The following is a 1,153,433-nucleotide window of genomic DNA, read 5'->3' as shown; positions in this document are numbered from 1 at the left end:
CTGTATTGCTGGCGTGAAGATGCGTTCACCTCTGCAGTCCTTGGAGTTAAGAAGCTGATTTTTGAAGGCAAACCCTTTCACTTTATTCCCTGTCCCTTATTTTTCCTTTGGTCGCTCCTCCTTGTTTTCACAGCTTCATTTGGTTTTGAAAGCTTATGGAGCAGGAGGATTAAAAAAATCAGAAATAATTACTGTAGAGGATGGGTCTGGCTTTTCCCATCAGCTTCCATGGCTCAAGCAGGTTCCAGCAGCTTTGGAAGAAAAGCTGTTAGCTATTAAATTATTACCTGTAAGGAGAGCCAGCTGGAAGCTTTCAGTTTTCAACATTTTGATGAAAAGCACCGTAAAAATCTTGACAAGACTTGTAGCATTTCAATGACTTTTTTTTTGCATTTGTCCCTGCTTTTCAATGGCCTGCAAAAGTGATCAAAAGCTTCAAAATGCTGCCGAGACCCACATCTTGGGAATTTTGACCCCCCCCAAATGAAGGTAGTGGGGGGAAAGGGGGCAAACCCCAAAGTGTTTGTGTGTTGAGCGAGTTCATTTGGACAGCTTTTGGGAAGTACTTTCCATCTGGAGGAGAATGTCCGCAAGGAGAGTTATTCCGGCATAAACTGTTATGGTATAATTACACAGCTATAGCTATGCCAGTCTATTTTCTGATGTAGGCAAGCCAAGTCTAGTTGTTAAAACGTAGGCGTGGGAAACAAGAAGTCTGCTTTCTAGGCTCAGCTCTGAGTGCTCTTTGTGGCCTTGGGCCAGTCCCCTAACCTTTCTGCCGCCTTCCTATGCAAAATGAGGAGGGTTAAATTAACCTGCTTCACAGATGTGGTCTAATGACTAATTGGCTAAAATTTGTAGTGCTGGGGAGGGAGCTGTCTATTCACTTCAGTGTTTTTGGCTGGCTGAATAATTTAATGTATTCTTTAAAGTGGAGTTTGTCTCCCTCTCTCAGGGTAGGGTGAACCTGTCACTGAAAAGCAGAATGTCGTTTGGTGTGAAGCGACTGAGCTAATAAAACCAGGGTTTTACTTCACTGCCTCTAACAACAGTACCGCACTCACGTGCAGCTGGAGCAAGAGTTAAGGTTGTGGTTAAGATTTTGCTTGAACGCAAAGTTGACAGGTACCTAGAGCCTTTGCGGGCCCTCAAGAGACAAAGACCATGGGTATGATGAAGGCACTCTTGTCAGTGAATGTCTGAAACTCGCTGGCAAAACGTGTGTTACTCCCTGTCGGTACCAGTGAAGGTGAAGGATAACTCCCCGTCATTCCCAATGGGAGGAATGGCTCAAGGGTGGATTCCAATGCCTCCTAATGTTTGCGTGCTTAACTTTGTAAATGTAAATGTAAAAATATCTGTGTATATAATGCATGATGTACACAACCACAGCTTCTTAATGGACTGTTGATTCTGGCCCCTAATAACGGCATGACCACCAGCACCCAGCCCATTCAGCTTCGAAGAGAGGCTTGAAGAAATACGCTTCTGCACTCGATCTGAGACCAGTCGAAGGCGAGGGCAAGCTCTCCTGAGAGCGCACGCCCTGGGCCTTGGCGCGGACGTGCCGACGGGCGGCGGCGGGAAGGGCCCAGGCCCCGAGGCGGGACTGAGGCGGCTGGAGGTGTCACCAGAGGTGTCACCGCAGGTGTCACTAGAGCCTCGGCCGTGAGGCGGGCAGGGTTGTCCTCAGGGGAGTAACGGTAGGGTTCCCCCCCCTCTTTCTCCGTCGCACCCATTTCTCGGGAGAGGGGAAAAACTCTGTGGCAAGGCTTTTACTTTCGCCGGGCTTTCTCTAAGCGTAACGCTCACAAAAAGGGAAAGAAATTACCTCACAGGTACTTTGAATGTTCCACTAGGTAACAGGCACGGCAGCTCTGGCCCCCCCCGGCCTCCCCCCGCGGCGGTAATTAGAGCGGAGCCAGCACACCAGGCGGGAGGGCGGCGGGCACCCGCGGCCGCCCGGCGGTCAGAGGCAGAAGTGCTGAATCATGACTCCGCCGGCAACTTCTCCCGCCCGCCGGCGGCGGCGGCGGCCCCGGCGGCTGCCGCGCCTGAGGGGAAGGGGGGGGCGCGGGGTAGCCCAGGGATTTTGGGGGGGGGGGGGGAGGACGGGGGACGCGGCGGTGCCCTACGGGGGCGGCGCGCGCGTCTGTGTCCGTCCGCGTGAGGCGCGGGGCGCACGCGGCGGCACTTGTCCTCTAATCGATTGCCGAGCGTGCTGAGCGGCCCTGCCCGCGCGGGCACCCGCCCCCCGCGCGCCCCCCCTTCACCACACGCACGCCTTCCCCCCCCCCCCCCTTCCCTGTGCCGCGCGCTTGCCGCGCCGGCCCCGCGGGTGGGGGGTGGGGGGTGTGTGAGGCGCGCGGGGCGGCTGAGGCGGCGCGCGCGGGGTTGCGCGCGGGGTTGCGCGCGCGCCGGGGGCGGCCGCGCGAGCGCGCGCGTGTGTGCGAGCGTGTCCGTGTGCGCGCGCGAGTGTGTGGTGTGTGAGTGCGTGTGTGTGTGTGCGTGTGTGTGTGTGTGAGAGAGTGCGGGCGTGCGGCTGCCGCCGGATCGGTTTCTCGGGGTTTGACCAGCTGTCCCAGGCTAACCCTGCTCTCTGAAGATGGAGGAAGTAAAAACAGGATTACCCTTAGCTACAGCTCCACTGCCTTAGTTTCCATAGCCAACTGCCGTGCACAAACACACCTCCACTAGGCAGAGAGAGCCGACACTAATAAAAACACAAACAAAAGGGTGATGGAAGTGATTCACTGCCTGCGCGGCTGAGGTAAATCTGCGCCTGGCTTCTTTTTATTTCTTTCTTTTTTTCTTCTCTCCCTCTTCCCCCCCCCCCCCCCCCCGGTCTTTCTTTTCCCTGGCGGGGAGGACAGCTCCGTCCGGTGTGCGAGGCGGCGGCGGGGACGGCGGGGCTGTGTCCGTGTGGTGTGTGCGGAGGGGTCCCCGCGTAAAGTGCGGTTGAGCAGCATCTCCCGCACGGCGGTGGGCTCCGGTGACTTGTTGCTGCTAGCTTTCCGTCTCCCCCCCCCCCCCGGAAAAAAGAAAAGAGGAAAGAAAAGCCCCCCCGATCCATCCCAAGCGGGCGGAGAGGGGCGGCGGGGCTCGCCCGGTCCGTTAGCCGGCGCCGGCCCCAACTGCCATTTCCCTCAGCGCCCGCCGCCACCTGCGGGCCCCCGGGGGGCTGCGGCCTGGCGCGGCGGCGGCGGGGGCAAGGGGGGAGTGGAAGGGAAAGGGAGAAAATCAAATACAACGAAAAATGAGGCAGGACTTCCATGACTTTGACAGGTTGTGGTAGGGGCGGGGAGAGGCAGGGATGAGGCGCGGAGCCCGGTGTCGCCCAGGGCCGGAGCAGCACTCCGGGGAAGTTGGCCTAGGTCTCCTGCGCGGGGTGTGAGTGCGTCTGCCGGCTCCCCCGCTCGCCCCATCCCTCCCCACATCCCCTCCTCTCCCCCCGTTTTCTTGCCGATTCGTAAGGAACCGGTGGATCAAGTTTTTCTTTCCCTCTCCCCGCTGGTTAATCGCATTGCTGTAGCAGCGGCTGACCTCCCTCCCGCTCCCTCTCCCTTTCCTTTTTTTTTTACTTTTTTTTTCCCCCCCTTTTTTTGTTCTTCATCTTTCTTCAAAGTATGTGCCATTCCTGAGCGAGTTTCCCCGCCGGCTCATCCCCGGGGCTGCCTGGCTCCACATGCCCCACCTGTAAGTGCCGGGGGCGGGTTTCTCTCCCCTCTCCCCCCTTCTCTGTCTCTCTCTTTTTTTTTTTTTTTTTTTTTTTAATTTTTTTTTTTTTTAAACTTTCCCCATCTTACTATGTCTTCAGCCCGAGCAAAACTCTCTCTCTCCATTCGTTGTGGAGAGGGAGGCTCAGCAGCTGGGATTTGCCATCACGAGCCTAAAAATGGTTACCAGACTTTTTCTTTCTCCTCTCTTCTTCCCCCCCACCTTGAAGAAATAAAAAATAAAAATCAAACCGTGTTTTATTTTCGGTTATGGATGTTTCTGTGTTTCTTTTTGTCTTCCTTTCTCTTCCTCCTCCCTTCCTCCCCTTTCTTTCCTTCCACTTCATTGGCTGGAATGATCTTTCCCTGTTGCTTCTGATGTTTCTTTCTTTTTCTCAGTGTGTGCCTGCCTACCTGGACTAGGGGGAAGATAAGGTAATTTTTGAAGGGCTTGAGGAAGCGGCTTGCCTGTTCTGAAAACTTTTCTCTTTTTTTGATATTTCTTTTTTTTAAGAGTCATGTGAAAAATCAGTAATTGAAGAGAGTTTGGTGGCAGCTGGGCAGGTTGAAATTTAAGTGTTATGTGCTGAATGCCTTGGGAATTTGATCTGCTTTATACCAAAGAGCACAGAGAAAAGTATTTATTTATTGGGGGAAAGGCGGGAGGTGGGGGGGGGAAGGAAAGCGGGTTAAGGGAGGGGGAGGGAAGTGGTTTTGGAGACAAGAAGTGAAGCTGCCTGTTTTCCAGTAAGTAATGGAGAAATTCCAGGAGCCAGGGCTAAATATACTTGGCGATCAATACAGAAATGGCTCATTGTGAATAATTTAGCTGCCTGGTGCAGTGAGAGTTTTGAAACTAAAGGCAAAAAAGAGGCCGTAGAGGGAGAGAGGAGATAAAATTCTCCTCTGGTCATGTCAGATTCTTAACTTTTCCACTTAAAAGAACATGGTTATGATTATTGATTCCCCCCCCTCCTCAATATATATCAAATGATAGCTAGGGGGTGTCATTCTATACAGTTACTTGGGTTTCTGGAAAGTAATAGCTTGTTCTGTGTCAGCAAAGTGCTTCCAGAAACTTTAAGATTGCTTCACGCCACAAAATGCATGATCTGGGAGTATTAAGTGTGAGGTTCAGCCCCATGCCGTGGCAGATAAATAGGGTTAGAGTGAACAGGTGCGTGTACAGGTGTGTGTGCGTGTACAGTGGTGTGAGACAAAGAGTTGTAGTAACTCTCTCGAAGGGGAACGGTCACGGGAGGGCTTTATTTTGGTTAGATCAGGATGGAGTCTCTTGGAATGTGTGTGAAAAGAGCAATTGTTAATAGTATCCATCTCCTCAAAGTCTGTTCTGGCTGCGAGAGCTGATAATTGATAAAGCCTTACCATCCCGGCTTGAACAAAACAAGTGGAAAGTTGGGGGGGAATGAGGAACAACTCTCAGATCATGTAAAAATGCGAGTGGGGGACAGAGAGGGGTATGGTCAGACCAAGATGATCCCAGTGCTGCCTGCCCAGGAGGCAGCTGAATTTCTCTACTCGGATAATTTGCAGGAAGAGTTCAGTGATTTGCAAACGAGCACACGCAGTACACTTGTGTGTTTCTCTAGGCAATGGTTGCAACAGCAGTAAAATGGGCAACTACTTAGGGCTTTAAGTAAGTTTAATCATTTAATGGTTGATACTGACAGGCATCTTTGAGGGTATACTTTTCTGCCTTACAGCACTGCACTTTGACTATGGAAGCAGAGGCTGCTGATGGATATATAACATGTAAGTAGTCATTTCATTTGATTATTCTGAGTTACTTTCCTTCTCCTGCTACCCTTTCTATGATGCAGACACCTGAAACTTTAGCTGCCTTGTGTATGATCTTTGCATTGAGATGACATTGAATTAATAGCATTTAAGCATAAACTTTGTGTATGACTGAGAAATGCATGGGGAGGGGTGCATGGGTGACTAGCTCTAGGTTTAAATGTTTAGTGAGTATGAACGAACTTTGCAAATGAGAGAGAGTTCATCTTCAGAAATTGAAATTGCAGCCAAAAACTTTTTATGCCTTTCACTGTGCACCTCTCCTGTTTTCTGTGTCAGAGCAAAATGTCTTAGTTTAAGAGCTTTGTTTAACTGTCAGTTAACTGAGAGCTTAGGGGAGGAAGGTCTATATGTTAAAGTGCTTCAGTTTTCTCCTGCCCAGCCCTGATTCTCAGTGTCTGCAAATGGAAAAGTGATCCCAACTTCTCTTGAGAAAAAGCAGCTGGGATAAGGTTTGTCACAGGCGTGTGCAGAGAAGACTGGTGTTCTTAAAATCAGTCAGTCAAATGTTCACTTGTGGTCACTGAGAGTCCAGTTTTTACAGGCTGTGGAAGACGCCGCAGGTAAAGGAGGGAAGGATGAAAGGAGGGAGCGAGTCGTACTTTTTAATCGTTGTGTTGCTCTGCTGAAGAAGGGGGTGGAAACTCATGGGGGATTTGTTTTGTGAAAGCAGGTGACAATGAGCTTTCGCCCGAAAGGGAGCACTCCGGCATGGCCATTGACCTCACCTCCAGCACACCCAACGGGCAGCATACCTCCCCCAGTCACATGGCAAGGAGTAAGTCTCTTCTTAAACCTCTTTCTCTCTAGCAGCACGTTTGGGTTAGGCTGGTCCTCTGGGTCCTTGGCTTGCTAACAGGGTCTTAACCGCTGCTGTGGGCGTTGCTAATAAAAGAAGAGGACAGGGTAGATTTTATTTTTTTTTCCCCTTTTTTCTTGTTCATGCTGGTGTCTCCTCTAAACATGAATGGGATTACTAGTCTGAACTATCCTAAGGTGGCATTTGAGAGCTGGTCCTTACCTGTTCCAGGTAGGAAAACACTAGGCTTGACATGTGCTGGCTTTGTTTCATCAGGTTTTGAAATTCAAGTGGAAACTGTTGTTGTTATTAATATTACTTACTGTGCTTCCCAAAACAGCTTGAAGTAGCTTTATTTGAAAACAAACACATTTTATTTACAAAAAGGCTTTACTCTGGCAAAAGTATAAAGTTAAAATATCTGGGTTTGATGACAGGTTGTATTTTACTATTCCGTATAGAAACTTTAGCATCCTGTTCATTACCTCAGTTTTGCCTTGCCAAGTCCAAAAGTGGCTGGGATAAGTGGAGGTTTATGGCACTCGGTAGCTGCCTCTCTAACAAATTGAAAGGGTTTTGTTTTAGAATGTTGGGGAGAAATTGAGAAAATGTAGAGATTGGGAGTCTACTGGGAGTGTCAAGTGCTGATAATACTTTAATAATTATTTTCATGCTAAATTTTGGAGGTGGATAAATGTAGTTTAGACACACTTCATAAAAGCAACGTCCTTTCTTTTTTGTGTATGAGTACCATAGCTTCTTTTACTGTTGGTTACAGTGTTACATCAAGATATTTGCCTTGAAGTACCTCTGTACTTGTATTAAAAAATAATGTGCTTTGTTTCCAATATACTTTCAGGGGGTTCCTCTCTATGTGATGCTAATTTTCTTTCTAGAGTGTGTACTATAGATATGTATTTATCTTTTTAAACGGAGTGTTTGTATGAAGAAAAAGAGAGCTTTTGGGGTCGCTGCTTTAAAACACAGTGTATTGCCTTCAAAGTCTTTCTTACTGAGAAAAAGATGTTACTTTCCTTTAAGAATTCTTCTTTCCTCCTGCAAATTATGAGTAAAATGCAGTTTTTATGAACCTTTAAAACTGAGGGTTATTATGAAGATCTCACAGTTATATACATGTTGCTAGAGAATATGATTGCTAATACTCTGGACTGAACTTTATATGACAACCGATCATAATTCAGCATCTTTAGACAATTCCAATCCTGCTGCACTGGGATTCTGGTATATTTTTATTATGTTGTAAAAGTTTTACTACTCGCTTTCTTCATTTTCTTTGTTTCCTTTTTATTAATGGGAAGGCTTCATTGGAAGGGGAGAAAAACCTCCCACTTTTAAATCTTCTTTATAATCTAGACTAAAAACCAGAGTCAAATTAGGGAATAAAAAGATCTAGGATGAAGTCATGCAAAAATACTTTAGCACATTCAATATTTTCGTGTTCATTGTGTTAACATTTTCAATGGTTTTTAAGCTTCATTAGTCCTTGCAACACACATGTATCTGCAGCCTTGGTGAATACCTTACTTTTTTAAATGTGTTTTTTTGGTCTTTCAGAGGTGTCTCAGCCACTTTCATCACTGCTGCTCTGTGTTAAGCATGTGCCGCTGCTGAAAAATTAGGGGCTCTGCCTGAGGTTCTTTAGCCAAGCAAAGCTCGAGCTTCTTAAATTTGTTGTCATTTATTACTCTTTGCAGGCATAAGAATGTTTGCAGAGAGGCGGTTTGTTCTGTCTTAAACATGGAAGGTATTGATTAGAGGTTGTCGGTTTTTGTGGCAGCTGTTAATGTTGGTTCACTTAAGGTTTTTGGCCAAGTCTTGAATCTGGTGTGTGTAGACTAAGGCTGTGCTTTAGAGCTTTCCATCTGTTTTTTGGGTACAGGAAATGCTTTTAAAGATTCAATAACCCAGGGACCTGGAACCTACCCCCCCCCTCCCCCCCGAAGTGATGGAGGTAGGAGAGTAAGGAGGAACGGCCATTCGAAATACTTTATATGAATTCGGTAGCTCCTGTTGGATCAATCCATCACCCTTCGTTGTAAGTGGAGGAAGTGGCTGTGTTGTATTTCAGTATGGTTTAATTTCTAGCGGAGTCACTGGAGACTGATCTACTGTTGGCGTGCTGCTGTAGTGAAGCTCAGGGCATGTCATGCTGGCTGGGTAGGGTTTGCTAATGGAGGAGGTGGTACGTGAGGTGGTACGTGGATCAGACCCCAAACATTTAATTCCTGTTTTTGTTGCCAGTCAGCCCCAGAGTGGATGGCCCTATTTAGCTGTATGCTCAGGATGTGCACCTGCAGGGCAGAGATCTAAGTTTTGACCTTTGTTCTTGCGTTCCATTGAATCGTTTTGAACCACAGCTCTTAATTTAGCCTTAATTTGTGTCTGGCTCAAACAGAGACGAAACCATAAGAAGCAAATTTCTTGGATCTGTACCGAAACGACTGAGCAGTGCTCCCCCAGCAACGGTAAAATTATGTGCTAGGTAAAGAGTTTTCTATGTTCATTAGCCCCTGGCAATCTGTGTTAGTACGAGTTCTGGCTGGGCTACTGATGTTTTCAAGTTCTGTTCCAAAAGGTTTTGGGTTAAATATTTTGGCTCGTGTTGGAGAGTTGTCTGCTGGATCCTTTAACCTCTTATCATTTTCAAGTATCTAGACGGTATGTATAGGTTATGGATAGGGCTGACACTCAGTTTTCCTTGTGAATGAGATGATCCTGAAAGATAAATCACAATAAATCGCCTGTCATAGCTAACTAATGATCTTACATATACCTTACGGTATGTATCTGCCTTTAGCACAATACTGCATGTATGTTGGCAGATGCTCTGTTCTAAAATACTTTATTGTAGTTTTATGTAAGGAAAGATTCAAAATTTGTGTAAACAGTCAAACTGAATAGGTTGATAGATCATCTCACTTTCCTCTACAGCAAAAGACAAATTAGTGCTATACCTGCTGAGTACAGATGATACCTTTACATAGCCCCAAGTCTGGAAGTCCAGATTTACTTCTGATTTTCCGTAGGAAAACTAGTCCAAGGGCTGACACCCAGAGCGGGGCATCAAAGGCCTGCTCAATTAACTTCGTGTTGGTACTAAAGAGTTCCCTGCATGGCCCCAAGCCCTTCTCTAGACCCTACAGAGTTCAAGGGGGTCTGTCTTGTTGCCTTTGGTGAATGTTGAACTGGGCTGTAAGTGGTCAGGAACCTCAGAATATGAAAGGGCATGCTAATTAAAGGATGAGGGAGAATCCTTATAAAAGAGGCTTTAAAAAGAAATCATTCCCAGTTGCCTCCCCATAATACTATGCTGAGTTCTTACTATAGTTATTAGAGATTTTTTTTTTTTTTTTCCCTGTAGCTTAAAATGGACTTAGAAGAATGTCCCGGTTAGAAACTGCAGGGGCACAGTTGTTCGGTCAGTTGATGCCCTCTTTGTATAGGATGAAGGCTACTTCTCTGAGACCACTTGCCTGGTATCATATGGAAGACAGTAACAGCAGATATTAGCATCTGACAGTCAGTGACAGAGGAAATTTCGTTTTAAATTAGAGACATTACAATGAGTGTCCTAGATAACTTTCTTATCTCGCTTTCATAGACAAAAGGAGCCCTTAAATGAAACGGAGTCAGAACAATCATAAATATCAAACCCAACATCTGATGTTTGAAACTGATTAAAATTGTGGTATGCTTTCAAGATGTGTTTATAGTAGCTTAAAGTGTTACTAAGTTATGAGAAATAATTTATTAAGAAAATAAGCATTGTCAGCTGACTCTGTAGCTGAGAATAACGAGGCAGTTGCATTTTTTCCGTGGTGGGGAGCGATCGCGCTGTCTGACAAGATAGCTATTGGGACAACAGTATTATGTGTGAGTGATTTTTGGCAGCAGTATTTAAGGAGAACCAGTGCAAGGGCTTATCATAATGTAGCCAATACTGTATTCCCTGTGGTCGGGGTAGACTATCAGTTGCGCCCCTTTTTTTTTTTTTTTTTTTTTGTAACTGCAAAGCCCCAAATCTTTCTTCATTACTTCTGTTTTTCAACTCTAAATTTTCATACAAGCCCAGTTTTGTCACACTTGTGTTGCCCCAAGCACAGAGTTTCATGAACCACAGCTGTATGAGCACCACATCTGTATGGATAAAGAAATGGAACTGTGGAGTCTTGCTTTTTGGAATGCAAACGCACAAAATTAGAGGTTGCTTCATGCCTCAGCTACGTAGGAAACAAGCCTGGCCATTGCCAGAGTCTACAGCTCGGGCACATGAGTCTGGACCTTGCGCTGGCATTCTTTTTGGCTCAGTATGTGTGTTTTCAGTAGAGTGAGGTGACGGATGCTGAGCCTCTGCAGGAGGCTTTTCTTTAGGGAGGGTGGTTGAAGCTGTCCGGGCTGGGCTGCAGGGGTCACGACTGAGTGAGTGCTTTGAGGCAGTCGCTCCCCTGCCACGTGCAGTGGGGCACGAAGAATCCTGGCAGCCAAACTGCTGTGCTCTGAAGTGGGGATTCGGGTCTCCACTTCTTCCAAATATCTTGGAAAGTGTGAAACACTGCATATGGTGCTGAAAACTTGGACTGGATAACCTCGAGATGCTGAGGAATCTCCTTCCTCGGCGGCCTTTAAGGAGTAGGCTAGGCAACATCTATTGGTCTGGGTATCTTTGATCCTGCCTCAGTGCAAGCAGGTGGACTTCTGACCATCACTTGAGATGTCCTCCTGACCTTTGTGTCTGACTTTCCAAGCTTGACAGTTTGATGTTTAGAGAGCTCAGCTGTGGAATTTCATGATGATGCCTGATACAGATGTACCTGTGGTTTTACAGGTTGAAGGGTGGTGAAGATGCACTATGCCAACGTGAGCTTAGACATACGGGATGAGCTCAATAAAGTGTGGCAGGGAGCTGGTAGAACTGAGCTACTTTGACACTCACAGAAACAATGACTTTGCTTCGGTCTTTTAACCTCAGACTCCCTGAGAATTGCCAGGGGAATAATATTCTAAAAGTTCTAGCCAATAGGTTTAGCTTTCTTGAAGTATAAGGAGGAAAAATAAAATAATAAAAAAAGAGGTGGCGATCAGGTTTTAAACAGAAATCTAGGGTTTTGTCCTCATTTATGAAACCGAAGCTCTGCAAACTAGTGTTACACTGCTTTTTTTTTTTTCCTTTAAAAAAAAAAAAGTTACTTGGAAACTAAATACCTGCTGGGATGCACTTTGGATTGTTGTACCTTCATACATATCAGCTGAGATTTTTCACACTGGTATTGTTAAAATAATGAAATAGTTCCTCTGAAACAAACTCTGTATGTAGAGAAAAACTGAGTGGCCACTGAAACTGCAAGGTGTTTCAGTAACTACTGTCTTACATGGCTCACAGTCCAACAGCGGAGGGTTCCCCTGTGTATTTTTCATATCTTCCATCACCATCTCTCTGGCATTCCCTGTGGAATCCAATATTCGGCTGCAAAAACATTCCTTTGGGTGAGTGTTAGAATGAGGGTGGAGTGAAATGATCAGTTAATCTCATTAAATAGGTTTTTATTCGTTCTGATGGAAGTCTTTTGAGAGGTCATCTGCCAGAGCTTTGTTGCAGCACACACCTTTCTTAGGGAGCTTCTGTCATTCTCTTGGACTGTCAGGTTCGGTTAACTTTCCTTGGTACACACCCTGTTACAACACTCAGTGCTCTTGCTAGCTTTCTAGTCAGCAAGTTTTCAATGTTTGCTTCTGGAATTTCAGTTCCTTTTCAGACATGCCAACGAGAAGTGAAATCCTCATCTTCCTTGAAATGCGGCACTTCTATCGCAGCTGGACGACGAGATACCTGTTAGAGAGCGCTCTGTCTTTCCCATCCCTGAATCTGAGGGAAGGTGCCGCTCCTGTTAAAATCAATGAGTATTTTCTCCTGGGAAATTGGATTGAGGGCTTGTTTCCCATTCCTGTGGGCCACTGGCTCTGCCTAGTCCTCCAGCTAAGCGACAGTTTGCAGGACTAGGTGAAAATGCAGCTACCTGTGTGATCTTTGTGCGTTACTGAGGTGAGCGGTGCTCGTTCTCTTTCCGGTGCCGAGAGGGGCACCTTGGAGGAGCGATGCTATTGTAGCCAGGCGGAAAAGGCATAGCCAACTTTTGCTTCTTCCTCAGTGATCCCAGGGACTGAAACTCCTTGGGGGATCTACCTTGAAGCAGCCTTGTAGAAAATTTAAGAGAAGGCTATGCCACTGCTCTCTGTAGTAACAAGACCTGTTGCCAGCCCGGGTGCAGAGCCGGTGCCACGGCATGTTGTCCCTTGCCTAGAGCGGTGAAGGCTTGTTTGGAGTCCAGGTGGCTGACTGCTGCATCCCAATGGAAGGAAGCAGAGCTGCGATTATTGCCAAGAAACGATGAGGCTTGACAGGTATGGCTCTGGGCTAGGTGACCAGAGGCCCAGTTTTTCCTCCCAACTCCTATCATTGTAGGGGAGTCCCTTCATGTTTCTGTGCTGCTTTTTTACCCGTCTTGCCTTTTTTTCCCTGAATCACAGAGGCCATAGATTGCTCAGGATGGAGGTTTGGATGGCACATGTTAGGCTTTTGTCAAAAGTGGGAATTTTATTACAATATCCACTTTGCTTCGGTGTTGGTTTACATTTAATTTTTGCAGCCTCGTAATGAGACGTATTCAGAAATACCTTAATACCAGCATAGCTTATTTCCTGTCCTACGCAGGAATGATTGTGGTAATTATTGGAGCAACCACAGCATTTTAACTCTTCCCATACAGCTGAGCATTACCAGGTCTGTGTGGACAAACCCCCATTTACACTGCCCAGCAAAATATGCCCTTGATCCAGAGCCAGGTCTACATTACCGGCTTCTGTTGGCACTGCTGGGTCAGCCTGTGGCTTTGAAGAGCTGTAATCCCTCACAGGCAAGGATGCTGGCAGGAGCTCCTGCTGTGAGAGTCACCTGCAAGTGGTGTTACAGGTGGTAGGTTGGAGCATACCGTAAAACAGGAGACGCTCTTCCTGGAAGAGCACAGGGTTGATTCATCTCGCTCATTTCTGTGCTGATAGATCATTTAAACTTCTGTGAATTAGAACTTTTTTTTTTTTTAAACTGACTTTTGCTTTCTCCACACCTCTTCTTTTTGACCCTGCTTTCCAATTTTGGGGTTTATTCCTTCAATGCTGTGTGGCCGAGGCATAGCACCACGGAGGTGGTTGGCTCTGTGTGCATCGTACCTGCTCTTTTAGCTCACGGTCGCTCTGTGTTCAGCCTGTCCAGAGATGTCAGGTCCTTGTTCCTGGGGGGTGGAATACCAAAGCAGTTTTCAAAGAAGGTAGGATATACTGAAGTACAGCAAATTTATTCACCTTGTCTGCCTGTCCTGACTATCATCTTTCTTTCTCATGACATTTCCTCTTATGTGAGGAGGTAAGATGGCCTGTGTTTCATCTCTAGCTAATGGAAGATCTGGGCAGGCCTTACAACAGAGGTGCTCCATTTGTAGTTAAACCACATACGTGACAAAGCTTGCGTTTCCGACGAGGGATATTTTTTTGTTTACCCGCTTTGTTTCTCCACTTGAACAAAACAAGTGTTACCCTATAGAAGTCTATGCTGTGACTTTCAACAATAGGCTGAAGTCTTCTCAGCTCCTTATTAGTCATTTTCCCCTTTCATTCCCCTCAGCCTCCAAAAAAACCTAATTCCATCAGAAGAAAGAGAAGTTTTTTCTCAAGGGCTGTCTGTTCCCTCAGTCCATGACAGTTATGTTGGTAAGTGGCATAGAAAGCTGGCTGGAGAAGCCTGTGATATGCCCAAGTCCATGTTAATTTTTCTCATAATTACTGTTGATTTAGGAGTGTGTGTGTGTGCAGTTGTGTACAAATTCACACCTAGTCCGCAGCTCAGCCTTCAGACATTTTATGATTCCCTCTGCAAGCAAATGTGCTCTCTTAGGTAGAGGTCTATCAATAAAACACAAACTGAGAGAATTTTTGGTAACTCTATCTGTGCATCCTTTAAACTCCAGCAGTGTGAATTAAACACCCGCTTCTGTCCAAAGAGCAGGAAACAGGATGGTGTGAATTCCCTTCTTTTGAAAATCGTTGCCTCTTTCTATGTGAAAACAGCAAGTCTTTTTACACAGAAGAGATACGAGGTCTATTCATTTGGGGAAGAGTAGCTATTCTCTTTAAGTCATAGATGATTTAAAAGTTTCCAGGAAAGAGTTGCAGTAGATTGAAGACCTTATTCTGATTAGCAGCCAGGTCTGTGATAGGGGGAGAAAGCTCAGGCAGAAGAAGAAAACGGGGTTGGGTTTTGGTGATTTTTTTTAATCTTATTTCTTGAGAAATTGATATCCTGCAGTGTGTGTTTTGCCTTGTCCAGATAATGGCCCCTGAAGGGGAACAAATCTTATTAATTATTTGCATACTACTTTCAATTGTCCGTTCCTAGGTATGGCCTTTGTATTGTATGTGTAGAATCATGGTGAGGGGCCTCTCTCCTGCATATCTGGAGAGTCTGCACTGATCTGGCACCTGTGCAGAGTTTGCCCGAGTACAGAAATATTTTAGAATACACTGTTGGGCCTTACATTCACACCGTGCCTTAATCTTCATCACCTTTCAAATATAGGCATTTCCTAGACATAGATGTGTGTAGTAGTTTTATGGTTTAATCTTCCAAAATTGGGTCAACTTTAGCAGTTGTTTTGACCTTGTTACCAGCACAGGTGGTTCCTGGGTGAGTTTAATACATCTCCATGCAGCTGTGTGGAACAATCAGGGGTATCAGCTTTAGCTGAAACCCCCTGTTTGAAAATTTCCTCTAGCTTAAATATACAGGCCTCTCTCTCCATCACTGTTAGGTATTATCTTCTGGAGAATCTATTCTTCTAGAGTGTAATGTAACAATATCTCCTCGTTATATCATGCTTTTTCAACAAGAAATCTTTAAGAGCTTCACACGGGATGCCAGCTGAAGAGATACAAATGGATGAATAAAATTATAGGCTGAGGAGGTGGAGAAAAATTAGAGATATTAATGTTAGTATGAATTCAGCTCCTATAGGTGGGAGGCAGTCAGCTTCATCATTAGTGTATGTGAATTAAAAATCTCAGATTATAGGTAGCTCTCAAGAGTTTAGAATGATGTGTTAGTTGTGTATTTAAGGGTCAAGTAGTATATGACGTTGTCAGACTATGAGAGCTCTGGGAGTTTATTCTTGAGTTCTTTTAAATTTGTATTCTATCAGTTGCACAATTTCTTTAATTCTTAAAAATCCCATTCACTTATATGTGATTCCCAAACCAGAGTGTTCTTGGAGTATAAATGACATCCCCAGCCAGCTGCCCCCAAATTAGCTAATACCAAGTAGAGAAGGTTGGCAGCGGGAGGAAAAAAAATACAAAAATGTGTCCAGCCCTGGTTTATGACAAGCCTGTACATGTGTGATGTGTGTAAATACAAATTGAAGGCACTTACAGAGAGTTTCGGTTACATATGATAGAGAGGCTTGAAAAATTTTAGAATCATGCAAGTCTCATCAAATTAGGAAGCCAGAAAGAGGAGAGGTGTGTGAATTGTGCCTCTGCTGAAGGAAAAGCTATTAAGCGTCACCCTTTTCAAATGTCAAATGCATGGGACGAAGTTGTTGGAAGCCAGTCTCTGCTAGATCTGCTGCTTGCAGAACTGACTTTTTGTTAGATGTTTGTGCAAAATCACCTCGCTGGTCGGACTGTGAGATAAGACATGACTCAGGCTATCAGCATGTAACATGGTTTCAGGTTGCTGTCTTACTGCCCTTGTGTTAAAATGCTGTAAGGAGGTATTTGCTGGTTTCTCACACTTTTAAAGTGCTTCATTTATTTAATGTAATTAGTGCTATTGTTACTTAAATTTAGCTTCTGACTGGAAACCATTAAATATTTATAGAAAAATTGATAGTAGTGAGATTTTTACTATAGTAAATATATATCATACATGTATTCAAAACCAAAGGAAACTGCAGTGCATTCCAGGAAATAATCTATAATGATACTCTGTAAAGTACTTGTTCATCTTCATGTCAGGATGCTGGATCTGTATCCCAACTGCGGCCATTCCTGCAGTGGAACCCTGGTGGTTTTCTTAACAGCCTAGAATGACACAGTACAGTGCCTTAGGAAAAGAGTAAAAAAAGTAGTTTTGCTGTAGAAACGTGAATGATGATTGCTGTATAATTATCCAAGGTTCCTTAGTGACTGTATATGGAGAGAGCCTTAAGTTTTATGTTGCATCTGGTAGATAGCACCCCAGCAACAGACTACTGTGCTGGAAGAGGAGAATTGCACTAGGGTTTGCTTGTGCTGATCGCTATCATCCGTTGGGTTTTCTCAAACACGTGAATATCACTCAGTGCCCCAGCTTGTCATGTTTTCCTTGCCTTTGCTGTGGCATCCAAACGCCCTTATGAAACTAGTGGTATGTGAGAGTCTCTTTGAGGAATTTCTGATGTGTCTCCTGTTGTGAGGTCAGTACTCGGGTCTGGGTGGAGCCAAAACCAGCCCTGTGTTTGGGAAGGGGAAAGTGTTCTTGAGAGAAGGTGGCAACTGGAGATGATAGTTTAAAACCATTTAAAACCAATGCCTTGTTAAAAAACTACGGCTCTGACCTTAAACTGGCCTCAGAGGCAGACTAGGGTTCATCGGAGGGGTATGGACAGAGGTATGAGAGATACAAGTTGTCTGATAGGTGGAGAAGACAATTTCTTCTCTGGTTTGGATCTCTGCATCGTTCTCTTGTGCAAATGTAAACGGAATAGGTCTTGGTAGACCATCAAGGAGATAACCTGAATTAATTGTTCTGGCCAGGTGTTTTGAAAGGGGGAAAGCTTCCTTACAAGCTGGCAATCAAATGTCAATTTATAATTATGACTGTAGTTTATAATAATAATACTAATTATATATATAAACAGTTTAATCTAATGTAATACGGTAACATTTGCTGAGCTTTGGCTGCTTTCAGATAGTGAAAATGTGCTGGTGGTTGTTGGCTAGGATTCGGAAACATTTGTCGGAATTTTGTGCACTATGTGAACAACAAAATTTTGTGTGGATTAAGCAATTATTAATTCTCACCCATTATCCATCAGATAAAACTACAACTAACTCATTACCAAAATTAATCGTAAATAAAGCCAATCTGTTGTTGACGAGGCTAATTAGAACAGTAATTGTGTAATGATGATGCATTTAATTTCAAAATGCAGATTTAAAAGCTACTCCTTTTGGCAGTGATGGAGCAAGGTGTTCTGAAATGAAGCGGGATGCTTATTGCTCTCATTGTCCTCTTAATATCACCAGGATTTGCCTGTGTTTTCAGTCTTATTACTGTCCCTTGTAGAGCACTCAGAAATGTCCTAATTCTGCTCACATTGAAGCGGGTGGTTAAAAGCTTTTTTACTTCAACTGGAAGAAGGTGTTATGTGGAAGTGCTAGTGTAAGACATTGCACGCTCCTGGGTTTACTACTGTAGCAGCGTATCCGCACGTCTGAGCTCTGGGAATACTGGCTGTGCTTTGGGATTTGCTACTGACTTGCCATGGAGATAGATCTGGAGTTTCAGGCCAACAAAACTGAATTGTGACTCAACGTTTTAAAAATGATTGAGTGAGTAATTTTCCATGCAGTTTCATTACAGTATCTTTTGCTCCCAGGATTATTTACTGTAGATTAACTTTCAGCAGTTCTCCACTGCTATATGTAATTTGGAATTTTAATGAGAAAGGAATTGTTTAAATAGGATAGTGTTTTTAACCCACATTGCCTGGTTCTAATGGTAAAAATAGCATCACTAGTAAAAGCAGCAGTTGTACCTGCTAGCCTGCATGCACAACTTCTTGATTATTATTTTTTTTTATCTGTTGTCAAAATATATTAAATGCTATTATGAGCTGTTGGGTTTTTTTAGCATGCCATGTTTCACTTTAAGAAACTACCATTTAAATCATTAAACAAAGAAATGGGCATTGGATGCAGAATATATGATTCACCTTGCCTCATCATTTGTAATCACTCTACTGATTTTTTTTCCTTTTGACTTGGTTTAGAAGGAATTACAGAACTGAAGCATTGAATTAATCCTGAATTTTCCTACTAATCAGACTTGAAGGGAATATGGAACATAGCTACATTTTACCTATTTTATTTTTAACTTTTCCTCTACGAGGTTTTTTTTTCCTTGTACTTCCTAGTTCATGGGGAGAAAAACCCTATAAGCATGTTTTAGTTACATCACTAATATTAGAACTGAGTAATCGGGTGGCTTTGGCAGCAGTCTCATTTATAAATTGTTGGTGAGCAGATGGCTCACCAAGTTGGCATGCCAACTCCAAACTTTCACAATCATGAGTCAAGTTTTAAATCGCAATATTGCCTTACATGCCATGAGATTTTTTTGTGTGTGTTTGTTTAATAAATGTGATTCTTGATGTACCTTCTCATTTCTGAGCTGTGTTTTGCACTGAAGCACGGCTTTTCAGCAGTCTCTGGGGTTGGGAATGCCTTTTTTTTTTTTTTTAAATGTAATGAAAGTGGAGACTCTTGTAGTCACTTATCTGAAAATCTTGCTGCTAAGAAAAAACAGTAAATATCGGACTAAGGGACATAAGTGAGGTGCAATCCTGGCTAATGGCAAACAGTTCAAATTGTCAACGTTGTTCACAGTTACACTTTAAGCAACCCCCGATTTGTATGCACAATAATTTTCTAGAAATAATTTGCTGATACCTGTAATCCTGGATATGCAAATCTGTGCCAATTTGTTTCCTGAGTGCAGGGCTTAAGTCGTTAGACAGCATAGAGTGCAAATGTTACATTTTGAAATGCAAGAGTGAGTATTTTCTGTAAGCAAAATGTAGCAATAAGAAAAGAGCTGAGCTCGAGTGCTCAGATGTTCTCACTGCGAACACAGTGAAGCTCCAAAAGGGTCAGATCTTGATCCGCTTGAGAATTTGGACAAATATTACTGGAAGGATTTTTTCTTTTTTTTTTTTCTTTAAGCTAGTCCTTCAACTAAAATTACCATGGTATATGTGGGTTATAATGCATTGTGGGACCTGTTAGAGAATGATAATTAGACCTTATTTCTAAATTATTCCACACAAAGTGTGCTGTTGTAAATGCTAAACAACCGCATTTCATCCATAATCATGTAATTGGTGTGTGCAGCTAATTAGTGTGTGTTCAATTTAGGCCCAGATTTTTTGGAAATGTCTCCTGTTCTGGTCCTGATTTAGCAAAGCTCTTAAACAGATGATTAACTTCCATTGGCTTTAATAGGACTTAAGCACATTCTTAATCAGGGCCATTGTGTCAAATCATGTCTCTTGGTGACAATCAGAACAACCCGCCAGAGCCGTAGCAAAAAAATATCTGTAGGTCCTCCTTAAATTTAGATTAATTATTTCTTTAAATTGTGAAACATTTTGTTTCAGAATCTGAAACTCTGTGTAGAGATACCTTTTTTTTTTTTTTAAAACAAATGGTTATTGTCACAATCTAATTGTATGTATAAAGTTTAAAGATTTTAACTAGCTTGGCAGGAGGCTGTTTACATCAAATCTGTTCAATACACCTTTGAGATGGAGAAGAAAAAAATATGCATCTAAGAGTGCCTCGCTGGAATATAAATGTCAGCGCTGATAGATATCTATGATAGAAAATTTGTGTGGGAGTAATAATTTAGTAATAAAATAGGTCAAATTAATTCTTATGCTGAAGGGGATACCTTACAATAACCATTTTGTAATTTTATGTTTGACAGTTTGCTCTGCATTATGTGGATAGGTGGAGCTGAGATAATGTAATCCATTTCCAATTGTAAACAAGATTGCTTTAAGAGCTGCTGTAGTAAGATGCATGTTGGCTGACTTTAAGCTGAAAGGTAATTGCCTCTGAATATTAATGTGCATGTGGGGATTTTGTTTTTAATTCTGGGATTTCATCTTTGCCCTATAGCAGCTCTGAAGAGACCCTTGTTTTCCCAAACCCCACTTTGCTGCTAATTGAAGCTGATGGCAAGCGTTGCGCTTTGGGCCCTTTTGCTTTTATTTTGTGTGGCCTGTGTGCTTTGGAGAACACTGCTTTCTTTGGCTGTTTTCTTTTTTTGAGTTGTTGTTAACCACCTTTTGAGTAGATGAGGTTTTCTGGAGATGCTGTTGCTGCCGTACAACAGCTATGTCTAGTTCCTGGGCTAGGGGACGATTGATAGGTTATGAGATAGAGGAGAAGTTGCTGCGATAATTGAATTGTAACATCTTAGATAAATGAGAGTTAAGGTGCTGATCCTGTGCTGTGTAGCTGGAGAGCTTCCTCAGGAGTAATTTAGGCCCCTGCTCTTCGTGGGAGATTGTCCTCCTAGTTCCACACACTTTTGGAGCAGACCCCTGTCCTGGGGGCAAGCTGTAGGTAGTGACAAGCTTAGTCTGGGGGAATATCAACTGGCTGCATTTGTATATGAAGTTGTTTTAGGCATGGAAGGGAACAGCCAGATTACAATCAAGTTGTACCTCGTTTTTCCATTTAAATTCTAGCACTTGGCTTCTATGAGCTACTCTTTTAACCCTCTGCTTACAGCAAGACTCAGCTCTGGGTACGGTGGGACTGGTGTAATGGCAACTCTGCTCCAGAGCAAACTGCAGTCAAACAGTGCTGTAGGAGCCTCAAAATCTGTTGTGTGCCAGGTTTTAACCTGCACGTGTTATAAGGCACTGCACGTGTGGGCTGTCATTAGTTAGGGCAGTTTAAGGATGTTATGACTGGCAAGTGCCCCACACGCCCTTCTAGCAGAGATGACTTTTCATAAGGCATGCATTCAAAGCAGAGTTCGATGTGCCTTGTTCTCTGTGGCAATGCCAGCAGTTTTTCTAAATAAGTAAAACCAAACAACAAAATGGGGTATTTTTAGCTTGGATCGATTCACTGATCCAGTTTACTGCATGGTCTCACGCAGGGAGAGGGTGGTATCTGAGTAGGGGTGGGAGCTCCTGGTGCTTTCTGTAGAGGCAAAGGTACGCTGAACTGTGCTAATGCCTGGAGCTAACAGATCTGTAAATTGGGTTGGTCAAGGAGGCAGTGAATTGGCTTTTCTGCTGCCTCTGGCCTGGTGCAAAGGGTGGTCACCTCTTGCACAGAGGTGGGGCCAGCATCTGAGAGGCACTGGCTTCACAACCAGCCCTTTTGCAGGTCGCCTTTAGCTCATGGCTCGCAGTTGGGCTATAACCTCATATAACGGCTCTGGTTTAACAGTGGGCAGTAGTTAGGTGGTGTTATGGGTGGGAACCCCTAAACAGAGCCAGACTTGAATCTTCCACATTCCTTGCACAAACTTCGGGGTATTGAGGTTTTTGGTTTAGAATTTTTTTTTTTTTTTTTAATTTCCATAGTACTCCATCTCCAGAGACTTGGTCTGACACCTCTTGGAGTCAAGGGGAGTCCTTGTGGTAATGTAGTCATTTTTGCAAAGTGATGCTTCTTGTAGCAAAGCTGTTCTATGGGTGCCTTCACTAAAAAATTACTTAGCTACAGAAACATTTGACTGTAGGTTGGTAAGCAGAAAAAGTGAGGGTGTGTGGGTTTGTGAATGTATGTAGCCCACTAAGGAGTCTCACTCTACGCTTGTGCTGCCTCATTACTATTACAAAAATAACACAGAAGGATTCTAATAACTAATCAACTTGTTCATTAATGGATCAAGCATTGCCTTAAGGGCAGCAGTTTAAAAGAATCTGTTTAATGAAAGTTGACTGGAGGTATGTCCTGTGGCTATTACAAACTTTGTTTTATAATAGCATGTGTTTTTCAGTAGCTCTCAGCCATGCTGTACTGTGGTTGGAGTGGGAGAAATAGAAAACTGGCCATTTCCCGGCAGGTAGCGGTGGGTTTCTACTCAGTCAGAATGCTCTATATGCTTTGATAGGTTTATAATTATTATCTCAAGATTGATGGTTTTTGGCGGGAGTGTAAATTTGTGCAGCAGTAATCCATTAAGAAATCAATAATCATTCCATCCTGAAATACAGTTTCTCTACAACATTATAAATACACACCAAAGATTTGAAACTCTGATTGTCTCCTCTTTCTCCACCTGCCGCCTCCTGCTTCCCTGAACTCCAAGTTGTATCCTTTGCCATGTTGGAGAAGCAATTATGTGGTAGGACTCTCCTGTTGGAAAAACAAGGGTGGTAGTATTAGCATAATCTTGAAAGCCAGTAAAACTTTTTAGTGTGATCTTTGCTTTCCTCCCAGTACTATTTCGATCTCGGGGAAATTCCCTCTCTACTCTGCTTCAGTTTCATCCCCGGTAGATGGGGATGATGAAGATTCATGCCTTGTGTCTCTGTAGAGGACTGGGGAGAGGAAGTGTTGTATAAGTATGAAGTCGTGGTATGTGTACATTTCCTCTTCCTCACTCCTTCTCCTCATTCAGTCTTGGTTCTTCACGTAACATTACAGGGGTTTGACTATCAGAGGCCAGCAGGTCCTGCAGGATTTGTCTTTTTGCTCTGAATTCTCCTCAGTTGGGCAAACACGTTTTTGAAATGCTGCTATAAGTTATCTCCTGATCTAGAGAGCTGGAAAGCTACTTTATCTCAGAGTAAAGGTGTTTGTAGCTGATAAATAGTAGACTATATGAGGGAGACTGAGAGTATTATTTATGTTTCTCGGAGGAAGGCTAAATTACATGGAGTGAGGTGCTGGTCTGGTCTGGTTTTGATCTTGCAAAGAAAATTGGATGGAGCAGGAAGATACTATTGCTGTAGTAAGAGCCACAAAACATGGAGTACTTTTAATATTACTTTTCCATGTCTTTTATTTTTATTCTTTCTCTACTTCCTTTTTGTTAGAGCTGGTTGAAAAATCAGTTTTAATGAGAACTACCTTCATTTTCTGTTTGAGTTTAAATTACTGTTATTTTTAGACAGCTCTGCTGTTGACTGTATTCTTTAATGATCAAGTCATATCTCACATCCATGATATTTGTTGTCCAGGCCTAACTTCACTCTCTCATCTGCCCTAACAAAAGGCATGCTCGGCTTGGGATGGGTGTGATAACTCAGTACCTGCCTTTTACTCTTCTGAGAACATTGTCATCTGGTGCATGGATGCTCACCAGCCTTTTCAGCTTTGAGAGGGAGAGAAAGACCAGAGTGTTCATCACATCTTTCCTTTTAAGATTTGAGAATCTCAGGTTATGTCCAGAGGTCTAGCAAGTGTAAAGTGTGATTTTTTTATTTTTTTTTTTTTTTTTTTTTTTTTTTTTTTTTGCTTGTGATTTGACACATGTGTACCTTGTCTTACCAGAGCAGGCCATGGGAATACCCATATGGGTAGAATTATTCAGGTATTTCAGTGTTCACAGGCGTGTGTCTTAGGCAAGGGGTGTGGAAGAGCTGGTGATGAGCTCAGCTGGACACTTAAAAGCCAAACACTGTGCATAGTTGCTCTAAAACAATTTAAGGCTATTGTTGCAGTAAATCCCCTCACTGTAATCCTGTATGGGGAGAGATTGTGGGGCAGTTTGACTTTCACTGGTTTGCACTGGAAAGTGTGAAGTTGTGATGCTAATAAGGGAAGGGCCCAGATGCTAGCAAAAAAAGTTGGTTTTGTTCCGTAGGTTTCCAGTCAGCATTGACTTTTTGTTTGGTGAATTGCTTTTTTCCTTCTTCAGGGCTATGAACCCCATACTGGGCTGCTTTCCCATCAGTAAAGAATACTTCTTCATTTACCTAAAACTGTCCCTCTTGCTCAGATGCTGGTAGCATGTAAGTTTAGTGAGAGTTGGCACTTTGTGGGTTTTGACTCTTAATTCAATGCCTTGCATCACTTCTCTGTTGGCCCACGTACCGATCAGTGGCTTTTATGCATCAACACAATTCTTGATTTTGAAAATCCCTCTTTTTTTTTTTCTTTCCCCCTTTGGTCAACTTGTGATATAGATGCAGCAGCTGACTGACAGCTGATTTTTCTGCAATGATTTGCTGAAGTGTTCATGCAAATGACATGCGGCTTTTCAGCGAAATAGGAAGACTTTATCACATCTTTTTGGGTTTTACCCATTACCTGTTTTTTTCCAGTGGTTTGCAGAATGGTGAGTGCTAAAAGCCCAATATCAGCTCACAGGATGCTGAATTTAACAGATAGGGCTTTATTAGCTCTCAGTTGCATTTGTCTTTACTTCACAAGTCTCAATTTAGAATTACCTGTGAGTGGTTATTTTCCAGTGTGGTTTTCTAAGACGAACCTTTTTTTGCTTTTTGTTGTTGCTGCTGGTTTTTATGAACTACTAAAAGCTCGTCACCATGTATATAACTCTTAGGAATGTGTATGTGTCCACTGATAGCTTGAATGGCGAGTTACGGAAATTGGTGTAAGTGGTTCTTTGTGAAGAATTTTCTTTCCAAATATTTAACAAATTGTACGATTAAGAGATGCCATCTCAATCAATAAGTTAGAGTTAACTGGCTGTGTACAAAGCATTTTTAAACAACTTCCCTGAAGATTCTGCGTATTAGGCTTAGAGTGCCTTTCTAGACTGTGAGGGTTACTTTCAAAGGCCTGTTTCTTCTAAAGAGGGCTTATTTTCAATTTTTTTTCCCTAATTTACGGATCAAAAACCATTTTGCATAGTAGCTATGGGTCTCGCTGAGTGACTTTAAGGCTGTTTAATAACAGCCTTGCATTTCTTCTTTTTTGTGTGCATGTGCTCCCGGCCCCCCCCAGAGTATCCCATGCTCTAGTGACTGCGAACTGCTGCTCTAGAAAACAGTCGCCAGCCACTCTCGGCCTGCTGAGTGTTGCTGCAAACATATTGTATTCAGGTCTCTGTGTCACCTCATTTTTCTATTTCTGTTGCTGTGAGCATTATCAAAGTCTCCCAAGTGCAACACGTTGACCACAAGCCATGTGTTAGGGCCAACAGCCTTAAACTGCTAGTTCAACTTTATGCTTGTAGACATGACTTAAACCCTATTAGAATTAAAAGTGAAAAAGAATCCCAAGGCCTCTGATGAGTGCTAGCAGGGTATAGATAAAGGGTGTTTCATCCAAAGGTCTCAAAGCCCTCTTTAATGATGAACAAGCAGCGTCCTCTGTGCTTTCAGAGAATGAAGGTGGGGGAAGAGCTTACCATTTCTTTTAGCAAGGGATGTCTTTGGGATGCCTCACTTGAGATATTGTAGGCCTGGCTTTTAGAGATGGTGTGGATTGCTAGGCCATTTGAAAATGAGTCAAGAGTACATGAAGTTGGACTCTTGAAGAGTTGGTCCTGACTTCGTCAGTGACATGCAGTGAGTCAGCGACTAAGCCACAGACAAGCCGAAATGCTTCTCTTCCAGCTATGAGTTCACTTTGCCAGACCAACGTTTCTCACTCTGTGGGTTGTGTAGAAGTATTAAATGTGTTTAATGAAGCTCCCTCCCTAGTTTTTCTCTCCCTCCACCTCCCCCCATGTTAACTCTAAAAGTTGAGGTAAACTGTAAGAAAGAGAAATACCTAGCATAAAATCAGTAGAATTAAGTAGTTCAAAGCAAAATGCTTACTATTCCTTAAATGCTTGTCCTGGGAATTGTTCTTCCCTTTTGGCCCAGCAAAGGTCCTTACCGAGACTCGTAAGCTGAAGGAAGGTAATAGTTCTCAAATCCTTTGAGCAATGCTGTATTCGAATAGAGAAATGGTAACAAACCTTATTCAGGCTAATTCTCCCTAGCTTAGTTGGGAAAAGGAGGAGGGAGTAAATCATTGAGTAGGTATATCTTCCATTCAGCAGAAGCTGCACATGATGGGATTATTAGTATTTCTAAACTAAAGCCCCTGACAGATCTTTGGATGCTTAGAGCTGTTGTGATGCTTTACCAGATGGTTCAGAAACTCAGACTGGAATATCTCATTGGCTGCTGCTGAACAATGACATTTCAAACCCACACGTTCATTCGGATTTTAATTTTCAGGAGGTTTAAAGCTTTTTGGGATATGGGCTGTCTCTTTCCATATATATGCTCAGCACCTTATGTAGTTTAGATGCTTTTGCAGTGTCTTTATAATTCATTGATGACCACATTTCTTATAAAAGAGCAGTTCGAACTCTTGCACATTTTAAGCATGTACCTGGTCCAGCAAAGTACAGATAGGATAAGTGTGCAAGTTGTTGCCTCGCTTACTGCGGTGAGTGTGATGACTGCAACCACTTTGTCTTGTATCTGGTAATCGTGTGAACAGGTGATTATGCTGAAACATGCCATTTTTGATGCTGTATCCCTCTGTTCTTTTCACTTTTCAAATCTTGTCTTTGAAGCCCAAATCCTGCAAATACTAAGATGTTTGCATAACTTGATACAAGTGGAGTGTTGATGTTTATTCCTGCTAGGTGTTGAGCTGTTCAGTCCTGACTCTACAAAGTACTTTGAATGAGACCCCACAGCTCTGGGAGAGCAGATCAAAGGAAATTGGTTGGTTTTTACTCTCTTTCACTCCTGTGGCATTTTGAAAACAGGATGAAGTGCCCCTCTGGCAAAATTTGAAAAATTTCTAGGCCCTGCCAAGTTAGGCAGTCCTCCCTGGCTGCCTGCATGGCTGTCCTGGTTAGAACTAGGACCTTTCTGCTACTTCTGAACTGCCTTGAAGCAGGGATGGGAGTATTACTATTAAATTCCCTTCTAAATTCCTTAGGGCAAAGATTGCTATTTTGTTGTGTGTAGCTATATCAGGTGGCAGTAGGTTACTGTGCAAAAATGTGAGTGCAGACATGGTTTGGGGATCAGGGGAGAGATCTGAGCTTAGTATTTGAGGAATGGAAAATATACTTACACCACTTGTTTAAATAACAGTGTTAATGCAGTCTACAGAGCAATGAACCAGGATGCTTTGCTGACAAGTCTGAAAGGTTTTGCTTTCTTTCTGCCCTCTCTTATACCTGACATCTCTATTAATATACAGAGAGAAGCGTTGGTGGGGAAAGAGTTTGTCCTTTTTCTTCTCAACATAACCATTTTATATAATTATTGTTATGTGTTAGACTGGTACATTCAATCCGACTGTTCTCTATATGATTCAGTCTATTTGTACATGACTGTTGCACGGTATAAAATAATGTGCCTTTTTTTTCCTGTTAACTATTCCCTTGGCTTGTCACAAAAGGCTGACACATGTTCGTTCTTCACTTAGGGAGTTTTGCATCTGTCGACACTTCAGACATAATCAGTTTAGATTTCAGCAGCTGATTAGTGCTCACCTCGAACCAAACTGAGAAGCTGCTCCTCCAAATGGTAACAAATAATATCCTAATTAGTCCTCTGCATAACGATAGCGGGAGTCTTAGCTGAAAGCTACTCATCTCGGATGCCTTTCTGTTCTAGTCCACTGGCTTTACAGACTGTTGGATCAGCGTTTATGCTGAGCTTTTATTCCCCCTGCCTCTGAATGCCTCACAGAGCAATTAATTATGCACCTGAAGATAGGCATTAGGCACGCAACAATATTCCACACACAGTTATGAACGTTTCATTAGTGCCAGTTAATTTATGTTATGATTATGAAAGCAAGAGCAGGAATGCTGGGCAGGACTCCAGGATTATCCTATAGCACTGGTAGGTGTTAAGTGTCCCTGTGAAGCTGTTTGACCTGGCCAGCCAGTGCAGATGAGCACAGCTCGCGCTGCCTTAAATACTGTTTTTCTCAAAGCGGGAACCCACAGAGTGAACAGAGCAGAAAATGAAGGGAGGAGGACAATATGGAGAGCGACTCCTCTGTACTCCAGTGACTGGCTGGTTGTGACGGCACCAGGTTTTACCAGGAAGTTTTTTAGATGGGTTTACGCTTTCCTGAGTCTGATTAGCTAGTTAGCAAAACATGCCCATCCCTGTCTATTAAACTCTGGGTACTTCCTCTTAGCCAACACTATTTTGCACAAGCCTGGGGTTTTTAAATAAATAAATGTCCACAAAGGCATAATTTAATAATACCACTCACAGGGATGGCATAGTAGCCACTGGCATATCTCAGGACAAAAGTCATGTGAGCAACTCTAGCTGGATTAGTGTGACCTCAATAGTACGAAGAGTTGAGGAAAGAAAAGAGAGTGAGAGGACGAAGGCGAAAACGCCTTAAGATGCCTTCAGTAACATGTGCAACCAGCGTTGCCCAAAGGCAGGCTGAGCAAGCTGAACACCAGAGTACATAAATCTCCTATAGCTTAAAAAGGGAGTTTTAAAATGCCAATTGTATTTTCAGGTTTGATTCAATAACTTTTTAAAACCCTGCTCAAGTTTGGAATTGAGAGAACCTATTTTAAAACATAAATCGACTATAACAGAAAAACTTAAACAGCAAAAGTGCTGTTTAAATATTTGCTGCTGAAATGTTAAAGAATGTCTAGCTACTAAAATTGGGGATGTCACAAAATCAGCACCTAAAAGCAGTTGCTGAAAGTGCTTTATTACTATAGTTGTTGCTTTTTCTGTTGGTACAGGGATACTTTCTTCAGTTTATTCAGAGTTCAGTCAAAGCGGGTGAGACGGCTAGGAGATGAAAAAGCAGAACAATTTGTTCTCCTCTGCAAGCTGGTGAATAAAAACTGGTTTGAGAGGTTGAAGCCAATTCCACTTTGCATTCAGGATAAGGTTGACATAAATAATGAATTTAAAAATCATCTAGGAAATGAAGCTGTTAATTATCTTTAATATATTAACATGTAAAACAAATGCGTGAATAAATGAATGTTAAGCTTTTTAAATAAGTGCATGGTATATCCCCTGAGGTAGTAAAAAGAAGTGCCTGATCTACTGTAAAGCTTACATTTATTTGCAAAATCACTGGTCTCTGTGGCTAATAGTATTTGTTTAGAAAACAACTGCAAAGTCCAAATGCGAGGTGAGGTTAAGCTACAGTATTTAAACTGAAGTTTCCTGGTTGCTTTTTTAAACCCCAACTTTAAAAGGTGATTAAATAACTTGATTATTAATTGATTCACCATGTCTTTCCCTTTAATAAAATATATTTATGCTAGAAACAAAAAACACAGTATACCTAATCTATCTGCATTTTGGTAGAGCAACTGATATGCTATTACTAAAAGTTATTAGTTAAACTAAGAAGATAGTTATTGATACAGCTGTTATGAAGCACATGAGAAAATGCCTAAATGGAAGATCATGGCAGGCTGTAATAGATGGCAATTACCAGGCTACAAGAAGGTTGCAAGCTGCTCCTGATTCAGTCTCAAAACGGTTCTGTTTCAAATATTCGTTAATTAATCACCATTAAAAATGAGGAGGTACTGATATATCTTCCAAGTCAAATCAGAAGGCAAAAGTGGAAAGAGAGTCAGAAAATTGTGCAGAACAAGTTGACACACTTGGGCTGGAACAATGAAAATGAGATGGAATATAATAGTCCACGATGCAAGGTCAGACACATGGGGACTAATAAGAATTTCTGTTGTAACCTACATGTCTGAAAAAGAGGAGGAAAAAGACCTGAATGTTTTTAGGTGACACAAGAAGTTGTTTTTCAGGCACCAACATGATGAAGTTATGAAAAAGGCACATGCCATGATGTAATATCGCAGGTAAAGCGTTTCCAGTGGAGAAGGGAAATGTTGATGCTGTTTTACAAGCCTGAGAATCAGGGTAGCTTAGCCCACGCAGAGGTCTGCGCTTCAGTGACTAGACGTCTTCCGTTCCATGAACTCCTTTTTAAAACTAGTTTGGGAATCTGTCCTCTCTGTCAAGAAACGGAGGTGTATTCTGCCTTGTCTAGTCAGCCTGGTAAATCAAACCTTTTGAAAGGGCATGGGATTGGGCCCATGGAAAAGTACAGGAAGGGGTAAATCTCAGATAGGGTGGTAAGCTATTTAAACTTAAAATTGTCACGAGAAGCAGCAGACAACGAATAAAGCGAAGTTACCCTTTTGCTTTTTCCAGAACGTGGGCAGGAGTCTGACACATTTCTGAATGGGATCATATGGCATGATGGCCTGACAGCAGAGGGCTGAAAGTCACGTAGGGCAACAAGGCACCTTTTCACTTTATAGAGGCCACCAATTGTGTGTGGCCTGCCTGGAGCCATAAGCAACGCCTTCCTCATCTTCTCAAATTCTTACTCAATGGCTGATATCAGTCCCTTTCTAACATCTAAGCCAAGGCCTGCAATATCTGTACACTTACACAAGGTTTGCTTTTCATGGGCCAAAGTTCAGTTGTGCAGCAGCAGAAACATCTTTTCTGGTGTATTTTTCATGACTTTCTGCAACTCTAGCGTGAGTTTGCCCTGTTGATTGGGGTGAGCTTCAGTAGGAAAGCCAATGTTTTCTTTGGCAAGGTACAGGTCTACAGCAAAAAAGCAGTTGTCTACAAGAAGCCCCAAGATGCCCGGAAGCATGGTTATGAACTCCCTTTAGTTGGATAAGATGTTCCATATTTTACTATAGAGCTGGGGGAGCTTGGAGTTAGTGAGGACATAAGTGTCTGGGGGTTGGTTTGTTTGTTTGTTTGTTTTTTCCCCTGTGCCACAAGGCAATGCAGAAATGAAAGTCTTCACACATTTGCGTTTCCTCCTCTCCTTACAAGAGAAAGGTGAAAGAAGAAAAGTCATCTCGCTGAGCATCTGTGGAAGGAGTCTAAACAACACAACTGTTCAGTGTTGCTCTTTCATTAGGTGTTGGGAGCAAGATGACTTCACTTCTCTGTAACAACCCTTGCGATCTAAACTTGAGGCCAGCTACACAGCAAGCTAAGTATTTTGAGGAAGGGAAGAACAAGTAGAGAAAAAGAACATTTTACGCAATATGTCCCTATTCCTAACAGATATCATCAAAATACATAGTTTTTAGTCTAAAAATTGTTTCATACCCCTCATGCGCATTTTAACCGACTTTCATATTATTTTCTATACCCCATACTCAGAATCTAATCTTGAGTACAAGGGAAAAGTTAGATGGAAAGAGGTAAGTCTGAGGATTCAGTGCTCCTCACCAGTGACATGTGGCAGTCAGTGTGGAGGCTGAAAATCTAACGTGTTCCTTCTCTCACGTGCTTTGCTATGGGCAAGGTTAGGCCCATCTTCAATTTTAAATGAATGAGTAGGGTCAGAAATCAGTTTAATTTAAAAAAAAAAATGTATATTTTGTTTTTAAAAATGTGCCATTGTTTTTATTTATCATAAAGCTCCATAATAAACCATTGTTTGGTTTCCTTTCTCATATGTTTATCATATGCAGAAGAGGAATGCCATTCTTCTGTAGTAAGTTTGAAATAATGAATTCACTCCAATGATCAAAATTCAATTTTACAATCTACCTCTCTTCTGCTATGAAATAGGATGGTGTAGTGTCTTTTCTGTCAGACAAACAAGGTATGCTGCCCAGATAGTAAATGAGACAAAGGATTAATTGGGGCTGGCTAACTGGAATTTTTGGACAATAGTTAGTAAGATGGTGTTTTCTTACCAAGAATAAATTATAATGTCTTTGAGATTTGTAAACATGCATGTTAACACCAAAACAGTCTGGGATACATTTTCAAAGCAGTGTTCACTAATCCTGTTAACAAATAATGAGATTTGTGCATGTACCTCCCATGAGCTGTTTTCAAAACATATCCTTAAGTGTCAGAAGTTTTCTGGACACATGTTTAAGACTTACTGTATTCATTAAAGACTAAGAATACGAATTTCCCAATGCTTTCAGTTTTTATCGTATCTAAAGTACATACTGGAAGAAACTACTTCAAGTGATTCTTTAAAAAACAAAACACCACAAAACCTACTTAAAAATTATCTTTTAATGCAAAATTTTCGTGGTTCTGAGCTGCCTGATGTGACAATGAAAGAGACTGGGCTTTTCTAGGAGGTAAATACATTCATTATACTTATGTTGGAGAATATATCTATAGTGCTATGCAGGAGAAAGGCTATTCTAACCACCCTTACCTCAAGGTATCTCGTCTGTCAAACTTGAACAATAAGAAATTGGGCATGTATTTGCGTTTAATATAATTTTGGTGGTTTTTTGGCGGGGTAAGATTCACCACAGATTAGTACCTGCTCACCCTGAGGTTGGTTCTTGGAATATGGTAATTCTCTCATGGACAATGTGATAAATAGGAATGGGTTCTTGCAAATTTGTTTCTGTGTCTACACCCATTTCCACTGCTGGGTTACTGTTTCTACAAGGGCTGCTTGAGAAGAGGAAGGAAAATCATGAAGTTGAAAACTATCACTGAGTGGGTTTTTGCCCATTTCCTTTAAATGTGAACATAATGTATTTCCATTTTATCAAGGAACTTGTTTGCTGGAAGCATGCAGAAAAATGGCACCTGGATTCTATGGGCACAAATAGACCTCAGTTTAATACAGGATCCTTTGCATTAGCAGTATTAGGAAGACCAGACAGGTCCAGGATTTTGCTATGCGCATGGACTGCAGTAAAGCTGGGGAAAACCAAAGCAGTTGACTTGAGAATCTTTGCCAAAAAGTCAGGGAGTTAGCATCTTCCTCTGTTCTCATGGTAGTTCTGCTGAATAATCACTTGGCAAATAGCCGTGACATGTTAGAGAAGCTCACAGTTGCAGTTTAGGTACAGGATATTTTGAGAGGTCAAAGGCTTTGCTAACATTTAGCTGGATATAAGAAATGCTGTGTGATAAGAACGTTGTTTCCTCTTTTTCTTAAACCACGTCAGTGATCTGCAGCATTTGAGGTACTTCGTGCAAATGACCAAAGCTGATGTTTTTGTCTGCTTGATGGGGGTGGAAGTGGCACAATTGAGGACACTTTAGGGAATGAGACAGTCTTTGTAATAACTTTATTTTTTCACTTTTCTTCTTTCCTGAAAAAAGTATCAGGTGGCCTATGCTCACTGTCTTGTATTTCTTCTGAGCTCCTGGAGCTGGATTTTTGCTGTTGGCTGGCTTTTCAGCAGAGACTGGTCCAACACAAACTGGTTGATCCGAGAGCTTAGGTGGATTCATCTAGAACTGCTATTTAGTAAGTCTCCTCTAAGCTCAGTTAAAAACTTCAGTTTTCTTCTCCAAGCTACATTTGCCTGAGTTAACCAAGCATTGAAGCAAATCTGTTTACTTCTGTTCTTCTTTTTACACTGCTCCTTCATTTCTGGACCTTTTACCACTGTGAAACAGTTGGCGTGTGAACGATGTCTGTCCCTCCTGTACTGATAGAAAATTTCAAAAAGGTCTCCTAGAAATTGTCTCGTCTGCTGGGAATCAACCCGCCTCCTTCCGTTGTTATTCATAATGTATAGCTTTTGGTATTTGGCATCTTCCTGATTGCTTTTCATTGAACTGTTTCTGGGATGGTAGTATTATGTCCTTGAGAAACTGAATTGGGATTTATACAAGTTAATCAATATGGGTATTTAGCAAATGTCTTCGACTGCAATTCAGTAGCACAATATTTAGTTAAACAGTTAGGCACTTGTTTAACTTTGTGTAATCCTCTCCCCATTCAGCAGGTCTGACGACACTAGCAGGCCCCTTTGGCTTGCACAGGATTTGAGTGTGCGCCTAAAGAGCCATGTTGAATTGAAGACATCTAGAAGAATAACCACATACTTTGCTTTTTTACTGGTTCTTGTGTATGGTACTAGAATTTCTCAGCCACATTACCATGATCCCTACTTAAGAATGGAGGAGCCTTTCTGTCTTCTGTGTTCTTTTAGCCATGAAATACTGTCTTTAACTTGCTCGAGGCAGCTGTGTCTTGATTCCCTTAAGCTCCATCTTGAATTTGGTTAAGCTTTTTGCCCCCTCTCCTCCACAGCTTTTCTAGACCTTTTCTAGTTTCTTGAGCAAACAATGCAGCCTAGTCTTTTTTTCTTTTTTTCTTTGACCAGTGTACTGGGTTGTGGTTTTGAGTACTCGTGTATACTAACCCCCAAATATGAACTCTTTAGGCACACATGGCTGTGTACTGATGAAGCTGCTTCAGGCTCACATCTGTCAAACATCACTTGATGTATGATGGCTCTGTTCCTTCATTGATCTAGTCCTGTTTCAATTTAGTTTCATTATTTTGCTCTTTAGCAACTGTAACATGATGTGCAAATGTGATACACTGAAACATGGAAAGGAAGAGCGGACCAAAACCACATTATGGACTTACTATACTTCAGTCAAACACTTATGTAGGCAAGCCTGTATAAATAAATGAGTATCTATGTATTTTTTTTAAAAGAGGTTTAAACTGACCTCTGGAGCGATCTTTTGATTTCATTCCAACCTGAAATATTTTCACTTTTCGTACCCTTTGGCTTCTGTTCTTCACTCTATTTACTGTACAGGCTCCTACTTTAGATCTTCTTCCAAAACTCTTTACCTTAGCTGTTGCTGTCTGGTGCACAATCTTGTGAAATGCTTTTTAGCGCTCTGAGTATACAACATCCCCCGAAATTCCTTCACGTCACTGCAGTGCCGTCCCCGGGGAATTCCTGAGGCTTTGCTAAGCATGACCTCTTCTGCCTCAGTCCACCCGACACAGTCTTAAGCACATTGCTTTCCATATTCTCCTAGCATTTTGCTCGTGCAGCATGCAGTTTCCAAAACTTTCTCCCTGCAGTTGATTTTCAGCATGCTGGCTAATAATGTTACTGCTTATCTCTTGACCTGATATAAAGTGATACTAAACTGAAAGCTTCTCTAACATAATTCACTGAAGATTAAGCCTGTGTTGTAGTAATCTTGGTACAGGGTCATTTGTGTGACAGCATCATTCTTGTGATGGCCTAGAGTTAAGCTACTTTTTATATAAAATGTTTATATTTCTTTTAAGAGTTTGACATGAATAAAAAAGTTTTTGGCTTTGTGCTTCTGGGGATGCAAGTTTGTGGCCTTCCTTCATTTTTTTTTTGGATGGTATTATCTGAAAACAACATAATACGCGTATTTCTGGTTTGCAGAGAAGGCATTTTTAGTGCAAGCTGCTAGTGTGCCAAAGTCTCTGAAGCCTTAAAGTTGTGGTTAGCAGACAGCCAGTCTAGGAAATTAGGTCACCATTACCTCACCTTTTTTTTTTTATTTTATTTTATTTTATTTTTTTAAATCTTGTAGTTGACACTGTTGCTGTCTTACCACTGACACCCAAGATGGATTGGATCCTAAGCTGGCAGCAGGAAGGAGACTGAAGGCAGGGTCTGAGGCTTCAGAGGGGTGAATTCAGAGTGTGGGAGCAGTGCCAGGAGCAGAGCAGGAGTGGAGGATGGCTGACTTATTTGGGAAGGAAGGTCTGAGCATAAGCTGATCTTTGACACCGTAGGAGTAGGTTGTGTTTGGGGATCTGGGTGGTTTGCAGAGTTTGTGGTAGGAGTTGCTTCCCCAAAGACTCTGGCTAGGCAGAGAGGAGGCCAGGAGTGATCGTGGTCCTCAGGGGGAGGCAGTTGCAGGTGCTCTGCCTGCCTGAGTGGGTATTTGCCTCTGCGCTCTCAGCTGTCACAGCCTTCACTGCAGCAGAAATCATCCCCATGTGGGTTGGTGGGATGAGGTGGGAGCAAAAGTAACATGAAAACCCATACCTATTTATAGAGATATAAAAAAATTTTGATTTTTTTCTTCTCTTAGAAATGCTATTAGCAGAGTCTGGGAGTAGCTGAAAGCTTTATTCCCATCTGTTACTCTGTGCATGGCTCTTCTAAGGTGTGACCTTATCAAAGCTGGAATCAAAACACAAAGACTCAAGGCAGGCTCAATCTAGTTGAGATTCCCTTCAGTAGACCATGGCAATGGGGAACAATGGATGTGCTGCTGAAGTTCATTCTTTCCTTATGTGTGGTTTTATCGGCAATTAGTGTGTAAATATGGCGCTTACTGGCTTCAGAATCCTTCCTCCTGCTTTCAGACTTGTATTGGTTCACCTTGCCTAGAAATAAGGGATGTTTCTACTCCAGCTGTAGTGTTGACTGAGGCAGTAGAATCATAACTGCCACGTTAGAAGAACAGGTATTTGTGCCTTGTCAGTGGGAGTGTTTGTTAAGTTCCAGCTGCAGAACCTTTACTATTGGGTTTTCTTCACAGGCCAGGAGAACAATTTAAATCTTGGATTAGTCTTCCAGGTCCAGGAAAATATATCCTTTCAGAGAAAGCTAACACAGCATTGTATGGAGCTGGATTTTGGTTGCTTTTCAGGTGTGCTTTCAGTGGGAATATTGTGACTAACCCCATCATGATACGTTGTAGGGAAAAAGGAGACTGAAAAGGGAAAGGAAGGAACTAGCAAGCAGATTTTGTTAGTTGTACTTGTCTGTAATCCCTTGACTCCGCCAGAGTAGCAGACTACTCAAGCAGATAAAGGTAAAATTGGCATATCCCCCATTAACCCAAGTCTCTCAGCTTGCACCTAGTTTCTAGGGAAAATGTTTGACCCCAGACGTTTGGTCTTCTAGAGGAGTGATTGTTTCGAGGGAGGCAGTTCTCAGTGCAAGTTGGAAGATGGGAACTGTATTTTGTACATGTTTGGATTAGCTTTCAGGACCTTAACAAATACCAAAGCATCAGCCTTTACTTTTTTTTTTTTTACTATTTCACCTGTGACAGCTTCAGTTTACAGACTTCATTCTTCTTGTGGAAATTTTATTGTGTGACCGTTTCCTTGTTTAGTAATACAGTGGCTTGGGAGGAAGCAACTTTATACTTTTGATCTAATTTTAAAGCCTCAGAATAGGTCATTCACTCCTCCAAACAATTTCTAAAGATTTTCAAATAAGGCATAACTTGATTTAGAAGATGAGGAGTAAAGTGTCAGGGCCAAAACTTTCAAGGAGCTTTTATGTGTAACCTTATTGGGATTTTTAATGGGCTAAATACAGCATTGTAGGCAGAAGCTGTAAGCTGAGAAGCCCTTCATCTCAGCAGATCCTTGGGGATATGCCCTTGGGAGGGTTTCAGACTGCAAGAAAATGTGGAAAAACAAGAAGATTGCTCTGCAGGGATGGACATAATGTAGGGAGAGGTTGGGAAAGATAAATCCTTCTGGCCCCCTTCATTATGAGAGTAAAATGACACTTTTGGCTAGGGGCCAGTGAAACCTGGGAGATCTAGGATGGTGCAGACAGGACTAGCAACAAGTTTTGTCAGGGAATGGATTGGATGAGTGCAGATCTGCCTTAGCGTTGTGGTTTTTGTTCTGAATACAGAGCATTAACCCCTCCGTTCCTGCTTGCTTTCCAGAAGCAGAAATGAGGCAGAGGCGCTGAACCTCTTAGAGCAGATGGGAAAAAATTGTGGTGGATTTTAATTAAACTTGGAAAAACAAGCGGAGGTAGAAGAATGCTCTGACAGGAGGTGTAGGATTGTCGGAGGAGCATGTTGTTATGGTGCTGACCTGACGATACAGAGGTTAACAGCCGCCCCATCTTCCCCTCGCAATCAAAATTCAGCAGCACCGTGGAGAGGGGGCTGCCAGGCAGATTTGCTTACTCACAAAGAGCATTAAAAAAAAAAAAAAAAGTATTTTTTATTAAAAGAAACTGAAAATTATTTTCAGCAGGAAATGCTGTGATCCGCCATCCTGAAAGGTGGTGATTTGGGTTTAAAATTTTGGTGCACCCTTTGGTTTCACTTATGTTGGCCCGCCAAGGTATGGCTGAGGTGGTGCTTTCAAGGAGATGGGGAAAATGCTTATGATATTGAAAGTCTTAACTCTCAAGTAAGCTAAAATGCAGCACCTTTCCTATGGCTGTGGATGCTTACTTATTTTTCTGTAACTGTAAATTTGTCAGGTCTGCGATAGGTGAAAAAGTCAGTCTTTGACGTTAGACCATTAAAGACTAGTTTTTAAAAGGATTCGGGGTCTCTCTGCTCCCCTCAGAGTACATCTGTGGTGTGGTCATAGGTGTGAACGCAGCTTTTGCAGACTTGCCTGAGCTGGCTTTACGTGAGCTTGTGTGTTGGGTGTAGGGAGGGCCAGCGCTGCGCCCCAGCAGCACAGGCGTCGTGTGCCCTGGCTATTGACCCAGGGAGCCCGCCGGCACGGCGGCTGTGGCACTGGTACCGCGACAGCAAGGGAGCGACAGATGTTGCCTTAGAGGAACCTCTGTAAAGTTGGCTCTGGCCAGGTTGAGCGTGCTTGGGAGCCCGTGTGTACTTGCACGATCTCATGATATTCAGGGGACGGTATTTAATTTTTTTATGGGAGCTGCATGTAAACATGGGAGGGTAGAATTTGGCCTGTAAATAGGATCTATTTGGGAATAAGCCTTTTCCAGAGCTATATAATGATAGTTTTCATTTCTTCAGTTAGAAACAAATGAGGGCCACGATCCTAAAAAGGCTTACATGGAGGCTTTATTTTAAGATTCACCAAGTACTGAAATTAGCCTGTAACTTCAGGGCTTTTAAGTTAAGCGTGCTCTTTTTCAGAGCCTCTGGCCATAGAGCATTTCACGTTGGAATATTTGTACTGTTCCAACTGCTGTTAAGTCTAGCCATGAGATTTGTCTTTTTCTAGAACCTAAAATTTATTTTGAAGTCCAACTTTTTACAACCGGGAGATAGCAAGGGGCATTACTTTCTAATAATATGAGGTAGAGCTGGCTGCTTTAATAAAATTTCCTACTTCTAACTAGGAGGAATTAGCAGTTGTGTTTTAGAATAGGAGGTCAGAATGACAAAAACACCCACGAAGGATAACTCTGAACTGCCTGGTGTCATTTGAACATTTCAGCAACCAAACCCCCTAGGAAATACGCTTTAAAAGATTTAAGGACACAAGGCATTTGATTTTGCATCTCTTGGCTTTTTGTACTGGCAATGGCCTAATGAATGATACCATTGATCCTGACACTTGTAACTAATCTTTTGCTGCATGAAGAGGAAGAATGTGGGGAGACGGTGCTTAGTTGTTAGATGGGCATAGTACCATGGATTCATGGAAGAAATCTGGGTTGCCTTGTGTCTGAAGGCTTCTGAGGGCACTGGAGAGGTGTGGAAGGAGTTGCTGTTTGCGGTCAGGTTATCATGTTTGGCACAGTACCTTAGCTCCAGTCCTAATTTTTAGCTTTTACCTACTCGCTTTCAATATCATCAACCTCCACTGTTCCCGGGTTGCTTAGTTACAAATCACACCAAACTTTTGAATCCTTGAGTCCTTTTTCGCTCTAAGTTTTCTTCCTCTGTGGTATGAAGTACATGTGTGTTACCTGCTCACCTGGAGCAGATCTGAGAGGTGGTGGTATGGTCTGCAGGAATGAAGCTTGGGAGGCAGGAGGTGGTGAAATCTAGTTCTGGCTCATGGGGCAGACTGAAGCAAGCTGCTTCACATTTCTGTTTCATTTTTCTGCCTTCTGCAAGGAAAGGGGTAAAGACGTTTCCCGGCCTGCTTCCCAGGATGAGTGTTGAGCAGAATAGTTAGTTAAACCCCACCTGAATCTTTGGAAATGTCATCATATAGGACATTAATATCCTTTAGTGGCTATTAACAGTGGTCTGATATACAGCAGTGGTCTGTCCTTATTTGCTCTGCAGTTGGTCTGTATGGTGCATGCGTGATCCGTACTTTCTGCGTTCCTCGTCGTGTTTCCTTGTGGCCCTGAAGGAGATGTAGCAAAGGTCGGCGTCTCCGTGCATTTTAATACAGACCAATATAAACCCCGGTTTTCTGGTGTGCGTTGCCTTTGTGCGCTGACGTACACTTTGGTTGTTCAGTGTGGCCAAAATATGCATGTCCACTGAACACCAAAAAGTCACATAGGGGAGTCCTGGCTCTCACTTTTTGCTTTTCTTCTGCAGTTTTACTTTATGAGCACCTTTCCTCCAGTTGGGGGAAAGGCTGGCAAACAAACACCCTCACACCTGCCAGCGAGGACCACACCTTGGGCTTCCTGAGAGTCATAGCAGTCAATAATTTATTGCAGGGAGTACAAATCTGTTTTCCAGCTCTGCTCAGGCAGCAACCAAAGAACTCAAACCAACTGGTGATAATGTCTATTAGAATAATCTCTAACCTGAGAGCAGCCATTCTTAATATAAGCCAAATAGTCACTTTTTCCCCCCTTAAGTAGCACGGAAAACTTGTTAACCCTTTGCAGTTTCACTGTAGGAAGAAGTGATTGTTTATTCCATCCCTCAGATCAGGACACAGTGTTGCCGTGCTGTTGTTCCAGTGGCAGTGATGCTGGCAACAGGGAGAGGATAGGACCCTCATCCTTCACCTGCTTGTTCTTACATCCTTGCTACCGCAGGCTGTGCACTGCCTGTTCTTCTGGCCAAGTTATGTGTGACCAGGCTGTGCTTCAAAAATCAGGAGAAAAATCTGGAGCTGGAAAAGCAAGAGCTTAGAAACCAAAACACAGTGTTTTCTGGGAGAGGACTTTTTAATTTTTATGTTGCAGATCTGGTTTAGAACATAGCTGGTACAACTCTCTTGAGCACTAACTAGCTTTTATAAAAATTACTTTAAAAAATAATTTTTTTTTAATTTAAAGTAGTTATTTTTCTCCATTACTTTTTTTTTTTTAAAGTCCTACAAAATATCCAAGCATAGCTAAATTACCTGTGTGTTTCTTTAGGACCTTTTTTTCTGTCTCTCCCCCGCCGCCCCCGAGAAAACCCATATGGTTTCTTTTCTGTTTAAGTTTATAGGTCTCTTTGACAAGATTGCTTCTTTCAGGGAGGGTGGGGAGTTGTGTGAGTCAGCTTGCAGGACGTCTGCCCTAGCAATACTCATGGAGTTAGGAGGAACTCCAGCTTCTACTAATCTGTTTTTTTCCAGCAGTATGCTCTGATATGTGCTCATAACCTGGGATTAAACCTGGCCTGTGTCAGGCTGGAAGGCTCAGTGTCCTGCTGGAAGCTTGACGGGAAGGAAGACTTAGCATGGTGGACAGCCAAGTGCAGCCACGTGTCCTGGTATTTTCAGGGCGGATCACAGCACGCCTGTAATGAATCCTGAGTTAATTACATTGGTCACATCATTAGAGTTCAGGACTGTCCTCAGAAGGGCTGTGTACATAATGTGCGTGTCGTTCACAACGGAATGAAACAAGTTGATAGAAACCTTTGAACTACCTGCTTCTGGCAGCCGCAGAGAAAGGGTGTCAGTGGTTTAGGGGAAGATAACAGCCAACAAGCTGTGGCTTCTGTGCAGGCATTGATAGGAGAAGCTCTGTGGGTAGAGAGGTCAGACTAGAAGATCATAACAACCTCTTCTGATCTTAATGTGTCCGAATCCTGAGTCTGGACTTTCCAAACTATCCTACCCTCTTTGGTGGTGGTGGTTTTCTTTTCACTGTTTCACAGTGACTAAACAGTAGGTTCTGTCTCACCATACAATGCTGTGTGTGAATGCTTGTAATGCTGTTGCAAAGTCGTAGTGTACGAAAGCTTTCATAGCTGAGCATGTCTCTCCACTCCTACTGTTTCTCTGTAGTTGTTTCTCTCATGGGAATAAGGGCAAGAAAAGGGTCTGGTTCTTACCACTGCAGAGCAGAAGAGTAGATCTTGGGCATTATTAAAACCAACATCACTGGGGGGACTTTGACTGTATGTGGTAGACGAGTGCACGTTCTTTCACTCCTCCAGGTTTGAGTTTGTGTTTCCTTTTCCAAGAACCAATAAAGTAATTAAATTAAGTACAAGATTTTATTCTGGCATAAATTAATCTGCGATCTGTAAAAGGGAATTTGGTAACATAAAATACTTCACTAAAACTTCCTCAAATCCAGAAAGGGCTTATAATATTGCAAGAACTTGACTTCAAGATCACCTGGAAAACATGGAAATGAAGGCATGGGTAAGCCATGTCCTTTTAGGATTTTCGAAGGGCCAAAATAGGCAAAATAGACCAAATAGAAAGTAGAACCGAGGTGGTGGTGGTGGGCAATCTAAGCATTCCCTCCTGAAGTTGGGAAGGCGTAGCAATATGGTCCAGCTTTGCTTGATATCTAGTGAGTATGACTTGCTCTGAAGATGATTTAGGACTGCTGTCTTAGTAATAGATGGTTTCAGCTGAAATGGCTGGTAAAAGATCTTCCAACTTTTGTGGTAGGATCTCTGAAGTTCTGCACTGAACAGTCCTGTCCACATGGAGTTCATTTTGAGGAACTTCATCCATGCAGAAGCTACATATTTAGTCCAAACTAGTCACTTCATCATATTCTGTAGGCTCCTCCAGAAATCATCATCTTGCAGAACAAGTGGGATGAAATTATTTGCCCTCTGGAGATGCTTATTTATTTGGATTGACTTCACAGGGAACCTAGACAGTGCTAGCTGGGACTTGGCTGACTAGCTGTTAGATGTGTAATACTAGGTGGCATAAATTTGCCCTTGCAGCAGTAAATGATGAGGTGATAGTTAAGCTTACCATGGGGAAGGACAAAGACAGAAGGGAATGCATGCACAAAACCATTCTGGAATTTGAGTATGGCGAGGACATGTCTCATGTTGGTTACTTTAAATACAGTGGTTGTTTTGATATACTATATGCTCATAACAGTAATCTTTGTAGCATCATCCAGCGTGCCGTCTGCTAGTGGAACTCACATGCGCTGTAATGAGGAGTTTGGTTAAATACACATACCACCAGATGATTACGTCTGAGATGAAACTGGGATAAAAATGACAGACTTCTCCATTTGCTCAAATAACAGAGACATAGCAACTGCTGTACAAGCTTGATGATACTTTTTTATTTCTTCTGGTATTAGTGTAGTACCTGGAATCCTCACCAAGGGACAAAGTCCTTAGAAGTATTTATTTAACTTTATAAATATGAAACACTTTCACTTTTCTTTGCTTACTTGGCTGATATGACAGGCTAAGCTAACCAACCCCACTAAAACCCTATGCACTTCAGTCAGGCTTATTCCTCCACCATCTCCCATTGCCCAATAACCCTTCTGGTTATTTAGTCTGTGGACTTTATGGAGTTTTCTGTGATTTTTAAGAAGGAATGGGGGAAAGGGTCCCACTCTGGAAAGGGCTTACACTTACATCATGGCCAGAAATATGTCAAGGCTCTTCCTTGTTCTTACCTGGCCCCTGCGTAGGAGGTGTGCCTGTTTTCGTCTCCTCGAGGAAGTGCCCGGACCAGCACCCAGCTACCTTTGGTACCCTGTGTCAGTTAAAGCCGATGCCCATTTGCAGCTGAATTGATTCAGAATGGCTTTAGGTTCATCTAGAGCAAGGCTTCAGCATCGGCCTCTGGATCTGTAGCTAGACAGCACAACAGCTTTGCGAAGGGCTGGTTTCACTGAAGGAGCCTTTGTGGATTAAGATCCAATTTAGCATTTGTAAGGTGGTCACAAGTAATAGTACAGCCCGACAAACAGCATAGCCAATAAAATAATGCAGTCCCTCTATGTACTGCAGTTCTCTGCTCTAGATGAGGTACCGATTACAATTTTGGAGTTATTAGGTCTGAAGCTTCTCTCGTTTGCTAACCTGTAAATTCAGAAAAATAGTTTTGTTGAAGGCAGTATGTAGGCAGCGTATAAGACTTGCCGCTGCCAAGTCTGGGCTTGTGAGTGTTGGTCCTGAGTATGAATGGTAGAGAGAGAGGTGTGTGGTTTGGGTTTTTTTTTTTAGTTCATAATAGTGTCCTGCTTTCTGCTGTCTGTAACTACTGGACTTTTTTTTTTTTTAAGTGGAATTTCTGCTGAAAAAATGAAAAGTTTGCATAAATAATGAAATATGAGGTCAGTCTGTTATCTTCAGTGTATTCTCCACTATCTCTGGATATGTAGTTTTGCAGACTGACTAGATCTTTCCCTCCTCCCCACCCCCTCATCCATCAAACTGTGTCCAGATTGCTGCAATTCTGAGGTTTTCTGTTGTTGCTTGATTTGATTTGTTTTGTTTTTTAAATTGGGACAAGTCCATATTCTCAATAACAAATACCCTGACACCCAGCCAACACAAGTATAGAACCGGCTACTAGTTGTTTATTGTTTGTTGTAGACTATTTTTCACGAAGCTCCCTCACTAGTTCTGCAGTTCCTTAAGAGAGCAACTGGGTGTTAATCCAGCAAGCAATCCAATTCTTCGCACAAAAGGGTGCGGAGAAGCTGCTGCAGCCTTTGACCAGCAATGAGCAGTCTTGATAGGAACTGTTGTGCGAGGATAAGGATTGGAAATCGCAAGGCCAGTTTTGGAACAACTGTATCCTTGTTTCTCTACCTTTGAGGACGAGGGGGACAAGTGCCTACCTGTGTTGGATTTTGTTAGCTGGATCCAGTTGCTGTGTTGAGTTAATGAAGGTCATGTTAGTCTCTGGAATGCTGGGAAAGCAGGAGAAGCCGAAACCGAGCTGGCCCATCCCCAGGCAAACTGGTTTTAACCAGGAAAAAGTCAGAGAATGCGAAGAAACTTCTTGTACATCACCTCAGGCGGTTATGTATTCTGTTTCCTAGTTACATTTTTTTTTCCTGGTATCAATTCCAAAACAAACAAATGGGGGGGGGGGGGGAGAGAGAGAGAGAGAGAAGGAGGGGAAAAAAAAAAGACATTCCTTAAAATAACCCTTTAACATCTTGGGCCAAGTTCTCTTCTCCTCAGGCCTGAAGATACAGTCTGCCTGTGCAGATATTGGTAGAGAGCACCCGAGATACATGCTGCAATGATTGTAAAATGGAGCTTTGATCCCTTTTTATTCATTTAGAAGTAGAATCTTGGGACCGTGGCATGCATTAGGCACTACACTAAATAACAGGATAGGTAAGTGGGTACTGCAGGGACAGACCTCCTGACTTCCTGCTGTTGCACCTTTTTCTTACCCTGGGTAAAACAGAGCACTGGTCAGGAAGGGATCTTGGCATCATTTAGGATCTATAGGCACAGCTCTGATGGAAGGGGTAGTAGTAAGTCTGTTCAAACAGTAACTGGGGTATTTAGAAGCAGTAGTTCAGCACAAGTGTTGCCTGTTGGGCTTACTGGGAGAAATGACATAGCCAAATGCAGCTCCCGAGTGCTTCAGTTAGCTGACCTACCTTGTGAATGAATGCTGAAACCTCAGGCCTCCGGTACTGACTGCAAATTTTCACTTCACTGGGGCATTTGCAATGCATGATTGTCATACTGCAATGCTTGAATAAACCTTCTTTTTTTGTCTGTGGGTGATCACATCCACTTTCCTCTCCTGCTCTGTGTTATTCTAGTCTTTCAACTAACTTTTGACTCCAAAAACTTAGGGAGTTTATCATGCCCCAGTTTGGAACTGACCATTTGATCTGCTTGAGAGCAAAAGTAGAAGACGTTTCTCAACTTCCCTGCACTGCTGCCCTTTATGTCATCCTGTTCCAAGCTTCTCTATACAGCTCTTGAAGTGCTATATAAGGTTCTGAAAAGTATCACGTTGCTTGGCTCGGTGCTTAAGGCAGTAGGGCACACAGTCTCTTTGGCGTGCTCCAGCAGCCAGTGGAAACAAGGGTAAGCCAGCTCGTGTACATCTTAGCTTTGGCAAGGATGATCAGAGCCATAGCTCAGCAAGAAATCAGCATTCCTTCTGCAAGTGAAAGGTCAGGAATGCAGAAAGCTCACTGCCTTTTTAAGAAGGTTGAAAGTTTGCTCTCCCTTTTTTCCAAAAAGAGGGCAAATAGGAGGATAACCATCCCGTTCTATGCTTTGTGTTTGACTGAGAATGTGTCATCTAATCTAAGGAGTGGTCACATGTAATATTTTGAAAGGTTGCTAACCTCTGGGTCAAATCCATTCCATTCAGTCCAGCCTTATGCTTGACTCTTCAGTGGCCAATGATGTTTGGTATCCAGCTGACATCCTTGTTCTTTCCTCCACCCAAGTTCACCAGCCAGCAGATAAAGATATGGTAGAAACAAAACCAATCAGCACAGGCATTTCCTCATTAAAACCTGTGGTGCTGGGCTCTAGGGTGGATGGTGTTCTGATGAGTTCAGGTTGCTGTGATATTTTACAAGCAAGGCCATCCAAACCCAAGCAAAGAAGAGAGCATAGCTTCACCAGCAGAAGCACATGTGTGCATGTATATATACGTCTACCTTTTCTATCCAACAGCACAGGCACAAATGTACTGTTATCAGTTTTGCTGCAAGAGTGGGTGGGGAAAACTATTCAGAGAAGCTTTTTTCCCTCTGGAAGCCTTTGGTGTCTAGAAATCAAAGCTCTCTGCAGATGTGTGCAAGTCTTGATGAGATCTAAATTGAGAAGATTCCTAAAATCCAGATGGAATTTATGATGAAAACAGATGCATGATCAACAACCTTGCCAGCTTGGAAGGTAGAGGCTGTAGCAGTGCGGCAGAGAGCTTGGCCTCAGTCAACCTGAGCAAGTGCTGTTGCCGTAGACCCCGAAGGGGTAGAGGTTCTTCCTTCTGCTGAGTCAGGGTCTGCTTTGTCTTCATGATTTTCTCAATGACAGCCTAGACATTTTCTGTATAAGAAACACCTCTTTAAAGGCAGCACTAGTCATGCACTGTGTTTATAAAAGGAGAGAATAAAATGTATTAAATATTAGATAGGATTTCCATCTATATCTCTTCAAGTAGATACTATTTTAGCAGATGTAGTTACTTTTTCTTTCCAAATTACTATTAATGACTTATTTTGTCTTAAATTAACATCCAGATTCTGGGTTTTTTTTTTAACCAGTGTCTTCTGTTTGCAGTATAAGAAAAACTTAATATCGTGACACAAATCAATTTTCCTTCTTAGCATAGTATCCAGCCATACTTTTCTTTTAACATTGGAAATAATGAGTCATGGAATCAACAGCACGTGATGTGGTCTTTGTGAAAGCCATCTCAACTGGCATGGGGTCACGTTAAAAGACATTAGCATTAGAAATTTCTTCCCACTCGCTTGAACAATTTCTCTTTTGTGCAAACATATGCAAAGTCCTGCCTGTCTTTCTTTTTCTTGCAGCCTGTGTTAAACTTCAGTTGTCGCTTGAATTTACGTTCCAAGTTTTTCTGCATCAATTTCATTGAACCCAACAGTAGAGAACTTAAAGCATGTACAGAGATATTTTTTTCTGAAGGGCTCATAAAAGAGGCAGGCTGCTACTACTAGCTTGAGCCAAAATATACAGAGTGAAAATTGTGCAAGTTTCTTTGCAGCAGATGTATCTTGTCCCTGATAGAGAAGGCACTGGCTTTACAAACGCTGGGATTCCTGTAAGCAGTGTATGTCACTTATGCTGAATTAGGATTTGTTTCTGCTTCCATTGACTTCAGCACATGAACATTAATCTCCAACATTAATCAATTTATTGTCGCTGAACCCCCATAAGTTAAAGAATTACATCCTCTACTTTGTAGATGCACTGAGTTGCAAGGAGATTTAGATTCCTGTTTAAAAGTGTGTTTCAGCACCTAAGGATGCAACCAGATGCCAAGTAAGATTTATGAAAGTGCCTTAACTGATTTTGAGTGGAAGTTTAGGGCCCAGGGAAGTGAGGGGCTTTACAAATTCAGTTAAGCGCTGGAGTATCTATAACAGCCTTGTGCTGACTTCCCTGGTCTCACCTATGTTTGGGAGCAGAACTAGAGCCAAACCCAGTAGCCAAACTCATGGTAGATAGAAGGTGCATGCAGGAGATGAAAGCTGGGTCCCTGAGGAGCTGGCAGCTTGCGTTTGGGAACAGCACTACTCATGCAGGCATGCACAGCCACTACTCCCCCTTTCCATTTGTTCCCAGCCTCATACTTCTATGAAGCAACCCCCTTCCCACCTCAGGTTATTTTGCAGCGGGATCAGTTCCAGGCACAGCAGAGGGTGTGGTGCCAGGACCCACAACTGGGAGGTGTGAGGGCTGCAGAGTTCCTACATCCAGCCGGGCAGCCAGGCTCCCAGTGAAGGCTTCTGAATTCAGCATCTGTGCTGAAGAAAGGGATAGGAGGTACAGCTGTTTCAGTCTCCAAACTATGTAACTATGCCATCATATAGTGAAGGATATATAGAGGTTTCAAATGTTTGCATTTTTAATTTTTTTAATTTTTAAATTTTATTTATTTAGTTTTAAACAATGCCTGTTTCAGAAATTCCTTGATTTAAACAAGCTCAATGCTTCCTTAGTTCCTGATGCAGAAGACTTTCTCAAAACTGGTTTGCATCCTTACTGCCTGCTGGGAATGAGCTTGCTGTGGAAACCGCTAGGTGGAAATGACAAGTAATAAATTTGTTGAAAAAGGCAGCTTGTGAGCAGGACCAGAATGAAATTTGAGTCAAGTTAGATGAATATGTTGGGGGAGAAAACACTTCAGCAACATTGAAATGGCTTTTGATGTTTGAAAGTAGAAAACATTTCCATGTTTGTTTCAAAATGATGTATTTCAGCTCAAAAGGGCCAGCACTTGAAAGGGGGAGGTTATACAACTTCAGAAATGTTTTATTTTCTTTTTCCTCAAGTAAATGTCTTGAATCAACTAAAATTATTTTCATAGCAAATGAAACGCTTCCCTTGGTTTGACCCATATGATTATTTCTTTCTTTTTGTCTTCGGTAGTCACTGGAAAAACTCCTTTTTCCTTATGTCTCCCACCAGAACTGAAAGTTGGAGCCTGGAATATTCCACCTCCATGTGTGCGGGGTGTAGCTGCCTAAAATAAATCTCCAAGCATCTCAGGCTCTGCCTCATGGTAGATGTTTTATTCTTACCCTAGAGTGAGAATCCCCTGTTGGTGGTATCTTTAAGGAAGCTGATGATCCCAAAGCCCCAGGCCAGAAACTTGACAACAGAGTAGTAACGAGGCATTGCTTATATGAACAAGTCACTTTCTGCAAAGACTGTTGAGCATATATGCATGAATAATGGTGGTTATGAATGTTCGGGAGCATTAAAGGAAATCAATGGATCCACTATGCACATGAAAGCAGATAAATGAAGCATCGCATGGATATATAAAATTATATGTCCTACCTGGGAGTATGCATACTGCCTTCCTGAAGCCCCCAGATCAAATTTGGCACCAGGGTAGTTGAAGCTGACACAGTTCTGATACGTAACCTTTGCAACTAGAATTGTGCAGGTACATACACTTGATGAGAATGTGACAAGAGAAAATTGAATGTAAAGTCCGCTAGACAGCCAATAAATTTGTTTTATATCTTTATCTCTTCCTTGCTTGGCAATTATTTCAGCAGGTGCTGAACTACTTTCTGCTTGCTGTGAGCAAGGGTACTCAAGTGACCTACTGTAAATCCTTGATATTTCCTGTACTTAGGAGAAGACATAATCATCTGAGGAACTTGTATATTTAGTGTGGATTAAGACAATTTTTACAATAATTCTTTTTTAAATTTTATTTTTGTAGAAGACCAAGACTGGTCATAACTAGTGGTAGGTTACTTAGTACTATATAACTGCAATGTGTTCATATTATCACCAAACCCCTGTTATCTATTTTTAAAATAGTGGGGTGGAGTTGTAACTCAGGTCCTTCTACATTATTTGTTGTAATCCAGTAGGCTGTTAATGACAGCGTATCGCTATTAGGTCATAGCCCTCCTAGGTTATGTTTTTTAGAACCATAAAGCAAGAGTTGCAGAGGTTGATTACAGAGAGTTTATTGTTATTTCTTGCACTTAAATCTGCTAGGTAAGTTAAAACAGCCAAGCAGGAGATCTGGAATAGAAATGATACGCAGTTAAACACTGAAAAATCTCTACCTCTCCTTTACAGGAGAGCTATTAAAACTACTGCTTATTGTACATTAGTATTCTGCATTTGTTATCTGAAATGGTACTACAGGCAGGGCTGTTACCATTTCTAACTTCACGCCACAGCGTTCTCGCTTGTCTGCACAGTTGACCCGATCCTGTATGTCATCAGGGAGGAGATGTTTAACTTGTGACACTACTAATCCTTTCCTGAAGGCTTTTAGTTCTTCCTGCACGTTGTCCTTTCATTGCTTTTGTGAGCTGGAACATGCTTGCTCAGCCCAATGATGAATTCATGTAATTACCTATGTATGTACTGAAGTCCTGTTGACTTTAACGTTAAAGATCAGCGATTGCTTAAGTATTGCACTGAATCAGGACCCCTAGGCGTTTTCACATGCACAAGCTAACTTGGCCGTTGGTGCACCTTATTGTGGGTCTCCACCGATGGGAATGAACAGCAGGCTCAGGATGCTCCCGCAGCCTGGCCGTCACTGCAAGTGCAGGGAGCACAGCAGCCCAACCGGGTGCTCGTCTCCCCCCAGGGAAATCTGCAGACCGCAGTTGGCCTGTATGCCTTTGACATGAGTGGGATGTGTGGAAACAAATCATGATGTTAGACAAAGTTCAGAGTGTATATTTGGTTAATCCAATTCTAGAAAGCCTCCTTAGTCTGTGTGCAGGTATGAGTTATGCAAAAGCACATATCTGCACCAGGAATCTGCATCCCGGTATAGCTCTGTGTGTGTATACCTCTGCAGAAACCCTGTTTGCAGGAACTCGTGGTGCAGAGTGCTTTCTTTCTCAGACAAGTTCTTACACAAGGGTATGGATGATTTTCCATGTGCCTCTTGAAAACGTGCTTGTCTCCACCTTTTTATTTTGCTGATCTAAATACACCTAATGCATTGTGATAGTGCTGTGTTTTATAGAGAAGGTTGCATTGCTGTCAAGCCCAAAGAGTTTAGGTTGGTCTTAGTGTAAGTCAGCATCAAGCCTTCACAGAATATGATTGTCCTCAGCTGGAATGAGTGACAGTCCTCGGAATCACATCTGAATTACAAAAAACCTTGGGTCTCCGGTTCATATGTTGTCAGAACCCAGTAGACACAGTATATATTCCCTGTAGATGCTCATTTGTGATCCTTTCTAATACATTTTGCACTCAGAATAGCGTTAGCCTGTTGAGAAGAGGGGAGTTGTTGCTGTTAGAGCAGTTCCAGTCTGCTGGTGCTCTGTGGCATTGCTTTCCCAGGTTGATGACGAAGTGGACTTTTGCTTTCTCCGTCCCTTCAGAAGCCCTCTGTGCTGCTTCCTCAGTGCTTTGATATTTTGCCAGCCAAGGGAGGGAAGAGCCATTTATAAATATTTCTGGTAATACAGTAAGTACTCTTACATGTTTTGCTCACTCATTTTCCGTATCCAGAAATCTATCCGACCAGAATCGGTTCACTCTCTTTTATTAGCAGAAATAGATCCACAACAATTAAAATTGATTTAAGGGGGGGGGGGGGGAAGAAAAAAGAGAAGCAGCAAGCACAACATCATATTGACTAACTGTGTGTATATTCACACTGGCTTCCAATCCATGGATAATTACCCCTTAGAGATTGTGTGCTATGTACAGTACGGTGATGGAATTACGCACTTTAAAGAGCTTTAGTAAGGCTCTTAAGATGCCAAATTCTTTCCTTCCCCTCCCCTTCCTTTTCATTGCAGTGAGTAATGATTTTTAAATGCACATGATCCATCCTCAAAAACAAAGTAAGGCATGTTGGTGATGTTTTGTGTCTTTGGGTCTCACTTTTCTTGAACTGACACTACAAAAGAAGTACACCTATAAGATGAAATCTGGGGCATGGTCAGAGGATCTCTTGGGATTGCTGGCTTTCGTTAGTGAGGGGAAAGGCAAGTGGAACTCAGATGTTATTTATTCTGTTTGGCAGCAGGTCCCCCAGTTGGGATTACTGCAAGGAAAGAGGGCTTGAAAGAGACCATGGGTACAAATCCATAGAAGAGCAGGCTTCGTTAGTTTGGCCGATCATGGATCACCTTACTTGAATGCTAAGAACCAGTAGTAGTGTTTTCTCCGATCTCTTTGTCGGAGCCAATTGAGCTGTTCTGATTTGCAGTTTCACACACACAAAAAAATAAAGTATTGCCTACAAATTTCATCCTAAATTGTTTTTGGCAAAGTGATAAGCAAGTAAAAAACAGGGCCTCATCGTAGGAAGTGTCAAGCAATCTTAATTTTAGGCGGAGATACCAGCTCCTCCTAGAGGAAAAGAGCCAGTACGTAAATAGCTCCCAACAGATCCTTTACCCAAGGAGACAAAAGGTTGATGTGCAGAAGTTGCTGTTAATGTCAAATTTAAGCTTTCCAATGGGAATGTGTCGCATACGCGAGGTTTGGGTTTGTCTGTAAGATGGGACTTGATGTTCACTCAGGAGTGTTTCTTGATACTCTGTGGTCCTTTAGAGGTATTAACAGCTCTCCAGATCCATTGGAGATCTTTTGGAGAACATCTCCAAAGGTATTATCATGGGAGTTTGAAAAAGGAGGTGCTTTTTAAAACACAGCAATAGGGAATGAAGTTGCAGGGCTGCTGTACTCCTCCGTGGCAGATGCTTGTTCTTTGGCCATTCCTGCAGCTGTGTTTACGGATTTTTATCTTTTGTTGATGTCTTTAATAAATGTTTAGTAACAGTGAGTGGTGCTGCATCCCATTCCACCAGCCTGGACCAGCGGGCTGTTGTGTTAAAGGGAGGGCTCCCAAAGACAACTTCTTGCCTGAAAAGAGACTCTTTAACTGGGACAGACTGTAGCAGCTCCAAGGTCCCTGCAGCTGCCCTGCTCCTGCTCAAGGATGAATGACGGCGGGCCTGGGAGTGCACCCAGGAGTGGGTTTGTATGTGCAAGTGTACAAGCCAGCCCTCTCCTCCCATCCTGCCTTCCTTGGGGCCCTGTGCCCCAGGAGGAGCAGTGTCCCCACCCTCCCTGTGTAACCCCTGCTGCAGAAGCTAGAACAAGGCAAACAAGGACCTTCCTTGATGCTGCTCAGCCTCAGCCCCTTAATAAAACAAAGGGCACACACTGCTCCACAGCTAACTGAAGACAAACAAATGAAATAGTTCTGCCGTCCGTCAGAGAGGCTGTGTGCACGGCTGTACGTGGTGGCCGAACGTGCGGTTTCCACAGAGTAGCTGAATTTATGGGACGTGTTTGGGAGAGGGCTGCATGTATCTCCTGAGGAGGTACCAGATCCTTCAGTCTATGAATCGGTTATGTCTCCATCTCCTTGACTCTTCTGGAACGATACCAAGTGGTGCTCAAAGCCGCTTGTGGCATCTTTCAGCTTGTTCGGTGATGGTGCATCATATGACCTCCTCAGCGGTCTGAAATGTTTCAGGTTGGGGTTCAGTCCTGCAATCCCTAGTCCTTTCTTGGTTCAGCAGTCAATGGGGATATCTGCTCAGTGCTTTTGGGTGCTGTGGTGAAAATGTGGTGGGTGCTTTTGGTGTTTAAGTGGTTGATATGAGAAAATGTGTGTGGCCATCCCCGTTCTTACTGGTTTAGTCTAACTTGAGGAAACATTCCTTACTTGTTAGCTATGTAAATTTTAGGTACCTTATCTGTTTTACTTGCCAACTCCCTCCAGCCCCTTTTTGCCGTGATCCCACCACCCTCTTTCCTTCTCATTCCCTTAAATATGTGTAGATGATGAATAGCAAATCTCCTAGAATTCTTCAGGAATATTTACTGTAGGGTTTTGCTTTTGTTTGCTTTTCTGGTGACTTGGAGATGGCATCGTGAGAAAAGAAATATGTGAGCTAAACCTGTTGGTTTGAACATTGTGTCAGAAAATATCCATAAATTGCAAGTTACTACACAGATGTATAGATTTAATGAGACTGTGTAATGCCATTTATTTATGCTAAAGAATCTGACACATACGGTACTGAAAAAAAGTTAATACTCTAAGAGTTATTTTATATTTTTCCCTTGCCATCTGTCACTGCCTACATAATAATGATACAGGTGAAAGCCTAGCATTGCTTTAAAAAAAAAATCAGAATGAATAGTCATTTAAATATCTTGCTGCTTTAATAGCTGGTGTGTTTTAAGTTGTGGGAAGGAGACAACAGAGATACCCTCCCCCCATTTTTAGTATATTACATTTTGGGTTTAAACAGATTTAGTTTCTTGAAGTGACTTCTGAAAGTAGAAAATTATTATAAACCGTTCTGTCCTTTAAATTTGGAAAAGTTAAGGTACTAAACCGGATTCTGCCATCCTTAATAACATACCGTCAGTGTCTCGTTCTCAGAGTAGCCCTTTCATGTGCATCTCTAGATGTAGGTGAATTTTAAGTCCTGCCTTAATGTGCTGAATTCAATACTGCTGGGGTCTCTGAAGTGTGTGTGTGTCTTTCTCTAGATCCCAGATCCCCAAATCCTGGTCCCCACTGGCCATCCGAAATCAGTAAAGGGAAAAAAAAAAAAAAAGTAAGGGAAATACACTTTTTCAGCTGTCTCAGGTAAAAATACGTGTCTCAAAGCAGCCCAGCTGACAGAACTCGGCATTTACAAAGACACTGGCTTTTAAGAGTTTTCCTTCAACTTTATGCAGTCATACTGTGGTTAGGCAAAACTGCTTTCCCTTTTTTCTTTTAATCACGGTGGAGTCCAACACAGCAATGACTGTGAAGCGCATGGTGAGAAGTCTCTACACTCAGATGTTTGCAGTGATCCAGGGCTGCAGATGGTCCTGTACCTGGAGATCTGCTCATTGCTTTGCATCAGCTGCCTGCCTCCAAGGGTGCAGACAAGGCTTTGACTCAAACAAATAAACAAAACGGGTTTTGTTGTTAATCTCCTTTTTACAATGTAGTGACAAAGACAGAAAATATTTTTGTGGCAGGTGCTTATCCTATAAATTTTCCATGGGTTGATGAGTCAGGGGAGGTGCCTCTTCTGGAGGAGGAGGAGGACATGGCTAGGTCATGTTGCATTAAGATGATTTAGAGTTTATATAATTAAAAATAAATACATCTTTTCCTGAATGCTGTGAATGATCCAAAGGTGTAACTTTGTAATGAAAGCCTTTCACTTATTTAAACTAAAGTCTCTAATAGTAAAAATGCCATAAAATGAAGCAAAGTACCTGGTCCAGACCCAGGGAAGTCATTCCATTGGCTTCCAACAACTTTGTTGAGTGTGTTTTCAAATATAGTGCAGATCCCTAATAAATGAAATAATCATTACTGTTATAATTACTACTCTTTGCGTAGGTTGGAAAGCATTTTAGGAAGTCATGCACTTTTTAAGAAGCAGAGATGACAATGAGTGAGCAATGGGGTTTTAGTCGCTTTAAATGGATGTTATAAATCACTTTATTTTTGTTTACAAAAGATGATCCATATATAGCTGTAGTTTGTCAGCATTTTCCATTGCAAACTTCTAGTTTTGGGTACCATATAGAGCTTTCAGCAACCTCTTAGAAAATCCACTTAGAGGTGAATGTTGTACCGTTGCTCAATGAGCGTATGTTTCTTCTGCCCCCTTATTAGAATTTGAACCAGTCTTAAACATAAAAAGGTGTTCATGGTTTAATGTTTTGAGAGGCAGAGTGTCTCACTACAGGACTGAGCCTGATTTTGGTTTTCCTCCTCTCTCTGCTTTCCAGCGTGCATGAGAAATAACTCTGCTGAAGTGAAAAAAAGCTGTGGTAGGAGAGGCGACTGACTGTATTTAATGTACATGTTGCAGACAGTAAGAGACTTGCTTTAGATCAGCAAAGGAAAGGCTGTGAAGGACCACCCACATCACTGAATCCCGCCTCCTGCAGTTCACGGTAACTGAAATAAAAGTTTACAATGAAAAGGGGCCCTGGAGAAGGCCTGCTGTGCACCACAGCCCCCCCAACATCACCTGCCCGTCTGTAACAAGCATAAAGCAATTAAGACAAAGGCAGAAAGTCTTAGTGGTTATGGTATGCGGCAGGGGAGCATAAGGGCTGACCAGGTGTTGCATAAAGGCAGAAAGTTTGCTAGATGACGTTTGTCCATGTTTCATGCAACAGAAAAAGGAGATTAAAAAGAAGAACACTACTCCCTCTCACCCCATCAAAACAGCCCAAAAAGGAACAGAACGAATAAACAGGTATCCAACAGGGATACCTAACTTGACCTTAGGGAAAAATCCATGAGTCCAAGCCTAAAATAACTGGCTTAGCATGAGCATCAGTAGAGGGGACAGCAGCTGAGAGCTGAGTACTGCTGCACTCCAGTCGTCTTTTGCAGGGGCCAGGTTCTGACACTGCAGATGGATGGGGGGGTGTGGAGGTGAGGAAGCTCTTCCTTGCACCTGTAGGGAATCCGCAGAAACCTTGCATAATGTTAAGCACAACACTTGTTGCACCATTATTACTTTGTAAGCATAGGCAACAAAGGAGGGAGGAGGATGGGTCGTCAGGAGTGGTTTTCCTACCCTAGGATATGAATACATGACTCTCGCTTGTGTAAGTACAAGTTGCATAGATGCATTTGTGGGTGAAATTTGGCCTGAGGTCCTTCTGGAGAGGAATCTTGCGACACTGAGCAGTCATATATGTTCAATTAGGAGTTCTTACTCTGGCCAGATGGAGATATGTAGCATGGGTGACTTGTGGTGAGCAAAGAGTCATGCCTGAAGGCTGGGCACCTGGGGCAAACTCCAGTCTGGATACCACTGTCCCTACTTATACCAAGATACTCCTTACTCAGCATCTCAGCCTTTGGACTTCAGCAGGGTTTTCACTGAATGCGACTCAAAAATTGTTGAAACCATCAGAATTTGGTCCTGTGATAGAAAAGAAATTTCAGATCTTAATGCTGCACTTGCTGAGATGCTGCATGCTTAAATCGTAGCCCTTGCAACCGTAACTGCGGTCTTTTCAGTTTAAGATTTGTATAAGCTTGTATAGCCATTTAAGCATGAAAGTTGTTCCACAGGTTTCACTGCTGCAGTCCTCATTCCTTGTGTCTGGCTGCGGACAGCTGGGCTGGGAGAAGCCACCTGGTATTTTAAAACTATTGCTACTGAAAGCATGCAGTCACATCCGGCGTGCTGCTCCATGTCAGCCAAAGCTGGTTCTTGTGATGGCACTGGATGCCTGGGCAGGGGCCTGATCCAGCTGAAGATGGTTGATTTTTCTCAGGAAGGTTAGTTTCCAACCAGATTGGTTTACCACCCAGTTCCATGAACACTGGTGCCAATATAAAGTATGGAAGAGGTAGGGAACGAGAGCATGGCAACCATGGTTTATGTCAGCTAAAACCTGACTGAAACTTGGCTTAGCTATGTAACCACGTCCTAATTTAAACTACACTTGGGTGTAACAGACCTGTTAGTCTACACTTGCTGCACTCACCACCTCCAGAAGTTATGACATAAGTATTCTGTTGCGTTTAGTGAGAGTTTAAATTGATTTCAGAGGTAGCAGGCTTAAACTGAGATTCTTCAATGTGAAAACTAAAAATTTCTATGGATGCCTAAATAAGCTGATCATTTCTCACTGAATTTCTGGCGTATTAACCACCTCCATGTGGGCTTGAAGAATCCCGTTTGTAGCATGCAGAAAAGGACTCAGCACAAAGCTTCTAAATCTTTCATTTCCATAGTCGTCTTTTTATTGGTTATGAAATATTTGATTTGATTTAACTGTCAGGAATGGACATAACCCTGCTGAGGTCACCGTGACAATGTGGTGTCACCATCTAAGATTCACACTGGCTCAGTGGCCAAATCTTTGGCAGCTTGTGATAAACAAATTTGACACCCAGCATCGGGGATGTCCATGTGTAACGTAAGAGGCGCTGCTTGGGCTTTTGTCGCTTGACTCGAGAAAGGAGTTGGGTGATTTCCCACTCTTTGCAGGTGACGTTCACCCTCATTTGTTCCATCTATGTGCAGCTTCACTTCTCTTTAAGCCTTCAGAAAGCCTCAATCTACTGTGAAAGCAGAACTGGCTCCCTTGAAGTACACCTTTCTAACCCCAAACTGAAACATTTTCCATTACAGTGTTGTCAGGGCAGCGTTGCCCGCAGGTGTCATTTAAGAGACATCTTCCTTTCTCCTGGAGATCATGGTTATCACCCCAAAGCAGCAGATGCGCTGCCAGTGCCTTGAGCAGACCTGACTCTCCTTATTCCTCGGCATCGCACCTATGCAGCTTTGGAGCGATACCCGCTTCGCAGCAGCGCAGCACGAGGAGAAGGGGAGACCTGCTCATTTCTCAGGAACTAAATATAATTTCCAGTTAATTTTGCTTTTTAATGGCCACCTGCTAGCCAAGCGCTTTGTGGCTATGAGGAGACAACAGACCAGAGTCCTCACATGGTTCTGCCACTGCTCGGCTGTCATTCACACCCTTTGTATGCCTGCATTTTTAAGAAGGGAAGATTTGTCGGTACTCCCTTGTTTACACATTTAATAGCTCGCAATTAAACCAAAATGGACTTGAAAAGCCTCATTAATTAAGAGCCAAATTCTACCAGCAACAAGAAACTCAACGATGAAGTTTTCTTTTCATTAAGACCCCTTTATAGTGTTCCAGGAGGAAAGTATGTTTAAACATGCATTAAAGTCTCACTACACTTCTGGAGTGGTGTAAACACCCTCTTTGAGGACCCTTTTTGCCACCAGAGTGCTCTTAGACTGAACAAGAGTCAGGGCTCATTGTTTCCAGCTTTTGGCATTCCTTACCTTGAGTTTTCAAAATCTGTCAAGACAGAAGAGTTCTCCTTCCTGCCTCCCCCCTGCCCTTAATTTTGATTTTGCAAAACGCTTGTTGGTTTGCCACCCCAAGCTCTTAAAACTAAATGTATTCCACTCACCATTACCGAGTGCTTTTAATAGTATGGAAATACTCCACGTCTGAGTCTAGTGATGTGTAAGAACTAGGTACCCAGGTTCAAAACATGCGAGAAGCTGGGTCATTTTCAATTTGTCTTTAGCTGCCAATTAGCAATGTCATTAATCCACTGCCTAGGAGAAGTTCATTATTAAAATACAGTGTCAGTAACCATTGACAAGACGATATGCAGCAGGTTGTGCTGTAGCTGCCTGTCACTGTGCTGCGGTAGTTAGAGCTCGGCCTCATTTTCCAGAGGGGAGTAACAGTTTCTTAATTTCTTTGCGTTCTGGGGTAAAGGCAGACACGTTATCCAGGCTTTGAATATTGCACTATATTGTGTTCTGGACAGGGAATCTGCAGTAGATCCTGGGAGAGCTGATGCACCACCAGCCCCCCTCTATCAGACGAGTTTGGCTAGAGAACACATTGTGTCCGCATTAGCTGCAAATGTCCTTCCCTGCGCTCGCCCACAGAGCCACCCCAAGGCTCTTCGGGGGTGGCAGATTTGAATTTTACCTCTTCAAGGATGAGTATCTGAAGCTGGGCCAGAGCTTTGTTTCCTGCTGGCGAGAGAAGAGGTGTGGGAGACGAGGCGCGGGAGGACTGAGGGGTCAGGCTTGGTTTTTCTGCCGCTCCGGGGGCAGCAGGAAGAGGCTGGTGGTGCGTGGCCACTGCCAGGAAAGGCTAACCTCTAGCTGGAGACCACAAACCCTTGGTGACAGTGGCCAGCCTGGTTTTCCAAGGCTGCAGATAAAATAAGCAATGACCTAGGACAGCAGACAGTGGAGGAGACAGAGGGGCACAGTCCTCCTGCTTGCTCCCTGGTGTGTTGGACGGAAGGAATTTTGTTCTGTAGTGGGAATCATACTCTAGCTTGCTTGCTTAAGGAAAGGATGACTAGTGCTTTAATTTACACCCCACCTGGGAATCAAATGTCTCAGCAAGACAGGAGGGTTTTTTTTCCCCTAGATCTCACTTTTGAGGGAAACAAATTTCCATGACAGAGGATGAAATAATAGGAATATTTTTCTTAGGTGGATCTTCCAACTTCTGGTTTGTAGCTACACTAATTTGTGGGTGAAAGAAATATTTTTGGTACTGAAAACTTGCCAAAATGCTGTTTAACAGGGAATTGCAGTTTAATTAGCACTTACGAGACATTAACAATAATTGTATTCAATGTGGCCACTCAGGATAAAGTATGATTCAGGATTAGCTGGTTGGTGCCCTTAAAAAAAAAAAGGGGGGGGGGGGAACATTGCTGTGTGGTCTGGTGAATATGTGCCATTAGCTTCGTGTTCATAGGTAGAAGTTTTTGTGGCTGCTTCTCTCTTTCTCTCTCTCTCTCTCTCTCTCTCTCTCTCTCTCTCTCTCTCTCTTCCCCCCCCCCCCCCCCCCCCCGAGGTGCTGTGCTGGACTGGGAAAAAGTGGAAGGAACTTGTATTAACTGGAGGGAAATGGTTTGACTTCACGTTCATGCTTTTACAGCGAGCTGGATGACAGTTTATCCCTGCTATCTCTTTTGCTATGATTTTTAGGAAAAGTGCCAAAAACTTAATTTTTTTTTCCATTTACTTATTTGTATTTTGCTTTACCAAGGAATGAGAAAGCCTGCCACTTTTAGCAAGTGTGTGAACAAGAAAGGCATGGGAACCCAGGGTGAAATTGATGTGGAGACTTGTATATGATGCAAGATAGCCATAAACATCCCTTGAATATTTCTTTTTTCTTTGCAGCAGAGTTCATTACGCTCTCTGAGTTTGCGGCTGTACGTGAAAACAAAGACACTGCCACAAAATGGTTGTAGTTTCAAAGGCTGGCTGAGAATACAGAAAACAAGCTATATGCAATTTAAGTGCCTGTTTGTACACAGGTTACCACACAAGCCTAATATATACACCAGTATGATGTAAAGGCAGCAGAGATGACCTGAGTAGCAAACAAGCTGAGGAGATCCCTGCTGCACCAGTGCTGCCCTCCTTGGAGACCCGTGACTAGTCCCAGCTGAAGGAAACCTTCCTGCAGCAACAAGAGCGAGCGGAGGGTTTCTGAAAACGGCAACGACGGTGCTCTGTGTGTGTGTGAGGGAAGTAAGAAGAGTAAACAGCGTGCACAACTCTGCAGGATAGCTGGGATATTGTGAAAGGTGCAATATGAGTTACTTGGGCTTTGTGAGCTCCGTTAGTGAGAGTTTTGGAGCGCTGTGTGTTTTGGAAGGTTGCATTTCAGCAAACAGCTCACTCTGTTTTGTTGTGCTGTTTATCCTGTTGGATGAAAGGCATCATTCAGCAGAAAGAAATGTTAGGGCAAGATAAAGTAAGTGATCTTCCAGTTTGTAAGCTCTTGCTTTCATACGTGTTGAGCAGGCAGAGGTTCCACAGACTTGAATGGGAACTCGTGGTACTCGGCACTTATTGCAGTCAAGTGTTTATTATTCCATGCCAGAGAAATAGAAACAAAAATGTATATACGTAAGATACAAGGCTTTCTATCTCTAGTAACTACGTATAAACATAGACAATTGATATGAGGGTTTTTTGGTTATTTTGTGCATTACTGTGTGTGGAGAGCGTGCAGGTTTGTGGCAGAAATGCGGGGTTCTGGGTGAGGAGCACAGGGCACTATTTCTGGCTTTACCCTAGCGACTTGTGTGGCCAAGTGTATTAAATCCTGCTCCTGCAGAGAGCAAACTGTTTATTTGGGCTTCCTTCTCAGCCTTGCTGAATACCCCAAAAGGCTGCTATTATTGGAGGGAACTGCCATTCCTTAGCTCTGAAAAGTGGGCTGTCCGTAAATCACCAATGCGTGCTTTCCACAAGAAGGTGGGACTAGGACCTCGGCTTTCTCCCTGCCAGCCCGCAGAGCTGGCAGAGCTCCCGCTCTTCCTCCCTTCTGCTCGGCCCCTCCACCGAGGGTACGTCCTCCCGGTCGCGAGGCTGGTGATGGCTGTGCCACCCACCGTACCTTGAGCTCTGCGCAAGCGTAGAACAGTTTCCCATCGCTTCTCTTGCTGCTGTGGTAGGGCAGGCCCTCTCATGCTCCCCATGCAAACAGCTTCCTGTTGACCTGTTTCTGCCTTTCTTCCTCCCCTTGTTGAGGTAGCAGTGGCCTCGCAGAAGAAGCTATTAAGAAAAATGTATCTTGTTCTTGGGGGGGGGGAGGTGATTTGCAATTACGTAAGGTTTAGGGTGTCTCTCTCGTGGCCAGGTTTGGGTACCAGAAGTTGCTTTCATCCCTGTGTTTGCCTGTGCGTGCTGTCGGTGCCATGGTGAGCACTGTGGGGCAGAGAGCCGTCTGGTGGGGACAACTAGCCTGCGCCCAGGCCAGCACAGCCGTGCGCTGCGCCCGGGCACCGGCTGGGTTGTGGTTGAGCTCTCTGTCTGTGCCATTATTTCTTTATTTAAACAATAAATGCATCTCTGTGGCAACAAAAATATCAATTCCCTTTTATAAATGAAGCGCTTAAATATTTCTTAGCTACAGACCATTTCGATGACGGTGCCTGTGCTGATATTAGTCTGCTGTGATCTGGCTGTGTCCTTGCTCTGGATGGACTTTGCCGTAATAGTACTTTCATTCCTTAGCTCCCATTAGTGCCTTGTTGACTAGTGGAAGATGTGTTTCAAGAATTTTATGATTAAAAAGCAACATCTTCCCGTTGTTTGGTCTCTGGTGCCTTTGCCCTGTTCATTATGCTTTGCCTAGGAGTAACAGCAGTGATTTAGAGTTGCAACATCAACATCAGTCTCTGAACCTTGTGTTTTCTTTAACCGTAAATCCAAGGAAGGAGGATAAAGGAGGAAATCGAAGTAGTAGGGTTTGTTCTTCCGACATTTCCAGGCCGGTTGTTTGAAAATGTGATGCCTTACAGCGATCAGACACATTTACTTTTATCTCTCTCGTTGGGTTCCCAGACAGAGTCCCCTTGGGCAGCTGCTCTGGAGCACACCTAGTCGGGGTTCGGAGACACTGGCCAGGCCCGGGGCACGCGGTTGCACTCTGGGTCCACTGCTGTCACCAGTACTTGTGCTAATGGCCTTAGTACAGAGGTCAAAGACTGCTTAGATATGAAGGCTGAATCACCTCCTTTTTAAACCCCTCAGCAGGATCAAGGCTTAGGGAAGCAGGCACGTGGGCTTGCCTTCTGGCTGAGAGTGTGGATGGAGAGTGTGACCCTGGGACAGGCCTTTTGGCAGTTTTGAGCGACTGTTGAGGCACTGAAATAGTGGTGTCTGGTGATTAAAACACCCCTGCACCAACACCTCTACATGAAAAAGCCTGATGCATTAATTTTCTTTAAAGGTTTGCTGATCTCACAAGCTCTTACTAGTTAGAGGAGGTTTGTCCTGTGACCCGAGGATCACAGAAATCGGCGGTGAGCCCGTTGGTCTAACCAAGCAGATATGAAAGATCTTCAACTGCACTTATTTCACATATATAAATCAGCCGCAGCGTAGGTCTTGCTTCAGACCTGTTTGCCTTGGCACTGTCCCATTTACATGAATCAGAAGATGGTAGCAAAAAGGCACGGGAGGCTCATCCAGACATTGGCCTCCCCTCCGTCAGGAAACCTGTCCGTGCAGGCAGGGTGATTTGGAGATTACCGCCACAGCCCACAAGCCCGGCTTTACTAGGTCCCTGCATTTTGAACAATCCTGCCTGAGAAGGGTGCTTGTTTCTGTGAGCTGTGACGGTGCAGTGTTCTGTCGTTGGAAACCCTTTGTCTTGGTGCTCTAGGCAGGAGAGACCTGGGGAAGCAGCTCTGGCTGTGGCCTTCGCTCTTGTGACTTGGGCTCCTTGAAAGGAAGGGGACTCCCGTGTTTCAAGCTGGCTGAAGTAGGAGGTCAGTTCTTAAGCCCGCTGCACATCTGTGACTTTTGGTAGGTCTCTGGATCACACCGTGCCTTAGCTTCTAAGCTGTAAAACAGGGACAGAAATCAGGAATTTAAAAAACTCAAGCAAACAAGGCCTTGAAGAAAGACGCAGTTGTAACTTGTGGTGCCATCACCACCATGAGGCTCTCATGTTGGTTTGAGCTTCAAGGCTGTGCTTTAATATTGATAATAGTAGAAATTTATCATGATATTAGCTGTTGGAAACTTAGAAAATACACTTTTTTTAATATTTTTTAATTTATTTTTTTATTTCAGCAAATTCAGTAAAGCTAGAAATGCAAAGTGATGAGGAATGTGACAGGAAGCCCCTGAGTCAGGAAGATGAGATCAGGGCTCATGATGAAGGAAGCAGCCTGGAAGAGCCCCTCACTGAGAGTAACGAGATGGCGGATAACAGAAAGATCCAGGAGCTCTCGAGCGAGGGAGGAATCCGGCTTCCGAATGGTAAACTGAAATGTGACGTCTGTGGCATGGTTTGCATTGGGCCCAATGTGCTAATGGTACATAAAAGGAGCCACACTGGTAAGCAGCTGAAAGAAAATCTGATGACTGCCTGTGGCGTCTGATGTTGATATTACCTGACAACTCTTCTCTCTTCCCTTTTCATTCATGGGGTAACAGGAGGCTGGGGAGGGGAAAGATGGGCTTTGTTGGTTTGGTTCTCCCCCTGCTCCCCAAATGCTGGTGATGCTGTGTTTCTGGCGAGCATGGTGCTTCCTTAACGTTGATTTCCAGCCTTTCGTTCTTAAAAACAGCACAGAAGTCTGGAAATCGCCTTTGTTACGGTTCTTGACCAGGGGCAAGATGGTGAGAGCCATTCTCTGGCATGGGGGGGTGTGTGGGTGTGTGTGTTCGTGTGTGTGCATGTGCAAGGCTTTTGAGCCTTTACGATGAGTCTCAGATAGTCTTCCCTTGGAGGTGCTCACAGGTGGACAACGCCAGCAGCTTCGTGGGGATTTCACACCCCCTTCGCAAGATGGGCATGGTGCCGGTGGCCCGGCAAACCTGGGATTAGCAAACCCCAGAGGGGACACTCCTTCCTAGCGATCCCGTTGCTGGGGTGGGCTTGCTGCTCATTGCGTGACAGCTCCATCAGACAAACCTCACCTGAACTGCTCTCATGGGCTAACACTTGACTCCCCCTAACCATGCAGATACCATTTTTGTGGCAACTTTCAATGCTTGCACTCTCCTATCATTTATTTTTATTACTCTTAATACTGCTACTGTTTGGAGACCAAAACTACGCTTATGGATTTAAGAATTCAAGAGGCAGACAAAACCTTTGCCACATGCTGATTGAGCAGGTCTTTGGGGCCTAAAAGATGGGGCCTCAAGTTCAAAACAGGGACTTTCAGGGGAGTTTTGGCTAATACAGCAAACTGGGGTGTCCAAGAGGCTGGTACACACTCACCTCTGCTGCTCCTCAGGTGGGAGTGACAGTTACCTCCGACAGGATAAAAGTATAGATAGTGCCAGAAGACAACGCTTTTCAGCCTTGCAGAGGTCTACCTCGCAGAGCCTTTGATTCATAAAAGCACTTAAGCTTGTGCTTAACTTTTATGAGATTTAAGCACACGTAAGGTACCTGAAGTGCTACAATATATGCTTATCTTGAGATACGCTCTTAAATCTTACTAAGTTTAAGCACAGGTTTCTGTGTTGGAGCCTCAGTGGGTGTTTGTTTTCTATATTTTTTAAACAAAATGAAAGATTTTGTTTTTTATCTTTCTCTGCTATTATTTAATGGGGTGAGAGATTCACACTGAGCGTGCGATATCTGCTAAGATATGAAAAGAAAAGCGGGATTTTAAGGTAGAGTGGGAAAGACTTTGTGTAATCCCTTTGTAAACCTGGTAGTTTGCAGTCAAGCATTGTGCTCTTGATGGGAAAGAAATCGATATAATTTTTGTACAGAGGAATAATAAATATATATTACATAGTTAATGCTCTGTATATAAGTTGTATTGGTAACAACTTAACATAAATGCATAATGCAAAGCATTGCAGTATTGTTTATGATTTTAGACAGCAATTATGACAGGGGAAAAACATTAGCAGGAGAACAAAAATCTTGATTAACAATTTGACGTGCTATTACTAGGGAAGAGAAAGAGAATGGAGAACGTAACAGACTGAGTCCCTAGCTTTCAACCTCACTAAAAGTTTTCATTGGCACTCGCACGTATCTGAGCATATGTATTGTAGGTGCATTGGAGTCCACATATTTGAACTTGAACAGCTAAATTAGACCTGCTAAATTTAGATTTAGGTACTTAATTAAATGGTTAGCATTTTTTGAGATACTGAATAGCTAGCACATCTTTTAAATACAGACAAGCTGCCTTTTTCATGTTAAAGAAGACATGCAAACTCAAAGGGAGCAGAACAAATTCTCATCTGTGTGCAGGGAAGACGGCAGTGTGCACGTGTGTGGGTAGGAATTGCATAACTGCTAGCTTTTTCCTTCAGGCTACTGCCGATTCCTCATAGAGCTCTGACTCTTTTCCCATCTGGGCAGAGTAGCTGTGATGTATTGCTCTATACAGATGATTTCAAGCATATAGAAATGGCATTCCTTTTAACGTGCAGCTCAGTGCTCTACTCTCAATTGTAAACCAGTTGACAAATTTTACGGGGCATTTTTTCCCCCCACCGCTTTGTTTGTTTGTTTTTTTAATACATGCTACTATTTCACTATCCACAACAGAAGGAGAAGTTTGCTTGGATTTCCACATCCTTGATTTTAAGGAGTATTTTTAACACACTGGTATCTGTCTTTTAAAGTGCAGTATTTTAAAATATATTGCCACTTCCTCGGCAGCCGAGTGCTATGGGCTGGCCCCAGCTCTGGAATGAGCCCTGACCTGTGGGTAGTCTGGTTTTGCAGCCCAAGGGAGAATGGTGGAGGGAATGGAGCTTGTCCCGAGTGAGTGGAAACGGATGATATCCTTTATCAGCTAATGCAACTGGCATGCAAGTCCTTACCTCTCAACGCCAACTTAAGTATGTTTTGGAGCTGAATCCCACCTTACTGTCTTCTTTATCTGTACACAACCGAAGCATGGTCTGGCCAGTTGTTTGCATTGGCAAAAACAAAAGTCCCTTCCCAAAAAACCTGACAGCATTCTCTGTAAATCACACAAAATGCTGCGGTCCATAGTAGAGGCTGTAATTTGCCCATATGCTGGGATGCGAGTGTGGCTTTCCTTAGACTCCGGGACCCAGGCTTTGCGAGAAGCTGTGCCATATGGCTTTGGCTGTGTTGTGCATGTAAAGGGGCACGGTTTTCTCCAGCCATTACTCATCTGTTTTTGAGGAGCAGTTGTCTTCCTTGCCACATTATGGTAGTTTAGTCAAACAGATACAGGGACAGGGAATGTAATCTGTGCTGTAGGTGAGGCCAGAGTAGATGAGCCCAGTGTCTCATCTCTCATCCTTATGTGCTGGAGCATCTGTTTCCTCCGATGCCTGCAGTCACCCCTTCCCATGACAGACCAAGCCAGGGAGTTCCCCTTCATCTTTTGGATCCGCACAAGCGCTGCCTCGTGCATGTGGTACCAGCGATGCTTTGGTCCATGGCAGCTCCGTCATGGAGCCTATGGCCCTGCTCATCTGATACTGCTGAACACAGCATTCCTCTGAAACACTGATAATTCAGGTGAAGCTTTTTTGTAGTCTGCATGGGTGTCAGGAGAAGGCCTTTCTATTTATTTGTCACTGCTGACAGAAAATAAATAAAACGCTCAATGTGGGAATTAAGCGTGATGGACTTCCCGCTTTAGTGAGCGGCATAACCCCCCTCCGCCATGTCCTCATGTCAGAAAAATAGCATGTGTCACGTTTGATTTATTTTCCTCTTCTCCCATACTATCTTCTTTTTGTCCAAATTTCATATTCCGCAGCACATGCCCTGAGTTGCAGCATCTTTATCAGAGTTTTTTGTTACTGCAGGGGATGACTGGTCACATAATATTGCCACTGGATACTCCAGGGGCTTGTGCTTGGGGATGTTGAGGGAAGGGGAGAGGAAGAAGATAAGGTCAATAATCCAATTTGTCTGAGGTATTGAAAAGGAACTCCAGTGATTTCTCACCTCTTTAGGCTTTCTGCTAGTGGGCCTGAATTAAAATTTCCTTGCCTCTCATTTTTGGTAAAGCAGAAACCGTTTGCTGGTACAGCCGTGCTGCTGGCTCTGTGATCTGCGAGGTCCACGCGTTGTTCTCCCATGTGCTGTGAATTGTCATTTTCCTCCACCGTAGCGTCCAGCCCTTTATCTAGTCCACTGCTGGATTTTGAAACACTTACATTTCTTGGGGAGGGTTGGGATCACCCTCATTGTTTTAAGAACACCCAGAGGTTAAACGCTTTCTCTATGTGGACGCAGCGGGATGGGTGGCAGAGCAAAGCTGGGTCCCCGGGTACAGGGCATGACGCAGCAGGCAGTGGGAATAGCAGTCTTGTCCCACTCTCGCTTTGGGCTGCTGATAGGTTATTTTTAGGGGTTTTTTGGGGTACTAACCGCAGGAGGGTCTCGGATCTTTTCTTGCACTCCACGTGCATTTTAGTACCATAAAGTCAGTGAAATGAGATACATTACATGCCCATGTGGGAAATCTTCAAGTTCCGCTTTAGCATCCATAGCGTTATAGCTGAACATAAGCAACACTGGAACTCTGAATGCTATTTAATTTTTTTTTAATGGAGAGTTCAAGTTTTTGGGACACAATTAATAAATGAGGAAACACCCAATTTTGCTGTTCAGTATAACAGACTTTTATGCCTAAAGCAGCTAACCAGGAACAAATTTAAACAAATGGTCATATTAACACATTATGATTAACTCCATTGGACTGCCTGTCTTATTTTTTGAGTAGAAAAGTTTTATTTAGTTTAATTTGTAATTTTTAACCTAGTGTAGGCGGCATGCCTCTTGCAATATGAATCAGTTTGGCACTGAATCAAAAATTGTAGGGCCAAATTTCCAAAAGTGATATTTTCTACTTTGGACAAGTTAGATTTAAGAACCTAAAGTCTCATTTTCTACTCAAGCATAAGGAAGGGGAGCTTAGATTTTCAAAATCGCTCTCTGCCTAAGGATGTGTTTTACTCACAGTACTCAGTAGCTAAACCCTTCTGATATTTTTACCAGTTCACTTAAAGGATTTTTCTCTCTTAAGAATATAGGCATAAATTTGTGTACAGAGGACGCTTGGAAATCACCCAGGATTTTCCAGGAATTTTTCATTAGAAATTTGTCACTACTGTTTTATAATAAATTGCCCTATCTGGAAGTAGGTTTTTCCCAACAAAAAAAACCTAGGGAAAACACTGATTTGAAGTGATGTGCAGCCCGTTAAGTGAATCTGATAGAACGGGAAGTAGGTATGTAGACTACTATATAGTCCCCAGAATAATGACTGTAGAAGTGGAGCAAAGTCTGCTGCTCTGTATCTCGCTTGGGTAAAAGCAGGTTGCAGCTCACTGCCTGTCAGCACAGCTGATATTTCAGTAGTGCTCCCGGGACAGAGCAGAATCAGAGCAGTTGCAGCATCTGATGAATCGGGACAAATGTTTCATTTTAGCTGAATATTAACAAAAAGCCTCTTATGGAAGGGTTAAATATTATTACTATGAGCAAATACTTTCTGATGGCAGCATGGGCACAGTATTTTGCACTAAGAGGTTAGAAAAAAAATCCCGTTTGAGACGTACCTAAGCTATATTTTGCATAACAAAAGTATGTGCCAAATATAAAAGGCTGAGAATCTTAGATACACATTTAGCCAGGACAGATATTAAATGTAGTTCCACTAGACCTGGTTCTTTGGTGTAGAAGGACGCTATCCTTAGCTTTCCTTGTTACTGTGAAGAGACTTTAAAACCAGCGTTTTTTAAAAAAAGGTAATTAAAACATTCACGGGAAGGGACTTGAGCACTGCTGTAGAAATAATCAGGCCTCGCTGTTAATGAGAACTAGTGCGTTACTTTGCGAGTCCTTCCATTTGATTTCAAAGGGACAAAAGTTACCAGCCAAGGGTTACGAAAACCTAAGTCTCCTTGGTTGCGAGGTCTGCAGGCTCGTTGTCCTCAGTCAAATTTCTGTTTTGATACAGAAATTATCACTGATGTATTTTGCACCGCTATGAGATTCAAAGAAGGATAACTCATACTGAAACTTCTGCGCAGCACTTCCGTGCTGAGGCGGTAAAGAGGAATTATTGCACAGGGAAGCTTCCAATTAAGCAGAAAAGGGAGTTGGTTTGCTTTTTGAAATAACATTTGACATATATGTGGTAAAATATGAAAGCTATTAGTAGGAAGTTAATCAGTTCATTCGCCTGGTTTCGGGTTGTATCAGCCAGACAGTGTTTGTAGCTTGTGCTATGAAGTCTCCAGCCAGCTGCCATATATTAAAGATACTTATGAAAGGACTGCGTCTTGCTAATAACCCTGACTCTGTTGGGCCACTTCACCTTTCATCTCAGTATTTGTTTACACAACAGCAAGTTAACTTGTGTACTTTAGATACTAGTGTAGCTAGAGTGGTAATATTTCATTATTATTTTTCCTGGAGGAGACATAGCTGTAATAGATGCATGTTAAACAATGAACTGTGAAGTGTCAACAGTATTTTACTGTAATTTAGAGGCAAATATTTGAAATCGTACCTTTTAATTAATCACACCTTTGATTTAACAATAAAATGGTAAACCCCTGTGCATCCATTTATTTATTTAATTATCAGAGCTGTTTCCTGGGACAAGCCCCTCTTAATAAGCCTTTAGGAAAGGTAATACTTTGCAGCTCCGGCTTACCTTGCCTTGTCCATTCCTGAAGAAACTTCCGTTAATTAAATTCCCTGTGCTGCAGAGCAAGGCTTTTTAGGCATTCTTGGTTTTGTCTGGCTTTAGATCTTAAGTCTGGAGTTGAAAAGAAACATCTTTTTTGTTTGGTTAGCTGTTCCTCCCCCTCTCCCCACTCAGAAAGTCTCTTTTTTTGTTTTTTTAAATCACTAAGTTTTGAGGTTTTTCTGCCCTGCTTTAGCTCTAAAATAGTTTAATACTTAAAGTAGGCTAAAAAAAAAACTTGCAGTTACATTGTAGTCATGTACTTTCCAGTGCTGAAAAGCAAAAAGCTTGCTTAGTCACCTTTCAGTACATGTTCTTGTAAGGACCTCTTATTTTAATAAATTGGCATAAGTATATAGAGTCAAACAGTAAATACATGGCTATAAATGGTGAAAAACACACCATGCTTATAATTATCATTAACCTCTTGTAGTCGTGTATGCCACCTGTGTAATGGGTTGAGAGTTTCTGGTATGTCTGTGGTGCCATCACCCCATATGACAGGAAAATACTTTAAACAGTTAGGGACTGCCATGTAGAGAAGAAATGTATTTAAAGACTTCTTGTGAGTGGATGTTTAGTTTGAAGTGTGATTAATTCCAGCCTATGAATAAAAACTTACTTTCAGAGAAGGGTAAGGGAAGTGGATAAGGATGTCAAGGTTGTTATTTTGTTATTAGGAAGTAATAATACTGGAGAGCTGTTTACAAACCTACTAGGAAACACCAGCAGGAGAAATAATTGGAAAACTGTCTTCTCGAGGTACTGAAGTGATAGAGAAGGCTGGTTTGCTAGTATCCAGAGTGGGCATCAGACAGCAGAGTTCTAGGAGAACCAGCAAAATCTTCTTATTATTGAGTCTTGACTCTCTTTGTGCACCCTTCTATTGGATAATTGTCTCTCAGATTAGCTGCGCTAAATGTAAAAGCTGCTGATCAATATCATGAAGGTGTGACTAAAATTAACGGTCATCCCACAAGCCTGCAGCTTAAGGAGCGGGAATCAAATGATTGGACAAAAGTATAACAAACAGATCAAAGCAGTTATTTACCCGGAATTAAGCCAGTAGGAGAAATTAATTCATGCTGGCTTTAAATAGATACAAAGGTTATTTAAGGTAAAATGTACTATTGTAGCAGATTCTGTCTGTTGCAAGAGAGGAGCAGACTATTGGTGACTTTGTGGTCCGTGTTTTTATGTCATCTTTGCCACTGAACTGTAGTGCTGTGACTATTTTGAATTCCTGAACAAAGGCTTTCAGCATCTCTTCAGCTGCCACTTTATCGAGGAATAATACCTGCTTGTATGTGGCCTCCAAAATATCAAAGATAAGTGGGTAAAACACACTAACTGCATAGTTCTAAATAGACCAGGAGTGAAGGAAAAGACTTAGACTTGATAAGAAACTCGCTACCACCTTTAATGTTGTCATCCTGAAACTGAAGCTTATTCCGGAATACTGAGAAACGTGTCAAAGGAAGGGGTTTTGCCTATTTTCTCAGACAGCGAAAGCAAAATAAAAAAGAAAAAAAAAATTATTTTTCTACTGCTGTCTCTTTACATATCTCTGTTATGGACTTTTTGAAATGATGTAAAAGAAGATAATGGCTAATCAGATCCTCTAAGTATAGTGTGGGAGTTTAAAAGGGAAACCACAAACTCTTTATCAATTCCAATGAGCTCGTGTTAGAAGATGCCTGATTTTTTTTTTTTTTTAATCATTATTCCATAATGTTCTTGGCAAGATTGTAGGAACCTTAGGATCTTCTTCAGTGCTTCTGCAGTGGTTTCAGATGTAATTTCCAGCTCGTGCACATGAAATGAAGTTGCAGAGATATGGCATGTATATGGCACACCTGCCTTCTGCTGCCCTCCTGGCAGGACCGTAATGCTGCAGTGATTTCAACCACTGATGCAAGAATTGCTTGTGGACATCTGTGGGAGATCTCTTCCTCCCTCTCCATTTGAATCAACAGACGTATGTTGGACTTTACACTAGACACATGAACTACTTTGAGAAAAACATAGCATTAATTCTGTGCAGAAAGGGAGTAATGATTTTAAAGCAATTGAAAAAGGCTTTGGAGACATGTGACAGATGACAGAACATGTTTGTTTTTCACGAGAACTGTGCTTCAGGCCAGTGAGTTCAACCTCAGAAAGTCCTACCAGGATTTGACCAAGTCTTCGTCATAGGTGATATGCTGAAAAAAATGAATGAGGCTGCTTACATCTGAAGTCTGATGTTCAAGACTGTGTTGAACTGGGGCCCTAGTTGGTGAAAACACTTCAGCATCTAGTGCCCAGCTGCAGTAAAGCGCTTAGGCAAGTGGCCAGCATGAGTATATGCTTGTGCCCTATTGATTTGCACTGTACCCCGTGGGAGATAAGTAGATGATTAGAGCTGACTGCCTGCCCAAGAATGCTGGAACAGGCTGAGTGTCCTCAACAAATGTTGACATAGAGTATGGTTTTGATAATATTTCACAAAACCTATGTGAGTTTGTCAGGGGTTTTCCTCTAAATAATACATTTTTTTTAAAAAGTATGTTTGTTATGGACCTAATCCCCACTGTTTAGGGCAAATATGAAGGATTAACATCAAAATAAGTTTTGCATGTGTGTGTGAATGGCTGGGGTGAAGGGAGAGGGTAAGATGTAGAGTTTCTGTTAATTTTTTTATTCTCATCAAGCCAGTCTTTTCAATTAGTTTTAGTTAGAGCACAAATTTGCTTATTTCACAGTTTAATGCCGTAAGATTTTTCTCAGTGTTTGCTACTGTCCAAAGCCTGTGGGCCTGGTCGTCACTTGCATTGATTCTCTCCATACCGCTCTAGCAATGCAAAGCGGCCTTTAAAAAGGGATTTCAATTAAAGTATAATATAAGCAAAAGATTTGGTTTGAAGCAAAGACCTTAACGTCCATCCAAGTCCAATTGTTATGATCAGTTCTAAATACTCGTATGGATTGGACCTATACTAAAAATAAGTGCAAAACCATAGACATAAATACCACAAAACCATGGTTACGGATCTAAATTTTGAGCAGAGCTCACCTTCTATGAAAGGTAAAACTTCCAAGATGGACAACTTTGTGGAACTCAGGCTGCGTTAATCGCCTCAAGCTGAGGCTGCGGAAGAGCCCCAAACCACTATTGGAGGCTTTGCCTCTTGTGCAAAAGAAACGGCCCCTGGCTTTAGCAAGTGCCCTGTGATGGTGGTGGGGACCATACCTATGTAAGATGGCACCTCTACAAAGAGCGCGGTAATGGGCTCCATGCATCTTCCAATGTTTCTTGACAGCTCTCTCCCATTTCCATCCCAGGTGAACGCCCCTTCCACTGTAACCAATGTGGAGCTTCTTTTACGCAGAAGGGGAACCTGCTGAGGCACATCAAGTTGCACTCTGGGGAGAAACCGTTCAAATGTCCCTTCTGCAGCTATGCTTGCCGACGGAGGGATGCCCTCACAGGACACCTCAGGACGCACTCCGGTGAGCCTGCCCTGTCTTCTCTTCCCTCGTCTTTTTTCCTTTGTCATTGCTGTCCAAGTGAAGCAGGCTGTGAAAATAACTGTGTATTCCTGGTGGCTCTGGGTCTGTACCAATCTCCGACAGCGCAGTTCTGAGCTTCGGGAAAGCCTTGATGTGAATCAGAAAAGTTGTGGTTCAGCCACACCTCTCCTTTTGTGTAACTGAGCTCCTCTGCTGATGCTATCGCATTTCCCTTTGAAAGTCTCCTTGGGTGTATCCAGGCTGGCAGGTTTTGTTTTGATGCTCTCAGCCCCGAAGTGGCTGTGAAATTCCAAAGATCCCAAAGAATAACTGTGTGCTCTTGGAAGCCTGCTTTGCAGCTCATACCCATTTCTTCATCTAATAAATGCCATATGCTGGTGGAGTTCATGCTTGTTAGTCTTTCAAAAACCTCCTAATTGCATTTTTGATTCAGTTACATCTCGCTGTAAAGTCCTAATTCACGGCAGCCACAGTACTCGGAGAGAGCGGGTTTGTCCTGCCATGCTACTTGATAGTATCGTGTCAATATCAAGTCTACTTGATACAGTTTCTTGATATGTTCAAAAGAAATTCCCGTCACATAACTGCATGTTACTAGTCACGTTGGTAGCCCTGATGATCAGGATCAGATGTGTTTCTACTCCCTGTATGCTACACCAAGGGGCTGCGTTCTGCCTGCTTACTCATTTGTGTAGGACTCTTGAGTAAAACCTTAACTTCGCTGCGTTTTTTATCTCCCAGGATGTTCAACTTTTGTGTCCAGGCCGTTTATAGGAGACTCTGTTTTTCATTGTTGAATGAGCAAAGATAATTGGACTGGTTACAAGTGACAGCATTACAGATGAACTTTTTTGAGGTGTTAGCAAATGTGTGGCTACTGAAACACAGTGGTTGAAGTGCAGCTGCAGACAGAAGCTCTGTGTGTTGAAAATGTTGAAAATGGAGCTTCCTGGCTCTTTGTATGCATTTCTTCTACAGGGTCAGCCTCACTTCAGCAGAGTTCTCTGTTTTATGAGCATTAGGTTGGTCTTAGGATGCGGAGTTGCCTTGACATTTCTGAGAATCAGAAAGCATAAGCTAGTAAGCTTCTCCAGATAGACTTTGAAGTACACAGGAGGCTGTATTGATGCAAATGTACTACTGACAGAAAGCGTGAGCTTCCAAGAGAGTGCAAGTGTGGGACTGAAAGAGAATTGCTTGAGAGTTATCAGCTGAGAGGATCTGATCTGAAAGTCAGAAGGGAAAATATCTGTGGAACTGTGAGGTGCAATTTTCACACATCTGACCATAACCATAGTTTCAACTTGAAAATTAGTAAAAAAGAAAACACGATAAAAATATTCACAATTAAAATAAGAAAGGGACTTGTGACATAAAATAGCCCACATGACAAAACATGAACATTGCGGTTGAAGATTGTTTTCATAATATGAATATAGATTTTGTTACCTAGATACAGCCATTGATAGAGATTGCTCGCTCTTCCTGTGTGAGGAGTACATGGCTGATGCCTCTGCTTTTTGCACGAGGATGAAATGTGAAGGTGTGGGATTTTCAGAAGGCACCTAAGCTGCTTAGGCACGTGAGTTCCCCAGGAGCTCCTTCCCTAAGTGACTTAGGTGGGCTCAACTGTGCTTCAATTTGTAATTTTACGTTTTGTTTTCAGTGGAGAAGGTGACACCCCTCTAAGCAGTCAGCTACGACAGTTTTCAGCAGAGGGCCAGCAGGAACAGACAAGCGCTCCCACAATACTCTCCAAGACAATTCTTAGTGTAGCACTCACAGATGAAGAGTTAAAAACCTGGGATATTGCCCTAAAACCTGGCACCCACCTACATGAAGGTGGAATGTCAGTCTGACATGTCAGCACGGAAGTTAAGCTGTCTTTCTGTCCCTGCCATACAGGCAAGTTTGGTTGGTTTATGCATACATGTGCGAACCTGGTTCATGGAGGAGATGGGTAGATGTTTCCTGGAGATTTTAAACAGTTTTGTATCAGTGTACTAGGCAAGCACTTCCTGCTTTAATAAAACACGCATCAAAGTGTAAGTAGACCTTGAAGGTACAACAAACTTCATCAAATGCTTAAATCTTCTGCTATTCCTGACCATAAAGGAGAGGATATCAGATCAAATATAGAAAGAAGAGGTTGAAAACTATTTTGAAACATGAGACTTCAATCCAGTTTCAATCTGGTACACCTAATGTCTAAATTGAGGTCAGTCTGAATATGTTTTTATATTTATAAGAGGAAAGCAAAAGCTCTTTAGATCTGATCCTCGGCTGATACAGATTGGAATTACATCCCCTAAGCAAGGAAAGTACTGCTATTTTGCACCAGCTGAGAATTTGGCACATGATTTCATACATGCAAGACCAATTTCCTTTTTTATGTTGTAGGTCCTTTTCTTCCTCAAATAAGAGAATGCTATTAATCAAAAAAACCCCACTCTTTTTTCCTTTCCAAGAAGGTTTTAAGCTACTCATTTTTTATGGAAGGCAGAGTATGCAAGAAAGGAATTGAAGGAGGTTTTTTTTTTCTCCCAGCTAGTTTGATCTGTGAATTTGAAAGCACTTTGTGTCACCACTTTGTTACACCCTCTTGCTACTGCCAGTTAGTCAATTTTTCCTGTGCTTAGAGCAGGGTTTTCATACAGTAAGACAGGAAAGGTGAAAAAATAAGGAAATGTAATTGCAAACAGAAATTAACAGAAGCATCTCAGAGATATTTGAAATAGCTGAAACTACTATTAACTTAAAAAATTTGACAGCTTTTTTTTTTCCCCTTTTGGGTGGATTTTTTTTGTTGTTCATGCATTTTAATATTACTTCCTATTTATTTGAAAATGTTTCTAAGCATCACAGTCCACATGTTGCCTCTCTTTCTTGCACAGAATAACATCATACTATGTAAGTATTCCCAGGATGAGTGGTTAACAAAATATTGCTTCGCATCTGGGAAGCTGCTGCTGTTTAACCCTAAATAATTAAGGACTTATCTTGCAGTGATTTACTCCTGCGATTATTTACCTTTTACTGACATACGGAGGTCTGATGAACTTTGTGTCTGTATTTTCCTCCCACATGCAGCTTCTTTGATTTCAGGAATATAATGATGCCTTCAGGACATCAGTAGGATAATGCCTGGGGAGAGATTCATGCACAGAATTACACTGAGAGTGGGCATGAGCCTCAAGGTGCTTACAGGGCTTTCAGATGTTGTTTTCAGAATTAACTCCATAGTTCCACAACACAGATAATACAGGAGAGGTGCTTGAGAGGGCTTCCGGGATGTGAGTGCAAGGACAGGCTGTGGAGGACTGGGGCAGAAGTCGGTAGCCCCCTCCTGCAGGACGCACTTGATAAACCAGCAGGGACTGGCTTCACCTTGCCTAGCTTTTGCTGTTTTTAAAGAGGAGGACGTCCACACAAAGCCAATCTCCTGATGGCAGTCACAAGAGTACCTGCTATCTCACCCTGAGATGTGCCCATCTCCTCCATCATCTCTAGAATTGCACAACTATACAAAGGCAGATAGAAAACAGGTGACACGAAATCTACTGTAGGCAATTAGTGGAAAAAAAAGTAAAAGCTTTAAGGAAGACAGTTGATCTGACAGATCAATCTAATGGTTAAAGCACCTAGACGTTGACCTCTGTACTTGGAAAGATATGACATACAACCTGATGCTATTTTACCCTGAAAAGTCAGGCAAATGGGCACGTAAAATTAGCAATTAATGTTTTGACATGAATTTCTCTTGTGTCTAAAATGGCACCAAGTCAGCCCTCTCCTCATAATGCTATTGTAAACATAAATGCTTTGATAGTTCTTAAAGTCAAGGTTGCAATGATGAACAATCTGGAAGAGTCCATAGAACACATTAGTGCATTAGTTTTCAGAGCAGGGCTTGGGCAGTAAGCCGTAAATGAGGGGTAGGATCACTTGCTAAGGTGAAAACGAAACACGTAATAGGTTTTTCATTAAGTGAGAACCATCCATGCTTTGCACTAAGCCAGGATGGTCCTGTGAGCAAATTATTTTGTGACTTCTGTGATTAAAAGACTGTCTCACCATGCATACACACAAACTGGCCACACGAAGCCTTCTCAGGCAACCTTAATTCTGGAATTTCCTGGGTATTCTCTTTATCTTAGTAACTTCAATCATGTTCCCTTACTGTGGGAGTATGTAAGTGTTATTCATATATGAAAGCAGTTTTACTGTTTATTTCTTCATAAAAAATGGGTAGTCAGATCATTATTTTTTCCTGTCACAGAAGCTTTTCCTTACAATACATTTTAAAATTTGCTTCCAAGCTGCTTCTTTCCTGTTTAGAAAATGCTTTTTTCCCTTTTCTGCTTTTAACAAATATTTGCTTTTTCCTCCCCCTCTTCCTGCGTTGCTGCTGCACATTGTTTGTTACTGCCCAGCTCTTCAATAGCACTGAGCTAATGGTATCACTTTATTTGCAAAAGAAAAGCAGTGAAGCATTTGTTTTGAAAAGAAAGGCTTAGGCAAAAACTCCCAAAAGCACAATCTTAGCAAACTATGTACAGTGTGCAAGATAAAAGGCATGTATAATTAAAAAGGTAAATGCTCTGTTCTTGGTAAGGTAGTTTAGTAACTCTTTTTATGTTTCTTGGTTTGCACGTCTATCTTTCTCATCTCTTCTTCTCCATAAGGACTTTCTTGTCATCTCCTCCTGTGTGTGAGCCATTTGAGATGTCCTACACGCCTGCAATTGCACGGCTGTTGTTGGCAGAACTGACAAGTGATATCTGTGTGTGCAACTGTGCTCAGAGGCAGTAGGAACCTGATTCCTAATTCTGACAACATGGCTGACTCATTACATGTTTGGGAGAGTCATTCCACCTGTGAGTGTCCCATTCCAGCTGAAAAATTGGATGAACAAGCATGGTGCTGAAAAACACAACGCTGTACATGAAGTCCTGCCTGTCAAAAGCCAGTGTGAATTACTGAAACAGTGGCAAGGGTGGTTATTAAGAATAATGAAGAGTCAATGTTTTAAACTGCTTTTTTCCTCTTGAAGAGACTTTTACCACTATTAACATCTCTACTCTCAAAAGGCCCAGTATCTACTCTGTAACCATGTTTTTGAGGATGGGAACATCATAATTAGAAGAATCTTGGGACCTGAAATTCTCATTACACTCTAAGCTGGACTGACTCAAACACATTGTGAATGGGGAAAAAAATGAAATGTGAATAAGTAGGATACTATTTGTGAAAAATGATGCAAGTACATGAAGGGACGGAGGAGGTATTTTGCATACAAATACCAGTTCTGCAAACAGGTTAGCAAACAGCATCTTCCCTTAGTTGTCATGAGCCGGTGGGCATTCTGTTGATCTGATACTTAGAGCTCTGTTTAATCAGGCAGAGCTGCTCTTCCTCTCGGGTTTTCTTATGCTGTTTCAGTTAAACTCAGTGGAATTAACCTCGTCACAAAATCGTTTTCTGTTTTTTCTTATCGGACTCCAGGTTCCAAACTATTATTAGCATGTACACAATACTGCAGCAGCTCTGCTTTCTCATTAATGCTTCCAGTACCTAGTGGCCTTTGCTCTGTGTTGTAGTGTCTAAAATCTCTGGTATTCTGTTTTCCATATTGTTTGTATGTGCATTTTTGGAAAGTAAGATCAAAATGTGTACAAGGGTAGGAGTTTGGTATGCCAGGTCTTTCATCCCCTAGGCATCCTTATTTAAAGTTTAATCCTCTGTAGAGCCAACTTGTATCCCGTGCTTCGCTAAAACCCCATCTGAACCTAATCCTTGAAGTGGTGGGGTCCTCTTCACCTCCAGAGCACTACTGTGACAAGTATTAGTATCAGCTATATGAAAAGATCATCTTTTATGTGCTCAAAATTATGTCAGTATACAAGCTTGGTCATGCTAAGCCTTTTCTATGGAGCATAATTATCACCGAGAAATCATCTTTGATTTAAAGATGCTGTAGGATCACAATCTTTCCAAAAAAAGTATGTTTGGTCTTTGTTTTCAGGGGGAACTTGTGAAAAGATATGGTTCCACCCGAAGCAAGAATTGTTCACTTTTTTGCTTGTTGGACTTTTAGAAGGCTTGAAATTCCACAGAGATTCCTTCTTATCTGGGGTAGTTATGGATCAATCTGTGACTGTTCAACCAGGAGCTCTGTTTCCAGCAGATAAGACAGAGAAAGAGAAGTGGTTCTGGTGAGCAAAGGTAGATGTGCTGTATACCAGCCTCATGAATTTCTTTCTCTCTTAGGACTGTGTATCAGCTTTTTTCCTTTTTTTTTTTTTTCTTCCCTCCCCCCCGCCCCCCCTTCTCTCCAGGGAGTGTGATTGAGATGACAGGGGAACAGACGCTGTGCGGCACCCAGCTTCTCGTGGTGCCCCAGCGTGAGCCGGAGATGCCCTGTTCCTTTAGTGCTTGGGCGCTGCCTGTAAATTGCCTGAATAGAGAAAGACTCACCCACTCTGTCAGTGATGAGAGACACCAATACCATGGGAGTATCCTCCTTCTAAATATCAGTTCACAGCAAGATTAGTAGGTGCTAAGATTTATCCTGGTATCTGAGAGACAAGTCTTGTGCCTCCTGCTGTATCTCTCAGTGGAACGTGGCCTTGCTATGTCTCTGCCACCTGCAGGTCTGTTCTTCAACAAAGAGAAGGGGGAGAGCAGGTCTGAAGGGAGGTTGCATCGTCTCCTCCTTTCCCTGATCATCCAAGTTTCCTCTCCTTAATGAGACAGAGTGGCAGAATTGTGTGTTTGGTATCAGGTGAAGTCCCTGGACGCTTGGCAAGGAAGAATTTTGTGTTAAGGCAAGAGGTCCTGCACCCCAAAATGGGGAAGAGTACTAATGCCCCAATGCTGCAGCTTCACCATAAGGGAGTTTCCCCAAGGCAGGTTTCGGTTCTGCAGTGCTATGAGGTGCTCACAAGGAAGGGACAGGGTGTCCTTTGCCTTTTTCAGATCTCCTGAACCTGCTGTCACCTCATCCAGAAGGTCAGATAGCAATACTTAGAGGTAACAAGGTCCTTGTTTAGACCACATCAGCATGCTGTAAGATTCACATGGGATCGTCCCTCATTAATTTTGATGGGTTCTTTCTTCCTCATGGGATGCCTGTGCCAAGATGGAAGGGTGTGTTTGGGACAGGACTGCTGATGTCCAGTTTTCTCTCCTGTCCACGTTAGCAGTTCACATCCTGGCATCATCAGACAGGTTCTGTCCCTCTTTGTGTAGCCTCAGGCCATATTACACAACCAGAACGAAGCACCTGGTCCTGCCCTGCTGGGCTGCTACATGGAGAGAAAACAGACACTTCTGCGCTGCTGGGTGATGCCAGGTCTTATGCCAGCCATCCTGCTTTGGAAGAGCAAACGAGACAGTGACTTTCTTTTTCCTCTGGGCTTTTATTCTGCCACAGTGCTATATGTGGGATTTCACTGGCATCAAAAAAGCAGATGGATGTGATAAGACTTCTGCATATAGAGCAGCAGTCCTTCTGAACAGCATGCCTAACCTGTTTTTTAAACATCCAGAGAGACTGTTTTTCAGTCATCTCCCTAGGGAGACAATTCCACTTCCCATCTGCTTTTTATAGCTGTGACTCTCATCCTGATATTTAACCTAAACTGTCCTTTCTTTTGCTGCAGATTATTGCTCTTCCTAACACTGTCTTCTGTGAGTAATTCCTGTGCTCAGTTTACGCTGTGATAGGCTGTAGTCATGTGTCTGGCATTGATTCTGTTCTAGTCTGTCTTTATCTTCCAATTCTCTGATCTCTTTTTTTTTTTTTTTTTAACTAATTTTGATTTTTTTGCTACTCTCATTCACTCATTTATGAGGGACGTAAATTGCAAAGTCCTTTTATGCTTTGGAAACATGGGCCAGTACAGATGCAGACCCCTTAACCTCATCTCTGCCTCAGTTGCCTGTCAGTGAAATCGAAATAAGAGCACTTCTCAACCTTGTCACTGTGGTGAGAGGGCAGGATACACAAACGATTGCAAGGCACATGCATATTGCTGCAATGAAGGTCATGGAAGTACGTAGCAGAGTATTCCAGCGCTGCTGGCACCCCTGCTGCATAGCATTGCATGTTATCTCTTTAGTTTTACTTAGCCTTTGTGCAATAGTGAAATGAGATAATTACAAAGTGGAAGGAATAATAACTTTGTGTATTGTTACAGTAACCACTGAGGTATTATACCCTGATACTGGCATGATTATCTTAGACACAATAGTAAGGTGATTATTAATAATGCTAAAAGACTTACTACTTAGAATGCAATTTTAGCGACTTGTTTCTTTTATGAACCCTATCTTATTTCATGAGCCCAAAGCCTGTGTGAAGTGGGTATGTGTTGTTGCCTTCTTGTTACCCGTTTTCAGTTATGGGAAAATGAAACTGGAAGAACGCCTTTGAGATCCAGTTTGTAAATTCAGGTACCTAAGCACCAAGGTAGCTTCATGTGAATCACTTGTGTTTCTGCACCAGAACTACTATGGACGGGCTGGCAGGTGAGGGTCTAGTAGCTTAGATATTTAAAGACATGTAGTCCTTTGCTCCTTTAAGTTCAAGCTATAGAGGCCTCTTTTGGCCTCGTTGTCCTTGTCATCAGGGATTGTTTCACAAATCCAATATTTTTATGCTTGAGTTGGCATATGTACATAGAAAAACCAGAATTCAAGGTGCAGCTGTAAACACAGGCGTTGCACAGCCAGGCTCCAGACCGTCTGTGGGAGCTGGGTGTCTCATTGCATTAGAATAAGCTTGAGGGACATGGTGCAGTGCATCAGGAGTCCTCCTGCTCCAGAGGCAGCCTTCTGAGGTAGCTGCAGTGGTTTTTGCAGAACAGAGATCCAAGAAGTGACTGAAAGCTTTCTTGTGCACTTCAGATGAGAACATGGTTTTGACTTGACAAAGCCACAGCTCAGCAAAACCAAGACCACTTCTTGCACGTACTCCATTTGAGCAGCGAAATACCACAGCAGCTCTAAGGAGGAAAAAAGTTGGTGGGTTTTTGTTTTTTTTTTCCCCCTTGAGAAAATTATTTTCTTTCAAGGGCCAAAAGCTTTTGCATATTGCCTCTGAGGAAAGGAGATCCAGCATTTGGAGCTGGCCTTTGTCAGTTCTTGAAGGAGTTTGTGAAACCTTTCAGCTTGAGAAAGTTTGAGCTTGGAATCAAACGGTGTTTTGAGGCCATCTTTCACTGCTATCTCAGAGCTGGTTTATGGGGCAGTGTGAAATGGAGAACCGTCAGTGACATTTTTTATAATATATGAGTGCTTTAAGGTGTAAGAGAGGTATTTTTGCCATCTGGAAAGGAAGCCAAGAGAAACTAAAGGGGAAAAAAATAACCCAGTTAACACCATGCCGTAGCAGAGCTGCAGAAAGCTGCTACTGATATATTCTCCCAAGCTCTCAGCAACCTGTAATTATGAATTGGCTTACAGCTAAGATATTGATGGATATCACTCAAGAAGGAAAATGAGAATGTCTAGATTTTTTTTACAGTGAACCTGTGCTGAACTCTGTGTGACGCTCCTCCTATTTATAACCCTGTGTGAAGTTCAAGGAAACTTGTCCTGGAGGTTTCCCATGAGAGGGAACTGTGTTTTTACCTGACTAAAGCTCTCTGGATATTTTCCCATTTTTTATTTGATCTAAGTGTGAACTTTCTCCACCCTCTGCCCCTCCTTCCTCTCCGGAGTGGTTAGAGAGGCTGATTACAGCCAGGATTACACAAGAGGTGCCAGTTGCACACATGTTTTGCATAACTGTGCTGTGTTGATTTCAGACAGGGTGCCCCAAGTTCCCTCCGTGCCTTGCAACAGAGAGACAAGATCTCTATCTTCATTCCTGAAGCTGGAGAAATGCTGTTGAGGCCCTGACTATTGAAACTTTGACAAAGAGCACCTGGCTGGGACGCTCCCCAACCACACGGTTATCTGTACGCTGCAAAGCACTCGCTTTTGAAAAAGCCTCTACTTAAAGGTTGTTTGTTCCTTTTGTATTAAATATGCAAAATATTTAATACAATAAATATCCACATATTCCAAAAATCCGCAAATTAATAAATATCCACATATACCTCTGTGGAAAGCGCTGCGAGGGATCAGCGGGGCAGTGTAATTCAGTAGGATTTTCAGCGTAAGGCAACAGAGTTCCCTGGGATGCTGCCGCTGCCCTGAGACTTCTCTTGCCCAGAGAGCCAGCTACGCTGTATTAAGGATGGGGGAATGTGCTCCCCAAGCATGTGTCCTTTCCCTCCCTTCCAGTGAGACAAGCGTGAATGCTCTCACGTGTTCCGAGGCGGTCGAGGGCCCATGGTGAAGATCTTGACTGGAAAATTAAGACAAGCTCACCTTAGTGCTGATTTTGGGGGCAGTTCACCATGGCCCTTATCTTCAAAAGCACTGAGGTCTGCTTGATTTCATCGAGAATTAGAGGCTTTGACAGCCTGTGTTTTGGTTTCTTTTGCTGGGAAATAGGTCCTGTCTTACTGTCTTCCTCCTGCCTGCCTCTTTTCAGTTTGGAGTGAATGTCTAGGACAGCAGAGAGTATCCCCCCAGCCGAACAGGGCTGTTCTGAGCTGCTTACGGCATGGTACTGTATCGTGGGATAGAGCTGGTCTCGAAGGTAGGCCAAGCCCAGACTGTTCAAGGGCTTTGGGCTCTTCCTAGAAAATGAATCACATGCAAAGGATACACTGCTGAGAATCTGATGATGAAATTTTTATATAGAAAAGCGACATGGGCCATAGACTCTCTCTCACTTGGATACCCTTCAATGGGCATGCATTTTGCTTGTCTCCTTGGAGACAGTGGCTTGTCTGAGAGCAGCTAGCCTTGGCTAGGAAAGGCCTGACATTTCTGGTTTGTGGGGTGAAGCTGTGCTGCTGAATTTTCCAACAACCGCAGAGGCATGATTTGATATGAGCATAAGCAGTTCTGTACAAGGTTATCGTGTGAGCATCTTTCTCTAATACCTCTCTGGGGACACTGCTCGAGTCCCTGGTGTGAAAGACGGATTCAAAGATCCTCGAGGAGAGCCTAGCGATCCCCGTCCCTCGGATATCAGCAACGTTTGTGAAATTTCTCCCTTCCCTTTCCTTGTGCTGAAGAGCTGAGTCAGCCGGACTGGCATGTCTGGAACTCTGTGGCACTGCGAGCAGGCAGTTTGCCAGCTGCATTACACACCGCATCCAAAGGAACACGTCACTCCTCTTTTTTTTTTTTTTCTTTTCCCTTTGCAATCTCCACCCTCTCCCTTTTATTTTTCCTTCTTGATCCGTGTGGGTGAGTCAGAAAAACCTGCACATCCACAACCTGTTCCTTCTTGCCAAATTATGGAGCAGCACTCCCAGTTCTTGTTAGGTGTCAGGAATAGGTTATGAAAACAAAAACTGATACAGGCAGCGTACTGAGTATAGAGCACATACTGTAAATGAAAATTAAATGCATAGTGAATGTGCCACTTAGAATGTGTTCCTAATAGAGCGATGTCTTTTGCAGGAGGTACTTTATTCTGTGATTCATATATAATATTAGTTTTCTTCCTATAAAACACCAGGATGGAACAGGGAAATTATTTAAGGCATAAGTAAGAGCACGTTTAGGAAGAAAAGCCATCTTAACTCCACAGGATTTTAAAAAAAACAGGAGAGTGGGAAAACTTCTGGTAGGAAAATATGTAGTTCACGGAAGTGTTTTTGAACAAAGTGACTGAGGTTTTGATATCTACTGTAGTTGTACTAATCTGAAGACACCCCATTGATGCTGGCACAATTTGTCAGATTTTACACTATGGATGTGTTTCTAACCCCAGGAGTTAAAAAATCATGAATCCGGATCCCCCACATCATAGACCCTTAGAAATGAGTGTGAAAGGTGATAAATTGGCCTTTTTATCTACGATATTTATTTCATGAGTGGGGAGGGAGTGAGAAAACAAGCAAACCTAACTTCCAGGAGCTGGAAGCTGAAGGAAAGCATAGTATCGTATCTCACTTAGGGTGAAGCTGCAGGTGTTGGTAACACTGTAGGATCAGGTGTTTCTCAATATACATAGCTACATTTCCATCATGCAGCATCAAAGGATTGACTTTTTGGCATGTTTTGTTGGAATGAAGCTGCTTAGCTTCAAAGAATAGATCATCCACCAGGAAAAGTGCTTTGTTTGACTCTTACGTGCCACAGTAAAATGTCCACGTTAGCTATATTGTGAAAAATGTATCCATTATGTTCATATCATTAGTCTTCTACAAGTAATGAGTTTGTCCCAAGGGCTAATGATGAGCCAACTTCAGGAGAGCGCAAGTACAGTTTTGGTTGAGATGCGTGAGATTTCTGCCTTGATCAGCATCAAATCCGGGATGAATTTGACCTGGCTGGTGTACGGTCCCCTGGGATAGGATTGCACCATTGGTGAAGAGAAGGGAAAGGGCCATTTTGTGTCACGTAGCATATAACTCATAGTGACAGTCGTTTCTCAGAGAGTTCAGGTCCAAGACAAGAAGGCAGCAAGGTTTACTGCCCGACCACCTTCTGCAGAGGATGAACCTAGAATACAGACAAAAAGGGAGTTGTCAGAGGCATTCAGGACATCAGTGTTGCAGGCGGGAATGAGCCCAGAGATTCTAAGTCCCTATCCACCAATTTAGTTACACGACCTTCCAGACACCAAGGGAAAAAAAAATAGAAAAGTTAAAAAATAAGAAAGTGAGAGGAAGAGATTTTTCTTCTCCAGGTATTGAGAAATGAGAAGTTTTACACCCTTTTGCTCTGGATTCAGACTTCACAAAGAAGTCACCTCTTTTAAATAGCCTAGTGGAGCCTTCAGTATAAATTTTTGTTTGGGGTTTTTTCCATCAAGGAATGCAGCTAAGTATATTCGGAGTTTCCTAAATTCCCTGTTTTTACAGGAAACTTTTTTAACATACTTCTGGATGTTTAGAGAGCTCTGTCTTGTGTTTTCCAGCTTTTCTGTTTTTACTTTCAGCCCAAGCAGTTGCTTTTTCTTTCCTTCTTCTCTTTTTCTTCCTTTTGGTTTAATTTCACACCCATATTTAATTTCCTTTCAATTTGTCTGCCTCCCTTTCAGCCACGATAACAGTGTCTGAATCTGTCCAGGGCTCGTAGTGCAAAACTAATCGCACCAAAAAAGAAACACCCTAAAACCCCAAATCTTTCTTCCCTCCCTCTCTTCTCATTCTCTCCGCTGAGCAAACCTAAAGAATACTGGGTTTTAGGAAGTGCTCAGGAACTGTTACTTATTTTTCGTGTTACAAAACAAAACAAGAAAAACCCAAAAAACCCACAGCTAGGAAAGATATTGAGGCTAACAGGAATTACAGAATTTTAGTAGCCAGAAAAACTTAATGTAGCTTCGGTGTCAGACATAGACTTGATGTAGAGGTTTGTGCTAGAACAGAAGCTATCCACTATCCCAGATTCATCTCTCGGAGAGTTGAAGGATCCCATCATCCTTTAAAACATATCTTTACCGTTAATTTTTTCTGTTTTAAGAATTGTTTTCATAAAAAATCATCCTGGCTTCCCCCTGCCAAATACTGTGGCTAACTTTGAACATGGAGCATGAACACCACAAGTGTTGGTGGAGAGCGTGTCCAGCCCTGGTGGTAGCAGATTCATTTGGCTTGGTGAAGTTGGAGGTGATGCGATGGGAGCTAGGATGAGCTTTTTGGATCAGTGAGCTGCCCCAAAAAGTGTCTTTGCTGGAGCAGCTTTTAGCATGAGGTTTTCAGAAGTATGCAGAACAGCTTGGCTCGGCACTGTCTGCTTGAGAAAAGTCCCACCCTTATTTCGAGCTCCTCTGTAATGTTGGTGGTAAATATATACGTTGTCAGGCAGAGAGCAACAGGAGCAGACAGGAGAACTGCATAGGTAAAAGGAGTCAGGCAGTTCTTTTTCTGCTTGACCTCATTTGACATCTGTGCAACAGATGACAAGACCACTTGCTTGAACGGCAGATCTTTACGAGGGTAACACAAAAGCATATGCCACGCTGGTTCTTGGGCAGTAAGGAAAGTTATGAATAAAAATTTTCACGTCCCAAAGGAGCCCATTAGTTTCATAGCCTGAGCTGGTTTTGGAAGCAAGGTTCCCTTCACTGCTGGCCTTGATCAAAATAAGTGAAAATTCCCAACTTCAGTGTTTGGGAAAAGAAGAGGAGCTGTCAATATTACTCCTCCTGTGTGCTATTATCTTCATGACAGCTTGCTCTGAATAGTCCATTTCCAAAACTTTGTTTCTGACAGTGACAAGAAAAGAGAAAACTTACTTAAGTAAAGGGAAACTGGAGCGTGTCCTTCCTATCTCCTAATATGAGACATAAAATTAAAAGATGTCAGCTGCTAAAAGATAGACTTTTTCTTGTGCGGGAGCATGTAGGTGGGGCGGTGGAACTCATTGCCACGGGATGAGAGGAAAGGAGCTGTAGTTAAAGGCTTGTTCAGTGCCTTTATGCAGAGGGAAACTATCTAGTGCTGTAGTGAAAGTTAAATGTCGTGTATTCTCTCTGTCTCCCTGTGTTTATATGGTATAAGATAACTGGTAACACTATGTTTGGCACTGCTTGCTTCAAATAACTCGTAGATTCTGTTGGCTTTATAATGCTAAAGAGCTTCTGCAAGATATGCAAAGGAGCAACACTGGGAATAAATATAAACTGTAAGCAGCTGACGTAAAGTGACTTCAGGGTATTATTTCCATTGATACTACCTACGAATCTGGCCCAACATCTACACTTGTTTTACCTAAAAGGGGAAAAAAAAATCCCCAAAACAAACAAAAAAGCACTTCTCAAGGGAGTGTTTGTCCAGCAGCATTCCTGATCTGTACGGAGGTACCCACACCCTGCGCTGCCTGTGTGAGCTGTTCCTCTCTGCCTGCAGTCGGTCGCTGCGGAGCTTTGCCTGCGGTGACGTGTGGATCTCCAGTCACCTCCTTAAATTCCTGCTGAGCTGTGGCACTGATGGGGAGCGGACAGGACAGCCCAGAGAAGAACAACAGACCAACCTAAACTTGTTTTTGTTTTTCCTGCTCGCTGTGTCTATGGAGAAGTGTTAAAATTAAGAGAAGCCAACAAGTGCATTTTGGAAGGTTTGTCGCGTGAACCAATTAACGCTCCACTTATCAAGTCAACTTTAATATAATGTTAAAGGTCTGAAGTGGGGTGGAAAGTAGAGAGCTGGTACATACAGTTAAGGTTTAACCTCCATCTTAAGCTGGTTCCCACCCACATGCGGACGCATTGCAGAGAGGAGGCTCCTTTCCGAAGTCACCTTTCTCGTATTCATCACAGGGCCTATCCCCCTTTAAAAGTAAGTTGCCATAAACCTGGCTGCCTTGAAGTGATTTTGAAGCTAGCCAGGTGATAAAACAACCAGTTATTTTGTGAACTTCCTGGTTTTTGTTAGTTTTTCTCACCATCAGAGTGCTGTTTAAACAGAGTCCCTTTTTAATAGTATTTAACCATTTTGGAGTTGGTGTAAAATTCCTGGGAACCCCACCAGTGCCAGGAGTGCCTGGAGGACTGGGACATGTTGGTGTGGGACAAGGACAGTGTGCCTGGCTCAGTGTCCGCACAGTGCAAGCGCAGAACATTTGCCCTTGAAATTTTCAGATACATATGGGGAGATCTGAGAGCTCCATTGCCATTAATATAAACTAGAAAATGCGTGTCGAGTGCCATTTGCCAGCTTTGAAGCTCTTATATTGAAGGAAATAAGGGTAAGCCAAGAGAAATATATGAGGAGAGCTTCTATCTGTTGTTACTGTTGTTCTATATGTTACTTGAGACACAGAATTGGAGCAAATATCTGTGGATTTCATCTATTTCATAACTAAATACAACATTAATATCCTTATCTGTGTTTTCCTTGATTTACTACATAATTTATCTGCATGGTTCCACATAGACATGTGCATTTTTCTTAATTTTTCACACATACATAGATACCACATACAAACCTATAAAGTGAACTGTTTGCCTGATATGCTGCAAAGGAAGAAAATGGGGTGTAAGATTCTTGCTTTTCTGTTTTTAATTATTTAATGGGTGCTGAGAGACTGCGGCAGGAGCCCTGCAAGTATCTGTACTGTTAGGGAGATTTCAGTAATTCTGTGACTGTGCCAATGAAACGGGAGTGAGTTTGTTTGTTTGTTTGTTAAACTTCTGGCACAAAAATACCACCTACTTATTTATAACCCTTGTGGCAGATTGGAACATTGTTTTATCTGTAAAATCCTGCAGATCAGTTAATAAATAAATACTGATGAATCAGATTAAATAACAAAGCTACCAGTCAGCTGCAAGATAAATCGTAATAAACTACTAAAGTAATAAAAGACTGCAGACAGAACTGCCTTGAAGGTACAAATAAGGACCCCAACCCCATAGCTGTTGTACATGAGCACTAATGTTTACTGATTTCCACCAGATACTGGCCAGTGTTTTTCTATGTGAAGAAGGTATAGATGCTTGAAAGTTTGTCCTGACTAGTGTATTTACTTGTTCACCACGTGTGCGTGCGCATGTTCTAGCCAAACCATGTAGCACGGTTCTAGCCAAACATGCATCCGTTCTAGCCAAAATGTAGCACAGATGAAGTCTTTGGAGTTTATATATAATCTGATGTTTAATACTGCTTGCCGCAGAAGATCAAGGGAGGACTGAACGCTAGTGCAGTATTTCACCGCTAGCTGCTTATTTTACAATACCGTAAACAACTGGCAGGTAGATGTAGATGTCAAGCTGCTGCTTTGTGCCCTGCAGATATTTATAGGGAAGGCAGGTGTGTCTAGAAAATAAAGGGTGTGTAGGTGCAGTGTTTTGCCATTGTTTTGCTGCGTGCTGATGTACCACGAGTATCTAGTGGCCTTCCACTGCTAGCTGTGTATGGGTACTGTACTAGTATGTGGTAGTTGTCGACAGAAATAACTTACCATTGACTGCTGCTGCACAAAAAGGCGGGACAAGCCATTTTTCATTTGCTGGGCGGCTCACAAAATGTTCAACAGCCACATATATATCCATGGGCAGTTGATAATAATCTTTACTAAGAGGCATTGGCCACGAGGTCATAAAGTGAGTCAAGTGCTCCGTTTCAAGCCCCAAGTCAAGAAAGTACTAGTTGCCTAAGGGCATGTATGTAGGCTTCTCCTGCTGTAATGTTGCATTTTGTTTTTTGACCCTTTTGAGGTGTCGAGAAACCTTTTTAAGCACGGCTGTAACTGTATGGTCTCTACCACATGATCTAGTGAAGCAGATCATGCGTTTACGTTTACCATATGACTGCACAAACCCTAATACTTGGCCCAATATGATAGTCTAAAGAGTGCTTGTAGAATGGAGACATCGGAACTCCATGAGGTCCAGAATTGTATCTGCATCCCATGAAACGTACCCCAGGTATTGCTGCCTCCACTTGGACTGACGAGCATTAGAAGATTAAGGCAAAATTTTCATAATGTGCTTAGAGATTTGGTTCTTTCTGCACATCGGACTGCTTTAAGGTGTCACGGATTGGGCGCTCAGAAGTGGAGGCACTTGACACTGTCACAAGTCTCTGTGTGTGCGCTTTAGCAGCCTGGAGCTGTATTTTAGGTGTTTACATGTTGTGACTTCTGCATGCAGGTTGTCTCCGGCAATCTCAGGTTAGCTGTGGCACTTGCTGTTATTTCTGAACTCTGGTATATACTGATTATTGTCTGTGTGTGATCTCCCAGAGAAAAAAAAAAAGCAACAAATAAAAGAGCCCCCATGAATTTCAATGAATGCATTTACAGTCATTAAGCACAGCAGCGAGATACAGCATCGGAGTGGGAGGCAGTTTCCTTTGCAAAGCTACGTGCTGCTCAGAGCCAGCATGGGCTTAGGTCTTACTTTAAATTTTTGTGATTAATTTGTTCAGGGGTCTATTATTCATGTAAATATTTTTGTGTGTGAAGCTTTGAGCTAGGCAGCTCTAGAGAAGCCGAAGTGCGCTGTTTAATTACAGTAATGAACTGGAGGGACCGTGTGTCGCCTCTCTGCAGCCTCAGCCCTCCTGCCGAAACCTCAGCACTGCCTCAGCCCTCACCGGCTCTGACAACTGCTTCCTCAGCTCAGGGAAGCTAGAGGTGGGGAGGACCGCAGCAGCTATTATATCCACCTTTTTGTGACTGTCGCACACTTTCTTTTTTGTCCTGCGTGTTGTTAAATGTCACTAAGCGCAGGGGCATTTTACATTTCCCTGGGCTGACCGTTTCACGACCTGAAAGGACGCCATACCTGCAGATTGCCTCATATACCACCTATTTCTTCTTCTTTTTTTTTTTTTTTCCCCTGATTCGGTTTTCTTATTCCTGCTTGATCCTCTACTCTGCAGCATCCTAAGTATCTCCTCCCGCTCTTTAATGTTCACTCCCATATCTAATAAAATCACAGTGTATTATTAAGTCCTTAATTTCTCAGTAGAGATATGGGCCATATTTTTCTGTGTCTACCTACTTGTGTGAGCTTCACCAAATTAGCCTCTGTGCATCTTGCAAAGTGCGTGAATTCATTTACATGCCGCGAAGAAGGGAATTATTACCTTAATCATACATATGAAGAAATGAAGCACAGGCAATCAGAATAACTTGCCTACAGTCACAGAATTTGTAGCCTAAATAAGAGTTGACCCCAACGCTCCCTTGTCCCAACCCAATGCATTAACCAAATTTCCTACCTCTGTTAAAACTGATCTTACTGTGATAAGTCCTGTTCAAGGTGAAGGGTTGCTTTGTGCTGTGCACCGTGTACCTGCAGAATAGCTCCCCTCTCCCAGGCGACTTCCAGTAGGGAAGAAAGAAGAAATAATGAATTAATACTGGTTGTGATCGTGAATTCTGTAGCCTCACTGATAGGTGTAAGTATCAGCCCCCCAAAAAAAAACATTTTAACTTCCTTGATGCTGCTTCAGAAAGCTTCAGTTGAAGAGTACTGGGGTTTCCTCCAGCTCTGGGGTGCTAGGGGCCGAGTGGGAGTTCAGATTTTACAGAAATAAGTTGCACTTGCTGCACTGATATCAGAGGGACTTCCTCAGACCGAAAGTAGCTACGTCAGATGGCCATTTAGTTCAGCAGCCTTCGCTGGCTTCCCTTCCAAGGCCCGGATGGGGCAATAATGCAGAAATAATAAAAGCCTGGTACGAAGCTCAGTGCAAAGTCTCTAGTCCTTGGATTGGGCTGACGTACGTCACACGGCCGTAGTAATGCCCTTTCCTGTATGAGCGGGTAGTGTTAGCAGTTAGGCTGTCGCAGGGACTTGGGACATGGGCAGGGGCACGGGAAGGAGTTCGCTCTGCACTGCTGCAGAGAAGAACGTGGTCTGAAATGGGGAAATGTGGGAGTAGCTAATTCTGACTGCTGAAACCAGTGCATGTTTTGTCATTGGTCTTAATGGAGGCAGGATTTTAGCTCAGCGAAGTGTATCGCTGCTCTTAACCTGTTCTGTAAGCCTTTCTCATGTTATATGCTTATGGCAAGGTATTACCTGGGATGCCTCGTTACTTCCCTTTGACTTACTTTATATTCTGCGATGTGCTCCCATCTCTTTTGAGAACAAAATGCTGCGTGAATGCCTTACGGGCTCTTTCTCTTTCACTGACCTTTTTTTATGACTTTAAAGAAGTTTCCCTAGGCCCAAGTCTGCTTTCTGTCTTGAATATTGACCTTAGAGTTACACCATCTCGTTGTTGCTGCACGCAGTCTTCTCAGCTATCAAAGTTCACCCACAGGACTCAAAGTATTCCTAACTCAGAAACACCTTCTGTTTTATGTTCCCCTTCTCTTCTCCCTTCTTCCCCCACATGAGCATTTTAATTTCACAAGCAAACTCCCTTTCTTCGTGAATTTTGACGAGTGGTTTACCTGTTTCATGGTAAAAATTGTACTTCAAATTTAAATGTCTTTTTCACTGTGACTGTCATAATATTTTCCATTTGAAGCTGAGACTCCGCTGTGGGTTTTCTGTCCCACATTGTCATCTGTATGAATCTGAGCTGAAATGTCTGGAAATTCTGACATTTCAATTAGAAATATAAAGTGTTTTTTTACATTCTTCAAGTTAGCTGTTTCATAGGTATGGCCACTGGGTTTTGCCCAGTGCCCTGGTCTTTCCCGGTTCAACAACAGATTGAAGATTTCTCAAGATTTTGAGCTTGTTTGCATTCACTATATTGTGTCATTTCTATGAGAATGAGTGATGGTAATTTTTTATCTGATTGCTTACCCTGAAAAGGTGAAAAAGGAATAATTACGCAAAGCCAGGGCTTTCCAAATTGGCTTTGTTTGGGTGCCACTACCATTGGTAGTGGTGGTTATGTACAGCGCTGAATGTGGTGTCCCTGTACCACGGTCCTCAGGGAGGAGCTCAGAGAAGGCAGCTTCAGACCAAGCAAACTGAGCCAAACTTTGAGTGGCTTCATGGTGGAAATGGCTCCATGGTGGAAAGAGCTGCCTTTGATGTAGGCTTGCAGGGGGTTTTGGTAGGCTATTGCACTGTTGCACTCTTTGCCTTCAAGTCAATGGCCTATAGACCAAGACGCCTTGTGCCCAGTAGCCCAAGTCGTATGTTTTGGGGGCAAATTTTGACTATTAACATTTACCTGCTGTACACTATTAGACAAAGGCTGAAATCTCTTTTGGCAGTCGAGTGGCTTCATACGGTTGGTTTGTTATCTGGAACAAAGTATACTGCTGAGGAGATCACCAGAATTGAATTCTCTAAAACACTTCCACATCTTTATATTGGTTAATATGAAATATGGAAGAATGTACACCCACTGGCAACTTTCATGTCCGCAAATACGTATTTTTTGTCATGAGTTACTTTGAGAATATGAGGAGAAATTTGCAGCTATTCCAATGACTTGACATGTGTCACAACAACAAGGTTTCTAAAATCCAGACCGTAATTGCTACCTTGGCTGGTTGCATCTTTTACCAAATGGGTCATGAGAATTGCTGGTGACATGAACTGCTACTATCAGAACCGATTCCGTTCTGGTCTGACCTGATCAATTGTGCTGCGACCCAAGTCACAATCACTTTATGTAATTTTATAGTATAAATCAGATTTTACAGGTGTGGGTCTATGATGTGATTGCATCTGTAGAGCAAGTGGGACAGAATTTGGAAATGAACCCAACGGAGTTGTATTCGTTTCTATGCAACTGGAGCTCACAAACCTCATTCTTCACAGATGTGTCTGAGCAGCTTCCAGTTGTGTATTAGGCAGCATGACTAACATTTGTCACATGTTGTTTATTCTCTTATCTTCTCCCAAGAGGAAGGAGTGTGTGTGCTGGAGAATTTCTTTCCTTGGGGAGTTACGTTCCTCAAATCCCATATTGTGTGTAGAAATCGTACCTTTATCATTAGATTTTATCATCTCTGTGAACCTTGAAATTTGATGGAATGTGGATAGCTGACCATCACTGGAAAAGCTCAGCCTTGTTGCGTGTGAATAGTTCGTGAAATTGTTGCAATGCAGGGAGCAACCATTTGAAGAGATGTAACGACAACTTTTGTTTGTTTGTTGAATCAATTTTTTGTACTGCGAGCTTGTAAGGGAAAATGTTTCTCTGTGCTTAACAGTAATATATTTAATTAATTGTAGCTACCTCTGGAATAGCTGCAAGCAATCATCCCTTTCCCTTCCATCTTACAGTTCATCTAAGTTGCCTGATAACCTGGTGTAGCCAAACCAGGTGGGCTAATTCATCCCTGCTTCAGCTCCGTTAACTTAATACCTTCAATTGCTTTAGATTTTTTTGATTAGACACCAAGCTGGCCTCTAATAAAGGCATCAGACTGACAGACATTGATGCCATTTAGATGCATGGTGAAGCATTGTGATGGTGATGATAAAAGCCTTATGCATCCTAGGGAGCTGCCAGTATGTTTTCCTAAAGGTGCTTCCAGAGTGAGATGGCTGGTTTACGTTTAAGAGCTGAGGCTTGATCCAGATCATTCACATCAAGGGCAATTAATCTGGGAATGGTAATGAGCCTTGCACTCAGCCTCCACTGAGATTCCCAGTACCAGTGCCAGTTATACAGTTAACATGTAAGCTAGTGCGCAAAATAAGATAAAGACCACAACTGTTGGTTGAAGACAGAATACTTTCCTGAGGATAAGCCTTATCTCTAAATACAGAAAAATAAATCCACAGTTTGGATGCTTGCGCTTATTTTTGAAACACTTGGTTGTGTCATTGAACTGCACATGCAAACAAACTTTTTGAGAAAACAGAAACTTTCTGCAAGCATGTTCATTTCATCAAATCCCTTTTTTCTGAGACAAAAACATTTGAAACTTTTTGATCAGCTTCGATACCAGAGGCTCAGGCTTTTTCAGCTTCCATCATATAGGTGATGTGGGGCACACACTGAGGTATCTGCTCGTCCTGCAGAGGCCCCAGAGAATTTCCCTCCCTCTGGGTCTTCGATGTTCGGGACATCAGCCCCAGCACAAGTTGCTCTCTACCCAGCTTTTTGTTGGCCTCCCTGCAATGTCCCCTGCGTTTTCCCATCCCAGTGGTGACGGTGCATTTTGGCTCCAATTAGTACAGCTTGGATTTCATTAATTAAATGACTGCGAAAAGCTTTCAACGTTGGGACAAACCCAATAGAAACACGTATATTATCCAACAGAGGATGTTTTCAATTTCTTTGGCTGGAAACTAAAATTCTTACCTAAGATTTTCAAAACTTTGGAAGATGTTTGACCTTCCCCATCGCTCTGCCAGCTCTGAAAATTGCAGCCAGTGGTGTTTTACTAGACTTGCAGTTCTGACTTAATAGCTCTTTAGTTATTAGAGAATAAATGTTCATGTTCTACAAGTTTAAATTATAATAAAAACCTTTATTAGCATGGCTTGGCGAAATACACTTCTGGCTAGCTTTCTGGCCTTGTGTTAGGCCATTCTTGTGGTTTCTTAATGACATGCTATGAAAGGGATATACTTAATGAGAATCTGGTGCCAGGTTTTGCATGTGTTATGAGGCATTTGCCATTTGTTCATAATGCTGCTGAGTGAAACAAAAAAAAAAAAATATTGGAGTTAGGTCTTGTGTTCATCTGGCTTGATTTTCATTGTACATGGCCTTTTATACTTTCATATATATAAATATATATTTTTTTAATAATTCTGGTCTCTACAAATTACTGGTGGCAGCTCAATTCTGGCATGTAACAGTGCTGTTACAAAAGTTACTTTCCGTTGTCTTTTATTTTTCCAACCTTCCTTTAGTAACTTTGGCAAAGTTGTCTCAGTGAAAGAAGAACTTCTCTGGGCCACGTAATGGGTTTCCCCACAGTTGGGAGCAAAATTAGGCCACTGGAGCAGCCCGTTTTTGTGAAGGCAACTGTTTGTACCACAGGCAAAATGTCTGAGAAGTTTCTTTCCCACGAGACTTGGTGACACACAGGCAGTGCTGGGGTGTGATTCAGCGCTTTGTTTTCCCCTCTTGTCGTCTGTTTATTTGCTTTGCGACCAACAAGTCCACCTCTTTTTCCTTCTGCTGATACTGCGCGTTAGTGTGAAAAACGGATGGGGCAGAGAACCCGGAGGGTGGGAGGAGGTGTGTGCGGTGGGAAAATGGGGCTGGGAAAAAGCTCTTGAGTAACCTTTCTTAGGTGTCTTTCCATGGCAAGGGTTGTCTGTTGCGAAGGTGTGATTTTTTTGATAACAAAAAGTGGGTTGCAGTGGATTTGACCCGATGCTCTCGTTCTTTCCGCAGTGGGGAAGCCTCACAAGTGCAACTACTGCGGCCGGAGCTACAAGCAGCGCAGTTCGCTGGAGGAGCACAAGGAACGCTGCCACAACTATCTGCAGAATGTCAGTATGGAGGCTGCTGGGCAGGTCATGAGTCACCACGGTGGGTGGAAACCGCCTTTTGATGTCTCTTGGACATGGAGCATCTCTTGCGGGTTTTTTTCCATCTGCTTTTCTTCCTTCCTTTCAGCTTTGCATCACTTTCGTCTTATAGCTTGCTTATACTCAGATAGGCAGGAGGAGAAAAGATGGGCTAAAATCCTCACTCTGTCCAGTTTAACAGCACTTGTTTTGCTGATTTTTTTTTAAGTCAGTATTTCACTTTTCAGTATACATAAATATGCAGACATGAAAATAAAGCAAAGTCACCTGTGCAACGTTACCGTAAAAATGAAATAGGCCATGTGTAACATGTATGATTACCTTTCCTTTCCTTTCTGATAGTGACTGATAATTACAAGAGATAAGGATGGTAGAGGTAGTTGGAAGTCATTATTTCTAATCCTTGTAGTATTATATTATATCACAAAAAAAAGGGCGGGGGTAGATGTAAAAATCTCCAGAGCAGAACGGAATTCAACAGTGTTGATGAAAGTAATTATAACAAAAAAATGTTTATATGCATTTATATGTGCTAGTATTAATATGTTAACTTAACACTGTATGTGTTAATATACATAAAGACTGAAGATTGCCAGAAAGATTGTTGAAAGCAAGAAATTTCAAACTTCCTGAATGAGTTTTCAAAAAATTCTGTAGCTATTAGTATGGATAATGAGCATAATGTCTCAGACTGCAAGGTTGTAGGCTTATCTGTAGCACTAAATACTAAATGGTAGCTGTCCAAAAATTGTTACAATTTCATTCAAAATTAGTATTTCGGAAACCCTTCTAGAACTGAACATCTTTTAATTTTTATAAGCATAACCATTTCTAATATGCGATATTTTTTGGTGAAAAAAATCACCAAAAAATTTTAAAGAGTACTTTTCCATGAACAATTTAATCCTATCAAGGCATTCTAAATGTATTTAATATGTAGTGCTAAAATGTTCATACAGCTCTATTAAGTAATTATTATCTTGTAGACGCCCTGGAGATTAAAGCCAACATTTAAAAGTAATGGATGACTTTAAAGACACGGAAGTTAGTGATTAGCTGCTTTAGGCGTGACTTTACACTTGTAAAAGTCAGTGGAGAGACTGATTTCAGGGTTTTGCTATTTGCAGGTATCTGTTGTGTGCTTGGTCTGTTAGACTGAGCGCTTAGTTGATAGTAGGAGTTTAACCACCGACTCCATTCCCAACAAAATACACACCCTTCACTCTACAAGGGTGTGCCTGTCTTATTAACCAGTGAGGTGATCATTTCAGTCTGCCTTTCCTTAGGGGAGTAACAGTAGGCTGATACAATTATGACGGCCAGGATGTTTCAGACATCACATTGTGGAGGATCTTACCAAATGCCACTCAACTTCCGGGTCTATTATTAAGTTACTTATTAAAATTGGGTTTACTCTTGTTGATAGTGTACTTCTGAGGAAATCGGAAGATTTTTCTAAGCTACTTAATGCTATGACAAAGAAGGGTAAGTCCTTAACCTTGTCTACCCAAAGAAGCTGGCATGGTCGACCTTGCATTGATTTTTCTACCAACCAAAGTTAAACCAGTGCAAACCCCATGTGGATAGTTCTTTTATTTACAGCCTGACTGACTTTGCTTGGACTTAAAATAGAAACATTCACACAACCACTTTACTTTTCTCAACAAGATTAGCTTAAAACAGCACTTTGAATTCAACTAGTGCCTCTTTCTCCTCTGGGCAAATACGCCTGAATCTCCCGTGGTGAACGTTTAAGGAATGTTTGATCCGCTGTCTCTGTCTTGCTGTTTAGCGAGGGCAAAATGAGGACAGGCAGTGACAGGGAGCTCCAAGTTCAGCTGGGACCAATAGTAAATCTCACCCTGCATCCCAGCATCACTCCCACCCGTGAAGCTCACCATGGGAGTGAGGGTCATAAGCACCAACCTGTAGAGGTCTACAGCAAAGTCCTTTCTCCTGGGACTATAAAGGCACCTAGGAAAAGTATGCAAATGGTTACTCAGCTTGAAGTTAGGTCTTAGTGTAACCCTGAAAAATGTACTAATTTCCTTCTGTCCCGTGTCACACATGGAAAGAATATTCCTGAGGATGAATGAGTGCATGTTTTGGAGATTTTGATTATTGGTTTATTTTGCATCACATTGGGGTTAAATTTTCTTGACTGTCTTTCCAAATACTTTTTAAATATTTTGTTCTTGCTGACAGTTTTGAAGCCTCTGAATGAATTTTGGTGTGACTCCTGCTCACAACTTCATCGTTATGCACAGCATAGGTAGAGGTGGGGATTTTCTTATCCCTACCAGCATCCTGCTTGAAGGACGCAGGTGGCTGTGCTGGGTCTCAACCAATATGGCCAACATTTAACAGTTGGTCTAAATTATTTCTGCAGAGATGAATTGTTCCAGAAAACTGGAGGCAGCCCCTAGAGAGTTTGGATTGTTTTCAAGCATTGTGCTGAAGTTGATCAGTTTATAGGGATGCTACAGACATCTACTTGGGTGCTTTTGCCTTGGCCTGATGAGGCCTTTAGTTTCAATTATCATTGTCTTGCAGATGGCTAGATCACCTGACAAAAGCCACAAGGGGAAGCGAGAGGAGGGGAAGGAGGGCTACTTTCGGTGTGTGGGTAGGAATGTACAAGTCTCCGGGTCTCCCTCCATCCTCTTGCAGGGTGCTGGTTGCTTGTTGAGCTGCCCCTCCTTGTGGCTGGGTCCTGTCCCCTGCTCAGCAGGACGGCTGCTGCAAGAGACCTCCCATGACTCTTGTTGGCAATTCTCAGCTAAGCAGTGCTGGCCCCAGAGGTAGAAATTAGTCTGCGGTCTCCCAGCTAGCGGCGTGTTGGGGGTGACAAAAGTGACAGTCTCTGAATGCCAAGAACATGACCTTTGCAGGAACAAACAGGGAGAATTGTTGAAGGCTAGCTATGGTTTCACCTCATTATATGGTCTTCTCCATCTCCACAAAGCAAAACGTCTAAGGAAATTCTTAGAGTGGAGAAGGGTACTGTTTTTAGGAGAAGGAGAAAGAAGCGTAGCCCTAGGCCGTGCAAGGCTCAAAGGCCAGCTCAACATAAAACACACAATGGCCTTGTGTCCTTCCCTCTTACATAGTTGCTTCAAACGTGGTTAAAATGCTGGTCCCACAGGAGACTTCACACCGGGGTCCCTGGGAATATTTCCTGTCATTTCTCTGCACACACACTTTTTTAAAATAGCAATATTGTGAGCTTAGGAAAGGAAATTGAGGTTGATGGAGTAATACTAATTTATACCAGCTGAGACTTAGCCCAGTGTCTGTTGTCTGCACACAGAAGTATTTATCAGCAAAATGCATGCTGTGTAATTTTTTTACTACTTTTTCCCCCTATTCTTTCCTCACTGGAACAGCATAAACTTTTTTGATAGTATGTGTGATTTCTTACAAATTAAGAAGCAAAAACTAAAAGATAGCTACTTTGAGCACCATGATTGAAAGACCGGTGCCTTCAGGAAAATAAAGACTTTGTTCTGAAGAGCATCCAGGTTTGCGTGTTGAGAGTTTGGGCTTAGAAACAACATTTGGTGTTAACTGCAATTGAGGACATTAACGGTGTCAGAGGTGGTGAATGTTTGCATGGGCAATCCAGGAGCGCACCTGGTAGCTGATTAAGCACATCCCTGAACAGAAATGTACTAAAACATGAGCTTTTAGCATTAAAAAGCCTTCCTGAGCTCAGACCATAGGTTCACAGCCTAAAATGAGTTGCTGTATCAAAGCTAGTTATGTCAACTGTTCTTCGGTAGCTCCCACTACCAAGGGAATGAAGTACAATGAAATACAACAAAAAAGGAATTGCATTTACTGCAGAGTAAATGTGTACACATGAGTTTCTACCACAGAGCATCTGATTTGTGATAACTCTTGTTGTGTGTGATCAGATTGCTTTTCCCTTTTGTTTTTCCTCAAAAAAACCCAAACATGCAGGCTGGACTGTTTGTCCTTTATTTATATGTTTTAAAATTGAGATGAAAATTAATGTGTCTAGAATTGACAATGTGATCCTTAGCTTAACTCACTGGGTTTCTAAAGTGTGACATCTCTCCTGTTTGGTCCAGTTTTGCATACAGTTTAAATGGTTTCCGAAACTAGATTATTTCCATCTCTCCCTTCTCCCAGGAAATCTACACAGCAAAACACATTCCAGTAACTTATTCCCGTTGTAAAACAAATACTGGCGTGATTCTGTTGCAAAAGAGCCACACTCTGGGTTATAGAGTTGCGTTCTGAGGTGGGAAAAAGAGCTTGCAGCATGAAAGATAGAAAAGAGAATGCTTTTATTGATGATGATTTTACTTTTAAAAGGAGCCCAAGCAGAATTTTTGCCTGACTTTGAGAAGAGCAGATGTCTTTTTTAGCACTATTCATTTTTCATGGAAGAAAGGTTTCAAATTCCATCTAGGAAATTTTACATGCATATGCCTAACAGTAGAATTATTTAATTATTACTTAATTATTATAAGGCATACAGATGTCACTACATTTGGGGCCTAATCAGATGGCTATGAAAGTAATCGGGAGGTTTTCAACTGATTTTGTGGGCAAGTACAGTCCTGCAAAGCTGGCACACCTTTACGAAACCTTCCTAGGAGGGATTTAGAGCCCTCTGCACCTCCCTGGCACCCACCGCCAGCCTCGTGTGTCCTGTGCACCAACGACTAGAAACTCTTGAAGTGGCACTTGCGTGCGAACCCGGTCCGTCGCAGTGAGGATGGGTATTGCCACTGAGCAGGGATCCAGGGTTCCAGGCAGAGTGTGTGTGCACGTGCGTGCCTACGCTGATTTTTGGTAAGCGAAAAGGACAGTCAGATGCTAGTTCCCAGTGGAAATCAATAGACGTAATCTTTCCTTTTTTCCAAAATCTCCTCGGTAAATACTTGAGTAGAACTAGTGCAGACCAAGCACAGTATTTAAATAACCCTAAGAATTTAGCCTTAGCTATTAAAGTATTCCAGACCTCCCAGTCTGCGTTGGGCATTAATTAGGTCACTCGAACACTGCATCACATTTTGTTGCAACATTAGATTCATTTCATATTTATGCTTTTTCTTCCTCTCTTTCACTGATGCCAGCAGGACTGCCTTGTAAATGAGAAACCATTGTGTTTCTCAGGGGGAGCATCCTGTACAAATAGAAAAGCAGCAGAGTAAATCATTTTATAGCATATGGTAGATTCTAAGCCTCAAAGTAGTCGGCTTTCCATAGCAGCAGAGGCACAAATGGAATCAAATGAATAAATTGCCATGTTTTCTTATTATGAATGTCTGAATTGAGAAGTTCACCTGAGCAGATACTCTGTTTTGTAATTGCCCGGTATTTGCTCTTCCTTACTAGAAAGAAGGCAAAGACAAGGCTTTTATCACCCCATTTTTCATGTATTATGTGCTAGCAAACAGCTGCTTGTGTAAGAACAGGGGAGTGATTATTCCACATTAGGATCCTGAAGGTAGTAAAGTTACATGAGAGGGAAGTAGGCTGGTGGAGTCAATTTATGGCACGGTCTCAGGGAGGAGATATCTGTGACACGAAAGGCTGCTACGGTGAGAGACCAGAGGAGGACTAGCAGAAGATGTGGGTTTCAATCCTTCTCTACTACTTCTGCAATACCACCCGTAAAGTCTCTGGAAGATTTGTCTAATTCAGAGAAGGCAATGGGTTGCTCAGAGTTTACAAACTGTAGGAACTCTTTGCAAGATCATCCCAGTTTCTATTTCTCTGCCATCCATTCTTCACAAATAATTTTTTATACCTAGACCATCCCACTAGCACACAAGACTAGTGACTGGTCCTTCTCAGGTTTCTCTTGCTACCTTTTGAAGATGAATGTGGGACAATTAGGCCATGTATTAAATTCATGGCAGCAGAGCAGTGGAAAGAGCTACATGTGACATTACACTTTTGACATATATTGCAAATGACTTGGACTTTCTGAGCCTGATCCGCAGCATGGTACCACTGACCCTTCTTGGTGTTTATAAGAGGGTGCTCAACAAAAACAGAGTACTCTGTAGGTATTTAGTGACATAACTATGTCAGCAAGTGACATAAACGCCTGTGCAAGTCAGTCACTACTACCCTGGTTGGTAGCCCATGCAATTCCTATACTGCTTTTCCTCTAGCACCTTATTCCCTAACCCCCAACAAGCGACAGAGTGAAATAAGTAAAGACAGAAGGGGTCATTAATTACTTGTTATTGTCTCAAAGACAGTGTAGGAGCGTTCCCCTAACATAGTTAACACAGGGATGCTCCCTGCTGATCCCAAAAAGTAGTAAGGCAGACACAGAAGACTTGCATTCACTGGTTGTTAGGTCTGTGTTTGAAGGGATAAAATATTAATCAAAAATTTATAGCTTCTGCGACTGATTCTGAAGGGAATTTCCACATGATGTAATTCCAGTACAGTGTTTGCTGCTTTTACGATCTTGCTATAGAAAGAAGAAACACACTTTAACAAACAGATCCTTCATTCCGGAAGCCTTTGTCTTGGGGAATGCACAGCCAGGCCCAGGAAACACAAGTCATCAATGCCTTGTACCTTTTTTAGTCACTGAGATTAGCGCAAAAAGAAAATAAGAATGGCAAGCGTGCCATAAGTTAAGGGAATACACAACGAACAACAACTAAAAAGTTACACAGGCAACAGGTGACCATGTTGATGGGAGAATAACAGAAAATGTCATCTGCAGAGTGATTTTTCAAAAGTGTCCCCTCCTCACTGGGGATCTGGAGTATTCAGAACAAAACAAGGCCTTTAATAATGCTTAAAGTTGGGCTTCTGCTAAATAAGATGGTCCCAAAGAGAGCCATTTTATAAATGTGGCTCTGCTTAAAGGTGAATGCTATTGTGATGCCCAGTGTGTTCTTGCACCTTGCTTTATTTTGTGTTGCACTTGTTGCGCGATCAGCAGGGCTCAAATGATTTATGTTGTCTGTGAAGTGTAGACGAGACTTGTCTGATAAGATTTTTTGGTTTTATGTAGTACCTCCTATGGAAGATTGTAAGGAACAAGAGCCTGTGATGGACAACAATATTTCTCTGGTGCCTTTTGAGAGACCTGCTGTTATAGAGAAGCTGACAAGCAACATGGGAAAGCGTAAAAGCTCCACCCCACAGAAGTTTGTGGGTAAGCTTGAAATACGCCTTTTATTATTTTTAGTGTCTAGGTACAGGTTACTGTAATTTGTAACAGCCAAAAGAACAAGGGGAAAAGTAGCATGCTCAGAACTTGATTGTGATGGGGAGGGACAACAATGGAGATGGTTAAATCACAGCAAGAAATCTTGAAAATTATTGAATTAATTTTACTAACCCAGAGAATTCAAAAGTGAGGTCCCCAGAATCATGAAAATGGCCTAGCAAATCTTGAGCTTTTTACTGTGCCTTAAGGCTGTTTTGGTTTTTTTAAACTTTTCTCTGGCCCTTTTGAGATTTAGACTTGTCATCTTTCCCTCTCCTTGCCCCAGCAAATAAAAACTAGGACTCTCAGTGTGTGTGTGTTTAAAAAAAAACAAAACAAAAACCACAACAAATATCTGAAGACCTGTAACTTGTATTAAATTCCTGAGAATTGGCAGCAGTGGGTCTGATAATACCAGCATGAGGAAGTAAAAGCACATCAGTTCTGTTGGAAGAAGTGCTTTCTGAGTGCAGCGTTCTGCACGCAATAAACTTATTAATGCATGAATATAACACAGCATTGGATGACTTTTGGCTACCAAATTTAGAATCCTAGGCCCAGAATTCATATTTTGCTTTGTATCTTGACATCTTAAAATTGTTCGGTTTGTAACAGGGGACAGTATGGGGAATTTTACTTGGTTTGAGCTGTAGCTTAAAGCTTCTTTTTACTGCTGCTGTGGCAGTGCTGAACTTAGGAGGGGAGCTGGGACGGGGAACTATTTGGGGTAAGTGTGTGCTGCTAGACTCCCAAGTCATGTAATACGTGTTTTCCACACTTACTCCCTGGAAGGACAGTCGTACAGATTTTAAGGGTGTCATATACTCATTCTGCCTACACTGAGAACACTTACGGAGAGAGGATCAGAGGACTGTAAGCAATTAACACAGCCATTTAGAAAAGTCATTGCCCCTCAGCTGAATGCAGATTCAGATGGATTTGTTAAATCACCACTGAAGGTGGATTTAAGCTAACCCATGTGGTTTTGGATAGCAGGGGGCTAGCAGCGTGCAGCAGCTCGCCTGGGGGGCACTGACACACTGACCCGGCTGCTCTCAGTCATCTGACCATTCCCAAATACCAGTGCTAAGCCAAGGTTAGGTCAGGAACAATCCAACCCACAGGAGGAATGCTGGGAGGCATCAGTACTTCCTATATTGTCATTGGTCCTTCTGAGATAAAAGCTTAATTCTTAGACTGTTGTTTTATAGAGTGGTCTGAAATGAATTACCATATAGCTGATAAGAACCGGAGTATTTATATTCTGATTTAATTTACTGCTGTGACAACAGTTGGGGTTGAAGAGGGTGGAAATGGGCAATGTAGTCTCTACTGACAAGCCAAACACAGCTTTATGAGATTGTAAACATGGCCCCATCATAGCAGGTTTCCCTAGTGTTGTCTCAGCAAGTGCTGTATGTTCTTGCAGGTTGTGATCAACAGTGAAATAGTAACCATGCTGACACTTAAACTGGGGTGTCTAAACCTCAGAAACATTACAGCCTCAAAAGGAGGAAGGGCAGTTCACATCTCACACCCTTCTTTTCCCCCCAGGCCGTCCACAGACTTGAACAGAATTGTGTTTGCAATACCTCTCAGAGGTTATCTCTGCAGGGGCTAGAGACTTGATCTGAGAAGGCTGAAGACCTTACTCGCTTCCCTTAAACTCTGGTGTACCCATGCCTGCTCTCAAAGAAATATAGTTTATTGATTATAAGTATACCTCACAACTGAGGCAACCCACTTTTTGGATGGTATAAATTGAATCCATTTTGGAAACTGTAGATAATAGTCTCTCTTTTTTTAGACCAGGAAGGTTATTTTACTTGTCCACTCATGTGCAAGTGGCCATATGTTGTTACTGTCTTCAAAGGCAAATTTACTGTTTGGAAATCCTTGCCTGAGACGCGGTGTAGCAGATTGTTATTCTCTTCAGTAGGGTACGCTATTTTTTTGTTAGATAAACCTGTTTCTTCCATAGGTGCAGCAGATCATTTTGGTATTCCATTTTTCTGGGACTGGGAATTCAGGGTTTCATGTGACATGCAGCTTTTTATCCAGATCCAGCTGTAGGGAAAAAGTGTCCTCTTTCATATTTACTGTATCTTATTTTTATGCCTTTTCTGGTCTCTTACGGCATCAGAGTGTTTGAATTGAAAAACAGCAGTCTTCGCTTTGCTACTTTCCTTTTTTTCACCATGACCTTACTTTTCTTCCCGTTTTTTCCCCAATGAAATACTGTTCATCTTTATCAGGAATAATTTGTAATGGTTCTCTTGCTTGCAGGAAATTTTCCTGTGCATACTGCAAGTGTGGCACCTGTCCAAAATGACTTAATGGTGTTTATGAGAAGGTCATGTAAGCATAAGCTAAAGTCTTTGCATGCTACATCTGTCAATGCTTTACTGCTCTTTCTGATCAGCAGTCTCCAAGGGACCTTGGTTATGGACCACAGTCTCTACTCTGGCTGAAATTTTGGGAGGAAAGGAAGCAGCGTACAGCAAATAGAGTTTTGATTTCTGAGTGGGAGACTTGGTTATATGTCTGCTGTTGAGGTACTAAACTTACCAAACCTGTTGAAATAGTGGAGGCAGAAAGTATAACCTAGGATGTGCAGGAGTCCGAATACTTCTTTTTGCCTCCCCTTCAATGAAGGGAGAAGCAGACGCTAGTGAAATTGAAAGCAACCATCCTCAAGCTTTCACATGAAGCGGACTCACATATTTTCAGTCTGAATGTGGCGCTTACTCTCACAGAGAGTCACTGAGGTTAAGAACTGGTAGGATACAAAAGGAGACATTTATGTGGCTTACAATAAGACCACGGTTGTTATAGTAAGAATTAAAAATACACAGGCATCTCAGAACAGATGAAGATCAACTGGCTTGAAAATCAGAGTCACCTTCTAGATAATGGGCATCAGGGAGAAATTTACCCAGCGGTAAATACTGTAACTGCTTTCTCTGAGATTTCTTGCAACTTTCTCCAAAGTGTCCAGCATTGCAGGTGCTTTAGATACTTGACGAGATGGACTACAGGTATCACAGGACAGCTGTGTCTGTGTGCTTTGATGTAGCTTCAAATACCTGTTTTGAGGGGTTTTTTTGAACGTCATTTGATAAGATGACCACAGTGGAGAATGTTTCTTCTTCTACTTCACTAATGTAGGGCAAGAATAAATAAAATTTGAGCATAATTTTGCATGAAAATTCAAAGTGATGAATCTGATTAGTTAGTTTTAAGTACAGATTTGGCTAAAGAGGAATTCAAATTGAAAACCATGTTGGACTGGTTTGTTAATGTTTCATCTGACCTCGTGCGGTTTACGCCGTCTCCTCCCCATGTTGTCATTTATTTTACTTTTTTATGTCATGCTCCATTTCTAAGGCTCTGATATCTCTGGAACCGGTTCATAATTAAAGGAATGAATAATTCAGGTCACTGGCAATTTACAGTTTTCTCTACTCTGCTGTCTGTGGTGGAGTAACTAAATGTGGAAGGTAAAAGGAATCAAAATAAGGTTTGCGTCATGCATCCAAGTAGTCCATAAAGGGTAGGTATTATTTCTTGATCTTATAGCCTACAGAGGACTGACAGCGTGTTTGGAGGCTGGATCAGACTCTCACCAGATCCAGTTCTTTATTCAAACACAGGAACAATACAGGTGGCCAGAGCAGGTGACAGGGACCAATGGACTTTTCCATTTTCATTTCTTTCCTCCCACCATGCCAAGGACACCACGTGCCTCCTGGAGCTGTCCTCTGGTCTCACTTTGGCCCCACTTGGGAAGGAGCCGCTCAATTTCAAGCGAGGCTGGAGTCGCTGCCCGTTAGAGTTGCCCATCGTGTCAGCGGCAGGACAGCCATCACAGACAGCAAGACTGCCAGCCCACGGCAGAAACGCTGAAAAAAGGATGTCTGATGGAAGGAATCATCCTTAGGTCATGTTAGATTGCAAAGGCCATCACTGTAGCCCCGTTTGCTGCTTCTTTCCCTATTTTTCTCCAAATGTCTAATGTGTAACAGAGGAACAGTTTTCTGCGTTGCTTTCATTCGGTAAGCTGTAACACGGGGCTGTAGAGAAACGTAGCGAGGTGCATGTACGTGGTATCTAATCAGAAGCATGTGAGCAGTACTGCTGAAGAGAGAAGGAATATTCATGTGCTTCACTTTAGACTTGCATTTAATTACCTTGCTAATCAGGGCTAAGTTCCCAACTAAAAGTGATGCGTCATCTCCAACGATAACCTGATTGTTCCATGGGTAAGGTAAAATTATTTCTCTCTTTACGCATCACTTTAAGATAAGCCGTGCTAAGTGGAATGAATTATTATAGTAAAAAATAAAATGCTGAGTGATAGCTATGTTGAAATGTACTAATGCGATTTGGAAGAGATTTGGGATTACAGTTCTGTTTCTTTCTTATGGTGGTTTATACACATTTTGTTCCAAGCAATTTTGGCAAAAGGTGATAGAAGATTCTTCAGTTCTTTAATTCTTGTATAGCCAAAAATTCTTGGATAGCCAAACCGGTTGTATGTAGCGACTCCTTGAATTTATTAGCTTACACTATTGAGGAAAAGTCTGGTTTTATGTACTGAGGCAGTGAAAAGTAACAAAGACAATGAAAACCAACGAAAATTACTTAGCAGACTTTGTAAAATCAGCTTAAAAAGTTAACTGTTAACAACCAAATAATATTTGTGTGTGTGAACACATATGAGCATGTATATCTTGTATCTTAATGCATATAGTTACACATATAACCTTTTCTATTTAAAAATAAGAGTTATTTTATGAACTTTCCTTATACTGACACTCCAAAAGCCATCACTGGAAAAGCAGTGCTGCTGAGCTGAGCCCAGATGAAAGTAGTGGTAAATTTGTTAACTTCAAAGGAGAGCTGTGATATGTAACATGCCCTGTGACTAGCATAATTTACCAGCATGTGGTTCTGGTTTTGCATATCTCTAATGCCATTGATTTAAAAAGCTTACAAGGATGTGAATTTGGATTCACGTAGTGATGAATCAGCCAGCTTCATCATCATTATGTATTTATCTATCCTGTGTCGATGAAAGTTGCTTTTGCCTTTTACCAAATTAAACTAAGCTATACATGCGGTTTCTCCTTTTTGTTTTCTTGCCTAAATAGACACTGGTGTGTGTGTGTCTTTTTTTTTTCTCAGCCAAAAACGTAGGGATACGATTTTTTTTTTTTTGAGGGTGAGAACTACAAAGATACTGTAGCCTGAACGTGGGATGGCAGGTAAGCCCCCAGTGCTCCTGTTACTTGCTCCGTTCTGTGGCCGCCTGCAGTCATTTTATATTTTTTTTCTGCTGGTTGAAGGATTTACTCTAAAGCTGCCACCGCACCAGCCCCCTGTACCTGTGGCTTAGGTGTCTCCTATGCATCCCTGTTGTAAGGTATGTATGAGGCACCTCGGAGTGCAGGGGACACGTGGTACTGCCCTCTCTAGTTTTGGGAGAGCATGCCTAATGGCATAAACCAGCGGAGCTTCATTGACCTCGGTGGTTCAATATCATTTTCGACTAGTTAACGTGTATTTCCTAACTTGAAGCACGGGCACAGTCAGGAAGGTTTGGAATCGATCTGGAGGTCGCTGCAGCCACATGCTTCACCTGGAATAAAAAAAAAAAGCTGTTGGTGAGGTTGCTGTTTTACCCATCTCAGGACAGAAACTTTGTAGGAGGTCAGTAAACAAGGAAAAGGAGGTTAACTTTGGACTCTGGAATTAATTTCACCCCGTCAGGGGTTTTCTGTTCCCTCCCCACCCCTTTTAACAGTGAAACCTTGGAGTGATTACATTGATTTTTCTCATTCATTTGCTTTTGTCCCTTAGGTGAAAAGCTCATGAGATTTGGCTATCCAGATATTCCCTTTGATATGAACCTAACCTATGAGAAGGAGGCTGAGCTGATGCAGTCTCACATGATGGACCAAGCCATCAACAATGCAATCACCTACCTTGGAGCTGAGGCACTTCACCCCCTGATGCAGCACACACCAAGCACAATTGCGGAGGTGGCCCCGGTCATCAGCTCAGCTTACGCTCAGGTCTATCATCCTAACAGGATAGAAAGACCCATTAGCAGGGAAACAGCTGACAGTCACGAGAACAACATGGATGGCCCGATCTCCCTCATCAGACCAAAGAGTCGAACCCAGGATAGAGAGGGCTCCCCCAGCAATAGCTGCCTGGATTCTACTGACTCAGAGAGCAGCCACGAAGACCGCCAGTCCTACCAAGGAAACTCTGCCTTAAATCCCAAGAGAAAGCCAAGCCCAGCTTATATGAAGGAGGACGCCAAGGCTTTGGATGCCACAAAAGCTTCTAAGGGCTCTTTAAAGGATATCTATAAGGTCATCAATGGAGAAGGGGAGCAGATTAGAGCTTTCAAGTGTGAGCACTGTCGCGTCCTCTTCCTGGACCATGTCATGTACACCATCCACATGGGCTGCCATGGCTACCGGGACCCGCTAGAGTGCAACATCTGTGGCTACCGAAGCCAGGACCGCTATGAGTTCTCATCGCACATAGTCCGAGGGGAGCACACATTCCACTAGGCCTTCTCATCCAAAGGGGACACGTATGAAGTAGAAGAACTGCACATGAAGAAATACTGCACTTACAATCCCACTTTTCCTCAGACGTTGAGACGCCTATTTTGTTGTTGTTGCTGTTGTTGTTGTTGCTGTTGTTTAATTATTATTATTGACCTTATTTTTTGTGGACCCAACCTCATTTGCTCTGCCCAGCTTAAGAATGGAAAGAAGGAAGGGAAGGGATAAAAGAGGGGTTTGTTGTCACCATCACTTTTTGGTGAGTGACCCGACTCACTTTTTGTGGGAGTTGAAAGGCAGTCTGTTTCTGTCTGTCAGCTGTACATCATGTCCTGTTTTGGGATATTGCTCAACCCTGCTAGGTGCTTTAAAGTCACGATGAGATGCCACTCATTTACAATTTCAGACAAATAGGTAGAAACATTTCAGAGGAGAGCCGTTTTCAAACCTGTAGATATGATGTGGGATTTTGGTGGCTGGAGGAGAAGAGGAGGAACTTTATTCTGCAGAATGAACAATTATTTTTGAAGCAAAACTGTTAGGGATTTAGGAGCACGAATCAAAGTTGATATTTATTTCAAAATGACTTTTGAGGGTGAGCTGTTTTCCTGGGTTCAGTGTGTGTTGCCCCTCTAGAAGGTAAAAAACACACACACACACACAAAAAAAACCCAAACAAAAATAAAACCAACAGAAAAAGAAATGTATGTCTTAACACTGTACCGCATTACAGCAGTTTTAGTTTCATAAGTCTGAAGGCCTTCTGTGGTATGTCTGAGGCTTTATATTTTTATTTTCCTTAACTTATGAAGCACCTTTTTTAGAATTGTTGATTTGCTGTTACTCCATGCGTATGTGTTGACTCACTGGCTTCTTAGAGACCCTTGGGAGCCTTACTTATTTAGTTGCACCCTATGTTTTAAGAAATGGCATTTAGAAATAACATTTAAACTTGCTTCTAGGACAGTAAACGGCCTAGGAGTGGGTGAGAGTCTGTAGTTTACTCAAGAGGTTCTGCTGCTCTTCTGAAATAATTTTGTTTTAAAATTACAGATTTTAAAATGACAAAAGTCCTTGTAGCGAAGTGTTCTTTAAATGTAATTATATATCTATATATACCTGCATAAATACTTTCTCATTCTATTACCACAGTGTTAACCTCTTGGCAACAGCCTAAACTAAGACTTGCAGCTGAGAAAATGGTTAGGAGCCAGGTCCTCGGCCAGCATTAATACTCCCAGCTCCATTGAATGTAATGGAATTACCCCAACTACTTCAGCGACATCAGGATCCGAGCCTTGACCATTTTTTCTCTTGTTTGCTAATTATTTGCTAATATGCTGAACCAGTGACTTCCTTTTGTCTTTAAGTCATCAGTTCTGCTTTAATTTAGGAGTGGAAGTGTTCGCAGGTTTTGCTGGATAGCCTTTGCTCTTGGAGAGTACAGAAGCCCTGCCAATAAACGGATCGCATATGACCTTCCCTGCTTCTTTAGAAAGTGATACATGGAGTGATGCAGGTGCTGTGCTTTGATTTGAATTCGTGGATTTCATTTTTATTCCTAATTTATTAATTTCACTTTAGTGGGCATGGTGGTGTTGGGTTGATGGTTGGACTTGATGATCTTAAAGGTCTTTTCCAACCTTAATGATTCTGTGATTCTGTGAAAACAAATGGAGAAATAAACTCCAGAGCAAGTCCTTAAACTACAGACTGGACAAGAAAAAAAAAACCGAACACCAATCTGTTTGGTTTCCTTTCTTTCTCTCCCAATAAATAACAAAGCCAGCAACCACCCAGCAAGTTGCAGGTTGCATCAGTAAAAACTGGGCTTAAACCTACATGACAGATTGCCATTGAAACCCAACTGTTTGTACCAATCACAATTGAAATGTTGTTGTTTGGCAACAAGAGCACAGCATGAGAATGGAAAGATCTGCATGGGTTTAACCCCCTCTGTGCCTGCAGTCTCCATGCGCTTGGTGAGACCTTTTCCAAAGTATGAAGTTACTAAAGTATAAAAGAGAGAGCAAGATCAGGCCATAATGAATTCCCATCTGCTCACTTCAATCTGCGTACTCAATGCATATGCCAGTTTGCTGTTCGTTTTGAGGGTACCGGGTTTTTTTCTTCTTCTCTTCCTAGACCTGGAGCATTTGAAAGTAGGAGCTGAGTGGTATTGATTGAAATCTTTTTATGGTGACATTCTTGGCAGCTAGAACCTGTGTTTAGAAAGGATACAGTAGATCATGGCCAGATTACCTGATGACTGCTTCCCAGCACTGAAATGCTATTAAGTAGGAGCTGGTAAAGTCTTGCAGTAGCCTATTAATTATAATACAATATGGAGAGAAATGTCATCTTGTGTAATGCGAGAGCTATCAAGGCTGGGAATATACGGGCTTTGAAGAGACAGATTTAAAGACCTGTTCCCAACATTGTTCTTAACGTCATTGGGTTCCACCCCCTCCTTCTTTCTTCTTCCTAATGTAGAGGAAACTCAGGCAAATGATCCGCTGCCGTCCTCCAGACCTTGTTTTCTTGCGCTTGGTGCAATCAAAGGAATTCATGCAGGAGAAAAACGGGGCATCGCTTTTATCCCGTATGGCTGATTCTCTGCAGCAATGGAGGTTGTCTTAGGAGGCGGCTGGCTGTGTTCTGCATCAGGATGTGCTTGGAAATTCAGAAAAGGGGGGTTGCTTTTACAGCATGCCACCAAAAAAGAAAAAAACCACCTTGTTGTGATCTCTACTGAGGCAGGAAAAGTGTTTTAAAGAACAATGTGTGAAGGGAAAGGTGCTGGGCCTGAAGGTCGCTAGGCTTGCATGGGCAAGAAGAAAGGGTTGCTGGCAATCCTTTTTAGTCTCTGGGGGACAACACTCCATTCTCCCCTCTGTGGTCAGTGGAAAGAACATGGGCTATGGTTTCTTGGAGTAGTTAGCACTAGGGGAAAAAGTGTTAAGAAGTTCTGCCTGTGTTTGGGAAACTACCAGAATACGGGAAAGGCAGAGAATCTCTTTTGTATCCACAAATAAGTTGGCTGCAATTATATCTGCAGTTCATTAGCATGCACTTTCATTCATTGATGATTCATTGATACCTCCTGTAGTGTATATTCTGTAGATGTTTGAAAGATCAGACAGGGAGGCTTAGTGGTTTTGTAGCTGGATTCAGCTAAGCCCAACTTCTTGTTCCAAATGGTAGCACGCGAGATCTGTATGTGAGCACTGCCATGTCTGCTATCAGAGGCACAGAGAACTGGGGAGGCAGTGGGGAGATGCACTGGCTTAGTTACCTTCCAAAGACTGCAGGTTTTTGGAGCAAGAAGCTGAGGGACTGCATTAGTTTTTATTATCAATGTCCTTTCCTGAACACTCACTGAAGTTTTTCATCCTAGAGCTATGGAAAAGAGAAAGATTAAATTTTTGTTCAAATTTTGAACAAAGTTTTGGACTAGCATTTTTTGGAACATTCCCTTCCTACATTGAAGGGTTCTATATAAAGTAGTTTGTTCCTACACAGAAATGTACACAATGGGGCCTCAGAGATTTTGGGGTTTTTTTCTTGCTTGCTCTCTGCAAATTTCTGAGAAAAGCTCTTGAGTTTTGTTGAGTTCATTAGTCATTCACAGTGTACTAGGAATTTCAGTAGATAATCCTTGGCCTGCAGATCCATTTGTTCTAAGTATTTGGTGTTGAAAATCGAACCTGGCTGATTTTTATTGGACTCTCTTGAAATTCTTGTAATTGGGTTTCCAGTTAAAAACATGCATTTGTAAGTTTAGAATTGGCTTCCTGTGATCATTCCCTATTTTCATTAAAAAAAAAAAAAAGCCATTTCTGCACACATCCCTGCCAGTAAATCCTTTCACTTCTTTTTACATAAAAATGGCAAGATTTTGACTCAATTTAGAGTATTACAACCCTATTAATTGAAAGAGAAGTGTGACTGCTTATTGTGCTCTTGGTGTGATCCATGTTCCTGGAGCAAAGGGCATTATCTATATATCTGCTGTTATGGCCAATGAATTTTACAGCCACCTCTCTTTGCAATCAGTTAGGAGTGCACATCAAAATATATAGCATTTTTCAGTAAAGCCAGCTCTTTACTCAGTAACTTATGGGATTAAAACAATTTTATTCTCCTTAAAAAGTGCTTCCATCTATGATGTGATGTGAAAGGTGTCTAGGCATTAACCTCTATTGGTCTGTATTAGAGAGAAAAAAATCTAAATTTGTTAGTTGGTCTGATTTTTTGATGGTAATAGTTTCTTACAGTGTGAGGACAGAGCTCACAAAATAGCCATGTGGAACTAAACTATATTTAGTAAAAGGTGAAGGAATTCTCAATTTTAAGCGTTTCGAAATTTCTTTCTATTTAGAAGGGCATTCCTAAATTGGGGCAGTAAGGCAGAAGAGGAGGCCAGGAGTTAAACCAAACCCTTCGGAACTGGCCTTCAATAGGACATTATTACTGTTGTCTAGGTCCAGAGCTAGCTTCTTCATATTTGAAAGAAGCCAGGCAGCAGACACTCCTTCCTCCAGAAAGAAAACTTCGGAGATAATTTAGGGGAAGGTGCTTATTTCAGCAAAGGACAAGAGCCGCGGTAATACAGTTCCTTTGCTAGATAATAGTCCTTTCCTTAACTCTTTGCTGTGCATTATAATGTAACGAGGAGGGAGAAGGGAGGCTGCGCCGACACCCGAATCACCTCGACTCAGTGTGGGATTTTGGGAAAAGTGTGATGAAATTGGCTTTGACGCTAGAAATTTGCATCTTAGCTTGGCTTAGTATCATTTAAAAACGAACATGGATGGTAGTAATGACCTGCGGTCTAGGGCAGCTGGAGATTTTGAGAAAGTATATTTATATATATATATTTATATATATATATGGTATCGTATAATTAGATATATGCTTGATTGTATATGTGCCTTTTTCAAATGCATTTTGGAAGTTCATGATGTCATTCGTGATATCCTACCATACCCTTTCAGAATGCACAACAAAAACCAACCCAAAGTAAACATCCCCTCTCCTACGGCGTAGCGAGGCAGATCCCTCTCCCCTTCTGCACCCTCCTGGGCAGCTGGACTGGGAGAGAGGACCGTCCCAGTACTTTGCTGTGGGATTTCCTGGAGTCAGCTGGCTTTTGGGAGTGGGAAGGGCTGAAAATTACCCTACCAAAGTGCATTCCAGCTGTCTAGCCAGAGCTGGTCTCGGAGCTGGTCCCAACCGACACAGCGAGCCCCGGCTGCACGGCGCCCTGTAGATTGCCAGCGTAGCCGTCGCCTGTTTTCTCCCCCTCCAGAGCTTTAAGGCAAGCACGCTTGAAAATGGACTTTGCTCTGCTTTTAAGTTCCCATTGAGGAATAGGAGCAGACTTTAAAGCATCTGCCACTTGCTTCAACCTGGAAAAAGAAATCTGGCAAGAGCAAAAGTCCTTTGGAAACGGTTTGCAGGTTTGACTGTCATGCTGCCGCCGCCCTACTAATTGACACAGAGATGAGAGAAGCCCATCTGCAGAAGATGTTACGGGGGTTTATTAGCTGGAACACTTTGGTGAAAAGCGCAGTGTTGTTTTGGTACTTTCCTGGCAGGTTGGTGACCTAGTTTCAGATCTAGTTATTTCCCCGGCACGGGTACAGCGCCTAAGCCTGCCGGCACAGGCATGGCATGAAGCCGGCGGGCAGGGGAGGGGGCTAGGCCAGCACGCCGCCAGTCAGACCCTGAGCCCAGCTCCTCGGCACCTCTCCGCTGGGCTCGGGGCCGCGGCGGTCGCAGAGAGTATGTGGGAGGAGGAATTAGGTATTGGGTAGAAAAGAGGCAGAATTTGCTTCGTAGTAAATGTGTTCCCATTTATCCCATTAGGAGTTGTCCTGAAGTATAGGCCAAGGAGAACACCCCTGCTTTCTAACTCAGCCTCCTGCAGCCATGCCTGGAAGCGTGGGATTTCTGTCCTTCTCCACTGGGGCTCTGAAGCAAACATGGAACAGTCAGGAGGAGGTGGTGTGCTGACATCTTGCCATGCTGCACATTTAGTAGGCCAAGATAACAATAAAACTGGTATCTAAATTGCCTAGCTTTTCGGCTGATCATGCAGATACGCATTCCCCGTTCCTGTTCGCTTCCAGCCTTCGGAAAGGTGGTTATCGGTATGCTTGCGTGGATCCTCGTCTGGGAGGATAACTGCCCGTGCTCTCTCCTTCTGCAAAAAAATTTTCCTTTACATACAAATCATGGGACCTAATTAATCTGTGGACAGAAATGACCATTTCAACAAAGGCTTGCATAGCTGTAGTAAAACCTAATATTATTTACAGTTACAGAAAAAAATTACTGTGATGTATTTACTAGTGGTACGTGAAGTATCTTAGCAGAGTGAATGATGAGGAAGTTAATCAGATCATGTCTTGAGAGCGGCTCCTACGATGCATACTTTGTTGGGAGGAAACGGAGCAGCTTGACCCAAAGCTTGGGCTGATGCTTCCTTCCTGCAGCAGGTATTGATTTTGGGCCACAGCAGCCCAATAAAACGTTTGAGCACATGATTAGCCTCCTGCCATTCCTTCGATTTGATCTGGAAGTGCACAGGAGCTTGCAGTTAACCATGTGCTTAATAATTACCATTATTTGTGAGATCAGGGACGTATTTGCTCATTGGTGCAGCACATCAGCTCTGGTTAGGTCTCGGTCATCTGCACTCGGTGGTGGGGCTCTGCGGCGAAGACGCGTTCGCTTGCGTTTGTGTAGTAGCCTTAATCCCTCGCACTCGGCGGTACGTGAACACTGGTAGCCTCTAGTCTGCATTATCAATCACGGATAAAATACGAACGCCTCCCATAAGGCGTAGTGGAGAGCATGACTCTGTTATTGGCACAACGAGGCCATTTTGCAGTAAATCGGGCCATTTCGTTTTACCTCAAGTGACATCGAATAAGAAAAGCTTCTTGAAGGGGTAGAGGTCACTGAATCCCCTACTATGCACTTACTGGGATTTGACATTGCTTACTGGAAATGGATGTTCGTTTCTGAACACGCTGTAAGAAGGGAAGGACTTTTTGGTTATTTTTGTAGTCGTTCAGATTCTGAAACTGTGATCAATTATTTGACGAATTGTCAAGTGTCCTCAGAGCTTGAACATGTTCAGTTCCTCTGCCATGTAGCAGTCTCCTCTGGCTTTCAGTGGTTTTCTCTTTCTCTCTCCCCGTTTTCCTTCTCTGAGCTTTAAGTCTGGGCCTGCTCTTATCTCCTGTAGCTTTGGGCTGTCTAGGGGTTTTGGGGGTTGTTTTGGGGGGGGGGGTTTGTTCATTGGCTGTACAGTCTGTTTACATATTTTTGTACTCAAGTGTAGTTTTATATTAAAAACAGGAAAAAGAAAAAAAGATTATTTGAGAAAAAAAAATTAAGGTACGTGCTCTTTGTAACATTTCAAAGATCTAGGGTACCTTCTGAGATGACTCCACAGTGATGTAATTATAATACTGTATATTTGCCTTCCTTTTTAGTTGGTTTTATTTTCTGGCTGTATTTTTTTTGTCCTAAAATGTATATCTTTTTATGAGAAACTGGAAACTTTTAATGCAAATGTTTAGAAAGATTTAAAATTGTAAAGTAAAAAAAGTCATATAAATTTTTTTTTTCCTGTTGGAAGAAAATGCTTTAAAAAAAGTTTTACTACTGTTGTATTCCAGGGTGGGGGTTACCAACCCCAAATTTGCTTCTTATGCTTCATTCTTGGATCCTACTTTCTAAACATGCTCATTGCAGACATGGATGATTTGCTTATATTAGTTTTAAAAAAAAAATCACCAACAAAACCACTGTTTTGGGTTATTTCTCTGTTCAAGTGCAATAGTTTCCCCGATGTCTTATTAATGTACGAGGATTTCTTTTTTGTTTCCTCAGTCCACACAAATCAGTGAAACAAAATGCTCTGTCTTAAATACATTCGAAGATAAGGTTCAAGTAACTATGTAAATTAAGATTGTGACTGACAAAAGGTGAGCAACTGTAAGTTAAGGCTAAAGCCCATACCTTAACTCCTGCTTTTCTTTGACATTGAAACACATCCAGTGTATGAATTAAGGACATACCTGTTCTTGCCTCTTCCTTCCTTTCCTTTTGTAATTGCAGCTGTCTTTTTAAGAAAAGCACTTAATATCGATGTTTATTAAAAATAACAAAAAATAATAATAAAAAGATCTTTTGGTCTGATCCAAAACCCACTCAGTGGAGACTCTTGTTGACTTGATGATGGATTTTGGATAAGGCCTAATCTCCTAGCGAGGGCAAAACTGCCATTTACTCTAATGGGAGAGATTTGCCTGCATAAGAATTACAGGACTCATGTCCTTTATCTACCTGAGAGACCAGAAGAGCTTCTTTAGAGTTGTCCTTGTCTTATATAAGTTTAGATGGGACTTGTTTTACATATCATACATATTTATATATAGTGTATTTTTAACGCCTTTTTTTTTTGCCCCCAGTAGACTGAAGCCGCTGTTCTGTAAATATGTATTTAGGTACGTAATAAAAATAAAAAACTCCCCTTGAGATTTCTTTGAAAGGCAGTTACTGCGCATGCACAGTAGCCACTTTTGTCTTTTAAATTTGTATTTAAGATATTTCTTTTTAATAATAACAAAGGTGAGAAGACTATATCCCATTCTGATTGATTGCCAAAATTATTTCCCAGACTCTTTGTGTTTGAGTTCAAGGAGAAAAACACATTCAGTGGGTGACTGTCACGGTTGCCCACAGGTTCACGCGCTCGGGCCAAATTCTGGTAACCTCACGTAGGTTGTTCGGGTCCTCCCATGAATGGGGACTGCACTGAAGCAGTGGGATCGTAGCAAAGCACGCACCATTTTGTGAGCGTAAATTCAGGCTATGGCGTCTGACCCATTTGTCACGGCTTTTTCTCTGAATACAGAGTTGCGCTCTGCCCACTTCAGTGCTCTTTTCCTGAAGCAAGCTGGGTGAGTAATCTGGCAAATGACCACTTTTCTCCCAGGTTATGATTTTTTTTTAGTTCTGTGACAGACGTTCTGAGCTCAAATTGAGGAATCTTTTAAATTAAAAAAATCGAATTAAAAAAAAAAAAAATCAGAGAAATCAGAGTTTCTTCCAAAAGCTGGTGAGGACACTGGGAATTGTCCCATTGCTTTATGTGGTCATTGGAACATGTTCTTATGAAAGGAGTTCAGAAATTATCACTATGACAGTGGTGCATGTGAGCAACCCTAATGTAAACCTGTATCCCCCTGCTAAAGAAGTTTTGCCGCTATAGACTGAACTATGGGACTTGTTTGTTTTGGTTTTTTTTTCTTAATATACATGCATACATATGGTTCCACATCTGTATGTGTGTACTCTGTACATGTGTGAGTGTTGTACAGCTATGTGAGAGTGTGAGTCTGTATGTGTGTATAAATAAAAGAAGCTGCAGAAACTTTGTAATACTTTGTGAAAAGGATTATATTATAAAGGTTTGTACTGTCTTGAGTGCACAGCTACTGGAATAAATGTAGGGAATCTCAGGAACAAGCATATAATTTGTCCAAGAATTATTTCTTCTCAGAAGTGTAAGTGCAGTTTTTAATTCTGTATATTATTTAATATTTTACCAATAAAAATAAACTTCTGACATGAAAGGATTTTCCATTCAAGCTTTCTGGAAACATTGGTGTATGCATACGCTTTTCTTTGTTGCAGCAGGAAACACGCATGGCAATTTGGCACCTGCAGGGAATCGCATTTCTACCTGATAACCAATCCTATTAATTAGCTGCAAAGACTGAATGCGTTATGAGTTGGGGATATGAGTATGGGTTATGAGACTGGCGTATGGGGCGCAGATCCACTTTTAATATTCATTGAAGCTGATGACATTTCATCAGCTTCAGCATGAGCTAGAGAAGTATTCACCCTAAAGTCCTACTATGTAAAATGGTGGCATCGGTCACCTGCCACTTGGTCTACCATGTTTTCGAAATGAGTTAGTGGCCCATGGTCCAACCTTTTCTGGAAAACACTCAGACTGCATAAACAATTCCTTTGAACCCTTCCCTCAGCATCGGTTTTTGGCCAAGTTCCCCTCCATCGTATTCAGAGAGGATCTTCCCAGTAGGGATTTATTGGGTAGTTCACATCACCTAACTTGTTCTTTCTTTCGTAATGCAGCTATCAATCTGGTAGCGTTCACAGTACAAACTCTTCAGAATAAAAGGAAGATCTCATGAAGCTTTGTAAGTTGTTTGTTGTTTGTTTTAAGAATCTCTTGTAAATTCTTGGTTAAAGATTAACCAGCCTCTCCCCATAATAAAAGTGTTCATAATTGACATGAGAATGGAAACTCCTTAAGATATCATCTGAATAAAACTTAATCTTCCTTTAAGTCATGTTTGATGTATGTTGTCTCTGAGGAATGCTGCTGTCCGATGAGCAGAATTTCCCGTTTTCTTTCACTCAGGATTGCCAGATTACTCATTTTGCTTCAAAAAGACCCAGAATTCAGCTAATGGGACAGTCGGAATATTTAATGCATGGAGGAGAAATCACATTGTGCCATTGTATGACTGGCTTGACCAACTCAAGGTCCTGTCCCAAAACTTACTGGAGATGGTGATGCTCTTTTCATTGACTTCAGATAAGGGTCTGAGAAGACAAGAGGAGAGCTCATAGGCAGAAACTAAACGACTGATAACCATTAAGGCTGCAGAGTCATTTGCAGGAGTGAGATTCTGTGCGTGGCCTGATGTTATTAAGGAAGAGAGTCTTAGAACTCCTGGCTGTGATTTGGGGCCAGTGTGTTGTTTGTGCTTCTTCAGGTGTCTGGGTGAGAGTCACACCATGGTGTACCATCGCCTTTTTCTCTAGATCGCCCTGTCGGCACCTACAAGCAAAGGGCAGGTTGACCTCATCCGTTCAACTCTCTCTAGGCAACAGGGAATCATGTCTACTCCTTCCCCTGCATCACATTTGCTGGGAAACTCTTACTCTATTGAAAATAGCCTTTATAGCAACAGAGACTTAAAAATTACTCCAGTGACCACTGTCTGCTATATGCTGTCATTGTTGAGTCTTCATTCAGTCTACGGGAGGCAACTGGTTTCAAAATATTTAATCATTTTCTCTGTTAATGATGTAATTGCGGCAGGTCTTTTAAACTGCAGCATCACCCTTCATGTTGATCGACTAGATCAGTCTAGTAGCCAGGTAAGCGACCTATTTCTGACCTGCCTGCCCAGCGCCTTGGCATTAAGCTGAAATTCCCCTTGTCACCAACAGGCAGTGACAGCGCAAGTGAATTTTGAGCAGTGCATTCTGACAGTGCCTTTTGCAGCTTTACCAAAACCAGTATCATTTTCTCAGTTAATAAAGATTAAGTGTTGGTTCCTGGCTTTTGCTTCTATAGCGCTAATACTTCTATTTTTATGCAGTACTTTCAAGAAATTACTAAAGCTTCATTTGTGTTTTTAAAACATGGTGAATCAAAGTATGCTCTTCTCCATCTCTCTGCTCGAATGTCAAACCCCAGCCCTCCAATGAATCATTTCCCACCAAGACACCGCAGAATATGTAACAGCACTGTGTTAATGGGAGGCAATGGTAGGCCCTCAAAATCGCATTATGAAACTTGCAATAAGCGAGGGACTAAAAATAAATTTTGCTTGGATTGCAGTTTGAACATGCTTGGGGTTTTTTTCTTTTTAGTCAGTCCTTCGGGGCTTACTTTTGTCTCTTCTTGGTGCATCGTATAAGCATGTCATAATTTCCAGCATGCGATTATCAGTGTTTATTTTTTTTTCCACAGCAGAGTACCTTAGGAGCCACAGTGACTTCTGGATTCAATGAAATACGAGTTGAAAGGATTACTGTGTAAGTACTAGGGTCGCTTAAAATTTAAGGCTAAGAATGAAAGCTCTTTTCAAAGGAATATACTTGTGAAATAGCTTCTGTGTCTTCTGTTAATTCCTGGTACAGAGATTAGGGATGGAGTCCCAGAATATGACATTTCCCAGGGATTTCTGTCGGTGGAGAAACCGAGCCCTTCTAATGAGACTATATAAACGCTCAATATTATCTCATTATTTTTCATTAATCCACGCACACTAACCCGCCTCCACACGCTGTAATTCCATGTTACCACCCATGTTCACATTAAAATAGGAACAAATTATTCAAGACTCCCACACAAATCGTGAACCTCTATCCCTTCTGATCTGTCACCGCCGTCGCTGGGACAGAGGAACCTCTCCTTTAGGCAAGAAGAAGTCTTTAACCCTGGCAACCCGGCCCTTCGGAGTTGAATGCCTGTTTTTATTCCTGGCAAACGCTTCTCTGGCATCCAACATCTGAGCCCGGATGAAACTACCCTGTCAAAACTGATTTTTAACAGAAAATTACTTTTCAATGAACCCATTCTCTATGGAAAGTGTCTGCTTTTCATAGATTTGGGAGGATTTGGGGATTTTTTTCCTCAATAAGAAAGCCTGAAACTCTAAACCGTCCAAAGGTTTCTGGGTTATTTTGTTTGGTTTCAAGAGGAAATACTTCCCTGCCCTCAACTCCTGTTTTCATATCAGTTCAAATAATGTCAAGACACTATTTGCTGCTCTTTCCCATTATTTTTGTTACTTTTCCTGTTTCAGGCTGCCTGTGTGTAGTTTATAGGGTGTGGTAAGGAATGTAAATTATTATTTTCATGTAGGTGTGGTAGCTATTCAGTTGTAAATCCTGCTTTCAATCCTTCTGACTATTTTATTTGTGATCTGTAATATCGATCTGTCTTCAGGGCAGAGAATGCTGCAATCTATCAGGAGCAGGGACTATTCCTTGCTAAAATAAAGCATTCAAAGCACTTCCAGAAATCTCCGAGATGGAAAAAAAAGAGGTCTTGCTTGAAGCCTTTCTCTTTTTCTTTTGCTCTTTGAAATGAGTAGAGGAATTTGTTTCTGCGGTTGATTTGTTTTTATCAGTTAGTTGCAAAATCTGACCGGCTCCCTTTTCAAATTCATCTCCTATAGTAGCCTGCCACTGGCTGTCTCTTGATAACTGGCTTTAAAAAAAACAAGTTTAAAGGTTTGCCTCTGAATAAGATTCATGACGGTGAAGAAACGGGACTAATCTACAAAAAAGAGCTCTGCGGTTGCTGTTGGACTCGAGTGAAGTCGTCAAGCTGTTTTCAGTTCCACACGAGCCGTAGCAGACATGCCTGAAACACAGCTGTATTTTCACACAAGCTGTGAAGAGGCATTTTGGCAGCCCGCTGTCGGCGGTACCGCAGATGCTCCGGCTCTCCAAAACTCTTTTCTGAATCAGTCCTGTCTTAGGAAGGATGGACTGCTGTCTAAGGCACGAGGGGGCACGTCACCTCTCGGACCAGCTCCTCAGCTGCTACAAATCTGCGTGGCCGGAGCAGCCGTACTGGAGCTAGGCTGATTTACCCTGTTTGCGAGATGCGAGGGCTCCTCTGAGCTCTCTGGGCTGTTGCATGTGCTCTTACAGATACGCTCCCACCTGCGCATGTCCTCTCGTGTGTACCTGCTCTGGTGATAGCCGTTACAACCCCCAAAACGGGTGATCTTGAGACAGCATCTGCCTGTGGCAGTGCAACTTGACTTCTAGTTGTCAGTTCAGCCTAAATCTTGTTCATAGATAAATCCAGACATCTGGGAGTACAGTCACTGCAGATTTTTTTTTTGTTTTTACTTACTTTGTTTGGATCCTTTGCTTGAGGCGTGTTGAGTCCTTGTGCCTGAGCTTGTGGCTAGTACCAGTCACTGGTGTCCATGAAAACTAAAGTTTAGGTGTTGCATGCTCCATACTCAAAACTGTCTTGCTGCTGCTTCTGAGGACTATGACTTCAGGTACTTACATATGGGTATATACGAGATATAAAGATACGGAGATATATATCCGCTTGACCCTTTTGGCTAGTGTGCTGTGAAAAGTGCAGAATATAGTTGTCCTTGGATACGTCTGTATATTGTTACCTATCAAAGACATGTTTCGATGGCTGACCTGAAGGCAAACCGAGCCCTACCAGCTTGAAAAGCTTCTCCTTTTCCTGACGTAGCAGAAATGCGTAGTGTTTGGGCGACGGTTGCGTTTCCCAAGCAGTGAATGCAGGGTTTGGATGCCTGCAGTACATACTGAGTGTTATGCTGCTGCTGTGTGGCCATGATAAGGCATTTAAAGTGCTTTTTCTTGGGAGTTCTTTTTAAAAATTAATTTCTTCAGTCAAATGTTCTCTTTATTAGCATCCAACTTTTCCCCTTCTTTCTTCCAGTAAGAAAACAGAAGTCGTCAGTGGACACTAGAACACAGCAAGGTTTAAATCAGTCCGTGTTTGTATTGATTATTTGCATTATGTTAGTTCTTAGAAGTCCTTCAGAGCCGGGTGGTGTTCTAGCACAGAGCAAAAATAGGTCCTAGCTAGCACTAACGGTTTTTATCATCTAATTATAAAAAGAAACCAAGGTTTTTCTCGTTTTCAGAAGTCCAAAGATATTTTTGTAATGCTGTTCTGACTCCATTATTTGTCAAAGCATGGATACCAGACTTGGAGACAGTATTCCAGTACCTGTCTTGCTGCTGCTTCTGAGGACTATGACTTCAGGTACTTACATATGGGTATATACGAGATATAAAGATACGGAGATATATATCCTTGTGTTCCCATAAATGGCTTTTCAGTATTTGTGGAGCAGTGAGCCGTGCTTACAACTGTGCATTGCCCTTTTGCCCTGTGGTTAGCTGACCTCCTCTCAGCTTTGGCTTAATCACTGCTTTTCAGAATACAGCTCTCGGAAATGTGACCATCTTCGCTGGGCCTTGGATGTCTGATGCGAAGCTGAGACGTGCTAAAACACGTGTTGGTCAAATGAGTGCAGCTACCCAAAAGATCCAGGTGGCTTTGAATAACTGACATTCTAATTTTTATCATGTGTCACAGATCTGCCTCATCTGTGAACGTTACCGGCTCTATTTCTCTCTTTTTTTGGTTAGATCTTTCGATAAGATATTAAATGATCTGGGTCAAATCCAGATCTACATGAGACCTTGCTGGATGACGCCCTGTTCACAGTTCTTGTTGAAAACTCTCCAGTACATAGATGAGCTGTGATCCATTTAATATGTGAGCATTGATTTTTTTGTTTTGTTTTGTTTTCTCCAGAGAGGAGGAAAGCCGTAACAGTATCAATAGAGTACCATTTTTATGCTGGTCATATCTGCTGGAAAGGAAGTTTTTAAGATTAAGGTGGTGTGATGCACGCTGTACAAGACACTTCAGCCGCTCTTAGGAGACAACTTTATGTAACAGATTAAAGGTGACGGGCTTTCTGTGTTTGGTGTAGGCTTGGTAATAACAGAAAACTTAAGCTCTTAAGGAAGGAATGGTTTTGAAGATAACATCACTATCCAGTTCATTCGGCTTTATGTGAAATTGCCAGTATTTTGGTGACCTCTGACTCTTCTGTCCTGCCAAATTCAGATGACCGCAACACTGCCTACATACTTCATTTCATCACAGGTATTGCCATGTTGCTGAGACTTCTTTGAGACCCAGGCTGTTAATAGGGAAACCTTTGCTGTTATTTCAGGCTGCTCTGTGCAAGCCTAAGCTAGGCTGAATAAACCGTAGGTGACCTCTGATGCAACCTTATCTTTAGTCGGTTGCCCCATTCCGCTACCAAGCTTACACAGGCCAGAGTCCCTAACCTGAAGTTTCTTTTTAGGGGAAAGTGATGGTGGAATAGGGCAAATAAAGCACAATAGTTCTCCCACTGCTGCTCTCTCTCGGGGTAACTTCTGATTCGTCATGCTCAGAGCCTTCGCACCGCTTGGCTTATCCCGTTCTGCACTGGACCAAAAAGAGGGTTTAGTGCAAAGCACCGTGTATCTACCTCAGGAGTTATTTAGGCAGGGGTATTCCACAACAGCTATTTTGGGCTCTTTCCCCACATAGAGAAGCTCTAGTGCTTATCTCGATGGAACGAAAGTCAGGCCTGTTCTTCTAGATAAAATGCTTTCCCCTCCAACTGCCTGATGGCTTATCTCTGGTCTTGCAGCATCACTCGTAACCCTTCTCCTGACCCACTTAACTTGCTGCTTTTAGCAGAGCTGGGGTGGGGGTAGAGACACTTGATTCATGAATAATAGTCACTTTCTTTTTATGTGAAAAACTCTTCAAGTGCTCCACGGTCATATAATTAGGAGAGAAGTCTCTATTCTTAATCAGCTGATAAATTATCTATAGGCAAAGCTTTAAGAATGTATTTCTAGTACGTTTGGCTCATATAAATTATTGGGGTTTAAGCATTTTTAAGAATCTCTAACAAGGAAAATAACTTTGATAGTATCACCTGACATTTGTCATCTTGTTTTCTTTACCTGTTTTAAAAAACAAAACCTGTGTTATCTCTTTTCCATATCCAAAGTGATTTCTATGAAATCAGTACTTCAGCAGGCATAGCAATCTACAAGCCTTTTGAGCCTCAAAAAATAGATAAGGACTGAATACAGGTAGTCAAGGTAGTGAATACATTGTCTCTTAAATTTCAGTTTCAGCCCACCAGCAGGTACAGCCAATGCAAGCTTGTTTGTTAATCTATTTGGAATTAAGCTGGTACTTCTAAGCCATTTCCTAGTGAATGGTTATCTAGTAAAATGTTTTTATCAGCTGGAGCTGACTGGTGTTAATTCAGATAGTTTCTTGGAGGGACATCACATGCATAGTTAAGCAGAATTCAGCACGGTTTCCTATTTGAGTATTAATTTTTGTGAATGCCTCCGTTCTACACAGTGTGGCAGGGACTGCTCAGAAAATTCTCTTTGCCCTGAATCTGTGCAAACAAATCCAGGGCTGTGATAGAGGTGATCCTGTTCACGCATTGCCTTCTGGCGAAACACGGAAGGATAAAAATTCTAGCAGTTGTGTGTAAGATTTTTAAATGTCAGGACTCTGGACCCTCTGGGATAGACTGCTGGAGAGGAAGCCATGGACACTGCAGTTGAAGACATGGCTATGGGGTGGGACTAACAGAAGGGCTTTCCCGTTCTTCCCAAAACTAGTTTAAGGGACTGGTTGGAGGGCTGCCAAGGTGCAGGTGACAAGACACTTGGTTGGCTTTATAGTTTCAGCTCCAGGGAGAGGAAAGGGGGGATGTAATCGCGTGCACATCCAACTTGATTGGGAAAAGGCAAAACAAGCAAGCAAATCGGTTAGTGAATATCTTCACGTGGCACACAGCCTTTTGCATTCTGGCATTTACAGTCATTACTTCTGTTAATCATACGAAGTGTCACCATTACGCCCACTGTTTCCCAAGGACAATTTCACCACATCACCTTTGATTTTTTATTTTATTTTTTTTCCCATGCATTCGTTCATAGGTGGAGAGGAGGAATGAAACCTGCTTTACTCAGCCAGTGTGGAGCTAGGATTTCACTATGCTGGCATATTGAGTTGCAGCCATTTGTCACCTCCCATGTTCTTACTATTGCCTGTCGCTTTAAAATTAATTCACTGCTATTCACTTCCTCCACCCAGATGATACCCATATTATTCTACTTACAAGGCACCACCTGATCTTCATTTGGGGAGTATGGAGAGAGGGGAAAACCAAAACCCAACAACTGCACTGTGAACCGGTATAATTAATATATCCCATACGTGACATTTAATTTAAACAGTATTAATAATGAAGCTAGCATTGCTTCCCCAGATATTGCAATGTAATATTGTCTACACAAGGGAGTGGAAAGAGGAAAGGAGTCAAATCTTCCTTTCTGAATTTGTACAGGTTCTAGCACTCCCAGGTCTTGATGGATGGCTGGGGCAAGTTGGCATTAACACTGTGCGAATCGTAGTTATATTGAAGAGTAACTATCTTCTCTGTGCCATTGCCAAAGTCACTTTTGGTAGCTGTGCTCTGAGTCAGGCTGGAGTTTTCTGAACCACAGAACAGTTGAGGTTGGCAGGGACCTCGAAAGATCGCCTTGTCCAATCCCCTCCTCAAGAAGGGTCACCTAGAGTAGGTTGCCCAGGGCTGTCCCCACCTGGGTTTTGAATATTTCCAAGCATGGAGTGGTCGCAACCTCTCCGAGCAACCCGTGCCTGTGTTTGACTGCCCTCACAGTTATAAATGTGTTTTTCTTGTGCAAAGATCACGGCAGCATTGGGAAACAGGACGCCCACGTGGAGCAAGGCGGGGTGTTGCACGCGCCGGACGGATAAGATCAGGGCAGAGCTCCTTTTTCGGTTGGCGCCAGTTGCTGGGCTCCGCTCCCTGCTTGCAGCACGTGTAGTGACGGGGAGCCACCTTATCTACCAGCCCTGAGCAAGGAAGCCTCAAACCACGGCTGGGAACATTTTGAAACAGATTTTTGTCACCCTAGAGGAAACATCATAGGGGAATAACAGGCCCTTGTAGCTGTAAACCAGTGATGACAAGATAAAGGCACCCAGCTCGTCCTTTGTACATATGTAATAGTGCAACAGCAACTAATTTTAATCCCTTTATTTCAGGGTGGGGAGGAACTGGGACATTTCTCTTTCTCAGCTCGTCTCACTATTTTGTTTTCCAATGTAACGTATATGTACACCTATTTTTTTAATATATATATAAGTATGTAGGAGGCCTGGGGGTCTGTATGCACATACAGAGAAGTAGGATGTGTTAAAATGGTGATTATTTGTATGGCGTTTGAGGAAACACAACCATGGAAGTCAAAAGAAGGATTCCTACTGTGTTGTGTGGAGCATCTCGGGTGCCACTCAGAGCCCAGAGACATGGCGCCGAAGGCTTTGCTGGACTCTGTTCACGTGTCACCTCAAGCCAAATTCACAGAAGTAAGTTTTGACCAAAGGCAGGACCTTTCTCTGCTCAAAGAATGCCTTATGCTTGTGGAGCAGTTTTAGAAAATAGGTAAACAGTGGAAAATGCCCAAAGAAGGCAAAATGTGGTTCAGAAAGGGTTCTTCAGAAGACAAGTTGGTTTGATCTGATGATTGTCATCAGGTAATTGATAGTTGTCACTGCTGTCCTCATTAAAATAATGGACCAAGTATTAAATTTCTGTGGAGAAGTGAGGGAAGAGGAGCCAGATGGATGGGATCATATAAAAACCTGCAGTATTCCAAATAGAATTGATTCACTTTACTCACAAATAAGTACCTGAATCACTCTGAATCAATACTAATGGAATCAATAAAAGTATCTCATTTTAGTCTAGTCTAAAATCTATTTCAAAAAACAACCAAAGGTAGGGTCTCGGAAAGCATTTTAATACATTGATGCATTAAATACTGCTGTCAGGTAAATTCAGATTATCCTGGATAAGGGTATTATAACACAGAATGAAAACAGGCAGCAGAGATAAAAAAGCAAAGAAACTGTTAGAGCCAATTTCTTGGGAAACCTCAAAAAGGGTGATGTGAGGAGTGGTGGTGGTGGAGTCCCAGCACCAGCTAACATTTTTTACTGCCAGCAGTGTTGCTGCTGTTGGCTCCACGCTTCTGCAGCAGTAAGAGAGGATAGCTCAGTCTCCAGCAATGCCAAATAATACTATTTTATTTAACTTTTTAAATTTTACCAATAGATGAGAAGTATGTCTTGTTTTTCTTCAAAACTTAGTCATCTCTGACACACCTGGCACCACTTCTGTTTTGAAAAAGGTGGTATCATTTCCCAAATTGTAATGACTCCTGAATTCTTTGAAACCTAATTGCGGAGTACGTTAATCTGTTTTTTACAGTGTTTTTTAATGTGAATTGGTGTCGGTGCATGTTTCTGCCCAGTTTGCAATGTGTGCTACCCAAAAAAGATTAAGTTAACGTGAAAGCCAAACCAAAAGCTGGACTAATGAAAAGGTCAAATATATTATTAAGCATTAAAATTCTGAGAAGTCCCTGTTGTGCAGGAGATCGTAACAAGAAGAGGAAACAGCACAGCATGAGTGATCTCTCGTGATAAAGATCTGGTGAGCAGAGAAGAGCAGAGGAAGTGGAGCATGTGTGATGATTCCTGTTACAGGACGCGGCCCTCCTCCCCGCCAGGTGGTCTGCTCAGGGCTTTGGCTGAAATACACTGGAATTTGGTTAAACTGAGAAATAATTTTACCTTTTTGCTTATTTCATCAAGCGAATGGGAATCTTTGTTTTTATAGTTGCAGAAAGGCATCTGAGGCTGAAGTTGTCCGATCCCAATAAAGCATCCTCTTCTCCTCTGGCCACCAGTGCCCCTCGGAGCTGACCTGGAAGGAGTTGGTGCCACGTCTCACCAGGATCACTGTCTCTGTACCATGCCTCATGTGTAATTCAGACCCCTATTTTCTGACACCTGGGGTGGGACTACCTAGTGCTGTCCCATTTTGGCACCAAACAGGTTGGTACCCAATTGCCAGGGCTGGTGACAAGTAGGGCTACAAACAAAGACTCCGTTTAAGCTCTTCTTGTGAAAAACTCCAAAGGTTTTAAAGCCCCTGTTGTTATTGTAACGCTTGAATGGGTTTGCAATATTTAGACACATCATCTAAGGGATGAGCAAAAGTTGGTTAAATGACCTCAAATATAAAGAAATAAATTATTATTACTGTTGCTCAGTACAATCTGCTGTGTACCTCCACCATGGAGGTTTGTTTTTGGGGTCACTTAATGATTGGCCTCTGCTTTTACCTGCAGGCAAACTTGATGAACAAGGCGAAGGTGACAGAGGTCTACCTATGTCCTTCTGGACCGTAGCTGTACTTCATCCAGTAACATAGCGATGCCAGCTCTCAGAGGGTGGAGTGAGATAGTATGACCTCTGAGGGTTCCATCCACTTCAGATACCATGCCTCAGACCAGACCTGGGCTCGGCTCTGCGGGTGAGTGGGTAGCTGAATTTCCTCCTCCGATGAGGGTGCTGACCAGATTACGAGCAGGATGCTCTTCCCATTGCGAGCAGATATGGGGTGCGCTCTTGGGGTTTTGCAGCCCTGCTGAATGGCAGAGTGGTAGCGGAGGCATTGGTGTTTCTTTCCCTGCCCTCCCCATGTAGGCACAAGGACACAAGAGAGTGAATTGAGGAGGAAAACAGTCAAATTTCACAAAGTTCACCAGCCAGCCATGGGTGATGAATAGCTGAGGGTTGCTCACAGCAGACTGGGTGGGGTTTGCTAATTCACCCACGCGTGCGGTTCACTAGGGGGTGAGAAGAGGCAGTGGCGTGGCAATATGTCATGAGAGGCACTGAGGCAAACACGGAGCGAGGGGAAGAACCTACTCTGTGCCCAGAGAGGAGAGGAATCTCCTCATCTATTGTCTTGAAAAATTTAAGGTGCTGGTGCGTGCACAGAGACGCAGGCACCGGCCAGGAACCCATGTTGGTTTAGGGGTTTTAGACATGAATAAGGCCATTCTAAAACTTGATTAACAAAAAAAGGTGAAAAAAATGTCTGCATCCACCATGAAACAAAAACCAAAGATCTGAACAAAAGCCTAATTGATGCCGATTGATTTTCATCCTTCCATGCTTTTATTTCTCCTTGTTGCTTGCTGTCTAGTGTTTTCCCTGCCTTTGGAGATGCTAGCAAAGCAGCGAAACGGGAATTGAAACCCTGGCGATGCAATATTTTCCAGATACATCTACGTTTTGCTATGCAGAGCTGAAAAGGAAAAATTCAAATCCAGCCCTGAGATGTTTCCGTTTCAGGCCTCCAAATAATATTCCAATCCTCTTGCGAGCACTTTAGGACAGAAACTCTCTTGCTATGTGTGTAGATAGCAAAGAAACGAGCCTTTTCTGATCGTACCGTGGGAACCCCTTACATTAGGCTGTCCTATCAGCCATGCAGCTCATTTGAAGATCCATGTGACTCGCCTTCTTAAAAATAAATAAATAAACCAATCTTTCCAAAACCAAAGAGCTTCCTTTCCCCTCCTTCAGATGAGGAAGGAGCCCTCCTGGTGAGGGCTCTTTAGGTCAAGAACCTGCCTCTGGTGTCAGGCGGCAGCTTGTCAGGGCGGGATTTTATTTTAAAATTTTTTTCTTGGATGAATGATTGACCTAATTCGGGAATTCTGAAATTATTATTATTCTCTCTGGGCCTGAGAAACACCCCTGTAATTTCTCACGGAATATGCTTTGTGGCAGAAAAATTGCATTCCCTCCCGCGCCGATGCGTGAAATGTATCCTTATGTAAAGAGCAGCTTGGCTCATCTGTTCATTGCTCCATCAGACTCTGCGGCCGTATGTAAACGCTTGGCATGTTTGTTTGTGTGCTGGTGGTTAATGCTCATTAAGCGAGGAGACTAATAGCACTGCCTGGAGCCAAGCAAAGTGGAAGGCAGTTGCCTTACGAATTTCCCCAGCTTGATTTGGCAAGCGCAGGCAGCGCTTAACCTGCGGCACCCCTGCTGCTCCTCTTGACAGCGTCAGCTCTGCGAGCTCGTGCCAGAGCCCGAGCTGACTTTATGGACGATGTCTCCCTGCACAAAAGGCGCTGATGACCAGGGTGGCGGAGCGGTGGGCTGCCGCTGTACGAGGGATAGTGATGGAGCTGTCCTGGTGGCCTTGCTCCACCTGGGTTTCCTCTGTTTTTCCAAGCTGTGGTCTCCTCCACCGTCTGCTGCTCCTCCCAGGCGTCTTCCGCTCCGTTTCCTTCGGGCTTTGCTGGCTAATTTCTCCTACAGCTGCCTCTTTTGCACTCAGGGGATTATGTGTGACAACGGAGGGGAAACTGAGGCACCTGGCTGTAGAGTGTGTTGTGTGAGATATGTCAGCACTGGTGTAGTGCTAAACTATGAGAAAATACCACCAGGCTGACAGGTCAGAGGAAGATCAGGGTGCTGATAACTCTCTGCTCTCTCCAGACAGGAGAGATGGGCCAAGGCTGAAAACCTGGCATAGCACCAAGGGCCATATGGGTTTCCCCAACCTATTTGCATCTGATGCACTTAGAGAAAAGGTTCAGTTAGGGACAAAGATGAGAAGCACTTTGGTTTTGCTCTGAAGTTTGATTCTCGGGGATAAACAAGCGTTAGGTACCCAGAACAGGTTTTTCCTCAAAAAAATTGTACCTGTGAAGCTGGGGTGTCCCTGAGCTGGCCCATATCTGTCAGTAAGCGTGGGAATGGCAGCGATGAGAGGTGTCCGCAGAGACAATGCCCAGGGGATGTGCCTTATCGAAGGCATCAGATCCCAGCTCTGACAGCTATGAAATCGCCTTGTCAGCTGCGCGGGGTGGATGAAATGCAGAACAGACCCTGCAAGGGAGCTAACGTGTCAGGTGGTTATCAAGGAGCCGGGCTCCAAATGGAGTCACTCGTTTCTAATGTTAGCGTTTTATTAGAGTTGTCTTGTTTGGACTTGGCAAGATTTGAAGAAGTCTCATCTTGTGACAGGATTGATTGCAGGTGCATGTGGCAAAGGCTGGGGTCTGACTTCAGGCAGGCATTGAAGGCAAAATGTCGCGTGATGCTCCCTGCCGTGGCTGGAGGCTTCCCGAGGGACGCTGGGGGACACGGCGGCAGAGGACCCTGGGCATGGGCTGGCAGCAGAGCACTGTGCTTGAGGAGAGAAGGTTGAGGCGTTGTGCATCACTTTGAACCAAGGGAGAACTCTTCTCCAAGGTAGCTTGGGAGGAGAAGAGCGGCGGGGGTCTTCACCGAGGTTTCGGCTGCTCGGGATTGGGCTGGGCACACAGCAGGTGGATGTGGCAGGAAAGGTGGCAGTGCCCGCTTCTGCCTGCCCTGGAGTTCTGGCTGTGGCCGTGCCGAAGAGGCCGAGCTTTGGTCCAGGCATGTGCAGAAAACCAGGCCTGGGTAAATGTCATGCTGGTTTAAAAAAAAGGCAATGAAAGAAAAGCTAATCAGTCTTGGTGGGTGTGATTGGGGATTCTGCCATATGTGGAGCATCTGGCTTTAAGTCTCTTGGGGTAAAACCCATCGTGATTTTCTCTTGTAGAAAGGGGAAAATCTCAAGTCTGTTGAGAGAGACTCCGCTGGGCGGTCAGAGAACACACAAATGAGGTCTGAAGGGGATTGTCCTCAATGCTTATGGTTAAGCAGGTGGTTACAGTGCAGAGTGTTAATGCTAGAAAAACTAGGCACTGCTTACAGCATCAATAGGTTGTTTCTATGATAAGCTGTGGCTGGGATGTAGAAAAGTGTCTAAGGGATTTGGGTACCAGTCTCTCTCGTTTTGTCTGACAGGTTTGGGCTTCTCAGCTTTCTGCAATGTTAACATAACTTATCTGGATGATGAGCGCTTATGTTCAGGTTGTTATGTCTAGATAATTTTGAGTCTCACTGAGTGATGGTGGCTGCATAGTAAAAGTTACGTTTTCTCCTGGATGAGTTAGTCTTGAGTGACAGTTTCACTCTTTCAATGTGCAGAAGCGATGCCTCTGATCTTCAGACAGAGGTTGAAAATTAGGTCTCATGTTTGGTGAAAATAATTTAATCAATGAGATATTGGACAAAAGCTTTTTTCTTTTTCTTCACAAAAGAGAACTATCCTGCTCAAATTCTTAATCTGAAGAATTGAAGTGCCACATTGAGGAGTGAATCTCAAGCATGACAAAATCCCAGGAGTGAAGAGTTATGGAAAGGTGAGTTGAAAGATACCTCCATCTTCATCATTGCTCTGCTGAAGGTTTTGTGGTCCTTTTGTTGAACTGGGACAACCGCCCCTTGGTGTGTGCTTAAAAGGATCTTGTCTTGAGACATGCGTCTTTTCCTACCCATTCACAGCCCAGGGGACATCTCCATCCACTCCAGGCTCAGGTTTCTGCTATGGGGACCAGCCTGTTGAGAGCCCTGGTAAGGCTCAAGGCTGCAGCCCTTCAGCCCCTTTCTCAAGAGCCTGACCTGGTAACGTCAATGAAAGCATAACCATGGCCTCTGAGAGCCCTCTGACTCATATATATATATCTCTAGAAGCACATCCCGAAGTACTGATGTACTGAATGCAAAATAGAATAGCACTCTTTCTGGAGTAAGAGTTGATTTATTTTAACTTGACTTAATACGTGTTCTTATTCTAGCTTAAGAGCATCCAGAAAAGCTCTTCTAGTCAATTTTCAAGTGTCAAAAACCTGTTTTTCTTGGTCTCACAAATTCTTCTTTGAAATGGGAATAACTTGGTCTCCCATGTGGTGTTGAAAGCTACTTCATAGCGGAAATCTCCTGTATATTCATACAAAATTTTAGAGGAGCAGGTGGAAATTATCTGGCAATTAAAGTTAGTGCTATGGAGCTAGGACTTGGAATGACACAGTCAATCTATTCAAAGTTCACATCTTCCACTGCCAGCAGCTGGTTACGTGACTGTTCATTGTGCTGCTCCTCAAGGGGGAAAAAAAGCCCTTGAAGAGATGAAAAAAGATTTCAGCTGATTTTTGATAACTGCATTTGAGCAGATGATTACATTTATCTGAAAGGAAATGGTTAAAAGCAGTTCTTTAGCAGTGCAGGCTCTGGCATCGTTCTGCAGACTTATTGGGGTATTAACAAAGAGAAGTAGCTTTCTGTGAATGCAGGAAGTGGCCTCCAACAAAGTTTACAAAATTTCACAGAAAAACAGACTTAAAAAGGTCAATACTCTCCTCAGCCATTCATGTCTAATTTTATTTTGAGCGGCAGATTTCTCTACTCACTTAAAATACTCGGGTCTGAGCAATAGTATAGGACTGTTGCCATCATCCTGAAGGGGAAGTGTTCATCATCCTCTTGCAGCAGCAGCTAAAGGTGTATCAGTCACCATTTTCCAGAATTGCATGGTATTTTCGTGACTATTTGTAGCTGATGTTAGATCACCAATGAAACATTTTTCTCCATTGCAGAAATGGAATACTTCAGGATTTTTTTTGTTTGTTTCTCTGGCTTTTTTCGATTTACACAGAACGAATTAGTCTCCCTGAAAGGGTTTGCTCAAACTTTGCAAACTAATGAACTATTTCAGAATGCATGACTTGTAGGGAGGAATAACCATGTATCAACAGCTGGTTTGGCTGGAAATTGGTTTACAATATTGTTTCAAATATATAAAAAATGAAGGCCAGCACTCCAGTGAGGCCTCATCAATGGACAGGAAGGTTTGCTACTGTGTCTTGTAGACACTGCTCCTGTTTAAATTTCTCTCTGACGTTACGGTGAGGAGCATCGTGGTGTTGACGTGCTATGAGAGTCCCAGAGAGCCTCCTCGGCAGTGTGGATGCTCATCCACTCCTGACTACGGGATGGATGGACCACATGGAGCCCATCACTGCGGCTCCCACTTTTCACTTAGCAGCGTCTCATCTGCAGCTGAAAAACAGGAGCAAAGCTGCATGGCTGGTGGGAAAGGAGGAGGTCCCATGAGGGTTGGAAACTGTACTGATGGAGGGAAGTGCTTCGGGGTCAGCCAGGAGGGTTTTGACAATCAGCTGGGGGATGTCATTCTAAATCCATAAAACTGCATATTCACTTCACCATGTGAGTAGTAAAAATGGGTATGAGCAACCGAGGTGAGACCAGTTCCCTGGCCATCAGATGCTCAGGTGGGATCCTAGAGCTATTCAGGGCCTGATGCTCAGAGAGCCGAGGGCTTGCTCCATCCCACCGGGGGCAGAAGATGATCAGGGAGTTCAGCACTTGGCATGAGCGGTCTTGGAAGAAGAGAGAGTTTAGCTGGCTTAAAGTTAAGCAATGAAAATAAAAAATCACGACCGATCTCAGCTGGAAGTTGGTGCATTTTAAATATGGCACGGTTCTTTATTGCAACCTGTGTAAGAGTTTGCTAATACCCCTTATTTATTATAGAAGCTGAAAGAAATAGCTTTGCACAGCGGGATAAGCATGCATTTGACTTGGTTCCAGGTACGACGATAGCTAAGAGCCATCAAAGCTAGGAAGAAAATAGCTGCCAACAGTCCTGTCTAACTCAGATGATCCTGATTTTCTACTTGCTCTGTCAAACCCTGCTCCCTCATTCCTTTCTGATGGAGCCAAGGACAGAATTTCCCTTCGAGAGCAACTTTTGTTCCTATCAGCATTAACCGTGTTTTCTCCATAGGATACGAAGAGCTCATAAGAAAGAAAACTCTCTCTGCCTTCCTCTGCTTCGCTGGCGAGAAATGCTGGGTACCGAGCACGGAGGACACGTGGGATGGAAAGAGGTTTGACCTCTAAGGTTCAGAGTATGCCAGCAGACAGCAGCAACACATCTAAGATGACATTCAGGAAGGCATTTTCGAAGAAAAAAAGGTTTGCCATTGGAAGTTACTGAAGGACTATTGCCATCAGAACTACTCTTTTTTGCCCCTCCTCCCTGAAAAGGACAGTGAGAGGACAGGTAAGCCTTCACCACCCCTTGGCAAGAAAATGTTTGTGCTGGGGAAATGGGTACGTGTGGACTGGGAGGATGCTAGAAGATGGGCACTGTTAGGCTACAGGCTTCTGTTCTGAAATAAACCCAAAGCCTGAGTGTTTGATGTTTCCTGACACAGAAGATTAATATATTTTTGCCGCTGTTTACGACGGGGATTATATGTGTGCTGTGCAGTTGCGATGTTTTGTCTTGCACGCTCACGTAGCATTGCAGCTGGAGGTTTATGGTGCGTTTTCTCTTGTTGTGGGAGGAACACCTTCCCAGACAGATAATGGATGCTATGTATTTGGATGACCAGCTAGGTAAGGAGATATATAAAACAAGAATGAAAAATATGACATTCTAAGTGCAAAAATATAAACTTCAGGCATTTGGGCACTTTCATAGTCCTTTAACATAACTTGGACACAGATGGTTAAAAGTTGGCTAAGAATGTTTACCCCTAGCCACAGATCGAGCAAAATGCCTATTTTATGCCTTTTTTCCTCATCAGGCTGTTTAAACCTGCTAAGAAATTAGTTTTGACTATGAGTTTTCATGCATAATGTGAGCTGTACACTTTCTTTTTCTTCTAACATGTAAAATAATTGGATTTTGAACAATGTTGTAGCTTTGAAGCTAGTCAGATGTGTAACTCATGGTTATGAAATACGGAGGGAGTTTCAGGTCATTCTTTGAGGGTGAAGATGCTAAAGCAAGCCATGAATTGGAGCACTTTAGTTCAAATGCTTTCTTGGCTGCAGTTTTTGCTTTGTCCTGTGACTTTCCATCCTTTGACAGGATATTTGGGATAAAGGCTGTCCTGAAAAAAACCCAACTTTTAAGTAGTAAATAATATGCAGTAAAAGCGTAGGGTGTGTGGCATGTATAAGCTAGACACCACCTGTATGGGAAGGCTTATATTGAAACTTTGAACATGCAGTCTGTAGTTTTGAAGGAGAAGATACTGGGGTTTTGCCTTGTTTGAGGAATTTGGTCTTGAACGGAATAATATTGCCTTTAAAAGTCAATAGTGGTGATGTCTGTCTTTCAGAAATCTGTGCAGGTGTGTAACTCGGTACTTGTGTACCCACAGGTATTTCTCCATGTCTGTCTTCATGGACTAAGACTCAAAAACGCCACACTGAAGTGCAATAATGTTGCTTAGGGAAACTGAAGATAGCCTTTTCTTGAAATCCTATCTCCTCATTGCTAGATGCACCTGAAAGTGCATGTTATTAACTGCCCTTATAGTCATAAGCTCTATAGTTAGAAGCTATACATGTAGGTATACGCTATAGTTATAAGTAGCTATAAACTACTTGGATACCCAAAAAACTGTGGAGGTGGAAAGGATGAACTGTTTCAGGAGGGCTTGGGCAGAAATAAGAGCCCATGCTTAGGGACACGACTCCCCTGTTACACACAGATGTGCAGGAGGGGAAAGTGCATTGAAGGGGATCCTTGGTGTACGGCAGGGATCCTGGGGATGCTCCTGCCATGGCTCCGGCGGTAGCGTCCAGCTTTAACGGTTGTGCGCCTTTTTGCTATTATTTATTGGTTTGGGCTTGCTTTGGAGTGAATTTTTAACATCAGTGCAGAGTGTAAGGGCTGCTGCTTTGCATCTGTAAGGAGAAGAGCAGCATGTTTGTTCCTCAGCTGCTGTCAACGGGATCTCAGGGCAAAGAAGGAGGAGGACAAAACGTGTAAGTTTGGATGATGAACCCCTTTCAGGGGGAAACTGCTCAGCCAGCAGTTTCTATAGCTTTACAGCCAGTGTTTAGTGTGGGGATGGCAGGGGATTTCTTCTCTTCTCACCCAGAGAAGAAATCTGTCAAATCCGCAGCAAAATCCATCAGTCCCAAGTTCTTCCCCCTCCAAAAATCCTTGTGCTCCACTCACCTGCCCCTGCCCAGCACATGGCTCTGGTGCTTCCCAGCCCCTCGCTCCTCCATCCTCCACACTTTTCCGAGGGGCTTCAGATTGGGGATGCAGGTCTCTCTTCCCCTCCCCTCCCTTCCTGTGGTGGATTTAACCCAATCCAACCCTGGAGCCCGGGATGGCACCCCTGTGGCAAGACGAGACCTGATGGCGTGAATCTGCCAAATCTGAAGTCAGGTGGGTGGAGGGGAGGGAGAGATGATAAATGAGTCCAAAAATGCTGTTGTCAGTGCACAGTAAGTGCCACAGGGCTCTGGAGTAGATCTGAAACCTTAACTCCCTGGTATGTGCAAGCCGTCTCTCCCAGCAAGTAGCTCCCTTGCTCTTTGGCAGCCCGAAAGCAGCCGGGGAAGGCAGCGTAGTCGCAGTCATTATTTTATGACATGTCAGAAAAAGGCCTGTGGGAAGAGACACATGGACTTCCCATTTCTCTGTTCCAGCTTTTTGCACATCTATGTCCTTAAAAACACAGTCCAGACAGGCACAGCATCTTCTTCTGAGCCCGCAGCAATAGGTTCACAAGCTCAGGTCCTTTGTGGACTCTCTCAGGCACTTGTCATTGGTCTTGAAGACACAAATTGGTGGTAACTGAGAAGATTTTGGTTTTCCTGAGGTTAAAAGTCACGTTTTGTCAGCAGTGGCTTCAACTCTAAATTATGACAAGTGTCGTCTGGGCACGATCTGACACACAGCTTGCCACTTGCTAAATCTGGAATTAAGATGCCACTTTGGATCAAAACAAAATCCCCTGATATTAAGATATTGTAGCTATAGTCTGTACGATACTGAAGCTGCTATTTAAAGGTGTTTTAGTGGGAAGCATCCACTGATGCTGATGGCAGCTCTCTCTGCTATCTGTCTATAGGATTCAAGACGTTCTTGTTCAGTTTCTAGATGCCGTGTCCACATGCCAAACTTAAAGATTGAGTTTTTCTCAGGAGCTTTTTAGGTCTGTGACTCGCACTGGTCAGGGATCATGGTGCAAATCCTATTTCTTCTTTCAAGGTCAGCACAATCGAGCCATATGATCTGGCTGTGCTCTGGCCATGGTGTTCACCCCTGAAGTACCACTGTCTGGTGGCAGAAATGAAATAGGCTCATTTGGGTTTTGTAGGTGACAGCCCCTGTTACCCAAAGACAGGTATCTGCAGGAGTGTGTCTTTAATACGGATCTAACCACGCTTCAGGAGAATTCCCCTGGGGGTTGCAGTTCACACTTGACATTACTTACTAATATTTATTTTCGAATGCAATGTGTCCTCTCAAAGAGGAGACTCAATATGGAAAAAGTCAAATTCCCATGAATGCGACACTGGATCTGACCCAGATTTCTGGCCAGAAACTCTGATCAGTGTGAAGTAGCTACCCTGAAGTTCTTGCTCTCTAATTAGGGAGATGTCAGCAAGCACACGGCTAAGCAGCAGTCTGGTAAACATAGGGATGTTTTTATTAAACAGCTTTGGGATACAAAATTATTTATACTGACCTTGTTTTCCAACTCTTCAGAGGCCCAAGGAGAAAGCTTGAGACAGTAAGAAGTAAGGCTCCTTCATTATACTGCTTCCCATCTGTCGGGTTAGTTTTTAGGATCTATACGTATTCATCTCTCGGGGAGTAATGGGGATTTCACAGGCGAGAAAGACATGAATGAAACTTTGTTTATCAATGAAGGGTCTAAGAGCGCTTTCATGCATCATACGGACACGAACTGTGAGCAAGCTCGGGTTAGTTCCGTGCTGTATTGAAGAGCAGGTAACCTGTAACTGCTGGATCCAGAAACACGGACGGATGGAGGCTTTGAAGTAGGACTTCAGGTTCCCGTGCAAAGAAATCAAAGCCTTTGGGTTGCAAGAGGAAAGAGAGAAGATGAGGTAACCCCGCCCCTTGGTGTTGTGATGATGATTTCCTAAAGACATCATGTAAGGCTGCAATTCTCTTGAACGGTTGAGGGGATGACGGGCTGCAAGTACTCTGGCGGTATAACCAGTGAGGGCAAGCCCTAAGCCCGGGTAAAGGGTATGATTTTCCCAAGTGATTAAGAGACTCATTTCCACTTCAACCCCTGCGATAACTTCAGGGGATATGTTTCCCTTTTTCCTTTTCGGTGCTCGGTGGGTTAAAGGAGGAGCAGCCACCACCTCTGAAAGGCAGAGCGGCACGTGCACCCAGACACCGCGGGGCTGTGAGCCAGGTCCCGGCAAGCATCGGCTGGGCAGGAGGCTGTGAGAAGCCAGCTGGGCCCCCCGGATCTGGTGCGGCTTCTTGCGAGAAGTGACGTGATACCAGGCCCGATGAACTGCTTGCAGTTCGTGTTCGCTTTGATGGAACTATTTATTACCTTTCGGAAAATGTAATTAAAAGTGAAATCACCCATTTGACATATGGTTTATTGGCCCCATCTCATTAAAGTCTACTGGGGAGAGAAGTGCTGCAGCGAGCACAGGTGGGATCTCAGTGAAATCCTGTGCCTGAAATACCTTGCTAGAGCATGTGTGGACCAGGGGAAAGAAAGAGGGAATAAAAATAAGTAATGCTGGCTGCAAGAAACAGGTGAAATTGTTGCCTATTACACCTAGCGTGCTTCTCCTCATTGCCATCCCCGGTGAACAGAGGCAGGAGAGGGGCAATGCTGCACACGGGAGGTAGTCCCCACGCTGTGCTCAGAGCTGCCAAACTCCAAATGAGTTTTTACCGTCCTTCTGCACCGCAGGGGCCACAGAGTAGCTGTTTGCCTCTTGCCCTGCTCTTGCTAGTCTCTCAGGTATATTCCTGTGATTTCAGAAAGCTCGGTCAGCCCTGTGTAAACTGGAGGCGATCTCTCCGGCACTTTTGCTCGGCGTTGGTGTTCAGCAGGTTAAAACATGCCCAGAAGTCAGATGTGTTGACGCTGATTTTTCCCCGTGCAGGGACGGGGAGGTATGTTCCTCTGCGCATGGCCGGGGCGTGTGTGGGAATTGCGAAACCAGGAGGGGAAGGCAGCCCTGGCAGCGGTTTAGCACCGGCTCTTAACCTTGCAGCAGTTACGGCATGCTACAGGAGGAAGGTCCTGAGCAACATCAGGTCATGTCCACTGAAATCTGGTTGCTGGAGGCTATGATGCCATCATTGCCTGCACTAGCAGGCTTAGAGTAAGGTAGCCTGTCTGCTCAAGATGCGAGGACCTGTATATGCTGCAGTATTGATGTTCTTGACCTCTTTCATTGAAGGACCTTGAAATGAAGGTAACTCCTGAGTGCTTTAGAAATGTAAGTTAGGAAGTGGCATCTTTTAAAAAATCAGTATGCATCCCGTGCTGTAGCTTTTCCTACCCAACCTGGAACACATTACGTGAGTTTAAACGAGCAGTGAAGCGCATGGTGTAGAGCCACGTTCAGTGACATGGAGTCCTTCTCCGTCAGCCTTTTCCTCAACGCTCTGTACCTCTCTGAGCCCAAATGCTTTGGTGTTGCTCTGGCAATAGAGAAGCTGGTTGTAATATACATCACCAGAACAAACTGATTTTTATTTCAGTATTGCCCTCACGTTTTTTTTACTGCTCTGCCAGTGTTTGGTGTTTCACCTAGCACCTGTCTTCAGAGAACTGATGGAGCATGGAGGACTTGTTAGATGTTAGAAAGCATGGGCTTTGCTCAGTTGGCTGCAGCTCCCAGCCCAGTGCTCTGCATCACCCCTGGCTCCGCTTCTCCCCAGCCACTCTCACAGGCCCTCCCAGTGCCTCCTGAGATGCACCTGGGTCTCTTCTGGGCACCTGGGTACCATCAGGGGCATGTCCCTAAATCACTGTGCACGGGTGAAAACCTTGGCAAAGCAGGAGGCAAGTAACCCTTCCTCCCCAGTTCTCGAGTTTCGAGGCAGTGTTGGGGTTCCCTGAGGAGCAAGCAGTTTGTTCGCTCTTAAAAACTAGGGGAGTTACTCCATTTGGCACGACGATGGTGTGTGCCCGCCGCCTTAGAGGCAAAGCAGTCGTGGCGTCTCGCCCTCCAGCAGCGAGCTGTGTTCAGCCTTTCCCGCAGCTCCTTCCAGTTCTCTGCAGCCGGGTTGCCTTGGGAGGAGGCGCTTTCCCTGAGCCGGTGAGCGAGGGAGAGCTCTGCAGAGCTGCTGTCGGGAAGCGGGGAGAGCTTTCCTTCTGCTCGCTGCAGAGCTGGGCTCTTCGGCACCCCCCGTTTATTAACCCTTGCTCTCACACCTGTTCTCGCTCTCGCACCTCCGGAGCTCCGGAGCCACTTCTTGCACCTCCCACAAGTGCACATGCTCTTCCTCCAAGAGCCTCCCTGGATTTCGGACCTGTGTGTGATCAGAATGAATTAGACTTGGCTGAAGCATGGGATTATTGCAGACCTGTCATTTCACAGTATGTTCCTGTTACAGCCCACACTCGTGTCTGCTAGTATTTTAAAGTAAACTTTAATTAGCATCTTCCACAGAGTGTGAATAAATTGTTTTGTTGTTGTTTTAGGTTTGGTTTTGTTTTAAGGAAAAGAGTGTTTACTCACCGAGGACATGTTTCCAAACTCTTCGTCCACTCTAGTCCTGGTTTTCTAGTACCTCACTGTGCGTATTACGGTGAAGCTCTGCATGGTGCTGTCGGTGGAGCAAGGTGGCTCAGCGGTGGGGTAGGACATGCCATGGAGGCACATGCAAGTGCTGGAGTATTTTTGGGCCGTGTTGGAGCAATGCTGTCAGACTCCTGATGGTCAAGTGTCACCCACCTACTAGCAAACTACCCCAGGAGAGTCACTTCAGGTTGAGTAGATCTGTGTCTGCCTCGGTTCGATGTAGCAGTCCCTTCAGTCAGATGGGCACGGCTTGGGCTCAGTGCCCTCAAAGGTCTTAAACATCTTAGAATCCTCTGTCTAACAGTGCTGCAATCCAGCGACACTGGAGAGATCTGCCCCTTACTGTAAATAACAGGTCTGAGATGCTCTTTGCAAGGGGTCTTGAGTGTGTTTTCCAGCCTTCACTCCAGAAAGGGGGAATCTGGTGTCTGATGTGGTCCTGAGATCTGCTCATAGCAAAGGGATGCAAAGGAGGTTTTGTACATGACTGAATTCCTGCAGAATTATTTTACTGCTGAAATTGAGTGTATTAATACTGTGCAAAAGTTTCTACCCACCCAACCCATTTACCAGATTGAATTTATGAAAGTGGTGGAATAATGGATTGGAAGGGGATGAGCGACAGACCTGTTCTCCTTCTTTATGGGGAGAACGTTAAGGAAGGGCTGAGAAACCAGGCTGGGGCTGGGGCGTTACCTGCTAGTACTGGCACAGCGTAGTGATCCCCACCCCATACCATCTATTTTAAAAGGTGGTGTGTGACATGAGGAAGGTAAACCCACTGCCTGGAATACTGAAGGCAGGAAGAAGTAAACTAGCAATGGGGAAAAAAAGGCTAAATTTAAAAGCTTGGGTGGTAAGCAGAATTTTTCAGAGGAAATAAGGTGTTGACTTGGGTGAGCTGTGAGGACTCCGTTGGCTTCTGCTTTGCAGGGAAATGTACTTGAGCAAATGTGCTGGTATGAAGTAGTCAGGCACATACGTTGATTCCTTTTAGTTTCACCCATGCATGGCTTCGGTTCCACCCATCTTGTTTAAACAAACATACTTAATGGGGATAAGGCAAGGAAAATCCTGTTCTCTGCTTGTCTTTGTTCTTCCCTCTGCTCCCCCAACAGGGACACTCGAAACACAGATGGAGCTCAAGGCGTTAGGTTTTAACAGATCCAAATCAATTTGATGTGCCCTTAAAAAATCCCACAGTCATTTCCAGCGGCATCCGCAGAGCTGCTAACAGCCGAGCGTGTGCCCAGTCGCTAGCTGCTGCATGTATTGGTTTTCTTACACTGAAAACCATTCTTTTCCCGGCATGTGAAGGCTTCAAGTGTGGCTTTTTGGTGGCGTCAACCCAAGAGCATCTTTAGAAGTTACAAAGTGTCATTATCTGGAGGACCAACACGGGAGTAGCAGCGTGGTGAAGACCAGAAGCCATTTTATGCTTCTAACCCAGTTGTTCCCAGTTTCCTGGGAAAGTCTGTTGGTGAGTGCCATGTAAAAAGGCTTCCTGTAGGTGATCAAAAAAAGATAGCGCGTGGGCATTAAAACACCCGATTCTCTGTCCCGTCAATAGTGAAAACGGGCCATGTGTACAGCTCAGCCCTCAGTCTCTTCCAGATACAGCCCACTGCTCAAAGGAGGACCCTCTGCCTACTGGGAAGGACCGGAGAAGAGTTAGCCCCCATTGCTTCCTAATATGAGATGGAGGAGATGCAAGAGAACTGTCAGCCCATGCTGTGCTTATCCACTGGTGTATGGCATTGTCCTCATTTGTGTGAAAATACATATTTGTTGACTTGCAAAAATAACAAGAGGCTTCAAAATAGGAAAGATTATTCTATTCTATTATGCTATTATTCCTTCCCCTGAGGTCTTGTAGGAATGATGGTGGGAACGGACCTCAGGAGGTCTGTAATCCCACCTCCCGCCTGGAGCAGGACTGTCTCCAACACCAGATCAGGTCAGCCATGGCTTTGACTACCCAAAGCTTGATCACTGCTGTGGAGGATGTCGCCACCTCTCTGGGTGACCTGTTCCAGATCTGTGCTACTCCCCTAGTGCAATTTTTTTTTTCCCTGATGTCCAGTCTGAACTTCATAAGCCACAATATGCGGCCATTGCCCCTACCTACCATTACCAAGAAGAGTGGCCCAGTCGTCCTTGCAGCTAGCCTTCAAATCCTGTGGGCAGGAGCTTGACTGTAGAAGGTGACACCAATTTCCCTTTTTTATTGATTTTGTGTTCGGGAATGACTCTTTATGCTCCTTGGCATTGCTACTGGAGCAGAAAGTGGTTTTCTGTGGCCATGACCTTTCTGACTGGGGAAGAGTTGTGCCTACAGGAAGGATGGGAAAGTCCAACCCATGCAAGTCCATAGGGCAAACTGTTTCTTTGAAGAAGAGTTTGCTTATTTTCTTCCATGGCTTATTCTAGTGAAACCAAAGAGAGACAGAGAGCTCAGTAGCTGTTAACATTGATTATCAATATAAAGGATTATAAGGGACTGAGCTCTTATCGGGAAGCTCTGATGCAACTTCCAAGCCTTCCCTATTATTTTCCCCTTCTTCTGACTCACCTGGTCTGGTTGCTGCACGTTGCTCCATCCTGGGGGAAGTGGAGCACTCAACATATTGCTCACCTCTCCTGTGACCTCTCCGGTGCCGCACCTTTGTTGGATGACAGCAACAAAAACAGCGCAGAGAATTCCCAAAAGGGTGAGGACTCCTTAATCCCTTCAGAAAACCAACCCGATACTTCATGGGTGGGTCCCTGCTAGTCTCAGAGTAAATTAACGTCTCCTTCCTCATCCACAGCTCACTGCCTTTCTGATCATGCTAAATGCAAGTGCTGATCCCATGCACCTCTGGCCAGTCTGCCTCCCTGTTTGCAAAGGCAGTGCCTCATGGGGACAAGTGTCTTGCCCTCTTAAAATCCAGCAGTGTTCCCTTTTCCTAGTTCCACGTATGGCTATCTAATCATGGGTCAAGTTGTCTGCCTAGCAGCCAGTGAGACAGTCCCCTCATCATCACTGGCTTAGATCAGTTGACAGTTTTGCTGCTTCTTCAGTGACCTCCCTCAATGTTTTCCATAACTGTGTTTCTCTTTGGACTGAATCCTCTTCCTATTTATTTAGCATCTTTCTTCCATCCTGTATTTTGTGCAGTCACATCACCATGATATCAAGACTCCCTGTGGTCAGTATTAGATGTTAACCATTGAGATGCTGGAGAATTTGCCTCCATTTGCAGAGAAAAAGGCTAAAAGAAGTCAGTTGCCCAGGTTATACGATAGATTGCAGGTGAGACAGGACTCATGGACCCCATTCCTGTCTAGTCAGACCAACCTTTCCATCTGGTGCTCCAAGACAGACGTGTTCCCTAGGGCAGACCCCAGCTTACCTCATGTTAAGAAATCTTGATGTTTTCCTGTCTTTCCCTGGATTTGTAAGGTTGTGATATATCAGGCAAGAACATAGTAAACCAACATCTTGTTCTACAGCTTCACTGCAAGGATGATTCATATAGACTGCTGATGGCATCTGGCACTGGGTTTTGGCTGCTCTTGTGGAAATAGTGAGCCCTTTGTGGATATCTGGTCATTAAATGATGAATTTTTGTTTGCTCTCACCCGAGCTTAATTCAGACTCAGGTGCCACACATCTTCATTAATCCTCTTAGTGGTGATTTGGTTGCACCCACTTACCTGAAAGAAAGGAATTTGATAATGCATCGATGAAATAAGCTGCAGCGATCTGGCATTCAAACCCAGACAAACAAAAGTCTCTCGACTCACTTGGAGAAAAACCACATCAATTACACTGTCAGTTGTATTTACCTTGCACAGTCCTAAACCATCCCAAGGCTGAAACATGTGCCATCAACATCTGGAGCGATGCCTCTGCGGTTAAGGATGTGCCCCGGTTGCTGGGATGGTCTTGGGGCAGAGCACGCAGAGGTACGTCCATGGGCTGAAAGAGGCTGCAGAAACGGCGAGGAGCACCGTCTCCAACACGCAAATGCCACACTGAGTTCAGCAATGCACATTTTGTAAGCTTGGGCTTGTTTAAAAAAAAAAAAGGAAAAAAGAAGAACCTGCTGGAAGGGGGGGGTTCCCGAGTTCCTGCAACATTAGATACCACCTGCATTCCTGTGCCATGAGGAGAGTGTAGTCCAGAAGTGCTCACTTTGTTTGTTTTTCCCCCAGCCTGTGCTTTTTGCTTATGGCCAGCAATTTGCACTGTACAGCAGTGCTCTCCTCTCCGGTTCCCGGGCTTGGAATGGAAACTTTGCTCCTTACTGGTAAGCTGGGAGTAGCTGGCCCTGTGCCCATGCAGGGGAGCAGAGGGCAAGCGCCCTGCTCAAGCCCTGGGCCTGCAGCACCCATCGCTCTTGTCTCGTTTCCCAGCGCTGCTGGTGCATCACTTCCCGGAGCTCGGAAAGCTGCCATCGCAGCTCTCGAGAGCCGCTCTCCTCCCGGGGCCGACGAGCAGCAAATAAGGAGGGTATTGTTTTGCTGTCGTCTACCTCTGCACGTTCGATGGGGAAAATTAAAACAGACACATGAGCGGATTAGGTGTCAGAAAACGTCTAATTATGGCTTATAAAATTACCAGCTCAGTGGCTTATGAATGGAAATGTGCAGGGGATCCCTGTACCAGTGCAGTCTCCAGCTTAGCCCTGAAAGCCTCATCTCCAGAGAAAAGAGAAGGGAAGAAACCCAGCAGAGCCCTCCTCTACCACCATGGAAGATGCAGCCAGTCCAGATCCCATGGTGTCTGGTAACCTTGGGAGCAGTGTGCGCCCTTTGTTTCAAAACAGCCTGTCTCCTGGAGGACCGCAAAAGATACGTTGCTATTCAATTCGTGGATCCTCTCTGCCCGCTCTCAGCTTCTTGGAGCGCTAACACGGCTTCTGTCGTGTTTTTTGCTGAACACTGGGGATCGATGTTGTTCTTCGCACCACCAAAGTGCTTGGAGTCTGTGCCTACATGTGCAGTGCTTCAGGAAATTCCAACGGAGGCCTTCACCCCTCCAAATTTATGATTTGATGGCTTAATGGTTATGGTTTGGTTATGGTTTAATGATACATAATGATTTAATACTTCTCACCTTTAACTATTTTCCATAAATGCAGGGATGACAGCAAATACATTTTGCTTTCAGTTTTGAGCATGGTCTCTTTGACGACATAAGAGCTGTATGTTTGATACAAAGACTGTCCCCAGAGCTGTCTGCCAAGGCCTGGCAAGGCAAAGGTGTGACTCTCCAGTAGGTAATTACTTGTTTATCAAAAGTGATTGGGAGTTTCTGACGGACTTTGTGTGCGTGTGAAACACGTATGCACTGAGGTTTTTTCCAGCACTCTCCTTAAACCTTTCGGAATAAATGTTTCAGTGAAACTTCAGTGCAACAGCAGGAAAAGTATGACAACTTTTTTTAAAACTTTCTGCAAGGTAGCCAAAATCTGTTCTTCCGTAACGTCCTTAGCTGTTGGAGAGCCTGTATCCCTCCCTCTCAGTAACTAATGTCCCATCCCTGGTACGTCGTATCCATCTTCCTGTCTGCTCAGAAGCCAAGAGCTGCTGCAGAGTCCAAGGGCCAAAACTTGGATCAGCTCACCTTGGTACGTATAGGCCATATGTGCAAAGGCTTTTCCTCCTAGTGACTCATGAAAATAGGTGTGCCCTCAACTTCTTTTGGAGCATTTAAGTGGAATAACTCAAATGGAAAGGGAACGCCTTATACCTTGCCTTGTGTGCTTGTACTGGTCTTGTTGCAGCACCAGTGAAGACCCAGAGTTTTAGTCCTGCCTTAGGGAGATACTGGGCACAAGGCTGCACGGGAAGTTGTTCAAACTGGCTTATATTTTGCGGGAAATAGCGTTTGGTCATTTTGTGTTTCAAAATGGGTTGTAAGGCATGTCTATCCCTAGGCTTCAAATCTCTATCCTTTGAATAGGATAGAGGTGCACCTGTGCAAACCTGATGAGTGTTTTATTCAGCTTTTGGATGCAATTTCCTCTAATGTCTTAATTTTGTAACCAAGATGCAGTTCTCCTTCAGAAAATCCTTGAGCTACTATAGTAGGTGCGCAACTGGGACTGCTACCGACCTTGGCAGTAACATTGCTGCCACGGGTCAGAAAATCATAGTAACTTTGAGAGTACAGTTTTGTAGGAGTCGATGAATAAGGATACAAAGCCCTCTATCAGAGCCAGTTGCCCTGAGCAGGTCACCACGATACCTGAGATGGCTGGGCATGCATGTACACAAACTCATAGACTTGGACTTGTCTGTGTTCTACTTTGTCTCCTTATTCATGAAACTTGTAGGTTTTCAGAAAGTTACCATGAGAGCTTTAACTGAATCTGCTAGAATCAAGACCTTTCCCTCAAGGGAAGGAAAGGTGCTCCCCCAAGGCGGGTGCCAGCAAAATGAAAAGCTGTACTGTACCTGCACGGGCTTTTGGAGGCAGAGCTGCACCGGCCTGGCCACTCAGCCTTCCAGCTGTGGCTGCATCGGAGCAAGTTTGAAACCAGGAGCTGAGGGGTGGCTTTGGCAGGTGATGCTCTCAGCACTGCTTGAGCACAGCATCTTCAGATTGCGCGTGTCCCGCTTAGGCACAAGCCTGCAGTTAACACACCCACAGGCAGAAAGGTGGTCTGAATATTGGGGGGCTGGTTTGGGGCCGCTGGGGCCATTTTTGGTCCGGTGACCTTAGCCTGAGCAAATGTGCTGGTCCTAATTGTAGCTATTGTCATGAGACGGTTTTGATGCTATGTTGCTCCACATGCACAGCGTGACCTGGGGAGCCGGCTTGCACGTGTGAAGATCAGTGGCACTTTCAGTCAACACCATGCGGTGTTTAACATCCTAAAGGAGGAGTCCTGACCCCAAAATGGTACCTAGCAAAGTTCCCGTGGGGCTGAGATTTCACAGGACTCTCCCAGAAATACAGCTTGTCAGATTTATGGTGCAGCTTCCTCTTTTCCTCTGGTGCAAAGTTGGGGTTTTTTTGACTAAAAATGACCTCTTTAATGTGCACATCTGCTTTCCACCCCAAACCTTGGTATTTCTATATCATACTACTGACAACCAAACTGTTCTGGCTGAAAACCAAAGTATTTTTGTGCAAAATGGCATTAGCATGTCTCATGGGAATTGCAGTTTTCAGTACCTTCTGCTTCCATTCTCCTTTCCAGGCCAAGTTTTGTTGCAACCTGCAGCTTCCAGGATGTACGTGGACAGAGAGAACACGTGTGCTAAGCTAGAAAAGTGTTTTGCTTTCAAGGTCTTACAAATTTTGGTGAAAAAACTTAGGCTACAAAACAAAATGTGGGGGGTAAAAAAGCCTTAAGGGACTTTTAAGTCCCTTAAGGTTGTGCACTGAAGCACACTGATGCATTTTTGAGTCATGATATTTCACTGAAAAATATTTTTCTCCTGCGTGAAATTCTGATAAAACCAAAATTACGTATCAGTATTTCCTAGATGAAAATGCCTTTTTCTCCAATTTTCAGTGTAGTCTACTCCTAAAACAAGAAAAAACTTTTGACTGCAGTTGCTTATACGGGATTTTAACAACCCAACTGAATGCATCAAAAGCCTTCAAGATATTTCACAGAAAAATTCTCTTGAGTTTCATAATGTTTGTCCAGCGCCCTGAAAGTCAGGAAAGTATTCTGATACCTGAAAAGTTTATTTGCAGAATTACCGAGTTGGATGTGTAGCTGTCTGAAATCAATCTAACACCATTGACTTTAGTGCTACAGTGATTTACAGTGCCGGTGAGTGTCGCTTGGTGATTTGAGCTTGGAGTTTGCCGTGCGTAGAGCCGTCAAAATCGGGGGCTGCTTGATTCACCCAGCTTGTGCTGCTTTCATTTATCGGTACGGGAAAAGTGATATAATGTGGCTGTGACTGTTGATATAAATGTGCTTGTCCTCATGAAAGGATAGGCTTTTAAAATTGTTTTATTTTAATTTAACTGTGTTCACAGTAGTGGTTTTCTGCTATTAACTGTGTTTTGTAAATTACAGCACCTCTGCTGAAATACTGAGAACTGGGTGTATCTTAGTCCCATCTGAGAAAAAATGAGCTTTTTTCAGTTAAAAAGTTCGTCTTGGCGTTGGAAAACAACACATTCAGCTATACCAATCCATGGAAATCACTGGTTGTGTTTATACAGCAATTAAAGGGGGATTACCACTGCCGCAGAGCTCGGCACCCCGTCCCCTCCCCTGCACGCACCGGGGGCCTCAAAGCCACATTGTTCCTCGTAGCCGTCAACACCAACCCTGGGGACAAGGCGGGTCATGAAAATGGGAGAGGGTAGTTTCTGCCAGGGATTGAGATTTTAAAAAAACAAACAAACAAAAAAAACCCCAAAAACACAACCAACAAAGAAAAAAGGGTGGAGGAAGGAATGATGGTTGTGTTTTCTTCTTCCAAAGGTGTTTGCCATGGCCGTCTGTGGTGCAGGGCAGCGGGGCAGGGGAACATCCTTTCCATGTGCGCCCTGGAAATCATCCTTCGGGGAACGTGTTGTGCAAGGTGCTGTACGAGCACGTTGGGCAGAGGTTGTCCTTGCCCTGAAAGCGCTGACTCAGCATTAAGGACTCCATTTGGAGGTGGCATCCCGAGGGCCGGTGCTCCTGCTCTGCTCAGAGAGGTCTTGCCAAACCCTCGCGCCGGTGATGGGGTGCATCACGGAGGCGAATGCGTGTCTCCGTTCAGCAGGATCCCTCCGGCTCGGTGTGGCGGGACGGCCACCAGCAGAGCCGGATTCCTGCTCCCCATGGAAACAGCCTCCCGTAGCGCCCATCCCTGCCCAGACAGCCCTAATCCTCCCTCCGCAGTCTCCCTGAAGAGCCTGCCGGCTCTCTTATCGGCAAGGATCTCCCTTCGGCAAATATTTAGGAGAGGCTGCTTTGCAGGGGGGGCTGTGAGCCAAGGCGGGTGGCAGGGGCCCACGCCGTGAAGGAGGTGCTGGCGAGGACAGGATGGGGGGTACGGCACAGCCATGGGGTCCCTGCGGTGTGTGGGGCTACCACAGCCCCCCATTGCCCTCCCGTGTTGGGGAGACCTGGCAGCGCTCCCTCGAGTTGCAGCATCCCGAACTCTGCTGCCAGTGGGAAACCTTGAAAACAAGTGTCGGGGTGACTCCCCCAGGAGGAGATGATCCCCCCGTGACAGGGAGCATGAGTGGAGGTGGGGAGATGTGGGTTTTGCTCAGAAAAGAGCAAATGGCTTTTCTTGCCATGAAGGGAAGTTTATGGGGGATGGGGAGCCACACCAGGTACAAGTCCAAGTGCTGAGGAGCTGTGGCTGAGAGACAATGGATTTGCAGTTAAATGGTCAGATAGCTCCACTCTCAGCTCTCAGATATTTTTTTTTTTTTTTAAGACCCATCAGAAAACAAAATCCAGCATTTATTCTGTTTGCCTCACCGGCGATGGATGGAGAACTGTCCAGAAAACACATCCTCCGGACACAGCAAGCGGCAGGGGAGATGTCGGTCCCTGCCCGATGTAGGGTATAGATTCAAGCCCATGCACAGGTTACCCTGATGCTCACACGGGTGTTTACGTCCAGAAGGAGACGTATTTTCACTTGGCTGTGGGGCAGGAGTTGTTCTGGGTGATGCTGTGGAGGTTGTGAGCTGAAGCCCCCCTGAGCACAGCCGGCGTGCGGGCTGGGCGAGCAGCGCCTGGTGAGGTTTTACAGCCCAGGTGGGAGAAGAACCCAGGTTGGTGCAAGAGAGGGGAAGGGAGGCTGTCGCAGAAGCAGGGGAGGAGGTCTGGGCGCTAGGGACACGGAGACAACGCCACCGAGTTTGGACACGACGACTCAAAGCGTGGGACTGTGAGAAAAGCTCGAGCAACTGATGAGAGCTGGTCCCGGCAGCGGTGTCGTGGACAGACCGGCGAGAGCAAAAATGAGTCACGAGGCGCTTCCTGCCCAGCCTCTCCATCCGCGGGAGGTGCGTGTTGGGACAGATCAGGCTGCAGGGCCAACCCCCAGATCTCCATTGCTCTGGGTGCTCAGAACTGTGTAGCCAGATTTGTAGCTGAAATGCATAGCGAAACCGGTGCTTGCCCCACCCACAGGGGCACACGAGGCTTGGGCAATCTCTGCAAAGAACATGGAGAGCCTCAAAGTAATTGAAAAAGAAAATAACCACCACCAACAGAAAAAAATAATGCCAAAAAACAGGCTTTGGGAAAGTAATAGGTCCTGTCCCAGCTGTTGGTCTGAGCTTGGTCGTGGCACTTAGACCACAGATCCACCAAATCTGAGTGCCTCGCTCCTAAAGATGAAAGCACCTTGGTCTATAAAAACCTGTACATATAGGTATAAGCTCACTTTTTCTTTATTTTCCCTCTGCAGCATGCAGTCAATCATGCCTTATGAAGGAAAGGTGAATATGAAAGCTGGAGGGGCTTTGTTACCCTGCTAATGGTATGTAAAATAAACGAGGGCCTGGGAACCATCGAGGTGAAAGCACCCATCAGCCCGCGTGATAAAATCCTTCTGTCTGGACAGGCAGCGTCGCGAGGATCTGTGCAAATGAGTTGACACTACATAGTGCAGCACAGTAAGTAACTGCTATCTGGAGGCTTTTGCAGCATTTGTTGGCTTTTTACATCTCCCTGTACTGCTCTTTTGCACCGTGCAAACTGGCTGGTGGAAAGGAGATGTACCTTCACTTCTCCAACAGCGCAGGGGACGGTCAGGGGCCGTTAGGGTTTGGGTTGGTTCTGAAGCCCCTTTGCACACACATCCCACGTCCCTTGTTGTAGCGGGGCGATGCTGGCTGGAGAGGTAATGCTCGCTGTCAAAAACCCTGGCGAAGAAAAAAATACATCTTCTACCTGGGTTGTGCCTCAGCTTTGTCTCTCCTGCCTGCCGAAACCCAGGCGGTGCCCAGCGGACTGCGTGGCTTGCAGGGGCATCTAGTGGCTGAATCCTGTACAAGTGATCGGGTATTGCAAGGAATTTCATACCCTTCTCTAATATCAGCTTCAGTCGGCCCTCTCATCCTAATCAGGTTAGTGTCCCTCACTACACAAACACAATCAACACCTCGAGGTCAGAAATGTTGCCAAGAATCTGATGGAAAAGTTATCCCTCTCACCGCTTGCCCCACCTCCTTCCCAAAATACCCGTTTCGGATGAGGAGCAAAACTTTGCAGGTGGCTTCAATCCTCCTTTTGTTGAACGTGTGGAAATAACAGTGGCAGTGGCATCCCTTTGTGCATCGCTGTGGCTTCCTCAAGCACACCGAGGAGCTGCTCCGAGGAGGCCTGGGCGCAAACGTTAGTTTGGAGAAAGCCTGCTACTACTCCAAAATTTTTGGTTGCGTGATTTATTTAGCTCAGGCTTGCCTCAGCTTCAGAAGAGCAAAGAAATCACAGATTTGGGTGGGAGGAACAGAAGTCAAATCTTTACGTGTCGTTTTGCAAAGCCAAGATTTCTGATCACGTTACAGGTGTGCAGGACCAAATCTGTCGCTGCCGGCAGCGAGTTGCCCAGGGAGAGCGTGGCACGGCGGTGCCTCTGGCCACTCTGGCTCCGGGGCCGGGAAGGGGCCGGGGAGGAGCCGGGGACCCCGCGGTGACACCGGCACTGCGTTTGCTTTCTTTAAATATTTAGAGGACGACACTTGTGGCAAACACTCCCTGAAAGTAAAAGTGCAACATAGCGTATTGGAAGCCGGCAAACAAGGCTCTTTTGTAAGGACCCGTGACTCACGTCTCCTGGACTTTATAGGAAAATGCACATAAAAGCAATTACTGGCGTGTAAATTATTTCATTTCTTAATGGCCTGACAGTTTTGACAGCTCCTAGCTTGTTATCTATCACAAACTCTCTTGATCTCCCAACTTTAACATGACTTTTAATTATACTTTCATATGAGTAAAGGACAGGCTATCTATAGTCTGGTTTCCATTCAGTCTAACACATTTAAACAATAAGGGAAACTTTTCCTCCTGGCAGGGTAAAAGGGGCGATTTGGTTGTCTAATGAGGTAGATATATTCTTGAAAACACCCACATGAATGGTTCAGAGTTTGTTCTTTGCAGGAATTGGGGGTGGGTCAGTGCTTTCCTCCCCTTTGGAGCTGCTGGGAAAGCCTTCTCCTCCTCGGAGGTCCCCGAGGGGCTCAGCTCCACGCCGGGCGTGGCAGAGGTACGGGGGTTCCCATGTGTCCCAGGCTATAGGGAGGCTTCAGAGCTCTCTCTGGAGACTCTGGTTTAGGGTGAATTTATTTTCATGGCGGGAGGAAAATTTCTTTTGGTGGACCTGGTAGAGCTTTGGGTTTCTCGCCTAATGCCAAACGTGCGCAAGGTTCCTCAGTGGAACAGTAGTTCCTTCCCCAAATTATCACAAATCTAGCTAATGGCTCTCCATAGTTGAAAAATAAAAAATCTTTTAATTCAGAATTTAAAAACTAAGAAATCACTTGATCACCACAGGCCTGAGTTATCAATTCCTTTGCGACGTACCTTGCTGTGAGGTCAATACGCTGCGCTACCTCACCTAGAAGACCCTTTTCCTTTCCAAAACACGGGCTTGCCTTCCCCATCCTGCCGATGCTCGGCAGCGTCGTGCGCCTTGGCCCCCGTGGCCCGTGTTCCTCCTGCTCAGCCCCTGGTCCTGGAGCAATACCGGTGTGGGCCAGCACTAAAAGGCTAGATATATTAAGGATTGCAAAGAGCTCGGAAGCTATAGTGATGGACGTCACATACACTGAAAGGGGTAAGATGTGAGCTGGAAATGAAGTAATAAAGAAATAAAGTAAATCCAAGTTAGGAAGGTTACGCTAAAATTACAATAAAAGCTACAATGAACAAAGTTACAAAATAAGTTTACGGTGTTCTTCCATATCAGTCATTTAAAATTTAGGAGAGACCAGGGTTAGGGATCTTTGTACAGCACTTTTTTTTTTTCCCCTCCTTGTGTATGTGCATTAAAACACATTCTTTAATGCCATCATCATATATTAATTTTTCCATATGACCTGTTATGAGCATCTCTTACAATATTGGAAAAGAACAGCATATATGACTAGAAGGCCTCTGGAGTTGCAGAGATACTAAATAGATCCCATACATCAGTTGGTTGTTGGTCTGCCTAGTGACAGGCCACTGTTTATCTTATGATAAAATAGTGTGTTAGGGAAATGCCTCTCAACTGCATTTCTGTAGAAAATGTTTTTGTAGAGAGAAAACATAAAGAAAAGGTAAGATGAGAAAAGTAAAAAAAAAAAAAAAAAAAGTAACTTGAGAAATTCAGGGGCAATAAATCACCACACCAGATGGTATTCATCTGTGAATGCTGTGCAGAGCTATCAATTTAAAAAATTGCACAGGAGTGTGCCATTAAAATGCAGACATAATATCTGCCCATTTTCACTGCCCATCTTCGCGGTGCCTGGGCAGGTAAGAGGTGACTTGGTTCCGCCTGCCAACATCTCTAGATGCCTTCAGAGCCCACCTGGCATCCCCACCGCAGCCTTGGAAGATTTGATTCGGTGGATTATGTGTGTATTTACTTACTAATTCGCTTAATTATAGCGGGGAAGTGCAACTAAATATGTGTATTTATGAATATTATTTTAAAAATCCATGAGATATTGATTTACAATGATCTTTCTGCCAACTTACACTCCTGCAGAGAAAAATGCTTTTTGTTGAGCTCACATGCCTTTCGTCCTAGGTTTTAGAGGGCTTTTGGACGTGTTGGCCCCGTGTATGGATGAGGGGACAGCCTGCGATACACCTACACGTGGTTCTGAGGATCAGGAGTGAAGTCTCATGTTGCCATCGACGTGTAATCCAGTGGAGGCTGCTCTTACTGTCAAGACCGCTCTACAGACCCATCCTGGTCACCCTGAGTGAGGCTTTTCAGGTAATTCCCGAGGTTGGGGTACGATGGATGGGAAATAATATGTCTTAATCCAGTCCTGGGTCTGCAAGATAGAGCAGCATCGACGGGAAAGCATCCACAGCTGATGAGTGGGAGCTACCTGCTCTCCTAGAGAACAATGTTATGCAGGGACCAAGCTACAAAATACTGGGGGGGTGCAATCAGCATGTCAGCTATAAGGAAAAAAACCCAGCTTTGTCTAATTTGGGATTTTTGGCAATTCTTTGAAAGTGGCAGTAAAATAACGGATGAAAGGGAATCCAGGAAAAGATGCAGAAGAAGGTAGCGCACGGATTACGAAGCTGGCATTGAGAGCTTGGGAAATTGCAATCTGCACCAGCTGGGACTTCAGTGACGTTAAGTAAACCCCTTCATCTCTTGAATCCTGTTTTCCCGACCTTGTGGTTTGTAGCGTGAGGGTAAATTCCGTAAAAGACTGAAGTTATGGCAGGTACACCGCTGCATGCGATAAGGGAGTCTTTGCGCGCGGTAAGCTGCGATGCGGTTCTGCTGTCCTGTAGGGCTTGGTAAAGAAAGGGAAAATAAAGGCGGGTTCGGGAGCCGTGGTTGTGGCAGCACGCGAACGTTTCTGCTCGTTGCAATCAGAGCTCCCCGCCGTGCTGGCGACACGGCTTAATAAGTGGACCAAGAAACGGGGCCTTGGGGATCAGCTTTTGCCTGGCGGGGAGGAAGGAAGGAGCGGTGTGCGCGTGAGGGGATGCAAGCCAAATTGGGTAAACTCTCCGTGTTGGCTTGTAATTGGGAAAGTGTTTCCCCTGTTTTAGATTAAAGTGGGAGATGCTGGCTTCATGCTCTGTGAGTCCCACTTAGAATATATTCAGAGCGTGGGTACGTTTTTTCTACTTTATAAAGAAAAAAACTGTTGTTTCATTCACCAGTCCTAAAATGATGATTTGTAAAGAAAATAAAATCGATTTAAAGGCCACAGGAACAAATTGAAGGGTCAATTTTGACTTTAATTCCAACAATTAATTAAGGAACTCATCTGGAGAGGTTTGTAAAATGAATATTGATCTCAGATCTCGGGCATTCTGCAGTCATGTCTCCATCCTGGTTTATATCCTCACATTTTGATTTATGGATTGGGTTTAGCAATAGTGGAGCGACATGACAGGGCTGCTCAGCAGCACTGTGCGAGCGCCCAAACTGAGAGCACAAAGCTCGTTGCAGTCATCTGTACGGCAGAGCTGGAATATTTTAACGGCGTGAGTGATGGATGTGTCACGTTCGGTGTGTGCTTTGATGACCAGGAGTCATCTACGGCTGTCCTGCCCCAGCTCACCCTCCTGGCTTCCGCTAAATGTTCATCTGAGCAATATTTTTGTCCCTATAGCAGCGTAAAATGAACAAAATTCTGCATTGCTGGGAGGGCAAAAATGCATTTGATACTGGAAGAAGCAGAAATAGTTAACAGCCTTTATTTTAAAGGAAATTTGTCCGTAGAAGGGTTGTGTTAGGGTTTTTTGAGTTGTTTTGGTCAGTTGGGTTAGGATTTCTTCACAGCAGGGCTATGGACTGTTGCTTCCTGGTGTGTCTGCTGAAGAAATGATGCTCGGGGTAGGCGTGGGCATGGGCAGGCAGAAAGGCTCCTCCTGGTACCTGCTGGAGGTGGGTTTGCTCCGTTGGGGCGTCCTGCTCCATAGCATGGGCACTGCGAGGCTGGGCGGAAGTACGGCATTCACTCCCTGAAGAGTGTTCCTTTTCCCTTCCTGCAAGTATCTCATCCCATCCTGTGGTAACAGAAAGAAAAAACCTGAAATACTTACGGGGGGGGGGGAAAAAAAATCTCATAGGTGACATTTTCTTGTTTTATTATCATTTCTTTATTCTCTCTCTTCTTCCCACTCCCTGTGAACACTTCTTTTAAGCTAACAGATTTTAGAGGCATGGATTTGGGGTGAAGGACATAGCTCCGTTTTCTGTCAACCTCTGCTGTGCCATAAACAGAAAATTTTAGAAAGGGTTAAACTGAAGAGCTGTCCTTAATGCTTTACCAGGTTCCCTTCTTCTTGCAGGTGCATTTTACAGTGACTACAAAGCACAGCTTTCTCCAGCTGAGTGAGATGAGTTTGCCAGGAAAATCGCCTCTGCCCAGGAAAAGTTTGGTGATACGAAAACTGCCCCAACATTTGTTACAGTAAGTGACAACATCAAAGGAATTTCTAGTGTCACCTGGACCTAAACCAAGTAACATCAGATTTAACGCTATTGCTGCATGTAGAAGCCTGGGAAGCAAATTCCCAGCTTCAGAAAACGTTCCTACCCGCTCAGTATAAATCATGTTCACTCTTCACGGGAGGATAATCAGATTAACAGGTGAGAGACATTTAGCATAACGTAAAAAGGTTAGGTGTAAATTTTAGTCACAGTGTAGCATAAAAAGTAAAAATCAAGGCTTTAAACACTGGGACTTACTGCATGGCTGAAAAAGTGCCCCTGACTCTGAAATACAGCTGATATTTTAGAGTCTTATTGTTTTATTTACTACTGCATTTACAGCACACCCAGCTAGTTAGCCAACTACTTATAAAACATATTTAATGTTTGGAGGCACTCAATACAGCTATAAAATGATTTTTAAGGGCATGCAAACATAGTGTGTTAACAGCATTACACGCACTCGAGTTCCCTCTGGAAAAAAAAACAAATGAAGCCCCATTTTCTGAGTAGACTCAATCGTCTCACCCTGAGTTTTGTAGATGGGCTACACAGCTCAAACTGGTTGACTTCTTGGCACTTGATGGGAGCCACTTAAAAGGATAAACTTGAAGAGATCAATACCCCTTTACGTACTATAAGTGATACTATAAGTGATGGAGCACCAAGTACTCCGGGACTATTAAAAAGGCTGCAGTAAAGGACTGCTCAGAACTTAAACAAGAGGGGAGAAAAAAAATCCACATGGTGGTTGTAAGGACTTATCCCCATTTCATTGCACGGGGGATTTATCTGCAGAGCTGGGGGCTGATAATAATCTTTCAGGCAGGTTTTCCTCCGGTTTTATTCCTGATTTATACCGATAGCAATGAAAACAGTATCAGACGGAAAGTCTGTGAGCAGGCAGAGATGAGAAGAGGCGCTGGAGAGAGAGGCACCCGCTTGTGTGTTTATCCGTTTATGAAAATGGGGAATCCAGAGGCAAACATGCTCAGCAGTCCCTTGGTGCAGATAATTGAAAGTGAGCGCTGAAAGCATGCGCTCCTGTTTCATGCTCCAAGGGTTAATAGTCTTCTGGGGCACTTAAGACAACGCTCCTTTGAGAGTCCACACGATATCTCCTGCCTATTCCTCAACCATTACTTTGTTTCTCATTTCAGTAAATTCTTATTCTTTAGGAAAAAGTGGTGGTTTTTCTCCCTGGCCAAACTCATGCTGGCTCACCTTTCGCATATTATATTCACCGAGAGGCTCTACAGCTTTCCCTAAAGATCTTTGCTGCTGCTTTTCCTGGTAGTGTTTGGAGGGACTGGAAGTCCTGGGAGAGCCATTAGTTCTTTTTGAAAGGACTGATACGGACCTGGCCTTCTTCCAGTCCATCCACTGTAGAAATTGTAATTTGTCATTAAAAAGCATACATTATTTTTGTTAGCAGTTCAGCTACTTCGTTCTTGGTTCCTTTAACTTTTCTGGATGGGTGCCATGGGAACCCAAAGGATATATTATAATTTAGTGGTTGGGATTGAACAGGCACCTCTTTATTGCTATCTGTACATCTCCATCAGCTCTGGGCATGGCGCAGAGCAACCCAGCCCTGATATCCTGTGCAGGAGGGATGGTGGGATCCAGCAAGGAGATAGAAAGCTTGTTCGGCATCAGCTGCTGAAGTTGCTTGGCCACTTTGAACTGGAGGCAGAGCCCAGCTTGCTGTCTGCTTCACGCCTTCCTGAAGTGCTTTGGTTTCTGAACTGGAAGGATTAAAGGCAAGAGATGCCTCTCCTTCTGCGTGCAGCAACAGGAACATATTCATATATCTGGGCGTACATCAGGGTTGCTGAAAAACATTACCCTGCATTAGTAATTTTGCTGTCACACCGAGGTGCGTGCAGCACCCCATGTCTAGCTGGCTCCCAGCCTTTCCTGTAAAGCTGACATATAAGACCAGGTCTTAAACTTGTTTCCATTATCTAAACAACCTTTGCTTGCTTGCTTTGGGGCACTACTTGCTGTCCTATTGGCATGGGAGTAGAAGTAAGAACAAAGAGACTGCAGACTCATCAGCACCTTCTCCGTGAATCCTTCCTCTTCACTGACGTTTACAGATTTTTTTCTAGTTGCCCCAGACATTTTCCTCAAGTCAGTAGAAGAACCTCGGCAGAAATACTGCAATAAAAGAAGTAATGACTCTGTTGTGCCCTGTTGTGTGTAGGAATGCTACATGTGCTATGCTAACAAATTCATAAGCCTGAGTAATGCAACAAGCCTGCTGCTACCTCGCATCTGCATGCACCTATAGACAGGTAATATATAGCACATATAATGCTGCCTTACGTTAACAGCAGGATGGCCAAATAATACAGGACAGCAAACTTTCTCTCCTGAGATTATGTTGCTGGTGCAGACACCAAGACTGAGACATTTAAACGAGAAGATGCAGATCCCTGAGGCTGAACATAAAATATTTATATGAAGAGACCATGGACCAATAAATTTCAGTTATAAATGTTTACAGCTGAAGGTAGTAATAAATAACCTTCCAAAAGCAATATTTCAATTTGCACTTACTGTACTTGTACTACATGTTATATTTTCAGGAAACAATAATAATTATAGCAGGACATGGAATTAGCTCATGTTTAATGAATGGTTACCCAGTTTCGTTGTGATTGTTATAACATCGGGACACAATTAAAACTGAAAAATGTTGTTTATTCTGCAGGGACATGGGACTGTTTCTCCATGCCTACCATTTATATGTCCAACCAATGCATAATCTGTTCATTAACTTGTGACAGAGGTGGGTACCCTTTAAGAAATTTGTCAGACAACTCCTAGTTCTTGAATTTCCAGTCATCTAACTTCAGCTGTGCAGGCTTCACACGGTCTTTGGCAACAGAGAGTTAAAGCCAGGAGAAAATCTACTCTTCAGTGAGTTTAATGGCCATCTCCTGCTGATCTGCAAGAGCCCAAGTTCAGATCATCACAGGTCGTTCTCCTTCTTCCCCTCCTGCACGTTTGCTGTACCCAGCGTGGCTGCTTTCTCCTCATTACTTAGGGCAATGCTGTCGTCGTCATCTTTAACCCGTGTATCTCTTGTAGGGCAAGGCATTGCTTTGTTTCAAGTTGTCATCTCACAGTTAAACGCTTGGGATGGGTTTTAAAGAGAAATACCTGGTGACACAGGTGTAAATGGTGTGATGACATCTATGTCAGGTTGATCTAGCCGTGTCTGGCGCAAGTGGAGCGGTTTATGCTACATAAAAATGAGTCACTCTTGGTGCGAGGCAAGCACCTGCTAATGAATTTGGTTGTCTACCTCCCCTTCTGGTGACTGCAGCTGTCCTGGGGCTGGGACCAGTAAGCCCTTTCCAGAAGGGGAGAGCACTTGGGTTGTCTGGCACATCAACCTCAGATAGGGAGGGAGATAGTAGAGTTACAAATAACTCGATGCTGACTTTGCATGCAAGTGGGAGAACTCTTATCTAACCTGAACCTCTAACAAATGGGCTTCATCTTTCATTAGGAAGGGCAGCTGTACAAAAGGGTTAAGCACAGTCCTTAGGCTCCTGTGGGCGAGGCAAAGAGAGGAAGAGGCATCTCCTAAGGACAATTTACCCCACCTTTGTCACAGGATGCCATGAGTCTTCTCCTAGGGAGGCTTATTGCTTGTGTTTGACTGCAGACAGCGCTCTACAACGGTCTCTTACAGATCAGCTTTCACTAGACAGGCAGCTGTTGCGTGGCTAAATATGATGAGATGACATCTGTCCTCTCTGATGTTTTTGATATCCTCTGAATGAGTCTCCTGCCTAGATGCACACCGTGATAATTTTTCCCTTCTTTTTTTCTTTTCCTGTTTGTCTTTGTATTTCCCCAGAGCTCTGTGTCTTGCTGCCTTTATCTAGTCCACATGTCTCTCTGGAGAAAAGACTGACTTTGGCAGGAAATGTTCTTTAGCCTTTCCCGGAGAGGACATGACTTACTGCAAGGGTAGATGGGAGCTGTAGACAGGCTGAACCATGGTGCAGGGTGCCTCCAAAGTCCTGTAGAGGTAGGTCTCAGAAGTGTCTTGGCCAGCCTGGTGTTTAGGATACCCCTGGGCACATGAAGAGGGGTGATGCTTTAGAAGTGAGGCACCTCTATAACTTCAAGGCATGAGTCTTCACAATAGTGCTGTGACTATGTTAATTTAAAGATACGGGTGAAAAAAGGTCTGCAAGGACCAAGTAATGTATTGAACAAACTACCATAGCTAGCAGGAGAAAACAGAGAAGCCTTAGGTCATGCAAGCATAGAGTAGAAACAGCTTGTTGATAAACCCAGCAAATTTCAATGCTAAATACAAGCTGAGCATGTTTCTCCATGTCTAGTAAGATTAGCTGTGAGAAAACATGACGGGCACAAGTAGAGGAGAGGTTTTATTGGTAATATGGGAGGGTTGATTAGATGGCTGTCTCCTAAGTGAAAGGTACCAGCAATTTATAATCTGGATAAGTATTCACTGGTTTTGCAGTTAATAAATGCCATGAGTATTTCTCAGGCAATGTCTAGATCCGCTTGGTGGGTGTTGGACTGCTACCCTTGCTCCTCGTGAAGTTTAACATCAATGGGAAAGCTGTTTGGAGGCTGAGAAGAGGCAGCACTGGAAAAATGGTGAGACAGAGTTTACTTTCCTTACGTTCTCCCTGGTCTAATGAGCTTGGCGAGCTTCCTTGTCTCTTTTCTTTTCTAAGAGAGTACAAAGAAGGCTGCCAAATTTCCCCCTCATAATCCGCATCTCTGCTAATAACTACCTGAGATAAATTCAGCCGGGAAACCAAACCAGTTGGGTTGCCTTTTGGGGGAAAGCAACCAATTTACAGGCTTTGATCTTCGCTACGATGTTTGGAATGTTCAAGAAGACACAAAAAGGAGGAATGGGCAAATATTTGAACGCAGCCCTGTGTGACAGCTCCCCTTAGCAAGCACTCCTCCCAAGAGCCCCTCGGAGAGCTTTCAGCTGCGTTATCTCAGGATTGGCCCTTAAATAGGTAGATGAAGGCAGCAAAGGCAAGACTAAAAGTAACGACACGTCTGCTGCACAGCATTTCCACGCTCCCCTCCGCACTTGTGAACAAACTCTTGTACAAGGTTGTGACCCTTGGCCCCAAAAGGAGTATTTCAGGCAAATTGTTCCCGTTAATGAAAGCAGAAAGTTTATTTCCAAAAGCACAAAGGTAGCTCTGCTGCCATCGGTGAACTGCCCTTGCTCTTAAAGCCAAGAGTGCAGTTGAATGCTTTGGTGTGGTGGGACCTTGGAATAGATACGAGGTCTTGCGCTCTGCACCTGCCCTCACAAAATGCATCACTTAGGCTCTCGTTCCGCTGCTTTACGGTAGCTTTGCGCAGAACAGCTAGAGAGATGGAAGAATGAGCAAATTTAGACAAAATTATTAAAATATTAATACATATTAAGATTCCTGTTAATAATTGAGTTATCAATTCAATTATTGATGAATAATTATTAATATTAAATAGCATCCAGATTGGTGACAATAGATTAACTGCGATGGCATAATTTAACAAACATTTTAAAAATAAAATGTTTAACAAATAACGTTTTCACCATTTTTCCATCTAAAGAAAAGGTGTGAAGAGTTCATGAATATATGCAATCTTTACTGATTTTAAAACATAGATTTGTATATTTTATTTTTATTATGGATTGATTTACTGTGCATTTTATCCTCAGGTTGTTTCCCAACAAGCTACTTCTACACTCTCTAAGACAGAAAGAAACCTACGACAAAATAAGCTTATAGTAACAGTACTATAAATCTATGGTGTAAGTATAGTAGCAAGTGCATAATATGGCTCCATTTCTTTCTACTGATTTCTCTTTCTGAAGTCTCTATAAAACAGTGATTGATGTATATGAAAACCGTTTAGCACATATTAAACTGGGGAGTCAAAATATTATTTTAAAGTTTTCCAAAATACATTGATCCAAATTTATGTCAGAATCTCCTGAAAGGTTACGTTGGCCCATGTTTTGCAATATGCATTTTTCATTGCAAAAGATCCTACATGACATCTTCCACGGCAGTGGTATTGCAGTAAAATTTAACATATATATGCATACCAAAATGCAAAATTCCACAAAGAAAATTTCTGAAACAAAATAACAAGTGAAATTTACGGTTTCTGCAAAATGTCAGATTTGTAAAGGCTTGTTTGGGCTTCTTTGTCAAAAATGATTTGCTAGTATTTTTATCCCCAGAAGGTTTATTCTGTTGGAAAAAAAGGTTTGGGGGGAGATCACTCCACCTGATCTTACAATAAGCCTATGCCTGCCAAATTTCTAAGGCTTGGTTGTAGGAACTCTTTCAACAGATGTTTGTTGTGTGTGATATTATAATGTTTTCTCTAAAGTATTTAACTGCGCTTCATAGGGAAAAACGATTCTTCGACTTCCCTCACAATAACATCATGTCAAAAATAGACTTGAGATCTCGTTATTTATATTACTGAAGTACTGAATGGCCTTGCCTGAGAACAGACTGTTCTAGTGTCAGATAGTACCAAATTACTGTGGGAGATGGTCTTTGCTCTGAAGAACTATCACTTGAGGTAAACAAGACAGACAAGAAGACAACAAATGGAGCAACCTAAAACTGCTGGGCAGAAGTGGTGGAATACAAGTGGCAAGACTAAGCCGTTTTCCAAAGTATCCCACTGTTTTCCTCCCCATCTTTCCTCTCTGGCAGCAAGATGGGGCTGGGACATGCTTCTGGTGACAAGAGGCAGAAAATTTCTACTTTGCTTCAATGTTTATACTGAGAAACGAGCTTATTAGGGAAGCAGATCTAGAAATGCCCCAGGTTGTACCTTGTAACTCAGCTGAAGATGAGCCCATAGGGAATGAGGATGACTAAATTTATTCATTCAGTGGGTGGATATTCTTATCTTGCAAAACCACGATGACTGATCCATCATAAAAAGTTGGGCTATTAAATTCCTATTTAGCAAATACAAACTGAAATACCTCCTGTACATCTGAAATGATGCGTCTTTGCAAGGTGTGGGGGTCAAGCTGGCCCACCTGTTGGCGCGATTGCTTTAGTTACCTCTTCATAAGCATGGCTAGTGAGGCTGGTCCTTTAGGAGGTCATCTACCCTGAAGCTCAGAAAGGAAGCTGACTTACAGGTTCGTTTTATTTAAATAGTGTCTATTATAACTTATTTATTTGGGGAAAAAAATTAACTGAAAATGTGCAGTTTTTCCAAAGCAGCGGAGTAAGTTTCTAATGTCTTCATTAGTGCCCTTTTCAGGATGCGTGTGCCGCTCCGTGTGAATGCTCTGGACTTCAATTTCTTCTGCCCTGGGTGATATCACAGCTGTAATCTCTCTGCCATGAATTTACTGCAGAATATGTAGAGTTTGCAAATAATATTTCCTTGCCTAAAAGGCAAAGTGATGCTTCTTTAGCAGCTGCTGTTCTTTGAACTTATCTGAGGGCTTTGTCGGCAAGCGAGCTCTCTTCAGGATTCTGCTTCCTCTGATGTATCGGAGGCTATTTCTTGGCATGAAGTAATTAGAGGCAAAGCAATTTTACAGCGGAAGGCACGGGGATGCTCGCTAATCATGGTCTTCTCCCTGCTCAAGTGCCGCGCTTGCTGAACTCCTCCTTGCTGGAGGCAATTGTGTTTTCTGGGGCAAATCAGGTCACTGAGATCTGCACACTTCCTTGCGGCTAATGCAATAAGCTGGAGCTACAGGAGACACCTCTTCAGGACAGCACTTGCCGTGGGTGAATGTGGGCACCCTGCGAGGTGGCGGCGGTCATTAGCTGTCCACCGCTTGGGGACGGGAGCGGATCTGGTGAGGTGTTCATTTCCAAATAGGTGCTTGTGCTCATCCAAGCACGAAGAGGGAACGGGCAATCTCTTTTCCAGAACGCAGAGTTTGTGTTCCACTGGAAGGGAGGTGATCTTCCTCGGCACCCCCAGAGGGAAAGCAGAACTGCGCGAGGCTCTTGCACGTCCCGCAGACAGCGCCGATGGTCCTCAAACCACTGTTCGTTTTAGAAGCACCTCTAAATGAGCAGGGTGCTGGCCTGAAGTCTTTTTACTGGTGACTGCAAATGTAAATGGGGAGTTTCACTGTACACCCAGATGTGACGCTCTGAGTGTCTGAAAAGCCTGACCTATTTAGCTCCTTCCGCAATTCAGGTCATGATGATCTTCCAAAACCAAAGCTCTTCTCGCTTTGACACGCTTTGAAACTGCTGCTTGTCTACAGCCACAGGACCAGGATGGGTCTGTGCCGTGCAAAGAGCTTGTTTTCTGTTAAGGAGGAAGAGGTAGGGAGGTGTAGTTTCTCCAAAGAGACAGGAGTTCCCTTCCTCGCTTTTGTCATCACTGCTGGGAGGCAAAATGGATTATTTCTTTTTTTTCAAGTATTAGGTTACTGCAAAGGAGATTCAAGTGGAGCTTCGCTTGGTGGGAATCTTCCACATGGTCTCATTTCAGGTTTTTCATGGAGAAGCTGCTGGTTTTATCCTGCTTCCCTGCTCGCACAGAGGTCATCGGTTCAGCACTGAGGCATGGCAGATCGGTGGAGCTGTCTTTCAAGATGTGCAGCTCCTGAAGGACTGCTGCCCAAGGGCAGATGCATGGCAAAAGGGCAGTTTTCTTTGCCAGGAGGTATGGGGACACAGGAAGATGGTGGCAGTGACATAGCAGGTTTTCCTGCTTGTACCCTATTCTTATTCTCAGCGTTAAAATTTAGCATCCTCACAGGAGGAGCAACGCAGCACGGGAGTGGTGCCTTATCCTTTACTTGGTGAGGAGAGGAACCAGAGAGAAAATGGCTTTTCTGGAGAAAAGATGTCTTCCCAGCAGATGGCTCAGCCAGCCAGCAAGGATTACAAACCTCTTTGGGAATCCTTTCTTTATGGCTAGTGAGAAGGTGATATTGCTAGTGACAGCACAGAAAGATTGGCTGAAATAAAATAAAGAGGTTTCCATGGTGATCCCTTCATATTGCAGTAAATTTCATCTTGCAGTCAGCTGGCTTGTGTTTCTTCCCCCGGAGGAAGAGTCCTTGGCTCCCCCGCTTTATTAGTTACTACTGTTGCTAACGAAATGCCGGCAGACCCCCGGCAAACCCAGCGACATGGACGTCTCTGCGATGGCCTCGTTAATTATCCCAAAGAGGTTGGATTGCCCAGGCAGCCTGTAGGTGCTTTAGAAATAATCCTGCTTTCTGTTTTAAACTGTAAATAGATAAATAATAGATATGAGGATATAGCTGTGGCTAAAGATAAGAGAGGAAACAAGTAGGTTTCTTCCCATTTTACAGCTGGGGAAAGAACTGTAGTCAAATAGTGTAACTGTCCCAAAACCAGAGCCCAGCTGCTGCTAGAGGAGGGAGTCAAATGTGCATTTCCCAAACTCTAGCACAGAAGATGCCTTTTCTGCCGAGGTTAATGCCGGGGAAGGCATTGACCTGCAGAGAGACCGCTGGTGGGGAAGGGAAGCACTTAGCCCTTGGCTGACCAATGCAACATCACCTATGGGAGCGTAGCAAAGAGAAGAGGCGAGGGGTCGTCCCAGGTTGTGTGCTGACAGGGGTGAAAAGTGTCCGACGAAAGAATGACCTTTCATTTTGGGAGACAAGGAAACCCCTCCAGCTGTCGAAGCCCGTTACTCACGGGTTCCACATAAGCATCATCTCTCCTACGGCGCTGAAGAAATGAGCAGCTGTAAGACGTGTCTTGCTGTGGGTAGGCTCACAGACGAGCTTCCCGGCTCGTTCCTGGGACGTCAGCATCTTTCCGTCCGCATCTGAATTCAAGAGTCATGAGCGCGGTGCTAGTCAAGCTTTGCCACCTAGAGCATGCTTAATTAGAGAAGCATTTGCCTAAGAAGGTGTATCATTGAATGCAAATGATGCTGCCTTAGGATCATGGTAATTTATGCCACAGTGCAAATCTCTTCCATCTGCTTAATGCACTATATGACCAAAAAAAGTTGCCCTACCCAAGGCCACGCTCAAACCTCTGTCTTTGGGACCATTTATTTTACATTATATACAATTCAAATAATATGCTGGAGAGTTGAGAGGCCAAGAGGGATGTGCAGGAGGGATACCCTGATCACTGCAAGCTGTAACAGCTCAGGGTGTGCGGGGACTCTTGGGAGAGCAGGAAGAAGGTTCATGGGGGTGAGCGTCTCCTAAACATCAAAATCGCTGGGGTTGGCTACCAGCTTCAGCTGGGAACTCAACATGGAGAAGGATAAAATGATGCCTCTGAAGGTCTTTTTCTTTTCCTTTTTTCCCCTGAAGTTTATCTTTCTTCCAGAGCTTGGGAAAGCTGAGATTTCTTTCTCTTGAAGCCATTGTGCTCAACTTTGGCAAAATGCTGGATCCCACCTTCTGCTTTCCCGTTTGTAAATCTGCTACTACTGCACTGTCAGGAAGCTGATTGCTCTGATTGCAGCCCTGGGCTTGGAAGCACCAGGCTGGCAAATGGGCTGGTCCTCATACTGTGTGCTACCTGGGCTCTGCATGGCAGCCGCGGTGGCCAAGGGCATGGTGGTGAGGGGCCACTGGCCACCAAACCAGCTGGTTGGACAGGCTGATGCACTCGGACGTAATTGCATGGTCTGTGCTGGGACAGGTTATACCCAGAGCCTTGGGATCAATGTGCTCAGGTTTGTTTTGCCCCAGCTACTTTTCAGGATCACCTTTTATCAGGTGGGGCATGCTTCGAGGCAACCTTTCATCACATGAAGCTGAGAGAGAGGGAGGTGTCTGCCTGAATGATGGGAGTTTTTGTTGGATATTTTCTTACTTTGCAGTATTTGGAAGAAAACTGTTGCATTCACCTACTGGAGGACTAGATCAGTGCTCCACTGATCTTCTGGACGGACCCAGGACAAATGGGAGCTTTGGTAGGGAAAGGAACTGGCATGAAGTTGCCACTCTGAGCAAGAAAGTCGTCCTAAGTGCTAATTTCATGCTGTTGTCCATGTGAATTGGGGCTCAAGCCCCTAGTTTGCAGTAGGGCAGCTGCAAAAACATGTTTGGCAGCCAACTTTTGATGTGCAACCAGTGACACTCGTATTATTATGTTTAGGGAAAGCTGTGATTCTTTCTGCAAATAAAAGGTCTATTTAAAAAAAAAAACAAACCCAGAAACAATGAGAGATCAAGACACATGACTGACTCTGCAAGGAGAGATTGAGAAAGTCTTATGAGGCAAAATAAAAAGATATAGGCCAGAGGCCGTGACTGTAATCCCAGTCTAGTGCTGTTGGGCTGCAGTGCCTCGGTGTCAGCCAGGCAGTCTGCTCGGGGTGATTGCTCCCGTCTCCCTCGCTTCTCCCCGGGGGTGGCATGAGTGTATTACCGGGGTGAATTTGCTTTGCGAATCTATCTTTGAGTCTCCAAATTAGCTTTATTTGGTCAAGGATTTTGGAGATAATGTGGGGGAATATTCATGCTTCTATTAGTTAAAATTTCTGCTTGTTAACGTCATACCAGCGTGTCATTCAAGGCAAGCCCCTAAAGTGGGTATTTTTGGCATTAGAGATGCATTTTTTTCTTTGCTTTTAAATAGTTTCTCTTGAAGTTGCTGACTGCATCGTGGATAAGTCTCTGCTGTGAGTGCAGCTTAGGTTGACCGTTGGCTCCTGCTTTTGCAAGGTGGGAGCGGTGCTTAGCAGCACAGCTGAAAAACCGCTCGCTGAGCCTGGTACTGTATGTGAAGTCATCTAAGGACACGTGTGAACATTAATGCTCAGCACCACCTGTGTAGGTGTGCTTTTGCTGCCCGGTGCACTCTGTGCTGCTGGTAGAGCACCCTTGGTCTTCCTGCAAGCACCTCTCAGAAGGGCATCCTTCTGCTCAGAACCCGACAGTGAGTTAGGAGCACAGTACGTGGTCTTTTGGCTGTGAAGGCTAAACAGTCATGTCTTGCTGCTTGCTCTTCAGAGTAACACAGCATTAATTTGGGGGATGATGTGAGAAACAGAACCTGATCAGCTGTGCTCTCAAAGCTGGAGAGGGGGAAGTAAAAGGTCCCGGGTCATGTTAGTCGTCTGCTTGTGCCAGAGGAGCCTTGTGATGGTCTCTCACCGGCCAGTTTTATTCCCAGCAGAATGGTTTATCATAGACATCTTTATTTAAGGCAGAGAAAAACTCCTCTGAGTGGGAATTTTTGCCTCAGACCTTGCCCCGTGCCTTGCCCCACGGGGTTGGGAAGTCAGATGCACATCCAAATGACCCAGGACAGCCTAATGACCTCAGCACTTTGCATCTTGAAAACGAGGGAGTTCTAGCCAGAGATCATAGGTAGATGCAGAGAAGGTTTCTTCAAAGCATGGGAAGATGGGAGGAGAACCATTATGGGGTTTTATAGCATAGTAAAATATATTGAAATTGGACAAAATTATGAGTTCTAATATCAACTATTTTTGGCTACTTTGCAAAAAAGCTTCAGCTTTTTCACCAGCAACGTCTTCCTGGAGGTAGGCTAGAGATGATAGAGCAGGCAAACAGGAGGTGAAAAGGCATATGGGCTGTTGCCATAGAGGCAATACTGGACACCATGCAAATCTTCTTGGTACAGTTAGGTGAGGCCAAGAGGGTGTCTCGTTGCCCTCCCTCAAGCTGCAAAGAAGCAGAGCTTCTGCTTGGTTTGACCACCAGGCTGGATATCCGGGATCCTGGTGGACATGGTCCAGGGAAGTAGGAGAGCTGCAAGAGAAGAACATTAGCCTGAATGTGCTGCCTGGATGGCCCAGACCTCAGGGGTTACCCAGAGTTTGGGAGCAACAGAGAACTAAACAAGGTAAGCAAAGTAGCCTTGCCTGAATCTCTGCTGAGGTTCAGAGAAGCCCAGAAGTATTTTCTGATGTCTCAGTCTTCATCTTTGCAGGCTCTGAATCTGGAGGAGGGCTGTATTACCTGCTCTGCTTTGCTGCAGAACTCTCTGCAGGTCATAGACACACAACTGCACGTGATCGGTGTAGGCATCCATCTGCCAGAATGCCTTAGCAGCATGCTCAGAAATTGCGCTGAGGTAAGCAGCAAACTCCAACAGTGTGGCCTCTGCAGGAATTTGTTACTCTTTCTTAAAAAAAAAAAAAAAAGAAAGAAAAAAAAAGAAAAAAAAGTGAAATTTTTTTACAATTCCCATTTGTTAAAAACGTGCGAGCACCTCATTAACTCTGATGGTACGGTATTTTTGGCTAGCTGCATTGCTAAGCATGTGTTAAGCTCTGATGAAGTGCAAGAAATTACCTGCGTAGCAGCAGTGGTGTCTTCTGAATGCAGTTATCGCCTCCCCAGCGCTGATAAGGTGTGAAAAATGATCTTGCCATCTACAGTTGTGTCAACTGAATGCAATTAGCACCTCTACATGTGTTTTAAAATCATGACCGCGGGTTATATGTTTCAGCAGCTTGCGATACACTAGCACTTAATCCCATCTTTGTGAATTGAGGACAAAAATCAACGCAAAACCAGTGTGATGAATACAGTTACTGCCATTAGCATTCCATTAACTATTTTTAATGAAGTAAATACAGTCCCAGATTGGTGAGCAATGGACTAGGGACTTTTTGTAGCTCATGGACAGTAGTTGCTTCTGTACAGACATGTCAGAGGAAGATCTCTTTACTCCTTGTTTCAATAGTTCTGTCAAGCTGGGGTGGCAAAGCCAAGCTTTTCCCTTCATTCTTAGGGCACGGGCACCCCGGCATGCTGCAGAAAGTGCAGGATGCTCCTAAAAATGCTGCCTTCTCTGAAGAGAAATGAGAGAGAAAAAGGGAGGAAAAAAAGGACGGTGAATATTTTTTCCTTTGGTGCAAGTAGCCAGATTCCAGTGTATTGATAATTTGTTATATCCCTCTCAGGCTATTAATCTCTTTTCTAACTGCACTAAGAGAGATCCTGTCTATGTCTCTGTATGGAAGTCTCCCCATGTCCAAATAATTATTGTCAGCAGTCTCCAAAATCCTCCTTTTCCTGCTGTTTTCCTTCCAAGCTTGACTAAAACTTACTAGACAGAGGATTAACATGACTCACACAAGAGCTTCAGTAATTTTTTTCATGCAAACACGGTGTGCATATGGAATGGGCATCTTCAGACATCAAAGACTTCCACTTTTCATATGAATATTTGCAAGCTGTAAGTAAGAAAGGCAGACACGCACCTCAGTGGGACTGAAAAATACTTTCGTCCCAAACACACCTTTAGAATATGTGTTGAACAAATGATGAGTCCGAGCCATTTTCTGTGCTGGGACTCGTATGGCGCTCGTTGCACAAAGCTGTGCTTTTCAAGAAGTTTTGCTGAAATCACTAGCAACACCCCAGAATAGCGAGCATCCCCACGCTGGGGCTTGGGGCGGAGGCTGGACACGACAGTGGCAGCTTCTCTGTCTTACCTCTATTCATTTTTTAAAAGCCAGTTACTGATTTTTCACTTTCAAGAGGGATCTGCAACAGCTGTGACTTTTTTTTTTTTTTCTTCACTAAATTTGTAATGGAAAGGGACAGATCTCTATCTGGGACAACTGGCAGCAGAGGTACAGGCATTTTCCTGCTGCTGGCAGCAGCCCTGTGCCAGGACAAGGTTGTATGGAGACTACATCTTGTTAGGGCAGAAGGAAACACCATACCCAACTCGTTTCACTCCTTACATAACACAGGGTATAAAGCTCTGCTAGGTGACTCCTGCACAGAGCCAAAAAACTTGTGGCTTTGAGAAAGACACACTCAATCTCGCCGTAATTTATTCTTGACCATCCTTTATTTTCTCTGTATTTCCACAGTGCACATCACTCTGCACAGGAGTAACTGCTCTGAGAAAGATTAACATCTGCAAAGACCTCCATGGGAGTGATACTGTCCTGGTTCCAAACCCCGTAATAGAAGTGTCTACTTTGAATTTAGTTGTTCATGATTTTCTTCTTCTCAGTGAAGCAAAGGTTGCTGCTGCACGTTGGGGTGGGGAGCACCCTCCTTTCCCCTCTCTCCCTGGAACACATGAGATGAAGTCACCGTACAAGATGAATGTCCAGCGAAAAAGTCCTTCTCGCTCCTGAGAAGCCTCCAAGGCAGCCGGGATGCTAATGCCTGATGGTAAGTGCCTGGGAAGCTGCTGTTGCCTTTCACCCCGGCACAGCAGTGCGAAGTCACCTCCTCCCCTCTGTGTGCTTCTGAAAACTGCCCCACAAAATTCCTTGTGCCAGCTGTAAATACTGTATTTGCACGTAGTGGAGGGCATGCACGTTCTGCGTATCGCTGCAAACACGACCTGTGTTCCTCAAGGGAGCCAGGGCTGAACTTCATGTACCACAATCCATTGACGTGCCGGTGCCCTTGGGGAAGGGTCACCATCTTTTTCAAGGTACAGAATACTGAGGTATCGTGATGTACAAGGCTTGAAATGCTCCATTTTGTAGCCTGGGGTGGGGGGAAAAACAGTTTTAAAGCTTACCTTTCTACACCCACATCTTAAAGCACCATGAGAGCTTGGGTGCCTGATCTGAACCCTGCTGAAGGCAGCAGCGTTGGTGGTCAGGTCTGATACTGGCTTTGCTGGCTATTTCTCTGACTTTTTGCTGGAGCTTATACGAGATCTACAGGTCCCAACGTGGAAATTAGACATTGGAGAATCACATCCGTACTTTTTCTTTTATTAAATCATGTCTTTTAGCAGTTCCCTTACTGCATTGGGATAAATGCCTCTCTGCTACATATATCCCTGTGTAGTGATAGCCCACAGTGTTTCAACCCTATTTTTCGCTGACTTGACGTTGCTGGGAGCCGCAACATGGCTCTGACCACGCTCCCTTTCTTGGGGCAACTCCTGCTGGCTCCAGGCTCAAGGAGTCATGCTGGCTGCTGCAGCGAGAGCTGCCTGGGGGAAACAGCATCCAAGCAAGATGAGCTTGCACCTCGTGGGCAACGTGGTGCAAGGGTCACTGCTGGCTAGGAGTGAATTTGGGGGACAAAGCGGCTGTGCTGAATTGTTACCTCCTTGCCACTCTGACAGGCGATGCAACGTTGCGGTCGACAAAGCGGGTCAGGAAGAAATTAATCTGTTTTAAGGAAAAGTCCTGAAGTCCTAGAGGTGAGAAGAGACAATTCAGCATCATTAAGTGTAAGTGGATTTGGGGCCGCGTGCCCGGCCGGGGTTAGCCAGCGCCGCGGCAGCCTCTCGCCTGCAGCCGGGGCGTTCCGCAGTCCTGCTCGGATGCAGCTGGGAGGATGCGGCGCTGACAGCCATCCATTCTGTAAATTAAATTTCACTCCCCTCGGTCATCCTCAGCTCATGGCCCCGCTCACTTGCTGAAGGATTGCTGATCGCGCAGATTATTATGGGCTGAGTCCAAAACCTGTGAGATCAGTGAGAAAGGCTTCGGCAGCCCAGCGGCAGGCGAGCTAGGTGCTCCAGGAGCTGCCTCCAGCTGTGGGCATGAGGGGTGAGGTGGGACTGGGGACCTCCTTTGCTGCTGGTGAGCTGTGGGTCAGCACAGAAAACCTTTGATGTTGTGGGATGCGGGAGCTGAACGTGGCCGTGAGTGGGACGGGACAGGCAGTATTCCCCTGGAACCTGCCTGGTTTCCCTTTTTCTCCACCCCGGCCTGAAACCTCTCAACAAGGACTGAACTAATGCACTGAAGAGCCCAGACTGTCTGGTTCGAAGCTGCGAGCGGGGACTGCGATCAGCCGCGGGGTTAAGCGTCTCTGCTTGAGCCGGGGTGCAAGCCCCTGTTTCAATATCCTACCTCTGTGGGCTGAAGTCCCTGCATCTGGGGAGAGGAAAATGTGAGCAGTTAACTGGAGCTGGGAGAGCACTGCAGTGTAGGTCTGAGGGGACCTTCTGGCCTCAGAAGGAAATCCAAATGAACCCAAAAGCATGATCCTTGCTTGTGACTCCAGCTGGGTTTTCCAGTGATATGCTGGGGAAAACCAGTCTGTTTAGGCCACTGCACGATGCAGATAGTTATAAAATTGTATCTGTTTAAACAGAGGAATGTGCTTTTTCGTGATGAGGTCACTCTGAAAAAACAGCAGTATGTTGCTTGACCTAGGCCTTTAACTGGAACTGTCTTGGCAATTTAATGAAATTAAATGGCTGGACTATGGGGAGTTCATTAGTAAGTAATCCAAAGGCTAAAGCTTTCTGAGCTAGTTCAGCTCTCAAGCGCTTATTTGTGTTTGCCAGATTCAGTAAAGCGAAACCCCTTAATAGGAGCTGGCAGTATTTATTACGTGCTCTCCTCTGATCTGGAGACGGCAACACATGTACTGGGGTGACTTCATATTTCTGCATGACATTTCAAAAACACAAAAGCATCTCCAGGACATCCACAGGGTCCCCTGCGTTTCACTGGGCAGGCTCGGGTGGGTTTGCAGCGGCACTTCTGCTGCTCGACGTCTCAAACTTCTTGCTTCTGGCAAAGCAAGAGAGGGAATCTCATTTCTTTCCAAAAAAGCTTTCGGAGATGGCTGCCGCTGCCAGCAATGCAACTCTGAACCTGCGAGGGACTCTGGCTTTCTTGTCACGCTGGGCCATGGATGGGATTATGACCTGTTTTATTTCGTGCCATTTGCCCAAGGGCGGACCAAGGATGTAAAGTGCATCTAGGATTTTGGCGCGTCGTAAAAAAGGATGCTGAATTGCTGCTTATTTCCTTTGAGTGGGGATTCAGAGGAGTGAGAGGTAAGGTAAGGACCTTCCTCCTGCTGCATAAAGGGAACTGGAAACACAGAAACCAAGTGAACGTGCTTAAGTTCCACGCTCTTTAATTCACCAGGTATAAACAAGATTTACAAATAAGTGAGCTGCCATGAAAGGCTGGGCAGGGAGTTCACTAAAGGATGCTTGAGATAGTCAAAGGAATATCCTGACTCCATTATACCTGAAGTTATTTTTTAAGGTAGCATGTAAAGACCAACCAAACCCTGTGATGGCCCTTAGGGGTTGTCCACCATGAAAGCCCCCAGGGAAGGCTCTGTATGCCACATCCTAGAAGTAACATTTAAAGAACTGATTGAAACCTCTTGATGTGAATTTGGTAGAAGTCCAATGCAATCGTGTGGTCAGCCTTTGGGCTGGAGTTGAAGGGCTGTGGATCCACACAGGAGAACTTCCCTGACCTGAGCTAAAGCTGTTGACATCCGAGGAGGAAATGGGGTTTTCTGTAATTGAAACCCATTTTGTGGAAGAATTCTTGCTGGGCTTTAGTGTAGTAGCTGCGCGAGTTCTTACAAAAGTAAAAAAACTCATCTGCCAGGTGCTTCTTGTGAAGAAATTCTGGTGTGAACATTACAGAGGGAAAAACGTCTATCTGAGTAATAGATATCCCAAATATTGTCAGATCTGCAGTGGTTTCAGCAGTGCAGTTTTTGTTCTGGAGCGTGCAAAATGCCCCGAGAATCAAGTGGATTTTGAAGGGACAGTCACTGCCAAACGTGCAAGGGGCTTGCATCTTTTTACTGGGGGTGCCTGAATGTGTTTCGGTTTACACCAGGGCACAGCATCCCCAAAAGAGCTTGCGCTGAATTGGGCATTGTGAAACACAACTTGATGTCTTAAATTTACAGTATGGAGAAAGACTGGAGGGTTTCTGCAGAGGTAGGATGTGAAAGGTCTCATGGCAGCTACAGGAGATTTTAAGTTCTGCTGAAGCCCATGTAGCAATCATGTCTTCTCTTCTTTGAGCTCAGGCCAGCTTCTAAGCTTTGCAGCACCTCTTCTTCTCCTTCCAGCCTTTTGCTAGCCTGGCTTGATGAAGCCCAGAGGCTGACAAAGAGCCAGAATGAGCTACAGCTCTAAAAATCCCCATTCCCAGTTGGGAAGAGCGGTCAGGTGCCCCTCCCCACGGATGCTGTACAAGCATGGGCTTCCACGCTACAGCGATGAGGGGTGTATTTTTCATTCCTAAACCCTTCTTTCCGTACAAGACAGAATCCCAGCAGTCCCATCTGAGCAGTCTTTCTGCACCTGCTATGCCTATGCAAGGCAGCCCTGCACTCGAGGTCCAGGCAGGACACAGTCCATGCACGACGCAGCCGGTGTCTCAAGGTGCTGCTGCAAGCCCTGCACGTCCACGCTGTGGCTGTGGCACGGGAGGAGACCTGTGGATGCTTGCTCACCGACCTGTGGATGCTTGCTCAGGGCCTGGGGTGAGTGGCTAGACCAAAACACGAGTAACTTCTCTCCAAGGCTGGTATTTTAGCAAGAGACGAGCACGGGTCAGGTCTGTAGCTTCGGCAAGGTCGAGCGCGTTGTTTTGCTGGGCGCTGGGGGAAGCCTGTCCATAATGTCACTGGAGGCGTGGGGTGCTCCCGAGGAGACGGCCCGGAGCACGCCAGTTTGGGGTTGGCTGGGAAAGGTGGTGCGTTTCCCCGCGAGGGGAGCGGGGACAGGCAAGAGGGACAAAAGCGGCACAGCAACGACATCTTGTGATGCGCGGCGACGGCTGCATGTGCTCGCTGGGAGAGCCCCGCGCTGCCGGCTGGGGAGCCCCTTGAGCCCCTGCCCAGCTGGAGCAGCCGGCGGTGTCCTCACTGGGAGGGCAGGGGCCGTGGGGCAGGGCGGGACGTGTGCCCCAGCGTCTTGTGACGAGCGGGAGCCAAAGCAGGGTTTTGGCAACGGCAGAGCGGGGATAGGGTTGAAAAGGCTACGAAGGGAAGTCCCGCGTATTGCAGCCTCTTTTTTTCTTTTTTTCTTTTAGTATGTCATTGCTGCAAAGCACTGAAATCTCTCCCGGGTGCTGTGTGGAAACCTGCGCTCCACCCATCTGCAGATATCTGCTGAAATAGGTACAGAAGTAACGTTTGATTTTCTTTTTGCAAGTGTGCAAGTGCAAATATTCTGTCTTATCTCTGAGGATCGCTGTGGCTGAAGACCCACATCTCAAGATGCAGACTGGTGTTACATCCCAAACAGGGGCTGTAGTATCCATCCCTTCCCACTTTGATTGCACTAAAGGGGAGCAGTGGCAAAAGTTACTCCAGACTTGCACCCTGGGACTTAAAAGTCAAGGTTTCTAGTGGAAAGGCAGCAGCAAAGGTTGAGGGCAGATTGAGTTGGTCCCTCACCATTGCCCAGCTGCTGAAGAGTGGCCTCTTTAAAATGACAGCCCAACCCAGCAAGTGGACTATTCTTAAGTCCCTTTAGCTGTAACCTGGGTTGAATTATGATCACTTTTATACTGAACTCGTGCAAAATCAGCAAGTTTTGGAACCATGGTGTCTGAGTTTCTTTTTGAGACTTCTTCTTTGTTCACACCAATGCTCCGCTGCAGAGCTTGCAAGACAGAGGTCACGCTTTGAGGTGCACCAGAAATAAAGGAAAGCCTTTGTGTGAAACCCTGCAACATCAAGCTGCTGCACTTAAGGTAATCACGAGCAGAAACCAGGAGGCTGAGCTGCACGCTCCTGTCCGACCTGTGAGGCTTTACGTCTCTGGGTAGGATTTTCTGAGACACCTAAGGCAAACACTACTGAATGTCAATGAGACTTTGTTCAGAACAGCCTCAGGTGCTTTTGAAAGACTTGTCCTCTTGTGTGTGGCTTTAAAGACTTGTAAATTACAGTTAATTCCTACGGCTTAGGTGTATTAGTCAGTAGAGCCCAGGATTACATTCCTGTCCTCCTTAGGATCCCATTGCTGGGGCCTCCTCCTAGACAGCTTGGGTTGAAAGGTTGGTGGGGCTCAGGAGTAGCAACTCCTGCCTTCAACTGCTCGAGAGAGTCATGGGTATTGCTCACGTCCTAGTGTCCCATTCCCCAGCCTGAAGGGCCAGGTCTGCATACCACAGCTGGGGCAGTGCTCTTCCACCGCAGGAACTCAGACTCATTCACTGCAAGCCGATGGGGACAAAACAGAGCAGGTTGAGCTGTGGTCATCCTCCAGGTCACCTCTAGCTGAGAAACGGTGCTGTTTGCAGGGCACCTCTGCAGGGAGAACAAGAGCAGCTGCTGTTTTGCGTGGTTTGTGATGCTGACTTCTCTCTCTCACGTGGAAACAGAGGTCTCGGACTGAAATTAAGGACAGCAAGGATTGTAACTAGGCCACCTGCCTACAGAGCCATCGTGCCATTACGTGCCTGTAAGGGTTTTCTCGTTGACTTCGGTTTGGGGTTTTTTTTAGGGAATATCAATCCTTCCCATGTCCTTCACAGATAATCAGGAAGAAGTACCCGCATAAATGAGATAAAAACCTGACAAGTTCCTGCCTGACCCATTATTCACTTTGGAGAAACCTCTGAATTTCGCTATAGGTGGTGAGCCAGCTGCAAGGTTTTGTCTGCTTCATCACTGAGTTTTCCAACCTATTCTGATCGGGAACAGCTTGTTGTCTCCAGTGAGCCTGGCCGAGGCTGTTGGCTTCAGGAAGATTAGATAATCTTGTCCTATAGGTCAGACAGGTAAACCATGGTCTGCAGGAACCAGTAGAGGACTATGGGTAGGAAGTGGGGGATGATAACAGTCTGCTGCAGAAAAGTCACCGTTTTTGTCCAGAAACCAGTGTCACAGCTCAAAACATCGTTGAGGCAAGGGTTGGTGTTTTCATCTGGATGCTTGTGCAGTACGTCACCTGTGAGGCCACCAGACTCCTCGATTTTCATTGTGCGGTTGGGCTTTGGTGCTGGACTGCATCAGAAAGGAGGCACAGCTGCTCCTGTCCTCTGGATCTGATGGGAGAGTTCAGCTCTCAGAGGTAATTTGCAGTCTTGTGACAGCATGTTTCAAATCTGCCTGAAATGTCATAGAAACACTTCAGGAAAACCTTAGCTGCCTAGCTAGCTCCACAGGCAGATTCAAAATGAAGACCAAGGTTGTCCTCTCTGTGCATACTACAGTAAAATATAAATTCCAAAATATATCCAGGTGGTTTGCTGCTCCAAGTCTTCCTCCGCTGGTCTGGAAAAGGTCTATATAATTTAATTCATAATATCCTGAGGGGAGCTCAGAGTAAATGGCGCTGAGCAGAAGATAAGGCCACGGCTGCAGAGAGGGGCTTCTGTCTGTTCCTTGTGCTGTAAATCAACCCTTTGAGAGGACTGTTGAGTTTTGTGGGACTTTCCCAGCGTGATTGTCATGGCCCTGAAGGTGACATTGTGTAATGGAGCTGTAAGTCGCCATTGGCATCAGACCCTGGTTTGGAAACTTTTTGGGACCGTGCCTGACCCACTGCCTTGGCCGAAGCAGAGGGAGAGCAGTGGCCATGGCTGCTCCCCTCCTGTCATGGGTTTTGAAGAGGATGCTGACTCCAAAAGCTGGGCTGGGTAAAATCATACCAGAGACATGCAGTAAACTAAAGGTTAGCCGTGTCACCTTCTTTTTCTTAATCCCTGCAGACAGAAAGTCCAGCTGCTGATGAATCAGGAAACGGTGATTCATAGTGGAAATGGCTCTTGCACTGAGAAGAATCCGATACGGTGTCTTCACAGTGCCCACACTGAAGACCAAAACTTTTTCATTGAAATTGGAAAGGACAGTTGGATTGTTCTTAGTCATCCCCAATGCATGTGTGGATGAGGGTGGAGGTGGGTGGCGGGTGTGATATTTTTTCTTTATTTATTTTTCTTTTTCCCTTGCGCCTGCAGATCAAAGTGTCTGCTGTGTCGTTGCTTGCAGCAGCTCAAGGGCCACCAGCTCCTCTGAACAGTGCTCAGAGGTCCACGAGTGCTCACGCTTGCCCTCGGGACGACAGGGGCAGCAGAAAAAAAAGAATGAAGACAGAAAAGCAACAAGTAAAGCTGTGAATCAGCCTCAGTGCACAGGGCGTTGTGCAACAAGACAGGGCTCAGCTGACCCTGGCACACTTGTCGAGGAGATGCCTATCTGGGTGCAGTGGAAAAAACTTGCAGAGTGAAGTGCTCATGAACTATTTTAAGGTTGCGGCTTTGTTCATCTTACAAAAAGAACTTAAGCGTCAAACCCCTTGCGGATTTTTAATCTCTTAAAATAGATTCTCAGGTGCTACGTTTTCTGCTAATTGATGCACAAAGTGGTGTTGTATTATCATACAATACGTCAGTAAGACAAAAGAGAGATTGTCCATTGAGCTACGGTGTTTGTGCAACGTCTGGCGCTATGATTTTTGTAAACAAAGTGAAGTCTTGTGTCCTTATGAAACCACTCCAGCATTCCCTGGGAAGACTTGAACTTGTTGGCTGATTTCTGTCACATCTCATGGTTTCTCCAGGCCTTATGAGAAGAGGTTGGCTGAAGCAGCGCTCCCCACAGAGGGTCCCCAGGGATGGACAGGCTCATGGCACGAGTTCACCTTTTACCAGTTTTCAACAAGTTCAGCAGCACACAAAACCAGAGAAGAGGAGAATTCAGTCATTTTGCTTCTCGTGGAACTAGCGAACTCGACTAGCAAACTATTGGTATAACTGTACGGGAGGAAAAACCTGCTCAAACCCTCTCTGTGCTGATTGCTATGTATAAAAGGATCTTGACAACCTCTCCTGTGAAAAGCTCTCACACCTCCACTCTGCAATGCGCCTTTGATGCTTTAGCAAGTGGGTAGTCCTCGGGCTACCCAAGTGCCTTTCCTTTTGTCTTCTGTGCTGCTCGGCTCCCGTCTGCCCGCACAGGGTGGAGGTGGACCCCCCAGATATGTCCGGATGCAGGGGCAAGGAGGTCCTTGGTGGGGTCCTTGTTTTGCTCAGACACCACAGGTTTGGCAGCTGCAGTGACTGTAGCCTGTAGATCATCAGATTTCTGGGGGAGGGAAGAAGATACTTAGCAGTAAAATTAAGCTTGGGCCAGATCCTCCATCCTTCTTTAGGCAGGGGTCCAAGAGCAATCCCTTCTCTGCTCCTTGTCTCCTATTTCATATTTGGCTGATATGGAGGAAGCATCATCCCTTGGTGTAATGGGATCACAGAAAAACAATGAGGCGTGAAATTATTTTCCTTCTTTCCCAGATAAATCCCTTGTTGTAAATTAAGTAGTGTACCCATTTAACTACAGGTGAATCACCAATGGCTGCACAAGTCTACTGTTAATAAGGAGAGAGATTATCCAGGACAAACTTTCAGACCTTTTGGGTCTCTCTTGCTGTGATGAAGTAATGTTCTTCACAAGTTATGTTAACACCGAGATAATGGGGAAGCTGGGGAAGGAGCACCATGTCAGCTGCTCTCAGCGTGTGGGATCTGGATGGATCCTGGAGGCTTGGGCAATATCCCCGCCCTTTAAGTATTATCCAGTTCTCCATGCACAAAAGGAAGTTTCCATTGAAAAGAAACTTGGGATTAGCATTGGATCAGGTTGTCCATGCCTTCAGGTGGATGGACAGCTTTCCCGAGGCCGGCAGGAACATCCCCTGGCTGGGCTCGGCCAGCAGCGGAGCTGGAGCCCGGGGCAGGGTGTCCTTCGATGGGCTGTGCTAAGCGACCCTGCGTGCTGAGCTTTGCATTCGTTAAGCTGCCTGGTAAAATCTGAAGCTGCATGCACACCATAGCAAATGCAATCAAGTGTAACTAAGCCAACAGAAAGATAAGACATCCTATTTTTCACTGAATTGTCTTTCAAAATGAGTTAGGAATACTGTTTGTTTTACACAGTGGATATCAATTCTTTTTCAAAGGGCTTGAAGCACAGTGAGAGTTTTATCCCCATGGTTTGGGGATCAAGCCCTGAGAAGGCTTGACTGTGTGATAGGAAGGGTTAGCGATGGGAAACTTATTAGCGAGAAGAACAAGAGTGGAGCCCCTCAGGCTGCCGAGTGCAGGGTTGTCTAGTGCCAGCTGCAGGAGCCACTGGTGTTTCTGACCAGTCAAGTATTAATGGGGTCCTAACAAAGACAACAGAAAATGACTGCGAGCAGCAGGCTTTCATGGAAGTAGCAGGTTCATGTTTTACTCCTGCAGCCAGAGCTCTGCTGCACCCCCGGGGCTCGATTTGGCTGTCCCAGTCCCGCGCGGTGGTGCAGAAACACTGCTGAGGGTAATGCTTCCCGCCACGATGAAAGAGGGGTTTATTCTCTGCAAACTAGATTCAGAGCTGATGTTACATATTCTCTTAAAGCTATGTGTTTTGGAGGCTTCATTCCGGTAATTGAAGACACTTGTAAGTCCTCATATGAACTTCACAGCGTCATCACTCGGTGCCAAAACCTGCCTCCTCCCCAGCCAAACTCAGAAGCTGTTGTCAGTAATACGGCAAAGAAACCTTTCCAACACAACACCTATGTGTGTCCACAGAGCTGGGGAAAGCAATTTCTTGATGCCCACATAACGTGCCATCCCGAGGCTCCCACGCCCTTGGTGGGAAGCCTGTGGTTGAGTGGGTTCCCACAAAGTGGGGGAAAAAGCCAGAGTTCAGTATTTCCACGGCTTATATCTGCTGCCGGCAAACCCACATTTCTCTGGGAAGAAGAGATTGTCTGATACCTGCTGAGCTCTAGTTGATACTTCCCAAATCTGTGCAGCCTGGCGTCTCTCACAGCTTCATCAGAACTGGTTTTGGGGAGCGGTTTTCCTCCCCTTCCCCATCCTTGTGCTGTCTGCAGCATCGCTGGTCCTAAAGCAGAGCCCACAGCCACTGCATGTGCTTGGACCTCTAATCCCAGCAGCATTGCTTCTCGTTAGCAATTCACTTGCGTTAAGATTGGATTGGCTCAGGTTCTGGGGGAGTTTTGGTCAAAATTGGTGTTTTCCTTTAGATCTGGCTTTTAAACTGTTTCTCTCCTGGTTTGGCTGGGGTGTAAAGGTGTCTCCAGGCAGATAGATACTTGGACTAAAATGTTTCCAAAATCTCTTTAGTGGCTCTTAGGCTGTTGAGACTACAAACCAGGTTGGAGACGGAAGAGGTGTCACTTTTTGGGGGTTAAAGGCAGCTTATCCTCCCTGTGGGAAGGGAAGTTCACTCGGGCACTGACCTGGTGCTTGGCAATGACCTCTGCAGGATTTGCAAAGGTGAGGAAAGCCCTGACGTCCCATAAGATCTCATCTCTTTTGTACGTGTCCCAGACCACAGTCTTAGGAGATCTTTAGTTGTGTAATTCAGAAGAGCTGCTGAAAGTTCAGCTCTGGCTTTCAGTGGGTTTCTTATCTTTCAGTTGATTTAACAAAGGGGTTTTGTTTGCTGTTGGCTGTGGGTGGGGTGTGTTTCACAGCAGCGTGAACCCCCATCCTGCATTCTGCTGAATCCTGCTGCCCTGCACATCACATCCAGCCTTAGGTTAGTACAACTAAACCAGACCCCTGGCCTTTCCCACACATCGAGCAAAGCCGTTCTGCGCTCCAAGCACTAAGCCAGGCAGAAAACCTCCTTTCTGTCCATATGTACAAGTTACGTACATTTTTCCTCCTGCAGATGTTTCAAGATTAGGGAGATATAAATGCTGCCCCACTTTATGGGAGAACAAAAGAGACAAGGGGCACAAAAGGACTGGAAGATTTAGGAACTGAGTCTAAACCCCCTGACTGCTCTGCAGTCTCTTAACAGCACGTTCTGCTTCTGAGAGATTATATCAATGGACATAGAGCTTAGAAAATTATTTACAACTGTAAATCAACAGTTGTTGTCAAGATGCGTGTTCAGGCAAATAAGTGGTGAACCTATTGCTTAATCCTGTTTTCACAAGAAATAATATCAGAAAGCATCAGCTTCATGAAAGCATCAGCTGAGAAACGTGAAGTTAGTTTTCCTATGCCTTTCCATTACCTTTCCTCTTCGGAAGCAGTAAGTTAGGACTCGTATGCTAGTTTAGAGGAATAAACCAAACCTTTGTCAGAGCTCAAGTTTCATGCTGAGATTAACATTTCTCCCCTTTGATGGCATGGATGCTGCTCTAACAGCTTCATCCGCAGCTGAAATGTCCTCCAAGAATGCTAACAAAAAATAGGATGCTGAAATCACAGCTTTCTCAAGGGTTAACCACTCCCTCTCTGCTGAGGCAAAATCAGTCTGGTCAAACATCTACCAGAAAAGGATCCGATGAAGTCTCCTCATCTTGAAGGCTCCTCAAGGCCCCAGCCACCTGGTGCTTCTTCCTTCTCATCATTAGAAATCTGCTTCCCAATGTAAGCTTAAACTTCTTGATACGTTCACCATTCGTGAGCACCTTGAAGACATCGTTTCCCTGCTGTCAGTAGCACTCATGGAAGGATTTTTATATTGTCTCCTCTTCTTTGGACCTGATCTTCCACCCTCTTCTCATAGATCATGTTTTCTGGATGTCTGCTCCCGCCTGCGCCCTTCTGCAGTCCATGTTTTTGCCTTAAAGTCAAGGTAGCACTTATCTGAGGACTGCTTTGTTTCTTACTGATGATATTTAAGCTGCAGTAATCCTGCAAGGGCTTTTTATACCTGATATCAAAGACAAATTGTTCAAATTTTGATCCTGTTGTGAGGACCAGCCTACCTCTTTCACAAAAGCTGGAGTCAGCAAGAGAGATTTAAGTTAAGCGGCATTTTTCCTGTTACCTAAGACATTTTTGCTTTGGATTGGGAAATTTTTTTTATTTGTTGGAATTAGTTCCACAGTTATCACTAAAATAATGTAGTGTTTCTGCCTAAGTTAGCAAAAAATGCCTGGTTGGTCCCCTAAAAACTTCCAAGTGCCTGTAACTCGTCATCGTAGCTCACAGAGGATTTGGATCCAGCTCCATAACAAACGGCGATGGAAATCCTACCTCACTGCCTCTGACTGCTTTCAGATCATTCCCCACATCTCAGATTTAATTTGATCTAACTATAGCTCGCTGGCTAATGACAATTCATAGTTAGGCGATTTTCAAAGTCTAATTGCTCCAGAGTTTTCTCAGTACTTCAGAATTTCTTAATTGTATTAGCCAAGGTGAGGATAATTGCTGCTTTCATATCCTTGAAACTTCTCATACAAAAGAGGCTTATGCAAGAATCTGCTCATTCTCTCCAATAAATGATCTCTCTGTTATTAAGGAGTATGCACTGGGGGACTGCTGGGAAGCATTCCACTGCACCATTATGTGCTTGAACAAAACCTGAAACTTGCAGATACAAGACTAAATTATAGTCTGGGGCAATCATCAGAACACGCTACTTTTTTTTTTTTTTCCTGGAGGTTGCTCTTTCAGAAGAATAAGCCCCAAATCTACAAATAACCCAGTATTTTGCATTTTGGGGATATTCTGGGTGGGGGAAATCTCCTATTTATAGGTCACTGGGGCTCAGACATTGCTCCTGGTCACAGATACAGAAGTTGTCCTATTTAAAACTACCAGTCTGTGCCAGTCAGTGGCCTTATTTTTTGCTTTGTTCACGAAATCCTTGAGCAGGGACCATTTCTTCCCCTGGTTTGTATAGCTTCAGGATCTTGAGCAATAGGCAGGGCTTCTAGACGTCTGGGTGTTGTAGCTGTGTGCTTGTGCGTAAAGTGCAATAAAGTCACTCCAGCAGAGAATTAGACATAATGTTCTTCCTAAAGCTCCAGCAATTAAACGTAAACATATGCATGCACAATAAAATGCCATGTATCACTTCTGAGGCTAGAACTACCGTTTAAAAAAAAAAAAAAGAGGATGAACCATGTATCTTCTAACACGCCGATTCGATAGACTGAATGTGGGAAGGAGGCGTTCAGTGAGTCAAACACTTAATCCACGAAGCAAGTTCTACATAAATTGCTGATAAGGTAGCCAAATTTCACAGCCCGTTCTGGGGAAAATATTACATTTCACGGTGCTTTACAAATGACAAGAAATCCTATTAAAGTCCTGAAAAAATATGTATACAAGTTAATGTGGATAATTTAAAATGATCTGTGGTTTTGGATGCAGGAGGAGAAGTGAAACGAAGATCTCTTAGGGATAGCAGCAAGTGTCATAGAGGTTTTACACAGGGTCCTTGGTAAGAAGGAATCTTATTATGGTTACAGGACCAGTTTCGCTTGCACCACATGATATAAGGCTCAGAAATAGTATTTCTTTCAATTGCTGGACAAACTCAGAGGGTAAATAAGATGGAGACTCCAACAGCGAGTGTTTGAAGGACTGCAAGAATATCAAACCTTTCAGGTAAGCCGTTTCCCCACTCCAGGGCTTTAAATCAAGGTGGGCTATGCCGTCATTTTGAGGCCGCTGAGCTATAATTTAGGAGCTTTTTCCAGTCACAGTGACTGGCTGAAGTACAATGGTGTGAGCTTTGCAGAGGTTTTAAACGAGTGCTTTTTAAAATCAGATGTCAATGCTCTGCGGAGCTACGCAGCTGCAGCAGAACGTGCTACCTACGGTATTCCCCACCGGTGTGGGCGTGAAGCGGATCCACACCCATCGGTACCCACCTTGGCAGCCATACCTTTTGTGTCACGCATTTTGGTTACACATACTTTTAAACCCTCCATCTGGATTCTGTCTCTCCAGGACTAGATCGGTCTCTAAGTAGCTCTGAAACTTTTGGTAGCAACGTAAAATTTCTCCGCATCAGGAACCGGCTCCCCCAGAGTGAACCTTGCTCTACGAATACGTCAGTGTGTTTTCCTCCACTGTTGCCTGATCGTGTTTGCTTTTAAAAGCACCTTCAGCATTCAGGGTTGCAATAGGACCTGGTTTCTGTGGAAGAGATGGGTAGGCTACCAGAGTCCTCCTGGGGACACCTTGACCGCCGGTGACCAGGTGCTTTACTAACATTGTGCTCAGGGGGACTTTGCGCTTTACTTCTCACGCATTAACCCATATAGCTGCAAATCTCCTGACCTCATGGAATACAGAATCTCCCCTGAGAGGAGCTCCTCGTGGTCAACACGAGACTTGGCGTTTGGAGTTGTGCCTGGGAGTTAGTGCCATGTAATGACCCAACGGAGGAGCTTTGCTCCGGAGGGATGGATGTTTGCAGAGGCCAGGGCAAACATTTTCGCTACCCTTCCTAGTGCTTTTTGGCCACCAAGTGATGTCAAGCAAAAAACTCTCCTTTAAGAGTGTGGCACACTTTGGATAAACATGGACCCAACGCATCCATGCCCCATTTCCTTGCTATAAACCAGATACTGCTGAATTCCTGCATTAGTCTACTTCCATCAGCTGCGGTACTTAAAGAAATGAGAAAATATTTTGAGGCGTGAATCCTAGCGGTGTGACAAAGACCCTAGCAGGTGAACTAGGTGGCTCTACCTGCCACGGATCCAGGAGAACCTTGTCCTGCGCCTTGGCACCTCAGCATGCTCCAAAGTCCAGCCAGGAGCTGTTGTCTTCCCCTGACCCAATATGAAACCAATAGTCTGGAGTAATTGGTCTTTGAAGCTTAATGCCCACTGATTTGCTGAACTTCAATAAGAACCGTCACTTTTTTGTGACAGTTAAGTACTGGGAGGTGCTAAAATGGTCATAAGTGACCTTCTGTAGTGAAGGATGACAAATAAATGATTAGCTTGTGGGGGCTGTGTCAGTTATCAAACACCCAGAAATATTCGAGGGGAAAGATTGCCTCCAAACACGGATTAGTTTACTAAAAATAGCACCAGGAATGACTCTTATGTCAGACAATGTGAAATGATATAAAAAACAAAGCCTTTTTGAGAGCCTCTATTACAAGGGATGCATGAGACGCTGCTATAATAGTCATTTATATGGTTGCCTGCCAGCAGGTCCATATATTTGTTACTGGCAATGAATGTCCATGCTCTTGGAGGGAAAAATGTTTGTCCTCAGACTCTGACAAGATAGGTTATCCTCTTTAGATGGAGGGAGACGCTCTGAAAGGAGAATTGTATTCCCCATTGTGCTCTCTGCCTCTGGAAGCCCTTCCCAGAGCATTTCATGGCTGTGCTACAAGCCAGCTCAGCTCCCATGACATTTGGGCACGTTGACTTTGGGAGTGGGAAGAGGACGTCAGGTTTTCAATTTGACTGTCAGGGTTTGGGTGTGAAATTCTGGTTGAACACAAAGAGATGAGATACGCAACCTGACATGTGCATCTTCTCAGAGGGAGGGAAATACAACGTGGAAGGACAAAGAAAAGCTTTCTGACAAGAAGAACTAGAACTTCCCAGGCATCATGATAGGGTGTGGAGGGGAGATGAAGGTGGTTCATCTGCAACATCTTGTAGTACTGGAGGAGCAGGAGAAGGGGAAGGAGATGCCAACAGGGTGCGGTGGCCGGAGGGAGCCCAGGATAGCAGTAGGTGCTTCCTTACCGCTCTGCTGGCATGACGGCTCATCTGACCCATCTCTCACACCAGGAACATCTTTTCATTAAAAAACTTTCAAGAAGGGAAATCTTCCTAATTTTCTTTTTATAATTCCAAGAAACTATAAAATCACCTTTGAAAATAAAACAACTTTCATGCATGAAACTACTTGCTATTCAGATATGAAACTATACAACTACAGTGAGGGAGCATTTTTTGATTAATATTTTCAACTAAAAACTAGCTCAATGACGAGTGACAGGACAAAACTCCATGATGAGGTTCCCAAGTCTGTAAGTACACACTTAATAACATGCTTGTCGACACGAGGCAAGAACAAAAAAGACAAAGGTTGGTGTGAAGTAGCAAAAAACTGGCATGTGCTTTTTGGTATGGGAGCTGTTGCGATCATTATTTAATTAGGAAACCTTAGGAACTGGTTTTGCTCTCAGGGCATGTGATATCTGTTCTTATAAACGTGCTCAGAAACATGTTTTAAGCTGTTTGTTACGAAGTGAAAGGGGCGACTGTGGGAGAAACCGTAACCCTCGCTTTAGAAGTCTTACTTCCATTTTCCAGGGGAGCGGAGCGCAGAGCGGGACTGGAGATTTGTGGCTGAGGTTGGGTCCCAACACGCACTCGGGAGCAAAGGCTGGTGACGTCTGCTGACATCGGCCGACTCGGTAGCAATGCACAAGATTCATGGGAAGCCCCCGTCGCCGTGCGTGGTTCTGGCAAACGAAACGGATGGGTTAATTTTCCTGGGACCAAGACTCTACGTTTTCTGTGGTGCTTCCCTGTGAGTCTCGAGAAATTTCTCAGGTGCAGGTGCCTGCCCGAGAGGCACGCCGGGCTCCCTGGTTTAAAGAGGTTGCAGCTGCCTCCCCTTTCAGGTGTTCGGAAGAACCACGTGCTGTCCTGCCAAGAGTGCTCCTGAGCCCCTTGAAGAACTGCTGGAGAGTTTCCTGAAGTCCAAAGCAGGGCTGGCACCCTGCCCACTGAAACTTTTTAGGCTGAAGAAGCCGGGTTTGCAGCTAATCAGCTCTGCTCTTTCAGGGAGTGATGTTCTCAAGGGTTTTTTCTTTTTGCCTTCTCTTTTGAACAGCGTTTTCCTCACTCACCCAGAGGTACATCCTGTGCCCCATTACATCTCCTGGAGTGCCATTCTCCCAAGGGTGAGGCAAGGAGACCTCGAAACCCCCAGTGGTGTGTTTCCCTGGTTTCAGGAGGCTTGACATGGGCCTTGCTGGCCTGCCATGCAACAAGGTGTGTAGACGTGGTGCTTAGGGACACGTTCTAGTGGTGGACTTGGTCATGTTAGGTTAATGGTTGGACTCGATGATCTCAAGGCTCTTTTCCAACCTAAATGATTCTGAGATTCTAAGATGATGGGAGACATTCTCTGGTAGGAGAAGGAGAGGAAAGGCCAGGACTCCTGGCTGGGAGCTGGTTGTAGGTGAAAGCAGTTTGGAAATTACCTAATGGGAAAGCTCATGTGTGGATAAAAGGAGAAGCTGAGGTTGTTCATTCATTCTTGGTTGTCTGTGCGAGTTTTAGGCTTGGGGGGGGCTGTCTGTGTATGTTTTTTTGGCTGTAATCTAAGGCTTTCTATCTCTTTGTGTATGAGCCTCAAAGCTAAGAAGGAGGTACCTTCTGAAAGGTGGGTCCCTCATCTCTTAAAACATTTCTGCCCTCCCATAGGAGCATCTCCAGCAAAGGACAATGAGCTGATACAGACCTGGCATTTCCCAGCAGGCTGCTCAGAAGGAGTGGAAGAGGCAAAGGAAAGAGGAAACATCTCCTTACCTGGTACAGGGTCTTTCTTACAGGTTTCTCTTCTGTTTTTTTGTCAGGCTCAAAGGCTGATAGAAATAGCATGCTCTGGCTTGATGCTGTTGGGGGAAGTAAGCCTATATCATACCTTATAGAAATACCCTGGTGGGGCTTCCAACAGAGCTGGGAGCTCGGGGATAAGAGGACCTTGAGTGCCTGTTCATAATGCTGCGATTTGCGGTGCGTTGCAATGCTTTCTGAAAGTGTTTCGATAACTTAATGGCCCCCTATGGCATCTGAGGAGACAAGATTTGACATTCCTTAGTCAGTGCTTTGATGAGGAGAACGTTTGTATTTAATTCCTACTACTCTGCAGTAATGGGCACAAGGCTGTGGAAAGCTGAGCAACGATGAGAACAACATCCCCAAGTCCAGCAATGCAGATGGAAATTATTAGTTTAACAAGGCATGAAATTATCCACTCTGTTTTCTTCAAAGTTAATCGTAGCTCACGATGTAGTCTGCCATAGCTGACGAAACCCTGTCAGGGTTGCCCGTGCGAGAAACCCAAAAACATTTGCCTTCAGTGTAAGACCCTGATGTGTAGCTCTGTGCGGACCATTAGCAGCTTATCCACCCCTGGACACCAAAAGGGACCAAAGAGTGTTCCCTGGCAAAGTCCACCTGCTTATTCTTTTGTAACTTCTTTTTCCTGTTTATCACCCCTTGCGGCAAAGCATTTGGAAGAGTACCAAGAATAAAGCATTTTTATCAAACTTAAGAGTTCTCTGCAAGGGGCAATGGCCACAGGATGGGTTTGCTGCATGTGCCTTGCGGTGGTTGTGTGGCGACTGGGAGGAAACGCTCCCTGCTCAGCCCAGGAGTTACAGATCCAGAGAATCCAGAAGACGCTGAGTTTAGTCCCTGAAATCACTAATGCCTAAGACATAGGAAGTTAGAGACTTCGTGGCTTTCCTAGAGTTGGATGATAGTTGGTAGTAAATTGATGGATGACAATACTATGCTGTAAGGAGCTGGTTTTAAATCTTCCCAGGGAGGAGAGCTAGGTGGCTGGGTTCCCGGGTGCCTTGGGCATACGGATGTGGGAATGGGACAACAATATTGCTGCAGATACTGAACAGGCTTTCGTGTCTGCATCCTCGCTTTGTCCCATTCAAATGGCTGAAAAAATTCTCTAAATCCAGAACTGCTTCAGAGTAAAATTGTCTATGTCCCAGAAGCCTTAAAATGTAGCTGATTACATGAATATTTATAGGTCCAGTAGTGGATGGGTTATAAAAGAGGGAACAGGAATTCCCCCAGCTCACCCAGTCCAATCAATAGCAAAATCTCAGACCCTTGCAGACAAGTTGTGACTGAATATGAAGTCAAAGCAACTTTCATAATGCTGTTTTTTAGCTCAGCCTTGAAAGCTGTCCCATTCCCACTCCCTTTTAAGCCCACACCAGCCATTCCTGACTCTGCATCCTTCACCTCTGTGGTGCCGGTGGGGGGTTCTTCATCAGAAGTGTGTAATGACACGAGAATTTATTTCTCTTGCTGTTGTGCAGACGGAAAATTGGCTGCTCAGCCGGCGTCAATTAGGTGTGGCTGCGTGGCAAGCGGCCCTTTCCTGAAGTACCGCCATAAAGAGAGATGCTGCTGCCTGTGGTAGAAAAGGGGAGAACCTTTAAAGTTAAAATAGAAGCATAAAACACTTGCAAATATGTAGCAGTTGGCTGAAATTACAGCTGTTACTGGCCTTACACGAAACGACTGAGAACCCATCGCTTAACCAGTCCGTCGAGTCTCGCAGTAATAGTTCGGGCGTTGAAATCGATGACAAAACTGTTGCCGATTTCCCAGGAACTGGGCAAGAACGAAAATACTTTCTGTTGTTGCTGGAGACTTGAACTGAATGATGAGCAACACTTTAAAAAGAGGGAGTAAAACCCTGAGGCTGATCTGCGTATGTTTTTACACGGGCATAACTTGGGTTGCACAGAGCAACGCTGATTTCTACGATACGGAGGGCGTACCAGCTTGTATTCTTTCTGTGCTTCGGTGGTCTCCAAACTACCAGACCTTTTTAGGAACAACGTCTTTAGACAGTAGTGGGGTGGCTGAGGGCTCTTGGTCAATTTTGTTCGGTCCACGCTAGCGTGACTATAAGGAGAAGCTCGTGACAAGCGAGTAGCCTGCAGTCCGTGGATTAGTTCTGCTCTGCCTGGTAGCAGTCGCTGCAAAGCCAAAGGTGCACGGCCGATTCGTAACATCCCACAGGTTCGGGGGCTTTGTTTTAAAAAGTGGAAGGCTGGCGCAGTCACAGTTTTCCTTCAGCAGCACTTTGCTCTGATCTTGCTTTTTTTTTTTTTGTGGTGGTGGTGGTGGTGGTGGGAGCTGTGGCCGTAGCAAACCACGCGCTGGGTGTTGACGAGTGGTTCCTGATACGGTTTAAAAATAAGCTCGTTGTGGATTGTTAAACTCTCGCAGTAGCTGTCTGCTGGCTTTCTTCTCTCTCCCAGTAAGCTGACTTGGCTTTTCAATGGAGACTGGATTTCAGCAAAACAAATTGGTATTTCGTCCTACAATGTAAAGTTGATTTATGGTTGATTGTATGATTTATTGCTTCCAGCCAATACAGCAGTTGAAATGTCAATTTATATTATCTTCCCTTCAAACCGATATTAATAGGGACCCTTTGAGCCATTGTTAGAGCAGCGGAACAAAAGGCGGCCGGGAGAGATCTCCGGTCACCTGCTGTGAGAGTGGGGACGCCGGGCTCCGAAAGCCATGATACAGCACGCTTTCCATATATTTCTTTGGGGAAACCACTTCATTGTGTCAAAAGCTTTTTAAATCACAAGCCGTGCTCCGTGTTAAAAAGGGAAGCAATTACTCTTTCCTTGCTTACACCCTGTCCTGCTGGTCCTGGGTCTGCCAGGCAGACACTGTCCTCCCTGAAAATTCCCTCCACTAAGCGTGAGTAACGGATGCTGATCTTCCTCAGCACGTGTCGGGATGCAGCGTAGCCCAGAGCCATTAGATTTGCTTTGACTTGCTCACACCGCACTGAGTCAAGGCCCGGGCTCATCAGGCTGGAGGAGCACTAATGGCTTCTCAACATTTAGGATGGGATGCATCATTAGATGGTCACTGATATTTTTGGTTTGTGTTTGGTTTTTTTCTAATTTTTTTTATTCAGGAAGTGGACCAGAAAATTTGATTTTTTTTTTTTTCCCTTTTGGCCAAGTTTGTCTAAAAATAAGCCATACATGTGGCATTGTAAGTGGCTGTATCATTACCAGCTACCTCTGAAGTGCAAAGGTCCTTGCTATATTCTTCTAGCTGCCAGCTTAGCCTTATATTTAATCTCAAATATGAGTATATCCCTATCCTTTCAGTAAAGTTTTACAATTTTCTGAACTTGCTTGGAATCTGTATGACCTTTGCAACAACTTCATTTATGAGTAGTGACATAACAAGATTAACATTGATCTTTCTGCAGCAAAGGTGCTCTCCTACCTTTCCCCCAAGGCCGCTGTTGAGTACAATTAGCACCACATACTTGAAATTCCATATTGAGCTTAATGCATAGGTAGCCTGGGAAAAAAAAAAGGGGAGGGGACAGGATTTACTTATTTTGTTACATCTACTTGATGGTGAACAATTTCTCATTCAATGAACACGTGCAAAGTGAGATAGAGCATACATATACTGATGGACGGAAGATAACACAAAACTACCTTTAAAATTTGCAGATGGTGTTCATCTTTCAGTATTTTTTTTGTTTGCTAGTCATTATAGCTGCTTCATTTTTTTTCCTAATATGAGCACTCCGAACAGCAAATGACGATCTGTTGTGGTTGTCCAGCATGGAGCACCTTTGATGGTCAAAGAGGGAGTTGAGAGGTCACTCTCCTTCAGCAGAGGAAAAAGATTTAGGGAGAGGAGCAGAAACACGATGCATCAGAGATAGGACCACCTGGAAGGCAAGGAGATCTGCTAATTCCTGCAGTTATTGGTATCTCAGGAGGCTGCATGGGTTAATTTAAACTGTATTTGTGCTGAAGTCCAGCCTCATCAAGCCAATAGTCTGCATGGCAATTTGCTACAACCTTTGTTTCAGAAATGCTCATCTTCAAGGACTGAAAAATTTTATTTCAGGAGGACGTAATTTTAACTGGTGTAAGGCAACTATGCATGGGATGATCTGCAAGGAAATTGTAATTAATTAGTAATCTCACAGCGAGTGTGCACTGGTGGCCAACAGCTTCATTGTAATAAGATTTTTCAACTTTGGACTTAGAAAACATAATCCAACTATATGCAGCCATCGTGCTTTTGGGACCCCAGGTACCCCCTCTGCTGCTGGCTAACAGCAACGTGCTCAGTGGAAAATGCACAGCCGCGCCAGTGCCCCTGGGGTCCTCGCTCTATGGGAAAAGGTCTCAGTAGATCCCATCCCAGCTCTGCGTGGCTCACAGTGGCGCAGGCTACTGCTTTATCTGTGAACAGAAGCTTGCATCAGCTTCAAAATCCCACCCAAATTTCCAGAAAGCTAGGGAAGACCTTGCCCTTCCCCAGGTCTATGTGCAGGCTGAGGCCATAGCTCTAGGCAGGCAGCAGGTTCGTGCCGTCCCTTTCCTGTCTGTCACCGCTATAAATCTCAGCTGACGCCTTTAGCCACGCGAAGGTGGGACGTGCCACCAAGTACCTGAGAGGCAGGATGGCAGGTACACTGATTGTATTAATGGAAGTATGAGGAGTCGTTAGTTTTTGAGTTAGCAGTGCAAGTATGGTAATGGTGGAGCGTTTTCCTTTGCGTTGAGACAGAAGCAAAAGGCTTGTTTATGAGCTATTTTCTTTCCCTACTTTCCCCCAAATTTTTAAAATCCAAGTTCTTTTAAAAGTGCAGTGCACAGACAGACCCGTGTGTGTACAAGGAGAAAGGGTAGCACTCTTATTTTAAACCATGTAACGTATTGCTAACCCAATATTGAGATGATAATGGGATACAGTATACCTGGGTGAAATTTTTCTTAATCGCTTGATTTGAGATTTTTTTTTTTTTCTAATTCAAATCTAAATGAAAGTTGGCTTTCCTAGTTGCACAAACCAAATGTTGCAGATAGGAGCTTCAATTAATGTTGTCAATGTGTTTGAACCTATTTTGTTATCTGAACTTAAAAAGTTTAAGATCTTAGTAAAATTGCTTCCAAACTTTTTCATATAGCTAAAAAAACGTCCCATTTCTTTTTCCAGGTCAAAAGCTTCATGAATGTTATACAATGTAAAAAAAGGTTTCAAAGAAATGGGTATGTTTCCTTCCTTATATTAAAAATTCTTGGCTTGGTCTGTTAAGCAGCTCTTAGCAAACATAGGCATGTATTTTTTTTTACTCCAGATAATGTTGGCAGGCACGCTCTGAAGTGGAATTAAGACACCTTTGGTGCCGTGCATCTGTGTGACTCGGCTCCCCTTCTTTGAACTACTATTTCTACGCCAAAACAAACTGGGGAGGGGGGAAAGTACGGGTTTCTTTCGGAAACCTTTTGCCCACCGGAGAGAAGGAGAGTTTGCTGCCGTTTCGATGAGGCCTCGGTACTGAAGACGCTTTATGCTTTTATTTATTTATTGGTAACTCTTCATTCACCGTGCCTGGGAATTTCTGTAAGCGTAGGGAAAACACTGACATCTAGTGCCCAAAAACCATCCGAACACCCCCAGACCCCAGCCTTGGGGGTTTACTGGGCTGAGTGTTGACTGCCCAGTAATCCTATGGACTGGAATATATCATGGATACTATATTCATATTACGGTTTGGCTCTGGATCAGTGAAAGGAAGCCGTTTGTGCGCTTGATAGCACGATATGCGGCTGGTGGGACGGGGTGGGAGATGAAGGTCTCTGCCTGCTGGGAGCTGGTTGTAGTGGGATGCTGGAGTGGGGATGGTCAAACAACCTGAAAAACAAACCTACACGCTCTCTCTTACTGTTTTGAAGATCAATTGCTCTCGAAATGCCTCATGCTAAAATACAGTAATATAGCACATTTCAATACAGGATATAAAGGGAAAAAAATGGGTTTTTAAATGCATCTGCTGTCCTTACTGATTCAGATGGAAGGGAGTTGCAGCATCAGGTTGTTCATCAGATCTGCTGAGGCAAAGCCGTTAACCAGAAAATGGCCATAGTCAGAAAATGGCCGTTGAGGGCCGGGTCTGAGAGCTGGAAACCCTCCCGTTGCCCAGGGAGTGACACCGAGGGGTCAGCAATACCCTTCACCCACCACCTTAGGCAAGTCCATTCCATTGCTGCTCTAGTGTCTGTCATTGCCCATTGCGATGGCAAACAAAATACTGGGGAAAGTTGACGTTTTTTTGAGCAGTGGCAACTGATGAAGTTCCAATTCGCACTTGTGGCAAACTTCTTTTTTTCTTAAAGCTACCTAAATGTCTCACTGCTGTTTCAGCCCCGTGTTTGCTGACCCCCATGGGAGGATGCCTCATAGCGTGGTGGTTTGGGTTTTGGTGGCCCCATGTGTCAGAGGCTTTTTCTGAAACGCCACAAAACTCAAAGTAAAATCCCGATGGAGGCCAGCACGTGGGAGGGATGTGAACCTGAAGTGCAGCATCATAAGGCAGCATGTCTGTAGGGACATGCAGTCTTGGGCCTCGATACATACATCTGGGTTCATGTGTTATCAGCTCAAAAACTGGAACTGGTTGGAGTCAGCTCTAACTGGAAATAGCTGATGTCCAACAGAAAGACAAACTTTCTCCAGTTTTGGAGCCTTGTTCCTATATGCCAGTAGGTCAACATAAGTCTTAAAGCTGGTCTGGTCTCACCAACCAGCTCTCCTGGCCGTCTCACCCGCGGCTGAATACTCCAGCCAAGAGGAAAGGCCTAGCTCTTTTCCCATGTCAATGCAAAACCAACCAGCCAACCAACCAAAACCCAACGACCTGCTTTGTTGTGCCTCTGGTATGTTACTAACTTGTCTCGAGCAGCTGGGAAAATAAGATTCCTTTTGGAAACCCGGAGTATGACAGGGCTAGCAGGTGCCTCTCCCACAAGAGCGCGCGATGTGTTTGCCGGCACTCAATCCTCAGGAAGATGGCAATATAACATTGGTGTTTGGGGGTGCAAATAAGCAGGGCCTGATCCTGGGGCAGTTTGCTGTAGGTGTTGTTCCCCTGGAGCATTGAGTATGTGGGAAAAAGCTTGGAAGGTTTGTAAAATCTGGGGATATCTTGAGCAGGTCTCGTATCCAAGTGGCGGGTGAAGATGTACAGAACGTGGTCACAAAACGCTTAACCCTTATCTTAAGTTTGGAGTGTGTAAATTGATGTTTATTATTCCCAGGTGTAAAGTTTAGCACATCCCTGGGTGTCTTGCTAGATTCAAAATAAGCAAACAACATGTGCCATTGAGCAGCCTGGGAGGACACGACTTCTCCTCTGGTCTGAGGACCTTGTAGTCCGTCAAGTAACTCCTTGCGTAGCTGTGTCAAAACCCATATAAGAAGCAGCTGTCTTTTTTCTGGCCTGTATTATTCCTCCTAGAGGGTTGTTCCATAAATACATGTTTCTAATGGTTCTCTAATTTGTTTCTAAGTTCAAACTTCACATATTTGTGGCCATCTAGACTGACTAGCTCTTGTGCCATTGCTAATCTTCCTTTTCTACAGGAGGCAGAAGCTAAACACCCCCTGATAGAAGCAACTCCTTAAAGCAATCTGTCTCACCACGACTTTCATTACCTTCCCAGCTCCTCTGGAAAAGGGTTTCCTGGTCCCTTTTGGAGTTGCTTTTGCCTTTCCGTAGCAGTCTCATGCTGATGGTCCAGAGGCAGCCTACAGATCTCTGATGAGCCGTCAGAGGTTTCCCTTTCTTGGTTGTCGCCAGCTGATCGACTCCTGCTAGCAGCAGAGCTGCAAAATGTATTACTGAACATTTTATGCCTTTATTATTATACAGGTCCTTAGAATTATTTATTTGCTTCTGTTTATGATGATCTGTATTAATGATGACTTCCAGCAAATGCTTCCAAAGAATCTCAAAGACCCACAGTGTCAGGGCCAAAACTTTCAGGAATCAACAATCCTGGCAGCAAGACTCCTCTCCCCAACTTTGCTCCTTAGGCTGCCCTTCAAAAAAAACCACAAAACACCTGAGGGGGGGAAAAAAAAAGAAACACAACCAAAAACCCCCTTGAATTACAGCTATGTCCCTAGATTTGATTCTTTCTTCTCCCCACAGTCTCTCCCCTGCAGTAACCAGCAGCACCTTCAAGTCATCCATGGCTCAGACACCACAAGCTCTTCTTGATTTCATTTGAGGAAATGGACTTGCTTGGAGACTGAGCACAGCTGCCTTCCTAAACCAGGGCTGCCTGCTGTGTTTTAACTGGCATTTTAAAATTAACTGGGGTTTTTTTGGTATAGCATTTTCAAGACCGTCATGAAAATGGCAGAAGAAAGCTCTGGTTTGCTTTAGTACCACTCTGCCCCTTCATGCCCTTATCCCTTCCCCTTTTTTGTGCTTAATGGGATTTTTTTTTCAGTCATTCTGCAAGATGAATAGTGCAGACATGCACAGTTAAGTCCACCAAGGCAGAGTAAAAATGCGGTGGGCTTTGCAATGCTATGTTTTTTGTAGGTCCAGTTTTAGTGGCTGGACCACATAAAAACACAAATTCTTCTGTTCCTGCAAGACCTCAGATCACAAAAGAGCATCTCAAATTCACATTCAGGCTGATATCAACTTAAATGTCTTTAAAAACCCCCAAACAAACAAAAAATATTTGTCAGGTGCAGAAACCAGCAAGGCAAATATTAACTCATTACTCGACAGGCGACTCTGGTGTTTCCAGGTATGATAATGAGCAAAGCCAAATTGCTGTTTATGTAGATGCTTTCCTAAAGTTTCCTAAAAATAGGTTCATCCGAATTCCCAGACGTGACGTTACAGAAGTCCCTTTATGCTATACCTGGCTCATGCTATACCCTGCTGATGCGCTGCCAGAAGCAGAAAGGCCAGCCTATAGCCCAGGCTAGGAGCCACACTGAGTGGGCTATTAAGAAAAGTGTATATACCGATAGTTGGCTACACTTATTTCTCCAGAGGAGGTAGCTTAGTCTTTAAAATCAGCTAAGAAACCAGCTCAACAGCCTGGAATAATTACAAGGCATTTCTCGCTCATTTTTATATAATCCATTAAGTATATCCTAGGTTTATCTTCCTAATTCTGCCCTTATATGTAATTTGCAGTTTCTAGTCTAACTAACTATATTTATGGGATTAGCCAGCAGACAGGCTGCCCTTCAGATGAGGTTTGGTATCTGGGATCTAAGCTCAGGAGTGAGGCTTTCTTTCGGTCTGCCATGAATAACCCATTTTGTATTTATTTTGCATCTCTTGTTGTCTAATGAAATAGTGAATATGGTCTAGATACTTCTGTTCTGGCCACTAAAATACAGGAATTACAGAAACTTTCTATGCCAGTCTGTCTTTTAGGGAACCTGGAATTATATCTCAGTTATTAAAGTTCAATAGCTAGTTGGGGGAGTGAAGTAATTACTTCCCATAACATCTTTCTTTATCAAGAATTTTGTTGTAACCCTTGATGCAGAATTATTCCACTGGCATTATAAACTGCTGTGTGATGACTTATAATGTCACCTCTTACTACCACGGAGAAACCTTTATGTTCTGGCTTAGATTATACATTCATAACCTACACCAAAAATGAAGATTAATATAATGAAAGTAGATAGTTAATGTGTCAAGGTGGCATTTGAGCTGAGAATTATTTTTTTAAAAAACATGTATGTCAGAACATGAAATAAATTAGCCAGATTTTTGTCGTGCCAAAAAAGGAGACAAACTCAATTGTCTTCAATGGTGGTTTTTTACCCGTTTTCCATCAATAAAAACGATCAGTAGATCTCAGATTTGCTTTTGTCTTCACTGTTGGTTCTTTAGTGGGGTTTTTTTTGGCGTGGTTGCTGGTGATTTTCTTTGTACCATTTCTTTAGACAGGAGACAAAAAGCCTGAAATTGGTTTTGTCCTTCAATTGCCAGACTGATTGTCCCAAGTTTAAAGTCTCCCTTCAGTCTTTTCTTTTCCACCCTTCCTCATCCTCTTCTCCCCCCCCCCCCCCAAAAAAAAAAACCCAAAGACTGGAGAGGATGCAGAGGAGAAGAGCACCATGTGCTGCAACATCTCCCTCTCTGGAGACTCCTCAGTGTCTGACATATCTTGGATCTATGTCAAATAACGGCTGTTGTCCCACTGTAGTGTATGTTTTACGGTAGCTAGAACACTGACCTGTGTCAATAAGACCTTTACAGGCCCACACACAAACTTGCATAACACCAACACCTCCCCATTTCAGCCCGGTCCTGGCAGGATGGGTTGACAGCCTTCCTCTGTGCTAGGCTTTGCTTACCAGATGTGGTGGGACTTGCTAGAAGGTGCATGTGTAGTCTCCTGGTGCATTTTCAGTGAGCTGCGGTGATCCTGCTCTCCAGCTGACCTTCAGCTGGACAGAACCAGGCCAATAATGAATTTATTTTGGATGCATGAGAAGTGCAACTCCTTATCTGACTTCCACAACTTCAGTGACTTAGGGAGAATGGAGCTGAAGTCGGAGCAAGCCTGGACATCTTGTTTAATCCTGAAGCTGATTCAGGGAAAGGCTTATCCTGGCAAATCCTTGTCTTTTTTTAACAGATGACAGCACTTGCTGTGGCAACTTGGTAGGAAAAGTACTGGAGATAGAACATCCATTTTTTGTTCCCCTTTTTTGCTGCTAATAACTTCACTGATCTGAAATTTGTATCGGCACCACAGTATTTCCGTGTCATTCCTCTGAAACAAAGTCTGGCCAGGCATGGGTAGGATGGCAGTGAAGAGAGTTTCCCGAAATATTTTGCTGTTGGAAAAGCAAAAAGGTAAAAAGGTTTGTTCAAATAAAACACAATGCAGGAATGTGTCCGATGCAATCAGCGGTGGACAGAAGAATGTCAAATGTGAAATCTGTATTTGTTACCTGTTCATTTTGATGTTGAAATGCTTCACTTGAACTTTCTTTAATTAATTTAGTTTTGACTTTATGCTGCTTTTTGTTTTAACTGTAAGCAGAGGATGTTGCACTGAAGAATTCATAAGGTAGGGAAATAAGATTATCAGTATAAATTTCAGCTTTATTAGAAAGAAATTACGTGGTATGTTTGAATTAGACTACTTTGTGGACTTTTTTTTTTCCCATGGGTCTTTGATTTATCCTTCAATGTGCTATATTCCTGGGATGGAGAGTTAATTTCTGATGACTTCTGGACAACTACACCCATATGGGAGCTGAATTGTTTTAAGGGCATCAAACCACATCACCTTCAAGTTCTTCAGACTCAAAGCAGCTTCCAGCTCTGTCAGCTACAGCCTGAATTGCTTTTTCGGGGTTTTTTTCTTTTTTTTTTTTTTTTAATAGCAGCAGTCATATTATTATAGCAAGGTGGTTTGCCTCGCTAAAAAGTTTCCTAATGCCCATCAGCAGAGACAGGTTTCTGACACACACGGTGATTCTGCTGATCGTATTTCAAGTGACCCTTGTAATTGGTGAGCATCAACTGGCAGTGAAGTTTCAGCATTAAACTTTAACTTCTCTCATTTGGGGTCTTAATTGTGCTTTGAAATGTTTGATGGCTTGGCTGACCTTTTTCTGGGTTAGCTGCAGACTCAGATTTGTCTGCCAGGAGAGAAGCTGCCGAAGAAACCTTGGAGCACAGCACTTTATTGGTTTCAATTAGGCAGTGTGGTCTGGTATCTCTTGGTTTAAAAGTATCTCTGAGCTTTTTATGGGTTTTCAGTGGAGCTATAGGAAAAAGAAGACACTGGGAGTGGCGCGGATTTTACGAAGAGTGGGCAATGAATGTAAATTGAAGAGCTACTTACATTAAATGCAGGGATTGGATGCTGTAATCCCTTTTTGTGCTTCTAAAGCATTTCTAAACCTTCCTTTCCCCACAAGAAATCTCCCCGGGATGCAGTGGATTTCCCCTGCTATCGGGAAAGTCCGGCGTTGCCATCTACCCCAGACCGCTTCCCTGCTGCCACGGGGACGGGCAGCCCGGCTCCCAGCGACGGGTGAGGGCACCCCAGGGGCTGGGTTGAGACCTTTGCCAAAAAGCCTTACAGTTTGCTAAAACCTCCTTTTCTAACCTGAAGATGTTTCAGAAACCTGCAGTTTTCTCTAAAACTAACAAAAATGGGTTTTTTTCCTTAGGTCCACTTCAACGCTGCATACAGGGACGTACGATGCATACGATGAACGTGGATATTGCACGTGTAGATTTTTTTTCCAACCCTACAAAGGCTCATGATTTCCACGCCGGCCTTATTGCTCTATGCTGACATTTGTTCTGCTGGTCCCCGTGGAGCTCAGCGCCGGCGCTGCGTCCCAAACCACCCGGCGGGGATGCGGCCCCTCGTCGCTGGGTAATCAGTCTGAAAGCTGCGAGACGGCGGAAACCTCGCCTGGCCCTGTTCGAGCAGGAGGCGAAAGGCAGCGTCAAACACTGAAGGTAAGCAGCGGGGCAGGGAGCTAAATTCAGCCCGAGGGATGATTTGGGGCAGCGTGATTAACGAGGGGGGCTCGTCTGAGGTGGCTGCAGCGCCTGCGTCTCACCGGGGGCCAGGAGAAAAAACATCCCTTGGGATGCTGCTCGTCAAACCTCCGCTCTTGATGGCAAAGGGGAATTTGGTGCCTGCAAACAAATCCCCTGAAGTCCTGTGGTAAGGATGCAGGGGCTCGTCGCCTATTAGCTGCGTCCCAGCCTGCAGGTAGTGCCCATATTCCCACCGGACTTGTGAGCCCTTTTGTTAGCAGGACCCGGTGGGCTCTGGACCAGACCCCAAGGGAGAAGGACAGAGGGAAGAGGAGGAGAAGAGGAGCTGGTTTCTTTCCAGCCCCCAGGAGAAGGGAAAACCCTGCAGTGCTGGGAATGACATTGGCAGCCAGGGGTGTGGCACATTTTGGTAGAGACCAAAATTATCTTGTATTTATAATCCTGGAGCACTGCAAAAGAAATACTAAGATGAATACAGTCGATTACCTTACCTTCATCCTTCAGAGCATTGGGCTAACCTCAGCTTCTGAACAACTCTGCCTACAAAATAAGTTTTATTGGACGAAACAAGAGCAGAAGGCTCTGCAGCCAACAGTGACCAAGATCAGTTGCCTCTGTAAAACAGTTTCAAGCCTCTTGGCTTGAGACTATGTCGTTAGCTTGTGTCGGTGACTGATTTGTGGACTATTTATTGTACACACACAGTTTACTCCATAATCTGTTTTCTTCCCGTTGCCAGCGTATTGCACAGTAATGCGTTGCAGCTAATACTGAACAAAGCTTCGACTTGTGCAGAAACGCCTTTTGACTTCTTTGCTTGACATTTATTTTCTTATCAGGAATGAGTCCGGGAGAGCCCAGTCTCTCGACAAAACCCTACCAGTTGTTCTTCCTACTGGAAGGCCTTGGTCCTCAGCTCACTGGCGATGCCCTGCCAAGATTGTGGTTTAAGCACCATCCAGTTGGAGACATTGTGGAGGGGCAGCAACGGCATCCGACGAGCGGAGGGTTGCTGAAGGAGAAAACGAAACGTGCACAGAGCCGGAAGTCACAAGTCTGCAACCAGCAGGTAAAACTTGAAGCTCAGAGTTTTTCAATAAGTCCTGCAGATCAGGAAAAAACTGAGGTGGAGAGATGGAAACATCATTGTGGATAACTTACTGTTAGGCTGGGAGCATCCGAGTGCAGCTCGCACTTGTACCTGCCTGTTTTATTTCCAGCTCATGAATCCGAGCTGTGCAACAGAGATGGCTGTATGGTCAATTTTCAGTAGCATCTTGCATCTGCCTTTTTTTTTTTTTTTTAAAAAAAAAAGTGCCTGAGGTGCCCAGGGAGTTATTTACTTGAAAGGTGAATCCAGGAATTGCTTGTACAGAGGAGAACTGCAGGTCTGGAGCTCAGGGGGCACAGCTAAATGCTGGGAATGAGCGTGTTTTGTTTCCAGCACGTGGAAACTGAAAACCCACCCACCTTTTGGTATGGACGCGATAGGTATGCTGGGGCCAGGTAATGTGCGTGAGCTGGTGGGAATGAACCTGGGCAGAAGAGCAACCTCCCAGCCCTCCATGGCACGGCCAAAGTCGGGTTTGGACCCCGTGGCCAGAAAGGCAGGGAGAAGGATGGGCAATGCCACGGGGGCCTTTTACCCCTTCTTGGTGCCAGGGTGAAGGAGCAGGGAGACCACACTGCATTTTTTTCCCCCAGCCACATCTGCTGCCCACACACCCTGAGCCATCCTTCAGGCACCTGGGCAGCACCCAGCTCGGCTTTCCCAGGCACCCGCAGGTCCTGCTGCCTTGTCACCCACTGAGGACACCTGCCCCGGGCAAACGTCTCCTATACCTGGGCTTAGTGCTGACTCGATGTTACCAAGGGAAGTTCTTCCCTGTTAAGAAGGAAAACCATTTCTTTTCAGTTTGCGTGGCAAGGTCGAAGCAAGGAGAACGCGCGTCGGGAGCAGTCGACGCGATGACGTGCTCTTCTGCATGTATGGTTTTTGCGTGGGTGTAACCCTGGGGAGAAGGCGGCATCGCTCGGTCCGGCGCGGAAGCGGGGTGTTGCACTGTGCCAGGCGTGGGTGCCTCGGCTCTCCCCTTGGTTTCGTGCCCCCCTGTACGGGCGACGAGCGGCTGGGGAGCAGCAACCGGACCCGCCCGCGGCCTGGGGAGCGGGCGAGGGCTGCGGGCGGCTGGATCCCCGCTAGAGAACGGGGCGCCCCCCCCCCCCAGCCGTGCTAGAGCCGTAGCGGGGGTAAAGCCCGGATTTTAGGCCGGGGCTGCCCGCGCGCCCCCGCAGACGTTCCGCCCGGCAGCGGCGGAGCCGGCAGGGGGCAGTGTTGTATCGCAGGAGGCGGCGGGAGCGGGCGGGCCGCGCCGGCGGCATCGCGGGCCGTCTCCGGCAGCGCGGTGCGTGTTTGTGGTGCCGAGCAGGGAACTTCGCAGCACGGAGCAGTTGCAAAAGCCTCCCCCCGCGCCCCACTTTTTTTTCCTTTTTTTTTTTTTTTGGTGGGACCACCCAGGCCTTCCAGCGGCGCTTACGGAGCACCCGAGGGCTGGAGGGTGACCGTTTATCAGCTGAACATCCCCAGAATCGGTGGCTCACGGGTGGGCGGGTGCCCCAGTCAAGATGCCCACGATGTCCCACCACATCCTATGCGCTCCGCTGCGCGGCGGCCACCTCTGCTGCGTGCCCGCTGGGGTGACCTGCTGGCCGTCAAGTGGCTACACCACAGGTTTTCCCTGGTTTAAATAGAAAAAAGCTTCATTGGTGACAGCAATTTAAACAGGTGGAAACGTGCCGTGTCATTTGCCTTGCGCAGTGCAAAGCTGCCCGTTCCCCTACACCGCTTTGTTTTGTCTCATTTTTCAAATGCTAAGTGATTGCAAATTGTCTTCTCTTATTTGCTTTTCTTTCATTTCCTGAAACCAAAAACTTTCGATAGGTGCAAACTATTGCACCTGAGCGCGTGTGGTAGTGGGCTGCCTTCACCTTGATCTGATGCTGTAGGACAGATGAATGCGCGCTGCAGCAGAGCACTCGCAGATAATTACCTTTCTTTTGTGAAAATTTACTTATCAGTACAAAATGGCATCTCAAGATGGGAAAGCAGGAGCTCAGGTACTTCACCTTTCTTTCACAAGGTCAATGAGGAGATGATGATTTTTCTTCTGCTACAGTAGCAAAGCCACCGGCTCATTTTCAATTCCTCCTCCGTATGACAAGAATATTAAGAGTGGGAGGGAGAGACAAAGTTTTGAGGGACAAGCTCTGCACCTTGCAGCTGATGAAGGGATGTCTACCAAGTGGGGTGGAAGGACAGATCTTGCCAAGGACAGGTCTTGCCAAGATCATAATCTTTTTTAAGAAGAAAGTGAAGTATTTAAGAAGCAAGTGGTCCACCTGTTCTGCCTAGTAAAAAAAAAAAAAATCCATCTCAAAACACGATGGAGGGAATATCTATCTGTCTGTCTCTATCAGTGATGCTAAACTAGCATTTCAGTGGGAGGTGGGCTCAACCCTGGGCAAGTTTTCCAGGGTAGTTAAAAGAAACACGGTGGTATCAGAAAAGCTACTTGCTCCATGTGCCCGTGGCTTTGTTAAGCATGGAGATCAGCAGAAGTGAATATATAACATTTGTCTTTACACCTGAGCCTGTGAAGAGAGGATGGGTTTAATGACTTGTTTGTTTGGTTGTTTGTTTGTTTTTTAATTGAAATCCATCTTTGTTAGGTATCTCGGGGTTTACAGTGACTAATACCTTTCCATAACACATCTGTCTATCAATAGAGACAACTATGTTTACAGGGCAACATTTTTCACCTGCTTGTCAGTGTGTCAAGCACCAACAAAACACAGTCTCCTTCTGAATCCCACAGATAATCACTCATTTATTTAAACATCGTGTGGTAGCAGTAACAGTATCGGAGATGGGTTGGCACAGCCATCCTTCTGCGTATCTGTGGAGAGCTGGAGATGTTCAGAGCATCTACCAGAGAGGTGCCACCAGTTAAGAGGGAAACCCTTCTTGGCACTGGGGTCTTTTTTTTTCCTTCTTCTTTTCTTTTTTTTCTTCTTTTTCTACAGATACACTTAAAAAAGAAAAAAAAAAAAGCTAGCTGTCTATTAAGGAGCTGGTATAATGTTGACAGTGGTGCTTTTTGACATAATCTACTTAATGTCACACAGCAGAACAGCCTTTCGATTCACATCTCTCTTATACGCAGTGGCGGCAAAGGTTCCCCTCGATATTGCAACCCTCTTGTTTCATTTCTGAGGGAGGTTTATTCATAACGAAGGAGGAAAAATTGATCAGCCGATCCACAGAAGGCAAAAAGCACGTTAGGGGATAAGTCACGAGAATTAAGATGGGCAGACAGATTTCTACAACTCATATACGTAAAAATCTGTGTGTGGTAGACTTTCGCTGTGTTAAAGGTCCCATCAGTTTAGCTGTATTTCTCCGACCCACATAAATATTTCTGTCCATTGGAAAAGAAGGAATTTTCATTTTTCATAAAAGCTCTACAGTGATCCTATTATTAAAAACAGAGGGGAAAGATATATCGGCAAGTCAAAGCAGTTGCAGCCACATAGTTGTTTTCAATAATCCAGTGAGTCACTACATCCGAACAGCCTTTCATTTCTCCCTGTGGTTCAGACTAAATTGTTTATTAGAATTTTTGTGCATTATTTAAAATAAAAAGAAAAAAGGAAATTGTGGCTCTTTATTTTAAAAACTGCTGCAATAAAAATTCAGATTATTCAAATTTATCAAGTGCATTGTATAAGGCAGTAACCACAGCTATTTTTTCTTAATGCCACAAGATATTCGCTGGCTTTTCCATCTCATTCACGGTCATAAATAAGCAAGCTGTTTTCAAGACATTGCTACAGGGAGGAAAAATATTATAAAAATGAAAACTTGATCCAGCCAATGGCTGGAATTGTAATGAAAGACCTAAGTAGAAGGTAAACACCAGCTTAACGTAATTATTTAAACCTAATTCTTGAAAAGTGATGCATAATAGCTGCAAAGGGGATCTGTACTTCATTGTCGAGGTGTGGAATAGCAACATAGCTATATGCATGCGTAGCTATAGCACAGACGAGAGCGCCAGATCAGACAAGCACAAATAAATATTTGAGATATTTCACTATTTCCTCTCATTGCAGGGTAAAACATCATATCAGGACCAATAGCTCAGGTGCCTTTTGGGACTCTGCAGCAGCCCCATCACCTTGATCCATGCCTGTGGCTTTTCCCCTGCCACCTGAGGGGTCTCTTTCCCATTTACGTGCTGACTCAACTCAATATTTGGATCAGCAAAGCCTCCCAGTCATGCAGGGTGAGGGAGGAAAACAAAGAACAAATGGCTCTTTAAATCACAAAGATAGTGAACTTGGATTTTTTTCTGGAAATCGGACAATTTTAAAATAAAAGAAGGCTGGCTGAAAGCATCCCAGAACTCTACAGGGATTTCTTGTGCCATTTCAAGGGAAGATTCCCTGTGTTCTCAAACGTGTAAATATTGTTTGGGGTTTGTTTTCATTTTGTTTTTTTGCTTGCAAAGCAAATTGAACCTTAGAAGCTTAATTAGCCAGGGGGGGAACATTTAATCTTAAATTCGGTGTCTTCATTAAGTCTTAATTCAAACCTTAGGAGGGAAGCGCGTGACGATTCCCCCCTTGCAGGGTTGGGTGTATTTTGTGGCAGGTTTTTACAGCAGAAGAGGGAAACTACTGAAATGAGGAAAGCTCAGAAAAACTGCCCTGAAGCCAGTAAGTGGTCAAGCGGTTGTATCATGGATAGTGGGATGAGATCCGGACTCGAGTCACCTCTTGCGTGATCGAAGCAGGCTGATTAGGAAATTAAGAGGCCGGTATGGGAGAGTGGGAGGGCTTGGTGGGTTGAAAGGCAAAGATTTTCCTTTCCTACGAGGGTTGGTCCAAATCAAGATGGGGTGTTTTGAGGTTGTTTGTTTTTCTCTTGGGTGATCTTCCAACAATGGTGTTGCTAATTTTACCTAAAAAAGGAAAAAAGTGTACATTTCTGAATTTGGATAATTTTTAGTCTATCTATTAAGATAAATTAAACTGCTATTATTGAACTTGAGATAAATTTCTAAATTAGAGATGGTGGGGGGAAAAAAAATTGAAGGAGAAAACTTAATTAAAACAGGACCTTATATTTCCTTCTGTAAGTGCTTCCATAAGCTAGGAAGTCATGGAGAAATGTGATTTTTCCTATGCTTCCCTTTCAGCTTTTTCATTTGTAAGATGCATCAAGCAATGTCTGTCTGAGGAACGTGCCAGACCCTCTGCACACAGAATAAGGCCCAAAGAGCAGCAGAATTAATTCCTGTGACTGTTCATGTCAAATCTGTTCTCCTGTTCAGTGTTGTCAGGCTGGTGCGACCTTTGTCATAACTTGAAGTAGGTTGGTTTTTTTTTCCTGACTGCCAAATACCCAGAGAATCCGTAACAGAGGTTAAAAACAAATATGAAAATAATAATAATAAAAAACTTCGTAGTACCTAGTACTTGCTAAAAGTTTGTTTTTCTAGTGCACACTCTTAAAAAAAAAAAAAAGGAGAAAGAAAGAAAAAGCAGTGCAAGAAGAGAGCATTCACCTCGCAAATGGCTGGATTCCAGGAAAAAAGAAAAAAAAAAGGAAAAAGGGAAAATTCGGGCGGAGATTTGCATGGCTGCCTGCAGACAAGGCGACGCACTGGCCTGCTGCCTGCTCCTGGCCTGCCAGCGGAAGTTTTGCCCTTGCCTTGGCAGCAGCGCCCTGAAATCCCGCTCGGCTTTGTGCTGCGGCTCCCGGTGGGCTCCGGCCCCGGGAGGAGGCGGGCAGGGGTGCCCGGCGTGTGAAAGCACCCGCGCGTGAGCCGCCTGCCAAGCAGCGCCCGGAGCCCCAGGTACCACCTCGGCATCCGTCGGCACAGCCCTGTCGCCTCTGCTTTCACCACTTAGACGAGGACGTGCGCTTCCGATCGCCAAATTTATAACAGGACGGGTTTTAAATCCTCTTCGGTGCAGCTTGCTAAGTTATTGAGTGCTTCCACTTGCATCGGCAGCTTCGTGACTCCTACAACTACATGGAAAATTAAGAATTAATAGGGTTATTTAACACAGGAACAACAACCTGAAGGGATCTGACTGGGGTAGTCATTCCTACAAATAAACTCAGTATGAGCCTGGGCTCAGCCGCTTATAAGCAAATGGGCTGGTCCCGTGGAAGCGACCCAACGTCTTGTCCTGGGCACATTAACAACCGAGCTTGAAATAATGGTGACTTTTGGAAGCCGATTTTGATAACAAGGCTCGATTTGTAAGGTATTTGGAACTAATAAAGCTATCGCAGCCCTGGGAGTGCCCTTCTTGAGCACAATGGAAACTCTTCTCCAAGGGATTGCTATAGAAACAATGAATTATCAGGCAAACGGGACCATCCGGTAAATTGTGCCAGAACGGGGCTGTGTGCTGATAACGTGGCGGCGTTAATTTTCTCTATTTTGCTATAAGTAGAGCTTGCATTGCCTATAGAAATGTAAAGAGGCAGGTGAGCTGGCACCTTATTATAGACACATTCTGTGCTGTATAAATGAATTTTTCATAGGAAAAGTTTGTACAAAAAAAGGCGTCAGAAACTGCTTCATAAATAATGGTGACTGGGAGCTTCAAACATGCTTCGGGGAATGGGTGGATATCCTTTAGTGCCCCTTAAAATTTTCCAGAAGCAACCCTGAACGTGTTGAAAACAGTGGGGTACTTTGACCCCAGAGGAGAAATCTCAGCCCCGTTATTGTCAGTCTATAGCACACAAAGTGCTGAACCCCAGCTTGTATCACCTTCAAGTTGCGAAATTGAGTCCCCTGTGAGCAAACGCAAACGTAAACGTTATTAGCATGTTGATGTGCTTGCATTGTATGGCTTGAGAAGCGATGTATCGGGACCAGACTGAAGTATGATCCACCAACTACAAGAAGAAACTCTTCTGGTATCAAGCAGGTGACCTCTAGATTGTCTTTACTCTACTCTGCTCAGTGCCAGTTGGGAAGAGGCTCTCTTATTTTTTTAAAAAAGGGAAGACTCGAAATACGGCAGGAAATCATTGAGCTGTGAGGAGTTGGCTGCAGATGTGAGACCCACCACCAGGATCATGAAGAAGGTAGGGGAGAGGTGGGAAAGAAGGTTGAGTGAGAGAGGTCTAGGCAAGAAGATGCTGTATTTGGATGTCATATATGACTGATATGAGAAAAACACAAACACACCCACGTTTTTATATGTGGACAAGGAAAAACAGGGCTTACGCCTTCTACTGAGCTGAGAACCAGAGTGCTTTAAGAGAAGGAGCTGCGAAATGTAGGTGAGGTCCTTGGAAAGCCAGGTTACCAAGGAGGTTGATACATACAGGAGGACCACAAAAAATTTTTAATTGAAGAAACACTATGATGCCCTAATTCAGAGGACCTCGTAGACCTGTCTTAGGTCTCCTTAACTTGAGAGTGTACTTAAATCCTTTTGCTATGAATGAGGCATAAACACGACTAAAACCAAGCATGGTCTAAAATGCTTTCTTGAGCTCAGTCCTTAGTTCCAGAAAATACAGTTATGAAGTCTGTGTTGGGTTGATTACCTATTACTTTTGAAATTTCATGTTTCATAGTTTTTGTATGATCTAATTGGCTCTCTTCTTTCAGGTTCCCAGAATACACTTCTTTGTGCTCCAGGGGGATTTTTGTTACTCCCCAAACAATAATTTGGGGGGGGGGGGAAGACAAACTGGTGCATTGCACCACCCTACAATGGGCCCACTGTTGATGCCGGATTAACTGGCCCCGGTGAATAGCTGAGCTCACATCTCACAGCCCGCCTGGAGCTCCACTCTGCTCTGCCTCTGGGGTTATGATATCATCTCTGAAGTCCTGCAAACACAGCTGAGCTCCACACTGCTCCCATTGTTGGTCCCACTTCTCTGAACGTGGAGCTGGGGATCTCAGCCAAGCGGCAGAGCATCTTCCTTGCAGGGGATGGAGGAGGCAGGGATGCCTCCGTGCCGTGCGCTTTCTCCCCACAGTTCACCATTACGCACAAAGGTGACGTACTTCCAAAGCGCTGCTCACGTGGGGGTGTGCACGTAGATTCTGTATTTATTGTCCTGCTTGTCTATGTGTGAAGGGAAAAGCCTGTACCTATAGAAACCCCTCCATAATTAACGGTCTCTATGTCACTTTGAGGTGGGCTAGTTGGCATTTCCAAGGGTTCCAGCTGTCTGGAGGCGAGATGCCATTTTCTTCTTGCGCAAGATCTCTTGCACGAGGTTTTGCCTGCTCACTGCGCATAAGTAGGGCTGTGCTGGTAGACGAGGGGGTACCTGAGTGAATATTTCCCTCATGTGATGTGTTTGTATTTGTTTCAGGGCTGCTTGCAACTCTTTGCTGGCCCGCTCTGTGCAGAGATGCTCACTTCCAGCTTCATGCACTCTGGCACGTGTTGCCTAATGACCAGGGCTTCTCGTTCGGCGCAGCTGACACGGAGCGTCTCTGTCACCACAGCTGACACATCCTTGCTTTGTTAAACGACATAGGATGCTGCTGTGCAAGGCACAAGTTCTCCCATGCTTTCAGCTGAACAATTTACTCCTGTGATGTATATGTGCTTCTCCAGCCCAGCGAGCAGGAGGAACCTGGAGTTTGTTATACGTGTGCCAGCTTGCCCAGCTCTGTCCCACTTGCCGTTGCAAGAAGCGGTGAAAATAGAGTGATGCATTGACCTAATGGCTTACAAGTATGATTCAAGCCTTCTCTGTGTGACGTCTCGGGAGGTGCTTTGCACTCTTAGATTGCCTGCTGAGGTTCAGCCCAGTGCGGCATATTTTGCTCTGCTACATTGCAACCGTCCCGCCTCTGTGCCATCCCGGGTGTAAGAAAACCCAGGGGTTTGGAAAGCATGTTTGCGGCTGCAAAATGCAGTATTTTCTGCAAATCAAATGCTCATCAGCGACTGGGAACGTAACCAAAGAGTTGGAGGAGGAGAGGAGGAAATGATGCTTGATCCCACAGAAACCACAAACCCAATTTCACATAAAAGGCAATTAGCCAGGCACTCATTTGGTTAGGGTGGCTGTGCTACTTTGTAAAACGTGACCTTTTAATGAGCTTGGGTTTAGATCTGGGGATTGGATCTGAGTTTCTGCTAGTCTGCACTGGCAAAGCAAAAGCACCGGCGATAAATTATCATCAGGAGAGGGGAACAGGGGTGAAGCAATCGTCGAAACTGGCTCTGTGCATGCCCAAGTCCCACTCTGCACAATGGGACCATACGCTCGACCCCATGCCATCACGCTCAGCCTCCCTCCCAACGCCACCAGGATGCTGTGGCATCTGTGGACTGGCAGCGCTGACTCAGGTGAACAGTCCCGTGCTCGCTCCCTGCCGCTGCGCTCTCCCAGATATTTCACAACTAGGTATAAAAATCCCCGAGTTAGACGTTTGTGGCTGCAGTCCCTGCAAGGGGAAGCAGTAAAAAGACACAAGTCTTTATGTCCTGAACCACAAAAAGACTTTTATTGCTTTTATTTTTTTTACTTTTTTTTGATGTAACTGTCTCACCCTTAAATATCTAGTCCCTTTCTAACAGTCCCGTGGAAGTGGCAGGGCTCAGGTATCTAGCGGCAGTGCGCTCTGCGCTCCACGGGTTAAATGTGCTGCTTTGCAAGAGGACCAAGATGTTCACCAGCTCCCCAAATCCCCACTTGCCCTGGCACAGGTGATCCTCATCTCAGAGAGGGAAGGAGGGCAGCAGCAAGCTGCTGCCGGCGCGGTCCAGCACGCTCTCCCATCCTTCAGCTTTCTGGGGTTTTTGGGGGGTTATTCCATCACTCGGAGTATTCCCTGTCCTTCTGTTTGTGTCTTACCCTGCTGAGACAGTCACGGGAACTGCTGCTCCTTCGGGGGAGAAAAAAAACCCCCAGGGGCTGCTCTAACTGAAATAGGGATTTAGGAGTTTGACTCTAGGCATATATATGTAAGGATATTGCCCAATTATTTCTTCATTTTTATTAATTACCATTAGTCATTTATGGCCCCTTTTTAATTCAACCTCTCAAGGAAAATATTACTTTAGAAAAAAAAAGTAATTTCATGAACAATTAGCAAAAGCTATGGCTGCACCATAAAAGAGAAATACCTGGGGAAAAGAAATGTTTCACATCGACCAGGGCACGCAAGTTGTCAGGTGGATGGAAAGCCAGCCACGATCCTAATGAAAGGGTGATGCTGGAGAGGGTGATTCGGGCAGGGGGAAGGACGCAGTGTGGCATTGCTGGGCTCGTATCAGGCCTGCTGTTCATTACCAGCTTTATTAATGATTTGGAAGCAATGGGAAATGTTGTGTTAATTACATCAGAAAGCGACACTACATTGGGAAGAGCTGAAGCCAGCAGTGAGAGCAGAAGAAAGAGTGGCGAGAGATGCAGGGAGGTTGAAGATGGGAGCAGAGGGCGGGGGATACCACAGCAGGATTTCATTTGATTAGGGCTCTGGGGCCTTTCCTATGGTTTTCCCCCGATAAAAGAGCACCGATAGCATTTGTAGATGTGGAGGGGGCCCACGAGATGTCAGACAGGAGGGTCTGGTTTGAGGCAGGCACCCACGAGAAGCCTTCCTGCTGCCCTTGAGTGGAGGGATGGAGCCTTGCCTGTGGTATCGGACAGGCAGGGTCAAGGCAGAACAAAATCCATCAGCTCAGGGCAGGTGGCTGATTTAAGAAGTCCTGCCTGCCTCTAGATTATATAGCAGAGCTCTATAATGTTTTTAAAAGAAAACTGTAATGCTGCAAAAGTTAAGCATGACTCTGCCTGCTGTGCAGCTGAACAGAAGAAAACAGGAAAAAAGAAGCCTAAATCCAGATAAATTTAGAAATTGCATTTAATGATAATCTAGAGTAACCATAAGACAAAACCGAGAGAGTGACCTGCCGTGAGCTGTCAGGGAGGAAACCCTCTGCCCACCGGATGCCACTATTGCTCAACATTAAATCACATGGAGAAAACTCCTGTGGCAAGAGAATATTTGGTACTTAAAGACAACCAGTGCTTCAGCCACCCCAACACCGCCCCTTTCAGCAACGCTCTTCCAACCTATTTGGTCGTGGAGTTAAATCTTTTTGCGACATGTCGTCCCAGCAGTAGGCAAAGGTGGCAAAGCCAAGGACAAAGGACTGCATAAAATTTTACTTTTACTAAGCGAGCCCTAAAAAAGCCCAACCAGAGTTTTATTGCGCAGCTCCTCGAGCTGACAGTCTCCATTAACCATCGGCTAATACTGCAGAGTCAGAGCAAACCTGGTGTCACGGCCCTGCGTTATTAGAAAGCGTCCTTCGTCCCAGCAAAAGACCTCAGGGTGAGAATATTTTGCATGAAGAGACACTGGCATAAGAGCTGAACCTCTTGGCTGTGCATTGCAGTCGATGTGGCGTGCGCCGTCCCTCCACGCTGCAAATAAATCTACAATTTCTCAGCTGGGTGCCTTTGGAAGCCACATGCTAATACGCTTATACAGGAAGAGAGAACAGACAAGGTTCAAATAAAGAGCTCATGTAATAAATAAACATGAGGTCAGTACGGGAACAGCAATAATTGCTTTGTATGACAAGATTTGCATAGCAAACATTTGTGATTAATGTACAGCCAACGTTAGGTAAGGAGCCTTCGCTATCGTTGCTCCATCTGCACCTTCCAATCGTGAAGGTACAGCAGCTCCAGCCAGAGCAATTAGTCACTGTTTACTGAAAGGCAGATAGAGCAAAATTTTTCTAGTTCACTATTTGAGCAAGTTTCATCCCGCAGCCTCCCATCGGATACATTTCTGCGACAGGAAGGAATTACACTTTTTTTCCTGGGGCTGGCGAGGAGGGATGATCAGCACTTGCTGCTGATCCTGTCGGCAAGGGCACAGGCTGGCTCCCGGCTGGGCTCACGCAAGTTTCTCACAGAAAACTCTAAGCAAGACGTTAAAGACCCTGCAGGTCAGGACTCTGCTTGCCCACTGCCGTTTCTTTCTCCTGCCTCTGTGCTGGCCAGCGGAATTGCCACTTTGCCACCCCGATGCACGCTGAGCTGTCGCGGGGCGGCAAGATGCAGTGCCGAGGGCAATAAACCTTGTTCTTTACAGCCTCTTTTCTGCAGAGCCCAGCTAATTCTTTTCAGCTAAAACTCATGACTCTTTGGAGAAAGAACTGTAACCCGACATGAAATACTGTTTTGATTTGGGGATTTTATTTTTTTTTAAAGAAGAGTGAGCCTCCACCTTTGCTGGAGAAGAGGCAGTTTGGCAGGCTGGGCTGGGGTTGATCTTCTTGAGGTTAATTCCTATGGGAAAACTCTGCAGAGTTGGAGACAGCTGGAGGGAAGATGCTTGTTGCCGTGCTCTTCCACTAAATCTGCTCAGGGGTGCTGGGGAAAGCTGTTGGGGTCACTGGGAGAGGAGTGCTCCAAGAAGCATTGCATAGACCAGAAAGAAAGGGGAGAGGACTGCTCCTTCATGTTCAGGAGCTCCATAAGGGCTGGATTGGGGTGGCAATCTGGAGGAGGCAGCAAAAACTTACCTCAGAGCACACATTTCAGGCAAACAAAATGAAGAACTGAAGATGCTTCTATGTTCTTCTCTCGTGCACTTGCAGAGTTCAGTTCAGCTCTGCTGAGGCTCTGGGGATGCCAATCAACTCGTCAAGAGTGATAAATGGCAGCTGCTGTCTCAAACCTGTGATGAGATGTTGAGATTTTCGGTCACAGTCTTGCTGAGGCAAGCCTTGCCGAGACACCAGTCCCCTCGGTCTGTTAGGGAGGATGTCTGTGTTGGCATGTTGCTGCTGTGCCGGGGTGGACGCAGCGGTGGGCGACAGGGAGGTGGATGCTGTGGCAGCTTGGCTGGTGCTTGCAGCTGTCCCCACCTGGGTGCATCTAGGAGGTGCCATCAGGCTGGCAGGAGCCATTAAAATGGCGGATACTTCACGCACAGGTGGGAGATGCCACCCCACAGCTTGGTGGGTGGGCTGGAAAACATGGCTGCTCATCAGCCGCTTCAGCGCGAAGTCCACCTGCCATGTTGGAGCATGAGCTCCGGGGTGCCACCACCCTGCCCCATGGCCCTTAAGGAGACCTCGTCCTCCTTTCCACTTCTTCCCCGCCAAAGCCTTCCTTGTCGCCCCACCTGAGTGCCCACAGCCCCCAAATTTACCAGGGGCCGGCTGTCCCGCATGGCACCCTGGCGCTGGGAGCAGGGTATGGGGTCTCAGGGGGGTCGTGGTGAGCAGGGAGCAGGGCGATGTGCCCTGTCAGGACCAGGCGTTGGGGGAAGCCCAAAGCGGAGAGGGGCCTGAGGCGCTTCACCTGCCCGCGCCCGGTGCCGCTGCCGGGGCGGGCTCTGCCCAGCGCGAGCTCTCCGCCGCTTGCTCGAGCGCCTGCCTCCGCCATTCGCCGGGGGCTCCCCACCCCGTGGCTGTTTCGGGAGGCGTCCCTGTGCCCCGCCGGCTGCGCGCTTCCCTCGGCGGCCTGCCGCTCCCCGCGGGCCACGCACCTCGGCAGGCACGCGCCCGGCGGGGATCGCTGCAAGCTGCCACGCACACGCACAGCTACCCGCAATTTTTTCTGTTTGTTGGGTGTTGTTTTTTTTTTTCTTGCACGGGAGAGCAGGCGGCGCGCGGCGGCGCCCAGTTTTCGCGCCGCGAAGGGACGGCGCGCGCACCTGCCCCCCGGCTTTGCAAAGGGGCGGCGGGAGCGCCGGCAGCCGCGCGCGCGCCCGCCCCCGCCGCCCCGCGCGGCTCCGCAGGTGCGGAGGGTGGGGTGTGAGGCGGCGCGGGGCGGGGCGGTCCCGCGCGGCGCCGGCCCCCGCCCGCCCCCTCGCTCCGTCCCGCCGCCGCTCCTCCTCCCTCCTCCTCCCGCTCCCTCCGCTCCGCTCCGCGCGTGCTGGCGGCGCAGCGCCCCGCGGCCGGTAGCGGCGGCCGCCCCGTCAGTGCCGCGGCGCACCCGCGGAGGGGCGGCGCCGGGGGCGGCGGCTCGGCGGCGGCAACTTTTGGGAGCCGGCGGCGGCAGCGCGGAGGCTGCGCGGGGGATGGCGGCGCTGAGGCAGCGGCGGCGGCGCTGAGGCAAGCGGCGGCGGCGCGATGCCGGCGGCGGCCGGGGGGCTGCTGTGGTGGAGCTGCTGCGTGCTGGCGGCGGCGGCCGGGGCCCCGCGGGCCGCCGCGGCGGCGCAGGCAGGTGGGTGAGCGGCCCGGTCCGCGGTGAGGGGCAGAGAGGAGGAGGGAGGGTGGAGCGGCGCCCTCCCGCCAACTTCTCGGCGGGGCTGCGAGCGGAGGGTCCCCGTCCCCTGCGCGGGATGCGGGAGTTTGTTGGGGTCCCGCGGAGAGGCGGCGGCCGCAGAGCGGCCGGCCCTTTGCCGCGGATCCTCCGTGCAGCCCGTCGCTTGCAGCCAGCGGCGTGGCGACACCCCTTTACTTCTATTAATTATTATTAATTATTGTCATGGCTATCAACGGCAGCCGGGCTGGGGGCCTCCCTCCGAGCCCTCTCCCGGGGGCGGCAGCGGCTCCCGCCGTCCCCGCGCAGGTGCCGCTGCCGCCCTGACGGGGCCGCGCGCTCCGAAACTTCGCGCGGCGCCGGGCGGAGGAGGGCGAGCCCTCCCCTACACCTATACGTGCTGCCTATAAGGTGTGTCCGGCCGCCGCACGTAAACACGGGTCCGAGTCTGTTTGCGCACGGCGGGGAGGTGGGGGGGCGGGTAGGAGAAAGCGAGCAGGCGGCTTGGAAGTTAAACCCAGAAAAAGGAGAGTTTTTTTTCTTTCGGGTCTGCCCTGATTTTTTTAACTTTCTGGAGGGAAACTTGCAGCGCTGGTTTGATGTTTGTTTTTTTTTTCCCCCTCCCCTTTGGCATGGGAGCAGCGCGCTCCGCCGCCGTAGGACGCGGCTGTGCCGGTGTAGTCGCGCGGGGAAGGCACCGGGATCGCATCGCGCTTCTCGGGAGCCTTGGCTGTGAATAAAACATGAAAAGGAAATCTCTTCCATCTTCGTAACTTTTTTCCCCCTCCTTCCCTTACTACACCCCCCCCGGTGATGCGAAAGTTCTGATGTTTGGGCGGTATTGGTGCAACAACTCCTCATTCGCACGATTCGGTTTATATTTTGGGGCTTTATGTAACTGAGAGGATGGTACGTTTGATGAGAAGCAAAAGCAGCGTGTCCCGGCTTTGCTTGCCTGGTTAGGCTTTGCAAGGCGGTTTTTGGTCGTGGTGCACAGTTTACTTTTTCTGCATGTGATTCTTTCCTAATCCTTGAAATCTGGAGGGGTGAGGCGCTGGGCTGCTGCTTTCTCTTAGGTTTTCTTTTCCTGCGGTTTGACTCGGTAGATCCCAGCTGCAGGAGTGGTTCTATTCCTCGTTTCGCAGGCTCTGGCTTGCTGGACCTTCTTGCCTGCCTCCCTGTTTACACGCAGCCTGTCTCTTCCCCGACTCGGTACTTTTCTGTCCCAGACTTTCCCCGTAGCCAGCCCCGATTTTGGGCAGCAGCTCTCCAGCCCTCCTTCCCACCGCCCGGACCTGGGCAATCACAAAGACTCTTCCTTGCTGGATTTATACCCTGGTGAAAATAAAAAGCATCGGTCCACAGGGTTGCTCGCCTACCTTCCTGCCGCCTCCGGGGAAGCCTCCCGGATCTGTGCTGCAGAAAAGCCTCTGTGCTCTGCACTGTGCAAAAAAAGAAAGTACGTTTATTAAAATAACGGGGTTGGAGTGACATTTTCTATTTGGAGGGATTTGGGCGCTACTGTGGGCGGTTGGCAACTATTAATGATTGACTCTTGCTGCTTGCTGAAATAGCAAGGCAGGCTGGACAGGTGAGCCTTGATTTGCAGATATGTAGGACCCCCTCAGAATTTGTGCTCTCCTGGCTTTTGGGGGCATTAGGATGGGGCTCTGTCTGCTGCCTTCGTTTCAGTGCATCAGGGGAGATGACGATGCCTTTGCTCGTGCAAGTGAGCTGTTGGCCAAACTTTTGATTTCATTATCCCAGGTCTTGGTTCGTTGGTTAAGATGCAAATGTGTGAATACATTGGGGTTTTTCGATTTCTTCTAGCTCCATGCTCGGGCATATGATGTTTGCATTGCACAGCTCAGCCAGGGTCACGTGAGCCAAACAGCTTGGGCTGTTACCTGGAAGCTGGCAAGTCTTTGTTCTGCTTGGAAATAGCTGATAAATTAACTCCTTTTTCTGATATATGGGGCTGTCGACTTGTTAAATAATTACAACCAAATTAACTTAGTGCTGTTTGAAGTATTCAAATGCTCTGAGAAATTAACTGTACTTCAAATATTCTTGTAGTGTATTTCTTATTTTTTCCAGTGAGGAGCATGTTCGGGCTGATGTTTGTGTAAGTCTTTAATTTCATGCTGCTGCTCCTCTCCAGGCCATGTTGGATAGGACATGCCACATGCCTTCAACGAGATGCAGCTCCTCTCCTTTGCAGCAGCCCTCCTTGGCACCTCTCCCGTTTATTCCGCCACGATGTCTATTTGATGGTTAAAATTAGGCATAGCTCCGAGTGCCTTTGCAAAGGCACGATAAATATTGACTGGGAGTTTCAGCCTGTAGCTGCCATCGGATGACTCAGTCCCTGCAAAGGGGACGTCCTGTCTCGGCCCTTATACTGAAGGGGAGTGGGTGCTGTTAAGGACCCTGTGTCCCTCCCGGGAGTCCTGCTCCCTCCTGTGCATGCCTGGCTTCAGGGCTGTGGTGTGGGGGTCTGTTGGTGGGTGTCTCTGCATGGTAGCCATGGCTGGCTGCGACTATCCCTGTGTGTCCCGCGAGGGCATTGCGAGCCAGGGCTGCTGCAGGGCAGAGGAGGCTGGGTCTGATCCTCCTCGTCAGGGCATCCCCATGGAGTCTGGGACAGGTTTGGCACTGGGTTGCACTGTGCAGCCTGCATGCATGCACCTGCCCTGCCGATACCAGCACTGCAAAGTGCCTGAGTGAGTTAGTTGTGACTTTTTTCTTTTTTTTTTTTTTTAAAGAGATGGTAATTGATGTATATGTTTTTGGATTCTGGCACTATGAGCTGCACTTGTAATTAACATGAAAACAGTAATAATAAGGACCTGAAGCACATGCCTATGAGTAAACCAAATGAGACTTGGCATTTTAGCAGCTCATGAAGGGAGAAGCCCTTGTGAACCCCCACGGTAGCGAAGCGGGACGGGTAGCAGGGAGAGCCACGTTGGGTCCCCTGCGAGCGCAGCAGCGGAGGGCCCAGCACCCTGCGGGTGTGCCAAGCTGAGCTGCGAGTGCTACCTTGCACTCCTGACCTTAACTTGTAATGCTGAGTTGTTCTGAAACATGCCCTTAGTTTTCTAGCAGCATATTAGCCACAGCCCTTAATTTAGCTAAATGTTTTCTTCTAGTTTTCAGGGGATGTTAGAATTATTTTTTTTAATTAAGTAAATTTAAGCAAACCACAGCAAGTTCACTTGCACTGTATGTGAAAGTGCAGCCTGTCATCAAGAGCATGCACACGTTCAAAGGCTTTTTGGAAAAACAGCTTTCTGCAAGTCGCTGTCAGAGCTGGCAAGCTGCTGGGGTGGGTTGGGAGCCTTTGCTGTGGGGCGCGATGGGGCGTGGGGCAGTGTGCCCGCAGCCTTGCTGTGTGAGCATCTCTAGGTGGCAGCAGCCCCCAGGAGCTCCCAGGAAGCAGGATGCGCAGCCCAGAGTTGGAGATGTGATTCCTCAGGCTCTGGTCCTGCTGCTCGGAACCCCTTTCCTGGGCCGGGGAGCAGTTTTGGGTGCCTAGAGGGGAAGGGGGGGTGCAGGGCATCGGCTGGCCCTGGAGTTCTGTCCCCACCTTCAGAGACCTCGCTTGCAGGATCGGGGAGGTGTAATAATGCCCTGGGAGGGTAACTGAAACACTACGAAGTGCTTCAAATGAGCAACCAAAGAAGCTCAGGTGACTTCAAGGAGGAGTTAAGTATTTGATCATACTCGCAGGAGCTTAAAACCAGGAGTGAATTTCTAGGTTTATATTCTAGAGGACTCGTTAAGCTAACCAGTCAGTCAGGACCAAACTGATGACTGGGCACTGAAGGTGAGCAAGTTCAAACTAGAAATTAAGTGCATGCTCCTAATAGAGTAGTAACTTGTGGCAAGTTAGGAAAGGAGAAAGAAGATACTCTATCACTCAGCACCATTAACTCAGATCAGATAGTCTGTGTAAAACACATGTGCTTGCTCAGAAGGAAGGTGTAGTGCATAGGTTTCTTTTTTTTTCTTTTTTTAAATGTCCATTATAGTCCTTTTCTCAAAATGCAGGTGCTTTGGCATCACAGCGAAGCCTCTCCTGGTTGCTTTAGGACAGTAAAGGTGAGCTGGCGTGCAGTGGTTAGGATGGGGAAATATGATGGTTCCCTGGAAGCTTCTAAACTTGCTTTATGTCCAGCCTGGGCAGATAGGGGTTTAATGCCATGCAACCAGATCTTTATGCTCTTAAGGCTACTGGTAAGCAATGGCAGCTGTGCAGGAACAGCTAAGCCAGGTCTGCCCGCGTGGACTCCGCTGCTCTCAGCGCACGGAGGCAGTTTTGCTGGGAAGGGAGTCGGGGCTTGTTCCTGGGATTTACTTCTTGCTGTGGCGTGAGCAAAGGCAGGAGGAGGTGACCTCGGCTGGGCTGCTTCCTGTGCGTCACACTTGTGCCGAGAAGTCCTTGCGGTGTGCTGCTGTTTTCACCGATTTAAAGGTTTTCCTTTTGCAAACAAGCGCAGGCTGCTGGTGGATTTTATGTGTGCCCACGTAGCTGAAGCTGAATTATCCCGTGGGAGCACTGGAGCCTGTCAAAGATCCATCATTTCAGAAACTGTAGTTAATGTTTGTTTAGTGACTTCTTGCTTTGGACGAACAGTTTAAGCTCTGCTCAGTGGCACCTTCCCTGCGATGAGCTGTATGTCCACGTGATAAATGGGCAGTCTCATTTCTGCACTGTCCGCTACTTCTGCTGGGCATACGGGCATGTGCCAAGCCTGTTGAAGTCTTTGAACAGCTGCTGATATATATATCTCTCTAGCATCATTTTTTTCTTAGCCTGCCAAGGAAATTTGTCCGTCTTCCCACTTTGAGTAAACGGGCTGCGAAGTCCAGGACAGATGAATATTTGCTTGTACATCAGTGATACCTGAGGGTCTGACACTGGCAGGTGTTTGGACAGCAACATCTGTAATTCAAACTACAGGAGCATGTACTAGTCGCACTGTAAACTTGTACAGTAAGATTACCAAGAATATAAATACGTAGGAGAAATAGGAATTCATACTGTAAGAGTACCAAGGAGTATTTCTTTTTTCCAGTGGTAACTGCTTTTTGTTTCCATGCCTGAAGCCTATAAAATCTAGCTCCTGCCAAAGGAGGACATGGGAGAATAAAGTAAACAAATGGGAAAGTAAGCCCAAAACTTTTAGTGGATGCTGTTTTCAGAGCTGTAAAAAATGTTCAGTCGTTGTATACAGCTTCTCTAAGGTCCTTTTTAGAGATTTCTAAAACATAATAATTTTGCGTTTGGTTTGTCTTTCTCCTGATGTCGGTGCAGCTGGTGTACAGTAACCAAACAGGCATTTATAACCTCATCTTTCTCAGTCTTTTCCTAATAAATCAGAGTTGCAACATGGGCCCTTGTCCCATGGTGACATGCGTCCTGCACCTTATCACTAGCTGGTGTTGAGCTTACAGGAATCTTCAAAAACCTGTCTGGTTGGGCATTGGTCTTGGGGACCAGCCTGTAGCTGATGCTGGGGAGGGACGAACCCTTCCAGCCCAGGAGTCATGGCTCGTTTCCAGCCATGCTATGGTGATGCTGATGCACCCTCACCTCCATCACCATTGACCCACTCTGCCAAATGTGGGAGCCCGTTGTCTCCCTGCCGTTACGTGGAGTGGCACCTACCCACCATAAACCTCAGTGCCTCTGTTTTTTGGGGTGTTCACCAAACCATCAGTGCACCCAGGAGTAAGAAAGGCAGGGAAATGGGGCCTGGCAGGACTTGTGGAGGGCATGGGCTCTGAGGCAGAGCTCAGCTCTCTGCTGGCTGTGGAGCTGGGGGCTGAGCTGCCCCGTGGCAGGCAGGTCTCCATTCCAGGCCGTGTCCCCAGTGTGGCTGCGGAGGATGCTGAGCCGCAGGACATGCCACTGGCAGGTTTTAAATTCATGTGGGGAGGCTACTGTGTCATTGCGGGATGTTACCTGACCCTTCGCCTGCGGCTGCTTGGCTAAACTGCCTAATAAATGTCTGTGAAGAGCTGTGATATCTGACCTCTCTCTGTTTTTTCACCCCTTCCCTGAGTTTTGTGGTGGCGTGATTCATGAAGGGAATGGGTCGAGTCAGAAGGAGATTGAAGAAAAAAGCTTGCGCGCTGCAAAAAAAATAAACCACTTCTGAACAAAGTTGTGTTATGAGTAAGTTGGGAAAGCCCAAAGCTCTCTGAAATGGTGGTGCAGCCTTGGCTATAGCATCGCTGCAGGACAGCGTGCTACTTTTGTGTCTGGGGTCAGCGATGATACACTGGGTAGAGCTCTGAAACCTGTCCTACTGACTTTTGGCATTGCGTGGCTCCCACTGCTCATCCGAGCCTTTCCAAACAGTGCTTCCACACCTTTGTCTCCTGTTTTCCCAAGAAGGCATCTCCTACAGGGCAAGCCTCCCTTGCTTGTGCTGTGCTTGCAGCTTGGCGGGGTGCCGGGGCCGATGTCGCAGATCTGTTTGCACGCTTTACGTGTAAACATGCACTTAAATACCTCAGTGTGCAGAGCTAGATGTGCCGGGAGGAGATTTGCCGTGGCATTTTGCTTGCTTGAACCCCAGCGAGCTGCTGAGGACCTTCTCCCGTGGATGTAGCTCCTGTGGCAGGAGCCGGCACCGGCAGGATGGAGCCGTTTTGGTGCATGGACAGGAAGAAATATCATCGTGCTTAACTTGATACACATCCTAATGTTCAATTTCCATTAATTGAAATTATGTTGAAATATCGAACGTTTTAAGCATAAAAGTTTATGTACCGTGGTTGGCATGCTAATGGAATATTTTAGTAATCTTTTAAGGTTAGCGTCTCAGCCAGATGGAGCGATAAGCATTTGTTCGTAAGAGTTATTTTGCTTTAACCCCTGTTCCAAGAGCGTCCATGTACTGGTGACTGTTGTTGGCTGTGCTGTGGCTGCCGTCCAGCTAATTTTAAGATTTTTGATCCGATCCACTATGCGAAGTTGAATTGTGGATATTTTTGCTTATTATCTTTGGCAGTAAAAATGTATATATCTAAATTTAAATTGCTGTTTGCTGAGGGTATGTGACAGTATTTAGAACTCAGTATTATTTTATTATCTCTTTGAAAGGATAAAAAAAGGCCCATTTATTTAAAGAGATATTTCTGTAGCGTGTAAAAATACCAGTGAAGTAGCTAACGTTTTCCAGTTGTTGTTGACTTCAAATTTAGCAACCATTGTCCCTGTTGATATATTTGATGCTCTAAAAATGTACTTGCCATTAAGTAGGAAGCTGAAGTGATTGGTAGGCAGATGATATTCTTTAGTAGCTATTAATAATGCTCAGAGGACATACGCATTGGAGTGTATGGAAAAAGCCATAGAATTGTGTAGGAAGGAGGCAAAAATAATGTATATGGCTGCTTGATTTGAAAGCCACCTTTATTACTCTATCTGTACGTATTGCAGCGATTGCTGCCCAAATTAGCACATTGTGAGCGGGAGAAACAGATATGCAAACAGAATGGTGTGCAGCTAATTTTGTTTAGCAAATTGAGATCCGATCCCAGCTATTTCACGCCCTCCGCGAGCCGACTCAGTTGCTCGTTGCGGCGTCCCGGTGAGATGCTTGGGGTCCCGATTCTGCTGGGGGCTTTGGTGGTGTAAGGCAGGAGTCACTCCCCCCGGAGCCAGCAGAGCTCATGGGAACAGGGGAATTAATATCCCATTAAGAGAAAATGGAAATTTTCAAAATAAATGTAAAGCCATCACGGCTTTTCTCTCTCCTTTTGTCTCCTCCTTAAGCCAGAGGAGGGCTTTTGTGCCGGCGCTGATCTCCCCCCAGTTGCTGCGAGTTTCTCCCTGGATTTCTCTTTGTCTTCTGGAGTTCTGAGCTGCTCTTAAAATCACGCACGTTTGGGTCCTCTCGTGCAGCACGCTTAAAACTGCTGCCGGCTTGCACAGCCATGCAGCCCTGGTGTCACACAGGGGCTGTGCTTCATGTTGGGAAGATCATATTAGAAAAACGTCAAATTATTAGAGGCTATAAATAGCGGCGATAACTTTTACAGCATTTACATCGCCCTGGTGCTGCATAACATGCTGAAGTCGTGGGCTACATTTGCTTCTAGTGTTGCTTCATGTGTCACTGTGAAACCTCGTTATATCACGATACAACAAGCAGCTGCTGTGTTGATAATGTGGTGCCTGCAGCACAGGTGGAGGGGGTTCTTTCTGGAGTTGCTAACAACTGTAGCAGTACTTTCCATTTTCTCTGGTTTGTTCCAGATTCTCAGAAAGAAAATAAAATCAGGTCTGTGCTGAATGTTTCTGGCTGTCCAAGGTTTTCAGTGTGTGGCTCAAACCTTTAATAAAATAGCTTTTAAATAGCCTTTCATTAGCGTTTACTTTCTTGTAGTAACTAAAGATCGGGGACAGGAGGAGAATGCTTTTTTAAATTTTCTTCTTTTTTTTTTTGAAGATGTACAAGTAGATTCATAGTGTTATTGGCTGCACATTTCTTTTGTGTTAATTTTATCCCAAGATTGGAGTTGTGAGAATCTTGGTCTTCACATAAAGAAGGAAAAACATCTTTAGCCGCTCTGTGTGCAGAGAACAGTTAAAATTTCTGTAACTTAAGAAACAGGGGGGAAAGTCCAAGAACTGTTTTTATAATCCATGTTTTTTAACTCGTCTGTAAGATTTTATGTAGGGGCTGGTTGACTTACTGTTTTCCAATGTCTGGGAAATACTGCTGGTGACTTTGGAAATGGCAACATGGGTTTGTTAAGACTCTAATAGCTTTAGTCTGATTGCTGCTGTGACATGTGGTTAAGGCATTAAAATATATGGATTATGCCTCGTGCTACAGTAGAGCAATTACCGGGTAGGTGTCCTTTGATACTGGAAAATGATCTTGCCAAACTTCTGCTGTCAACTTGAATAATCTCAGTCTTGCTGAAGGCCCATAGAAATGAGGAAAAAGCATTGTGAATAGTAGCTTTCTCCAAGTGAAGGCCATATGAGGGTGTGTGGTTTCTGTAGGTCCTGTCTATCCCACATGGATCCTGTCCATCTGGCCAGAAAGCTGCCGCTCCAAACAGCGCCTATCCTAGGCTTTTCCTGTGTTAAAAGTGCCTAAACTGTCCTAGGTTATGCAAGAATTGCTGTGATACCGGTTTCCATTTGGGTTTTTGAGTCTAGCCTGACTGTTTTTTTTTTGCAGTGATGTGATGAAATGACGTCAACTACTGGTATGTTCGTGACATCAGTGTTTGCAAGAGCGTCCTTTTTGGCTCTCCTATGTCTGGTTCCTTCCTCCAACGGGAGAGCTTCGGCCTTGGGTAGCCCCCGTTAGCTTTAGGTTTGTTTGTGTTGCCTTCTGGAGCCAATTTAAGGTTTTCATTGTTTGTCCTGAGCTTTAATGATGCCAGTGTCTTCCCCAGGGCACGGGTGGTGGTTAAGCACTTTACCGAGGCAGCTGGCTTTTGGAGAGGAGGTTGAGCGCTGGAGCAATGCCAGGCGAGGAGGAGGGATGCTCTGCTACCTGGGTTGTTGCTCTTTGATTTGCATAGTGCTGATGCAAGCCAAAGTGCCAGGGTTTTTTGGGATCACAGATGACTCTTGCAGAATGTGCCTAACGTCGCCAAAGCTCATCTTATCTGTGTTTCTTAAATCAGTTGTTGATGAAATTCTCTGAGAACTCATATGAACTCGAACATCCTTTTAGGAATAACTGGAATAAAAGCCGTGTTTATTTGGTGGCACAGGCTCAGAGGCTTATTTTTCCAGATAAAATAAGGCTTTCCTTGAGAGGAAAGTACCAAGGTACCAGGGAAGGGTGGAGAGAGGAGCAGGTGCTACTTCACATCCTCTCTGTAGTCTTAAGTAAGGGTGTGATGGATGAAACACAGGCTTGAGGGCATTGAAGTTGCTTTTTCTTGGGTCTCTGCAAGTGTATACACAGCTCGAGGACTGTGATACCGGGTCTTTCTGCCGACATGCATCCCGAGGGAGCTGGCCGTTACTACGTTGGTGATAGTCTTTGTTTTTAACACTCTACTTCATTTCTTTCCCACGGAGTTTGGGTTTCCAACAATATGATTACTTATGGATTTGTAAGTCAGAAATAGCTTGGTAATTGCTATATTGCTTTGCCCGCAGTGGCAACGAGCGTCTTAAATTTAATGCATCATTCACACACAAAAAATTGATATTTGGCCAGAACTTGAGGCCTCTGACAGCTAATCTTAAAGAGCTTTTGGCTGACATGTAAAATAGAGACTTGTGGATGACATTCACAGGAAAATTGACGGTCTTTAAGATTATTCCATAAAAGAAAAATACTCCTTATGATTGGCTGAAAATACTTGAGCATGATTAAGTTTACTTGGAAACCTCTCCTTAGAGGTCAGCAATGCAAGGGCCTCGGACATTAACTGCTTGGATCACATGCAAAAAATGTGTGCCACCTCGTAATTCAAAGCCTGAGTTTTGCCTGATCTTCAGGGTTTGTCTGATGAAACCACACGCACGAGCTGCTGACCAGCTTGCTAATAGCAGGTTTCTTTTTACTTAGGTTTTCTCCACTAGAATATAACCTAAGCAGCAAGAATGCCCCAGAAGAAGCCTTCCTCTGGAAAAAATACAGTAAGGAACTTGCCAGTATTTCGAATGAAGGTATCTGGCATGTTTGTGCAGGTACATGTGCCTGCATTGATTATGCATTTTGCTGGCAATCGCAGTTTAAAGGACTAGAAGCTTCAGCAGAGAAACTCGTGGCTCAGTTTGGTGAGCACGTGCTGCTTTACATCAGTGTTACATGATGCTTTTATTTGGGTAAATGCACATTTTGGCATGTTTTATCAATATTTGGTTTTGAGTCAGTAGGTCTGGATGACTTTGCTTCAAAACTACTCAATATCTATTTATTAAATACAGCACTTGTGTTCAACAGAAAATGTAAGACCCAATTTCAAAATTAGGCCCACACAATTATGCAATCAGGTAATCGTGCGTGTAATTGCTTGCACAAATGGTCAGTTAGATGTGTAACTGTCCATTTGCATGCAAAATTAACCAATTTTGCAAATTGGGATCTGAATATTCATGGTAGAAGACACAGCTTTCTTGAGATGGCTGTGTTGTGTCGCACCTTCCCCTTCCATTGGTGTCCTCCCTTCATGAGCCTTGTGCATTTTGCGTTTGCTTAAAACCTTAGTAAGAAGCAGCTGGAAGTGGAGAAGTCTTTTGCTTCTGAAACTTAATATGTATCAGTATACTTTCAATGGGTAAAAAAACTGTGAGTGTCTGATGAGAAATGCTCCCCAAGTACAGGTTGTACCCCTGATTGGTACGGATAAGCACCAGGTAAAGAAAATGCAGAAATCCCAAAGCCACTCGTGGCTACGTGGAGGTGTTGAGTGAGCACCAGGCAGGTTGAATGGTGAGGCTGTGGATGCAAGTGCTCCTTGAGCTGCAGGTGAGCCAGGCAGAAGGTGCTTCTCCATGTTCAGCCACCAGCAGTTTGTTGCTGCTTCCTGCTAGGGATAGTACTGTCCTCCGTGGTTGCAGAGTGCGATTCTTATATTACCGTCTTAAAATCCATTGCATGAGTAATATAACAGCATCGCAGCCAAGGTTGGTATGGCTATCAATGTAATGCATGTGAGCAAAGCAGCGGGGAGTGCTGTGGGTAGCCCGTGTGCCAAAGGCTTACTAATTTAAGGCCAAAGATGGAAAGAAAAGGTTGCAATGTTGAGAAGTGACGTGACATATCCACCCTTGTACAAGTCGGGGGCAAAGCCAAAAGCAACACTGGGCTCTCCTGACTTAAGTCTAGCGCGTTTGGTTGTTGCTTTCGCTGTGGCATTGTGCTCTGGCTCTGACAGTTGTTGAAAGGGCCACGAAGGGTTTGTGTGTGTTACACGTGTGTGTGTATTAAATTTAAGACCTGCTAATGTACAGGCTACCTCATGGCTCTGGAATCTACTGTTTTGAAAACATGTAATATGATGCTTCTGCCATTGCAAAAGCAATTGTTTGATTTAGATACATATCCATGCATATATACACACCCACCCCTGAACTATTGGTTTTTTGTTTTTGTCTGGTGTGCTGCCAAAATACTTCTTTTTGATGAAAGAATTCAAAGCCATGGCTGAAGAATCTGTAAAAATACTCACAGCCACCACTTTGCAGTTAGTGCAAGCTCTTGTGTGTCCGTCGGGGTCCCCTGGGTTGCTGGTGTGAGTAAGGGTTTTGGTCACTGTGGCCATGGCCACTCCGTGTGTTAGGAGAGGGAGAATTAATGTCATCTCAAGAAAAACAGAATAGTGGTGTAACTGGCTCACACGTGTAGGCTGTAACACCCAGAGATATGCGGTGACGATTTGCTATCAAAATTTGGTGCTGCTTCCGAGGAGGGAGTACTTGTGCATGCCTTTAGAGAAAGGTGTGCGCTTATGCCTCTCTCCAGACTGGGGTGAAAGAAATGTTGTTGTTGAAATTCTTGCTATAGAGCGGGGAGCCACGTTGCCATCCAAGGCATCACCCAACTGCACCATGCTTCCCGTGCATCTCGTCAGTGCATGTGCCCATTTTAGGGCTCTCTGTGGCAGATTCTTGTGCATGAGAAGGTGTATTTGGCCAAAGCCTTTTAGGATTTGTTGTCTGGGACCCCGGAGTTTTGAAACTCTGAAGAGAAGCCACAGGCTAGTAAAGCCTTCAGGTCTGACCTGGGGCAGTGGGTTAAGTGCAGGTGGGCATTATAAAGTAAATATATCTATTTTATTAAAAAAAAAAACAAAAACAAAACCAACTTTGGACAGAGTTTTCCCTTACAGCTTCAGCAGCAGCTGTGCCCTCATGCTTGCCTGGGGTGGCATGGGTGGTCCCGTGCAAAGTGCCCATCGCTCCTGTGTACGTGGGTTGAGCAGCAAAAACAGTTTCTCACGTGAACCTTCTTGTTAAAATCCAGCCTTTTGAGCCCAAACTCCCTGACTTTCTATGAGAACCCTCTGTCTTGAGTGGTTATCAGCAAATCAGATCTGTGCTCTGTACTTCCCAGCATGGTGTTGTCCGGGTATGGATGCAGCTGCCCTATTTTTGGTGTGTTTCTGCCACTGTGCAGGAGAGGTGTTATTTGACAGCCCTGCATGGTACCTCTGCTCCTGCTGCTGCGGTCCTCCCTCCCAACAAGGGCTTTTCCACAAGGAGACACCAAGATGTGCACCTGGGGTAGATGCTTTCACCGGAGGGCAAAGCAGCACATTGGTTTCACGCTGGGTCATCTTCCCCAAGCTATGGTACTCTCAGCCTGGGAAGGATTAAGCAGGAGTGTATTGAAGTCACTTTTTATTCCTGAGTGAGAGGTTTATGTCCTCTGTGCATATTAATTTCACAGCTTGGGACACGGTAGAAAGGAGAGCAAATAGTGCAAGCGTGTTGGGTAACCTTGGCATTTGGACTGGAAGAGGGAGCTCAGACTAACCAGCTGCCTTTCCCTCCCATGCTGCATTAGCATGGCTGCTGTAAAAATGGTGGAAAGATCCAAGCCCGAAACTCCAAAATGACCATTTTGTTTATGTGTGCGTGGCATTTAATTAATTTTGGCTGGTGTTCCTGGGAGGTTATAGGGAGAAAGAACAGGGAGTTGCAGGTTGCTGTGTGCAAAATTTGCATCTTTTGTGTGATATAAACCAGAGCTTGCAAAACTTGTCCTGACACCTTTCCAGTAGCTTTTATGAGGATTGTGCATCCACAGAGGGTGAAGAAGATGGCATCAGAAAAACACAGTTTGTGTTCGGCTGCAGCCCACCTACAGAGGTAAAGGGTTGCCCCTGAATTGATGTTTGAACGAGGCAGCCAGGAGCGGTGTGGGGCTTGTTGAGCTCTGTCTGGGCACACTGAGTACTTGTCACCTGTCTCGGCAAAGCATGGGCTTGGGTTTTACCTGCAAAGGAATTGCTGCGGTGGGGTAAACGTAGGTACACGCTGTGCATCAGCTGCTCTACAGGAACTGCTGAGGTATGTAAATATATATATATATATAAAAAAAAACACCCCATGTTTTTTACTTTGTTTATAAGGGTAGGGGAACCTGCCCTGCTTATTTAGGCTTCAGCTACCCCATGTGTGTGTCTCAAAAACTCTAAAGCACTTTTGATAAACTAAAAATCCCATGACTTGTTGCAGGATGTGCAGGCAGTCCTTCCAAATTCCGGTACAGGTGATTATTGCATTTTCTTTATCTCTCCGTATAGAGACCCATCAGCCTCTTGGAGAGGATAGGACCTTGGTAGGTGATTCATGGGCAGGAGCTGGTGATTCCTTGATGGTGGCTGTGGGGTTGGTGTTGCTGGACCTCTCAGAGCATTTAGACATTGCTGGAAAGGCTTTGGTGGCCCTTGGTGACCACCAGCGTGCCTTTCTGCTCTTGGCACTCTAAGGATTGGGAAATACAGTCTTGAAGAATTAAAAGCATTATATTCATCCAAAGGCATGAATTTCTGGTTCCTGGTCTCAGTTCAGGCTGATGTGATGGACAACCTTTTGAGTAAATGTATAAATCCTTAAATCACTTTGGGATGGGAAAGGATAAATGGCCTCTGTAAATTATAATAGTAGTTATATTAACCGCAGAAAAGCTAATAGCTATCCTTGCTCCATAGCAACTGCTATGCTCTGTTAAAGATACTGCTGCGAGAAAACACAGATGAAAGGGTTAAAGTGTGTTATCCAGTGATATCTGATGTGCAGGAGGATGCAGGACCACACTCTTCAGAGTCGTGTATTGGTCCTGTGGGTGAGGGCTGGGTCCGTGGGTTGTCAGACTCAACTACACAGGTGGGTGAAAGCCAGCCCCATGGGAAACTTCCAAAAGCCTTTTTGCATTCATGTTTTGGTCGCTCTGCCTCCTCCTGAATCACCGCTTGCAACTTCCACAGCCTTGGGTACAGACTCGCTTATCTTTTAATCTGGCCATGAAATAAAATATTAGATGTGAATTGAAGGATCTTTTTATTAAGGCAGTTCTGGCTTACTGTTAGTGACCTAAAAGTAGGCTGTGGATTTTCTTGATTTTTTTTTTTTTTGAGAGACATTAGCCTACCTTTAAAAACAAGTAAGGAATGTGGTATTTTATACACAGCTCTCAGCACTGTATGAAAAAAAGCAGACTACAAAGCACAACGCAGGAAAATTGATTTATCATCAATTTATTGCTTGGAGCTCTAGGCAAACTCATCTCAAGACAGAACAGAGATCTATAAAATCTTTTCATCTGAAACTATGAATTAAATTGGGAGGAACTGCTGATGAGAGACCAGAACCAACCCTTAAACCAGTCAGGCTTTCGGCAATGGGTCTCCTGCAGCAAGGGGAATTGGAGGGATGATGCTGATTTACACCAGCTGAGGATGTGGAGCTTAATTTCTTATTACTCTCTCTCTTTTCTTACTGTGAATCCGGCTTACACAGGAGCAAGCCTACAATACTTCCCCCACTCCCCCCCCTTGATTTCAGTATAGATTTTCCTTTCTTCGTTGACGCATCTTCTTCATCTTGCAGTTTCTTTTCCTGATGTGTACTCTTTTCTTCTATTGTGCATGTGTATTCTTAAAGCTACTAATAACAGGGTAACTCGCCTTTTTCAGCAGGAAGCCTCTGAAAACAAGCTGATACATCTCTGTTGTCAGACCACTATGTAAATAAAACCTGTTCATATATTCCCTTCAAAGAAGCGAGTGAGACAATGCTAAAGAACTCTCCCCTGTTTTTTTTTTTCATTGGGGGGAAAAAAAAAGCTGTATTATGTCAGTGACCTGTAATAAATAGCACTGCAATGGGAAGCGACAGCCTCATTCACCTTGCATCCATGCAGAAATAACTAAGCTCTCTTCCCATGCCTTGGGAAAAAAAAAGGAGAAAGAAGGGAATTAAAGAAAAGAATTGACCTTGGCTTGCAGTTGCTCCCGTACTACCAGGGAACAGTCTACCAGCAAGAGATTGAAGTTTTGCTGGCTATTCTTGCAGGCGGCATATTGCCTGTGTTACCGCAAGCTATTCAGCCTGGAGTGCATGAAGTACGGTCTGTGTCTTTCTCTTGCTGCCTGAAAGTGTAGTTAGCTGAACTCTTAATTGGCAAAAGACAGAGGTTGGGAAGATTTAAATGTTTTAATGGGGAAAAAAAGAGAAAGGTTTATACAATAACGAGGCACAGTGTAGTCGGACCGCTTCTCTGCAATCTGTTATTTTTTAATGTCCTTGATTTGTCACAGGTTTTGTGAAGTTAAAGTAATTTGGAAGCTTACTTGCAAGTTAAAGGAGATACCAAATTAGGGAGGAAAAATGTAAAAGGCCCTTTAAGAGAGCTTGTAGAAGACAGACTGATGAAAATGTGCTTTTGTACATCTGCCTGTAAAACTTTCTGTTAAATCTATGGATGGTTTTCTTTATTACTTTCTCATTGGGTTATTTGATTTTTGAAGTTTGCAAGAGGCATTGGAAAAAAATGTTGCTTTGTTGGGGTGGTTATGTGTTAGGTGTATATCAGCAGGTGCCTCTCCAGCTATTCCTGTTTCTGCTGGAATAGCAAGAAAGTTTCTAGGAGTTGGGAACGGGGAGACTTAGGAGAAGAAACACCGGCACCATTGCTTTCACGTTTTCCTTTGCCCCCGCTGGACCAGGCCCCGTGGCTGCACAAGCTCTGCTGGCTTTGGGAGCCTGCAACCTCCCTGCCTTGCATGGACGTCATGGGCACCCCACGTCCCCCCTTTTGGTAGCCTTTAGTGGGAGCTGCTAATCCCCCAGTAATAGCACAGCACTTGCTGCGGTATCCAGCAGGTCGGGATGACTAAACTCCTCCTTTGGTTTGCCTGGGAAAGGCGAATGGCAGCTGTCATATTGTTTTAGCATCAGGTTACTTCTGAGCGCAGTGCTGGCGTTATTTTTAGTGCGTGTGTGCATTTCCCCGCCTGTGTGTTGTCTGTGTATGACCGCACAGGTGTGTGTTGGAGACAAGGGAGAAGAGCTCTTGCTTGCAAAAACGTGGTTTCCCCTGGCAAGGTGAGGAGGGCGGAAGGAGGCAGCAGGAAGAGAGCAACTGGGCAGAGAAAACAAACACCTCCTTTTCTTTTCTTTTTTTTTTTTTTTTTTTCCTGTGAGCCCTTTCAGGCAAACTTTGCTTACTGAACATCGTCATTGGCTCGGGCCATCCTGAAGTAAATACAGTTATTGCCCCTGCCCCTTGCTGAGCGGAGGAGGTGTGCCTGCCTGGTGTCTGTGAAATCGCACGTGGTTATCTGCCTGGGCATGGCTCCTCGTGGTAAGAAAACGTAGGTTTTGCAGCAGGAACAACTTGCTTCCCACTGCTGACAAGGGCTCTGGTCCTCCTTCTTTCTAAAAGAAGAAAAATCACAAAAATAGATACACGCATCCCATCAGTGGTCACATCTCTCTATGAAGCACATCCTTTTTGCTTAGCAGTGCCACTTCCCCAAAAACTACACAAAAACCTCTGTCAGGGTTTCGCGTATGCTGCCCAGGCTCATCCTTTCCCACCAGCGGGGAGCCAGAGATGCTCTGTGGAAAGGAGGTTGGACCTTCCTGGACTTCCGCAGGGCAGCACAGGGTGGTCAGGCGGGGGAGCGGGATACGAGGCGTGAGCCCAAGGGAGGCTTCGGGAGGGAAACGCAGGGAGGAAAAGAGCAGGTTTTCTAAGTCTCGGTACGAGAAGAATAGAACACTTAACCCTTTCTTCTTGCACTTTCCCAAGGTGGGAAATCACTTTTTACCAAAAGTGATTTTTGCCCTGCTTCTATTTCTTGGTGGGGCAAAAGTTTCTTCCAGCAGTTTCTTTATTATAAATTCATTTGATATTTGGTCTATAAGCAGTAAAATAACGAAGCCATTTAGTATTCCTGGGGATGCCACATGTACTTCTGAAAGTATTTTATTGGGGTTCAGGATTAGTTAATGGACGCTTACAATAAACTGTTATCACTCAGGTTGCCTCTTGTTTCTTTGTACCGAGTATTTTTCTTTAACGCAGAGTACTGTGCAGGTTTAATTCATGTGATGTGGTGTTAACTTACAGAGAAGGAAGGATAAACACACTTACGTGTTACTGGAGCGATGCTACCTGCTAGCTCTCCTGTCTCCGTGACTGGGTTTGGGTTGGGGCGAGGAGGTGGTTGTCATTCTCCATCCTGCCTTGGGGCCTGGGAGGATGTTGTCCATGGTGCGCTGAACTCATCTGGACATGAAGATGAGCGTTCCTCTGTCCTTGGCTTCGTAGCAGGGTCTGGTGGGCAGCCTGTCTGGGTAGCGGGCTCTTCTCTTCTGCCTTGTTAGACCTGCGGTAACTTTAGCATCGCTGGGGTCGGAGCAGGCTGTTCTTGTTGAACTTAGCCACAAAGTGCAAGGATTTGGAGATGGACAGATGCGACGCACTCTGCAACCATCTAGAATTTTACTTTCTAAAGGAACCTGGATAAAAATAAATAGAAGAGGTTCTTTGCCTACTTTTTTCTTCTAAACAATGTTTTTGGCAGGTCAGAGCACTTCGGTTATCTAATCACTCTTTCCAGTGTTTCATAGTTAAGTGTTTGTTAATTAACACTTAACGGCTGAGTTATGATGGAACTACGGTAGTCTTATCTGAAGGCAAAACAATTGGCAAATGGATTCATTATGATCAGAGCCAGTCTAATGTATGTTAAACTAATTCATAATAATGTGATACTTAAATGTTAAGCATATTGTTAATAATTAGATGCACTTTTACCTTATCTGCTTTTAGTATTATTGCTTTTTGCTGTGTATACTAGAGGGGCCAGCTTTCCAGTACCTATCGTTTTACACTGGTAATTCCAGACTTCTATAGCTGCAAATAGCTTAATTACCTATTTGTCTCTTTTGCAGTAATTAGATACATGACTGTGAAAGCTAGGAAGTTGATGTAAATATATGTAATTTATTATGGAGATTCTGTAACTGCGGGTTGTTACATAAAGGTGACAGTGTAATTAATGAGGATGGTCTGTTGCTTGCCATCTTTTGTGGGAGAAGGGGGCGGGGGGAAAATGTCAAACATTCCCACACTTATGATCAATACAATAGCTGTGGTTAGTTATTATGGTCATTTGAGAACACAAAGTGATTTATTTAAAATAAAATTATATATTTGATACTTGGATTTAATAAAAAAATGCCTAAAATTAGTTTTGCACGCTAAACACAGCTCTGAGTCATCTTGCTCCTATTGGTGGGTTTGCAACCATCTTTTTTGAATTGGTTTTCTTGCTTACCTGGCACTTTAAAAAGTAGGAACTCTTTAAAAAAATTTTAAAAATAAATCATTGTTGTAATGTCTGTGAGATAGTAGTGGCAGGTGGCAGGCACACCCTGCTAAGGTGAGACAGGGCAGCGTGCCCCATCAAATGTCTTCACTGTTTAAAAACACCCGTTGCACCATGCTTTCAGGATTCAAAGGTGTTTATTAATATTTGCTCTCCCATCCAAAGCACTTCAGTGTTCTCCTTCTCCTGTTTCCAGAGTACTCGCAGTGAGGCTATCTGCTGTGTAAAAGATTTGATTAAGGTGTCGTGTCTGTGTTTCCCAGCGTTGCTTGTCCTGGCTGCCTGGAGGATGTTGCTGGAAACAGCAAAAAAGGAGGGGGGGGGGGGGGGGGGGAAATAAAAAATAAGTGGAATTCAAAGATGGCTAGAAGGAGCCGAAAGTTACCAAGGGCTTTAATGGGGGTTTGGTACAGTGTTTAGGTTTCAGTGCATCATCACAGATCTTGCGATTCTCTTCACTCACAAGTCTGTGTTGATGTGCGCATTACGATGCAGTCGGCCGTGGTGTTGGGACACGCCGTGGTCCGGCGGAGCCTGTTGAAGGGGAGGCGTCCCGGCATGATTTCGTCTGGCCGGATAGAGTGATTTAGGGCGCAGAAGGCATTGCCCTTGGGTTGTGTTGCTGTGCTGCAGCTTTGCTCTGCTGAGAGCAGCAGGGCTGGCTTCTGCTCAGCCCGCCTTGAGCTTTCAGATCCCACCAAGAGCAAAAAGGTGCATTTTTTTTAAGAAAGAAGAAAACTAAGTGAATGCTCATTCCGTTGGTGGAAAATAATAATCAACAATAATTAACTTGCATAATCTTATTTCTTTTCCCCTCTGCAAGGAGTTGTTTTTGCAGAGCTGCAGGAGGTGCAGCAGCACTACCGCCTGCTCCCATGGCTCTTCCTTTTTCAGGCTTCGGGAACAAAACCTCTGCCAGGAAGGTGGCTGTGAAATCCCTTGAGTTACAGCTGCTGTGAGGCAGTGCCTTGGAGGGGTGTTTCTATTTTATCTTCTTTTTTTCCCCTCCCGCAAACAGCATCGTGGAGGTGAGAAGGAAAGCTTCTGTGGGCGGTGCCTCCAAAGGTCATATAACACTTTATGTTTTCCTTGACGTGACACAGTGTGACAGAACAAAGTATTTATCTTCTGTACTTGTCAGCTTCGTTCTGCTGGCTCCGAAATGATGAAACACTACCGAATATGCTGCTGCTTGTTTCCTTCAGGGACTTGCGCTGATTTGTTTAAAGTGTCGTCTGCACCCGGTAAATGTTTCATTTATTACAGCTGACACCTGAACATGTCTGAGGGAAATGTATCAAGGCATCACACAAATATTATTTTCTTTATTTTCTTTGTTGTTTACTTATGTCCTAATATAAATGCAGTCTGATGCAGTAATGATAAATTGTGTTTCTTGAGGGTGCCACCTGTGCACGTGTGTGGTTTGAACTGCTGCGGTGAGGTTTCTGGAGACGTGCTCCACTTCCATCAGAAAAATGCGTTTTGACTCCTGATGGGGTCAGCTTAACTGTTAATTATCGCGGTGAGTCACTAATGAGCTCTTGCCTTGGGAACTTCATACTGCCTCTCCTCAAACTTTTCCCCGTTACTTGTTCTGATGCTTAAGCGAAAATAAAAATAGATCCCTTGCAAAAGGGGTGCGGGAAGAAGTGAATGTTCGAGATGGTGATGTGACCCTGGTGATTACAACATTTGATGCAAAGGCTTCATGTTAGGCTTCATGGGTGACAAAATTTTTTTTTCTAAATTTGTTTTATTTTGACATTAAGCATTCATCTGTTGTCTCTGAAGGATAACAGAGAATCCAAGTTCCTCTATCAGCAAAACAATCAGTGCAAAAATAATGAACATCAAAGAGATGGAGGGAAGCAGTTTGCCCACAGTACTAATTGCTAGTGTTATCGTGTGTCAAAGCAAAGAATTAAAATGTGACTCCAGTTCCTAAAAATGCACTTGCTGTGAGTTTTGAAGGTGGTGTGTGGTTCAGGGAAGCGCTTTGGTGCCTTTGGTCCTCTATCCCCCAACAACTGTGTGGGCTAGCAGAGGTACAGGCAGTATTGGGGCTAAGGGCAAAAACGGCCCTTCAGGCACATCGAGGAGCCCCTCTGACTCCTGGTCCAGTGGCACAGCTTTACTCGGGCTAAGAAAATACATAACACAACGTGTCTGCATTTTCCTGTGTCCTGCTATATGTGCATCTATATAGTATACAACACATGTGTGTGTCTATACACCATACTGATGCTGTGTATAGTATGGCAAGTGATGGGGTCTGTACTTTGGATGCCTTCAGCCACCTGCACAGGTCATACTGCAGAGGTTGTGCATTCACTGGAAAAATAAAAATCTAGGAGAGAAATAAGTGCATTTGTACCTCCCTTAGGTAAATAACCAATGCCGGGGAAACAAGGCTTTCTCTATATGATGGGAACTTCTAAATGGCAAATAACAGTGCGTGCTTTAATGTTGTTTTACAGCTGTTGTTACAATATTAATTAGCAAAATTAGATTCCTTGCCTGAATAGCATCCTTGGTTTAATTTACTGTGGTGCACCTTCCACTTGGTGTGTGCAGGTTGGAGAGGAAGAAGGGCCTCACTCCTCCTTGGATGCAGTTTCTCGCTGCGGTTGAACAAGGCTCTGCAACGATGCTCAGGAGCGGGCCCTGGGGTGTGGGGTCCCAGGGCTGCGGGTTTCCTGGCATCCCCCTGTGCTGGCCACTTCTCTCCTGCCCTGGTTCCGGCTCCTTTCTCTGTTTTCTTCTCCTGGTAATGTTGTTGGATGCAAGGACTGTTTTCTCCCATATGGCTGTGAACCTGGGTTTTAGCTTGTGGTGGGAGCATTAGGGAGACAGTTGCCACAATGGGGATATAAGGATAAATCTCATGAAGATGGAATTGAGGAGCTTGACTATTATATCATCTGTATACTGTGGTGAGCAATTTTTGCTGCTGTTTTCTGCTGGGCGATGCTATGTGCATGCCCAAGGTAGCCCTCACTTCAGATGGTCCTCGTCTGCATTTGTTTCCAGAAGCAGTGTGTGAAAATGTGGCATTTGGCTGCTTGCTGCTGAAGTGGCCAAGTTTCTACCCCAGATGGGGAGGGTTTGGCTTGAGTGGGAATTGTAAAGAGAAGCAGGTGATCACCCCTGAGCCAGCCTTGTGATCTGAGACCAAGCAGAGGTGGTATTTCTGTCCGCTGTTTTACATGAGCCAGGCAGCCAGAGCTTGCGGGTGCTCCTTAATCTCCCAAAGTTTGGTTAATCGCAGTGAATTAAGAAGTGACTCTGGGTGTCAAGCTGCCATCTCTGTGAATGGGGCTGTACATCTCCTCCCTGGAGAGGAGGTGGACGCTTGCTCAAGGCATTGAAAGCCAAGGAAGCTGGTCCCATTAAATTGTTGGTACTGGAAAGATCTGTCACCAGTAAGCTGTTGGTTTTATGCCCAAGAAAGTTTGGCTACCTCTATATCTTAGTCCTTTGGAAGAGAAATTGCCTCCTGTCATGAGGAGAGCTTTGGTGAGGTGGTGAAATGTTCTCTGTGGTAAGGCAAGCTCCTTCAATATAATCGGTGTCAATCATTTCTACGTTAATATTTCACCGTGGCTAATTTAGCAGACAGATGGTGGTCCATATTATGGCATACAAGTGGGACTTTTCCCTGGGCCAAATCATTACCTTCCCAGTTTTCAATTAGCAAAGTCTGCCAATTACCTGGAGTGGTTTTCCTTTTAATTATGCAGCTATTAGGCCAGGCAGGTATCCAGCCTGGGGGGAGGAGGAGAGAGCTCAGTGGCATGGATGAATCCTGATTAGGAAAACGCACAAAAACAAACCAAAAAGGAAAAGCTGTGTGATGGGAAAGAGAAGGAGGTGCAGAACAGGGCAGCACGATGCACGAGCCCTCTTTCTGCTGGTGTAAGCATTGTTACACAACTTTAAAATGCCCAACTGGCAAGTTGTGGCATGTAGGAAAGGTGAGATCTGGAAGATACTCTGGTTTGGCGGTCTGCTGGCTGTACGCTTATTTTTAGCATGGTAGAGTTCACTATTTGAAGAAGATAAGCCAAGAAGGAAAGCCAGCCTCCCAGCAAACAGCAGGATCCTGCTGACTCCCTGTGCAGGTGTGGGCAGATGTTTGCTTAATGCCAAGGAGTGGCAAACATGTGGCATTGGCTGACTTATGAAGTCTTTGACTGTCATCTTGTTTCCTATCCCAGCTAATAACAGTCCAGGCAATGAAAAGATACTTCTTTCATAATTACAGACATCTCATTTTCCCTTTGAATCCCATGTTTAAATCATCAGGTGTCCTCTTCATCCAAATTGTTTCCTCGAGCTTATCTTCCTCTGTGGATCAGTCTTTTATTGTGTTTTATTTTGATGAGACCATTCATCTTCCCTCTGCTCTGCCGCTACCAAAACCCATTCCCTCATTGTCCTCAAGGAGCAGGGAAGGAGATGGAAGAGGCTTTGGGCTTGAATTAGCCAGTGATGAGGTTGGGTTTCCTTTGGGATGGAGATATTAATGCAGCATCATGAAATATGAGGTCTGTCTTCACTTTGGGTGACTCTGATAATAAAAGAATGTAATTAATCATATTTGGCTCTGCAGAGGATATGTAATCTGGGAACAACACCTGCCCTAAAGGTGGCAGGAGTATGTGAGAGGAGCAATGAAACAGAAAGAGGAGCTCCAGCAGCCCAGGCTCCTCTTGTAAGAGAAGTATTCAGCAGTGCTTGGGGGAGCCCTTAATGGCAGGATTTTGTTGCAAATGTGTCCCAAATTCTGTTGTGCTCAGCCCCTCTGTGCGCATCCTCCTCAAATTCTCCCCTAGCAGAGCAAAAACCTGTTACTTGGTGCAGTTCACGGCATGTTAAAAACCAGCACTTTGCTGAAGCGCAATCTTAGGTTTGTGCTTTTGCTCGCCACTGCAGCATGTACCATAGTGTTGCAAAACAAGGGATCCCCTTTTACTCTCCACTGAGTCAAAAGCAGTTGCTTTGCTTAAGTAGCTGATTCAGACCCAAAATAATTATCCTTTATTTATTAGCATGTTAAAATGCCTTTAATTAGATTTTGGTGCAGTATCTTGAATCTTTTGACTTGAAAGTTTTCTCGCTCATAACTTACAAGTCAGCCCTTTGGTGTGGTGTTACAGCTCCACAGATTATGTGCAGAGCTAATTAAGTAATAACGATTGAGATGCAGGGTATTTCCTTGGGATTAATGACTGTCTGGGAGGAGTTGATGGCCCAAGGTGTAGCCAAGCGCCATTAGCACCAGCCAACCATTAATTCTAAGGAAATGCCATGTGCCAAGGTCGTTTCTGCTATTAGAAGTTGAGGGCAATGAGGAGGTAGGTGTGGGGGGAGATGAAGTAACATGGGAAGTATATGGATTTTGAGAAAGTGTAATATGGTTTTAATGGGTATCTGCACGATGTACCTGTTGATCAGCCAGTCTGCTTCTTCTCTCCAAAGCTTAATGGCAGGGATCGTGGTGAGCAAAGATGATGCTTTTCTTGCCTGGTGCCCTTTTTCTTAATGGCGCCTCGTATTTTTGTACACCTTAGAGGACGCTTTGTGCGTATTACTAATGCCTTGGGTTTTTTTTCCTCCTTTTAGAAGTCTTAAAAACCCAACCTAACAGCAACCAGAAACATTCAGAATATCATGGCTGGGTGGGATGAGATGTTGTCTCTGTATGAATAGGAGGGAGAAGACTGGTGCTGTTGAAAAACCTATAGGTTAGCTAAGTGCTAATTCAGGGTTAACCACAAATAGTGTGTCAAAGCACCTGTTTCTTTAGCAAAAGGACAGTGTTTCAAAGCTGAACGGTAGTTGTACTGTGGCATATTGCATTCTGGGATTTTGGTGGAAGGCTAAACCTAACTGCTCTCCAGAGGCTGTAGGATAAAGATAAGTTTTCAGCTAATTACTGTTTATATATTAAGTTAAAAGCTTAGGAGACTTGGATTCATGCAACTTGAATTGTCACAATTCTTGCTTATGATCTTAGGATCTCTGTCAGAGAAAGAGACCTATATTGCATGGGTTTTTTCTTTCATTTAATATTCCCAGCATCAAAAGAGTAGGGCTTGTGGTTACATGAGGCTGTTGTCCACCGGTGGGTCTTCTGTGTGCTTTTCTCTTCCAGGGTAGGCTCCAATATGAGTACTTGCCTTTTTGTCCCAGTATATCACTGATCTCCAGCTGCTGACACCTGGATTTATACTTTTGAGGGTTCAGAGTTATAGGACTTGAATTTCCAAAATTGGAGGCAGTTTGGAGGAGCCTTTTCCCTAGTGGCAGATCTCATGGGTGGAAGCATTCGATCATCTTTATCTCAACATAATGGTTTGTATGAGTGAGTGATTAAAAAAAAAATTGAAGATGAGGGCTGTAGGAAAACCTGTCAGAGGGGCCCCCTCAGCTGCTGAAGGAGGGAGATAGATATGTTGGTATCCATGGTGTAAACAACTGATTACTTCCTCGGGCAAGCCCTGGCCTTTGCTGGAGCAATGTACTTGCCGCTGCTTTAAAATTAGGTCCGGGATGCTGCTCCCAATTGATTTTTCAGTTATTAGTCCTTGTGAAACCTGCCTTTTCTGTGTTTTCTCATTTGGCTGGAGCTGAGGAAGAATGCATCTTTTAGAGGCAGGACTTCAAGGTGTCCTTTTCAGAGAGGACTTGGTTGAGTTTATGATGGGGTTCAGGCAATCTTGGAGGAGTCACAGGCATTGAGCACCCTCCTGTCCCTGCAAGAGGCTCCTGGCAGCTCAGGTGAGCGGCAGTGCAAAACCTGCCTTGGGGAACTCCCCATTGGTGGCATCCTTCTGCAGTCTCTGGTCATGTCCCAAAATCAGTGCGTTTGGCTAGTGAAATGGGTTTCTTATCTTTCGTTTTTTTAAATTTTTTAATTCCTTTGTTCAGGCATTTAGGAAAAGTTTTGAATGGAGCGGGGACAGACGCAATAGAAAAATCATGTTTTTCGTAACTTTGTAATTTTCTTGCACATCATGGTAATCCTAATAATGATAAATAATCTGTTAAAAGCAATTATGGCCTGAATAATAATCCTAACTAATAAACAGAATGTACTGTGTAATTTTGGTCGTTTTCAGCCATCTGGCTCCAGTCTCCCTAATTGACTTAAAGCATAGTGACAAAGTCAGCAACATGCAGTGTTCAGCTCGGCTGAAATTCCTGAGCAGGCATTCCTTGCAGAAATCAAGATTTATTTTTTTTTAAAAAAAGGAAAAAAAAATCCATACATCAAAATTATTACTAGCTCTATTACAACAGCACAGATCATGAATCCATCAGTGTTGTCTTCCACTGAGCTCAAAAAACTTTATTTATAATGATTTGATTGTGTATGGTTTCATTATTTTCTAGTGAAACTGCAACTGAAAGACTTTGAATGTATCCAAGTATCTAAATTCATGCTGGCACTTACTTCTGAAGCTGCCAGAATTTAAATGCTTTCAGTGTTGGCTGGACTGAAGGCATCTCTTAAAACTCCAGCACTCCCTTTGGTCAGTTGCTATTTGTGGTTTGTTTTTTTGATTAATGCACATCATTGCTAAAATTCCCAAGGCTTGCTAAAATTTCCAAGTCTGTTGGACCCCTTGGATTAATTTGCCAAAATGAAGTGGCGTGTCTGTCTCTCTTTTCAGATGCAATGGTTTGCTGGCTTGGAACTGTGTATTTCTTTATATACTTAATGCAGAGGTGGTTTTCTTTCTAATTTTCTAGCCAAAACCAGCATGGTGACTTTGTGGCTAGCTCTGCTCAGTTTAGGTGCTCGCAGTCTGTTATTACTGTGACGGAGCTGAAATGCCAGCCCACAGTTTAACCTCCCTTCAAGACTTATTGCTGGGAAATAGGGTGTCTGTTCCTTTGCAGCAGGTGGGCTTATTTTTTTTGTGCTTAATGAGGAAGGGGTGAGCGATGGGGTGGGATCAGCCAGAGTGTAAAGCATAAACCTAACAGCATCATAGAACCTTTGGGTAGAACTGGTCCATATGGGAGCATACAACTTGGCCGAGTCAAACGACGGTCCTCCTTGTCCAGTGACCTGGCTCTGAGAGTGGACCCCGCGCGTGCTGTGGGAAGATAGAAGAGCAAGACCTGCATGTAAAATTCTCCCCAGAAGTCTTCAGCGGGCTCCCACTCATTTGTGGCTCAGATCTCTGAGCAGGAGCTGGAGGCATGCGTTGAATTGCATTTGGTGGAGGTTTTTCAGCTAAGGATTTGCCTGCTTTTATGAACCCACGCAAACTTTGGCACCTGCAGTGCCTGCAAGCCGGTGTTTTGCATGCATTGCGCTTCATGTGCAGTTTCCCACTACTCCCCCTCGCTCTGATATTTCAAGACCCTTTTAGAGGGGTTTTGCAGAGCCCTCTGAGACCTGTTGCAGCTTAGCCTGTTGCTCTTAAAGCTTCAGTGCTTACAGTGGCCATAAGCTTGCCAACATACAGTTGTCAGTGTAGCTTCCATACTACAGGAAACGTACATTTTCTGCAACTTGTACTGTGTTTTTTGCAGACTGATGGTTGCAGAGCTTTGGTGGGGCACTTGAGCAGAGCACAGGTCCCTGTTGCTCGCAAGCCAGACCTTCGCATCGCTCCATGCTCCTCTTCGTCTGACTCATGACCGTTCCATCAAGTGTTTGTTCTTGGGGAGGACATGGTTTATTGCCTGGATTTGCTTAATGAAGCAAATAGCTGGTTTGCCATTCCAGCCACTGACGTTTTCTGCATAGTTTGCTAAATTTGATTATGCCATTTGGACAAGTTTTAATGTTTACACACTGTTAGAAGTAACAATTTAAATGGCTTTAAGAAGTGGAAAGATATGAATCATAGCTTCTTCCCTTAATTTTGTGGGATACTGGTACAATAAAGCTGTGGCTAAATCAGTTTGGGTACTCCTGCTGAAGCATGGCATGCTGACTTAATTATTTATTTTCACCTGTGCTACTGTGTATAATCATAGCTGCTCTCAAATACTGGCCCCTATCCCTTGATGTATATTATCAGATGTGTATCATCAGATAACATTCACCTGTTTGAGGAGCTGAATGTGGTGTAGGTTTTCAGCAGATAACGATGTGAAGAGTTGGTAAGGAGGAAGCATAATTTCTGTGAGATCTGGTGAGGACACAAGGGTCTTGAAGTTCAGAGTGAGCTCTGCAGTCTGCATGTTTTTGGATGTTTGTTTATGGATCTAGATGAATTAGTGACTTATCCCAAACTTTACAGCCTTCAGAATGGGAGCAAAGAGCTGCTTTGGTTTAAGCAAAGCAGTTGGGTCAAGGCCAGTGTAGGATGTGTGTGAAAATCTTGGATGAAACTCATCTCATTTTGGGCTGAGGCATTAAGATACTCCCTGGAGGACTTCTAAATGGCTTGTGAGCAAACCAGTCTTCCTGGGTGTGCAAAGAAGGATGGGCTCCATGAAAAGTCTCTTTTGCTTTTTGTTGTTTTTTGGTGTGTGGGCTTTTGGATTTTTTTTTTTTAAACAAGCCCTGCAAAACTATTCCCTGCTTGAGGAGCAGACTTTATTGGTATGTTTCTGATCAAGGTAAAACCAGAGATCTGCTGTGAATACTCTATTAAAATATATCAAGCACTCAGTCTGTGTCGTGTGGTGGCTGACAGGGAGATGTGAAAGCCCTTGGTTAGGTTGATTGCCTTCATGATATGCTCAATATGAGTTAACTTGTTTTCTGTATCTTATACCATTTCATTTTGTACTACCAAATAAAGCTTAGATGTAGTAAATGTAATGTCTACTGCTGCTTGATTTTACAGGCCAGTGAATAAATGAACTTCCTCTGATATTCCATATCTTCTTCTAATAAACAGAAATGCCGCAGTGGGATTGCGTGAGAGTGACTGGGAATTACTTATGTCTAGCTCGTCTCCTTAAAGTTGTTTTTCTTATGCACTTGCATGTTTGCAGTTTACCAAGAAAATAATTTTTGACATCAGATTTAGGATCGGTGATTTAAAGCTGAATCAGGGCACTTACCCACATGATTGTTGAGTTGCGGTCTGTGATTCTGCAATGCTGCAAAGTCAGAGGCATTTGAGAATGAATTAGGCACATGATTTCAGTCTATGGAAACTAAAAATGATGAAAAAATAGTTAGGAATTTTCAGTGTTGGATAGTGAAGGGAGTAGCACCAACAGCTTTTTAGATGGGTCTTAATCATGCGCTGCTTCTTACAAGTTTCAATTGTTTTCAAAACAATATTGGCATTAGGGAGGCAGAGATTGTGAAGATTTCGATCGGTTGCAAAACCAGTCATCCTCCAGATGGGTGCTTTCCCCTTTGCTGTGTGGGGAGGTCTTGGAGCAGGGAGAGCTCTGTGTTTGCTTGCACTGATTCTGCTGTAAAGCGGAGAGCTGCCTAGGTTAAAATCAACAGCAGAGGGAATTGGAATGACTTCGCTGGCATTGTGCATTTAATTGGTAATAATTTCCACGTGCCAGTGCTGCAGCTTGCCCATGCCTTCCACGCCGTGAGCGGAGGCCACCTCTTGCCCACCTGGGTGAGCAAGAGGTGCCGCGTGCCCGACCTCGTTGCCGGCGAACTGCTTGAATAGAAGCCTTGGCACGTGTCGCCTCGGTTCCTCACAATAGCGAAAAGCAGCAGTGTACATCATGGGCGCATACATGATGACAAGACTTGGGGAGGAACCTTTTGGGATTGATGCTAAAAATATTCAGGTAACCATCTGAGTGCTTGAAGTCCTTTTTATTTTTATTTTTATTTTTTCCTGAGGCACAGCAAGGAAGGCGATGAAGACTCCTCATCTGTTTGCTGTCCTCATAGCACAACCTGCCTGCTGAAGAGCTGAGTGACAGGCAGTCTGGCCTATCCATATGACCATATTGTTTTCCTCCCCTAATTAGCCTGGTCCTTACTGTGCTGATGAGGAAACAGATGCACTGAGCAGCAAATTACCTTCATCTCGCCTCTGAACAAAAAAGACACAGCACTTAATTGACTCATTTGATCTCCGGCAATTCAAAGCAAGTAAAGTGGAAATATTTAAAAGTGGCACTTCATTTCTGAAAAGGGGGGAAGGTGTGTTGGGAATGTATATAGGGGCATTTGTGTATGCTTACGGATTTAAAGCGTCAAATGTGAGGGTGATGGTGAGGCTTGTGGTTTTGCTATTTGATACCTCTAAAGAGAGGCACAAAGCCTCTTTTTACCACAAGGAAAAAGGATTAAAAAATACCTTATTACTTCCTTTGTCAACAACTAAATATTTGCATACTTAACTGCACCAATATCTCTTTACAGTTCCTTGGCAGTAAATGTTCCTTTTATGTGCAGCATGGCATGCTGCGCATTCTGGCAGCTGAAATGGCTCGCTCCCACGTCCCCGAGCTCGTGTCTCTGCTCCTGCCTGGGCACTGGCCATGCCACAGGGCTTCTCTGCTGTCCCTGGTTTCTCCAGTTATTTTTTTTCCCTGCATTTATATAAATACATATGTGTGTTTTCCCCTGATAGGTTTTTTGTTTGTTTTCTTTTGTTTCTAATATAAATAGACTATATATGGGTAGGTTTTGGAAGGTACTGCTCAAGGGATTGAGGAGAGGTGTTAACAGCTGTGCATAGCCAATGCCTGATGTGCACCCCAGCGTTGGTGTGGGTGCTGTGTCCTGCCACCTCCTTGCAGCCCCTGGGGTCACTGGGAAGCTCTCGGCAAAGATGCAAGTTGCAACTTCCCAAAATTCCCATGTGGACAAAGAGGATGCACCTAGCACCATGTTTTGGGGTGGAACTGTGTGATCTCTAAGGTCCCTTCCAACCCAAACCATTCTATGATTCTATTTTATAGCCTGTGTGTGTTTATGCCTGCAGCCACTTTTTGGGTCCCCAAGGTGAAACTCATCTGGTTGAGGTGAATGGTCGCTCCTTGAATTTACCGGCTTGTCAGAGCCAGAATTCTTTCACAGTACCTTAATCCTTCAAGAGATGGTTTCTCCTGCAACTCTCTGCAGTGAATGCTCTGCAGAAAGAAAACTGTTTCCATACAGCCATCGTGGTGGGCATCCCCGTCATCGGTACACTGTATCTTAGCAGGTCCTAAGGGATGTTTAAGGTGCGGGTTCTTCTTACCCTCTTCCCCTGACCTAACTTGGCCTTCTCCAGATGTACGTCCCATTGATTTGTCCCTCTGCTGTGCTTCAGTAAAAGCTGTCACCAAGTCTGCTTCTGTTTCCATTTAACTTCTTCGAGGTGTTTTAAGGTTAGTGTAAGTACCCTGTTGCATACTGTCAGGATGCAAGAATATTCATGAATAATATTCACTTATATGAATGCCAGCTTGCATTTGGCAGAGGAGGGATTTCATTGGTTCTGACCTAGCAATTTAGAAATGTTAAAACTTTAAATGACTAAAATTCCCTATTTGTACCTCTAAGATGATCACTGAAATGTGTTCAGGCAGTACCAACTTCACTCAGGGGACTTTGCCCTACCCTGCATCTCTTCTGCTTCTTGTACGTTGCCTAGCCTTTCTGCCTTCTGCATTAGTTACCAATAACTACTCAGTAGATTACTGTTGTTTTTTGTGGTTTTTTTTACAGACTTTTTTGTAGTTGCTTCCCAGTTTCACTTTATTATTTTCCTCTGGTTTATAAAGTGCAAGCATGGAAGAAAGCTTTTGGACTGAAGTGGGCCAGTTCAATCAGGAAAGCTCTCAAGTGTGCGCCAGCTCCAATGTGCTGTGCTAATTCACTAATCAAAGTAAACCATACTGTAAAGAAAGATGAGGGTTGACATAATTAGAAGGACTATTTTGGATGCAGTGTGAATTACACATGCTAGATTTGCCATGATGAGAATCCTAACATGTCTGTTATCTTGGTGATTATTTTTTTTAATCATGAGGTAATGAATACTTTTTCTAATAAAAAATTAGATACGCTTATTCCATATTACTTGAGTGTAAACCTTCCAGGGGGAAAAGTGGGCTCAAGGAGTAGAGTCAGCCTGTCTGTAAGCATCATTCTTACAGGTATATTTTTCCAGCCTATTTTTACCCTCTGATTATATGACGCTGGATTTCTTATACCCGAACAGCATGTAATTGCCTAAATAGAGTCCAGATATGCCAGTGGCTCTTAGCAAATAAAGTAGAAGCAAACAGTTATTAAGCTACAAAAGGCAGAAACTACTTATTTTGCAAGGGCAAAGACGATACCTGTAAAACAAGAATAATGGAAAGATCACTTTAATTACTGATACAGTAAGTGGCACCTTTTTAGCTAGCATCATATTACTCTCATCTAATTATCTATTTCTTTGAATATCACATGTGCTTTAACAGAAATGAATAAATGAAAAACACATCTTCCATTGAGTCAGACTGTTATGTTTGTTACGAGCTGTTTGGATTTTAAATATTTTCTTAGTGCAGTAATCCTGCAGTTTATAGTAGGAGTTATATATTCTGAATCAGAGGCCACTTGAAATACCACTGGTGCATTATGTATGTGTGTGCTCATTATGCATTCTTGTGAGAAAATCAAGATAACAGTGAACGAAAGTAAAATTCACCTCTGCTAGTATATGTTGTTTAGGTGGTTTTTAAAAAAAAAATTTTAAATTTTTTTTAAAAGTGGCTGTGTTGTGTAAATGGTTGAGGCTCAAGATCCCTGTTCTGGGGTGATGTATGTAGCAGAGGAGGGGATATGCATGCCCACACCTGAGGGGTGATGTGTAGCGCAGCCTGTGGTGTGATGTCATGCCTGTATGATGAAACACCTTCAAGAGGAGGATTGCCCAACAGGTTCCTTGGTCCGCATGGTGCCAGTGCCATCCTACAGCCATGAGTGTTTATGGATAAGCCTATGGCAAATCGCAAAAAAAAGATGTTCCCTTCTAAAGTGGATGGGCTGGGTTGTTTAGGTTTTTGGTGGATAGTTTGTGCTGTTGGTCTCCAGGTGTGATTGCAATGCCAGCTTGAAAACCACAGGCACTGTGTGGCCCATGGGGCATGGGCAGGTCAGGAATACACAAAAGTCACTGGAAAAAGGAGCTTCCTTGCCAACCGTACACTGGGACGTGTATAAGGCTCCTACCAAGCTTCAGCCCAGGAGGTGTGTTCTTCTCGGCTGGCGTTGAGACTCCAGCTGCCTGCTGTAAATCAGAGCAGGGCTTTGAGTATTACTCTGGGACCGGTGGTATTGGCAGTCAGGGCTCTTGTGCCGGAGAGGTATTTTACAGCGTGTCCGAATGTGGCCGTGGGTTTGGGTTTTGTTGGTCAAAGAAAGTCTGGAAGGTGCTGGGGTGATACAGAGGGAAACCTGTGGCTACCTGGGAGGGTCTGCAGAGCCTGGGAGATTTGAAGACATACTTTTCCTGTCTTTTTCAAGATTATTGTCAGGATTGGTTTTTTGTTTCGTTTGGGTTTTTTTATTCTTTTGCTGCCGTGGCTGCCATTGCTGGTGCTGACAGCTAAATCCATCTCGCTGCTTCTGGGGAAAGGTGATTCTTTGGAAATCTGCAAAAACAGGGGTAGGATTTCCAACCAAAGGAGCCCTTGAACCTGTCTGGTTCCTCAGTCCTTGGAAGCCTGTGCTAATGCAAGCAAAGCGTTGGAGACCCTGGGGCGATGCTGGAAGCAGGTGCTGGTGCACGTCGTCCAGCTGGGTCTGGAGCTGTGTGGGCAGACAGAGCAAGACTCCTGCAAGGGGTCAGCGAAAAGATCAGGATCATCGTTCTTTCAGCTCATTTTATATTTCTCTTTGTAGTCCTCCTGGTCCTCAGCTCAGGATGGAGTGCTCTGAGCATTCAGAGTGACTTATTTGTTGAACAGCACCCAGATATGTATGTTCCCCCTACAGGATGGATAAACGAAGGCAGAAGATTTAGAAGTTGCTTAATAACATCCCAAAATAATGGAAAAAAAGCATTAAGGGCAGGAAAAAAGCCGTTAGCCTGAAAAAAAAAAAAAAAATAGTAATTTTAAAACATGGCTCCAAGGATCAGCTTTTGCATCCAGTGGTGACCATCCCGGGACTTCCGGGTGTTACTGGCAGCACGTCATCGAGGAGCTGTTTTGGTGCTCTCCTGCCTTAGGTTTTGAGTGCTGATAGACAAGTATTTATGTGTGCTCTACACCACCGGGTCAGTCATCTCATCGCAGAGTGGGAAATTAATTGTTCCACCGCGGACAAGATCTGAATGCCGAGTGCCTTCCGCCTTCCTCTGCCTCTCCTCTATCTTCTTTAAATATTTAGCCAAGGCAGCTGAGCTTAAATCTAAGATTTCCCCATGTCTTTGCATATATCATTGAGGGACTGTAATTCCATAAACCAGAGTAAGCCTCAATTAATCACCTTTTGAACTCAGTGGTGCAGCTAATTGAATGAAACTTGGTGGGAAAGATGCAAAATAATTAGTTTGTGTCTGTTAGGATGTTGATGTGTGGCTATTGTAACAGGGTTTCTTTCCCTGCCTTTTTCTTCCATGACCACAGTTTACGTATTTTTAAAGTGTAATTAACATGTAAAGCCAGAAAATATGTTTTCTTTTTTCGTGCTGAAAGTGGCTAGTTGTCACTTGTCAAGATGTCAGGAATGGGCAGATAAATATTGCATGTTTCATAGAGGACTTCCCAAATGCATTTCCAAAGTGATCCAAAGGTGTGCGGTTTCTCAAGGACTTAGGGAGGTGGTGAGGCTTGAGGGAAGGTGTGTGGCAAGATGGGGGGGAACCTGGGTTATGCTTTTGTCCCACTTCTTGGCTGTTGGTGCAGTGAGGGAAACCCCTCACCTCCAGTTTTCTGCCAAATGCGGAAAGTGATAAAAGCACGAGGTTTCCTTGTCTTTGCAATGCATTTTGAGATTTGGTGGTGAAAATCATCCTGAACGGAGTAGTATTCATTATGAACCTAAGGTACAAGCCTTGTGGTCTTTGAGTAAAATGCCCTTCATTTGCTGGGAGCTGGACCCAAGCAAAGACTGCATGATGCTGTTTTGTGGCTTGTGCTTCTTCGTGTTTTATCCAATAGAAAAGTGTTGGAAACCTCTAAAATGGCTTTTTTTTCTAAACTGGATGGGAGCACCCGGTACATACAGATCGTGTCCTGGTGCTCGCTACTTGCAGGGGAAGACTTCAGCGAGCAAAAGCACCCCAGCATGTGCTAACTTCAGCACATGAAACGTTTTCATTGATATCGGTGGGGCTGTAAACCCAAGCTCAGAGGACTTCTGTTTGGAAGAGGACTGAAGAGAGAGAGGGTTTTTAATTGTAATTTATCCAATGCAAGTGAGAGATCCTGTAGTCATTATTAATTCCTGCTGTAAATTGCAGTGTTTGGAGTCTGCAATTTTGCAGGACTATGGCAAGAGACGGGTTTCTACCTGTGAGCCAGCGAGGAGGTAAATCCTCTCGTTGCAAGCCCGTGGAGCACTCAGCTGGGGCTGGCTGTAGCCAGGACTGCCCTGATGACTTGGGGCTCTCCTGGCATTTCTGCCCACCCGACTGAAGTGTGTTTGCTCAGAATTCAATTTCTCTCCTCTTTTTACGGAAAAGTAGATCTAATTTAGGTGACTGTCCTGAACGTTACGTGTGACACAGTGAAGGTGAATACATGATCATCTTGCGGTGGCATGCAAGTAAGTGTTTGCGCTGTTCAAGATGCACATAGGTGCTGTGCACCTGCAGGTTGTTAGCAGCATAATAGTGCAAATCTTTCAAGAAAGTAGTTATTTCATTCATTTGAAAATAGGTGCCTATCATGTCAGCTGGCTTCCTAAATGTGTTTGCAGGCGACGCTGGTGATGCTGAAGGGTCCCAGGCCCCTCGCAGCGGGCGCTGCGGCGTGTTTGCTCGTTTGCCTCCCAGTGTTTTGGTCCCCTCCAACCTTCTCTCAATAGCACTTTTCTTTGCAGCATGAAAGCTTTGAATAGTAAGGACTTCACAACACAAGAGTGAGTGTTACTTCCTTTTCTTTCTTCCCTTTCCCCCGCCCTCCCCGTTCTGCACTCTGCATCCAGTTTTTGCTCTCCGCTGCCAAGCCAGAAGCTCCTTTATTCTCTCAATAGGGCTGGCCAAGCTGGGGGGCTGTAGCCCTCTTTTACCCATGACGGCTCACTAGGAATATGTGTATGTTTGTGTGTATCTTTCTTTTTTCCTCCCATTAGCCTTTCAGAGTAATTAGTGTGGCTTTATGGCTGAAGTCAGTGAAGAGTGTAGCGGTGAAATCTGTCGGCACTGAAGTGCAGCAGAGGCTTTTATTAAGCTTATAATCGAGGAAAAAATTTAAAAGAAAAAAAGTAATGAGTTGCAAGCAATGTCACAATTTGCTACCGGTTTCATTTATGCAGGACGCCAGGCTGCTGAGAGGTCGAACCCTGTCTCTTGCCATGCATCTTTAATCCTCAGCAATTTGGGGCTGCAAGGGAGGGGGCTGCAGCTTGTGCTCCTTTCTGACTCCCCCACTGCAAACATCTATTTCTTCTCCCAAACGTTATTCGCAAAAGTTTCAGTTAAAAATGTTGCATAGAGAACTGTTTTCAGATATTCAATATTCAATATTGTATTGAATATCCTGTGTTGTATTCTTAAGGAAAAAAATAGAGGTACCATGCTGAGACTGGACTTCTGGAAGATTTTTGGCTCACTCTTACTTCTTCTACGTCTGAGAACTTGTTCCTGTATGAATGCCAGCTTTGGTGCCCCTGGATTTGAAAACCAGTGTGATATATAGTTGACTTTATGCTTAGGTAACTTTCTTGTAAAACAATTAATTTTCATTAGTTTTCTTATTAGACTCCTTTTTTTTTTTTCCATGTAGAGTGTCATGTAATAATGATTGGACATTAGTTGAGTAAATGTAAGTCAGCAGTTTTTAGCCTATAGAGCACTTTTTCTTTTTTTTTTTGGACAGATAAGGTGCTTTTTGGTAGTGGGACTTGGGTAATTTCTTCTGATCTGCTTTCTGTTGTCATACCCAGAAAGAAGAGCTCTCAGCAGGTACCTGCCGTTCCCAATAAATGCCCAAATGGCTCTGTGAGTCTCTGCACTGTGGGGCTGAGCCTTGTGTGGTGGGATGGGAAAACTGATGCTGTAGATGAAGAGCTGTGAGAAAGGAGGCACGGGATTCTCTGGTGTACCCAAGGACTGTTTGGTGTTGAGTGAATGTGGGAACTGGGGTGACAAGTGGTGGGTTGGATGTTAGAGGTGACAAGCATTCAGCTCATGTATTTTCATGGCCTTGAATAAATTAATGTCCACAAATCTGAATTTAAAGAACACTAGTTGCCTTGTTCATACACTTCAGTGGCCTGTTACGATCTCTCAGTTATTTCTAGAGGTAGTAAAACTTTTTCACCTGAATAACTTTGTGGCTAAGAAGATTTCATTTGGCTTAAGTCAAAGCTTTCTAGAAGAAAACTACTCTTCTTGGGTTTGTTTATTTTTATTGTTTTTCCCTAGCAGTTGAGTTTTCAGACTGTCTTAGTTTAATAACTGGAAAGAAACTGTTCATTTCGCCCCTTCCCAGTCAACTTCTTTGTATCTTTCTTCTTAAACAAAACTGAAATAAAACATCTTGACATCCTGAAATGGACATCCAAATGTTTTGCAAAATTGGAAGGCAAGTGGTGTTTGACAGTAAGCTGAAACTGGGAAGACACCTTTTCAAAAGGGAGAAAAAAAATCTGTGCTCTAAAAGGAAACCCCTTGTGGAAAATAAAACTTTAGAAAAGGATCCCCTCTTCTTTCTCTGCTTTTTGTGTATGGCAATACTGTGCAAAAAGTCCCAAATACATCTGGCTGGTTTGGGTTTGGCAGTAAGGGAATAAATGAGCAGGGTTTTACCCATGGCACTGCAGAAAGGTGCAGAGGAGACTATGCTGCTGTATAAAGCAGAAAAGGTGGTAACAGTGCTTCCTCTTTTAAGGCAAACTGAGGCAATTTAATTTTGGGGAGCACAGTTTTCTTTTAAGAAGTGTCTCTCCAGGCGACGCTGCTGTGGGAATACTGCTGGTGGCTCTCCTGGCCACATCCCATCTGTGATCTGCCTGGACCTGGTGCTGGTCCCATGAAAATCTGGGGTAAAAGGATGGTTACAGCTACATCAGACACCCGTGATGAGTGAGGATAGCCAATGTGGTTTGTGGTCCAGATTATACATTTGATATATTCTTTGGAGCTTAAATGTAATTGCTTCATGAGTTTGAGCAAACTACAATTCTAACCCAGAATGGCTTGTTTTGAGGTGTGTATTTAATAAGATAATTGAAATGTCACGAGAGTAAAATCCAGATTTTTGTCAACAGTGCGGACTTGAGGTATTTGACTGCTTACCGTTTGCTTTAAAATCTTGTTTGTGCATTATCCAGGGACACGTCTCCATCCAGACTGTGCAGGGTTGTATATGATTTTCAGCACTCTCATTTTAAATGAGAATTTTTATAAAAGGACAGAAGTTATTGCAGTGCTAACTCCATGTGTAGTTAGGGGGAAAAAAAGTAAATAAAAAGTTTAACAGCTCTCATCAGTCTGTAGGAGTTGGGATGAAAAGAGCTAACGATTGCTATCTAAGTGATAAATGGGTGAGCGTCTGAAAGGGCTTTGTCAACAAGAGAAGACAGATGAAGGCAAAATGGCTGCTGTCTGCCTGCCTTCATTCTTTGAAGGATATTACGAATAAAGCATACTTGGCAATCTAGCTCGTAACTTAGATCTAAATGATGTTTTGAATGAGACGGCGCAACGGTAATAAATTAGAGCAATTAGTGACTACATACCGCTTTGTCATATAGAAGCAGTGTGCCACAACCTCACATCACATGGAGAGGGAGAACCTGATTTCAGAGTGAGATGGGCACATACCTGTGGGAAACCTGCATTGGGGTGTCTTCAGTTGATTGCTCTGTAGTCTTCCCCTCTCCTGTGGACAGACTTTATAGCATTGTCCATGGGATTGGGATCCATGAGGTTAGGAATAGTCTGTGTGGAGCACTCTTACTGTCATGCTAGACGGTGGCTGAAAGGATTGGCGTGGGACTTAGGGAGTTCATTTGGGAAAAAATTTTGACCAGACCTGACTGTGTGCATTGGGTTTGTTGCGTTTGGGCTGTTTTTGATGGTAATGGTCTCATTCAGTGTGTGGACCAGCGTGGGGGTGAGCATGGTCCTTTCTAGTGTCAAACCAACCCAAGTTCAGTGAGCTGTCAAGGACCAGGTTCCCTAGAGGCAGCTTGTGAAGCTTCTGTGGTATGTAAGATGGTGCTTAAAGTTCATCATAAGTGCTTTAATGTGGAGGGATGAGCTTAAGTGTATGTAAAAGCTTTGTGGGATTGAGCCACAAGCAGGAGAGGGACATGCTATTTTTTCTCTGTGCTTCTCCTGGAAAGGTCACTGGCTTGGTGGGATCCTGCCCTTGTAGAAACTACATCTTTCCTTTTTCTGATTTACCTGGAGCAATGTTTCTGGAACAAGGAGGTCAGATAAGACGTCTTGGCGGTGTGTGGCATTTGGGTTGCACGCTGCCTGGTCCCATCAATACCAGCAAGCGGCATGGGACTGTGCTCGTCCTCGGGGAGAGTTGAGCACTGTCTCACCCCCTTTGTCACCACTTTGAAAATTGCCTTTTACAGGGCCTGTTGCTGTTGCCTCCAGTTTGAGGTGTCGTTAGCTCCCAGCCTTTATGGAGCTTGTTTCCCAGCCTCTCCACCATTGAGGACGTCAAGCCGCATGCCTGCAGTCTCGCCGTCATCCTTCAGCTTGTAAACTATGCCTGCGCTTTTATTTTCCCTTGTTGCCAGAGCCTCTAAAATTGAACTCCTGGTAAAGAGACACAGCTGTGAAGTTTTTAAACTGGTGAGAGTGAAACTCATCCACTTAAATATTTGCAGAAGGGTACGCAGAGGAGACCCATGTGAATGTGTGCATCTGCAGCAGTGAGGACTTGGAGCAGCTTTTGTCTGGCTGTTTTTACCCAGACATTGCAATTTCTGAACATACTACTTCTAAGCTTATTTAGTGCGTTGCTGCGCTGAGCTGTGAGACTTGGAGCTGTAGAGGAGAAACTGCTGTGCTCCTCTCCTTGTAATGTTGGGGTTGAAAAGAGCGAAGCAAATTTGTCATACGGGAGCAGCCAGGTCTCCACTTCTTGACATATGGGGAGAGCATATACTAAACAGTTACATGCCTTTTTTAATGCTACTGCTCAGCAGATGCAGCAGGGAGAGTGATTTGGACCACACTGGTGTCAAAAAGGATGCAAAGAAAAAGTAAGGGTGATGTCATTCTAACGGTAAATGTTACTGAAAGGGCACCTCCTGCTTTTCAGGAAGGTACAGGGCTTGTATAAATAAAGTTTAACTAAGAAATCAAATACTAAATTCAAAATGCAAGTGCCAACTCACTAGATGCAGTGTCAGCCTTCTGATAATATGCTGGTCCTTTGAACTTTTAATTGATTAATCAGTCCGCTATTCTTTTCTTAAACAGGCAGTTATATATGGGGCAAAGGAAGTATAGTGGGCTTTGATTCTGTATGTATACGTATATAACCTAGTGATATCTAGGTTATAATTCTAGAAAACCCCTGATAGTAGCGATCGTAAGTGTTAATCAGTTGATACCAATTTCTTCTATTAAATTCTATAGTTGCTTCTCTAATTCACGTGACTCATTTCCTTAGATAAGCTTTGATGCTGTGCTACTCCCCTGTCAGAGTTCCCAATTTAGAAGTAGCTCAGTCTCACCAGATTGGCAATGATCTGCCGTCATGCTCAAAGTAGATATTTTGATGGCTTCCAGTGAAAACAAAATAAAACAGGAAAAAAAAATCAGGGCTGTATAGGAAATTGATAGTGTTACTTGTCACTACTGTATAATTTGGACTACAGTACAGTTCTCAAAAGTGCTCAAGCTGCCCTGGGGAAAGGTTTTGAATATCCACCATAACCTTGGACGATCCTGCTCTTGTTTCCTTAAATTTTGTTTTGTATGTATGTAAAGCAGACTTCTGAAAGCTGTTCATGAGCTTCTTGCCAACTTGTGTGACCTTGAGAGTGGAAGGGATGTGCCATCCACCCGCTGGGGTTTGGATGCCTCTGTGTTCACAAAGATTCAAAGGGGAGAATGAGGTTGGCTGTGTTGCTGGGCATAGTAACTGTGGAGCAAAAGGGCTTGGTTTTGCCTCCTTCCAGATTTCACAGGTACTTGAGGTTTTATCTAGCACCCAGCTTGAGCCTTGTGCTAGTCTTGGTGGCCCTCAGGTCTAGTTCTTAAGAAATAATGGAGAGGCAGCGAGTGTCTGTGCTCTTCACTAACTTCAGTGGTAACAGTGGTTGGCAGATGGGATCTCTGAACTGTTCACAAATTTGTGTCATGCTTCTGGGGACTCAGCCTGCTCTGTCTGCTGTCACATCCCTGACTTAACACATGGCATGCACTGTCCCATCTTAGTGATTTTGGGAGGATTCATTCTTAACCAAAATACATTAAATTAATGAATCGAAATGATCTCATGCAAATACACAGTTGATTATCACATTAGCTGAGGCTGTGCATTTACTAGCCAATTATGGTTTGAGAGTTACGTGGTAAATTCGCTTTCCTGCTGCTTTGGGGAAGGCCCTAAGTCTATCGAGACCTACACCCTTTGCATTAATATTCTGTAATGAGTTGACTCCTCTGTTTTCTTCAGATTTCTCACTACACTATTTGAAATCACTGCGGACTATGGAGACATTATGTAGAAAAGACATAAACCCAACTGTTGGCATTTAGTACATTACAGTGCCCTAGAGCATGGATGAGTTCTTCACCCTTCAACCAAGAGGAGGACTTCCCTGCCTGAAACTTTTTATTTTTTTAAACAAATTCATGTCTCAGAGGGGTCACAAGGAGGTACCAGGAAGAGGTAGTCAATCTGATAGATAATGTGGGTAAAGATCCAGGGAGGCCCTAAGGCTGAAGCCTGGGAGACCTTGGCTACCATCTTGAGGAGCAGATGAACAAGGACCAGCTGGAGAAGCAAGTTGGGTGCCGTTGGGCAGAGCTGAATAGTGATTAGGGGAAGAAGACTGTGTGTGAGGAAAGGCTTTGATAACTTGATTAGGTCTGGACAGTAAGAGGGGTAAGACGATGCTAGAAGGAAGGAATTACAAGCACTGTTCAAAACCTCTGAACTTTGAACCTATATTGTTCAAATTAAGTTCTTGAATAATCAGGTGCATATTTCTGGGTCAGAACTTACTTAACCTTTCTTGTCCAGTAGGACGTATATATTGATGAGTTGCAATCCCATACTGGTTCTTTGTGGCCTGTGGCGTCCTTCTCCACACTCCAGCCAGAGGTGGTCTCCTCCGACCTTCCCACCAGTGGTGGGGAGCCGTTGGTGAGCGGTGGTGAACGTTGTTCTCTGTAGCCTTCTCGGGATCGAGGCCTTGGATGTGAGCAATTATCTCCTTAAGGGGGATGTTGTGAGACTCTTAAATTAGAGGCATCTTATTAGCCATACTTCATATGCCAAGTGTTAGTTATAAAAAGATGCACCTTGCTGCTAAGACAGAGTGATTAATTTGCAAGCCAGCAAGTTGTTAGGTTTTGCTAACAATTACCATATTTGATAGATTAAAGCCCGCACTAGGATATCTGTTGCCTTGGGAGTTTATTTACAGTTCCTGATATGTGGCAGGCAAAGAATTCGTGGTGTGACAATTACTATATAATGTCTTCATGAGCCTGTCACATTTAAAAATAACATCCAACCAGAAAATGTTGCCCATCTGTTTGTTACGCAGGGACCCAGCCCTGCCAACCCTTCCTGTTGAGAAGCTTAGCTTCTTCCTACAAGAAGTCATCAGCCAGATGTAAGTCTCTGCAGAAGACTTCCCTAATGTGAAAATAAAATTAAGAAACCAGGAAACTCGTGGTTTGCCCTGAAATGAAATGAAAATGTGACCTTTTGGATTATTACACTATATATATACACACTATGCCTATATTTGCACTAACTGGAGATTAATGTGTATTAGCTATATATAACTTGTAGTGTGCATAAGAAACTTCAGTTTCTCTTGTTGGAGTTATTCCACTTTGGCACCAAAAAGGGTTACTTATTTATGCAGATAAAGAGCACAACTGACTTTATGGTCCAGTAGTCTGAGAGTTTCATATTCTTCAAAACAGAGGGTAAAACAACTGGTGGTGACGGTGGCAAAAAATGAGGAGAATGAAGTCATTGCCCTGGCTCTCTTTCTGATCAGAAATGCTGTCTTATAAAGTAACAATGAAATTCCTGTTGGTGGGGGTTTTTTTGTGTTTTTTTCTGGTTTTGCAAACTGATATTCATTCGGTCAAGAGCTGTTGCCCTCTCCGGGTCTTGGTGTGAGCACCGTAACTGATGTTAACATCCATTGCAGCAGTGTTGGCCACGAAGACAAAAATAGATGTGCCCCCAAACTCCCATCCCTTTAGGAGATTTTTTGACCTGCATCCTTGCTTATGTAAAGTTTTCAGACCTTTTATCTCCCTCTTTTCCAAACATCTTTATTCATTCTGACTCGTGATCAGGCCCTGTTTTAATAACTCATGAGCCTCTGCTGTCCCCGCAAAGCGGAGAGGAGGACTTTGCATGTCAGAACCCTTTAGCAGTGGGCAGCGCATGAAAGGTCATCATCCAGCTGGTATGATTTATGGGCCCTGGGCAGCTGGAGTGCTTCCCTCCTCCTCATTCCCTGCATACCTTTGTGCCCATGTCATTGTTGGGCACTCTCCCTCGCTCCCCCCGTGGTATTATTACTATTTTTTTTTATGTCAAAATGAATGATGGTAACTGCCTCCTATAAACAAGTTTTGGGGAAAAAAAGCAATGTGAACTACAGCAACCCAGGCGATGAGTGGGGAACAATGTCACCCTTGTCCCACTCTCCCTCTTGGGAATCTGCAGCTCGCTCGGCCCCGGAAACCCGGCTCCATCCTGGGGACATGGGACAGCCACGAAGGCACGACATGCTGTGCTGGCTAGGCGCTTGCGAAGGCTGGCATGTCGCTCTGCATCCTGGTGATGTGGCACTCGGGACACCACTACATCCTCTGCACCGGTTTAATAGCCACGGGGCTCAGATGAGTCACTTTGGGGTCTTTTTTTGTTGTTTGTTCACTGTTTTGGGGCATTCCTGCAGACCAGCGAGACTTAACAAAATGATTCATAGCCATTTAGTCTCCGATGTCATTGTATTGATTCTGCAATCATCACTAAGAGATCTCTATTACTGTCTTTTTCCTTTGGCTTTTGGTAAATTTTCTGCCTTCTGCCCCTCATAAAGCAAGTAGCAGATGACAAGAATGCTTTGAAATTACATTACAAGGACCACAGCTAGTATAAATAGATTTTACTTTGATGGAGCTGCTGTGATTTACATTACCTGAAGATGAAGCCTTAACTGTTTAATTCGGGTACTTCTGTTAAAAAATAGCACTCAGTAATAAATTCCCTTTCATTATAAGCAAGAAGAAAGGAAATGAAAAGGACAGCGTCTTTCCACCTTTGACATTTTGTAGACAGAAAGGTGATTTCCTCCCCCCCTCCCCGGTTTGAAGCTGCATCATTCCTTACTACTTTAACAGGGGTTAAAACTTTTGTCTTGTATGGGAAAGGAAACAGAAAAGATGTTCTCCACTCGGGTACCTGTGCTCATCCTTACAGCTAATGCCCTGAGAGTGCTTTTAATCTCTTAATTCCCTGTAAGGACTGGGTTTTGGTATTTATATTCAATATATCCCTTTGGGAGAGTTGACAGACCCATTAAGATGAATGAGTGATATGAACCAGCTTCTCAGCAGGCATATCAAAATCACTTCCTTAGTTTATAGTGGATAAGATGATAAATAGTGTGAATTTTCAGTAAGGTAATTGTAATTGAACAAGCGATGTGTTTTATCGAATGCAAACGATGTAAGAGAAAGGAATTAATGCATGAACACAGGTGAAAAGTGTTGAGTTGTTATTGCAGAAATTTAAATAACAGTGGTGTATCCTGTTGTGTGATGAGCCGCACAAACAAAACAGTCTCCGAAGAGTGCTCCTCTGGCTTTGATGTTAGCATTAAACGCATCACCCAGCCATTGCCATCTTGTGGTCTGGGGTAGGCAGCTGGCGCTATGCCACAAAGGTCTGCTCAGATCACGGTGGTTTGGGGCTAACCATGAAAACAGCATGAAGACCTTTGCAGTAATAGCAGAGCACTTGGTAGCATCTAAAGCAAAACTGAAAGAGTTCTTGACAAAACTCAACATTTCAGCTTGAAAGGTTGATGTGTTAGGAAATGTTCCTAGTCAAAATGTTTTGAACATATTGACCTGCGGTGGTCCAGATTTCCATGGAGATGTTGGTTTTGTCCAAGGAGGACAAAACCAACTCTGTTCTGTGAGAAAACCAGGTGCCCAACATACCAGTAAGGGCTGTCATGAATGATTTGTGGAGAAACCAAGAGGAAAATTGCCTGGAACAGGAAAGGAAAATGGAAAATTGAGTGTGTGTGTGGGGTTTTTTTTTTTTTTTTTTTGTGATGAGATATAGAGTGGAAGTAAAAAGATGACTGCTGTTATTACTAAGGTTTAGCAGTATGTAATTATTAGCAGCTAACAAATAGGGCTAATGTTATGGGTAGTAAGTTGCTCTTAAGTCACAAATAAAAATCTGAGCACAAGCTTAACTTCTCCTCCTCGCATTGACCCCTCTAGTGGTGTGGCAGGCTTTGCACTGGTACGTGGTGGACATCCAGAGTAGTTAAGGGGGAAAAAAGGTGGAGATAAAATGGGAGTTTGGACAGCAGAGACACCTGCAGAGAGCAGTGTTAGATAGATTTTAGTATTAAAAAAAACCTAAGGTAATAAAGCTAGACACAGAAGTGAAAGAGAGGCTATAACCTCAATGGCCATATGCTACAAAAAAGTAGTAGGAGGATCAGTGTAGCACAATATAGACTGCAAACCCTCTCTACTGGGCTTAGCAGGACTTAAAATAAATGGGAAGATAATAACCAGTGCAGCAAATGCAACAGAAAAGAAAAATACTCCAGCACTGCTGAAGAGGTCAGCCAGTGTCTGCTTTAAAAGCTGTGACGAACAGCCCCCCCGTTTTCTGAATCTGTGATTTGGGGTCCTTGGTTTGTTCCAGGATGCAGCACAGAGAATGAACGCATTGCAGAACTGCGGAGGAGGCTTGATACCTGGGGTTTCACTGTTGCAGAGCAGGTGTGCCTCAGTTTCCCCATCTGTAAAATTATACAGGCTTCTTCATGATACGTGCTTTGAGATCCTTTCTATAAAAAGCTGCAGTGAGGATTGGGGAGATACCTGACTGCACCCAGAAAACATTTGGGAGTTGAGTGAAAGTCCTCTTGAAAATGTAGCCCAGATTTCTGTGCTGCTGACGTGCCTACAAAAAGGAGGTTGTGCGTTTCCTGAGAAAGTTGGTATTTTAATTAATTCTCTCCACAAGGGACATGACAATGTTTGCAGCATTAATGGGACTGTCTATCTGAGTAGGAAAAGTAGGCCCCTTAATAGGGCCCTTTTTTCTCTCCTGCTTTTGCTTTGGTCCTTGATTGCTACATCGATATTTAACATTTGTCATAAGTTCATTTTAGCACTGTCTCATTTCATGTACTTGTTACTTGCTTTGCACTCCCAAAATCGTGGAGATTTTTCTGGCTTTGTACGTTCTTTGAATTATGTGTTCTAGGAGATTTTCATGAATCACAGAGTATGTGTTGCGGGTTTTTGTCTGTAAGTCAGAAAAATGTTCCTGGGGATGATGAGAGTTCACTTTTTCACCAATTTGCTTGTCTCCCAAATGCAGCAAGAAGCATTTTTGTCGAGTGGTTGATTCTACCCTCCCACACTCTTCTGTCTTAAAAAAATGGCAATTACCCAAAATCCACACTTAACCTTGTCACCTATAGACAAGGCATCTCTGGCACTTGGTGTGAGCTGCTCCATGTTGTGTGCAGACTGGTCTCCACCGAAGCTGGGGTGGGGAATTGCCTGGACTGGAAAGGACCCCATGTGTGGACCAGGCTGCAAGTTACTGAAATCCCACGCTTGCGTGTGTGCATACAAGTAGTGGTTGTGTACATACAAGATAGGTGTCTGTATGCTTGTGCAGGTTTGTGGGATCCTGTGAAAAAGCCTGTCTGGAGACCTTGTGGTACCTCCTAGACTGGTTAGCAGTGAAGCTTCCTACCACCCATCGCCCTGAGAGCCAGAGTACTGCTTTGGGCTTAGGGAAACCTGGTATATTAAACAACAAATAGCACATGAGGCGTTTTCAAGTTGTGCCCAGATAGCTCAGAAGTTGTGATCTGTGGCCCATCTTGGTAAGGGGCAGTGCTGGCTGTTTGGGGAAGCCTTCCTCCTGAAGGTGCTTCTGGTTTCACTTGCTGGTTTTGATTCAGTTCTTCCCAGCTGCTCTTAACTGGATGACAGCACATGCCCTGAGGCACAAGCGTTTGTACTTCTTCCAAAGCTTTTAATCATTGCGGTGGTAACCCTAGTTGGTCTCCTTTTAATTTGTGGATTATTCGCATGTAGTGGAAAAGGCAAAATGTGTGGAATGAATTTTTCATGATTAATGGTTTTGTCCAGAGTTATTGCTGGTGAAGATGCGGGCGTAATGGCAGTATTTTGGGTTTTGGCTGACATATAAAAGCAAGGGAAAGCCAAAACTTTTTTTTTATTTAATAGAGAGTTCAGAATGTCTGTCTCTCTTTATTGGAGTTATTTTTAGGGATATAGAAGGAACAGGTTGTAAATTGTGAGTAATTTAATTTTAATTAGTTCTACTAAAAGCTTTATTACTCTTTCCTATTCTCTGTCCATGAAAGTGACAGCAAGGCAAAGGCAAATGTTTGTGACCCTGAGTGTAGTAAGAAGGTGCTGTTTCTCAGATCTCTGGGCACACCATGTCAACATCCCTGAAATTCTTTGTGATCCCAAAGGCCTGCGCTTATGAAGTGCTCAGCTCTGCCCAGAAAAGCGGTGGCAAATGGTATCCGTGCCAGGCAGTGGAGGGAGTTGAGGTTATTAAAGAATTTGTTGGTATGTTTATTTTAGTGGGTGTTTTTTTGGGTGGTTCCTTTTGCTTATTTTTCCTATCAAGAACCTTGTTACATAGAGGTCAGCAGTATCTGTTACCTGTAAGGTTTTGAAGTTGTTCTTACCCAAAAATGAAGGAATTGGGGGGGGGAAAACCCCAAAACAACCAACCAACCAAAAAACCCACCACCAAACCCAGCCAGAGTAAGAGTAACCGCTGCCTGTCCTGTAGCACACAGAGACAGCTTTTTGATGCTTTCCCAGCTGCCATAAGCTCTGCTGATGGAGGTGGGTGGGAGTTTGGGCAGCACTGGGGAGCACAGCTGCTTGCTCCTCTCCTTCATCTGCTTCCATCAGGTCACAACTGAAAGTCGTCCTTCATGGGACATGCTGCTTAAACCTCCTGTTTTATGGAGAGATTGATTTGCATATACTAGAAAAACGGGGTGCAAATTCAGAAAGCAAATTATTTTTTAGGTTGCAGGACATGGCAATCCATGCTGGTCTGTGGACTTGCTCTGGGAGAGCCCAGCCAGGCTGAGGTGGCCTTTAGAAACCCCCTCTGTTAAGACCCTTCCTGGTGCTTGTCCCTTTTTTCAGAGCTTCGCAGTTTTAAATGACTTTTCTGAGTGTGCCGTGGCTCTCGGCTCTCTGTGCCTGCTAGTTGAGTTTTCCAGCTTGCCTTGAGGTTTTGTACTATTTTTGGGTTAGCCAGCAGCTACTGTCTGATGTCCTTGTGTAGCCCCTGGAAAGCTGTCGGGCTTGGTGGGAGAGCTGCTGGAAGGTTGGGATTTACCTCGTCTGTCATCTCCATCCTCCACTGGGATGAAGTGTGCTCATTAACCTGGGTGCCCTCAGTCCAGTTGCCCAGCCCTGGTGGTGGGAAGGATCCATCCAAGGCCCTGAGATGCTGTCCTGGTGGGCTGCAGATAACTCTGCTGGGCAGGTAGCCTCAGATGATCATCCCAAACCAGGCTGCAGCATATGTCCTTGCTCATGTTCGCGATGTAACTGGCACTCCTGCGCTCATCTCATCTGACTTTTAGTCTGACTCTCTGTCTTTCCTGCTGAAGAGTTTTGCCAGAGAGGTTTTGGTGCCAAAATAACCTGTTCATCCCATTATTTGGATCCCTGTGGTTGCTGGGGGCTGGCATTGGAAGGATGGATGCTTTGTTTTTATTGCTGCTGTTGTCATTTACTTGTAGTGGCGATACAGCGGGTCTCCCTCTTTCTGTTGTTGTTTATCCCAGGAACTCATTTTTCATATGGTTCTTTTGGGGAAGACCTTTGAAGCTTTCTTGCTTGGCCAAATCTGCAGTGCTGCTGCCACCAGCTCCCCAGGGCTCAGCCTTTACAAACAGCACCAAAAACCACCCCACCACCAAACACTTGTGTTTAATGAACCTGCTTGTGCAGCATGAAAATGCAGCTCAGCTGAGTGCGGTGATGGCTTTACAAAAAAAAAAAAATGGGGGTGGGCGAGGAATCCCTAATTGGATTCTACCAGGTAATCTCTCAATGAAGCAACACAAGTGCTAGTTACTGCTCTTGGTGACAGGTAGAGTTGTTGAAGCATAATGCTGCTTTCAGGTTCAAAAAGAAAAATAATAAGGGCTATATTTACAAAAAATAAGTTATTTAACGCTCAACAGGGTGCAGCTCAGATAGCATTGCAATGCACCTATTAAATTTTTAGTGCCAGATTATGATTCACAGCCAGGGTACAGAAGTTGCCGAGCAGCATAACCCAAGCAACAATTATTAATTAATCGAGTGCTAAAAGTGCCTAAAGAGAGAGCAGTAGGCAAATGATAAGAGCCTCCCTAGGATACAATACACTTTTTTCTTTTTTTTTTTTTATTGCAAATTAGTTAAAGCATGTATCATAATGTCATGTCCCCTCAGCAGATATTGTAGCCATTATTCTTTCTACTCATATTAATAAACCCATTGATGAATACCCTCATTCTTTAGACTGTTCCCAGAAATGATTTGCAATTGTAAAACCATTTAACTCGGCAACTGTACGTACTGAAAGGAAAATTTGGGAAATACTGTAAATTATTTTGACAGATTTGAAAATGCTGTTTATATCCATTAGTCGCTACAGATGCCAGGATGTTGTGATTTGACTGCCTCATTCTTCCTTACTGAAAGAGGATGTGTTAGATAATTTTTGAAGTCAGTAAAGAATGAGGAAAAACTTATTGTAGGGGGGAAAAAAAAACCCCGAACATGTAGGTAGTTTTAGTTTTCTCCCAGGGTTATCAATTAAGTTTCCCTCTGGGGAGGGACTAGTGGGTCTCTAGAGCATCCCCCTGAGCATAGTGCTGTGCATGTATCCCCTGGGAAAGGAGGGATGTCAATGGAGGCATCGTGGAGCCAAGCCTGGACTGCCAGAGCTTCACATATGTATTGCATTATTTTTCCAAAAATAATTGGATTATTTCCAATAATTTCCAAAAAATATTGGATTATTTTCACAAAAGGAAATCTGATTTTTAAAGCTTCCTAGTCTTACTTTGAGTGAGAAATAATGTATGTATTGGAGCTTATTAGCACATCTTGAATAGTCATTTTTGTTGTCACACTGGTTCTGTTTAGCTCATCATTTTCAGTGTAATTAGTTCACTTTCTGGGAGCTCTAATGCATATGCATTTAAGAGTGGCTTGACCTTCTCTCGACTTAGTGTTGTTTTTTTTAACCAGAGTCAAGAGTATATGTAGGAGGACGGGGGGGAAAAGCCAGGACACTGAACGAGAAAGTCCTGTTCCTAAAGAACAAAGCAGCATCTTTGCATGGATATATTAAAAGATTGCTAATAGCAGCAGCGCTGCTGAGGCAGAACACAGTGCTATTCTCGCTCTCGCTGGAGATCCGTCAGGGAGTTTATGACTGTCCCGTCATCCCCCTTGCCTGCACTGCTATTTCTTCTTGCTGGAGGGAACGTGCCTTGAGCACACAGCCTTGCCGCTCCACTAGCTGCTGCGGTCGGAGCTGGGGACTGGCCTCCTGGTCCTACCTGGCGTTCGCGTTGCAGAAACAAAGATGCTGTTGTAAGCTGCCAGAAGATGCTGCTGCTTTAGGCTGTGTTTTAGGGTTGGTGTTTTGGTTTTGTGGTGTTTGGGTCTTCAGTTACCACTTGCATGTCCTTGCGTCCGTGCAGCTTTTTATGGTGCTGCACTGGGAACTTGGTGGGTGAACTAATTGGGCTTAAAAACGATCCTTCTTTTCCTTCTTTTCTTGGCTACAGTTGTTGTGAGCAAGTAGCCCAGGATAGGGAGGGATGTCAAAGCTGAATTAAGGAGTTATTAAATGCTTCCTGTCACAGAGCTGGAGGCTTTTCTGCTCGCCTTACTTCTTACAGCTGAAGTTGGTGTTCAGTTCCTGCGTAAACTAGGGCTCCATGGTGTTTTTCCTGGTACAAAGTCGGCGTATGTAGTTGCTGCCCCCAGTTCTTCTTTCAGACCATCAGCTGTGCCCAGCTGGTCTTCTGAAGGCATCGTGTAGCTCATGGGTAGGGATTGGGACTGAGAACTGGAGATGGAGCGGTGTTGGGCATATCTGTTGTGTAACTGATGGTTCGTACAGCCCCTGCTGATGCACAGCACTTGTTTTGCTGCTTCTCCGTAGCGTTGCTGGGAAACTTTGGTCCATGGGTATGTATCACAACCGGGGCGGACAACTGTGTAGCTTTTGTAGCATAGTTTCTCAAATACTTTTTTCTTCTTTTTTTTCTCTTTTTTAGTTGGGAAATCTGTGCTGAGCTTGAGGTGGGCTGGGTGGCACATTCGGTGTATCATCAGTAATTCTTGTAGCCTTTTCATGAAGCGAACAGAATTTGGAGCTGAGAAACTTTTGTGGTTGTTTGATACCCAGGTTTTCTGCATTGGGGGTTCTGGGAGTGGCAATATGATCAATGGTCATATCTTTACTATCCAGCTGTCATTCTTGCTTTTTATTTGCAAATGAAGATGCAAGTAACCTGCTTTTTAACATAAGGCCTATTAGCTACCTCCTCCTATTCAGATGGTAATGGCATGGACTATTGGTGATTTAGTGCTCTGACTTGTGTGGAAAATAACAGATTGTTTGCGCTGGTAATTATGCTCATTTCCATATCAATTGGTCCGGCTAGACCAATGCCTTAAAATAAAAACTTAGGGCAGAACCGTACTTACCCAAACTGGTTAATGGCAAAGCATTGTGTTTATCTTGAGTACTACTTCGGAATTGTTGGGGAACCAGACAAAGGGAGACAAGGCGGTTACTGACCAATCATGTATATAAGGAGTGAAGACTTAGGGTGAGTTACAAAGTCCCAGCAGGCACAATGGATGTGAGGAATTTGATGAGGCTGAAAAAAAGAATGACTTTGAAGGATTAGTAAGAAAATACTGTTCTAGATCACTAGCAGATAAAAGTCAGCAGGGGACTCTGGAGATCTATATATTTTTAATATGAACAGGGCTTCTGGTCTCTTGACTTCCCTGGAGTGGTAGCGATTCATACAGTTGAGTATCTGAACAACTTCCATGAATTATTTGTATTGTAGCTGTACGAGGAGCAGCTGAGATCCTCCTGTTGTGCTTGGTAGTCAGCAAGAGTTTGTCATCAAAACAGAAATAGCTTTTTTTTTTTGGAAAGGGTTGAATGATAGATGTTTCATGCTTGTTGCAGGAGTTCGGGACCTGAAGTTGGCAGCTATTAGGTAGTTTGTGAAGATCACACTTGATGCTGCTATCTGAGCCGAGGTTGTCAGAGTAGGTGCTTCAGAGAGGTCAGTATCAGCTGACAGTTGACATTAGTCCCTCCAGCCCTTTCCCTGCTTGCATGCCTTGACCTATGGAATTAGTAAAGGTGTTAAGCCCATGAATTAGTCAGATGTGTATCAGAATGGCAGTGAGATATGGGATTGCAGGGCATAGTCTATCCACAAAGGTGCACCAGGACTGCCATTGAATATAAACAGTCAGACTGCACATTGTCATTTCACTTTGTGAGACTGGGTTTTCTTGTGTTTGCGTTATGTTTTTTTTTCTTGTAACCTGAACAACATGTGGCAGGTCTCAGCCCAAGCACTGCTCTCAGATGGACGTTGAGTGTCCCAGTGGGAATGGGCAGCTGGGAAGAGGGTGAATGGGAGCAGCAAGAATGGTTAGGGTCCTGTGGGACAAGATACTTGGTGAAGGCTGGCTGTTTAGCAACCAGAGGAGAAGGTAGACCTGGTGGTAGCTTTGAGGTTGCTGCAGAGAGGAGGAGATACCCACACCCAGAGTAGTCAGGATAAGGGGAGACAGACTGAAGCAGGAGCAAGGGACCATCAAGTTGCATATTGGGAAATATATTCTACTGGAAGGAGTAGTGACATGTGGAGGACTCTGTTACTTAAGTCCTTCAAATATTTTGCATGTATTTGTCAAAATTTTTAGGCACTGCTGGACCTCCTTTGTAGCATGGGACAGTTGAAGTAGACATAGTTTTGGTGTCCCTTCCAGGTCTATCTTAAATTTTTCTATGCGTTGGTGGCTGTTATTTTAGGCTTAGAAGGGAGTAACACAAGGAAATGTGAATATTATACAGAAATCTAAATGCTTCTAACAGAAGAGAAAAGATGAGACAGGAGACTGTAACAGGCTGAGAAGGGGTCCCACTATGACCCGTAACGAAACGGGAACAGAGCAAGGGAGCGCCACATGTCTCAGGTTTTCCCTGAGCGAACAGCCGTGTGCAGCTTTGCAGTACTTCATGCATGGGACACCATGTGCTCGTTTGTGCAAGAGCTGCTGGACAGAAAACTACTCATGTCCTCAGTCAGGGAAGCTGGTAGTGGTGCAGGGGGTTTCACCATTATTTAATAGCAATCGGTTCCAAATGAAATAGAGGCACAGCGACAACATGGTTCCCCAAACCACAAACCAAAGATGCAACTCGGGGTGTTCAACCAGAGATGGTGGGCAGACCGACCATTTGGCAGAAGATAGAGATTGGTAAGGTGCAAAAGAGACAGGTGGTTGCTCTGACTCTCCGGTACATTTAGTTTCATAAAGATCCCAGAGCTGCCTTTCCTACAGGTTAATATTTATTGCATACTTTTTATGCAAAACATAGAAATTACATATGTATATTCCAAATGTGATGGGTGCATTATATTTTGAAATGAAAATGATCTAGAAGAGAAATAATACAGAACAAATAGGTATTACAGGGCAACTATTTCAATTATTGTAACATGCTGTGTGGAGCTTTTTCCTATTCTTTCCCATTTGGGTTCACAGCCGTTTTCAGGAATGGAAGACGATGACTCAGACTGAATATTATTGTGAATGGAATAAAGACACTTTGTTATTAAAACATGCAATAGAGTACAGTTGAAATATCAGTAAACATTCGTCCTGTGGTATAATGACACAGGGGTGTACTTTTGAAGACGTGCAGAAATGCTGTTCGTCATTGCAAATGCAGGAGCAGGTTTTATTTTGTTAAGCACTCAAAGGTGTGCAGCACCCATCAGCAAATTTCCCATAGTAGAATGTCTGGTCATTTATGGAGCTCACAGAAGACTTAGAGAAGGTACAGAATTGCATAACAGAATTTTTGGACTCCCATTTTGGTTTTGGACGATACCTGTTGACGAGCTGTCATCTCTCATCTGGTGAGACCCCACCCGGAGTCCTGCATCCATCTCTGAAGCCCTCAGCACAGGAAAGACACGGACCTGTTGAGTAGGGTCCAGAGGAGGCCATAGCAATGCTCAGAGGGATGGAACACTTCTCCTATGAGGAAAGGCTGAGAGGGTTGGGGTTGTTCAGCCTGGAGAAGGCTCTGAGGAGACCTTACTGCAGCCTGCCAGTACTTACAGGGGGCTTAGAAGAAAGATGAGGACAGACATTTTAGCAGGGCCTTTACCAATAGGACAAGGGGTAATGCTCTTAAACTAGAAGAGGGCAGATTTCGACTAGCTATAAGGAAGACATTTTTCCCAGGGTGGTGAAGGTAGTGAGGATGGTGAAACCCTGGCACAGGTTGCCCAGAGAGGTGGGAGATGCCCCATCCCTGGAAACATTCCAGGTCAGGTTGGACGGGGCTTTGAGCAATGTGATCTAGTTGAAGATGTCCCTGCTCATTGCAGGGGGGACTAGATGACCTTAAAAGGTCCCTTCCAACACAAAGATTCTACGATTCTATGCTCTGAAAGGTGTCACACTGAAAGAGGTTGGGTAAAACTGATCTTCGTAGCGTCGTTTGTGGTGAAGGTTGAGGTTTGGTGGTTAGGGCACTGGGTTTGCTTTAGCGAGGTGATGTGATGCTGGGTGGAGTCTTGCGTCCTGTTTTATCATCTCTTAAACAAGTGAATCTGAAGGACATTGTTGGGGAAGTACCAGAATTGGGAAAGGGCTTTATATAAAAGGTTCCATTAACTACAGCTAATTTGGTAAGCATCCAACCTGCAAAGGCTGCGGCTGGCTTGCACCGTAAATCTGATGTCTAAACAGAGGGGGGGAAGTAAATGCATTCCTTGGAACAAGTGGCTGAATAAATTCAAGATTTGCTAATCAGGAGGAGCTGGGATAGTTGATTAATTTTTCTAAGGCTGCCATACAGAGCTGGTGCTAACTTTACAGCATGAAGATGCACTAAGGTGTCTCACCCAGGGTTTACTCTGACACCTCTGACTTTACCTTCTTCCCTGTCTCAACTCTGCTACTAAATGCTGAGCTTGTTTCTCCTAGAAAGGTGAGACCCTTAGCTGCAGCTCCTTGTAAAAAGTGGCTGATTATAAATATTTTAAAGATACAAAGTTTCAAACAACCTGTTACCCTGAATGTCCCTGTTCTTGAGACTTGCAGGTCATATGGTGGAAAATGTGCAATAAGAGAGGAGAAGGTTTGCATCACAATGGAAAAATGAAGTCCATATATATATAAACCTGATGTATTCCTTTACCTTCTCTTGGCTCCCTCAGGAGCAGCCTGGTGGTAAGGACTCACTCATTTCACGTGCATTTTCCCCACTGTCATCTGCAGTAGCCAAATGCTCTGCAAAAGCACCTCAATTTCAGTATTGGTGATGAGACGCTCGTAAGGGAGGAATCCCGTGGAGCTTGTTATGGGCTGACTTGCGTGTTTAACGGGGTTTTGTAGGAACACCTTCAAAAAGTATATTTAGTAGAAATTATTAGTCTTTATTTTTGTAACCCTTCTGCAGGCATCGGGAATAAGGATACGGTGCGTTCAGTCCTGTCAGGTAGTCAAGAAGAGATTACATCAGGTTTAATAATCTTTAAATTAATGTAGTGTTAGGCATTCCTTTGCCTTGCTTCCCGTGACGTTTGCAGCAGTTAGCCCCGGAGGAGGGGGAAGCGTGGTGAGGCTGGACGCTGTACCATGTGGGGTGTGCGTGGGGCAGGCTCATGGATTCAGAGGCGCGCCAGCGAACATGGCCATTTACAGCTTGTGCATCTGCCTTTTCAGAGCTATGAAAGCAAAAAGACAAGGAGGTGCACTTGGAGTTCCTTTGGGTCTAGATAACCTTTAAGCCACAACTGCGGAGCTCCCAGTGCGATCAGCAGCTCTTTGTGATCTCCGAGTATGTCCCTTTGACATTATCTTGTGAGAATTACAAGTTTTTTTTAATTTTCCTGTTGGCACAAACAATGTGGTATTTTTCTCCTGCAGCCTTGCTTTCCCTGCAGGAAAAATAATCTGCAATAAAATCTTATCGGGACTATTCCAAGCACTGTGTGGACCAAAGGAACCTGAAACAAATCCAGCTTATCATTTCTGGTTCAGAGTCAGCGAAGCACAGAGTGCAATATGCCGATTTTTATCTCGTGCATTAAAGAAACGGGGAAATGCTTCTAGAAAGCGGTTTTCTCCAGCCACCATTTAGTCGCATTTATCCAAACTTTGCAGTTTCAGTTCAGGTGCTAATTACCAGGGTCGGTTGTTGGGCCCTTTGCCTTCAGACACAAGTTTGTGCTTGGCCAGCACTGGAGAACAGCGTGGTAATGGGTTTAGCGGGATATTTTTAAGCCTGTTGCGTATTGCATTCTGCAGGTGTTTTCCTAGCATTACATGGGTTTGTATTTGTCAATGTAACAGCTAATACTAAGATTGCTGACCACATCTGAGAGGCAGCAAATTGGAAAACCAAACATTCGACAGGAGGTATTCCCTTAAAAAGATTGAAAATCTGTTAAAAGCCCTCCCCAACGCATGTTTTGCTATTTTTTTGGTTTTTCCATGTCAGACCTTTCAGTGCCTTTGGTTTAGGTCTTGTTACACTCCTTTTCTAGGAACTAAGCATTTTCAACAAAAATGGAACTATTTCTTTCATCTGTTTTGTTAGGAGAGTTCTTTTCCAGGATGGAAGGCTCAATGGAAGTTTTCTTCTCAAGCAAGTACTTATATTTTATGGTAAATTAATACCTGCTGTACATTCGTTGTAGGTATTTATATAATCTCTATCAACAAAGGATTTTGGGCTATTTTTCCTGCTTCGAGCTTCGTGCATGTAGATATTTCTGCTCAGGGCTTAAAATAGGTACGTGAAGCTTGCTGTGAGATTGAGGCTGAAGAGGAGTGTTATCTTGGCAGAGGGTCCATGAGGAGCCTGACCCATACCAGATGGTTTTGTTCAGAAAGTTGACTGTGTTCAGGCAGAGCCAAGGGTTACCTCTAGCTTATGGGGCCTCCTTCATGCCATAGCTACTTGCCTGTTTTTTTTTTAGTTCATTTTTCTCAAATGGAACAAGCCAGACATGTGACAGAATTGGCTGAGCATTGGGAAGGTTTACCTGCAGCAGGATGGCCACACAGACATAAAAACCTGCATTGTGGCTGTTCGCTGTGGCTTCACAGCATCCCTGGGCATCAGTGTAAATCCATTTGATGTGCTTTTCACTTCCCAGCCATATAAAGTCAATGGAAAATGAAGTAAAAAATGCTGCCCTGATTTCTAGTAGCTTTACTCTGCAGGAACCAATTTGGAAGCATTTGAGTGCAGATTTGCAGGAGGATCTGCGTATGAGTGCTGCAAGGTCCCCAGCAGTACATTTCCTTTAAATACTGTCATTGGAGCCCTGAAATTTCTTTAAGCACTTTATTTTAGAAATAGCTGAGGTTTTGGAACGAAGTCATATAAAGTTATGGCAGCATTTCACAATTTTAGGAGACTTTTAGCCCGCCAAATTGGAGCCACGGTATTGGTATGCATGGAGCCTCTTCCTCGATGCGCCAGCAATCATGCCGCCAAACTGCGGGCTCTAAATCACAGCTATGGGCTAGAGCAGCGGAAAATGAGAATACAGGTTTTTATGACCTTTTGCGAACGGGACTATGAACCTGTCACTTGTGAAGTTTTACAAAACATCCCCTAAATAAAGGGAGTCGCATTGGTGACATTTTCTGTGGACAGATATCGTTAGCAAATGCGGCTGTTGGTGACTCGGGGAGAACTCTCACCATGTTCTAGGTAGAACTGATTTCACAGATATTGTTGGCATTTTTCCCCATTACATCTTACTCTCTTACTACTTAGGTATGAGTGCAGGAAAGCAGGGCATGAAGAGCTGGATGTTCGTTTCTTACCTTATCCTACCCTGGAAGTTACCACTTTGATTCTTCAATGGGTATTGCCTTTAACCACTGGTTGCTTGGGTTTTTTTCCAGATGGAAAACTATTACTTACTAATAATCTCTTCTGGCTCGGGCACCCCACCCAGCGCCGCAGGCTGAAACTTGTGCTCGGGACTAGAATTGACATCAGCTCCCTGGGAGGTACCAGGGCACATCTCTGCACCAAAGAATGTCTTCATGTCTTTGGGTAAACACAAAGCAAAACCTTCGTATTCAGCTGTCACATTTCTTGAAATAGTTTAAGGTCTTCATAAATTGACAAATGCCCCGTGAAACCAAGGTTGTGTTGACAGAAAACAAATTAATGAAACACATCAGTCGCATCCTTTGTTTGGGCTTCTTGGGGAGCAGAACAGCAAATAAATGTGGTGAAGACCCAGGCTCACGTGTGAGCTCTCTCCTGCAGGTGTATTTGTATCCAGAGGGAATTTTTTTCTCTATAGAACAGGAAAGCCAAAAATCAAATCTGAGAGAAAGAATCAGCAGATGAAATATGTTTTTAATAAAGCAAAAAAGCAAAGATACCCTCTCAACCCAAAGGACCATTCTGACTCTATCTTTCTGGTTTGTAAATGCATTTAGGTCTCTAATGACTTTGCAAGCCCATGTGCACCTATAAATCTGTCTCCTCAATGTACTCCGTTAGCAGGCTTGGTTTTTCTGCTATGCCATAACTTTTGGCAAACGTTATGCTGTTGTGCCCTCCCTGTAGTTCACGTTCCAGTAGTGCATAGGGGAGCATTTTGGTTCAGAGCGATAGCACAGTTTTAGGGCAGATCCTTCCAGCACCCTCACTTATGGCACGCCGGTTTAGATCGCAGTGTGTCCTTGGAGCAGGTATCCTAAATTTCCTTTGCAGGAAACAAAGCCTGGTGCTCCGCTTCAGGCATGCACCAAATGCACTCCCTGAGAGACCAAAGAGCCTGAACCAGTCCTGCAGGCACCTTCAGTCCACACATGTTGTCAGGCTGATGGGCTCAAGGACCACTCTGAACCCGCCCCTGAAAATTTTACACAGTTGTGGTGTTTGATGGATTTGACCTACTGATCTGTTCCTCCTGTTGCACCAAATTACTTGCATGTGTGTGTATAAGCTGTGTTGTCCAGGTTGGTCTTCCTAATTTCTGGTTGCTGTGCATCCCTGCCACACTGTGTGTATAGCACAGTAAAAAGGAGGAGGGGAAGGAAAAAAAAAAGCCCAGCACGTGTCATGCCTCACCTCTGTTTTATAAGGCAAAAAGTGTCTCCCTGTATGTGCTGTTCAAATTTTTGGGTATTACTATGAAGGTAAATATAGCACAGCGTTTAGAACCAGGCAAGGTTTTATGTGGAAGAGCCTTCCCTCCCTCCTAGGTGGCCTTGGGCCAAGGAGCTGTCAAAAGGAAATGAAATATATCAACGTTTCATAACCAGAACTCTTCAGAACTTTTGTTCCAAGAAAATAATTAGGGTAATTTGACATTGCTGTCTTGATCCAGGATACACACCCTGTGTCTGGCTGGCTGCAGCATTGGAATTTGAGCACACTAAATTTATGATCCAGTTTACATATCCTCTTAGTGTTTATATATGGGAAGTTTTAAGCCATGTGGTTTAAATTTTTTTATTGATGAACATTTCTGGTGGCTGGCTTACCTATTGTGGAGGAAGTAGAGTCTGAATTACACTTGACATCTTTAAGAGTAGCCAGGAAGGTGCCTCACCACATCGTAATATTTCTGAAGTATTTCATTTCATGTCAGCACTGTGGTTGATACTATGTGAGTGTCTCCTTTGTACATAGTATTTGCTTTGGTGGTCAAAGAAAAATGATAGGAATATATTCTATAGTGCAGGTGACTTCAGGAATTTGTAAAGCCTTTTTTTTTTTCCTTTAAAGAAGAAAAACATACTTGACTCTAACCGTCCCTCTCTTCAAGAAAAATACAAATTTTTTTTCTGTATATGCCAGATTTTGAATGCTAAGATACCTGTCCCTTGAGGGTCAGAAGCCTGTGTCTCCTTGTAATGAGAATGATGATTTTCTGGCTTTGTAGAGGTTAAAAAGTCCCTCTTTCTAGGTTTTGGTGGGTTCCAGCATGCATCTGTTGTGTTTTCCAAACTGAGGGCAGATTCCTGGGAAAATATTGTTTAAAATGAACAAACCAGGTGGTGAAGCTGCCCAGTGGTGTGGAGGTTCCCGGCAAGGTGTCGGTGGGAACGGCAGAAGTATGTGCACATAAGACGTACAGTCTACGTTCATTGCTTTTATGATAAAACTGTGAGCTGCCATGGTACAGTCTGGTTGGATTAGCTTAGATCGTTCGTCTCATTTGAGATTTATCTTATTTCATAGTCTAAAACCCTGTCTCTGATCTTAAACCTATCAGGAAGGCCCCATCTGTGGGGAAGAACAACTCCCTCCTGAGACCAGATCATCCTACATGCTTTAGGATATCTGTGTTGGTATGGGATCAGGCACCTTTGTAAGGTGCTGACTATAGAGGAGCCCACCTGACTTGTTTAAAATAGAGGCACAAATTTTTGATGATGAGTACTCCTTCTCCCACCTGGTGATGTTTGGCAGTGACCCACAGCTTCTCTAGGTCTTGCACTTTTCACAGACTTTTCTGAGTCTCCCTCCCCTGATTTATCTGTTGATTTTTGTCCAGGAGGTCCCAGTATTGGCCCAAACCCCTTCCTACACCTCTGTTCATTTAGCCCATATCAAGCTCAATCTCTCTCGTCATTCGTGTATTAACTCAGCTCCTCCTTCATCATAAATCTCATTGTCGTGGTTTAGCCCCAGCCAGCAACTAAGCCCCAGGCAGCCACTCGCTCAGTCCCCCATGGTGGGATGGGGGAGAGAATCAGAAGAGTAAAAGTGAGGAAACTCATGTTTTGAGGTAAAGACAGTTTAATAAGTAAAGCAAAAGCCGCGCACGCAAGCAAAGCAAAACAAGGAATTCATTCCCCACTCCCCATGAGCAGGCAGGAGTTCAGCCATCTCCAGGGAAGCAGGGCCCCATCACGCGTAATGGTTTCTTGGGAAGACAGACGCCATCACTCCGAACGTCCCTCCACCCCTTCCTTCTTTGTCCCAGCTTTATATACTGAGCATGACGTTATATGGTAGGGAATATCTCTTTGGCCAGCCTGGGTCAGCTGTCCTGGCTGTGTCCCCTCCCAGCTCCCTGTGCACCCTCAATCATCTTGTTAGCAGGCCAGCATGAGAAGCTGGACTGTCCTTGACTACTTAGCAACAACTCAAAACATCAGCACATTATCAACATTTTCTTATCCCAAATCCAAAACATAGCCTCACACCAGCTTCTGTGAAGAAAATTAACTCTACCCTGGCTGAAACCAGGACACTCACGTTCAGCTTTTGAGGTAGGGAGGGGAAGGAGCACAGTGCACTCATTTAAAATGAGAAAATGCCCTTGGGCTGGGGCTTTTGATCCTGGCCTGGTGCTGGGAAGCATTACAGGAATACGTAGGAATACATTTGCAGTCCTTTTGGGTGAGGCTGCAGTTGCACTGCTGGTTTGGGGAACCCGTTGGGATGTGCCTTCAGAGGCAGAGTCTGGCTGCCCATCGGCCAAAGTATTTCTGATGCAGGACACTACCTGGAGGGCATTGCACTGTTTGACACTACTCAGACCCTTAAAACTTTTCTAGACCCTTTGTTGTTTTTCCTTACTGGTTTCTTCCTCCTAGTAGCCTGTAACTTCAGTGCTTGTCAAATACACAACAGGGCTAGTTTTTCCTGACTCAAAGCCCCAGTTGGTTATATTTATTCCAAACAGTGTACCGTATAAAGTGTAGGAGCTAAGCCTGGCGGAGGGATGTTGTTTCTACTCTGCGAGATGTCTTTAGACATTAAACAAGGCTTCAAAGTTGGAAAGGAAATGCGGTATTTTAAAATGTACAGAATAGCTAGGTTTGAAAAAATAATTTGGAAATAATCATTGGGTATGTATTAACAGAATAGTACTGAGTAAAACAAATAGAAATATAATTCAGTTATGTCTAAATAAAATGACATGGTTGAAGCAAAGCTATTCTGGTCTTACTGAACAGACATGTTTTGACAATATTGAAATGAAAAAGCAGAAACAGTTACCTTGGAATTTTACCCATTACGTTCTTTGAAAATCACATAATCTATTGGAATTCTCCTATTTTGGTGAAGGTGGATTTTGCAGTGGATATAATACTCGTTGAAAAAAAAAAAATTAAAAGTGCTAGTGGGATTTTAAGCATTTTTGGCATATTAAAGTTCTGCCACAGTTAGAATAAACTTGTGCCAGATTAGAGACCGTGAGTCTCTGCTATTGTAAAACCTGAAGTACAGTTATCATTGTACCATCAGTATCTTTGCAGGTAGCAACAAGTGTTGGACCTAAGTTAAGACTTGACCAAATATTTGTGTTTTGGAGACATCTGGATGAAGGATCCAGATTCTCACCTGTCTCTTTAATAATGCCCTTAATTGCGGAAGAAGTTTAGGTGTGTTGTGAAGTCTAGTCCTTTCTCAGTAAGGAATGTAATGAGACATTTCAAGTCTGCCTTAGCTACCTAAAGATGTGGTTAGGTACTTAGTGGGATTTTCAGAAGCACAGCGGTGATCTTGCTCTAGGTATATGTGTACCCTTGGGCATCTGAATGGTTTTAAAAAATCTAGTCCCTGTAAATGGATGAAGGGACACTTTCCTGGCTCCCATTGATACTGGGGATATTTTGCATTAGATCTGAACTTTGTGTGATCTGGAGTTAATACCTGATACTTAAAACAATTTTTTGAGCTGAATAAAGCAGGTCACACTTTCAGTTTCCAAGTCCACCCAGTGCTGGCTCATCCTCGCCTGGGAGAGCTGTTGCTGGGTGAGCTCTGGGAAAGGACAGCAGATAGCAACACGCTTCAGTTCACCTTCCCCATCAGTTCTGGGCACAGAAGGATTTCTGAGCTCCCAGGGTTAAGCCTCGAAATAATCTGACTGACGGTTCCTTAGTGAGCTGCCAGTGGGAAACCTTGCTATGCTAATATGGTGGATCTTTCTTTTAAGCGTGACTTTCATGGGATCAATTAATGATAGCGAGTTAGAAAACTGGTTGTTTTACTAAGTCAATAAATGGTGCCAGCATTGAATGATTTTGTTACAAACCTCTCATTACTGGGCTGAGCAAACAACGCAACTTCCCGTCCTGACATTTATTGGCAGCCAGGACCCATGGATTGCGCGGTATCTTTTTCTCCTAACGTGAAAGAGGTATAAATAAAGCATTGGGAATGTACAAAACGATGCAGGCGGAGTGAGCTTGATTAACCCAACTTGAGGCAGCTTTTGAACAGGACTGTCGTGGTTTAGCCCCAACCAGCAACTACGCGCCACGCAGCCGCTCGCTCACTCCCTCACGGTGGCACGGGGGAGAGAATTGGAAGAGTAAAAGCGAGGAAACTCATGGTTTGAGATAAAGACAGTTTAATAAGTAAAGCAAAAGCTGCGCACGCAAGCAAAGCAAAACAAGGAATTTGTTCACCACTCCCCATGGGCAGGCAGGTGTTCAGCCATCTCCAGGGAAGCAGGGCTCCGTCACGCGTAACGGTTTCTTGGGAAGACAGACGCCATAACTCCGAACGTCCCTCCACCCCTTCCTTCTTCTTCGTCCCAGCTTTATATACCGAGCATGACATTATATGGTAGGGAATATCTCTTTGGCCAGCCTGGGTCAGCTGTCCCGGCTGTGTCCCCTCCCAGCTTCCCGTGCACCCCCAGCCTGCTTGCTGCAGGCCAGCATGAGAAGCTGGACCGTCCTTGAGTACTTAGCAACAACTCAAAACATCAGCACCTTATCAACATTTTTTTCATCCCAAATCCAAAACATAACCTCACGCTAGCTTCTGTGAAGAAAATTAACTCTACCCTGGCTGAAACCAGGACATAATATATTAAAGCTCTGATTGCATTCAGTGCCATTTGCCTTTCATGGCCACTCATTTTGAGAGGGAACAGCTGGAGGACTCCAACATGCCAAGGTGTTTGTGTACATGCACCTTTCACGTGGCTGATTTCCATAGGATCGCCACCTACGCAAGTTAAGTGTGTGTGCCAGTTTGTACAGGTTCTGTTTTACTCATTAGAAACAAATATTACTAGTAAATGCATTTTGGTGGTGCAGTCCAGGAGATGACACATCCATTGCCTCGTGCATCTTGCATGTCATTGCAAAATGTCAGCATATGACATTGGGTGATTCTTTCTAGGGAAGGGTGTGACCTGCCAAGGAGAAAAGCTCTTTATCGTCTCAGAAATTTATCGCCTGTGAGTGCTTCCTCTGCTGTGTGGCCTGAGGTCTGAAGGGAGAGTGGTCAGATGTGCTCGGTCATGGCACTCCACTGATGTTGCAAGGGCTTTCATCCTGTAAAAACAGCGAGGCCATAGTAAGTAGAAGACTGAATAACTTTCCTCTCAGAGAGGAAGGGTCTGCTCTGGTGTACGGTGTCCTTAAGGAGATCTTACCTGTGTATTTTCACACTGCAGCCTTTAAACTGTGCTGCTACAATTGCATTGAATATACCCATCTCTAAAGCCCTTTAGTAGCTTTCCTTGAGCTCGCTGCTGTGGAGGCTGTGATACAGACCTGCTTTCGGCCAGCACAAAGGCACCTGCAACTGCAAGGTGAGTGTGCCATAAATACCTGCAACACATTTTCAGAGCAGTGCTTTCTCCCCTAGTTCAGGAGATCTGGTGATGTTGGAGTTCAGATTTATCCTGATCAGTATTAGAAAAGGTCTTGCTGGCTCTGTTACATGAAAAGCAATTGTTTCAAGGCTACTTTTGAAGTCCTAAGGTCTTGATGCTCTTAGTCCTTCCTAGATAGTACTGATAGTGCTACATACTTGAAACCATAGCATAAAAACTAGAGGTGTGATATCAACTTGATCAGTAGAGAAAATCGACCCTGCATGCAGTCAGGGGACTGAAGGTTTTTGCAGTCCGAGTCGTTACGCCTTCTTGTTGTTATCCCTCCGCAGCCCTCTGGGGATTGCATTCCTGTTTTGTTTAGTTTATAATAGACATACAACCCTGTGCACTGTGTCACTTTTTGCGTGTTGGCTGGTGATGTGCTTTGTGATATGTATGAAAATGCTTAAATAAAAAGGAAAAAGTCTCTGTACGTAGGCATTAATTGCTGGCAGATCCTCATGGGTTTGAACCAAGTCGTTCCTGAACAGGCACGCATTTGTTTGCTCTTTAGGCACTGGTGAGATGCTTTGGTATCTGTCATTAATAGCAAAGGAAAATAGTTGGTTTAATTGTTTGAGGAAGAAGGAACAGTGGAGGATGTAAGTCCCAAGAGCGCTTGCCAAATTTCTTTCAACCAAATCAGCTGCTAGTGTGCAGTGTGAATGAAGAAAATTGAGAACGGCAGCTAAGGCTTAACTAATGCAATCCTATTTGGGGTTGCAAACAAAGGCTTTGGCCTCTGTTCACAGTGTCTGACCTTCCTGTTGTGGATTGAAAGCTAAAATGATTGAGGGATTCTGTTTGACCGAGAAGGTACCAGGAGAGGGAGGCAGAAGCAGAAACCCTGGCCAGGTGTCGCTGAAAGGGCATTTTGTTTGATACTGGAGAAACAAAAAGCTCTGTCTTGATCCGCAGGCGTAATTTATAAGCAGGCTGTACAAAATCCTTCAGGATTTCAGTTAGGTGATGGTGTCCATCCAATGTCACGGGCATACTGGGTTGTTAAATAAACCCCTGCCCTGATGGCCTCAGGAGTCATTAGCCATTGTCACATCTTGCTTCTAACTCTGTCTCTCAGGGGCATCTTTTTCCCATTAGCAGTTATTCATATGAAGAGCTCTTGGGTCTCATCCAGTATTAGCTCTTCATTTTCTTTTTTTAGATGCCCAAGGAAAGGCTCTCCAAGAGGGGTCTTTCTTTGCTGTATTCACAGGCCACTCTTGGCTGATTTGCTTGGAAGTACTCACACAAAATAAGCAAGCCCATCTGTTCCCTTAAAGCAAGTGATAGTAAAATCAGCCGCCACAGCAAAGATAAAATAAAACTAACTGGCGGTCTGCAGCATGCAGGTATGAGCACACACCTGCAAATGCGTCTGTGCAGCCTCCTGGTGATGGTCATACTGTCCCAAAATCTGCTGAGACCATAGGGCAGTCTTAAACCCTTGGGGAAAGAAGTAGAAGTAATTTTCTGGGCATGCCCCGAAGCCAGACGGGCTGTGCGGTGTGTGGCCAAGCAGGGCTACTCACATATTCATTAACATTAGAGGTGCTCTGGCAATGAGACTGGACTTAGTTTTGGTGTTGGGTCTGAAATAGCACTGTAGCTCACCTGAAACAATGTAGGAGTTGGTTTTAGCAAAACATCTATGGTTTTTGAGTGTTTTCCTACCCTCTTTTTTTTTAAAAAAAAAAAAAAGGTTGAGAAAGTAAAAAAAAATCTGCAGGTGTTTTATAAGTATTGCTCATAAAAATTGTTTTAAGATGCTTATGACTAAATGCAAAAGCAATTAATAGCAAGAATGTGTGTTGGGTCCTCTTTCTAGCCAAAGCCTAAAATTGTCAAATGTGCTGGCACTTACAGTATTGAAGCCAGCTTTCTCTTTTTTTCTTTAACCTTTCAACAAGTTTTTACATAGTCCGCTACTGTCGTATTCGCTGGGTGTCTTTTAATGCTGTGTATGTCAGGTGTTGGGGAAGTACAGGCAGTCTATACTTTGTAATTCCATTAATAACATTGAGAAAGTGGTTTGCTTACCTAATGACAGCAAACTGCTAGTTTAGCAGCATTTAAGTGACAAGGTCATCCCCGCTCGGTTAGGGAGTGAGCAGTCAGCCCATCTGCAGTTGTCTCTTTACTTGAGGAGGTCCTTCCACAGATCTACCTGCTTTGGGGTTGATGTTCCTGGGTGGTGCCATGAGCTCCGTGGCATGGCTAGGTATGCTGGGATGGCGTCTCCTTCAACAAAAAGAGTTAGGAAGGAATAATTTCCCTTCACGTGGTGAGGAAGTAACTATGAGTAAGCAAAAGTTAAAAATAGAAGACAACCTGGCTGCAACTGACTAGTGAAAATACATCTGTGTATTTAACAATACAGCATTATGTTCAGAAACGACAAAACATCTTCTCTTTCTGGCTTTTTGCCCTAGAAAACACCGTTTACATGAGCTTTCCACCATGCTGTGCTCCAGCTTCACAACCGTTGCAGGTGCCTCCAGCAGCTTGGAGACCCCCATTGTATTTCTGCAAAACCATCAAGGACAACAATTTCAGTTTTGTGGGAGAACTGACCAGAACTCCAGTGGTCAGACAAAAGACTTGAAAACTGAGCACTTTTTGGCTCAGAAGTACCAGTGTGAATATCCTGTGCTCACCCGGGCAGTTCCCTCTGGTGGCTCTGCCTGTGTTGGGGGACTGTCCTCGAGAAGAAATAAATGAAGCACTGCAGCCCTGTGTCAAGATCTCAACAGTTGGGTTTTGGGGTGTTTTCATTCTTTTTTCCAAAGAAAACTGACATTTTCCAGTGGAGAAGCATACTTTTTTTTTCCCCCTCCAGACTGTTTTCCTTTTAAAATCAAAACAGAAGCAGAACGAAATCTGTTTTGACAGGAGGGAGGAAAAAAAAGTATTGGCTGACTGCATGCATGCTATTTTTGGTTTAACTCATGGAAGATGAGTTTCTGTTGAGTCTCTTTAGAAGCCCTGTGCATCAGAGGAGGCTCCCTGGTAGAAGAGATAAGTGGATTGCAGACCCTGAGCACCCATTCAAGGTGAGGCAATGGATAGAGAGATGAAACCAAGAGGGAGAGCTCTTGGGTCCTTTCTCAAGAAGGAGGGAAGTGAAATGGTGAAGGCTTCTTCAAGACATACCCAAATGCTTTCTGAGAAAGAGGCAAGGCTTTACTTCAAATTAGGTACTTACCAATTGGCAAAAAATGCAACTTCTGTTTCTTTTGAAATTTCTTGGAATTGTTAAGAACTGAAAATGTAAAAAGATAAGAATGCAAAAAACTACTCAGCATTTCTTAGCCCCTCCCCAATGATCATACTTTCTACAGTATCACTGTATTTAGGAATAGTACAGGATCTTCTCATTGCAATAAATGTTTCCTGATGTGTCTTGGAAATGAGATGTTTGTTTAACCATACTACACTTCCTTCATTTGCTAATTGCTTGGTTATTTTCCTGTATGACTGAAGATCTAGGTTTTAAATAGTTGGTAAATACACGCACGCACGTGCGCGCGCACACAGACACTAGCATGCCAATCTGCTTTCTACACTCTTGCCTTGAATGCTTTTTTTGTTGTTTGAAAAATCACGTAAGCATAATAGGGATAATTAGCTTTGACTATGAGCAAATCTGACAATAAAACACATTAGCTACAGCTTTAAATCAACATCTCAGCCTGCAGCCTTGACTTAACTCATAGTCCTGGTAAAATCTAATTACAACTGAAATGATTGTCTAGGCATTTGTTTTTAATTGCATGTGTGTATGTGTATGTTTGGCTATTTGGCCTGTACAGCTGATTTTGTTGAAGTAGCTGAATTTGCTGAGAGCTGCTTTGAACCTTATGCTATAATCACAAGAAAAAGACACAAGGACTTGAGAGACACAGCTGTTAGTTCAAAGCCTGCTAATGGTGTTTTGAAAAAATACTCCTATAGGTAGCAAGTCTGAGTTGCATTATTAGATGCCTAAGAATTAGTTATGCATTGACTTAGGCGTGCAGAAACAGGAGGTTATTTTTAAGTCCACATTCATAAAGTAAGAAAAATATGCCAGAACCTAGAGCTGAAACGTATTATAACAGAGCCTCGAATGTCTAATAACCAGAGCTCAAAAAAGGAGCTCTGCGTTGACTTCAGCCCTGAAAAGACATTTGTAATGCAGATTAAATCTGTTCACATGGGGAATTTGCGGGGAATTATGAACGCACGTTAAATTTACACTCTGACTTTCTTGGCACTAATTTCACCTTGTAGTCCAGCCCTCCAGACCCACTCATGCCATTTGGAAAATCTTGCTGGGCGTTGGCTGGAACCCTCCTGTACCTGGTGCCTTTTGAAATGTGACCTCAGGTACTTGCCTCCTGTAAATGTGTGTGCTGCTGCTGATTTATTCTGACTGGGAATGTGACCTCAGGTCTCTTAATAGTAAACACCAAGAGAAAAATAAAAACAATGCAAGTTGTCTCCTGTACTTTCAGAAGAACAAAGTCTAACACTTCTCATGCAAGCTTTCTGTGATCAGGGGACATCTTTGTGAGTCTTACCCATCCTTGGGAACCTTGGAAATCTCCTGGGTTGTTTCTGGACACCCCAAAACCAGTGTAAGCTTACACAGCCCCCTTGGTTGGGACTTAATGCAAAATGCAGCTTAAAACCGAAAGCAAGGACATAGCTATTTTGGGGGGACGTAATTGGATTAAGTGAAGCTAATGCTGATGTGTGTTATTCCCATTTTATCTCCCAGTGCCACCCAAAATAAAGCAGAAGGAGCTAGGAGGTTTCTATGTGTTTGGCAAAACTAATGGTGCAGTATTTTAGTATGTGGTATCTACAACTGGCTGGGTGCACCATGCGTTGTACAAGGTGATGGAGCAGAGGCAGTTCTGCAAAATGAAAAAGAAAAAAAACCCCACTGATTTAAACGGCCATAGTGATTGAATATTGGGTTTGAGCTCAGACCAATGGAAGGGTACACCTCTGTTATTGCAGGTTCTGGATGACAGTAGTTAATGGGGTTTATAGGAGTGTAGCAACTGTTCTTATGAAAGCAGTGGCTTCAGGTGCAGCGTGGCAGAGTGCGCAGAGCAATTGATAAAGGCAAAAGCTCCAGGCTGTGCTCCCTGCTGCACGGAAGTTCTGCTGTGACAGCAGACCTAATGGTGAATGCAAGGTGGTTTTTGTTTGGTGTGGTGTGTTGTGGTTTTTTTTTTTTTAATATATGTTTTATTCATATGGGGTGCTTGGTACCAGCCCGAGTTTATTTTGCATTTGGAGCTGCTGCGCTGTCTGCCTCATGCCCACTCGGCAGCGCTGATCCCTGTCCCTGTCTCCTTGCTGCCAGGTTAAGTGGCCTTCTTGAGCTCGTAATGTCATTTTACAAATTTATCAGACATCAGTAGCGTGTTGCCCATCCTAACTGAGGTTGTCTGGGCTTTTGTATCTCGCTGATTAAGGGTGGCCTTCAACCAAGATGATCCAGCTTTAGGTCTACTGGTGGATGCGAGACTATGCCATTGGCCTATTTGCCCAAGCCAAGTGGGTTTGGCCTGTTGATCCAAAACACAGTGCTGAGCTTGGACTGTAAGCTTCCCTTCCCTTCCCTTGACCAGGGGTACGTAGGTAAGTTCAGCCTAAATTAAGGGACGAGATAAGGATGGGTAGGGGGTTTGTCAGTCTCGGCCATGCAGTTGGTCCATAGTGCTGCTGAACAGGGGTTTGAAGAAAAGGAGCGTTGATGGGCATGAGAAGAGTTTGTTTTCAGAGTTAATTTACCAGAGCAAACTGTTTGGAGCACTTCAGCTGATGGTGCACAGAGTTCCTCAAAGAAATGGTAACTTGTTGCCTAAAGCCACCTTCATCATGACTGCTCATGATTAATGCCTGGAGATCCCAGTGGTCTTGGAAGCAATACAGTTAAGTAAAAGGCAGTGGGTTGATTAAAAGGTCTTAAATCAGACTAATGTTGGCAAATGTCACTTGAAAGAGACGGATTTTTGAGGGCGGGGGGAAAGAAGAAAGGGAGAGTAATTTAGGAATAAATTCAAAGGAGAGAAAGCAGACATTCCCACAAACCAATAAAATCTCTGCAGATGAAAAAATGAGCCCACTCAGATTGAAATTTAATCACAGAAAGGATTTTGTTGTAACAAGGAGAATTATAATTGCCACTTGAAAAAGGAGAGGTTTTTCTGCCTCTCAGCCAGCATGCGACTGCTGGAGCCTGGTGCTGAGCAAGAGGGATGGCACTGGGGAGGGAAGGAAGGGCCACAGTTGTCCTACCGGTAATTAGTATAGTCTTTTCCAAAAACTAAACCGGATTCATTTAGAGAGGCAATTGTGAACGTTTCATGTGCAAGTACCGTGAAAGCATTGCTCTAGCAGCGAGCCTCTAGCTTCCCCAGCAGTGCAGTGCTGCCCGGAGACGCTCCCTGTGGGGTCTTCGTGGTGCTCCTCTCCCGAGATCGTACTGAGGCATGGCTTGAGGGGACTTTGGGCATTGGCAACACTTGTGGGGTTGTGCCACAACTGTATATACTTACGTAGATACTATATGTAACTGAAGTTGTACTTCAGACTCATTTACGGCTACCCAAAAAGTTAATAAAAGCAGAAATGAAGTGCGGTATAAATACAGAAGTATTCCAGTGGCCAATGAAAGACTACCAGTGCCCACACCTTGTATTTCTTTTTGAAAATTAGCGGGTACTGGTATTTTTGTTCCAAGAAAAAAATCACAGGAGAAATGATGGTAAAAATCTCCCCTGTTGTTTGTAGTTCAGCAGTAGGAATCCTTCCAGGAGCAGGCTGACCATGCAGTTGGACTTTTAGTTTTATTTAGAAACAATTAAAGCTGCCTCAGAGCTCAAAATATGTCCATAGCTTCTCTTTAACAAGTCAATATTTTCTTGGCTATTCCCCTGCTGAATGTGTTGTTGTTTCTTTCCTTATTTTTGCTATAGATGCAATTCAAGCTGGGTTGGTTTGATTGATACGTTCTGTTTCTTTTCTCTATTTATGGTATCAAGCTGCTGGAGTCTCCACTGACTTCATTAGAGTATTTTGGAAAATAAGTATCCTCAGCATTATTTTCTCTCCCTGTCCTAGTAAAAAAAAACAAACCAAAACAAAAAACCCCAACAAACTAACTACAATAGAAAAGCACATTGAAGCATACTTAAAAAGAAAAAAAAACAACAGGTAGTTTGTGCATACAGTGGAGTGGGAAATGATACTGACAACATTTAACAAGTTCTCTTTTTAGTATTCTATCAACTGCAAGGTTTTTAAAAGAAATTAAGATTAACATAATATTTGATAGCTACTACATTTAAAATCGCTGCCGAAGTGCTTGGTGGGCAAAACTCGCATTCTGCTTCCTTAATTTTGTTTCTTAATAATTATTTTACATCCACTTCTCTCCTGATGGATTTTATAAACGTTGTTCTCTCCATCTCGAATGCTCTCGTGGCTGATAGGTCAGGAGGAGGAGATGCATTTCAAATGGAAGAAGTGAGCATTAGCATGTGGCCGCGCCAGCCACCTGACATGGTGCGAAATAAGAAATTAATTACAATCATCAGTGTCAAAACACCCGTCGTCCCACGTCGATGGGCGCTCCGAGTCCTTTTCTGAATGCAGTGGGTTACCAGTGGGCCATCGGTGGCTTGTTTGAAGAAGGCTCCATTAACCTTTAAAAAGGAAAGTTTAATGGGAATAGATGTCCTCAGCACTGGAAGGGTTAATAAGATTAGGTTAAAAAAAAAAATTAAAACTCTTTATTTGGCTAGAATATGCAGTGTAGACACAGCCTGTGCTACGTCTCCAGCTTTCCGTGCCAGCAGAGGCGTTTGGCTAGTGGGAATTAAGCAAAGAATTGTGCAAACATTGGAGAGCGTTGCTGAAATTATTCAGCAGTCTTTTTTTTTGCTACTTTAGGATTAATTTGTAAATTTGCTCTTGACAATCACTTGCAAAATAACCATAACCCTGAAATACTTAAGGTCGCGGCAAGATAGTGGTTTAAATACGTTGAGCCTGGTAAAATGAGAAGTCAATCAGAATAGAAATACGACTTCTGTAGTGTTTTATATAGTCTTGAAAAGGATGGTTTCAGAGAATTAAAAGAAAAGTGAGTCCCTGGCCACCTACATTTATGTCTAGTGCTGTCGCAGTCATTGAGCGATACTTCGAGGAACTCTCTGAGAACATAAATGCTTGATTTGTTGGGTTTCTTTTTAATTTTTGGAAATGCTGCCTTTTTTAAATTATCTCAACTATTAAACAAAGAGCAGTGAAACATGCTTTTATACTGTGTATTTTTACAGCAAAGTATTTAAACCGTCCTATTGAATAATTTCATGCTGCATTAAGTTCAGTAAGATCTTTTCGTATGCGTCATTTTTAGTGCTTCCTATATCTTCGGCCATAAGCTTTTTAATTACCATATGAAGAAATGTAAAATGAAATTTAATAAGAAATACTCTTTTCTGTTGTTTTGCTTCATCTGATGCGGTGTTTTTCAGATGATGGAGTTGACGTTGGTTGCACATTTTGTTTGGAAATCACTGGATCGCCTTCAGAGTAACTGCCCGTTGCTCACCAAAGGCTTCAAAAGGGGCTGATGCATGCAGAGAAGAGGGTTTTTTTAGGGCAGAAAGGTCAAACTCTGGAACCAGAAGAGTGCTTATAATTCCAGCACTCGTAGCGATTCGTTAAATCTCTAGGATTTGGGAATGAGCACCCCAATGGCACGGCAGTGCGTGGGTTTGGGGTTGCCTCACCTGCCCCATCCTCAGTCTGAGGCTCGCATCCGTAGCCCGGGCTGGGTTTCCTCTGCAGCAGGCAATGCCTTCCTTTGCCCACGATAACTTTTGGCTTTCAAAGGTCTTTTCACCTTCGTACTGGTTTTGACCAGGCACTGTGGTATTGAAATTATGGGATTTCTCTAACAAAGTTTTCTTTAAACCTAGTGTGGCTGGGTTTTGAGGAATTAGCATATTCAGCAAAGAAAAAAGAAAAAAAGGCTTTGTCAAAAAGGATTCCTGGCTTGGTCTAATTTAAAGCTGCAGGTTTAAGCTGGGCAGTCCTGGGACGCTTTTATTGGAGGTGTTTTTTAGGTTAGACACTTACATAAATACTTAGGCTTATGTTTCTATTGCTGACATTCCTGCAGCCTTTGTCAATTTAAATAATATGCTCATAAATTCAACAAAAGGGAAACAAAAAAATGAAAGCCGATGAGCCTGTCATAGGTCGTAGAGAGAAAAAGGAAAATAAAAGGTGAACTGAAGACCCGGTTTTCCGCCAGCTCCGAGCTGCACGTTGTCTTACACCTGTTTCCACAGCTCTCCCAGCACCCATGAGTGAAAAGCCCCTTCCCTGGGTGCTGCTGCCTAATGGGCAAAGGAGAGATGCCCTGAGGTTCACCTACATGTGTTTTAACGGAGGATTAGGGCTCTGCCTTGGTGTTTTGCCATCAAATAGCTTCATCCCCATTTTAATGATTTCTAACTTGATACTTATCCACTTTAAATTTATTTTTTAATGTATCCATTTTTAAATTGTAATAACTTGATTGATTATCCATTTTTGTTAATTTATCTAATATTTAAAATCAGTCCAACAATACAGAGATTTACATGTGTATCGCTTGAACGCTACCTGTTTATTGATCCAAGCTGGTGTTATACCTGGATAGCCTTTTGTGAATTTTGGTGTTGCAGATCAAGTCTACCTTTGAGATCCAAATTTAACTTGGATCTTGAATTCGCAGAGCCTTATTGTGGCCCGCGATCCTGCAAATGGTCTGACATGTTCTAGGAATATAATCTGTGAGGATGGGTCCTTTCTGAAGTCAAAGGAACTGTGTAGGTGAGCAAGCCTCACTTAGGTCTCTCGGTGTTCCTTGGGAATGCACCTAAGGTTTTGCTGAGAGCAAAGGGCTCTCATTTTAGCAATGCATTTACGAACTGCTGAGCGTTGTGGCTGAGCGGATGGAGAAACCAAATCTGAAAATGCCAGATCCTTGATGCTGCTTTGGTGTTAAATCTGGATGTGAGTTGCTGAGCCTGGAATAATGACATGAAAACTAGGATTTTCTCATTGCTTTACATTTTCTTTGGGATCTATGAAGGCATTTTGTCAGACAACCAAAAAGACTTGCAGGCTGTGGGGGTACATGTATTTATTTTAGCCCTCTCTGTGCTCTGGGACTTAACCCAATCCTAGAGGACTACAGCCGCTGCTCTGATACTGTCCCCTTCTTATCTTCAAATGCATATTAGAGAGGAACTTGTGGCACCAGATATGGTTTGTCTTTTATGCTGAATATTAAAAATGCAGGGGGAAAAAAGCCCAGCTGGGTGAAACTTGGAGGCTTGGAGGTCATCACCTGCAATGTAGGAAAGGAAGACCAAACTGTGAATGTGGGTGTGGGACTGGAGATGGGTTATCCAGTGTGTTCACTTCAGGTTTCGAAATTTCCCTTTGCATGACTCAAAGGTCCATGGACCCTGGAATGTAAATCTCTGCTGCTGACTTTGTCTTTAGGTAGTTAATGCAGTCATTGGTTATAGACTTGTTGGGGATGGACAGACATTGGTTTATTCCCTTTTCAAGTTTCTTTTTTGTTGTTTTTTTTGTTGGTGGTGTGTTTTTTTTTTTTAAATTCCAGTTCAAGTAAGTGGAATATTCCTCATTTTCTTTTATTATAAGGTAAACATAATTACCATGATATATTTTCTCCAGTTTCTGTTAGGAGTGCACTTTGAAAGTACAACCTATTTTTAGCTGGAATTCCTTAGAGAAAGACTAAGAAGCCAGAAAATGCTTTAGTGGGAAAGTGATATGTTCAAATAAACCTTACAGAGATAGTGCTCACCCAGCAGATGAACGTATTAAGTCTAGGGATTGTTAGGTGGAAGACTATCTCTGAATCTCTCTTTTCTTTGTATCTAAGGTAACTTGATTATCACCGTAATCTCTTCTGCTCTGTCAGTTTGAAAAGACAGTATCATCTGTCATTCTGTAGGAAAAAACAGAACTCCCAAATAATCATAGGCAAAAGCAAATATTCCTTATTTGAGCTTGAGTTTAAAAATGAGAGTAATATTAATACAGCCAGAAGCATATTTTTTATATATATATATGTGTGTGTGTGTATATACAGATATTTAAAAAGAAGGCATTGCTTTTTCTTGAGCAAATACATGGACATAAGCTTTATGCTCTGTATGGTTTTTGCAGGAGTTATCTGGGCTGTTGGGCCATTACCTATTAAATGCTTTATCTTCTTAGCAGATAACTTCTGCAAAGGGGCACTGGCACCACCTGAGTGTGTCTAAGCATGTGTGTGCCAGCACATACATTTATCTTCCAGAAGTGGACTTTGACCATGTGAGGGCAAAACCGCTGAAGAGCACTTGGGAAAGATGAGATATTTTGCTCCACCGGCAAAGATGCTTATAAAAATAAAAAGTATTTGGGATAGATAATAAATGAGAGGAATCCAGTTATTCTGGGTTTGTCAGTCTATCCTGAGGAAAGTTGCAATAAGTCAACATGATGTGATGACTGACTTAGCAGAGAACCCATTGAATGGGTTGGCTAAACTAAGTATTTCTCGTCTCGGAACGACCAAAACCGTCACTGAGTGCCTCTCCCAGGACCAAGGGGTGCATTAGCTAGATGGCAGCTGCATAAACGCAGATTATTGTCCTCTGCGAGCATCCAGCCAGTACCAGGTCTCTCCTGACCCTCCTGTCCTGAGCATCCCCGAGTGGCAGATGCAGTTTTGGGATCTGGTGAGGTGTGGGGTTTTGGCTGTGCCGAGCAGCCCCCGTGGGGATGAGGATGCTTAATTCGGGACCGTGGGTGTTTGGCCAATGTCGGTACAGCTGCCGCCCGTGCTGGTGGGGAGGGAGGACACCTGCATGCCCCTCTGAATGAAGGCAGCCGTCACTTTGGGAGAGATGCTGCCGAGGTTACCACAACAGCGCTGTCCCGCGTGGAAGCGCAAAGAAAAGGCCGATGCTTTCTGCCACGCGCGCTCGGTCGCATACTAAGGAAGCAGCGATGGGGCAATAATAAAAGGCACTGGCTCATCAGCTGGCTTCGCCGCTCTTCAGAGCTTGCTTGAATTAGCAAGGCTGGTGTAATCCATTCTACATACCACAGTAGTAAGGTAACGTTTCAAATACAGGGAGGGAAATCCTGGTCTCCTTAAATTCATGGGAGCTTTTTCCAGTGAGATCAACAGAAGTTTCATCTCTTACATGTAGTGTTTGATAGAAGAGTATTTCCTCAGCATCTGAAACTGATTTTTCTTGAAGTAAGAGAATAAGGCTTGTTTAGCTATGCATTGTAAAATAAATTTTGATTTTCTCGTCGGGAGCAAAATTGGGATGGCTTCTTCTTGGTCTTTCACAGTGGTTACAGCTGGTGTAAACTCCTCTGGGCCATGTCTGTCATCATCTGGGAAAGGCTCTGAAAATCAGCAAGGGCTCTCCTTTGTTCTCTCCTGCCGCCGTTTCCCTCTGGCTGGAGGAGCCTCCTCCCGTCAGCAAAGTTTCAGTGGCAAAACCCCACCGAAGTCCAGAAGCGATTCAGACGGCAGCTCCTATGGGCACCTTCAGCCCGGATGGTTTCAGCTGTCTGCGCTGGCCATGAATTCACCCTTTGCAGTCTCAGGGCGTGCAGGTGAGATCTTCCAGCTGCGGCCATCACTTGCTAACGCTGCCTGAGTCTGCTTTATCCTGCCGATGGAGGGACATTTCCTATTAGACACAGGTTAGAGTTTAGCACAAGTGAGTGATGTCTAGCGAGTTCCTAGTAATTTCTTCAAATGTTTAATAATAGGCATGTACCTAAATATCTTCTCTGTCTCAGCCTGAAGACTTTTGAGCTGTTACAACTGTTTCAGGGTAAGGATGTGGTGTGTATACAAGTTTTAACTTCTTTTTATAGTAAAAAAATTATGTGTTTGCCTTGTGCGTTGTTCCATGTATTTTCCCAACTAGTATAATTGGACCTGCAAGTAAACCACTAGACCTTTAAGACAGACCTTTTTAGATGTTATCTGTTCTTCAGGTCATGCCTGTTCTTTCTTTGCATCACCTCAACAGAGCCAAAGCATACAGAGAGCAATAATAATCATAGTTAAACAACATCTAACTTACAGGAGCCTAAAAACCAAAGGATACCATTCTCTAAAGGACAAGGGATTATAACTACTTTTGTTTCAGCTCGGTAGCCAGTGTCGCTGGAGGTCTCTGTAGGCTGCAGATGGTAATGTCACAAATTTTGCTGGCAGGTGTTGATCTCTCAAGGCAGAAAGCAAGCTCTCTCAACCCACCTTTGAGCTTTTGTAGTCCGGAAAAGGGCTTTCAGCAATACTCCAGACAAGCTTTCCCTCTTCATTCAAGCCTGAGCTTGCTGGTAAACCACCTGCCTAAATGTCTGGATGACTTACTTGAGGGAATTAAATAGTGGTGAAAAAAATAATTTAAAAAATGAAATAAAAAGATATATTTTTTGACCTGACTATTTTTTACCTTGCTGAGCTATATAGCAATTTGGTAGGATATTCCAGTGAATTAAATCATGCATGAACCTGTGAAGGCGTTTGCCAGTTTGTAATGATAGGCACCAATTACATGTATTTCCTGAAAGAATCCTCCCTACTTGGGAGAGTTTTTTTGCCCTCTAGTTCTTGCCCCAAGTCCACAGGATTTGAGAGTTCGTTGTGCTTCGTGTCCGCCCCAAGACGAACTCATTCCTGGACTAAGCGTGATGTGTTATTTCCAGTCTCAGTTTGTTTAAAGAAAAAAAAAAAGTGTGTGTGTGTGTGTTTCCCAAAATCATGGCACTCTAGCCAAATTCTTGCAATGCAATTTTTTGAGTTATAAATGAACCAACAATGTGGCATAAATTTAATATTCAAAAATATCCTATTGTATCACACTACCTTCATTTTCTCCTTTATTTCCAAGGCTTAGGAGGACTGTTAAGATTAGCGGATGCAGAGTGTGAGTGAGGTAGTTTTTGATTCAACGGATACAGCTTGAATTCCTTCATGAAGAATGGTCTCCCTCTTTTTAAGCTGTCAGAACAGCACTTGATTGAGGCTGCAGTTAGCACAAGCACTGTGTGATGCAGAGACTAGCCCGAGTATTCAAGTCATAGCCATTTGGGCTGTGTGTTCTCCTTGGGCTTTGTGTGGGTCTTCAATGAGGGATCACCTCCATCTGTCCTCCCCTCTAGTCTCACACTGACATGTTGGCCAATTTAGGTTGGATGGGACTGTGGGAGGTCATCTGGTCCAACCCCCGCCCAAAGCAGAGCCAACATGGACATCAAATCAAGTTGCACAGGGTCCTGTTGGTCACTGGATAACTGTGATGAAGACAGGCCTGGGGATTATGTCCAGGTCAAAACGAATCCTCAGAAACCATAACAGGAACATTAGCACTACTTTGTTGTGCTGGGTAGTTTCCTGATTAAAAACTAGTTGGTTTTTTATGCCCTGTCATAACTGAATGATGGCTTTAGGGTTATTGGCCAAGCTGTGTGGTGGCGACCGGTGGGTTTGTCCCAGACCATGCATCGGTGGTATTAATAAGCAAAGGCACATCACTGCCTCTAGTGTAGCTTACGAAGAGCATGCTCAGGTAGTGAAACACTTACAGTGTCTATTTGTACAATTAAAAACTAGCTGGAGACAGAAATCCTGTACTGCAAACTCCAGTCTCTGCTCTAATATCCCAGTGATCAGCTTTCCTAACAGTCTGAGATGATGAACTGCTGCTTGTGTCCTTTCTAAACTCTCTGTAGTTAGGTCTTGTGTTTACCTAAACAATTTACCTTCTTTTTAGTGTATTGTAAGCACAATCATTAGCTCCTGTGCTTTGCTAAGGAAAATGGAGTAAGGCAGTGTGTTTTCTTTTCTGCTTTGTTTATTTTTTAGTACAATTAAATCCAGCTTGGGTGAAAGGCTAAGTCTGAGATTCAGACTTTTCCCAAGGAAACAGGAAGGCCAGAAACTCTGAATATTGATACTTTTTGGTGATGTTCATAACCTTGTTCATAACTGTCATGATTTGCAAGATGTGGAAGTTGTTGGGAGTTTTGCCGTGTACGTCCGGAGCAGGAAAAGGAAGCTCTTTCTAAGGGATGCTGGGCTAACATTGACATTGCCTCCAAGACTGCATTGTAAGAGCCTGTTGTGGAGTGGAGCCGTCGTGGTAATGCTCCAGCTTGGAGTATACCTCAATGTTTCCATGTCCATTTTATCCCTGTGAACAACACTGGATTGATTGACTCATTACCATAATTAATCAAAACCATGTTTTGTTGGCATAGTTGCTGAGCTGAATTCCAGTGTGATGTTTCCACAGATCCTACTAAGTTATCTTGGAAGAATAAAGCTCATTTAATTGCCCATTTTGTTACTGCTGCAAGTGGCTGAATCTTACCATCTTGTGTCATCCACAATATTTGCTTTCTGCTCTCAGATAGCAAGGGATCCTGAACGTTCACATTTTTTAGGTTGTTTTTTAGGTGCAGTCATTCTGGACCTTAAATTTCCATGCCTGTATGAACTCCACGCCTCAATAGTTTTTAACCTGGGGAAGGTAACTCAGAAGAAGCCTACTGTCAGGGGGTTTTGAGGTAATGCTCCAGAAAAAGATAAGTAATAGGTAGGTGTAATACTGATGATTTAAAGAAATCTGCCAACAAAGACCTTTATGCTGCTGTTAATGCTAGAGGAGCTCTGTATGGGACTTTGCAGGACTCCTGGTGACTTTCAGGCAATTTCTGTTACAGAGTAAATAGATTTTGCTTCCTGAAATGAGTGAGAGATGCTCAATGTTCTGTTTTATAAGGAAGCAAACCGTTAGATACGTGGAGAGAGTGCTATAGGGATCTTCAGGATGGTGAAGAAAATGGAGAAATAAGGAGAGGGGAAAGACAAGATAAACTTGTGCAGACTTAAAACTTTTATATTTTCTCCATACAATTTTTAGAGTTCTTGACAGATGTGTGTGCAGCCATGGAATCAGCAGACAGGCAGCTTTGAACTGTGCAGTGGACGTGCAAAGAATATTGATTCATCCAAGCTTTCACTAACCTTGGTAATAAAATACATGAGAGTCCAGAATTTCAAACGAGCAGAGTGTTCTTCAACCTTTTCTGCAATGTACTAATCGCAAACGGGCTTTTCTTCAACAAAAGGCATCAGGACTTCTCTTTCCGGCAACCTTTTTTATTAGCAGAAATCTTCCTTCATTGTGGCCATGCTTGAGGTCCTTTCTATGCCCCCGTTCTGACTAGTGCTGTTTATTTAGTTATATGGGGTCCTTGGAGGGTGATTCTTAGAAGAAAATAATGTGGAACACTAATATGTCTTCTCCATAATAGCAGCTATTATGTGACTTTGCTATCATTTAGATAATTTTTTTTTATGTTTAGAAGAAAGAGTTGTTTTCATTAATTTTCCCCAAGAAGAAACAAGCATCACCACAGGACACTATCGTGAGGTTTGTTTATGCTTTGACACTGCACCTCACAGATGCAGCGACAGTGTGAGAAAGCATTTTTTTCCTGAAGCGGTGTAGGAATTCCCCTCTTCCAGGTTTCGGGCTGGTACCCCACGCTTTCTCACGCAAGGTGCACTCACGGCTTTAGATCCAGCAGTGTAAAAAAGAGGTAACTGAGTAGACTTGTTTAGGTTAAAAATGTTCTACAGTTCCACACAGCTTTTCATCATCGATTGAAGGAATTGTGTTGTTTTCACAGCAGAAACACACATAAACTGTGTTTTGTTCTGTTTCTCTGCTTCAAATGGGTAACTGGTAAGTGCTTCAAGTAAACTTTTAGTTGGTTGCCTGCTCTGTAGTAGGAGGTTTTATGCAGGGCACCATGTTGTATTTCAGTGTCAGAAAGGGATTGGGAAGAGGGAGTGAATGCCGTGGTGGTTAACGTGATTCATGGCAAAACATCTTGTGGGAAGGTTGTTTCTCCTGCCGCTGCCACCTGTGGCACTTACCAAATCATGCGGCTCTCCTGGACTGTGACACATCAGAGGCACGCTGAGTTTCTCTCCTCCTTGGATTGAATCTGGACAGGGAAAACAAGCCTTGCTTTCTGGACAGCCTGTGCACAGGAATGTGGCTCGGTGGTGGCCGTGGGTGCTTTTGCCTCTGCAGCAGAACTGGCCGAGTCTCTCCTCAGTCATTGCATTTTCTTAGCGCTGAGCATCTCTTCTTGGATTTGCCTGCCAGATGTTTCCCATTCATTCATATTGGTTTCCATTACCACCTTGAAAATTCACTTGAGGTGGAAGTGAATGTTGCAATTACTTCATTTACTTTTGCATAGATTAGTGTCATCTTCTCTTAAATACCCTGCCATTTTGGACAAGTGTAGTTTATTAAAAAATAATAGTAGCAGTTCAAAGTGTTGTTTCTGAGTTCAGGGAAGGGCTTTTTTTCATGGATTTTACACGCATGCCTCTCGAAGCGACGTGCCGCCGTCGAGGCAGGAGTCTGAACGTCCTCGAGGGTCAGGCAGCGGCTGGCAGGAGCCAGCAGGGTGAGTCCCCCAGCCCTCTGCCCGTCCGCCGTGGGCACCCCTAGACTCCCTCCGCCTCCGTGCTGCCGTGGCCGCCTGCGCAGGGAAGGAGTAGTGGAGGTGGAGCGGAGGGCGCAGAACGCAGGCAGAGGGCACAGGTTTGTGGGGAATTGTCGTTCATGGGAGCCCAACACAAATGCGCAAGGGTTAAATTGAACTGTGTAAAATCCCTAATACAGTACTAGATGTTTTCTTTAGGAATCATGAAGCATGTAACATCCTTATGTTCTCCAAAGGGTTTATTTGGCAGCCTGTTAGCATCTCACTGTGACAGGACTGAAGGGAAAATAACCAAAATAACAAGGAGGGGGAAAGAAGGCAGCAGTCACCAAATTGGAATAACAACTTGTAGCATAGTACCTTTGAACCTGTGATTTTTTTTTTTTAAATTTTTTTTTTTCCTTTCCCTGGATGGGTAGCAGAGCTTAATGCCCTTGAAGACGACATTATGCCGGTCAAATTGTGATTGGGACTCAAGTAATTTTGCCTAAGGCTCCCAGTTGCTGCTGGATTTCAGTATGTTTGAGGATGAGCCGGTCTATGTAATCCAGGGCAGTGTTTGCTCATTCACTTTGGTCTTTTGCAATTACCCAGATTTTAGGTTGAGAAGCATCTTTGCAGCTAACTAGGAACAGCCTGAAGTTGCAAGGTAAATATTTCTGACAATGGGAAAGGAGATCTGTGCTATTGGTAAAGACTGCTGCTTACGAAGAAACAGTAAGTAGTCAGGGTAAGAAAATGAAAGAAAGGGGGTGAACAAAGTAAAGGATTAGGGTATTCAAACAGCTGATGGATTAACAGGGCACAGTGCATACCTTTGGGTCTTCGCTCTCTTGATTTAAAAAACAAAACAGCTTCCAGCTCATCTGTGGTATTAGTTTTTATACAGATACCTTTAATCCTATAGTTTCCATTTCCAGAGCAAACAAAGATATGTTTATTTTTCTTATAAGCCCTTTTCTTATCCTCCATGCAGTATTTTTGAAGCTAATGACCTAGATAGACAGAAGCCACAGGGAAGCTGGAGTAGGGTGCTAATGACAACACGGCGAAGGCAGCTCCACGCCATAGGCTGGGTAACCCCCCAGCAGAGGAGCATCCCTGCCCGGCCCCCGTGGAGGGGTGCTGAGCGCCGGCGTGGTCCCTGCACCTCCGATGGGGGAGTTGCTGGCACGTGGGCTACCCTGGACTGTGGGTAGCTGGGGACGTACATATATATATATTTACATATTTTTTTTCATATTTTACTAAAGAAGTGACCCTTTTGCTATCGCTGTTGCAATTTTCCATGAGTTTAATAGAAACTGCAAACCCATAGCCGTCCCTAGCAGGTGAGCATCTCGCCCCTTCGGAGTAGTCCCTGCTGGCGTGATGGCCTCTCTCTTTAGCTTCTAGGTTGTGAACGTCTGGGAGTGCCTTTGGGATCCCCTCTGTTTGGGAAGGGTATAGGATTACGGAAAACCAAGATAGGATGCAATGGCATGGAAGCGATGCTGATACTATGAAAAGGTGGTACGTGTTTCATAGAGGAATTCCAGAAAGAATCAGCGGCTGTAGGAAGCCGTGGGAACCATGGGAAACCTTTCAGTGCTTCCGCAATCCTCCTGCTATTCTCTTCTATATTAAACGTTTTTTCTTGCTCTGTTTGCTGTGTTTTGTACTGGGAGAGCTTTCTCCTCTTCCCCACTTCCTAGCTTTTCCTCTCCCCTTGCCAGAAGCAGCAGCATTAGATAAGGAGTTGCAGAACTGGCAGTTCCATGCAAAACATGGGGAAGCATGCCACTCCTCTTATAAATGACACGGAAGAGGCTTACGACTTTCAAAGTCTGCATCCTTTTATGTTTTCTTTTTCTTTTAACATCCCTAAAATGAATGCAACAATTCAGTGCCTGTGTGCCTAAATATATATATGTGTGTGTATGCGTTTGTCTGGGTGTAAATATAAGTACACGTATAATCTGCCCCGTCAAAACAGTTTCCCGACACATCTGTTGCTGAACGGATGCTCTCTGTATCAGTCGGTTTGGCTGTTGCTGGCGCTCTGTGGTTAATGTTAACATGAATATTTAAAGAGCAGTGAAGAGCTGATGGCTCTGGTGTAATCTAATGTAACGCAGGACAATCCCAAAGCTTTGACTTGCCTGAGGAGTGCCACCTACCCCTAAAACCATGCGCAGTTGAGTTCACTCCTTGAAATGAAGGAGTCAGCTATGTGACTTTGCTGGCACGTGGCAGCGGATTTTGGGCTGTTTCAAGGAGGATGTGTACGCAGACTAACCTCTGTCGTTTGAAATGCTGCCTAGCAATGGCGTGTAGGCAGTATTTATAATAAAAAATTAAAACAGTGTAGTAAAATATTCAAAAAAGTGAAAGGTAATACAAGAGATGGGTTGTAAGAGTCCAAATTTTGCAATATATAAGAACTTTATACATATTAAGCATTTACTTGCCGAACTTCTACTTTTAAAACCTTTAGAAAGTAATATTTTTATACAAATAATGCAATTATCCCTTGTACTCGCATTTATAATGTAGAAATACTCCAACTGTTGTTAATTAAAAATGGTTATGTGGGTGGAGGAAAGAATATCAGTAGTCCTGCAGGTGCGAGTGGCTCAGGCATGGTTCCATATTCATGGATCTCCAGGAGCTTCAGCAGGAAGGAGAAATACCAGTGTCCTCACCCGACAGCTCCTCTTTGCAGGGGGAAGGTGTCGGAGAAGGGAACCTGTGCCACCCTGCTCCCCAGCGTGGGCCCTGCTCTGTGTCCCGGGATATTGTGTGTGTGCAGCAAGAGTCTGTTTTCCGTAAGCGTTGCAACCATCTTCATGGCAGTATCTGCTGGGAGGCATTAGCCTTGGGCTTGCGTGTTTGCCTACTTTTTTAATTATTGTATGTGATAGATGGTGTGTGTGTAATGTGTACACTATATTATATACATCTGTCGTTCCAAACGGAAATCTCGCAGATTCATCACTGAAAAAACACATACCCAACTCTAACTTCTGCAAGTACTTAGGTTTGCAGTAATAATGTTTATAGCATAATTATTAACTAGCCCCTTCCCCGCTGACATAATTATTTTATACAGTACCTCAGCTGATTCAATCAGTGCCCTTTCTAGCAAGTCTGTCCTTTTAAAAACAAATGGATTTCCAGCAGGATCAGATTTTCTTTCCAGCTCTTTTACTGCTGGTTTCTTTAGAGATGATTTAATCACTGTAAAACTGGTCTCTGTACTTGCCATTCTTGATTATATTGCTACTTAACAAGCTGTATTAAATGCATGAAAAAATCAAATCGGAAAATTGAGCGCTAGGCAGCAACAAGGAAAACCTTTTTTTTTTTTCCTTCAGTACTGTTGCCACTGATGGGAAGTGTGTGTAATCAAGTTATTTTTGAATTACCTTCAAGCTGGGAGGAAAAGAAAACTTAGAATAATGGATAATTTGAAAGTAACTACACAGAAATGCCACTAAAAATGATGGCCCATAACTTTATCTTGTATAGCTCAGCCCCTGCCTTCTCAGCTGAACCACTTGCTTTATCTTGGGCACACAACAGGACCTTACTTGTCTGGAGCCTGCCACAGCGTGGAGGTTTAAGGGTAGTTTGAACGAAGTTAACGCTGTGGAAGGGGACTCTTCTTGCTCTGGTCTTGGCAAATCTTCCCCAGAAACGGCAATTCTGGGTACTGCACAGCAGATCTGACCCATGGTGGGCATGGTGGGAAGCTGCTGGTGCAAATTTTAGGTGGTTTCATGGCCCTAAAAAGTGGCGATAACAAAGAGCCGTTGCACGAGGTTTATGGTAGTGCTCTCCAGGGATGGGAGAGGGATGGCACCTGACAGCCCTCCCAAATCACAGCACATCCCTGAGGATGGAAATTCGGTGCCTCTGAGGGCCAGAAACAAACACAGAGCTTCATCCTGACATGGCTGACATGGCTGAAGGCATCAGCGAAGCTCTTGGGGCTTCCTTGGTATGTGGTGAGGGCTGGAGAACCACAGCCTTTTTGGGCAGCAGGGTCTGAGCTGCTGAATATAAATACTCCTGTTCTCTGACGTGGTCCCTGCTGTGACCCCCACTTGCTTTTCTGCAAGGGGGAAAGTGTGCAGAGGGATCGGGGGCTCGGGCACATCTCGCCCCATGGGAAGGGGCGATGCGGAAAGACCAAGTCCCATGTGCCAGGTAGGATGCAGCTGCATGGGAGAAGATGGACAGTACCGTGCAAAGGTGTCATTCTGCGAGCAGAAATGCAAGTGGCACCATCAGGTCGTAATAACTTGCTCACAAGGAAAGTTTCTTTGTTATGTCCATCATTTAATGGTTGGTTTATGCCCTTGAAGCGAGATGTCTTATATCCATAATAGAGCCACGGTAATTTCGTTCTAAAAGTACCCTATTTGATTAAGAACCAGCCATGAAGGCAAATATCAAGTCTCCAGGTAGAAACTTGGCCTGGCAGGAGAGGATGAGAAGTTGCCATTAAGGGAGGCCAGGCCGGGGTGTCCCCTCCGACCAGGGGCACAGCGCGACATGGCCCATTTGTCACAGCAGGAATATAAATTTGTTTTCTATTACTGACATGTATTTGTCCTTTCCTTTATTGCAGCAATAATTTCTTCAAAATACCTTTTTAAAAAAAAAAAAGAAGTATCAAGAACATGAAAGTTTAATCTTAATTTTGTCCTAACCTTTACAAAATTGATTAAATTACTCCTGCAAGTAAGGCCAGGAGCCTTGCTCACCTGGAGTGGCGATGGCCTGTCAAGGCATGTGTGAAAGGGGCGAGCTCTCCACCTTGTGATAGTCCTTAGAGTGTGAAGTGTCAGGTGTGCTAAGTAACCAAAAAAGGTGACGTAGTACTGTAGAGAAGCACAGAAATGTGTTAAAAACCCGGTCTTGTTAAACTGAAGGTGTTTCTCTGCCACCAAGGTAGGTTTTTTCCCAGTTGTAAATTTTTACGCTGCTGTATAAAATACTGAGACTCTTTTGTGTGATGATGCGGCATCAAATTTTCAGAGGAAGTGGAGGAAGGACGGTGTTTTACGTCAGCAATGAATAATTGCTTTTCTCAAAGGTTTATGGCAGAGCTGTGTGCCTGGCAGCGTGCTGGCACGCGGGACAGAGCTGGAGGCAGGAGGCTGGGATTTAGCTCTCGTGATGGTGGTTTTATGGAGCAACCTGTGCCCGTGAAACTGTCCCCCCAGAGCAGTCGGGCACGTTTTAAGGAAAGTGAGAACCGTTGCAGCAGGTACAGAAATCACCTGGCTGCTCACAGGGTCTCGGGCTGAAGGAAAAAGGAAAATGTCTTTTTGTTTCTCATCCCTTCAGCGGAAGTTGAAAGTGTTTTTCATGGACCGCATTACCACTGAGGTGATTTTATCCCAGCACATAGAACCATAGAGTAGTTTGGGCTGGAAGGGACCTTTCAAGGCCATCTAGTCCAGCCCCCCTGCAGTGAGGGACCTCTTCAACTAGAGCAGGTTGCTCAGAGCCCCGTCCAACCTGATCTGGGATGTTTCCAGGGAGATGGGGCACCTACCACCTCTCTGGGCAACCTGGGCCAGGGTTTCACCACCGTCCCTGGGAAAAATTTCTTCCTTAGAGCTAGTCTAAATCTCCCCTCTTTTAGTTTAAAACTGTTGCCCCTTGTCCTGTTGCAACAGGCCCTGCTAACAAGTCTGTCCTCATCTTTCTTCTAAGCCCCCTTTAAGCACTGGCAGGCTGCAGTAAGGTCTCCCCAGAGCCTTGTCTCCTCCAGGCTGAACAACCCCAACTCTCCCAGCCTTTCCTCATAGGTGAGGTGTTCCATCCCTCCCAGCATTTTTGTGGCCTCCTCTAGACCCGCTTCAACCTCTGGAGGATGTTTTTGCTTTCGGTAACTAATCGGAGTATTGAGTTAGGGGTGGTGGTGGAAGGGCATAAGAATAAGGCTATTAGTTTTTGGAGTCAACTCCCTTCAGTAAACCTGTGCCCTTTAAAATAAGATAAAGTATTTACATCCTCTATTGCACCCAATTGTAGGTCCTATACATCTGCCATAGTGACTCACGGGTCCTGGGGAGCCTCTTGCAGTGTGTCTGTTCGGTGTCGCATCTGATACATGTGGTGGGGAAGGTAAAGAGGGAGGTGGGATGCTGTGTTGGGAGTTGTCATATTTATGTTTTCTGAAGCTGTATAGCTGTTAAACCAGGCTGATAGTTGCTGAACTGCCCCAGGAGGACTGGCCTCTCCCTGCCTTCCTAGACTGATGCGTCCCAGTTGTACTGTCTGTTCCCAGCCTTGCATTTGTGGTCTTGGCCCTGTTTCTACCCTGGGAAAAGCCACACAACTCTTTGGGCTACTGGTGCTGGAGGAGCTGATTCAGCTGGCTTTGCAGAAAAAAAAAATATGGTTTTCTTGGTTCTTTTACTTTCTTCTTTATTTAAGGGAAAAACAAAATAGAAATCTCAAGGGAGAGTGTGTATTTATTCATCAGCCTTTTTAATTCCTCTCTGTTTCTTTCCCCCTCCCTCCACAAAAGCTGGCTGCCCCAGCCTGTGAGGATGCTGACCAAGGATACGGTAGTAGCAGGATTTGAGTGGCTTGAGACAGAAATGCATGTTGTTGTACTTAATAAATAAAAGTAGGAGCTCTAGTTGGAAGCACCTGGGAAGGAGCATTTTGTGCATGTGTAAAAAATCTTGGGCAAAACACCCTGCGAGTCAATACGTGGGAAGAGGGCAGAGGCAGGGGTGCCGGGGATGGGCTGAGGGGACATCTGGGGATGTGGCAACTCCGGCACCGGTTTCACAGCCCTCCTTCAAGATGCCCCGTGATATTTCTTTGACTCCTTTTGTTTCAGAGTCTGGGTCCACAGTTTTAACTGTGTTAAGTGTTTTCTCTAGAAAAGTCAAGCTCTGTGCGTGATGCTGTAGTCATTAAAAACGGGTCGCCGGGAAGTTTGGCAGCAGCATGAAGTGGTGGCTCCCGCTTTTCTGTTTATCATCATTCATCTTCACCTGCTTGCCTTCAAAACAAAGGGCTTAAAACATAGAGTTACCCTATGAGCTATTATTGCTGTTCTACTGAAATGTGCCGTGCGTGGGCCTGCAGACATGTCCCACCATGCCACAGGAGGGGTAAAAATACATGTGTGCTCACATGGCTTCAGTGCAGGGTTCACCAGCATAAAAATCGCCGCGGTATTGTTGGTAGAGGGGCAGTATTTTGAAGCTCTTAATCATTGTGGTGTTCACCTGGTAAAAAGCTGCTTCATGGCTGGCACATAGAAACGGGCAGGCTGTAGACTGTGATTAGAAATACATTTATATTTCCGTAAACTGTCCCTGGTGTCGATGCTTGACTGTTTCTCTTGCTTAACTTTTTAACCAGGGAAGTTAATAAATAAATTACTCAAACAAAGGTGCCAAGTGAGGAGAGTGGGCAAAGAAGTAGAGATGGGTTTCTTCAGCCTGTTGGCTTGCTCTTGACTTTTGCTCTGTGGTCCTCGTTGTTGTTCCGAAACTGATAAAGGTGGGACACAGTGCTACATACAAAATGATGTTCAAACATTTTTCCCCATCTTGTAATTGAACGGCTGCTTGCATCAGCCACATATAGAGGTGTGTGGATGTACCCATCCAGGTCTCTCCAAGAAAATGGCTTTTCAGCGGGGCACCTGCAGCGAGCGCAGGGGACGGGCTCCTTCCCTATATCCTAATCTCACCCAGGAAAGCCAAAGGAGGAGCATGGGAAGGTTGAGCTCTGCCGCAGTGCTTTTGCCAAAAGCAGGAATTGGCCTCAAACATGAGAAGACACAAAGTCCAGCCGCCTTTCCCAGGAAAGCTGGTTTGTCTACCTGCAGGGAATGGCGGGGGCTGAATTAATCCCTAACAGGAGTAGGCGCAACTCATCGCTGGTATCAATCACTTATTTATGGTGGTGGCAGCTTTAAGCCCAAGTTCCCAAGTTCATTTAAACACCACTCAGATCAATTACATGTTTTGAAATACAGCGAGGAACACATTCATAGGAAAAAAATAATCCATAGAGGGTTATTAAATACAGAGAAACAATCTATGTCTGGGGAGGTGCCTTGGCACGAGCTTCTGGGGATCGGGGGAAGATTCCAAGAAATACAGAGAGGTGAATGATGGTACCTGCTCCAAATAGATCCCTGGTGGACTTTCATCCACTTCAGAGTCATCACAACAGGGTGAAGCTGGCCAAGGTTTTTCACATGCCGCCTTTCGTGCCAGTTTTGGAGCCGCATATTCCCCCGACTCGCCCCTATACCCCTGAGGTTTCCCCAGCAAAACCCTCTTTCAGCAGATTCCTTATCTGCTATCAAGGGAGTGTTTACAGCAGCAAAAGCTCTTAAGTGCCTTGTCTCGGAGACTGATGGCGATAATTAAAGCCGTGCTTTCCAGCCCTCTGCTTGCTCTGCTTCGCTGAATTGCTGGGAAGTGGGGTTGTGCCAGCCAACAGGAACCCTGGAAATCCATGTTCAGCGATTTGGTGTGCGTTATTTCTTTGGCTTGTTAGCATGTCTTCGCTGCTGGGTGCAGGTACGTAGCTTGTGAAACCTCCAGGTAGGGGGGAGAATTGCCTGACAATAGTAGGTCGTATTTTTTTTTTCTTTCTGTGCTGAAAAAAAAAAATGCATCATTATGTGGTGTAATTTAATCAATGTAAACCCCCTGTGTGTTGATTTATGAAATGATGGGGAAGGGTAGTGGGATATTATCTTATTTATAAATAAATAAATAATGAACCAACTGATTTCTCAGGCGCTACAGTTATGGATGAAATAGCACAAAACAGCATCCAGCTAAAAGGACAGACACAGCGATTGTAGCTGGTAATCACAGTGACGCCAGGATGAATTTTTCTAGAAGTGCTGTGAAATTGTGCAGTAAATTATGTTACACAAGATGTATTATTCTCTTGTTTAGTAAGCAGACCTCCTGACAGGAGGCCCCAGCAAGCAGTTGCAGATACCTTCACCGTGGTGCCGGAGCCGGGGCTCGGCGCAATGCGGTGCGGCTCCGGCAGTTTGGGAGCGAAGTGCTCCGGGAGATGCTGCTGAGGGCTCGTGCACTTGCATGGCTGCTGTTGTCCTCCTTGCTGTCTTTTACTTTTGTCATCTCTTCAGTCAGGCTCCTTTCTTGTCTCTTCCCAGCTTATTCAAAGTCTGGTTCTGTGTTGGAGTCCTGCATCCCTCGTTCCTGCGGGTGAGCGAGGTCTGGTCCCTTCTGCCCGTGGCATGGGCTGATCCCCGCTCCAAACCCGCTGTACTTGCAGTGCTTGGTGCGGGCAGCGTGCTTTTGCCCAGGCTGTTCTGGGCAGGAGAACCAGAGCTGCTGCTCCTGGCCATGTCTGAGGCTGGATCCTGGGACTGGGCTTTTTTCAACCTGGGAAGTGTGGAGTAACTATTAAAACTGAACTAAGGCCATCAGGGTCTGACCTCTGGATAAAAATAAGACAACTTGTTCTGAAAGCAATAGTGCAATGAGAGCATCCAAAAAGTCAGCTCATGTGTGAAGCCTCGGAGTGCATCAGGAGGAGGCTGCTTCCTTAGCTTCCTCAGCCTCCAACACCTGTATCCATTACCCAAATTAGCACTCAGCGGCAGAGGGGCTTTTCTGCCCCTGTGCTCAGCAGCTCCTTGCTCCTACCGGGAGCGCATAAGCGAGCAATCATCTGTCTGAACCCGTTATGTGCTGTTGTGTGGGTAATTGCTGCCGCACATCGCCTCTCTGGCAGTAGGTCCTCTCCAGGAGCTGAGGGATGGTATTACAATATCTTCGAGGGGTTTAATAACAGCATTAAAAATGTGATCAATGTTCAGTTGACTTAAAATTTCAGTATTCAGTTGTAGTGTTTGATTACATGTAGCAGCTCTTCTTCCCCACAGTAGCTGTTAGCATCATTGGCCATGGCATCTTCTTGGTACAGCACTGAAATCTTAGGCTGTAGTTTGCTGTCCAAATCCTATTTTCACTGAGACGCCCCCATAAGCAATGAAAATAAATGTATTGATATGTTTATTCAGAGTTTCTTTGGAAAGGAGGTGTTTAATAAGCATCTACCAATGTAAACAAATAGAGTTCCTTGAGTCACAGCTGAAGTTGCAACTTTTTTTCCCTTGATTATCAAGGAATATATTCTGTATGGAAGAATTCACAGCTTACAAAGACATCTGCTTGCTAAATAATATAATTAAAGTAAATACGTCATAACAGGGATGTACTCCCATGTTCCTAATGAGCAGAAAGTAGGTTTTGGATGAGGGACTGACAGAGGAAATGAAGAAGGAAAGAGCAAATAGATGTTACGGGGGGAAACCAGTGAGAAAGGGGAAAATGAATGGAGGAGAGGAAGGTACAAGAGAGAGATGATGAGAGGTGCCTCTGTGCCAGAGCCTGGAGTGACACGATGCCCAGAGGCTGTTTGCTGCCAGAGGCAGATGGTGGTGGTGGAGGTAGTTGGTGGTGGGGCCGTGAAAATAGCAGCAGGCCCAGGTGGTCCCTCAAAACTGGTAGGGCACTACTTGTGGGCCATCTAGCTGTGTTACTCAAAGTTTAGAGGTTCTTTTTCTCCCTAAGTGATTGCATAAAGGGTATTTTTCATCCTTAATGGTTGGCTTTTCCCTTTTACTGTTTTAATAATTTTGGAGAGTGGAAAGCCAACTGTCGACAAATCTGTGCAAAGTTACTATATTTAGTTGTTGAAGACAAACTGCTCACAGGAGCAGCCGGGTGGAAACCAGTTAGCTGGGGTCGGCTGACCTGTTCTTTGCAAGCGTCAATGTTTCAGTAGTCCACTTGGGGAGCTCTGGAAGGGCTTTTCCAGTCCTTCCAGCAAAAGGACCAGGGTGGAGGCGCTGGTAATCTTGAGCCATCGTCTCCCAAAGGTGCTTTTTCCCATGGGCAAAGCCCAGGCACTGCCATTGTCTAATGCTGGAGCAAGAAGGTGCCCCCCACGTCTCCATGCCCCTTTGCTCAGTAAGGAAGCTGGCGTGGCATTTGGGAGGGTGTTTCCGTAGGGTCTCATCCCCAGGGCTTGGCTGTACCACGGGTATGCGAATATCCTGGCCCTGCTGCGTGACGCACTATCTGAGCTTTGCTTTCGCTCGGCAGCTGCAGTGCTGTGGTGGGGTCCTTTTCCTTCTGCAACTCATCTCATCTGAGCAGCCATTTTGGTGGTTACTTCTTGGCATTACTGAAGGTGTACATAGTTCAGCCATAAGGGTTAATCCATATTTTTCCAGAAAGTTTTGGGGGACTCGCCAGACCAAGGATATTCTTCTCGCTCCATTATAGATCTGGGTTATTTTGGCAGAAAAAACATCTTTGGGAGATCCTGGCAGGGTAGACAATTTTTCAGGTGCTGTTTGGAGGATCTCTGCTGAGATAATAAACCCCACATCTGTTTGCTTGCAAGCTTTGTGCTGCTCGTTTGATCCTCATTGTCTCTAATATTGTACCCAGTAGGAATTAAAGATAGTGGTAACTTACCTTGTTCTGGCATCAGCACGTCTCTAGTGTTCCCAGAACAGACGGGGCTTGCTGTTTGTGCAAGCACGCTGCTGAAGGACGATGCATCACGTTGGTTTGGAGAGGTGAAGCACGGAGCTGCTGTCAGTCAGGGCTGCCAGGGGAGGCACAGCACGGGGGGAGTCACTCATCCATTTTCTTTACCGACCACAAACAAATTACAATATATTTAAGTGTGAATGTGGGTTGGTCCTGTTGCCTTACCCGCTGCACCTCCCGCAAAGCGTTCTGCGGCTACATTATTGCAGACCTCTTTGTGACAAACCATCATGGGGCTAAGTGATCAGCCAGCTGGGAGGAAAAGTTGGGTGAGGTGATAGTGCCAGAACAAGGACTCTGGTTTTATGGAAACCAGGCAAATAACTTTCCTTACCTTTCATACATTACAACACTAACCTTTCATCTACTCTGCTCTAAGGAAGATTTTCCCATCTGATACACTGAAAATGTAATTGGTAGCAGGGTAAGCTAAGAGAATGTATTTTCTTACTTACTGTATTTTATGTTATTGTCATTTTTGTATGCCTGGTTGCGTATAGTGATCTGCCGGTGCACAGGCATTGCACTGATGTATGGGTTCCCCGCAACAGCAGTGTGCAGGAATGCAGTATCACATACAGAAACCTTCATAGTAGAACTCTCCCATGAGCTTCCAGTATGAAAGTCAACATGACCCAAACAAAAAAACCCAAGCACACAACTAACTATCACCTGAAACGTTTTGTAGATGATGTTTTGAGTTTTGTCTGCTGTTCTTGAATTGGTATGAGGTGGAAAAATTCATGAGGTCGCTCATTTTCCTCCTATACATATGTGATTTTGTACATGAGAGAGAGCTTCTCAAACTGATGCAGGAAGGACAGGCAGAGCTGGGCAGGAGCGCGCAGAGGTATCAGTGTTTGCTGTACTAACACGATAACCAAGCTGCCAAATAGTGTCCTTGTGTTCCTGGGCACCACGTGCCTCCCTGCTGGGTAGTGCCACTTCCGAAGAGGAGCAAACCTGAGAAATCGAAGCTTTTCTTTCTCATCTTCGACTGCGCAGACCACACACTGAGTAAATTCTCTATTAATGTGTTCCTGCACTGAAACCTTGCTGTGAGGAACCCATTTATTTGCTGCTTAAGCACACAGGGCAGTAGCATATGTGAAAACACATGCAAGAAATGTAAGGTGTAGGTTTTGTGGTGGTGTGGGTTTTTTTAATGGGGTTGGTTGCCCTCATAATGGAGAGCATTTGTTTACGTGGTGTTCTGATAGCTCTGTGAGCTGCATGGGGAAAACAGTTTTGGGGACAAATGTCTAAAGATACATTAACTTTTCGTGGTGGTCATACCTGAGTCACAGGAGGGTGGAACTTCAGTGCACTGCCCCCCAAAAACTGCCTGTGTGAAGTCAGCTATCTGCTGCAGGAGAGGATTCCGACGGTGCCTCCGGGCTCCCCACGGCTTTTCAACAAAACTCGGAGCAAAGGGCAATACAACAGAGAAGAAATTGCAAGCGCTGGTGCATTTTGAGCGTGTGGACGGCAAGTGGGGGGAATTTCCAGCCCCAGTGGGGCTGGGAGGGGGGAAGTGGCACTCTGCAGATCCCCGGGCGAGGAGGTCTCTGAGCCCTGGCACTGCACAAACCCAGCTTTATTAAGTGAGCAGCCTTGCAAGCCATCTAGACTTACTGTAGGTATTGGCGTTGTAGCATTAGGTGGCTTTTTGGGGGTTTAGTTACTTTTTCTTTGTGTGTATGTGTGTTACAGAGAAACGGTGGAGATGGTTCAGTGTGGTGTACGCAAGGTGGGTGCCTAACAGAGAAGCCAGCAGCGAAGTCTGTGCATGGTCAGACAGTGTTAGCAACACTTTCTTTCATCTCCATAGGATTTTCTAGTGCTCTTCAAAAGGCTGAATTTGGGAAAAAGTGACACAGCATCAATTTAAGGACTGCCAGAGGTTTTCAGTGGCGTAGAGCTTTGCTGTGAAGTGACGTATAGAGACAAACACTGGTCTGGGAGCCAGTCTAAATTTATCACTGTGTCACAATAGATAGTTAAATTTAAATGTGTGTCCAGTACTTGCCATTTCAGTAGGCTGCAATCAGCTTGAATGGGTATTACCTGAATAAATCAAAGAGCTGAATAGCACATCCATTTCTTATACAACACAGCAGCGCACATTACCTGAGGGTGAGAAGAGTTGGTGTGGAGCCTCTGGCTGGTGGTATTATAACCACAGCTCAATGCTGGGGTGGAAAAGAACAAATTTTGGTATATTGTGGCCTCCCCTGAAATGGAAAACGCTTGCTACTGTAGCGTCCAAGCTGGTAAATTACTGTGATTGCTTCTACAGAGGTCTCATAATCTGTTGAGTGGCTACTGAGCAGCCATACATACCGTCATCTGCCCAGGCTGGCCCTGTTGACATGACTGGAAGGGGCATTCTTCACAGTAATTAAAAATGACAATCAATTTGATGCCGCTCTATTCAGTCTTGGGACAAGTCAGCCTCGGGCAGCACCCAGCAGTTATGCCTCCCTGTGATACATCTGTGTTTTTTCCTAGGGAAAAGTTTTTTCTTGTTACTATTCCGGGTCATATCTGGAACATGTTTTTGAAGTGGGTTTCCTGGCTGTCCCCACTTGCTGTACTTGGGTTCATGCTGTGGAGCTGCCTCGGGGTGTCTGTGCTGAATTTCTTTGCACTGAGACTCCACTGGATGATTTGCTCCAAATCGCTGTTAAGGCTCTCTGGTTGCTCACAAGCATTTAGTCCACAGGATTGGGTTGGACCTAGCCTGAATTAAAATTCTCAGAACACATGTGCTGTGAGTGTTGTGTCCTGGGTGCTGCTTTGTTTTGTTTTTCAGGTCCCTTGGCATCGCTGAGCTCTGTTAGCTAACATTAGGTGCAGGGGAAGGTGCGTGGAGCTGGGTGGTGTATGCGCACCCCAGGACATGTCTGGCGGGGGCAAAGGGGTGACTTTGGTTGTCTTTGTTTTTCTTGCACTGGGATATTTCCATCCAACGTGGTACAAGAGTGTCAGATGAGGGAGGAGGTCTCCTTGCATACCGTGTCATTCACTCTGGACAGCCTTTTACTGCTTGCCGTCCTCTCTGCTCATTGCTGCTTTTCTACAGGATACTGAGAAAACCTCAGTACTAAATCCACCTGATTTTATTTTGTTTGGGGAAAACAAACTGCTTCCTATCTTACAGCTCCATCAGTTTCGGGAAGTCTTTCTTCTTGCTCAAGTTTGCAGTTCTTCTTACAGACATGTAGGGAGATAATCACATCTCTGCTTTCCTCTTCTCTTTTCAACACACTATGAATCTTCTGCTGCTGTCCTGCCTCATTTGTTTCTTCCTCTGATTCTCCTCATTAAATAAATTACAGCCAGAATGTACTGTCAGATGAATAATAAATTAATATATTGTAGCCCAAACTTCAAAAAGGAAAAAAGAATTTAATTACAATGACCCACGTCCTCATCCCACCACAGTCAGTGATAAAATGGCTATCGACTTAATTGGGAACAACGCGCTGCTCCCCTTCATTTCACATTGCTTCTTTATTATCCTTAATAACTTGGATTTCCCAATTTGTATGGTGGGCAGTCATACCAGTTGGCCAAGATCTTCTCTCTTTGTTGATATAATGGTTAGGGAGGCTTTGCGGTGAGAGGCTGGCAACCTCCTTGATTGAGCTGGTGCAGAGAAGTACCACCTCCATCGGGGGAAATCAAAAGAAACTCTGCAATATGAGATAGGAAATAACATACTGAGTGGGTATAAAATGCATTCATTTGGCTCTGACATTTTTTTGTTTAAGTTCTGAAGAGAAAAAGCCATATGGAGATTATCTTTCTGTTTTATATATTGAAATACAGTAGCTTGGGGGCTGAATGGTAAATGATGCGGTTATGAGTTTACTCTGCACTCATAGGTGTGTTCCCTTATCTTGTTATATGGCTGCTCCTAGGAATCAAATATTTAAGTTTACATTGCACTACTTCTGATGGCTGGAAGCCTTCGTTTTTTTAGATGATGCTATACATCAGATTTACAGTTCTCCCGGTAGTTTAAAGGAAAGGGAGAACATGCTCTCATGACTCTCAGCAAGACCTTAAAACTCTCTGGCACTCTCTTTTCCTGGAGGACAAGATATATTCTGGTCATCTACAAGCGTACGTTTTTCAGTGACTGCAATTTTTGGTGCTGTCTGGAAAGCAAGGCTACTTATTTTGATAGAGGGAGGGTTTCTGTCCTTCTTGACTTTAGGAGGAAAAAAAAGAAAAGTGCGTTTCAGTTCTGTTTTCCTCTTCAGCATGTACACCGTGTCATTATACAGTAAACACGTTATTCCCTTTTGCTCCCTTTTCCTTTCAGTCGCTCGCTGTTGTGGAACTTTTTCTGGCACTACGCACTGCAGCATCTTTGTTCTGCAAACAAACAGGGGCAACGCTGGAGCTGGATTTCAAACCCTTCACTGAAAAGAGAAAAGGGCAAACTTCACACTTGTACGTTCGTGCATGAGTCACGATCTAAAGCACATCACAGACTGGATTTTTTGTTTGTTTGTTTTTCTATCGTGACTTTGTCATGTTTCCATGGTCTGATGGAGTAGAAGTGAAGAATAAGTTGTGTATCTGGAGGGCTTTTGCTGTCGCAACCAGGAGCGTCACAGCACCTTTTTTTGTGCTACTTCTGGCTTTCCAAGCATGTTGACCAGGTTTCTGGATTTCAGGGCGTCATGCGTCAGTCCGGGCTTTCCTTTGCTGCCTTGGGGAGTTAAAATGAGCCATGCAGGGTGGTACCCCATGGCAGGGCAGCCACTGGGCAGACAGCACGCCCGAGCTTGGGAGTGCCTACTTATCTCTCTTAGTGTGCTCTAGATTCAGACTATGTTCTGGAGAAGCCATTTTGATTATTCAAAGGTATTGCTCTTGCTGCCAAAAGACATGTGTTTCTGTTCGTGCTTTGGTTTTGCTTGGGTTTATTCTGAGTGTAAAGGAAATGGTGCGCGCAACTGTGGCAACAGGTTGGATTTCTTGCCGGGGGAAATGCTGTGTCCCCACAGAAACCGATGCCTGCTGGAGTGCTGCAGAGGAGGGGGTTTGACAGCTGAGAGGGGGTTATTTTGTGGAGGAAGCGCAGTGAGCTGCAGCTATGGGTGTATGCATTGACTCACTGCTGTGAGTGCTCAGGCAGCGCTGCCCGAGTCCGGTCCCAGCCCCACCATTTACTGCAGCTCCCGAGGCTTGCAGAAATCGGGGCTGTGTTGCAAACGCAGAGGAGATTGCTAATCTGAACCTGCCATGGTTTCCCCAGAGCTGCGTCCTACCCTGAGTGAAGACGTATGGCATCCTGCTGTCAGGGGACGCAGGAAGTCACCTCCATCCCCGCTGAACCTTGCTCCAAAACGCACGTGTCGGTGACGCCGGCAGAAGATGGGTGCTTGCCTGCACCTTCTGGGCTTCCTCTGTGGCCGTGGTGTCAGGAGCTGGCTGATGTCTTCATGGCCTATTTGTCACTCTGAGACTAAACCAAAGGAGTGAGAGGATAATATTTTCTACTCGGTAGCTGAAGCCAAGCTTAAGCTAAGTCAGCCTTCAAATCCTGACTCATGCACCTTATTTTGTGGGTAGCTCCAGCACTGCAGCACCCAGCCTTCTACTTTATTTGGAACAAGCAGAAGTGATTTTCATCTTACTCCTGTTTTCATGTGGGTAATATATTTTTCCTCCAGACCTTGCAAAGGCTTCACCTTCTGGTTTGAGGCGCAGGAAGAGCCAGGCTTGTTCTGCATGCCACTGAGGGAGTCCGGCCATTCCTGCCGCTCTTCTCACCATCTCCAACACAGAGGAGTCTTCGGGCAATGCTTATCACCTGGGGGAATGTGTTCTCTGAAAGCAAAACTGAGAGTTATGTTTAAAAATATTTGAGCAAAGTCCTTCTGCTTTCCCAGGGAAATGGGCTGAACCATTCTTGCATCCTGAAGCTCAAGTGGCATCTGCCTTAGAAACATTTTAAAAATTATTTTTAGGTGAAATCGAGGTCATTTCCGTAAATTAACTACACTTGAGAGGTAAAGTGCAATGCAATTTAAAAGTTGTAAACCAGAGCAGCTTTTCAAGATCAGTGGAGAAGTCCAAAGGCTGCGGACCTGTTTTTAAATGTAGTCATGGTTACTTGGCTTCTGACTTAGAGAAAAGTTTGTGCCTGATCCACCAGGCAGGTAGGAAAGATAAGACTTATTAACTACAATGAATAGCTGGAAAACCTTGAACAAGCATGCTTTGGGAAGAGATGCATATTAATAAATAAATATGACTTCAGTAGGTGAGTTCACGAATGGCAATATGCATGCCGAGCATCACCGCCTCTTTCTCTGCATGCAAACCCGAAATAGGGTTGTTTCTTTACAGATGTGGTGCTCAAGGTATGGGAATTAGGATGTCCTTGAGTTAAAAGTGAAACCCCTGCTTGAAAGCAGGATATGAGGGTCCTTGTGTTCTGGTTAATTAATTCTCATGACTTCCTATGGAAATGACCCTTTCATTATTTCATCGGTAGCAAAATTAAAATGTGGACCCTACTCAGTAGCAAGAACAATAAGCTCACTGTGATATGCCATATAGCATATCTTAACTAATCTTTCTTAAATATAACCACGTATTCAGATCTGTAATATTAGGCGTAGCATGCTGATTATGCTGTCCGAGACCTTTGCAAACCAGTTTTCTGTAATTGAGATAAAACCTGGAAAAACAGACCATCCTGTAGCTCTGATCTCTCAGGGAGAGGAGAGTAGCATCCCTTGTCGCAGCGCCAGGATGCTTGGGGCAATGCATATATTTGTGTAGCGCCTTCCACCTTCCTGCCCGCCTTAACCAGGATTTATTTTAACCTACTTGAGGATCAGTAGCGAGCAAAAACCTTTTTCGTGTGAAGCGCAGCGTTGAGCCGCTGGCTCTAGGTTTGGGCTGACACGGGCTCTGTCTGCGCACAGACCACTATTGATTTGGCCGGCACAGATGCCGATTCACGGGGAAGGGGCTGGCTAACGGCACCCGCGGCTGTGGATTGTGCAGGAGCGCCCAGAGTTGGTATCCTTCCCCTTGGGAAAAATGGGCCACTTCAAAGGCGTTTGTGTATCAAACCCCAGCTGAGGGGCAGGGAAACAGAAACCCAAGTATGGGGGCTTTTTTGTTTTAAAAGTGTGCAAGAAGGGCCTTTTTGTGACTCTGGGCAGATTAATTTCACTTTTTTTGTTTTCCTTTTTATTTCCCCTTCCACCCCCCTCCTGATTAGTGCATTCAGCAAAGTTAAATACAAATGCAAGAAGCTGCTGGATGTGGTCATGCTGTGTCGGATATTTCAGGCAGCCCTGGTTGTGACCAAGAGTAGCTGCAAAAATCTAAACTGAGCAAAGCTCCCTCTCTATGCAGAGACTAGTGGCATCTCCTGAGGTCAGTCATTTCCAAGCAAATAATCCCATGTGGTTGTTTATTTTTATCACAAATAACACCAGGAAACTGTAGAAGATATATCAACCTAATTTCCTAGGTGCTTTGATGTGCAGGATACAAAAGAACTAGGAGGTGGAGAAGCAATTGGATGTGCATGTTGCTTTTCAGAAATCATAGTTTTTCTTTCTTTGGTTGCATATTTGTTATGTAAATATTCTTTACACATAAGGCTCTTATGGTCAAAACAGAATCTTTACAAAATAAGACAATAGAACTATTTTAGATGGTCTTCTCATGTTTGTAGATAACCTAAAGCTGCAGTCCTCAGCTATTACTTCTGATGTGAGAAGAGGTAAATCGGAGGCTGGGGATAGTTTCTCTAAATGCATGGGGAAGGTCTCATTTCAGTGCCTGAGGGTGATGGGGAATGGAGAGTAGCTGCCACCTCAGGAAGATTTTGACCATGTTTCCACCAGTAGAAAAAGATTCACAGGACCAACGCTGGAAGACGAGGAAGGTGGGATTTATGCCGCTTGCTGCACACAACATTCAAGGCGGAGGATAAGAGAGTAAACACTGGTGTAAATTAAGCAAACAGGGCAGTGTGGACCCTTGAACAAACCAATGATTGAAATTTTGAGGTTGGGAAGGGTCATTTCTGTCTAGGGCAGCCCAGAGAGCCTGTGTGGTCTCCTTGGCATGGGTAGTGGTTAAAGGGAACATTTGGGAGGGAGGCAGCACTCTCGGGAGGGCTTTCAGGAAGGCAGAGCAATGTGCAATATTGGGGGGTGGTGGTAAAAAGAGAAGTGAGCGTCAGGACTATAAAGCTTGACTCCTACTAACAGCCGCCTGCCATAAGTGCTCTGCTGAGAGCCATGATGGTTATTTTCCCACTCTGCTTTCTGTCGTTCCAGAAGCAGGAAGGCAATGCCCAAAGTCTAATGCAAAATAAAACAGAGCAGTTTTTGATTGCGCCACACAGTCAAGTGGAAAAATGCGATAACTGGGACTCCAGTTTAAGGCACATCTGAGCCAAACCGAAGAGGGGCCTGGCTCCAGGTCGTGTGGCAGAGCCGTCGGGGCTGCCTTTGGGAGGGGAGCTGAGTGAGGTCTGCTCAGCAGCCTCCAAGAAGGAAAGCTGATCAGAAAAAGTGAAAGTTTTGTAGACATTTGAGTGGCTGTGATGTTTTGACTGGGCCTTAAGTGTCTGAAGTTCAGCTACTTGTTAAGGTGATGGGCAGAGTCCTATATCCTTTCCTTACCAGAACTGCTGTGGCTCATATAAAATTAATTGTGCTGGTGTCGGAAATACTACCTAGGTGAAGAAAAATTGGGAGACCAAATACTAGATTCTTTTGGAAATGTTGGTAGGAAAAACTTTCTGTATTTTTTTCCTTTCTCCAGCGCTGAATTAGTCGGGATGCCTGGGAAATAAAACTGACTCACGGTGTTTATTCCCCGTGAAAAGTAATGCTCTCTTTTCCCCTCCCTGAGGTTATGTTTTTGCAAAGGCCAGTACGTGAGCATTACTCGCTCCTTCAGCAGCTCCTGGCCCTGAGCGTGGGAATGTGCCCGCAGCAATGGCTGGGGGAGATGGGGGCTGCTCTTCCCTCTGCAGCCACCCATCGCCCCGCTGCTGTGCCTGCCGGCAGCACTGTGGGGAAATAATGATGGAGAGAGAAACAACCGGCCATGAAGGCTCTGGTTAGACTTTGTAACATGCTTTATTTACTCATTTTTCATATAGGAATAGTCAGAAACAGCAGGAAATGCAATACTGTCCTCCAAAAAGATAGACACGCCTGTACTTGGGGCCAGGAAACCTGCTGTGCTCCAGGAGAGGCTTCCCGGCAGGCAAACCCAGCCCAGCACAGCCACCCGCTCCGTGCTCTGCCCCGGCTTCTCTGAAGAACGGCGGCACACCCCCATTCCCAATGCAGTACTGCTTTTGATCTGAAAAATATTTTGTAAGTCTATAGGCAGCAGCAGCATCTGGCGAGTTGTGCTAAATTGATGCTTAAAATGAGAGGACATCAGAACTGGGCCAAAAATAGGGGTGTTTTTGCAATATTTTGAAAGAGAAGTGATGCAGTTATCAAAAAAAACAGTCAGAACAAGGGCATGGTGCCCTGGCAAAGGCTGGAGGGCTCGCGGAGGTGTCGTGTCCCAGGAAGTCCTGGGCTCACCAGTTCCTGGAGAGAGACAGGGTGCTGTGCATGGGGGCTTCCCACCACCACGGGTGTTTGTACTTAAGGCATATGCGCTCCTCTCAGCACTCTTCCTTCGTTCCCCGTATTTAATTTGTACCACCCTGTCTGCAGTGTGTCTTGCCCTCTCATGTTACTTTAGTCTACGGAGAAATTAAAGGGAACAAAGTGCTGTATTTTTCATGAACTCTCCCTGAAAAAATACTATCCCTTCTTTTTCAAGCTACCTTGCAGGGATACCGAATCCCAAGCAGTGTTTGTGGGTGAGGCAGATATTCCCCAGAGGTTGATGTTTTTAGTATCGCTCGTATTCTGGCCATCCAAATGCACAGAAAACCAATGAAGCCCAAACACATTATGCAACTGCTGACCTTGATCAGGTTCAAAATTATCTTAAACATTAACAGTAGCAAGCGTGACTTTTATTGTGGGAAGTATTTTACGCTGCATTCAAGCATGATTGGTGTAGTCTGGGGTCTGGGTTTGACTTTATTATGCTCCAAGTCTTTCAAGTTAATTTATCAAAATGACATACAGCTCTGGGGGCAGCTCCGTGGTATATGATTGACTAAATAATACTCTGAATTTCTGAAAGGCTTTTAAAGTTCACTGCTTTCACACCAGGTGTATTTGTTGTTCTAATGCAGGTCACTTCCTCTTGTAGTTGCGCCATCCTCCAAGCAGAGCCTAGTACAAACAATTTCTAATGACATAAATTGGATTGCAGGGTCGAACAGCCATGTCTGAAAGGGGTTTTTTCTTATCTAAATGCTATCGAGCCAGTTGTTTTGTTTCCTTTTGACACACACATCCATTTTCAGATGCGATTAACAGATTAAATGGTGAATTTTGGTAAGAGGTTTGGAGGCAGCCATCGTTTTGCGGAGTGGCTGCAGGCATCGTAATATCCTTCTCGCTTGATTTCAAATTCACCCGTCGCTTTCAGTGGAAAATGGAATAACTTTTTAGACCTTTTAAGTATTCCTCATGGCACGGTAATTTTAATTGTTTTCAGTTCCTGGCTACTAATGAAAGAGCGTGAAATTTGAGCGTGCCATTATAAACATATTTGTATTTCAGAAAAATGCAGATGAGGAAAGGTTTGACAAGGAGATGTAGCCTGGGCAGCACTGATCAGGGCAGCAAAGCGAGGCAGCCCGTTTTTATTATTCAGGTGCCCTATCCTCTGCACTATGTGGGCTTTTTTTTGATTAAACACTGTTGGGTTGGGGATCTTTTTTAGAGAAACACCTGTTTTTTTGAAGTCAGACATTTTGTGTCAGTGCATCGGCTCTGATGGATTTCCAGCAGAACAGAGGTCCTTCCCCAGGGCAGCTGCAAGGGACGGCTGTCCCGGGGCCAAACCTCATGCCCTGCTAGCCCGGTGGGCTATGGGCACCCGGCAGTGTCGCATCTGGAGCCCGTGCAAATGCTTGGATGTCAGGACTTGTCAGTGTTTAAACAACACAAAGCTATCATTTCAGGATGGGACTCATTTCTGTTTCTTCCCTGGGAACATCAGCATTTCTAGTTCATTAAGTTCCAAAATAGGACTTTAGGTAGAAATTTCAGTTTTTAACAAGTTATTTGTCTTTACACCTAAGAAAAGACAAGTTTCCTATTGTATTAAGGAATCTGGCAGGAGTTTATTCTCCTTCCCCAGTGGTCCCTAGTTGGTACTGTACTTCGCTAAGCGATGATACAGTCATATGCAGGGATTTCTTCCTTCCAAAACCTATTTTCTAATCTTTTTCTAGCAGCCCGCCTCGAAGGAGAATAGTTATCTCACGAATGTGCCAAGGGCTAGGTAAGGACCGAAGGGAGTAGAAAGTCAGAGAAGGGTCGTCTCAGGAGCAAAGTAGGTTAGACTGGTGGGAAGAAGTGGAGAACAGGCTCAGAGGTGTGGAAGAGAAGTGGAGCTGCCTGAGCCACGATTTCCTTCTTGCTCTGAAGTAAAATTCGCAGCCTGGCGTAGATCACGTTGTGTTATGTGCTCTATTAGCAGACAACGCCCTGCAAGCATCAGCTGCGTACCGTCGAAGGTCGACACAGCTTGATGACTGTGTTACAGCAATACAGCTGTTCACCATTTCTATTTCAGAACAGATACCGAAGTGTTTGTGAAGGCTTGAGAACAAGGTTGAGAAGAGAAGCTGTTCACGCCACGTGATATGCTGAGCAATAAAGGAGCTTGGGGTGCGGTGACACGCTGCTTTCAAACGTACCCAGAGCCAAAATGAGGTGCTGAGAGAGGTTGGCATTAGGACATGGTCATTTCAGTTTGGTCTGTGATCATATACAAGGTAACTTGGAAGTGAGACAAGGTGAGACTCTATCATCCCTGCCTGAGTGAATCTGTTCCGTGTTGTATAACCTCGGCACGCGTACAAAGCCAAAATTGCTATCACTTGCAAACAAATACGCGTGCTATAAGTAACAGAAAAATATAAGCTCAGTAAGAACTGCAGGAGTAGCTCTTGAAGACTGTGCATGGAGATTAAGCTGGCTCCAGCTGACATTAATAGGAGGGGTGTAGTAATTCTTTTCATCCCTTCTCCTAATTGCAGATGCTTTTTGATGAAGATTTTTGCAAACCTCCCAAGCGTGACATCTGCTCCAGGTACGAGGCTCCAACATTGTAGGTTTCCTTTACTGCAACTGTGCACTCTGGAGAGTCTGCTAAATCTTGCTTGCTTAGTTGAAAATGGGAAGTTTTAGTTTGGTGACTACAGAGAGTGTGGGATTGGTGATGTCATCGAAGGAGCCATACAATGCATCAATCACACAAACGTCTCTGCTTTTCAAGCAAACTTTTTAATGTCCATGCCTGCCACAAGCTTAAAAATCAGTGCCCCGTGACACGCTCCACTTAGGCTCCTTTGCCATTTGCACTGCCTGCAACTGCCATAGTAGATCAGAGCATGTGCTCCTCAATTGGGGAGCGGGGCTAATCTGACGATAAATGTGTATTTTAAGTGTAGCTGTTGCATTGCGTTAACGTTGTTTATCTTGCGATGGTAGCCCTGCATTGGTGTGTGACTTGAGCAATATTAATGGTGTGTGAAAGGCAGGGCTTTTTAAGGGACCACGCTGGTGCAAAGTCGAGTGTGGTATAATTAGATCAGTACCTGGTCTGCTGATAAAATAAAGGCAGCTAATTGCCAACATTTTCATTTTTTTACTCTCTCTTACTCATCAAAGACTTCACTCAGCTTGGTGAATGTATCCCTTTCAGGATAAGGCAACTCACATGAAAGCATTTGCAAGATTAATTTCCAGTTATTCTCAAGAGAATTAAGGAAGTTAAAACAACCATGTACATTGACATTATTTTTTCAGGCATATTTGCTCACTGGGGCTGTTTCTAAGATGCAGAAGCAGTAGGTAACATAATTCTATAAATAGAAAATCTTCAAACTGTCAAAATATAGATGCAGAAGTTGCATCGCCGAGGGAGGAAGGTGAGCTGAGTCGAGCCGTGGCTGCGGGGTCTCCAGGGGATCGGTGTCGTGCATTTCTCACACGAAGACGAGCCCGTGGGCAGTTCAGCATTGCGGGACGCCGAAGTCCAGCGCTGAAAGGTGCGGGCACGTGGAGCGGGACAGGCAGGCTGCTGCTGCTCGATGGGGGCCGGGACATGCGGTGCCAGATCAGGGGAGTGATGCTGAGATGCAGCGATGGCCACCTCCTGTTGACATCCTATAGGCAGGCTTGACCTCTGGTTTTCGAGAGAAAATAGCGTACGGCACACCACCGTGGAAAAGCTGCCAAGCTGCAGCGACGACAGGTGCAGATAAGGAGGCTGAGTGAATGAAGCCTCTGTTTTTTATGAAAAAGCCATGCAGCGTGTTGAACAAAGCCAGCCTCTTCCCACGTACAAGGCCCATTAGGAACTTTTCAACTATCATTTATTTAGACAGGAAATATATTCTCCTTTTACAGTAACTTATTGGCCAATTTATAAAGGTTGCTAGTCAAATTTGTTGGAGTGGGAGGACTGAAAAATGGAGATGAACAAGCAGCTAACTGAAAAGCCAGCCCTTCTCGCATGAACTGTGCTCCGTACTGTTTTCCAAACAGGAACGTTAATAACAGAGTCAGTTATTTCTGGTTGTTTTTCTTTCAGCTTATTGGAAGCCACATGGCTCCTGTGCCACTTCACATACTCTTATGAGATTCCTGAATCCTCTGCTAGTTAATCAAAATTTTGAAGTCAGTTAATGTTGTAATTGGAAGGATTCATAAACTTGGGTTTGAAATCTGTTTAGAGGCTCAAATTTAGTAGGCTAAAGAAATAATGATTATATACAGAAGAGTACTGTTGTGTGGATCTGCATGGGTTTGTAAGGTCAGTCTATTTCTATGGATGGGAAAAACCTGGCATTGTTAGCATCTTCCTCGAAGACGGATGCCGACGATCTGTTACTTATTAGATCATTTTCTTAAAAAAAATTAGAATATAGGATTTTTGCTAGCCTGTGTCACTTTTAAGTCCATTAAGTCCCCTGTATCTCTGAGGCAGAATACCAGAGGCTTGGAGGAAAGTGTTAAACCCCTGAAGCTGACATATAAGATAATATGGCTATAGGCATCACCCTGATCTCTAATAGCGAGAGACTGCCTTTGCCACCAAGGTTTACAATTTAATATCGCTTCCAAGATGTACTGTCATTAACCATGACTTTGGAACTAAATCCCGTGTCATCTTTTATCTTTGGGACACTTGGAGGGCTTACAGTGTTTATAGGCTGGAAACCAGAAGTTTCATGGCATCACAGAGATTGCAGTTGCTTCAGTGCAGTGATTCTCATGCTCTGTCAGCTGTAGTGAGACAAGGCAGACCTCCTTCACTTCTACCGCACTGATACTGTGTGCTAGAAACACCAGAAAAACTGAATAGAGCCTGCTCAGGATTAGTAAACGTGGGGGAAATTATACTACTTCTAGTAGATGCTACTGAAGTGTTTCCCTCAGCTATACATATTGTGTAATGGTGCCGTGAAAATTGATTTTGTTGACTCTTTGGGTTGTCTTTCAGACCTTGTTCTGTGATCTCAGCAGACGATTTCCTTCATAAGAGCTTACGTTTTACCGGTCATATGCTCTGCTGACCCACTGGGTATGTCAAAGAAAATAAGAAGGGTTGTAGAATATTGTGGAGCAATATTTGCTGTCCCGCTGGAGCTCACATTATAAATCTTCCATCACTGTTCAATCTCTCGATTACAGGAAGAGTAAGAGCAAGGATCAAGTAATTTGGGGGGTGAAAAAGGCTTGAAACTGGGAGGATGACTTGCTAGGAGGTAAAAGAGGGGCAAAAATTTAACTGATTTTGAAGTGGATCTAAGCCTTCGCTTAGCCTTAGCCTCAGGCTCGCCGTGGATTGAGGACTTTCCTCGTGGAGGGCGGCAGCTGCAGCTGGTGGTTCCTCTCACTCTTCCTTTGCCATGGAGAAGCAGTGCAGGTGTGGTCTGTAATTCTGGGTCTAAGTAAAAACTGAAGTTCAGTCTGCCTTTAGAGTACCAACATAACTGAATAGGAGGGGGCTGAAAAACAAACCCCTGGTAGAGCTGAATGAAAATTTTGCATGTGGGATGTGGAGTTCTGCAGTGTTTAGTAACAATAACAGACTGGAAAATAAAAATAACCAACTTGTATAAGGTAGCACCTGTGACAACTATAATTTGGCTCTGGGCGTGAGATGATCGCTATATAACAGGCCTTAACTCCAGTTTCTAATTTTGTAATTCCTCAGCAATTTTAACTGTCAAGTGAGCGCAGCGTAAGCTATTGTATAAACCCTTGCAACATGCCTGGTAAATTTGGCTTCACGGTGCCAATGGATTCTGGAAGACATGTCATATTTATCTCTGCCTCAAACCCGTTATTAACCTTCCCATAATGGACTGTTAGCTCTTGTTAGTCAGCAATGCACTTAGGCTTGTGCTTAGCTTTGCACACATTTGCAAACCTGACTGAGCTCTGTGGGAATTAAACGTTGCTTACCTGCTGTACTCAGCTGAGGCCTTGGTTCGAAGGCCACCTTTTTATACCCACAAGTTTTTCCTCTATGGAGGTCAGCAGAATAACGTTATGTCTTTCATTCCCATCCGCAACAAATGCCCTATATCCCAATACAGGCCTACCAGACTTCTTGTTCCAGGTGTACTTTATTCTTTCTCAGCTCATACAGGCTATGATCTTTCAAGAGAACGGAGGTTATCCTCAAACTGAGGTCTTGCTGATGCCTGTGAGGAGGCCTCACCAGGTATATGTGGAAGGCTTTTGCCCACAGACTTTTGTTTTTCGCCACCATCTGTGAAAATGTATATATATTTATACACACGTGTATATATAAGATATAGTTATACATAAACTCATTTACACATATTCATATGTAAACATCTACATAAACATACGTATATATGTATGCATAATTATGTGTATATGTATTGTTGTTGTTTGGTGAACAGCATTTCTCTGATATGTACCTGAGCACAAGAAATGTCTGCTCCAGCAGGTATCTACTTGGAGAGATGTAGTATACAGAGGCTATAAATGATATAAAAAGTATTTGTTGCTAAACTGTGATAAACTAGCTACAGAGAAGCAGCTGCTGCTTTGTGGCCTAGGAGTTCCTTTGTGCTTCCCTAAAGCTCTAGCCAGGCAACAGCACATTTATAATTTTTTAAGATTAAATGTAGAGTAGGAAGAGCCACGTTGGATTTGAAATGCGAGCTGTTCCAGCACAATTGTTTCTAGGTCATGCAACTGGTTATCCATCCATTGAAAGCCTTTCTCCCTCTTTTTATTCTCTGTTTGGATGTCTCTCTTTCCCTGGGAGAGAACAGTATAAATGAGTGACCCTAGCAGAGCAGCTCTGCACCTCCAAGAAAAATGGATAAGCCTGGAAGTGGAGATGCCCATTAAAAAACTATTGGTGATCCCCTTTCATGGACGAGTGATGGCCATGGCCACTTGTACTCGGTAGTTGCTAGACTTAACCGTCACTGCAAGCCTTCTGCAAAGTCTCCCATCAGTGTTTGGGACTGCTCATATAAGTATGTAGAAAATCCTTTGGTCCAGAAACAGACATTTCGGTTCAGCAGAACAGTCTGCATAATTACTTAATTCCATCCAGTCCGATACTGAAGTCATTATGTTTTATTTGAATTCATATATTTAAAGTCAGTGTATTTTCTCTTTGCATTTTCAGTAAGCCACAGATTTTTGCAGTGTCTACATATGACTACCTGGTAGAAGCCCTTGGTTGTGGCTCTTAAACAGAAAGAAAACATACTTCCAGAGGCGTCTAAATATTTCCCGATAATTATAAAATGTGAACTAACAAGCCTAGTGTTGTTAGAGGCAGAGGAGCGAGGCACAAGCCAAGTGGTTGTGCAGATGGTGAAGGCAGCGCCGGGGGAGCTCGGAACCAGTCCTGTGCCCCTTGAGACACGAGCCGATGCTGTGACCGTGCTTACATTTTTCCTTCCCTCACAACTGTGTGACGACAGTATGAGCTGGATGTTTTCCACTAAAATAATCAAAAGTGAAATGGCTTATAACATTATCATTTCAAATATCTGTCAGTAGGTTGGAGTTGATGTGCCTGTGTTAGCACTGCATTGTCTTAAGTTGCCTGTAGATCTGAGAAAGATGCCATACTCCTAACCATAAGGTGGCTGGCTCATCTCTGGCCTTTGATCCTTCTTGTATTTCTGCTATAATGGTAATATACTACGGACAGTCAGCCTCCAGTTTGTTGCTGTGATTTTTGCCTTTATTGTTATGTGGAGAGCTGACTAGCACAAATACATACTTGATGCAAACCTCCTGGAGCTGGACTGAGGAAACAGCAGTGTTTTCATGAGGAGATGCAAGGCTAATGTGAGGAAGAGGCAGCATGTTGGTTATGGGAGTAATGTGTGTCTGGAACTCACTCTAAAATGAATATTTAATGGTATATCTTCAGCATGCTGCCAGCAAGGCCCGGAAATTGCTCTGTTTATTCTGAATTCAAGATCTGTGTGGACATGTCCTGCGGACTTGCTAGTGCCTCTTTGAAGGCAAGTAAGTGGCCAGCATTGGTGTCTGTACGTGCTGGGGCAGGTGGGTTTGCCTGGTATTTTTTCAGTGGGTGGCTGTTGTGGGGCTAGAAATTCAAGCAGACTGACTACTCCAACTTATCCTGAGTAGTCTATGGGATGTCTTTTCCATGCCAAGCTCCTTTTTGCAGCCAGTTTGGCTTCCTTGTGTAAGGAAACAGGCTGGAGAAACAGTGTTTTTCTCACAGAGGTGATGGGCCCTTTAGGAGGACTGGTACTCAGCCACACCTGCAGCAGGGCGAAGCCCTGGTTTCAGCTGGGGGCAATTTCTTTAATTGCTGGTGGGGCTGGAGAGCACATAACTCAACCCAGTTGTACCAGGAGCTTTTAGTTCTCAGTTGGGAGCAGGCCTGAAGATGTTCTCTGAAAGCATGGAAAGGCTTCACTAACTTGCTCTGTGCTTTGAAGTAAAGGAGAAGTGTCCTGGGAAGCAGGCAAGGGTGAAATGGGAAGCAGACTCTCTTGGATTGGAGGTAAGTCCCAGCAGCTATGGAACAAAGAGCTCTGTGGGTAAGTGGGGGACAGTTGCAAATCTGAGGAAGAATTGGTTCCTTTTTTTAACTTGCATCGTTGTTTTACATGTGTTTCATGGTACGGTTACAGAAAACTCAGCTGTGCTCTGGAGCGTAACTTGGAAACTGGGGGCAGTGGTAGAAATGAAAGCAAAACTTATGGAATCCTGTTCTGGTCTTGAGCTTTGCTATCTATCAGCAATTAAATAGAAAACAAAGCCCGGCAAATCAAAACAACTTGCCTCAAAGTACACATTTTCTGTGAAGTAACTTCATGAACAGGGTTTGCTCTCCTTCTGAACCGGCCCCTGCATTAAACGTCTCTGAGATCCCTCACTGACACTTGGTTTGAAATCTCAAGGCTCAAGTAATTTTTTCCTGCAGTAAGAAATGGCAGGCAATGCAGGAACCTTCAAAATGTGTGAGTAACACCAGTTCTTTGTCAGAAAGCCATATAACTGAGACGGCTTGGCGAAACTACCTGAAGTCAGAGTGCAGACAGGATGCAGTTGGTCACAACTCAAGTTTTATAGGTGTGTAAAAAGAATGGAGCGCTCTCTGATGGGTTTTAAAGGCTAGTGGAGTGAGTTACTGACAAGTCATCTTGGTGCTACAAAGCCAAGTCTGGAAGGGGTGAGTCTGGATTGAAGTGTGTTTGTGTTTTGACAAGCTGTGAGTGAACATGTACTCAGGTGTATATGTGAAAGTGTGATATAGCAAAGGTCACCCTGAAGGCATTTTTAAGGAGAATCACCTAGACTTAGAGTAGTAAATTGAGGGTTTCCATATTATGAGGCAGTAGTCAAAATTATGAGGCAGTGTTTACCTTTTTCTTTGAACAAAACTGGACTTGTGGTGGTGAAATGGCTTTTATATGTGAAAAATATGAGATGTCACCTGTTTTGGAGCAGAAAGCTGTCCAGTTTACTCCGGTTCTTGCAAACGGTTGTACCATGTAATTCCATCTGTAAAATTCATGCTTTAGAGTGCTAGGTTGCCATTTTTGCTTTAGGTCTTGCTCTGGGAGGACAGTTGTGGGATTCCTGGGATGCTTAGAAACCCTTATTTCCAACCTGAGTCTACCCTGCCTACATTACTCCTGTTTGTACCGGTGCCAGCATTCTATTAAACAAGTTTGGTTGTCTCGTGGTTTCGGTGTTTGTTGTTGTGGTGGGTTTTTTTTGTTTGTTTGGGTTTTGTTTGTTTGTTTTTTCTTTGTGGAAATACAGTCTATGGCCTCCGTAATATCTGTGTAGTAAACAACTAGATGCCCTCTTAACCTTTATTCTTGGAGGCGAAATAAGCTCAGTTTCCGAGTCTCCCCTGTGTAAGTGAGCTCCCTGGTTACCCTGCAAACCTGTCTCTTGGCCTTCTTCTGTTTGAAATCATCTGTACGGTGGACATTCCCGTGGCTTTCTCACCAGGCACTAACTCGGATCTTTTGCTGTCCCTAGAGAGACCATGCTTGCAATACTGCCTGGCTGCCTCATAGTATTTTTGTGAAAAAACGCTTTCTCTTTGCTTCTTCCATGCAGTTTCGTTTTTGGTTTCTCAGTGTGCTCTCCTGTGCAGCAAATTTACTTCTCAATTCAGTTTCTCATTTCCTGGGTAGTTTTTTTACTTATTTTTGGTGGCACAGATATATTTTTCTTGTGTAAGATCTGCACAAGCACCTGCAGGTCTGAAATTGTCCGCATTGCCTCTCTGCTATTATATCCTTATTCCTGCTGTCTGAGATTCAGCATCCTTCCCAGCTGCTTCTCTAGTCTTTGTGCCATTTTGATGCTAATTTGTAAGATATACTTTGTGCATCACTTATTCCAGATATATACTCAGTGTGCATCCTATAGATTCTGTATCCTTTCATGTCTGTTTTAATTCTCGGATGTTTTCTCAATACTATCAACTTTTTTTCCCTGTAGTACCAGCTTATCTTCAGAGAGAAATTGAAAATCCTCAAATCTCATGCCCCTACCTAGTATGCTGTTTTGCACTCTTAACAACCCCAAACTTCTTGGGTTTAAACCTGTTTCTTCTTGCTCCTCCTGGTCCACTACTTAGGCTCATCTCTCTTGCCCTTGAGCTCTTCTAGAGCATAGGATACCTTCATTTATTACAGCTGTGCCACTCTCAGTGTATAGCCACCACCTCAATGCACCAGCAATCTACAACCAGACAGCACAGTCTTCTAGCTGTAAAAAAGCCAGCCATACAGCAACACACTAGTGTTCATCCACACCAAAGGAATAGAGAAGGGGAAAGGAACAAGTCCCAGGCAAACTCCCTTGGTGATTTTGTTGACGTTCTTCTCTGCTTTTTAACTTCTCAGCAGGGATATTGGCTTTTTGCATTCCTGTCTGAAAGCCAACAAAACTGCTTTGGTAGTTCCAGTTTTCTGTTTGAGAGCGAGCCCCTCTGTGCCTGCGAGGAGCCCTAGAAACCTTAGCAGGTACCATCCTGGAGACATATATAGCTATAGGTCTGAGTTAATTTCAAAGTGTCTTCTATAATCCAGCTAATAATCTACTATCCACAATTAGATGTAGTTCCAATTTCTTGAATGCTCAAGCAATCATTTCCTTTGGTAATTGAGTTCCCTGTAGAATTCCACTGTTCTGATCTCCTGCTCAGAAAACTAAGCATACTAATTTGAAAAGCTGCATGAACGCCTGGCAAGGATAATGGCGGCAGAATAACTGCAAGGCAATCTCTTACAACAGGCTTATTTTCATCTAATAAAGCTTTCCCTGGTGGTTACGCTGCATGCCATGAATATGATACAAGCTCTAAAATGTGCATGTGTGTGTTTGCATGTGCAGTTTGGCTGAATTTTAACGTTCTGAGATACCTTCCTTATGTTTTTAATAAGTGTTTAAAGATCTCTTTTTTTTTTTTTTAAACATTTACCATTGTCTTGCATGATGAATTTTGGATGAAAAAGGGAAGGGGGCTGAAAGGAGAAGCGACACCTTCTGCATTTTGTATGCATTTACAGACTTTAGAGTAAAAGTTGTGTTCCAGCCTCCAAATGAAGCTGACATTGTCTTCTACTAGATGTAGGGCAAATCCTTAATAATGGACCAGAAGTCTTTACAAAGAGCTTACAACTCGGCAAAGCAATGAGGGAGAGGAGAAACACTACAAGGAGGTGAAGCCAGCCCCAGTGTGATGCAGCAGAGCCAAGTTCCCAGCTGTCCAGGTCCCTGTTATCGGTGTTTAATAACTGTGAGTATAAAGCTTGGTCCATCGTGTTGGGCTGTAAGCCACAGCGATAATGCTGTCTGGTTTACACTAAGAGTCTGGTTTGACTAGGTAATTTAGATTTAGTTCAGCAGTTTAGGATGCTATCAAATACCATTTTTTCCCCTAGAGGGGTTGCCTGTGAGGAATATCTGTGTATGTTCAGACCAAGTAGCAAGATGCCATTATCGTGTGAGATACGTCTAGAGAATGGTCTGCAAACCTTGAGTGCTACCTTATTAATTAGCGCTGTTGAGCTCTGGGCCTGCAGTTGGCGAACGATGGGTCTACTGCATTTCACATTGCTGGGATTACTCTCCCTATTTTTTGGGGGTGGGGTTTTATTTGTTTGTTTGTTTTTTTGTTTCCTTCTTTTTGTTCCTCTGTTGTTTCAGCTACTGGAGTCTTTTGTGAATTGGATACTGAAATAACAGATGATGTGAAGTAATTATCGGGGGTCCCTGATAGAGAGATGGAGTTGGTACTTGTCTTGCATTTCTAGACAGGATGATTTTCCCCTCATAACAAGGTCAAGTGGCATAGTCTTGCATTTTCAGAAGAGCTGGGTACCCAACTCCCATTGAAGTTGACTGGATTACATGAGTGTATATCTTTTGTGATCCAAATGCATTTTGGGCCTATTTTCCTTTCATGTGTGTTGTGTAGTTTGATGGATTTAATGAGACCCAAGGATGCAATAGAAGTCAAATTACTTGAATCGCCATAAGAGAAAAGGCATCAGAAATATGGCCCACAGTAGAGTTGATGTACTCTAGGGATGCAGAGCTAGTTATGAATGAAAAAGGTTCTGTCCTTTTCAGACTTGCTGCATCCCCACTTTCCATAAAAGCACAATCTATAGATAAAAGCCTCCATAAATATTTGGTGTATGTCAACAGTTATGTACCATAGTGGTATTAGCTATTTGTTATTTACAAGTAGCTCCCGTAGAGATTTTGCACCGTAATCCAGTCGCTGGAGCATTTAATGTAGAACTTGTACTTCCTGGCAATCAGGTGAGTGATGTTTCGAATGTCAGCTTTTCAAAGAAAAACTGGACATGCAAAACCTTGTTTGGAACCCCTCCCCAGCTCCAACTGATCAGCTGAAACTATTTCAGGGAAGAGTCTTATTTCCACAGTAAAAATTTTAAGCTGCACCAGAGGAGTTTCTTCCTTAGCACCCTCCCTTTAATAAGGTCAGTAGCCTGGCACCTGGGTGTGAGTGAGCAGATCCCTGGGCTGACCAGAGATCTGAACTCCTACTGCCATTTCTCTATGGAAAATGCTGTCTGTAACTCTTGGCATAAGGGAGGTAGGATTTGGGTCCCTGCTTCTGGAGTCTGTGCATAAAGAACAGCAGTGCCTTGCCCTGTAACACCAAACAGCTTTCTACAAATGTCTTGATGTTTGCTTTTGTTACACTACGGTGCTTTCATACTCATAGTGTGATGTGTGTTCATCTTGAGCTTTGTTTGTAGTGACATAGAGACCGGTTATGTGTGTGTTTGCTGATGATGTGGGGTTTTTGCATGGCAATAAAGCAAATGGGAATGTCAGGCTGTGTAGCTGAAAGGGGTCGCTTTCCCCCTAGGAGATGCAGGAGTAGGAGGAGATCTCTCTGGTACTAACTCGGGTACAAATTCAACTGTATGCAAGGAAAGGCAAATGCCTCTTTGCCTACTGCTGTTATATCGTATTCCCATCAGGTACCATGGTGTACTGAGGTGCAGCAGGACCAGAGGCTGAAAGCAAAAGACAAATAATCTTTGTCAGATATGAATAAATAAAAACAAGGAAAATACAGTGTAGGTACCTACCCACAACCTTGCTATTATAATTACACTTGCTGGGATGGCTTAATGTGATTTAATGGTGAGAGGCTAGATATCGAGGCACTTTTCTTCTGCTTCTATCAGTGAAGTCACTTCCAGTTTCTGCACTGCCTCCCTTTGGCCAGTCATAAGTGTCCGTGGTAAAATCACATTTATTACATATACAAAAAACAACCCATCCCTGGCATATTTATTTTCTGTTTCCTGCCTTACTTGATTGGAAGGTAGAACAAGCTCCCTATGTCTGCGCAAGTATTTGTATAGATGTGGAATCATAAATATTTAACTAATATCAAAAGCAACATTTTATGTGAAGCAGAAGGTAAGCTGCAGCTTACCAAGCCGCTGGTTTTGCCAGTGGGTTTTCCCTGTCAGCAACATGGTGTTTTTCTTGGTACGTTCCACATCACTTTCCTGCTGGTATATGTGATGCATTGCTACCAATCTTTACAAAATGGTTTTGTGGGAGGATTTATGAGTTTAGGTGGTTGGTTTTTTAGTGTAATCCCTATTTTTGTTTGGACAGTAGCATCACTTGCCTTGCAGAAGGCTCTGAAGATGCTGGTGATCTTCCTTTTGCCTTCTCCCCCTTGCTGGCCCAGCCTGGAGAGGGGACAGTGTGCCAAAACACTTGGGGACCTTCCTCTGCAACAGCATGAGACATCTGAGGCAGCTGGTGCTGCTCCTCCCCTGCAGTCTTCTTCCTCCTTCAGCAGGAAACATCTGGGCTGCTTGGCTGCTCTCCTCCACACTGGCTGCTGACCTGACCCTGTACTGCCAACATCTTGCCCATGGCAGCGCCCCGTGGCTTCCCTCCCCTTGGTCGCTGCTTTTATGAGAATTAACCTTTTGGATGGTTTAATTCTGTCTCTGTGTGGATTGCAATAACATGCACGCCTGTGCAACGTGTGTCTGCTTGTACATTGAGTGTCTTGACTGGTGGGTGAGCATTTGAAGACTGGCAGTAGTGGTCTCAAAACCCATGTGCAGAGCAGTTCTCTGACTGTAGCCTGCATGTTGAAATGGGAGTTGGTATCCTTTTTTGAGAAATTGGCTTTGATTTTTATGTGATTGACTCCTGTGACTGTCCCCAAATTAATGGAAGAATGAAAGGTTTGCATATGCTGGATTTGTGGAGTCAGAGGTCACAACAGGTTAAGAAAACTTTACATTCCTTCCATCCCATCTCTAGTGTATTTACCTCCAGAGAGTAGATGAACTGTGTCCTTAGGGCAGGCAGCAGCATTCTTTAGAAGAAAAAACCCTCTGTCTTGTTCTTAGAAGCTAGAAAGAGTATGTCATGTTGGAAGGGGCATGACGGGAGCAGAACAAATTAAATGTGCTGAAATAAAGGGACTAGTGAGGTGAATCAGGCCAGTCAAGAATTCCTTGATGTTGTCCATGTATCAGACCTGTGCATAAAACACTTGAACTTAGTAATGGACTGTGGAGTTTGGGCTGGTGTTTGTTTTGTTGGGTGTTCTTTTTGTTGTTGTTTTGATTTACACTGGTGTGTTCTTACAGCAAACACCAGAAAATGGATATATACCCTACACCAACAGAATATATTTGTTAATATATTTTGGTGTTCAGATGTAATCTGTGTCAAGTATTGAATATCTGCTTTCCACTCCACTGGCAAGTCCAAGGAAATCGCGAGACATTGGAGAAGCATTGATTTCCAGCGTATGTCATTAGAAAAGCATTATAGAGCTTGGCACGAGGTTTGTCTTAATCCATCTTTTCATATCCTTTAGAGAAGAGAGAGATGAGTATTGTCAAATCACCAAGTGCCTCTTCTGTTCAAAGCTCCCGCATCTGAACGCCCGAGCGCCGGGGAGTAGCTGTTCTTCCAAACGCGGGCTGGCGATCAGAACTGAATTGAGCCACTGTCCTTCCAGCCATCTGCTGACTTTGACAGCTGCTGGGGTGAAGGATAGCCATTGAGACATATCTTCCCTTACTTCTTGCACGACAGGGAATGTCATCCAGCTCCCTGACGACAGGTAGATGTTGATTTAGCTGACTGTTCACTTTCTGTATTTTAACAGTAAGCACTACCAGTGTGATGGAAAGAAATACAGCAATAAAACTGAAGGACAGAGTGGGGTGGGGGGTGGAGAGAGGTGTTCATTACTCTTGAAAATTCACTTGTTTTGCTTTGGCTAAATGGGGTTTAGTGAGATAAATCTTACAGGATTTGAGGAGATAAATCCTGAGAGCTGTGCTTTTCCTCCTGGTGCTGTCTAGAGTGAAGTGCACAAACTTAACCCTGCTCAGTTATCTGAGGCAACTCAGGTGGTTTTAAAATCAGGTTAATTTTAGATTCGTTGGTTTTGTTTGTATTAAAAGTTTTTTCACTTCCTGCCTTGTGTTTTACAAGCTGTTCCTTAGAGGTCTGATGCTTTCAGTCATGTCTTGCTTGATACGTAGTTGTGTATTCATTTTTTCCTGGTTTGAAGAGGTAGGTAGAATATGTCCTTTCTGCCAGCATTTCTCTGCCTCGCTTAAGACAACTAGCGTTCATATTAGTCGCCTTCTCGCTGTGTCAAGGACCTAAAATCAGTGGGATCCTGTATTGACAAGACTCTTGGTGGTGGTGTGTCAATACTGACAATAAAAAGATGACCTTTGCATATATGTGTGTGTATAACATACACTTAATGTATGTATATGTGTGTATATATATGTAGGATAAATGACACAATGATTAAAAAGCCCCTACCCAAAATCGCAGGTCATATGTCTTGCAAGGGGTCTAGGCAGTTCTAATTATAGAGAGACAATAAGCTGTCCCTAATTAGACTGGTGGCCAGGTGACATGGTAGCCTTAATTTTTAACACTCCTTGAGCCTGTATATCCCCAGCAGTTGTAACTTGGAGTTAATGCAAAGACACAGGTCTTTTGTCTCAGTATATAAGGTTAGAGCTAGGAATTTCTGGAATGCCACAGTTAGAAAAGGCATATTCAAGCTGTTAGTAGCTTGAAAAATCACAATGCCTGCAGCTATATTACCTGTTAAACATCAACAACTGCTTTCAAACAAAAAAGAAAAATATCCTGCTCTTTGTTAGATGCTGAGCTGAAATGCTTGAAAAATTATTTGGGGGGGGTGGGCGGGACGGACGTGTTTTTGAAAACAAACCAACTGGGCCTGAATTCTTTCCTGACACTTAAAAATTGTCCTATTTTTGTAAAGATAAGCTAGTTGCTTAGTTCCTGTCTATCGGCTGACACTACATACTCCAAGCAGGCAATTTCTTTCAGTGCTTTATTGACAAACCACTTTTATCCAAATGCCAGGGGCAGTGTGGGTGCAATTCTGAGAGAGTGATGGGGAGCTTGCTCACAATCACTGGGGACTGCAAGGTAAATTTGCCTGAAAGCTTGTTTCAGTGTGAGTGAGAGTTACCATGCAGCTTGTGTACACCGAGTAGGGGAAATCTAATGACAAAAGAAAGACTGTGAAGTGGGAATTGGAGTAAGTATTTGCTTGCTGCAAACATGCAATCATTGAACCTGGTGAAAGGGCAAGTTTGGGGAGCCTGGATGTTTGTCATAGCGAAAGGCCAGCCAGCTGATTTCCATCAAGAGAGGTGGTGTTGGTGTCCGAGTCATGTTTTCCTCAAAAGTTGAGGCATGATGAAAGTTATTTAAGTGTGATAGTTTGCTGAGCAAGGCTGTGAGCACAGTGTTTGTCAACAGCTTTTGCTTATTTAAAAAATTTTCATGACAGCAAAAATAGTAATTCAAGACCTGAACTAGAGAAGTTGGATAATAAAAATCTACATAGAGGCCTCAGGGGACCTTGCATGTCTTGTAGAAGCTGCGTCCAGCTGGTTTGTGCGTGTTCAGAGTTGATATCAGTTTGTTGCTAGGTAGCATACACTAACATACATGACAAGGTGCTACGTTAGCAGCATTAAATGATATTTCCCAGTGCTGGGGCTAAGTACAGACCTGAGCTTGATTTGGCTCCAGGATGTGGAGCTGAGATAGGCTTGGCCAGAGGCTCCCTGCTCTTGTGCCAGATGCAGGCTGGAGAAGCCTTGGGGTTGGTCTCTTACCTGTATGAAGGTTGTACCTTGCAAGCATGGGCTGTATGAGCGCTGGGCACTATGGATAGGCTTTCCTTGTGTTAGTCATGTGGAGAAATGGCATTTGGATTGGTCTTATGCTGCCCCAGTATCTGTTTAAATGGTCTTGGCTGCTGAGTAATTATAGCTCCAGCGATGATGATGGATCATACAGAGTCATTTCTTGTTACACCAGACCTGCTTTACAATGGATGTAGAGTCATATATTGTCACTGCCGTATTTTATGTATGCTGCCTTCTAGAGGGCTTGGGTAGCTGTTTTTGCAAATACATGCAAAAATATACCAGGAGGCATATTTTTAAAAATAATTGGTAGTGAATTTGGACCCTAGAAACTGGGACTTCAGAGATGGGATACAGGTTTTTTTCAGAAAACTGTCTCTCGAGTAAGTTTCATACCCTACACTGAAGCCACCCAAAATAACTAGACACTGAAAATGTAAATCTTGTTATTAATCTCGAAAGCTATGAAACATAATCTTCTCATTGAGAATTATTGTCTTTTAACGACCGTATCTAAGACTGCATTATTAGCTGAATAGTTTCATTTTTGCTACACGTTTAACCTTATATACATGTAATTTATCGTGGATTAATTTAACAAGTTTTAAAACTTCCAGAGTAGAACAGGAGTTGCGGTCCTGACTCTGAACAAGCTTTATTCATTGCTCCATTCCTTCCCTTTCCTTTGTGTCAGACTCTCTTTGTGACAGTTTACAATACCTCCAGTGAGTGGCTGCCTGTAAAAGCCTGCAGTGTGCTCGTGTAGATGAGCTAGGTGTTATGTGACTGTCTCCCTGCTGTGGCAAAGTGTATAATTTGTGCTGTATACTCATCCCTCGCAGGCCCGGGGCAGTCGATCCTCATCAGATCCGGGGCTCATCTCTCCCAGTTAGCAGTTCACTATTACAGTTGCCTGAAGACCGGGGTGGCCTTGATCATTTTCATTGTCCTTAAAATATTCCGTGTTTTTGTATGCACGTGGCTTGGTGGTGGTGTTCTCCTTGGTGGAAAGCAGCTGTCTCTTGATATGCAGGAAGCAATCAGATAGGCGGACAGACAAGGAAAAACAGGGTGTGTTGGGGGGAAAGACGAAGAGACACTCAAATAGAATCACTGTACCGTGCTCACAGCAGGGAAATTTAATTTCTGGCAGTACCTGTTTTGCATTGACTCCAGCTACTATCTGAGGCCTGTTACCTCGAAGAAAGTGGTTTTTGTGGCAGTGGATCCTTCAATATCCGGCCTATTCTCTTTCCAAAATGCCTGTTTTCTCATTGACATGCATGGCTGGGCCCTGTGACAAAGCTGGAAGCCCGCAAGAACACCTCCAGCCATAAGTAACCCCTCAAAAACCTCCAAGAAATTAATTCAGATTTTCTATCTAACTTGGATCATTAATTAAGTCTATCTCTGCCCCCATTATACAATTAGAAATATTGCCAGTGTCCAAACATGTGATTACTACATCTGTTAGGAAAGGGAAGAAAGGAAAGAATTAATGTTGATGATAATTTATACTGACACACCAAGGATGGGGAAAGCACTCAGGGCACTGAAGACTTGGCCGGAGATTTCAGCTGAACATTTGGAATGATCTAATGATTTGGGCAGATTTGGGTATTGTTCTTCTTTCTTCTGTTGCTTTTCCTCTACCCCCTGCCATCTAGTGACCCAAGAGACTTTTAAAGTGCCTTTACACACTAGTGTACTGCCTGCATATCAACACTGGACAATATTCCAGGGCTTTGCAAAGGTTTGGTTAGCAGGGAAGTCTTTCAAATGGATTATACACACACACACACACCCCCCCACCCCCATTTTGAAGCACCTTATGAGGTCCTTCTGTACAGCAGAGTGCATTTCTGTCACTGTGCCTGTTGGGTCAGACTGGTGGTCCAGACAGCTTGCCTCTCTGCAAGTCAGAAGGGCCTAGTGTTTAGGGAAAGGAGGCAGCCTGGTCTCTCATCCATAGTTGTTTTGGGGATGTGAGGTCCCTGCTTCCATCCCGGTATCTTTTTGTGGACCTGTTGTCCATGAGCTTGTCTAACCGCTTTTGTGTCCCCTGGCACTGCCTGTCTCCCCAGTCTTGTGGGGCAGCAAGTCCCAGGTGTTCACCAGCTCCTGCATAAAGAAATTATTTCTTTTTTATCTTTTCTAAATCAGTCTCTCCCAACTATGCATTCTGCAGCACTTGGCAAACTGCACTTCCTTAAGCTCATTCCCTGTATCCACGTTCTTGTACACATTAAACCAGTGGTCCCTCTTCAGCTTTCTCCTCCCCAAGCTGGGTGGTCTCTCCTTGCACAAGGCAGCAGCTCCATCCCCTTCATCGTCCCAGTTGTCCTTGCCTAACTGCTGCAACCTTCCCAAGACCAGGACCGCAACATGGGATGGGGACACACCAGGGGTTTGAAGAGTGGCGAAGCAGCACCCGTCCCTTTGGTGGTGTCCCTCCAGATGATTCACAGCATTTTGTTGGCTTGTTTTTGGAGGCCGCTGCACAATGAACTGATGGTTTCAGGTAACTGTTAGTGACCACTCCAGGATCTGGAAGTTGTAACTCGCATGGGCTCAGTATCATGTAGGTGTGGTTTAGGTTATTATCCCTATGTGTAATTACCTTTAAGCTTACCTAGTGAGGCTCAGTTGCCTCCTCCTTGCCCACACACCCCACTTTTTGACTTTCTGCTGGCATTCTTCACCATTGCTGTGCCATTTGACTACCCAAAACAGTTTAGTTTCATCCCCAGGCTCTGAGATTTCATGGCTTCTCCCTTCTCCATGTCTGTGATGAAAGTACTGAATGAAATCCTCACAAATGTGTATCCCTGGGGGACCCTGGTGCTAGCTTTCCTTCATCCCAAAACCTTTTGTTTTCTAACCAGCTTTTGGTTCATAAAAGAGACTTTGCTTCAGACCCATGAGGGCTTATTTTCTTCAATAATCTTTTGTGTGGGACTTTTTCAAAGGATTTTGGAAAATCCAGTTATACTGAAAATCTCTTTCATGCATATGCCAACTGACCACCTCGTATGACTCCAGGTTATCGAGGCAGGATTTCCCTTTATAGAAGACTTGCCAATTCTTTCCCAACAAGAGCAAGTTTCTAGTTACCTGTGTGATCAGGGTTTTTATTCTTCATAACAAATGTTACCATTTTGGCAGGGTTGAAAATGGGACTTCGTGGTCTCCAGCTTCCAGGACCCCCTCTGGGGCCATTTTGGGGCTGGGACTCCCTCTGGCCAGCTGCCATAGTCTGGCACAGCGGCTGCTGGTGCTGAGGTCGCACGCCTTGGCCCGCTCACCTGTATTTTCCCTACTGAAGCGCCTCTGCCGCTCTCTGGTCTTGTCCTGGCTGCAAACTTGTTTTGGCTTCTCTGGTATTCCTGCCACAAAGGTGCGCCGGCCCTTCTCGGGGTGGTGATGGGGACCTGGCCGCCATGAGGGACATGCAGTGAGGTGTTCCCCTCGCAGAGGAGCTGCAAGTGAGGAGGGAAGAGGTACCCTGCTTCAGGGACAGCGCCTGGTTCGCCTCAGGAAGCACTTTCGCCTCAAAATGGTGAGGGAGAGGGTTGAATCCTCTGTGCCTGGTTCGTGGGTGACATTTGTGTTTTTTGGCGGGAACCTGGGCAGGCCCTGCAGGCGCTCGATGCTACCTCAGCAGTAACCCCCAAAATATTTGTACACAATCGAGGCAGGCCAGGACCCTCCCTCCACCAGCTTTGGGAGTGTTTGCGGAGGTTTCTGTATCTCCTTCAGGTATGTCCCCAGTCCTTTTTCTTCTGTGTTTTTCCTGTGAAAGGGGCTGCTCGGGAAAATGGGGTCCCAGGGAGGAAGTGGCGGCCATGATCCAGCTGGCTCCCCTGCCGCCTCAGGGATGGGCTGCACAAAATGGCGCCCTGCAGCCCTCTCCTTCTGGGGGGAACATCACTGTGGCTGGGTGTTGGTGTTCCCCAAAGAGCCCTGGAGCTTTTGGGGCCTTTTTGAAGCATTTTTGCCACAAGGGTGCTGAGGAAAACAGGGAAGCTGTGGGCAGGGCCTGGGCTGAGGCAGCTTCACGACAGACAAAGGTGGAGCCCAGTAACAAAATCATGCATGTTTATCCACTGGGGAAAGAAACTTTTTGAATCCATCCCAGAGAGCATATATGGAGCAATTTAAAAACAAACAAACAAAAAAACCCCCGAGGTTTTGAGAAGAGAGGTCATGTCTCCGCATAGGTCTTCCTGTGGCTCCAGGAAGCATGGGGGGCAGGCAGAGCAGAAGCCATAGTGTCTCTGAAACTTTGGAAGCTCTACTCTATCACCAGCTCTTCAGAGCCATGGTTGTCAGAAAAAATTCAAATCTGGCAGGTTTCACATGTCAGTAGCTCAACAGATGCTACTGTAAATATGATGTCCCTGACAAAACCATGTAATTAACGCTGCTTAACACAATGGCATTTGGATAAATGCAAATGCAAATTGAAAAAGCATTAAAATAATGTTGCTGTTAATACATTCTATTAAGGGGGGTGGAGGGTGGCAACTCCTGAGATTTCTAATGAGTGATGCTCATACACAGTTGATATGAAAAGGGATGGTATGGGTGGTTTTGCTGTGCTGCTCCCTTGCAGACTTAAAATATTTGGTAACCAAATTGTTGTTTTACTGCAGGCAGAGCATTTTGTTGCCCTCCCACTAAAGTGACTCATGGTGTTGCGCTGGACTGTGTGTTGTCTGTAATGCCACCATTGCCACCGTGCCTGTGGAGTTTTCTGGGTGTCTGTGCCCTGTTGCCTTTGTCTTAATGAGGTGCTGTCTGTTTTCAAGCTGGGAGAGGGAGGGAAATCTCGATGATTAAAGATGCTGTGCTTTGTTTCTGATTTCTCATGTCTCCTTATCAATAACTCCTCCCAATTCTGTGATGATACGTATTCCCTATGAAAAATTAATTCCTACAGGCTCCTCGTTATGGAGGCAGCTTTCTGATGCCCTGACAAGGGAACAACATACCAGCTAGTAGGCAGTGGAGCTGCACGTTGGGATCATGGTATTTTTCTTGATACAGGAGTTGGCTGGCTGTCTTGGTCCCTTTTTACTTTAGTTAGCACTTCAGTGCCACACATGCTTTTAAAACTAGAATACAATTTTATATCTAATAGCAGTGTCATGGATTCTTCAAGAGTTGGTTTGTACATCAAATCCTTTTCTTGCTCCTTTAGTGGGTATAACTGAAGTGGACCTTCTAAGAAGCCTGTCTAATTTCAGGAGATGATGGAGGTTTTTGCACCATGCTGGCCTCTGCAGAATGTGCTGGGCTATAATTCTGGTCAGACTGAAGACCATTGCAAGCTTTCTATTAATTTCAATAGGGCCAGGATGTTACCTAACCAGTAAGTACAAACTAGTATGCTAGATCATCGCTGTTAAAATGTACACATGCTTTTTGATCTCCTGTGTTCTTGGCCATTGTATATACCAATACACATTAAGTCAACAGTGTCATATCTTGTAAATCAATGATACAGCAGTGTGTCTGCTCTAAAGGTGAGACTTGGCTGTATTATTTACAATATAGGTGAATTTGTTACATGCATAGCTGAAATCACACTCATTGGAATACATTTAATTGGGATAGCTTTCTTGTTTCCTTCCTTTTCTTGGTTTCTTTCCTGAAAATCTGTAGTCATAGGGGAAATAGGAATATTGACACTACAGAATACTTGTTTTCTCAAGGTCTACCAGATCAAAGCTTTTGGGGCCCTCCTTTTCCTTTTGAAACTGCATCTGAGGTTGATTCGTAAAGCATGTTTCCTATCATTGGAACAAGGATGGGTATCTTTATTCAAACTGAAATTCTGATCCATAGAAATGTTCTTAATTTTAGATGGAATACCATTGATTTTGATGTTAGAAAGTCCCAGTTGCTTCAGCAAAGCCAAGTTGATGGCTGAAATGTGACTGAGGAAAGGTAGGCACATCTCTGTAGGTTTTCAAGGATTAAGAAAATATTTTCCTTTTCACTGGTGCTTGTTTCCTTGTTCCCATGGTGATGGCTATTAGTGGATGGACCAGCTCTGAAGTTATAAGTAGCAATAGCCAAGTTGTGTGTTATATGCTGCAAGATAGAGTCATAATAGATTTTTCAAATGTATCTGCAATTTTTGGGTGACCAGCTGGAGCCACTGTAAAGAGATTTTATTTGCAGGGTCCTAGATGCTGTGCAGACTTCCTGAAAGGAAATTCCTTTAAAGCTGCTTAAAAATCAGACCTTCCAGACTTGCCGTTTTCAGTTTTTTATACGTGATGTAAGTTTGCAAGCAGACATATTTGAAGTTTTTTGTTGTGTGTTTTTTTTATCCTCTTGCAAAAAGGCAGTGTTTGGGGGAAATTAGTCAAATGGATGAATTATTTAGAGCAAGTGTTTTGCACATCTATCACTTTATGTACTGCCAGACAAAGTAGCTGTTTTAGAAAGGGAACATTTTATTAACCTCGAGCAGATCTACAATCTGTCAAACACAACTGACTGTTAACTCTGTTGCTGGAGAGTCTTTCAGGAACAGCAACTCAGTGACTGAGACCAACTTGCTAGATCTCTTTGGAGCAGTACCTGCTATTGTGGAAGGGCAAGAAAATATTTAGGCATGGGTTAAGATACATAAATAGTGAAATTTATCATGATATAAGTGAAATTTATCATGATATAGTGGAGTACATATGCTCAAATTTAGAATGGCAGCAGTCTCCATGTTCTGGTATATCTGTGCCCCTCCTGCTCTAAACGTCCTGGAAGGCAGAAGAGCCACTATTAAACACATCGACTATTTTTCCCTTGTTTCTATAGGGTCTAATATAAGAGTCCTTGTTTCCAAAGGAGTGTCTGTGGGCGGGGAAAGGATTGGCTATGGCCTTTTTGTTTCAGTCTGGAATCAGATAAAATGTTGACTTGCTTAATGTCTAACGACCCTTTTTAATAAAGGAAACAAGTAGTAAACTAAACGTGGTACCCCATAACTACAGCTGGCATTTTCTGTGCAGCAGAAGCAGGGATAAGCTAGCCGTGTGGGAAATGTTCTTTGCATAGTGGAAAGAAATCCCCCCTGCAGTGTTACATGCAGGCGGGTGTGCACACATCTCCACAAATACTGTCTCAGCACTGTGCTTGCAGGAGGCAAGGCTGTGATGGATGGTTGCCTTGCTAGAGAAGTCAGTCGTGGATGCCCCTCACCCGTTTCATTATTTAATTACACAGCAGTCTGAATGCCGGGCAGTAAAACTGCATTTTCACCCATAGCCAATTTACATTTAGTCTGTTATGTTAATAGTGAAATAAATTTCTCTAATTGCCTGTGAACTTCATCAAATTCATATTTCTTCCTTTTTTCATTGAATATTTATTAAACTTCATGTCGTGTCTTGGTTGGTGAAAGCGGTCCAGTCTCTGCATAATGTTATGCTTTAAAATACAGAGTGTCACGTTCTCCCTCTTCCTCTTGAATTTTAATTTAGATTGTGAATTTTTGCGTTTGTGTTCATTTTAATCATGCCATTTGAAGAAAGAACAACAGATTTGCAAAGCATCCTTGTCTCTACGTAGGCTATGGTTCTGATTGAGCCTCCTCTTTAAAGGAAGAAGCCCTGTAAGAGCCAAATAAGAAGATGGTGTGAGTTTTCCTGAGAGAGGGGTCTGCTGGTGTACATGGACTCGGAGTAAGAGGCTGCTTTCAGAAGACCAGAGTTAGTTTAAATTGGTGAAATGCTTATCCCTTTTGAGCTACATGTGTTCATGTACTTTTTGAATGCAGAACAGGTCGTGAGATATGTGGGAAATGAGTAGCCGCGGAGTTTGGTGTCCTCCAGGAACTGTAAAGAGAAATTGATTCTGGATTTACTTTTAATTTAATACTTGGGGATGTGGGCAGAGGAGACTCCCATGTAAAAAGAATTCTTGATAAAATCAGTGTCATGCTAGCGTTGCTACAACTAATTAGTTCTAGGTATTGTTGTTAGTGTTTCCCATTCTGTTTTTCATACATCTCATGATATTTAGTTTTCTTTGATGCTCTTTGCTCTTAGATTTGCTTATCTATGTGTCAATCTCTGCTGCCAGCTTTTTGTTCCTTTCATTTCATGAAAGTAATTTCTGGACTTCACATTCATGGGGAGAATGTAATAGAAGTTAAAATGAAAGGCTCCAAAACCAAATGGCAAAAAAAAAAAAAAAAAAAAAAAGGACTAAACTAATATTTTCAGCGATCCCCTCCTCCCCTTCTTGTTATTTTAGGGTCAATTTGATGGTTTTATTTATTTGTTTTTGAACAGCTTGACTTCTGGTTTGTGTACTCTGTGTATTTCTAAGACTGTGACTTTAGAAACTTCTAGATAGTACCATAATTATTGCATACTACTAAACAATGTGCACATTTAGGAATTCGGACAGGGTCAGATCTTGAGGGGCAATTTTAGATGCCATAATTCCAATTAAATATTTGCCTGAGGGGAAGAGTAAAGCACCTAAACTCTCATGAGGATGTTGCAGTGGTTAGAGCGTCACTTGGCTGCTTTGTAAAGTACCTTTTGGGTTTTAGCTCCTCCAGAATTTTTCCCCTTTTCTCTTTCAATAAGGTGCCTCTCTCTTGACTCTTGTGGATCATAGCACTTCTCTACCTCTTAGGTCTTTGACAATAAGTGCTCACCAGCTCCTTTTTCATGCGCTGATCTTCTGGTTCTGGGGGCAGGGGTCCAGCGCCTCGGATGGCAGCCATCAGCTTTGTGAGTGCTGCTGGGCAGGTGGGAGCCCGCATGGGGAGATCTTGCTTCCTCTGCTTGCCTTCATAGAAGATCTTGGAGTAGTTGTAAAAGCAGTTGCATTTTTATGCTCTATTCCTCAGATAAAGTAGTCTGCTTAAATATGTACTTAGATAGCTATATTTTGCCTCCTTTGTCAGCTCTCTTGCTTCCAAAACTCACGGGAGGTAAAATGCAGCCTGCTCAGACTCAGAGGAAGGCGGTTTCATGCTAAGTGGTCCTTCTTTCCAGCTGCTTGTAGGGCTAAGGTGCTGCATGCCCTCTTCCTTCTTCCTGCTCTGCCATGTAACCATTGAAAACACATTCTTAAAAATTAGAATTTACTACCTCTTTCTTTGATTTTTCTGTACATTGATTGTTTTGTGGGTTTTTTTTTTCCCTCCCTCCTCTAATGACACTAACCGGTATTATTATTTGTGGATATAATCAAAATATGATCTAGATACATAAACAAAATGTTGAATTGAGAATGCATCTTAATTTAAAAAAAAAAAAAAAAACACCATAAAGAAATTAACCAGACCGTTGATCAACCCAAGTAGCAAATGCACTGAAGAGGGTTTATCTCTGTGTGAAAGGCTTTTGTCAGAACACCCGTGGAATCCCATATAATGGTTTTGTGCACCATTTGTAGTCAGTGGTGGTGTTACAATGACATAGAGTTGCTGAGAGAGTCCTAGCCCATTTAATTAAAAAAAAAAAAAAAAAAGAGAAGGAAAGTTTAAAAGTATGATTTGTATTCCAACTAAAGAAATGAATGTGTAAGTACTTATCAACAGGCACAGCTTTCATGTTTATTCATCCAAGGACTAGAAGCACATATTTTAGCATCTGAATGATTATAAATATGTTTGCTAGCTATCGAAATCAGAGCTATTTAATTTGAGAATGTCAATTCATATTCAGATGTGTTTGCTTTTCACTACTAGTGTTAGTTATCCTGTTCAGCATTCATAGTTCTGACATTCATCGTTTTCAGCTCACAGCATATTTAGATGTAACTGAGAACTGGTGTCAAAGAGGTTAAGGGACATGGTTGTATTTTTTGATTAATCTTATGTCAATGCGTCTTGTCAGAAAAATTGGATGGATACATTATGTATATAATGTATTACCCACCATATCAGAAAGACAGAATTTTTCAATTTTTCTTGTTTCAAGTAATGTACTTGTCCAAGAAAAATACGAAGCACAAAGTCAGTAAATAAGCCTGAGTCAATTAAAAATTATTGATGCCTGCCTTGAAATAGCCAACTCCAAAACACGCCTTTTGTAGCTAGAACAAAGCTGCTGCTGATTGATCCAAGAACCCACTCGGGCACACTTGCATGATGCTGTATTCGTTTCCGGTGTTGTCTCACCCAGCACCACAAAATGTTAATTTGCTGCAGTTTTCCATTTTTGTTCTTTTCTCTTTTTTTATGCCTGATAAGGTGTCCTTCCCCAAAGTTCATCCAACTGGAGCTTATATCAGCAAAATCAGCAGTCCACTGAAGTTTGCTGGTGTCAAAAGAAAAAAGAAAAGGGAAGAGCAGATAGAAAGGGAGGTCAGCCCAGTGCTTCTGGGTTCTGGATCAGGTCCTGACAGGCTTCGAAAGTAGCCTCTGATGCTGTAACCAACCCGTTGAAAGCAGTGGGTAGGAAACACCTTCCTCATTTTGCATGAGTGGGTTTTGCTGTAAGACTTGTTAATTACCTAAACTCTTATTTTCAAAAGTTAGAGGCAAAACACTGTGTGTGAAAAGGTCTGTTTGGGGTATAATTACATCCTTCCTTCCTGTCTCAGTCATATCAGATATCTTTTCTTTCTTAAGCCCTATAACAGATTATTATAAAATATACATGGATGTAATCATAATGTTTAGTGGCTCACTTTCTCCCAAGCCTTGGGCTTGCCTTACAAACGAAGGCACAAATTGCGCTCGAATGATTGCACGCTGATTCGTGAACATCGCTTTTCATTTCAGCAGCTCTGTGCTGGCCTCTGAGCCGGAGGGGTCTTGGCCCTTCCTCCCACTCTGGTGCTGATTTTTCCCATTCTTTGAGGGGGCCTGGTGAAGTTGTTAGAATTTGTGCAAGCATTTGTAAAGTCTGCCATGGGTTACCCTTTCTGTATTGAAGGATAGCTGGAAAAGCTCTCCCTGAGATTTCATCAGACTGAAGGGTTGCTCAAAATGCTTTGCTAGCTGGCAGCTTCAGCTTGGCGGGGGGATAGGGGGGAAGCCAACTATGAAGACCTGCTGATGTTTTACTGACATCTGGATGAATTACAAGAATGTATATGAGCTAAATGCACCTCTTTGATTAGGCTCTTCTGTCTGTGCTGAAGTTTTATTTTGTCTCTCTTGGTTTTTTTTATGTAGGAGCATTTTGATGCCGAGTGCCGTGTTCATTGCTCTCTGTATGCTTCCTCTCATAGTGTCTTACTTGCTAAGTATGGCAAGGCAGTTTTTCTGTGCTACAACCGGCCCTTTGTTCTTCCCTTCCTTTCCTGGTTCTCCTTTCCAAATATTTGACTTTTTTCCTGATGACTGATTCTCCTCTTCAAATCTTCTTTTGCCACTAATGCAGACAGCTAACTCTGCTGTAGTCTGCAGATGTGGGCAGAGTTCTCCGAACATTAGGCCTAGTGCTAGGTCTCACTTGAACCATCAAAGCAGGGCTTCAGATGAAATTAAAGTTTTCCTTGCACGGATATTCTGGCCAGAATTGCCTAGAATGTTTCCAAACTCCCTCCTGTTTCTTGCAGGTCTCGGAGATTTCTGTAGTGCCACATGGTTGCCTGCTGTACATCCATCCACCAAGATTAAACGATGGGTTGGGGGCAGAAAAATAATTGGAGTATTTTTCTGTCATATAGTGAAAATTCTGTAGTTCAATATTTTTTCTCCCTCATAGGTTTGTTCTTTCTTACCCAGGTACTGCATTAATCATTTTGTTTTCCAGTGTGTAATATCCTTCCTCACGAGACTTTTCCCTTCCCCCCACCCTGGCTTGCATGCACTCTAGTTTTGTATTTTGTGTGATGCCAGCAGTGGCTGCAGGCAAATAGTATTAATCTGAAATCAAGACATGCTGTGCAAAGGTAAGGGGAGGGGAGTTTTCCAATATATTTGTTTCTGAAAAAATAGTAGTTGTCTTGGGAAGTGTTATTACCATGCGTTTGTGTTACAGACTTTTTGGGGTTCACATTTTGAAGTGACTTGTGGTTAACAGATGGTTATTTGGGCTGCATGTCAAAGAGCACTTGGCATCCCACAGCTCCTGCTGGGAACAACTGTGGTCACTGCGGGAGACCCCTGCAGTGCTAGGCAGGAGGATCACCAGGGCTTTCTGTTGTTACCTTGGGTTGGGGTATGTAAACCTCCCGGTATAACATCTATCTAGTGATGTTTGGGGAAGTGGTTCATTTGATGCAAAACTCCACATGGGAATAATCCATTTAAATAGCCATAACTGCAGCAATGGTATAACTACACTGGTGTTGAAGGAAATTAAATTTGTGCATTGTAATTCCCACTAACTGCTATGATTTTGATACAGCAAAAAGTATACAAATTCAGTAATTGTTGAAAAAACCCTCCAGGTGAGAGGAGGGCTTACTGGGGGAAGGGAAGCCTTCTATCTGGTGATAATTTTAATTCACAGGAATTGATGTTTTGCTAACAAAGCTTTCAACATGTTTTGCAAGATCCATCTGTCCCTTAAAATCATCTTCGAACTATAATAGCAGAGTGTTGCAGCAGTGGCTTCCCAGAAAGATATCTATTTCCGTGGTCCTGGCTGTCAGTTAACAGGAAAATTGCCCATAATGTTAGGGTTTAGCTTCCTCCTCAGGTGAACCTGGTAGTTTGATCTAGTTAGTGGTTTTTGAAATGTGCAAATACTCCCAAATATTGAAACACCCATAAGTGGAGACACCTACAAAGTATCTGCTTTATTTGCTTTTAGTCAGAGAATCTTCAGCACTTTCTGAAGATTGGTCCTTTTTCTCTGTGTGTGTTGAAGTACCAAAAGTGGCTGCTGCTATGGGAAAAAAATTTCTTTGATACTGCCACTTAGAAGGAATGTTTCAGTATTGAGCTTTAGTTATTTCCCACTTTATTTACTTCTTTTTTAGATGGAAAATATGGGAGGAAAGTATCCAGTATTTGTAGAGAGATACTTGTGGTATTCTGTCAGATACGGAGGCGTGAAAGAAAGCATTATGCATAACAAGATATTCTCAGGAGAACTGTTTCGTGGAAGGGCTCGGTGTTAGATGTAATTCATTTACTGACAGAGTTTCCAACAATGGTGCAATGGACCAGGAAACAACACTGAAGTAATGAGTCCTTTCCTTTTTTCCAAGTGATTATGTCTGAACACTGAAAATTAACCTGCTTTTTGAGGCTGCTGCTTCAAACATTGGCGAAACAATTTGCTGATGTAAAGACCTCCCCCAGCTTGCTCCAGCAGCTTAGATAGAAGATGCAGAGTCTGCGTGTGCATAGGAGAAAAGCTGTTATATGTAAATCACGTGTGAGTAGCAACCGGGCTGATATAATCTAGGACCTACTGTAGTTAAATTGTGAGGCGAAAAACAAGCGCGTTCTACTGCGTATAAAGAAACTACTGTAAATGAAGTTAGCTCAACTGGAAGAGCGGCATACTTCCTGGGGGAAGAAAAAGAATTACTGCAAATACTGTGTGATCTCTTCACACAACAGAAATGGCTTCAGCTATCCCTGCTCATTTGTGCCTGGAGTCAGGGATTTCTGCAGCCCACTGTTCATCCTCATGGCTTACTACAGTGATCGGGCACAGGTATTATTGGAGAGGTTATCTCTGAATAATGCAATGTCATTACCGCTCTGTCTCAAACACAGTTTCACATAGCTGGTAATAATGAGCCGTGATTTGAGCTCTTCAGAGAAATCACTCAATATCTTGCGAAGGGCATGCAATTAGTAAGTGAATGTATAGCATCTTTTAGGCAGATGCTATTGGTGCTATTCATGGTTGACGAAAGCAGAGATGCACATTATAGCATTTCTAGCCAACTCTGTGAACTGTCTCTAAATGGCCTCTTTCTTTTTACATTGTGAAGTTTTTCGTAGTAACAAATGCAGGAAGAACCATGTGCTCATCTGAAAATTAACTTGGAAGGAGTATTTGGCAGTCCAGTGTAAAAAGTCATATGGGAGATTTCCATATGCCCTGCTGAGAATTAAGCTTGAGTATCAGTGGGAACTCGGTGCCCAGCTGCCATTTGTCTCTCTTAAAAGAAGTCTTTCCATAGAAACAGTGTTTAATAGTAAATTAATCTAACTTTTTCTTTCATCTGGTCAACTGAAGGTTCCTCTGAAGGAGCAGTCCGGTTTGTCTTCTTCACAAATCCTTACAAAATGATTTGGGCATATACTTTGGGTTTTCTTAAATGCTGGAGTTGGGCTTCAATGACTAAAACCAGTGTATAGTGTTTCCTGATGCACTTGAGTCTCCTGATTTAGATACATAACTCAGTCCTTCAATACAGTGTTTTGTTAGAAACTACTGTGCCTCCTGGTTATAAAGGCAAGAGATACCATTCATAGTAATGCAGACACCTCTCTGGGGTTATTGACTGTCCTCCAGTGAGAACTGCTAACTTGAAATGATCACTTGCTTCGGAAAAACACATCTGCTTTAATGACTTTCAGAATCTCTTGCTTAGGTCTTTCAGTGACTATTTCCATTTTGGTGACTAATGCCGTTAATAACTGTAATCAGAATTCTTTATAATGCCATCCTCTTGTATGACTAGTAACACTAATATTTTTGTTTCCATTGTTAAATGTATTTTCTCTATGAAAATTATGTGTGTATATATTTCTTTCCAAAGTAGAACAAAGCTACCCAACATTAAGCAGTACCGCTTCTGCTTTGGTGTTAGAAAAGCCAAATATTAACACAACGCTTTCCTCCTCTTAGCTGAGTTACCCAGGAAAATCTAGAAAGCACGCATTAACTCATGCAAGTGAGCCTCTGAAATATTTTCTGCTTCAGGCTGAACCTTGTTTCTTCTACCTCCTGGCATATGGAAGATGATGATGACCTCTTGGCAACCTTTGGAGTATTCAGTGACATTTAATTCTCAATTAAAAGCTTTGTGGTTTTTCTGTTTGCCAGCAGATGATGTTACCACAGATTTCCTTGTGCTTAGCCTAGGGGCTAGCTAGGGAATACCAGACAGCATTGTAATGTTACTTCTCTGGAGTGATTTTTTTTTTTTTTTTTTTTTTTTGGCGGTAGGTGTTGTAAGCCCATACAGCTATTATGTTTTGTAAACTCATCCCTAATCCTGTTTTTCTGTTTTTCTTAATTTTTGCAACTTTAATATTAGCTGGCAGAGAACTAGGAATTAAATCTCTGAGAAAAATGGGAAGCTGGCAGAATAAGCACACGTGAAAATAGAAAGATGGATTGAAAGTGCACATTCAGTAGTTCACTACCAAGTCCAATGGCCTATTGTGATTCTGATGCGAATAGATCAAGCACAGGTGTAGAGAATAAAAGTAAAGAAAAATGCTATGACATTTCCATCAGTAGTTAATAGATCTTTATTTTATTCTACTCATGTCTCTTACTGTGAATTTCCCTTGGTCTTGCCTTTTGATAAGAAAATCTTCTGAAGGGTAGATATTTACTGAATTTCCTAGATGTTTACTGCATTTCCTACCCTTACTCTCAAGTTTGTGCCATACACATGCCCCCTGCCCCGCCCAGCACTGCAATTTATAACTATTAAAAAATCCTCAGGAAAAGCTATCTCACTTAGAAATAACTTATTTTGGGGAAGAGAGTTTCACATAGGCTTTAAAGTTCTGTTTTGTTCACAGATAGACAGTGAAGTTCAACAGTGAATTACACATGCAATGAATTTCTGGAAAATTACCCTTGCTGCATTTCCTAGTCGTGGTGATGTAGGCCAGGCTTTTGAAAAGTACCAGTTAAGTATAATAATGATTTTGTCTTCATGTCTTGCAATACAAGTACTCAAAAACGTTCACCGATATTGGTATAATAATTCCCAGGGAAAAATATCTGTTTAGACTTGTTGTGCATATCATACGCAGGTGAATGCAGATGCAGTTGAGCTGGAAAGGGACTTTGAAGGAACATTCCTTTAGTCTTTTTTGTTCTCACCAAAATGATAAAAAGTAGATTTATGGATTTATGGTGAAAAATTGAGTTTTCATTGTGAAAGTTGTCCCTGCAGAGTGCTTCCTTCCACCCTCTTGCCCCATGAAACCCTAACACCTAGCGGCTGTTTGAATGTGCTTGTGCCGTTTTTGTGCATGTGAATGGCAGAACACCCCCCCCGATGGTTACAAGTCTTCAAGTTGTAAATGTGAGGGGCTTTTGCCTCTGCTCAGGCAACAGGAGCTCTGGTCTGTGGCAGTTCTGTGATTGGAATTGTTGGGTGTACAATGTACCTGAAGGTTTGATTTTTCTTTTAAATTTTTTTTTTCAAAGGCACTAGCATGTTATATTTATTTTGAGGTATGCTAAATTGCTTCTCTCAGGAGATATCAAAGCTTCTTCCAATTACTGATGCCAATTTTCTTTAGCAGTAACTCATGACACATAGCAACACAAAAGTGGTATCTTATATTAATCTGTGGGAGAGCTGTTTACTTTCCAAGGGTCTAAAGAAAATGTGTTCGAGTTTGATCACATCTCCCTTCTGTGTGCAGAAAGACAAAGGAGGATTAGGGAACCAGTTACAAAATACATCAAACTATTTCTTGCTATTAAAAGCAAGACTTAAGTAATACTGCAAGCTTACTTTTGAACTACTTTGTGTTGCTTCCTTTTTTAAAAGGGGAAAAGAGATGACAGTACACTTTCAGCAAATGGGAAAAAAACCAAAAACAAAAAACAGACAGATTGGATAACCAGTCAGATATTCAGTACTTCCAAGTTAAGGATCAGTGATTTTGGTCCTATATTTTATGGCGTTGTCAATTGCAGGGACAATGCCATAAAATGTGGTTCATTCTCGATGTAAATGTTATTTGGTTATCTATCTAATGTACTATGTTTGGCAACTGAAAAGGTAGCAGTATCTTGTTACTTTGCCACAGTCAGTAGCTGTTTATTAGGAGTTGTTTTGTAGAAACTGATTTTACTGTTTGATTTTTCCTTCCTTTTTGTTTGCATTGGCAACTCAAAGGGAATCCATAGGTACAGAATTTCTCTTCTGAATGATCCGTGCATCATATTACAGATCATGCCAATTACATGCCAAGAGTTGGGTGGAAGGTGGTGATCACTTGCCATAACATGGTAATGAAAGATGCGTGCAAACCCACATCTGGCTCCAGAGGCTGGGATTTGTTGGGAGGCTACTGTGAAGGGAGAGCTGTGTCTGCTGACCATGGGTTGTAGTCCTCTCTTGGCATCTGCTTCAGCTGTGGTTAGAGTCCAGGCAAAGGCTAGCAGGCCCTTTCCTCTGACCCAGTACAGAGGCTGTTGTGTAATGATAGTTCCAGTAAGTGGTAGTGGTGCTTGACCTCTGCTGTTACTGCTTTTGCAGCTGTACCATGGGTTTTTCTAATACATGTTGACCTGCATGGACTAAGGACTGGTAAAGCTTTGGTAGAAGAATGTCATGGAGTATGTGAAACTCTGCTTACCTGAGTTTTACCGTTGTCCAGGAGCAGAGTCCAGCCAACCCAGTCTCAAGGCCCTGATTACAGGACTGACAGCTGTTCCACTGAAACACCAGCTGTGAGAAGATGGGATGGGTGTCTTTGCCTCTGGTTCTAACCAGAAAGGTGGAAAAATACTCAACCTAGTTTCCCAAGAATGAGGAAAATATAATTAAAAATCTATAATTTGTTCTGCTATAGATGCTTCCCCCCCCCCCCCGCCTTTGTCCCAAGTAGTTAAACTCATTATCAAATGGGACTGTTGAATGCTTTCCTGGATGGCTTTAAACCATGGACCTGTCACTTGGGGAGTTGTTCAGGCTGCTTTGGTGCTTCAAGTTTGTAACTAATGACCTCCATAGTGGTCATGCCACCAAATGTCACACTCAAAATGCTGGAAGTCAATGAAGCATCTGGGCCACTCAGTAGATCAGTGTTTAACTGACAATGCACAAGACCTGCTTGTGATTTATAGCCTGCTAAAGGAACACACTTTTTATGTTCTGCCAACACATTTGGCAGAATATTTTGGGCACAGATGGCACATTAGCCTTGGACAGCTGGTTCCCTTTCTGCTGTCACATCCTAGGACCATCTAACTAATACTGTCACACACAACCCAGTTCACTGGGTAACTGAGAGGGGTTCTCGCGCATGGCTTTGTGTCAGCCTGAAGGCACATGAAAATCAAACTGCTAAAAGACCGCCTCTAAGAGGTTTCCAAGACTTCGCACCCTACTATGCCCTTCTGGCCGTTCACTTGCTGACCTCTTTCTTTTAGCTGCGTGAGTGTAACCAAAGAGTTTCTTCCTAGTTGTGTGATTTGCACATGTGCAGCCTGCGGAGTGTGGTTCTCTCCTTGTAGTGTCCTCTACTTTGCATCTGTACAAATGTGGATTTGGAAAAAAAAAAAGGCAAGAGACGAAACACAGCTGCGTAGCATGTATTTCTTAAAGCTAGAGAATGAGTAGGGATCACTGCAAGGTATCTATTTTGAAAGGTTTATCTTTAATACTTAGCAGGAAAAAAACCCCGCAATAATGCATGGTAGAGAGACAATATATAGTGACAGTGTAAATTATACATAGATGATAGCAAGGATAAAAGAACAGAGGATGAAGCACAACTTCAAATGCTTTTGGAAAAAACCCCACATTTTCTGGAATGCAGGCAGGAAAGGTCTGAGGTGTAAAGCTAAAAGCTACATTTGTTGGTAGATGAAACGCATTTTTCACATCAGAAACTTAGTATTTCAAGATATGTTCCCAATAAAAATACAACAGTTTTATTTTTTCCAAAGCATAGGAAATATGAGGTCCATAATTTCTTACTGTTCTATCAGAGCTTCACTGCAAACAAACTGCAGTGCAGAAAGCCTTGGAAATATATTTTGTCTTATGACATCAGATACAGAATCTAAGACGTGATGATGCGATTAGGTCTCGCTTTTACTGATGCCAAGCAAGTAGACCAGAAAAACTGGAGTTTTGTGTTTAAAGGTATAATTTAAATAAAGTAGAATACAGTTTGTCATAGAATAACGCTCTTGGATTTTGGAGAGGTAACCAACCGGGGGGATATGTGCACGCTGGGAGCGAGGAAACCTCACCCTACCAGGGGAGACCTGGGAAGACATCCATTTGCCTTATCCCCAATCTCTTCTGCGAGCAGAGCTTCAGTGTCTGCATCTGTATTCAAGGGATGACAGAGAAAGATGTCTTGATCCCAGTCCCATGTAGCAGGATTTCAGTTAACTGGAGCTCCAAACTATTTAGGTGTTAGTTTTTAAATTTTTGTCCTATTTTTGGGTTTAACAGTAACAAAAGGTAGACTGAAGAGCCATTCAAGCTCTGGTATTTTCCAGATGGGGACTATAGATAAAGGCTTTGATTTGCATGTTTCCTACAATATTATCTGCTGTTTTCATGAGGGTTTACCCCCAAAAGTGAGAATCTCACTGGAGTGGATAAGTGTTTAGTGGTGAAAACTCTGCCTCAGTATACTGTGAAGTTCTTCATTTAACAGACATGTAAGCAGACAGCGGTAGTTCAACTCTGTTTTAAGTGAAATCGACATTAAAGTTCCTATCTGCAGTGGGGGGGAGCAGATGTAGAGCAGCTCTCTGAGCTATATTGCATGTTACATGCCTCTGTAGAACTGCTATAGAAGTTGCAGGCTTTAATTTTTATGGATTCTTGAATACTTCAACGTGGGATGCGTAGAGCTAGGTTTGGCGATGGTGTCAAATTCCATTTGCATTTGAGTCACTTGCAGGGAGCTGCAGATAGGATATAAAAACAGCTTTTAAATCTGCTTCTAGAGGCATTGAAATATATTTCCTTGTAAGATTTCCAGTAAACATCTCTTGTGTATGTTACTTGACTGACCAGCTGTCTCTTAAGGATAACATTTTTGAAAGCTGTGTCAGGGTTAGGTAACCTTTTAAAGACTTTGTGCTGTTATAGCACAGTAAATTACATCACACTGATTTAGTATCCCAAAGGATTTGGTAATCTATAGCTAACAAATTAGTGCCAATCAACAGCCTGTTTGGACATTAATGATCAATTAGCATCGGGATTGACATTGATGTGCTCCTGAGTCCTGGTATTTTACTAGCTGAGGGCTTTTGTGCAGGAGAGTGTGAGAACCTTCTGTAGTCTTGGTGAAGTGGGGAGAGTTGTCAACCACAGGTAGGAGTTAATAAATTCTTGGTTGCTCCCAGGCTTAGCAGGTGGACACGGGGGTGGGGAGCCAGCCGAGGGAAGTGTGTGGTTGAGTCCCCTGGGAATCCTGCAAGGGAAATGACCTTCCCTCCCATTTGTTTTTTTCTGTTTCACTCCTGCCTGCTTCCCACAGTATAAACAGCAGGGAAATGCTGATCAGCTAGATCCATCAAATGTGAGCTGTAATTTCAAGTCAGGCCATTATCCAAAATTAAAGCGTATGTGGGAAAGAAATTAGCAGTCTGCCATGGAAATGCAGGTTTGTACCGTACACCTGGAGGTGTTATCTGCCTTTTGTGTTCTCTGCTTCAAAATTAGGCAACGAGTAGTCTGAGATAAGGGTGGACATGGATGCACATCATCTTTTTGAGCTTGTTTGCTTATTTCTGATACTGAAAAGAAATATTTTATCTGCATTGAAAACTATGCATTCCATTTGGTTTAAATTACATAAGGGTACTTCTGAGTGCATGTGAGCCACAGACAAAATCATTAGCAAATGGGTACACTTCTCCGGTATACTTACTGGCATGTTAGTTATTGTTTCAACTCGTATCATCATCCTTTCAGATCATTGAAGCATTGGTAGAGATCATGAAAGCACTTGTCCTAAGCTTTTATTCACAAAAGCAGTTGTGCTGCTCATTCTTAATGAAGGTTGATAAGAACCACGCATCTAAGTGACGTACTTGAAAATGCCACTGTCTTAAATGCTTGCCATTCTGGCTTTTTGAGCACAAGTGGACAAGTAATGTAATTTCTGTTCAGTGCCCAAGGAAAGGTTTACTTAATTTTAAGAGTGGGTTATTTTCTGATGGTATTTCATTGTGATGAAATCCTTTCTCTTTTCTTACCTTTTCCTTAAATATGGCAGCTCCTAAATGAAAAACAAACAAACCAACCCACCAAAAACCCACAGAAAACCAACAATTACTTAAAAAATCTTAACACTTCAGTGTTTAGAGAATTAAAAATTATTTACATGAAATGTATTATACAATACTTCCCCCCCCAACCACTCAATTAATTCTATTTGAAATTGTGCTTTTCGGCTAATCTTTGGTGCAGCTGGTTAGAACTTCTTCATCTATTTCAGTGACCATAGTAAAACTTTTTTTTTTATTGAACTTTGCAATTGTAACAGACTTAACAGTGGACAGGTTTTGTTGTTCTGTTTTTCTAAATGGGACTAAATCGCAAAAGAAAAACTTCTGTGCTGTCTTTGACACTGAACTTAACTAACAAGTTTCAGGTAACATGAAATTATCTATGTGAATATTTTTATCTCCTAGCTTCTTCTGAGTTTTGATTTGGATGTTTTGCTACAGTGTGAGAAGTGTTGATTGATGAAACCAGTTCTCCCAGATTACTCTGGCAGGAATATTACTGCTGTTTGGGCTTTGCACTTGCTGAGCAAGACTTTTGTATAAATTGGTGTAGTTCCATTAAATTACACTGACCTGTCCCTGTAGAGAACTTTATTTTTGTATAGTATTAGATTTAATTTTCCGTGCTTTCCATTCTCTCAAAGCATGGAGTGGCAGCTTCATAGCACATGCCCCTCACCTCAGCTAAGGTTTTGCCCTATTCTAGGTATGCTGTGCAGTGCCTTACTGTTGACCGAGGAGGACTTCAGACTCCAGGTTGCTGCCAGCATCCAGCACTGACCATCCGTATGATACTAAAACGCAGCGCTCGTTGACTTAGACCACATGCATGCTGGTGTAGCAGCCAAGCTTGGGGCTTTGCTGGGAAGGACCTTTGCGCCCTCCGCAGAGGGACTCTGTGTCACCTTTCTGCCCAGGGCCATCATGGTGAGGACTGATAGGGCAGCCGGAGGTTGTACAGACTGTGGGCTCTGACATATAGTAAAATATTGCTGCTGTTTTGGCATCTAACAAAGGAAATGTTCTTACCAGGCTGTGCTTGGCACTTCGGGAATATCCCTCATTGCCCTGCGTTAATAGAGCAGGGAGCATTTCCCTTCCTGAGGAAAAACTCAGAGAAGAGTTGACTCCAGCTGAGCTGTTAAGATTTTTGGTAAAATCGAGATTGTGTTTTGAATGAAAGTTCACTCTAGGTGGAACTTCAAAACCATACTGATCACCTCCATGAGGTTCATACAGACTCTTCTTTCCCCATGCTATGGTAGTTAGCTTAGGAGAAAGAGCGATGTGTCAGGGTTTGTTTTGTTACAGTTGGACAGCTTACCCAAGTATTCTTCTCAAACAAAAAATGAAGTAAAATCCAGAGTAGACGTAGAGCAACTCGTAATGACAACTTTAAATCACTGCTCTAATTAGTGAGCACTCCCTGGGGACTCATTAGAATTATAAAAGCATTATTGTCGGTTATGCAGTGGTTGGAACATGTAGAGTTTTGGGCAGTCAACACCACTACCTTGAAGAAAAGAGTTTTGTAGCCTTTAAGAATTTTCTGTAGTTTGGGAGAAAGCACAAATTGCAGTGTCCTAGAAGTCCTTTATGAATTGGGCCTTATGTTTGCTCTTGTAAATAAGGAGGGTTTTTGAGTTTATATGCCACAGCCTGATAGGTACATAGTGACTGCTTAATGGGATTTACATTCACTCAAACCAAATTAGGTTGGTAAAAGACAATGCAACATGCTGTAATGTAAATGGGACTGAAGGCAGAATTAAATGTTTGTGGAAACATGGCAGCAGATCTATCAAGAGCTAATTAGACAGAGCTCAGAGACAGACTTGGGAGTAAAAGGCACCAACAAAGAGAGGAGGAGAGAAAGAAAGAGAGAAAATTGAGTCTTTGTGCAACGATGAAAAGGAGTTATAAACAAGAGTATTTAAATTGGAAGGTCTGATGGAGCCCATCCCGTGAGAAGGACTTTGTCTTATCCGAACCTGTTGATTAACACAAGTTGAATGGCAACTTTGATAACCCCTTTTATGCGTAAATAGTTTCTCTTTGTTGCTGTTTGCTATTCATGGTATCTTCCTCTGATACACTCTTTCATCACAGTAAAATGTTTCCATTTGCTGTTCAGCCTTTCTCTCAGACGCCAGTTTAAAAACAGACTTTGACCAAAATATTTCCAGCAGTGGGAAGAAGTCTAGAGAGCGGCACCAGAGAAGACAAGAAGGCTTAAGTTTTTCCTGCTCCTCCCAGGTGTGTGTGCATGGGAGGAAGGCGGAGAGTGATCAGCTGAAAATGATGCTGTCAGTGCAAGGGCAGACTGTATAAACTTGGCATGTCAAGGTTCCTGTTTGCCCATTGTGCAATCGGCTATGGTATCTTCGCCATTATTGCTGCATTTGGCACAGCTACTGCCTTCTGTAGACTCCTATTTGTCAGATGGAGGAAGCAATATCTGTTTAAGTAAAAACACCTGTATATTTAGTTCACAAAGGCTGGTCCCTAAATTCAGTGGGACCAAGGCTGGATTAAAATTAATTTATTAGAAGGAATAATGCAAAATCATTAACAAATCAGTTGCTGAGGTATTTCAGTAATTCCTGTTTAATCTTCAGAATTCCTTTTTTAAACCTAGCTTAAGAAATTGTCCCTCTGGATAAGAAGTAATGTGGTAATTTTGTTGTGATTTTACATTTATAGAACAATAGTTCAGGGGAGGCCACAGCAGTTACCATCTTCAGCAAATCCTGATTTGGGTTTATTTTTTTTGTTTTTATTTCTTTGTGCTGGAAATAGATGGGCCTTGCTGAATTTTGCTGGTGGGTGTTGCACAATGATGTTTATACTTGGAGGGGATCAGAAAAACCCCTGTGCTTTTTGAGTTTTGCTTAAAATGGGAAACTAGTCCTCTCTTTTGACAGTAGAGTTGGGACTATAAGCATGTAAGAGTTGGGACCAGAAGACGTGCTGGTTTATCTGATAGAAAATGTCATTTTTCAGACGGTGCCATAAAGCCTTGTTACAAGGTGTTGGTGAAGCAGAAAAAGAGTAGTGCCATGTCTCAGGGCTTTTCCTTGAAATTTGAGTGCAAATTTCTGTCTGAAACCAAATCCGCCGACTCAGAAGGCCAGATCAGATAGGAGCAGGGTTCTCCAAGTGTGTGAAGTGTCTGACAACATAACTCTAGTTTCAACAGAAATGTGCTGTAGAGTCTTGCCTTGTTTGCTCAGAGATGCTGACTCTGGTAGGTAGTATTACTTTATCCCCCAGGGAGTGTTATTTGATGAAAGATGTCTGGATTTGTGTCAGGAGGATGGAGCCTGTTCTGGGTCCTGGAGCTGTGGGATAGGGAAGATGGCGCTCTCGCTGCAGACTCAGCTCAGGCCAGGGCTGCCTGCTGCTGCCTGGAGTGAGCTCTGTGCAGGTCATCCCTAGAGGGCTGCTCCAGCAAATCCTCCGGCATTTCCTCCCTTTACCCTTAAAACAGGTGGGAAGAAAGCAGAGGACAGCACACTTCAGTCCCAGAGGAGCCAGACTCTCACCCAGCTACAAAATCTTACTGATTTGAAGTAGATGCTTCAGTGTCTTCTAGATGCCAGCCTAGACCCCTCAGCTGTCAGAGGTATGATTTCGTAGTAAGGGTGATTGTACATACTGCTCTCTTCCTCTTTGAAGATTTCAAAACGCACTTGTTTTGATGCAGAATAAAGCTGAATGGTGGAGGACTGTGGGAAGAAGATACTCACTGGGGCACTGATGAGCCTCAGTTCCCACTGTAGTCACTGGGAGTGACTAGGTTCCCCCAGAAGATGATCTGGAGCAGAGCCCTAGTCTCTGTAGAGTCTAGGTGATTGATTTTTCTCCTTCCCCCTGCACCTCACATCTCAGTACCATCTTTGCATTGGTAAAAATACAGGCTGGCGTATGACATGTGCCCTATAATGAACTGGTGTATAGGAGGCGATTTTGTTGTTTGTTTTTTTGAAGTAACTTAGTGGTTTTGTTGTGATGCTGAAAACCCACATGCTGCTTAGAGGTTCAAGTTACACAATGTTACAACTCTCTCCTTTCTCTGGAGTAAGTCAAGTAAGTCCCTGTGTCAAGGCTAAGAATTATGGTGGGTTTTTGATTGTTTGGGTTTTTTGTTGTTTGATTGTTTTGTTTTAATTTCATCTGTGCAAAAGGCATTCCCCAGGGAAAGTAACCTGGCCTGGGTGTGGTAACTACCCATCAGAAATGGATTATATTTTGCTTTTTTCCAGCTTAGTGTTCTGGCAAGTATGGGTTGCAGGTAGTTTCTTTGCCTTTACTGCATCAGAACAGCATCCTTGTGTTTGAAAAGGTCTCTGGGAGAATATTGACTTTTCACGTTTATTTGATTACAGTTTAAAAATGAAAGGTCTGCATTTCAGCACCAACAAGAAAAGTACAGGGATGTTTCTGATGCCCTCTCTTTGGTCTCTGATGGAAAGAAAAAGGTGAGCTTGTATGTTTCAGAGAGGCTTCGATGAGCCTAGGTTTTCATTAGGGAGAAGCTGGGGTGCGAGTCTAGTGACCCAAGGGGAAGATACTGGTGCAGAGAGGAGGTCTCTGGGGTATGGCTGTCATGTACTCATTTTTTCCAAGTCCTCGGGCAATATCCTCTGAAGAAACTCTGGAGAAGGGTGCCCATGCTCAAATGGCAGGGAAGAGAGAATCTGCAGGTAAGACGACGAAACTTATGATGTGGTGAATCTGACAAATATCTTGCTGTAATAATAACAGATTATAAAAGTGGACAGCACTAGTTGTGTAATGTAAATTTGGTATAAGCTGTAGAATATGTTGTTACTTTGCTGGTAACTGTCACCAAGCCTGGGATTGACTGTAGAAGGATTAAAAAAAATCACACACCCTTTTCCCTTGTTTCAGTCCTAGTAGAGCCTTTGACAAATTATTTTCTTGTTTCTTGGGTTTCAGCTGAAGAAAGCAAACAGCAACTCAGAAAATCTGAGAGTATTTAACTATGACTGTATTTTTCATACGAACAAGTAGATTTTCTATTGTTTGCTGGAAAAATGTGGATAAAAATATTAGCGCTTAAGAATTACGGATTGGTAGTTTTAATTTCTGTTTTTTAGGAAGAGCCAGAGTTGTCCAATGACAGTTTCTTAGAAGAAATTAACATCTCTGACCTTGAGGTGCAATGAACACTTTGTCTTGCTTGCCCTCTGCTAGCCTTGCTGTCTTGGCGTAGGATTGGTTGCTCCATGCTGTGAAGAGAGAGCATACGGGCTGCAGATCTCATGAATGCTTCAGACCAGACATGAAGAGCAACTCCTGCTCTTTGCACTTAACTAACAGCACATGTTAAGAAGCTTATGAACGCCTTTTCTGAAAGCCTTTACTTAAGCAGCCCTCTCTGAAATTTGAAACTGCACTAGTCAAAAGGAAGAGTGGTGTTTTTTACAGACTTCAGACTTTGAGAACCAACCTTTAAAGCTCTGTTTTACTGGGTAGGAAAAGGTTTGGCCTAGATCCCTTCAGTTGTCTTACAGAGTGTTTTCTCTAAAAATAGAATGTCTAATCTTTGTCCTGCTCTGCATGGACACCCTTCAGGACTAAAGTAACCTCTGGTTCAGTTCATTCTGTGAAATGGAAAGACAGGTATTGTTTTGGCAGGGAGGTGCTTTGAAATCTTGGGCCCAACTTTGCATCCAGCTGGCATCTGCAGCCCCAGTCACTGGCTGTAGCAGGCCCCATGCGGCTCTCAAGTTGTTTTATGCTGATGCTTTGAGGTTTTATATGGACTGTTTCTGTGGGAAGTAAATATTTGTCCTAAAGTTTCATCCTCCTCAGGTGGGGTTTGTGGGGGTTGTTTTTTTTGGTACATTTAGAATAATGAAATGCATCAAGAAATCACTTTATTAATTTTGCACTCTTATATATGCTATATAATTTTAGTGTGATAGATGTTTTTCCAAAATGAGGTCACTATTTTATATACAAGTTTAATTTTATTTTATGATAGGAGAATTTTGAAAAGTAAGAGTAAATTCTTGGATGTAAAAGTCTGCCAGTTTGAAAAATCTGCCCGCTTTGAGTTTTGACTTCACAAGGCTGCGCTGTGCCAAATGCCTGGGTTGCTCCACTGTTATCTTCTGTGGTGTTCTAGTAATACAAAATTGTATTGATTGATTATAGTTGCCAGATGCGACTACTGTATAGGCATACTCTTGTTTAAAATTTCAGGTGTAAGCAGATTTTAGTCCATGGCTTCTCATCTCCCTCCGAGCTCGCTTCTTGTCCACCCCCTCCCACCTAGCATCCTCGCCTGCTCCCTCACGTGATAAATAACACTGTCTTATCAAGGTCAGTCAGAAGGCCCTCTTTACATATCTCATAAATTTTAGCCAGGTGCCACCGATGTGAGATTAATGTAATGGCACTACAGCAAGCACTCAGGCTTGTCTTAATTATGCTAAGGTTGCCGGTTCACCGTTTCTCTTCATCTGTCTCCTGCTTTAGGGAACACTAAACACTATGTCATTAGATTGTCTGTTCCACAACATTGGCCCTTTGCATTTACAAAGTCATCAGATGGCTTATGACCTAGCTTTTCTAAGAAATTAAATTAAATAAATAGTGAAAACAAAAAATTAACCAGAAAAGGAGCCTGCCCAGGGGCAAGGGCAGAAGGGAAGAGCTGAGAAGGCTGGGGAAATGGTTGGGGTAGCTTTTCAGTGCTGTAGGCTTTGAGAGAGCAGGGCTTGCTGGCAGGTTTTTTTTTTTTGTGTTTTTGGGATGCCCTGCAGGGCACAGCTGTCAGGTGCTTCCTTTTAATGGTATAAATGCATGTGCCTTTGTATCTGTCACAGGGTCTGCAATGGAAAGGGCTGCAAGCTTGGGGGTTTTTTGCTGCTGTTTTGTGTTGGCTTTTTTTTCCCCCTTTGGAAGTTAAAAATCCTCTACTGCAAGGTCAGTGTGTTCAGGGCATCTGTTGACAAGGGACTCCCGTGAGTTCCCTGAGGCTCAAACCAACCTTGGATATTTCTTCCCTCACCTCTGGGAAGGCGAGAGAGGATAGCGGAGTCCCATGGCGGTGTGCCAGTGATAGCTTTACATCCTGCCATGGTAAAGGTCCTGTTGGGGCAGGGAAGCATTCCCTCCTATATCTAAGAGATTATGAGAAATATTTCTTGGATGTTTGTTTCTTTCCATCTGCAGGGTCAGTTTAGCAGCCTGGAAAAGGCTGACTTTGATTTTTATTTTATTTATTTCGTGCTTTATGGTCACAATGAAAGGGACTTCTGTTTCTTGTCTGAGCATCCTCTGCATCTTCCTTTCCAGGGAGGAGATTTTAAAGATAATCCAATAGGACTAACTGATGCACCAATATTAATTTCTGTCTACTGATAAAAATGAATGCTTCCAAAGGGACTGAACAAGGCTTGTGTCAGAGCACTTGGGTTTGTTGGCTGTACCAGGACAGGGGGAGTCTCAGAGTTTACGATGAGAAAAGAGAAACTGGGTATCTGGTATTGTTTGGTAGCAGCTACATGAAATGTGCTAAGATGACTTAGTCTTATTTTCTCCAGCAGTATATGAAAATTAACATGGGTATTGCAGATGAGTTTATCTGTTGGTTGTATGCTCTGAGTACTGGCTGAGTCTTAACAATTTCTGCAACCAGGGATAAATTAGAGGGTTGTGCTCCCTCTGCTTCTTAGTACTTGTAAGAATGTTCTAAAAAGTATTCTTCATAAAGAAGGGTATTATGTGAGGCACAGAAAGCCAACCAGAGCAAAGCAGTCATGCTCTGAATAACACACAGGGCCCACTCTCTTCCAAGCCCACTAAGCAGAGACAAAAGACCCGATGAGGAGGTAATGAGAATAATTGAATTTTTTCCAATGTCATACACAGAGCTGGTGACTTATGGCACCCATGTTCTTGTGGCCAAAACCCTCTGTGAAGAAGAGAGAGCCTCTTTGTGGCTGAGGCTCATCGGGAGAGAGCACAGAAGCGTGGTGTGCTAATGCAGGCTTCTCCCCTGTCGATGCTAACTGCTGAGAGAACGTAGTTCTGTACGAACATTGCCTCTTCTAGCTGCGTTTCCCGAGCTACCCCTGCTATAGTCGTACTGTCAGGCATCACAGGGCTTGCTGGGGTCTGGGGATCCCTGCCTCTATTTCCCTGCTGTTGATAATGCAACTGCCGTATGTAACACACAGTCTTTTCCTGTCAGGAGGGAAAGCACAGGCAGTGCATATCTGACCTTTTAAAAATCAAGTGCAAAACTTCAGTTTTTCAAAATATACCAAAGCTGATCTATTCAGTCTGAAACTAAAATAGCGAAAAACTTTTCCATATAGACTGCGAAGCACTTATTGGTTACTCCATCAGCTGTTGGTGGCTCCAAGGCACAGATTAGGTAACTGTCACTTGGTGTCTAAGCATCGGTCAATAAGGTAGGCATGGGATTTTAGCAATTGCCACTAACACAGAAATTAGTGCTGTCATTTTATTAACATAAAGTAAACCTAAATTTTAAGTTTTGTTAAGCCAATAGACTTTCTATAGTTGACTGTCCAAGGAACACTTTTTTTTTAAGCCTTAAATATTGTTTAAAATTCAACTGCAATGTGCATGTAGGCAGCTTAAATGGAAGTGTTTTGAAAATAATATTATCACCTCTGTTCAGGTTCAGTCTCCTGCGCTCGTAATTCCAGTGGAAGCTGCTGTCTGCGGTAGAGCTGACTAGTTGCTCCAAGACACGATAGCAGGCAGTGTGGTATCTAGTAATGATCTGTGCTGTTGCATTATCACAGCATTATAGTGAAAATAGCTCCTGTCACCACAGCAGGAAGCACTTCTATGACTTCCTTTATAATGCCTATGAGATAAACATGTCTATGACAAATACAGTCCTAATGGCACGTTTCAGAGGATGGAAGGTCTTGTGGTATCACCTTGTCTTAGCAGGAAAAGATTTATTTTAAAAAGTGATTTATTAGGGTGAAATTAATATGGTCCCACACAGCTTGAATTTTAGCTTTGTTTCATTTGCCTGCTAGAGGAGGAGAAATACCTTTTGTTTTTTCTATGAGTAACATTATTGCAAAGACATTTAAGGACAGGTTTAGAGTACTGTGTTCTTGCAAGTATTCCTGCAGAAGCCAGACTACTCTGTCAGACTACCAGAAATTTGGGCTGGATAGATTGTTCTCCTCATAACTCTTGACTTTACTGCAAGGACTATTGATAAGCATGTGAGCATCCATCCTGGTGGCCCTTGGAAGAAGACTGAAGCAAAAAGTGTGACTTCATTGTCTGACATACCCACATTTCTCAGAAGTGAAGGGATGGGGGGAGGAAAAAACCTACGAAAAGTAGTTGTAAAGTGAAAGGGAAATAGTGCAGTGCCTTGTTTTGGTAGAAGCCAAACTGTAAAAATCAAGTGCAGTGTGGACAGATGTGCTTTAAGAGACATTATTTTTCACTGGAAGTTTTCAGTCTTGTGGGGGTTCTGTGTTTACCCAGCTAATTTACTGCTTTGAGTGCAGTAATTGAATGTTTAAAAGAAGAAAATTGCTTCATTTAAACTAAAATTTTGTCTCTGTGTCAAAAAAGCTTGTGAGCAAACTGTGTAGGTCTGGCTCTTTGCCCACCACCATGTTCCTGTGCTGACTGGGTCTTTCAGAGCTCCTTGCCTTTACAAATGGGAATTTCTCTCCCTGCTACCCAAACCCCCTGCTGATAAAGTCAACCTCTTTTCTGGTGCTGTGTCTTTACTTCAAAAGGGAGACTGGGAGAAGATGCCAGTGCGGAAGCCACTGAAATGCTTGCTGCAGTCCATGGTGCCTTATTTGGCTCTTGGAGTGAAAGATGTGCCAAGCTTAAGCGTTTCAAGAAAAAGGGGGGGGGGGGGGAAGGAGGGAAGTGGAAAGGCCACCTGCTCCAAGTCTTTCAAGCCACAAGATTATTTTGAAACTGCTTTGTTCACTTAGAAGGTGTTGGAATTAAAAAATGAAAATTGCTTTTGCAGCAAAGTGCACCATAAGGTCTGCAGGGACCGATTAGCACAATGGCTCTGTGTGTCCTGTATAGTAAATGCTGCTTCAGTGGTTACTGTAAGAGAGGATATGAAGGTGAGAGGAGTTAAGAGTTGCTTGAGCCCATGTGGTTCACAGTTGTTATATTAAAAGATAGAGGAGCTCTGGTTTTACTTAATTGGTGAAGACAGCAACCAATTAGTTGGACAGTTTAATGCAGAGGTTTTTTTGTTGAATGGCTTGTAACTTCATGAGGCATTTCTGTGCAGCTGTGATGTAGGAAGCTTTATTTTCCCCTGATAAGATGTATTTAGTCAAAACTGGATGATGGCCTACTTTGATCCTTGCTGTACATGGGCGAAAGGGAGGGAACGGGCTTCATTTTGAACAGACTGTAGAGGAGCAGAAGCAGCAGGGTTCTAGGTGTGGATTCAAGATGCTGCATCTATTATGGGTAGGGATGGCACTGTATAGTCTTCAGAGGCTGGTTTAAAGCACCCTGGTACTGAGAGCAAACCCTCAGCCCATGAACAATTTGACAATCCCAAATTAGGGCCAGAGTATTGCTCTTAACTTCTTTGGGGAAATCAGAATTGTACTTCTGGCATCGGATTTTTTTTTTTTTTAGTTGTTTTAGAGCTGCCTCAAGCATACCTTTGACTTGGATGGGAATTTTGCACTGAAATAGAAACTTTGTTTATGTATTTTCTGTGAATGGTTTGTCATCTTCTTTGGTAAAACAAATCTGATTTCATTTGTGATCGCAAAGCAAGAGCTATGTAAGAAATGCCTGTGAGAAGAAAAATCCACTTTAAGGACTCATGATTCAGTTTAGGCTGGGAAATAGAGGAGGGCTTTGACCTGGCTAGAGAGTGAAGCTGTGGAACAGTTTCCCTGTTAGGAGCGCTGGGAAGAGGAGTCATGGCAGGTTTCCATGTGAGCTAGAAAAATGTGAGGCAGATTGTGTAGCCTGATGATCTGTCCTGCTGGGGACTTGCCCGGAGGACTCGAGGGCTTTCAGTCCTTTCAAACCAACTATTCAGAGCTGGGAAGGTTGCTTTTGATTTTGTGCAAGTTATTCATGCAAATGCAAATTATTTTTGGTGCAAGTTACCCAAGGTCCAGATGTTTCAGATGGCCTAACAAGCCTCTTCTCCCTTGTCCTCTCACATCCCTGAGCCGAGGTGCAAGCTCAGAAGGCCTGAGCAGGTGAGGAGCAGGAGCCAAACCTCAGCTGTGACATGCAGTTGATGGCCCACAGAGCCTCCAAGAGATGCCACTTCGGGAGAAGTGCTTGGTTAGGCACTGTATGCCAGAGAGATTTGTGTCCACCTACTTTTGTCTGCAGGCTGGCAGATGAAAAGGGGACTTTTGTGCGTGCAGCCAGGTCATGTACATCTGGGAAAACTGAGCAGCTGTGGATCGTTTCCCTGAGCAGCCCTGGGTTAGGGCAAAGCCTGCTTGCAGAAGAAGAAAATGAATCTTATAAATGATAGTGGAGAGCGTGTCGGAACATATATGCAGAAGAGGAAGAGATGGTGGCTGGATGTGCTATCTTAATTGTAGTGTTTCCTGGCTTGACCTTGGTAATATGTCTTTTTCAATAGGGAATATCTGCTAACACATGTGTTTAAAAACAAAGATGTGAATAATAAAATGCAAAACAAATTATATATGTTTATGTATCTGAAAAAAATGTTTCTCTTGCTTATTTACACTCTGTGTATGTGTGGCTATTGCTTATTTATATTCTGTGTATGGGTGGTGGGCTATGTTTACAGGCTGTCTTTTGCACATTTTACTGGCTTGGGGGCAAGCAGTCTCTGGTCAAGAATAGATTTGCTTGCACTTTCCAGTTTGCAAAGATAGTGACCCAATATATGTTGAAAATAACAAAAACCGGTACAGAGTAAAAATGATGGTATAAGTAAAATGATGTCTGAAGCATGCTGAAATCAGTAAATTGCCAGGAAAAGAGACTCATCCCCTTTCAGTTTCCTTCCTCTTGTGTTTTAGTGGGCTACATGGTGGCTGCCTGTTCCACTAAGCTTATGAGTCCAGCTGCTACCTGTTTGGCAAAGTCCCTGTCTTGTACTTGGTTGGCTGCATGCGTGTCAAAAGTAAAGCTCGGCATTAAATGCTTAAGGTTTTGCTATGGTGGACTTGGGGTGCAGAGGATGTATAAGGTAAATATCTGTTTGGGAAGAGAGATGTTTGTTTCCTTTTTAGTCAGACTGAATGAAACACTGCAGAAAAGTTCATGTCTGGGAGTGGAGTTACCAAAAGCAGCTGATGTTAGTACTGAGTTCTTGCTGATTTATCCAGGCTAAATAATTGCCTCTTTGAGAGTTTGCATTTGCCTGCAGATGCAGAGAAGGGAGGGAGTTACTTCATTGAAACAGACCTTTTGTTTTAAACTATACGTAGGCAGCCTTCCTTGTTGCTCACTCCTTTGATCAGGCAACTTCTTTTAATCTTATTTTGACATTTGTGTTGGAATTAATGTGATTGGCAGCAGAATCCAATAAATGAGAATTTCAGGGGTGTTTCTGTACTGTTAAAGAAACCTTTGCCTGCAGTTTGACTTGGCAGCACTTGTAGAGTTCTGCCTCAGCTGGATTTTATTGTGTGGGGAGATGCGTAATCAAAAAGGGAATTGCACGTGCCTGCAAATTAAACATTTTGTTCAGCGTGCTTGCTTGCCGTTGAACAGCAGTGTAATGTCAGGAAGAGAAGGCGAGGGTACACGATCCCAGTGCACCGAGTGCTAAATGCCTTGTCGTACAAAAGCACAATGGCAAATGTTCAACAATGCAGTTGTGTCAAAACAAATCAGATCATGAGCAGCACCAGCTTGCTTTGCTTTATTTGCAGGGAAGTTTTTCTCATCCCTGCCTCGTGATTAATGCTGCTGATAAGCGCAGGAGGACTTACTGTATACAGCTAATGTGTGCTTTAATACCGATTTGAATATTAATGTCTTAGCAGAGATGTTTTTGACATTTAGCCCTTTGCAGGCCTTCCAGAATAAGTTGTGATACTGCTACACAAATGCTGTAATTGATTTAATTGTGCCAGTATATGCTTTTTTCTGCCTGTTGCATTCAGAAGGCACTGCACTGTGTAGAGAAGATATGCATCCAGAAGTCGATGTGACCTCTCTTGTGCTGGGCCAGGAGCTTCCAAATCAATGGGTCACGCTCTGCTTCTTGGATATAGAGCCAGTCCTACTGAAGCATGCAATGCTAATTTGTCTGAATATTGATAATATGTTGGGAGAAGTTGTCCTCCTCCCACTCTCCTACCCCGATGGACCTATTGATCTTTTTGTTGTGATTCTGTAATTTACAGACCTTGTTCTGGTCGTTAAGGAAAATTATCTACTGAGCAAGCTGATTTTCAGTGTATGTTTTTAATACTACGAAGGAGTGGAAGCAACATAAAGCTACAGCATTTCTCAATTGTGTTTGATGGGACATGATACGAGTTCTATAGCTACCAGGTTGTTCTTGATGTGTGGAAAATGCTGGGCTCTTTGTGGGGATGGGGGTAGTCAGCCTGTGCATGTGTGTGGGAGTCAGGCACTTGATTTCTGTTTGTTTTTATAAAAATTAAAAACAGGCAGGTGGTATTAATGCAAAGCAATATAACTTGGTTTTGCTGTTCATTTCTGCTGTGTGGCCAAGCTTCACCTGGTATCTGCTGCTTATGTATGTGTCCGATGTTTCCTAGACATGTGTCTGCCTGAGGGTGCTGAGCTGGGCTTCTCCCGGAGCCGAAAGTGGGGTTCAGCAGGAGCTCCCTGCCACAGGGGGAACGGCACACACTGCCTGTTTGCCGGGTGCTCCACTTAACCACAGACGAACCGATCCTATTAAAATGTGAGATCTGTTGGGTGGCTGGTGTTAGCAAATATTGCGGGAGGGCTGTCGGAAGCGCTGATGGGTTGTGGGATTTCTGGGGGAAGTTTTGTGGCTATTTCTGAAGGGCGCATCTGAATATTCTGTAGTTCAGCTTTGTTCACATTCCTCACCACAGCTACTCTTGTAGAAGGAATTACGTGTTTTTAAGGTAGTTTTGAGTTTTTTGATGTTGTTTTGTCACTTTTGTTGCTTAGTAAAATGATTGATTATTAATGAAATAACAAAATTATTGCAATACTCTATAAAAATCTCCAGGACTTAAGAAATTTTAATAACTTAGGAGGTGTTTGGCTGAGTCGCAATTCCTGAAAACAAACAATATTTAAGTTGTATTAAAGGACTCCAGTCCTCCTTCCTGGTGTCATATTTGGAACATTATGTTCCAGTAAAATGCCAATAGTTGTTGTTGCAGCCTCCTGTGGGACAGGACCGGAATGGATGATTCTCCCTTTCAGTGGTTTAAGCTGCCAGTGGTCAGTCTGTAACCAGAATTTTTTGCTCTATTTCTGGAAGGCAGTACTTCTTTTCCTAAAGGTACAGCCTTTGCAATTACCTCCAGAATAACTCAGTGCATTTGTCTGTGATGGGTAGATCTGGAAACAGTAATGTATTCTCCTGAAAACTTCTGGTGTAGGAGACTGAGGGCGAGACCTTTGTGTGCTGAAAACTGGTTCCATCATCCTTGCTTTGGGACAGGATGAGGAGCTATGTACTGTTGAAATAAATGAGGGTTTGGACAGGGAGTGTGGGAGGTGCTTTGAGGCAATTGCTGGTTGAGACCTGTGTATGGGCTCACCACCTGTTAAATGTAAGGTAGCGCTGCAGCTGCACTGCCTTTGCTGTTGGGTGCTCCAAGAGGCGCTGCAGGGATAATTTGCTCTTCATGTGGACATACTGCCTTCCTGGGCGCACCTCTGCTAGGAGGAAAGAAATGTGAGGTGTATTAATACGTTTGGTCCTGTAGCATTCACTGAACAGTTTGAAGCAGGAATGATGAATCAATAAATCACGCCAGGACAATTCTTTGTATTATTCTGTTTATTGAGCGGATGGAGGATATATAATAGAACAACCATACTCCAGAAACCTTATTAAAAGAGCATTAGGGTTGTGGTGGTGATCATTTGGAAAGTATTTGAGGAACTGCATTGACTACAGAGTTTTAATTTTGCCTTTTTTCAAATGCAATGTGAGGTGGTCTTCAACTGCATGATTCTTTTCTCTTGAGAAAGTTCTTTCTTGCGCAGGCTCTAATTCAGCACAGCATTTAAAGTTAGTGGCAAACCCATTGACTAGACATCAGTGTATGTATATGTCTGCTTAAGTACGTACACGAGCATCCTGGTGACGCACAGCTCGCTTACACAGGGTCTGCGATGGAGAACATTTTTAGAAGGGTCGTGGTTCCTCATTTATTTATATGTGCTGTTTATACACGCGTATACTGACACCCTCTCTCTTTTCCATTCTTCCATCAAATACTTTGAAATAATCATTCTTAATGCTTCACTGAGCCCAGATTGGAGGCATCTCCTGAGTGTTACCAGGAAGGCTTGATCAGCCTGGGAGCTGGCTTTCACGGTGTTTTTTGCTTTGAGCACTCTTCACAATAGGTAGAGCAAAATAAAATAACACATGCCATGGATTACCTTCAATAGTACTGTTTTATCATAAAAAATAACACTGAATATAAAATCATATCCCAGCACTATCTTAGCCCATGTTTTAATCACATATGAGGCAAGAGGACTGAATGCCTTTTTTCTTACTGCCTTTTATTCATTACACTTGCAACAAAAACATAAATGGCAAGCAGCAAAATATAAGCTGAAGCTCTGTGTCTTACTGTGTATCCAAACAAGCAAGCAAAACAGTCTCAAGGAAAGCCATAGGTTTGAAATCTGAATTTCCCAAATCATAAAGAGTGTATTTAGTCTGTCTATTCTGACCAGGACTGTTGGCTATAATGGGCATGCTGGGCAGAGCTGATGGGCAGAACTGAACAGATTAGACATGTAAAAGACATGAGCTGCAAAGAGGATTTCATCTTTTGCGGGGGGGATCCTTCACCAAATGTGTAAAATTTCCTTAATAACTAGACCTGGCAGGGAAACGCATGGAGTTCCAGCAGTGATAATCAGTGCTTCAATTCACTAGAACAACCAGCGAACCAAAAGATTCGCATTTACCTAATTCCCCCCGGGTTTGAAAAAGTGAATGTTGTTGCCCTCATGCCACATAAGGGCACATACAGAGGAAAAAACAAAAGAAGAGAGCTGGGTTATGTATGTAATTATTTTTTTTCATGACTTAGGAACTGCCTTCTACATACTGTTTTCTGTGCTGAGTCCATCCAGCCCAGTGTCCCATTGCAGACAGGGATCAGCCCTGGATCCTCTTGGATATTCCCCAGAAGTCAGTGTTCAGCCCAAATCCCTTTTCTCCTGCTACATTAGCCCAAAAATGCATGTAAGCATGTATTTACCTCTTGCATCTACCACACCCAGTGGCATCCGGTTGAACTGGTATTTGTAGATCAGGGCTTTGAATTGCTTGCTCTGAGCTTGCGCTCATTTTTAATATGCAGACGTTTGCAGAAATTAGTCAAGGCAGGCAGACCTGTCCTCTGAGGCCCCCCTCTCTGGATGCTGCAGTTTGACATAGGGGAATAGAAGTCCCTACCGTGCCAGGGTGGGCCACTGCCTCTACTCCTGGCGGTGCAGGCAAAGGGTGACTTCCTCAGAGTAACACCTGTGCGTCAGTTGTGTATTGTTTTGTGTTCAGATTCAGGATTTAGGAGGTGATGTGTCACTGGTCGCAAGTTATTTTCACCTGAACGTGTGCTTTGCTGGAATGTGCAAAATCCCAAATACATGCAAGTCCTACATCTTTGGCTGTGGCTGCTGGTTTTATTGATCCTTTTCTGGATGACAGTTGTCTGAGAGCCTCTCGCATCCGTAGCCCTGTCACTGGGAGGAGGCTGCTGGAAGAAACAAGGTCAAGCTGCCTGATTTTCACAGCTGACCATGCTACAGCCCTGGTGCAAGGCACAACCAATCTTCCTCTCCACTCTGTTAAAATACACTCAGGGAGATGTCGGCACAAAGGTTCATACTTCAGCAACGATAGAGCTGTAGCAGAAATAATTATTCACACTCTCTGCTGCTGCTGGGCATGGGGGCCCTCAGGAAGAGTGATCAGTGAGGAAATTTCTGAGCTCTTGTTTGAGGAGTAGGAGGTAAGAGGTGCTGTTGTAGGGGAAGGCCGAGCTGAGCTCTAGTTGAGGTATTAATACTAGTAGCTTGACCTGGGAAGCAAGCAGGAGCGTGGTTTCTCCCTAGCCCTTACAGATGCTGCGAGAAGGCCGTTTGCAGTGCGGAGGGTAGACTAGATCTCAGATTTAAAGGCAATTTAGAGCTCCATTGACTTGTAAGATAAAGCGGTGATTTGAGTTTATTTCATTCCTCCCATGACTAAGGGACAGTGAGCCAGTGCAGGGGAAATATGAACCTTAATCCAACTGCAGTCTTTACCTAAAGCTTGAAGGCAAGCCAGGCCTTTGCTGTGTCTAAAGAAAATAGCCTTCTTCAAATGCAGCAGGGGGCAAAGCTTGTGCGGTAGGACGTTTTAACTTACACCAAAAAGCATAGGTTGGGATGGCTCAAGGGGGAACTGGAAGTTTGCTGGAGAGAGTTTGCTGCGGACTTGAAATACAGTTGTAGGAGCAGGAAGATGTGGGGGAAAATTGCAGGCACTTTGAAAAAGCTTCATGTTGGACTCTACTTGATGTTTCCCTTGCTGTGGAGTTGGGAGAACTTTGCTTCTTTCCTTGTGGTGGTGTTGCTGTGTTTGTTTTTTTTTTTCTTACTCAGGGTAAGTAAAAGTAAACCTCATCAGTGGCTCCAAAAATCCTGGCTTCCTGAATCAATAGCATCTCTGCTTTCCTAAAAATATAAGCAGCTTGATTTTTGAAAGGTGACATGTTCAAAAGCCAGACAGTCCTGTATTTCCTGGAGCTGCGCAACTCGGACTCTGAGCAGCACGCGGTCACACTTAATTAGACAGCCTGGGGCTGGGATGGCTAAATGCTGCCTCCACTGAACCTGAGCGTGGTGGATATGAGCCTCAGCAGAAGTCTCATCTGCTTTTATCCACCCTGGCTGATGGTACAGAAGGCAGTAGTTGTAAATGTTGCAGGGCTGCTTCTTCTGAGCCGGCTTGCAAGATGCATAGTCAACTTTTCTGCACCAGAGATGTAATGACTTGGGACTTTGTTTGCCACCAAGTTATTTTATGTGGTAGATTAACCTGGATTGGTGCACTGGAGTCCCTGGATCTGTACAGCACTGTGTAACCTTTGCTTTTGTCACTTGTGGAGGCTTGTGTTTTAGGTCATTTATCTTGATAATGAGTTCTGTTTCACACCTCTTCAGACAAGCACAAATGTGGAAACAAATACCATGAGGGAAGGAGGAGGATCTGGAGGCTGAAGTCTCCAACAGATAAATAGGGGGTTTACCTCTGGCAGTACATAGAGATCCTTCATTGTAATACCTAGCAAGCAGTTCATGTCCTTGCTACCAAGGAGGAGATGCATCTTGTCCTTCTGGTTTTTCAGACAATACCAGATGTCCAGACATGTGGGAAGAGTAGATCTGTTCTTTCTGAAAGCTCCTCTGTTGTGTGAGTGATGCCTGAGATGGGGACTCGAGAGGGGTGCAATCTTTTTCTTCCTCCAGTTACAGCCTCAGTTGTGCAGTTTAAAGCAATGTGGGCATTGTCTTTTGGTTTGGTGGGGTTTTTTTGTGGTGGTGTTTGTGTGTTTGTTGTGTTGTTTGTGGGTTGTTTTTTTTTTTTTAGTGCTTAGAGCATTTTAAAAAGGCAAGTCTGAAAAGGGAGAACTCTTCTGTGTAAAATGTTTCAGCCTATACTCAGAAAGTGCTGCAAATAAAAAGGCTTCAGCTTTTTTGTGAAATGAGACAGATTGCTGCTGAGCACCTCCAGACTACAGCTGCTGTTCCTGGTTTTCAGAGAAATTTTTTGTGGGAAAAGAGTGGCAAGAAGGGCTGGAACAAAGCCCTTGTTTATTCATGGTATGTGCTCTCCTTTTCTTTTTCAAAAGCTGCACCAGAAGCTTACAGGAGGACAGAAGCTGCTAGGATGAGGCTTTGCAGAGAGCCAGTCAGGGCTGTCAGCCCGTCTCCCAGGAAAAGTGGGGGGCATTTGGCCCCATGGAGGTGCCTCCCCTGGGTGGGCGCTCAGTTTGGGGCTCCCATGTGCCTGTGTGAAACACTTCTGCTAGTGCCAGGCTGCAAGATGGGTTTCTAGGAAACATGGATTATCATTCTGCTTTTATTGTGCTCTTTGAAGCATTCATTGATCTATTTATTTTTATGGCAGGAGACTTCTGTTGTACTGTCTCTGTTAGGCTGTATTGCAGGTTTCAGCGCTAATGCCTGATGCGGCAGATTTTTGTTCAAGGGATTAATCCCTTCATATCAAGGTCTTGCTTACAGCCCATTAGTCCCATAGTTAGATTTAAAGCTCTTTTAAGGAAGGACCTCCTTGAGCAACCTGATTTCCTTCTATGACCAGGTGACCCACCTAGTGGATGAGGGAAAGGCTGTGGATGCTGTCTACCTGGACTTTAGTAAAGCCTTTGACAGCGTCTCCCACAGCATTCTCCTGGAGAAACTGTCGGCTCGTGGCTTAGACAGGTTTACTCTTTGCTGGGTGAGGAACTGGCTGGATGGCCGAGCCCAGAGAGTTGTGGTGAATGGCGTTAAATCTGGCTGGCAGCCGGTCACAAGCGTTGTTCCCCAGGGCTCGTTTCTGGGGCCGGTCTTATTCATAATCAATATCTTTATTGATGATCTGGATGAGGGGATTGAGTGCTCCCTCAGTAAGTTTGCAGATGACACCAAGTTGGGTGGGAGTGTTGATCTGCTGGAGGGTAGGAGGGCTCTGCAGAGGGATCTGTTTAGGCTGGATCAATGGGTAGAGGTCAACTGTATGAGGTTTAATGAGGCCAAGTGCTTTGGTCCTGCACTTTGGCCACAGCAACCCCACACAGCGCTACAGGCTTGGGGAGGAGTGGCTGGAGAGCTGCCCGGCAGAAAGGGACCTGGGGGTGCTGGTTGACAGCCGGCTGAACATGAGCCGGCAGTGTGCCCAGGTGGCCAAGAAGGCCAACAGCGTCCTGGCCTGTATCAGGAATAGTGTGGCCAGCAGGAGTAGGGAAGTGATTGTGCCCCTGTACTGGGCACTGGTGAGGCCGCAGCTTGAATACTGTGTTCAGTGTTCGGCCCCTCACTACAAGAAGGATGTTGAGGTGCTGGAGCGTGTCCAAAGAAGGGCAACGAAGCTGGTGAGGGGTCTGGAGCACAAGTCTTATGAGAAGCGGCTGAGGGAACTGGGGTTGTTTAGTCTGGAGAAGAGGAGGCTGAGGGGAGACCTTATCGCTCTCTACAACTACCTGCAAGGGGGTTGTGTTGGCCTCTTCTCCCAAGTAACTAGTGATAGGACGAGAGGAAATGGCCTCAAGTTGCGCCAGGGGAGGTTTAGATTGGATATTAGGAAAAATTTCTTTATGGAGAGGGTGGTCAGGCATTGGAACAGGCTGCCCAGGGAGGTGCACAGCAGATGGTGCCCAGTCACCATCACTGGAAGTGTTCAAAAAACGTGTGGATGTGGCACTTCAAGGCATGGTGGTGCTGGATTAATGGTTGGACTTGATGATCTTGAAGGTCCTTTCCAACCTTTGTGATTTCTGTATGTGTGTGTTTCAACAGGGTGTACCTGACATGAGAGCCATGATCTGGCATCAAGTGTGTAGCTATTACTGCAATGGAAACAACAGCTCCCTTTCTCCACTCGTACAAGCAAAGATGTGTACAACTAGGAAGTTACGCAAGGGGGGACTGATTTTGCATCTTGGGCACCAAGTGCCCTGTCCTCAGCATGTTTAAATTCTCTAGTTTACAGTGGATCGAGAGAGTGCTGCTGGTTGTGAGTAGCTGAGGATTGGCCCTGACGCTTGTTTACAGCATTCAGCTGGTTTCAGCTTGCAAGCTGGAAGAACAGATCTAGTATTTTGGGGAAAGCTGAAAAGCTTTTCTGAGCCTTCGTTACCCAAAGGAGATCAAACAGCTCTGTGCTGTGCCAGAGTGGATGGTATAGTCCTGCTTTTAAGACTGAGCTGCTGTGGGAATAGAGGCTTACGAGCATTGTGAAGGTGGGTAGATCCTGCACAAAAGTTGCTCTGTCAACTGGCTGGTGTTGCAGCTGCTAGAATCGCTAGAGATGTGGGCAGTTCAGAGATCCATTTGTTGTGGATGTTTCATCACCTTGAACACACTAGGTTACCAAACAAAACTGGGCTGTTGTATGAGAAAACACGGTCTTGAGATACCATTTTATTTTATTGATGCTTCTTAGTTTTTAGCACTTGGCCTCCCTTTCTGCCATTGTGCTGGTTGTGGTTTGCAAAGTCTCCTCTCCATGCAAAGTAGGACAGCAGGGTCCTGGAGATCCTTGGGTGTAGGAGGCTTCACTCTTCTCTGTGTAAGCAGTTTGGCCAAGCTAGTTTTCCTTATGCTTTTTGTGGTCTTCCAGGCAGCAACGTGGAGGAGGAAAGAAAAAAACACTACACTTTAAAAGCACGGAACCATGAACCTAAAAGTCAAAGCACTGACAGCCTTCATACCTCAAACTGAGTAATTCTAAGTTGAGGCTGTTGGTTTATATAAAAAACAAACAAATCAGCGCATTGTCAGTGTAGGAATACTATATATTCTGAAAAAATTTACAGGGTTGAAGTGTAGCTATTAGCTGCCTCCTTTTACACGAGCCATTTCAGGGTGATAATCTTCCTATCAGATCACGATTTTGAGCAATTGGTATATCTGATATTAGGTGTAACCTTTCCTGTGTAAGCTTATTAAGATGGGGAAACCACGCAGTCCTTGTCTTTTAGTGAGGAGTCCTTCCTCTTTAGAGAGAGAAACAGCTTAAACAACTTAATAGTCAATAGTACGTTGTGGTTTTTCCTGTGAGAGCACCATGGAATAAATGAGATTGGGGATTCATGAAAAATCAGTGTCACGTGCCCCACAGCAGTGTCCTCAGCTGGCTCCGATACTGTCACCTGCAGGCTTTGGTTCAGGCTGTTGATCCTTCAGCAGAGGGGACTGAGCCAGCAAAACCTGACAGAGCAGAGCAGGTGAGGAAGAACAAGAAGATGCTTATTGGTCCTGTCGAAGGAGTGATTTTTCTTTTCTTTTTTTTTTTTTAAACATACAGGGCTTTTGTTTCCTTCGTCGGGTGGTCTCTGCAAGCAGATCCAGTGTTACTGTTTGCATTTCGCCCTAATCTGTACAATGTTGATCTAGATATTTAGTGAGTGAGTTGGTGTGAAATCAGGCTTCAGGCTCCCAGGCAGTGGCTTAGTAAATACAATAAGCAGCCGCTCTTCTAGCCTGAAGGGGTTGTTAAAAATCAGTGATTAAAAATTCATATGACATGCCATTCCGACAGCATTTGGATTTGTAGAAAAAAAAACCCCAACTTCTCCAAGAAATCTCCATTTCAAAGGTTTACACACTGCAACTACTACCACCTAATTGTTGGTGGGTAAGCCCCTGCGTGATTATGCAAGGTGGGGAGACACAATCATCTCGATATTACTCTGACAGGCACATAGACGATCAGAGGGTGTCAGGCACATGCTGAGGAACTGCCTGGGAGCCCAGGGACAGGCATAACTGGCTGAAGCCCTCATCACTCTTTTAACTCTTTCTGCTGATCGTTGGATTTTTGGCAGTGGTGCTTTTGCCATCCCTGTTGTTTAACAATGCTCAAAATACCTCCTGGAGGAGCAGGTAGACTGATTCTGTGCAATTGCTCCATTAATACAGTTTCAAAACTATTGTCTTGCTCTTAGTCACTTGTAAAGACTAAAAACTCAACAGAAGACTGTAAAATTAAAAGCAGCCCCATAAAGATAGTTCTGCTAAACCAGCCTGTGAACCCTTTTCAGTAGGAGAGCTGGAGAAAGCGGAGGCAGCCCAGTTCTACAACTTTTATGACGAGATTACTTGCACTGCAGGGACACATAGTGCTGAGGGCTGTGCAAATACAGCCTCGGAGCACTCGTGTGCTTGGTACACAAAAAGGGGAGGCAGAGCAGGGCGAGGGGCAAGGGGGTACCTCTTTGGAGCAGGGCAGCAGGGATGATGGGATCCTGTGCTGGCACACGTGGGAAGGGGCTGAGGGGGCTGCGCTGCTAGCAGCTGTAAGGTTGCAACCTCCCTGCTTGCAACCCTCTCCTGGGGTCCTGTCCTGTCCCACAGGATGTTGGCGAGGCTTAGCAGGCTCCATACGTATTCAGATATGTGCAAGGTTGCTGTGGTCCCACTGTACTCCTCAGCATTTGTCAAAAGTGGGAGTAAAATGCTGAAAACTCCCTTTGCATGGGCATTAGCAGTGGCCCAAAGGAACAGAGCAATGGGGAGGCAGGTACATAGCTCAAACACACCTGTACCCAGCTGTACAAGCAAAACCTCCTTATTCTCTGCCTCTCAGTGCTACCAGGCAGGGGCTGTGGGACAGCTATAGGGCTGGGGCTGCTCCTGACAGTTGCAGGAGAGCGGAGTCAGCTGCAGCACATGAAAACTGGAGAGATGTTGGCCTGCTATTAAAAATAGGTAATGGGCTGTGACGTCCACCAAATGAGGTCTTGTGATAGTCACAACAAATGCAGTGTTTCAGGCAGATGAACATAATTCTGTCAGTGGGATTAAAAAGAAATGCTGCAAAATTACACGGATAGTTTTCAAGAAGTTGTAAAAAGCTAATTGAAACGTGGGGGTTTTTTTTTATTACTTGTGTGCTATGTTGCCACACAGCGCTGTGTGTGTGGGTTAAAAGGCTGTCTGGATTTTTAGGGAGGTGAAGTGAACTGGGAAGGACTCTGTAGGACCTGTTATCAAGAGCTCAGGGGACATTCTTTTTGTGGCCTGTCCTGTAACTTTACATCTGCCCAAAAGAAGGAGGATGCTCCTGTTCATTCCTTTTAGTAAGGCCCGCTGAGAGGCAGGGGCATGAGCGTACCATGTTGGTGGATGTGGGGAGGAGGCAGGCATGGCTGCTAGGGCATTCAGGGCAGCAAAGGAAAAAATTAATTTTAAATTGTGTTTCTTTGATTTAGGCCCAGCTGGTGCCATTTTGCTTGTGCTGGGGAGCTGGCCAAGTACGCAGCCTCCCCTGGCAGCGTGTGCAGAAGGCGGCAGTGTTCAGTTTGCCCAGCAGCCTGACTATGAAAAATTAGAGTAGTCCGAGGAAACTGTGGCTGCATATGGGCTTTCTGATCTGAGGGCTTCAGCTTCAACCCTTCCAGTTGAGCTGCAGGCCCTGGCTTTCAGCCTTCACAGCCAATTTGGTTCCTTGAAAATTGACTGTGTGTCACATTCACAGCGCAGACTTTAGCAGAGGAAGCATGCGACTTGCATTGTAAGGGTTTCTTTCTGACTAGGTGTGGTTGCTGTAGGGGTCTATGCTAGAAATTAAATAAATACTTGCTGCTCTTTGCAGAGCAGGAATCTGAAAGCTTGTGGCTGGCTTTCTTATTCATTGCAGATCCAAGCCTTGCAAATCGCTAACGATGGTCGAGAGTGACTGCGCTACCTGTCTAGCGTTCGCATACCAGCTTAACAAGTCAAGGGTGAGTTTGGGGAATCTGGTAAGATAGATGCACATAATTCAAAATATGATTTATTACCTGTTTAAAAATAACACAGAAGTGCTCTGAGATGCGAGCTCCTTGCACAGGAGGAGACTGTCTCCATCCCAAACACATTGCGGACTAGTCAGAAGGTGGAAAAAAAAGCAGAGGCACAGAGTCCAGGCAATTTGCCTAACGTTACAGGCAGAATTTGCCCTCAGTATTTGGGTGTCTGATGCATGGATGGAGTTTTTGGATCCTGGACACCCTGCAAATGCTCACACGGTGGCTAGTTCCTCATAGCTGTGCTGAGGGGACAGGGCTGGTTCTGCAGAGGTTGCCAGCATCCCACGGACAGTCCTGCCCTGCCCCGTCCACCCAGCGTGCATGGCTCAGGGGCTCAGTGTCCCTGAGACATGTGCCAAACTAGTGTTCCCTCCCTCGCTATGGTTAGCAGAGGCCTGAAATGGGGAGATCTTATGGCTCCTGAGTCTTGCAGAAAGAGCAAGGAGCAAGCTTTTTCTGCTGGATATCCAGTGCTGGCATCTGTGAAATGCTATTGATTTTATGAAGGCAGTTAATGAGTTGACTGTAAAGCAGGAAAGTTGGGAGAGCACAACAGCACAGGAACAAGCTATGTGTGGTGAGGTTTAGATGAAAGGGGATGCCAAAAATTTTCACCTACACTTGCTGAGTGGCAAAACCGAGCTACTAAATGCACCGTCTGTGTTGGCACCACCTGGGTGGGTGGGCAGGCAGTGCAGTGAGGTCCTCTCCCACTGCTAGCAAGGCAGGCTGCTGCCGTGGGTTTTGGCACAGTCACCTTGGCCTCAGGCTTGTGTCTGCAGGCTGAGGTGGTTCAGACCTGCAGCATGGGCCACATGGGGCTCATGGATCAGCGTGCAGCCAGCACCTGAGTCTCAGCCAGTGGTAAGGGTGCAAATATAGACCAAACCCAAGTGCCTGAACAGGGCAAACAAATACTGAGTAGAGGTGGGCAACCTCCCTCTAAGCCACTCTGTAAATGTCAAAATCTCAACCAGGGCAGAAATACTATTTCTACAGATGACAAGTTACCAAGAAGGACAGGCTTAGTCTCTGTTCAAGCAGGTTGTAAAGACCTCTGCTAACATGCTCCCGTGTTCATCGCTACGAAGGTGGAGCTGTGGGAAAGCTCAGTCCAGTCAATGAAACATTTCCCTCTGCAGAGCCCCATCTTTAATGTTTTACATCCTTGTGCATGGTCATTTTTTCCAGTCTGTGGATTCACGTGTGGTATTTTAGAGCTTACTTCTTGGGGAGGAATTTTTGGCTTCAAAGACCTGGGTGGGGAAATATGTTTCAAAGACTTCTGAAATGTTAGTGTTCCGCTCCTACAGTGTCAGAGAGTTAGTTTCTTCATTTAATCCTTATCTGATGTTGCTTTGCCTGTTGTACAGCTGTGGGAAACACTAAAGCGATTTGCATCAGGTTTGTTTGGCCGTGCTATGTGGCTAGTAGGATCAGATTTTAGCAGTTATATCAGCCTGTCAGCATGCATCATTTTCTGTCAGGGGAAATAAGCGATCTGCTTTCTTCCCTGCTTATTTCACATTTGACTTGATGCTCCCACTATGGCAAAGATACCCTGAACTCTTTTCGTAGTGTTCCTTTAGAGATGGCGATTAAAAAAATCTGTTCTCTGAAGACATTTCCTTTGCCTTGCAAGGCTAATTGGGGCCACGGGTGATTTGAAGTAAGCATCCTTGTAAATGAGCCCCTGACCAGCTTTTGCATTTCTGTCGCAGTAGTCTGTTCTTACATTTTAGGGATTTAGATTGTCAAGACCAAGTCTGAGGCACCAGATCTCAGTCATAGCTGTGCTTAAAGCAACTCCTTTTTTTATCTGTCTAAAGCAAACTTTCCTAATTGTAAGCAGGTAAGGAGGATTAATGCTAGTTAGTAATTTGTCTGTTGTTCTTTAATATGCTTGTAGCCCCATGGGGGTACACATTGACTCCAGTGCCGCAGAGGAGGCACATAGCTGCCATGAAAAAGGTAATTAGAGCTGGAGGGCTCAGGTGGGCGCCTTAGGCAAGAAATAAATCCTTGCCCTCTGTTCAGGTGCTCATGCAGGCTTCCCCTCTGGCTTGGTAGCTTTGAAATCTCCTGCTCCAGCAGCCCTGCAGTGGTTCTGCTGGGAACTCTTGAAATCGACAGCCAAACACTGGGCAGAACTGGTGTTTTGTTAGAAATTTGTCCTTGAACATTCCCTGCATCCGTGATGTACCTGGGGGATGAGTTTCAGATTTCCCATTGTAATTTTGTCAAATTTGCTTTATATGAACTGCTTTGAGACTGAAATGGAAGATGTGGCCTTGTCAGACAACTTGCTTTGTGATTTGGGCTTGTGCCAACCTCAGTCAGTAAGGGAAAACATAGCAGGAAAACACCGTACTTGAGTTAAGCAGATGAAAATGGGAGATCAAACTGTCCCTGCTATGAAGCGGCATCATGTGACATGCTGTGGCTTGCAGGGCCGCTGGAAGATTGTCTCAGAAGGTGTCTTGTGTTGTGCAACCCTTCGAAAGCAGAACGCAATGCGGGAAAAGTGTTCTCACCAAAAATCCTGGGAACTTCACTGAATAAATGGCCTAATTAAGACTGAAGAGGAATTCAGTGCTGTGAACCACTTGTGAAGTGCTTATTTGAGTAAAAATAGAGTGAAAAGAAAGAAAACCTAACTTTTTTCCTTTTTTGCATGCAGATGCTGGCAAAATCACCAGTTTCATCTTCGCAGAAATTCAGGTGCCAGTGTGTATAGTCACAATCAAAACACTTCAAATGAAAAATTGCCACATTTAATGGGGGCTTTTTAAACGGAGTAATTGGCAGCTACCCGCTTAGTTTGAATGATTTTATTAGTGTAAATTACCTGTTTTTCTTTCAGGTTCTTCCAGTATTGTGTTAAGTATTTATGCACAACCTCCTATACATTCTTGTATATTTAAGGTATTTAAAAAAGATATGTAGAATCTGTCTCTATTCCTGATAGCTTGAGCAATTAGTTGTAATTTGTTGGCAAAAAGAAGGCAACTTCCTGATTTTCCTAGCAAGACCTGAGCTTACTGATTTCTCTAATGGTAGATAGAAGCTGCACCCCTTGGAAGTAATGACTGTCTGGAGACTCCTGGTCACTTGGATGTCTGCTGATGATGCCAATTTGCTGTGCTTCAGCTATGTGGAGTAGGAACAGCTGTACTGGGTCAAACCAAAGAATCTATCTAGCCTTTCTGCCCGTCCCCAAAACACCTAGAAGAGTGTGTATGGACCAAGGGAGCAAACACCCCATGTCCTGCAGGACCGAATGTATTGGGTTACCCAAAAGGGTGGTATTTCCCTGAAAGGCAAATGCCATGCTGGCAGTGTCATGCTGCTGCTCCTGGGAACAGACATGAACTGATGGGTTTCTGCAGTCAACTCTACAAGATGCAAGAAGCCAATGTTGTCAGTTTAGACGACCTTGCTTCTGTTACAGTTTTCCTTCGCATTTCCAAATCATGTTAGTGTTGTTGTTTGTTTTTTTTTAATTTCTTGATGCTTAGAGCACTTAAGTGAAACTTTACTATCCTCTTTTCCAACGATTGTAGTCTTTCCTACTTTCCACCATCGAGCCTCAGCTTCTTGCATAGCAATAGCTGAGCTGTGAGAATGCTTGAACAGTTGCCGGGAAAGTTGTAACGGTCAAAAGCTGTATAGAAGAAATTATTATGGATGTTGGGTATTGCATTCCAGTGTTTTCAGTACTGGATGATCCTTCTTGTTTTGCCATGTTTTTTGAGATGACCCTGTTCTAGCTAAGCTGCAATGGAATGATGCTAGAGAGCCTGGGAGACTGCAAATGGGGAACTTAAACAGCTCAGATGGCCTAATGTGAATTGAAGGAAGAACAGCCAACCGATAATAATTATCTTGAAACAGCAATTAAGTTGTCTCGGTTCACTGTTGTGGGCCAGTGCTTTTTCAGATGTCAGAACAGGAGCTCAGCAGCCACAACCTCAGGTTGTGTCACTGTGATCATTTTTCCTGCCTTCGTGCTGTCAACTTCCATTTTGGGCTGTGTCATGTTCAAGCAGGCAGGATGCCTCGTGAAAATCCTTGCCCAGGTGCCTCGTTAGCCCCCTTCACAGATCGTGATTTTTTTTGATCGCATTCTGCAGCACAACACATCATCTGGTTACTTGGCCGTCTTTCTCCAGTGCTTTCTTAGGCAATCCACTGCCTTAAAGTGCTCTGGCCTTCACCTGCATTGCTGAACAATTTTTAGCTCTTTGCCTGCTTGGTTCCCTATCACAGTTGATACTTTTAGGAGGTATGATGTCTTCCTTGCTCTTCTGCTGTGGGTGATGAAAAAAGCCCTCCACAGGTTGAGTGCCGGAGGAACTGTGGCTGGTGCTGCTGTGGCATCCTTGAGGACACCGCCCTTGCCCTGACTAATGCTACTGTAGGGAATGTGCTTGTGGCTGCTTCACCCCTTGTAGCTATGGTTGCTTCTCTTTTTAAAACAAATACAGGCTTTGCCTGCATTGGAGAATGTGCACCAATTACAGCTAATGGTGGGCAATTAGTTTGAATCCAGCAGAAGCTCTGCTGTCACAAATTGCAGCTTAACTTTTCTTCCCTTGTTATGCTGTTGGCAGCTGTAATTGGGTTAAATGCTGCAGCATGGACAGGACGGCCATTCCCTGTATCCCTCTCGGCAAAGCCCCCATGCTGCCATGCAGCATGCCGTAAAGTAGCTGGTGGCTGCCCAGACCGGCTGGGACTGCATGTTGCACTGACCAGACATACCCAATATGAACTGGTTTTATGACAACCCGAGCAGCAGGGAGGGAGAGGCTGGAGCACCGGGTCCAGTGTATTGTTTATTTGCTCTTTCCGTTGTGTGAGATAGCACTGACAAAGAGGGGAGGGTGCCTGCCTCATTTGCTGCTGTGCTTCTGTGTAATTAGAGTCCATCCCTGTTCTGAAAAGTTTATGGTTTTATATAGGTTAAGTGGGAGAGAAGTACAAATTGTTTCCATTTTTCCTGATGGGGGAACTATGAGACAGAGCAGTGTTTGACCTGCCCACATCACATTGCTGGCATTTGGCACAGCTGAGTGTGTTGAGTGAAGATTTCTTGAATGTCAGGCCAGTGCCCTATAAACACAGGTTGCCTTTTGTTGTTTGCTGGCCACAACTGTATGGGAGAGGCGATAAAGGGGCTCTGTAGGCAGGGCACTGAGGAATGCTTGCTCAATTTACATGTGAAAACATTTATCCTAATACGCAGAGCTTACATAGCTACCAATGAGGGGTTTCCATGGGCCTGAAGTCTGGAAGAAAGAGGGTCACACCACCCTCTTCAAATGAAATGCTTTAATTTTAATTAAGTCCACTAACTCCTGGGAAGTTGCAAGCTCCCAAATTTCTTAATTACCTACTGTGAAGCTGAAGCTCAATTGTAATTTAGGACTTGGAGAAATTTTTTTCTTTCCTTTTTAATTGTAAACAGCAGCAGAGAAGGAGCATGTACTGTAGTAGATGCACTGGCAGTGATAGATGAGCCAGTGCAGAGAGACAGAAATAACATGGCAGATTGGCTGTGGTTTTTAGCTGTCTAGGAACGAAGCAGAAGAGCGCTGCTTGCACACCATCTGGATGAGACAGTGAGAGGTGGCGAGCTTCATGTGAGCGCGGGAAGAGGAGGGTGCTTTTCACTTGGCAGAGATCAGAACTGACACTTGGATGTGTTCAGGGTGCCATCTACCCTGTCTAAATATTTATTTCTTGTGCTGTGCTCAGTCTAATGCAATCAGACTACAGTGTGGAGGGCTGCCATATCCTTTTAGATATGAATTTGTCTTGCAGTAACAGGCTCTACTGCCCCCAAACTATGCATGCATATTGCAAGTGAGGAGAAAAGTTGGAGCACCAGCTTGCGTTACAGCACCTCGCACATTGCCTCTTATTGCTATCAACTAGATCCGACAGAGCTTGCTGTATGGACTACCTTAGGGTTTGTCGTGCAGAGCTGGAGAGACACTAACCAAGTTACGTGCAAGCTTTATATTGGTAGGAAGATAAGTTAGCTAGTATTTTCTTTTAAAATACAAAAATGTAAATTGACTTCTACTGGTAGGAATTGGTTTTAATATTTCCACTGAAAACTGAATGATAATGCACTTTGCCTGTTTTCCATATATTCCCACTAGTTGAAGAACAGTTGCTGTGACAAAACCCATCTGAGCAACCTGACTGCTAAGCAGAAACATGCTCAATTTGAGCATGCTGACACTAGGTTAAATTATCCATTGTGCATGCACTCCTCACCCATGCACAGACTGTTCTGTGGGGGTAGGCTGGCTTAAGAGAATTTTGTTGTTTTGGTTTTGTGGGTTTTCTTTTTGTTTGTTTGTTTGGGTAGTTTTTGTTTGTTTTAAAATGACTTGGGTCCCTTGCAGTTGGATTTGTTGAGCCTAACACACCCCCTGGTGCCTATTATCATCAGTCCTATGGTACCTGTCATCTTGGTCTGCAAAGCTCTCTGTAGTAGACTTGTACAGTATTGGTTGCATAAACACATGTTGAATAAGGAGGGTAAACAGTGTTTTATGTGAAAGACGAATGCTTCTTTTGCTCAGCTCAAGCATGGTTGTTATAATTAGGTTTGGTCCTTCATTTTTCCAGACTTTTTTTTTTTTTAAATAGGATGGTTAGCTTGAACTCACTGCACTGTTATGTCTGTAATCTAGGTGAAGACTGTTTCAAATAAATATGGAGAACAGTTTTTCAAGCTTCTCAGTGTGGAAGAGCTAAATCATTGAGGAATGTTCTTCTAGCGCTGTGTCATCTACTGCAGCAAGTAGAGGGAAGAAGCAGTTATGGAGTGGCTTGACCCCATGTGGGAAGTGCACTGTTAAAACAAGCCCTTTCCGTGCTCCCCACAGCTGATGTAGATAGTTGCAGAGATTTGGAGCATCCGTGGAAAAATCTTATTTTTGCGAGTGGAGAGAAATCCCAAAAGGCTAAAACAAACTTCTGCCTACTAGACGCTTTGGGTGGCCCAGACATTTGTGAAGTGCTAGTAAATGTGACACCGGACCCATAGGAGACCTTCAGTGACACAGGGACGCCAGGCAAGATGTCTGAGAGTATCTAACATGTCCCCCACATGTTGCTTTCTGTGCACCTGAATATCACCTGAACTTTCCAAGCCATGTTGTCACTGTGTCCTCACAGAGCCGCCTGGCTGCACCCACGTGCCCTGGGTGAATGGAGGAGCCTGCAGGGGCTCTCTGCCCAAGGTCTCTGTGGAGGAGTGGTTGTATACTGCCTTCCCCTTGGCTTTGTTTTCCTGTGTGTCAGCTGTAAATGCCATGGGGCAGAGGGATCTTTCTGCATGCTGGCATGTGTCTACCAAACGGCTTGCTGCTGCTGGCACCCCGTGACCAGGATCCAGCCCTGCTCTGCTGTCTTGAGCACCGCTGTGTAGCAGGACTCCTGTGTCTTCCTCTCTTCCCCTGGAGCAGGACTGGTTCTACTGTGAAAGCTCAGAAATTACAGTGAAACTGGGAAAGTATTCTGAAATAAATACAATTTACCTCAGTTTGGTTTTATAACCCAACCTTATTATCTGTCGCAGGCATTTGATTTAATAAATTTAAAGAAAAAATGATAGAGATACTTTCCAGTTTTATAAGGGAATTGCAAGAGTAATCCCTGGAAAAAAAAAGTTTGCATATGTGCATGTATAAATAAATTTTCATGATCATATATAATTTATATATGACTACATACGTTCACTGTGGGATTTGTAGTATTTAGTTAACTGCGATGAACATCCTCTAAGTTGTGCTTACAACTCAGTGCTGGATAAGTAAATATGCTTATGATTTAAAGGCAGTAAAAGCTGAATGAGAACTGGTGAGCTCAGAGGAGAGGGGAAGTTGGCTGTGAACTTGGTGTGTATTTTGTGAAGGTGGATGCGTCTGTGAGTAGTGATAGATGAGGGGCACTGGGTGAAGGATTGTCCCTTTTTGGCACTGTGGCCATACAGCCAACCATTCCCAGGAAACTTTAAGCTGATCTGGAGTTTTTTGGGGGTTTTTGTGCTGGAGAATAAACTCTTTAAAATAGCAGTGTAGAGGTCTGTGCCCACCGTTAGGGGCAGGTTCCTGTAGGGGCTCGGACCCAGAGGCTCATCTGCTGCAGCACAGCAGGGGGACAGGCTTGACGAGCTGTGAGTGTACCTTGCTTCCCCATCCCCTCATGAAAGTGAAGATAAGAGGTAGTGGAAGCAATAGTAATACTTAATTAAAAGATATACTCTTGTCCCCTGTGTATATTTGCCACTGTGTATAATGTAATTAGCATTACTTTAAAGATGCATGGAAAAATACCTGCTCCTTTGGGGACTTGGTAAGCAGCTAAAGGACTCTATGCAATGCCACCTCCTTTATTTATATGGAGTAGCTAAATGGAACACAGGTGTTAAAGCAGAGCAGTGTGCTGGTTTTGGCTGAGGTAGAGTTAATTTACTTCAGAGTAGCTATTATGGGGCTGTGTTTTGGATTCATGCTGGAAACAGTGTAGATAACCCAGGGATGTTTTTGTTATTGCTGAGCAGTGCTTACACAGTGCCCAGGCCTTTGCTGCTCCTCACCGCACCCCGCCAGCGAGGAGGCTGGGAGGGCACAAGGAGTCAGGAGAGGACACAGTGGGGACAGCTGACGCCGGCTGACCAAGGGACACCCTGTGCCATACGGCGTCATGCTCGGCGTGTAGAGTTGGGGGCAGGTTGGCTGGGGGGGCCACTGCTCGGGGACTGGCTGGGCACTGTTCGGTTGGTGATGAGCAATTGTTTTCATTTGAATCACTTGTCTTTCTTGGGTTTTATTTCTCTCTGTTGTTTTCCTTTTCATTACCGTTTATGATGAAGATTAGTTTATTTCTATTATTCAGTTGTTCTTATGTCAACCCATGAGTCTTCTCATTTTTACCCTTCCAATTTTCTTCCTTCATCCTGCTGCAGGGAGAGTGAGTGTGTGGCTGAATGGTGCTTAGTTGGCAGCTGGGGTTAAACCACGCCAAGCAGGAAAACTTGTTAATTTGTACAGCGTTGGCCCTTACAAAGTGGGTTGCATTCATCTGCATCGGGGCAGGGGGCAACAGTCTGTATTCTTCTCCCCACACAGCAGCTGTCTTGGATGATCTTTCAGCCACACCGGGTGCCATGACCATGGTGGCAAAGCAGATCCTTAGTGTCGCCTGGGTGCTAGCTCTAGATATTAGAGCTAGGCTAGATACTAGGAAAAAATTCTTTACGGAGAGAACAGTCAGGCATTGGAACAGGCTGCCCAGGGAAGTGGTGGAGTCACCATCCCTGGAAGTGTTCAAAAAACGTGTGGACGTGGCCCTTCAGGACATGGTTTAGGGGACATGGTGGTGTTGGGTTGATGGTTGGACTTGATGATCTTAAAGGTCTTTTCCAACCTTAGTGATTCAGTGATTCTGTTCCCAAGTGAGCCAGCACAACCCTCCGGGTGCTGCATCCTGCCTCACCCAGCACCTCTGGGACTGCAGGGCGAGATGCCCCAGCTCTTCCAGTTGTCAGGAGACTGCACAGGAAACTTGCTGGGTGCTCTGACTTATCTTTAGCACCTAAGCTAGAACACAAGATCAAAGAGAGGGAGTGGGGCTCCATGAGAAGCGAGGCAGACTTGGATGCTGCTGCTATATGATCCTTAGGCTCTCGCTGTGGTTTCAACCTTCAAATGTATGGGTGGACCAAGATTTACCACTGATAGACAAGGTCTTCTGCACAGTCTTTATGGCTGCATATTTACTTTACTTGCTTTTGAGAATTTTATGCAATTGTGCCATTGCTTAGGTCTTACAGAAGCCCTGACCACTCAGGAAAAAAAAAAACCTCTTGTGTCTTTAGGGTTTGTAATTGGAGCCTTTTGTGTAGCTCCCAAAAAAAGGTGTTCAGTTTAATTGCAGATATTTTACCATTCCAACATCTTTGTATTATCTTTGCTTAGTTTACCCCTCAGAGCTTGTTTATAATTCTTTATTCTGTTTGCATGAGGGGTATTAAAAAAAAAAAAAAAGTGTTATTCCTAGCTCTGTGTGAGATCTCCTTGTTTATGAAATTGTACCAGCTTGAGACATGATTATCACAAATAATTGCCAAGAATACTTGCTTTAAAAATCTAAATGTAACTTTCGGGTTATTGTTGGTAATGCTTTTTACAAATTGAGATTGGCTATTTAAGGCTGAATATTATTTTCTTATACTTGGTAATCAGGCACTGAGCCTGTGTGCTACAGTTAGATTTTATTATTCTTAAGTGGCATTTTATTTAATTGAAGGAATGAGAGGAGTGGCGTTCTGGCCCTTCAGGTGATAGGGACAAAGAACTTGAGAGTCAACTTCATCCTTGCTGCCCTGCCAGAGAGGTGCCACAGTGGACAAAATATACAGCCCGAAAATCCTGTCCTTTCTGACAAAGGAAACTTAAGAAGATGTGGTCCTGTAGCGTGAAACCTTCTTTAACTTATTTCTTGGCTACACCTGGTGCCGTTCTGTGGCCCTGTTAGTGCTGTGGATGCCTTGTCCCTTTGCCGTGGGAGGGTGAAATGTGGACCCTCCCTTGGCAGCCTTTGTGCCAGGCTGCAGGAGTGCTGGCGCGTCAGTGTGAAGGATTAATGCTGTTTATCATGGCAAAGTTGCTTTCGTTCCTTTTAGTTCACTTTTCTCTGAAAGCCTAATTTCATATGTGAATAGAAATTTTTTTCAGATTTTTTTCCAAAATAAAAAATACTAAAATTTGCCAAAATGAAAAAAGTGAATTAGTAAACACAAACACAAGTTTTGGGGTTTTCTTTTTGGAAGAAAATTGTAGGAGTTCTGTTGAACAAATTGCTATATTTTTCTTCTTTTGTCAAGACGTCTCAGGGCTGCAGGTGTGGGGGGAGGGTTAAGGAGACAGACAGTGTGGGGTTTTGCCTGCTAAACCTATCTAGTCAGATGGAACCTAGTATTTGCTGGGAATTTGGGGGACGAGTCCCTGCTTTTTGCAGAGGTCAGATGTGAAGGGTTGTTTCCTATGATACGGTAAAAATTGGAAGATAATGGAGGGCTTTGCCGCTTGGGTGTTGCCCTATGTTCTCGGAAGATCAGTAACTGGCCGAATAATGCCGTACTGTGCGCTTTCACGGGTTTCTGGCAGGAAATCAGCATCTCGAAGAGTTCATGGCTTTAATCTCAATAGCATTTTGTTATCATTTCCCCTAATGGCTGGTGTATGCTTTTATTTTTAGATATGGCTGCTGGTGGGGCTGTTTTTCCCACTACTCCCTTCCATCAGGAAAACCTTTCAGCTTGTCAAAACTGCCATTAAAACCAGGGTTGACCGTTTCCCACGAAAGGGAATTTTCCGTGTGCTGTTATTGATGAGCGATGCCGTTATCAGTAATGCGGGATTTTAGGAAGAATGCTGATGAAAGTCAAAGAGATTGGAGAAATGTTGACTACCAAAGATGGTCAGGTTGCTTTGCTGTGTTCTGGGGAATCTGGCTCCTACAAAAGATGATGTTTGCTGGTTCTGCCATCGGAGGAGCAGAGTTGACATTGTCATTTCATGACTCTGAGAAAAGGTTTGGATGCTGTTGTGATAAAAGTTTCTGTAACTTTAAACAACTGTGAAGCAGAAAGGCTGCTTTTTTATTTTAAATTTATTTCCAAGGTACCACATTTGAGCTCTTCTTTTAACTCTGGAAAATTATTGTGTAAGCTGCTGCTTTGTCATCCTAAAGCATCAGGTCTAATATTCAGATGCAGAGTATCTGCAGATTCTCCTAACTCCAGATGGAGTTTATTTCCTCTTGAAATCAATGTTGTGATGTTGTGCATTCCTAACACCCAAACTCCAGGAACTGTGTGATTGATGAGTATTTCAGCTTTGATAAAAAGAAAACCAGAGAGAAACAGGAAAATGTAAGTATGTATAATATAAATGATTCTGAGGAAGTCCATTCCATAATTTTTGAATGCTGATATGGTCAAAGTAAAAGCATGACAAGGTCACATGTGAAATTCAATGCAACTATTCCCTGAAAAAAGATGTCTTCATGTTAGAAAATATATTCTCTTCTATTGTCTACAGATATTTCACTGAGTACGGTTCCAGGACAGAAGTTCTTTTCCACTCACAAGTAAGACATAGAGATGCAATGGGAAGTCCTTAAAAACAATTCCTTTATGAAGAATAACTAACTGAATTTACTGCAGAAAAAGCATTACTTACTGTCAGAAATATGGCAGATCTCTGGATGTGTGCTTTTGGTTACTGAGGTAATTGAGAAAATTAAAGGATGATCCTATTTGGCATGAAACTCCTGCTCATGCATTGGGCTGGGTGCCTCATGGCTGGTGCCTTCTTGTCACTGGGAAGAGAAAGTGCTGGGGTGTCCTGCAGGGCTGGACTCTAAATGCATGTTTTATTCTGTGGTGTTTTTGGAGTTCAGTCGCTCGAGTTGTTCTGTTTGGAACTGGAGGATCAGTTAACAAGTAATTTATTAACTGCATGGTTTTCTCCACTTTTAAAAGCTTGCTCTATGCCTGTGCACGTCTGGCTCCTGCCAGCTCCGAGGCATTTGTACATCTTTAAACATGTGAGTAGCTCCCAGAAATCAAGGGCACTGCTCACATGGTTTGGGTGTTTACAGGACTGAAACCTTAAAGAAAACCCGGTCTAAATAAGAAATGGGTATCCAAGGCTGCTGCTTCTGTGAGCAACCCTGAGTAGGTTGAGTAGGAGCTTTGTACAAACCCTGTTCCAGGATGAGGCTCCAAAAAAATGGATGAAAAAGACCAGAAGTCAGACTGGTGTGCTCAAAAGTAGCATTTGACTTGGGGTGACTCCATTGGTGGATCCTGCCTTGGAGATCCTCAGAGCATGCCATGAACTAAACATTCAGCCTCCTTAATGTGTATGGTCCTAAGTTCTACAAGTCAGTAACTGTTTCTGGAAACTGTGGCTAAAAGAAAAAGGAGATGAGGAAGAAAAGAAAAATTCTAGGAAGGAGGAGAGCAAAGGCTAGAAGGAGTAAATAGGTTTAGGCAGAGATTGAAGTAAGTGATGGACAGTTTTCCCTATTTTTATACAAGCTCTTCATCAGTGTAATAACACGACTGGTGTGGCATGGCCTGTAGCTGGAGCAGGCTGGCAGGGAGCCACTGAATCTCGCTTGCTTTTGCTTTGACAGTGCAATGTCAAAGGACTCGGTGGCTCATCACTGTAAATCTTGCTGCTATTTATCCTGTACCATCATGTGTGGGTCTTTGGGCAGAAGTAATCTTTCACAAGGAGTTTTTTTTTTTATATACTGACCAATAATCCATAGGGTCTGAGCACGCTGTCTTCCATCTCTAGTCAACATCAAAAGAAGGTCCCAGTGTGATGAATAGGGATTTTTTCCTTCTGCCGCTGTGGTTAGGGGCGTAGCGATGGGAAAGCAGAGCACAATTCAAAGATCTGCGTTACTGAAATTGCCTTGTAATGCTTTATTCATATCTTCGATACTGCCTGACAGAAGGCAAATTTATTCGTTCTATTGCCTGGCTGTGATAGAGAGCGTAAGTCCTAGAGTAAGTAAGATAAGTAGTTTGCAGAGATGTCATTAAAGCCTTTACCTTTTAGTTTTTGGGCTGCAGAATACCAGAAGGGCCCTTTGGAAGTCACCCCGCTCAAGCTCCCATTCCACAGAAGCCCCCAGCACTGGAGTGCTACACAGGTCTGAGGAGCATCGCTGCATCCGTGATGGGGTGTATCCCCTCTGGGCAGCCTGATCCAGCTTTCTGTTGGGAAGATAGAGGTGGGCAGCTGCTGGCCTCCTCTCCGCTGGCATTGGGAGCCCCATAGACAGCTCAGCGACCCCACTAGTCCTCTGTGGGGTTGCTGGTTGCTGCCTGGAGTTAGTCAGGACCCCTGGGCAGCAACTGGTCTGGTCCTTTTCCTTATCAGACCACATGAGGTTTCTGATGGGCCCGTCCTCAGGTTTACCAGGGTCCCTCTAGCGCTAACCTCTGGCTGTTTCTCAGGTTGTCACCTCCTGTGGCATAATGTCACCTGTAGGTTTGCAGAGGACATGCTCAGTGTTGACACATGTCACTGATGATGGCCCCGATATTGTCCCAATTTCTTTCTTGTCCTTCGCTGCTTGAACAGAGATGCCAGGAGGATAGAGCCTTGGGGACCCAGTGCTCCCCATGCCCTCCCTTCCCTAAGGGTGGGGGCACCATCAGCCCTTCCCCAGCTGTTAGGACTGCCCCAATCACCAGTTTTTCACAGATGATTTTCCAATTTTCAGTTTTACAGGTTTGGATTTAGTCTTTTCTCGTTGGGTAAGTGATGTGACACATACATAGAGGATATATTACAAGCTGGAAGGTTTTACAGTATATCAGCAATGGAAGCAAGCAGATCTAGCTGTTGGCAGCAAGTATTAAAAATGAAGCTGGTTTAGAGAGGATTATTTCTGCCTTTTCATTTGGAGAAATAATATCCATTTAAAAGTTAGTTACTAATATGCCCCATGACTACACATTCATCTTTACCCCTAATAATGAATTTTATCATTAATATGCATGAATTTTTACTTATGTTATAATCCAATCAGCAGCAAATCTCCCTCTTTAAATGCAAGGTATTCAGCAGAACAGGGACTCTAAAACTTTGCTGTTGAGTAAGAGGGCTCGAACATAGTAGATGCAAGTTTTAATTTCATGATACTATCTGATACAGTAGAAGTCGCCTTTTGCTGTATAATTTGTGTTTTCACATGTAGTGTGGACGTGTGGAATGAAGTATTTGAATACCCTGTGCGAACTCAGAGACCAATGTGAGGCAACTGAACCCCAGCATAGGGATTTGTTGGATATGGGGAAGGTACCGATGGAGGAGCAATGGAGTAACAGGGCTTTTTGGGGAGAAAAAGCAGACCATGTTGAGCCGGAGACTTCTGGAGAGTGCTCTCTTGCCCTTGATTTGGCTTACCAATTGCAAATGTGTCCTTGGATTATCTGCATACTCACCATGAGCTGCTTTTGAACCTCAGGGTCTTTTACAAGCACTACTGGAAAATTGAGCGCTTGCTTGGGTGGCACAAAAAGGTTGCGGAAGCAGCATTCCTTCTGGTGCGGTGCCGCCAGCATCGCCTGCACAGCGCCGGCGTGCTGCTGTCCTCACCAGCAGGCAGGAGCGGGCTTGAGAGAGGTTGTGGGGTGTAAAGCTGTAGGGGGGAGGTTTCAGTGTGAACAGAGATTTTGGTGGGTTTTCCTCCTCCCAATTTGGTATCAATTAAGTGGTTTTTTTGTGTGTTTTTGTTTTCTTTTTTTCTAGTGTTGATGATGTGTCATAGATATTGGGTTTTTTTAACTGAGTTTCTAGTTTCATTATGATGATTTCCCAGTAGAAACTACTACTCTCTCTGGGTTTACCAGCCTTATTTTCACTTATGCTCAACTCAGATTTTTTTTTTCTTTTTTTTTTTTTTAATAAATAAATGCAAAATGATACTAAAGCTCACTTCTGCAATTTTGGGGTGGTAGTTTTTTTCCTTGATGTGACTCTCCACAATGTTACAGTTTTCAGTAAGTCATTAAAATAAATTCAGGATTCACTTATTGATACAACAATTTCTTTTTCATCTGTTGTCTGTCACTCTGATATTTCTTATGTTTGAACCTTGAAGTGCAGCTGGCAGAATAGGCAAATCTCACGTGCCTACTCCATTTTGAAGTTGAGGAAAGCCCTGGGAGCAGAGCCCATCCAAAGCGATGAAGTGATATTGTTGTTCCTTATGGCTTCCAGCAGTTGAGACATTGCATGCACTCATGACCCATGTAAAGCTTCGCAGTCTCAATAGTGATTTATTAAGTGGTCATAGAGGAGAGGAGTAAACGTCATTCAAATAAATACCACCTTTTATTAGGACTTGACCTTTCTGACCTTGAATTAAGCCAAAGGGGACCCATGCAGAGCCAGGTACAAAGATTATTGCCTTCCTGCTTTGCCCACTGAGCATGGAAACATTGCCGGCATGGGGCAGACGTGGTAGCAGACCCACTAGCCCACGATAAAGCGCAGGAGGTCACGATTTGCCAAAGTGTAGCACTTCAGTGTGCCTTAAAACTCGGGGTTGGAAGTGGAAGGGAAGAGCCCAGTGTTTTGCTTTCGATCTACCTAGTGCGTAGCACGCAGGGGGAACACCCCACCACTGCTGCTTTGTTGATGGATTTGCATCTTGTTCAAAGGCATGCTCAGGTGGGCTATCCATCACTGCCACCTTTCTTTACGCCTCTCCGCAGCATGCTCACCACGGTCGCCGCCTCTCCCACCGCTGTGGTTTAGTTGGCCCCTCGGAGCTGCTTGCCAGGACCCTGGCAGGCCTGCAACATTTGAGTGCTGATTTTGTCTTTTCTTTTTCTTGTTATTCCTTGGGCAGGGGCTAACACTTGCATCTTTGTTCTTCCCAATTTTTTTATGCTGTCTTGTGCTGAGCTAGCAATTTAAGGTCATTTTATTTTTATTTATATATACAGCCTTGACTTTATCAAGTTGCTTTCCATTGTCACCGGCTAATGGTCTTATAGGAGCCTATTGCAGTACTAGCTGCACAGGATGAATAATTGGATGGCTCATTTACTTCTTGCATGCAGGTTTTGCGTTAAAGCCACTGGTGCCTAAAGAGTGCAACCAGGTGCAAAGCTGGTTACCAGACCTTGCTCATAGGAAAGCATCTGCTTCACAGCCTCTATGATTCAGGCAGCATACGTATGCTAGGACGTGAATGAGAAAACATGAGCCTAAAGAGAATCATTTTAGTATCTAGTGGGGCAGAAAGCTAATCGAAGAGGTGCTTTGGGGAACTTGTCCTGCCAAAAGGTCCTCTAGCTCCTGTTGAAGGTCCTGTGCCTGGAGGAGCGTTGGGAGGGGTGAGGGTCTCTGTTCATACAGAGTAACCCAGAGTATTTTGGGAATGCAACTGAAAACTAAATTCCCTGCTAAATCCCAAAACCTTTAGGTTTTGAATGTTCGTAGTGCCACAGCTGTTTGGGGCAGAGATTACAATTAGGGATCTACCAGGTCATGTAATGCGATGCTCCTTTTAAATTGCTTGTGCCATGCTGATGCCTTTCAGTTTGTAGCATTCAAAGAAGTCCCTAAATATGCCTTATGGTGAGGGACCGAGACTTACAAATAGGCGAGCCGTGCTAGTGTCAGATGGACTCGTGCTATTTTACACAATGGGGTCAAAATTGCACACAATGAGAACGTTTAGAAGAAGGTAAAAATAAATCCACTGAATATTTGGATAAACCTGTAGCTGTTCAAGATGGTGATGGCTTGATTATTTGCTTTTGTCTAGTTAAATGCTGTTTTTTTAATCTTTTGCTACCAAATTACTGATCTCCAAGAGACAGTAAAAAATACATATTTAATTTGGGAAAAGTCTTGCAGGGAGGAATGTATTTTTGCTGGTTTGCACAATAAAAGGGCAAACTACTTTTTATTCCTGCCTGGGTTGTGTAGTGGTTGGTTTTTGTTGGGTGGTGGTTGTTTTTTTTTTTTTTTGACTGGAAAAGGCAGCTTTCAAAGACAGAAAATTGTCATTTTGCCATGAAAGGCTGTTTTTGCTGACACAATTCAGCTCAGCTTTGATTTCCTATTCTAAATATGTTGTAAGATTATAGGGTACATCCCGAGAAATAGTCAACTTTTTTTTTTCCCTTTTGAATTGGTTAAAAATTAAGAGAATAATTATGAACATGGCATAAGTCTATGCAAGTTGTATTTCCCCCCCCCCCGCCGACATTCACTGTGTGCACTCTTGGGATGATGTTTTATTACAGGACATTGATTCCAAGAAGGTATTTTTAAGTACGTTAGGAATGAATTGAAAAATAAATGTAAGGCCAGAGTCTCAACTGGTGTAAATCAGTGTCACTCTGTTGAATTCAGTGAAGCCAGGCCAGTTTATCCCAGCTGGGGATGTGCCCTGTGGTTATTCTTTTCCATTTGTCCTGCAGAGCTGGTTTTGCCACCATAGGTAAAATTTGCATGTATCTGAGGAAAAGAAGAGGGACTCAGTAATCTGAAACTGAGAGGGAACTCAAAAAGTGATTTAAATACTTGCATCTCCAGTGTATGGCAGAGACAAGGGCTACGTTAAAGAACAGCTTCTTTTTTCTTTTCTCCCATGTCTCTGAACTGCTAATGATTGTAAGAAATCAAGATATCATCTAATGAATTGAATCACCGGGTATTTCCTCAGCGGTTTCCCAGCAATATAGAAATTTTACCAAGCTGGGGAAAGAGTGACCCATTTCTAATTCAGCTGGCCATCCGTTGGGGAGGGGGGATTGGTTTGGGACTGTGCTGCCCCTGCTGCACCCTGCATAAACCCAGGCTTATGTGTGCAAAAAGAAGTGGCCAAGTCAAGCCTTGTTAAATGCTTGAACCCCCTCGTCTCTTCTGCAAGTGCTACTGATCATTCCCTGCCTCTCCAGCCCGGCGGCTCTGATTTGTCTTTCCTGACTTGGTCCTTTCCCTCGGCTCCTGCCACTGTATCCTGCATTTGTGCTGACTCCTGCCCCCAGGCAGCCCTTCTCCCTGTGTCTGCGGGATGTCTGCGCTCCTAGCGCTGCGGTGCTCCTGGGTTTGTGGCCTGTGGGGAAGGAGCCCATTTCCAGGAAAGAATGGGGCAAGCGTGGCATGGACTGACCCTCTCAATAGTTTCTTTCAAATTGTGGTACATCTTTCCAGTGGGCATAGGTTGTGCTGTACAGCATGGCCAGATTTTTTTTTTTTTGAACTTGGGAATGTGTTGCTGATGCAGCGGTGACCTCTCTGGTCTCTCTCCTCCTCAGTTTTAAGGATCCATGCTAGAAAATGGATGTGGTGCTAATTTATTTATTTTTCTTAGCTTCTCAATGAGCTAGTCATAAGAATTATTTTTACAAACATAAAACATACTTTTCCTACATCTTATTTGTGCAAATGACAAATCTGTCTTGGTATTTCCACCATCACCCTTTCTAAGGAAGAAAAGAGGCATGCGTCCAGCAAGGGAGGTGGGAGCCTGAGCAATGCTATTGGATTCACTCTGATAACAGGAAACGTAGAGTAGTCATAGAGTCAAGGTAGAGGTACTACCTCATCTGTAATATCTCTATCACTGTGGCATTAAATTAACCTTGAGGTTTGACAAGTATATTACATGCAGCTGTTTACATCAGCTTTTTATGAGAGAATTTTTATTCAGGGAGAGGTCCATAGTTGTACTATTTTTTACAGGCAAGCAACCCCTTGTGGTTAGGGTTGGGTTTCTTTTGCCTGCTTATTGATGGCAAATGCTTGCAAAATGTGATACAGATCGAAAAGTCCAAAAATACAGCTTTTGTGTGTGTGGAGTCAGTACTGCAAATGTCATGTTTGCATATTTTGAAATTAAAAATCAATACACCATTACGTATCAAGAATGAATATTTCACAGCACCTGTTGTAAAAAGGTTATAGATTTCCTCATTAGCAGTTTACTTGTAATAGAGCTGAATGAGGAGTGGGGCCGTTGCCAGGCGGATGGAGCGGCTCGTGGCTGTGCCGGTGCTTACGGTTTGGCATGCTGCTGAGCCCAGGGTTTGGGAGGTGCATCGCTCTGCTGTGGGTAAATGAGTCACGCTCTGAGTTGGTACCTTGCATATTTCTTTTGTAAGGCCAAATCTTGAGCTGCTTTATTCTTGTTGTACAGTATGTGTCAGGTAGGGGATTAATATTTTTCTTGTAAGTAGCTATTGAAGTAAATCTTTCAGGACAAAGCTAGAGGGGGATGAATTTTACATCCATTTCATAAAAAGAAAAGTAGCATAGTGTGGGAATGAGAATTATAAAACTTCAAACCTCTTCCTTTTTTTCTTGTCTTTAACCAGACGAGGCCACTTAGTTATAACAACTTATTTTGCTTTTGCAGAGATACCCTGTATGTCATTACGTAGGATTCAGATGCATACCGTGTCTGTCTACAATTGTTCAGCATGTGTGGATGCATGGGCATGTTTTTATTAAGACCATATATAAACAGCCCCTTAAGCGAAAGCAAGCCAGAAATAAGTGCTTACTGGTGAATTAATTCTTCTTCTTGAGTCAAAGCTAGTGATGTATTGAAGTAAGAATTTCCTTATTGTTACAAGAATAATTTGGTGAGCAGCACATAAGACTTACGGTATGATTCACCTATTCATTCTTTGATTTTAAGAACACAAATTTTGTAAATGATGTGCCAGTAAATATAGAACTCACTAGCCCTAAGTTTTCCTGTTAAACAAAGGTATATGTGAGTAATTCACTGTCTGGGATAGAAGCAAGTTGTTCTCTTCATTAGTCATAAAGTCTCTGTATGGGCCACTAGTTCCAAGTGATCTCACTTTTATTCACTTTGAAGTTTCTGGAGTGAGCTGATATGTAAAGATATCTGTAGGCTAAGTGTTGGATTAGGTAAGCTGTTGGATGGATAAATTTGTAGCACAGCATCTGTTTGAACTGATCTGGGGTCAGAGTCTGACTTTCCAACCACTTTCTCAGTCTTCCTTTCCAACCACTAGATATCTTACCATCCTTTACCAACTTCTCGATCTTTTCCAGGACCAATCACCCTCTTTTTATGTTTGTAGGAGACCTTTTTGGAGATGCTCTGTGACCTGTTAAATGAGAGAAAATGAAAAAGAATTAAATAAAACGTTTGGGTAGAGTTTTGTGCAATGCCCAGGCTTGCAGGTTGCTTTGCCAGTGTTACAGTAAGCTCTGGGAGGTCTCCAAGGCCCCCACGTGAGAGCTTAGAGCCGCTGACTGAGTGGGGTTTGTGTAAGAGCACAAAGAATCATAAATTTTGCTCAGAGTTGCCATTGCCCCATTATTTGTACTCTTACGGCAGTTTCTCATGGTTTGAGAGAGTGATGGTCTGGGTCCTGCACAAGTACTGCATGAGAGCACAGTCGCTTCCTAAAGATCTCAAGCCAGGCAATTAACTCCCTGATTTCTTAAGAAATGGTGGCCTGAAAAGCAGGGCGAAGTAGATTCAGGTGGCCAACTGGCTCATAAGCACTATTGCACCGGTAGGTTTTCGTGTCTTCTATTTCTAAAATTATTTTACAAGTCCTGTATAAAAATGTAAGCGTTTGAGCAGTTCATGTTCTTCAGAGATGCGTCACCTCAGCCTGGGGTAACTTGGCCTCGCTTGGTAGGTTTGGCCAGTCCTTTTCTCCATGGACTTCATGATATGGAGATACGGCAATAGGCCAAAGGAGTGGGAGCATCTACGCTGTCCTTTGGAGACTGTGGTGACAGTGAAGCCATGTGCTTAGTCTGTACTATAATTATGATACTGGGGGGGCAAGAAAAGGGGAGATGAATGATTATATACCTGTCTAAATTATATGCTTCCTTATCAAGCAGTTTCAACCAATAAACCCCTAAGCTCAATTAATTTACTGTCTGTGTGGCTCTGTGCTTTTGGAAGATTAAAAAGTGTATTAGGAACCAAAACAAAATAAAAAAAACCCCAAGAAACAAGCATGCAAATATTCTACCATTTTTTCAAATATAAATTGACAAAAAAGCTGAAAAGGTGAATGATTGCTTTTCCGCTGGAAGAAAATAAAAAACGTTGTTGTGCAAATGGTTTTGTCAAGGCAGAACACTGTAAAGGAGGAGAGTTTAGTAAAATGCAGATGACCGTTACTCAGAATGCTGCCAGAAAGATAAAATGACTGCATGTGTTGGGATAGATGGTCGCAGAGTAAAGATCTATTGTGCGCTAAGTTGAGTGGCGATAAAGATCGGCAGATAAATGCAGGTCAGCAGAGAAGATAAGACAGGCTATATAATGACGAGCCACTGTTTGAGGTAATAAGAAATCTGTAAGAGCCTTTGCAATAGATGACGTGAAAACTTACAGCACAAGTGTTTTACACACAACACCAGAGCAAATCTTTTTTTTATTAACTGAGTTGAACTTTAAAATTATGTTATGACCAAAAATCAATAAAGAGAAACTGATTTAAGTTCATCCAAGTGTGAAGGGGTTTATTACCAGTGCTACATCACTCTAATGATGTACTCTTAAAAATTTGTTTTTGTGATATATTACATCTATTATTGCTAAAAGGATAAAACTGCAAAGCAACAGTGGACATTAATAAATCAATTTAAAGAAAAATAGGCAGGTAGCCAGGAGAAAACGAAATCCAATTTGCAGTTTTTAAACTTTGTGCAATTGTAATATATGCAAATGGCACCCACAACAAGGCCCTTGGTTTTCAGTTGCTAACGGGATTATCTCCTGGTGCTTCTTTTGTTTGTTCGGTGTAGGGTAATCCTCCTCGGTAACTGTGCTGTGACGGTACACTGATAAGTAATATTTCTAAAGCTAATTTTCTCACTTAACCTTCTAGGTAGATCCACATCATAAAAACAGCCCATAGGGCGTTGTTGGTCGGGTTGCATGAAGCATTTCTTGGAGTTGTTAAAATACAAAACATCTGTCTTCCTGTCTCTCTGTTTCCATCTAAATTTATTTTCCTGGTTGTCGAGTGTGTGCCACGTGGAGAGACGCTGAGTTGATGCTGTCTTTGTGCTTGTTAATACAAGAGTTAAAATAACAACGTATGCTGGTCTGTGTTTGAAGAATATTTAGGCAAAAGTTTCCAAAAACATTCAAAAAAATTTGCTTGCTCTCTTCACCTAGCTGTAACCAAAATAAATATAGCAGTGGAGTATGTTTTTTGCAAAGCAAACTTTGAATTTCTGCTGGGAAGCATTCATTGCCACGTCTCCTAATGTTGTCTGCTTGTGGACGGTGTTCGTCAGAGAATTACACGAGATCCCTCTTTACCTGTGACCTGTCTTATTCTAATGGCACCCAGCAGTGAAAAATGCTAGGATTTTCAAAGGAGCCTGGGAATTTAATTGGACATACACCTCTTTAAAGCTCTTTTAGCAAGCCAGGCTTATTTATTTTCATTAATATGCTCACAAGTCTGGGAGAGGGTGATACAGCTGAAACCAACCTGTGTACATAATTACCAAGAGTTTGTGAAATGCAGAGATTAAAATATGGCAGTGGTGAATAAATATGCTTTTTTCAGCCCTGCTCTAGAAACTCTTCAATCTACATGAAGAGGCTTGAACCCAGGGCTTCTTCATTAGGGTGCCATTGTACATGGAGAAGTGATGCTCTGACAGTGGCAGTGTCAAGCTCCATGTTGGTTATTTCCTAAGGATTACCATACCAAATGTGCTCGGGTCTGGGAGGGGAGGAGGGAGATTTGTACTTTGGAAGTGTCAGGGTTTAACCTCCAACAGTTTGGCGTCGCCTTGAGAAGAGATGCTTCGTGCCAAGATGCACTGCTAGGTGCACCCTCGTGGGTGGGTCTGGCTTGTTCTCCTGTGGATGTGCTGAGACCTCGTAGAATGGGGCAAGGACAAAAAGATGTGAAAATATATTTGTCATTTTTTAATGCACTGAACGTAAAGCAAACTGCGGAGGCTTGGAGACAGGTCTGTTGAGGATGGGTGTCTTTGTTATTTGCGGAGTGCTGGGCAGCATTGTGAAAGGACTCAATAAAATTAAACTGTTAGGAGAGCGTTTTTTTTGTTTTTAAATAGGAGCTACAGTTGCAACATAGTGCTCAAGCAATGTATATTCAAATTGGTTTCTGTAGCATCCTGTAAATCCTTTCTATAATCTGAGGGAAAGCTGAATAAAAGATAGATGCTTTTGGAAGTCATTTTAAGCAGCAAATAGGACTGGGATCTTTGCTTTCTCTTTGTTACATTGCTTTACAAGGTTGAACCCCAAGTAATCTCGAGCTTGTTAGCAGCCACTTTCATTTCTTGAGCCAGTTTTTAATTTCTTACTATCTCGTACATTACTAATGTGAAGTACAGACTTTGATACTCCTGTACTCCGGAATTGGATCAAGCGACAATTTTTGGCCGGCCAGTGGCTCAGACTACAACAATATGGAGATCACCTTTAAAAAGCTAGAAGGTAAACACAAGCTGGCAGTAAACAGAGATATCGCAAAGCTATTGCAGAAGGATCACTGCAGTGATACTTGAGCACACGTCGTTATTAATATTGAAATGTCAATGGTATTTTTAGCCCAGTGTTTATTACCCCTTTGAGCAGGGTGCCTAAATGAATCCAAATGTCTTGATAGATGTCTTTCCTTGGTGCCTGCCCCAGAATAGTTGAGAACCAAACAATAATTACAATCAGTTCTATACAGGCAAGAGAATGATAATCTCGGATCTTGCAATTTTCTTCTGTCTTTAGCTATCATGCAAGTCTGTCATTCTTGCAAGTTTTAATTTCTGGCATCTGCTTGGCAGGGGTAAATTAGCCTAATTGCTGTAAGATTTTTCAGAAAGTCTTCCAAGCGTTACTCCAGCAGAAAAATTGTGTTTGCCTCTACACAAAGAGAAGCAGTGATAGTACGTGTCCCAGAATGTATTACATCCACTTACTAACAATTGCACTGCTAACCTCACAGTCGGAGCACTGGCAAAGCATGGCGCTGGAGAGCGGTGGCAAAGTTATCAAGCAGAAAACGTCTCTGTGAGTAGCGATCTCTGCTATAAAATTACAGACATGTTTCAGTTGATTACAGCGTGAGGACACTGCAGGTGATTTAAGTACTGGTTCCCTAGCTATGCTTTTTATTGAGAGATGTCCAGTGAGTTGTTGGACTGCTGCTTGATGGCAAGGATGACTAATACAGGACAGATGTGGGTCCAGTCTTTCCCAAACCTTTGGGGTCTTGAAGCTTCTCAGGGAACCGCTAGTGAGAATAGTAAAGAGAGTTCTAAATGTGTCCCCATAGGAAGAAGCAAACGCCTACCTATCTTCAAGAAATTTGAAGCAAAGTATTTAAAAACTTTACACAGACTTGGGGGCATCCTTGTTGCCATGTCAATTCAAATTACTAACATGGGTGGTGGTTTCAGAAAAAAGGGTGCAGAGTCCCCAGATCCTTGGCATGATTTCAGGCTTAGGGTAATTGAAGGAATAAGACAAAGGAATGTTGCCCTATGGAACATTATTGTTGTGCTGCCACCTCTACCTGCTCTGGGAGGATTTAACAAGAAAAAGAGGGTAAAACCCAAGCCTAATAATTTTTTTTTTACCATTTTAAAGGAAAAATAGATCTAAAAGAGCAGGAGGAAGTAATTTTACTTAATTTGAGGTTTCTGTTTACCTATTCCTGTGGCTGAGTTGTTTATCCACAAGGGATTAATTTGTTACTTTTTTTTAAATGATGGAAACTACTTGGTTGTGACAGTCTGTTTAACAAGGTGTAATAGAAATAAATACTGTGTTATTCAGTAGTATGGACAGGGCTTCAGTATCTTCTCCTTTCTCAGAATCTAGAAACTCAGACTCAGAAAAGCACATTTGAGCTGGGGAGGGGAATACTTCTGAAATCTCCCCTAAAGCTCAGCCTTCACACTTCACATTGTTCCCGTGCACCCATAGTCCTGTACTGGATGGGTTTGCAATGGATCGAAAAGTTTACTTTGATTTAGTATTTTGTAAATACTGAGATACAGTTTGAACCAATGTCCTGAAGATGTGTATTAGATGTTGGTTGAGCTTTTCCATCTTTGTGCATACTGGAACCGTGTTTCTTCTGGGCATTATTTTTTAACAGGTTTGTCTTTGCATAGCACATGTGGTGCCATCTGTCCAACTGCAGTCACAACTGTAAGTCACCAGAGAGCAAAATCTGCTGTGTCCCTCTCCTTATCCATGAGATTTTCAACTACTTCTAAGAGATGTACATGAAACCTTCATCTCGGTGGAAAAAAAGGCAACATTCCTGTTGTCTGAATGAGGCCACGTTTCATGCTAGCTTTCAAACATGCAGAGCTTCCAGCAAATGTCAAGTGATTTTGGCTGTGTTTTGAGAATCTGTTAGGTATCTGGTAGATTACAGTCCTTGCTTCATCAGCTCTTCCTCTATAACTACTGCCTCTAAAATTGCCCATAAAAGGGAAGTATCTAAAATGGTGAAGTAGTTACGTCGAACAAGCAAGGAGAGTTGCTCTGCATTATGCAGGACAATTTCTTGATAAAGACTTTTCTTTTCTGTGTTTGTTTCTGCAAGGGCATATTGAGTGAGAATTAGATAGAGCCAGTTTGGCTGGATTTATATTGGCAGGAGATAAATACTGTAGATGAGAAACATGTTTGTCTGGGCCAGAAACCTGGTGTTGCAGAGAACAGTCCAACAACATTCATTGACATCCAGGTTTCTTGGCATAAATCACTGCAATTTCTTCTTTCAAGGTACCTTCTACTTCCTGCTGTAATTTAGCATGCTTGCCTGATGATAGCCATTTAGTGTTAACAGACTCTTAAGTTCAAAGTCATTAGCTACAATAAACTCAAAATAGAGTCAGGATTTATTTAACCTGTGTTCTGCCAAATATTAGGTCATAAAAGGTAATGTTGTCAATCAAATAAAGCATTGCCACTTCTCAGATTAAAAAGCTGGTGGGTTCTGGTTGACAGGTTGAACTAAGCTGCTGATTTGGTCACTTCTGAAAGGACATGTCTTCTTGAGAGATCAGAAAAACTGTAGATGTCATCCCTCTGAGCCAGGAAGCTTTCTTCTTTCTCTCTGTTACAAACTTATAAGCCCTTCAAAAGCTCCTCAAGCTTGTGTAGTTAGAAGTCTTTTAATATGTCATTTTGTTTAAGCTTAAATACTTTATGGAGGCAACGGACTCCCACAAAACTTTTTGGAAGTAAATGTGCTTTCATAACCTGAATAATGGTCTGGTATAGGAGGCACCCGAGTTCCAGTTTTTGGCTTGCCTGATTTGGCAGCTCTGAATGGAGTTTTTCTTCCCTGGGACTACACAGCTTGCCATTTCCATAAGAAATTCCTAGTAGTCCAACCCATGAGGTTTCAAATGAAGTGCTTGGTCTTTGGAGTGTAAAGGTTTTTGTTCAAGTAAATCTGACCAGGCCTAATCAAAAATGTCTGGAAGTGGGTAGTTATATGTGCAGTGGTTTATTGGTGGAGGAAAGAAGGGGTGGTAAGTGTACAGTCCCGCAAGGAGACCCAGGTTGGAAGCAGTGGGCTCAGGACCTTTGAGGAGAAGCCTCTAGCACTTGAGCATCTCTTAAGCCCTGACCTCCAGACTGCTCAACGCTTTCCAGAGCGCCACAGATGAAATCTGTCTGCTGTATTTAGTGCAAGTGCACAAAAGCTCCATCACTGGAATGGTTTGAAACAGACTTTTAAAATACCAAATAGCAGCACCTACCATTGCTTACCCTGACCCCATCTCTCACCTTCTGCCCTGACCCCTCTCCAGTTTTATATCCCAATAAAGCAGCTGCACGTCTTACAGTTTCTGGCGGCTGCTGCTGCTTCAGGAGTTTTATTAAGGTCTTTTAAAGAATTTATAGTTGCTTCTTTAATGACCTTTCCTAGTTCATTGTTGATTAATTTCCAGGCTTGCAGACTGGGAGGACAAGAACTGGCAGTGCATTTTCTGCCTTGCTGGCACACCAGGCCCAGCATTGCAGGAATCCTTTTGATGTCTAACACGCCATGCCTGTTACCATTTCCCACTTAATTTTTTTTCCTCTGTATTGTGGCAATGTGACAATGCCAGTGTGTAATCAGATGTTATTTACATCTCTTCGTCTTCAAATTGTAATGCGCTGGAACATCCTTCATTGGAGGGGTGCAGGGGAAGTGTTATTTGTCCTTGGGAAGAAGTGTACCTTCACATTTAACCCCTAGTCCTTGAGTTCAGTGGTTCTTTAACTGTGGTAAGTCTGCATGTCACACTTAGCAAGGTAACATCTAAAGAATGTTGTTTAAAAAAACCCGATAAACTGGCAAGGATTATCCAGTCGGTTGCTTTTGGCCAAAGTCTGTTGACATAGGTGATGTTGTTTTCACAGAAAAGAAAAAGAAGTTTAAAAAAGCACAACAAAAGGCAAAGTCTTTAGTAATCTGTGAAGTCTCACGTGGGATCTAAGTGGGAGTTTTGTTTGGTTTTGTGTGATTAGGAAAAGGCAGAAATTATGTCTGTGGGGTTTTTTTTTTGTTTGTTTTTTTTTGTTTTTTTGGTTTTTTTTTTAGCTGGTACTACATGGCAGAAAACCAAATATCATTCTGCCTTGATCTGGAGGCCGAGTGATGCCTTGGAATGGAGCCAGACCCAGTCCTGCCAAAATAACCTGGCTAGGACACCAAAGGCAAGGCCCACAGCTTATCTGAAAACAAGGACTAGCTCGGAGTCGGGATGATGAAATGGTGAGGACTGCAAGCATCTTGGCAATGATTTATAGTTCCTCTGTCATCTGTGCTCTTATTGCTTTCTATTACTCTGGTTTTCTTCTGAATTTTTGGCTAAGTGGTTGTGAAGACTGAGGTGGACTTGGCGAGGTGGACCGGGGAAATTAATCTCTGAGCAGACACTGGGCAGACAGATTTACCAAGCTCCAAGTCTGGGAGCAGGAGTGCTCCTAAGAAAAGTTTTGTGCAGCCCTTTCAACTGCTTCTGAAATTATATCTACTGTAACTCTACCCTGGCTCGGATGCAAAACTGACCTGGGTTTAGTGATCTTGGACAAGTCTTTACGTACCACCGAAGCTCTATGTTGCATCGCAACATAGGAGCTGCGTGATGGAGGTTTGTGTGCCTTATCTAATGAGGTGCATGGGTGACAGTCGATTAAATCCACAAGCCTGGGGAAATAAAAATGTAATGGCTGCCTGCAAACAACATCTTAGGTTCATTTAAAATTTTCTCCTAAGATCATCAGTGTTTATTAAAAAAAGACATAGGTAGCTGGCCCCAAGACCTTAGGATTGTGCCAGTGTGTGATGGCTACAACACTTCTCTCTGGCTTTGTTGGGGCAATGGGATACGATATATGCTGTTGAGGAATATTAAAAAATCACTTTGGTTATATTCTTTTCATCAGATGTGCTTGGAAACATGTAATATAGGGCAATAACTATCCTCTGGTTCTGACTAACTATCAGCAATCTTGGAAAAATGTTTGGTAAGCAGCTGTGTGGGTTTCTGCAGATCAGCGAGGTCCTCTGATACTGAATTGCAAACTTGAAAGGAAAGCAGCGATCAGATGCTATGCCATTTATTGATTGAGTACATTTGCTAGTCCTGGAATACAAAAGCAATGAAGAAATGAGGAAATTTGGGGGTTTATCTCCTAGGATCTGTTTGCTGCCGGCCATGTGCCTTGTTCATGCTGCGGTGAACACCAGGCAGAGCCAGTTGCGTGCCGGCGGCACCTGACATAATGCCACTATTTCCCCTCTCCAGAGAGAAAAGCTGTGGTATTTCAGGAAAGTGCATGTTTACAGCTTAGTGCTTTCCATTTTTGCGGTGAAGATCACTGGTAGAAGGTTTTTCTAGAGCTGTCCCTTTTTCACGAGAACTGCGTCCACAGAGTGCGCTACATCGCTGAATCCCACAGTGGAGTTGTAGTCTATCACTTTTTTTTAGTTGTCATAACCTTAATGTAATCTTAACTGTGCCTCTGTATTTTCATCAGTCGTGTAAGAATATGTACGTGTCACAAAATCCTGTTAACGTGACTGTCACTGCTAACAGAAGGCACTGCCAACAAACTCCCAATTTGAGTTGAATTGTTTTTCTATTCTTGTGATCTAGTTAAAACAAAAGAGTTAGCATAATAACTAAATTGGTCATGGTCAATTTATCTGATACCAAAATGAGATCTGCAGTGCTGCAGCTGCTTTGCAGGAAGAACACCAGGAAATTTTGTTGTGTTTTGCAGTGAGTTTCCTAACATCAGTGCATTTATTTCTTATTTACTTTATGGAATTACTTAAATCTGAATGGTGTGTATAGTAACAGATCCTGTCTTGCTTCAGAGCTTAGCAAAAGAGAGAAGGAGGTCAGTCCAAAAAACTTGGTACAAACTACTTTTTTACTCTTGTAAAGTTTGGTCAAAGGACTTTTCAAAACATGACCAGAATCAAAATGATTAGTATCAACCTTTGTGCTGAGCGACTATCTCCAGCGTCTTCCAGAGTTATTCTGGTATCATCCTTAGGTATGATTTCATATACTGTAAAGGGGAAAAACAACACACTCCATTGCTATTTAACATTTTAAGGTAATTTGACCTAGTAGGAGCAGCATGTTGATTAACTAACAATAAAGAGGAGAATTAATCAACAGACATTAGGTACTTAAACATTATGACAAGTGAAGAGAGAACTTGTGGAGGAAAGTCAAGAGTCCTTTTTTTTGGTACTTTTTTTTTGTTTTGTTTTAATTCTGGCTTCCTGTAGTTGCTTATTTCAGGGTAAAACAAGCATTGTAGATGAAATCAGATTGGCTCAAAAACATACAACCCTGAAAATTTATTTTGTGTGTATTACAGAAAAATATTTCCCTTAACACCAAGCCTATACAAGCAATTAGTATTTACAAACACAGGGCTCTGATTTTTCAGTTAATTCCAGAAAGCAGGTAGGTTTTGTCCATGTCTGTGTTTGTATTCATGGGGACAGCATAGAGTGGCACCAAAGATGCCATGTTGGGCAGTCACCTGTTTAAATGGAGAGTTGGTGACCTCCACTACCTTTTAGCCTGAGTTCGAGGGAATTCTGAGGGGAAATATTCCTGGCAGAATATTGTGAATTAAAACAAAAGACTTGGAAAAGAAATGCACCAGCTTGAAGTAAGGGCGACATTGTATGACGTCACTGACCTGTGCAGTAGCCATGGTGATGTTGCGGAGAGCCAGGACCATGTAGTCATTAAGGGTTGGTGCTCAGGAGGAGGAGATATGATGTTGTACCTCAGTTCTGCAGCTGCCCCTAAGACCAGTTGATCGAGCTGCGAAGTCATGTAGTGTTTCCTGCTCAGCTGCTCAATGCTGTGAAGTGAGTAGCCATCCAAATTCCTTATTTACTATAGGTCTACAAGGTTTACATAACTCATGTTTTTGAGGCACTTTGAAATGGTAATGTACTATTGCTGCATATGTAACATATGGTTTTATGAAACGGTATTCAGTTTGCCCTTAGTCAGTCTCAAGGGAAAATAACGGTATTTCAGCTATTCAAAGACTTCTGGTCTGGACCTTGTGTTCTTCGAAGCGTGTTGAAAAAAAGAGCAAGATGGTGCAATCAGCTAGCAGGGAGTAGGCAAAAGGAAGGAGGTAATTTTGGCTTTTTGTGGTTTTTTTGATGAGAAACCAGTGTTTTAACATGAGCTAGAATCTGGCCACAGTCGTAAAGGATAATAAAAAATGTTTTTACAAATATATTAACAACAAAAAGAGAGGCAAGGAGAATCTCCATCCCCTACTGGATATGGCGGGGAACATTGTCTCCAAGGACGAGGACAAGGCTGAGGTACTTAATGCCTTCTTCGCCTCAGTCTTTAATAGCCACTCCAGGTATCCACAGGATATTCAGCCCCCTGAGCTGGAAGACGGGGATGGAGAGCACAATGTACTCCTCATAATCCAGGAGGAAGCAGTCAAGGACATGCTAAGCCACCTGGACACCCACAGGTCTATGGGGCCTGATGGGATCCACCCAAGAGTACTGAGAGAGCTGGCGGAGGAGCTTGCCAAGCCACTCTCCATCGTTTATCAGCAGTCCTGGTTAACAGGGGAGGTCCCAGAAGACTGGAGGCTTGCCAATGTGATGCCCGTCTACAAGAAAGGCCGGAAGGAGGATCCTGGGAACTACAGGCCTGTCAGCCTGACCTCTGTACCAGGGAAGATTATGGAGCGGTTGGTTTTGAGAGTGCTCACAGGGCATCTGCAGAACAGCCAAAGGATCAGGCCCAGCCAGCATGGGTTCATGAAAGGCAGGTCCTGCTTGACCAACCTGATCTCCTTCTATGACCAGGTGACCCGCCTAGTGGATGAGGGAAAGGCTGTGGACGTTGTCTACCTGGACTTTAGTAAAGCCTTTGACAGCGTCTCCCACAGCATTCTCCTGGAGAAACTGGCGGCTCGAGGCTTAGACGGGTTTACTCTTCGCTGGGTGAGGAACTGGCTGGGTGGCCGAGCCCAGAGAGTTGTGGTGAATGGCGTTAAATCCGGCTGGCGGCCGGTCACGAGTGGTGTTCCCCAGGGCTCGGTTCTGGGGCCGGTCTTGTTCAATATCTTTATTGATGATCTGGATGAGGGGATTGAGTGCTCCCTCAGTAAGTTTGCAGATGACACCAAGTTGGGTGGGAGTGTTGATCTGCTGGAGGGTAGGAGGGCTCTGCAGAGGGATCTGGACAGGCTGGATCGATGGGCAGAGGCCAACTGTATGAGGTTTAATGAGGCCAAGTGCAGGGTCCTGCACTTTGGCCACAACAACCCCATGCAATGCTACAGGCTTGGGGAGGAGTGGCTGGAGAGCAGCCCGGCGGAAAGGGACCTGGGGGTGCTGGTTGACAGCCGGCTGAATATGAGCCGGCAGTGTGCCCAGGTGGCCAAGAAGGCCAACAGCGTCCTGGCCTGTATCAGGAATAGTGTGGCCAGCAGGAGCAGGGAAGTGATTGTGCCCCTGTACTCGGCACTGGTGAGGCCGCAGCTTGAATCCTGTGTTCAGTGTTCGGCCCCTCACTCCAAGAAGGATGTTGAGGTGCTGGAGCGTGTCCAGAGAAGGGCAACGAAGCTGGTGAGGGGTCTGGAGCACATGTCTTATGAGGAGCGGCTGAGGGAACTGGGGTTGTTTAGTCTGGAGAAGAGGAGGCTGAGGGGAGACCTTATCGCTCTCTACAACTACCTGAAAGGGGGTTGTGGCGATGAGGGTGTTGGTCTCTTCTCCCAAGTAACTAGTGATAGGACAAGAGGAAATGGCCTCAAGTTGCGCCAGGGGCGGTTTAGATTGGATATTAGGAAAAATTTCTTCACTGAGAGGGTGGTCAGGCATTGGAACAGGCTGCCCAGGGAGGTGGTGGAGTCGCCATCCCTGGAAGTGTTCAAAAAACGTGTGGATGTGGCGCTTCAGGACATGGTTTAGGGGACATGGTGGTTCTGGATTAATGGTTGGACTTGATGATCTTAAAGGTCCTTTCCAACCTAGTGATTCTGTGATTCTGTGATTCTGTGATTCTGCGTTAAGGAATTTGCACTGCTGTGAGAGTGGTGACCTGAGTCCCATTGAAACTGGTGGGGAGAGTCCTGTTGATCTTGGTGGCTTCTTGATTTCTCCTGTGATTTATGTATGGAAAGTTAGTGTGAAATATAAGTTAGTGAAATGTAGTCCTCCTTTAATTCCCTAGCCATTTGGTGATGTGGCAAGTCTTTAAAATACCGTGATGGAAAACACAGGAGCCCTGAAGAGGTTCCATGTCTTTTGTTTGTGCTGCTCCGTTTCCAGCTGTTTACAGGCACGTGTGTGCTCCTGTAGGCATGATACTATATACCCAAAATTTGAAGAAGACCGGAGGACAAACAGTACCTGCCCTTTCACCTACCAAGAGTTTATAAACCTTAGAGAGATGCTGTCTGATGGGACCTGCTGTGGAGCCACCCAGGCAGGTGGTGGCTGCGCAGGAGGATGAGGTGTGGTGCTGGAGCCTTGTGCTTTGCAGACTTTGGTGGGTGTCCTGCCCTTGGGAAAGGCTGGAAGCGTGCTGGGGTGGACAGACTGCGTTTCATGGAGTCCATCATTGGTGCTGTGTCTGCCTCCTTCATGTTGACTTGTCCCAAAGCAAGTTTGGGGACTTTTTGAAGAGCAGGGATGGGAGAGGAGCAGCTTTAGGTATCCGTGCTTGGCTGAATCACAATAGCAGCACATTTTCCTTCTCTTTTCCAAAGGAGGGGAAAGTGAAGGAAGGACTGGTGGACCAGGGAGCTGTAACTGTGTAAGCATTTATTGCCTGATTCATTTGGTTTTGTGTTTCCGCAGCAACATACCCTGTGTGGCCCAAGATCTGCGGTAAAATGGTACCTCCTGTGTCTGTGAGGGGCTGGGCAAAAACCAGATCTTGTGAAACTAATAAAAAATAAGGTAGCTTCAGGCACAATTGGTTTTTAAGCTAGATTTACATGATTGGCGTATGGCTTATATGGAGACAGATACCTCGGGAGTAACTGAAGCATGCTTATGGTTGGGTCTTAGTTCAAGTGACACCAGGAGGGGAAATGCAGAGTAAAATAATCCCATTTAACTAATTTTCCAAATAAATTGATGAAAGTGCTCTTTCTAATGCAGATTTTGAAGTGAATTCTGGTGGTTGAAGGCTATGAATGAAGCACTTCTTGTGGAAAGAGGTAATGTTTCAAGGGAGCTCGTATAGAGAAAATGGACACAAATCTTTTGGGTTGTGCCTTCCTTTTTCAATTGGTTGTCTACTTTTCCTGCTGTTACTAGTTGGTTCATTAAAGGTACCACTATTTTTACTGTTGGGCAGAAGCTGAAAACCTCAGCACAGTACTGAGTTCAGACTGAACAGCTACTCAGCACCCATTAATACACTTAAACAAGAGCTGAATATTCAAAATCACATGGCTCTCAGCACTTCCTAGGTCTCAGATGGCTCTTTGCTAATAAGGATTTTTAAAAAAGCCACAAGTCTCTATTCTGGTGCCTCAACAGGCATTTATCTCATCTGAGAATATGTTCTGAAATGTTTTTTACCCAGCAGCATGGCATGGGAGAAAGTAGAAGCACGTGATTGTGATGACCTGGAGCAGGACGAGTGGCACAGCTGACTGGTGACAGGGGTCCCATCAGGACCTGAGCTCCCCAGCCCCGGGCTGCAAGACTCTGCACCAGGGGTTGAGGAGCCATAAGCCTGGTATTGCAAACCCAGGTGTTAGCAAAGCTCTTTCTCTGTAAAAGAGGTCTTTAGTGTGGTTGAAACCATTGCTACCTCCTGCAGTGGAGAGGAGGTCTTCTGTTGTTGGATCTGCCTCTGACTTGGGTTTTGTAACGTGCCTGTCTCTGTGCCACCTACACTACCAAATGTGAGCGTGAGGTGTTTCAGTGCTGGAAAGAAGGTGGTGCAATCTCCCCCCATCTCTTGTAATAACGTGTTTTTTCCAGTATTGGACAAGGCACCTCAAGACATGCTTCTGCGAGGGTTTGGGACCTCCCTCTGATGTGTTTGGTGGTTGATGTCAGCTCCCTGAACATGCCAGGAGATCACCTCCCCAGTGAGCTTCTCTGGTCCTGTTCCTGGACAATTTGCCTTGTTTTTCCATCCTTGAAGGGTTGTAGGTTTTGGGTGTAAGGTCCTTTGCCTGTCGTTATTCTGCATTCACAGAGACTGAGCTGGCAGACTGGTTGTTCCCCGAAATATTAATCCCTAAATCCCTCCTATACCACTAAGTCTGAAACAATAACAATCTTTTCCCCTCCTTTGCTAATTAAATTAATTTGGAAGCAGACGTAGCAGTCCCAAAAGACAATCCTTTTAATTTCCCTTCCACGTGTAGCAATTAGCCAAGGGTTGTTACTGGCTGAAACAAGGAGCGCACTGAATAGGTTGGTGTGTTAAGTACAGCGAGAAAGTTGTAGAGCTGTAATGGGCGAATGTGGTGTGTTGTCAGCCAGGGCTTGACATAAACGGCTTATTGTTGGGCAGTGGATGCTTGGGGAAGCCCTATTCCTCGGGCAGATGCTGACGGGATCCTGCTTTAAGCAGCTTTTAAAGGAAAAGTGAATTTTAAAAAAATTTTTTTCCTTGCCCTCATAATGTATCAGATATCGATCCCAGATAGCCGTGTGGGTTTTTAGGGCTGTATGGAGAATTCATATGGTGTAAGTATTTTTTACATTATCTGGACTACTCCGTTTTTCATCTTAAAATGTACATCTATAGCCTTTTTAACGTATTTTTTTTAAGTCTTTATCACTTGGCAGGGATATGAAAAGTTAATAACAGATTTATAATTTTATTAGCATTTATGCTGCAAATGCAAGAGAGTTCCCCAACCCAATTTTAATGCATCCTTAAAGTCCTTTATATTAGCCTGTTAATTCCCAGCAGTACTGTTTTATGGAAATGCTTATTACATTTTTTTTTTCTAGAGGAGAAACAGTGGTTTAGATCCAGATGATGAAAATGTGGGTTTTCTTACTTTGATTTTTTTTTTTTTAATGGGGGAGGGGGTAATTCTTAATTTTTTACTTCCTCAGAAGTGACTGTTTTATTGTGGTATTGCAAGTATTTTTGACAGATATAGGTCACAAAACAAGGTGACAAGGAGTGGGCACCCAGGGTCATCCTTTTGGCAGAGAACACAACTGAGGCGGGCGTGAACACTACACACACAGTGGGGGAGTGAGTGGCAAAAAGCCTCTCGGTGACCCAAACCTGCTCATTCTTTTCTGTTTTCTGTCTGACTTGGCCATGTTCACACACAGGTTGGGTGAGTTTTTCTTTTTTCCCTGTAAGTCTGTCTGTCAGAGATGAGATCCCTTACTGATACATTTATTTTGATAAATGCCCTTTATGTTGTCAAGCTAAGTCAAAATATCTTGTTTTTTTCACACCCTGTGGACGGGAAATTATTTTAAAAATAAATCTTGTTTGCTCATTCCATTGGCAAACTGAAAATTAAATTACTTTGGGGGAGGAGTTTTGCATATATTTAAATATATTTGAACTGTAGGATTATGCCCATGTTATCTTTATTGTTCATTCACATAACAGGCAATATGGTGTAAACTAAAGGCGTATGGTAGCTGTTGCACCCTATATAAGCCCTCTCCATTGCTCATATAGTCATCCATCCGTGCTTCTACATGAGAGCGACTGAATTTGTGGTTATTGTTCCATTTTGTACATAGCAGAAGCTGGCAGCAGACTTGTGCATTAAGATAGATTTCAGCCATTTTCCGTATCACTAATTGTAATTTCCAAGGCTTCCGCTGTGACAGAGCGTACAAACGGGAGCTTTAATAAAAACTATCATTAGCCTCGTGGATCAATATGGTTTAGGAAATACAAAACAACTTCAGTTGTTTAAAAATAGGAAGTGCCAGAGGGGGTTCCTACCTCCCTGCTGAAAGCAAATCGCAGGATTGATCTGTCTGCAGTGTAACTGCAAAATTTGCAGAAAACAGGTGAACTAGCTGGGAATATAAATAGAGCTGCTCTGCAGGCTGGTACCTGCGACGTTCTTAGCCCTCCTGGGCAACCCGCAGCGGGTCCTCGATAAATGAGATGCAGTCGCTTGTTTTTAGGGGAGTAGGAAGGGAGTTAATGCCAGCCACTGGATGCCTCTCCCAGTGTAGCATTGTTGTATTTCTCTTTCTGTTAATGTTTTCCTTTCATCTCTCTCCCACTCTTGGATGAGAACAGTTTCTCAGGTAAGTCACAAGCCAATTTCAAGGAAACCACCCATGAACACAACACAAGGCACGAAAAGAGACACCCTGACTGAAATGACACTGGTAGCCTAGCCCTCGATCAAGGAAAATGCTGAGAAAAAAGAGGTCAGCTGACTTTCTGAATGTTTAAAATACGTAGAATAGTTGTGTGGGGCTCAGTGAAGTGTTCCCCAGGTAACTTGCTTTGGGGTTTCTGAAATTATCTCTGTGAGTTTGATCTCCATTTACCCTTCAAGGTTAGACTTCTATGTTCTGCTATGAAACACATTTTTCCCTTCTCTCCTTGCAAACCTGCCTCCAAAATCACTGTAGGCTTCAGTGTGTCAGCGAGCATATTCCCAACACTTTATTTCGCTATGAGGAAGAGTTTAGAAATTTGGTGTTATTTTGAAGTGTGACTATTTGTCTGTGGCAAAGCAGCAGGATCACCACAGGAATCATCCTTGTGAACCTGTCTGTGATATCCAGATATGCACTTCACTATTAACATTTCTTGCATGCCCTCTTTATGCACAGTGCAGTAAGATCCTTCCTAAGATCACAGCTATGTCATCCACTGGGCTTTTCAGGGATTAAGGTCTGTAGACTTTTGTTCTGGTATTGATTAATGAGCGATTTATGAAGGCAAGCGCTTAGTCCTTCACCGTTAACTCTGTATTATATTACATTCCTTCCCAGGACCCAGGGATAGTTTTCAGGAAAAATGCATTGGGGGTAGGACAATAGCAGCACTGATTTTGCTGCATGAATTTCTCTAGTGAGAATGTATGTGCCCAGTTGTAGGTGTCTAAAGAAATTTGAATTACTTGGGTGGCACTGGGCTCCTGTATTTTCTTGACCGTAACCCACTGGAAGCAAAGGTTGTCTGTGAAGTGTCATGTTACTTCCAGGCAAGGAGGAATTTTTGACTGTTTGATTTGTTCTAGTTCTATTCTAGCTTGCCAGTACTGATTCCATGACTTATTTTAACTGGTATTTTAGCTTGCCGGTAGAATGCCAAGTTAAAACATCAAGATGATGAAAGCCATCTTTGCCTTGACCAGGAAAGAAACTTCAGTGTCCCAGGATTAAAAATGTAAATTTCTGTGGGCTAAGCACATGTCTGAGAGAGTTTATTTACTGAAGCAGTGGCCAGTCCTCTGCATGCAGGATTCCCCCTGGTCTGGTAATGAACATCAAACCAGTGCATTAAATCAGCTTATGCAGAATCTAGTTTTATTCAACTGCAAGTCCAAGTTGGAAAGCTCTCTTTGAAAGATACTAATTAATGGCTTGCAGTGAGGTATGAAATCAGTTACCAATTACTATAAAACCCTGATAAACTTACTAAAGCAACCGAACTTCCATGCTATTCATGTCCCTGTGCAGATCCGTTCAGGTACTCAGTAGCTCAGGATGCAATGGAAGGTTGACTGGTGGACTCAGCCCGTGCTGCTCCAGGCTGGGACATTCGCAGGAAGACAACCTCCCTCAAGCTGAACCTGGCTTCTCCCTACGCATGACTTTGCAAACTGATGAGGGAAATAAAATGACTAAGGTGGTGCTGTGGCATCACACCCAGATTTCAGGGTTTGAATCCATCCCTTTCAAGGAAGAACTGAAATCTGAATCAACCTATATTCAGAAACCAGGAAGGTTGACTTCAATTAGGTTTAAAAGATGCTGAAATATAATTTTTCTTAAATACTGAGATAGTGTGCCAGGCTCCCCCTCTCATCAGTGGATACCTCTAAGGGTGATTTTATTGCAACTAAAACAATCATTTGAAGTTGAATTTCCCCCTTTCAAAAGTGTGGTCTCTTCCAGACTCCAGGCAGAACTTACTAGTGGCACTGTGTTGCGCATTTGGATGGCTAAAAATGCATAGGAGGAATCCTGCTCTTCCTGTTATTAAGATCTCTTTGATTGTATTATTGCATTTTAAGAATCACTAGCCTGAAGATACACAAGCAAGCATGACTGTTTAATCCATAATTAACCTCTTTACTGAAGGCTTTATATAGATTATAGTAATACATTACAGGGTTTCTGTGGTTTTTCAAGGCATGCTTAAATATCATAATCTGCTATTATGTATTCAGTGAACTCACTGGCATTTGTGCAGTAGGGAATAGCTGAGGGAAATGGTCTTATGTTGCAATTTAGCGCTAGGGTTTACATACTACAGCATGGTATTTCAAGACAAAAATTCAGACTTTCAAAAATTTCAGAGTCTCTGAAAGCTCCACAGATGATAAGTTTTACATGCTATTAGCAAAGATACTGTAGATCAGATAGGACTCATATAAGTATCAATGGTTTCCCAAAGATTTGGGCCTTTGAAAATGCTTGATGTAAGGACATCTCATCTTGAAGATCTAGTTTTCACGGCATCAGTTTTCATAGAGTTGTTTTAAAATATGGAATGGTTACTTTTCCTCTTTCTAACTTTTCCTTTGTTAGGATTACTACTTTAGTTTTTTTCCTTTTGTTGTTCCAAGACGTTGCCTCTTTTCTCAGTTTGACCATGGTTTTACAGAAGAAACAACAAAAACATGACAAAACCAGCCGTGTATCTTTTTTTTTTTTTTATGTCTTTGCAGTTATTGGCTAACAGAAAGGGAGAAGATATTTCAGTCATACAGCTTTACTTTCCACAATAAACTAGGTATTGGGGGGAACCTCTAAACTGGAAGCATTAAATTTAAGTTTTCAATTTGAGTAAGAATGCCTGCAGTTTTATTCAAAAAGAAAAACTTGATTTTTAATAGGTGACCAGTTTTAATAATGCTATCTGAACACAAATGTGTGAACTGATACTTTCTGCCTCCATCCTCTGATCAAACACAGCACCTGACAGAAGAGCTGGTTTTCATGGGACGCAATACAAAGTGCATTTGGGGATCAGGGCCTAAATGTGCATCTAGTTTAAAGGACATTATAAGTTGCTTTGAAGTTGGTAGAATTAGTCACGTGCCTTAATGTAAGCACATGCTGGAACACCTTGCTGTCTTGAGAGGTCAGTGTATGGAGTCCAAGGGCTGCCCTCCTTTATGATTGCATTGGGGTACATTGGAATTGGTAAATTCTTCATTTCTGATGAGCAGCCTCTGCCTCTAGTGCCTGTGATGCAAAAATAGTGTTGCAGAGAGAAAATAGTAGCCAAAATTAAATCTTTAGAAGCTCCTCCGCAGCTGGGAGGGTGGCAGATACTCCTATTGGCATGCTGATTATTGTAGCAGAGCACTGGAAGAGACAGGCGCTCCTTATATTATCTGAAATATTTAAAGAGCATCTGTGGTGTTTTGGCTAATGCATAGATAGATTTATTTCTGTTTTTTCCGGAGAATGTAATAGTCAAATGAAACCTTGCTAACTACAGCCTTGGGGCTGAGTCGGTGTTTTTTACCTGAGATGTGATTGCAATTTTTGACAGGAAGACTAATGCATGTTTTATTGTTGTGTATTTAAATTTGATTTGGGTGTAGCGGGAAAGAACATTTTATTAAAAAGGGAAGGAGAATAACTTCTTAAAATATTTCCTGTCACTCCTCAGGTGGGTTATGGAAGGCAAAGACAGGGAGATCTGGGCAGTGCTTTTTGTTTGAGGGGGTTTGGGCACCACAGAAATGTTTCTGTAATAATTCCAATCCAATATAGGACTTGATTAAGGAAGACCATTTAAGCAAGGACTTAAGGTCCACCCTGGTTCAGCAATTCAATGAAGCTGTGAAGTTAAGCACACTGGATAAATTACACCTATATTTTGCATCAATGAAGTTTAAAACCATGGTGTTCCCTGTCTAAGCAGTGTGGAGCATGGCGAAGGGTATTTGCGATGCAAATCTCTTATGCACCGGGTTTGTGGTACTGTCTTACTGTGTTGAGTGACAGCTGTGGCGAAAGCCCCGTTCATCTCCCACTCGCTGGACAGATGTGCCCTCCCTCATTGGCCAAGGGAGTGGAAGATGCTTCTGGCTGCAGCAGGGAGCTGTGACGCAGTTTCCTTCTGACTTCGGCTGACCTGGCTAAGTATAGTGGTGTGGCTCTTTTCTCCTGCGTGTAGGATGTGGTTTAGCCATGTCCAAGTCTTATTTGTCATAGACTGAGCAGAGGGAGATTATTTCTCCCGTGGGGCCAGAGAGGTCTGAGATACTTAATGTTGCCACCACCTGGCGTAGTATCTGGTGTGGAGCTGCTGAATCGGCTGAGAAAATTCTTGGGGGTTTGGGGAAACAGATTTTGAATTTGGTTGTAGTTGATTTGTTCTAGAGAACATCTGGCTTCAGAGGAAGAATGGGGTTCAGGGCTTTATATTCTGAAATAAGCACTTTATATCAAGGTTACATCTGTAAGGTATGTAGTATGTAGGGACAGTGTCCCTGTAAACAGCTCAGGATCCCTTTAGAACAGGGTTTTTTAAATTGTGATCTATCATCTTGGGGGCCTATGTGCTTTTCGTGAGGGGATCCATAAAATGCAAGCAAGAAAAGAGGCTTGCTGTTAACAAACTTAAATTTTCTGTATGTGGTTGCAAGCTCTCGCTGTGAAATTTCTGGAGCCCACAAACTGAAAAAGATTAAACTTACTTTTTTTGGCAGCTCTGTCTTACATTGCAAACCCTGGTGAGAGCTATGGGACTGATAATAATAATAAATACAATAACAATAATAAGAGAGGAAAGAATGGGCAAAGTGATTCTAACTTCACAGTTTGGTTTGAGTATGGCTAGGAGCCGGCTGTCTTTACCTTGGAGATACATATGGATAGGAGCTGAACATACATGGCACTGGCCAAAGCCATGGCAGCATTTTTATTTTCAAGTATGTGAAACTCCTGTAAGTCCAGTAAAAATAAAATACAGCTCCTGTGTGACCTGACAAGATGGGAGCCGGTGTGAATCTTCGTTGAGCCAGACATGAGCCATCAAAGTAAATGGGGTTTCAGCAATTTACAGCTCGCTTCAGTCACCAGTTGATACCGTCAGATCTGTAAGAAGCGCTGTTGTTCCTGCGGCTTGGTAGTTGCTGCAAGAGCACAGGCGACTAGCCTGCTCTTTTTCTGGGCTTGGTCATGAGGAGGAGTTATGAACTTTTTCAAATCTTTTATTCTTTTAGAGAGAGAAGGTGGATGGGGGTGGGCCAGAGGGGACAGAGAGCACCTTATATTGCGTGTGCCGTTTCTGTTTTGCTTTCCAGGTTTCCCTTAGCCCTCAAGGCGGGGTGACCTTTAGCAGCTTCAAAATGAAGGCGCGTTGAATGATTTTTCATTTTATGAGGTATATGATACGGATGGATAATAGATAAGGTACTCTGATGGGCAGAGAGCTCCTCTGGACACAAGAGCGAAGAGCATGATCCCAGTCGACAGCCACTCTGTGGAGTGCTTGCTGTTGCTGTCAGCTGCTTGCCTGTGTCCGTTTGGCCTGTGGCGCGGGGGAGATAATGTAAAATAGGATATCGCTGCTGAAAATCGTAAGGAGAGGAGAAATGAGTGGTAACAACCCTGCAGGTTGTTTCTGCCTGTGCAGTGTGTTCCTCTGTCCTACCTGTGCATATCCCTCATGTGAGAGGTTGCCTCCTGGTGAGGTCCAGGTGCTGTGTTCAGAGCTGGGGTGTGAACAGCTGTACAGGTCATGGCTAACAGGAGCGTTAGGCTGTGGGTAAGCCACAAACACAGAGATGTTTGTGAGTGTGAGCATATTCAGAATGGAAGGTGAGATTTGATCCAACACTTTGCAAATTTATATGTCCTCATTGTTTTACCCATTGTAAAATCCTTCAATTTGTCTGTAGATCTTCATGGACTTAGATTTGTATTTCCTCACTACAAGAAGGACGTTGAGGTGCTTGAGCGTGTCCAGAGAAGGGCAACGAAGCTGGTGAGGGGTCTGGAGCACAAGTCTTATGAGGAGCGGCTGAGGGAACTGGGGTTGTTTAGTCTGGAGAAGAGGAGGCTGAGGGGAGACCTTATTGCTCTCTACAACTACCTGAAAGGGGGTTGTGGCGACGAGGGTGTTGGCCTTTTCTCCCAAGTAACCAGCGATAGGACGAGAGGAAATGGCCTCAAGTTGCGCCAGGGGAGGTTTAGATTGGATATTAGGAAAAATTTCTTCACTGAGAGGGTGGTCAGGCATTGGAACTGGCTGCCCAGGGAGGTGGTGGAGTCGCCATCTCTGGGAGTGTTCAAAAAATGTGTGGATGTGGCGCTTCAGGGCATGGTTTAGGGGACATGGTGGCGCTGGATTAATGGTTGGACTTGATGATCTTGAAGGTCCTTTCCAACCTAGTGATTCTGTGATTTTTCACCTTAAAAACTACTGGCAGTTCAGAGTTTCATGGATAACTAAGAGGGATTCAGCTGCTTAGCTGCTCTGAAGTCACAGGGGAGTTCCACAGGTGTACAGCCTTGGGTTAGCTTTCTGGAGCCCAGCTGGAAACTCACTCTCGCTAGAGCTGAAGACATCAAAGAGAGGTGCTGCCTGACAAGTCTAGAACTGAGATGTTAAAACTTAATTATTAGAACTGTTTAGTCATTTTTTTTTTTACGGGAAAATAAGTAGTAAAATGCTGGGGTTAGTATTGCAGATGGAAAAAGGAGTAACCCAGATAGACTGTGCTTGTAGGTATAATGGATTGAAAAAGAAAAATGCCTCTATGCTGCATGAAATGTTGGTGCTGGGCTGGATCTGACTTACCCATGTCCACTGCCTTCAAGCTCCCTGTCTCCCCTCTGCTTCGTTGCCCGCAGTTGTCAGCTTCTGGCAAAGCCTGTTGAAGTTGCTTGGATTTTTTCTTTTTCCCCCAAAATTGTAAGTGCCTTATAAACCAAACTGGGCTCTGATGTTGTTTCTGTAAAATCTGGATGTTTTGATGATGGACGAAATACTCTCCGTAACTATCATTTTTCTTGTCTGTTGTTTGAAAGCCTGCTGTTCGGTGTTTTCCTTCAGTCCTGCTTTTTTCAGAAAGTATTACGGATTTTTTTGATGCTTAGGCTGTTGTGCTTGGGGTGGTGTGGCATAGTTCTTGGTAAAAGTCTAACACCGTGAAAACTCCTCTGTAGGGTGCCCCCTGCGTTCAGCGTTTTTCTTCCATTAATAGTGATTAATGAATAGCACGACACTAAATTAGTTTTAGGCTTATTAGCAGAGCTGGTTGAGTGCAAAAACACTTAAAGGTGTGTCATCATTCAAGAATCAAATTTACGATTGTAAATTGAACTTGCATTTTCTTTGGAGTTACATGCAATCTAGTAATTTGCTTCAACTTGCTAGCAGTGTTTCCTGCTCCTGCAGAGCCAGTATCTGCTTGTTGCAGCACCTGCTGTCAAGGTTAATAGCTGGTAGGCTGCCATTTAGTTCCGTTGGTGTATGTGAACCTGTCCTCACCCAGCGCTCTGTCCGGTTGCAGTCTGGGGATGGAATCCCACGTGTGGGCATGGGCTCGGACAGACGCCAGTGTCTGCGCTGGGAGCAGGTCAGCGCGTGTCATTCTGAGCGTGGCCCTGGCCACGTGCCGAAGCAGCTCGCTGTGGTCACCTCCCCGCTGCTGGAGCAGGGCATGCCGGCGGGGCTCGCCTCCTACCGCTGCCGGTACAGTTCCCTTGCCAGAACGGAGGCACAGTGCTTTTTTTGGTTTCTGTTTTTATTTCCCTCTAGTGCACTCACTGGACTTCAGAAACATGCCGTATTGTTCCCAAGCCATGCTTACTGCGAGAGCTTGCTTCGGCTGTCCCTGCTTCAGGTGCCGCAAGTACATGTGACAGTGCGGGACAAGGTGCTGTGTGTTTCTGTCGAGGTCTTAAAATCGATGGGTGATGCTGTCTCACCTGGAGAGGCCTGTTCAGCATGAATAGCATAGAGGACGGAGTCTTTCTTTCAGAAATACACAAAGAAAAGCAATGGAAAAATCTTTGCGTGTGTTTTTTCCCCTCCCTTTCTTCCCCATCTCTTACCTTGGGAGCCTGCAGGCTTTTGAATGATTGTTGGCTCTAATTGGAAATTGAGTCCCTTGCTTTTAAAATCTTTTCATAAGACACTCTCTTACTTCATTAAATCATTAAATGAGTTTAGCAGGTATTAGTTTTGAGCTTTATTAATTGTGACTTGTTTTTCATTATGAGATAATTGTCAGTCACGAAACATAACTGCTGTAACGTATCTGAGCAGACAAAAGTTTCCAAGAGGCAGGGAGAGGAAATACAGAAAGGTTGCTTGTATAAAAACTTGTTTAAATGAATTCTTGCTGGAGGTGTTTAAGGATCACTGGGAGGTACCTTGTTTGGCATGTAAACCCAGCAGTTTAAGAGTCTCCGTAAAGCGTCAGGACCTCCAGCAGGAATTTGGTGAAGATGATGATGTGTTTATGGTTTGGATTGACTGTGAATGTAACCAGTCCTGCTCTCAGCAGGAAATATTTCCAATTTCCAGGCTTGCTTGGTCAGGGTGATTTACAAGCATGGCAGAGCTGTATAGGTTCTTGAAGGCTCGACATACACTGGGGGCTGCAGAGGCAGATTCAGTTAACTTTGAGATCTGGGGCTGCTTGCAGCAAAAATTGCTCTTTATATTCACACGCTATACAAATTCTGTGTTTCTTCTGGGTCTCCCTAAGCTACTTAAAATGCCCCCACCGCCCCGTGTCAAGGATCATAGCAAAGTGCATGAGCATAGCTCACCGCCGGCTTGGGGGCTTGCTGGACCCTGCGTGGTGGCGGTGGAAGTAAGGCTGGTACTGAAGAGCATGGGACCTGCCTGGTTTGTGTTGACAAGAGTGGTGCAATTTATCTTGAGCTATTTTTCAGGGGCTTAGGGAAAACAAACTATGCATCATTTTAAAGATGCTTCCATGAAACAATTATGCTGCATTAAATTATTTCTGCTTTAGTGTGAAGTGTTTCCTCGGCATAGACAGACCTTGATGCACAACTCCAGGGAATGGAGAACAAATCCAGGCTGCAAACGCAGTTTGGAACTAACGCCTGGTAAATACACTTTAAAGTTTTTTGAGTCTCAGTTATTAATCTAAATGTAATTCATCCTTCCACTCAGAAGAAATTACAGTTGTAACGCCAAGGTTTGCAAGCGGTAGTGAGTGATGCTAGTAGCCTCTGAACACCCATTCTTTACTGCAAATAGATTTGCCATTGCCAAGTGATAAGATAAAATCTGTTCTGCAGATGATGGCTTCTGGAATATAAAAAAAAAAAGTTTCTGAGAATAAAAGATATGTGGTCGTTTAAAGGCTGTGTCTTAGAAACCACACTGCTGCTGTGATTTCAGTAGCCTGGTATTTCATCTGTTGTTTAATGGTCTAACAGAGTAAAATACCACCCTGTAATGATTCTTGAATGTGTGTGGGTTTCTTTATAGCCTTTCATGGAAACGCAGGCTTCAATTTTGTCCTGAAGAAGCTCCTAATATAAATGGGTAATAGATCAGTAAATCAGATAAGACCTGCTGGTGGGGGGTAGAGGGCTGGAGCTGAGGTGAGAGCGGTGCAGAGGAGAGGAGGCCGGCGGCTGCGAGTGATGGCAGCCGTGTTTCACTGAGCCCCCACAGCCACGCTGCTGCTCTCCGCTTGCTTTTCCCTCACTGGCACCGGGAGCCTGTCAGCTGGCGGGCAAGGGGGAGCTTGTTGACTTTTAGGGGAGGCTGGAGGAAACAGCTGCATCATCTCTAAACTGGGTAGCTCAAACTCGTTTTTTTTGAAGGACTCATGGGGGGATTCACCCGGTAAACTCTTTCTCTTATATTCTTTACTGTATTAATGGAAGTAGTTTGTTCGGGTACTACTACTGCAAATGTATTCAAATCAAAAACCCATTACACAGAGCAAATTTCAGAACTGGAGCCTAATCCTGTGTGTGGCAGGACCTTGCTGTAAAATATCTAGTGCATTGTGTTGGAATGGATGTGAAAGGAAAGGATTGCCCTGTAACAGCCATTATGAATATGGATGCTACTGGGGAACATAAGCTGAAAGCTAGGGATGAGCTCCTGCAAAGAAAGCTAGCATTGTATTTGGTGTTACAAACAGATTATCTCTTGAGGGGATTTGTAAGTCAGCTGTTGGCTGTAGCATTGCACCCAGTTTTGGGCAGAGTGGGAAGAAAAAGGAGGAAGAAAGAAGAAAAGTTTGGTGTAGAGGAGACCTAGGGTGGAAGGAAGGAACTGGTGTTACGTGTATAAAAGGATGCAGTGAAGAAGGATATTGGACATAGTCTCAAATAGCAGCAAGAGGGACGGAAGTTAGATATTGGGGGAATCTTTCTAATGCTGAGGATGGTGAAGCATTACAGTAGATCAGACGGAGAGATTGTGGGATCTTCACCGCTGGAAGACGTTGGGAACAGAAATGGTTTAATCAGGGCTGTGTGTTTGTCTCCAGACCCTCCTTTGAATCGGGCAGACTTTCCTCTTTTCCGCTCAGAGATGCGGGATGTCTACATTAGAAACCTTTAGGGGTAAAGGTCGATTAGGTCAGGCTATACATGGCCTGAGCAGCGTGTGATTTAGGAAAGACTGCCTCCTGCTTCAGGCACAGGCCTTGGTAACCATGTTAAAGTTTCTTAAGAGTCACCACAGGTTAATAAAATAAGTTTGAGATTGTTCTAATGTAGCTGATGAACATTTTTTAGAGATGTGGTTTGCTTCTCATTCAGCTAGTTGGTGACAGAAGCTGAGTTATTAGGTTAGTTTTTTCAAAAAAGCCTTGCTTATAATCTGTACTCATTCATAAGCAGATGCAGTTTCTTCTTAAAGCTGATATATATCTTTTGTTTACAACCCCAGGAAGAGAAATGGATATTCTCCTGTGTGTACTTGGAAAGCTTCTTCCACAGATTTCAATTCACTGCACTCAGTGGAGTTCAAGATTGTGCAAAGCCAAACAGCTCTGTTATGGAGTCAATGGAAATGTTGTTTTTAGAACTTTGCCTAGGAAGATGCTTGATAAAAAAAAAAGTCGTCATTTCCCTCTCTGCTTATGAACCGCACCAGAGGCAAAATGTTACTTAATCAAAAGGCTGGACCTTATGGAATTCCTGTCATTGTCTTCAGCTCTCCTTGAAGGATGAAGACGGCAGCATTTAACTTCGCAGAGAGAGGAGGAAGAGCAAATACTGTGTTATTGTGCGAAAGATTTATGCACCTTGGCAGACTGGTTTGTTTATAATCACATTGCAAGAGAGCAAAGTGAGAGATCTGGCTACACAGCTAAAGCTGTTAGGAAGGAGGATTATTGTAATGAGTGCAGGTTGGCATGGAGAGCTCTCCCTTCCAGTCTTTCCATGCAACAACTGTGAGGGATCCCCCCAAAATATGTCCACTTTTGGCTGGCTGTCAAATCCAAAATGAAACACCTGTGTGCTAGATATGAGTGCTAGCTAGCTGTCAGTGGTGCTCACCACCTGCCAGGCTTGATGAACTTGCATTTATTTGTGTGCGTGTATATTTATTTTAATACTTTTTGCACTTCCCCCCCCAGTCATCTATAGTAAGCGTCAAGCAGTGTATGGAATGCTTTGTGCACAAGGCATCGTGGCAGGGAAAGAGAGTTGTGTTCATCCTTTGCTTATTTACCTTTAATCTAGACCTCTCCGTTAGTGTTTCAAGCGAGTGCCTATGGTAGTTTTGGAATTTGCAGCTTAATTTTTGTTTCAGTGAGTTTAGGCTCGTAAGAAGTCTTAAAACCATTCCCTCCACAGGTACTCAGCTAACATGGATGCACTCCTCCACACAGAGCAGAGGATTCAAGGTCAAACTTGATGGTACTACCTCATTTTCTGTTAGTCCCATTAGCATACACAACTGAGACTCTATTGTGTTTCAGTACTTACTTCCCTGCAGAAATATATAGGCTCTCCATGAAGATAGGATTCCATATGTATCGCTTTCGGTGAAATCTGTTTATCTTCGCAGTCGGCCAAGAATAAATAAAACAGTGTTATGGTTCCCGTGAGTATACACTATATGCGTCAATTATTGGTGCGTTATATTAGTAGCAGATGCTACATTCCCCCATGTAAAAGAAAAGAAGATTTCTGAACAGTAAAACCAAATTTTTTGCTTACATACACCGTAATTATCACCATTCCTTCATTTCACAGGCATCTGTCTGACGTACCCTAATTGTGATGTGTTGTGTTACCATTTGCATTACATTTTGTTCCTGAAAATAACAGTGACAGTGGTGGTTAAGGTTGCAGGAAGGTTTCTGCTCAGTTCAGGTGCTTTGAGCATTGCCATATTATTTTCCTTTTAGCTTCAATTGTTTCAGGTGATTCTTCTGGGCAAGTCAAATAGCCGATTTGCCCTCAAGAGAGCTGGTGTGGATACAGACCCGCTGGCTGAAGGCTGTGTGGTTTGTGCTGCTTGGGAGCTGCCCAGGGCAAGGGGCTGGACAGACATACAGCTTCTCCATCTCCAGACATCATCTGATTTGCTTCTACTTCTCTAAAATATGTTAACCACCATGCATTTTGTCTCTATAAAGAGCTTTGGTTAAGTGAGCCTATGGACTCGTTTTCAAACTACTCAAAAGATTATGGTACTTAGGGTGCAAAAAAAAAAAAAAAAACCAAAGTGATATTGGGATGAGCATTTTTGCTGATACTAGATGCCTACTGTAGGCTATGGTATGAGGTAAAACAGACAGTTAATCTTATCAGGCGTCCTCCCCAGGGGATATAAAGTTTGCTATTTCACCTTAGCTGTGTTTGAGTTCACAGCTCCAGTGTGTGGGAGTGTTACCCCTTGACTCCTGCAAAGCTGAGCTGAGAACTGCTCTCCAGCTTCGCTCCCCTCTCATTGTAGACAGTATGATGGTAACACCAAGAAAAGGTATTTCAGCTGTTTCGAATTCTTGCCCCCATAAAACTTTTTTTTTTAATAGGTTTCTAGTCTCAGCATGCTTCTCTCTGGCACATTCTGTCCTCTACGAGATCAGCCCTTGGTAATTTCTCAAAGTTTACGGGCATCCCACGTGAACTCAAATGAGGTCCTTTCCATCTGATTTCATCCACATTGCCTTTTCCAGCTTGGGTCTTATTGGACTAGGCTGGCATTTTTTCCCCTGATTCATGGACTACTGCATCCTCTTCTGTGTCTCTCCCAACACGAGAACCAATGTGGCAGAGGCAGCTTTGCAGGGGGCTGGGTGGAGGGTGGGGGCTTGAGCATGTGAGTGGCCTCAGCCCCTCCCAAAATCGCCATATAAATTTTGTTTCCCCAGAAAACCTCTTGTGAGTCATCTTTAGAGATGTGTTTCACTCTAATTCCCTGCCCTACCCGCAGCGTTCAATCAGAGCGGCTTCAGCAGGAGTCTGTCTAATAGCAGACTTTTTCGGAGACAGGCGGTTAATGGGAACAGTAGCAGGCCCCGAGGTGTGTTTATACAGTCGGTCTCGCTTCCTCTGCTCCTGTGATATATTAACTACTTCGGAAGTTTTCCAGCTGTTTCAGGGGATAAATAATGGCAGTGGGAGCCCGTATTTAACCTTCACCGTTCAGGCTGCGTGCTTTGTAGTCGTCTTTTATCTCCCTGGCTATCTGTGAAAGACTTCAGACGCCTTTCTGCTCTCTCAGCTGCGCTCTTCCCCCTCTCCGCCTGCTACCACGCACGTGGGAAGGCACGGCCACTTGCGTTGGTGTCGGTCAGAGCACAGCCTTCATCCAGCAGTGGTCAGGGACTTCCCAGAGGCTCTCCCGGTAATGCCTTTGCATCCCTGGTCTCAGAGGTATTTGCTCAGCTGCAGCCTGTCACACGTTTTTGTTGTGTGGTTTTTTTTTGTCTCTAGCTCAGTGACTATTAAAGAGAGGCAATTTGGGTGTTTTTTCTTTATTTAAATGAGTGATAAATAGAGGTGGTTTGGGTAAATAGCAGCGAATGTCAGTTGTGAGATAGCCCACACTTCTTACTCCCCAAAAAGGCTGTAGTCTGTAAAGGTGCTGGCCTGGCATGAAAGAATTTAACATACTAGCTGTGACAGTGTTGCACCAGGCTGCACTGGGAGGCAAATACCACCATGCTGAGATGTCTCAGTGATTCCTACTTCAACCCAAGTGTTACTTAGCTGGGATTAAGGTTTCTGGTTTTAAATGGGTGGAAAAGAAAGAATCGGATGAGCTGTTGGGGAGGGTGAACCCCCCCTGGCTAAACCCCAGTGGTGGACCATGAATGGGGTTGTCACTGAGTCGCAGATAAGAATTTTATGTAGTGTGAGTCTGAAGCTATTATCAAATACTAAAATAATTTTAAATAGGAAGGAAAAAAGGGTTTTGTTCTGCATTCTTTGGACCACAGAACTGTCCTTCCATATCCTTATGGGCCCCAGAGCCATCAAAGTAGAGGGCTGTGTTTGGCCACGTAGGGCTGGGTACACAGCAGCTGCTGGTCTGCTGCTGTTAGTGACCTCAAGCGAGGAGCTGGTCTTGACCCTATAGTAAAAAATTACCACGCTGAGCATTTGGCTGGGATTGCTGCAAAGAGGTGAGGGGTGTTGACGTGCACCATCAGTGCAAAGCATGTGACACCTTTTGTCCTTAGCTGCTGCGTATGATCTGCAGTAATGAGTCACCTTTGCAAAATCCAGTGATTGGAGAAGCAGGAGAAAGTTCCTTTCACACTTGTAAGAAAAGCTGTGGAAAAGCCACGTGTTCTCCTTCACATTTACAGAAGTAATACAAGAATTAGTTTGGTTACTATTCTTCTTACTGTCATATACTATGGTACGTTAAAGAACTGATTGAGGGAATAGGTATCAGAGGTGCTATACAAATAATGTAAAGATAGTCCAAGTCCTTAAGATCTTGCAGCATAGCAATTAGAAAAGCAACAAGTGAATACGGGCAAATGAGATTGCGACAGAAGGTGGTAGGAATGTAGCAGTGACATACGGGCATATAAGTTCATTTTAATGGTGGATTTGGTGGCCTCAGGTAGTTGTATGGCCATATAATGAACGGTATCCAGCAGTCATCTTGGTCTTTACAAGTGTGTGAGAATTTCAAATTATGTTGGGGAGGATTATGTGGCTGGGCGTGGGGAACCATGCCCTCCCAGGGCTCGTTCTAGACCTGCTCTTTGGTTTGCTGAGAGTTATTTGTCTGCAAAATTCCCTGGTTTTGCTTGTCTTACTGCTTTCTGCGTACTTCTGCGTCCACCCAAACAACCTCTTTAACCTTAGTGCTGAGTGCCTCTGTCTCCTTCGTTTCACCAAGGTACCGGCTGAAGCACCTGCAGGCTGAGACATTCATACTTTTACAAAAGTATGCTTGAACTTTAGGATCGTAAGATACAGCAATCTTGCACTTCAGCTTTTGTCTGAATCTACATTTCAAGATGGAAAGGCCTTATTTGTGGTGGTTCAAGGGTATTCACCTGTGTTACGTTCACAAAATGAAAATACATGCCATTCCAGAACAAATTGACTTCTGTCCTTGATACAGAGATGAGCGAGATATTATTTCCTCATGTCTCTGACTTGGAGGCTATAGAATTACTGTTGCTGACTGTAAACGATATCCTTGACTATAAACAGTACTGGAGTGGTTTGTTTTAAAGTATGGGGTTTGGAAGATCTGCAGTTTATTCAATGCTAGCGTTGAAACCCTGATTCTGGCTGTTCAGTGTGGACATCTTCCCGTTAGACATGTAAGCCTTTTGCTTAGTGAAGTTACAGGACAAGCAGTAGAAGTGGTGATTTACTAGGAAATAATCTGAAGCAAACTGATAGAAAGTTTTTATGCACTTCATATTCTTGTTCTCAGTCTCTCTCCCCTTAGACTCTCAGCAATATCTGGTAAGGGAAGCTCATCTCCGAGTGACTTGTGGTCAAAGGTATATGGCCAATTCAACAAATCAAGCTTCATTATTGCTGGCTTTCGACATTGCTCCATTCCCAGTGACTTCAGTGAACTTGTAAAGTACTAAATGGAAAAGATCATCTCTTCCTCATTTGGAAACGTAGAAAGAAACGTAGAAAAGAATGTGTATTTTTATTTTGGGAGCATGTCTTGAAAAACCTACTGAGGTATTTGAGCATATTTGGTGTCCAGGCTTCATCTAAAGCCAAGAAATCATACTAGAATGGTCAGCGTCCCCAGGTCATTTCAATAGCCCTGGCTGAGGAATAGAGCAGTCACTATTGTCTGTTCTTTTCCTTACCACATCCTCTCCTAAACAGGTGAAAGTTGGCAGGTGCGGTTACACCTCTCACAGAGGTGTTGGTTTTATTTGACTCGAGAGGGGCTGCAGTGGGAGATACCTGTTCCGCTAATGAGTAGTGCTCAGAAGCCATTTAAAACTCTTGGAAACTCAATAGTCAAACAGGTCGCCCCACTGTCTGCAAAGCTGCCGCTGCTGCATCCTTCCTGCTATGCCTGGCGGTAAGGCACAGCTTGAATCTTCAAATGCCACTGGGAGGATGATCAATCTCAATCCAGCCCTGTCCTTCGTCTCTTCCCCCAGACAACTTCTGCTGAGGAAGAGAAGAAAACACAAAAGCAGTGGCTTTAGGGCATGGGAATTTTGAAGGTGGTGAAGTTAAAAATCAATCGTGACCAACAACAAAGGGCTTGTAATGTTCCCTGAGATTAAGTTGCCACTGTGGGATCCCAGAAGCAAGTAAAAAACCATAAATGCAGACACAAGCAAAGACAAAAATGTTTGTATTCTTACTATTATTAACTTCAGTGGAGGAAAAACTACTTGTTCCATCCACTCAGCAAACTGTAAGTTAAAATAAGATAGAGGGGATCCTACTTATCTGATGGTTTTGACAATGCTATGCATACGATACACAGCAGGGAATTCACATAACACAAAATAAAATCTAATATTAATCCCCAAGAAACAGAGCTGAACACAAGATCCTATGTATTTTAATCAGGGAGGGTTTTTTTTGAGTCATGTATTTTGGATCTTCTTCGCGCCCCCCCCCCCGCCAAGTTTCAGCAAACAGAACATTTTCAGGCACACACCTAATTCCTTCTCCTCCGTAAAAGGGAGAAAGACTTAGTGTTTTAAGGTTTGGGGTTTTTTTAAATTTCAGGAAAGGATTGACCCCCAAATTCTCTCAAAGCCCTCTTTCCTTTCACTAAGGTTTTCCATCACATTTGGAAAATGCTTGTAAAACTTGTATAACTCTTTTTAAGATCTGACATTCTGAGGCAGCTATTTTAAATATAGGGCCTAAAAATCCATACTTTGGCCTGGTTTCTGTCTAAATGTATTTTCAGATAAACCATACTTCAATCTATGGGATACAGCTCTTTGCACTACTTGAAATACAGATAGTGATTAAATGCCTGACAGATCCTTAAGCACCCGAAGAAATGCTTGGGAGTTTTTTTAAAATTAGCTGTGAATTCTTACCTCTGACGTCTGAAGGAGGTTAATTTGGTTGATGCTGTTTAAAATAAGAAAAGAAACCTTGTTGCTCTTACTGTTTGCCAAGCCACTGAATAAAAGGCTTCAAAACCAGTAACCAAAATGCTTTTATTTCAGACTTGGTGGTGGCTTGCTCCTTCCTGAACTTAAAGCTGTGTTGCCATCTTGCTTTCTTATTGAGTATTCCTCCACTGGCTTTTATTTTCCTCCTTGCTTTGACAGATCCCACATCGTTGATTATTTGGTATTAAGGATCCCATGTCTGTCCCTCTGAACTCTTTTCCAGATGATGATTTTGGGTCTGTGAGTCTTGCCTTTGCAGTAGCTTTCTCTCTCCTCTAGTTTTTTTGAGACCTGTTGAATTCAGGGCACTTGAAATTGGGGTTTCACCAAAGTCTCTCCAGGAGCAGAGGTGGATTTGAGCAGGCAGGGGACAAGAGTGAGCCATCTGGGGAGAGCGCTTCAATTCAGGACAAAATTTGGTCCCAGGTGAGATGCTGTCTTCTGACATACATCCCTGGTCAGACAGCGATTCTGCATTGACACACAGCATAAAGTCATAGTAATCTGTAGCCAGATAACCTAGAGGCTGAAGGCAAAATACAATCAGCAGACATTGTTAACTCAGAATACACCTAAAATGAACAAAAGTGTTAACCAGGGTGATTTCCCGTAAGCTACAGATTCGCTTAGAATCAAGTGATATAGCAGTAACAATGATCTGATACAGAAGAAGAAAGAGAAAATGTCTGATTTTTCAATTAAGCTTCTTTTTTTATTAAATTCAGTGGCCTGCAAAACATGGGAATTTCTCTTCCTGTCTGCTTTTACACCAGTGCAAAGGCTTAACGTCTGCCTGTACTCCAGGTCTGCTCTTCGCAAGGTGATTCATCTGTGTCAAGTTTGCTGTGTGTCTACAAAATCAGGAGCCTGGCTGAGTAAATTAGAACTGAATGAAAACTTTGTAGTCTGGGGACCACCAAGATAAATCCATCATACAAAATGAATCTGAATTTTTGCCAGATGGTGTTGCTTAGTATTGTTTAACACTATTTCTTTACAAGACTTTATAAGAATTATAACAATTTCTCCCCTCTGTGAAAAAAGAGATTTTTCGGAAGTTCATACATGTACTTTTTTCAAGACCAACTGAACCTTCACAAATAACAGCATAACCACCAGATCTTGAAGTAGGTTCTTTTTTGCTGTTCTGTGAGCTGTCGCTTGTAGAGGTTTTATTTTAGGATGGTTAAAAAGTATACCTGCTTTCTCCCTGCGCACATGCTTTACATCTATTGTGTTGTATCTCAGATCAAACATTGAAATGCATGTGGAGGATTTCACAGTAGAAATGCAAAACACAGCCTTTATTGTCAGTATAATTCCCAGTTTGTTGTGGTTTTGTTTTTTTTAAATTAATTTCTTTCCTGAAGTTGGGGTTTTAAATGATACTCAAATACAACAATTCATTTGATATTCTCTGATTTCTTCAAACTACTTTTTTTTTTTTTTGAAAGAAAACTACTTTTCTTTCAAAACTACTTTGCCTTTTTATGGTTGAAAATCTCATTCATTTGTGCAATTACAAGGTTGGAAAAATGTGACCAATGTTTGCACACAATGTAATAGCAGCCTATAAGAGCGGGAGAAGGAAGGAAGATGGTATTGCGCAAAATCAATCCTTTCGGTCACAGTTCATCCCTATTAACTGATTCTTGAACACTCGGAATTGAATACGTGTTTCTGTAATTTGCCAAATTGGTGCCTTGGAGCTTGCTCCTGCCAGCACTAGAATTATCCCCAGAGCAGCGTTTGAATTCCCCTCTGAAAGAACGGGGTTGTTGGCACAGGGCTCTCACGTGATGGTGCTGCGTTGTTCGGGTGCGTTGCGTCAGTTGCCATTGCCCGACAGGTTTCTCTTACCTCGCTTGCGTGGTTTTGGCTTGATGTGAGAGGAGATGGGTGAGCCAACAGGGTGGCCTTGCAGATGAGGGCTGTGCAGAGGATGCAGATGAACCCGGCACTGGAGCATCACCAGGAGAGGAGGGGCAGAAGGAAAGGTGATAAGGGAGAAGGCCAGATAAGGGAGGAAAAGCATTGCCACAAAAAACCTTGAGCGCAAGGACCAGATGACTGCTCTGGTGAGTAACCCTTTCCCTGGAGTGCTGTGCTCAGTATTGCTATGTAGCAACAGCGAGAACCCTGGGCACCATGTGAATCTATAACCAGGTAATTCAGACCTATCGGAGTAAATTATCTGCTGAGCTGACAACAAAAAAAAACCCTTGCAAAGTTTTCAGATCCTCTGTGAATAGTTCTACTTCTCTTTTCCCGTCATTTTTGGTGGTGTTCTCTGCAAGGTAGTACAGTAAGCACAACAGAAAGGAAAGGAAAAAGGCAGGGCAATCCTCAAGGGCGTGCATACAACCCTGACACTTTAACAAAGCAAAAGTAATCTTTCTTTAAGAGAAAGATTTGATTTATTCAATGATACGGGAATTTGTTGATACCTAATGTCCCTCATGCTGGGAACAGCTAGTGAAGGAGCTGCAGCCCCAGCCTTTTTCCAAATATGATTTTGGGGGTGGTACTGGGGCTCAAGTACATTTCCACAAAGTGAAGAGCAGCGAGATGAGAAAGAATTTGATCAGTGTTCTTAAAATCTATGAGGTCAGGTTTTTTAGATCAAGTTAGTGCCTTACAGTAAGTGGCAGAAGAAAATCACAGATATGCTGTGAGTCATAAAGCAAGATCTTTGCCTTGGAAAAGCTGGCATTTGTAGTCTTGGTGGTGGCAGAGCCCTGTTTGTTGGAAGCAAGTTTCATGGACAGGAGGAGAGTAAGGATGGTCCAGTGACCAGGACGCAGGTGCGGGAGGCTGCCAACTCTGCCTTTCAGTCTTTGATTTCTCTGCCGCATATTCCTGGTATCTTCAGGATTGAGATGTGCAAGTGCTGTAGTAAATTGGAGATGTAATTTTGCTGTTTTGATACCAAAAGGCAGGTGCCAAAGGAAGTGAGTTGCAAACTGCACAGCCCTCCATTGTCTGTTACAGCCACGCTTCGTGTTAGCTCTTCTGAAAGTATTTCATGATTCTCCTGACTGGTGGCCCAGAATCAGGGAGGACAATTTTGGATTCAGAAAAAAGATATAGGAGGAACAATGGATGTAATTGGAAGAGGACTAGGAAAGGGAGGAGCTGCCCAGGTGAGATTTCAGATGGCATAAACTCTGTCTTACCATGATGCATTCAGCTTTTGTTACAGGGCTCTGTGTGTGACTAAGGCATGTGAAAATCCGTGTGCTGACAACACCACGGAGGGGGAAGAGGTTTTGGAAAGATACATCAATCTGGCAGCAGCGGGATGTGCACTGACATCCCAGGTGGGCAGCACTGTTGGTAAACAGGATGCAGAGAAGATAAAAAGGAAAAGTAATTTTGGCACCGTTATTTCCACTTCTCCCATTACCAAAAAAAAAAAAAAAAAAATCATGGACAAGATTGGCTTTGAAATAAAAAGCAAGCAGCTGTATAATATTACTACAAAGTACCTGAAGGATCATGATAGAATCTAACTGCCATGGAGAAAAGCAGTTATGGCTGTGGAAAAATAATCTTGATGCTTTTCCTACTCCAATACAGGTATGTGGAGGAACATCACAGCATGGCAATGAGGTGATACTTGTCATTTGTGTGACAGAGACAAATTAGAATCCAGCCATCTCAGGGTGGGAACGATGTTCGTGAAAATTAATGACTTGATTAGAAGGAGAAATGAAGCTTCTTCAAGGGGACATGCAAATAAAGGAGGAATCACTAAAACTGTGACCTGATGTAAAGTGAACATTACACACGGAAAGATCGGTGGGATATTGTACAAAGAAAAATTTGATGTGATATTAATCATGTAACACCAGTGAGAGCAAAGGGGAGAGGGAGAGGAAGGGTTCAGCGCAGTTCGTATCTGACTTAGGAAGTGTTTTCTGCTGTAGCAGGGGATGAGTATCCTGTTCCTGGGTGAGTCGGGTGCATCCTCTGCACCTCTGGGCTGCGGTGCTGTGCTCAGGCCCCGTATTTTTCTGGGTGGTGTTTTCCCTATTTCTGAACTGAGCGGAAGAGATTTGCCTCCCCTCACCTAGAGGCCAGAGTAATGCATTCATTTCAGGAAGTGTCCGTAGTTCCCCCGTGGCAAGTTTGCAGAGCGTGGTGGGGTCTGTATTGCGTCATTTGTGCAACCTTTTGGCAGCAGGGCCACTGTATTTTAAATGGCAAACAGTTGTAATCTCATTTAGGAAGAAGCATATCAGGATAAAACTGAGCAAGTATTAAACCTGTTTTTTGAAACTCAGCTGTTGAACTAAGAACCAAATCTATAGGGGTAATGAGTTTCAGGTTCAAGCCCAACCTTTCCATCCTGGGCAAGGAATATGTTTGAGGACAAGCAAGGCAGCTAAACCAAAAGCAATGCTTTCCTTAAGCAGGAGTATTGCCTGCATTAATGACTACAGATGTGCAAGTAGTATGTTCACAGAAGGCCTTGGTTTGAGTTTGAGGGGTGCCTGAGAGGTTTACTTAAGTTTTCTCTAAGTCCAAATGACCTGTATCATATATTTTTCTTCCACTGCCTCCTTTCCTTGGGTGTAGAGAGCCACAGACCTTTCGGGCTGATGCAGGTAACACAACAGGATGCAAAGCTGTTTAGCAAATGCTGTTTTTTTCTCATTCAGCACTACCAGCAAGAAAGAGGCTGATGCCCAACCAGTTCTTTTGATGCTGTATTTTGCCAAACTTAAGTCTGATGGGAATTTGTCATGGCAAAATGAGAGATATTGCAGAAACACCAGCAAAAACAAAAATCTAGTGCCGTGCTCTAGCTGCAAAGGACGTACAGATGAGCTGGTAAGTTCATGACCTGGTGATCTCTATTTCCATGGCTGCCAAGCATTAGGTAGTGCCAGTGATGTTGAACTAGCTGTGTGCTCTCGGGATGGTGATGCTGGGGACGAGTAGGATGGATTCGTGCTGCTGGGAGGCATATTTTTGGCCCATCTATCTGCAAGCTCTGGCAGAAGCCCTGGAACAGTTTTCATACATTGAGACATTTTTACAACAATATAGCTTAGATTTTTTTTTTTAAACTGTAAGGAAAGCGTATGTTACTAAGCATATGATAGCTTTTTCCTGGGAGGTAGTGGTCTGCTGAGGTAGAATTTCTTGCACAGCTTTGGGGCAGGAGCCACCTTCTTTCATTGCCAGTTTTGGCTCACATGTTCTCAGAAAATGCCATTTTTACTGCTGGTAAGGAGCCTGAAACGCTTGGTTTTCTATCTGCATCATACCTATATCACAACAACCCCCAAATATATTCTCTCCTGGCCAGGTATTGCCACCTGGAATCCTCTCTGCCTGCAAGATGACGACAGCATGTTCTGTTTTGCCAGAAAATACATGTACTTTGCTGATTTGTACAGACCACTTCTTTCCCTGAGATCAGGGCTCCATGCAAAGCTATGAGAAGCCTTGTGAAAACCAATCTAAGCACAGGTGTGCTGTTATCACACAGTTTCACAAGCATACCTGGAGCTGCCTAGCTTGTCTTCCACAAGTGCCCTTTTTGTGCTTACATTTAGAATGCTAACTGAATGCACCTTTTTATGCCATTGCTGTCCCTCCAGGAGCCAGGAAATACTCTCTGTTAATAGTAGAGTCCACTCATTCTCCAGATAAGAATTTCCCTTGTTCTCCAGCAAAAAGCTTTGAAGCCTCCACCTTTTTCCTCTTGTTTGAAAGTAGTCGCTGGGACTGGCTTCATATCCACCCTGTATATTTAAACATAAATTGCATCTGACTGCGGTGGTGCTAATTAAGGTAGAGGCACTCAGATGCAGCCCCCCTTGCGGGGAGCGTGGCCAGTAAACCCACCGTGACTGGCAGGTGTTTCGACCACTTTAGAGAACTGCAATTTCATAAGGTGTCCTTCCCCTTCTCCTCGATGAGGGGACCGCCAGGCCCCCTCTGGGGTACCTGCTGCCACGCAGGGACCGGATGGCTTTGGGGAGCATGGGGCTGGTACCCCACGCATCCCCCAACCTGCCAGCATCTCACCCCATCAGGGGTCTTTTCAAGGCTGTCACCTCTCCTTTGCTGTAAACAGGGACTGTTTTTCCCCCTTAGGAAATATGAAAATATTTTGTATTATCCCAGTGATTTTGTAATATCCCAGTGATGTGCTCCTGAGGTGTTTGACCAAATGTTATTAAAACTCTGCAAGGGCTGATAACCCTGGAAGTAGCACGATGCCTTCCTGTGACATTGAAATAATTTAGTAATTTTACAGTACATTTGAATTTCGGCATCGCTCAGCTGCTCAGTTTCCATTAACTTTGCCTGGAATTTCTTATGTCCGTGCACACAAGCAAAAGTGTCAAGTTTCTCCTTCATGCTCCAAAACGCCACCTGAATCACAATTGTGCTGCAGCTAATTGTTATTAATTAAGGTGTCCTAGCAGTCCTAGCTGGCTTGTGCTTTTTTGTGTGGTTGTAATAAGTGAACGCATTTAGTAAGCACAGTATTGAGGAGGGTAAACAAGGGAGCCCTGCTCCTGGGAGCTTCTCTGTGCTCTGCGAGATGGTTTTGGGGTGGGTGTTTTTAAGGACGGGGCCACCGAATCAGCAAGCGGTGCAGAGGCAGGCTCCTTACCATCAAATTAGCTTCACTGACCTTTGCTGCCATTTACCCGTCACAGGCAGGCAGCTTCAAGGACATTTTGCAATGGGTAAATTTGCGCTGAGCCGCTCCAGCCGCACGTGCTCCTGCATCACTTAAGCACACAGCCATGGCCAAAGCCCCTGGCGCAAGGTTTGGCCGGGATCATATGCCAGGCACCCTCTGCCCTCCAGCCGGGCTGCCCCTCCTGCCTCCCTCCTCTTTCCCAGGTTCAACTGAACCGGAGCATCGAGTGGAGTGAGCAAGGGGAAGGTATTGAATGGAATGGGGACCCCGGGAGCAGCCTCCTTGCAGAGGGCTTGTGTTGGGAAAATTGCTTCTTGGCCTTTACCTCTTAATGAAGCTGCTAATGGCGTGCCTGTTGCTTTCTGCCTGGTGACAAGGAGCAAGGCATCCGTCATTCATCCGCCTTTCTCGGTGTTTGTTTATGAAAATAAATCAGGTGGGGAGGTCTTTGGGGCAGAAACACTGTCATCTTCTTGTGAGAGGCAGGAATATGAAGCTGCTTTTGGGCTGTGGGAATATGTCATCCACATCTTTGAAAAAAAGCAATCAACCATCTGCTGCAATTTCTTCTTTTTTTTCCCCTTTGCCTTGGGTTAGAGAACCAAAAAACAGGTTATTTTGGCACATCACTGGGACATACTGTTTTATCGGTGAGCTGGTGGTTACCATTTGCAGGATAAAGGTGTGTGTAGATGTCCTCTTAAGAGGTCAGGAATAGTTTTAGGAATTTTCCAATTTGAAAAGGATCAGGGAATGGCTTGTGCACAGACATGAGAAATAAGCCCAAGGGCACAGGCTAGTGGTTGCTCACATGTAGCCTCCCTGGAGCAAGCAGCAGAGCAAGGGAATCCCTAGAAGAATCACAGGTGGTCAGGGTGAGAGTCTTCTGTACCACACTCAGTCTCAGAGTGATTTTCCCCTGCCATGCTCTCCGTATGCTCTATGGATCCTCCCAGTGCTGCCACCGCTGTTCCCGGGGTAGCTTCAGTGTTGTACAAGGCCTTGCTTTTCCTTCATCCCAACAAATTCTTTGATGTTTTGCTGTTACATGTCTGTTCTCCGGCTGGTAGCGTTTGCAGAAAAATGACCAAATATCAGGTAGCAGCCTGAGCTGGGGCCTGGGGGGTCAGTGGAAGGTGTTACGGCTGTGTTTGCCATGTTAAACCCCTCACCCTAGCTCTTCCAGAGTCTCCTATGACTCCCTCCCAGGACTGCCATATTTGCCGTAGCCTTCTTGATCCCCTGGGGAAGTCTGGCTGGTGGATTTGGGCAGTTTGTTCCCCAGGCAAGGTTTGTGCCCTGTCTGCATTGCTATCTTTTTGGTAAAGCAGCTTGCTTTGCAATGTCTGCAGAGGAGACCTGGCTGACCACCCTGGGGTGGGCATCTCTCTTCTTGCAGATAAAGCAAGAATCAGCCTTCCGTGGTTTCTGTATTTCAGTGAAAAAGGTCCAGGAAAATAGCCACCCAGGCTCCAAAAAGACCAACCGTGTTTTATATACGTATGTATATATGTGAGAATAACTACACATAATGTGCTTCTCTGTTCCACGTAGAGTTAGCAGCAGGGGAAAACCCATGGGATCGTGGTGTTACTTCTGACCATTTTGTGAGTTGGTGCGAGCGCAGATGTGCATTCGCTGTCTCTGCTTCCTTCTGCCTTCCCCGACTCCCCAGCAAGGGTTTGCAGTTTTGCCTGAATCCGCGGTTAAGGGAGGCAAGCTCCAGTACTGATTACTCCGGTGACAAACCGGTCCTGCTATGACCGAGCAGAGGATTCAAAACTAATGGTGCTTCTGCTCCTGGGATTTACCATTTGAAGATACTTTATTGCTATCTTGTGACATTTCCCTGCACTTTTATGCTCATTTATATAACTGTTTTCTTTGATTTATGGCAGGTTTTCTTCATTTATAACAGTGCCATAAATTGTGCAGCCCTACTTTCAGTGGTTATGAATTTGAGATATTTGGTAAACTGTGGGATGGGGGGAAAGGGTGGAAGGCTTTTGATCACGGCCCCAGACAAAATAACTTGTTCTCTGAGTACAAATCTGAAGCAAGCATCAAAATAACTTGGCATAGTCTGTTTTTTGACTAACCAACTGGCTGTGGGGTTTTTTAGTGCAAAATGTCAGTTATTCATGTATGATAAAAGGATGCATGAGGTCCGACCCACACAGTGGTGACATTTGTGTGGCGATCCCTGGGACCTCTGTTTCTTGAGGTCTGCAAATGTTTTCAGAGGAGTAGCAAATGAATGTTCTTCTTTTCATAAACCTTTCTCTTTATCTCCCTTTTCTCTTCATAAACCTACTTTTTCATATGTTGTTATTTTTAAAGACCTTCAGACAAGCCCAGATTTCCAAGGAGTGTTCAGCGGCCATCAGAGATCCAAAGCCTATCAAAGCTACTGGTCAGGCCAGTGAAATAAAGACCTTGGGTTTTGATTTTGTTGGCATCTTGCTTTGTAGAGGAAGAGAAACAGCTCATTTAAAAATTGCTTTCTGAGTTCAGCTGTCAGAGAAGCTTTCTGTTGACCTTTACAAATTGGTACCGTCACAATCAATGGACAGAAGTTTAAGGGCAGCCTCTGGGGCCGGGAGGCAGGACTAAATCCAAACATTTATAAAATATATATGGAGTGCATTTTAAAAAGCCCAACAGAAATAACAGACAATATTAACAGGGAGAATATTTGAGCAAGTTGATCTATAAAGAGTTCGTAACACATGATTTTGATAAGTATGGTTACTTAGAACTTTTTGGGATGATTTCTGAAAGTCTCATGAAACAAAAAATAACAACTAAATATGCCCTCGGTTAGTCCAGCGCAGGGGAAAACAGTTAGAGATTTTGAAGTTGCTTTGCCAGACTTGACTGCAGGGAAAGTGCATTTGAGGAGCAGTTTCACAGCAACTTTAACTCCCCCCACGTCTCCTTGCTGCCTTGGGAAGTGAAACCGTTTACAGAGACTCAGTAGGAATTGCATGAATAGGGGCAAGTCAGTCTGTGGTTTCAGCTGCCGGCCCATTCATTTTTAAAGAATCAATGTGACAAACAAAAAAACCTCATCAAACATGGACATGCAGCCCTCACCTCCCAGATCAAGTAAGTAGAAACTTAAGCACTCCAGGCATTCGCCCTGACTATACAGCTCATATACAATCAGGTTATTAACTCAAATACAAGTCCTTCATCTGTCCCCTTAATGCAGATTTAATAGCAGCCTGTGCTAACAGTCTCGGTGAGGTTAAAAAGTAGTCCCTTTACTTTCTTAGCAATGGGAAATACATTTTGGTGGTAGAGGTACGGTGTTAGATGGAAAAATTTATTGGTGTTAAATGGAAGAATTTATTGGGTGCCTAGTATTTGTGAAGGATAGACTGATTTTATTTAGCTTTTTCTTTTTATTATGTTTAATTTAAATTGGGCAATCCAGGACTTGATTCACAACGTGCAGGTTTGAGAAGGTGGGAGTTTGGTGTTTGCATGCGCCTCCACTCCTGAGCGTGCCTGGCAGCGATGCCGTACGTACTCAGCAACCTGTATGAAGCTGCTTGTGTGAAATGTGCATGAAAGATTGTCTGTGGCAGGTGATACTGGCTTAAGATTAGGCTGTATGTTTTTTTTTATACATAGCATATAGAAATAAAAAGGTTCTTGTACAGGTTTTAATTATTGAAAGTTTGCTTTTCCTGCTTATAAACTGGTGTCTGAAAGCACTTGGTTTAATAACATACAGGTTTTATTACTTAGTTAGCCACGGGCAATTAGGAAAATACAACCATCAGTTTAAGGAAGACTTGTGTAAGAGAGCACTTTTAAATTAACTCTTTGACTCGATGGTCTTACTGTGTATGACCGCCACAGATCCCAGGACGTGGTCCCCGTTCCCAGGGGGAACACACAGTTCCAGCGTGTTTTGGCTCCAGACAAAGTGGGTGTCCACCCCATGGGTCTGGTCAGCCTCAGCACAACCCCTGCCTCTCCCTGCAACTGCAGTGCCGTGCCCCTCATCTGCAGCACTTCCAAGTTTAAATAATTGGCATTTCAGCTGTCTTAGATGAGCTGAATCCTCCTGTCTGCTTGACAAGGTTATCGTGTTGCTTGAGAGCCTGTTATTATCATCAATGAAAAATGATCTGTGTGCAGTTTCAGCTTCATAGACCTATGTACATTGGCTAAAATAGGCTAGTTTCCTTAATCACCTTGAAGCAGCTGGGCAAAGCAGCTCTGAAGTGTTGGGTTTGCTCTTGCCTGGTCGATGGGGACACCCAAGCCCTGGCACGGCCACCTCAGGTGCTCCCCATGAGATGTTGGTTTTCTTTATTTCACAAATATTTTTTCCAGGGACTTTTTGTTTAAGTCCCTCCACAGTGTTGTCTTGCAGGGTTGTTCTTGGAGGCTGTTCTCTCCAAAGTAGTCCATTTCTTCATGTGTTTAAATTTCATAGTTATTGTAATCAGTTTATTAGGCAGTATTTGGGTTATGTGATAATTACTAATGTAATGCGAGAAAAATTTCTGTGGGAGATCTTGGGGAAATACCTTTTTTTTTTGTTGCAGGTGGCTTGTGCTTACCCTGTAATGACGCGGCGGTTGCTGTGTGCTTTAGTGGTGACTAATTAGCCACAGTTACATTAGCAGATATAAAAGCACTTGTCCCACCTATCCTGTCTGAGCTGTATCTTTTACATAAACAATGCTTAAATAGTAGTAAGTAGGATCTGAGGGCTTGCATGTGTTTTGCCAAGTGTATTTTAAATATTGGATAGCCAGCGAGGATTGCAGTCCCGTTCCCATCGCAGCGGCTGCCAACGCTCCCGCTGGATTTCTCGGGCTGCGAATCAGGCAGAAGCTGAATGAATGCGCTCCCTTGTGCACGCACAAACTCGGTGTGTTTCTACAATGTAAATTAAAATGCATTTAAGTTGAGTGAATGCTCGCGGTATTCAGGGGCCCTCTGGGGAAGTTAAAAAAAGAAAGGCAGGCGAAGCCTCCCGGCCGTCCCGGTGGAACGGCAGGAGCTGCCGGGGAAGGTGGTTGCTGCCACAGCACCGCAGCAACGCTCTGTGCAAGCTGGCACCGCCGGGCCCCCAGGAGAGCACTGCGGGGGCGAAGGAGCCCTTTGTGTCCCCACTTTTGTGAGCTGGGAAGTGATTTCAGGCCAGCGTCACAGCAGATGTTACTGGCATCCCTCGCTAAATTGGTTTGTGTTGAAGACACATGTACAAAACCCAGTCCAAGGGCCTGGGCCCCCTCTGTTCCCACCCTGCGTGTGTTCATCTGGTGCTTGTAGTTTGTGCTCCATCGTCTTCCCCCCACTCCTTCCCCTGGCCTTGGAAAAAGCAACCCAAATCCTTCCTGCTGCTGAGACCTGTAGAGATTTCCACCACTTTGCCCTGATGGGGAGCCAGAACACACCATGATGGAGGGAAGCAGGTTGGATGAGCTGTGACGCCTGTGTTCGAGGGAACGCAGGGACTTGGGAAAGGGTGAGGGTTGGAAAGCAGGCAGAACAGTATTTGCAACCTCTTAGGCCTTCATGGCCTTAGCTCTCAGTCTAGCTGCCCAAGAACACGAGGTTCTGTATTACTCATGATCATTTGCCTGCAGACTTTTTAGTTTTAGAAGGCATTGATGATGGTCTATACTTTGGCACTGTAGGGAAGGATTTTGTGTTTTGGCGTTTTAAGGGTTAGATTCACAAGCTTAATTTTTGGTGCTGCACTCAAGTGGCCAAACTGGAGACTAGTGCAGGAATAGGTGGTCTGTAATGGTCTTCACCAGCAACAGGGAGAGTGATTCCTCTGTGTGATGGTTCAGAGCAACAGCAACATTTTTGTGGACTAACTTGTGCTCTGGAATGGTATTTAATATCCTTGGGGACAAAACATAGGTCAGTTGGAAAAGGGGTGCTGGTAATAGTCTTGATCATACTGGGAGACCCAGTAAGGAGCCCAAAGTGGAAACCTGGTAATAGAGAAAGGTCTTGCCAGTGCTGAGAAGTTGGAGGGCTGAGGAGGCTGGTGGTGTATTTCAGGGCTATTGGAAAATCTTTTCACTGTCCAAAACAAGGCTGTACCTTGAACTAAGCCAGGGGCTAGAAGCAGAGCCTATTCATACCTTTCTTAGATGACGTCTATTAGTTGCTCGTTCAGGTTATGTACTTCATTGGGAACTAAATTGTAAATGCTGAAGACATTTCAATAAAGTTAATTTTTGCATCCCACATCCAGTAAGAAAATCCCACACTCCTTCAAAGCTACTATGCTGTAAAAGTGGCTGTAAGGGAAATCTTTAATTTCAAATGTTCTGTCACAACTTGCATCCCGGTAATTTGTCAGTTTGACCACCGGAGCCAGTGAGCATCTCCTTGGAGTTGGCACGATGGGGGTGACGGTGAGTGGCACGGGGCCACGTGCCACCCCCGTGTCACCTCTGTCCCTTGGGTTCCCCGCCAGCTTGGAGGCTTATCAGCTGCCTCCTTGTCGGAGCAAGTGCTTCCAGATTCACAGCAAGACCTCAAGGAGAGCCAGATGATATAGCAGATGGCAGATGACTAATTTGGCAAAGTTAGATAAGTGGAAATTGTTTGCTTTAATTGCTTGTCAAGTCCGGTACCTACATTATAGTTAAGAAGCAACTATTTACCCTCAAAATAGAACGAAATGAGGAGAGAAAGTGTGCATGCGTGTGTCTGTGAAGAGTAGGGAGAAAAAGGGAAGGAGAAGTACCCAGAGAAAGTAATTTGGTACAAAGGCTGTGGGAGGAAGAACTATTGGCAAAGCTGCTTGTATTAATTTATACTTTTTTTAGTGGTAGTCGTGTGATATAGGTCCTGCAGTACATTTTTTTTTTTTTTCCCCATTTCATCCTTTCCAGTTGCCATATCATAATATGTATGTGAGGAAAAGAAAAGAAAAACAATTCTGGAAATACTGGCATAAAGCAAGCAGATGACCATGGCTTGACATGGTTGGCACAGGCAATTATCCTTGAAATGTCATGGTATAAATCTAGTCAAACATTTTGACGCCAATTTTTGGTTGGTATGAACAGGAGTGTTACATTGGTAAAATATGCTGCGTAGTATGCACCAAACAGATGTTGGAGAGCTCAGTGCAAAGAGAGGGTGCCATCAGCTCAGGAAACTGTTATGGCATGTAACTTAAGCCTTCTTGATGAAGTTACAAGCACTGTCAGTCTTTACTGTGCCTATTTGTGTTCCTGTTTGTGGAATTGGGAAAGATCTTTCCTTTGTAGGTGGTATCTGATGAGCCTCTACTGGAGGTGGGACCACCCTGGTAACATACATCGTCACAACTTTTCTGAGGTGCTGGGAAGCTTTTACAGTGGCATGTGAAATGATATATGGGGGGTTAGCGAGCAAATTTCAGGGAATTAATGCCTTTAGTCCCTGGTGGTATCAACCCAGGGACCTGTTCTCCATGCAAAGAGAAGAAAAGCTATAGAAGTGTCCTTTTAGCATTGCAGATTAAAGCCTGGATGAAAATTATAGTTCATTTTTTAATTTTACTTTATTTAGTAGCTGTGGAGAGCTTAACTTGGAAATTAAAATAACTAATTGTACCCCCAGGGCTTGTGTTCCTGGGCTGTTTGCATGCAGGTTGAAGGGATTAGAGCCATGATGGTGTGGCTCACAGCTATGGCCAGCCCCTACTGTGTCACCTCATCCCCATGACATCCTGACAGACTGAATGGTGGCTGGATGGCAATGCTGAGCTTCTCTCCTGACCGTGCGGCTGTCCAGGGGTTCATGGCAGTCAGGTTGATTGCATGCAACTGGATTCAAATGGGATGATAATTTTCTGGTGTAGAGCAGGCCTAACGGAAGGAAAATGCTTGTGCCAGCTGAGCTTTTAATTAGGAGTACAGAGAAAATTATGCTCTCCTTCATTACAGTCTCTCACCTAGGGAAAGCAAGCCTCTAATTTTAAAACACTCTCCAAAACCACTGGGTTTACAGGAAAATGGCTGGTGACCTCAAGGAGTGTTTTGCTTTCTCCCAGGAGACGTCTGCTAGACTTAGTGCAGGCGGTCCCTCCTTTCATTAGGATGTGCCTAATTGCGAGAAAATTTGGGGCTTTTGCAGCTCATTCAAGGAGAGCTGGAAAATAATAATGAAAGGATTAAAAGTGTGTTTACCCCTTCTTCTGTGTTGCATACGTGATAGGGTGCCTGGGCTGTTGCTGAGAGCAGGGAGCATAATGAAATGAATGGGGACCGCTGTGGCATGGCTCGTAATTAGCTGTTCCTTAAGGGGCTCGAGTATCCCTCCATCTGGGGGCCTTAACAAATTGCCACGAGTGTTTGCAATTATTAATAAACAGTTATGTTAGCTGCCTTTCAAGAAACCTTGATGATGGTGTTGTCCGTAAAAACACAGCTAATTAAGTAAATAAGTGGGAAGTGCCAGAAAAGAATATGTTAGAAAGAGGTGCTGACTGTTGTTGGGCTTGTCCTGTCTGGGATGAAGGGATGTGTAATTTTCTGTTCATAAACACACTCCTGAAATTGGTGAGTCTGAGAGTTTAAGCCTCCTCTTGCATTTTTAAAGGCTCACTTGACAAACCGATCGACAGAGGGAGGTTGTGCTGCGTTCAGGCGAAGGCTGGTGCGGGGCAAATGCACGCGCCTCTCCCACATCCGCACCGGAGAGGTAATAATAATAAATGCTTTATGATTCAAAAGAAAATATCCAGATGCTGGAGATAACTGTTGGAATCGACAACGAGGATGCCTCATCACTGCTTGTCTGAATGTGCTTTGGGAGAGGGCTGAGACACTGGTGTTTTGGGCAGGGGTGACCATGCCGGAGATGGTGGGATTTACTCTTCCTGAGTAACTCCAAATGTAGGCAGATCCAGAGAGGGGTCGAATAAGAAATGAAACAAGTTGACTTCCTTCTGAAAGTTAGTTCATCTTTTGAGCTGGGAGGATTACAAAATCCATTAGTATTACAAGAAACAGAACTAGATTGAGTCAAATGTGATTTCTTAATTTAACATATAGATTTATTATCAACAGAACAGAGCAAAATAATGGCCTAAAAAGCAGAAGCTAAAGGACATCTTTAAATGCCTCCACTATTTGCTGCCTTTGAGCATCCGAATGATTTGGCTTTGTTATGGAAAAAAGTGTCAATGGGAAATTAATTTCCAAGCCATGTGCATGAATATTGATGAAAAACATAAATTCAATTCAATACAGACAATTATTACTGCTGTAATTGGGACCGTTAGGAGCTGAAGCTCTTCTCTGTCACTTTACATAGCTGGTAATAAGTAAACAGCTGAACCTGAAGTGTGAGTGTGTGAGTAATGCTTAAAATCCACTTTTGTGATGGCCAAGCAGCGCTCTGCCACGGCGCCCACCCAAAATCGCCCATGTTTGGGGTGTGGATGAGAAGTGGCCACGGGCTGGCAGCCTGACAGGTCGCTCTCACCCGCCAGTTTGGAACTTCCCGGCTGGGAAGGTGTACATCCTTTAGTTTCGGGATAACATTAGTGGTAGGTGTCTCTGGGCACATGCACAGGTTCTGCGAGGTTTCTTGCCAGAATATGGGAAGAGAGGGAATAGCCACGTGCGTGTTGGTGGAGAAGCGTGTTTGAGAGCTGCATGGCACGCTGGTAACCTGATACGGCTGTCAGTCAACAGCTCGCTGGGCTTTCTGTTGGGGAAAACGTAAGGGGACATCAGATTTTCCTAGGTGTGCATTGAAATGGCACTGAAGGTTTTCCCTCATTGAGATGCCTCTAAGGTCTCCTGAGCAAGTCAGGAGTATACGTGCTCAAAGATGCTCAACAGTGAGAGAAGCTGCAGACGGGAGGTACTTCTTAAGCTGGTACTTTTTTGACCTCTGGTAGAGGCAGGGCAATTAGTATTTTTAGATAACCAGGAGAGGTTCTGCTGCAGTGACTGCTTTTAACATGCAATCTTTATTTTGTCACTGCTCCTCAGTTTCTGGGGCTATATAACATAATGTGTCTAACAATGTACAACAAAGTGCTTTGAAAAGACTTTATGGTGGTTTTGCATGGCATGACAAGGAAATACACTTTGTGCTCATGTTTATGCCCATATACTGCTGGAGCATCCCTGAAAATACGTATTATTTTGGCATTTTGTTTTAAGGAGCCGCTACAATACGTAGATGCCCATTGCTATTCCCGTTGCAAGACGTGAGGAGGAGGGTGAGGGGTAGGTTTGCACTGTGTCCATCCCGGGGCCGATGGACTGGGGATCCTGTGTGGTCCCTGCTCAGCTCCCACCTCACACGTGGTTGCTTTAGTGCTTCATGACTATTTTGGCCAATCAGTGCCAAAATGATTTTTAAATTTTTTTTTTTTTTTGCCTTGGAGCAGCTGGGAATTTCCACCTGTGGCTCAAAATACGGTGGTAAAGCTTCCTGTTAACTCCCAGCTCAGAGCCTGATTTCTGGCCCACGTCCCTCCAGGTTTGGCTCCCTGGTGTGTGGGCAAGCAGGAGCACCTTTGTCGTTGTACATGGCAGCAGCACTTCTCCCTCATGGCAGGGGTGGCTTTTTATGCTGTTAGTTGTATTTTGCCTTAAACCCCAACAGCGTAATCTAACCTCTCTGTTTTAAAGGGCAATGTGTGGAGGACGCAGGTGCTATCCCAGCTCCACCCTCCCGCAAGCGGCGATTGATCTGTTAATCAACTTTTCTTAAACGCTAGCCTGTGTGCCTTTGGGGTTTTGAATCTGGCACAATTCTTAAGCGCATCAAAAGTATATGTTGAAAACCCATGCTGTAAAGCTGAGACACAGAGAGATTAATGGCATATTATAATAATGGATTATTAATGGTCCATAGTTATATCCGCGATTGCTTTGGGACTTCAACTCATTCTGTAGGTCGGGGTGCTCTCCCGCGCCGAGTACTGTTTCTGCGGGGGCTGCACCGCTGGTCGGGTACTGGCGGTAGGAACTCTGCCCTGCTGCACCCCTGGCTGATGTGGGATAGTCTCATTTTCAGTATGTGACTTGATTTGAGGCAATCTGTAACCAATTTTTTTGTTTGTTTGTTTTTTTGTGAAGGGAGATGGCCTGTCAGGACAGTACAAAGCTGCAAAAGCCGAGCCCGACCATGCAATGGTTGGGAGGATTGATGCTGGGCAGTGATTTTTCCCCGGTTTCCCAAATTTTGAGGCAGAGCAGTCTGGGAGGAGCTGGATTGTGCAACCCCTTTGCCACGTGTCAGGCAGGCAGCAGAGGCCCAGGGGTGAGCTGGAACACGGAGATGTTTTGTGTAACAGAGGACCAGAGGGGATTTATTTTTTTAAGACAGAAATTAAATGCTTGGACTTACTATGAGATAAATTTAAAGAATCAGCATGATTTCTTCTAAATTTGCTTTTAAGATTTATTCATCTAAAAGAATTGATTTGCATAGCGATATCAAAAGCTGGGAGTAGTTACTGCAATGGTTTGGTTGTACAAAATTAGTCTTACTTGAATAAAACCTGCGGCCCCAGCTTACATCTGGGCTGGCTTCACCCCTGTTGAAACCTCTTGCCAGAGCAGGCTCCAGGTGTTCTGCCTCCTTACAGCAACAAATGGCTAAATTAGCTTTCATGAAATGTTTAATGGGTGTGCAACATGAAATACCAGTGTTGCAGTATATAGCTTTATTAGTTGAGCTGCTGGAATTGTTTTCTGAGCTGTGTGGATCCTTAGCACTGATTGTGAAATGGAACAGAAATTATTTATTAGTCCTTGAGAGCCTTAAGACAGAGTAATACTTATTCAGTTGGAAACACAGTCAATCTTGTTGTTATAGATGCTGCTGCTTTCAAGGAAAAAGCAAACAAACCAATTTTGTTACCGGTAGCAAACATTTTTGAAGTCTTCTGGCAGGGACAGGCGCATGTCTCCCGGAAGGGTGGCGGTGCTTGTATGGCAGATCTTGAGGTTCTTCCAAATTAAAACTTAACTACAGCACTTTGTATTTAAAAAAGAAAGATCTGCCATCCCCTAGCAGCAGTGGTTAATCCCTCCAGGTGTTCCCAGTCCAGCAGAGCTATGTCAGGTCCCAGTGGGACCATATCTTTCCATCTTGGGAATCCTTAAAAATGGCTATTAAAAATACTATAAATAAAATCTTGTTTTACTCTTAGTGGTAAGGTTTTATGAGAAAGCTTTCAAAATGTAAATGTGCTTTAAATTAAGCGTTGAAATGAGGTGGTAGTTTTTATTCTAAAACCTGAGCAAACCAACCAGTTTTGTTTTTCTGCAACACAGTGTAATGAATATATGTCAAATATTTCAAGTTTTTCAACTTAGTGAGGACTTTGAAATTTTACTTTTACCAGGTCACAGAGAGAAATAAAAAAATTAATCCCTTATAATATTTCCTGTGGTATAAATGCGAATGTGGAAAAGCAGTCCTATGTAGTGCTTGTTGAGCATTTGGCCCATGCTCTTTAGCCACTGGAAACACAAAACTCAAAAATAATCTGATAAAACCTTCATCCTGTGAATGGCTCCCAATGAAACCAGGCCCTGCTGTCCCTCCCTGGTGGGCAGTCACAGTTCGGGGGGAACAGATTTCTGCTGCCATTTTTGGGGCAGAAGGAGATTCCTTGGGAGAAAACTTAGAGCAGTTTATGGGTTTCTGGCTGCCTCCTGAAGTCCTTTGCCAAGAAGCTGCTTAAAGCTCAAATTGCCCTGGCACAAGAACAGATTGCTCTGCAATGGAGAAGAGATGAGGATTGTTCCCATTTCTATTAAAAAGAAAAAAAGGAGGGGTGGGAACATAGTAAGTAAGCAGTCAATAATAGTAGTACTCAAAAAAACTAATTACTTTTGATATTTAAAAAAAGGACCCAAGTCATTCAAAAGAGCATATTTTAGCCAATTTTACTGATTATGCCTCTAGTCATGGAGAGTTTTGTATTGATCTAATCCAGGAGTGGGAATAGCTCCAGAAATGCTATTCTGGTCTGGCTCATGTTTTGCATAATATAATGCCCATTTCAAAAGTTTGGATGTGTTCATATTAATTTGCTTGCAGATAAGACCAACCAACAGGCTGTTGGTAAAGAGGAAAAGTAAGTGTGTGCAAAAAACCCCCAACCCCATACTTGACCATTTAATTAGCATTGCTGTCCTGGCTGGCTGAGAGCCGCCTGAAGAACTGCTCTTGTGAAATGCTGCTTCTGTGTGTCTTCCCTGCATTCCTTTTTGTCAATGCTTGATGCGTGTCAAGCTAGCAGACTGAGCAGAGCTGTGTTTGAACTGGACTGCAAAAATGTAGAACAGAGTAGTACTAAAGGACATAATCTGAAAACGAACGGCTAACTCATCGTACGTTCAGATCACAGTCTGGTGACTTGTGTAAAGACGATACGGTTTTTGCTGTTGTCTTCCTTCTATTTAATTGCATAAAGCGGGGAAGAGCTGGGGTCTTAGGGGAGGTGAGGGGGAAAACTATGTTGGGTACAAGCCTTCTGGTCAGGGTGCTCTTGGCTTGTCCAACAGACCCTTCTGAATATCAGCTGAATAGGGAAAATGTTGGATTACTCAGGTCAGCCTGGATGCACGGGTCTCTCCAGCCTTACGTCCTTTAGTCTGCGAGTGGCACATCCATGTTCAGTGTCCGATTCTGTCACTGGCAGAAATAATAGAGACTTTGCTGAGACCTGGGTTTGGCCCTCTAGGTCAATTAGTTTTGCATTTTTCCTGTATTTCTGCATGTTTGGCAGTAAATACCAGCACTTCATCTTATTTGTTGAGATGTATGTAAATTGCTGAGATTGTCGTGGACCATATTTGCACATTCCCACCTCTGCTGCTGATATTCAAGTAACTTGTGCTGGGTTTTTTTGCAGGACCCAATTCTGTGAATAATTCTGGGTTTTTTATTACAATTACCTGTATTGCTCTATACAAACCTTATTTCCTTCTCTGCTCCCGTGTCTCTCTTCCATGCTTATTCTGATTGATTGTCCTGTGGTTTCTCGCAGTGTGTGCCGGCACTGAGAACAAGCTGAGCTCCCTTTCTGACCTGGAGCAGCAGTATCGGGCCCTGCGCAAGTACTATGAGAACTGCGAGGTAGTTATGGGCAACCTGGAAATCACCAGCATTGAGCACAACCGGGACCTCTCCTTCCTGCGGGTAAGCAATCTTCTTTTTTTTTGTGGGAAGTAGCCATGGATGCTAGGCTGGAGAAGGGCAGGTCTCTTTCCCACCAGCTCCACTGCAATATAAGAGGATAATAAAAAAAAAGTCACAGATGTGCAGAGAACAAGACCAATGTCACTGCTGTGACAGATGCTCGGAGTATGCGTCATTTAGATTTATCCAGGACTCGGGGGAGAAAGCCGTGTCACTACACAGAAAGGTGACATCTTGTAGGTCTCTCTCACCATGTGTTGCCAGGAGGTATGGAGCAGGTAAGGTATGGTTTAGGAAGGTCAGAGAATCATGCAGGTAAGTACTGGAGGCTTGGAGAAACTAATACTAATGAAATACTATATGTGGACTGGTTGATAGACTAAGGAAGGGAAGGACCCTGGGCAACATTTGTGGCGCATTTAAGAAAAAGAAAAAAAAAGTTATTTCTGAATGAACGTAAAACCCTCTTCATGTACAAGACTGGAGTTAGGAGCCTAATTTAATCTTCAGCATCCAGGAGAAGACTGTGATCGATGAAGGCTGTTCTGCCACCGTGGGGCCTGGGTTTTGCACTTCCTCAGCCCTCCTAGCTTCAAATTTTGAGTAAACATCATGCTTTTGCATTTGTGAAGGAACATTTCAGTGTGCTTTGTACATTCTCTGTTAGTGTGCAAGCAACCACAAGAATGGAAAGGTGAATGCCGAATTAAAAAAATTTCAGCCCACCATTATTTGGTGTTCCAAAACTTACTATGTTTGAAGAAATATCGTAGTAAAGGAGTGATCCAGTGCACTCAGGTGGGTATCTGAGGATGCTGCAAACGATGTGGCTGCAATGTGGAAGAAACTGCTATGTAGGTATGAGGGCTGTGGTAGAAAAGGCAGCCCGTGGGAGTGCAGTTGCGGGCTGTGCTAGTCATACTCTCCAACAGAAGTTGTCAAACCGTGACAAGAGATAAGGGTTCATGCCACTCGTATCGTATGGTATCACTCGCATAGTCTTCTGCAAAATGCTAATGTCAGGTTTCAATATGCGTGTCTGTATGTAACTGGCATTTTCATAAAAAGCACGAAGGGGGAGCGGTGAAGCTTAAGTCCGGCAGCAGGAAGAGGGTGGCAGGAGTCAGCCCTGGCAGGTTGTGTTACACTCAGTCATTCGGTTTGCTGGGTCTCGGGTGAGCCTAGTGCTCAATTTCAGTTTGTAAAAATGTGAACTTTCCATTACAGGTTCTAACAAAGGCAAAGCCGATTCTCCAACAGTGTGTTTAGCTGTGCTTTACATTAAATTTGTTGGGGATTTCAAAGGATTTCCATTCTATATGTTGGCCTATATTTACTCGAAGTGTGCACCAGGCTGCTAAAAGATCTGTGAGCAAAATTCAGCTACCAGATATGTCTGGAGTAAAGTTTGGGGTGCTAATTGCACTCAGACTAACAGGTTGCTTGTTAATTTGAGCGACGAATGCCTAGGAAGTAAATGCTATCTATACATTTCACAGTTGTGACAGGTGGGGAAAACACATATGCTTGTGCTGTGAAATAGATATAGCCTTGGTTCAGCTGGACTAACTGGTTCCCACTGTGTTAGACAGGCAGCAGATAGATACCTCCTGCGCCAACGGGATCCCTGTGCTGATTCAGGCATTGCTGGAGTTTCAGGTGCCTCCTGAAACCCCTGACTGGGCCATCGTGCATGGCTCAAATTCATCAACGGACGGTTCTCTCACTTTGGCTTTCCTTCCTTCCTACGCTGCCTGCTGGTAGGTAGGGAAAGCAAATTATTTGGAAATTAGGGAATTAACATTCCTTGCAGAGAGCTGCCATAAGCAGAGTAAAATACTAGTGGAAAGCGCACAGTAAAATCAGCAAATGAGAGGAAGAAAGAAGGGCCCCGGTAGAAAATGAAGGTGGTTTGGTCACTTGTGCTTTTTGGTGACAGTTACTATTGCTTTTTTATTAGTTTTATTGCTTCTCTTACCTGACATTGCCCTCTCGCAGATGTCTCGGCAAAAAGCAGAACTTAAAACAAAACCCAGCAAACTGGAAGTCTAGTTAACATGATAAATTGTAGTCATTGAAATAGAAAACCAAACAGAGGAGAACGTGTTCTTGGTGAAGCAAATAAATAAATAAAAGTTGGCATATTTACGCCGATAATTCAACATTCATTAGTTAGGCAGTATTACTGGTTTTATCGTTTAATGGCAAATGAAGGTGGCAGATGGGAGATAACGAAAAGAAAGGCTATTTGTTTCTCTCAGACATAAATATGGTGAACTCGTTGCACAGGATGATGCTCCTGCAGTCTGCTTCCAATTTTCCTTAGTCTCTGTTGCAATAATTGCCCTCTTTTGCCACCACATGGATTTCAGGTAGGCAGCTGACATACCCCTGGGTTATCTGTATGCCCAGCTGATGAGTGCCTGGCTCTGTGTGCTGCCCGCCTACCTTCTCGTTAGTGCTCGGCTTAGCTGGGCAGCCTCTCACTCCAGGACAGAGGGAAGACCTAGCGAGCTAGGCAGGCTGCACCTTTTTATCATGCAGTAATAAACTAATACCATAAATGAATTGAAGTGAAAAAAACACCCTATAATTTTATTTACCCTGGAGAGGAACATTAAAAGATCAGCATCCTATCTCTCATATTTATTTAGACATTTATTCCCTAAGCAGATTTGCTTTACGTCTGTGAGTTAGCTGTCTGGATATCTGCTGATTAAGACTAAAAAGGGCTGCCAATCACCTGAACGAAATGTTCAACCACTTAAACTTCCAGGCCTGCAAGCGAGCGTGTGGCTTTGAGGTCATGAGGAGCTTCATTCATGTAAGAAGGGATGGCATGTACTAGTGGGTTCTTCCTAGCTTTTTCATATGCATGCAGAGCAGGAGTATCAATCTGCTGGTATAGTTTTATGTACTTTGCTTTTGCTTCTGCTTGTGTTACAGCCTTGGTATTGCTTGCCTGTGGGTGGCCAAAACAAGAGTGAGCAATTGCAATGTGAAGTTGTCCTCTGCGTGTGCTACCCTCCAGCTCCCTCAATTCTCTTCCTGCTGCTCGGTGCTTCCCCGTGCCGTGAGTCCTGGCAGAGGAGATGAGCACTTGGTGGGAGGAAAAAATGTGTCTAAGCCTGAGTGCTGGGAAAGGCAAGATGTTTCTGACTGGGCTTTCTTTGTTTTCTTTGTTATTCTTCTGAGGCTCAAACTACCCACAGAAAATGTACGCTAAGGTAATTCAATCTTTGGAGTCCCACCACTGCCAGCTTCAGCAATGAAATGAGGCTTAAGTTAACGCACCACATTGCTGCTGGAGTAGCACCTCCCTGTCGGGGCCAAGGCACGCTCTCCACTAGCATAGGCTGCAGTGGGGAAAGGCACTTAACTGTTTCCAAGAGCATGGTTGAACTGGGCAGGACAAATAATTGGGTGGAAAACAGGCCCTGAGAGTTCCCTTGTCCCTGTCACATGTGCGGGCTCACCCAGCGAGTCAGCAGTGATGGTGGGAAGAGGTCGGGCTCCATCTCCCACCGCTTCCCAGCCCACCAGTGTCCTTCAGCTAATTGCGTGGGCCAGGCTTTTGTGCTACGGCTTGCTCTGTGAAACTAGATAAGCTGATCGAGCTGGTGCATGTCTTGAGTCTTGCCAAGGCTAGAGCTGAGATTTATTTCCCTGCTTTGGATTTCAGAAAAAATCTTGAGAAAAGCTCATATCAGGCACTGGTTCATATTGCAAACGACTGTTTGGTTTTAGAAATGGGAACCTATTTCACTTTCACTTCACAAAACTGACAGCTTGTATGGTGGACAGTTCTTATTTCTTAATAGCATCTCTGTATTCAATTTTCAAAATAAAATACACAATTAGTATACCACAAAACAATCTTCTGCAAACACTCTTGTTCTGTTAAACACATTTGTTAAATGAGAGTTATCTTTGACTAATCCCCAGGCTTTTAGCAATTCAGTCAGTAAATTGTCTTCTCACGCCTGGATTTTATTTAACCAATTCAGATTATTTATTTTTGAAGACATGACCAAAGTTCTGTGCTGTTCCATGCAATAACTCTCCCAAATGATTATGAAACTTATTTCTAACTGCAATCAGCAGCCTTCAAGAATGATCTACCACCGCTTTATAAATTCTTTTTTCATTTACCTCTGTGGTGCCTCTGCAGCACCCTCAGCCGCAGCTGTGCTGGCAGCTATCTGCCTGCCATTTAACAGGGTGGGTGTTGCGCGGTGGGCAGCTCTACAGCCGCGGCACTTACTGCATAGCCCCGTCCTCCTTTTGTCAGCATACCTGACTGCGTGCTCACTGAAAACCTGCGCCAGTCCGTGCTTACCACATTCCTTACAATCACGTTTAGGCTTTGTGGCAGATGGGATTTGGGCGGTTGGGGTTTATCTGTTGTTTGCTTCTGGTTGTGTTATAGCCTTGGATGAAGACTGGGTGAGACAGACCCCTCTGAGCGGGGAGGACTGCCAGAGCAGCCACAGGAAGAGTTGGTTGCAACCCATGCTGCCTGGCCCCCAAGCATTCAGAGCTGCTTCTGGGTTTTGGGGGTTTTTTAATTTAAGAAAAAAAAAAAAAACAAACCTAATTTTTTTTTAAAAGCTTTTTGGTCTTTTATACCACAACAGGTCTAAGCAGACCCTTCTGAAAGCTCTGGCGGCACAGCTCAGTGGAGATGTGGGCATGAAGAGAGCCTGCAGCCTGAACAGGCGTGTTGGGAAGGGGAATGCAGAGACAGGAGGGTATTGCCTTGTCCAGTTTGCTCGGCAGATTGCTGTGGTGATACATATGGCTCCTGATGGCCTGGCAGCACAGCTCTGCATCCTCTTCTGCAGCAAAATGGTATCTTAATTCCCAGCTGACAGGCTTCGATAAGGTCCTAGCTCAGCAGAAAGGGAGTGGGATGTGGAGCGGAGTGCCTGTCAGGAGTCCCCAGAAAGAGACGCTGTGTTTTTGTGGAGGGGGATTTTCCCCAGAACTGCTTTGAAAGCATTGCAGTCTGGCCATACACCAGCACAGGGATTTTGAGAGGGGTTTGCTGGGCAAAGCTGCCCTGTAGCATTTTTCCCGCAGTGAGCTGCATCGGGAGGGCCTTGCCAGCATGTGTTTTGTCTTTGGCAAGCAAGAGGCAAGGTGGCCTCCAGGTAATTACGAACCTGGAAATCAAATACACATATCTGTGTATTTGTAATTGCCCTTCTAGGACCTTACCCATTACAAAACGAAGCATAAAGAGCTGAATGGTGTGCCAGCAGCAGCATGAGGGGCAGGGCTGTGCGTGCCACACAAATCAAAAAGGAAAGAGGACACCTCTGACTTGCTGTGTAAACCTGGCTGGGGCATCCTGCACACACAGCAATAAACACAACTGCTGTGCTGGGTGGGTTACAATAGACAAAAGGCATGCCAGGCCCTGCTTCTGGCGTGGATGAAATGTTTTACACTGGCTGTGATCAGCTACCAACTGTGCTGGGTGAACCCGAGCCATGGTTAAAGTGAGTTGTATCCCAAACTCAGAGGGTGGAGTGGAGCAGAGGTTAACTGCAAAAAGTACGTGTGATACAGCTCTCCTTCAGGAGGACAGCTTCTTCAGCCATTTCCCATTGCTGTTGCAGAAACAGCAGCTTAAAGTAATCCCAGTAGTTTAAATTGGTTTAAAAATGGCCAGGGAGTGTTGATTGCCAAGGTGAGGAGCGGCACAGCTTTGCAGGGTTTTCCAGACCTGTGCTGTGTTCAGAAGCAGGTAGTGAAATGGGAAGCCCATGCTGTGGCTGCGGTGCGTAGCTGCGTGCCAGGTGCTGTTACAGTAACTGGTGTTCCTGCTGCCCTCGTCCCTTGATGTGTGGGACAGTGCTGGGGTGGTTGGTGCCTGGTCCCTGCCGTTGAAGTTAGTATTATCTAGTCCCTAACATAATCTCACCCAGCTCCATCCCAACCCCACCACTCCCAGAGCCTCCCAGCCGGTAGGTAAAAGACATGCAGTGGTTTCTGGCCTAAACATGCTCAGAGGTGTTAACGTTATTTTTGTGCTTCAGTTGCTTTCCCCTTTGCAATACGCTGATAGGAAAGCATCCGTGTCTCTGCACGCATCTGCTTTCCTGTGCTGTCCCACTCGGGTGTCTGAAAAGCAAGAATGTTCTTGTAGCTCCACAGACTGCCCTTAGAGGCCTCTGTGCCTCCCTTCCATGGATGCTCAAAAACCCCTTTTCAACAGTCTGTCTGGTTTCAACGTGTTTTTGGTAGATACAGGACACGGTACTGCTTGATTTGTGCCTCTGCCGAGGCTGCTCCGGTGTAAGTCTCAAGCTGCTGCTGGTGCATCTCCTCTGATGGATGCAACATGGCAGCGTGGGGACCCAGCTCACAGCTCCCCTGCCTTCCCCGCAAAGGCTGCCTGCGTGGCTGCCAGCGTCCCATCGCCTCCCTCCCCGCTCTTCTGTCACGATTTCCCCCTCGCGCCTGGCCACGCTTGCCTACTTGGGGACGCGAATAATCCCGGGCAGCCGACGACCCCCCTGCACCCGCCGTGCCGCCCCCGCCACGGGCAGGAGGAGTGCGGGGTTAAACAAACGCGTTTGCTTTCGCTCCTGGCTTGGCCCTGCGCTGAGCACGGCGGAGCTGCAGAGCGTTGAGGGGTGACCCCAAGCCCTCTCCCCACCTCCTCCTTGCCCTGCCATAGTGGCCTTGCTTGCTGTGCAGCTATTTCTCTCTGGCTCTTGCAGAGCCTTTTTTTAACATTGTTTACAAACTTGTCAACTTCATCTCTCCAAGCAGCTAATGTTCCCACAGCCAGGTTTTGACATGGGTTTTATGCTCCTCCTAGCCCTATTCTTTTATTTTTATAGCTGTCCTGGGCATTGCAACAGGCAGAATAACTGGCCTATGAGGCTCCTTTCTCTTCCATACACAACACCAACCTTGTCTCCTTAATATAAACTAAAAAAACCACTTGGTGCAATGTCTCTTTCCCCTCTCGTCCCTTCCCTACCAACAGTGCAACGCCAGTAAGCAGCCCAGATCAGCTCTGCAGTGGAATCTGGGCTTTGTTTTCGGCCGAGAGAAACTTAGACCCTGCAAGTTGGTACTCTTCTGCTTGAATTAAAATTTTAGCTTCTGCAAAACAAACATAGAAGAGAATTAATATACAATTCATCCTCAAGCTGGGTTTGCCAAGCCATAACCAAATATGTGTACATTAGCTATCGCCCCATTAATTTAGCAATTATTTTTGGTGGCTTTGTATGAAAGATGTAGTTTGAAATAACCACTTGTGTTTAGGAGGAGAGTCGCGTGCTGTGGAAATGCGGGCTCCTGTTTCAGCACAGGCATGGACTGTAAAGTGGCCTTTTGCCTCTGTGTGTGTCAGGCACTGTGTGGCCCCCGCCAGAGGCATTTTCTGGGGACCAGTGGTAATGGAGGAGGGCTGCAGACAATGCCCTTCTCCAGGGGAGGCCAGGTCTGTGGGGACAGCACTGGGCTGCGTCTCACATCCCATCTGCTGCAGGGCTGTTCTTGGGAGCGCTGCTGGAGGCACAAGCGGCTACTGTCCCTGTGTCCATGTCTCTGTGATCGATCTGCTGTATGAAACGTGCCGTCATCTGCGTGGAGCAATGAGTAGGTGGTGTCAATAGGCCCTTTGCTGATACACATCCCCCCACGTATGGGGAGTTCAGAGAGTTCCCCTGCTGGGGCTCTGGGAGGATGTGGAGATGGATGCCAACGTGGGACATCATTTCACCCTTCTCTGGGTTGGCAGTGGCTGAGAGCTTCCCCAGCTTTCCTGCAGGCTTTGCCTGTGTCTCCTTCAGTTGGGAGGAGTGTCCTTCAGCTGTATCACACGTGGAGATGAGAGGTAAAGATGTGAAGTCCAGGATGATAAGGAGTCTCTTTAAATTGTCTTTTAGCATTTCCTTTTCAGCTCCCATTGTAGGGGAGGCACCCCACCTCCAGCTGCCCGGGAAGCATGTCTGATTCATGTGCGTGGCAGCGGTAGCAACTCTGGAGCAGGAGAGAGATAAAAGAAGCCTGACTTAAATTATTCAGAGTAACCCAGACCCACGCACATGCATGAGATCAGTAATATCCTTTTTGCTTGCTATCCTGTTGTTGTGGTTGCAGCAAAGCCACCCTTCGTTAGGCAGAGCAAAGTGCTGGGGAGGTGATGTGGGGTGGCTCTCCCATGCCCAGGGGCTGCACTGGACCTCCTCGTGATGCGAGACAGGGGTCTGGCCTTCTCGCTGGTCCTGCTGAACCTCAGGAGCCCCTCTGGCAGCTTTTGGGTGCTGCAAGGGTGCCTGCAAGCCCAAATGGCATGGGAGGCACTGTATGGGAGCGTTCCCACTTCTGATGGGCTGCCAGCCATGGCTGCAAGTGATGTTTGCCATTCAACAGCATTGCCGCCCCTTCCCAGCCCTGTTGCTGGGAGATTATGAAGTGCAAGATGCCTCAGTACCAAAAGTATGCCCAGGACACACAGGGTTCACCGTTCCGGGTGGAGTGCTTTCCAGGTTTGGCAGAGGTAACACAGTGGGTGCCAGCTGGCAGCAGCTCAGCCTGGGCCGGTGCGTGGAGGATGCTGATGGTAGGGGAAAGCATTTGGAGGAGCTGCCATTGCCCTGGTAATGTCACGAATGTGTCTGGGGGACCTTCGCTTAAAATGTTGAGCAGTCTGTGAAATGAATTCCTCCTCCTGCTAACACAGATCTTGTTCCCTTCCTTAACAGCCTGCTATACTGGGCTGGTTTTTGGGGGTACATGCTGACCCCAGCTGTTCTTTCATGATGAACGTGTGCTGCTGGAAACACGTAACTCCTTGGGCAATGTCTGCTGGGGATCTTTGAAGTTCAGGTAAACCTCCTGCCTGGCTTTGCCCTTAGTCAGTCCGGGGCCAGCACTGTCACCTCACTGGGCCACGGTACAACCTGCCTTCGCCTGCGCACGGCCAGCAAAGCGTCTGAGAAACTTGTGCTTTCCAACTGGTCCTCGTGCTTGGAAGCTTAGTCACCGATGAAAATACAGATCAGGAATTGAATTAAAAATTTAACTGTTGGGATCCATGTCTCTGTCCAGGCTTGTTTTTTTAAAAATTAAATGCAGACTATTCATTAATTTCTTTTGCTGCTGTTTAGCATCTCACCAGACTCTTCCTTCTGTCTGTCCTGGAAGGGGTCTGATGTTGTCAGCTCCTGTGCATCTGCAAAATATATGTGGCTAAGCCAAAACCCAGAATCTGCTGTGATAGATACTATAAAAATGCTGGCAGTAGAGTGGAGAACATTATTAAAAATAAAACAGTGCAAACCTTCTTAATTAGGTGTTGTTTCTCTTAGAAGCTGATCTTCCCTCTAGGTGTGTGAAACCAATTATGCCCTCCCTTTCAACCACCTTATGCTGTTAATGATCTTACTCTTGTTAAATGTAAACCTCTCCCCTACTGATGCAATTGGAAATGCTGGCCTAATTGAAGTTGGACTAAAGCAAACAATGGAGTAAAGTTAAACTAACTAACAAAAAAAAAAAATAGTTGTAAATGCTGCTTTTAAGTTATAAATGTATTTATTAGTTTATAAAGCAAATTAGTAGTTTTCTTCCAACCATAAAAAGAAAGGTTCTTTGGTGTAAACTGTGAGTGTAACGAGTTTTCCAGCCTAGTCTTAACCCTAGCTAGGAGGTGGCATAAAATCTACCATTTCATGCTGTTCACTGACAAGCTTTGCTCAGGTGTCGTTAAGGCTTATTTATTCTCTTCTTTGCCTACCAGCCCTCTCAACTCTTTCTGTGGAACAGCAATTGAAGTCAGGAGGCACAGACAAGGTATAGATAGGCATATAGATATATAGGTAATTGTGGTATAGCAGCCTGGACTAAGTGGAAGTATTTTATACTTTCTTTTGAGTGATGTTTTTCTGTTTTCTTGACCATTTAGGTAATAGGTTGCCAATTTTTCTTTTAGCCCTCCCTCCTTCCAATACCATTTTACTATGGAATAAAATGAAATTAAACAAACCAGCTGTCAGAGAGCTGAATAATCTTGCATTGTAATACACTGACTCAGAGCCCTGGATCAATGGGCTTGAATTGCTGTTAAAAGCTGTATGAAAGAGAAAGCAAAGTCTTTTGCTATAAGCTGTGTCAAGGGGTGGAGGAGCAGAGGGATGGATGGAGGCTTAGCCAACAGTTTTTGTGCTAAATCGGATCAATTTTAAAGGTTTCCTCTGTAGATGGCTGCCGGAGGGCTTTTATAGTTCAGAAATGTCAGCACAATCGTGCAGATTGCAGCATTCAGCAACAGCAACACTCCCACCTCAAACCTGATACTGGCTCTGGGCCATCTAATTACAGCCCCACGTGTGTCGCCCCGGGCATCCTGTGTGGGTTCCCAGGAAGTCCGGGGTGGAGGGAGAAGTCAGCCTTCCTGAATGTCCACCTCAAAAATAGCATGTCAAGGGAGCGTTCACAAGGATGTGTCCTAAGGATGCAGCAAAACCTGCTCCGTTGTGTGGGGCTGGTCTGAGGAGCCAGGGAGACTGCAGCTGGGGGTGATAGTGGATGTGGCTTTCTGAGATTGAGGTTGGGTTTGCTCAACCCAACAAGCAGCCAGCAGGGACATCTCTCTTAACCGCATGGTGGCTCCGAGTGCTGAATTCTATGGGGTATGAAATCAAGTACCACTGACTTCTCGGGTGAGATGTCCCCAGTGTCAAACATCATCACAGAAGGGTGGAATGAAGAGGTTTTGGTTAAAGTGACAAGGACCTAGTTCAAGGCAGTACTTCTGCAGGTAGTTAAGCGCAACTGGTCTCATTGACTTCTGGTATTGGTGTTTGAAGTTAAGTAGGAAGGTAATAGTGTTTTTGCATGCTGTATTGAATAGCGTGTAATGTTTCTTTTCCCCCTTTAGTGGTGATTAGTCCTACCAGAGAGGAAGAAAAGTGCTTTGAGGTAGTCTGGACATAATAAACTTGAAAAAGTCAAAAGGCAAGGCAGAAATATCATGCCAACTTTGACAAACCTGTGCTGTTTTGTGCAAGAAAAATAAGTAGTGATAGCTTAAAATTGCTCAATGGAGAGAAAGACTATACCAAAAATACATTATGTAGGACAGTTTTTGCTCATGCTTTAAGGAAACAACTGTAATGAACCCAAGATGGAGAGGAGACCCTCAAAGTAAATGCTGTTCAGTTTGAATAGGGTGGACTGGACATTGCCAAGTGGTCCAAGAGCTTGAATGGTGGCCAGAGCCTGATGTCGCCACTCATTCCAATTTCTGATGTTTTGGGTTTGATTCAGACCCTGAAGTGCCAGCAAAGAAGCTGTAGAACATTAGAAGTTGTTTTATAATTCTGGATAATCATGGTGATGGTAGAAGTATCTGCATCTTGCTGCAGGGGACAACCGGTGAAACACCGACAAGGAAACCCACCAACACCCATGGCTACCTGCAGTTATATTCCCTCCAAGCAGGGAAGCCATTCCACCTCAAGTGATGGGGAACATCATTGCTTTAAACCATTTTCATACCAACATTGCTGGTTTACGCATAGAAGGACTCCTCCTGCCTTGAATTTGAAAGGGGGCTTCTGAAAACCACCCCACCAGCCCCGTACCCATCAGCTTCCCCTCCAGAAAGGGGAGAGTGAAAGGGACGGTGAGGCACATGTCATATTGCTGCTGTAAATCAAAAGCAACAACGCTGTGTAATACATACCTCAGGAATGATAATGATAGTTCATCCTTCAAAAGTATGGTGCGGAGCGAAGGCCTGAGAAAGGAAAATCCATAATGAATATCGGGGAATTAATGGCTGTCTCTGCAAAAGTGTGGAGTAACCTCTCAGGGAAGCAGAAGACGTTACTGGATTCCTTTCAAACCTGCTGAGTGATCAACTAGAAGAAAATGTATCTGTTGTAAAGAGCTGTCTTGCTTTGATATGGGTGTGGGAAACCTGACCTAATAGGTCTTATAGATTGCTGTCATTTTTGAAATACCGTTTTTAATTTCTTTCGAGTCTGGTGAATTTTTAGGTAAAAGGAAGAAGAAGGGAAATGGACTCTCTGCAACCTCAGTTATCTTTGGTTTATTTGGAAATGGCTCTTGTAGTTGAAAGCACAGAAGATGATTAAGGAAAACGAAAAGGAAACTGCAAACCTGCATCCTTCCTGCATTTCTGTCGCGTTCGTGTGATATTCTCATGAGCAGGTGGTACCTTGCCTTACCTTGCCTAAAATAGGGAAACTTATGAAAAACAGCCAGTACAGGAATTCCTATGGATTTTTTCCTGCAGAAAGGGATGGGGTGAATTTCAGTTCTCGATAATTGTCAGAGATGTGCACGCAAACAGAAATAAGAGGAAAATATTTGGAAATATTTATGCTGTGTTAAAACTACTGTCGAGAGCAGACATGCAGGTTAAACCTAAAATGTTTTGCTGGCATTTCTTACAGTCACAGTTATCTGACTGGTGGCTGGGTATCCTCCTTCCCTGCCTCCTCTGCCTATTTGTTTCCTGAAAATGCTGATATTTATAATTGAGGCCAGGTGAGGTCTGTCAATTTAGCAAACTGTGAGCTGATCCCAGGCATGCTGTCAATTAGCTCTGGTGCCCGGCATCAGCGTGGCCGGAGGTTATGGCAGCGGTGCCTGGTAATGACGGCTGATGCTGAAACACGCTCCCTTGTCAGCTAATCATTTTAGTGCCAAAATAATCATTTGATGTCAGCAGAACTGCTGGTTTTAAACTAAAGATTATCCACTACTTCATCTCCTCACTTAGCTGTGGAGCTGATTTGTTTCAGCTATATATCAGTTATACCCCCAAAACAACACTCAGTTCACTTGTACCATGTGAAATGAAGATAAAATGGGTTCAGCTGCTAACGATAGATCTTCCGTTACAGACCCTCTGTCCCTGCACATAAATACTCATCACTGGGGAGTGAGTATTCATTCATTCCTGGAGCTGCTTGTGCTCATTTCATTAGGATACAATGAATTATTTTAGCAGAACAATGCATATATAAGAATAAAATGCGGTTAAAAGGCCATTTATTTCTCATGCTGCCTGTAAGTGTCCCTGGTCGGGTGACACCAAAATCACTCAAACTGATCAAATGTAAAATCAAATATGTATGGTTAGAGTCTGTTGGGAATCAATGTGTATCGTGTGCAAGGAAATCCAGTCATTCCAAAGCAAGTGTTTTCACTCGGTCTTTTCCTTGATGTTATTATGGCCTTTTAATCAAAAATTTCTCCATTACCGGTCAGTGAAATGGAGAAATTTTGCTTCATTTGCAGTAAGGACCCCTCACCTTGCAAATCAGTCTGGCGCATGCTCAGCGCCAGCACATGCCTAGACTACGCTGATGGAATGGCAAAGTCCCAAAATTGTTAAATAATGGCATTGCTATAGATGTTCTTAGTAGGTAAGCCAGCATCTCCTTGGGCAAGAAGAGGTTCAGCACATTTAAATCTATACCAACTTCGGTATGTTTGCATCTTTCACAGCAGCCCTGCCGTTGCCTGCTTTGGGGTTGATTCAGCTTCTGTCGGTGGACGTGTGGCTGAGCAGTGTAGGGCTAAATAGAGCTCGCTGGAAGTATTCAAAAAGCAATTTTGTTAAAATACCATTTTACTTTGGCTTTGTAATCCTGGTGTTTGACCAAAAAGTGTTGTTCTTATTTAATAGGAGAGGTAATTAATAAGTATGTTTTCCCCCAATGGACTGCAACGATGCAGGTATTGCATGCCCTTTATCGCTGGAAAGTTCCTCAGTTCTTCCTGCTGGAAGCATTCAACTCCATACACCCGTCGTGTTCTCTGGTGTTCCTGAGATGGAGTGAAACGTTTGTTCAGCGTCAATGGGAGATACTGGGTTTATGGTACTTGCCTCAATGTTATGTTTTCAGTACACAGAGGTTTAAAGTGTGTGGTTTGTGGTGTGAGTGGGTGCTTTTCTGTGCACTTGGCTCTCTTTGGTCACCTTTTTGTTTTCCAGCTTCCATTAGAAACGTGCTGCTCGGGAAGACAGCATGTGAGGAAACCCAAGGGTGCTCTTGGGAACGAAGAGGTGCACTGGGAGTCTGTCTTCCATCGGGGCAGCTGGGTTGTGTCCTGCGGCGCAAGCACCCATGCCCCAAGGGCTGGATGGAGAGGGAACAGTTCGAGGCAGGAAAAATTCCCCTTCATCCAACTGTTTTGTACCTGGTTTGATGATTTTGATAGTGTTTCCTCTTGTTAGATTTCTATCACAGCAGCACGTGGTACCTGATTTGGGCAGTAGAGATCCTGCTGTGGATCCGTTGCGATGCTTGCATGCTGTTGTGCACGAGGGAGAAGTAGAACTACCTGCGGGTATGTTTATTTTCTGAAAAAGGATTTTTCAGGTGGCATTCGGAGTGCCCTGTGTTAGGAAGTTTTCCATCTTTCCTTAGGCAGAGCGGTGGGAGAGGGGAACATTGTAAGGTTTCTTAATGCCCCGTGTTGGGAGGTGCAGGAGCAGCTGTTTCCAAGAGACCTTACGCTGCTCCTTAGTCCTGGGGCTGGTGTCCTCAGCTCGATCTGCCTGACGATATGAATGTGAAAAGATCAGCACTGAATGGAAACTATTTCAAATAAGGTAGTCTGTGCACACTTGCACAAACACATCAGAGCCAGCTAAGCCTGCAGCCAGGAGCTATAAAATTCCTATTTATTTAAATGACTTTGAATAGAGTTCACACACTCCCTGAGATTTCAGTTTAAAAAGAAATAATTTTGATTGCATTTCTGCACGTTAGCTCCTCCCATAAAATGTCACCTTTCTCCAAACATGCCTTCAGATTGTGAGATGTCATCTGGTTTTTGGTTTTTCTCCTTTTAAAGTTTTAGTTGATTGTTAAAGCCCTTGCTGAACTGCCATACCTAAAGTGTTGGGTTTCAGCTCTCATCTCTTGAAGGAGATTACACATCTTTTTACGTCTAATAAGGGCTGAAATTTTGTTAGGTGAAGCAAGTGGCAGTTTTACGATGTCTGCTGCCTGTAACTATGCCTGCAACTGCAAGGAGCCCAAACCCGACGGCTCCTTAGGCAATTTTAATTTTTTTTCTCCCATGAAATTTTAATGCTGCATCATGCCATGAATTCATAGCGGATGCAAATATTTATCAGATCTGCTGCAGACAGTGTCCGCTGGAAGTTAATTTGCCAGAAGGATGAATCCTGTTGTGTCTGGTTATCAGGGACTTCTCAGAAGCAAAATAAGGAGGCCTTCGTCTTGGGTTTCAGGAAAGCTCCCAGTAAAGGCTCCTCTTCTTTCCTTAAATAAACATCATCTTCATCCTCCAGAGGCATCTCAAGAGTGTTCCTCTGGCGCTCTTATAAAGCAGAAAGGGCTCTTGTCTGATAGCACTTTTAAGAGGCAATGATTTTTCTTAGCCCTTGCTTAACTGACGGGTAATTGGCCATCATCTTGCTCAATACAAGGCTTTGGTTTTATTTGTTTATTTTTTAATTGAGCTAAATGCCTCTTCTGCTTTCTTGCTGCCTCTGATCTCTGCTGGAGAGCGCAAATCTTAGCAGCCTGGAACATCACACGTTTCTCTGATGGCTTTCGGCTCCCATATGCTCTTGTTCAGTAACAGTTTTGGCTGATCACTGTGACAGCAAAACACCTTTTTTATTTAAGCTATGGCTTTCTAGAAATACGTCTTTGGGCTTAATCAACGTAACCTTCGTCGGTTCTTTGAAACCTGGGATCTAAAAGCCATGAATGTCAGAAACACTTTACGGCTTGTGGGAGTCTTTAGCGCTTCTGGCAGATAAAAGTGGAGGAGGAAGCCATCGAAAAATACACCAAGTACAGGCTGGAACGGGATTTTTTTCTGGTCGCTGAGAGTTGGGCCCCTGCGTTGGAAAGGACAGGCTACCGAGAGAATAACTGGCGACTAAGAAACCAAAGGGTGACGTAGCGCCGAGCGTAACGTGGTGAGCAGCCTGTTGGGTTTTATACAGTATATGCTCCGCAAGCTGTCCCTGTGCGCCGAGCTTAGGCACCACTTGCTGGCAGAAATAGTCCTTTACCGAAAGGTCTTTTGGATGTGAGAGCTGTCGGTTTATTATTAGAATAGTAGCAGTGTTGTTATTTTTAAGAAGATGAAGAGAAAATGAGAATAGGTTACAGTAAAACGTTAGCGACTGCTGAAAATAGAGGAGTATCAAGAATGTGTCTCTGGCATTTTTGCAGCCAGGCAGGCACACGCTGCAGGAATAGTGCCAGCGTGCAATTACTATCAGCTTCGCTTGCTACCTTTGCCTGTTTTTAAATATTTAAAGTGTAATGTTTAATTTTGGATGATGCTGGATAACAAGAATCAAAGTATGAAAATTCATATTAAAGTATCGGTTGCAGCAAGTGCGTATCAATAATATAAGCGGAATGGGACTGAATGGCTGCAGTCTTCCAAGAAATCTTTTTCCATTTCTCTTGTGTTCCCTGTCTAGACAAGATTTATTAAACAATCCTCTGAAGGGATTGTCCTTCTTCGCTACCTTTTATTATTGGTGGGAGCCAATTTGAGGCTTACTGTTGTGTGCGGGGCTGGTTCCCTTGTGTGATTGATGAGCCGGATGGGAAGTGATTAGACTTTTACAAGCCTACACTGCTTGGAACAATAGTACCAGGAAAAAAAAGGCTGTTCTTCAAATTTCAGATTCATTGCCTATTATTTCTGAGCTTCAGTTTCTCTTTCCTCATCTTCGATGTCTCCTCTTTTTTCTGGCTTGCTTCGCAGGGTAAGGAGAGAGACTGGATGATCTGCATGGTGGAGCCGATAGAGGTAACCTTGGGATGAGGAGCTGCCAGCTGTTGTGGGCAGTCGTGTTTTTTTGCTTTATTGTTGGGGTGTTTTTTTGTGTTTTTGTTTGGTGGTTTTTTTTTTTTTTTTATGACGAATGATTGCGATTTGCTCTTGATACACTTCCCCAGAGGTCTGTCTTCTTCAAAGAGAGGCAATAAACTGGGCAAGGTGGAAGAAGGCTGGTGGGAGGAACAGTAGGACAGGTAGGACATACGTGCTGTTTCCCTAAATACAAGGGGGGGCAAACCCCTTATATGTTGGGGCTGTCAGTGCGAAACCCCTTTGCCCTCTGCCAAAGAGCATTGGCTGGGTTGCTCCGTGGTTTGCATGTGATGGTGGCTGAGCAGAAACTTTTCTCCCAGGGATCCCAGCAAACCTGATATCTGACTCTGCGTAACGGGCAGGCTTGCTCCTGCCTGTGATTGGGGTCTGGAAGACCTTTTTAGAGGCAGAAATCCAGGTCTCCCCATCTCATTCTGGCTCTCACCCAAGCCATCCATTCAGCTTTAGCATACAGTGGTTTAATTTTTTGTTAAGACCTCTGCTCCTCCTCTTCTGGGTGCCTGGCAGAGATTATCATCCTACAAATATAATGGGTTGTAAGGCACATTAGTCATCCTTGCCTCCAAGATTCCTAATTTAATACCTCTTGTTTTCCTTCAGAGGTTTCCACCTTTTTTTTTTTTAAGTCTCCCTCAGGAGACCTCTAAAACACATCCTCTGGAGCAATGGCAAATTTAAACCAGACAGAAATCAGATGGCTGTGTTCCTTTAGCACCTCTGAGGACCACCGGTGCAGGCTGAAGCATACACGCTTATACAGCAACCAGGTGTAACAGTGAACGGGGGAATCCCATTCCCCTGGTAAAAGTCAAATGAATTATTCCATTTTAGCTTTAAAACTGAGCTCTCTATGCACACACCAGAGCCTTGGGGGACTGTCCCATCGGGGCTGTTAGTTGAAAGTCATCACTGCAGCCAAACCGAGGTGATACCCAGTGCAGCACCTTTGGGCAAAAGCATGCTGGAGAAATGAGTGTAAGCACCTCTGCTCATGTCTTTGTGGTGTAAACTGGGAAGGAATTAGAAAAGTCATTTGGGATTGACTGAAGTGAAAAAAAAAAAAAATCTTTTTTTCCTTATCAAAACAAAAATACTGGAGAGTGTTTCTTTGTGACAATTGACATTTTCTTGTTCAGCTCAAAGTTCTTGATTTGTTTTAAATAATACATTCTGGTAAACTACAAAGCAATAAGCACCTTGATTTTTCTCTCAGTTGAACCCAGGATATCAAGTGTGTTTTTCCTTCCCCTTTCCAGCTGGAGCTATTTGCCACATTCAAGATTAATATTCAATTTACTTTGGTCAACCAAAAATTGATGTGTTTTTCCCCCTGTGCTGATATGTTTATTCTTTGAAAACTTTCTCCAACCTAATAAGGATAGATTTTTTTTTCCATGACATTTTATCAAATCTACCTTCTTTTTGCTGGGTTAAAATTTGATGGAATCAAGTTATTCATAAAAATGCAGGTCAGTTTTTGTTGTACTGAAAAGAGCTCTTGCCTCCATAAGAAATACAATAAATGGAACAAAACGAAGACCACAGATGTTGTAATAAAATTAGTAAATGTGTGTATCATTGAACTTCATTGAAATTATTGTAAATGGTGCTTTTACATTGTTTAATTATGTACAATTAGCCCAGGAATTGCTAAGTCCCTGCTGGAGCCTTTTCTGTTAGATTTACGATAGGTCATGGTAGAGTATGTTTCTCATTACTGTCATGGAGGCGCTAATTGAACTGGATCCCATCTCCCCCATTGACTAGTTCTGTCCATAGAAGAATAATTTATTTACGTACAAATAGTCGTTATTTGCCGTATTTATCTGGAGCCTGGAGCAGGCATAGAAGAGATGGCAGAATTTATAGTCCATTAAAGGATTTTCCATCAAGTGTCATCTGTGAAAACTGTTTTGGGCATATAAACCAGGAAAAAGATAAATCTAGTTTTGGTAAGTCTTGAAAATACTTTTCTTCTGGCTCACAGCTAGCCAACCTGGCGAAGCGTTGGGTAAAAGTCAGCAGTGTTAGGGTTTTTTCATACGTGTGTGTGTATATATATGTATGTCTTTGTATTGAGAATTCTTCTCCAGAATACCTGAGAAATGCAATATTTTGCTTTTGCTTCCAGAAGGTTTTATGGTTTTTCTGGGAGAGCTGAGAAAGAACTGGGAGCTGCAAAGCGCAGGAGAGAGGTGTTGCTTTGCTAGACGAGACTGCCGGCAGAAAGGCGTGCGGTGCGTCCGGCCCTTGCGAGGCTGCTCATGCAAGAAAGGTGGTAGAAGGCCTGGGAGGTGGAAGAGCTCCTCATTTATTTCCAACCTGAAATCCCCCAAATGCTGCAGGAGAACCTTGCAAAGGCTGGCGTATGGATCTGTTGGATCCAAGGATTTTGCCTTGTTAAGCATTTCAGAGTATTTGGGGGGGTTTCTTCATACTGATCATCCAAGCTAAACCCACTCAATAATATGGTAAATAATTTTTTTGCTGACACTTTTCCCAGCCTGCTCTATATGCACCTCACATAGGTACAACATGGAAGCTGAATGTGTGCTTCCCAGAGGTTGGCTTTGCAGACAGGGAGGGCAGCAAAGAAACAAGCAGAAAGTTTGGCTGAAGCCTTTCCTGCGAGCTTGGCTGCCTCAGGCGTGTGCCAAGGAGAGGTGGATGGATCTGCTGCAGAGCCTGGAGAAGGCTTCGGGTGTCGGGGAGACCTGTTACGGGCAGAGGTGCGTGCACGGGGCTGTGCATGGGTACCCGCTTGTGCCTGGACGCAGCAGCTCTCTGTTGTGTTTCAGCTTGAACCAGGTGGGACTTCATGAAATAAATGGCGAAACATAAAAGAACATAAAAGGCGAAACCACTCAAAGCCTTTCTCTGTCCATCTGTAAACACAAACTCGGTGCCATTTAATATGTGCATGCTGTACCGCTGGAAGTCGATAGATACAAGGTGCGACTGTCTCGCTTCTCCGAACCCAGGATATCCCTTTGCCTCAGCTCCCTTACACACCCTCCACCTTGCTCCTAAAAAAACAGGCTTTTTCTCAGGTGGACCGACAGCACACCAAAACTCCGTGGTTCCTGGCAGGCACAGTACCTGTGGACGTATTGGAGCTGTCTCAGTAAACACTGTCAGACGCATACAAGTTTATTCAAAACTGTTTCCATTAGCAGAGGAGTACATTATTTATGATTCCATTTTCTCTTCTGTTTGGAGAACGTTTATCAAATCAATCAGAGAATTCATTAGGTAATTATTATTTTTTCATTGTTTGTCTAAGCCTTGGTGTATTTACCCCACACAAATACAAAAGCCGCTAGCAAATAGGATCAGGAGCTTGAAATATCCGTTTTCTCCCCCGTAGCGCAGAGGAGGAGCCTGGGAGTGGCTCCGTAGTGCAACAGCTAGCAATGAAGTTGTGACATATAAGAAGTGACGGGATGCTGTCGAGTGTCATTTGTCATGTGTGGCCTGAACAAGATCGCCTCTGCTCTGTGCTGGAGGATGACCATGAGACTATTTGTTCCCTGCTTGACACACGTGCAAGTGAGGCACCAAGAAGTTAAGGCAACGCATATGAAAGGTCCCAAGCTGCTGTGACCCGCCAGCTTAAGCCTATTTCACTGGGTCCCCTATGTCTTTGTTAGCATCCCATCCCATATGGTGTCCGGTGCCACCTCCACCATCTTCTGGTGGTGGTTGTGGTTGGAGCTTCCCAGGGTAACACCAGCCACCATTCATTTGCTCTTTCCTCAAAAAGAGGTTTGGTGTGGTATGGTGTGTTTGGGTTTTTTTTTTTTTGTTGTTGTTGTTCAGACCAGCTCATTTGGTGATTTTGCCAAGGATGGCCCAGTGGCGGGGTGGCCTGGCCAGCCCCTGAGCTTGGGGACCAGGAGCGGTGGGGACGGTGCTACCCCTGGCACCACAGGTGCCATGGTGGCTGCATCTCTGTGCTTTCAGGCCCCACGTCAGCACATGGTTTCTGTAGTTTGGGATTTACCGCTCCGTGACCTGCAGTGACAGGGAGGAAACCTGTTCCTGCAGGGTAAGGTTATCTCAGGTGCATAGGGAGCTCCACAGTGAACGGGGCCACCAAAATTTGGAGTTTCCCATTTCCCAGTGCAGGGAAGCTCCCGGGCCAGACCCTGTGATCAGATGAGAGCATGTGAGGACGAAGGGGATGGCGAAATTGTAGCAGCACCATGTCAGGTTGACTTAAACTGCTGTAAAAAAGTAGCAGTTCAGACGTGCTTCGAGAGCATCCCAAGGTTTGGGGATGGGGTGGGTTTGCGTTTCGGAGTCTTTTCCAAGATGCTGACCCACGCAGGCTAAGGGGATTGCTGGGAGGTTTACACTGCAGCCACCTGTAAGACCTGTATATCCCATCTCACCTACTTTATGTGGTTTATTTTCAAGTAGACGTTGGGTTTCGTTCTTGCCAGCTGCTTGCTGTGTCCGAGGCATCCCCTTCGCCTTGTTAATGAGAAAGCTTTGCGGTGTGGTTTTTCTCCAGGTGACCCAGCTATTCTGAAAAGCACTAAGAGCCACTGAACAAAAATGTATAATGTATTATTAATGAAATAATTGTATAATTTTATTCCCTCTCTCATCAAAGTTGCTGTACACAGTGCATATATTAAATATGACTGCAGTACTGTTTCCCAAGACAACTGCTGAAGATGAGTTAGGAAGACCTCGCTAGGCTATTCCAGTTAAACATTTTCTTTGCAAAGTAAATACAGGCTGTCTTGTGAATAAGAATGAGATTAGCTGAAGTCGTTAATTAGTATGACTTTTTAAAAGCAGGCTGTAAATGGAATAATTCACCACATACAGCATCTTAATTTTCTTAACTGTGAAATAGTTTTCATTTTGTATTTACTCTCCATTGCTGTTAAAAGCCTTTTGTAAGTTCAGAACTTCTTTGTTGGTGGGTCCCTCCTGATTTTTTAGCCTGTCTCTTTTGCTCCCCTGTCAACCATCATCCCGCTCCTGGGTTTTGGACAGAGACAATATTACAATTGTGCCCAAACCATCTTTGTCTCCCTCCAGCCTCGTCCCTCTTGGAGTTACCTGTCACCACAGGGTTTGGCTTGGTGACCGGAACGCAGCACACAAGGCAGCTGGCTTTGTCCTGGAGCTATCTAATAAATCAGAAAAAGAGATTTGCAGGGCTGGAGAGCTCGGTATTGCCACGGATTTTCTATTAGCGCGTGAGCATCACCGGCGCGTGCCCTATCGTAGCATCTGTTGGCATAAGTCCTGACAGCGATCTGGAGACCCGAGATCCTAAAACGGGACACAGGAAAGCTCATGGGTCCTTTGGGTTAGCCTGTTGGCCTTGTGTTTGTTTTCCTTATGTAGTTCATTTTGGAAACTGTTAAAATACATGTTGTAAGAAGATTAAAGTGATCCTTTATGATGGATGGAAGGGATTAAACTGCAATTAAAAAAAAAAAAACAACTTTTGAGAGATTGTTTCGTAAAGAAATTCAGAAACAGAGAAGTGGATTCTTTAGTCTCAGAGCTTTTCCCTAAAGCTTGGAGCAGTTTGTTTAAACATTGATTTTGACATTTATTTTCCTACTGGTGGGTTTTTTTGTTTGTTTGTTTGGGTTTTTTTGGTGGGGTTTTTTTTGTGGGGTGTTTTTTTTTTTTCCTAGTGGCTTAATTTCCATTCCTTGTCTGGTGTGCCTGTTAATTTTGCACGCTATCACAAGCCTAATTCTTCTCTGTTTCAAATGAATATCATATAAATTAATTGCCATATGATTACCATGTAATTACATTGTGACTCATGACAGTTTAGACAAAGTATCATAGCTACATTTTAAGAAATGATAAATGTTTGACTGTGTCAGAAAAATGTAAATATATTATGATTATTGTGGCACTTTTAAACGCATTAATTCTCTCCCTCGTTTCTGTAAGCTGTCAGTCATGCGGTGGCAAGGAACAGTCAATCCAAGCACGTAAATGTATCTGTGCTTAAGCAGCATTTAGCATTTGGGAAGGTTTTTGCCCCAAGGGCCAGGGAGAAGGTAGGTGGCCAGCGCTGCGCAGCGGGATCGTGTACGACATGAGACCTGTATCTTCCAAATAAGCTGCTTATTTAATAAGTTTATCCTGTTATACAGGTCCAGCTACCTTTTGTCCCAGCCCGTGCACAATTTTATTCTAGCTCAGCGTTGGGGTTATCAGTTAGTTTTTAGTACTTGGGGGCTCTCCTAGCCTGCCCTGGCTGCTTGCCAGGGCATCCCTGCTGCCCGGGACCGCGACACTGGCTGCCGAACCGAATGTGCGGTCGCTACTAGTGATTGCAGCCATTTCGTGTCTCTGTCGTTCCCAGTCTCTCTCTCTCTCCCCTCTTTTCCAGAGGTACAGAAAAATACAGTTAATTACTGTTTAAGCATGCACCTTGCTCTGTGGTGGGGCACTAATTGGAAACTAAGCCCAGTGTTTTGCCTGCAGAGCGTCACTCTGGGGAAGCCCTGCGGGCTTGCGGTGGGACGCCAGGCACTGGGATGAAAAGGGATGCAGCGATCCACAGCTGTGGCTGTTGTGTGGCTGCGGAGCAAAAATGAACGCTGTGAGCGGCTCAGCTGCTGGTGCTCACAAATGAAGCTTTGGCTGTCCTGCTCTGATGATCCCTTCTGACACCGGTCAGCGGGAAAGGGACCTGCTCTATTAATAATCAATAAGTGAAGTTCTATCTTCAGTTGAAAATCAGGAGTGTTTTTCATCATATTAACTAAGTCGCTATTCAGTATGTTTTATGGTCGGTGTAGACAGGGACAAACCTTTTTAACAGCTGCCATGAGGTGTCAGACAGACTCCTGTTGGTGGCAAAAACATGTTTAGCATTGAATTGCTTAAAATAGCAACTTAAGTTTAAATTACTCTGAGCTCTGTAAAGGTATTAGGAAGCATAACAGCCATGCCAAGGAAGTCACTGAAAGCCAGATAATGGATGTTTGGTTTCAGTTATGAATACATTCACCACTGATCTTGTCTTATCACTTAGAGTGAAGTGTCGTTAGCAAGACAGCAAGATTACAAAAGAGCGCTTTGCTGTTTTTCAGCTTTCTTCTGTGCTTTTATGTCACCACCGTACGATAAAGTCAGGATAAAGTGTAGCTATCTAGACCTACAGTGATGCTGAGAGCTTTTTGCCAGCACACTGTTGCAGGGTTTCGGGCTGGGACATCTCAAGGGCTCATCTTGTCCTCTTCTGTGTGCCAGCGGCTGCTGCTCTGCATTTGGTCCTGCCTTTTCAAGATGCCCCTGTGCTACTTGAGGTGCTTGTTGAAGGATTTAGAAGGGCTTCCAGAACAATTTCAGGGTGGGACAGAGCTGGTTATAGGCTCCCCCCTTGATACTTTGCCCTAGGGATTTGTTTTTGTCTGGATCAGCAGGCTGGTTGCTGCTGCTTTCCCAACCAAATTAAGCAGCCATCAGTTACAGTGATTCACTGAACTGAGCCAACGGGGCAATGTCCTCTGCTCATTTAAGGTCCTGGCGGAAGACTAAGTAGCAGTTGACAGCAAATAAACAGGCAAATCCATAAAAAAAAGTGAACCATGGAGTTTGTGAGAAGGGGAAGGGCAAGGGAGGTATTTCTAGTTGAATTTACAAGCTGGAAATGATCAGCCCCATGACTTTGGATCCCCTTCCTTGATGCTGAGTGGCAACTGAGTTACTTATCTGCCTCTGATGGGCTTTAAAAGGGAGGGACTGTGGCCAAGCCAAGCTGCACGGAGCTAGCGAGGCCGCAGGCATTTCTGAGCCACCCATTTGCAACCATCCAGCTGGAAACCAGTGTCCCAATGCCCTATAAACTCACCTCTAGAGAAATTGTTTTCAATCTGTAGCCACAGTAAAGATGAAATCAAGTTGCCCTAATTCTGGGAGGTGTGAACTTCAAAAGCCTACGCAGAGCTCGTTTAAATATTAAGTGTGTTGAACATGGGCAGTTTCTTTCCCCTTCCTCCTTGCTCACCTTTTATTAGCTGAGAAAAGTGGGGAAGAAAATGAATTGAAAGACTTGGTTAATGCAATGTGTGACATTAGAAATTGCCTTAATAATGAAATGCATGATTAGACCAATTAGAGAGGCAGGATAGAAGTGCTGTGTGTGTAGGTAGTGCATGCTGAGCATACACAGCCCTTAAAAAAAGAGCTGATAACCATCAGGGAGTCAAGAAAAGAATCGTGTGGTTCCGTGGCTCCAAAACCCTGGTTTGATGGCCTTTGATGTGTCCAAAGCCAGGTCACCTTTGTCCTCCTGACTTTAATTTGTGCTGAGTTTGCTGATTCTCTCGCTCTTACACTGTTCTTGTCATAAATTTAGCATTTCATCCATTTCTCGCCTCTTGCATTTCACCTTGCTGTTTTCCTTCACCCCTTTCTCAGAGGTCTGGCAACGTAGCCCTCAAACACTGGCACAGGTTGGCCTCGAAATTAAAATCTCGGTTTGCTTTCCAGCGCCTGGTAGCTTTGCTCAAACATGGCAATCGCAAGCGAGCTGCCAAGTGAAAGTCAGAGGGGTAGATCCTCGGCTGACGTGGGTGAGCACAGGTCCCCTGGTTTTCCCAAAAGCATGCGGGCTTGCCACAGCTGATCACCTATGGGCCCCGCTCCTCGCAGCTTCATGTGAAAGATGGTAATTTAGATCATCTCTGTTGCGTGGTGGATAATAGGCAAAAGCTCTACCTGCAAGCCGGTGATGCATTACCCTTCCTCGGCCGCCGTTCCCATGTTGAAATCTTTACACTCACAGATATTTTTAAGATGTATGGCAATGCATGATTTCTGGCGTTAGTGCTAAGTGTCTTAAAGAGATTTCATTTAGATAAATTATCAGCCAGATACGAATAAGTAAGGGGCAATAAATCACAGAAAATCAGCTGTTTCAGCCAAACGGGATCTACGCCATAGTCCAAAAAGAAAAATCTGTTTTGTGGTGGTTTTTTTTTTAATTGAACGAGAAGGTAGTGCCAAGGCATAGTAAAAGACATAGGCCCAACGGTGTGGTTAATTACAGTTTTGTGAGCTAAGTTTTAAATTCTTTTTTTATTGATACCTTTGAGAAAAGACGTTGCTGTTTCGGTGAGTAGACTGAAAATGAACATTTTCTAACAGTTGCCAGCCTTTCCTCCTAAATGTGGTCTACGACTTATGGAAGGTTTAGACCATATCCTGTGGTTGATGCCATAGATACGTGATCACAGCCATGCGTGCCTGAGGTATGTACAGCAATCGTTGGCATGGAAAAGCAATGCTAAGAGAATATTTATGTGCTTGTAGAGTATGTACATGTGAGTCCTGCTGGAAAGGATCCATCCTTGTAGGATCACCCATCTCAGCAAATCTCTTCTTCAGTCATCACATACCAAAAACGTGAAGACTGCTGATCTGCACCTCAGAGAGTTTTACCCTTCCCATCCTAGTGCCCCGAATGTGTTTGACGCCACCAGTCAGTGGGGATCCTCCCCAGGAAGGGGCTCCTCCATCTCTCCTTATAGGGTCTTCCCTTTCTTCCCCCCATTTTTTTCCTAAATCCAGATCACATGCTTGGAGTCCCTTTCCTGGAGTGCCATACGCACAGCTCTTTCCCCAAGAGGCTGTTGCCATTCCAGTTCGCTTTTTCTGTTTCCTCTCATGAAGTAGTGAATGAGGGATTTTTTTTAAAACTTCTGTTGGTGTTAGGAAATGCCATTTTTGCCTGGTCAGCATCCTTCACAGCAGCCTATCAAGCTAACATGAGCTGGGGATTTTCTGCCAGTGCAAACTGGAAACTTACTTTGGTGGGTTTTTTTGTTTGTTGGGTTTTGGTTTTTTTACCTCCTAGTGGCTGAAAAATAGAAACACTGTTTTCCAGCCAGGTTTATTCATGTTACCTTATGTGAACACAGTAGCACTACCATCATGGTAAATGATGTTAAAATGCAAGAAAAAGCTATAGAAGTTAATTCAGTGCGGTATGCTGGGTAGCTTTTCTTAACATTGCTATTAGCGTGCATGATGTGAAATACACTTATTTCTCACTGTAGGCAAGACGCAAAAGCGGATGGCTAAGGAGGAGGGAGAAGTTAAAATCTGTAGCAGTTTTTAACTTATCCCTTTGTATTAAATTTGAGTGTTCAGAGTGTACAGCTACACATTTTTTTACATTGTTCCTTAAGACAGCATGTTTTCTGGAGTGCCATTTCTCAATGCCATGTATTTCTTACTAGTCAGTCCCTGCTTCTGTGCAGATTTTGTTATTCTCCCCACAGTATGGGTGAGCTGACGGCTGTAGCCAAGTTTTACTTGCAGAGCTCTTTGTCCCCAGGAAGGCACGAGCATTGTCTCTGTTACAAGCCCAGCACTGACGGCAAAGGCAACGTTTCTGCCGCGCTGCTCGTGGAGACAGCTTAGCGTTTCAGATACTTCCTACCTCTTTGTGATGCCTGGCGCTGTCAGTCCTCTTTGTTTTCTACTACTGCATTTTCAATTACAGGTGCGTGTTGGTATATTCTACTTGAGGGCTATTCTTCAGATTGCTGGGGGTCATGCGTAATGAAGATGCTGTATTGGGTAATATGTTCAAGGGCCTCACTTCAGATTCATGGCGATGAATGAAAGAAGGGTTACAAAACAGAATAGACACAAGAAAACACTTGACACAATAGGAAAGTAGGGAATTAAAAGTAATGTGCTTACCTCAAATACAGTACTTTCTGTGCAAGAGCTAGCAGTTGTTTAAAGAGGGAATTTAAATTATACTGCCATTTGGCACAGTAGTACTTAATCTAATTTTATCAATTACAGTATAAACCTATCAGGAAGACTGCTGATTAGGGGCACACTTTTTGGCTAGGGAGTGACATGGCAGGTTCAAATAGGTGCTAAGTGCCTGGTTATTAGCTTTATTAAGTGGAATGTTTTGCTTATAATGTTGCCCAAAGGCTTCCAGGTGTAAAGCAAGCGGTGCGGTGTGTGTGCACATCTGTGCATCCACGCACACGTGCAACTTCCTCCAGGAGATGTGGGTAAAGGTAGGAGTTCAAGTCTGGAGGTGCCAGAAAACAGGTGGCCCTCATTGCTTTAGTTTCCCTTTCACGTCTGCAGTATGATGCAATCCCTGCTGCGTTGTGATGCTGTTCTTGCAGTACAGTTGTTTTTCCTCTCTGCCTGGGCAGTGTCAATGCACACTAGAGCGCATCCTCAGTATTGCTGCCCTCCTTAATCTAAGCCGTTGCCCAAACTTCTGTCTGGCAATATTTTATCCAAGAAGTGGATTTTGAAGGCAGGCATTTTTAACGCTTATTTCCCAGTTACACTTATTTTTATGGAAATTGCGGAGGATTTAGGCAGCCCTGTTATGCTGTGCTTTGCTATGCACTGGTTTAAGATGTGTCCACCTCCAGCTGCTTGTCACACCAGCAAAGTCCCCTCAGGCTCAGGCTGTAGCTACTCTACTTTGTTGGACAACATTTTAGCAAACGCCGACCTCCGCTGGCAGCTTTGGTCAAGAGCCTGCGTTCTCCACCTGGGATGTGTCTGGGTTGTGAGCGTGGGCCTCTGGTCACCTTCTGCTGACGCCACGGCTGCAGGGCTGTAGCGCAGAAGGGCTGGCTGGACACGTTCAAAGCCTCAAACTGACACAGCAAGACTCAGGAGGGGCCATCTGTCACTGCCCAAAGCCCTCTTTCTCTGAACGCAGAAGGAATTTCAAAAAATCAGAGGAGGTAATTGCTGTAGTTACTCTTCCAAGCTTCACCCAGCAGTCACTGCTCAGCCCAGCATGTGCTGTCCTTGCATGGGGCCGGGCTTTCTCCAGTTACAGGGGCTCTTGCCATGTGTTTCTGCTTCTTCCTCAGTTTCTCTGGGGTCTTCGGTTTCCCAGGCACGTGCCGTCCCTCACCGTGTGGGCAGACGTTCCCCCATGCAGCCGAGACATGGACGTGCCTTTTGTTTCGGTGGCATCGGCCACGCTTTGGTCACCGGCCCCGGTTGCTTTTCCCGTTTATCCCGAAGGAGGGGCAGCGTCTATCCGCACTCGTTTCAGCATTTACTGTCTCCAGGCCTCTTGCCTCCTCCACGGTGGGAGCTGGAAGGTACAGCCTTGGCCAAGGCACACTGCCATGCATTAAATGGTGGAGATGGAAAGAAATGCCCAGCAGTGACAGCCGCCTCTCTCCAGCTCTCTGTACAACCTCGTAGACTTGAATGGGCATTGAATTCCTATGCCTTGGAAAAGAGCAATGTCTGGCACACTGGTGAGGCCTTGATCTTCTGGTGGAAATCATGTTAAATGCTCAGCACCGGTGTCTGTGTTGAGATGGTTGAGGTTTTCCCTGGGGTTTTTTTATGTGCTATGTAAAGGATGCGATTTCTGCAAAAAATTAATAGTACTGTGGGATATGCTGGTGAAAAAAATTCCCTTTGCATGGCTGCTCTGAGGAATCCCTCTTCTCCCATATTGGTTATTGGAAGGAGTTGATGCACAAAGAAGTAAACAAGGTCCCCATCGACAATTTCACTTACTTCTCCTACACCTCAGTTACAGCTTTACGAAAAAATGTAGAAGCCATTTCAACAATGCTTTTGTTTTTTTCAGGACAGAGCATGTGAATACATATGTGTTGTCTTTGAAAACTGTATTTGCGTATTTAATCTTGGAACGAGTCTGGTGTGGCACTCTTTTGCTTGACCGCAGCCCTTTGCCAAAGAAATGGTGCCATGACCAAGAAGTTCAGTGGGCAGTTCACACTTTTTCCAGGTGAAGGAAGGAGTGGTAGCCGAGACGTAAAACAGGAAGGACTAGTGCAAGGATGGATTTCATTTTGCCACTTGTCAGCCTGCGTAATTGCCAGCTATGTAGCTGAAGCGCTGCTTACCTCACTCCTCACTGAGCTGCTCCGGGTTGAGTGCTTTCTCCTGCTTTACTGACCTGAAGTGTTGAGTCATAAAATTCTAGCAATGATTACGCTTGATGTTATTAACCCGTTCGTGTCCTTGCTTTGGCTCATGCATGCCGCTTGAGACCTTCATTACAGGTAGCGGAGTTGCTGAAGTGTGGTTCGGTTGCTGTTAGTGCTGCGGGAAAGCCCCGGAGAGCAGGAGAGGTGCGGTGATTTGGGGATGCACTGGGCTGCCAGTGCCACTCCTTGGCAGGCGAATGGCCCCGGCAGCACTCCAGGCTACACCCATCTTCTGGGTTTTCTGGAGCTATAGGGCAAGAGGTGGCCCCACTGAGATCTTCCAGTGACCTGTGCAGAAACCTTGAAGCCCAGCTCTAGCATTGCGTCTGTGTGTGCCTTAATCAGGAGTGCCTTGCTGGCTGTGGGGGCCCCAGCCAGGTCTGGTGCAGATAATGCATCTGGGGTGAAACACACAAAAAGCTGAAAACTTACTATTTTATCAAGATCCTTTCAGTATGAATCATAAGAATTGAGTACTTCCTGATTTTTATTTGGGTGTTTAACGACCCCAGTCCCAATACTAAGCATATTACCTCTGTCCAATCTAAATAATTTCTAGAACCACAAAAACAGGTATCCTGATTCTATTTGGATGTATGGCAGCCCTTATCCTGATATCAATACTGGGCATACAAGCTCTGTCCAAACTAAATAATTTCTAGAATTTCAGGAAATACCTTGAGGTGCTACAGCCAGATCTGCTGCTAGCATAAGTTAGCCTTGACTGATGCCAGTGGTGCTGTGCAAGGCTTTATCTGCTAAGCAGCTGGTTTCTTGGAGTTGGGACCCCATAAACTTAACCTTCAGTGCGGTTTCAGAGGGAACATAGTCCCTGTGCATCTGTGAGTACTGACAGTCTGCACCCAACTTTCTCCTCTGTGAAAAGGTTAAGAAAATACAGAGGCACACTTAAGCTTGCAACCTGTGTATTTGAAGAGACCATTCTTGAAACTACCACCAAGTTCACTAGCAGCAAAATCCACAGATTTGTGAAATGCAGTGGAAGATTGCCTTCAAGGAGCATTAACTCAGGTTCTCGGTGAATGTCTGTCTGCTTTATTAAGGGAGGAGAAAAAAAACAAAACAAAAACCACCACCTTTGGATACTAAAGTCACTTTTAAAATTTTCCCTGCAAGTTTGAATTTGTCTACTACCTGGAATATTTTACTTATTGCTACTGAGGCAGAACTAGATTTAGACTTGGTACTAGGCTCCAGATGGTTTGTAGAAAGTGATCACATTTACAGTCCTGAGATTTGTGCATGGTTGTTTCCCCCTCTGTGCCTTACAGCTAAATCCCACTCTCTCAAATGCATACTCCTGGACATGCTTTATGGCATTTCGCAGTTCTTATAAAGGAAAAGATCTTTTTCTGCAAAGCCTTCGGCACGATTTTTGTCTCTGCCACGTTTCCCCCCAACAGTGCATGATGACAGCATAATTCTTTGCAGCGCTAGGGCACGCGTGTGTCTCAGCAGCACTGAGGGGTGATGGCCAGCCCTGCAGCTGGGTCCAGCTTTGCTGTGTGGTCTTCAGGGAGGTTGATTTTTTTTTTTTTTTTTTCCCATCCAGTCCTCCAAGGTCCAACGGGGCCACAGTTCTCCCAAGCTGCCAACGGGGGCTGAGACATCCCTGAAAATCAGGCATTGTACAGCGTGCCCAAACAGCAGCTTGGCTGGGGATTGGAAATGGGAGTGATACCTTTTAAATAATTTGGTTTGGGTTTTATTGAATTATTCTGAGTCACATGATCTTGAGATGACACACTCTGACGCTCCAGGTCTGTTCACTGTCAGAGGATCATGGAAAAATGCAAGGGACCCTCTGGTTCCCGTCCTTGGAGCCTGGAGCCCCTGCGCGGGTACCTGCTGCTTCTCCCACCCACCACGGTGTGGGAGAGCCAGGGTCTGTAGCTCCCTTTCTGCTCTGAATTGTACTTAGCTTGATACCGTGTGCAATAATTTTATTTTAAACACCATAGTAGACAGTGTGTTATTTTGTAAGAGGGGGACCATGTGTCCTGGTTTCAGCCAGGATAGAGCTGGTTTTCTTCACAGAAGCCAGTGTGACACTGTGTTTTGGATTTGGGATGAGAAACTGTTGATAATGTGCTGATGTTTTGGGTTGTTGCTGAGCAGTCAAGGACAGTCCAGCTTCTCGTGCTGGCCTGCCAGCAAGGAGGTTGGGGATGCACGGGAAGCTGGGAGGGGACACAGCCGGGACAGCTGACCCAGACTGGCCAAAGAGATATTCCCTACCATACGACGTCATGCCCAGTACATAACTGGAGTTGGCCGGGGGGCGAAAATCGCTGCTTGGGGACGGGCTGTCGATCGCCGGGTGGTGAGCAATTGCTGTATTGGGCATCACTTGTTCTTGTACATTCCTTTGTTGGTATTATCATTGTTGTTTCCTTCTTTCTTTCTATCCTATTAAACCGTGTTTATCTCAACCCACAAGGTTTTTTTCCTAATTCTCTCCCCCACCCTACTGTGGGAGGGAGAGTGAGCGAGCGGCTGCGTGGTGCTTAGTTGCCGGCTGGGGCTAAACCACGACACCATGTTATCCAGGCAATGGTTTTCTCTTCCCTTTTTGCTTTTTCTTTGCAAAGAAAGGCTATAAACCCAGCTTTTTACAGTAAATGTAATGCAGGAGAGTCAGTGAAGCGCACTAAGGCAGGATCTGCCCTTCCCATGCCACCTCTCTGTTCCTGTAACCCGTGCTGCAAAGGTGTGTGTATCCTATTTTTTGCTAGTAACTAGAAAAATCTCTTATTTTAGCAAAAAAGCATGCAGAAGCTGTTTGCTTGAAGAGAGGTTTGGGCTATCAAAACCTTACTGAGTGCGGGTACCAATGATGGAGGATAGCATGAGGAAGCACATATTTTGTTGTTTCTTTGTACATTTGGTTTTCAGCTCACTTGTATTAAGCTTTTCAGTTTTTGCATCTGCTATATTATTTTGGTTTCATTTTCTAAGTGTTCCATGTACAACTGAACCCACATGAGGATGATCTGTTTTCTCCTTTTTCATTCTTTCCAAGGCAATAAGACATCTGGTTGCTGCTAGTGTGAATTATCAGGTTGCATCCTTTTAACCCTCCTCATCATTTTATTTGTAAAGTGCTCACCCGCTGCGATACCAAGGGCCATGTGCAAACAGTTTAAAACAACACTGGGAGATAAACAGCATGAGCAAAAATGATGAGATGTTTTTTAAATCCAAAAAGCTGTGAGCGCTGAAAAAAAGCACGTTGTTGGGGAGAGGGGAGAGAGAGGTCAGATCAGTCCAGTGTAGCTGCAGAGACTGAAGCTGAGCCTTCTTCCAAAAATTAAGCGTAAAGTTCAGCTCTTCAGCCACGGGTGGTAACCCCAGCAGGCACCGGGACGTGCCCATAAATCTTCTTCTGAATTTATCCAATACTATAAAAAAAGCCGTATCCCTGACTTTTTGGGGTGGGGGACCCCAGCACTACCAGGGTGACATTCATTGCAGGGAGAGACTAGAAAACTTTGAAAGCTGAGCTTTTCTTCTGGAGGCAGATAATGGGGAGACCTTTGCATGAAGGTACCAGGTCCACTTGGTGTTCAGGATGGACCCACGCCAGCTCCGTGTGCTGCGGCAGTCTCTTTGGAAGCTCTGCTTAAAAGTGAAATTGCAGTAATAAAATCTGGATGTCCGAGGCATGTATGTTGCTCGTGCAAAGTCCTTGGAGGATGAGTAGGGATCGAGGCTAAAAAAATGAGCTGGCTGGCTATGTTTGTTGCCAAATGGCTTTTTTTGGAAAGAGCGCTGCCAAAAATGCCTGAAACAACAGAATGTTGCCAAGATGTTGAACTTTCTATCCCTGCTCCAGCAAATAGAGATATCAAGAAAGAAGCAGCGCCGTGCTGAGTGCTGCCTGTTTGTGGGGCTCCTGTTCTCCGTTACTACGCATGAGGCAGCTTGCAGGTGCCCAGATGGCAACACCAGCCCGTAGCTCCTTCGGGGCCGGTGTGGAGCTCGTTGCGGTGCGGGAGACGCGGCGATGCTGTGACCTGTGCATGCAGAGATGGGGCTGCGGGGATGGATCAAAGGATGGGAAAGCATCAGCCCCTGTGTGCTTCTTTTCAGTTCTGTTGATTGCCTTGCAGCAGTGTCTTGTGCTTTCACAGTATCTCTGTAAAGAACTTCATAGAAAATAAATAGGGGTTTTCATGGGAAATAAGAGGATGATAAAACAAGTAACATATCCTTGATGTATATGATTTAAAAATGACTTAAATGCAGGAGAGCTGCCAATAGATGAAAAGAAACTTCCAAAACTGACCACATGTTTGAATGGCCGTAATAACTGAGCCATCAGTCCCTCTGTCCAGGATTAATGCAGTCTACCCTGAACACTGTGGGAAGCAGTGGTAGCATCAGAGAGGATAAATGTGGATTTTCCTGGTGCTTTCCCATCTGACAAAGCCTTCAAAGTCTCGCACCTCACCCAGAAGTGTTAGGACTAACGCGGGGAGGAGGTGAGCAAACTCCAACCCTTCATGCGAACAGACTGCTCGCATGGGAACCTGTCCCTGCATTGGAGGGCGAAGAGCTGGGATGGCAGGGGGGTGTGCGCACAGGACCAAGGCAGGCTTCAGGGGATGGATGCTGAAAACAGTTGAGTACATTATTAGTAGTGAGCGGGATGCAGGTGTTGCAGAGACAGGGAGCCTTCAGGAAAGAGTAAAAAAAATTCCTTCATGCCAACTTTGAATCCTCTGGATGTTTATTCAGATGCCATACATTTTTAGTAATCCTCCCAGGGATAAATTTCGTCAGGTCCTTCAGGATTTTCTTGGGTAGAGATGAATGCAAGCACAGGCTCCAGCACTTCAAGGCCTGGTCCCTACAGCAAATGAGGAATATTGCCCAGGAACAGCATGAGCATGAAGACAAGAAATTCAGCTTTGCTCTGGTAGATGGCAGAAGACTCAGTGAGTAAGTCTGAAATTGAGGCATTTAATCAACTTAGCAAATGACGGGCGTGATGTTAAGCAGCTCTCTTCAAATGGAAATGGAAGGTTTCTGGAACTGAGAGAGATGGAGAAACCCCCTGTGGAAAGCTTGGTAGGTGGATGGGGAAAGTCAGTGCTGTTTGGTGATAGACTGCTCCCCAAGCGTCTGGGGTCGGACTGCATCACCAGGGTCTGCCCTGTTGTCGTACCAAGGCTCTTTCGATGTAATAACACAGAGATATGAGCAAAGAACTGTTTGATTACAGAGTGCGGATTGAAGAGTAACAGCCATGACAGAAAAGAGTGGCTGAAAGAAATAATCCCAGAACGGAAACCAGGCAGCCCAGTGCCATGTAAACCCAATGCATCTGGTATTCCCACAGATGCCGTGCTGTAGGTATCTTGCAGCCATGCTAAAATGGTTTTAGCCAGGACGGCGAGGGGAGGAAGGCTATACAATAACGTATGAATCGCTTGCACTGATTGAAAACCGAGTGAGCAATTTTCAGCCACAAAAATGAATTGAGAGGATAAAGCAAATGAGACCTACAAGGCAGGCTAATAATCAAGATAAGTGCTAGAGATAAAAAAGTCTAGCACAGCATTATCATGTACTGTGCAGTGTTTGTTAGGAGATTTCTTATATGCCGTGAGAATTTGCTGGTGCTGCTGTGTAGATTGAGTCAGAGTTCTCAAATAGTACGCTGAGCTTATTATCAACGCTATTCTTCAGGATGTTACCGAAAAAGTGCAAAAAATACTTCTGATTTTTTCCTTCAGGTATAAAGCAGCATAAATACGGGGATAAAAACAAAAATGATTTTTTGTTTTTTCCGTTTTCTCCTTATTAGCATAATTCTATCATGTGGTTCAAAGTGTTTTAAAGGAGCAATTAATGATTCATTTTTTTTTTACACAACTATTTCTCTGATACTTTCCTATTCTAGGCAGATTTTGGAAAACAAAACCAGTTTGAACTCTAGATGAAAGAAGTTTAAAATATTTTAAACAAATTAGCTTCTAGGACTTTAACTACCATACTCTCTTGGAATTTTAAATGGAATTGTTTGAATAAAATATATGAGGTCCTTTTTTAAAATGGGGGAAAAAGAACCAACCTCTGAAGCAAATCGGAGAGAAAAAAGATAATAGTGCTTGGAAAGCAACCTCTTGGCAAAGAGGAACAAGAGCAGTGGAATAATTTAATTGCTCATCAGCTAATTATACGGTATTATAATGTTAATGTGTCTTCATCATGACAATGTAATAGGTATAGATTGAAGCATATGAAAAAGAAAGTGTTGATGCAGTAATTATAACTAAGAGCAGAGCTGTTAGACTAATTATAACGCTTCATCAGGTAATTAACGTATTGTTCAACTTGAGACGGAGAACAAAGAGTGAAGAAGTTAAATATTGAAGGACATGCCTTCCCTGCTCTGGGGCCGTCTTCCCGCATTTGCTGCGGAAGCTGATGCTCCGTATTGATACTGTTATTTTCTTATTTCCTTGTACGTATTTTATTGAGGGGGGGAAGTTGTCGGCTTGCATCCAGCAAAATAGACTGGGAGCATGGCAGTCGTTAACTTTAAGCTGTTTATCCTGAAGACCCTCCCCAATCCTTGCTGTGGAGGCGATCAATTTGTGGATGGGTATCCGGGACTAAAGGGCAGGCTAGATATTAGGAAAAATTTCTTTACGGAGTGAGTGGTCAGGCATTGGAACAGGCTGCCCAGGGAGGTGGTGGAGTCACCATCACTGGAAGTGTTCAAAAAACATGTAGACGTGGCACTTCAGGACATGGTTTAGTGGGCATGGTGGTGTTGGGTTGACGGTTGGACTTGATGATCTTAAAGGTCTTTTCCAACAGTAATGATTCTGTGATTCTGTGAACTAACTTCCCATCAAGGACACCTATTCAAGCATGGGCAGAACTGATTAACAGGAGAAGTCCTGGAGTGAAACCACTGCCCAAAGCGCAGTCAAGTTTCTCATCTCTGCCCATGCAACTGCTTTTGGGGTCCTGGGGGATGCCGGGAGGATCCCTGCTGGGGCACAAATGGAGATGCAGAGCCAGTGCCCTGCACTTCTGCTGCTCCTCTGCCCGCATCTCGCTCCTGCTGCCCCTAAAGCCCCGGGGAAAAGTGGCACTATCCTGGCTCTCGCTACAAAGCTCCCAGGCTGGGAATTCTGCTTAATTTGATCAAATCTGCCCCGTGCCCAGCAGTCTGGTCTCCAGCGGGGAAGGTGTTGAGGTGCCCGCCTGGCACAGCCCCATCCGTGGCTGACAGCGTAACTCACCATGATATGCAAGGCTGCGGCCACAGTTGTGGGGGGAAACTGCCGCCGTATGGCTTAAGGGCTACTTGGTGGTTTCATGTTGATGTGCCCTGAAGAGGGGTGTGAGATCTATCCTGCCTGTGCAATTGTGCTCGTAAAAAGCTGCTTGGGATTAAGAAACAGTGCTTTGAAGAGTGATTGAAGTATCTGGCTTTGATTTTTCATTTGCTGGTGGAACGGACTGAGTTTTGGTTTCAGCTTTGTACAAAACTAATGAGGAAGCCCTTGTGTCTTGGGTAATTCTAGCAAGTTATGGCAACATAAACATTATTTTAAAATAACTAGCTTTGTGTCTGTTCCCTCCCCATGAAACAACGGTGTAGGAGTTTCTCCCCATCTCCTGCATCCCAAAGCTCTGCTTTAAGTTGCTAGACCGATGCTGTAAATGTGTGGATGAGCTTAACCTCATATGCTTACACACGTGTCTATATTAACCTTGTAAGATTGTATTCCCACCTCGGTGTGCACATTTTGACATGCCAGTAATTTTTGTCGAGGTATCTCTCCGTCAGGTCTAAACCTAAACTGTGCTACATGGAGAAGGAACTGGCTAGTACCACATAGCGGGTTTGGCCCCCGTCCTTGGTCCCTCAGGACACTCTCAGCACCAATGCCTCCTGCAAGACTGCAATCTCCACACCTCCCTGGAGAGCAAATGATACTGTTGATAGCATTTTTTAAATTATTTTGGGGGAGGGTTAACTTCCCTCCTTTACCTCAGGATAGTTTTCTACAGAAAATCAAACCACCTCACACTGATTGTCATCAACAGCATAATTCTGGATGAAATTAGGGCAACAGTGGGACTGGTTTGGTCAGTTCACTTAGTGATGTGCTGATTTGTGGTTCAGTTTTAAGCGTTAGTACATTTTATTTGAGTGTTGCATCATTCTGCCTTTTGCAGGCCTTATAGGTGGAATGCTGTAGTATTATACCCCGCTGAGTGCTTGGTCAGTAAGAAACAAATGAAATTATTAAACGCTATTTTAATGCAAATAACACCACGCGGGAGAATTGAGGATGTTGTGCTTTTGGTGAAAGATGTGGAAATAGGTACCGTATGGAAACAGAAAGAGGGGATCAGTGTAAGCAAGTGAGATTTGGATGAGCTGAGCTGCGAGGAGCTTGGCCGTGAAGATGGCCAGTGCGGTGCACTTGCTGGCTGCAAGCTGGGAACCTATTTGGGTGAGTTTAAGTTACTTAAGCACAGTAAAGAGGGAGCTGAAAGGAATTAAGATTGCTGGTGGGGAGGGAAGAAACACACAAGAGTAAAAAGCAGCATGATGGCTAAAAGGACAGAGTTAGATACGGGTGAACGGACTAACTGTGGGTTAAAAGAGGTGTCTGAGTATCGGAGGGCAGAGGCTTTGGAGCAACCTTCAGGTCATAGCGGCGAGTGGAGTTTCAGGATGGAGGTTGTTAAATTTATAAGGGGAGTTACACGCTATAAATGGCAGCAAGTGGAGGCTGCCTCAGGTCCTTCATTCCAGGGACCTTTTTCCACCACGATCCAGCACAACCCAAACGCACCCTGCAGACAATGTTGGGTTTTCTGATGGGGCAAAAGAGGGTAGCTGGAGCTCTTGCGGCGGCCGTGCACTGGGATGTGCGGGCGTGTTGAGTCTGTCTTGGGAGCGCGGTAAATACACGTGATTAAGGTCTCATCCATCTTCATCTGAAATGCCATCATTTAGGACCTCGATTTGTTATTACTTGAGTATATACTAAGTTCACGTGGTAGCAGCATGCTGCGCTTCAGCGAATATATACTAACCCAGCGCAGCGTGCTTTCTAACGGTGTTTCACGTGGCTGAGTAGAGTTTCAGTTACTCTTAAAAATGAGTGAAAATCAGACACCTACATCTTTTGAATATCTGTGAAAAAATTAGCCTTAAAATGACACATCCTATATGGAACAAATTACAGGTGAAATGGAATAAAGCTATTGCATTAAAAAAATATTTTAATAAGCTGTAACTAATATTTTCTAGAATATATGTGCAGAATGATGTGTTCTTTTGGTTGATCCTTTCCTGTAGTAGGTTAGAAGTTTGGGAAGTTTATTCCCTGATAAAAAGTGTATTCTGCTGTCTTGTAAGAATTTAATTGTATTTTCATGAGCGCCTCTGTTTCAGGCATAGGTGATGTGTTATTTTAACAAGTTTGTCTGTTCAGGCTTCAATGTGTGATATTAATTGCACTCTAGAAAAGTTCCTTTAAGTGAAACAGGAAGGCTTACTCTGTGATTATGCAGTGCTGACGGGTGGCCATGGGGTATCTTCTGCTGGCTTGTGGCTGGTGCTGTGCAAATAGCCCAGGACTAACTCAGTACAACGTTTCCAAGAGGGGGAGTCCAGTTCTCTGCTCAGGATGGGGCCCCTCAAGAAATGCCACCTCTCATCTCAACCTAAGGATCTGCTTTTAGTCTGGGGGTCCCAAAATCCTAATGGGGTGAAGCTGGCTGCTTCAGCTGATACACGAGTTCCCCTCAATCCACCCGGAGTCATTTCTCGAAACTTGAGTAGATTCTTTCTGGAGGGTTCAACTTGTTTATTTTTAAAATATTCTTTATTAATTTCTTTATCTCTGCATTTCTGGTTTTGGGCCAAACCTAACAACTGAAACGTGTCCGTGACAACAGGAGAGGTTGCTCGTAGACTGCTTCTTGCAGGAAGCAGCAGGAGCAGCAGAGGGAAGGTGGCTCTCGAGAGGCTGCCAGCCTGGGGGAGCAGAGCCCATGGGCTTGGGCCGGGCAGGAGCCCATAGGGCTGCCGTCAGCTGCTGCAGGCAGTGAGTCCTTCCCACAGGCAAAGCTCCTTCTCGGCCCTGATTGCAGGCACAGCTCTGTGCCCCAGCCTGGAGGGACTGTGTTTACACCTTTAAAAACTTCCTAACGTACCTGAAAATACTCCGGTCGTCTTTTAAGCTGTGGGATCCTTATGGAAATCCTTTTCTAAATGCATGAATTTAATGGTACCTTACAGTGGGAAAACCCACAGCTTCCTGGGCTTTGCAATGAATTTTTTATGGCCATTTTTCAGTTTTTAAAAAATATCAATTTTATATATTAAATTTGGTGGCTTTCACATCTTTTCAGTGACGGTTTTATGTTTGGAGGGAGGCTGAACAGAATTTTGCAAACCATCTCCTCCCCACTACTTAGTCATGGGAATATTTTTATCATTTCTCCTCTTCCTTTCAGTGATCACCCTGTTATTGTGGCTTTCCTTATTTTGGCGTTGTCCTTTCCAGTTGCGAACACGATGTTCCACATGGACCCAGACTGCCTATACACATAGTGTGTTACAGCATCTTTCTGGTATTCACTCTGCCTTTGATCCTCCTAATATTTTATTCTTTCCTGATTGCTAGTGCATTTAAATCTGGGGTTATACGTTTCATAATAGCCAGGACTGACCTGTTCAGAAGTACTTGATTGCCATCTGCAAAAGGGAATTAAAACCCCAGGTCATATACTGAGGTGGATATGAAAATGTGCCCATCTCCTTTGTGTGTACCCTGTACTGTTGTCCCAGCTCCGCCCTGGATGCCTTGCAAGGCAGCCTGGGCTGCGGGGTATTATAGGACCTGCAAACTTCCAGGACTTCACACGGAGTAGGACTGAACATCTTTGGGGACTTTGCTTGTCATGGCTGCATTCACAGAGATTTTTCTTAGCAGGTAACAACAATCAAAACATTTTCTTTCTCCCAGTACTGCTGCGTTCCAGCCGGTTTTCCTCCCCATTGATCCATACATGGAGTTTAAAAGCTCAGCGAGGGAGTTTTTGTGTTGAGGCAGAAATACAAACACATCAGTGGGCCTTATTTCCTTCTCTAAAAGAGCATTCATTCTGCCATTGACACCAAAGCCAGGCTGAGACTATGCCTGGCTGAATTAAAAACTGAAAAGCAATTAGGGGAGCCCCTTTGGAAAAATGTCATCCACCACAACCATTGCCTAATATTTGTCCTCCTCCCCAGCACTGTACACCTTTTTAATTCCTTTTCTTGCAGGTCATCCATTCAAATTGTCTGGGAGTGGAAAACAGAGTTATTGACTGTCTTTTCATGAGCTGTCATGAAGCAGTAAATAGAGGCAAAAGACAAATGTAGGCACATCTAGGGGAAGAAAAATCATAATTAATATTTCAGTAGAATAAAGTGCCTCTCTAAGGACAAGAGTGGAAATAAAAGGAGAAAGAGATACTAGCTTGACATATATCGAGGTTTTAGCTATATTATTTATATATTCACATAAATCCATACTGCGGTTGTGCCTAGTACGCGCGTTCAACTATCAGTGAGCATAAAGGCAGTATAGAAATGAAGCCTTTGAATGAGTCCTTAAAGAGTTTCCATCAGTTGTCAGAGATGGGGATGAGTCTTGGGTGTCAAAGTTGCAGGAGTCAGGGAGTTGCATTTCCTCCTGGTGGGGACACTCTAAAACACTTGTGAACTAAGCATTTAATGCAATGCTTCAAAAATATTATAAATATAATGTATTAAATATACGTATAAGTATGTATCACAAGGCGATAGGTAGCTCTGGCCCTCTTGTAACGGGCTGTTCTTTGCAAAAAAGGATTTGGCATTTATATCAATAATAAAAGTGTCCGTGTTTATGGTAGGCTAAGCTGAAGAAGAGATGCCAGCTTTGAGCACACAGGTTAAAGTAAGTATTTCCCTTGGAGGCACCAGGATAGCTGGGCCTGTTTCAGACAGGGGAGTGCACAGAGGCTCCAGAAGATCAACACAACATCCCTCACCCCTTTCTCCTGCTGCAACACTGCCCTGCGTGGTTGTCCATCTGGATTTTGGAGGTGGACATCACCTTGCAGCTGCTGGCAGACGTTCAGTGGGGGACACGCAGTGCCAGTCCGCTACATGGAGCAGCCTTTGCCCGGGACGGTATCTCCGTCGAAGGGCAGATCATCCTATCCTGTACGCCTCAGCATACAGACTTGCCGTGCTTGCTCCCACCAACCAATGAGGAGTATATTAGAGATACTCACTGTAGAAGTGACCGTGGTAGCCCACAATCAGATGTCCACGTTTCTCACGATATTTCCGGAAAGAAGTATCCTGGAAGCTGCAGATTCCCATGCAGAGCCTGAGGTCTGGGGGCAGCAGGTAAACTCAAAAGCTGAAACATTTGCCCTCTAATTTCTATTTCTATTTATATTTTGAAAGTGTAGGCCTGAGGCCAAGAGCAGATAAATTGCCCAGACAGTATCCAGTAAGTACAGCCATTGTATACTACTAATTATTGTGGTTTTTTTACAAGATACACATCTTGCACAAATACAATTACTGTATTTTCAGCAGTCAGTGCAAGTCATTCATTTCCATATTGCATACCAACTTGGTATTTGATTAGCGCCAAATTCAATTTGTGTTAATAAGCCTAAGGCAAAATAAGCTTGATACACTATTATTTAGCAGTATTTAAACATGAAAAACTAGTTGTTTGGTATTGCTATATTTAGGTTTACCGTAGTACAATAAACAAGTTGAACCAGAGTGTTAACCTGAAAGATTTTTCTATCTGGGCAAGATGGTCTGTGTCATCAGGGAGGGCGGAGGTGCGGATGTTGACATTACAGGAGGTGTGACGGTCACAAACTTACACCTCTAAGCTTACAGGAAAGAGTTCAGATAGGAATAATATGAGAATAATGATAGGATGTTTCTTAGGAGTCCAAGAAGCATCTCAAACCCATGTTACAACTCAGTAATACCTTTCTAAACGCCAACAGTAGTTGCCTGTGGTGGTGGTGGTGTGGGCTTAGAGACTTAAAGCTTAACGTGATTTAGAAAATATTGTCAAAATGTAGCCCACAATACAAAGATGCTATGAGGAGCACTTTCCTGCTTCTGAGACCAGCTAAATACTGCCTTTGGTTATACCTGTGAAATCCCATTGATGTAGGATATCATTGTTTTGTTTTGCAAAGTCAACTGTTCTCAGCAGGACTTGTGGTAGCTGGACTTGTGTCCACTAATGCTGTGTGAAATTGGTTTTAAAAGAGTAATATTAATCCCTTTAGCAGCAGTTTTCACATGCAAATCAGGAGTGCACGTACCCTTCAGCTGTTGGTGAAACCTCAAGGCACTGGAGCACTCCTGTAAGCTTATTTTTCATGTCCCTTTGAGCTGCCCCTCCTGTTGCTTCCCAGTTGACTGCTGCACCACGACTGATATTTTCCCTAAACTCAGTGGACGGTAGATGCATTTTACTTGAACTGAGTCTTTGCTTGGCTTTCAGGAGCTTGAAGAACAAGGTTTTCATTGTGTCTATTTATGTATGTCCTTAATTGAAGATAGCACATTCTTACCCTATGTAAACTGTAAAATGGCCCAAGCTACCTTTTTCCTGTGTAAATGAGCACACAGCTCTGTTTTAATAGGTATCTGCTGATTTACACTCGCTGAGGATCTAGCCTGGACCTCCTTCCAGTCAGATGGGTGTGAGACTGCCTGCAGGACCTCGATTGTCAGCAAAAAGCCGATGTTAGCAATTTTCATCAGGCAGCATGGAAATTAATTAGCCCAATTTTATGGAAATTAGCTCATTATAAATAATTTTAGCTGGCCCATTCACAAAGCACTTTTCACATTAGGAAAAAAAATAAAGGAAAAAGCAAAGCTCTGTGAATTGGATACCGAAAAAACTCTTTTTTCCCCTTTCTAAAAACAAATGCATTTCAGCAGCTGTGCCGTTTGCAGGGGAGGGGTGGCACCCACAGATTGAGCCTCTAGACTTCGCTTTCCCACTCAGCGCCTGAAAGAGCAACAGTGAGTGATTTGTTTGGCTGGGTATTGTTTGGGGCTGCAGATGTCCTTGCACAGCCTGAGTTTGCACATTCTGCTGTTGCTACCTTTGGGCTTGGCTGAGGGAGGAGGAGGTGGGGAGGGTACAGATGGGCAGCTCCAGAGGCATCTCGCTGGGGACACATCCCCTGGCTAATAAGAAAGAAAATAGTTCAGGCGCAAATATGTGATTACAGGGGTGAGAGCGGGTCCGTGTGCTGGAGGAGCTCTGCCAGCCCCTCTCCTTTAGACTTTCTAGACTGTTAAGGTCTTGCATTGAAGAGCAGGAAGGGTATGTGAGCGCTGAGGGGTCTTGTGTTTCGGTGTCTGTCACAGCCCCAGAAGGTCCTGTGTACCAGCTGGGTACTGTGAAACCTCCAGACAGTCCAGGTCGGACAGCTCTGAGGCTGCTGTGTTTTGATCCCTGTCTTTTCTAAGGATTTCTTGGTTCTGAAGGGGATCTAGCACAACCTCTATCTCCCGTTTCAGTTTTTGCTCCTCTCAGTGCTTTTGCCAAAGGGATTTTTAATAAAATCTGTCTTCAGACTGGTCATGAAATACACAGGTCATGCAAGGGAAGGAACGCTTTCACCCCATGCTCGATCTCAGCATCGTAACTTCTCTTGAGAGTTTTCAGGATTTACTGATCTTCAAGGTGTCTAGAAATTTGCCTGGGGCTCATCATTTTCCTGTGACTTACAGAGCATCTCTGTCCAGCAACCAGTTTTCTCCCAGCCTGAACTGAGTGTCCAGTTAAAAAATGTTTTTTCCTTCTCAAAGTATTATCTCTTAGCCCCAATTTCATTCTTTTCTCAGATAGCTATGTTTTTTGGACTCTTGTTCTTCTCTCCCTTTAGCAAATGCCATTCTTGAAACCCCTGGAAAGAACCTGGGGAAAAAAACATTTTATTTAGGGTGTGATGTGTCCTGTGTTCCTAAATAAGTCAGATGTGCTCAGGTGCTATAGTTCTTCAGCCACCAACACTGCCATTCACATATATAGCCAGTCTACGGGAATGGATCAGAGCATCTTCTCTTAGGAGATTTATTCCCTTTCACTTTTTGTATATCTCTTTGTCTGGATGTCTCCCCAGCAACAATTAATGCCTAACTGGAGCACCTACAGGGTTTTCTTTCCTTGCATCCCACATATTAAGTGTCTGGTATTGCTCACTTCGCAGATGGGCGACTGACGCTCAAGAGAGATGAAAGAGCAGAGACCCCGAAAGGCTCTGGGGCTGGTGCAGTTCGGAGTGCGGGAGAGGGGCCGCCTGCCTGAATGAGGAGCGTGGGCAGTTGGCAGGGGGGACCCACAGACACCAGAAGGGGATGAAACGTTTTCTTGTATTTTAAAGTCTCTCCCACCTCCGTCCACCACTCCTGCCCCAAATATTTACAGAAGTCTTTTGAAAAATTGCCATCTATTTTGCAACAGGGATTCATTAACGCGCCACTCAAGCGGGTGGGAGAAAGGAAGAGGTGTGGGAGATCTGGATAAATAGGCTTCGTGAAAATGTTATGGACGGGCCTATTTGTCATCAATTCTGCTGCAATGAAGCAGTGTATTTGAGAAAACTAGTGCCAGAGTCCCAGGCAGTTCTGGCTGGGCAGCTCTGAAGACCAGCGGCTCCTTTCTCTACCAAGAGGAACCGTTGGTGCACGCTTATGAGCGTGTGATGATGCTCATGAGCGTGTGACGATGCGCAAGAAGCAGTCACTGCTATAATACGAATTTTCTAAAAACCACTATTTAGAAGGAATTATGCCACGGAACCTGCTGGTCTGTTTTAAAATGTGAACTTTAAATAAATTGAAGTCAAAGGGATTTTTTGGAGGTGAGAAAAATCTTTCTGGCAAGTGACGAGATCAGGATTATTACTCCTCCACAATTTGCTTAAGCAGCTACTATAAACAGCTACTAATCAGGCTCCTTTGGTGTTTAGAGATATTTGTGGATTGATTTTAATTAGATTGGCACGTCTTTGTTAATTCTGTAATGTTTGTTTGCTTACAAGTTAGAGTATTTGGGTGCTGTGAAGCTGTTTAACTACTTTAGTTAAATTCAAATTAGTCAACCCTTAGGCATCTTGTTCTCTCTGCTAGTGAGGTTTTGCAAGAAATAGTGGGGCCTGACTTTTTCGGTACCCCAGCTGCAATTTTTTTGAAGCACCTGAGGCACCTCCACTGAATTTACCAATGTTACCAAATGAAACAGAGGAAAAGGCACAGACACAAAAAAAAGTCAATGTTTGGGTGTCTTCAAAGGGAATTCTTTTGGTGGTTATTCCAGAGCAACAGGTTTATGGTATAATAAAAATCAAAGCATGGAAAAAATACTTGCAAGGTGTTTCAGACCGGGTAATTCCCAGCCCATAGTTTTATCCGGAGCGCCCCAGTTCGGCTTTCTGTGAGCACTCATCTGCTGCTGGAGCCACCTCGGACGGGCTGCGGACTGTAGCAAGTAATTTCAGTGTGTTTTATTCCAGACTGAGGAAGGGTTTAGGTTTGTGTCAGCAATGAAGATGCTGAACCCACACGAATTGAACTGAGTCTTTTAAGGTTGGAAGTAATTTTTTTTTGCTTTCCCTTCTTTCTTTCTTTGGCGTGAAATTGTTTCTTTGCCATAATAGCTGATTATCTTTAATCTGCACCTTTTCTATTATGATTTTTGTTGATTTACCTTGATTTGAGTTTGTTTTTCGTTGTTACTATGGATTTTAGCCTGCTTCCCACAGATTGTCGGAGCTCTTCCTCTGCTGAACCCATTTCTGTCTGATTATCTGAGGATGCCCCTGATGTGATCCTGATGAAAAGTAGGTAGGGGGCTTGCAAATTGAAAAATGAACTTTAAAACAACCCCCCCAAAATGGAGAGTGTTCTCCATGAGAATATTTGGTGATTAAAAGATATTTGTGCTGTATTCCCTTTATAAATTTGGGCTTAGGAAGTGAGCCCTATTTTATCACTGATGTAACTGGGCTCTGCATAATTGCATCTGCAGCATCCTACGTGCAGCCAGGCTGAATTTCTTTAAGCCAACCAAAAATCTCCAACTTTGGAGTAAAGGCGGGACCAGAGAGAAAGTGGCTACTCATTTCCTGCATAGCAATTGTGGTGGACATGGTAACACAGCAGTTTCTGTGAAGGAGCCCTAATTCTCTTGGACCCGTGGCGCAGCACAGGTGAGGGACGAGAAGGGGCTGCCAAAGCAAAGGAGGGACAACTGCCGGGACACCCGAGGCTCTAAGTCTTACCTCAGGGCTAACGTGTGATTAGGGTTAAGTTTCCAAAAAGGAGAAAGCCAAGACCTGCAATGGAGGCTTTGCTCAGAGTGAGCTGCCAAAGGGCAAGAGAGGGCTGCTAGAACTCCCCCACGAGCACCATCAATCTCCGGTTAGGGTTAGGCAGGGGTGATGCTGGCAATTGGGGGTGGAGGGCTCCATCCCAACCAACTCTGCATCGTAACCACCCTCCTGGCTCTTTCTGGTGGTTATTTGCCACCAGCTCAAGGCACTGAGAGAGCACATATGCCAGAACCAAACCCGGCACTGTGGAGTTCTCCATGTTTTTCTCCCAGCACCTTTGTGTGGTTATTTTAAATCTTCTTTGGGTTTCAGTCTTTCATCTGGCATTTCCGCCTTTCATCCTAGAACATTTCATCTCTTCTTGATCTCAAGTCTGATGACAAAAACAAACCAAACTTTCTCTTGCTGCAACAAGTACTGAATTCAAAGGTTATCTGAAGGTCCAGAGAAGAAATTTCACTTTTTGCTGAACTAGTTGATCCAAAGCCAAAGAAGGCTCAGTTTTTTTTCTTTTTTTTTTTTTTAATTATGAGCAGTGATGTAATTCTCTTCAGGTGGGAGAATTTGGATTCTTAAATTTGAAAGCAAGTACAAAATAGTACCTTGGGTCTGTAAGTATTTATACAGTATTTGTATGATGATGCAGTCCAAAGAGCCTCACCTGAGTATCATTACAGGAAATTTTTTTTGAAGGGAGAATTCTACTCTATGGTATTTCTTTCTGAATAGTACAGGGAGTCAGAGAGGTTGGGGAATAGTGAGAGAAAGGTCTGAGATGTGCAGAAGACCTCACGGGGGATGTCTGAATGTCCAGGCTGGTCCTCTGCTGGCCACAGCAAATGGTGCTTGGTCTAGGAGTCATGAATTTACAGTATTGGGGAAAAGAGGGGATCTTTTTATTTATCCGTATATTTTTATTATAGGTAAGCATGTGTATGCGAGTGGTGGGAGGGAAGGTCAGCAAACACCAGGAGAGGGCTGACTGAGTACTGCATGGTAGGTTCAGCGTGAGAATGGCAGCACTGTGGTTGCAGATGGGTGGTGTGATGGACACAGCCATCGTTAGGGTTAGGATGGACCGGTACGTCTCCACCGAGGTACGTTGGTGGGTGCCTGGCTTAGAATGTCGACGTTATAACCAATAGAAGTGGTGGTGTTTATGGTTTGTGTGTTATGTGTGAAGCAGCAGCTAAGCCCCCTGTTATGGGGGTGCTGCTTTTCTGGGTGCCTTTGCCTCCACTTTCTTCTTTCCAGTGGTGGATGCGACTGCATATCCCTCTGCAACCTTTGTGCTGAGCATGGTATGAGCGTGGAAGCCCAGTGCACTATTCTCCCTTGGAAGCATTTGCATACGATGCCCACCAGCTTTAATAGTAAGTGTACATACCTCTCCAGGAAAGGCGAGCCCACAGACAGGATCCGAGCCACGTACCTTGTGTTTCATGTGGGCTGAACTCTCAAACGTGTTCACATTAGCCATTGACTCCTAATTAGACACACAAAATCCTGCAGAGACTGACGGTGCCTTGCTCCCATAAACTTCAGCTCCTGACTTCAGTCATTTCTGAGCCTTTCTCTTTGTGAAATCCCCATAGCGGTTCTTCTGTCTGTTTGTGTAGCTGAGTTGGAGGTGAGTCCCTTGCCTTGACACGAGCAGTGCCTGTGCTTCCTGACTTACAGGCTGAACAGATTATTCAGCAGCAGTCAGTAAAAAATCAGGAAAAGAGGGGTCTCACAGCAGCTGTACTGAGTGATGGTTAACAGCAGAGAGGGTTAGCAGGTGTACCTGGGTGTGGGACATGTATACTCCCTCCTACATGAGGAGATTACCTTAAAGGCAGTTGTAATAGTCTGACTTAAACCTCTAAATGCAATTAAATCCTGAGTTAAGCCTGAAAAATTTGACCTGACATTCTGCCTTTGACTCATCCGTTCTTGTGTTTCGGTATTACAGCGAATATGCTGCAATGGATCACACACTCCAGAGAGCCTGCTGAAATAGCTGGGGTAAGTTAGGGACAGCACATCAGGCTGGATTTTCAGTCTCAACCATCAATTTCATTTTTGTAATGTGTGCTAATGTCTGACAGCTCAATATGTATTTAATGAGATTTTAAAAACAACAAGAGTTTTGATCTGTTAAAACAACATGCCATGTGAGAAGGTGCCTCTGCTGCTGCATAGCTAAATGCTTTAGGAAAGTTAACTCACTTAAACACTAAATAAGGCTGAAAACCAGCTTGTTAGCGGGAGAGATGCCGTCCACTCTGTCCCAAAGCGTTGCCTCTGCTGAAGGGGGGACCCCAGCCCTTTTTAAAGGCTCAGAAATGTTTAATTAACCTCACTCCTCCTATTATTTTTCACTTTATTATGCTGTGTAGCCTGCCAGCCCTCCCATCCCGATGTCCTTCAGATGGTGCCTCCCACCCGTTTGGTGGGGAGGGGCTCTTGATGACAGTCCAGAAACCTGCAATCTGGCCTTAATTCTGATCTCTCTTTAACACTCGCCACCCGCAGAGCAATTCCCTTGGCCCAGGGAAGCACGGGCATGTTCTCCCCAGCTTTTTTCAGGTTCGTCCCTGAGCTTTCCCTCTGCTTCTCACAAGAGATTGCTGCATCTCATGGTTTTCTCATGTCTTTGAGTTTGACTATCAGTTGTCCAAGGGAGAGACTTTCTCTTAGGGTCAATGTTGCTCCCAGCTGCTACTGCAGTGCAGGTAATAAATGGCATCCAGGAGAAATACAGCATACAGCAATAGGCTGAAGTGGAGGCTTGGTTTTTTTCATCTGCACCTGTCAAAAATACCAGGTATAGTAAAAAGTATCAGGAGTACCAGAAATATATTAAAGATTGCTTGTGAAGAGCTTCTGCTGCAGCCTTTTAGACACAAGAGGCCAGTGTAATTCAGGTAAGCATCTAAAACACAGGGATTTCTCTAACTTTGAACCTCTCTGCGACTTACCTGTTATTCATGTGAATCAGCCAACATCAGGTTTCAGTAGAATAAACTTATCCCTGGTATAAGAGCAGTAGCTCCTAGCTGTTTCTTTACAGCTATCGTTAGCCCTCAGTGCTGGAGATTTGCAATTATTTTCAAAATCTGGAAGGATCCTAATTATTAGCATCCTCCTGTGTGGAAAAGCTTGATAAAGTTGGCCATACAGCAGCTGAAGCACAGTGCCCGGCTCTATCAGTTTCAATAAATATTTAGAGGTGCCAGAATAAAGGAGAGCGTGGAGCCAGGTGATGTGCTGTTACTCCATCCTATTTCATGGTTACGATAAGGGCTGATGCGGTGCGTGGCCGTAGTCCAGGCTGCTTTTCACCAGGGAAAACATGGCAGCACTGGAGCCGTCTGGGGGAATTTCTCCATTAATTTCCATTGTGCCTTTAGATATCTTTTCCTTTTCCATACCTCTGCCTGTGACCGAGCCAGTTTAAATCCATTTAGCTTCACTGACAGGCTGGTACCTAAACAGACATCTGCATCCAGACTGTTGCAATATTTTTAAGCCCCACCAGCAACTGTTTTTTTGGGACAACACTCGATCGAAGTAACGATGAGCTGCAAACTACCTGAATCGTGCGGCAGTAATTGCAAGCAAATGGTAAATTGTATTGCCCTTCACCTGAAGCACTGCCATCTTGCATAACTCCACGTTTTTCTCCTCTCTGTTTGTGTATCTCTCTTCATTCTGCGAAGGTTGGGAGCGAGATCCGAGATCTATTCCGCTTGCGGGTCGAGGAGGGCTGTGAGCAGTCGCTCGCCCAACGGCTACCCTGGTGCCTACGGACAAGTGTGATGAATAGGATTTCGCTTGCTTTATAAAATATTCTTTTGATAGGGTCGTGTCTCACGAAAGAGTATAGAACAAGAACCTAACAATTGCAGACAAAGTCTAATTTAAAAGTTGGTGTTTTCCAAAGGCAGAGACCTGGGCGCTCTTGAAGATAAACAGTGAGAAAACATTGTAGCACAGCCATGTAAGGAGGAGATGATTGTCTCTTTCTTTCAAGCTCTTAACTTGTGTCCTTGCTAGAGTGGGTAAGAAATATTTATCAAGAGCAATAAATTTTATCATTTTCTTAGATCCTGTGAGAGGACAGCAAGTAATCACAAAAATGGGTCAACTAAAGGCTCAGGGTGGTCACATTAAGAAAAGGCAAGGTCTCTTTTTATAGAGGATGCACTTTGAGCAGTTTGGAAAAAATACCACAGCGTTTCATACTGCAGGCAGCATTTTCTGATCCTGCTTTTTTTATTTAATACAAAATGTTTTCCATGGTCCTCAGCTTTCAAACTTTTCCCAGCTACAGGTCTGCCAGAGGCAGCTGGTGGGGTAGAAAGCAACACCGTCAACTGCTCAGCATCTCCTGAATAGCTCAGTTCATGTGCTTCAAGCTGATCAAGTGATCTTGATTTTAATGACCAAGACAAAAATAAGGACTATCCACCTGCTTGATTTTTTTTCCCTTCAGATGTTTTCAATTAAACTTTTTTTTTTTCTAGAACAAAACAAAGGTTTGTATAAAATCCCCTTTTCAGTTCAGATTTCTGTGTTGTTAAGGAAATATTTAGTTTCACTTTTCCTTGAAGGTCTTTGCAATTTGTAGTTTTGTGTGTTCTTTCTAAAAACTGGCATTTCTTGGCTGGGTGTGTTTCTGGCAGCATGTCTGGTTTTCTCTGGTTGAATATGGCTCTTACTCTTTTTAAACCTCATCCTGTCAGTCACTGACATTTGCCAGGGTATGTTGCATTTTGAAAGTAGAGTAAATGACTCTGTGGTTTTGTTGCTTTTTTAGGAAATTTCTCCAAACCAAGGGTATTTCTGTTAGGTTCTGCAGCTGCACTTGTTTCCAGAGAGTATCCTGTGAACAGGCCACATGTAAATGAGAAGAGTTAGAGAGTCGTGTTTTGTTAGAAAGAACCTCAAATCAGGCTTCAGAAATGAAACCTTCTGCAGATGCTGAGATTTTTAACTCTTCCTTCTTGCTATTTTCGTGTCAAAAGTAGGAGCCAGGGGCATGGGGAGGGAAAACAGCCTTCACTTGAAAAAATGAGTTTGCTGTTGTTTTTAGCATGCGCATCCTCCGCGTTGCTGGTTAACTGTAGGAGCTGGAAGTCGTATAGATGATGGGATAACCTGCCCCAAGCAGCACGTGCGCCGCGGAAGGGCAACAAGGTTTTGGCTCCTGGCATAGCCACTCTCAAAGCATAGCGCAGAGAGACATGGGGCGATTTTGTCGCACAGCGGGGTACTTTCCACGATTCCTTCTGAAATTACAATGTTAGAAATTGTAATTCCCCAAAAGTTGGCAGGCTAGCAAGAAACAGGGATCCCAGCCATTACCTTGGCACACAGTCACACCACCTGAACTCATCTGCCTTCCTACATATTAAAAAAAAAAAAAAAAATATCTGTGTGAGGAATTAATATGCTTTAACTTAATTTTATAGACTGTATGACTTTATTACTTTCTTCACCGTGTTTTTGTATGCAAGCCTTCGTGGTACAAAACAGTTTCTTTATAGATGCTGACAGTATAGTTATCTCTGTCTCAGATCCATAGAAAACTCTGTTATGGGCTTTAGGAATAGGTTAGAAATGTGTCTGCTGAAGATAGGGGCACTGAAGAAGTCTCCGAAGAGTCTTTCTTTGAAGTCTCTGTCCCAGTAGGTGTGATGAGATCTCTGAATTACGGAACAGTAGGACAGATTAGAACTTGCACCAATACAGTAATCAGAGGAGGGATTTCAGGGAAATCAGTTCGTATCTGCGAAGTCTAAGTCACCTCACTCCAAAACAAAGAAAACAAAACCCTGAAAAACTGTGAAAAGCAAAAAATCAAGTGCTCAAATCTCCACAGATTTTAAAGCCAAGAAAACAGGAAGAAAAAAACAACCTTGTCCTATGATTTTTATTTTCTTTTTAAAGTGTTCTAGCCCGAAGTCCGTATTTTCCAAGGCAGGCAGAATTTTCCCACACAGTAATAAAAAAGTTTATTCTAAACCCTTGTTTAACGATGGAAAAAATATTTAATTTATGTTTGGGTTTTTTTTAAACTAGGTTTGTTCACAGTTTTCTTATCCTTGCATCAACCTTTGTATCAACTCTGTTGAAGAGGGTCCTGTGAGGTTTGCTTCTGCCACTTACCAAGACAAAGAGAGTGCTGGTGGTAGCAAATTCAGATACCTGGATGATGATCCTGGGATAGGAAGTTGTGTTCCTTTGGGGAAAGATTCAGACCAGCTATGGTAGTTTGTGTTAGGCAGTTTGAATATCCTTGAAAATACCAGATTTCTGGGGGACTTTCCTAAGTAATTTTAATTTTTGTGATGTTTTTGTGCCCACTGCTACTCTAACTCACTCTCTGATCAATTTACATCCTTAGAATTCATGGACCTACTCAGAAATCTTTTTCCAGTTGACACATAAAGGTGCAAATGCTGCATTCCACTACAGGGAATAAATCAGCCTATGAACAAGTGAGCTATAGATTAAATATCTTTTTAGTCTTTCTTCTTTTATATAGACCTTCTTTGAGCATTAGGTCTCATACGTCCCTGAGCGGGGTAAAAAAAAAAAAAAAAAGAAGAGCTTACTTAACCAAGCCACCAGCAAATAGTTGCACAGTGTGCTTTGCTGTGAAAGTGGTTTCCATGTAATTACTTGCCTGGTCTCAGAAGACTGCTCTGGTCGGTGCAAACCTAATCAAGGCAGCCCTGTTTCACGAGGGCCAAGCCAAATGTCAGCTCAGACGCAGATCTCGTCCCTGGAGTCTGTGGTAGCAGCTGGTCTTTTATGGGCTTGGGTTGTCGGAGCCGCCAGCCGTGCCTCCGAGACTGGACCAGTCAACTTTGCTTCTTCCAGTTTTCCGCAAATTTGGCAAAGTGAGTCCTCAGACGGCTGCAGAGACTTGCCCTCAGCTTAAAACAGCAGGACTGCTAGAGAGGCACAGGCTGCATTAGCCTGTGCTCTCCTGTGGGGTCAGCCCTACTGGCCCTCGGGCTTGGTCAGGCTTTTCGGGGCAGCCAGCTCTAAGAGAGAGAGTGGTGCCGCTGGTTGTAAGAGGGTTGTGAACATCAGCTGAACCTGCTGCGGTTTTTATTCTAGTTTCTCAGGTTCTGTGTGAAGGTGTGTGACTAAATGGTCTGCCCAGGTGGTGTATGTTTTGAAAAGCTGCCTTATTTTCCTTTTACCATCCCTGCTGTTTTTGCTGGCTTTCACAGTGCAAAACTAGGAGTGTGTATTTCTAGGCAGAGCAAGTCCCCACAGGGCTTGCACAGGTACATCTTGTGCCTGTCCTGTGCCATGGACCAGCTTCACTGGCCTCTGCCTGGTTGGCTTTAGTGACAACGCAGAGCTCAGCACAAGCAGCAGCCATCAACTTTTCAGTACCCTTGGCTGATCATACGGTATTTCAGGAAAGATTTCTGTGTCACTGACTTTATTTCCCTTTGCCCGGGCAGGTAGTTCAAGTGGCTTTGTATTTGGGCTAAAACTCCCCAAATTGTGTTGCATTTTCATGTACTCTATAGGACTCGGTTGAACCTGTTTGCTTGTGGAAGCACGAGAGCTGCCTTTTGTATTTGTGCTTTGAGCAGAGCAAACAGTGAGCAAGTCTTCGCGAGGGCCACGGGAGATATTTTAGCCACACCAGAACCATACCAAAGTTGGACAAATGACAGGCAGGGGAAGGCCAGGACTTCTTAAGTTGAGCTCAAACCAAACTTCTCAGGAGGATCCTGAAAAGTGAGATTATTCACCCTTACCTCTGTATTCTGGCAGTTGAAAGTGATACACCAAGGTGAAAAGAAAACATCTGGTCATTATGGTATTTCAGTCATGGCTGCAGACTTTCAGGTCAGTCCCTTCAGAGGTACATAGGAAGAAAGACTTTTTGCCCTTGTTTCACTCACGTGCAAACAACTTGAGACCTAGAGAAAGTGTATGACTTTGAATGATCTCGGGACACAGCTCTGACTGTCAATGTCTATTTTAATACTCTTGTAATAAGTTAACAAGGCTATGAACAAAATAAAATGCAATTACCCATGTTCATTTTGCAAACTAATGATGAATTCAGGAGACTGTGAGAAGTGGCAGTGAATCATGCAAGGATGTTTGTGATCAAAATCAAATCTGTGCTTTTCCAAAGCAAAGTGCCTCCAGACTTTAAGGCAAGACCCGGGGAAAAGATATATGGTCCGGTGTCAGCAATGGTTAGACTGACTGCATTGGGTCTAGGTCAGGACTCGTTATATGTGATGATAAATCAATACAAATGAACTCAGCTCTTGCTCTTGGGTTATTTGTTGGCTGGAGCTAATTTTTGGCACTTGGAGGGGAACGTAGCACTGATGTTACTCTTGTTGTTTAGGAAAGCATGCTCTTTCCCTAAAACTGTAAAAGGGGAGTTGATTGCTCCTGATGTGACCTTCTGCAAAGTTTCATAGGTACATCCTGGGGAGGTCATTTGCCTTCCACTTCTGTGTTCGTGTCTGAGTGCCTCTCTTGCTGCACTGAGATAACCTTAAAGTAGCTCAAGTTTGTGGCATGGAGATGATGATAACACTTAGCATGGATGATGCTCTCAAGTCACTCCAGAGAGATGTGGGCTTGCGGAGCCTTTGGATATTTATTGAAATATCCAAATATTGCAGCATTTATTGAAAGGGTATGACAAGCTGAAGTTTCTCCAGTAGGATTTCATGGCTTCAGGGAAGACCACATCTATAAAAAGCTTCACAGGACTGGCTTTGTTCTTGTGTCTTACAATCAAAGCTTTTTTTTTCTGATCAACTTTAGCTTTGAATCCATGCCAGCCTTATAAATCCAGTTGGTGGTGGTTGTTCTCCCCGCCACAATAGTTAAAATTGTTTAAAAAAAAAAAAAAAAGGCAGCAAAAGCTTTAAAGCTGTGCTATAATGACACAGATAAACAGTCTTTGTGTGCTTAATATCAAAACATTTCAGACAGCTTTCTTTTCCCATAGGTTAAAAAATAGCCAGAAAAGAAATGCATTGAGCAAATATGATGCCTTGAAATATTTCAAAGAACCTGCAGGCGGTGAACATTTCCCCAGTCTGTGCTGGTGACCCTTACAGTGCCTGAAGGAAATGGTGGTGTTGAGAGGCAGTTTGAGACATTTATGAAGATGTGGACTTAAGTGCTAGTCTCTACTGGTTTAAACTGAGAGGCTTGTGTTCTTACTCAGAGATGGGCCCCATCCCTGAGAAGCTGGGAATGTACCGTGTGGAGCTGTAATAGGCCTTTTTAATACCGTTCAAAATTAACATCTTCTGACAACGTGCAGTACTTTCTTATTCACATGCATATTTTTCTGGAGAATGTGTATTCTCTAGAGGAAGAAATCTTGGTGCTTTAACCCTTCTGTTGAAAATTACTGACCTTTGCGAGGGTCCTTGAGATGCTGCATGAGACCCCTGCTCTGGACCAGGAGACTCTGGGAAGTCACACTTTGTAAGGCTCCAGGCTGTATTAGGGGCTTGAACATACATGTCCAGAAATTGAAAAAATTGGAACTGAGGAAGGATATTCTCCATTTGCAGTTCTTCTGGAGGTGGGAAGAGCTTTCCTGTTGCAGCATGTCAGCCGGCCTGCACAGCCATCAGCTCCCACATGTTACTGGGACAAACTCCAGAGTTAAAGCACAGGACTTGCAGAGCTCTAAGGTTTTGAGCTTCTATACTCCCCAAATGTTTTCTGTCCACGTAAGAGTTATCACATGGAGCTAAAGCTTCTGCATGAATTAGATGTAGTTTAGAAAGGAGAGAGGCAGTAGATCATTGTGTAGATCACCAGGAACACATCCAACACATTGGGATCTTGAACACCATTTTTGCATGTTACTATCTTTTCTGCATGTATCTGTCAGTGTGTTACTATTTCCCATCATGGGCCATACCTGGAGTCCATCTCGTAGATGCATCAACCATCATTCCAGCCTGGACTCCGTGCAGTCCAGCAAAGCTTTCTGACATCTGTTTAACTCGGAGTATGCGTGTAAATGCCTTTGGCTTGTGGGACTCGAGTACACGCTTCACTATGTTAAGTTAAGTAAAGGTGAACTTAAGCACTTGCTTATTTAAAATGATCATTTTCTAATGGTCTGAGGTTTTTGCTTCTGATGTGGTTAGCAAATTGCTGATGTCCGGTTTCATATTCTTTGCACACTTTTGGTATTTACAAGAATTTGCCATCTACTGTACTTTGGAAAAATAATTTCCGTGCCTTGAGTTGGCAATGAACTACTCTGAGGGATATTTCACTGTTTTTTGCTGGTAAGGTGTGTTCAATCATGCCAATTTTTGCTACCATCTACCTATGCCCTCCTTAATAATTTTGGTTCTCTCACTGGGTTATTGGAACTATTTTTTAAAATGGTTTTAATGAATTGCTAAAGACAAATAACGTTTATGGTATGAATCACCGAATGGAGGTTCATGTGTACTAAAGCTCATGTAACTGTTAAGTATGCAAATAATTTTTTGGGGCATCATTCAAATGCTCTTAAAACTTGACACAGTAAATGACGGTGAATCAAACTCATGGTTATGATTCACAAAATTACATGCAAACCTCTCATTATATATTTAAACTGTGTCTAGCGTTAGGAATAGAAATCACAAAAGCAAGTTGCAGATTGATTTCCAGAGAGCTGAGATACAAAGTGATCAGCTTCTCTTGTGAGAGAAGATAATTTTCTGTTTCTGCAGCTCCTCTTCCATGCCCCGTGGATCAGTCAGAATTACTGACTGTGCCTTGAAAGGGAACTCTGTACATGTGTGATTTTTATGTAGCTATGCTATCCAAAATGTTTAAGGCTATACATGTTTACTGCCACGTAAATGCGCTGATTTATTGACGTAGCCTGTGAAAAGGCTGTTTATTTAAGGAATCCAGTATGGCTGTGAGCCAGGTTTTGCAGAACAACTAGGAGGTCCGGCTGCAAAGTTCAGTGATCAACCACCAGATTTGAGCTGGAAAGCGAGGAGGTCAGGGTGGATGGGCGATGGCCTCGGGGTGCTTCTCTGGGATCAGCCCAGCTGGGAGCAGAGTAAGGCCCACCACCTCGCACTGTTTCCCGGACACTTTAGAGGGATTTGCTGGGAAAATGGGATGGCTGGAGCTGGCTGCAGTCTGGTGGGAGCAGGGCTTGGTGCAGCCCTTGGAGCCAGGCTCGAGGGAGCTGGCAGGGCTGGAGAAGCTCCTGCAGGGAAGGTGCTACAGGGCCATGAGAGCTGAGCAGGATTTGTGTGGGGCTGCCAATTTGGGGAAGGGTTTTGGGGTGTCCCGTCTGGCAGAAAACAGAGGAGGCTGTGCCAAGGCCACACACATAAACATACTGAAATTATATATTTTCAGTATAGTATATACAAATACACTGAATTATTCTTGCAGAATACTTTGAAGCACAAGCACTCGCAGCTGCGGCTAGCCTGGCGTGGGCACGGTCGCTGCTAGCAGTGCTTGCATGGGTTGATGAATCTTTGAATTGAGCATTGGATGTGAAATTCAGTAGCTTTTCAAATTGCTTCAGTCCTTAAAATTTCAGCAACTTTCTAGAGCCTGTAAATGTAGATTTAAATACTTCGCAACATCTACTGCATTACAGACCCTGTCTTTTAAATGGTCCCATATGGGCCGGTAGCAAAGCCCAAGAGGGGTTGGCTACAAGCTTGTTATTTTTCCCTTAAGAGAGTTACCACAACTAAGTCTGCCAAACTTTCTCTGTAAATCAGCCTATTAAGCTCTGTATTGAAGGGTGACGTAAATAAATGACTGGCTTTCACTTGTTGCTGCCTGGTAATATTGAACCTAAATCTTAACATTCAAAGGGTGAATAAATTATGGAGGCATGAATTTTATGTGGTTTCCAGCTTGCTGATAGCGATCCCATCGTCTTGCACAGCTGTTCTGCCTTTGTCTTGTTCCACCCACAGTGACATCCAGTGCCTTGGCTCATTATATTCCCTTCAATCTCTTTCTCCCTCCAGCCCTTTTTAATTATTTCAATCTATTTTGACTAGTCTTGTGCAAAACTTCATCTTCCTCATGTATTCACCTCTTTCAAGATGCGCTCGCTATTCCTCTGCCAGCATGCGGCACAGGTTTAGGAATATCCATGTGGCCCTTGTCCAGGGTCCCCTGGTGACTTCATGGAGAGCCTTCTTGAAGAAGGATGACTAAGTAAGGCCCGGTAATGGTAATTATAGCTGTATTACGTATTTCTACGTTTTTGGTGAGGAATCTCAGTCGGGGAGCTGTGCTAAGGCAGGAGGACAAGATCGTCTGTGTAATTGTCGCGGTTTCTTTTTTAATGCTATTTCTACTTGATGGCAAGAGTCTAAAATCCATTTGTTTCCCGTAATCTTATTAAAGACTAATTTGGAAAGCTGAAAAAGAAATATTTATTTTGGGTCAGTCTAACTACCGTTACAATAGTTCTGGTTATTGAACTGGCCAGAAGCTCTCCATTTCGGGTCAGTTCATCAGTAGCTTGTGTTTCTGTATGTTTAGCAGTCAGGGTGGAGAAAGGGAGGTAAGGAGAAGAGAATTATTCTTTCTCCTGACATAATAAGGCCTTGATAATTCTTCCGTGAAGCACATTTTATTTATCTCCTTGAGCATTTCATAGATTTTCTTTTATAACTAAGGTAGAGGTACTTTCTCATCTTGTCACAATTCATTCCTCCTACCATCACCTTGGTGTTGATTTTCACTGTCTGCAGGGCCAGCAAGACCAAATGGCTTTTTTCTTTCAATTCTTTGGTCATTCAATCTTGGCAGGGCTATTTAGGTGTTTGGGGTTTTTTTGGGGTTTTTTTTTTTTTATTTTAAGTATGTATTGCCAAATGATTTTGGATAATGAGCTATTGAACGGCAGCAGAAGACTTCTCCACTAACAGTTGCAATGTAGACGGCAAGGCTAAATGCAGCAGGGGTATTCCTGCCTTATGGGAAAATTCTGCTCTTTTGGCACTTACGGTAATCCTGATTTGGGATGACAAGTTAAAATATCCAGAAATTTGGCAAAATGAAATGCCTACACAGAAACGTATTGGCAATGACAAAGTGAATTGTGTTGTGAGGTGTGATGGTACCAGCTGCACCACGGCTTTGTCCGATTTGCAAGTCCAGCTTAAAAATCAGTAAAGCTATAAATCGTAAGTGCTGTGAAGCAGCACGCTGGCAAGTTAAGGTTGAACTGAACCGAACCAGGTTATTGCTGTCCAGCTCATCAGAAATATTTCAGTCTGAGTTAGAATCAGAATCATTAAGATTGGAAAAGACCTTTAAGTTCAACCAAAATATTCCTTTATTCCTTTGGGGTTTCCAAAACTACTGCAGAAAGAAAAAAAAATCAGAAAATAAATATTATCAATTAAATAAAAAGATAAAAGGAAGCGAAAAAGGGACTGCCAGGAAAAGCTAGGCTTGGGTGAGTGGAGCATTTTTGGCTCAGAGCTTGAAATCCATCTCCACTGCCTCTTCCTTCTTTAAGGAAGGCTGTCACTGTCGTTTCAGGGCTAAACAGCCGTGACATAGTTGCTGCAACTTCAGGGTATGAAGTTTCTAACACTCTCGTGCTATTTTACATAATCTGTAACAAAGCAGGGATAGATTTTATTTGTGCCTATCGTTCTATTTAGGAGAGAGTCAAAATTGAGCAGAAACAGGTAAGAAATGGAAGGCGAAATCATCCTTTGGTCCCCATTGAAATGACAAGAGACCACACAGCGCCAGGCTCTAGGGCTTTTCTGTGTCCTCCAAAGAGAGTCGATGGAAGTAATGAAAAAATAATGAAACTTGTGCAACAGAAGACAAAGAATTTTCTAGTTTTGTATAAAACCACCTGCTTTCATGCTGTCTTAATTCAAACATGCCTGAAATTCCAGGTTATGCCTATCTGAAACAGCAAGCAAATCGTTTGGGCTGTGAGTTCTTGTGTAATAAATCACAGATCACTGATGAAGTCCTCCAAGGCAGCTATTCTGCAGATAGCAAGTGGTTTTCTGGAGAAGGCAACCTTTTAAAAACATCTGTATGTCCAAGGGAGCTGGTACCAGCTGCTGAAAACTGGACACAAACATAAGTAGGTTTTGAGAAAAGCAGTCGAAAAGGGAATTTACAAGTTCTGTGGAAAAAACTGAGCTGGTATGAAAAGCAATTCCCAGAGCAATTATAATTCACCTTTGGGGTATCAAAAGTTCACCATATTAGGCAAAGACAGCTCTAGATCTAGGCGACAGATAGAAATAGGTCTGCATTGAAAATGAAACAGTAGCAGCTTGAATACAAATTTTTAGAATATACAAAAATGTGTAATAAAAAACGGTTAGTAAGATAGAAGAACAGTTAAAAGGAAAGATGTTTGTACATAGAGCTTTCTGATGTCCTGACCACAGGAACTAAATTTGGCGTTTAATTTGCTTTGCTTTTAGGTATCTTGCTTCATCATACACTGCCGGGTCAGTGATGTGTCTGGGGGTCAGATTTGGATGCTGTTGGTAAGGGGATCACAGCCTTGCCACCAATTTCTCTAGAGAAGTGGCTGCTGCCGGGGGACCGGGTGCATTTATTCTCCATCTTTCACATTCGCAGCCCCACTCAGCCTCTGTGGCAGCGTCTTCTCCTGCACCGCAATGGGGCAATTCCTGCCGACCTGGTGGTGGATTTAACTCCTTCCACTGATGGCTGCAGAGGTTAAGGGCTGTTTTGCACTTTCATCCTTCTTCAGTGTGTTACTAGTCTTAGAAGTTTTTACGGTGATATGTGTAGAGGCGTCTTAGTGTTTTTCAGTAGTCTAGAATATTACTTGGGATGCACGGGTTTAGGTAGCAAAGACTATAAAATCTGTTTTGCTCCACTTCACACCTACCAAGAGCAACATCTCTCTTGGCCGCTGCCTCAGAAGAAGTTTTTCAAATGGAAAACTCACAATCCTCAAGCGCCTGCTGCACCAGGGTCTGGTCCCTGTGTTTGATACTGTATTAAGAGGTACCGTGTGCTTCTAAAGCAATTTTCTTGCCCAGCGTTTGTAGGCTAGCTTTGCACCAGGATCACTGCTTCACAGCCTGCCGGACCGACAAAATGGCTTTTTGAGCATTACTCGCGTCGAACGTCGCACATCGTGCAGGCACGCCTCCTCCTGCCCTGCCCGCGTGCCTTCGCAGATCCACGGCATGTCAGGAGTTAGGTTCTTGAGTTCAGTTGGAAGCCAAAGGTTATTTGAGTTGTAGTTGGGGAGTTCGCTCTGAAAATAAGACATGAGGCCCCAGGTAACTTTAGGCCCGTGGGAAGAAGTAAGCACTTAACGTGAGTTTGCAGTGTATGAGCTCTCTTTGGAAAAATCCTTACGTGCCTCACAGGGACGTGCGCTTGATCTGAGACTTGTGCTGTGTATGCCAAAGTGAAGGGCCGGGAGAGAGAAAGGTGCTGGGAACGGGATAAAAATTCCTTCATTTTATAGTGTGCGTACGATGCTCTCGGCAAGCAAATGATTATTGTTTGAGAGGTTAATTAAAACGCAGTGTCTTAGCATTTCCTGGGCAATGCCTCTGCGAAACACCTCACCATTTCTTCTAAAGAGACCCTAGGTAACTTGCCTGATGAACACTGGATCACGATACAGATATTATTTGGGGCTGATGAAGGAGTGATCAGAATACCAAAGAGTGTTCACGGAAGGGATGAGCATCCTCTGTGGACAGCTGGATAAAGAAACGGTGGTGTTTTACCTCTCCTGCCCTAAGGGCATGGCTTCTGAGAGGCAGAGAATGACAGCTGGAGGAAAAATTACATATGCTAATTACTTCAAAAATGAATTAATTGCTATTAATTATTTTATCACAGAATCAATTAGTATGGTACTGCAAGTCATTTTAATTAAAGTAGTCGATAAAAATCAGATAAACTGTAGACACAGCAAAATTATGGCAAAACTCCAAAATTAGTCTCTAATAAGAAATGAAGCCTCAAACAGTTCAACACCGAGATTGAATTAGCTGTTATTTTTATTGAAAAATTGGAGCCCACGGCAAGAACATGAAAGCAGAAGCTTCTTTACGAAAAAGAAGAAAGCTTTTGCTGTTCATGAATGAAGTTGAAAAGGCCAGTAGGAGCTATGGGTTTTTTGTATCTATCTACATATTTCTGAGATTATTTTCACCTTAATTAAAAAAAAGAAAAATCACTCTTTTCCAGTGTTTTTAGGTTATTGTACTTAAAGGAATGTTTTAAAGGGACTTGATCTTGAATGTTTCATCATCCCCTTAAACAAAAACATGCTGTCTTTATATTCTGCACAGTAGTTAAACAAACTCAGAGTAATTTTGATCCTAATCTTGGAGGAATTGGGTTTCTAAGGGGAAGAAAGAAAATGAAGAAAATTCAGGTTTTTTTAACTTTTTCAGTAGAAATGTGGTTGAAGAGATGGTGTGCAAAAATTGAGGGCCAGATCTCGTGGTGGCATAACTCAGCGCTGCTCTGTTGGCATTCGTGGTGTTTCTGCCTTGCCCGCCATCCGGCAGACGCAGCCATCCGCTGAAAGAGGCTTCTGCGAATTTAGGGATGCCAATCTTTCAGAATTGGATAATGGTGGGAACAAAAAACTGGAGAACATCAGGAGCCTAATTAATCCTCTGCCTTTGCTTTTGAGTCATTGTGTGTGGCATGTGGGTGGGTGGAAGTTTGCATTAGAAAGGAAGATGTTGTACTGCTGTAGAAAAGGACGCGGATGTCTGGTGTGTGGCAGAAACACGCAGGTGTTTTGGATGCTGGTATTTTATTATCGAATGATTTGCTCGCTGATTAACGATGGCAGCCGGGGGAAATGGATACGGGTCTTCCAGAGCACGGGTGCTTTTTGCGGGGAGATGCGAGTGCTGTAATGCATGTGCCTAACAGAGCCATGTGAAAGAACATTTCTGTTCTGAGGAAAAAAAAAAAAAGGCTGCAAAAGAAAAGTTATCTGGCCCGAATTTTTTGAACACATGAGCAGAATTTAATGTTTGGGACTTCATTGACTAATGCACAAAGCAGTTTGAGTAATGAAAAACTAGTCTTTGTCAAGTGAGAAAACAAGAGGCGTTGATGGAAAAGCTAATTTATTTACTCTTTTTATGGCGAGAACATGCTTTGCCCAAGTTCAAAACTGACTGTGCAGCTATTGATGAGTATTCCTGTGAGTAAAATGGCTAATGAAAGTACTGACGCTCTTCCCATGTCTCTTTTTTGAGACTATAAAAGTGCAGCTTCACTGCACGGCTGTAAAGGAAGGGCTCACAAGTGTTCAGTGAGCACTTGTCAGCGTTGCCATATGGTAAAAACTTGCATTTTTCAAGTCTTTAGTGCAAGAAATAGCTAGTTTCAAAGCACTAAATGATGAAATGGCTGGAAGGCGTTTGGTGATTACTGACCCTGTCCTGGCTGTCCCCATCCTTCCCTTGTCCTGCCCTCTGCAATCTGCCCTCTCCTGCAGCCCTCCCCACGCCTGCTACAGCTGCTGCTCTCTCCAGCAGGATCTGTGATCCGCTACTTAGGGGCAAAAGAAAATTTGCTCGTTTTTCATCTAGTTGACAGAATAGAGTAATTGCTATAATTTACCCTGCCCTGCGTCTCGCAAGCAGTTCTGATACCGTTACATATTTATGGGTCCCCGTCTGAAGTCTCCCTCCTGAGGTGCAATTTAGGAGCACTTTGATTCGTAATTCCTGATTCTAGGTCCTTGTAAAATTTAGTTATGACCAGTTTAACATCCAGGTGAGTTGTGTACTCCGTCTGACTAAACTCAAGTCCATCTTCCTCTCTAAGAGCTGGGCCCATAACCTGGTTTCTACAGGCTTGTTGCCTGAGCACAGTAATGCTTTGCATAACTTGCAGTGTAAAATCAGATTATGTATCATGAATTTTCCTGCAGCTTGACTGAGGGTCTGTGGTTCCACTCTTCTCTGTGTCATAAGTCTGCATCAAGGTTTTAAGCTGCAGCTTTAGTGCAAAGCCATTAAATGGAAGATGTTGGGGGTCCTTTTGCTTATGGGAAGGGAAATGCTGTTTGGAAGACGAGGGAAGCAGCTGAGGTTGGGGCAATTTAGTGTCTGTGCTCTCCCTCCCTGCCCTAATGAATGAGGATTTGAATCCTCACCTGATCCCCTCCATCCACCTAATCTTAGACTTGTTGTATGACGTCTGTGAACTCTTGGTTGCTTATAAAGCTTAAGAGGTTCTATACGTGACTACAAGGATATCACGGCCTATGTTAAAAGGTATCAGCTTCATATAAAGACAGAGAGGTCTTTCAGCAAAAATCTTAAGATGCCAGCACTCTTCTCTCTGAAGTCAGTGGGCGATTTGCCTGGAAGGACTTTAGGCTCTGGTCCTGTAAAATTAATCTCCCCCTGTACAATCTCCTACAGCCACGTACAGAAGATGAATGCCAACTAAATAGTATCCACATACATTTCAAGTATGCTGAAATGACACTAGTGCCTACAGTTTAAACTATGTTGATCCCACAGACATTTTTGGTGGAACTATGTCACACTAACCCTTGACGTATTTGTGTAGGCCTCTGCAGCAGGCTGCCCACGCTGGGAAGACACACTCATGTTTATCGTGGGGAAAGTCTGGCCGGACTCCTACATGTCGTGCAGTGCCAGACAGCTGACTGACCTGAAGGGATCAAAGAAAAAAGTGTGTGAGCATATCAGTGCAAAGCATTCCAATGTAATTTTAATCACACAGTATTTCTGTTGACCTATTAAAATTGCACCGTGAGCTAGCAGGCATGAATTTTGGTGATGGGCCTTAAAACCAATAGCAAAACTGTGTTGTCTTCAGTGCCTTTCTCATTCTACAGCTTGTATAAAAAGACCAAAGCAAGTCTCACCCGCCCACGTCCCAGTCATTTTTCCACTGCCAGGTGGCGAAGCCTGTACCAGCAGCGGCTGCTGTACCAGAGTCTTCCTCGCCTTCAGCACAGACGTTGCGCGTCGATACGATCGGTAGGTGCAAGAAGCCGATGCGGGCCTTCTTCCTCGCCCATCCTCCTGAGACCAGCTGCAAGGCTGTTAAGCAGCAGGTGAGTTTGGACTCACCCTTGGAAATCACCACAGCCCGCCACTTCGTTACCACCCCTGAGCTGAGATCGGAGAGCACCAGATTTGACTCGTTGCTTACCCAGGCTGTTTTCATGCCACCTACCCAGAAGTAGGAAGCCGCTCTGTGTCTCGGTACCCTGAGATCTGCACTTTCTGCAAAAACGAGCCTTTTCAAAGAAAGATATGTTTCGAGCTTTCTCATTTTGCTTTGCACTTCACATCATATTGTTATCGATGTCTTGTTCCATCATGTCATGTAGCATAATGTAAGAGGACAAGTGCAGTAAGGTGTTCACTGTGTAGGTGGGAAATCTGAAGAGATGGAGTTCTCTCCAACGTATAGCTGGGCTTTAATCACAGAGTTTATTTCTTTAAAAATGCTTTGCTTTTATCAAAGGTCAGTCTGTGTGCAGGAAAGTGACATTTCTGTGAGGGATGCAATCCAGTAGGCATGTACAGCAAAAATAAAATGCAGAGTAAACCAAGTCAGCCCTGCTTGTGCTCTCAAGGAAACAAATACAGCCGTGAAAACCTCCAAGTCAGATCCCCGGTGTGGGTGACAGCAAGCTGCTGCAGAACAGTCGGGATCCTGCTTGGCACGTACTGAAGCATCCCTTATCCAAGGGTCTGGGCTGTTACGCAAAATCCTCATGTCAGGGAGGAAATGGGCAGAGATTAAATGTTTTGACTAACTGTTTCATGAAGGTGGGGCTGTAAAGTACCACTTCACCTTCCTGGCTTTCAGACATTTGCTCCCTAGGCAGTCACCAAAATGTACATCTGAACTGGCCTCTTCCGAAACGAAGACTGTCCTTGTCTTTGATCGATATTTCATGAGCTTTGTCCAGAGGGCAACTCATGTCCAAAACATGGGCACATCCGTTTACTGCTGAGGCCTGTATGTACTTCCCAGAAGGATGTCTTCTCTGTTTCCATGGATCTGGCAGAACTTGCTTTTATCCACAGAAATATTTGTTCAAAAGATGAAAGGTTCTTGGGAGAGAGAAATCACAGTACAGAACGTTTTTTTCCTTATTTACACACCACAACTTTGAGACCCTTTTATCACAGTTTTCTGCATGAAATCCAATTGGGATGGAGACAAGCAACCTAGGAGAGAGCTAGAGGTGCTGCGCAGCGTTGCAGGGGTATGAGTGAAACGCAGGCCAGAGATTGTTCCCAGGATGTCTCCCATCGCTTTACATCCCTTGAAAATAATGCTGAGTTTAAGCATGGGGCCACAGGCAATGCTGCAAGGAGTCGAGGTGACGGGCTGGCTATTCCTGGGTTTTGGGAGAGGGGGTGTGACAGTGTGTCACACCCAATGTAGGTACTCTTTGGACCTGCCTGTTCCTCTAGGGTTTCGCCGCTGGTTTTGGTGTGTGTGGGCCAAATGCTGGCTGTGAGAAAAAACAGTGAGTTTCCTATAATTCTCCAGATCCTAGGGTTTGCATATGCATTGGTGTGACTTATGGAAGCGCTGTGAGTATAGATGCCAAAGTAGCTAGCACAAGATTACGGTGAACTCCACGCACCAGCATTCACCAGTGTTTATGTAGCATCTTGACGTACGGTCGTTGGCTCTTAGCAGTCACTGGCGGGAGGGCATTTCTGTTGAGGGTATCCTATTTTTGAAAATAAGGCAAATATTCCTCAAACATTCCTCTGCATTCTGACTTCTCATGTGGCTTTCAGTGTGGCTGTTCAGCAGCAAAATTGCTCCACATCGCCTCTTGTTGCCTATGAAGGTGTATTCTTACGAAACCTTCTGGTGGGTCTATTAGTCCAGGGGTCAAATGCTGTGTCCTGCCACATGCTTGAGAAAAGCCTGAGAGCAGCAACAGGAGCTGAAAGCCTCAGCTTTGCAGTGGCCCGGCCGGCCAGCCTCAGGAGCCGTGTTTATAAAGCGCTTTCTAATGAAGGGAAAAGAAGCTGGAGAGTGATTTTCTAAGAATAAAAATTCCTTTATGGTTTTTTGAAAACTACTTTACGCGTTGCTCAAATGATCACTAAGCATCTGGCAGGCTGGGTTTCTGCCATGTGTGGCAGAGGATGCAGTTTGTATAGTTGCAAGCAATCTACTCAAAAAGCTTTTGTGTAGTCCTGGAGCCCAGGAACTTGTTAATTTTCAGCAGTCATTTTCCACATTTAGCCCATTAGAGACTCTATTTTTGGTGACCTAGTTTGAGCTCTTTAAAAAATAATCAAGCAGCATTTTTCAGATCTGATTTGTAATGGGACTGTGGATTGGTTTTGCAACTTGAAATGGAAGTTAGTGGGGGGAGGTGGGGATAGAAATTGCTTTTTATCTGCCTGGTCCTTCAGAGCTAACATTTGCAATCAATTTTAGAAGGCCTCTAGGAAGGTTAATCTGACAAAGACTATGGCTTGGCTTTGCCACTTCAAGGGTTATTATTTGACATGCCGCTGGGAAAACAATAAAGTAGCCAGGTTTAAATAATACTTTCTATGCGATAACCTCCAGGAGTGCTACCAAGTATTACTGGGCATGAGCCAAACGTTGTTAAAGCCCGTGGATTCGCTTGCTCTCCAGCGCGTACGGCGCGGTTTGTATTCGAGAACGAGCAATTGGGGCACACGCCAAAATGGCTTGCCTTGGGTTACACACTGACTCTGCCGGGGCAGAGCTGGGATTAGGGCTCGGACCTAAAGATCCTGTTTCCATGCTTTATCTCGGCTGTGGGAGTTAATACCATGCAGGAGAACTACCGGCCTCTGGATACCTGTGTCTGCAGGGAGGGCCCGGGCAGTCGCAGCCCTTCGGGATGTGTAAGAGAGGAAGGGTGCTTGCAGCCGGGAGCTGCTTGGGCCCGAGCACCGGCTTGTTCAGATGGGCGGTTGTGGGCAATTCCAGGAAAACTAAAGCGAAGAAAAATACCCCAAAATAAAATCTTACAGATATTAATTGTTTTCATGTTGTATGTCAATGCAAAAATATAGTCCTAAATATCAGGTGGTCTGGATTGGCACTGCAGTGGAAAGGTACCGTTTTCACTTTTGTCCTTCATTTTCTGTGGACACCCCTTCCCACACTATGGGCAGCAAGCTGCCTTGCTTGGGGAGCCCTCCCCGACTTCAGGCTCCCTCCTGGGACCAGGGAGAGCAGCCTAGCAAAGCTGACATTGCAAGGAGCAGCACAGAGTGATCCTCTGGATCCCCAAGAAGAATCTCTGTGATATTTTTAAGGATCCGCAAGTTTAGGGATTAAATCTGCCAATTCAGTAGGAAGGGAGAAGACAGCCCCTCTCTAGGAGACACAGCAGTGGAGGGTGTCCCTGGTATGGAAAGGCTCAGAGGTTGTTGAGGTAACTGTAGGAAAAATGTGCAACCACCGTATGTCCTGGGTGTGTGCGCTTCCCGGCCATCATCCTTGGAAGCTCTTTCAACGGGGCACATGGAGAGGGAGGAACAGTCAAAACATGCAGAATTACAGGAAGGATTTAAAGCAGCTGCGAGACTCTTGGTGGAGACAACTGGACTCTCCTATTAAGGAGGTCAAAACTGGTCCTTCATCCCTCTTGATCCCTGCTCGAGCTCCAGCTTGTGTGGGGCTGACCTACAGAGCACAACTCGAGTTTGGAGTTTCTTACTGTTGGATCTGTTTTCTCAGTGTAAATACTCTTCCGGAGGCTGGGAGTTGGCAAAGATGATCATATAATTCAGTTGAGATCAGATTGATTGTAATTAAAAATGTTTGGTCTATTAGAAATATGAGACTCCTATATTTAATTTACATCCGATTTTTAAAAAAGAAGGAAATTAGTAATTTATGAGTTTCTATTGCCATTTTTGTGTTTCTGTAGCTCAAAAGTATCTTGATCCAACAAGTAAGATATGGCAAATGTTCTAAGTACTGTTTAATTTGTTTTTTTAACTAAAAAAAATGTAAATGCCTGAGAAATTATATTTTGAAAAGTGGCTACTGCAAATTAACAGCATTTCATATGGATCTTACTTTGCATTTTTAATACACATAATGCGTGCCCCAAATTACATGATTTGCATTATAAAGCAGAACAGCTCCTGTGTCACTGCTGCTGTCCAACAGTTGAATAACAAGGCTTTTCTTTCCAAACTGTATAAATACATATTTGCCCAAATGATGCAATTTAGGGCTCTTTTATTTACACTTTTCTGGTCAGTCAATCACGTTGACATCTTTTACAGTCAACGCTTTTTAAACGTATCCGAGTAAATCTAGTGTTTGAGGAATGGAAGTGCCAGACGTACGCTGGGAGTAATCATTTTGTTATTGCACTGACATTTTGGCTCCAGAGTTTGGCACCTTCTCTGTCTCCACCCTCGACTTCTGCAAGACGTTGCGTTACTGTGTTGTGCCATCTTCAACCGCGGTGGTTCTGCCTTTCCCCGCTGGGCCTGTGGCATTAAGCATACGGTTGGGGACACGCTGGTTCCTGGGGCCAGTCCTCTCCCAGGCTTTATTTTGCAGGTGGGCTGGCACACGTTACATTAGGACCTGGGACACTGAAAGCATGCCCGGCCGCTGTCCCTTTGCTACTCCAGAGCGTGCTTAAGGTGGGGGCCTGTTGCCTTCAGAGTCGTCCTCCTCCTGGTCCTGCCTTGTTTCTCCAGCCTTCTGCTGTCTGGAGCATCTGGAGAAAGAGCTGGATGACCTCCATCATGTAATCTTGTCACCGTCAACAGTGTCAGTTGTTTAAAGTCCTGACTCAGGTCATCCACATCTGTTTTCAGTAGTTTTCCAGGATTGCTGATCCTCATTGTCCAAAGAGATTTGGTTTACAGGTTTAATATTCCTGCATTGTTAGCATGGTGACCCCACTGCTTGCAATTTCATTCCAAGCTGATGGTCAAAATCACAAATGATCTTGAGTTAGCTCACTGCAGTACATGTTGGCTTCTGGCTTGAATATGGGGAGGGAGAAGGTAAATGGGTAGATAAACTCGCTATTTCTTTAGTTCTGTCTCCCTTACCCAGTGTCTTTACAGACAGGTTTCCTAAGTACTCAAAGGTTGTGTGTAGCTGTTGCTCAGTCTCCTTCCCTTTTAACTTTCATTGTCTGGTTTCAACCAAATTTGTCAGACAAGTAGAGTTTCCAATGACAGTATGTTATAGCAAGGATTGGGAAAATGATCACAGGGTAGATGGCGGGGACCCAAGTCAGTGCCTCCCCACAGGGATTCGCTGCAGCTCGAGCTTCACCACACTGTTAGTCTCGAGGAAAATTCCTCCCGAGAGGCACTAGGGAAAACCAGCAGCCCTGGTTTCTGCTGCTCACAAACCTGCCTCTCTCCCTCGCCGCTATCCCTTGAGCAGAGCCCTTCAGCCTCCCGAGCTCCCTTTATCTGTCCCTGGGCTGCTCATGGAAGAGGTTAGTTGTGGCGGACGAGGTGAGTGAGCAGGACAACTTAAATATCTTTCACTTAAATGAAACAAACCCCAGAGAAGGGTACGAGTTGTATGTTGCATGATAGTACCCAATAAACAGACATAACACCTGTTGAAGTTGGGAACCTGCGAATTTAACTAAGAGTTGTCCAAATCTAAGAGCACTTAGGAGTTGAATGTAGCTGTGACAGCATCACTGACAACATTTGCTTTGGTGTTGCTCTCTGCTTTGCTCTGTGTAGAGGGTCCCTGTGATTTTGTACCTGCCAAATAAGTGGTAAGCACTGTTAGTAATTTCATGTTTCTGGCTCCTAAGACAGCCTATTCTCGTGGTTGTAGCTATGTACTACCAGACTGCAGGGTGTTAGGTGCAACTTGCAAACCCAGCCGTGGTCCTAACTTTCAAGCTCTTAGGGCTGTGTTAGAGCCAACATTGTAGCTCTGTCTGCAGCTTGTGAACTAATGTTCACTCACAAATGGGCTTCAGGACAAGGGGAAGAGGCCAATGCCACAAAACTAGCCGTAGCTGAAATGCCTAGGACCTGAGGCTTTTCAGGTAAAAGAAATATGATTATGATAAATGATTGAAGCAACAGCACTTTATGCATTTCTAGTAATATCTAGCCGAGTGAAAAAATCCAATAAAAGCCTGTGGTATTAATGGGGTCCTGGCTATCTGGCTGTGCAGGACCTGTGCCGGTGCCAGCCAGTGTCAAACAGAGCCCCTTCGGCTCGTGAAGGATCAGGGATGAGCGTTGGCTGACGTGTGCGCTGCTCAGGGAATTATTTCCCGAGCAGGAACTGCAGATGGCAGGAGCTCCGGCGCAGCACCCTCTCAGTACCAGTGTCTTGGGAGGGCTGGTGGAGAAAGCAGCTGGTTTGTGTTGGCAAGCAGCAGCCTTTCTCCTCCGTTACGAAGGCTGAGTGCTCCCTGAAAGGAGGCCAGTGCAATCCTCTCTTGGGTTTGCCAGGAGCTGCCACGCTGAGACTCGGAGAGTGAAAGGTTATAGCAAGGGAGTCGTGGCAGCTCCAGCAGTGGAAGTGAGAGATGTCCTGGGCAGTCCCTCACCTGGGATGTTCGCAGTTGACGCAGCAGAGGATCGAAGCAGGTTACCCAGCACTTTTCCCTGCGGATCGCCTGCATTATGCAAAGCAAGCAGATTCTCAGCTCGCTCTCAGTAAGCAGCAGTTTGTTTTTTGAGAAAGAGAAGCCGTGTGCTGCTTCTAATCAACATTTTCACAGCATCCTATTTATTGTGCTGATCTCAGTGCAGCGTTGCAGGCTGGAGAGATGGCCCTCCCTCGCTCTTGTCTCTGTTTGCTACTTTGATATTGCATTGGTATGACCTCCGTCTTCCCTTGCGCTCCACTCCCTGAGCCATGTTTCTCGCCTCTCAATAGTTACAGACATCTAGTAAAAGGCTGTGTACCGCATTTCATGCATATGCTAACGGCCATGTCCTTCTGGAGTGTGTAATTAAATCCATAGCTACCAAAGTGGAACCACACGGTGGAGTTACCACTAGTTATATCACTATTTTCAGGACAGTAGGAACTGTTCGTAGTCTCCCATAGTTTGTCCCCAGCCTGTGCCTGTGACACGGTGAGCAGAAGCTTACCGGCTAAGTGACACGCAGGAGGAGTACAACGGAGCAGAGCTGTCTCAGCAGCAACATCCGTGCACCTCAGAAGTCATCTCTGAGATGAGAAGAGGGCAGGAATAGCAGCATCAAGATACTGAGAAATTGGGAATTGAAGGCACATAACATAAATAGTTCTTTTGCCCAGCAGGATGATGATAAAGTGCACAATGTTTATTGATATCTGAATGACTATTTGTTGCCAAAAAATGCATTTAGAACTTAGCATAAACTCAGTTATCTGATTCTAGCACAGCTTAGTATTTATTAGGAAATATATATGGCTTTTTTACAGCCATTGTTAACCTTAGGGAGAAAATAAAAAAAAAAGGAGAAAGCCATTTTACTTTAACAGCACTGATTTCCTACTCTAAACACTCTGTACTAGCAGCTTGGTTGCAGAGTGGAAAGAAATGGTGGGTATTACCATTTATCCTTTGTTATGGAATGCTATCACGTCTCTCTATCTCCATCAGCAGAGCAAGGTAATAATTTACGGCAGTGGATGCTGAGGGATATCAGCTCCCAAGCCGCTCCAGTTCACGTAGTTTGTCATCATGAGCTTTCAAGAAGGTAAATAAGTTGATTAAGGAGGAAGATTTGTCATGTCAGCATTTTTGCCCACCTAGAAGGCAGCGTTCTTTCCCTCCCTCCTTATCCTACCCCTGTCTGTCTTGTGCTGAGTTTTCTTGTGTACATAAGTAGCTTTTATAAAGAGTTACTTTCTTGGCTGTGCCTCAGAAATAGGAAGTGTTACATATATGGAAATGTAAATCATGCCGATTAGCCAAGTGTTGTGGTTCGAGGAGAAAAGTTCAATCAGAACATGAAGAGAACATGAAGAGCAGGAGGAGTATTTGGCTGCCCCATGCACAATCAGCCCTTCAGCAGCTGCCAGAGCGATTCCTACTAATGCTCAGAAAAGCAGGACCTGGGAAGGGCAGTCAGTAACTGTAAAAGATAAAGACACACGGCTGGTGTAACACTATCTTTCTCGAGTGTGTGTTCACGTGTGCTGAACCTCCTCTGGCAGTTTTCACATTCTCTCATTTGTCTCCAAAAATTCATAAACGTGCTGAATAGAGTAAGTGTAGGAGCCAAGGAGCAGGGAGCAATTCAGCACCCCAATCATCTACCACTGTCGCCTGATTCTTAGTAATTAGGAGAGACCTGAATGCTGTGCAGTAATTTCTAGAGCTGGTCTTACTGTAGTAAGGCTCTGAAAACTTATAAACACCTTGACCCATAGCAAAACTTCATCATCCATCCCAACCTGCTTCTAGGTGGAGCCTGTTTGGTTATGACCCTCCACAATGCGCTGTGCTGTGATTTTTAGTTTTCAGGGAGTAAAACAATAGTTCTCCTCCAGCACTAGGTAAGTCAGGTTCTGGAGATGGGAGACTTGGGCTGCTCTGTGCCTTAAGCCAGGGTTGCCATTTAGACTTATTTAAGGGGTACACCAAAAAATTTCTTCCTAACAAAGCAGGAAATGTGACAAGACAAGAAAGGACTAAACCCAAATGTCTGCACCAGGGCAGTCTTCTGAGACACTGGCCTCCAAAATACGAGCCAGCCAGAGTTTTGCATGAAGCATAGCTCCAGAGAAAGGTATCTGAAACTTTTTACCTGAAGATGCTCTCCTGACTGAATCATTTTCCCTTCAAAATGCTGTTAGCTCAGAAAGGATGAAGGAGTTTGACACGCAGACATCACCCGGAGAGGACATCCTGAGGCAGAAGGGAAGACATTTCCACCTGCGTTATGACAGCAGCAGCTAAGTGTCGCTATGTACTTTGCAGCGCAGGGACGGGCCCATGACTTGCATGGTTTGGAGCACATTCTGAAAAGCAGAGTTCACAAAGCATGTAAGCACGTGCTTTAGCTTACAGAGTGAGACGAAGTTTTTCCAGTCCGTGCCCATGCGTATGTGCCTCTATCCCAAAGTGCTGGAGTTTCAGTTCCAGTCCTTTCTCGGTGAAAACCTCAGCTGAAGTCCTGGCTGGCATTAACATGGCCCGTTGTCCTCCTGCCTGAACCGAGACCAAGCCACTGCTGAGGAAGACAGACATTGGCTGTGGCTACAGCTGTAGGAAGCACAGCAAAGCCTCTGGGGACACGAAAGGGAGTTCCTGGTCTTGTGCTGCAGTTCAGGAGCTCTCTGGGTCAGCCCTGAGCCTGTTTGCTTCTCTGAAAGGAAAAGATTTCCTTTTGTTTGGCATATCGCATAATTGCAAATACTGAAATACGTATTCGGTGTTGTTGCTACAGTTGAAATTAATCCCAGCACAACTTTCCTAGAAGGAGCATACCTGCTGTGAGGAGCCATGCAAGCAGGCAAACCAGCCTGCCTGTTCTGTAGCCCTCTCCTTGGGCACACATTTGCACACATGTGCATTCCCATCGTTGGCTCTAACCAGTCCCGTTCCTCAGGTGTCCTGCAGTGCTCAAAGTGATGGCTTGCTGGTGAACATAGGAGTGGGGGAGTATTTTCGGTTCCATGAAAGGGACGTAGCATGAAGATAATTAAAACTATTGGGAGTTCCTTTGAAGCAGCCTGTGCTTAAACATAAGGATTTCTTGTAGAATAATTAGCTAAATTTGGCCTCAGGTATCTCCCCCCACTTCTTGGCCCCTAGGGGAGAGATGATGAAATTCTGGTTTAGAGTGATATTTTTGTTAGTGTTCTGTCTGGTTTAATTGATTCAGCTTTAGTTACAAATCTCATTGAGAGCAACCAAACCAAAGGGCACATGTTAATTTGCTGGTGTCCCATGAGTTAACTTTGACTCTGGCAGAAAAGGAGAAAGCAGTTTGCCTTGTTGGAAACACCAGAATGTAAAGTGACATGAGAATTGAGCTGCCAGTGCCTTCCAGATCCTTCTCTCGTCTGTATCTTCAGTCTAATATTTGCGGTGAGGATGGCAAAGGCTGTGATAGTGAAGTTTCTCTGGCGGACATTATACCTTAAGACCATGATGCTATGTTGAGATCCAGTTCTTTGTTCCCTGAAGTTTGCTGTGAATCTGGTCATTTGGGTTATTCGAGTCCCATGTAGCCATTCGTACCATTTTGATAATATTCTGGCAAGGCAAAGCCATTGGAGTGCCAGGGCAGTAATTCTCTCTTTAGATGGGGAGTGCCTGCTGATTTTCAGATGCTGGTCCTTAGTCTTTGGGCTCCACATGAGTCCAACATGAATTGTTAGAAAGATGAGATTGGAAAAGCCAATGAACCTTCACTGGAAGTGGCAGGATAGCTGAGATTTGTAGTACAGGGTGTGTAGACATCATCATCAGCTCTTCCAAATTACTCATTAAAACAGAAATGCTTATATGGAACAACCACTTTTCAGCTTTTTTCACTAAGCTTTAAGCATTGACTTGCAAAGATTATGGCTGTTTTTCTGTGACTACTGATAATTTGTGTTTTACTCTTGACTTTGCAACCCCATTTCAGTTAAGAATTCCATTATGCAGCGTAAGGACATTGTATGACACAGACCTTTCCCTTTTCTGGAAAACATACAGCCTAAGTGGACAAGAGAGGGGGGAAAAAAAGGTGGCAATTTTATGAAGGTAAAGGAAAATTTGGTAACTCCTCTCTTATAGTTGGGGAACAGAGAAGCAGAGAGATGAACTACTGGGCTGGTGGAAGGGAATAGGGAGCCTCTAAAAGAAGAGGAGAATAGAAGAGCTCGGTTTAGTGTATTTAGTAGTAGCAAGACAAAACCTCAAATAGTTTATTAATTGCTGTCAGTACCTGTGAGCAGTTTGAACTAATGGATGGCGCCAGCACACAGGCAAATGTCAAGTAAAATGAAAATCCCTTTGCTTTTGAGAAGGCGTGGGCAGGTGACAGTTCCCTTCTTTCTTAAGCTCTGGTTCAACAGAAGCCAAAGCCCAACGCGCTTGCAATGACAGGCCTTTAACATCCACACTGGCAAATGCAATTAAGGTCTGCGAGGGTTGCAGAATTTATCCCTTGATTTATAATGCTTTAATTTACTATCAAATATTCATGGACTGACAGGGTCAAATAGGGATAGGAAAGTACTGTAACAGACATTGGCAAAGTAGGATGCTAAAATACTCAGCTGAAAGGTCAAGCCATCCATGGAAACCCATTAGGAAAAATACTGTAAATATCTTGCTACATCAGTGAGTCACGGAGCTAAACATGAGCCACTCCTGCACCCGGCGTGTAGGACTTCCAGAATATGAAGTACAACATGTGCAAGCTCAGATGCTCAAACACGCACAATATTTCAAAAGAGCAGACAACCGAAGGTGCCAGCGTTCGGCTGCTTATACAGTTACATATATAAGCTTTCCCAGATGTTGAAGCGTGTCACATGCGGTCTGCACATAAATCTGTCGTATCTCATGGGTTTAAGGGACAGAAAAGGTTGGTTTTGAGACATCATGGAAATATCTATGCAAGGTTGTTGTATGACCAAATGATTTTTTGGGGTATGCCCTGGCCAATTAAGGACATGATTCAAAGCCTGTGAAATGATGTTTATTGACTTCAGAAATCAGGACTTAGACCGTCCAACTTAATGCTCTCCAAATAAATTTATTGAATAGATTATTGAATTACTTCAGTAAAACTGAAGGGATTTATTCATTCGATAAGGTGTTTTTGAGGCCTGAAAGGTGTGGCTGGTGCATCTGATAGGGAGTTCTCAGGTTGGGTGTGTTGGGAGGCAAGGGAAAACACAGCCCTTGGCCAGTGGGACCATGCAGGAGAGTAGCTGAAATTCAGAGCAGGTGGAAATAATGAGTTGCTAGAAATCAAAGTGTTTTCTGTCTAGGGCCATGTGAGAAAAGAGGGAAGAGAACAATAATTGGGTAAAAAGGCTGGGGAGCAATATGGAGAGAGTAGCTGTCTGGCTGCAATGTCTGGGAACGGGTGGTACTTCAGGACACAGTGTGCATGGCTGGTGCTGAGTATACCGACTATATGCTCCATCTCCGGGAGCAAAATACCCCTGACCTGCCATCTTCGGTTTTCCCGATCGGCTCTTAAAAGCACTGGCTGCTACAAGCAGAAGAGAATTGGGTAAAAAGAAAAAAACTAAGTCCTTTGGAGCCAGAAATCCTTGCAACTTTAACCTGATATTATACCTGCTGATTGAGCCCTAAAGTCAGGCTGGGTGCTGTAAGGATGAGAAGTAGTTTTGTTAACTAAGAAAAAACTGTCATTTTAGCCAGGATTTTTCTCTTGTCTCACAGCAGCATGTAATTCAGTGAGGAAACTGCCCGAAGGGTTGCATTTTTACACACCTAAAACGCAAGAAATTATGCAGGAATACAAACACATGCACTTTGTTGTTGTTTTGCATATACGTATATTTGTAAATACATATAAAATCTATATATACATACATATACACACGTATGTCATGCAGAAGAGCTGATATTTCTGAAAACTCCAGAGTGGCCAAGCTTAATTCTGCAAAATCCTCGGGCAATTTTTAGAGTTAAATTAATACTGGTATAATTAAAATGGTAATGCTATTTGTTAAGAGAAGAATATTTAAATAATTCATTTTCCTATTGGTTATATGGAGTGTGCTTAGATTCAGCAATTATATGCTAAGTAAAAGCATCCTCTCCTGTAACGATTTCATGATAATCTGACCTTTGATGGTCCTAGCTCAGAGCAGCTGGCACTTTCTGTATCGTTTACAGACTGTAAAGTAATTAATTTCTATGAAATACCAGTGCTGGCCTTCTGATGTAGTTGGGTCCTTTTCTCTCTCTCTCCTGAGCCATCTTTTCTTTCCTTGTGTCCCGAATATTGAACGTCAGACACGTTTTTAAGGCCGCTACCAAGCCAAGAGCTGGCTGCCAGCTTTGGGCAGAGAGGTTCTTTGGCAGAAGAGAAATCTCTGCTGGTGTATGGTAAAGCCTGGTCTTGGGTCTTGGATGCCTGGTCAGCTCACGGCATCCTCTTTCCAAAGGAGGAGAGGTCCCCAGCTTGGTCAGTGGGGTTGAGGAGGCAACAGTGGACAAGTTCAGTCCACTCAGCCCAGACTTTGCTCTTTCTGTAATTTCGAGGCACAGCCTGGCTCACCCGGGTGCAACGCTCAGCATCTCGGAGTCCCAAGGGGATCGTGAGCTCTTGGGGTCTGGCCACTGGACCCTGCTCCTGCTGAAGGGCGCATCCCAGCTGAGGGATGCACTGGTGAGCACCCTCCATTCAGGGGTTCAGAAGACGTAATTTAAAATCTGCTGTGATTAATTGTAGTTAATAGTAAGTACAATAATAGCTCTTGAAAAGCTGTCTTTCAGGGAAAGGTAATAAAGGTATTAATAAAATCAGGTGAGGAGAGAAGGCTCTTTTTTTTTAGCTTGCTGCTTTATTTTGTCATTGTCAATCAGCTGGGACTCCTTTGAGATTATTCCTGGATAGTTAATAACATTGTTTCTGTGCTGACTTTAATGACTGAACCTTTCTTCCATCCTTAGCTATGACAATAACCACTCTGCTGCTTCTCCTTCAACAAGCTATTGTGTGTGGTTCAGCACATTAAGGAACATTATTAAATAGAGAGGTTTTCTCTAATTAAGCCATTGGCAAAAGATTGCTTGTCCAATCATTTGCTGGTGATAAGTATTGAAGGAAATTATATCTTGTACAGACTATTACGCTTTTCTTGCCATGCTTCCCCTAAAAAAAGAACAAAATGATATAAGAAGTAAAGCAGTAAGATTGCAAATTCAAGCACTCAGAAATTAGATAATGCCAGAACGATGACTGCCTGAGTCTGCCTTGTGTTAGGAAAGACACATTCCTTCTCTGCTTCTGATCATGAGCAGTTCCCCTTTCCTCTCCTCTCTCTCTTGCCCCGTTCCCCATCTTTTCCTCTCAGAAAATTACCATTTCTTCTGGACTCCTAATTCTTAAGCTTTTTAGAATTTTTATATCAAGAGCGAACCACTTTTTCTAGTCTTGTTCCTGGAAAAGAGAAATCATTTTACATAGAACGTCTCCAACACCTTGCTCCATAAACTCATCTATAAATTAAACAAAAAAAGATGTTTGTGAACCTTGAGGGAACCACAGTTTATTCAGCGTTTCAATAATTGCATGTAGGAATAACAGTATATTTAAGGGGTCTGGTTATTCTGGACATGATTAAAAAAGCTCCCATCTCCTGTAAGATTGCTTGGTTCAGGAGCCACACAGGAAATGTCATGAGTAGGAGAAATTTTTAACATGCCCCCTTGAAGAAAAGTAGTGGAATTAATGCAGAGAAAAATTTTATTGTACGGTTAGTTCAGTCACTGCAGATTGGAAGTTGTTTTCCTGGTTGGTGGCACCCTGCATAATCTCAATATCTGGAGTTTACTTGTCCTTCCTAAAGAATACCTCTGAATTTTAAAAGCAGATGCATTTACTAATTGCTCACATCTTATAAATTACGGATCTATCCTTGGAGTAGACTTTAACAATCGATTACAGCTTGAATAACAGAGCTATTCTCCAGCTTATAGATAAAGAAAACAAAACCACAGCTTTAAAAACAACAAGAAGCCTCTTCACTTTTTATCTTAATGGAAATAAACCTAATCAAAAGCCAGTGAGTAATGAATCTCTCCAGGGTTTCTATTCTTGAAGAGATTAGAGTTACAAAGGCTGAAATAGTTTCAATAGGTAGGTGTGATGTTGAGCTCAGATCATGTATTTGTATATGCTCAGCTAGAAACTAGAGTTGCTAAAATACAGTATTTGGGTGAGGATTCTCCTCTTCAATGAAACCAGATAAACAGTCAATAAATCCTCCAATATTCACTAATTTATGTCCTAGAGTGCCAATAAAGTTGGTTCCTCCCAGGAAATGCATTTAAAATACTCATTAAAGAGTGGTTGTTGCACATATGAAACAAACTGCAGGTATGTTTTTAAGAAAGTATTTTCTTGGGAGAGGAGAGCAAAGCTCTCCAAAACTGCTTTTTCAGGATTGGACAGGCAGCCATGTGCTTCTTGCAAAAAACCAAAGCCCAGACTGAGGTTGTTTAGCTTAAATTTGTCAAGGTTAACACATTTTCACTTCGTGTAGTCAGTTCCTGTGTTCAGAAGTAGAAACAGCCTTTTGGTTTCAGGAGTGGCCTGACATCTTCACCTGCGTTTTGAACAGAAAAATAGAAAGGTCCTGTTGTTCAGCTCCACCTCTGTACCAGATCTCTGGGATGTTTAGTTCATTCTGCATCGCTCCAAGGAGTGGGAATCATGCCAGCCAATGACTGACATTGCTTCCACAGTAGATGATGAAGAAATTTTAATAAATGCATTTAATTTATCTGCCTAACTGTAGACTTTGCAGTAATTCATACCGACTCACCTGGCTGCGTGTACTGGGCAAAAAGAAATCAACGACGTCTGATGTACAAAGCCTGTCACTCATCATATATTAAATGAACAAATAAAACCTCCTTCTACTGCCCTCTAAACATTCCTAGGATCTTTGCAGGCAGCCTGCTTACAGCGGTGTGTAATTCTGGACACCCTGTTACCGCCTGCACTGCATTTGTCATGTGTATTCTTCCATTTGACTTCTGATCAGACACTTGACCTTTCATAACCATCGTGGGAAAGCCATCCTTTTTCACCTCTCTCCTTTTTGTTCCCTATATAAAACTTCATCCACTTGCTGTGTCAGGCTGCACGTAGGCTGGAGAAGCCAGGAGTGCTTCTGAGCTGGGAGAGGCTGTGAGCACCGGTTCTGCTCCTCCTCATCTTCCATTTTCTTTCCTTGGGAAGGAGACTTGGGCGTGGATGGGCTCCCTGGCATGCTCCAAGCAGTTTTGTGATCTGGAGGACCAAGTAAGCAGCCTCCCAAGACTTAGTTCAGCTTAGACACAAGCAAAAGTTTCATAGGGATTTGGAGTGCACAAATAAGAACAACAATGAGGAACCAAATGCTTTTTTCTTTTGTAGATGAAATCCCGTTTTGCCAAAATAAATATACCAACTTGGTTCAATCCACTGACATCTCAGGATTCCTGTGGCAGTGCAGTTGGTACTTTGTGTAACTATGACCACGGAGTATTGTGCAGCGAAGGTAACGACTGGGGTGAAGGCTCCTTGTGTTGTTAGGAAAGCACCGCTGCTCCCAGGACTGTACCATCTAACTACAAAAAAGACACGTCAAAGCTGATAGCAGAGGCACACCCCAGCGCAGTGCTCGCGCTGCTGGCCCGCGCTGCCTCTCTAAAGCAGTTTCAGGCATGAGTTTGCTAAGACAGCCCTCACTTTGTCTTTGCTGGTAAAAGTGTCCTGAGATCCTTGAATGTGCTCAGAGCTTCTCATAGGCTATGGCTGTCGAAGGCAAATTGATAAAAGGGAATGTGTTTTCCCATGGTCGTTACTTTCCTAAAATCCTTCCATAGTGTTGATATTATTTTGTTTATGAAGTAGCAGTTTGTGCAGTTTTGTGTTGCTTGGAAAGAAACCGTGATTTACTTGATTGAAACTCCCGAAAGCAGAGAAAGCAAAAGGCATCATCTATCTCTCCCGGGGGAGATTCTGTAACTGGGCAGCTATAAGCTTTGAGTTTCTGCAAAATGTAGCTACTACTAAACAGCCCAAATGGTAAAGCATTTTGTAACAGCATAATGCTCTCATTTTAGCCTTTCTGATCTAATTTATGACTAAGCTTTCCCTTGGGAGATGATACAATAAACTCTCCTGGAAACCACCCTGCAAGTATGTTGAAGGCCAATCAGGTATTACAGATATAATGTCAAAATTCTTATTGACTTACTAAGTATGTAGTCATCCATAGCTTTCCTCAGGACAGAAGGATGTTAGCTGTGAAGACTCTGTCTAGGTCATAGTGTTGCTCAACATAAACCGCTTAGGATTTATTGTGTGCACTCAGGCAGCCTGTGTACCTGAAAGTTAGACACTTCCGAAGCAGGTACACAAACAGAGGAATTATGTTTTAGACAGAAAACATTGGGAAGACTCTCAGATGTTGATGTAAGCCTAAGTTTCTCTATTCGTATGATATTTTTAACTGAAAAGTCGGCAGAGACATACGGTGCAAGCTGACACCTGAGCTTAAGTCTTAACTCGGACAACAGGAAGAATACTTGGATCATCTTTATATCCAAGAATACTTGGATACATCTTTAGAAACTGTATTTCAAAATTTGAAAGCAAAAGGGTTTTTTTTTTTCATCCTGATATTTACCTATTATTTCTGTTTAATGTTCCCATTCTTACATTACTTTATCATTTTGGTTATTATTATTTTATTTTTCATATCCCACATCATTTTCCCAGCAATACTTTGCAAAATGAGTCAAGATAGACATTTCAAAGGCTCCCCATGTTTTTGTCCATCACTATCACTTATGTATTATTAATGGAGCTTCATTTCCAAATGCCAGATTTGGGCATTGATCTACAGTTTAATGGATTCTAGACTGGCATTTGTTTTGAGAGATTCCAAGACCTCCCTAGACCCTTCTGTAATGTATATTAGCTTGCCTCATGTATGCAACATTGTGATTTCTACAACAAACTGTAAATAAGCAACTACACAGCTAATTCTCCTGTTTTATTGTATGAAAAATCCTACTCTTAGAATAACGAAATGTAAAGACCAACCATTCAAGGAAACCAAACTTTAGTTCAACAGCTGTCAAGGTGGGTTCTGTAAATTATGTGGCAAAATCTTCACTTACAAATTTCCAACGGCTTTAACAAAAGATGCATCTGTTATTTTAAATTTGGGGAAATAGGGTGCTATGTTCAATCCATCAACCTGCTGCTCAGGATATTATTAATATTTTGTAAGCAGATCTCTGAAGATGACAAGAGTGTGATTTAAATTTTCTAGCAGCTGTCTTAAATACCGAATCACAGTTCGATTCTGCAGTCATGCAGGAGTGCAAGGCTCCTCAGATACAGCTCTTAACAAAATTACAACCAAGCCCCTCCTTTGCTTTTAATACATCTTAAACTGAAAGACTACCAGAAATTCCTCTTTTTTGGTAACAAATGGTAACAAATTTTAAACTGCAATTTTAGTGTTTTGGACAATAAATTCTCTGCAGCTGCCAAGGCAACTCTAGTTATGATACACTGCTTGCTTCTGGATCAGGCACCAGAAAAATGCTTTTCACAATCCATGTTCTGATATTCATCAGTGTGCTCAAACTTGAGGGATTTTTATTGAAGTTTGTACAGCGTATCTGAAAAACCACTGTTGCTCAGAAGGGCTTAACATCACAATTTCACGAGTGTTGACGTAATTGAAGGATGCACAGCATGGAAGGAGACAAGTCATGAACAAAATTCCTTGCGTGCATGCTGTGTGTTAGCTTTGTTTCGAAATGGAGCGTCCTCTTAGACATGAGAAATGTCAGTATGTACTACGTATTTCTCATGGTTATGGACAGGGCTTTGAGAGAAGCTGGCAACAACCGTGTGCCTGAATCCCATAAATACGTCTCCTGAACTCCTTTGAAAAATCTCAGTTTATCGTGTAATTAAAAATTCATAACCATCGTTGAGCAATGCCTGGAACAGCTAATTGAGGTCCATAAATTGCAATAGACCAGCGATTTCCACATTTGGGGTATTAGTGTTTCCCTTAGAGTTAGCATGGCACGTGCTGTCGCTGCTTAGAGGCCACTTTGTGCCTATGCAGTAAACGCTAATTGTTTTAATTGTGACAATGAAAGATGTATCGCACTGCATGGGCGAGAATGTATGAAAAAATAATGAAAATTAATTGATAGTGGTTTGGGTTACCAGCACTCGCAAATATGCCCGACCGAATTTTGTGAAGATGGATATTATGATTTCCCTGAGAAAATGCTTAACTTTAAGCGTTGCCTTTGCAGTAGTGTTTTTTCCTCCTAGTAAGAACAGGAAACAAATTTGGCCAGTTGGCTGTTGCACGGTTCGAACCAGATATAAATGCGTACCTTTTGATTGCTCAAAAAGCAGAATGTGGAATGCTCCGTTCAAGTCAACTCGAGATGTCGAAAGCTTCTAAAGGAGGTGAGGTGGCGGTAACTTCACATATTTTAATCATGACTTTGCTGCAGCACGTTAACCTTTGTTAAGGTGGAAAAAAGAATGATGCACTTAGGAAGTATTTTCCCTTTTGTATTACTTAGAAATATGACTTTCTTAGGACTTGATATATTGCGAGAAAGCGCACAGCTCACGTTGGAGGGTCAGCCTGGCTCCCTGGATCCGAGGCAGGAGACGTCTGTCACCTGCCCGCAGCTGAGCCACGCCAGGAGCCCTGCCACTGCCTCCTGAAATGGATGTCCCCTGATACCCGAAATTACTGTATTTGCAACAGATGGGATGAGAAGTGTCCACTTGGCTTATTTCCTACATCTATCTCATTTAAAGTTCTTTGCCTTTTCGACTTCCTTCCTCGTGGTGGACGAAGAAATCCCTTCTGTATGTAAACCTCTGTGCCTCCCCAAATTTTCCCCAGTAGCTGCCTTTCTCTAAGCCCCGAGGGTGCACCCTGACTTCCCCTGGGGACCATAGCACCTCCGTGTCACTGCAAACGAGCGCTGGGAAAGCAAAGGCTTTTGTCTTTTTCTCTCGAGTGAATATACTGGATATATATTCGTTATGCCACTTTTTTTTTTTTTTTTTTTTTTTTAGTGTTTGTGAATCAAACACATTTAGCAGGTGATCCTCACATCCTGCGCTTGTGTTTATTGGCGTTTTCAAAGTGAGATACAAAGCAGACTTGAAGCATATTTAGGTTTTCTGGAAAAGGACAAAATTAACCTATAAGATAATTAATTGGGGTCTCACAAGCGTGGGCAGACCCCCGCAGCTGGTTGCTCTTGCTCCGACTGCCGTGCCGGGAGACGCGCGTGGCGGTCAGATGAGGCAGCAGGGGCTTTGCTGGATCAGGTCCAGCGACGGGATAACTAAAACCCCGCGATATAGCTCTCTCTGGTGCCTTAGCCACGGTCTAGCCTTCCCCGGTAGATGTTAAGGAGACTTGGTAGTGTTTATGAGAAACATCAGCTTCCCTAATCGTTCATTGATCTGTTGTTCTGGGCAGAATGATGAAGTTTTTGCTGTTATTTTGCTCCGTTTCACTCGGATTCGTTTGACTTGAGCCGAAAGACAGTTTAAGATGGCAAGGAACGATCTTGCCTTTTACTGCCAGCTGACAGGGCAATCCTGGCTTTGCTGGTGGGAGCTTATAATTCTTTACCCGTGCTCAGCTAATACTAGTTGTAATTAAGCGAACGGGTTGTCTAGAGCTTGTTTTTACAGTTCATCACCTGAAAAAGAACTTCTGAACAGAACCCACTTATTATGGGGACCATTTTGGGACCCCGTGTTCGTCCTGCCCACGCCCACCCGCCCCCTGCGAAGCCGCTGCCCTGGCACGGCAGAGGGGCGCAGCAGCCGCCATCTTGTGGCGGCCCCCGGAGCACAGCAGCCGCCCGGGGCAGGGCAGCGTCTGCTGGCACAGGGAGTCGCGGGACGTACAGCCTTCACTGGGTCCATTGTCATAAAAAGGTAACGTGGTTTTAGGTTTAAAAACAAAATGTGGGCTGTGTTGGAGTCGTAAAAGCTGGTAGGAGACTGGCTTATGGGCTACTGTGCCTGCTTCTGGGACGCGGGGCAGCACTGGGCCTGAGGGACGGCGTGCTGGGGAGCACAAGTACTCATGTCCTGTCCAAAAGTGAATGTAGATGAAGAGCTTTCCTCTGGTAAATATATCAGACTTGAATCCTTTGTTTTGGCATGGTTTTAAAGCAGCTCGTGGTGCTTTAGATTTGTCAAGGATTAAGAAATTTTCTCCCCCCTCCCCCTTTTCCTGTTCGAAGCAATCCCTTTCTTCTTTCCGGATCTGATGCCTAAGAGGCCCAGTCAGAGGAGCAGACACCTTTGGCTCTTGAATCCTCAGAGGTGTCTCCTCATCTGCTTTTGAACAGCCACACATCTGCTCAGAGGTCTCGATGAACAGCATCCCTTGTCCTTTAGTGACAGGGAGACTGTGATTTTCAGCCCTTTCCTCATTCAACTCTTTATGCTCATTCCCACTGCCATACCCACACAACTTTTGGGGGGCCCAAATGTGTTTACTGAAGCAGCAGGAGTGCTGCGGGAGCCTGAGCCTGTCGCTCTATCACTCAATGGTTTCTTCCCATAACAGGCAATGTCTCGAGCTGGAAAGGTGACAAGGAAAGGCAAGACTACACTGGCCAGGAATTCCTAGTCAAACTAATGCTGTGGTGGGGGCAGGGGGCAAGTCTCGCAAAATAGCAGTGGGTCAGCAAGCAAGACTGGAGGTTGCCAGAGTTCACTTGGTTTTCCCCATCGGAAACTTTTAGCTTTAAGTCTGTTGGCGATTAAACTGCCTCTTTTCATTCCAGTTGTAGGTTATGGGAACCAAATGCAATTATTTGCATCCTTGTCTCCTTTTTGTCTTTCCTGAGGGACAGCCTAAGGAGAAATGTATTTTTGCAAAGGACCTCAAGCCCTAGCAGGAGAATCAAACTAGGAGGTGACACCCAAAACTACCACCACTGAGAGTCACTTCACCTCCTTGGTGGAACACAGATTAATGGTGATGCAAAAGCAGCTCAGATAGAGCATTAGATACATGAGCTTATACCAGAGTTCAGGATACCTGAACGTGAAAGCGTTCAGCCTTGTATACAAAGAATGAGAAGTTCAAATCATGCCTAACCTTGGCATGAGTTGCAGAGGAGGAGATGAGTCTGGCTGATCCCGTCTGCTGTAGGGATTTGTGAGTCTGCACAGCAGCCAACAGACGTCTTTGCGGTGACTCCAACAGGGCTTGGAGTGAGCTCCAAGCAGGCAGGTGTCCATTTTCAGTAAGAATCATGTCAAAATTTGCAGTGAGTGGCAAAGTGACAGCTTTGGCCAGGAGTGGCCAAAACCTGAGCTACCTGCTGCACTCCCAGTTTGTTTTTTCAAGCTGTTCCAGTCAGAAGACATACCATACATGTAATTGCTCTGCATTTTTCATTCAAATTTGAATTAAAAAATAAGATAAAACCCCATGTTAATACAACAGACCACTAGATTGGTCAGTCAGGTTGCTGTGTTCTGGTAGGACACATGGGAATGGTTCAAAGCTGCACAAGGGGAGGTTGAGGCTGGGCACTAGGAAGCGTTTGCAAGGATTAACATGGCAGTTTCTGCAGTAAATAAAGTGTTGCCATACTGATGGAAGCCATGGGACTGGAAAGGACCCTCTAGCTCTTGTCAAAATAGTTTGTCATTTCAGTTAGATAAACTAAACAAAGTACCCAGCTTCTGGGATAGGGGCAGCAGTTCACAATAATCAGCGGCAAAACTTTGCTTTTCTCCTCTTTTTTTTAAACTTTGGAATGAAGATTTGCTGCTGAGTGTGTATGTGTGTAATTTCAGTGCCATGCTGAATTAGGGCCCTTTCAGGTGGACTTCCTGTGCAGCAGTACGTAAGACATACCCTAAAAATAGAAAACGTGGTTGTAAGTGACAAAAATTGGCAGGGACGACTCGGTCAGATGCAGTTTTGGAACTGCTTTTATATTTGACAATTCAAATTCCAAGTTAAACATCCCTTTAAATTAATGAGAGCGATCACAGTATCCCTGCAATATCAGTGGAGAAATTGAAGCCATGAGTATAATCTTAATATTTCCTAAATTCTGAAGAAAGGCTAAAAAAGCCAGCTTAAGGAAATTTTTACGTACAGTGAAAAACAAGTTCCTGACCAAACTGGCTAAGCTGAAATGTCTGAAAGCAAGGAAGCTATCATGAAAGTGCTCGAAAGGCTCTGATTATAATGGAATCAGCGTCCCAGGGTGTAATGCAGCTCTGCATTTAATATTGAGCTACTGAACTGTAGTTCTCAACCTAGCTCAACTGACTGGGTTCTCATCAAAGTCCTGTAATGACACGGTTCTCTGTTTAGATGCCAGGCAAGTCTTGAAATAGCTTCAGAGCTTTTTCAGCAGCTTCAGCTGAGTACAGACATGTGCCTTTAGAAGGACAGCTAGTGCCTAGAGTTTGTGGCATATAAATCCTTCCTTATGTATACTGCAACACTTATTATTAACCATACAAGCTTTTATAAATCTGATTAAAAGGCTCTTGCACACTTACATATGAAGTGGTGGCAACAGCACTGAACCAGCAAAGCAAAAGCATGTCCTTTGTGCTGCAAATCCATGTTGCCTTACTTTATTAAAGATACATACACAGCAGATTTTATTTGATGCCTGCTCTTGTTTGCCTGTTTGTTTTTATTATGGTATTGACTGGAGTCCCCATCATGTTAGGTATAGTCTGTGCATGTTACTCTAGGCAGAATTTTTCTTTGTGTGTGTTGTTGAAGGTATTGACTTTGCCAAAGGGAAGAAAAAAGTGCATGCATTCACTTAAGCACACAAGTAGTTACATCAATTTCTGTGCATTAAATATAAATACACACATAAATATACACAGTGGTTGCAGGCTGTTGCAGGTATGGAATTAGGTGGGATTTGCAAACTGCATTGGAGAGACTCTTCCCAGCAAGGAGGTCCTGTTTCTGGGAGCAGCTCTGGGCAGGAGCATCCCTCAGCCTGTGTGAAAGAAGGCCTGCTGGGGACGGTGGGCCTCTATGTGAGTGTTGAAATGACAGTTTTCAAAGACATTTGCAGATTTCTAGGCCATTAATTTAAATTGCTTAGAATGAACTCTGCTTTCTAGAAGAGCATACTTTAAAATCTTTTTTTCTTTCTAAAAACATCTTAGTTCTGTTGAGCTTTTGGACCTTGAAAACCTGTTTCTAGTTACTGGGTTTTGGGGTGTTTTTTCTGTAAAGGCGAAAACCCAGGCAATCAATTCCTGAGTATGAGCAGGAGAGTTATTGAGTAGTTCCATCTAAAGCAAACAAAGATTTCAGCCACGCCAAAAGTGTAGCAATCATTTTGCTAAAGGTTTTGGTACCAGTTTTGATCAAAGTCTGGTATATGTAGCATGTATAGTTCCAGTACTTCGAAGTGAAACTTGAAGTCAAATCTTTGCAAAAGGTCAGTGATCGATTTAATTTAGAAGTGCAAAAGTGGGTGTTAATATATCCGTGCTTTGCCTTTATTTACTCTTCCAAACCTGTGCCCCCAGTTCTACCATCTGTTCCTGTTCGATAGTGAGCTTTTCCATAGGTGTCTGTCTTACCCCATGTTGTGTCCCTTCAGTCTTACCCTGGAATATCCTCTAAAACAGAGTTGCTTGCCGACAATCTTACCTGAACTGTGGCGTTGCGCCAGTGGATTCTGTTCATGTCCCACAGAGGCCTGTGACCTGCTCTCTGCTTTGAGTTGTGCGAAATCATCCTTTTGTGCATCTTTAATACTTACTGTGAATTACTGCTCAAGTTTAATGAAACTGTAAAGAATGTGTACCTCTTTATTTTCTAGTTTCCAACCAGTATCTCTGATAAACTCAGAAATGTGGTTAAAAGCAGTTAAGTTGAAACAGAATTTGTTTTCCAAAGGTGTTGTGGGGTTTTTTTGGGTTGGTTTTTTTTTCGGTACCAGCATCTCATGCTAAAGCATCCACTGTACGAGAAATTCAGAACAATTGAAAATGGACCATTTCTAATGTGTTTGTTTAATTTTTGTCTTTCAGTCTATCCGAGAAGTCACAGGCTATGTTTTGGTGGCTTTGAATCAGTTTGAATACCTGCCATTGGAGAACTTGCGTATCGTTCGTGGGACCAAACTCTATGAAGAGCGGTATGCTTTGGCGATATTTCTTAACTACAGAAAGGATGGTAACTTTGGACTCAGGGAACTTGGCTTGAAGAACTTGACAGGTAAGTGAAACTTGCAAATGTTATGGAATAGTGAAAGAAAAAAATGAGCTTGTTGAATATTTGTCCCAGTGCCCTCAGTCACTTGCCTTCTGCAAATAACAGAGGTGCCACAGGAGGCTGGCAGTTGTACACTGTTTGAGAGGCTTGTCAGGAGCTCATTTAGTTCCCTTTTTGGTTCACAACTGTACTTTTCTCAGTACCGATCAAAGGCTGTGTATGGAAGTTATGCCCAGAGCGTATTCAAAACAAAAATAGTTGTTGACAAAGTAGATGAGCCTTTTTCTTAGTTTTGAGAACATGAGCATGTTGGTTTCCTAGTGATCCTCAGTTATTGCATGTGTGTAGCTCTAGGTGTTAGCTTTAGCGTCCCCTCTGCCTCTGCTCTTGCTGCTGACTGTGTCACCATTGTTCTGGCACTGGGGAGTGGGAGGAGAGGAAGGGGATGGGAGGAGGAGACTGTATTTTTGGTGTGTTTAATTTTAGAACTCCCTTTTCTAAGCAGAAATAGTGTATTATATGTAGTGAGAGAAGTACTTATTTTCTTGAGACAAAAATTTAATTCAAGTCCACGGTTTTATGTTACTCTGTAAATTCAGGGCTGAATCATGATGTGGGGTAGATCAACATTTCATTTCTCCCAGCTGAGGATCTACAGTCAGTGGTTTGGGAGATTAAAAATGGGCTAAATATCACTGGACTGTAACTTAATAAAGTGCAGGCAATGGCAGACTCATTTTAGGGAGTTCATGGGAAGTATTTTATTTATACCTGGTTCCTTATCAGCTGTGATCATTTCTACCCTAACCTTTGGTAATTGTAGAATGGCCTTATTTCTGCTAGTGACTAAATGCTGACTGAAGATCACCGACCTGAGCTGGATGTGGCATTCGAGCTTGTGTACAGAGAGGTGGGAGCCTTCTGAACTATATTTAGGCACCCTTCACTCTCTGCTTTTTTCGTGTTGCAGTATTCAGAGCAGCACGCAAGTGCTTAGAGTTCCCTGTTGTTCAAGCCTCACGGGACTGTACCGCTAACCTTTCGAAAACAGGAGGGAAAAGGCAACTTGAAATATTTTACAAAATGAAACAGTTTTGGCTGAGTTTTTCAGATCAGGCTCTTTCTTCTGGTCATATTTTTAACAGTTTTCTTTACTGAGACTATCATTCTGATATCAGAGTGCTTTCCAAGGTCTCTAAATCCCTGCTATCTACTACTCTCTATCACTGTCATAATCCAATTTCCTCCTCTTCTGTTCCCACATTTCTTACCATCTTTCTGATTTAGGGTTTTCACTGTGAATGTCTATGCCTTTACATAATACAGAGCCACAGCATCACATAATAATAGTATTTCTGTTTCTTTGTATACTTTTTTCTTGGCTTGTGGGTCTCAAAATGCTTTGTAAAAGACATTAGTCGGGGTGAAACTGAGGCAGAGAGGTGATGTGAGGCCAAGGCCAGAGAAGGACTGGAAACCCTTTCCTCTGAGCCTTAGGCTGTTGTTCTGCCAGGAAATGAGGGTTGTATTTTCAGTGCTTGTTTAACCATGGCTTTGTCGCTCAGTAAGGTAAAGAAATGTTGTCTTGTAGGCTCTGGCTCAAGATTTTGTTCTTGGACCAGCTGTCCTGCGCCATTAGGCAGTTCGTCTGACTCCAGACATTCTCTCCGGAAGCCGCTTTTATGTGACAGGCACGGCACCAAAACTGCCCAGCAAATAGCTGGACTTTCTTTTCAAGTGTCGTAAGAAAACCTGCCTTACCTCAGCCTCTGGATCTTTCCCAACACGAGATCATCACAGCCACTTCATCTGATTTAGGTGTTTACAAAGCTCTCTGATGGGATTATTTGGCTCAAAATGTACTGTTGTCCCTTGGAAGAAAAGTGCCCTAATAACACTAGCTTGTCTCCACTGAGCGCTTAAAATAGCTTCTGGGTGCTGAATATGAGCCAGCTCATGCTTCAAAATACTCCTAATATTTTCTAGATAGGATGTGCTAGGGCCTCCTGAGTCTCTTCAGCAGCTGTTCTTTGACCATTTTGTGTATTGGTTAAGATGCACCTGGCTGTTTTAACCCACAACTTGCTTCTTGTTGCAGATGCTCTCCCTGGAGCATATTAATACTTACTTTATTTTCCTAACACATCCTTAGCTTTAGTAGCAGCATAAAAAATAACTGGTGGACATGAGAGTCGGTGATGTTGCAAGGCTGCGATAGATCAGCTGTGTCCAAATCTATCCTGTGTCTACAAACTGCTCCATATTTACATCAGAAACAATGAGTGATTTGTTATTAAATTTAAAATGAAGCAGCCCCTGTGAGCTTGCATCCTTGAAGCTTCTAGTCCACTGCAGATTTCAAGAGATTGGCTTTGAATGGTGTATCTCTTCCACTTGAGTAAAATCTAAACATAACTCCTGCCTTGCATGTGCAGAACTGTCTTTCCAGGGCTTATGCCTTGTTCACAGAAGTTTGGGAAGTTCTGTTCTTATTTGTGCAGTGTCTGGATGATAGCATCCTGAGGGTATTTCTGCCCAGTACTGCACAATATACAAATATAAACTCCACTCACTGTGTTAAATAAATGAGGAAGCTGCTCTCACCTGCAGGTTATCCTCAGACTTCACCAGACGCAGGGTTTCAGCCCCCTGTGCAGTACCATTGCATTATTTTTCAGTGTGTTGTTAACAGCTGTGTTTTTTATTGCCAGATAGTCTATCAGGTTTTTCTATTTAAACGTAACTTTAAATGCTTGAATTTCTTCCCTTACACTATAAAAAAATGACAGCTATGAAGGCAGTAAGTTTTATCTCACACAGGCAACATGATTCAGTTCTCACTCATGATGTCTGTCAACCCCTAAGGGAGTTTTGTTTGTGTAGCGCAGGCCGGGACCATGTCCTAAAATTCAGGTGACACTTGCAAAAAATCTTACCTGTAAAAATCCTTTTCTCACTTGTTATAAAAACTTAGTCAATGGTTCCACAGAAGTGTTAAAAACAGACATTGAACTAATGAAGTGTCTGCTGCCGTCTCAGCTGGACTCATCTCAGCCTGCAGATGCAGCTGCCAAGTAGCCTTAAAGTAAAAAGGAAGGTTTGACATACTGAACATGTGACTCAGCCTGAGATGAGCAGAATAACCGATGCTGAGGGAGAAGGTAAGCTGCCTTCGTCCATTCATTGCCTGTGCGCCAGTGCAAATCATTCTTGTCTTCCCCAGGTAGGTAGGCAGTCAACCTTAACTTACCCAATGAAAGGGCATCATCATTGTTCGCACTTTGAGTGCTCCATAGATAGAGAATACCTGATGGCTGCATTTCATTACGGTATTTATCTTCATGAGGGGGGAAAGAGGGATAACTCACAAGTGTCAAAACCACTTATGAAGTATCCCATATTTTCCTCTGAGTGAAGATGAATAAGAGAGGTCTACAGCGAATGATGTATCTTTGAGCGGTGATAACCTCATCTCCCCTATTGGCTTTGGGGGCAGAGGCTCCCCTGCGTGTGCCTGTGCAACCCTTGAATTCCTGTAATATATTATAATAAAATGGACTTTAGTTCAGTAACACAAAAAAGGAGCAAAATCTGTAGCTTCTTGTTTGCTTGTTTTGCAGGAATGCAGATAAATGATAAATTAAGGTTCAAATGACAAATTGCACATTGTGTCTGAAAGGATTCGGTCAGTGATAGCCAAAGGAAGGAAATCTAATTTGATGGGCGGGAGAATCATAGGAAAAGGACCACCTTCACTGGGTATGGAAAGTGTTCCATTGTAAATTTCCCCTCCTACGCATTTTTGTAATAGTTTTTTAACGACAATTTTGGTTAAATGAATTTTTAGTTGTTCTGTAAAACAAAATTTTAAAGTTCTATGATAATTTCTATAACATTTTCAGTAGCTTTTTTTACCCCCACAAGAAATTGAAAATGCTAAGGGTTGCTTTTAGAGAGGGAAGAAAACTAATGACATCGCTTTGACATCTGAATGACATCTGAAAAATGTTGCTTTTCAACAAAGTTCTTGATTTTCTGTGCCAAGGACTGCTCATTTACTATAATTATATTGCAGCTCAATCAGGTTTGAGGAGAGGGCATGGGAGGAGTAAAATTTTCTTTCAGTTCTGTTCACTGTGCACATTTTGGACCTACAGCATTTTTTGAAATCTTTCGATACCTGCTTAGGGCCTGAGCTCCTTCAGCACTGTGTGACTGCACATAAAGCTTTTTTGTGGCAGGGATTAAGGTAACCCCCTGTTTATTGCCTTGATTGCAAAGCCCTCAGCCTGTGTCAGCAAGACCTTTCCTTGGACCACGTGCATGCTGAACGAGCCACTGCTGAGTTCACGGTGTTTAGAGATGCAAACGCCTGCGTGTGACACCCAGCCTGAGTGGAAAAGACTGGGGTGTGCTGATTGTGTCATATTGCTCAATCGCTGTGGCTTTGTAGTAGTGGGGTGAGCTGGGAAGAAAGCAGTATGTAACTTGCCTCAGGCTCCCTCTGCAACAGGTGGGCAAGGCTCTAACCTCGGAGAGGTGTTGCTAGGATACATGGAGGAATGAGGAATTTGTTTAAAAAAATCCCTTCGGTACCCTCTGCATGCAGGGCTGCTGCAGCAGTTACCTGCCCGGTAGATGAAGCTGCAGTGGCTCTGTGACTGCCCAGGAGCGCTCCTTTCCCTATATCCTCGCAGCTGCACAGACCACGGAGGCATTTCTATCCCAGCACATCTTTGCTGACCAGCTCCCGGAGGGTAGGAGAAAAGGGAGGAATGCCTCAAGTACAGCTGTGCTTCCTTTGGGAGAGGGGAGGGCTCTTCTGTGTGGTGGCACAGACCTTGGGGGCATGGTGCAGGACCTGCCACAGGTTCCCCTTGCTAACCTTACCCCCCTATGAAAAAAAGGGTCAGGGCTTGTGGCTGCCCCCACCCTCGTAAATGCAAGTGTGCGTGCTAGTGCATGACGGTCTCCTCTTCTTCAGGACACTGTTAGACTGTTTCCTGGAAAAAAAATTGCCCCATTCCAGCTACTGCTCACCTCAGACATCACAGGCATGATCTGACAGCCAGGAGAGTCCGGAGACCAATCTCTGCCGGCAGTCGGTACGCAGCCATGCTGCGTGCTGAGCACAGAGGCAGTTACGAGTGGCTGCTCCCTGCCAGTTGGCATCAGTGCCTGGGAACGCTTCCAGGCACTCAGCTTACGGCTGCAGACGTGGCCCTGAGGAATTCCAGATAAAGGGATCTGCAGGCTGAGGAGCAACTGCCCTTGAGCTAGCAGAAAATTGCTCACAGGTGATACCAAGGCAAATAGGTATATTGTATACAGCCAGAAATAAATACTGATTTTGAGCCCCATGAGATGTATATTCATGAGTTTATTATGTTCAGTAACAAGGGTGGGACTTTTTTTTTAAAGTTTCGGTAAGGCTAGAATTTTGCACAGTCTCTCTGAAGGATTCAGATACGCTTTTGTCATGCTAAAGAGTATAACTAATGTCTGTGATTCTTTGCAACTTGTTCATCAACAGTTTATGCTCAGTTTTCTTTATTTCAAAGCACTTTATGTTTTCAATTCTGTCTTTAGCGTTAGAAATACGCAACCTTGTTTGGAACAGTTATGACAAGGAATTAAAAAACTCATCATAATAATGATATATTGGTAAATGTTTTTAACTGAAAATTCAAAGGATCCCACAGAAAGCTGTTTGCTGGTGTCCCCTGCCCCCCAATATTTTCACATAAACTGTGAATTGCATGTAGTGGATTGCAAATGGTCTGGAATAGTTTATTGAAAGTAATACGCGGAATGTTTGATGTGAGTCTCCACTGTCATGCAGCGGGGTAACTTCATGTCACACAGCTTCTCCTGCAACAAAACAGGGCTTAAAATCACAGGGAGGAGAAACTAGGCCAAATCCTTAGCTGGTGTAAATTGGCTTACTTGCTTTGACTTCATAATGAACTGAAATTTAAATTGCCCTTTACTTTCTTCAGTTGATAAATTAATTCATGCTTTAATTTATACGTTAACTAGTGCCTAACTCCTGCTTAAGCCCTTCTAAGGATGTTGTCTTCAGAGTGCTCTGTCAGGATTAATACCAGCTAATGATAGCAGACTCAAGGCATGTCTACACTGTGCCGCAGGGCTCTGTACAGGGATCCTTGAGCTAGCATTAAGCCTAGCTAGCCATAGAAATAGTATTAACCACACCACTTGGGTCCTGTGCTTGGGCCAAATAACCTGGCAAGGTGTACACAGCAGATTGCTCCTGTCTAACTATGGTCCCTGCAAACAGAAGTACATTGTCCTGAGCTTTTTGGGGTCTTGATCATATGGCTGCTGGGTAAAGAAGGGTAGTGGACTGAGAGGAAGGACTGGGGTCTAGAGCAGATAGAGGAAATCCTTCCTAGCCCTGTGGTAACCTAAGCCTCTGCTGCTTGCTGTTGTGAATCACCACTTTTACAACAGAGCCAGTAATGCTTGCCTACTTTAATTAGACTTATTTTGAGAGTTTGGTATGAAAATGCTACTCGGGGAGGATCTGGCATGATGTGGGATTCAGCTGTTAACACTGATAAATGTTAGTTTAAATGTCATTATAAAATACATCCATGTATGCTGCTGTTGCCACCTGATAAGGCCATGTAAAATAATAATGCCATTCATTCACTTTTTCTTGGCACTTTCTCCTTTTCACCTCTCTGCAGTAGTTCTCTCTATCTGTGCATTTTTCAATTATGAAGTAAAAAATTCCCCATGTTCTGGAGGCATGAGACACCCTTTAGCTCTTTAGAAATATGGGCAATCAAGATAAATCCAGTAATACTGGAGCTTTCTAGTAATGGAGTAGCTTTGCCTGACTTCAGTGACTCGAGAGCTTTAGCAGCACAGGGATTTCTCTGGCCACATGCTTCGCAGGGAGTTAAACATCTGAACAGAGTAATCTCTCCATTTCAATCACACGGGTCAGGAGCGGGTGGCATTTCAAAATATCCAACTTTGGCAGACAGATCTGTGTTGAGCTACACTATAACTTAAGTAAAATGCAATAAGCATTACACTCAGGAAGAAATCGTACAGCTTATAGTGACAACACTGCTGAAAAAGTGTATCGCATCTCCCCACCTGCTTGGAACAGAAAAAAAGAGCTGGGTTGTACTCCACAGCCCAGGCCACGTTCTGGTCTTGACTAGGTATGTTAGAAATGAAAATCCTTGTTACTTCAGTAGTATATCTTCTTCAGTTCAGATGAATGAAAGAAGCGTTAATTTCAGTGCTTTTTTTGCTCTCCTTTTTCCCCTCTTTCTCTCTACAGTCTTCTGAATTCATTGATTTTCTTATTTCCCTCTGACAGGCTACAGCTGACAAGGAATTTGATGCTTTTGTAAAATAATTAGTCTTGTGCTACATGGGGAATGTAACCTATCAGCACTCCCTAGCAAAAGGCAGGTTACTGAGCAAGGTAGCTCAGTTGCCACGGGGTGGTGGGCTCTCTCTGTCCACCCACAGTGGGGATGTGAGCTGTGAGCCACTGGTGGGGCAGAGGGACCAGCCTCCAGCAGTGTAGAGCTGCTGACTTCTAGGGCTCAAAATGGCATGAAACTCTGGGGATCAGGTGTCAAGTTTAGCGCCTGTACTTAAAGCTCAGCAAAGGCGTTTCAGTGGCTTTGCAGCACGTGTCTGCAAGGTGGTATATGTCTACAAGGCAGTATATGCTTCCAGACCTGGATTTAACCCCAAACCCAAGAGTTAGCTCCCTTTTCTTGCCAACCTATAGGAATAAGGAGTTGGGGTTTAGGGCACCGTTCATTGCAAACACAAAAGTCTCACTGAGTTCAAAGGCAGTTGGATTGGACCCCTAGGTTTACACTGTGGAAATAACTGGTGTTCCTAGGATATTTTCATGCCTGTTCATTTTTATGTCATTTGCTGCTGAGGGAAATTCCCTAGAAACTCTATATGGAGGGACTGGAGAGCCAGCGAACCAAAAACTGTTTCATTTACTAGATCTAGCTCCAGGGAAGCCCCTGCAGACAGAGGAGGCAGAGAAGCCCTCCCAAGCACTCAGCACAGGGGTGAGACTGTCACATAGCCTTCACTGCCTGCGGGCTGACAGAGGTGTCAGCTTCTGCTTGGCCAACTCCATCCCAGGCTGCTTGTTCCTCGCCTGCAGACAAACCTGTTTCTTGCAGTGTTGCAAGTCTCAGCCTGGCCAGTGCTGGGACTAGTCTCGTCAAAACCAACATGGGGTAGTTTTCACTTGGATGGGTCTGCAGCAGCCTTGAGACACGCGTCAGTGCAGGGGCAGGAGTGAGCAGCAGTTCATGAAGAGTTTATCTGAAACTGAGTTTGGTCATGTAAGCTTTGTATGTTGGGATGTTGAAAGGGAAATGCTGCTGCTATGACGGTGTGTTGTGTGTTAGTCTGTGAAAGAAGATCCAACAGGTTGAATCTGTCTGCAATGCTACACTGACAAGTCCTGCCTGCAATTTTTCCAGGGTGAGAAAAACTGTTTTGTTAGCTTACCCACAAGAACACTATTTCTGAATTTGCACACAGATAACAGCAGTTCCTGATGGGTAGCAAGGAGTTTACTGTCAGGAGGTTTCCTTACGTTACCAGGGGAAGTAAAAGGCATCAACAATTACAGTTGTCTCCAGAGACCCTTTCTGGCCTGCCTCATTTGCTCCTCATACCCTGCCCCACGGGAGTGGATGTGATGACAGGGCTGTGTTCAAGGGCAGCAGTTCTGGGCAGCTGGATGTGAGTATGCTTTGCAAACATGGAAACATGCAGCCACCTGCCCTGCATCTCTGCAAAGCTGCTGAGGCAAACGCAGAGATGGGCAGGCAGGAAAAGGTAACCTTGAGAGGAACATAAAAATAGAAATGCAGACCTGTAGAAGAAGGGAAATCACCGTGTGAATAGAGGTAAGGAAGTGGGAAACACCCAAGTATGTGCCTCACAATCTAATGGCGGAGGAGAAGCACTCACCTGGATGGTAACTGCATTATGGATGAAGGAGCAGACAGGCTGTGCAGGAGCGCGTCTGATGCAGAACTGCTGGCATTTTCTGGGACTTGAGACTCCCCGGTCGGTCCCACCTATCTTCACAAGAGACACTTTCCATATAAAATGAACTTTGATTGGTCTGAAGTGACAGCGTGAGGTAATCGGAGTGGGAGGCAGGTAATGCGTGTGGACGCTGGTCTGTAGGAGCCTTTTGTGCATGGCTAGGAACATGCCTGCAGGCGTGGATTGGGGGAAACAAAGGTAGCAGATGAGGAGAACATGCTGGAGGCCTTTTTGTTTGATGTTTGGAAATTGCTCAAGGGGCTGTCTTCTCTGAAACTCCTTTGCCTTGCCTTTTTTTTGGTGAAAACTTTCATAGATGTACTTTCATTTCTTTAAGGCTTAGAAGTGAGTGGGCATCTATCTGGCCAGTCATCATACAAACATCATGCTCACGCTGGCGTTCCCCTGGGAGCTGGCTTCTGTTTCTGCCCATCAGAAATAGCATAGCCACGTGTTTTGGGTTTGAAAACACAGGTACTCCTGACACAGAGACACAGAAGAAAAGGGCAGCATCAAAGATGGCTCTGTCTACCGTGCTGAGATAGGAGATTGTGGTGGTGGTTTTTTTGTGTTGTAGTTTTTTAACTGGTCAGCTGGCCATGGCTTCAGATTGATGCTAAAGGCTGTGAAAACTCTGGGAGCCGGTTCCATCCCAGTGGTTTGGGCAGAGGGCTGTGGAGGCTGTCAGCTTTGCAAATGGCTCTGGGTCCCAGGTACCTGAGGGCAGGATACAGGGACTGAGTTTACCTGGAGAGGTTCAAGGTATTTTTGCCAAGACTATTGCGCAGGGTGCAATAGTCACCTGCTCCAGTCTCCTATATGTAGACTTCAGTTGGAGATAGTGGCAGATTTTTTGACAACTTTTTTAGAATTGAAAAATTTCTAACAGGGAAGTTTTCTGTGGGAAAGGACTAGTTTAAAAAACAAGGGGGAAAGTGCTGAGATTTTTAGGTGCCATCTTTCATTTAAAAATGGAAAATCTATGGCTTATGATACTAAACAGCTTTTCATGCTTTCTTCTATAAATTAACTCGCATTTTCAACTGAAAAAACATGCGATAATTTGTGTTAATTAAACAGTGAACCTGCTTTAGACTGAATTTTCTTTTCCATTGGATTTCAGCTCACTGAAGTACCTGGCTTGTTTACATGGTCTAGGAAATGAAAGGTTTTCCAAAACCTTAAAAAGGGTTGAAAAGTTGTTTTCTGCTCATATTTCATGTCAATATTAGCCATAAGATACTTACTTTGTTATAAGAGTGTGTCCAATGGAAAATAGATATACAGAGCAAGTTTTAAATTGATGAACTCAGCTGCTGGTTGTGGTGCAGGTCTATCAACATGGTTTCACATGAGCTACCTACTTCTTGGCAGGGTAAATTGTCTTTTTTGGGGAGCTGCTTGCTGCTGTATCTGAACTTAACCCAATATACTAGTTTCAGACTACTGTGGATGTCCCTAGGGCAGGCAGCAACCACTTCTGAGGTTACACTGGATGCATAGCCCTAATTTCAGCATCTCTGCTTGTTTTTAAACGATATGATTAACTCTGGGCTCCCAGTATGACTCTGTCTGGTTGTCTGGTTCTGCAGTGGAGAATTCAGTGCAAGAGAGAGTTGTGTCTTGGAGTGGTGCCCGTGTTTTACTGTTGTTATAACTTCTTTTATGAAAGCACACGGGTTCCTTTTTTTTTTTTAAGCCAAAGCAATGTCAAATAATGTCAAGTGCATGCACCTGAGTTAGTGGCAAGCTTTGCTGTGGGCTTTAGGTTATGAGTGAGTTCGTTCGCCGGGCTTGAGGGCCCAGTCCACATCCTACTGAAATTACTCTATACTAGCTTTGTACAAGAAGCAAAGAGGCTGTGTAGTCCAGCAGATGGGTTTCTCATCTCTGGTGGAGTTAACTGAGTTTCATTTCCATGAAATAATAATGATTCTCTTCCCCTAATACTTGAATTCTCTACAAGCCTCAGCCAATAAGATCCGTTATCCTGAGCGCAGTGTTGCAAACACTAATAAAAAAATGCAATGCAGAAGAGGGACAAACAATAATAATAAAAAAGTTGTAATGCAGAAAAGGGTAAGACAAAGGCAGGGAAGATAAACGCGAAGCTCTCTGTCCCATATGTGGTTGGTGGGGAAGCTGGGGTGGACACAGCTTACCGAATGTGTCCTAGGCTGTGTAAGAAAGGGCTGTGGAAGAATCCCATGGGGGTTGATTGCAGTTTTTCCCTCATGTTTAATCAATAGTTAGAAGCTGTGTTCTGGGAGAGACGGATGTTGACCAGCATTGGCAGGACGTCCAGAGAGTGGCGTGTTGTAGTGTTGGTGCTCTCTGTCAGCTTCACTGGGACCCAGCAGCAATTGCATTTTGTTCTGAGATGGTGATACTATGCTCCCTAATTTTTTTTAACTTTTTTATTTCCCCCAAGCAGCAGCACACTGCTGGCTCTTTTTACAGACCAAAGTGCTGTTTATTTATGTCTTTAACAGGAGACGTATGCTACTCTTCAGTCAGGTGTCGAAGCCCCGCTGCTGAACATTGCCCCCGGCTGGTTTTTGATCACAGTAACACGCAGGTGCAGCCAGCCACGTTGGACCAGTGCTGTGGGCTCAGGCTGTCAGCACGGCTGTCTGAGCACCCCTTCCCAGGCTGTGCCAGGGAACCAGCAAAGGCAGTCGAAGGTGGAAGGGATTACTGTTCTGAAACGTTCCAAGTACAAGAAGAACTGGGCAGATCAGGACTTGAGTTTCCTTTTTTATTTTTTTATTTCTTTGTCTACGCAGAGTGTGTAGGAGTTCTGAAATTATACTGTTGTGACTGCATGGCTGTGGCTTTCTTCGCTCCTGCCGAGTTAACTGTTACTTGTGGTAGTCGCAGTGAAGTGCTGCTACAAGCCAGTTCCAGGTGCGCGCTGTAGTGCTTCTGTCAGGTGAAGGTGACAGTCGTAACACACTTCAGCAACGGCTGGACTCAGAGGCACTTCTGCTCTAGAGAGTGCTGATCTTTGTGAGACTTAATGTCTTAAAAGGAGGCACTGAGCTAAAATATGCATAGGGTAAGGTTGCAAGGGCAGCATCCTCCTCCGTGTGTGTCAGAAGAAGATCTGAGAGGGATGTTTTAATGGCTCTGACTGCGTAATGGCTTACTCCCATGGGCTGTACAGTTAGACCCACACGAGCACGGTAAATCTCACTACAGCCCCTGTTTCACCCAGGAGCAAGACTTCTGGATGTTCAGCACTGAGTGGTTTTGATTTAATATTCAGAAGCATTCAGCTTCCCAAATAAAGATAATAGTTTAGCTAGTTGAGAGATTATTAGTATCTTAACGTGGCCTTAGTTTTAGCCTTTTATTCATCCCTTTCAAAAAAATTTTCTTATCATGAACCAGCATTGAATTTTGGAAAAGTAATCAAAGCTCTGCTAGGCAAATTTGACTATACTGATGGGTTGAATGAGCTATGACCTCTGCCGACCTCATTCTGCTCCTTTTCCCCTTCAGGCTGGTAGCAGTGGCTGGAAGTAAACAGTAATCTGTTAATTTAGCATCTGGTATAAACAGACAAAACATATAATTGTAATCATCATTTTGTCAGTGGGCCTATCCAACCTCACTGCTTTGCTTCTGAGGAGGAAGTGGCAGTGCTGCCTGTGTGCTTCTCTGCTCAGTGGACTTTCAGTCCTGCAGTATTTGGATGGGGTAGATACTGCTAGTTTGTTGCAGCAGGAAGGCCAAATGGGGCACCTGCTTCCTGGACCTATATCCTCCAACTCCCTGTTTGCTAACTCTTCTTTCTTGCATCCTTCTCTGGAGACAGTTGCCTTCCATCTTGTTTTAATTTGGGTGTTTCTGGGCAGAGGTAAAGTTTGCCTGTGTAGAGACGGATTGTGACAGGTTACCATACTGTGCCAGTCCTAGGGAAGAAACTATGGGAGATGGAAATAAGGTCCTGTCACTGAGGAAAGGAGGGCTGGAAGGGACTACCTTCAGTCCGGTTGAGTTCAGAGAAGCATTATAGCATATGTAATCCTTTCACAACCTTCTCGAGGGCCAAACATGGATTTATGGAGAAGAGTGAGCTGGGCAAATGGAGTTGCAGCTTCCTTGCCGCTTTCCACTGGGATGGTGAGTTTGCTTGCTACATGGCACACTGGCAGCTGCATGGCTGCAGAGGCAGTTCTGGTCAGGGTTGTGTCTTCTGGCAAGCACCAGCTTACAACCAGGTAGAGGGGTTGTTTGCCTTACAGGGCCATTGCAAAACTCTTCTTCCTGTCCGTTGTTGGTATCCAAAACAAGTCTGAGGTCTTTCCATGGGCAGCATGATAAAACTGCCTTGCTGCTTCTGACTCGGCACAGGCATAGTCTGGAAGACGGAAGCTGTGCTGTTTGCAGCATCTCAGAGGCTGCTGGAGGAGGTCCCTGGCTCTCTCTTGGTGTTAGCAGGTACTGGTGTTTACGTGCTTTGGCATTGTGTGACAGTGGTTTCACTGACCTAGCAATGGGAGGTTTATGATACAGTGGCCAGTTTCACATCCATCTGCTGTGGGATCTGATGCAGAGACTCAGGGTAGTGTGCTCGGAGGTACATGGGTTGCTTTCCTCTGTGCTTTCTTATGTGGGTAATTAGTGTCGTAACCTAGGGTTTAAGGATAGCCAACAAAGAAACCTTACTTGGGTTGAACTAAAATTGCTTCTTAACACAACTTGTTAATTGAAACAAACCCCGCATGAATGTTCTTTTAAATCCATTTACAAGTGCCTTGTATTGATTTATCCCACTTCAGTAACTCAGATGAGCTACATTGATGTCTGTGCGCTAAGTTAAGTGTATTCAGTTGAGATTTCATACCTGCTGAACTGACTTGACTTCAAAACGGATTTTAGTTAAACCAGTGCAAGCCTTGTGTGAAGAATAGGCCTTTCTTATTTGTTGTTACTGGTTTGACCAAGAACAACATGACAACTTCAGGGAAAAGGTGTCTTCTGCCCTGCTGACTGTAATGTTCCCTACTAACCTTGTCCCTAATTTTGACCTTGAAGTGATACTAGCATTGCCTAAATACCTTAGGAGCAGCCTTCTTTCTGCAAGGCAGCTGTTTGAAAAGACTGTTTATTTAATGCTTTTTCTCCCAGGTGCACTGTTACATAGTATCTGGAGAAAGGAAGAGAAACAAAAGGCTTACAAACCTACTACTCTACCATCCTGCCTAATTCCCCCCAAGCCAAACAAGAACAGTTAAATGCCCTTAAGCAAATGTTTCTTTCCCTTTTCAGCCAGTGTCTTTCAGCTTTGGCTGAGCTTGATGTCATCTTTGTCCTATATACCAGAGTTTCTTCAGACATGAAGCTGATAGGCTCTTTATCTCTCAGCCACCAAGAGCTAATCTTAAGTGTCCAAACTAACACTTGTGACCAAATCTCTGCTCCACTGACAGTGTGGAAAGGAATTGAAACTTAGCCCGTCATCTTCTTGAGCTGGCCTAGGGCCTGCAGCGAGGGCCATGGTTTCGCTTTAATCCGCTCTGAAGATAGGATGTGGAAGGTGATTGTAGGTGTGCGAGTTACCACAGGTTTATGAGTTGCTTGTTCATAAATTATCACTCAATGGTTGAGCTGTGATAACTGGTGATGTGTATGTTCTTCACACCATAAACATCTTGCAGGAATGTGTTTTGCCTTATTTTTGCATAGGATTACTGGACCTATTACCAAGGCTTTGGTGGTGAGACGGCAACAGCAGTCTCCTGAAACTATTCTCAATAAACATTGAACTTTCTCTTACCTGTTGAGAAAAGCATTTCTGCATAGTCATTTCTAAATTAGGAGCTGTGTTTATGTTTTAAGTGACGAGTTTGCAAGTAAATGTAAACTTCTGTAAATGTTAATCTGTAGACCTGAGCTACTTTTTTTCTAGAACACAAGGGTCATCAGCATACACAGGACTCATCTGTAAGCAGCACTTCCCAGTTGGGGCTTAGGAACTCATAGGAGAAGAGTGAAAAAAGTAGCCCTTGCCCTAAATAGTTCTGTGTAATTAAGACAGGAGGCCACCAGTGGACCCAGAGAAGTGGGTAAAGCAAACAGAGGGACAAAGCTTCTTATGGGGAGCATCAGTTCTGCATCCATAGTTACCAAGGCAGCCAAGTTTCACTTCTATATGAAGGCAAAGGTGGTTTGAGGGAAGGATTTGAAAGACGTCAATGAGGTAACTTGCTGGCCGTCCACATCTTTATTTGAGATACAGCACAGAAGAAAGAACAAAAGATATTTGAAAATGTATCTTGTGTTTGATGAAAGGTGGCATGGTGGACTTATTGAAGGTGGGAGAAGGCATAAATAGTGTATGAGAGAGTGACAGGCTCTGGAAGATCTTGGGAGTAAGTAACATTTGCTTTTATTTGATATGATGAGGAGGCATGACATGGGGGAAGAAAAAGGCATGTTTAGAGTGGTGAGCTAGAGAAGTAGTCATACAGTGGAATTTGGAAGGAAACAGAGAAGGGTGAAATTGCTTCTTAAATGAGAGCTACTGTTGTCAAGACATGAGAAGAGCCTGGACAGGAGCTCTAGATTCAGTGATAAAGAAAAAAGGACGCGTTGGAGAGAACAGAGGTGTCATCAGCTGGGTCATACAGACTCTGGAGAAGAGGTGAAAGGAGAAAGGACTCCACATTGCTGGGACAGTCAACAGCACCAGCCACAGTGGCTGGGGCTGAAGGAGTGAGGGGAGAGCGCACGCAAGAGAGGAGGTGCAGAGTTTGTTCTCTTTGGCAAATGTTTCTGGAATATCTAGCCCAGCACTTAGAAATGTATTGTCGAGCTGTGATCTGCGATCACACTCTCCAGGTGAATCTCCACATGCTAAGTACCTTCTGGGAGGTTTTTGTCAGGAACTGTGGGTGCTGAGCAGTTGGGGAGGATTGTCCAGCCTCACCTGCGATCGGAGTCTGTGCTTGCTTATGTCAACAAACTGTCATGCTCACGGATGTCACTAGGAAACAAATACTGGCTTTTGTAGCGCAGGCACATTTCTGATGAGACACACGTATCCCAGAAGGGAGGGTTTCAATACAAGCACAAGAAAGCTGCAGCAGCTGAAGTTTATATTGTGTTTTTCTTGCTATCATGCTTGGTGTATTATCTAAAGGGATCTGTGAGTGAGGTGGTAAAACAGGGCTTTTTTAATTATACATCACCCAGCAAACTGATAAGGCAAACAAAGCAGGCAACCAAACAACACAGGCATGAGTCACTTCAAAATAATAATGTAGCAAGAACAATAGGGGAGTAATTCACAGCTCCCCAAGAAATTTTTGCAGTTCAGAGGGGATGAGATAGCAAGCAGCTATTGACTGTTTTCTTTTCATGTTTTCCACCTGTCTGCCATGTGATTGGGAAGTATATTACCTGAAACTTTGCAAGAGGCTTTTGCACTATTGTCTTAAAATTCTTGCTCTACAAGTAACGATCCTAATGGCAACTGAGATGCAGGTATGAAATGCATACAGGGAATGGAAGGAGCGTGACAACTGATTTTAAATAATTTAAATCGTTTATAAATTTTGTTACATGTAAATATGCAGGGACAGCTCTAGCCTTTCCCTGTGCCCTTTGGGCTGCTCTGGCTCCGCAGAGTGGGACGAACTGGCAGCTGCCCAGCACAAGAGAGTGAGTTCCTTTGGAGTTGTGTACCCTCTGCCGGCACCAAGGCCAGGAGAGAGAGGAAAGATTGGTGTGAGCTGGCAGCGTGCTCTCAGCACAATGGCCAAGTGTTAGTCCAGCACCACGCAGGTTTTGTCCAAACTGAGGTTTACGAGTGTGTGTGGTTGACAAAGCTATTTGCTAACACATGAAACATGTAGTGCACAACACAGGTGCTGCTTGACAAAGCACCAGGCCAGGTGAAAGGGGAGAGTAGCAACCTCAGTGTGTGAAGAATTTAGCAATTCTGTGGGTGCCTGATGGTGCAAGGTGGCTGTATGCTCTGCCGTGTCTGCACAAGTGCTGAAGCGCGTGTCTGCACTGCAGAAGCCAGGGATTTAAAGCCCAGATAGCTGCCTGGCTCAGCTGCGCTGGGCAGTGGAGCAAGGGAACCCAGCAGAGGCCATAAAGGCTTCCCCAGATACTAAGTAAACATTCGGGCTGCAGGCCAAAACACATTGCTCGCAGTATGAGATCTAAGTGGTCTGAAGGAAGCCCAGAACATCTACTTGAGATACTGTGATTGCAATACAGACATAACTTTTAAATGAGAAAAGACATTTTGAAATCATAATCCGCTTCAGAGTTCTGTAGCAATTCACATTGGATCTGCAGTCCAAACTGCGGAAGAAAAGGAAGCTCTCAAGCTTGTCTGTTGTCCTTTCAGGCTCAAGGTGAATGAAGAACTAGAGGAATGAACTCAGTTAAATTTCTTCACCTTTGATTTTAGCAACTTTCTTAAGAAAGGAACATTTACATGCTGGAGAGATTGGTAGAGGTATTCATCATTGCAAATACACAAAGGCCTGGGGTGTGTTTTCAAATACCAACTAGAGTAAGAGTCCTGACTGGGTTGTCTGTGTGTGAAGGCACACATTGCTTGTCGGTTTTGTAACAGACTGAAGAGGATTGACTGCAAGACAAAGCTATCCCAGTCTAGGGTTTGTAGGGGTAAGCTATGCTATTTGCTTTGTATAAGTTCATGCCATCTGCAAGACTAAAGGGCATTCCTGTGTCTCTGTCTTTGAAAAGCTAAAAATTTATTAATATATAAAAGACTGGCAGCATTCAGTTGTTACAGTTACGGAGTTTAGTTTGATCCTGTTAAGTGTTAGAGAGTTTTGGAGAAACAAATTCCGCTTCTCTCAATCTGCTCCAAACACAGGTAGAAACAAATTTAATCAGTGTAAGCAAGAGGATGGGAAGAAGAAAGTTTTCTGGTTTGTTACTACTCTGCATGTGTCCGTCTATCCATCCTTTCAGCTTCCCAGTGTTTTCTACTTTTTTGTTAATGTGGCAACATTTTAAGTACAACTTTCAAAAGCCAAAGACCTAAAATAATACCCCCTGTTTTCAAAAGGTGGTGAGGGCCACATATTTAAAAATAGAGAAGCGTCTAACTCAAATGAGTAGGAGTTAGCCATCTAAATACCTTTTAAAATGGTATGCACTCCAGGAACACAAGTGCAGTTTGGAAAGGGTTGGACACACAATCCTGAAGTCTCATGTTCCTGTGCTATTCTGAAAAAGAGATTGAACATCTTAAATTACATAGACAGGTTTGAGAAAGTCAATTTGAGGATTCTTCTTAAAACCTTAGGTGTTCAAATTTTGTGATGGTCTGATAATTTCAGCTTCCGTTTAAAAACAAATACATCTGTTCCCAGCCATCACAAATGTGGAGCAAAAATGAAAAATATGAATCCTGGATTCTCAGAAGCTAGAATGCACATATGAAAAATAACATTGATTATTTTTAACATCTTGGCATTTTTCAGTCATGACTTCTTGGGGGCTGACTGAGATCCTGGAATGCTGGGGGCTGGTTATCCCACATTTGTAAAAATAGCACATGTCTAGCAAAGGCAAAAAAGCTGAAGGACTTTCCGCGCCACCTTTTATTGTGTGCTTGCAGGATGGGGTAATGTAACATACTTTTGCTTTACTTTTAGAAGGTCCAGGTACTTATTAGGAAGTGCACAAGTCATTTCTATTTCTGTGAATATATTGTAGATGATGAAACTTTCTGTTGTTGGCCACTTTCGAGCCAGCACTATCTGTTTATTACAGCCCCTGTGTGGGAATGGAGTCATAAACAACCTCTTTGGCAAAAGCGGAATACTAATCACTTTTGTATTAGCTCCAGTAAATTCTGAAAAAGTAAGTGTTGTGGATTAAAAAGATAATAATGTGCTAATCCTTTCTGTGGTCACTGACCATTTTAAGCTGTTCCGTCTCTCATGCCTGAAGGATAAATCCTCTGGCTCTTGTTGAAAGGCTATATAGGGGAGTATGCATGCATATCAAACACCGGTTTTTTCAGTATTGCTGATAATTTTTGATCCACTTCTACCTTCAATCTGAGATCTCACCTTTCCTCTGGCACCCCACCCCCTGGTCTTCTGTCACCCAGACTCCTTCATGGCACAGGGATGAGAAGGTTGCCTTACAGAAAGACCTTCCTCAGCTCCTAGCTGGTGATGGGGTTTCAGAGTGCTTTCTGTCAGAAACTCTCCTATACTGGAACAAAACCATGCATTTCCTATAGGGGCAAAGAGACTCGTAGACTTGAAGCGATGACATTAAGATCACTCAATTTATAGAATAAGTGGATCAAAAAATGAACAGCAGAGTGTTACGGATGCACACTGACACATATTGAAATCAAGGGAGAGGTTCTCCAGCCTTATATGGGCTTCGGATCAGGCCTTGCTGGAGTGGGCTGTCTCCTCTGGGAATGGAGTTACCCTATACTAGAGCCAGAAGAAGGGTAGAGAGGCTAGCGGTACAGCTGAAGACTTGGAGATGATGCAAACAGTTTTCAAACTTTCTTCCTCCTTTTCAAAAATACAAATCACAACTTGAAAGCACTTCTGACTTTAGGAAATTCAGCAGCTGGTTGTAGAAGTTTCAGTTGTATGTGCCAGGCTGAGACATAAAGGTGAAAACATTCTTCAGATCAGTTTCTGCTACTAATCTTCACTAAGTATTTTTAACAGGTGTATCAAACAAAGCTACAGCGAGTGCCAGCATAGACTGTAAGCCATTACTTACAAGATTGTTCACATTATGCAGCGGTCAACACGCTTCTGATTTTTCATGTTTGGCATTGGAAGTGGTGTTTTTCCTTTGCAAAGTGAATATCATTTTTCACACAAACGCAGGAACCGCATAGTGTGTGGAACAAGCACTTGATTAAAGATTAGTATAGTAATGAATGTCTTAAAGTGGAACGTACTTGGATAATTGATTAATTGGTGCAGTCTAAGCTACTTGCAGAGCATTACATTCATTCCCTGTTAAATCAATCTCTGTCTTCTGTCCAAGCCTTGTGACTGAGAGCTGAAAGGCGTGAACAACTTATTAAAGTCATCCGGATCGGTTCTGCTGGAACAGGGGGAGCTGGTCAGTGCCCAGGGTCCTATTTGCAGCCTGTTGCTTGTGCCGGATCTTGTGCTTACATTTCAGCAGTATGGCAGGATTGCAGGCAGGTGGAGATGTAATCAGTAATGCACTTACCTTCCCATAGCCCACTTTTGCATTTCTCCCACCTTGTTGCTGCATTCTTCTTAAAAACAAAACCGTGATCTCATGCAGAAAGAAATGTCATAATGACATTTTAATTAACGTGTTCGTCCGAAGGAATATATGTTTGCTGTGAGAAACTGCAGTCTGGGATAGATACCATACATTCCTTAGCAACACAAGAATGCCAGAAAAGACTCCCTTATCACAATTAAAAATGGCGTAGCACCTGAAAGGCGCAGACTCATTGCTCTGGTGTAATAGCAGAGCAACAAGCTCTGTAAAGCAACACTGTGTACAGGACTAGGTATTGAGGACCAGGGAGAGGAACAAGATGGGATAGGACAGGCTTCCAAGAGAGCCTGCTTCATCACAAGCTTCTGTTTCCTAATTTTAATAACTGTTTTGCTGTTTGTAAGGAATGATATTTTAGCTCCTTTCAGGGCCCAGTGGAAGAAGAGTGTATAAGAAGGTCAGTGAACTGTTGGAGGCACATAAAAATGGATGGCAAACTTTGTGCCTTTCTTGAGTCTTCTTTCAAGCTTTTCAAGGTCTATGCTGCTTTCCTGTTGCTGTGCCACTTCTGCTGTCATCTGGTGACTGACACCAAGTCAAATAGGTGAAACCTTGTTGTATGTGCATGAACGGCGTGTGTTTAGAAGGTGTAGGATAGTTACCAGCTGCTCACTGATTTTGATCTGTCAAATGTCTTAAGAGAGGTGGGAAAGCCCTTCTGGGAACACTCCTCCCCTGATCTTCTGTGAAGATCTGCAGCTCTCCGTCTTTCTCCCTGGTGACTCTTTCCCAAATGGATGTTTCAGGCATCAAATCTGCTTATCCAGCTCACAGTTTGTTGAAAACAATGAATGAATCTTTTTGGAGCATTTAACAAACACAGGCTGGAGCAAGGTGGACCCTTTGATTCGTAAGCAGGGCATAGGCCCATCCCCAGAGTAATTAGCATACTCTTGTGATTTGCTTAGGAGTATTTCAGCAGACTGTGGGCCTAGAGTTTAGAAAACTAAGTGCTGAAGGCAAGGCACTGACACTAAAATAGTAATTTCCCAAATATTTAGAGAAGCATGTGTATAAACATTTGCAGAATTAGGGCCTCCAGTGTTTTGTTTCTTTCTAACCCCTATGAGTATGCAGTTGGTTTGTGTCTTATTTTGACGCCTAAATGTGACCTTTTAGGAGGCTGCCTTTCAGTTGCTACTTTAAAAATGGATCATGTGTCTAGCTTTTTATTTCTTACACAACCTAAAGCACCACCAAAACCCAATGACATGAAATACCGACTACTGTTAGCATCCAAAAATTACGGCTTAATTTCCCACCATGAATATTCAGAGTTGAGAGCCCATAACGCTGTAATATGATAAACACCAAGGCTGGAGGCTGCCACATTCACTTGCATAGGAACTGTTTATTATCAGCGAACATGGTTTTGACAACCACTTTGAGGCAACGCTGCTCTATATCAAATATCAACAGAATTAGCATGCATTTTCATGTTAATTACTGTAGTGTACCATGCTGTGTGATGGCCAGGGAATGCAACAGGGAGGTCTGAGCTTTGCCAGTCACTTGCCATGTAGAATTCAGCTAATGTGAGTTTATTAGCTCTGAGGAACAGCCTTTAATGAGCCGCTAACCTCACGATAGGCCTGTTTCCAAATGGTTAACAGGGCTTGCCAACTCATAAGTAATGTATGAGAGAGAAGGAGGACACGGCAATAGGTTTCTGGCATTCATTAAGCGGGACTGCAGAAGTCACAAGTGGCAAAGTGGGGTGACCCTGTGGTAATCTCTCTTAGAAATGGAAATAAAATGCGTATTCCACTGACTGGCTCTTGGGCAATTATGTTTACAACACTATTAACTAAAATGTATGGGTAGGACATATAAACATGCTTTATTTTAATCTGGTTTTTTCATCAGTCTTTGAAAACTTTAGGAGGGTGCTGTTCATTAATAGCACCATATTAAACATGGGTGTTTCCATGGGCGGATACTCTTCTACGATATAGGGTTAATTGTACTCATGTTGTTATTGAATGTAATTGGAAAATAAAAATCCTTGATGGTCTTTTCTTCCTCATTAGTATGGTGAAAGTATGCTTAAGAGCATCACTGTAAAACATTGATTTCAAGAATACTTGGTGTAACATTCAGGGTAAACTGCTCCTTTCTCAGTGGTGCTGTTACTTTGATTTATTCCTATAGTATGGCTGCTAGTTTTGACTGGCATACCTGCTTCTGTACTCTCTTAATTGATTGTTGTATTGGTTTATTATTTTAATCAGGACTCTAAGCTGCACTGAAAAATTAAAAGGAGCCCTTTTCATAGAGACAGAGAGTCAAATCTTTTATCTCTAGTTTCTTCAGGCAACTGTCTTTAACAGTCTCTCTGATACTGCAACACTGATTGGCGAGAACAATTTACCACTAAGGCATAATAAGGGAAAATGTAATAAAATGTCACCAGGCACTGCTCATTTCCAGTTGTTTGGCTAAAAAATAGGTTTCATAAAACTTAGGTGAACTTGGAAATCACCTGAACACATTGGTTCCCAGATTTATGGCTCAATAAGCCTGCATATATGCTCATAGCCACTTCAGAGTACTATGATGATTCATCTTGCCTGCAGTCAAAAATTGTGCAGAGGGTTACAGTCAGAAGTGTGGGGAGCATCTTCCAGACAGCAGACACTGGCCTGAGGCTCCGGAGACGTGGCTGCTGTTGTGGGTACAGGAACCCCATTCCTGTACGGCCTTTGGCAAGTTGCACCTCTTTATTGTACCGTATGCTGTCCATCCTTGTTCAGCCAGTAGAGTAAATTTAGCCTGCAAGTTACTAAAAGCAAGTTTCCTGTGAGGTACCTAAGACAAAGCGGGGTACCAGCCTCATGTGGGCCCTCACCACCCTTCTGTAGGGCAAGTATTTAACGACAGTGATGTTTCCTTTATGGTACTCCTGAATTCATATTGCCATGCTTATTCCTACAAGCACATTCAGTGGCACCCAAGTATGAGAGTTTTCTCCAAAATATGCAGCGGTATGCATAACCTTCTTCAATTACCAAAGGAATGTGGAGAAAATAAATACGTCCCTATCAAATGGATTACAAATTCATGAATGGCTCAAAACTAGTTTAATCCAATGCTGTCCTACAGCCTGCCTAATATATTTTAATGCTGGTATCACAGAGTATGGATTTATCTTCAAAAGAGGGTAGCATCCCTACTCAAATAGTCTGCTCAGATTACTGCCATGGAAATTATTTCCTGTGTGTCACCGGCACTATTGCTGAGCAATATGCTCCGTCCCAGAATAGCACTGAAGTCGCAGAGAAGAAGTAAAGTCTCTGGCTTGTGTTGCAACTTCAGATGCCTGTAGCACTGTCCTTACTGTTAGCAGAAAGATGCCTTTCTCATTTCTCTTCTGCTCTGAAAAGGCAGTTTCTCACTCCTGTCTGCTCGTGAGCTCCTGGAGTGGCATGTTTGTCCTGCCTGTTTCCAGGAGGAAGGTAGTGGTAGTGCTTTGATAGCGTTTCCAGGGCAGGGAATGGGTAGCTGAGCCCCACACCAGTATTTCATTATCGTTAACTGATTAGAGAATTCATGTTTAGAGGAGCTTACTTTTAAACTTCCTTTGAATCAGTATAAAGCAACTTCTTGCATGTTTCTGGCCTGGCATTGCATGGATATTAAGAATGGAAGAGGCATTTTGTGGCCAGAGATGTGATTTTCGTCTGATACTGTCTTCAGACAGATACACTTCTAGAGCGTTTCTGTGTTGAGCGTAGTAAAGCTGTGTCTGGTTGCCCACAGCATTCATGTGTTCAAAGGACTTTCTTGCTTTCAAGATTCCTTGCATGTATTACCTTAAACTTCTCTCTGCTTTGTATAGAGTTCTTTACATTCCTACAGTCTTTGGGACTGTAAGGTCCCATAGTTAGTGTCCTGGCATATATATGAGCTCATTACATTACAGGTTGCTGTGCTTACAGTTGCTTTTCTTTAGAGAAACCAGTTTGAGCTGGGTCAGTTTTTGTGTCAGGAGCTTGCTCGCTTGCCAGCAAGTCTTGCCTATGATGGTCCAAATCCGGTCTGAACCTCCTTCCGGTAGGAATGGGCTGGGCTGGTTGCATGAGCGCTGCCCTGCCTGCTGCCCTCTGCACACTCCTTGCCCTCTGTTTCTTTGTTCGTGGCAAGGAAGTTAGTCCTGAAACGGAGTGACATGTCTGAGGTAAATCCAAACCAAAATGAAATGAATTGACTTTTTCCGTTACCTTTGGATGAGACCTTTCATCATTAGTCTATTACATATTTTAATTTCATAAATTGTTTTACATTTCCCATGAGAAAAGAATGATTTAAAATTAAAATAAAGAATTTCCTTTTACAACATCAGATCCTTTAGTGATTTGCTTTATGAAAATTCCACATTATTACAGCATGAATCAAATAAGATTAACATTTGCCCAGAAGACAGGTTTGTGCATATGTGCCTATACACACAGCCTAAAGCCACAGGTTTTGCTTTAAAGTTTTTGTCTTACTGATCATACTTAAATTAAAAACCTTATATATGTATTAAAAGCATACATGTTTTACATTCAGTATTTCCCTTTTTCTGTATATGTTGTTTCTGAAAGCCATAGGTATGTGAAATGTGAAGGCTCTAATGCAAAATAAAGTCATGCTCAGAAAGGGCGTATACCTGGAGTTTCCAAAGCTAGAGTGCCCTGCAGCTAGCTGGTGTCCCCATTGCCTTTTGTTGAAAGTATTGCTGCTAGTTTTTTAATAATTTGTCTTGTGAGGAAGCAGCTTTCCTCTGGTTTCTGAGTGCCATGCAGGGCTGGGGTGGGAGCTGATGGGTGGGTTGCGTCTGGGAATGTGTTTGGCACCCATGCTATGTCCCTGCCAGCCACCCACATGCAATGAAGCTGTGCCTGCCTTAGCGTTAGGCAGTACTAAGCTTCTAAAGCCTGTAGTTCAAAAAGGCCTTTCTAAAATCTGATCATAGGAAGGGAAGCATTTATTTGAGACTATTCCTGGAAAGGTATTTTAAATAGCCCCTCAGCGTACAGTTCCATTATACTTAATGTGAAGAGCCAGAAGAGCAGAGAAGATGGAGCGTTGGCTTGCAGACACAAGCTCGAGTTGCTCAAAACAAGCTGAAGACGGTTGGGTTTAACTGTTTGGTCAAGCAGCATCATGGGAGTCTAACAGGAATTTCAAGAGCGTAGGGCTGGGAGATGCTTCCTTTCAGTTCCCACCTTGCACCAATACACTTGTGTATGTAACCGTACACAGTGTGCAGCCCGGCTGTAAATGTGATCCAAGTGCTTGACACTGAGCTCGGAAGTAAAATTTTTCAGGACAATGACTAGTATAACTTGGATAAGTTTTTAAATGATTGGAGATAGAGTTTCATAAGACTGTATGATCATTTAAATTTCAATAGGAGAGGGGCTTGTTGAACGGTTGAAAACTTTTCCTAATTTCTTAAATATCTAGTGAAAGACACTACTTGTATACCTGTGTAAGTCATTAGTCAGGATCCTGCCCTTGCTAAATATGCTGTGGTGCAGCTCCACTAAGCATTAGAGACAGATAAAGCCTTTTGATTGTAAACGGGGATTACAAAACAAATGGTTGGTGTTAAAGCCACAGCTTAAATGAGCTGCAAAGTAAAATAGCGGGTGAATGGAAGTTCCTGTGGGCTTCAAAGACAAGAATGTTTTCCTGCTGTTCTTGTAGGTTTATAAATACTTGAAGTGTGAGTAGTGGACTACAGCAATCAGTGTCGCTATGGCGTTGTGATAAGTTGGGGTTTTGATTCTAGGACTCGGATGCTGGGATAGTTATTTGGGTGCAGACTCGGGGTTAGGTGGGGTGAGGAATTCCTGAAAGAATCTCATGTGGAGATGTTCCTGATCCCTTCATACCTTTACAGGATCTGCTAAATAATTGTCTTTTTGATCTAGGAATAGCAATTACAATTTGCTGCTGGTCAGGGAAAGGTTAAGCCTTCTGCCAGGGCTATTTTTAAATGTGACAACAACTGTCTTCAGTGTTTGCCCAGAAATAGATGCCACTTAACAAGAGCACTAAGCAAAGAGAAGGCCCTTTTTCAGGAATTCCCACTCGTCACAGGCATTTCGTTTTTGAGATCACTTTCAGCCCAAGGACACTTGTGGCTGCTGGCTGGTCAGGTTGGTGACCCTGGGGCCCTGCCGGAGCGGAAGCCGCGGACGAGAGCAGCACCGTCTGGAGTGCAGGCTGAACCACAGCGGCTCGGGGAAGGGATGGCACACAAAAACATGCTCTCCCAGGAGCAAAGGGCTGTGCTGACATCAGGAGGGGGAGTTCCCCCAAGGCCAACCGGAGCGAAGCCAGCGTGGTCGTGCTGCGTGGGCATCCCTGCCATCATGGAGTGTGCGTCTTGTTCATAGTTTGCGTCGGCATCTTATCGCTTGTGACATGTTACGCCCAATCACGTATCAGGCAGTTCTAGTGCGAACAGCAGTTTCGTACTTCATTGACAGGTCCTGTTAAATTCAAACTAGCCAAGCCAAACTTGTGTCAGGGAGAGGGGAAAATACCTGCACAACTGTAAGACTTCCCCAGCTTTCTCACCTGCTTCAAAGCAGTTCATTCTTTGGGGGTTTGATGACGTTTGCAGATAATGCATCTGCCTTTCCTATTCCTCATCACACGTATTGGGTTATTCTTTATATTGTGTATCAAGTTCTGCTACATTACGTACAAATATCAAAAATAGACTCTGGAAAATGCTTAAGGTCAGCAAACGCCTGGTTCCCTTGGTCACTGCCTGTGATGGGAGATGCATCTGCTCGCTGCTTGCGATAGCTGCGTACCACAGTGGGAAGAGCCAGACTTCTTGTCTTCAGTATCTCTGTATCAGTATCCCAGTATGGCCAGGCAGTTGAGCTCTCGACCTCTAATTTTAAGCAAGCCAGAGACATATATATATATATATGCATGCAAGGCTGGATTGGGTATGTTTTTGAGGCTGAAAGTGGCATCAGCTGCCTTTGTAAAACCATGTTAAGTATGGGAAGGTGCTTGAGTGTAAGGCAGTGCAGTAGAACTGTAGGGTGTGTTTGTTCATTCAGCACGCAGGGAGTTTGATTAGGTTTTCAGGCTTGAAACTACAAAAAGCTAAGGTACCCATACATAGGTCCCCAGGTAGAATATGAATCTAAATGTTAGAGGAGCTCTCTTGACTCATTGAATCCAATGTACATTTGGCCTTACTTGAGCAGGCTTGAGCCCTTTAAGGCTCAGACATAGGAAGCTGGCAAATTTTTATTTTAAAATAGAATAGAAAACAACTCGGTGTATGCAAGACGTTGTCAGTTGCCAGAGACATTTCTGGCATACTGGCAAGAAGTAGTACTTTTAGCAGGAACTGAAAATGTGTTTTTCTCTGCCAGGGGTTGAAGATTATAGCTGGCTGTGATTTCTGTGTCTGATAGTTCTGAACTGTGAAGAGAACAGTTCATTCTTAGCCAGGTCCGACATGTGAGAAACCTGGGATTTGGTTTTAGAATATCCCTGAAAGCTTAATTTGCAACACCAAAGTCACAATACCTTGTGAGCAGTTTAGCAGATACAGCCAGACCTGAATTACATGGATCATGGTACACATTAGCTTTTAGCTGCACTGTTCTTAGCAGGGAGGCAAGAAAGTCACTTAGCAAAAACTGGTGACTTGCTTTTGGTTAGCCGAACACACATGTATACAGTCGTAATTTAATAATGAGTTTGTGACAGCATGTTTTTCCTTCATGTTGCCTGTCAGCATTCATTCCAGTGTTTCTTAAATCCCTAGATGCTTAATACAAGTGAAAAGACTGAGTTTTAAATTAGCTGGACCTGAAAACAAAGTTACAGAAAGTGCCAGGGACTGATAAAACATCTATGAAACTTAATACACTTCTGCAACAAGAGCCTGTTTAAGAAAAACAAAATACACAACCCTGTCACTGTTCTATTAAGGGCAGAGATTTAAACCCCTGCTCCACAGGTGTGTAATGAAGATGCAAGTGGCTGGCTGCATGTTGAAAAAGTACAGGAAAAGAGTATTGGAGAGGAAGTAGTTAAAAATTCTGACTGTGTTAGCAGAAAGCTATAAATTAGATAATGATTTACTTTTCTCACCTTTCCTGTTTTACAATTTAATAAAAAGAGTAGTTTGGGGAGGGAGGAAAGTTGAGGAGAGAAGGGGAATGTCACCATGGCAAATGAGGGACCTCATTTTACCACCCATCTTGTTGCTGTGAAGGGATGTTTCCCCATGTAAGCTGTGTATCTGTGGCTAGGGACAATGTGGTAGAGCTAAGGCTAAGCTGACGCTTGGGAGATGGGCCTCACTTCATCCTTTTGCGCATATGGAAAAAATGGGAAGACACACCAGTGGTTCTTCTGTGTGGCTTCCCTGCAGTTCCCTTTGTCGCTGTAGCGAGGAAATGGGATGCACACAAAAGTTTTGTGGGGTTTTCCTACTGTGTGGATTAGTAGATTGAGCAGATATGACGTTGAGGGAGTTGTGCAAGTACAAAATTGTGCTTGGTCACCCTAACCATCCTTATTTGCATTGGCTGGAGTAATTGCATCTAGATAAGTTGGGGTGAATTGCTTTTGACAGCCATATTTAATTTGATTTCTATTTATAATGATACATAGATACTTTGGACGAGATCTATTATGCCTCTTTTGGGGATAGATTGAGTATTGATCCTTGGCTGAGGAAGACCTCCTCATTCCCGAGTGCTGCAGGCACTAGAAGGTATCTGATAAGTTGGCAAAGTATTGTTCCCACTGGAAGTCATGATATATTCTGTTTACACAAAAAAAAGTTTTAGCAAAATAATGAAGATTGGTTGAGGTGAAAAACTAGCACACCGAAGCTGTCAGCTATTAAAGGGAGTTCAGTTTGACTTTATTTGTTGGCTCCAGCCAAAGGACTAAAAAGAACAGAAGTAAGTTGAGATGAAGAAATTACTTTTGTTAGGTCAATATGCTACACTATTTGTTTTTAATTAGGCCATGATAGCGAGTCTCTGCCTGTCTTGTGCTGATCATATATTCAAAGATCATCCAAAATATGCTAATATAAGGCTTTTAATATCCTTTTAGGGATACATTTAGCATATTAAAAACATAGTCTGAGCATTAGCAAGACATACTGTACTGGTGGTTCACAGTCAGCCAGACCTAGAGTTTACTTAGGCCATGGTATGCGCTGTGTCCTGTAAATTATTACTGTGTATATTTTTCACATTGAAAGCAGGTCACTGTTTTCCTTACTAATTAAGGCTGGAAGCTTATTCTGCTGTGCCCATCTGCTTTAATGTGCTGCTCAATAAAACCTCTATTCTTAACTGATTAATTCAAGGCATGTAGATGCTTCTTACGTTCTTTGAGGTCTTTTCCATCAAGGCAGGCAGTCATGACTAGAGTAATCTTAAATGGGTGAGTTTATCATTTGGCCACTGTTAGTCAGAATTTGGACTTCATAGAAATTCAGGCCAAAGGGAATCCTATGTCCACTGATCTTTAGCTGCTGGGTGTGGAGCCCCTCCCAGTGATTAAGACCAACCTTTCAGGATTGCAGCAGACTGGGGGATCCTCATTCATTCCTCCTCCTTCACTGAAAGTAGGCAAATGTTTCCCCTTCTCTCTGAGTGAGTGACATTGCCCTGGGACTTCCCTGGCTCCTCTGCACTGCAGCAAGGACTCCCATCCTCTTTCCATCCCACTTCACTGCTGACCTGGAACAGGGCACCTTTGGATGAGTAATGGCTGACAGCGAAACTGTCTGAAACCAGGAGGAACCTTTGAAAGGACCTCCAGGGAGTGGGAATTATGATATCTAAATGGGAAATATTTCACATCAGAAATGGCAACAAATTTTGTACAGGTAGATCTCATTGCTTTATATTAACATGTTTCCTACACGCCTGCTCCTGGGGTACCTATTGTGGAGTTGGCTATGAGACCTGGTTTGAGGATAGTAGAGGTAAAAGCTGTTGTTATTCACTGACTTTGAGTCCAAGTTAGCAAATGGTGAATTTAGAGGGAGGGTTTGTTTTTTTTTTAAAGTTCCAGAGGAGTTAGGAAGTTAATGGGAAGAGGTGCAGAAGAAGAAATTTCTCCTGTTAGAGAAGTAGGTGGCCACCCGTGCCACCTCTTTGTGGTGGTTGTTGTGTGACTACAGCAGACAAGTCTCCAAGCCCCATGCGCTTCTGCTCCCAGCATCCCTCAGTGTTGCTCTTAATTTAAAAAATTGTACCAGTGGACCTTAATGAGCAGCTACAGCTTCCTGTCCTCTGGAAATGCTTCGGGCCTCTTAGAAGATGAGCATTTCCTTCCCTTTGTGCTTCTGCGACATTGTACGAGAGACTGTGCTTGCAGGGTTTTTCCAACCCTTTGCTTGTTCACACCTCTGAAGGACTGTTTCAAGAGCCGACTCAGAACAGGACACTAAAAACTGCATGCATTTTATAGAATTAAGTAATTTTGAAATTAACATAGCAATTTGTGTAAATTACTATGTAATCACTTTAATATTTTTTCAGGCTCCCCAAGGCAATGTTTTAGGGCATGTTACACAGTAAAAGTGCTATGAAACAAATGAATGTTCATGCGCGTAGGGCAGGATGATCTAAACCAGTCAGCGTTGGCAGTGTACTGGCAGGATTTTGCTTCACTGAAGTCATTGCTGAAAGTCTCGGTAGTTCCCTGCTGAAAATAGTACTCATAGAGCGTGGGGATGTATGAGTGCTAGCCTCAGCGAGTCCTGCAAGGTATGAGCACAATCTAGCAAAGAGTTTGCCTCTAGGAGTAGGCTCGTAGACTTCCATGTTAGTATTTGCATATTTTATTTCAAATGTTCAATCTCTTAGGGGACTAAGCCTCATTTGACCCCACGGTTTCCAAAGATCATCTCATTATGAAGCCCGAAAAGGGTATGTGATTATGCAATTACATCTCCTGCATGAAACAGCCCAGAAAATGTCCATTGATCAGTATGTACTGGCAGTGGCCCATCTGCCTTTTGAAGGTAGACTTCTGTGAAGCTTTGCCTCAGCTCTGGCCACTTGCTGGCCTGGCTGGTAACTGTTCCCATTCAGAACACATGCAGTATTTCTTGCCTGAATTCCTGTAGCATTACTTGTCATGTACAGAATATTTGTCTACTAGAGTGAAGAGCCTTTTCCTATCCAGTGTCTGTTCCCTGTGTTGGTATGTGCAGATTATGATAAGGTCAGCACTGGCTTATCTCTATTTCAGAAAACAAAATAGATGCAGATTCAGAAGCCTTCCACTATAAATCATGATTTCTAATCATTATGGCTCATTCCTGAACCTTATTCAGTTCATCTTTATTCCGGTTTTGTCACCAAAACTGGACACAATGCTCCAGGGTCCTACTAGTGCCAGACACAGCACCTCCTCATGAGCCATTTCGGCCAAAGCCTTGACCAGAGAGCCTGCGTTGGGCTCCCATGTTGAGAGCCTGGCTTCCTGCAGCCCCCTCTGCAGAGCCCTGCTTCTTCATGCTTTGACAGCTTTGGCATTATTAAAGTTGTTCACTGAACCATCTTAATAGGTTTTAATGTGTGGTAGACTGTTGGTTGTCCAGGTGGGGTTCAGCACTTTGCAGCCCCGTAGTTAGTGTTTTCTTTTGGATAGGCAAAGGTTTAATGCAATTTTGTCAAAAGGGAAAAGAGAATTACTTGATGGTGACTCTCTGTGCTTGGTTAGTGCCATGTTTGTCTGCCATCTTGTTTAAATTGTTTTTTCTCAAGAAATGCATCTTGAGCACTGTAAAAAAGTTCCTGTATGCAAATTTGTTTTGGATCTAATTTTGCTGTGCATCACAAGAGTTATTGAAGATGATCAAAGTCATACTAAGCGTTAGAGAAGATTATGGCAATTATTTCTTTATTTCATGTGTCAGTCTCTTATTGTTCTTTGTTCTAGCTGTCTCTTTTAAATCTGTACATTTTCAAAATGGTTTCACCATTCTGTCACTAAAGGTTCAGCTTTTTTAGTGAACCATCAAAGAATCAGTTATTGACTTGCTTTCTATCTTGGCAGAAGAAGTGCTTACCTTTCAGCTTCTTCTCTGTGTAACAAATCTACTTCATTTTTCCTTTGCTAGGCTTAAAAAGTTTGGTGGGGCTTACTGTGCAGTAAATTAATTCCAGACTGAAACTGAGGGCACTTTCAACAGAAAGAAATTTTAAGAGCAAGAGATACATGTCTGTGTATGCACTTTTTTCCCCTTTTCCTTTTTTTTTTTTTTCAGTAAAGAATTAAGGCAGGCTTGAATTGATCTCAACATTACACATTTATTTCTGTTGTAGTTTCAATAGAACTTTCTGTAAAATAAATCTTATATACAACCAGGTGTGCACATGCACACACATGCACATGGCATGTACTTTTATGTATACTTACAAAAGCTCCTACTTTAAGTTTAAAAGTGATCAGTGTAAAAGTGTGAGATGTATTTCCCTTGCTTATTTTCTCAAAAGAGGAATTGGCTCTAGAAACATTATGGGCCAAATTTTGATTATCTTTTTTATACCGATGATATTTTGCATTGTGAGGATTTAATGGATCTTAAGGAGAACAAAGTGTTATCATGTTTTCTGTAGTGATTAATAGATCTAATTTGAAATCACTGTCGTCTGAATTAATTTTTAAATGCAGGTAGTGCATAGTTTATTTTTGGACAAAGGCCCATACAATTTGGGGTATTCCAAAGTAGATGGAGCTCAAAAAAAAAAAAGACATGAAAACATCCACGGGAGAGCCATAGAAATAATACAAGTCAGGGAATTACTTTTGTATGAAATAAGTTTTTGTTCACAGATGGAGAAGAGAGCAGTCTGGGGAAGAGACTTGGGGAAATCATCTGCAGATGAAGAAATGGGAGGGGGTTCAAGCATTTCTGTACATGCTTGATTGGATTCACGTGAACAGCTCTGTTTTCATGAAGAGTGTTCATATATGCCGCAGTCCAAAGCCTGTCAGGAGGAGCATGCATCTCCTGCAGATTTCGACATTAAACATTTGATTAATGTTTTTAAGTAAACATTAAGTGTCTTTCTCCTCTGTGCTGTTTCATTCCCTTCATTGTCTTTTGTGTAGCTCACGCTCATTAATTGGTTAGTTGCCATGTCATTGCTGTGAGCAGACCTCAAAAAGGCTATTTGCTTCTTTTCTTGTTTGGGTTACTTTAAAATCTCAGATACTAGCTACTGGCAAAATTTATATTTTAACCTCAGAAGAAATAGGATTCAGCTAATTGAGCAATCTCATCTTTTTCTTTATCTCTGAAAGAGTTACTGCTTTGGGCAGCGTTGAATTCACTGTGAGGTTGGCATATTGGTGAGGTGGCTCTGCTGTCGGTGATTTGTGCTGGGGAAGTTTTGCTCAAATCCTCCCAACAACCCTCCATTAACATCAACAGCCACTTTCATTCTTCTTCCAAACAAAATAAAGGAAGAGGGGGAAAATCAGTGAAGTAATTGAAACGACAAGACATAGGAAGCAATAGACGTCATCATCATCATCATCATCAAAGCTTTAGTTTATACAATTCTTTAAGTTAGAGCTGGCGCTTGCAAAGGTATAACACCAAGGTAATTAAACTTGTTTTGTAGTTTGGTCACTTTGCCTGTTATCTTGCTGATTAGGTAGTATTTTATTAATGATCTCTCAAGGGAAAACTACTGTAGCTGGGAAATTAATGAAATATTAATAACAACTAGAGCAATGTGTATGATTCCACTTTGGAAAAGCCTGACCTGAATGTGCACTGCACTTACTGTGCTCTGTGAGCAGAAAAGTCAGCACAGAGCGTGTGTGCCCCACACTGCCTTGAGCATACCGAGCACGGCATCCTGGCGGCACTCCTCTGGGTTAGCAAGTAGGAATCCACAGGTAAAGCAGAGTCAGGTATGGGCGGCGGAGCAAGATCTACAGACCTGGTGAGCTGAAAATGGACCTAAAAGAGCACACCAGGTAAGAATAAACCTAAGTGAGCAAAATCTCTGTGGAGGTCTGGAGGAAAAGAAAAAAGGGACAGAGCTGTAAACTTGATTTGAAGAGGTGGAACTGCCAGAGAAGCCCATCTTGGTCCTGAGCGGACAGAACTAACCAAGTTCAGCAGATTCCCCTTCAAGCACCTTTCCTGTTTTTTAAAAAAAAATCCATCCCCTAGTGCTGTGCAGGTGAGCAGTTGCTGTTCCACAATAAGTGCCAAAACCCTTGGTGTGTTTATCGTGGTACACATTGACTTTGGCCTCTTAGGTAAGGTGAGGTGGAAGCTGTGTCTTGGATGTGTTTTCCGTTGGTCACATTAGCTCGTTTGCCCTGGTCATGATAAATACATGTTAAGAAACTGCTGTGTTACTGGAGACTTGGAGTAGGCTTGAGGCAGACGCGTAATATAGCCACAGTTAAAGTAGCCCAAACAAGGTTCGTGAAACCTGTTAGTAAAATTTTTGCTAGGCCTCTGGCAAAACAAGTTTTTCAGAGTCACTCAACCTTGATAGCTCTGCGAGTGTTTATGGACCTCCATTTACATAAAACACAAATTGTTTAAAAATAACAGCATTCAGGGAATGGTCCAGGTTTTTGAAGAATAACAAGTAATTTCCAATTCCTCTGAACCCTTCCCCTCTTTCCTTGAGTGTGCAGCATTTTCTTAGTTTAGAAGCTTTTTGATCATTTAGGAAATTAATATTGCAGCGGCTTCTGAAGGGATGTGCTCATCAAGGAAACCACTTCAGGTAACAAAAAGGCACAATTGTTAGTTGTCTTTATCGTTATGGGAGAAAAAGAGCCTGATCAGAGTCCTCCGCAGCTGCTGGCTCCCAGATATCACCTTCCGCCCTTTTCCCACCCTCCCCTTACCCCCAGCTCTGTGAGCAACACCACCATGAAGATGCTTCCTTGCTGGTGGTACATGATAGAGGAAACGTGACACTGGTCATTACAGAGCCGTCTTGGGTTGCCTCATGGAAAAACTGTGCTTCCAGATGCCAGTCTGGGGAAAGGAGAGGTCAGAGAGTGAATGAATGTGCATGTTCTGGAGAGTTTTCCCATGCTGAATGATATGTATGTATGTATAGGTAGATAAGAAAGTGAAAGGAGTCATGCAGCGTAATAGGTTTTCCTTGGGAGATCTGGGCACAGACCTTCTGACTTGGGTAAGTTATCTCCACTGTCTTTACCATGTTTCCCCATCTCTAAAGTAAAATGGTGATACTGCTCTTTGGATTTTCCTTTTCTTTTTCCTGTGCCCACATAAGTTTGGGGACAAAGGCTGTCTCTTCCTCAGGGTTCTTACAGTGGCTGAAACCTTGTATTGCCGTGTAATCAGAAATAGCCACAAGGTTGAGTTGTTGGGTATTCCCCAATTTTGAATATGAAGTCAGAAGACGAAAAGCCTTTTAGTAAGGGATGTATTTGTGCAGATCCTTATGCGCGCACGTCCGCTAACATAGTGAGTGAAGCTGCTGAAAAATAAGCCATTGCCAATACTGCCTCTTAACGTGTCTCACATGCAAGTGCACACAGGAGTGTTATTGACTGGTGATGTGGAAATGTTCTTTCAAACTAGGCATTCATAATTAAACCAAGATCAAATACCCAGCCTTTACTCTAGTGCTAATGGTGTGGAATATCTTCCTCTTCTTGTATTATTTTTTCATGTTTGTGTGTGTGCATGTGTATTTTTGCAGCAAGCTGGAAATGGTATTTTTAGTCAAGAGGACTAATTAATAATTCATTCATGAATAATGATGAAAGTAGCTGATTAAAATGTATGTCTAGCTTCAAAAGGAATAATCTTCAGAAGTTATAAGTGTTTATGAAGTCCATCTCGCCCCCCATCTCTTCCCAGCCTCTGTGCAACAGCTGTTGTTATTCCCATTCACAGGTATTAGGTAATAATTCTATTAGGGAATGTGATCCAGAGTAATAAAGCCTAGTTGTCTGAGGAGGTGGGCAGCTCCCACTGACTTAGCATGGCTGGTGCTCAGCTACCCCAGGCGTGGGAGGAAGCAGGACTGCATCTCCTGATGGCAATACAACGTGGAGCTTTAAAGATGGAGCGCTGCAGCTCAAGTGATGGCATGGTGTGCGAAGTAGCACAGAAACCAGAAAGGCACATGGGCCTTAAATGGGTTCACAGTCAGAGCTCCCACAAGAAAAGGGCTTACCTGAAGATTTCCTAAAGACGACCTCCATTTATGAGAGTCATCCTGCCAGTGTTTTCAGGTGTTCCTGACAGCACGCGGGATGGCCTAGGGCGAGGAGCGGTTAAAGTGCAGTGGTAGTGGTGTGTCAGCATCGTGATTCGTCAGGGGGAGTAGCTCCTCTCTTTGGTGCCTTGTGACCATCGACGCATCATACTGAATGTTCTTGACCAGCAAGCGGGCCTGCAAATGCCATGCTGCGGTTACCAGAGGTGGAGATGTGAGGGAAGTCAGCTGCAAACCTTCTTTTCACCTTGTACCTCTTGGTTTAGTGGGACTGTGTTGGACCGCATCCTATCTATGAGTTCCTCGGTGTCTGTTTTTCTCTCCTTTAATCTTTCTTTGGAAGAGAAAAAAACTACCCTGAAAACACAATACAAGGAGAAAAAGTAAAAAGAGAAGAGCAATCAAAGTCTTTTGTATATGTAAAGTGTGTAAAACCACCTGCAGGGGCAGATTTGTCATGGAACATTTCTGCAAAAATCATTAGCTTGTCATGGCAAAATGGAAAAAGTAATAAAACAGCAGTAAAAACAAGTTAATTTTGAGCCTGGAGGATCAGCTTGTCTAAAATAAATGACACTTTTTTTTAGGGGTCAGCTCTTACTTTCTCCAATCCTGCGCGACCATCGCCCTTTTCCTTTTAGCTTAGCCCTTTTCCAGGCCTCAACGTTTCTGCAGTATTTTGTGTTTGACACGTTGAAGAACACTCATTATTACCCTTTCCCCTCTGGATGATCTTTTTTTTCATCCTGGTGATTTAGTGGTGGCAGTACATAAAATTATAGCTAATTCCACTGGCCTAGTCCTTTCTGCTACTCTCAGCGTGTATCCTGAGTACTTGAAAAAGTTCCAACAAGTTTTTAGGCAAAAGACTGTTTGCTTGTTAGATTTCTGGGGCCTCTCCTGTTGTATCATGTCTTCCTGAGCTGTGAGTCCTTACTTTTTGTTAGTGCAGATATGCTTATTAGTCCTTGTGAAACAAAGTCACATTATATGCACAGTTGGCAGTGTTCAACTCCTAATAACTCATCTGTGTTTGCATTCTGAATGAAGTGACCTGAAAAATCGTAGGTTAAAATAGAAGGGAGAGGGATGGGGGATAGACACATTAGAAAGAAGAGAGGTTCAGGAATGCATTTAGAACTGAGAAATCTTAATTTTCCAGCCCATCTAAAACTGGAAAGCCATTGAAAGTGTAGGACTAGATGTTCATCTGGTGTAAATAGACATGGTTCACCGATTACAAGGGAGGTATGCAAATCTATATCTGCTGAGGATGCAGCCCACAATTTTTAAAAAAAGCATTTAGAGACCAAGGGAAGAGTAGGAGAGCCATTTATTTCTCAGTAGCTGTGCCAGGTTCACCCCAGGTCCGTAGCGAGCAGAAGGTCAGTGCTCTCTGCTGGTGCCTGCATCTTTACCACCCCTTTCAGCCAAACCTCCCCATTAGGATTTCCTACTGCAGGAAGCCGGCTGCCCACGTTACTCCGTTTCCAGGCTGACAGGTAGCCAACTGCTGCTGCTACCTTTTTTGGTAGTCTCGGTTGGAAGAACCAGATGAGTTACTCCTCGGGGTGCTGCCTGTAGGACAGAGGCAGCGGTGGCAGCGGTGCCCACCTGCTCTACCCTCTTTCCTGCCCCTCGACTGATGTCTCCTGTGCTCCCTTCTGGCTGGGACTCATTCCTTCCTGCAGTTCATTTAAAAACATATGGAAAAAGTGACATTGAATAGTACTGTAGGCATTTAGCTGGATAGCACTACCTTAGCTAGTGCCATTATAAGTTAAGAGTTTCTTTTGTTTATTAATTGGCGCTTTTTTTGATTTTAATACGAAAATTTCTGTAGGTGAGTGGCAAACAGGTTGCGTGATACAATGGCAGAATTGGTAAAAAACTCAGGAGCCCAAAGGCATTTAAACACACAAAATCTATCAGCCCCCTTTAAAAACAAACGTTTTTTCTGGGTTTTTTGCTAATTTATGCCCCAGAGATGAAGCTGTAGCATGTACTTTGGCAGGTATCAGTTCCACACCCCTTGAAATTCAATTGCAAAACTCCCCTTTGCTGCTGAAGGATTAGATGTTACCTCTGCATTTCTGTATTTTGACCCTCTGGTGCAGTGACATCTTCCCTGTGCATTGCACTCTGTGTGTGATGTGATAGGCTGGATGGTATTTGAACATATATTGTGGTTTTAATGTATGGGGGCCCTGAAGTGTATTAAAAAAAGCTTTTGGAAGATCTCAGGAACAACAGAAACATGTACGCTGGACTTTGGTGTTTTGTTAGTCAAGGTAAGGCAGTTTTCTTTGAACAAGTGGCCTTTTCCTTGTGGTTCTGCCACACAGTGGCGGCTGTCCTGATAATGCAGAGGCAAGATGAAGTCTTTTCATCTTTGGGCTGAGGAGGCTGCAGAGACCTGAGCTTACTAGGGACCAAAAAGCTGATTTAGAACATGGGTGGTGGTGGCGGTAGTGGTATACACATGCACACATGTATTCTAAAATGGCAAGATGACATTGCCATGGGAAGATGCCGTTTAGCACTGAGGATGGGAGTAAATTTGGCTATTTTTATTCAGGACCCTGACATTCTGAAACAGACCCTTAACTGATGAAAACAGCACTTTACTAAAAGCAGCAGACTAATGTTTGACATCATTTTAGCTGCTGTTTTTCTGTTCCTAGCTTGATCATTTCTATCCTCTTCTTTCAATTATCTGGCCTGGCTTCAATCCTCAGAAATCTCCTCCCCATCTCCTACTCCTTAAGCTAGCTAATCTTAGCTCTCTGCCAATTTTTCAGTAAAGATAGTACTTCCTTAGTTTCCAACTCAGCTCTGTTTTGGCTTTAGCACCTCCTGCCCTGTCGGTTAGGCACATGGACTTTTATTTTCACATCTTCTTGGTCTCTCTAATGAAACAGTCTTGGTTGCTGTAATAGTCCAGTGGTCAGATGTGGTTTTGATATCTGTCAGTCCAACAGCTTTCTTAGTTAAAACCATAGCCTGCAATATATTGCACTTTATCTTACTGTGCTGAATAAAGCATTTGGGCGCATACCAAAAGAAAGCATGCCCTTATGGTTTAGAGTGTGTTTAAAGCAAAACTGAAGCATGCTTTGATTCAAATTAGCTTTTGCATTTCTCCTTCAATCACACTGACACATTTTTCTTTTATTAACTTGAATCAATTTTCCCTCCCTTCTCAACTTCTCCACCCTTTTTATTTTCACATCCGTTCAAGCTTATATTTAAGCTCAAATTCCCCTATTCAGTGGTGATCCTTAGGAGGCCATAATCTGGAAAACGCTGCTATTTCTTGGCATTCTTTTAATTATTAATATTTCAGTCGTTAATATTCAATAGTAACTCATTATGCATCATCCTGAAGAGCCACAGTTTTAGCAGGGTCCAAAACACCAGAGGTTTCTTCTGAGAAAATAAAAATTTATGATACTTACTGTCAATAAACTTATAAGATAAAATTGTATCAGCAAGGGGGCAGAAAAGCAGAAAATTGCAGACTAAGATGTGAAGAGCTTACAGAATAGAAGGGTTAGTTAATTATTTATCTTAGATGGGTAGGATGGTGTAAAATCCACAGATAACAGTAATTGGGATGACTCATTCTGTGTTTGCTTTGTTAACACTTAAAAAGAATAATCTTTTTTTAATCGAAAATTGGACACAAATAAACTGGTTCCATTAGTTTCCTGTAGAAGATAGAAAACAAAAAGCTATGAGCTCAGCTGTTTCTTTCAAGGAGGATGCCCGTTTAATTCCTCTGCTCAAGATTTAATGGACGTGATTCAGGTCTCACTCAGACCACCTGTAAATCAGAACATTCCCTGGCCATCTCAGTAGATGTAAAGCAGGAGGTGAGACCTTGCCTGCTCGCTGTAAAGCAATCAGCAACCTGCCAAGTGATCAGGAGGTAATTTGGGTAATTGAGGGAAAAAAGCCTGATATTTGTCAAGTCACGGAGACGCTGGGAAAAGACACGATGCTTTTGTCCACTGCAATAAATCCACCAGCCCTAGATTCTTGCTGTCTACAAAGGCTGCTTTTGACAAGATTGTGACGTACAGCAACAATCAGTCTGTGGCTCCACATTTGCCGCAATGGGGATCCAAATTGTTTTTTGACAAATCTTTAGGAAGGCTGCCAGAAGCCTTCTGGCACGCGCTAACAACCGGTTTATGGTTCCACACAAATATACAAACTCCTGACAGAGGTTAAATGTACTGCATTAGTAATTGTATTTTATTTTATCATATGACAGAAAGAGAGATATTGTGATGAATTAGTAATACGCTTGAGAGTAATTTGAAAATATTGCAAACTTGACAGATGGCAAAAAGATAGCATAGCAATGTTGCATTATTCCTATTGTGTTCTAATTTTTAACACCTTTGTTCATTGCATAGTAAAAGCAAAAGCAGTAGACCAATACTTGGCATGGGTTTTTGTTGCAGATTTGTGAAATACATAGTTTCTCACGTGGGGAATCCTTATCTTCATTTTCATACTAGAAATCACAATATCGTCCTTCCAGAACGAACAGTGAATGCAAGCAGGACATCTCAACTCCACTGATTTCAAAGTGCCAGAACAACCCAACTATTTCTGGGTTTCTTTATACTCCACATAGTAGCTGAAATGAAGATGTGGAAGGTGGTGCATGAAGCCAGTTTGTCTCGTAGACCACGTTCAGAAAAGGCTTTCCCTACATCTTTTGACGTGGAAGGCTTTGAAGGTGTGCTAATGGAACAGGGGGTCACATAACGATGTGTTTTCATGCAGGATCCCACCACAGAAGAGTAGCAAGTATGCAAGTCTCACTGCAAACAGCCTTAAGGAAAGAAAGAAGGAATGGTGAGATGTCAAACTGGCCCCAGTACAACCAGGGACAGAAGTGAGGCTGGGGCACTGCTCTCAGCTGCCTGTGGGCTGGCCAGGAGTCCTTGGTGCAAGTAGGAGCTGTTTCAGGGCAACTCATCCCTTCCATGAGTCAGCTGCCACTGACTCACTCTTGGTCTTTTCTGCCCACTTATGCAGGTTAGTGCCCAAACCGAGGAAGGGAAAGAGGGCCAGATGGCCTTAAACTATCTATCCCAGTGCTGTTTTATTCAAGGCTTTCTCACTTTCTCGGACTCCTCACCTACCTCTACAGTGCAGCTTTTAATATCACAAGTGGAAAAGGGACCTGTGAGAGGGGATAGTCCAGCCCCCACAACCACCAGTGAGCCGCCTTTGAACTCCATTCACAGAGGTGTGGAGGTGGACAAGACTCCTGGCAGTCTCCCATTCCTTAAAGCTAAAAATTTCTATAAGCTATGTCACCATGCCCATCATGGTACATTTTGAGAGCTGTCATTCATCTTTTCCTTGTTCTTTGCACTTAGTCCTGGTTTTGCTAAAGGAAACATTTTCTTTTCTCCCATCCATGGCAGTTTTTGCTACCCTTTTTTCTTTCTTTCCTCTTTCCGTCATACGAGACAATGCTAGTAGTCCTTTCCATGTAAAAAATAAATAAATAAAAAGCATGTTTTGGTACTTTGTGTTATGCAAACATACTCTTCAGGACAAGCATATTTTATGCATTAAGGAAGAGAATAACTTTCTTTTACACTCCAACTTGCAAGCTGCTGTGGGATGGTGGAACAAACAATTTTCAGATATGGTAAAATCATCTATGTGGAAAACCAGGCTGTTAAATGTTCCAGACAAGATAGCTTTTCAAAACCCTGACCTGGAGACTAGTAAATAACCAGTAATTCTGTGACCACCGGTTGTTTGGCCGAAGAAAGAAACCACATGAACCTGTTGCCTTAAAGGGACCTTGTGTCATGGAGGTGTTGCAATTGCCCATGGCAGGGCCTGTCAGTGCCAAAAGCCCGACTAAGATTTGAACTGCAGCTGCTTACCAAGAGAGCGAAATAAATAAAAGCCCTAGCACCAGTGGGAATTTCTGAAGCTGCTGAGCTGGTATCTTGGAAGCACTGTGGCACGGAGGAGCGCTGCACTGCCTGAAGCTGTGGCTCCTCAGGCTTGGACCTCATCAGTGCCCAAGTGCTAATGGAACAGGGGGTCACGTAATGATGTGTTTTCATGCAGGATCCCACCACAGAAGAGTAGCAAGTATGCTACTCTTGGGCACAGCACGCAGAGACCTGCTGGGAAGTGCCAGGTGCTGCAGGGTGCTGGGTGAGGATCGCCCGCGATTAATGGCAGTAAGACAGGACAACTTCTGTTCTATCTCCATCCTGATTGCCTGAAGCTGTCAAGGAAAGGTTGCTTAGCTGAGTCCTGTGGCAAGTGGTGGAGAGCCAGTGTTGTGGTTTCTGTGTGCCATCATCCTTTTCAAGTGGTGGAAGGGGAGGAAGATTTAGGGACCTGGAGGGAGGGAAAGAAGATGTGAACTCGGTGTTGTCTTGACAGTTAGAAAACCCCTGTGAGCTGTGGTGGGAAAAAGGAAGGGGTCTGCTCTCAGGTGCATTTGATTGGCCCCAGGGAAAAAGGGAGATTTCTTGACACTTGCGTTTCTTCCTTCTTTGTTGTTGTTATTGCATATGCCTTATCTTCCGAGAGGCTGTGGTGATGGGTATGTCTGTTTGTGATGGGAGGCGATACTCTGAAGGTGTTTTGGGTAGGGAGGGGGGTGTTACATGGTTTCCAGAGGAGAATGGTCCCGTCTCATTTTCTGCCTGGTGTTTCAGTGAAGGAGTGCTAGAGAATTAATACGACTTGACTCCTTAGGAAGAGATTTACTTACACTGCTAACTGCAGGGTGGCTGAAGTTATGTTTGCAGTCTTCTACAGGTCAGTATGAGTTTGCTTTGCTCATGGCTACAGCTGAGTCTGAGCTGTCTGTCTTGAGTAACACTGTGCCGAGTCGTGCGTCAGAATGTATTAGCCCAAGTCTAGCACTATGCTAAAGCAGCTATACAGCTTTTAGGGGACTCGGAGCATGGATGAAGCTTGCTTTTCTGTATCAGAGGAATACCTACTCAGAACAGTACCTAAACTGTCTCAAAAATGAACCAGCTTAGCTACCAAGCACAGCCTAGCTGATGCAACATAGTGAATTACCCCATTTGAAATGCCTGCATGTGCAACAGCTTGCCAGTTCACGGTGTCCATGAGCTAGTTCCTTTGCTACCAGCCCTGGGGAGAAGCAGGTGTTTCTGTGTTACATTTGAGGACCACGTAATCTTTTCTGATGCTGTGCGACAGAGAAAAGGCATTTGGTCTGTATTGCACTGCTCTCCGCAGATACACGAGACACGCATTTGGGGGGGATTCCAGTTATGTTTTGTTGGGTGTCTTTGAGAAACTTGGTGGGCCGCAGGATTAAGGCCTTGCATCGTGCATCCAGAGGCTGTAGCTCTGGCCACGGTGTTGCCACTGCCACTCTGTCCCGCTGTGCGATGCCCTTTTGTGTCTCTGTTTCACCTTTGTCCATCTTTGTTTCACATGCCTTCTGCATCCTCTGTACAAGCTGCTCACACTAGAGACTGTTGTATGTAACTGTATGTGCAGGAATCAGGTCTTATGGAATGCAGAGGAGCTGATTTTATACTATTATTGATAATAAGCAACATCACAACGTAGCAACAAATGGATTTTTTTTAATAATTTCATCTTCTTCCCCTACTATTGGATGGGATTATTCTGTCTGTTAACCTTTAAAGCTACAGTACTAATTTGCTTTATTGCTTAAAAACCAATGTGAATTTCCCCGAGGCTGTTCCAGAAATCGCTTGCTTTGTTATCAAAGGATCAACAATTCAATGAAGACATCTGTTGGGTTTTTTTTACCCAAAGCTATTCTAAGAAAAGTATGTTAAGATGTGTATAAAGAGCAACTATTGAAGTAGTTCAGAAAGTACTGCTGCTCCTGTAACAAGCAGTTCATGGTGCTGTGCAACAGTTGTACCATCCCAAAATGCTCATTCATCCCTAGAATGATGTGCGTTGTTCCAGACACCTCGTACAAATCTTTGCACGGAGACTTGTATTTCATTCTATTTTGTACTATAAACTGAGCAGACACAAGGAAATTGTGCAGAGGGAGGTTTCCAATGGAAGTAATGGGGCAGTTGTTCAATGTAGCGATGGCAGACAGACTAATGCTCTCTATAACTTCCCTCTTCATAGGTTTTCATCACACAGATGAGAAGGACTAACACCACAAGCATGAAAGAAGGAATAATAAATACATTTGTAGGCAGCTGGCTGATTTGTGGAACTCACTGCTGCAATACCGGCTGCTCTCAGGAGCATAGCAGGCTTGAGTAATGGGGCAGGTATTCGCAGAATCACAGAATCATTACTATTGGAAAAGACCTTTAAGATCATCAAGTCCAACTGCCAACCCAACACCACCATGCCCACTAGACCATGTCCCGAAGTGCCACGTCTACACGTTTTTTGAACACTTCCAGTGATGGTAACTCCACCACCTCCCTGGGCAGCCTGTTCCAATGCTTGACCACCCTCTCGGTGAAGAAATGTTTCCTAATATCCAATCTAAACCTCCCCTGGCGCAACTTGAGGCCATTTCCTCTCGTCCTATCGCTAGTTACTTGGGAGAAGAGACCAACCCCCACCTCACCACAACCCCCTTTCAGGTAGTTGTAGGGAGCGATAAGGTCTCCCCTCAGCCTCCTCTTCTCCAGACTGAACACACCCAGTTCCCTCAGCTGCTCCTCATCAGACTTGTGCTCCAGACCCCTCACCAGCTTCGTTGCCCTTCTCTGGACACGCTCCAGTACCTCAGCATCCTTCTTGGAGTGAGGGGCCCAAAACTGAACACAGTATTCAAGCTGCGGCCTCACCGGTGCCGAGTACAGGGGCACAATCACTTCCCTACTCCTGCTGTCCACGCTATTTCTGATACAGACCAGGATGCTGTTGGCCTTCTTGGCCGCCTGGGCACACTGCCGGCTCATGTTCAGCCGGCTGTCGACCAGCACCCCCAGGTCCTTTTCTGCCGGGCAGCTCTCCAGCCACTCCTCCCCAAGCCTGTAGCGCTGTGTGGGGTTGCTGTGGCCGAAGTGCAGGACCCAGCACTCCATGTTATTAAACCTCATACAGCTGACCTCGGCCCATGGATCCAGCCTGTCCAGATTCCTCTGCAGAGCCCTCCTACCCTCCAGCAGATCCACACCCCCACCCAGCTTGGTGTCATCTGCAAACTTACTGAGGGAGCACTCGATCCCCTCATCCAGATCATCGATAAAGATATTGAACAAGAACCGAAGAATCGAGCCCTGGGGAACACCGCTTGTGACCGGCCACCAGCCGGATTTAACGCCATTCACCACAACTCTCTGGGCTCAGCCATCCAGCCGGTTCTTTACTCAGCAAAGAGTAAACCTGTCTAAGCCACGAGCCGCCAGTTTTTCCAGTAGAATGCTGTGGGAGACGCTGTCAAAGGCTTTAACTAAAGTCCAGGTAGACAAAGCTGGACTGATTACCTGTTGGTGCAGGTAATACCAGCTTTCACCATTATAGTGCTCTTCAGAGCATGAAACTACCATAACTCCCCACTGGTAGGAATCCATTTTCCTTAAAAATAGACACTTCTTTCAAAGACTGTATAACAACAGAAGGAGGAAGGACATAGAAGAAAACCTAGTCTGAGCTGGGTTGACTACTTTTGTGCTTGTATATTCCTCATGCTTTGCGTGTAAAGGACTAGGTTTTTGCATTTACTTGCGTTTGACGTTCTAAGAGTGCACCTTTGACTCTGAAACTACTTTGTTTTCCAGGTATAGCTGCAGGAGCCGTGTTTTGGGTACAAGCTATTCTTCCTGCCTTTCGATTTATCTTAGACATAGAGTTTTTCTGCTATTAAATACTATCCCAGGTTCACTGAAGGCATGTTGTAATTAGTTCGTTTGTTTGACATGATACTTTTAAAATACCTTTTGTGATACCGGCCGTCTGCAGTTGTCACCTAATCAGGTCTGCATTGGCTATGTTGCTCTTCCTTTTGTTCTCATTTGTTTTTATGATTTAATTGGAATTCAGCAATGACCCTGACTGAAATGAAGAGAAAGATTCAGGCAGGAGAAAGCAAGGTATGTGAAAATGAAGTGCAGTATAAAGGAAGTTGTAAATTGAATGCCACAGGAGGTGAAATCTAAGCAAGTTAGTTTTCTGGGGAGCATCCGATTTCATTCTTCATCTGGTTACTATACTTAACGAATATGACTGTCATCTGAGGCTGTTTTGCATGGCCCATTTTGTCTATCGCAATACCTCTGAGTGGTGGTGTAAACTTGTCTGGCAGGGAAATGAGACTGTTGGAGACCAACTTTCGGGAGCATGGCAGAATCACCCTCCCCGCTTGGACTTTGTGGCAAGAACAGTTTGTTGGGTCACGACTGCTACTGTCCTGCGTCTCGTGCAACGACTTTGAATTAAGCTAACATGGCTGCTGCTTTTTGGGTTTAAGAACATTTTCCAGTTTGCAGGGGCTGAGGATGACTGCAGGAGTGGAGGGCAGTGAGCAACAGAGCTGTGGTGTATGTGAAAGCTGACCTTCTGCACATTTAGATCTCACTGAAATAAGTGTGAAGTGGGCCTGAAGTGCTGCCCGATTGCCTGCTCTGTGGTCAGTGTGGAAACACCTACTTAAGGGGTCAGGAAAGTGGGGCAGCTGACCTCTTGATGGACCTTGATTGCCTCCTCATTGATGTTACTGTAAATCAGCAGAGAAGGAAATGGCACCGGCAAAGGTAAAATGAAGCAAAGGGCACTTGCTGTATCTTGTGGGGTTATGCAGGTGAACAGCTAAAGCTGCAGTGTAGGAAACATGCATATTAAAAGCATTAGTATTATCTGTCTCCATGAGACAAGCAGTGTAGCAAATTAGGTACTGGTGCATCACCTCTCTCTGAACTCAGACGAACATTTCCCTGTGATTTGGCTCTTGACGCCGAATGCGTTCTTTTGGCCTTTCGTTCTGGTTTAAGAGACTGGCCTGAAGCCCTGCTACAGGGGTTTCCATTATGTGAATCCTTGCATTTGAAACATTGGCTGTTCCAGGGCATCCTTATCTCCCCTAACAATTTAATGAAGTTTTGCAATTGGTTGTGGTGTATGAGCAATCCACCAACCTAATCGAAGAGCTTTAATGTGATACTCATGTTTCTGACAGCCTATTTTACATATGGTTTTCAAAAGTCTATAACCTTCTTCAGTTGAATTTATGGAATATTTTAAATTTTTAATTAAAAATTAACTATTTTTGCAAGGCAATTTTTTAGAAGTAATAGGTACTTTACTGTGTCTATAAATCAGGAATAGCCTGTTCCATGTAATAGACAGTAATAATCTAGCAGCTGAAAAAAAAGTTAAAATTTTCATCATAAGGGAGTGAAGTCAGACTCTCTGAGCTATTTGCTTTAGCTAAGATTGTTTTATGCCTACTAGGAAATAGTTTATAAAAGAAATCTTTCCATATTTAATATATTTGATATATTTATACTTTGCATTTATAAACATGCAGGAGTATATATACTTAATGCTATTTTTTTCTGCATTTCTTTTACACTATTACTGATCACTAATACGTCTGTGTGGGAAAGCAAGCATTCTCCATCTTCTCTATGTGTGATTTCAGCTATGAAATGAGAAAAGTGTCTTTATTATGCTCCTTGCAGAGCTATTTTCTTGGTGACCTAAGTTCTTTTTCTAATTCAGTGTCTTTGCATCTTCTGGAACAAACAAAAGGGGAAAAAAAAGAAAAGCAGAAGAGAATTACAGAACAGCAGCAGTTTCTTTAACTAGAAACAACATACAAATTGTTCCATCTGGCTACATTGACACCTTTTTATAGTTTATTGCTCATTTGGAAATGAGAGTCACGATTCCCTTGTGCAGAGTGCTCTCATCCTTCTCGACAGAAGAGCTGACAAGAAAGCCCAGATTGCCCAGGGCTTCGGGGCAGCTCTGTGTTGGGCTAGGTCCTGTGTGTCCCTTCCCTGCAGCCAGAAGAGAAATGTGCCAGGGAACAGGGTTGACACAAAAATTGTCAGTGTGATCAAATCAAAATTTTACATAGTTTGGGGTTGATTTTGTTGGATTTCCCTCATTTAATTGGGGGAATTTAATTGTTGTTAACAGGTATTTTAAATGAAGAAAATTAGCTTCACCTAAAATGACCTTTGGTTTTGAATAAGTTGCTATAGGAGATGAAATGGAAATGCCAATAATCTTAATTCAGGTTAACAAAACACTTGGTATCATTATTTCAAAATAATTTATTTCAAAATTGGTCTTCCAATTGGCAAAAAACCTTTAATCACATTAACGATGTATTTTTGGGAAACCTCTAAAATCTTCTTCAGAAATCTTTATTCCAGTGTTCCCAGTTGGTAGTGAGTTAGAGTAGACAGCCCAGGAAGGGAAGTGCAGGTTGTCTCAACTGGAAGAGGGTATGTCAGTGTGCATCTGAGAAGTTGCAAATATGACTCTGCAGTTTTTTGAAGGACCTTTTAGGACACTGATACTCTGTGCCCCAGAAATGGTGGTGGGAGCACTGCTGGTCAGTCGCTTGTACATGGAGGCAGTTTGGTGAAGTGTGCTCAGACACAACTATGTCACAGAGATCCCATTCCCTTCCATGGTGCCAAGCTGACATGTTACAGACGCTGGATTGTGACAGCTGTCAGTCAAACTCAGATGAACCTCAGCTGGTAAAATGCCATCATACTTTGCTGCTTGTAGCAGTACTGAATTTTGCCCAGCTGCCATAAAGGACAGCAAATTTCAGGCATCTAACAGCATCACAAGCTTAATTTTGTAAAGAAACGGTTGGAGGGCAGTGTGTGGAGCTACCAGGGCTTTGCAAGTTCTTGCCTCTCGCTCTGGACCACTGCACAACTCAAATCATAAAGGACTTCTTAAGGTATAGGCGGTGGGGACCCCACTCATACTCTGCTTGATGTTGTCCAAGCCAGTCATAAAAACACTAACCCAGTCTGTCTCAAAGCACTACAGAGACTGATACAATGTTAATTAGATTGATTTCCGAGCCTTAATTTGCAGATTATCGAAATCATTAAGCCAGTTCCATCCCATACCTTCTCTGATTGTGCACGGTGAGGTACTGAGTGCTTGAACCTCTTTGTCAATGCACTGAACGTGCGAAGAGCTGCTGAAGGTCTGTCAGCTAGCATCTGAGGAGCAGTAGCGTCTTAAACCACCACCCCGCAACTGAGAACTGCCCCTTCCTTGTAGCAGAAAGGTAGTACAAGGCGACCTGCGTGCTCTGGCATGAAGGAAAACCAGCCTTTTACTTGCAAGCTTTTGGTTTCGCTTGAATGCTGAGGAACTCAATTGCAGGACAAAAAAGCAACTGCACGCGTAGCAGGTTGGGGCTGGCCGCGCTGGAGGCTCTGCGGGAAGCTAATGGTGACAGCCTGCTGGGCATCTATATGTGCTTCAGTGTTACCTCTCAGTGGGAGGAGAAAAGAGGTTTTGGGCTTTCGTTGGGTTGTAGACTTCGATAAATGCAAAGCCTTTCTGGTAGGGGAATCGGGGGGGGGGGGGGGCAGGAGAGGACGTGAGGAGGGGTGTGTTACTGCCTCTTCCCCAAAACAGCTGATAGCTCAGTGGCCCAGATGATGGCCTGAATGTGAGACCACCTCAATCCTCGCTCTATCCCAGAAGAGAGAAACGAATCCCGCTACACCCAAGCCTGAGCACAAACTGCTTGTGAAGAAGCTGGCTGAATAGGGTGGGTTTCTCCTTGGGAGCTCCCTCCTGCATCTGAAATGTGTCTGTGCTGAAAGACTTGGTTGAAGTTGCATTTTCCCAAAAAGTTTTGGTTTAAACAGGTTGGCATTTCCCCAAGAAAAATCCATTGGGTTGGAAAATTTCAAATAGCTCTGGTGCAAAACAATGTGATTAAATTTCAGAACTCCTTTAAAACTGCACGATGGGGGGAAATGATCACAGAGAGGTGCAAGCAGACACATGGATTTGCTTTGAAAATGGAGTTAAAGAAGGAACTCATTTGACAACTACTTATTAAAGCCATAACTGCAGAGTCTCAAATTCTGAAATTAGCCCCTCTGCTTCAGTAGAAATGTCTTTGCTCACTGTCTTATTTGTCTCTTTCTTATGTTTCCACTGGAGCGGTCTGCTGCAGGAATTTCTAACCAGCTCCCTCCCCCTCCTTGTATACGGTTTGGGCAAAGAGGACTTTAGCCTAGGGATCAGATGATTTACAGAGTGGAAAAATATTGCTTTATAATAAAAGGAGGATATTGAATAAAACCCAGATTTAATACCCAACCTAACAGAACACCCTGATGAATGTAATTGCATTTTAAGCATTCTGATTGAATTTTTGATCCATATTGCATTTGTTTTGCTTGTGAATCTTGTATGAAAAAAAAAAAGTGTCTGGAGATTAAAGGATTACTGAGTTCTTAAGAAGTCCAGGCAGCTGCTAAAGCATCTGAATATTCTTGCCTAAATTTGGTGGGAAAGCTATATTAATCTTGTCTATTCTAGCAAGCGGTATGTCTTAAGCCAAAATAGCCCAGGGGAAGGGGGACGAGAGAGAAGAGATGTAAAGGACAATTGCTTCTACAGGTGAACAAACTGCAGGGTATTAGCAAGAGCTGGAATGAAACAGTGCTGTAATTGAAAAAAAGAGTTTGTCTGAAATGATTATGGGGGAGGATGAGGTTTTTCTTTTTTTCCCTCTCAATTTTCTGATGAGGTGGAAAGAGTGAGTAGTAACTTGCATATACTCAGATCATGAGAGTCATTCATTTCTGTTCTCCCTTAGTAGCGAGGAGTGTCGGCACCGTGCTGGTGCATTTAACTCCAGAAAGATACGTTTCCTGCAGGAGACATGGGAGACGGCAACTGTGTTTTCGAAAGGGGTTTCAGCAGCGGAGGGTAGGACTCCAGCAAGCATGTTCAGCACAGAGAGTAAGTGATGGATTTAGCCAAGGGAAGTGATTAAAGTCATTTAGGGTTCAGGACAGAGAGAAAGTGGTGGATTTAGCCAAGGGAAGTGATTAAAGTCATTTAGGGTCAGGGTGTGTCTTTAAGCAAGACAGAGGACAAGTGGCTCCACTTTATACATAAACGCACAGGGCTATGGGGAGCTCTGAAACTCTGGTACTGATTGGAAGCTCATTGTCTATTTGTGCAAAATGCTGTTTATTATTAGGTCCAAATGACCGTTGTATGTGCATGTAAAAAAGAAGCAAGTAAAACTTCTTAAAGTTGGCTGCACACAGAAACAAGGTTATCATCTCCCAAGGACAGAAAAAACCCTACCAAGCACTGCAAAATCAAGGGAGGTCTTTCAGGCTTTAACAGGCTCTCCCAAATCTGTAACATTATTTTACCAAATGCTGGCTGCCTCTCAAAATCTTCTCCTAGCTGAATAAAACCTCAAAGTGATTCTTAAGAAATTACTTCCAGTCTGATTCAGAGTACATGATAAGCAAAAGGCAAACTCATCAGAGCTCATGGGGAATGGCATTTGGGTAGTGGTTTTTATCTGTGTGAGCAAGAGATCACCACATGCTGTTGTGGCAGAAATGTGTTAGCAAAATAAAGTGGTAATTGTTTTGTTCTGAAATGATAGAAACAATATTTACTTCCAGCGTTCTAAAACTGTAAATATAATACTTTATAGGTAGCACCACTTTAAAGTATGCTTAGCATAATTTCTGTGCTAGTCAAAGCTTCACAAACCATTAAAAGTAAGAACAGAACTAGAGAGCTGAACAACAAAAGCAGTATTGGAAAAAAATGCCTAGGGAAAAAACTTTTTAATTTCTTCTATCTGGTACTTTTGATTAGACATACAATGTGGGGCTGGGGGGGGAGGCTTTTTCTCCAAGTCTAGAGTAGGTGGATGAGGTTTGCTGATACTTCTAAATACCAGTCTTTCCAAATCCATTGCAGGCAGGTAAATCCCCCTAGAACGCTGCAAATTCCAAAGTGGTTTTTCTTCAGGACAAAGAACTCCCTTAGGCATGGGGGCAGGGCTAGAAATCTGCATTAGGTCTAGAGAGCGGTGAAACATTGCAAGGGGAAAATTGATGCCTGTGTGAAATCTCTGGCTTGGTTTAAAACCAAACTGGAGTGAAGCATTTTCACTTTTCTGCACAGTTTAAGTTAGGCATAACCCATAATCAGAGCTGCAGATTCATGTCCGTTCCTCTATTTTTTTTTCTTAAAAATCCTGTGAGGTGTTTAGAGTTGGGTTGAAATTTTGGCTTTTGTGCATAATGGAGACCTCTGAAGTAGTCATTCCATATACACTTGACTTTGGGCAAATTTCATATCCCCGTGCTGTGTTGTTCAGGCTCTTTTGTCATTTCCTGGCAGCAGAAGCAGAAAGGTTGATATACCCCAGGAAAAGGGACGGCTTTGGTGGTAACTGGAATCTTAAATTCTGTAATTGCGTGACAGTCTTTGTTTCTGTGGACTTTGCAAGCCAAGTGCAAGAATTTAAAATGGCTTTCTCTGTGCACTCTTAGTCTTGAACCAAGCTGAGCCTGTGCTGTGAATGTGTTTCAGGTGTCATTATATCTAACTAGGTATCTTCTGTTTGATAAAGTGCACGGCACTTGGATTCTTTATTTGTTCTTTTATCTATATACAGCAGAAAGTGGTGGATGCCTTTGAAACTGTTTGCAGCAAACACTGCATCAAATGAAAGGAATAAAAAGGCCTGGCTTGATCTGCCAATCTCATCCGCAGCAGTTACATCCTGGCCTAAGAGCTGCCATTTTTGCTAATGGCATTTCTGCCATCTAGGCCTTGTGGATCCACCCTCTTCGGCTCCTGTCTGGCTATGCAGGGGGATCCAGTTCAGCGGCACTCTGGGTGCATTTATAGCCATCTGTTGTTGGGATCTCAATGGGTGTAAGCAATCAGCTCAGAAAACTTTGGGCTTCACATGCAAAGGCCAACACTTTTCCATGTTATTTGAGCGGAAAAAATGCCATGCCATCAAGGCAGTGGTAGCACCTGAACAAGCCTTCCTTCTAGCCTCCTGCACCTGTCTTTCCTGTGACCAAATGGAGCAAAGTTTTTTTCTTTTTTTTTAAAAAAAGAGTGGTAGCTTCTTTCATTACTCTTTTTTTTATCTCCTCATTATACATTATCCTTCCAAAATAGGCGTGAAACTGTCTGGTTTTTACTGACCAGTATGCAAAGGTAGAGCAGTATGAAGTCAAAGCTCTACAAATCATTGAGAATACAATTGTGAACAGCCACGATCCTCTGCTAGGCTCTAATAATTCATATTTGGATTTGCTTCTGTCTGTCATTGCTTTGCTTATGATGATAATGCTTATGGAGATGGAGCTTAGGATCTTTTTTTTTCTCTTAGAAGAAAAAGATCCTTAAGCCCCATGTATTTAAATGAACTTGTGTAATTCATAGGAGCTAAAGGATGAAAAAATGCAGGATCATAATTATTTTTGCCCAGAAGAAAAATCCATTAATCCTACCATCCTTTCATTGCTAGTGGCAGTCACAAAAGCAAATCGCTGAGGTCCTTCGGCAATAATTTTCTAGAGAGTTCTTTGCACTTTCTTGACCTCTGCTCTGCTCTGCTGTGATGGGAAAGAAAAGGCAGAAATGGGAGATAACTGAGAGTGTTGCTCCATGCTGGGAAGTAAGTATGTGTGAACTGAGCTGTCATTGCCATGCTCAGAGCGAAGCCAGCTTAGTGATTCCCCCTGCTTCCCTGGGCTGAGGAGCCAACCTGCTCTTCAACTTCACTCTGTTGCAGCAGTTGCATGTAGCAAACAAAATCAGCTAATCGCCTAATTCTGATGGGTCAGGGTTTGCTTTTGACATTGCCAATTCCCTCGGTGTCAATTTGCTGGTAATCAGCAATTTACAGTATATAGTAGTCAAATGTTAGAATTGAAACAGTTTTTCTGTTCAAAATAATACTGCAGACCCTACTGCAGATATTAATGCTCTGTGAAATAATCATTAATAGGTTCAGAATGCACAGTTGGCACTGTGACACGTATTAAAAATGAAGATTTGCCCAGGCTGATGTTCTAATGTTAAACTTTTTCTAAATATAATTAGATGTTTGTGTTAAACCAACAAGTAAATCCGGTGTATAATTTGGAGTCACAGGTCATTGAAGTCAGTGAATGCATTTTATTAATTTCATATGGAAACTTGAAGGCTGGGGGAACAGCATGGGAAGGGTGCCCAAATAATGCAGTTTGAAAATAGTGTGATACATAGTCACATCAGAGTTTGCTGTAAGAGAACTGTGAAGTTGGGTCTCAAAATGCTTTCTGGAAACAATCCCCTCCTACTTGTTGCCTGGACCCTATGATTTTATGCAAGTATAAAATGGGGATATGGTCTAGCTGTGAAGCCCAGGTGGCAGTTGTGGGGCTCAAGCGATGGTGCTTAGCTTTGGGATTAAAAGAAAGCGCAGGCTTTGTGGTGCAGAAGTAACAAAGGAGCATAAATCTCAAAGGCTCAAAAACAAGGCAAGAAACAGACTCTGTCTTCAGTGAAAAGACAAAAAAGAACAAAGCCAAGCTCTTCAAGTTTTTGAACCGTTCATGGGAATTTGGGGGCCTTTTTACACTGAAGATTTGAGCTTGGCCTTTCTAACCCTGTTAATGAATATTGTTGCTCCCTGGGCTTATCTTGTTTAGCAGGAAGGGAGGAAATGAAGGAGCCAGAGGAGGAACTCTGTAGGAGAGGGGACTCTGGAGCAGACGGGAGCTGCGGCCTCGCTGGGAAGGGAGGAGGTAGCAGTGCCTATCAGTTCTCTGCAGATTTGATGCCTACCCTCAAATGTAGTCTGAAATCTTCAAAACATCAGCTGTGCAAAACAACCTTTCTCCAACTTGCCTTCTCCTCAGCTATGGCAGGCAATGCAGTATTTGTCCTTTTTATGTCCTTTTATGTCACAAATTATAATAGAGTTAAGGTAAAAAGGAGGAGGAACATTTAATTACTGGGAAATAATAAACGTCCAGGGATTAGAGTACGTTAAAAGTCCTGGTCACTGGTTTACAGGAAACTGGTTTCTCTTTTAAAACCCTTGTTGCTTCTATAGATAAAATTAATCAGATATCTTATTCCTGAGCAGGTTCCTTTTGCTTCTGTGATAACTTCAATACAGGATGTGCTCATAACAGCTCCACAAGTAGCGTATTTTGGTCCTAAATGTAATTCAGTTTACAGGAAGGATAAAAACCTGCTGCAAAGAGAGGAGTTCTTGGAGCTGAGCCCACATTTTCTGAGGGGCTAGCCTTGATGCCCTAAAAGGGTTCGTTGCAAACTGTTGAAAAACAGTTACGCGTGGGTAGAAAGTCCTGTATGATTTGTTTCAATTATTGTCCCTGAATTATGATATTGCTGCATACCACGGGCTGTGGCCCCACTAATTGAGCTTGCTTATTTACAGGAATGGTTGTAAAAGTGTGATTTTCAAAATTATTAAATTATTTATCACTCAGGATTGAAGCCACATTCACAGAAGATTTCCTTTCTTGTTGAGGCGTGTCAATAAAAGCTATTCTTTTCAGAAACATTCAGCGAATGTCTGCTGTCATGAAACAGAAAATACACCTTTTCAAATGGCTTGACACACTGACCTACTTTAGGATTCTGTTTTCATAAAATACTTCCATTTTTGGAGGTCTGAGTTGAGGTTCCTCAAAGTAGTTTGTTTTTCCAAGAGCACTGGTTATTTTCCCACTTACCCCTTCCAATATAATTTATCACTTCTGAAAATCTCGGCCCAGTGGCCTAAACAAGAATTCCTTGAAACCTTGGCTCTAATTAGGGGTATTAAACAGTTGGGAAATCTTTGCCTTAAGCTCTTCTGATCACAAAAGAGTTTAAGGAAAAGAATTTAACCATACAAATAATAATTAATTTAAATTTGAATAAAGTTGAGAGAAGAAAAAGACATTATTGCTGGTGGCTTTGAAAAGTCCTTTCATGTAAAGCGCTCCTAACAGTCCCCCTTCTGTTCAGAGACCGAGTGTTGGTTGTACTGAATAAGGTGTTGCACTTGGTGCATATGATAGTAAGGGGTATGAATTATAGACTGTAATTAACACGCTCCTCAAACCTGCCGCTTGTCTCCCAGCTGTTCAGAGGTACTGTCAGGATTGGCTGTCATTATAGTTGGTATTTGCCAAAAACCCATTTGAAGGCCTTGACACAACGTGTAAGAAAAGCTACCTTAGCTGTATATCCATTGTTTTCCTTTGTTTGGTCATTTGTTATTTGCAAGTACTGATGACCCCAGATAGAACAAAAAGGAACGTGTCACCTGGCTTTGCCAGTCACATTTGTACTCGTTTGTTTATAGATGGCATGATTCAATGAATTTTGATCTTTTAAGAGGTGAGGTTTTGTTCATTGGAAACACTGTTTTGCTTTAGTTCTGCTTCATTTTAAGCTTAAGAGGATGGGAAGCTAAGTGCTTTCCATCTTCAGAGCACACCTCTTAGCCAGGCACTACACCTCTTCAGTGAAGAGTATTGAGTCCCCTGGACAGTAGAAGTGGCTGGTGGGCTGAGGAAGCATCTCTTACAGCGAGCTGAGTGATCTAACAAGGGTTGCACAGAGGAAATCACTGTGTCAACTTCACAAATGAAAACAGCTCTTAGATCCCAGATGACTCCTCAAGGCAAGTTTGGAGTTGGTCCCTGTGCTTCACTTCTGTACCTTTCTTCCCTCTGCTGTAGCTCGTTACTCCATGTCTGTTCACCCTGAACAGGGGAGGAGATTATTCCCTCCTTCTGTACAGAAATGACTACTGACTTTTATCACCATCTTCCTCAATCCTTTTCTCCTTAGACCAAACCACCCCCTTTTTTTCTACCTACCCATGTAGGTCTCTGCTAATTTCTCATTTTCTTTCCTCCTCTGTGGGCCCACCTCGGTTTGAAGTGCAATGCTCAAACTCAGCTAGTGTTTGAGCTGCCGTCTTTTCAGGGATGAGCGGCATGAAAGGATTATCTCATAAACATTGCAGGCGCTATGCCTCTCTGCGCTGCAGTATCGTGTTTGCCTCTTTTTGTGACAAGGTGTCACAGTTGGCTCGTGACAATATCTTAGGGCTGAGGATCAAAATGTTTTCCTGAAGAATTTCTCTCTCTCCTCTTTTCTTATTCGGTGTTTGTACAGTGGATTATTTCTGTCTAAGGATAGTCCCTGGCACTTGTCTCTCTGAATTTCATTCTTTTCAGACCCATTTTTTCAATTTGCCAGGACTATTTGAATTCTAATTTTATTCCTTTGTTTATTTGAGGTCCCTCACAGCTTGACGTTGTCTGAAAATGTATGAGCATACATTCTTGTCCATCACCCAGGCTGTAGTTGTAGAGAATCAGACCAGCAACTCAGCATTGTTCCCTGTAGGGCTCCGTTTTGACCTCAAGCCGGCAGTAGCTATTCCGTGCACACAGCTACTCAACTAGCTTTCCCCCACCCCCAAGTTTTCCCAAGACGGACTTTCTCTAGCTTGCTTATAAGAATATTAGGCAGGACAACCTTATGTTCCATCTCAAATAGAGGAATGTATATTTTCTAAAAAGATGCTCATGTATTTTAAAGTTTTGGCCTTCCGAAATGAGCCAGGAGCTCCTGAGGTGAACGCCTCTGTGATGGTCACCCCTCTCCTGCCGGGCTGGCTAGCGAGAGACAGCGCTCCAGGCACAGCAGCTCTTCCCGCAGGTACTTACAGAGAATAGAAATGCTTTAATCAAGGCTGAAGAAAGGAGCGCGTTGGTAGAGCACCAGTCTGGAATCGGCGCTTCTGATCTCCCACAGAGCAGCGGTCCTAATTGAGGTGGCAAGCGTGATTTGACAGACCTAATGCTCCTCAAAATGGGCACACGCTTGGGTCTGTGTGAAAAGGCAAGCTACAGATGTGCACAGAGCGGGACATGTCGAGCCGACGCCAGGCTTTTCCAAAGGCCTTGTGTTGACAGCCTTGAGGCACCTCTTTCCGCTGCTAGCATAGGTCCAGATTGCAGCACCCAGGGCAGCATAAACACACCTAATTTTTTCCCAGCAGGGGACATGATGGCTGCTTCTCCACAGTAAATGGTTTTTGTCATAAAAACTTCTTGAAAACGTATTTAAGAAACACAAGGTGAGAAACTAGCCAACCTCACAAGGCCACAGCGTATACCAGAAAATCAAGATGCTGGCTCTGCATTAGAAGTGGTACTGTGAGCTTTGTAAGCACGGGAAAGCAGGCTGTTAACTTCGTTTAGTCCTTGTAAGAAAAGCAAACCATTTTGGTATGTGTGGTACAATGCTGCTCTATCATCTGGGTATAACTATTAGAAGAAAATGTGTGTGGTTGAAAATATTGGGTCTGTGAAATTCCTATTTTTGCAGAGTTTGCTTACTTTGATGGTAAATTACCGTTATTGGTACTGCATTTCTTTAGGGGAATAAAAGAAGTATTTCCCCACTTTAGACCACATGAAGCTCCAGCACTGCTGAGAGGACGTTGTGCTCTGCAGTCTGTAGCAGGTCTCTACATTTACAAGGTCCTTTTCCAGTACATCCCGGTTGACAAACACTTAGAAATAATGATGCTGGAATTGTGGATCTCAAGTCTTATGGCACGCCTCTGTATGCTGTGTCCCTTTGCCTTGCTGGCATGAACTCTATCTCCTGAAGTCTGTCATTTGGTAGCTTTTCATGCTGTGATACCTCCTGGGATGTGGTCTTTCCACAGAGACTGTAAGTACTTGTATTGCTGTTGTACAACAGGCCGCACTCACGCTCCTCCCGAGATTCACTGACTACGTAAATTCAGTTGCACAGCCCAGTACGTTGGGTGCAGAGCAGAATCCTCCCTAGCATGGACGAAGGTTAAACGCCGAGGGTTATGCTGAGCAGACGGGAGGGAGAGATGGGCAGTTTTCATTTGGAAGGGTCAGAGTAGTTTAAGAAAAAAACAGTCCATTCCAAGAGCTGTGGATTTTTCTCAACATTGAGTCCTGCGTATGAAAAGTGTCTTTTGTCGACAGCAGGTTAAGGAAACAAAGTACTTCGGGAGCTGCTGAGCAGTGAAAAAACTGAAAGCAAGTGACGCAGATCAGCCACTAGCTAATGTTTGCTGCCAGAAGTGTTTCTGCGCTCTGCAATGATTCCTTTTTTTTTTAATCCTTGGACCAGTAATTCCAAGCACTGTGGCGTCACATCCCTGATTTGGGAAGCAGGGACCATTGCTCCTATCCAGGTGTGTCGAAGTGTTTTCCACTGAACTTGTCGAGCCGTGCTGGGTGGCACGGTGTGGGAGAGCCGCGCCGGAGAGGTGCCTCTCGTGGATTGGCAGAGTGCTTCTGGGGCCTACAGGGTTTGCCGTCTTGCCGTACTCAGTTCTGTTTGTGATACTGAAACACATTTATCTGATGACCAACCATAACTGCAGAGGCTTTTTCCTTTTGAGAGGCACCCTCTGTGTCTTGCTAACACGTTTAGAGATGGGGAAGGCAAAGGTTCTGGCTGTGCAGCCTCCAGCTCTTCTCAGCATCCAGACCTGCTTATCCGTGCTGCAGCGGGAGCCGCAGGTGTTTCATGTGGATATGCCTCTACTGCATGTACAGCGTATTTCACGTATACTGCTGATAAGGCTCTGGTAAGGAATCGTAAGAGAAGTGAAGTAGTGGGATTTTGTGTTTGGAAGGGACTTTACTTCCCCTTACATCTCATAACTCCTCCTTACTATGTAATAACGTTGGTAAATATGGTGAATACTACTAGAGCAGAACGCAGATTTCTGAAGCACTAAGCTTTTACTAAAGCAGCAGGTATTGTACTGAGCTACAGCAAACAGGCTGTGGTGGTTTAGCTTTTGAGTTTTAAATGGAAATTTCCCTTTTTTTATTTAGTTGGGATAGCTTTTCATTCCTCTATGTTTTTTTCATTTTTCTGTTTGTGATTATTCTTGATTTTCTGAAAAAGCAGCAGAGGATTTTGTGTATACAGCAGCGAAGTTAAAACAATCAAAACACTTAGTAGGATATAATTACAGGTTGGCAAGTCAATAGTGTTATAAATAACACATACACATGAGCAATTTTTATTTCTTAGGTAAATACTCTACCTGTCTGAAAGTCATTCCTGTATTTCCAAATTCTGTTTTAGCCCAGTGATTGTAATAGTTAGAGTTCTTATTTGAAGATTATAGCAATCAAGTACTTTTCTTTCCTTTTTTTCTTTTATAAGCATGAAAATAATACTAATAAAAATGTTTTAGATTTACACTGTTAGAAGTGTGGGTTCATTTCTTCTGTGAGAACTGTGGGGAAAAAAGACAGAAGCATTAATTTCAAACTCTAGCCCCTAGGGTAGCTACAGAATGTTGTCTTCTACTAAAGAAGAAAAAATTCTGAAATTCCCAAGGGGAGTGTCTGTGTTTTTTGGACTGAATCATTGAAGTGGGATATCAGTCGTCATTCTTTAAAAAAAAAAAAACAAAACCCCACAAAACAAATAAAAAAAACCCCACCAAAAACCAAGGAGCTCAAAACCTTCAACTGGGTAAAAAACCTGCTAAATGTAAGAAAGAGTAGGGAATACTATATGCACAATAGTCCTAAGTTAAGCCCAACTTTGAACAAGAATATTTTCTTGTGTATGTTTATTTCTTTACCTCTTCCTCCCGTAAATAATCCTGTATTTCTCCACTTCTGGTACGAACATCTTCAGAAATTGAATATTTATGCATATATTGCATTCCAGCCTGCTTTGAGGTGGAAATCAGCCTTTGAGAAACACTGCAAAATGCTGGGTGCCTATTTGGCAGAGAAAGTTAAAGGGGATATTGCTTGTTAACTGGAAGTGCAAGAGGTGCATTATTTCTCATGTGCAGTATTGGGAAAGAGCTATCTCCTGTGCTGCTGTGTAGTAACCTTTTTTTGAAAGGTGATGACTGCTTTGTCTCCTTTTATTTTTAAAATGTGATAAACCCTTTACTGAGAGTAAATATGTATTTAGTTTCTAGAATATCTTGCTGTTACGCTCTTCATAGGCTGTGCACACAGATGAGTAATCAACGTATTAAAATAAAATTGGTGATTTTCCTACAACAGTAGTTAGCTTTAATCAAAGCTTCATGACATTAATGTTATATTAAAAGCAATCACATTTGCCTTTACAGAACAATGTGGGCATGAATAAACCAGTTTCTTACGGAACTGAAAAAAGCAAGAGCCCTCATGGGGTAAGGAGCCAAGGTGCATATTAGTTGTTTAGCCAATGAGCAAACTTACAAGTTAATAAAACCACTTAATAATTCTGTTTTAGTACTGAACCTCCGTTGCACTTATGGGAGCACCAAGGTCTCAAGACACTGCGGTACTAAAGCTTTTGCACTCAGAGGAATATAGAGCATGGAAGATGAAAGATCTTCCCCAGAGCCACTGTGATGTGCACTTCCAGAATGGAAACAATAAATAATTAGTAGGTGGCTTTTATATAGATACCAACGTGCTTCATAAAGAACAGGAGGTGGATTTTGTTCCCCCCACCCATTGCACACACAGCAAAGCATATATTTCTTCTTCCAGATCTTCAGTAGCCTGTGGAACAGCTTTTCCACAGCCAGAATGTAAAGGAGCACTTTATGATTTGAGGTTAAGATAATGTTCTTTGTTCTCGTGGCCCCAGGGAGCAGTCTTACACATTTGACAAAGGGTTTAAAGTGGGAGCCTTCCAGACAGGAGGTTGGTCTGTGCTTCTCTGACGGAACAGCTGTTATTTTTTATGTACTGGTTTCGGCTGACAGAGGATCCCATAGTTGTTCATCTCTGTAGCTTTACAGCATCCTTAGGAGTCAGAGACTTGCTGCTGTCTCTGTTGTGTCAATAGGGACCAGGACAGGGATGGCTTGCCTAAGGGTGCAGAAAATTTTGTGGCATAGCAAGAAAATTAACACCTGGATCTTCTGGGTCCCAGACCTTGCTTTAGCCACCAACACATTCTGCTCTCAGGATTACAGGCAGATATAAGTAGATTAAAAAAAAAAAAAATCAGAAGATGCCTAGGAGTCTGTAAACCAAATGCCTGCTGGAAACAACTGGGTTTTTCACTCAGGAGATGGAGTTGTTCTTATTGTGAAAACCAGAGAGGGTTTGACTTTAGTAGATAAAGACCAAGAATGCATCTGTTTGCCCTATTGGGAGATGCTCCACGATACACTTTGTGCTGTACTTTCTCAAAGGCAAGTCAGTTTGAACCAGACCATGTAGAGCAATAATTAAGTAACAAACAATACTGCATGCAGATCCTGGTCTTAACATTTCAAGAAGGTGTTTGTAGAATTGCAGTAGGTACATAGAAAGGCAACTAACATGACTAGGTGCATGAAAGCAGCTGCTTTGTAAGGAGTGTCTCAAAAGTCTGAGACTTCACTTTGGAGAGTTGAAGGGTATGGGGGGAATATGAATGTGGTTTGCAAAATCAGGAACGTGATGGGTAAGTTGGACGTAGAACTGTTGTTCACCAAATCCCATGATACTCGAGCAAGGGTCTCTGGTGGAATGGGTAGGAGATTGATTTGTAAGAAATAAAAGAAAGAATTTCTTTGCACAGGAGGTGGTGAACACCTGGGACTCACTGCTCTGCAAGGCTGGGAAGACAGGCATGCCAGCAGGCTCAAAAGGGTTTAGACAAGCTCATGGACAACAGGTCCCCCAGGCAGGGACCCGACATCCCCAAAACAACGGCTGTGGATGGTGGGCGATACCAGAGGAGAGGCCAGGCTACCTCCTCTCCCTAAGCACCAGCCTGTTTGCCATGCGGAGAGACAGACTGGGCTGGCTGGACACGGTGCCAACCTCCCACAAGTGCCCAATTCATGTTTAATTGGGCATTATTCATTAATTTAAATGTTGGAAATATATGCATCACTTTCTGTGGCATTTTCTTTGGCAGATTGTATTACTTGTTTTACACTGGAAGGAGACAAATTCTGAAAAGTTTCCTGATTTTCTGTGTAAATTCATTCCAGAATTCTTCCAGGAAGCGTGTTACCCATTAACCTCCTTTGGTAGAAATGTTTCAGTTACCCAGGCAGGGAGCAGGAGGTACTAACACCACTCTCAGTTGACTCCTGCTATCTCACGTGAATACAGCTGTAGCTCTTGTTCTTTTAATAAAACCAGAGGTGAATTTAGTGGTAGTGAGAGCAAGTTGCTATGTAAGTCACTAGGACCAAAAAGGCATCACCACATTGGGAACTTTTCTTAGCTGCCCTGACGGCTATTTTGGCTTCCCTCCTTGCTTCGGGGATAATTAAGACAAGTAGTAATGTTCTGAAAATGTTGTTTCCTTGAAAACTTGAAACCTTCCTGTGTAAAATCGTTGTGTATTATCTGTAGCAAGTGGCTTAGAATTTAACCAAGAGTCAACATGTGAAGATGTGAAAGTTTCAGGCAAATATCATGAACAATACCTTGAAGATAAGAATTTATCATACAGTGCTGTCATCCCTTGCCTTAAAGATGATGGGAAGCCCTTTCATGACCTTTCTCATGAAGGTAATGAGGAAAACATTTCTTGGCTTTTTATGCATTTCTAATCAATCTGGCAGTGTGAAAATGTAGTTGACTCTCTTATATGTTTTATTCCAGTCATCTTTGCTAGTTTTGTGCATCCGGTAATATCTTGTTCATCATTGTATTCTCTTGTCAAGATTTTAAGGCAAGAGGGAGCTTTCTGACAGCACAACCTTACTATTGCCTGGGGAAGCATATTTTTAGTTTCCCATGATAATATATGTTTTCTTTTTAGATTCTGCATATTTTGAGACAAGATCTTAATTAGAATTAGTTCTGAACATGATGAAAATGTAAAACATGTTTGGTTTAGATTTCATACACTCCATTTTATTGCAAGACATTTTGAGTACAGAAAACTAGTACCAAAGAGCAGAAAATACGCTTCTAATTAAGTAATATACATAATACTCCCTTTACAGTAGCCCATTTTAGGAGTTACCTCTTTTTTTCAGTCACAGCTGGGAACATGTTCCTCTGTTCTTTATTATGTCCTAGAGAACGTTTTTAGCCTGATGGAAGGACACATCTTTTCAGGGCTTGTCCTATGGACTTCTTTAGTGCAAGAGACATGTTTTAAGTGGGACGTTGTTGGCAAAGCAGCAACCAAATCATGTTCAGTGACAATATGTGCCTCTGCCAGAACTGAAATGGTTTTGTAGAGGAGGCTGTTTCAGCAGAAGTTACTTTGGGGATTTCCTGACTCTCCCAAGACAATTCTGATGATGGACTATTTCAGCTTTTAATTTTAAAAATATGTTTTGCTTTGACTATTTTCCTTTGTGATATATATTAGTTTTTTCTACAGGCAAATCAAAAGGAAATATTTACATTTGCTGAAATGAAATGATGTAAGTAATCTGAGAAAGAGATCTTTTTGCCAGAGGAATTTAAATTTTGTACTTTCAGCTTAAAAGACAATGAAGTCAGACTTCAGAATTTCAAATCCCTTGAAAACAGGTCTTGCAGTCTTCACGTAACATGGTTATGAAACCATTTCCCATGTTTTCTCTCTCTAGCAGCTCAACAGATGGATTATTTCCTGATCTAAAACAACATCTCTTCACTTACTGGTTTAGGAAACTAGGCCAGATAATACTAACGACTTAATCCCAAATCAAAATATTGCTTATAGATTTATCTTCATCCCGCATCAATTCAGTCCTGTGCAGTGGAGATATTTCATTGGCCAAATTAGTTAGTGCAGAAAACAGTATTGGGCAAACATAAACAACATAGCGATTTTGTCACTTTCTGGATGCAGCAGGATTTGTCAGAAGCACTTGTAAATACATACTAATGATAAAAATTGCCCATTCCTTTGGGGGTCTGGTCCTCGTAGTGCACCACTAAAGTTTGTTGGGGCTATGGCCAAGCCCATATCTCTTAATGTTTTTTAATGAGGTGAGACCTGTGTAATTGCACAGTGTTGGTAGTAGTAAAACTAACAAAATATCCCTATTTCTCGCTGACACGGCCAGCCTGGGAATTCTTGGAAGTGCCATTGCATAGAATTCCTGCACTGGTTTATTGCTTAGGCCAAATCCCCCAAGAGGTTTGCGTAAACGTCCCCACTTTCTGTTCCCGTGTTGCAGGATCCAGCAGTCAGTGTTGACCTATGCCTGGCTGTGTAGACGTCTCTGTTCTTTCACTATAGCTTTACTGTTTACACTGTAAGCACCCAGAAAAGTACATTGTTTTCATTGATATCAATTATGCTTATTTTAGAATTCGGCTCTCCACTGCAGATGGGGAAAACTTACTTTACAATTTACCACATGTGGATAAGCCCAAAAAGAGCAGTACATCTTGCACTGTCTGCCTTTTCGGTCTTTTTTCATCTCACTTGTTTTACACTGTTCCCTATCTATCAGATCTTTCACTGTTTTGGTCTGGTATTTCTGAGAGGGGATCTAGACCTTGTGGTTCTGGCTAAGCATTTAACCATGTGGATATAGGTATGATTATGCCTTTTTATCAGCTTCTTTTGTTTTTCTGTTGTTCATGTAAGCATTTTTCATTTGCTTCCACCATTTCTTGGTTTAGGAGAGACATTCTCATCTAACAGAGTTTCAAGTTTCCTACATCCTTTCTTTTTTTTCTTCCCGGTGTTATAATTGAATTCAGGAATTAATCATCTCAAGGTAGCTTGTCATCAGAGTGATTAGTTGGATTTGTATCTTCTGTGATATAACATTGAAAAAGTTAATGAGGAGTTCATCCCAAACGTGCTCCCTTCTGCCATGAGAAGCGAGCACGCAAGCTGCATAATAATGGTAAAATCTCCCCTTCTATTGGGGTCTGTAGTGCATGGTGCACCACTGGAGTCTGGGGAGGCCTTGGACAGGCCATCAGATCCAAGTCTGTGTCTTCTAGTATTTTGCAGGATTCTGCTAAATTTCACAGGCATCCAAGAAAAGTGTTTTCACGTTACCAGGCCTTTGACTTTTACCACAACCTCACCCACCCACTTGCCTAGAGAAAGCTACAACTGGGCACAATACACAGAATACATGGCATTCTTAAGCAATGCTTATCAGCTTTTTTGACTCTTAGAGGCCAAAAATCTGACAATCTGCACACACCCTTTCTACCAGCAACCTCAGTCCACCTTAGATGTCACCTTGTTCTTCCTAAACTTTGCAGGGGCAGAGACTACAATGGTACAGTTTTCATTCTGGTTGGTCTGGGTACTTGTTAGAGCTGAAACATCCCGCAGCACTAAAATTAGGTATTTGTGATTACTTGACAGGAACAATCTCTCTGCTGGTTTATTTCTGACACCATGTCATCAAAGTTCTTCTGAAACAATATGCACTCATGTGGGAACAGCAGCGTGTTCTCAATACATGGGCAACACTTCTAGTCCTAACATGCTGTGGGTTTTGTTCTGGCTTGTTACAAGAAACTACAAAGGAAGCAAGCCTGCCATTACAGAATTGGGGCGGCAGCAGGGAATATTAGAAAATGCTTCATGTCGGTAGAACTTTTCAAACTCAAAAAAAATCCACATTTGGAAGGTCTTCAATTTTGCATGAAATACTGTGGAGGGCTGTGAATGCCACAGTATGAAAGCTTGGCTGGTTTCTTTGCTTAAATTCAGAAAGAAAAAGCTTGGGCACGAGGAATGAACTGCAATTAGAAGCACCAGAATAAACTGGGCACAGAAGAATTTTGGTAGGAAGCTTTTTCCAAATATAAAGCCTGCTAGGCCACGATACAGACCTCAGAATTATCAAAAAATATTTGTCCCGATTTACTTGAAGTTAGCCTGGAGAAAGCCTTTTGGGAATGGACTGTTGGGAGTGTTTTGCAGGCAGCAGCATGGTACAAACTCCAACTTCTAAATGGCCTTTCCGTGCAACCCTACGTGCTTCCAAAGCAGGAACTTCTCGTGTTCAGTCGCTAACGGTTAACAACGGTTAACAGTCGTTCTCCAGAAAAACGCTTTTATGAACCATTAGGTTGACACTTACTTTGCATAGGCCTTTTGATTGGGGGTGGGGAAGCAAAAGCACTGTTCCAGGCATAGCATATTGAAAAATGTAAATGTGTTCAGCACTGCCTCCGATGTGACCAGGTATGGTGTAATGCTGTCCTGAGTCAGAGTCCGCTTCCAGAACGAATGCAGGGAATATCCAGAGTGAAAGCTGCTTTATTACCAGTATCTCTAAAGGGCAGTTGGCATTTATCCTGACGGAGCATCTTTTTCCAGAGTGGTGACTTGTGAGCTATCACAGAGAAGGGCAAGTATGTTGGAAGGCAAAAATATGTGCTTAAAGGGCAAAGCAAAAGATGTAAGGCTGAATTGGCAAATGCTGTAAATCAGCGTGGCTCCACAGGCTGGAATGTGATCCTCGGCTGTGCTGAGGCCCCAGCACTGATAAAGTAAGGGCACGCGGGTCCTCCTGGTTTCAAAGATGCTCTTATTAAAGCTGCATGTTAATGGCCTCCAGTGGGCCAGGTGGTAGCCAAATCCTAGCGAGCCACGCCAGTCGTCTCCACAAGCCTTTTATCTGGTGATAACCCTCGTCGGGCATATGGGAAGGTGAAGGGTAGGGCTGCCCTGGGAGTGTTAACACCACACAAGGAATCCCTGTGAAAGAGGAATCTGGTACGAGATAATAACCTCCACTAGGACAGTCTTGGCAGCCAGAAGTGTTTAAGGGCGGCCTAGACACAGAGCAGGAGGTCTTAAAATAACTCTCTGGGCTTTGCAAGGCAAAGCTCATTGCTTCCCAGCCTTCTGGTGTCAAGACCACAAAGTGTCAACTGTGTAACTGAAGTGCAAAAGCAGACTTAGAGTTTTGGAGAAAAAGTCAATCTGTTATTGATATTTATCCCTTTCCAATTTCACTAATGGTACCAGCTCTGGGGGATGCAAGCAATGAGAAGGTAACAGAGGTCTTTGTTCATTTTTATTTAAATTCCGTTTTACGTTGGAAAATGTCACTTTTGAACCAGGGCATAATTTCTGGGAGAAACTTAGCACCCCATGACCCTCAGAGGAATAGAAACCTCAATTAGAATCAGCGATATCAAGAGAGGAAATTGAGAATGCAGTATCACATCTTCCAAGTGGCAAAGCACTGAGACCAGATGGCTTCAACTCAGTTTTACAAGTACTTAAAAGAACATCTGGTTCCTTGGATGCATCAGCTGTTTCACCTCTTTCTGAGCTGCAGTAAGTTACTGGTTTCTTGTGTTGCTACCTTTCTTTATGCATAGTCCTAAAGGATAAAATCAGTGTGCAAACCATAACTATTTGTGCCTGTGATTAATCAAGAAACTAAAATCTTAGAAGTTACAATCCACTTTTTTACTTCAGTCACATTAGGAAAAGGCTGTACGTTACATATTGATAAAACTTGCCAAGAGGGGCCTTGTTCTGATGAGGAGGTTGGTTCCTGACTATATGCACAACCTTGCATATAGTCTTGGCACTGCTGACATTTCAGGAGGCTATTTTAATCGCTTCAGAGTTTAAAATTCAATCTGAATTTTAGAGGGAGAAGGGAAATCCTGTGTGGAAACCACTACGTGTAGATTTTGAATGTTTTCTCATGATCTTGTGATCATACAGCTCTAACTTCTTTCATTGCGTACTATGAAATGAAAAGAACACCGGAAGAGCTGGTGGTGTTAGAAATTGCCTTGCAATGGTTCTTATCACCAAAATCTTGTTCTTTGTGGCCTTTGCACCAGAAATATCATGGGCAGATTGCTGCTAGCTTTGATTTCTGGACTAGAAACCTCACAGGTCTGCCAAAACCAGTGTTAAGCAAAAAGCCTTACAGTGTCAAATACTGTAGTTGTACCTTTCTTGTTTTAAACATGCTGTCTGGTGAGGCCCTGTACTGGGCACTGGTGAGGCCGCAGCTTGAATACTGTGTTCAGTTTTGGGCCCCTCACTCCAAGAAGGATGTTGAGGTGCTGGAGCGTGTCCAGAGAAGGGCAACGAAGCTGGTGAGGGGTCTGGAGCACAAGTCTGATGAGGAGCGGCTGAGGGAACTGGGGTTGTTTAGTCTGGAGGAGAGGAGGGTGAGGGGAGACCTTACCGCTTTCTACAACTACCTGAAAGGAGGTTGTGGCAACGAGGGTGTTGGCCTCTTCTCCCAAGTAACTAGTGATAGGACAAGAGGAAACGGCCTCAAGTTGCGCCAGGGGAGGTTTAGATTGGATATTAGGAAAAATTTCTTCACTGAGAGGGTGGTCAGGTATTGGAACAGGCTGCCCAGGGAGGTGGTGGAGTCGCCATCTCTGGAAGTGTTCAAAAAACGTGTGGATGTGGCGCTTCAGGACATGGTTTAGGGGACATGGTGGTGCTGGATTAATGGTTGGACTTGATGATCTTGAAGGTCCTTTCCAACCTAGTGATTCTGTGTGATTCTGTCTTCAGTGATAACTTGGTACGGATTTTAGATCTCCCTGGGATGAAGTTTAGCTAAGTGAGTGTGTATAAAGGAAGAGAAGAAAATAAGATGGTTTATGGTTTTTGAGTTTGCTTTGGTTTTGCTTCACTTTATTACCTAAAACCCTCTGGTCATAAGTAAGTAGGTACGGTATTTGATCCAGCAGTTTGTGGAAACTAGGAATCAATGGGAGCTTCATTCTGGAACTGCATTGGAGAAACACGCAAGGAGAGGCAGCAGTATTTGCACAGAGACCTGAAAGTCCACAGTGTTACCAGTGAGGAAGAAGAAACTGGGTCTTTCCTTATTGACCATATTATTGACTAGCATCTGGGATGTGTTTCAGGGACTTCAGATTTTCTTTTAGCCTTTTAAAGCCAGCGCTCTGCATCCGTTGAGGAAAAGGCAGCTTCCACAAAACACGGAGCCTGCACGCAGTAGTGTTTCTGCACAAGCCGGTAGAACTGGGTCTGTCATTCGGGTCCCTGCTCCCACTGATGGAAACGTATGGAGCAGAGGGAGGACTTGAGCAACATGGCAAAGCTAGTTGAGCACCAGGGCTCTTAATTGGCCTCTGGCAGCAGAGTGATGGCAAGAGAAGCAGCAAATTAGATCAAATAGATCATGTGACTCCGTGTGTGTCCATATATATATATGGCAGATGTGATCCGAATGGATCCTTCCTGTTCCAATGTGCTGATCGTGTAATCCGCCTGGATTATGGGAGGGGGAGGTGTTAGAGTTTGAATCCTCTGGGTTTCCCCTGTCTGCATAATATAAATATAAAATTCAGAGCTCCGAGTGCCTGCATAACTGTTCTGTTCTCTCCCACTTTCTTTTTTGGTAGATTCATGTTGCTTGTGAGTATAAATAAACTGAAGAAAAGCATAATGTTTGATTTTAAAGGCTTAGGGTCATATTTAGTTTACATATTTGATAAAAGGCATGGGTTTGCATCCTTTGAACAATGTACTTTTAGCAGGGCTTATGAAGGCTTGGGGGTTTTTTCAGCAGTGGTATTTAGTCTCCAAATACAGCAGAGCACTAGATGATTAATACAACCAGGAATTGATCCAATAATTTATGAAGGTAGCAACACCGGCATGTGTAAGTGCGTTTCATCTAGTCCTTTTGTTACAGCAATAGTGGCATCTTAAACTGGAGAGGTTTTGGCAGAGGTTCCCAAGAACTAGGTGTTTATTGTGTTGTTATTTCTCCATTTGTTTTTAACGACAACTTCTGGCACTCTGACAGATGCCTTCTGTTTGCTACTCCAGAGAGCAGGCATGCCCCTCGAGAGCTTGGCAAGACAAGAAAGTGGATCTCTGACAGGTGCTAGAGCAAAGGACATCATATCTATACCAAGGTTATCTCTGTAATATTAATCCCTTATAGAAGTAAAGCTTTGGGAAAGACCTCTTGCCTGCATTTACCAAAGATGACCATTTAAGCCCGTTCCTTAGGCTGCTTTTCTAAGTAAACTAGTACTGGTGTCTTCACATGTCATTTTACATCTTCAACAACTTTTAAATTAGATCAAATCCATTTATCTTCTTTTACTTGCTTAAGACTTTTTAGAAGAATGATTTTTCATTCTTCTCAGACAGCTGAGTTGGAAATGGACTTTTGAAGGATGACGGAGAAATATGAAGTGTCAGGGCCTGGTGATATATCTTCCAGTTAGTCCAGCTTTCCCTGTGGGAAGCTGGCAAAAGGCCAATTGCAGTAAGCCCTGAAATATTCCCCAACAAGAGCGGGCGGCTCCAACAGAGTCCACTGAAAGTTCCCATCCCTGAGAAGAGGCACTGTGCTAGCGGGTCACCAGGCGTGGTGTGAAACCCATCATAAATGAAAATACTGCGTGCTTTCATAGATTCGCGGATGTGCTAAGTTGTCGGAAGCATTTGAGAACAGAATTTGAGGTCACTGAGAAAAGGGGACAGTGTCCAGAGATCTCATTTTGACATATAACTCCATCGGTTCGTTTTCTGACCGCACCAGATCTGGTCTGCAAACTGGTTGCCACTAAATAGTCAGCAGCAGCTTTTAGGGAGAGGCAGCTGAAATTTTCTATCGGTTTCACATCCCGTAAACTTGCAAACTCTCTGGCATTTATCATTAACCAAGTTGGCATTTTAGTAGAAACTGCTGTGTGCATAAAGACATGGAAGTCCCTGTAAAATGAGCCACATTTAGTAAACATAGTGAGGCACAACTGAAATCAAAACAAATCAACTCTTTTGTGGTGTAATAACATGCTACCTAGACCCTTTCTAGGTTATTCTCCTTGATTATAGGCGTTATCTGCTTCATTAATTTAAGTACTGTTACTGTATCAATCAAGTATTGCCTGTTTCTAATTGCCAGGCTGGGAGCCGAGTCACTAAGTTATCTTGGCTAAGAAACAGTTCAGGAATGACAGTTATGTGGGTATCAGTTTGTTTTCCTAAAGGCCTTGATTATTTTAAAATTTACATTAATTTCTTGTATTTTTATTTCCTTTGATGCATTTTATTGGCCTAAATGGGTCACCCCATTTATTGGCCTTTAAGTCCATTTTATACTAATAAGTAATATATTAATAATACCGGCACTGATATATTTCAGCAAGGAAAAGCTCTAGTGATAGCAGCAATATTTTTGGGTCACACAGGATTATTTTATATCTCTTTCAAATTAAAGTACTCTAAAGAACATTTGAAATGGTAAGAGGGTGTGTTCCTCGGCTGTGTAAATAGGTGTGAGACCTGCTGGATTGAGAATATGGAAAGACCTGTACTTGGTGTAACTGTGGCTTGGAATAGTTTGCAGCCAGGTTGATGTCCTGTTGGTGTATCACTGTAAAACTTTTTTTTAACATGATTTTATCTTTCAGTCAAAATAACACAATAGATATTTTTGCTGATAAAACCATTATAATGGACTTAAATCTAGTTGTTATTTGAAGGGCACGGTGGCTGGTCATGCTAATCAGGGCATTCATTCCTGGTCCTTGGTGGAGTGATTGAAACTTCTATACGCCGAAACAGGCAGTGAGAGACATTTTAAGTCATCTGTGTGGATTTTTCTGGTTTCAAGTGGGTCTCTGAGGCGTTCTGGTTTTCTCCTAATCAGGAATTTACTTGCGCAAACAATCACAGCAAGTAAATGAAAACATTTGGGAGCTACAGCGAAACATGTTTGTAGCCTTTGCAAAATCTCACTTCCATGGAGAGTGAAGAAACTCTAAGCCTCAAAGTTAATTTTTCATGCAGGAGAATGGGTATGGTTCATTACAAGTTTCACCTCTTACATATTAGTTGTGTTAGTTACTGTCACTGTTAGTGCCACACAAAAGCCATACTCAGTCCTAAATATTTACTGTAATAGTTTGTATAATTAGGCCAGGCTTGGGTTTTTACTATTGCTAGTACAATACCATTTAAGAACCCTGAATGTATTTTATTTAGAAGGGTGCTGACACATACACAGGGCTTTTCAGCAATTCCTTGTGTCAGAAGCACAAGGCTAATTACACAATAAATCAATAAACAAACAGAACTTCTGAAGTTGGTACATCCTTCCGCAAATACACAGCAAGGTTAAAACTAAAGACTCCTCTCTATTTCTTACGTATTTTCCAAACAGTGAGAGAATAGCACAGAAGAAACGCATCTTAACATCCCGGCCGGTTTCTGCCATACCTCCTGTCTAGCCCAACAGGCTCTTCAAAAGAGCCCGGTGATACATTCATCCTGAACAAGCGCTCGTCGTACCCCTTAGCAACGGAAAGCACATGAAAGCTTTCAGGGCAGGTTTGCAGTATTTCTCTTCAAGGCTTCTTTTTAGTTCGGTGTCTTTAGTTCAGAGTCTTCAAAGCTTCTTCTTCAGTTCAGCTTACGCAGGCAAAGAGCACTGGTTATTTATTGGTTGAGCAGTTCAAAATTACTGGAAAAAATCTGAGGTAAAGAACAGCATGGTTTTGGTATCCTTTACGTAAAGAGTACTATATACTCTAACTTGCCTGCATCCAGGAAAGTTGCATAGAATTACTTTCTGAGATAGGTATTACTGGAGTAATAATAAATATAGCATAGAGAGCTTCTCAGAGGAAAAAGATCTAATCCTTGAAGTTGTCTGTACAGAACATAGCTCTGTATTTTGTGGAATAATGACACATGCTGCTGATAAGCAAAACTTTCCTACATCAATGGGATGATGTTTTATCATTTTCTGATAGGCACAGTCAATTTGTGGATTCGTGTTCATAGCTGATTGATAGCCTACTATAACAGCTATACCAAGGGAAATGCTTTTGCCTATGGTGGCTTCTTTATTGGATTTTTGAGTTACAAATTTAATAAATCTCAGTTTTAATTAACGAAGTAAATATAAAACTGAGTTATGGCTTTAAAGGGAAAATGTACAGGAACCTCATGACTGTACAGGAGATCTGAAATTTTTTTTCAGCTTTGAGACATATTTAGTCTTCTGTTTATTCTTGTCTGGCAAGAAACATTTCATAATGCTAGGAAAGATTAATTAATCCTGAAAGAGAATCAAAATCACCAAAGAAAAAAAATTCTTAAATTGTTTCATCATCATAAGGTTTTTCTCCTGTGTATTTGATGTGTGGCCATATTCTCCTTCTGCCTTCTTGTAAACGAGTGCAGTGAATACCTTTATGTTTTTTCTTATCTGAGGTTTATTTAAGACCCCTCCAAGTGCCTGTATGCCGTATGGTAGGTTTAATTTACAGTATGGGTGCTACTGCAGCCTGCTAGCGCTGCCCTTTTGAAGCACGTGAGTTCAGGTCTCTAACACTGAGAGTTAGATGCAGTTAAGAGCTGCCAGGACTTCTGATTTCTGTCTGCTCTGCAGGAGAGGTAAAATAGAGGATTTGACTCCTGAGTAAGACACAGTTACCAATACATTGTGTGGTACAGGGAGAGTGGGCAGCGCGCAGGAGAGCTCACCCTGCTGCAGTGTTCGAGTCCAGCATGGACACTGTACTTGGGAGAAGCAGCTGGTGTTTTAGCAGTTGCATTTCTCTGTTGAACCAGCCATCATCTCCATGTCAGATTCAGGCATCTGTGAACAGAAACTTCAGGTTCAAACTTGTTTGGACTTAAATCACGTCTTCCGTAACTCAGAAGCAGGTGAGGAAGAGCAAGTGCAAGAGAGGTGTCAGCACCTGTGGTAGTGGCCGTCAGGTCCTGATGATGCTGCCAACGTACTCTTGGAGCTGCTCGGAGCTATATTTTGCATCCCAGACCAGTATATGTGTGAATCCCAAGATCTCAGAGTGCCTGCTGGAGCCCTGAGTACTTAGTCCCTCTTGTGACAAGTGCTGGCAGGCAATCAAGGACATTTTCTCCTCTGTTCACATTACGGGAAGGGGCAAGGCTTGAGCTAGCTCAGGCTGAGCTAACATTCATGCAGATGGAGTGCTTCACAAGGCTTGAGGAGGGAGATGAGCCTGAGATGAGCTTGCTTATCTAAATTCGTGCTCTGGCCCAACTCTTCCTTCCCTAGCTGTTTAGCCTACCCCCTCAGAGACAGTCTCACACAAGGCAAGTTTGTAGGAGAGGTGGATGCTGTGGAGGTGCTGCCCTTCCCTTCTTGCACAGGAATATTGCTCGTTGTTTGCAAAAATTCCTTCTACTGTTCTTAGCAATCCTAAGTACTCCTGGAAAGCAGCTGGCAGCTTTGGAGTGAACAACCAAACATCTGAAAACTGCAGACCAGAGTTGGCAACACATGTGCACCCTGTGCAGTGCCCTGGTGAGAGTTTTGTTGAACCGTTGAGTTGAGTTGGTATTAAGTTAGAAGGGTGCTGACACAGGAGACTTGACACAGTCGGTAGTGGGAAAACTTTGCTAGCAAAAAAAAGTGCCTTAAAAAGCCCAAAAAAACACCCCCAAACCTATAATTAAGACCATAAATACCAGTATGGGTTTAAATGGGTGTTGGTTCAATTAATCTGAAGGTAATAAGTCTTTCCAAAACGCATATATATGAGCAGTGTGATTCCAAGAGATCTCTCAGACATGCCTCACCTCTGCACATGGTACTTCTTGCTCTGGTACATCATCGGAGGTTTGTGTGTGTTACATGTTTTAGGAATTTCCCCTCTTTCTATGTGCGGGAAGATGGTTTGTTCATGTGCAGGCTGTGATTTGTGCTAAGGGTATTGCCCAGAAGACCAAGTTTGAATTTTATGCATGTGCCTCATGGAGCGTTTTTTACGTCCTTCCTCCTCTCCTGGATTAATGCAGAGGCAGAGGGGCTGGAGGCAGCCTTGCAAGCTGCTCCGCGACAGGGGTACGCCGTCTGGCCTGTCAGTGGGGATGGCCAGCACGCTGTACCACTGTGTTGCACCCCAGGCTTGGCTCCTGGTGGGATTTCTCCACAGGTGCTTGTGGGTGCTCAGGAGATTGTTTGCTTGTCCCTTGCTAGTGACATATAGATGTCTCCACCTAACACACGGGTCATTCGCAGGACCATTTTCTAAGAATTTAATTCTAAAAGGGTGTAAAAAGGGAAAAAGGGAAGAGTGAAATTCTCACTCTTTGACAAAGAGTATTTCAAAAGATCCATGTGTTAAAAAATGAAAGCCAGTGATTTACAGGCTTAAAACCATTTTGCTCATACCACAGTGCTCAGCCTAACTGCTCTTTCCCATCCCCTCCCTGTGAAGCACAGTTAACTGCCTTCCCTTTGTCCTCTTGTCTGACATGCTCTGCAGCACCGGGATTCCCCAAATTGCTGTAGGGCCCCTCACCCTGCAGGAGTGGGAATCTTCATTCAAGCTTGGGACAGCAAAATGACAGCTTTTAATAGAGTAGGTGAGACATCGGTGATGACATTTAACAAACCTGCCTCTCTTCTCTGCAGGTGAGACTGTTAGGCTTTTGCTGTCTTCTGCGGCTCAGAGAACAGGCAGAAGCGGGCAGGGTGACACAGGGGAGGGTGCTTTGGCAGCAGCTCCTGTGTGGGTGCCACATGCTCCACGGCAGAGGCTGCAGTGGGGCAGGGGGAGGAAGGCTGCAGCGGGGAGGAACGCTGCTTCCCTGCAGTGCTCTGGGACTGACATGGCTCTGGCTGAGAGCCGCTGGTGCGTGTGCCCATGTGCTTTTGGAGGGCTGGGTGGGGCAGGCGGGGAGGCTGTGAGTGAGCCCCAGTGCCAGGAGAAGACTCTGGAAAACAGCGGGGAGCTGGCATGCGGGGAGATTTGCAATGGGAAGGAGGAGTTTTTCCTATGAACATAGGAGAGCTGCAGGATTCAGCTTGTAGCCACCAAAGTTTGTCAGACCTACAGAGGTGGACTGAAAGAGAAGGCCTTCTTCATTAGGAGACAACCTCTAACAAGGTGTGGGAAGGACGGTTTGGGAGCCATTTTGTTTTCCTGTCCTGTCACCAAGTCTGTGGAATTGGTTAGTTGCTCTGAGCACCCACCGGGGCGCTCAGCGTGTGGGGGCTGTGTCTGGGAAACTGGCTGGTAAATTTGACAGGCTTTTTTTTTTTCTTTATTTTCATTTAAACATTTACGTCACATCTCATTACCATCTCTTGGCTGTAATTAGAAATCCTGTGGAATTAAGAACCATTAAATTCATTGAGATTTCAGCTTTGGGAATTTGCCCAGAGGCACATAGCTTACAGGCCTTCATAAGGCTTGACTTTCCTGGAGTCGTCTCCCCCTCCCCTGCTTCATCCAAGCTTTTGTACGAAGGGATCATCTTTTCAATTCTGCTAACTAATTGCTCTTGCCAACCAACAGATGTTTTGTAGCCTTTGAAGACCAGGAATAGCCAGGTATATAACTTCTGCAGCCTTACACTGACTGCCTATGCAATTTGAGCAAGAACTTCTGAAGCTCAAGAGAAAGACAAGCTGTTGAAGCCAAGTAAGGTGTTATAATAATTCAGGAGAATATGTTTTTCTCTCTGTATTTGATGGATGAATATCAACATTTATTGGGTCCTGGGGCACAGCACTCAGTGGACTGAGAAAGAAGTTACCATTCAGGATGTCACTTACGATTATTTATTTACTTACTTACTTTGTTAGTTATAAATTGTGTCCGGGATGCATCAACCTTAAAAGGCAATGGCAAGAAAAGCCACAAAGCTGACCATGGGCAATGCAGGGGCAGAGATTCAGGCTTGAACCCTACTGAGCCGAGCCCTGGAGCCCAGGGAGCAGCTGCTTTGTTTCACCCTCAGCGACTGTTCACAGCCCGTGGTCTGTTTGTGTGTTCTCCCCCTCTTGCATCGGGCTTTTTGAGAAGCTCTTTGGCAAAAAATTACTAAGACTCATTCTTAATACTAAGGATAGCAGTTAGTACGGCAGAACTAGGCACTTACTCTTCCCTCCTGTTGTCTGCATTATTAAAAGTGATCTCACTGAAATAAATATCATCAATCAGTGCCAGCTGCAGTTTAGCTAGCATGTAGACAAGGACAAACTGCGTGCTTTCGCTGCCTGCAGACAGGAACTGTTTGGACTAGTTTAACTGCAGAGCGGTAAAATGCTGGAAGCAAACTGGTCCTTTTTCCAGGAAGAAAGTGTATTCTGCTATCAAATACGGCAAGGAAAGCAACCTTTGTTCCTGTCAAGGTTGCATGGGTACAGAGCAGAAACGAGTTAGAAAAGAGACTGTCCACCATGTGTCAAACCACTACTGGGAGCAAGAGATCTATGCCTCCTGTGTTAATGGAGGCATAGATCTCATTGCAGTTTTGCTTCCATGTCAGTCCAGGCCACAGCGTCACTCTTGATCTACTGCATCATAACTGGGAACAGCTCAGGTTCAACGCAATTCTTCTCTTGTTGGGAGTATGTTTGCAACCATGTTAGTTGCAATCAAAATACTGATGGAAAGAAAGAAGGGGATGTTTTCTCTGTGGCTTGTAAGAAGCTAGATGTGTAGGATGAGGCGTTTATAAAATTAGGATTGGTGGGAGATGAGAAGGGCTCATCATTTAAGAGTGGGCAGAAGAACTGGAGAATGCTTGAGGAGAGAGATGGTAGTCTTAAACAAGTGAGTGAACTAACCCTGAACTCTCTCTTGTGCATAGGACCTTGTCACCCGTTGCTTTGGCTCCCACTATCCAAAGTGGTTATTTTGGCATTAATTCATGTGTGCTTATTTGTCTCACCTAAGCATCTGGTTTGAGACTAATAGTTTAAGGAAAATGGGCCTGAATCCTGGATTTTTTTTTTTATGTTAACAGGTGCATTTTAGTTGCTGCCACTGTTTGACTACTCGCTTATAATAGATGCACAGAACACGAGCATAATTAAGGTCAAAAAAGATGTGGTCAAACATGATGATCATGGAAGGCATGTGAGTTTTGGGGAGGGAGAACAGCTAGCAGGAACACATCGGCCGTGTTTCCACAGGGTCGGTGGCTCAGCAGCATGGACAGGTTCCCTGACATCCTGTCAGATTTGAAACCTGAATTTAGTGAGCATGCAGAACGAAGAAGCCGGACTGACAGTGACCTCATAGCAATTATAGAAGTAAAAGGGAAAAAAACATGAGTTGTGATACTTCAGGCTCAGACCTTATCAAGCTCTTTAACTTACAAAGCAGGCCTTGCTAATTTCTGTGATTAACATGCATGTTCATCAGTTTATAGGCCTTCTTTTGGCTACCTGGCTGTCCCCAGCCACAGCGCTGCGAGGGCAAGTGCAATCCAAGGTCCTTACGGCTCGTAGGAGTCAAGGAAGAGTCACTTCACAGTCCTCTGTGTGCAAATTTTCAGCGTATTATTCGTGCAGTTTCAGTACAGGAGAGCCTGGGAAAGGCACAGGCACTTCCCACCTCAGACGAATTTCAATTAAAATGCCTCTTCGAAGAGTTGACACTGTGTCTCAGGAGAGGTTAACAACATGGCATAGAAATGTGAGAGCGTACTTGAGCACATCCCATGTAGAAATTTTAAGCTCAGCAGACACAGACTCTTCTTTCGAGCCTAGAAAAAAGATTAGCTAGGTTATGCAATTGCTGGAGCTGGCATAAAACCAGCTGCATGCCAATTACAAGCCTGTATGCAAATGCTTGTGCTGAAACTCAGGATGCAGCTGGATGTGGTCTGGGCACCCTTCCAGGATTATTCCAAGCCACATTATGACAGTTTTGAAAGAGGAGGGCTCTATAGAGCCAGGAATTTTTTACAGCCTTTCAGAAAATGGAGGAAATTACCACTGCGTCCAGATCTTAACTATTTTTTTTCAAAGGGAGAAGGAATTTCTGCATGTTGATGCCAATCAGGATGTACTTGAGGCACTTGTGCTCCAAGACAGAAGGCCATCAGTCCGTTTGCCAAGTGTGCGGCCCAAGTGCCAGATGTGCTTGGGATAGAAAGCAGGCTTCTTGAATTTGTCAGTGGTTGTATGAAAAGAATTGAAAAATACACCATGAGATAATGCCAGAGGTGAAGCTCCTGGGGATGCTGCAGGGAAATCCTGCTGCATTCAGATGCCCCTGGCCTTGCTGAGGGTTTTGTTCCTGGTGCTGCTTGACTTCCATGTGAAAAGCCCTCTTGGAAAGGGTGCAGCAGCAATGGCAGACAAACTGCCATGCAACATTTACTCGCGAGATGTCTCTTTTACAGAGCTGATGCCAGGAGAACGGGGATAGTGTAGTCTCACAGTTGCCTGTCTCAGCAGATGGAAAAGATAAATTGAGAGCTGCCACCAGCAGACATGAAACATTACAGGTTTGATCAAAATATTATATAGCAAATGTCCTGACGAGGAGAGGCATTCAAAATGCTTGTGTCTGTTTTGTCAACACAGAACTGAATCAGTCAAAGTATGTAGCTGCATCCTAGGTGCAGAAATGATATGAACATCCTGTGAGGAGAGAACTTTGTAAAAAGTTTAGGGGAAAAAATAGAAATAAGTACTCTCAGTGCCATTTCTCAAATTTGGCCCACATAGATGATACGAAATGTAAGGTAGTCTTCAGCGAAGAGCTGCTTTCCTTAAGGGTTCAGTTTGGCTCAATGGCCCTCCCACCTATGAGGTGGCTCCGAGCACCAGCTTCTACTTTTTCTGGACTGGAATAGGACACTCTCTCCACTGCTGCCCTGTGTTTCTCCAGACTCCTCTGATTGTTGGCTGCCTGCCCTTGAGATGAGGGAAGGAGGAAGGTGGGATGAGTCCCTGCTGGAGCAGTGGGACAATAAGGTTTAGGTCCCAGTGTCATACATCAGGACTCTGAACTAGCAGAACAGCTGGTCATAGGTGAAGGAGGACGGTCTAAAGATCAGTCTGTAATCTTAGCCCTGGGAAGCCTTGACTGGTGGTTCTCTGTAGAGTTTGTGGGTGAATTTGCAGTCAATGGAAATGGCCTGAAGGCACTGGGAAACTGCTGGAAGCCACTGATATTGTTGTAGGCCTGCCAATTAAACATACTGCCCCTCAGAAGCAGAAACCATTCATGTGGAGAAATGCTTCAATCATAGCAAAAGCTCTTGAGCAGTTACGAGGAAGAATGAACGTGAAACTATGATGATGAGCCAGGAAGGGTAGCTTGGTTGTACATTGTTGCTGCACGTTTGCAGAGGCTGATCAGTGTGACAGATAAAGGGAGTTGTTGCAGCTGGAGGGCATGGGTAGCATTTCAAGGGGGCAGAGGAAGTGACACTGAGGTCTGTTCAGTCATCCCTGAACAAATTTGGTGTATGCCTGACAGAGAAAGTGGGGGCTGTGTCATGAAAGACTGCAAGGCAAGGACTGATACAGCTGCTTTGGGTTATTACACCAGATTATGTCCTAGAGGATGCTCACCATTAAAGATGACCAGACAGCAGAAAGGAATGCCAGTCCTGGGGTGTCCATCAGAGCCTCCAGGCTTTCTGGAGCCTGCTGGGACACCAGGGAGGCTTTGTTTGCCCCATAGGTGCACCCAGTGCACTGCACATCATCATCTCTTCTGCGCCTTCTGCAGGCTTTCTGCCAAAGACTAAGAACAGGGCAGGAGAGTTTGTTTATTTCAGATCCTGCAGGTTTTAGTAACTTCTAAATAATCGGATGCCCACAGCTATGCTGCTTTGCTGAAATCCATACTCAGGTATGGTTTTTGGAACAACTGAAAGGTAAGCACTTCCAAGTAGTGATGTGTTATCAGAGGACTCGCTGAAGAGGCACGTACCAGCGCACTGCAGAAACGGCTCACCACTTCCTGAACACACGATCGCTGCTAAGCGGGATGCAGATATCCCCATCAGGTAGTGCTGTGCTACCTGAACGTTGTCATTGCTCCTGTGAATGAAATGACTACTCATCTTACTGAGCTCAAGAATGTGCCTTCTGGGGTGAGCTAGCGATGTGTCATGCTCTCCTTAGTAATTTGAAATTCATCAGTGATTCATTACAGTGACTTAAATGAATACAATTTTCTTTTTGCTAACAAAAATCAAAAGATCAAAGGGCAACAGTTCTTTTATACTGAAAGCTGTAATGTTTTTTAGTCCAGATGTTCCCTTTGTGTGAAATGGGGGACAGTGGCGGTGACACAGGTTCTGTATTTCAAATACTGTTGCACTTCTTTATGCACACATGCAACATGCTTTTAAATATATGATATCTTCCAGATGGGTGTTTTGCATCATCAAATGCTTATCAGTAGTTAAAAGTTTTTTAAAAAGTATGCTTTTATAACATGGAGGGAATGGATTGCTTGTGCAGTAAGTACTGTGGTAACAGATGATTAATAATTGTAGAAGGACAAAATAATTTAGGTTGGAAGAGATATCTGGAGGTCATCTGGTCCACTCTTCCGCTTACAGCAGGACTAACTTCAGACAAGGATGAGATTGTTCATTGTTTATGAAAACTGCTAGAGATTAGGATAGCACCACTTCTCTGGTCAGTCTGCTCCTGTGCTTAACCACTTTTTCTGTGAAGAATATTTTTCTGATGTCTAATCAGTGTTTCCCATGTTGCAGCTTGTGCCCATTGCCTCTTGTCCTTAAGCTGTGCACTTCTGAGAAGAGCCTGGTTCTGTGCCCCCCCCTTAGTTAGAGGCAGCCTGCAGTTAGGTGTCCCACCTCCCCAGTCATCTCTTTTTCAGACTGGACAAACCCAGGACCTGTCCTCAAGCCCCTAACCACCACAGTGGTCCTTCCCTGGACCCTCCTGTAGTTTGGCAACAACTGTGTTGCACGGGGGTGCCCAAAATGGCCCCGGTGCTTTAGGTGCACCTTCATGAGTGCCCAGCAGATGGGCATCATCACCTCTCTCACCTGCTGGCTCTGCTTCTGCAGCCCACTCTGTGGTTGCTCTTCATCACTGCATGGGTGCACTGCTGCCTCACGTCCATCTTACCACCCACAAGGACCACCAGGCCCTTTCCTGCCTCTCTCCCCGTTTTGGAGAAACCCACAGGAAGCCACATGGATGGTTACAATATTATGTTTTATAACTGTTAATCTACCTGTCATCCTCCAAAATTATATTAAGAAAACAGTAAAACAAGCACTTGGCTGCTAACATCAGGATCAGAATTTCACTGGACAAAGAAGTGAGGCAATTAGCATCTCTTCCTGAAAATTACTATGCCCGTAACAGAGTTAACACATTACATGAAAGCTCCTCACCTGCAAAGTCAACAGGGTCAAACAGCTTTCAAAAGCTAGTGAAGGGTAAAGAAGCAAACAAATGAAGTGGGTAACATCGTAAACAGCTACTGCTGCTTCTGCAGTTAACATTTGCAAAGGAAATGCCTGAGCTAAGGCTGGTCATACAGCTTTATGCCTACCCTGATGTTAATTAATATCAAGGGTACTGTCATACTGATGGCAGGTACGTGGTTAACAGCAGTGGTGTTGGTTGGAATCAGTACATCTTTTTCCTCTCTGTTGTCAAAGCAGAGTAATTATTACAGGAGCAGGAAGCCTCCTCCAGAATGGAGGGGAAGGAGATGATTTAAATGTAAACCTGGGCCTAAAGGGAATCAAGATCTAAGTAGGCAGAAACTGTTGTGATCATGGCGAGGTGGGTTAAACTGAGCAGCCACTAGGACAAGTGAATCTAGGTGGATTATGTTGACAGACTGTTTCCTTTAGCACAAGCCAGCTGCATTTGGTAAAACAAATTGTACCCTAAGAACAGAACTGTTTCTTGTGAAAAGAAGCATGTCTTCAACTGAGTTTATACCCAACTGTTGTCTTCCCTTTTGGAAGAGTGAGGGGATTTTTGTGTTACTTGTTTGATTCAGCTGTTTCTACTCTCTTCCATGGTGTTTTGGATGACTTTTTCCATGCACTGAACACTTTGGGGCCATGTGGCTGATTTATGTGCCCGATGGTCTCAGTAACTGCTCAGGGTCCAAGGTAAAATGGGGCCCATTAGCCTGACGCAGACTTGCATACCGACTTCCCTGAGAACAGGGTAGTCATGGACCATGCTTGGGAAATCCGGTGTGTTTACTGCAGGGGGCTGGGATAATTTGCAGTGTTGTTTCTTTCTACAGAGTAACCAGTTAAATGACTTGATGTCATAATTTTAATAAGGCTGTGAGAAGGAAGAATTCATGGCAGACAGAGGAATAATCTGAGCAGATACAAACGTTTTCTCTGAGTTGGTTTAATATGACTGAACCGGTTCAGAAAACAGATACTGCCTTTGGGGAGATCACTGAAGAGAGAATTGTCCAGAGCCAGTTGTCCTGTAATGAAGTAGCTAAGTGACTCGCAGGGACCCTGTGAGCTCATCTTCACACACATTTACAGTGAGATGGTGGAAAGGTACCCCATCAAACTCAGTGAAAGGTAATCAAGTGACTCCATTTTTATTTAAGCAGCAAAATAGGTAGCTAGATTTGGAAGATTTATGCTTGGCTGCTACAATCCAGTGTTCCTAGTTATTGAGCAGTTGGAAGTGCAGACCCACAGGCTACACATAACACTGAATGCTTTTGATAGAAATAAAGAATATCTTGCTGTTACCATCAAGCCTTGAAACTGACTTCCAGCTAATGACCCAAATAATCTTTACTTGAAATTGTATAATTGAGATCGAAGGCTGTCTGGGGCTTCTAGCTGGTACACAGATTCCACATCCATGAGCTTTAGAATATGGTCATTGAGCTGAAATGGAGAAGGTTAAAACTCTCATTTTCATTACCAAGCTCCCCCCATCTCCCAATACAAATGTGACATTTCAATTTTACACAGTCCAACTCTTCTTAAATCATCTGTATAAAAACTTCAGATCTTGATAGATGGTGGTTGAGCTATTGTCTCCTAAAGCACCCAGTTCTCATTACCGTTTAAGACATAGCTTATTAATGATGGACCTGAAGTGCTTTCCTAGTGGGTCATCAGCAATCAACTGTGCTGAGAGATCAAAAGACTTGGTTTGGCATGAAATTTCCAGGCCAAAGCCAGTTTTGGATAATGCATTCAGTATTTTGGGTAAAATACAACAGTGTTTTGAGAGTGATGCAGTATCTGATAACAGATCCCTGTCACCTGGGTGATGATGATGAAGATGCAGCACTGTCAGCGTGCAAAGATGCTTCAGCTCTAATGGCGGCTGACCTTGGAAATTAAGGTGTCATCAGTATGCATTATGTAATCTGTATGTGCAGAGTACACATCTCTGTATGGTGTGGTGTAAAAGACAGCTGTTTCCTTAGCAGACACTCAGCTTGGAAGGTATAAGATACCTTCTGTTTTGCTTTTCAGGTGGTTACAGTGGATGTGCCCAATAGTTTTTCCTAATTAACCCTTTCCCCTTTCTCTGCCCACTTTAGAGCGAGTTCTTCTCCCTCTTGCTGTGCCTTCTTCCTGTTCATCGTGGCAGCTGGCTCTATAGCACCAGAGACAAGCTTTTAATTTGCAACCTTGAATAGCAATAACAATTTTGTAACCATTTTTACAACCATTTTAGAACCAGATGCTATTGCTAAATAGATGCCTACAGCCCCCACTGCATATCAACACACACAAGTTACTTGCACTTCAGGATATCTTGCAGAATGTGAACATGTTCTGCCAATTTAATCCACATTAGAAATTGGATAACAGACCATGAGGGATTATACTGTACACAAGAAAAAGTCAGCTGAAGAAAAAGCCCTTTTGACAGATGGATGAAGAGTTCTTTCCATCTCTGGTCTAAACAGACAATGCACTTGTAGCACTAGTGTCCCTTTGCCTTATTAAAAGTGATCTTAAGCTTCTGGTGGCTGGTAACACATTTGCACTGACTCCAGTCAAACTCTTAATTATATTAGAATAGATGTTATGAATTTAGCCCCTTTTTGAACCTAGCAGACTAAGTATAAATTGTGTGTGATGTACCTATCTGTGTTCCATGGCACTTTATGGGCAGTGTAAGATGCTTGTGTTTCATGCTTGCCAGACACCTGTATGTTTCTATTACTCCTGTTAGTATTTTAAGTATTGTATGGTAGGCTACCAAAGTTATGTGGTAATGGTTCTGCTTTGCCACTGGACTAATGGAAGCAAGAAAATAGCAGATAGATAATACATTTCTGGTTTAGCTTCCTGAGTAAATAACCATTTAATAGAAATTTAATAATGTGCAGATACAAGTTCCCCACAATCATTTGGCAGCAATAAGCAAAATAATGACAGAAGTCAGTGGCGAGTGCACTTGCCGATTTATTTTCATATAACTTTGGTCGCAGAATTATATTGCTTTTAAGCCAGTAAAGCTCTAGTAAGGAAGATGATAAGATTTTGCATTCACTTCAGAATCAAGTGGTGAAAGACCTTGGAGCTACTCCTTTCCTTGGAGCACCGGCTGCAGCCCTGGTGTCAAAATGGGAACTCATGGTGCTCTTAAGTGTGGCCATCAGTACCTTGCAGGAAGGCGTCCAAAATCACCCGACACCTTTAGGAACTCTTTTCCCAGTGAAAATCGGAGGCATTTCTGCTTCAGGATGCCCTTTTGTAACTCTGTCCCTGAGCAGCATAGAAGTCCAAGGGTAACGTTTGCTGCCAGCAAGGTACGGTAGGCATTTCAGGCTGCTGTTAATAGAGCTGAGTGCTCTGCCTCCTGTCCCAGGCAGCAGTGTTTACTTAGACTAACAATTTTCCAATGTCACAAAAAATTGTTTTAGAAGACAAAAATACTCTCCCCAAAATGATATTTAAAATATGTTCCACTGTGAGCAGTGCTTTTTAGTGCTTCTTTGGCAGGAACTACCTTCTTTCTTCACAGTAGGAATCACAAAATTCGCTTGGGTACTTGTCATTTTTTTTTCCTGCTCCAGCCTCAGAACGAGTTCAGCAACGAGGCACCTCGGGTGTTGCACGCAGGAGAAGAAAGCTCGATTTGCCTGGCTTCCTTTGCCGCTTCATCTGCATAGGCAGAGATGCCTGTCTTTCTCCTCCTGTTTATTGTTTAACTTTATCTCTCACTTTCAGTGCTGTAAATTAAAATGAGATGATGACTTTATGATGATGAGTTCATTACACAGTAACGCTATTGTATATTGATTACGTTTGTGCTTCATTTGCTTAACATGTAACAGGGTTTATTAGGGCTTTACAGGCATTGTTCTTGCTAAGAGAGGGCAGAGAAGTGCAAAATGCATTTGAGTTTAAGTCAGTGAAGCCAGTGCATCTGTGCTGATTTACACATGCCAGGAACTCGGCATAAAGAAAAGTAGGATAGTGGGTTGGAACGCGAAGGTAGAAAGGGAATGAATCTGGATCCCACAGAGCAGGAAGAGTCAAGCACACGGACTTTAAAGATTGTACTAAACTTTGAACGCGAGGTTACTTAGTATGTGTTAGAGCCCATCTTTGATACTATTGCTTGGGTTTATTAGCACCTCGCTGCATGAACAGACCTGTAAACATTAATGCTGTCACCTGTGAAAAATGGTACAGTGAAGGGCAAATAAAGAAATTGCATCATGTTTTTGGGAAAGAGCGGCAGGAACAATGAGGGAAGTGAGAGCATTTTCCATATTTGCTTTCAGTAAATCACAGGGAAAGCTGTCAGCTTTCCTCACAGTACAGAGGGGACACTTTCTGATTACTTTTATGCTGAAAAAAGTCTTTCTCCACAAATTGAAACTACTAGAATTACTTTTAGAGTGAGATGCTGCCTGCTATACAAGAATGTATCAGAGTTCCTAGCAGAAAAGAAAATTTGATAGGTGGTGTCATGAGGGAATGCTCTAAAAACCAGAAATTAAGCCAGTGGCAGGTGTTCAGATGTACCAACTGATAGCGACGCTATTTGGAATCATGTGCAAGTATTTAAGAAGCTATGAATGTAGATTTTACAGTTTTTCATGGCTTGTTAGATGTTACTTTTAATCAAAATTGGGGCCGTAATGGATTAGGTAATCCTATATAGCTGGGACAACACAGAGAAATCATCACTAGTCATGTTTTCAAATGTTCTTCTAAGTCCTACTTTTTCCCCAGAGCAGAATTGCTAACAGATGCTGTATGGGTTTTTTCATAAGAATATCATACAGACAGATCATTGCTATATCTCTAATCTGGACTCTTTCCTGTATAAGATTATTGTTTTCATTTTTAAGCCCCTTTTCAATGAAAAGCCAAGCTTTTAAACCAGAGGTTTCTAAGAAATAGTAATACTCTGAACTCATTAATATGATGGAAGGCTGTATTTACAGATGATCCTTTATTTAATACATTATTTTCTTGGGGGCTATCTCCTCTATATGCTGTGGCCTGTAAACTCTGAAATTTAAAAAAAAAAAAAAAAAAAAAAAAGAAAAGTAGTAATTCCTTCCTTGTTGTTTGTCAACATTAGCATTCCCACTTTTAAAGGTTTTCTTGGGAGATGAGGACTGTCACACGACCTTAATCATCGCTACCATAGTCAAGATTTCCTCTTAATGTCTCTGTGAGAAGCGTGACACTCCTGGCTTTATAGCAGCACTTAATGTCATTCTAAGGTGTCATTAGTAACTAACCTTCAACATTTCTTTGCTGAAGCTTGGATCTCTGACACTAAGCAGTGCAGGAGGTTTTAGCTGCATAGCTCCTGTTAAATTTACTGAAAGTCACCTGGATTGTCTTCTGCTTTGGAAATAAAAGAGCCAGATTAAGTAGAGAAATTGTTAATTTGAACAAGACTTCAGAGGGTAAAAAAAACCAAGTTATTGCTCCAGAGGAAACCCTGGTGCTACAACCAACAACAACAAGATCATTTTGATGGTGAGATTTGACAAATCGAGTCTTTAGAGACAGGGCAACAAGCCATTTGTTAGAACCGACTGATAGAAACATGAAAACTAAAAAAAACCCAAACCAAACCAGCTTTCATCTGCTCAGAAACCATCTCCATGCAACACAAAGCTTCCAGCAAGGCATGTCAGTAGTAGTTTTGGATGACAGTATTTGAGATTTGGATCATAGATATTGAGTATTTGGGTATTACGGATCATGGTATTACAGCAGCACAGCCTGATAAAAAAACATGCTTTTCCAGACATTGTGACAAGTGGACCCTTCTCGTACTGTAGGCTCAGAAAATGCCTACCCCAGCGGAGCACTCTAGTTTATTCTGTTTTAAATGTTCATATGTATCAATGAAATACAGCATAGTGTGGTTGATTGCTTGTGGTTTTAAAGTCAGTTAAGTTTTGAAGGTTATTTTACAAAAAACACTACTGTTCCATACGATTACACTGGAACAACAGGTAAACCCAGTAACTCATCTAGCAGCTGTGTGGCTGTCTTCATCAGGTTTCTTCTGCATATAAATTAATTTTTGCTGTTTACAAATATTGTAAGCTACTCGCCCTTCAGTTTTCAGAGTATTAAATGAGATTAAAGTCAGAATTTTTTGCATTTACATTTCATGTCTTCTGTATCCAGTACACTAGGCAGCAATAGATTTAATCAGCTGTATGTCTAAAGTCTTACAAGTATGCTCTCTCATTCTTTTATGCAGAAATACTGAATGGAGGGGTGTATGTTGGCCAGAACAAATTTCTTTGCTTCGCAGACACCATTCATTGGCAGGATATCGTGCGTAACCCTTGGGCTTCCAACTTCACTTTGGTTCCCACAAATGGCAGCTCAGGATGTAAGTACCGGTTTTATTCTTAGCCTTGTCATCCGCTCAGCACGAAACAGTATAAATATGACCACAAGTTTTCCCTAATCCTCTGTTACAGAGAATTGTATTTGTAAATTTTCCCTGCATTCTTCGAAGTTTGTACATTGCTTGTAGGAACACTTAGTTTAATCTTAAAAACACTTTGTCTGTAGAGAGTATTTGTGAACATCATACATTTTTTTTAATTTTCTCTCATCTGTTTTCTCTCTTACGCGTATTCTATTTTCTATTTATTGCTAAAGCCACAGTGCTGCCATGGAAGCACAGACGTTTATTGTTTGCTTTGCATTTGTTCCTGCTGCTCAGTCTGGTCCTTGAGTCACAATGGTCTGTCTATGGCATCATAATTAGCTGCTGGAGTAATTATGGTACAAGCTCATGGATATTCTGACTTTAGATGGGAAATGAACCTCTGAGAAATAGTTATCCTGTTGTCTTGTGTGCATCTGTGAAGAAAGAGAGAGAATTTGCAGAGGGATAGGGTGGTCTTCACAGTATAGCCAATATTTCTCTGTTTTTAATATGTTCTCTCTATTTTAATGCTCTCTATTTCAAACTTGGAGTATCAGTGTACTTTAATTAATTTGTCTGATCCATGTGTCTCTTTCCCTTCCCTAGAGTTAACTCACCTTCAGTAGTATTTTGGTGATTCTTGCAGCTATAATGAATTCTAGTGAATGGTGGTACAAAGTGTTTAGGTAAAATATTCTATGGTATAGTAAAGTGCATTCAAAATTAATAACATGCTATTAAACAGTACCTTCAGGATGTGTCAACATGGTAATTCAGGTATAGGCTGGGAAGTTTATATCTGATGTCAGGAGTGACACCACAGCAGACATACTGTTTTGAGCATTCTGGATAAAGGAACATTCTGGATCGCTTACCATATCCTAAGGTGTCCGAGGGATGTATAAATGACTGATTGCTTCCTTAGCTTCCGCTACAGCGAAGAAACAACTTCACTTCTTCAGCTGTATGTTAGGAATTCAGAGAAAAAAATTAGACTCTGGGTAAAGACCATTTGATGAGGCCCCATAATTTCTAAGCAGCAACTTGTTTTTGACAAAGTGCTTTGTGGTATAATATATTTCTATGTAAGGCCGACTTGCTTTTGTATGTCTCACCTGCTACCCTCCAAACCAGAGTACAGCTACTTGAGATACGGCTTCCTCCGGGAGCCTGCCAAACTCCACTGCTCCTGGATCTTCCAACTCCAGAGCTGAGACTCATCTCTTCTGCCTTCTGGCTGGAAACCTGACATAGTTGTAATGCAGCCAGCTATCTTATTTGCATATTAAAAAGCCTCATCACTGGTTCTAAGCAGAACTGATGAAACCTTTGAAGGTTAGGGAATGCCTGTACCCTTTTATGAGTCATTACTTCAGCAAGAAAAAGAGTTGGTTGTTACTCTTGTTTTGTTCTGTTATGGATTTTCTTTTAACCTTTGCCAGTTAAAGAAAAAATGATTCTGCAACACCAAGGTAATAAGCTCTTTTAAAAAAGCAACCAGCATCAATACTATCTTTTTGAGCTAACAGAAGTTTTACTGGTGACTTCAGAGGAATCGAAACAAGATCAGTGCTGAGTACTTTTGGAATCACACCCTGGAAGTAATAAAGGCAAATATTAGCACCCACAGCAAGATGAAAGGATGTATGTACCTATGTCCAGTTTTCTTAAAATGTTTTTTCATTCCTTTTGAGTTGTTTTGAAACATAGGAAAGGATCAATTTGTGCTTTGTCATTTGTGCTTGATAAACCCAATAAACAGCATTATTTCAGTGATGATTGAGAGCTGTGTACCAAGGCAGCTTCATTAAGATAGCCACCCAAATTTTAGTTTACTTTTCCTTACTTGGATTGTAGCAGGGCGCAGTTGGACTGTATTTAATTTAATAAACCTAGGTTTCTTTCTCCAAGACACTGGGTTCCATCTCAGTACTATTCATGAATCCTTGTGAAATCTGATTAAATTAGCTAATCCAAACCATTTCTGTCTTCACAGTTTACATAGGTGAAAATCTAAACTCCGTTACACAGAAAGCCAACAAATGGCTAAAATGGTTTAACAAAGGTGCTAAGGCTTTGGGAAACAAAGAATTCAGGTACAGAAATCAGCATTTAAAATAGCCTAAAATTAAATAGCTGTATGTGTGTGCGTACATGTATTGCACGCACACACACGCACACACATGGGGGGGTGTATATATATAGCATTCAAATGAAATCACTCAAATATGGAACCTTATAATTACCTGTCAAGAGGCAGGAGAAAGGAAATGTGATACACTGGTAGTTTATGAAAGAATTAAGACAAGTTATTTGTACTGGTACAGACAGGACTGGGAAAAATGAACATTGAATTATAACCCTAGAGTGCAAATCAGTATAGAGTATCATTAAATAAGGTATATGCTGCTCAAATTTGGCTCACGTCACTTTTCATAATCTGATAGGCAGTGTGGGTGCTTGCTGGGCATTTTTTCCACTGCTGCAAATGATGCTCTGTGGATTACAAAGTCTTTGGTACTTTTCTGCATAGACTGTGACTCAAGCTTTTTTGGATCCAGCATGTATATGTATTTACTGTTTATTTTACATGACTGTATTAAATTGCCTGAAGTCTCAGGTTCCTCCTATCAAATGCAAATCTTGTCTAAGTCCATTGGAACTAAGTACATGTTGCTTGGCATTACCAAGAATATCCAAAGTGCAAGAGATGTCCAGGAAAGCCCTCTGGGACTTTCACTGTCAGAATATCTTGAAAAGAATGAGTGGTTTTTGCTGCTTATCTAAAAACCTTTACAGGAGAGGGAGAAGGCTATCAGAGAGGTTGCATCAATCTGGGAATGTAAACCTTCTGTATCAAGCTCAGCAAAATCCATACTAGTAGTAATTTAGGAAAGTCTGTGTAAATGTGTGATCATGCAAGACCTGGGTAGATACATCGGCCTGTGTGCCGTGTTTTAGCCATGACTGGCAGGACTGGAGGGTAGCTTATGCCCCAGGAATTGTCACAGCTGTTCCGCTGCGATCGCCTCAGTAGTGCTCCCTGGCAGAGAGTACTTTGGGGACAAAAGGCTGTGAACTGCAGCATGTCAGAATCGGATACTTCATCATTCCAGCAGGTCCTGAAGCCTAAACCACAGTTCGGTGTTTTTTCCAAAAGCCGTAAAATCTCCCCCAAGGTGTCTACATGTCCAAAAGAACAAGGGCCCATCTTCGGAGGAGAGCCCAACACGCAACACTTGCCGGGTTTTTGCCGATGCCAGAGTGGACCTCAGCAGGCTGATACAGATGTGCTGTTGTGTTGGGAGCGGCCGTGCGTATGCGCTGAGGGCTCAGCCGCGCTCCTAGTTCATCTGCCCCGTGAGGGAGCCGACACTGCAAGCTGCCGGTGCTGCTCTCTTCCCCAGCCAGACAGAAGAGCTTGATAATGGTCCCACTTCGGGGATAATTTTGCTTGCAACCCTCCCTGCTGCTCCAAGGCAATCAGCAGAGGAGGAAGGCAAAAGGGTGGAGTGAAATGAAGACGCTTTGAAATAAAATCAGTCCCCTGCCTCTGTGCTTGTTCCATACCTTGGATCTGCCAATTCCGGCAATCCCCTTCACTTACATCAGTGCTAGACAGAAGAGAATGTGGCCAGTGGGAATAAAGCTTTTCTGATTCCCTTCTTTGTGGGCTTTCATTGCCACATCAGTGTTAAGAAGCCAGTTGAAAAGACTGTAGCACCTTAACACCGCTATGGTAGAAATACTGCAGACATATGAATCCTAAGTGCTGCCTCGCCTTTTTTCTTTTTCTTTAGTCTGAAATGCATTCTACCCATTGCTTCATGTTCTGATCAAATGCATGCAGAAAAGCTTGTATTAGAGGCCTTTGAATTACACGGCCTTACGGTTAAGATGAATACAGGCACAGTGGCTGCCGGCGCAGAGCTCAGCGTGTACGGCTGAAATGTAATAAACAAATGTTGTACCAGGGACCACACGTATTTCAACTCTCTGAGGACAGATATCTCTGTGCCTGGCATTTTGACTGGTACTCTCAAATACTACTAGTATTTACTGTTTGCAGAGCCTTCCCGTACTGGTATCTTGTAGCTGAAGCTTTTAAAATTAATTGTAGTTTGAAAGCAGCCTTCTTGTCCGTTACCTGAAATCAGTGCTATGAGCCTAGGGTTTTTCAGCTGGGCACCTTGCAGTGAGAATCTCAGAAGTGCTTAAGTCTCTAAGGAACAACATTTTCCCTTTAGGTATACGTTACTGAATTTGTTTCTGCAATCCTGAAAATCTGTTTTCTCTCCTTCCAAAAATAAGCATTAGCCAAGCATGCTAACGCCATGCTTTGCAAGAGCATATTCCCCTGTTACCCCATCCATTTGTTGGATTTAGCCCCTTAACTGAAGAACTAGAGCTCTGCCCTTCATAGCTAGAAATCCAAGGTGCAGGTCCCAGTGATGATGCAAGAAATAAAGCAGGAAGTAAGGATTAGACTTCTTGCCTAAAACAACTGTAGATTGGTAGACAAATCTCTGACCAGCTTTACGGAAAGTGCAGTGAAAACTCAGCTGCTTTGGTCAGTGTCCACGATATCCTCCTCGGTTTGGTAGCTAGCAGGAACTGGACTGGCCCCGCATTGTGCGAGGTGAGCTCTTTTGCAGGATTTGACAAGGGCTGTAGCATTAAATCAGAATTTTCAGTGGAGCTTTACTTGGAGATTTTGTTTCACAAAAAAGCATGAAGGGTTTGAGTTATTGTGTTGAGGTTGCTTGCATAGCTAATAGCATGGGTTCAAATAAATCAATAATGCATTTAAAAATACTGAAATTATATGGATGCATGTTCATGACGGAGCTGGTAACCGGGTAATAAAGATTAAAAAAATTCCTTTCCGTTTAAAGTTTAAAAAAAAATGCTGCTTTTCAAGAAATTACTCAAGAAAAATGGAGAACTGCATGTCAGCATGTGCACAAAGTTGTGAAAACCGAACTCTGTGAAAATTAAGCTCCCTTCAAAGTATTCTCCGGAAATGAAATTTCTGCTGAGACTCTGAAGGGCAGTGAGATCTGTGGAAAAATTTCCCTTGGCTTGATCTGGCTTTTCAGCTGAGCCCATTAGCTGTGAAAAAAGCTGGAATTTTTGGCAAGACATTTTTTTAAGCAGAACAACTTCAGTTACTTGTTATTCATAACAGAGTACTCCTCTGTCATTGCTTTGTATCTAATTGCACCTGATAATGTAAAAACAGCCAGTTTCTGAGCTGTGCAGACGTACTTCTACATTGTTACATGATGCATAGGAAGAAAAGGCTTGGTCTTAGATGTGTACCTGTGATTCAGTAAATCCCATGATGTATTCAAGGGAAACACTGCTTTAAAATGTCTTCTCTCTTTTTTACCTATTGATTGATAGCATAGCTTTTTCAAGGGCAAAAGCAGCCTTGAAATATCATTAGCTCTGATTTCCTGTATGTGGAGGCCCTGCAGTATCATCTTCTTGCCTGGCATTGAGCTCGGCAACAGAATCACAGAATCATTAAGGTTGGAAAAGACCTTTAAGATCATCAAGTCCAACCGTCAACCCAACACCACCATGCCCACTAAACCATGTCCTGAAGTGCCACGTCTGCACGTTTTTTGAACACTTCCAGTGATGGTGACTCCACCACCTCCCTGGGCAGCCTGTTCCATAAAGAAATTTTTCCTAATATCCAATCTAAACCTCCCCTGGCGCAACTTGAGGCCATTTCCTCTCGTCCTATCACTAGTTACTTGGGAGAAGAGACCAACCCCCACCTCACCACAACCCTCTTTCAGGTAGTTGTAGAGAGCGATAAGGTCTCCCCTCAGCCTCCTCTTCTCTAGACTGAACACCCCCAGTTCCCTCAGCCGCTCCTCATCAGACTTGTGCTCCAGACCCCTCACCAGCTTCGTTGCCCTTCTCTGGACACGCTCCAGTACCTCAGCATCCTTCTTGTAGTGAGGGGCCCAAAACTGAACACAGTACTTGAGGTTGTGGCCTCACCAGTGCCGAGTACAGGGGCAACATTCCTAAGCACAGTGTATCTTGCAACCCAACTTTGGGTTTTAGAAGCAGCCCCAGCCCTGGTGGGGCTGGAGCTCCCCCAGCCACTGGGTGGGCGAGTGCGGGGCTTCTCTCCTCTGTATGCTCTTCTGGCACTGGTCCGAAGCTTTGCAGAAGTGCAGACGTCGCTCAAGAAGCTGGTTGTTTTCCTACTATTAAGATAAATAAGACTAGGTGTCTTTATTTCTAATTTGAACACAGTTTTAAATTGCAGGTGATGTTGCCTCTTGCACCTTCTCTAGCTAGCTCAAAGGGCTCTCTCATAGCCCACGTTTTCTCCCTGCAGAAATGGCATGTACCGTATAATCAGCTCACCTCTTGATCTGTTTTTAAAAAGCTAAACAGATAGAGGGTCTCACATCTCTCATGGTGAGGAATTTCTTTCTAGCTCTAAAATAATTTCAGTTGCTTTCAATGTGAAATATGTGTAGTTTTCAATGTGCTTTTAGAAGGCAGAAACCAAAGCGTGCACCTTACAGATTTAACCAATATCCTGTAGAAGTAAAAATTGTATCCTTTGTGTTTCAGTTTCACACGAGGAACCCGATGTTCAGGCAATTCAGATAGCTGTGTATTTTAGAGACTGCCTGTTTTCCAGAAAATGTAGCCTGCATGCTTTATTCCGAAACATGCAAACTTAGTTTGGCTTTATAAAAGACATTTGGTGTGAGTGACTCCACGTTACCCACCAGCCTGGCTCACTCTCTGGTACTGCCTGCTCTTCGCTGCAATTTGCTGGGGTTTCAGTCTTCCTGTCATCTGTATGTTTATTGCCTGGGACTTTTTAATAGTTTCTAAACCATTGGCTGGAATATTAATAAGCATCAGTCCAGCGATGATCCCTGGGGAACCACACCCCAATTGTATTATAATTGCTCATTTACAGTTACTTTTGGAGAGCCCCTTGGCTCTTAATGCATTTTTCATGTGTTTTATTAATACTGAAACATAGGGACAAATCTAATTAAGTGTTTACTGTTTAGCCAGTGCTTTGCATTTTAATTAAAGGAACAGAAAATGGACTAGCCAGCTGCACAGTTGCTTATGAAGACAACGCTCTGTTCTCCTGGTGCAGATAATCCAGGCTACATGGATCTACCTTACCTGGATGCAGGTGTGTTTGGAAGCATTGTAGCTCAGTTTGACATACTTATCTCTGTATAGTATGTATTTGGTTGTTGTGAGTCAGTGCTGGCTCCATATTCTTTTTTTCTTTTCCCCTTTCTTCATTTACTCTGTTACGCTCTCTTTGTGAGTTGCTTTATTTAGGTTAACCTGCTACTCCATCAGCCCCGATAACTGAGGGTTTGCTAGGTCATGTTCTACTGCACATTTTCCACATGATAGCAAAAGGAGAATACAGTTTCTGAAAAGATCGTTCTTTAAAATATTGCAGAAACGGGAACAATTTGGTAGAAACTTGGTTTAGTAAAATGTCTCTTTAAATTGAACTAGTTTAAGACCAAAAGCTCCTTACATTTTTTTTAAATTGGTATAAGAGAAGATCAGCCATGTGGATACATGTACATTCCTTTCGGCATACATGGTATATTCGTGTAGTGTGTTTCCCAAAAAGTGTAAGTTGCTATTTGCATGGGATTTTGTATAAGTGATAAGCTTTGTTCTCCATTGGGTGTTAACAATCCATGTTTGGAGTTGCTGGCAAGGGTTGTAGGTGAATTTGTGCATGGCCATTTGTTGCAGCTACAGAATGAGGTCTGACGGGTAGTCAGTCCATTGATTTAGTGTTCAGTAGTGGCCTTGTAATTCTTCACAGAGCACAGTAACTCGTTTTTTGTACCAGTAGTCAGAATATTAGAAAAGGATCATTTTTACACATAGTGACTTACCTGGAAATTTATACTCAGGTCAAACCATTGGGTATTTAATTCTGAAGTAATTATGTGATAGTTCTGAAGAAAAGGCTTTCCTCATATCATTGCAATCTCACCCAAAAGTCCCAACCTTCCCCCAGTTTCACTTACACTGTGGCTAGATTGTATAAAATGCTACACATGTGCACACCAGTGTTTGCAGCCGGACCATCCAAAACAGCCTCTTGGGCAGGACCGGTCCTGCTACCATTGGGAAGCCACACTGGTGAAGTGGGGAGTCTTGGGTCAGAGTGGGAGGGAGGATGGGGTCCTTTCCTGCAGTAAAAATGCCGTCAGTCAGTAAAAAATCAGGAGAGCTAAACAGAGTGTAGATACAAGTACATGGAAAGCTTTCCTTTAGACCAGCGGATGCTCCTGTAACAGGAGACAATTATGTGTAAATAGTGACTACGTGTAAATCAACCCCCAGCCCTCGGTACCAAGACACCAGGGAGCTAACTGCATTTTGTCCAGGTACTCCTGCAAGCTATTTTGTGCTTTTGCAAAGCACAAGCATTTTGCTCTACAGAAGGCCAGAGTAACAGCAGTATATTTATGTATGCTGGCAAAAAGAAAAGAGGGAAGTGACTAATTCACACTTAAAGCCAACTTTCAGAGTAGCTAGTGTATCATTTCTGGTGTACATCTAAATCTGAAACTACCCACGGAGAAAATGGCATTCCAGAAAGTGTGTGCTGAAGACATTTGTTATTGCAGAGCTTGTTAAATTACAGCCTTTCATTGAGGTTATTACCTGAAGTTTGATTACCATTTTAAATGTATGTTTGGAGACCTCTGCAGCCAGGTGGTCGAGGTACAGAATATGTTCTCTGCCACCAGTGTCATCGTGGCAAAGCCAGGAGGAGAAGCTGTTCTTTTCGATAAAAAGCCACAAATAACTAAACCGTTTTGTGAAAGCTCCTCCTGTGTGGAACACACTCCAAGGGCTTGCAGCATTGCATGTTAGCAGCAGTTACAGTTTCATGGATATCTCGGATGGAAAGAAAATTTGTATCAGAACTCAGTAGCAAGTCTCTCAACCGCTTTTTTCCAGTATACGTGGAATTTGCTTTTCCTACCATTAGGAAATCTCTAGTCAGGACAGACTTTATTTGTTGACCTGGAATTGAAAGACAAATACAGTAACAGAAGCAATTGATTTCAAAGAATAGTTTTTGCCAAGCATATGTAACTGAAGATGGAGGAATACACGAAATCCAGTGATATAATGAACTTGTTTTGCATTAGTATGGCAAGCTGAACTGCTTGAAGTTGCCTGTAATGTTTTTCCTCAACCCAGAACAGTGTGTTTTGAATAAAGGGAATCAGTTTAGTTTCCTAATAAATATCTTCAGCCAGCATTTTCAGAAGGGATTTGTCAACTGGCGAATGCCCTTGAAAGAGATTTGAAAGGCAGGCAGACGTGGCATTTAATTGAAATACGCTGCCTCTAACAGCCGAGTTCACTGAATAGAAAGTAAGTAACAAACACAAGTATACCTAGCTAATACAAATAAATAATGCTGTGAGGGACAGAACTCCTTAGGCTGCCAGAGCCTAATCCAGGGATCTAGCAAGGGAACTGCTACAAAGCCGAGGATCTTCAGGAGTCATGGACACAGAAAGGAGGGCACTGAGAAAGGCAGCATTAACAGGTTCTGAAGAACCTCTGACAAGGGCATCGCTTTGCCGTAAAAAATACATTTTTCAGAAAGAGAAACAAAACCTGCCCAAACCTAAAACCAACCCCTTCCCTGCCAAAGTGCTGACCTTGCTTTACTATTTCCTATTTCCCTCCCTTCTTACAGGGTGAAAGTCACCCACCAAGTGGCACAGTTGACCATGCTGATGCATGAAAATACTACAGAGCGGCACTAGTTCTGTAGCTACAGAATTTAAGTGGTGCTCCACATAGTAGTGTGTGGCAACTGTTGGTAAATGCTTATCTTTTAATGGCAACCTGCGTGCATATAATGTATTACTGTATACCACCTGTTTGTAGGCAGATTGGCATTTAAGCAATGTATCACACAAGGGAGAGACTTTCCATTTGAATGAAAGCATCCCTTTCCATTTTACGCAGCTTGCTTTATCACAAACAGTGTTTCTTGAAAGTAGGAAATAAACCTCAAATACTCCGAATATTTAAAATAGTCTAACTGAAAGGTAATTGGCGGATTTGTAGTGGGTGGGTGGACGGGTAGAATTGGTCTTTCACAGCAAGCTCCAGCTGCTCTAGCTAGCTGCCTTTGAAGAGCTGCTTAGGGAAAGAGGAAGAAAAGAGAGACTATAAAATCAGCTGCTTAATTGCATCTACTGGTTCTTGAAGCTGCTGTGTGCCTCCCACCCTTTTGAAGTTGTCCGTCGTTAGATCTGCAAGATGTACGTCCCAGCCGCCAGCTCAGAGCGGGCTTGGTTGGTGCGGCTGCGCAGGGCACGAGGGTGGGTGTACGGCTCAGTGGCAGTGGGTGGGTGCAGTGTTGGGACTAGCCAGCCGGCATCTCCCGACAGACTGTTCTGTTGCTTACATAAAACACAAAACCACGCCAAGCCTTTATTGCTATCGTAGCCGCATTTTCTTAAGGACTTCGTTACACATGCCTGCGTTGGCAGAAATTCGCAGCACCATCGCTGAAGTTCCTGTCCTGCTTTTGTGGACAGCCTGGCTAAAGAGCTCTGGCCAGTGGTCTGCTCAAACGCAGAGCTGTTTCGGGGGCTTCTCTCTGATCCCTTCACACCTCCTGCAGGGAAGAGGACAGTGCTGTGGCTTCAAATGAAGCTGAGTGGCTAGAAGGGAAGTTTCTGTCTGCTAAGGGACAGACAAGGTGTAGGAAGTGGGAAAGCAAAAAAGAAGAGTGTATTTTATGCTCCTGCAGTCCCTCACGTTTTCTGTCCCTGTGTGTAGGATCTCCACGTTCATATCTCCTTGGGCTAGTATTCAAAGGAGCTTTCACGTCTCAAAATCTTATTTCTTGTCCTCTTGTAGGAACTTGTAATTTACTTTCAAAACCTCATAAAAAGCCATCATCAGTGAAGTGTTCTAGCATAGGGGAAATGTTGGGAATATTTGCAGAGTAAGGTACTCAATCGAGAGTTTTCAAGTGGTTTTATACAAATTGCTACATATGAAAACAACTTCATACTGACTTCATCATATTATGCCTACATGATAGTCACAGAATGTCCAAAACATCATCTCTGTGCATATTTCTGTTAGCTGAAGATTATTCAGGAAATTGCAGTCTGAAATTTGTTTGTATGATTATTTTCATTGAATATTTGCATATAGCAAACACTGAATCTAAATATCAGAGTATATGCCCAAGCATTGTTTTCCAGCAGAGAAAGGGCTTCTGTTGTCCAAGTATTGTTTTGTAATAATGTTTTGGTTAGAATAGCCAGAGCTACATTTTGCATAAGTAATTACATTTGAATAAGCATATTATGGTACTTATCCAAAGTTTGTCTAAAAATGGACTTAAAATTTCATGGGAATGGGTAGTTCCTTTCTAGTATTTCCATCTAATTAACCAACACAAGTTGGTTAAAACATTAGCACACCTAACTGCACCCAGGCAGACTCTAGGAATATTACATGGCATCCAGAAAAAGTAAAATGAATTTTAAAAGCCACTGCAATTTTGACTTCTCATTTCCTTTCTTTGAGGTTATTACTTTGTTTAAAAAATGAAAACTGTATGCCCCTCTGTTTGAACTTTATTACTGCTTTGGCAGCATTACAGGAACGTTATTACAGGACATTACTTTGACTTATGTGGTGTTGACTGACTTTATCTATTTGAGGGGTGGAGGAGTTGGTATTAAACAAGCACAAGAACACCCCCAGCTTTGGCACTTAGTTTTCAATGTGTCTTTGAGTTTGCTGAGCACCTCCTTTGAAAATCTCCTCTAACAGTGCTGAGATTTCTCACCCAGTGTAACACATTGTGCCCAAAAAAGACATCTGTATCTGCATCCTTCAGCTCAGGCAAGACTATGCATCAGGCAGGTAAATCTGCTGCTGTACCTGAGGAGAGATAGCTCAAGAGAGATATATCAAGAGTTATTACAAACACTGACGTGGGTGCACATCAGATTGCTATGGTCAGTAGGACTCACTTGGCTTGTTTGTGGTTTTTAATTTCATGTGTTGTCAGACCACAGACTGAGGCACCTGTTGCTGTGAACCAGAATAAAAAGCACCTGGGCTGAGAGCGAATGGGCACTATCCCAGGGTAAGGAAGGGTGTGGGTGTCACAGCATTAGGCATTGCAGTGGCTGCTTCTTAGATATGAAATTCATGGACTTCAGGTCACCCCCATGCAGAGGAGGGAGCCCATTAAAATAGTACCTGCCAGGAGCAAACCAGGGGGAAATGCTGAAATGAATATAAAGGCATAGAAGATGTTGACTTTTTTATGTCTGCTGGGAATCTGCAGTGCCTGCTGCCTTCCCCTCACAGACCTGTCTTCTGCTCACACTCTTCTTCCCTTTTACAAAGTAACACAGCTTAGGAGTTGCCCAGGATGTGGGGGAGCAGGGTTCAGTTTCCCAGCTTGCTTGAAGGCCTTCGGATCTTTACCTCCAGTCTCCCACCTGCCAGCAGAAACTGCCCCAGGTTGATCTGAGCTGGGGTCTTTTCTACTCCTTGCGTTGAAATTCTCTGAGTATTAAGTAATCATCAGGTAAGACACAGAAATAGTCCTAGGGGCATGGACTGATCCTTAGATGTACCCGTTCTCCAGTGTTCATAACCACTGAGCTGTGGGGCAAGGAGCCAAGAATGGTTACATGCTGTGCCCAGCTCTCTTCCTTCAGGGCCGGTGAGCTCCCCGTGTGGTCAGGAGGGCTGTCATCAGGAGGGCTGGCTGCCTGCTCTGTGCTCTCCCCTTCCAGAGAACAGCCTGTGGACTATTTCTTGGGTTGCTGTCCTGGCAGGCAAGAGTCTTCATCACGGGAAGCAAAGGAGATAAGTGGGATGCGTAACCACACAACCTAGGTGAGTGTTAGCATCTACAGGTGGTGGAACGTTGCCCTCTCTTTTCACACAGAGGAAAGGCAGAATGAGAGCTACCCCTTTATTTTGAAGGGGCCTGGAGTTGTTGCTCTGTGTGCTTTGAGGATGATCCATATGAGGGAGGGTGTTTAATTTCCACTCCAGCGCAGACCCCCATTAGACAGGCACCAAGCTTCTCTGCTGTTCAGGAACAGAGCTCCTGCTGCAAGTGTGCAAGGATAGACACTTACCTCTGGCTTACTGGAGGGGAATATACTTTTTTAACAATGTGATTACAAGGAAAGATTCCCCAGAGCTTGTTGTTCTTCATGAGCCTGCCAAGCAGCAGGTATGACTTGACCTGTCCTTTCAGCCTTCCGGCTGTGTCCCCCGGTTTGCGCAGGATCCCTGTGTTCAGAAGGGTGTTTGATGCTGATTGGGACTAATTCACCATTACAGTGAGGGGAATTCACTTACATTACTCTGTGCCAACAGCTGTAAGCACTGATAATCAGTAGCTCCCAATCGCTTCATCAGTGTAAAGTTTTAGACTATGTTGTATGTGAAGGTTTTTGGTTTTGTGTGGATGACTAAATCCCCAATTAATGCATCAAGTCATACAGCCTTACCAGTGCTGTGTTCCAGGCAGAGAAAAATAACCAGCATCTTCATAACACCCCCCAGGTCCCTTTCTGTAGTCGTTACTGTGGCCTGAAGACATTTTTCTGTAGCAGCTGGAGTAGTGTTACAGTGAGCTTCCTGTCAGCTCAAACCTGTCAGCGATAAATACGAATCCTCTGGCCTGAGCCCGTTCGGTGCTGCTGACATACTCTTCTTGACTTTCCATTTATTCCTTTACCTCTGGTGGCCAGTCTCTCTTGAAATCAAAACTCTCTTCCACCAGTATATCTAGTGATACTCGGGTAATTTCTCAGTTCTCAGCAGATCCCCAGTCCCTGTGCACACGCGAGGGTTGTCTCCATCCCACATTACTCATGAAAAAGCATCCCTCTTTGGTATTCAGTTTTTGTGTTCATTGGTGCTGGTTCGGTTTTATCTCTGTTCCTTCTCCCCGCTCTCCCTCGCACTGTCTCCATATCTCTCTCCATGCCTGTCTTTCAGGGCATATCTCTTGGATTGGTTTCATTTCCCAGACCCATTTCCCGTGCCAGTTTCTTTTCAGCTGCCTGTGCCCGAGTCCCTCTCCATTTGTGTGCATCTCTCCTCTTACCTACTGAGGAAGATGAGGGGAAGATAGAGGCATTGAATGGCAAGGTTGGAAGTCCCTGTTGGAAGTGATCGTTACAGGGAGTTTGCTTTCCCCTTTACTGAGCCCCAGTGGTCCCCGTGTGCCAGATGTGCACACCTGGCAATTAGGGGGTGGACACGAGAAAACTTTCACTTGTGGATGGTGGTAGCACCCACAAAAGGTGCTGTGCTTTGCCGCAGTGTAAGTATTCATCATGGGTGAACACTATACAAGTTTTCACTGTGAAGGGATCCCATTAGTATTTGTGCAGGGTACTGCTATTGAGCGTGGAGTCTTTGGGGTGGAAGCAATGATACAGGTACGAGAGAAATGCTGCCATTTACCACAATAGAAGTAATAGTGTCAGTACAGGGACAGCTTGTTAAAGGAAAGCCTGAATTCTATGGGACTAATCCCGTGTTGGAAAACTATTTGGTGATAGATCCTGAGGTGAACTCATCTGACATCAGTGAAAGCAACATTGTTTGATAGCAGTAGAGGAAATGACCCTTAGATCTCTGTATCCCGTAACGCTTCTACAGAGAGGAAGAGAAAATGAGCGGTAGATATTTCTATAAGAGACTTTCTTCTTTTACTGAAAGTTTTACTTTCTCTTGCAATGTGTCTCTCCTGCCATAAAGAAAGGAAATCCTGAAGAGTGTGAGTCTCTGTTAGGTAATTAACTTTCAAATCAATAGAAGAGATCTGAAGGCTAGCACAGGGCTGGTAGAAAATGCAAAATGATTTTTACTTAACAAAGAAGTGTGAATGAATGAATATGTGACAATAAGAATAGTCAAACAAGGACACGGAAAGCATTACAGCCTGATAAAGGCAGAACAATCCACCACAACAATAGTATCTTTAATTCTCATTAATGCTGTGCTGCACTGTTTGAATTATATTTTGATTTTATTATCTCTTCATACATAAATCTAAGGAATTTTAGCTGCCTTGAAAAACAATGCACAATGTGTACCTAAGCAATGGAAAGAAGAGACTGTGACTTTTACTGCAGAGTGTACCTGGAACTTCTTGGACCTTGGGACTAGTTAAGTCTAGAAACATCTCTATGGCATCTCTACCATTTTTGCAGGAGTGAATCTTGTAGGTGAAGGATGAGTTTATAAGTAGCTTGCAGAAGCTAATAAATGATTTTTAGATGTTTTGATAGTTAATTATTTTAGACTGTTAGGTAAGTTAAGAGGCTGCTTAAAACTATGGCTTGTAACCATCAAAGCCACTTTATTTTGGCTGTGTTTACTCACACTTCAGTGTGTGTTGCAGGTATGCTAACAGTCATAAAAAAATTATTAACCTGGTAGAAACCATCTGTAAATGCAAGCTTTGTGCAAACTGAGACCTTTTCTTCTCTTTTTTCTGCTTTCCTCCTCCTACTGAGAGAGGTCTGCTTGAGGCAGCTGGCATAGCTGATGGGGAAGAAGCAATGTTTCTTCTCTGTACTACACTGAGCTTACAGCCAAGAGGAGGACTTCATTTTTCTTGTCAGTAACTAAATCCTTTGCGGTTTTACTGTTCCTGAAATAATAAAGTCAGTCTGTAGCCAAAGGAAAGCCCTTCTCCATTCTCAGGAAAGCACAAGGATGAAGTAACCTTGGTCTTTCCCAAGCTAGCAAGCAAACGTTTTCTGCTGGTGGCTTTCCCTGGCTGGGAGAGCAGAAGCATCTTCCGCATGTAAAACTCTTACTGTGGAAGTAACAACAATGATACCAGAGTCCATAATGAAGATCTGTTGTGGTAGTATTGGCCAAGGGAAGACAAGCCATCAGTTTTCCATGTAGAATTTGCCAAAGCAAAATTAATTCTCGTGTTCCAGTGAGAATCTGCCCTTTCTAAGCTTTGATTTCATAACAAACCCTGTAAAAATCATGTAAGGCTCCTTTTAACTTCTCCCTTCTCCTCCGCAGTCTAATGAATAAGAGGTCATTGTTTGTGCAAAACAATGCTACTATTCAGGAGCAGAAAGGTACTAAAGCGTCACGTCTGTAAAGGGGCAGGAGACTCTTCAGGTTCTTCCTTTCCATATCTTGCTTAGAAAAGAAAGAAAACCCTTTTTTTCTTCTGTGCCTTCACTGATGTGCAAGAATTCAGTGAATGCACAAGGTAGCGCTTACAAGGTAGAGCCCTGCAGAAATACTTTTTGGCCAAATTCGAGCTAATTCTTGAATCACTGTTTGATTGTGATAAGAACATATATTATGGGCTTTTTCTCCTCTTGGGAAGTTTGGGCTGTTTTACAAGCTGCTGCTGCTGAGTGTTCCTAGGTTCCACCGATTGCCACCAGGATTTTAGGACACTCAGCATCTTTTGATGTCAAGCACCAGTGGAGGAAATCATAGGAAGTCCTACCTCTACTCTCTGTTGCATCAAAACAAAAGGAAGAACACTTCTGCAGTTTCATGGTTTGCCATTTCTTCATTAGTTATTTCTTTTTGCCCTGGCTGCTGTATGTTGGAGGGTTTTAGAATATTTCAGAGACGCAAGAAATAACAGGAAAGATTTTATTTTATGCCAAGAATTGTTTGATAAATTTTTCTCAAATCTGTTGGCTCACTACAATCTAAAAATACTAAGAAATATATACAGAAAGATCTGTGAGAAGTGGTGTAATTATTTCAAGCACTTCATCAGTCTTGGGGCCAATAGATTTATTATTGTTTAAGCCAGATGTAAAGACCTAATTGTGAGACATGTTCCTTATGCTCCTGGCTACTTACATTGACTTCCATGTCACTATATCTGTGTTATATTTACAGAGCTGATCTTTAATGGGTAGCAATCTGTCCTTATTACAGTGGGGAAAACCAGGTAATTACATGAGGGTAGAATCTGAACCAGTTCATACAGAAAGCAAAGTAAGTTATTTTTCTTTTTAAACAAACCAACCAATATAGACACACTATTTGGAGGGATTTTGGTTTTTGTTTTTAATTCACAGTATATTTGACCTTCAAAAGGACATGTAGCAATGCAGTTCAGAGGTGTGCTGCCTACAAGCTCAGCTCCTTGTTGTGTCTGTGCAGCTGAGAAAAGTGAAAACAATGAAGCACAGATACTTTGAGTTCCCAGTGAGAAAAAAGAAAACTGGCAGCCTTTTCATGCTATGTTGTTAAATATCTCTATTTAAATGCAAATGATCATCTGACACTGCCAAAGTCAGTCATGTACCAAGAAGGAGGCGTGCAAGTTAAAAAAAAAATTATTTTTGAAGATGTTGGACCACTTTTGTTTCCAAGAGGAGTGGGGTTGGCTGAATACATTTTTGGTTGTGTACCAAAGGTCAGCTCAGCACTCGGGAGTTTCAGATACGTAGATTTTTATTTTAAGTGTAGCTTTTGCAGAAGCATGGGTGGCCTTTCTAGTTGGAGATCAGTTGGAGGGGCGCTTGAAGTTTCTTCTGTGCTGTCTCACTGCATGTGCTGCAGTGGAAAGCCCAGTGCATACAATATGTTTTGAAAGGGGGTAGAATCCACGGACAGAAAGAGGAGGAAACAGCCAAGCTGGTACATTGTTCTGCCTCAGGAATATGTGGTTACAAATGATCTGTGCAGCGCTTTATACTGCATCCAGCTGCAAGACTTCTGGCTTTCTCCCTAAACTCCAGACCCCTTAAGCTAGACAGGCACGAGATTTGACCACGAGCAAGGATCAGGCATAAAATGGAGTCTTGCAAGAGAAAGACTCTGTTCTCCATGGGTTGTGGTTCCTCCCTGGCTGCCCCCAGCAGGGATGCTCAGGAGAAGACCAAGCAAAGTAGCTAGCAGAAAGGTTATTTGGATGTGCATCCAGGTCCCCCTACTCTTTCTTCTTCCCACTCCTGTTGGTCAGGGATAGCCAGTTTATAAAACCCACTTCCTGGGGATCATTTTTATGCAGTTGGGTGAGCACCAAAACCAACAAACAAACTGTATCTTATCAAGTCTCCTCTGTTAAAATTTTTCCCTGAAGTTTGTTTACCTTACATTCTTTTTAAACTTCTATTCTTGTCAGTCAACGTGGATGTATTTGCTTTCTGCACAGGGTTCCAGTGGTCTCTTAATAATCATCATAATCATTATTACTGATTAAAGTTGCATTATTCTTGCCAGACGGAGTTGCCTCCTTGTCAGCCAGAATGAGTTTGCATTATGTAGTTACAGTACATTTGTGATCTAAGTAAACAGATGGCAGAATGTGACAGCAAATTATGTGCTGGTGATGTCAGCAACAATGCTTCCCAAGTGTAATTGCTTTAAATGAACGTGAATGCAGCAAGGAGACGGTAGTTTGAACAAGGTAGTTGGCATACGGTGTGGTAATAACCATACAACATCATCAATAGCGCCACGAATGTAGTGTGAAGGAATGCTAACTTTGAAAAAGTAGTGACAGAAAGTCTGACTTTACACAACTATCACAGTGGGTTTGCTCAGCTCTATAACGTCTTGTAGGTATAAGCTCACTGCTAGCAGAGAAACAGTGTTTTCTTTTGGGGAGATCCAACCTTAGCTGAGAGGCATTCTGTGTTTTCTCCAATGCGATCTACCATCAGGGCATGTGGGAAGTATTTGATTTAGTGTAATGGAGTGGTGTTAACAGCAGCTGCTGTTAATACAGGACTGAAAGTTAAGCTGCTGGATCAGGTTCAAAGGAGAAATTTGCTTAATAGAATCTCAGCAGTATTCAGTGATGAATAAAAGTTTAATCAAAGATGAGTTTAGGTTCCAGCGATAAGGACTGTGCGTAGTCTTTACCAATGCTATTTCTGTGTTTCTCAGTTCATCTCTTCAGGTCTGGCTCGGTGTAAAGGGCTTGGCTGCCTGCACCTCAGGCAGTGCCACACCTGGGTTTTAGCAGCTGAGGTGCAGTAAGGCAGGCTCTCATGCCTGCTCCGGGAGCATTCAGGAGGGAGAAGCACCGAGAGCAGAAGCATAACTAAGATCTGGCCACGTCTAGGTGGGAGCTGCAGAATAAGGTCTCCCTTCGCTCACAGTCAGGACTGGCATGGGGCTGTCTTGAGTGTTTCCTCAAATAATGTAAGATGCAGCCAGAGGAGAATGTGCCAGTCCTTCTGCCTGCTTTCCATTTCCTCGCACAGCAGTCAGCATTTAGCCATGAAATGGAAGATGCGAACTCGACTGCCGCCTCAGTCCAGGCGGGTTCCAGTCACTAATTACTAGGTAATTTATAGCAGTTTATAAAAGGTACCATTGCTAACTCTTCCTCCTGCATCTGTGTTTTACAATGAAAGCACCTATGGTTGCTTTTCTCTTGAGGGCCTCAACCTGTCAGCATGTGGAAGGACGACACAGAGCATCACCTGAAGGTTCTGAAGGAACATGAGGTTCCTTCAGAAGCACAACTGCAGGCAGCTAGAGAATCAGCAGTCAGGAAAGGAAAGGTCCTGTGAGCTTAGCTGTCGCTGGGGTTAAGCTGCTGCACAGGGCACAGTTCCTTTCTTTTACTATGGTATTGGACATGAAGACTATGCAAGCTTTTGGGGGTGAGGGGTGGCTTTTAATGAAAGGCACCGCCTGTATCGCCCCATTGTTCAGATGAAATTGAACATGAGAGAGACAGATCGATAGATAGATAGATAGATAACCTCTGTAGCACAGCCATCCCTTTTCCTGTGGAGGAATGAATAGGTCTTACATAGGATGTAGAGAGCGATAATAATAGCACTGGGTGATGAAATTGTTCCTCGGTTCCTTATTCATCTTTTTCTGGTTTTAAAATGTCCCAGTCATTATACATAGCAGAGAGGCGTTTAGGGTATAAAGCACTTAGGTAAGTAGCCATATTTCATATATGTTTGACACCAAATTCTGGCTATTTTTTTGGGCCTTTTGCAGGCACTGTTTCAGCCTTGGTAAAGCATAAATATCCTCCAAAGACAAGATGGACCCTCCTCTTCAGCAGTTGCTGGATGTTGAAGAAATGAAAGGAAGCCACATTTCTAATCTCTCTCGCTTTCTGTCTGTACTGCAGGTGGTCGATGCCATAAGTCCTGCACAGGCCGGTGCTGGGGACCCACAGAGAATCACTGCCAGACCTGTAAGTATGCAAGACTCTGAGAAACAAAGGGCTGAAAAATAATGTAACAGGGATTCCACTTCTTTTTTAATTGTGAAGGGATACTATAAATTCTGGTTTTAGTATAATTCTAAAATATTTCAAGTTTTTCCCATATGTTTTTACCAACAGATGATCTGCATTTTTTCCACCTATGTGAATTTATGTTTTTTATTTCCTCCCTTGTGCTTTCTAAAAATGCTTAAGCTAACTTGAATTTTCTTCTCACTTCTTGGTGGCAACATGGAGCATGGCTCCTGAGATTATTGATGGTTATTTTGGAATACACTGAACTGAATACTGTAGGAATAGAAAAAAAAGTAGAAGGCAGATTTGGAGATCTTTAATGACGGCCTGACGCTGCAAAGTTCCTAATGCCAAAATACTATTAATTTCAGTGGGAGCCTGGGAATACTATTTTATCTTGCAGAATTGTTCTCTTCATAATAACTCAGAATGTATCTGAGTTCTACTGAAAGAGAGAATAATAGTTTTTTGGTGAAGGAAGTAGTAAGTGAAGGGTTTTTCACAATGTCTGTCTGTCCTCTTGAATTTAGAGAGCATTAAAATGAATAAAAAAGAACTATATTGAGAGAGTTTTTTCCTTGTGTGCTTTCAGCTCCTTCAGGTAGGCACTAAAGAGCTAGAAGTGCAGTCACAATATTAGCAAATACGAAAGAGGAGAAAATTGAGAGCTCTCTTTTCCTACAAGTTTTTTCTTTTTTCCTCCTTAAAGGAATATAGCTATCCTTTACTTTTCTGTTCTTTGAAATTTAGGAGGGTGGAAATTGGTTGCGTTTACTGGAGTCACACTTCCTAGAAAATGCTATGGTTGCTGATACCTCTCCGAGAGAGCACTGCTGTAGCTTGTGCTTGTTTCCTTGGCTGAGTGGTAGATAGGAGGAAGAGACTGTGACAAGTTAACCGCTGTCAAGTGAATGCACCAACTCTCATAGCCCAGTGTCATCTCCCTTTTTTGTTGAAAATACTAAGAACGATGCAACTATGCCTTTTTGGTTTTAGGGGTTTTCTTTTACTACTGGCAGACAGCTTGACATGAACACTTTATGAGTGAGCATAAGCAGGAAATCCAAGCTGACCTCCTGTCTGTGGCACAGGCGACAGAGGCGCGCACCTGCGGAGGCACTGCCACCGTGCCGGGCGCAGCTTTTCGTTCAGGCACATCAGCTGATATTGCTGGCAAAGCTGATGACAGTTACAGCTCTGTTAAAGTTAACATGTTCTCATATTACTGCTTCATATTGAGCTTTATCTGCAAGTGTGAGTAAAAACGCTTTAGGACAGATTGTAGGAATAGCTGCATAATGAACCAGGTACAGTGATGCTGAGCCGATTCTTCTTTGTCTGAATCAAACCAGCACGTTTCCTTCCTTTGCTGGCAGTCTTCCTGAAAGCGACAAAGAAGTCTCTGCTGAGAAAGCCTCCTTACATCATGGTTAGGTGCTGAAGTAGATAACAGGAAGGGACTTAAACCCTACCTGATGAAATTATTTTCTGTCATGGTGAGGTTAGAATAAAGAGACCTGTTTGTCTGTTAAAACTAGTAACTCTGTAAGAACCTAGGTAATTCACACAAACTTGGGTAGACTTATTCAGGCCTTATGTGGTTAGCTGATCCAAGAATACTGTAAAACCTTGGCACTTCCATAAGGATGATACGATCCTGGCTCAGGCCTTTGCACCAGCAAGCAGAGGCTCCAGCCTTATATAAAGTTGGAAAGTCCAGCTGGACTCTGTGTGGCTGCAGAAGTCCATGTGGCAGGATCAGGTCCCATGGTCTCAACCCCTACAAAGCACTGCTCTCAGATAAGGGAACTGATTTGGTGGATTAATGTAGTAATACCAGAGAGAGCAAAGCTTATCTGCAGTATTGTGAAGTCAGAAGCTTAGCAGAGCTGCACGGTAGGTTTGCTCCGGGAGTGACAGCTATCTCTCTCTTCACAGTGACTGCCTTCTCAAATCCAAACAGTAGAGACAGGCTAAGGCACAACCGTGGATTTAAAATAATAAACTATGGAAAGACATATGGCATCTAAGTTCCAGGGGAATACACAGATCACACATTTCTAATTTGAAATAGCTACTCTCCGGCCTTTTACCTTCGAGCATACTCTGCAGCCTCTGATTGTGGGGACAGGAGTTAATTTTGTATCATATACTTCCTCTTTGCCTCCCTGACCTCACTGCACCTCGGGTAAATAGCAGGATTTAAGGAAAAGGCTGGCGATGGGAATTTCTTCACCGCACTTTCTCAAAATGCGGTTTTCTGCAAACTGAAGCCAAGAATGAGACTAGGAACTGCAAACATAAAAATGCAAGTGGTGCTGTGCTTAATTTCTGACTTAAAAAAACATGCTTGGCTTTCAAGTTTATAAATGTTATCCCTAGATACAAGCTGGAGATAGGATGAATGGTATCACAAACATAGCACATACCTTAACGTAGTCGCCCTGGGGATGCACATCTTTCACACGTGTGTAGGAAAACACTTCAGCAGTACTACATCCCAGTGTCAAAGTATTTTGTTCCTAGAAACAACTCAGAGGTACATTTGCATTTTAATAATTTTTTTTTTATTGATTCACTGACGCAAAAAATTCTAATGAGCCCCCCTCCCATGGTAAGATTTAAATTATTTTCCTGGGAAAGGATAAAAAATAAAAGATCTTAATCTGTGTCTTTCATTTCAAATTACATATGGGAAAAATGAAAATCCTTTTGTTTTTTTTCAATGAATATCATCTACCTAGTTTTTTCTTCTGTTGCCTTCTAGCAATGTCTCTCTGTACTTCTAATTCTATCTGAAACAGCAGCTGCATCTAACTCTGTTCTAATGTCTCTCTAAATGTGACAAGAAAATTTATGTATTTAAGAAGACAGTTAATAGGAAATTTAAAATAAGCTGTTCTATCAGAAGGTAGAGAAGATGTAACTTCAGGGTACTGTTTTATGCAGTCGACAATCCATTTTTATTTTATAATTAAAATACTAGTAAATATTAATGTTGAACATTTAAAAGCTAGACAGTATTCTTTGTTTCAGTGTCAGGAAAGGCTAATGTGGAAATCCTTTTGAAAAGAATCTATTTTTCAAAGAGTATTGGGCACCCACTAAATAAAATGTAAACCGCTTTAAAAAAACACAGGAACAAACGCTTTTGGAAGTTGCTAATCAAATTTGAAAATCTGTGGTTAGGTTGTTACTGGTTTTGCTGCTGATGTCTGTTAAGAGTTTGGGTTGTTTTTTTACTTTTTGTATGAAATGAAATTGAAACTTTTACAAATTGAATACATTATTAAAACGATAGATTATGTACTCTGTCAGATGAACGTAACTGAAAGAAAAGAGAGAAATCTAAATTAAAATATAGAATCGTAGAATATCTCAAGTTGGAAGGGACCCATAAGGATTGTAGAGTCCAACTCCCTCCTCCTCACAGGACTGCCTAAAACTAAATCATGCGACTAAGAGTGTCATCCAGACACTCCTTCAACTCTTGACGGGCCCAACTAAGGCAATGCAAAAAGGCAAATAGCCTTTACATCAAACCTGAAACATAAACATTCAGCAACTGTAAAATGCTGCGTGACCATGTATGCGTACAGGAGTTGAGCCTGATCATAATTGTATTTATGCAGTCTTTGTGCAGCTGATGTCGCTGAGAAAAAGAAGGTGCCAACGCAGTAAATACCCAATTAGAGCAGCAAAAGGCAAGCGGGAGCCTGGTGGGGGAGACAGAAAGAGCTGAACCAGCAGCTTAGATCAATCAGGGTAACCTAGCAGTATTTGCTTGGAGCCAGCACCTTTAATTAAAATCCTTGTATTTCTTTAATAACTTTGCATGTTCATAAGACTTTTTCATTGATTTCAGTTATTTCATATTTTTTCCTTCATAGTTTATAGTGCCCTGACATAATTTAAGGGAAACAATAAGAGAGACTGAATAATTGCACACATATATGAAGTGGCCGTTCCACTCAGTCCCCAACACAGCTTACTGCTATATTGCAGTGAAGTACTAGTAGAGATTGACACTCAGTGTTCTGCACTCCCCCAGAAGCCCGTCCTAATGCGTGTGACGTTTTTTCAAAGGCCTTGGTGTTTGCCACTGTCCTTTGCTGTCTCAGCCCCGACTGTGACAGTTCTGTGCAGCCGAAGCCTCAGATTTCTTGTGATTCCACAAAGGGTCAGCAAGCGTCAGGTGGGCAGTGGTGCTGGTCCTCAGAAAGTCCGGTTTGAAACTTGGGGCCTCAGCTGTGATTAGTGAAGGCTCTCCTCAGTTACGTTGGGTGAAGAAGTGAGTATCCGGCACCTGAAATGCCTCTGGGGTGCCAGCCCAGAAGTCCTGGATCACATATGTGTGTCTGGGCTGCAAGAAGGACGTGACATGAGGGCTCCTCATCATCCCTGTCCACCAGCTCCCCTGTGAGAAGTCTCCGCACCAGGTAGCAGGAGGAGGAGGTCAGTATTGCTCCACTCTTCTTTCTCAGCTTGCAACAGGGTTGCTCTGCATTGATGCTGCCTGTCCACAGCAGCTGCCCAGCTCCCCGCCATCTGTCCCCACTCTCTTCTGTGCACCATCTCGAGCCTTGTGTCTCCTCTAGGAGCCACTCACCAGCGTTCATCAGCCTGAACATATAGTTTGATGTCTTGGGTAAAATTTACCTTTACACTTAATTCTTTTGGATAGGTCTTGAGTCACAGCTATAAAATCAATTGATTGCATTTGGGGGAAAGTTCTGGGGGAAGAGCTTGCCATCTTTTTAAACTAGTGCAGCTATGTACATTTTCCATAGAGTTACCCTGTGATAATGATTGCAGAAAGCAGAACTGCTGAATTATGTTTAATTGGAATCTGGACAATCAGATTGTTTCACAACTTCAAACAGTATATAGTATCACCTCATACTTCTTCTGCTTTGGGGAAAACTTTTCCTTGCAAGCTGTCCTTAAAAACATTCAGAGCCCACTAAAGCTCTTTTCTGTCTTGGTGTGTGGTGCCACTGAAGATACCTGATGAGTCCTCCTCTGAGCGGGACCCTCAATGGCAATTATAAAGCAAATACAGTGTGCAACGAACCAGAAGATAAATAGGGTATGTTGTAGCCTTTTCCTAGAATGAAATGTTGGCATTTCTGTTGTCATTGTTTGCTTTCCCAGTAAAACAAACAATTGGGGAAGAACAGCAACAAACCTTTGCTGTATTTGTAAATTTTGCAAACCACTTCATTGTTTTCTAGTCTTGAGGAAAATTCAAAATGTTCCCTATCCTGATCAGCATGGTAGAGACCCTCATTAAGTTGGTGCATAATCATAAGCAGCGTATGCTTTTTGAAGGCACTGTGTTTAAGTATAGTGCTGAAAAGGGGGCCCAGGTCAGCCCCGGTGTGGGGAATGCTCTTGCTTTTTTTAAACAGGAAACATACTCGGGAACAAATTATTGTAGTCTTTTAAAAATTTAGGCAATTAAAAAAAAAATTACAATATCTGTAACTTTATACATTGCACAAGCCTTACAGTGACGCTCTAGAGGAGGGTGAATAATTGAGATTTTTTTGTCCCAGCCCAATAGTGTGAAAACTGCTGAAAAGATGTCAGTAAATTGCTTAGATCCACTGCTGCTGTTGGAGCTCGTTTCCCGCTGCTGTTTAAACTACGCAGCCTAGGGAAGCGCTATTATCTGCAGCTCAGCTTGAAAGAAGTGTGTAATCCTGCAAATTGAGACCTTGGCTTGCTAAAAGTAATAGCTCGTGAGCTGACAAAAAGACCGTGCCTTTTCTAAATACGCCCGGGGGTGCTCAGCGTGGTTTGTGGTGACGGACCCCAGGCACAGGAGAGGCAGGGGATTCGCCTCCTCAGGGCTTGTTTTTGGGGAGGCAGCAGTGGCACGTTCCCAGTACCTCTTGCAGCCGCTGGTGTGGGACACGCTTCTGGGCCTTGGCCTCTTTGCCCCTTTAAAAGTCTGCCAGGAGATGTCCTCCGCAGGGAAGCAATGGTTAAATAGTCATGGTGGACATCTTGACCTGCTCCCAACAGCAGCCGGCACTGAGGTAAATAAATTACAAATGAATTAATTAGGTGGCTTGTACTAATTGTCTACACAGAGGTGTTTTACACCAAAACTTTCCAGGTTAAGCAAAACATTAAATTGCTGTGGAACAACAGCGAGGAATGTTTTTTAACAGCATCCTGACGGTGAGCAGCCGTGCTGCGATATCATGTCCTCTTCTTTTTTTCTGTTTAAACAGCGTTGGTTGTATCAATCTGAAACTTGGCTCCTTGTCTTTCTGCAAATTAAAAAAAAAAGAAAGGAAATATGCTGCTGGTGCACTGTAATTTTTTTAGGGTGTGATAGGTGGAGTTGGTGCTGGTGAGCCTGCGGAACCTTCTAGAAGGGGGCACTGAGCAGGTGTGGTGGGAGGGCACACTGAGCATGCTCAGTGGGGGGGCAGCCATTTTAGTGCCGCCTGTGCTGCTGCCAGAAGAAGCGGTTCAGTGCATGGCCTTGGGGCCTGCCCTGCTGCTGGCAGCAGTAATGCCAGACAGAGGGGCAGAAAGCGGTGGCAGAGGAGTGGTCATTCTAAAAACTGAGGTAAGCATGGCCATGAACCATCACTGTGTAAAAAGAGGCAGAGTGTTGGGATGGAGCCCCTTTGGCTCGGGGGCCAACTCCTTGTCTGAGGGGTGACCCAGGTAAACACAGAGGATTTGGGTTGTGGGATGGAATGAAATGAACGTCTTCTGCATCTGTGCTTCTCCACTGATGGCAGAGGGGCAGCCTTTGGCAAATAGGGGCTTCTGTCAAGTCAGGGTAGATCTGGGCCTCGCCTCCTTTTGAAGGTCAGAGCAGATAGTGCCTGGTCCAGTGCAAATCAAGGCGCTGTGGACCAATTTCTGAACTGGCAGAAGAACAATATGCAGTCATTGACTAAATGGGGTCTTCATTTTCACGAAATGAGACTCTGTCCCTATCAGCTAATGGTGCGGTGGTGGCATACTGCGACATGTCTCTTCTGCTTAACATATGCCACTGTTTCATATCTCTGTCCTAATGTTTATCAATACTGTTACTTAAATAAACAAATCCTTTTAATCTGTTTCTCTAGCAGTGTTGACAGCAAGTCTGTTTACAGAAATTTCCCTTATTTCTTAAATCAGACTGCATAAGGCACAAAAGTGTTTTTGTCTGAGGGTTTGCCTCTGGTATCAGCAAGATGGCATTACTCTAAAAGTGTTTCACTTTATTCCATAGATTATAAATTATGACTTTAGTTATTTACATTTTTATGTCCTAAATAAATATTGTGTATATCAAGAAGCTTTGGCATTACCTTAAGTATTTCCGGCAAGTAGTGGAGGGAATTTGGATTAGAAAGCACTTATGAAGGAGTTACCGATGCATTTAAATAGTAGAATCAAGCAGAAAGCCGGATGGAATTTTGCATTCTCCGCCTTCTTGAAAAGTGTTTTCCATAAAGAAGTAATTAAATGCTTTTAACAAAGTAAATGGTAAAGGTTAATTACAGAAGTGTAACATCCCTGCTTTTGTCAAAAGACAGCTGACAGCACAGCTTCCTGGCATTCTGTAGGCGGTGGTTCATATAGTCCTGCAGATAGTATTAACTTCTTTTTTGGTAAAATAAAGGTAGAGGCTGTAGGCGAGTGAGGGGAGGAAGATGCTCCACTGTTGATGGTTCTTTGCCCAAGACGAAGCCCTGAAGTACAGTAGCGTGGTACCACTTAAATCACTGTGCTTTCCAGTTGGTAGAATATAGTTGTTTCCCTGTGTATGAAGGCTGGATTGTGTTATTTAGAAAAGGTAAGTGGTGTTTCCAGATGTGTTCCAATCTGCAGTCTGTATTTTGTTCTGTTACCTCACTGCCTATTTGTCAAATTGGTTGCCATCAAGAACACCATTTGCCTCAGAGATTGCTGACCTTGCTCTGAATTTTACTCATTTACTCAGTGTTGCTGTTCTTCGTGGAAGAAAACTCATACAGAACTGGTGGGCTCTTCTGCTATATTGGGTGGGTTGTTTTTTTTCTTCATATCCTTTCATCATCTGTTTACAAAAACTAGTAATTTGAAAATAATGATGCACCTGAGTTTCCAAGGGTAAGAGCAAACATTTTAAAAATTCTTCCTCTGCAGTCCTTGAGCAACATATATGTTCCTAAAGAGGGTATTGTGAAGGTATTCTGAAGGATGTGAGTGGCCAGTACCATTGAAGCAATTAATTACCTTAAAACTCGATAGTTGTTTCAGTATGCTGTTCGGTTTATTGTTTTCCTCTGTGCAAGTTGAAGGACTCTCTCCTCAGTTCTGGATCTGACATGGTAATTTTCCCTGCCTCCTCCTAGTAACGAAGACAGTGTGTGCGGAGCAGTGTGATGGACGGTGCTACGGGCCCTACGTCAGCGACTGCTGCCACCGGGAATGCGCTGGGGGCTGTTCCGGGCCTAAAGACACTGATTGCTTTGTATGTGTGAGACTTCTCATTTTTCTTGTTCCTGGCAGTCACACTGCATATTCTTAATGCTTTAATCCATGAAATTCACAGTTTTGTCCCCTTTAATATATTGCATGCACACTCCCAGATTTAGACTGCAAATTTTAGCATTTAATATTTTTCACATTACATTAGCATCACTTATCTACTTAATATTACCCATTAACAGATTTGTGAGATTTGTAAATACAGATTGGGAACGATTAATACGCTAATCTCAGTGATTTTTATCCTTTGCTTTTCTAAAATTAACTTTTAGAGGTGATAGGGAATTTTTAGAAGTATTTATCATTACATTTGAACATGGCTTTTATTGCTGCTCTGTGTGCTTTTGATTTGAAAGTCAAGAATACAATTTAGCTTCTCTGTGAAGGGTGTTCCCTATTACTGCCAGACTTGATTTAAATTGAGCTTTTTTTACTGGGCATGCTTCTCAGTGGAGATGGAAGGAAAGTGCTTTCCGAAATACTCTACCTCAAATGTATGCTACTACGTACGCTTAAGATGAAAAGAGGAAAAGGCTAACTTTTTCCGTAAAAAAAAAAAAGACAGTAAGAACACAGGCCTTTAGACAAATTTGTCTTGTTTGTAATCCATTATTTATAGTAGCGTAAGCAGCTTCAGAACCCAGCACCGATCTCAAAAAATGTGTAGCTCATCCCACTGGGTTGCAAAGACAGGTTTTGCTCATGTTTTCAGAGGAAGCAAACCTAGGCCTAAAGCAGCCTAGAACTAGAACATGCACAGAGACGTGGATTTTCAAAGGTACCCAAGGGATTGAAGAGACAAATATCTACAAAGTTGGGTAGGCTTAGTTTAAAATCTGCCAGATAGGATTGGGAGGAGGGATCTTATGGTATGGAAAATTGCAGATGTTGTAATAGCATAGGCAACTGAATCGTAACAAACCAACAAAAATGAATCTTTCTCTGGCCAGACTTGAAGCTTGGTCACTGATCAGGTATCTTTCGATGGCAGTAGGTGTTCTGCTTCAAAAAGACATTCTAAATGCTATTCTTTCACTGCTGATGAAACACAGTGATGGCCTGACTTAAATGCTAACAGGTTTTACTAAAGCTGTTCTTTGTAGCTGGGTCTTTGCACAAGTAGATATTCAGTACACATGGCACGCCAAGTCCGATGATCACTGGAAGTTCTATGTTGGCTTTGGACTAAAGAGATGGGAAAATAACTTTCTTTCCCATGTCATGTACAATCTAAATAGGTAAAGAAGAGAAGAAGATTGGTCCTGTATGACTGTTGAGGAACAACTTGAAAGCTGATGTGTTGATGTATGTCCATTTTCAAGGTTAAGGACTGGTTATTTGCAGCACAAGTTCTGTAATATGGCAGCCTGAAAGAAAATGAGTTAGACTTTCTGAATTTTGGCAGTTATGGAAATATGCATGCTAAAAATCAACTAGCATGTTTGTTCTGATCCAGCAGAGAAACATCCAGGGCTGTATTCTCATTCACTCCTGGCCCAAGAGCAATGTAAAAGAAATTCAGCAGGGGTCTGGCAATTTTCAGGACTACTTTCACTGGGTGAAAAGTGTAACCCTTTAGGCTATAGACAACTGTGCTTAGCTTTCAGCTGAGATACACAACTTTGTTTTTTCCCGGTGTACTTTCCTCTGCTTTCATTCACAGATTAACAGCATTTAGCAGCAAATGCTAGAAGTTTGCACAGATTATTGAAGCAATTACAAATGTATACAAAACATTATAGTAATAAATGAAGAGTTCCCAAATCTTCTAGATGAGCTTTTCCTGAAAAGTGCCATCTCTCCTAAGAGTCTTAGTGTGCTTTACTTTATGAATTTGCTAAACCGTTATCAGTAGATTGTCATGTACATGATAGAGTACTTCTTAAGTCAACAGTGGATGTAAAAAATGTGTTGAGGAAACAAACTAAATTAGTATTTATTAATAAGGAAAAGTACAGTTTATGAAGCATTACAAATCCTTCAGCATATTATGGCAGCTTGCAACAGCATCCTGTTGTAAATATGGTTTTAATATTTCTAGATAAAATTCATCCATCCTTCTCCATATGCTGCCATACGATCATTTGCATATTCAGTTCTAAAAGCAAGGCAGTAATCATCATCTGACATAACCGCAAGCAAACATGCTAGAACAAAACTTTAGAGATTTTTTTTTTTTATCTTGCATTAAAAACCAAACTGTATCTAAAACTTGAAATGCATAAGAGGGCCTGGTTGACTGCCCAAGGGAACCAGAAAAGTGACACAACCCTATTCATAGAGTGGACTTCCTATCCAGTTCTTAGTAAAGAAGTAACTGACTGTATTCATCTTCGTTAAAAAAAAAAAAAAAAAAAAATCTGTTTCTGTGAGAAACCAACAGTTTTTGTAATACACATTTTGAAGAACCAGAAAACACAGGATCAACATTTTGGTTTACTCATGCTCCATATAGGACAGTGCCTTCATCATGGAACTCCATTTGTCCGTTTCAGCCGCAGATTTTGTCCTTCTCCCTTGGTTGCATTATTAGCCTCTCCCTTGAGGGGAAATCCACTGCCGTGACAAGTAACCTCCCTCAGTCCTGCTCCTCCTGATCCAAATGGAGATAAGGAGTGTTAGTAAAAGTAGCAGAACAGAGGAATCTTTCTCACTTTTCTCTCGGTCCCAGCTTTGGAGGGGGGGGACATGAGGCACATGTTGGTATGCTTGTTGACTCTTTAAAGATTGAAAACCATCTGTATTTTTTACAACCTGGAAAAAGACTAGAAGAATTCATCCCTAAACTAAAACTTCTAAAGTAACTTGGCTTCTGGAAGACAGATTGGTGGGGAAGCAGAATCCAGGAGCAGTGGTTGCTTAAACTGCTAGAGGGATCCAAGCCAGGCTACAGCTTTCATAGTCATATGAAATTTTACATTTACTGTATGCTTTGTGCATATTACTCCAACAAGTTTTTGTAAGCTGTGGTTAAAACCATATGTATGATATGTGGTGATAAGGAATGTCAAAATCAGTGGGGTTTTTCTATTACTAATTATCAACCTTGCATGGTCAATTATTTTCTGTGCGTACCATGGTTCTCTTTATCCACACGCTTGCCTCTTCATTTGTCAGGGCCCTGTCCTCTGTCAGCTGTGGGTGGCTGAGCTTGAATGCTAAGTGATACAAAGTCCTATTTTCTTAGTGTGTGAAGCAACTGACCTTGTTAAATTTGCCACTTAGGGAAATGACCCCCTCCTGTGCTAGCGCAAAAGAAGTTCTTATCCCTCTTACTTTCTAATTGGGAATTTCAGTCTTCAGCTGGAGGATGGACTCCTGCTCCATGAGTCAAAGTCATTAGCATTTGTTTGGACTGACTATGATAAATAGCAGTTCACTCTTGGCGGTTGTAGAATTGTCCTATCAAGTTGTGAAGTAGTTGTTTACTAGTAGTAACAATAGTTAGTAAACAAATTGCAGTGCTGTTATGTTTTTGTAGGAAGTGCTCTACCAGTTAACTGTGTTTCAAATCAAGGGGGCTTTCTGAGTCCCCTTTTGTAAGTCATGTATTTGCCAAGCTCCTAGCAAGAAATCTAAGTAGCCAAAATGAAGGTTATAAAACTATGTATCGCATTCCTCACTGTTGCAGCAAGTCTGAACAACCAAGACTGTATTTTAATCTAAAAAAAAAAAATCCCAAAAGTAGCTGTATGATTTAATTTAATATTTTCTTCCTCCTTTGTTTTGCAGGCCTGCATGAATTTCAATGATAGCGGTGCATGTGTCACACAGTGCCCCCAGACTTTTGTATACAATCCTACCACCTTCCAGCTGGAGCATAATCACAATGCCAAGTACACCTATGGGGCTTTTTGCGTCAAAAAGTGCCCACGTAAGTGCTGTCTTAGCTGCCTTTCCCTGCAGTGATGGAAAGTTTGAGTTGCATTTCAGGAGCCTTACAAAACAACGAGAGAATGAGAGCTAAGTGCATAGTGCAGTGTCTTAAATCACTCCATATGTGCTTGCAGCCTGTAATAACTCAGTCATGTCTTAAGTAAAGACAGTGACATTCTGGGTTGCTGACACTCTCCAAGTATCCTATACTGTAGTGATTTTCTTAAAGAATTCACTACGTTTCTGTTTTCATGACCACCACTTCTTACATTCATGCTTTAGATCAGCACTTGTAAAATTCAGAATGAACTGTTAAAATAGTGGGATTGTAAAAGGGTAGAAATTTGTGTTTCAGAAAAATAACAGTGTACCGCCAGTGCTGGCACCAAATGCTTTCTTCATACTGGTGCCCTTTTCTTAACTTGGAATAATGGTGGTTTGACAGAAAGTTACTGTAAATATTTTCTAAGCAGTTCTGTCCCAATGAGGAAGAGCCATGCAATACTGACAACATACAGTCTTAAAGCTCCAGAGTAAAGCTCCCCTCCCAGAGGGGAGGAGGGAATTAAAAAAAGAATAATCCCATGAGTGTAAAAACCGCATGCTTCTGAGATGCCAGACAGATGATTATAAGTAACAGAAAAATACAGAGTGTCGTCACTTACATAGTCTTTGATACCGCTGTTTTAGTTAGAAAGAAAAAAAAGAGAGACAGTATTCTTGTTCTCCCTTTCATTCCCACCAAGGTTTACAGTTCTGTTGTGCATTCATTATTTTATACATGAGTTACATATCAGAAGCATGAGTAATGCATATAAGAAGTAGTAATGGAACCATAATTCAACCCAAAGCAAAATCCAAATTTTCAGTCTTTGGGGTGAAGTTCAAATTGACAGTAGGCTGAGGCTGTGACTGTCAAGGCTTAGTTCTGTCTCTGTTAGAGTGGTGGGTTTTTTGAAGCAAGATAATTTTTTTACAAAACTGGTACACCATGCACTTACCTAAGGGATAGAATTCTTTGTCCAAACACTTTATTGGACTGTTTTTTCCCCTCCTTTTTTTTTTCTTTCTTGACATTATTAAGCTTTCAGTTAGATAGAGTCAGTCTATATCCCCTTTGGCAGTTGTTTTACAAGGCGAAATTGAAATACTTGTCATTGTCTTGTGCAGTGTTTTGTCCTAGATGTATATATTTGTGTAAGTATGAAAGAGACAGGGCAGAGCATCTTTTTTTATTTCTCTTCAATTACTTTTTTCACCACAAATACTGGTAAAACCAAATTGGGGGAGGAAGGAGGATCAGGCCTGACAATTCATGGGTTTTCATAAGTCTCCGAAAACTTGCCTAATTTGGTTGCTTATACACTTCTGAAAACTCTGAACATTAAATGTTAATGTCATTGTGCAGTGCTGAGGTAATTAATAAGATGGATTGACACAGAGTCCGTAAGCATGTGTCCCAGTATTACTGAGTCCTGCGGTTCACTTTCTGCCAATGTCTTCTTTTTTTCTTCAGACAACTTTGTGGTAGACTCCAGCTCTTGTGTTCGTGCATGTCCGAGTTCCAAGATGGAGGTTGAAGAAAATGGTATTAAGATGTGCAAGCCCTGCACTGACATTTGTCCTAAAGGTAGGTGGTAGTTTAGTGTACATTTTCTTGAATGTGGACTACACTGTAGTAGAGCAGAGCAGGGTGTTATTTTGGCATGAAATACCCTTCATGAGTATGTTGTAGAATATTAATAGACTTTGGACATCCACAGAACTTTTCAGCTATGTGGGCTGTGTGTGAAGTATATACAATAGAATGAAAATTTATTAAGTTGTAATGGTAATATAGCCAAACCAATTACCTTTGATTAGATAAAAATGAAGGGGATTTCTCTGTTGGTTTTAGAAAGAATTATTTATTATGTTTTTTTAATGACAGCTATTTCCAGGAGGTGTTTTATAGCTGTCCTTTTGTCATTCCAAAGGGGGCCATACTAAAGCTCTGGCTTCAACGTATGGTATGTCTCATACTTGTCAATACAATGTTAGGTTTCCATTTATTTCCTCTGTTTTTTCAAAACGTCTCTGTTTTCCCAGCATCTTCTACCTCCTTTCTAAGTGTCTAAAGCATAGACTAGAAGTTTTTCAGTGATGGTGCTGTTGAGAAGACTGAAATCTGTAAGTTACTTTGCTGTCCCAAGCTCCACTAGGGAGACTTTCTGCTCACTCCTTGAAGGTCTCAGGAGCAAAGCACCATCAGTTTTCCTATGTGGGCCTATGCTACTTTTCAGTCCTAGTGGAAGCCATATCTAGAAGGGAATTCACAATGAAGCTACTGAAAAAGTCTGTAAATCACAGTCACTCTACATGGCTGAAACAGTCAAACACAGAGCTGTCTGCCAAGGCACGGTACTGACATGCTGTATTCTAAGTGAAAGCATGTCCAGACCTTTAACCTAATTGCAGTAAATAACTTTATTGCTGGCTAGTTTTATGCTTGAAAATACATGTGTAGTGTTCCTGTCAAACTCTTAGCCTTCCTCTGTGAGAAGGAAAGTTTATAAAAAGTTCAGGTGTACTGCCAGTAGTGGCCATTACAGGAGCCCAGTGAGGGAGATAGGGTAAGTTATATGATGGAAGTCATGAAGGATTTGTTCCTGTATGCATCATGTGTCCCAGAAAATGCAGCTAAATTACGTAGAAAGGCTACACAGAGAAGTTTCCTCACTGGATACCAAAGTTTCTCCAGGCCCCAGCAACTTATTTGTTGGGATGATGAGTAAAGGCATGTTTGTAGGTCTTTTCTGAAGGACTTTATGGCATGTGAATGGTTAAGTTCATATACCCACGAAAGCAAAGGGGACCTCGTGAGCTAGCAATGTTAAGGACCCCTCAGTTTCTGCAGCGAGTAGTGCACAAATAAATGGCATGGCCACCAGGCTAGTCTGAGCTAAGTTATCAGCTGTCTGTTTACAGCTGGCTTGAGTGGGATTTTGTGTGGTTCATGCTTGTCTTTAGATTCAGCATGAAATACCTTAACCTGTGTGTTGGGGTGTCCTTCTGTGGCAGGTACTTTAGCTTATTGTTCGTTTTAAGTTGGCACATGCTTCTTTGGGAATATGGGTAAAGGTTGCTGTTTTAACACCTCTCTGCTTCTTTATGTCTGAAAGAAATGAAGACTCGTGTCTAGAAGGCCAGCATGTTCTGATGCAGTGATTTTTCCTAGTTCTTTACACAAACTCCTTGTTTTGGCAGCATGTGATGGCATTGGAACAGGGAGTTTAGTGTCAGCTCAGACGGTGGATTCCAGCAACATTGACAAGTTCATAAACTGTACCAAGATCAATGGCAACCTTATCTTCCTTGTTACTGGGATTCATGGGTAAGTGACAAAATGTTATGTCATCGTGCCAGCTGAAATGAATTGCGTCCACCTCTTAACGATGGCTGTAGGCTTCTTTTAGGGAATAGGAGATCCACGATAAAGTAGTTTTCTGCCTTCCATTATGAAGGAAACTGTTACCTCGATTCCTATGATTCAACCTCTAGGAAAAGAACGGATGAAGACGACTGTTTGCACTCAAAGAGAAAAGACAGCTGTGATCTTTGGTTGCTTTATGAGATCCTCGGTACTGGCTTACAATAATGGCTGATAGAGAATAGAAGGGAGAAAGGAAAGTTACCTTCCATTAGTTTGTCTAAATTTTGTATGACCAGCAGTCTGATGTGCAGAATATGCAGAGAGAGTGCCTCACCTAGAATACATTGTTATAGCCTGGGTGGCTGTCACTGTATACATATGCAAAAAAGCTGCCCTTTTGTCAGTCAGTTTTGAAGTACATATTCAAGTTTCAATTGCAGATATATGCAAAACTCACTGGCATTTAAATCCAGTATTCTGGTTTAAATACGGCTGTATATTGAATAAGTCCGTAGTAACAGCTGAATATGTGGAGGAGCAGAACAAGTCTCACCAATGTCTCCTTCTAAGGGAAGATAGACCAGCCTGGTAACCAGTGCCTTGCTGTTCACAGTTCAGTGCAGCGTGTGTTTGCCGTTGTAGCAAAGGGGAATGCATGGTGCAAATGCTGCAAGGATGGGATGTGTCTAGGGAAGACCGACATACTCTGTTTTGATGATCAGATGAGGTCCAATGCAACCAGCTGCTTTCTTGGATTCTTTCTGTTATTGAAAGAACACAATTATGATGGCATCTTCTTACTAATTCAAGCCTTCATGTTTTAATCAGGAATGGTGAATTACATGTGACACTTTGAAGTATTTCTGGACCTATTAAAATGAGCAAAATCCTCAAAATGCACAAATAAGATTAAACCCTTTTGGCCCTTTGTTGCGATAAGTATGTAGATATTTTATGATACATTAACGGTGTAAAGCACTCAATTCCTTCTACCATTGCGTAGGCTTCAAATTTTAACTTGCTTTTTAGGTTCCTTGGAGCTTTCAACATTGCTTGCAACTGGTTGTCAAGATTTGAGATCTTAAATACGGTTCACAGACCAAGTCCATCTTTGCAGCTTTATGGCATAGCAAAAATGTGATTAACTGAATGTCTGCAGATTGATCTGAAATGAAATTCTGGCATGAGAGTGCCAGCAGATTTTTCTTTAGTCTTTCTATAGATTCCGATATGTTTAGATTATAATAAAGTGGTTGACACTAGGCTGCCTGGCTCAGATTTCCCTATTAGGTGAGGTAGAAAGAAACTACTTGTTTCCTTGATTTAATATAGTGATTGGCTGTAATGCTTCACCTACAACTTGACTCCAGCCATGAGAAAGACGGTTGAAAATCCACTTCAGTGAGGCCCTACAGCTCAATGATTCTCAAAAGGCCAGCAAATGTGAGCTCTGACTGTGTAGCTGGTTGTCTCATCTCTCCAGCAGCAAGTACAGTGTGAAAGGTTAATGTAACATAGGGAGGAAGAAGGATTTTGGTTCAAGTGGTTTAAGGAAATGCTGCTCCGAACTTGCTGAAACCCTGGAGAAGGTCAGGCAGGAGTCAGTGCTCAGGTTGTCACAGTTTCTGATCTGGCCAAATGACCGACGGATAGGCTGGATGTAAATCGCTTAAATCTCACAGAACAGGAAGTACTGTTCTTACAGTACAGTAAGTGCAAGACGCACAGCTAGAGGACATGAGCAATTTTGTGTGGATGATTCCACTGCATTGCATGAAATGTAATTTTGAGTATTAGAATTGCTTTTGTTGCAAAAGTTATATTGGCTGCAAAGTGACGAGATGAGTCTCATTAAAAAATCTGTCTAAATTAAAGGGGCCAGAGTCAACCTTGAATAAAACTGTATTCGTCTGAAACATATCTAAATCATGGACTAAAAAGCAGAGGGTTAAAGTACTTTGTTCTATTTTAATAGAAGAATATAAGCCTAGGACATGTAATGTTGAAGCTGTGTAGCACTTTGTCTCTCTTCTTTATGAAGAAAAGTCACTCCAACAAGTCTTAAGTATGAGGACACTGAGTTCTGCAACCTGACATTTTTCCACAGCGCAACTTACAGTAGTACATATTAAAATAAGAAAAGAAGATTTGAGAATTAATTAAAATAAATTTATATATCTGGAACAGCTTTTTGTTTAAAATTTCTGTTACATTTTGCAAATAATGCAGAAAGGAAATGTAAAAATGATACTAACTACACAAGCAGTTTATTATATAAATGACCAGTATAATGCAACAACAATAATAGCTATTTCCACTCCAACTTTTAGTTAACTTCTGTTAACAAATGCATTTATTGAGGGTGAACTGCAGCTTTTTTAAAAGCATGAATCTTCAGTGTTTCAGAACGTAGGGACTTAAAGTCTAGCTGTCTGTGGGGAATTGAAAGACTTTATGTAGAGGCAGAGAATAACTTCAGTGAAAGATGCTGAGCAGATTTTTTTGTTTGTTTTCATTGGTAACTGTGCTATTGCGATTGATCCTGTCATACTTTTGAACCTGTGATTCTGCAGCCTGTTTTTCCCTTTCCTCAGTATTTGAACTTCAAGTCTGTGTGAATTTGTAATAATTTATATAAAAACTATATATAATAATTAATTGGGTTTATGCACAATTATTTATAATAGTTTATATATAAATTAGGTAATTATGAATCGGCTTTAATTAGTGTCTGGAACTTGAGTAAGATGAGGTAGACCTAAATTTTAGTGAGTCAGTAGTACTCATTCTTCTAAGGTAATGCTCTGCTGAAGTGGATGGATAAAATGATCTTCGTTAGGATACGTATCTGCTGCCTGAGACAGAGACAGAAGACACTTTGGCTGGAAAATGGGTAGGGCCTGTATGGTCAGGTGCAGCCTGCTCTCTCCTGTTTCCTTCTGTTTGGGGGCCAAAAAGCCAACCTGCCTTCTACTTGTGTCGCTACCTGTGAAGGGGAGGGATATACCAAGGAGAGCTGGAGTTTAGGGATGGACAGCCCCAGCTAGCAGCAAATGCTGCCTCCTTCCCCACGACTTGCAGCAGGAGCAACAAACCCTCAGTGTTCACCAGCTTTTTATCTTCCCTTTCGATGTTCATCTCCAGTTTCACAATAAGCTGAAACTCTCATTCTTGGAGCTCTGAAGTTCAGCTGTGCCTGTTCTACTGAAAAATGTCTGCTAATAAGAATGGTAGAAGATGACTGCATCATTCTACAGTTTTATACGTTGATAAAACATATCAGACATTTGGCTGTTTAAGAGGTTTAAATGTATATTTGTATCTTTAAAGACTACTTTGTCTTAGGATTTGCAGGTGAAATTCAGTAACCTCATGTTTACTACAGGCAAGGGTTTTCCTTTTTTAATAGTACTGCATTTTAAAAGCAAAGCGCTGTGTTTCTGTTAGGTAGTGAAAACTTGTTGTCTAGTTTTCCAAGAGCCCCAGATTGTTAAAATTAAGTGTATATGATGCTTTTGTGGTCCAGTGGGCTTTATGTTAAGGTTCGAGAACGCATTTTGTTGCTTCTAACCTGGAGTCGCCTCCAGGATGGTTAAAAGTGACCCCATCAGTCTGTCACCGCATAGACTTGTGAGGCCTGTCCCCAAAGACAGCCTGGTTGATTACCTGCATGTTCCAAAACCAAGAATAATGTCTCTTGGAAAACAGAAGGAGGAGAGGTGGAAAAACCTGATCCACCTTTACTGAGGGTGTCTTCTACCCTCAGAAAACCCACAAAAATACTGTAACATGGGGTTGCAGAAGGATCTTGAAAAGGATTTTTGTTTGGGTTAGGCTTCTAGTTGGCTTCTAAAATCGTTGGAGAGTCTTTACTCCTTTAAAATTAGGGGGGAAATATTTACTAAATGATGGCACTCAAAATCAGTCAGGTTCATCTTTGTAGTATATCTAACTTTGAGATTTTAACATTTGGGGGGGTATTTAATTTCTCAGGTGACAAAATTGCTTGGCAACGAACTGTTCTTTGTCATTTTCCCTGTTCAACACCTTCTAAAATGTGTACCCTGTTAATGCCATGTGTCAGGAGCTGGTGGCATACTAGTTTTGTTTTGCTTAGAGCTTGTCACTCATTTCAGTAGCAGTTTTGTTAGTCCTGGTAGTACAGTATCGCAACTGTACCATTTGAGCCAGTATTCCTGGAAAAAATGTTGAAAATTCATCTTTTCCTTTAGGGAGGTCAGCCATGGTTGTTTAGAATCCTTTAATTTACCATAAGCATAAATATTTACTAAAACATTAATGATTCAAACCTTAAAGATACTAAGCACCATTATATTCCTTTAAGATGACTCGGGAGAACTTAGACACTGGTTCTGCAGGAGCAACAGTCTGAAGAAATCTGGAGCGTGTGCCACCTAAAAGCAAAGCATTGACCTCTTGAATGCTGCTTTCTACATGGGATAGGTTTGAGAACCTGATTATTTTTTTTCCCAGAGCATCACATTTTGTCCTTTTAATCTTTCAGGGACCCATATCACACGATCGCTGCAATCAATCCAGAGAAATTAAACATATTCCAAACAGTGAGAGAGATAACAGGTAACACACTTCTGATTTCCTATAATCTGAACCTTTAACTTTGCATTTATAGTTGTCATTTGTTGGACTTTCTGAAGAACACGAGGTGCTTTTTTCTTTAAACTCACTGTGCTGTGAATTTTGTAAAAGTTTCATACACAACAACTTCATTATCAGTTGATAGTCACAAGTGTGTTGTCCTTGCTCATGAATATAGGTTGCCCATCACATTTGGGGTATGCAAGCCTCAGAAGACCAAGATCTTGCTGTGGAGTGGAAGAGGGGTCTTGGTCTTCACTTGAAACCATTTGAAATAAGCTTTGGAAAAAAAAACAGATAAGCCAGTCTGATTTTGCAGCTACTTCTCTTGGTCTAACAGCAGTTGCTGCTGCAATTTAAAGACAAATGTATAATGGGTGGGCCGGTAGTTCCTCCCATCTTTTGTGTCTTTTCAGTGGGGTCGTATAGCTAGAACTCAGTACTTTGTTTTCTTGCATCTTGCTTGTTGTTTCACCATTCAGGGGCAGGGAGGAAGATACTGCAGCTTTGAGTTCTCAATTGATTGCTGATTGTATATAGACAGGGAAATGGAAAAAAAAAAAAATTTCATGTGCAAAAAAAATCTTTGGCCACTACAGCATGACTGTAGCTGGGTGGAGCTCAACAAGTGTTTGGCATTTGAAACGAGTTCTCTCCCATGTGCTTCACTTCTCAAAAGTTGTGTATTTCAGCAAGACAGTGGTATTAAAAAATGAAAGTAAGCACTAAACCTCTCCCTAATTAATGTCAAAGATAATCTGGCATCTGGGTGTCTGTAATTTGCCATTCTTAAGCACACTGTCTAATTGACAGTCTCAGCGATATACTTAAGTGGAATTACCCTGATGCTTAAACATGTACTGCATTTCAGTCCACTACTGTGAATCAAAGTCACAGGGAACTGCACTCTGTGGAGGTCTGTGTAGCACAAAATAAGTAGTCCCACATACTTGTGCAGAGAATGCTCTCTGGTGATAAATAGTTCTTGCACACACGTGCACTCAGAAACGAATGCAAGTTCTTTGTTTTAAGAAAGTCTTGTCATCTTTTAGTGCATCATAACGGATCTCTTAATTTCTGTCCTAAGTCTCTAGCACGTTTTAAAACTAAATGTTCTTAATTCAGGCGAATCTCCATTTTTTTTTCTGCTGCTGCTGTTTAGAAAAGGATGGGAGGCCTTGCGGGATTTCACCCTGTGTTTAGGTTCGCCCTCACTGTGGCTGTTGAAAGTGCTGTAACTGTTAGAGCCCTCCTTTGCCTTCTTGCAGGAGACAGCAGTGAGCAGCCTGATGAATTTAAAGACAGTAGTCTGCAGCGTTCATTACCTATTTATTTCTCTCAAACCAGCAAGCCTATCCGAATTCGTCTATGTGATAAGCCTATCCTAATTCATGTATGTGATAAAGCAGTATAATACATATTATTATATAATAGCCTAATATTATATAGAGCTCCTATAATATCATATATCCTAAGCCTATCCTAATTCATGTATGTGATAAAGCAGTCTTTATGGCTGAAGTCATTGATACTTATGCTTGCCTTTTTCTCCTTCAGGGTATTTGAACATACAGTCGTGGCCTGAGAATATGACAGATTTCAGGGTGTTTTCTAACTTGGTTACTATCGGTGGAAGAGCTCTCTATAGGTAAGGTACTTCCTCTGATGGAATTGTTTTTTGTTAACATTCAGTGTTTCTTTGTTCAGTAGCACAGAATGCAGCATCCTTTGGGAAGGACACCATAAATTGATATGTTTTTCTCTGTTGTCCAGGTATTCATTAACAGTATCTTTGCTAATTAGTTGTTTATAATGAATAATACCTTTTGAACATAATGATTTAAAACAAAAACACAAAAAGACAAAAAACCAAACACATCTTGGCTCATTACTGTAGCTGTTAACTCATTGTTGGGAAAGTACACGTTACGGTTTAAAATACCTTGTGAATGTGAAACATAACTTAAAGGACATTGATAGTAGAACGTAGAACTTAGCCCCATTATCAGGAAGTTTATATGGTTGGAAGTGCAGGCTCCTGTGCCCAGAGAACAGTGTGGTCTCAAGAAGTGGTAGAAGGTAAATACATGGAAGAACACTGAAATCGCTGAGGTATCTTGCGGGTGGAGTGTGTGTTAGCTCTGTAGTGCCATTTTTACCAGAGATGTTTCCGTATGAAGTCTCATATGGAGGAATTGGTTTGAAGGGAAGAAAATGTGTTGAGAAATAATGAAGTGAGCACAAGAAGGTACCTGAGTGATACATACAGCAGCCCCTCATTCCCTGTTGTGTAAATGTAGTAAATCAGTCGTGGGATTCTGCTGTCATCTTAAACAGCAACCCAAGCAGACTATTAATAGCAGTGAAACCTTGAGATTGAATTACAGCCCAGCATTCTGTTTGGAAGCAGCAATTTTTATCTGGAACAGCTGGAAAACAATTATAATCATTAAAATACAATAACTTAAAGGGTGCCTAGAAACTGGATATTGTCTTCACTAATCTTCAATCATAAAATATGTGCAGTCATTTCCATGTTACATAGACAATCATTTACCATTCCTTTGATGAAGAAAGGCGATAACCACATATTACAACAAAAGACAAATGAAATGTAGAAAGTGGGCTGGAAAAATTTACTTGGAAATAACAGTTTCTTCCTGTATTACTGTGAATGACATTAATTTGATGCCTGACAGAAGATGTTAATATGTTTTGCATGACTTTGTCAGTTTCTCCTTAGCATATAAACTATCATAGTATTAATCTTGTCATCTTAGGGAAAAAAAAAAAAATCTGTATTTTATTCAGTTTTCTCTACAGCACTTTATCTCAAAAAACATGTTAATGGATGAAATGGAACTCTCTGAAGTGTTTTGCTGGCCTACTGCTGTGAGCATCACAGGTTGCAGTATCACAAGTCTCACAGTGCTCATAATATTCTAGGTAATAGAACTGGATGTTGACTCATACAATATTTGTGTCACCCCAAAATAAAAGTTTTCTGACCAAATTTCAGTTTTGCAAGAAAGATCACCTTGATGTTAGGAACTAATTTTAATGGGAAATTCCCAAACACCTCTAAGAAGTTCCACCTTCTGGAGCTAATTCCTGTTCTCTCTTACTTTTTTTTTTTAATCACAGTGGCCTTTCCTTACTCATCCTAAAGCAACAAGGCATTACCTCCTTGCAGTTTCAGTCCTTGAAGCAAATCAGTGCTGGCAACATCTACATAACAGACAACAGCAATTTGTGCTACTACCATACTGTCAACTGGACCAGCCTCTTCAGCACACCTAGTCAAAAGACAGTCATTCATCGAAATAAGAAGGCAGAGAACTGCAGTAAGTACTGCTGCTCAGTGCAAAACTTCTTGCCTATGTTTGGCTCACTTAGAGGGGAAAATGATGCAATTACTGACAGGATACAGCACAGCGAGCAGGCCAGGAACTTGGCTGGTGTCTCTTGGAGCTCTGTGGACGCCACAGTGGAGCTGTGGTCATTTACAGAATCAAAGGTTTTGGCCCAGTCTGCCTCTGAGCAGATTTATAGGCAAATGAAATGTTTTAAAGTATGAACAAGTGAAAGGGGGAAGAGAGAGAGTGCTGCTTCCTTGCCATGATACGAATTTTCCAGATTAGAGATCGAGTTTCACAAACATGAATTCTGAATGCCATCAATGTGGGGTGAATGTAGTGTTCATGTAAGGCACTGATTTTACACATTGGAAAACTACAGCCCTTTCCTTCTGGAGCGAGATTACCATCTTTTGCTTCCCCTACCCAGCTTCATCAAAGTGTCCCTGTCTTAATCTGGAAAGGTGACTTATAGGACTTTTTTGATCACTGGCTTCCTCCTTCCTGCACTTGACCTATCCGATAAGAAAGATTACTTCTAATAAGGCCGAACTGTCTTTCAAGAAAGCTTAGGTGCCAATACCTGGACTGAGATTATAATACTGAAAAGCAAGTGAATGCTATGTAGCAGATGAAACAATTTGTTTATGCAGAAATCAGGCACCAAATTGCATTAACACAGTCATATTGTAGCAGCAATACAGTTCATTTTAAGCATCTGTTAGACTGCTAGCAAGAGAAGGGGACTCATTAAATTGCTGTATGTTTAGGTTGTATTTCTGGGTTTTGTCCTTTGACCAGCCAAAAATGTTTGCTTTGGGTTTTTCCAGGATGTGGTCCTACTTTTAACTTACTCTTTTAGTCCTTTTTTTTAATTCTCCCTTTTCCCCCCCTTTTTTCCTACCCTGTCTTTGAAGTACTATGCTGATATGCTTTGAGAAAATTTGTGGCTGTGCTCATTGCTGTAGTATGAGTGTACCTTCCAGTGTTAGGTGAAACACAGCTATACATTTATCACTGCTGCTCAGTTATTTTTCTAATCTCTTCTGCCATGAAGTGAAAAGTAAAAGCTCCATGAAGTGGAAAGTCTTGTTTGGTGGGTCTCTGCGTGGTTTTGGTCATTGTTGTCATTATTTGGCTATTTCTCTACGTACAAGTTAAAAAAGTGAAGGTTAAAGAAATACCTCTTTCAGTTGATGTAGGTAGTTTAATTGTGATCATGCCTGAGGGTGTAGAGGGAAAAGGTTGTTTCTTAATGTCCTGCAAACCACTGTCCACTTTTAAACTGCAGCATACTTTATCCTTTGACGTAAACATTCTGTTATGTGAGACAGAAGGATGTGTTGAACAGAGCTTTTCTTGGTAGAAGTTTTTGTGTATGTTTTTAAAAAATGTCCTTGGCGTAGGCTGTGAAACTCTTACATTTGGTAGAACATTTTGTAGGAGGGCAATACAGAGGGCGGAGGTGAGAAGCAGCCTGCTGCTACTTCTGTGGTGAAGAAGTGCACGTGGGAGTCCTGTGTTGAACAGCCTCATTCCCTGGGGTTCTTAATGCTGTAATCCAGCCAAAGGCATGAGTAAATGAATCCAGGGGCTGTCTGTGAGAGTAGCGTAGCTCTCTTTGTCATCCAGAGATGAACACGTGATGATAATATCACGTGGGCATGAAGCGTTGATGAAGAGTCCAAGAATATCCTGAACAATGAAATGAGCTAACCAGTTACAGGATGAAGGCATAGTCTCTGTTTTCAACACACTCAGCTTTATCTTGATCTGAATTAGCTCCAGTTGCTCAACATCCATGAGCTTTGTATCGCCATCTTAAAGGCTTCCGTTCTCTTGTTTTTCATTTTTTTCCATCTCAGGGCTCTTTCTTTGCTTTGAGTTCTTCTGAGGGTGAATATTATTTGAGCATTGAATAAGATCAGCCTTGCAAGGGAAAAGCATGCATTTTCTGGCACTGTCAGCTCCTTTGAAACTTGGAGGAAAGCTCCTGACTTCCCATGAATAACTGGTACCATCAGTTTTGCCAGCTAGGTCATTCATAGATGGCTTGTAGTTCCAATATGCAGTCTGTTTTTTTCTGCCCCCACATAGAAAGCCAGCTATGAAAAATGGTATATTATTTGGCAAATATAGGTGTTGCCAGGGAAGAGAATCACATCTGTCCAGAGATGGTGGATTGCTGGCTGGTTTTCCCTGCAGTGGGGTTGGAGTTTAATCGGATCAAGTAGTTGGGAGGAACCTAGTTCTGTGCTAGCAGTCTAGCAACAAGTTCTTTTCCAAGAACAAAAATACTCCTAAAGATATTTTATTAAATTTAACACCGAGGGAATCTTCATAAGGAAAACAAATCTCATTCATTTCACTTTAAGAAGTCACAATGTAAGCTACAGTACCAAGGGACTAGTTTTAGAAATGGACCCTAACCTATGTTCATTAAATGGACTGTATATAATGAACGTAGGCTAGGGGCCAGGTTACTCCGATCAGAAGGCAGTGTCTTAGCTGACTGCCTGAGTCCTAACAGGGAGCAGTGGTTTTCTTTCTCTATGCACATCTGTGTGAATGAATTGATTAAAGTTTTGTGGCCTTTTGAGAGTCAGCATTAGATGAGAAGAGCTATCCTGCTGCTTCAAGGCTGCCTGTCAGTCAGCACCTCTCTGGGGTTAAATGGGTTCTGCTACAGGTTAGTTGTCTAACTAAAATCTTCACAATTACTTGGGGTAAGGCAGAACTGTTCCTTAGAGCCAGATGCATTTCTCCGGCATCCTCTGAAACATCTGTGATTTTCAGGATAGGTCAACAGCCTGGGGATTAGGAGAGTTTTCTCGGAATCTTCCGCTGCCCGAATGTTTGGGATCTGAGGGCACACCTTAAGGGTTTCAATGTCTGCCATTCAGTTATTTTGCCTGTTCCAAACACTGATCCTGCAGATGCTTGGGCATATGCCCGTGCCTCTCTGAGTGACAAATAAGACTAATCAGAAAGGGGAAGGGAAATGCGTAAGTAAGTATTTGCAGGATTGGATCCATCCTCTATAGTATACGTACTATCTGCTTGTATGGTAACTAGCAGGGTGTGACTTGTTAATAGAAATATCCATTAAAGATTTTTTTTTCACATGGTTTCCAGTGAAGAAACCAGGCTAGACCATGTTAATTACTACAGCCACTCTCAGATACGTTTATTATTATTCCTTTGTATATTTTGAGTCACTATCAGCTTGTTTTTCCTTTCCTTGCTACCTAGTGGTTGCTAATGGCTTAAAGCAAGTTACAGCAAACCTTTAATATCCATGTGTAACTTTTCTTAAAACCCAAGTAAGAGCTTCCAAGATCTAGTCAGCATCATATTTAAGTGACTTTTAGCGATTATCACAAGATGGCAATACCCTTTCCATACCGTTTAATGCTGCATTCAGTTGAACACATAAGTCAGTGAGGAAATATTAAAAAAAAAAGTTGAGAGAGTAAAATATTTGTTGAAAAGTTCAGTCTGTAGGGGTACTTCATCTTTGAGATAACACTGGCATTATAGGGTTTGGCAGAACTCAGATTTATTTTTTCTATTCAATGAGGAAGACAAAGACAACAGACTTCAGTCAGTGGAAAATGCTACAGAATTATCCAACAGAATTATCCAACACACAAAATACACTTTATATTCCTGATACCATCAATTATTTCATCTTGCTATTTCTGCCACTTCTTAACAATGTTAAAATAAGTCACCAAATACTCCACTACCATCAGGATGGCTTTTCCAAAAGCCGGTTAAAAGCCCAGGGCAGACTTTACTTGTTTGTAGAATGTTGAAAATACAAGAGCAAAACATATGTGTGTTTCCTGAATTTTAAAAAAATCCATAAAACCCATAGTGCTCTATTGCTTTGTGTTATCTTTCAAATATTGTCCTATGCAGGGCTAGAGAGGGGTGAGTTCCTGGAAGGAATGCGACTTCTCTCTTCTTCACCTTCCTTACACAGATTCAGGGATAGAAATGTTAGTGATCAAGCTTGCGTACACAGGGAACATAGAAGAAAGTGACGCCTTTGAGGCTGAGCACGATGGAAAGGGTGGCAGTACACAATCATCAGCAAGAGGCTTCTGAACTGCGCAGACCCTGAAAGATGCCTAGGCTTGGGGGGCAGGTTACAGGAGAAGACTTGAGGGCAAGGGGCAAGTTGAGGCTTCATCAGCCATTGCACCTTTAGCACAGTCTGACAGCGTCTCCCAAGGTTGTTCGGATGGCAAATGGGCATCTTCAAACCAATAAACCAAGTGGAGAGCATTTATCTAAAATGCAGTGCATGAAGCTCTCACCTAATGTAGACTTTTAATTGTCTACTACTATAAACTGTAATGTTAAACACAGTTTGTGCATAAAACTTACTTTGTTATTAATGAACATTATTAATGCAGAATGAATGACTATAAAGCTCTTTTCTAGAGAATGTGCTCTCATAGTTAGATTTTACCATTGTTCCATGCTGAAGTGAAGAATCTGCCTTTTTTTCCCAGCATGGGGTTTTTTCTGGAACAGTCAGAGGTGAGTTATGTTAAATATGAGTGCACACAAAATAAATGTAGAAAAAATCTTCTTTTATACAAAGTTATTTAAATAATTCCTTTCAGCTTTAGTCACACCTGCAGTGTACAGTGAAACCTTTCTAGGCAAAGGTTGTTATAAATGTGATTGTTATGAATTATGTCAATTTAACAACCTGAATAAATGATTACATTCATTATCAGGCATGATACAAAGCTAATTGAAGTCTACGGGAGCTTTTCTATTGAGTTCCTGGAGCTTTGGATCAGGCCCATAAGTGTATAGCCAAATAACAATATTTTTCCTTTTTTTAGATAGCTAATTTTCTTATGTTCTATCTAGGTTGGGGAAAAACATTGAACGTTTCTGCTTCTAACCTGTGTGACCCCATTAATAAAGAATGAACACTTGTTCTAAAACTCCCAATGAAAATGAGTTCCTGTCAAAAGCATTATTGTTCTTTCCTTCCACATACGGCCATGTGATATGCTGGAGATTGAGAACATTGTCAGTCCGTGGAAATGCCAAATAATGTGTCTAAAATTGAAACATTTCTTTAGCTATCCCTATAATTAAAGAGGAGGAAGACAGACAAGTGGAATGGGTTTTATAAGTTCTCAAAAACCCCACTCCCTTCTTGCCAAGATTCATTTATGAAAACATTTCTATGACTTGGAAATAAGCAGAAGGAAATAGTGATTTATTTTTTTTATATTGCTTTTTTCATAGACTACAGGCACTGCGTTGGCTAGATTTCAATAGGGTAATCATTATTTTCTTTACTGAAAAGCTCTCATTTTATTTGCGTAAGGTTACTCGGTGTATTTTCTGAGCTATCTTGTAATAGTGTCACTTGCTATGTGAAGGGATATTTTAGTGCAACGCTCTGTGTGTGTAAATAAATTCTGATCCCAGAGTAGTCTGACAGCCAAGAACAGCAAAAAGAAAGAAAATCACTGGTGATAAAAGCACAATTTCAAGTTACAAAAAAAGGTGAGAAAGCAAATAGGAAATTTAGTGATGAGAGTGTGTAAAACAGAATCAAAAGAATAACTAACATTCTTAAGATTGAAAATGAGAACAAAGGAATCTCCAAAGCAGTGTGTGTTTTTTAATTGCATGACAAGTACTTCAAGTGAGTCATTGACTAGGAAATAGAACTATTTATATAAAAAGTTTGCTTAATTAGAATTGTGATAGTTCCTGGGTTTGGGGTTTTTTTCTTTTTTTTTTTTCTTTTTTTTTTTTCTTCTTTGCTGATATGGTTTGAGCCTGAAGCTGTCTGTTAATCCCAGGTGTTCCTGTGGCAGACAACATGAGGCAGGACTCACGTATTTGTCTGGCCAGTGTCAGTCACACGTCACCATGAGACTGGATGGGATCAAGGGAGATTGGCAAACCCAGTGTGAAGTGCTGGAGTCTGCTCTGAGGGAGCCCTCAAGTGTGCTCTAAATCCTAGGGCATAAATGGCGTTCCCCTGAAATGACCATCTGTATCACCCGGAACTTTTTCCTGGGTGCTCCTGTAGGCAATGAACATGAAATAGGCCCAAATTGGCCTTTAATACCAAGTCAGGGTGCCTCCTGAACTGTACTGTGCAAAGCCAACATTAGACCGAGATAGCATGAAATGTCTACAAGTAGGTGAAAAAGGAAAGTCTGTGGGCTACACGTGTAGCATTTGCTAATGCAAAGCTTTCGCCTAGTTCCTCTGATCTCTGTGAAATTTGATAGTCAGTGACAGCATAGTGGAACTACTGATGTCTGGTACTTGTTACTAAAATGCTGCCATGCTTAAAAAAAGTTGGGGTTAGGACAACAATGAGAAGCTGACTTTTTTTGTCTCTGCTCATACTGGTTTTGTGTAGTTCCTTTGCAGCAGAATGACTCCTGATTTACAGCAGAGCTCAAGGAAAGAGAACGAGACATCTCTAATGGCATGCTAAATAGCTCAGGTCTCTCTTGCTGTGCTGGAATCTCTGAGAATTAATATGCTTTAAAGAAAATTAAATGACCACCTGTAAATACTCCTAACTGTAATTATTTTATGTTAGGCTGTACCTGATTTGAGCTTTGAGGCTAAAGAAGAACCAAAAAGTTCCTTCTGAACACCTTCTGGATGTTGTCATTAAGAAAGTATATGTGGTATTAAAAAAAAATTGTATTCAAGCATTCCAGCCGTGATAAGACATGAGTGTGCAGACTTTTCATGGCTGAGGTTATTTGTGGTATTGTATTGAATAAGACAGTGCTCATCTACCTGCTTTTACCTACTCATCTATCTGCAATTACACGTATTGTAGAGCAGAGCCGTGTGGCGTTACCAGCAGCGCTGTACATGTAGGAAGCGTGCTGAGGAATCTCTTGTTCTTGGATTGGTTTGCCTGCAAGGGCTGGAGGACATGAAGTCTCTGACTGGTTCCTGTGCTGCTTGTAAAGGTGAAACATCCTTTTTTGGCACTGAATAATGAAAATGTTCTAGGCAGAAAAAGAAACAAGTAGATTAAAATCTAGCATTCTCAATCTTGATAAAGCAAAATATCCTATTGCAAGAAAAAAGGAAATACGGAAGAAGCTTTACTTCTCTTGCCTACTTGCAACATGGGCTAGGAGAGAGAAACCATGCATGAAATTGTTGTGTATTTTTTTATGAAAGAAGTGCTTTCTGATAAATCAGTGGTCGGAAAGCAGGGTGACAGTGGGAGGAGGGATGGGGCAAGTAGTGCATATCAAAGGAGCGCAGCCTGCCACTGTGATGTGAGCTTCCTGCATGTCAGCAGGCAAAAGGAGGTGCAGGAGTTACCTTGTAGGAAACAGAAGAGCACATAGGCTAGGTGTGCTGTATAGATCAGAAAGATGTGTTTGGCAAACACGGTGCCAACATCAAACAATGCTGCATGATGAAAAGCAGCGGTTAAGGAGAGAGTTGCTGTGTGAAGCAGCATGCTCTCCTGTAGGCTGCTGTGACATACTCAGTGGTTCAAATGTGGGACATTATATACACCATAGCACAGTGTTAAAACATGCTGTGGAGAGCAGGAAGCATCTTTCTGCTGTCTCTTTTGTGATTTAGAAAGGCTTTGTGCTTCTCAGATAATAAAACTCAGTATACCTCTTAAATATTAAGGTAGACTGTAATGGACAGTACCTAACTGCACTGTTCCAGTCTTGACAGTGAAGACAAGGTCATCAGGTATCCTGAAATGAAATAAGGCTTTTTTTTCCAGTCAGCCAGCTACGCTGCTGTGCTGAAAGAAGTGTAGAAAAATCATGCGCAAAGAACTACTGTCTTTTTATTTAATATAAAGCTGCCAGAGGGCTTTTTGCATTTTTGTGAAAATATTTTCTGTTGATTTTGCTATTGCTCCTCTTTAAATGTGTGCTTGGACGTATGCAGTTGCTGCTTTATATGTGTATTCAGTGTGTGCATGTTTGTTCCTGACTGGCCATCTTTGCTACAGCACTGGAGGCCACTGTAGATGGCCAGTAGAATTCTACCACCAAATCTACTTTTAATTTATTATTTGACACTTCCTCAAGTTGTTTCCAGTGGTTTAAAAGAAAAACCCCGAACAAGTGTTTATATATTTGCCATCTCTGATATTTCAGATCTTTGCTATTTTTAATCTACTCAGTCTGGTATGCAACCATTTGCATAAAAAGTTTCATTGTGCAAGACTGAATTCAGATTAAGAGATCTACTCTTTCACATGCCAGGGTCTGGCAGAATATGTACAACTGGACTTTCTTCAGAAGCTGGAGAGAGAACATGTGTTTCCTTTTGCTCTTTGCTTATTTTCTCCATCTGTTACAGTCACCTAGATATGTATATTAAAATGCGTAATTGTTTATATTCTTTGAAGCAACCTTTCCCCCTCACCCTTTGTTCATTTTTTTACTTAAGCTGAATTTTTGTTTTGAGACAGGGACCATTGTTTATTTTATGTGTTTTGGGGGATTGAATATAAAGGCTGTTTGGCTCTTCAGGTGCTTTTGCAATAAACAATTTAAAAAAATGCAGTTAATGATTAATTGTCTTCAACTTTTTCCCCACCATCCTTAAGTTTTATTTCAGGGAGTCCTCAAATCAGAGGTAGCGTGTTATATTTTAGTTTAATAGCCCTTCTGTGGATTTGGACAATTGATTTTTCAAATTCTTCGAATTTTTGGCATTTACCATGTCCTGTGTCAGGGAATTCTGCAGCTTGATCTATACTTTCTATTAAGATAAATCTCAGTTTTGAACCCTGTTGGGTTCCTGTGTCTTTGAATGCCCATGAGGGACTTGGAAGAAGCAATGAACAATTGTTTCATGCTTCCTTGTCTTCCTGTCATTCACAATTTTACAGACCTTTATCGTGTCCTTTCTCATCCAAATCTAAGGCTTCTTGTCTGTTCATTCCTGGTATAGAAGCTGTTACCTAGTTTTGATCATCCTTGCAGTGCTCTTAAACATTTTTCTCACTCTACTATATCCTTTCTGAAAGGAACAGACCAGAAGTGTGTACAGTATTCAAACCGTGAGTGCACAGTGTGTTTTTGCAGTGGTATGATGACAATTTTCTGGTTTTTCTCTATTCCATTTCTAGAAAATCTGAACACTCGGTTTACTTCTCTGAGTATGGCAGAATACTGAATGAAATGTTTCCTTTGGATTTCAGAGAACTATGTAAATTAATGATAGTATCCTCTCTCTGCAGCTGCCGATGGAATGGTGTGTAATGAGTTATGCTCAAGTGATGGCTGTTGGGGGCCAGGGCCAGACCAGTGTCTCTCCTGCAAACGCTTCATCAGGGGAAGGACCTGCATAGACTCTTGCAACCTGTATGATGGGTAAGATATTTCGCTTACACTTTTCCCTAAAGTTGATGACTACATTGTTCAGGACTTTCATGAGTAAGTTATTTTGGGTTTACATTAGTCAGTATCTGATTCCATTGCCAATATTACTGATTTTGAGTGAAATATATTGTGGGATAAATTTTCAGTATTCCAAATCTGAACTTGTGTAGAAGGCTTTACCTAGTATTCTGCTGATTAAAATGTTCATACCACATCAAAAGTTTGTTGCACTGTTTGCATTCCTGATGATGTGAATAATTTGATTTGGGTGAAGACTAAAAAACCCACCATTTAGCCCAACTTCAATATTGACACCCCTATTCAGAAACACATACAATTACGGTTTTTCAGATCAGTTAGATTTAGGCGTGTGATAAAGAATAACAATGTAGGAAAACTCTCTCTCTCTCTCTCCCCCCACCCAATACACTATGTATATGTACACGCAGATATAAATAATAAAACCAGTGAGGTTTTTCCCCCACTCATGCATGTGCATCATCTTTTCTGGAGGATGGGTGGACAAATACCTACATAGGGCACAGCCATGGTGGCTGAATTGGGCTTATGACAGAAAAATGGAGCTGAGCTGCTTATATTAGCTGCAGCAGAGAAATTCATAATTAGCCTGTGGAGGGAAGCAGGTGGAATTTGACTTCCTGTATAACAATATAGCAAGGTCCCTGACACCTTTTTTAAAAAGTCAAGATAAAAAACCTGAATTATTTTAATTCTCTTTTTCAGCTGATACTGCTAATTGAAAATAAGATCACTGTATGGTTTCTTTCTCTTTCGTTTCCTGCCCTGGATGCCAACTCATGTAACTGTTATGGAAAGAGTATTGAATGATCTCCCATAGATACGTGAAAATAAACTCTTCTACCTGGACAATGCATGCAAAAAACCTCTTGTCAGAGTACAGTTTTATATGCTGAAAAGCTGTGCCCCAACCCCCCAAGAAGGAGAAAAAAAAAAAAAAAGAGTTGCAGACCACACCTGTGTTCTCATGTGCACCAGAATATACTGGACCACATTTGGTGGCTGGTGTCACTGTGAAGCCTATCACAGTAAGATCATGAGGAGGCTTTCATGACCAGCCCTCAGATTGGTACCAATTCTGATCTGTATTGATTACTGAATGGTATTTACACTTATCACAGGCTCAGTTCCTTCTTAAGTATTTGAAGTGATTGGTGACCTGGGCTGGGGGAGAAGCTTTTCATTTGTCTGAGAGCTCTGCATGTTCATCTCTCAGGGCAGCAACAGTACTTCAGGGTAAGGTCATATGTATTTGACTTCTCTTTTAGTCCTCAACAGGAAAGCTCTATCTCCAAAGCCGGAGAAGGGTGAGCTCCCTTGCCATGGTCAAGTGAGGTTTTCCTCAGCTGTATTGTTGCAATAGATCCTAATGGCCGTAGAGGAGCAGAGGGAGAACATGGATAAACTAAGCACAGAGGCTTTCATCTTTACCTGAATATTACTAGAACTCACTAACATGTGTGTACAGCACTTTAACTTTTTAATGCAAATATTTTAACTGGTTCATGCAACAAGATGGGATCCATCTGTAAAGCTTAGGTGTCCAGTCTGAGCTAGTTACATCTCTCTGTGGTTAGTGGGAGGGAAGTGACCTGTTCAGATGCTAGTTCATCTCAGCCTAGAGGAAGGTGGGATGAATTATGTTGAGAAGGTGCTAGCGGGTTTTTTGTGAGTGGCAACTGGAAACTGAAATGAGATATTTGGTGTTTGATGGAAGAAATACCACTTACTATCACTACTTTTTTCCCACCTCTTGTAAGTGGTTAATAAAAAAAAAAAAAAAAATCACTTGGGTGATAGTTTCTTGTAGGTACATGAAATAAATGAGCAAAAGGATTTGTTTTGATACTTTATAGATTCAGACCTCAGTCTAGAACTGTTGCTGATGAAAAAGTTATGAGTCTTTTGGAGAATGAGCTTTAAAACAGGAGTGTGCACAGAGACTTACCTAAAACAAGAAAGCGCTGTGATCAATGCTTTTTCTAATCCTTTTCTGTCTGATAGTGATGTCTCACGTGTAACAAGTGGATTCCAGAAGCTGAGCTGTGAGGGACAATTCCATAAATAAAAATTGAGAAATGAGCTGCTTTATCCTGTTAATGAAGTCCTTATTTCTTAAGGAAAGAGGAGAAAAAAACACTCTAGTTTTATACTGGTAAACAAGATGACTTCTGCTTCACCTGCCTGGGAATGAGGTTGCTAATGGGGCCTGGTTTTCAGCTGGTGCAAAGCAGCATAAAGCCGTTAACAGAAGTGATCTCAGGCTGGCACAGTCAGCTGACCTTGGTGAAGCTGAAATTATTTCCACCAGGTGAAGAGCCAGCCATTTATACCTCAGTTTTTCAATCTCCCTTTTGCTTTTTCCTAACCTGCCTGCAATATATTTTCCTAGGGAATTTCGAGAATTTGCAAACGGTTCTGTCTGCGTGGAGTGTGATCCCCAGTGTGAAAAGATGGAAGAAAATATGATCACGTGCTACGGGCCGGTAAGAACAAAATTCAGTGTATCACGGGCTACCTTGTTAAAGTGTGCTAAAGCACAGGCATTTTCTGCTTGTAGAATTTAGAGCAGCTATTGAAAATTAGTCTTAACAAAGGCAGAAAATACACATATTCTGCCTGTAGGGAAAGAATTCTGCTCATGTTAAACTGGTGCTGGGAATAAACTTCCTTGGATCAGCCTCTTTTAGAAAATGGTTTAAGAAGTAGTGTCCTTTTCTTTCCTGAGCTGTCTTAATGCCTTAGTGGTAGAGATGCACAAAGTTTTTAAAGGACATATGCAATATGAGTGCCCGCTTTTATAACTGTTTTCGTTCTTTATACTAAGTTCTCTCCTGTTCTTCTACAACTTCAGTTACCTTCCCCCCTGACATACTCAAAAGTGTGGGAATAATTTGTTTCAATCTCTCAGCAAGCTTGAACGATATGTTGTTTGGGGGTTTTTTACTTAGGTTAGACTTTTAGGTTGTTTTTATAGGGAATTTTTTTCATGCATTGTAAATGAATGTTAACCGCAGCTCCCATTTTTATAATGGCCGGTGAGTCTTCTGTTAAAGATTATTGCTCTTTTGTGAGATAGAAGTTGTCTCTTTCTCTTGGTCTTTTGTATATTGCCAAGCTTAAAAGTCAGAAGTACTCTGGGCTATTGTTGTATTTTAGCTCTTCATCATTGAGAAAATTTAACCCATAACTCAATTTCCTTATTTCTGTAACTTACCCACTGAATGGAAAAAAGGCATTATGCTGACGATCATTCTCATCATCATTTTTGTTGCAATACTGTTTATGCAACACAACCATAAAGCACGGAGCTAATGTTTCAAGTGTTCAGCCCCTGAGGGAAATGCGGATTTGTAGCAGGGCTCGTGGCCATAAAACCCTAGACCACTGCCCAACCCGAACACCAGTTTTGATTACACACTGCGTTATCATCACAGCTTTAAAATTTTACTTTTACATTGTCTGGGAGCCTTGGTTTATAGTTCTTAACAGTCTAGTCTACACGTGTATTAAGAAGAAGTAGACTTTGTAGTTCTTTGCTATTGTTGTAACCAGATACCATAGGGAGGGGACAGTGTGGCGAGTAATTCTGGAGTGCAGAGCTAGGGGATCCCACTGAAAGGCCATTGCAGTTGCTTTTCAAAGGTGGTTCCGTATTGATCAGTGTTGGAGGAAATTGCTCAGCATTAAAGTGGGCTTGAAGTCCATTGTGCTAAGCACACCAGTAATACTGAGAAACATGATTAGAAGCTGGAATTCAGTCTCATGCTCTGCAGAGTAAGTTTATGGCTAAAAGCACCAGGATTACATGTGTGCTGCCCCTTGACAGAGACTGGAAGCATGCAGTTAACTCACTGTTTGTTAGGAAGGAAATGCTACTACAGTTGTTGCTGAGTGTGCTGTCATGCTAGGACCTGCAATTCTAGTGCAGCAGGAAAAGACAGAGTAACTTGAATGTGCTGCATTTCTTTATTCCACACTCTCCAGGGACCTGACCACTGCACAAAGTGTTTCCATTTTAAGGATGGTCCAAATTGTGTGGAAAAATGTCCTGATGGCTTACAAGGGGCCAACAGCTTCATTTTCAAATACGCTGATGAGGATCGTGAGTGCCATCCATGTCATCCAAACTGCACCCAAGGGTAAGTGCAAATTCTGTGAAGTGAGCCATCCTATTTGCTGTTTATAGCACATCATGAGTAAGATACAATTTGGCTTAGTAAGGGACTTGTCTCACTCCTGTGTGTGCAGCAGTAATGTAACCTTTGATTTCCAAGCGTCTCGTGACATTCAGGTTCCAGTCACAAATGTCCAGCAGCTTATCAGGAAAAAAGCTTACGCTCCTTTTGAAAAGCATAGAGAACAACTTTCCACAGTTGTGCATTTATCCTTCCTTCTAGCTAGCACTGGTTTGTAGCAAATGCTGCCGTCGACACTTAACGTAAGTGTAGGCCTGTAAAATTACTGTATTTTTAGTATTTACTTTTTGACAGAATTTTCATCTTTGCTCCTTGGTATCGACAAACTAGCCCAGTAACACTACGTGAGACGAAAGTGTTACTGCCCTCTTTTTCATATGTGGATTGATGCAAAAGGTTTGTCCGAAACTAGACTCTGTACAGGAGCCTGAACATCAATTTCTCAAGTCCTGTCTAAGTGGCCAAAATCACTTACTACATTTTGGAAATTTACAGCCCATGTACCTAAGCGAGAATTAGGAATCTGTGCAACAAAACAGTAGCAGTCACATACGCAACTATCATTTTGCATGGTCCACATAAGTTATAAATGTCTTCTCAATGAGACAGTTGGTGGTGTCCAGCACACAAAGAAAGGGAGAGGCAGCCAGGGGAAAAAAGAATAAAACTTTAGCCAGTGAAATAATCTTTGACAAGAGGCTCTTATTGTTTAGAAGCTAAAATTAAACCAGTAAATTATTCAGTGTAATCTTGATGTCAACAGCTGTTGCCATTCAGAATGAGACCTTTTGCTGGTTTTGCAAATCTAATTACAATAGAGCCATTAGGGAAATGAAAGTGAGATCACAAAGACACAGCCAGGATCTGTTACAGATTTGTCTTCCCCTTTAAGTCAGTTACACAATAAGAAAAATGCTGCTACTGTGGAAGAAGGGTGTCAGAAGAAACAATATGAAAAGATGAGCTCACTTCAGGAGCTCTGGTCCTGGCTTTAATAGATGGTGGAAGTGCCAATTCTGGTCGAATCTGACAGGCCCAGCTACAGATGGTAGATTTACTGCCCACCCTGCATAAGAAGTGCCTTGCAACTCTGCTGGCCTCTCAGAAGACCAGGATGCAACACTTCTTCCCATTCCCCCCTCTTTTCTGGGGAGATCTAACTGATCCTAGTGTTGCTAATCTTCATAGCACAGCTGTGTTTCTCCTAGACCAGGAAGGAGCAGAATGTTTTCTGTGCCTTTCCACTTCATATGTGTCATTATTTTGCAAGTGGGTGGTTGTTTTTATCTCCCTGGATAGAATGAGATCAAGAAGGGAGGCTTTTATGCCTTGTGATGAAAACCTGACATTCTAGTTCATAAACAAATAAGAAGAGCATTAGGCAGTTGTAACTGAATTTGCCAGTAATCATTGGCAATCCTTGGTGACACAGGGTTCCTTTATGCTGAATTATGTTGCCATTTAATCCTTGAACTTTCAGTTTTCCCCTTTTTTTTTTTTTGTTGTTGTGTGTGCAGCTGATTAGGTGAAAGAATGCCTCATTCTTTCAAACCCCAGAGAAATGACCAAGTACCAGTAGTAAAAGTGCCAGAGGTCTCACCTGGGTTACATAGGCAAAGGTGTGGTTATCACCCACATGAAGAGTTATCCCTTTGCCATGAGTCAAATACTATTCCTCATAGAAATCTTCATCCCCTTATCAAAGGGTTAATGTGTCTATTCTTAGGTATTTTGTCACCCCTTATAAAAACAACACCCCACCACCCCCAAATCTGGGTAAGCATCAGTATTCTTTTTGAGTGTTCCTAAAGACTTTCTGGCATGTGATTATGTTAATGAAACTGTTAATGACTTCCCCAGATGTTTGGTGGTTTTGGGTTGTTCATCTTCTTGCCAACATTGTCAGGGGCTGAATATGCCCACAGAAAGAAGGGAAAGCAGCTACTCTCTCCTTTTCTCCTTCCTTACTGAATTCTCTTGTTTCAAACCCTTCCTTTAGAAATTAATATTTACATTCCCCTCAGTCAAGATTCTTCAGTGAATTAGGTTGTGGAGGGAACACATCTTGATATTTGGCTCATGACTGAATGGTACAGAGAAATTGTAATTCTACTTCATCTAGCATGTCTGTTCTCCTCTCTGTCAGATCAATTGCTGGAATAAAACCTGTGCCCTCGCAGTATAGCTTGGGTACTCGTCAAAAGTGTTGAGCTGGTGCAGAGCAGGGCTTCCAGTGCAGTATTCTCTCATTCCCGCAGTGCTGCTCTCTTTGAATCAGGGTCCTTGCTAAAATGGGTTGTTAGTTCTCATACATTGTTTCTAGTCATCCCACCCGTTGCTGTCACCAAGGAAGATACCTGTCCCACCTCCCTGTTTTCTGTGAGCGTTTTGTCACAACTTCGCCATGGTACTTGCAGATGATTGCTTTACACCCTAGAGCGTGAGATTTTATAACACCATTCTCCTCCCTTATTCAAGTATAATGACTGCTTCTGTTAATAGGTGTGTAATTATCCAGCCCTGTTAATAATCTTACATTGACTAAGAGAACTATCAAGGAGTGACTTCCTTGGATGCAGCAGCTGTGCTTTTGGCCTTGCATCCCCATGATAAACATCAGCTACTTGAAGCCAGTTTGGAGCAGATCTGAGGCATGTGAGACAGCTATCCCATTTAATTCAAGAGAGTCAGAAAGCATTTGGCAGCTTTTCTTGCAGAGCTAGCCAAAATGGAACACTTTCAGAGAAATAAAATACTAATTATATAATAGCATTTGACAGTCTGCTTCCTCGCTGGGCAAGACACAAGTGGGAGGTCTCACTGGACACCACCCCTCATCATAGAAAGGCATTTTCACACACAACTTTTTGAAGGAAATGTATCACTCCTCATCAGAAGTTTATTATCCTTCTAAGCCAAGTCCAGCAAAGTCATGGGAGCCTTATCAACACGTGTGTGGTCCAGAAGGGAACTGAAGGCAGTAGGACTGTCTTGCCCCTGAAGTTTAGGTGTATTTTTAGGAAGGCATTGTGAATTCCAGATGAAACAAACAATAGTACAAATTCAGTGGCAACAAACTCTGAATAAGAATCTATTACTATGTTGTTGATGCAGAATTTCCTCCTACCCCCTGCCCCGGTTCAACTTTGTTGCTGCCACCATCAGTATACGCGCCCTGTTAGCTAAGAAATGCCCTTGTTTTGATTTGTCTGGCTTTATCCAAACCAATAGTTGGATGACCAGGTCATTGCTGCAACCAGGGTTTTCTCCTGTCCAGAGTTAATCCATTTATGACACTGTATAATAAGTTTTGTTTGTTTCTAATGACAAAGATTTCTGAGACTTCATTTGACTAGAAGCGACTTCGCTACGCCACATCTGTGAACAGTTAAGACCCCATGTTGCAATCTTATGGAAAGTTGATGAAAGACAATATTTGTGACAGAGAGAAAAACAATTGTTTCAGGAAAAAGCAGGTGTTACACCAATTTTCAAAACTTAAAACTGCTCAAAAACTTTAAAAACTGTTTTAACTCATCATTTTCTTTCAGAGGATGATTAACAGTAAAGCTAGGATGAGCTCCAAGTGTAATTTTCTGTATAAGCTGTATTGGACTGTTGCAAGGTACTGACTATATCATTAATAAATTGACATGTATCAGCTCATTTTACAGAGCAAACTTGAAAATGAAAATATCATCCAGACTCAAAGCAGAAGGAACCCTGGGGGTGAATGGAATACCACTGTGATGTATGGTTGTGTAATGCTTGTACTTATATGTGTCAAAAAGCCTGAAACCAAGGAAGTTACTTCCAGAGGAAAAATAACTGATGACTTGGTGGTGCAAAATAACTTGTTAATAGATATTGCCATTGCTCACACAGTATTGTACTTTGCTGCATGTAATCAGGACAGCCAGTCAGAGAGTAGGAAACTGTTAACATGCCCGGGAGTAATGGAAATTGCTCCTGGACAGAGTTTTCTGTTTGGGGCTGTGAAATCCACTGAAGAAGATTACAGGTTTAAATAAAAATCAATGGTGTTCAACTTGGAGTGGGTGAGGTCCAAACATTTTTCTCTTTTTGGATTCTAGTCCTATTCTCCAAAAGTCTGAGAGAATAAATGTACAGATGTGAAATGACTCCAAGACAATAGACTCTTTATGTTAGTCTGTTAGGTATCTGAACTAGTAATGGGCTCTCAGACCTCTAATTTGAAGAGGGCCTTTTTATTTATAGCAAGAGTCTGAGCTCAGCTTCTCTTGACATACTAGGAAATGGAAGACCTAAAAAACTTTTTTCAGCCTCCTTCTCTACCGAACTGGTTTTCTGCAAATTGCTGAGAATGCCATGAAAAGAAGAAATGTTGCATATGTTTGAGACTAGTTAGAATTCACACAGTCCTGAATTCTGAAGTCCCGAAGCCCAGGACAGCTGAAATTTCAAAAAACACCCATCAAGAGTTCTCTCTCTTGTTTTTGAATCGCGTTTAAATCTACCCTTCCCACTTTATGCATTAGCTGTCCAACTGGGTATTTAATGAATCCTTTTTATGTCTGCACATTTGCTGAAGGGAACCGTTATTGAGGAAATCCTTACAATTTGTGTTTGCATGTCACAATTCAAGTAAACAGACAAGGTAAGGTTCACTATTATTCTCTCTCCCTGGTGGGCGAGTAAGAGGAAATTGAATTCACTGAATTTATTTTATAATGGCAGAGTGATAGCTAATGTAAATGCAGCAAAAGCTGATGAGTGGCAAGTGATGGTGAAGTGGAAAGATCATCTCATGGGAGCATGTTTGAACTCTCTCACATTTTTGACATGCATATCCCTCTATCAAAGACAAACTGAAAGTGGGAGACTTTAAAAAGAGTTTGGGATCAGACCTTAAATTTAAAATGCCTCAACAGAAGTGTGTTTCAGTCTACTGATGTGTCAGATCACCTGCTTCTGTAGTAGATGTACAGCCGAAGAGCCTGTTATTAAAATGGTTCTGAGATCTTGTTAAAGAGTTGAACTAGGTGGTTTGATTTCCTTAAAATGCTGAGAGCTGGATGCTCCCCATGGCTACAGAGGGAGTAGCTGGGTGTGCAACACTAAAGGGTGTCAAGATGTCTCAACCCCTAAAAGCTTAACATTACATATGTGAGAGTCCAGACTGCTGTGTAAATGTGTCATTAACTTGCTATTTGAATGCAGAGGACCCAGAACACCACTTCACCTATTGCTCTTCCTGAGGACCAGGAAAATCCACACATATCCATGTTTTGCAGACAGACTCTTTCCCCCTAGTTGTGCTTTAGTGGTGCTGCATAAAGTGATTCCCTGCATTTCCATTGCCTTTGGTGAGCATCTGCTCATTTTGCACGTGTAGGACTTTTGGCAGCATCTAAGGAAAGCAGAATAAAATGCTTGAATCAGCAAACAACATTTTACTCTGCTTTTTGTTGTTGGAAGTTCATCCTTGAGCTTCCTTAATAAAAGTATAGTCAGCTTCCAAAATATTTATGCTTTTGCCCTAGCTAGGAACTTAGAACAGAATGAACAATCGCATCAATTACAATAAGAAAAAAAGTTTTGCATTGTGCTCCTGGAGGTCTCATCTTGCAAATGAACAGCTTTTGTGCAGTAATGACTGGTTTGATGATTCAGACAACACCCAGAAAAAGCAACTCTATTGTCAGGACTCCCACATATGCAGGTGAAACCTGCTTGAAGTGTTGTCTGAGCCAAGACATGTCCAATCTTGGAGTGCTGTTTATGTTGCTATTACTGTTCCATTGCAAGCTTTTTGTCACAAGCTATAATTTTGTGGTGACTTTGGTCTCTTGAGAGTTATAATGAAGAATGTGTCACAAAGAGGGGATTCCTGCTTCTTGGATCTGTGAATAACAGATTTCTCTCTTTCTGTCCCTATTTTCAATTTGGATTTGCTGCAGGTGCATAGGGCCACGTATTGAGGACTGCATCGGCCTGATGGATAGGTACTTGCTGAGTGATCGTTCCCTGTGTGTCTTCCATCCTCCACGTGTGGACAAGGGCGCATGCGTGTGCATGTCCTTGTGAATGGCAAATGACGCCTTTTGTTCTGTAATTGCCTGCAGGTGTAGAGGTCCCGCTAGTCATGACTGCATTTACTATCCATGGACACGACAGTCCACTTTACCACAACATGCTAGGTAACATCCACCACTTTTCCATTTTTGTATGCAAGGTCCTTCCCTGGTTACCATAGGAACGTTATACTATCCAGTTTGTTCAGAAACACCGGTTATGGGGAGAACATAATTTGTCCTTAAGTAAGATATGCCTCTGAACGTCCAAATACACTTTTCCATTTGAAAGCCAATTAAATATTTTATGCGTTTAGGCTGATTAGAAAATGCCATTTTTTTTTAATTTTATATTTAGGTTAAATGAATAAGGGTTCAATTCTGAAATTTTCTGCAGAAATACATGTTTCTTGATGAAATTTTACTAGAAGTAAATATGGTGAAAATTCTGGTTAAATTGGAATTTCCTTTTTTCCTGTTTGGTGTTTTTGGTTTGGGGGTTTTTTGTTTGTTTGTTTTGTTTAGACAGAGCTTAAAAGCAAATGAAGCTTTTTCTTCCATACCTCTTCTCTGGAAAAAAGTAAATGTTTCAGCAAAATTGAATTTCTTTCTTAAGTTACATAACACTATTTTTTGATTTTTTCTTTTCATTTTCTGTTTAAAAAATAAATCATAATTTTATTTTTCAGTAATGATGATCAAAGCAAATTTTATTTTTCAGTAATGATGATCAAAGCAAATTATATGTAGGAGGACTCCCAAAATATTCCAGTTGTATTCAGCATTCTTTTTCATGAAAGACCTTCACTGCGAGTTTGTTTATTTTTAAATTCAAACTGGTTAGTATGACTTCCAGGCTTTGGGATTACTGTCATGAGCTAAGGCTGGATGGAAAATATATCATTTCAATCAACTTCACCTCATTAAGGATTTTACTTTGGTTTTCTTTCTTGTCTTTAAGAAAAGATTTTAAGGTTGCCTTTCCTTCCTAGTTGTGTACCTAACGTGCATATTCCTATTGCTAGCTGTTGAGGGAGAACATGCTTAGACTTCAAAAACAGTATTCTTTAAATGCTATCAAATGGTAAACTTGTTTATTTAAATCAATATCGGTTCTGACTTAATTCATGGACCAAAGAATAAGCAACGGAAGAAGATGGTGTTTTCCAGTATTTCAGTGGGTTTTTTTAATCTTTCTGATCTGGGATATCCAGCTTGAGGTACTTCCACGGGGGAGTCATCCAAACTGAGTTGCCCAAACCAAGCAATAAGTTTCAAAGGTCCCTATTTTGTGAGCTTTACTCAAAGCACAAATACAGAAAAGGTATTATTATTTGCATAAGTTAAGGGGCTTACCAAGCTATGGAGAATGAAGGCCATGCTGAAGTTCTTTGCTTTAGTAACCAATTTAAAAATAACATGTATTTCATCAATTGGATTTTTAATCAGGCTTTGAGGGAACGTTAAGGGCTTTATACTGGGAAGACAACAACTTTTTGTCTGTAGTACAGCAGTACAGGCTTCTCAGTCTAGCTTCCTCTGTTAGCCCAAAAGCCAGTCTAGACCTTGTTCACTCTTTGATCCAAGTGGTATAACTCCAAAACTTACTTTGCATTGAAAATGTTCAGGTGGTAGTAAAGTCTCTGGAGGCACTGCCAAATACCCACTGAATTTGATGGAAAGGCTGCTGTTAATCACAATGGGTGTTAGATTGGGCCCTGTATTTAAAAGTGGAATTAAAGGAGTGGAACCTCAAATGCGATGACACAACACTAAAGAAAATGTTGTCTAGTAGGGTGCCAGGCTTAAGCCACGTGTTAGCAGACAGTGCCTATTTTGGCTTTTATAATGTGTAAATCATAGGTTTTGTCTCTGTGAACCAACTGTCAAGGTAGTAAAACAAATTATCAAGGGGGTTGGATATTAAAGCAATTGTTTTACTCTGCTGAAGTGAGTAATTTCCTGCTCCATTCAGTCTGAGGAGGAAGACCATCAAATGTTTCCTTTAGATCTGATGGATTTTTTTTCTTCTTTGTTCCAAATTTGCTGGATTTATTTTAGGAAAAGTGTTTAAATGTCAATATGTATGTATTCTTTCACTTTCAAGCCAAAGAAGGAAATTTCATAGCTTTGTATTTATTAGATCAGTGAAATTGTGCATCCCCCCACCCTTGTGAAAATGGTTCATTTTGTTTGGGCTAAAAATGGACAAAACTGCACTGGCAAAAGTGATACTTTTTATTATAATAGGGGTGTAAATCAAAAGTGGATGTGTTTCACTTCATATAGAACCTTCTTCATATCCCTTTAACAATTGGTGTGCGCTCCCTAGACATACAGACCTTAAAATAATTAATAATCAGTTTTACCCTTATCCATCGACTTAAATGTTTTCCATTGATGGGAGTTAGCAGTGAGTTGAAGGGCAGGGTTCTCTGCTTTTTCAGGCAGCTGAGAGTGAGAACAGGGCTCTAACCACAACAGTGAGATATTTCTCATCTTCACCTGTTTTCATACCAGCATTGTTTTTCTTTCCAGTTTTGCAGTTTGCAAATTGGTTTTGCCATGATCCATTGACTTGAGGGCTTTTGTAAGAGTCTGGTAGAATAGCAAAGGGATTCTTACTGTCGTGTTTAATAAAGATTAATCCGATGTGCATCACATGGCTTGCTTTCCAGATGACTGATGAAAGTTTGTTTTTTCTGCTTATGTTTGGTCCCTTACATTATGTGGAAAAAAATCCTTTTGGCATTGCGTGTCTTTCGGCATAGGTGTTTGGTGTTTTTAAAACCCTTAACTTCAATAGAGTTCTGTCCAAGAGGATGCAAGAAACCTGTTTCTTTTCCTGTTTCCAGCTCAGTGCCACGTATAAGGGCTATTTTAGCCCTTTTCCTCTATGCTACTTCATGGATTTTTTCAAATGACTATTAGGTTACGTGCTGGATCTTATGTGCCTTTTTTTTTTTCCCCTGTTAGGACCCACACTTATTTTTCATGTGTTCCATTTATCCTCACAAAGGTTTTCACTGTATTCTTAACTGCGAGTTCCAACTGTATGGGAGTTAGAAGTCACGGGAGAAATGAGTACCTCTTCCCGCTTGTGGTTAGTTGCAAATTCTGGTTATCGTCGTTATAGCGCTTGATTTACTGTAGTTGAAATCAAATGACAGGGGAAGCCTTTCCTCACATTTGTGACATATTCTGCCTGTATTGATACCATGTTTAATTCATGGCGTTCCTATCACAATGTTGTCTGATTGTAATTCGTGTGATTCACGGAGTCTGTTTGCTGAGCAGGTTTTCTGGCTGACCTCTTCAGGCTGCTCAGGTGACACAGAGGCCCAAAGGAATGGGACAGGCCAGCAGAGAATTCCCTATGCAAGGTGGAGTCCTTAGCTGGCATGTAATGAACATCACTGCTTCTTTGTCTTCCTTTTGGTCTCCTTCTTCCCTTCCTTCCCTGCCATGCTGAGAATCTCAGCCCAGGGAGCAGAGAGGAGACTAGAGCCTTATGTTCTGGCCTTTTTCAGCCTCTCGTAGCTCTTCCTGTTCTCTGCCTGGGGGGAGTAGGTACTAGGTTATTATTGTAAGGCTACAGTTTGGGTTCCCCCTTCTGTATCAGCCTTTCCTAGAAATCCCCAAAGCAAAGATGGACAGCAGATGGAGGCTGGAATTTCCCAGGGTACCCAAAGGAATTATCTGTCCTCCTTTCCTGCCCCTTACTAGAATGCCACTCATCCTTTCAGTACCTTCTTACAATTGTAGCTAGTGATTTCTTTGAGTGGACAAGCATACTTGTTAGCTCTGGAACAAAGAGCAAAAAGAGGAGTATGCCTCCTTCAAAGAGTTGGGTAACCATTGCCTAAAAGGACGATTGAAAAACTGTAAAAATAATACTGTGCTGTTCATTAAGAAAATTACTCTAGGCAGTCACGAAAGGCTGGTTCTTCTGCACTCCCCTGCTCCCAAGTCCACCAGAAACATTTGGCTAACTCAGTTGTTGAAGCTAGGCTGTGGACAAAGTTTTTACTTAAAATATGAATTTTAAATGTGTTCATCCTTCCGATGATTCCTTCAGCTTAATACTAAGAGAGGAGAGGTCATCAAAGGAGGAGTGAAGTTTCTGTTTTCCGCTGCATGTGAGATTGCAAATCTGAAGGTGTGAAGCATGTGGTGGCTATGATAGGAAAGAACTAGCACCTTGATGTTACTGGTCTGAGTAAAGTGATGTCTCTATTCATGCCCTAAGAAAATTTCATTCACATTTCGCTTTTAACTAAAAGAAACTAATTAGCCAGGACCACCGTTGTCAAGTGGTTACATAAAATGATGTGTAGATGTTAACTGAAATTACAATCCTAATGCTAGCTTTATATCAACAAAGGACGTCCTCTCGACAAATCATCGCTTCCTAAACAAAAAAGCTCTTTTTATGTACTGTGTGTGTATACAAGAGCTAATTAACAGTAAACCCTGTGTAATGCAGGCAGATCCTTTCATAGCTGCTTTGTACCCCTGCACAGTGTGACTACAATAGAATTTCACAGCAGGTCTGAGTAGATGATGGGGAAGGGAAACCTCCTCTAATAAACTGTTAATGTTAATTGCTTTTATGGCGCTCTGTTCCATTGCTTGGAGGAAAGCGTTCCATATGCTCTGTATTTTTATAGAATAATTATGGTTGTTCTGGAGGGGAAGAGGAAAAGAAACTTGTATAAAATAAGAGGAAAATTAGGATCTGTGAGTACAAACTAAGCTACATTACTTGATTGGCAAAAGATGCTACTCTTGAGAGACTTTTAATATGGAGCTTTCTGATGCTGTATCAGAACAAAGCAGTTGAAGAAACAGGTTTATTTTTATTTTTTAAGAATCAAAACTAGAAAAACAGGCAGTTTCTCGTCCTGTGTCTGCGGGTTGGATAGAGCTTAGACTCGATCTGCTTTAGGACAGACTGATAGAGAAACCCCTGTTCTGTGTGAGAACGTGCTGCTACTGAACTGGTTCTCAAACAGACCTTTGCAGTGGGCACTTTAATGTCACAACGTTTCACTGCCTGGAGCTTTAGGAGGAATATGTTTTGAGTACCCCTGTGACATGAATGACAGTCACTGCAGTGATTTCTTGAGCTCCCCCACTTCTTATCACTCCTACTTAGTAAGACTGCTCTACTTAGGAAATGGCCTAGGTGGGTTTTCCTTCTTTTCTGCTGTACAGATCTGACCACAGATCAACAAGCTCTCATTATATTAAAACTTCTGTTCTATAGCACGGTCAGAAAGATGTCTGGGATCTGCCAGGGCTTCTAGTTCACCTGCTTCACTCAGCAGTGTGTGGCTGGTGTGGTCTCATAGTATGGAAGGGTTTGGTAGGATCTGCTGCTACAAGGAGAAATAAACTGTTAAGTTTGGAAGAGTGAAAGAACTAGAAGCAATTGTCACACAAGTGCTTTTTAAAATCTGTTTGTGTGGCTCTAGTAGTTTAAGGATCCTGTTGAGTGCACAGGATAGAATAAGGCCAGAAATCTGATGTTTCTAGTAGTTTGTTGTACAAAGAGCAGAATATGAGCGAAATACTCTTGCGGTATATTGAGATTGTTGAGAGACCAAGTTTCTCAGCAGCTGTGCTCGTTTGATGGGTTTAGGCAATATTCATGATTGCACAGCAATGCATGCCAAACAGAGGAATGCCACAGTGAGGTTATAGTAATCAGCTTAGTATGTCTCCTTGTGCATAAGTGTAGCAGTCCTTACTGTCTCACTCGATATTGCCTCAGCCCTTGTGCCGCCTTGAGCTGCTGAGGTCTGAAGAAGCATTAGTGCAGCGCCCAGTCTTACAAAGCAAGCAAGGAGGTTTCTTGTAGAAATATGCAGGGTCTTGTATTTGGTCTGCTTGGCACAAGTTCGTAGTACTTCTGTTATCCCCGAACCTCATGCCAAGTGTTCATTAAGTCCCACACCTCTGTGGTTTGAGTACAAGGTCCAGTTTGGTGAGCTGCATGCATGTGTTCAGCCCCACCTTAACAGCAATCTTCTCAGTTTCATGAAGAATATATGGAAAATATACAGAAAGCATTAAACACAATATTTACCAAGCACTGGAGTTTTGTCAGGTCGTAACCAAATTTCTTTGCAGAGGGTTCTCAATAAAAGCTTTTTTTTTTTTGCTTTGCTACCACAAGTTGCAAAATAAATTTTCAAATACATTTAAAATAAGAAAATTCTTTGTTCAGAAAACTGACTAAATTATTTTTACTGAAACTGTGAGCAGAAAAAATAAGAAGTGATTGGGCCAAACGTGATAGGTCACTGCTGAAAGACAAGAAGCATTAGGAAATTCCAAATTGGAAATGGTTTGTTAGAGTGGAAGGCAACACACAGACCTATTGCAGAAGTCACTGCTTTTATTCTTCATCAGGCTATATACGTCTTGTGTTGGCTGTCTACTGGTTTGGCTACACAAATAATATATGATGCAGAAATAAAATTGTGCCATGAAGAAGTGACCTTATTATAGAGCAACAGTATATATCTCGCCATTCTCCAATGGGTTTCTTTTATGGCTTGAAATGAGGATTTAATTTAGATTTAATGTTGTTATAAATTAATTATCTATTATTAAAAATACATTTGTAGAGCGTTAGAAATATGTAAGATGTAGAGTTGTTTAAACCTCAGTGAATGGTTTCTTAATAATTCTTTAATATTTAACATACAATAAATCAGAACTAAAGCTTGCAGTCTTACTTCCAGTCTGCCTGTGTAATGCAGGATTTGTCACTCTTTTGTATTTAGACAGTTTCATGACAAATGTATTTGAGTCCAGCCAAGACTTAATTGTCTGCATTCTGGCTTACTCACTGTGACCTGTCAGGTGATAAAGGTACTGCAATTCTTGCATAAAATGGGAAGCTCTTGGTTGGGGTTCTTCAGAACAGCACATTGGTAGTGGTATGCTTGTGTTGTAAGCATGTATAAAGTCAAGTCTACTTAATTAGATCTCGTCAGATCAAAGTTAGTATCTCAAGCCATGCAATCTACTGTAGGTAGGAACTGCATTTGGTTTTGGGATAGATTTACTCCTTCCTTGTGTCTATAAAGTAGTCTTGCAAGAATTTCCCCTCATGCAAGGTTTTCCCTTGCCTATTTAAAACCAGTTAAATATTTGCTGGAATGTTCAAGCGTAGAACACTTGATGCAGATGAGAATTTGTATTTGAAGTTTCCTGTTGTCATTACCTTTTCTTGTTTTACATACAAAAATGTATGTTCTACTCGGTTAATTTGCAACATTTTTCCAGCATTAGATCAAAAATAGCGGATAACCTGTTAATGATGATAATACAGTTCACAGTCAATCTTTTTCATTTGTTTTTGCAGAAATGGAAGTAGCAGCTTTCAATTTGGTAAGACATTTTGCAGTTTTACCAGTGTGTAGCCTGCAAACACAATGGTAAACTATTAAAACAAGCTATGGGTTTGAAGGAATTAACAAGCTTCTGTCCTTTGGTGCTACGTGTGGAAAGTTGTACAGTAGCAGTTACCAAAGGTGGAAACGTTACCACAAATACCAGCAACCATGCAGGAATAGAGCATTAATAAACGAAGTCTTTAGACCAAATTAATTTTTTTCCTGTCATGCTGTAAAGTGAAGTAACAGGGTGGGAAAATATCATACACATTATCTATACCTTTGGGCTTTTTGTATGAAGGGTTTCAATTAACTACATTCAAATTGTAATGGGAAAGAGGGCTTAATACTAACCTCATTTGCCATTCAGTGCCCTCTCTCTGTTAGTTCAACTTACTTTGTATCTCTTTTCTGTAAAGTAGAGGTGTTTTGTGGTGTTATGCCTCTTTTCTACCTCATCATAAAGGTAGTGGATAGAGTTGAACAAGAATGTAGACCTTGTACTTCCATAAAGACTGACTGTTTTCTCAGGACTATGTAAACAGGCTTTACAGAAGAGCCACCAGGAATAATTAAGACTTTGTACATTGTGCCTTGTAGTAAAGAAGTTTGGGAGCTCAAACAGCTAAAGATTATTTTGGTTGAGGGTTAAAGTGTAGAGCCTGATAATCATCTAAACATAGATAGTTAAGGAACAAAAGTTTGCTTAAAGATGGTGCTAGTCTAGCAGGCTGAAAAGGAGGGTAGGGTGTCTGTCTGTCTGTGAGCTGATTAAATGGATGAAATTTGAGGAAAGACACATTCAAAGCAGCAAGATGCCAATGCATTTCTAATGAGGATTATTAATCCCTGGAATGATTTTTTTCCTGGTAATGTTCTACTCTCCAGCATTAGACTTGTAAAATCAAGACTGAAACTTTTCTCTTGCAAGCACGATGAATTTGTGCCAAGTCTGTGGACTCTGTTATACAGATACTCAGGCCAGAGGATTTAGTTGGTTCCTCCTCTTTACAATGTGTGACATGGTGCTTCCATGTCTGTGGTGATAGTTTCCAGCTACAATGAGCTCTTGGCTCATGCTGTAGGATTAGGACCCGGAGTTCCTCCTTTGAATTTTGATTCTTAGTACCGAGTTGGACACAGTCAAGCAAATGTAGCTGCTGAATATTGGGCTTTGGTTCCTGTCAGCTTTGGTGAGACTTACTGTGCTGGTAAAGGCATGGAGTGAGAGTTCCACGTGACTTTACACAAGGTTTCTGTTATGCTGACATACTCTTGTTCATTAACAGTTAGATCAGTTAAAAGTCCGAGTTTTCTGACTGTCCTTTGCTAGGAGAGAGGAGAAACTCACTCAGATCTTACCTGTTTGAACTCTCTTGCATCGTGCCTATATTCACTTGGATGAGATATTTATTTTGAATAAATACAGTAGCATTTTTGTATTCTAGTTGTTCAGCATTTTTATTTGATGTACAACTGAAGGCAATTTGGAAGTTTGTCCACTAAAAACATAAATTTGAAGGTCTCATTTGTCCATCTCTTTCAGGTTTTCTAAGCCTTAGATACTAGTGAAGTACTTAAGTATCTTGTATTGTTCTGTAGTGCACACTCTTCCTCTTTTGATCTTTTTTTCTTTTTTGTCCTCTTTTCTTATTGTCCCTCCCTTCCTTTCACAGAAGATGCATTGGTAGAGCTGGGGCTTTGGTACTATGAAGTTTTAGAATGTGTGGTATCTAGATGTTGTTTTTATTTGTATGTAACCTTTGAAAGTGAAGTTTTCTTTAGGGGTGACAGTAGTTTTGTCAAAAAATTTCATGCTTTTTTCAATCTGATGTAAATTTTTAATGACGCCATCTTCACACACTGATGGACAAGCTCTTCAGCAGACATATTGGCTGTTTAATCAATAGAAGATAATGCAGATGATAATTTCTGTAGTTGCCTCAGATTGAGCAGATGATCAAATAGGCAAGGAAAGATTGTGGGATAGCATGAAGACAGGTGCTGGCTAGTTCTGATTGAGCTTTTCACTGGCAGAGAGTTGTGAGAAAATTACTGTGTATTTGTCTTTTCTGGTACCTCTCTCGACAGGGCTGGTAATCCCTCATCCTGAAGAGTTGTGGCATTTATGCAGAAATTTTGAAACAAATTCAAGAACAAATGTTCTTGTTCTTGAACAAGTGTTCAAAAAACGTGTGGATGTGGCGCTTCAGGACATGGTTTAGGGGACATGGTGGCGCTGGATTAATGGTTGGACTTGATGATCTTAAAGGTCCTTTCCAACCTAGTGATTCTGTGATTCTGTGAAATGTCCTTGTCATCAGGACAAAGGCCAGACTTTGGTTAAACATGGTCCAGTCATGATGTAATCCCTGATTTGTAAGTTCTATGAAGTTTTTCTTTTAATACCTGCAGGAAAGTTGTCTGAAATGCAATCAAACTTTTAAGGTAGAAGTGTGAACTGTTTCCTCAAATAATTTGTCTTAGACTCCCAATACCTTGCCTGTAACATAGTCTATCTATTAGAAACACAGGCTATCAAAGCAATACAGCAAGATGTTACTTGCCTCTTAAAATGCTCGCTTGGATTTTCGTTACGTGTTCTTTCTTTACTCGCTGTCCCATTTTAACTCCTAGCTGTTTAGTTGTAGTAAACCTAATGATGTTTATGTAAGTCACTGAAATTTAGTAGCACAGAAACTGTAAAGCAACATGAGTGAAAAGAAGAGGTGACAGTGGAAAAGTAGATGCAAACAGAAGGACAGAGGATATGGTTTTAATTATTTGTTACCATTTGTTTTGCTGCAGTTAATGCTGTTAAGGTTCAGCCAAGTTAGAATTTGTAGGCTTGATGTGTTAATGAGTATAGTCTTACAGGTCATGCTGAAGAGGAGATAAGACATTGTGATCCCTACTTTTGGATATATAGCATATTAATCTTGAAAATAGTGGTGGGAGCATGGACCATAATATACGGATCCTGTAGGTTGGTTGGTTAAAACCAAAGAAACAGCGATGACCTGGTAGATAGGAAGGAAGAGGACTAATTCTAGTTGGGTAATTCACCAGCATGGTAGTGGCCAAACTGGTCTCTTCTGAGTACCCAGTAGGCTTGAATCAGCCATCAGGGTATTTTCAGTTCATTTCAGTGGGCTCTGTATCAGTGGGAATTGCTTTATTTGATTGAATAACCTTCCTTAAAGAAAAGGTGTGAATTTCAGAAATAAATTACCTCTTTGCCCGTCATGGTCTGATGTAGGGGGATGGGAAAAAATTAAAATTATTCCTGCATTAAAAATGGACCACTAGTTGTTAATATGCGTAGTCTCAATCACAGTAAGGATAATAGACAAAGAACAGATTGAAAAGATAATATTCTAGCTTTAAAATAGTCCCATCTCCTCTAGCTATGTTTTTTCCCTCCCTCATGGTAGTGATATCCTCTGCATGTAAATGACTTGGATGCAGGCAAAGTTTAGTGCTGTCTCACCGCTTCAGCTTTGTGTGAACTCTCTCTTCTTCAATTTCCTGGATCAACCAGTGGATGATCAGGCTCCAATTTCCAAACTTTGGGATGTTTGAGTCATCTTTTAATCAACAGATTTTTAAACTGAGGGAGCTCTTTCCAGGAAAATTCCAGTGAGAAAAAGGCAATTACTAAGAAATCAAAGCAAAACCTATAGCTGTGGCAGTGTGTTTGTGTGTATTCTCTCTAGCTGGTTTTGTCAAGGGGTTTGTGGCAGAAAAAGGAAAACAAGATTTTTAAGCTGGATCACAGTTTCCCCAGCTGCTTGCCCTGATTTGTACTGGGAGTTTAGCAGCTATTGGAAGAGGAGTATTTTTGACATTTGGAAGATGCATAGGTAAGGCTGTATCTGCAATAAATTCTGGAATGTTCTATCATACTGAAATTTGGGAGCTGTTTTACTAAATTATCATTTGCCTTTATGTGGGCCATACTGTACTGCAAAATAATGATAATAAAACAGCTGTTGTAGAGTCTAGGTTACTCTGAGCAGTATCCTCACCATGGTCACAAGCTGTTTTTCTAATCAAGTCACATCTGTGGCTATCAAGATGATAGGAGGTTGCTGTGTACATAGATGCAAAAAAAACCCCCATTGGTAGAACTGAGAATAGAAGATGAGGATAATATTGACAAAGACTGGTTTCCCTTGGCTCCCTTTACAGCCAGTGAAGTGAAATAGATTCCTTTGGGTGGCTGTGGATACAGGAGAGGGGAGTGAAGGTGGGTGGATTCGGAGCTTCGAAGTTGAATAACTTTTTTTTTTTTTCCTGAGTGGCCTCTGGGGAAATGCTGGCAGTGGGCCAATGGCTAGAATTAAGAGGAGTTGCAAGAAAACCAGAGTTTCTCTCTGCTTCACTTATTAATATAAGAACTACTAGGAGATGACTGATAAATTATGGACATAGAAGAATTTTTGCGCCTATTATTGTATAGGAGATGATCCTGTATAAGCCTTGTGTCAGAAGGAGGATCTCAATTTTATCTGAGTTTTTCCCCATAATCAAATGGGATTTTCTAATGATGGATATAATTTGTGTAGGGCATTTAGACAGAATGCTATCCTTGTAAAATAATAGTGATAAATCCAAAAGCAGCATCAGGCATGCTCAGAAATAAATTCTTTATACCCTGCTCTTTATCTACCTTGGATTTTCCTTGATATTTATGAGCATTGGCTGCATTTATTCCCTGCTATGCTCCACAGAGATAAATTCTGCATATTTAGAACTCAGATGAGGCGTAGCTAAAATGTATGTTGAAGTTAACAGCATCATGGCCATTACTAGTATCCTAATAAATGTCTGAAATGCTATATTTATATATACATTTATACCAGTGTGGAATGAAGTGTTACTATTTTGAAGTGTTAGTGTTTTGATTTAGACTTCGAAGGAAAAATTTTTAATCGCGTGTGTGTATGTGTATGTATGTATGTAATACAAGCACAATATATGGGTGCATATTTCCAAATATTCTTGTACATTCTTGTACAAATCCTTCATGCACTCTGATCTCAAATGCAGGTCCAAAAGATGCTTTTATGCCACTGCTTGTTAAAAACCCTCAGCTGAAACCCATGTAAGCTCTGCATTTCTTGCAAAACAAATGATTGGATATGGCAAGAAACTTCAAGATCCGGTACATAGTGTGATAGTTCTGTTCTGTTCTCATCAGTTTATCTTGTCCCATTTTGTTTTGATGGGGGTTTTTTGCCCTCTGCCAGTATCCAATGCTGAGCCTTAGTCTGACTGCTCACTCGTGTGAAGAGGCTTGTTCGCCTTGGTGAGGTGGCTCATGGGCATGTAGATACAGAGCTGGACCAGAAGTGGTCTGATGGAAGTTAGGGCTGTCTTCAATGTACAGAATGTATTCTCACAAAGGAGAAACATAAAGTCTTAAAGACTTCAGGAGGAGGGAATCCAGGACAGAATCTCAGACTTGGTCCCCACATACAGTCCTTGAAGGTTCCCTACTGTGAAATACTCTCGGAGCTTGTAAAAGCAAATGCTGGCTGTCCCGTATGATTCAAAGCTGGAACAGGAAAGAGTCCAGTATTCGCAACCACTTGGACAAAAAAATCTGCCCTGTGCTCCTTAAATTTTCTGAACAATTTCAATTACTCTCAGAAGAGACTGGCAATCCAAAAAACAATCCAAAGGGGCAGGTATAGACCAAGGCATATTCAACAGAAAGATGATTATTTTTGATGGAAAAATAAAAATTCAGGGCGTGGGGTATAGAAACCTTCCTCTTGCAGCTCCTTAAAGGTAGGCAAACCACCTGCACAGTCCTACAGGCAAGATTTTGCTTAGTCATTTGTGGGTTTGAATATTTCATATGTTGAATAGCTCAATTTCAGGGAACACTTAACTGCAATATAAGTGAATTACAAGCACTTTCCACCAGTGAAATCTGGAAAGTGTTTTAAAAAACCCACAGGTTTCCTCCTGTTGATTATTTAAAATACTCCCAAACATTCCTTCCTGTTCTCTATTCTTTACAGTTTGATTTATCACCCAAATGAAATTAATTTCCCTCCGTGTACCAAATATTGGGTACCAAAAATTTCAGAGGACAAAGTAGTGAATGTCTGATTCATCATGGATGTCTGAGGACACATATTTGATTGTTTGTCCAGACTCTGGAGCATACACCTATCTACATAATTGTTAACTGTAAAGAAAAAATGACATGCATTAGACTGAATAAGGCTGCCACCTGAAATGTTAATGAATTGCTATTAATACTGACTGCAGTATTCACTCATCTGTACAGTCACTGGTGGAGCAAAGCTGAGGTCAGGTTGCAATAATTTCTGAGTCATTTAGGCTGGAGTTCAGCCTTCTGCTTGGGAAGCTGTACAGCATGTAGGGTGAAGGTAATTGGCCTCCCCATATCTGCTAGAATATACAATAGAAACTAAAATGTTGCAATGAAGAAAATGTTCTAAAAATCTTCCCTGAACACGTGTCGCAGAGTGCAGGAATGTTCCTGCTCAGTTTCAATGCTAGGATTTGTATTCTCCACGTGGCTCGGTGCCCATTGAATATTTTGGATACCTGCTGATGTAGTATGGGCACTAACTTGGATTTCTCCAGCTCCCCAAGCCATGTAACGCGCTCTGCCTCAGACTGTGCTGCTCTGTGGTACTTTTGGATTTGACAGTTAATGAATAGAAGGCAGTGCCAAAGCATATAATGTCATACAGGAAAATGCGCTTTATGTTTCTATTTGAGTAAAGCATGTTTTCTTCTTAATAATTTCAGGTACACAGATATAATCATAGAGCCAGTTGGCTGCAACTTGTTGCAGAGATGCAGGGTGAGTTTATTGCTTTTAACAGGAATGCCTTATGCAGAGAGAAACTCCTTGAGCTAATGTTGATGTTGTTAGTTTCAGAGCAGTCCATCAGTGCCCATGGTCATTACAGGTCTAGTTTTCTTTATTTAAAGAAAAATATTACTCTTCCCAAAGAAAATGGGAAGTATGACAAGTTTATAAAGAGGATTGTTCTCTTACTTGATGAACTGGCTTCACCTGTGAGTCCACTATAGTGGATTTAACTGACTTTCTGTCACAGATAAATCAATCTACATTATACGGGGCCTGACTTGGCATATTTTACAAGGAACATTAATATGTTTACTTAAAGCACAAGCCTCAGAACAAAGTCACTGTGCAAGTTCTTAACAATAGCATTTCTTTTTTATGTTGTGGCAGAAGAGAAAAATCTCAGCCTAAAAATACCAGGGATGCAAAAGATGTCAGATGAACTTTTCAGTTTCATGGGGAGAGGTCCATGAAGACCCTCCGTATTGATACTGTAATCACAGAGATTTCAGTATTTATTCCTGGTCAACTGTGTTAACGGGGAGTTAAAACTGAGAGTTCTTAGTAATTTGTGGTGAAAACGTAATAGAAATGTGGTGGTTCTCCTAAATGATGCCATTCAGATTTAAAACTAGTTTTAAAGAAATCCATTGTGCACTCTGTGTGCTTAATGATAATAAAGATGTCATAAATTTATAGTCAATACATATTAATGTCTAGAATTATAGCTTAACATTCATTTTCAAAGCTATACCTTGTATTTTTTTCTTTGTCCTCATTTATTTTGCTGAGTGAAAGGAGAAATCCTATCTTTTTCCAAAAAAAAAAAAAAGGCAGCATGAGTAGGACACACTTTTACAATTTAAGGAATGCACATAATGTACTTGTTTGCATCTTGTTGGTGTTTTGTTTTCACTAAACACTGATAACCAAAATATATGCAAACTTTCAGTAAATGATGTCACCGTATGTTAAACTTTTTGATGTATCCAAACAGCACTGCTGCTCTCAACAGTACATTGTAGTCAGTGGTGTGCTAGAGGAGGAAAGGGTGTACACTGTCAATTAGAGACTAAATCTCTGTTCTGCACATGTTGTTCTCATTTGGCAAAGCTGGTGAAAAAACACTGAGCACACCACTAACTTGATTGTAGTGATCTGGAAATGTCTTTAAATACTTGCTCAGGGAAGGCTTTAATATAGGAACCGGTGTAGGTAAGGAAAAAGCAATTTTGACTATAGATGTCTGTTTGTCGGCATTAGCATTGTCCAAAGTAAAAACTGTTTTGAGGTTTAACTGCTGAATGGACCTAGACGTAGACTACAACATTGTGGTCATTTTGCATATTGAAAATATGCAAACTACCACCAGAGTTTAACCACAGAACCAGAGCTACCTGCCGCCAGCGTTTAACTGCAGCTAGTTGACAGTACGATGCAATGCAGTTTGCCCATATCTAGATTAAATGCTGAATTAGTAGTAATCATGAGATTAGCTGTCAGTTAAAATTGGAGTTTATGTGTGATTAGAAACTCCAAATCCCTACATATATGGTGACATTTGTCAGTGTTTAAACACCCTCAGATGAGGAGCAAGGGGGAAGGGAGCCTTGTTCTTGAAAAATATAAAGCAAAGCACATCTTAATGGGAATAATATTAGATGACTTCTTCCCATCCCCGGGGAGCATTGTTTCCTGAACACCAGGCACTCTGAAAATGTGGTTGTAGAGCTCTGCCAGGGGAGTGCTGCACAGCAGAGAGAAGCTACTAAAACATACACAAATTTGCTTCCCAGTCTGGTTCTTTGTCTTGTATATTTTAAATACTAAGATTACCGTTCCAGGATTAGCAGAATCTGTGAGATCTCTAAAAGTGCAGCTTTATAACTCGCTTGAACTCTCCACTGATGGAAGGGGTGAGGAATGCAGAAAGTGTGAATCATCCATCAGGCAAAAAATAATGCCTTGATAATGAAAATTTAGAAGAAGTGGCTACTTAGCAAATATTCAAGGTTGTAATGAGTCCTGTTTGGATATATAGATAAAACTCAAAGGAGGGGAAGGTGAGGGAAGTTGAGGCAGGAACTTAAAGCTCACTAACAGATTTGCTTCAAAGCTCAATTTATTTACGTATCATATTAGGTAGATTAATGCAGAAGATAGAAAAACAGGTGTTTTTTCTCAGCTTTACTCCATGGACCACAATTCTATTTCCTTTCCCCCTTCTGCTGCACTCTCCAGTCAAGAGTATGAGACCGCGTACCGATCAAAATCGGTAATTAGGCTTTAATACCTGGGCTGAAAGCACTGTGGGAATTGCAGATGTTTTGATGTTTTGGAGTGGATGGAATGATATGAGCCCCCCTGTTGAGCGTCCTTGTCCATCTTGAAATACTAACTTTGAACTTTTTGTCTCGGTTTCGGTGTGTGGGAGTGGATGTTACATGCTTCTAAATATGAAAACACAGTACACATTTAAGAAGAAATATATATTATTCATTTCTTCCTAACGGAGTACTAGAGTCTTACTTTCAACTTCTAGCCACAGATACACAGTTTCCAGTTTAAAAGGCAGGATTTTTCACATGTTGCGATTTTTTTCCCTCCTGCTGCCTCCCCTGCTGCTGCCTTTTCCAACCATTAATTGGTTATTCTGTCCTCAGCTGTGGGAGGGGTGGGGGATAGTAAATTAATGATACGGTGTTGGATTATCATTTGGGGCCATATTTCTTGGACTGCTAAATTGATTTTTATGAGCATAGAAGTCCAGAAACACCTAGCAGAGATTTTTTTTCACCCTCTGCAGTAGCTTTTCAAATGTGTAAAGGAAAGTACTGGCTGTATCAGAAGTTTCTGGTTGGTAGCTTTGTGGTGGAGCTGAAAGAAGAGTGAGCTAGACTCGACTTCTGTCTGTCTGTTATTTATGCTGGATGGGCAGGACTGCCATGGAAATGTCACTCTTAGCTTGACTTTATCTTTTCTGAGCCCTAACAGAAAAATGGGGCCTCCGTGCTTTTAAAAAGGACTTGAACAAAACGGGCTTTTTTGATAGTGAAATTTTTGTCTCTGCATCAACACGACTCCCATTAACTTTCATTGAATTAGTTTGAGGGGGCCAGTTGTCTGAGGTGGGCAAACGTAGCGAGTTGCATGCACAGAGCTGGTTGTGGGACAGTAATGTAACAAAAGTGCAAGTGGATTAAGCCCTTAAGAGATCAGGGAATTTGTGTGTCCAGCTGTATGTGAAGCTGAACTATTGGTTAGGTTCATGTACAAAAAAGGATTGGATTAGAAAAACAAAATGGGAGAAAGGTTTCATGTCTCCAGCATCTCTGATCAGTACCGCCTTGCAGGGTTCCATGATAAACCTTAACAATTATGTGACAGAAAGGTAAACGCCATGTTAATGACATTCACTAGGGTATTACATGCAAGACACTGCAAACGTGGAAATAGTACAGAAATTATACAGGACAAATGAAGATATTAGCAGAATAGATAGAAAAGCAAACTCACCCTAACAAACAGAAGTAAAAATAACCCACATGCAGTAGGCGACGCCGAGAAGATGGGGCTTGGAAAATAATCTGCATGTGATTGGAAACAACAGTGAAGTGCGCTGATGATACCAGAAAGCGCTGAAGGCAGTGAGTTGTCATTTGGTAGTGTAGCAAATAAAACACAAGATTGTTGACTTTGGGGCTTAGCTCAGTAGCAGAGAGAGGAGAAGCTGCACGGTATGCAGTTGCATCTGTTTAGGTCTGTGCTGTTTGTGTCTGTCATAATTTTTGTGGAAGGATAGTGGACTTAGGAGTAAAGGCAGCTGATCACTATTTGAATTGAAAATGGAACGTTTTCTGTATTTCAGATACTTGTTTAGCATTTAAATATGTTTTTTCTCACAATGGTATATTACTCCTTTTACACTCCCTTTTTAAGCTTGCTTAATAGTGTGTTTAGATAGTACCTCCTGAAAATTCAGATCTGATATGTAATTACAGCGTATTTCACATTAATGACTAAATGCTTGTGTGGTGAAGTTTTTAAAAAATTATTTGTTTTTTTTCAGTTCACTACTAAAAATGATGACGACTTTCTTTTAAAGTCAGTGAGAGCTGACATGATGGATCATAAAGATTTGTTTTGAACCCCTGTACTCTGTAACAATAAAAGGGTTGCAAGGAAAGTGTAACTTCATTTTATTTTCTTCACTAGTTGTTATGTCTCCTTTGGAACTGTTTCCATATTATGGTCTATCATGTAAATATTGTTTGGACCATTTTTGGTGTACACAGTACCATAAAACATTAATTATTTATTTTGACAGCTGTTATGATGGACTTGAAAGTCGAGAGACCTCCTGCCTGTCTTGTCAGTCTGTGGTTTAGTGGTGTTAGTTAAAAGTTATATGATTGTTCAAACAGCATTAAAAAAGAATAAATTCCTCTGCTCAAGAACATCAGTCAGTACTAGCTCCAGAGAAGTCTTTTGATAGCCAGTGCTTTTCATAATTGCCTATTAAAGAGTTTCTTGCGTCAGCATCATGGAAAGCACATGCAAATGAAGAAGAATGTAGTTTTGGGTGGATATGCCAGGTCCTTTAATCTGAGTTCTGCACTCAAAATTGGCGGAGTAACCAATGGGATTAGAAAGGGCAGTGTGTCTTAAGGCCAAACTAGATGAAGGAGGAGTGTCTCTGCCTGAGGAGTAAGTGGTACTGAACTTGTATTTCCCAAACATCATAATCCATATCGCAGCCAGACAACATTCAGCTTCCTTTATTTGCAGGCTTTATGGTTCCCATCATGAAGTCTTTGAGCTGTAATGGGGCTTACAGTGTAATGTTAACGTGTTTTCCCTGGGCAAATATGATAGCGGTGCTTTAAACTCGGTGCTTTAATAACTAGATGTTGGAAGTATGAGGCTTGCTCTCTGTTAACATGAGGTGAGTGACACAATAGGATTGGATCTGGAGGATGATATAGGTGATGATCCCAATGTCTAGGCTATGTTTGCTCCAAGGGTTTTTTTCTTTGGGTTAGCTCTAGTATGATCCTGTGGACCTTAATGCCAGTTAGAGGTTGGAGCACATTAGGTGTGCTCCAGAAACATATCTTTTGGTTGGTATCTGAAATTAATCCAGCTTGTGTGCTATGAGACTTCTCAGAACCAAACTGCAGTGATGAGGGACGATTACGACAGTTTAGAGACAGGCTTCAAAACGGTACTCAGTGTTAAATGAGTACATTTAACCTTAAATTACCAAACCAGGTTAGGTGGCACCACTTCCCACTGTTCTGCTTTGTGGTATGACATAAAAAGGAGAGTAAAGGGTCAGATAAATCAATTTATTATTTCTGTGGGAGACTCCTTTAAATTTTCAGTAGCCGTGTGGTACCTTTATATTAACAGGCCATAATGTGTCTTTCATCATCATTCAGACATAACCAAGAAAGGCTGTTAAAGCACAGCAGTGGTAGTTCCATAATCTTGACAATAGTTAACCAATTTCCTGTAGTTACCAGGCAATGGTTTGAGCGCCATTTATGCTCTGCAGTTGTCACGCTGTCTCTTTTTACCCATCTTTTCAGCTGCTGTCCTGCCACCGTTGGAGGGATGTTAAATCCTGTGAGTGTGTTTATGCTAGTAAGTTGTTTTGGTTTGGAGGCTGCTACCCACTCTTTAGAGATGGAGCGGGGAGAGAAAGAAAAAAAAATGAGTCAGAGCACCTATTGCTTGGATTTTTTTTTTTCGGAGGGAGCCTGTTTCTCTCCACTAACTGTGTAGGCGATCTCCAAATGTGGGCACCTAAGTCAAAGACTGACTCGCTGAGACAGTCTTCTTGTGTTGTGCTTGTATAGCATCTACCATGATGCCAGCCTACTTATCACTGGGGAAAAACAAATTGGTAATTGTAGCTCATGCTGCTCAAGATCCTAGAAAGCTGAAAGGATTTGTTGAAGTAGTGTCTTGTGTTAAGCCTTCCTTGGCATTGTTCACAGGAGTGTTTTGGCTCCAACGCACCAGTCTTTTGGCCTGGGATTTGGCTGTTCTGAAAAGCCACAGCAAAACCAGATGGGTGCAACCATAACCCCTGACGAAAATGTTTATGTGTAATAGTTCCAATAGTTAGGTGTAGGAGTTCCAAGAGGGTGTGTGGCTCTTGTAATGAGTTACGTTGTTCAAATATAAATATCCTTTACTTGAGGAAGCTGTAGGAGTATGATGCCTCCAGATTTGTCTATGAAACACCATGTTCAAAGTTGCCTCTCACTTTCTCTATACTTACGAAGGCACATCATATTAGTAGTTTAGGCAATTTTTCATTAGTTTATTTTCCTCTAAATGCACAAGCCCATTGAGTTAACGTAGATGGAGCCAAAAAGTAAGCATATTTAAAGTTCTTGCAGTAAAACTGCAGATACCTGTATCCTCATTTTGCCATTGCAGATTTGTGTTTGCTATCAAAGTGCATGTTGTGTCTCCTTGTCCACACGACTCCTCACCTGTGCATGGTGGCTTGAAAAAAGTGAAATTGGTATATTGGTTAAAACCAAAAGGCACACCATACGTTAATGTGATTCCCCTGACTTCCCATTTGGACTGACTTAGAAATTCCTATCATAAGGCAGTTAATAAGCTTTCCAAGTGATTGTGTTTTATGTACCCAAACATTCGTTGGTCTCTCACTCCACCTAAAAATAAAAGTCTCTGATTCTGATTGCTAGAACGCCTCTGATTGCTGCGGGAGTTATTGGTGGCCTCTTCATCATCGTCATTGTGGGCCTGACATTCGCCGTGTATGTTCGGCGCAAAAGCATTAAAAAGAAGAGAGCACTGCGAAGATTCCTGGAGACTGAGGTGAGAGTGTGCTGCTTCTCACGTAATATTTGAAAAGATACACAGAGCTGTTCTGCTTTTGTATTAAAGATGTTCAGGTCTTCAATCCAATTACCAGACAGGTCAGTAGAAATCCTTTTGCTAACTTCTGCAGGACTGATGGAATGAATGAAGCTATACTAGTTTCCTGCACGTACATAGATTCACCACTTCTGAAAACCAAAAAGGTCCACATGATCACAAAGTCATGTTCCAACAGATTTTTTTAACTCCCATCCTGCTCTCAACTGAACTTCTATCCCAGTTCATCATGAGTATATTTAGCAGCTCTCATGCTTAAATACAGCTTTTCATCCAGTGCATACTGAGATCGTAAGTTCCTTCAGCAAGCTCTGATGCAAACTTCAGCTCATCAAGAATCCTGAAATGCAGGCATTGTCACTTACCGTTGCTCCCACTGCCTGCATTGCCTTTGTGGTGCGGAGTTTGTCAAAGCCTGTAGTCACGATCAGTAATGATGTATTTTATTAAGCCAAGATACTTCCCAGAGCTTAACCAAATTAAGTTCCCAGTTCTACTGGCAAAAATACGTAGTGTAGCTATAGGAAATAGTGCTGTGCCCACTCCATCTTGCTCTTTGAAATGCCGAGGGGGGATCTAGGCAGTGTATTTAAACATAACATTAAGTCTTTATCTGTCAGCTACAGCAACGGTGATTACTGCCATCTCCTCAGTCCTATACTTGAGACACTTCGCAAGTGATACTTTTAAATTAGAGTCCCCCTTGTAAGATAATGAAGTTTGGGAATATTCTAGTGATTCTTTGATAAAGCTTTGTTAAGAATGCTGTTTCCTTTTCTGTTCCAAGGGTTCTGCTCCTGCTCATCTCCACTGTAAAGCCCAGGAGCAAATGATTTATGCATCCCCAATCTGTTTGCCTAAGTGTCTTTTATGCTTGGCCAGAATTGGTGTTGCTTGTTAAATACTGTTCGGTTGTATAGAAAGCTTAACAATACTCAGTGCTTTTGGATACGTAAATCTTGCCATTGTATTAGCCCCTACTTAAGCATAAACAATTTTAAGCAGGTAGTTTTCATTGGATTTGAGAAGTATTGGCTTTGAAGTCCAGCTGTCATTCTCCATTTGGTCAGATAAAAGCTGTGGCTGACAGCAGCTCCTGAGGGACCAAGGTCTCCTGCTGAACATGTGGGGAAGCTGTTGTCTTGGCTTAGAAACTGAAGATTAAATCAGGAGCATCCTGAGATGAACACACAAGCGACTATAGCTTCAGCTGAAGTCACTGTTTCCAGCTGGAGGCTGTAACAGACCTACTCTTTCTGTAGGTCATTCTCAGTAAAACTCTACAAGCATTTTTTTAGACCGCCACAACACTTCTCCCTGCCATATTTGTGCTGGTGGACTATGGCACAGAAGCTGTTTTCACCCTTCACAAACTGAAAATACAGAAGTGTACTGCTAGTCTGTCCACTTTTCTTTTACAGTGAACCTTCTTCCTTTCACCATGTAAGTACTGGGCATCTAAAGTGGGAAGGAGGAAAGAGAAATCACTCTGAAAAAAGTACAGCTCACGATTTATTTCTGCGATAACCTGACTTGTTGCTGTTTGGTTTTGTTATATTTTCCTACTCCAATAATTTCCAGATACCAGTGTTTTTAACCTGAATCAAAGTAGTCTGGTCTACGAAGTAGCTCACGATGCTCAAAGAGCCATGGATGTACTTCTCAAACTGCAGAGCATGGTGCATTTAGTCTTGTAAACAGACAACTTTGAAATACTGCAGTGGTTTCAAACCAATTTGAATAGGAGTAGCCCTGAATTATTTTCCTCATCCTGTAAGGGAACAGACTATTTTTCATTGTTTAGAGTATTGTCCTTTTCATGTATTTTTAATTTACTTTTAAAGCAGCATTGTTTTTCTAGCAGAGATGGTATAACATTTGGATCTGAGAGCATTTTTAACTGAATGTGCCATTGTGGCTCATTTACAGAGTTTCTGGGGACATCTTGAGCAAATTAAGATTGTGCCTTTTTTTGCAGTACAGTAGTGGCTGTTACAAATTAGTGGTCTGCTATAAGATGTTTTCTCCTTAAAGCTGTCCTCCTGTGTGGTATAACAGTTGTTCAGAAAAATAGTCCCTTCCGCAAAACAGAGTAAGAACGTGATGATCCCTTAAGTCAGGGCTATTAAAAAGAAGTATGGCCAACTTAAAAGACATAAAATGGGCAAAAATAGAATGTGGTGCACTGATAATAAATGATGTACTTCTGTCATGTAGAAAATATTTATACTGCCTCCATTAGCAAAAGTCCTTGGTTGTGTTACTGTGACGCCAATTCAATTTCCAGTTCGTAATTCCATCATGCAATTCCTGGTGGAAATCATTACATGTTGAGCGAGGATTTTCTATATCAGGTCTCTTGGTTTGTTAGCGTTACTCATTTGCTTTTGAAGGTGAGCAATCCCTCCACAAGTTGGCAGGTCAATAGATGCCAGCACTGTCTTATTCCAGTATTTAGTTGGATTGGATGTGTTCAGTACAAACTTCTGATCGGTCTTCACATTTTCAAATATTTAAGACTGTTGAATTTTCTTTCATAGCTTGTGGAACCCTTGACTCCAAGTGGCACAGCACCCAACCAAGCACAGCTTCGTATCCTGAAGGAAACGGAGCTGAAACGAGTCAAGGTTCTTGGCTCTGGAGCCTTTGGAACTGTATATAAGGTAAGACTCTTCACTGTACAGTAGTGAGTTCCCTCATTTAACTTTTAAGCAGTCAAGTTCTGCATTACAGCAAAGCACCCCGTACTGTGGATGGGTTCATGAGCCCTGCATAGCTGGGAAACTCATAGGATGGTGGAATTGTGTGGGAGGAGCCCATCTTCAGGCTCAAACCTTGACTTCAGTTTTAATTAGGCAGACTCAAATGCTGACTTCAGTTTTTATGAGGCATGCAGATACTATTTCTTGGTGAGAAAAGAAGTGTCAGCCACAATCTTCCTTGCACGCAACAGGACTACACAAGCTGGGCCATCTTGATATTAAAATGCAGTATCGAAGTTTGTAATTCTGTTCTTAAATAATGGCTTTACAGTACATTTTTGGAAAGTGACATAAATTTTGTCTCTCATTTTGCAACTGTCACATAGGTCTTGCAATAGTAGTCATACCTTGTAAAACAACATTGTCGTTGGCTAAACTGCCATAATTTTTGTTTCTTCCATTTAAATAGAAAAGATGAGTTATGTCAATGCACCCTTTAACAACCAGGATTTAAGAGCAGAACCAACAAAGGAAAAAATGCTTCAGTTAGAGATTTTTTTTTTTTTTTTTAAAGATCTGTTGGTCATGTCCAAATCTCAAAAGCATGAAGTAGGGCTTAATGAGCAAGTGAAACCAACCACCTGACCCTTTGGGAGCAACTCAGACCCGCCAAATTGAGGTGGTAGGTCAGAGCACTGAAGGAGGATGGATACTGCATCTCTCTTCAAACTGGGGAGGAAATGGAGGAAGTAAAGACCAGGTCACTACAGCTGCAAGGTCATGGGAATACATTTTTGAATAATCAGTTTACATATACTTGGACAATAATAAAGTGATAGAGATGGGTAGCATGAGGTTGCCAAGAACACAGCAATAGTCAAGAAGGGTGGAAAGGTAATCCAAGACACACACAGTTTGTGAATTTTAATTTTAAAGTTTACTTTTTAGCCATCTAAGTTCTTAATTCTCAGATATCAATTACTTAGAGAAATAGCCCCTAAATGTTTCACTCTAAATACATTGTTCTCAGGGTATCCTGTTCCTGCAAGATAGTATGACCTAGTGATAATCAGTTTTGAGAGTTTTCTGATAACCAGTGAGTTTGGCATCAAAATCCAGAACAGAAAATCCAGACTTTTGTTTAATTTTATCAGAACCAATCATGGAAAAAGTATGTGCATCATTGATACGCTGACATTACTCTGTAGAAACCTGGTTGTGGACCCGAAAATCAAGGGAGCCTAATGAGGACATTCACTGATAGAAAATCTTTTATTTTACATGAAGGTTCACTTTTGGTGTAAGAAGTAGTTTTGTGGGATTTTTATTATTTTACAACTTGCTTTGTGTATTCTCAGTTCTGAGCTTCATAATGGATTTGCATAATGTGACAGAATGCATCAAAAAGAGCTGTAACTCTGAAGTTTTTATGATTGTTTTCTTATTAGTCTTCTCTCACTTTTTCTTCTCTTTCTAGGGTATTTGGGTCCCCGAAGGAGAAACTGTAAAGATTCCTGTGGCCATTAAGATCCTTAATGAGACCACTGGTCCAAAGGCCAATGTGGAGTTTATGGATGTGAGTAAGAGACGATCGGTGTCTGTGAGGTTTTTTTGCGGGGTGGGGTGGGCGGGGTTTGTCTTTCTGTAGTCCACAGAGACTGTAAAGAGGAATTTCTGCCAGTTTTCTTCCCTTATGTTTAAATAGTAGAAGGAGGCTTATACACAGGACCAATACCGTGCTGATACTCAGCAAGTGCTACAATATCATGTCCCTGAGAAAAACTCAGCTGCTGCGATTTTGTGTGTAGGCCGTTTCCCTCCTTTCCTTAGGCTTTGACCAGCTGTCTCACTATTATCTATATCCATAGCATTCTCTAGAGCAGCAGTGTTCAAACAAACAAACAAAACCAACTAACCAAGGCTACATCTCAGCTGCAGGTAGGTCAGTGCTGCCTCTCTGACGCTGGAGAGCTAGGCAGACCTATATGAGGCAATGTTTAATTGATTGCATGTAGATGATTCCATTCCAGAACTGTTAAGTACCTGGGCTGCCAGGGTAATGCCAGTGCCATGGTAATGAAGGGCTGGGCTTTTCACTCTGCAGATGTCATGCACCCCAAGATGCTTCGAGTTTTCTTATAAATGGTCCTCCCATCAGTGGAAGGCTGAAACTCCTCTGTCTCAGGTGCTAGTTATTTTTCTTTCCATGGCATAGACACTAGAGATGAGGGAGAAGATTTGCAGGGGAGCATCTTACCACGTATGTGAGTCTCCACTGGTGCAGAACTCAAAGAAACAGAAATTTAGCCTCAGCTCTCTTCTGCTTCAGTGTTCCTGAGAACTAAGCGCTGAGAGTCTGGGGGCTGTCTTGAGCAGCAAAGCATAACAGGGAGGGGAATAAAAACATGCTGGATTTTAAAAGCCTTTTTGCTTTACTAATTTGAAATATTGTTAATAAGAGGTCAAGATCATAATTTTCGTGAATGTTCTACGTTCACAGAGACTCTGCACTCTGTTTTTAGGTCCGTGGCAGGATCAAGCTTCACTGAGACTGTGAATATGTATGTCAGTATTCAGTGTACTATTCAGTGGCAATTTTTTGAGAAATAGAAATTTGCACTTTTTTGTAAATCCCTCTTGTGAACTTGAAAATCACTTAGGACTTTTAAGTCTTGAAGTTCTGTTCAGTGTATAGGCTTAATTTGCTTAGCATTAACGAGACTGTAAACCACAAGGAGAATGTACTCCCGTTAAAGAGTCTATTCTTCCATCTAGAAATTAATATAAAGGCACAGTTATGGATTTTGTTATTTCTGAAAAATTACCACATGTGAGTTCTTAGGCAATGGAACAAAGGCCGCATAGATATGGTATTTCCTGTGCTTTTTACAGAGCACTGCACATTTATGTTGATAACGTTCAGTAATCATTGTGCACAAATTAAAAAAAAGGCCATTTTGGCCTTGTTCAAAAGAAATGAATTGCACTAAAGGGGTAAAGAGGATTAGATGTTTGCTTAATGGAAAAGTAAGGGTCAAGAGTATTTTTAATGGTAGAGCTCCAGAAAGAGAAGAGCTGGTGTTCAGCACCCTTTTGAAGTGGACGTGCAGGGAGTGCAAGGGCGCCGAATGCAACCTGCGCTCCGTGTCTGATGCCAGTGGTCAGCTCAAGATCAGGGAATTGTTATCACTGTATGAAAGTCAGTGGAACTGAGCAACTTGCAGCAGCTGAAGAGCTGACCCCTTATCTGATAGAGAAATAATAGTAATATCTCTTTCTCTGATAATGATTAACCCCAGAGCGCTCTACAAAGAAAACATGGTCCTTGTTAAATGACAAAGTTCCTTGTCTGAGGTTTCATAGCTGAGCTTGATCAGCTGACTTAATTCACTGGACCGCATTTCTCTCCAGTGTATGCATCATAACACCTGATAAATTACTCAGAAATCATGAAGGTTTTTGGAAACTCTAGAGATTTTAAATATGTGAGGTACAGGCACACTAGGAAGGGTTTCTCTTTAACAGTTTCTCATGAGTCTCTGACCCAGTGGTAACAAGGTGAGAGAAAAGTTAAAGTTATTTTTAGTCCTAGAGGTTAGTAAGAACTTAAAGGTTATTCTTAATCATAATAAAAAAGAATTGGACTTCCTTAGTTGATATAAGTGACAATAAGGAGAAATAAGATGTTTTGTATCAGTGCCGCATTTGATATAATGTAGTGGTCTATTACATTCTTTGTTGTCTGTTACATTCTTTGCAGTATGTTACAGGTGTCTCTAACATACTGCATTGATGAAGATGATGGTTTAATTTCATTCTTCTGAAATAATTGCTCATGCAATCGTACAGATGTTCTTGTCCTCACCTCCTAACTCAGTCATCTATTTCCTGAAACAAGCCACAGTTTAAAGAGAATCACCTAGGCATTGTTTATGATTTTAATGTGACCACTTCTCTCTGTACCAGAAAGGACATAGGTTAAAATTTTAAAAAGTTTAAAACTATTGTAAGGACATAACTTAAATATCTTTCATTGAAGAGTGAGTTACAGTAGAGAAATGTGGTTTACTCATTCTCACTCCAAGGCTTTGGTCAGTATAACTATCCTGATAAAACTTGATACTGCTTACTTGATAGTGTTGTTTTATGACGAAAATTTAACCATACATATGAAAGGAAAAAGCATCAGTTGTGATTTCAGTAAAAAGAGTATTATGAATAGTTGTCATTGGTTAAAAGTGGTTGTATCAGATTTTTTTAAAGGTATATAGGTGACTAAGTGCCATTATGAACATAGTGTGGGTTAACTCTTAAATAAGTGTTTGACAGTTGGTTATGAATGAGAAGAGGAGGTTAGTGAGAAGGAGGGGTCATTATGTGTGTCACACCCTTGACTTTCCTTTTTTTGTACTTGTCAAGTACAGGTGTGCTTTTGTCAGCAAGTACTTCTTACTCAATTGTGTATGTCCTTGTACTTGCAAGTAAAACTTAGCATTCCTTTTAGAGAGGCTCTGGAAAACTTAAAGGCTCTTGTAAACAGCGGTTTGTGTACGGAGTACTTGGGACACTTCAGTGTCTACAGAAATAGCTGGTATAGCTGTTAGTGGCATTGTCCATAGGCTCTGGTTTAAAACTTCTAATGTTGGCAGAATGTAAGTCTAAAAGTGGTCTGCGAGCTCCTGAAATTCTGTTAAATGTTATGCTAAAAGAGTAAAGAACAATAATTTGGCTACTGGGCTGTCATTTCAGTACCTTGAGCACCCACTAATGGATCTGTAATGACTATAATGATATAATGCATGATGTTAGCACCTGCTATGTCCAAACACCTCCCACCCTCCTCCCATCAGGGGATGATGAATTGACCATCATCAAAAAGTACATCCCCTCTTTGGATTTTTCTTTGGGGAGTTGCAGCAGAGTCTACATTCCGGGCTTTCTCCACACATTCCCAGCTAGCTCTTTTTCTTCTAGTCTGCTCCCTGCTTTCTTACGTGGTATTTATCACTGCAGTAGTCCGTGTCTGTTATAACAGTGCAGGCTTAAGTCTACTAAGTAACCCATACCACCTTCGCCAGGGCAGAAGCAGAATGTAGATGCGGACTTGTATGGATTTGTTTTCGCTCTGCAGAGGTGGTGGTTACTGTTTTGTAAAGTGTAGGTTTACCTTTTTTCCCCACGTATTTCTGAGTATGTATTATCTCTAGATTAATTTCACAGACTAAAGAATTTCCCCTCAGGTGTTGAAACAGTTAGGTGTTTAAGCTGTGGGGCGTAGTTTCTCCTCCCTGCTCGGCTGGTCACACTTCCATCATCCCCAGAAGGGTGCTGGAATTTGAATTCAGAGTGCAGGTGTTCTTGCTACTGTTCTGCCTGCAAGCGTGTCTGGGACGGGAGTTGCCTACAGAGGCAAGTGGTATCAGAAGGGAAGGATACCCTGCTCCTCACCCTGAGGCTGGTAACAGAATATATGAGGGTGCTGAGTTTTAGGGAGGGAAGAGAGGCTTGCTCTGAGGAAAAAAGGCAAATACGCAGCCGAGAGGCTACTTGGTAGTAGAACAGGGACTTTATAATTTCACTTGTGAAAACAATTTCCCCTCCTCAGCCTCAAATTATTGGACTGTTACGATTGTCTGATAAGTCAAGTAGCCATTGGCCTGATCAGATGGTTTAACATCAAACCAGATGCTCAGCTGAGAATGTAATACATTCCAAAGTCATGCTGCGGTCGGAAAGCATAGCAAACCATCTTTGAGACTAGAATGAAAAATATCTTTAAACCAACTTGTCATGAGGTAACAGACAATTGATGAGGGCCTTTCCCCTCTAGTCCTCTAAGCTTGGTGTTTCCAGGAAGTAATCTTGTGAGCTGTGATTCTGTGCAGGGTTTTGATCCACTTACAAGTGTAATCTATCCTCTCTGAACTTAAAGGCTCCATTATCTGTTAGAAAATAATTAGAGGCTGCAAGCACAAGTCTGCATACACAGAGTTCCTTGGGAGTCCCTGAGCTCATTGAGATGAAGACAGTTTGACTGATGGTGGTCAGCTGATACTGGGCCAGAAGCTAATAATAGAAGGCAGTGCTGCCTAGCTAGGTGAGAAAGTTAACTTGGGAAAAATTAAACTGAAGGGTTTGGGATTTATGGTTGGAAATAAATTTCCCATTCTCATTTGTTTCCTGGTAAGAGAGCTTCAGAGGCAGTTGGTTTCTTTTATGGTTTTATAATTAAGATCTAGGGGGCTTCTTGACTTCGCCTGGACTTACTGTAGTTCCCTGCTGTCTCTAGGAGCAGCGCGCAGTGCGCAGGAGAGCATTTGTCAAGCGAAGTGTAAAGGTGATCAGTGACAACGACCTCCACCAGGCATGCAGCAAACAAATTAAAGCTGGATATAGGGGGCTGATACCCACATCTTTTATTTATGCCTGACCTAATTAACTAAATTAATAAAGCAGTCAGATGTGTTGTACTAGAAAAAGAGAGAGAAACGGTTTTTTCTAAATTGTAAGCTTGTCTTTATTATAAGACAATCCTCAAGATGTATCAAACTTACCTTTGGTTCGGAGGTTGCAAGAGAAAAAAAAAAAAATCGCGTAGCTGACCAGCAAAAGAGAATTTTATCCCCTGTTCAGCTGAAAGCCCTCAGAGATCTGGATAGGTCTAGATGCTTTCTTTGTTTCTTTAGGTATGTCTAGATGCCATTGTGGAAAGTGCACTGGAGATACAACTAGCTAGCTAGTCAGGTGGGGAAGGTGAGAGAAGACTTGCCTTTTCTGCGTTTCCATCATTGGCATTAGACACAGGAAGGTTCTAAGCTGAAGCTTTTGGGTTCCTTCCCTAGCCCACCCTCGCTTTCACAGAGTGCTTGTGGCTCCCAATGGACACACTCTGTGATGCACAGTTTCTCGGTTCACACAGATGCATTTACACTGTGTCTCCTTGTAAGATTCTGCCTTACATAACTATGTAGGTGACTGGAGAAATATTTTTGTCTGTCCCTTTAATTATTTTTAATTCTTTGTATGCATCTCATGCTACCTCAAGCCAAGCGTTTGACCCAGGCCTTCAACAGTCCTTGCAGATGCTTCTGAAAGTCTGGAAAGACATTGGTACCAACAGTAGTTGGATAGTACATCCAGGCACCCCACAGTCATTCCACTAACTACATGGATGCTTGGAAATATGACCAAGTCAATCTTGAACCTCAGTTTAAGGGGCAGCTTCAGGATGAAATTAAATTCTTTATGGCAGCAGTGAGACATTTTTCCTTATCCCTGTCTGCTGTCATTTGTGTAAACATCCTCCTTTCCAACTGGCTTAAGGGATCTCTGTAAGAATAGCTGATAATGAACAGCAGTGTTGCTGCACTGCCCAGCAGTGTGTTTCAGCTGCGATTCAAACAGGTTTTCACTCCGTCATGTTAAGCTGCTGGGGTTGGGGGGCAGTTGGTGACCTAACTCATTTGCGCAGTCTCCCCCCTTCCTCCCACTTACACACACTGTAAGTGTAGCCACTCAGGAGGGGGAACTGTTTGCCTGTCAGTTCCGGGCACAGAAGCTCACTGTGATTGCAATTACAATTTCCAACTTGTCCAGAGATGCCAGAAATCAAGCTGTCCTTGAGAACTCTGCATACCACGCACAAGCCCCGAGAGTGATCAGCCTCTACAGAAGCTGGAAATCTGATCACTGCTGAAGGTTAACTTCTTTTAGTCATCTGAAGATTAACTGCTTCAAGGCCACGTTGCTGTTACTTCCATCTTAAGTAATAATTTTCTCTTTAAATGATTACATCAGTATTTTTTCGTTCCATAGTATGCAAGGGTAAGATGTGTGTGTATGTGCTGGGGGTGTTAATTTTCCATATGCAAGAGCATGTGGCTGTACGGAGAAAGTATATACAGAGAAAGGATGAAGTACAAGTACAGACAGACAAGCCAGGCTGTTTGCAAACAGTTCTGCTGACATAACACTGGACCTGGAAAATACAGTGAGGGAAAGAGAGTTTGCCTGCTGCTCGTGATGGGAGTAATCTGAGCCCTGTTTGAAATCAGTGGGAGCTGTGAATTTGCCACAGCATTCAGCAGGGCCAGGACTTCACCTTCCAAAAGTCTGCCACAGGTTTAGGGGAGAATCATATGCTTTAGTGACTGACTGAGGTTACGAGTTGTTCCTAAATGAGTTAGGAAGTATATTCATAAGCTTTTTATTGATGGCAGTGGCCATCAATATGTGAAGTTTTTATTGCAGTATGACTTGGAAACCCTGCATAAGGTTGGGTAAATATGTGAGTAGGGAGAAGATCAGAAAGGAGTGTTAGTTTATTCACTGGGAAACATAACTGTGGATTAATTGAAGCTATTCTAATAAAATTCAAGAAGTAGTTTTGTCTGTAAAGAGTGTGTCTTGTATTACAATTTATTTTTAAAGGTATGAGGTACTTCAGTAACATGGTGGATACTTCTTGTTGCTTTGGAGTGTACGTTTGAGCTTGGTTACTGAAGCATGAAGTCAGTTATTTGCTTAGCTGTATGTGTTACAGTTATGAAGGTCAGGCTCCTGTAGTTGTCACTGTTTTATCAGGACACAGTAGGAAAGAGCTTTTTCGAAGAAGTGTTTAGAAATCAAACAGACAAAGGATGGGAATATTTAAAAAAATAATAAAAAAGGCAGAGAAATGGTGCTGTGAGTTTCAAAAGTGGTACACAATAGTTTAATTAGGAGGCTTAATCAGAAGCTCTTGGGATTTGTATTTGCAAGATGAGTTTTATGTTGCTTACAGTACCATGGGTCTCCTTTTCTTGGTATTGTGCTGTATGTTGCCACCTTTTACTATACACTAGATCTGGACCTAAGCCAGAATTCTCTCCTCCAGCTTCATATTATCCCGGGACTTACACTTTGTATCTGGATGTGGGCTTTTAGGAGAGCAATCTTACGCACTTCAGGAAAAATTTCTACTGGATGCTGTGTGGCCATGAATTTTGGGGACTCACCTCCCAGCACGATACTGCCTGCAAGTGCTAGTCTTTTTCATCTGCACAACTGGTGGATGGTGCGATTTAAGGCAGAGAGGAAGATGTTATCCATGTAAGAACAGATATTGCTGGAGTGGTAGGCTATAGCTGATAGACTTCTACTTACACACGCAAGAAACAGCCTTCCTTAAATGTCAGCAGAGTGACTGGGAGTACTGGAGTCATTTCTGGCATTCAGGTGCAAAGTGCAGAAATAAAACTAACAAAACTTTGTAAAATGGAAGATAAGATTATTGAATAATGTTTGATAACGTTATGAGAAGCAGCTGATACACATACCCAGTTTTAAAGCAGACTTTGGCACCGAGAACTGGGCAACTAGTGCTGACTTACCGCTAAAAGAAACTGAAACCCTGTATTTAAGAAACTTCCTATTGCTTTGCATTTTTTCTTTGCCTCCAGCTCACATTAGCAATATAAAATATGCACATGTTAACGTTTAAGTTCCTAAAGGACAATGTGTATGCCAGAATGTTGCCACACTGATAAAAAACGCAGGTTTTTATGGGACCTCTGTTAATAAAAAAGAGGTACTGTTTCCACAGGCTTAACTGTAATGCATCCCAAACAAGCCATCAGTAGTTCGAGGTTAATGGTGAATCTAATGAGGTTTGAGGGAAAGACTGACAAAGAAATGTCTTGATATTTAAGGCAGAGGAGCTGGCTGTAAAACTGTATGTATACGCTAGCTAATGATTTTTGAAGTACACTTGTCTGTGATTTAGTTCAGTGCCAGATGGGTAGGCTATTACGTATCAGATCTTTCATGAAAGCAGGCTGATGGGGCTGTGTGTTGAGTTCCAGCACATGCTGCAACTCACAGGTCAGCAACAATGCAGAAAGTGAGCAAGAGCAAAGGGCCCCGGAGGATCAATGCATTATATTTGTCATACTTGGTTTTATGGTGCCAAAGTGCCAAATCAACTTAAACTTAAGGGAAAATGAGGTTTTGGGGGGGGGGGGGGGAACCCACGTTTTATGCATACAAATACTCACACTGTGTTCATTTTTAATAGAAATTTAAGGACACAGAAGTACAGGCTTATAGGAGCTGAACTTGAAGTGTCACTGTCAAAATACATTTTTATCTTCAAGTCTTCTAACAAACTGTAGTTTGGAATACTTCTCCCTTAGTGCTTTGTTGCAGACAACCCTTTAAAAATTAAGTGTTTTCCATGTCTCAGTGCTGGTCCAGACACCTCTGATACCTCAGCAACTGTCAGAGACTTATAAAAATGAAATAATTAACATCTGTTCATCTTAATATTCTACATATTATTTACAAGTGATAGTCAACTGTCTCTATCACTGCTTGTCACATAGTTGCAATGGAAGAAATAAGACAAGGAAATGTGGTACATGACTGGTTTGCTGATAATCTTTGTGATATTGTGCCAGTAACTTTTAGAGCTCAGTGCCGTAACTAGGATAAACAGATATAGAGCTGAGGGCACAACGTGGCTGGCAGTCCACGGGGCAGTAATTGCTGGTTTGAAATGCTTGGTCCTTCAATGCTGAAACTGTCATTCCAAAAATAAAAAGATTTTGCAGAGCAATTTTTTCCATATTAACTTTGGTGTTGCTTCTCATTGTAATATACAGAATCTCTTAGGTCTATTAAGGTCAGAAAACCTTTGTGCTGTGAAAACATGGCAAGCTGCTCTGTGGCCTGAAAGGCTTTCACTCAAGATAGACACATCAGATAAAGGGTAGAGGAATTATTATTATACCCGTTTATCGATGGGACTCTGAATTGCAACACAGATCTCATAGCTTCTAAGCAAATTATTTGATTTTTTAAAAATTAATTTTAATTACATTGTGGTTTTAAATTGGCTTGGAATGTTTACTTAGAAAAACAGATACTATATGAGGTTTGTTTTCAGACAAAGGTGTTTTATCTAATCATCCACTGAGAATGTGAGGCTCCGGGGAGACCTTATTGCAGCCTTCCAGTACATAAAGGGGGCCTATAAGAAAGACAGGGACAGACTTTTCAGCAGGGCCTGTAGCGATAGGGCAAGGGGTAATGGTTTTAAAATAAAAGAGGGCAGATTTCGACTAGATATAAGGAAGAAATTGTTCCCAAGGAGGGTGGTGAAACCCTGGCCCAGCTTGCCCAGAGAGGTGGTAGATGCCCCATCCCTGGAAACGTTCCAGGTCAGGTTGGACAGGGCTCTGAGCAACATGATCTAGTTGAAGATGTCCCTGCTCATGGCAGGGGCTTGGACTACATGACCTTTAAAGGTCTCTTCCAACCCAAAGATTCTATGATTCTATGTTCTTTTCATGTCATGTTATCAGTCAGTACTTGCCCCCAAGTCAGGTATTTTAAAGAAGCTGGATTATGCTTGATATAAGGTGAATTGTGTATTAGCAACAGAAGAGAAATAAGTATTCTTCCCTCTTAGTTACTTATAAGGTGATTACAATTGTATCCTGGAGGTTTCTGCTTTATATAGGCTATTGGGCTTTTAAGTGCATAGACAAATACACATTGTACAAAATAGAATTAAGAAGGTTTCAGATAGACAGGAGCCTGTCGTTATCTTACTGCTTTACATGACAAATTATCCAAAAATGTTTAAGAAAATACAGCTACATAGATTCTTGAGCTATGTTGACAAATTGCAGCTGTGTTGCATTTGCTCAATGCTAGCTTTAAAGGCATGCATTGACCGACTTGCATAGGTTAATCCTGTGATGTGGAGCAGTATTAATACAATGGTAGAAAATGGCTGAGGTACAGTCAAGTAACAGTTTATCAGATGGAGGTGTTAAGACCTCCATAAAGTAGAGGAATGTTGAACAGGGACTAGCTAAGGGCAGGTCCCCAGATTTACTAAGTGGAGGCAATGTCAGTGGGTAGCCAACCCGCAGGTTGAATCTGTTTGGAAACGTTCTATGGTGTTGAGGATGCTTTTGCTGGCTAGGCAGTGCCCTTTGGTGGAGTTCAATGGCATGATTTGTATAAAAGCAGAGTTTAGCTCTTTGTATGTTTTCTGAAGCCAAGCAAATTGTTTTGGTTTTTTTAAGTGAAGTATTGTTGGTTTAGGTCGGTGGCTAGAGTCACCTGCTAAAAATACAAGTCCTCTGAGAAGTTTTTAGCAATGAAAGTGTTTGGAGGAGGTTTGGAAAGAAAGAGTGTTTGAAATGGGGAAAGAGAGTGAGTTCCCTTGGTTGAAATGTTTTCTTGGCAAAATAATGAAAAAATATCTCTTGGTAAAATATATCAATTTGTTGGAAATAAAAAGAAAAGTTTCTGCTGAAGCTTTTTCAATGGGAGGTAAATTCCAGTGAATTCCTCACCTAGAAGATGTTTTAGAAATATGTTAGTGATTGAAATCCCTCTTTGGTCATTTTCTGAAGGAACTCTGGTGGAGTTTTGCTTTGAAGTCATTGGTTGTTTCAAAAGTCAGACTATGTTTATTAAATAGGAATGTTGTCAACTCCTAATTGGAATATTAAACATTTTTCCTGTGTGATTATGTTGTGGACAGCAGGGAGAAGGAGTGGGGACGACTGGGGAATTTTTTCTTCAACTGAGTAAAAGATGGGAAACATTTTCCAGTGCTAGGTCTTTGCTGAGGATCTGAATGCTGTGTCCTGCCTGATTTTAAGCAGAGTGGGGAGATGCATCTGGTTCCTCTGTGACTAGTCTCTTCTGTCAGGTGGGAGCACAATTTGCATTCTTGACAGTACTGTCAATCAGATGAGAACATAGCTCTGAGTGACACTCTAGACTACCGAAGGTTATTGATGTTGATGTTTATGTGACAGCTTGGCAAGCTCTCAGTGTCCTCTTGCTCCAGAAAGTCTTAAACCACGTTGTGTCACCGTACAAATGTTTCTAGCTCAACTAAAACTTGCAGATCAGCCCTCTGGTCTGCAGTTGAGCTGGTACTGAAAAAGTCAGTGGCACTCACTTGGTGAGCTAGTGGCACTCACTGCTCTGTGTGGGCATAAAAAAGTGTCACCAGAGAGCATTTTCTTATCATGCAATATCTTTATGTAGCCCAGTCCTGAAAGACACATGCATGTACAGAGATGTCTTTCTCACTCCTCTGCCTGTACAAATGAGACAGAATTCCAGGTCACTTTCACGTTGGCCTGCCCATAGCCGGTAACTGATAGCTGCTTTCGCCTTTCCTCCTTTTCTGCATTGTCACAGCACACTCTAAACATGCCATCTTTATCTGCTTCCAAAACCTCCTCTCGGTGAAAGCTTCTGTAAGGCCTCCAGTGATGTGCAACAGCTTGTTTGGCTTTAGCATTTCACTGGCACAGAAGTCTGCTGAGGATGTCTAAAGAACTGGCAACTTGGTGTGGTTTTGACCTTCACAGTGTGCCTCTTGAAGGCACGGCATATTCTTTGATCCCAGTAAGATGTCATACTGTTGTAGTGTAGGTCTTAAAAAAATGACTTTTTAAAAATGAAAACGCAAATGCATGCAACAAGGACTAGATAGGAAGGATTAATTATATGTAACTATTCCTGTTTTATAAAAGACATCCCAAATAGGTATTTGTGTTGGTTAGAAAGGCTCATGGTGTAGCAGTTATGGATACCTTTTCCTGCTTTTTATTAAGCGTCAACCACTTGACGACTGATCTTGGCAGTAAGATGCAAAATAGGTGCTAGCTGTCAAAACTCTCTGCGGCATGGATGGGGTTACTGCTTTATAATCGGGGTGCAAATTGACTGTGCTTCAGATCTGAAAGCAAGCTTGCTCTTTGTATGGCACATCCATAGAGCTGCTGTGAATGTGTCTCTAGCACTAACTTTAGCACAGCGGCAGTGCCTTGGAGTTCCAGGTTTTCTAATTGTGCTTCCTTTGCCTGAAGTTTCCCTGGCAGTGTCACTTAGAGAGGGCCTTTTTCACTTTCTTTCCTAGACAGCTGCAAGATACGTCTGGCTATTGAAGAGCAGGTTCACCCCAGTCAGCCTTGTTGCAGTTTGCTGTAGGAAATGCTAAGAAAAAAGGTTTGGGTTTTGACTCGTAGAGTCCTTTTAGTTGAATTTTCCTCTGGAAATTCTGGGTCTGTGATACCGTGCCGTCATACTAGCATACTTAAACATTCTTGGGATAGTGGTAATTCACAAAAGAGGACGGAAGTATAACATAAATTATTATTTTGCCCTATTTGTACTACTCTCAAACTACGGATTACTTAGAAAATAGGCATTCCCTCCTGCAGTACTGCAAGTTTAAGTGATGTTTGCCCATAAATTTATGTTCTTGGATTCTATAGTCAGTGAGATCTTGCCTTTATGTGAGTGTCTACACAACCACAAATACAAACTAATAAATACAGTTGTATGTATTGATTGACTGAGGCTTTTGTATTGGTAACAGTTAGTTGGCTACTTGTTCATGAAGGTTTGGAGTTGTTTGACTCTTACTGACAGAAGTCTGGACCTGAATATGGCCACACATTGAAGATCAGACATAGTATTTGATGTGGGGGTTATTGCAGGTGTCAAGATTTTACCAACATGAAAAAAAAAATCGTTATTATTACATTATATTGTGTGTGTATTACCCTGACAGTAGGACATGCTCAAGTCTTGTGAAAGTTTTGGGAGGGAAATGAAGCGTTACAATTAGAGCGTAAGACAAGCTGCCAGTCTTAAGGTTTGTAAGAACACACACAGACACACACACACACACACACACAGACATACACCACACACACACCCCCCTCGAAACATCTCTCTTGACAGGCCAGGTATATGAGCTACCTTTTCTCTCCTTTGCATTGACCTCCTAAATTCTGGCTACTTTTCAGAGCCAGGTTACTGAACTGGGGGGGCATCACCCCACGGACAGCTGAGGAAGGGGGTGGCGGAGCCATCCCAGTTCACAGCCAAGTCCCCTCACAGCCACTTGCTCGCCTCTCCCACCCAGCAAGACTGAGGAGAAAATGGGGGGAACTGGGTCAAAATAAGGATAGGGAAATCCTCACCAATTTCTGCCACAGGCAAAAGGGGCTTGACTTGGGGAACTTAATTTATTGCAGTTAACATCAATATTTAATAGCTGATTTGGTATTAGGAAACAAATAAAGCCATGTTAAAACACCTGGAGAACCCCCCCTCCCTTTCCTGCCTGTTTCCCCGACCCGGCTCTAGTCAGCTCTCCTCCCGCCTGCTTGCTGGCCGCAACCGGCTGCGGCCGGTTCAGGGCAGCCCCAGCCTCTTCCCACAGGCTTCCCCTGCCACACCCGGCTACCACCGCCCAGCCGTACACAATATTTGCTGTTCTGGGGGTGCCCTAAATCTGCCCAGCAGCAGGGCTGAGGGCCACATCGCTGGACGCAGAAGGACTGGGCCAGGATCGAGGTTCTGCCGTGGCAGGTGAAGCGCAGGGCAGAGCCCAGCCTCCCCGCAGTTGGGAGAGGCGATGCAGTGCACAGAAGATGGGAGGTGTGTGAGTTTTGGTGGTGGCAGCGATTGTGATTTTTCTTTAAAGCTTTTTTTTAAAGAGGTTTTTAATTCTATCTTCAGGAGAAGAGTAGGTCAACAGGATGGTAAAAGAGAACAAAGCAGAGAAGAAAAGGATGGAGGAAAAACTAGAAACTCAGGAGAAAATAGCAGGCAGAGTAATGTTGAAAGGAAGAAAGCGCTGTAACACAGGAAATGTGTGGCAGCTTTTGATGACTTTGTGGTTCACTGATGCCAGCTTGGTTAAAAAAAAAAAATATCTAACAGTGAATCAAACAGTCCGATGAAACTTTTTGCTTAAATATCATCGTCCCTTTGCAGTACTGGAGTACCAAGTGTGATGCTCTTATGCAACTGAATACAGATGAGGGAAACATGGAGATGAGTCTGTTTTGAATTCTCAGTTGTGAGAGATTAAATACCTGCATTATGGGCAAAATGTATCTTTGATTAAAACAACTCTTAATGTTCATAGTACACTTGATGAAATTAGGTTTCAGTCTGAGGCTGTCCCTTTAAATGGATCCTGAAGGAGGAAGGAGCTTTGAATGTGTGATTATAAAGTCAAGCTTTTCAGTGACACCAAAAGATTTCAAAGCAGTGCCATAAGATTCTTCAGAAAGGAGTGAGAACTTGATAGATTATTTTTTTTCTCTATCACTCGTTCTTGAGACCTTGCCATCACTCATCTTAAATCAAAAATTAAAACAATAACTCCCTCCTTCTGAAAGGAATCAGCAGCTAAGGCTGAAAATGTTTATTTTCAGTGGTAAGGTCTGTTTACTCTCCTGTTCCAATAATACCGTTTTTTAGACTGTATGTTTAAAACTTAAAAAATTTTTGCTAGTTGCATCAAAATAGTAAGAAACAAATCACTTTTGATAGACTATTCTGAAATAATGATGTGTGCCACAAACTGTGAGTAAAACGTTTCTCGGAATGATACGATATCTTTACAAAGAGGTGCGCATGCTGTTAAACCACATCTGCAAGGCGGGATGACCAGTCTGAAACCCACTGTTACTTTTCTTGATGGCTTTCAGTGGAAATGTTTCTGGTTGCTGAGGTCCTGAACTCTTGGCCATTTATGCTTAAAAGCGAACTGAGGACGTGCTACATTTTACTTTCTAACCACTAGAATTGATGTTTGCAGGCAAGGTTCACAGAAAGGCTGGTGGGAATTGTCCCCTGACTGGATGACAGAAAATCTTCACTTAGCTTGTTGTGCACTAGAAGTCTATGCCTTTAGACTTGAGATTCCTCCTCAGCTATCCAACACAGGCTCTGATGAATTGGGAGAATTAATTGGTACAAAGTCAGTAGGGAGAAGTAAGAAGCATATGGTGTGTGGGTTCTAGAAAATATATCTCCTACTCCTTCAATCATTTAAGCATGTGCTTAACTCTAAGCACTTAAGCCCTGTTGGAGTCAGCTTGGTGCCCATGCCTTCCGTGCTTGCAGGGCAGGGACCACAGTACTACTTTTTTCTTTTATTTTCATTTTCTGTAAAATACAGAGTGAGCCAGATTTGCTTCTGTAAGCGCATGAAGTTATCTATTCCTGCATGAATAGGACCTACTGCTTCTTTAAGGTGGGCATGGAATAGTTGACCCAGCAGTCAAGCATCACCTTCGAGAGGGAGAGCTTTCAGATCCCTGAATAGTGCTAGTTTCAAGTAAGTGTTTGGAGGAAAATGGGGCACTTCTCATGCATTTGAATCGCATGGGGCAATCGCGTGTATTGAATTCAGTGTCAACAATGCAGGATGTGCCTCTGCAGTGTTGAGTCAGTAAGACTACCTACCGTCTCTGCTGTGTGCAAGTGCTCTGACAAGCAAAGGAGTCTCAGAGGGTATGGCAGCTCTGAGAAATGCAGCACATTTGAAGACACATAGCACCTCCAGAAAAGACTGTGCACCCGTTGAGCAGTGCCCCAGTCAGAGCCCAGCTCTGCTCCTGGACACAAGAGAGCATATTACTCTAGTGTTGTACCATTCCTTGCTCATCACCAGGGTGCAGCCTGGGTGCAGGGTGGGACACTGACCTGGTGCCAGCTTCTCCCGATGGCACTAGTTTGGTCAGAGCCAAGTGAGCAGTGCTTGCCAGATGCTGTTTCTGTCACATTTGTGCCTGATAGACCGCAGTGTGTAGTCCCTGCTGTGGAATTCCTTTTCTTTTTCATTCTTAGTTTTTACCCTCGAAAGTTTTGGGTGTAGTGGCACACTTGACAGCTGTGGATTTCCAGAACTTTCTGCAGGAATAAGTCGATCGCATCATTTAATGGTGCAGCACGCTTGTGCTCTACTCTAAGTATGCAGTGACTCCACTTCCTACCCAACAGACCTCTGGTCAAGCTCCTCATTGGAAACTGGACTCAGAAAAACTCAAATCTCTTATGTCCAAACAAGATAAAGTCCAAAACCACCCATTTAAAGCTAGTAGTGCTGTAGTCTCTTTAATCATAGGAGTTTGTCCTGGCTCTGAGGAAACGCGTGTTAACAAGACTCATGCTGTTATCTTGTCTGCTTGGTCACATATAGCTTCCTTAACATGGCTTCCTGAAGCAAAGCAAGCATGGGTCAAGTTTCAAGGAGATGGTGGCTAGTGCAAAACTCTAGCTAACAGCTCCTAAGGGTTCCTTAATAACAAGGCCTTGGTTTAGACCTCTAGTTATTTCTTGCTGTACCAGCCAAACTCGGTGTTCTGCCAAAGAAAGAGCAATTGGTTGTGTGAGTGTGCATATAGGTTTTTGACCTGAATGTGCACTGTTATGCTTCTGTGCAACAACCATTGATGAAACTGTACCTACGGTTAGTATTTGCCTTGCTTTACTCTTGGAGTATGGATGTGGATGTATAGAAAGATATTTTTTTTTTATTAATACCTTTCTTCTTTTGCTGCTGAGTCCTGCTTCTCCAGTGAGAAGTTGAGAGAATTTGTTGTACACAACCTAGGTTGTCACCGTCTCTCAGGAGGGTACAGTGACAGAAACCTGTTTCGTCACAGGGATATGCTACCATACTCACATGAGGCAAGTTAAAGCATCTAGCTCAGTCCTGTAGTAGTAACCTCAGGGTTGAATCTGCCCTTGCAGCATTCAGGTGGTGTTCACTGTATTACACAGCAGTAAAAATGGTTATAGAAGCTGTGGCCAAGTCTTTTGCCTGAAAGTGCCCTGTTAAACGTGTTCCTTCTAGTGACTATCAAACGGTTCCTAGAAAAACAGCTGTGGCAGTTTATACTGTTGCTGTCCTCCCTCTGCTTGCTACTGTCCCGCGGTGGGACTCTGATATCCTTTGTTGCTCCTTATAGTGGCATCTCTCATTTCATTTTTAGAAATGGCTGAGACATTTCAACAGAAGCTTTCCAGAGAGTATCTGCCCGAGTGGTGAAAAATTGCAGCCCAAAGGTTGAAAGTATAGGAATGCCGTTCAGCAACTGAAAACAGCATCTTGCGTAGGAAGTACAGGGGAAATAAAACAATGGGTATCATTGTTGCACAATAAATGTGGGCATGTATGGCGTTGAGTATATATCTTCTGCTGTCTCTCAGCTTAAGTAATTGTGCAGGCTGCATGATCTAAGTCAGCTATAACCTAAAAAATTTGTAAGACCTAGCAGAAAAACAAAATGCTTTGAAAGTATGTTGGACTGTAATTGGATCTGTCCCAAAGCAGGTCAGACGTACATTCCAGACAGGTGTTTGCCCTAGCCATTAGAAGCATTGTAAAATTAATGTAAAAAGCAGTGTATTCACTCTAGTATCTCTCCTGTTACCACAGCACAGCTTGTGCTTTCAAGAAAAATGCACAGCACAGTATGAAGTCAGCTTTTAAGTACATTTATTTACTTGACAATGATTAGAAAAAACAGGTGGATTGTTCTTTTCTGGCTTCTTATGTTTTGTTTGAGGGCATTTTGTGGCAAGAACAGTTAGAAGCAGAAGGTTAGGAAACCAAAGATTTTTCAGACTTTGTCCCTGCTTACCAAACTCTTTCTCAAGTGCATATGTTCATCCAGCTTAATTGGAGCAGTAAAATTTACCCTGGACTTGCTGAATTGGGGCAGCAGATCTGTGGTACTTCTCTGGAACAGGGAGCATGTTTCTCCTGCTCTGGCTCTGAGGGATAGCATGTGTATGTGGAGCACTGGAAAGGACATTGGCTACCTATAAGCGAGCTTTTCCTGCTGCTCTGTGTGGTATGGCCATTGGCACTTAGGAAGCTCATGTGTTAAAGAACAAGCCTTCAGAAGGAGTATCTTTTCCCCTCTGCTCAATATTTAAGTCTGATATAAGGAGATAATCAATATTGCTTCAAATGCTAATTCCCTTGTTAGGCCTCAAGTTGCGCCAGGGGAGGTTTACATTGGATATTAGGAAAAATTTCTTCACTGAGAGAGTGGTCAGGCATTGGAACAGGCTGCCCAGGGAGGTGGTGGAGTCACCATCTCTGGAAGTGTTCAAAAAACGTGTGGATGTGGCACTTCAGGGCATGGTTTAGGGGACATGGTGGCGCTGGATTAATGGTTGGACTTGATGATCTTGAAGGTCCTTTCCAACCTAGTGATTCTGTGATTCTGTGAAGTTTTTAGCAACAAGAAGATGAGGTTATCAAGCACTGCATTAGAAAGTGCTGGGATCCACCACATGGTACAGGACTCCTAATGGCAGAGCCTGTTAATAGGTTTCAGAGCCTCCATAGAGCTGAGGGAAGGTTTCTTGACCAATTCTGATGTTCAGATTTCCTTTAAAGCATGGTTTTGGACTCAGGAGGGTGATGGCTCACTGTCAGGTCTCAGGAGTTGCCTGTATGCAATTTCTAGCATCTCAGAACAGTCTGGGCAGGGATGCTTGACCATGTACTGAACTGGTGTACTAATTAATGAGAACATGTGCTGGAGGAGAGTTGTGTCCTGGACCTCTCTGGTTGGAGAATAAATTTTTGACACGGACACAAGTATGCGTTATTTTACTGCTAGTGGCACATGCACTTTTCTAAGTCCCCTGGTTTATAAATGAAAGAGAAACAAAACCAGTATCAAAGGATGCTCTTCAGGAGGGACCACCACGCTGGCTAATACTTATGTTCAGTTGTAATTGTTAGCAATTACGCATCAAAGTAGGAAAGGAGGAAGTTAAATACCATCTTATAAGATGTGCTGTAAGTGTTGCTCAGAGCTCTGTGGAAACCCTTTCTTCTTACAGTCTGGAGAACGTTTTTTTCTTCGTCATGCCAGAAGGCTGAAATTAAAATCCCACTTTAGTTGGATTTTGAGTTACTCTTCAGAAACAGCAGTGAGATTAAAGGCATTTCACACATGACTGCAGAGTATGGGTAGATCAGGAAACAGTTTTAGGTGGGATTTTCAAAGCCATCTAAGGAATGAAGGTGACTTAAGTGACCTGTGAGAAGCATGTGACTAGTTCCCTGTTCGTCATCTGTGTTGACAAGTGCTTTTAGCCTGGACGTGACTGTGCATTGTGTCATTAGTGACGGCCAGCTCTCCTGACTTAAATAAGGTCTATCTGTCTAAGCATGTTTTGGCAGTCCAATGGCAGGTGCTCTAAGGGCTTCTTCTGGCCTCTCACTGCGGGTTAGCAATTGCACCTTCTCAGACCCCTATTGACACAGCTCTGCTGACAGAAACCGGAGTCATAGGTCTGGTGACAGCTCACTGGGACCTACAAACTCGCCATTCTTCTTGGGTATGCTATTAAGTTACTCAATGTGCGTGACAGATGTATCAGTGTAAAGCATTAAAATAACATTTATGTCATTGTTTAATAGAATTGTTTAATATAGGGTTGTGTATAGAAATCACAGGAGTTGAGCGTAACATGACAATAATTAAACCACATTCAAAAGGGGCAGAAGAGAGGAACGATCAACTTGATGTGATTTCTTTATACAGAATAGCATATCTGAGAAGTATAATCCCGAGTTGAACATGGAAGGCTCAATTAAAGTCTCTTGCTGTTCTCTCTATGATGAGGTTGGGGGACACACAACAATGGCCCTGTCAAACTACCTGCAGGATTAGCTGTCTTCTGCATCAAGGTCTTACTTTACCAGCCTTGCCCTCGGGATATATTAATGCTGTAAGCACTGCTGTGAATAGAATATACATACATAGCCTTGGTTTTAAGTAACTCATTTGAGGTCTTGTAGTACCCTAGCCTCAGCTGGTCAGTGCTCACCGTAGACTGCAAAATACATCTTAGAAGTAAGGGCAAGCTGAGCTCCACAACTGCTACCTGTGTCTAAGCTGGCTGGTTTATAGCTGTCCTGTGTATGGCTACCACACAACTGCTGTGATAATTAATACCTGAGCAGCAACAGTAGCGTAAACAAACTCTAGGAAGAGATTTGGTTTGGCTGGGGAGTTACTCTTGTGATAAGACTTCTTTCTCCTGCAGATAGATGAAGGAGGGTGCCTGGTGTCCAACAGGAGCCTTTCAAAACTGTCACCACTCCTGTCATTTCTCAGATGCTAGTGTAAGCACATGATGTTACAAAGACTCTGGCTCCTGAGGGAAAGATAAAGTACCATAGCTTAATAACTTCTCCCCCTCCTCCCCTTTTTTTATTTCAACTTTCAAAGGTTGGGGGGTTTTTTTTGGAAGAGAAAAATAAAGTGATCTGGGGCTCGGTTCCCACTTCTGCTCTTCCTATGTGACTGTGGATGGTAGGCTGTGCTTTTCTGTACCTCAGTTTCCTCTCTATTACATTAGAATAGACCCAATTTTAAAATAATTTGTGTAATTGTGCCAACTGAGTATAGAGACAAGGTCTGCAGACATAAGGCTACCAGAAGATACGGGAAATTGCAGAGGCCATTTTTGAAAGATGCCAGTGTCAGTCAGCCAGATCTGTGAGTTTAGGTGCCTTACCTAATTAAATGTTTTAGAAAATCTAATTGGGAACCAGGCTGCAGAGTGCCTAAGTGCCATGGAGATTGTAGCTCTAGGATCTTTTGTGTCCAAACAGATTTTAAAATGGGGACTCGTATTCGTTATTTGCTGAACAGATTTTTAAAATGCTACGAAGTCATAATGTTTCTGTTGTTGTTTGTCTGTTTTGTCTAATTAGGCTCTAGCAGAACAATTGCAATCTCTTTTACTTTGTGTTTGTGCTGTGCCGGATAGACAGCCCTGAATTTAGTTCTCCTATAGATGCTAGTTCAATAAAAAAATAACAATACTTTTACTAATGAGAATAACTATGTGAAGCCAGGATTTGTGCTAAATTAGTATCCATTAGTGACTTAGATCTATAATGAAGGCTTCCCTGCTCTCTGTTGTGTGTCTCAATTCATTACAAAGCAGTCCATAATATTTTATTAACAACACTTATTTTTTTTTCTGGAACTGTTGCCCAAAACTATTGGAAGAATATGTGCTTTCCTGTAACATCAGAATGAGACAAATGGCACTGCTTGCTTTTATGATTGTACAGAAGTGTCTTTCTTTTGGACTCAGACAGACTTGTAAATGGCAAGTAGCTGGAGACTAATGGAGCACATGCTTCAAGCTTTCCATCTGGTCCCTTGGTGAGCAAAAAGAATATCTTGTCTATGTTCTAATCAGTCCTCATTATAAAGAAAAGTAGTCCCACTCCAAGTTCCTGGAGAAACTCTTACCTTTACTCAGAGAGGGAGAGGGCAACAAGCAGTATCCCCTTATGCATCTGTGGGAGAAAAGTGAATGGAGTAAAAAGAAAAAATGAGGCAGAGTAATTTTGCGCTCTGAAACTGGATAATGCACCTGCCAACAGGTATTTATTCTGGTGGCCTTCAGTGACATTTTCTAGTGACAGCAGCAGAGAGGCTAAAATTGTTTCAAGGAGACTCTGTACATACCAGTTGAGTGAGAGAACTATATTACTTGGCATGTGAGCAAAACTACTTAAATTAAGATCCCTTTTCTAATTTGTTACATCGGAATCTTCCTCAGAGCTCCTTCTTCAGTCATCCCATCTAATAGCACCTATTTATTCATTTATTTCTTTTATTTCTTCACAACATTGAGGAAGAAAAAGGAAGGCAATACTCCTCCCCAATGGAGGCCATCTGTTCTTTTCTTATTGGGGGGAAAAAAACACCCTACAATTAGTGCCTTGTTCATCTTTTCGTTTTAACAAAAAAAGGGGGGGGGGGGAGAGAGAGAGAGAACTATTATGCAAATACTCTGCAATTTGGTTTCAAATATTCTTTGTACTATGATGAGCAATTTCCTTTAATACAAACTCAGCCTACTTGCCAGGATGGTTTTTTTTTTTGCTTTACTATAGGGAACGAAAAAAAACTTTTATGAGTTGGGGGGTGTGCTATGTTCCTCCGATGCCAACTTTTTCTCATCCTTTTTTTCTTTGTTTCTTTGGCACTATTACAGCTGATATTCTTTGACTTGTCAGAAAGATGTTGTATAGGTTTTTTGAGAAAGAAAGAGAACAAAAATAGCTTTACAAAGCCACAGTTCCATCTCGCTTTTCATTGTTCCATTGCCTTGATGAACTAGTCTTGAAATGGAGAACTCAGCTTAATGAATGAGAGAAAAGTTTTCTCCCTGCCTTTTTTGAATGCCAGTTGCTTGTGATAGCAGAATTACCTCTAAGAGCAGATATGTAGGTTTTTTATAAGGAGCTCCAGTGCTACTTGTCAGTGGTATGTACTTTAGGGCCAAATAGTGTAACCAAAATCAAGTCCTTCTGGTCCTTCATGTTGGACAACCTAGCTACCTAGCTGAAAACCTCTGAAAACTTACGATCTGGAAAAGATAGATAAAGTGTAGAAGAAAGCAAGGAATATTATTTCATGGTTGTGGGGTGGGAAGCTGAGCCATGGAAAAAACAATGTAACTCACCCAAGATCTGTTGGTGGAGGACTTTGGAAGAATCAGGAGCTGAGCTAAGAGGCTCAGATTTAGAAAGCTGCTGTGTTGTGTAGTGGTCTGCATGTGGCAACATCAGGAGACAGGCAGGACTGCTCCTGCAGATGGGCTACTACTGTGCCATCATGACCGCTAGTTTAGGCTATTGCTGTACAACAGTCACAGAGAGGGCAGCACGGTCATATCCTAATAGCTTAACAAATCTGCTGACTTTCAGTAGGGTGTATGAGAATCAGACACATTTGAAAAGCCCATGCTGAACCTCCTGATTCTTAACCCTTTGCAGGCTGAACTTTGGGAAAGCTTCAATTAACATATGTTACATGCTTAAGCTTGTAAAATACTAAGCATAAAATCTCTAGTCCAGTAAGGGATTAAGCACAACTTAATAAAATATCATGCCAAATGAGGCCTAACTGGCCATCTAACTATACACAAGTGGCATAGTTTGCTTTCATAAAAAAAAAGAAGCTGATGCCCAATGGATTGACCATGAATTGGGAAAATATATTCAAGAAACAAAATTAAGGGAAGTAAAACAAGACCAATGAGACCTTTAAGTTAAGTCAGGTGTCATACATATTTGCTTCTGTGGCTTTAACAGGACAGGGAATACAGGGCAGTTCAAAATTTCTGATATGAGCCTTCACTGGATCTGTTCAGATAGTCTGACCTCTTGCTTGGGGCTTGTTACATCAAGCATACATTACATCAGACTGGATTTTGCCCGGGTATGCCTGGCACTGGATAGACAACACAGGAATTCATGGTACTTAGGGCACACTGGTTCCTTTTAGATGCTCTTTGGGAAATGGGAAATCTTCTATGCATAGAGCCTTTAAACACACTGGAGTAAGTGGGTTACTTTTGTTGTTACAGGAAGCTCTTATCATGGCCAGCATGGACCACCCACACCTGGTGAGACTCCTGGGTGTCTGCCTGAGCCCGACCATTCAGCTAGTCACTCAGCTGATGCCTCACGGCTGCCTGTTGGATTACGTTCATGAACATAAGGATAATATTGGTTCCCAGCTTCTGCTAAACTGGTGTGTCCAAATAGCTAAGGTATGTAGTTCATGCTGTTCTTTTTCTGTCATTTTCATAACTAACTGAAAAATATGCTATGCAAAAAAAAATATGGAGTTTTTGTTTGGTTGTGGGGTTTTTTTCAGGTGTGTTTTTGTTTTCAAGAAGGTTGGGTGGTTCTTGAAATACGTGCTGTTTTGGCTGCTTACAGTATAATAGATTCCATGTTAATACGTAAATAAAAATGTTTTTCTTGACTGTCTTTCCAATTCAGTGTTAATGGGGGGGTCTTTCAGGGAGAAAAGAAAAGTGGCGGAAGGAGCCCCCTGTATGACATCTGGGGCTGAGCACAGAATGATTTTTCAGCCTCTACTGTTTGCTATTCATAGATACTGATTTAACCTGATTGTAGATTTCAACTTTTCTGAATCTGCATTGCCAGTTAAATTCTGATATGCCATCCATTGTCTGCCCCCACACTGCCAAAAAAATAAATATTCACTTCATGTGACTCCTTTGGGAACCACCATGGTTCTGCTGTGTTTAAGACCTATCACAACAGCTGAGGCTGGAGGGTAATACTGCTTGTCTCTGCAGAAGGGGAAATCTCAAGGGGTGGATCCTGCTTTGCTTGCCATGGTGTAATGCTCTCTGCCTTCCTGTGGGGTTTTAGGAGCAAGAGTGAAGACATTATTGTTCAGATAACAGCCTGTACTTCAGCTGAGGTGATCATAAATGCACCGCTAATGTAATCCTTGCACTATGTTTTAGGTATGTTTAGGAATTCAGTGTTGTACTAACACCAAGTTATTGATAATCAATGCAAAGAGTAACAAGATCTGGGAGTGTGAAGGGGGGCCACAGCTTTTATCCATTTTAAAGGCTCTTGCAACCAGAGTAGTATACAATGATGTTACTACGAATGAGAATCTGGAATCCGCTTTTTATTTAGAGCTATTTAGAAGTTACTTAAAGTTCTAGATTATTTTGTTGAAAATGCTTGTTACATACAAATGTGTGCCACAGGCTGCCGTCTTATATTAAGCCCACAGCCTTAAGTGAATTTGCCACAACGTGTATTATGAAACCTTAATTCAAGTTGTAATGTTAAACTTTTAGCACTAGAGAGAAACCCTGAGTTTGAGCAATTGTTTTGCTGGACCAAATAGCAGCCATCAAGTAAACATTCACTTCTTTCAAAAAAAACTGGAATGCAAAATACTTTCTTACAAAAGAAAACCGAGAAATTCAGTTAGCCCTGAGTTTTTCTCCAAAGAGAGGAGGAGTTTGAGGTTCATCATTAGTGGAGACTATTTTCTTTCCAGGATCAGATCTGTTGTCAAACCTGCCTGAAGATGACAGTAGATGAAATGACCATAATGCTGGGCAGAGGGGTTGATCCATGGAAGGGGGGGGGGAATCCCAAACCCACATTCAGATGTTGCAGCATTTTGTAGCCATGTTAATGCCTGTGAACCTGCTGTGTTGTGGTGGTAAAGCAGCCGGAGTTGCATGGAATATTGGAATGCACTGATGGGGATTGCCTGTATCTGGAGATTTGCAAGGGTTTAAATAGTGCTGTCATCAGACCAAGGAAGATGGGGGAAGAAAACACATATTCCTGTTGGAGTCTTTTCTTTCAACACAACCTCCTTGCCATCTGTTCTCCACTCTCTTGATTGATAGTGACCATTATTATTTATTACAAAACATGTACACAGTGGCATATGTGAAAAGATAATCCACCTTTATTTTTGGTTTGTACATGTATATGGCTATTGACTCATTGGACTAATAGCTGTACTTGCTTTGCTATGGACTTTATGTGGGCAGCTGATTTAGTGAAGCAAATAGCCTGATCCATAGCAGAGGCTTACTGAGCTGACAGATCCGTGGGAGGGTCAGTGGAAGGCAGGTCATGGTTTTCCCGTGGTGATTCTTACCAAAGCGAAGCAGGTTCTAAACTGATGTCCATTGTAAATGGTTTCAGCATAATGTGGGGATTGGATTTAGCTACAATCATTTGAGTGCCAGTTTTCTTGATCACCATGTGATGTGGGAGGAGAAGATGAGGTATTACAGATATTTGGGTTCTGAGATGGTGGGTAACCAAGCAGTGCAAAGAAGTGAGATCATACATGTAATATTAACTGATGAAGCGTCAGGAAGAGTAATGGAGTTTCTTTATAACAGATGGTGGCCTGTTATTGAGGGGAGGTTTAGTGAAGTTTAGTTAGTTTATCAAAGTTTAATTAAATTAATCTTCTTCTGCAGCACAATAATCTTGAGGATAATTTTGCCTTGGCCTCACATTAGAGCATGAAGCTTGTCCAGTTGGCTACCCATAAAGGGGACAGCAGCAAGCAACCGTTTTCTTGGAAAAAGTGCAGTACATATGGCTGCCCTGTTAACTCTGGGCCATCGCAGTTTGTCTGGATTATTTTCTCCTCTGTTTCTTCATGTGTCTCTTTCCCTTCTCTTGACTGCCGTGGTTGGTACTCAGCATAGAGAGAATCAGTATGCATCTGACAGAGTTCTGCATTATGCTGCTGTTGCATGTGTATCCGTGGTATTTAGTAAGAGATGGCATGTTGTAGTTGAGAAGGTTACCACAGGTACTGATTACTTGCACATCGTGCCAGTATGTTGCAATCCTATTGCAGAAGTAGACTCCAAAGAATTAAAATGTACCTTTAACTCTGTATTTTCTTCTTGTCTTTCGAGAACTTGAATGACAGTTGTGTCTTGAAAATATTCCCTGTCAGGTTGCATCTATGCACAAAGATACATATCTTAATTATTATATAGGAGGCTATCAGTGAAGCGAGGAAAGAGTTAGGGGCACATGAGGCTGTGCACACCACGTAATGTGTAAGAGTAATGCAAATATCACACAGAATTTTCTGTGTTACATTGTGCTTTCTGATGGCATACAAGAATGCCTGTTCCCTTGCTATCTCTCAAACTGTAATGTTGATTGGGGTTAGACAGTGTACACAGGAAAATGTGTCAGAACTAGTAGGAAGATTAATCTTTGAGATCACCAGAGAAGGAGTCCCCTTATCCCAAAAAGTGGAATAAATGTGCTAGTCCCCTGCTAGCAGCAGGGGAGTAGTAATACTTGTTTTCCAGTCATCTGTCACATTTAACAGTAACTAGGAATCAGTCTGCAGCCTGCAAATAGGAAAGATTCAATTTGCCTACAAATAGACTAGTCTCCAGAGGAATGAATGCGGAAGGTGACTATTGCATCAAGCACAAGTTTCCATTCGCAGCGGGAACAGTCTGTGTATCCCATGAACCTGTATCCACTGTGCTCATGTTTCAGGCTTTGCCATACGGCTTGAGAATGTCTGTCCACATCTTGCGTTTTTAGACTTCTGTGAATGATTGGTTGTGTCTTTCTGAACACTACTAAAAATGTGATTAGCAATGTAATAAGAGGCAAAAATTATCTGTTCCCTGAAGTAGCTTCTGGTATCTTTTGTTAGATACATCTTTCTACCCTCACCTTCCCTCTTTTTATGGTGAGAATTTTCCCCAACAAGAAGAGAACTGAAGGAATTGGAAATGCCTCGATTTTGAAGTTCAGGCTGATTTTTATGAATTGCTTAAAATCAAGTTGCTGCTGCAATACAGTTCCTCCCTACTGCGCTTTTCTCCATCTGCCAATGTGCAGGCATTTATTTATCGAAGTCATTGCTTCGGAGTTCACTTGTTCTGCCAGGCTGTTCATTTCCATATGTCTCTACTTCTGTACAACTAGATGCAAAAAACTAGTTAGGCACTATGCCTGGTTGCCAATCTGCATATCGCTCTGGAGATCGTTTCCAAAGGTTGACAATAGGGCAGTTATTAAATACTATCTACTGCCAATTGAAAAAAAAGCTTGGATGCTTTTTTGTTTTGCTTATACAGATTGTGTTGAATTTATTTTGACTGTTATATCACTGTGGGATAATTGTGTTCTCTTTCCAGAAGCTTTAGCTTCTTATTTTCTGGATGAAAGTTATAAAAATAGAGTAGCCCCCAAGCGTTCTGCATAAAACGTAGTTGTTAGAGAGCAGCTCTGTCTAAGGGGGTTCTTCCCTTCTGCTTTGCAGATACATGAGGCACCTCCTTGTGTCTCACTTCTGTGTGTAGTGTCTTGCTTAGGGGCTGAATGTTTAACCTTTTAGCTCTGAGTTCAGCTCAGCAATTTTATGTGGAGTTTGATGTCCAGTAAAACAGCAAACTATGCTCACATGTCAAGATACTTCCTAGACTGGGAGCAAGAGTGACAACCTTGGTGGCCCTAGGGTATGGAAGGATGGAATAATGCTTCATGAATGTCCATAGTGTGGGCTCCTTGAAAAACGGGTTGAGAATCAAATTTTGTAAGATTAGCATGAGCCTAGAAGTGAATTCTAGCCTAGGTGAATTACGTCCTTGTCAGCCAGTGCATGACTGGAACAGTGGTGGTGAGGACATTCCTACAGAAATGCATTTCAAGAAGAGAAGAAACATCTTGAGGTTTCTAGTCAGAAAGAATTAGTTTACACTCTGCCACTAGGTGAGTAGGCAGTGGAAAACTAGTCTGAGTCCTTTTGGAATTATTTGTGCTGTGCTAGGCCCTGTCTCTCTCAAGGGCGTATAGAAATGCATTTTTGCTTCTGTAACTTTGCATACAACACTTGCTAAATTCAGCATAGAAGTTCAACCCAGGCAGCCCCATCTATTGTTTTACTGTTTTTTCTGGTACAATTATGGTTTCGTTCTGCTGCTGTTGATTGGCATTACATCTGCACCGATTTTGTTGAGCAGTGTTTGAATGCAGAGGAGCTTTTCCTGCCCTGAAGAAGACAAGGCAGCTGAAGAGTGAGAAAGGAAGCATTATCTTCCTAAAATAAAGCAGCTTGCCTTCAATCACTTAGCCTGTGGAGATCTCAGCTCTCCTGGATGTTAGCCAGTGCCCCATTCTGTTCTGCCCTGTATCCTTCAGGGGCTGCCAGACCCGTTTCTTGCATTCTGAACTATAATGATTCATTCACAACCCCTCAGAATACTAACAAGGTAAAGCAGAAGTAGGTTGATACATGGAATGGAAGGAAATGGAATGTCATGGAAGGAAAATCAAGTACTTCAGAGGATTACTTTTTACACCTTTTCAATATGAAAGAATTTTCAAATTACCTTAACTAAAGCCCTGCACAGCATCAGTTATCCAGGTATGCAGGAAAGCAATGTTTGAAAACACTCTAGGAAAGAAAAAGAGAGAGGAAATTAGGGATCAAATTTTAATGAAGCAGATGCACATCTTCAGGATTATTGAGTATTATTCCAGCACACTTGCAGTCACTGCTTTCTCTAAGGATTCCCTGCCAGCAGTAGAGATCTGCAGCTGGGAGCATCCAGGAGCCATCACGCCAAAGGCGTATGCAAAGCCTCCTTACCACTTCTTTCTGCTTCCCTGTTATCTCTCCCTTTTAGCTGGTTCACGTTACGGGGCTCAGTGCCCTTCTGCAGTTCTCTTGGCAAAAAGGAGGGCCTATCTGCTGCCTGCTCCTGAAGCCTCTCTCCATGTCAAGCTTTTTAGAAAAGCATCTTTCATTACTGCCCAGGGCAGTGCTTCTCAGCTGGATGTAAATTTCAGGCTGTGTGAAATTCAAAGGATCTATTCTGATTTATGCAACTGAGAAGCTGACCCAGAAGCTGGTACAGCGCTAACCTCACATCCTAAGTTAAACGGGTTTCGGCCTGTGCTTCTCATGTATGGAGTGACGGCATCCCTGAGCAGGGAGGGCCGGAGGCAAGTGAGGTCCCCTTGGCTGCACTGTGAGGTAAGGAGCCTTTCTCCTCCGTCAAGACTTGATGGATTAGGAATGACTTGTTAGACAGCTTTTGTTGTTCGGCTGCAGATGGGATGAGAGAGCAGCTGTGTAAAGTGGGAGGAATCAGGGCTGACTGGACAGGTTGGGAAGAGGTGGAGGATAGTGGCTGTGGTTCAAGGTCTTTCTTTTTCATTAAAGAAGCCTACCCTACAGCTCAGTGACTATTCCATCATGGACTGAACAAAGGAGCATAATGACAGTCATCTATCAGCTGTCCACATTTTAAGCTTCAAGATGTCTCTATTCCCAGAGCTCCTTGCCATGACAAGGCTAATTGTATAATTATAATGCTATACCAACCCCTCCTGATGTGCTCACACTGGCAAGGACCAGGGCCAGGGGCTGTGATAATTATCACTGCAAGCAAGTGCATTAGCATAAATGTAGTTTACTAATGGACCCGCTCTATTAGGAAGTGCAGTGCATAGAAGAGTAGGATCTAAACCAAGGGCTATGAAATTAAAGCCATATTGAAACAAGGCTTTAATTGAGTGGAGGAGCAAAATCAAAATACGTGGGGAAAGTATCATTTTACTCTCCTGAATCCCCCTGTGCAGTTTTCTTTTCTTATTCCTGTTCATCGTAACTATTTTTCTCGCTCTGCTGGAAAACTTGGATATCCACAGACGGCAGATTTAAATGAAGTGCCCTTTTTCTGGTGTCACTGGAGAGTTCTCACTGAAAGAAGGTATGCCATCAAGTTTCAGAGGGGCATTATACCACCTGGACCATACCCAGGGACATCTTTGGTACCCTGCTGGGCAGCTCCCTGGGTTACAAAGGTTCATACGAACTTGAGAAGCCCTTGCAACAAAATTCAGGTGGATCTTGCAGAATCCTGCATCCTAGCTTTTAAATTCAAGTGGTGGAAGTGGACAGATTTCTTTCTTGCTCTGGTTATACTGGGCTGTCTTGGGCTTTTGTGAGATGCTGAAGAAGTTTCTTTTGATCCTCTCACATACTAAGATTTTTTTCCCATCCAAGGCAGGGCAAAGAGATAAATGTTAGGACTTTGGTCATTGTGTCTGATCTGCTATGCTCAGATTAATGTGGGCACATTGAGTGTAGTCATTGGTAGTATGCTGAGACATAGGATCAGGGCCTGGCGACTCCTCCCTTGACTGTTAGTTGCTGTGGCTGGAAATAATTAACCAAATAAATCAGGGAGTTGGATCTTATTAAAAATAATTACAGCATCTCTGTCCTTTGCGTGTTTCCTTGGTGGGCAGTGTTACACATTTCCTGCATAGTTATGTACCTATTTATGGAGACTTTCATGCAGTTTCCCCCCCTTTCTTCACCAGTCGTTTCATCTGGAGTATCGAACTGGTTTAGTAAGTCCTTTATCTTTTCTACCAAACCCAGTTGTCCACAGGAGACATTTCCTGTGAAAACCATTAAAATGAAGGAATGCACGATAAAATTAATGAACTTAAACGTTGAACAAGATTTTTTCCCTTTCTTTCATTTCTTTCTTCTTCCTTTATCTCAGACTGACTGTCCACTTGCCAAATTCACACTCTGTAATTTTGTCCTTTGCTTTCTTTACTTCTGTCTTTCCCCTAAGTTTACAGTGTTTTGTGTCAACCTCTGTTGCCTGTTGCTCTTTCTTCAGTGTCATCATTTCTCCTTCATTCTCATTCCCTGGCTGCTTGGCTCCCTCTAGCTGGTACCCGTTCAGTGCTCTGAAAGAGTACAGGAGCATCATATCATGCCTGCCTCCCACCAGAGTTTTTATGTTGTTGTGTCTCATTACAGGGTTTGGAGAAGACCTCGGTTTCCTCATTTCTCTCATAATGATGCATTTGGTTTTGAGGGTTTTAATACGGGCTAACGGATGACTGCATGAACCCCATGTGCTGTTATAGTTTGTGGGGGAGGGATATTGGGATCTGGAAGATTTCATCAGAACCACAGAAATAAGAATGTGAGATTTGGTTTATATAAAATTATAGAGATACCTTTCTTCCAGCTTTGTGCTGTGACTTCTGATTCTCTCAGGCTCTTCTGCATGCTATTATAACCTCAGGATTGATAGTATTTGAGTTGTTTATGGTCTTTAGAGTGTGTGTGTGTGTATATATATTTGGTCATTAGCTCTAGAGCTGGGGGAATGACTCAATCTTTGAAGGTGACTATCTCTCTCCACTGACTACGCTGTCTAGAAGACAAGCGTAGGCTAGCCTTGTAGCTTTCTGACAGCTTAATTTACAGGGCAATAAATGTGAAGGGTGCAGGTGATGACAAGGACACACAGGGAATCTGGGACAAAGCAGGTACTGGAGGACTAAACTAAGGTTGGAACTATTAACACAAGTGTGGTGGGATTTCTTTTCTGCACAGTAATGGTACATATTGTGTTAGCAAGCTGTAACCTTCTGTACTGCGTAAGGTCCTGTGAGCAGCTATGTTACCTTGCTGGCAGTTTGTCAGTGACTGGGAGAGGTTTACAGTGAGTAGTAATCATTCCTTCTCCAGTCTTAATCTGACTTCTGGATTATTTAGGCTTCCTCTTCCCTTCCCCTCAAAAAATCCAGTGTTGCCAGAAACAGCTCCATGGTTCATGCTTGTTAGAAAAAAAGCAGAGGCACAGATTTTTCAGCCACTTACAAGTCACATCAGCCTTTGCAGAGACACAAAAATGAGCAATTTATTGCACAGAGATAGGCAATTTATTGTTTTGTTAAATGAAAGGTGCACTTAGCACTGACGTTTATAGGGTCTCTGATATTGGGGACTTGACAGCTGCAGGCTACAAAAGCCCTGAAGGCTGGCTTTGCCTGGACGTACCAGCATTCTCATCAAGTACACTGAGCTGCACTGAGGGGGGAAAAAAAAAACCCACCAAAAAACATTACATTTTTCCTAGCAGTCCCCAGCAGACTGGCTTGGGAAAGCATTATTGAAAACCACTCCTAAATCAAATTCAAGATATTATAGGAGCACCTACTAGGGTCTGTCAGGATTTCCATTATAAGCCCATATTTTTCAGGTTTATAACTCAACCATAAAATTCTGCTCTGGACTGTGACTTGGCATGAAATGTCTCAGCCCAAAGCATTTTTTATTAGTAGTATTATTATTATTCAAGAAATATATGTATTTGGCTGTTTTTAAGTTGCTGGAGTTCAGAAACAAAAGCTGGATTTCTCTCTATATATACTCATAAATTAAAATTCTTTTTTCCCTAGCGAGTGCCTGCCTTTCAGCATTGTATTTTATAACATTGCTTATCCTGCTTGAATAACTAGAAAAAACAGATGGCCAAGGCATTAACGTTTAAAGTTAGGACCCCTTACGTTTTTGCAGGGTACCACAGTATGCACGTGCCCCACAAAAACCTCCTCCTAAAACCACGTAAGAGTCATCAGGAAACTCTGCAAGGCCATTTGCAAAAGGTTCTGTGGCTCTGAAGGATGTGCCCATATTTGAATAGAGCTTAGCTTTCACAATTAGCTAGATCTCTAACTTCCCCTGTGCAATCCAACACTCAGGCATAAATCCAGTCACCTTCTGTACAAGAAAAAAGAACTGGCCTGTTGAAAGGGAAGGGAGCTGCTCAGCAGAAGCTGTTCCAGATGAGGGCTGTGATCCTAGCAGTTGTCTATTAGCAGAAGAGCTGCTGGCAATGTCCCAAATCTAGATGTATCTTAAAAAAAAAACCAAAACTGTCCACTCTCCATGTATAACGGCTTCTCTGTCCAAGTGTGAGCCAGGAGTAGCAGTGGACTGAAGCCTGTTGTCTCCCTGTCCTAGGGTGATTTGCTGTATCGGGGGCCCATGAAAAAAGGAAACGGCAGTCACTTGATAGCCTTTCCTGAAACCTTGCTGAGGTGTATCTCAAGCCATAAATGAGACCTGAAGATAGCACCTGACATCCTGGTACTTTGCTAATACATTCCTTCCATCCCAAAGTAAAGTTTTACAGAAACACTGGAACACAAAATGTGACACACAAAATCTACTGAAACTGAGCTCCCCTGAGACACCGCAGTGATGACAGCCGCAGCAGTGAACACCAGTCGGTTAAACAGCTCCTCGATAAACTGTGGGTAGAAGGGCAGTACAGCTGAAAGAATACGCTTCCTGGGGATGCTGTGTAATCTCTGTGTGTGCTCCTGTGCGATGCACAAGACCAAGGTGAGTCTGCTTAATGAAATGTGAGAGGGGAGAGGGCAGTTCCAAGTGGCTCCTGGCACCGTTTCAGGTGCCATGCCAGCCCTCAAACCTACAGGGTCATCTGGCAGTCGGGTGTCATTAGTCAACACCCTCCCGCTTTCCCACATCCCATCTGTTTCTGTCTAGCCTGTTTGTGCAAATTAGCTCTCAGTATGCAGCAGTTCTCACTGTAGTGTGGTTTTCTTTCTTCATCCTGTGACCTTCGTGCTTCCTTAAACTTTATGCTTGTCTGTGGGCCAGAGTAAAATCCTCACTGCTTCTATTTTTATTTACTAACTGTCCATGTTAGCAAACAGAGAGGATCATAATCAGCACAGTGCATGACTTAAAACTGAAGTCCTGCAACACGTTAATATCTTCTGATTAGAGGGGAAATAGGATTGGGCTATCTATCCCATGAAAAATATTGAGCATTGAAAGAATGCATTACTCTGAATGGTTCTGAGTATTCCATATGAAGACGTTTTTCCAAGACCTTTGAAAAGTCTTTGGATTTCTACTACCTTTTTTTTTTTTTCCATTAATTTTAAAACAAAAAATACACCTGACTTCCGTAAACTTTTTTTTCTGTTTTTGTTTTATTTTTTTAAATGGTATTTTGTGAGGTTGTTTCACACCTATAACCAAAGTCAGTTTTAGAAAGGGCAACTCTGTTTTTAAAAAAAAAAAAGTTTCAAACAGTTCCCAGGATCCTGTGTATATAGCTAAAATGCTGCACTGTAATACAATTTGTCTTCATGTTTAGGCTCAACTTGCATTACTTGCATCATGAATTCCTTTAGATAGGGACTTGTCTACAGCCACGTCTCCCATGTCAGCATTCAGGAAACCAATCCAAATTGCATGATAGCATGATACAGTAGATGGAGAGAAAGAAATGAAAGGTAAGCTATCGGAAGCAGACTTGAAAAGGCAGAAAGTACATGAATTTCCATACGTTTGGGACTGGAGATAGTTTAAGAGCTAGGTGCCACTGAAGGAGTTGTTTGACATTGTGAGTGGACTGAACAGTACAGTGCAACACTGTGAATGATAGGTGACAGTGATTTTAAGTTAAGGCTTTTGGAGGTGGCGCAAATAAGAGTATGCTGCCACGCTTTACTGACTCCTGGGAATTACTGTGTCAACTCAGGCTGCCGGCAACTGTGGTGTAGCACATAGCACTACGTCTTTGGTGCTCCCCGAGAGCGAGTAATGCTGGGATCCCTGCATATCATCTTTATGTGCACCACTGGTTCTGTTGGTGAGAAAGCTGGACGTGGAGTCCTCTTCTGTGTTTGCTGGCATGTTGCTGCCTGCGCACGTGTGCGTGTTAAGTCATAGAGGAACTTTGCAAGTCTGTGATGTGAAGCCACTGGGACTTGGCTGCAAGCATTTCTGAATGTTGCACTGAAAGCAGCGTAAATTGGAGTCATCTCATCCTGTGCTTTACATTATCATTGTTGCACTCCCCTATCATACTTGGGCACTCTCAAAATGGTACTGCCTTCCCACCTTGCAGTCCTAATACATGTCTGCTAACCAGGGGAATGTCGTTGTCCTAGTAGATGAAGAACTGCAGAGTCAAAAGACTAGGTGATGTGTCAGGACTCTGAGGTTGGAGCAGATGTCTGTCTTTTCCAAAATTTAGGGTTAATTTCCTAAACTTTGAACAATCTTTTCTTTCTACAAGGCGTAAATGCTACTTACATACACAAGATGAATAGAGCATTTGGTGTTTCTGAATTGGAACAAACATAATGACTCTTTCTGCAGTTGGTTTTTTTTGGTGTGGTTTTTTGGTGTTCTTCCCCCTCCCCCCCCCCTTTTCAGATTTAAATACAAACTTTGGAGTCCCCCATAAAGAGAAGAATATGTCTAAAATACACCAGCCAGGTCACTTTCAATGGAGACAGGATGTGTTGTTATCACTATATGAAGCTCTGACTTGAACTCCTCTGGATAACGGTGAAAAGCATCCACTTGTACCCAAAAAGTGAAGTCAGATTGCAAGAGATGTAGTGGTTTGGAGGTATGCAGAGTTCATATATGAGAAGAGATGAAATGTTCGGGTGTATTTAGTTTAGCTAAATGAAGCTTTGTATGCTTAGCTTTAGCTATAAATTTAGTATGGTTAAATACCCAAGAGGAAAACAAGTATGTAAGGTAAAGGACAACACTGACATGAGAATGAATGAGTCTTAAATGGCTATGAATACATTTAGAGTGGAGATTAGAAGAAGGTTATTAGCTACTGCAAGTGGTAAGGTTCTCAAACCTTCTAGTAGAAATAATGGAGGCAAAATAATGAATGACTTTCAAGATGGAGCTTGATAAGTTTATGAAGCAGATTGGGACTGAATGGTGCGGCTGCTTTCAAGGAGCAGAATTTGATGATGCGGTTGCTTTTAGTTCCCTGCGTCAAAGCTGAGTAACAGGCCAAGAATAAACAATGAAAGGAAGCGTTCCCATCCTTTTCTGGGAGACAACCCAGGTCTGAAATTTGGAGCTTCTGCCAACAGAGATCGAGTTGTGTTTTGCACTTTGGGTTGTTTCTTGTTTTTCTGTTTCTTACTCGCTCACCTTAGTCATTCTTAATTCAAATTAAATCAGATTCTGATTCCATTAGCTGAACTGAATAGTGCATTACTATGAGTTTTCATTGAAATCAGCAAGCCTATTCATGCAGTGATGATGCTATTCTTGTGAGTAAACATACCAGAATCAACCTCGTGTGTGTTCATCCTGCTTCACCCTAAGAAAAAAGAAAAAGTAGCATTCACTTCAGCTCTCTTTTTCCTCTTGCCTTTGTCTAGAGCTTGCTATCAGTAATTCATGGTATGTGTACAGTAGGTGGAAAAGACACATAATGGAATTATTTGATGAAGACTTTATTACATTTAAACATAAATGTTCTAGTTTGTGTTGGAGACTAATGACCCAAAACACTTCTTTTCCAAAACTGGCAGTTCAGGGAAAAGATGAAATAACAGTGTCTTTGATTTTGGCTACATTTAAAAATACTTCGTTATGGTTCAGAGCTCACCTACCTGGACAATATTTCATTGAAGAGTGAATTTATTCCATGTTCTCTGAGTCTTTTCCTATCTATCTTGCCTTGCAGCTCGCTTTGTTTCTCACGAGGTATTCAGTCCTACATGTCTTTTTGGACTACCAGTATTCACAGAGTAATGTCTCATATTTTGGCTGCCACAGTTCTTGTGTCCCTCCCATTAGTTACAAGTTCTTTTCTACTCTGCTTCTTACAAGTACAGTGTGTTACTGTAATCTTTCCAGTTTTGCTCTTACTTGACTTTCCCATATACTGTTCTGTCTTTTTAAGACTAAAGTCTTAATAATGGTGTTATGCTCTGCACAGTTCTGTGTATCTCGAATTGCAAGACTAATAGGCTTCTACATCTCATTTTAAAACCAGCAATGTCAGAAAGGAAGGAAATTTAATCAGAGAAAGAGTAGGAAAACTTTGTTTTGACATCTCTATATTGGTACTATGTTGTGGGGTTTATTTACTTTGCTGCCCAAACTGAGGTAAGCATAGATTTAATTTGCGGCTTTTTTTTTCCATAGAAAATTGCAGTGTCATTTGTAGTCACCACTCTGATAAAGCAAAACAATCCAGTTCTTTGAATCGAGTCCTGTGCTTCTGAAGCAGATCTTAACAGTTGAGAAGATACTTCCGATCTCTTAGTACTTTACACTGACTTGGTCTTGTTACTTGATGTTGCTGCCAAGGGCCGAGATTCAGATGGTTGTATGGATCATGTCTGGGCCACTGACGTGTATTGTATTTAGTAGTGTCCCAGGCAGTTGAGCAGTGCACGAGCTGTTACTGTACGTCAAGGATGCTCTCCCTTTTCTGGTCAGCGAGCCCATGAGGTGAGCAGAGCCAAACAGCTCTCGTTGCCCAGCCTTCTCCTTCCTGCTCCCCATCAGTGTTCCTGGCAGAGGAGATTTTGCTCACAGCCCTGTGTTCTCTTACACATAGATGCTTTAGTTCTTCGCAACCCTTACACAGGGTTATGCTCCTGCACAAGGTGGGACATCCCAAATAGGCTTCCTAAACCTGAGGGGTTATTTTGTTTAGTTGTGGATTGGGTTTAAGTGGTCATTGCTTCTCATTATTGCATTCGTTTACCATGCTGTTCTGAACAGGCTCTTAGCTGGGCCAAATTGTCTTTGAAGTCAATGGAGCTACACGGAGTGGTGCTACCTGAAGGGCTGGGATTCAGGTTTTTTTCCATGCATATTAGTTAACTGAGCTGCTAAACTATTGTGTGGGTTTTTTAAAATCTGTTTCCTATAAAAATAAAGAGAAGGAAAAAAAGCAGAAGGACATTAACAAACCAGAAGAAACGTTTGGTACCTGGGCATTAAGGAAACCCTTATTTAGGAGCACATTCAAACTTGAATGGGAGATTTGTGACAGATTAAGAAGCTTTTTCTCATGAAATTCTGTTCTGTTATAAACCAGGCATTGTGAGATGTTCACCCTCCTTTAAGCTCTTCTTCTTCACCAAATTGACAGTTAAAGAGCAACAGTGCATTTATTTTAAAAATGTTACTTCTTGTTGTTTTAATTTCATTCATCAGAGCTTCCTTTCATTGTTACGTTAGCTAAATCATAGACTCCACGTTAGTGTGTTCATTAAATCATATTCATTTCTTTTTAGTATTTACCTGCCTTTGAATCACTTGTTATTGTCGTCTTCCTTACCGTATTTTAACTAGTCTTGAGGTGACAGCTTTTAGGAAGTTTTTATTTTGTCTTCATGGAAAATAGTTGTAATACAGTCCTTCAGAAGCAGGCTGAGGAGATAGTTCAGCTACCCATTAATAGCCTGCCTTTGCATCATCAGACTCTTCTTTTACACTTGGGAAGTGTTATTTGGGTTTTAATCTCTTGTAAATCCCAGCCACACAAGCACTCAGAACTCCTTGTTGTTGCCTTCCAAAGAGGCAGGATTTCACCCCAGACTGGTTAGCTTTCATACTCAGCCCTGGTTCCTTTTCCATCTCACATCCTCACTTCCCTCCCCTTCTTTGTCAAACAGGGTGAAATACATCTTTGACATAGTCACAGCCTTTTCCAACATGCTGCAGTCCTTTGGCCTCCAACTATCATGCTTATTAGGTGGAGACCCAGGATTCGCTTTGTTAGGATAACGCTTTAAACTACGCCTCTATGATTGAAAAGACTGACTTTGGTTTTAGAATTGTTCTTCCTAGGGACCATGACAGAGTTAAGTGATGGTCAGTCTGATTTCATGAAACACACTTATTTTAGGGTTAAATTACCAAAAATGATAATAAATAAGCAATTGGGCTTAAAGCAAGCAGGCTTTTGACCCTTTGTCTAATGCAGTCCTACATGACACCCATTTTTCTGTGTTCTCGAATGAGTTAGAAAGGCTTCCTCTATGGAATAGAATCATGTCTAAGATTTGGGGTATTTTTTAAGCACTCATGGTTTTGTCCAGTTCAGCTGGTGATTTGTGTTTTTGTAAAAATCTCAAGGGTGGTTTGCATATTGTTTGACTTTCTTTGGAGCTCGTTTTGATTTGACTTCCAGTCTCTACCTTGGCTCCTTCATGAATGGGTTTAAAGAACTAATGAAAAACATAGGAGGAAGCTCCTTTTGCCTGACAGAGTTAGCCAGTTATCAGAATTTCAACATCTGAATCATGAACAAGATTATACTTTCAAAAAAGAAGCTGCAAAAATGCACTTGGCATATGTCATCTTGAAATAAACTCAAGCGAGTTAATTTTAAATACATTCATATCATATTTTTACTTTATTTCCTGGAAGGTATACTATGGTATGTCAAGTGTATCATATGATAACACATCTGATTCTAACATAATATGATATAATATAATAAAAATTTAATTGAAAAACTTTTGAAGACACTTTTGATTGGTGTCTGTTTCATTGCAACACAAACAAGGAGGTTCTTTTAACAAAGAAATAACCTGTTGCAGTTTTCTTTAAGTAGTAGTTGCTTTTAATGCTTGTTAATATTGTAAAATTTTATTAAAAAGAAATTGATACTTCCACTATGTGTTTCATCATGATATGGTGTCACATTATGATTTCGGGAGTAGGTATGTCATAACAATATAATATAATATACAATTATTTGAGGAAAGGTAGGGAAATAATAAAAAAGATGTGTTAAAAGCTCTTAACCATATCAGGATTTTACCACTGATGTAACATATGCCGGAATAGTTGTAATAATTGCATTGAAAGCTGCTTGGAGAAGCAAAACAGCCTGCATTTGTGTTTTGGGGGAGGCTGAGGCTCTCAGATGCTGTGCAGACTGATGCTTTGTGGGGCTAGCTCATCTCCAGGTTCTAGGAGACCAGAAATCCTGCACTTCTGTGCATGTGCAGGCTGTGCAGCATGCCCAAAACTGCAGTGCACTCAGGACGTGTCAAACTATTGGTGTTGATGATCTGACCTTGCACAGATTATGCACAATTCATGTCAGACATAATGGATTTACCATAGATGTGCTCCAGAGCACACTTGCCTGTATTTTTGTCCTGGAAATCCTGATGGACACATGGGAGTCCAAGTGCATTAGCATGCTTGCAGTAGATTCCAGGGGCTGTTTTGATGTAGCTTATCTTCATATCCTGTTATAACTTTCTAATTAGCTATACATATCAATCTGTGGGGGTTTTTTTTCTGGTACATTCTTTTTTTTTCTTTTCCTTTTTAAATGCATGTACATGCACATTTCTGTATTGGCAGCAAAGTGTTAGGCCTCTTGCTATTTTGCCCAGCAAACAAAGAAAGAAATTAAACATGACATTCTTGAATTTATTTTCTTGGTAAGGTCCAATGTTCTGTTGCTTGATGTGATGAATACATCTAAACTGAAAATCCGCAAAATGTGAAACAGAAAAGCAGGTGCATTGCAGAGAATTTTGCATGTGTGCCACATGTGTGCCTCTTGCTTATGCAGTATAGGAATTATGCTAAAGAAGCATGGATAGAGGCTTGCAACTGAAGAGTCAACCACGTGAAGTCATTTGGCACTTACAGTAAAAGTAACCTCAGACTATTTTTTATTTCATAGTTTGTGTGTAGACCCTGTCAGGAGGTGCTTTCTAGTTTCTCATAATTTTCATGAATGATAATCTTTCACTCCGTCCGGGCTGCATGTAGTGGGAGGCAATTTCTAATCTTGAATTAAATTACCAATTTAACAAATTAATATAAACAAATTAAAATAAGGAACAAATTAAGGTGAAGAAAAGATCATGTACATTTTTAAAGCAGTAGGTGACAAAATGCCGTTGATTCTTAAACAAAAACCTGCTCTAGCCAGTCGCTAGCATTCTTTCTTCAGTGGCCCTTGCAACCAGTGATAGTTCAGAAGGTAATGATTCAAATGGGAGTCCCTGTTTTTATGGTAAAAGACAAGATGTGAGGTTAGACAGGGATGGATTCTATTCCTGGCTGTTTCAATAGTGTGGGGTTCTTTTTTTAATGAGGTTTTGACATGTCGGTTATACTATTTTCAGCAAATAATGAAATAAAGCATTTGGAGGTCCTCTAATGAAAGACACTATACAGGTGCGAAGTGTTACTGCTTGACTGCTTCAGATTGAGAGAATTTCATAGGATTACATATGCCAGACCTGTCACAGAGTTGTTGGTTTACCTTAACCTGAAGATAAGTGCAATAGTTAGATTCCAATTTTCAGACAAAGCATTCACCTTTGTGGTTACCTGAAAATATGCGAACTGGTATATTTTAATAAATTTCCACCTGTCAGCTGACATACAGTAACCAGCTAACTATATGTTACAGCTTTCTTAACTTTCACAACAGTGCAATCATGTGAGGACCTTCTTAGGTAAACTTTTCAGGTACAGGTGGTTTACGCTAACCAGTTTTACTGTGCATTCTCAGTGGGTTGTAGCACGCACACACAATGTTTTATCAAATCAGAGCTGACAAGTGGTGAGTCTGAGATGCGATAATATTTGTCTAAATAAATGTGGAATATGCATAAAAGCCAGGATGAAATTTCTGTGCTGAATATGCCACAATAACTAGTTTTCTCAAGTTACATGGACGTACCTTCATTTCCATCTCAACTGTTATAAAAAAAATCTCACTTTCTCACTATTCCCACCAGGAACATTGCTTGGCAAAGTCAAAAGTGTTTGAGCCAGTTACAATACTCACAAATACTGTGAGTAAGAATGATTAGGAACACAGATATGTATCTGCAGAGTTGTGCACCAAATAATTTATATCTGACTTTCTAGGTGCAGTTGACACAGACATCACCACATCATTTATGGCCTATTGTTAGTTTATGAAGCCAAAGAAACTTACTTACCAGAAATGGGTAGCAGAGACTCATAAGCAGTCTGTTTTATAATTGATAATCTAATCTTTCAGTGCCCTGAAGAGAGACAGCTAATGGATGTTTTGAGCCCAACTGCAAATTGGAGATTGTTAGGAGCAGCGGGTATTTTAGCTTCAGCAGATCTGTAACACACTACTTTTTCTAAGGTTTCTAATAGTCAGTGCAGGTTCAATAATGGAAAACACATCCCTGTTTGGGTGTCTTCTGTACAGTTTCTAAAACAGAATCCCTGGCTTATTGCCAAGGACTTGCTGTGATTCTGTAGGAAGAAAGGGGGAAAAAAGGCAAAAAACAGAAGGAAAGAGAGCCCTTTGTTTCGAACATCAGCAGTCTCCAGAAGAGTCACCCTTTCTACTACACCATATAATGTCTGGTAATCCTGCTTCAAGGCTGCTGATGTACTTGGGTACTGTGTGGAGCTGGATGGCACTTCTTTTCATTCTAGTTAGCAATCAGAGGAAAGCTTAATCTGAATGTTCACATATCCAAAGCTTTTCCCATTCCAGGAAGTGGATTTTCTTGGCCAGCTACAATCTTTTGAAGGTGTCTGGGCTTAAGTATGGTGATCTAATAGCTGGACTGGAACACAAGAGCCCAAGTAAATGTTTTTTAATTGAATCTCTGTCTATATACTGACATCTATCTACACAGCACATTCCTTTTTTCATCTATCACCTTGCTGATGCTCATTTACCTTGGCATTTGGAAAGGCTTCTTCTCCGATAACATCACAATTAAAGAATGAGTTCTGAAATTGAACTAGCCTTAGTGGAAACTAGTAAAAGGCATGTAAAACCATTTCATTTATTAGTACATCATGCCATTTAAAAAGAAAGTTATAGATGGCTTTCCAAAGCTTGCCATTTCTAGTTAGGTTCAGTGTGATTCAGCCTTCAGTCTCTTGGCTTGTATTGTCATAGAAACTTGAACTGAAATTACAGCCCCATAATTCCCCCTCAGGGACTAATTTATCTTTTCAGCAGTTACTGGCTGTATTAATATTGCCTAAGTGTGTCATTATTGGTCGTTGGCATGTGTAGGTGATGCTAGTGAGTTAGTGACACTTCTCTAGCACTACTGTTGGAAGTTCAACAAAATTTTGGTGCCTAAATAGCTTAGACTTTTGTAAAACCCTCAGCCTGAAGTAACAGAAAATGTGGTGTTCTGAACTTAAATGTTGTTCTGTCAATCTTTGTGCAACCAATTGTTTCAGTCCTCAATTTTATTTTGAGCAGACTTTGGTAGAAATAACATGACTGCAAATGGGAGTGTTGTTTTTCATAGAAATAGTTCTTAATTTCATAGAAACAGTCCACTTGCTGGGAATCTGCTTGGTAGCGGTGGACCAGAACATACGAAATTCTCAGTGATGTAGCCTTGTATGTCTTCATGGAGGAGTGCAGGACTGTCTTCTTACAAACACAGTTGTGTGCCATAACTGACTTTCCCTGTGATTAAAGAAGTCCAACCAGAGGCTGGTTTATGGTTTGAGCTCAACGTAAGTTAAAGTAATGGTAACAATCAGTCAACTCAGAGATCTGATGAAAGGCTTTCTCATAGCTAGAGAGAGATGTGCGATTTCTGGTATCTTCAGGGGTGGTTTTATTTATAGACCTTTTACTTGGTGCATATGAAGAAATTAATTGTTTAGAAAAAACAGTGTTTGCAAATTACCAGTTTGTTTTAAAACCCTTGGAGAAGTAGAATGAGAACTAGTGATAGTCTTGCTTTGATAAGGAGGTTGGACTAGGTGACCTCCAGAGGTCTCTTCTAACATTTCGATGTCTGTTCACAGCTCTTCACAGAGAAATTGTGGGCTGGTGTAAATTTCTTGATTGCGTCATTGCCTTATTCGAAGCCCAAATCCTGTCCAGTCACAAATGAAATAAGAATTCTGTACAGTCTTTTCCTGAGAGTTAGGTCCTTGTAGATACTCACTTGTGCCAGGCATTACCCATTACTTCTATTATAAATATAGTCTTCTAATCAGTAATTTCAGGTGAAGTAAAGGTAAGAAAGTGCAATTCCAGACTGAGTAATTTGGATTGCATAGTAAAGGGCAAGCAAATACTTGTGTGAGGAGCACCATTAGAAATACATATTATAATTACAAAATATAGAAAGTATTCCTATACTTTTATGCTTTACATTGGCTCTACATACTGAACTACTAATCTTTCTTTACCTCTGTCTGCCAGCAACCATGTGCAGACCACAAGTCTCAAGATGAAAATAAGGAAAAGAGCAAGTAAGGAACAGTAAAAAATCTAAGGGTGGAATATGCATATTTTCATAGGAAATGTCATTTCCTTGGTAGAAGTTTGAATTCCAAGGACCAGCTCATAATACCTCTGCTCATACACATGGAGCAGAGTGCTGTCTGTCATAGGACATCATAATGGCTCTTAGTGATTCTGACCTAATGTCAAAGAGGGGTGAAATTTCTAGAATTCTTTCGCAATTGTGCCATCTTTCAACTTTTGCAAAACAAAGTGTCAGCTCCCAAGAAAAGATGCCCTGATGTTTCTCTTCTGCTTTAGGTGCCCCCTCCATTCAATGTACAACCTTTCAAGCACTAACACAATGTACAAAAAATAACCCCCTTCTCTCTACACTCTGGCTTGTGATTATAGATCCCTCCTATACTGTGTACAATAAGCAGCGTAGCATTGGAAAGGGAAGATAAAGAGTACTTGGGTGATGCAAAGAGCCGGTTAGCTGTAGGTCACAAGCCCGTCCAGATGTGCTTGAACAGATAATGGTCATAAATAGATTTTTCTGAAATCTCCCAACTAATAACTAAGGGATCTCGAAGGCAGGCAAGTCAGTAAATTGCAGTGTCCTAAGCATCAGTAAATTCTCTGCTGTCTCAATTGTCCTTTGCCTGTGCTTGATGAAAAGCATATATGTACATTCATTTCAGTTTTGGAAAGAAGAATGCACAATTCTTGTATTTGCCCACCCTTCTCCCAGAGTTAATTAAAAAACACAAGCTGCAAGTACTCAGTAAGTCAGAGAAGCATTTACCACCTTCCAGAGCTTCGTCTGCTGTTGGCCAGTGACTCCATCTGAAAGGTGGGACTTCATAGGCAACTAAAGCAGTGGTATTTTTGGACACTTGAGACAATTTTGAATTGTAGTCCTGATTAGGAGGGAGCCTTCTGGGTAGAACCGAGCATAGTATTCAGAGTTAGGTTAATTAGCACCCACCCCCCCACACCCACTTTGTGAGTTAAGAAAAATAAGCAAATTCTGTCTGCTTGTCATGTTTTCCACCAATACTGTAATGTTCCAGCTCCAGATGCAGAGAAAGCCTGCAGCTCCTATTTGCTCCAGGTGGCTCCCCTGGGTGTATGGGTTTGGAATGCACGTTCCCGGGCCTGCCTCCATGGGAAGGGGTGTGTTTGGGGCAGCTCTGCTCTCCACAAAGCCCCTGCAGCAGGAATAGCTTGGCTGCTGGAAATTGTGCTGGAATTTTCGTCCAGGGCTAGGCATAAATGTCAGTTGGTAGATGTGTTTCATTCAGTGGCTTCATACACTACTAATATTTCAAAAGTAGTGGTTGCTTTTGATTTTCACCTAGACAGTTATGGGTCTAATAGTGAGGTAGCATACATTAGATCACCCTCTTCAATCTTCACTGTGCTTTGTCAGGCAGTTCAGCAATGGCTGGTGCAGGCAAGTCCATGAAATAACCATTTCCCGGTTAATCTTATTTACCCCACCCTTATAAACATATTGGAGCAGAGGGCAGAATCTGTCCTGTCATTTGCATTTATTGTGTGAGTTTTAATTTACTTTCTGTTGGTATTCAGGTCACCAAATACCCTGTTATGTTTCTTGTTCTATTTTCCTTCTTATAAAAATAAATGTCAGGGTGATCATTTGAATAATCTTTTTTTTTTTTTTTTACCTAAAAGGGTAGGTACTTTCCTTTCTGCAGTCTCCTGTGTGCCTTCTTTCTGTTTAATGTAACCTTTCATAGATTAAAAAGGCAATGATGTTAATAGAATTGCGTAATTGTCAACAGATAATGTTCTTCCAGTGAAATATAACTACTGAGGCTTAGCTAAAGCATTTATAGCAAACAAGCGTGCAGAAACAAAACAAAGATGTTTATTTTCAAAGTGACGCATCTTGCCATCATTGGCATCTAAATCCTCAGATATGTCATTCAGCCTCTGCAGGACTGGGACCCCAACATTCCCAGCACAGCACTTGCTGCTGGTTGGTGTGATGACTTCCACCGAGTGCAGGAAGACTTAGCCCCAGTCATAACCAAGAGAGAAGTAGAAATTTCAGAATTGAGACCCAGATCCAGCCTTTCCCAGAGATCCAATGATACCTGGGGGCTTGATTCTAGTGGCTGCCTTTTATTTTAATTCCATACCCAGTGTTCTCTTGTGCCAGAGCAATTACACAGAGGAAGAAAGTGTAGAATGGGAGGAACTGGGCTCATACCTCATCACTGCAAAAAATCCATCTGCGGCACACGCTGAAAGATTAGATTTCAAAGGTAGCGGGAATGGCGACCAGTCACTGCCACCTTATTTTCTAAGTGTTAAGTACAGAGTGGTAGTGGACAGTGAAAGTAAATGCTACAGTATATATAAAAATGGATATTCGTAGTGACAGTGGAAAGGTTTGTTTAGAACTGAGCAGAGGACTAGCAGCATGGAGCAGCATGGTCTGAAAGGAAAGAAAACATAAGAAGGTAAAGGCTGTATGTGTCTGGAAAGCCAGGGAACCAGCATGTTCTCAGAAATAATAAAAAGAAAAATAGTAAAGTATTATCTTTCAAAACGCTTTTAGCTGCAAACCTCAATTTCTCCTTTCTCGATCAAAGTATAGCTGAGTATCTAGTTGACAGACAATGCAAGTTCCTGCCACTAGGAAAGCAACAATTTAAAGTATAAAAGTGTATATTTTATATAGAGATACCTTTAATATTGCAGAAATAACTAAATCTCAGAAAAACTGCTTCAGTTTCCTGTTGGCAGTTTCAAGAGTGAAAACATGAAATGACCTGTGAAGTGGTTAATGGGCTGCTCTTCTTGTGTCTTCTGTGGTCATGTTTGAGACACATTGCCCAAGTGACATTAAGAAATTCAAGTTGGAAATACGTGGAGAGTAGCAGATAGTGTGCGGGACTGTCGCCGTCCCGTTGTGCACAGCCCCTGAATCCATGAAGGCTCTGAACCCTCTAGCTGGCTGAAAGGCAATGAAAGCTCTGCTCCCACCTCAGGCACCTCTAAATCAGGTAATTGAAAACTGCATTTTGACTTCGGGTGTGATTGAGGAGAGGGCCTTAAGCAAGTGCTCAAACTTAAGCACGTCCTTAATGTGCGCCTTCACATACAGGGAAGTCTTCCTGAACTGGAATCTCTCCTGACCGTGATTGGTGCTGGGAGTGAATAGCACTTGCAAACAGATGGGCTCGCTTGAAATGAGGCAGATGCCTACCTCCTTCTCTGGAAGAGTAATGCAGAGACGCTGTAACCTGAGTTATTAAACTTTCAGGAAAGAGTTTTTGAATTGGATTTTGTTTTAAAATACTTTCTTTAATGCAAGATATTTTTTTAAATGTTACAAAGCTGATTCTTTATTTACTGTGCACATGCTGTAAGTGTATGTATAATCAGCTTTTTGTCAGGAGGGTTAGATTTGTGTGTATGGAGAGGCTTTGCGCTCTCATGAAAACTGGGATGAATGTGTGATACATTCAGCATTCACTGAACTTCCTTAGTCTCATTCCATACTTCTGCTGTCAAGAAGCAAGTGCTGGATGTGGTGCCGCTGCCTTAAAGTGCTTATGTTGTAACAGAAAGCTGTGTTAATGCTCCCACTAGAGGGACTTCACTGTATTTTTCAGTGGAAACTTAACATCCAGAACTACTTGCAGTCCTTTGAAAAGATTCTGTAGGAATAACGTTGTGGTATTTAAACTGGTTGGAAAATCTTGTACCTGTCGAGAAGCGGAGAAGAGGGAATTTGGTGATGTACTTCAGCATTGTTCAGAAGTTGCAGCTGCTGAAAGGCGGGAGGGTGGGGGGTGCGGGGGCTTGAGGATGTGTCTGAAGACTGTCCAGTGGTACAAGGCAGTTACTAACACATTAGTGTTGTCTTAAGAGTCTGACATATTTCAGTAAATAAAATCAATCTCAGTGCAAGTTTCTAACTGCACTAGAGAAGGATGGTCATGGTTACAATAGAAAGGACAATGTTAAGTGCAAGGGTTGTCCCCCCAACTTATATTCAGAGGAATTTAAATTTCAGACAAAGCCTAATAATAATATGAGGTTGCATGAAGGTTAATGTTGTTTAGGCAGATGGTGAATTGCAGATTCAACCTGTTGTCACAATAATGAATGTGTTTGAAAAGACGTTCACGTGGCAAATGGGAGCAAAATGAAACAAAATGCACACATGCATGCACACACAATTTTAGCATTGCTGGCAATGACTCGTGTGCACATACATATATATATATATGTACTTTTTTAAGGATTCTTTATTGACCCATTGCCACAAATCAACATGAGAAGCAGGACTACAGCTTTAAAAAACACACCATTAACACTGATCTGCCATAATTTTGCCTGACAGTAATGATAGAAGCATTTGATCTGAGTCAGGCAGAATTTTATAGCCCTATTAAATGTAATTTCCACGCCCCTCCACCAAGTGCATTTTTTACCTTTCTCTCTATTTCCATTTTACAGCATCATAGCAAAGTAGCCCACAAAATAAGCCTGTTTTACTGGGGCCCGGAGTGTTCAGCCAAGTATTTTACTATTGCTTTGAAGCTGTATAGTTCTTTGCTCCTTGGGAGCCATCTTGGAAAATGGAGTGGCTTTACAGAAAGAGGAGAATGAAGTTGTATCTTCCCATTCAGTCAAGTATTTAGTCAAAATAGTACAGACTTGGAGCTTTCCATTTTATTCTAAATCCCTTTAAAAATATGTGAGCAAATTCCCTCTAGGTGCAAATCCATTGGAGTCAAAGCATCTATGGGGATTTGTTCAAGCTAGATATGGGAGGTTAGCCATACCAATGGCGTTGAATAATTTTGCATATTGTGAAGAATACTGCTTTTGAAAACAATTGCTGATCAGATGTACTTGATAAGTATCCATCCAAATTATCTGGGCTGGTTGTCAGCACCTGGTTCAGGACCTTATGCAGAACTCTTTGTGAGATTTTTCACTTTTAGGCTTGATAATCCAAGGATGAAATGGTCGTCCTTTTGTCATATTTGGACCTTTCTGGATTAAAATCAGGGGTCTGTTGAGGTCAACAACTGAGATCAACATAAATGGGCAGAAGGGGACATAGCCCACTGCTTCAGAATTTATATTGTACATGAAATCAAAAGGAGATTTAGGATCCTTGCAGCTTTTTCAGGCTTTATCAGTGGAATACGTCCCAGTCATAGCTATATTCTTCTGCAATTTTCACTCAAAATAAAGGACTTGGGGACATCATTACTGAATGTATAGGAATCATGTAGAAAATGCCCTCTGTATTCATACAAACCCACCAATCCATAGCTGAAGAAAAATGTCATTTGCTGTAGACAGAGGCAAGGAAAAGAGAGAGAGGAAGCCGAAACTCTTCATACAGCCTTTGCAGGGATTGCAACTCTGTCAGGCAAAGTTGTGTGTCTACTGCAGAGGTAATTCTCCATTTGGACTTTTAACAAATTTTAGTCCTTTTTTACTATTCTTGCAATAGTTCAATGTCAAAATTAAAAATACTTAGCTCTTCTTCCAATAACCATTAAAAAAGCATTACTTTTTTCTACCCCTTCTTTCTGAATCTGCACGTGACGAGTTGTCATTTTCCACAATTTCGATTTTCTCCAAACTGTGTATTCAGCTCTCTTTAAATACTCATTTTTCCATTATATTTTTAACCTCACTATGATTATCTTTTGCCTAGTTACTTACCTGATAGGTTTCAGCTGCATCCTGAGGGGGAATGCCAGACTCAACCAGCAGTGTCACTAGATAATGTCTTGAAATTAGGAAGCTAGAGATAGCTAGCAGCGACCCATCAGACTCCTTTGGAGAATCATATTTACTGTAATCAGTGGAGGCAGGAAAATAATTATTTTTTTATTCCCCTCCTCCCTCATTTTTACTCCTTCAACATGGCATTGGCATTCTCTATGTAATTGTGCTTGCAGAAAAAATTGCTCAGAATCTCAGAACATACTAAGCAATGCAGTACTTCTGCCTGAAGGTTTCCAGAGTAAAACATGTGTGGTAGTGACTATGAGTTGTACTAGCATCTGACAATACCGAGTCGGGAACGTGGGCCTTTTGCGCTGTGCTACACAGAACCCAAAAGACACCTTTTACATGAAAGTTTCTAATCTCATCCTTTCCGTTTTATCAGAGAAACAGGCTGGAATAAGCAGAAATAGCAATTGTTCCATTTAAACTTTCAGCTGCCTGCTTTCCACATGCAAATATTTACCTCCAGTACAATCCAAATGTGCAGTGAATTGAAGAATCAAAGGTATGTTAGCTGTGTAGACACAACAGCTTAATTTCAGAGAGTAAGCAACCTGGAATGACATTTTGGGGAAGTAAAAAAGTATTTTAGTTGATCATTAGCAGATTGCTGCACTAACCCTTTTTCTCTGAAACCCTTGCTTGTGTAATTAATCACACCATTTGTAAGGGGATTTCTGGTATTTATACAGGTACAGCTGTGACAAGCAACATTATCTTTCCGCTCTTGTGCATTTCCAGGGGTACATAGCTAGTAGGCAGGGAGAGGAGGAATGGCAGAGATGTTTCTAGCTTCCTCAGTGACTCCTGGAAATGGCCTTTGCACTGCAGTACAGTACGTACTGCTTTGTTCCAAGCAGCATGGAGTTCTTTGAAAAAATTTTATTAGAAAACTCTAGGTAGTAGCCTTTAAGGTCAGTTTTATGCATATATTTTCAGGCATGGTGTCAATTAAAAGGTTCGGTCTTCTATGGCTGATTGACAAAGAATGAATGTGATACAAAAGTCACCTAGTGAAGGATGACATGAGTCTGGCCCAGTGCTGGAAAAATAGTACTTGTCTTGTTACATTGGCCTGGAAGCATTGGTTCTTTTTCCTAACACGGCTGCGTACCACTGCAGGAATGCCACTCCAGTTGGAGTCAGATCTGAAAGAGCACTCCTGCACTGACTTACCTGGCCTTTGGACAAGGGCTGTAGCACTGCCTCTTTCACCAAATCGTTCGGTGCTTGTCGGATCCAGAAGCACCTGTAAAAGCCTTGTTCTGTGGGGACTTGACTTTGTAAGACTTTGCGTCTCTTGTGCGAGACACTTGAATTTTAAATGCTTTTTAGTAGGGATGCCCAATCCAGATCTGGCTTCGCCTGGTAATACAGGCTTCGGGAACACATGCGTGTGCTTCTAAATCTAGCTTTGTTTTGGCTCAACGGACAGTGCTTTATTTGGGTTGATGTGTAACAAAAGGAAGAACAAAAGCGCATTTAGCTTAGAGTGTATTGTCACGCATTTTTACTCCCTACCAAAACAAAGGGGGGGGGGAGAGAGAGAGCGCGCGCACGGCTGTTATGGAGATTATCATCGTTCTTTTGAGACATGATGGTATTTTCCCAAGGAGGCAATGACATTTCTTAATTACTCTCTTCATGGGTAGCCATGTGTAGAGATTACCAGAGGCTCAGCAGTGCATTGTTCTGCCGACGCCTTGGAGAACGATAATGCTGACAGTACAACACTCTGCTGTCCAACACTCTTTGCCTTTTCTCGCTCTTCATTACACCAGCTAATTACTTCTACTATTGGTGGCTGTGCAGCATTGCTTATCCCATATAACCCCGGCAGCCCTCCACTGTCAGTGTAATTTACAGTAGTAGCATAATGCTCTCTTACTGCTCGGCTGCCAGATCAGCAGCATTCGGATGAGTGGCAACCTGTTCTCATAACTGGGAAAAATACATGAACATCAGTTAATGCTGGTGACTGCTTGAAGTTGCGGCGTACCAAAAAGAGATCTTCAAGGAAATTTGTTTCTGTCTCTGCCTTAAAATATATATGTATGTATGGGTTTGTTTCTGCTCTCAGCTGTTCTGTACATGCCAGTAGTAGAGTCAGAATAGGCGATTTTTTTGACTTCCCACCACCTCAGCTTAATTTCCTAGCAGAAAAACTTGAAAGCGCTAGTACAATGGAGGTGTTAGAGATACCTCCTTTGTTGTTGGGGTTTTTTTTGCGGTTATGTGTATATTTTTCTTTCTAAAGCAGTTAAGTGCATAGGTATGTTTTTACCATATATATAATATATACTATATAATGGAAAGGTACTGAGCAACTAATTTCTTTTTGTATCTTTGAAAAGCTGCTCTCCCTCCCTGTACCACAGATACATATATCTGTGCCTGTGCGTGTTTAGAGAGGATGAAAATAAATCCTACTGCTGTCTAGCAATATATTCATATTTTGACTCCGTTGACAGCACACAGGGATGTTATCATGTGATATTAAACTTCCAGTTGATAAGTCTGAATGCTAGTATCAGGGCTGCATGAAATATGGTTGATTCTGGGTGTATATAACAGAAGAACTGAAAATAGACTCCCATTGAGCCATGGTCTTAACTGCTTGGTAGTTGCAGACGTAGAACCAGGGTCTTAAGAGCTTGGCAGTTGTAGCATTCGCCATCAGAATAATTCAGACATTATGTTAATGGAAGAATAAGTTTGAATATCTAAAAAAGCAAGTCTTCCTTCTTGGTTTAAATAAACTTAAGCCAGAGTGGTTTCCTAACAGATTTATAAACAAAATATACATACTATATAAATACTCAAATATTTACATAATTATACCCTGTTACATAAACTGCTACCATGGACTTCCGGAGGGCAGACTTTGGCCTGTTCAGGTCACTGGTTGAGAGAGTCCCTTGGGAGACAGTCCTGAAGGACAAAGGGGTCCAGGAAGGCTGGGCAGTCTTCAAGAAGGAAATCTTAAAGGTACAGGAGCAGACGGTCCCCATGTGCCATAAGAAGAGCTGGTGGGGAAGGTGACCGGCCTGGCTGAACAGGGAGATTTTGCTGGGACTCAGGGAAAAGAGGAGAGTTTATCATCTCTGGTAGAAGGGCAGGCAACTCACGAAGAGTACAAGGATCTCATTAGGTCAAGCAGGGACAAAATTAGAAAGGCAAAAGCCCAGCTAGAGCTCAGTCTGGCCACAGTTGTAAAGGATAATAAAAAATGCTTCTACAAATATATTAACAACAAAAAGAGAGGCAAGGAGAATCTCCATCCCTTATTGGATGTGGCGGGGAACATTGTCTCCAAGGACGAGGACAAGGTTGAGGTACTTAATGCCTTCTTTGCCTCAGTCTTTAATAGCCGGTCCAGGTATCCGCAGGGTATTCAGCCCCCTGAACTGGAAGATGGGGATGGAGAGCACAAGAATCCGCCCATAATCCAGGAGGAAGCAGTTAAGGACATGTTAAACCACCCATAAGTCTATGGGGCCTGATGGGATCTACCCGAGAGTACAGAGAAAGCTGGCAGAGGAGCTTGCCAAGCCACTCTCCATCATTTATCAGCAGTCCTGGTTAACAAGGGAGGTCCCAGAAGACTGGAGGCTTGCCAGTGTGACACCCATCTACAAGAAAGGCCGGAAGGAGGATCCTGGGAACTACAGGCCTGTCAACCTGACCTCCGTACTGGGGAAGATCATGGAGCGGTTCGTCTTGAGGGTGCTCATAGGGCATATGAAGGACAACCAAGGGATCAGGCTCAGCCAGCACGGTTTCATGAAAGGCAGGTCCTGCTTGACCAACCTGATCTCCTTCTATGACCAGGTGACCCGCCTAGTGGATGAGGGAAAGGCTGTGGATGCTGTCTACCTGGACTTTAGTAAAGCCTTTGACAGCGTCTCTCACAGCATTCTCCTGGAGAAACTGTCGGCTCGTGGCTTAGACAGGTTTACTCTTCGCTGGGTGAGGAACTGGCTGGGTGGCCGAGCCCAGAGAGTTGTGGTGAACGGCATTAAATCCGGCTGGCAGCCGGTCACAAGCAGTGTTCCCCAGGGCTCGGTTCTGGGGCCGGTCTTGTTCAATATCTTCATAGATGATCTGGATGAGGGGATCGAGTGCTCCCTCAGTAAGTTTGCAGATGACACCAAGTTGGGTGGGAGTGTTGATCTGCTGGAGGGTAGGAGAGCTCTGCAGAGGGAGCTGGCCAGGCTGGATCGATGGGCAGAGGTCAACTGTATGAGGTTTAATGAGACCAAGTGCAGGGTCCTGCACTTCAGCCACAGCAACCCCATGCAACACTACAGGCTTGGGGAGGAGTGGCTGGAGAGCTGCCCGGCAGAAAAGGACCTGGGGGTGCTGGTTGACAGCCAGCTGAATATGAGCCGGCAGTGTGCCCAGGTGGCCATGAAGGCCAACAGTGTCCTGGCCTGTGTCAGCAATAGTGTGGCCGGCAGGAGCAGGGAAGGGATTATGTGAGGCCGCCGCTTGAATACTGTGTTCAGTTTTGGGCCCCTCACTTCAAGAAGGACATTGAGGTGCTGGAGCGTGTCCAAAGAAGGGCAACGAAGCTGGTGAGGGGTCTGGAGCACATGTCTTATGAGGAGTGGCTGAGGGAACTGGGGTTGTTTAGTCTGGAGAAGAGGAGGCTGAGGGGAGACCTTATCGCTCTCTACAGCTACCTGAAAGGGGGTTGTGGCGACAAGGGTGTTGGTCTCTTCTCCCAAGTAACCAGCGATAGGACAAGAGGAAATGGCCTCAAGTTATGCCAGGGGAGGTTTAGATTGGATATTAGGAAAAATTTCTTCACCGAGAGGGTGGTCAAGGATTGGAACAGGCTGCCCAGGGAGGTGGTGGCGTCGTCATCTCTGGAAGTGTTCAAAAAACGTGTGGACGTGGCGCTTCAGGGCATGGTTTAGGGAACATGGTGGTGCTGGATTAATGGTTGGACTTGATGATCTTAAAGGTCCTTTCCAACCTTAGTGATTCTGTGATATACTTACAAATTAAATATAAAATGAGCAAAATTGGTTTCTGAATGTATTCACTGCTTAGAACCATGTTTAAGTAGCCTGTGATCCTTTTCTGAAGGTAATGTTGTAAATCGCTGGTGCAGAAGTTTGCTTTACAATTAAGTCAGCAGTCTCTGTCCTGTCATTCTTGAAGACACGAATGGCCTCTTCTCCTCCACTTTACAGCCCAGTAGACATCAGGACATACCTCCGTTTCCTAGCATATTGAGGTATTGTATTCACAGGCTAATCAGATATATTAATAAATATAGGCAGATAAATGAAGGCATATTTAATTTATTTAGGGTATCCTGCCACACCGGGCTACAGCTTTGCTGTCCTGTCAATGACTGACTGAAGTTCAGGACTGTGGGAAACCCAGCCCTTCCTTTCAGTAAGTGGTACAATAGATGCAAATTCCCTTTGCAAGGAAGGCAGCATCCTTTGTTGGCATCAAAATTCCATGGTTCCTGAAGAGTTGGGACTCAGTTCAGACTGACTTCAACCAGAAGCATCTCTGTCTTGTGTGAGTTTCATCTTAAATAATCCAGTCTGAATTTGGCCTATGAGTCCCATCAGGTCCAACCACAGGGCTCACAATGACAGCCAGTGACCGAGTCCTTTTAATCATTTGGATGCTGATGGAGTAAGAAGTGAAATACAAGCCCTCGCATATTTCCCTGCTTCAGAAATCTTGGACCGTGTGGTGTATGACTTCCTGAAGCACAACTCGGCTCTGCTTCATTTTCATTATCAGAATACATCTCTGCCCTCTTCCTAAGCTGGGAGTAAGGGCTATGACTTTGACCTGAAAAGAGATAATCAGCTGAAGACAATCACAAAGTGATGTGCGAGCAGTGTGGAGGAGCCGAAACGGCTGGGAATTTCTTTGCTTTCTGTGTCTGTTGATAACCTTTTATAAGAGTGGAAATCCAGATTATTTGGCTGGTTCCCCATCATGCCCAGCCGGTGCTCACTGGCAGTGGTCTGAGTGCATCATTCTGTTCCTAACCTCTCTTGCCAGATTTGAATGTGTTATGGCTGGTTCTCTGTGACAGCATTTCTCCTTTCTCAGGCTTGTTACTGTAGGCCTAGAGACTGTGATTCCGACTTCTAAATGAAGGTTGTCCTTGTTGTTTGGCTCTTTTTGGATACAGCTTTCTCCCAGTAACTTTACCCCACGTATCTACTTTTTACGTTTATTAGTGAATGATCATTTATTAATGAATGATCAGTTGGAATTTTAAAGCATTTTGTAAAATCTCTGCTGTGTAAGGAGTGGCATATCTAATGGAAGAAAGACCTTACTGGACTTGGCAATCATGATGTTAGAGAGTTAACTGCCCTTACACTTGCCTGAGGCTATAATAAGCAAACTTGGCGGTAATGGGTGATTTCATGGGGACTGTTGCTTAATTCTAAAACACGGAGGCTATATAAAGAGCTCAGCAGTTCATCACAAAGTCAATTGTGTTTTGGCATTTAAAACAGAGGTGACTGTGAGATTTAGGTGTTTCTACTCATTTCACCAAAGATGCTGTGTGTAGCTAGATGAAGGAACATTGAATGATTGAAACAAGGGATCCATCTTGGATGATGTTTATTTGGTACCTGGGCTTTTTTAGCACACTGTTTTGTTCTGTTTGTTTTGGTTTTTACTCTGATGGCCATGAGGAGAACAGTAAACAGGCAGGAAGAGAACAGCCCTATTCCCTAGTTTGAAAACTTGAAGCAATACATCTGTTTGAAGAGGAATTTGAATACGCTGCCACTTAGTAAAGTGTTGGAGGAAATTAAAAAAAAAAGAGGAAGAAGTTTACAGTCTAATTCATAATTGAAGTCCCCTGAAAATAGTATAAGACTCCTGTTAAATACTGTTGAGTTGGTGAGTGTGCTGTGAAAGCAGATAGTTATTTAAAAGGAAATTACAGTCTAAATCAAAAACAAGCATCACATTATTTATTTATTTACTTGCTGTAGAGGCAGTTTTGCAGAACGTACAGTCAGTCCCAGGGGGGTTTGAGGGGTTTTCCATAAAGCTGCTCTTTTCATCAGCCTAAACTGCAGCAATGAAACCTTGGGAATGCTTGCATGTGTGTCTCTGTGTGCATGTCTGAGTATGGAGGAATGGGGAAGGGAGAGTCACATCATGGCATATAAAGCTGTGCAGGTTCCCAAAGATTACAGGAATGTGTCAGAAAAGGCAACTCATGTCAAGGCCTGTAGCAATCTTGCCCCTGCATAGTTAATGGAGAAAGACAGTACTCCCAGAGAGGCAGTAAGGACACAGAAAACAGAGGTGTGCTCTGAGCAGTCCTTTGCAAATGCCTGTCTCTGCTAGAGCACTCCAGGGAACATCTGCTCTAGAGGAGCCTCAGCTTGGACCAAGTTCCAGGGGCCAGACTGGTTCTGGCCAGTGAAAGTTAAATTAGTATGCAGGTTGATGTTTAAAAGGAATAACTCATATCTTTTCAATGCACAGTTCCTTCTTAATTCGTATTCTGCTTGCTTAGTTTTGCTAAGGTTCATGCATTAATTAATTATCTCCTGGAAAACAAAGAACAACACAGTAGAACAGCATGGCAGAAGGAAAGCACATGGCACATTAGCAAAAATGAGGAGAGCAAGAATGGACATGTGAATGGAAGCTGTGGGGTTTAGTTTCATGATGTGCAGTAAAAAGTATGTGTTGGGTCACCTACCTTAGTTAGGTCTTTCAGGCTGAGCAGAGAGTGAAAATTCCCATTCCCTGCCCTATTCCAAGTCATTCTGCAATGGTGCTAAAGCTCCCTTTAATGGGAATAAAAGGGTCTTGCACAGCACTTTGAAAAGTGAAGCTCTGTGTCCTTTCTCTTTCTCAAGCATTTCTTTACTAGCTTAAACTCTTGATGAATGAAAGGAGTCATCCTCCTACTGCTTTTAAAGACTTTTGATAGATGAACCTCACAAGAAGGTGCCTGGGGTGAGAAGGTGCCGCGGGTTTGGCGGCCCGGGTCAGCAGGGGCAGTGTGGCTGTCCTGCAGTGCGAACGCAGGGGTTTGATGGAGCAGCAGAGACCTGGCCATAATCTTTCTGTTAGTTGTTAAAAGGTGCCAGCATGGTCTATTAGTGTTGCATGCGTTATACTTGAATAGTACGTCGTCTTACCCCAAATTACAGTGTGATGACACTTACTAATTTTGTCAGAATTATCATAATCCTCATACATAGCCTATTCACCGCAGACATCAGGCTATAAAATTGTTCTTTTTTCTGTTGGTATTTCTTTTCTTTTTTTATTGTTGCACAGTGACTGATTTTAATTGACGTATACTGGACACAAAGGAATGCCAGTGAGATACTTTCCTTTAAAAATCTGCAAGCCAGCAGCATCTCCATTTGATGCTGACTTCTTAGACTTCTTATTGTTAAAACCACCTTTCCTAAGAAGTTAATGTACCTTAAGGGAAGGTACCACTACTTTGCAGTGCCATCAGAGAGACTGCATGTCAGAGCAGGTACAACCCCAAAGTCACATCTGTGAATATTATACAGAGAATGAGATGTGTGTTCCTTCTCTTTCTGTGTGTGTTGGTGCTCTCCGGGTCTGCATATATACATATATGTGTGTATTAATATATAAAGCCGTATGTTTATTAATTTCATCATATGCAAAGATGGTACAACCATCCTGCAAAACAACCTGTTTTCTGCATTACTGTCAGAAAGCAGCATGAAGATTGCAAATCCATCACCATTTCTGCGCCTTTTACACCAGCATACCACTGGTAATACAGAATGCTTTATTCAAGTAGGAATGATCTGACATCTGCATTGCATTAGGATGGTGCTTGTCCTTTGCAGTGTCTTTTGTTGAGCCTTCATCCTCTTAAGTCATAAATGATGTGATGATCTAACAGGATAGCTCCTGCCATAGGCAGCAAACACAAAACTGTCAGTGTCAGCTTTGGGCTTGCTATCTCTGTAGCTCTCTGTGAGTCCCACCCTCAACGTCTTCAGCAGGTTTACTTGGGTAAATGAGTAAATGATCTGCAGAGGCAGGGCATCTATTTTAAAATAGAGATCAGATTGAGTCTGGACTTGCTGAGAGGTGACCTCAACATAGTAGCGATGTACATTCAGTAAGTGAAGTCGCATAGTGTTGCTAGCAGTTGATTGTTCATTGTAGGCAGTGGTGAACTTGCAGTAAATGGTGAAGCACGGGTACGTTGTCTCATGCAACGATCATGGTAAGTTATTAGCTACCGATGGGCCACCACTCCTCTGGCATCTGATACTGAGCTGTGAACTTTCCAAGTTGCCACCACAGCTACATTTTTTGGATTGCCTCACCTGCTTGGAGATTGTGAAGTCTCTGTGTTCCTCCAGAGCCTTTTTGAGCTAGCATCGACCTGAGGAAAATAATGCTTGTGTTTGCTGTGTTCAGTTGTGTGAAGTGTATGTGTCTGGGGTAGTTCCATGAGGAATGCAAGAGATGAGTTACACGGATACCAATTAAAGTGGAATTAGACAAACTGAATGGAGTATTAGAGCAGCTATATTTGTTCCCTTCCCCCCCCCCCTTTTTTTTTTTTTAATTTAATGAGGCCTAATATTCTCAGCCAGCCTGGTGCACAAGACCTTCAGCTAAAACTGTCACCAGTTAATGAGGCTTTTCCAGTGTGCTTAACCTAAGGCATAGAAGAGGAGCACAGATATGTCTGTGTTTCCTTGATTTGACTGTATATTCTCCAGATTCATGAGTGAGACACTGAGTGCAAGTTTGGGTTTTTTAATGTAAAATAATTTAATGCCTTTTTGCAGTGCATTTATGGCAAGCAGAACCTTGACTTTTTGGTTCCCCCTCCCCACGAGGGTGCCTCCCCCTGACCAAAGCCACCTGGGAGGGAAGGCCCATGCCCGTGTGTGTGCATATGCACATGCAGAGGGGCACACGTGATGCTTGGCAGACAGCCTGTCTGCTCCTTCCCTACAGCTGGGGGAGGGAGTTTACCTTCCAGCTCTCTTCAGTCTCATTACATGCAGGATCAGGTCTGTGCCGTTCCAGACTTCTGCACAGCGGCTTCAGCGGGGTCCTCTGGAGAGCTGTCAGCTTTCTCGTATCTGTCAGTCTGGTTGACAGTGCAGTACATGAAGTTATGAAGCATAGAGCTCTGCTACCTTAAGGGTTGGGTTTTTTTTCCTGTTTCCTCTTCTGTTCTGGTTTTTGTGGGGGAGAATGTTCAGCTGGGTTTTCCTTCTATTCCAACCCCCCCCCCCCCCACCACCTTTTTTGCCCAAATACATGTTTTCTAGAGAACAGCCTTTTTCTTATTCACTTGCAGGTCCTAAATTACCTAAGGCTTAGAAAATCAGATTGGTTTTAGTAATAAATCTCCTGGTGCATTATCTGTTATTTGCAGTATTTCATGTATACAAGCTATTCATCTGATTCTTTTTTATAAATCTCATTTTTCATCAGTCAGTCAATATCAGTGGCCTTCCTAGTCATTTGGTGTATAATGATAACTTCTTACAGTATACTTTTGTTATCCATGAATATCAGACACCCCTCCTGCCCAACAAATAACCATAAAAGCAGACATCCATATGCTCTTTCACATCTAGGAAGATGCTAATGCTAGCAACCAGACACCTGAAGTTGTTATTGTTATTTGGGGAGTAATTCCTGCTTTTCATATGAAATGCCTACTAGTACAATACTCCATATTGTCAAAATAACTGTATTATTTGAACATCTTCTCTCTGCTCCATATCATGCCAGGAATCCCATGAACAACAGGGCATTCTCTGATCCTATTGTGGGTGTTTTTCCTATTCTCACAGGCAAACATTTGATCTTTACTTCTAAAGCTTAATGTTTTTCAACAATACTATTTTTTTTTTTCTGTCATTCCTGGTTTTTACTTCTGAGTATTGTCCTCTGGGAGGGCTGTGTACATTCCTGTGCATGTTTGTTATTTGCTACATATTTTATACCTGCAACTAAATAGAATTAATAGCGAAGTCTCCTGTCTGCTGTGCATCACTTCTGTTGCTAATAGGCATTTATGTAGGTAATGCAAACTCTTGTCTACGCAAGTTGTTCTGCAGGGTGTTTACATGGTTCAGATGCTTGGGACTAGAGTATAGTAATTAAGAAGAGAGGGGAGGGGAGAATGCTGAAATGAAGATGCTGTTTCATGCTGTAACCCTTTGCAGAACTGGCTGGTTAGATTACTCAGATTTGTAGAAGCAAAACTCAGAAACTGTTTCAGGTTAGTCAGCTGTTCAGGGAGCCTGTTGATAGACCATCTTCTTCCTAGGCGAAGGACAAACATACCCAATATAATGCTATTTAAAAGCATTAGTGCATTTTTTCAGAAAGACAGAGAAAGTTTATATAGGGGTATATCAGCTAAAAAAGCTATGTCTTCACTCTGAAGTTTAATTGTGATAATGGCCTGATTGTGTCAGCCTCTCCTTTTCCTGATTCTGAGAACGGAGGGATTTGTAAGTGGAAACAGAACAAAACTTAAATTGCTGAAAAATGTAAGGTGAAATCAAGGCTTTGTCAAATCTCACACTTACTGACCTGGAGACAATTAGTTATACCCCAGAAACTGTAGGGACCTGGCGGAGGAGCAGGCAAAAGGCAAACCTGGTTGCATTCACAGAGCTGATGTGTACTGACTCTGTAACCTCAGATCCAGCCGATATGAGCTCATGACGTTGAGGAAGCTACAGACACACCGTTTCCCTTCTCTTAAGCTCTGAATGAGTTTGCTCCGAAGAGCTCAGTCACATTACAACGGCATATGAAGTGCAGGGCGTAAAACCATTCATATGTCATTGCAAGCAGGTATTTTCTTTTTCAGCTGAAATGTTTTATCTACTTAGCTCCTTGTAGTGCTGTGAGGCACCTTTTCTTACCTATCACAAAAAGACTTCTGACCCTTGCCTACTGCTAAGTGAAGGCCATTGTGATGAACAACAGTGCTAACTCATAATGGGAAAGCAATTCTGTGTCAAGGTTTTGTAAAATCTTTCTTAAGGGCTGCTAAGCCTGCCTTGCTGAAATGTTTGTTGGTTTGGTTTTTTTTATTCATGAAAAGATGGGAAAAAACCCATGTGCACTTTTACGATCACCTATCATCTTGTATATGAGTCAACCTTGCAGCCTTCAGTCTTTAGCGAAATAACACGAAAAAGACTTTTGCACAGCTCAGTACTTGTGCAGGGCAGGTTCCCAGGAGAAGGATTGACCTTTACTACTGGAAGCTGGATTTGTAAACAGTGAAGTTTGAAATTGTAATCACAGAATCATCATTTGTTGTTGCTTTTTTGGTGGTCTCCATTGCTTTTCAGAATATTCATATTTCAAAGAAATACCCTTCCTCAGAGGCAGAAAGCTGAAGTTCACATTTTCTTGGCGTAGGCCATCATCTGACGAGTCCAGTAACACTCTTAACAGGTCTAACCTTCTAACAGGTTCTCTCTGCAAAGTATTTCACTACTGTTTGCTGATTCAAATGTAGTCCTTGTGTTCATTTTTGGTAGTAGCATGCACAAGCATACTACACAGAAGCAGACGGTGGATGCTTGGTTCATAATAAGAATGATAAGCTGATACTTTCAGAGGTTCACATGTTGACTATCACTCCTTTGTGTCAGAAGCTATTGTTCAGCTGCAATTTCCTCACTTGCAATAACTTGGACATTGCAGTATTTCTCTTTTTGTAATTCAAGTGATATCAAAGTCAGCTTGCTGTTGCAGCTTAAGTGTGATGTCCTGTTTTAATGGCAGGTGGTGGGTAAAAGCAGAATACTGGGGCTACCTTGAGCAGAAAGAAGCCTGTTTGGTTTCTTGTCCATGATAGCATTCAGCGTCCTTGTTTTGCAGCCAGGATGGCCCGTGGTACTTCAGGGGAAATGTCATAATGGCTCAAATTACAAAGAGAAAGACTGGGGGGTCAGGTGGGTGGGATAGGTAATACCTTCTTTTAAATCATCTGATAAACTTGTTAAATATAGATAGCCCTGCAGGTAAGAGGAATCCCTCTTCAGGAGTCTTCTGCAGATTGAGAGGACCATGCCACACCAGTTCACACTGACTAGGGGGGGACAAATATGCGCAGGCAGTCCCAAAAATGAGGGACAGGTTTTTTCCCCACTCCAGGTTAGTCACACACAAAGGAAGTTGAGGGCCATGCTCTGTGTGTTTCTCTCTTCTTTTGCCCCCTCTCATTTTTTGATGGACATTCTGTTTATGAGAAAATGGAATTAAATGACTGTGTTACACATCACCTCCCCTACTTCACCAGTAAGGCAATCTGCAAGGGAAAGGTAAGGTAGCAAAAGCAGAAATGTGAACAATCTGGATGCTTCCTGCTACCTGGTTGAAATTCCCCTTCTTGCAGCCTGTGGCCATTGCCTCAGGACACTTGCCTTGTGGTGCTGTGCACCTGTGAGAAAAATCTGGCTCTGTTTTCCTCTGTAACCTCCCTTTTGGTAGTGGAAGTGTGCAGTTAGACTCCTCCAATTAGCCTTCCTCCTTTTCCTCAGCCTCTTCTCATATTTTATCTAGTCCATTCCCCTAACCATCTTAGTGGTCCTCTGCTGGACTCTCTGATCTGTTGACATGTCTCTTGTACTGTGGAGAATTACATGAGGTTTCATACGCAATTTCAAATAAGTAGAGGGGAATAATCTTTTCCCTTGACCTGGTAGCTATTTCTTGCTCATACAGCTCAGTATGTGGTTAGTCTTCATGACAACAGTGGTGCATTGCTGACTGCTGTTCAATATTGTGTTCAAATGTACACTACACATTCCTACTATCTGAACCAAGTATTTTTCCAAACTCCCACTATTTTGGCATTTCTTTGCATGAGAATTTTCCTTCAGGTACGAAGGACTGCGAGTTTGAGTCCAGAGGCTGTATGTGCTCTCCTTTCATCTGGAGGGGGGAAGAACCGTAATGATGTGGTATAAATAGTGTTGGGACATGGCCTTGACGATGAAACTGTCTTGGAAGCATAATCCTTTTCTGTCTTCATGTCTCTAGCTACTACTTACTTAGCTAAGAAACACAAAAGGGAAAAGTAAGCTTAACTGTACTTCGGCACATATTCCTACAGGAAAGTGAGTGAAAAGCAAGAGGGTTTGCAATTGCTCTCGAGCCTTAATATTCATCCTCTGTCTATTGGTACAGGAGCACCTACAATTCTGGTTGCGGATCCCTGACAGTCTGTCCAGTTCAGGTGCCTTCTCCAGCATCAGGTTGCCAGTCAGCATAGATCTTACAGGAGAACGCAGTGTAGGACAAAAAGGAAATTGCTAGCTCTGTGGGCAATATTATGTAGAGTTTATTCTTCCTGGTTTTGTGGTAAATGAAGAATTTCCTAATGAAAAAATGCAGAAAACTCCACTGAAGTTGAATATGTGACAGAGACTGTGCATTAGTTCCATGCTAAACTTTTACAAGATGCCAAATTCCACAGAGCCAGCTGTGTGTGAAACATCTTGTAAACCTGAAAAGTCAATGTCTTGAATTGTTTCTTTATTAGCCTTGATCTAGCCTTCTCCCGAAACTGTGGTAGGATTTACCATCTTTTGAATGTGTGCGCAGCTACATTCAAGTAGTTAGTGTGCTGATTGTTTTAAGGGAGGGGACTAAACTCCCAATCTGTCAGAAGACCGATATCCCCACTGTTGATTTGATGTTTTTAACATCGTGCTGTTTCAAGGGCAGATAATGGTGTCCTGCAAGCACGGGATGTCTTCAGACAGTGGTAACAGCACAAGATTTGGAACAGAGTTTCTGATTAACTTGGGGACTTTCTGTCTCACCTTTTGCAGGCTTCCTAATCCCTCCTGCGTTTCATGTTCCCCTCTGTGCAATGCCAGTAGAAGTCCTTACCTACTTTACATATAAGTATAATGGAAGTGATTTATTAGGTGGTTTTTTTTCATGTTCTGTTAACTCGTTTGTGGAGCACAATATAGGAGTATAGTGTTGCTGCCAAATGAAATCATCTGCGTGTATTTTTAAAACAAGATGTGTTTGCAGCCTCATCTCAAAACAAAACTCACCTCCATGCACACAGGAAACAAAAAAATGGTTAGAGCTTGATCCCCAGTTCATTCAGATTGTCCCTCGCTGTTTTGAACAGTGCATGGATCAGATTTACAATGTGCGTTTCTCTCTCCCTCTGCCACTTTCTGCTAATCCACTTGGTATTTCTTACAGGGACTTCTCCCAGTGGCAACAAACGTCTGGCTGGCAAGGTGGCTTTAAAGAGACGGGCAAACAAGGTCCAGTCCCAGAACTCAGTTCTGCCCAAAGCCAGAAGTGGCAAGTGCCTCAGGAGCATTCACACTGCTAAGGTCCTGGGGAGACACAGTACTGTCATTATCTTAAAGGTGCAGGTGGCTTGAGGGTGAGGTGCTGTTAGCAGTACAATATTTTTAAAGAGATACTTTCCTCCTATTATTTTTGGTCAGAAACAAGAAAAAAAAAAAATGGAGCAGTTTTTTCCTTTCAAGATTAACACTGTCAGTTGGGTTTGTGTTGATTCAAGTGCTCTTCCTCAGTGACCTTCATCTCCCCATGCCTGTGAGATGTGAAAGATGCTGTTGACACAAGCAAAGGCTCAAGCTCCCTGAGCTCATATCCCAGACTCCACTTCAACATGGCATGTTTGATGCTGCATATTTCTGTCTCACTGACAAAGTGGCAGTGAAAGTTATTGCACTCATCTGGGAAAGGGAATGGAGCAGAATGAAAGCCCCAGTAAACAGCACTATCTTCCCTTTCTTCCCTGTCCTCGGTCTCTACCGTGCCACCTCTGAATGCAGGAGGCAAAATAGAGCCGTCTGGACACTTAAGGCTTAGAAACGCATCCCTAAAGTGGGATTTTAGGTGCCTAAAATTACATCAAGAGGTACGTGCTGTGAGAACAATCCCAGGTCTTTATTTGCAGGAGCAATGGCTTCTGCATTTGTACTAAGAAATCAGCTTATACACAACAAAATCATTGGAAGATAGTACTAGAGGTAGTACTAACCCTCCCAGGTCATGCTTGTCTTACTATACTTTCTTCAAGTGCATTATGCCACCACAGAAATCTGGAAGAAAAAGAAAACAGCCTGTGTTGCTCCACGTAGGTATCGGGGCCATTGTGGATCTCCTTAACACCTTTGTTGCCGAATCAGCGTGATCTAAGGCACTGAGAAAAGGCAGCAATGGGAAAAGTTCAGGATAAGTAAGAATTTTTAAAATGGCAGGTTTGGGTCTTTTTATTCTTTGGTTAAAACTAGGTCTGCCTCATGCAGTGGCCATTGTCAGCTATGCCATGGTTCATTGTAGGTTTGGATTGACAGCACTTTGCCTTGTTGTGCAGAGGCATGCGACAAACAATTGCTGTGCAGCAACATACCTTGTAATTTCTCTGTTACTAAAAGTGTGAGCTCATCTTCATGTTTCCTGCACATTTTTCTTCCATCCCTTTCTTTTTCTGAGGACCTCAGAACTCCTATCTCCATATTAAAGATGTACAAGCAATGTTCTGGGGGAACATGATGATCCCTTGTACTATTGCCACTTGCGGGGCACATAGGGAAACATCCGTGGTGTTGGCTGTAGGTGGTAGTGGACATGCGGTACCCAGAGCAGTTGCTCTGCTGCTTGACCTGCCAGGCACAACAGCCAAGGCAGGGATGTTAGGGGACACAGTCCCCGTGGGCTGTGCTTGTGCTGTCTGAAGAGGTGACAACCCCTGGGGTTGTCACTGCACTGCTTGTGCTGGTTTCAGTCTAAATCTGACCTCTTTCAGTCTAAATCATCTAAGCTGACTGGAACAGTTTAGAAAGGTGGTGGTTACTGTCCCTCTGACCCAAGAGAAGTCGGGGAGCGCTTGTGTGAGCTGTGCAGGTGTAAGAAGTCACCGGAGGCAGGCTGGAGCGGAGGCCTTAGCATGCACAGCCATAGCCGGGAGGGAAGTGTGTGAAAAAAACCCGGAGCTGGTACAGAGGGAAACGTGCCCCATTCCTGGTGTAAATGAGTAGTGGCATTCTTGGTGTAAATGAGTAGTGGGATGCCTGTCTGCCAGAGTGGAAGCAGTTTGAAAAGATAAGAGTGGTTGCTTGGAGCTCATTCCACCTACATATCTTATTTCCTTTGGCCTGCAACCTGTGTTAGCATTACCTGTTACTATCCCTCTGTTTTCACTCCACGAATGCTGCAAGTGAAGTACAAAGCCCATTTAATTTCATGCCCTGAAGAATATGTCCTATTGTTTTCTTTTTATGGGATGAAATAAATCTGTTGGACAAGAGAGTTAGCAAAGGGCCACGTTCTCTGTTCTGAGTCTGCTTGGAAGTCGTTTTAGCAGAACAAGCTGAGCATCACCTGCTCTGAAAGGGGAGACATAAAGAAAGGCTTTTGGAAGGAAAGCTGAGGTTACTGCAACCAGGGGCAGGGCAGGGAAGGAGGATGATGTATCTGTTGTGGGTAATGTGTGGAAATTAAGTAAGACCACAGGAGGAGGCAGCCGCTGGAGTAGCCTGGCCAGCTGGAGAGCTTCAAGCTCCTGGGTGCTGCCATCTACTGTAGAAACCTGTCCCGGGCTGAGCTGCACATTCCTCCCTTCCAAAGATGGGCACTGCAAATCTGAATGTGCGGTTTTTGTGTGTGCCATCTAAATAACAGCTCTGTTGGGTGAAGTACAGAAATAATTTCCCAGGCCAGCTGGTAGGAAATCATGGTTATAAGTCTATCAGGGAATTACAGTTTAATCGCAGTCTATAGTAGAAAGCCTGCACTACAGTTTAGTATTTTATATGAAAGCCTGCTATTGAAAAAATGTTACCCCCCACTTCAGTAGATCTTTGCCGCCAACTGCAAGCAGTTTCAGCTCTGTTTAGCTGGCAGAGTTCATTGTTGACAGACTAAGAACTGGAATTAAAATGTGTGACAGTGCATTAAGGAAACACACTAAAGGGGATTTAAAATACAGTCAAAGGGAGGCAGACAGAGGGATGGGAGAGAGAAGAGCAGGCAGCCGAGCAGCTGAATGGCGGGTTGGGGTGTGGGGGTGGCAGTGGCAGGGAAGAGGTGAAGGGATCAGTTTTTTCCCTTTGGAAAAATGTTTTATAAGCAGCTAGCAAACATTGATGGCATTCTTCTGTCAGCCAGCCAGCAAATAACTTAAGCAAATGGAGGGGGCAGAGCAGCTCGGGTGGGTTTCTCAAGCCCTGTGAGAACTGGCAGCTCTTTTTGTGTGCCTAATAGCTAAAGTGATTACTTCTGCCACTCGTCTTAAGAAAGCTAACAGGGCTCCTGAGGACCCCTCCCCACTAAATAGCGGCAATTACCATGGTCCCAATCAGAACTGGGGCAAAGGGAAAAGAGGAGGTCGTTTGAGATTAATAAGTAAATCCTGGTCCGCTACCTCTCCTGCTGGCTTACTCAGCCTTTAAATTCTGCGTTCCCATGTTCATTTGTGGATGGCAGCTCAAAACCAGGGGCGGGGGAAAAAAAAACAAAACAAAAACAAAACCACACACACCCACACAAAAAAAAGCCCCAGGTGAAATGGAAACAGGCAAGGAAGTATTTGTCAGGAGGTACTTGCTGAGGTTGCGTCTATCGTCAGCCAGGTGCCTGGTGCCTCGTTTGTTCAGAGCTGTGTGCAGGGTGTCCCCGGAGCAGCATAACACCCGTATCCTACCGGCACTTACGCAGTTTGCTTATTTTACGCATAGTCCCATGCCACGTGTCCTTGGCTGAAATGGGAAGCGTTATGTTTTAAATGCCTCTGATAGTCTCTAGACTGGTATATCTCACAATAGCTGTTTGCTACTGTTAGAAAAGGGAGAGTTCCTTGTACAGTCCAGCAGACAGCCACAAGGGAAGCCAATGTTCTTCATGTTGCTGAAAATCGGTCATGAGCCCTCAGATGCTAAATACAAAGTAAGAAAGAAAAACCTGCTTTATAGGGGAAAGATGAAAAGAAAGTCTACATCTTTTTCTAACTGTTATACCTTACTAAATATAGTTACAAAGAAGGCCGTGGAAGGCTCTCTTTGCTAATTTTCTCTGTGGCTGAAAAACTGTGGGCTGTTTGTAACTATGTCTTTAAAAAAAAAGTCCTTGTCTATTGATAGCTCAGGCTTCAGGGTTTCTGAAATAGTTTAAGTTTTGTTCCTTGCCAGCTTTTCCAGTCACTGCTTATTTGTGAACAGCCTCACTAGACTTTGTGAAACAGAGTGCCTATGGAAAGAGGTGAGCAGCTGTTTGAAATACAGACAGACAGAGACAGCTTAAGGCCAGAACAGTTTTTTAAAAAAACAAATTGCTTCTCACCAAGTGTGGTGGTCTCACTGTACAAACTCTTGCTTTTTCTGTAATAAGGTTTCTATGCTCAATCATCCATTTTCCATGAAAAGTAATGTCCAGATATCCATCTGGGCTGCAGAATTTTGTTTTCTGTCCACTAGGGGATGGATTTTGTTCCATGATTTCAGCTGGTCTTATATCCATGCTGGAAATGCAGTGGCATGTCCTCTGTTTGAGTTTTGGGTGTTTGGTCTGATCAGCCTCTTGATCATAGAATAACTACAGGGAATTGGGATCAGGATCAGCTTAGTCCTTGCCTTGCTGCTCAGAGACGCTTGAGGCCTTAAGTGAAACTCAGGCCAAGAGGTGCTTCTTTATGCATCATCTTCAGTCTGTTAGTGATCTCTGGTTGGGCTTTATGTAGAAGCGGAAGCAGCTTGAGGTCTAATGTGGCTCCATCTTGTGAAGCCAAAGGAAGGACCTGTGGTACCACTGTGGTGACTGGCAGACATGATCGATATCTGGAGCTCTTGTGCCTGTCTAGTAGGGGTTTAAGTTTCTTGACGCCCATGTTCCTGAAGTGTTTGCTAAAGAGGTAGAGGCAGAGTACAGTCAATCCAAATGCAATCTGGATAGCCAGCAAAGACGCTGGAAGCAGTGAAGGTGCTTGTTTCCTTATGCAGCAATTCCCGTTAATGGTTTTGGTCACTGGTGATACAATCAAGCTTTATGATGATTTTTATAAGGGGTAAAGCTCCAAGATAAAATCCGCTGTGGACTTGACAGCAAGTATCCAGCAGCAATGCAGAATTTGATGAGTTTTTATTTTCAAATATTGATCTGTCAAAGCTGAACCTGATGATTATGCAGTATTTGAAGGTCATTGTGAAGGTACATTATGCTTTTTTTTCAGCAGCTCTCTAGCTTCTTCACTTGACTCACTTTAATCCAAAAGCCATGGGAGACAAAAAGTCTTTTCATTGATGTCAGGTCAGGTTCTCGAGAGCACGGTAAACATTTCACATTTGCTTGTGTGTGTGTGTGCATATGAAAATAATTATTCAGTGAGTTACTGGGAATGGTCACTGTTGCTCCAGATACTACTTCTAGAATCAGTTAATCAACAGAGATACATTCAAGAACCTTTTCCCTTTCTGTCATTTGAAGAAGATTCTACTACATCTAATAATGTGTCTGCTAGGTCATTCACTAGTTGAACTGAATATAATGTATCGAGGATATGAACAAATATCATACCCGCACCTTGAATACTGTGTTCAGTTTTGGGCCCCTCACTACAAGAAGGATGTTGAGGTGCTGGAGCGTGTCCAGAGAAGGGCAACGAAGCTGGTGAGGGGTCTGGAGCACAAGTCTTATGAGGAGCGGCTGAGGGAACTGGGGTTGTTTAGTCTGGAGAAGAGGAGGCTGAGGGGAGACCTTATCGCTCTCTACAACTACCTGAAAGGGGGTTGTGGCGATGAGGGTGTTGGTCTCTTCTCCCAAGTAACTAGTGATAGGACAAGAGGAAATGGCCTCAAGTTGCGCCAGGGGCGGTTTAGATTGGATATTAGGAAAAATTTCTTCACTGAGAGGGTGGTCAGGCATTGGAACAGGCTGCCCAGGGAGGTGGTGGAGTCGCCATCCCTGGAAGTGTTCAAAAAACGTTTGGATGTGGCACTTCAGGACATGGTTTAGGGGACATGGTGGTTCTGGATTAATGGTTGGACTTGATGATCTTAAAGGTCCTTTCCAACCTAGTGATTCTGTGATTCTGTGAAATAAAATGTCCTGGTGCAAGCAGTTAGTTGTAAAAAGTAATTAACTCTGGTGGATAGTAGAAGAAAATTTTATTTCTTTTAATAGACAAATCTATTTCTTTGGTCCTGGTTTTGCTTTAATTTGTGATTTGATTTTGCTTTAATTTATTATTAGCATGAATATCAGGTGTTCTTGTTGTCCTCTTTGTTTCTACTGGTTTTCTTTTAAAGTAGTCATGAGTAAGCAGGGAACTTTGACCATTAACAAGATCCCTAGAGTTCCTTATCTATTTGTCTCATCACATCTATTTCCCAGTGTCGGAGGACTCAGTGGTTGGAAGCAAATTAATTTCAGTTGGGTGTAACTGAGCCAGAAAGTTTCTGGGCTGTATCCTTTCAGTTTGCACCTTTGTCTTGTGGCCTTGCATGTTAATTATGGTCATTCATGTTACCTCCTCCAAGATTCAAGAAGAGAAAAGCATTTATCGAAATCTTGACCTGGAGGAATTGTTAGACTTTAGTGTAACATTGTGGTTTACATTTAGGGTTTTTTCTCACCTAATTAACTTAATTAGCTAGAGCTAATTCTTACCACTTTGAAATGTGAAATATCACAGTGTTTATGCCACTTACTCTCAAAAGTTTTAAAAAAAGTCCATCTTTTCACATTTGGATGTATACGTATAGCGCATTCATCCACATCACCTTAAGCTTCCCGGATTTCCTAGTTGCAAGCAAACTTGTGTCTGAGGTGCCATGTATGTACGTACAGAACTTTAAAATTTCATTCTGGAAATGTGGACATGCAGTTTCCATGTTGTGGCGCTTGTCTCATGCTTCAGTTTGAGATCCAAAAGCCCCTAGGGCAAAATGGACCTAATTGGAGTCTGTTCATACCTTTGACAATCCCATCCATCTTAGATGTGTAGTTTACCTGTATAATTATAGACATTGTCTGCAAGCAGTGGGTTTATCAATTTGGCTTCTGTTGTGAAAGTAACTGAAGAAATTAGCCCAAACTAGAAATGAGTCCAAATTCAGATCTTCATGAAAACTTTCCTCATGTTGAGGAGCTGTTTGGAATTAGAATCCAAATTCATACCCATTATAGAAATAGGTCTTTTCTACACCATTTGGAGCTGACATTTCCCTGAACTTTGTCAAGTTAAGATACGGGGATGTGGTTTGAACTCATTGTTAGGACAGTTTTAAGGGCTTCATTCTTCTCCAGGCAGATGTGATGCAGTTAATTTCAGTGGGTTTAGAGCAGCATAAGAATGGCTTGGCAGAGTGGAAAATTAAGTTCCTACCAAATAAAATGTGATCTTTACCAGAATCTTGCTTTAGCGACTGACTTGACTGGTTTGTACTTTATAGCTTTGCATTAAGATTTGTATGTACAGTGTCATTATGCACAAAGTCTTCCGTAGAGACTTTCTTTTCTTTCTCATAATTAAAACAGTAGGAATTAATGACAGACTGGGGCAACTTGCTGTTCTGCAATAATGAACTGAACTACTTCGAGTGGGTAAGAAAAAAATGTTAATACAGTGATTATTTTGGTCTGAACCAAGTTCTGTCATAAAAGATAAAAGTATTAAAATGGCATTAGACATATATAAAAAATTGCAACCCAGAACAGTAAACACATTGCAACTGTGTAAGTATTATAGCTTTGATTCTAATGGTTGGCTAATTACAAGAGAAAATATGGTAATTTCCTTCAAAATGGCAAACATTAAAAATGACCTTACATGAGGTCATTTGAAATCTGAGAGCACTGCCCTTGTAAGTTCATCTTCTTCTGTCTCCCTTCCCATTTTCGTCTGTTTTTCTTTTCACCTAGAAACTTTAAATAAAAGTTATGTCACTTCTGCTGGCTTTGCTAAACCACATCCCTCTAGCCAAATCGGTTCTGCCCAAAACAGTGAACTCCTCCCTCCGCCTTTCATTTTCCAGTGCTTTAACTCTCACCTTTTCCAAAGGGATGATGCACCTCACAGGATAAGCATGCTGGGGGCCGCCTGCAGTAGAAAATACAGCAGTATGGCAGAGCCAGGAGGAGTCTAGGTGCCCAGGGTAGAAGGGTCCATGAAGCTGGGGAAAGGAGCTGTGATTTGCGCTGCTCATGTCATCATAACAGGGAATAGCAGCTCACTATGAAGTCTGGGCTTGCATTTGAGAAATCCCATAAATTTTGGCAGCTCAAGCTGTTTGTATTCAACTGTTTGTCCCTTTTGTCTCTGAAAAATATTCTTGTCCCCTCTTGCAATGAACACTGTCTCTTGTTGTGTCGCGGTGCCTTGGAACCACAGGGACATGCAAAGATTGAACGCCAATAATTACTGACTTACACAGTCAGCCAAAAATTGAGATCTGCTATCCTGTTTCCATGAGCATGCCAGAGAGATAATGTGTTCAAGTTTTTCCTTAATGAATTTTAATTAATTTAGGAATATATGGAAAAGCCCTCCTCCCCAGCCCCTGACGTACCCCTGCCTGAATTCAATGCAGAAGCCATCATTCTCAGGTTTTCCTTCATGTTGTGCTAAAAGTCTTGTTCTAACTTCCGTCTTCATTCTTTCTGCATGTCATCCTGTAGCATCCCTTAGTTTCCTGCGTACATCCAGTTGGCTTTCAGGCAGTTCCCTTTCTCCATGGCTGTTTTTTGACCCTGTTTTTTGTCAGGAGACATCTGAGCTTCCTGGCTGGGCTCCTGCAGGTGTCTTCTCTGGCTTCAGCCATCTAATCCATTCAGGGGACTGAATCCCTTCTCACCCTTGTACTGAATGAAAGCTGTTTTTCACTCCCACCTGGTTCTGTGTTGTTTCACGCAATGCCTGGGATGATATTATCCATTTTCTTTTGACACTGTTAATTCTCTCATAAGAAATATGCAAAACCAACCTCCTTCTTAAAGTACACACAGCGTCATGTTTCCAAAACATTTTGGTGTTTGCTACCTCAGCTGTTTATTGTGATTTATCTGTTGTTTGTTCAACACATACCAAGACACTGCTGTTTGTGTGTTGAAAGTGTAAACACATTCATACTTTGAATTGTATTTTCATTGGCATAAGAAGGCTGCCTAGCACTGTGGGTCTAGGAGATATAAATTATAAATTGATAGTATGTGTACTGCAGTATAAATTATAATATATTTAAAAGATGAGCTACACTTTTAGACCTTTGAGAGTCAGTTGTTTGGGGAATGTCTTTTGCTATCCAAGTCATCTTGTGCATATGCACTCTTGCCATCGGTTGTATTGGAAACCACCATTCCTCAGGATATTCTGAAAACTTCATCTCCCATCAGACTCTATGAGATTTTCTACTTTCCTTTAAAGCAAAATCAAAGAATGGATAAGCCTGCAAACAGGATTGAAGTATACCCTAATGTCACAGAGACCAAAGGGCAAAAAAGAAGTCAAGTCCCTAAGTATTTTTAATTTCAGAATTTTGTAAGTAAACGTTTTTGGTGAGGGGTTTCGGTGGTTTTTTTAAGAGGCTCTAGCCTTGATTTTTAATGTTTGGGGCTGGCAGTATTTTGTCTGTTATGTTGGCTGTAATTCCACTGCATAGCAAGACATGGAATTTGTCAATATGGTGTGTGTATTGGTGAACCTTCCGGAGTACTGAGGGACTTCAGTGACGGCCTGGCTGCTGGGGAATTACAATATTGCTGCACTTACACAAAAGATCAGAAAGATAGCCCTGGCAGAAAAACTATGGATGCCGCCCAAGCTTGTTGGCCAAGATGTGCCAAGGAGCTGGTGGTCCAGTTTGTGATACAAAGATGCTCCAGTACGGTCTCCCTCCTGAGCAATAGCTCACAGTTCAGATGAAGTGGATGGTAGTTATCAGAGCTACGTGAGGTTTGCTATCCATAAAATAAGTCCAGAGTGTATTTAGGTAGTTCAGGCTTTTTCTCCCTCAGGACAGGGATGGATGATTGTTTTAAACTTCCTTCAAGAAATGGAAGGGAAGCTATTTTCTTTTGTAAGGAAGGAATGTGCAAGAGCTTGAGTTTTCTTAAAACCTTTTGGACTTAGCCTGGTTTTCTATGAAAATTAGCCTCATTGCAATCTCTGTGTCTGTCTTCAATAACTTTTCAAAATATTGGTTGAATTTATGTAGATTTGACAGGGAAGAAAAGGTCTCAAAGGTATTATCTTTGTATGAGTTTCACAAAAATAGGCATCTAGGTAGATGAGACTGTGATTAGTATTCCCGCTAAAGGAAAAAAAGGCACTCTGGGCTCAACCACATTATTAAACAACTGAGAGTCCATGTGAGAGATGGCCATAGAAAACCTGCTTTCAGGCTGTGTCGGAGAGTCTTACCTGCTCCTGTTTCCATTTCTTTTGCCACCTAGATTGCCCAGCATCCCAGTAGTAAGAGCAACAAAGTAAAATGAACCATTGTCTTTTTTTTCCTGGACGTATCTGTAGTAGGATTGCCTCTTTGTTAGAGCAGGATGCCAGTGCACCTGCAGCATCAGCAGGACACATCAGGACCTTTAGAGAGAGCACACTGTTGGAAAGCTACCTAATTCCCTCAAAACGAGCTGATCTCAAGCCCTCTAAAGTTCAGAGGGGGCTTTCAGTTGGTATTGGAAGAGGCTTCAGGGTTCTTGAGGAGGAGTAAATTAGTCTGTGTTAAGCTTCATTAAGTCTTTTTGTGGTCTGGGGATGTCATCATTGCTACAAGGTAAGCTCTGCAGGTCATAACCCCCACTACAGACTGGAAGAGAGAGCAGAAATGTGCGAGTCAGAGGGAACCTCTGGACTGCAAGCTGGACTGTGCGGTGCTGTAGGGCACCATACAGGACTTACAGCTCAGTCCAGATGTAGTGTCCTGGATTGCTGCCATGGTGTTCCAAGGTTGAGAGGACCTGGGCTGCCTACATGCAATGTGAGGCTAAAACGGTTGGAGTGCGTCCAACCTTGACCTTTGCAACATGCAGACAGCTTAGACTTTCCTAGGCTGCACGTCCCACCCCATGCTTCAGCTCCAGAGTTAGTGAGGGCAGACTGGGCTTGGTTGTGTCTTTCCCATTCCTGAACACCTACCTACTGCCCATAGGCTATGACACCACACAGGGGACCACAGCTATTGTAAGTTTGAGGCCAGGTAGTCTTCAGCCCCTCGTGAGTTAGGTGAGGCTATGTCACAGAAATTCCCATGTGAAGGACAAAACTCTCAGTAGTTTTCCTGAAGAAAGGCTCTTTCTGACCCTATTACCAGCATTTCCATAGCTGCCCTTCAGTGTTGTTTCGCGACTCAAGGGAAAGAGGGTTCGGCATCCCACGGGTAGTTGTGTGCTCTTCTGCAGCTCCCCAGAGTAGGTGCACTGAGCCCTAGTTTTAGTCTAGATAAGCACATGTAAATAGGGCTGCATTTTTTCCTTCAGTAGGACTTCATGGAATTTGTGATCAATGAGGCCCCCTGGAGCTCTTTAGAAAAGCAGTTTTATGAGCAGTAGAGCTGCTGAGAGCTGGTTGCCTATGATTTATGTCTAGTGATTAGGTTATCTGGAATTTAATATGTTCCTAGTGCTAGTTAAAGTATTCTCAATAATGTCTCTCTCTTACGTGGAGTCTCTAGTGCCTAAGAAAGACTGCAATCACAATACCAGGAAAACTATTAGTCTTTCTCCTCTCCTTGCCTACCTGTTTTCAGGAAACTCGTAAGAATGCAAAACTCTTGATACAAGCGTAGTGCCAAATTGGGCTGAAAACTATCAAAAGCGTCAAAAATTCCTGAAGAAGGACAGATGGAAAGGTAAATATGCACACATCAGGACTGCACCAGCCTAATTTCTTAGGGAACCAAGTTAAAAATACGTGGCGGGGGTGTGTAAATGTCAATTCAAATGAAAACAGAAAATGGTCACTTCTGAGCTCTTGCGACAGAAAAGAATTGCAGCTGCTGCATTCCATCCTAACCCATTGGCATGACCCTTAGCAGATGCAGTATAGATTTTGAGAAGCTGTTGGTACCATTCATTCTGTATGTGCTTGGCTAGAAATTTATAAATGATTCCTAATATTTTTACCGTCTGGGATTGGAGGTGCACATATGACCTGTGCTGATGTGCTAAAAGTAATTTTCATAGCGGTGCAATTTGGAGGAGTTGTGCAAGTTTTCTGGAGAGGCAGAACTGGGATTATATATGGGTGTGTTGTGTTCTAGTAATGATCTTATGGGCAAAAAGCCAGTTGATAGGTGTCTGTATGTGATCCCAGGCATCCTCAGTTACCTCAGTGCCTCTAGGAAAGTTTTGTTCTTTCCGTTACAGGCCGTACCACCTTGAGACTGCGCAGCATTTATTGAACTGGGTTTTTTTATGCTTTCCTCAGTGACATCTTGATTCTCCTTCCCATGCTCCTAAAGAACCTTTACTGTAAAGACCTTTTTAAAGGTATTTCTGTTTGGGGGTCATGTCGTGCCTTTGCCTACTTTTTAATCAATGTGTTTCAGTCAAGATACAGAAACATTTTAAGCCCAGTGCTAGTTAGTTTTAATTGAAGAGGAGAGAAAAAAACAGTCTGATTGGGTCCTTGGGGAAGTGGTGAGTTTCTCAGCTGAGCCTTTGAAATCTCTAGGCAGTTTAGAAGGGAGGGGGAAGTAACTGTGAATGAAGCAGCCAAGAGATGGTGGTATGGCTGAAAAATTCCAGCCAAGAGACATGTGGAAACTGTGCTTGGAGATTTCTCATACATTTGGACCTGATCCAGATGAATCAGAATCAACAGGAGACTTTTCTACTCACTGCAATGATTTTACTATTAGCAGACCCTTTTTTTAAATGAATCTTCTCATTTCAGTACTAAGAACAAGAAGTTTCATGTGTCTCTATGGCAGTTTGGCAAAAACAATTGTGTCTCTGTGGCAAATCGGCAGTGCTGGAACAATAGTCCGAGCATGGAAATGCTGCTGCATTTCCTCCTCCCACAGGAGGAACAGGGACAACTTCTTAGGCAGGGTGTTAGCGACCAGTTCCCAGGAGGTCTTGGTGACAGGTTAAAGGAAGAAGCTGATTCCTGTAAAAAGGCCTTTGGCTACTCCAGGCAATGCCCCACGCATATTCCATAGCCAGGAATGACAATGGCAGTTTGTCATTATAAATCATAGAAAAATTCATGGCTGTGGTTTTGAGTGAGAGGCAAAAAAGTATGGGTTCACAGCTAGGGAGAAAGGTCAAATGTGCGTCTTCTCAAAGAAGGCTTGAGATTTTAGAGGAACCCAAGGGTTTTAGGTTTCCTCTGCTCTCCTAGTGAATTACTTTGCTAATGATTAAAAACCATTTCAATCTGCTTTGCAGGTTCCAGCTGGGTGCTGTGCAGTGGTAGCAGCACTGACCCAAGGCTTGAACCAGTCTCAGTTGTAATTAATGGAAAAACTCCCTTTGAATTTAGCGACTCAGGAATTGAGTCTTAAGATACTTGAAATGTTATTATCAGTGGAAATACATCTGCCCCGATTCCCCTTTGTTCTGCTCAGGTCACCTGTTTCAGCTCAGCAGCGCTCAAAGTTTCTCATGTATTCACCCACGCACATTCTCAAATCTTGAGATGTCAAAGTCATGAGTCTTTTTCTTTCTTTTCAAATCAATCATGGCATCCATGGCTCCAGAGATGGCTTGACAAAAATGCAGCTGTAACTGAAGTATCTGCTGGGAAGTGTGCAGAGATCAATTAAAATAGCCAGTTCTCACTCACTGAGAAGTTTCTCAGATTTGGGAACTGAAACCTCCAGCGCTGGGATTCACCTTAAAAGTTAACAGGTTTTGAAAGCTTGAGCCAAACCACACTCAGGTATTTCTGGTATCTAGGCAAGAAGAATAATCAATTTTGTTTTGAGGACATAATGAAGGTTTCTTTTTAGACATTTACAACTTCAGAAGTAGTTGCTCTTCTGTGTAGGATTGTGGTCCCTTGCTAAAACTGTAGAACCACTTTGCAGGATGAGTGAACCGACATATATCACAAGATATTACTGCAGTCAGTGCTCCATAATGATCTAAGTCCATATACCTAAAAGGTAGAGTAATACTTTATTTTGTGTAACCTGTAACAAAGTAATGTGAGGGCTTGTCTAAACTTGCCTTGCTCTGTCCCCACACCTCCATGGAGCTGGTGTCACTGTCTAGCTAGGGCTGAGCTGAGGTACAGAGGAGCAGGGAGGGGGACAGGTCGTGCACTCCCGTGCAGCAGGCAGTGCTCAACTGTCCCTTACTTTGCCAGTGCAAAGTCACTGGCTCTTATTTCCATACACTCAAGAAGCGTATGGACCTTTTACATATTCTTGGATAAATTATCTGTGTTATAAACATCCTCCTCAGCATTGTGAAGTGGAAATAAAAAAAGTGACAGGCTGTATTTAATGATTAAACCCCCCCACGCACACTAAAGGCTATTCAGTCTGAATGCACGTAACTAGTGGGGCACGGTGGCAGTTTGACTCGCACTCTGTGGGCTCTCACTGTCAACACAGCGATGCTCTGAACCATTAATAATAATGCGATGTTTTAGCTGGGGGGAAATATGTGTCTCTTGAAACCACATTTCTGTCTTCCACCCACCCCACTCTAGCATTCGTCTGGATTTATTGAATAAGGTTAATGGATTATTTAGCAGGTTTCTCCAGCCATTATCAGCTAGCTCACTCTGTTTATGTGACTGGTCTCTCCTGCTCTGTCAGCTGTCATAAGCTTCTCAATTAGAAAAGGAAAAAAAAGTATGAAATAGGTAACTATGGTTACCTGTGATGTGGGTTTTTAAGAAGCGCTCAGAAACCTAGTGGCAACAGAGTTGGAAGTTCAAAGCTTTAATTTATTCAAGAACTCTCTTGAATCAGAGTATCAAAAGCATTTAGAATAAATTCAGAACATTTTCTTTTGTAGAACAATATTGCAGTCCTAAGCAGAAGCTGTCATACAGACCGACTGCTTGCTCTGCTCATGTGAGAAGAAAATAGGAGTGGGAGAGGGTAAATATGCTTTTCTCCTGCAGAGCCCGGTGGCCCTTGCAGTGGAATAGCTTGTGAAAGCAGTGGTTTCTAGGAAGAGCGGTGCTTCCATTGTCTTGTATTCCTATTTACACTGAAATGATGATTTTAAAAGTGGTCAGACAGAGCCCTGAAGCTGTGTGTGCTTCAGGGGCATCTTTTGAAGTACAGCTGCCTACCTCAGAAATTCAGCCCCAATCATGCTGTCTGCTCATAAAAAAAAAAAAAAATCATCTATGCTTAATTTAATGAGAACACAGAATAATGTTAAAAGCTTTTAATTGGACCAAAAGTACGCTATGAAACATGTGCCTTGAGGTCAAAAACTTCCCCTCTCAAGTGTTCCAGGGAGATCAGTGGAAGTATATACATACTTGCCCTTGCAAAGCAGGGAGCTGCTGTGTGCTCTTCTTGTAGGATTTTCATCTGAACACACAAGATAGTAGCCACCACAGTGTTCCCTGTATGCTTGGTGGGCACTGCCCAAGAGAAGGGGAGAATAGGAAGTTCAACTGTCCAAAAACAGTGTCTCCTCTGAGCCAGCCAAGTACACAGAGTACAGGAAAGATATGTTTTGTAACATATTTTATTATCATAACATGCAACATAAGGTGGATACTGGAAAACTTTGCATCCAAGTGCATGACATGTCAGTTTATCAGTGCAATTCCAGTGGAAAATTATTATCTGCTACTGGGTCAGCACTCATTTCCCAAGAAAGCTATCTGAAAAAGGTGGATTTAACTGAGGGAGGATAGGTGTTGTATTGGACCAGGGATTGCCGAGACCTACAAGCAGTCCCTGCCTCTGTCCCAACACCAACGATCGTGGGCAAATAATTTCATCTTTCTCTTTCTAAAACACAGCTTTGTTTATGAAATGTTTTATTTATTTATTACTTTTTATTTATTATAATAGTATTATAATAATTTTTATTAGAATCTCATCTCCTGGAAGCAGGGGAAAACTCTTGCTATGGGTACATGCTGTTCTTTTCTCAGCAGGGGCCCTTACATGGGCTGGCAGCTCCAGGTGTATTATAAGCTGCTCTGTATCTTGTGCATCGCATGCTAACATTACTGGGCTGTGGAAGGGTAGTAGGGATGGGAGTCCTGACTGACAGAAACCAGGAACAAAAATGCCTTTCTCCAGCCCCTGCCCAGCTGCTTCAATCTTTCACGGTAATTAAGTATTCATCACGTTGCAAGGTGTAGTCTTCAGGTTGTTGGAGAATAAATCAAATAACTGAATTTGTTAGTTATTACTGAATCCCGAGAGTGACCTCCAGGAGTTACAAAATGCGCCTATCCCTCTGTTAGATGTTTGCTGGATCCAATCTTCATGCTGGTGATTCTGCTTTGTCATAAGACCATTTTCTAGAAAGCCAGGACAGTAACTCTGAATCCTCTAAATGCTTACCGCAAGTCCTCCTGTTTAGCCAACTTGAAACAAATAGCATATAATTTATTAAGGGTGCATAAAGTTGCGAATATTGCAGTTCAGTCTGATGCAGGGCATAGCCGTGAAAGGTCACAGTTCTTACAGTATTGTTTGAAGTGCTGGAGAATTGCTAATGTGTTTGCACTGTGGCTGCGTTCATTCTGAAACTGAGGGAAGGCTGTGGTCGTATCTGTTAATCTGGAGGCTCCTTATTAATAGGCTGCACACTTCATTGATTTTTAATTAATTTCTGAAGAGACACAGAGGATAAGTGCTGCAGCCCACAGACATCTCTGTACTTACTGCAGTCCACAACTCTATTGATTGCGTGCCTAAGGAGCAGAAGTAATCCATTTTAAATACACTTTCTTGGAGAGAGTGAATGCACTACACAATATACTCTCCCGATTGTAATTGTATTGGCAAGAGGTCAGTGGCTGGGGTGGGGGAAAGGTAGCCTGTTGTTTAGTATGCTGGTAGCCCTCCGAGCGCAGGCTTCTCTGAAGGCTTCGTTTCAAGAAAGCCAAGTTATCTCCCTTATGGGCAGTTTATATCTACAGAGTATTAAGAAAGCACCGGTCATAGCTTCACTGTTGAAGTTACACTGGGAGCTGCTTTATAGGACATATTTAGCCCGCCTGCTTCTTCAGAGGAAGGAGCTGGAGCTAGTCTAACTGTAGGAATTAATCTAAGAGAGAAGAATAGCATTCAAAAAGCCCTTTCAAATTGTTCATGCACTGATACCTCTCTCTTTGGTTGCCATTTTGAAAAGCATCAAACATTTTCCAGGAGTATGTGATCCACTGGAAAGTCTCTGAGCGCTCCTCAAATCAGAGGATAGTTATATCCTTCCTGCTGGCACGTGTAGCACAGGTTACTAGGATTCACTTTAGAAACAGTAATTTGGAGCCTTTGTCATAAGGACTGTGTTCCGTTACTTGGCAATTAGTGTTTATTGCCCAGCAAGGAGAGTTTTGCAGTAGTAAATTTGTTATTTAGGCACTTAGTTCTTATTTGAAGGCTTCTTTTATGGAAAAAGGTGTTGACAACACATAGCTGTGGTTGCAGCCAAAACAGTGTTAAGCACTTTCATGGACAAAGGTGAGTTGTTTTAGCATCAGAGGACATAGCAAGTGTTAAATTCTGACTCGCAGAGTCCAGGCCCCATGGTACATCTAGGGAAGGGCATCCTTGTGGTAGAACAGCAATCTGCGTCTGAACTGTCAGTCTTTTTCTTGCAGAGGCACCATCTCTGCCTTGCTTTTTTCTCTTCCTACATGGGACAATGCACCCAAAGGACAGTCTCTTGAAAACACCTGACTGGTTTGTGTGCTCACCTTCCAAGGCCCTTGTGAGAAGCAGATACTGCAGGGCTAGCAGGGAGGCATCAGATGTGAAGTACTTTATCGAAGTGTTGGGGGTGACCCATGAGTCCCTGACTTTATTAAGTTTTTCCTATTACAGCTCTTGGTCCCATTCAGTAATTGGAGGGTCAGAAACTCTCTTGGTGTGGCTTCCTGCAACATATATTTGTGCATCGCATCTATGTTGGCCTAATGAGGGTATGAGAGGAGCTGCAAAGCTGTATCCAGGTTACTGTGTCCTTACTGGCCATATGCTTATTATAAGCGCAGCTACAAGCTACAATTTCTCTCACCTCTTTGGGCACCAGTACCGTAAGCTGAGCTGTGATTTTATTCAGAGATTATAGGAGAACATCCCTGTCCTTTTGAGCACTTTGGGAATAGGGAGAAGGTACTGCAGGAGGCTAATGCAGCCTGTGTCCACACAGCCCAGGAGGCTGGGACACCTGGCCCCAGCGAATGGGTAACACAGCCAATAGGAGCCAGTTTGCCCATTGAAGGCACTAAAGATGGCAAAGGAGAGCACCTTGCTCCCAGCTGTCTTAAGGAAGCACTGTGGCTAGAGTCTGAGTTAATTGCAAAATGGAGATTAGATACAACTCCACAAGCTCCCTTCCTTGGGAATGTCATGCACAGGAATGAACTTACTTTTTTTCTCCTGTCCTAAAACACCCCATGTAGCAGCTGCACAGATGTGCCCGTAGGTGGGACCAGAACTTGGAGGCACACACAATATGGACATTATTGAAATACCTGTTTTGCATCTCATTGGATGTGCTACTAAATATGTTTCTGAAACATCTTTCATCAGAAGAACATCAAGTGCTTCACAGGCTCTTTGTGTTCAGCACCACCTGATCTAGATATCTGTGTAATATGAGGGAGCCAGAGAGACAACTCATACTTTTCACAATAGTTCAGACAAAGGACATGTATGATGACAAAGTGAAACAAACATCGCTTCTGGTGATGCCCAAGGAACTTCCAACACCCACCCAAGATAGAGAGCATTGTTTTAAGGGCCCCACAACCTAAGAACCGTGAACCAGTCAGTTCAGCTGCGACCCATTTATGTGTGCTTTGAAGGGGTGAGAAGGCACTCCTGAGATTTTAATTGAGGATTGCAGTGGGTCTGGACCCATCAAAATGTCTGCTCAGTCCAGTCAATTAAGTCTTGAAATGTCATAAGTTTATGAACCTGCTTCTCCTCTCATTCTTTTCTACTCTTTCTCCCTTTATGAATCGCCTGTCATTTTGGAGTAGCCTGCACTTTCCCTGTAATGCTCATCTAAACTTTAGCCTCGTACAGCCTCTTTCCCTTCCCTTTTACTTCCTGACTTTGTTTTGACCTGTTACGCTTCAGCATCTTTTTTATTTTGTGTCTTGGGCCATAGCTCAGCAACGCAGTAAATCAGGCTTTAGAACTTCTATTACTGGAACAAATATACTGCAGCAGCCACATGATGCAGAGCAAAGATCTGGTGTAAACTTTTTTTTCCAGACTTGTTCTTTTGATAGGTAGCTGGCATGTTTATACTGCCACAGGCAGCGTGCATCCTCCTGTGGTTGGTATGAAGCCAGCTCATCTCGATTGTGTCCTTCAACTGAGTCTGCCAATGTGTGATCACACTTCCACATGTAAGCAGAGAGGATTTGTACTTTTGGGTGATCCACAAGTGAAGAGATGTAAGACTAACCTGTGTGCAAAACATCCCTGCTAACTCTTTTCATGGCAGAACTAGCTTGAGTAACCTGTGGGGGAGTTGCATTTGCACTGGTTATCTTTCCATAGGGGTAATAATCTATCTGCGCTGGGATCCTGCCTCTTAAGTCAAATACAGATAGTCTTGGGCTTGCTTCTGTGTACTTTGAACTGTTTAGTCTGAAGCCATTTAGCAGTATCACAACAGGACTTTGAGAAAAGGTATTTACTAGCAGGTATGAATACACAGCATCCACACTGCTCCTGTCACACCAGCTAGGTGCAGGTCTAGCAAAGTTTCAGTTGTCTGGTCCTGGTCGGGTGGATGGGTCCAAAGCACCTGTAGGAAAATCCGTCTAGGTATGTCAGCTTTGTATCCTAAGGCTGCATTTAAAGACAGCTAGCTTGAGATAAAAGCACCGTTACCCCGAGATATGGCTTGTCTCACATGAATAGCCCATTGCTTCAAACTTAAGTGAAGTGTAGAGAAGAGACACCTTGAGAGAACGAGCTTAGTCAAGGGAACAGGAGATGGGAAGAAATACATTACTATCACATAAGCTTTCTTTGTCTACTTTTACTGAAGAGAGAGCATTACTAACTTGCCCCGTATAAATCTCAAGTAACTGAACTCCTAAATATCTGGGATTACAACACAGCCCAGGATGCAGGAATGGACCTCCCTTGCCAGCTTCACTGGAGTTGGATGAACTCCAGACATTTTCGGAAGTCCTTGGCAGCTAACCTGGTGGAGGTGTGCATAGCACAAGGTGTGAGTCCCCAGCTCAGACTGACAGCTTTGGACTGAAATTGTTAGCATCTTTCGCTGTCCCTTGGCTGTGAGGATGACCTCCAGTCCCAGCTCCCCAGCAGACCTACATAACAAATCACACCGCTGCAGCTGAGTCAGTGTATTTCAGAGCAGTGTCAGTTTTTCCCTCCCACAGCTATCTCTGGAGTAATAGCTACTTAGATGATTCTGGTTGCTCCTGACAACAAAGGGCACTGTGTTTTCCTTGAAAGCGTATTTAGCCCCAGGTAAAATTACACTTTTTCCATGGGGTAGGCAGGGCAAAAGATGATCATTTCAAGCTTTCTGTAGTGATTCCTGTTATTAAGCTAGCCTCCAGTTATTAGGATGAAAAGAAGGCAGTCTCCAAGGCTGGAGATTAATGTCCATGAGATTTGAGTTGGGCTTGAAATTTTCTTCCTTCACATACCTGTTTGATGAATCTGCCATGTGTGTTGGCTTTGGTGGGTGGAAGTTATTATCGAAGAAGAGCAGGCTGCTTTTAATTTCTGGATGGGTTAAGATCAATGTTCCCTCTATTTAGGGAGAAAATGATTATTATAGAAAACAGCAAAAAGTCACACTGGGGAAAAAAAAGTGTTTATAGTATGTCTTCTGTTTGCTGATACTGCTGAAATTCTTGGGGCAGGTGAAGGCCATTATCTTATTTTTTTTAATTTGAGTGGTCTTGCAGAATGGTATCTTGCATCATGCAAAGAAATATGTATATACTTTAGTTAGTGATTCAGCACACTCTGGTTCATCTCTGATAATCATCCCAAAGGGACTTTGCATTTAATAAAACATACATACCTGCTTAAATTCTGTCCCAAACAATGGATACTTTTTTTCTGGAAATGAGGTACTCGCACCTATGGAAAGAACTTTCAGTCAAGGCTCATGTAATTCAAAGAGTTGGATGTTCCCTGAACGGCAGCTGCCACCTTTGAGAGGAATCCAGAAGCATCCTCAGCGGGGAGGTGGGACTCTGAAAAATCCAGAAAAGTGAAGGAAATCAAATAACAGCATCTGAAATGTCTGTGCTTGCAACTCTTACACTCTGAGCTGTACAAATGAAAGCTGTGCTCAAAAACTGCCCTCAGGAACTGGGAGACAAATGACAGCAACAGAAAGTAATGCTGGTAGTAAAGTAAGAAAACAGCAAATTGTGACCAGTCTTAAAGGCAGGAGATCTCAGGGGACAAACCCATAACTTTCCTGAAAAGTTTCATTTTGCTTTTTTTAAAAATCCCTTTATTCTTTTATTTCCACCGCCAGCCCGCCTTTGATGATGTCTGCAGCACTGGAAGTCCTAATATGTTATTAACCTAATTTGATACGTTCTACTGTGGTTCAGCACTTTGAAAGATCAGAAAGCTGTCCCATCTCATTGTCTTGTCTTCTCTGCTTCTGTGGATTTTTTGAGACAAAGTCTCCCTTCCACTGTCCCACTTCAGTTTGTTGCCAGCACATGTTACCTCATTTTCAGGTCTGTCATTTTTCTTGTGGAAAGAGCATGAGCATACCTGACAGTACCTGAAATGACCATACCGAATCTGTCTATCTGCAGTCCTGGAGACTTCACAAACACTCCACAATAAAACTGGGAAAGACTTTCTTCTTTTATAGCTCTTAATTACTAACTTCTAGTCTATTGAGCAAGCTCATTTTTGTTCTCTGTTGTTTCTAGCCAGCTCCAAGAGTAATCTGATGGGTAGAGAGCAGAATTCACCTCAGCTAGTAGAACTGCTGATTTTTTTCCCCCTAGTTATTAGACAGAAAATTCTCAAGGCTGAAAAGTGACAGGTAGGAAATTCTTACTGGAGTTAAGCTCCTAGTGGCCATTTACATCTTCTCTGTCCACCTCCCTTCTTAGAACAAAGATGTTTTGCCCTATTACAAGCCTATTCTTCTACCCCTCAGCATTGCTATTAGTTTCCCTGGGTGCTGTTGCAAGCCTTGTGTGAAATGCATAAACACGTGGGCAGGTCAGGTTAGTAGTTGTGTGGGCAAGGATAAAAGACCTTTAAATCTAATCGAAGTCTTGGCAAGGGCATTTCTGTCTGCTTCTGAAAGGAGAATTTACATTTTCACAGTTGCATAATCACACAGATAGAAGGGATCTAGGCTACCAATGGTTTTACTGCTATGTATGTCTGCATAAAGATCCATATAGCACACATTTGTCTTTGTATGTGGCTCAGGCACTGGGTGAGGATGAGAGTACAGTTGTGAAAGATAAAAGGCTATTCCTCGCTCATCCTGAAGTTCCAAAGGGACTTCCTCAACTTCTCTGTGTTACAGCTGTTTGCAGTGGCTGTTTGACTTCTTAATAGCATTAGGTGCTGATTCAGAGAGTGGTTTTCTGTTAAGGGATCCTAGCAGTAATTGCATTTCTAATGAGGAAACTTTTGCCATGACTGCGATGAGGAAGTACCGGTGACGGTAGGTCACGACTGATTCTTGTGTTCGTGAGATGAATCTGGACTCAGATATAATGGGACAACTGATCCTTAATGTTAAACTTTTTCCACTCAATGGTGTCAGCATAAAAGTCCCACCCTATTGTGAATATTCCAGTACATATACTAAAGTGTGGGGTTTCTTGTTATCTGGACATTACATGCTTCGATAATTTTATGGGATCTGCATAGCTCTGATTTGGACAAATCCTGAAGGGTGCTTCATTTCCCCAGCCTCACAGATCACACCTCAAATGGCACAGCACTGTGTCTTTTGGATCGGGCTTCAACGTGTCATTTTTACAAACAGACCCCTTTCCATTGTCAGGGTCCAGGGTCACTTGTAGTTCTGTCTTGTAACGCTCATAAAATGTCCTCTTGGTATTTGATCATGGGCTTGTGGGGTGGTGATGGCACCAGTTGTGTAATACAGAGAGTACTTTTTTGTACTTGTGTGCCATGTAAAAAGCTGAGAGATGCATATAGAACACTTTTCCTGCCAGGTTCAAAAATGCCTTCAAATGATGATTCTTGGCACAGTATATGTTTAGACAGTGTTGCTGCAGTGAATACTGTAGGTTTCCCATTTTTAGGTTGTTTTCATTCTGCTTGTATAATCTCATTTATTGAAAGCATATACACATATATACACCTTTTCTCTTATACTTCCACCATCCACCTTTAAAAATTGTCGATAGGATATCAGGAAAATCAAACATGTTTACACTGGATATTCCTAAGAGGATTTACATTTCTGCAGGTCATGAACCTGCAAAGGATTTTGTAGCTGTCAACTCTACATGGGTTGCTTTTAGCTTTGCAGATAACATAGGTGGGAAAAAGCCCTGAGAAATCTGTTTGACGGAGGTACAATAAACTGTAAGTACAACAATATGCAGACAGCTATTTCTACCCTCTTTCTGAATAGAAAATAAAACCAGGTTTGGTATTGGTTAGGAGCAGTGTTCGGCTTGGTGGTTAGACATGTTTCTCGTTCGTAAGAGAGTATGAGGTTAGGTTGAATGAAATATAATCTTACTAAGAGGATATTAAGTAATACCACAAGATTGAAATAAATGGAAATGAATGAGTAGAATAAACAGTGAAACATCCTAAAGTGTTAGCCTACATGTTTAAAAAGTGCTTGGAAATTAAATATGTAGAGAAGGTAAAATAAGACCAAGGAGGCATGGTTAAGGGTTTGATTGTTTAACTCTTTCAGTGAAGGATGTTTCTGGACACCTTACCATCCATTCCTGCCATCATTAGCTAAAGATGGGAGGCTAAAGTCTTAGTGCCAGTCATCTGTTTTGATTTTAACAAGACAGAAATTCTGTTCCTTCATTTATGCTAAAATGAATCTCCAATATCTTCATATCATTTCATTGCCCATAGGTACAAATTAATCTATTAAAAATAACATTTTTATTTGGGCCTAATGTATTTTGATATCAACAGAATTCCCTCATCGAATTCTCTGGGTTCTTGTGTCTTCATCAGATTCAGCCCACGAAGATCTGTTTGCAGGTTTGGACCTTTCTCTGCCTGCCCCGCAGCCCACCCCCCCACCCTCACCCCTCCTATCCTGAGATACTGAGAATTTTGACCAAGTAAGGATATTGGAAGTTATGTCAAATCTCTGAAGTTTGAGGAGTATTTCTGACCATTCTAAAAAATTGAGATATTTCCTAAACTAAATAGAAAGGAAGTGTAAGCAGCACCTTGAGACTCTTTGTTCAGGGAGGAGCTCTATTGCAGTGAAAGATGCAAGATGGAAGAGAGGTGCTTAATCCTGTGGAAGCTGGCAGAGATGGAGAGCTGCAGGAGAAAAATGTTTGGGGGAAGCACAAGGGCGCCTGTCTGTTTGCACATGACTGCAATCCTGGTTTCAAGGGCAGCGCTTTCAGGAATTGCAAAGAACCAGTATAATTTTAGATGTGTGAGTAATGACTATGCGGTATATTTAATGGCACCCTGAAGCCACCCTTAAGATTAGATTCACTATCTGTAAGAGCAGCAAAGCTGGACGTGTGATTGTGACCCAGAGACTGCTCCACAAAGCATGCAGAGTCCTGCGTGCCTGCGTGCACCGTTCAGCCCAACACAGCACAGGCATGGTGCTTTCTCAGTGGCTTTCTGAGGCACATCCAGACAGGTTGGTTGACACCTGTCTGCAGACATCCCATCAGACTGACTGCAAGACCCTCATGTGAAGGGGAGGGACGTGAGACTGAGAGGTTGCTGTAGTGCACCTACTTCCCAGAGTACTTGGTATGAGCAGTGTTGACAGTGCCTTGAAGTGCTTTCTGGTTACTGTTCAGTGTTAGAGATGTGAAACAGGATCTATGTGGATTCCCAGTCTGTCTGAATTTTACAGGTCCGCTTTTGTGGTTGTTTTTCCTTTATTATACAGTGTCATTGCTATTGACTGTGTCACCTTTTTCTGGTTGGATTACTTCAGATGATAATTCTTGTGCTAAGTCATAGTGCATCTGGTTTCATGGTGTGTTTGTTCTGTGACTCATGATTGTTCAACCTATGAGATTTATTTTTCCTTTTTCTACAGGTTTTAATTTGATGTCAAAAAACATTATGCTTCCAAAGACTTACAGTTCTGATGTTCAACAGCCAAAAGTATTGATTTGCAGTTGGCAGGAGGGTGTGTTTGCTTCAACTAGCAGTGCTTTTAAAAATAATTCCATTTGCTTTATGCCAAAGAGTCCCTATGTCCCCTTTCAAACCACCTTCATGTTGACTGCAGCAAAGCCTACCACATTAAAAATGAAATAGTATTTATGCCAAATGTTCTACTACATATTTTCAAACCTTTTAGCGGTGTTTGCACTGAAATTTTTCACTTAAAAACCACAGCAGTTCAGAGCTCCACTTAATGCTTTTTGTAAAGACATCCAGTTTCTGGCAAGAAAGGGCTACATTCTGGCCCAGTGACCATGAGTGGTGGCTTACCCATACGCATAGTCCTTCTGGTATGTATGGGAATAGGTACATGTGAGCTTCTTATACTGTGAAAGAGAATAAAATCTGGCCCATGACTCCGAGTAATCTGGTTATTTTAATCATTACCTGTGACTCTCTGAATTATCATCTGTATTATGGGATAATATGATCTCTTCGGTATTCAACAATGACTTTTAAAAAATTACCATATATATCATAGAGCTAATATATTAAGAGATACCTTAAGGGTAATTATCAAGTGTGTAATTTCATCTCTAGGTTCTTATAGTGATGGTTAATGTCATAAAAACCTTTTGATGAAATTACAGGCTTGTAACCCTGCCTGACTACCCTTTGTGTGTCATATAATTAATAAGGCCAAGCTTTGGTGTTCATCTTGGTGTCATAAAGCATCATGTAAACTTCCATACTGGTGGTAGATGATTTGTCTCTCATCAGAGTAAGAATAAGGTTAAGGCCAAGCAGCTTGAGTCCTTATCTTTAAAGGCAGCTGCATGGTCTTGTTAACAAAAGTACTTCTAACAGAATATATATGCTCATAAAAAAAATGGCCATTGATCTAGTGTCTTCTTATAATATTACATGCAAAATTTTAAGGGAGTGAAAAGGCAAGTGGGCTGCAGTACTTGGAATAAAGGATTGCTCTCCTTCTAATCCACTGAGGGTAGTGAAAATTTGTGTCCAACTTAAAAGCATTTGGAGATGGATAAGAAGCTTCATCTTGAATTGCAGACACTTGCCTGGAACGTAGAAGAGCTGGGATTGTTTCCCAGTCTGGACTAATTTCTTGTGGGGTTCTGGATCAGTTGATTATTTTTTATGGTCTTCAGATTTCCTGTCTGAAAAATAAGGGCCTTAATACTTCTTTTCTTTGCCTCACATTTCCATATTTTAAACTTGCTGGAGCAGAGGAGGTATCTGTGTGGTTTTTTGTTGGTTTTTCTCCTTTGGCACTTACCATAGAATCTTACAGAGTCATTCACATTAGAAGGAACCTAAAGTCATCTAATCCTACCTCCTGCTCGGAGCAAGGGCAGCGTTGAACTTCTGCTCTCCAGGCCATTTTCTTATTGTGAATACTGCTAAGGGAAACAGGAATTTTACATGTTACCAGTGAAAAGTAGTTCTAAAAATCATGTAAGACTCATTGAGATTATTTTACTGTTTTGTGTCCTTCAGGGAATGATGTACCTGGAAGAGAGAAGACTTGTCCACCGGGACTTGGCAGCCCGTAACGTCTTGGTGAAATCACCAAACCATGTGAAGATCACTGACTTTGGCTTGGCCAGACTTTTGGAAGGGGATGAGAAGGAGTATAATGCAGATGGAGGGAAGGTGAGTGCTGTACATGTCTGGAAGTAAATATATCCCTGTGACAAACCTCCTGAAGTTACTCTTTAGGGCAGTGTATCCCTATGGGACTATTATCTATATAAGAAAGTCTGTCAGTGACTTAGAAAACTGTGTTGTGACAGCACGCATAAAAGCTGCTATTTTTTTGCTCAGTGAGCTTCTCCAGGTGCTGAAATATCATTACCTGAACAGTTTCACACTCAGATTTAGGTTTTGTTCATACGCTCCTTTTTGTGTCTTGTTTTGAAGGCTTCTGAAGTCAGTTCAATGAGTGACAGATGTTCTAGGGCATTTCTGCCAAGCCCCTTCCTCTGATCAGTAGGGACCTCAATAACTAGGAGTCCCATTTTCCCAGACAAGTAATTTTCCAGAAAACAAAAAGGGAGGCCACAGAACATGTTTTTATTAGTAGCATATGAGAGTTTACTTATGCTCAGCAGAGAGACATCTCTTCTATCACATTGGAAGAGCCTGTGTATGCTCTGTCTTGCATCCAAGTCTCCAATACCATGCTGAATGCCAGGCCACTAGAAAGCTAACTTGAGGATAATTTTGAAACCAGACATTGCTTTCCAGCTTACTGCACAACATCCATGTAGTGCCTCACCTAATTTCTAATGCCTTCAGATGAATGCATTATAAAATTCCAAAGGCTGTAAGTGCATACTGCTGCCAGCTGCTCCCTAAACATCGTGAAATTCCACATTTCAACCTGTCACAAAATCCCAAGGGATTCTGCCTCTCCTGTCATTTCTTTTCCTGAATGTTCAGTTTGCTTTCTATCTATTTGCTATCTGTGTTTTTCTGTGCTTACTCATGCCCTTGCCTGGAACAAACAGCTGTTGCCAGTGTGTGCTTTTCTGCTGGATGGGCTGCTGCTTTACTTGTGTGGCTGCTGCCCTTGGCAGCTGTTAGACGAATTACATCGGCATTTCAGTCAGTGAGGTGAAGAGCTTGAAAGGAGTCACCGGTGCTTTCCCATTTCCCTAGTAAAGAGACCTCCTGGCAGGGAAGGTGGAGTTTTGGCAGTCTTCCCTGACTCCTTCACCTTCTAATCCCTTCTTGAGTAACCCCTCTGTCTCTTTCCTCCATCAGCCATTGAGTGACAGAAAATGAGCTGGTCCTTGCAAACCAGCTGTTCCCTGGAAGCTCTAAGATGGTGTCTTGGACTTGTGAGGCCAGTCACACTGCTGGGAGTTCTGGAGCAGAATTTACACGTCAGATGTGTCAATTCCTAGTTCCAGAGAAGTGTCTTGTGAAATCCAGAAGACATTTGCAGCTTAAAGTTGTATAGAGAGCATGCTAAGACAGAATCAGACTGGATAAAAGGAAAAGCTTTTTCACCATGAGGACAATCAGGTGGTTGATCAGGTTGCCCAAGGAGGTGGTGCAGTTTCCATCCTTGGAGATTTTCAAGTCCAGACTGGATAAAGCCCTGAGTAACTTGGTCTGATCTCATAGCTGAACCTGCTTTGAGCCTGAGATTGGACTAGAGACCTCCTGAGGTCCCTTCCGATCTGAGTTGTCCCATGATGAGCAATACAGCTTCGCTACTTTAGCAATTGCTCAAGTCTGGAATGACCCAGTCATATATAATGGGAATGAAAGTGGTACACTTCTGCAGAGTTTAGTGGAGGAGGACGGACTGTCTTTGCAAGTGCTAAGCCAACCTTTAATAAAGAGTGCTATTTTTGCCATAACTGTATAGGTTATGCTCATTAGTCAACTTCATGGAAGGTATTTTCATAAGGGTTTGAATGAAGACACATCCTCTGCTTTTACACCCACCATCTGTTCAGATTTTGTGTGCAGTTACGTATCTCTGTGGTTTACTCCAGTACATCTTCCATAGCCCCAAATTAAGAGGTGACCCATACAAGTCTATGCCAGGTAAAATGCTGTTTTTAATGTCTGTCCATTAGAAATTAATGGACTGCAAGACTGTGCACGACAAGCCTAGCTCAGGAATACGAAACATCGTGAATCTCATTTTAACACAAATTCAAGAGGGCAAATCCTTATGCCAAACCTAGGTTTGTGTTTGTCTACACAGCCTTCTCTGTCAGAAGAGATGAGCTCTGCCCAAGGGTGATTCAAAGGCTAACTTGGAACTTCTGACCTGCTTTCAGGAGCAACTGTTCTCACTGCAGTAATGATACAGAGAACTGGGGAGGCGAAGTTTCTAATGAATATTAGGAGTTAGAAATTAAGCACCGTAAATTCTCCCTATTGTCTGTTTACTCTGATGGTGGTTATGTGGCCTGCAAGGTATTATGGACACTGCATTATTAACTAGCCTCATTAGAGAGCAATCGAAATAGCAGTGTCTGGGTTTTGCAAACTGTTGAGGCAAAAGAGCTTCTGTATTCCACCTTCTCTGTTCAGTTTAGGGGAATTGGATGTAATTTTTGCATTGGTCCCACCTTTACACGGGCATGATGAAAATGTGAGTTGTTCCACTATATTGGTAATCAGTAAAATTTGGGTAGTATGAGAAGTTCTGCAGATAACTGGTTCATATTTCTCACCTCCATATGTTTTGCGAGGCGAAGCCCCATTCTAGAGGGCAGGAACAACCATTTCATCTACTGGGTAGTGCTGCTTTTTTATAAGCTTGCAACTGAAAAAGGAAACAGGGAGGAAGCTGATGTCTGCATACAGGATCTATCTGAATTGTTTTAATATTATATTTCTAAGGTTGCATTTCTCTTGTCTTTCCCTAGATGCCAATTAAGTGGATGGCTCTGGAGTGCATACACTACAGGAAGTTTACCCATCAGAGTGATGTTTGGAGCTACGGTAAATTTTCATGTGATTAGTTTAAAAATTAGTCTCTTGTAAAGCATTAAACCAAGTTGTGCTACTACGTTAAAGATACCCTATTTTCCTAGAGGAGTTCCAGTGGTTTTTGCTCTTCCTTTTTTTTCTTATCTTTTTGGCTTTTTTTAATTTGTAACTCTAAACAGCAATTGTTACTTGTCTCCTGCCTTACTTCTGTGCTCACTGAAATACGTTATCATGATGACCCTGATGGGATGACTGCTGTAAGGTCTGGGCTGGTAGTAGTTTGTCTGATTATTATGATAGAAGAAGGCCTCTTTCAGTTCAGCCACAGGTTCACAAAAAAACAGCTGCAGGTCATAATTTTCAGAAGTCCTTTGAAAATCTTAACTCTAAAAGCCATGAATGTCAAAAAACATTTCCAGGCTTATGGGACTTTCTGTACCTACAGTCAGATAAAAGAGTATTTGTCATAATACAGAGCAAATACAGCAAGAGGAAGAAGGGAAAAAGATGAGCTCTCCAAGCTAACTAAAACAAGCATCCATTTAATTTCACAGATAACTTGGGAATTGGTTAGATAGGTCAGCTCATGTGGACTCCACAACCACAAAAAAAAAAGGCACATTTGATAAATCGGATGTTAATTTACTGTTGTTAATTCTCTTATCCAGAGAAGCTGTTGTGCCACATCTGCTGAGCTGTCTGGCTGTTTATCTAGTATAGCTATTACTAATAAAATCATGTATACCGTTGTAAGTGGAATTTTTCAGCAGTATCTAGGGCTATGGACTTCTATTTGCATTTCTTGTTGCCATATCATTTTGAAACAAAAAGGTCTACAATTCTATTACTCACTTTTACCTGTGGGTAGCAGCAAAAGACACCGTTTGCTGTGACTGGTTAGGTGCCCTCTTCTATTCAGCTGAGAAAAACATGTGAAAGTTAAATCGATCATGTAAAGGTGCTCTTTCTCCTCAAATTCTGTATACCCCATATTGCTTAGGAAAAAATATGCCTCCATTTATGAAATTAATTTTAAATGCAGGAAGCCCAGAATATCTACAATCGGAAAGGACAAGAACAAAAACAACTGGCAAGTTATAGTTACTGAACATCAACAAAAAGGTGAATGATATGTGTAAAACACAATAAATATGTGTTTTATATATATGGTAATTTTGCCCATCACCTTTCACATTAGTGTGACAGCTGGCAAAATATGGCTACCGATCTGGAGGCATGTTTACAATGACCTTTGCAATAAAAATAAAAGTTAAGCTGGTGTGAGAGCAGCATTTTCAATATTTAAGATTTTGTTGGGGGATGAGCTCTGTTACTTACGATATATGATCTTTATTTCCAGCTCCAATGTCAGAACAAATCCTATGGCTATTCAAAAAGAGAATCTTGGTTTTGAAGCACAGCACTATCATAACTCAAATCCATATGGAGATTTAAGGAAAAAAAAAAATACAAGTGGCTGTGAATGACTTACAAGGCAAAGACAATGACATAATGTTACTCAGTGCTGTACCTTTGTGGCAAATTGATGCCCTAAGTTAGGGAACATCTGCGTTTTTCCCCTTAAAATAATACAGTACATCAGCTGTTCATTTTCCCTTTTGGTGTGTTAAAAGAGTGCGATGCAGTCTTTTGTTATTGCATCCATTTACTTTACCACTATTTATTTGTGTTAGACCTTTCTCTTGTGCCTCATATCTATCATGCTGCTTCCTATAGCAATAAAAATGAGGGAAGTTGCTTTTGAAGATTAACACAAAGTGCTGTTTCACCAGTTTCTGGAGCTTTTTAAATGGCAGACCAAACTTCAGTGTCTTTGCAGGCACTGGTAATGAAGAGATTGCAGTCCAGAATGGGGCCAGGATGCCGCACCGTAAGAAATTGTGAAGGAATCTGAGCAGTATTAACACTTCTTTTTCTGTCTAGGAGTCACTATCTGGGAGCTTATGACCTTTGGTGGGAAGCCGTATGATGGAATCCCAACTCGAGAGATTCCCGACCTCTTGGAGAAGGGAGAGCGGTTGCCCCAACCTCCAATCTGCACTATTGATGTTTATATGGTGATGGTGAAGTGTAAGTAATTGTTGCTTTTAATATCCCTGTGCTTAGTGCAAGGGGGACACTGTTTTAGAACATTTGCATCTATAGTCTCTGACAGTGCTGGGTAATAGGGCAGGCTGCTTCAAGACAAAAGCTTCCCAAGATACTGTGAATTCCATTTGAATACTGTATGCGCATTTTTTGCAACAGCAAAAGACACTAATTTAGCCACGAAGGGTTGGGTTAGCTCAGCTTCTTATTACTGTCAGATGGTATCTCACTTTCTTGCTGTGAAATCAAAATTGTATGATTGTTATTGTAAACCCTTGTCATTTCCATGACAATTGATTTTGATGTTAAAAAAGATAGTATTAAACATAATTATGGTACATGGATACCCAGCTAGTGAAGCTTGTGAGGAGAAATGCTGGTTCCAAATATTGAGGAAGGAAAGCATTAATGTTTTATTGTTATTAACAAGAATGATGATTGCAATAGTAATAATAAAAAGTAAAATTAAATTAATACAAGAAATGCTACAGAGAGGATAACTTTTTGTCATACTTAGTCCAGTACAATAATTTATGAGTATTTTTACTTTAGCAAAAAAGGAAAGCACTCTGCACATGGTTTCTTCCTACCCTTTTATCTCCAAGATAGCCACACTAGTGACAGTATCCTCCAAGGCTATGCTTCTAATTTAAAAAGAATTAGGAACATCTCTCTGGTGTTTCTGACTTAATTTAAGTGAGATAAACATACAGACATCTCATCCATCTTATATAGTCCTTTCCTTTTTGCTTTGTACACAAAAATACTGAAAGACAATAAGACTAGGAGAGGTAAATAACATACCTTCTGAAAACAGTAGTACTGCGCATGCAGGTGTGGAAATTGTCTGAATAGCGCAAGGGGTTCGTGTTGGTTGAGTGCAGAAATGTTCCATCTGATAGGATTTCTAACAAGTATGAGGTGAATCTCAATGGACAAAAGGAAGTCCTAGTAGATGGGGTATTCTGGAAGACGGAAAGTTACAGCTAGATGTACAGACTTAGTCCTGTAATGTTTTTGTTAAATTCTTTATAAGCTACAGTAGCTTTGTTTTTCCTGCATCTGTCACTTCTTCAGTTAAACGGCACGAAGGCGATAAGGCCTGCTTCGTTTAGCCTCTCTGGCAAATGAGAACATGTTCTTGGGAAGTTGCTGATAGGATCTTCCATTAGAAAAAGCTGACACTGAGATAAACTAGTTGCTGGTGGTGACTACCTGTACTACTTGCTTGTTTTGCAGAAAGCGTTAGCAGGGATTGAGAATTGTTGTTCCTAATGAATATTTCTTAGTGAGTGAAGGACAAAAGAATCACCCTTACTCAAGTAAAATAGCATCTAATGCCTTGGGTGAGGGCTGTGTTAATTATGCAGACACGTGAATGCAGAATTACCTGAAAGGTGGATGGGAGGTCAGTCATCCTGTAGATCTGTTGAACAGCTCTTTTTAATCTAAGTCACTGTGGAACAGTAGGCCAGTTAAAGTAAAATTGTATTTAGTAGTAACTTTGTAATAAACCCACTAGATTCAGATGAGATTAGATTCGTTATATTAGAGGTCGGACACATCCATAATAAAGAACAGTCAGAGCTGACATCTAAATGGGCAGACACAGAAAACTGCAAGGTGTTGTTGCTGTTTCTGTTTCGGGGATGGGGAACAGGAGCTCGGAGCAAATTAAGAAGAAATTCTTGCAGTGGGGAACGCTCTAGTCTTCTCTGGCCAAGACCAGATGTTTTCCATTTTAGATGCATCATAGGGTTCTAGCTTTCCAGCCTTCTGGGCTCTTTATTGCAACTTTTGTTTAGGCCAGAGCTGTCAAGGACTTCAAGCTTGTGCATTTAAAAAACTGGAATGATTTCTTCCCTTGACAGTTACCTGTTTTCTTTCTCATCTTTCGTCTGTCCCCAGGCTGGATGATTGATGCTGACAGTCGGCCAAAATTCAAGGAGCTGGCTGCTGAATTCTCTAGAATGGCTCGAGACCCTCAGAGATACCTAGTAATTCAGGTAAGCAATTCTGCAACATCAGGGGAAAAAAAAATGTTTGCCAAACCTGACTCTTAAAGGGGTTGCCTTTGAATGTCTTTAAGTTCAAGGTGCTCTTGAATTTAAAGCAAACAGTAGCCACAGTACTATACAAGAATGAATTAGAACAGCCAGTGTCAGTATCTCAAAAATAATAATAATAACATAATCTGAAATTCACTTCTTAAGCTTGTATTTATGAGCAAGATCAGCTGCTCAGTACTTCACATTCTGTCATGGAACTGGGGACAATATTTGTCTGTCGTTGGACAGTGGACCTACTTTAGACCAAGGACTTGCTTGGTTCTATATTGCTTAGGCTGAATCTCAGGGGGTTATCCTGAGCCTTTTCCCTGCACTACTGAGATCATAAGAAAGTTTCTTTTCACAGCCTGAACAAAAAGGCTTCTCAGATGATAGGAAGTTGTGTCACATTGGTACCTCTCATGCTAGAGGGGAACTTCCCTGTGTGTCCTCCTTAGGCTGTACAGGCTCCGTAGTGCTTCGCAGTCCCTGCAATAGACCCACACCAGCATGGTTCATCCCGTGAAGCTACGCTGTGGCAGCAGGGCAGTACCAATATAGCCATATCTGTTGACTACATCTAGCTGCAGCTGGGTATGCCCTGAGTACAGGCAAGGTGGAAATTTTTGTCCTTTCACTCCTGCATTCTGCAGAAGCCTAGAGTTGTGTATGTCTTTACTACAACTCAGACTCAAGCCACAGAAAATGAATTCGACTATTTGATAAGGTCCTTAGGTGGGCGCAGTGTGTGAGCAGTTCAAATGAAAATGAAAAATTGGAAGTAAGGTGATGTTGAAATACCAGAGACCAAAGCATGAAATCAGTTTCATCCAGGTAATGACACTCTCATGCTGTGTCTGCTCCACATCGTGGAGTACAGGGCAGAGGTATACCAAGCTGGTCCTTAGCTTCACACTGACATAAGAATTCGAGCTGAAGAGCCTCCAGAAGTACAGTCACTGCCGCTTTGTGTCTCCTCATTGCTTCTGGGTCTAGTGCTAGTCTCACCGCATGGTGTTTCATTTCACTGTGTAGACATACTAGCTTACTCATGGTGTATTATTGCACAGTGTGAATGTACACTACTCTCCTTCAGCTTGAGGAGAAGTAAAATATATTTGAAAAGTAAAATACCAGTCAAGAGGATTTGTGGTGCTGAATGTGGAATTTCTCGTGCAGTATTCCTCACTGTGTTAGATTGTAAATTCAGGTGATAGAAGTGGTTCTGGAAAAATCAGACTGATTAAATTATTTTGTTAGATAGGATATGCTTCTGTAGTCCAAATATCTCTTCTCTCCCTTTCTCTCCCCTGTTGTATAGTCTGGTGGGAGTTTCATCCTGTGAGGCTTCTCCAGTGATCCTTGCAGACAATATAGACAATGTGCTTCTTGAGGAGAAACCAGGGTAACTCCGTTGGACCGGCATCTCTGCCATTATGACTCCCCATTCCCCCCAGATGCTATCAAGAATGATAGGCTTGGTGTTGAGCTGTTAAACGGGACTATATGCACCCTGTAGCAAAGCCATCACTCCCTGCTGGATTCCACACGTAGCACAGTAATTCTTGCAGAGTGGGAGGCCATTCTTCAGCCATGCGGTTAAGTTTAGCGTCATTTCTATGGGCTGTTAGGTGTTTGGGGCATAGGCTGCCTTTTGTGATGTTTCATGGCCCCAAGCAAAGTGCAGCCCTGATTTGCCTGTCCATTTTGTAGCTGCTATTTCAATAAAAATGCATATCATTGTTATTGCTGTTGTTCCCTGGTTTGATTTTTATTGCTTTCAGCTCTGTTACATTCTGCAGAACTTTCTATGTGGATGAGAGAGAAATCTAGCCTCTAAGTCCCTAAACTTACAAATGAAAATAAAGCAAACACCCAGACACAGCAGTTTCCATGTTATTTTCCCCGATCATGTGAGCCTAAAGAGCTGAGATATTTCACAAAATACATCAGGCCTTGACAGAACTAGGGTCAGAAACTGAGCTTGTATGGGGAAAAGAGAGAAGAAAGATAAAAACTCGATCACAAGAATGCCAAAAAATGACTTTGCTTGACTTACGCAGTTACTCCCTTTCTGTCATCATATTCCCAGTAAAAAAATGAAAAACAATGATCTGAATGCCGTGCTTTAGAACAAACAAAGCAGTATGTGTGGTCCGTGCAGCCTGGCTGCTAGGCTCTGAAGAAGGCTGCAGTTCCTTTTTTGGGAAATTAACCCATCTTTTGACTGTTTTCCTCTCTCAATACAACCTATTTAGGGAGATGATCGTATGAAGCTCCCAAGCCCAAATGACAGCAAGTTCTTCCAAAACCTTCTCGATGAGGAAGACCTGGAAGATATGATGGATGCAGAAGAGTATCTTGTTCCTCAAGCCTTCAATATCCCTCCTCCCATCTACACCTCCAGGACAAGAATTGATTCCAACAGGGTAAGAGCAAGCTCTGACAGGAAATACTGGTTGTTATAAAAGCACAGGTGGAGATTTAAGTACACTAATCAAACACCGGCCAGAATTGCCTTGGGAATTACAAGCTCCCATTGTAGAGTGACTATAAAAATGTTGTCACTGGGTTCCCTGTTCATTGTGCCTCAGTGAATTCTAAATTAATAGCTCAGCCATGAGTGAACAAAGGCTCCACTTGAACTGCCTCTCCTGAAAGCACAGCTGAGGCTTGTGAAGTCAAGCAGTGTTGTTTCTCAGTTGCGTACCATGCTGGCCAGGAAGCGCATAGCTCTGATTCTCCCACCCTGCAATCCTCTTGTCTTGGCAGGGTTGATACTGATGTAACTGAGGGCAGCTGGAATATACAGATAATGTGCTTTTGTGTCTGGAGCCAGATTTCAGACCCAGCCCCTTTTCCTGTTCGTATGAGATGCTTTCTTGGCCTGTCTTCACAAGCACGTGTTTTTGCAGAGCATGTCACAGAATTGTAGTATCTTCGTAACATCTCTGTCAGTGGAGGAAGTGCTGTTCATTTTACAAGGGGAGCTGAGGCACAGAGAGTCTTCAGGTGGACTTCAGTTCACAGAACTCTAACCATCAAAAGGATAGGGATAAAATCTAAGCTCTTCATCTAGACTTCATTTCGTGTCATTGGAGAAGAGTGGATGCATCCAGTGGGTGATAATTGCTGCCTGCCGTGGACATTTACAGTGGGATAAGTTACTTTCTCGAGGTGTCTTTCTGTATCCACTGACTACTGACAGCTCCAGAGCAGCCTGAGACCTGGTGAATGAGCTCTGGTGAAATGGATCCTGTCCTAAATGCCTCAGCCTCAGTGCCTCAGGGAGCCCTGCTGCAGGTGGGGACCTGAGTTCAGGTTTCAGGAATTCGTCTTTACTTCTGAGCTCCCTGCCTGCAGCTGTGACCTGTGCCTGTTCCTTGTCTCCATCCTTTTAACAGTGTAGGTGTCACTCCTTCTCACAAAAACTAAGAGATGGTGAAATGCATTACTAACGTGAGGACACTCACACAAGCATTAGATGTATTTAGTAATTAGGGACTTGTTTGTTTTCTCCCTATGCTCCTTTTAGTGGACAACTACATTTTAAATACTAAGTAGAGTCTTATTGAAATGTTGAGTGTTTATTCCTCGTGCTTTAGAGACCTTTTGGACATTGTTCTTAGCCAAGGTGACTCCAAATTCATATCCTGGTCTGCACCGATTACACATGTGAGGCAGGGAAGAGGTAAGCAAAAGAGCTAAGAGTGTATAAACTGGGTCAGTATTCATGCTCTGACCATACACTGCATGAAGGTCTTTTGCCTCTCTTGAGTAAAGCAGTGCTTTTCTGGAATAAGGAAGATTAAATCTGGTGTTAAATTATATCCCATCAATTCAGAAGGGAATTGCTACTGTTTTCAAAGGCAAGGAGGCTAGAGAGGTCTTTGGAAGCTAGGTTGTAGTCCCACAGTCTAAGTTGGATTCACGTAGCATTTCTCCTGCATCCCTGAAAGGCAGTTGAAGAGGGGATGATACATGAGGGCATGACACATGACTTAGCAATAAGCAAGGAGCTTACTCTTTATGGCAACGAGTTAATTTTTAGTGCTGATGCTGATTTGAAATAAGTCAGTTTCACTCGTAGCTGTCTCTGGAGACGTTCTGTTTCCTTTGCTGACAACCTCTGAGAAAAGATGGAAACGACAATAGTTACCTTTGAAAGGTGTTCACTGTCACACTGATGTAACTCACTGTAGCTTAGTTTTACATGGTGGAGTACTACCATTTACACCAACATAGGGTTGAGAGAGCAGAGTCAGATCCGTAAGGTTTGCTATATTCATCTCACTCCCATATGTGCTGGAAACACCGGGGCATATATAAAGAAGAAAGGATTAGTAGGAAAATGTAATTGCCTTTTCAGCAGTTCCTTTTGCTCTCTGTCTTTAGTGCCAGGCAAGCAGAGTCGTCCACTAGAGCTGAGGGAATGAATTCCAACAAAAATCCCAGAGTAAATACTCTGAAACAGTTATTTAGAATGTGCTGTTTGGGAAGCCAACATGCTCCCTGGGATATTGACGGAAAGCTAACACAGGATGATGATAATGATTGTTGTTGTTATTGTTACAAAATTCAAGTAACTTTCTCACAGCCTTTGCCTACCTTTAAACCACACTGTTGCAGCTACTTGCATGCATATGATCACCTTGAAGTCAGCAGAGCTGCAGAAAGAGACCCCGTACCTTTATTTTGCCACACAGAGGCTCCATCACTTTCTTGATGTGAGGTCTCCTCTCTGCAGCTCACAATTTCCCATCTTGGTTTGAGACTGTGATCTTGTACCACTAAAGTCAGTGGGAGCTTTGCTTTGCAATTCAATTTAATGACAGTAGTGAGACTGTATCCTTCTTTCAGTAACTCCTACCGCTGGGAATTTTTCTCGTAGCATCATACAACAATCTAACACTTAAAGAAATCTGGAATTACCCTTTGTCCAAAGTTTTCAGATTCTGAGCCAAGTTTCCTCACCCAGGTAACCTCAGAAAGGGCAGCGGGGGGACAGAAAGCTTGCACCCAGCTCTGTATTTTCGTACCCCTTCCATCTCCATAGTGTTTTTCCTTATTGTAGGAGCCTCTTTAAGGAGGGGTCGTTTTTAAGGCCAAAAGAAGGGATGGACAAAGAAGTTGCCATTGAACAACCAGCTGATTTATAATAGCACTTGCTGGTACCATTGGAGACTAACTCCTGTAACAGGATTACCAGTAGAATTTTGATGCTGTCCAGTGTCTCAGACTAGCCTCAGTCTCAGCGGTGTTTGCTAACATTCTGCGTAAATGTCCTGCTAGTACTGCCATATAGGCAAGTACATCTAGATTGCAGGAAGGCCACAGCATCTTATTGCTGGAGGGACTTGGGGCCAAGTTGAAAACCCCATACCATCTCAGCATTCCTGGTTTCCTTTGCAGAGAGGTTTTTTCTGGATGTAGAAAATTTGTTTCCTTTCTGTGCAGAAAGCTACATATTTGCCTGTTGTTTTTCTAAAGCACTCAGTTCTTGGCACAGTAAGTGTTCTTCCGGTGAAGATTCGTGTTGATTTAAGACAAAATACACAGTAACTCCTTTAAGGTAATAGTGCATCTGCTGTGCATAGTTCAGCACAGATGGATGTCAGCTACAAGAATCACACAGAATTGAAATGCTGTCAGAGCTCTCTAATCTGCAGTTGTCTGATTCTGTCTTTGTGTTTCCTTTGGATAGTTTGTGATTTATGCTTCTTTGGTGTAGTGAATATTAATATTACACAAACTCATTATGGTGCTGCTACAGCCATAGATGCCAAATAAATGCATGCAGCTTAGGTAGCTTGTGTTCACTGTGTCTGGCAAATTAAATGTTATGGGGAGATTGCCAGGCAATTTGGTGAAGTAAAAGAGACAAGAGCTACATGATCGTCATGTCATTTTCAGAGATCAGAAGCATGAAAGATACTGTATTTCCTGTCTTAGTTGTTCTGATTGTAGTTCTAGTAAAGAAAGAGTCGGTTATATGGTGGCAGAGTATCACGCTCCTTCTCTGGACGTGTTGTACTGACAGCTTTAGTTGAGTGTTCCAGCAGTGCAGCTCTACTGGGGACAAAAGTTTACAGGAAGAAAGCAGTGAGATTGTGAGCCTTTTCACACTTAGGCTTTGAAGTCAGGGAATTAAGGAAGAGCAAGAGCATTTACTTCCCAAGGAAAGCTCTGAAGTTTCTCTAGGGTGATCTTGGTCCTAAATCCTTGCAGCTTGTTGCCTGGGAGAGGCACGGTGGATGAGGTTTGCGTAAAAAAAACTGCCTGCCTTTTCCCTCCCATGTGGAGAAGAAAGCTATTTGGATATGAATTAATAGCACAGAGCTGCAGCCCATCTGAAAAAGACTGGTAAGAGGGAGCCTTCTGGGGAGTTTTCAGCTCCCTGGGAAGTGTCACATCCTTATTCCTCCAAGGATTACTGAGATTCACGAAGCTGTGAGGCTCAGACGCAGCTTCAGCGTTTCCATCACACCCACACTGGCTTCATACTAGCACATCTTTGGGGCCTGTACTGCCAGGAGCAGAAGCCTGCACGCGCATACTAGCCCATAACCGTGCCCTCTGTTATGAAGTCCAGCCTGAGACTGATGCCGCGTTTAAATAAAAATTAGCATCCTAAGCTAAATTGAATTCTTTCATTGCATCTGAAACTCTTCAGTTGCAATTTCAGCTCTTAGGCTTTTTCCAGCTTTTATTTTCCATTGTCTAGAGATATTCTAGAAATATGGAGTTTTAGAAGCTCTGTGCTTCTGAGAGATAAGCTGAATCCTCGGCAGTGTTTCCATGAGCACAGGACTCCAGCTAGTGCTCAAGTGTCCTACATTCACAGCCATTAGATGATTCATTCAGGTATTTGTTACAAGTACTATCCTGTATGCACAGAGATAATACTAATACAGAAAGCATTCTGTGTACCCCATGATGCTTTTTGCTCTAAATCCTTGGCTAATTCCTGCTGAAAACTGTCTGTACTGTTTATTACTCACTGATAACTGTCCCTGTAATTTTATTCCATATGCTATATATCATAGAAGCACCTGCCAACCCTGCAATTAAATATCAAACTATTTTTTTCAGAGATGTCTAATTCATATGTCCAGGGAGACTATTCTGCTTGGCTAAAGCAGATGCTGGTAGACCAAAAGCCAGTTTTCGGTTCCCTGAGTAGTGTCTGTTAATGCTGTTGTAGCAGTCCTGGTGTGGCATTAGGTCTGGTAGTGTTTCATGGCTGAACATCCTGTATATGTCTGCGTGTAAAAAGATTATTCCAGAGAGATCCCAGGCAAGAAGTTATCTTTATGATTAATTTGTTCTGGTTTCTAAATTCAACAAGTAGCCATTTTCAAATCATAAGATTACAGAGGAGATGGCCGTTAGTGATTTTTAGATGGCCGTTAGTGATTTTTAGATGTGTTTCACATCAGTATGGCATACGGCATCTTTCCTTCCAAAGCTTATCATGGACAATAGGGACTATTCATCCAGTGGGATCACTACCACTGAATTTCTTAGGCACCTGAAGTGCTCCAGAGGTAGATCATCAGATCTGAGGTCTAATATAACCTTCTTTACATACTGAAATACAGCAGAGTTGGAAGGTGGGGGACTGTAAGCACCACCATCTTCAGTTACAGCTGGAAGGAGGGATTTTGGAGAGCAGTAGAATTTGGAGGGGCACTTCGCGGCTGTCTCATAGTACAGCTGAGCTAGTATGAGAGGTACTGTCATTGCAAGTGGGGAGAGCTAGCAGGTGGTTATAGTATCCTTTCCTCTTGGCAAAGAAGGCGTCAGGAGGGAGTCATGATTTGTCCATGATTCTCCTTGTATCCAGGGCTTTAGCAGCAATCGGTGCCTTCCTGGTCAGCATTTCTTTTTCTGTAAGAAAAGGCAGTTCCTGCCCAAGCTCTCAAGCTAGTTATTTTTCCAGGTGTGTCCTGGCCATGTGGGGCTGATGACAGTAAAACTATTTCATCCTAAAGTCAATAGATAATTTGGGTGAAAAGATACCAAGGCTAGATGGGGCCATTGCAAGCAGTTTGTCTAACCTTCTGGCATAACACAGGCCGGAGTCTCTTGTCTCTTAATTTCTGCATCAAGTGCAGAAATTCTGCTTGAGGTGGAGTTTGTCTTTTGGAAAGATTGTCTTGATTGTATCAGGTGGGATGGAAAATCCATCACAGTGTAGAAAAGTCACACTTGGCAGTTAATGCTGACTCTTAGCAGGGTTTGGATCCTATTACTGTCCACCACGCACCCTGTTTCGTGCTAGATTGAGGAGCTGCCAGTTATCAGAAATCTCTTCAGCTTAAGAGGCTGAGTAGAATAGTACCATTTGTATGTGTTTTTTGTTAAAGAAGGACAACACTGATGTCTCCTTTTTATTTGGTTTAGGTGTTTGCTACCCCTCTGCTTTGCAATATCTTCCCAAAAATAATATGACCAAATCCTTCCTTAATTTTGATGCTTATTACTGCAGTCTTGACAGGTTCTGGACTTTTTTATTTATTTCTATCCCATTTCTTTAATTCCTTCTCTTTAAAAGGTGATCAAAAGCTTTCTGAAAACCTTTGTATTCTTGTGGTTTTTTGCCTTTCTACTAGACTCTGTCGCTTCCTTACGCAAGTGTTGTAATGAAATCTCCAATGCCAGAACAGATGAACTTGTAAATAAACTAGACATTGTATCAAAGGGTTTTATAACGTTTCAGAAGATTACACTGACACTCTCTTTATATTACCTCTCTTGCTTCTTGAAAAACTGCTTGATTAGTTAGGAAAGTTTGTGTGAATACATTTCTATACGTCTTTCATCAAATACTACATTTTGTATATTTTCCTAGTAGAGTCTAGGCAAGAGTGTACTGCGTACTGCAGTTGCTGCCATCAAACCTTCAGAGCAGTTCTGGAAGTCCCACCAAGCTCTCTTTAGGGATCTCAAATTCCCATTTTTTGCTTCCCTAAGTTTTAATGACATGCTGGTGGTAGGAGGCTCCTTTCTGTTCTGCTCTGCTTTTTACATTAAGCGGTTCTCAGTAGCTGTTAGTGTTTTGTTGGTATCTAGTCGACCATCACAAATATTTTACCTACTGTAACTTTTTAATTCTGGGAAGTTCTTTTGTGTCTATTTCTGGCCTATGTTGTAGATAGCACAAGGCCATCTTTGTCCATGAAAAACAGGAGGTGAACCCAGACTGATACTAGTCAGCCTAATTTCATTACTCAGGGTGAATGAAGTAGGAAGAATAAACATGCAATATGAGTATTTAAATACGTTTTAAAAATGTGCTAAGTTTTCCAGAGAAAAAAGGAATACTGGAGGACTCAAACAGAACAGATGATGCCCAGCTCTTCACAGAGAATTCTTTGAAAGTGCTTTATGGCAATTAGTCTTCTGCTTTGCAACCAGGCCAGCTGAAATCAGTGGTGTTTCTCAAGGAGTAAGCCCTTCTCAGCCTGAATAGATTATAAGGACCGACTTGTCAAATTGCCTCATGGTTTTGCAGGTCAAGTGCCTTAAACCAGAAACTTTTTAATGCGTTAACTGTTTTCTGTCACATTCAGGTTCCTGAACTCAGGCGTATAGATTTTGAGTCAGAATTCCTGAAAGTATTGGATGGCATTTTGGTTTCTACAAATTTAATATAGATTTAATTACAAGTCACCAGTTCACAGTACTTCCTGGTGAGACCTACTGCAAGTTAACACTCGGTGGTATCGGTGGAAGAGTCTGTATCTGTATATTGCTTCAAACCTTGATGCATGACATGTAAATTTATTGAGCTTTAATATAAACTGGTTTAAAATCAGGCAGCATCTGCTTAATCCATGAATAGCTGCTGGCTGTGTTAAGAGAGCTCACAGCTGATCCATTTTCTTTCCTCTCCTAAAAGAAAAAAGTCAATAGATATAAAGAGAGTAAGTAATAAATATTTCTACACCGCACTGATGAGGCATTCTTGGAAAACAGCAAGCTAAACAACTCTATATAATTCAGTAGATGGAAGAGTGGACTGAAAGTCAGGAAATAATTATGAGAGCTGGGAGAAAATTTTCCTTCAGTGACTAGATTTGAAACAGAAATTGTTAGTGAAAAACGTCCGTTTCTGAGGAATGCCAGCCATATGGAATTATTGAATTCTGCCAACCGTATGCTGGGCTGCGTCAAAGGAAGCATAGCCAGCAGGCCAAGGGAGGTGATTCTCCTCCTTTACTCCGCTCTCGTGAGACCCCACCTGGAGTGCTGCGTCCAGCTCTTGGGCTCCCAACATAAGAAGGACATGGGCCACAAAGGTGATTGGAGGGCTGGAGCAACTCTTCTGTGAAGACAGGCTGAGAGAGTTGGGGTTCTTCAACCTGGAGAAGAGAAGGCTACGGGGAGACCTTATTGCAGCCTTCCAGTACCTAAGGGAGCCTACAAGGAAGCTGGAGAGGGACTTTTTACAAGGGCATGGAGCTATAGGACAAGGGGCAGTGGCTTTCAACTGAAAGATGGTAAATTTAGATTAGATATAAGGAAGAAATTCTTCGCTATGAGAGTGGTGAGGCACTGGCCCAGGTTGCTCAGAGAAGTTGTGGATGCCCCATCCCTGGAAGTGCTCAAGGCCAGGTTGGATGGGGCTTTGAGCAGCCTGGTCTAGTGAAAGGTGTCCCTGCCCGTGGTGGGGGGGTGGTACTAGATGATCTTTAAGGTCCTTTCTAACCCAAATCATTCTATGATTCTATGAATCATATTTGTGATTTTCTTACTGAAAGTACCTGAAAAAACAAGGGACCATGATTTGGAAAGGCACCTGGCAGGTCTCCAAGGAGTTGTCATTTAAACACCTGTCTGCCCGCGGTACTTGGGGTTCACGAGCCAGAGAGTGCCATCCGCAATGTCCCATGGCAGTGGGACTCCTGTGATAATGCTTCGAGCATAAGGTGGCGGGAGGACTCTGGAGCCAAATACTGTAATTTCGAAACATACATGCAAAGGGGATAAATGCCAGCACAGCCTAAAATGTCCTTTGTTAGCCAGAGCAAAGAGTCTGTCTTTCTTGTTGAATGCTGTGGTAGGGGAAGGGAAAAAAATTCTCAAAGCTATAAAAAGACTCTCCAAAAGAGGCGGTGGGGAGAAGTGGGAGGAGGCACAGATGAAGTTTAGATTTAGAATGTTAAAAACTGATTATTTTATCCCAGTCAGCTGGATGGTTATTTCTTTTAGTGTATTATTGCCACCAGAATCTCAGCCCTGCTCTAAATCAACTCAGCATTTCATCAAGAAGCCTATTCTTTGCTATAAGAGACCAAGAGTGCACAATTATGGGTTTCTTTTCCCCCTTGCATAATAAAATTGGGAGATTATCATCAAGTTTCTATTCAGATTTTAGGAAGGCTTTTTTATTTTATTTTTAAAACCCATCTTTGTCTGTAAGAGCTCCCTGTTCAGGCCAGCATGCTGTAATGATTACTGCTGTAAAGGCTTCAGTGGAGATGTGCTCTATTTCATTCTCAATGAGGGTTGATGGCATTTTGAGAGGCTCAGAATATCCTTTGATTACTGTATAAAACAGACTGGGGAAGATGGCAGTGCAGCATGCGGCATAGGAGGGGGCTGCTGCTCCGAGTGTTGCTCATCAACTTTCTTTTGTGCCTTTTTTTTTGTCTGCCATGTCGCAATCACAAATCATGACCATGTTGTGGTTTTGATCCCATTCCCCATCCTTTCCCTGTTTTGGGATTTGAAGCTCGAGGTTTGTACAGAAAAGGAGCTGCTGCTGCTCCTGTATTTTGGACAGATGCTACAGCATATGAGCAGGAGCAGCGCTTTGACCCTTCTCTCCCCCAGGGAATTGGTAGAGTAGCTAGGAGATGGTATGTTGTCTCTTCCAAACTGTGGGGAATTGGTCCGGTGTTAGAAGGTGCCATTTACTGTAAAACATCTTGGAGAGTGTATTAAAAAAGGAGTGACAGAAGGCTAGCCATGGGTGACAGGAATGATATGGGAGTAAAAGAGATTGAAAGGGAAAGATAGACACATGCAAGCTGTCTCTCTCCCTGCTCTCCTGGCTGACACTCATGGTGCATTAAGACAAAATAATAGGGAAGAAGAATACTTGCATCTTTATTCTTGTGACATGCTTAGATCAAATCACATATTGAGCCAGCTGACGTCTGTTTGCCAGCCATTCTGAAGATGGAAGAACGAAGGTTTCTGAGGTTTTGAGAAAGGGTAATGCTGGAAAAGGGACTGGGACTTCATTTCCAATAAAGTTTCATCTATCCCAAATGGAACTTCATGGTCATTGAACTAAGGGCATTGTAAACTGTGGCATAGCTACTGTCCACAGCCTGTGTATATTATTCCTGCCTTTATTTTTTGTTGTTGAATAATAGGCTCCCCTTTCCTCTCACTAGAAAAATGTGTGCCCTGTCTTGCTACATTAACTCAGGTGGGCCACATTGCTGATTGTGTGCCTGAAATAGGTGATGTAAGAGACACATACATATCCCAAACCAGTTTCAGAAGATGTACATCTCAAGTATGCTGTGATTGGTTTTCTGTGTGCTGAAATGATGCAGGGTGCCAGCAATGACCCATGCCTAGGGCTGAGCCATGACACTTGGCAGTGATGCTAATGGGAACCTTTCTTCATAGTCCCAGAGGAAAGTGCCTAGTGGGGAATGGAGTTTTCTTAAGCAGGGTCAGGAGCCCAGGCTGAACAGAAGAGAGCAGGAGGGATGCCAAACTTGTGTCGGGTGGTGTGAGCTGTAGGGACAGATATGCTTTAACTGTAACAGCCCAGGGGGGCATCTAATCCTTCCTTTTTATATATGGCCCTGCTCTGAGCAGGGGCTAGGACCAGAAATCTCCAGAGCTCTGCAAAGCCTTCGAGCTATTACTATACAAACAGCTTTTCATTTCCATTTAACATTACGCAGCGATCTCATGGTACGCATTTTTTCTTTCCTTTGATTTTCATCTCGGACATGTTTGCTGTGGGCTCTCTGAAGCAGGGCAGAGTAAGCTGTTAGCTCTGTGGTCAGAGGGAAGCAGGACTGCTGAGCAGAGGTGGCTGCTCTCCTGGGGTCGTCTTTCCTATTTGAATTTCAGTTCAGATCGGTTGTAAATACCAGGCTGGTCCCTTGAAATGTAGCTGGAGTTTGCTCGGGGCTGATGGGACAGCTCTGTGTTGTGTGCTCTGCCTGCAGCCCCACCAGAGCATCCCAAATGTATTATTCAGATCCACTTGTATAAATCAACTGTCCGTCTTCCTAGAGAACTGCTGCAATGTTGATGCTTTGAACAAATCTGCTCAGCCTGCTGTGTTAGGACGCTGTGGTTTGGTGACTTGAGCCTGCGTACTGACTTGATTTCAAATCGGGCAAACAGTTTCTAGGGGTAGGAGGAAAGTGAGTTATTTCTGGGGGCACACAGCCCAGGACTGAACTGGTACAAGGAAGTGTTGCAGAGCTTGATCAAAAGTCAATCACCGAGTTACCTCTGAACAGGACGTGTGAGAAGGTGGGAGTGTTTCACTCCTGCTTTAAGGTTTGGTACTTTTTGCATACAAGAGCAGAAGGAGAGTGAAAGTGAATTGGGTTCTCAATGTGGATAGGAGCAGTGTCAGAGTGGATTCAAATGCGTGTGTGTGTGTACATTGATGCTGTCTGAGCCTTGCCTTTAGTAAAGAAAAATCTTCAGTCCCTTGAGCTTAGCAGGCTGCTTACGAACAAGAAACAGTAATAATTATGCAACCCTATCAAATATGTGTGCACATCTCGGTGGGTGACAAGGAAGACCAGCTCTGCAGCAGCGAGGGTGCTGTTGGGAGGCTGTGGTAGCAAGCAAAGCATGCTGTAAAATGAAATTTTATTTATTTCCTGTTTGGTGATAGTCTTGTACCAGCCATAGTCCCACAGCAGCGTCACATCACTGAGTACCTTCAGCGTTTCTTCCATCTGAAATCTGCTGTGCGTGCAGCTTTGAAGGCAGCCGTGGTCACCATAGGGCTGCTGTGGGATGAGCTGTGGTGCAGGCAGCGGAAGGAACACAGCTCTGGGTGCCATACTCCAGGCGTGATGCTAGACTCAAATGAAAAGAGAAAAGGAAGAGGCATATTCACACAACCACATAAATGTGAGTGGCAGGACCCAGCAAGGCTTTGATATCATTACGGTTTAGCATGCAGCCAGAAAATATAATGTCCCTGCTATAAAGGAGGAGATATTTACCTTTGGGCGTTTTTAGAAGCAAGAAATTGGAAAATGAAATTAATGAATAGAAAGCAATCACACAAGCCAATATTCACAAAAGTGTTATTTACCTCTCTTTTATCAAGGCTTGTTTTACACAAACGTTAGCGGTTATAATAGCTGATATGTCACTGGTATTTAATACCAAAGGGCCTCTAAAAAGGCTTTAGGGGACATTGGCTTGTTTTTTATCTTTTCTCATGTTTGTGCCTAAAATGCAGTGCGGTATAAGGAATAAAATCTCAAGCGCTTCTGGTTATGGCTGCTCCTGGGCAATCAAGAAGGCTAGGCTGCTTTTGGAGGATGCTTACAGTTTAAATGTCAATGGATGTGTGCACTCCAGAGCTAACACATATAATATGTATTACACTATCAAAAGGGGGTTTTATTGATTAATTTTTTTTTTTAACTATGCAAGTTGAAAGTTTTTAAGTAGGTTTATGTAGTGAGGTCTTTGGGCAACCAGTCTCTGAAGTCTCTGTCCATCTCAACAAGCTAGAGGTCTTGATCATTCAGGTCAGAATTTCCGGATCAGAAATCCAAAAACCTAGATCTTCTCAAGAAAGGAACATCAGCTCTTTTATTCATATATTTAGTATTATCTAAGATGCTAAAACAACCACCAGAAAAAAAATGAACAAGGTAAATTGTATAACACATACACATCTATTTAAGTTTTAATACTTAAATAGCTTAAGCTATTTAAGTTTTACTTGGTAAGATCCAAATGTATTTTCTGCTCACAGTGTGATTCATGTCCTAACCAATAAGAATTGGCTGGGGTTTTCAGTACTTACCTTGGCAGCCTACAAAATGATGACATCACATTGCAATTAGCAGGCAATTTAAAGACATTTAAACAATTATATCACATTTTCAGCCCCACTAATTGGTGCCACAGCTGTTTTCTTTGCCTCCTTTTTTTGGAACAGTGACCACAGGGTATTAATTAATGGGGAAAAACAGTAAAGAATTAAATAAGTGTGCAGACACCAGTGGTTTGGAGAAGAGCCAAGCTGTAATGTTCTGTGTTAAGGGTGTTGCAAGACAACTATGTTTAGTACAGAACGAAAGGGGAGGCATGAAGAAAATACCATTAATGTGATCTTAGTTGGCAGGTCACTGACTAGGAAAGGTCTTGTCAGCGAAAATAGCAATGTATGCGTTAATGCTAGTGCATTCTCTGCTGACGTCTTGGGACAGGACTATTCTAAGAAGGCCCGTTATTACATTGTTGTAGTTGCAGAGTATGTATTTAAATGTTAGTCACGGCCAAGAAGATCCGAAGATAGGACAGTGGGTTTACCCTTTTGTGATGAGGGTGGAGCAAAGCATGCCTGCAGGTAGATAATGTGGCCATCCTAGAAAATATTTTTTGAAGTTTCTAATCATCTAAACATTTATGGGCAGAGGGGCATAGGCCTTTGTACTGAAGCCAAGCCCATTGACAAAAGACTTGCTTTTCTAAGTTACCCTTGAGAGATCACTGTGGGCTGTGAACTAAAAGTAGTTCAAGACAGCTCTCCCCTTACTCATCCAGAATCAATGAACCACAAGCTGAAATTCATGGGAGTACCTTTGTGAAAATAGAAAGATGTAAATTAAAGGTGTGTAATATAGCACGGTGTAGTACCAAATAGAAAAGGAGTGGTTACAGTCACTGGTTTAGTGTCTGTGAAAAGTGGACAGCAGTGACCTCCAATCCCCTGCATATAATACTAACGCAGTATGGCTAAAGCTGTTTTCACTCTTGTGCAGTCTGGAAGGCTCTAGCCACCTTGGAAACCAAAAGAAGAAAACCCCCTCTTTGGAGTCTCGCAGCCTATAGGCAGTATGGAAGGAAGCTGGGGAGCTTTACAAGGAGGTAGAGGATTCCCAACAGAGCTTTGCATTCCTCTATGTTAAGACAGTTGACTCTCTGTAGTCACCACTTTGTATTTCTTCTGTGGATCCTACCTGTAATCATCAGTTTATCTAAATCTTTACCACGATGGACCATAGTTTACTACTTACCTGTCTTCTGTCTTTTCTCTCCATCTTTTTGGAGTATACAGAAAGCTTCCCTGAATTCCAGTAAATACGAGATCAGAGGGCAAGGAGAAGGAAGATTAAGTCTCCCGCGGTGCAACATCCTATAGCCATCAGTAGGAGTTTGAAGTAGCATCTGGCAGGCTCAGGGGATGTTTTTTATCCATTTCTCTAACATATTCTGGGTTGTAACCTGTCCACGTGTCCTTACAAGGTGACAGTAAATCTGTGGTACAGAAGAAAGGCAAAGGGGTTCAGAGGGGATCTGACCTCCCAGATCAGAGCATCTCCGGTTTCCACGGTGTTCCCTGTTTAAAGGGACCCTCCTAGTTGTCCCAAACAAGCCTCTTGCAGAAGGCTGCCAAGTTACAAGCTTGCTGCATAGTCTGTATCCAGATGTGTATTGAGGACCTTGAAGTCTGCCCCCTTTTTTAAAAAAGAAAGTATTCTCTGGTAAAGTGTCTTCTGTTCCTTCTTCTGTTACGATCCTGGTATTTGCAGGATATACAGCTGTCAGCAAGTGTAACATGGCGCTTGCCCTTACCCAGCAAGAGGAACTCAGTAGCCCTCCCTAAGACTGGTGAGGCACACAGCTTGTTGTCGTTGGTGAGACTCTTGCCATGATTGAATTCTTTGAATTTTGGCTTCAGTTAGGAAATCTGACTGATGTGCTTGTTTCTCCCCATTAGCTCATGCAGCTCATGTGACTTGTTTCATTCATGTGACCTCTTATTACGTATCCATCATTCCATTTTTCTTTCCTATTAGAGTGAAATTGGACACAGCCCTCCTCCTGCCTACACCCCTATGTCAGGAGTAAGTATTTCACATTCAACCTTCATCCTTCAGGTTTTCCTCCTTCCTTCACTACGTATTTTCTGTTTCAAACCCCTTTTTCCTACATAAATGGCCCAAAAGCCAACAGCGAGTGATGTATGTAAGCAATCAAATAGTCAGGATCTCTACACTCAGCCTGGATTTGTGTGCAAGCTCTATGGACCCACAACCAAAATTCTGCCAACTGCCAACTTTTCTTGAACAAGTATTTAGGTAACAGGCTTGGATGAATCTGTACATTTTTCCTTCCTATTTATAGGTCATGATGTCAAAATTTCCTTGCACGCCCTTGCCGACAAGTAAAATGGTAGGTTGAGTTGAAAAATTGAGTGGAGGTACCAATACAAACACAGTTCACCAGCCTGAAATGCACTACCTGATGGAATTATATAGTGTTTGGGTGACCATACCAAAAGTATTCCCCCAGGAATAAACATTTCAGAGATGATAGTGTCCTCTATCCCCAGTCCCCTTTGCAGAGGAGATGTCCCTAACATGAGGTTTAAGGGTTTTGTTCAGGTATCGGGGGAGATTGCCAAAGTAATAGAAGAGGAGATACTGTGTTTGCCTCTTGGAGCTGTGTATATCCAACCTCCACATGTCTAGGTAGGAGACAAGTTTTCCTGCCCCATTTCCAGCCCTGAGCAGGGAAGGAAGCTGGCTTCCTGGTGCCTCCCTGGGAGGGGAAGCCGGCTCAGCACCACGGGATGCTTTGCCGGTCCACAACAGAGCCTGTGCTGCTGCTGATCCCGCAGCGCTGGAAATGCAGTAATCTGCAGGATGGACAAGGCTTCACCTGCCCAGTGAAATGCATCATTGAGCAAGCGTGTCAGGAAAGGCACAGGAGCTGCAGAAATTACTTGCTGTTGAATCTTCTCTCCCTTCAGAGCCTCCTTTCTCATGGTGCCTTTTCTTTTTCAACAGAACCAGTTTGTGTATAGAGATGGCGGCTATGCTGCAGAAGTGCCAATGCCGTACAGAGCTCCTGGCTGCATAATACCAGAAGCCCCAGTTGCTCAAGGGGCCACAGCAGAGATCTTTGAAGATACTTGCTGTAATGGCACACTACGAAAACAAGCAGCAACCCTGGCAAAAGAGGACAGCAGCACCCAGAGGTACAGTGCTGATCCCACGGTCTTCATACCTGAGCGGATCATCCGGGGAGAGCTGGATGAGGATGGGTACATGACGCCAATGCGAGACAAAGCTAAAACAGGTAAAAAACTGTGTTTCCAGAGAACCTCCTTGCTCCAGCCTGACTGCATTCTGTCTTTTTCTACATCAGCAGCTTTTCACCAAAAATGGCTTTATTGAATAACCCAGCAAGGTGGAAACATTCTGACTCGGTTAATGGCGATTCATTTTTCTTTGCTCAGTTTACTACTTAGAAAAGCTCAAATGTGCCAAGATGTCAGGTTTGGCAATTCCCCCTTTAATTTTTCTTTCTGGGAAATAATGAGAGAGAGGAGTGAAAAAACCCAAACCTCCTCCTCATCCAAACACAAATCTTCAGTTATTGCCAAGAAAGAATCTATCTTTGGCCAGCCATAGTTTCCACTTCGCTTTGTTTATCGATCTTCTTTATCTTCATGGCATTGTGCTTGGTAAATGTCATGTTGAACATATCATAGAACCTATTTGCACAGTTGGTATTTTATACCCAAGAGAAGTTTAGGATTGAAAGAACAAGATGTGCTTCAGAGAGACCGTCACTGCAAGGTGAAGTTTGCCTAGATCCATGCCTCAGAGTGCTACACTTCTCAGTTAGCCATCACTCATGTCTTCCTTTTTAAATAGTGCCGGCAGTCATTTAGATGTGTCATTAGTAATTTGCTTTCAAACCTTTGCATTAGCTTTAAATAAATTAATTAATGCAAATGTAAATGCCAAGTAACTATTAGGTTCGCTTCAGAGTTTGAAAGCCACGTACCTTTTGTGTTACGTGGTGGAAATGGAGAGAGTCTTGGGGCTTGACCCACAGCAGTAGCAATTGTGGGAGTGCACTCATGGTGCTACTCTTCAGCAACAGGCTTTTGCAAGAAGAGATTTGATGCTGTGAGTTTGCTTCAGTGTGAGCCCACATGTGTCTTCACATAGAGGTTTTCCCTGCAGCGCCTCAGAGTTCTGAAGGAGCTTAACACTTCACAGGTGCTACCTGAGCCCTCAGGAATGCTGTAGTAGCAGCTCAGGAGAAAGCACCTCCTTCCTGTCTTGCTGGGCACAGACGCAGGGATGTCACAGTGTGGCCACAATGCTGCGTGCTCTCTGTCAGCTGGGAGACTCAAATCAAGCAACTGCTTGGTTGTCATTGCTTTACAAAAAAAAAATGCTTCCACTGTGCTCTTGGTGCAGGCATGTGTGCCTGTTCCACCTCTTGGAAGAGAGGTTTTAGCTATGTGGTCAAAGGTACTCACTAAGTCTTGAACTTTTGCATTTAATTGGTTTTACCCAAGAAGGGGCCAAAAAAGAGTTGAAGTGAGGACCACAGACACAGAGTGGCCATGGGGCCTGTTTCTTTGCGGGCAGGACTGTGTGTGGAAGTGTCTCCAGAGACCATGACCAGAGCCATGCTACTGGAGATGGAGATCGCATGTTAGCATCCCTGTGTGGCACAGGCAGGCTGAGGTGTCATCCCTCACTAATGGCAGTGGCTTGGAGACCCTGTTTTGTAGGGAACCCCTAGACTGTGAGACAAAAGGCAGAATTAATACTGGAAGTGGGTTTGATCTGATCATTTCCAGCCTTGAATGAACTGGATGCGCTTGACTATCTCACTGCAGGGGTCCCACCCCCAGTTCCTTTTGTCCCCAGCTCACCTCCAAGCCATGTCCTTTGCATGTTGCATCCACTTGCAGTGTCAGCAACCTCCTTCCTGCCCTGGCCCATAGGCTTTGTGTTTTGCAGCGAAACCTCATTACACGCAGAGCAAGGCAGGACATGACACCCAGCGAATCTGCTGCTCTGTGGCTCAGTCACCTGTGTGTGACTGTGGGAGGGAGCTTACTAAGTGTGTGTTTTTAACCTAGGACAGCCAGTCCCCTTAGTTTCTCTTCCCTCTCCAACCCTTGTCTAGTTTTCCATGCAAGCTCCATATGCCTTAAACCCTTTCTGCAATTCAGATACAATTTTTGTGGTGTTAATCCACAGAATGTGATTCGAAGCAACTGTAACCTGCTCCAAGTCCTGTTCTGGAGATGATGTAAGACTCTCTTGTACTTTCCAGGGCTCATTTGAATAATTTTTTTCATAATGCTTCAAGGCCCTTTGTCCTTCAGGGATGGAAGAGTTTTAATCACGCAGATTGTTCTGTTAGAAATGAAGCTGTCTTAGAAGTTAGCCCTTGGGGATGGTTTTTGTGCAGAGAGCTTAACTAAGATTTCTATAGAGCTCTCTGGATGGAAAGACTGCAGAGCAGAGGGTGTGACTGATACGTCCAAGGTTGCCGAGAGAGTCAGCAGCAGAGGCAGAAGTCTTGGCATTTGTGGCTCTGTAGGTCATACTCTGAGAGGAAAGTTCAGGATCAAACAAGGCACAGGAGCTATGGCTCGGCGAGAGCTGGAGTTTAGTTTCCAGCTTTGCTGGAATGAGTAGCTGGGGTGGAAGGATGTACAAGTCCGAGTACTGCTTCTGGTACAGCCCGGTAGTAACAAACACATGATGCTTGTTACTTGGATGGATTACTCCCTCTCTTTGTTGATTTCTTTTTAATCTTTCCTTAGATTACCTAAACCCAGTGGAGGAGAACCCATTCGTTTCCCGACGAAAGAATGGAGATCTCCAAGCTGTGGACAACCCAGAGTATCACAACGCTCCGAACGGGCAGCCCAAAGCAGAGGATGAGTACGTAAACGAGCCATTGTACCTCAACACTTTTGCAAACACCTTGGAAAATGCTGAGTACCTGAAGAACAATTTGCCAGAGAAGGCCAAGAAGGCCTTCGACAACCCAGACTACTGGAATCACAGCCTGCCCCCACGAAGCACCCTCCAGCACCCGGACTACCTGCAAGAGTACAGCACAAAATACTTTTACAAACAGAATGGACGGATTCGGCCCATTGTGGCAGAGAACCCTGAATACCTCTCCGAGTTCTCCCTGAAGCCTGGCACTGTGCTGCCCCCGCCGCCCTACAGACACCGAAATACAGTGGTGTAGTGACCGCGGTCTTATGGAAGTGGAAAGGCAACCCCTTCTAGCTGCCTCACTCTTTCTCTCTCGCTCTCCTTTTCTATCTCCCCTATTTCCCTCCCTCCCTCCCTCCTTTTCTTTCTCCCTTTCTTTCTCTCATGAGCTTCCTCTTCTTGCCAGTTCACTCATTTTTGATATTTCCAAGTGAAAGAATGTCTTGGAGTCGTTTGCAGATTGGGTTGGGAACCTGGAAGGAAGGAAGGAAAGAGACTGAAAGAAGGCATGTACAACCTGGTGTTTCTCACTTGCCGCAGATTCGGAGAGTCGGACGGTCAGAGAGGCCAGACGGCACCAGTGAAGGCCAGTGGCAGCGTTGCCTGCCGTCGAGCTAGTTCTCAGTGATTCAACCCAGACGCTGTAGGGAAGCCACAGAGAGGCTGTTTCTTTCAGCAGGAACTGATGAGAGTCTCTACAGCATTCCTGGAAATCTCAGTGCAGTTTCCATTAGACGGAAAAATGGACAACTTTTATATCATGTGTGATAGCATAGTAATTGAGATTGAGAATCCAATTTCTTTCTCTTAACACTTCTATCCCAGAAACTGAAAATGGCTAACGTGGCGTTTCATAATTGTTCAGATCTTCATTGTGGCTTTCCAAGAAATGATAATGTGACTCTAATACACGGCTAAACCCTTCTTCTGAGCCACACCATGATTTTTTGCCAGTTCCTCACCGCAGAGACTCCAGAACTGGTACATGACACAACCGTTTTTGTATACGTGCTAACATGACAAACGCTTTAAACACAAAAACCCTTTCAGAAGAGAGTAACAAAACCACACCTCCAACATGTTCTTTTTGAAGCTAAAAGACAGGCCAAGAAACCAAGATTTGTATGCAAAGAGCTTTGCTTTCCTGTTTTATACCTGCTGACTATAGATACGTAAAAAGACCCCAAAAAATTCTTCCCTCTTTTTCTTCTTCATGATCATGAAGGGAGTTGGGGATGCTGTCAGGCAACACTGAGGACAAGATGGAGAACTGGAGAATTTGATATGGGTCATGAAGTCTGCTGGTGTTCTATGGGGTGGTGGTGGGAAGGGTCCTTTAAACTGGAAGACAGAGACACTGGACTGGAGAAAACGCACATAGCGGTTCACTGGAAAGTTAGTTTGCACTTAAGCTCTGATTTTATTTGAACTGTTTTCTGGATTTTGAATGAAGCAATATGGAAGTGACCAGCAAAATACAAAATAATAATTTTAAATTTAAAAAAATGAATTACATGTAAAGGATGACTGTGGAAATGCCAAAATGAAGCAAATCAAGTCTTTGGAACAACGTCTACCAGTTCTGAGAGGCCATTGCACTGACTGCTTCAGAAAATACAGTAGCAGAGCAACCAGCTCCTACTGCTGCCATGTGAAGGACAGCAGAGGAAGCCCTGAAAGGGATCGGAGGAGACAAATGTCTTGCTCTGGCTTGCAGCACAGTACGGAATACTTTTTTTCTAAAAGGAGGATTAGTCTGGCACAGAAGACAGTGCATATGAGGTTTGAGAAGTCAAAATGTGCGTGACTTACAGAGCTTTCTGTCAAAAATGTAAATAAGTATGAGTCGGTCTCCTTGCACTTAGTTCTGCTTTCATCAACCTCAATTTTTAGGTAGACACCCCCACCCCACCCCCTGGCCTGCTCCTCTTTGGAAATACCTTTCAGCCAGAGCTCTGGACGTTTTTAGCAACCTGAGGCAGATGGAGCTGGGAAGGGAAGCATAAGGGACAGAGACACTGGTGGCTTGCTCCTGACATGCCAAGACCCATGTGTGTAAGAGCATTTGCATACCTAGTTCCCACCACAAATCTTAAAGAACTACTAAGTACCTTTGGAGGTCTGCCTATGTCTCTATCCATCAAGGCTTTTAGAGGGGAAGAAACAAGACCTGATGGACGGTAATCTTAGGTGATAACAACAGTATTTCAGTTTATGCGCTTCAGTATTGTGAAAGTTGAGATCTTTGGGGTGACCTAACCTGGCAACAAAACCAGTGACAACCCGTGGTCTGGAAATGGCATCAAGCTCCTCCAAGTTCCTGCCATCTCAACAGCTTGTCACCTTTAATCAGGGAAGCAGAGGAAGGAGTAAGAAACAAGCAATAGTTAGCCAAATCTTGGTGGCTGAGGGTCAGCTTGGCAAAGGTATGAAGAGATGTCAAACCTGGGTTGGTTGTTACGCTTGTAGATGGGAAGCAAATTGTGTATGATCACTAGGTCAAGGCTGGTTCAGCCAACAACCCGTTTCTGCATCGAGTGTGTTCAGGCCAGTGTGAACCGGTTGTGGGGCGGATATTTAAACGTGTAAACCAAGTAGGTGGCTGAAGAGTCTGGCAAGAGCAAGAACAAGTACAGATCTTTGAAGTTATTAAAAGGAGATGTTGGGTCAGGTGGTACCAAGGTGGTTTGTGGTGGCAGAACAAAATCCAGAAAAGAACCAGCAGACCACTAACGTGGGATAGATGGTGGTAAAAACATTGTGCATCTGAGAGGCCTTGCCTTTTCCTGGTGCCTTCCTGTAACTCCTCATGATCTTGGCAGGAGACAGAGGCAAGGCGTTGGGCAGGGGCTGGGGGCGGAGACGGCTGGCATGAGGTCCTGGAGACACCTCTCCAGGGAAGGTTTGCCAGCAGTAGCGCTCACGAGGTGTCGTCTGAAGCCCGGGCAAAGGTCTGCCAGGTTGGGACGCCATTGCCAAGCTGCCTGGGGACAATGGCCGGCACAGGATTGCTGGCTGTCCTGTTTCGGCGCAGAAGCAGCTCGGGTTACATAGGTAGGTGGAGAAAGGGGTTGATTTGTCCCTGAACAAGTCTTGTAACAGAGTAACTCCTAGTGGAGAAAAAATAATAAATAAGATCCTGGTGCCGCTTACGTGTTTGAATTCAAAGAGGTGCACTCATAGGCCGCTGAGGCAGAAGCATGCACACCTCCAAACCCGGGTGGGATGGTGCTGAGACGTAGCTGCTAACGGAAGGTGAGGCATGTTATATTTCTCTGGTAATTACGTAGTACCGGTGTGGGCAACAAGCCCATCGAATAATCAAAATGCAAGTAATTGTGTTTTTTAACAATTGAACATTTTATTTCTTATAAAACTTGAATAATTTATTCATTTTAACTGTTGACTGTGAGTGTGATATAATATATCAAGTAGCGTGGCAATGCAGAGGTTCCTTGAAGCGAGGCAGCGTGAAGGCCAGAACGGAAGCTACCTTGCGCGGTGGCTCTGACAACAGCAAAGAAAAAGCTAATGAAGACAGTAATTCGTGATGATGGAAAGCCCAACAGACTGCAGCTTCACAAATGGGCATTTTTTTTTTTTTTCCTGAGCTTCTGCTTTGAGTCGCAATTGCCAAAAACGGCCCTTATGTTTCCTGCTGTGCCGGTACTTGACCTTCATTGCGGTGTATGGGCCTGTGTGGTGCTGTGCGTCTGGTTCACCAGTTCCTTTTCCCCAGTAAGAAGAGCGGTCTCGTGAACACAGCCCGTAAACGTGCGCCTTTCCTCTGGAACCAGAGTAGCACCGCTGAGATCCTTGGGCAGATTTTCGTCTCTTGGCCAAAGGAAGTTTAACTGTGGTTAAAAAAGCCAAACTGAGAGCAGAACTGTTTGGCTGCTGTAATCTGATCAGCAGAAATACCTGGCTGGCCCTAACTCGCGTATTTGCCCTAGTGGGTAGAGCTGCTGGCTCGGTGGAGGGAGAAGGGGCAAATGTACCTGGCAAATATTCGGCTGATTATGTTGTGAAAGATGAGGGTCGGGGCTTTTAATGCATAATTACAGGTTTGGGGGAAAAGCAGATATTTCGACACACCAACTGCATTTTGTCAGCACAGAGCGGTAGGTGAGAGCATCAGCACAAGTATTTTGTCTGTCTGTAATTAATTCCCTAGTCCTGCAGCGGTGTCTGTACACAGCACTGGCAGTTTTTATGGGTTTTGCAACGTGGGCTCCTATTTGTAAATGTTTTCCCTTCCCTTATCATAGCCTGCGCGACAGAAGAGCAGTGACTAACTTTTCAAAAGCAGATACCGAGTGTGTATCAGCCATTGTCCAAGGCACAAAGCAACACACCAAATGAAAGAGAACAGTAGCTTATTTTTTCCTAATCTCTTTCAATGATACTTGTCTTAGATGTTATTATCTTCCTGAGGGTTATTTCAAACAGATGTGGATGCTGGATCTGATTGACTTGCTGTAACATAATTGACTGAAACCAACTACTCTTAAGTTTCCTTCTTCAGCTCTTCTCAAATTTTTCTTTTTCTGCCGAATAGCCAGGAGGGTTTCTTAGACGGCCATTTGCTCAGATGTAGCTGAGTATTTACAGCTTGCTTTCAAACGGGTCGTCTCTCACAGGTAGCAAGCAACGGAAATAAATCCGAGCAAGTATCAGCAGTAGGAGCCACCATCTGGGTCTGTTTCAGGTACCTTAAGCTCAGCCCAGGAATCCTTTGTACGGAAGAAGGTTGCCTTAACCCTGGTTGTACCACCGACTTGGTAGAAAATGTGCTTCCTGACTGCAGGAATTGTGTGGAACAGTCTGGCTCCGTGTGTGTCCTGGATTGATGGGGTAATTCCTCTCCCTTCCTGTCCCACAGCTGGCAAGCCCCGGGGCTGCATGTGTAGCTGTGGTGCCGGAGCAGGGCGGCCTGTACACGTGCCACCTGTCCACCCCTGTTTGCATTAAAGATTTGGGAGGGGGTTCTAGGGGAGCGTTTCCCCACCACCACCCTCGGCCACCGCCAGTCCCAGCAAAGCAAACTGCACCTCTGGAAGAGCAGCTTGGCCCTGGCTCTGTGGATCGATTCCTTCCTCAGCCACAGGTAGCGCTGGGCAGTGCGGGTGGGAAGTACGAGCTGTGAGGTAAGTCAGCCGAGGCATACAGCTTGGGGTCAGGGGGTTCTGAGGATGGACCTATATGGGAAACATATATGAAAGGGAAAAAAAAAAACCTACCTTTTTTTTTTTCTTTTCTTTTTTTTACCTTTTTTTTTTCCCTACCTTTTTTTTTTTTTTTTTTTTTTTCTTCCTTCTGTTGGGGTGTCTGTGTAGGTGTCCTGCATCACGGTGACAGCTGAAAGAATGAAGGGGTTATCTGGGCACCTTTATACCACGCGGCAGATGAGGAGACTGCGGCACAAGTCGGGATTAGGCGGTTGGTCATGAATTGCCCAGGATAGCTGAAGGCATCCTGGTCAGCCGTGCTTGCCCGGGAGCCCTGTGCACACTGGGCAGGCCGCTCTTGATGGGAAGGGTAGCAGCCTCTGCGGCACCACGTGCACACACACAGGGACAGTCGCACCCTCTGCCTGCCGACCCTTTCTGGGGCAGGGGACGGGGTAATGTAGGTGCCCCAGGGGCCGACGGCTCGCTCACGGGATGAGTTTTCCCCTTTCTTTGCACAGCTGGCATAGCGGGGCTTCCACCCTTTCCACTGGGAAATGTTCCCAATCAGATTTCGGAGCTGTTGAGCTCAGGCAGGCATCTGCCTGCTTTGAAAGCCATGTAGCTTGAGGGTGGCTGGTGGAACAGTGGTTTTAGCATGAACCAGAGCCGAGCCTCTGGTTATCAGGCACTTCTTTGGCTCTTAAAGAGCACCTCAAAGGGGACGGCATCGCCTCAGGTTCCCTTCGGCAAAGGTTTTTCAAGAGGTGGCGGTACTTGCGGTTACATGAGTTTCTAGCTCTGTCACTTCCAATAACTCATTCCCATGGATTTTGGGCCTCTGCTGCTGACAAAACAGCTCATCTGTTGTTAGGATGGGGTTCTTGGATTCTTGGGTTTGGGTTCAAACGGGGTGTTTTAGCAGCCAAGGTTGTGTGGGGTTTGGGTTGGCTGGCTGTAATATTCATGCTCCATTACGCGCACAGAGCCGCGGTCATCCCGCAGGACGGCCCCTGTGCGGCGGCGCTGTGTTTGCAAGACTCCCCTTTAATTTTTTTGGCTCTTGCTGAGTGTTACACTGGTAGAAAAGGTCACTGTTACAAATGGGGAATAAAGAACAGAAATAAAGCTCTGTGGTTAGATGCACCCGTCTGTCATGTCCCAAAATCACGTGTCTCCACCTTTGTTTTAGTTTTATTTTAGCACAAAGTCGTATTTGCGTACCCTTGTGTGGTACTGTGGTTGTGCTGCTGGTGGGGTGCGGCTGTCAGCAGCGGTAGGATGTCTTTCAGGGGAAGTGTGGGGGTGCTCAGGTCTGACCGGTGGCGGTGGGACTCGACGGGACTTGCTTGGACGGCAACTGAGCGCGACCCCTAGCCAGAGCCTGACTGGAGAGGCGCTTCAGGTCTGGGCTGACAAGCCGGGAAAAGGTGTGAGGGGTGAAACGGAGGGACAATTCCCCAACTTGGAAACAAGAGGAGTCAAAGCTGCTGGTTTGTTTTTTGGGGTTTTTTTTTCCTTTTTTATTATTAAATATTGAGAGAGAACTTTGTGGACCTTGATAGAGAGGGGTTTAAGGTGTTACGCAGTGTAAGTACGTCCCAGTTCTTCTCCCTCTCCCTGGTAAAGAAGCCATGAAGTCGTGCTCCAGGCGTGTTGTGGACAAAACCACCAGGGCAAAGGTGCGTCGCGCGCAGCACCCTCTTGCTGATGGCTCAGCTGTGACCGGGGCGCATGTGTGCGTTGAGCCACCGGCTGTTGCTGCCATGCAGTGGCTGCCAGCACCGTTTGCCAGCAGGTCAGTCCCCGTGGCACCACTGTCCCCGTGCCCTGCCCGACCTTTGGGCCCTCTGAGGGAGCAGCTCTGTATTGACCATAGCACTCCGAAGACTAAAGCCTTTTGGGATAACCACAGTAACGAACCGTGAATGGTATTTTATAAGTAAGTAAGTGTAGATATGTACGCCGCTCTTTCGAGGTAAGGTTCTCTGACATAATGTAGCATAAACTGGTACTGCTGTTAAATGGGTCGATTATTAACGGAGCAGCTGTGTAAGGGGCAGCTAACTTTGAATGCACTAAATCACTGTTCTTTCGAAGCGGGGGGCTGAAGGTAGTTGCTGGCTGCTTGTCTTTTTATGGGGGGTTATGTTGAGAGGAAAATGCAGCTCAATGAACAGATGTGATTTTTTTTATAGCATTTTAATGTTGGAAATCATTGGTACGCATTCGATGCAGTACTCACTCTGGTTTCAATCCTTTTTTTGGCCCAGTTTTTGCAATTTCCCCAACATTGTAAGCTGGAATTTCTGAAGAGGGAGCAGCCCTAGTGTAGGGGGGAAATTGAGGGGGAAAATTTGTCTCTTTCTGAAAAGGGAACTGTCCAAAACGTATTTCCTGGCCTGGCCATCTTGAGTGATCGACACTGTTTTCTCTGATGAGGCTCAAATTCCCAGGCCCAGCGGATGATGCTGCCATCCCCTCCAAATCAAAGACAGGGCCCCATCTAGGAGGTGGCGCAGGTACAGCGCTGGCGGCGCGGGGTGGTTGCCGCTAGCCCGGGTGGGAGGCGGGCAAGAGAGCCGGCAACTGGCCCGTTCTCGCTGTTCTCCAAGTCCCGAGAGAGAATAGCAGCACTGCTCAGTACCTTCAGAAGAAGAGAAGCATCAGCACCTTGGGGAAGAGACGCATTTCTTGCGAAGTGATGCATTCAGAGTTAGCTGCCTTTCTGAAACAAAAAATTAAAAAAAAAAAAACAAAAACTACTGTATGTTACTTTGAAAATGTGAATAGTATTTTTATAGCTTGTTAAAGACACAGCTAGTTGCATTTGTAAATAAGGATAATGTTGCTTTTATTTTCCTTGTGGACACCACTATTTGGAACATAATTGTCCTTAGGGTTGATTTGTATATAGGTAATTTGCTTGTGATTTAAGCCACTCCTCCCCTTTTCTTTCTCCCCCTTCCCACCCCTTGGTTTCGGTTAGAAGTACCATTTTTGGCATTCTGTGTGATTCTGTGTTTTAGCACTGTTGTGGTGTGTTCAGACTTTCTGCACTTGCTTACACAGTAGGGTATGCCAGTTGTGCGTGGCGTAACGTTACTTTAACCTTTCGTTTCTCATATTTTAGCTACCGCGGATTATGCACTGTTAAACTACTTACTGACCTGGGTTAATATTAGGTACCTATTTTAGCATAATTTCCCTTCTTTTCATGGTTTCTTGTTTTTCCTTTTTTCCTTCCCTCCCCTTTTGTCTTGTTTGGAGGCTGGGGAGAAACTCTTTGTGTGGTTCTCTTCGCCCCCCCGCCCTGTGCGCAGTCCCGCGTTTCTCCTCACGGCCCTTGGGGTAGAGCTTTATCTGTCTGTTAAGGCAAATGTAGACGGCAACCCACCTTGCATCAATCCACGCTCATCCCAGCTGAACAATTTGAGAACTGTTCTGCCTTTTTGTTACATGAATCTGTCAGAAATATATTTTTAATTTAATATAAATGAAATTCAATAAAATATGAAACAAAGTCTCTGTGTACGTGTGGAATTTCTCGCCAGGGCCTGAGCCGCTGCCAGCAGCAATGCAGCCTCCCCCTGTCCTGGCAAGAGCGAGTGGCCTCCACCCCTTGTGTGGGGCACTGTGGCAGCCTGCTGGGAGACCACCCTGCCCCAACCCAAAGTCCCCTCCCCTTCTCCCCACCCTGGGGTGGCCCTGAGTTGGGGAAAGGCAAGCACCCTGAGCACCTTTTGGGGATAGCCCACATCAGAGCATCCCACTGACATGTGCGTGTCAAGGGGGGCAACAGTGCCCTGGGAGGTTTTACTCCATCTGCCACTTTAACAAAAAGACCCGGGAACAGTTTCAGTCCCCTGGCCCTGTGCCCCACTCACTCACCTGGTGACTGGCTGCTGCTCACTGACCCCCAGCTGGGTTATGAGCCACAGCTTCCTTGCTGGGGGGGAGGATGGGAGCATTGCAAGAGGTGACCTTTATTAAGACACAAAACCTCAATGCCATAAAAAAAATTTAAATACAAGAACCAGAAGGCCCAACATGCAAGCCTGCATCCTCCAGGCTGCAAGGAACCTCATGCTCTGCATGCTGCCGCCCCCCCACCACAGCCTGGCCCCGTGGTACTTGGGGCTTCGGCAGCTGCACCTTGAAATCCAGTTAGAAAATGTGTAGCTGCTGCCCCCAGTGAAGGGGCCGAATGAGCCCACAGGCGCTGCTGTGTGCCCTCAGCCACATGCCCACCGTCGGTCCGCTTACTTAAATCCTGTGGCCCGCACACAATCCCGTGACTTCTGGAGCATCAGGCTCCTGCCTGAGCACGTGGACCCTTCCCCAGCACGGCGTTCACTTTAAAAGCCACAGATAATCCCCATGGGGTGTGGCACGTGCACTAAATCAAAATCCTCTCACCACCCCCACCCCGCCTTGCTGGCCAACTGCGTTACCAGGACTCCAGAGAGCAGTTTAAATTTAGCGAGAAACAGTAAAGGTCATTTGGCTCTTTGAGGCGCACTTTAAAATACTCCAGTCCCCCTGGATTGCAACTATTTGTTTCATGAATGACCTTAACATCTTAAAGCCAGTAGTCTGGAAAGGTTATTGCACAGATAGATACGTACAATTCTCCCAACCAACAAACGGCCCTGCGCGGCGCTCGCTCGCCACCTCGCTGGGTATGTTCTCGCCTAGTTTTGGCCTCCAGCCCGAGCGTGCCAGGAACGCACGCTGTTTGTAACAGCGCTGCTTGCTGCAAAGCTCTTCCCCTTACGGTATTAAGCACTCACGTGCTTTACAGCTGTAGGTGTCGCCGACTGTATTTTCCACAGGGGTGAAGCACCGGTCGTTAGCAAAACCCAGTGCTGCGGCAAGGCCTCCCTCTCCCAGGAGGGTGGTGGGCTGTGCAGGAGGGCGTTCGCAGCAGGGTGCCCGCTGCCCACCCATCCCCCTCGGCACCACGAGGCCCCTTCCATGGCTGGCCTGCGCTCAGGGACACGCACACTGAAAAGGCTTCAGCTCATTTAATACAGCGCAGAGAAAATAGCGTCTGATGCAAAGGCAGAGCTTTGACACAAAAACTAGTGAGTGACATGATCAGAGCAGAAGCTCTGCAACACTTCAAATAAATAAAACCCAGAGGCACAACAGGGACAAGTGTCACTGAACACCCCTCTGCCCCTTCCCTCCTCCCCGAAGTGGGTTTTACTTACCTGGCCAAAAAAAAAAAAATTAATCATCAGCCAACCGTTTTCCAGTGAAAGCCCTCTGCCCCTCGCTCAGAAAAGGTCGGCAAGGGCCATTGACTTCAGGTGTTCAAGTTAGTCAGCACAATTTCACGGTTTCACGCCGCACTAATGGCGATGCCATTCTCTGCAGCACTGCGTCACACATGCGCCAGATGATAGATAGATGGGCATGCGTGTACGGGCCAGCAGACAAAAAACCAGCTCGGCTCCACTGATTGTGGCTCTTGCTAAGGTGCAGTAGCTGTTTCCTGGGCCAGCAACTATTTTGGAAATTGCGGCCAGATGCCAGAAAAAGTCAAAACCAAAAGGTAAAGCCCAGCAACTGGGCTTCCCTTTGGCTCCTTTAAGCTGCCTACAATACATTGCTCGACCGACCTTCCCTGCCAGGATTACAAAGAGCTCATCACACTGGCAGGTACAGGCGGTGAGAAGCACCTACAGCAACTGCGCAAGAGGCTCAGCGCAACAATGCCGCAGTGCTCAGGCTTTCGACCGTCCTTGGACCAGCTTGCGTGGGAAGGGGTGAAAAAAAGGGACTGGGCACGCGCAATTGTAAGAGCAGGCTGGGAACAGTGCTGCGAGCGGGTGGGGATCTTACCTGAAGAGGTGAATTTGCTGCCTGAGCCCTCCGTATTGGCAAGTCCTCTCATAGCACAGGAAGGCTGAGCTGAAACGTCCTCGTGAGATGTTTCAAGACCGTACCACTAAATGTTTGCCAGCTGAAAAGCTGGGAGTATTTTGGCCTAAGTAAGGCAGCTGAAACATTTGCTTGATCCTTTTGATAATTGGACCGGGGAGGGGTAGGGGGTTTCTTTTGGTTTGCTTTATTTTTGGGGGTCTTTTTGGTGGTGGGTTGGGTTTTGGTTCTTTTTACACTCCCTACAGAGACCCCCAGGCAGGTTCTTGGGGATGCTCTGGAGTATCAGTGCAGCCCTAACACATTCCCTGCACCCTCCCACCCGCCCCAAGGGGGTAACGTTGTTCTCCTGAAGTCAGGGCTTGCTCCTTCCCAGGGCAAAACTGATTTTGGAGGTTGACCAGAAAGGAGGCAAAAACACCAAAGGGCTCAGGCCTTCCTCACTCACCTGGCGACTGCTATTTCTGAGCCTGAGCCCTCTCCCGCCTCCAGTGCAGCCACCAAGGGGATGTCCCCATCTGTGGGCCCCCACGTAACACCCAGACTGTCGCAGCAGCCACAGAGAAAAATTACATGGGAGGTGGGGGTTACAACATCATGGGGGACAGAGGCAATACAGGCAAATTGTGTGGGCAGAGTCGTGAATGCCTGTGAGAGGTGTTTGCCTCTGGAATTGCCCCTGAGACCACAGGGAGCCTCCACGTTCTCCAAGAGATGATACTGCTGGGAACAGAAGCTGGGTGAAGTCCTTCTTTGGCACGCCCACAGCCTGACCTGGGGAGCTGGCATGAGTCTTTACTTACAAAACCAAAAACAAACAAACAAACAAACAGAAAAGATTACATGCTTATACTTAGAAAACTGTTTCCATGCTGTCTGCAACCCTCTGTTCAAAGCCATCTTCCCCCTTACTTTTGCAAGGCAGCAGCACACACCAGAGCAGGGCATCGCTGGCTTCAACCACAACCACTGAAGCCCTGCCAAAGTCCTTGGTCAAGGGGACAGCCAGCACCTCCAAAAGGGACACCTGCTCTGTGGCCCCAACCTGTCGTGCCTGCTCACCTCTCCGGAAGGAAGGTCTGACAAACAGCCAGCACAACTGCAAAAGCCTCTCTTCCTTACCAGAAAAAAGCCACCTGTAAAAGTGGTTGTTTGTTTCTATTGCTACACCCCCCACAGTAGCCCATGCTGGAGGCCATCAGAGTGGCCGCAGAGGCACCGGGACAGCAGGCTGAAAGCAGTGAGCAGGAGCCGGCTGCAGAAGCCCAAGAAGTGTCAAGTGCATGTTAATCATGAACTTTAACACAGGCCTACTTTTTTCCAAATACATGCAAAAAGAGGGTTAAAAAAAAAAAAAACAAATACCAACACCAAGTCAAGATGTGTAGCAAGCTGGTCTTAGCAAAGTCCAGCTGCTCTCCTCTCTCTCTGCTGCCCTCTACTCTCCTGTCACGGGCCAGCTGTGAAGTAAGAGTTTAACACAGCCTTTGAGCCCCAGCCCTTCACATCACCCTCTCCACAATACTGAATCAGGGCCACAGAAGCAGAAAGTGATCATTTCATTTTGCATAAATGGTATAAGCTGTTTCTGGCAAGGCTGTGTTTGTCCCTGTGATAAATCCTCCGCCCTACCCCCTGCTTTTTTCCCCGCTAAGAAAAGCCTTTACTATTACTATGCAAAGACAATCTGTATGAATTGCTTCCTGCAGAGCACCAGCAAGTCAACAAGGTTGTAACAACAAGGGAAGGAGTCATGGTTTCCTTTCAGCCATCCACACAGTAATCTGCTTTTAGGTCCTGTCAGACAGGGCGCGCGTAGCTGTGCCTCATGCGAGGGCCTTGTGCAGAGCTGGACAGAGGCATTACAACAAAGGAAACCTTTTGTTCCTACAGAATAGCCATGGACCTGATTTTTCAGACCTTGGTACCAAAGTGTGCTCCTGGCAAGGCAGGGACCAGGACTGGGGAGGGGACGGGAACAGGGGAGGACAGGAGGGATGAAGAAACAACTGTACTCCATGAAAAGCAAACTGACCTCTTTTGTGACCTGCTGCTTTGGCCACCCATGTCCTCTGTTTCTCTGCCTCTCTCCCTCTGACCTTGTGGGTCCGGCTGGGGCTGGGGACTGCAGGACTCCCCCTGCTTTCCTCAGCAGCTGAACCACGGCTGAAGGCATCGCACGGCGCAGGGAATGCAACCTGGAAAGCAAACACAGACACAGCTGCAGCAAAATCCCCTGCTCACCGGCAACGGGCTCAACTACTCAAACACCACATCAGTCAGCTGCGAGCGGTCCTGCGCACCGTTGGTTCCAAGGAGCACAAAGCAGCACCTGGGGATGGAAGCGACCTGCCCTTCGCTCCTCCTTCGCTGCGTACAGGAACCGCTTTCCACAGACGAGGCTTTTCCTTCCTCTATGACTTCCTAACGCAGCAGATGGCAGGTTTGGGCTCCCGTCGATAGCTGCACTGAATGCCCCCTCATTGCTTTATGTTTCAAAGGAGTTGTGGCACCCCCAAATCCTGCCAAACCAAGGAAAACAAACTATAGTTAATGAATACATACTTAATATGACTTAAAACGCTGAATAGCAACATCAGTCTTACCCAAAGGCCACCCTACCTGCACTGTTGTCTATAAAATATCATTTACAAATGTGCTGCCCCGACAGTCCGGCTAAAGCAAGAAGAAACCCCCAGCCTGTCTCTGTCAGGGTGCTTCCTCTCTGCAGCAAGCCTGCAGGAAGGTAAGTTTGCACTTTCTAAGATGAGCTGAGCACACTACAGCCACTCAGCACCCTTAGGTGAACGAGGCATTTTGGGAGGGCCTGAGCAAAGGACACGCACACATACACACACGTGCACCGCACACATACGCACACGTGCACCTGCCCATGAGCAAAGCCATCTGCCGAAACACTGCCATGCTAGGCCATGCGGCCTGTGTGACCTGAGGAGAGAGCAGGGCAGCAGGAAAGGAGAAGTTGCTCAAGAAATATTTTCATGGCTGCATTTGCTAATTTGCTAAAATAAGAGTGTTTGATGTGGCCATGATGGCTTCCAACCAGGAACCAGGAGCTGTGGCAGGGATGGGAGGACCACAAAGCCTCCCAGGACGCCAGCAGAGGTGATATTAGCCAGACTTCAACATGAAATGTTTGTGCATCTGGGGCAGACAGATTGCGTGTCCTGCCATTAGATGTATTGTCTTGGCCAGAAGAGAGAAATTAGGTAAGAACTTTCTTTCTCTACCGTTTTATCTGCTCTGTGCAGGATTGCCAGATTATGCAGAAATACTGGGCAGCAGACAGTGAAATGTTTGCATTGCATTTGCATTGTTTACAGAGAAGAGTAAAACATGCTCATTTTGATTGAATGTATTTATAACCGTGAGGGAGAAAATGATCATGCCTGGAAGGTAGGAGTAACAACTGAGTAACTTTCCAGTTCTGGTCCACAGCACAGTTCCCATGGCCTGAGCTGGCTACCGAGTCCTCAAGGGCAGCAGGAGAACTATGAGCCAACCCTGGCAAGCCCTGGCCCACACCAATGCACCCACATTTGCTCACTGACTTCAGGGAATGGGGTGCAGGTGCAGGCAGACACACGGATATGTCACACAGAACGGTATGTGGACAGATGCATTAAGGAAGCTTTGGTGAGTGTAAAGATGTGCATACCTGTGAGGCCAGGAGTGACGAATCATTTTGGCTGGAGGAGACCTCAGGCATCCTGCTGAGCACTGCCACTCCTCTCCCCACAGTCCTGTGATCTCCAGCTATTTTTAGCTCAGCGGTGTTTCTGTACTGATGCCGGTGGAGTCCTCCAGCACTTGCAGCTGTGTGACAAGGAAAAATAATTCAGTCTCAGTAACTTTACCGTTCCTGTGTCATAAAAGGCTGTTTCCTTTGGTTCTGTAGGTCATAACCAGGGGCAAAGGAACAGAAATCTGTGAGCGAGGAGTTTCGTTCTTCTGATGGGTTTTGCAGTCAGACAAATTTGCAAAGAAGTTTGCAGGTGGCTTAGAGTTGTGCATTTGCAATGTAAATCGATACAAGCAGCTATTTGCTTTGAAGCACAGAGGCTGAAACACCTGAGGCTGTGAAGCTGCAATACCCCAGGCCCCGCGGAGGTCTGCCTCTACGCCCTTATCTCAACCAGGGTGGTAACAGCAACTGTGAGTTTTCACCTCTTGAATCATGGTGATATGCACCAGTTTGTTCTCGGCAAAAACTCGCAGCTCCCAGTCACCTGTACCCACACAGCAGCTTGGCTTTTACCCGTCCATTACCTCCCTGACCAGCATGTCTGTGGGAAGAGCATTAGGCAGCCGTCCCTTAACACTGCAGATGGGAAGGTCCAAGAGCATTTGCACAGTGCTGACGCAGTGATGCACGGGGGTGGGGGGTGCTGGTGTATGAGCTCTGTTTGGGGATAGGGCTTCGCTAGAAGTACTGGGATCTGATCCCCGGGTCTGGGATCTCCTGGGCAATTTAATTTTTTCTGCTTACTACAGCTGTTATCCCATCACCCCTGGCTAAATGCGTGACGGAGAAGGAGACTGCATTCTGGTGGGCAGAAAGGATTTCAAAGCATCCAATCACTAAATCCGGGAGAGAGGATGGATAAATTAATCTCCTAATTGATTCAACTGATTGTATTTTGTGTTTCCTTGGAACCCATGTATTGTTCTGTGTCTCTGTTGGTAAATGGGATAAAACCCCATCGAGCTTTAATGGTATGGAAGAACTTTACAAGGTGGCTCTCCGAGACTGCAACAGTTAAAATAAGTTAGACTCCAAATTTAACAAGGCTCAGAATAGCAAACTGTTCAGAGGTGTGTACCTTTGTGCAGGGAAGCAGCTTCATTTCAGTCAAATATAGTGCAGAAACAATGTCCTGTCACACTAGAAATATTCTATAGCTTTTAATAAAGACAAAAAGAGGAGGAGTAGGTGAGTATTTTAGAAGCTTCAAATAGCATAGTTTCAGATGATATCTACGGTAACTTGGGACTAATTTTGAGGAGTAACATCCATTAACACAATGGACGGGCTATGTCTCCTGATGGTCCTTGCAACCTGGACAGCGGAGGGAAAATTCGGAAGCCTTGGGTGGTACAACGGGCTCAGGCTTCACTGTCTTTCTGAATAACAGAGTTAATGTTCTTTCAACCTCATCAGCACAGTAAGGCCTGGAAGGACTTTGGATTAAAATCGTGAGGCCGGCAAAAGATGGGAAGAGATGCCTTGCCTAACCTTCCCTAGCAAGCCAGTGCCAGAGTCACCAAATAAATCCCGACCTGCCGATTCCCCGGCCAGGGTCCCTGCCGAGCAGGTATTGCCGCACAACATGCCACTGCAGCCCTGGGGCTTTGCTTGCTGCCTGCACAGGAGAAGGGGAGGCAGAGGAACATCACTCCTGTCCTACAACCCTCATCAACCCAGCACAGATCGTTTCAACTTATGGAAGCCAGTGACAGCATTAATATTCACAGATCTGCCAGGAGAATGCAAAAGGGTGAGAAATAGGTTTTCTACACTGCTAAGAAGGTATGCCAGCATAAAGGAGAAGAAACAAAGCAAAATTCAGACCTCTTCATGTAAGACCCCATTGTGCTTACATTCCCTATTGTCAGAGCTGATAGCTGGGTAAGAACAAATGTGAGATTGCCCTGAATTTCATTATTTCTTAACTCATTCAACAGTGGAGGGATCTTGTTGGTTTTCACAGCATTTTGTCAAAATCCTCCTGCCGTGCCACGCTCTTTGGCAAACCTGCAGTGAGACCTCAGAAGACTGCATCGGGATGACCGACAGCAAACCCAGCTATCGCCATACCCTGGGTCTGCCTCAGCAGGAGAAATTTGCCTGTCTTGTCCACACGCAGTCTGCCCCAGCCCTAACCACTCCCCTTGGCAGGAGCAGCCCTCAGAGCCCTTTGGGCAGGTTTCCTACCAGCTGGCATGCTGGGCACTGTACAAAACCCTTGGCACATGTTGGTTTTCCCTCCTGGGAAGCTCCCAAGCGAATTAACCCAAAGACTGGAGTAGGAACAAGCCTGAACAGGCAAAGGGTCGCACTGAAGCAAGTCAGTGGCTGGGACAGAGCTGGGTTCACAATTGCCCAGGCCTAACAAGGCCTCTCCCCTCTGCAGAACCTCCCTGCTCTCGTGCTGTTAAGAGAGGGCTTAGACCTCATCGGGACACCCCAGCAGGGTTTTGTTGTATCCTAGATTTTGGAGACAGCAGGGAGGTGCTAATACTGGTCCTGCTGAATCAGATATGGAGACAGGAGAAGGTTACTGCCACCGCCCCTTTGTAAGTCCAGCTGGAGACCAGAGAGGATTGCTTTCTTGAGGAAAAGAAATCATTTGTTCTTCATCTATACCGCTAATGACAACAGAGACTTCAGCTTTATTCTTACCTTTCTCTGGTGTACACAGCCTTCTGAAACCACCCGAGCAGACAGCTCTTCTTGCAGTTGTCACTGGCGCAAGCTTCACCATGTCTGCAAAACACATCATTGTAAACTCATTTCCTCCCCTGCCTCATGTGTGGCAGGAGGCTGTAATTGCTGCGGAGGACTAACACAGGGGCCTCTGAGCACGTCGCCAATCCAGCACAGCTAGGTGCTTTTCTTCAAGAGTTTTTCTTCTTCTTTTTTTTTTCACCAAGAAACGCATTTTTCAAGACCAGTAATGGGACATTACCCCAAATGAGAATTTCTGCAAGGTACAGTGCCTTGCGCATTGGAGGACCTCCAGGTTGAGTAGGAATAAAATCTCTTTGCAGCTGAAAAGCACAGGCGCTTGGACTTGCCTGGCGACAGCCAAAGCTACCGTGGCCACCCAGGGAGGAAGAATGACTTTGCGTTCCCGGTTGTCCCTCTGCCTGGGACACAGTTCACAGAGACTGCAGCAAACTTACCCTCACTTTGAGAGGGCTTATACACCTGGAGGGAAGAGGCTGAATAAAACCTGCCTGCAAATGCCACGCGCCAGCTGGAGGAATGTATCAGGTGGGCAGGGATCAGCAGTCCCATAAAGCTGAATTGCCCTGAACTGGCAGTGCTGGGTTGCAGGTGCTGGGCTGCCCCATCTTCCCTTGGTCCCCGCTGCGGGCATGATTGCTCCTCCCATAGCGTCGTGCTCACGGCCACGCTCACACACCCCTAGCCCTGCCCCCCCCATCCTATTGCTGCTGCATGGAGGCAACAGGCTCTGCATGGCCGAGCAGCACTGGTTTCTACCACAGCCCACCCGGTGCAGGAAGGAGCCAGAGCCATAAGCTTCCCCCGAAACCCCCTTGCAACACAGCACCCATGCAGCCTGCAGCGTGCCTGCTCAGCCCACGTGAGCGTGTATGAGCCATTGCCACCGCTGTATGTCGGGTGGGGTTATTGCCGAGCGTTAAGCAGGGTGATCACACAGATGGGATACTTCCTGGCACTCTGTGGGCAGGTGCCTTTTTATTAAAAGCTGAGTTTTGTACATTCAGCTGTAAATTTCCTCACTTCCTTCTAGATCTAGGCATGAAGAAAATAGACACATTTAGGATACCTGACATAAAACTAGAAGCTTTCTGGTCAGTCAAAGGCACTGACAGCTCAGTCAGAAGATAGAGCAAGCGGAAATGAACTTGCCCAGAAAGATTTTGTGTCCCCTTGCTAAGCTTGTGAGGTCCCACTGTGCCCATATGGGTCCCTCCATCGACAGCTACTTTTCCTTTAAAGTAAGTCCAGAATCGCCCTGGCAGGACATTTCTCCACCATGAGGTCAACAAAGCGTCCTCCAGATGGGCAAAAGAGGGAGAATGTAAATCCTAAAGACCATCCAGTCCTAGACATCTTTTGACTAGAAAGCACTGATTGCTGGATGGAAAAAAAAAAATTTTGTCTACCGGGAAGCAAAGGGCCACTTATTAAATTCATTATTTCTCTCCATGGACATAAACCAGGACACCAGAAGCCAAAGCCTGTGACATTTATGTCAGAAAAAAGCAGAGGAGTCTATTTTCCTCTGTGCCCCACACTACCAAGCCTGAAAAAGAGAGAGATGACTTTTCAACTTAATTAATAATGCAAAACCCGAGAAAGGGGAGAGTTGCACAGAATCGAGAAAAAGAGCGATTGCAAAGAGTCAAATTTGCTGATAACACACTACTTGCAAAACAAGCTTCTGCTATTCCCCTCTTGACACAGTGTCTGTTGCCTACCAGGGCAATCATATCCAAGTGTAATTGTCTAACAATTGTTCCGCACTGAGAAAATAGTTCTGATTACAGACATTAACACGTTTAGGCATTAAGCTTCCTCACTGTAATTACCCTTGAGCTTAGTCTCACAAATGAATTAATGTGCTGATCGCTTGGACTAATAGAACCAGCAAAAGGGTGATGAATTGCTTCCAAATCAGATAAAACCAAGCATGACATCATTTAATTAATTTCAGGGCTTGGGGGGGAGGAGAAAGGGGGTCAGCATGATGCTGAAAAGAAATGTATCTCTTCCTTAGTGATTTCTTTGGAGACAAAAATATGCAAACAGGGGAGCATGGGGCTGAGGAAAGGGAAGATGTGCACCAGGTGAGAAGGGGGTTGCTGGAGATGGGGCTGTATAATTCCTGTGTATAAGCATGCAGCCCCGGGTGGCTGCAGACCGATTCGGTACAGCTGACATTGGTGCAATGGGTGGATTTCTTCTGGGTATGAGCAGATGCACTGCCTACCTTGCTCTGATTTTGAATCATCCCCTGCGTGCTGGGGCCCCTGCGTAACCCCTGCTCCTCCCCTAAGCAGAACACCCACTCCTGGCCTTCCCCAGGGTCACAGTTGCTCCGTGGGAGCTGAGTGCCCAAGGGTGGCATTGCCAAAATCGCTCTCCTTTGTCATATTTCCTGGCAGGGGATCGTTTGCCTGGATGTCAGCACGAGGCTGAAGTCAGCCAAGAGCTGGGCTGGTCATTGCTACCATGAACAGGTATACTGTAACCCTTCTTGCCTTTTCACCCCCAGTGAAGGGCCTCCTGATCACTTTTTTTTTTTCAAAAGGAACAAAAGGGTTGATAGAAAGGACATGGCAAGGCTCTGGACTGCTGCTGTTAAGTACAGACTCCCTCAAACTAAAGTTTCCGCTTGGATGGCTGCCCACCTGTAAAATAATACAGTATCACACAAGGAGCTTGTACCTGGCAGGCTTACATGCAGAGCTCTCTCCTTGCAGCCCAGCAGACAACGATCCATCACCAATTCCAGATTTTGCATCACATGGATATCCTATACAAAGAGCCCCCAAGAGAGAAGGTCTTACAAATCAAAGATCTCCATTACAGCTCACATCTAGAACCGGCTTCTGCAAATTGAAAGCAGACTAGCTTTTTACGTACACATACAGGGAATCACACTTTACAAAAACACACAGTCCTGGTCTTACGCCAGTTTAAACATAAGTTAGCAGCACACACAGACATATACCTGTACACAGACACATATTTGCTGCCTGTGGATAAACAAGCACTCATCTCTCCTAAATGTACATAACTGTACAGGCATATGTAACATAAAATGCACGTGCATGGAAGCACACAAAGACTATTATAACAATGCACAGCCAAAATGTATTACCATATGCCTGATCTGATGTCATTGAAATGACAAGGAGTTTTGTCACTGCTGGTTTCAGCAGGAGCTACATAGGGCCCACATTATTTTGCTGCATGTTTTGATCTGTATTTTATTTAACTGAATTTTGGAGCAGTGGAGGGAAGGAGGTGATGAGACCTGTGAAAGCTAAATTTGAAGATACGAAGCTTTTCATTCTCAAAAGTGTGGAGAGTTTTATCTGAGCTTTATCACAGACCCTGGCTGCCCCTTTGATAGCAAAGGCAGAGGAAACAGGAACCCAACCCTCTGTTGCTGGCAACGGTAACTCTGGAGTCTCCCTGTGACAAGACTGTTTCTTGGGCTTTGCCAGAGACCACAGGTCCAGCAGCCCAATATCAACACCCTTTGGCAGCATTTGTCATTGTCTTAGATATTTTAATTCATCCAATTGCCCTGGGGACAGTGCAGCTTATGACTCCATTTGTTTGATGCAGCCTTACGATAAATCCAGTTAGTGGATGAGAGAATGTAGGTGACAGTCATTGTGATATAAAGTAGATTCCTTATTTCCAGAATCTGATTTTGCAAGGCATCAGGCATCTCCTGAGATGCTGATAGCTCTATTTGCTCTATTCTGTAAATGACAACCAGCAAACAGCAAAGAGCACCAGCAGCCAGACACTGATCTTCATACATACAACAAGTTTGAAGGTCCTGAATTTCCTTTCCTAGTGGTTGTCTAGCCATACCACTGGAGTGTCACCACTGGCACTTTCACGGGCAGTCAGAGTAGAAGCCAGTCCTGGAGAAGACCCAACTGTCCCTGCCTTGTCCATCCAGCTTATCACAGAGGTGCCGGTTCTACCCTGACAGCTCTGGCTGTGCTGAGCTGTGAGTCTTACTCTGCTCTGCTTTACTCCTAGGTAAGAGTAGCTCATCACACTTGTCTTTCTTCCATGCTAATGAACACATGGTGCACACGCTAGGGCCCGGTTTCTTTTAAAATCAAAACCGTACAAACACTAGATCCAAATGGTGCCAGATGTTCAAATAACTGGCGCTGACATCTTTTGGAAATCTGGCCATGCATTGGTGGAGATCCAGCTCTGCACTTGGTGGGCAAGCCAGGTTTAGGGCTGCAGAGAGATGCAAGGGGAAGCAACAAAGTGGAATGGAGGTTAGGCACTGATTTTTAAGGGTAACCAAACTTCTAGCACAACCCTCCTGTCGACCACATCCTGAAAGTCAGGTGGGATGAACTTAGAACTCAGTCACAAGGGGATTTATGCATCTGAGCACCATAGGCAATCTGGGGCTTTTCCCATACTTCAGTTCTCCAGATGTAAAGAAGTAGGAATAAAATAATTTCCTAATCTCCTAGGGATGCTCTGTGTGGAAAGGTTTATGAAATGCTCACAAACTGTGCTGTAGGGAGGGTGCTCTCATAAGCATCTTGCTGGGGCTTCTTGGCAGCATGAGAATATCATGGTACTCTGTAAATGCAAGAGAGGGATTTGCTTTTACAGTATGACATTTGCAAAACAATTAAAGTGAAGAGCAATGTGCTATAATCACTTTTAGTATTAAACACACACAGTAAAAATAAATGTTTAAAAGAGACGTGCGTTTTTTTTATCAGTATCGGACAAGTTGCTTTGCACATTATTGTAAGAATCCTTGCTGCTACCCATCATAAGCTTCAATTCAAACTGTGTAATTATTACCAGGGACTTTCTTCTTCTCCCATTATGTATTAACTGCACCTAAGAGATCCAGAAATGAAACGATCTGAGGTCTCCTAACTTAACAGTTGTTTGGAGGATTTGCTGTGTGAGTTTCTTATTCTACTTTTGTCATAATTTAGCATAGTCTGAGAGGTTAAACAGATAAATAAAAATGCATTATGCACTTATGGCCCAGTGTCTTAGAAATCTGCATTAAACTCATGAACTACAGGGAGAAACAGGAAATCATATTATGCTTCATATACCTTTTTCTATTTCCACAGGACTCCTTTAATCACTTCCCAGCCTGTATGTAGGTTTTGGAGGCAGCTTCCTCTGAGCTCCACTGTTATCCTCCAGCCCACAAGTATTGAACAGGAGGCATCACATGGGAGCAAAACGCAGCCAGCCCCTTGCTGCGGGGACACTCCCTCCTTGTATGCAGAGGGTGTTATTTTACTCATGTTATTTTTTTAACTCACCCCAAAGACCACAAGATTGCAGGTGGGGTGTTTCCTGCACTTTCTTGTTTCAGGAATATAAAACCAAAATGGTCAGTGAGCTTTGAGGGCCTGGTCCTGACCGCAAACCAAACCACCACCAAGTTTCCTATAGACACTAAGCTCCCCAAGACAAAACCTATTGGAAACACAGGCTTTGTCCCCACCACCAAACGCCAACAGCTGCAGTGAGGCAAGTGCTGGACCTACCATGAAAGAAATACGTGCTTGGACCTAGTCTTTGGCTCAAATCATGTGAGAAGATGGCAATCTGGATTGCTAGTTAATCGGGACCTGGAGTCATGTCCTAATCCAGCTCTAGACACGGGGACTGTGTCTAGACACTGGGGAAATGCCCCCAAAACACGCGAAAGCCCTTGGGGCGGGAGTCACACTGAATGCAAGATCCTATCCCTGCAAACATTACACACAGCGTTTGCACTTTTGCGTGCAGTACGTTAATATTCATGTATTTGTATGCTGCCAGCCTTGGGAGCAAACAGATGCCCTCTAACTGCAATTTCAGCCCAGTCAAGGTAACTGACCTTGTTCATTAAGTGCTTCCAAATTTCCAATCTATCCATGAATGTGAAAAATCTGTGCTAATTACAGGCCTGTCGGGAGGCCAAAAGGGCAGAGGGGAGATAAAGGGGGTTTCTGAGTGTTATTTAAAGGCACAGCATCAACAGGGTTTTTGACTTGCACTAACACAGTGGCCTGGTTTCTGTTATTCAGGTAGGGTTATTTAAAAGCAGACCCAAAAATTTTGGAGGCCTTGAGGTATTGGGACCTGCCATTGACTCAGATGGCCAAGGTAAAGCTCCTCGGCCATGCTCAGCAGTGGAAGAACCACCCTCTTCGTGGCTCACTCTGATTTTTGTCCCAGTCCCTTCTGTGTGCTGAACATCTGGTACACTCCTGTATGGTATAATAACGTCCCAAACTGTGCGCGCAACACTTACAAATAGCGCTTAAAACATAATGACTTATTAATAGAACACATACCATTTAAGAAGTGATACCAGCTCTTTCCCTTTTATCTCCTTTTTAATAAAGCATATTTTGAAACTCACTGACCTTTTTTCTTTTTTTTTAAGTTCCCTGGCATTATGTAGAAAAACCCCATCAGTGTGAAGTGGAATATAATGCAGTTTATTACCACTAACAAGGGAATGGCCCATAACTCTAAAGAGACAAAGCCTCAAGTGAGCTATGAAGGTCATTTTCTTGCACCCAGAAAGAAAAATGTAATACTGACTGTGCCATGCTTCCCATTTCAGAGACAATGTGGGCTGCTTTCAGTCTTATTGTAATAAATAGTAAAAATTAAGTTTTTTCCTTGCAGATGGAATTTCACATAGTCAGTCCTCCCCACTCTGGAGGGAATGAAGGTGAATATCTGTCTGGGTTTTCCAGCGTTATTTATACTCCTCTGGACTTGATGGTTGGTTTGTTCACAAATCTTTAGGAAACACAAAACCCTGACTGCATACCCACCCACTGCTTCTCCCTGCTGGGAATACTCGAACATTTCAGTGGATAAAGGCTCAAACAGCAAACTCACAGACTTGATCATTACCAGGGTAACCTCCAGAGCTCTCCAATAATATATTATTTCAGCTTTTCGAAATCAGGCTTTCCTGTGATCCCCCATCCCTGCTTCATGCAGCCATGAACCTTAGAGCAATGTTAAAAGGTGGCAATGCTGCGCTAAAGCCCATGTGGCATCACCAGGTCACTGGAGGGACGAGGGTGTAGATCATATACTGGACAAATGTACAAGACTGAAGAAGACACTTGAAGCCTTAGGTCATGAATGAAAATAAACAACAATCTCCTTTTCCAGCTGTTACTAGCCCTGCCGTAGCAAACACTGGGAAAAAGCACTGATGCTGCTCTCTGAAACCCTAGCATTTCTTTTTGTCCCTGCAACAAACATATTTGTGCAGCGCTGCAGCTCTCTGGTCACAGATAACTGGGGTGTAAATGGGATGAGATATGTTTTTCCATATCCCCATTCCCTGGTCCACCTCTCTCCAATCCCCTGACAGCCTGGGGGAGAAGAGACGGGTTGCAGCCTCCTCCTCCCCCTGTCTCAATCCTGAGAGTTCGTTATTTAGGCCTCGCTAAATGGCTCTGGTTTTGTGCTCTACAGCCATAGAGCAACATTTTCCTTCAGTTTAAAAAGGACCATCCTCCTTGGGTGAGATGATGCAGAAAAGTAAAACCTAGTATTTTCCCTTACGTCACCATCTTCCCTTCCAGTTGCAGATGGCGTCATACAAAATGGTGTCAGAAAGTGCTGTGGCACTATCAGCAGCTACTCTCTGTTTTCAAAATTATGACAATGAAACACTGTTGATTAAGAAGCTCCTGGTCTCCTTATTTGGGGTAGGTAGAGAAGGGGCACATAAAACCATCGGTGGCCATGTTAGGCTTGAAAGAGAAAAGCACGCAGCAAACAACAAATGCTGAAACACATGCCGGGTCCTAAAAGGGAGAGCAGGCTGACGGTGAGCGAGCGAGCAAGCAAGCAGTGAGCTCTGCCTGCACACACAAGGGAGCCTGCAGGGTATCAGCACTGAACATACTGTGTATTCACAGCTAAATATCTCTCCTAGGCCCTGATCTTGCTGCTAATGCATCAGGAAATAAGTATTCTTTTGAGGTACATAGCTGGTAAATTGTCTTAACCCCACTTCAATCAACAGAAGGATGCTGATGCAGGTGGGTAAAGGATTTGACCCTAGCTGTTTGCTTTGGATATTACCCAAATACCTGAACATTAATTACTTATCGCTAACTAGTTCATGACTAACTGATGAACATTCAGCAGCTTTGCCAAACACTGCAGTTTATCTTTCCTGCTTGAAGTGTCAAATGTCACCTTAGCAATGCATAAACAACAAAACCCAGGGAGCGTCCTCAAGACTGATATTTAATGATGCAAAGAAAATGCTGGGTCTTGTGAACCACAATCCTGAATTTTGATACCATCCTTCAAGACAAGCTTGGCACATACTCCCCCATGCACCATTCTGTTCAACAAATTGTACAGTAACAACTTGTTTTTTATCTCCAAGGGAGAGGGAAGAGATGAACTACACTTTCCAGTACAAGCCAAAAAAGACATTTTGGAAGAACCAGTGCTTGTATCACAGAATCATTAAGGTTGGAAAAGACCTTTAAGATCATCAAGTCCAACCATCAACCCGACACCACCATGCCCGCTAAACCATGTCCTGAAGTGCCACGTTGTCCTGGTTTCAGCCAGGGTAGAGTTAATTTTCTTCACAGAAGCTAGCGTGAGGTTATGTTTTGGATTTGGGATGAGAAAATGTTGATAAGGTGCTGATGTTTTGAGTTGTTGCTAAGTACTCAAGGACGGTCCAGCTTCTCATGCTGGCCTGCAGCGAGCAGGCTGGGGGTGCACGGGAAGCTGGGAGGGGACACAGCTGGGACAGCTGACCCAGGCTGGCCAAAGAGATATTCCATACCATATAACATCATGCTCAGTATATAAAGCTGGGACAAAGAAGAAGGAAGGGGTGGAGGGAGTTATGGCGTCTGTCTTCCCAAGAAACCGTTACGCGTGACAGAGCCCTGCTTCCCTGGAGATGGCTGAACACCTGCCTGCCCATGGGGAGTGGTGAACAAATTCCTTGTTTTGCTTTGCTTGCGTGCGCGGCTTTTGCTTTACTTATTAAACTGTCTTTATCTCAAACCATGAGTTTCCTCACTTTTACTCTTCCAATTCTCTCCCCTGTGCCACCGTGGGGGAGTGAGCGAGCGGCTGCGTGGTGCGTAGTTGCTGGCTGGGGCTAAACCACGACAAATTGTACAGTAACAACTTGTTTTTTATCTCCAAGGGAGAGGGAAGAGATGAACTACACTTTCCAGTACAAGCCAAAAAAGACATTTTGGAAGAACCAGTGCTTGTATCACAGAATCATTAAGGTTGGAAAAGACCTTTAAGATCATCAAGTCCAACCATCAACCCAACACCACCATGCCCGCTAAACCATGTCCTGAAGTGCCACGTCCACACGTTTTTTGAACACTTCCAGTGATGGTGACTCCACCACCTCCCTGGGCAGCCTGTTCCAATGTTTGACCACTCTCTCAGTAAAGAAATTTTTCCTAATATCTAGTTTAAACCTCCCCTGGCGCAACTTGAGGCCATTTCCTCTCATTCTATTGGTAGTTACTTGGGAGAAGAGACCAACACCCACCTCACCACAACCCCCTTTCAGGTAGTTGTAGAGAGCGATGAGGGCTCCCCTCAGCCTCCTCTTCTCCAGACTAAACAACCCCAGTTCCCTCAGCCGCTTCTCATAAGACTTGTGCTCCAGACCCCTCATCAGCTTCGCTGCCCTTCTTTGGACACACTCCAGCACCTCAACATCCTTCTTGTAGTGAGGGGCCCAAAACTGAACACAGTATTGAAGGTGCAGCCTCACCAGTGCCGAGTACAGGGGCACGATCGTTTCCCTACTCCTGCTGGCCACACTATTGCTGACACAGGCCAGGATGCTGTTGGCCACCTTGGCCACCTGGGCACGCTGCTGGCTCATGTTCAGCTGGCTGTCGACCAGCATCCCCAGGTCCTTTTCCGCTGGGCAGCTCTCCAGCCTGTAGTGTTGCATGGGGTTGCTGTGGCCAAAGTGCAGGACCCGGCGCTTGGCCTTATTAAACCTCATACAATTGATCTCAGCCCATCAATCCAGCCTGTCCAGATCCCTCTGCAGAGCCTTCCTGCCCTCGAGCAGATCAACACTCCCACCCAACGTGATGTTGTCTGCAAACTTACTGAGGGAGCACTCGATCCCCTCATCCAGATCATCAATAAAGATATTAAACAAGACCAGCCCCAAAACTGAGCCCTGGGGAACACCGCTCGTAACTGGCCGCCAACTGGATTTAACTCTGTTCACCACAACCCTCTGGGCTCGGCCGTCCATACTAATCAAGGCCAGTGCTACAAGACACAGAGGTGTGTGCTATGGCTAACATCATCACCAGCTTCATTAGTGTAAATAGACCTGAAGAAGCTAGAATAGAAACTGCTGTGGATCAGCATTTCTGTGCCTTCCCAGAACACCTGCACCAGAGAACCTCCGTTTATGCTAATTCTTCTTGTGTGAGGGCTGGTAAGAGGCAAGACACAGCTCTAGCCTCCGAATGACACCCCCAGCATGTCCCAGCTTGCCAGCCCAGAGCCACACAACAGTGATATTTGGCTGAGTGTATCTGAGGAGAATAATGCTGCCAGCAGTGCCAATTATCCTGAAGCTTGGACAAAAGCTAGCCCCACTGAAGGCAGAGGCAGTACTCCCACAGACACGCTGGGGCCAGGACTGAGCTCAAGAAATGCAGGCAGTACAGAGCTCTGCCAAATCCAAAGTTTTGGCCATTCTTTCCCTGTTGGGCCATATCCCTTGCTCATGCCATGCTGAGCCCTGGCTGGCCTGAGGAGTGACAAGAGGAAATGCTAGACAAACTCCTTTAGTTTTCTAAATAACAAGCAACACTGTCATTGAGTGAAAAATGACGACTGTGTTCCTGGTGTATGTAGACCCTCTCTCATTTCAAAAAACCCACTTTGCCTTCCTAGGCGCTCTCCAGGTTTCACTGCTCTGTGCCAGTCGAGGCTGGGATCTAGCTTTGCAGCAACTTAATAATGAAAAAAATGCTTTTTTTCCCTATAAAATGTTCTTAATTATGGGTCCTAACCTTCCACCACTCTGAGACAGATACAGGAAATATTTCCAGTACAAATCACAGAATCACAGAATCACTAGGTTGGAAAGGACCTTTAAGATCATCAAGTCCAACCATTAATCCAGCGCCACCATGTCCCCTAAACCATGTCCTGAAGCGCCACATCCACACGTTTTTTGAACACTTCCAGGGATGGCGACTCCACCACCTCCCTGGGCAGCCTGTTCCAATGCCTGACCACCCTCTCAGTGAAGAAATTTTTCCTAATATCCAATCTAAACCTCCCCTGGCGCAACTTGAGGCCATTTCCTCTTGTCCTATCACTAGTTACTTGGGAGAAGAGACCAACACCCTCATCGCCACAACCCCCTTTCAGGTAGTTGTAGAGAGCGATAAGGTCTCCCCTCAGCCTCCTCTTCTCCAGACTAAACAACCCCAGTTCCCTCAGCCGCTCCTCATAAGACATGTGCTCCAGACCCCTCACCAGCTTCGTTGCCCTTCTCTGGACACGCTCCAGCACCTCAACGTCCTTCTTGTAGTGAGGGGCCAAAGTAACAAAGTTACAAAGTAACAACGCTAACTTTATTGACTTGCCAAAGGTATAGATATGATTACTCTTATATGCTGATATACATATATATATATATTTCTTATACTTATGTTATACTCATACCTCTATCTGCGCAAAGTATCGATCCAGTACGGAAAATCTGTTCTCCTTCTCTTAATTCTCCTTCTTCCTTAGTCAGGAACTGAACTGATGGCCTTTGGGGATAAGAGGGACATTTCAGCTTCAAATTTGAAAGTAAAAGGCAACAGTTATTATCCCTGCTTCACACACAGCTAGCCCTATGAATGCTCCCTGGCTGACTGGTTCATCCCCTTGGTGCTTTTCATTTTAATTCCTTTAAATTACTGCTAAGCAACCCTGCAAATCATCTGATGCCAGGTTCCTCCTAGGGAAGTCAGCAGGAGTTTCATTGATACGGTTCTCAAAGGAGAGCAGAACTGGGACTATCATGCTAAGCACTGAAAATGGTGCTCCTCAGTTCAGGACAGGTCACTGGCATGTTGCCTTAGTGCAAAAGAAGCAGCCAAACAAATCCAGAGAGTATCTGTATTTGCATTTCTGTACACCTGTCCTGTTTGCAGAGTAAAGAGCAATTAAACTCTGTCTTCACCCTTTTCGACTGACCGCCCTCCGATTTCCACAGATTAAATGTGAGATGCACATATTGGAGGAGTGGGGAATCCATCCCCCCTTGCTGGCCCTGTGGTGGCCCAGTTCCTGGCACCAACCTGGCCAGGGTGCGACGGCAGCTCCAGACTGCCTGCCATAGGGCACCAGAGCAGCACCCTGGTGTCTTGCACCAGCCTCCAAAGGTGTGGGGACACAGCAACTTCAGGTCTGTGTGGCACAGGATGAGGTGACCATGCAGAGCAAGCCAGAGCACAGGGTCTCAGATTTGGCCTTCAGTAATACAGCACTTCCCAGAAGACTTTGCCTAAGACCTCTGCAGCCATCTAATATACATTTTATGCACAGTTGTAATTTCTTTTTAATCATATCTCTTTGGAAGTTTTGCAGCCATGTGGGATTCTTCACTGAAATATAGACTTTACTGCGTCATCAAGGGAAATGCCTCATACCCAAACAGCAAAAGAGAACTAGTGTTTAACATCAAAGGAGGAAAGCAAACACCAAAACATTCAGAAAATCCCCATGTGGGTGCAGACAGCATGCAAGTGTGGATGGGAGTAGCTACAGTGGGAGGAGATGGAGAGAGAGGAGCAGGGAGACAGAAAGATGGGGTCTGAAGGGTGTTCAACACTGGGACTTACCGCCCCTGACAAAGCAGGACTGAAACACTGAGCACTGTGATCTCCTCCACTTGCTATCGCACCCCACTGCTCTCCTCGGGCAACCCCAGAAGGTGCTGCGGGGGCTTTAAGTAGCTTTCCTGCCCTACTTGCATTATCTGGAAGGTTGTATGTGGCAATTGAGGGCTTGGGTTTTTTTCTTCTTTCTTCCTAGGTCTTAAGAAATCATCTGTGAGACACAGAGCAGCTATTATTTAAATACATAACAGCACCCCGTTTTGGTGTTAGCTATCTGACAGTGGTGCCCCAGTGCTGTAAATCTGGCTTTATTTACTCACACATGGCATTTCCCTGGCTATTACCATTCTGAACCACCCAAATCCGTCAATCTAATGGAGATATATGGACAGTAAAAACATGCACTGGCAGGTTGTACAAAATGATCAGATTTAATCAGCTGATAAATTATTCACTCCAATTGAGAGTCAAACATACTATTTGAGTCTATTTATGGATGTCCGATTAGTGCAAGTAATTTTCCATTGCTTTATTATGTTTGCTAATACATTATGAAAACCATGTTGTGATAATGGTCTTACTTACGTTATTTTCTTGTATGAGCATATACCAGAAAGCTCATTCCACCCAAGGCCAGGGACACGTTCTAATGGGCATCAGTTAGTTACACATCGCTATGCTATTTCCAAGGGCTTCTGCAAAAAGCAGAGTTGCCAACAGAGTGGGAATTTCATTTAAGGAAAGCCATTACACTGCGAGGCTTTGTAAGTGGCACCGTGCTATTTTCAGACACAGCTGCCATTGCAACAAAGTGCAGTAAGAGCGCTGGGCTGGCTGCTCCCCAGACCTTGACGGATGTCTCTGGTGGCTGGATGGGGGACACAGCAGTAGATTGCATCACATTGTTGAGTATTCGTGCAGCAGCACAAGCATGCAAGATACAGTACCAGCACCTAATGCAGCAGGTTGCCACATCAAGCCCTTGAGGCTATGAACAGACCTCGGAGTCAAAGGAGAGCATTGTAGGCTGTCACGTCCAACCTCCCATATGTGAGTGGCCTGAGCATTTCATCCCGTTAGCCTGTACTGAGGCAATCTTTAAACAACTGCACACAGTTATAAAAAAGTAGCAGTCACAGGCAGCATGATGGAGAAAATCCTTGACTCCATCACTTCACCCTCTAATGTTCCAGGACCACCACTTGTCCAGAATCAAGGCTCGCACCCCAGAAGGCCCAAAATAATTTTTTCTAGCTTTGGTGTGGGTTCAAAGGAGTGCAGCAGCATGTGTCACATCTGCAGAGCCCCAGGTATTCTGCCCTGGGCAGCAATGCATTTTTTGGAAAAGACCAGTCAGGAAAGAAGCCAGAGCTGAAAAAAAAGCTGGATGGCACAGACCTGCTGACTAGGTCTGCTGCCAAGCCCATCCCAGTGTGTGATTTTGGAGAATGGTCTCCAAAAAAAAAATTCTTTTGGAGAATGAGGCACTCTCAATGTCCATCTCAAACACACATGTTTAAAGACCAACCACAGCAGAATCCCCTGCCACCAGCCTAACTCTCCCCTGCCGCCCCCGGCCTCTTCCCCACAGCACTGAGCCCCTGGCTCCAGCCCCTGCATAACTACTACCCTTTTATTTTACCCAAAGTGTTTGTCTCCCTTTCCTGCAGAGACCATGGAAAGCACTGGCTGCTGAACTGCAAGAACTGTACTTGGAAGCAGCAGGTCATTATACATAAGAGCAACTGGAGTAAGTGGAAGATGACAAGCCTGAGTTCAGACCGCTCCTAGGTCAGTCTCATGGCAGTTACTTCCCTGCCATAGGGCAGGGTGAACTTCTGCTAAACAGGCAATGCAGAGTTTACCCATTTTTAATTTTTCTGCCAGGAAAGCCAAGAAGGTGAATCCATCCAAGTTTTAACCTTGCAGTGGCACCACAGTACTGAAAAGCCTCGTGCAAGACTGGGCTGAGACTCGAGCAGGGAAAGGCAGTGAGGTCCCCATCCCAGGGCCAGCTGAGGCGTGGTCATGACAGGGACTTGGACACTCTCAAACTCCTAGTCAGTTTTTGGCATTGTTTCATTTTTAGCTGTTTTCCCCTTCTCTCTATACTCTTTGGCTTTTGCGAGTGTGCTAAAGCAGACAGGCATGGGTCTGCACAGCTACCCTGTCACCCACAGGGCAGATGTGGCTGGCAGTGCTTCAGGTAGACACTGCTCCCCTTTCCCAGCTACATCACTCCTGTGATTAGGTTTTAATAATTGTGAAAGGTGCCAGACTGACAGACACCCTTTTCAGACCCTCAGGGAAACCCATGCTCCCACACACCCTTCCTCTGCCAAGAAGCAACCTGCAAAAGGTGAGAGGAAGCTCAGCTCCCTGCTCCAAACGCAGGCAAAAGCATGTGTACAGCCCTACAGCTAATGGACGAGGAGCTTCACACTCACCAATGCACTGCCTCCAGCAACAGCTTCCAGCTGCAAAAAGCCTGGGGTCCCTGGAAATGTGATCGCTCAGCTGCCATGCCACCCTCTCAGCTACAGGTCAGGTCCAAGTCCCTCTCTCAACATCATGCAAATGTCATTAAAGGAAGAAGGAAGTGGTGGGAGTGAGGAAGCAGAGGGGAACCTTTTGTTAAAACTGCAGAAATTTTCAGTAAAATGAAAACAAATTGCTCTAAGTAAACCATTTGTCACAGTCTGATTACTCTGCTGCCACTCTGGGAACACCAATTTGTCATGCTAGATCAGGATAACAGCAGGCTGACTGTACAAAATGGCACGCTGCCTTCTGGCTTTTTTGCTTGCTACCGGTGAGGGCAGCAGGGATCTCCCACAGCTCCTTCCCAGTGCCCCGTCCCTCCTGATGGCACAGGCACACACTCGGGACCCTGCAGCCAGCGTCACACCGCTAATGGTCCCCTGCTTCCCAGAAAGCGCCTGCATCTCCTGCTACTGCAACTCCACCTGAGACCTACCAAATATGCTGCTTTTATTTATCCTGGCATGTCTACCTAGACTACAAGGTGTCCACAGCAGGGATTACTTCCTGCACTAGTGGTCGGCATAATACTGCCCTGAACTGAATTTTGGCCCCTAAGTGTCCTGGCAATAAACCTATTTATCATCATTTCTCTTACTTTAAAAGCCAATGTCTCCTGTTTGCTACGCCTTGAGGAACGCCGCAGCTGAGCCTGCAATGCTTGCTAGCCCAGTCCTGATCCACATTTCCTTCTCCTTGGTGATACCTGAAGAGTTTCAACAGTTTGTTGGTGGAGCAAGTAAAAAAACCCAAACACACACAGCGAAAACAAATAAATTGCTGGGAGAGCCACAATTGAAGAGATGCTTAAAGGAGGGTTAATGCAAGGGAGAAAGAAGCAAAGATTAGCCAAAACACATAAACCATGCAAAAATAGCAGAAAAAATCCCAAGTCCAAGAATTAATTCCCTTAGCTTCACTGTCCATAGCTAATAAACAATTATTGGAGCCTCCCCTGCTTCTGCCTCTCTGGAAATATGCATTGTTTTGTAATACTGAAATAAAACAATTAACTCCAGTCCAAATAAAAATATCTTTCAGCCAACAAAATGAAAAAAACATCAAAATGTCATTTTGGGTAAAATGCTCCATTCAGTCCAAAACAAAATCCTTCATCTCATTTACAGATTATTGATCCTTTTTCTAAACCTCTTCTCCTTTTAAATTGGTAGGTCAATATTTAACTAAAGAAATGCCTTTTTGAAAGGAAAGCAAAACAACAAACAAGTTTTGTTTGCAAACCACAGGAATGAACTAGCTGAGAATTTCCTATTCCTTTAACATTAATAAATAAAAAGCGGAAAATCAGAAAGATTTTAAATTTCAAAACTTCTTCTTTCCCCTTTTGGGGCTACTAGGGCTTGCTGGCTCCCAGTTTACTGAAACAGTAAACAATGTCAGTTCTCTCCCATTTTCTGATATATTTGCTATTTGTCAAGAGCTTTTCCCCACTGTTACTCTGGGCAGTCTCTGGCCAGCAGCAGGTGGGACTGCCTGGACCTGCCACCTGCCAGCACCCTTCTCACCCACAGCTGATGCACAGTCCTGGTCCAATTCCTTCTTTAAAAACCACAAAAGCTGGGAGAAAGAGATGAGGAAGGATGCTATAAACATATCACCTCCACAGAACAGCAGAAATAAAATCTTCCTTTCAAAGTGTTAGAGTGCTCAGTGAAAGGCTTATGGTAAAAAAAACAAAACAAAACAAAAAACAAAACCCAACCAACATAGTTTAAGGGCATGGGAATATTTCATGCCAATAAAAGGCAGAATGTTCCCAAAATTTTGTAAGTGCCCCCTCATTCTCACTCACAGTGCCCAGAGCCCCAGGAATAGCACTGAGCCTGTAAACACAGCAATCTGCTCTGCCACACAGGTGTCTCTGACACTGAGCCATCAGGTAACGTGAGATAAAGCATTTAATGGAAACTTGCTCAATGCAGAGGCCGGTGGCACTGGTTACAGTGGAAAATTACACTGATGGCCATTCTATGCATTTTTTCCTTCTGCTTCCAAAAGCTGTAATATACCTTCAATATTACCAATTTCTGTTTTAACTAAAGGGAAAGGCCTTGAAAAATAACCTTTTCCCGGGAAAAAACGAGAGCTGTCACTACAACTAGCAACCTCTCGCACAAAGAAATGCTCCCTGTGCCAAGCGCAGTGTTGCTATTGATGCTTGTATGGCATTGCACCCCCCTTGATACTCTAAATCTGTATAGAAACAGGTTGACTAGTAACAGAAGATGAAGCAGTGAATTAAGCTCCTGAAGAGGTAAGGCGGGTGCTGGGCTGGTTGCTGTTAGCCGTCCTAGCGAAGGTAAAGCCACGTTGTGCACACCAAGATCACACCGCTGAGACACAAACAGAACTGGAGTTTTTAGTCTTAGTTTTCCTCCCGTTCTTTGACATGACTAAAACAAGGGCATCTCAGATTGGGTGTCTTAAGACACCCAGACCCTTCACGGGGCTGCCATGTGGGTACATGTATCTGTACAGAGCTGTACCTGAAATAGTCAGCTAGACTCTGCCAAGGGGTGACTATGTTCCAGCCCAACAGGACCAGGAACATTATACCAAGTATTATGCACAAGGTGGGAGTCTGAGTCTGAACAGAGAGCAGAGATGAGCAGCATCCCCTCAGAGACCCCGTGATGTTCTGGGGCTTTAAGATCAGAGTGCTTTTTTGACACACACACACATATACAAGTAAGATACAAAGCTAATTAGACATGCAACAAGGCTCTGCTGTAGAAAGACTATAGCTGATAGTCTTGTATGGGATGTGATTCCTGCTGTAACATTTTGGATTCAAGGCAGGCAATATGGACAGAGTACATTTATCTAAGGGCTTCCAGGGGCTGTAAACATTAGCATTACCTTTAGTAAGGATAGCAGTGAGATTTAGATTTTCAAGTTGTTCTAGGAAAAACCTGACAGCAGCTCTACAGTACAAGCTGTCCTCTCCACAAAGCATGTGGGGGGTGGGGAGGGGAACAGGCAGAACCCAGCCCGTTCTGCTACTTCAGAAGAATGCTGAGACAGAATTCAGTATTTATGCATCTGACACCTCCCGTGTTTTAAAAGCATGATCCAGTCCACAGTGGTTTATCCAGAGGTAAACATGACATCTTAAAGAATAGTGCATGAAAAACTTCGGCTACTCTCAAAAGCTGAACTTAGTGGTAGCTGTGGACTTGTTTTGTTGCTAAGTAGTATGGTCATCAGCACTTGTGCAGAACAAAATACTGATGGAGCAGCAAATACAGATTGGGACGGTCTTCCAACTGAGTACAGTGCTGTGGGGCTATGCCACACCACTCACTCATGATGTAAAAAACTCTCATCACCACCCTTAGACATTGCTGTAAATACACCCATTTGCACATCACCTCACCTTGTGACATTCCACAAGGGTTTATCAGCTTGGCAGCTAAACATGGGCAGAGTGGGGCTGCACAGTCCTCTTGTTCACTAGGATTTCTTTCACAGCCCCTTGAGCATTAAACCTATACAGGCGATGGCTAAGCAAGGGAACAATCCCTCCCTGGTTTCACAGCTGAGTGAAGGCACTTTCTCCTCAACACTAGGATTCAGGAGCCCCTGGTTTGCATTGTAAGAGCTGTTTTCCCCCCGCGCTGACAGCAGGAGTGAAAGTGAACTCGAAAAGCTGGGGAACAGCTTTTTGTGCTATGCTATCTGTCTTATAGGGTAGACATTTCACTCCTTGTATATTTGAAGAACATTTAGCAGAAAGGGACAGATCTGTAGGTATGAGTTCCAGATAAATAATGTATAGCAGCAATAATGATCAACTGTTACATTACTTATTATGGCAATTGTATAAATTAAATGCATGGTGTTTCAATGCATGTGCAAACAACCTCTGGGACCACTTCTGAGGAACCCACAAGAAGTAAAAGAGGAAAGAAAGGGCATATATGCTCTATAGCAGTCAACACACTTGCCATTTCCAAATGGGTCCACACTGCATATTAGATACAATGTTCAGGGCTCAACAAGAAGTAAACTCCTACTGATTTAAGCATTGATATTACTGACTGTAAGGTAGTAATACCTACAAGGAGATCATAATTTCCTAAATCTTAATAGCTTTCTTAAGCCACTTTTATAAAGCATTAAGTAGCCATTTCTCACTCACAGTGAGCAGCTACTGAGGCTGAGAAGTCTCATGGGAAGAAAGCTAGCTGATTATCAATAGTCCTTTAAGTCCTAATAAAACAGCAAGACCTGGTTTCCTCATCCCATTTCTGGGTCAGTTCCAGGAGACCACACATTCAAACCAACACAAGTGAAATGCCGGCAAAACCAAGAGAGTAAATCACAGCAGTGGGACATCAAACTACAAAGGGGATTTCTTTTCCTCCACAGAGACCATTAGCTATATCATGTTAGTTGCCAGCCTAAGTCATCAATTCACCTTCATCATATTAGTCACAAGCATCTGTCAACAGCTGAGCACAGCTCTTGCAGGAACTCACTGCAAGGTAATGGAGAGAGAAGTGCTCATAATTCAAAAGGCAGGTTCAGTGCGTGCTTCTCTTGTTCAAAGAGCATGGAGACTTTCCTCTTTACCGTGGCCCTGCAAATTCCAATTGATCTGAAACCAACCTTCATTTTCTAAATGCTGCTGCTGAGTTTGAACCTCAGTGAAAAATCCATTTGCTAGAAATGAAAGTTGCCAATTAAAATCAGTCTGTTTATGTTGCTTTGGGGAGCTGAGGGAGAGAGAGAGAAAGAAAGGAAAAGCCAAATAATTCATTAAGTGATCTATATTGTGCCAGTACAGTTGGCAATTGTAATTATCCTAATAAGACCTTCCTGCTTATATAAGCCTTTCCATTCAGGGATCTCAAAACACTTTGCAACCATTAATGATGTTAGCTTCATAACATTCCTGACCTCATTTACAGGGGAGGGAATTGAGGAAAAGAGAGAAAACACCACCATTTTCTGTAACAGATAGCTTTCATTTTGTAACTACCTGTAGAGTTTATATCTGAAACTAAATCACACTTAAAAACCAGGGTCAGTTCTGAGCTCTTGAGCCAATAGTAGTCCCTGACTCACGGTGTGAGTGCAAAAAAACCCTCACGACCCAAAAAGGCTAGTGAGAATTGTGTGAACAGGGAAGGTCTATCTGCAAACCTTCTGCAAACAGCCTTGGGTAACTGAAATTTGTCACCCTGGAAATGTGGCAGACTCAAGGAGAGAGCTTCTGCCTCAACTCCTCACACAAAACCATCCCTCCTCCTACCTCAAAAAGTACTCACACATGGGATGAGTGTTATCAGTGTCCACTTCTCCAAATCCACAGCTTTTGGTTTTGGCTCCTTCTCTGAAACAAAAAATGAAATACAAGCAACATGAAATCCTGGGAAAAGAAAAAAACCAAACTGGAACAAATAGTTGAATACATTGCAGGTATGCACCTAGGAGAAAGCAGGACTTGAGTAGCAGCCACCATGGATATCTCAAGAACAAATTGTGTCAAACCCATGTAATTTCTTCCTATGAGAGGATGATAGGTTTTGTAGGTAGAAGAACAGCAGATGCCATATATCCTGACTTCAGCCATTGTTTCTTATAGCAGACTTATAGCTGAATTAAGGAAGCATACATATTTCACATTGCAGGGAGAATGCAAAAGTGGTTGGAAAGCAGTACTTGGAAAGCAGTTTTCAATGTTTTGGCATCTAATAGTGGTATGGACCTGTGTGTTCCATGGGGAGCTGCCCTGGGTCTAGGACTATTCAGTATTTCCACTAATGATCTGGATGATAAAACAGAGCATGCTTATTAAGTCTGCAGATGATGCCAGTTGAGGAAGACCAACACATCCTTTGGAGAACAGACCCGGAATTGAAAATGATTTAACAAATTAGAACTCTATCCCCAATCACAAGAATGCTCTTTAACAGGACTCAGGGTTCATTTTTGACTGTGAGGTACAAGAAACAATCCTCCTGCTCTCTTCAGTAGGGAGAAGGCCTTGGTAAAGCACCATTTTTGGGCTCTGCATTTCTAGAAAATCAGATGCCATCTGGGAAGAGTTTGGACTGGAGCACTGAACAGGATCAGAGTCCAGAAAACAAAATTTACATGGAAAGGACTGCAAGAATTTCAATAGTTTACCCTAAAAGGGGAAAACTCAGACAGGACCTATGGTAAAAACTCTTGTTTTCTACTTCTGTGATGGATGGGATAAGGCCTTTCAGAGGAGGGTTCAGAATAGACAAGAAAGGCTCTTGCATTGGACTAACATAGTAACTATTAACCCAACAACCCACTCCCCGCTGGGCTCCCTGGGGAGAGTCCAAGTTTCTCCCCATGGACTATACAGGGCATCTAGTGAGATTAGCCTTACTAAGCTAAAGTCAGCCTTTAGAAATAATTCCCTCCCCTGTATTTTACCTGTAGGCTCGTTTGGGCCTGCTGTAGGGGTGGTGTTGGAGGAAAAAGGCCAGCAGGCTTGTGAAGTAGGTTGGGACCAGACAAGGTTCAAAAAGAACGGAAAATCGCAGCTCCCATATGTGAGCTGAAAGGAGAATTCAGGCAGCAAAAAGCAGGGGGATGGAGTCACTTGTTTTATGCCAGAAATCCAAAAGCCATATTTGCTAACTGTTGTTTTAGTTAAAAGCAATTGCCAGGCATGTCACAGGAAGCTGGTCACCTGTTGAGAGTGCTGGGGAGAGGGACACAAAGATGACATGAACAGCAAAACAAGCTGCCCAGTCAGTCTGAAAAGCCCCAGGAGCAGAGCTGCTACCATCCAGCATTGCAAACTGCTGCACTCAGTTCTGCTGTGGTGCAGGAGAAACTGAGGCAAGGCATGACTTAGCCCTTCCCTCGCCATTAATTTGAGATCTCTAAAGAGTCTACAAAAATGTGTTTACATTGGCAGCCCAAATTTTAGAGTTTAACAGAGGTTTTTTTAGAGTTTAACTTTTAAGGCAGGGAGGAGCTTGTTGGGGTTTCCAAAACTTTTCTTCTGCAAAAAAAGAAAAGACTTTTATCATTGCAGACCACTTACAAATCTGCCAGACAGAAGACAGATCCCACAAATTCTCTTTTGTGTGGCTCTTCTCCGCCCAGTAATGTTCTTCTAAAAATGAAATTAACTTTCTTGCTCACATCCTTGAAATTCCCGTCACAACCAGATAGCCAAATAATGTTAATACTAATTTTAATTCTGAAAAGCATACAAAAAAGGGGAAAATTTCTCATTATTAATGGAAGAAAAAACCTATTTAGCATATCTAAATGAAAACTGTAAGATCTATAACCCGTACAATAGCAATCATGAAAAAGCTACAAGATGGAATTATTCTCTCAGGGCTTTTATCAAGGTAGTTATCATAAGTTAAATGTGAAATCCACCCAGAAATCACTCAGAGAATTCAATATTCACCTACTTCTCTACTGTAAATAATCCCCCATGCAACAGTAAAAGTTCTCTGTTTATGACTCCATAATTTAGGTTGTGTCAGCAATTAGCACTTGAAGGTACAGCACTGTGCTACATTTTTTACGAGTTAGAGGAACTTGTGTATTGCAGGCAGCCAGACTGCTGCCTGATTTGCCAGTGAGGCTGGGACAGAGGACAGCACAGAAAGTGAGCAGTAGTGCTGGCTGCCTGGACTGACGGACACGCAGGGAAGGGGATGTGGACCACTCAAAATTAGCGCTTCCTCCGCTGCAAGAGATTCCTACTGACCTCAAACGAAATAGAGGCACAAAGCTGCTTCCCACATGGAAAACGCTGCTGTACGCTTCAGGAGAATTAAAATGAAGACTTCACCATGCAAGTTTAAGCCCCACCGTAACACCTTTGTCAGAGGGAGATGGCATTTTATTCTTTCTGTTTCAAAACTTCTCCTAGTTAGGTATTACAAGGTGTTTTTCATTGTGGAGAAGCCGTTTTAATTACTCCTCACATTCACTGGGGGGAATTACTGCTGTGCAGAGAGCAGATAGGCATTCTCCTCCCTCATACCCGTGACAGGAGAACAATGTGCCATGTTGCTAAAAATACATTGTGGTATTTATCAGCTGGTCTTCTACAAATAAGAGATGGCCCGCATAAGGTCCAGGGAACTCCAAAACAACTTCCTTCCTCCATTTATCTCTTTCAACACTGGCTTATGTACATAGTAAATCAGTATCTTCAGGAGGCAGCATGCAGCATGAGAGGAGACAGGAGCAAACCTTCATTCATTCCCTGCCTGTCGCTGCTTCTTACTCATAGCAATTTTGCTATGCTCCTGGACTTTGACTCTGTGCAGGGAACATGCTGGGGAATAAAGTGAGCAATTGGATATGATCTAAAATTTGCCTGAACCCTCCACATCCAGCACTAAGCTATATTTCCTAAGAGATGAATTTTGAAGGCAATATATTTTCGTGTACCCAAATTTTAAACTATCTGGCCATTTTAAGATTATAGACGTGGAGAAAAAGCACTTTAAAAATGTACTTTGGAAATTGTATGAAAGGTAAGCCTCCACAAAGACAAGCTCAAGCCTTCTCTCAATGGAGCCAGAGGTAAAACTCAGTAAATAAGAAAATCTGAATAGGAATAGACTTGAGCACCAACACCAAAGGTGGTACCGTATACAGGGACCATCCTTCAAGGTGTGTTAATTGTATTAGCAGACAATACAACATGAATGTAGTAGGAGATATGCAGTGATACCCTTGGACAGGTTTGCAGGGTGCTGGCAATGCAGAACACCTGTAAGATTCAGCTTTGCTCTATGGGACAGGCTGAAGCTGTTCCACTCATTTAATGCCATAAATTTACCAAAGGAACCAGAAGAGTGGAAAATGGAAGAGAGATAACACGTCTATTATTTACCTCTAAAAAGTTCAGAAGTCTGACACCAGATGTTCACATTAAATAAATATGTTTCTTTCCATGTTCATTAACACAATTGGTATTTTCATGACACTAATGATATGAATTCATTAGTACTGCATGGTGTCTGTATATATTCTGATAAGCCAATTTTATGCATTCTTATTTGTAACTAAATTAGCAATAACAGGCAAATGAAATCCTAGAACTGGTTACAATAACCCTGTTTGGAGTAGCCCCTGATACCTTGTTTAAAGATATTCTCAGATGTAGTGAGTCTAAACTGTGTCTCCAACCATGTTTGTGGTTGTCGTTAGACACTTCTGCAGGACCAGAGGTGGCTGAAACCAATGGGAACAAGGGTTCAGGTGGGAGTTAGCCAAGTAAATGTGGCTGCTTTAAAGCTATTTAGCCAACTGTCTTGGGAAACATAAACTTTGGTCAGAAAGCCACAACTGAAACTTAAAAGCTTAACCAAATCTTGCTGGTCTCTAACCAAATACCCAGGGAGAACATTTCAGATACAGCAATTCCTTAACCTAGCATACAAAGACATAAAAAGATCCAATGTCCAGGGGATAAGGCTACATAAATTCAGTACACATTAAGCATTATTTTCTTTTAATAGTGAGGAGTAATTAACCACTGAAACAATTGCCCTAGGGACTTGATATAAGTACCTGATGTCTTTTAAGACTAGGCAGGACATCTGCATTTTAAAAGCCTTGTGGTAACTCGGAAAAGGTTATCAGCTTAACACAGGAATGAGCACAGGACAAAATACTATGGGCTGTTTTATTCGTGATGTCAGTCTAAAACCATGGGGTACCATTGTTATGAGCTGTAATGTATGAGACAGTATGAAGCCCCTTGGTTCTCCTGCAACTGATCCTCCTTTAGCAACATATTAAGCATGTTGAACATTTATTTAAAAGGTCTCAGATTTTCTCTAGAAAGCCAAACCATCCCCATGGCATATTCGCAGCTGATTTTACAAACCACAAGGCTGGATCCTCAGCTAGAATAAATCAGTGCAGTTCCACTGAAGAAAGTGGAGTTTGACCAGTTGTCATGAGACGAAAAATCTAAATTCCTTATCAAAGGCACGTATATATTTCTCAGTTTTCCCACATTATTCACTTAAATCTCCCCTGGATTTCCATCTAAGACTAATGGCTGTGAACAGATGTCTCTGCATCTTCAGCACTGTGTTCTGGACTTTCTCTAGTATTTCCTTGATAATTCTGTTTATCCAAATTTTGTCATGTGTACACCTTGTTTTCATCAAGTTCTGCCAGTGCTTAAAAGGAATAATCAAGCCTAGAGCTAATCAGCAAATAAATAGACTTAGTGAGGTTATGGCAACAGGATAAACAGGATTAGCACTTCAGGAGGACAGAACGAATATAGCTGGGCACTCAACGGGCAGGTTTCACTATCAAGCCAAGAGTGCCATGTTAAGCAGGGGTGGGGAGCTCTTAATGTTTTTGTTTCTAACCGGAGATCTTCGGGAAAATACAACACTGCATAGTGGAAACTTAACATTTATGAATATTTATACAAGTGAATTCAATAGGAATGATGATAATATCGGTTTAAGATTTTATTCCCCTTAGCTAAAGGTCTGTAACCATAGGCTGTAATGTGTGCAATGTGTAATGCATACCCTGCCCACAATCATGTGATCATGGAATAATCCAAGTGGGAAGGGACCCCTGGAGGTCTCCAGTCCATCCCTGGCTCGGCGCAGGGCTAACTGTAAACCTGGATCTGATTGCTCAGCACCTTTTCCACTCAAATTCTCAAAACCTGCAACAATGGAAATTGCACCAAACTGGGACAACCAGGACCAAACCTTCAACCCAACAAGAACTGCTCATCCTGTTGCTGTGCACCCCTAGGAATGGTCTAGCACCTCTCTAATGATGTCCCTTCGGTAGTGACATTCTGCAGTGAGGTCCCCCCATGCCCAAAGCCTTCTCTCCTCCAGGCTGAACAGGCCTGTCCCACACTTCTCTGGCTTTTGTGCTCCAACCGCCAAACACCTTCATGGTCCTCCCCGGACTCGTTCCAGCTTGTCAGCATCCCTCATGCATCCTCCAAACCAGACATGCTCCAATATGGACCAATCCCTGATGGTATTGCAAAGGAGGGCTGAAATGAAAAGGGTCAAAAACCCAACTACTGTCTGTTGAAAACCTCATGATCTTTCATTTCCAGTGATCAAAACCAAAACTCACCAGTCCAACGCCACAAAAGCTGAGAAATTAAAATAATTTCTGCCATTCCTAATTAATTGCCATCTACATTTTCAAGCCTTATGGTCCGTATTTCTACCTGCCTAGGAAAGGAAATAGGCATTCAGAATGCATTTACTGCATTCTCAGGAATTGAACACACAGAATTTATGGCTCAAGGGAGAAAATGTATGATGGTTCAAAATGATTTTGAGAGTTTCCTAGCATCTCCCCCATATTTAAATCAAACGGTTTTCAGCCTGACAGTAGCCAAGCTATAGCAGAAGGATGTGGACATGCTCTTTGAGAGGTGTGACCCAAAGCCATGCGTTGCCTTCTGCAACTGCCACTCACAAAATCAATACAGAGCTTGCCACTTCCACGTGGGAATACATAGGTTGGGATAGGCTCGATAATAGAAAGAAGTCCTTTTTTTGCTAGAAAAGGGCTTGATCAAAAGTGAATTAGGTTCAAAGGATTGAATAGTTAACTCTTTGCTTAAAAAGAGGATTCATTTGTCTACAGGGAAGGAGTGAGGCTGTTCACCCAAAGGATCCAACATGATTTTTTTGTTACATCCCAGACATTTGGACAAATTCAGAGATATCTTGTCATTCCACAGTGCCAGCACAGGGAAGAGGGATTCTCTAGTGCCACATCCACACCCAGTGCCAGAGAGGTGACTCCCTTGGCAAACATGCTTTCTCCTTTAATTTCACAACTGAATCAGGGATGTGAAAAACCACTATATGGGAAGAAAACCCGAGGCACTGGAGGACTCTCTGAACTAATGGAAAAAGGCAAAACAACAGGAGTCTGAAACAGCAATTTCAAACGGCAAATAGACACTTCTAAAGAAGTTATGTATCTACCATAAGAAACAACTGATGTAAACACTGGTCTATTTTTTTAATGTTTTCCAATTAATAACCGTCACCTTGCAAAATACATAGTAGCACAACACCAAGCACATTACAAAGCCACAGCCTTCCTATAGCCTGTCTGGTTTTTAATTACAGAGAAAGGATTCACTCTGGTTCTACCCAGATGTTCTCAAAGTTGACAACCTCACTGGCAATAGGACAAGAAGTAGGAGGAATAACCTTACATCTGCAGATTTCCATGCAGAAACCAAACAGCTAGTAGAAATGTTCCAAAATGAGTGCATCTCTTCACGCTTCAGGGGAAAGAGAAGGAAGGAAAAAAGAGAGAAAACAAGCACTTCCGGTGCACTAAGTGATCATTTACCTTTGTTCTCTAGTAGCCTTTGTGAATGCAACTGCTCGTCTACTGAACTTGGCACATTGCCTGTAACATTTGAGGGCTTTGCTGCTTTAGCAAAGTGTCTTTCCTGAATTCATTCCATTCACAGGTTGTTGCAAAACAAAGGAGACTCTCCTTTTTTACATTTGTCATCTAAGGAAGCTCACAGGATAATAGGTGCAGAGGCCCTACCCTTTGAAAAAAAGCTTTTGGAAATAACTTGCACCTTCTACTTCGGAAATACCATGGTTGCAACACATTTTGATACTGCCATGAAGGTATTTGCATCTAATTTTTAATTTAAAACAAAAATTGTTTGCGTTATTGTCTTTGCTTGATGTCCTAATAAAAGCTGAAATCTTAATGCATGGAGTGGTGCTGACCTCATCATGTCAACACACGGCTAACAGCATTACTGGAGTCCAAGGCTCTCATCATGCTAAGAAGAAAAAAATCCCAGACTTCTTTTCTCTTCTCCACTACGTACATAATTGAGGGCACAGTATTCAGTGACAATACGCTCAAATCTGCATGCTTGATTTCCCCCTGCTTCCCCTGTGCTACTGGCTGCCACAAGTAACTGGACGTAGTTCTTAGCCCTATTATTCTTTTAAAGCCCAATCATCTATATGCAAGAACCACATGGAGAAAGGCTTCGACTATGCTTCCCTTTCCTGCACTGCAAAAAATGGCTTGACCATGTTTCACCTTGGAGAAACCCTGTTCCCTGCATGGCCAGCCCTGAGAACAGAGCAGCTCCTCTGCACTGATGGCAAAACAGCCTTCCCTCCTGTCACCCCACTATACATTGACTTTTTTTTATTTTCCCAGCCATTCTTCAGGAGATGGCTTCTCATCAGAGGGAAACGGTACTGAGAAAAGATGGCTGGTTTATTGTTCAAAGAGCTCTGCAAACACAGCCCAAATTCTCAGCTGGCATGAACTGTTGTGATTGAAGTCAAGGCAGCTGCCGTGATTTACATCAGCTAGGCTCTAGGCCACCAGTATCTGAAGTCCTTCCTATTATCCAAGCTGCCTAGACCCAGAGAAGAAAAATATTATTGCTCTCAATATGCATCAAAATTATTTATTTTCCCAGGGCATTCTCCTCTCTCCCCTAGGAAGCAGTTGAGTACTTAAACTTCACCGAAAGCAGCAGAGAAGGCCTGGGCTCAGTTGCTGGCTCTCCAGGACAAGCCACTTAACCTCTCCACGACAAGCCACTTACCCTCTCTACAGATGGGATTCCTCCCTCGTGGAACAGGGAGGATCCTGGTATCTGAGGCACACCGAAGCTTCCTGCTGAACAGGCTGAAGAAACCCCGGGCATCATTACTACTGCTGTTCCCACTAGTATTTCCAGCCCACTGCACCCTGCCAATTATTTGGCTGCTGTGTTCAACCCGGCGCATGGATTCATCAGGTCGGACACATCTGGAGGATGGTACATGCTACTGGATGTGTCTCATATACACAAAGCTAAAAAGAAAAGTGGATCTGCTGCATTTATTTTAAAATATTTTAAGCTTATTCCTAGACACTGAAGACAAGTATTCCCTTCAGGTTTAAATTAATGAGTGGAGTTGGTACTAGCTGAAATAAGATCAAGAAATGTAGGAAAGCCTTTGATGTTGCAAAATAGACTAACTATTGCTGTTTATCTAAGTATTTGGTAAATTACACTTCATAAGGAAGTATATGCTTTAGTCAAGGCTACTTTGCATAGGCAGATGGGTTGTGTTTCATTTTGCTTATCCTTTGTGTTTCAAAACTTTTGCTACTTTTTATTTTAATTGTTTGTAGGGAAGTTAGTTGGAGCCATTTGGAAAAAGCTGCTTTAAAGGAATCTCAGTAACGGAATAAAAAAAAATTATTTCTTTCTTCTCACACTTCTAAGGCATGCTTTGACAGAGGCACATGGGGCACTCACAGTGGTATTTTGGAGTCAGGAGAATGCGGGTATAACACAACCCTCTGCACACCACCAAAATATTGAATATCTGAGTCAGCTGTGACAGTGTTTCCACAGGACTGTGATAGGTGTAGGAAGAACTTTTCTGGTCACAAGTGAAGACTAATATACTGAAAAAGAAAATTTATTCCCATCTTTGCACTATGCTCCAGAGGTCACACTAAAGAAAAGTCTGTCTGGATTCAGAGAGTAAAATGAAATACAGCCCAGAGATTGTCCCCTTAGGCTGCTAATTTACTGTGGACCAAAACTAAACAGATTCAAGAACAGTGACTGAGATGAAGAAGATGAGCTTGCTCATGTAACTGCTGGGCAGTAAGGGGCCTCCAGGCATGGCTAAGGAGCCACTCAAACATCTGCTAATTTCAGCTGCACTTTGCATTAAACTCATATGCTCCTTTAGATTGGCTTGTTTTGGAGGTCACCTTAAAATAAGACAGAGAACACTGCATTTGAAAATGTTTTGGTGTCCATTGTCACTGTGGTAATTTTAATGTGATCACCTGGTGTGTGGTTAGCACTTCTTTCAGCTCTCTGCTAACCCAATATGACAGATAGCACAATTCCAAAATACAAGCGGTATGACAAGCTTTCAAAATTGTCTAAATATATAGCTAGCCCACCAGCTGTTTGCTGCAGCATGTCAAGTCCATCTCTCCATGAGACAGAATTCCCCCCCCCTTAAAAAGGAAAAACAGAACAAACACTTTAAAAAAAGAAAAACACCACAGACACAAAATGAAAGACAAATATCCTTTCCCAGCACTTTCTGTTATGGCTTAGGTACCTGTGTAGCTCAGATGCAGGGATCTGGGGAAACGGCTTGTGAAGACGGGGGCTTTGGCACAGGAGGGCATGGGGAACATTTCTTCCCCTCCTGGCCTCCAGCTGCCCGTCAGCCTGCTGTGCAGACTGACTTCAAGAGGGAGCAGATCAGGGGATTTATCTGATTGAACATCACCGCGGGCTGCGGGCGGTGGGACAGGCACACCACTGTGCAGGGGCAGTCTGCGCCCAAAACACTCAGAGACCCAGTTATTGCCTTTGAGCCAGAGTGAGCCTCAGGATCCAACACTCAGCTGCCTCAAGACAGGATTTTTCATAACCTCATGACACTTCTTCATATCCTTCTCCCAGATTCCTTCAGTGGGAAGCATGCACACCTCCAAAGCAGACAGGTAATATTGACTCCAGTGCCAATCCCAGTTACAGTGATATAAACAAACAGGAACTATGCTGAAGTTTTGCTGGAACTGCATCTTTACTGCGTGCAAATGAAGAGCTCACCTCCCACTCAGAGAGGCATGTCAAGAGCCATATAGCAATTGGATGTTTACAAGGCCTGTACGTCCAGGGGGTGGGTCCTACCTGAGACCTTTTTGGCTATTTTGCGAGCTCCAAGCTGCATACAAATTTGAGAATACACATGTAAAATACCTATGTATATTAAAATACATACATACGTATATAAAAACCTGTAAATTTCTGGACGCATTTTGTATTATCAACAATCCAGATTAATAACAACACATTGCCTTCTTAAATTCAGCCATCTGCCTGCACCCACCATGTCTTAGGCTTCAACATCCAGCTTGTGTGGGCAAGAACAAGCTTTCAGCCCATTTCAAGCTCCCTTCCCAGCACCTCCCTGCCTGCATCATTTCAACCCCAAACCACTAGAAGGCACAATACCCCAAAGAATAACCTCAAAGCAGCAGTCTCAACCCGCAAGATGCAAGACCACCCAGGAGGGCTTGAGTGGGTGCAGTGTGCAGAAGAGTGGCCGATCTCACCCTGGACCATGGGAATTTAGCATGTCACGACTTTTCATGTCATGAATCTGCAGAGGAGCTACTTGGGAAAGACTTCTTCTATTCCTTCCTTCTCAAGATATTTGCTAAAATCCTGTCTAAACCACATAAAAGGACACAACTGACTGGATTGGGCACCAAATGCACGAATACAGTATAGTGCATTTGTGACCACACCCTGACATACAGATTGATATCAGGAGAAGATTAGCAGCATTTCAATGTCCGTATCAATGCCTGCGTATAAAAAGATTCAGGAAACCTATCTTCAGTCAACAATGAAATTAATGTCCAGAGCATCAAGGAACTATATTCCCTTTAACCTCAATGCAGTCAGCTATGCAAAGAATGTTTTCTACTATGTATGCATTGGCCAAATACTCCTGCTCTCTATCTTTCCCTTGTGGATGACACTTTTTCCCCCTAAATTAATTAGCTTTCATTGGATAAATCAATATTTTTCTCAACAAGAAAAAAAACAGCTAAAAATATATACTGTGCAGAAAATACTGTACAAACTTATTGAATAGCCTAAAGATAATGATATGTCCAGAGACTGTGGTCATTTGAAAGTCGTGAAATGTAATGCTGAAAATTGCTTTACTGAGTTAATAAAAAGAGAACCACTGAAAAAACACAAAGATATATATTTGTTAAGTACTTTTCTCTATTTTTCCCAATTGCTGAAGGTTCGAGCTATGTCCTATTTGCCAAGAAAAGATTTTCTAGGACTCTTCAGGTACGCATCACAGAGCAGTTACCCAAATGATCATAGCCAAATGAGATATCTCCGAAATAGACTGGCTGTACGTATAACTAATACATTTAGTATTATATGCAAGTACTAACTTCCAGTAATTCAAAAAACATCTACAAAAGTTCTCCATCCAGAAGTAAAAAATATTTACCCCTCCACAAAGACAGGCTAAGGTGGTATATGCTGAAACAGGCTGTGGAGTGTCTAACAAAACAGAGCCTCATCTATGCCTGCCCCGAAGAAGGCACAGAGCAAAAAGACAGACTAGATGCAGGGTGGGGAACAACACAGGGGTGAAGTGTCCCCGAGTTCCCTGCACTGGGGACAATGGACAGCTTTGCTCAAGGAAAGCTCCCTTGGAGTTTACCAGCCCACAGAGCTGCCAGCAGGGCTGCTGGGTCATTGTCCTCCAGGTTTGTCTTTTGCCCCTAAAAGCACTTCTCTCTTAAGAGCCTTCCACTCAGAAAAGCACAAGGTGCCTCCCAGATCTGTGAAGAAAGTAAAAGTATAAAGTTTTTTCTTTCATCATTGTTCCAACCCTTCATAGCCTTAAAGGAGGGACTTCATTACACACAGGTATGATTTTATAAAACCTTGGCCAGTCTCAAAAGCAAAATAACACCAATCAATATTATCCAAAATAACACCCAACCTCTACAGAAAACCAACTGCATAAGCTACATGAAATCACAGACACATTTATCTGCCTTGCTCATGTGTTCTTGGAACAGTCCTTGCAAATTCCCATTAAAATGCATAAAAACAGAGGAAGGGAATGTTTTTGTATTAAAGACCGCAGATGTATTCAGCACTTTTTGTAATACCTAAGTGATCTGCTCAGTAGGGCTATCTCTAACAGGAATTTCCCAGTATATTACGAAAGGAGGCAGAATTCCTACTTTGCACTGGGGTGAGAAGCTCATGTCAGGACAGACTGTGTGCTTCCCTCCAGCACTGAGGGTCCGAGTCTGCCTGGCACAATCACTGCCAGTCTGCAGAAGGAGCACATTATCTTCTACACAACCTAGGAAGTCTCACGCAGCAGGAAGCAGAAATGCAGGTCCTGTGGCATGCGATTTCCCACTGTGGAGGATCAAGAGCCTCCATGGCACATAGTGACACCATCCTTTTCCCTGGCAGCAAAGAGCCCTGAGCGAGGCAGATACCAGCCTCATGCTTTGGCAGCAGCGTGCTGCCACCAAGGGCTCTTTCAGACACAGCCTGTATGTTCGACATATTTTGTCTCTCAACTCCTTACTAAGATGTCCCCCCCTTGGAGATATTTTTGCGATGCCATTTGACCACTGCCAGCTGGTGTAGTATAGCATTTTTGGCAGGATGTTGCTGGCAGGCTAGTCCACTGCCTAGCTCCATCCTTAAGAGCTTCTCTGACCTCTGAGGGATGATGAGGACTGTGCCGATAGCTTTCCGACTCAGACTGTGCATTTCTGGGCAGGCCACATGCCTGTACTGCACTGTATAGGGCTGCCAATCTCATACACACCACGTCTGTCTGCTATTTTCCGTCTCTGAGGAATTTATTCCTCCTCTTCACTGGTACAGTGGCCACTCTGAGTCGGTATATGCTTTAATTTATGCAAAACTCAATCATTAACTTGTGTCTGGGGAGTCTTTTCCAAAGGGGAAACTGTTGTCATTTCCTTCAGGAACAGGGCATAATGTTACCTTTACAATTTATTGAAATGACAAGCTGTAGTGCTAACCAAGCTCCAGCAGCTCCCATTAAAAATGACTACCATTTGTGAGAGTACCAGGTATCACAGGCTTTGTCCCCAGATCACCCTGCTCATCTTTACTGTAGCTCTTGCAACCTCCCCAGGCTGACAAATTTTCTGCTGCTCAGTTACTGCTATTTTTTAATGGTCTCATTTCACTCCAGCACATCTTGATGCTATTCTACTGTCATCACGGGGGTTAGGACAGGCATAAACTCAGTTTTTTTGCAGGATTTGTTTATTGATGTACTTTTTGAAATCTAGTGCCGACGTGGAAGTTTTACTACCTTTTAAGCGTAGCTTTTAAGCGTAGCTGTGATGGCAACACAGTTTGCAACAACTCACAGAGTCCCTGCATAAATGGGGTAGGATTTACTGAGCCACACTGCCCATGTTAATAGCCCAAGAGCCGATTAATAATCTAATAAGAGTCCTAATAACAAACAGCTTCTGTGTCCAGCCATGCCATGACCCTAACATGTCTGCATCTTTCTGTTCTCTGGCCTTCACCTCTAGTACAAGCCAGAGCATCTTCTTAGTGACTCTTGATAACATCTGCTCTACCCACTAAGTTTTTGGATGCTATGTGCTCCTGCTTACCTTCAGCATGCTACCAACATTGACAGGGCACACCAAGCTCACCTGCTTGTATGTCAATTTAGGACTCCTTGATAGCAGTGCAATACCCTCCAACCAGTCTGAAGAAAGACACAGGGCAAACACCTTTAATCCGACTCCCGTGACTTGTTTAGAGTATGACTTGGCATTTTTGGGAGAAGAGATCATTCCCAAAGACAAGAGATTGAGGAACAGTGTTTTTCTTGTTCTCCACGTGCCCTGGCTGCCCAGCCTACAAAGATACCAGAAAGTCTCAAGCATAATGCCTTTCCCTGGAAACATAAGTTTTAACTTTTGCTTTTTCTCTCAAAAGTAATCTGCCTCAGTTAGACAGACGATCCAGCAAACTGCAGTGAAATCATGAGACTTGTACAAAAGGTCTGCATTCCCTTAATCCCGTTCTGCTATGAAATATCCCCAAATCCTCAAGCATATATTCAAGAGAATTTTTTGGGAGGAGCTTTCTTCCAAATTCCCCACCCAATAAAGAAGCAGTAGGAAACCAGAGTTTTGTTTTCTTTTTTCTAGAACCTTAATCTTGCACTAATTCTAAACCTGAGTGGTTGATATTTACTTCAAACTAAATAAATGCTGTTTATCCTGTGAACCATGGTCCTTATAATAAGTCGGTGGAACATTCAACAATCAATAGGAACTTGAAGTCCTCCCTGCTCCCTTTATGAAACTCTAATGTTCATTATTAATCCAGTGTAAAGTGTACAGAGCTGAATCAAAACTACTTCCAATATGATTCTTCATCCCAGACACATGTCTTTCCTTAATATTTGCTTTTAAAAATGTTACAGGTTAATGCATGTAGCCTAAATACTGAGGAAAACAGCACTCGGGTAACCACTGTGTGCAAAAATTAAAGATCACGGTCTCATTCAAAATTGGTCCCTGCTGTGGGCCAAACAAAGTTTCAGTGGAAAACCATTCTCCTAATTGCTTCTTTTCTAAAACTTGATCTCTACCATGAACTTTAACCAAAATGTACCAGCATGAATAGTATCCATATAAAAAATAAAGAGTACATATCCAATTCTATAAAGCATTGTTCCACATTCTAACATCAGGGTAAAGAAAACATAAGAAACATGTACTCTTCGTGACATTGCCTTTCTGAAACCCTAACCTGACGTGTATGAAACTTAATGAAAGCAATCCAGCATCTACACCAATATTAATACAAAGCCATGCACTCCTGCAGACATGTTCCCCCGTTCTAAATCTATGGGCCATGAAAATATTTGAGAGCACCTGCTACACTTAGAGCTCCCTTTCTACGATCGTAAATCTAACACTAACAAAACAAACAAAACCCAAGTTTTTGCCCCATGTGAACTACGAAACCCTTCCCATACCCGTCGCTAAGCTGACAGCAGGCTTCTGCTCCTCTCCTCTCCTGACACGGCAATTCAAGCATTTGCTCTTAGAAACCATCTTGCTCCAAATCCAGCAGAACCAGAAGAAAACTGCTCTCCTTGACTACTTCCCTTTGGAAACCCTGGCCTTACATCAACAGAGCTTGTATAAATCCCACTGCTGCACACCAGCTCCCTGGGCACAGCAGAAGACGTGGATGATCACCCTCCTGAGTACTTTCTTCCAGAAAGCCGTACTCTAGCTCTCCCTGCAATCACTGGTGGTGCAGAAAACCACACCCAGTTAAGCAGTCTGTGCACTGAAACTAATCTGAGGCTGCTTACGCCTACCAAATACCATTCTTCTTACTAATCCCAAGGGCCATAGAATAATCAGTAGGAAACTGAACACCTCATGGCTTTCCTTCTAAACCCCTAGCAAAAAAACACATCCGGGTAAGGAGCATCTACACAAAGAAATGATATAAATGCATTTGCTTCTAGGAGGACTGTTCTTCCTCTGAACAGTACCATGCATGGATGAAAACTGCTCTGCACATCACTTCCTTTTAAAAACCTTGTTTCTAATTACACAGAAAACCATATCCACAATAGTAATATCTGTATCTAAACCAATGGAAAATGATTTGATCTTATTTGGCCATTAAAAAATATATAGAAAACCATCTCATCTGCTTTCATTCTAACCACAACCCCAGGAAAAACTACATCTGGGTTGGCAGTGCCTCTACAAAAACATACAAAAAGTCATTCACTTCCATAAGCTGTTGTTTCTCATGCTATCTTTATAGCTGGCGAACTGATCACCAGAAACACTCCCTCCCTGTGTTTGCCCTTCTGGAGGGGTAACTCTACCCTTCACCCTTACCTTCAACTACACCACGATAACCAGCCTCTGAATCAACAGCAAGAAAATTTTTCCAGAAAAGCGGTACTTCTCATTGCAATTCTGAAGACTAAATGCATACCTATAAATATATATTGATATTATTTGAAATACATGTTTCTATATATATGTATTATTCCATATAGAGATACGTACAAACATATATACATATGGAAAAAAAAGTCCTTCTTTCTTTTAGAAATCCTATCCTTAAACCCTTAACACTAGGTAAACAAAGCCTAAGTGAACAGTGCTGTATGAGAATTTACTTCATGCAGAGCCATTTTCTCTCACAAATACCATTTCCCAGCTTAGCTTGTAGGGTCACAAAAAATTACTGAAAATTTGTCGTCCAATTACTTTCTTTCAAAAACCCTCGCCTTACCATGACGGCCATATGTCTGCTGTAACCCTAGAAAAATCCTGTCTCTCCTCATTGCTCTGTGCTCCACAACATATTGAGAGGAAAACTACTTTCTTCACTCCTTCCCTTATGAAATTCTAAATTTACCATACCCAATCTGAAGTATCTTGATGTTCTATTTTCCATTGCAACACCAATCTTGAAAGATTTCCCCTTACACAGATTCAACCTTATTTTAGGTTGCTGGACCTATATGATACAGTGCAAACTTTTCTCTGAAACCCAGCTTGAATGGAGAATAAACTACGCCAGCCAAGTGCTACCTTCACCAAAACTGTCCCAAAGCTGCTCCTATAATCCTTCTCCCTATGTTCTTCATCCTTTCTCATGTCTTGGCAGTGATTAAGATGAAACACGTTAACACTATCTTGTATTTCTAAAACTTCCAAATTAATATAATTACAGTTTCTGCTGGTACATTAAATGTGAGCAAATCACCTAGTGTGACACCTGCCCCACGCAATTTGGCTCAGAGATACCTGATGAAAACTGGAAATTCACACCCAGTGTTTGCCATTAGGAGGAGACAGATAACAGGCACATGTACATCCACTTGGGAAATTTTGAAGTCAAAAGTTATTAGAGGTTTTGTAAGTGCTAGAATACTGTTTCTGTTAAAAGAGGTCTTTCTTCGATTTACATACTGTATGCGAGATTAAGAAAAATTAGTTTCCTGTATCAGTTTTAAGGCCTTTGTGAATATAAAAACATGGGAATTTGTGTTGCACATAAGTAATATTTCCTGGCAACTTCTAAAAATGGCTTTAATGATCAAGATTTTTTTATTTGCTTGGGGTTTTTTTTTTTTCCTCTTCTCTAGAGAGGGCCAAAAGGTCCTGAGAGATCTCATTCTCTGTTCTCTTCTTCCAAATTAATTAGATTTAAAAAAAAAAAAACAGGAAAACAAACACACAAACCCTAACTCTTCACAAAATCATTTCATTTTCTTCAGGACTACAATCTGGTTGCAATCACTCTTGCGTGCTCTGTGAATCAGGTGTCAAGTGTGTGAGGAACTGGTTTGCACATTAATTTTCAAAGGTATTAAGTTCCTATCCCACCCTGGCAAATCCTGTTTGCCAGTCTCAGACAGGAGCAAATTTTATGCTAAAAGCACAAAAGTACTTTCCCAGACTAGCAAAGAAAACAGGTGAGAGTTCCCGCATAGCTGAAGAAGAGCCTATTTTACTATGAGTCCATGTCTTGTGCTTAGATTTTTGAAGTCTATGGAGAAAAGGGCTCTATCCTGAGCTTTTCTCATGGTTCACAACTCCTGGATGGCTATGAGGAGGGGTCCACTGAAACCTCATTTTTGTAGTGGGGAACAGTTCTACACTCCTCCTTTTAACCAACTGTTCATATTCATTATGGTTGTAGGAATACTGTGTTTTGAGGCTTTTGAACCCTTGGGAAATGCTGAAACTGAACAACTTCCAAAGTTATTGGGGAAAGAATGACAGACACTCCCATCCAGAGTGACATTTTATATGAGAAGCCAGGCTAAAAGAGCAGGAAGAGATTTGGTATGGATTCATATAAAACCTGAAAGCAGAGTTAACAGAGTCTGACTTCAAGACCCTCCCTGAATCCTTAGGAAATCTGGATCTAGATGTTCAAGCTGGGCCCGGTTTCATAACAGAAAGCCCCAAACTGTGGATCTTGCCAATCACAAATGTGGGGAAGTCAAATTTACATTTGGGACCTCTTCTCTGTTTAGGAACAGGTTGTTTTTCTTTTTTGTATGCTGCTTCATTGAAGCTTGATGGAAACGGGACACAAAATGGTTACACTTAACTGAAGACTAAGCAAAAAAGGCAAGCCAGTGTATTGACTATATAGTCAATTCATATATGAATTCTAAATGTGTTTTCCCTCTTTAGCTCTCTTATTTTCACATGGGTTCTGCTAAGGGGCATTGTATATTGGGTATTCAGATACATTTCAATTCCATAATGGTTTTGTAGTTGAAGTCATGCATAAAAGGATGGAAAAACGTAGCATGCTTTACTGCAATAAGACCCTGCACGCATTGAGGAGTTATTTTTAATATTCCTAACACACCAAGCCTATACTACAAGGCACTTATATAACTCTTCTTTGTTTAGTACCACCTCCATCAGAACACAAGCATTTGCAGCTCTCAAAGCAGCTCTCTTGCAAAAGCATAAGCTACCTTGAACACATTCTGAAACTCGTAAAAACTTTCGAGTTGTTTAAAGAAAGAATCAAGTTATATGACCTCATTTGAAACAAATTAAAGAAATGCCTCAATATAAATTATTCCTTTTTATCTGAATTTGACTCCTTCAGCTCCTCATCAATAAGTTGCTTGGCTTTCATTACAGTTGCCTATGCTGCCATGTTTTTATCTGAGACTGGTTGACCTTGTTAGACACATAGTACGGCTCATTTCATTTTTCCCCATATTAGCAGGTAGATAGAAATCATTCCTTTAACTTAGTCAATGCAAGATAACAAGTACTAAGAAGTGTTTTTTTGGGAGGGGTGTGTAACACAAAAAGACTTAATCTGAGACAGGGAGCCTGCTTGTTTGGTGCTGTGTACCATAGATCTTCAGATTGTTAATACTGGTGAACTCATGGTCTGTTGAGTTTCTGGGGAGCATAATGAGTTTCTGGGGAGCATAAAACCAGCCTGGGATGGGCTGTGCAAAACTGTATTGCAGATACCACATTAATACTCATAGGCTGGTTCAATTTGATAAATTGAACATTTAACATTTAAAGTTATGATGCAATCTTTCACTGCCCATCACACTCTATATAGAAAGCAGAGGCACGAGCGCCCACATACCTGTTTTATAGATGAGGAAATGAGACTTAAAAACATTTCATGCATGAAACAGAGGCGCAGAGAAATGAGGCACTTCAGACAGCACGTACTTATCTGTTACCTTCAAGCTCTCTATGAGGGCTGGTTTTACACCAGCTGAAAACAACAGCAATTTACACCAAATACCTCATGACATGAGTTTATGTACGAACTATTGCCACAGGAGGTTGCCCAGCTCTGGTCTTATGACAGTTGATGGACTTCTGCTGCTGACAGCAATCACCTCTGCTGACTCTTTTGGAAATTTTGCTTTGGAAATGCTCCTTCTCAGGCAATGACAGATAAAGCTTCCCTTGGCTGATGGTCTCCAGATCAGATTACCACAGAGGGAATTTCACAATCATGCTAGATACCATTTTTCCCCCTCCTTATTCTGTCTAAGGATTCAATTTTCTTTTATATGTAAAAATATTGCCAGCATACCTTTTTCATCTCAGCTGAAGGGAACTTCACTTGGATTGGCTTTGCTAGAAGACCTTCTCCTAAGTGCAGTGCTCTTCGCAATGAACTTTGCAGCTTCTTTCTAAGTTGCAGAATGCCCTCCATTTTCACTGGCTTCTTGTCATTAGACCTTAATACTGCTGACTGATTTCCTCTGTGATTTTTTTTCCATGCCAGTCAGTAAGGTGGCAATTTTAATAACACAGTTCTTGGATGTAATGTTATTCACAGGTCTGCATCAACCTCTACAGCTGCACTCTTGAAATTACCCACTATACCTATCAATTTCCTATGAAGTTTAAGAGTTCTCCATATGTTATGCCCCTAACCTGGAGAAACATCACATTGCTTTTCTAAGCAGCTTCTACTTCAGTTCATCTCAAAATTCAAACAAAATGTTTCTTGAAATGTATTCTACTTTTCAGTATTTCATGTTGGGGATATGGGCAAGAAGCATTTACATTTCTTTTTAGAGGCAGTGTTCACTTGTAAGTAGAGTCAGGCTTACTTATGAGATTCAAGCAGTACAAGGAAATCTTTTCATGAGACTGATCTGAATTTTGATTCTCTAATAAAAGCTGGAACAAGAGACAAAATTGGTTTGATTTGATTTACAGTCTCTGAACCATGCTGCAAATGTAGCCCTCCTTTTCTGCTCTCAAACCAGTTCCAATTTATTCCTGTGTATTATTTATGCAGATACATTTACTGAATAGTTTATCAAGTGATTTTCAGATCAGGCTTGCTGCTTGGAGTTATTGTACATAAACTGATCACCAACTACTCGTTTATTAACCTGTTTAGTATACATGCTGCAAAGAGGAAGATCACCTAAAACACACAGTATTATTTCAGCTCCATCAGGGCCTCACAGAAGACATTGTACCATCAGAAGAAACATGAAGAGCAAAGACTGAAATCCCAGAAAGGTAATTCTTTATAATAATCAAGGAGTCATAGCCAAGTTTGTGAAACTTGCCTCAGTTACCCAAGCACAGCAGATTTTATATTATGAGATAAGAAAGAAGACTGAAACCAAAATCAGGAGTAATGGTGCTAGGCACTGTAAACGGGAAGCCCATCCCTCTCCGTAACTCAGCACCTCAATTTGCAAAATGCTGGACATGAAAATGCAGACATGTAGGACAGCTTGATTTCTGAAGGTGGGCCCCGAGTACCAGGGGAGGCCAAGCCCCTCTTGGCATCTTCCACGGCTGAACTCCCAGTCGTGGCGGCGTGGCAGTAGCTAAAATCCAAAAGGCGAATAGCACCAGCCAGCCCTGGGATCAAGAGTGGGCAGAGGCCACTTTGCAGGACACTTCCAACCCCAAGACAGTCCACAGAGAGCTCCTGAGAGGAAAAGCACAATCCTTCTGAAAGCTGTTAAACTAAAGACACTATTTTAATTACTCAAATTGTAAGAAATATAGAAGGCAAAATACTACAGAGGTGACTCTGAAAAATATCAGCTTATGACTCTGAAATATAAAGTGAGGAACATTACCATAATAAGCTCTGAGGAGATACAATGAAAACTATTACACCTCCAGGAAAGACACATAAAGATGAGCATAACAATTACCTGCCTTACAGAGAAAAAGGAAGAAAGGTACATAATTTAGAGTACTGCTGTTACTGGCTTTAAGACAGATATGTAATGAGGAGTGTTGCAGTTACCTACTTCTGGCAGAGATATAATGGCAATCATTAGTTATCTAGCTGTAAGGAGGACATGTAATGTGTAGTATTATTGTTACCTGTCCCTAAAAGAGAGCAAGAAAGAGGGAGAGAAAGAGATGATGAGAAACATGGACTGTTACCCGGCTCTGGAAGGCAGAAATTATGGAAAGATTTGCTGCTGCCTGTAGCTGTTCTTTATGGCTACTAATTCATGGAGGGAAAAGCAGGGGAGAACAGAAAGCAGTCTGAGTTATACCATGGTTTATCTGGTACAAGGCCAGATTTCCAGCTGTCTGCAGCTGATAAAACTTGCTATGCCAACTTTGGGGTTGTGGAGAAAGAGAGGATAGGGGAGATGGGGGCTACCCCATGAGACACAAGCATCACAGCCTTCCTAGAGCAAATATGGACCTTGCAAGATGTCCTAGGGTGACTGATCCACCCATGGACCCCCACTTGGCTCCCAGCTGCAGCAACCTCCAAGCAGGCATCATTTCTCCATGCACTATGAGGAGCAGGCAGGAAGCCCGGGGCAAGAGCGAAAGTCGAGAGAAATGTATGGCGAAATAGAGGGGCTGTAAAGGATGGAAACGTGACTTTTGAGAGCTCTGGGACACAGGATGTAGAGATGCAATATATCTATACTTCTGCAGAGAAAAAAAGATGCTTGTAGCTTTCTGTAGCCTTCAGTGTCTATCCCTTCCCTGGATGAATGATGTCTGCCTATCCACCCTACCTTCAGACCAAAGGGACAACTGAAAAAACAATTTTTTTTCTTTTTTTTTTTTAAATCAGGGGGCAGAAAAGAGTAATAGTGTGCTGAAAAAAAAGGTAGGTTAGTTAACCAAGACTGCAGGAATGAGGGGAAAACTATGACCTTTGTCATAAGAAATAATCATGGCACAGATACTAAGTAGCCTACCTCTGCAGTTTCTACAGCACTCCTCCAATTCTCCTCACACTCAGGCTTCAAATTTCTTTTCCTAGGGTGTCATACTGACAGGGCTCGAGACAAAGTCCAGTGAAGTCTGTTTTATTTTAGCTCACTCAGTTTTCAATCAGGTCCCTGATTAAATTCTAGGTCAAGGAACATAGGAGAAACTCCAGTGCGATTCAAATTAATCTTTTTATTACTGTTTTGACCACTATTTGCTATCCATCAGGTGGAAAGATGTGAAGTTCACCTGAAACAACTGAATCTTGTGGTGATTAATTTGTAATATTCCAAGAAGAAAGACACTCCAGAAACCCAACTGTTCACAAACTGCACAGCTGCTCTATCAAACCACTTCTACACCACCAGACTCACTCGGGAGGCAGCGGGAGAGAAATGTGGGCAAAAAAAGAAAAGCAAGGAAGAGAGCACTGAACGGGAAGGGAGCACTTGTCTATTTAACCTGCATTCAGAGTAATTCCACCCCTTCCTCTGATAGCATACCATTCAAACTTACATCCTCCAAAGCAGCAAAATAAACCACACATTACCCTGAGACTTGTAGGCAGAAGCTGTCCGCCTACAAACATCCTCCAGCAGTGCTGCTGCCCTCTCCTCCAGCAATGCCCTTTCTCAGCATTTACACTGTGTGTTAATAAATGGTGCCATTATCACCAGGGTGTGACTATTCAGTAACACAGCAAAAACTGGAGCTTTGAATTTGATGCCAGTGTATTCATATGCATATACATGGTCTTTGAACCTTGCAAGCTGGAAAAGGCACCCGAGTTCTTTCCTCAGAGGGGGAAGAACAGGCAGGAATTAGGACCATGCATTGGTTCTGTACCTCTAACATGGACACATTTCACTGATCAGAAGGAAAGCTCCTTGTGGTGAGAGCCATTTGCTTCTCTTTGAGGAGGACAGTTGGATGCAAGAAATCGGCTTTTCACTCAAAAGTCTGGAAGTCAAAAGGATCAGTAATTTTTCTTTTAATACATTTTTCTGTGAGTCCTAATACTGACTTGAGCTGAAAAGGATGACTTGCTGAAACAGGCTCTGCTCTTCAGACGCTGCCCTATGAGAAGTCTCTGACAACAACTTCTCTTGGGGACATTTTGAGAGTTAAGAGACCCTGAGACATGCAGATCCACAAACACCCATCTTGGACACTGTATACCTGTCCTTAATGCTATTTTACACTCTTTGCCAGGCAGAAGTACAGACCCTCTGGCTTAAACCATATCTAAGGCTGCTTCCCTCACCTGTATTTTTGGGTCCCACATTATTATTACCAGCACTTTGGGGGTGTTAAAGTGGATCTAAGTAACTTCAAAGGGTTTTTTACTCTCCTGGGTTAATGCAAACAGACCACAGGGTTAGTGAGAAGCAACTTCAGTACAGCTGTTCACTTGGTGCAAGCAAAATGGCAGGATCCAGCCATCATTTATTAAAAAAAATTAAATATATATGGTAAATATCTACTTTGACTATTACATGAAAAGGTACAATATGCAGAACTGAACTTCTTCTGTTTCCTTCTGGGAATACCATGCTGTTCTTTCACTGACTGTTTTGCCTAACTCTGAATATTACTTTTTAAAAAAATTTCTGTTACCTCTCTCTCATCTTTCCCTAGACTTTGTATTTTTACATTCAAGTTTGCTTTCTAATTTTTCTCTTTTACTGTCCTTTTATTTTTAAGCAGTGTACTTGGATAGATGATAGGATTTCTGGTCTGCAGAATATTTGGATATGTCAACATTTGTTTTCTTTCCAATACAGACTGACAACAAATACATTCAAAGATTATGAGTTTCAGAATACCATGTTTCTCTTTCACTTTCATATTTATGTGTGCATTCCACAAAATACACATGGCCATTACTGGCATGTTTTAGTGGAACAAAATTATACAGTATTTAAATAATTCTCTTTAAAACAATTTTGGGCGGTTACTACTAAAATATTTCAATCATCACTAAATTTCAATTCTCTGCCAAGAGCTGAAAGTAAAAATACATCAATTCTACTATGTTATGACACAAAATTATGTAAAACTATCTTACAAATATGCAAGAAATAAATTCAAGACAAATTTCCAAGCTTTCTAGTTCTGATCTCAAACTTCCCTCAGCAAAAGCTCTATAAAACTCTACTTGCACCTTTTTTTCAATTTAAAACAGCCTCAATACAGCCAGTGAGCCAAGCCCATGCTCAGCTCACAGTACACAAATACTCCTGCCACTGTCAACATGAGCTATGCAATGTTACCGTCTTGGTTGTTTTTCTGGACAGATGTTTTTAATTCTAGAATATTGTACCAAGACCAGAAATGAGGGGGATCATCTACCTCCCCTCCTCTTCCTCCAAGTAAAAGGAAAATAAAGCCACACTCATTTTGGTGCCAGTCACCTCCCAGCCCTGCCTTCGTATTAGCATTCACTGCCAAGTCTCTGTGCATGGGTCCTGCAGGAACATGAGGAAGCACTGACACTTCATTGGGAAAGAAATCACAGATTTCTGTTCACTTAAGTTCATACTTTTTTGAACTCAATGGCTTGAGAAGCTGCGAGAGGTTGTGTGGTTTTCTCCCTAACCATTCTCCACTTCTTTGGCACCAAGAAGTAATAAAAAGATGTTAATTTAATGCAAAAAGCTTGGCTGCAAAGGAAAAAAAAATCCCACCAGAGCTTCTTTCCAGTTGTCTCTGGCAAGAGCTGCACTCCCCTATATTGATCAAGCAGTTACCTGCTCACTCATACATATGGGAGAGGAAAACTAAAAGAGGGGAGCGTGAATGACCTTGTAGAAGCAGGGGCACTTTTTGCAGCTTTGAAATATAAGAATGGTCTTACCTTTGGAGGCAAGGGAATTAATTCATACATAAATGTTCCTTTTGCATCTCTATTTTCATTTATTTCCTGCTTGGTACCAGCAATAGCAATACTGAAAACTAGTGCATGACAAAACAATCAAATGAGATATTTGGCGCAATGGCTAATTTGTACTCTGTAAACCTCCCCTACAAAGTCTATTAACAGTTCTTCCTGATTTGCTGATGCTTTTCTTTCCTTGAGAGCACAGCGAGTCCTACAGCCAAAGAAAATTTTCAGTTTCTTTCCTCTCCTCTGTGACTGGCCATGCCTTAAGCCCCAGCAAAGAACTCAAGAGGTATATTGTTTTGCAGTTTTTCTAAGGGAGCCAGCTACTACTTAGCAGAGCCTATTGCAGAGCATGCAAAAGGAGGAGGTCAGAGGAGGATTTTGGATCTATGATTCAAAGACATGAAAGGCAATAAACTTGTTTTCAGCTTCCTTTGAGAGAGGCATGACCAGAACACATATATATTCACAATCTTTGCTTTTGACCCAGACAAGAATAGGGAGATAATGAGACACAGCACTATTTGTGACACAGATGGAAACCCTGCTGTGTGGCAGGTTTTGAGGCAGGGGACCTGCGCCCAGAGAGGCTGGGCAAGAAACTCCAGGTGAAACAAATCCCACATGACTGCTCTGAGTTGGAGCATAGCTCAGGAACAGCACTAATCTTCCCTTTGAAAAGCCTTTGAAATCACTTGAAAGAAAGCAACAAAAGGAAAACTCCTGGAAAAAAAGAAAGCTACGTGACTTTTTGCACCCCACAGTTCCTTCAGTGTGGGTTTAACTATCAGTTTAATTACTTCTGCTTCCAATTTTTTTTTTTTAATACTGGCTGCACTGGAAATTCAGGCAGATTATGAATGCTTCCCTCAGCAAGCTACCTGAACGAAGATTCAAATAATGAACATGTTCTCAAACCTGTGAACATTTCATTGCTAGCCTCATCATGGAGTGCATTCAGCACTCTAACATCTTATATTGCTATTTACTTAAAAACAGGATCCTTTGGATTTCAGCTGTATTTTTGTAGAAGACGTTCAAAGAGAAAGACATGAATAAAGTCAAAGTGTGTTCAAGAATGAACTCCTGTGTAAAATTCACACATTCTCATGCACAATAAATCAAGTTCTGTTGTGCCAAGGGCTAATGAAGACCTAATTATGACAGAATGGAGTTTCTGTTCTTGCCCAAAAGGAGAGAGGGGTGACTCCTGACAGCCCCAGTCTGTGCAGGATGAGGATGGACAAACTGTGACATGCTTCCCACCTCTGCCTTGCCAGACATGGCCCGCCTTGCATAATGAGCTAAACTGACCTGTGCCTACAGTGCTGTGCAAAGCTCCAGCAGCACTGCTGCAGATTTTTCCCACCAACAGTCATTTCAAGCAGAGCAAGGAAGGGAACCCCTTTATGGAATGCATGTCTGTTTTCTGTGTACTTCAGATCTAACTCACCCCTATCCTTTTGGTGAAAATGTTGAAGGAGAAAACATGTTCACAATAAAACAGAAGGGACTTGCTCCTTTTTCTATTTTTTTCCTTTCTTCTTTTCTTCTCTCTCTTTTTTTTTTTTTTTTTAACTTTTATTGACTGACTCAGTCCTAACACTAGCACAGAGCTTCTGCATGGGTAAGGAGACTATTCCACATCATAGCAATTATTTCAAACAAAAAGACCAGGCTTAGACTGGTCTCTGTTAGGGATTAAGATAAAATTCTAGAGGAGCAAGGAACACATTTTTCCCCATTTCCTTAGTTTAGCTCGCTCTGCAGCAGTCCCTGGTAGCAGCTGTGGTGGTACGACAGAGAGGATGTACCTCAGACCTCAGCCCGCTTGGTACCACTGTGCTCCCATGCAACAGGAGCACCTGTGTATAGACAGAGAGGGCCCATGGTGGGCTGCCCCTCCGAAACCAGTGACATTACACAGCAGCTGAGGATTGACCCTGTGAATCCAGAAGGCATGCGGGTAGAGGTTTTTTCACGGGGAAAGGTAAAGAGAAGGACTGTGTCAGAGCCTCCTGCAGGCAGTCACCAGTAGGGAGAAGGAAGAAAGGGTGGGAAGTGGATGGGGCATGGGACCACCCCAGATTAAGGGCCCCCTTGGCAGGCTGGGCAGGTGCCAGGGTCTCGTCTCGGAGGGACTGGGTATTCTCACCCCTGTGCCCGTCAGATGGGCAGAAAAACTTGTGTTGAGGGGCACTTTGTCCATTTCCATGTAAATGTTCATCACAGCTAAAACCACCACAGCTTTTGCAGAGGAGCCGTCAGTGCTGTTAGTCACAACTGAGCTCTAGGAAAAGCAAGCACTTCAAACCAACCCACTCTTTGGTGCCAGCAGAAGCAGAGGACTCCCAGAGGCAAAAGACATGGGCAGGGTGCCCCTGCTTCCATCAGGCTACAGAGTTCATGGCTTATACTATGCTGGCATTGGGTCTGTGTCGTTAAAGCAGTGATGATCAGCCCTCACAGAGAGCCCATTACCTACTTGTTCCTCCTTGTAGAGAGCTATAGGTTCTGTCATGTTCTTATTATCTCTCGGAAATGGACATGTTTTCTTCAGATTTCTGCTTCAAGCACGTTACTGTCTTCTCATCAGGTTTTGCCAATGGATATTTCAAAGGTTCCTATATGACATCAAGTAAATTGTAGTTAAAGTGGATAGGATAGCATAACAAAAATAGTGTATTTCTTTAAGTAACACCAGGTAGAAATGCAACGTATATCACCTAAAAAATTAGTTTGATTTTCTAGTCCCTCTTAACCCTTTAAAATACACTGTATCCCAAAGTACTATTTTATTCATTGCACACACATGCTACGCTGAAACAAGAACTGAAGGCCCCTTTCACGGAACATTATCTGAGAGGCAGTTTGCCGCAGGCACGTTTTCCTTGAACCACCCTGCTCTGCTAACTAGAGTCATCTGGAGGGGAAAAACAAAGCAAGATTTATGTGTCTGGAATACAGTAACACTTTTTATTGTCTGTGCATCTTTACATCCCAAAGAACTCTGCTGGAGTACATGGATAGCAACTGTAACAGTCAGACAGTGCTCAAGCAGTCTCTTAATAAATGGTTTAGGGAAGGGGTAATACAAGCTTGATAGATGTTTTAATAAATGCTTCATCAATTGTTATAGACCAGGAGATTGCTTAAATCCATTTAATTCTCAGAGCTGTTGAACAGAGGACAAGGGGGAACAGTGTATTAGAAATACTGATTTCCAAGTGTCAATTTCACATCCCCCTGCTCACCACAGTCAGTGTCTCCCCAGCCATATGGTCAATATATGTTGTCTTTGGAAGATCAAAGGAACACTGAAATCCTGATACACCTTCTACATGCTACTCCTAGTAGTCCTGAGGGTGTAATTCTTGTTTATATATATAAAAAAGCAAAGCATTAGCCTTAGACCTATTTGAGCTAGCATTTTACTTGGGCTAAGTAGTCCCTTACCACTCTATTATGTTGCCAGTTTTGTCCATCATTCATCATGAGAGCTTTGCAGGACAGTCTGTATTACAGAAAGGAAACTTACTCACTCCCTGATATTTGGCCTTCACTTAACCCTATTCATTCTGAAATGAAGTCGCCTGATAAAGAAATGGGTATCTTGCATGCTATGCAAATTCAAACCCAAGGTAGTATCCTTAGTTTGAAAAAGCAATGCCATTGTTTGTATGGGTCATTTTCCACTAGATACACCAGCAATTCCAGGATGACTGGCAGGGTATGCAGCAATGTACCCATCACAATTCAATGAGGCAAGCACAGAAAGATAGAGGATTGCAGAAAAAAATTTGACCTCTGCCAAGTATACAGCATGGGCTAAATACTTAAACGTCTCACAAATCCCTTTCACAGATTAAAATTACTGGTCACCTTTTTGTCTCCCTCTTTAGCATTTCTTGTAAATTTTCACATCATATCTTTCTGGTTCATACTCCTGCCACTTTTTTGCAATCTCCTCCTTCTGTCCAGCCTGCCGATGTGGCACGAATCCCTTCAGCACAGAGGAGGAAGGTCGGACTGAGGAAGCTGTTCAGCCGTGCCAGCAGAGGTTCAGTATGTGCCAATTTGCTTTGTGAAGGAGCTCTTAGCGTAACCACCTCTCGTGTTTTAAAATTTAATTCCAGCTTGCAACAAATGATGGTCCTTTGTGCAGGAGCTTCCCTTTTCCCTGATCCCAGCTAATGCACTTAATCTGCTCCTTGTTGCGAGTATCTGGAGGTCTTCCTGTCTGTAATGCATTTATTTTTTAAGTGCTCCACGGAGATGGGAGCAGAGCTATCTTACAGGGAGGAGTGGGGTTACATAATGCCCAAATCACTGCTGCCTGCATATCTTTGACTATTTGGATCCACATGATCTGCCCCGGGTCAAACAGGAGGTTTGTGCTTGTGGGAAAAATATAAACTGGTCACCCAAGTCAGGCTGTAAATACCCAAACCACTAATGGTCTGTTATCTCCTTAGTCCAGGCTTTCTAGTCTTAGTCTTTGAACTCCTCGGGGCAGAGATTTTTCCTATGCCGGGAAAGCATTTTAGCTTCTCCCACAAACAAATACCATGCTTGTAAAACATCTGTACTACTAATGCACAGAGAATCAGAGACAGAGAATGGCTTAGAGATGAGTTTGGCAAGTAACACAGGCCTCAAACAGGAAAGGAAATAGGCTGAAAAATATGAAGGACATGAAAACTTTGGAGAAAGTCACACTCATTCCTGGGAAATTTCACATTATTTGGGTATTTAGAAACAAAACGGTTTAGAAGCACATGCTATGTTAGTCAAAGAACATTAGTTCAAAAATAAGATTCTCATTTTCCACGCCAACAGATGCAACACATTTCATTAGCAAGAATCCTCAGTTTTCAGCACAGACATTCAAAGCTGCCAACAAGAGTCTCTCTCTCACTTTCCCAGTTCCCTTTAAAATGAACAGAACATGGCCATCTGAGTCCACAGCAGGCTTTGAGCCTCTGCACCTTGTAAAAAACACACTTGCCTTTGAGGCAGCACTTTCCAGTGTCCCAGAGTGATGATTTCCCAGTCCTAAAGCAAATGAGGACCTTTGCAGCAGCTCTGGTCTCCAGCAATTAGTGCAGTAGACATACGCTCTGATGTGCAACGAAAAAGGACAGCTCTAGTAGCAGATGGGACAAGCTGAGACATTGGTGCAGCCCCAGGGAATGAGCTCTCTGGGAGGACTGCCCAAATCTCAGTTCCCCGGTTAGCATGTTTGCAGGAGCTCGTGGAGGAGCCAGATTATGTTTTGCCACAGGTTGGCCAGGATTGTGGGCTGGATTGCCACGGACAAAGGACAGGCAGGGAGCAAAGGGGTCGTCTTTAAATACTATCTTTCTAATGAAGAGATCTGGCCACTGGGTTGCTTTTAGAATTGAAATAGTGTTACTGCCATGGAATAGGCAAATAAACAAAACAAAACAAAGACACAGACATATTATTGTAAATTATATTATATATAAGAAATTAAATTCATATGTTCTAGAAAAGATTATGTAAATCCCAGTAATTGTAGTGGCAACATCCAGTGTTTCACTGAACACCTTTAGCCATCTTAATATCCTTAAAACAAATCCGTACAGGGGATAAACCAGTTATTTTTCCCTTGACTGTCTGTCATGTGCATTTTGTCAGTGACTCATGCTTTACAGAAATCTGGGCCAGAAATTTTTTATTGCAGCAAACGCAACGAGTTCACAATTAGCCCTGACCATTCAGCCTCTGATTTGGACTCAAAACTCTGCTGTCCTGCACAGCAAGCTGTGGCAGAGAGAGGAGCAGCAGTTGAGAAGCGTGTTACGTGTTACAGATAGCTGCCACCCAGCTCCTTGGCTCTTCAGAGAGCAGGGCAGAAGGGAACTTCTCAAATCTGGAACAGGTCATTTTGCACAAAGTTCCCCATTGAAGACACAAAACTCAAGCCAAACCAAGCTGCATCATGGAGGCAACATGCGCAACCCTGTGCAGAGCAGCCATGTTGGAGGTGTTTGGGTTCAGTATTTGCTGCTTCCCGCCCCATAATTTTTGTGCAGGCAGCCTGAGCTTCCCCACCACATGCCAGGGACTGACCCCTGCAAGCCTACCAAAAGACCACATTTTGCAAATGCTTGCTGGTGTAAAGAAGAAAACAAGCAGTATACTGGTCTGATTGGACCCTCTACCTGGAACAAGAGAGGAATAACCATCCTAAATGAACCATGTTTATATTGCTAGAACCCTGCCCATGGCATTTTTAGTATTACAAGCATCTGGCTAAGCACTTTGCACCATTTTCCCGCAGACAGGCCTGTAAGCCAAAGCTAAAATCTCTGGTGGGAACTCTGTCTACCTTCGCCCTGGCAGAGTTCAGCTTTTACTGTGTTTCAAAAAAGGATCTGGACACATAAATCTGTAGGAACTACAAGAATCATTGTAAAACATCATGGAATTGAATGGGACTGATCTGGGGAAGTCTGCAAGCTCATCCAGACTGCGGCCTATAATGCTCAGTTCCAAGCTGCAGCTAATATTGTTATGCTGGGGCTTTTTTTATTATTGACCAACTCTATAAAACACTGTCTTTCAAGAGAGTTCAGTACACATTGTAAGTAGTCCAGTTTGTAGTCCCAAGCTTGCAGCCCTTTGTTTTTGGCTGAGAAGAAACACTTTTCTCACATGCATTATCACTGAAAGTGATAGTTTTCAACTTCTAGGGAGTGAAACCAGTGGTAGGAACAGGCTAGTTCTTAGAAGGCCACAAAAAACAGTTACTAGGCTGTAACCCTCAGGGAACATGTCAGAAACCTGGCCAATTTTCTAAAAGCAGAAAAAAAAAATCAATTTTCAATATTTCAGTTTTCTAAAAATAGAAGATAGCTGTCAAATACCGATGCTTTTGCAACAGGATTAATGACTGCATTCTCTGCCATGAGGCTGCCTTCTAGCACCCACTGAGCCCTCCCATCCCCTCCCAAAGCCTGGCACTCCCATGGAAGAGGAGGATGACAGTCTCCATCACCCCCAGTCCCTAATTCCCAGCTACTGCAGCATGTTTTGGCTGGGAAAAGGCTTTTGGACCACACAATACCACATATCCCAGCAGACTAGGAGATACCACTTGTAGCTAAGGCACTTCTGACCCATGATCTGCACTAACCACTGCCTACAAACAGTAGGGTCTAACCACCCTGCAGGGCTATCTGCCCCATGACCCAAGGAAGGACCACTCATCTATCACCAGTGGGGCTGGATGCTGCTGCCTGGGATGCACCACAGGCTGTCACCCTCTCCCAGCTCCTATACACATGGGCACAGCACACACCACCTCTGCCCTGCCTTTCTCTGGGCACAAGCCCAGCCCCTGGCAGAGCCCACCCTCTGTTAAATTTGTCTATTATATATTCGGACCTGCAATTTCCATCAGAAAGAGAATCAAGTCCTGTGTAGCAAAACTCCTGTGCCTGTGCTGAATGTTAAGTGTGGGATTAAGCCTGATTGCTTGTTCAGGGTGGTTTGCTAAACAAGAAGGGGCCAGAACTACTTAACTGACCTGAAGCCATGCACACATTGATGTTTAAGCTCCACCAGAGTGTTTTGTGCACAGCTCTTAGCATATGAGCGCTGTCCTCTGCACAATTCAAAGATGGCCCTTGCCCAAAGAGCTGTACAGCTGGAGAGAAAAACAGAGGGGGAGAAAGTTACAGCAAAAAAACCCTACCTGATACAGAAAGCAGAATTATCTCCATCATTACTTTGCTATTACCAGCACACGCTGCAGGGTTAGGAAGATAGCACAAACCTGCGAGTGACAGTCAAATTGATAAGACAGTTCTCACTGCACACCAGCAGATGCAGAGCTTATTGCTTCTGCCACATCAAGCCCATGCTATCCTCGATAAGGTTTCTAAGACAAAATCATTGCTATTGATGTCTACTATTACCATCCAACAGATCAGATGACAGAGGAATGAAGAATACTAATCATCACTAGATAAAGCAATCAAGAAAATACACAGAGCAAACAGGGCAGACTGATCGCAAGCTTTCTAGCCAGTTAGGTTACAGTTAAAGACCAGGCAGCTGTTGTCATTTTTCTTTCTCCTGGTAATAAATAGGGAGAGGAAAGTGGGTTAGCAGCACTTCTTGAAGAGGACCACAATACCAACAGTAGCAATGCCCTTTGGCTGCTCCCTTGTCAGGGACAGCACTTCAATGGGGCAGGACCCAGTCCTACAGCTTCAGCCCTCTACCCTGCTGGGATAACCCAGAGACTCTGCACAGAGGTTTACCTTCTCCTTTCTATGAGGATTGGCCTAAACCTGCTCAGTTCTCGTTTCATCTGGCAAAAATTGACTGGCTTTGGTCAAATAAGCAATCCAAATGTTTACAAATTACTACAGCATGCAGTGGAAGAAAAGCACATCGATCGCAAAGCCAGTGAGCTCACAAGAGAGGACAGAATCTTTATGAATCCTTTTATTTTTACAACCTTTCAGTTGTAAACCCTTCCCACTAGGCTTACAGACTATGCCTAGTATTGTATACGCAGACAATAGAAATGCAAATTGCATTGGAAATGGTCTCTCTTGCTTCACACTGGCATAACATTGTAAATTTCTTTTCAAGTTTGATACCATGAAGAAAGGCTACAAGAGTCTGTAAAGGCCATTTTCTCTGCTGCATGCTTTCTGCGGACAGTAATATTTTTCCTCTAGACTGAGAAGTCTGTTATAATCCAACAGGCTCTGAACAAATTCAGACTCAATTTTCCACAGGTGCACCTTTGCTACACAGGGAAGAGCAGAGGGCATTTAGCCCATAGCACAGAATGGGGCTCCCAGCTCTGTAGTAGGAAGGAGCCTGTGCAGACAAAGTATGGGTGCTAATGGAGAAGCTTATTCCTCCCCTATTCTTCATTTGCTTAACAACTGCATCTTTTACAGTGCCTAAAGGCTTCACTTATCCTATCTTTTTTAAAGGCTGGGCTAAAGGACTACCACTGTTGCTGAATTAACAACATAAGGGCTTTAAAGGAAGTTGCAACAGGAGAGAAGGACCGTGGCAAACACTGCTTATAGGAACAGGCCCTCCCTGTGAACATTAGTAATACGATTAATATGATGGCATGACTAATAATCACTACTCATTTGTAAAAACACTCTTTAAAAAAAAGGCAAAAGTAGAAAGTGATTTTGAGACAAATTTTCAGTGGGGGGATCCCTCTCTAAAGGGTTCATGAATGAGTAAAGGGACTGTGCAGATAAGCAAATCTTGTGGGAGACGGCAACAAGTACATGGGCAGACAATGTTACGGATGGGTTTAGGGACCCAGCAGCTATTGATTAAAATGTTGTGACCCTTCCCACTGTCATTGTTGATAGTCCTCTGAGAGATCTTTATAAAAAGTACCTGCACTCTCACAAAGTGTCACATGGGCAGAAACAAATCAACTTTTGATGTGTTCCAAGACCCCAGTTAGCCCATATTAGGCCAGACTACATGCCTGCAGGCTTTGATGAATAGGATTTATTCTATCAAATGGCTTAAGCATCACCTATCATTTACCTACAATGTGCTAGATCTGATCAGCTTTTTTATTCTTTTCCTTTTATCACTTGGAGACAGATACGAAACTTGCACTTCACAATGGTTTATAGTTTTGCAGCAAAATGGTGCTTGAGAGGTGTATTTTTGAAGGCTGTGTTCAAAAATCAAATGCTTATGACTGTCATTACATTTGCTCTATCTCTCTCTTTGGAGATGCCAGATTTTTAATAACATTTCTGCATGTATCCCACTCCAGTAACAGACTTAAACCACTCTGACAACTAGATGGTGATGCTGGCATTTAGTGAGTGGAAAGCTGCATCAATTTTTCAAGCCGCAAAATAGACAACTCAGATATACAGATTCTGAACTGGTACTATTCTGCACAACAATGCACAAGAGCCACAAACTGTATTGATCAGCAGTTACTGAGTCTGGATCATCGGTGATTGGACATAAACCAGAGCAGTGGCTGTAATATTGCTGAAATCTGGAGTTACTTAAAATGACCAAAACATAACTGACAATTTTACTACTTTGCATTTTTTAAGATATTTTAAGACCCTCATTTAAAATGCTTTTAAACAGAGAAAGGTTTTTAAACAGTAAAACCGAGGACAGATGGAGAACACTTTTTGAAAATTTAGCCCCTTCATGTTTTTTACAGCAGTCAGAAAGTAAGGCACCAGCAGAAATTCCTTAGCAATACCATAGGCCTGAACACCCTAGAATACTCCAAATTTCACTTTTAATTCATATCTGAGTTTATAGGCTAAGCCTCATCTCAATTTAAGCCAGTTTCATACCTTCTTTTATTACCAGTACTGTCTGTCTGCCAGCTAATAGTAGTCATGGTTCCCAGAACAGAGATACAGCAGAGCAGCCTCCATACAGACATGAAAGTGTTACATGACTACATCAACCCACATTTTCAACCACATGCAAACAAATATTTCTTTGAAGAAAATTCAGCCCACACCAGTTCTTGGCTCTCCTGGGATAACTTCATCTTAAAAACAAACTACAGCCAGAACAGCAAGCACACCTGCTTCTCACAGAGGCCTCTCTCTCCCAAAGCTGTAACCCAAAGTCAACAACGCAGCACGTCTTCCCAAGAGTCACAGCTTGCTCACACACTCAGAAAAACAAATTTAAAAACAAAGTAAAAACATCAGTTGGTGACATACACCCAGACAGCATTAATCCTCCTATACAACACAGTACAAATGTTTGGAAGCTGCTGGACATTTGGCTTTCTGCTTGAAGAATTCTTTTCTTCCCAAAACGTAGCTTAGAGTACAAGAGGATGGTCTGAGTGAATGAGTGTGGGGAGATGTCGCTGCAGGACAGGAGGACTCTCCCGAAGGGAAGTGCTGGCTGGGATTAGAGAGCAGATCCCAGGCTGGAGCACCTCTCACCCTTTATGTCCACCCCCAACCCTCGCCTCTCACAAAAGCCCCTTGCACTAAATTACTGGCTGTCAGAACTTTACTCATTTGTGCACTTGCTTTTAGCATCCTCTGTGAGGCACTGTACTTTTTTTCCAGTAACAATTTACATCACAGATGGATGAAGCATCACTCAGATTCTGCAGCCTGTAGCCAGCAAAAAGGGCTTTGGACCACAGTCTCCCACTCATGACTTTCCACAAAGTCTCATTTCCAGCACACCCTCCAGCTCCGACCCCAGAGAGTGGCAGCCCAGACAGGTACTTTTGGTCTGCCTCAGTCTAGCTGACATTATAATCTCTCATTTTTGTCCCTGTAACCTCTAAGACAGCAGGACCTGAAGCTCAGCTTAGCTCTAAGTATTTCAAATCCACTGACTTGAAAAAAAAATCATTCAGCACTTTATGATTGAAGTCAGTTGATCTCACTGGTAAATCAGAGACTAGAGCCAAAAGCTTTCAGGCCCAGAGCACAGTGTTGCAGAATGGGGCCCCAACATCAGTTAGGATCTCCGTGAATTGTCACAGAGCCCTCAGTTTGTATGTCTGTTCCCAACGTTATGGATCCTGCTACTTTGGAAAATCCCAAATATTTTTTTGAGATTTTTGAGCTTTCAACCCCACATAGGAAAAATGTCCAATTCAGGTAATCATTTAATTTTACTCACCTCCAAATCTTTTCTGCAAGATGCTGTTAAATTGTTGACCTCCATTCTGTCTGTGATACTGGTCTTTGATTTGCAGCTGCAAGGAGGAATAAAATCAGAAAAGATTTTATTAAAAACACATATGCAAAAGCAAGCACATATTTAGCCAAGACTTTTCTAATGAGTGAGATCTAGGGTCAAGAAACTAATAAATGCTTTCCTCTATCTGTACTACACCGTGTCCTCCTGCACACGTTACTCATGTTACTCTGAGATACTTGCCTCCTTCTTTTATCTTTGTATGTGCTCTGAACTTCTGTTCTTCACTGTTTTTTCATCCCATAAAAGCAGATTATTTGCTTTTGTAACAATTTTAATGTCACAAGAAAAGAATAGAAAATGAGGTTATTAATCTCCATGTGAAATGAAACCACTAATGATAGCTTCCCTTCACTACACCGCCCCCGTTACCTCTGCTTGGACCCTGCATCAGCAACTGCTCCCCAAGGGACACACAAACTGTTTACCATTCTTATTAAATAACACTCCCACTCCTGCTTATTTTTTTTTTTTTTAAAACAATGAAGTTAGCATTCATAAGAGCACTGGAAGCTGAAGTGGCCTTATTAGCTATATTCTGCTGAGGGAAGTTTAAGTGTGTGTTAGTAGCGCAATATTTTCTATAGTTGTAATCTCCATGGCCTGCCTTTCTACCACAGAATTTTAAAGGGCTCTATTCATACAGGTTTCTAAACATGAACACTTATTTTAAATACTCTGAGGCAAAACATCTTATACATTACATCGTAAGGTCTGGGTTTTTTTCTTTTCTTAAACGGTTGAATATGCCTTAAAAAACATTTCAAGGATTGCTTTTATGCCACTTTTTAACTAAATGTATTAATTAGATTAGAAATTGAAATTAAAATATAGAACGCCAATAGAATCTTTAAGAATTCAATATACTTTCTTACTGTCCTTTGTAATCACAGAAGAATGCAGATCCCTCAAATTCCCATACAGTGAGAATTCCCTGAAATCTGTTTATCGCTCTTCATGAGCTATTCAACTTTTCTTCGGGGGGGTATGTGGAGATCTTTCTCTCCTCTTCTCTTCATTATTGATCATTTTTGCAATCTATTTCCCCTTTTAGAACACCTGCCATGAATCTCTGAAAACAGTTAGTGAAGTTAACACATATTCAGTGCCAGGTTTGCTCACTGAGAGGTAACGGGAGACATTTTGACTCTTCAGGAAAATCTGCAAATAATCAAGTATATCGTGCCTTGAGGGCAGCCTAACACCAGCCCATCTCCGCTGGGCGCAGACAAGTTCCTCGCAGGCCAGTGCAGGGGGAGCTGCAGCAGCGCCAGCTCTGCCCAGTCCTTTTCCATGCGCCTGCAAGGGGAAAGAGCGCTCATCTTCTTGGGCATCTCTGCTCTACCTTCTCTGGGCAGCAGGCAATGGGAAATACTGTGGAGTACTTGCAGGTGTTCGAGAAAACCTTTGTGTTATTAAAAATAAAATTAAAAAAGCATAGAGATCTTAACCTTCTAAGAAGGCACGGTTTTAAGAAGCCTCTTTAAAAACAGATAATTGGCTATTAAAATTATATCCCATGACTTAAGAGGGAATCAAAATCTGAGAAAATTAATTACCATGTTGCAGCAGCAAGATTGCCTACTTGCAGAGGGAACCACCTCTCTTCTAAACAACAGGACAGATGCAACAAAGAGGGTATAAGTCAGGTATAGTCTCTCTCCCCTCCCCCAGGTAACTAACAGAGGTTCAGGGGAAGCTTCACGCCAAATCCTTCCCCAGGCCTGGGTTACACAGGGACGTCTTCTTATGCCAGAAATCTGGAAGAAGCTGCTCTCTAGCTAATGCTGCCTGGTGGCACTATGGGCTGATTTTTATAAAGAATTGGCCTCTAGAGCTTAGTGCAATTGGAGCCAAATTGCACAGAAGAGGTGAGGGAAATACAAGTACCGAACTGCACAAGACTGGGAAAAAGGCAGGGGTAAAGGGAAGAGACAGCACCTCAAAGCCTGAGGCATTCCTGATTTTAAAGGTCTGAAATAATCTGTACATCAATTACCCTGGGTGAAAAGCATTAAACAGACTTCAGAATTTTCATTGGCTGTGGCATTGTATAAAAATAACCATAAATGCATCCTTGGTGTTGCCCTCTGCCTCATGTTTAGGTAACAGTCCCCGAACCATAATCCTTGCCACCCTGAATCAAGTTCATATGGCAGAGAGCGAAAGCACAGAGAGATAGGTCACGCCCTCAGCTGCTGTGAGTTGATGCACTCCGCTGAGGTCAGGCATCCTTACCAAGCCCTACAGGACCAAAATCTGGCCTATAATCCTTTAGTTTTATTAATATATACTGCTACCGCCACAGCTGTTAGAAGTGCTGGTGATGGAGCAGGCCTGTGCAGTGCTAGCAACTGTGAAAACACAGCCTTGCTCCCTCGCAGGAAATCTGTGTGTTTTACGCTTGGGAGAAGCACCAGGAAAAAACTGGGACTTGCTAGAGGTGTGTGGAGGCAGGGAGAGGGTGGCTGCCAGTGGATGCTCTGGAGGCTCAGACCTGCACCCTTGTTAAGGGAGTCGAGATGTCCCATCGTGTGAGCAAAGACACTCCCACAGTGCTGTGCTGTGCAGCAAAGGTGTGGTCCACACTCGAACTGCCACTACAGGTTCTGTCCTGACTATGCCCTGACCTGAAAACATACTTAAACACACTGCAAGTTTGGAAAAAAAAAAAAAAAATTTAGAGGAGTAGACCAAGTACTATAAATTCTACACTAGAGCCTCAGACAGCTGTTTTTTCCCCACCTCCTTTGGCTGCTCTATTTAGTAGGAAACAACAACAACAAAAAAAAGATGTGAATGAAACTATAGTTTGATGATTCGGAGACAGAATGCCATAAAGAAGGGTTTGTGGTTTGATGTTTATGTTCCTGCACTACCTGCTATTAGTGACAAGATATAGGATGTTAATTTTATGAATATGATATCACACATTGGCTTTTTCTCATCTCAGACATAAAAAAAACCCAGTTACAGCATTTAGTTTGCTAGATCACAGTCTAAAAAGTCATGTTCAGACGTATTTACATCACTTTTGTTCAGTTTACTAGTGAAGATATGTTGTTTCTAGTGTCTCTTTTACAGAGTCATCCAAGTTTAAGAAAATCATGCATTTCTTTTTCCATTGTTTCACACATTGGCCCTAATAAGAACAAACAGTGGGAAACAGTGAATCCTTCTTGAGGATTTACATTTAAGTTCTCTGTGTGGACACGAGCAGCAAGTGGAAACATATTAATGCGGGAAAATTTCTCATTTTGATTTTTCTTTTCTCTTTTCTTTAAATAAATAAAAAAAAAAAAGCATCAAAGCAAAGGACACAAAATGACAACATCCCAGAGAAGGAGAGTGAAAACTGGCCCTCCAGTTTTGGCAGCTGCAGCTAACTAGAAAGGACACGCTGGCAACATCCAAAGTGAAGGGTGAGATTCTCCCTTGGATAGAGCAGTGCATGCTTAGCAGAGGTCTCATCACATCTGTCTGATGCTTCTTCTCCCTCGTAAGCCAGGCTACACAGTCCAAGACCTGCTCAGCTCTTGCCGGGAGACCAATCACCGAGGGATTTCTTTCAGTGATCATGTGTCTCTGATCCAGAGGCAAGCTTTTGTCCATGAAACCAGAGTAGCAGTCACTCAATTCCCCACACATCGGCTACGTCTGATCCAGCTTCTTAATATGTCCCCAAGTGCTGCTTCTCCAGCTGAACAAAGCCAGGTTCTGCATGCTGAATCTCTGAAGGGCAATGCTGGAGTTCAATTTCACTGGAAAACCTCCTGAATGCGTGAAGGAATTGCTGGAACAGGCCACAAGAGACTATAGCTGCTAAAGGAGCATGTGAGATCCAACTTGTAACAATACCTTGCATAATGCAGTGAACAATGAATGATTTCAAGCAAGTCAGAAATTTTGTTTAAAATCTTCAGTCTCTAAAATACCAAAATGAATTGACTAAGCGCACTTCATAAATCATGCATGTCAGGACAGAAGGTTCAGGTCAATTTTTAAGACTGCGCTTCTTGCTGATGCCACACTATAGTAGTTTATATGTAATGCTGATATCCAAAACCAAGTTTGAATGACCTTTATCAGACATTTATATTATTGCCATCTATACTATAAGTCATGTCTAGTAGTGATAGCTTTGCTCTAGAAAAAGTGGGAAGGTATATGCTGAGACCTCACTTTGGGATTCGGACTGACTCCAAAATAAAGGCCTGCAAAATAACTTCTACTCAAGTCTATCCACTGCATACTATACGTGCCCCTATATATAAGTGGGTAGGGTCATATATTGATGGAGTTACTGTGTTATGGGTTACTATATTTGCCATCCTACGCTCTCTTGAAGCATCTTCAACAGCTGTTTGCAGAAGATGATCCTAGGATGATGCTCACTATTTCTTCAGCTGTTTTTTCTGCAATTTGATAGCAACATTGTGAGGAACAACAATGTAGCTACCCCTTGGACCAGAGCTTAACTATGGAGCAGCCCACTGGAGAGAAGAAAAAACCATACAAGACAGGAGGGGAAAGACAAACAAACTAACTTTGCATCCATAATATTAATAGGATCTTCATGGATGCACTTCTCCTGGTCTGTGGGACACACCAGGAACGGACTATATTTGCTACTGTCATGCCTCAGCCCTGTAACCTTAAGTCTCCCTGACAATACCAAGCGTAGATAGGGACAGATAGACCAGGAGGAAGCAATGGAGAAGATGTAAACGGACTTTCCCCACAAAACTCCAGCAGAATTAGAGCAAGGACTTTTTGTACAGAAAGCAACGAGAACAAGAATGTCCTACTTTTGCTGTCTCACAAGGGCCACAGGGAGAGGGAGGGGGAAGCAGATGGCTATTCACTGGAGGGCATTGCAGCAGGATTCCTCACAGCGGAGGAGGAAGGCAGCAATGGGGCTGCGAGAAGGATGTCTGAGAAGTCCCTTGGCATATGCAGGGACAGGAAAATCCTTCACTAGTCATTGCAAGAAAAACCTCAGTTCTGAAGGACACAGAAACAGCTAGAAAAGGACAATCTTATCAAGAGGTATAAAACATGCATATTCAACAACAAAAAAATCAATAACAGGGTTACTCCAGTTACCACAGCCTCAAGGCTATAGTTACTTAAGTACACAAAATTTACCAAGATTATTTCATTGATACAGTACTTGATCAGTAATTCAATTACCATGCACAAGCCTACATCAAACAGCTACACATTCAGAAGATATCTTTGGCATACTTCCCAAAAGTGAAACTTCATGCATCTTTCATATGGCCAATGTAATTAAATTTACGTGTACATGTAGCAGAACAAGCACTTTAAGTAATAGGACATAATCCTAACAGCAGTTTTTTCTTTTTTTAAAAAGGAGAAAAAAGGACTCCACTCCATGACAAAAAAAGAAAGCGTGGAAGGAGAGAGGAAAATACAGGAGTGAGAACATACTATGCACTGATTGTGATGAGGACTGGTCCAAAGCCTGCAATGGAGCATTGATATCCTTACACTGTACTGGGGTAAGTTTTTCTAGCCCACCAACGTGAGAACCAAACGTCCTGTCTCCCCCTCTGTGACTCTCCCAGGGTCCCCGTAGATCTGTAAAGTGTCTCTGGTCTGCAGCCCAGCTGTGCATTGCCTCATCCTCCCCTGGTCCCAGGCATGCTCCAGCCCCGCACATGCTTTCACAGGACTCCTATGGACAACATCCAAATCATGGAAAAAGGGAAAAAGGAGCACAGAGATGCTCCTTTTTCAAGGTTCCAGTTACCAATTCCTCTCTCATAATGTCAGTCCAGCATATTTCAACAGCACTATGTCTTACATTCTTAATTGAGTTAAATTCTGGCAAGAAAACCATTCAACTTCCACCTAGCTGTAGTGAACAATGATTGATTTGACATATATATTTTATTTTAGCAACACTGCATTTACACAGTTAAAATTTAATGGGAATATTCTCCTTCAAATTCCTCCCATCTGGATTATATAATCTTTACTACCAGGCTTTACAGGCCACCAATCTCTGGACCTGAAAGTGATTTCACTACTTTCATCCAATGAATTAAATGTTCTCTTTCCCTTTTCTTTGGGGTTTATTTTCTCTCTTCCCCTCCCCCCCCCCCATAAAGCAAGGGGTGAGCAGAGGGTTAATAATAATGAAAATCTGCATGTAACACTAATAACAACCCTTGGTTTTAAAGGCCACACTTGATAAAAATTTATAAGGGCTGAAGTGCTCATAAATTTTACAACCTACTGAACATTTGCAGATTTTTATACATAGAAGGAGCCCAGTCATTCACATAGCTGAAGCAGTTTCAGATGTACAGTCCCTGTTAAGCAGATGACTTGTTCAATATTGCCTGTGACTATGGGAGATATCTACAGTCATACTTATTTCCAAATAATTACATGTACTAATGCAGTCATGGAGCTCAACCATTAAGGGCATCTTTTCTTCTGCCTTGCTTGCATGAGTCTCTTCACTAAACACAGTGAGAGAAAAAGGACCAAGCTACATGTAAGGATGGTGATCTTCCACGCTGAGAGATAACAGCCACTTTCATGCAGATGCCACGGCGGTTCTTCTCACTGCCACAAAAGCTTGCAAAGGCACCCACTGCCCTTGCTTCCTTGTCTAAACCCACAACTGTATGAACAAGAAAAATCAATAGTTACACTGGGACTTTTAAACTATCTATTTAACACCATCATTCTGCAGTAACCTGCCCCAAAGCTACTGCTAGTCAAAGAATATGTAGTTATCAGGGGAACAGACTAGATGTGTGCTCTCCTCTCTGGTTTTATTTTGCAGAGGTCTTTGACAATATTAAATGCAGTGTTTTGGAGTCACACTTCAGTGTATGCCCATGCAATGCTCTCCTCCAGGCAAATCATCATGGGCTGTAAAGGCAATGGTGCAAGGCTTTGAAACGCCAGACCCAAGGAGCACCACTGTGACTTAAAACAAATGCTGATGGAGGCAGTACACACCAGCTGCTCCAGAACAAAGTAAAAGAAGTGCTGCAGAAAAATTTCCTTCTGCAAGAAAATTTTCTTCCTTATAAAGGAACTTTCTTCCTTTGCAAAATTGTTCTATAGCCTGAACCTCCAAAGTCTCCTTGGGTCCTCCCATTTTCACTACTAAAAATTTCTGTTACTCATACAAACAACTGATTCTTCTCCTTGTCTTGCTATGTGCTTGCTAGCCAAGATATATGATGGCCCTGAGTTCTGCCAGGTAACACTGAGACGGCATCCCTAGTCAGCAAATTTAAACACTCCACTCTTCCTTATTATTCTCTTGATTTCGCCAGGCAAAATGCTTGGTGTGCCCGTGTACCAGGGAGAAGGAGGAGATATTGCTGGGAAGAGTAAGGATTCCAAATCCCCCAAACCTCAGAATTTTATTAAGCGAAACAAGATAATACTTTTATGTATCTATATTGCTCATCTATAGAATAGGTATAATTATTCCTTAATAGGTATAATCCTACCAACTATTCCTAATCTACTCCTGAGTGTTCCCAGTCTATAATAAAGACCCCTAGGTGACTCATATGGGCTAGCCATGCAATATTTACAGGTCTAGAACAATTTGTGAGAGAATTATTACAAAATTTATTTCACCTCATATTCCGCCTTCCCTATTAAAACCTTGCTTTCAGGGGATTTTTGTCCCTGAGATTTTAAGCACAGTGGTACTCCTTCATTGTTGTTGTAGCTACTAGCAAGGCAATAGTTCATTAGCGGGGTTCACAAGGACAACCCCAGCGTGACCTTTGCTTTCTATTTTGCAAGGGCATGGTTTAAACTGTGTGCATCTTGCCTCCCAAGAAACCCAGAGACACTGTATGAAATCCGGCAGATGAAACAGTACAGTGGTAAGACCTGCACCTTCTTTCAAGTTCACAGTGTAAGAGCTAAGTCAGTGGCCCAAACTCCCAAAGCACTGCAGGCAGAATGATGATCAGATCTGGGAGACATGGGTAGCGACATCCTCATTTAACTGGTGATGTATGGGGTATACTGCCTTTAAGTCTTTCGGTATTGGAGAGAACCAGTTACGGGCCCAAGAGGTTGTATGTTCCAGTGAGCAGAACACTGCAATGAGGAGAAAATGATCCACAGAAGGTTATTCCTTTCATACATCTGCTGTCTGTGCAGCCTATACTTTTCTCAGGGCAGGCCCCATCTCTCATGGTACGTTTGTGTACAGCCCAGTACCAAGGGGCAGCAGTCTCAGCTGGCAATACACATACACAGTGAACTATGCTGGATCCCACAGTACCCTGAAGGGAAGCCACAAGTCAAAACTTTCAAAAATCACTGGTGATCTCAGACCATCTCAGTTTCTGTATTTCTCACTGGACATCCCTCAGAAGAAAGTGACTTCAGGAAGCACAAAGCACCCAAAAGTAGCAAATTGAACATTTGAGCCCATCTCTCAACAGGCACGCAAAATAGAAGCAACCCAACACCACTGATCGCAAGAGCGTAAGAAGATCCAGTACACGGTCAGACCAAAGGTTTCCTCCCGAGCCCCTTTCTACAGCAGAGGCCACAAAAATCTCAAGCCAGGAAAAAATAAATAACCCAGTCACTCTGCCCTCCACCAACCAGTTTCTTCAGGCTGTAGCTTCACCATATAGAGATGCTGACATCAAGGCCAGCTGAAGGAGCCTGTCCTCTCTGTCTTCTCACAGTATGTCATGCTGCTGTGCAGCAAGACTGTCCCAAAGTGTTCATGGAGCTGTGCTGTAAACAGACAGGAAAAAAACATCCCTCCAGAAGGATGCAAAGAGCTGAGAAAAAGTAAGGGGTGTTATCTGCATTTTACTGCAGCCTTTGTACTGTAATACCCCAGCTTGGTCTGCAGTGTGGTGTCACACATGCTTGTGACAGCAAACCTGAACAAGGAGCTCACTGCGGTAGAGGTGACGGAAGCGGAGTGGGAGCCAGCAGAAATTTTCCATCTCATATGGTCCCTGTACACTCTGAATCATGCAATTATAGCCCTACTCCTTCAGCAAGTGAAATCTATGACATGGTAGGAGGAGCCTGACCACAAACAGAAAAATAAGAGGATAGACAGCCTATGGCATTGATAACTGTTCCTACCAAATTCACACTACAACAACAAAATATTTGCTCTGCTCCTGCAAGCTGCTGGTAATGCAAATGATGCCACCTGATAAGAAGTCCCAGACGTGCGAGCTGATAACACACCTTCTGGTCAATGTTACCTTGCGTCCCTTGGAGTGCCAGCACACCTTTCAAGGAAATCAACCCCATCACTTGTAAAAAGGAAGTAAAGTGTCTCTCTCCTGATGTATTTTTAAAGGGTTTACTACGATGTGGTTCAGATTTAATTCAAAATGTCTAGCTGATACTTAATTTCAAGGTTCCCTCTGTGAGCTCCTTACCTCCCTCCCTGTGGCAGCTGGTCCACATGGATTTGCAGCACCATGTTGAGCTTTCTATTGTGCTCCAGCTTACACCTGGTTGAAAACAGTCACAGGGCAGGAAAACTTTGCTCAGCAGCCCTCCCAGCAGGACCATGCTGAAGGACACACTCCCAAGCTGACAGCACAAAGTCCTCTACTCTCCAAGAGCACGCGCTCAGCCCGCACATGAATGGGACATCCATGGTCCTAGTCACGCCTCCCAGCTTGAGGACTCTCCCGCACCAGCACCCAGGGAAGTTCCACTTCTGCACAAATAACCACTCAATCGTTCTCTGTTAGCGAGTCAAGAACAACGACTTACTGAACGTGGGCTGTCTAATCCTGCTGGGCCCTGCATCTCTACATCATGTACCTCCCTGGGACTCAGGACCTCTATTGTACCCTAGAAGAAAAAAAAGGAAAAGTCTACTGAGTGCCGGCCTTACTGGAGCATCCATGTGCCTTTCACAACAGGCTGCAGAGAGACAGCCATGCCAACTGCAAGACAGCCACCCAGCTGCATTTCTTGCTGACCTTTCCAGATAAGTCAGGTATTACAATTTGTACTATTAGCCATGTAGCATTGAACATATGCTTCACACACTGCACCGAGCCCCACTGTGCTCTATAATTACTCCATTTTTGGTAGTGCAGACCTCAGCAGCTAGATGCTAGCTAGCTAACAGTTTGCGCATTAGGCTCAGAGTTTTTGTTGTGACAGTTCCTGTCTCTGCGACTGTTAACCGGGTAGTCAGATTCCCACTGAAGTGAATATACTTCAGCAAAGCCTTAGTAATAAAAGACTGCTCTATAGGATGCTAAGCAAAGCATGCAACCTTTTAACATTCTTCCCAGCTACCTTTAGCCGTTGCTCCTTTGCTGAAGGAGCAGAAAAAGCTTGAGTCACCGTATTTCCTGCAAGATACACGTGGGTTACCACGGCTCAGCGGCTGCAAAGCCACTCGCTCAGCGCCATAACCACATTTGGATGTCACGGATGGGGCTGGCAGCCTTATGACTTTATACTTCCAGGTTTTGCCAAGCAATAACTGTTCCTATGATAAGGGAGAAGCAGGTGAGATGGGGTAGTAATTCAGTGGGAATCCCATGAGCCGAGCTGTCAGGCAACATGATCACACTGCAGTTGTATTTACCACCAAAGGCAAGGGAGCCAGGCAGTAAAAGCAAATACAGCCCAAAAGGCAATTTCCTCATATTTAAAAATAAATACTGAAGACTAATTTAGTGATGAGCAGGAACTTAAATAAGTAGTTTTTTCTCTGGGTTGGATTCAATACTGCATGGTTTGTTTGAAGGTATCTAAATTAATGATCATACAACAAACAGCTTCCTGTGGCATCCCATTGCAATGCAGAGCGGCGCCCACGAAGCTGTACTGCCCACTGCAGCTGCACGCCTCCACTGAGCCCACCACCACATTAGTAGTCCCACACGTGCCAAGATTTGCATAAAAGGAGCAGTTATCAGCAATTACAGCTTGCCAAGGCAAAATTCTTCAAGGCCGCTTTACAACTAGTGACAGATGTAACGTTCCCAAGTTTAAGCTATAATTTATTCTTAGACTGGGCAGAAACATAAGGAAAACACACTGTGCGTTTTGCAAAGCCGCTCATTTAGGCACCTGAAAAATAATTTAAAAAAGGGGGGGGAGGGGAAGAAGGGAAGATTAATAGGGACTAAAGGAATGAATAAACTGCAGGCACAGAGCCAGAATTTAGTATTCAACAAAAGTGACAAATACCCAGACTGATTTGCTCCTGAACAGTTCAATTTTTACCTTTTGTTCACACCAGAAGTTACCAGCACCCCATACTTTCCAGCTGTCCTGTTCCTTCAGTGTTTAATGACAGGTAATAATCACTGTGCAGGCCTTAATCCAGCTGCATTACAAATATCAGACCAAATTCCTGGGAAGGAACAGACGAAGGGATTGTAGCAAAGGGCAAACCCATTCCCACCTAGGATACAGAGCAGCACTGGAATCTCTGCCACCATACTGTCTGTGCAGGATGCTCCTGTGGCTCTGGGTTCCAGGACACCCAGGACCTGGTGAAAGTCCCTCATACCCTGCTTGCAATTGCAGTTCTCCTCAGAGAATCATTCCAGCTCAGTATGCAAAGCCTGTGTCAGAGAAGGTGAGTGAACTGGGACAGATATTTCTGAGGCAGCTGTTGCATGCAGTAATCATAGGATAATTCAGGCTGGAAGGGACCTCAGGAGGTCTCTAGTTCAACCCCTGCTCAAAGCAGAATCAGAAATTAAATATGACGAGGTTGCTCAGAGATTTCGGATCTGTAATGCCAGGACAGCATCTCCATTCTGCATGCTTTCCAGAAAGCAATTCACTCACTCTTTCCTCAGAAGAGGAAACAAAGACAGAATTAGGAGTTTTCTCTCATCTGCTCTCTTCAGAGAAATGTGCATCCTTACTGGATGCCCAGGTATCCACAGTCTGAGATCAAAAACTGTGTCTCATGCACCCACAGATCTTCTGAGGCAAAATCCTCCGAGGCAAAATCCTCCTCCTGCTCTACAGAAGATCCTTTCTGGTTCCTGCATAATTGCAGTTTGCATATTCCTGCTTTCAGGAGGGTTTCCAGATGCAGAAGTGGCGTGGACACTGCTCAGGTCAATATGGTGATCTGGAACACCCAGCCCACCAGAAGACAGCAGCAAGGTACACGTGGCAGGAATTAGCATACTCACCCCACGGCGGGCTCGTGGCACTTACAATGCACAGTGCAAAGCATGTTAGAAAGTTCCGTTCAACCCACCTGCTATGTTAACAAGCAAATCAATAACCAACAGAAGGAAGAAGACGGAGAATCTGGAGACATTCCTGATGTCTTTAGAATCTAATCAGTGTGTGTTCAGGATCTTCTCTGGGGAATCGGAAACCATTCTGATCTGATGATATAGAATGATAAGAGAGATGGGTTTATTGGTTCCTGCAGGCTTTAGACATCTACAATTCAAAAACTGCTGCATATTTCAAATTGTTTTCCTATTTGATACAGCACAAGTGAACGCTTCTGAGACTGAAATGTTGTTCTGAAGCTATGAGCAACTGTCCCTTTCCCAGTCCCAGCTGTTTTAAAAAGGAACTTCAGCACCAGAGAAGCTTTGCTGAAAGCTGACCCCAGCATAACTCTGTGCACGAGCTCCAGACCATAGCAAATATCATTATTAATAATGCAACATCATGCAGTCAAAGGTCACAGAACACCAGCACTAAAGCCCAATTCTCCTTCCCCCACATTCACTCTGCATTTGAACAGGATGGTTCCCCTGCCTGCACTGTGCAAACACAAGGATGCACAAATGCAAACTCGCCGGGCAATAAAGGTGTCCCCCAGGGCAGGCAGCTGCAGCAATTTCAAATGCTGACCCAGCGCTGTGGTCCTGGGCCAGGGAGGCATGGGCAGTCACTCGGTGGGAGCAAAACCTCCACCTGTCAGTCACTGCTAGCAGATAGAAAGGGACAGCACATGCTCCAAGGGTTTTGACTCTTCGGAGGTTTTTCTTTGCTAAAATCAACAGGTCTCTCCACAACGTACAAACTTTATTCCCCAAACACCTCATCAAATTTAGTCTAACTTTGCACAGCAGAACACAAAGCTGCATGCTGGATGCAACAGCCAGCACCGCCTGAACTGCTCAGGAGAAGGTTTCCAGAAATTTTTTGGATGCACAGATCAAAGCACCATTCACAATGTCTTGTTTCCAAAAACAGGAGAACAGTCTTGGCTAAAATAATAGTAATTTTAGAATACCAGCCTATGGCTGTGTTTGTAGAGAAGATCAACCCAAGCAATAAAAGTCTGGCAAAATTATCAGCAACTAAAAACAGCCTTGCAATTTCCAGGAAACCGCAGTAAAGAAAGCCGTATCTGACAAATCTATTGACATTCACACAGTTGTTCACAGCATTCTTCACATGCTGGATAAATACTAAAGCTATTTTTGCTTGCATAGGTTTTGTTACGCCCTCACCTATCTGTGTCTGTCCCATTCTGCAATGAACACAAGACAACAGTTCCCTTACAGGTAAGATACTATGAAGCTCAATATACATAAAACGTAAATTCAGTTTTCCCTGACACAAGTAGCAGTTGTGTGTACCTTTACAATGGGACAAACTAGCCTTAAATCTTAGTGTCAAAGAAGGGAGAGGAGCTATGAAGGAGGCAAGTACCTCTCTGCCCACAGGGCAGCAGGCGTCAATCATCCTCGCTCCACAGCAACTTCTCAACATGCACCCTGGCACCTCCAGCATCCCAGGCTACGCCGCTGCCTAAGCAATAGCCTAATCTTTTCTCTCCCCTACTGCAAGGTTTTTTCTTGCTGCCTTTCTCTGTACCCTTCATAAAAAGCAGAAGCCAAGTCCCTAATGAATTTCCTGTGGCCCTGATCCTCTCTTATAGGGTCAAGCGCTGCACAGGATCAAAGATGTTTAGCTTGTCTCTGCAAGTAGGAGGCAGGAGTCCTGGGAACCAGCTGTGGGACTAAGAGGTCACTTCTGATGTTGAGGTTTTCTCTAGGGTTATAGCACTACACCCTCCTCTCACGGCACATCAGGTCCCACTTGAATAAATTTGCTTTTTCCTTGTTCTCATCTATTCTCTGCTTATGTGCTGAGAGCGGACACTCGTAACTGGAAAAAGGCACATCTGACAAGGCCTTCAGAGCCACCTGTCCTCCTCCTGTGTTTATACCACCTGCAGTTTTCCCACTAAGGCTTGTCTATTCAAATTTCACTTCCCTTTCCATCCTGTATTATTAGGACTTTCTACTCATTTATGCCAAGACGGTAAATACATCATTAAATTATACGGAGGCATTGCCACTTGCTAGGAAGAGAAACAAAAGTTATGATATGAAAATATTTTGTTACTTACATAAATATACACACACATGACTTTATACATACAATGTGTGAATTGTATGTAGATGTGAGATTCATGGTTTGCTATATTGTGAAACCACTACGAACTGCTTTAAACAATGAGCAGGTAAGGGTAGACTTTGAAGTCACTGCTTATGAGTCTATATACAATGCAGGCCACGGGACATGAATAATTTCTGTATCTGTAAGACCCACAGATATGTGTGGCTCTACTTTTAAGTTTCACAGAATCTAAAAAGGTATTTGTCCTTCAGAAGGAGGAGACAGTCAAGGGACTAAGAAAAATAATGGAAAAGCGATAAAAAAAAGATGCAGCAAAGGATGGTGTGCTTTCAGTAGAGATTTGGGGAGAGATGAATAGCAGCTGAGACACGACAAATGTGTTGCAGCAGATGCAGCAGAAGCTGATCCAGTTTTTGTCCAATACAACCAGGGTGGCAGGGAGGTACAGTCACTGGGGTTGAGGCAAGCCATTCAAAAGAGCCGCATTTCTAGTATCCATTTGCAACCATCTATGTCTTGAAGTTCTTGCTTTCCACATGATGAATTACACATTGCCATATCATCTTCTGCTTAATTACATACATTGGACTCAAAAAAGGAAAGTAGCCAGTAAAGAAGAGGCAGCTGACTTCAAACGTACCACAAAAATAGGAAAGCTGGATTACCCGTTAAGTTAGAAAACTGGTCAACTGCAAAAAGTGACTGATATTTTGGGGTAACTGCTAATCCTTCCTCCTGCAATGACGAGGTATTTATTTGAGACACTGAAAAGAAATGAGTTTTCATTCCCAGAACAGTAATTACTCATCTTGGAAACTCCTGGGCATTATTCTTTTTCTTTCTCAGTCCTTTTGCAGTGCTGCAAGAAATGCAACAAAAAAATAGCTCATCCTCAACTTGTGTAGCTTATTCCTCGTTAACCTTTCTGCATCTATAGCTTGTAAAGTGACAATAGACAGTTTGTACCTCCGTGAGCATGACACTGATTGCTTCCAACTTCAAAGCCCTTCAACCACCCTCACAGACAGAAACAAAAAGCCCAAAGTCAAGCATCTGCCACAGTAAAGGTGTTTATAGTCCAGCAGGCCTATTTCCATCCAGGACAAACACAAGGAGGTTTGGAAGACCTTGAACACTAGCTACTGAATTTTTGCCAGGCACAGTCCTCTAGCAAGGCAGAAGCAAACACAAATGGCTACTATGCTGGCTGATCCTAATCAGCAGATACCTGCTGCCAGCTCCACACCAAAGGAGGAGAAAATGGTCTCTCCATTTTATTGTCACAGCTAGGAAGGCTTGGGAGCTGTGAACATGATCACTGCAAATCTCTGTGTGATGCATTGCAGGCAGGGTCACCTCCTGTCAATGCCACACACCCTCATGTTTCTTCTGTGGTGGGTTGGCCTTGCCAGCTGCCAGACACCCTCTCACTCTCCTCAAACAGGACAGGGGGATAAAATAAGGTGAAAAAGCTCATAGGTCAAGATAAAGACAGGGAGATCCCTTACCAATTATTGTCACGGGCAAAACAGACAAGATGTGGGGACAATTAATTTATCACAAATTAAAATAGATTTGGAGCATGAGAAAAAGAAAACCAAACGACATGTTCCCCTCCCTCCTCCTTTCCCAGGCTCAACCTCGCTCCTCCACTCCCAACTGCTCTACCTCGTCCCTGGGATGGGGAGCTGAGGTCAGCACTGCCACTGCTTCTTCCTCACACCTTCCCCCTGCTCCACCATGACCTGCATGTCGTACCTGCTCCACTGCAGTCCTCTGCATGGGCTGCTGGTGGTACCTGCTCTGGTGCCTGGAGCACCTCCTCACCCTCCTCCTTCTCTGCCCCAGCTGTTTCTTGCCTTTTTTCCCCCCTCATTCCTCTGCCTGCATGGCTTTTTTGCCATTTCTTCAGTCTCTTTTCCCAGAGACACCACCAGCAACACTGACAGGCTCAGCTGTGCCTCAGTGGGGCTGTTGAGGCCGGCTGGAACTGGCTGCAACCAGGTGGAACCGGCTGGAACTGGCTGCATTCCGCAGCCCCGCCCTCTCCTCACAGCCCCACACCCCAGCACAACTCGGCAACATGTCACTGCCCCACCGCTGTAAGGAGCAAGGCTGGTGCCATGCCGCTCCCAGAGAGGACAGAGGGATGGAGGAAAGTCTTCAAGGAAGGCGGCAATGAAATGGAGGTTATGATGAGAGCTGAGTGGTTGCCCCAAGTCTCTGGTAAAGAGGCGGGAAGGAGGGCAAGAAGGTTACATCACCCGTTACCAATTAGGGAAACGGCTCATTTAAACTTTCAGGAGTCCAACAAAGTGTTTCAACAAAACTTCTGCCAACTACACATCTCTCCCTTAAAAAAAGGATGAACAGCATGAATGGATTTTCAACAGATACACTAAAATAAAAAACTTCTTTTTCCCCCCACTTCAACCAATTGTATTGATGAAAAATGGATTGGAATTGAGCGAGGGAAAACATAGGACAAACACCAGGAAAACCTTCCTGCAACTAATATTTCACAGGGCTGTGAAAGGGAGCAGGAAAAGCCCTGCTTCGTATGTTAAACACTACAGCAAAAAACCACTCATCCACGATGGAAAAAAATCAAGCCATCTCAGATTGGCACAGTTTCAAAACCTTCCCAGCTACACACAGACAAATTCCTAGCACCAGGTCCCACTCTGAAGCCAGGAACTGTGCTGAGTTATACCCCCACCTTGTCCCAGTTTCAGCACTTTTTCCCCACCATACATGTCCAACTGCCTGTTCAGACATAATTAAAATTACTCCTTTCCTGAAAAAAAAAATAAATTTGTGGATTGACTCTGATTTTTTTAAATTCCTGCTAAGGTTCTGGATCTCTTGCCAAGCAAGAGTTACACTGTTAATATAGACTTTGCTTATTGATTTTGGTACAAGCAAGGAGGAATGAACCTGTGTTTCTAAACTCCAAATATCAAGCTGCTGGGCTGCTGCACTTTGTAATATGGGGATCTAATATTTATCACCTTTTCCAAACCATAGTTACCACAAAAAGCTACCTTCTGTGTCCTGTAAAGTCTCTAACACATTGTATTTGCTATTTGTAAAAAGGAAAACAAAACAAAAACAGCCCTAAGGAAACAGGAGCAGATCTTCATGGTGGTTTATAGTAACCGGTGTCAGAGACTTAATGTGGATTTCCTTAATAAATGAGGACATGACACACACAGCTGCTCAGGTGCCCTGAGTACTTCTATACCACTTGAACAGTCTTAACCAATCCAGCCACCCAGACTTGTGCCTCACTGGCTGTAAGCCCGGGAGCAGCTCCCGTGCAAACCGCTCGGATGAGTAGCTGGGGATAGTTTCCCAGCTGAGTGCGGGAAACCAAGCACCCTCCCTGCCCATGCCCCAGCAGTCCCCATCAAGAGTGCTGAGTGTGCTCCAGTTTGCTGGGCAGCACTGCACCGCGACACCTTGGAGCCAGGGGACACGTTCACACTGACATGAACACATGTATCGAGGTAACTCGATCTCTATCTGAAGGGGGCAAATTTAGGCTAGGTGTACTGAGCTCTCTGATGCTGGCTAAATTCCAACCTGAGCACAGGTTTCTGCATATGATATGTAGTTGGTGGACAAGTCTGGTGTCAGACACACACAAGACTGAAAGGGTTAATTTATCACATGAGGATTTTTCGGAAGACACCTTGTGCCTTTAATCTGTAGTCAGTATGTGCACACCTCACCATAAGGGCTGCTGCGTGCATCCCAACTAGAGCTGGTATAAGGGCTGCATGCCATAGAGCGGAGTGACAGACCATAGCTTCAAAATAGGCAAAGAATTTGGAAAGAGTTACATAAATCTGTGTTCTTATTTTTTTTGCAGGAGGAAAATCCTCCTCAAAGAAAGCTCACTGTGAGAATGCATGCCTGACAACACCAATAATCTTTGATGTCACATGTTAACATCCCTGTGCAAGTTATGAGGCAGTTTCCAAATCTCACACTTAATCCTGGTGTCTGTTATTGCTGAACAATTCAGCCTTCTGTCAACAGCTGTCTGTGCTCCAGTCACTGAATGGCTCATATTCAGCACAGCAAAGCCATTATTTATAGCACGGCACGCTTTCACAACAACCTCTTCACATTCCTTTTGATAAACAATTGCAAGTAGAGTATGGAGAGAAGAGGCGATCAGTGCTTTAACACACATCCGTAGTATGCTGGGAACCACATCTAGCAGGTTGGAGGTCTTTGGGCTGGTACAAGGTGCAAGTTTCACAACAAAATCTTGCGACTTCTGATTTCACAGTGCGGGAAAATGCTGAATGCCCCCCTCCCACGCAAGCATGTGCACAGACCAACATGCAAACGTCATCTTGGAGATGACTGTCACCTGGGATGTGGCCCAAAAGACCAACTGAGCTACACTGGCATTGTCCCTTCCATCCCACCTGATAGCTCTTTATAAAGGTGAGAAGGCATAAGATCAACTCATCTGCCTGTGGCAACTGCAAAGCTGCTGGGATTTCCCAGAAGGTATCCCCAGAGCCCGGGTTAAACAATCATATGTGGTACAAGATGCACATCAAACTAATCAATTTTAAATAAAAAGTATGCCAAAGACATGCTCTTTCAGTTTAGGCTGTTCAGGCACTTCAATAACTGGAGCATGGCAGAGAGTTAAAGAGGAATAAGGACCTGGCTGCATATGAGGAAAAGTCACTGTTTGTGCTATGTGCAACCAAATAAAGGAAACCATCAAGCTGGAAGGAGAGATCTTTCCCTGTGGACTAATGGGTCAGGTGTATGAGCTATTCCACTTTATTATGGTCTGTTCTTTTAAGATCTTTATATTCTCCAAGCTGCAAATTAATGGGACATGTTGCCACTACATGTCACAGTATTGGAAAATAATGTTGGCAGGTGTAATCCCAAGAACTTTCTTCATTTTAAGGAAAAAGGAGCTTTGGTTATAATCCAGGAGAACAATGGAGGTATAGGGGAAACTCATCGATAGCTTGCTAGCCCCATTCAAGCAGACTCATTTCATTAATCCATCACCCTGCCTCTCCTTGCCAGCACATGGTAACGAAGAGCTGCAAAAGCCTTCTTCGGCTGGGAAACCAATGAAGCTCCCCAGGCAAGGAACAAGTGCTTACCTGGCGGTGACCGCGAGTCTTGCTCTGGGAGGGTCAGGTTAGTGCCTCCACCCAGCTGACTGCAGGGACACCTTTGGCAGAGGGAAGGCAAGTGACATCTTTCTCTTCTAATTGAACAGGACAGTTGAGTGATCACAAGGGTTTGTAAGAGAGGCTGTAACAGTGAAAGCGCACATCTTTGTCACTCAGGGATAGTTGGTGCTTAATTGTGCTGCTTAAAAGGACAGGCCATTAATCCTCAGGGTGTCTGTGCCTCGCACAGGCATTTCTAAATCTGGCTTTCTTAATTTTAAAAGCAAAACAGCAAAGCTGGCTTCAATCAGTGCAAAATCCCAGGATGACACTAGGGATCTTTGCAGGCCAACCCTTGGTTTGGGACCTTCTTCCCAGGCTGTCTCTAACAAAAGCTGGTGATTTCAATATTTTTAGAAAGTTAGTTTCCACTGTACCAGGCATCAGCTGTAGCCTTCCGAGTTAAAGCAAAGGATGTGGAAAGTGTGATTAATGCTGTATTGCCTCAGAGACTGGGAATATTTTAGAAAGGCCAATGAATCTTATAAGTCACGTATACAACAGCAAGGAACATGTTATTTTATATGTCAGGCACATCTCAAAATACATAGCAAGCATTCTTCCAGTTATAAAAAATAACCCCCCCCAAGCCCAAGTCTCAGTGCATGTACATGTACTTCAAGTCTCTGAAATAATCTCACATCTTATGAGTCATATACAGTCATCCCTTATGAGTCAACCCTATTGTTTCTAAGCATCTTTCTTACGCTTTTTCATTAGGCTATAAAAAGAGAAGATAACACTGCTGCTGCCCCGACGCTCTAGCTGACATAACTGAGCCCTCTTTGCCGAAAAAGAAAGGTAGGATTCGTCTTTGATCATCAAGAATGAAATCTGTTTCCAAAATGGGTATAGTGGGGCCTCAATCAGGCTAAAGATGAGCTTGAAAAAGTGATTTGCTACAGTAAGTTCAATACAACACATCTCTAGCACCTCAGTTGCCAGGTATGTACCCTCTACCTGCTCCTTTCAGATACAGCGATCTGGTGGTGGGACTCGTCTTGCACCGAGCAGTCCAGAAAGGGAATCATCTGCTTCATGATGGGCACCGTGAGAGTTTAATGGAGAGATGGCCCTGCCAGCCACATAGCTGCAGATAGACAGGAGACTAAAAGCAAAGCTATTGGGGAGTACAAGGCAACCAGGAGATGACTTAGAAGCAGCGATACGAGCAAGTGCAACACAGAAACCTCCTGGACATGCACAAGGGCTCCAGCATCTTGACGAGTGAGAGCTTGACCCCAAGACCATGGGAGAAGTGCAAATCCAGTATATGTCTGTGCAGTGAACCACCTCGGGTTTCTTCCAAGAAGGAAATCTTGCCCCTTTTTCCCCTGTGCTCCCCCAGCAGAGCACTCAGACCATCTCTTCAGCCTGTTGTCGCTTCTGCAAGGACAGGCAGGGTAACTGGGCCATGCCTTTAAGCAAATGTGTTCAGGGAGCTGCTGTGAACATCTGGTACGCCCAGAAGTCCCTGTGGGAATACCCCCAAAAATTGACTCAGAACAAGAAAAACTCTCCAGCACAGATCTAAAATGGTCACCTGCATAGACTATGAAGTAGACATATATTTTATTTTCATTTGAATTACAGGAGCCCCACTGCGATCTGATTGATTTCCTGCATGTGACTAATGAGATAGTTCCAAACAAGTGCTGCTCCGAGTCATGTATCTTTTCCCCCTTATATGTTAGCGACCTGTCAGATTACAATGACAGCTCCATTAGTTTGGGATTTTGTTGGACAAAACAAGAGCAAATGCCTTGAACAGCAGAAACCTCCAGTGGCCTGCATGCAGCGGGGGTGATCTAACCGTCCTGTATAGCACTCTACTTCACACAAAGCTGTAAACCACATACATCTCGATTCTTTTTGATATAGGTGGAATAACTACTGCCATTTAGGCTCCACATATCAAAATACCACACAGACTTTCCAGAAACCATTTCTGCAGTTTACACTCAAAATAATCCTATGTGACCTTTGCAGACAGACCATACTAAGAATCTGTAGTCATTCCTGCACATAGTTATTAGGGCTTTAAAAGCAGTTGATAATAATTTACATACTGAGGTCTGTTACATTGCCTCAACATACTAAAACGACACTCAGAGTTTCCCCTAGAAAGTGAGACGTAATGTAGGCCAAGTCATTTAGGAGATGATTGCGCTGGAGCCAGCAGCCAGAATAACTACATTAGCAAAGAAAATGCATGTTGGCAAAGAGAGAGCAGCGTTTGGCCTTTCTAGTGGCTCAAATTTGGGGTTTATTATATAGTATGACATTATAAGTTTAACAGCAAGTACTCCCTTCTCTCCTCCTTATAGCACATAGGACAGACTTTTTATTTTTTCCAAGTGTCCTGCCTTTGCCTGCATTAAAATCCCTGGCCCTGAAGAGTTATTAGGCTGCAAAATCAGTTTTATGAAAAGGTGTGACTTTGAATGCCTACACAGCCGACGTGACCTCAGGGTAAAATGGAAATGCAGTGTGATCTGCTGGGAAGTATGCAAATATGTAAGCTGGTGAGCAGTGAGGAGGTATCTGAAATACCAAGGTGACTAAAGCCTTTTTTTGTCATTTTGTTTTTACCGGGCCATTTAAAAAATGCGGTCTCCCAGCTTTACATCCAAGAGCACCCTGGCCAAGTTTACAGACCCCACACACTACAGGTACTGCATCCTTTTGAAAATCCTGGCTTTTGAGAGGTCCCTCAGCACTAGCACTACAGTTTTTTTATTACCTGGACAACTTATGCATGCAGCCCCCAGTGAGTGCCTTATGAACCCATGTTAATGTAACATCTGCAATTTGCAACCTTTTTATTTCCAGGTTGGGATTTCCGAGAGACACAGCATTTGTGTATTACAGATTAGCATATCATGGTCCCCATTTGTTGCTTAATATCTCCCTAGGCTTCCCAGCACCCCCTCTCCAGCATGGTCCCTCCCGAGCTTCATTGCCGCTGGCCTGGGACCAGCTAACACCACCACAGTTCTGCTGACTAACTGCATGGGGATCACGGTATTGACAATCAGGACTTGGCTCCTGGAGGAGTAACAGATGCACTGAGCTCCCAGTGGCCTGGGAAGCAGCAACATATGCTACAGTCATTAGTGACTGTTGAGCAACGAGGGAGTCTGACACATCTGATTTGCTTTACCTTCCATACCAAGAGCAATTGTGGCTCTTTGCAGGACATAGCATTATGTGCTCAACTGAAAAAGTGTGAATAAATGCTATAATCAAACTGCAAAACCTCCACTGCTGCTCCTGCTCAGCCCCCACAGACCAGTTGCTCACACCAGAAACCAAAAGGCAAAACCCAGCAGGGAAATATTTTGGAAGCAGTGTAAAAAAAAAAAAAAAAAGCACATAATAAAGAGCAATGGGCACTCAAGCCCAAACAGGGTTGTCACCTCCTGACTTAAGTGAGGCCAGTTGCTCTTTGTGCCCAACGTTAGCTAGAAGGCCCCACTGTCAGCCAAGCTCCTGCCAGCGCTGCTGCAGTGTGCTGTGTCTGAGCAGCCTTAAACCCTCAGGTACAGGGCTGCATTTCTCTGAAAGGTCACATTCGGCAAAAGCATGTGAAAACGGCGTCTCGCATAGTGCTTCTGACATAAGCGTTCCCTTGCAGAAAACAGAGATGATTATGCCCTTGTAAATGACAAACCTCATTAGGAGAAACAACTTTCGTGCCTTTAACCTCGCCTCTCCATACCCAATGTACCTCTCCTTAACCTCAATACTCTGGAAGTGACTAGAATATTTAGAGAAAACACAGCTGAAAAGGGACTGCTTTTCTTTCCTTTTGGCTTTTCTGACAATTAGCAGAGCTGAAAGCCAGGGTACTTTAAACAGTATAAATAAACTTGGTGATTAGTTGGATGCTTCCTCCTGAATGAGCGTGAAAACATATTAGAGGGCTGAACTTTTATGTTGCACTATGACACTGTCATATTTCTTCATAGCTTTATTTCATATTTTTCCTACCCTCCGTTGACTTTAACCCTCTTAAAAGCACAAAGAAGGAGAGGAAAAAGGGGGGGGGGGGAAATTATTTTGTGCAATTTTTATGACATATTTAATGAGTGCATATTTCTTTTTTTCTTGTTCCTGTCCAAATATTTAACGCTAAGTAGACCGCTCCAGAAGTATAATGATATTTTCAGAATAAAACACACAATGTTTTTTCCATTATGTTCCCAGCACTACCCAAGAGGTGCTCAGAGCTCACACCCCAGATGCTATGTTCAAAACTGAGCCCTGGGAGTACTTGCAATCACACTTTACCTACAAAACCATGAAAAAAATGAAAATGGCGAAGAAAATGAAGCCATCAGCAGCCTTCATATGAGCCCAACTGTGCTTAAAATCAAGGCTTAAGTGAAATTTCCATCTCCTATGGGCACACCTTAATTAGCATCTGCCCAGAAGGAGAGGGTGCTTTATGTGGTCAAGATGACTCAAATCTATTCCTAGTCTCTGAGAGGTGTTTCCCCATAGGGCTTCAAACTAATGAGTTTGTGTCATTATGCCTCAGCTGCCAGCCAGCATGATCTGAATACAATATATCCTCTCTCTGCTCCTTCTCTGCCACATCTATTTGCGATACAATTCTTCAAGGCAGGAAAACCACTGCATCCCACATGTGCTTGTACCATACCAAATAGAACTGGAGTTAACACTCACAATGGCAGGCTTTGAATCCCTGCCAGAAACAATATTGATGGCTTTCCAGCCCCTGTGTTTTGCATTTCTACACTAATTCTGTATGATGCTCTCAACATGAACATGATATCCAGACCATGTCTCATCTCAGCTTGGATCAAACACCATTCCCTGCCAGGCACTTGGTTTGTGACATTCCAACTCTGACAACAAAGCAAGGTACACATCTCTCTGTGTTTGTACACACACACCCACACACATCCCCTATACATTTTTATCAGTGTTCAGCAGAGGATCGTTTGGCTTTGCACTCTTTATTGACAAACAATTAACACCCAAGTTCATTTTGTAGACAAAAGGATTTCGTATTCATTTTGTTGACAAACTGACTTGAAACCATGGGTGAAACCCTGTTTGACAGTCCTGGCACATACTTGATTCTGTAGAGAAAATGCATTCAGTTAACTGTCCAATCAGTTATGTAGACAAAATGAATTTCATCATAATTCTGTCAACAAAATGCTAACTTGCTTAAATTATTCTCTCAACAAAATAAATTAACTTAAAATCCTTTTGTCCACAAAATAGATTTAAGTGTTTAGTGAAGTCTTGTAAATACTATAGTCTGTTAGCTTAGCATGTGCAACTCAAACATATGGCTTAGCTGAGTCAGCAGGTTCTTGTCTTACCAGTCAGGGTTAGTCTTGTTCTTTCCACTTCTCCCTTCTCTGTAAGGTCAGCCCGATAAAGACAACCAGTCAGCTGGTATGCAACGTACAAGAAAGTCAACCAGGACCATGCAAGACAATCTTTTCCCTATTTTTATTTAACCCCTAGTAACTGGCAGCAAGAATCTGACATAAATGTAGCAAGCCTAAACAAAGCAGTCCATTCCTCAGAAGAGAGGCTTCATCCTTAGATCTGAAAGTTTGACATGGAGTTTTCATGACAAACCTTCAGACAAAATATAATGAGGAACTACAGCTGAGATACCTTTAGTAGACTTCATATTGAGAGCATGAAAATGTAATTACTGTGCTGTTAGATATTATGTGTCTAAAGTCCATTATACCTATGGAAAATTTCCTTCTTCCTTTCCTGTGTTGCTCCAAATTCAAGTTTAAATTCACATCTTGCTTGGAAATGCCAGGACCTAACACTGAAAGAATTGAAAGCAATTAGAGCACAGGTAGTGCTACAGGGAGAAAAGTGCTCCAAATTCTGCTCAAGCCAGTGTAAAAGTGCAAAAGGAACTGCAGCAGAATTAATGGCAAATGCCTGCTCTTGAGTTCATGGCAACATTAATGAGGATGTTTCTGGTGTGCCTTCATGGTACTAGCAAGTGCAAGGGAATTCATGTGGCCCCTCTCCCATCTCATCTCCCCCCCAACACACATAACACATCCCAGAAGAATCAGGGATGACACATCCTGCAGCTCAAGTCAAAATCTTCATCCTCATTTGGACTCCTCTCCAGAGAGGGAAACTCCCTAGGATAAGATAAGGCTATTAAGCAGGTTTTTACGAGTTCCTTCTCCGTGCTTTACCAAGCACTGCCTGCCCTGTTGTTCTGCTGCATTTTAATAAGAAAGGAACACAGAGATAGTCATGCCTATATATTTAGTGATGTCAGTCAAGGAATTTGGCAGGCCAGTGGAAAAACGAAACTCTTCAATCTGCTTTTGCAATATTCTTCCACTAGTATAAACAGGTTTTTTTGTCCTCTTTTACAGGGTTATTGTGGTTACAATTGAGCTAATTTCCAGGTGTGCAGAAAGAGTACAGTAACATAAGAAAAAACCATATTAATATTTAATATAACACTTTTTATGAGTAAGAAAAGAATAAACCCCATTCAAATGCAAATGCAGCCTGCAAGGATGGATAAAGTTTTATGTTTTTCCAGTAACGTCTTCATTTTGCTAAAGACCAACTTAGTCTTGAGCAAGCTAAGAGCGCCTGTGTGTGTGCGGTTCCAGACACTGAAAGGTGTGCCTCTGGCCAAAGTCCTACCCAGTATTTGAGACACGTTTGCAATACCATCCTGTTACAGCACTCATTGAAATACAGTGGGTTTATTAATCCCTTCAGAACCACATGTTGTAGCCCCAAAGGGATGAAACCTGCTGCAGCATCTATCCTGCCTTATGAGACTTTAATAGAGCAGCCAAAACTGTGGGATTGTTCCCTATAGCTCTTACAGTCAACATTTTCTTTTTTCTGTGACATGCTCTGAATATACCAACTATAACAAATGGCCTACCCTGGGATTTTCAATGAAATTTCTGTGCTAGATACCCAGCTCCTTCCAAATTTCAGTAGGTCTAGGTCTCTAACCACTACAATGCTCTTTTGATATCTCCAGCCTAAAAGAACACATTTTGCCAACTACATTTCAAGCACAACATAATAGTAACCAACAGGGAAAGCTTGTAAATGGCACACAAATATTTGCAAATAATTCCAGAAAATAAACTTAAGCATCAGCCTTGCTAGAAGATTCCCTGGCAAACAGTAGCAGAAGTCTGGGGAGCGTGTGGCAGGGAAATCAGGTGTGCTTTAACTGGTGTCACTTTGACCTATCATGGAATTACTCTTGATCCATCCCATCTTGTAGAGCATAGCATTGGCCAAGGCCATGCCTCTGAATCAGCTCAAACAATTTTCAATCTAGTTCAGATAGATTTCTTCTTTTGCAATGGCTCTGCTATTGTGCATGTCACTGCCTTGTCCTCCAAATGGGTCCAGGTGGAGTAATGCATTAGAGTGGGAAAAATAACCTTGCAGTGAAGGCTAGGCATCATGATAGCTGAGTTCAACACCTGAATGCAGCACATACATTGGAGTTACTTTGAGCAGGTTGCTTCTCCAGGTTCATTTCATTTCATGACAGGCTTCAGTCTCTCCAACACTGCGCTCTCAAGGGTTTAACAACAGGGGTTTTTTTCTCCCACTCCAGCCTGGATTATGTTAGACCCTTGGCTCCTTTGGTTTTACTCAAATATAAGCAAAACCTAAGACTATGGACTAGAAGAAGACTCTAAGGCATGTAACACTGCTGTCCTGGGGGTCACACCTTGGGCACCTCTCACCAGGACAACCTGCAGGGGATCCAGCACTTCTCTGCTCCAGTCCTTGCTGAACCACACGATGGCAGTGAAGTGGTCAAGGACCTTGGCTTGCCTTAGCCTGTGCACAGACTTGGGCAATGTTCCACACCCAGACCTTAAGTAAATAGTTACCCAAGTCAAAAACACATCTGCAAGGGAGACATGCAATAGCGGTAGTTCAGACAAGGAGAGCGAGCAAGCACCGGGAAAGCAAGTAAACTGGGAAGTAGAAAGCTGGAAGGCATATGGGTTTTGTTTGCTTGTTCTTTAACTCAGATATCTCAAATCCTCCAACATCTTAACTTGGGAATTCCCCTTTGTGAAGGAGAACTTCAGAGTACATAAATAAATGGAAATTTATATGGAAATAAACATCCAAATATACATGAGGGAGGGAGGGGAGAGAAAGGAATGATTCATTATTATGGCTTACACATCATTATGCATTCATAAATTCCAAGGTAATATATTTTTCTTCATTGCTTGGATAATAAATCATCATTCGATTACAAAAGGGGAGTACCTGGATGGAACAGCAGCCTTTCTGAAAAATACTCCTGGCAGATGAATGACAGGAAAATTTATGGAGAATTCAGTTGCCTGACTGTCCTGCCTCCAGGAGAGAAGACTCTGCCAATATCTAAACCTTTCCTGACAATTCACACAGAAGACACTATCCTTGATGGAGCGAGGTTTTTAGACCTCCTTTGGCTTGATTTCCATTATCCTTCCTTTGGCAGCCTGCAGAATGTTTAATAGCAGTACAAAAGGGTTAGAAAAGAGCCATCCAAGTTGCTACTGAGTCTGTGCTAGCAGGTCTGTCTCTAGGATCTGTGAAAAATATACTACTGTGTTCCCCACTTAGCTGGAGTTGTTCAATCAATCAAAGAGATCCTTCAAGGGTCACTGGTATTTGTAAGAGCAAAGAGTTTTCAAGAACAAAAAATGACCATACAGCCTACCAACTGCTTGCTGTTTTCTAGTTTATCTTCATTTCATTTCCCAGCCTTTTTTTTTAGGCCAATTCTTAATTTCTTTCCCCTTTTATAAACAAAGCTATTTGGCTTTTCTTTTCAGCTAGTGCCTTTCTTCATTTTTCTCCCATTAGACTCACAGCAAGGGGTAGGTTTGAAAATCTGGTCACCCAGGCAAAGTGTCCCAAGAGAGGGGGCAGGCAGCTGAAGCAAAAGGAATGGCAGAAGGCTGCCATGTGCACCGCCAATCCTTGTTGCAATAAGGGCAGACAACTGGGGGTCAAGCCCCAGCTTTTCCTTTTGCACTCGCTTCTGAAAGGAAATTGCCATCTCCTTTCAGAAGCAGCCAAAGGGAACCAACATCCCACCAAGTTTGGGGTCTCACTTTGGCAAAGGGTAACCCACCCCCTGCAGAGCTCAATGCTTCTGGTGGAAGACCATCACTGAGCATTTCTTCCAATAGAAGCAAGCCTTAGAAACATGTAGGTTTTAACCTGGGAATAGCCTGTTCTAAACTGAAGGACAAATTACATCCCTGCACTGAGCTTTGTGGTTTTGCACTGCTCAGCTGTCAAAAACCACACATGCAGAGTCTGACTCAGAAGAGGCCTTTTTGTCTAGGAGGGCCAACTAAGATCATCAGGGGAAGGGGCTGAACGTATGGGCTAGGATCTCCGTCGGCTGAGATTAGACACCTACCTCTGAGCTAGACATGGAGAGCATCCCTTCACAGGTGGCAGAGAGAAGCAGCGCATCCCACCTCCTCCTAGTTCAGACATCTGAAACAGATGAATCATACGCTAGAAATGCCTAGTTCTTAGCAGTGATTATAAAGAAAGTCTGGATGAGTAGCTCTTCTACTGCCACCAGAAGTAGAAGGAATTGAATGCATTACTTGGAAAGCAGAAAGAGAAGGCTTTATTTCCTGCTGGTTTCCAGTTTCAGGTGGCACTACAGAGAGAACAAAGCCAGTGTGGTGTCCTGAATTTCTGTATGGGAGGTGTTTTATCTCCTACTCTCAGTGCCCAGATTTCAACAGCTGCACAAGATATAATACTGTGAAAAATCAAGCTCAAACTTCCTTCCAAATTGCATTCCTACTGGGCACTAGCCAGCATTATCCCTCCAAAACATTAAAGACCCCCAAAGGCACCCTACACAAAGGAATCTGAGATGTTTTCCAGGGGAATCTTCCAAGAATACCAATCATTGTAAAATATAGTTTGTCATTTGTTAAAAGGGAAGACATTTGGGCAATGAATGCAATAGAGTAACTCCATCAATAACATGAGCACAAAGCTCTGATGGGTCACATTAGTCTTAGAAAAATCTCAGTCTTCCAGTCATGCTGCCATATGGAGAGATGTTCTCCAGGGCCCATTTTACTCACCAACTCTTGCAGTACTTGCCCCTAAAGTTTAAAAGCCCTAATTATACTGGGACATGAGAGAATGATACGGATTTATGCCAGCTTAAAATCTCTTATCGAACCCCTATTCACTGAGGTGCATTTGGTGTTCTTGAATTCCCTGGACTGTTTGCACCAGTGAGGCTAGCAGGGCTGGGAAGACAAATAGGGTCTTAGCCTTTAGCACTCTGTACTGGGTACAGACCTTAAAATTTGCATTCCCTGGGTGCCAAACAGCATTTTGCATCCACTTTGGCCTTCCTGCAATTGCATATAGCTCAAGGATATATATTTCCCCTGCCCTCATCCCCAGATGAAATCTATTCTGTGGAATAAACACACTTTTTACACATCTCTCCATTACCGTATCATTTGACAGGATTAAGATGCAAGTGTGCTTCACACCTGATGCAGAAAAGTATCTGCTTTGAGTTTTCACCCGGCCATGATTTGTCAGTAGACAGAAATCTCATCTCTGAAGCCCTGGGGCCTCAACTAAACACAGTAATGTAACAGATTTTATTAGCAGTTTCAGAAAGGTAATCTAACACTAGATTAGCATTAAATGGTCCAGCAAAGTAGACACATGAAGGCATCTGTAAACATACTCCAGTGCATTTGATAGCAAGAATATCTGTTCCTTAGGCAAAAGAGACAGTATTTTATTTAGATGCTTTGAGGCACTGATTTGCTTTCTATACAAACTATTGAGTGATTAATGTCTTGGTGAGCTCTTTTCCTCATCAAAGATAAAATGACTTGAAATATCATATGACTTGCTAATAGATGATTAGATAAATCTAAATTGTAAAATGATCATTGTGCTTTGGTCTCTTGCCGGATACATGGATTCCCTAATACGAGAAATGTGATCAGGAAATAATCTGCTAAGAAGGCAACCTGAATCCCCTTCGGGGAACAGGCTGCAAGAGTACAGCAGTGAGGATGACATATTAGCATTTCAAGAAGAGCCTGAAATCAGTACAGAGAATGCCACTGAGGAATAGCTAAAATTGCTTTATCTTTATCTGCTAATATTTCTGAGAAAATTGCAATATTGGGAAATTGCAGAAAGACCAAACACCTTGCCTATATTGAATTGGATCTGCAACTATGCTGGACCTATTCAGAGCCTACAGCATGTGATATTCTCCAATTAAAAGTAGGGATTTCAGTCCAGGATAGGATTCCTCTGTCAATGCTACTGATACGTTTTAGGGTAAAGAGAGACACTGAGGTCATTATTTTTAGAAGCAGACAGCAGGTTTTAGTGACTCACCAGAGACTCCTTACAGCAGCATAATTTACTAAAGATGGGGCTTCCATCACTTGCCTATCATCTCTTTGAGGGACTAAATATCCTCAGAAATATTGTCAAAAAATGCCCAAGGTTGGTGTTTTGTTTTTTGGGTTTTTTTGCTTGCTTGTTTTTTTAAATGTGCAATATATATCCTTCGTGTGATACCTCAAAAGTTTCCTCCTTGAAAACAGATCAAACAATTACAGAGCTCTGCATTTGGTTTTCATAATAATGAGGAGTTGTAGGGACTTTATATATAGGATAAAATACTGCATAATAGAGAGTTTTAGGGCAGTAAACAAAAGAGCTTAAGCAACTTCCTAACAAGCTTGAATGGTTTATAGCTTCTTGGGCTCTTGAGAACTGTTTGAAACTCCGATGACTTTCTGGTCTAGGCACAGTTAATAAAACTTGAATTTCTAATCTTAGGTTTTCCCCAAATGGAAGCTTTAACTAATCAAAACATCCAGTTGATATACCAAAGCAAGTACTATTGAGTGCTCCAAATACCTGCACAATAACAGACAGGCTAAAGTTACACAGAGCAATCTGAAAAATGCATCAAAAGCATGTACCAAACTGTTCTCATTTCACTTCTAAGTGAAAGATATGTTCTAGTCACCTGGCATATGAATAAGTCTCTTGGATGTCATACAAGAAACGAAATTATCAAATACACCCATGCTGTCTTTTACGCAGAAACAAACATTAAGGAAGGATTACTTCGGGGAAAAAATGAAAGCTTGCCAATAGTTCTAAAGTTATTTGCTGTATTTTATATCACGGCACTGCCTTACGTCCCAGTGCAAATCTTTGAGTGAACTATGGCATAAGCACATGGTGAGATATGGGGCCTGCAACAGGCTCACAGTTGAACAAACAAGACAGAGAATGACTTCATGTGGAGCTACTGACCCACTCCCGGGCACCACCAGGGAACGGGCATTGGTAGAGCATCAGCCCGGTGCTTCCCCAGCCTGCCTTCACCCCCCGCTCGGCTCTCAGCACCTCCTTCAAGCACACTGTCCACGCATGTTGGCAAAGCACCCTGCACAGCACTGCATCCCACTGAAACAATTATTTTCTAACTTACAGTGGGCTTGGGCCCTCGCCAAAGCCCTCCTATAAAAAAAGGCTGCTTAAAAATCTCCCAACATCCTACCTTATTGCGTATGCAATAGTTCTCCCTCTCTCATATGGTACATACCTCTTTCTACACAATGATTTATTATTTTAGCAATAGAAAGCTGCAATAATAGGCCAATGAAAACAGCTAAAATTGTAGCCAGTTTGCCTAGCAATTATACATGTGACAGTTTTATTTATCTGCTAGTTCAGCAGCTTAATTTACATCCCCACTTAATGGTTAATTGTGGGAGTGCACTTTACTGTAACAACAGCAGGGGAGAGCAAAGGCTGGACCAAGTATCTTGAAAGAAGAAGTCCCTTTTAATAAATACCTCTGCAATTAATTATGGAAACCAAAACAGCCAGCAGCAAGCAAGAACAGTGGAAAGAGGGAAAACATCACAGTATTTACATGTGGAAATAAAATATCAGTCTGGTAAGATGTAGATGATGCAGATGACATACAAATTATACTGTCATCCAGCTCCTACTCTGACTCCAACAGGAGGTATGAGGATGCAGCACACATTCTGTAATACCAATATCTGTATTTAAATGTTTTAAAGCTGGCTGAAAAATCCAGGGGGAGAGTTGGTATTTGTTCTTTTTCTTTGTACTTTGGTTTTTGCTCCTTACAGTTCAACTGGGTTTTAAAGATTTTTCTCTTCAATTGTAAGGGTAGAAAAATTGCTTAAAACAAAACAAAAAAACCCAACCTCCCAAGCAAGCAAACAAACAAACCAATCCCGCCCCCTGACAAAAACAAAGCAAATATTCACAGGAATTTAGGTGAAGGAGATTTAAAACAATTACTATGAGAAGGCTGATGAAAATTAATTGGAAGACATGGCAGCACTGTTTCTGCATCGGTACAGTAGAATTTTTCAATGTCCGTAGTAAAATGATGATTTACAACTCTGCAGTGAAGAAAATTTACACACCGACCAAAACTTTGGTAAGGTTTAGATCAGGTCAGGGATTTCCTGATCACATTTTGCTTTTATCAGAAAATGCTGATTCATTGAAATTGCATCTGTTATTTACCACTAAAAGTTTGAACAGTGTTTCTTGTTGTCTGGATTCCTCAGGTCCTGAATGAAATATCTGGTCAAAACCAGAGAGGTGCAGAGCAGAAGCAGCAGCTAAAAGCATTTACTTGCTACGTAGGAGACCAAGATACGGAGCCTGGGCTGACCCAGGCAGGTAGGAAACTTGTATTTCCTTGTGTAACATTCAGGCAAAGGACTCTGATCGCACGACTGCTGCGATGTCTTGCTCAGGGTCTAAGTAAAAAAAGCACAATGTCCTGCTTGCTCTCTGCATGCGGAATTAAAGGATTTCCAAAAATCTTTGGAAGTCAAAGAATGGAAAAACAGCCCCTCATGTGGTGGTCTTGTGCAGGGATGGCCCAAAAGCCATCAAAGGCAGTGGCAGACTTACTTTTCCAGTAACTTCAGCAAGTCAAAGATGGGGGTCTCTGTTACTTTTTTTTATTATTAGCAGCCATAGTTCCTGTTTCAGGTGTGCATCCTGTACCAAGCATTAGCTTCTTGTATAGTTTTTTTTGACTGTAGATACCTCATGTGCCCTGGCTCATAAAACACAAGGCAGTGCTAAGATGTGCTTCAAACAAGCCAAGGGCAATAGCCAGACCATTGGCAGCCCAAAGGTGACATCTTTTGGAATGTGGATGATGAACCACAAGTTTAAAACAAGCATTGAAAATATTTCCCCTCCTATTTTACCGACCCTTGCATCCTACACAATAAATAGTGTGTGCTTCTGCATGCATGTGGGTGGCTATGGTTCCCCTTCTTCAACTAGGAATGATGTTGCACAAGGACATCAGGTTCATTCTCATCACACCAGAAATTCACACAGAACTGATGAGATCTGCTTCTCATTAGTGGTGCCTGTCTGTATCCCATGTTGTTTCAACCGAGGGGACTTTGAAAAACTTGGGGAGGAGGCTGAAAGAAACCACACAAAGTTCAACAAGCAGAAGTACAATCTTGCACAGCTGAGCTGAAATAACCTCATGCATCATCACTACTGGCTGAGTAGTTGCCCTGCTGAAAAGCAGCTGGTGTTGTGGCAGTCACAAAGTTGCACAGGAGCCAGTGGTGCGTTCCCATCGTAGGCAAGGCAAACTGCCTACTGGGATGCCTGAGAAAATCCTGGCTAGGAGACCAAGGGAAACAATAATCATCCTCTGTGTGGTGCCTCTGCTGGCAAGGCTGCAACTGTGATGCTGTGCCCAGTTTTGGATCCCCAGAAACTAGAAAATCCAAGGGAGGACAACCAGGGATAACCAACCAACTCAGGGCTTGGGGTACAAGACCTACAAAGAGACCTTGAGGGAACTGGGCTTGTTTAGCCTGACAGAGGAGCCTAGAGCTACTTGAAAGGAGTTATGATGATAGCAGAACCAAACTCTTCCTGGTAGTGGCAGATAGTGAAAGACAGGATAGTGGCCACAAGATGTGGCTTAGGAGGTAAAGATTGGACACTAGAAAAAGTTGGTTCACCGAGACAGCAGTGCAGTCCTGAAATAGGTACCTGGAGATGTGGTGGAAAGAGCATCCTTGGAGATTTCTAAGAGTTGGCTGGAGAAAGCTAGGGCTGGCTTGGTCTAGTGTTGGTGACTGTCCTGCTCCAAGCAGGAGGTTGGACTAGAGACCTGCAGAGAGCTCCCCCAGGTCCTGTCATTCTGTGACCTCTTGTTTTTTTATAAGACATTAACAGTCAAACACTGTGGAGATAAATTGTACACTGAAACTAAATCATCTGAGAGAGTAAGAAACATGTTTAAGTTATTTCATGAATATGAAATACCCCGATGCAATCTAGACACCTGATCACTTTTGGGGCTAATCAGACTTTACATATTACTGAGAGACAATTTTTAAAAGAGACACAGAACTAGGGTCTTGAGGGGTGGCCTGGCACAACCAAACAGCAGTAGCAATGACTGTAGTGGAAAGCCCAACAGCCATTTCTGAAGAAAAGACAAATATTTGTCCATGACACTGGAGACGGGACAGTGCAGGTACCCATCTGGAAGTTGTAGCACAAAAGTCAGATCCACCTCTTCTTGGGAAGAGGAAAAACAGAAGCACAAAATGTTTTTATTTCATGATCCAAAACACATGGTCTTCCAGTGTTACCCGTGCTATTCCGACTCTGTACTGTCTAAGGATAACTGTTGCTAGACAGTATATATCCTTTTCTAAATGATTCACAATCTCTCTTGAGATACGCTGTAATTACTGTAACTGTACAAAAAGATATAATTTTCTACCTTACAAGAACAACGTTCAAGTTGAGATAAACATTTACAGAAAAGATTGAAATCAGAGGGCCCAAATCCTCTCTCACAGCCGGGTTTGACAGACATCATGTGAGATAAGATCATAGAGAACAGAATTGTCGGAGGAATTTTGTCAACCAACTGGAAATTAATTACATCTGAGATCATTCTAATTAGTTAGTTGTTTTAACAGTAAAACATTAAACATTTTGGGAGGAAGCTGGGTATTTAAAAACAAAAATTTAATTTATTTAGTCTATATAGACTTGCTCAGCTGTAAATCACTGATGCATCAGACAATACTTTGCATTTTTCCTTGGTCGGGGGCGGGGGAAATCACACCAAGTAGAAAATATCATTTTTTTGTGTGTTATCAGGGGTAGCAGAGGCAGCTGGCTCGCTCTTTCTAATCCTTACTAACACAGCTGCATAATCACCTCACTGAACACTGAACCTCAGCTCCGAGGGCTCTGTCTTCTGTTGTTAGTTTCTAAAAGCACAGGGAAGATCCTCCCCAAGTGGGATTTGCATCACTAATTATTATGGAATAATTAGGAACAACAGATGCCAACTTTTGAACTCACTGAGCCTGGTAAAATTCCCAGGGGCTCAGAGTTTTGGAAATGCTGAAATTTTTCTTTTCATTCATGTGGGAGCTGGATTGCTGTCACTAAGAACCATGTGATGGTATCAGGATTACAGTGACCCACCACTGTAACTAGAGTTACACTGACCCATCTAAGTACTCCGAGTTAATGCATCTCTCCTAGTGATTTTTAGACAGGCTCTATAATTTAATATTTTAATGGAGACTACCCATGAGTCAATAATAGGGCTTTCACAGCATTATAAATGACATAGCATTCTTCTAAAATAAAAATTTGCATTGTAAGTGAGAGATTTTATTTTTTTCCCCAGTGTAGACAGACAGTAATGGAAGGTTTTTAAAAAGACCAAGACCCTTTTGTAAGTTAAGGAAGACCTGCCTACAGTGAGTTTTGCTATACTCGGGAATATTATGCTACATTAAGTACGTCTTACAAACAGGAATTGCCTTTAAAGTTTTTAGGAGTTGCCTTGGAATATTTAATTAAAGAAAAATTTTTCATCTGAGCCTAGAAATTCAAGTCAGCGTTGCTTCCACTACAAGCCATTGACTAAACCCCACTTGCCTATGACACCAGCTGAGAATGACATGCTTTGCTCAGATACAGCTCAACTTGAGCTGGAAAATGCTAAGAAAAACAAGAATTGAGCTTCTTTATGCTCAATTATTTGCTCAGGTTTTCATTTCGGGGCGGGGGGGGAGGGGTGTGTGTGTGTGTGTGTGGAGGGAAGAGAGGCAGAAGCTTCGCTGAACTCACAACAATGTTGTGAGGGACACCCAGCGCCTACACCACTGCCAGCAGCCACGGTCACACACTGGGCACCATCATACATGTTAGAAGGACTTTCAGCAGTGACACTTTCTGAAGTTGGCCACCTAACTGGCTGCTTGGCTAAAGGTGTTTAATAAACATTAGAAGGGACTAGGCTAAAGATAGATCTCAGCCTCTGTGCAGCTTTGGGGACAACACTTAAAGGCAGCTCCAGAAAGTCCAAATCAGTTGTCAGCACCAGCAGAGATCACAATTACTTACATGAAAGGAGGATTATTATTATGATTTAGATGGAATTCCAGTGTGGGCAAAATCTGAAGGGCTCCCCAGCAGCAAAAAATACAAAAAAACCTACAAAAACCAACTACATTGACCTGAAACCCGGTAAGACTGCTCCATCCTTCAGTGGTAAAACTGTTCATGAAAGTTCATGGAAAACTAATACAACAAAGTGCAGGAGAAGGTTGTTCTGGGGAGCGTTCACTCAGCCTGATGATGCTTTCCCTTAGGCTACTTCCATTGTCAGTTGGCAGAAATCAACTTCCTTCTGAAAATGAATCACAGCCCCAGATTCCCTTCTGGAGGTTCTGCTCTCTACAGGTTACACTACAGCCTGAAAAGAAGGTTTTCTAAGCCAGTCACAAAGTGGCTGTAAAATAGGGCCAAGCAAACATCTGTACACTCGCAATGAAGCCACAGACTCTCTGAAATCAATTTGTCATTGATTAAAAGGGGACCTGTGCCTCTGGGATGTCTGAATCAATAACTCTTGCCTCCTGCTGCTCCAGGGTTGCTGCAAGGCTGCATCACTTAGCTCTTACAAATTAATATTATGGCTTCTTTGTCATAATTACAGAGTAATTATGAAACTAACAGCAAAATCTATACAAGGCCAACCCTGATCCTGTCTGGGAAACTAACTCCTACCAGCCCCATCCCAATAGCACCTGGGGAACTCCAGACATGTCCAACTCTACCCCTAACCCACAACCCCGTGCTGCTCCTAGCCCTAGTTTTACCCTTACCCACAACACACATGTGTCTTTAGCACATCCTTTCTCCCCATAAACCTACCGAAGCAGCTGCCTCAACATCCTCATCCTTTACCTGTCCAGGATCCCACTTCTGGCCCCAAATATAGCAGGCAGGGTTCTGATCCCAGCTTGGTCTCTGGGCTCCATTTGTTGCAGAGACCTAAATAAAACAATATTTTGCAGAAATACCCTATTTCCATGCCTAACAACCACTTATTGGGTGGGCTAAGCCATGATCGTGATCACAATCAAGTGAGATAACAGAGTCTGTGAAGCTAATTTAAATTATCGGGATCAAATGCTGTAACTCCCATTTTAAAATGCACAATTTCTGCCTGTTTTTTATATGCAACTAATCTATGAAAAAATAACAATTATCCAAACATTAATGTTTATCACTCTCTAAAGTAGCGTTTAGACATTTGTGAACCTCAAAAGAGTTTTCAGTGCCACCTCTAAATCACAAGCTCAGATTAAAATGATATGGTTCTAGTTGCATCTGTATTCCCCCTCTATGCAGAGGCTGTAGGAACAATTGGTTTTCTGGTTCAACAGGTGAACCAAAAAATACAGAGTGAAAATAAAAAAAATGAAAAAAACAGTCCTGGATCAAAATTTCTTTTTTTCTCTGCAGAACAAAACCCCCCACCAAATCATTTCACTTGACATTCCATTTGCTCTGAAATTAAATGTTTTGTTCCACATGTTTGTGTGAAAAGGAAAGGAAATACTAACTTTAATAAAGCAGATCAGGGAAACCTTCTGCCTGATTTAAGGCTGGGAGTCTGCCTTTTATCTGAGTGTGTTAACCTCTGTGTGGATGACAGCACTCTTCTGCAAGAGGCTGCTTGGAGAGGGTCTTCTCCACCACCTACAGCCACCACCCTGCTCAATTCAACGGCAAAAGTCACGGAGAGAGGGCATGAGAAAGACTCCCTACAATGGTGAATAGGATACTTCACTAGGAGCTTGTGCACCAACTGCAGCAAATGCCCACTGACTTACTGAAGAAACACCAGAGAGACAGGCTGAGGACACCTTGCCCTAGGAAAATAAATTCTTCTGGTAGTGCCAGCAAAAGGAGAATTTAAGCCAAGCTAGAAACAACCCTGAGACTTGCTAAGGCTGGGTCAACCTGCTAACTTCTAAACTTCACAGCAGGATATTTGCTCTAGTAGAAGTTTGAGCATCTAGTTCAAAGAACATTAAACTCAACTTCAGGGTGGCTGAAACTGCACTTAACATTTGCCCCAAACTATGGCTGCCTACCTCTCTTAAACCCTCAGTCACAAATTATCAACTGAAAGTGCTGCTTCTTGGGGAAACTTAATCCTGCTGAAAATCAATAGTAAAAAAACCCAAAACATGGGAGAGGCAATGTCTAGGGAATGTGGAAACACAGGCACGTGTAGCCACAACCCCATGAATGGAAGTGGTCTTGGGAAACAGGAACATCCAGGTGAGCTGCCGACAGCTCCCTGCAAGGCTCATATTTCCCAGGAAATTTTAGTCACAGCTCTGCCACTGGAGTTATAATGACTTCAGTCCTCAGCTGTAGCCACACAGCTTGGACAGTATGTTTTTCCCTGGTGGAAGAAAAAAATTAAAAAAAAAAACCAAATAAAAAAAAAAACCCTTAAGGATTGCCATTACATAAACACCAGTTAATGCCTCTTTTTTCTTCTGGCCTCTTTTACTGCCTTATTGCTTGCCACTTTTTCACTGCCTGTGATATACTTGTTTCAGTGCAGGGACAGACCTTGGTTTACCAGACTGTATTACAGGTCATGTGTGCTTTTCTCTTATAGCAAAGGTTGGTCTTTATAGGAGCTGAACACACATAAAAGTGATCACAGCTAACAGTCAGTCACCCTGATTGCCACAAACTTAATACTGGCCCTCAAAAAAGTTTTGAAACCTCAACTCTTAGATTCACTGGATTAGGAAATTACGTTTTCATTAAAAAGTAGTTTCTCACATCCATGATGATGAAGCAAAACTTAGAAGTCTAATTATCTCATATCCCAAGAACCCGTTCTTCCACCAAAAGGCAGTGAAACTAACATCAAGTTACATCTTTAAATGTTCACAGCACTCACCAACTAATGACTTCCGTGTACTGACAGAGAGCACAATATCACCACTCTGAATTTCTCTTAGGAGATGGTAAGACAGAGTCCTTGTCTCCTTCTGATCATTCAAACGTCTCACATGGAGAAAGTCTTCTGAACTCCCAAAGTCCCCATGTAAAGCTCAGAAAAAAAATCAGGAACTTAGACTTTTTTTTTTTTTTTCTCAATTTCTTCTCCTGCATAAGCACTCATTTTAGAAGCTCTGCTGTTATTTCCACTGCCTGTTTCACCAGCAGCTGAAGATAACCTTTTGATAACGTTTGCAACTCACACATTAATGTACCATCTATCTCTCATTATATCTCCTCACGGCATGTTTTTCTATTCACAGCTATTATTCAGATTATTCTGTCTTGTTTTACCAGCTCTCTCTGTGCATAGGAACAAACTGAAGAAATTAGCAATGCAGAATTCAGAGAGGTGTTTTGAAACTCTTATCTCTGTCTCCTCCAGGCACAGTCCCCCCAAAAGATTTGCCTACCATTAAGAATGTCTTACGGCATTATGCAGTGTATAAAGGTGCACTGGGAAACTGTGAGCACTGCCTTTATTTTCCATTGTTACTGTCCCTTCAGTAGTAAGAATTTAGAGGACACGTCCAGTCAGCTCCTGACATGCTGACAATTTTACAATTGTTCATATGAACCACAAAATAGCACAACATTTTGAAGGTGCTTTTGTTTTGTGCGATATGAACTTCACTTCATGGTATTTTTTCATAATGTGCTGTCAAAAATCCATTTTCCAGGACACTGACATTTCAGTGATAATTGTGGTCCGGTATTTTTCCAGAAAAATGATTTAGAAAAGTTCATTTTTGATTGAAAAAAATAAATCAGAAAAACATTGGCTATAATTCCTCTCTATATACAGCATTTAGGTCAACAACTAAACTTGCTCTGGCATCTTGGGAGGCAGTGCTTAAATTCCTATTCACTATAAATTGCATAAGATGAGTAAAAGTTATTATTACATATACATGAGTTTAGAAATAACATGCATTAATTTAGAAATAGCATATTACTTACTAATATATAAATAACCATTAAGTCATATCAAGAAGTGCACATCTTAATGAAAAGAAAACAAAACAAACCAACCCCATTAAACAAATACACATTTCACAGAAAGTTCAGTTCGCTCCATAAGAGGGGCTCCTCTTGAAGCATTTTAAAGGAAACTCAAGCCAATGCTACATAACCTCAAGAGCGAAGGGCAACCAGACTTCTCTCCCTGTGTTAAATTCTGCACATCTCTGGTAATTTCCCACATCCAAACTAAAAGGGAACAACCTTTTTTTCACTCTACAGTGTTCATAACGTCATAAGATCAAAGCAGCCCATGTTCTCAGCTCACTACCTTCTGATTTGTTTTCTGGCTCTAAGAAGGACTTTAGAAGCCCAAGCTCAGCAATGTGCTTTAGAGGAATGACCGAACTCTTTCCAACAACCACACCACACCACACAAGCCAGGATCCACCTTTTGGTACCTCCCAAGTCCCATTAATCTGAAACCAATCCTATCACAAACTCATGGACAGGAGCTTTGCTGAAATGTGTCAGGATGAACACCTGTATGTGATTTGATGCAGGCTTGCGTGTGTGTCTGAGCCTGTTCCTGCTTAAGTCGAGCAGATAAACCCCATGGATGACATGATCACTGAGACATGCCCTTGTGCTCAAGGGAGGTGAATGCTGCTTCTGCAAGGGTAAGCAGCAACCTCATCCAGGCCAGCAAACTCTCCCAGGCTGGAAGCAAAGCAGCAGCTAAAGCAAGCAGCTTGGATGCTTCCTTTTGTCTCATCCCACCAAAGCTGTAAGATAATCCTGAAGTGTCCTGCTGTTTGGGATTGCCAGGTAGAACAGAGACAAACCTCCCCTGCAGCTGCTCCCTCCCTTTCCCAGGAACCTCCTGCCCTGGCATCAGGGGGTAAAAATGAGCAAAAGGAAGAGTTTTCACCACTTCGCCCCTTTTCAGGTCAAGTTCAATGCAGAAAACCCATCTGAATAAACACCATGACATATACTAATACTTTTTTGTAAAAAAAAAATCCAAAAACCAAAAAACAAACCAAAAAAAACCCCACAACAAAACCCCACAACTTTTTGTGAAAAAGCCTACTACTAATGCTTATTTATTACATTCATGTGTCTCCTCCCTTTTTGATAGGTCCATAAAACTGATAATCGATACACTCATTAAATAGCTGTGCTTCTGACCCAAATAAAATATACAAATAAAATATATATGCAATAAAATCTAAATCATCATATAGTTCTGATAAATGATGACGACCTAGGCTGTAAAATGATTCCACCCCTCTCCATCTCCCAGAATCCTACATATCGATATCCATTATCCCGCGGGAACATTAACAGACAAGAGCAGAGTGGAAAGTTGTACAACAAAGAAGCAGCATCTTGCTCAATATTTCCAATGAAAATCATTGGTAGAAAATAATAAAAACATATAACTGTAGTGTGAATTTACAGACCTGGATATGTTCTTTTATAGAAAATGATAGCTACAGATGAAGAGATAAATCTCTCTCCAGATCCAAAAACAAAAGCATTGTTAGTTTTATTCCCACAAGATCGATACCAATCATGCACTGTAGCAAACCAGGAACAGTTGATAACAATCAGGAGGTGCTAGATTCAATTCCGCTTTAGTGACAGGGCTGGTAAGTCAATAACTTCAAAAGGCAGTTTTTAAAAAAAAATCTAATTTTTAGGGAGGTATATAATAGGAACCCATTTGTAAGTCAACATTTTAAGCAGATATAAAAACAGAGCACCGCCCTAGTTACCCTTCAAAGGATATTTTCACTTGGGTTTAGCTTAGAGCCATGAGAGAAAACCTGTGTCTATGCTAGCATTGTTGGCATCTTTTTACCAGTTGCTGACATCCAAAATTTCTACCAAACCAAGAATATCCCAAAGCATTAAAATGAAAATTCTCCAAGGCAGGCACGTTTCTGCAGATATGACGTGGACCACTGTGGGGCAACCCTATCCTCAGATGAGCAGCTCAAAGCCCGTCATGGACTGGTTTGTCAGGCATGGGCAGGGTTCTGTTGCCCTAACTGCAGCTATGCCTGTTTGTGCTTGCTGTGGAGATCCTGGGGATCACCCTAAGCGCCAAAGCTACAGCTTTTCTCATGTAGTGCTTTAGAGGACTGCATTAGGAATTTCACATGTGCACAGAATGAAACGGCCCTTGCACACCAACACCTGCATCTACCATTCCTTAGTGGAAGTCTCCCTGAAGTTGAAAGGCCTTCGCCACTGGTGCCCGTCTGCTTGCTGGAACGTTTTTTTGCTGAACTGGCTGAGAAACGTCTCTGTGTACTCTGATTCTTTTGCCAATTCCATTTACTTTCACAAAATCTAGCCACTGCCTCTGTGCAGTAGCTATGATAGGAAGCAAGCATGGCAGGAGGGCTACAAGCTGTTGTAGTAACAGACTCCTCAATATTGAGTATTTTTGAATGCCCCAGTGTCCTGGTTTCAGCCAGGGTAGAGTTAATTTTCTTCACAGAAGCTAGCATGAGGCTATGTTTTGGATTTGGGATGAGAAAATGTTGATAGCAACAACTCAAAACATCAGCATGTTAAGTAGTCAAGGACAGTCCAGCTTCTCATACTGGCCTGCTAACAAGACTACTGAGGGTGCATGGGAAGCTGGGAGGGGACACAGCCAGGACAACTGACCCAGGCTGGCCAAAGAGATATTCCATACCATATAACGTCATGCTCAGTATATAAAGCTGAGACAGAGAAGGAGGAGGGGGTGGAGGGACGTTTGGAGTGATGGCGTCTATCTTCCCAAGAAACCATTACGTGTGATGGAGCCCTGCTTCCCTGGAGAAGGCTGAGCTCCTGCCTGCCCATGGGGAGTAGTGAATGAATTCCTTGTTTTGCTTTGCTTGTGTGCGTAGCGTTTGCTTTACTTATTATCTCAAACCCTGAATTACCTCACTCTTACTCTTCCAATTCTCTCCCCTGTCCCACCGTGGGGGAGTGAGCGAGCGGCTGCGTGGGGCTTAGTTGCTGGCTGGGGCTAAACCACGACACCCAGAAAAAAAGAAAGGACAGCGAGGAGGCAATGGAAAGCTGAGAATTTTGTGGTTGCTGTTCCCACACTAGATTTCTATAAATTTACATGCACACATTGAGCATAGAAAGACCTGGCCCATGTACAAAGGAAGATGAAACAAGTGAGATTAATGTCAGAAGAGTGGCAGAACTAAAGGCACCAGCAACCCTAAATACTTATTTCCACATGCTCAAGTTTCTGAATGTCTTTCACCCGTTACCTTCCCTCTGTATCTCTGGATTCTAATACTCAGAAATTCTCAAAAATAAGACAGCGAAAGTATTTGAAAGGCTTAAGTAACTAAAAAGTATTCTGATTCTTGACCCCACACAACTGTAGGCAATGTTCACCGATTACTACTGTTACTCAAAATTTTCCCACTATATGATGATGTCCCTATTTGGTTATTAGCTCTGTCAGACTGAAGTCTTCTGTGAGAGGTGTTGTACAAGGCAGCCTTTTCGTTTGGAGGAAGAAAGGGGATTTCAGTTTTAAAGGTTTAGCTATTTCCAAATTAAGTGGGGTGGGGGTAGGACATGAAGCTGTTTTAAGGATTAAAAAAAATAGTAATTATTCTGGAGATGGTTCTTTTCCCAGCAGAAAATTCTGTCATCACCATACCAAAGAACATGGATCTGATATCCTGCAAACACCTGCTGTGGCAGGGACACACAGCTTAACCGCCCACCTAAATTTGGCAAAGATATATGAAGTCTTTGAAATAAAGCACAGTTATTTAAGAGAGACCTAACTTCTAATTCCTGACCAACTCTAATAAAAAAACCCAAACAACTGGCTACATAAGGGACCCACGTCCAACAGAAATGTTTAAAAGAATTTGATGCTACCCATACTGTAACATGAATGATGGTTTTGCTAATTAATCTCATCATGAAGATGTACATGTTTGATTTGATGTACAGCTTCATCTGCTAAAGCTTGCGTACTCTGGGGCACCAAAGCCAGGAACCCAAACTGCATACATTCCCTCAACCAGTCCTCATGTTGTTGCAATACACAGTCACAAGCATGTGAAACCTGTCTTGCTGTACAATCAGGAGAACTATGTTCAGATCAAAATATTATTTGAGTTTCACCTGACTGCCTTCTGGATTTTGAACCATTCATTGGCTTTCAGGCTTTTCTTCACAGCCCACAGATTTAGTTTCCTTCTGTTCCCAACCTGAGGTTTGAACATTGATCACTTGCCTCTGGGAGCTGGGATGCACAAAAAAAAAAAATCTCAGACCTAACCTTGCATGTATGAATGTAGAAAACCACTCTAAAAGTATGTTTAGAAATCAACTATTGAAGCATTAAAACCAGAAATTCTGCCATACATGCTGCAGATTACACTTCTCAACATAAAAGTCAGCTCAGTTAAGTTTGTTGGCAGCAGAGACACAAAACTTCCCTTTCAAATGTTACAAGTGAAGAGTGCTAACAGAGCTCAAGGAGATGGTGCAATTTCAAACACCCATTCCACACCAGGCAGCATATGCAGGCAGCAGCTCTCTCCACCTGCAATCACAAAATGGAGTTCCCTACAAATGACCACAGGGCCGTCATTGTGAAAGCAGCTTGTCCAGAACTGCTAGTGTGCATACATGATTAGTGATATTGGCGATGAAGCATAGCAGAATCCAAGTGTTTCCATACAGAAGAAATATAAGCAGTGAAATCAGAGATTTGATATGTCTGGGCAGCATTACTTCCCAGTTGCTCGACAAAGTGAACCACTTATGAGGCATGAAATACCCGACTGACCTTGAAGCAAGGTAGCTGAGGATTTATGTACAGGGAGCAACCAAGACACCTCACCATGGCTGAATTTTATTTGGGAACTCTTGGGAAATATGGCAGATCCCTCACATATGATAGCTGCTGTCTGCATTAAACATTGCAAACTGAAAACAAATCGTTTTGCCCGCCATGAAATCCCAGAGAGCGCAATCATAGAAAATAGACCTCCATTTGCTTGTCAGCAATTTGCAATGTCAGCAAGTTTTGAACAAGTCACAGTGTCTCTGTATTACAGCCAGTGTAGGGCAGAAGATGACATAAAAATGGGCTGGAAGACCCAGGATAAGAGTCCCAGAGGGTGCATGACCACCCCTGGAGAACCAGCCACTGCTGGCTACAGGTGGGAGGATCCCACAGGCTGTGCAGGCACGCCAGAGAACATACACCAATTGCAATGCGCTGGGCAGGGTGCAGCCACAGGAGCTGCAAGCACGAGGCCAGTAGTGTTCCTTCTTTGCATAATGGGGAAGCTACATCCCTGACACCTCACCAGCCTTCAGGGAAAGCCGTGGGAACTGAACAGTACGTGCAAACAAAGCGACTGCAGCAGTAGGAAAGAGACAACAACAACAACGTGAGATGCATCACTACCACTATGTCCTTGATGTTGGCATTTCTTTACAAGGAGGGCATTTCTGCCTCGGGAGCCAGGAAACGCTACTGACAAAAAAGCTCCCTCCCTTGGTCCCTGCTAGCAGGGTCTTCCTAGGAACAGGCAATAACTCTGCAGCCTGTTCGGTACTTAATTAGTACAGGGAAATGTCAGGGGGGAGAAAAAATAGCTGTACACAGAAGTTGTTGAAAGCCTTTTGAAGATAAAGCTCAAAAAGAACAGAAGTCCGCAAAACCACCTGAAGAGGAATAAGGGGAAAGGTTCCTAACAATGAAAAACAACATGGAAATAGCTAACTAAAACCATCCCACAACCAGAACTTTTGAACTATTTACTCCAGCTGCAAGAAGAGCCATTCTGACTGAAGATTACACAGAGCCCACCACAGGGACATGCGACGGGCACTCAAATAGCCCAGTAAGGCAGTGCCATCTGCAGGTCTCTGAAAATACTTGAGCCTGTTATTTTTTGAAAGCCAGTAATGCTGTGGTTGCTGTGGCCGAGAAGCACTTCCCCAAGACAGAACGAGGGCTACCCAACAAAGAAACTAGATGACATCTTCTGAAGGAAATTAGGACAGATAATAAAAGATCTTTCGGCAACAAAAACAAGAAGAGCGAGATGTCACTACACAAGCAGCATAAGACCTTTCAAAGCACTGAGTTCATTTTGATTTCAGATCATCTCGTAAATCTCAACATCACCATTTAAAGAAGGGAGGATGTAGCACTTGCACAAGAAAAAAAAAAAGGGGAAAATATTGTTTTCCGTTGCAGCAGTGAGGATCTGGAACAGCCTCCCAGGGAGGGTCAGAAAAATCTACCTCATCTGCAAGAAAAGCAACTGCAAAACACAGAGCTTGTTTTAACAAAAAGCTTTACTTGTTGACCCAAAACATCTTACCGGGTCCTCTATTTGTATACATGCAATGTTTACATTTGCAGAGCAGATGTAGGAGGAGAAGGCATTTCCTGGAAGGTGGCATATGGTGTTAGTACTGGAAAACAACTGGCACTAAGGGTAGAGGGCTCCCACACTACTGGGATGAGTAAAACAGTGCATGGAGAAGGAAACATTTACTGATGTTTTTCTTTTCCTGCAGTAACACACAGCTTTAAACTATTGGTCTTCCACTAGTCTTTTGTACCAATTTAATTACCAAACAGTTGTTCAGCCTGCAGTATGTTTAGAGCCTAACCCCAAAAGAACAGGTTTTCTGTTCCTTTCCCAACTTAATTGAAAAATAGAAATGGAGGAAAAGATATCTGCTGCCATGTTGCTACTGGGGAAAAAAAAAAAAATTTCTCATTCCATATTCTCCAGTCTCCTGTCCTGTTCAATTTCACATTTCAGCTTCTCGTTGCTCTTCAGGGAATGTCTGAGATTCAGAGATCTTGGAATGGTGAATCAGGGCAGGGAACAATTTCAGTACACAAATTCACCCAGCTGAGAGCGGTGCCGAGATTGCAGATTGAGCCAGAAGGCTGGAACAATCAGCGTTCTCCAACTGCAAGGACTTGAAAAAGACCTCTCTTAATTGCAGATAAATACATTATGCTCAGTACCACACAGGCTGTCCACCAGCCAGATTACTAAATAACTGATAAGATAATGCACCTTGAACCTCTTGTCATTCAAAGTTCTGCCCATTCATAAAAGGCAGTACAACTTTTTTTTTTTTTAAAACTACCTTTGTGCAAAGCAGTTGACTGTTAACTGAAGAACAGGGGCTAAGCTGAAAGACAGCAATGAAACTGGCCTATTGTTGTGCTGCGCAGCAACAACCCACAGTAACACCAGCTTATTAATTCTGGCCTGCAAAGCTCTTTGAAGTTGCAGAAAACCATTGCCTGAAAATGCTATTATTTTATTGAAATCAGCATCTGTTGTTTTCAGTGTGACCTATCCATTGTCACAAAACAGCATCCGAGCATCCCTGCTGCCTGTTTATGAGAGAATCACCACCCCCATGTTAATATTTGTTTACTTCCAATGCCAGAGCAACTGCGGCAGCGAGGGGTCAATATCCTGCCATAACATTTCATCCCATTACCGTTGAATCATGCTAGGAGGCACAAATTACAGTTCCGAGTCCTTGCTGGCCCCACACATCGGCTTGACTAAACGCAGCCTTCTGGAAGCAAATTTCGGTGGGCTGGAAGCAACAAGCTCGACACGCCTTGCTGCATATGCCTCTTGCTTATCTGCACGGGCAATTAATAAGATCTCTCTTGAGTGATGGGTTTTTGATGGGCTGGGAGGACAGGCACTTGAACACTGCACAGTTGCTGATACTTAATTACAGGGCCAGGCTGTCACTTTCACAGCATTGGCACTCAGGTGGAGGATTGGGGGCAGGAGGAAGGTGGGTGCCAGACAGCTGCCTGGGCACCAGCTACTCATTCCCACCACCCCACTGCAACGTGTGCTTCCCCTCCCACGCCACAGTCCTGCTCGCCAGCACAAGGGGAGAGAAAACAACACGTAGGCCGTTCACCTCTCTGTTGACATTTTCTGAAAGGTTGCTAAGCCGTGAAAGCACCCAGGGAGGCTGCTGGGAACCTTTACATTCAGCATCTTTGGGAATCAGACCCAGGTGGACACACATACAACTGCGGTGCTGCCACGTGGCACCGGATTCCTGCTGTTTCCAGGGGAGCTGAGAGGAGCTGCAGTATTTTGGGGCAGGAGCTGTTCTTGGCTGTGCCACTCTTCAAGCAGAGGCCCAGGACTCCTGTGTCCTACCACCTCTTCCTCTGTCTCAACATAAAGCAAGGAGGTGACCTTTGCTGACGGTCTCTGGGGTCTAAGCAACACGTGCTGAGCTTAAGCTCAAGCTTGTGCACATTCTCCCTATCCAGGAATAAGTAAGATGGAAGTGGGGGTTGTTTTCCCGTGTGACTGAGAACCAGCCATAGCCCTGTTTCCCAGTTCTTGTTTTTAATTACCTTTCCAGCAGCAAAGAGTACATGCTGCCCGAGGTCACTCCAGCCCATTGTCCCCTGAGAAGCACGTGAAACATGACTGACTCACGCCTTCTGGTGAGAGAAAAACATCCATAAGTAATGGCTGTTCATTACAAATTTCAGTGTGTCGATGCCCGAGACCTCATGCCACAGAGGTTCATGAACAGCCAGCAAGGATGACAGACAAAGAACCTGGCTGGAATTCATTTTCATGGGTTGAGTAACGTGGACAATATGAAGTTAAAGGTACTGGAAGTTTTCTGTTGGCTCTTTCTGTATTTCTTTAAAATACAATTTAAAAGAAAAAAAGAATGAGTGTGAAATGGAAAAAAAAAGCCACACAAATCCCCGAAGCTCTGTGTTAATCGCAAATATTTACCAGCAGCAAGAGGCATCTCCATGCTGATCACACTAGCAAGTGGCCATCACATTATCACTGCAAAACATCAGAATTATTATTATTACTACTTTATTTAATTATAAATAATACTGCAGATGTAGAGGGACATCTTAATACTTTACTGCCCAAAAAGAAGTTGTTGGTTTTGTGACAAGATCTCACACATTCTGCTGTGTAAGGAGAATATTGGAGATAAAGAGGGTAGGTAGGTGGGAAGGCAAAGAGGAAGAAGGTGGAACTAAATTAGAATGAGGTTAGAATGAGGTTAAATTAGAATATATTAATGTTAGAAAATAATTTTTGAGCTATAATACCTCCTCTTAATAAGAGTCCTCAGTATTACTATTTAATCCAGCCTCAGGTAGTCCTGCTGAAAGGGCAAAATGGCTAGTCAACAAAAAAAGGCAAAGAACCCCCACCCAACACTAGATGCGAGTGTAGGGAAAACAACAAGAAATGTCTTTGAAGTTGTGCAGAGCGGCAAAGGAGCTGGAAGGAAAGCAGACATGGCGTCACATGAACACTGAGGCATCTAATCTACTCAGCCATGTTTTGCAACCGTTCTACGAGTGTGCTCTATAAGCATTACTCTTCTGTAGGCATGTGGATGCATCACATGAGAAATGACAGATGAAACATTACATTTAATAAAACTACACACACTCCCACAGAACCAGGAATATGAGAAACAGAAACTAAGACGACCCCATATGAAACCTGTTCTTCCCATTCCGATATATGAAACTGTGGGCATATATGTTTCTAGCACTTGCAGGCTGGCCAGTCACAAGCACTGTGCACGCAGGCATCAGCCAGTCAATACAAAGGACACCGCACGCCGGCAAGAAACAATACAGCATTTCCGACTGGTCAGTAAATTCAGCAAAGTTGCTATTGTGGTCAGTGGCTCCCCGAAGCCTGATGGCTGTGCAGACACGCTCTCCTGGGCACTAGCCCCATGCAGCAGAGGTCTGGAAAGGCAGAAAAATCACTGTGTATCAGGAGGGGCATTGCTGAGTGCCCTCCATGCAGGCGGCATGAGCTGCTCACCCTATGCTACTGTTTCAGGAAGCTCTGCACAGTTGGTACCCTTTGTCCTTAGGGTTGTTGAGAAAGAAGGGAACAAAAAAAAAAAAAATCCCCAAATTTGGCCCTGAACAGCAATGTATTAAAAAATAGATTATTTTGACAGGTGTCCCATAACGCAGCTATAGATAAAAGGCTTGATTCTGTTTCCAGTTGCACAAGGGTGAACCAGAGTAATGCTATGGGCATCCATGGAGTAACAAGAGTGTGAAGCTCATGAACATGAATGCAGGATGCAACCCAGAATCCACAGTTGTTTTATCAAAGGCAGAAGAAAAGAGGGGGGGAAAAAAACTCACAACAAAGAAGAAGTTGTATCCACACTTCAAAGATGTTACGTGAAAGTCAAAGAAAATTCATGAGACAAAGTCATACTGTAGACAGAGAGAGGGTCAACTGCTGGATTATAATAGCCCCTGCATCAAAATACCTCCTATGCATTTCAAGAGAAGAGTTTGCCTGAAATCCCCTTAGCTTACTACACTAATAAGAAAATCACCAAAGTGCTCAGATCTGTACAAGGGATGGATCAGGTGCCAGGATTCAAAACACCCCTCCTTCAAGCACCATGCCATACTGAAGAGCTGCTTCCTCTCTGGTGAGCAGGTCCCACCATTCCTCACCACATCTGAGCTGGTGGCTGGACTGGTACCTGATACACCTGGCATATAGCAGGGCAGGCAAAACCAGAGCACAAACAAGGACACCAGCCATGCAGAGAAATCAAATACAGATAAAGGCAGGCAGGCAAGAGTAACAGTTGACCCAAAAAGCGATGTTTTCTCCTGTTAAATGGAGGACTGAAAATACTTGTCACAAGCACTCTTGCTGTGCACAGTACCCATCCTTACCAGAGTGCCCTGTTGAGTTCATGACATGTATTGTCACCGGAGGATCCAAGTCAGACCTCAGCTGTTTTTTTCCCAGCAGCTCAATAATCATCCTAAGTGACTGAATTTTACCTGTACTGAGTTCCCCAACACTAGGTCAGGCCACCCGTAACCAGCTCAGAGCTTTTTCCTCTGACTTGAAGCCACATTATTACATCGATGGCTGAAAGTGCCACAAACTTCTGCTCATTCCTCAAAACAGACATGTGAATCTGGCACTAACAGTTACTTCTTCCTTAAAACAAGTCTGATCAGAGCTTTTTACCTCCTCTCCCTGTTGCTTAAACAGAGTGGACCTGAGACTGCCAAGCTGCTTAACACCCAGCATAAGACAAACCCTCTCCCTCAAACTTTAAAATGACCTTCACTGATCCTCAGAGCTGACCTTCCCCCTTGCTTGTTCTCTTTGGGTCCCCCAGCTGGCTGGCAGAGCTTGTAGCTAGCTTTTTCCTTTCTTGAGATATACGACCCTTGGAAAAATCTAGAGTCCTCAGTCATGCCCCCTCTCCAGCAGGGGGGTGGGAGGAACAGCTCTAGAGAAGAATGATATCACAGAATCACTAGGTTGGAAAGGACCTTCAAGATCATCAAGTCCAACCATTAATCCAGCACCACCATGATCCCTAAACCATGTCCTGAAGCGCCACATCCACACGTTTTTTTTAACACTTCCAGGGATAGCGACTCCACCACCTCCCTGGGCAGCCTGTTCCAATGCCTGACCACCCTCTCGGTGAAGAAATTTTTCCTAATATCCAATCTAAACCTCCCCTGGCGCAGCTTGAGACCATTTCCTCTTGTCCTATCACTAGTTACTTGGGAGAAGAGGCCAACATCCTCGTCACCACAACCCCCTTTCAGGTAGTTGTAGAGAGCGATAAGGTCTCCCCTCAGCCTCCTCTTCTCCAGACTAAACAACCTCAGCCGCTCCTCATAAGACTTGTGCTCCAGACCCCTCACCAGCTTTGTTGCCCTTCTCTGGACACGCTCCAGCACCTCAACATCCTTCTTGTAGTGAGGGGCCCAAAACCGAACACAGTATTCAAGCTGCAGCCTCACCAGTGCCACCCATTGCTCCAGAATTACCTGCATATTTTCTAGGAAGCCTTAAATGAAAGTAGTCAAAAACCTTTAAAAAAGCCTGTCCACTTCCTGGCTTTAGAGGGGCACAAAGCATTGCAGAAGACATCCGAGAGACATTTTTAGTCTTCTCCCATGCAGGACTACCCTTAATGCCTTAAAGTTTGCATTAACTTTGAAGTTACATCTGCATTTCAGAGGTCTTCTCTATCCAAGATGCACAGCTGCCTGATGCAAGCCATTTGCTGATGCACACTCCAGCAGTTACCAGCCTTCCCACACCCTCTTGCAAGCCCCTGGCAACACCCAGGATACAATCCCACTCTGGCAGTTGTAGAAAGCATCTATTATTTTTGCAAACAGAGCTGTGGGATTCAAACGTCTGCTTATTCGGCCAACTATCCCATTCACAGCTTTGTTAAGCTTATTGATTTCATTGTATGTCATAGACTAAAGCTGACATTTCCTTATCAAAATGGACTAAACACCTGCTTTATTTCAGCCCACCTGTAAGTCTCAAGAAATAACACAGTGACCCAGAAGATTCAGAAGTATCTTAGTTATCAACTAACCCATTTTTGCTATACCTCACACTTCAGAATCACTTACGATCACATCTTTATCATCCAAGGTTTGGGGTCATCTTTAAAAACAAATTGCATATGTTGAAATGTTTGGCATACCAATCTAAATATAAAACAAAAAAAAATCCTGACATGACAATATTAAGCAACGTGACTCACGACAGACACCAGGCATAGTCCTATCATGCCGGTTTTGCACTGGGGTAAACACACTGACAGCTGTAGAGACTCTCATCATCCATATTTATGTCAGCATACCCTGACTGAATGGAGCATATGCAGTTTTCCAGCCAACATTTTCAGCCGGCTCCTCCCAGCTGCGTTTAACTGGATCCTGAATTAAGTGTTGTCAGACATGGTGCACAGGAAGGTCACTCTTCTGAAGGTGTGCTAACACTAAAGCAAGATTACAAGCTTCTAAATGACTTAGAGATGCACTTGTTATGGGCTCATTCGTATCTCTTAAAATGCTTGGGAAGCCCTCTCCCCCTGCATGACAGTTTATGGGATCAAAACCTCCCTTTGCAAACACTAACACACCTAAGTAAATTTACTTTCAGGACTAGCTCTAGTAAAGCCAACGATGCACGCAAATTCCCAGCAGTGCTCTCATTTGCAGGATCAGAAGCTTCAAGAGACTTTTAATTTTGTAACAGAGGGGAAAGAAAAAAATCAAGAACAGTGATTTCCCTGGAGCTGCTTACCTTAGCACCAGGCATGGAATTTAACACTGAAACAGAGAAAAAACAGTACAAGATGCAAGGTCAAAAGCCAACCCTCACTGCTTGTCTATCACTTGAAGAAATCACCAGGCACCCAAGCATGCAAGTGTTGAATGTTCATGCCAAGAAGTAATCACGTATGAGAAGACAACTTGTATCTTTCCACCTTTATGTCCAGATGAACAACCAGGTCCCAAAGGAGGATCTCCAAAGCATGGTCAACACCAGTAAGAGAGACATAACATGCAAACCTTACTCTTACTCTGTAGACCCCTGCCATTAACTCACGGTGCTGAGCGTTAACAGTCTCATCACCAGCACATACTGCATCCCATGCGGAGGAATTTACAGCAACTCCTAATTTTTCAAAAACATGTAAGTTTGAGGCCTCTGATGACCATGGCATAACGATGAACCAGCGTCAGCCCAGTCCATCTAGTCTACTCCAACTGGAGCATTTCTGAGTTCAGCAAGAGAAGTGGTGGGGAAGATCTTTACTGCCCATCATCTCCGTGAAGCAACATTTCCAGAAAGACCTACTTTATCTGATCTCATCGGATAGGTTGCAGGATCTAAATATCACAGGAGAATCAACAAGTAATAAAAGAGTGCACGCCAGATCCTCCATTGGTGGACATCAGCTGTCAGGGGAGATGGTCTGAATGTCTAGTGCAGTATGCTAAGGCAATTCAGACTGTGCTCCTCCACAAGTAAATCAGCATCATTTACAAAAATTAATAAAGGTTAAAGTAAACAGAACTGAATGCCATCAGGGTTTTCCATACCTCCTCACTTGCAAACAAGGAACCAAAATGTATTCCAAGGTCCAAGTCATTCTAGCCCAGCATCTGCTAATCAGAAGCCCTCCAACAAATTGGCAGTGCTGTTTTGCTCACAGAAGAGAGGACATATGAGTGTGCTTTGCTTTGCCTTGCTATCAGCTTTCTACTGCTGCATCCAGCAATGGCAGGAAAAAAGGAATACAAATCCACAGCACTGCTTCGCTAGCAAGCTCTGGCAAAAATCATCAGAGCTGCTTGGACTACTAATCAACTTGCCATCTGGCCAAGCAGCAGGAGCTATAAAACTACGCAGAGATAAGGTGGTAGTAGACATTTTCATACCTGAATTTTCCAAGTTTGGATCTTCTTGTTTGGATAACCAGCTACTTTTCTCACTTTCCTTCCACTCCTGTTAGTAAATTGGGCTCTTGCACTTTGGTAGAGCCCCCATGGATGTCTTTACAAACCCTCCAAGGCACGAGGCCAGGGCACGGCCATGTCTGTACCCAATGTGGAGTACCTGAGAAATCCCCCTTTGCATGAACATGATGGGAAATCTGGAAATCTGAAAGTTATAGACTTAATAAGCATCAAAGGTCCACACAGAGGCCACTAATCCTGATGACATAACAGGAATACTCTCCAGTGCTGAAGCCCTGGCACAGGAAACTTAACCCCCACTGCTAATGGTGATGGTCCCGGAGGTGGTAGGGACTGACAATACAGTCTAAGAGGAAATGCAAAAAATTATGCATGGCTCTTAAATCACTTAATCTATTTGAAATCCCACCTTATGATCCAACATCACTTATTTAAAAGTCAAACCATCTAGGGTCTAAACAAGTTACCTCTTCTCTGCCTACAGGCAGTTTGTGCCAAGGGCAGGGAAGCAGCACGTGGCAGATGCAGCAGCCCCACACTGCATATGAACAGACAATTCACTAAGTGCTTTCTCACCCTCAATTGCATGGCGTATACATGTTCTACAAATGGCTCGCCGACCATTTTTTTTCGTGGCGAAGTTTCTCTTTCACCTTCAGAGCTTGCAGCTAATGAGTAGTGCCACTCCATCATTTTTATAGAGGCAGTCTCCCATGGGCCATTAAAATCACCCAGTGGCAGTCTCTCGACAGCTTTCAGTCAGGTCTGAAACCACCACAGATGCCTGAAAACATGAGACTTGATTTCAGACTCATTCACACTGGATTTACTTTATTTAAATTAAATTTACTGACTTTGATGAAGCGTTGCTCTAGATTCACATGGAGCACCAAGTGAGGCTGGTTCTGTGTGGCTTTTCACACAGTGATTCACACTGAGTGAGTCCACTTAACTATGAAAACATCTATTTTAAATTACTAATTTCCATGGCAAATTAAAAGCTGTTCATCTTAACACAGTCAGGCTGAAAAATCATCAATTGTCTTAGAAAGAGGCTTCTGCTGTTACAGCTAAGAAACACACTTTCTTGAGCACTGAAATAGGAGGAGACTAGGAAAAAGCCCCAGCAGTGATAGACTGTCTCCATTATGAAGTATTAGACATGAGAGTGACTGAAATTAAAGACTTCTCCCTGGAAAGCTTTGGACTCTTTATGACAGACCATAAACAATGTCACTCATCTTCTGCAGCTGCAGAGCATCCCCTCAGAATTAAGGTGCTGATGAGGAATTCAGCAGGTTGGACTGCAAAAGTCAGATGCTCAGATGGCGTAAATCAGCACAGCTCTGTTGATTTTCATGGAACTGTAGGGATTTACCCCCGGTGAAAATTTTGCTCGAAGAGGTGTTTTTATGCATTGTAAAGAAAGGTGCCCAGGAAGCAGACTGTCAGCTGTCTAAAAGCAAATTTGCTCCACTGAAGTCACTGCCAGATGCCTCAGAAGTTGATGGGAAAACTGACAGTGACTGTCATGGATGTGCTCTGACCCCAGCACGCTCTGCTTTCAGAAATGAGTTTTGTTTGGGACCGACTTGCTGAGTAGCAGTTTGTAACTTACTTCCTCCACCAAGCTTCTGGGGATGGTGGAACAACAGCAACAGAGCAGTAAATAAACACATATACAAGCTTATCTGATTAGGATGCTTAAGAAGAGAGCAAACTGAAATGAGAAGACAAAACCCGCGTTTACCCACGCTTGCCCCTGGCGACTTTGCTGAAGGCAGCAGCCCTCAGTTTCTGCAGGCTCCCTTCAGCTTGCCCGTCCCAGTACCCAGCCACCATGTGGTGCTACCAACAGCCACAGCACTTCAGCCCAGTCCCCCGGTCATCCGCATCTGGTAACAAGGAGGCAGAACCAGACAACACGCATTTAGGCTCCCATATTGTTTTATGGCCCCCAAGGTAAATTCAAACCAATGGCATCATTTCCAGAAGATACCATCTTTCTTGTTAAAGAATCTTGCTTTAAAATATGACAACAAAGCAGTGGTGTTTGGCTGGGAATTTTGTGCAGCCAGCTAGCAGAACCTGATCTTTTAATAGTAGGTGGCTCAGGACTTTCCAAAAAATCAGCCCTTTGAACATGTCAAACTAAGCATCCAGAATTTAAAGCATTTAATGTATCAGCCACTTTAAAATGCTGGCCCTTGATTAGGAAGAAGTACAGCTGTACTAAAAGAGACAGAAGCTCCTCATGGGAACGATTTGATCTTCAGATTAAAAAAGGCAAGAGCCCAGCAATATTTACTTATCTGGCTTTTCAACAAAGTTTTTTGGTTTTTGGTTGGTTTGTTTGTTTTTAAGAGGCCATGGCTAGCAGCAGCAAGAAACAAACTTCTCATTAACGGGCTGTGCCAGATACTTTACCTAAAAATAGTCTTTTCAGCAGCTTTTGAAAAAACATCATCATGTTTAATTGAGATGCCACAGTATGTGCAAAAGAACAAACAGGAATATTACATCTCTTTGCTGCAAGAGCTGTATTTCACTTTCTAATTGCTGAACCTGATCTGGGTCTAAAGCCACTTTGCAATATTAGGACTAATGGGCTAAGTAAAGTGCAGAATGTGAGGACATGCAGGGGTTTCTGCCCTCCCCCTCTTTTCTGGGAATGTCTCAGTAAAAAACAGAATCAGCATCAGTTAATATTAATTTACACAATTAAAAAGGGAATCGGGTAACAGGCACAGAAGAGGACCAAAACAAGAACCTTAACAAGAGTATATGGCAAAGCTTTAGTAAACTCTAAAGGTCTTTACTAATAAAACCCATATAAACAAACCTCCCATTTTCCTTCCCAGTGCTACTCCAGTGGAGACAACACAGATCTTCCCCAACTCTTAGAGGTGAAAATTGCTGCACAAGCTACTTATTTCCGTGTTAGAGTAATTTGTAAAAGATGACTTCATTTGTGGGCACTGAGTTAGCACAGAGGCTGATGTTGTAAAGTAAATAAAAAACGGTCTTTAACTGCATCTTTCTGAAAGCATCAATATTTTGAAACATCAATGTCTCTTTCGTTCAAGAAAAACTGCAGGTCATGTTTCAGCTGAGCAGTCCTTCGCTGACATTTCCCCGGTGAAGGCTCTAATGGACAGAAAGTGGAGCAAATTTTCATATATTTGTTGTTGGAGTGAGCTTTTGTACAGAGGACTTCAAGATGTCACATAAATATTGCAGGATTTTATTGATTTGTAGCATAGGAATTATACAGGCAAAGAGCAAGGAAAGTCCCTTTATACCAATAAAGCCTGGTATTGTTTCTCAGCTGGATTAAAGTGGAGTCACTTAAAAGAGGAGAAGTGATTTAATTCTTTATGACTTTCTTGCTAAAAACAGCTTGAGGAAATTATCTATTTTGTTGTGCATCCACACCAGCTTGAATCTCTAGCAAATACACCTGTCGACATGCACTCAGTATTACTCTGAACACCCCAGTTAGCGGTGTCTCTGCCGGGCACATCTTTGTGGCTCTGAAGAGAAGCACTGGCTAACGGACCCTGTCAGAGTTAGGATATTCTCCATGCTCATTTCTGGTACAATGAGCATTTCCTAACCTTTATTTTCCCACTAGCCCAGTGACTTCCTAACTGACAGTCTTCCATGGACACTTACTATCTTCTGTCAGGCTGGGCTAGCAAACAAGGCACATAATTAGTTGATAGCTCAGCAGCTTTACTAGAGGAACTTCTTAAAGGAATCACTCTCCTTTATGCCCAGCCCACGAGGCTTCCCACAAGAAATGGCAGTATGGCCTGTTACAAGCACATTTCTGCTGTGGCAGCACTTCCCAGTTCTGCTAATTCAATTATTCTCCTGTTACAAACATCTAAAACAGCTTCACCAGGGCATTTGCTTTCTCAGTAAAACCTGTAGCATCTTCAGATGTCTGGAGCTTATGTGATTTCATAGACTTCCCCAGGGTGAGTTGGATTTTCACGCTTTATCATGAATAGGGAAAACTATTTTCTTTTGTCACAGCCATCCCTGTTGTTAGAAGTAACAAGTAGGGGGTGAGAGAAGAGATGGGGGAAGGGGATATACGGGAATAGTAAATACTTGAGAAACATCCCCAATACATTTGTGCTATTACTGAGCTTCAGGAATGTAATTTGTGTAAATGTTTTTATAACACTCCTAAAGAAACAAGATTTATCATTTTCTGCAGCAATATAGCTGGGCTAAAACGATCCTGCTACACACCATACCAGGTTAAGCACTGTTTACAGGAGAGCAGATAGGAACATACCAAAGGCAAGGACGTGTAACATCCCATAACAACAAAGCATTTCATAAACACATGTAGAAGTGCTTTGTCGAGTGGAAAAGAATGACCAAAATGGGGTTTAAAATGCCAGGCTGATTTCTGGCACAGCACTGAGCTGGCACATCTCCCAGTTCAATCTGGTTCTTTATCAGGCTGTGGATATATTGTAATCAGCGATTATTCGATCTGGTTAAATCCCTCAGTCCCCATTTTATGTATTTGCTACATCTCGATGTTTCTTCTGCCCAAACAACCATCCTTTTGTGGGGCACCTGAATAGGGATGACAACCAGCACGTGGCTCAGAGAGCTGAGATGAAGTCTCTGCACCATCCCTGATCTCCTGCATGCGCTCAGACTCCCCTTTCTCAATTGCCTCCACTGTGCAAGAGGAGTTAACAGCCTCAACTTTGGTGGGGAAGATCAGCAAAGTACAGCTAAACATCAGGTTTCCTTGCCAAACGGGATGCAAAGGAAAAAAGAAAACAAATCTTTTCTCCCTGCCCCTACAAAGATTTTTACCATGGAGAAAGATTTTACCATGGAAATACTAATGGAAATTCAAAGAGCTCTAGAAAGGGAGTCTAAAATTAATAATGCTCTAGAAGTCACACAATTTTGCAAAAAAATCTCCAGGATGGAGTTGTGCTAAAACAAATTATTAGGAAGAATATAGAGCCTTGCATACCAGCGACTCCCCCATTTACTGATATACACTATAACATTCCCCACTACGTAACATATACCGTAAGATTCACCAGTCAGGTCAAGTTTGAGAAGACAAAGCTTCAAACCATGTTGCTGACCCCCTCTAGCTGCTGATACCTAAAGTACAGCTATTAGCACCCACAGCTTGGGACAAGGTTTTTGCTGTGGTTTTCCTTGTGAGGAAGAGATGCCAATGCCCAAGCATGACCCCTTGCAAAAATAAAATTAAAAAAAAAAAATCATCAGAATAAGACTACCAAAAAAATGCCCACCCGAGAAAGCTGTAGACCAAGTACATTTTTAGGACACTGGCAGAATTTCATGTTCAAAGTGTACCTTTTTGCAATTTAGGTGGCATGTCCTTCATAAACAATTAAAGCAGAGAGACAGGCATGCACTTTCTGAAAGTCAGACATTTGGGAGGGAGGGGGGGGAACACAACATACACGATGGTTTATTAAAAACCCACCCCAATTGCAACGTCTCCTTGTTACCATGTTTTGTGTGTGCTGATGAGAGGAAGAAAAGACAGTAACAGGCAATGGGCAAGGCATTTTGGATAACTACCAATGCTGCGGACTTGCACCCCTGGTACCTTTTCAGTGTTTTAATAAATTGATGTCTAATGAACTTAGGCACAACCTTCATGGGTAGCACTCCAAAACACACCTTTTGGTCTCTTTCACCTCATATACATTTAAACACAAACATGCCAAAAATATAATTACAGTATTGCAGTAAAGTGTTTTCAAAAATAGCCAGATTTACTGTTCTGAGGACACGTGCAGAGAAATGAGCTAACTATACACCCGCCCATCTGAACGCTGACTACAGAGTTTATTCATCCCAGTTGCAAAAATCATAAATAGAACAGGAAGGTGAATCAGAGGGTACAGTTTTACTGCTATAATTTTGCTTCCCTCTTCAGATCAGATGGCTGAGCTGAAACAATTAAAGCCCATCAGACATCACACCACATGTGTGCGCTCAAAATGCTCAAAGATAATATATGGTGAACCAAATATTTAAAGGAATATTTTGTAGGCTACAGTTTCTTAGGCATAAGAGGGTTTGCAGAACAAATCTTCGTTTAAAGAATTCCTGATTTAAGTGCCTAACTGCGTAGCTTTAAAATTTTATCTCCCTTGAGTTGCTTTTAACTAGCTAGGGCGCTTAACAGCTCCAGGCTCGCTTTCACCTGAATTTCCAAAAATTTGTTAAGAGTATGAGAAAGAATCACGTTTTGTTCCGTCTGTGATTCACTCCAGAAGCGGCACACAGCAAATCAGATTCACCAGTAGGCTGCAACTGCCAGTTACTTGACAGGTGGGTTTATTACCAGACATGGCAATTTACAGACACAATCTGACATTTTGAAATGCCTGTCCTCATGCTGCTGTAAATTTCTCACTGCGACTTACATTACATTTAGGAAACAATTCAGAAAGGTCTAAAATCAACCTGACTCCAGCTGCTTCAATGTCCCTTAAATCAAGATTATTTCATGTTAAGCAAAGAGCCAATGAATCTGAAGAGTTGGTATTTTGAGAAGGAGCTGCTTCTCTTAAGCCCTGCAGAAAGGCAGGAGGGAAGCAGGTTGCAGGCCTTCCTTCCAGCTCTTAGTTCTTTCAACCCTCTGCCTGGAAACTAAACGTAAATCTTGGTCACCCTGAAAGTACCTGGGTGAAATCTCAGCATCAGGGCTAACAGCCCCACTAACTGCAGCAGAGCAGAATTTCACACCAAGCAACATAAGCGGAATACAAATCTAACAAAGGCGCAGTAAAATCCTCCCTCCACCAACACTCAGATCTTGGGATAAAGCATGGGTAACAAACAGCTGCTGCTCTCCCAGCTCTTGTGAAAGCGCGAAGAGCCTGCTTACTTGGCATAATCCTGTGTCACAGAAAGACTAGTCCCTGGTCTGGAAGCACTGTGGCATTGACATAGCACTTCTGGGCCCAGCTTAAGGATTTCTTAAATCTGGTAAGTGATACTAACCACCAGTGCCAGTGTGTACGATTGCAGTCTTGGTCTTTGTGAAGTCAATGACAAACTGTTGCCGAGTTGAGCAGAGGAATAAGAAGTCTCTGGTGTAGACTGCCAAGCCATTGGTAGCCCACAGAGAGGGGGCTACTAGCCACTAGCTAGCTTCTAGCTACTATGTGTTGGTGGTATCGGTATGAGCAAAGAACTTAAGTGTACCACTACCTGGGGGTGAAAAATGGCTGGGGATTCATGATTGAGTCTCTATTACATTACTCAGCTGTTTTATTATAAGAAATATTATTTTCATTATATGCATAGTTTGCTATCATACTACTAATATCCTATTATATTGAGCTCCATTGTCTTGTAATTGCCTGCAAAGGACTCCCAGGAAGCGGTAAGCTAAGACTTGTTATTTCATAGCTTTGAATAACTACATTAGGTTGCCTTGTCCTCTCCCAAGCAAGAAGAGTGGAGGACTCTGTACTGTCCTCCACTTCTGCTCTGAAACCACATCCTCAGCCAGGGTAGTGGTAAGACTCAGCTCTTCATTTGCACAGCACCCAACGAAATGAGGGCCTGATGCTTGGGAGGGTTTGTGGAGCACAAAGGACCACAGCTACCATCTAGTGGGTGTATTTCATTAGGAGCTTTATGAGAGTTGGCATCCCTTACTGCATTTGGCGTAAAGAAATAAAGCACTAAACACAAAAGGAACATGTGCCGCACACAGTGCCTGCCTTGGCTCACTGCAAGGCACCTCCTGACTGTCTCTGGGAAAGAGGGAGGCAGAGGAGCTCCCCAGACTTGAGGAGAGGCTGAAGGACTCCTTTGAGCCTGAGGCAATCTTAGACCTGCAGTTCTGACTCTACTGCAGGCTCCCGTCAAGCTCAAGGTGATCATTATACATCTCCGCATCTCTGTTCCCCCTCTATAAAACCACGAGAGCATTTCCCTCCTCCCATGCACGCTCTGCCTCACCTACTTTACAACTCAGGTTCCTCAGAAAAAGAGCACCCCTTTCTGCAGCATCTGTAGCACCACTGAATCCAAATCGTGACTGGTCCCCTAGGTGACACTTTAAAATACCAATAGAACTCTTATAAACAATTGACTGAACACTCCCCAAGTACCAGGAATATGCCATCCCCCAGAGCTCCCCAGACTTCCTGGCAAATCCAGAGAAGATAAAGTACTTGGAGCAGAAGGCAATGACTGTTATTTAAAGGTAAAAGCTAAGATGCCAAAATTTGCTTTCCTGCCAAACAATTAAGACATACATTTGCACATTTTTCTAAAAGAACACGTATGAAGATCTGCAATGCAAAAATCCTATGTGCAAAGTCCCAGGACTGCATATAAAGGACTTTTTTCCATTCTTTATTTCCTTTCATCCTAATTAAAAAAAAAAAAGTTTTGAACACAAGTTCTTTGCAACTGAGGTCAGTACATAAAATACTGCTTTCTGCCGCAGACCCAAGAGTCCTCTGCAAGAGGATCCTAGAAATAAATATGCCTCTGCAAAACCCTCCAGCTTTGATAAAATAGCATTTTGACTGAATTGTTATTTTACCCACAGTGTTCTCGCTAACTCCATTCCAGCTACAATTAAGTTAAAAAAAATTACATCTCCAATCCTTTCTCCTGTTCTGTAACCATCATAAAGAATTTTTAAAAAAGACACAGCCTTTTTGGTTCAAATTTTTTGAAAAACACTATTAAATCTGCATTCTCACTTTATAGTACAGTTAGAAGTAATTTTATTAAAGTATTTATAATTATGAAGGGCATAACATGAAAATGATCCATCTCTTTTTCTCTCCTCATTCATAATACGAGAACAGGAGTTCAAGCAATGAAATTACCAGCATGCCAGCGTCAAACAAATGAAAGATGCCATTTTACACAGCATGCGGGCACCTTATGGAATTTCCTATTGCAAGATGTCTAAATGTCAGACAAGGATGAATGGAAATGCAATCGCACAGCACAGTTATGAATGGTATGAATGCTGCACAAGCATGGAGATGCCATTCCAGCAGTGAGATACTCATGATATTTTTTCCTGACCGTGAAGGTAGAGGACCTTCCGTGAAGGAAGGAAGGGGACCGACACCCCCCAACCATTGCTATAGCAGAAGGTCCGTCGTGCCGTAATTAGAAAATTGCCAAAGCCTAAGGTGACATTATTTCATGCATGCACAATTTTCCTATTTATCATTTTTGAGATGCAAAAGTGGATCTGGTTGGCCCGATTCCAGAGTTCCTATCTTCAGATGCTAATTACACTAGATATTACTGATAGCACTACTGCTACTCTGTACAGCAAAATGCATACCACTGGGTAATGAATGCGCAATCAAATCTGGAAGAGAGGGCGTTTTGCAAGCCTTTAAACTTCAATATATTCCACAAACACAGAAACAAATTCACAATCAGAAACAGAAGACATAATCTAAGGCACCGTTCCCTCAACTTTTAAATGAAAGTAGATGCCCTTATTCCCTAGGTACATCTCCAGGACCTCAGATAAGGAAGGTGAGGCCAGGTTGGTATCTGAACAACAGGTACTGAAGAGGTGGTTGCACACCCACTGTGTTACAGTGCAGGTCACAGGCAGAAGCTGAGCACAGCAGAAAATGGCAGGCTGCTTCAATGGTTAACGCACCTGACTCAGCCAGTATGGAATCGGTGTTTCTAACAGTTTTTTAAGTTCTTGGAGTACTTCGCTTTCCCTGAAATGCAGAAATGAGAAATGATCTAGTTGATTTCCTCTTGTACATTTGATTCCAAAGGATGTAATTTACTTCCTTCGGAAATGGCTATGAGGAGTGTTAAACAGGCTCAGAACTTCAGGACAGAAGCTACAGCACCATCTGGTATGTGAAATGAGGTACAACAGCCCCTCTGGATGGCAGCTGCAATGAAATGAAGAATCATTATGGTTGCTACACGGCTCTTTACATTTCCTTCTCTACTGCTGATTGCTAAGAACCCCCCTGAAGACAAGGTGACAAGCTCTGATGAAAATTTTCATCATGCCCTCTAAAAAGGGGCATGCATTTCATTATGGGGTGGGGAGCTTTATAGTATACATTGACAAGGCTCACAAGGACAAACACATCCAAGAAAACAGAGGCGGTGCTCCAAAAGCAAGAATCCCTCCAGTTTGCTCCAGTTTTGATTAGTATCTGATAGAAACAAATGCAACTAGACCAGGTGAAAATCATGATCACAACCACACAAAGCTTTCTTCATTCCTTTAAACTGCATCCAGCTTCCATACTAAATTAGATTTTTTAGGAATCTTCACTCTGGAGGAAGAATGTAATGAATTCCTGCAGTATCCAAGCCAACCTTTCACGGGGAAAAAACCCCAAACAAATCACAAGCCTAGTATCATGATGTTTGCATGATAAGGCTTTGCTTTTGATGCTTGCCATTTTGCTTTCATTGCATTGGTTTTTGTTAACGTGTATTTATGCACACTAAAGATTACATAAAAGTCATTCGGCAAAGATAACACACAGTAGGATTTGAAAGGGTGAAATCAAATAATCTCATCAGTTTTGCATTTAGTACCCAGCTAGAAAAAGGGACAAGATCTACAACATCCTTTCTTGTTTACCTAGCGTAATTGCTTTTGAGCTTTCTTGTAAGTGGATTTGCTGAGTAACATTGCTTTCTCTCTAGTAAGGTCGGCTTTCATCCTAATACACAAAGTTCTGCGACCAGAGACAATAAGGGACATAGAATAAGGTAACCTGTTTCTTTCCCTGTACAAAAGAAAACCCAAGTTTCTGGTCATCTTTATAAATCACGTGATCAACATTTTGCAGAATAAATGCAAAACTGTGGATTACAGGCTTACAAACCTCATAATTACAGTAAAAATTAAAATTGATTGAAGAGTCATCACTGAAAGTAATTGCCAAAATATAAATTGTCAAAATAACTCATTTTAAACCTGCTTTTCTAAATAACTAAAAAAGAAACATTACCACTGAACATTTTGGAAGAGGGAAGTCGTGTTACTGGTGTTTGCAAACGTCCAGCTTCCTACTTGCCCTAGTGCTGGATGAGGGTGCCATTTGGGGATCAGAGTGAAAATAGAACATGTGAGATTTATTTAGTTTTTTGATGGAGGCAGCTGGGGGAATGAGAATACCAACAGCCCACATTTCCCTAGAAATCACAAATCCCAATCCAAAGCTCCTAGAAGCCTGCAGGATTCTTTTCACTGACTTCAGCAGAGATGGACCAAATCTTTATGCATGCTGTGGCTCTTGAGGTTGGTAGTGCTTAAAGCTTACCCTGTTCACGTTCACCTATTTGCTGTGCAGGGAGATGATTTATTTATTGCCTCAAAATTCTTCTCCTGTTGTTTAATACAAGTAGTTTATCATTGTATTGAGGAGTTCACTGCAGGCAAGAGAAGGCAACAATGCCTTGCACTGGCTCATGAAACTCTTCTTTCTGATGCAGAGAAGGTGAGTTGGGAGAAGCCTTGTGCTCATGACCTGCAATTAGGCCTCAGGAAAGTAAGGGACAGGGGAAGAAAAAAAAAAAAAGAAAAAAGAGGAAAAAAAAAGGATGAGTGTCTTTAGAAGAAAATGACACAGGAAAGCAGAGAAAAAAAGAGGGTAGTAACAGATACAGAGGTCAGTTCTAAGTTATGTTAAATCATCCTTTCAAGAGCACTGAGTCTGGCAGCAATTTTGAGGTGATCATGATCATAGGAACACAAAGATTCTGACCATTTATGCCAGGGCTGGGACAGAGACTGTCTTTTTTTTTATGTCACTGGCCAGTTCCCGGTGGGCCGGTATGGCCAGGTTTGGCACTGCAAAGCCTGTTTGGCATGATCCAGCTTCTGATAACAAATATTACTGTTGTTCAGCAGAATAACAACTGATCCCTTTTCCTCCAGTTGACTGCTGGGATTCCTCCATGGATTACATCCCACGTCTGCTAAATTATGGGTTTGGCTTAGGTAAAGATGCTCTCTTTATCTACATTGTGAGCAAGTGAGAAGGTCCAGGGTAGAAGCAGTTTAAAACACGCTAAATGCAATTTAGGGCTTTTCTGTCAGGAGAGCAGCCAACTGAAATGGAATCACACAGGTATTTTCCAATAAAGCCACATCAGAAACCCACATATAAGCTACATCTGGCTGTATTTTCCCAGAGAAATAAACTGCATTTGTTCCTCAGACCATTGCCCCTCAGGATTGTTTCCAGGGTTTTCAAATTACATGAGTAACTACATTCTTCTAAGTCTTTGCATCTTCTTCCTAATTAAAACATCTCTCAGACTTATCAAAGCAGAGATTTTAGCATTCTGGGCCAGCTACCTTTCATTCCTAACAATTCCCTACATACCCAGAAAGAAAGCCAGGGAAAGAAAAATGAAAAGAAGAAAAAAACCACAGAGAGACAGGCTCCATCTCTTACATCCAAATCAAACCTGTTTTAGCAGGTCCTTTCTAAGCTCTCCCTATCCTTACTGGCCATCACCGTATTTTAAAAAGCTGTCACTGTATGCGAGATATTTGGCTTCAGGGAGAAAATGATCAAGATGAAAGAATTACTTACTCCACTTCTACCAACCTCGTGAATCATTCATGTTCCTTACCTGAAACACAGCCAGCTGCAATATCTGTCACATTCTGGATTTAAGCCACGTACGATGTAACATTTACCAATAATCATTCAAAATATTCTATTAACCCCCCTTCCAATACACACAGTACAGGAAAAAACAATTTATTGTACAGTTCAGCATCTTGCTAAAGTACCATAGTTTTAGCTGAAAGCTATACATCCTTCTCTACAGGCAAGAAGTGACTTTGTTTATTGTTCTTCAAACGCTGTATCTAAGGATAAGACACCATTTTCCCCTGGGCTTTAGTAACAGCAGGTTTTAGATTCTCACATGAAAACTGCAATAGGTGGAAACCAGGAGTAAGGAAGCCTGTACCTATGATCAGGCTAGCAAGACAAGCCTTACCAAGGATGTTTACACACCAACGAGCAGTTGTCAGCTATGCAAAAATCTCATCTAAAGCTCACAAAAGTTGCTGGGAACGCTCCAAGTTGACCTTGCAAACTATTTAAACTCAGTTCAGCAGAATTCAGATTAAGTATTATGTTGTGCAACAGGAAAACCGGAGCTCTGGAGTACTCCATACACATCTCTGTGTCCCCCTTTAAAAACCAGGTGTATATCCTGAGACCCATGAAATTCTCTCTCCAAAAATCACCACCCAAAACCAAACAGATACTGCTTCAGGGATAATTAAGATGTTTTATACCTAAGTGGCTGCCACATTCACATGCTCCAGCAGGTCAATTCTGCCCTGAGGCTTTTGTGTTGGTGCCGGACATGTCGCTCCTGCCAGCACAGGTTTCACCAAGGCAGAGCGAGGCCAGCACATATTCTGCTACCCAAACTTTTATTGCAGCAATGGGATTACAGTGAGGCTTGGTTCAAAGATGAAATGAAGTTTCATTTAAAGCCATTAAAAATAGTTACTTTGCTGTCAGATCATTAATCATCTATGATAATATTCTTAGATGCGATTATAAAAAAGTGTATTTCTGTGTAGTCAGAACACCCTTCTGTCACACTGTGGTAAATGAAGAGCCAGCAATAGGAACACTGCCACCACACAGAAACACAGCTACCTCTTGTTGATCACCAGACAGGCAGCTGCCAGGCATACACTCAAATCAGATTTCCTGATTAATACCAATACAATTGTGGTAAAGGCACGAGTACATTTTATGCCTGGGCTGGTTAATTTTCACAATTATTTTGCAAGGCATCTGGGTCTGCTACTGAGGCATCCATGTATTCATTACACTTCAGCAGCACATATTGAAAGTGTAAATGAATACTGCAAATACTGTTTTAAACCTTAATGACAGAGATGTTCTCTAACATGGCTTTATCTCATGTTTTGGGTAAAGGCATACATACATTGTTCAGCTAACGCAGGATAATTCATTAAGCCACAGTAACCTGCTTGTGAGCCTGAGCTCTGACAAACCCAATCTCTTTTCCTTCAGGCACACAATTTTGGTATTTCGTTACTGTAACACTACAGATGTCAGTAGTTACTCCCGCTACCAGCAACGCAAAAGCAGATTTAGTCCTGGGAGACCACAGAAAGATGCAGCGTGAAATGCTACAAAGCCTAACACATTTTCTTCATGCAGAAGTTGTTGCTAAACCTCCCGTAAAAAACATAAGAGCAAAGCAGCATGTCCTGAGTCAGTACTGGTGTCCCAGCACCACCGAGCACTGAGACCCTGTGCCCAGGCCTGTCTGCCTAAAAGCTTCACCCCCAGGGCAGGCAGGGGCTGGGCGGCAGCACCCACTGTGACTCTTTGGAGACTGTATAACACAGACTTCTAGTGAAAACTCCAGCATCTCACTCTCTGGAAAGGAATAATTTCTTTCATACTCTTTGTGAGTCAGTTAATAGCTTCTTTTCCCCCTGATTAATACCAATACAATTGTGGTAAAGGCATGAGTACATTTTATGCCTGGGCTGGTTAATTTTCACAATTATTTTGCAAGGCATCTGGGTCTGCTACTGAGGCATCCATGTATTCATTACACTTCAGCAGCACATATTGAAAGTGTAAATGAATACTGCAAATTTGGTGATTCTAGTTCAGGGGGAATAAGAAATGGTGTCAATGGAACAAGTGACCTGTTCCAAATTTCTGGTTATGAGATACAGTAGAAAATGTTAAAAAAAAAGTGAGGAATATTAAAAGACAACAGCCATCTTAAAATAGTATGTCCTTGAAACAGAGAATAAGAGAAAAATGTTCATTCACTTCAGGTAAGACTTCCACTCTATCAAACAAAGACTATGTTAAACCACATCTCCCAAAAGTAAATCCAAATAAACACCACAGATTCAGCTTCTGAAAGTCCAGGTATTTTTGATGTACCTCACCGTGACCCATCGGCGCTGGAAGCGGCTATCAACAAATGCCTGTAGCACCTTGTCACAACCCATAAATTCACTGAGATTCTGGTTTCCAAACATTTTTGAACTTGCAAACCTGGCTCTTTGGCAAAACGTCTAGGTTAAAATATTGGGGTTTTTTTAGGAGCAGGACATTGCTCCTCCACTTGCAAGCAGCATTAGCAGTCTGATTCAAACAGGGCTGTGAAGGAAAATAAAGTTTGCTGACAGCAGCTACTCAGTGTCACACTTTGCTGCTTTAGGAAGGAAACCACCAGACACAGAGAAACTTTTACCTCCTCTGATGGAGTATTTTTCACACCCTTGCTGGGCAGCTTGCTCACAAGCCTCCATGAGCTCTGGGCTCCAACACACCACATAACAGAAGCCCGCCATTTCCCACTTCCTCACAGCAGCCCTAAAATAACCACGAGGCAGCCCTATCATGGCGCAGGTTGCCAGGATGCCTGTTTCACTTCAGAAGAGCGTTCTTCCCCATCCGTCTCTCCTCAGAAGAGCCCCAAGCACTGCCTCACCTCATGGCCCCCCACACCCACAGGACCAGGTACCATTTTATGCCCTTTTCCACCAGGAAAGGGGGATCCATCTCCCCGGCCTCACACTATGTGGTGAGGAGATGTCGGCCGGCCTCAGGGCTGACTGACCTGCACGATTGCACCTTTCCAAGCCCAAATCCTGCGTGGGTGTGGTGAGCCGGGCCAGGAGAGGCAGGAGGAAGGCATCTCAGGGTCTCAACCTGCAGGCCCATGCTGGGTTCTCCTCAGGCGCCCACTGAGAGAATGGTGTTCCTCAGGCAGTTCCCGCCACTTGTAAGCGCGATGGGCCTGTACCAGAGACCCCTCCTGTGGCATCCACACCCCCTGCCTGCGTGGACAATGGCTGCTCTGAGCAGCTGAGGACTGGGTGAGGAGAGGTGCACACCTGAGCCCACTTGGGCAATTAGGTGAGGAGAGGTGCACACCTGAGCCCACTTGGGCAATTAGGCAAGCTGGGACAGGCCCCACACCTGCACCTGCTGCTGCACTGCACCGGCCCCCCGCTCCTGCAGCCATGCCACCTCTGGCTGCTTGTGCCCTTCTCGTGCCCGTGCATCACCTCCTGCTGCTCCTGCCCCAGCTCACGCTCCGGCACGTGCGCCCAGAAATCCTGGCTCCGTACAGTGAAATTCAAACAAAAGCCTTCAAATCTTCAAGGCTAGACATCTTGAGACCACCATGTGTGTGCCACGGGCCCGTGAGGTGCCTCTGCCCAGGGGAAACCCACTCCCCAGCTGGCTGTCCCCTAAACAAGTCCGCCCCGCAGCAGCTGGCAAGGCAGCCTGCTCGCTCGTACAAAGGAAACATGGGGGTTCGAAATAGGTGAATTTACTATGTTTCTCTTTTGTGTTTCTCTGCATTCAGATCTTACCTCGGGAAACAGACTCTACTTTTTGTTACTCTAAACTGCAAAACTACAAAAAATGACATTTTAAAGTCATCTTTGCTGACATGCCTTAACCTCCTTAATATATGTGTAATTCTTATGTCCCTCCTGCACTTCCATTAACTCGACTGGCATTACAGCAGCCATGGGAAAACCCCAGCCTTTCCCCAGTCTGGGGCTCCGGTGCCGGTGCAATCAGAGCTGCCATGCTGCAAAGCGGCTCCAACGGCCCCTCAAAACCACCATAACATGGGGGTCCTTTGCAAAGCGACTGACTACAATGCCACCACAAAATGGTGTCGTTGATTCCCTGCGTTAGAAAAAAGAAAAGTAAATGCTAATAAGCAGAAAGAGTGCTATTATTCCACGTCTATGTTATTAGTCAAACCAGTAAATAAATATCTCATGGAGGTCTGCTTACTTTCTCTTTGAACGTGCCCAGCAAACAGGAGTTTGAGTCTCTTCTGTACATCCATGATTTGAGGGATCAAGAAACAATCTCACAGGTTGAAGCTGACAGAGGTTGAACCACTTATCTGACTGAAAAAGAATATTAAGATCCGTAAGCAGAAGGAGTTTTGGTTCCTAAATAAATCTTTGGGCTGGTGGGAAGGGGCATAACAACTTCCAGTGAAGCTGTTCCTGAAACCAAATTCAATTTAAGAATAATTTGCTTATGGTTTGTTTGCATACCATTTGTTTGGGTTTTTTTTTTTTTTATACCAGGGTAGTCAACACTGGGAGAAATGATCCAGGAAAGCAATAGGTTATTTGTGTCTTCAAGTGAAAAATAAACACTTTTATGGATTTATGTAGTTAAACACAAGTTATCAGACTCTACACAGGCCTGAGTGGATGGAATTCAGTAACTGCAGAGTGCAAGAGTAATGGTTTCTGCTGGCTGCAAGAGCCGTGCACTGATACCACGGCAAGTCTGCGCTCCCTCTAAAAAGCAGCTCCTCATCCAACTGAACTCCTTTCCCATCAGCTGGGGTCTCCGTGATGGCGTGGGTGAAACAGGGCAGCGTTCCTGCACAAATCCCAGGCTACTGTCATTCCACATGTCACTCCTCCTCTCCCTGTCACACACTGCCAAGGAGCACCAAGACCTCAGCTTCCCGACGGGACTCGGCTGTGGAGTGTGGGTTCCCCACAGGCTACACCCCGCTCAGCAGCAGCGTGGCACCGCAGAAACAGATCCGCAGAGAGAAGCGGCCAGCGCCGAGGACACGGCAGCCCCATCACGCATGTTTTGTGGGGTGGCCGTTCCGGTGTGGAAGAGGACTGACCCTCCCAGGCCGCGGAGTGAGCGCATTAGCGGCTCTCCCGGAGCGCACCTCCCAGTCTGGCTTCCCCCAAATCCCACTCGCGTGCTGCGAGGCGCAGCGACGGGAGCTGAAGCTGTCCGAGTGCCAGCAACCAGGAGATTCTCTTCAAAAGTGCACCCGTGACCCCAGCCAAAATGCTCACGTAAAGGTACCCAGAAACGCTTTCAAAGTGGAAATGAATTAGAACTGGTTGAATCACTCTCTGTGAATAATTTAGCCGCTACATTTTGCATTAATTGTTGAATAATTTATTCACAAATACATTTTCTCCATTATTTGACCTCTGCTGCAAAGTAATGAATGCTATTTGGCAAATAATTTACTGTACAATATTTATATGAATACATTAATTCTGAATATATTTCCCTGTTACCCCATTACTTCCAAATTCACTGTTTGAGTGATCTCAGCATAGACAGCAGTCATCCATCTTTTACAAGTCATTCCGAATGCCTGGTCTGGTTCATCCTAATTCAAATGTCTCAGTGCATATTCCAAAATATTTCAGACTGTTCTGGGCACGTTCCCTCTGGATAAAGCCTGGAGACTTCTTGGAATTAACACAGTGATGTGCAGGCAGGTGCAGTTGTGGGTAGCTGGACCAAGCGGGGAGCAGCAAGCATGGGAAATATTCAGACAGAGGTTTTTTTTAAGGCATCTGTGAGTATCCAAAATCTCACTGAGATCTGACAGGAACTAAATACATAATTCCAAGGCTCTGAAGAAACCCATGGCCTTTGCTGAAATCCTTTTTATCTCTGTAGTACAATGAGACAACCTACTCTTTATTTAAGCAGCAGGGCAGCAGACTTCGCAGAGTTAGAGTCACGGTCTAGAAGATGGACAAAATCCATGCTGCCCTGCAGACATCTTGTTACTTGGGTGTTTAGGATATGCAAGTGGGAAACTGGCTGCAAATACCTGCTTGAAATACATGTCATCAACACACACCTCGGAAACTTTTCTGAAAACAACCTTTGCTCTCTCCTCTTGGACATGAGAAACACACCGTCAAGAAATTGTGCTGGATTCAACTCTGCCTTCAGGACAGCTACCGCAATAGAGAAGCAGCAAGGTACTGCTCTGCATGTCCAAATATGGTGAGAGAGCATTAAAATACCTAGACAAGACGTACTTGAAAGGATATTTGGTTCACAGATTTATGGCAAACATATAAAACTTATTTTCTTCTATAGCCATGCTCTCACGACTTTCAGTCCAGCAGTTCTCCTAGACAAAAGCAACAGGTGAACACGAGCTACACGAGCCCTATGCCTGGAGGGCTCCACATGACTATTTTGCTGCAATTCTTAGAACCAAGCAATGCAGCAGCAAAACCCAGGAGAAATTCTGCAGGATTTCATCACCCTTTACTTGCCACTTGTTAATGAAAAGTTGAAATATTAGAAAATCTTTACTGCTAAATTTGCTTAAACCAAATTGACAGTTAAAGGCAAGAATCCCCTGCTATTTTCAATCACACTGAGAGCTGAATCTTATTCTGGGGGAGGACATCGTATTTGACATAAATATTTAACAAAAAACATCCCTGTAAATATGAAGACTGGTAATTTTGAGCCTCTTCTACATTTAACAAAACTGCTTGTTGGGCTGGCGTTGGCAGACTTGTGATTTTCCATGTTCATAAACCAACCAGCCGTGTGGGACAAGGAACGGAATCAAAGGGATTCACACTCTTCTAAGTCCCTTTTCAGCAGCGCTACATGTGGATACTAGGGAGCTTATCCATACTGCTACAACCTCCTCGATGGCCTACTGTTCTCTGCTGGGGAAGGAAGCGCAGGAAAATCCTCATACTCCGTAATTTAATACCACTGTTGCGGGTTGAAACACCTCAGACTGCACCTCTGGGAAAAGGTATAAAGAAGAGACAGAGCACTGTGTACATTTGGGATGATTTCATCTCCTTCATCCAGAGAGTAAATGTTGACTGAGACAAGACCTTTATCCTGCAGGGATCATATATATTCTCTGCCTTTCTTGTACCTTTTCCATGCTGTGTCCTGAGAAGAGAAAAACAAGCGTATCCTTCCTGGATTTCGAGCTTCTCTTGCCCTGATTTTGAATAGATACCTGCTCTCACACCATAGCCAATGCAGCTCAGGACCTGAAGACCTCCCCCTGCCTGGTTTTTTTCCCTCCTTTTTGCTTTTTTTCAAATGTAACTGCTTAATTAATTTTTTTTCATCTTCTTGTGGCGAACAAAAATCAGTCTTTCTGTAGAATCTCCATCCGGAGGGGCTTGCTCATATACTGTCTAGAGCCAGGTAAGAGAAAAGAGAACCATAAAGCTGTAGATTGTCACTGCAATTCATTCAAGATGTTTTTTTTTCCCCTATGAATCCTTTCCCATTCCAATAATTTCAGATAATTTATTGAAGTTCAGATGGAAAATAAAAAATAACCTATCCCACACATACTCATTGTAGATGGACTTGGTTGCAAGGGAGGATTGCTAGCTTGCAGCCAACTCTGAACATACACAGAAGGCTAAAAACTTGAAGAGCCGTCTCCAGTACCATCCCTTATACATATCACAGAATGTGTAATTAGATGACGGATCTTGATCTTCACACAACAGGAATCAGGCGTATTTTTCATTTATTCCCCTTTCCGTGCATTGCTTTTCTACTCATTGTTACTTCAGTTTTAATTCATCGTGTCCATTATTTCCTTCCAAACAATTTCTCTTGTAACTTACTTGCAGATGGAGGAAGATGAGGACGGGCGGAGGGATTTGTCGCTCTCATTTTTGCACCTGCTTGCTTACACCTACAGGGTGCTCCTTTTTCATGCTCATTCTCTCATTTCTCTTTCAATTATAGGCAGTTTTCTTCAAAATGTCATCTGTAAGTAGCTTCCCAAGGAGAGGCTAGCTGCTTTTTCTTCCCTGCATTTCTCTCGTCCAAAGATACCATTAACGGTATCCCTCAGGATACCTTAGGATTACCTTAGGAAGCTCTTCCCCCAGTACAGACTATCTATTGTCATCTATTTTCTAGATTTCTTACTCCCCAGAAAACATTTTTTTCAGAATTATAGTATTTACATAAAGCTGCATTTGTTGGAAATTTTGCACCAGTGGCAAAGGCCACAAAAGAGGTGGTACTTCCAACATAGATAGGTCTTGAAATACTCTAGTAAAAAGGGACACATTTCACTGACAATGAATTCATTTCTTGCAGTTGTTCAATTCCATTTGCTCCCAGTCATGGTTACAAATGATGCACTGAGCTCCGTTCTGGATCTGTGGATAGCTAATGAGTAGGAAATCCTTAACTGAGGATCCTGGCTACAGCACAAAATAGTCTTTTTTATAAACCAGAAATGATTGCAGAGGGGTGAGCAATTTTTTGGCTAGGTCTGCTTGACCTGATAGTGCTCATTCTCTCAGTAGCCATGATCACGGACAGTGTAACATCATGTAACGTCTCATCCCCACAGCAACCAGAAAATACACCGATCCGCTGCTTTACCTTACACAAGCAAATCCTGGACCAGGAACTTCATTAAGTAAACAGTCAGAATTACTCAGCCCTCATTTTTTACTAGCTTAGTCTTTTTCAGCTTTGTTTTTTGCAAACACTGAGGACAAGTGGCCATCAGTCTCTTGAGCAGCTTCCTTCCTTCCTGGGAAGGTCAGGACGCCCTTGGTCCCGACTGGATCAACGCAGGAGGCTTCGCGCAGCACTCAGCATCTATTTCTGCTTCCCACATCTGTCTACGTCCTTCCCTGTTCTTCCATAACTCTATCACCTGGGATGGTTTTGACAATTCTTTCCTACATGCTCAATCTGATTTAGTTTCCTTATATTTCCCCAGGGACTTGAATTGCTGTTCATGCCCCATTTACTTTCCTTTTAGAGAGAGCACCACTCGGTGTAAATGTAGTGTCCCCAGCCTCAGGAACAGGAAGAGGAGTATGGAGTAATTTCAAGGCTGCTCGACTTTTTGGCTCTCACTTTGTTCCCTTTCACACTGCTCTTCAAGGAGGATACCCCACTAGACCTGCAGAATTTAGATAGAGCACCTATTTGATTTCTCTCATTTCATGCATTCTTTGATTGTCTGCTTGAAAACATAGCCCAGTCACAGCTTTTGTCCCTCAGCAATGAGATGTCACACACTTTCAACTACACAATCTCACCTTGTAAAAGGAAAAAGTAAAACAAGAAGGAAAAAAAGAAGAGAAAAGGTCTTCAGGCAAGTAAAGAGCATAAAGCCCTATAAAAAAAGTAGAATGTGTTTCTTAATCACCAGCTGCTACCTGCAAGAGCAGTAGCTCCTTTTGTACTCTTATGAACAACTTGTTTCATTTCCCTTTTTTCTGGCCACCAAATGCTCAGCTGACAGGACAGCAACAGTTTCGCATTATCTTCAGGGAGACAGCCACTACCCAAAGAGGTGGGAGCAAATGCTTTGCCCATATCGAAAAGCACTGAGATTAGAAATGCAGGTCTTCGAAGCCCCACTTGATTTTCAGATATGTGCAACTCACCTTATTCTGTGGTCTGGCCTTTTTGCTTTCTACTTCTGCCTAGTCTGCTGTGTATTTTGCTTCAGTGATACAGCCTGAAAACCCATGTGACAGATGGCATTAGAGGCTTATTTACAAATGCTCACATTTTCCCAGATGACATTTCCTCATCCAAGATGGAAAATAGGGTGGAACCTTATAATAAATACCAAACCAGTAATTCTGGAGTGTTCCCAGTTAAGGCCAGTCCCCCAAGTGCTCTTCTCAGCTGTTCTGCCAACCCCTTAAACCGTCGGTGCGAACGAGCTGGATTGGAGCATTTTGGAGAAGTACACACTCGTATTGCAGGCAGGCTTTAGAAATGTAAACGCGTGTAGGAGGGTCTATGCTTCAGGCTGGCTCCTCTAAACAGAACAACTTTTAATTAATTTTTTTAAATACTGCCACAGGCTCCTCTTAAATTAATGAGAAGTGCATTCTACTTTCCTTTACAGAAAGGCATTGTATATAACACTTAATCTGATTAGGTAGAAAAAAAAAAGCCAGCAGTGCTTCTAGGGGCTTTAAATATGTCCTTTTAAACAGTGTTTAAACAGAACACCGTTTCTATCAATCCACTTTAATATGAGGTAAAGCATATTTAAATTGTCATTTTAAAATACCACACAATTATTATATTATTGCAGGCCCCTCGTTATGAAGACACCTTACAGAGGAAAAAATTTCTGAGCAAAAACTGCTGTCAGCAAATTGTAATTTACTGACGCTGAAAGTGTTAAAGAATTAGAGCAATAGAGATTTAAGATTATCCACCAAAGAAATGAGCCCTGAAACCTGTATCACAATGTATTTGGTTACAATTTCATTTCTGAGGGAAATTATATTAAAAAAAAAATCACATAAATCTTTTCAAATAAGGAAAGATATACTGGGGAATCAGGATGGGATTATGTCTCCTGGCCATTACTTCCATCCAGAGGACTTTATTTTGCAAAGCAGATGAATAACCTTACCCACATGAGCAATGAAAAGCCAATTCACCACTTTGAATCAATGGTCCCAGTTGACTTAACTGAACCTTGAAAAAGGCCCCTAGGGCTAGGCTGCGATGGTGAAGGCTGCCCCGGTTACAGTGTTCGGGCAAAGCAAGGATCAGAACCCCAGCCTCGCTCGTTTTCCAGTTTACTATATTACATGTTTGTTTGCTATGGAGGAAGGTATGAACATAAAGACTGCCATTAATGAGAGATTAAATTGTAACCTGGCCTTGTAGTTTGGATATTTGTGCCATGTAAACAAAACCAAACCTAACGTTTACCTAATGTCTCTGACACACTCTCCTCAAAGAGGTCAAGACCGTAAGCGTGAGGAATTGGTGAAGAGAAGGTTAAAACTGAGATACAGCTGTAAGTAACCATGAGTCTTCAGAGGAAGAATCCCACTATGTGGCCAAGCTGTATGTGTCGTAGCTGGCCACAATGGACTGAAACTAAAAAGAGGTAAATTGTAATTTGTGTTAGGTAACATGGTTAAGTGATCAACAGGGAACTGCAATAATTTGCCAAAGGATTTACAGGCATCCAAGAGAAGATGAAGCACTTACAAGTGTGTCACGCCGGGGAGAATCCTTCATTTTTGCAAATAGCCAGGCAGTGGCATTCAGGAGTATTTAGCCAGCTCTCTTATTTCTTTCTTGTTGGTGGTCTCTGTCACCTGATATTGAGAAAACCAAGGCAAGGTTATATTTCGTTGCTGCTTTTGTATTTTCTTCCTTCCCGTTAGCTTCTGACCCACAAGACCTAAGGCACTTTGGTGTATCTGGTGTCAGCTGTGGAACTCTTAAGATAACTGTTGCCGCAAAGTGCAGCAAATCTGGGCCCTTTTTTATACTCTCAGTCCCACTCCAGCTCTTACTAATTTTTTCAAAGTGAACTTAGGCCATGACTAAACAGCTATGCACAGCGCAGTCAACAGGTTAATAGCATGGAGGCTATCAGATCATCTTATAAAGGATAATACCCGTAGTTCACAAGACGTCCACATTGCTATATACTTTACCCAGTGCAACATGAGTTATCAAACCTTATCATCTATAGCTCCAAGACTGGTAGAAAGTGAAGATAACAAGCAGCAATAACAAAAGTTTGCCTTCCTGGAAAAGTATGGCACTTGTTTCACACTAACCAGCATACGGTGCACGAAATCTGGCCTTGCTCATTCAGTCAGATCTTCCAGAGACCTACAGAACCAACTCCTACCTCTTAGAGAAGGATATTGATGAACTCATTACAGAAGCATCCCACCGTCTAAAATCATGAAAATCTAGAACAGTTCAAACCTCCTCACTAATGATTACAGGAGTTTTAATCACTTCCATTTTGAAATTCAAATTGGACATAACACTTGAGCACTTGAAATTTTCTTCATGGAAGTGAAGATTTTCATTATGTTAGGGCACTTTACATATATCAGGCAGAGAAATTACAAGAGTCAGGGACCAAAAACTGAAAATGTATAGACTCTGATTCAAAATAAGATTCATAATTCCAGTGATGAAGACAATTACCTACAGGAACACAGGAATGTGACGGATTCAACTCTGCTTGTACGTGAAGATTGGATGACTTTCCCAAGGGTCTGTTGTAGCTCACACATAAGACAGGGGCAAAATAGAAATTATTAAATGACATTTTTCACCTTGTGTTATGCCAAACAATTGCAATGATTCCTCCTGCCTTTAGTGTCAAAAAAATTTGCAATTGTTATCATAAGTAGTCCACATTCAGATGCTTCATCATAGAATAAACTTTGAAGGAGAAAGTGGTATTTTTAAACTCTACAGCTCAGCTGAAAACACCAGTGTATGGCATACAGCTAGTTTTAAGATTAAGTTGTAAAATTGGTATGTAAATATTGTACTATCATTCATGATTTAAAAAGCATCCAGTAGGACAGGAACCAAAACAACAAAAGGTTTGAGCTATAATTGTATCACTAGGCATCCTTTATATCCCTAATAAAGTACTGGAGTTTAGTTTCTGCTGAGAGGAAGAAAAGCTGATACTACTCTGGTTGATGTTGCAGTACAAAGGAAGTAGAGAATCTTCATCTGCAGATAAAAGAGTCATAAACTCTAATGAAGACAGGCTTAGAAAAAAAGAACCCCCTCCCAGTCTAATAGCCTGAAGGCATCTTAACTAAAACGCCTGAGAATGAAAACCAATCTGTTTAATTAATGCTGAGCTCTAATCGTTAACAGCAATTACATAACAAAAACTACCTCAAGACAGGGATTCATGCACTAGGAAATTAATTATTATTTTGTCTACTGTATCTAAAGAGCTGCTTCTGGAACAGCGTTAGTACATTTACACTTGGGTAAATGCAGGACTGTATCCTTCATCTGTGGCATGGACAAACCGTCTGGGCTGGCGAACTACGTGATGTTGGACTTTCAACACGATCTGTGATGTTCACTGCTATGGTTTGCTTCTATGCCCGTGACAAAGCTAGAAGCTGCTATTTCCCATGCTTTTCTTATAACTGGTTTGACTTAACGGGTCACTGAGTCAGCATTTTGTGAGTAGCATGAGCTGTAGCATAAGGAGCAGTCTCTTCTGAAGCACTAATGAGGAGGCATCAAATGAAGTCGGGAAGTAACAAGTTCAGAATACATGAAGGGAGATACATACTTCAAATATTGCAGAAGGCTCCAGACACTACAATATACAGAGATTCCAAAAGTGATGAAATATCAACATCATGGTTGCAAAAGGAAATATAATACTTCTGAGATGGAAGTTGGAGCTGCAAATGCCAGAAAGCAGAGAATGATTGCCTTGTTCCTGAGGTGTTACCCATTCCTGTTGCCTGATGCTGGCTATGGCTGCCCACAAGACAGAGTCCTTTCAAGGCCACCCTTTTACTTGGAGATTTTGAGATTGGGCCTGTCTTTTTTTCTTTTTCCTCTACCTTTTTTTTGCCACACCCCATTAGGGTTCACTACGATGCTTTCAAACAGCTGAGTAACATGGTTACTTGGCGGATTTATGCAATTTCATGGCAAATGGTAAACACTGGGAACATTTGCCTCATCAGTGGCACACGTTCATCTTAATTACAGCTTCAGCCCTTTGCCTTCCGCTGGTGCAAAGCTGAGAGATGCTTTTCAGATGGAAAAGGTGACCCCTGCCTCGACAGCTGCAGCAAGCTCCGCTCTCCTGGTAGGGCTGGAACTGCTGACTGCTTGCAGCTAAAATGGTCACAGTTCTCCCTCGCACCGTAACAAATTATGCATGATTACTGGGATCCTGCAATCTTGGCTCCCTGATCTCTTCTTAAAAGAAAATGTCTATCTGCTGGTGCAGCAATCTTCACTTCCAAGTATCTACAGTGCTTCCTTGCTCTCCCCTTTGCTCCCAGCACCTTTGCTCCCAGACACCGTTCTCCCTCCTTTAAGTCCAAGTCGAACGGAAAAGACTGAGCCACTCAAAAGCAAACAAACCAAACGGATCATTTTCTTGTCTGACTTGGATATCTGCAATGTGCAAAGCTTACACATCCTGCTGACTGGTGGTCCCTAGGCACCAAACTTCAGCAGTGTCTCCAAGAGATATAATATTTGATGTTATAAAACGTTTCTTATGTAAGAAACTGATACACTACCCACAAAGCAGTCACTTCTACCCAGCCTAAAGCACCACTCTGGATTAGCTTGCTCACTCCCTTCATAGTTCTTAAAGATGCTTGCTCAATTTAGGTCATTTGGCCAGAATTGTTCGTCTCAGCTCACTATTCAAGGCAGAAGCCCTTCCTCTCCCTCTCTCTGGTTATATTTTCTCAACCTCCCTTCTTTCCTCCCAAAAAATCAGAGCAGAATTTTTCTCAGTCCATCCCCTCCCTTCTGTCTCCTGCTGTGTTCGCAGCACAAAACCTTTCCTTTGTCAGATTTGTTGGCCTGTGACTGACAAGCAATTACAATAAGTAATTTCATTTCAGTGGAAGATAATAAAACGTGATACCATAACTACCCACAGAGCCTCCAAAGTATTCACGTTCACTCTAATAATCTGGTGATATGCTGTTAATCTTGACAGAGGCTGCCCAGCAGGTGCATGGGGAGCTGAATCTTCATATTCTTTCACTGTTTGCTGATCCTTCCACAGGGAAAGCTCCAAGCTGTTAAAATGCAATGGCCCCGCTCTATTTTTTAATTACATTTAGTTTATTAGAGGCACAATCAGATGCATAACTAATCCTAGAGCCTGCCCTACCTTATCGAAGAGGGAGAGGGAGGTTTGACTCATTTAGGCTCTCGCAATCTCAGATGCGTGGAGTGGTTTCTCTCTGGGAGACAGAGGCACTGAAGGGGAATGTGTGGCCGAGGGGGAACTCTGTTGTTTTCAAAAGCACATTATTTTTACTGATACTTCCCTCCCCTGCCCAGGAACCCCTTCGATGCAAGTTGCCTTTGTTTTCAGATATTTCTCCTAAAGTCAAGATGTGCCAAGGAAAGATCAGTGCCAATTTGCCATTTAAAATTCAGTCTGTCTGTCCCTTCAGGACCAGAGTGCAAATAAGCTGTCTATGGGCGAGGGGGCAGATGGACTTGGTGCCAAAGAATTGCAAGCCTCCACCTTAGAAAAACTGCATTTACCAACACTGCAGAAACAACGTTAACTTTCCCAGAGATTCCACCCAGGGGTGCACATCCGCACAAAAGCAGTAAGGAGAAAGGAGATGATGGTAGGCAGAAAGGCAGCAGCAGCAGCTGCCTAGAAATGGAGGCCACTTTTGCACATCTCAGCTGGGAAATTTAATTCTGCTCCCCTTTGGAAGCACAGTGGGTAAACCTGAGGGGAATCAGGCCCTTACGGCCCAGCATCAAGTACATACAGAACTTCTGCTTCAAAATGTCTCACTGGCTGTGCAGCATGCCAAACCCTAGGTCCTTAATCTGAGAAAGCAGAATTTGCACCAGCAGCATATCAGTGTCCCACAGGTAAAATGGTGATGCTTGTACCTCCCTGAAAGCCTGGGTGTTTCCCAGGACATACATGACCTTGGTGTACAAGCGACCCATGGCCTCCCGCTCCTGTGCCAGCAGCATCCTGCGCTGCTGCCAGAGCAAAGACAAAGCCACCCCCTCAGCATCCTGCCAGCGCTGCAGAGGGGATGATTAAACACACATGACTTGCTGAGTGCAGGGAGGAGCTCATAACTGGGGCACGGCAACCTGAACTGTGGCCTTCACAGAGATGAACCTGACCTCCCTGAATGCAGTGTGCGCAGAGAGGGCAGCAGGGAGAGGGAGCAGGGTTTGGTCAGACAGGTTTCCACAGCATCAATGGTACTATTTTTGACAGCCCTATTTTCAAAATTTCTGTAACCACAAACACACCGTAATGAAGGTGAGAGGGCAGAGATCTCTCTCAGAGAGGGCTATTTCAGGGACTGAAGTGTGAAGATGATCCTTTTAAAGGGAGAAAGCCAGAGGAGCTGCTCCCAGCCAAGGGCAAAAGAGCTAAAATGTTGCTGCTAAAAATTCCATGCCCTCTTGGTAAGCAAGAGTCTAACTACAAGATAAACTGGAGGGCCAGCATTTTCCTCATTAAAATCCACCTGGCTGCTGTTCAACAGTGTCTTGTTCTCGTTAAATCCACAACTGTAATTAAATCGTTTTCCAAGCTCTTGAGAAGTAAATGCTTAGAAATGCTTTGAAGGAAATGACAATAACAACTGTGATATGGCTGTCTCCATCTTCCAGAGATAACATACAGATCTCTATCCACCAGCAGGCAAGTTCCAGGCTAAAACCTGTGATATTAGCTCTTTAGAAAGGAAGCTGTATATGGCCCAGATCTTACTCCCTCCCAAACCAAGAGGTGGGAAAGGCATGAGCATCGTTTCAGTCTTCCATTCTTCACCCAGCATACCACCAGACCCTGTTGAATTTCAGAGGAATTCAGTATTAATGGTGGAGAACGGTCCTCTGAAACACACTGCATGGACTTCTCAGAGAGTTAATTCTTCTGCCCTCCTGTCATTTCTTTACAGCTAAATGAAGCTTTACAAGAGAGGAGTAATATATATGTTAAAGATAGCTGAGCTGTGTTTTTCTCCAATCATTGTTCGAAGCAAAACTACAAGATGTTCCTGGTATTGTCTGGAAATCTACTTAAGTTACATCCTTAAACATACTTCCCTGTATTCCAGAAAGCCTTCTTGAGTTTGCATAGTGAAAATGGAAAGAAATGAAATTCTGTTTTTCTTTGATATTGAGAACATGGGCAATAAATAACCTTGGGCTTTCTCTCCTCCAAGAAGAGAGGTGATGTAAGAGCAAGCTGAGTGCAGCTGACTTCCTTGGGTTCACAAGTATGGTCCAAACCAATAAGAGAACCCTGTTGCATAAAATAAAAAGGTCAAGAGTATAAAGATGTGATCTTGACGGGGAAGAGAGCCAAGAAAACAGTTCGCTATTTAAATAGCTGATTAAACAAAATATAATTAGGGCTAACTTGGCCCCTTTCCCAGAGTTCATAAACCCACACAAGGAATCTCCTCTGGGGGCAGTACAGCCTGACACATGCCTTACTTAAATCAGGCCATTTAAATAGCTGACCTTTTTTAGTGTCAGCTTCTCTTGTTCATACACCCACATCTCTTTCTGAAGCTAACTTTTGATATTGCTGCCTGCCCGCTTGTGACGTGTCTTCCCCACCTTTAGACATAGCAGAAGCCAAATTAAATAAACCAGAACTACAACAGAATGAGAAGTTGCAGGAAACCCTTTGCTGCACTTTTATTTCCTGGGTCCCATTTGCTGAGCAATGGCCTGCTTTGCATGGCCTTGTAGGGCTGGGTGCGCCCAGCTCCCTATAGATTGAAAATCCCAAACTGTAAAAGACAAAGCTATGCACAGAGCTAATCCAGGTAGGTATTTGCTCTGTTCTCATCAAGCTCTCAAGTACACCAAAGCCTCATTTTGCGCAACTTCAGCAGCCTGATGTGCTCTCTGCTGGACTGATACCAGTACCCCACTGCTCTGCTAAGCCTGAGGAACAGATTTTTAGCAGCAAATTATATCACTTGGGCACAAGCCCACCCTAACCTGTTTCACAGCTTCCAGACAGATGGCTTATATTATATTAGCCCATTGCTCAGGGAGAATTGGCTTTCCATGTCAATACTGACCATATGGACATGTGGTCCATATGGTATAGAGCACAGGGAATCCCTCCTTTAAAAAGAAAAATTCACATCAGAAGAGAACCTCCAGACTCATAACCATGAATCCAAGAGAAAGAGTAGGCGAAATGTGGGATGGAGAAGCTGTAACTGCGTTTTTCTGTCTAAAAAAACCCACTAAGGTCTGATTCAAAAAACTTGAAGTCAACAAGAGTCTTTGCATTGCCTACAGGAGGCTTTGGAGCAGAATTTGATTTGGAAAGAAGGGGGAGAATTGCAGCTATCAAGAGCTTTCACTGAAGTGAAATAATGACTTGAGCACAAGAGCTAGAGTTTATGAAAGGACAAATTATGATGCACTGCTCAGGGAGACATGTACACTTACCCTGCACAACGCATTGTGCAGGAGGCACCTCCTCTCTGGGTTGCTTGGATGCTTTTGCTTTATTCTGATTCCTGTCAAAGTTTATTTTCAGGAGAATAACATAAATTTAGAAAGTGACCTCCCAGCTATTGAAGTGGAAAATATGTCCATTCTGTAAGCCTGAAAGCTAGCCAAACATCACCTCCCAGTTATTTACAACGCTGCAAGTATTGATTAAAATATATATAATTATACTGATTTTAGTCTGAATTGCTACTCCACATATTCTACACACACGGCTGTTTTTATACTCTTCAGAGGAACACCAAAGTCAAACACTTTCAGAGGAACAGAGTGAGCACTGTCCTAAAGAAGCAGACCAATTCCAACAGTGTCAAATGAGGCTGATGGAGAGCAGTTTGTGGCTTTTGTATCAGAGACCCTGGGAAATGCCTCAGGAGTCTTTATTATCCGCATTACAGTAGGCAGCACAGATGGAGCTGTGAGATGGAAGTCCATGAACAAAATGCGTATAAACATTGTGGAGCCACCCAAGGTCAAGGAATAACTCACAGCAGCCTTACCAGGCCTGCTGGATTTACCGTTTGTTTCTCCATCCCTCCTGCATGAAATTCCTTTAAATCGTATTTGTTGCACACCAGGACCAGAATGCCCACGTGAAAACTGTCCCTCCCGGCTGGTACTTTCGCATTCACTTAGTCTTCCTTTCAGAGAATTACTGCCCCAAACTGGAAACACCAGAAGAAAGCTACTTGGAGATCTCAGTCCATTAGTTTAAAGGTAAAGTGTAAGATGAATGCAATCTCTATTTGAGTGGCTAGCTGGGGAAACCTAGGGGTGCCTCAAGACCTGTGAGCCGGCAATGTCATTTGCCAAAATTACTTGCAACGCTATCCTTCTGCAGTAAAAAGGTGGAATTCACCCCTCAGCACCAAGAGCACTGAAAATAGCATGACTGCCTCTCAGCTACAACCTTGTAGCTGCCTGCTCTGCTTCTCACCTTACAAAGCTCCTTTCTACTAACAGTCCAGCAAAGCCTGCCCTTGCGCACTGCATAGTCCTGATGCCGGTCTCCTCATGAGCCTTAGTCACAGCACTCAAGACTGCTGGATGGAGATTATGTGATTCAGAAGGAAACAGTGCTCAGAAAAACAGGACTCACCCCTGCCTGAGGGCATCAAGGCACACCCTCCTGTCTGAGTAGCTCAACACACCATGCTGTGATATAAATCTGCTTGCTCACCACCACCCAAGATCGGAGACTCCGGACATGAGCACCTGGCAGAAGAAGAATTATGTAGCGCATAAAAGCTAAATGATCAACTATTTAGAAGGCTTAAAGTCTTTTAAGGGATAAAAACATACAAGCTTTCATTGACATCAAGGTGCTGGTACCGTATCATGTCTGCAACACTCCAAGTCTGCATCTGCACAGGCCCAGAGATATATTTTTGCTTCACTAATGCCTGGCACAATCAGGAAGTTTGGCCAAGTCACGCTGAAGGCTTTGATATTTTCCATCCCACTGAATTAGAGAGCTCATGGGTTAAGAGGAAATCCTCTAGTTGTCCAGACAAAAAAAGCACAGTCCACTGCAGTGTAAAAAATTGAAACAACAAACACCCACCTTGTCCCACGCTTAAGACACCAGCCAGCTTGTTTTCTAACATATGAAGTGATTCTTTTGAATTACCAGCTGTGCCAGATATGAATTAATGACCACAAGGCTATTTTTCTGCTAACTCCCATACTCATTTAGGCTCTTTCTCCTTCCCCTTTCTTCCACTTGGTTATTCTACCATGTTTTTCAAATGCGTCATAATTAGTAACATTTTCCCCATGATCCACCTCTCCTATGTTTCTACCAATTTTTTTTTTTTATGTCTTCTCTCTCCTGTTATACTTTACGAGGTAAGGATTTTCCTCAAACTGTTATCCAGAGTTAATAACCTAGAGACTCAAATGTTCTTAAGAACACTTACCTCCTCCAAGGTAAGGAGAGAAAGTCACAGAGACTGTGATTTCACTGAGGAACAGGGGCTATCCTGAACATGAACAGATACAAATAGTCCTTTCAGGACCATCTTGATTTTCCTAAATTTCCATGGACCCCTTCTCCAACAAGTTTCATTTGCCCTGGCACCCTGTGGCAATGGATGGAGTGAAGCTGATTATCAGAATCATGAAAGAATCAAACGGTATTGCCCACCTCCAGTTCAAGCCAAATCTTTGCCAGGCTGCTGCTCTCAGTGCAGAGCAGTTACAGCTCTGCAATTCACCAATCTCAGGGAGGACTGGCAGGTTACAGACCTGCTCAGAACATTTGACATCAGTCTGTGCCAGTTTTCAATGTCTGACACAAAAAAAAATAAAGACACATTGCTTCCACCTTGAGATGGAGATAACCCCGTCTCTATTTCTCTCCCCGCCCTGAGAAATGACCACATTTCCAAATGCAGGCAATGACAGACTGTAAAATGTAGATTCAGCACATTTTGCAAAATATCTCGACATACACATCAGCATAATGGTATTCCTCCTCTCAGGAAAAGATTCTGATAGCCCAGATCAATCTATTTACAAAGGTGGAGAGAATTTCCTTTTAGCCCTTTAACAAAATTATCTCGGTCATCAGAAGATCGACAGCAGGAATTGGCTCGTGCAATTTTGCAGAGTCTGCTTTTTTTTTTTGCATGTGTGGTTTGCTTTAAACCTCACTTATATAACACTTATTTATCACAGCCACACAGGCTAATTCATGTATATGTATTTAGTATAAAAGCATTTGAATTAATGTTCCCAGCTTGTTTACTTTGAAGGACTGAATGCCCCCTCAGGAAGACATATTGATCTTAAAGGAGGCTGTTCTCTGATGAACACTGGTTCCTGTAATATTTATGGCATCTGAAGCCTTTTCTCTACTCTTGATCTTTTGAAAAGAGATCCCAAAGGAGAGTGACAAAGCTCAGAGAGTGGAGGAGGGAGAAGAAGTACACGAGAGGTCCCTTTGCTCCGAGTGCAACGTCAAAATGTAAACAGGAAGGTGATCAAGGACTGTGGTTGTTTCTAAATTAAGCATTTAAAATGTGTATTAATAAATATGAGAGGAAAAACCCCATTGACCCAACTTTATAGAGAATGCTAGGATGGAAACAAAAAGATCTGCAGCTTTTCTCAGTTTTGTAGCTCAATTCTGCTAATTTAGGCCATATCAACTGTGATTTTGAGGTCAGCCAAAACAACAGATGTCAGTGGAAACATCAGAAAGTAACCCCTTCGTGGGCTAGCACTTGCCATCTTTCTAATTACTCCACATGGCTGTATTTATTAGTAAAAATAAAATATTAAATACTTCTCTGGCTTCCTCTTCAGAACTGAGTTTGCACTCCATATGGGCTGAGAGAATGAAGAGTGCACACTTGCTATCCATGTGATGTTCTCCCTCTTCCTCTACCCTGGAGGGAAATTGCTGTTCCTCGGTTGGATTTTGTTTTCAAGGCATAGCAAGGAACAGAAAAGGCAAAACATGAGCAGAAGGATCTTAGGGCTAGATCCCGTGCTCCAAATTCTCAGTCGAAATATATCACTGACCCACTATTTTGTCCATGCTCATTTATTCTCTCTAGCATTCTGCTTCCTCACCATAAACTGAGGTAAGTTCTTCTCCCTTCTATCCCTGGGCTAGTTGTAAATCACCAGGTGCAGGACCAGTCTTTCAGTACATGTTTAGAGCATGCCTAGCAAGTGGGATCCTCATCCTCAGCTAAAGCCATCTTACTGCACTACAGAGGATGGACAACACACACGCAGAGCTTGCCCAAACTCCCCCAAGTGGCTGTTATTCCTATCCCTACCGATTCCTTAATGGGCCAGAAACATACAATGTCTTGTGGATCAGGTTCCTAGAGCAGGAGAAACTGCTGCTGTCAACTGTGGCTATATCCCAAACTCATTTCACACTGTTTGTGGCTATGAACAAGCCATAGAGCAGTGGTGGTTGGGAACAGGAGGCAGGAGAGACCACCACTCTCAGCCCATGTGGACAAGGAGCAAAGGCCAAGACAGAGAGAAACAGTTATGCTGCTGGGGTGGTCCCCATTACCTGGGGGACCTGCTTCCATGCTTTTAACTTGCTGTGTACAATCATTGGGCTAACCCACCTCATATATACAAATTATCTATGGATACACATATGGATTTATATATGCTGAGAAAGGACAGGTGATGCTGCACTGTTACCAGCCATTGCCTTCACATTCTGTTCCCACATGGGAAGTGGGAGTACAGGTAATGAGTAGAAAAACGTCTGTTTCTCCCGCTTCTAGAGGATGTGCTATGATATTCTGCAAAACAGATAAAAAGCAGAGTCATTTGCACCGTTCTGTTGAATGGATGAGGTCTGTGAAGCTGCCAGCTTTGAGCTGTGCCTCCTCCCTCCCCTTCCCTTCACTGAGAATTTATTTTGTCAGGAAAATCCATGCTAATGTCAGAAACCAAGGCTGAGCCACGGCTGGGAAAAGATGAGGCCAGGGGCCAGGGTCACATAGTAAAAGATGCAGTTTTCAATCAGAGGGCTTTGTAACACCTGGCTAAAAAGAATTTGATGGAAGATTTGACCAAAACGAATTATTCCTAGGTGTAACATGATGGAGAAAGCAAAGATTCAGGAAAAAAATAAAAAGGATTTTAAAAGCATTAGCTTCAAAACAGGTCTGCAAAGTTTGATTCCTCAAAAGTGACCTGCATGTGACTCTTCCTTGCAGGAACAGAGGATGGAGATGGGATGTCCAAAGAAGACAATAAGGGGATGACAGAGGTTTTGAAGATCAAGTGCAGGATAAAGAAGTTGATGATGGCACATATGCTCTTGTCTGCACCTTTTGCACACGATGCCAAGGAGATGTATCTGCCTGCTATAGTAAGATGAGCTACCAAAAGAAAATTTCTCCCCGTAGACTTACCCAGTAGGACTGATTGCCCCAAGGTATTTCGGTGGCCAAGAGCAAAAAACTTTTTAAGAAGTTGTTGCAAAATCCATTAGTAATTTCTCTGGGTGACTGGAACCTGTATGCTGTCATAACCTGTGTGCAGTATGTATCGCCAGCTACAAACCTCCTGGTGAGTCTTATTAAGAAAATCCCTCTAATTAGGCAACCAGAGCTGTCAGTTGTCTCAGGCGTCCTGCACCGACCTGAAGCTCTGCACTGCTGCAGTTCCCCCACCGTCACCCCCACCGAGAGGGGGCCGTAACACGCACATCCAAGTCCTCTACCTGAAAGGTCCCTCTTGGCTGGGCAAAACAATCTAGATCTCCGTGGCTCCAGATCAAGGGTGAGTAGGAAAGACCAGAAGCTGCAGAGGCTTCTCCCTGATGCCTGTCAAAGTCAGCACTGGCGTTCTCCCTGTTTTTGGCAGAATCAGGATTTCTGTGTTCATTTCGATGTCAAGATGAGGGGAAGGATTGAGATGTGCTGTTAAGATTTCTACCTGAAAAATTAAAATAACCAATTTCAGGTTCACGTTTTGTTTAGTTACTTGTTGCAGCTTGTCACCAAAGGGCCTCTTTTGGCTGTATAAAGCATTTCCCTGCCTTAGTCATGTAGAAGATTGAAGTTGGAGCACTTCTCTCATCAAAATATTTGTTTTAAAGGGAGATCAGAAAACTGAACCACAGCAGAGGCTCAACAGGAGAGGTGGGAAACATAGTGTTTACCAAGTAGTTCAGCATTGGAGAGATAAACAGACATTTGAGCTCATTTCACTACATAATGTTATTAGTTATATGAAATTAGACTGTCAAATACAGCTCTATAAAATGCAAGGGGAATGCAAGAGGGCAAGAAGGAGAACGAACACACAGGGGACAAATCACTGTCACTCACAAAGGAGTGCCTGACAGACTAAGAATTAAGTTCACTCCTCAGGGCAAGCCATCCCCAGCTGTTATAAATACATTTTAATGCCCCTGTCAGCATGCGGAAAGAAAGAGCCAGCCTTCCCCAACACAGTGTGTCAGGTGTTTTCTGTCATTCAGAGAGCTTGAAAAAGCCACATTTAGATTGCAGTTTTGTCACTTGTCCCTCTAGCAGTGCTAAGGCAGCTTCTCTACTGGTTGGACGGAGCAGGCAGTGATTTTGGAGCAAAGGCAGGCAGAGGCTGCTGCCTGCTGCAGCTTTCGGGAAGCCGTGATAGCTGGACAGTGCAGTTGCTGCCACGCTCCACCTTGCACCGCTGACACATGAATTTGTTGGGCTTCTTCAGTCCCGCTCTGGGCTGTATCACAAAATCATAATTTAACAGGCTGCTTGGCTTTTCCTTGGGAGACTGAGGTGGCAGGAGGACTCTGGCCACGCTTGGGTGGCAGAGGTGGGTGAGCCTCTCTGGCTGATGGCCAACCTACAGGAGACCTCACTCAAGCTCACACTGGGAGCTGTTGCTTCCCGGTAGAGCCGTTCCCAGAGGAGTGAGGTGAGGTCAAAGTTCAACCCCTGAGCAAAAAGCAACGATGCTGCACAGTCCCCAGAGCATGGCATTACCTCCCTTTTCCCCTTAGTCCAGGTCCTACTGCCTTCCCTAAGCTGCAGCTCAGCTACAAACAACTTCGGGGTGACTGAGCTAGATTGGAGCCAATTCTCTTTGCTACTGCTTTATTTTTCATTTCCAAAGTGCCCTGCAGCACTTTCTTCAGAAATGAATGCCAGGAAAGGACTCTTCCCCGTGCTGTCGGACAGCTGTGCAGTGTTACAGCTGACAGCCCAAAACATCATCTCTAGCAAAATCAGAGTGAGTGCTGGGGCTCCCGCCAGGCTCCAAAATGGAGATTGGCTCAGTTTGAGATGAGCAGCTCTCAGACATGGTCCCATCAACCCAAGGAGCGGAATCACATCCCACCTTGTAAATGCACTTTTGGATTTCTGCTGCCTTTCGCTTCCTTCTGAAACGTGAGTTTGGCCCCAGCTAGAGTGTGGTCCCTGGGCAGGTAGGAAATATGCAGCGTATAGCACACAGGAGACCAAGCACAGGGGCAAAATAGGACATAGCCATGAATAGGCAACCCAAATGGGAGTCTCTGGAAGAGGAGTTTATTTCAAATAGAGAGCATTTTCATGACACAAATGAACTGCAAGGCAGCCTGCAGCCAGCTCCCCATCCAAGTAGCTGAGCTTACAGGTTGAGGCAAGCTTCGTGCCTTCCCTTTGGGCTCGAGTCAGTAATTTTTTCTCTTCCTGACATCAAGCCAGTGGATGACATGGCACATCCCTCTCTCTCCCCCCAGTTATACCAGTACAACAGCTTGCAAACCTTTGCTCTAGCCAGAACACTGAAAGAAAACAAAAAACCAAAAGCAACAAGCCTTTGAAAGTCACTGAAACCCTTAACAGCGTGCTGTTATGACTGGAGAGTGTGGCCCCACAATTACTTGGATGATAACAAGCCAGAGGTAGCAAACACCACTCTCACTGCCAGACGAAGCCAGCAGTCAGCACGAGGCACAGAGTCAGAGCCACAGCCTGTTCCTCGGCAGGCAGATGTTGCCAAGGTCCCACTAAGTCATTGCTGAGGATGATAAAAATGAGCTTGCTGCTTTTGCATCTCTATTTCTGTTACTTTGCTGATGTGAATATCTGACCTTGGGTCTCAGCTGGTACAAACTGGCATCACCTGCTTGACACCAACAAAAAAGATGGACAACCACACCAGCTACCGACCCGATCCACAGCGACGCCCGGGGCTGAGGGACAGAGGCATCCTTTTGAAATGGAAAGGCTTCGTTTCTCTGATTTGTTTCATTCTCATTTTATTTCTAAACGGCTCTTGTTTGCCTGCAATCGCCTCAGCAATAGTTCACGTACAGTAACATGCCAACCTACCGCAAAACATCTCGGGAAGAGATATTTCACTCGCCTCAGCAGCCCTTAAAGGGAAGCGTCTGCTGTCAGACGCGTGTGCTCATCACCCATTGATGCATGGGCCTGTCTGAGAGCAGACTTTGGTTCAGCGCGTACCCACTAGGAGAGGGAGATTTTATCAGCTTTACTGTTGCGGCAGTTCTTTAAAAACCAATGTGGGATCTCATATTTCTGGAAGCACATGCATGCGATGTACAACCTTGCAGGCAGCAGCACCACAACACAGATTACTTAATCCATCATTTCCCAGGAATGGAAAGCAGCTGCTAAGGCACGAGGAGCTTTCAGTTGGGTGAGACCTGATCATTATCTATAGAAGTAACTGCTTCAGAGAACACACTCAGCTTTCTAAACTTCAGCTAGAAACAAAATTACATCCCCAAAACCTGAGCCAAAGACTTCCATCAGAAATGCCACACCAGTAATTCCGCTTATAAACGTTCACGAGACACAGAGATAAGTAGCAATTCTCAACAGTCAACCTTATCCTCCCAAGCTTAGTGACACAGCACTGGGACCAAACTACCGTGCTACAAAAGAGAGACTCTCCTGTTCTCTACTACATGCCATTTTACTGTCCTTATAATCAAGTTTTTTTTCTAGTGGGTATAAAATAGCCACCGCTGATGATGGTATAACAGCCTAAATCTTTTCAAATTGCTTCTCCATTTGTTATGATTATTAACCAGCAGCACAATGAGAGGAAGAAAAGTGTTTTCTAGGTATATACTTTCTGAGACACCTGGCCACAAGGCTATATTAGGTCCTTCACAAGAATCCTGATCAGAGGTGGTTGATAACTAGATTGAAAAGTGTCTGCTCTTTATTGGTGAGGGTCGGGGATGCTTATACTTGATTTCGCTGAGTCCAGGTCTTCTGTCTAAGCTAAACTTGAGATGGTGCCATTTTTAGATCATCAACTCGACACTAAGCTCTGTGCAAAGAATACCACATACAAAATTAACATCAGGTTATGCAAAGTTATTGTTTTCCAGCCTGCGTTGATTTTATTCTCCAACTCCTAATCCACAGACAACCAATTTTCTCCAGGAGTTTCTATAGGGGCCTGCATGCAGAGGGTGCTGGGACCACAAACATGGTTCTTTGAAAGGTCAGCAGTACAAAACGTTATGTATGTTCTTGCTCAGCACTTCAAAAATCCTGCCCTTGCTTTCTGAGGACTGGTTGCCCATGGTTCCCACAACCTCCTTCATCACAGGCAAAGTGACACCACCTTCATGACACCCAGTGCTCTGATTTTCTAATATCTAACTTCTCTCTTTCACATACAGATGAAGAAAACTATCACACACCTCTCCCAGGGCTTGTAACCACAAGGTGGAGGCTTGTGCTAACATACTCCCAACCCCCAGCACCGTGGAGCACTCGGTCCAAAGAGGCTACGAGAACTCTGCAAAGCAATACGCCGGGGCAATTAGAAACACTTCATTGCATTTGCAGCTCAGCAGACTGCATGAGAAAGATGTAGAACTAATTAAGTTTTTTTTTCCTTAGAGATGCATCATCAACAGTAGTTCCCCACCTTCCCCCAAAATATTATCAAAATCTCAGTCTTATCAAAGTCTTCTTCACTGAAGTAATTTGCTATCAGTGAAAGCACGCTCATTTATATCAGATCCTCAGCAGCTCCCACTGAAAGGGGAAGAAGATTTTTCTCTTGGACACAGGATCTTACTCTACCACATTTTCTGCCTTAAAAAACTTCGCTGGGCTGGTGGAGACCAGGAACTCCAGGTTTCAGTGTGGAAATGTAGGAGTAAGGGGAGAAAGGGAGAGAAATTATGACTAGCCTGACTCTGGCCTTGTCTTTCAGCATATCAAGGCAGAGCTTAATGGAGTCATAATGAACATGTTCTTAGGTACATGTGCTTTTCCAGCAGGCTTTGCAGCTCTTCTATAAGACCAACAGCTCCCTCTCCTGGGATATAGCTCAGTCCCAGGGTCATTAACAGAGTCCTTGAAGGGGCTCATTCTTTCTATTCTATTTTTTTTCCAGTGTTGAATAATCCCCTGTGCAAGTATTTGGTGACTGTGTGGGAGTGGGAGGAAGGAGAGCAACTTGTTTTGCTTGTTTTGAGATGTCAGCCCTTTGGAGATGGTTAACACAACATTGCAAACAACCAGCGTGCAGGCTTGTGGCTTAGAAAGACCATAACCCACTGATTTGTTTCAATGGAGGCTAATGTCTGTCCCTGGATCTCCCTCTCTTGAGGGCACTGTTAGGCAGCCAAACCACTGTCCTCACCCGGGAGCAAGTCATCATTCCAAGTGGGCTGGCACTCCTGCTCCCAAGGAAGTGCCCCCTTTGGTCTCTGCTCAGACTGGGGCTCTTGGTGGGGTTTCCCGTACAGAATCAGGAAGAAGGGAGCAGGGCTTCCAAACTGGAAATCTCTGGGGTTTTGGGTTTTTATCACTTATGCTGCAACACTGAAAGTCACTTGGCTCCTAAATCCGGGGACTGATGCATGAGACTCACAAGAAAATACAGGGTCTGGTAAGAATTGCTGACTGAAATCACAATAATAACTCAAAAGCGTAGGACATATAACTGTGAAAAGCAAAATAATTTAAGCAAGTGCATTTCAAGAGTTAATACTCAAAATTGATAACAAAGTCTTGAAAATAAAGCAGAATATGGTCTAAAAATACTTGCTGCAAGTACTTGTAATGAAATAATGACAAGATAAGACTGCAGCTGCTTTTATTAGAAAATATTATTGAGTTCTTATGAGGACAGTGTCTAGCAGCTTCAGCTAGGGAAGGACCCAGTTACAAAGGAATGCACATTACACCACAGGGTATATAAATTCCCACTCTAGGCAATATCTCTGAAGATAGGGCCTGAACGGCTTTACCAAGGAAAGCCTGTTGTTCAGTCCTGCAGAAGACCGGCTGCCCAGGGCTGTACACTTTCTGTCATGCAGGTGTGACAGTTTACATCAGCTCTGAAACAGAGCTTGTGACTCCTGAAGCATCAACTGGTACTGCCTTTCAATATTAACAGAGCTAGGCTGCAGTTTGTCAGATCAGGCTGGTAGTTAATGGATGAGCAAAGGCGTAACACTGGAGGACATTAAAAGGCAAATCATAAAAAAAAAATTACTTTATAGCTAAAAAAAAAATTACTTTATAGCTTTACAATAAAAATGGGCATATAAAAGAGGTTCAGAAGAGATTGCTGCTTCATTCTAAATGAAGTCTGGAAATTAGCTAGAATTTATCAGACAGCTTTTGGATCAGAGATGCAATAAATGCTGATGTAGTTGTTACAGCAGGTCTCTGATCTATTGTTCAGAATAGAAAATATAAATTTATCTATGGTTTATCTTTTCCCTTTTTTTTCATTGCTTTTCTCTTTGCTCCAAACAATTAAATGATGCTATAGATAGTGCCCGCCTGATACAGGTACCCCACAACCGGCGTGGTGTTACTCTGAAATCTGCAAAAACAAGCTGTTGCATTATATGCTGCAGAGTGCCCGTCAGCTCATGCCAGCATGGGTCAGTGACATACTTGGGTCATAGGAATTGCCCTTAAACAGTCTTAACTATCAGGGGAAGGAGGGCAGGAGGTAAGAGGAAAGTGTGCAAATGTGCAAGAAAACAAATTTATCTCTTTGCCCAGCATGTAACTTATCATATCTCTAACAGCTAGTGAGACATTTGCTGTTTTCTTATGCTGAAGTTCTGTCTTTTGTTGGATACCTACTTAAGCAATATTTTTAAAATGTGAGCTCCTCTTTCTCATTTCAGAGCCAAAGAAGATAGAAAATAGAGTTCCAGGGTGAGATTTTTCCACAAGTTCTGATCACTGTCATCTCTCTGCTCTTGGTACCAAAGTGCCAACTGATCCCTGATCTATGCATGGCTGCTTATGGTGCATGTCAGTGCCTATACGTCTGTGCAGCCCAGCAAGCACAGGATAAGGAAAGGAAGGAGCATATCCAACTGCATAGCAAGGTGAAGAGCTATCTGGAAGGATAATCATTAATTTTGGCCAAGACGACTGTTTCAGCTAATAGATTCCATAATGACTTTTAATGTTCACATGGGAAGAGTCACCTTTTAATTTCAAAGGCCTGTCCAAGATGCTTCTTGGCAGTAAAGCATGTGGGACTCGCTCCAGGTGTGAGCATCCCCTTGCCAGGACTCAGACTGAGATTTCAGGGAACCAAGGTCTGCAGAGACACCCAGACCTTCACTCATGAAGTCTGGCACACTGGGACAGACCACAGGTATGTATTGGCCCCTGTTAACCCTAGTCCTTCTCATAAAGCTTACTGCTCCAGAGAAAGGTGACATTCCCCGACACCCTGGCCCTTGGCATCTGTGCATAGCCACATTGGCCAGGGAGAGTGGAGGTGGGGAGGGAATAAAGCCATCCTGAGTCTGCCACCAATCATCGTATATCCTCAAGTGTGAGGTTTAATTACCCGTGTCATTAGCTTAGCTTGCTTCAAAAGTAGTGTTTAACAGGCACCATAAAAGACTATCACACAAGCTCATTATCTCCTGGCTAGATGGAAAAAGAAGAGGTTAATCTGGTAGAAATTAAGAAACAAAGCAGAAAACAAAACACAATACAACCATGACCTAGAAGCAAGCGGGTAAAACCAAATGCAGTCCTGTGTTGGAAAAGGTTTTTTTGGAACAAATGTTTAAACACAGATAGTGAATTTCCTTTACCCCACTTTTAAATAAGGGAAATTGCAAGAGTTTTTCAAAACAAGGAGCCATGAATATTTACAATATAATATTGTAATACAACATAAACATGTCTCCAACAAGAAACCTGTGTGGGTGTGTTCATCCTGGGCAGTGTGTTTTGTGGTACCTTTAAATATGGAGAGATCTGCTCCTTTACTCTCCTGACTTGCACAATCTATCAGTGCCAGCGCAGCCCTGGGTCCCCGCGGGCTCCTACCATAGCTCATTTCCCCATGGCACCAGTTAGCGCTTCAAATGCACTGCCAAGAATGAAAAATGAAAAAATAAATTGGATTTGCCAGGGCTCCTCGTGCCAGACAAAGGGAACAGGAAAGAAGAAGGGAAGGGAAAGGAAGGGAAAACCATTACTGACCTTCCTCCATTGCCAGGGTGCTTGCTGGGGGAGAAAGGAGCCAAGATATCTCTCTTTATTTCCTTGGGAAGGAGGGTGTTAAGGGGGAGACTGAGAGCCAGTGCAGGTGCCAAGCACCACGTGGACAGGGGCTCCCTGCTACCGCTGGGTCGGATTCACTTCTGCACTGCCTTGCCAAGGTCCCCAATGTTTCCTTCCTGCAGAGACAGAGCCAAACCACGTGAGATGGAGTCAAATTAAATTACTGGGTGATTTCTGGGGCTTGCACAGATGGTCTGGGGCATGGGAGTGAAACAGTCCCATGGAGTCCCCCAGATCTCAAACTGGTTGGGAGGCAGAAGGCAGCATGGACCCAGCAGCCTTGATGTGATGCCTGTGGCAAAACCTTCCTACACTCCAGGAGGCCTGGAGAGTAGCAAGGATGGGGAATGCAAAGAGAAGAGGGGCAGAACTTAGCAGGGTAAACCTGCCTTGTTCCACCCTTTGCAAGGCTGTTTGCATCGGCTGACCACTTATCTTGACCACCTGTCCACAGAACCACTTACAAATGCATCAAAGAATCCCCTTTGCTTCCTAAAGCTGCTTCATCCCACTATATAGAGGCACGTATCCATTTCCACTCTCTCTCCTCTCCCAACCTCACTTCATAAAGTGTTTTTTAAATGCATCCCACAGCGCCAAAAAAACCCTCGCAACCAACCCAAGCCCCCCCGTCCTCTGCTCCAAAGAGAATTAAATCCCATTACCCTTCAGCTCGCTCACTCAGGCACAACGGTCACTGTCAGCCCGTGAAACTGTCATTGAGCTATCATCAGCACGGTGGCTCCGAGCTGCTGTCACTGAGCCACCAGCATTGCTCGGGGAAGCCTCCGTCACGGGTTTGCTACATGTTCACCCCTCAATTGCGCAGAGCCGTCTGCGGGGACGGGCACGGTTGTTTTCTCGCGGCAGGTGGGAGCAAAGCACGCCCACGCAGGCACCTAACGCCCGGGGGCATCCATGGGCTCGCGATTACATGCCTACCTCTGGAAGCAAAAAACCCACCTTCACAGCAAAGAGCAAAACACAAAGGCGAGGCTGCGAGCTGTCAGCGGCAAGCTGCACGCGTGGCGACGCCATCAAACATCCTGCTTTCCTTCTGCTTCAATTAGCGAAACAGTTTCACCTCACTTGTTTTGCAGCTAGGTTTTGGGAAACGTTGAATTCCCTTTGACTCCTCTGGCCTTTTGAAAGGTTTCCAGCAGGCCCTGCAGCCGCGTCATCTTTATTAGCCCCTAAAACGCTGGCTGTTTCCATCTGCCAGTCACACAAATGCATCCCGAGACTTTAGCAGCACATCGCCACGTCCCAGTCTTCCTAGTGGGAGTGAAGAAAGCCTCGCACTAAAGACAAAACCCACCAGCACAACACATGTGACAGAAAATAATGAGAACTGGATCTTGATCAGCCAGGAAATTACCCAAAGGAAAGAGAGAAATAAAGGTTTGGAGAAGAGTCCCCAGCAGACAAATCTCAGCCTATCTATTCTTGCCATGGGCTCAAAGGTGGCTTTGCTCTGAGTCACAGGCAAAAAGAAGAAAAAAAATACCTCACTTGAGGAGTATTTAAGAGGAAAGCAAAAAAGCCACCTCGAGCATCTGTCCCACCTTGTGGCAGGTAACTCCAGACATGATACAGGGCTATCTTACAGGCTCAGGCCAGCTCACCCATGGGCATGTTAGGGGGTCATACCTAGAAAAGAATTTCATCCCTTCCCAGCTCAACCTTTCTAATAAGCTGAAGTTTATTCCCTCTGTGCTGTTCATCAGTCCCTATACACGACTCCGTAAATAGCACAGTGAAGACTGACATCACTTCTCCAAAACCTGCAGCCCTTAAGATGTACCAAGTCATGTATCAAACAACAGTGACACCTTAAAATCACAAGTGACTTCTGAATGCAATGGCTTCTATTTTTGGAACGCAATTCCTTCCCTTGAAGTATCTTGTTTAAAAAAATAAGTGTTTTTCCTCCCTTCTGTTGATACTTGCGACAGAATGATCGCAAGGTCTCAATTACTCCGTATTCGGTGTGCTAATCCCCTTGGAGATAACATGTTGCAGTCACTGTGAAACCAGGCACTTAATGAGATGACTGAAAACAGTAATCAGGCACTAGGTGAAACATCTAACCTCTGGCTATTTGGGATTACTGACTCTGACGGACAAGTTGAATTATTTTTCTACTGCATTTACTCACAAATTCACACAAACTTTTTATCCTTACTTCCAAAATACATAAGCGATGTGCTTCACTTCACAGAGCTACACTTACTGTCACAGCTGAGACCACAGGTCAATGTGGCTGAAGCTGTACATATCACAGAATCACAGAATCACTAGGTTGGAAAGGACCTTCAAGATCATCAAGTCCAACCATTAATCCAGCACCACCATGTCCCCTAAACCATGTCCTGAAGCACCACATCCACACGTTTTTTGAACACTTCCAGAGATGGCGACTCCACCACCTCCCTGGGCAGCCTGTTCCAATGCCTGACCACCCTCTCAGTGAAGAAATTTTTCCTAATATCCAATCTAAACCTCCCCTGGCGCAACTTGAGGCCATTTCCTCTTGTCCTATCACTAGTTACTTGAGAGAAGAGACCAACACCCTCGTCGCCACAACCCCCTTTCAGGTAGTTGTAGAGAGCGATAAGGTCTCCCCTCAGCCTCCTCTTCTCCAGACTGAACACCCCCAGTTCCCTCAGCCGCTCCTCATAAGACTTGTGCTCCAGACCCCTCACCATCTTCGTTGCCCTTCTCTGGACACGCTCCAGCACCTCAACATCCTTCTTGGAGTGAGGGGCCCAAAACTGAACACAGGATTCAAGGTGCGGCCTCACCAGTGCCGAGTACAGGGGCACAATCACTTCCCTACTCCTGCTGGCCACACTATTCCTGATACAGGCCAGGATGCTGTTGGCCTTCTTGGCCACCTGGGCACACTGCCGGCTCATGTTCAGCCGGCTGTCAACCAGCACCCCCAGGTCCCTTTCCGCCGGGCTGCTCTCCAGCCACTCCTCCCCAAGCCTGTAGCGTTGCATGGGGTTGTTGCGGCCGAAGTGCAGGACCCTGCACTTGGCCTTATTAAACCTTATACAGTTGGCCTCTGCCCATCGATCCAGCCTGGCCAGATCCCTCTGCAGAGCCCTCCTACCCTCCAGCAGATCCACACTCCCGCCCAACTTGGTGTCATCTGCAAACTTACTGAGGGAGCACTCGATTCCCTCATCCAGATCATCAATAAAGATATTGAACAAGACCGGCCCCAGAACCGAGCCCTGGGGAACACCGCTTGTGACCGGCCGCCAGCCGGATTTAACGCCGTTCACCACAACTCTCTGGGCTCGGCCATCCAGCCAGTTCCTCACCCAGCGAAGAGTACACCTGTCTAAGCCATATCAAAACTCCAAAGACGAGGGTGAATAGACTTATGAACGCAGATATGGACAACTTACTTGGCAGATCTGTGCCTCCCGGTAAGGGACCTTTCCTTCCTTGAATTCTCCCTTTGCAGTCAGTTCACGTGGTGGCGGGGAGTTCACAGACCAGTGCCTGCTACTGAACATCCCCGTATTTTCCGTGCTGATGTCTTCCACACTGGTATTTTCCCTGGTGGGAGCAACTGTGACTGTAGCTACAGGGCAACAGCCAGTTTCTCCACAATCCCAAAGTGTCCTGGTTTCATGTGGGCAGAAAACACTTAGTGCCCATCAGTAGAGGAACGGTTGGCACCAGAGGAAGCAGATGGGATCCGAATCTAACAAAAAGGCAACATCCCAGGTCCTGCAAGACAAGGACTCTCATCCAGAAGCTTTCACAGCATGTCAGTGAGAAAGAAAGGGAAAACCTAATGAAAGGCCTAAAACTGGTCTGCACAGTAGATGTTTCTCCTATCTCCATACAATGAGATATGACCAGAAAGGAATAAAAGTAAGAAACTACATGGTGTCTAGGAGAAGTCGTGATGAAAAAGGACAAGCAAAGGCATCTCCATCTCAAGCTGAAGGGATGTGAAGAGTGAGACACAAAGATCTGCCACAATGTTTTCATCTGTTTATGTCTACGCCCATCAGTCAAAAGCTCCTGAGGATGCCGTTTTCCTGGGAAGACACCACTTTTCAGACTAAGAGCGTAACAGAAATCCCCCACTGCTACTCCTCGTGTCACTCCTCCACAAATCAGGGTATTGCCTGTTCACAGGTGGGATGTGCACCACAGCTCCTGCACCTGAGGGGCCTGCACCCTCCATACAGCTTTTCTTTTACAAAAGCGAGAATCACCACTGGGTATATAAACACCATATTTCAAGACATAAATAAGAACCTAAAGCAACCGGACCAATTTCCCCATTAAATGCATATTGCCACCATGAGGCTGAAATGAAGGGCTGGATCTGAATGTATTGTTGACAGGAATCCATTTCCAGAGGCATCAATTATTTATGATTGCAATAAATCATCTACAAAGCGCTGTAAATTCCCAACAGGGTTGAACAAACGCAAGGCTTCATCATCACCCATTTCTCTTACAGCCAGAGCTGGGCTCGGAAGAGGTGCCTATCTTAAACAGGATTGATTGGAGGTATTGTACTCAGGGTACTGTACTCTGAGTAAGGGGTAAACTTTATAAAATCAAGGGTAAATCAAGGTTAAATCTCATTCAGGCAGCTCCAGCATTGTAGTGTTAACTGGTAGCAATATTTGAAGCTGGTAATTTACAGCTGGCTTGGGGATGCCTGGAGGGGAGGTCCAGACACACCTCTTCTGCATGGAGATGTGTGTGTACAGAAGAGATTCTGACCCCTCTTGAGATGATCAGGAAATGCTCCATGGTATCTTCTGCCTCACCCTGGGGGGTCACTGTGCTGACCTGTGGCTATGCTCAAATAACCTGGGTAGGGACAGCCCTGACCAGTAGGAGCCTGTCCGCCAATATTAGGACTCAGAATTTCTCATTACATCTTTTTATAAAGAAAACTTGGGACTGATCCTGTGAACAATGTCGTGTGAAGGTTTCACAAGGCATGCATTAAGTCATCCACTAAACAGGAGTGAGCTTCTACCCAGCGTAATGTGAACCACAGAGTGAAATGATGTGGCCAGCTAACATGAAGTCAGATCCTGCTCATACTATTCAGGTGCTCCTCAGCTGAAGTCTGATCCAACTGGTGGGACCCACTGCCATGAGCAACCTTTGTAGACTTTGGGAGCTTCTACAGCTTGGCTGTTAACCTGCAAATCCCTTCCTTACAAATAAATAAATAAAGCAATAGATAGATGGTGCTGACACAAGAGAGCAGGAAAATCAGCATGCCTGCTTAAATCAGTTGCTGTTTGGGATCTATTTTCTCTGCCAGATTGTTACTTTGAGCCCTGTGGTTCACTTTCCCTTTTTTTTCTGGACCAAAAACCTGCTACTGTTTTCTCTGAGAGTCTGAGTGCCACTGATTCCTTTGTCTGAGCCAGCCGCTATTAGTCATTTGGGGCTAATTCCTGCCAGGTTTTCATTTACTGCAAGACCCACAGAGGGATTTAAAGCTTTGCAGCAAGCCACAAAGGCCTCGTTGATCATATAGCCAAACCCAGGGCTCTCTGTCACCTACCTGCATCAGCTCAGAGTGACTCAAGCAAGATGAAGGGTGACAGGACACTGTGGTGAATCCAGCCTAGTGTCAGCGAGATCAGAGCCTGGCCTCCAGGTTCGAGAGGCCATCTGGCCCAAGAAGGAGCAACAGGCTTGATTTCTCTTCACAGGAGCATCGCTGGCAATGTAACAAAGCAGAATCAGGCTGTTTGGAAGCAATGAAAGCTGTGATCCAATGTCACAGGACTTGGCATTGACACACCACTGAGCCAGCAGTGATTTTCCCATACAGACTTACCTTGAAAAAATCCCCAGTGTGCCGGCAGCAATTTGGAGAGACATGTCGATATATTCTGGACCACTGAGTATGCCATATATCATGCTACTGTGCAATTTTAAGAATCGCAGTATCAGTCAAATCTCCATAAAATATAAAAGAATTTATAAGTATTTCACATTAAAATTCACTGCTAACAGTGTGCAAACTTCCTGCTGTTGTCCAATGCAGTCAATGGGTGATTCATTTTACAGTTTTGGGGTACATTTATCTAGTTCTGTAATTTCCAAATTGCTCATGTGCTGTTGGCAGTAATGGTCTTCTTTGGGGTCCATGCGTGGCACGTAGCACAACACGTTCCTGGCCCACAACTTACCCATTGGGCTCAGTCCTTGAGATTATTACAGATGATGAACTGCTGGGAAAGAAACATGAGGAAAAGCAATGAAAGAGCGGACTCTCATGATGAACAAAGGCTGCTGAAGACATCAAGAACTGATTCCTTTTCTCTCTTATTGCCTAATAGGAAACCTCTGCCATGTATTATGTCCAGCCAAACTGTCGGTCCATATTGTACATATGGCCCCCTGGCAAAACAGGAAGCCCTGAGCCATGCAACCAGTCTTAGTCAAGGAGCTCCACCTTGTCAATGTGCTTCCAGCTAAAACGAGCAAGCTGTGCTCTCCTAGCACGGACAACATGCATCGTCTGCAAGGGGCCTTGGAGTTTTCCCCACAAAGGACAACAAATGATGTTATTCCCACCAGAAAAGGACAGAAGGATAATTAACTTTCTGTCTGATTCACATGAAGGCATTTGAAAGACATTTTGGGTTCCCCCCCGACTTCTTCCTCTTCTGCTTGATCTGAGAGCATGCCTTTGCATTTTGCCAGCAGGTTTCCTTACTAGGATATGTCTAAGCTGTGATACTTAGTTATTTCTGAAGGGAAAAAAATGCACAATTTGTCTTGCTTCCCTAGAACCAAAATAAATTCTAAACACATCAGTATTCCTCTGAGAGATACTTTACTTTCTGCATGTCCATAATTGCATGAACATGCGTACACGTGCATATTCCTACAGCTATTCTTAGAATACATCTATAACACCTTTTGTAAGCAGATATAAGGCCCCCATGCCTATCCTAAAACCAGCCAAATGCCATTTACCTGTGCAAGAATAACATTAAATCTCTATTATCATACCCATCACTGCCCAGGGGAAGGCACCATCCTAGCTCAGACTTCTCTTGGTCCTCTTCCTTCAGTATTTCTAGCTGAGTCTAAAAGTTACAGAATTAAATAGCTGCACCTGCTTTGATATTTGGCTAATTATCGCTGTCTTCTGGGTGACTTGAGATCACTCGGGTTGCAGCAGGAGCAGTCCTGGGAGTACTTCACCTCCCCTTTGAAGCAGCCAAGTCTGCAGCCTAGTAATTCTGCCGAACTAACAATTTCAGATTCTCTACTACAAATGTTTTAAAAGGAGCAACATTTTTTTGAAAACTGTGAAAATATGGCCCCTGTATTGAGCCTTCTGGCAGATGCCTAAACATGCAGGCACCTGAAAAGCTTGGTGAAAGCTTTTTAAAATCTCTCTCTGGTTTCCCAAACTGTTCAGTTTGTCATCCACCCCCAAAGGTGGGTCCCAAAGGTCACCTTGTCAAAGACCTACTCTTCACCGGCCCCAACTGGCATGGAATGGGGAGGTGAGAGAGGCAACATTGACCTCCTGGCTCGGAGAAGTGCAGCTCATTCAGCATCTGTGGTCTTGCTCCCCTTTCCCTGAGATCTCCCCAGCTGCAGAGCTCAGGGAAGCCTGCAGGAAAACAGTAACAAGGACACTCTTGCCCCTTTTCCTGCCAGGCTCAAGGACAAGAGGTCAGACACACACAGTCACCCGAATTACTCAGAGAACTGGAGAAAGGGAGGTAGGCTTTACCACAGCATGCACATGAGCTTTGCGGGTCAATTCTTGCGGAAGGTAGCTGCTAGCTGCCCCACGTTCAGTACCCCTCCTCATTCCAGCCGCTCTGGTGTCAGAGGTACATTTTGGGAACCCAGCACTTTCAGATATCACAGGAGGCAGAATTCAGCAGAATTTTGGCAATGCAATCAACCAATGTAACCAGCTGCCTGTATGTCTGCAGCTGGTTACATTGGTTGCTGCATTGCAGCTTGCTGCTGCCTGCCAGCTGGTGGCAAAGATATTGGCTATTCCTTGTGCTAACCTCCCACTTGTCCTCCGGTCCTCATCTGCCACGGATCCCCAGGTTGCATGCAACTCTAGCAGCTTAAATGGACCCAAATCATCTTAAAAGTGAACAACGCATACCTGTGGCAAAAATGAGCTCGTGGCCCATGCAATTATTTGCAGACAACACTCCATCAGGCAAGATTTTGGGTGCATTTCTTGTTTGCAATTCTACCTGAACACAAACGTTCTGCTTTTCCATAACCCCTTTGAAATCATGTTCCTTTAAGCTTGTGAAAAAGTCTGAAAGTACAGAAAAATTCTTCTATCCAACTCATTCAGTGGGAACCCCAATAGCAGAAAGAAATAGACCACAGCTCTTGCCCAGAGATTGGGAATATTCCAGTTCAGGCTTTTGTGGCTCCCACCCATCTGCGCTAGTACAATAGCGGGGCCATGTTTGGCTCTGTGGCAAACTCAGATGCAATTGGCAGAAATGGGGAAAGAGATGTAATTGTGTTTCTCTGGGGAAAGTGGTCATTAGGAGGGTATTATCTGGATAGTGGTTATATAAACTGTGGCTGAATGGGCTCGATTTACAATAAGAAAAATTGCCAGAAAGTGATCAGAACATATGCGATCTGATGAAAAGGCTGCACTTGAGCAACATGAAAAGCCAATAATCTGTGAGGAAGTAGCTGTTTGATAGCTAGGAATTTTAAGCAGGGATAGTGCTGGGGGAGGGATTTCAAACCTAATCAGACCATCAGTTTCAAAATTTCTCAGTAGTCCCAAACCTTGTCTGAAATTGGGAGTAACAGAGAGAACGCTGCTGCAGCCCAGGGGCCAGGTTCAGACCTGATTTATGATTTTTGCAACCCCACAATGTTTATAATAGCGCATCCCCTGCCCTTTGGTATGCAACCTTTGCACAGAGGCGAAGTCCTCACACATTCACTGTCATGGAGGTCGCACACATTTGAAAAAAGAAATCTGTCCCATTACATCACAGTTTGTCCTGTTAAGCCAATGTTAATCGTGACATTTCTGCAATAACTTGTAACAGCCCCGAGACTCAGTCTCTCAATATCTCTTCTACACTTGCAGCCACAAAGCGCTGGATCAGCCCCAGTCAAATCCCTCTTTTACATCTTGCTGAAAAAGGTTGTGTGAATGACTACACGATACACACAGGATATTTCATCTGCAATACCTGCCTTCATTGTCCATATCCCAGCACGGACTCAAGAGCAGCGTTTTTCCTTAGGACAAGACTTTCTAGAAAAAGGCATAATAATTTTCTAGCATTATCTTTGTGAATTTGTAAGCAGAGACATAAAAACCTTGGCCTACCCGAGGAGCTTAATTTAGCTTGATGGGTTTGAGACCTTACAGGGGGAATTTTGTAGGAATCTAAGTAGCTCAGTGGAGTCAGGCACATACTTGGGTTTCTGCTACTAGACCCTTCATGGCTATAAACCACCAAACCACCACAAACATGTGTACCTCATACAAGAGCATAACCTTTTCTAGACAAAGAATCAGCTCCCAATGATTTTTTGCCATAACTTATAATTAATGTAAGAACATGAAATGGCTGCACCTCCAACTGTTTTTAGCTCATCACCCTCCAGCACGCGATTACTGTGTGTTTATAATGCAGTGGATTTCTTTCTCATGAACATTTTCCAAGTTCCCTTGAATGCGTATAAACTTGTGGTGACTGTCTGATTCCCACTCATTCTCTCTTTCCCATGCAGGTTTTTATAGATACCACCACAGAGAATCAGAGCTTTCCAACTTATTCCTCCTGTGAAACCTAAACTCTTGATCAGCCTTGTTGCCTTTTCCTGAGCTTCTTTCCATTCTACTATATTCTTTATAAGACGCAGAGACCAGAACGGCCTACAGGACTCTAGGTGTGGGCCAGCCACGGATTTGTACAGCAGCACTGAGAGACGTCCCCTGCTGCTCTCCCGGTCCCACCAGTATTTTGGGGTTTCTGCTAAGCACTGGGCTGACATTTTCATGAGACTTTCCATTGTAAGCCCTAATCTCTCTCTTCATTGGTAACAGGCAACTCAAAGCCCACCGGTTTACATAAGATGTTAGGTTTATTTTTTCTTAATGGCATTATGTTACATTGCGGTTTTGCACACTCATGAAGTCTCATGAAGATGGTCACAGGCTTCGTCCCCTACTCTGAATAACTCTGTACCACCACGATGGAGACAGGCCCCCCCAAAGAGAGATTTGCATCCTCCCAAGACAAGACATTTCAGATAAGCAAGATGTGGAAGAGTTTCTTTCTCTCTACAAGATGTATAACTTTTAGAAAGCAAAAATTAGGCAGGATGAATGTCACTGTGGAGCTCTAGTCCCTGAGTTCATGAAGGGAAGGATAAGAAAGCTCCTGTGATCTCAAGCCCCTCTATAAAACCAGGCAGAAAAGTGGGTCTGCAATTCCTGGCAGAACAGGATTAGTATTAGAATTAGTATTGGAGTAGGATTCAAAAGGCACACGTTTCAGTCCTTTATCTCTACAGACTTTCCCTTCTCCTCCCTTGTTGCCAACAGTGCTGAGAACCACAAGGCACACTGCAGCATACTCTGCAGGCACAGCTATTTACCTGACACCAGCTCAGTGACTGTGGAACTTCCACTTTTCCACCAAGTGTATGTATCTTCTGAGCGTTTAGTCTCCATCTTTTCCTGCTCTTAAATTTAAATTCTGACAACCCCCTTCTCTGTAGATTGCTAGCCATATGTCCCCTTCCCATATCATAATGGCCACCTGCAATTTTACGCACAGCATATGGAGGGAGATAGAGGTCTATTTGTGTGTCTCATTCATTCGGCATGATTAGTCCTAGATCTTCCAGTGCAGATGTTAACACATATGGCCACTATCCTCATCATGCTCATCAAACAAGCAAGAGCAGCTTGTTCCTAACTTCAAGCTTTAGAGTACTTACAGCCTGACAGACCTAACCCTAATTCCTCTGCTTGCTATTTTCCTTCTCTGTTCAGCTAGACAAGTGAACACTGCACTCCCTGAACTGAAGAGAGAAGCACAAAGATTCTTCATTAGGAAATGAGTACTCATCTGATTTGTGAGAAAGGCAGACAGTTCTGATGGATTTCTTTTTTTATGCATTGTTCTCTCTCTCAAAAAAAAAGTCTTTCAGCTGCCCTACAATTATGTAAGATTGTACTTACTCAGTATTTAGATAGGCGACCTTTAAGGAAAACATGAGGTATCAATGATTCAATAAAGTGTCTCCTTTCCTCTCAGAGTTAATGGTGAGCAATATCCAATTCTGCAGCTGGCTCGAGATTGGTTCTGGTAAGGTGACAATGAGATGGTCTGGCTGTTCTGCCTATTTGTGTTTGAAGATCTGATGCTAAACCACTGGGCACAAAAGAAATAATTTTTATAAAGCTATTCGAAATTTTCTTTAATTTATCAGCTTTCAGAATAGTCCCTCTTTTTTTCAAACGCTCTTGCACCACTCATACTAAGAGGGCTTTTCTGCTGTGTTTGTAAAATCAAAACCATTTTCCAGACCACTTTTTGAAGTTTAATGAGAACAGCAATTGCTTTTCAAAATAAACGAGTAGTCACATGCAATTTCTAGGATGTTGCCAAAACTAGACCAAAAAAAAGCCCTCACAATATAGAACATATCGATCAGCCATTTCAATGCTGCAGAAATGTGCTGGTGAAAGTCTGCTTGGCATAATTACACTCTATGCAAAGTTCCCCACCAGCTCAACCAGAAATTGGATGCTGCTTATCCTACCTTCACTAAGAGATGTCTGGTAGCATGGGCCACATCTTTAACCAGATGACTACCTCATTGGTGCTACTTGTTTCATAGCAAAATACACAGAACACCTACTATGCCGTTCGGGAATGCATTACACTGCAAACAATGAAAAGAGAGTCAGCTCAGGGAGAGAAGAAAAGAAGCTACAAGTCTGTTTGATTCCTTCATATCTGGGGAAGTAACCCTCTGGGATCTCCATAAACCCCAATAAATTAATGGAAAGTCTCCCAAGAGGATTCACCAGGCCTCAAGTCAGAAACTCCATCCTCATCACAGATATTCACAGATGTATTCTCACAGCATTCTAACAGGGTATACCTGCTTTTTCCTCTTTATCAGGGAGGTACTGTGATAAAAGGCTAGATTTGAATGGGATTAAGACTCCTAAAATGGTCATTGGTACAAAGTATGATTTACAAAAGCCCACAGCTATGAAGCTTGCCCCGATCTGTATCTTTAGATTCCTAATTTCCTGAAAAATATGGTCCTAGGTGACTAGTGCTCTGAATGCTATGTGCTACCCACAGCCCTTTTCCATTTTAGCTGTCAGAACTGCAGGACCACCCTGGCCAAGACACGGAGCTGCTCCTTTGCACGCATTGCTCAGGGCTTGTACCTAAGCAGCACACGGATGCTCCGGGGCAAATCAACAGCCCTCAACAGACTTGCAGAGTTATCGCTGAGGACATGGCTTGCGTGCAGAACATTTACTACTGGAGATTAGGCATGAAAAGTAAAGAAATGAGCATGACCCTGGCAGCTCAGGTTATATTTGCAGGCTTGCCAGCAAAGGGGGAGGGCAAGAAGGAAGCACAGTGAAAAAAAAAAAAAATCAGTAAAACCTTTTGGTTTGTAAGCAGAGCACATTTTCAGTTGTGTGACTGAAAGGCTGTAAACAGACAGCCAAAGACAATAAACACAAAGGTGTTTTCACAGCGCCTCTTCTCAGATTAAAATTAATTTCCCACTAGCTCGTCATTACTTTGATTATAGGACCCTTGCTATCGGTGTGTCATAGCCTGAGATGTAATGCTGCCAACACACAAGTACATCGCAACTCTAACCAAGCGGCATTTCTAGGAAGTGCACTGCTGTTACTGGCATCTAGAAAATGTCTCCAACATGCGAGATGCCAGCTAGCTAGCAGGCATTGGGAAAGGGAAATTGTACCAGAACTCCACACAAGGAAAACCATGGTAGAGCTTGGTGGTAGTTAGAATGGAACTCAAAAAACCCAAGTTTAAGTCTTGACTTTGCAAAGGCTTTTGCATGAGATGGGATGGGGAGGCTGTCCAAGCCTTTTCGTCCTTTCCTTATGTTCACCACAGACACCCGGGGTGGAAGAAGGGGACATCATTGGCTCGCTGGTCTGCTGTCAGATCTTGGGGGCTTAAGATGCCTTAAGGAGACCCATAGATAAAGCACATGCATTTTCCTCCCAATCACAAACATCCTCAAACCAGCACTATCAATCTCCTTTGAACAAGCCACCAATGACTTGACAAGGCCAGCACTGTAACAATTCAGAGTACCTGCTGCCAAGCTAGCTACTCACTATCTGGCTGTCAATCTTGACCTGACATATGCATATGCTACGTTTTCCAGCTTTCTGGCTTTCTATCCTTTGTTTTGTAATCCCAGAATGACTGTAATTAAGGAATAATATCTCATCAAAATGCCTATCAGCACACTAGCTTGTAAACACTTGTAATAAGTATGGCTAATAAAATACAGTTTATTAGCCAACCTTGTACAGTATTTTTACAGCCTTTTCCACTCATCATTGAGAAAAATAAATCCTTCGCAGCTGTGCTGGAGCTGGCATTGCTGCCAGCCTCCCTTGGTCTCACCTGTAACGAGGTGAGTAATTAAAAGTCCTTATAGGAGCAGCAGGGTTTTTATTGCCTGCTGCAATACTATCCTCTGCTCTTCTGACTGATGCAGAGAGGCACTGTTACAAATGTTGTTTCCAAAATAGATGAGCAATGAAACTTGCTTTTGTTGTGTTAAATGATGTAAAAATTCAGAATCTCAGCTGCTTGACAGTCCTTGTTTCCTCCCTTAGGATGCCAAGGAAAAAAATCTGGTGGCCCCTCACAAGTCTGGTGAATCAAAATCCCTGGCCAGGAGTGTGGAAGAGCTGCCTGTGAATCATTGCAGTTAAAATGGTAACAAGCAAATAGCTGGAAGTGGGGTGGGGAGAAGCCTTCACTCCATAGGGTTCTCAGGAATCAGTTAGTCTGGAGTGATGATAGGGAAGTTGTTTGATTGTTTTGTTTGGTGTTTAAGGGAACTATAAACATTTTGCTTTTGTTTATGCCATGACCTTGCTTGCTCTTATGGGCATATGAACCACAAAAGAGGAACTTTGTAAAAAGCTTAAACCATTGATCCAAAGGAGAATGTTTCACTTAGTGGAAAAACCATTCATAGTCTTCTCTAGCACAAGATGCTGTTTTGTAGCAAAGCAGGTATTCAGTGAAGAAAATTATCATGATATATGGAGTTACCTTCCATGAGATCAACATAAAACCAAATGCTTGGCAGTAAACATAAACCTCCCAAGTTTTCCTCCTTTTTCTGTCCTTTTATCTCTTTTTATTGCCACATTCAGAAGTATAAATTGGTAATTTATTGAAAAATGAACGGTAACATTTACTGAAGTGGCACTATTTGCTACACGTTTTACTATGAAGAGAGTCTGGTTTTAGGAGCTTCTTTCTTTCTTTTTTTTTAACACAAACATAAACAAAAATGATCCTAAAAAGATGATTAAATATTTTCCTCCTTTTCTTGTTTGTTTGGGTTTGTTGTGTTTTGTTGTTTTTTGGGTTTTTTTAAAGAAACACTGGAATAAACCCATGGAAAGGAATAAGATTTCTTTGTGTGAATACTCTTCCCCATCCAGTCCTGATGTGGCATGCCAGCACTGCAGCCTGGAGGAGGTACCACAGATAGAGATGTGTCCAGGGAACCTGGGAACCAGCCAGTAAAAAAACCTCAGCGGCTTCAGTCTGGGATCCTTATCCAGAGTAACAAAAATCCCTGTGACCCCAGGTATGAATTTAGACTATTGACCTGCTTAAGGCAACACAGTCATCAAAGGGATTACTCCTCATTAGCACTTAAGCTGCTATGTTATACCTACTACCAGGTGTACATCCCCAGGAACAGCAGATCACTCCCTCAGCTAATGCTAGCAGTCATTTGCCCAGAGCATGGTTTGCAAGGAAGGTGAATCGCTGTTAGTGGCACAACTGACATACATGTTAAAAAAAAAATCCTTCCTCATGTTATAAGGCAACTCATGCGCTTAGGGGGCAGCAGCTCTGATCAGACAGACCAGATGAGCTGGTTGTCCAGCTTGGCCCAAGTGTTTCCCTTCAGAGGAGGGTAACCTAAATCACAGCATCCTAGAGGAGGAGTTCATGGCTGTAATCCCCTCCAGCTGGGATCAAAGTGATATGTGGTGCTGCTAATTATAAAATGCTGTAAATACATATTCTAGCATACAAGTTTTCAAAGTTCCCTATAGAGCATAACCTCCTGGTCTTCCTGAGGCTCTTCCTTACCCAAGCACCTATAGACAGATTAGCTGCTGAACTGAGCAACTGAGGGCATTCCTTCTGCCATTAACACATTTTAATGAAACCCATTTTATTAATATTTTCACATATGTAAAGTAATTCAGCTGGACTGGAGACTGTCCACATAAATTCTCTGTGACTGTACTACTTACATTCTAATTTTCCCATTTCTGCAGAGCAAATGGCTCCTACCTTCTGCTATGTCCTGGAGCTGAATACAGTGATAACTTCTCAAATTGAATGGATTTAATTTAATTATCTGTCCCATGGAAAGTTATCACAACTTAGAGGGAGCAAGTCTTTGTCTGCCTAACTCCCCAGGTTTGTAACAAAGAGCCTAATGCTCTATATAATTTGTATAATTACAAGTGTAGGAAAATTGTATAGGATTTTTCCATAAGAGCAGCATCCTGCATTGAGAGAAAACATCTCCTTATTATAAATGCATACTCTGAAGCACTCTAACCCTCTAAAAATACAGCTTAAGAGTGAAGTTGTACTGTATTAAGCACTGTAGTACTCTATTTTATACAGTTCTTATGCAACCTCATTCACCAGATGCCTTACACAGTTCCCCCGAAGGATTCAGGCATCCATTAAGTCATACTCTCACCAGTGGAGAGCCACAAGCAAGTGGAATGGGCGTGGATTTGGATTAGGTTCTCTGCATAAGTAGATTTTATACAGTTGCCTATTGCTATGGGTTAATATCAGAGGTGGAAGGTCAAACACCTCCACTGTGCGTGGCAGGGAAAGGATGCTGGATTTGTGTTTCAGAAAGTGACAAAAAAATCCTGGGGACATGAGCCCTGCTCCTCAGTTGAGGCCCAGGAGCACTGCTGCTGGGCACAGCCCTTGGCCTGCAGCTTTTGAAAGCTGTTATGATGGCTTAGAGACATTTGGACATGGGGCTTGAGACCTTGGCTGAGCCAGATAGTACCTGAGGTAACTAACGTAGGATAATAGTAAATTCCTTTTCCAAACACCTTCTGATGCAAATAGCTACTCTGTAGGAAGGGAAAACAAACTCCAACCCTGAGCAGTGAAAGGAAGCTCATGTAACTGGTGAAGACCAGGGGTTACACCTTGATCCCTTCCTGCTGGCTAGAACGGCCCTTGGAGAAGACTACTGTTAAAGTGGGTATGACACTGCAAGTCCAACGGTCAGGGGGTTTTGCTTGGGCAAATCCCAACTGGCAAGAGCTGTGTATGGACAGAGAATGAGATGGTGGCTTGTCTCCCACAAGGCATACTCTAGCTCTTTAGGTCTGTAGGACTTGCAAGTCCCACTCAGTGTCCAAATCAAACTTAATAAAAGTCATGGCTCTAATGATTGGAAGGTCAGACTCAAGCCCAGCAAATTGGTGAGAACAGGCAACTAAAGACAACTACCATTATTTAGGGTAACACATGAGTAAATCTGTAATACAGCCTCCCCTCTACACAGGATTAATTCTCAGATTAGCACCAGAAAACGATTTAAAAGGAATTCATATATGGCACTCAGTCTTAATGTACAAGTCTGAAGATATAACCGATGTGGAGGTGGCTTTCTCCATCCTCTGACGAACGTAACATTTCTGTTTAAACACTGGGAGAAGACATTCTGTTTAGTTAACCCTGATCTGTTGAAGAAGATATATTAAATCAGCACCTGTCACTTTTTAGTAATTCCTTAGAGTGAGCAGCCTTTGCAATGGATTTTCTCTGGCAAGGAATGGAGCAGAAAGGGATTGTCATAAATGAAGGAATTCTGCGGAAAAGCCACTCCCAATTTAAAGCAGATAATGAGCACCAGAGCTAGTGTGGAAGCAATTAATTCTAAGCACTTATGAGACAATAAAATTTAATTATGGGTTCTTTGAAAACTGAAAACCCAACAATTATTGTTAATAGGCTTTTCTTGATGGCGGATAGTGAACAGAATTTGTTGAGGCTGTTTTTTTCCTGCAGTTAATTTAAAAAAAAAAAAAAATCAGCTTTTAGTTAAGGATGCCTAGGCTTACACTAACATACGAAACAGTGCTATTGCGCTAAGTTTAGATCCCACAGGACAGAAATGCAATCTTTGAGGAAACTCTTCGATATGCTTTTATATAATTGGCATTCTCCTCTCTGCTGAGGTCTCAGATCTTTATTATCTGTTCAGAGGTACTTTCATCTCAGAACAGCTGGATGTCTCCAGCTTCATTTCAGGCACATTCATGCTAGTAAGAACAGAAAGTGCAAGTGGTTGTTTTGTTTGCACTCATTTAGCTGCTGTATGAGAGCTCTAGTTGGGGAGTAACGGTGGTGGTAACCCAGACCACAGCACAACCAGGTGGCTCCTGCTCTGTGTTGATGTGGCTGTGGCTTACATTGACTCTTCCCACACCAGATACTGCTGCAATTTCAAACAGAAAATTAACTACTTCCCCTCCACTCTAGCAGTGTATTTCACCCAGCCTGAACTGCATGAGGATGGAGAAGGACCATCAGTTAAATTCTGGTATTTCTCATTTTGATGCTCCACCCATCTGTTTCTCTCCCAGCTAGCTACAGAGCATGACCTCTTGCACTTGAAATAGTTTCCAGACCTTTCAAAGTATAAGAACCTCTGAGGCTATCATATCTACCAGAAATTACTTAAAAGCATTTACTAACAACTGTAAGCTAACAAATCTGGAATTTGCCCCGTGACTTAAATGTCAACCTTTCTTCCCCTCTCTGTCGGTGCCTTTCAGGGCCTGAGCCTAAGTGCCCTTAGGAGTCTGTATTTTCTCTGTCTGGTTTGCACAGTGTTCAGATACAGAATGGCATTACTATACGCTATATATTACTGATGTCCATGATAACATGGGCATAACACCTCTTCCTCACCACCATTACCGGACTTCTATGCTTACCTGTGTCAAGCTCTAACAGACATGTTTTGTTGTCCATATGAAAACTATATAGGAGAGCCTCCCCATGAGATACTATTGCTGAGGCACCATGTTCTTGGGTACCCACACAGCATCTCTGAATGAGATACTGTCATGGTTTAACCCCAGCCGGCAACTAAGACCCCCCCAGCCGCTCGCTCCCTCCCCCCGGCAGGATGGGGGAGAGAATCGGAAGGGTGAAAGTGAGGAAACTCGTGGGTTGAGGCAAAGACAGTGTAACAGGGAAAGCAAAAGCCGCGCACACAAGCAAAGCAAAACAGGGAATTCATTCCCCGCTCCCCGTGGGCAGGCAGGAGTTCAGGCATCTCCAGCAAAGCAGGGCTCCCTCACGCGTAACGGTGACTTGGGAAGGCAAACGCCGTCGCTCCCAACATCCCCCCCTTTCTCCTCCTGCCCCCAGCCCTACACGCCGAGCATGACGCCGTATGGCACGGGGTGTCCCTTGGTCAGCCGGGGTCAGCTGTCCCGGCCATGTCCCCTCCCGACGTCTTGTGCCTCCCAGGCTCCTCGCTGGCGGGGTGGGGTGAGGAGCAGCAAAGGCCTGGGCGCTGTGTAAGCGCTGCTCGGCAATAACACACACACCCCGGGGTTATCAACGCTGTTTCCAGCCCAGATCCAAAACATGGCCCCACACTCACTACTGTGAACAGAACCAACTCCACCCTAGACAAAACCAGCACAGATATAAATGATACCGCATTGCTGAGACCTTCATTTCAGGATCAACAGCTCAGGCTAAGCTGCAAAACAGATAAATACTGGTTCCTCTATAGCTGTTGGAAGAGTACTACAAAAGGTTTCAATGCTTATTTTAGGATATACTATGAACTCAGACCTGCTGACAGTAGGAACACACTATTTATTTGCTTTCAGCTGGCCACATCAACGCATTCAAAATTTGACTATAGGCTCAGGTTTGACCTTCAGCACCTCCACCATTCTGTCTCCCATGAATCATGAAAGGCCGCAAACACTTCATCCCATGCCCCATGATGCTTAGTCAGAACATAACCCACTCATCTAAGAGTTGTTCCAAGTGCTTCTGTCATAAGAGGATGGATTGTAACATCTCTCAAAGACGGTGAATAGCAGAGGGCTGTTTTAAGCTATAATCAGGTCTCATTACTACAAGAGATCTTGAAGGACAAGAGCTTGGCAGCATTTAGTAATGCTCAGGAAGTCAGAAAAAAGAACAAGATTGTCTAGAGCTGGAAGAGCAAATGTTTTTCCTGAAAAGGCGCCTGATTCTCTATGATGAATATCTTGGGCAAGCATTTACACCAGGGGCTGAAAGCAGTGTAAAATCAGCACAGCAACATTATGCCAGCTTTGCACTAGTGTAAGCAACTCTACAGAGACTGACAAAAACCCCATATCCATAGAGTTTAAGAAACTTCATGCTACAGGAGTAAATAATCGACCTTTAATAACAATAAGCTTTCCCTGGGAGAACAAATTGTACCAGTACTACAAACTCTCGGCACTCCTTGCAGCTCCCCACAAAACAGTTGCACTTGCTACTCTTAGATACTGTCTTAGATGAACCAGAGCATTCATCCAAGATTATGGTAATCCCAAAGCATTAGCATTACTCCCTAGCAATTATTCATCTTTTCCCCAAAGTACATTATCATAAAGCTTGAACATAATTTGCAACAAATGCTTTTGTCTCTCAGTTTCATCTTTACAAACTTCCCTGAATTAAAAGAGTTTATCTCAACTGGTATTATCAGTCTGCAAAATTCAATATATTTTAATTATAAGGATGAGTGAGAGTTTAGCCTACCTGTTAATGAAAAAATATCATGTTCTCCATTTAATTAGGACATATTAAAAGGTTCATATTTACATTCTATTCAGTGTAAGGGTGAAACAAATGTTACAGTATAACTAGATTATTCCCTATAAATTACATTACGCAGTGTTAGACATTGAGATGCAGAAGGAAGAAAACCAGAGGCTTTAGGTACCATTCGCCAGCCGTCTGTTGCAGCGTAGCAATGTCCTGCAGACAGTTATAGCAGTAGCATTCATATGCTTCATATGGCGTGGCACTACCTTCTGTCCTTGCAGAGATGACAACAGCACTAATTATGTGCATTGAAAGCTTCCCAAAGTCCGGGGCTGCTCTGACTATGATTTGGTGTTACAAACGCTATAAACGGGAACCAGAGGTGCTCTCTCCTTTTACCACCTCGTCTTGGTTGTTGCACGAGCCCAAGCTTCTGCTAGTGGTTGTTCACATCTGACTGGGATACAGCCAGTAGGCGTGCATCAAGCCATCGATATTGCACACATACCCACACATACGTGGGTTTTAGTAGAGTGCTGACTTCCAATCCCTTCCCTACTTTTATGGATCACTTTATTATAAAAATGTAGAGGTGCTAAGTAACCTGTAAGCCAAGCAAGGGGCATTCCTCTGCTCACTGCCAAGAGTTCTTTCAGACCGTGCAGTCTTTCCTACTTGGCCACTTCCTAGGGCTTTCAGAAACCCGATTTTGACTGTTTCAAATGGTCATAGAGCAAAGAGGTTTCTTAAAGCTTTTCACTACCTTTTTTTACTTTTATAAAGCATAGTCTTTCTCCGTTTTTTAAGACCTCTACCCAGAAAGTGGTAGCAATAAGCTGACTTTACTTTCTTATATTCTTTTCTTATTGTTTTCAACATGCCAAACTATCACTGCTTTGCTACTAACCTCTGCAGGGGCTGCCCAAGCAATCTCCAAGTGATTTAAATGGTCCTAACTTAAGAAGAGTAAATCCAGAAAGGTGATCAACTGGATGAAGAGCCTGACCTCAATATTCAGCAGTGCCTCCTGGGAAATTGAGCCTCCAGAGCTTCCCAGTGCTTGGCACACTTGGAAAGCTATGGCTCCAGACAGTGTCTCAGCAGACTGAAAACTGAGAAAAAAACACATCTCTCTTACTAAAAATTAGTATTTCATCATGCCTCTTGCCACTTTTTCTTACACTTATCGCCAAAGTTGTGCTTTGTACTGTCTCTTATATCTTCTCATGTCTCTCTATCAACCCTCTTTTAAGACAGTAAAAAGAATAAATTATTTGACTGCTCGTAGATTAGCAAATTTCTTACTCAGAACAGCATCCTCTTTCATCAGTCATTGTCACCATCCTCAAGATTAATAAGAGACGTTTATAAGGCAGAATCTGTTGAAAGCAGAGATGAGCTTGGTACAAAGGACACTAATTGTAACTACTTTTTTTTTTTTAGCTCTGCATTGATCCCAACAGCTGTAGATACTCAAAAATCTTTTCCCATAGTGTCCACACCGTCATTACACAAAGAAGAAAAGCATATCGAGAAACAAATTCAGCCAGCATTCAGTGTTTGCACGAGGTAAACTGGGGGATGATTTCCTGGCTCCTTCTGACCATGTTATGAGTTTCACCTCACATCAGTCAGAGCAAAAAGAATGTTTTTCTTCAACAGAGAATGGGAGGAGACAGCAAAAGGAGATGGAAGAAAAGAGAGCTCAGGGGATGTGGTATATATAGACGGGTCTGATTAAACATGGAAGGACATTAGTATCACCTGCTTCGGAGAAGTGGGGAAGGGACCATTGTTTAGCACCAGCAGCAAACCATTAACACTACTGCATAATTGCAGAGTACTCAGCATATATTCAAGCCTTGGTGTGTTTTTCTGCTAAATTCCACTCTATTATGAGAGTCTGTGGACACCAAAGAAGCTGTGGTTTAAGTACCTGCAGCTGCCGCAATAAATAACAACAGGAATGTATAGATACATGTATACATAGATACACATCCACCCACACTATTAGCTAATTGTCAGGAGCACTGTTTAAGAAAGTTGAACTAAAATCAGTAACGGTTTTCCCATTTTCCAAAACTGGGAGCCCCTTCTTTAAAGTTCCCATCTCTTTGATGTTTCTTAGCCCACTGCTCTATCAGCTGGTTCCTCACTTACATTTCACATGTCCCTCCTGCGGGCTCAGGGCTTCTCCTTTCTCTTGTGTGCATGCAGCTGAAGCGAGAGAGCATTCGCTTTGTCCTGCTGCTCTTTTCCCACCACCTCCTCACCTCTGGGCATACAGCAGCTCTGCATTAAATGATGCATTCACTGTCAAACATAAGAAAGATGGATTCCTAACAGACTAGTGTTCATCAATGCTTTAAAAAAACAAAAAAAAACCAACTTAAAAAACCCAAGGGCAGAATCCAGGCCACACAGAATTTAAGAATGAGTAGCTGTCACAATCCAGGGCATTTATTTTTCAGCTCACGAGAGAAGTGACAAAAGAGAAGAGGAAGAACAAGAGAATACAGATGCTTTGAGATGGCACTTTTTCACTTCTAGAGGTAAAAGTGGAGTAGGAGGATGTGAGATGACACCAGTTGTTAATGGATTTTTGGCCACTGAAAAAAAAAGTGCAGGATGCATTTAGAGTGCTGCTTCATTAACCACCATGAGTCATCCATTTCACAAATGAATGGGTGAACACTTGATGGCTTTGGGCTCTTCTGGAGTTTTGGTTGGGTGTTGGCTTTTTTTTTTTTCTTTTCTTTTTAAATAACATCTCTACTCTAAACATGCAAAGCTCTCCCTATGCACAGCAGGCAGGGTTGTGTTCATCACAAAAGTTAATACTGAAGAAAATCCCATGGCAAGAGCACTTGGGATACCAACCAGATCAGAAATCAGATCTGTGAAATAAAGTCCACACCTGGTTTAAAATTTGGTCTTGGCACTTAGTACCAATTGTTCAGAGAGTCCCATGGTACCCAAAGGCATCACAGCCTCCGCCCACTCCTTTGCACATTTCAATAACAGCTCTCATCAGATTTTATATGCTTCCTGAAATGTTTTAGCATTAATTTTAAAAACTCCAGACTATCTATCCACCCTTAGTCTCTCTCTACACTTGAAGCTTCTTGGGACCCACAGGAACTTGAGAGCACATGCAAGAAGCAGGCTAGGTTTGCTTCTCTCCTCAACACAGCCCAAAGTGCGCTACTTTCAGCATCGATAGCTTCAGAAAAAGCACTGCTGGCTGGTACCCAGCTCCACCATCATATATCTAGCACTAGCTGGCAGCAGTATTACTTGGCCGAGCCTGCAGGTATTGGGGGATACGTAAGAGGTAGGTAACTACCTAATCTCAGGCAGACAGAGCATGGCTGGAGGAAAATGCTCCACTTTAGCTTACTCTAGCAAGTATCAGAGAAGTTGTCCAACTTTGAATCTTCCTGGCTCCAGGGTGTGCTGTGTAAATACTGCAACACGAGGAGAAAAAAGACAGACTCATACGTTCCTTAGCTGGTAAATGTTTAGAGGCAGGCACTGTATATGCTGCAGAATGCAGTGCCATTGGCTACTTGAAGCCATGCAGACAGCAGGTCATGCACCATGAAGACAGCAGACATGCACCGTGTGGCACAGTGGGTGTCTGCTCCGCGGACAGCATTTGCAGGCATTGCCAGAGCAGAGAAGGCTGGAATGAAAGGGTCGCTGAACTGGGAGGGGTAAAGCACTGCAACACTTTCACCTTGTTTTGAAAGGATTCCATTTTAATGCCCACAATCACGGCACAAAATGTTAGACAGCAACACACAGGAGTCTTTGGGGAGTTCTCCACTTTTGAAGCCAGACAGAAAACTGAGAGCGTGCCTTTATGATACAGGGACAGACACCTGCATTCAGAATGTTGAACTAGAATTTTAAAAAACCCAATAATAATACGAGCCTGAAGGACTGAGCAGAACTTGGAAGTAACTCCAGCACACATACATAGAGCCTTCCTCTCCCACCAAATCTACAGGCTGAAGATGATGATTCTTGGCCAGGATTAAAAACCAAGCAAAAAGTAGCTGCATCATGCCTGTCAGCTGTTGCAGGGGATTGTGGGGAATTCATGTTCATCTGTCTTTAAAGAGCTCCCATCACACTCACCACCATGGCAGGCATCCATGGTGTCATCAGGTGGATCAAGCAGTGGATCAAATGTTTAATTGTTACATACAGTTGTAAAATCCTCAATAATCAGCAATGGAAAGAGAAAGCTACGTGTCTTTCTATGGGAGTTTGGGGCCAGCATGAGAACAGCTAGGAGTATGGACCCAAGGAAGGCACTTCTAAGGAGAAGCAGGCTTGGTTATGAACAGAAGGAATAACCCCCATGTAGGATCACTTGTATCTCCTTTCATCTCCTCTGTTATGGTGGTGTCTGGATCTACCCATCTACTAAGTAACTAATATTTGATCCTATGTGGAAATGGGGAGAAGATGGTGGAGAGGCTGGGGAGAGGCCAGCTTTCCAATGAGCCATTAAAAGTATTGGCTAGGAAGTAGCTTGTGTGAGTTGGAAAAACAATCAGTGCAGATGCTATAAAATACATGGAAAGATGGTAAGTTGGATGGTCTGAGATCCCCTCTCTTTTGTGGTGCCAGAAGCAGTAAGATTGCAGGTTGGAGATAGTTCTTCTATGCAGTGTTTCCATTGTCAAACTGTCTGTAGTGGAAGAGACTCCTGGAGTCCAATTTCCCAGAGTATTTGACAGCTTCAGCAAAAAGCTTTGTCACCTGTCAATATAAAGCAGAGGAGGACTGAGCATTGCAAAGCCTTCTGCAGAAAGCTGAGTAATAGAGCAGGCTCCACACTTCTAGGCCATCAACCTGAAACTACCCGATGCAGGTCCAGTCCTTGAGTCCATCCAAATCAATACCAATTTCAAGGTGACTCTGCATGGGTGTTGGCTCCAGCCCTCTGGAGTCTGCCTGTTCAGCTGGAGAGATGTAGAGGTGCTGGGTTTCTTTGGCAAGACAGCTCTGTCCCATGAGACCTGTTTTTTCCCCCTACAGCCCAAGACTTTAAGAGAACGCAAGGTTGTTTTCCTCTCTCAAACTCAGAGATTGAAACTCTGCAATCAAAAGGGTTCATGAAATGCATCAAGCAGGGGCGGTAATAAATTACGGATGGGGACCCCTGTTCTGGTTGTCGGTGTGTGTTGTGCTAGTAGGCAAAGGCAAATTTCCCATTCCTGCTAATCGTGCTTGGCATTATACTGTCTATGAACTTGCAGCTTGGCATTCTCTCTGCTCTCTACTCACTCCAATCACAGCAGAAGATTTTGCACAGCTGGACACCAGTTCAAGTCACTGGGTTCCATGTCAGCACCTACTGAAATCAATGAGAATTTGGCTGCTGTGCTTCATGAGAGCCAGATGAAGCTCTTTTGTGACAGTGGAAGCCACTTGCAAAGGAAGTCAAGGCACTGCTGGCGGCAGGAGTCCCACTTAGCATTACCAAATATCTCTTCCCCTATCAGTACGTGAAAAGGGTTTGTCAGGAGCTACAAACACATAATGACTGGTAATTGGGGACGACAAGAAGACAGGCAGCAATTCCACTTGGATGGCACTTTGGAATTGGATTGCCCCAAGAATCAATCAAGAAAGCCCAGCTACATCCTGCTATAAGGTTTAAGGACCATACTGGAAAAACATCCCACTAAAAAATTGTTCCCATGCATAATTTAAACATGTTAGGGGCAGTCCTGTGCAAGAAGTTTGCTCTGAAGTGAAAACAATACAGCAACGACTTCAGCTGCAGTACAGGATTCAAGATTTTCTCCCCCCGCCTTGAGCAATGTTATTTTGTATAGTAGCAAAATGAAAATACATTCTAACAATTGTGCTGCCATGATTTTCAGGCACATTATTATTTGTCAGAGATAATGAGGGTCCAAACACACTGGAATCTAAGGTCACAAGTGCTTGAAAGCTCTGAAGGCTCTTATGACTAAGAGGAGAAAAAACAACATGGGAAGTACCTGGAAATTAGTGAGCAGAGCAATCCCGCTGTCAATAGCCATCCTCCGGATCACATAATTATCATGGACAAACTCAGTGTTGCTGTTAGGCAAGTTAATCACCAGATCTATTTTCCCATCCCTTACCAGCCTGAAGAGACAATGCACAAGACAGTATCACAGTGTGTCTTGCTTAATGAAAATCTATGATGAATAGCACAGGCATGCAAGTAAAAAACACTGAAAATTTTCATTTGAGTTTAGTCTTACATCCCAAGAAAGGAGTGTTGAGAGGTTAAAGGCACTAAGCTGCAACTCAGGAATCTGGGATTTATTTTTGTTCTATTCAGTGATGCAAAGCAATATTCAGTCTTCATACAGCTCAGCACAACTCTGTTAAAGGCATGACTGACTGTCATTAAAGGCTAAATATTCAGATCCCATGTACCCTTGTGTGAAAATGTAACATGGAGCAATACATCCAAGCCATATTAAATAGGACTGTTCAATGATATGTTCATTAAGTAAGCTGAAACCTCTCTGCTGTGGCAATTCCAGACAGAATCAAATAAAACAAAACTTCTGGATTGAATCCTGAAGTCCCATTAAATCACTGTCATTGATCTCAACAGGACCAGCAATTTGCCCTTTGCATTTGCTGTCCTGGATGTTAACACATATTTGACAAGGTGAGTATTGCTCTTACCTCCTGACCGGAGGGAGGCCTGGACTCTGGCTTTCCCGTGATGGCCATGCCACAGGATTTGCCGGGATACCGTTAGCATTGAGCCAGTCTGAGGTTGCTTCTGTGGCATAAAGCTGTTAAGGGGAAAAAAAGGTTTCTTATTGCGTGCTTCATTATACTGAAACTTTTCATTTAACTCATGTGGGTCTGACCCAGCACACAGAGCTGATTTTGGAGGTCATTTTGCATCACAAGGGTGTCTCTCTGTATAGAGACACACACAGAGAACAGCAGGACTTTCCCAGCCTTCTGTTATTTGTGATTTGCTGATGGATGATAGTTGATGAATGGTAGTAACACATCCAGAAGCAGAGGCTTAGGAAAACCTAAATCCTTCTGACTTGCAATAGGGCTTAAGTTCAATCACTTATAAATTTTTTTTGCCTAGCACTAAGTTTTGAAAGGCAGAACTGTAAATCCAGTAGTTACACTAATGCCACTGAGGAAAATAGTACTTAATACTAAAAAGCTCTCGCTAATCTTCTGTGGCTGTGTTGTTAGTTACCTTTCAGTAGGGATATGGATGCAAGATAACGCACAAGAATTACAAGAGGGGTGTAAACACCACAAATTTCATATATCCACAGCTTGTGAATACCACTGAACATGAAGCACTGTAAAGACTCCTCCATATAAAAGGCTTCCCCTTCCTCCCCTCCTGTTATACATGGCATCCTGCTGGCATTTTTTTTCTTGGAGAACTTAGAGGAGTTTACAATGTGACATCCTGACTGCAGGCTGAGAGCAGAGCCAGGGTTATTCTTGCCCTCGTGACTTAGTCCTGTTTGTTCAATTACACAATCATGAAAACTTTTAGTTGGGTGGTACCTGCTTATCACTCAGATTAAAAAAAATCGGCTAAAAAAATCCCTGTGGTACTTCGAAAATGTCCTTTCTTCTCCATGTCCAAATGAACTCCAATGTTCTCCATTCCTGTAGCAGGCTGAGTACATTTCAGATTTTGAAAATTCTCTAGCTTTAAATAATTGAAACCACCTACCTTAAAACCTTTCTCATGCAGTAGTTCTGCTATGCTGAGGAATCTGGGGCGGAAGGACTTCTGGAAAAGGAAGTTTATTAGATACAGCATCAAAACAAGGATTTAGAAACAGCATTTTGTTGGGCAACATGGAGGTCCTCCCAGCTGTGCTGAGAGGCAAACACACCTGTCTGTGCTGAGAGTGTGTATGTGTGTGTGTGTGCGTGCAGAAACGTCTGAATGTGCATGGCCAGTGCTATTCCAAGAAAACCATCTGGATCCTGAAGCCCAAAGTCTCTCCCAGCTAAGACATATTCTGTTACAGCACCAGGGTAAGTGTTCCCATACTAAGTTCTACAGCAACTACAGAAGATTTACTACTGCATATTAAATCTCTGTGCAATTGCCTTTTCAAATACACCAACTAGAATCTCCTCTGCTCTTAAATATTTTTCAATCGTTGCTCAAACATTTGGTCTTCTCTTCTGGTAGATGGCAAATATGGATAGACTTTGGGCTGCCTTTGGGTGCTCTGTTTGCAAATTCACATGACGAAGAGCCTGTGCATGTATGAGTGTGTTTCTAACTCCCATGGGCACATGGAAACGGAAAACAAAACCCCTCAAGAGACTGCGACACCCTATTCCCATGAGGACCTGAATTTCCAGATACTTAGGGCACCTTTGAAAGACACTCTCATAATGCAATACCCAGATCCAATATAGTTTGGAGGTAAAGATAAGATGACCTCCTGTAGACATCCGCACTTGAACAAGTCATTTTAGAGTGAAACAGGTGAGTAAAAATATGATTCCAGCATAACTTTCTTCAGAATATTGAAGGTACAGCAAGCAATGCAAAGATCAGATGCAACACATGCCCTTCTCACTGCAGGCCAAACTTTGCTTTTAACCTTAGCCTGGTCTGGCCATTTGCAAGTAAGATTATTGCAAGCTCCCTTGTCCCTGCTGGAGCTACTGATACCTTAACCTTTATGGGTGACAGAGCAATATTCTGAAGAGTGAACGATTTCCTATGAAGAAAAGGAGTCAACAGGTTTTCTCAAGCACTCTGGAAAGAACCTCATTCTGAAAGCCATCTCATTCTGTACACTAACTGGAAAATATAAATACACAATGTGACAGGGTTGGCAGCTTCCCTGTCAGAGAGAACGGTTCTGCCTTCTGGTCAGGGGGGTTGGCTTTCACAACAGTATTATAAACTTCTATCAAACATGTACTGAACACTTGTGACACATAGAACAGCCTCTCCATGAAAAGAAATTACAACTGCCAGCTTGCATTGGAGCAGCCTCAGATTTACAAGCTGGCTGAAAGAACCTGTGTAAGAAACCATTAGTTACTAAAGGTGAAAAGTACAAGCAGATTTATTTAGTGGAAGATATTTATTGTAGGAGAATTGTATTATTTTTCCTTTATCGGAAAAGTTGTATTTCTTATAACCTCTCATGTCTGCTAGCATGTCTTGCTATTTGTAAAGGGCTACATCCTCAGTTAATTCAATACAGCTATTCCAGTTCTCACTAAGATACAGCTCAAAATGAAGCCAGCTCATCTCCTGTGATAATCTTGAATCCTGTATTCAAATCCACTGTGGAGCATGCAAAACTTCTGGTATGTAAGGAATCAAGGCAGAAGGTTACCTTGAAACAACAGACTTGGGAGTGCTGGGATTTAAAAATAAAATACTCCATCAAAGCTTTCCGCATCTTGTGGTCACCAGCACAGATGTAAGACAGATGCGCTCCATCCCAGAGATATCACTGAATAGCCCAATCAGGAAAGAAAATGAAATGAGCTTTTCAACTCCTCTTGCATAAAATATAAATTATTTAATGGCAGACTCAGGGTTTCAGCATCACAGATTTCTCCGAATTGTGAAAAGAGGTCAGATTACCAGCTTGCATAAACTGTCAGAGATACATTTGTCCAACAAGAAAGCCATACTCCATTTACCCTGGGAGAGCATCAGGCCTTTAAAATCCTGGGGAAGCTCGACCGGTGCAATGTCAGAGTGCTCACAACTGAAGGACAAACCAGCGGGCTTGTGCTCCCGCTGGCTGCCCAACCTGCCTTGTGTTGTCCCGTGGATGTCAAGGAGTGCTTGCCTGTTTGACCTTGAGGATTACTTTGTTAGCAACATTTCTGCGTGGCCTCTAGTAGGATTACTGCTGGAACTGCAACCTGTAAGTACACACCAACATGAAAGCCCCTCAGCAAGGCTGGGTTCATTACCTGGGCGCATCGGGACCTGCTCAGACTGCAGATCACAGCACAGCCATTTGACTTGATTTGCAAAATGCCCCCAAGTGAAACATTTGCAAGGAAATAAAGATCTCCCTCTCTACTATTGTTAACTACATCTGACTTTCACCCTCAAGAAGGCAGCTTCCTCTCGCCTCAACATAATTAATAGCAATGACATAAAGGGACGGTATACAGAATACCCTAAATGTGTTGAGCCTAGACACTTTTGAGGGAAGCAGAGTTCACCATCTTTTAGCTTATTTCTCTCTTTGCAAGACCTAAAAGTCCAGTCTAAAAATCAGAGCAAGCAGCTAATCATGAAGCAACAAAGCCTCCAAAAGCTGGGTATGTTTTGAGTTCACCATCTGCTGCAGATGAAAGATAGCACCTTCCTCAGAGAGAACCACGTGGGCTGGTGCTCTTGGCAAGGATCAGTCCCAAGTGCACCAGAACAGCTTACAGAAACCATCCTGCAGTTGGAAAGCCAGGGGCCTCTGCCCAGGGAGGGACCTCCACCCCGTCACCTCCTCACAGCAATGACATTTAAACATTGTGATCGTGGAGAGGGGAGACCCGGTGTCTGTCCTTCTGAGCCTGTATTTCCCCTCTGAGCATACACTGACAACTTTGCCAGCTTGAGGTACATGACTTCATGTTTGTGATTAAAATAAAAATAAAATAAATGAGAACAATGCTGCTCGGGTTCACAGCCCGCCTGGTGCCTCAATCCTTGTGCCTCTTGTCTCTGCAGTGAAGGGCCTCCCTTTCCTCCTGAGCCTGTAATACTCAGAGAAGATCACTCAGTCTACACGTCAGGTCTAGGTCAGGATTTCAACCTTCCCTTCTTACAAGGTTTTATTTCCCCTCTCTGCCTGCAGACCTGGCGGATTTCAAAGCAGACCATTGAAAACTAGGTAGGTCATAAGCTCCAAGAGTGGAGAGGGAGCAACACATGGTTCTCAGCATTAACTTTACACTTTGTGTTTTGGAGTTTAATTATATAAGAAATATGCTCAGATGAAGAGAGACCTTTAAGGGACTGATCTGTCATTTTCAAGTTTCTTTTGCAAGAAAATGAACTGTAAACCACTCATTAAAAAGGAGATAATCTTGTTACTTTTAAAAGGTTTGGGGGGTTGAGCTTTTGGGATGTTTTATCTTTTTTTTTTTTTTTTTTCCTTTTTTTTCTTAAGACCTTTGTACAAAGAACATTTGGATCAGTTTAACAGGAATAGACAGAGAATCTACATAAATGCTTTCTATAGCTAAAATTATTCTTTGCTGCCTGTTCCCTTCTAGCTGCTATCAAGAAAATAGACTTAAATTTTAAAAACTGGACTCTCTCTCCTTTTTTCTTCTCCTAGCTTTTCTTTTCTCCCTTTTTAAATGCTGTTTTAAAATATGTATTGATTACATATACAGGTACCAACTGCCCAGAGTTTGATACTGACCTTTAAACTTTATCTAGGTAGCAAGCAAAGACTTTTTTGTGAATCTGAGGTAACTTAAGAGCAACAGTTTCAATCCATAGATGTGTGTATATATGTGTATATTTAAGGAGTAAGCGGTGATCTGTGTTAGCAGAAGTCATGTTCCTTTCTGGCCACTTTTCACACACTTCCTTCACATCCTCTGCTGGCACAGTCTTGCACATTTTTCACACCCCAGTTTTCTGACAGGAATTGATGTATTCTATTTTTTTGTTTTATTGGCGTTATGCAATCATGTAGGGCATAAGCTCATTACAAGCACAACAGGGAAATGGCAGGAGGCAATCAGTTGTCTTTATGGGGCCCAAGAATGTGCTAGTTGCAGTGGAAATGTCTGATTTTTTCTGAGGAACATACACACACCTCAAAGTTTACAAGTGTATTTGACTTCATCTTCAGCAGCTGGTAACTACCCTGTGATAAAGTACCAACACTTTTTGCTTTTCTGCCTAGCTACCTTTTCATTCTAAAATGCATATCCTCCTTACTGATACAGAACTGTGAATGGAGCAAGGCAGTTCTAAGGCAGGCCCATTGGGAACTCCCTCACGTAAATGCTGTTTGCAGAAGCCATTGCACTGGAGGATATTCCCATAAGGACACCGTTTAAACTTTCTGTCACATACAGCACCTTTGACAGATGCTGACAGCAAGAGATGAAACCCTAAAGTTCAAGCTCTAGTCTAGTATGGAATCACTGGACCTGCAGAGTATGTATCTGAGATGCCATCCCTAAGACAAAAGAGCTCTGGCAAGATAAGGAAACCAGAAACATTACTACACAAAGGTAGCATTGGTTCTTCCTTTCTGAGCTACTTACCCCTAGCTGATAGGAGCTAGATGGTAAGAAGCAATATTGGCCACGCACCACCGTCAAAGAGGAAAACGAACAATGGCAGCCATGCCACCAGGCAGCCAGGAAAGCAGATTGCAGTGTGAAGACTGTTGTCCTTTAATCCCTCACTCTGGTGCGCTCCAGTATATTCCCATTGTGACTCCAATGAGGAGAGGAACGTGACAGTGCTATACCTGGTGGAGGTCTCATTGCCTGACAGTGTCACACCAATAACTAGCCCCACAATACCCTGCTTAACAAGATCTCATTTTCCACACTGTTGGATGACACTACAGCTCTGCCTGGAATGAAATCTATGCATCTATGGGGAAAGCTTAGCAGGTCCAGCTTTGTGGTATGGAAATTGTCTCACTGTTTTGGGCGGTGGAGGGGAACTGGTTTCAAAAGGGCAAGAGACAATGTACAGGTGAAGGGAGTTTATACGTCAGAATTCGAAAGTAGCATCCCCAAGGCTCCCACCTGGGAGGGAGCAAGGAGCGGACTCCGAGTTCGAGGTGGGACGTTTCTCTGAACTCATCATCTATGGACTTTGTTCCCTGCAGGAAGGTGGTTTCTAACTCTCTGATCCCAGGCCTCTGCTTGCAACAATCCCAGGGGTTTGCCCCCAGAAAACTTCTGCAGCTCTCAGTAGAGCCTATCAGGAGCCAGAGGGAAAAAACCAGGCCAGACTCAGGGAACACAGTAAAGATCTCTCCATGGTGTTTGATCCTCACTGTCTTATTGCACTTCAAGATGGATTGCAGAGAAACACATTGAAGCCATAAAGACACATGAATGGCATGTGACACATGAACAAGGCAACAGTTACTGAGTTCCTGTGTGTCAGTCCTTTCTCAGCTTTGATTTTTAGGACTCACCTGGATTCCAATCAAAATCCCTTCCTTAGGAAATGTAAACCCTGTGGCAAGCATAGCCTTCTGGAACGCAGAGTACACATCCTCCCCGAAGCATGCAACCTGGGAAAAGGCACAGAGAAGGTGGTGTGAGGGGAAAAAACCCAAAACAACCCACAGACATCGTTTTAAAAAGAAACAGGAATGAAATATTTAAATAGGCTCTTCTGATTTCTTCACGCAGAATCAGACTGCATTTGCATGGAGTCTGCAGGCAGGGGGGGAATAAATCAGCAAATCATTGCAGACAAATCTCATAATTTTAATGAAGCAATAACGAAGAAATAAGCAACGCTTTAGTTTCAAACAGCACACCAAGGAGTAACAACAATTGATTCTGCCGAGTTACGGGAATGCTGTACACAGCCTCTGCTCCAGTGTTTGTGAGCGCACTGCAAATTGTTTAACACTATATAATGCTTAAAAACCAGTGAGTGTTCTGCGTGCAGGCATGTTTCTCTGCGTGTACGCTGTAAACTGGGGTAAGACAGACCTTGTGCTGTCATGTATTTCTGGCATTTCTTGTGAAGATAAACCATGGTGTATAAAGATGCTTTTCCATTAGAAGTCCACAGATGTACGAAATTCAAGTAAAATGTTAGTATGTACTTAGGAAAACAAAAAAGCAATCATGCCAATTCATAGTAATCTATTTTATGGAAACAAAAACTTGATAAAGAAGTCAATAAAAATCACGTAGCAGTTCTCCATCATTCAGGACTGCCTGTGGAGCTCAGTTGCTTACAAACTGTCATGCGATAATGATCTTCTGAAAGAACTAAACCGTGTTCCTTACCAAAATTTGGAATTCTGATGACAAAAAGAGGAATGCATGAGCTTTTGTGAAAGTTAAAAAAGGAAAAAAAACAACAAAACCCCCTGACTTTTTCTGGACAACTCCACACTTGTTGAGAAACAGTCATAAGCAAAAAGTGTCAGATTTTTCTCTTTGAAATAACAAATTTGCACACATATACAGATGGGATAAAGGGGCTGATTGAGAATTGCTCTCCCATTTTCCTCTTATGGTCCTTCCCATCACAGAGTGAGTCCTCACATTCCTGGTCTCACTGTTACCATGGTGAGCAGAAGCTAGTATTTCATGTAAGAAGAAGAACAAATAATGATTTGCCAGATCTTCTGAAGTAAAAAAAGAACAACTAACGAAACAAAAATCCCACAAAGGGAGGGATAAAAAAATCATGACAACTAGTATCTCAGCTTTTCTCTAAAAACTCATCCTTGAGTGTTCAGTTTGTTCTACAGTATATCGGGCTGAGGGGTTACGTACGTCCTGGACTTTCTAGGGTGGTGGACAGCCCCCTACTCTGTAGGTTTAGAGCAGGACTTTCCAGCCTGCTGGGAGAGGTTTGTCATTATGGCATGATCAAAACGCCACAATACTCAAAGGGACCCCCAGCACTGTGTCTTCTGCTGGTCTGCAAACTACAACTTCCAGCAAAATACATCTCTACCAGACAGATGTGACAAACGCAAGCCCAAATCAAGCCGCGTGTGTGAAAAACGTCTTTGAGGAATAATTGAGCATTTTACCTGAAGCAAGTTATTATCCTTACTTCACTTATAAGAAAGACCTTCATAACTGTCACATTTTATGGTATTTGTGAATATGTATCTTTCCAACTCATAAAAGTTAATAATCCCTCCCTTATGACCAAGGTAATCTCTAACTGCATATAAAGCTCAGAAAAATAATTCTTGCCCTTAGTTACATTTTTATTCCTTTTGGGGGGGGGGGGGAGAGAGGGACAACCTGACGTCAATTTTGTTCTGAAAATAAGGAAGTCACAGAATTCACTTGGCTTTTTTGCTGGGCATTAACTACACTGAAAGGAAATCTTCCACCATACTGTTTCCCACACATTATAAAGAGCAAAATAAAGTCATTCTGGAGAGATGTAGGAGACCCAAGGCTGTTCTTACCGTGTATCTGGGTATAGTGCTTTTTCATACTAAAACGATAATTCTTTCCTAATGAAAACAGCTCATGTGGACATAACCAAGCACATATCAAATGGAGCAGCCTAGGCTTTGCCACCTGCCTAGCTATGGTAGAGCAGAGTTCAGCCTAAACTAATTGCTTCACTATTTAATCACTTCCCAAGGGGGCTTTCTAGCCCAGAATAAGTATCTTGCTACCGCAACTCTTTTCTAGAAGTAAGAGAGCAAGCAAGTTTAAAGGTAGCTTGGGTATAGCTACAGAAGCTATTGACAGCTCAGCAATAACTCATAAACCTCTTTGTTCTAGATGAGTTAATATCTTTCCAAATGATGTAGACAGAAACCTGTACCCCTTGAGGGTTGAGGGCTCCCGCCAGTGCTGAGCCTACGCAGGAAGAGGAACAGCTTTGTGCCTTTACAGTGTGCCATGCATACACCAGAGAGACATTTCAGAATCACCTCACAGCCCTCCTATAAAAAGGGTGGGCAAAGTAGCCCAGGCTCCCCCTCATCCTACCAGCAGTCAATACTGCAGCCATCACACTTTATTCACTCTCTCTCACCTTTTGCACCTTGGGAAATGCCTTCATGGTTACCAGGCAACAACAAAAATATCACCATACATATTTGTTGCCTTGAAGTAACTAGCACATTCCAAGACCAAATGCTCATGACCTGGAGTCTCGATATTGCTATTCTGGCATGTCGATGGGGGACTCTGAAAGCTGTAAACACTTGTCTGTCTAGAAGCAGGTGATTCATAAAACAGACTGATGCACCGAGAACCTCCCAGAACCAGACAGCTCTCAGATAAACTCATTTCAGGCTGTCACACCAACCAGGTCCAACTCAGGGAGCTGACATGCAGGTAAAGAGGGACATCCAGTGGCTGAATAAACTGGGTTTTCCAAGACAATGTGTTTTTACAGATAAGAAAGATGTTTTCAATTTTCTGAAGAGGCTACAGATGCCATCATGATTCAGGCAGTAAGAAGATCACTTTCAAAGATTCATGATGTTTAAAGGTGAGCTGGTTAAAATAAAATAAAAAAAAAAGCAGCAAATCTAAAAGATACCTCCCCCGTAGAGGCCATTTCACATCGGAGAACAGGGTCAGCATCTCTCAGCCGGGACCAGGAAAACATTGGGGCCTGGTGAAAGAAAGAGGGGGGGGGAAGGAGAAAGAGAATGAAAATGTAATGGATCATTTAAAAATAAAGAAAAAAATCCAGCTACACTTGGAAGTGACAGAAAGAGACAGACAGGAATTAATCCCCAAAAAGCACTGGTCAAGGCTGATAAGCAAAGGAGTACTTGGCAAATGAGTTCCTCCAGTGTCTTGCTGATGGACTGGAACAAATAAACATGTATTTCACCAATAAATCATCATTCTAACTCTTGCAATCCTGCTCATATTCTGATGGCAGATTTCTAATCTGTGGTAGCCCACTATCACTATCATTTTTAGGACACATTTTAAAAGAGAAAGGCTGTGAAGTATCTAATTCATGAAACAAGGAGAGACTATCTGAAGCCAGTTGGTTTTTCTGAGAAAACTGTTCTCCAACAGACATTTTTCATTCACAGGAATCAAACCATTCCGCAAGAACACACTCTTTTGGTGTAAACCAGATGAAACTTCATAAATTATTTTCAGATTTTCCCTCTCCCTGTCCCACCCAAATACACACCTCTGATTTTTTTTTTTGCATGAAAATATTATAATTCCCAATCATCATCATTATCTGAGGACTTGGGACACTGCGGTCTCCAAGTTCTCTTGTCTAATTTGTCCTTAAAGGAAAAAAAAGAAAAAAAAAAAAAAGCGGGAGGTGGGGGGGAGGCGGAGGGAAAGAAACTCTGTTAAAGAGTGAATGACCACATGCGGCAAACACGGATCAAATCAAGAATTTTCTGCTAAGGAACAATTTTCTATAGAGCTTCTCTCCATCCTAAACTACTAGTGGCATTTGCATAAAGACAGCATCCTTGATGCTTAAAAAAGAATCTGTTTTTAAATCCAAAGACGTAATTCTGTTCTTTGAAGTCTCTGAAGGTAACACTGTGGACAGGACAGCTGCTGTTTCATGACACCTAACGATGACCAACTGAAATGTGACAGCAGAAATTCATTGCAAAAGGTGTCTCAATAAATGTCATGTGTCTTCATGACTTTTAGATCAGTTTTGCTTCTCCTATAAGTAAAGAGAAAGTTTTTGCAGTGGCCAACTCTACATTCTCAAGCTCAGATATGGCAGTCAAGGTAGATTATTTTTAATGCACATACTGTCTTGAAAGTTCCACCAACTCCCTAACTTTTGTCTGCCATGAACATGAAAATGCACCAGCAGGAGCAGACTCTGACACTGCAAATAAAATCTTTTTAAAACTTAGTCTGTCATGCTCTACCCAGGATTTAACCTTGGTCAGGCTATGATACTTGTGTCACTCTGCAGGCAAATATGGCAAGACAATATTTCAGTCACTAAAGCTAAAACGGTAGGACTCTGAATCCACAAAAGAGCGTCTATGTTGAGAAAGAAGAGTTTCATATTCTCATTTTAGAGCATTTAAGAACTGCTGGAGAAAAAAAATCCCATTTCCATGCAAATATTCCTAGCAATAAAAACATAAGAGGACAGAAAATATGATGCATGAATAATGAAAACCAGGTTTAATTGGAATATTTTTCAAAGTTTAGCATTTCCAAAGGTATTAGCAGGTTTTTATATTTGACAAATCTGCACAGAACACAAGCAGTATAAAAGGCTTTGTAGTGAAGTTTTCAAGAATATAGTTGGGTTTTCCACTCTGTAGGCAACATTCCCAGGAGAGACAAAACTCTTGACAGTTTAGCTAACAACAATGCAGGAGCCCCAGGTCTAAATAATAGAAATTTATAAAAATAAGAGTCAAAAAAAAGTCTAGGATTAGAATTTCCGATAATGTCTGTCTCTGACATCAAAATAAAATATAAAGCTACTTCTGGACTGCCTGGCTTGCCAGTAATCTGAGCTGGCTTGGGCCACAGATGTGGCTTGCATTCTAATATGTCTGAACTTTTTATTATTAGAAAGATATTAGGTGTTTTCCATTGCCTCAATTTTCACTTGATATGGAAGCTATTAAAGCTTGAAAGTTTCTGTATAAATAATTCTCATTATCCATTGTATTTTCTGCACTGCTGTTTTTATCATTAGGTTTTTTATCATCAGGAACTTCAATTAATTTTTTACTTCCACTAAGCATTCACAAATATCTACAATACACTTTGGTACCTTGGGTGCTGTATAAGCTTCGTAATTATGAAAAAGAAAATCTTGGCCTCACTGAAATGAAAGGATCCAAGACTTTCACCCCCATTTTAACTGGTGGTGCATATAAAGGGGATTCCATGCATTCAACAGCCCATGTCCCAAATCGTGAAGATAGAATCTGGGGAGCACTCAAAACACAAATTCGTACATGTCCACACATATATTAGAAAGTACTATGAAATAGCTTTCAGTGTTCAATTCTGCAAGTGCGTATTTATTATGTAGTCCATAAATATGCTTCAGAGTAAGTCAGAAGTAAGAAATAAAGGGAGACTGATTTTATTAATAATCACTGGATAATTTTCCTTTGATTTTTCTCTAAAATTCCCAACATACATTATCTTAACGGAAACTGCAAAAGGTCAATTTGGCCTTTGGCCAGTGAGTAAGTTGTTGTCTCTGGGCAGTAAAGTACTAACTGCCTATTAATGTGCCAGGTGCTGGCTCTGCTGTGGTATTTTTTTGGTGTTCTTTGGAAACCTTACCTTAATCCCAACATATTTGGAGGGAATAACGGGATGCTCCAGTGTGGGGAGGGATAACTCATTAACCTCTTTTCCAGTCATCACTTTTGTGGCCACATCAATGAAGTCCACACCCAAAGTCTTCGATACAAAAGGGAAGGAGCGTGAAGCCCGCAAGTTGCACTCTATCACCTGTGGATTAAAAAGGAGAAATACCAGCGTCAGGCACTGTGCAGTGAAGAAATAGATTGATTCATGTTTCTGGAAATCAGTCCTTACTCCTCTTGGCAGAGATGCTCTTCAGACTGCCAGAAATAAGACACACAGTAACTGTGTTCAATATTACAAACAGCGATGAGGGATGGGTAGTGGCCAGCCTGAGATACAAGGAATCCAGTGTTCTTCAACTGAGTTTCATCTCTATTGTTTGCAAATCAGAACTGAGGGTAATCCAGAGTTTGTATCAGAAAACATGTTGTTCTATACCCTAAGTTAATGTGCAAGAGGCATGGAAACTTGTGCACAGGCATTAAGTACAAACTTTAGAAGCCCACCTTGTTCTTCTTCCATGGTAATGGCACTTTGTGAATGACTGGGCTATCCATATCAGCTTTCCTCATCTACATGCACAAGTCATGCAGTGACCCAAGCAAGAAACAAAGAAGTTCTCCATCTGATGAGAATTGCACCACAGAGATCAACAGCACAAAAGAATTGCTGTGAGAATGAAGGGGGAGTGAAGGGGGACAAGAATATGTAAGTTAGGACAGAATGGAAAAGAGGGGTTATCCAGAGAAAAGGCAAGCACAGCTGAGGGAAAGCAAAGAAGGAAAAATTCCATTCTGCCCCGCTGTGGAGTTTCTGAATAACTATGTGTGAAACAGAAGAAAGGTGAAGAAAGTACATTTTTCTCAACTAATGGCCCAAACAAGATCTTTCACCAACAATGCATCTCCTCTATACCATGTCAGGTTTTCTTTCTATCCACCATTTCCTCAGTCATACTCTGCTCACATTCCTCTGACCTTCTTCCATTAGCAACAGAAAGCCAGCAGTTACCCATACAGGGTCAGACATCTGCTGTACTTCTGTTACTGATAGCTACTAGAACCATGCTATCTTAGATAACCATCTTAAAGGCTTATATTAACGACTTGAACAATTAAATTGTCTTGCTTTCTTTCCAAGGACTTGGAAGGCTTATTTTAATGATCAAAATAGCTGAAGGTGAGAGAGGATATTGGAGATCAAAAAGCGATGATATTTGGTTCACAGGATGAGATGCAGGTCCCAGTGCTGTCCATCATATTCAAAACTGATAGTTTTGGGAAGGACAACAGCCCACAGAGAAACAAAGCTATTGCTGACGGACAATGCGACCAGACTCATCACTTCACCCTCAATGCGAAGACAGGGGAGGACGCTCCCTCCCACATAGACAGGGAGAGCTGCACGACTAGGGGTGGCACAGGCGAGCCACACACCATCAGACAAGGCAGGTTAGAAACTCACAGCTGTTACTGCCAGAGTTTCCATGACAGGGACCGCAGGAACCAGGCGCCTAACTCTCCAGAGCAGAGCCTGACTTCCTCCAACAATCACAAGAGCTCTTACCAGCACATCTTTGCCTCGCACCAAAAACTGAATGTTGAATGGACCAGAGATGGCAAAGGCATTTGCAATTTTTTTCGTGGCAGCTTTTACCTACAAAAATAAATAAAGTCAAAATGTATATATATTATAAATAAGTCCCACAAAATAGACAGCATCATAGCAATAAATCTCCTCACATGTGGATTCCTTTAAGCGTCACATCTCTCTGCCCTAGCATATTTTTTGTCTATATTGCCATTTTGGCAATAGCATTACCTTTCAGAAGCAAACATGTTTAATTTGCCTGGTAATCTAAAGCCCAAAGCTCCATTTCAGGGCAGAATTAAAAACACAGCTTTGTGTCTGTGTGTGAGAAAGCAAGGGGAAGAGGGAGAAAGAGAGAGAATAAAAGCCTACCCTGTCTGTAGCAATTCCTACACTGCGCACTGGAGCCTTTATACCTTTCTTGGTGAAATAACGAATAATGATGTTTTGCCATTTGAGATTATCTACCTGATTTTACAAGTGTCCCAAGAGTCTTTCACCAACATGCCTGTCCCATCACAAATCAGTGGGACGTGCGTCAGCAGAAATAAAAGTTGGGAGAAAACACCATGGTCTTATTTTCTAGGTTTGTCAAGAAACCATGTGCCGTTCCAGTATAAGCATTTGAATAACTTTGCTCCAGGAGATGACTATTTTCGGAAACAAGGCCTTGGACATTCTTGCAGAGTTGGAGCACAGACCGTTGCATTACAGCTCTTATTAGTTTCCAAGCAAATCCTTTCCAGGACGATATCATGGGGCATGGTAAATTTCATTTAGAAAATGCATTTGGACAACTAACTGTATCACTATGTTTAGTCTTGAAAGGGGAAAAAGTCAAGTTTAGGTGAGGTTCATTCATTCTTGATATCCTTTCCAGAAAAGGCAGGCAGCTAGAAAGTCTTACAGCTGATCTAATCTAAGGATTGTGGGAGGAGAGGAAGTGGAAAGTGAACCACAGCATATATATGGATTAGACTCCTCTACTGCTATGGTTGCTGGTCCTAAGCCAATGAAACAAAAAAATCCAATGGGTCTGAAAGTGTGTACCTCTGCTGCTTAAATTAATGGGAAGCAGTTCAGATGATCCTATGTGTAGTATAGCCAATGATAGGGGGTACAATAACATTCCACATTTGCACACATCACACTGGCCTTTAAAAAACACTGGTGATTTGATTTCTCCATTGGTGATTGAGTTCTCCCAAGCAAAGGGGGAAAGCAAATTCAAACTCTTCTTTTCTTTTTGTCTTCAGTGCTAGTGCAACACCTACCTTCTCCAAGGCTCCCTGGCTAATAGTCTGTGTGGGTAACATGAGGGTGGCATCTCCAGAGTGAACACCTGCATCCTCCACGTGCTCTGAAATGGCATGTGAGATAACCTGCATATAGTAACAAGAGAGCAGTTAGTCACTTCACCTTCTGTCATCAACTGTCCCCCCACCTCTATGCCTTCTGCATGTCCAGCCCGGCACAATCTCCTGAACAGAGATGTATCCAAAAGAGGATAGGGGGGAAAAAAGGGAATCACCCAAGATGTTGGGGAGAGTAGGCCTGAAGCAGACACAAAGCATATGAACAAGGGGACTATGTTAGTGGTTTTCATACTGTGATTAAGCAAACTGCAGACATTATAAAACCCACGACAGTCTGGAGGTCCTAAGGCTTCTTTCCTCTCTCTAACACACATTGACTCAGAAGGTAAAAACTAATTAGGCTTTAGTCCAGCTCTCTAAGTTCTCCCACCACAAACACAAAAAAGTTGTCATTCCCCAATAGAAAGAAGTATGGGCTAACATAATTTGTATATTATTTTTCCCCCCCACTCTTTTGTGGTGTTTTAATCATGCAGAAAAGAAAGCAGAGAAAATTCAGGCCTAAGGATTTGAACTGAATGAATTGCATGAAGGCGCACTACCTTGATACCAAAAAAGTGATCTTGTCTGATGGTTAAAAATGAAGATTGAAAACACAATACTTCTGTTAAATGGGAAGTTTGTGATTTTTTTTTTTTGTGAGAACTGTCTTTGATGACTAATGAAATGCAAGGTGAAGTTGTAATAATAAAGCAACTGTGGTAATATCGTAACACATGCTGATACAATCCTGATGAAAGTAATTTGTGAAGCCAGTGATTTGCGAATCCAATAAAAATTATATTCTAAAGGATTCATTCACACAGTTAAACAGTGCTTAAAAAAAATAACTGTTTACATGTATACAATAAGGTAGGTTGAGCTTTTCAAGCATGATGTTTTTTAATCTAAGATTAGTTAATCTTTTCTTGTTTCTCTACTCTTCTCAGCACGAATCCATGGCTGTATAGTAACACATTCAAACTACACATTTTTGCAAATCTCCAATCCTGAAAAATAAGTTTAATATTAAAGAAAAGCAAAGTTCTTACTCTTCCTGCCTTTGCTACAGCATCCATTTCCACCTCACGGGCATCTTCAATAAATTTAGTGAGTACCACAGGGTGATCCTGTCATCAAGACAAGACAAAAGAAGAAAGTTTTTATTTGAGAGTATTTTGGGACCATGCAAGCACTTAACTATTCATCACTGGAAAAGCTTTGGAAGCAGAATCTATTAATATTTTTATTTCCACAGATAAGTAAACTTCGCAAAGAAATAATGGGGGGAAACTTAGCATGATTTCCCCAAAGCCAGTGATGCTTTAGCTTGGGTCCTCCATAATGTCACCATGACAGGGAAATCTGGGTAAAAACCACAAAAAGCTGTTAGGCGAGACCATCGTAGATAGAAGATAGTGGCACACGTGCATGGATTCAGCGACCTCTGACCCTGTCTCCCAAAGATGTTCTTTACCTCCAAGATCCTGAATTCTTCCTTCCTCTGAGTCTCCCAGTCACCTCACTGGGCTTACTGCTTCACTGAGTAATTGATTCTTGGCATACTTGATGACTTTGTGTAGTGGCTGTTTGCTATTTTTAAGTCATGTATCTTAGGCAACAGATCCATTCCTTTCTCATGTCTCTGCCTGGTTTCCCAAGTCTCCCAGGGAGAAGTTGCCACTAATTATAGCTGGCCAGGAGCAACCTGTCCTTGACTCTCAATACATTCCCTGGCATACATTGTTTTCCTTCCTCTTCTTCCCGCTTATCTCTGGGATGCTAGCACACACTTCCCATGCTTCTCTAATGCTTTTTTCTTCCAGCCACCTGCTCCAACAGACAGTTAAAAATCTAATCCACATTCTTCCAGGCCAGCTTTATGTCTCAACATTTTACCTGTCCCATCCACTATTAACTGCCTGTTATTTATTAGAGAATAAAATGGAATAAATGACAGTCTGTGCATGCTCAAAAGGCTCTTTTTGAAAAAATATAAAGCAACTCCAGAAGTTAGAAGACACAATTCCTTACATTTATCAGTGCAAGGGTAAATTCACAGGCAAGGACAATGCCACAGGCTACACTGTTTCATAAATTTAGTGGCTTGTGTCCTGCAACTTTCTGTCTTGCTGCAGTTTTTCACTAAATTTTATATGTGCATACAACCTTGTTTATTCCAATCTGTCTCAACTAGCACAAGAAGTTTTGAACATTATTGATAACATAAATGCCATAATGACATAAGACCATAATAGCAAAGTAACTAAAACAACAGAACAACACTGGTCAGGCACTTTATCTGGAGATGCTCTGTTGGATGGAGCAGAACTAGGCAAGGCTTTGTAACCAGGAAAATGAAACCTGTCGCACAGAGATGCTCCTGTTCAGTTGTATACTCACAATTAATACTGCTAGCTTCTGTGGAACCACTCACAGGTCATAAAGGCTTGATGAGATGAGAAAAACCCTCCTAAATTTAGAAGCAGAATACAGTACTTTTGTTCTGGGTTGCTTTTTGCTAGTTCAGCTTCCACTATACTATGGCTTTTGTCAGTAGAAAAATACTGGATGAAGAAAGAACTCTTCCCTTAGCAGACTGACTACACTAGCACAAATTTAGCAGGTAAATCTTAGTGCAAGTCTCTTCAGGATCAGGGCCAGAGCATCGAAAGACTCACGGTGTGCAACTGGTCATGTCTGCAGCAAGCATCAGTGCCTTATTTGTGTAACAGAACTGGACATCACAAGGATCCCATGGGAACATGCACTCTTTTCCCCAGAAATACATCACATATTACCAAGATTCTACAACTTCAACTCGCAGCAGTGCCTCCTGTACCAGGGATGAGACGTCTCAGCAATGAAGAGGAACATTGCCCAGTGCAATTCAATCAAGCTGTGACAAGCTAAGCTGACCAAGGGTCACTTTCTTGGGCTTCAGCCTCCATCTGCCATCATAAAGCCATCCAGTGGCATGAGAAAGTAACCTGTCCCACCGAACATGGCTTAGGGCTGCTGCCTGGTCTGCTTCCGTGAGAGCATGGGGAAACACAAGGCAGGATACTTCACCTTAAGTACAGAAAGAAGCTAAGTGTTTTGTGAGGCTGAACATTGCTGGGAATCTGGTTTCTGCCACAGGTTGACCCTGTAATGTTCTGAAAATTAGTTATTAATTCCTTCTGATGGAAGAAACAGTGGTACTCTCCAGCTTTCAAAAAATGCCTTTAAAGCTGTTCAAAGATGGTAATAAGTGGTCTGCTTGCCTCCATACTAACCTATCCTTCAGGATATTATTACTTTGCAAAGTATCTCCATTTCATTCCATCTTTTCCTGGTGAAATGCTAAACTTCCATCATTTGCCTCATACACTTAAAAACTACATGGTTTTTTTTCTTGTTCAAGCTTTAACCACCTAAGAAATCCCGCGAGTAAGCAGTAATGTGTGTTTACCCACATAAACCATAGCCAATTGTGTTTTCAGAGAGATCCTCTTTGACCTATTTTTAACTCCAAGATTCCTGTGAAGTAGTATTTATGGTGTTACAGTACTGTTCTGAAGAGTGATCATTCAAAAAAAGGGGGAAAACCCTCAGAAGAAAACAGAATAAAAGGCGAGGACAAATCAGAGACTGTTGAAAGGTCAGACTTCGAATTCTGTATGTTCTTCATTCAATCTCAATTGTTTAACTTTCTCCTCCTCCCATATTCTCATCACTCCAAACATCTCTTGTACAATAACACTGATAGAAGGTATAGAAGAAATTTAGGCTTTGAGCCGTTTACTATGTTCTGAAGCATTCATGTCTTTGGGAAATCGCTCAGATTTTTCTTTTCTAAATCTCCATGTGCTAGACCAAATTTTTCCCTTTGCTAGAAAAAAGACACTTTAAAAAAATCCCCAAACTAACTTTTGAAAAACATTTAAAATGGAAACGAGAACTTTCATCTTCTGCATTACATACTCGGCAGATCAATAATCCCACTGGCTTAACAGTAAGCAGGCACCAGTCCTGCTTTTGTATCAGTGGAAAATGGAACTCAGTGCATGATTTGGAGTTAAATGTCACAGCAAAATCTTCCTAATGTTCCTGCATTTAAAAGGGGGGGAGGGGGGGCGCGGGGAAGAAGGTCATTGGTGAAGCAGAAGAGGTCAGGATGAAGTTGTAAGTTGTTCAAAGAAGCCAGGCAAAACAGTTCAGAAACTGAGTGAAAGATGCTATCAGTTGTCATAACCTGCTACTAGCAAGTTTGGATGGGGTAGGAAGGGTCCCAGACTGTTACCCTACAGCTGTTTATATAATTAACTGGTCAGAAATGGATGCCTGGGTACAGCAGCTAACTGCTGTCCTCACTCCATGTGGGCATCCCAGTGGTATCAGTAAGGATGCTTGCGCAGGCTCCCATGGTCTGCCTGCTGGGGAACAAACCGAGGGGACAAACTCTAATTTCACTGACTCCTTCACAAACAAGGAAGGGAAAGAGTGAGGAGGCACAATACAGAAACAAAGAGATGGAAAACACAGTAGAGGTGAAACAAATACAGCAAAGAAAAAGCAGTAGCAGGGAAAAGACTGGTACCTGAGAGACTCTGGTGGCTTCTGCTAAGAACTTCTTCATTTCCTCTTCAGTGAATACTACATTCATTGCAGACCCACTGTGAGAATGGCAAAGAAAAGAAAACAGGTCAGCTTCCCTTGTGACTTCGAGGGAGATATCAGTGTTAGACACCACAGCACAAGGTTGCCAACTACCTTTATAGGACAGACTAGGCAAGCAAGCTTCTGACTCAAGCCACTTGCTGCACTCTTGGCTGAAAGAAAGGCAGAGCTGGTACCTAATGAACCTCCATTATACTTTCTAGAGAAGACAGGTGACCTCCAGAAGCACAACAAGGAATCAACTAAAGAACTGTGGTCATGTAGCCTTAGCAGCGATACCAAATTTCCTTTCTTAGCAGCGATTCCAAATTTCCTTTCTGACTCAAGCCTTTAAAGCTGAGCTGGGGGAGAGGACTAGTCAGCTAGATAACCCCACCAAGGACCTAAACTTTCACCATATGTGCAGGTTATCTGTGAGCGCTGGATAAAACAGGTGCTTTGCTCACATTCACAACAACACCCAGTTGCTCATGGGTGACAGATGATGTGAGCAACGCACAGGCCACTGGTGATGGTGCGGCAGTGCAAACGCAGCTGAAAAGGGGCTGTTCTTTGCTGGTCGTTTTGCTGTGCCCCTCCCGTAACTCCTTAGACCTTAAAGGAGGGGCACAGCAGGCACAGACACTGTATCTGAAAGCTACTTTGAAATGTAGCTGTCAGTAATACCAGAGAGGGGGATCTGGGAGAACATGGGTTGAGAGTCAGTGATTCAGGTCCCTTTTTAAAGGCAAGAATGTTTTAAAAAAGATGTTACATTGGTAACTTCCACCATTGACACTCAGTTTCCCCTTTGCTTTGGTGGGAAGCCTGCAGAGGCTGTGGGGAAAAGTGGAGGAAGGATCTATCCCACAAAACCAGTCACTTTAGCCTAAGATAAATAGACACAAGTACCTAGGTGATTATACTTGCCTCATGTAAGACTACCTCTTCAGCTGATGTAAATCAATAGAGTTCAATTAAATCCATGGACCTATATCAGTTGCACCACTGAGGATGTGAGCTGGTGCACACAGTACGTAACTAGCGGGGAAATGCATTTAGCTTTCCAAGGCAACTGGCAAATATTAAAGGCCGTATCTATTCAAAGGATGAAGAAGTCTAGCTGTGGACCTGCTGCTGTTCTGCAAATAGAGGCCAGTGTGCTGTGCTAGGGCTTTTCACTTTCTATTTCCTCAAGTTTTACGTCCTCCAGTTTCACCTTTCTCCCTGAAGTCCCCCTAACCTGTCCAAACACCCTTTAGCAAATACAACAGAAATGGCTTATACGGAATTTAACATGGATAGAAACAATAGGCTAAAAGAAGTGTTCCCTAAAAATCTGGAGGATTACATCAGGAGCAGTTTCTAACTTATCCTCCTGATCTGAGTGCTGGTTTTTAACTTTGCTTTGCAACTCCACTGCAAGCTTCAGAAACTGGATAGAAAATTCACACTCAGCAGACTCTTCTAAAGCCTATTTCCTTGAGGGTTGAACATACAGGAAAACTTTCTCCTTTTCTTCTTTTTAAATAAAAAGATTTTTTTCTCCCTGAAAATGAATACTGTGCCTCTTCATTTTGATGTGTGTCTTTTTTCATATGAAAAGGGTTCTGCCTCCAATTTATTTTCACTTATAAACTGTGCCCAACAGGCTGACCCTCTGTGCCCAGTCATCCAGCTATGAAGAAACGCCTCGCAGAGAAGAGTGACCATTCAGAACGTGTGAGTTTGCGGTGTGTATGCACTGGTGTAACTTGTTCAAAAACTCTAGCTGTTGGAAACGTGTGGCTCTGTACAAGGTCTATTAAAGAGAAGCAGCTGCCACTGCATAGGGACATAAAACATGCCTGTAAGCAGAGAAGCTTAGCAAATAAGAACCTGAATTCAAAAGATGCACTGTCATTTTCTAGAAACAGACGCCAACCCCAATAAATGGCCTCAGCATGTTCCCTTCTGTTTTTCCCGGTGGTAAACACTCTTCTGGCTTAATTGTACAGGTAGTAGTCTCAGGAACCTTAAGGGATATCCCAGGTGGTTCATGTTTTTGGCCTTGAGATACAAAAAAGGTAATGCAGCTAAACAGACATTCTAATAATTATGTTCTTTGATCTACCCTTTGATCTGTGCCCGAAGGACCTAAGGGATCCACTGGCTTCCTTTATTGGTTTGAGCAGTTGTCCCACCTGTTAAGATGGGCAGCTTTATGCCACACACACCTAGAATAGAATAGTGTTTTCCACACGTCCCCTGAAATTACTCTCCCTTGTCTCAAAGATGCTTTTGTAGTTCATACCCCCAACTTGATGAGCTCTGATGGTTAAGCCTTACCTCAGAACATAGGAAGGCCTCAGCAAACATGGGTAACTCACAGAGCTTGCAAATTCAACAGCATCTCTCTAAAGAAAGGGAGGAAAAACATGCTGTGAATGAGAAAATATTTTCAAGTCATACCAAAATTTCAACTCTACCTGCATTTGCACTTTACTAGCCGTTACGATTGGAGGGGAGGGACCTAGGCTGAACATAATACATGACTTCTTGTTCCAGAGTTGTCATCTTCAGACCTTCTCTGTCCATAGAGCTTCACCAGGAAAAAAGGGCAGTGCTGACACATCGCTATTCCTTTGCAATCTCCACCTGCTAGCATAGTTTTTAAAGCCAGCAGGATAAATTAGAGTAGTTTGATAGTAGTGCTAACTTTTGCTGGGTATATACCCCATGTTGTGTAAAGGTAATCTAAAGACACTCCCCCTCCAGTTTCCATCCCTCCACCAGTGATGCTACAGCATTTGAGGGATCAAAAGGTTCTTCAAGATCGGCAGTAAAAGACTGTCAAAGGTCTTTGGAATCTTGAAACGTATTGGTAAGTCGGTCCCCCCTGAGCAGATGCTCATAACAACCCCCAGCCGCTTCACTGTTTCCCAGATGCGCATCCCAACTTACCAGTGTGCTCACTGCCTTCCAGGGAGCCTGGGCCACATGCAGCTCATCCAAAACAGCTGAGAATACGGAGCGATCTTCTGCCCGGTCAATCTGCAAAGGATTTGTGCCAAGGATCTTCACTCCACTCTGGTGCAGTGGCACTGCCAAGTTATTGGGAATCTGCCCACCTACAGAAATAATGCAACCACTGCATCCCTGTTGGCAGACAGAAAGGAGCACAGTCATGTCCAAGTCAGCTTAACATTAAGAGCTGTTGTAACTAGGAATCCAATATTTAGAATACATCACTTTTCAGGTTGCTATGAGTAAAGCCAGATCATAATTGTGCTGATCCAGAGGCACCCAGGCTGCAAAGTGTGATTCAGAGTGTAGCCTCTCCAAAGCACCAATATCCTCCTTGATATCACTCAAAACCCAGCAGTAACTTGAGATCAAATTCCCCAGGAAACCAAGGAAATCTGCACCGTTCACATTCCTTTTGACATCAAGCCAAGATTTTATAACTTCTGCTAGATCCACAGACTGTTACCTTGTTTTCATGTCATATTTAGGTGCTTCTGCTTTCACAGTGAGGATAAGCAATGAGGTCCCTAGCTTTGCAGAGGAAGGGCACTGCGCTACGAAAGCGTTACACCTCGCAACAAAACTCAAAACTCCACTCGATGGGGTCAGGTCTCCCTCACGTGTTCACACAGGGACTATCACTTCAACAGAGCCCACTCCCACTCTCCTGCTGCAACCTTTGGACACAGTAGCATGAACAAACAACATGTTCGAGGTCCCCTTTCTTTCTCAGTCCAGCTATTCCAAGAAAACAGCCTCTCCCATGCTCGTGGTCAGGGACTGCCAGAATAGCAGACATTTACACAAACTCTTTTTTACTAGAGTTGCAAGGCAGTAACCTCCCACAGAGAGTCAACGGGAAACAACTGGAAATTTTTTTTTTTCTGCCAGCACCCTTATTTTCTAAGAAAATATCCTTTTCTAGGGCAGAAGCCAGCCTTTAAGGAGCGCTCACTGCTGACCCCTTGCTGGCCTGTACAAAGCAAAGCAGAGTCTAGTTCAACAGAGCCCAATCCCTCAGACAGCCTGTGGTGGTGTGAATTACTCTGGATACACTGAGCCCTTTATTTTAATTTACCCTCGTTATTACTTACTAGCACCTCATTTCTGGTAGCACACTCAATAGCGATAAGTATTTCAGCCAAACTCTCATATATGCTCATTTCTAAGCAGATTATTTGCGAGCACTTCAATTCCGGAAGCGAATGAGGCAGGACAGGTGGCACAGCATCCTCCAGCCACAATAGCACATTTCATGCTTGTCACTGGGTGACCATGATATTTTAAGTGAGGAAATAATAAATGGTAAATAACAAGAGACACGTAAGGTTGCTTGCAAATGCACATCCTTCTTCAGGTGCAAATATGGGCATTTTTTTTACATGATAATGCTTTCAAGTACAATCTAGTCTGGTATGAAAACTTTCAATAGTAAAAAAAGACCTTGGAGTACCTGCAACAATTATGATGACATTAATTACATCTACATTGTGTAATAATTGAGGGTAATTAAATAATGGGCACTTTACTTCCAAATTAAAGGTGGTGAAACTTTGCTCAAAGGAGCATCAGGCCCATAGTACAGTTGCAGTGAAGGGCTCTTTTGAACCAAATGTGTTTTAAACATTTTACCCACCCCTAACAAACGGAAACATAAATCAAGTGATCCATGGTTTGGCTCTGTCTTTTAGAGTATCAATGTTCTTTTAATTAAGAAGTGTGTTTTTCCTGAAGAAGGTTAGCCCCACTGGCCTCCTGGAAGAGGAACTTCTTAATGAGGGATTTAAGGGGATTGAGAGTGGCAGATCTGTAAGTTAAGAGCAGGATGGACTAGAGGTGACTGAGAAAAACCAGATGATAAATGCTAGTACAAACCCTGATCAACTTTAATGGGGTTAATTTCCTACCATAATAAAAATCCACTAAAAAAGTCTGGCGTGTAAGCAGCACTTATTATCCCAAGGTCTGCAAGATTATTATTTGCTTAACATGCTAATATACAGTGCTGGAGATATTTTTTTCCTTTTCATCAGGCAGTCACTTACAGCATGACATGCTGCTGCCAGCCAACAGCAACCATCTGAAAGAGCTTAGGACAGGGAGTGAAAAATGCCTCATTGGTAGAGGGTGGAGCAAGGACAGAGGCTGTTTTGTGCCCACACAGGGTTGTCTCATGACACTGGAGCTCACCATCTCCAACTAGGAAGAAAAATCTGTTCCATACTGCTTCCAGACCCATCCAAAATACCGTACTTATCTCTAGTCCCTGGGCCCACATGGACAAGAACCAGGCAGTGAATAAGCAACCCCCTTCCTGCAGCTTGGAATGGTTCCTGTTTGACAGCAAGTCAACCTAGTTTTGCTGCCAAGGTCAACCAACATCTTAATCTATCCTCAACATACTTGAAATGCGAATGTCCCAGCTAACAGCTTCCCTTCAGCTGCTGCTTATTTCTTCCTGTAAAACAATTCTAGTCACTGAGCCCCTAAAATCCAAATACTGCCTACATCAAAGTTGGGATGGCGTTAGGGACTCCAGCCCCACAGAGACAGAGGAGATGGCTTATTCAAGCAGACAGCAAAGAATCATATACTAATTTTTACTCAAAAAGAACCGTAAATTGAGGCCCAGCTGCTGCTTACTTCTTCCTTTAAAATTCAGCTGTTATTTTCAAAAGCACACTCTCTCCCAAAGAGCAGCCCACTGCCCCGCTAGGGAACAGGACTGCTCCACTGAGAAATGTGAGCAGACAGGAATGGACTCCACTGCATATCACTTTGTCATCAGCCATATTTTAATTATAAAGAAAATTAATAACATCCTTGCCAATAGATATCTTTAAAATACACACTATACATAATCGAGGAAAAGAAGCCTAGAGAGAATTATTTTCCCCTTTATAACAAAAATTCCTCTTTTTATTACTATCTTGCTTTTATGTCATTAGTAATAGAGTTGGGTTTTCTTTTTTCCTGAGTTTGAAAACAAATTAGACCATTAAAATTGTACCTAAGAGCCTCCTTTAGTTTTACGAATTGTTTCAGAACGATCCTAGAAACTGAAAAAGAATCAGAAGAGGCCCTCAAGCAGATAGATATTAAAATAAAAAGGGAACATCTTCTCTGAAAACAAAAAGCCAATAAATCTGAGGGAAGGAATTTTATTTTTCTTAAATTATTGTCCTCATAGACTACCACCTAACTTTGTACATTCACAGTAAATTAAACTTCCCTCCAAAGCACAGCTCTGTTGTGCGGAGCTCACTCTCCGGTGAGTCAGAGCAGCTTTGAATGTCAACTGGAGAGGGAGAGGTAAAAGGGGACACAAGGGAGAGAAAGAGGAGGGACACCTGAGTATGTTCCTGGGATAGGACTGCGCAAAGCTGTGAGCAGCTCTTGGGAGGCAGGTTCCTGTCCCTTCAGTCTCACTGGTAACCTTGCTCCTCAAGGTAGCTTAATTTGCCTAATCATAAAAACTGGGACAAGTCAGTGCACCTACTTATTTGAGCTTGATAGTTGCCCAAGGTTTGCTGCTAATCCTAACAACGTTCAGGGACTTGATATATTATCTCTGTTGAGGGCAAAGGGTTGTGTCCATTGTTTGCTGACGGTTTTACCTATGGTTTGCCAATGGTCCAGGACTTTTTCACAGTATTTGCCACTGTTCATTGTACATTGGAACACTGGAGGAGGCTAATGAGGTGGAGAGTTTAAAAGATCGGTCTGAAATCATGGCAATATTCATGCTTTGTATATGAAGCTGGGAGAGATGGTTATCTGCAGGATTGGTGAGGGATCTCAGAATCAGATCCTGAATTTTTAACTTGATCATTTCCTTAGGGAATGACTTCCAACTGCATTTGCCTGAGGAAGTATTCTGTTAACAGGATATTAGCATTTGGCTCACTCATTTTTAAAAAAATTACATACAGCATATACTATGTTTTAGACTACACTCTGCTGGAGGTCTGGAGTCTGTCCCCAGGTCTGCCTGTGTCATTTTGCATGACACTGTGCAGTCTCTCTATTCCTCAGAGACTCAATTTCCTTACTTGCAAATTAGGCATAATGATAGCATTCCCTTTTGTCACTACCTAAGAGAAGTGTTCTAAAACAGATGAGTATTTATTATTCATCTTGGGTTTTATTAGACAGCCCAACCGTAACTTTGGATGTTTCAGCTCAGATCCTGATGGCTTTAACACCTCCAGAGCAAACGTCAAATTAGTTGTTTTCATACCCAAGTCAGAGTAGTAGAATCCTCTGCAAACTCCCAATATCTCTCTTCTGTCCCTTTTTATTCCCACCACCTCCGCTCCTGCTACCTCCTCCCTGACCTCTCTCCTCTCAAGATCACTTTTTGGTTTACTTTACAAGCAGGGCAGGCTAAAAGCATGCCCAGATGCATAAGCACAGTCCAGCTGATGAGCATGGCTGGCTCAGCTGGGGAAATTGCCATCACAGTGTCCTCTCCTTTCAGCTCTGGGTACCACAGGATGCTGCTATTCGACCTTGAGATCTGCAATGCCTCCCATGGTAAGCAAGATCAGCCTATGGACTGAGAATCATGACTTCAAACTTGCCAAGCCCTGCTGTGACAAGCAGGATAATGCAAGCTTCAGTATGTATGCATTATTCTTTTCACATAGTTTTCTTACCCAACTTGCTAATTATTAGCACTATGTGTTTAAATGAATAGTTGCTCCCTCATCACCCATCTCTACCTTCTCTTTGATCCTGTAGTAATTAGGTGCTATGTTTCATCAGTGTTATTTGTCTGGTGTACTGTGACACCATTTTTTTCCATGCCCCAAGTTCAGAAGTTCAGTTTTGCTTAAGTAAACAAGAGTTCAGTCTTTACAGAGCTGAGCCTCATGGATAATCCTAAAGCATTCAAAAATCAGCCTTCGAGACTCCAGAGAGCCACCAGACTTTTGGCCTGTCCTAAATCTATGCTTCCCAGTAACAGCCTCTGTTTTTATGAAAATTTAAAGAAGAGGTAAAACAACATGTACAAACAGGACAGTATGAACATGCAATCTAAAAATGGTCCTAGACAGTATTTTTCCAATGGTTTAAGAAGAGAGCCTAGAGACCAGGACTTGAGTTCTGATGTGCTTTTGTTTGGTTCCAAATTTGACAATGATCAAAACATAGCCAGATTATAAAACCATTTCAGAAACTTGCACCCATTCACACAGGAGATGAGCTCAAATTGTCATATACTGGGAAAAAGAGCTAAGAAAAAAATCATTAATTTTAACATTACCTGAGTTCTGCAAAGTTGTTTCAGCAAGTTACACAGCCAGCTCACACTGAATTTCAAGGGAGATGAAGTTCCTGTAAGCACCTTTGAAAGCCTCAGCCACAAATCCAAGATGAGTGTGTTACCAGCTAGAAATGAACATTTTCCATATCGGGACCAGCTGTTTACATTAGATATCCTCCCATTACCAAATCTACCTGGGACTCTTCTCCGTCTCTTAGTATCAGCACTTCTGAACACTTGAAAACTCTTAATAGACAAGTGCAATGTCTGGATGAGGAGCTGGAACATGTTTTGGTTTGACGGCAATTCCTATGCCCCTTCCTGAGCTGCCTGCCTGCATGCTGGACCACATCCACCACCGTGCTACTGTGTTGCAAGGCCAAGACTGCAAGTTCTTGAACACACATTAGCATTATGCACATAACTTGTTCTACTGCTTCAGGGGGAGTACTTGTGCTTAAAGTCAAGGATATGCTTATGTGCTAAAGCTCAGCACCACAAGGGCAGAACAATTTGTGCGATAAATGACTGTGCAGCAAATTAAATCTGCTTGTAAATATTGCACAATATGGCATCTTGCAAAATAATTTAATATTTATTTGGCATTCATTATTGAGCAGTCTGCTAGGAACATCAACGATGTGTAAAATGCAACACAGGGATCCAAACCAAACAGCTTTTGCTAGCAAGGTCTCCCCGCTCACCCCCAGCTGCTCTGCCAAAGCAAGCTAGTGACATGAATTTTGAAAAGTCTGGGTTGCTTCAAGGCTTTTTATTGTGCTTCAGTTTTTCTTTACCTCATATTGGTAGATGTCCAGGATCCTTTCCAATGACAGCTCCTCAAAGTACAGTCTGTCACACTCATCAAAATCTGTGCTCACCGTCTCTGGGTTGCAATTCACTACGACGGTCTTGTTGCCAAGCTGACGCAGCGTGCGGATACTGGAGACAGCACACCAATCAAACTCCACGCTGCTGCCTGCCAGGAGACAGAAAAGTGGGCAAGGAAAGGAAGGATGCAGAGAAGAAAACATAAACAGACGTTCTCAGCACTCAAGCTTAAAAAAGAAAAAGAACAACAAAACCCAGCGTTGCCTCCTGTCAGCTCAGAGCAAGAAACCTAATTGTCCTCCCATGGAAACTAATCATCCACAAAAGTGAGCGTCCAGCACAACAGGTAAGTTGGCTCAGCTACTCATGAGTGACAGGCCTCTGTAACATGTCTGTCATCCTGCACTGATAAACACTCACGTCTGCCCTTGCTGCCCATCCAGCTACTACTGCCGCCCAACCAACGCACTTTGAGAAAAACTGAAGCAGCAGAAGCTTAGAGGTGACCAAATTGAGTGCCCACTATTATAAGACAGAGCTGCTTACTCCAGGAAACACGAAGCATTTGTACAGATGTGGTTTGAAAAACAGAAGACAAGTATTTTTTACCTTCCAGAAGAGCAGAGTATAGCTAACCTAACAACAGAAAAATTACAGCTCAGTGGGTTTGACCTTACTGTGCACTGACTCTAGATAAGGCAAATAGGTAGAACAACACTTTTAGAGGCACTCTGTGATCCTTTTATCTTGGTTTAAAGGCCACAGTGACTATGGCAACACTGTGGGGCAAGCATGTCCTACCATCCTGAACCCTGAGTAAGCACTGTGGCCACGTCTACAGGAAAGAGGCAGAGAGGGAGTCACCTGGTGCGCAGGTGAGCACCAAGACTTGGCGCTTGGTCTTGTGCAAGCTGTAGGACTTGAGCAATGCTCCAGGCTTCAGGCAATGCCGGAGTCCAGACTTGTGCTAACAGCTACCGTCCCGTAAATTTCTATGCTCAAACATCTCGGAGGGGTACCATAAACAGAGAATGATGCACATTTAAAAACATCATTAAATGGTTATGCTTACAGTCTACAAGAAAACCTTGGCCTCATCATGGTATGTTCACAGTCATTACATGATCGTTAACCACTGACATAATTATTTTTATATATACTTGTATGACAAGATACATTGGAAATTCAGGCTGTGCTTAATTGCTGCCTCCACCACCTAGTCACAAACAGATGGCTGTCACAGGTCACTCACCGACAGGCACACAATTTATTTCCCTACTTCTGTCAAACAGGAACCTCAAAACATTCCTAGGCCTCACTAAAGCCCCAGAGAAAAGAGAGGGAAATCAAATCTGAAACTGGATGCTTCCCAGAAGTGTCACCAGATGCTAGTTCACTTTTTGTATTCCACATCCGTTATTCAGGTATTCTTACACACGTAAGAAACCTCGAGGCTGGGACACAATGATCATCCGGGGCCCCCAGCTGACTGCTTTAAATACAACCTGGGAAGACAGCTGAACACTTATGAGTATATTGCAGCCACATCCAGTAATGGTCACATCCAAGCAGTGGGAAAAGGGAAGACAGCAAATAGCAATGACTGTTGTAACATAACCAGACACTGCTCCTCAGAAGACAATTGCTACACCAATACAGGCATTTTTGAACTCACTTTCAGGTTTCAATTGTGTTAAATCTACGTGCACACCTTAAAATTTACAGACCGCTCTGCTGGTCCACACAGTTGGTGGAATAGCTTGCTTATACTGCCTTCATGGCTGATTTTCACACAACCAAACCCCCCTCACAGGACAGCAGATACCCTCCTGGCAGCAAGTGAAGAGCAAGCATCACCTTGAATATCTGAGCAACAGCCTCATGGAGCAAAGTTCGCACCCCGCAGCTCAGGCTCTCCCTGAGCCAGAGGCCTTTATGTGTGCATGGAAGGTGCGCCACAGCAAGCGCTGAAGTTCAAGAATATGCAACTGTACTGATCCACATCATGTTTCTATTTGGCATATTAGTTAACAAGAACAAGAAAACTTCAAAAAAAGAGACTTCCGTTTGGATAATTTTCTTTTTAAATACAGAATGTAGCATGACTTTTAAAATGACCTTACACTTCCCCCAGATAATTTTCTTTGCAAAAGTATCAACATATGCAAGATTTTCCTGTAATATATTCCAAAATACTTTCAAATAAAATTAATAACGTTGGGTTTTTTTAATCTAAAACTCAGTTTTCAAAAAGGAAATAAGAATCATCTTTAAAAGAAAAAGTAACATCACATGTTTAACTTCAATGCAAATCATTTAGCCCTTTCTGACCTGTTCCTGTTTTGTAAATGTAAATCCACAGGGAACACTAAGTCGATCCCATTGAATTATGATTACAATTCTGAAAGCACACTGCTTACTTGCCTTCAAAGGATAACAAAAGAAAAAAAAAAAATCAACTTGGCTATTGCACCTAGGAAAAAAAGATCTTTCAGAAGTGCAAATAATGGTTTCCTTTGGCAGCCTTTATTTAGTTGCAAACTCTTCCAAAGATTGTCTTGATCTAATCAAAGCTACAGAACAGGCAAGACCAAGATCAGACCTGTATGGCTACTCTAAACAATTGGGAGTTTTAGATGAACAGTGCAAAATGTATTCACATACAAATTATTAAACAACATTGCTATCCTTTTTATGTTTATTATTTGTAACCATGCTATACAGCATGCTGACTGGCAGAAGCGTTCACAAAAAATTAGCGTAATCATGGAGCGTTCCTCCTGATTTCACTCATTTCAACATTCATTCTGGAAACTGAGTTTAAAAAGGACACATCCTACAAACAGCAACAGGAGTGTGGCACGTGATCTGTCCATCCAAGCAAAACAAATTGATGCAGTTTTAAATTTCAGCATTCAAAAACCATCACCACTACTCGTGAGATGCAGAGCAAAAATATTTCTGAGTAACAAGCCATTTTTTCTTCTCAATAATTGCAACCTATTTGGAAGGATCCATGAAAAGAAAAAGTGAAAGTCATCATATACAGAATTCAGCAGGTTGTCCACTCGGTACTCATAGCCCTGAGGAAACTCTTATGGTGCATAATCATCTGAGTGGGCTGGAAAACCAGCATACAGAGAATTGATAATACAAAAGCAGCTGAAGATATCAAAATATTTTCATAGTCACCCAAACTTACAGTAGTAAAATGCATAGTATATAACACCACAGTCATGAGCTGGCAGTAAACATATAAGTGTGGGAGCAGCAAAATTCTATACCAGGTATCAGGTTCTCAAGACCTTAACATGTGTAAAAGGTAAGATTAAAAAAAATTCCCTGAAACTTTGTGGAAATCACAACTAAGTGACAAGTGAAGAATAATAAAATTGTCCTGTATTTTCCAGGGCATGAAATGAAGTCTCCAAGCAAGTGTAAAAGGCAAACCTCGTGTTAGGAATTGATGTCCTGTGCACTGTGCTCTGGAGGGTTTTGTCACCATATGAGAAGAGGAACAAATGAACCACAAGAATACCCAAAGAAGGCTCGAGGGTGCAAGGAGAATGGAAGAGTTGTAAGAAAGATTTACCTATGTGATATGGTCCACAGCCCAACACCATCACTCCACAGTCATCAAATTTTACATCGTGTTCCTGGGAAGGGAGGAAGAAAAGTCGTTAGGATCTGTACTCCACAGCACCTAAGTCCATGCTTTTCAGAATAAACAGTTTCTGGTGCTCAGCCCATATCCAACAGTCTGATCCTTCAGGGCTCACGTCCGAGTTCGCTTACTGCAGAGTAAAGCAAGTGCAACTCTACTGGAATTAGTGGTGCTGCACCCAAACCAAAGGAGACACAAACCTCTGAGTTGGCTATTTGAGCAGCCTAAGGAGCTGTTAAATTTCACATAAAAATGAATGCTAGGGTGAGATGAGTGGAACAAGAGTTCTGCTTTCCCAGCACCTGACCTCTACACCAAGGATGCAAGTACAGGTGATACAGGACAGAATCATAACAACACGGGGGCATTAACGCTAAATGCACTGGATCGGTATTTGAGCAAGAGAAAGTTCCAGGCCTGCTGTAAGGGGATTATATGTAACACCATCCAAAGCAATTGCTACAGAGACCAAGACATCTGCAAGATCTCCAGAAATAATACAGCATAGGAGAAAGAGATCAAACTAGACAGCAATGAGACTGTTGTTTCCTACATGAATGTACCTACCTGCCCGTTGTACGTGCTGTAGAGGTAATTAGTTACCGCTGGGTATTCTGCTGCCAGTGTGTCGATCTGTATGGGGAAGAAGAGGAGAGATTGTGACTTGGCCAGTGCAAGCTCCTTCTTACATGCAGGTAGAGTTTTTCTTTTCCCTCTTTCCTTTTCTACTCCTATTTCTGTCCTATTATTTTCCCATCATGTCCTTCCTCAAAAGGCAGTGATCTGAACAGTCATATGCTGGCAATGCAGCGTATGCCTGGCCTTCCCCCCGGATCTTACAGTTCAGTCAACAGGAGAGTCTACCATCTCTTAATAAGCTGCAGTTCTAGCCCCGCACCTCTTTGATAAAACACTTTCACAGCCCACGAACTTTCCCCATCCACCCTTTCTTGCTGAGGCACTCATTCTCTAGTTAGTTTGGCAGCATTAATTATATAGATCTCCATTCCTCCAGGTCTCCTGTCCTCTTTAGCTGTGCCGTCTGGGATCTTCACACTATGCTCTTGACCCTGTCTTACTCCCACACTGAATACAAACATACACACAATATCACTTTGAGATCATGCCAAGTGGCAGCCAGCAGTGCAAGTAATTTATGTTACAATATAACTCATGCTTTGATAGTTAAATGGTACACAAACCAAGAGTGATTTTCAACCACCCCTTACACGTAGTTTTCACTAATTTCTTATGCAATTATTCAGGAGACAGTCCAGAAGAGTAATTTGCCTGCTATGCTGTTCACAAACTATTTGTGTCAACTACTTATGGCATGTTATACATGGTAACCAGTCCATCCAGGTCACCAGCAAATGCTGAAGTTCCCTGAATGAACAGCCGAAACATTTCTACACCGAATACTGAATGGGAAACAATATTAAAGCAGTCCTGACATGAATTTTTACATGCTATACCATTTTAAAATCTGTCCAATCTTCAAGTATTTTCAGGAATCCCCACTGGCTGTCCAGATCCTTGTGAATAATGAAGAATATAACCTTATGTCATCAGCACTATGTGTCTCCTGCTCGTTACTGTTGCTAATACTGCAACTTGTACTTCATCGCTTAAGAAGAAACATATGCTTTGATGCCACAAATGCAGGCGTTAAGTAGAATGACCTTATTAAGGGTACATTGGCACACAAAATCAATCCAGCACTGCAGTGCCATATGCAGCTGAAAGAACGCAGTGTAAGACCAGGCACATTTCTGTGGGCCAGGTGAGGATATAGAAGAAAAACAGCAGCTGGGGAACATGATATTTGGCATCTGGAATTGGGCCTGAGGCTACAGATGGGCTCTTTCCGAAAAATTCTGTTGTTTGGGTTGGGGTTTTTTCCCCCCCTTTAAGGGCAAAAAAACAGCTGGTGGCAGTTTAATACCAACATACCTTAAATGCAGCAGCAGAACACCTAGCAAAGCACTCATGACACTGCCATGAATACTAGATGAGCTCATTACGCTGGTGCTATCACAATGAATAGCAAATGAACCCATAACAATAGCACACTTCAAATAAAGTATTATGCTGTAAAAAGTTACTACCAAGGGAAAAGACATATTACACTTTCCATGGTCACACCATGGTAGGCCAGCATCCTCAGCCTTTTCCTGAAACCAGATAGCTGCGTTTCCCCCTCAGCCACACAGAACAAGAACAAGAATGTTCTGAGTCTCTCTTTCGGGATGTTCATGTCATTACATTGATGCCTGCAGTGCAGAAGGAACAGCTACATGGGTGAAATTCGTTCTCTTCTAACGTCAATGTCAAAACTCCCTTGGATGTTAACAGAGACTGGGGTTCCACTTCGTTTACCTCAGCTCTTTGTAAGGACATGGAGGTCCCCTGCTCCTTGCACTCTTGGAAGCCGCCACCACAAACCGCAATGTTTCTCACGTACCTGTTTCACCCAGGGCACTATATTCTTCCTCAGTCTCAGCTGACGACACTGGACTTCAGTCAGCCTCAGGCATTTCCCAATCTGTTTGTCCGAGAACCCGATCTGTTTGGCTCTCCTCAGCTTCTCTTCTGCAAGTGTTTCACTGGGATTAAATAAGAAAAACACCTTTGCACGAGGCTTTACAGGAACACTTGGAAGATACACGAGTGTTTGTGTCTTCCATATTGCATAGAGTTGCTATAGGATCATGCATACAAAGGCAAGAAAAAGAAGAAGATCCAGCTAAGCTGTGCAATCCTCATACATAAAAGATATTTTTTGTACTGGATGCCCCCCACAAACACCTATAAGGTGAAGTCTACAGGCAGAGTGCTGATGCTAGGAAGTGAAACACTTTCTTTCCTTGCATTTTTTATACAGAAATGAGTGACTCATCATGAGGTCCACCACCTCACAGGCAGCATTCTCCACCAGGCTAGTACAAGGTCACCATATCCACAACAACTGTATGGTCATTTACCATTACAGCCTCCATAGAGGACCTGCAGTGACTCCTTTCTTGGATTCAGTATCCCCACATCTCCATGCCCAAACTTTAACTCCATCTCTCCCTTACATTCCTCCCCCCAGTCTAAATTTTAAAATATAAGCTTCACCAGACTGAGCTAGATGAAGAATTATGTATGTACTCGCATCTCCTGCCTCTCACTGCAGCTGCCCACTCCACACAAAGGCATGAAATTCCTGAAGCTCTAGGACGAGCCATTCAGAGGCATAACTGTCCCCTGACCCTGCTGACCTGGAGGACAACTTGTCTCAAAACACTACAATTTGTCCCAAACAGGCCCTTCTTTCTGTTGTTGAGGGTGCTCTGTCTACCTTCAAAAATTAGAATTCTTTTGAAAAAGCATCTGACTTCAGAGATATATAGTAGAAATGACCTTCAGAGGCTCACACACAAGATAGTTTTTTCCTTCTGACAGTCTCAAGTACACTTTTTTCCCTATCATTCGTGCTGCTTCTTACATTATGAAAACAGGGACAGGGTAAAGCAGGGGCACTTTTTCTGATTTCAGATTTGCAGTCAGGGTTTCTCAGTACTTCTGTATGTTCTTGTTCTCCTGGTTTGGCTTTTCAGGAGCCCAATTTTGTGCCGTTTATTTCAAATGCATTACTTTCCCCAGCCACCTCTGCAGCTCAACAGTTTCTTGCCCATTTTGCTTTTGTTTTTTTTCCATCTTCTCCATTCCCCCTTTATTCCCTCCAACTTTTTTCTCTCCCACACTATCTCTGTTCCAATACCACCTATAGCCCATACAGTTTCTCCCTGTCTCTGTTTCTAAGCTACCTTTTCTAAGCTTAGCTTTTGCAAAAACATAAAAAAAGCCCATGTATTTTTATCAGCACTTCTGCTTTTCATCTTCATTGCCAAGAGCGTCCTTGCCTGCCCAATAAATCAATATTTTATGAGCAAGCAAGCTCTGAATCAGGAAAAAGGAAATGATTAACAAACAAGCAATTTTCCTAAATCAGAGCTTTTGAGTTATGTCCTTTGCTTGATGGCATTTTTAAATAAATAGCATTATGCTATTTGAGTGGGAGGAGAGGGGTAAGGCTGCTTTATTGGAATGTGTTAGGAAGCTGAAGCATGAAAGAGAGACATTGGATTGGATTTTCCACTCTGGCTTAGGCACAGAGCAGCTCTGCTGCCCTCGGTGAAGTCAGGCTAGCGTAAAACAGGTAAGAGTCACAGAAGTGTCAAACCAGCTGTTCTGAGAGCAGAAGCACGGACCAGAAACTGTTGGGTTCAGATCCCTGGGTAGATTGGTTTTCCTCTGTGAATTCCCCAATGCCACCTCTCCTTCCCCTGCGATATGAGAACAGCGTGCTCCACCTGCCTACAACAGCGCTGCAGACAGCTAGCGAGGATTTGCAGAAAGGCAACGCTCACTGCAACTGCTGTCCTCTGCACTGTGTCCCAGCCTGGCTCTAACAGCCAGGCTGCTCTGCCCTCAGGGGACTCCAGGCAGGAGTACCACCTAACACCCTTGATCTTCTCCACATCATCCTTCTTGCACCAGCAGATCCCGCTCTTTGCTAGTGCCAGAAAGAAACAGTCCTGCCTAATCCAGCAGGTTGATCTTCCCAGGTTTATGGATTTAGTTCTGGGTGCAGAAAGACTTCCCAAAATAAGACCCACTCTGCAGCACCACAGTACGTGAAAGCCTGTGGTTCCCACGCACTAACGCCTCCACCACGAAACTCCTCTGCTTCTCCTCAGCCCTTTCTACTTTCTGATCTCCGCTCGGAAGCAGGACTTCTTGCCTAAACCATGAACGCCAGAAGTGAAGGCATGGATGAGTGTTTTACAGGAGGAAACACAGCAAGCAAAATCTGCCAATTCTCTGGCAAACAGATGCTAGCCGTCACCAGCTATTAAGAGGAATGCAGCCACGTTAGATTTCTCTCCTAGATTCAGCATTCCCTAAGTACGAGTGAGCAGACCTGATGACCCCAAGAAAATGAGCCTGTTCCATTGCAGTCTACTCCCTTGCTCTCCCTCCCTTCTGCCTCAGAAACACACAGAGCTGGCTGTCATTTGATTACTGACAAAGAAAAAAAATTGCCTTCATTTGCAGCTTGTTTCATTTCAGGTTTTTGTATCTCATTATAACAATATCATTCATCGTCATCCCCCCCAGCAGGGTGGGTAGCAGAGAAGCAGTGATTATTTGGCGACATGATTCATTTGCCTTGGGCTAGCAGCTTAAATTACGTTAGGATGCTTTCTAATCCATGCAAAAAGGTAAACAGTTTTGTACAGGACAAGCAGTGTGCAAGAGGAAAGCTGAGTATCTAAAGGGGGAATGAAACCATGCATTTTTTCCTCCGCTACTTCCAATGCATGATAAAGAAAAGATGAGAGATGTAGCTTTCAATGTGGCTAATAAGAGAGATGCGGTGAGAACCTCTGTTCAAGCTGCACCTAGACAGAAATGGTTTTCTCATTTCTCACTGCCATGAAGGCAGCTTAATAGGAAACGCACCCAGCTCACCAAAAGGCAGGAAAGGTTAGAGCTGACAACCCAGCCCTGGGGATGGAACAGTTTCTCCATTTAATATTGTCACAAAAATCAGCAAGAGTCAAGCACCCAGCAGCGCTGCTTTCCAAACACTTGAAACCAAGATCTGCCATGAGATGAGAAATTGCCAAAAGCCTCTGAGGCAGGTCCCAGCGATTTGGAGGCACAACACAAAGAAGGGGCAGGTAGAGTAAGCCAGCAGAAGTGCTCCACCACATTTAAAGGGAACTGGATCAGAAAGCTGCAAACCCTCAGCACTGGTGTGGAAATCAGCCTGCCTCTCTGCATGTACTGGACACACATCTTCGTACCTGGATAATTTCCATTTACTAATGAGGGTAATTTTTAGCATTTATCTCTTAGCTTTTGTGGAAAGTATATAACGAAACATGTAAACAGTTCACTAGGGTGATGCTTATCTTACAGATAGCAAAACTGAGACAAGCAGAGGTGAAGGGGTGATTTTTAAGAGCCAGCATTCCAACTGCCTTTGCTCAGAGACAGCCCTTTAGACTTGCTGGAGACACTAAAGCCAGCAAGAGTGGAATCAGGCTGATCTCTTTGAATGCTTGAGTGCAAATAACCCTTCCAAGAGCTCACCAGAAATCCAGCACTAAAAAGAGACGAAAAAAATTCTCAGTTATGGCTACTCCCAAACACATGACCCAGTCCTACATCACTGCCTCCCACTTTCCCCTGGAGCATCACTTACTTTTCAAACACAGAGCAAAAAGTCTTCCAAAGATTAAACTCCCCCAGTGGTTTATAATAAATTCTGAAACAAGGGAAGATTAAGTGGCCATGATTCTAGATTCCTATAATGCTCCCTTTTCCTAACATTTACCTTTGCAAAATGACAGTCAGAAGTTTTTGAGCTTCAAAACCAGACTATGAGACTTTTGCACACTGCCATAATAGTTCAGTGGCTGTTCACTTCCTTGGAAAGGTAAAGTCCCCTGCACATTTTGCAGTTTATAAACAATACAAGCCTTTCCTGAACCTTGCTTGTGCCTCCATTTCAGCCTCCAGTGTTGATTTGTTGTTGCTTTTTGTTTAAAATTCCACCCTGTCATCTTTGGAACTCCATCCAGTCACTTCTTCAATAATAAACGATAAAAGGAAATGGAATAAATTCCCCTTAATGAGGAAATTTTCACCTGGCACAGAGGACCCGGGGAAATCTATTAAATGACTGGAGGAACGTTGGCAGCATTGCAATTATCAGGAGAGCCTGCTCACTTCAGCATGGCCCTTTCTTCCACTTGACTGGCTTCATCTGATCCACAAGTTTAGGAGCAATGCTAAATAAACGTGCCAGCAGAAAGCTCCAGCTTGGTACAGGAAGGAGCACTCTTTTTTTTTTTTTTTTTATCTCCCAAATCAGGCTGTGCTTCATTTTAGGTATGTTGTAAAGCTTATGCACATCTGCATATTACTCAGGCGCATGTTAATGGGTCTTGATCAAAAGAATCAGGAATATTTTGTGAACTGAGGGCCGAAGCCTGAGCTGGGAGCATTTGGGACACAACTATTTTGTCGGTTAACATCTGCCCTGTAAGCCCCCAGGCTCACCCCTTCAGGTCACCTCTGGTTTATCTCAGCAGCTATTCATGTGGCTTGGACATGCACACAGGAGCTGTAAAGATGAGCACACTCTGGCTCAGCCCGCCAGTCTTGAACTCAGCTCCTCCAAAATCTGGAGGTGGTGGATTTAAGCCCAGACCACAGTTTCACTATGGCAAGCAAAGTGGACTGAAAGCAAGAAGTGCTTGCCTAATGCCCAGTCCTGAGAAGGCTCTTCCTTCCTCAGTAGTCAGAGACCTGGAGGGTTTCAAAAGCCTGCTTGATTTCAGGCTGGATTACGTACAAAGACATATTCTTCCTCTTTTCCTCACCGTCCCGCTCTGCTTCAAGGCTCCTAGTTGGCTTCCTTCATTGCTCCTGATGTTTTACAAGATTTTGAACATGCTACAATTAAAATAATGAGATCAGTGTATAAATTCTCTCCCTGCTTCTCTTCTCAAGGAGACAGATTGTTACCATTTTTCCCCTCCTGAGAAACTCACGAGATGACTGACAAAAAGCTGTCAAAGGAGCGTTAAGGGAAGCAGGAGCTATAAACCAACAAATCTTGCTCACTGAACAACTATCACTCCAGCACCCTGCATCTTTAACATTCAGATCGCTGGGCTAATAAATCTCATTGTGGACATCTTGATTTAAGTAACATGAACCTCACACTGTGCCCTGGGACCTGAATGACTCACACCTACGATTAAGTGATGCACTGAAGCAACAGCTCACACTAAAACACAGCCAAGAAATGGGCCATAGATGCTTCCTCAAAACCTATTTTCTAACCCTGGTGAAAGAGAGCTTTGAGGTCTTTGCTTGGATGCCATAGTACGGATCCCCCTGTTTCTGGTATTGTACATACCAATTACAGAGATCCCCCAATGGCTTTTAAAGGGCAATGCCCTGTACATCCTCTGTATCAAAGAAAAAAATGCATATTGCGTTTTTACACATGTACAGATGCTTTGAAAGAAAATACAGCTGTGAAATTATTACCAGTGGCTCTATAAGAAAACCAGAAGGTATCTTATGTCAGATCCACACAAAGCACAAACAGCATTGCTGAATAGCTGCTTATATTATATTCTCTTCATGTACTGAATTCCTAACTTGTTCCTGAGTCTTCACTGCCCCACAGTTCACAAAGAAGACAAAAGTAATCTTCCCAGTTAGTTAAAAGCAAGTACTACAAATACGTCAGTGACAGCTCCTCAAACAGTATAAATCAGTGCAGCCTCATTTAGTGTCACCGGACCTGCTCTGCTTTATACCCACACAAGATCTGACTTATGCTCTCTGACCTGTCCCAAAAGCATGCAAGTCAGCAGAAACACTGCTTTTGAGAAGAGCATGTGTGCAACAACCACTGTGGAAGAGCACAGGTTATTGATGGCCTGTCTGATCTTTCCTCCCTGCATTGTTTTCCAGGTCATCTGCTGGAGCTGGGTTCTAATTCCAGCACCTGTATTTCTGTGGCTACTCCACCACAGTCATGTTTTGAAATCAGGTCATGCTTCCAGCAAGCAGCTTTCAACGCGCACCTTTCACAGACCCAAGGACACAAGCTTCGAAAAGGAATTTGCAATAAACAACTTCTTCCATGGGCCACTGAGCAGAGCACCTGGCTACAAATGCTGGGCTGAAGTGAGTCTGCACCCTCCCACTTTTTTCTGCTTTCCCCTCTGTTAACCTGTGCCTCTTTAGGAACAACAAGAGCAATACTCAGGACTGCACTTACCCCTTCCAAGCAAACCACAGGCCAGGAGCTGTTTTCACTCAATGCAAGGACACATTCTCCTCCAAAACAAAGCTCCAAAGTATAAAGTTATCAAAACATGATTGGTGCCATCATTTCCCGCTGCTAGTTGGTTGGTTAGTTTGGTATCCACCAAAAGGAAGATCTACTGTTTTCATTAAGATTAATTTGAAGAGTTGAGATTTAAGAAGGCAGAGTTCAGTTCACTGTCCTGCCAGACTGTCTTTGAGACTGAGCAAGCTTACCACCTCTATGCTTTGCTCCTCAACTGCAAAGTGGGGGTTTATCGTGCTTGTCCTCTCTCACCTGAATTCTACTTTACAGCCTTTTATCAACATTGAAATGTTCCTCTTTGGGCAATATACTCACACTTCTGCCTGTTGCAAGATGGCCCAGTCTTCCCTGTGTCTTACTCAGATTTTACCCAGCAGTGAACTTGACCCTATTACCTCTCCTTTTCCCCCATCCCTGAGCTCCCAAGTAATGGCAAATACAATCAATTGCAGGTTCAATTGCTACAGAGATGCCTAAGTGACGCAGGAGCACAAGTCCTACTGATTTTCAACAAGGCTTTTGTCCCCATGTCACTTTGGCATAAGTGATGATTTCACTATAGCTGCCTAGCTCTTTACCTGCACTTAATGGTATTTGTCATACATTTTCCTGGCATACAGACACAAATCAGGAATCACAAAATCAGGAACAGACAAAAATAACCATGGCCACATGCAGACAAATCCTCACTGCAGATGGTCAAAGAGAAGATGCAAATTCCAAAACAGATGTTCCCTTGCATCCAGGCCACCAGTGTCTTGAGTCAAACACACCCCAGATGTTACTTCCAAGTCTGGGCTTCGGCTGTGCTCTTGGGGATGATGGTATTACTGGATGCTACTGCAAATCTGGCTCACTCTGGACTGGGTCTATAACCCTGGCCTTAAAGTCCCATCTCAATCCTCACTGCCTCAGACAGCTAGACATGGTCTGTTCAAATTTCCATCTCCTTCACCAGCTGTCAGTGTGATGAACAGCCAGTGGGATCACACCAGGGCCCCTTCCCTCCATTTTCTCTTACGGGACAAGCAAGGCCAAATCTAGGGAAAGAATTTCCTGATAACAGCACGTCCTATTGCGCTGCCACTGTTCCACACACCATCACCTATTCATGGACTGACAGCACGGGATGGTGCTTGCTCTTTCCGTGCGCATATGTATATGTGGTTTTGCCTGTGTGTGTGCATGTGTGTGGTGGGGAAGGTTATAGTTAAGATTACACTACTGAAGGTATGAAGGTAATCGGTAAAAAACAGCAAAAAAACCCACAATGTAAGTTTCCACTTAAAATGAAAAATATGTAGGTCACAGGAGAAACAGCAGAGGCACATGTTTGACGTGTGTGTGTGATATTACTGGGTATTCTTGCAAGTACTCTCAAAATGGCTTTCTTTTCCCAATTCAACTCAGTCCATTTGCTTTCCTGCCGCCAAATCACATAACCTGAAACAACTCTCTCTCCATCTTAGAGGGCCCAGAGGCAGAGTCAAATGGAAACTTTGCTGCAGCATGACAAAAGCTATATGGTCTCACCAGCACCAGGTCCAATCTTCTTTGGCAAGAGGTTCACTGGGACAAACGTAAATGGGGCAGAGAGTGCCCTTCCCAGCCTCTACTGCCTCTGCAAATGGCAGATCAACTGAGAACAGATAAACATTGACAGGTCAGAAAGGTTTTTCCTCCCATAACATTATCTCATACAACCTTTCACACACAGAAACAGACTCCCTGCATGAGTCAGTGAGGCCTTCTGCTCACTTCTGAAGCGCTCAACATGACGAGGATGCAAGGCAGCATGTGGTGTGTGAATGCTGCTTGCTGAACGCCTCACAAAGGCCTCCACCTGCCTCTGATCTCCCTTCCCCATCTGTCTGTCATATCCACTTGTTCTAGCTCTAAATTTCCTCTTGGCAGAGACCATCTCCTTGTTACCAGTCTCTACAACAGCTCTACAGGGCCCAAATCAAGACTCTTGCCAGAGATGTTACTCCATCTGCATCCAAAACCTCACTGCAAAGAACCTTCAAAACCAATCCAGAGACAAAAAGGAAGGTACAGATTCAACCGAACAGAGAACCAGCAACAGTACCTGGGAACAGGGCAACTACTTCTGATTCTGGTAACTGTATTTCAACAAGAGAAAGGTTTAAGGCAATGACAGTGTCACAGCTCATTCTTTTCAACTGGAAATAATCCTGTAGCACAGGTAAAACTCATGCCAGGCATGCCGGGGACTGGAAACAGCTGGCTGCAGGAAGAGCACATGTGTGCCAAGTCTCATTTGCATCACTCAATTAGCTTTCCCTTGGCTATTTGCAGAGATGCGTTTCCTGATCTGGCTCACTGGACTAGTCTCTTAGTTCAGGTCAGAAGTGTTTTTCCCCGGCTCTTTGCCTTTGTGCCAGTGTGCCTTCAACATAATGCAGCCAGGTGGTCCATCCCCTCCCTCCAATGCAGGTTGTGAGGCAAGACAGTTTCCTTGGGAAGGTCTGAGTAAGAATAGTGGAGTGACAATCTGCACTAATAAGTGAATGAGACTAAGTTAATTTATACCACCTGCAATCTGAGTTAAATTGCATGAATCCACTTACAGGGGAGACAACATTGGTTGTGTATGATACAAATGAAAGGCTGGATACTGCAAAAGGGCTTTCTGTAGCAGGCCATCTATACAGTCTGCTGTCTAGTCACCAGAAGGATGAAAAACTATGTGGGATGGTACCAGCTACTGACCACATTACTAGTAGTATTATCGCCTGCTACCAACAACAGAGAAAGGGAAAGCAACCTCAGTGATATAGGACAGTTCGGCATGATTACCTTCTGTGGAGTGGTGCTGGATTTACGCCAGCTGAGGATGGGGCCAACCTCTGGGGTCCCAAGTGCATCATTCCAGAGCATGCCACTCCAACAGCGAGGAAATCAAACTGATTCTGGATATATAGGTTTTCTTCCTCGGGAGCTGCACGTACGGATTTAAGGCACTCCAGACAAATGCAACATGACACGGATGGTAGAGGGAAAAAACTGGTGCAGCCAAACAATAGATTTCTGTAAACAATCAGGCTACTCCTTCTCTTTGACATCTCCCTCCACATTTATTTTTGTTTAGCTCCAGATCCAGCTTGTTCCGGGGGGCAAAGGAGAGCAAGAGCTGCTCAATTAAAACGTGCAGCTGGTCAAAGAAGCAGAAATCACAGCAGAAAAACCAGCTAGCACCGTAGCGATGTACCGGCTACGATGCGCTCCCAGTGCCATCATGTGGTGAAACGTGATTAACACAAGGGGTACCCGAAGCAGAAAATCGGCCAACGTACAGCCAATAACTCAGCAAGGAGGTTCTCCCAGCCTTGTAAACCATGAAGGGAAAGCTCAAGTCAGCACGAGGGTGGAACTGAAATACAGCCCAGTGCTTTAATTTACTATTATCTTTCCTGCTTAGTTTTATATGGTCATTTTTCTTGAAGAAAGAAGAAGATTTATATTTAAATACATCTGGAATTATAGAGGTTTGAAAGTGCTGTACAAAAGCAACACATACTGCATGATCACAGCAAGGCAGAAAAGCTTAAAAATCAATTGGCCAGGCTGGAAAAAAATGCACTGTATTTGGCCCTCAGGTGTAGTAAGTTAGGATAAGTCCTATGTTTGAAGGCTAACTCTGTCCTAGGCACATGAGTGCAGCCTGCTGTTACTCGTTGCAGGCCATCCACACTCCCAGCCTTAGCCTCAGAGCTACAGTGAGGATTTTCCAAAATAAACCAGAACTTCCATAATCCCTGAGAACAGCCAAGATGCCTAAGCACTCAAAGAAGTTCTTTTACCAAAATGAGTGTTCTCAGAAATTTCCTCTGTTGGGTGAGGCAGTGAACTGGGTTTTAAGACAACACTGCTTACTCCAAGCAGTGGAGTAAATAAATACTGAAATAAACTTCCCAGCATTGATTGCATCTGTGCTCAGGGCTTACCACAGGTTTTCCAGCAGAAGGATCCCCAGAAGCGCCACTGTGTCTTAGGACATGGATGTTGTTTTTTTCCTACCTGTTCGCTTCCTTCAGGATCTTCTCCATGTTCACAATGCTGCGCATCTTATAGAGGAACCACTTGTCAATGGCTGTGAGTTCGTGAATGACATCCACAGGTACCTCGTTATCCAAGGCCTGCCAAAAAGAGGACAGCACCAAACAGCCCCTCTCATAAATGCTTTGCAAATACAGATTTAGTCTGCAAATTGGTAGCAGCAACTACGTAGGATAAAGATATAAAAAGTACTGTAGACTAAGCTGGATGAATCAAAGGTTCATCTGCGCCAGGAGTCTGTCTCAGCAACACAAAACGTGCCCCTCAAGCAATATAGGGAGGCATGAGCCACTTCTGCACATGCTTTGGTACCAAAAGCTGGCTTCTGTTCAAGCAAGAGAGAGGTAATTTCCTTTTTACAGAGCCAGCAGCCAAACTTAAACTGATGGCAACAAGGCTTGGTGGCCACTGAGTATGTGACTTAGCTAACTACAGGGAGGCATACTCATCCTGCAGTCCTGACCCCTCCATCTGCACCTCTGATCACTCAAGTTGCCTAAATCTCAGACTCGCTGCCAACCTCCTAGCTGCAAATGTTCAACAGGAAGGTCCAGATTCTCGGCTGTGAAGGAACTCTTTGCTTTGGAGCATAAATCTTGATTTACTCTTGAAATATAAGGCTGATGAATCAAAGCATGTGGCCTTGAAATACCTCTGAAGCAAGGGAAAGCTCAGTCCTGGGTGACATTTTGCAGCTACGGCGTAACTCTAGCTTCTCTCTCTGTCCCTCAAGTTAATGTCAAGATCATTCAAATTCCCCTGCATTATCTTTCTGGGGCTATTTTTACATTATTTTTTTAATGCAACTATTTGCAACCATGGGGTAAAAAGGAACCCCACAGAGGTATTATGCATAAAACAATGGATTACAAGACACTGTAGTATTAAAAAAAAAAAAAAAAATCCCAGAGGAATATGCTAGAGAGCCTCCCAATACGACACAGTTTTATCTCCTCTCAATGATATTTCTTGGGTCTCACCAGTGGCATACAGTTACAACTCTCCTGATAAAACAACTATAATCAACCATAATGATAATACCAGCATGGTATCTTTGCTGAACTGAAGTAATCAGGCTCATTAATTTGTTACCATGCTTAATTGTTTTCTTGCAGGGCAGCATCCATGGAACAAAGCCAGAGCAATGCCACTGAAGAAAACTCCAGCATGAATCCAGGAATGAGTTTGGCCCACTGCACCCTGGCATTACTCCTCTGAGTTATCAAGCTGCAGACACAATGTTGTACCATCACCGCACGCTTCAGAAGTGCTGTGATGTGGAGACTTTGTGCCAGCTGAGAGAAATGCACAGGTCACTCAGGTGCTGTGCTCCAAGAAGGCACCACGTGCATGGACAAGGGATAGGTGCCAGCTCTCATCAGGCACTGCAAAATACTGACACCACCTTCTACCTTTTCTAAAGGATTTCCAGGCAGCTTGCCTGGGTCTCCCTCTCACAATTATTCTCTTGTCCTGAGAGGTAATAAGCTGCTGACCTAATAGCCTGCTTGCTCATAAGCAGCGGTGAAAATCTCTAATGCACGTGTTGCTCCTTTAGGGTAACCAGTCACTTACACACTGAACATTCAGTGAGCGCTTGGCACCCAACAGCCACTGCCTGCAACGTGAAGCCTGGGGCCATCACAGTGGTCCCTGAGCACTGGCAATAACAAGGCTGGACTTCTCACACGTTTCTGGGTATAATACTGGTATGAGGCAACTGGTAAGGGGTCCCTCCCATCCTGATTCCTTTGTGTTTGGAGGGTGAGGTCACACTGCCTCATCAGTGGGATGTAAGCAGGTCTTTCCCTTGCTCATCTATTTTCACAAAACATGTGCACACTTGTACGTCTTAAGGACCTCCAGCCTTCAGCCAATGGTCCCTGAGCCACACATACACACAGAGGTAGCATGACCAGATACTCCTAATCTGTTTAGGACACTTTATTTAGAAGTCCTAGGGATCGTCAAGAGAAGCTGAAAAAAACAAATGCCTTCCCCTCCTTAATCAGAGGAAGGGCAGAGAAACCAAATCATCTTCACCCCTGTGGCATAAATTTGGAGACTAGGAGAAAAGAATGAGTTTGCAGACAGTTCTTGCTCCCATATCATCACACTACAGGAGCAAATCAGTTTTCCAGGCAGAAAACCCCTGTAGGATTTGATCGGGGCCCTGGACAGCGCTCTGACAGCTTTGCTCTGTTCAAACCTCCACGAAGGAGTACAGCCTAAACACATGGTGGGAGAAGGGGGAGGGAGCCACAGCAGGATAGCGTGACTTTAGAGCCCTGCTCCCCTTCAAGAGCACCAGTAGACACTGGCCCCATGCTGGAAAGCCAAGGGGTTTACAGGACTGCCTTCACACCGTAAGTCAGGGAGAAAGCCTGGTCTCCAGGCCAAGCAACGGAGAGCAGCTCAGCTGCCTGTGCTGTCTCTAGGGCCAGCACCATTGTTCCATCCCTGCTCCTTACCAAAGGAAGTATTTAGCTGCCTGTGAACAGGAACACAAGTGCAAACTAAGACATCTGTAGTGTGGACAACTAGAAGACCAGGGCCCTGGTGTGAAAAAGAGTGTGGATCAAAAAAGTGAAAAGCCTTGGAAAGTTAACTAGTGAGGGTTGTGAGGGGAGGAGAAGACATATAACGAAGCTCCATCCTGTTTCAAACAAAGCAGACGGCTAAAGGGGACTAACTGTTGGCTTTTAAATGTCAGCAAGCTGGAAAGGGATTTCCAGGCAGGCAGCCCCAGCTGCCAAAAGCACCTCTTACTGATACTGGTTGCCTCAGTTAACAGGGACGAATTAGTGCACTGTGTCAGAGAGAGGCAGCTCTTTATAGGGAGGGATTAAGACTTTGATCTTGTTTTTTTCAACAGCTCCCAGTGAAAATGCCACCAGCTGGGAACACCCAGAGCATTCAGTGGGGCCCAAACTCACCTTCATCTCCCCAGATCCCCTGTGTTAACATGGGGCTAAGATTAACCTTTCATAAAAGCTCTCTGAGCCATGCAGAGAGACAAAAGGCAAGATTATTTTCTCAGTCACAAGAAAAGGCTATAATAAAGACCAAGCACAGCTGCTGAAGTGTGTTCTACACTTACGAAGACACACATTTCCCCAGCTTGAAAAGTGAGAGTCAACAGCTGGACAAGCCACACATTTATAGAACATCTTGTGCTTTTCATTCAGGCCATTTAGAAGAGGAACAGCTATGTGAAAACCTTTTTACAAATACACCACAACCTCAGCTCCCCACACTTATGTGGAGGATGCAATGAGATGTATCTACACACGAACACAAAGGGCTTAAAGACTGCACCTCACAAAGTAAGGGGCACAAAAAAAACCCCCAAAAACCCAAGAGGTAAGTATGAGCTATAAAAGACAGCTGTCCCCCGCTCTTCATAGAGGGTATGGACAGATGGAAAAGCTGGCTGCAGCAAAACCAAAGTGTGAAATTGCATCTACCTTGTAAAGTAACTAACCCCACATTTACCATGTGATATACACAGGCAAATATCATGGAGCTGAAGGAAGAAATAATTTGCTCCCCTTACAAAAACACCCCCGTAACCCCAACATCTTGAAAGATGAAGTGATTTGCCTGGTGTGACAGGAGAGGGCTTAAAAGAATGCTAGGGGAAGTTTAGCCTATTTCAAAGAACAGGGGATTCCCTGGATGCCAAATTTAACATAGAGTTTTAACGTCTTTTAGTTTCAAGCCCGTACCAATGCAACAATTGCAAAAAGACAGTGCTCTCACAGACTGCAGCTTGCCATCCCTTATCATCCTTTGCTTCAGTTCTCAAAAGGATCTTAATTTTTTCCTTCCTCCCTTCCTATAAATTAATGGTAATCTGCAAAACTGGCCAACTTTGACTGACACTTACACTAGTATAAATCAGGGCTGAACATTAGCCAATATTTAGCAAACAATTATATTACAGGAACAAGCAGAGGAAAGCAATCCAGGTCTCCACCAACACTCAGCTACAAACTGAAGTGCCAGGACACAGGAATGCACCTGCTGCTGAATGCAATGCGCATTGGCTAAGATAGTTCCAAAAGGCAAACACATTGCCTGAATGTGCAGGTAGAAGATGCAGGAAAATACAGATGTCAGCAGGAAAAATTAAATTCATATACCCACCCAGCTATTACATTCTGCAGAGGAAATTACATGATATAGAGAATATCTGCACTTCCACAACAAGGATCCTACACAAGGTGGTCCCAGAGTGCTTGACACAGGGAAGCAAGGGGGTAAAGAATCTGTCACCTCAGTTGACCCAGCCTGGTAGCTATAATTCAAGGGACATAGGTCAAGGACTTTCTATCTTTTGTTACCTTAGCAATTGCATATATCCGAGTGCTGGATGGCTCGGAGAGTTCCTTCTGGAGATCTGCGATGGCTGGCCAGGCTTTATTCATGGGCAGATGTGAAGTGAAGCCATCTACAGATGGGTAGCACATTCTCAGGGCCTTTTGGAAGCTCTCTTCAAAAGTGCGTCCAATAGCCATGACCTGTGACGGAGAGCACTTCCACATTAGCTATGGCGAGCTGCTGCCCAGCTATCCCCTGAGTAACAGAGGAGTGCAAATTTAGACCACAAAGATAGACATACAGAAAGGCTACAGCCTTTGGACCTCCTTCCTAAGACAGTCCTGCTGGCTTTAAGACAGGCACAGCTGACTGAGCCTTGGGAGTCCCACTTCCAGGCCTGACTCTGCCAATATTATCAACAGCGAGCTGCAGACAGGTGACTGCTTTCCGGTTTTGTCTGCCTATATGTAAAATACAGGAAGCCGCTGCTCTCCTCTGTAAACTGCTTTGAAGCACTTTAGTAGAGGGAAGCATTATGCAGCAGCATGGGTGTAGTAATATAGCAGGGTATTTCTGTTTAACAACCTGTTAGAGATAGAAACTCACAGTGGGAATTCTAAGGTTCAGAAGAAATCTGTTCCTCTTCCTTTAAATTGCATTTAACAGTGACTCTCTCCCGGGAGGGCTCTCTTAAAGGATTACTCCTCCTTGGCATAGCAGCAGTGGGGTTTCCCTCCTTCAATCGTGACATCACATCTAACAAGAAAACAAGCCTTTCTCTGTGGAAATATGTGAGGTAACAGAACCCTTTCTCAAATTTCTACATTTTAATTTCCCAGTGCAGTGAAAACCTAACAGCATAAAAATCTTCTCAAACACAATGTTGAAAAATGTCAAAGAAAAAAATAACATTGTTTTCTCTTTTCTCACAGCTCCAGGCCCACTGCCCAGCACAACAGAGCTCAGGAAAGACCAGGCCAGGCCAGACTGTTCAATTAATAAAAATGCAATAGGTGCTGCGATTTGGCTTCAAGTTCAAGCCTAGGGAGATGACTGTGCCATACTAATAGAGACACAGCGGCAAGCAGCTCTCTGCTTCAAAGACACCCTCTCCTACTCAGAGATCCTGGAGACCACCTTTTTTGCTGAGTACCTTCACCAGCTGCAAACTGCACCTCTTAAGCTTCTCCATCCCTGTTTCAGTTCACCCCCCAGCAGTCATATACCTGCACAGTTGGAGCACTGACTCTTCCTATACTTTCCCACTCCCTTTACCCAGCACCCTTCCTTGAGAAGGACAGGGGGTTCATGCAGTTCTGCTTTTGTGATATATGACCACAGGAAGGACTTGATACTTCCTTCTGCAAATGTGTATGGCCAGGAAGTGTTTACAGCTGATGGTGCACAAGGCAACTGTATTTAGGAACCCCAGCTCTACTGAACAGTCCAAAAACCCCTAAGCAGAGAGGGTTAATATCAATAAGCATCAACTCACTGAAATAAAAACAAACCTCATTGCCATTAAAAGCCAAAACTGCCATTGGAAAAAAGAAGTTCTAATTAATCCTTCCAGCTGTGATGAAGACTTGTTGTCTGAGCAAGGTAGAATTGATGTTAAGAAGGTCTCATGTGTCAAAATCATTTAATAAAATAGCTACTTGAAAAGCATTTGGGAAAAAAGGCAGCTGAAAAAAATACACAATTAATTATTTTGCTTTGGTAGCTGATACGTAATTAACTAATTAAGTGGGTAAATTACCCATTTTGCTTCATTTCTCTCTTCTTAAAACATGGTCTGAAAATGCTGTTATTGTCCCAGACACCTTAAAATCGGGGTTTCAAAGTAACACTGTCATGTTCCAGATATAAGAGACTTAATCACCAAGAGAAGTCAAAACTTCAGAGCAAGATTTCAGGTTGTGTTTGGATTTCAAGAGCAGAAGTAGGCTGAGATTTGGCATATAGTTTTAACAGAGAAGACAAATAACTATGGGAAAAACCGAGAACTGTGGCTCATCAGCATCACTGAAAATCTTAACAGACTCTTGAAGTTATACTCCAATTAACCACCACTACAGAACCCCAAACAAAAAATACCTCTGAGAGTCCTGTAGTGAGTGTTAAGAAAGAAGTCACCCTCAGGTCATCCAAAGTGGTCTCTTCCCTTAGGAGTCAAACTATTTATGAATCCACACTGTGATATCCAAGATTACACAGTCCTAACTCATTTCAATTAATTATAGTACTGGATAAAAATCATTTGAGCTGAGTAAGTATCTTCAAAAGCCTTTAGGTCCCTTGAAGGTAGCTATTCTGAGGGTGTCCAGGAAGAAGAAATGACTTTCCCAACTGGTGGAATAAAAGAGAAGGAGAAAGTCTGGCACTCACCTCTCCCACACTCTTCATGGAGCTTCCAATCCGGTTGGACATATGCTGAAAACGGTCCAAATCCCAGCGGGGTATCTTGGTAACAACGTAATCCAGGCTGGGCTCAAAGCAGGCAGAGGTTTTTCCTGTCACCACATTCTTGATTTCTGGCAAGGGGATCCCCAAGGCAATTTTGGCAGCAATGAATGCTAATGGATACCTGCCACAGAGGAGAAGTAGAGAATAGTAGAGTGGGAAGTACTTTGCTTTTGCAAATCCCAGGAGTGGACCAAATTAAACAGATATGAGGTCATCTTCCCTCCTCAACACAATGGAAGGTTACTTGTGCTCAAGCACAGCAGGGCCTGACCAGCTTCCTACCTTAAGACATTGTCGAGCTACCTGCCTAGACCTGGGACTTGCTTTATTACCTGCAAAGCCACCATTTTAAGTATCTGTCACACCCACAGGGAGACCACATAAACAGATATGTTTTGCTGCAAGTCTATCATCCAAAAAGAAAACAATCAAATGACCACTGTCCAACATCATGGCTTATCTCCAGTCTGCTATGGTACTTCAACAACCACAAGAGCTGTTGAAAACTGTAAATTAGAGATTAATTTGTGCCTCTCAACAGCATCTGCAAAGTGCAATTAAGAAGCCAATTTTTAAACAGCCTGCTCTGACCATCCTTATCTTGATTAGTTTATGATTAGCCAACAAAACAAAGGCAGCTAGCAACACCATTTGCATCAATCTGACAGACAGCTCATTAATAACTGTGTCCTCTGGGTCCCAGAGATGATTTGCAGCTGACATATGGATACAGTGGATATGCTTTGTAAGGACAGCTATTAGGCTCCCACACACACCTCCTGGGAGTTTTTCCATTTGTAGTAACAGCATCGGCAGGCTGGAATGGACCGGGAGGGCTCACTTAACCCCTTCTTCCATCTCCCAGTAGGACTGACTCTCCAAGGGTCAATCCTAGCAGATGCTGACAAGAACTGTTCTCAGAAGCTTCCCATGCAGAAATCTGCACCTTACTGACCTGAGCACTCCAGAGTTTTCCCTAACAGTCAACTTCAGTCTTCCCTGCTGCAAATTAAGCCTGTGCCTCCTTGTCTTAACTGCATGGAGATAGATGCAGGAACTCTTCTTCCTTGCAGCTGTCACTTACATATTTAAATAACACACTGATGCAAGTCCCTTATCATGATTTTCTTTCTGTTGTTCTCCCCTCAGTTTTTGTTTATTCATTTGTTTGTTCTGTAGTATTTTGGTTTTTCTAAATAATCTTACCCTGTCGCCTTAGAGGCCAAAGCTGAACTTCTCGAGAGTCTGGCATTAACTTCAATGATGTAGTACTCCAGGGAAGTTGGATGCAGGGCAAACTGGATATTACACTCTCCCACGATGCCCAAATGTCGGACAACTTTGATGGCACGATCCCTCAGCATCTGAAATTCCTCATTAGTGAGTGTCTGGCTTGGAGCCACTACAACAGAATCGCCTGTTTGTCACAAGGTAGCAAAGAAGAAAAATGAGAAGCAGCTCAGCAGCAGTAAATTCTAGCCACACAGGTCACTTTCTTTGCTAACCCATTGCTAGGAATGAAGTTACCAGAGACAATCAAATCTGTGGAGGCACAGTTGATGAGAGCACAGATAGTTAGAAGCACAGAGCTGGGGTAGGTTTAGCCTGACAATATCTGTTTCACACCCTAGCTGGCTGTATCCAAGACCTGAAGAGTATTTCTAGAGCCCCCTTCATCAATCACATAACTATGTCAATAATAGCAGGCAGAAGGGCACTGCATAGAAAAGTTAATGAGCCATTTCCAGTGAGCCACCCTGTGCCCGGCCTACCTGTGTGGACTCCCATAGCATCAATGTTTTCCATATTGCAGACAGCAATGCAGTTATCAGCAGCATCTCTCACAACTTCATACTCGATCTCCTTCCAGCCAACAACTGACTTTTCCACCAGAATTTGGTTAGTCATTGCAAATGCCTGGTAATATGTTAGGGAAAATGAACAGTAAAAAAAGAAAACCTTATTAGAACATCTTCCAAGTTATAAGACTTCTGTGGCTTTTCTTCAGACATCCCAGACCAACATGAAAATTGAAAGATGAAGATAAATGAAGTTCATAGCACCAATAACAAGAACTTTATATTTCTCTTTAAAAAAAAATAAATTTGCATTAGCTTCATCTGAAAGGCACAGAGAATATTTATGTGCTCTGATGAGAAAAAGAGGCAAGGCATGTGAACTTGCAATGGCATATAAATAACAAATAGGAAAATAAAACCATCCAAGGCTTCAATCATGCAACAGACACATGCTTTTGTTTGTGTACGTGGGCAGCCCCACAGACTTCAGCAGGAGAACTCTGCAGAAAGCTAAATGACTAAGTGATGGGGAGCGTGGGTGCCAGCAAACACTACGTAATTAATAACACTAATAATGCTGCTTATCATTGGCATCCTAACCAGAAGCAAGATTCGTGATTTATTCTTAAACTAATCTTGAAAGCAGTCCTCAGCACAAGAGGAGACAAAAATGAAAAATATAGATTGTTGGTAAATGAGCATAATCTAAGTGAATACATGGCCTTAATATTAGCAGATAAAAACATTAATCAATTCTCGCTTAAAATCCTAGAAAGCAATGGGCACATTATCAATCCATCCTTTAGCAAAGCTGCTTGTATTAATGCTGCCCATGAATCAGTCTTCAGTCTGGTCCCCTCTGTAGTTAGCTTAAGCTTTTATTCAAATGTTGCCCTTATCTCAGTTGCCAAACTCACATGTCCCAAAAAAAAAAGTTTGAGGAGACGCACTTTACACCCAGCCTAAACAGGCACTGAATTTGTGGTGATGTAGCGGGAACACCTAACCGTGCTTGTAAAACAATCTACGCCGCTCCTGTGTTAGTGTCTGTTGCCTTCTTTCAGTCAAAATGAGCAGACCCAGGAGACATGAACTCAAGGCCAGATTACTTGAACTAGCGGTGCTATGAAACATCCATTGGTGTTCAGTTATCTGAATTAAATACAATTCAGAGTCCAGTGTCTGAAAATCCAGTTCACAGAATTACTATACATCATCTTCATAACTGAAAAGAATGGAGTTTCTGCTGGGCTGTGGAAATGAGCAACCAAAGTTAAGCTAATTCAAGAAGACTCAAAATTGGTTTTCACTGTAAATTTTGAAATATTGATACCAAACGGGGGGGGGAGGGGCTGCTGTTGACTATCTTGGGGGACAGGAGGCCTTGCAGAAGGATCTACATCGATCCGAGCATTGGGCTATGATTAATGGGATGAAATTTAACAAGTCGAAATGCCGGATTCTGCACTTAGGACAGAGCAATGCCGGGCACAAGTATAAACTGGGAGAGGAGTGGCTGAAGAGCAGCCCTGCAGAAAGGGATCTGGGGGTGCTGGTCGAGAGCAGGCTCAGTATGAGCCAGCAGTGTGCTCTGGCAGCCGAGGGCAAACCGCATCCCGCAGTGCACCACACACAGCATAACCAGCCGGTCAAATGAGGCGATTATCCCACTGTGTTCAGCGTTGGTGAGGCCTCACCTTGAAAGCTGTGGGCAGTTCTGGGCCCCACAGTTTGAGAAGGATGTGAAGGTCCTTGAACATGTCCAGAGGAGGGCAACAAAGCTGGTGCCAGGGCTGGAAGGCATGTCTTCTGAGGAGCGGCTGAGGACTTTGGGCTTGTCTAGTTTAAGACAAAGGAGGCTGAGGGGAGACCTCATTGCTCTCTACAGCTTCCTGAGGAGGGCATGTGGAGAGGGAGGTGCTGATCTCTTCCCCCTGGCATCCAGTGACAGGACACGTGGGAATGGCTCAAAGCTGCACCAGGGGAAGTTCAGACTTGACATTAAGAAGCATTTCTTTACTGAGAGGGTGGTCAAATACTGGAACAGGCTTCCTAGAGAGGTGATTGATGCCCCAGGTCTGTCAGTGTTTAAGAGGCATTTGGACAGTGCCCTTAACAACATGCTTTAACTTCTGGTCAGCTCTGAAGTGGTCAGGCAGTTGGACTAGATGATTGGTTTTGGTCTCTTCCAACTGAAATATCTATTTGATATAGAAATAGTCTGAAATAGTCTATTCTATTCTACTCCATTCAAAATGCTGAAGCTCTTTTAATAAAATTCTTGAAAAATGAAAATATTTACTTAGAAAGTAAAACAGAAACAGACTTTTGGTAGAAAAAAAAGGAAAGTTTCAGAAACATGAAAAATTACTAAAAATATGAACTGCCCCACTGCTAAAATTTTACAGATGTTTATAAAGAGCAGCTGTTTTACAGATTCCAGGGAAAAACAGAGGTGTTCGAAACCACTTAAAAAAAAAAAAACACACCAAACAAAAACACCAAGAAATGCTGATCAAAACCAGGTTTTCCCACTGAAAAATGTTTTGATACAGACCTTCCAGACAGCTGCACTCCCACAGTTTCTGGGTGAATTTCTGCATTCTCTAAACACAGACCATGCGTGAGCTTGGGCAAATGAAGTGTTTCCCACCTCAGCTGTCAATCCATAAGATGGGGTTGCTGCACCTCCTGCCTCCTCCTGCATCTGCCAGCCCTGCCCACTGAGCCTCCCTGCAACTGATGCTGCCTGAGCAGACGTTTGGTCAGAACTAAGCACACTAGACCCAAAATCTGTTTGCATGACTGCAGTGTGGAGGAATACAAAAATGTCATTTTTCACATACCGCTCTTACCAGTATCAGCAGTATTTCTTTCTATCTCTTTTTCTAGAGATACGTGAAAGATTAAGAGATTCAGCAAATCAGGCAAAGACAAAACCAAGAATTTTAGAGACCAACTGATAGAGATTTATTTCCTAAAATTCTGCATTCTTGCCACGGAAAAAAGCTTTTGTTCTGTTTTTCCCAATTATCTGTTTACTTTTCACAGCAGATTTATAAAAATCCCAGATTTCCTACAGAAAAATAGCTGTCTCTTCATAGCCAGAAACAGCTGGTAGATGTCAAATTATGAAGTGTTATCCTGTTAAATGAGCTTTTGACCTAGCAAAAATACCATCTTTAGACAGAAACACAGCAGAGGCCCAAGCCTCCCAGCTCTTCCGTCCCTGATACTACACTATCACTCAGCATTTCAAAGGTTTCAACTTCCTTGACATCTTTCATGGGCCATTTACTCCTGAAAGTATGTGAATATATCCATTATGTTTCTTTTCAGATCAAAATTGCTGAAACACTTGCTCAAATTATGACTTGTTTCTCAGGAATGTAACAGAACTGTCACTTAACCATTTTCGTTACCCAAGTCATCAGGAATTAGGAAAAGAGGGCATTGGAAGGAATCAGGATAACATTTTACAGATAAGATGAAAGGTAGGGTATGTACAATTCCAGTGTCCGTGACTATTAGAAGAATGTCTAAGAAAATCAGATGTTCAGCTCTATTCCCAGAGCTTGCAATTGCAGACGTACCTTTGTACCAAGGTCCAGTAAACTTTCCTTATCAGGACATATACCTGACCCCAGACCACCAAGGGCATAAGCAGAACGTATCATGACTGGATAGCTAATCTTTTCAGCTGCCTTCAGAGCATCTTCAATCTTAAAGGAAAGGGGAATACATTTCAGAGATATGACAACAATTAAGATCAATAAAGTCTTCAACTCTGGTTACACAGCTAACTGGAAAGCTCATCAGTAAGACACTAAGCTATCTGAAGATAAAATGAAAAGAATAAAAATTGGCTTTGTAATGTTGCTCCGTTCTGCCAAACAGCAGAAAACTGGAATATGGACTCAGGGAGGTGACTTCTGTCCTTAGTTATCCTCAGACTTTCCATGGACAATGTCCTTACCTGATCTGTCTTCACAGACTTTAGCATGAAATAACCCTTTCAACAGACCTCCTGGTTTAAGACCTGTTTGGTTTCCTCCAAACTCAAACAGGCCTTCCCACTGAACCAATTTTTTTGTTTTCATGCTCCTGTTCTCAAGAAGGATTGCAGTACTGCTGATTTTGAGGACCTGAAATCCTAAGTCTAAATGGCTTGTGCAAGATTTAAAAAAACAAAACAAAACAAACAAACAAACAAACAAAAGCCACTGACATGTTATATATTTTTGTGCTGCAGCACAGAAGTCACCACAACCTAACATACTTTTCCTGTCAATGGGTAAATTAGCTTAGGCTTTCCAAGTGCGTAATTGCATTTTCACTCATTTTAAATCATGGTGAACTAGCATCAATCACTGCGGAGTGCTGATGAAAGTATACAAACTACAGTATCCACAGCTGTATTCAGCTTTCACCCAACAAAACTAGAAAAAAGATTTTAATAACTCAAATGGGCAACAGTAATAGTAATCACATATTCAAAATTATCTGATTTACCGATTCAACTGCAAAGCTAGGAGCAATCTTTTCATTTAGCTCAGTCAGTTTATCGGAAAAAAGCTTTCTATCCTCTGTAGCCATGATGGATTCAACTGATGTACCTAGGACCTTCACACCATACTCCTGCAGGACTCCTTGCTTGAAGAGTTCCACTCCTGCAGAGTAAACAAAGCCACAGTTTTGAGGAATGATGGTAGATGAAGAAAAAAGTATTCAAAAGATACCTGACTAGCTGACAAACATGAAAGTTTCTGTCCTCAAATCTATGAAACCTGGAATATTAGTAAAGTTACTGCTTGGCCACCATCTGCAACACAAAACAAAGCAGTGCAGTTGGATATTGTTGCAACTATGATAACTAAGTCTCTAAGCTGAAAAGCAGGATCTATGAAGTACTTTTAAGTATCAAGAACAGCAATTAGATGTTATGTTCACAGTTTAGCAATTACTCACTCCTCCATGGTCAGGATCTCTGCCTGTATCCCTTAGTAACCTGGGCAACGTATCAGGCACATGGGTCTTGCATGTCTGCACAAATAAAGTCTGCTAAACATGTGGTAAAAACCATGAGTTTGCCTGCAAGGAGTGCCAAGGCACCTGTATCGTACTCACCGCAGTTGAGAGCAGTCTGACCACCCATGCCCAGAATTAATCCATCAGGACGCTCTGCCTTGATGACCTCTGTGACAAACTGCGGAGTGATGGGAAGGAAGTAGACGGCATCAGCCTGCTTTAAGCCAGTCTCATTGGTCTGCACTGAAGCAATATTGGGATTCATGAGGACAATTTTCACATTTTCTTCCTGAAAAATTAAAATCTGCATTAGAACTAGGCATATGTGGAAAAAAAGCTAACAGCAGCAGCAGCAAGGAGAGGTAGGATTCAACAAGCAATTTGCCAACAGCAGAATTTAAAAAGCTTGGTTCCTTACGTACTCTCTGGTAAGGGATTTCTGGTATCTTGTACCAGGCTGAGCTAATGTCAGTTCTTTACTTTCGTGCCTCTGCTTGTCTGTGAATCTTGAGGGAATGGAGATTCCCACTTGATTCAGAAGTTTGGTTGAAATTGTTTAACACACTTAGGAGTTACATAGGGGAGACAGGAACAAACTCCAGCATAATCATGTGTGTCTCCTATTGGAAGTCAGACTAAAAGTGACAAAGCAAAAAAAATTTAATCAAAAAACAATCTTTTCTTGACAAACAGTCTTTGATCGTGGATATCAAGGTAGTTCTCAGATTTTTGTACCAACTAGTACAAGATGACATTTTTTGCTTTGACTTTCCATAAAGATACTTTAATTTTCCTGGTGTTATCACTCCAAAAATCTTGCCCCATAACCTTTTTATTTGATATTGCACATACTAAAAGACAAACTCTGTCTCTATATGTGAGACAAAGGTTAGCCAAAACTTCACACTGTTTTTTCTCTGTCACAGATGAGAAACTGAGATAGTGTGATGATAAAGTTTATTCATTTCCTGCTACACCAATGGGAGTTTTGCCACTCTTTTGGCTACAGAAAGAAATTCACTACAGTTTGCTCATTAATAGAAAAGTCTGAGTTGGATCAACTCTCCTCGCTCTTGAAATATTAGTGTGTAATGAGGAAGCCAACCAAGTTGTGCTAATAATGATGAGACCAAAACATGGCCAACTTCAAAAAACACGTCAATCACAAGCAGATAAAGATGTATTACTTCTTTGTTGAAAAGGTGGACTGGGAAGTGCAAAGGCTGTGGCCTCATCTTTACGAGAACCCATTCTAATCTCCATCAACCTCTAGTAAGGCAATAAACTTCTACAAACAAGCAAACCATTTGCAAACAATGCTAATTATAGATGCAAAATACATTTTAAGAGAAGGATTTGCTATATGAAAGTTGCAGATATTAAGAAAAAATGGTGACTCTCATTAAAAACAGGAACTGTGATGATATTAAAAAGAAACAGGAAGAAGGGTGGTAAACTAAGTCAGCCATTCCTCGAACAAATGCTATGGAAGTGTTGCTGGGACCAGTATAGAAATTCCTATTTTTCCCCAGTTCACAATAAGCATGAAAATGCCATAGGGTTTTTCTGTGTTTATTTAAAAACTTGTGATTCCTTGATCTGTTGGTTTGGGGGAATAAATATATAGCTCACCTGGAGCAGTGGGATTCTCACTCAGAGCTCTGACCGCTCAGTTCAAGTACTGGATAACATTTCTTCTCTTTCCTCTGATAACTTAAAATACTCCCTTAAAGGCTGGCTGTAAATTTCTGCTGACCTTTTTTTTCCTATGAAAAGTTGGATTTTTTTCAGAAGCACATTTTCCTTGGAAATGTGTGGAACAGGGAAGGGAAAGAAGAGAAAATCCTTACGGAAAATATTTTGGATTTAGACAAATGACCCCTGACCCTAAACTGGGTAGTTTTCATGGCACTGCTGAGAGAAAAGGGTAGATCTCTGACCAAAATATTCTCCTCTAATAAATGTACTCAGGAATTCATAGCCACAATTCTGTTGTAATGAATGGGGGAGGGAGAGGTATATCACTTTCTAACAAGCTGGAATATCTGTAAATCTCGGCCCTTTCTTTCCTACTTATCTGGGGCAAGGTGTCTTAAGGACCAGCGATGAGGAAGATAATTAAGGAGAGACTTAATGCTAACTGTGCTGAGACACACGTTTTACTGATATCACATCCTCTGGCCCAAGTGTTCGGGATGTTGGATTTTAATCCACTTGCTGTTTGCCCTTGCAACCCTTCCCTTCAACTTCTGCCTTTTTGATTTTTTATAAGCACATAGCACTCTGTAAAATGGCCCATCCTGATTGGAGATCTTTCTTACAACTAAATTAAACCAGTGAATTAATAACATTCCAGGAAGGTTCCATTCCTCTTTTTGTGTAATATCCACCTGTATTCAGAACAGTTTGGAGAAACCCCACTGCAAGTAATCCAGAAGGTTTTTCAGGTCACCACAAGCCAGTCTCTGTTGTTCACATATGCTTCCAGGTCTTTTCTTCAGAGGATGTTCCTGCCTTTGATGTACATTCATGCAAATACAAATTCACTGACTGAGGAAGTCCCAGCTCCACAGGATTTTACTCTTTAAAAGAGGCACCCATTTGACTGTATAGGACTGGATATTAACACCACCTCCTTATAATGAATCGGCATCCAACAGACTAAGAAGAACAGCAGTACCTAGCAGAATGAATCAGAACATCCAGCAGAGAGAATCAATGTTGGTTATTTATAACAAACAAACAAACAAACAAACAAAAAAAAAATATTGAAGAAGTCTACGGGGAAGGAAACCTCTCTTGTCTGCTGTTAATTGTCCCTGTTCTCTCGCACCCATGCTCTGCAGCTTTCCCCTGGCAGCCACTGACCAACTACCTTCTCTCTCGCATGCAACTGTAAATCACTCTGCCAGAGGCAAGGTCAGGAAGCGCAAGCACTGCCTCTGGAACGGCTGATCAGCCTGCAGATCGGAGCAGCTGGCTGGTGGCCACAGGAAGGGAAAGGGCACTGTGGGAGGTCAAGCTAGGGAGATTTATCATTAAAACCCCCACTTTCTTCCACAAAACAGAGCTGAGTTTGAAGGACAAAAGAGAAAAAAGGGAGAGAAGCCTCCTTTCCAACTCAGGTCATTATCTGCACTTACCAGCTCTGGGATCCTCCACTCCTAACTTGGTCTTGTTTTCTTGATGACATGGCCAGTTAGAAACAGTAGCCAGCAACAGCAATACAGGACGCAAACAAAGCATATACAATACAAGATGTGTTGTAACACCAGGACCAACCCAGAGCAACCCCATATTGTATTTAAGATTACTGTAATAGGTTTTTTCCTTCCTTGACTCCAGGGTCCGTACAGGAATAGAATGGCCCTGATGTCAGAAGAGCCTCAGAGCTGCTCACAATCATCACCTCATCTGAAGGCAGCTGCTACATGTGCTCTGTCAGACAGACCTCTACAAGCTCTCCTCCTTCTTCATATGAGGTTAGACATGACCTAAGGGGCCCAGGTAACTGTTACATTACCAGTAATAACCCCATCACAGGAAAACTGCTATGCTTCTACAGCTTCTCCTAGCACAAACTTTTCCCTGAACACCCTTTGCTTTGCACTTCTGCAGCATGAAACAGCCAGAGCGAATCAGACCCCAAAACCCATCGTGTGAGTGCACTATGCAGGATGCTTCAGCACAAGCACCATTTTAAATGCATGCATTTCTCAGGCATGTACAGAAGTACACATGCATTTTTGTTTGCTTCAGAATAATACAGCTCTCCAATACTCAGAAAGAAAAATTGGGAACTGGGTAATAAGTTTACTGCACAAAATTCATCCAAAGGAATGACTTTTAATTCATTCCTTTCAATTATGAATCTATTCTGGAAACAAATCTTGGCACATATGAACTTTAAAAAGTTCATCCCATCTAAAAGTAAATACCATTCAGAAAAACTGCCTTGATAAGGGGTTCAAAAATCTTTTGCATAACAGTCTTGACAGCAGTCAACCATTCAGCGGCTGTTATTATTTGTCTACCTTGCAGTGTGTTAGCATATCATACCTTGCAGTGTGTTGGCATATCACAAACATTTCAGTAATTTCAGCCCAGGTGTAGCTGACCATATTCCTCCTCTTCATTTCCATTCAAAATTACAAGCTTGGAGTGACCAGTCACACATCACAAATAACAAAATGCTTGAAGACAGCAATGGAAACCTTGAGAAGACCTCTCTTTGGAAGATAATTCTGAGTGGTTAACTCGCATCACTCAACAAACATATCCACAAACAAAAAATGCCTAAATTTCCCTACAGTCATTTATTCTCGCCAGCTTCCCTGCCCCCGTGATACCATAGTTGGATGATCATAGTTAGCTGTGAGAAGGTAAAGTAAATTACATTAGGTTAGAATCTGCAAAGTATCCTCTCACCTTCATGGCTTTCACAGCCTGGGATCCAGAGTAATCAAATTCCCCTGCCTGACCGATCGACAGACCCCCAGATCCTAGAATGAGAACTTTGGAAACCTGGAAGTGTAAAACAACATGAAAAAAAATCAGTTCCATGGTAGCGGATGTTGAAATAACAGAGACTGTGCAGCACTGAACAGCATCAAATTACAAACCATAAATCCTAAAAAGAGAAGAAAAGTCACCTCCAAAACCAGTTTTACTTCTAAGAATATTTCTACTGGACTTCTTCCATATATCTCTGGTTAGAGAAACACATGACTTACGCATAATGCATACAATAAATGTCTTAATTGTATCATGTGTATATTGAGACAACCATGCCTCACTTCAGCTGCCCACAAAGTCCAACTGCCTTCTAAGATAGCAAAACTTGTATGAAATTCAGCTCACGCTAGGAATTTCAGACTTATTTGCTAAGCAACAGAGCATCAACATTATGCTGCTAGCACAAAATCTCATGGTCAGATTATCCCAGGGCACCTCATATACTGCTATGAGACTACGCTTCTTGGGAGAACTACAAAGAAAAAAAATACATTAAACATCAGATCTTAAATCTTACTCAAAGAAAAGGGAGTTAATAACACAAGAGACGCCTGATGACTGTGAGACAGGCAGCTGACAGACTTTTTCTAAGGTAAGCTTCCTTTGACTTCCACGGTTTTTGTGCCATTTTGTACCGTGGGTTCAGTAGGAATTAACTATTTCCTGGCCTCACTGACAGGCATGAATAACAGGTACCTGTACACTGACCTCCACTCTGGAAGCTGTCACTCCAGCCTTGGGCAGGACTGAGGAAATGGTAGTGCCTTTCCCTCTCTTAACCAGTGAAATAAATGAATCAAACAGGAACTAGGAAAAATAAACACATATGTTTAATCCCCAAAGTGGAATTAAATAAATACCAAGCAAAGAAGGGAAAAACAGGCCATTTGTGAGCAAAAGCTATCAACTCTGCTCTGCTGCCTTCAGAAGGCAGATTTACCCCATCAGAGAAGAGGGGATCATTACTTGAAGTTTGTTTAACAATTTTGACATATCTGACAAAGCTGCATTCAAGAAAGTGAGGTCATATCAGGAAGAAAACACGTATCAATCATGTCTGTGTGCTCTGCTTGTATATGGCTGGCAGTGTAATGAGCGAGCGGGCATTAAAACCTAAAATACAGAAGACCATACCGTTAACCAGCTCAAGGGAAGCATCTGGAATGGAGCCTGCTCCAGAGCTGGGATCTGAACAGGCGTATCTAAACATCAGTTGTGTTAAATCAGTATTGTCCTTCCAGAAGATACCCCAGATCAGCTGTGAGAAAAGTGTTCTCCAGCCAAGCCAGGCAGGGGAGGCAGCATGACTGCCACTGACCACCATGCAGGCGGCTGCAGACAGTGGGACAGGCTCCCCACCTGACCCCGCACTTGTAGAGCTTCTGTCCAGACAGCCCCTGAAGCTGGCTGCTGGGAATCACCTCTGGAAGGAGCACAGATGGGTCCTGCAAGCCTGATAGGATAGGCACTATGTTATCAAACCCATTCCAGCAGTGGAGTGCACAGACTTGGAAAAGACACAGCTGAGGGTTGTTTTCAGTTCTCTGAGATTCACTAGTCAATCAGATTGCTAGGAAACTTCTTGATATCAAGAGATTTACTTGCAGGTTTAATCAACATCATCAAATTAAGATTAAAATAAGCACTTTTATGTATTCTTCCATCTTCCTCTCTCAAGAAGTGCTAAATAGTTTATTTATGTTCAGACATGCCTCCTCTGCCTTCCACATCCCCTGTTGCTGCTTAGTCATACTCTGTGACTACGCAACCAGTTGTTACAGAATTTGTGCAAAGTCACAGATGGGGGATTAAAATTTCATTTCACTTAGGAGAACCAGAGTGAAGAACATAACTCTACAGTAATTATAAAATTTGAAAGTGGAACTAAAATGTATTAGAAAGTTAATGATTTTATTACAAAGCATCTGGCTAGTATTTTTTTCTGTTAAGATAAAATCTTTTTACTTTTGCAATCACCCCAGGTACAAGAGATTTGAGCCTGATCCTGCAAAGGCTTAAGCACTTCAGTAACTTCCAACACACAAATAATCCCACCAGGACTCAAAGCATACACGTCACATGAATGGAATCATTGATCCAAAGCACAGAGAAGTCAATAGATGCCTTGCTGCTGATTGTAATTAGCTGTGGATCAAGCTAAGCAGACACAAGCCTATGCATGATTAGGCCCTCTGTTAGGATCCCGACATTTCCAAAACCAAATTTAGGACCATCACCAACATAAAGACTTGTCACTGTCGCTGATACATATCTGCACTCCCTAGGACATCTGAAAGTGAGCCCAGATCAACTCTCATACAATACCTCTGTGTCTCTTGGCCCAGGATTTGCATCTGGGTAGAACTGTGTTGTGAAAATTGGTCTGGTCTCATGCATAATTCCCTGCAGAAATAAAAACAATTGTCTTAGACACCTTCTTGCAAGCAGGCAAGGGAACAGAAAGCCACACCTTATCCCTGTAAGCACTGAAGGCCAAAGGACTGGGGTGTTTCTAGGGGCTGCCAAATTTACACCCATTTTATTCCCAGTCTTCAAACAATGTCTTATCTGAGGAATCATTAAGCCTTTTGCTCTTCTGCTAACACTTCAATACCTGTATAACCCACTGAGCTGTGCGTGGACAAGCAGCATAGTGGAGACATCACATCCACTACAACAGCAAACACTACTAAGTGGTAAGCACTTAACAGAACAGATAGGCTAGTGTCCCTCCAGAGGTAATCCTGGACCAGGCAGAGAAGAAAAAAATACATGGCAAGAAAAGACATTGGACAAGACTGTTATGGAATGAACGGTTTTACCATCCTGACCTGGCTGGTTCTATTACAGGAGAGATGTATTTGGGTAATGCTCTTTACTTCCTAACTCACTTTAAATACTGACGCAGGGCCTTGCACAAGATCTCTGCCCTGGGTTGTTTGTTGTCAGGCCTGTGATGAAGGGGGACCACGGCTCTGGACAAACAATTGCTATGAAGGATCTAAACTGAGTTTGGAGACAGTGCTTGTAGTTTCAGTTGGAGCAAGGAAAAACAGACCTCACGTTTGCATAGCCTGATAGCACCAAGCAGCATGGTCCGCTAGGAGACTACCCTGCAGCTGTCGTTGCTACGTCCCCCAATTCCAGATGAAAGTAGAGAAGTCCCTCAAGAGGCAACCCAGGAAAAAGTAGTTCTGATACAACCAGCTTCCCTTAGGAATAGATAAAGGAATCTCAACAGCTCCTGTAGAGAAACAGTGCCATCCAGAGCTGCAGGGTGCAATGCTGGGATAGGACAGGGATGAGACATGATCTACTGACCACAGCTGATCCATTATGGCATGGGTTTCTGCACTCAGAGTAAAGAATGGCATCAGTCTGTCACACTTTCCCTGAATGCTCATGTTACTTCTAGTTCCATACAAATATCTTCTTAAAATATGCACTCCATGGCTTGTCAGTATTTGGAAACCTGTGTTGGCCCTGTCCAGCTGTGATGGGTCAGGTCGGTGACAAGAAATGCTTTTTTCTCTTTCAAACAGAAGAATGCAACAGACTGCACATGAGAGCCCATCCAACACTGTTTGCGTTTGTGCATCCCATGCTAAAAAAAAAAAAAAAGTTGCTCTTGTGCCTCTCAACCTATGAAGGTTTAGGCGACTAATGCTGCTTTGCAGCTCAGAGAAATGGTCCTTTAGCTCACATAAAAGAATGTCATGCATCTAGAGCCAGAAGACTCATGTCTAACCTTATCACTTGCTTTATGCAACAGCAGCATCACGCTTGTCTCCAATCTTCAGCTAAAGTAAACATGAAAGGCCTGGGGATGAAAGAGTTCAGTTTGTCAACACAGCTAAACCAAACTCATCTCAAAAATTGAACCGAACAGCTCCAAATTTTTTGTATTAATATCTTGTTTGGTAACATTTGTCTTTGTTTAGATACGTCTGTAAGGATAAAGAAAACAGCAACTGACAAACAACAAACTTATTCTAAAACCATCAGCTAGAAATTACTGCTCCTCGATCCTGCAAAGTGTAGCCAGGATATGCCAGAAGAGCACTGTTCAATCTGCCAGACCTGATGTGGGGTATTTATACAAAACAACCCAGAGGCATACTCCTTTGGGGAAACTGCTTTTGAAAATACCTTCTTTTCAATGATTTTCTGATAAATAATAATACTTCACTGATTTGTACAACACTGGGCCTAATGGACAAGGTTTAAAACAGGCAATTACAAAGCCTGAGTTCTGTCTCAATGTCTGTCCAACCTTGTCAAAACTGAGCTATGGGATATTGTTTTTCTTCCTCCGCTTTTCCCTGTTCAGCTGTGAACCTCCAGAGGCCAGGCATTTTAAAATTTTTTTTCCTCCTACATGAACATCCCTTCACATGAGACCTCTACCTTAGATCCTGTAAGTTGTTCTCTAGAGCTAACTGCCTCTCTCTCTCACGACTTTAGTCCTTAGAATTCTATTTACAATAACAGACCAAATTAGACTGCCATAACATTCCTTTTCTGTGCTGGACAACACAGAACCACTGCAGCGAAACAGGCTAGTGCACCTGCAGCACAAGCCCTAAGACAATGGTAACTGAGTGAGCACCACTAATGGTATGGAAATCACAGAAGTTAATAAGGCAGCTGTTCAACAAGGGAAATCATAAGGTCACTGTTGCAAATCCTACACTTTGGGCTAGTATGGAGAATAGTGGTAATGGTTCACCCCTTTTTGGGCTGTAAGGAAGGGCGCCAAGTAGACAGTCAGATCACCAAGTTTAGTCCAGATAACTAATTCTTATCTGATAGCAAGCTTCCAGGAGAGAGTGAGAGAAAAAAATAAAGTGAGACAAAGCCTTCGCTCACTAGAGGCTGCTGTGTGCAGGTATCTGGAAAGCATGAGCTCACCTCATTTGTTTGATCATTGGCATTCACAAAGAGAGGTTTCCAGCCAGGTGGGAGGGTAGAGCTGTTGATGGCATAACCGTGGTTCTGAGCAGTGATAACAGCCTGTCCATTCACTGCATTCAGGACAGGCTGGTTCTGTCCTCTGAAAGAGAAAGGATCAGAGAACAGGGGACGGAAGTGCTAGATGTGTCCAAATGCCACAATTAGAAAGAGCTGATAACTGTGGGACTATACACAGTTGTTCAATAGTAGCTGTTCAATACTGGCAGCCAATCTCAAAATGATAAATCCTGGGAGAAACTTCGCTATCCTTCAATTCGATGGGGATCAATTATATCACATACTTTCAAAACACCCTCAAAAAAAGCAATGCATGACATGGCACTTTAAATTAAAGGCAAGGACAATGGCTAGAATGAAGAAGTAATGTTACTGCCATGCTAGCTCCTGCTAAGGCAGTTCAGAAGCAAAGCACTGCTGCTCAGTGGCCTTTCCCAGTGCTGAGCTGGTCTATCTGGGCCCTGGGAAGCAGAAGAGCTGCCGCACCTGTTGGCCATCTGCATCTTGTAGGAAGTAGCTCCAGCTGCTATTCCAGTGATTAGATTCCCCATGCTAATTCCAAACAAGGGCTCTGGGCGATTGCTCTCCAGGACCTAAAATGAAAAGGTTTTTCAAGAGCTACTGGAATAATGCCTCTGTTCAGCAACTCCAGCATAAACCCTGCTAGTTCCTTCACAGCAGCCACACAGACTTTGGAAAAAGCTGAATGCAATGGTGGCAACAACCTATAAAGGAAAGTTTCCTCCTCTCCTCTGCTTCAGAGGGAGCCCTCAGAGCACAGCTTGATGTCTTGGTCTACTTGAGGGGAATAAGCAATGACAGTCTGCATTACAGCCATTTAGCACATGACTTTATTTCAAATGGGAGCACTGTGAAATTAGGGCTGTTCTTCCATAAGGTCACAGAGGTCCTGAAAGAGCACGGGGTACTTGAAAGTGCCGGTAAGGTAACTGTGGTAATCATGTTTACTATGTGTTGTTCACCAAGGTCTGTATAGCCTTATTGTAAATTCTGGTCTGGTGACAACTCCCAGTGGGCCAAGATGAGGAATATCCCAGGCAGCGGAAATGACTGAATAACATTTGGTCCATAATGTGTTAGTACTACCAACTGTTGAGATTTCAGGCATTTAAAAAAAAGGCAAATAACCAAGAATAATTGGCCTATGGCTATTACACTGTACCTTTCTGACATTCTGAATCACCTCCTGGGCCTTCATGGGATCCCCTGGACCTCCGGAAATTATGAGCCCATCATACTCCATGCTGGTGAAATCATGGTCCCAAGGAACCAAGTGCACTTCTGCACCTCGCTGGGAAAAAAAACCAATGGAACAAGAAATGAGGGGAGCAGGGGAACAAACCAGTTTGTGTCAGGAGGTTGCTCCCATACTCTCATGTCCCAGAGGTTGAGTTTGGACTTCAGTCATTCCTTTGCCAGGGACAATAATGAGGCTTCTCTCCACTATCTGCCCAGATAATTCTCATGAAACTGGTAGACTTAGTCTCTTTGAACAACCTCAGTGTTTGTCAACTTCATCTAAAATTCACTAATATGAGATCAAATGGAATGCAAAACAAATGTGTATGCACACATATAAAATATGTTTACTTTTACATGGTTCATTCATCCTAACTGCTAAAATAGGGCTTCATAGCTTTGTTCTATGACAAGCCAGAAATAGTTCTGCACATCAAAAGTGGGACGAACATCCACATTAACTAAAAAAACAGAAACAGGGAAACTCTGTACATCTAGAGAGTGAGAGGACACCGCATTCATTCCTCCTGTGTGCCTAAAGAAAGGACTGCTACACACCTGTGCTAACAGCAGGAAAAGATTTTCAGAGAGTCACAGACTTACAGAATAAGTCAGGCTGCAGGGACCGCAGGAGGTCATCCGGTCCAATCCCTGCTCAAAGCAGGGGTAACTTCAACTTTTGGGCAGGTTGCTGAGGGCATTGGTCAGTTGAGTTTTCCGTATCTTCAAGGATGGGCATTCCACAACTTCTCTGGGCCCGTGTCAGCCATTCATCACCCTCACTGCAAAATTTTTCCTCCCGTTTATTTCTTTTGGACAACATTGGGTTGACCTTCTTTGGTTGTTCTTTAGAGAGACTGTGCCTTGTCCTTTCAATGCCCACCTTTCAGGAATTCTCTCATGGTTGAAAGGTTGCTGCACAGGTCCTCTTCCTTACCTCCTCAACACAGTGTACCATGTTCAGAAAACACCTCCCAGTCCATAAAAATCATCCTAAAACTTGTACCTCATTTTGGGAGGGAAACTGCTACGAGAAGGGATGTGTCCAGGTGGCAGAAAGGCTAGTGAATACAGGCAAGGCTTTTACCAACGCAAAAGAAGAGATGAAGGACATAAAGCACTGACCTACCTTTACCAGCAGACGGATAACATTGTGCTTCAACCCACAGTCGACAGCTACAACTTTAATTGGATTCCCTCTGCCATAAACCTTGACTTCCTGTAAAAAGACAGACTATGGTGTAAATGACATAATACCCCCCACCTCCAAAACACAGGGAAGAGGGGTAGAATAACTTTTCACTAACATGCAGCAACTGGTACTTAACAACTAATTTACATGGAAATCTCCAGAAGTACTGCAGACATTAGAGCTTCCTTCATTTTTCTGTGAAAGTAGACCTTATAATGCTCTTTTATATATTGTCAATTACAGTAGTAACAGCAATCCTTAAGAAATCACTTGTTTCCATAGCTAATGACAAGCTTTTTTCCTGTGTTTCACCTCATTAGCAGTGAAGCAGCAAGCCAGTTTTCACAGTTTACTGCAGCCCAAGAGAAATGCCAGATACATGGCAAGAGATTTTCAGCTGAAGGGAAGTTATCCTACTGATGCCAGTGGAGCAAGGCTACTTCACACCAGCTACAGGTCCACCACTTTAAACACCACCCTGACCCCCCCAGTCACAGTAAGATCAAAGCATAGCACAGCTGGAGATATCCTGTGACTGATGCTGTGCATCACAGCAGTACAGACCAGGCCGAGCATGCCACTGAGCATGGCCTATGCTCACGTGGACCTGAGAGTTTTACATATCAGACAACACTTCTCCTTCTCTTCCAGCTGCTGTTCCTTAACCCATTTCACAAAGTAATTTGCCACCAGTCCCAAATCTGGGCCATTAAGATTTGCACACCCATTTATCTATTGGTTGCAACCAACAGTGAAGTCAAACCTCCATATGTTATGTGGGTCTTGATACTGCAACGTGCAGACATATTGATTGACAGCTGTAGCACTGATGTAAGGTTATTTATGGACAGCTGCTTTCTGAAGCTTGCTGAATTATTTTACTTGTTACATGACTGCAGTTAGCACCAGGCTGGGAGGTTATTCATCAATAAGCTGATAAGGCAGTCTTCTTCCTTCTAAAAACAAACTCTGTACTTACCTTCAGTTTGGCTTTTCTCTTGTGCAATACACCACTGAAAAAAAGTCTTTTTTTTTTTTTTTTAAACTAAGTAACTCCCTTTTCATCATCTTCCTTGGTATTCATATTTCACAGCTGGGCCCCTTTATGAAAAGATGCTAAAATCCATGCCCAATGTGCCTGGTGCTGGGATGAACTGAAACTTTTCATAGGAGCATTACAATCCGCCAGCAGGAAAAACATCCCCCTCTACAGGGAACCCAAGATGAGGCATATTAGCAGAATATTACAACTCCTCCCTCTGTGTTTTCCTAACTCAGTTCTTCTTTTAACTTCTACCTTCCTAAAGATTAAGGTGAAGAGACTTTTAGGATGCAAGAGCATGTCCGATGTAAGGACAGCTCTGATCATCATCAGGAGTGACTTACTGCCATGTCAGGAGCACGGGTGGAAGAGATGGGGTGCAAGGAGCCACCTGCTTTCACTACAAGGTTTCAAGCTGCAACACATGAACCAGCAGTGGTCCCTAATCCACCTTTGAGGACATGACTCAGCACAGAGCCAGTAGTGTTACCACTGCTGTTGCAACTACTGCTGTGTAATGCTAAAAGGAGATTTTTGTATCTGAACATATCTTGTAGTTCACACTATACAGTCACATGGCAAAGTACCCCACAATGCCTTTCTGAGAATGAGCAGAATGGAAATCATATCGAAACTGGGTCTTGTTAGATCATTCAAAGCTTCTGATATGAAGCTGTGCTCGACATCAAATATTATAATATATTCACAGTCACAAATACACAAGTGGATTCTACTTTCACAGTCCATGGTGGAACTGTATCACTGCACAGGAATTTTATGGGTCTTTGACCTGCTGTCCTTCAGACTTCTGGGAAGTGGGTTTCAAAAATCTCAATAAAATTAAGGTGCCCAGTTCTCACAGAAACTAACTTAGTGCCAGAGTCCCTTAAGAAATCTCACGCTTCTTTTTTAAAAGGGCTTTTGGAGACCCCTCAATTCCTCACAACATCTGTACTTAAAAATCTGCAAAAGATTATGAAGCAATGATCTCGCTCAAAGCTTCTCCTTGGCTGTTCTAATGGCCACAGGGAGTTGTGGGACAAAATTGCATTGAGGTACTTTAATTACCCCACTCTCTAAACTCTTCCCTGTCTAGTTAATCAGGCTATGATTTGTTACATTTCCTTCACTAGCAAGACTGATTTTAGGTGTTGCTCTCTTCACAACCCTCCTCCCACTTCTCAGACTTATTATTCCTCTCTACAGAGCACTGACCCCTGCATCTGGCCAAGAGTATGTCTAGACAGATACCAGACTGAGAACTGGATCAGGGAACTGTTAAAATATGTTCCTTTTAAAGCCAGAGGATTTCCCTCATCTGTTCACTGCACAGCCTATAAAAAACTGTCCCCGTCTGAGAGGATGATGTGAGCAGGTTGCAAGCCAGCAGTCAGGGAGAGTAGAAGCTCCTGCCGGCAATAGTGCTAAGGAAAAAAAAAGAGTATGTGGAGCTGTATGGACAGAAGTGACCTTTTAGCTTCAGGGGGTTAAATTCCTCTCATCTGCTTTGGGATCCTGACCATCACATGCACTAAAATACACCTCCAACAAAAGTTTCTGCAAAATACTGGCAGTTTTCTACATTCCCTGCCCTGTATAGGCAACATTGGCAAATAGAGTCTATACCACTAGCATCTAAAGGAGAGAGAAAAAAATTTAAAAATCAATAACTCCTAATGTACAATTGATAAGCAGAATCCTGATCTTATTGTACCCTGATTTACATGAAAATAGCTGTTTGGCGACAGATAGATTATCCTGTCCAGTAATTACCAACATTGAACAGCTTACTTAATTTTCAGCTTTATTTGTGATGTTGCTTTTTAAGCCTATAAAATGAAGTTATAAATATAATGAGACCACTAAAGCTCCATTAATCTTATTATATCTACCTTTTAGAAGCTATTTGCAGCATCTTTACAGTAATTCTGTCTTAGTAATTGCAGAATTTAGCATCAGCAACCTTACCTATTTCTGAGTTACTGCTCAAAACAGCTCCACCTGCATCTTGCAATCATAGATCACAACCTCAATAAGCAATTGCCATCCTTCTGTGTAGCAACGAGGCCCTGACTCAAAATACAGTGGAGGCATTGAGTTGGCGAGATCCCCTAAGGTGAGATTTCCAAGGTGGCCTATGTGCTCCAATGGCAACCCAGGTAAACAGTTACTACTGTAAATTCAAGCCTGGATGGAGACTGCGCTTCAAATTCCCACTTGCTCACCAACCAGTCTGTTCAGGACGGCTTCATACTCATGCCACTAACACATCAGCTTGTGCCCAAGAACAGTACTCAAGTAACTATTTGCAGAGCTCTTCCAGAACCTCGCTGTTCTTGAAGGAGCTGCAAACACCATAACCAGCACAGAATTAGTAAAAGGGACTCATACACCCATTTCCCACTTCAGTCAATGGGATTAAGCACCCAAGGCACTCTTTATCCCACAATTAAATCCCCAGAGGGTTCACAATTTACGACATTAGCCCTTGCACTGGAACAAGAATAGTTACTATTTTTAGTATAGGCTTTGTTTGCTACATCCTCATGACTTGTAATGTTCTTCTCAGCTTGTGGTCAAACAGTTTGCATGCCCAGCTAACAGTGTACAAACATAACTGCTGTTCTGTACATATCTATAGCCAAAGCAGGCTATGTCAGTAATAATAGATCCAGGGAATTCCTAACTGGGTCTCTTTTTGAAATCTAGAAATATCTTCTGGAATCACCTCAACAAAATTATACCTGAACACAGATTATCAAATGTTATTGTGAGCTTTCCTGAAATTTATTTAAGGAAAGCAATAATTCTTTTTATTAATTCTTCTTATGTTTGAAAATGTCCACCATATACTACGTCTAACTGTATCCTCAGTACTTCTCAATCCTGTCTTTGCAACACACAATCCTCTGATCAGAGTACTGTTCGGACTACATCTAGCTCAACAGTTCATTTTACATCTTCAACACTGCACCTAAGGAGCCATGGGGGATTCTACAAGGATGATGTTGAGATCACAGTTCTTCAATGGTCTGGAAAGGTGTATGGTTTAGAAAAGGACCGCAAATTGTTTGTTTAGAAAAACTAGACGATCCCTAGAGCAAATGGGGAGCAGTTACTACCTGGAGTGTATAGCCCTGGGATTACAGAAGAACTTCTCACCTTTGTTGAAACTTCTGCAATTAAGTTTTGCTTATTTGGGTCTGCAAACTCCATGGGTTGACCTTCAAATTCAATCTTCCCAAGTACTGTGCCCTGTGGAAATACACCAGTAAACAGTAAAGCATGAGAAAAGGAGAAGCTGTGAACACTGGGACAAGGTGCTGACAGGCACAGCGACTGGAACAGCTGTTTAGAGATGGTTTCTTGGCAGCTTATATCCATTTCTAGCATCTTCAGAAGTTTATGAGCCTAGCTTGGTATCAAAAATCTCTTTAAAGTCCTTCCTTTGGGGGAAAGGCATTGTCAGTAAAATTTGTTAATAGGCAGTTTGGCAAGTTGTCTAGTGACAGTAAAATGGGTTGCCTTCCAAGAGGATCAGAATTCAGATCCCCAAATAACTGTTGTTTAGATCTGAGAGTAATCCACAAAGCAGTGTGAAGCTTTTTGGTTTTGGAAACCCACTGTGAGGTCTTCAGCCACCTCCTGTGGATAGCTACAAGGCAGCAGAGCTGGGGTAAGGCAAAGCTATGTAGGAGGCAGGTCAGCACAGCTGTTTTCTGAACAAATTGTTACAAAAAAATCACCTCCAGCAAGCTCTATTCTTTATTGATGTTACCACCTTGCAGAAGTAAGGACACTCTTGCTCTTCCAGCAGCGTATCCTTCTCCGCCTTCTGCTCATTAAAGTTCTCAGTGGAAAAATCCCTATTTTGGCTTTGCCCCACTCCTGGAATAAGTGGGATTAACCTAGGGTTAACCTCTGCTCAACATAGGCAACACAGAACTTTTCAAGGATGGAAGGGGGAAGTAAACAGAGGAAGTCAATATTTTGTTGTAACTTTCAAGGCATAACCCTTTCATGATAAAACATGTTAAAGTCGGCTCACCCTGTACATATCAGACCGACATGCACACCAGGATTGCTCACTGGGTTTAGCAATTCTTTGATCAGATACTTCCATGGTTGGCCATGCCTGAAGTATCCTTGCCATTTTCCTAGGGCAATCTTGCATTGCCATGCACACTACTAAGGGTAAGTTTTAAAGACAGAGCTTTGCTCTTAGCAGTGGCTGACATCCTATCTCATCTTGAGTAGAACCTTACACTAAAAGCTACTCCAGGCTGCTTTGCATGTAGCAGAGCTGAAAAGGTCAGCATCATCTTAAACAAGTCAGGTTCTTGGGAACCACAGAAACTGCTGAGTGCCACAGGCAGTCATTCACATAAAGGCTGATGACAAAGCCCTAAAGCCCTTGCTCGCAAACAGGAACCCTGTGGCTTACCTCGCTCCCAGATTATTTAGCCAAATGGTGCCCTGCATTTACCTTTAGAGTGCAATTTAACAAGTCACTGCTCATTTCTGCATTTATCACAAATGAAGCACCGTTCTCACTCCCAATTTATAAACAGACATGGAGTGAAATATTAAGCTGTTTTTTTCACCCTGAGAAGACTAGGAGAAAAGGCTACATTATGCACTATTTTCAAAGCCATGCAACAATACACTCAGAGTCCCAGTATAATGGGCATTACTGCCATACTCTGCTAAGTTACAGGATAAACACTGAAAGTGTATTTACTTTGGATGAAAGGAACGCTTTCATCCATTAAACAGTATGTCTCAAGAAAGTAGAAAAGGTATTGCTGTTTTCTATCGTATTAAACTGCATTGTCTGCTGTCTACAGGTGCAAGACAATACCCTATCTTCCCATACGAATTCATTTCTACAAATATTCCTCTATTCAAGCCGGGTTGTTCATATTTTGCTCTGTGGAATGAAACTGGGTGTGGGCTTGAACTGCAGATGGGAAATCATCTAAAGAAAGGAGCAGCTTCAAATAATCCATTACAAAAGAAAAGCCTCCGAAGCGCATTTACATTCAGACTGGCTTTGATCACTGTTTTAGCCAGTGTGAAATGTACCTTAACATTAACCTCCATTCAGTAACATAATCCTGCTCATGTCCCTCAATTGTCAGCTCTTGGAAACCAGAAAAAACTAATGACTATTAAAAATAATAACAGGCTTCAGCCAAAGAAAACCAGCCTGAGTTAGGAATCCAGCTTAGGTTATTGTAGGCATTCGTTTGCCTCTGAGGAGCAAGAAAATTTCCACTGACCAAAGGTGCTGCCATCTGTGAACGAATATCCACAGTATCCCAGAGCTGTTGCTCTCTCTGACTGTTACTATCTTAGGCAACATGTAGTTGACACTACTACCTGTTGTGTCTGACACACTAGTCTGACACAGCTACCTGAGGCCTTTCATTTACATCAGTTTGTGCTGGTTCACTTACGTAGAACAGGGATCCCAGACCAGAGCCACGGAGATGGGGGTCCCTGGGATCACAGCATTGCCTCAGCTGTACACAAGACACAGAGCCTTTGGAAGAACATAGGCACCTGAGCAGCATCTGAGGTCAAGTCAGCTCAGGAGTAGCATTGCTACCCCAGGTTTGCTGCACTATTAGAAAAAGGGCCCAGCAACAGCAAGGTTAATGCAACTAGATTAAGGGAAGCAGATCATACCTTGTCACGAATTAATTTGGACAGCATTCTGGTATCAATCCCATACAGTGCAGGCACCTGAAAACACAAGAGGATAAGTCAGAGAACAAGCAGCTAAGACAGAGGAAGACAGCAGCCAGATCACTCTGCTGAGAAGAACATGTCCTTGTTTAAGGAGCTCTGGCTCTTAGCAAGCACTATTACCAAGGCTGCCTCACTTCCAGTTCTTCACTTCTCCCTATTCCCACTCATAAATAGCTTAATTCTTCAAATCTAGTTTCTGCGCTAAAAAGCACAAAATAAGAAGCTAATGTGGCAAGTATCTGTCTCATTTTTGAGCTCTGTTTTGCCTTACTTATGAGCACCTAACCCTCCTAGCTGTCGCAAGTCAGTGGCAGTCTACTGACAGATCCTTGATTCCCATGGCTTCAAGTCAGTGGGGTTCTGGCAGCTAACATCTCTTGAGGTTACAACTGTGGCAACCACTAGGAGCAGTGCTACAGAAACATTTGGCAATATAATATAATATAATATAATATAATATAATATAATATAATATAATATAATATAATATAATATAATATAATATAATATAATATAATATAATATAATATATTTAATTTTTGTGGAGAACTAAACATCCTCATTTTATTAACATTTCTTCTGGACGTATCTTGGAAATACCATGGCACTCTGAAAAAGAGAAATGGATGAAGAATCAGAGAACTAAGGAACACAGAATGAGCCCAGTACAGACTGGTGAAGACATCTGAGGAGAAGAGTAGTTAGCAGCTCAAAGCCAGCAGATCTTTCCCCTGTTCCCATACATGAGGGGTTTGTTCTCATAATGTAGTTACCCCTAGGTTGCTCACCTGTTCTTCCTGCAACCACTCTCCCAGGCTCCTAGCAGCCTGCCAGTGGCTGTACTCATTGCTGTAATCCAGCACCAGCAAACCCGAAACCTGCAGGGAAGAAAGGTCACTTTGTCCTGAAGGATCACTCAGTACTTGCCCTGTACCTTCTGAGTTTTCACTATTCATCCATTGCAAACTGTATCATGGACAGGACACGAGTCTAGGCAGACATGGTGTGGCTGCTCTTATTTAACAAAAAAGTAGCAAACCTGAGTCTTCAGAGGGTTTCTGCTTCCAGTCACCAAAACAGGTGCCTGACAAAAGGATGAAGACTTCAGTGTTCTGTCATGATTGTATCTGGGTCATTTCACTTAGGAAAATTCATAGAATAATGAGACTTCCAGGTAACCAAATCTGCAAATTGCATTAAACTGAGAAAACACTTCTCATTGGAAAGAAAATGAAAATTTCAGACAAGACAAAACATTTTATTTTTATTCATTTTTTGTTTAAGAAAACTTTTCATTTTAAAGTGGCATTTCATTTCAAAAGTCAACTCCATTTTCCAGTGGAGTTAGCTTATAAAGGAGTAATCTCACCTCAGGACAGATAAAGCATTTCACTGGTTCTGCAATTACATGGTTTTGTTTCATTTTTCAGTATTGCCACCACTGCATGGACACAGCCCTGCTCCTAGCCAATATCCTGTCATCACAGTGTAAATACTGGTTCCTGCACTAGTACGTATGGCCTTCTCCACACAGCTGTCACCTCCCCTATCGGTGGTAGTACAGGCACACAGAGAAAAGTCTCAGCACACAGAAAATTCTCATTCTCACTGGCATTTGATCTGTCTGTGGCAACCAGTCCTGGGCAAACACAGGTAAATATGAGGCAGAAGGGAATGTGGAAAAAAAGCCATCCAGGACAGCAGTTCACAAAAACAGTAGCATGTGTATCACTGATGGGAAACACACTGCTTTCAGACAGCACATGGCCTGGTACACAAAGCAGGATGGATTATCTCTTGCCATCATTCTTCCGAAGGACAATATCCAGAAGAAGAAAAAGAAAGGCTGAGTGTCACTGATTCCTTCTAAATTCTGTGAGGGTGCCAGTAAACTCCTGCACGCACACACTCAGGCTGATCACCTTTTGATCAGCTCTGCATCTCCCAATATTACCTTGATGCCGTCAGACTCTAGAAACCTCCTGAGGCCCATTTCGTCCAAAGCAGCCGTGTCAGGCACTCCACCATTCCCAACTATGGGGTTAGCCAGTGTAAGAATCTGTCCTTTGTAGCTGGGATCTGTCAAGGCTTCTGTGTACCTAGATGAAGAAGCAATAGCAAAGTGGATTGTTCCAGAGTTGAAAGGAAATCAAAAGAGACAGTGAAAACAAGACAGGTCTGAATTCCCATACGACAAAAGGACAGAAGTGGTATTCATGTGAAACCATTCTCAGTATAAAAGCAAACACATCTGTGAATCTGCTACAACTTTGCCATCTGTGATTAAACATTTGACACTGAGAACAAGAAAAGGCTTTGGCTCCTCAGGTTTCATTTAAGAAGAACAGAGGAACTATTAACAAACTCAGAGTCCTTGAGATTTAACATAAGGTAAACAACTACACAAAGCACAGAGCAATCACAGAACTGCAGTAAGCGCATGGCATATTGCTTGACCTATAGATAACAGCTAGGGCTTGGACATTCCCTGGGCACTCCATGTGGGCAGTGCTTTGTCATTGCTGTCTCCTTCCCTTCATGCGGGGTTAGAACTTGCCCTTCTCTGTGGCAATAGAAAAGTCCAGCTGAAAAGCCGACAGTCAACAGAGCTGTTTGCCCAGACTTGGCCCCTTCCCCAGTCCAGAGCTTGCAGGTCTTGAGATGTTCAGGGTTGTAACTGCTCTTTCTGTGGGGGAGAAGGTAGACAAATCTATGCCTGTCTTTTTGTCTGGGGATCACAGAAGCAGCTGTGAATCATCCTCGTAATTCCTCACTGCTACTCTGGGTTCTTCTCTCCTACCTGCTCTGTCAACAAACCCTGCCACAGCACCACTTCTGCAGCTTCCCCCAGCAGAGAGCTGGCCTCTACAAAATTCCTATGCAATCTCTGGGTTCCCACACACAGGACACCATACATTTCACCTGACAAGACTCTTAAGTGCTTGGAAGTTGGTTTGTGTATTTCTGAAGAAGGCAAGCTGAAGGCAATGCTTTGAGATCCACCCTGGTCACAAGGACCCAAAGCATGTCCTTGTATCTTTAGCCCAGGCAGAAGCCTCAGGAGCCACAACTTTGTTCAAGCACCTGCATGAATATCCTTCTTGGCAAGGACAGACTTAAAAGCGTGGTGGAACATTCTTCTGCAGTGAAGGATCAAACCTAGGATTTTGCCAACTATCAGCTCTGGATCCAGTAGATCCAGTCTCACTGTCAACCCTAAAGAGGGGGACAGGGTAAACATGGTCTACAGGCCCATGCTCCTATTCTTCAGCTAAATTAACATGCAGTCCTTCTCTTTCTCCTTTATACTGTAGCATACCATTGCAGCAATCCATTAAACAGCTGCTGTCTTTCAACCCAAAAGCAGCTGTAATTTAGCAACAGATGAAGTCATCCAAACAAATATTTAGCCAAATGCATAAAGACACTTTAGGATTAATCTGCCCTATACAAAATATAGTTTATTATTGTCATAATTGTTTAAACAATACATAATTGGCAACTCCAGCCATCTACCAGATATCAGCAAGTCACAAGAGATATTTTTATGGAACATTGGACTTACTGCCAGAAGATTAATTGCCAAACATTGGGAAACTCTTCACAAAACCCAGAATGGTTGCAGGCAGATATAGATGATGTAGCACACCAGCCAGCTCTGAGGAATGACATGTCAAATGAACAATGGCCGTGAAATATTTTCAGGTAAGTCTCTCCTGCTGCTCAAATCTATACTTCCTGCTGCAGGTAAACAGCCACACAAAGTGCAGCACGAAAACAGAACTGCAGTAAATGCATGGAATGTGAACATTTGGCATTGCTCTCTCCTTCAGAGTCAATTGGTTACGCTTCCAAAAGACTCTTTGTTACTGACAAAGCTAATGTAATTAACCTTTGCATGTTATTTGTAATCAGCAAACAAGGACAGAGAGCCACTGGGTTTGGCTGGGGTATGAAGGCACAGCTCTGCACTGAGGCACAATGTCCTTTAAGCAGGCACAATGCCTTGTGGAGCACAGAGGAGCAGATGGGAGTTCCAAACATGCTGCAAGGTCCAGTCCTTGCTGTGCCTGCCCAGAGGCCTGCCTGATTTCAGTAAATTCCCGTCAATGAGTTCTCTTGCTAGAGTATCATGGGGAACACACACAGACTTTCTGGAGGCAAATGCATTTACTGAGCTGTTTCAAACATGGGAGCATTTTATGGGTTGTAATTCTTCTTTCTTAATTGGAAATCTCCCCTCTTCCTTTGTTTCCTATACCAAACAGATGGCTGCAACACTAAGGCCTTTTTTTTTTTTGAGAAAATGTTTCTGAAAAGTTCACCCTCATGCTTTTCTAATGAAAATTCAACATTCCAGCCCCAAAACAGTGCTCTCTGCCCTCTATTCTAGAGTAATATCACAACACGTCAGCCAACTTTAGCTACTTCAAGCCTGTAAGCTGTATGCACATAAAGTGCTTTGACTCCCCGCTCTGTAACATGAATTGGAATGTGGAAGTCCAGATGAGGAGACAAGGTGGAGAGCAGCATTATTAATCATCCCAGCACAGCGCCCACGCTGACCCCACTCAGCATTTAGAAACACCCACTTCACAGAAAGCAGTGGTCTGAGGCTTAACAGCAGCCATGGCAAAATCACCCCTGTACTAGCCTCTTGCTCCCTATACTGACAAATTGCGATGTGCCCAGACAGTCTGTAAAAGGCCTCAACCCTGGGCACCTCCTTCACACAGGCGCTTAGCCTTTCGCTGTGTCAATGAAAAGTGGTAGCTGGGTTCCTCTGGATATACAAGGACTTGATCTCTGTGCTCAGGAGCACTAGGCAGAGCTACAGGGTTTCTTTCACTGGACAGCAATCCCTGGACTGGTAACAAATCTGTCACTTTTATCATCTGCAACAATGCTGCAAACTCTTATCTTCCTCTTCTCTGAATAAATCAAGGTCCTGTTCCTGGAGAGTGCTCTGAAGATACAACTTTACTTTTTGAATGTTCCCTCCATGCTCATATGCTCCCCAGCACAGAAGAGATCTCTCTTCCACAGGCATCCTCCCCAAATCACTAGAAAATGGGCAAACACAGCTTCTTCTGCCACAGTAGCGTGTGGAGAGGAAATTAATCCACCAGGTCCTCCTTGACTTTTGTGATGTGACAAGATTTATTGCCCATAATCTATCAGCAAGAAGAGAACTCTGGTACCCTCCATCATTCTGATCTATATTAAACAGTTGCTTTTTGGCAGGTATATTAACATAGCCAGTAATTAGTGCTGTCAAAATACTTAAATAATTGACTCCTAATGCAAAACTTTGCAAACAGATTCCCCTCTGCAGCAATTTAACATTCTCACCAGTGAGATCATTTAAAAACTCATCCTGTGAGTGCTGGTTTCTCCAAAGGAGGGCAGAATTTGGGGAATGCAAGGCAGCTGGGCAAAGACAGCTATGAATGACTGCAGAAAAAGCTCAAGCACCAACAACCTCAGAGCTGTCTCACCTCCCCAAGGACATGCCCCTCTCCTAGCCAAAAGCCTCATTCCTCTGGGCGGATTTACTCTGCTCAAGCAGTTCAACAAAAGCACCGGCAGCATTTGGCTGCCATCCTAAGCCAGCCACTGGCTTCTACCACTCAAGAGGACAGAGAGTCATGCTAGGTTAGGCATGAATCTGATCCTACCCTTTAGCTGGAAAGGGCACAGACTTTAAATGCATCCTTAACTGTGTTGTGAGCCAACAAATGTCATAAGGGATGGGTCATATAGGTTACCAACTTGGGAACCTCAGAATTTAAGAATTTTGCACTCGGAAGCCATGCTCCATTACCCAGAAGGCTGCAGATGCTTCAAACGTCTATATTTGATCAGGGCACTAGAGGGAGAACAAAGGCAGCTCCTGTGCTCTGACTCAGCTATGGCTGCATTTCGATGGGAAGGGATCAGATCCCTACATACCTCACTATCATGGTTAGTTATATCAGTCTTAAATGTTGCTCATCACCACAAATGCTATGACACAAGAGGACTGTCTGAAGTCTCTTCATTAACTATCTCCCACTCGCTATCCCTGGACTACGGTGTTTTCTTATACAGAAGACTACATGCTTGGATCAGGACCCCATGAGCTTGGAAAAAGCAGCTTTCACAAGTTTCCACAGACGTTTTGGTGTTTACATCTCATTTGCTCTTGCCTTACCCAGAAAGACCAGTGTTGAATACGACTTCCCCTGCTGTGGAGGATGGATAGCCAAAAGAATAGCCCTTCATCTTCGTCCCATCTTCCAGCACCAAGTTCGCTGTCTGCGCCTAGAGAAAGGCACATGAAGAGACTCACATACAGTAGGAAAAGATTTGATGTTTATACAGGTAACAGTTAGGACACCTGCCTTTCGCGCCTCGCATTGCAAGTATTTCTGCCCCTCTACCATTCCCTGCTGCCAAGATCCTGTCTCTTTTACTAGTCTCCTGATGCTCTTTTTCTTTCTAACACTTAGGAAGCATTGTGCTCCTAATAAGGGCAAGGCAGCTGGCAAACTTCATCGCAAGCAGAGCATGTGCTGCTATTACTGTGGGCTCACCCTGGCTCCTTCCATATCACTTTGTTCATTTCTTCCCCTTATCATATCTTTCAATTAACCAATATCATAACTCTGCAGGGAAAGGATGGCCTCTCTCCTCAATGTTTGCTCCAAGCTTGCTGCTGAGTATGCTGGCTTTCATCCAGCAGTGACCTTTGATAGGTGCTTAACTTCCGTTGCAACCGTACAGCTAAGCTGCTAAAAATAAGTGAATGCTTAGTAGGACTGGTGTTGGATGGCAAAATTCACAATACCAGTCCATTCCACTGTAGGACACAAGAAGAGAGGAACTCATGGATCAGACAGACACTCACGGTCTCAGTTACCTCAGGGATAGGCATAAATTGTCCTGGAAGAGGTAGATACAGAACAAGCAGCCTAGAGGAAATCTTCCCATAAAACTGCACCTCTTTCAGAAAGTGTTTACCGGAGCCAAGCCCCACATTAACTGTGGGATCCCTTACACCTTTAATCACTATTTTAGAGCTGAGGAAAATGGGACATAGAGAGTGACTTTTACAAAAGTCATTAAGAAATTCAGTGACACATCTCAGTCTTTGCACTTACCAGACTAAACACACCCTCTTTTGCCTCATTTGGAAACTAAACCTTTCTTAGCCTGTCCAGGAATCTGATGGGAAACCACCTGGGAATTCCAGTTACTATCAAAAAAGTAATGAGTGTATGCACAACAGAAAGGACAGAATGAGCAGGGAGATTCCTTCAGTCAGGAGGATCACTGATGACCTGCAGGGGAAGAGAGGGAGTAAGCAAAGCTGGAAATAGATTTGCCAATGAATTTCTGGGCTTAAAAGAATTTGGACAATGACCCTTTTGGGCCCTGAGAAACTTGCACTTCTGGAATGCAAGCACAGCTGCCTCCTGGGCATGGAGCTGCAGTCACAGAGTGACCACCAGCGCAAAAACCCCAATGGTCTGCGCCACAGGAGGTGTGCCAAGCGTATCCACCAGACAGCAGCTTTCACCATGATTTAACTTCATACTGGGTTTTGTTACAGAACAATTCCTCCTACTGGGATTTTTTTAAAGAAGAATCAAGAACAATTTGCTGTAGAAAGGAGCAGGAGAGCTGCTTTCCATTAGCCATAAATCAGATGAACAATCACAGCAAGGAGAAATTTCATTCCCAGCATTGGAACATTTTGTAACAATCATGGCAAATATTCATCTAGAGCTCCTCTGCAGTTGCAAATACTGAACAGATCAATTACTAATGTACTGCAAAATACACTAACAATCAAACTGCACTGCCAAGCAATTGAATTCTGTGCATCTGGGGTGCTTTTAGCCTTGCATTTTTTCCTCATTAATGTCAAACATCCAGTCATTCTCAAAAGGTTTAGCCATCATTTTCTGAACCCTCCCACACCCTTGGATGGGGCAGTCAGCAACACTGAAATCCTCTCCTTCCCCAGTTACAAATATACCTTTTGTGGCTAAATCCCCTAGATTTAGTGCAAATAAAAATTACAGCTTGGTCAGTTTCTTAATCTCGCTAAGCCTCTCACTGAAGAAAGCTGCCACACACTCAAAGCATTACAAAGCACAGAGAAACCTCAGGTTGGGCTTTCAACAGGACCTCTGCCCTTTCTGAAGCCTGCTGAAAACCCAGCCCACACTGCCAACATGGGAGACTGACTGCAGGAACCGGTTTCTCTCAGCCTTAGTTTCAAGAGATGGATTCCTTCCCCCAGCAGGCCACGTATTTGAGTCCACACAAATATCAGCTCCAGTTTAATTAAGTCCTACCGTTCGTTGGTACAAGTTCCGGTAATCGCTTGAATCGCAGTCCCAACTGCAAACATAGACTGGGAGAATCCTTCAGGAAGCAAAGTCCACAATGGTGGAATGACCAGAAAAGTTAAGATCCATCTGACTCCTCAGGGACAAAATCCATAGCAACCACTGTGATCTTTAGAGCCTCACCTTCACTATAGTACTTGACAGGAATCTGCATGTCTTTCCTCCCACCACAGGACCACCTGCCCTTCTACACATCAGACCAGCACAGAAATAATTTCTGTTGAACAGAAGCCCCTGTTGTACTATTAGAGCCCCTACACAGTGTTAAAGTAATGCAGAAGAACATCCCTGAGCAAGCATAACCTGTCTGCAAGTTCAGCTATAGCAAGGGATAGATGTTCAAATGTTTCCCTCCCTTACTTGATTTATTATTCTTAATTAAGTGGTTGGTTTGTTGAGCATTCCAGGAGCAATTATTCTTGCTTACATTTCCAGCAGAGGTGTTACCATATCCCTAAGCTGCCAGCCTGCCCTGTCTTTTCAGTTTTGTTTTTAATGTGAAAAGTGATTTACAGGCTGCAGAGAAGGCCAGTTGGCTCAATCAGGGATTAGTCGGGAGAGATTTTCACTTTCAAAAAAAACAAGAAGCAAGAAATAAACAAAAATCCCAGAGCTTCTGTGAGGTCCTTTTGTCTTCAACCTTCTCGGAAGCATCCCCATATAGTCTCAGATAACCTTCTGTCATAGTCTTAACTAAAATGTTTCTTCCACCATGCCCCACCACCCTCCCCAGTGTGAGATACACCATTTGCCATCTGATTTCTCCTTCCTACATGCCAGTAGCTTTACCTTTAGCAGAGCTCCCTGTGCTCTAGAGAGCCTGCAGGGCTTTTCAAGAGCTTTGAGGATGGAGATGGCTAACAGAAAGGGTTCTGCCATTGCTGTGGTATTGCTAGGTTTTGAGCATTTTGTCAAAGCAACTGGAAGAGTTAGCTAGTTCAGGTCCCACTTCACTAAGCACTTCACACAGCACACATAGTAAACAAAGCACTGTAGCAGTTTAAAAAAAAAAAAAGAGTAAAAAGACAGATGAATTAGTTCTGTTAGTTCCCTGCTCTAGCAGCCCTTCCTATCTACAGGATGGATGATAAAGATCTGCAAAATCTCAAAACATCTGCAGTACAATTTGCTTTTTAAAGCATACCTGCTACAAACCGCTGTACTGGAAAGGGAACAGCTAATTTTTCTTTTCTACTTGCCTCACAGAGTAACCTGTCAAGGAAGTCAACTTTTTCCTCAAAAGAAATCCCTCAGTTTATCTTGGCAAGGACAAGCTGAACCCTGAACGCTGGACTGCTGGAGGACTACAAGTATGCTGAGTACTGAAGCCAGGATGGGCACTGATGTACGGCAGAGACACAGCCGGGACTCAATTTCAGTGCAGGCCAGTTTATTTCCCTCCAGTAAGAAGATGATAAAACATCTCCTTTCTAAGGCAGGCCCTGATTCCATGCAGCACGACCGCCTCTGCCACATTTCTTGGCACACAAATCTGGCCGGCTACATAACAGCCAAAGTATCAGAAGCGCAGAAGCAGACACCAGATTTTTTCTACAGTAGAAAGCTGATGTCAGGACTGTGCTACATCCGCTCTCTCAAGACCAAATAACCAGGAACAAGGGAGGAGTTTTACCTTTGATAGAAAAATGTCTCTTCTTGTGAGTACTATGCCATCACAGGCTGGATATCTATCTGGACATTGCTAACAGCCAAGACTTCCTTTGCCAACCTCTTTTTATATATATAATTTATTTTAGCACATTTGCTTCTGGCTAAAATTAAGAGAAGAAGAAAGGGCAAGAATAAAGAATGAATCAAAAGCCAGGTCAGTGTCTTGGGATACATCAAAGAAGGTTCACACTTAGGATAACTTTATGGAGAAGAATTGCATTAGTACCTTTACCTTCCAAGCCAAAGAGAATGAAAAGCCAGAAATGCATCACAGGTACCATGGCAGAAAAGTCACAGCTCCTACAACTTGGATTCTTCTTAAGGCTGTTCACAACAATGCCACAAATCTTTGCTCATGACAAAAATCAAAGGAAGGGGGGGAACCGAGACAGGTAAGGCACCTAGCAGCAATCACTGAGCACCCAAGGAAAGGAGCACCCCTTCTCTCCCTCACAGTAGCAGCTCACTAAGTTCCCCCCATCTGTAAGGGAACAAGCCCCATTTTACCTCCCCTTCACTTTCACCTCCAAAGAGAGCGAGTGGAGTAGCTTGTGACTGATCTTTCACCTCCTCACACATCTCTCTGCTTCCCATGCAGTCATTTTCTCAGTTACTTTCCATCTGCTTCAAAATGTACTTGAAGAGCCCTTTTACAGTAATCTGAAATAGTTTCTAAAGCCAGTGCTCAAAAATTTTCCTCCTCTCCCTCTCATTTCTAACTATGTTTTTAGCTTGCTCCTGGTGGTTTTTATAGCTCTCCCGATCCATTCCTTACTGAGCCAGCTATACTGTTAAAAGCCACCTATTTATTGCTCATACTACTCTTTACATCCCCATTTAACTACACTGGCCTCAGATGAGCATTAAATGATATAAGCTTCGAGCTGCAGTCTCTCTGCCCCTTCCTGAATTATAAAGCTTGATTACCCCGAAACCACAGATGCTAAGCACCCCTACAGAGAGCCCACAGGGGTCTCTGATCTGCTTTCTGTGCTCCTCTTTCACTTGTGGGTGCTCCATCTCCCCTTTAGAACTGAAGGATGGGATGCAATAGGGAAATATGGACCTGTGAGTCCCCACATCTCAGACTGCTCACCTACAATGCTGTTTTCCCACATAGGCTGCATTTAACTGGACAGAAAACAGACTTGGGAGAAGAATTATTAGGCGCTCTACTAAAACTACCACCTCTCCCTCATGCTTTCTAATACTTTACTTAGCTTATACATAGGTTAGAAACACGTTTTCACTGTATTTTGTTATGCTCCTTAAAAAGGAAATTTAAGAGAATTTTTGCTGAGAAAAAGCAATAAAAGGCAACTAAATGCTCATTTAAGCTTGCAATAATGGGAGAATGGGATCATTACCTCTACTGCCATTAGTCTGCACACCTTAATTACTTTGCATTTCACTCTTTCTCCAAACTTCTTACAAACATCCATTACCTCTAATGATGGCTGGAACACCAAACCCAGCCATAAGTCACTACTTGGTCACTCGTCTCACAACTACAGTTAATTTCCACACTCTGATGCAAAGCTATGCAATAGGGTTGGCTTTCTAGGACCTTAAATTTTCCCTCAGCCTGCTGCTTTACTGCTTGCGTATGTATGTTAGAGAGTCTCTTCCACTTCTGCTTCTGTATGTCCCATGGAAAAAGGTGTATAAGCCTGTCACTGTCTTAATGCAAAAGCCCCAGGCCAGTAAAGGTTCAAGTTTTTGTATTCCAGATTATGAATTCAAACAGAATCACATGGCTCTTGGCAGGTGACGTTAAAAATCTGAGCTGAGATCTCAAGAGCCACAGGCTCCTACACTACACTAGATACCAGTGTTCTTACTCTCCATGAGTTCAAGCACTCACTCTGACAACACAAACTCCTGTAGGTCTTGAACTCAAATAACCAAGTCTAATATGGAAACAACTTTCCCCAATGTCAATGCCAAGGCAGAAAATGTCACATAATTTATGTCAGAAAGAGACTTCTGGGGCTGGCTGGCTAGCACCCACACTTTGTGGTGAGCCAGCTAGTCACAGTGCAGGTACAAATGCTCCACCAGACTCAGCACTTCAGATGCACAGTAGGTCTTGGCCACCCTGCAATAGATTCTATCACACACCTTAAAACGGAAAGAGGGCCCGATTCATTCTGACCATCCTCGGGTGTATTTGCAATTGCTGGGACTGAGGTTAAAATAGCTCCCAAAGATTTCACTTGGCATTGCTTTCTTAATATTCATTCACCTTGCCTTCAGCATTGCTGTCGTTGACTTTAAGCAATCACTCTTTAGCTTTACAAGCACAGAATTAGGTAGATGCTAGAACAGCTGGTACTCTAACTCCATCAGAGTAGGGCAGCAGTTTTCCATGAGCATGAAACTTCTTAATTGGATGCCTCAGCATTATGAGACACGACCTTGTAGGTCTGTCACTGTGCAGTCCTTGAATGAATGACAAAACATGTACCGAACACCATCAATCTGTCATTTAAGATGCCAAATACAAACTTCAGATACTAATCCATCAGTATAAGAATGCATCAGATCCAGCCTACTGCAGGTGCCTACCAGAATTATCCTGGGATGTGTAAAGAAAGATGGTGTCTCTCCAAAAGCTGAACCCTAACCATGGGCTACAAAGCTTTACCAGTGGAAGATGCCTTTTGCTGCTGCAGACTTCTAACCACAGACTAAAGTGTCTTTGAACTCACTTCTCTGTGCATCACAAGGCTTCAACTGCTGTACTCTACAGGGCATGGCAGAAATAACTGAACCAACTCCAAAAAGCAAGAGAGGTATCAGAGGCAATAGAGACAAGCAAGGATGGTGTTCCAGCAGAACTCTTTGGTCCTGCTTAGTTAGCTTGACAGCTTTTAACAGCCTAGTGAACTTGAGTGTACCTCCATAGACTCCTGTTCTACAATACATAGTATCAGCATACTGATGCTACAGGCCACCACCAGCCATAAACCAAGCAGCCAATATGAACCCAGGGCTCCTATGCCCCAGACACTGTGATCAGAGCAGCACCTCCTAGTGCATTCATAGGCTGCACTCATCCAGCAATACTGGCAGTAAAATGGTCTCTATTTTCTCCTATCCTGTTTCAGTTTGAAGCACAAAGCCCAAAGAGATTGTTCCAACTGTGTCGCAATTTGCTTTATCACACCAGGGGACACTTTCTAGCCCAGTGCTGAAATTTCAAAACGGAACAATAGAAGCTGGCACCTGCCCTAGAAGATGCGAAAGATGGCACTGCCCCACCAGAGGGCTCTGACATAGTTTTAATGTGTGGTCAGTGTCAAACCAATATGGCTTTACCAGCCTGAGGAACAACCACGGAACTTGCACCTCAGGTCAGAGACCTACTTCCTCTTCAAATGGTGCAGCTGCTGAAACTGGTAACCTCAATGGCTTTCTAGTTCACAAGTAGGACTCCTATTGTCATCACAAGGAGGAATAGCTTCCTCCTAAGCCAGATCTGATTGCAGAGTTGGGATCAATCTGTTGGGAGGAAGATTACTGTGTTGTGCTTTAAGACAGTGAACAAGGTAACAGATGATGCCTGCTGTGCACTTTCAGGAAGGGGAAGACAGATCCATTAGCAAGAACACTAGTCACAACACAGGCTCTGTTTTTAAATGCAGGTGAGACAAAGCTAAACTGAGAACTCACATGCTGAAAGAAAGGATGAAAATACGGATGCCTCTTTCCTCATTCAGTTTTTCTCTGCAGCCAATTTTTGTTTTAAATGTAATGGGTCCGTTGCCAGGACCTCAGAGAACTCCTGAAAAATCAGTGGCTGTGGGACAGGTAGGAGAAACCCTAGTCCTCAGTGAACAGAAGCAATACTGATCAGCCCTCTACTCCACCCTGCCAGATAAGGTGGCATCCACTGGGTACCTGAAGCCGAAGTCTCTGAGAGCTCTTCCCCGCCACCTGCTGAAACATCACTCCTCCGGCTGCTAATTCTATTACTGTTGATTCGACGGGATACACGGGCAAGAGTGCCTTTTCAACGCAAAGTGCACGATGACAAAACCCTGTCAGTGCTACAGAATTCACACAGGAAATCCCATTTCACCATTATATTCTGCCACACCTGCCTGCATTACACTAGCAAAGCTGCTCAAATGCAGCTCTTGTAACAAAGAGCAGAAGAAAGTGAACCAAGCGGTTCCAGCTCCAGTAAATCAAGAGGTGATACACTGATGCATTTGCAAAGAGTTGTCTACCTCTCCGATTAATCTCAGAGCCATCATGGTTTCCAATATATTGAAAATGGATCCTTTGTGGATCCAATAGGATTAATCACATGCTTCAAGTGATGCATGTTTTTAAATATCTAGCTGATTCATGCTCATATGGATTGAAAGATCTGTTAGCTATCAGTCCTATAGAAGGGTGAGGTGTTTCTAAAGAAAATGCCATATAATAATTAACTGAAACCCTGAACTTCCACCTTTTGGTGCAATTTACCTTATAATTTCCATTACAGACTACAGAAAAAAGTGTGTTTGCTTAGCTAATAAGACCAGTTAGCCAAGCAACTCTCTTGTTTAGGGTTCAGACAAATCTCCCTCGGTTCAATTTTATATGTCTAGGTAAGCCCTGTTATCTGCAGCCAGCTATCTCCCAGCATGCCAAACACATCTATTAAACCACAGTAGCTCAGTTACTGTTACCTTGATGCTCAACAACCTGGTACCAGTCCTTGAGAAACTCCAGTGATCAGCAGACACATTGCAAAACTCCAATCTGCCTTTCAAAGTCTTCACCACTTTGCAAGCTGTCAAAATTCTTGTCATCTTGAAAGTTGTCGACAGGTAACTAAAAACAAGACAAAACAAAAATCTGCTTGTATGTATTTCTTCAAGACTTGGTGCAAACAATATGCTCTTGCAGGTCACAGGGGAAGAAAACAGAGACACACCGGGTGTGCTGGACTGACTGTACAGTGCTGCCCTACACCTTTCCATTTATTCTGCCATTTAAGAGTCTCTGGTGCAGCCCCACCTCCTCCCGCCCCTCCTTGGAGGGGTGCTCACTTAGACACCCTTGCAACACTTTCCTTCAGGCTGGTCTCTGAACACTGTTGTAGGGGTTGCACCACAGGCCAGACACCAGCTCTGCCTGCTAGAAAACAGCAAAACCTGCTAGAGAAATCACACCCACAGCAATGAAGACAGTCCTCATGCTCTGAAACAAACACTTTACACTTCAGTAAGAGACAAGGAACCACTTGTTCTCCTAACAGCACGTGGTCCAGGCAAATTGAGAGAGTCTGTCCAGAGCGTGCTTTGGAGTGCTCTCCAACGTGTGATCTGGGGACTGCAGGTTAGCTAGTGGGACAGCCTGTGACTGCTACAAGCATACTTGCACTAGAAGAAGTAAAAAGACCAATTCTCTGGAAAGCCATAGTTCTTTTATTCTGTCTTTGGAGACTACACAGTCACAAGAAGCCCTAGCACAGGTCCCAGAGTACTGTCCCTCCCCAAATAAATGAAATAGGATACTAAGAAAAATAAATGGCTGCAAAAACAACTTTTGGTAAAATTTCAATGAACAACAGCTGAAATAAGGTGAAATGTTCCATTTGCTATCTCCTAACTGACTACAGACTTTTGTGACTATCACATATTTCCCATAACCCTACACTACAGTCTTCAAAAAGAATCATGTTGCTCATTAGTCAGACATGAAAATGCCTAATGAAGACAAAAGCTGTAGGAGGAGCATGCAAATTATTATTCTTCAAGAACTAAAATGGTGAGGCATCTTTTGAAACCCAGGTGTTCAAAGCTTCAATTAGCTCAGAGCAAGA

General features: G+C 43.3%; 3 protein-coding genes across 7 annotated transcripts; 2 read left to right on the top strand and 1 right to left on the bottom strand.

The window, feature by feature from the left end:
• Window positions 1-5,443: 5,443 nt before the first annotated feature.
• Window positions 5,444-111,856, top strand: IKZF2 (IKAROS family zinc finger 2; the record flags this gene model as incomplete). Of its 5 annotated transcripts, none has more annotated exons than XM_082001434.1 (7): window positions 5,444-5,489; window positions 6,205-6,312; window positions 64,001-64,267; window positions 73,921-74,169; window positions 97,917-98,054; window positions 105,072-105,215; window positions 111,132-111,856. In XM_082001434.1, the coding sequence occupies 7 exons, from the start codon at window positions 5,456-5,458 to the stop codon at window positions 111,854-111,856; spliced, it is 1,665 nt and encodes a 554-aa protein (XP_081857560.1). The 5 variants fall into 5 exon arrangements, with proteins under 5 accessions (XP_081857560.1, XP_081857561.1, XP_081857557.1 ...); XM_082001435.1 differs by having other exon boundaries at window positions 5,447-5,489; window positions 6,208-6,312; window positions 73,921-74,088; XM_082001431.1 differs by having other exon boundaries at window positions 5,456-5,489; window positions 6,208-6,312; window positions 64,001-64,189; window positions 73,921-74,088.
• Window positions 111,857-222,512: 110,656 nt separating this feature from the next.
• On the top strand, window positions 222,513-858,126 carry ERBB4 (erb-b2 receptor tyrosine kinase 4; the record flags this gene model as incomplete). Its single annotated transcript, XM_082001544.1, has 27 exons — window positions 222,513-222,606; window positions 466,460-466,611; window positions 557,726-557,912; window positions 647,943-648,077; window positions 668,311-668,376; window positions 676,776-676,894; window positions 680,644-680,785; window positions 682,304-682,417; window positions 684,034-684,160; window positions 688,725-688,798; window positions 690,374-690,464; window positions 691,961-692,160; window positions 701,423-701,555; window positions 703,996-704,089; window positions 705,591-705,745; window positions 711,910-711,984; window positions 732,855-732,987; window positions 735,588-735,710; window positions 737,227-737,325; window positions 761,001-761,186; window positions 829,628-829,783; window positions 832,525-832,600; window positions 834,533-834,679; window positions 836,606-836,703; window positions 839,004-839,174; window positions 854,784-855,075; window positions 857,579-858,126. 27 exons carry the CDS (start codon window positions 222,513-222,515, stop codon window positions 858,013-858,015), a joined length of 3,876 nt encoding a protein of 1,291 aa, XP_081857670.1. The 3' UTR covers window positions 858,016-858,126.
• Window positions 858,127-1,057,472: 199,346 nt separating this feature from the next.
• CPS1 (carbamoyl-phosphate synthase 1) lies at window positions 1,057,473-1,152,417 on the bottom strand (the record flags this gene model as incomplete). Its single annotated transcript, XM_082001397.1, has 38 exons — window positions 1,057,473-1,057,571; window positions 1,058,822-1,058,951; window positions 1,059,507-1,059,619; window positions 1,060,546-1,060,605; window positions 1,065,995-1,066,093; window positions 1,069,069-1,069,143; window positions 1,071,795-1,071,965; window positions 1,073,388-1,073,477; window positions 1,074,686-1,074,793; window positions 1,075,819-1,075,896; window positions 1,079,349-1,079,424; window positions 1,081,736-1,081,803; window positions 1,082,351-1,082,545; window positions 1,088,480-1,088,661; window positions 1,092,106-1,092,169; window positions 1,092,745-1,092,810; window positions 1,094,642-1,094,783; window positions 1,105,151-1,105,269; window positions 1,109,536-1,109,712; window positions 1,111,901-1,112,099; window positions 1,113,185-1,113,395; window positions 1,113,751-1,113,895; window positions 1,117,371-1,117,499; window positions 1,118,290-1,118,447; window positions 1,118,905-1,119,094; window positions 1,123,234-1,123,329; window positions 1,124,029-1,124,127; window positions 1,125,646-1,125,723; window positions 1,128,232-1,128,373; window positions 1,128,778-1,128,884; window positions 1,129,475-1,129,603; window positions 1,130,681-1,130,770; window positions 1,134,948-1,135,040; window positions 1,137,477-1,137,533; window positions 1,138,328-1,138,417; window positions 1,139,494-1,139,638; window positions 1,143,733-1,143,842; window positions 1,152,295-1,152,417. The coding sequence occupies 38 exons, from the start codon at window positions 1,152,415-1,152,417 to the stop codon at window positions 1,057,473-1,057,475; spliced, it is 4,503 nt and encodes a 1,500-aa protein (XP_081857523.1).
• Between the last annotated feature and the right edge of the window lie 1,016 nt (window positions 1,152,418-1,153,433).

This window comes from Phaethon aethereus (genome assembly GCF_964289735.1).
Source record: "Phaethon aethereus genome assembly, chromosome: 6".
Taxonomy (NCBI): Eukaryota; Metazoa; Chordata; class Aves; order Phaethontiformes; family Phaethontidae; genus Phaethon; species Phaethon aethereus.
Note: the sequence above shows the minus strand (reverse complement) of the source record. Positions and strands in the feature narration are given on the sequence as shown.